Below are 1,153,433 nucleotides of genomic sequence, written 5' to 3'. Positions count from 1 at the left end.
ACGTAATACGCTAACATCTGTGCAAGACCTGCGTGATGGTCCCTAATCAGTGATTTCGGAAAACAATTAATGTCATTGACTACAACCTGCAGTTTAACGAATGTCATTGACTACAACCTGCAGTTTAACGCTTGCAATTTCATGTTAAGATCTTGAATTGAGAAAATAAATTCTTCTTCGATCAAAATAAACTTTTGTTTTATTCGGAGTTTTCACAAACAGGGTCTCGGCAAGGCAAACGGAGTGCAGTTAGGCAAACAGGGTCTCTCATAGATCAAACCATCTTGGAGGAAAATTAATATTTATAAACGTAAGACTGTTATAGATCCCAGGCTGTGAATGACCATAAAATGCACATTCACAGCCCATTAATTAAGATTTTTTTTTTCATTCTCCAAGACGTTTTATGTTAACCCGTTGCCTACATGTTCTCGTTGGTAAGTCATACATTTGCAGCTACATAGATAAGGAAAAATAATAATTTTAAGTTATTAATAAAACTCAATACTAGGTTTAAATAATAGCAAGTTAATTAAATGTGATGTAAACATAATTCCATCAATGTAAAATAAACTGATTTGATATCTTTTAAAATAGCAACATGGAACTCTGAATTTTACCTTTACTCAAATGTTTATAAAAACGTTTCCATATCGATGCAAGATATTATGTGAGTTGATTTTACAAGTATTTTATAAATTTCAATTGTTTTCACTTCTAGTTGCGACATATTACTTCGAGTTGTTTAAAACTGAAGAGCTTTACATCTTAAATCCAAATCATTATATGTTGTACATTTTGTTTTGATTGGAATAGTTTATTTTCAAAAAGTATATATATTGCTAAATAATTTCATTTCAAACTACCTCCTCTCATTTCTGTACTAGTGCTATATGTTACATTTCAAACTTCCTACTGTATTCTTATAACAAGTAGTATTTTTAAATACTAGCATTCCATTTGGAAAACCTATACAATCTCTGAATAGTTTTACTACAGTATTAGATTCATTTCCTTCATTAATATGAGACAAAATCTTCAATTTACGCGAGAGACAGCACAAGTAACCTCGATATGCTTACAATCAACAGTCCAGCAACGCTATAAATAATTCATACGACTGAAAATTCTCATGTAAAAGTCAAAAAGTGAACTGTGCTACAGGGTTGTTTTCTTCCCGATATTATATACACGAGGAGTATGACTCAGTTCTTGTATAACAGAAAACTAGTAGCCATGTGACTACTGTGTATATGGTCTTGATGATGATACTTGTCTCAGATACAAACCTAAGCAGTGGTTTGGATCTTACTTTAAACAGTAGGCCCTATCTCATATAGCCTTGGCGCTGAAAAGGAACGTTAAATTCAAATCAACCAACCAATTATAGAGATTTAACATAAAATTCCACGTTTCTGACAGTCTAGAACATCTTCAGATGAATAAATAAAATATCATCAATACTTTCAGCAACCAAGGCGTTAACATAACTTGGCATCCTATTTTATATCTGAGGTCAAGTTTCTAAGTTTACGCAGAACATTTAATTTTACCGATAATACCTGATGCTTTACCAGCAAATTCCCCTTCCCTGTTTTTGAACCAAATAATTTATTCACTTATATTTACGACATATATTAATATGTTAACACACACATTTAAAATACCATATCTGAAATTGACGACATGAATGTTCAGAGTACAGCTGAAGAGAACTATTATCGTATATAGTAGTCTACTGAATATTAAAGAACTTCAATGTTTGTACAAATTCTTCGGGCCTATTAAAATCAAAACAAGAAGGGTGGTACGACAATTACATAGCAATACTGCATTCTTCTTTATCGATTTTATCCTGCTATTTTGACGACAAACGCGTTCATAAAACGTGTCTCACAAATTATAACCCTTTTTTTTTTTTTTTTTAAAGAAGCATTTACGATCTTTATTAATTTATACATAAACAAGTTCTAAATCATATCTTAATACATGTTTATGAGGTTCAGGCTCTGCCACTGTATCATCTATAAAACATTCATTTTTGTCGGGTCACAAATTAAACCTTGCAGAAAATTCACGTTCATAGCGCTATACAGAGTGGCCCAGAAGTAAGTATACAGTCCCATACTGATCGGTCATGACATTTTATATCATTTACATATTGCTATCCATACGAGTATTGACTTAGTTTCTTCCTTACCTGTTCTTAATTTATTTTCACTTATACCTTAAGCCCAGAACAAACCAAGCAAATAAATTCATTATCTTAACCCTTTCAGCAGATACCCTCATAATTGTGAATGCTACTTTCAGTTGTCAAAAAATGCCAATCAAAGATTTTAGTACACAAATTAGCTACAAGCACATTTGTGAGTGTCTGAATGATAAGTTGTCAGGTACTAAATTGCCATCTGTTGACTATATTGGAAATCACAACGTTTATAAGTAGTGTGTTCTGCATTCACAATTCTGAGGGTATCTGCTGAAAGGGTTAATCAAGTTAATCAATTAAAATGTCATACTTGATCGATGCTGCTCTGTATACCTACTTTTGGGCCACCCCATATTAGTAAAAAGAATCTAAAGCTACTCAATATGTGTTTGTTTTTCATACTCCATACTGCTTTTAAACTACTACCATGTGTGTGTTATTCGCAAATTATATTTTGGTAATGACTAAAAGCAAACTTCTCTGTACATGTTCCGCAATATGCTCTACCGTAATATTTTAAAAAGACTTATCTTCAACTTACATTACATAACTTAATTATACACCGAGCTTTTATTCTAAGATTTTAGATTCCTCATTAAATAATGGAATGGGCAAATCACAACGGTGTAGATAACAAATGACTGCGAATTAAAACAAAACAAGTTATAGATATACACACATGTTATAGAAATTCAACATTAAACTCAACGAATTTTATAGTACAACAATTGTTTGACATCTGATTAACTTATACGAAAACAGTTTTGCTTCTCTGTTAAGAAATTACACAATTCATACCATTAAAAATAAATAAATAATGAAATCTTTATTTTCATGTTTCATGGGTATGCCACATAGAGTAACAAATTATGAATATAAGTAAATGATGATAAAGAAATTGTTGGAATGAAGACTGCGAAAAAAGTAAACAACAAACAAAGCTAGAGAATCCATTACAAATAAATATGAAAATATTGTTTTCCACCACAAGCTAACATGTAGTGGGATTGAAGCAGGGATCCTTCCCACCTCCGATACATTCAGCTTGTAATAATCATTATCCCCCCCTCTTTCTTCCCCAAAGAACATAATATATCCCATACCATAGCCATCATACACACAAATATGGCACAAATTTGACCTTGTAAATTGAATATTATTTCACTGTATTTAAATAATTATTATTACTATTATTTCCTTCAAACATTTTTATGTTTACAAATTCGAATTTTTATTCTCTCTTCCAAGACAGTGATAAAGTTGATGAGGAAAAAAAAAAAAAAATAAACGAAATTTCTAGCAAAGTTATTAGCCCACTGAAAATATGAAATCTTAATTAAGCACAAATAAATAAAACAAGTTATATAAAAACTAAACTATTAAAGCACTTAAAGAAACATCTTAACATATAAAAGCAACACAAACAACGATGTCAGTTATGCTTTAGGAACAAAGCAAATAAGTATTGCAATTTGAATAGGTACAATGAATAGGGAACTGCATCCTCTCTTTCGTTTTCTGTACCTACAAGTGATCACAAGCTGAAAGCAACACTCGAAAATGTAAGAAAGCATGGTGGATACTACTTTTATGCAAATACGGATAACAGAAAATTTAGCTCAAACGTGTCGTACTGCATAAAAAGTTATTTTGTGCATCACAGTCCTACACAATCACACATGATAGATATCCAATTCCGTTTATATCTACAGGTAAGAAACAAATTAATCGCAATAAATTTTTAATGTTTACAATTCAAATAATTAAGCAAAAATGAACATCTTTATAGACTAAAATTACCATCCACTCGACTTTTATCTTTTAGACAGTATGCACGGTACACCTACCTTTCAATTTATTATTTTGAATATTATGCTTATTAAATAATGAAGAAAAAATTGTTACCAAAATGGAACACATTTTAGTATTTAACGAGATATTTTAAATATTGAGAGGAAAAGACCTCTTTAATATTTCCGTATAAAAGAAAAAGACAGGATTTTTGAAAATGTAAAAGTCATTTAGTTATATGTTAGTATACATAGTAGTTACATGTATAATTAACTTCCATTTATCTCATCCCATTAACCGCTTTTTCTTTCGTATCTGTGTCTTGACACTCCTCCAGTGAAAGCAGTGAAACTTTGATGGATTTTGAATATATCCATCACAGTGTAAAGAAGAGTGGTTTGTATTTTTTGAGCTTATTTACTTTCAGAATGGATGTTTTACTCATTTTCACCACCATAGTTATGTGATTCATTGATTGATTGGATTTTACCGTTCTTTTTCAGCACCGAGGCTACATGACATGGAACCTACTGCCCAAAATGGGATCCACGGGTTTGTACCTGAGGCAAACAGGCCAACATGGAAGCACGGAAACCACGCGCGTAGCCAGTGTATGACAAAACCAACAGTAACATTTGATTTGAGCTATATGCATTCCTTCTACGAAAGTTTTCCTGGAGTATCATGGATCAAAGGCAAACTTCTCGTCACAAAGCAGCTCTGCTTCACGAATAGAATGGCAAATAATATTCTAAACATTTCGAAGAAACATATTAAATGATTCTAATGTTTATATAGCAATCTGTGAAACGAATTAAATCTACTTATTAAACATTGGGATAAATGATTGAGGAAAAAGATGTAACTTAGTGAGTTGAGTTTGAGCGGCATACTTACAGAAAAAAACTACTGTCACCGGAAAATGTAAACCCGAAAACATATTGCGATAAAATCCAGTATATACAAATCATTATGCTTCATTTCCATTAAATACAATTACTGAATTTAATCAATAAATAGTTAAAATACATATATTACTTTCTCATTCAATATATTCTCTCAACTATTACTGTTCCTAACTACATCCCAGGAAAATTAGCCAGAAAAAAATCGCAAAATTTCGAACAAGCTGTATTTTTCTGGAGACCTTAATTTTGTTTTCCTCAGCATATCTTGAAAAGTATCCTTGATTTCAATACTAGGTGTTTAGAAGGAAGGATTATAGTTTTTTTTGCAATTATCTTGAAGATTATCAATTCTTCGAAGAAAATAGTTATGAGAAAAACTGTAATTTATGCAATTCTACAAAAAAAAAAAAAAAGTTTTTTTCTTCGTACAATCAAGTGTTCCCAAGATTGAACAGAAATACGGTGAAGTTTTTAACTTGAGACTGCAAAATATCTTGGAAAATAAGCATTAGACGGGGAAAAACGTTCGAAATAAAAAGTAAATATTTTGGAGGGGAAAATCCATGTCATAAAATTATCCCCCTCCCCCCTTCGGGAGGGGGATGGGGACAACTTCGAAAAACTCAAATGAAGACCCTATTTTTTTCATTACGAATTCCGATTCTACCAGGAAAAATATGTAAATTTTATTCGAAAAATTTTTCACGTTTCGTGATAGATGGCGCTATATCAGTGAAAACTAGTTCAACAAGGTTTCTTCAATTGGAAGCCTGCTCGTCCAGGAAAATTAGAAGAAAAAGGGTCAAAACTTCGGAAAAGATCCCCTGTCAGTAAAGAACTGAATAATATAAATAATGACGAGGCGTTGCCCATGCCAGTTCCCGTGCCAGCAGATATGCACGTTTTTGCTAAATTTGCGATTAAATATCATCAAGACTGTCACCAATCAGCTTAAAGACTTCGAAAACTATGGATCAGACACTAATCTCTGTTATTTAATTTTTCACCCCTTCTCATCCCCCATGCAGATGAAGGCAGAACTTGGACTTAAATGGCATCACGATTGTCCCTATTCACCTCAGCGATCCCGAAAACTTTGGATTTGATACTAATATCGGTTGTTCCCGACTAGTTCTACGTCACATCCTTTAAACTTCCCTCGGTTCTTACCTACAGCATTTTTTTTTTTTTTTCAGATTGTAAGTCATGTATACACCCACTTCTGTTTAAATGAGTTAACAAACCAAGTTTCACCTCTTCTTCCTGCCTTAGAGTACGTATCAAAAAATTCTAAATAGCCTACGGTTTCTTCCAAATAATGGTCTCTTCGATACACTTAAAATAATGCCAAGGAAACGGTGTGGGTTCATATACCCGACAAACATACGAACATTTATTTGTATATAAGATAAAACACTTTTTCCTCTTTGACCCCCCCCCCTCTTCCTTCCCCACTAGCATATGTATCAAAAAAATAAATATATATAGTCTCCTTCATGATCTCTTCGATGCAGTTACTTAGAAGTATGCCAAGCAAACGATGAAGATTAGTCTACTGGACAAACAAACGTTCATTTTTATGAGAAAAACTACCTCTTTCCCTTTGAGTTCCCTATTCCCCTCTTCCTCTTTTAGAATACGCGCCGGAAGCAATTAAATAAATAGCCTACAATCTTTTCCAGACTATGGTTTCTTCGTTAGTTAGAAATATGCCAACCAAACGGCTTGGATTTGTAAACCGGACAAACAAGCATACATTCATTTATATATATATATATATATATATATATATATATATATATATATATATATATATATATATATATATATATATATATAATGTTATATATAAAAAATAAATGAAATCTTTCAGTTTAACGTGACATGATTATAAGCGTTACGCTACAGGAGACAGATGATTATGGTAAGTGAATGATGATGGAAGAATTGGTGGAATGAGAATGTGGTAGGAAACAGAAGTACCCCGAGAAAACCCACGGACACGATGTTGTCCACCACAAACTTACTTGGCCGGGGATCGAATTAGGGACCCAACTCACTAGAGGTAAGCTCTCTACCCCTGAGCCACCGTGTCCCCTTTTTATATATAAGAATGTAGTGATATGTGCTCTTTCTGTTCAGATATAACTCAGGCCATATCTTTAAAACGATTCTAGGAAAAAAGTCTAAGGACCTTTTTTGTGCAGAATTTTACAAACTACAACTTTTCTCATAGTTAATTTATCGGAAAATTGATAAATTTCGCTACAATTGCAAAAAATTAGAATTGCCTTCCCTTCAACCTCTCCGCCCCCCAAAAAGAAAACATGACTCAAATTAAGAGTACTTTTTGGGATACGCTAAAGTCAACATAATAAAAGGTTCCACAAAAGTTCAGTTTGTTCGGAATATTTTCGTAGTTGAAGTCTAATTTTACTGGGCTACTACTTTCAATAAAAAATGACTGAAAATCGTGATGTATTTTGCAATGAATTAATAAACTCGTGATGCAGCCTGTAAAAATATCTGACCAGCAGATTGTTCAAGTCATCGTATCATTATTAACTAACTAACTAACTAACTCTATGACCTATGGAACCCGGAGGTTCAATGCCGCGTTCACAAAAGCTCTCCACTGACTTCTATCCTTAGCCAATTGGATCCAGTTTCTACTTTTTATTCCTATCTCTGCGAGATCCATCTTAATATTGTCCTCCCATCTGCGCCTAAGTCTTCCTAATAGTCGTTTTCCGATTGGTCTTCCAGTCATGACTGACTTCGTATCATTATTAAAGCCACTATTTCTGATTTCCTTGATCTAGAATATCCTACTTGTTTATTCAAATAGTTCTCCAATTGTCCTCACAACGCTGTCAACGAAAACACCTTTCGGCACTCACCTTGAACAGAACCTCGGACCACATATACAGAGGAAAATCCACTTTTGTTAAATTGAAACATTATCCAATACATGAACTTCATGAGAACATGGTATAACTCTAGTGAATTGTATATTGTAAGCTTACACCCAGTAATTTCTTTCCCTACACAGAATTATGTACTCATGAAGAAAACTGTGGAAAATACTTATATTGATAGGTAGTCTAACAGAAATTAACGGTAAAATAAACTCTATAGTAGCTGGTAATGCATCGAGTTGAAGTTCTATAAGCATGATGGTTAACAGTCACACCTTCAAAGGATCAACTAAATCTACTTTCTAAACTCATTTTATAGCTGGAGAGCATTCCTTGAAAGATGAATTTCAGCGATTACCTAAAAATGTAGTAGGAAGATCAAATCCAGTTGTATTTAAATTTGGTTTTCTGTGGTACAACAATTCAGTTTTCCAGGCTTACTGACTACGAAATACGAATGAATAAATAACACATTGACTGAAATTAGAAGCAGAAAGTAAAGGGAAAAAAATCCAAATACAACTAATATTGGATCACCATGACAAAGAATCTCATTCTTCTAGGAATCAAATCCGTGACATACCAATAGAGAAGCAAGTCTGTTATCACCCTTCCCTCCCTATATGTAAAGTAAGCTATCATATCGAGAAGTTGTTGTTGCTTCTACACCTACTGTGATTAAAATATGAGGTATCTGCATTTCAACATGTCACTCACCTGGACACATCACAGTTTTTCCTGTTTCTTCTTCCTATTTTTTCCCTCCCCTACCTGCTAAAGCGTCCTAGCAAAAGGACTCCCCAAAGTGTACTTTTTATATTGTGTTTATGATATTAATGCTGGGATAAAGTAAACAGAAAATCGTAAGGGATTATTAGAAATCCGCACTAATACAACCAAATTCAACGTTAAAAAGGAAATGTTTAATTTATCGTCCCACGATTATGTTCTTTTGGTGAAAGGAGAAGAATGATTATGACAGAATTAGTGGAATGAGAACGTAGGAGGGAACTGGAGACCCCCCTCCAAAAAAAAACAAAAAACGCACGGACATATCCAACTCATTTTGCCTGGCAACGAACCAGACATCTCTAGCACCAGAGGTTAGCGCTCTACTACTGGAGCAATCGTGCTTCCAAATTTAACGGCAACTTCGTCAGCTTCATGATTGATGACTCAGAATTCCATCACTATTGATGTTCCTACTTCCAGACAAAACGGATAGTGTTTCATATTTATTAACTTAATACATAAACATTCTATATAAGATATGCTGGTTTCACTAATTATTTTTCGTGTTCAGTCTGTAGTGTGTATTTTCATTGTTACCAAAGCAAATAAGTTTTTGTCTACGAAGTGTTTTACAACGTACACCTAACTTCATATCTTTGTGAATCATTTCTTTATTTGAATACTGACATGGAAGGAAATGAACTTGTAAATGCAATTTATTGACTATTTATCATGTGTACCTAGGTGTATCTGTTACGTGGTTATTGACAAGAGTTCTTAATATCGGAATTTTGTAGTACTTACCATTGGAATATTAGTGCAGTACATCTTTTCGGAAATGAAGCTAAAGACATTTCGAATGTTATGCCTTCAATTCTTAACTTCACCTTTATTTTCACTGTGTCCTAATCTACTTGAAAATAAATTATTGCACATTCCTATGCAATTTAATTTGCAATCACAGTTACCTAAATTTAATAATAATGCTCCCGACAAACTACGGTGAAAGAAGATGTGCCCCTGTTTTACACAACATTAACTGGAAAATATTAAAGCGAACGATATGCAATGAATTTTCATTTCATCCGTATTCTAAGCTCTGCTTAGCTGCTAATGCCCTGACCAAAGTATTGTCTCTGATATATATATTATAATTTGTAGTTTCAAACACTCAGGAAAAATTCAAACATTAAAATTCAAAAATTTTTATTATACAAATTTCAATAACATTATGACGACTATAGTCAATTAAAGTTTTTCAATCTAAAAAAAATAAATCATCATACATTAAAATGGCATATCACACTGCAACAGCAGCATTATCATTTCTTTTAATTTAAAACACATGTCATTTATTATATTTGTGTAGTAACATTTACAATATGTACTAATATCTACATACTGGTAACCACAACTACATGTTAATACTTGTGAGACTGCGTGATTCCATTGCATTCCTGTTCTTCACCACGCTGTCTTCCATTACAAGTGCAGAACTACTTACACTGAATTATCTCTAGAGAGAATAAATTAACATAAGCTACCACCGAATAAACTCTTTATACTCTTCGTTTACGCTCATACGTTTTATACTTTCGTATCCAAGAATAATGGCACAGCTGAAGAAAACGGACTGGAATAAACGTGCAGACAAACCTTTGGTGAAAATCTTTAGTCGTTCCTCCTCCCACAAGATGTTAAATGTTTTAAGCATAGATTCCAGTCGCTGAACCTACAAATAAACAGAAAAAAATCAGTAACTGTAAATAAAGAATATTTACTTGAAGACAGAAATTGACGCATTTTCAGTCAAATTATTAGAAAGAGAAGTGAAAACTCAATTTTTCTCGATTGCATCTGTAAGAGTTTACTGCACTTAAAGTGCAAAATGTGCTTATGAAGTGATTCGATTTTTTAAATATCTTACGATTATGCACCAAAGTTAATGGAGATCGATGATAATGGTGGGAATGACAAAAGTGAAGGAAACAGGAGAACTGTGAGAAAACCCACACACAGTATTTGTCCTCCATCACAAAGCCCACACGATTCAACTAGGGACCTCACGCTCCAGAAGTGAGCCACTACGGTCTATTCGATCTTCATGTGCATACATTAAATAAGTGAAAAAGACCGCAGTATAAGTGGCCGAAACATCCAGAATAACTCTTACAGTCGTAATCAACAGGATTAAAGTTTTCATTTCTCTTTTTAATAATTTGTTAACAGAGAAGTTCAACAATTTTAAAGACAACAATGATTTGTAACAATATGTACTGACACAAAAGTTTTGGGGTTCGTTTCAAAAATTCACAAGCCTTATTAGTGCTGCCTACAAGTCGGAAGATAGAACTATGAAACAGAAAAAGCAGAACACTAGTAAAACATAGTAGTGCCGTATTAAGTCTACTATTTGAAATAATTTTATGATGCATACAACTGTTAAAAAAATTCTACACCATTATCAGAAGAGACACAACTTGACATCGAAATTAGTAATTTTTCAAACTTTTAGATTTTCGGAAAAAAAACTAACAGGAAGGGCTTCCAAACCAGCTATATATAACTATATATAGAAGCCCTTCTAGCCATAGAGTTTGTACTGCAAACCACATCAATTAAATATCACTCGATTTTAGATAATACTCTACAACACAAGAAACTGAACTTAATCCCTGATTTAAGCAACTACACTAATGTTGTAGAAAAAAATCATGCCGATCGATTTTCTCGTCAGAATTGCTATTTTCTAACTTCCTAAATTCTCACTTTAGAATGATCCAAGCAAACAGTCATCTTTAATTTCAAGAATATTAACATGTTTGATATTAATGAGAGTCCAATTTGCTTACTTTGGCAGATATTTGTGTAGTGACATTCTGGAAACTAAGGATGCGAGTAATTTTCAACGAGGGAATACTGCTGGACAATACACGAACAGGTATAGGCCAGAGACAAAATGCCGAACACTGAAGTTTCTTCCGTCTATCATTAACCGGGTGCGTGATGAGTTCACAACGGTGTAAAAGAAAACTGTTAGGGTATGTTGAGGTCATCATTGAAAAAGGTAACTAATGACCGTAAAACAGGTAGCAGAAGATAATCCATATTGTAAAACTAAAACGTTGTAAAAATATGTTCAAGTGAGTCGTAACACAGCTGTTAGGTACCTTCCTTAGGTTATTATCATGAAGAGATATGCGTATATATACCTTCTCACTGCCAACCCAATTAAAAAAAAAAAAAAAAAAAAAGGAATCCTTTCAAATTTTGACATCGTGTCATCTTCTGTAATAAGCTGTCCTTTGTTCGATTTTCACGTGGCGGAAACCTATTGGCCTACAGAGGCCTCCACAAGAACTCAGCATGAACCAACTCCAACCACAGTGAAGCATGAGGTTGTTTTCTTCCAATATTGTCAGCTATTTACCATATCTCTGTTCGTGGAAAGTAATACTTTGTACCACACTGCAAGAAAGACTCACAATAGGTTCAAAACAAGGCATACAAAAGCTCACATCGGTCAATGATTCATACGTAAAAGAAGTCTACGCTATGTTTAATCTTATGATGAGACGACGTTCCCGAAAAAAGGTTGCGTGTCAAGTTGGTCAACCTTGACAAAGTAAGATAGTAGAACCAAGGAAGCAAGCAGTGAGACAACTAAGTGCATCACATTTGGATCCAGTTGCTGCCGCTAAACTGAGAATAATGTATAATATTAGGGTTCTAGTCATTGATGAGTTGTATATGTATATTAAATTTCAATCTGCTTCTCAGTCTACTCACAGGTCTTTTACATAGAAATTTTCCAATCCACACACTATGCACCCACGCATTTTTTTGCGTTAAGTACTGTAAGTGAATCTTACAGGAATCAATAGAACAATATTTTGTGATAAGGATGAGGAAAACGTTCCTATTCTCCTAGTACAGGGCATGGGTTGAAGGCTCATATTATCCGAATTCGATTTAGAAGACTCATTAAGTTATTTTACACGAACGTAAACTAACTATACAGTATGTTGTGTTGTTTACATCTCGGTAGAACGACAAGACTTCACACTGATGTGTGGTTATTCGGTGGCAAGTCATTCTTGTGGAAACCACTGTAGTCAGTTCGATTCAAACTGAAGCATACCATTTTGTAACAATGCTTTTCGCGGCATTTAGTAGGGTATTTTACACTTTCTCATTTGGGGGCACGATGGCTCAATGATAGAGTGCTTCCTCGGGATACTCCCGTTTTCTCCTACATTCTTATTCCACCAATTCTTCCATAGTCATTCACTTGCCTTAATAATCCGTCTCCCTTAGCCAAAGAGCATAACCATGGGAAGTTAAACTGAAAGATTTATTTCATTTTTTTCTTTCCGCTAATTGCTTCACTCATTCGTATTTTTTACCGTCTGAATTGTACAAATGGAGTAAATGGAATAAGAACACGTTAATAAATTATTAACTTGGACTAATCTTGGTAAAATGTACCATTTAATAATTGCTGAACTTTTCACTTAAAAACCCCATCTTCCTAAGTGGTGTTTTCTTAACGCACTGAATCATATCTTATAGTATCAATCGTTATGGTATAAAAGTACCGAACGAAAACATTTCTTTCTTAAAAAAACACTTCGATATAATCAGTAACAAAAGCTGCACCGATATTTGAATATCTTAAATAACTGTCACAGAGCTACTTCCCGACTGCTACAGATGTGTTATATGGTCACAACCCTGAGATTATAAAAAGTTCTTAGGACCCATAAAAAAGACAGTCTGTGGAAACAACCAATAAAATATTAACAAAAACACACAGCAGAATCGCTGTTACGTATAAGTCTTGCGGCTATTTTGTACATGACTTATTTCTCGTGTTCAAAACGCACAATATAAATAATTAAAAATTACGATATTTTTCTATTTAACTATTTTTATGTGCAAAAGCACACAGTAAAAATAAAGTATAAACTATAATACAACATTACTTCCAGTTATTTCATCTAATTTTATACTTACTTGTAACCGTGCTCTCACAATATCTAGTGGGTTCGTGAGAATCGTAGTAGTAAAACCACCTAACGTTGCAGCTGCACACTGAATAAATAGGTGAGACACCCAAGCTGGCATTACCTGATACAACTCATCTGCAACAAAATAAATAATTTGATAATTTGGTACTGTAATGTTATATACAGACTTCATGCAACAGAGGAAGAATGTAGATTATCTTCCTGTAATACCAAATTGAAAAGTGAATATATAAAATGTGTGCTGTTATAAACATGAGTACACAATTCAGAAGAGAGACCAATAACAATATATTCCGAAATACTGAATGTAATACACGCTTTTACTGCGACATTACTTTCCCTTCGGCCTCTCTATTTTTTAAGCTATATACATTTATCTACACTTTTTACAAGATTCTTTCTTCTCATCTGCATTACTATATCACAATGGAAAACATCCGAAAATACGAAGATACTTCATAGTACATAAAATTGCATACTTGTAGTAGTATCCTCGCACATGGGACTCCTATAATATTAAAGGCTTGAAATCTTCAATGTGGAATATACAGGGGTTAGACAAACAAAAAAATCTAAAAACACTTCATACAGGACACGTAAGTTTGGCCCTCCACTGTAAAACACGTGTTGCGGTTTTCAATCGGTTTTTGTTTTCAATGTGTCATGTGGACCTTCCTCTTCCGTTAGCAGTAACCAGTTCACCTGTGAGTGTCGTGGTGTGAAAGTGGTGCCGTAAAATGGGCGACCTGACAGACTTCCAAAGAGGCATGATCGTTGATGCCTCGATGGTTGGAGCATCAGTGGCGAACATTATGGGGGTATTGAAAGGCACTGTGTCCAATGTCAAGAGGGCATACACAATTCGTGGGCAAACGACGTATGCAAAGCACAACAGTAGTCGACAGACAATCCTGTCAGATAGGGGCCGAAGGGCATTAAAACGGATTGTAGCAGCTGAAAAGACCACTGCACTGAAAATTACGTCTGAACTCAATTTCGGCCTATAGAACCCGGTTTCATCGAAAACAGTGGAACGGGAACTTCATAAAATGAAAATTCATGGCAGGGCCGCTATCACCAAGCCCCTGGGTCACAGCAGTAAATGCGAAGAGGCGTATCTAGTGGTGCAAGGACCACAAGGCGTGGACTCATGAGCAGTGGAAACACCTAATGTGGTCCGATGAATCGACCTTCACCTTTTCTCCAACCTGTCGCGTTTACGTATGGAGAACACCGTCGCAGACCTATGATATAGACTGTCTGCTCCCAACTGTAAAGCATGGGGGTGGTTCTGTTACAGTATGGGCAGTGATGTTGTGGTTTTCTGCAAGTTCCATTATAGCCCTGCATGGAATGATGAATGCTAAGGCGTATGAGGCCATTTTGGGGGACGAGGTTCTACCCACGGCCCAAATATTGATCCCTGATGGTGATGGCATCTACCAAGATGCTTTGGCACCCTGTCACGCTGCAAAAACGGTGAAATCATGGTTTGAGGAGCATGACCAGGAGCTATCGCACCTCCCCTGAGTTCCACAATCACCAGATCTGAACATCATTGAGCCATTGTGGTCTGAGTAGAAAGGCGTGTTCGGTCTCATTACCCTCCACCAGCATCCCTTAAGGAACTGAAGCATGTTTTGGAGGAACAATGGCACAAAATTCCACACACCACAATTCAGGAGCTGTATACGTCCATTCCACATCGGATCCAAGCTGTTTTGGACGCAAAAAGGAGGCCCCACACCATACTAGGTATGATTTTCACACTTTTGCAAACGTTTTAGATTTTTTTGTCCAACCCCTGTATTTTTCTTAATACAAGTAATACTGAACTTAATACTCAATGGGAAAACATTGGATTTGCATGCAGCATCCACAGTAAATTTCGTGATTTGAAAATAATAAATAATGAAATAAGGTCTTAGCCTAAGTAGGGATATAGTTACTCAGATAGCACACTTTCAATCACCAGATGGGTAGACATCGTACTGGCCCTAAACACTATTAATTGTGGCCTTTCTGACTCAGTTTGTTGTTTCTTGATTCAAGTAGCCCTTCAGCTGTCTCGTTATATTGGGACATTAAAAATTTTTAAGTTCGTTTTTTATTCGATCTGTATTCTGAACATTTACTAGAATAGAGTCTTTCTTGGCCTGACTATAACATTTAATGTTCTATTAAATAAGTAAATAAATAAAATTAAAGACAGTTTTTCCTTATTTACAAGGCAATAAAAATAAAAAAAAAAAAAAAACCTTCAAATAGAAATTAAAAAGCACTTCAAACTTTACAACAGAGTTCAGCTGCTATATATTAGTATTAATATGAGCTACGTGAAAGATACTGACATTTGAAAAATGTGATACATTTAAATTATGATATTCAGGAACGTAACCGATTTCCATTTAGGCTACAAGCAGGAATGTGATAGTAGTTCTAACAGCTGGAGGTACCTTCAAATAAGAATAGCCAAAATGGCTTATCAGACTGAAAATTTTACACAGAAAATGTTCCAATTTTAATAGTTTCTACTGCAGGAATAATTCGCTTCACAAAAAAAGTTTAAATAAATCTTAAAATATTTTGAATTGTGTGTAAATGACAACTACACGTGATTTTGTTTTCCCGCTGGTGAGAGGATGGGGATGACCTCTTTTCTCACATAGTGGCAGGATAAGAAACCTGGATATCGTACGCTGATGGGGAGTCCAAGCAGGAGTCAATCCAATAGCGGCACTCTGGTTTTCCTAAAGCTAAGAAATCCGTGTTTTGAAACTAAAAGAATGTATTCTTGTGAAATTCTTGGAACCAGAATGAACAATTACAGCAGATGTGTATTGCCAAACACTGAATAATCTGCGAAGTGCCCTCCAAAATCGGCGGAGCTAAACGCTACGATCTGGAACTCTTTCGTTCTATGACAATGCCCGCCCACACACAGCTACAACTGCTCGTACTTCTGAGACAATTCCAAGATTTCGATGGAAACTATTCAATTATATCCCTTACATCCCGACCATGTTCCAAGCAATTTATTTCTTTTCCTTCACATCAAAAAGGCTTGAATCGAAGTGTTTCAACTAGGGATGGCCAGAACCGGTTCCTGGTGGAACCAGTTTTTCGGATCCAGGTCTGGAACCGGTTCTTCGGATCCAGGTCTAGAACCGGTTCATCAGATCCGGGTCTAGAACCGGTTCATCGGATCCAGGTCTGGAACCGGTTCTGAAAACCGGATCTCCAGGAACCGGTTCCGCTGGAACCAAAACTTTGTGACCATCCCTACGCTAAACCCGAGCTGCTTGCAGGCTGTGAACAGTGTGCTGGATGAAATAGTGGAAGCGACAGGCAGGCGGCTGCCGCTTGTCTAATTTGGCTAAATAAACTGGGTAACTGGCAAACTCATTTGGCTAAACACCAACTGGTGGACCAAAATTTTTTTTCTGGGGGCACAAGCGGGTATGGGCGGGGAAGGCACAAGTGCATGGTCCTCTTTGCATTTTTTTTGAAGGTGAACTTTGTGCCCTCTTTACGGGTCTTTGGGGGCCTTCGGATCCAGGTCTGGAACCGGGTTTTCAGATCCAGATCTGGAACCGGTTCCTAAGATCCGGTTCTGGAACCGGGTTTTCAGATACAGATCTGGAACCGGTTCCGGTTCTGGAACCGGGTTTTCGGATCCAGATCTGGAACCGGTTTTTCATATCCAGATCTGGAACCGGTTTCTAAGATCCGGTTCTGGAACCGGGTTTTCGGATCCAGGTCCGGGACCGGTTCTGAAAACCGGATCTCCGAGAACCGGTTCCTCGCGGAACCGGAACATTGTGGCCATCCCTAGTTTCAACGAAAGTGCTCAAGACATCGGTTCGGGACTGCCTGCACCCTCAGGCGGAGGGTATACGGAAGCTTGTGCCACGCTACCAGAAATGTCTAAAGATTCATGATGCTATGTCGAAAAATAGCTTAGGTATATCAAACACAATAAATTTTCTTATATTATTTTTTAACATGGGCCATTTTTTCCGACATGCGTCTAGTATGTTTAAATATGAGATTTCAATATAAGGTAAATAACAGCACAAAATTCGTAAAAGACATAAATATGCAATACTGTACTGGCTATGTAGTTTTGTAGCAACTGTGAACTTTATGACGAGAAGAGCCAGAAGTTGTTTCTTTTCTTTTTTTTTTTTTCATCACTCGTATTTCTACTAAACATAATCTTTGAGACTACTTTTTATGAAATTCAAATTTACAACTGATTGATCCTCTGTTCGAATTCATATTAAATACTTCGATTTATCTTCTGTATGAACAAAATAAAATCAAATAAATTAAAAATTGTAACCCCACGAAGTAAGGTAGTATTTCATTTTCTTGAATTTTTTGTGACCTTCGTAACCGTTAGACTCCTGGTGTTGCTCAGCTCCAGTTTTCACTGTCAACCAATTTTGGCATAGTTATCATTAAGAGATTGCCGAAAAATATTCAAAGTAGTATAGCAGCCCCCTACACAGCATCTTCCACTGAAGCATACATTTTTTTTTTTTTTAATTCTATATTTCACTATCAAAGTATTTTCTTACACCAATTTTTCCCTAACCACGAACTGAATCATCAAGCTTGGAGTCATGATTGCACCTTTGCATGACTTTGAAGCAAGAGCGAAGCAAAAATCTGGAAATAAATGTTAGTCCAATGAAATATGAGCCTTACCGGAAATAAAACTTGGCATGCGCAATAATAATTCGGTTACATGGGAGATTGGTAACAACTAAAAATGACAGTTTTCCACATTTGAGAAAATATTAAAAATTACAATGAACTGTCAATACTGTTCAGTACTTATCTTCTATAGGCTAAATAAAACAGATGGAAGTGTCAGATGTCAGATAATCAAGATCCAAATGTAAAGTTATAATGTAACCCCTACATGACCTTTCCATTATTAAAAAACTCGATCAAATATGGATTTCAAGATGGCAGTCAAACGAATTAGAAATATCTTTAAACATTGGGCCACTCTCCGAATGCACAATGGTGAACTAGAAATAGCCCACACCTCCTCCGTTTCAAAAAATGGTATCCTGAGATTTTTGATTCACCTTGTATCTGGAAGAGACTCATACTGTGCGACACATGATACAATTTCTACTAGTAGCGCACCAGGAAAAAAAGGTTTAAAACTTTAACAGAACTCTGTAACGAAATGTGATTGAGAATAATTTGCAAACTATGAAGGTATGAGGTTGAGATACTGCTGGAAGCGAACAATTCGAATACTCCAGTTATTGTTCTTAATTTAATTTTATGTAACCCTCATTTCTATTAATAAAACTATACTATATTGAGTGTAATCCTCAACTGTTACCTACAAATTATACTGTATTATAACTTAGAAGTTTTTTTCTTTTATTTGAATTTTCTGCAGCCGCATACCCAATTTTACACATAATTTATTAACAATTATTATTTACTAATAACTAATTAATAACTTTTGTATTAATTTAAAATTCACTGCTATCAAGTTTTCTATTAATTATTTTTAAGAAACTATTACTTTTAAATATTCAATATTCATGGTGGATCATGGACTTTGGTCATTATTTAGAATGTTCATTTTTCAACGATTAGTTTTCCATTGAGGCCAATATAGTAAGAATGCCGAGACGAATACTTTAAGATCGAAATATACTACCATAATTGCAAAGGAATGAAAAGGTAGGAAGAAACAGGTGTATTTTATGAAACCTTGCATACAATTTATGTCCACCATAAAATTTAGACGGTGTAAACTGAATTCAAAAATGCAGAAAAGTCTCCACATATACAGGATGGACAATTTATCTTGACAGGCCTTTGTTGCTTTTAAATTAACAGACAAAAAACATTGAACTTTTGTAACATGCAAATATCGACAGGGGACACTGTTTGACATATTCCGCAATATATCAGGCTAACAGTGTTGTCAACCAAACTAAGTTATATTTTATCAAAGGCACTATGTCAAGTTATTACACATTTCAAATCTACGTACTAAACGAAAACATACAATATCTAATATATTATTCAGTGTTGCAAACATCTAAATTTTGGTAGCCTTGATAGCACTAATAACGCAAGTAAGACAGACGAGGCAATGCACATTTAAAGTACTTTACTATCTAATACTACGATCATGATATTGTGGATTTCGATTGAATAGGAACACAGATACAAGGTATAGAAAATCTGAATTTATTTCAAAAGCCTTTATTTCGGAAAATAGCTTATGTGAGTTCCTCATTCAATTGCACGGTTAATTTGCACTAGCTATGGAGATCATAATGCTGTTTACAGAAACTAGAAATCTTAAATCGTTCTGAAGATATTCTAAATTCTGATAAAGTCTGCAACACCTACCGAAAAGTATTGTTGTAATGTCATATAAGCAAAATATATCAAAAAGTATTTTAAAAAGCTTCCACAATTACGCCATTTTAAGCAATATATCAAATTTTACCATTTTTTTTTTTTTTCATATCTCCGAAATGATTTGTGGTATCAAGTTGTTGTAAACGGCGTTATGATCTTCTTGTCTATTCAAAACCATCTACGTAGTTAGATGTGACTCTTATCTAAACACTTTTTCGAAATAAAGTCACTCGAAATAACTCAAATTTTCAATTCCTTGTAACTTCGTTTCTACTTGTTCGAAACATGTCATGTGATGACCGTAATATTTGATACTCAGGTATTCAGATGTGCTACTCCATCCTTGTCACCTTGCCAAATCATTGTCATAGAACTCTCCAAAATTTTGTTATTTTTCGACTTTTGTTATACTACAGCGTCCTTAGTTTGCAACATTGCACAATAAGTGTAAATTTATAACTTTTTGTCTTACATGCGGATTTAAAAAACATATAATCTGCGTAGTGAAATCTAAAAAAAAAAACTTATGTTGGGTTGGCTACACTTTTAATCTAGTTGTACTGAAGTGTCAAACAATGCCCACCTGCCGATTTCTGCATGACAGAATTTAAAACGACATTTCCATGGTACAAAATTTCAATATTCTTTGTCTATCCGTTTAAAATTTACAAGGGAATATCAAGATTAATGGTTCACCCTGTATATGCAATTACGAAACATGTGATTTTTAAAAATATTATTAGAATATCTAAATATTGTTTTTCTAATGTTCAACGGACCTTTACAACACTAAGATTATATAAGATTGTCCCAAGGATCCGAATATTAATCTTACCAGAAATTATACTCTGTACAGAAATCACGTGTAATATTCGCTCGGCAGCTAAAATTATGCAACCACTTAACATGAAAACATAAAAACTTAAAACACGTTAGAACCAACTCTGATATTATGAACAAAGACTATCTGAGAGAGATATTACACTAAATCCACCATTTAACGTACTTTGAGGTGAAAGTGTCCACAAAATCCCGAATCCGAATGAGAAGTCTACAATTTGCATTAAAAAAAAAAAAGAAAGAAAAAAAAAACCGACGATTTAAGCTGTACGCGCGTACGAATTAAAATGAATGTAGCCGAAGTTCCGACTCCAACAAGCAGTAGTGGTAGTACCGTTCTTCTGTGTACGAACCACTGCCATATTACAATCGAAAATAGCGTTCAAGTTTTAGACTCGGTTTCTTTTTCCACACACCTTCGCCACATTAATCAAATTCTCTCGGTTATATCAGAGGTTCATTAAATTGACGGTTTACTTTAACTACTGGTTATTTCTGTGTAATAATAATAATATAATAATAATAATAATAATAATAATAATAATAATAATAATAATAATAGAAAATAATAAATCCAACACGAGTGAAATTTAGTATAAGGTGATTCTAAGAAATTCTACCATGAATTAGAACAATACTGTTGCGAAATCTACATCAAAAGATATGAGTTTATACTGCAGTGGCAACACATTATTAGTATTAAATGCATATTAAAATAATAAATCTGACTCTTACCTTGATACATGTGATAGAAAGACCACCACATAGCACTATTAGGAACGTATGTACATAACGATGCAACATAACCCCTATAAAATCCACGAAATCCATCTCTTCGGTAGATCTGAGTCATAATATCCATAGCAATGGCTGCCTTAGGTCTTCCTTCAAACTGCACACCCAGTGGATTTAATACAATCTTCTTTGTACCATCCTTCCCTTCTAATTGTCCTAAAACCATCATGTGTTGACTCATAACATCAAACGGTACAATTATAGTTTGTCCAACGAGTGAAGCACAACCACCTCCCACAAGCGCTCGAATGCGACTATCATTTACATCATTATTGTGTAATAAATGTCTCACATTCTCATACGTTGTTATATAAAATACCCCGGACACAATTTGGAAAGTACTAAGCCAAAACCCTTTATACAAACCACCCATACCTTCATATTTATAAATTTTTCTGCAGGCATCGATAAGTCCTCGATACACTTCGTCATGTCTTTGAACTTGTATCCTTGTTTTAATGACTGTAAATGGATATAAAATACACCGAACTGTAAAGGAACTCATCATACTAAGAGGATAAAATTTGGTCTTGTCCATCATCTCCCATTCTATTGTTCGTATAAATGGTGGTGCATCTACTGTATTCATGATGGTTTCTCGTACACTTGACAACAATTATCTCTAACGTCTCTACTTTCATAACATCATAAAGCATTTAAATGTACTAAAAAACTGGTCACATAGAAACACTGGGCACCGTAATATATCCTCCTTCCTGCAAAACAAATACATAAACAGTTATAAAACAGTAGTTGAACTATTTTTGAAGAAAGAAAGAAAAAAAGTAATTTAGATAGTTCTAAAATATTATTAACGTTTAATGGAAAAGAAATATAAGATACATACCGATCGATACATCTTATTGGGCTGAATAAAATGATATACGTAGAAATAAAATAAAATAAAATATTTAAGTTTTACGCCCCACGGGTTATGCCGGCTAGGCTAAAGGAGAGGGTGATTATGAGAAATGAATGAAATGGTGGAATTAAGTGAGAGGAAACGGGAGAACTCCAAGAAAACCCACGCACACAGTGTTTGTCCACCATAAAGTTCCCTTGGCGTGAATGGAAATCGAACCAGAAACCCCACGCACCTGAGGTGAACGCTCTATCACTGAGCCACCGCGGCGCGACTCATGCGTGGTTTCCAAGAAAATAGGGGAAAAACAATTAATTGATAAACTAAAAATTGATGCTATACGAACCATGCCACTTATTGACATGAAACTTACTGAAATATACTCTCACTAAACTTTGTATTATGACAACAGCAAGATAATAGTACATAATAAGTAAAACATAAAAACACATTTCTGTTTAACTATTGTCCAAATATAGAACATATCGCTCGACACGCCACATGAAGCTGAAGAAGACAGCATGCTTAAGGGTAAATACTCATGTGTAGTTTTCGAGAAAATAAAAGAAAACGAACCTTTGTGGCGCTATGAAGTACGTCACTCGTTGCTAGTAATAGCCTAATTGATAGTTTTTATTTTATTGGAAGAAACTACTATTTACTTAGGGAGTGCACCGTAAAGTCGACTTGAGGAGTCAGAAATGTGATTACGGTGAAGATTTACGACGGCCAGCCGGACAGAAATAAAAAGCAACTAAACGGTGCTGAATGAATGAAGTAAAAGGAGAAAAGAGAATTGTTAAGTACAATAAAAAGAAGGGAACTTAAAGTCATAGCACATCTAATTAGACAAAATACCTTCATACGGAAGGTCTCGGAAGGAAAAATACTAGGCAAGCAAACAGAAACCCAATAGAAGACCAATAGCATCATATCAAAAGAACATGATCAGTTAAGTTCCCGCTTCTAGGATGAAGCAGACAGCTGAGAAAAGAAGTTTGTGGCTACAACGACAAACTTTTGCCTTTAAATCATGAATGACAGTATAAATACCAAAATACACTGTTAATTAGCAGATGTTTGTTCCTAATGGTGACATACATACTCTTTTCACACACACTACTTGTAATATACTTTACGATTCAATTAGCACAATCATAAACTATCTTTATGAAGTATAATATAAGTTTACGATATTGTAAGATAAGATGAACGTTTATTACACACCAGTAAAAGAACCGACTAATAATTATATTAGCAACAATAACTGAATTAAGTTTTCTGAAGGTAGATAAGTTTACGGCAAGTAGTTATTCTGTAATGTGTAATTCGGCTACGATTTGTAGTAACTAAATCTGCATAACAATGTAAAATGTGGGGACCAGAATTACTTCATATAATATGCTAACTGAAAAATGTTGAGACGTGTCATGAAATCTGCGGGGCTGAAATTACGTTAGAACAGACTAATTACTAATTACGGAGTTCAGGGATCGATTTCTGATCCAGTTGTGCATTTTTTTCACTCTTTGTATAGCAAAATCAGTTGAACTTACCTATACGTAAGGAAATAAATAATTAGCACAAATATCCCCCCCCCTAATTTCCTTATACATACGCTTTTTTTTTTTTTTTTTTTTTTTTTTAACGCACCAAATTTCTGAAAGGATGCCACATTCACAGGCTTCCTTGTTTCTCAAAAATAAAAGGAAACGTTAGACACCTGGTCCTTAGTTACGTTCGCTTGCAAACTTTAATATGAATTTGATTGGCTTTCCCATCTTCCAAAAGTTACTAAAACTAATTTGTGATTTCTACTTTTCATTAAGAATATTTTTACCTTCTATTTTAGTAGTCTGGTTTCTTGTTCTGCACCGCTTGCTTTTTTGTTTAAGTTTAGCGTCCCTATTTAGCACCAAGCCTATAGTAGCCATGGACGTACAGTTCATGGTGAAATCCGAACAATCGTAATGCGGAAAAGCTGTCCCACTGGGAATCGAACTCACAACCACATGCACCAAAGGTGAGCGCATTATCCACTAGACTGGTGGGGAGGGCTATCCACTTATTTATACTAGAAAAATTCAATGTAATAGTTAGTTTACGTGTTTACAACCTTGATCGTTCAAATAGACGTATGCATTTCAGCATTTGTAAATTATGGTTGTTCTTAGTTTAACTCTTTTTGTTATAGTTTTGAGCAGTGTTTTTCGTTGCATGTTTCAGATGTTCTAGAAAAATTTAGTGTCCTGAAAACCAGGGTTTGAAACAGCCTTTCTTTCCAGAATGAAAAAAAATACCCACCTTCGAACATATGGGTGTTTTCAGGTTTACTTGAATACTTTCGAATTTAATTACCTTAAAAAACAAACAAACAAACAAACAAACAAACAAAAAACTTTGGTTGGGACAAAAATGCTAAAATCTAATTCACATATGAAAATATTGTCACAATATCCAGCAAGTTTCTGTTTTCTGCTAAATAAAATACTTCTCGATGGTTTTTCCATTTTTCTATTTTAATGGCTGAATTTCGTGCTTGTTTGGTGTTTTGCGTTTAAATATACATGGGGATGTCAATCTATTCGTTGGTAAAGAAACATGGTTTATTTCGCTCCTTAGACGCGCTACACTACGACATCAATCCTAGGAAAAATCTTAGGATTTATCTTCGGAAAAATGTTATGACATATCTTGTAGGAAATCCTACCCTTTTTGCGCCATACACATGAAGAGTTTTCCTGTCTGACCGAATAACATTTATCAACATTGTGAAATAGTTCTATTTAATAAAAGCACAAAATTGAAAAATTACTATGCTAACCATGCTGGAAAAATTACTATGCACATCCCACTGATATTACTACCAGGCGTTATATTGTTAAATTGGATACCTCTAAGAATGAGAAACACTATTTTCTTTCTCTGGCATTCTTTCTTTCCAAAAATGAAATAAAAATCAGTATATGTTTAAAACAAAATCAATTGTTTAAAACAAGTTTTAATCATTTGTTTTAAACAACACAACCCTGACCAGAAAATAATTTAAGAATAAGCAACGGACACTATAAATCACTAGAGAACACGTTTGCCAATTTTATGTAAGTACTGATAAGTGTAATGTTAGTTTTTATTGAATTCGTCCGAACAAGTAAGTGTGCCCGTAATAAGTCGTATCAGTTTGCACTCATATTATCAATCTGTACTCAATTATTTAGGCATGCAGTACGGAAAAGAAGTGTAGAATGCATCTAGACCACATTTTTTGACTGTCTATTCTAAATCTGCACCCAAAAGCGGATGTCATTCTAGTAAAAGTTGATTGAGACCAACATGTAAGCAGTTATGATATCGCTAATAACTTGAGCATCCATGACCAAACAGTGCTAAACCATTTGGAGAAAACTGGCTACAAAAAGAATCTTGACAGTTAGGAGCCACACGACCTGACTCAAAAACATTTATTCGACCGAATTTCTTTCTGCAAATCTCTACTGAAACATAACGAAGTTGAGCCACTATTAAAGTTGCTGTTCACGATGATGAACAGTGGATAACCTACGAAAACAATTTCAGAAAAAGATTGTGGTCGAAGCGAGGAATAGTTTCACAATTTGTAGCAAAGTCCACATTGACGCCCATTATGTTTGCGTTTAGGAGATTGGAGAGCATCATACATCACAAGCTTCTGCCGCAAGAAGAACAACAGACTCGGACATACACTGTCGACAAGTAGCGTGCGTGTACCTAACAATTCAAAAGAAACGGGCGGAACTGGTCAACAGAAAGGGTGTCGTATACCAGCTGACAATGTTAGTCCGCATACATCTTTAACGACCGATCAAAAATTGAAAGGTTCTAATGTACCAACTATCAGATTATGGCTTGTTTTTCGGTCTCTATACAACTCTTTGAATGCTGTTTACTTAAGTTTCAAAAGTGGCTTGTGAAGATCATATGTCAACTTTTTGTCCAGAAAGCAAATGTTTGTAGCGACAGGATTACGGTGTTGCCGGGCAAATGGTCCATATCTGGTTTCACAATGCTATTTTCAAACAACAACAAATGTATTCTCAATTTTGACCTCCAGAGACTCAATACTATGTACACAAGTTGATAGTTGTGAATATCCGGTTATCACGGCAATTATTATTAGTTTACACTAAACTGAATTCGAATTAAATTGTATTGTTTCTTTGTAGTTAAATACAAATTGTGTCTTTATAGTCTGTAGTTTCTTTGTAGGATATAAACATAAATTTCTACCAGGTATTGAACCTATGGCTTCCGACCCAAAGGAGAGACCATAACAATATGCCAAAATGTACTACTAGAACCTTCCGTAAACTTAATAGCAACATATATCAAAACATCTAATGTTCCTTTTTTAATGAATTTTTATTCGACACTTCCAGTTCGTGCCACGGGTACTTTTATTCGGGGCAAATTTTTACTTTGACTCCAACTGTGACTTCAACCGATTCATGTGATCCGGTTCCCGGAGCAGTTTAGGAATCATTCCTAAACTGCTCCCGGAACCGGATCACATGAATCGATTACAATTACTAACACAGTGAAAGTAATGTACGATGTTAAGAATTATACTATAAGTACAAGGGCCACAATGTTACTATACGATGTTAAGAATTATACTATAAGTACAAGGGCCACACTGTTACTATACGAAGTTAAGAATTATACTATAAGTACAAGGGCCACAATGTTACTAAACATCAATTCAGGTGAAGCGGTGACTATGAATTTTGAGATCTAAATGGGGGGGGGCTACCGCCCCCAACCCCCCCGCTCAAGTACCATAAAAACATCCAAAATAATAATAAATAATCACACCACTACTATAAAGCTAAGATAAGAAGGGAAAAATTAAAAAAAAAAAAAAAACACTCGTCTCTAATCATAAATCAGTGCATGACAAAGAAAAAAAAATTACATCTCAACAAGACAATAGGACAAGCAGCAGCAAACCAAATACTTTGCCTAATACTCAAATGCAAAACAAATCAAGAATAAAAATAATATGAATTAAAAAAAGAAAACACTCACCATTTCGCCATAGGAGAAATCTCATGAATAATGAACTCATAACTGCTGATTCCACACACGAAAAAATAAGATACCAAGAACACATGCACAATACTCAACATTACTGAAAAATGTTCCTTTCCGCACACACGTCGTTTTATTAAACCGAGCACACTTGCTATTATTACAAACAAGAAACCAATAAACGTCCACTTTTAGAATACGTCGAAAATATCTTCAGTTTAGACCACAACTATGATAGGTTTTCTCTAACTCAATTCAACCAATTCAATTACGCGCTAACCCAATTACGCATGCCACAAACAGCAGCACACACATACATGCACACAGAACATGTGACTACTAACCAACTACCATATGACTACACAGACACCTAGTGGGAAAAATATGAACTAAGACGTCACACCAAAGGCGCGAACAGTTCTAACAAGTGACTCACGCACAAACAGTTCCAGGAAGTAACTGAACCTATAAGAACCGATTAAAGTCACAGTTGGAGTCAAAGTAAAGACTTACCTTATTCGGGACAAAGACTTAAAAATATGCCCTATGGTATCATTCACATGTTTACGTTATAACAAACAGTGGTGTTAAATTATATACAAACTCTTATTATAATATTTAATGCATTAGCTCTAGATATTACTTATTCTATATGTATTATTAACCGTGCAGATTTACTTCTGGCACACACTCAAATAATTGTATAATTCTTTCATTAATTTCCTTCTTTTTGTTCTCCAAAAGATTTGCGTCAGGTAATTATTTTATGATTTGCGTGTAAGTACGGTGGCCAGATGCATGGCATAAAAACTACAGTGCAAGACACACATATCATCCTGTGCTAAGTGACCAGTAAAAAGCACGAGTGCTATCTAACCGACACGGCGAAACTGGTAGACCCGCGCCGCGTGGTAGTACGCCCGAAGGGAGCATATGCATCAGCGACGGTGAGTATACCAGTAAGCAAGGAGAGCGAAAACAAGTGGGTTTTGGGAATGATGAGTTTCAATAGCACTTCTCGTAATTTCACACTTGTAAACATAAAATACTCTGTACACTGCCGGTGGAAAATAGTATATAATAGTTATCTTCCATATGTACTCATTTATTTTACCCGTAGTAATGCACTTATAATGATTTTACACTAGTAAGTACACTTATAAACGCAAAATACAGCTGTATTACTTTGTATTTATTTCTATCGCCTGCAGAAATGTGTTCCTTATAAATGTCCCTTCATGCAAAGTATTGAATTTTACCTGTAAATTTTCCAAAATGTGGTGCCAAAACTAAACCAGCACCTTATTAACATCTCGTCCTATGATTTTTTGCGTTGTGGGACATACTAAAAAAATCATTAAAAAGGAATCTTTCACAGGTTAGTTTTGGTATAATGGATTCCACACGCTTAATTACTAATTAATAGCAATAGCATAGTAGCAAAATATCCCACATGTTCCCATTAGGAAACAATTAATTACATTAAAGAAGTCAATGAGGTAAATCAAGGTTTAGTGTCAGTAATAAAATATCTCCATATGTATTATTTTATTAAAGCTGCTCCGAAAATAAGTCTTTTAGTAAATTTTATACGCCAGAATGTTCACAATAAGGTGCTTACATGACACTCGATATTAAACCTATACTCTGTGGTGCTATAAACATAAATAAATAAATAAAAAAGAGAGAGAGAACCACCGAGCTAAGCTATATAGCCTTGCAAACTAAACAATCCGTTGTGCTTTATGGCAAGTGTACTAGTTATCACCAAAATGTATATAGAATTACAAAATAAACATTTTATCGTAATTGAATAAGAAAAAATAAAAAATATTTAAGAGTAAGGATATGAGTGTGTCTCTGTATCACTGTTAAGATGGTATACCTATGTTATGTACTAATCAATTTACGGGTGGAGAAAAGAGTATCTCATATGAAAGTATAGCAGACAGAATGGCATCACATAGCAATATCGTACTGCACGGCCTGACAGACATAAACGTTGTTCGCATTACATTAGTTACATAAACACATATACACTTGTCAGCAACACTTACCGCATGTTTAATGCACATGGAAAATTTTAACTCATCATGGTTTTACAAATATTTTATATTGTTTTTTCCTTCTAGCGCACGAATCATTGCCTCACTACAGAATACTGCGCATGCTCGACAGGAATCATATGTTTTCGTTATTCTTATGTTATACACAGTGTATGTAGATTATTCATTACATCAAACTGTCCTTAGTTCAGGATATTGCAGAAGCGGGGAATAAGAAATGATAAGTGATTTCAAATTACCAATCTGAGTAGGTTTGCATTAAAAGATTACTAATTTATTTAAAAAAAAAACAATAAAAATAAAATTTATGTGCCCCAAAATTTCCTAAAAATACAAGTTTTAATATGAAAATTATTCTAATCTCGTTTAAACTCCTGAAACCTGTACTTTTAAATCAACAAAGTAAATCGAGCTTGTGCCGCATTCCGGAGCGGTTTTGGTTAACGCAATGAAAAATTTGGCAATGTAACTTGCCACCGTTTCAGAGTTCAAAATTCCAAGTTTGACGTTCAGTGTAGTTTAAGCCATCTTTTATGTCTTCCGACTTCCTTTAAGAGACGTTGAAAATATTCCTATTATCTTTAATCGAATTGAAAGCTTCTAGTATGTAACCTAAAATTATACCAAGTTATACAAGGTGTTTCAAAACAACACCGACAACGTTTGGAAGGCCTCCAAGTTCCTGACTCCAAGGTAAGACAAAAAGCATAGACCATTCTCGGTGCACACATGCTTCCTTTCGGAGTTATAGGCTGCCGAAAACATGAAAAAAAAAAAAATGGACTTTAAAGGTCCATAGCTTCAAAACTATGGGACCTACTGTAGTCGGGTCGACTTCACTTAGGAACTAGTATGTGCCCTATCCAAATAACTATCTTTCAGAATCCTGCTGTACTTCCCTAACAACTTTTGTAGAGGCAGTTGAACAGTACTTGAAATTATATGACCGTAGCCAAACTTCCTCTACAAAAATTGCTTCTTGAGTACCAAATATTTGAAAACGAAGAACTGAGTAGAATAAATAACGATGATTAACAACTTCGGCGTTGTCCATGTTAGATCCTGTACCAATTGACATGAACGTGCTTGACCGAACTTGGGCTTAGTTGTCATTAGGACTGTCGCGACTCCGAAAACTATGATAAGACGTTAAGCTCGGTCATTTTGAACAATTTATTTTTCGTCTTTTCTCAGTTCTATGTCAATCGGGGGTGAACTTGCACTTAGGCGCCATCAAGATTGTCACTACTGATTTCAACGATCTTGAAAATTATGGATTCGACATTAATATCGATGTTTTCGATAATTTTCACATGTCAGCTCTTCTCACCTCCCTAGGGATCTCTTACCGTACAATATATTAGATTGTAAGTCACAGGTGTATGAAACTTGGTTGTAAAAATTATTTTACATACGGAGTTTCATCTTTCCAACATGAAGAGCTTGTAAAGCACATAAATTTTAAGTCACTACTCCCATTTTCAATCCCCTGTTTTCCTTTTAGAATATGCATAAAAATTATAAACAGCCTAAAGTATCTTCCCGACTTCGGTCTCTTGAACACAGTTACTTAGAAATATTCCATGCAAATAGTGTGGAATTGTATTCCGGACAAACATATTTCGTCTAAAAAGTATTGCGCCTTTTGTATACGAGATGGCGTTGGTGTCCTAAATATCAGGGTATACGTCATAGAGGTTCACGCCTAGCGTCATTTGACAGATGATAGTTGAAGCTAGTAGGTGTGCAAAAAGTGTCGGAATTCTTACAATTAGACATAAGATATAACACCATGAAGATCAGTGAACTTTCCACAAAACCTCGCTATAATTAACAATGTTATTTTTGATAGAGAACCAAATGCTCCGCAAAGCCAGTGAATAAATTTGTGCTGATAATGGGTAATATAGGCTATTGAAAGCAATCGAAAAAAACAATTCAGTCGTTTTCGTTCTGGAAATTTCAATGCCCAAGATGCTTTTCGTAGTGGGCGACCAATCACAGAAAATGTAGATAATGTTCTGGGAATAGTCCAGCAAGATTGTTATGTATGCAATCACAATATCACCAATAACCTAAACATTAATCATCAAACATTGTTAAACTATTTGGAGAAAGCTGGCTGCAAAAAGAAGCTCGATGTTTAGCTGCTACATGATCTGACTGAAAAATATTTTCCTCGACCGAATATCTTTCTGCAAATCTGTATTGAAACGAAACAAACTTGAGCCATTTGTGAAGCGGTTGAGCGCGAATGATGAAAAGTAAAAAAATCTACAATAACAATGTTACAATAAGATCGTAGTCGAAGCGAGAAGAAGGTTCACAGTCTGTGGCAAAGCCTCCACTGACGCCAAGGTAGATTGTGCTTTGCGTTTAGTGAGGTTGGAGGGTATCGTATATCATAAGCTGCTGCCGCGGCCCGAACAATAGACTCGGATCTTTTTATCCACAATTGCCGCCAGCGCACCTTAGCAGTTCAAGAGAAATTACCGAAACTGGTCAACAAAAAGTATGTCGAATACGACGTTGACAACGCTAGAAACTGATAGAACTTCATCAAAAGTTTTTAATGTATCCACTGTATAGCACAGATCTGGCACTACCAGACTATGATCTGTTTCAGTCGCTGCAAAACTTCCTGAATGGTGTTAAGTTAGTTTTAAAAGAGGCCTGTCAAAATGACATATCACAGTTTTCGGATTGGAAACTACAGAATTTCTATAGCGACTGAAATATGATTTTGCCGGGGAAAATAAAATTGTGCACATGTGGTTTCATAATGTTATTTTTCAAATCACAATAAATATATTCTCAATTTTAATCCCCAAGGGCTAGATACTTTTGGAAACCCTGATAGAAACAAATATTTATTTATATATATATAAGACTAGTAAAAATCACCGACTTCGCACTTGAAGAATAATGTTTATCACAATATTTGAAAATAAGAAATGAGTAGAATGAATAATGACGAGCAAGGCATTCGGCGTTGCCCCTGTTAGAAAATAGAGAATTGAGGAGCTTAAATAATGACAAGCAACGTCCTCGGCGTCGACCAGTCATTTTCCGGTCTAGCTGATATACACGTTCTTGATTAAGCTTGTGCTTAAATGTCATCGAGGCTGTCACCAGTCAGCTTGGCGTCCCAGAGAACTATTGACTCAACAGTACAACTACTCTACTGTTCAAATCTCAGTAATGCTTCGAAGTATTAGTGACTCATTATCTCTCGTTGTCGAGAACGACACATTCGTTCTTCTTCTTTTTGATTGATTGAGAGTTTAATATCACTTATTAATACGGCAGCAGGATGAGACATAGATCTACAACTTAACACGAAATCCGAAGCACAAAAGCTCCTACAGGGTTTCTTGCGCTGAAAGCACTTTTATTTACCTTGAACTTCCCTTTTTTGCAGACAATTGCAGTTTCTCTGGGTGCAGAGTTTTAAGAATAACTACAACTTTGTTTTGAAGATCTTTAGATAAGCCAATTCATCTAAGTAACCAAATGAGTATTTGGCAACGGTTGATTTTTGGTGGTGATCATTATTAAATGTTTTAATATATGCCGATGATGATATTTTGCTGCAGCTGTTTTCAATCAACTAATTTTCACGACAAAAACAATCAAACTGACAACCAGTTTTGAACTTAACTAACAAACTCTATGGTCATTCGAATAATGAGGTTCAAACGCCACACTCACAAAAGCTCTCCATTGACTTGTCCAACTGAATCTAGTTTCTACTTTGTATTCCTATTTCCCCATCTTAATATTGTCGTATCGGGGGAGAGCAGTTGCCATGGTCTTTCTCCCAAATGGTTACTTACACGTAGTAATAGGTCCGGGAGAAGATACCGAATATCTCAACGTGTTCGTGGTACCTCAACATGTAAAAGAGGGGAGTCCCATATAGCTTGGACGAGCCTACCAGGAGAACTATCTATCACAAATGGTCACGTTTTGAAAGATAGACAGTCTACATCAGTCATTTCTGGTAATGTACGATGTACCTCTACCGCAATTAGAGGAAGTTCTGTTTGCTTGGATGATCATACCGGGAGGGGAATGCCAGTTTACTGCCAACAGGAGGACTGAATTGTGATTGGGGAAAGGTGCCGATAACAGATATCTGGGTAAAGGTTTCCGATTCCAGTGAAAGGGAGAAAGCTCTACATGATAAGGGCCTGGAATTAAACTAAAATAGTGACTTAGCACGTACTACTATTGGATCCGGAATGAGGTAAAGGAGTATATCGACGTATACTTGGAAGGCGGTGGCTATAAAATAGTGATGAGTGCAGGAGTCTTGGACTTGCAGTTTGTGCAAGAGTCTTGCATGCAAGACCAAGACCAGGAATCTCGATGCAAGACCAAGACCGAGACCAAGGGGTGCAAGATCAAGACCAAGTGCTCGAGTGTGTTGCACAAGTAACGATATTACTTGAATTCTTTTATAGAATGTAAAAAGGAAGGAGAAAATCATTACATCTTTTGCTTGAATTTCTTAACTTCACTAAAAATGCCACTGGAGTGAATGTGTTCCCAGTACTTTATGCAATTGATCTGCTCGTGTAACATATACAGTATGTCGTTTTTTGAATCGGTTCCCGTTTTCTACAGTTACTATTCGTTTTCAAGCCACACATGTGTCATCTTGCACTATGTGGATTTTTTTGGTGCACCGTGTGTGTAGATTTTCTCACGGGTTTCCCGTTTCCTCCTACTTCTTCATTCCACCATTTAATTCATTTCTCATTATCACCGTCTCCCTTAGCCTTGTGCATAATTCTGGGACTTAAAATTAGATATTTCATTTCATTTCAAAACATATTAGTGGTATTCTTCCAAAACTAAAGAGAAATTTAGTAGGGGAAAGTTGTACAAAATGTGGACCCTTATATATTTTAGTACATAAAACCAAAACTATCAATGATAAAATTGCTAGATGTAAATCAAAACATTCAGTGGAATGTTGGCTACCATGAAACAGGCCTTTTTGTATCATAAGAACGTTTATTTTAACAAAAAATAAGGGAAACTGAAAAAGGGTGAAAATCCCCGTTTTATACTACTAGTCGGGTAAAATGGGGTTGCCTTTAAACACTTACCAAATACTTTCAAAACTTACAAATATCTTGCCTAAAACTTTTTACATTTTGTTTACAACTTGTTTATATCATATACACATATCTAGTTTACACATATACACATATTACATATCTAGCTGGAATCGAACCCGAGACCTTTTGCACGTGAGTCGCTGTTGCTGCTCACTCTACCACGCCGCCACTTGCCCCCTCTATGCGTCGTACGATACATGCGGCGAGTCGAAAACTTTAATACTTTTTCTACGCTATTTTTGGCTATTGCGCTCTCCCAGTTTGTAATATTAACACTTTAAATGTGCACTACCACCTTGCGAAAAATGGTCACGAAGTTCTTTTATTAAAGTCTGCTTTCTCCTTGTTGGAAGAAAGCGGAGTAAAGTTAAAGGAAAATGATTCATTGATATCAGACACATAACATTTTCAGGACAATTTTTATCCACATGTGAAGAGCATGAGATAGGTGGGAGGTGCTTTCAATACTCATCTCACCCTCTCAACACAGGAATGTACGACATATGCAAATGATATGTAAATGTGGTAAATAATTAATAAAATTTAGATTAGCCAAATATAAAAAAATAAAAAATTTAATTTAGTGTCGGTAGAGCCAAATTACAAATAAAGTTAGAATTTACATTCCTGTAAACATGAGTTCTATATTAACGTCCCATTGCCCCGTTAGGGACAGTAATGCTGCTTGAAGCTCTGACTTAGGTCAGATATTATCTTAATATTAAGAAAATGTGAATTTATCATCAAATTGCATTAGTTAAATCTGGCAGACACAACATATCCTGAAATGCCTGAAAAGTAAAAAAAAAATATAATAAATTACAAGTTATTTTGTACTCACCCTGCGGCTAAGTATTCAATTAAAAACTCCACACACTTTCTAGAAAATGCACACATATTTATTTTTAATTTCACTACTGAACACACAACACCACACGCAATATATAGATATATACACACGAGATATTCAATAGATATATTTTTTCAACTTTATTGATTAAATGATTTTAAAAAATAATAATAGAGATCTCTCTTAAATTCAAATGTTCACTGTCACTAAACCGTTTAAACAAGATATTTCAATTCACAGTCACTGTAATTACACTTCACTCCAGATGATTCTCCGGGAGAGGTCCAATTATCCTTCATTGGAAGTCACTGTCTTTAGATGTTATCTTCTATTCAGAATACTGATAAAACACATTGGCATCTTGTGTTTAATAAAAATAATTCAATGATGTAAAAATGAAGTTCAGCTATTAACACATAGTGTTTTCACTTTTGGTATGCAACTGATATTCGTTTACTTGTCAGACATTTTCAGTTGTAACTTTGTCAATAACGATTATATACTTTAGAACCAAATAAAATGTGGTTCTTCAAAATAAATATCTTTTTATAACAGATGTCCATATAACACTGTGCTCTATTCTTTACGGCTGAAGTTATGTATGTATGAAGATATGACTTCAACTCTCAGTTTCTCATAAAAAAAAATTATTGTCTGACATTGGTGACAGTCGATCTTCAACTAACTCTATGTTTTACTCTCATTTCCTTTTGTTACACACACTAAAGCTAGTTTTTACCAAAACTCGCCTCCTTCGCGGCTTTCAAAAGTTTTTTTTTTTCATTGTCAGAGGATAGCGGGACTTTCCTTCACAAAGGGTTGCTTGCGAGAGGCCTAACAGGTGTATCCCTCTAGCGGTTACTGTTTCTTTTTCGAATGTAAACAACCTCTCTCAGTGACCGATATCCTTCTCTGTTTACATTTATATTTAATGATATTACTGATTAACGAATTACAATTGACATGTAACAAAAGTTGAAAACCAATATTTAAATATCCTATTTTACATTTATACACTTGGGTGGAGTTGTCATTGTCAAAAAGCAGAAAAAATACCAAATAACTTGTTGGTGGTAGACAATTGTCTTCTGCTACCTTCCATCACACTCCAAGGCATGCCGGGAGTGCCAGAATCAACATACTGAGTTTATAATTAAAAAAAGAATAGCAAACTGCCAAAATAGCTATTCTATAAAGAAAATACGGTAAGGATCGCGATTCTATATACTAATATAACTATATCGGATCTGTCCAAGAATTGTTAGAGGTTGGAATTTATATTCAAAAATATATTTCATATATCAGTACCTTCTGGTAACCCTGAAACAATATGAAAATGGAATTGATGAAGGTTCGCTGACTAGGCACCCAGAACTGTTGAACCACCCCCATCGGAGAGGTAGCGGTTCCATTAAAAGTGTGAAAATCGCGGTCAGTGAAACAATTTCTCACGTATTGTATTCGAAAATTCGTATCTAGGTGTGTACAGTTTAACAAAAGATTGCTCAGCGACTTTCTGTCGCCAATTTTGTTTTGTCCATCCTTAGAATTTCTTTCCTTTTCTTACAATATATTTCTATAATAGTTATAATACATTGAAAGAATCTTGTTTATAGTATTTCTTAGATACTATAGGTTGGCAATATTTGGTACTCTAAAGGTCACTAACCTCTATCTCCCTGAAGTTTCAAAATTCATACAGAACTTGCCACAAATATAAAAAAAAGAAGTTTTCTGTTCTGCCACTAAACTTAATGAAATTTTAAATAAAATAAAATAATATCAGAATGATTGCTTGAAATATAATGTATAAAGAATAACGAAACTAATTAAATGTATATATTAAATCTGAATATAAATTATAGATTGCATATGCAAATTTTATGAATAATAAACATAAAATAAATAAAAATATCTTTGTTAAGCTTGCTCATAACAAATCCCCCTTTTGGGAGGTTGGGATATACTTGTGAAAAGATATCACAACGTTCTCACTTATGCTAATTAAACATGAATAGAATTACCTAGAGTGAATACTATATATGACACTTTTGATTAAAATTAATAAAATACAACTATTCTAGAGAATTTATGCTATTTGTCTACCTATCTATCTATAAACTTGTATGAAAAACTATATTACTAACAATACTATATATATAGAAATATGCTTTAACCTAATGTGATTATATGTGTGAATATAATAATATAAATACTAATTAATTAATATCTATCTTTCCCATGATACGTTGGAGTTCCCATCTTGAGAATTTATGTTTCTGCATTCTCCTTTCCAGGTGTATTTTCTCGCATGTTATATTTTTTTAATAGAAAAGCATTTCTCTTAATTATCTCCTTGCCTGTGTTGAGGTCTGCAAGTGTATAGACATTGGTGTCTGTCTTGTGGACTACTTTCCAGGGGCCACTATATAAAACCATTAACTTTTTGGACACCCCTGCCAAGGCATCTGATTTTGGAAAGAGACGAACGAGTACAAGGTCTCCAATATTATACTCTACAAGCCGATGATGCTTGTCGAAGTATGCTTTTCTTGCTTCCGCCTTTTTCTTCAAGTTTTTCTGCGCAATTTCCACGTAATACTTGGTTTCAGCAGATCTGTCCACTTCTGGTACCTCAAACAGACGAGCTATATCACTTGTTTGTGAGATGTTTAGATGTAGCTCATAGGGAGAAAATCCCGTACTTAAATGTTTTGCTGTATTTAAGCACCTTTCCACTTTAGTAAGTAATCGTGGCCACTCTTTTTGGTTATGAGAGCAATATTTACGTAACATACGGACTGTAGACTTTACAGCTGTTTCCGCAATTTCTCCCTGAGGAAAGTAAGCACTACTCATAACATGCTTAATTCCTAATTCTTTCATTGCATTTTTCCACTGTGTGGACTGGAACTGGGTCCCTCTATCCGTGATTAGCATTTCTGCATTTGGGCATAGTTTGAGAAAATCTCTCAATTTTTGTAATGCAATGGATGTAGTTGCTCTCTTACAAGCATATAGACCTACTAATTTTGAAAACACATCTAAAAATACTAATATGTATTGATAACCACCATATCCCTTAGTGATTGGACCGCAGAAGTCAGCACTCAGAAAGACGCCTGGCTTCTCTGCTATAACTGAATGCATACGACCTCTATAATAACAAGTAGGAGGGTTTGCCTTCTGGCATATGGAGCATGAGCCACAATATTTCCTAATTACAGTGCGCATCTTTGGCCAAAAGAAACTCTCTGTCAACTGAGGCACAAGTTTGCTAGCTGAAAGATGTCCACTTTGTTCGTGATAATAATTTAATAAAGGTTTGACTAAGACTTCCGGGATACATATGCGTATGCCCATGTTATCTCTCTTACATAGCCTACCATTCAATATTTCATACCGGTGGCTTTTCCCACAAACTGTACCATTCTTTTCTCCATTTTCTACTTGTCTTTTAATGGGACCTAGAAATGAATCTGAAGTTTGTAGTTCAGGTAACATGCTAATTAAACTTCTCATTTCACATGGAATCTCTTCTAAGATACCCATTAATGATTCTTTCAAAACTGGTTTGGCTTCAATGTCAAATTCAACATTACTATGTGGTGGATATCTTGAATGATAATCAGCCATATTATCTTGGGACCTTACATGCTGAAAACTGAAGTCTAAATTCGCTAATGAGAGTGCCCATCTTAAAATTCTCTGATTGGTGAGTCTACATTGTAAAATAAACCTTAAGGCCTCGTGGTCTGAACGTATTATGAATTTATTTCCTATCAAATAGTGTTTAAATTTTGCTACCCCATCAACCAATGCCAAAAGTTCCTTTTCAGTCGTCGTGTAATGTTTCTGAGGGCCAGAAAATATTTTCGAGGACATTCCTATCACTCTTTTCTCTCCATCATCGTCTATTTGATACAACAAATTGGAACTCGCTCGATCAGACGCATCTACTTCTAAAATAAATTCTTTGTTAGGTAGTGGCTTTTTAAGCACTACTTTCTCTTGAAATATTTCTTTTATTTTATTTAGGGCTTCCTGATGCTGTGAACTCCATTTGAACTTAACATTTTTCTTTAGCAACTCATACAGAGGATACAAGACATCCGAATATTTCGCACTGAAACATCTGTAAAATCCTAAATAACCTAACAGCTTACGTAACTCTTTTACATTCTTAGGTGGTCTAAAATCAATTACTTTCTTAATTTTATTCTCATCCTTGCCAATTCCTTCTTGAGACAATTCAAAACCAAGTATCTTAATTTTTGGTTGCGCGAACTCACATTTTTTAGCCGGAGTGTAACTCCTCCTTCTTTCAATAAGGTCAACACCTGGTCCAAATGAGACAGGTGCTCTTCGAAGCTAGTAGATGCTATAATCGTATCATCAACATAAGTATTACAAAATGATTTGACATCATTTCCAAGAATTTGATCAAGTGCTCTGATGCACGATGACAGACTGGTTTTTGTTCCGAATGGTAGTTTCATGAAACAGTATGATATACCTTCATATACAAAACCTAAAAATTGTTGGTCTTTTTCCGTGACTTTCACGTTTACAAAGAATTCAACTATATCGAGTTTACTGAAATAATTCTTATTACTAAGTGATTGTAAGATGTCAAAAGGGACCAATGGTTTGTCGGTCTGTCCTTTTATAACTTGCGAAAGCCTCCTCCCATCCACACATAGACGAATCTGTCCATTTGGTTTCTCTACAACAACAAGTGGATGACTATAACTACTAGGTGATTTTTTTATTATCTTCCACGCGAGCCATCTGTGAATTTCATTCCGAATTTGATTCTGAAATTTCATGGGAAAATTGTACATTTTTGACCTAATGGGTGTGGGATCAATTATTTCAATACAATGTTCATACCCTTTGATTGTTCCAGGTCTCTCGTCAAATATATCACGATGTTTAATTAACAAAGAAGCTAACATGGCCTTTTGATCATTATTAAGTTCTACATAAGCGTTTACATGTTCGTGGATTTCTTCTACAGTGGTTTTCGTATCCACCTGTAACCATTCTGAGGGTGACAATACTCTTTCTTGCAGTTCCTTGATTGTTGGAAACTTTCTAAGCTTCAACTGTGGCTTGGGGTCAGTCTCATTTAGCTGCTCCCTTGAATTGCCATAAACTATTTGCTGCAATTCATCATGCCTCTCTAATTCACAAAATTTCTCTACCGTGATTGCATTATCAGCCTCACAATTAATTGTCTCCTCTATATATCTCAATACTAAATCTTGGTTATCTACTTCCACGTCTCGAAAATTTATTTCTACAGTGTGTGGCTTATGTAATACTAATAATCCTCTAGAATAATCTAACACAGCATGTGCTTCTACAAAGAACTGAGATCCAAGGATTAAATCACGATTAAGGTTTTTCACTATGATCCCTACTGTGTGAAATAGTTTCCCATTAATGTACAATGCTAATAGAGTTTGCCCCAATATAACAGCTACCTTTCTACCAAATGCAGAAGTAACTTTCATATTGTTACTTTTCAAAAAAGGAGGTGCGGGATTACTGTCCTTAACTGTGTTCCAAATATTTTCACTCAATGCTGAGATGGATGACCCACTGTCTAGCAATGCATTGATTGACTGCGCATAAATCATTACATTAATTTCCGGTAAATGTATAATATTGTTTCGAGTCACAGGCTCGTCTCGAATATCAAGCAATTCATCAAATATCCCGTTTGCTTGTTCAAATACGGGTTTACTAATTAACACACTTTTACCATCTTTTAATACTAACTTAACTGAGTTATTTTCTATGTCACTACTTTGATCAAAATATTTCTTTTCTATTATCTTTGCACAAGTGACACAATTTTCTTTTTCTTCTAATGACCTATATTCTAAAATCTTCAATGAAGTTTCTTTTTCATTGTGTATCATACTACCATTATTACTGTTTTGACTGTCATCGAGCACGCACTGGGGTTGGACCACTAGTTGGATACTGGGTTCGTTATTTCGGATGTCAAGTATCAACTCTTCCTCAGTGCATGCTGGAAATTCTCATTGTTCATTGCGATTGTTTTCCCTTGCACTGGTTGTATTTCCTTGTGCTGTGTAAGTGTTGGAAGTTTGTCTGCTGTCATATGTTTCTAATACTTGAATTTGTTCTGTGTCATCATATGTGTTCCTGTTATTATTATTATTATTATTACGGCTGTAAAAATTCCTTGTATTTACATCCCGTGTACCTCTCTGTGGTCTCGTGTTTTGATGAGATGCGTTTTGAGAATTGTGTCTGTTATTTCTGGATGATTGATTTTCAGTATTTCGGCCACGCCCTCTTGAGGTCTCTTCATTTGCATTGGAATTTCTTTCAGTCCTTTCTACGCGACCTCTTGCATTTCTAGAGTAAGGACCACGGTTTTGTCTGTGAACACGATTGTTCCTTTGTGGCTGTGTGGTCTCGTGTTGTTCACGTGTGACCTCTAGCATATTAATGCTCCTCCTCTGAGGGACATTAATCCTATCCTGGTATGAATACTGAACTTCCGTCACAAGCGTGAGTAATTCTGAAATAGTTTCTGGTTTTGCGGCTATTATAATCCTGAAAAGAGAAGGCGAAAGTTGGCGCGGAAGAACCTTTAACAGGATTTTCTCTTCAAGGGGAGGGTCTAAGACCGCATTTAAGTGTAGCAAGTGGAGCAAGTACTCCGATGCGCTTTTGTGTATTTTTGGATTGAATTGACTTGTCAATATGTTTGCTCTTAAAGCAGCTAATCTTTCTTGATTCAAATATGTGGCTTTAAATGCTGTTATAAAGTCTGAATATGTAACAATCTTGCTTCTCATGACTTTAAACCATTGCAAGGCACTACCTTTTAATGTGCGAGAGATGAAGGACAGACGTGCTTCAGTGTTGACACCAGTTAGTTCAAAATAATTATCTAGGTCAACAAGGAAGCTATAAGTCTGGGCCTCATCTTCTAATCCTTGAAAACACGGTAACTTTAAATCTCTATGTAAAAAGGAATTCATAGCCGTTGCCAAGACAACCTGACTATCCATCTGAGTTACTGACTGTGCAGGTGGTGAGCTTATTGGTTGGAACGTATTATCACCTACTGCCCTTGAACATGATGGTAATTCCTGTTCTAATTGAAAGGTTACACTGTCTGACCTATTACCATTGCCTGTATTTTCATTATTGACATGCATTCCCCTACATTCTTCGCCTTGTGTCCTATCTTGTAACCTGCTTATTGAATTACATAATTCTTGCACTTTCTTGTTGGTAACATTATCTAATGCAATAAGTTTTCCTTCTAAATTTTGCACTTTTTCTATTACATCTTGCTTGAACACTGTATTGGCCTCACTAATTTTTTTCTCTATGTCTTCTTGCAAACTGACCTGTCCTGCGATTACATTTTCTAACTTATCTTCAAATTCTGATCTAGTGTGAACTATTTCATTTTGAATAGTGTCATTTTTCTTTTCTAATGTGACTAGTTTTGAACCTATTTCTGTCCTAACACTTACAATTGAATTTTCAGTGGCCTCAATCCTATCGTTTACCTTTCCTAATGCACCATCTACTTGATTTACTGTTTTCTCAAGATCATTATGTAACTGTTGCTTTGTATTTTCGAGAGCTTTAGATAATCTTTCTTCTAAATCCTTGTGAGCATTTTCAAAATCCCTACGCGCATTTCTAATTTCTGTATTTGTATTCTCTAATTTTTCTTCAACCTGCAAAAGTTTACTTTCTATTTCTTTTTGGCAAGCGTTCGTTTGATCTAACTTACGATTTGTACAATCTATTTTCCTTTCAGTATTATCAATTTTCTGTTCTATTTCCTTCTGTGAAGCAACTATCGTTAATTTTATAAACTCCATTAGATTTCTCATTTCCTCATTAATTCCTAATGGTGGTACTACTGGATTACTTGGCCTAGCTTTCTCTTTATCTCCTGTCTCTTCTTGACTACGTTCTACTTTATCACCTTCTGATTGCCTAACTTCTAATGTTTCTCTCCTATCACCTGTTGATACTTCACCTATTTCTTGGACATTTATTATGTCTTCCTCTGAAGGACTCAACCTTTGTGCATAATCTAAGAATACCAGATTTTCATCCATCTTTCTCTTCTGTGACCGAGTCAATACCATTAACTTTCTCTAAAATTTATCAAAATTATCTCTAAAATTCGATTTTTGAAATCCTAAAAAAAATTATCTCCCCCTTTATTGTTTACATCTAAAACATAACTTTTGTATTAATGAGCTTCATACTTAATTATGTAACAATTCTTGGACCAGATATGGGAAAATATATTCGCGAATAGTTAATTTTGACTGGTGATGATAAATTCTCATTTGCAATAAATGACAGATGCAGCATTTAGTCTAGCAACACGCTGGAGTGATTTTATGTAACACAATGACCAGCGTGATCAAGCCTACACGCATGGGCGACAAATTATTGTGAAGAGCATGAGATAGGTGGGAGGTGCTTTCAATACCCATCTCACCCTCTCACCACAGGAATGTACGACATATGCAAATGATATGTAAATGTGGTAAATAATTAATAAAATTTAGATTAGCCAAATATAAAAAAATAAAAAATTTAATTTAGTGTCGGTAGAGCCAAATTACAAATAAAGTTAGAATTTACATTCCTGTAAACATGAGTTCTATATTAACGTCCCATTGCCCCGTTAGGGACAGTAATGCTGCTTGAAGCTCTGACTTAGGTCAGATATTATCTTAATATTAAGAAAATGTGAATTTATCATCAAATTGCATTAGTTAAATCTGGCAGACACAACATATCCTGAAATGCCTGAAAAGTAAAAAAAAATATAATAAATTACAAGTTATTTTGTACTCACCCTGCGGCTAAGTATTCAATTAAAAACTCCACACACTTTCTAGAAAATGCACACATATTTATTTTTAATTTCACTACTGAACACACAACACCACACGCAATATATAGATATATACACACGAGATATTCAATAGATATATTTTTTTTCAACTTTATTGATTAAATGATTTTAAAAAATAATAATAGAGATCTCTCTTAAATTCAAATGTTCACTGTCACTAAACCGTTTAAACAAGATATTTCAATTCACAGTCACTGTAATTACACTTCACTCCAGATGATTCTCCGGGAGAGGTCCAATTATCCTTCATTGGAAGTCACTGTCTTTAGATGTTATCTTCTATTCAGAATACTGATAAAACACATTGGCATCTTGTGTTTAATAAAAATAATTCAATGATGTAAAAATGAAGTTCAGCCATTAACACATAGTGTTTTCACTTTTGGTATGCAACTGATATTCGTTTACTTGTCAGACATTTTCAGTTGTAACTTTGTCAATAACGATTATATACTTTAGAACCAAATAAAATGTGGTTCTTCAAAATAAATATCTTTTTATAACAGATGTCCATATAACACTGTGCTCTATTCTTTACGGCTGAAGTTATGTATGTATGAAGATATGACTTCAACTCTCAGTTTCTCATAAAAAAAATTATTGTCTGACATTGGTGACAGTCGATCTTCAACTAACTCTATGTTTTACTCTCATTTCCTTTTGTTACACACACTAAAGCTAGTTTTTACCAAAACTCGCCTCCTTCGCGGCTTTCAAAAGTTTTTTTTTCATTGTCAGAGGATAGCGGGACTTTCCTTCACAAAGGGTAGCTTGCGAGAGGCCTAACAGGTGTATCCCTCTAGCGGTTACTGTTTCTTTTTCGAATGTAAACAACCTCTCTCAGTGACCGATATCCTTCTCTGTTTACATTTATATTTAATGATATTACTGATTAACGAATTACAATTGACATGTAACAAAAGTTGAAAACCAATATTTAAATATCCTATTTTACATTTATACACTTGGGTGGAGTTGTCATTGTCAAAAAGCAGAAAAAATACCAAATAACTTGTTGGTGGTAGACAATTGTCTTCTGCTACTTTCCATCACACTCCAAGGCATGCCGGGAGTGCCAGAATCAACATACTGAGTTTATAATTAAAAAAAGAATAGCAAACTGCCAAAATAGCTATTCTATAAAGAAAATACGGTAAGGATCGCGATTCTATATACTAATATAACTATATCAGATCTGTCCAAGAATTGTTAGAGGTTGGAATTTATATTCAAAAATATATTTCATATATCAGTACCTTCTGGTAACCCTGAAACAATATGAAAATGGAATTGATGAAGGTTCGCTGACTAGGCACCCAGAACTGTTGAACCACCCCCATCGGAGAGGTAGCGGTTCCATTAAAAGTGTGAAAATCGCGGTCAGTGAAACAATTTCTCACGTATTGTATTCGAAAATTCGTATCTAGGTGTGTACAGTTTAACAAAAGATTGCTCAGCGACTTTCTGTCGCCAATTTTGTTTTGTCCATCCTTAGAATTTCTTTCCTTTTCTTACAATATATTTCTATAATAGTTATAATACATTGAAAGAATCTTGTTTATAGTATTTCTTAGATACTATAGGTTGGCAATATTTGGTACTCTAAAGGTCACTAACCTCTATCTCCCTGAAGTTTCAAAATTCATACAGAACTTGCCACAAATATAAAAAAAAGAAGTTTTCTGTTCTGCCACTAAACTTAATGAAATTTTAAATAAAATAAAATAATATCAGAATGATTGCTTGAAATATAATGTATAAAGAATAACGAAACTAATTAAATGTATATATTAAATCTGAATATAAATTATAGATTGCATATGCAAATTTTATGAATAATAAACATAAAATAAATAAAAATATCTTTGTTAAGCTTGCTCATAACACACACCACAGATACCTGAAGGCATTTAAAAAAATTCAAATTAAATTCAAATATACTGGTAGTTATTGTTGCATCCCAATCAGAAAATCCAGGATCCAACCCTGTATATATGTAGGCCTATGTGTATTAGCTAGTTCATTTAAATAATCAAATACATATAAATCAAGATTATACAGACCTTTATTAATTTTCATTTTAGTCAAAATACAGAATAAAATAGGTTTCTAATGTATACATGTCTTATGTAAAGCTAGATAAGAATAGTACAGTATATAAATTAACTCTGTAATTTTTCACGCTACCATTACTACTTTACTGCTACTTCTATTTATAATGAGTGTGTAGAATCTTCAACGTTATATTATATTGAGAACTTGGAAAACTCAAAATTTTAATCTTCCAAAGATGAAGTAGTTTCTTCTTTCAATTTACTATTCTAGTTTGCTGCTATGAGTGCATTCTCCGACGAAATCCAAATTCAATTAATAAAATAGGAGGAAGAGAAAAGAAAAGAAAAAAAATAAACATATCCCTTGTGAACAAGATGGCAGTGTTGCTGCGTACAAACAGGGATATTAAACGGCACTTATTCTTAGCTATATGTAGCTATTTACTCTCGCCACAGAGCCAGTGCCTCAGTTGTTACTTGCAGCAGATCCACGTGGTGAGGCTATGACATCAGCTATTTCTTTCATTTAGGTACGTGTTTACATTTCTATAATTGAACAGTCTATATTATTCTTTTAAAAATCTAATTGTGGTAGAACTCAAACTCAAATGGGAAATCTTATAGTGCGAGTTGCAGGCGAAATGTTGAAAGTTTAGTTAGATCTTTTTTGTTAGAAATGATCATAAACTGAGTGCGGCGCCAACAGGGTAGTTTTCTTATGGGATGCAAGGCAGATCAATAACTCTTGTTAAATTCAACAGGATCATCTGATGCAACTACCAAAGAGCCTTCGACATCTTTTTCCGAACCATCTTCTGCTTCGGGAAAGCAATCCTGGTTGAGAAAATCGACTCCGATTTTCAGACGCTGGTGAGTCAGATAGATCAGATGCTGGTGAGTCAGATAGGCTGTTACGGGGGGCGAAGTTTTCTTCCTTTGGTACTTCCAACATACTTTTACCTAGAACTGTTGTCCAATCCCTGAATAGCTTTTCTTTCTTTACCATTCCACATTTCAGCAGTTTTCTTCTGTTTAAATCAAAAACGATTATCAAAGCAGCGTAATGACAGATGTCATCAGCGTCCCTTGTTATAGGATGAATCTTAATCCCCAACAAATGATTCGATACAGTCCATGCAAGGAAAGTAAATAGTTCAACTGGTCCATAATTAACAATAGCGCAGCCAACAACAACTCCATAGTCCAATGCTGTAGGAAGAGCTATTGTTCCACGCCAGTCGCTTCCAACGAGAGTAATATAATTGCTGGATAAATCAAATATAACAGAAATCTGATCACAGAACACGTAAGGGAGTCCTTGATCGTCAAATTGACTAGGAGAGTAAGATGGTAAAGCTGAGAGTTCCCCCATTGCATGCATCAATGTCTCTCCATGAATGGTCATCAGTTGGAAGGTTGAGGAGACTATTCTATACGAGAAAGACCATCTCATGTGTTCTAATATCCTTCGAAGTAGCCTCTTTCTTCTTTTTCTCATAAACAACTCTGATGAAAGCAATGCAAGGTTCTGTTCATCTTCTTCCTTTGATCGATTGTGTATTCTGTTATGTCTAGTCCAGAAAGCAGAGAGTCTTCTACGTCTCTTGCGAATCCATTTTCTACAACGTGGAACCAACTGCCGTAGACTGAATTGCCTTTGCTGCTGAGTCACTGTGTTGCTGGTAAACGCAAAATGCTTTTCTTCCAACCTATGTAGTGCATCTATATTGTGAAGCAAGCGTCTCCAGTTTCTGAACAGTTTTTCCTTCTTAGCCAAATGCCATTTAAGAAGTCGCTTTGATTTTAAGTCAACAATAAGAATTAAAGCTGCATAATGACAGATGTAATTTTCTCTTGTAATTGGGTGGATCTTTAACCCTAGAAGATGGCCAAACACTGTAGACTCAACAAAAGTAAACAGCTCGACTGGTCCATAATCAACTATTGCGCAGCTAACCATTAGCCCAAAGTCCAGAGCAGTGAGAAGAGCTGCTCTACCGCGCCAATCCGTCCCATATATTGCGATACTGTTTGACGCAGAATCATGGTACACTTCTAACTGGTTGCAAAAGACATACGGTAGCCCCTGGTCATCAAAATGCTGTGGCGAGAAGGATGGCAAGACAGAAAGATTTCCCATTATCTTCAGCATGGTTTCTCCATTAACCTGTACTTTACGGCTGTCACTACACTGCCAGAATAGTAAATCCGTTCTTTACCGCGTGTCACTGTACTGACACAGGCGAAAGGTTTACTTTGACCCGCGAGCACACATATTTTTTTTTAAATGATGTGCCTTATTGTATGAAGAGATAGTCCATAGTGAAAGGAACCAGAAACGTTGGTTGTCAACCGGTGTGCTCGCGGGTCAAAGTAGACCTTTCGCCTGTGTCAGTACAGTGACACGCGGGAAAGAACGGATTTACTATTCTGGCAGTGTACTGACAAGCGGTAAAATAAAGGTTAATGCTTATCAAGTGATAGGCAGAGCATAAACCTCGATGTACAAAAGACCATCTCATAAATATTACCGTCTTCCATAATTTCTTTCGTTTTTTAGCCAGCAGAAAATTATTTGGCGAGAAATTACACTGTAGCTGGTTTGGCATCATTGCATTACCTTTCAAATGCCAGTGGAAGTCATCATTTGTTGTAGGTGTAGCTGTTTCGTTAGCGTTTCTTGTTCGTCGTCTAGGAAAGATCCTTTGTAATCTCATTCGGAACCACCGAGTACAACTAGACATCCAACGTTGGCAGGAGGAGTTTCGTGCACCATGTTCATTTCCTGATCTGTTGAGGTTCCCCATACAACTCATCGATTGATCATATGTGGGATTTAGGCATATGTGAGACTGTGTAGGATGCAAACACGTAGGTGCTGATGTAGGGCGGACCAACAAGGTGTCAGATGGTCGCCTCTCTATATCATGAAGGTTTATAGATGTGCTTGAAGTCATATTTAGTTTCCGCTTTCTAAAAACACGTCCACTATTAAAGACTCCGTTCGCGCATCTGTTGCTTGGAAATTTTGATTTCTAAAACAATATCTGTTCATTGTTGTTTCTGTTATATTAATTATTGTTGGAAATAATTTAATGTTTTATGAATTAGTTTCATACTGTTTAAAAACATATTCAATGATTTTGATTGGGAATGTGCCGTAAGTGACGAATATTGTCTGCTATAATAAGGACTAGCTCAGGAGAGTAATGCTCTCGGAAGTAGGAACGAAAACACAATTCTGATTGGTTGGCGTTATCTATGTATTGCCACGTTGCATTCAAATAGCAGAATTCAGACAATTATTGTTGTCGGTCCTCGTGGCCGAGTGGACTAGCGCTATATGCTAGTAACGAAAAATCTATTTTGGCGTGAGTTCAAACCCGGCCCGAGGAATTTTTTTTTTCATTTTTATAACACTTTTTAAATTAAAATAATACGAAAATAATACTCAAAAATGTGATTTATTTACTTTTGTGCAGATAAGTAGTAGTAGTAGTAGTAAGAACGGGTTAGAAGCCCCGCAGGGCTCGTTTTGTTGCCCTTGTACTCCATGATATAAGGCTCGTTTTGTTCCCCTTGTACTAAATGATATAGATTTTGTGACCAACTTAAAACAACTGAGTAGGATAGCGCGTAAAACAGCTGACTAGAGTAGCGCGCGAAAAATCGTACTTCCGGGAGTATTACTCTCCCGAGCGGGTCGTCTATAATATGTTTTTAGACTTTGTCATACCTCAATACGAGCAAACTCTTTAAACAATGTAGACTAAAGAATCAGATTTTTATGTCAAGAACAAAGATAACTTGAGCGAAAATATGCTAATGCAGTGACGACGTTAAGCTTTATTGGGGACGTCGGGCGAAGGGACAGAGAATTGTTGGGGAACAGCTATTTTTCGTTTACCGAAATGGATAGTTTAATATTACTTGGCCTACATTACGATACAGCATGACTGGAGGATTAAACAACATGGATCCCTCCCTCTTCTCGCGTCGTCACTGTGTGCTCGTAATGTCAAAATCCAAGAGTAGTTTTTTAATCGGGACGAAACATAAATAATTAAACTTTAAAACCGGTAAATTCCATTACCGTCATGAAAAAAGTGGAAAGCAAAGAAGGGAATACAGCTTACTGCTGTACTTTCTACTGAAGCTAAGGCGACAATTCCCAATCTGCGGAACACCAGGGATGTAATTGTAGGTATACGCAGGTATACGGCGTATACCCACCTCTAATTTTTGGAAACTATCGTATCGCCACCTAACATTTAGGAAGTACGCGGGTATACGCTACATTTGATCCATGGTAGGCTATAGTCACTTCATTGGAACAAGCAACAATTGCTTTTCATGTACTGCATTTCAAAAGAAAAAAATCTCACTAAACAGCTGGTCGTCAGGTTGTTGCTTCGAATTATGTCTAAATTCTTTTAAAATGTTTTCGTTTTCTGGGTGTAGGAATCGAATTTTCCGAGAATACCTTTATAATGGAAAACATCACTCTGAATGTGCAATGCTTTTTCCTGGAGATGTTACATTGTGTTGTCCCACTTTCTGAAAGCTGACCTCTGGTATTATATTAAAATATTTGTATTGGGAACTCTTTTGTTTCTAAAGGTCAGTGAGAGATGAAGTTAAGTGTTGAGGAGGGAGGAGTAGGTTCAGTGGCGTAACTAAAGGCTTGGTGGCCCTCCTCCAGACAGCTTTGAGTGGGGCCCCTTCTCTACGTCCTACTTCACGATTTGGGATCCCCGCATGGCTTGGGGCCCTCCTGCAATGCGGGGTCTGTGGGACCCTTATTTACGCCCCTGAGTAGGGTCTATATTCAAGTGGTGACATTGAACTTGTTCTGTTTTGACATAACGATGACACTTTTCACTCCCTCTTTGATCCAAATTCAGTTTGCCAACTGGATACACTTTGAGTGAGGCAATACGGGATGGAGCGAGTTCCTTTCTAATTGCGGAAGGATTTTCCGAAAAAATGTGCTCTTTACTTTAGTTCAAGGGTTAGAAGAAATTAAATGAATATATTTGCGCCAAGAAATCATTAACCCCCACAAAAGTAACAAAACACATGACCTATCGTCGGTTTAATTTGAAGCATTCACCTTCGTTCTCAATACCATCAACTACAACAGCGAACCTCGGATTAGTACTGCTCATTTGTAGCCGCAATTGACATCAAACAAAGCGACGATTGATTTCGATAAATACTCTGCAGCTAGTATTAATAGTAGTTTTTCCGCAACCTACTGGGAAAAAAGGGAGAGGATAAAAGTAAACACTTTTCTTTGTTGTTTCGTTTTTGTTCAGATAAAAAAAATATTTGAAGAAAATTTGTTAATAGAAGAGGGTAGAAAAGAAAAGTCAGGAAAGACTTGTAGCGTATGAGCATGTTACAGCAATTTATGATCATTTCAGTACAGCCGTCACTTCCAAAATATGTTTAGCATTTTGGATTGACCAATTAAGAGATGATTCGCAATTTCTAAGATCTCCAAGAAGGTGTTAGAAAATTGGTTAAAAAGGAAAAGAGACAATAGCTGTGTAAATTCCGTTGACGGAAATGTAAAAGCAAAGACATCGAGAAATAGTAAAGAAAAATCCAAAGAACATATTAATTTGCCAGCTACTACTTCAGAGAAAGACGTAAGTTTATTTCATATTATAAAGGTTGTTATGGCATCTCCGGTTTGATGACGAAGATATCAGAGGGATAACGTCCTTCGTTAAAGGCATTGGAAATGAGGCTACTTGGGACCTGTAAGTTAGAAAAATTTGTCCGGTGTGAATGAAGAAAAATTTATCTTAGGATAGCTGATCTGTAAAGGCTTTCTCACATCTTCTTGTCTGATCAAAAAAGAAATAAAAATGAGATTTCGTACTAAATAAAACTAATTAGAAATAAAATACTTTTGTCTAGTAAGCAACAATTTAAAGTTTACGTGCTACAAAAGTCACAAACAGATATATCATCCTTTTCGTCCACGTTAGAACAGGCGTCGTGTGCCCACCCATTGCAGCCAGAACACCTAATCCATCCTTCTTTAGCTTTTGAATGACTATAGAGTCCGTTACAAAAAAACACAAGCCACATCAGAATTCTCTTCCGACGATGAAGATAGTATTGTTTCCGTCTTGAGTTTAATTTTCTTTGATTTCGGATCTCTAAGAGTATAGCCCTTATCAGAGAAGATCTCACTATTCATTCCAATATGCTTGCTCACTTTTCATTCTTTACTAGCAGATCCTAAGATTAGCCTTATCTAGCAAACTTTCTGTAGATCTTTCTTATTTTCTTCCTTTCGTTTCTCTTCTGCTTCTAATTCAACTTTGTATGGTGAGGAAGTGAGAACTACCGTCTTACCCCTTCTTTTATTATTTTTATGTTTCTTAACTCTTTTCAGCTCTTTAGGTAAAGGTATGAGCAATTTTGATGAAATGCGAAAACTTGAAAAACTTTCCACCGGATCCCAATTAATCCCAGATATTGAAGATTGAGAAGGTTTAACATTTTTATGTCGGAGAAGTGGCAGCCGCATACGTGGAGTGTTGAGATGATTCTGCAGCTGGTGGAGGACACAAATGGGCACAGACGTAGAAAGTTGAGAAAGCTCAGCAGTTGTTGTCGATCCGCATGGTATCTTCGCCGATCCCAAGAGGTTAGTCCAATACATGGCTGAAGTAGCACTCTTATTGGCCACATACGGATGACGTCACAAAGATTCAAGTTCAAATTGCTACTATGCGTGTTGCTTTCGTTTCTTTGTTTTGTATGTGTGCGGGTTTAAAAACAGAGAGAGAGGAGATTATGAATATTATTACTTGTGAAATACATTGAATTATAATTCTTGATTTATGTTCACTTCTTACACGGTACAAATAAATTATCCTTAAATAAGTCTTCATCGAAATAAAAGTGTTATAAAACGCTCTTCACATGAATAGCAATTTTAACATTTTTATTAAATCACAGAAACAATATTAGCTGATGGTGCTCACAGTGAATACATTGGCTTTTGGAGAAATCGTGTACTTTGTTATACAACACCTTCTTTTGATTTCAAATTTACATACAGAACTTGGGTTCCATACATTTGATGGTGTAAAATCGAAAACGTCTTGTCCTTGCTACTTTTACCATGTACAAAAATGTTTCTAAGATTAACTTTACATTACACGCTCCAATTCGTCTTTATTTGCATCCAAAAATAGGTCTGGTTTAGAAGTATTTTACGGCAAATTACGTTGTAGTGACGTTATTGATAAACCATGATCGGTTCAATTGCACGAGAAATGCTCACCAACTTGAACTAGATGGCAATTACTAGCTAGCTTTCTTTATGAACCACATAAGGATACCTACTGGAGTATACAAAATAAATTGCATTATATTTCGTTTGAGTTTAGCGTCCCTTTCAACACCAAGGTTATAATGAGACATGGACCTACTGCTTCACTTGGAATCCGAACCACATGGGATTACGCTGCGAATCGAATCCGGATCTCCTGGGCCAAAGATGCGTACGTTAACGATATAGTTACGATGTAGTTCCTGTAAAGTTAACCCTGATTTTCTTTAGAATGAATATACCAGGGTCAACTTTTCATCGCCTTAGACTTTGAACCAGTGGTTCCCAAGGGCCAGCCTCCTGAAGGGGACTTGAAGAACAAGCAAGGGATCACAAGCTGACTATAGAAATATACTATAAACTTGTCAAAAAAGCTTAACAGATGTTATGTTTTTGATATTTTTTCTTTCTTATACTCCCATTCGAGACTTTTAAGTAATTAAGCACTTAATAAATATAAACAGATGAAAAAAAGGCGAGTGGTTTGAGGTTTGGAGTCCCATTCAACAGGAAAGCTATATGAGACGTTAAACTACAGCTTAACGTAAAATCCTAACTACATAAGTTATCGCCGAAAATCAAATTCAGATCTCTCGCGTTAAAGACGTCTATGCTAATCATGTAACTACGAGGAAACTAAAGATGAAAATATGGTTATGATTGCATTATCGTTATTATTATTATTATTATTATTATTATTATTATTATTATTATTATTATTATTATTATTATTATTATTGAAGACTTGAGATTTCAATGATGAATCTGAAATCAGAGAAAAAGCACATATGGCCAATGAGTGGGAGGGAGGTTAGCGAGAAGTACCGGGTATAGGAAGGAGGCACCAGGTAAACATTTGGGAACCTGTCCTTATGCGGATTTGATGAAAAACTAACTTGTACAGACCAGTCAACACAGATTGACCTGTATTTTACGCACTTGATGATATAATTGCATCAAGAAACCATTATCAATAAGGATACGACAATAACATCTGTTACAAAATATCTCTCCACGTCCAGTGCACGTACAAACTACAGGAGTTCATTTTTTTAAATTATCTCTATACGAAATTCGTAATGTTTAAATGGGCCTATTCCATCAGCGGATTTTCATTCTGCTACGAATGCTTTCAAAAAGGATTTCCTTCATAATCCACTGGGAAGTGTAGGGGACCTAAGAAAACAGACACCTGAATAGCATATGGAGTGAGGTTAAGAGCAAGGATTACAGATCTGAAAACACTAGCCGACAATTGTATGTTGCATTTACTGCAGATTTTGAAACAGGCCGGAAGCCAGCCCAAAAATGTAGGGAGGGCCCGACTGAAATTAGGGGGGCCCGATCTAACCATATTATAGTTCATCACCATATTATAGATCATTTGCAAGCCTTCCGTGAAAATGTTAGAGGGGCCGGCCCCCTAGACTTCCCCTGGATACGGGCATGTTTTGGAATCACATTCCAAAAGCTGGCAATTTACAGGAAAGATGTAATAATTTAGATTTGATTTTCAAATTGAATTTAGCGTTCCTTTCAGCAGGAGACTTATGAGCTTCTGCCCGGAGTCGAACACGGGCCCCCTGCGCCAAAGTTGTGTACGCTATCCACTTACCATTAGGAAGCTATAGTAATAATTTAGAAACGAAAGAAAATTTCTGAGGAACTAGCTTGTCTATACACTGAACCATGTAAGTATAGTGTTACAAACTTATAAACAACAACACTAGACGTCTTCGGCGCGGGAGACCTGAGTTTGTTTTCCGGCGAGAACTTATGTAGTTAGGATTTTACGTTAAGCAGTAGCTTCAAGTCTCATACAGCTTTGCTGCTGAAGGAATCTCCAAACCTCAAAGCACTCGCCTTGTTTTCACCTGTTTATATTTATGAAGTGTTTAATTACTTAAAAGTCTCGAATAGGAGTACACTGAGAAAAAAAAAATGTAGGTGGCATACTTAAAAACGTAGGTTACATTCGTAATTCCTGTAGTTTCTGGACTTAACGTACAACCGTAAATAACATCCTGCAGCAAACGTATAGCTGAGAAAGCATGTATTATACGCACTGTCTGCATAAGTGCAATGACGTCATTCGTGTGACGTCATCTGCAGTAACAAGTATATACGGAGGTGATATCTAGCTTTGTGACGTCAGGACCATATACAGCGTATTAGTTAATAATGATGACACACGCTGACTCTCAGGACAGAGCATAATTTCAGTAGTATGTATTATACGCTATGTACGTATGTTTCTTGCGTTCAACCCCGAGACAGCATCTATATTGTACTTATGCACCGTACGTACGACTAGATACAGTGTAAGTATTGTACGTATGTATTATACAGATTTTCCTTATGTCGCACACAGCTTGTCCAGATACAGCATACAGAATATCCGTATGCACCATACAGAGTGCATATATGTAGCTTACAGACTGTCTGCATGCAGCATATAGATGATACGTACGTCGCGTACAGGTTGGCCATATGTAATTTATGGATTGGGTGTATGTAGCTTATAGGTTGTTTGTCTGAAGTATACGGATTTTACGTATGTCGCATACGTATTGCCTTTTTGTAATATACGGATTGGACGTATGCAGTATATAGATTATACGTATGTTTCTTGCGTTCAACCCCAAGACAGCATCTATATTGTACTTATGCACCGTACGTACGACTAGATACAGTATACGTATTGTACGTATGTATTATACAGATTTTCCTTATGTCACACAGCTTGTCCAGATACAGCGTACAGAATATCCGTATGCACCATACAGAGTGCACATATGTAGCTTACAGACTGACTGTGCATGCAGCATATAGATGATACGTACGTCGCGTACAGGTTGGCCATATGTAATGTATGGATTGGGTGTATGTAGCTTACAGATTGTCTATATGAAATATACGGAATTTACTTATATCGCATACGTATTAGCCTGTTGTAATATATGGATTGGACATATGCAGGATCTAGATTGTACATATATTGCACCATTATTGAAGTGCTGCAACATACTGCAAAAATGCACTTTGTATTCTTACTGTAATGTCACCTACTGTTTTACTCTGTATGAAAACAAAAATAGCTTAAAATATGGTTGATCTTTGTGCTAACGATAATAAAATTAACAACACTTTTCAAATCTTAGTTTGGAGCAGTGAAACAGACCAGAGAAATGTACTTACCTACAGGGTGTCCTATAAGTATGGACTTCCTGCTAATTCGTTGGAAAGCTACTGCGAAGCCGTGTTGAAAAGTGACAAGCGTTAATTTTAGAAATATTTGCACAAAGGAGGTTAACCATGTTAAACTATTTTAGTTTTCATACAGAGTAAATCAATACGTGACCATATTACTGTAAAAAGTTATCATACGTTTTGCAGTAAGTTAGTTGCACCACTTCAATAATAATCCAAAATTCACAACAATGTACAATCCTTTATTCAAACTCAAACAAGATTTACGTACAATCATTTATTAAGCTGCTGTTATCCATTGCTTGTACTATATAGAGACGACTTTACCTCATTCTTTTCCATAATAATATCTTTCAAAATACAGAAGTTATTACCACAAGAGGCCTGAATAGGATTTTTCAGAAACAACTTCTCTGTACATTTTAATTAATAGATAAGTTATTTTTTAAATATAGATATAATTAAAAATATGTGAGCCTAAAACGTATTTGCTCACATGATTCCTACACAATGCTCGCCATTAAAAATGCAACACCAAGAAAGATACAGGGTAGCTGTGCCAAAGTTCCCATTCCGATACCTAATAGTAAGTGTAGAATATGCTTGAATTTACCGCTGTATGACAACGTGGTGACAGCGGAGCAGAACCGGAGCCCAACATTGATAGCCAGAACGGCTGCAACACGGCAAGGCATCGAGAATAGTTTCTCTTGTGGTATGGTAAGCTATGCATCTTCGATCCGATGCCACAACTCCAACTGTAGCTAGAGAAGTTCGCAGGTATGAGAAGCATTATGGAATCATCGATCTGACATGTTTAAGCGACGAGAGGTGGGAGGATCGCGCTGAACAAGAAAGCAGAGCAAGTGTAGTATATCCAGTGAGGTAGTGTAGGGCGTTTTTCTGCAGAAATGAAATATCCGGCAGGACCTGAAAGAAAGGGACTACAATAGAATCCAACACCTTATTAATATACAGTTGACTGGTCAAATGTCCGACAATGCGTAGGAGGCATAAACAGTCACATAATGACATTCTACACCTTAACACTGTGCGCCTGTCCAACGTGGCGAAGCAAAATACAGGCGTCATCCAGCTTAGTGTCACGGGCGAGAGATGTGAATGCCGCCATTGTGATACTGCATACAGAAGCAGGATTCTTTTGGAAAGAAAATATCCAGTCTCTTCATAATCGACTCCATTCTAGTATCCCATACCTACGCTCTGTAATCACTCACGCAACACCACCTTTCGCTTACCATTTAAATATAACTGACTGGTTTTCACTTGCTGTCACTAGATGACGTAACTGGTACTTCTTTGTGGCACTTATAGTAATGAACTATTTAACCTTCCATGCTCCACACACTGTAAATTTGAACTTTCAACGATGTCTTCTTAGTGTTGCATTTTTAATGGAGAACAGTAACGTTCTCATACATCCTTAAAGAAAGAGTGATGATTCTTAAAGTTACGTGTAAGACACAGGTGTTCAGCATATATACGCAAGAATTTAAAACTTACATCAAACTGCATCTTCAAAGTACGAAATAAAGTACAGATTTCAGCAGTAAATGCAACCTTGAATTCAGCCAAATGATAAATAGAAAACTCATGCATACTCAGCATTGTTCGTTGTTGGATACTGCCTATGATTCAGACAATTGTATCTCATTTCATGTCGTTTTCCGCAATTGTTTAATGCCAAGTACCATGCATAAAAGAACGTACGTTAGTCATCACGCTGCATGAGTGAAGTCCTTAAACGCTCCTACTGACCTGCGATGATGACAGCAGTAGAAAAGTTACAAAGTTATGAAACGAACACGGAACATCTAATACAAAGTACAGCAATGTGCAAAGTACCCCTTTCTCATGGCTTGGATAAAGGATAATTCTGGATGTTGATTTGTTCAGAAAGCAAACGATAATTCTTTATTATTTATTTATATTTTATTATACATTTTGTTACAAATCTTCCCAGTTTACACAACTTTACCGTTAAGATTATTACCAATTTCACAAAGAATCTAACAAAATCTCATTTCCTGGAGACATTTACATTACTTCAAAAATTAGATCTGAACACATTGCCCCTACTTGGAATTCGAAAATAATTCACATCTGGTGCCAACAAAAAATAACTTATACATTGACAAACTACACAAGCCAAAATACATTTTCAAATATCCTTGTCCTAAAATTCAAGTATTATACCTGCAGAAAGAATTAGTGTTTCCAAAAAAGATAACCAGGTAAAGAACAAATTAAAGAAATTTTTTATTTCCACAATAATCCGTACTGTGAAGAAAGTTTTTTTTAATAGACGACAAATACAGGGACAATGATTAAAAGGAATCAAAAAACTAAATTAAATCACTGAATAATTTGCACCAATTGTTCTCTAAATAATGCAAAACTTAATAGATGTTAAAGTAAGAATTCGGTAACCGTAATAAAAATGGTGCTGACTATATATCCAGAGGAAGAAAATATTCAACTAAAGTAATATGCAGACACAAGGTAAGTCACTTTCCTTACATATGTGCCCTATAACTTCTACAAGTAGATATGTTTCACTACCTTCTTATTTCTTTTTTCAATAGTTTTCCAAATATCGTATTTTGGATTCCTTCTTAAGTGTGGTCTATTCCAAGTACCATCTTTCCTATTAGTTACTTAAAAATGAACGGTAACTTTATTCTTTTTGTTCATTATAGTATGTAAACTAGTTTATAGGCGATCTAACAGTTACATAGAGACTATGATCGGACATAACTGTAAGTGTGTTTGGTATGTACGTCATCAGATCACTATAACGAAGCCAAACAGATTCATTCTTTTTTGAAACTTTATATGCAAAGAAGTGTAGGTCAAAATCATTAGTTTCGAACAAAGAACATAATAAAAATATTCTTTCATCGTCAGTAACCCATATATCCGTTATTTGGGCAAATATAGGTAAACAGTTTTCAGTGCACAGATCAACAGTAACAACAGAAGAAACGTCTAATTTAACACCTTTAATTCTTACCCAGGCTACAGAATATATCACAGGATTCGATGTCAGAAAAAACTTTTGTTTCAGCAGACTAGTGATGATACTTCCCACTTTTTGCTTTTTTCCACAAATGAAAGAGCACACAGGTTTATTTTTTAAAATCATGTCGTTCAACATTAGTTGGTTTTTCATTGCAATTGTTTTGCATATGTTCACACGGCTCGAAGACGCCCTGGCAGCAATTTTAGAAATTTTATGTTTGGCCTCAAACCTCATTGTCCACACTTGGGTCAAAGGTCCAAACTTAAGAAGCATACTAGGATAGTGTAAAAGAAAATGGAATTTTGGTTTTAGCGAACTTTTAGTAAGGTTGCAATATGTCTCATTAAGATCTGCTATTAAATATGTCAGTTGCTCAGACGTATCATTATAAACCCTCTTATTTAACAACCTATCCAAAATTCTTCGTAACGCTGTATACAAATTCCACACTTCATTTTTTCTTGGAACATAATAGCCAAAAAGTAAACCAAAATACCTAACTAAGGTAACCATTTCAGAAGCAGACGTTCTAAGTTTCAAGTTGGATCCTTCCACTGTTAATGCATTCACAGGCTTGGACGAAGAATCCGGACCGTAATCAAAATTAAACAATCGAGCTTGTACAATATTCAATGGAACTAGTTTCGTCTCTTGAACTAAATAAGTAATAATAAAATTCATTACGTAACGACAACAACCTTCTAAGTAGTCATGTAAAATATCTACTCCTACATTATCAAAAAGTTTAAATCCATTTAAATTAAGGAAAACACATTTCTCCTTTATACCTGTTCTCGACGTATCATTTAAGAGTAAATGTTGCTCATAATTTTCCATGTTTCTCAATGACGTTTTATTTTCATACAACATACTTTGCATCTGCTGTTTGCTACAAGTACAGATTCTACAGTAATAATTTGCCACAAAGTTCTCCACAAAACCCAATATGCCATTTAAGGCTAAATTATCGCCACATAAACACACAACATGAAACTTAATAGCTCCGCTGAAAACATCGGTGGCCACTGATACACCCGTATGATTTAATTCATTGAGTATTTCAATTATTTTTTGGAAAACCATGTTGTTTCCAAATTTGTTTCTGTCAGATGAATGGAACAATGCGAGAAGGAAAATGTGATTCAAAAGGGAAACGTAGTGAGTGGGGAGACAGGGCAACGACAAATAAACTGCACCTAATTTATGAATAGTAGCATGACTACCAAGAGGATTCCCAATCTCAAAATCGTCGAAATACAGTATCATGGGAAGGTGAAGGCAATTTCCTTCACTTGTGTTCAGCGCATCTTTCCAAATTTTCGCCTGCACAATGTTTTCTAAACAGATCGCATCATTTTCTAAATACTTTAAATATTGTAAGGTTTCAAATAAGACTTTATTAATTGAAAAAATTTTTTGAAAAACAGCATTGATAGGTATGAGCTGCATTGTACAAGGTATAGATACAAAACCGACACCATCTCCTGAACGTTTGGACTCCATACGTTGCCCAATTGTAATTTCTATGGGAGCAATGTACGTTTCTAAACGTTCAAAGAATTGAAGACGTTTATATTCTGAACGAAGATCGGTTACACATGCAGCATGTGATGACAACACTTTTTCGAAGCATTCTTGAATGTGTCTTGGAACATTATCTCTACCAACCATATTATAAAAGTGGGTTTCAAGAATATTTTTTGAAGCATGTAAAAAATTATTCAAGTTTTCCACAATGATTTGAATTGCAGAACGAGGAATAAGTGGCATTGCATGCAGTGATGATACAAATTGTGCTATAGCGTTTTCTTTGGTTATTTCATGAACAAAATCTTGCGTGTGTGTAGAAGGCGTATCAGAAAGTACACTATTTAGGTTTGATTGGGAATCAATGACTGATGGGGACGAAGTACATGTTGAATGCACTCTAACTAAGTGTCTTTTAAGAGTAACTCCCGATGAAAAGAGGCGAAAGCACCTTCTTTCGCCGCAACGGAAATCCCTCGTACCAGTAGTTAACTTCCTGCAGTAAATTCTCATGTGCTTTATTAAGTTAGATACTACAGGGAATTTCTTCGCACATCCGTAGCACGTATACATTTTATGTAATAGTTAAGAGGCAAAGATCCGCTAGTAAGTTCCTCACTGCTTGATTTATACGATCGAATTTTGTTTCTATGTTGTAAAATCCTCTCTGTATGACGAGCCAAATATCTGATGCTTCTTCTGGGTATTGAGCACCAACGGATTGAAAAATTTTGAAAGCAACATCTACAGCTTGAATTACACTGTGCATGGAATAATATGTGTGATCCACTACAACATACACTCCCTTGACTTCCGTAAGACTGTCACCAACAAATAACACAAGGGGCTGGAAAGACCGTCCAAGACGTTGGAGTTTGTTCCTTCGGGATTCAACGCACACCTGTACGTCATCTCCTGATGCAACTTGAGTTATGAATCCATCTCTTATTTCTGAGCGCGATGGTTTCCATGTTGTCAATCCTCTCTTCCGTCTGCAGGGCGGAATTCCAATTATGTAAGGAATTAACAGAAGGGCCACTAGACTCCTTGAGTCAGGATCTTGATCTGAAAAGAACAACAGTAGTTATAATCGGGTCGTTCAGTGTGAAAGTAAACTAGAGCTAAATTATAATCGACACTTCTGAGTATTTCAGTTACCGGTAACTGACAAACATTGGTGATAACTAAGAGGGAACTAATTGAAAGATAATTAAGTAAAATCACTATTGAATGATGCGAAGAATAATTTCAGAAATATGAAGATAAGCGACCAGCTGATATTTACTGGTAACACCAGTCATAGTAAAGAAAAATTACATGCTATTATTGTTGGATGTCGAAACATTTTCTCTATTTTTTACCTACTATGACTAATGTGGTTTTATTATTCAATGATTTCAAGCCAAGAGTTCCAATGAGTTATCTTAACACTTAATTAACAACTAGCTTCAAAATATATACCAGTGTATTGTTTAGGTCGAACTAAATCCTAGTATTATTTGACAATATTACAGTAGAGCGTCGATTATCCGAAATAATTGGGGGACATGGGTGTTAGGAAAACTGGTTTGTTCGGATAATCGAACTGTACATGTTTATTTGCCAAAAAGAAGTGTGCTGATTGTTGAAACACAGCGACTGGCGGCTTGGACGGTCAGCAGCGCCTTATGAAGGCCCCATTAGAAGCAATGTTCCGCGAGCGGTGACTCAGTGCGGCGACTACTGTGGGAAACTTGGTTTGGGAGTGAGGGGGATGATGGACGGTAGGGTGAGAGAGTAACAGGTGCGAGCGAGTACACAGTTCGGTTAAGCGGTCGTTCGGTTGACCGACGTTCGGATAATCGACGCTCTACTGTACTTAGTCTATGAACATGTGTGTGAAACTAAGCTATTTTATTACTTGTAAAAGTGAAGGTTCACTACGTTTTCTGTTTCAGTTTTCAGTCTCTTGATTGCATTACGAATTCAGCACATGCAAATGAACACATTTCAGCTCATTATGAACACATTTCAGTCCTAGTTTTAGCTTCAAAAATCCATTCAATATCCAAGTTAGTACTTTCTAAATATATATAAAATTGTCCTTATTTTCTACTCTGCTGATCATGATCGTAAGTTTTCATATATAAATGTTTTATTTACATTTTTGTTTAATGTTCCACGGTAATGCTCATTAGGGTAAAAGACAGAACGGCGGTAAACGAAAGTGAATGTTAAACTAAACTTTTTTGTGCTCTCTCACTGGGAATTGAACTCGAGACCACGTGCATTAAAGACACACACACTAGTCATTAGATCAACGGAGAGGCTCTCGCCAAATAGCTTTGTGGTGAACAAACAGTGTGCGTGGGTTTTCTCGACTTCTCAAACAATTTCACCATTTTGTTCACCACCATTAGTACAGTCTTCTTTAGCCTCGGTGCATAACGTCGGAGCCAATATCAACAGTATTCCTTCAATCAACGAAATTTCATCTGGCATCCAAAGCCTTCCTTAGAATAGAAATAAAGTGACAACGAATTTAATACACGTTCTGTAATATAACAGAACGATTAAACAAATGCCATACAAATATGGAGCAGAAACATAATAAGTGTACATGATAGGGAATAATAACTTTCGCATTTTGTTTAAATTTAAAATGAAACTTCATTCCTTTTCAAAGAATGATAGTTACTGGTCTAGTTGGAAAACTAGTTTATACCGCTGTGGGCCTAACAGTACCTTACCCACTCCGTCTAAGAGAGGAATAATTTTTAAACTCTTGTAAAGTACCCAGATACAAATATATTTCGTACTTATGGAGCCTTTCATGGAAGCCTTTGAACAAAAAAAAAAAAAATAAAAAATAAAAAATACTACCTACTTGTGATATGACCCACTTAAGCTATATTAGAAATACGTAGTGTTAGGACAGAGTGGGTCCAGGTAACATGATTGTCTATGTTCGAAACGCAATTTTCAAAAGTTATACTCTGAAATTCAAATTAAAATTGAATTTGCATTACCTCTAATTTGTCCTATGTAATTTGTAATTTGATGCTTTAATTCTGGATCCCTGGAAGTCTTTATGCGTTCTTCAGCGATATTGATGATTCTATCTCGTACTACCACTATAGTACTGAAGAAACAGTTGTTCTTCTCTGGATAGAGGTACGAAAAATCGTGTAACAGCTGAAAAGAAAATTGTAAACATTAAAACACCAATGGAGCAAAAAATAAATATGTACATACATATGTTCAACCAGCAGCGATACATACACGTACCAGTTGGACAGTCTTACGATTAATTTTTGCAGCTATTTCACAGATATTTTTGTTTATTATGTTAATTAATATGAGACTGAAGGTAATATTTTGCAAGAAATTAATACGTAAGAAATCTATCCACAGGTGCAATGTTGTCCGCCACAAACTTACCCGGGGATCAAACGAAGAACCCATGCACCATAGTTAAGTACTACTGAGCCACCTAACCAAGCAACAAAACAAGTTTTAATCTCAAGACCTGTAAAGCATTACAATCATTGTACATCTTAAAACTTTTATTTACCTTGATTTGCAATGACTTAATGCACTGACTATGGTTTACTTCACTTATTTCATATGTAATTAGCATAATATTTTCTATCGTTTTATGGTTTTTATTGTATTCTATAGGTTTATATTCGTATCATTGAATTACACGACCAAGAGTTGTATTATTGATTTTAGTTCTAAGCACCTTATTAAATATTATTATTATTATTATTAAACAAATTGAGTCACATTTATAAATAATTTATGTCAATTAAAATGTATTAAAATATATTATGACACAAGTACATGGATTTTAGTTCTGTGTGTATGAAGTTATACTTCAGAATACATAAAGAAAATATACCTTTCTCATAATAAGTTAATAAATAATTCTAGTTATACCTCCAATGTGACATTTGTGTCTGTTTAACTGGTTCGTGGAGCAATAGTTGATAATGCAAGTCATTTCTTCATTGAATGATTGAAGTCTCATTTTTTGACGCTTTAATTTCAGGCTACGTCGAAAACTCCAACTCTCACAAATACAATGGAATTGGAAATTAACTCGAAGTAATTTCAGGAGAGAAGAATGTTTCAAATTTCACTAATAGCTGAGGGAGGTTATTTTCATAATATCTTTGCAGGAAGCATTAACAACGTTTCGGATATTGTAGATGGGTTCTTGACCTCTATGATAATTTGACTACCTTATCACTAGCTTCCTGAACAATTTGCGAAAGACATAGTATTACAGTCATGCAAGTTGTTTTAATCCAACAACTTTCGAAAAAAAATTACAGGAAATTCAATACTGTACAAGTATACGAGGAAGCATCAACAAGTTCGTACAATCCCCTAGAATGACGAACTACAACCTCCCTTGGACATGCATTTTATAGTTAGGTCCACGTATGTGAACCATGAACATGGACTAGTTACAACTTTTTCCAGATAAATCATTGAATGTGCGATGATTGGCAAGCTTGAAGCATGAAGGGTCATTAAATTCCTCCATCTGCAGGGGAAATCACGAAAGTAGATTCATGAAGAGATTAAGTCAATGAGGATGAAACCCCATCCTATGAAAGCATCCAAGTGGAAACCAATTCCAAACTTACAAATGACCACCGCGGATGTCTCTAGATCTGGAAGAAACTTTCATGAATGATGCCGCCTTGATGGAGAAAGTTGAGATAATAGAAGACAGGAGGATAACCATTGAAAACGATGCAACGACATTGCGCAAATTTTTCTAAAGATTAGATCGTTGATAATCTAAGTAATTTATGTCTTATTAACGAGGAGCAGAAAGTGCTGAAATTGCGCAAATTTCCGCCGCGACGTTGCCAACAACAGGATTTAAGGAATTGTGTGAAATTTTGCATCGAAATGAAATGTATAAAGCTATTCCTTTATGAGATATATTTTATTGCATTCTAATATTTACAAAGCAACATACTTATTTACAGAAAATTTCATTTTACAGTTTGAATGCTTGAAATTTAAATCCTACAGCTTTTAAAAATGTCATACGTGCCTTCTCATAGTTTCTCTGCGAATTCCTGAACTCAGCATACTTCCTCATGACAAACTCGCTCCTTTTGACTTCTGCTGGTCTTTGGGCCTTTGAAATTCCTTTTAATATGGACGTTATTTTCATGGCAGTTTCCGTTTGGATCTCTAACAAAGCAGAAATCACCGTATGAATATCAGGAGCAGGGAAGTAAAATTGACTATTATAATGTCTGTGAAAAGCTTCTGGTCCATTTGTCGTCCGACGCATCGTGGATGGTATAGACGCCCACATGACAGGTGGATACCTAAAATTAATAAAATAAAAAGATCCTTAGTTCATGCACACAATTATTGACAATTTATATAAAACACTAAAACATTTATAACACTAGATTCAAGAAATATTTATAGTCTTGGTCCGTAATTTGTTTACAACTATCAAAACCTGCATTTTAATCTACGTCTTACATGAAGACAGAAGAAAATTTCACTATAATTAAGTTGCATTGAGAGAAAATACCATATCAGCACAACCATTAATGTTGTGTTCAAACTAGGACAACAGTTTTTGCAGTATTAAGAGTTATTGAAGCATGTGCTACTATAGATGAAATTCAAAAGGAAGCTACTTACTTGCAACCGTCTTCTATGTAGTTTTCTAGGACGTAATCGGAAAATTTATGCCCTGTATCATCCGGCGTCATTGATATTAGTTGAGTAAAGGCATCTGATACTTCTGTTGGATGTAAATATGGCAACCCAAAAAATGCCTTTATCCATGAACCTGTAAGAAAAGCAATAATAATAATAATAATAATAATAATAATAATAATAATAATAATAATAATAATAATAATAATAATAATAATAATAATAATAATTTGTTAGAATAAGCAAGCATTGGGAAAGTAGTGAAATTGATGGATCTTACTGTTGGCTTTATAATTTCTTCATTTCGTACATTATTAGAACAGCAGTTTATTTGCTTTTAAGAATGGTGACTGAATTAAGATTCTTCAGTCAAACAGAATAAGATTCTATTTTCAACTGTATTCTGTATTAATATATAACAAAACAAAGTCCACATGGTATTATTAAATTAATAATAAAGAATAATAGACCATAATAATATCAATAATACCTAGTTCAGATTTTGGATCCATATATGCTTGTCGCAGATCATTGTCGGCTTGAATCCTCCGCCACCATGTTTGTCCCAAATGGAATCTGCAGCCACGAATGTCACAATTTGGAAACACATTCTTGATGGCTTCGTGAGCAGCTGTTTCAAAATCAACGTAATTGAAAATGTTCTGTGTGCATAGATATGGATTATGGGTCTACCTGAAATAATATTCACGACCAGCTGCATCTTCAGAAAGTGTCAATACGATGGGTGCCACGACTGCTCATATCATTCCAGAAGAGAGGTCGTGGCGACGCTGCAAAGAAATGTTGCATCGCTGGGAGTGGATGAAAAGGACCTTCTAGGCAGACTAATAACAATGGATGATAGCTAGGTTTATCTTTATGATCCAGAAGCAAAAAAAAAATGAGCAAACAATGGAAACACCCCCCCTTCCAACCCTTAAAAAGGCAAGAACACAGAAGTCGGCCGCCAAAGTGATGCTTTTAGTTTTCTGAGACTGAAGGGGTCATCACGAGATTACCTACGACAGGGACTAACTATTACCTATTATTCCCATCTCCTGACTAAGTCACGGGAGGAATTGAAGAAACGTCGTGGATTGGTCACACAAGGGGTTCTACTGTTGGCAGACAATGTACCAGCTCGTGTCAATGAAGGCAGTGGAATTAGGATATGAAAGGTTGACCCACCAAAGTGACCTTTCTCTTCTCTCACATGAAGCGTCCACTCAGAGAATGTTATTTTGATAGTAGGAATGACGTTATTTCTGAGGAACCATGGTTTCAAAGCCAAACTGCAGACTTTTACAAAACAAGCTTACGGCAAGTGCAGAACCGCTGGCAAAATGTGTCGCTAGGCACAGTGACTATATAGAAAGGTACTAATACCATCCTGTTGGCAGTTCTCCTGAGTGGATTTCTTTTAGGGGATTAGGTGATTGCAGTTCTCCTGAGTGAACTTTGACACACCCTCGGCATACAGTAACAGGGATAAAAAGTTCAATAATGTCTTACAATAGGTAAACGTTTACGTGACAGCTTTCACCTTGACAAGGCACATTCGTGTGCCGCGACACACTAGTTGCTGAACACTGCCCTAGATGAATTTAGAATCGTATAATCATCGTATTTTGATAAACATCTTAAAATACTGACAAGGAAGAGTCACGCAGTGTCTCCGCTGAGATCCAAACGAGACAATTGTGTTTGCATTTGATATGTTATAACTAGATGAATCCCAAAGTTATACGTGCCACCGGGCGGAATATCGTGAGTTACAACATATTTTGTAATGTAAGAACTAAAAAAAAAAAAAAAAAAAAAAAAAAACCTGGCAGAATAGTTTGAACCGAGTCATTCGTTCGGAAACGGTTGGGTAAGTGGAAACCTCGGCCAACACGTATCCCATTATTTTTAACGACAAACTTTTTGGGGTAAAAAACTGTCTCAGGATCCCCAGCAGGGTCCCAGACGGGGTCCAACTCAATTTTCAAATGGCAAGGGGGGTTAAGTTGCACATCGTTTGAAAGCTGTTGTAAAATGTAAGAAAATGAAGCAAATCTCGACTCTCTACGACAACCCTGTGCAAAATGGCGACGGGTCAAAGTGTAAACAAAAACTTAATTAAAAAGGCCATGGTCACCCCTATAAATTCGAAACGGTGAGACAAATGTGAAAATAAAAAAGGGAGTTGGCATTATTTTCAAAGTACAACGATTTAAGTTAAAACGTCTTGTCCCAGGGCCCCCACATGGTTCCAGATGGGGTCCAACTAAAAAGTTTCAAATGGCAAGAGAGGTAGCACATCGTTTGAAAGCTCTTCTTAAGTGAAAGAAGATGGAGCGCGTCTCGACTTTCTACGATAACCCTGTCCAAAATGCGGAAGGTCAAAACGTAAACAAAAGCTTAATTGAAAATCTGTGGCCACCTTTAATCCAAGATGGTTGCTTAAAACCTATATCAAAAGGATAAGCATACCAAACTGCTGAAGCTAGGAAAACCAAATTTGGCATGGATGTTCGTTAGTATGTGACGAAAATATACGAAATGTTCAAAAACGCGACTTCTTGAGTTCAAAATACCGCACTATGTATCGAACGTATGTCCAGCTCACACCACTTTTGTTGGAGAAGCGAAATGTGGTATTTACGTTTATGGTTAATAGTAGATATCCACAAAATATCAAAAAGTATAATCTGTAATCCAATATGGCTGCCAGCGTGAAAAATGAGTTTGTATATAAATATGTTATTTCTTGGAATACTGTGACCAAACCAACAAAGTTTGACGCAGCTCGATGTAATGAAATGACTTACACATGGTTTGGTACTACTCGCCAATCTTGCAAATGATTTTTTTTTTTTTTTTTTTTTTTTTTTGTATATTTGACATTGCTTGAAGTATTGCGATCAAACCAACGAATGACATACAAACGTTACCATCACGAATACGTTACAATAGAGCCCCCAACCTATTGGTGCAGCAAGTCCTTTATGCGTGAACTACGTATGACAAAATTAGAAAAATATCCGAAGGTATTCAACTTTTGTTTAGCAGTATGAGTAGGAAGTCAGAGTTGTGTGTTCATTGCATATTCGTTATATTCAAGTAAATGATGTCGAGAGAACCGTGACGAACGTGCATTAAGAACAAAACATGTGTGTTGTTACCGAATGAAATAATAGTTGAAGTGAATACAAATTCAATTCTTTAGTCTTCCTATTGTTTCTAAATACATAATAGAGAAAAAAAGAGATTTAAATTTGTACTGTTATGAATGACACAGGTTTTAAGTGGCCATCTTGGATTCAAGGTCAATTAAACTTTTGTTGACATTTTGACTCGCCGCAATTTTGGACAGGATTGTCGTAGAAAGTCGAGACTTGCTCCATCTACTTTCATTTAACAAGATCTTGCAAACGATGAGCTACTTAACCCGTCTTGCCATTTGAAACCTTTTAGTTGGACCACACCTGGGACCCTGTGGGGACCCTGGGACAAGACGTTTTAACTTAAATTGTTGTACTTTGAAAATAATGCCAACTCCCTTTTTTATTTTCACATTTGTCTCACCGTTTCGAATTTATAGGGGTGACCATGGACTTTTCAATTAAGTTTTTGTTTATACTTTGACCCTCCGCCATTTTGCACAGGATTGTCGTAGAGAGTCGAGACTTCCTGCATTTTCTTTCATTTTACAACAGCTTTCAAAAAATGTGCAACTTAACCCCCCTTGCCATTTGAAAATTTTGAGTTGGACCCCGTCTGGGACCCTGCGAGGACCTCGGGGCAAACATTTTTATCAGAAACAAATGTGTCCTTGAAAATGATGGGATACGTATTGTCCGAGATTTCCATTTACCCAAAAGTTTCCAAACAAATGACTCGGTTCAAACTATTCTTCCAGGTTTCTAGCTTTTTATATTACAAAATATGTTGTAACTCACGACATTCCGCCCGGTGGCACGTATAAATTTGGGGTTCATCTAGTTATAACATATCAAATGCAAACACAATTGTCTCGTTCGGATCTCAGCGGAGCCACTGCGTGATCCTTCCTTGTGAGAGTTGGGGACGCCCAATATCGATTAATTTCTCATATATAAAAACGTACAACACTTACTAACTGAAATCCTTGAGGTTGTTTTAGGGCAGGATATTTGTTAAAATAGTCCACGACAGTTCCTGCACCATCTTTGACTTCTCGCATGCGATTGAGGACTGTGTCGTTCCAATTTATTTCAACTAGTGCCCATGGATCGATACTGTTCTGAAGCCACTGAACTTTTTCATCTACAATCGGCTTATCTAGAAAAGAAAATACACAGTATAAATGACTAAAATATAAAGATAAGGAACTGTACGGTCTACTGGAGTTGACTGGTATTTCAAATATTTCCAGTATTCTGACCGAAAAATGTTCAGAGAACTATGGTGAACCAAAACAAAGTGAGTGCCACATACGACTGTATGCTATGGTATTGAATGGCCTGTAAAATGTTACACAAGCAGTCTGTAATAGAAAATCAAACTAGTGGACTAAAACAATAACCAGAAGAGTTTTCTGGACCTTTTTTCCACTCAGAATGCCTTTCAATCCACTTTTTAAGCGTGTTGGCCCTCCACTCCCCACAGCAAACTCTTTTCTCAGCTAGTTCACCGTATTACATATTTTTACAGTCTCATTACATTTGTACAGAAACAGTGTCAAGACCAACTAATTACAAATATCAGAGAGTAACGTGTTTAATGGTCACATTTAGATGTGCTACTGTCTTGATACTGCAAAAATATTACATGAATGTAAACTGTATATAAAATAACTTCGAAATAGCTTTCTTGAAGTAGCTAGGTTTCTGATTAGGTTACCAGTTATCTCTATCACTACCTACACCCAGATGAAGGGGTTGCCATCTTGAAGCGTCTCAAAAGGAATTTATTTTCCAATATTACACAATTTTCAATATATTTTCACTATTTTCGTTATCGATATAAATTTCCAGTTGCTTTCTAGTATTGCAAGTATCAGTAAATACCCTGTATACTGTAGCTCGAAAACTGAAGAGGCCGCAGTAGCTCAGGGGTAGAGCATTCATCTTCTGTCCGTGAGTCCCAAGTTCAACCAAGTTCGCACCTAGTGGGCTTTGTGTTAAACAAACACTGAAGAGTTCTCCAGCTTCCTACCACTTTCTTCACTTCCCCATTTCATTCATTCTTATTAGTACAGTCTCTCTCAGCCTATGACAACTGTGGAACGTAAAAAAATATTTCACTTTTGAAGATTGCAGTCAAAAACTGAGCTGAACAACGAATTCTCTCAACATCCGAAAAGCCTCATTAAACATCTTAGTACTACTAATTAAGCAGACGTTTATATCAGTTATATCTAGTTTACAAAAAAGTACTGAAGCTAACATGTCTTCTATCAGGTATGCCGCAAAGCCCAGCGGCATATTATGTTGTACCTCTAAAAATTGAACAGGGAAAAACCTATAGCACAAGTGAAGAAGTAATCGATACTACTAACTACATTCTAAATCCTGTCATTTAAATTATAAAAATGATTTTAGTCATTAACACAGTGTTTATTTTGTGTGCTGTTATGCTCAAAACACCATTTCTTACTTTCGAAAAATATTGTTTTTCCTGTAATTGATTAGTAGTGATTAGTTAAAAGTGTAAAGCGAAATCCAGTAACTATTTATTGATCGAGTGATCCATATCTAATCATATTTTCAGATAGAGTGACATACAAAGTTAGATGCCAAATCCGCCTGACATTGCTATTACAAGTTTATCAATCACTGATTAGAGTTGAATTTTAATAAAGCTTATTTCCCTACACCTGTAGATAATACGAAGTTTTAAAACTAATTTTATCGTACGTCATTAGTTTAGATACGTCAGTAAAAGTAGTTTATGCAATAATTCACCTGAGTAGGCTTCACGGTATAAAAACCAGTAATACTGTTTAGTACCTGTGGGTAAGAAGTGTGCGTATGTGCCGCTGGTGTGGATATCCGCGTTCGATTTCTGGCGTAAGTTCATGCGGTTCGGATCCTACTTTAAACTGTAGGTCCAAGTCTCATATAGCTCCGCTGCTGAACGGTACGCTAAACTGAAATAAAACCAAAAAGCTCCAACTATACCTGGTTTGCACGTTCTATGATTTATCATGGAAGTCATTTATTCTTTAATATTTTAATGATTGGTGTAATATCATTAAGTACTCACTGCATGCAATTTAATAACATTTAGAATATGTTCGCGTTTCTAATGTCTTGTTACCATGGGAAGAGAATAGCTTCGTCATTTCGTTCAGTATGTATTCGTTGACAGAAAATAAAGAGTATTAATATGTAAATCTAGTACCCAAAACCCATGTCCTTTTAAACTACAAGCTCTGTATGAGCCCTTTCCAGGACTAATTATTAAGTGTCATAATATGCTTGCTTTCATGTAACTGAAATTACTTTACATACTATCTAAACTACATACTAGCATGAAACGAAAGCTAGTAAATGTAAGACCTATATACCTTCATTTTCTTCCTCTACTGTTAGTACTGAAGATAAATTCGAAGACGTAGAACGCCTGGATGGACAACTCTGAGGTGAGGTGGGATCTTTTAACTCCCGAAGTTTCCTTCTCCGTGTAATGTAAGCTTCGTATAATATTCCGCTAGCATTTCTCTTCGTCTGATATCGTGTTGCAGGTAGCGACGCTGTATAATAAAGAGATGCAGCTTCCTTAGGAAATAGGTCTACAATTTGCTTTGCCAAGGTTGTGAAGTCAGACATCTGGATTTTTCTGTATGGGTTTTCAAAGAGGATGTGCTTAATCAAAAGCCGTCCTACTTCTTTTCGCTGACTTCCGCGCAACAATCCATTGTTGTGTGTTGATGAATTTATTATTGCCTTTCCATCAAGTGTTTCGTTCAGAACATTAAAGACCTGAAACAAAAGATCCGAAAACATTTTCAGTGTGCACTCACTGGATGTCCTTAAGGAAACAATGTATTTGAGATTAAATAGACAATATGTTCATTTCTTCATATACAGCATGAGAACAGGAAGGTCGTCCTGTTCCTTCCTAATCTGAAGGACCACAGACACCTTTCTAACACATTAATTATTATTATTATTATTATTATTATTATTATTATTATTATTATTATTATTATTATTATTATTATTATTATTATTATTTTGTTTTTAGCAATGTATCGTTTTTTCCCTTCAAATGGTGAAGCAACATTTGCACAGAAGGAATCTTTACATCCTTTCCCTTTGTTCTTTTTGTATTTTAAGAAGACAGAACATGGCAAGATTTTGCACTGTTAAGTTACATGGTTGCTACTCTCAAATTTTCTACTGATCGTGGTCATATGTGGCACCAATTGAGTGATGCCATTAAGGAGAAGTGTGTATGAAATGAACTATGAGTCGTAACATTCACTTGTAAACTCATTACGTTACCTGAAACAAACCCCAGATATCAAAAATATGTATATGAAGGGAGGAAGCAAGTCCCAGAAAAAGTCCTAGATATGAAAACTGTACATTTAAAAAATAACTAAAAGAAGTTAAATGCTCGGCATTGGTAAGTGTAATTTGTAAATGTAGAGTGAGGGTAAATAATAGTATACAAAGACAAACCTTTGATAGGATAGTGTAACTAAAGTGAACATAATGAGTGAAGAATGTGGAGGGACAAACTATAAACTTACATATATATAAATGAAAAGCATAAAGAATTTAATTACAATTAGTAAAAGTATGAATTAAAATGTGTATCCCAATATCCATCTACTTTTGAAACTTGTAACTTAGATTTTTTTATCCAATCCTAAGATAAATATAGCAACAATAAGCAAAATAGTAAAGGAAATATCTATGGTATTGATACTTACATATGAAGGGTCAAAAGGCTTCCAACAATTTCCATATATCTGGGATTGACTTCCGTCTAAATTGGAGAGGGCTTTATTTACATCCTCGTTATGTCCTTCTGCTTCGTAAGTATCTTCAATTTGTCGTCTTTCTACAAGGTCGTTGTCTGTTGCACTTTTAGCTCCTGTCGCTCTTAGAACAGCATCAGATATATCCACTAAGCAGTGTCCATCATTATAGGAATGAACAGAAACCTTACGGAAATTAAACATTTCCATGTTCAATAAAAGATCTACGTTAATGAAAATATTTCATTTATTATTGATTATACTTCAGTTACACACCAGTTCAGCTCTGATCTTAACATCATACAAGCAACCTAACATTACCTATACAAAACCCCTAGACGTGGGTCTCAGTTCACAATACGCTGCCTGAAGTGGGCCAGTAACCAGATGAGAAACCTGTTAGTGTCGTCTAGAATTAAAGTTTCCCTTTATTTCCGAAAATGAAATGAAATCTAAGTTTTACATCCCACGCGTATGCCGGTTGGACTAAAGAAGACTGTGATGAGAGATGAGTGAAATGGTGGAATGAAGAAATTGGGAGGAAACTGGAGAACCCCGAGAAAATCCACGAGCACGATGTTTGTCCACAACAAAGCCCACACGGCGCGAGCTGGGATCAAACAACGGACCCCAAGTACCGAAGGTGAACGCTCTACCACTGAACCACCGCGCCTCCTTTATTTCTGAGATCCGTAAAGCTGCTGTGACTGCCCCAGTTACCTATCGCCTCTGATTACTTATCCATTAATTTGTATGATTTAGTTAAATTTGATTTAAATTTGAAATCGGCATAGCCGTCCGCATGACATACTTCTAAAAGTGTCCCCCTGGACTTAATGTGTATCGCCCGTTCCACATTCAATGAAATTATATCCTTATAGATTTTAAAAAGAATGGTAAACTTTTGATACATCTTGTATATTATACAAAATAGTTCTATCAATAGTAAAGTCGAAAACACGTAATATGGTTCGATGTTTCGAAGTAAACCTAATTGGTCCCTTTGAGAAGGACACTTCACTTGTTGAAGTTTAGTATCTTCTTCAGTAGCAAGGGTATAGGAGACATGAACCTAGGAGTGATAGAACCCGAATCACCATTTTATGTATACTCTGCCAGCGAGAATCAAAGCTGTCACCAAGTGTACATAAGCGCGCGCGCAATAACCATTAAACCAGTAGATAGTGCTATGTGAGGTTTCAAAGCCTCAGATGTATATCCGCATAGTGATTTACAGTCCATTTTGAACAACGGAAATGGTCTATTAAACGCCATCTTTACACGAAGCTGGATCGAGCCATAGATGGAGTGGGTTAGTGAGTCGTCGGTCAAGTGGGTGAAGATTTGTGAGTACATTAGTAGGTCGTGGGTCATCAGGACGTGACCCACTGTGACCCACCACCCACCGTGACCCACCATTTTCTTCCTTTTTCATTAGTTTCTATTTATTACCTGAGATGAGTATAAGTGAAAAGGAACTTCAGCCACGTTTGGATATTTGTAATTGTAATAATGGCACTAGGACTTACTACTTGGCATTCGAGACAAGCTGTGTAATTTTAGAAGAACTGACTATTGGAATAAATATATTTTTAATCACCTGTAATATATGAATTATATACAAATTGAACATCTCAGGAGCCGTTAAACTTACTGAGAGCTGAAATTCAGTATATTAACTATTAAACAGAGCGTGTCCTAGCATCTTTTGAAATTATCTTTTAATGGGGATCGGCTACTATATGTAGGAAACTGGTAGTTGGTTGATATGTGAAAATGAAATGAAATTTTAAGATTACGTCCCACGGTTATGCCGGTTAGGCTAAAGGAGATGGTGATTATGAAAAATGAATAAAATGGTGGAATGAAGAAAGTGGGAGGAAACGGGAGAACCCCGAGAAAACCCACGCACACGGTGTTTGTCCACCACAAAGTTCACTGGGCGGGGGCTGGGATCGAACCCGGGACCCCAAGCACCAGAGGTGAACGCTCTACCACTGAGCCACCGCGGCCCCTTGGTTGATATGTAAAAATAATTGAAAACGATCGATATTAGTTGAGAAATAGAGAAACAATTATTGAAAAACAAGAACTGCAGCGCTCCGCAATCTATATCCATTGCTTTCTATTATAATAATTGCTGAAGCTTACGTTTATAATATTGAGCGTTCAGAAACTAGGCAATCTAACCATAAAATTAAGAAAACAAGACAAAATATTTACTTTAAGCTTAATTACATGGAAATTTTAAATTTGTACGGCATGCTTAATTATATGGAAAATTTTACTCTGTTTCGTATTTTCCTTTACGTTGGTCTACTTTACCTTGATTTAAGACTCAACTTTCATTCTATTTTTCACTGAAAAGTATCTAATTCAACAAAGAAATAATTGTATATGATAAATTGAAATTCACCGTATGACCAACACTTGACAATTTTATATCAAAGGTCAGGTCCATCGGTATTGTAACAGAGCGATACTTCAACGATTGACCAAACTCAAACTCGTAGAAATTCAAACTTCGATTAGTGAATTTCAAAGTCTTGTTTTATTACAAGTGTAATCTTAGTAAAGTCAATGGAGACGAGACTGTGGATTATGAGGCAGAGTTAATGACAATGGGTCACGATGGGTGGTGGCTCAACTTTTCATTGACGCACACAATCTCTGGATCGAGCTATTCTTCCCACGCACCAACGAGTTCTGTCAGTTTTCGAACGCCTTAATACTCCTATAAGAAAATTTCTATTTTCAAACAGGGTACTGGTAAACTTGACAGGCGAATCGTCTGGCTAACTATAAATTAGATATGTTGGAATGAAATTGAGCGTGAATTACAACATGTGTATTTCCACTTTAGGGCGCAACAATGGGCAAGTTAAGCAAGAAGCATGGTATTGTATTTTCTTCCTTTTTTACATTCATTTAACACTATTACAATGCATCTGAAGTGGACAGATCTTTATATATAGGCTAAACATAAAAGTAAAAGAAATAGCAATAATGTAAATTACACACACAAGGTTAAATTTAGTTACATTTTTCACATTATATCTTAAATTTTGTATGATACCATCATTAAAATAGTTAAGAGTAATTACTACTTTGCAGAGTACGTAGAAACCATTTTATACTATATATTTATTTATTTATTTATTTATTTATTTATTTATTGTAGTGCTAAAAGCAAGTAATGGCACTGATTTACTGTAGATCATGTACAATCTTAATGTAATTAGCAATTCATATTCCCTTACCGAACCACCAATATTCGCTGTTCATTTGTTTTCGCTGGGTTTCGAAGTCGTGGGCTAATATAGGACTTACAAATAGGTGTATTTCATTTGATTTATAAATATTATAATCAGAAAGGATCGGAATATATGATTAAGTTGTTGAAAAGGAAAATTCAAAGAGCAATTCAAGATAAGGGAGAATCTTAGTTACATGAAAAGTGAAACATACACCGACCTATGCTTTATCTAGCGTAGGTATTGTTCGGAACCAAAAATGTGGATTTCATATCCATGCAATTAGGTTGAGAGTGGAAGTGACGAAATTACTTGACTCATCCATCAAAATTTCGGAAAGTGCACACTCCTGCGCCGTAGGCGCAAACTCCACGAGCTAATTTTCTGCCTTCGCTCCCTACAATGATCAAAGAGTAACTAAGCTAATCCTCATCCCAACATACCTACTATTAGTGAGAGATTACTAATTAGTAAGATTTAAGACATTAAGTGGTGCTTTATGCTGAGAAAATTTTTATAGTCATATCTCGCATGCCCCCCCCTCAGCTTCATCTACACACGTATTGCAAACGGAATACAGTAGACTCTAGAATATCCGGGCTAATGTGGCGGAAGGGCAGGCCGGATAACAAAAAAGCCGGATAGGCCGGAGTACAGCCTACATTAAGCATACCTCAAGAACAATTGACGTATACAGTACCGTACAGTTATAAGCAGGAATAACGGAAGCGTACTGTATTGATGTCCATTGCACATTGACGAAACAAGAACAAGGAGCAGAACGCTGCTCTTTTCCTGTCAACTTTTATTTTGCACATGACACGTAGGAGGATCGTAGCAAACGCCTGCTTCCAATGTCTTGGCAATGTTGCCAATGCAACGCCTTGCCTTCCTCATTTAATTACGATACAAGAAAACTAGGCTGGATAGTACCGAAGTCGAATAGTCGTGAGCCGGATACTCAGGAGTCTACTGTACATGTCAACTCCCTTAATTGGCATAGTTCGTTAAGTCAGTGGTTTTAACTAGTGTGTTCCGAAATTTTAGACATCACGAAGCATTTAGTTAGTTAAAATCTATTTGGAGACATTACCAGTTAACGCCTCCAGAAGCATCAACACTTAAGATTTTAGTACTACATAGTCGGTACTTTATAGAAACTTATAGGTCTTCACTAATATAGTCTATATTATTAATACAAAATATGCATTTATTCCGTTAACTCCGTGCCGTGTTTCTGACAATGAATTACGAATAGGTTAGGTTAGTTCAAGTTTGGTTTGGTTTAGTTTAGTTCACTTAGTAGGCCTACCTTGGTTTGGGGAGACTTGGCTTATCGGAAATTAACCTAAAAACAAGTATACCGTGATGTCGTTGGAGTTTAGTCAAGAAGGTTGCGAACCATTACCTTAAGTAAGCAAAACTTGTAATCGGTTGTGGGAATAGGATACGGTGACAAATTAGATTTTGGAACGAAAATCATCAAAATTAAAAACTGAAAGAAAAAATCTCAAAGTCGCGAAATAAATACACAAGATTGTTGCATCTTAATGACGTAATCCCTTACATTCAGAAACGTAATAGATCTCACACTCAGGGTGGAGTGTATACCTACTAAAATTTCTAGCATTGCGTCACTGATTACTATTTCATTTCAACGATCTCCTACAAAACTTATACTTTATACTCCATTATCTCAATATTCAAAGAAGTATTTTTAATCTGCCTTTTAAAACTAAAATAATACGTAAATATTAAAAACTCAGAATTCTGTAAATATATAAGGTAAGTTGGCGAGGGAGATCGGGGTTCGTTTTCTGGTGTGAACAAATGTGATTCAGATTTCACGTTAAAAATGTAGGTCCATATTTCATATAGCCTTGCTGCTAGAACGGACGCTAAAGTGAATAATAAATTCAGAAAATTCTTCTACTACTTTGTGGCATAAAAAAGAGAAAACTATGCTCTTAACCTTAAATGAAATATAAGGGAATGAATTATACTAGCTCCATCACAGAGAAAACGCAACCTTCCCAGATGACCTAATGGGTAGCACATGTTATGTTGCACGTGATCCCTGCTTCGATCACTTTCACAATCACTCACTTTCATTAATCATCCGTCACCGTTAGTCTAAAGTGTATAATCCTGGGACGTTAAGATAAACTGATTTAACAGAAAAAATGAAATGAAATCTTTGAGTTTTACGTTCCACGGTTATGCCGGTTAGGCTAAAAGAGACTGTGATGATGGGTAATGAATGAAATGGTGGAATGAAGAAAGTGTGAGGAAACGGGAGAACCCCGAGAAAACCCACGCACACGGTGTTTGTCCACCACAAAGTTCACTTGGCGGGGGCTGGGATCGAACCCGGGACCCCAAGCACCAGAGGTGAGCGCTCTACCACTGAGCCAGCGCGACCCATGATTTAACAGAGAAAATACATATATTGTACATTATAATTACATTACATTACCAATCTTTCGCAATTAATAAACCACAAGTCATTACACAAGCGTGGTTGGTTCGAAGTTTAGCATCCAATTCAAGTCCGAGGCTATCTGAGACTTGGTTCTAGATCTTTAACGTGGAATACGCACCACATGAGCTTCCAGAAGATTCGAATGAACGGGAGGATGAGGAAGATTTCCCCTCTCCAAGTAATTTAATAGTGTTCACTCTAAAGATAAACCGTATATAACTCTATAACTCTCAATCTTTGTCGTTGCAGGGCACTAGTTTGAAGTGAGGTGATCGTGAACAAAAATTGACCTGATGAGAGAGCATTTTCGTATTATGATTTATTACGATATTCGGCAAGGGTTAACACAACAACAATGTGTTCGTCAGATAACTGCTACTTTTCCTGATGAAGCCCCATCTCAGACAATTTACAGGTGGTTTCAGGAATTCACGTGTGGTCAGCTCAGCCTGACTGATGGAGATTGTGCAGGTAGTCCATCGACAGTCATTGTGCCCAAAAACGTTGCTGCTGTTCGTGAAATTATGAACACTGATTGGCATGTGACTTATCGCGAAATTCAGGAAATCTTAGGCATTGTAATGAGCCAAATACAAATAATATTGCACTATTATTTACGTGTAAAAAAACTTTGCACTCGTTGGATCCCACACAATTTAAGTCGCGCACAAAAGACGCCCGTGTAAAGTGGTGCAAAGTTATAACGAAACTGTTCAAGTCTGGATCATCTAATTCGGTGTTTAACATTGGAGCAGGTAATGAAACTTGGATATATACGTACGAACCGGAAACAAAGCGACAATCTGCTGTGTGGGTGTTCCGCGAGAACCTAAACCAATCAAAGTTGTTCATGCACACCGTGCCTCCAAACAAACGATTGCATAAGTTTTTGGTAAATCAGGTCATATTGCAACTGTACCATTGGAGAATTGCAGAACAGTCAATGCAGAATGGTACACAACCATATGTCTATCAGAAGTACTGAATGTGAGCAAACAGTTCAACCGTCGTATCATTCTGCACACGACTATACGAGCTCGCACACAGCAGCTGCCATAAATGATTTTCTGGACCAGGAAAGTGAAGTCATGACATCCGGCTTATTTCCCTGATTTAGTTCCCAGTGATTTCTTTTTGTTCCCAACAATAAAGAACATGTTGCGTGGGAAGCGCTTTTGCACCTCCAGAAGAAGCCATCGAGACATACAAACTGCAGGTTTCACAGATACCAACCTCGGAGTGGCATACCTGTTTCAAGATTTGGTTCTATCGCATGAAAATGCACTGCTATTCATGGGGAGTACTTTCAAAAGCAATAAAAAATTGCACTTTCATGTTCTTGCGTTCTATCATTTTCCCGAAACTTTCAGTGCAACCCTCGTATTGCATCACTGAGATATAAATAGCTTTGATTGTATATCTAGAAAAGTCACCCTCTCGTAAGAAGCTTCATTTGAACCCTTCGAGTTACTGCACTCCCCACCTGGATACAACAGGGTAAACGTAGTCTCAAGCAGGCCCGAAACCAGCCACATATGTTTAGAGGGACCATGAATATATTAGGAAGGGGGGCAAGTCATCAAAACTTCTCTTACAAATATCTAAATTGTGTTTTCTGTATTGAGGTCTGGAGGGGCCATGAAAAGTTTAGGGGGCAGTTGCCCACTAGCCTCTCCCTCTACTTACGGGCCTGGCCTCAAAACAAAACACTAGAATGTGCGCAACTGGGGATCAAAACACAAACGGAATAGGAGAAATAATTCAAGTGAATCAAAGCCTAGCATAGCGAGTTTTTGCGTATTAGTTGCTTTGTTAATACCTAATTCCTTCTAGAAATAGTGAAACAATACTATGAAGAAAAACTAATAACCGAATGAATCTCAAGGAACCGGAATAATTTCCGACTGATTAAACTAGTTATAAATTCTATAACTTACTGTTCCGTTGAAGGTCTCAACTCCAGCAAGTAGACCTACACAAAACCAAAACTAGGGAATTAAAAATTATTTTTCTTTTTTCATATCGCACAGCTACGACCTTAGGCCAAAAGAGACTGACAATTAATAGAAGTGAACGCGTTTATGGAAGTAATTTGTTTCCACTCTCCCACCGAGAATCGGACGAGGGGCCACGTTTAGCAAGGCCACACGGAAATCACTAGACCAGTGGGGAAGACTACTAAAATACAAAGTAACAATATATTTAATGTAAAGTAGAAATCAAATTAGTGTAAAGAATTGAGAAGGAATCTTATTCTAAATGCCAACAGGGTATATAGTATGCTATTTAACGCAGTTTATCTGAAATCGTGAACTGTACACACCAATATCACGGAACGATTTTTATGACAGTGCCCTTAAACTATACCAACTAAAGAAGTAGACCCAATTATCTTCGTGACATTAGGGAATGCAGGCAGGCGCATTAGCCCAGGTTGGGCACAGCTATAAAGAAAACGCATGGAAACAAAGTAAAACATCTTTCAGTTTTACGTCCCGCTTGTAACCAGAGTCTGATCTAGAAGGTAAAAACTGGGGGGGGGGGGTGCCAGAACCCAAACTATGGTAGGTATATCATGAGTTTACTATAAACTTTGAAAGAAATATTAATAATACCTTAAATTATATCTGTCACTCAAAAAGCTGGGGGGGCCTAGCGCCCCCGGCCCCGGGCTAGATCCGCCACTGCTTGTAACGTAATAAAATGTAATACAAGTACTTGATTGATCAAATCTGGTTATCATACCGTGAACCACCACTCGTAAAACAACGAAAATACAGTTACCAACTACTATGTGGTCTTCACGTTGCTGTTAGTAACCACATATCTTTACTATTACTTATCGATATATAACATGCTCTGTCTCATAACATCTATAGCATCTGTCCAAGTTAAAATTCAGTTGTTTTACGTTTTTACCAGCCACAGAATATGAACCCAGTCCAATCCTACAATAGTCTCACTGTGAAAGGTGAAATTAAACTGCCTGGCATTCGAACCCATGTCAGGCATTTGCTTTAACGTCCGTTGCAGACTCTCGTGGCGGCTTGCGTGCATACCCATGGCTTTCAACTATGGTTTAATAATCAAATCAAGTGCCAAGACAAATACAAATAGCAAACACGCAAACTCTCCATATCAAGTTAACGCAGATGGGAGGGGAGGAATGTATACCTAAATTCCAAATTTATGTATCCAAAACGATGAAAACATGTTTTAATTTTGAAAATTATGTTTTCTAGACCAAATATGAACTAACCAGAGATTTCAAGGAACCAGTTCGTCATAAGCTAGAACCATCGCATATCACTAACTATTCAAAATTATATTACTAATTTCTAATATTTCAAACTACTAAGGCAAGGGAATGAGTTAATTTTTTGTGGAAGCTAATTTGAGCTCACTTTACTTTCATATATACATACCAATAAGCTGAAAGTTTCAAGAAGGCCTGAAGATGGTCAAAAAGGGTTCTCAAGCCCTCTCTCCTGGCCTACATCCTAGCTACGGACATGACCGTGTTATACTACTCTATGTGAAGATACGTTCCTCAACCAACATAGGACATTTTTTTCGATTACTTACGTAAAGAAAAAATATTTTATGCAACCTATATACACCTTTGAGTAATTTCAAAATGCTCCAAGATTTCAAATGACTTAATCCAACAGTCAATATTGTATGATATTTAAGTTATGAAATGAGAGCTCGGACCACGGTGGCTCAGTGGTAGTGTGATCACTTCTGACGTGAGGAATTACTCCCTGTTCAATCCTTGTTCCAAGGTTAAGTACCATAAACTCCGTCGGTCCAGACCTACTATGTAAGTGAACCGGTAAAAATGCACTTTAAACAGAACATTCATAGGAACCAATACTAAACCGAGCCCTGCGGGGTGTCTAACCCCGTTCGCTTGCTGTCACTCGCTCAGTTATATTTCCCTTAGTAAGTAACACTGGAGATCTTATATTTGCAGGATTGGGGGAGAAACTAAAAGATACCCAAAATCACTTGTTCTGCTCAAAGTGCACTCTTACCAGTGAACGAAAATTAAGCAAACCTAACCAAAATATATTTATACGTAATTATGCCAGTTTTTTTTTTCCTTTTTAATAGAAACACTGAATCGTAATAAAATAATCACCCTGACTACTAACTAATCTTGACTCGCTATCGCTCACTTGGCATTACTATGTGAATTGAATATTGAGCTTTGATGAAGAAAGTAACCATCCTGGGTACCAACCAGTGTTGGGCAAATTTCAATTGAATTAACAATTAACAATTAATCTGTAAATTTAATTGTTAATTGCAATTAACAATTGAAATAAGTAATGGTTAATTGTTAATTGCAGTTGGCCATTAAAAAAGGAAAATCAATTGCAATTGATCAATTGATTGAAAGTAATTGCAGTGGAAAGTAATTGCAATTGAATTCTGTAATTCAATTGCAATTGAAATTAATTGGCAATTGATTCAATTGCAATTGATTTCCACAGCAATTACTTTCAATTGATTGATCAATTGCAATTGATTTTCACTGATTAATTTTCAACACTGTAGTTCAGAGAGGGCGTGGGGCAATGAAAACTTTAGCCACGACCAATTGACTCACCACCCGTCGTGACCCACGACCCACCGTGACCCACTCTGACCCACCACCCACCATAAATCACTCTTACCCACTGTGACCCACAGACCCCCCAAAACCCATTGTCATCAACTCTGACCCATGATTCACGCCCTCTTCTCTACTGACTAAAGAGTTTAAACTTGTAATAAAACAAGCCTATAAAATAATCACTCATCGGAGTTTGAATTTCTACGATCAATCGCTCAAGCATCGCACTAATACAGTAACAGCGGATCTGACCTTTCTAATATAAATAAAATAGTTTGTTCGTGTGTCTGTGTGTCTATCTTTGTGCGGCCTGTGGACGGGACGAGTGGACCGAAAGTTTTCAAAATTTGGTCACGGGTAGCTTGGTCTAGGCCCCAGACCAAGACGAAGAGTTTTTTTTTTTAAATTCCTTACTATGACGTTTACCGGGACCGGCCTGGGGACCAGACAAGTCGACCGAGAGTTACCAAATTTTGGTCAAAGATACCTTGGTCCAGGTTTCACACCAAGGCAAAGCTTTTTCGAAAAAATTCGAACCAGGGGGTCTCAGGGGGGCGTTTACCGGGACATGTAAAAGTAGTAGAAAATGACCGATATCAGTGTCGATTTCATAGTTTTCGCGGTCGCTGAGATCAATGGTGAAACTCCGATCGCATTAACTTCCAAATTCACCGTATTCTGCTACGGGCCGTGGGTCAATGGGGGGGAGGGGGGGAAATACCGAAACGTACAAGTAATCCAAAATGACCGATATTAGTGTCAAATCCATAGTTTTCGCGGTTGCTGATATCAATGGTGACACTACCATTAGCGATGACTTTCAAATTCATCCACCGTTGTATGCGGGCCTTGGATCACCAGAGGGGGGAATTCCGAGACATGTAAAAAAATAATCGAAAATGACCGATATTAATGTCAAATTCATAATTTTCGGGGTAGCTGAGCTCATTGGTGAAACTCAAGACCGCGTTTACTTTCACATTTAGCCCCCATCAGATAAGAAACGGGGGCATTATGAAGGGGATCACGAGACATGTAAAAATAATCCACAATGACCGATGTCAATTCCGTAGTTTTCGCGGTGGCTGAGATTAATGGTGATACTTTCATTAGCGATGATTTTCAAATTTAGCCAGCATTGTATGCGGGCCGGGAGTCACCGGGGGTGGGGAATTGCGAGACATGTAAAACTAATGGAAAGTGACCGATATTAGTGTCAAATCCACAGTTTTAGCTGTCGCTGAGATGAATGGTGATACTTCCACAGGCGTTGACTTCCAAATACAGCCCCCATCGGCTGCAGACCAGAGGCATTGTTTTTTTCAAAATTGGAACCAGAGGATTATAGGGATTTTTACCGGCATATGTAAAAAGTAGTAGAAAAGGGCAGATGTTAGTGTCACATTCATAGTTTTCGTGGTATTAGTTGGGGGTTGGTGGGGGCCAGAGGAGATTGTTTCACAATACGAACCAAGGGGGTCTGAGGGGGTGTTCACCGGGACATGTAAAAGTAGTAGAATTTGTGTCGAATCCATATTTATCGGGGTTGCTCAGACGTATAGTGACACCCCCGATAGTGTTTATGTTCAAATTCAGCCCCATCGGCCTTCCCAATGAAAGCACATGTACGTTGTTGGATATATATTCACACAAAATATATCCAATGTTAGAAATGTTTCTTAATTGTTCTCCCGTTGTTCAATTTGTTTACATTGATATTTTATCTGATCCGTGCAAAGAACGGGTATAACAGCTAGTACGAAATGGTAAAGTGTTTGTTATGGACCAAATTACAATGAATTCAATTATATATAAATAGATAATTATTACAATTATAACTAATAAATATTTCCTTGTTGAATCATAGAGCTCCTCCGTGGCTAAGCGGTGAGCGTACGCGCCTTTGGCGTGGGAAACCCGGGTTCGATTCCCTGCGGGAGCTCATGTGGTTCGGATTCCACGTTAATCAGTAGGTCCATGTCTCATATAGCCTCGCTGCTGACCGGGACGTTAAACCCCAAAAGCAACTCAAAATCAAATCAACTTGTTGAATTATACATATTTTTCAGTGGAAAAATGAATACAATTTAAAAGTCCCAAATCAACGTAAAGTAGACCAACTTAAAGGAAAAATGTATAAAATTTTCCATATAATTAAGCTTACAAACTTAAAATTTCCATGTAATTAAGCTAAATTACCATTTTTGTGTCGTTTTGTGCGCCTATTTCCTCGTTTTCTGCGTCACCGGAAATGGGTCCTACAAATATGGCGGAACAAGTTAATGTTGTTCCGTCAGGAACGATTTCGAGGTTGTTTCCTTCACATCGTCTTGTGCGTGTTTTCTACCGTTTTGTAAGCCTATTTCCACGTTTTGTGAATCAATGGTAGTGGGTCAAAATGGGTATTCAATGTGGGAAGAAAACTGATCCACTCTCCCACCAGTATCGAATTTCAAGGTCGCTTTTTTCGCATTGTTAAGTGCATATTTATACCGTTTCTGCGCATACTTTCACGTTTTGTAGGCCAACGAAAGTGGGTCAAAGGTGACCTACAAATATGGACATATTCATTCCACTTTCAAGGTCCATTTTGACCCTCTTCCACTGATGCACAAAGCGACACAAATCATGTATAAAAAGTGTGAAGGAAACGACCTCATTTGATGGTGACGGAACAGCATTAAGTTATTCCGCTATACTTGTAGGCCATTTTGACCCATTTTTGTTGTCGCACTAAAGTGGAAATAGAAACACTAAAGTGGAAATAGGAGCACAAAACGGTACAAAGCAGGCACTATACGATGCGAAAGAAACGACCCCCCAAATTCGATAGTGGCGGAACAATGGCTCTAGTTTCTCGGACCATTTTGACGCATTTCTGGTGATGCTCAAAACGTGGAAGTAGGCGAACAGAACGGTACAAAATACACACTAAACGATGCGAAAGAACCAACCCCGAAATTCGATAGTGGCGGAATAGTGAGCCATTTAACTCCCACTTTAAAGGCCCGTTTAACTCACTTCCGGTGACCACAAGACGAGGAAGTAGGCACAGAAAACTTTTAAAAAAATAATCACTAAACGATGCGAAAGAAACGACCTAGAAATTCGATAGTGTCGGAACAATGGGTCATTTTGGTCACACTTTGGACGTCCATTTTCACACACTTCTGGTGACGCGCAAAACGTGGAAATAAGAGCACGAAACGGCACGAAACATTCACTACTCGACGCGAAAGGAAGGACCACGAAATTCGGTAGGTATAGTGGCGGAGCAGTGGGTCATTTTCGTCCCACCTTCGAGGCCCATTTTGACCGTCTTCCAGTGACGCACAAAACGTCGAAATAGACGTACAAAAGGGTACGCGATGTGAAATTAACAACCTCGAGATTTAATAGTGGCGGAACTCTCGGTCATTTTCGTCCCATCTTGGAAGCCCATTTTGACCCACTTTCGGTGACGCACTAAACGTGGAAATAAGGGCACGAAACGGCACGAAAATCCACTAGTCGATGCAAAAGGAAGGATATCGAAATTCAGTAGTGGCGAAACTCTTGGTCATTTTCATCCCACCTTCGAGCCCATTTTGACCATCTTCCAGTGACGTACAAAACGTCGAAATAGGCGCACAAAAGGGTACGCGATGTAAAATTAACAACCTCGAAATTCGATAGTGGCGGAACAGTGTGTCATTTTCGTCCTACCTTGGAAGCCCATTTTGACCCATTTCTGGTGACGCACGAAACGTGGAAATGGGGGAACGAAACAGCACGAAAATTCAGTAGTCGATGCGAAAGGAAGGATATCGAAATTCGGTAGTGGCGGAGCAGTGGGTCATTTTCGTCCCACCTTCGAGGCCCATTTTGACCGTCTTCCAGTGACGCACAAAACGTCGAAATAGACGTACAAAAGGGTACGCGATGTGAAATAAACGACCTCGAGATTTAATAGTAGCGGAACTCTTGATCGTTTTCGTCCCACCTTGGGGACTCATTTTAACCCACTTCCCACGACGTACAAAACGGAAGTAGACGCACAAAACGGCACAAAATGATGTGAAGGAAACAATCTCGAAATTCATTGGTGGCAGAAGAGCAATAACTTGTTCCGCCATATTTGTAGGCCCATTTTGACCCACTTCCGGTGATGCACAAAATGTGGGAATAGGCGCATAAAGCGACACAAAAGATGCAGAACAAAGTACCTTGAAATTCGTTGGTGGCGGAACAAGTTAATGACGCCGTGAGCACCAATATAAGTATATACTGTAGTTCTTACCAGTTGGCGCGGTGGGTCAGTGGTAGAGCGTTCACCTCCGGTGCTTGAGGTCCCTGGTTCGATCCAAGCTCGCGCAGTTTGTACTTTGTGGTGGACAAACACCGTGCTCGTGGATTTTCTCGGGGTTCTCCCGTTTCCTCCCACATTCTTCATTTCATTCATTTCCTATCATCACCGTCTCCTTTTGCCTATCCGGCATAAGCGTGAGACGTAAAACTAAAGATTTCTTATCATTTTTTGTAGTTCTTACCATCAAGGCTGAGAACTGCACGGTCCAATTTTTTAGCCAAAGTAGAAGCCCAACCGGAATAGTGATGTCAACCGACTCGGCTTGGTTCAACTGAGCGTACAGCTTGAGCTGGCTTGGTTGGGATTACCCATCGACTGGGCTCAATTGAGCCAATGGCTTGAACCGGCTCGGTAAAGACGAGTCATCGGCTCGGCTCGATTGGAGCCAATGACTCGAACCAGCTCCGTTGAAACGAGTCCATAGGCTGGGTTCGAGTCAGCTCAACTGAGCCGATGGCTCGAACGGGCTCGGTTGGGGTAAGCAATCAGCTCAATTCGGCTCGGCTCGTGTGAGCCATCGGCTGGAGCTGGCTCGGTTGGATGAGCTGTTGGCTCGGCTTACTTCTCGGTTCGGCTCGATAAGTGAATAAGCTGTGAGCGAGCCGCTTGAACTGTTGACAACCCTAAGCCCGGGTCGAGAAGTTTTGAACATGTTTGGCTGGAGTCCCATAACTTCTAACAAATTTTGGCTCGAGCCCGAATACTTGCTCCTCCTGAACTCAAACCAAGAACCTCGTGACCGATGTCCTTGCCTCCTGAAGATTTCTTGACGACCAAAATCGACAGTCAACTAATTTTTAGTATTCCGATACAAACCGCCTATATTCCATGTTTATACAGGTACACGGTGTTATAATGATAATTAATTATAGTAGTAGTAGTAGTATCATTGATTATTATATTGTCTATGTAGGATACTTGAAGATAGTAGTACTTGGAACTACACAAAGGATTTAGCTCGAATTGGCTCGACTCGACTGGAAACTCGATCCGAATTCGAGTCGAGTTGGGGGAAATTTTTCGAGCCGAGATCTCAAGTCGAGCTCAAAGATGTCTGCTTCGAGTCGAGTCGAGTTTTAAAGAAAACTCGCTCGAACTCGCTGGTGCCCATTCCTATTGTATGCATGACGGGCATATAGAGTTCTTTCGAGGGGGATAGAACCATAAACATAATATATTTTAAAAAATACTTAGTTTCCTATCTTTCTTCCCAGGGGGGGGAAGGGATGGTAGGTATCCAGCATTTCTTATAAGTACCTTATCTGAAATATGTAAAACAGTAACAAGTGGACAACACAATACACACACATCTTCTTATCTTCAGTTTTAATTGCTGATTTCAATTACAATTAACAATTACAATTAACAATTACAAGTTTCAATTGTCAATTGCAATTAACAATTAAATGTTTCAATTGCACCCTTTGCAATTGACAATTAACAATTAAAAGTTTCAATTGCCTGGTGACCAATTAACAATTAACAATTGACGAAAATTTAATTGCAAATTTTATGATTGAATTCAATTGCAATTGAAATTAATTGTCAATTACAAATTGAAATCAATTGCAATTGAAATCAATTGCAATTGATTTTCAGAGCAATTACTTTCAATTGATTGATCAATTGCAATTGATTTCAATTGATTTTGCCCAACACTGGTACCAACTCTCTTTACTTATATATGCGCACCAGCAATCTAGAACCTTCCCCGTAATTACTGTCAAAGTTGAAAAGCTATTGGGGCTTAACGGAATAAATAGGTCTACACTGTTCCCAAGTGCTTTGTGATGAACAAACACCGTGGCCCTTTTTTCCCCACAGAGTTCTCTCGTTTCCTCCCACTTTCGTTATTCCAACATAATCATTCATTTCATAATCAGTCTCCCTCAACCCCAGTGCATAATCGTGGGACATTAAACTTTAAAAAAAAGAAAAGAAAAGAAAGATTAACGTAGTCTACACAAACTGCTACTTCTATAAACATACCTTCATACATTTACGTAAATAAAAAACAAACGAGCTTACGGAATCTCGCAGCACTGAGGTGAAAGTAAAACAAAACTAATTGAAATGTAAAATAGTAGATCTTCTAGTGCAGGAAAACCAACCTACTTGAAATCCTAGGTGAGTGACCACGATCAAAAACGCTTCCACTCTCCTTCTTATACTAATTTTGCACATCAAATGTCAAGCCAAGACGAAGCTAAGTCACTTCTATGCTACTGAATTCTGGGTATTACAAAAATAATGACAACCCGCCCGCTAATGCCACCAATGAAAAGGATCCACCAGTTAGTAACCCCTACGGGCAATTTTACTATTGGGCAATGGAAATAAAAAAAAATGCTTTTTACGTCAAGCAACTGATAGCAGACACTGATATATTATTTGTTTTCCATGTTGTTTTTTAAACCTTTCAATACCCACGTATTTTTTCTGTAGTGGGACTGGGTTGTTAGTACACAAGATATACATGGAAAGATACAGCAGGCGGCGCGGTGTCTCATTGGTAGAGCGTTCACCTCCGGTGCTTGGGGTCCGTGGTTCGATCCCAGCTCGCGCCGTGTGGACTTTGTGGTGGACAAACACCGTGCTCGTGGGTTTTCTCGGGGTTCTCCCGTTTCCTCCCACTTTCTTCATTCCACCATTTCACTCATTTCTCATTATCACCGTCTCCTTTAGCCTAACCGGCATAACCGTGGGACGTTAAACTTAAAGATTTCATTTCACTTTCAAAGATACAGCACCGAGGCTACTAGGCTATATTAGACGTAGATCCGTAGCTTTCATTCAAACCACATTAGAGAGCACGGTGGCTCAGTGGTAGATCCTTGTCTCTGTGGCGTGAGGTCCCTTGTTCGATCCTCGACCAAGTAAGTTTGGGGTGGGCAACATCGTGTGCGTGGATTTTCTCGGGGTACTCCTTTCCCTCCAACATTCTCATTCCATCAATTCTTCCATAATCATTCACTTACTTTGATCATCGTCTCCCTTACCCTAGCGGACATAAGTATGGGACGTTAAACTGAAAGATTTCATTTCAATTCATTTCATTTCTCAAACCACAGTACCTACCATCGAGAATCAAACCTGTTCTGCATAGGCAGCGAAGTTCTAACTACTTGGCCACGAGGAATCCCATCAGGGGTGTCATTTAGAGAGGGCAGGGAGGGGCAATTGCGCCCCTGAGATTGAGATTTATATAGATTTTATCAATAGAATAGTATTAAATCAGTAAGAAAACGCAAAATTTTACTTATATCAAGAGGTCTTGCCCCCCCCCCCAAGCAAAATCTGAAATGACGCTCCTGAATCCCATCGATGTATGTTTGGTTTGGTCAACAACATATTTTCCTCCTTTACTTCTTTCTTTAGTGGTTGAATAATAATAATAATAATAATAATAATAATAATAATAATAATAATAATAATAATAATAATAATAATAATAATAATAATGAGTTTCTTCGTGGTTAAGCGGTTAGCGTACGCGCCTTTGGCATGAGAGACCCGGATTCGATTCTTGGCAGGAGTTCATGTGGTTCGAATTCCACGTTAATCAGTAGGTCCCGTCTCATATAGCCTCGCTGCTTAAAGGGACGTTAAACTCAAAATCAACTCAACTCAATAATAATAATAACATACATCCAGAAATGCTTTAGAGGTGGCTGCAAATCGGATGATTAATATGTATGCTTCATATACATAAAACAAAACGTAATAGACGACTAGTTAGCTTCCATGGGCACGTTGTATTACAGAAAGATCAGTATTATAAACGTAATTTGGAAGATGGTATAAATATAAAGAAGGCAACAATGTAATCCTGGTATCTTATGCGTTCATCACAGGGATGATACTGCATTGTAATATATATATAGAATATAGGAATAGTCTATAGTTGTTTTAAGACAACGGAGAACTCCAGTATGTGACGTAAAATAAAGTGATAAACAATTCCGCTTTTTTCGCCTGTGATCAGTACTCCAACTAAGATTTTTTTTAAAAAGAAAAAAAAAAGGTACATTGGAAGCTTGTACGGTGGCGTCAACTGCCGTGTCCCCGTACGAATCCTTCCATTTAACACAATGCTTCTTCACGACTGCCGGGTACTAAGAGTTGCTCGAGACAGTTGTTCTAAAGCTAACGGTGGCGGCGACTGTTTTAGAGGAAGCAACTACAGTTGCCCCGTACAAAAGCTCCAATTTAAGCAATACTTCACAAGCAGTGACATAACTCGGTGGTTGCGTGTTAAAAGGACATTAGAAGAACTAAAACACGTAAATGACGTAATCGAATTTTCCGAAGAAATAAAATAAATTTCGATGATTTTTTCCAAACCAAACTTTGACTTTCCGCTGAATAAAATGAAATGAAATGAAATCTTTAAGTTTAACGCCCCAGGGATATGCCGGTTAGGCTAAAGGAGACGGCAATAATGAGAAATGAGTGAAATGACGGAATGAAGAAAGTGGGAGGAAACGGGAGAACCCCCGAGAGAAACCAAGAGCACGGTGTTTGTCCACCACAAAGTCCACTCGACGCGAGCTGAGATCGAACCAGGGTCCCCAAGCACCGGAGGTGAACACTCTACCACTGAGCCACCGCCCCCACCCCCCGCTGAATAAAGTCGAAGTCACTACTTCAAAAATGAAATGAAATGAAATCTCTAAGTTTTACATCCCACGTTTATGCTGGCTAGGCTAAAGGAGACAGTGATGATGAGAGATGAGTGAAATGGTGGAATGAAGAAAGTGGGTGGAAACGGGAGAACCCCGAGAAAAAACATACACACGACATTTGTCCACCACAAAGCTCACTTGGCGCGAGTTGGGATCGAACCAAGGACCCCATGTGCCAGAGGTAAAGGCCTTACCACTAACCCATCATGGCTTCTATTAATAAAATTGCAAACTTTTTTTCATGTTATAAGTGTACAGCATACAGTACATATATACATTGTATTATTTATACCTTTTATAAACCATGAGTTGTAAGTAATGCCACGGACCGTCTAACGTCGTAAATATATTTCACGTGATTTACTTTTCTATATTGAAAGTATTTATCACGAAAACCTATCAACATAATATTTTCAGATTTGAAACGTCAAAAACTGGAATGTTACGCGCTTAAAAGTAGGTCAGATAAGCTAGTAAATTTGCATGCATAGTAAAACTAAGTAAAGTTGACTGATAATAATTTCCGCCCCATCACATTTGGTGCCTTAACTCTCTGTGCTACTCGCCTATTTTTTACAGTGTTTCACGAAACAAATCTTGGACCCGGTAGAGTTCTCACCTCTGACGCCTTGGGTCCATGGGTCGATTCCAGCTACTGTCAAGTGAGCTTTTGGTGGGCAAACACTGTGTGCGTGATTACTCTTAAGATTCTTCCGTTCCACCCCACTTTCTTTTTGCAACCATTATCACCTATCTCATCATCACCTTGGTGGATAATCGCAGGACGTTAAACAAAAAGCTTTATGTGAAAATATTCTAGCAAAAATGGCTAACAGTCTTTTAGACTACACGAAGACGATATTCGCGCTGAAAACGGTTTCTAAGCAAACATGTTATGAAGTTATGAGATTTACTCTATGTTATAGTAATTCTCCTCCGAGGAAGGGGCCGTCTAAAAAGAAATAAATAAACACAACATTTACTTTGTGCACCTTGAAATGTAGAAAAAGTTTATAAGCGCCAATGTTCAAAGAATTCTCAAAATTCAGATACGCCCATTCTTTCTTCTTAACTAACGGGTTAAAATAGGAAGAGTTGCAACCAGAAGTCACGTTAACATGTTAGTAATTTATTAAGCTTAAAGAGAGTTATACTAAAGTAATCGGTAATTAAAGGAATATTTAATTAATGTTATAGTTAACTATTGTACTTACTCAGGCTTTTGTTTCCTTCCTTTGTTCTTTTTAGCTGTAAACAAACCTAGTTCAGTAAATGACTCTTCTTCTTCTTCTTCTTCTTCACCAATTTAATGCCCGAGGCAACAAATATCGTTGGATAGTTAGTAAATATATGAAGCGTATAATAAATTAATAAGATCGTGTTACGTAGTAAAGTATTAAAAGTATAAAGTAGAAGATATAGAATGAAGGGTGTTACGACCTCCCACGCCGTGACACGATATGCATAAACCGACCCGCAAGAAAACGACAGTTGTTTTTGTTCAATGACGTCACTCATGATGAAAGAAAGAACTGTCCATGGGCGGTCAGAATCTCACATACAGATGGATGTATGAAATATATAGCTGACGTATATAATATACGTATACATATGTAATATACGGAAGTTTGTTCGATGTCAGACATCCTGCAGCAACATGATGTAATATCTAAGTGAGAAAAAGGCAGTAATTATGTAGTATATGGATAACGTATGCTCCATACAGATTTCCGTACTAAACGTAAGGATTCCATATATTTGCACAACATACCGCTGTCCGGATAACGGATTTTTCTCAGTGTATAAGAAACAAAAAATATCAAAAACGTAACATCTGTAAGCTTTTTTTTGACAAGTTTATAATATATTTCTGTAGTCAGTTTGTGATCCCTTGCTTGTTCTTCAAGTCCCTTGCAGAAGGCTGGCCCTTGGGAACCACTGGTTTAAAGTTTAAGGCGATGTAAAGTTGACCCTGATATATTGATTCTAGAGAAAAGCAAGGTTAACTTTACATTGTCTGGAACTATATCATGACTATATCGTTAACACGCATTTTTAGCCCAGGAGATCCAGAGTCGATTTCCGGCGTAATCCCATGTGGTTCGGATTCCACGTGAAGCAGTAGGTCCATATCTCATTTGGTGTTGAAAAGGATGCTAAAATCCAACGAAATATAATACAATTCACATTGTATGTTCCAGTTGGTATCCTTATATGGTTCATAAAGAATGTTAGCTAATAATGGCCATCTAGTTCAGTTCGGTGGGCATTTCTCGTGCAATTGAACCGATCATGCCTTATCAATAACGACACTACAACGCTATTTGCGGCAAAATACTTCTAAACCAGACCTATTTTTGGATGCAAATAAAGACGAATTGGAGCGTGTAATGTAAAGTTAATCTTAGAAACATTTTTGTACATGGGAAAAGTAACAAGGCCAAGACGTTTTCTATTTTATACCATCAATTGAGTGGAACCCAAGTTCTGTACGTAAATTTGAAATCAAAAGAAGGTGTTGCATAACAAAAGTGCACGATTTCTGCAAAAGCCAGTGTATTCACTGTGAGCACCATCAGCTAATATTGTTTCTGTGATTTAATAAAAATGTTGAAATTGCTATTCATGTCATCATCATCATCATCATAGGTATTCTGCCTTTATTGGCAGGTCACTTGTCGCAGCTGAGAAGCTTCCATGCTCCACGGTCCTCCGCTAACTTCTTCGTCTTCGCGTATGATCTTTCTGTTTTTATATCATCCATTAATTGTAGTCTCCTTCGCCCCCTCCCTCTCTTTCCCGACACCTTACCCTCTAGGACGTCCCTCATGATACAATCTCTTTTTAGGCAATGTCCCAACCAGTTTCTCTTCCTCTTCCTAATAATATCTAAAAGTGTTCTTTTCTCACCCACCATTTCTAACACTCTCTCATTCGTTTTGCGCTCGACCCAACTAATTCTTTCCATTCTTCTCCACACCCACATTTCGAAGGCTTCCAGTCGATTTTCATCACCTTTACGTAATGTCCACGTTTCCGCCTCATACAGTACAACACTCCACACGACGCATTTTATGAGTCTTTTTCTCAACTCTTTCTTCAAGTTCCCACAAAACAGACTTTTCTTCTTCTTAAAGGCTTCTTTCGCCATTCCTATCCTTGCTTTTATTTCACGTTCGCACTTTATGTTATTACTAAGTATACTACCCAGATATCGAAAACTATCCACTTGTTCTACTTTCTCCCTTCCTACTTTTATATTTGACACAGACCCCTTCGTTCCAATCACCATGGCTTTTGTCTTTCTAACATTTATTTTCATCCCATATTCTTCAAAGCCCCTTCTCATTTTTTCTAACATTTTATTGATTTTCTTTTCAGATTCTGCAACAAGCGCCATATCATCTGCAAATCTTATGCATCTAATCATTCTACCTCCTACCGAAATACCATCATCATCATGTAAACTCTTTTTCACTATCTCTTCTATATAGACATTAAATAGTGTTGGCGAGAGGCAGCATCCTTGTCGAACTCCCCTTCCAATTGCACTCTCTTCCGTCAGTTCTTCCCTTATCCTAACACTTACTTGTTGGTTCATGTATAAGTTTCTTATAAATCTTCTATCTTTCCATTCTAACCCTATCTTCCTTAGAACTCCCAACAACAATTCCCAATTCACGCGGTCAAAAGCCTTTTCTAGATCAATAAATATAACATACACCTCTTTTCCTTTTTCTATAAATCTTTCACCGATCGCCCTTAATAATCCAATTGCATCTCTTGTGCCCTTGCCTCTTCTGAACCCGAACTGCTCCTCCTCAACTTCTTTATTTGTTCTTTCATATAACCTTCTGTTCAGTATTCGGAGCAGAATTTTAGCTGCATGAGATATGAGACTAATAGTTCTATAATCCTCACATCTCTTTGGGTTCGATTTCTTAGCCATCGGTATCATGATCGTTTTCAGAAAGTCTTTTGGCCATTCTCCTGTTTCATATATTTCGTTGCATAGTCGGAACAATTCTTTCTTTCCCTTGTCTCCTATATTTTTAATGAATTCGATTGGTATGTTATCTATTCCGGTTGCCTTCCCGTTCCTAATCTCGGATATAGCCTTTTCAAACTCATCCCTAAGAATACTAAATCCTTTATCATCCTCGCCTACTTCATTTTCTACTTCAACATTTAGGCTACACGGTCTATCCCTACTCTCATATAAGTCTTCAATGTATTCTTTCCACCTTACTATGACCTCATTTCTCTCGCTGACTACCTTCCCATTCTTATTTTCTACTGCCATCATAATACCCCCTTGTTTCCTCCGAAATCCCATAGATTTCACCTCCTTGTACATTTCCTCATATTTCCCAACTCTTTCTAATTCTTCTATGTCCTCGCATTTTCCTTTGTAAAACTCTTCCCTCGCTCTGTCTGTTTTTCTTCGTAATTCATTATTTAACTTTATGCACATCTTTCTGCCCTCTTCTGTATCAACCTGTTTCCACATCTTCCTCTCCCTCATTTTCTGTAACATCTGTTCTGTAACCCATGGTTTCTTAGCAGTTTTGTGTTCGCGGTAACCTACTGCTTCTTCTGCGGCTTGCTGTAAGCAACGTTTAATATGTTCCCACCGTGCGTTACTACCTGCACCTATTCTTTCCTCGTTTGAACATTTTTCTTCGAATTTTCTAACGAAAAGATTTCTTATTTCCTCGTTTTTCAACTTCTCAGTATTCAACACTTTGTTACCTACTTTTCTTCTGCCTACATTTTTCAGTTGAATATCTACTTCGGCCAGCACAAGATTATGATCGGAGAAAATATCATCCCCGGGAAGGGTCTTCGCGTTCTTTAAGCTATTCCGACGCCTGTCCTGAATCATAACATAGTCTATCTGATATCTTCCGCCGTCTATTGGTGCTTTCCATGTATATCTTCTTCTCTTGTGCTGATTGAACCAAGTGTTCCCAATTACTAGTGAATTCTGTCTACAGAAATTCACCAGTCTCTCCCCCCTTTCATTTCTTTCGCCTAAACCATATTTGCCTACGATACTACCTTCTTGTTTTTCTCCCACAACTGCATTGAAATCTCCCATTAGAATTATGCATGCACCTTTCTTCTCCCTATCTATAATTTCTTCTATTTTCTCATAATTTTCCTCTACTTCTTCATTTACATGCGAAGTCGTCGGTGCATATATCTGTATCACCACTAGATCCTTCGTTTTCCCTTTAAGTCTTAACATCATAACTCTATCATCAATAAATTCTACTTTCACTACCTTCACTTTTAAGCGCTTTCCAAGAATTATTCCTACGCCATTATGACCGCCCTTTTCATTACCTGAATAAAACATTCTATATTCTTCGCTGTTCAATACCCCATTACCTTCCCATCTAACTTCACAAACGCCTACCAAATCTAAATTATTTTGTTTCATTTCTTCTTTAAGATTTTCTAATTTTCCTCCCTGTAACATAGTACATACGTTCCATGTCCCTATCCTAAACCTTTTGCTCTTCCTTGTCTTTCTTTCTCTGTCTGTCTTCCCCCCATTATTACTTTCTCGTCCAATAGTCCTTCCCAAGCCATCCCCCTCCCGGAGATCCGAATGGGGGGATATTTTACCTCCGGAACTACATTTTGACCTGCGAAAGATCATTGTTCATATGTTCTCTTTTTGCTGCCAGCAAACTAGGGAAAATAGAGTGGTGGTTCCGTGAAGAGCGTTTTATAACACTTTTATTTCGACGAAGACTTATTTAAGGATAATTTATTTGTACCGTGTAAGAAGTGAACATAAATCAAGAATTATAATTCAATTTATTTCACAAGTAATGATATTCATAATTTCCTCTCTCTGTTTTTAAACACACACACACACGAATAAAAAAACAGAGAAACGAAAGCAACAAGGATAATAGACTGAATTAGTGTGACGTCACTTCCTTTTCGTTGCCATGGTGATCGTCATTTTATTTTCTATACAAACACGAGCGAAGGCTGAGGAATAACGCATAAATGGTGGTGTGTTATGTATTTGATTATAAACATTAATGTAATTGAGCAGAAATGGAACAAGCAATATCCTAGAATTCTTTACTAAAGATTTTCGATATTCTGTAGGCAACAGAAAATTCTTAATCGTAAACGTAAAATTACTAAGGCAAAATAAATGAGCAAATATGATTCGATCAGAGAAAGGGAACAAACCTTATGTGAAGATCGTGTTGATTTGTCTGTATCATGTAATATTACAATTGTGTGCTCTGATCGAATCATATTCACATAAGGTTTGTTCCCTTTCTGTACAAATAATGGATACAAACGTGCTTCTACTTCAGTTCTTCATGTTTGCCTCTACTCTGCCATTTAAATATTTAAATTCACCATTATCATTACGGAAGACACGTAATTTGATTCAAGAGCATTTCGCCTTTTTCTACCAACTTTACTTCGTTCTCAAAGTATTTAAAAATTCTAAATAATTTCACAGCCATTATTTACTCAACACCTCATTTACACACTCACGTTTGTATAGAAAACAAAATGGCGATCACCATGGTAACGGAGAGGAAATGTGACGTCATCCTTACGTGGCCAATAAGAGTGCTTCTTCAGCTATGTATTGGACGAACCTCTTGGGATCGACGAAAATGCATCCACATGGTCTTTCGGTCTTCTCAGAGTGAATAAGTGATTAGTAAATACATCTCTGTTTAAGGGGTATATTCCAGTTTTCTTAAAGCAATTTACTGCCGTTTGCACTGAAGCTGCTTTACGAAAGCTACTATGAAGAGTTTTCCCGACTTGATAAATGGTTACTTTCCGGCCAGGATGATTTATCAACTATTTCCTTACTTCTCCAGAATAGCCATGAAACTAACATCCAGAGGTTGTAATCTCTGGGATGTGTAGTGGAAAGCAGAACAAAATTACATTCCTTTTCTTTGCTAGATTTGATCAGTTATAAGCTCTTGACATGTTAATTGTGACCGTCTAATAGAAGTCACACAGGTTTCTCAGAAGTAGGATTTGCGAACTCTAAATATTTATTAAACCAAACCAAAAATTTTTCTTATTTATCCAGCCACTCCCGTGATACACAACAAATAAACCAAGAAGTGCATCATCCATCAACATATGATTTTCCCTTTTCCTGGGGAAAACAAACATGGCACGCAAAAAAAATTACCAGTCGCGTTTATACATATTTTTGTAGTCACTAAAACTCCTTTTTCAGATGATGTCAAAGCACCTACTTTTTATTATTATTATTATTATTATTATTATTATTATTATTATTATTATTATTATTATTATTATTATTATTATTATTATTATTATTATTATTATTATTATTTTTACAAAGAGCGCAAGCACTTTAGACGGCTTATTGGGTACCATCATGATGCCTGTCTCGTTAACATTATAAATATCATTCAGAGTGAGATGATATTGTTCATAAAAAGACTCCAATAGATCAAAAACTTTTTGACAGTCTCGCGATTAAATCCCTTTGCCCTAACCATAGATGTCTTCTCAGGATCACGCGGAGAAAGGTTAGGGTGCTTCATAGAAAACCGTAAGCCAGTGTTTTCTAGCAATCTTCTTGTCCCTGTTAAACGAGTGGGAAATACCGTTCGCTTTAGTTAACTCGAACGCAAGAGAACGTAAATCGGTTAGTGTCAGGCCAAAAAGACTTTCTTCTAGTGTTAGTATGTACTGGACTGTAATACGCAGCCTCAAGCGGACTGTAATACGCGAACTACAAGTAAATTGTAATGATGTTACATGTCGTCTAAAATGGGGACGTCCCCAATTTGTACTAGCTTCTATGTCCCCGTTTTGGCAGAATGTGACATACATGGAAAAACATGGCTTCCCTATGCTCATAGGTTATATAACCCAATAAGTGAAACGTGTAAACAATAGCTTAAATCTAATGAATGCATTAGTGTATTTACCAAATTTATTTCTACATGTAATCAGGGAGTAAGTCAAATAGTAGAACTGTGACACATCGAAAAATATTTCGCCAAAAACTTCAAAGCAATACATATCCACACTAACTGTACAGTGATGTTTTTATTCATGCCCAAAATGGTGTAATCGTTGTCCTGAACAATAATGCATAGCGTTGCCGCTGTAAGCAGCGCCAATCATGTAAAAACACCATGTCCCCGTTTGAACCGCCGTCCCCGTTTTATACAACTCGCCCCTATTGAACATCGGTACTTCCGTACACCATAGGTGTCTACTACATGGGTATAGCCTTGGCTCCAAGGCTCAAGCATCCATTGGAAATTTTTAATGTGTGCCCATAAAATTAATATCGAAATAACATTTTCATGACATTAGCAAAAACTTAGTGTATGTGACCGCAAGTTTGATTTCATGGGCAGTTGCTTACAGGGGCGGATCCAGGACCGACTTCTGGGGGGAGGGGCGATGGGTTGTCATACTGCTACTTTTAAGGGCTCCAAAGTTTGGGATGGGTTTTATTTATATATATAATATAAGAAAGTTTCCTCTTCTGGGGGAGGGGCGATCGCCTCCTTGGATCCGCCCCTGGTTGCTTATACGTTGGATAATTGTTTATCAACGTAACTTTTAGCCTCCTTCAGTATACGGCACATCGACGCTGGAGAGATATAACATTATACAACAATAAATAACCCATATTAACAAGTGAGAGTGATTTTTTAGACATAGGCAGCTGAGTCGTTTTCAGTTTTCACTCAAATTACTCCTAAATACTAAGATTTTTGATTATAATAATTATTATTTTAATTTCTTCACTCTCTTTTTTGGCCAATATTGCTAAACATATCATCTTCCACCAAGATTTGAATCAACATTTCCCGTCTCGTCAACTAATTTCCCCAACTCGCCAAAGAACTTCTGCCTTGCCAGGAAAATATTTTCCCTCATTTCATATTATATATATATATCACTGAGAGATAAAATACTCGCATTGTATATCTGATAATTCGCCCCGTTCCCATAAAAAGCTTCATTCGAACCCTGAATCGAACAACTGCATCTGTGAAGCAGTGCTGAGTAGGGCTGTGCGTTATCGAAATTTAGATATCGACATTCGATATTTTTCTGATATCGATATCGAATATCGACAATATCGATATCGAAAATATCGAATATCGATATCGAATATCAATATCGACAATATCGAATATCTATATCGACAATATCGATATCGAATATCGACAATATCGAATATCGATATCGACATCAAATATCGATATCGACAACATACAACATTGATACCAACAACATCAAATATGGATATTCAACATATTGATTGGTCTTGAATATTCATGTTGATATAGACAATCTGGTCTCAAAACGTTTCAATGGCAGATATCCTAGAATACTTGTTATTCACAGAAAACAGACTTGTTTTCCTACTAATCCAACACTCTTTCCTCAGAAAAAGTTAATAAAAATAGTCATTTAATTTCTTTCCCAGCTATCATATTGGTCATCATTGCGGAAATAGTGAGAGTGAAACAGGGTAACATAGAATATGCGTGTTTTATTTGTGTGTAGGTGTTTATTTCATGTATGTGCATTTGTGAATGTGCACGTGTAGCGGTATGCGTTTCAGAGAGAGAGAAGTTCTTTCTATAACATAACACATGCTTGCTTTGTATTTTAAGCTCACGCACAAACAATACTTGATCCAGATATGGACGATAGGGGCCGCGGTGGCTCAGTGGTAGAGCGTTCACCTCTGGTGCATGAGGTCCCGGCTTCAAACCATGCTCCCGCCAAATGAACTTTGTGGTGGACAAACAGCGTTGCGTGGGTTTCCTTGGGGTTCTCCCGTTTCCTCTCACTTTCTTCATTCCACCATTTTCATTCATTTCTCATTACCAGAGCCCGTCAAAATATAGCTCTTATTTTCTTGAAATATGGCATAGCAAAATGGCTTTTAAAAATTAAAAACATGGCTTTTATATATATCTTTTATTAAAAATATGGCTTTTATATACAGCTTTTATTTTTCCATTACATTCCAATACTTAGAGATTAAAAACTACAAATGACCATTCTGTGAACAAATATCATTCTTTATTGAACATTGTAATCAAATAGTGTTCAATGTTGGCTGTTGACAAACACAATCTCCTGTCGTTGAGTAAGTACTTCAACTTTGAAAAGTAACGCTCAACGTCTGCTGATGTCACTGGTGCAAATTTGCACGAGATCACGTCCAAATTTGTCCAATTATCTGTGATATTTTCCATAAGTAGAAGCTTTGCTTTGTTCACATAGTGTCTGATCAAGCCAAAGATTTAGTTGGCGAAACTGTAACACGTGTTGAATTTTAATGAAAATATATAGTTTTGATCAGCAAATAATTAGTTTGTATCCAATTATCTGGAAGTGGTTCCAGAGTGTTGAATCCTGCTAGTGCTTGAGCCACTGCTCGCAGGGGCTTCCACCCACAATTTAGGCGCAGAACAGCTCCCATCTTCTTGTTTATTATTTCGCCTGCAGGGCCAATCCATTTGTGCGATGTGAACTTTTCTACCTTTGAAATGGCTGTGGTTAGTTGTATAGACTGACTCTGCAGTTCCTCTATTATTTCTGGGATCTCACCGTAGTTATGTTCTATTGAGATGAGGTGTCTCTGCAGGGTGGGATTCTGAAGAATACTCTTAGCTTTCTTCACACATTCAGCATCCTGCTCCAATTGATCCACAACCTGAAAAACAATTTGGACATGTTCTAAGTTAATCTTCCCTTAGGTTAGATGAAAAATTCTAATAGATCTAAGGATAGCAATGAAAACATTTCCCTCCTATTATTATTATTATTATTATTATTATTATTATTATTATTATTATTATTATTATTATTATTATTATTATTATTATTTCATCAAGTGTTTTAAATATGCTAAGATTTGATTAAGAAGAAAGTAAGAAGTAATTTGTGGGGTAAGAATTTTATCTCTTAATTGGCAATTCATGCATTACGCACGGAACATTTGTACAACAAACTGTTTTCTAAAAATAAAAACATCGAAAGAAAATAAAAGAGTATAAAGAAGACAGTTTTAAAAATTCTTGCCAACTCCTTGCCTTCGTGTTGCTAAACGAAAAGACCAAGTCTTTCCATCACAAGACGTAATTTACTTTTTGCATCTACAAAGCTTCTTTCGTCTGTGTCTGCCAATTGAAAGTGTTACAGATGGAATGTTTTAATAGTTTTTACCTCTTTGAATTATTCTAGATTATTCGCATAGTATGATGTCCCAGGGGGTTAAGATTGGTTCTGGGGGCAAGGGAACATGGGATAACTTGCTCCTAAATATCTCTACTCTTCTCGGTGCCTTTAAGAAAATCTTCTTCCCAAAAGAAATCAACCTATTAATCTCCGGATGCTCTTCTCTCAGGACCTCAGCCACCCTGTGAAGTCCATAGGCCAAACAGGACACATGTACCAATTTTGGGTACAGCATCTTCAGTGTTGTTCCGGCACTAAGCATGTAAGCTGCACTGTCAGTTACAAGCAATAATATCCTTTCAGCAGTATTTGCAGCCCCTTGCCACAGAATGTCTGCAAATAAATTTGTTTCGAAAGTATCTGGGTTACCTTTCGTTTATGAGAAGATTTGGTATGTTTTCAAAGTAGATATTTAAGAGTTGTTGAAACTGTTGATTAAAATTTAATTACTATTTTTCTATAGATAAATGAAATTTTTAAAACATTTGGTTGCAAAATCTTCATTAGAGAAGCTAAAGTAGAAACAATACTACTCTGAAAATTTTAAGAGTTTGTTGCATTGAGCGATAAATTGACAATTTTTGAAATCGCTCAATTATCAGTTTTTTTTTTATGTAGATATGTAGGCAATTAATGCGTTTGAAAAATGTTACAAGAACGAAAATGGAGAAATAGAAAGCGTAATTTTGGAATCTATAATGTTAAAAGTCTTCACCCTACAATTACATTGGGAAGGGAATTTCCGAACATTTTAATTGAGCGCTATATACTTACGTAAAGCTTCTTGTACTGTCTGGGTGATACTAGCTGCATTTGTTTTTTCCAATGGAGCTACATGAATGAGATAGCGTTTTCCAGCTTCAGCACTGTCAATTTTGCAACATTTCACAACATTTGCAACATTACGTCCAAGGGGGTCAGTAGCTTCGTCTACTCTGATCCAAATTCTTGATTCACCGATGTCCTTCCTTATGGCAGCCAGATTCTGAAATTGTCAAAATCATTAGAATACGATTAATTATCACATTTTTTGTCTGTTAATGATTATTTGAAAAAGGAATTTGAATTTAAGTTTTACAGTTACCATCAAAGAAAAATCAAGAAGGAATATCCTGAATCAGGGGCGAACCAAAGGCGAGGAATATCTCCCAATTTTTTTAAAAAAAGTTCAAGCATTGCATTAAAAAACGAAGGAAGAAAACAATGTTAAAAGAAAGCAACATTGGTAAAAAAAAAAATACCCCCTTTCCTTTCCCAAAAAAGTACATATTAGATTCATCTTTGTCCTCGCATTAACCTTTTAGTGATCGAGCTTCTTGTACAATACAAGGCCGATCGTACCGGCCAAATTTTCAGTAAGATGTGGACCGATTTTCTCATGTCTGTATATTAGGTCCTAATATCCGTAGGCAGTTGAAACAAGAAGCAGGATACATATCTTCAGACCTGGTGGGGCAACATGTGAAAACAATACGCCACTGGCGATTTTACTCCCTTGTCTTCAGGTAACTATGTATCCAACGCACACAAAATGGTCCACGAAAATGTTCCTTTATTTGTACTATTAGGAGAAACGAAAAAGTATTTTTTAAACAAAGGAAGTCCTCTTTGTTCCCTTCCACAATGGAAGGAGCGTATTTAGAAAGCGTCTATACCAGAATTGCAAGAAATGGAAAATAATACGATATTTTCAAGTTGACTACATTGATACCAACGACCTTACCTGAACTAAATATATATAAATACTTGGTAAACGAACACTGGTTTGGCAGTTAGAAATAATTTTTGGCAGTAAACTTTTGTTTACATAAATTTCTACTGTTAATTGTTGGTACTTGTTGGTCTTAGCTCTTCGTGAATTGTTGGTACTGTTCGCCGTAACGTAGAAACACTCGGGATTTTCTCGGTTCAGTACTTATCCAAATAATAATAATAATAATAAAATAATAATAATAATAATAATAATAATAATAATAATAATAATAATAATAATAAAAACACGAAGAGGCCCATTTTCCAATTTTTAGAGTGAAATCCCATCCTCTAGAATGCTCGAACCAAGTCCTCAAATTGTTTTTGTTCCTTAGGAGTTTCTATTTCTGTCAGTAACTTCTGTTTTTGCCCGCCTCGAAGCAACTTACTCTGGTGTACCATGGATTGTTTGTGTTGAACTAATTCACATTTCTTCTTGAATTCAAACTGAAATAAAGAAGTAATGCTATTACTCGTAGCTCAGTAGCACGTATATTTACATGAAAACATGTTTGTGAGTATCGACAAAAAGGAAACAAAACTCTGTACTGTAAGATTTTCCTTGAACACTTGTTGATAAATCGAGAAATAAGTTGAGTGCTGAACTTTTACAACAGTAAAATTGTTCCGTTATTTTTGAAAGTATGACATGGACTGTACAGTTTCAATCAATTATTCTTTTAGGAGCTTTCCCTTGGTATTTCTTTGTTGTACAGGACAATAAATGTATATTTTCGTTACTTTAATGGCAGCTTATAAATAGGTGTACACTAAATTCAAACGGAAGCTTTGCTGCCAAAAAATAAAAATGTTGTAAACTCCTAATGAATTCTTCAAATTAGTAATTGTAAAAAATCTTAAATCAGTCTAAACTAAATATTATCCCTGTGTAAATATAAAAAAGAATAGAAATAATAAATTTTGTACAAAAAAAAAAAAACGGTATCACAGAAAGGAAAGCTAATAAATTTCGTCAATACTTACAGTTTTCAAGCAAAGTTTGCAGTTTGTTTCTTCGCCGTTGGCCTTGATATTATCATCTTCTGCTGCCCACGTCTTCACTACGGCTGACTTCGGTAACGAAATCTTCGGCATTTCAATAAGTTTCCACTGAACACACAAAACTTAAATACGGATTGCAAACTGTTTCAAAGAAGTAGTAGCTATTTGTGGTTACTGAGCGATTTCCACACTGACTTGCGATAGTGTTGTTCTTTGTTTAGTTTGAACTGACCTCGTGGGTAAGTAGAAAAGATGAAATAGTTGAAACGGAATCACGCAAGCGAGAATTTCCACTCGCTGCTGTTTTCCGCTGTCTGTTTCGGGTTTTCGTGTTGTGCGTAATCCTCATCCCCGTGTTTAACTTGTGCTGAAATATTCGAAATGCTTGCACTTAAAGAAATGATATTTATCCGAATTGGAAAAGAAACATTAATTAGGAAACATTTATACGATACGACTTGCTTCATTTGCAGAATATCTATTGAAAATTGCTTTAAAATATTGCTTTTATTCGGAAATATGTTTTTTATCGTGGGAATAGACAAAATATAGCTTTTATGGCTTTTTAAATGTATGTGGGAAATATGTTGGACCCCACAAATCGCCTACATACGAAGTTTCAAGATGATCAGAACGTTAGGAAAAAACATGGCAAAATGGCATTTGACGGGCTCTGCTCATTACCACCGTCTCTTTTAGCCTAACCGGCATAAACGTGGGACGTAAAACTCAAAAATTTCATTTCATTTCAGAGATGGACGTACCCGATCAACAAAAACAAAATCGGGAAATTCCCGTTTCTCTTTTGTGTTAATCATTTGATGCCTTACTGCAACAGGAAATTGATGCATATCTTTCAGTGCCATCTAGACAGTGGTGCTATTCAGCCGGTTCGCACCGGTTTGCTAGAACTGGTTGTTAATATATTTCGAGTTTGCTAAACCGTTTGTTATACCCAGACATAACAGTAAATTTTACCCCGTTATACCAAAGAACGAGCAAGTTTCAGTTTGTTTAGCTTTGTTCTTAAAAATTGTTACAGCTACAGGCTTAGATATATGATCTCTCAGAACAAGGTATAAGCGATTTTTTCTTAATTTCAAATGGGCTGGTTAGATATCAAGAATGAAAACTGGGATCACATCAGTGCTGTGGTGAGGGTTATTTCCATTTGAAATGCATACATACCATTATCAACAATTGTTGATCCATTGCCAAGTTAAGGTGTTTCCAATACTTCTTGACAAACATCTATTTTGGATAATTCGTTTCCAAGATATTCGCAGTGCTACCTAATTTCGTCACAACACCTTATATTAGGTTGCTGTCTACTTGTCACTTGTGGCATCCAGTAAAAAATTTGCTATTGTCTATCTTATATGATTTGCTTCCTAAGAGAGAGGGAGAGAGACATCTATCTACTATCTCTTTCTCATATATATAACCAGTTGTTAGAAAATTAGAATAGCACCACTGTCTACATATATGGAAGAAAACCTCCTTCACTGGAGGAAATCTCATGACAGTAACTTTCCAAAATTAGCTCTTCTGGCTCGTAAGTGTTTGTGTAGGTGCCAGCGTTCTATCGGCAAGAGTATTTAGTTGTGGATGCAATATCGTAACTGTTGCTAATACTTCACTTAGTGCAGAACATTCGAAATAATTTATTTTCTTTCCATGAATAAAAAAGCTCGTTCCTAAATAGCAGTGTCATGAACTTCAATGCATCATACATTTCTAGTTGAAAACTCAGTGCTAATAGGCATATTTCTAAATAAGACAGTTATTGTTCATTTTTCTCTGTGTGTGTCATGTATGTGTTTGTGTTCTTCTAAGTTAATCCATTGGCTTTACAAATTTAACACTTGGACTTATTCTTTTGTAGTGTTCTATTTTAATATTCAATTAAGAAACACGCGATCAATCGAGATCTCTTTCATGTTATTATTAAATTGATAATATTTTGTATTAAAGAGCTTTACGCAAAGACGTGACATCTCCCACATGAACTGGAGAGATTTCTTGTTATTGGTTTTGTGCAAATTCATATCTAAAAGTGTTGATGTTTTCATTAAATTTAGGCTAAAGCTTAGGTCTTATACCATTATTCAGTTTTGCTTATGAAATCAATTTAGAAAGGTTCTAAGTCATTCCTAATAATAGTGCACCTAATAATGCATATTTTAATACTTAAATCCAAAGAAATAGAGAAGTGTTGATACTACCTAAACAGAATGGGCCTTATGCAGAGTCGTTTTGACTCGCGATTAGTGCCATACTAAAGAGTTCGATTAACATCAGTTTCCTGCAGTGGTCAGACGTTTAGTATGATGCTAATCATGTAGTGAAATGACAGAATGGAGGCTTTTGTTTGTTTTAGTGGGCTGAGTTATGTGGCTCAACTTATATCTAGTAACCACATACAAATAAACAGAAAATTACTACTTTGCACAGAAATTACTACTTTGTTTCCCTGTCTGTTTAGTTTTAAGCAAATATTAGCACTGGCATTTGATTCTTCACTCGCAATGGCAATTCAGCACAAACATTAATTGTAGTGAGCATATCAAGTTGACTCGGTTAAGGAGAGCAGCCATGTTAATGATGAGAAATATTTTGGAGGGCATAACTCCCCGGCTCTGCACTGGTTTTGGCTTTATCTTCAAAAGGAACAGCATTTCTGCCCAATACAATTTTTGCACAAAGTTTGGTTTGATAGTGCAGCCGATAATATAAGTTAAATATGCAACATTTAGGTGGATTAAGTAGACGTAGAAACATCCCTACCCCACCGCCGATTTGGACTATCTTCAAAAGGAACCAAATTTTTAACCCATACTAATCCTGTGTAAATTTGGTTTAATTCTGTTAAGAAATGAAGTAAACAAAGAAATTACATATTAACATGGAATGTTGGGGTGCATAGTCTCCCAAGCCCTACATTAATTTAACTCATGAAATGGTCGTTTTTCTGCCTCATATACGAGTATCGTGCAGTTTGGTTTCATTCGATTAAGAAATGCAAATGCAGCTGCTAACGAGAGCCAAAAAGCGTTAGGGTCTATATATATAAAGCAAAACCCGCCGCGGCTTTTTCGAGGCAGTGTCAAACACCAATATCGAATATCGACAATATCAATATCGAATATCGATTTCAACAACATTGATATCAATATTAAATATCGTTATCGACGATATCGGAATCAATATCGAATATCGACGATATCGGTTATCGATATCGAATATCGACGATATCGGATATTGATATCGAATATCGACGATATTGGATATCGACATCGAATATCGACGATATCCATATATCGACGTCGATATTTTTGTGATATTGATTATCGATATAAGCTTATATCGATATATCGCACAGCCCTGGTGCTGAGTTGATTTTAACATCCCTTTAAGCACCGAGGCTGTGTGAGACGTGGACCTACTGATTAACGTGGAATCCGAAACACATGAGCTCCGCTGGAAATTGAACCCGGGTTTCCAACGCCAAAGGCGCGTATACTAACGGCTTAGCCACGAAGGAGCTCATCTGTAAAGCAGTGTAAGCAAAAAAGAAAAAAACACACACAGGCTAGAAGTTTGCGCAACTTGGGATCAAAACATTCTCAATGGAGTAAACGTAAACGTCAATCAAAGTGGGCCTCTGCTTATTCATCACTTTGTTAATATTCCTTCTATTACTATTCCGGTTATAGTTAAGGAGCCGTACTTCCCATTTAGGGAAGGACGAGAAACGCCATACTTTCAGGAATTATTCATTGACTATCTAGGATGTTAAAAAGTAGGTAATAGACTGAGTTCTTGCCCTTGTACTTAGGGTGTTTAGGTAGTGCAACAGTAAGATGTATCCTCGTGCACGGGAGATGAGAAGTAGCTGTTCTTAACTATTACCTACTATACCTAACTGATACATTGTATTTGTTTCTACACCACGAAAGCGATATACTGTTTTTACCAGTCATAGAATGTGCACCCAATCCAGTGCTGAAATAGACACCTGTAACGAAAGCTGAAATCAACCGCCTGGCACTCGAAGCTGTTGGAGCTGTGCTAGAGCTGTTTCACGCGGCCTGCAAATTATGACCTTCAACTATGTTTTAGTAACCAAATCAATGCCAAGGCACAAACAACATAACTTCTTATATGAAGTCAACAAAAGAAAAAAAAGAAAGACATCTAACTTTCTGGTTTCAAACTGATGAATAACAACAATAATAACCCAAACATTAATTAACTAGAAAACATAACAAGCCAAAAAAAAAAAAAAAAAGTGAGCTCTCCTTGATTAATGTTTTTTAATTTCAATGAGGCTGTGAAATATGTCATTATCTTCGTAAACTATTTATACTGTATATCAATGTAAATAGAGTTCTTTAAACAAAAGGAGGCTCTGCACTAGAACGCTTACCACTGACTTGTTTGATCCGATTCCTGCTCCCGACAAATAGGCTTTTGGTGAAAAAACACTGTAGGTGTGGTTGTTCTTAAGGTTCTCCCGTTTCCTCCCACTTTCTTCATCCCACCTCACCATTATCATGTATCTCGTCGTCACATTCTCCCTTACATTGATATACAATCATGGGACGTTAAACTAAAAACAAAAAAAAAAAAAAAAAGAAAGAAAAGAAATACATTTTCTTTCAAATATCCTAGTAAAAATACGTTTTCTAGACTACACAAGTGACTCCGTGCAGCGTGGTTGCTAACGCTCTCGCCTTCGGTACGAGCGGTCCGGGTTCGATTCCGGTTTGGGCACTCGGTCGAAAAAGTATCAAAAGCATTTAAGTTCAGCTATCCTAAATTATACCACTCATGAAAATTATAGGTACCATTCATAATTTTGAAGATGGAATCGTATCATATTCAGATTTCTTTCAATGTAAACTGTCGATGCTTTGAAGGGACATATACGATTCATTGCAAAGGTTTTCAGACTACAAAATAAAGAAAGTGAGTTAATACTTAGCTATAGATACGCATACACAACTTTACATTTCGTGGGGGCGGGGAGTTTAGCCATCCCAGTCCAGACTCCAGACCAACTCGGTATTCATCAAGGCCCTTAAGCATCATTCTCCGATGCAAGGCACACCTTGCTGTAATTCTTATAATTTGTGTATGTTAGTAATAACTAATTAGTAGATTAAGACGTACCAGGCCTGGTTAATAGTTTAGTAGTGTATATATTGTGTATATATGTACTTATCCATATTCATATTTTTTATTCTTGTAAATTTCTTGTATTCAATTTAGTGAAATTACTATAGTTGGAAACACTTCTCAGGGGAACGTGAAACGATGTAGTTTGAATTAGGAGAAGAAATTTTTTTGGGTGAGGTAAACTCATAGTCCCCACTCCCGCAAAAGATTCCTTGATCGAGAATTGCTCAACAGCTATAAAAAGGGGCGGACTTTCAAGTTAAGGCATTCTGAAAGGAATCCTCCAAAGTGATGGAGCCGTGTTTTTCTTTATGTTTCTCAGAATAAGAGAAACAGTTTTCACTAGAGTATATCTTTAGGTGAATTATTGTCTAACTTAGAAATGTTGGTTTTAATTCCGAGAGCGGATAGGATTCGTAAATTAAAAGGAATAATGATTTGGGTAACTCGGATTTAAGGAGTTTTGGAAGGGATCGCGAAATGTAATTATCGTGTGAATTCTGGCTATTTGAATATGGGTTTTGTATAATTAAGGTGCGAGGAGAAGCGTGTAGGGAAATTAAAGAATATTTTATTCAGGACTAAAGATTTAATGTTGAACAAATTGTTCTCTCGTTTATCACAGAACGACGAGAAAATTAAGTTTAAGTGAACTAAGAGATGTTCACAGGGTAATTAAATGGGTACTCGACTATTAATCGATCGAAGATTCCTTTAAGGATCTTAAACTTAGTTTCAAACGGAGTCTTGAAACATAGACGAAGCTGATAGAGTTTCCTACCACTTGATTTAACCTCGGATCCAGTTTACGGGTCCAAAATAACCTTACCGAAACCTACACTACTTTTAATAATTAACTAGTTCTTTCCCAGTGAAGCACAGTTCATATAAGAAGTTGTTTCACGCTTAGGGCAACTAGGTGAAGCATACTATAAGTAATTAGTATAGATGATAGAAAAAAATGAGTAGATTTGTCAGCTTGTAAGAGAACGTGAGGCAAATTACTCCAAAAGCCAATCCCTAATTAGAGATCACTATATGTATTCTAGAGCAGTTCAAATTAAGAATTTAAATAGGAACGTTCTGAGTGGGAGCATTTAGAGAAGAAATAGACAACTTATTACTATTGAACCAATTAAACTTCCTTAATAATTTACCCAATAAAGTGTTAATTATAAAAAGAAAGACTATGTTTTCTAATTTTTAAAAAATCGTTCCCGGAAAGGGTGAATTTTCTCGAGCAGCTTTACCCTAGACGACGTTAATTAAATTAAAAGGCGAGCAATTTTATATGCAATCTCGCTGTCTCAATTAGCCAAAGGAAAGAGAGAGGAGGACACCAAGGTTAAGGGTTGATAAGAAACTTAGTTTAGTATTAATATATATATAATTTTTTCTGTAACTTTTAAATTGGAGGAAGGAAAAATAGGGAAGGATAAAGAAGACCATATTGCACCAGGTGGGCCCTTGTACTCCCAGTCCGCCTCTGATGATATCTGCCTCTTCATGAAAGGTTTGTAAATTGACTCAATCTATGATGAAACCACATTTTATTCTGTTAGTGATGGATCCTGATTGGTTATGATAAGAGTGTTCCCTAGGCACAATCTTTCCACACCTATTCGTTAAGATTGCCTTTTGTGCAGGAAGTGGGTTTCCTCTGTCAAAATAAACCTCCTTTCAGACTTCCTCTCTCGAGCAGCCTCCTTCTCTCTCTTTCGAGGATGATTTAATACTATATTTGTAATATCTGTCGAAAATTAAGTTGACGTCTGCTTCTAGCAAATGTGTAATGACTTTACCACAGAAATTTTGCAAGAAAATTCTGGCAGTTCCTCTCGCTGGCAGTTCACTACCCACAGATATACACAATCATCAATAATAATCAGTGAAGGTTTGCTATAATCTCTTGATGACATGGGTATGGCCATGCTAGTCATTGGCGTCTCTGGCATGTAAAATTTGGGGGGGACATCAAAGGAAATGATCTAACTGCTAGTATCTCAGTGGAATTTTAGATTGTGTCACTTCAAAATATTGGGGGGACGCGTCCCCCCCATCCCCCCGCCAGAGACGCCCATGATGCTAGTCTTTAAAACAGATTTGCCTTTAGCTTCTCGAATATGGCTATCACCTGTAAACATCGATGGAGATACTGCAGCAAGTTCATATTTTGATATGTCAAGAATGTTTGTTTATTTGTGTACCTGAAGGGCTACAGTTCTGGAATAGAGTAACGTTGTGTCTATTGCAACATAAGTTTTAGGTTCGGTACTTTTACTCCTTTCATTGATTTTGATAACGTTTCTATGAAGAGGCGCATAAAATCCATCTGGCAAAATTTGCTCAAATTTGAAGACCACAGATTTTCCTGTTTCGTAAGCACTGTCTACATTTGCCTCATGCATTGAGAAAAAAAATGTATGTACCGTACTTAAAATCGTATGTTACATTTGTAAATCCTGTAGTTTTTGGACTTAAAGTGTTCCATCTGTAGTACTTTCCGCATGAAACAATATAGGCGGTCAGGATCTCACATACAATAACATATAGATGACGAAAGTAACATACATATATGTATGTAACATAAGGAAGACTGTTAGGTTCCAGACACCCTGCAACGTCATGATATAACAACTACGGGCAGTGCCTATGTAGCATATGGATAAAGTATGTTCCGTACACTGAGAAGAATACATTATCTGGACAGCGGTATATTGTACAAATACAAGGATTAGTTATGTTTACTAAGGAAATCTGTACGGAGCGTACTTTATCCATATACTACACAGTTATTATAGGGAGCTTGCTTGTTTACCAGCGGAGGCTGAGGTAGAGGGGGAAGAATTTCAACATTTTCCCCCCCAATCTTGGGACACTCCCTTACCCTTCTTCTATATGTCAGCGTTGCCAGGGGTAGAAAATTGTCACGTGAATGTCATTCTGAAGAGTTAGTGTGAGTTGGTTATTTGTTAAGTTCTGTTGTGGTTGCGGTTTTGTTGCTTATTATTCATTTGACAATGGCTTCTCAGCGTATGAGGGCAAACTATACACAGCGAAGCTAGAGAAGTAATGTTAGACCACTCCGTGACACGGGTGGTTTTAAAATATAGGTGATCAATATGCAAAATGTACCCAAATACGGTAACTGCTTATTCAAATTTGTAAATGACGAGTTTTAAAGAAATCTTTCTATAGGGATTGCATAATTTGCATAAACTCTTTAATTAAGTGAGCATTAGGTGAATTTTTGACAAAACACTGGCAACCGTGCCCAGGACCGTCGAGTGACCGTTTCTTGGTGACGGGGGTGGGGCACCTGTAAATCAAATCTGAATTCCTCAGCCTCGCATTAAAGCCAGCTCCCTATAATACAATTTATTATTCACCTAACTTGCAGTGTTGCCACGTAATAAGTAAAAGAATCGCGAGAAGGAACATTTTTAGGGAAATTTTCTTAAATATCCTTCAATTATTTTTCCTTCGTACATAAAAATGTCACGTTCATTACGTAAACTGAAAGCCTACACTCTTACAAACCGATCGAGATATAATGTGTTCCAGTGTTGCACTGACGGTCTGATCTACGGGCATTTAAAGAGATCCAATCGATGTCTGTAAAAATCCAGGGGCACCAAAGGGTTTGGGACCCCAGAACCCAGGTGTTGCACTTATATGTTGACCAACAACTATTTTTTTTTTTTTTATTCTAAGGACCCTAAGGAACATTACTAATATAGTAGCAAATATTCCCCAAGGAGGGGAGTTATAACTCCCTTGGCCTACGGTCTAATAAGTGTCTTCATAAAGAAGGTATTTATGGGGGAAGAACTTTCTAGGACGAGAAGAATTTTTGCCGTGTCTACTTTCGACATGTGAATTTCTGTCCATATTCTACAATTGAAATAACATTTATAAACTTGTAATTAACATTTATAAAGTACATTCAGCTTAATGGCTATCAAATGCAACTTAAAGTAACATAAATACCACGAATAGAACTGAAATAAGATTATTACAACGATTAACAGAATTAAATCAATAAATTGAGAGAAAAAGGCGGAGCACTAGTAGGAGTAGATCACCGCCCGCTGGAGTCACTCTTCCAGTGTTGCCACAGTCCTAGCTCTGGAGAGGGCTGAAAAATAGTACCAAATTGAAGCAAAAAGGGCTGAATTGATTATTTTATACGCGTGTAATACATGACTATATACCACGAAACTAAAAGAGATAAATTTCTAGAACACTCCGCCCTCTTCCAAGACTCCAAATCAAGACTCCAAATCAAGAATTACTTTTTAAAAGCATCCAAATAGGAGGACCCTGAACAACCGTGGAAGTAGATGAAACTTTTTTTTTTCGCACGTAGGAAGTATAACAGAGGGCACAAATTAAAACGGAAAACAGTTATCATCTTCCGTTGTAAGGAAACCAAACGCGCCTCTATTTCAAAGTGACCGATAAACGAAAACGGTATGGTGTCCATATAGGCCTATGAAAAAATATATAAAACGCGGAACAAATCGATCGTCTCCGAGTTCGTGTCTAAACAGTACGTTATAATAAAATATTAAAATATAAATTATTGCACCTTGTTCTTGCTTATTTCTAGCGTCCATCTAGCGTCATTTGTTTCCTGGTATAGTTTAAATTACGAATTTTCCTCACGCAGTTCGTAGCGTTATGCGGCGCAACGTCACAGAATGAATATTCAACAGCACTTTTTAGTCCAACACACGGTATGAGTAACGTGAGAAGTAGGGAAACTGAAAATATGACAAGTATTTGATAATTGGTGCTGAATTGGGTAGAATTGTACCAACTTTTTTACAAAAGGGGCTGAAAATGCCAGCGTGGTATCAACGGGCCAATGAATGACAAAAAGTGATGAATTTGGTACAATTGTACCAAGTGTGGCAACACTGCACTCTTCTCTCGCTCGCTCTCTCGGGCGGTGGAGTAGATATAATCTTGACAGTTAAAGTTTTCTCACTGTAATATTCATCAAATTGGTCTGTTACAACAATTTAATTTTTTTAAACAATTACAGCTATGGGAAGATGTATGTTTCCGTGACAGCAACTAACTCAATAGTAGGCAGAAAAATTCTAAATTAATGTCGCGATGAAAAGAAATGCTTTTGATGCATTTGGTAAGGATCTTCAAACTACATTTTAAAAGTCTTTAGTTAGTTGTAGAAATCATTATAGATTCGTATTTAAATATTATAATCAGTAACTTCGACTCACAATCAGATACTTCAAATCAATTCCCTGGCTTCTCTAGCCTCTTGGAGGCCGCAGGAATGTTAATAGTTATAATAAATTGCAACAAGGAGGAAAAATCTGATCAATAAACATGAAAGTCGGGAAATTGTAAAGTCCCAACAGAGTCATGTCGCACAGTGGAATATTTGACCCTAAAATCTGGACAAAAGTCGAAAAAATAAAATTTTAAAAATACATGAAATAAAGTTATTTTTTGTTCTTAGATAAATTCGTAGATGGATCTTGTAAACATAATAAATTCCGTTATTAAAATATAAAATGAACGTAAATAATAATGGCTAAAGCCACTCAATTTTTCTGGCCAAGCGATTTTAAATTAGTGTGGCCGCGAGTGCAGTTTTTGATGTATTAATTTTAGTAGTTGTATTAAAGTCATTATCAACAAAAATTGTATTGTTTTAAAAGGCATTGATAGAGGTTTTAATTTTATGATATGTGAAAATTTTAGCTCTAAGTCTTGGTGGTTAAATATGTAATAAAATGTAAAGGGCCTTTTGCAAGAAAAAATGTAAAGTTTACAAGTTAGGAAATGTTTTTGTTTATGTTCTGAGTCTAGTTGATCAATGATTCATTTTGCATTTAAAAGTTCAACTTTTGTTAACTTAGCCCAAGAATAAAATTTTGCCCCAAATTGTCCCATGAAAATAATATATTTATAAATTATATCTAATTTGGTTTTTACGTGAGTTCAGAAGTCCTTACAGCAGTTTCCTCACATAAACCTATGAGTTCAATCTTTAGTTGATTGAGTTTATAAAGAAAAGTAGAATTAATTTATTCAAGTAGGGTTTCATGCAATTAATTCGATAATAAATGACATGTACTGAAACTTTTTAAATTCATAAACTGCACCATGAATTATGACGCATGAAATTCGTTATCTGTCTTTGTTTGGATTGTCTGTCCTTCATACAAGGATAAGGTTTTTCGAATCAGTATTACACTTAGTCTACAAAATCTCTATTAGACTATGGCAAACTGAATCAGAAAAAGGGAAAACCATAGATAGAGAGACGAAGAAAAGAAATCCAAATCAGGTGGACGTCCCTAAATTAAGCAAGGCCATGCCAATACGAACGATGAGAACACTTCAAGGGTTTTTTTTTTTTTTTTTTTTTTGACCACGAAACTGCTACTCGATTAACTGGTGTGGATTTGAACTTTTAAAAAAAATCAAGATTATTCTGGAGGCAATTTGGCTATTGCCATAAAATAGACGTGGAGAAATTTCAGAACTTCGCTACTGCCACTGCAGAATATTATTGGTACCCGATTACTACAACCCTACATAAAGTTTTAACTCATGGCCCAGCAATCATGAAACATGATATTTTGCCTATTGAGCAATTCTCAGAGGAAGCAGCTGAGGATAGAAGCAAAAATTTTCGACTCAGAGGACGCAGTTCAGCAATAATAGCAACCCTCTTCAGTAAGCGACGTCCTAATAGCGTCCTCCAGTCAAAAGGATAATTTCGATTCTTTCCTCTCGAGTTAACATCCCGTCCTACTTACAAGGAAAAAAAATAGGCAGTTTCCGTTTGTACACACATAACAACATTTAAGTGTAAAAGATAGCATTATGATATCCTAAATCCATTCACAATTTCAAAACCGTTGCAGATTTTGGAAAAATAACTTTATCGTTGGATATCTCTTCAAGCGAGGATGTTGTTTAACATGCCACATGACCATATTACCATTTAATATAAACAAGTTGATTCCAACATGGCGGCCAGTAAGATGGCGGACGACAACCTTTACAACGTCATAATGTTTCTCCCACCTACCAACATTGATCCCAATTGACTTCGGATCGACTGCATTTACAGTTTCTCAAATATTTAGCCGGGTCAGACTTTTGGCCACACATTGTACAGATATCTAAAATAAAGTGCATTGTTGCTTCTGTTTTATGTTTATGTTACTTCTTCATCCATTATTTGATGTAACAAATGTTAATTAATAGCAAAACTAAGAATTTTCTCTTAAAATGTTTCAAAGTATTTACTACAGAAGTTCAAAGCAATAAAACAATAATTAATACGCAAGATAATGTAATTTCCCTGATTCTCCTGACTGTTCAAAACTACAGGACCAGGTTTTGGCTATAATGTATCTTAAAAACTGTAGGTAAACACAATTTAATTTAATTTAATAGATTATTTTATGATACTAAATTGTAATTGTTATTTTTGACCGGTATTCCAGGCCAAATACTCCACTGTACGTCGGTACGCATGACATTTTCTCCGAAATTGGGACTGTCTCAGCAAAATCGGGACGATTGATAACTCTACTAGTTCTACAAAGTCTCATAATACTGGTATTGTTTTGTAGTATGCCGGATGCTTACAAATACTGAGTTGTTGTTCAGTATGAAAATGTTTACCCAAAATAGAGCAATATATCAGTTGAAGTAGTTAAAAAGGGTTCATTATTTTTCAAAATTAGTTCACACATGAAGGATGTCGTTTTAGGTTTATTGTACCGAATTTGGAACCCTTACCAGGTCAAGAAATATTGCGACTCCACAAGCGGTTGTGTTCGATGTGCAATCCCTGTCTGTTAGCTTTAGCTATCACCCTGCATTTCAGTTTCCACAGAAAGAAACTGCGTTGAAGCACAATTTGACCAAGTCTGTTCCACTCCTCTTGATAAATTTTCCAAAGACACTGTCGACAGCTAACGCTCGTTTCAAAAATATGAACCCATAAAAATCCATGGTGTATGGGTTTGGTGACTTCACAGAAATGTCTCTAAAAGGAACAACATTAATTCCCGGTATTTAGTTTATCGTCCCACGGTTATGCCTGCTAGACTAAAGGAGACGTGGACCTACTGATTATAGGTCTAGTGGAATCCGAACCACTTTGGTCGTTCAACTGTACCCCCACCGGGAATCGAACCCGGGACAGCATCAATTCCCGTTTCACACGCCATTCGATTCATGTACGCCACCGTTGTCTTCGCCGTGTGACTTACTGCCTTGTTCTGATGAGTGACAAAGCGAGATGTATCGCTGCCATATAGGAAATATTTCAGTTTAACGTCGCACGATTGATTATGCCCCTTTAGGCTAAGGGAGACGGATGATTAAGGGAAATGAATGATAATCGAAGAATCTGCGGAATGAGAATGTGGAAGGAAACGGGTATACCTTGGGAAAACTCAGAGATATGTTGTTCACCACAAACTTACTTGGCCCGGAATCGAACCAGGGATACCACGCTCTAGAGGTAAGCGCGCTGCCATATAAAGATGGAGTATTGTGGCGGTATCTTCTTGTTCACCTCAACCATAGGTTGGTGGGCAACATGGAAATTTTAATTTTTTTTCTCTCATTTGGGAGAGCTGTTTTATACTTTAATACGACCTCTTCTTCATAACTGCATCTGGATATTCTATCCTTGGTCTTCCTCTTCCTGGTTTTCCTTCTGCCTTTCCCTCTATCAACACGGTGATCCAATCGGACTGCAGAATAAGATGGCCAAGCATGCTGTTTCTTCTTTTTCCTATTATCTTTATGATCTGTCATCCTTCATTAGCTTCCTTTAGTACGTCTTTATTCATTTTCCTTTCGGTCCATGACATGCGCAGCATTCTGCGCCAACACCACATTTCAAATGCTTCCAGCTTGGACATTTCAGCTTTTCTCAATGTCCATGTCTCTGATCCGTAAACCGCCACGCTCCATACCAGTGTCTTAGTAAATCGTTTACGAACGTCCAACGACAAATTTCTTGATGTTAGTAGTCCTCTTTTCCTATTGAATGCTTGTTTAGCCTGTGCTTTTCTGGAATTTACGTCTTTTTCACTTCTTCCGTCCGAGGATATTAAACTTCCTAAATAGGGGAACGTCTTCGATTTTCTCTCCATCTAGAAATACGTTTGCCTTTTTCTGTCCTGCTCTTGTGCATTTTATCACTTTGGTTTTCTTCTTATTTATCTTCATTTTGCATTTATTTTTATTTCAGTTGATAGTTCAAGTTTGAATGTGCATCCTGCGAGTCCTCATCGTTCTCCGCTATCAATGCCATGTCATCAGCAAACTTTATTGAGCTGAAAACCTGACCATTTACTTTTACGCCTTTCTCGTTTTTCTCAAAAAAATCCTTTCATAGCCTCTTCTATATATACGTTGAACAGGAGAGGTGAAAGTCCATATCCTTGCCACTCTCCTTTACGTATTCTTGCTTCCTTTTGATCTCTTCCTATAACAGCTGTCTGGTTCCTATAAAGTTGGTATATTATTCTTTTGTCTCTGTAATCCACACTCAGATTCTTCAACGCTCTCAACATGATATTCCAATCTACGTTGTCTAAAGCTTTCTGTATATCTACAAATGCTATCACAATTGGTTTGTTTAATCTGATGTTTTGTTCCATGATCAACCGTAGACTTAGTATTGCTTCCCTTGTTCCTCTATTCCTCCTGAATCCAAACTGGTCCTCCGATAACTGTTCTTCGATTTTCCCTTTTATTCGTTGTGCGATAATTTTGCACAGTATTTTGACGCATTGGAAAGCAAACTTAACGTTCTGTGCTCTTCGCATTTCCGCGCGCCTTTCCTCTTCGGGATAGGTACCAATATCCTTTTCTCGAAGTTTCTTGATATTTTTTCCGAGATGTACATTTCATTAATAAGATTAAATAGTTTTTTCTTTGTTGCTATTCCTATATTCTTAATCACTTCCGTTGGTATCAGATCTATTCTTGGGGCTTTATCATGTTGCATTTTCTCCAAAGTATTGTCAAATTCGCACTGTAAATATTATGGTCCTAATTCATTTTCATCGACATCTTATTCCTTTCCTATCTTTTATTCGTTCACTCTGTCTCCTTTGTAGAGTTCTTCAATGTATTCTTTCCATCTTCTTGTTATCTGTTCTTCTTCTATTAGCGTTGTTCCGTTCTTGTCTATGATAATGTCTGTGCGTTTCTTTTTTCTCACCGAACTGTTTTCTAACCTTTCTATATGCCGTTTCCGTATTGTCTTTGACTATATTTTGCTCAATTTCTTTGCACAAGTTGTTTATCCAGTTTCCTCTGACCTTCTTTACTTCTCTGTTGATGTAATTTCTGCCCCTTCTGTATTCCTCTTCTTTGTTATCTTGAACTGTCTTCTTTGCTCCATCATTTCCAACATTTCTGCTGTTGTCCAGGGTTTATATTGGGTTCTCATTTCTCTTCCTATTTGTTCGTCGGCAGCTTTTTTAATCCCTGCTTTCATGTCTTCTCATTTCGAGTCGATATCATCATCTGCTAAAACTACCTACATCTCTTTGGCTGTCGCGTTTGCAAATTCCTTTTTCATGTTTTCATCTCTTCTTAGCTTGATTGTGTTCCATCTTTTCTTTGGTGCTACCACTCGTTTCCTCTTTAGTCGGAGTTCGCTCTTCATCAAAACTAAATTATGGTCTGAGTCAAAGTCTGCTCCTGGGTCACTCTTACTGTTCTTCACTTGATTGTCGGATCAGTATATAGTCTATTTGATATATTTCTTTGTCTACTGGTCTTGTCCATGCGTATCTTCTTCTTAGTGATTGTTCGAAGAGAGTGTTCGTTACAGTCAGATTATGGCTTTGCAGAACTCAACTAATCGTGCACCTCTTGCATTCCTTTCTCCTAGGCCGAAATTCCCAGTTACATTCTCTTCTTTGCCTTCGCCGACTACTGCGTTCCCGTCACCCATGATGAGTAACTTGTCATTGTCTTGAACTTTCATTAATACTTCTTCTATTTGCTCATAGATTTCTTCTACTTCCTCATCTGTGTAGCTTGATGTAGGCATATATACTTGGATTATCGTCATATTCCTCGGTTCGGTTGCTATCTTCAACATTACTATCCTTTCATTGTATCTCCAGCTGCCTATAACTTTCTGTCCTATCTTCTTATTCAAGACAAAACCGACTCCTGCGGAACCGTTTACAGCTTCTGAGTCACCGCTCGACATGTCTCCTCCATCAGGCCACTTAACTTCGCTGATTCCCAAGATATCTATCTTCATGCGTTTCATTTCTTTCTTTAGGTTTTCCAGTTTTTCACACTGTAGCAGCGATTGCACATTCCAGGTTCCAATCCTGCAGGGGTTTCGTTTGATGACCCTATAGGCCCTGTTGTGTTTCCCTCCACTGCCGGGGACGACCCTCTGTGAAACAGTAGTGTCGTGTTCCCTAATATTACATTCTTTTATTTTTCTTTTCATGTTGTTTTCTAGGGACTGACAAAGTGATAGTGTCCCAGGTCCTTCCACCTCGCAGTGAAAGCCACAGAGGACATCCTGTCCCTGCCTGTTTTTCTCCACATCTGAGCTTGGCCGATATCAATCATTTTCAGCCTCAGTGTGGTAATGGTAGAGCTGCTGCCCACTACAATATTATCTCTCTTCGTCTGACTCCTACCCATAAAAACCTGTCCGGCATGGGAAACCCTCTGATAGCGAAGCTATCTCCGGAATAGTTCTTGGGATCACTAGAGCACACAAGCCCCCCTCCCCCCACCACCACGGCAAGGTGGAGATATTGAGGAAGGGAAACGTGATTTCCGTTACTAGCACGTAGCACTAGCACGCTCGGGCATCATGGCCGACTGTGAAGTAACATGTTCGTAATAAGTTGTTTTGAGTTAAGCCTTTTTCTCCAGTCTATAAGCCTGTATTCACTTGTTTGACTTGATCGCACAGGTAATCGACTTTGCAGCTGCTACCATATCGAAGCGACTACGTCGAATCCGTTATTTGGAATCTGTTTCAATTATTTTAGACAAAATTGAGGGCTACTTTTCGATTTGCTCTCCTTTGATTTATTTAAAATCGACCACTAACTAGTCAGAAAAATTACTTTTCTTTCTCTCCCTATGTCGCCCTAGTCCAGCGTTTCCCAACTTTTTCAACTTGCGGCACACTACGGGGATAACGTGAATTCTCGCGGCACACTCATAGATATTATTATTATTATTATTATTATTATTATTATTATTATTATCATTTGCAAATATAAAATACCATTTTATTTTTTTTTCTGTAATTACTGATCTTCTCACAGAGATGAAAGCTCGTTCACTGGTTTTCCCCTATGCTAATTCATTATGCTTATTTTTTTAAATTCTAATTTTAAAATAGAAAACAATTGCAATGAAATATAGAACTCATATTTTTAAAAATACGCTTTCTTTTTCGAAAACTAGATCCAACCTTTCACTAAGAACGAAGATCACTAAATAACGAACGAACAAACAAATGTCTTGTACTTTTAACTTTGCTGTTTTGACCAAAACTGGTGCATATTATTGCAATCACACAGCTTGCGATGCGTCGAAGTCAAATCACACCTGTTGAACAAAGTGTTGTTCTGTCATTCACGTGCGAATGAGTGTTCTACGAACGTTCACTTGACGCGTACCGTACAAGTACTTCCATTTCTCAGTGTTAGTATGACTCTCAATTGAAGCGTAACATAGCAGCTACCCGTGGAAATGTGTACGAGCTGAAATACTGTCTGCTACACAGTAATAGATGTAGAATAATATATTACCATTACAGCAATTTTTTCCGTAGTAGAAATTCATAGTAATGTGAAATACAAAAATATACATTTTTCCCTGTCTTAAAATTTGGTTGCAATAGAATTAATAATTTTGTTTCGATTTCCTCGCGGCACACCAGCGGTCCATTCACGGCACACCGGTTGGGAAACGCTGCCCTAGTCTCTCCACAATAAATCCCTTTCAATCTTGTATCTTTAATCTTCCCGAAACCAGGCACTAAGCACTTAAACTACCTTGAAGACAAAGCCAAGGCAAATTTCCTAATTCTGAACAAACGAGCAAAAAGGGAGAGTTTTATCGTTTCCGAGCTAACACGAAAAGGAAATCTTGTTTCGTTTTTTTCTTTTTTGGGGGGGAAGGAGGGGGATTTTGTTACAAACAATACGTGCTAATTTGCTTTCACGTTTCTTACTCACATTTCCAAGTCTGAATGGTACTTCAGGGTGTTTCAAAATGTACTGTTAATAATGTGCCAACTGTCCAGATATTCCATACGTTTACAGTAACACTTAACGGTAAATTTCAGGGATATACATAAAAAAATATTAGTAACATTTTTAAGTACTTGTATTCATCACCATAAGTACACAGACAAATCTTTTGCACATTAAGATTGTTTCAAGGAACACTTAAAGACAAAGTTTTCCTTAAAGTGTTTTTAGTGTCTACATAGAGTTTAATGACTTTTTAGCACCGAATATATGTGAAGTATGGATCTAAATTAACAAAACACACTACTCGAAACCCAATTTCTCAAATCACAGAAAACAATTGTAGCCTTAACCAGGACCTAGCTTACAATAAAGTATAGAAATATTTCATAATCATATTTATTGTTCAAGTTCATAATTCTGATTACATTTTCCTTTCTAGGCACAGGGGCTAGCGATAGTCCCCCTCTTGATGAGGTTGAGGATAAAAGGTACGTGATTGTTTCCCTCAAATAATATATATGTTAACTTGTAATCTTCTAATGCATAGATCCTGGATGCTTTGAAGGGTGCAAAATACACATACCAAGGTTCTACATTAATACAAAATTTTCATATATATACACATTAGTAAGAAGTTCCTATTCTTCACATTGAAATATTAGGATAGTGCAAATGAAATGTCCATCTCAATTCTAAAAAAAAAAAGAAAAAAGAAAAAAAGAAAGAAAAAAAGAAAAAGAAAAAAAGAAAAAAAAAGAAAAATACAATATCTGGTTAATTAAACTAGTCGCCGTCTGCAACCACATTCTTTTGGCACTGCACAACCAATGATTGGATTCCGAGACGAAAGAATTCTAGAGTTTATGTTACAAAGAAGCTCTGAATCGCATGTTACATCGCACACCCTTCCAAGAAGAGAACAAGATTCCAAAAGAGATGGTAGTCAGTGGAAGAAAAAATGAAATGAAATTTTTGAGTTTTACGTCCCACGGTTATGCCGGTTAGGCTAAAGGAAACGGTGATGATGAGTAATGAATGAAATGGTGGAATGAAGAAAGTGGGAGGAAACGGGAGAACCCCGAGAAAACCCACGCACACGGTGTTTGTCCACCACAAAGTTCACTTGGCGGGAGCAGGGTTTGAACCCGAGACAGTCAGTGGAAGAGATTTCAGGAGAATACTATGGGTGAGGGAATGTTTCATACTGGAACTCACGTACTTTGAGTGATATTTTCGCGTGCATTGTCCTGCAACAATAGGACATCTTGTCTTTGGAAAATATCTGGATGCTTGTGAACATATTTGCGACTCATTTCATTGAAAATGAAATGAAATCTTTAAGTTTTACGTCCCACGATTATGCCGGTGAGGCTAAAGGAGACGGTGATGATGAGAGATGAGTAAAATGGTGGAATGAAGAAAGTGGGAGAACACCGAGAAAACCCACGAGCACGGTATTTGTACACCACAAAGTCCACACGGCGCGAACTGGAATCGAACCAGGGACCCCAAGCACCGGAGGTGAACGCTCTACCACTGAGCCACCTAGTGTTGTAAATAGAAAAAAAACGGTTCGTATTTTTTCAGAAATGTACGTTTTTTTTAGAAAAAAAAACATTGCCTCTCGTTTTTTTCTAAATTTCGTTTTTTTTCAAACAGTCATTTGTAATGCATCTTACGTCTATTTAAGTATGAAATATTTTTATGTAGGTGTAATCACCGTAAAATGCAACAAATTAAGCGCTATATACTGATACGCTACAAATATTTTACAATTTACATGAATACCATACCTATTAACAATTCGGGTTTCAGCAGTTTTCATCAATATCAACTAAGAAATAAAAGTAGAAATGAAATTTTGTTTTTTTCGTAAAAGCAGGCCTTTAATAAGTACGAAAATAATGTCACGAACAGTATAAAATTCCAATAACCTGTCTTAAAGGTAAAGAATAATACTAATTTGCCTAATAGTATTTTTCTAAATGTCATATATAAATAATTTGTCGACTAGATATATATGATATGCAGAGCCGGCTCTACCATATAGATTTTGTTTCGGGAGGGGCTTTGCCTGAAAATGTGAAAATTCTGCAAGATATTTCATATACTTTACTATAGTAAGTAAGATTTCGGGGGGGGGGCTTAAGCCCGGAAGTCCTCCTAAATACGCCACTGTATATATACAACACGTGCATTTGCGTGGAACGGCAAGCTTGGATGGTCCGACAAAATCTGTCGTAAGTATATTATTTAAATTAAATATTTCTTGTTGGAAATAGACTTCATGATGATGGTAGTTACATTTACTAAGCTGACCTTCTATTTGAATACTACATTCATAAATTATGTCTAAGTTGCATTAGTTTAAGATCACATAAACAATGCTAAAGCAAATGGGCGAATAAATCCGAGCACAAATTGCTTGATTGTTGTCAAATGCAAGAATTCAATTCTCGAATAGTAATGAATATCTGTTCCATTTAGTAAGTTATTACAGTTTTGATATGAAAGTAATCTTGTTTTTGTCTGAAGCAAGTTCCTTATCATTGAAGATAGAAACAAGTTTTTTTAAAAAAAATGTTAGAAGATGTAGAAGAAAAATCAAGAAATAAAGATAAAAGAGCTAGTTGCACTGGAATTGCAAACTGATACATTGAGATTGAAGCTCGATAGTGAATTCTATAAAAAGGTTACCATCTTTCCTCTGCAGGTGTGTTTGCTTTATCTTTCACTATCATAATAGATTAACATTTAAAGAAAAAAAACAGACACAACGGAATTGCATTTTTAGTAAGTATTTAAGCCTTTCTGAGTACGACTGCACTTACCCTCACCTCTGTTGTCCATGCTGGAGTAGCATACTTAAAATCATGACTTCTAAGATTTGTTCTTTCTGGAGAAAGGGGGAGGCGGCAAATTATGCCATTACACGAGGCGACAAATTGACTAGGACCTGAATATAGGATGACTCAATTTGAAGTAATGCAGGGTGTTTCAAAATTAATATTAGGGTTTTAAAACTTTGTAGTATTTATTACAATAAACTTACAATTATAAATATTATCTCAGACGAAAGAGCAACTCAAACAGTTTTGTACGCACGCATGTACATGCATTTTTCTTCTGTCTGCCGTTAGAAAGAGCAAGTAGCGATGATGGAGACTAGAGAGCAGAAAGCTTTTTGTGTTTTAATAAAGACTGAACCTATACAGTGCAACCGTCTGTGTGAAGAATATTAAGGAGACGCTTCCAACTACGTCTTTATTGTTTGCAGTTGCTACAGGTCTAAAACTTACAGGTTGCTACAGGACTACGGTTTACGTGCCAATTTCGCAAGTGAAATATTCCTGCATAACAATGAAGATTTTCTGGATCGTATCGTCTACAGTGATAAATCGACTTTTCACCTAAGAGCTAATGTGAACACTCATAATGTTTGCATCTGGCCGTCAGCAAATCCTCAGGAGATGGTACAATTGAAACGAAACTCCCCTAAATTGAATGTGTTTTGTGCCGTATGGCGGAAAGTTTATGGGCCTTTCTTGCCTATCGACTAGATGTGTGCCGTGTGATGAATGAATCTCACATTGAACACTTGTAACAAAGACTGTTTGAGGTGCTATTTTACTTGATGCATTGCTTATAATTGTACGTAAAATGTAATAAGTACTACGAAGACTTAAAACCCTAAAATTTATTTTGAAACACCCTACATTACTCACCAACAGTGTTGGAACTAACATGTAAAAAGGAGAGAAAATTTTCCGTATAAAGTTATTGTTTACAACGATATTATTATTAGTCGAGACTATAACTACAACAACAACACGAGTTAGTAGTCAAAAAATGTAATCAAATGTGTACTCGGTAGCCCAGGTGGCCAAAGTGGCACACACAGGTGTGTCACTTGTTTAATCCGCTCCAGGGTGGACTCTAATTAAGATATCGGGATATTATTCTTGCAAAATGTGGTTGGACTATAGTTTATCATATTAATTTCTTTTTCTTCCGGTGTCGAATTTCCTTCTCAAATTTTACCCCAGTAAAAGATTCGAGAATTTTCTAATTTCGAATTTCCTTTACTTTTTTCCCCTATAGCTTCCTTCGTTGTAGAAAGACATCCTTAAGACTTGCCAGGTAGATACCTCGAATTGATACCTAACTGTTGACATCAATTGGACGGGCCTTCGCGCAGTGTTGCCAATTAGGGAAATTAAAATTCTCCTATATTTGGGCAAAAAATTAGAAACTTTTGTTTATAAATCCGTACCTATACGTCCGAGTGCAAGTCAACTTACGCCAATCGAACATTTGTCCTTACTTAACAAACGAAAGTACAGATCGTTACAATGGGGTAATTAGGGGACGCACGTAAAATTCGTATTTAGGTTCTAGCCCTTGATTTTTCTAATTTTTCCTTACTTTTCTGTTTACCGTAATATATTTTTGGTAATTAGAAGCTTTGTTCCTTAAATATCGCCATAATACTTGTAGGATATATTAATGGTGTACCAATGTTTAATTTAAGATAGTTTGCGCCTGTCTGGTTGCAGTGTTGCCAGCTACAGAATATTTTAATTCCAGATTTTAGGGGGAAGTTTTGGAAAAATTATATGTTTTGTCTCTATTATTTCCATCTTGTTGGCTATATCGGAACAAACGTACCAGTATCTGGAAGTCTCGTCTTTGCTCTACACAACGCACTATAGAAAGTTTCAATAGGATAATTAGGGGAAGTACAGTTGAGGTTTACAGTGGACCTTGTTCTCTAATTGAAAAGATAACTGTGATTTTTTTAAAGGTAGAATGAGATATTTTTTTATTGACATGCTTACTTTATTAGATATGGTCACAAAACTTGTAGGATATATTAGAGGGATACCAAAGCTTATTTTAAGATAGTTTGTGTGTGTCTGATAGTAGTGTTGCTAGCTACAAAAAAAATTAATTCCAGATTTTAGGGGCAAATTTTGGGAAAAATTCCCTTTTCATTTCTATTATTTCCTTCTTGTTGGCTACATTCAAACAAATGTACCAGTGTCTAACAGCCTCATCCTTAGCCTACACAGCGCACCATAAAAAGTTTCACTAGAATAATTAGGTGAAGTACAGTTGAGGTTTATAATAAACCATGTTCTGGAAATGGTAAGAAAATGGTGAATTTCTGAGGTAGAATGAGATTTTTTCTTAATTTCATGCTTACTTTGTTATATATCGCCATGATACTTGTAGGATATATTCTTTGAGTACTACGGTTTATTTTCAGATAGTTTTCGCCTGTCTGATGGCAGCGTTTCCAACCAAAACAATTAATTCCCGCTATTAGGTGAAAAATTCGGAAAATTTCCCTTTTCCCCTCTATTATTACCCTCTTACTGGCTACATTGAAACAAACGTACCACTATCTGAAAGCTTCCTCTTTGCCCTACAGAACGCACCATAAAAAGTTTCAATAGGATAATTAGAGAAGTCTAACCCGGCATATTTGATTTTTGCCTCTGAGGCGTAAAAAGTGTCAAAATTTTATGTGTATGACAGAATTTTTTCTTTCCCTCTTTGAATGGAAGCCAGCGACTTCAGGATTTCACTGTACCTTGTCAACACACCAAAGATTTGTTTAGGTGACTTGAACCCGTATAGCAGCAGTGGTGCTAGATACAAAAAAAAGTTTGAAATTCGGTTAGGGAATTTTTTGTAAATTTTCACCCCTACATTTCCCTCAATAATTTCCCACCCGTTGGAAACACTGCAATGCAACTTACACCAAAAAATAGCCACATCAATTTTCTTAAAAACAAGGCCTTAACCATATCAATCGAATGAATAGTTTTTGAGCAATAAGTCACTAACTGGAAATATAGGAAAACGCCAAAAATGGCCTGGGACCGAAAGGAAAAATCACACATTTGTGCTCGTATAGGTTCAAAGAAACAAACGCTTTGTAAGTTACGAGGGCTTCGACTCAAGTTCTGTTGATTATTTCAATAATCTGCAACATAAATCAATAAATAATAGTTGCCAGAAAAAAAACAGACTTTTGAAAAAAAACATGAAAAAGAACGATGTTTTTTATTGAAAAAAAACTTCACAGAAAAAAAACCGTTTTTTTACAACACTAGAGCCACCGCTCTCCCTCATTTCATTGAGTTCAGCACTAATGATTCTCAGTGATAATTTCACCTCGACAGAGAAAGACACAATGGATCAGTCCGACCATAGATCAACGTACGAACAACAATATTATCTAAGGAATTTGAAATCGTCCTTTGAGATTGATTACTGTCCGATCATCGATCTCTGTTCTGGCAATTTTCAATTGTTGTAGCAGATCCATTTTTCATTTTAAAAAAAATGATAATCCGAATCAGCTAACTTTCCTGGCTATTTTCGGTTATTCCTTACACTCAGAGAATTGCACATCTTCAGATGTCGATTCTTGCTGACCGGTGTCAACTAATATGGTACCGACGAGTCCATTTTTTCACCTTACTGATTGCATGCAATCACGGTTCAAAAGAAGTATGGCGCATCTGAAACTCTTGTCCAATGACACAAATATTTTTCCGAGAATCTACTTTTAAGGTATTCCTCAGGAGCTTATTCAGTTATGATTTTGGCCGGTGCCTACAGACCTCGTTTTGTAATGCTCCGCAATCGGACCAAAATTTGACAAACAAACGGCAGACAGTTCGTTCATTCACCATTCTTGGCCCAAATACACTGTTAATGTTTTTGTGGTTTTCTATACAGAATGTCTCACTTGAATTCGTAAAGAAGAATCAATCGCGATTGTGTGTTCTCCTCGTTCTCCATACTGCACTTCCATACGACCCTGTTCAAGATCGCACTGCCTCCTGGTCCTGACTGTACCCCAGCCTGTTAGACATGTATAAAGTTTGTGATGTTACACGCGCGACCTTAGTCCACCCCTGTGCTAGGTTGCTAGGGTTTCCCACCAGACGTCAATGCGAACATGTCATTCGCACCAACCTAATAATAACATATATGGAAAATATTGTATATATATCTATCTTTATATCTATCTATCTGCGATACTGTTATAGGTAAAGAAATGCAACTTGGATTTTTGTCACGAAAGTAAGAGATAAGGAATGAATTTTGGAAATACTCGTTCTAAATGGGGTAAAGTAAAGTTCAAAATTTCCTTCAAGAATAATGTTTCTTACGATCTGTGGCGTTAGAAAAATAAATTCAGCATATGAACTCTTCATTAATAAATAAGAGAACACGTGTTTGAGTGTTTTCGAAAAACTCCGCTCCAAAGGGAGGAAAGAGGAACATTTATAAAATACTCAAATTTCTTTTGTTTAATCTGAAAGTGAAAAATATAAAGATTTGCTTAAGTTGGAAATCTGAAATTCGCTATATAGAGTTTTATAGTTTTATAGTTTTATAGTTTTAGAGTAGTTAAGATGGCGTCGTATAATGCAGTAGTGTCAAGATCGCGTTCGCAAAAAGACAGAGTTATAAGGAATGCTAGTTGTGCGAAATGCTACAAAATAGTTAGAAACGGAATTATATGTGATAACTGTGATAGATGGTATCATTTTGATAAATGTTGTGAAGTTAGAGCGGATAATATTCCAAAAAATGACTGGCATTGTGAAGGATGCTTACAAACGACAATGGCGTCTACTCAAAGGTGTGAAAACAAAAGAAAATCGAACTGTGAATGTGATAATAGGGATCTGGTAAGTGAGCTATTAGATGAAATTATGTCTTTGAAAGAAGTTATTAATATTTTGAAAGGTGATATTGTGAAAATCAAGCAAGAATATACTTCTGTGGAAGAGAGGCAAGTTAGGCATGGTGTGAGTAACCGGGAAACGAATGTGGATGTGGATAATATGGTAGTAGAGACCGAGTGGCAAAAAACAAAACCGCGTAGATCTAGGCATATAGAAATTTCAAACAATGAGCCTTGCATTAGTGTTCTTACATCTAGTAGATATTCCGTACTAACCGAAATAGAAGATGTAGACGAAGAAAACTCAGTGCCGGTAGTGCAAGGCGACACAGTGATCAAGTTAAAGTGCAAGGATAATAGGACGGATGTAAGAAATAATAAAATCAAGATCTATGCAGATAGTTATGGTCGTGGAATTTCTACAATATTAAGAGATATGAACCATGATAAGTTTGATACAGAAGCATGGGTGAAACCAGGGGCGAAATTCGATAAAATTGTGACAGAGGTAAGGAACAATTGTGCTAAGCTAACGGATAAAGACTTTGTTGTACTCATGGGAGGTGCGAATGATGTTGCTAGTAACGAGACAGAAGCCGCCGCTGCTACACTACGAAAAACTTTGGCAGGTCTAACACACACGAACGTGATCTTTATGGGTATTCCACATAGACATGATCTTGTAGACTGGTCAATTGTTAATAAAGAAGTAGAAAAAGCAAACATTGTGTACGGTAAGATATGTAAACGTTTTAAGAATGTAACGGTGGTAAATATCAATAAGGCTGACAGAATGCTTCATACTAGACACGGTCAGCATCTTAATGTTTATGGTAAAAGGAAGTTGTGTGAGTCTATAGGTAAAGTTATTGAAAACAGGTACTGGAATATGAATCATAAAATTATCACGCTCAGTAATGAACAGGGAAACGTGAATTAAAGGCCAAGCTGATTCAAGATGAAGTTTGGCCGGTTTCGTACAAGCTAAATAACAACAATATTAGAAATCATACCAGGGAACAATATACTAACAATAATAATACTACGTCTATGACTGACTTGAGTGAAGATAATATGAATTTTGACCTAAAAATAGGTTTTCTTAATGTACAAGGTTTAAATAACAAACAGCTTGCTGTAAACGTTTATGCTAAAGATAATATGTTTGACGTTCTTGGTGTAAGTGAACATTGGTGTCATGAAAATGAAATACCATATATTGTGATGGATGATTATTATGTAGCCAATAGTTATAGTAGAGAAAAACATAAACGCGGAGGTGTAGCAATTTATGTAAAAAAGTCCTATATGATGAAATGTAGTATATTAGACTTAAACTATTTATGTAATGAACTACATTTTGAGGTTACAGGTATCTGTATTGAAGAGCTTAAGTTAGTTATAGTATCTATTTATAGGTCACCTGACGGAAACCCCGTTATTTTCCTAGAAAATCTTGAGAAAATATTTAAATTTTTAAGTAGACCTAGGTGGAAGTATTTTAGTATTGTTGTTGGGGGTGATGTAAACTCCCACTTTGATGTAAGGCAGGTCAAACGCAGTGTATCCGAATTATGTAACTTACTTAGAGAGTACAACTTCTGCTATACGAATGACAAACCAACTAGAGGATTAGCCTGTCTTGACAATATATTTACAAATATAACAAAAGATCGTATATCTAGTGATGTAACAATTTTTCCATTAGCAGATCATGACTCTGTCTGGATTAAAGTAGGTTCCGTTATTGCTAGGAAATGTGTAATTGAGGAGAGTAAAATAATAATTACAAGACCAATATCCGACGAAAGAATTTTACATTTTAGAAATTCATTGAATAATATAAATTGGTTGAATGTGTTAACTGGACCTACATCTATGAAATCAGCTAATAATACGTTTGAGCGTTTCATGCTGGTTTTTCTGAATGTGTTTAATACATCTATTCCTCAAAGGAAAGTTAAAGTTAAAACTAACAAAAATAATGTAAAAAAAATAAATGGCAATACAAATGGGTATACTACCCAACTTGCAACTATGAAATGTACAGTTATGTCATTATTGGCACTATACAGATGGGATAACAGTGAAAACAACAAAGAAAAGTATTTGAAAGCAAAAAAGGATTATAAATTAGCGTTAAATCAAACAAAAAATTTATATAATGTAGCAAAAATTGAGGCAGCACCCAATAAATGTAAAGAGGCTTGGAAATTAATTAACGAGGTAGCTAAAGTTGGTAATAGGGATAGTATACCCATTTCCCCTGATGAACTTAACACATTCTTTATTAAATCGATTGAGGAAATACGTAAAAATACAAATATAGGGGTCTCTGACATAACTGAACCGCATTCTAATAAATGGGTACAGAATAATTTAGTTTTTACCGGGGTAACAACCGCAGTAGTTTTAGATATTGTTAAAAGAATGAAGTCCTCGGATAGTGTTGATATTTATGATTTATCAACAACTCTAATTCAAAAAGTAATTGATTGCATTGTAAGTCCACTTACATATTGCATAAATAGATGTATAAATGAAGGTACTTTTCCTGACGTACTAAAGCTGTCTAGGGTTGTTCCAATTTATAAAAAGGGAGACAAACATTGTACAGCTAGCTATCGCCCTGTTTCGCTGGTTCCTATCTTTTCAAAAATTATCGAATACATTATAAAAATGCAGTTATGTGATCATTTGGAACAACTTAATATAATTAGTGATTCACAGTTTGGATTTAGGGCAGGAAGATCTACGGTTGATGCTATAGACTCATTAGTAAGCAAGGTTTTACAAGTTTTTGAGTCCAGGGGTTTTGCAAGGGTCACATTCTGTGACCTGAGCAAGGCTTTCGACTGTGTTGACCATAATCTATTATTAAATAAACTGGCGTATTATGGTGTAGGAAATACTGGCCTAAATTTATTCAGGACTTACCTTAAGGATCGTAGGCAAGTGGTATGTGTGGGAAGGGAAAAGTCACAAGTTGCACAGGTTGTATATGGTGTACCGCAAGGCTCAGTACTTGGACCTTTGCTTTTTACTATAATGGTTAATGATTTACCAAATTGTGTAACTAGTCACTCAATTTTATATGCAGATGACACAACATTTCTCAGTGTTAGCCACGACTTGGAAAAATTAGAAGAAATCACAGAAAGAACATTATCTGAAGCTGGATCGTGGTTTAAGACGAATGGTTTTTTCCTTAATGAAAGTAAAACGAAACATTTAAACTTCAGTTTAAGAGGTATGGAAACCGAGAACAATTTGGACAGTGTAAAATTTTTGGGCATTATTATTGATAACAAATTATCATGGGACTCTCATATTCAATATATTACAGGAAGACTTTCAAGAGTTATATATTTGATAAAAAATTTGAGGAATCAGGTACCACAAAACTATGTAAGATCCGCATATTTTGCGTTTTTTCAAAGTATCTTACTATATGGTATACTGTTATGGGGAAATGGTAGCCATGTGAAGGACGTTCTGTTGTTACAGAAAAAAGTTGTGAGAATAATGATGAATGCAGAGAATACGTGTCATTGTAAACCATTATTCATAAGATTAAAAATAATGACGGTAATCAATTTATATATATACAATGTGTTGATGTACATAAAGGGCAAAACGTCGGAAATACACTATAGGCATGACATACACTCATACAACACTAGGAATAATAGACGTGTCAACGTACCATATTTGAGATTAACAAAATCACAAAATAGCTATGAAGCCATGAGTGTGAGGTTATATAATAAATTACCTATAGAACTGACACAACTACCTATGGGTAGCTTCAAAAATAGATTATATTCTTGGTTAGTAAAAACACCATTTTATTCAATAGATGAGTTTTTTGAATACGATAATATTTAATTTTTGTAAGGTAATAATATTTAAGATATGTTATTGTGGTGAACTTTAGTAGTTTAGCACTTATTGTAGATAACGAACAATCACTATTGCTGTACATTATTGTAGTAAGTTATAATTTGACGTTGTCTATGGCTATGTAGCTGATTCGACAATAAAATTTATTATTATTATTATTATTATTATTTAATTAAAAATAAGGAAATATGTATCTCAGCATTTTTGATAATTTTGCAGCAAAAGGAAAAAAGGGAGCAATTTCAATCACATTGAGATTTCTCTTTATTTATTCACAAAGTGTCAAATATGAGTATTTTCTTGAGTTAGAAAAGGGAAATTCGGTTTATAAACTCTCAAATAAAAAATAAGGAGAATCGTATTTCGATGTTTTCGAAAATTCTGCTCCTAAGGGGCGAAAAGGGCTAATTTCTATAATGCCCAATGGTCTATAATTTTATTTATTGACATAGTGCCGAATGTGGGGATTTGCTTAAGTTGAAGATGAGAGATTTGGTATATAAACTCTTAAATATAGACAAACAATGGAACATGTGTTTTCAGCGTTTTGGAAAATTCCGATTCTAAGAGAAAACTGGGTTTGATGCTATAAAATCCAAAATTCCCCCCTTTTTTTTATTAGGTAAGTGTCCAATGTGAGGATTTGATTTAGTTGAAGATTCGAAATTTAGTATACAAGCTCACAAAAATAAATGAAAACACGTTTAAGAGTTTTGAAAAAAATAAAATCTTAAGAAGGGAACGTGAAGTCAATTCTACAACATACACATTTCTCTTTCTTCATTGAGAAAGTGTCCATTTTGAGGAAATCTTTAAGTTGTACTTGTGAAAATCGGTATGAGTCAACTAGACAGTGGTGAAATTTGTTAGAATGTCCGACAAGAACAGTTTTCTTAAGAAAAGAAAAGTTAAAAGGAACTTAATTTGTAAAGACATTGCGTACACCAAAGGTGGAATTTTTGTGTAAACCATAGTTCAACACTGCATAGAAGACTAGTATTTAAGGAACCCAAGAAGATTAAAAGGAAGAAAGCTTACATTTTTTGGTTAGATTATGTAGATAGCATTAAATTAACGAAAAAAGCAGATGATACTTTCGTATACTCGCTTGAGAAGTTTAAGGATAAACTACTTCTCCTAAATTTTTCAAGACAAGGAAGTTATGCCAGGTTGTCAGATTATTATTGAAATATTTATTTATGAAATATGAACAAAATCGCCTGAGTTGCTTTTGAGAAAATCGTCTGAAAAACACAGCCCAAAAATAAAATACTATTCGTAGATTTTTACAAGGCAAACAAGTTATACATTATTGTCGGGTTATTGTTGAAATATCAATTTGTGAAATACAAACAAAATAGCCTGATATGTTTTTGAGAAAATAGTCCGAAAAAAAAACTACCCCGAAAAGTAAACTACCCATCGTAGATTTCTTTTTAAAAATGTACTTATACCGCAGTATAAGATTGATAATGAAATATCATCATCATAGGTATTCTGCCATTATCGGCAGATCACTTGCCGCAATTGAGAAGCTTCCATGCTTCACGTTCTTCCGCTAACCTCTTCGTTTTCACGTACTATTTTTCTGTTTTGATATCATCATTAATTGTAGTCTCCTTCGCCCCCCTCTCCTTCCTGCCACAATACCCACTAGCACGTACCTGATGATACAGTTCCTTCTTAGCCAATTTCCTAACCAGTTTCTCTTCATCTTCTTAACAATATCTAAAGTTGTTCTTTTCTCCCCCACCATTTCTAACACCCTCTCATTCAGTCGACCCATTTAATTCTCTCCGTTCTTCTCCACGCCCACATTTCGAAAGCTTACAGTCTTTTTTTTAAAATCATTTTTGCGTAATGTCCATGTGTCTAACCCACACAATATAATACTCCACACGAAGCATTTTATGAGTCTATTTCTCAACTGTTCATTATTCAAGGTCCCACAAAATAGACATTTCTTCGTCCTGAAGACTTTATTCGCCATTCCTATCCTTGCTTTTATTTCACATTCGCACTTCATATCGTCACTAATACTACTACCCAGGTATCGAAAACTAGTCGCCGTATGTTCTATTTTCTCTCCTCTTACTTCTATATTTGACACCGAACGCTTCGTTCCAATCATCATGGCTTATTTTTCTAACATTTTCATCCTATATTCTTCACAGTCCTTCCTCAAGTTTTCTAGCATCTTCTTGATTATCTCTTCAGTTTCCGCAACAAAAGGCATATCATCTACAAACCGTATACGGCTAATAATTCTGTCTCCTACTGAAATGCCGTCTTCAATTTGTAGGTTCTTTTTCACTATCTCTTCTAGATAGATGTTAAATAATGTAGGCGAACGATAGCATTCCTGCACTCTCCACTGTCAATTCCGACCCTATTCTAACACTTACTTGTTGGTTCATATATAAGTTTCTTATGAGTCTTCGATCTTTCCATTCCAACCCAACTTTCTTTAGGACTTCCAACAATTCCCAATTCGCACGGTCAAAAGCCTTTTCTAGATCAATAAATACCGGATATAAACTTTTCACCGACCACCCTTAATAATCCAATTCCATCTCTTAGCTCTTCTGAACCCAAACTGTTCCTCCTCAACCTTTTCATTTGTTGTTCCATACAAATTTCTGTTCAGAATTCGAAGCAAAATTTTTGCTACATGAGATACAAGACTAATAGTTCTATAATCTCTTTGTGTTCTATTTCTTAGCCATAGGTATCATATGAAATATATGGCCAGTCTCTTGTTTCATATATTTCATTGCAGAGTTAGAACAATTCTTTTTTACCCTTGTCTTCCATATTCTTAATGAATTCGATTGGTACATTGATATATGAAATATAAACAAAATCGTTAGAATCGTTTTCGAGGAAATAGCAATATTTTCATCCCTCAGGAAACTACCCACATTGTTGTACATCGGAGGAATTTCGAACACCATAGAGATTTTTTTTTAAAGAATTAAGTACACAATTTAGTATAAATATATTGAATGGTATTGCCTATAAAACAGTGCATATACATCGGGACGAACGAACGGAGGGACTGGTGGTCAAAAACCATTTTTTACGTATGTAGAGACCATGAAACATGTAAATTCGTAGGAATTTTGAATTCTTTTTTTTTTTAAACATCATCATATCTTCTTCTCTCTTATCGTCACTCTAAAGTAAAAAATGGCACAATTTTTATTTTTAATGGTCGTGTTTTGCAATATTACTCTTCTTATGGACAACCTAAGGTTTAAACATTAATACAAAAAGCCTACTTCAGCATTATTTGAGACCTGATGAGTGAGCTGTGGGCGGATCACCATTTGTTTCTTCTCTGTTATGTACCACAGAATGTGCCATGAGAGAGTATTTTGATCCTACACTGTAAAAAATCGTGTTATTTCAACTACATGCCTATGTGTTAACACGATTGTGTTAAAATATAACACAAATAGGTGGTTAGAACAACTCACATTCCATTTGGAGTTGTGTGTCAAATGCCGGTAGTTGAAATGACACATAGCCTGTGTGTTAAATTAACACAAGTGTAGAATTTTCAGTGTTGTTTTCTGCGTTATTGCCAAATATGTTGGGCATCTAATTGTAAAGGCTTATGAATTGAAGCTACAGACAAACACAGTAGAAAGAAATACTTAAGCAAATCCAGGTATACTCAAAATTTCAACATGCAAACCGCGCGATGCGTTTTGAATTGTTTTACATAATGTTTCTGAAGAAATATGTCAAAAGCGAGAAACAACATCGTATTACTGTGTCACTTCTACACTGCACTAGAGCTCACCAGTCAGCACCGGGGACTGTGCTTCAAAAATGGTGGAAAACAGGTAGTATCATGATTAAGAGGCAAACATATTATAAGGATTTAGGTAAGAGTTTCCTATCATTCTTGAAAGATGTTGGTGAAGGTTGAATGTTGGGGAGGACGACAATAATGTTTATGAAGATTTTCTATAGGGCTATGAAGTGTTCTGTAGTTATTTTAAATTAGAATCTTTATTTTAGAATCTTAGAATTCTTATTTTAAAATTAGAATCTTCGGTAAGCATAAGCATGCACACCACATGGTTTCCCAACACAGAAAAATGGTTACATCAACACCTTCACGGAGTTATTTCAACACCAAAATGGGTGTCCTAGTAACACAGAAGTGGAGACGAACTAACGGTGTTAATCTAGTGGTCTGACCTTGAATTTTAACACAGGAAGTGTTGAATTAACACCAAAACGGTGTTACTTATACGGCTTTCACCTTGAATTATGACACAGATTGTGTGTTGAAATAATAAGAAAATGATGTTGAAGTATCACAGGGACTGTGTTATATTGATACTTGACATTGTGTAATATTAACACAAAATAATTAACACACTGTGTTACTTTCTTTGTGTTGGTGCAACATCGCCACAAGTAACATTCAACACTTTTCTTCACACTACCGACCCTAACATGGTGTCGAATCAACACCGAAATACTAACACAGATCCGAATTTAACATCGCTCAACACCGGTTGTGTGTTAAAGACGTAACATCCCCTGTGTTAAACGCCGACACCGCGAGGTCTGTGTTGAACTAACACCGCATAGTGGTAGTCACGCTGGAACTACTGCCCTGTGTTAAAATTGAGTTGAATTAACCCAACCATTTTTTACTGGGTAATTTAAAATTCCATCACACTGGCCACCGTTTAGGACTAACTGATCGAGTGTCTCTAGATAACATGCTGCTAGTTGTTTAGTATGTATGTCATTGTTAAGAGTAATCAAACAATATATATTATTTACTATTTAATGGTTCATATTTTTCTTACATAGTACATAAACTAATAAGAAACAAAAAACTTTTCCAACAGAATAAAAAAATCAGCTAGACCTACATTAAATTAGCAACAAATAAAAAATATCCGGCTTTTTTTATGCCATAGTAATTCTTTTCTCTCGATTTTCTGAAAAACTACGTGTGATAATTTACCTGGAAACACGTCATATTATTTATCTCGGTATCAGGGAAAAAGTGAGGGGGAAACGCGGGAGGACGTCGTTCCCCTACTTCCAAAAAATATTTATGGCATCCCTCCACTTCCTTAAAAAAATACAATGGGCAAAGATAGGCTCGGAGGAAGTCATGAAGTCTTGCGTCCCCTTACCTTTTCAGATCGTTTTTACCTCTGATCGATATGACGTATTGATTGGTAAGGACAATAAACAAAAATTAAAGTTTAAGAATTAATCATAATTTTGGACTACTATCTCATTAACCATCCAGTATACTATCATCTGACTAGATGTCATTATGAAAAGTTTGATTAGTACTCGTACCCTTTATACTTCTGTATCAGTTCCATTTCAGTGGGTAGCGTGATTATTGTACAGCATACTTTAAAAAAAATCTCATCGATTTTCTCGTAAACTGTGTAGCCTATGAGCATTTACACTCGCCCATATAATTATGTTCAGCTGAATGACATTTATCATTTGTTTATATGTTTCACCTTTAGATTTTTTTTTCTTTTCGCTAAATGCTAATAATATTTTAGAATTTACAATATCTGAACATTAATCTTTTAAGTTCTAAAAGGAGCTCCAGATAGAAATCTTAAAGATGAAATTAGATCCCCCCCCAAAAAAAAAAGAGGACTTGATTCTCTTGTGCATTGACGTTTCAATTTTCGTTGGTGTGAATCGTGACCTGACACTGGTCCATCGTAGGCAGAGGATTCACACAGCACATGTGCCGCCAGTGCTGTAAGACGGAGCACGGAGTATCTCGACGAAACAGTTGCCCATGATACAGTATCTCCCATGGTTGCGATCTCCCATGCAATAAGGGAAATCGTGTCTGCCATGCTAGCACACGAACACTAAACAATCATTGTTTGTGGTAAGTCTACGCTCCCGTGTTTCTCTCATACGGTTGGTTACCCAACCCATAACATCCACTTATAGTTGAAAACACCTTTGTCGGTAGAAATTGCAGTGGTCTGGTGAGGTGAATTGAAAACGCTGATGTTTGGCGATGGGACTCATATATGTCCGTAGATACAGAAATGATGAAATGAACGGACATTTTTTTTTAAGTGTGTATTCGCAGCTGCATACACGAACCTGACATTCTGGTTTGAGGACAAGAAACTACGCATTTCGGTCGCCTCTGGTAGTTTAGGGACCTATAACTAATGCACCATACATTTATGACATTCTCAATTTTACCTTGTGGCCTATTTTGATACTGTGAATTTCCATTTATCAGCAGGATAACGCGTGTCTTCATACTCGGTATACTGTTATCTATCTGCTAGGTCTTCGGACCTAATGTCCTATCGAGCACATGTCGTACTAGAACGACACTTTTGAACCGCGAGTACGACCATCGCTTAGTTACGCCAAGATCTAGAGAAGCGTTTCCCAACCTTTTTCAACTTTCGGCACATTACGGGTGTAACTTGGATTCTCGCGGCACACTTATAGATATTATTATTTGTAAATATAAAATACCGTGGTATTTTTTCTGTGATTACTGAGCTCCTTCTCACAGAAAAGAAAGCTCGATCACTGGTTTTTCCCCGTGGTAAATCACTATGCGTATTTTTCATTCTAATTTAAAAACAGAAAACAATGGCAATGAAATATTGGAGTCAGGTTTTTAAAATTAAGCTTTCTTTTTCGAAAACTGTATCCAACCTTTCACTAAGAAGGAAGATCACTAAATAACGAACGAACATACAAATCTCTCTTACTTTTAGAACACAAATGTAGGTAATTTGTCGAAAGGATTGAATGATATTTTAAATTTTCAAGTTACGAAATAGTCTGAACAATAAAGAAGCAATAATGGTCATAACAATAACAAATGCTTTTTTCAACATTAGAAATATACAGAACAGTAACCTGGTATGAAACTTAAAATTGTAGATTCATAGTAGAGGTTCATAGTAATGTGAAATACAAATATACATTTTCCCCTGCATTTTGCAATTTGAATGCTATAGAATTAATGATTTTGTTTCAATTTCCTCGCGGTACACCAGCGGCCCATTCACGGCACACCAGTGTGCCGCGTCACACCGGTTGGGAAACGCTGATCTAGAGTAACAGATAGTACATTCCAGGCTGACGTTCAGCATCTGTACACCTGATTATCTGGTAGAACAGCTGCTTAGGTAACCATTCAGTGAGATTACACGTGTTATACAGTGATACACCATGTCCTAGACGTATCATGGGTGTCATGATGATATCTGTATCATTGTTTTCACTTTCTTGTGTACAAACGTTTGTCCAGATTTGTGAATTCCTACTCCTTTTTTAAATACGTATCTGCCAGTGTACTATATATACAAGGACTGTTCATGTAATTACCGGACTGATGCTGTAAAAAATATATAGTAAAATCCTACAAAATGGTTTTGTTGGTACTTGCGTCAAGTTCAAATTTTAGATCTATATATGAGTTACAAAATAATAATACAATGAAAATTTTTAAAAAAATCTTGCAGGAAGCGCCATAATTATTTTTTTTATTTGAGTCTTTTCATTTTAAGGCTTATGAAATCTACTCTTTGATCCTATAAATCCTATAAGATAGGTTTAAATTGATCTCTAATATGTTGTACTATTTTAATGAGATGCACGTATTGTGTTATTTTGTAAACATTATTTTTTTTACAATTATTTTGTAGACGCAAGGCCGATCCGAAAGAAGCTGATAGCCCACTGCAGGGAGTTCGTTTGAGTGAGAGGATGAAGGAGATAATGACAAAGGGATTCTTATCCGATGTCAAGATTATGTTTAACGGAAAAGTAAGATATTTGTTTATGTATTTATTTGTGAAAGAATACTATAGATTACTACCCAATAACATGTATCAGACGTGAAACATGTTTCATGAACTAGCTAACTAACTTTGGAATTTGTTAATCTTTACTATCCCAGAAAAATATGTTAATATACCATACAAGGAAAATGAAATGAAATGAAATCTTTCAGTTTAACATCCCACGCCTATGCCCTTTAGGCTTAGAAAGACGATGAATAAGGCAAGTGAATGATGATGGAATAATTAGTAGAATGAGAATGTGGGAGGAAAGGAAGTGGCCCGAGAAAACCCACGGACACGATGTTGTCCAACACAAACATACTTGACCGGGAATCGAACCAGGGACATCACATAACAGAGGTAAGCGCTCTACCACGGAGCCACCGTCCCCTCCAAAACCATACATGGAACAAGGGACAAGTGAGGTTTGAAGAAATTTTGGACAATGATCAGCAAGGGCTTTTAATTAAAGATGGGGAATTCTACCATCTCAGCATTTGGCTCGTTGGACAGAGATAAAACCCTGGAAACCCTCAATCAGAAAAGGCCTGTTGAGAATAGAGCTTTCCGATTGCGAAGCAACGATACGATTCATCTATGTGTCATTTAGGAAAATTTCATTTCTACATACACAAACAAAAAAAGTTTGGATAAAGTACTATATTGAACTATATAAAAGTATCAAAAAATCAAAGTGCTTCCGAGAACGCTCCTAGCGAAAGTATCTTTATAATGTGTGATTTCGATATTGATTAGTTCCCGGTGAGAGTTGACTCGATTTCATGAGGCAATCGGGGAGCTACTTCAGACTGAGAAGCTAGATATAATCTGTACAGGAAATAATTTCAATAAGCTTACTACTACCACCCAATTAAGAACTATCTGGCAACTACGATTCTTCATGCGTTGAAACACTGGCAATAGTTAAACGTCGTGTTCATGCGAACAGTTCACACATTTCGACCAAACGTGACGTGAAGGTAACTAATGACCTACCAAAAATTTGGTTCAGCTCGGTTATAAACAAAAACATACCTATAAAATGATCTGAAAATGGAAAAGACAACAGATTTGTCATAAAAGTATAATATGATCCAAAAAATCAGGGAAAGGGAAAACCAGAGCCATGACAAACAAGGTGGATGACAAAAGGGCATCCATCATCAGAAGAGTGATAAAAACAAGAAGTAGTGATGAGCAAATGCAAGACCAGGACCCGGGTGGTCTTGGTCTTGGTCTTGCTTGCAAGAGTCTTGCAAGTCTTGCTAAGAAATCTTATGCTTTTCATAGGTAAATACTCTGGATAATAAATTCCACAATGCACCAATAGTAACGGAAATATAATGTGTGTTTCTAAATGTAATATAGTTTACCTTCGTGTAAGTATGATGATGATGTACAACATACGCGATGATCTTTATTTTTTCAATGGGTGCCCACCCTTCACTACTTGTAAGATAAATCACATCTTTCGTAATCTTCTAATATTTTTTAACACATCCAACACTCCACTGGTTCTCAAACTGGGGAGGCTACCCCTGAGTAGTATAGGGATACTCTGCCTAACTTTGGACTTTGACCCCGACCTTTATGACGTCATAGGTCAAAGGTAAATGACCTTGGCCCGGGGTTAATGACCTAGGGGTACTTAGGACCACCCCCTCTAAATTTTGGCAGGGGTACCATGGCCCACATCCTAAATTTTGGCAGGGGTACATAGGACCACCCCCTTAAATTTTGGAAATTGCCAAATCTAAAAATTTGGTATGGTAGCCTAGGACCACAGTATGTACCTCTATTAGTATTGGGTGTCTATGTCGTTCCCTTTTATGGGTAAAAAATTGCCAAAAATTCAAATTTCGGGTTTTTTGACCTAATTTCTCCCCTTTGATGAGGTGTTATTATCTTATATAGTTATATGTGCGTATACAGGGGTCCATTACCTTTCATAAGATATGGGTATATTAATGCACCCCTTGAAAAATTTGGGAGGGGTACCTTGGCCCACCCCTTAAATTTTGGAAATTGCCCAATTTAAACATTGAGTATTATAGTATAGGAGCCTAATATGTATTATGATAAATTTGGATGGTCCACCTCATTCCCTTTTAGGGGTACAAAATTGCCAAAAATATAAACGTAAGCAATACGTTGTACCACATGTTTGGTTTTCGACCTAATTTATCTCCTTGGATGAGGTCCTATTACCTTATATAGTTATATGGTCATGTATAGGGGTCCATTACCTATCATAAGACATAGGTACATTTGTGCATCCCTTTAAATTTTTGGGAGGGGTACCTTGGCCCACCCTTTTAATTTTGGAAATTGCCCAATTTAAACATCTGGTATTATAGTATAGGACCTCAATATGTATCATGATAAATTTGGGTGGACCATCTCGTTCCCTTTTAGGGGTACAAAATTGCCAATATATAAACGTAAGCAATACGTTGTACCACGTGCTTGGTTTTTTGGTCCATTTTATCCCCTTGGATGAGATCCTATTACCTTATATGATTACAGGGGTCCATTTCCTATCATAAGACATGGGTATATTGTTGTACCCTTCTTAAAATTTGGCAAGTGGTACACTGAAATTGTCCAATTTAAGCATAGTACAGGACCTCAATATGTTTCGGTGGTCCTATTGCCAATTTTTTTTTTAGTACAATCACATGTTCGGTTATTGACTCAATTTATCCTATTTGATAAGGTTATAAGGTATGGACGGGTATGCCCTTTCAATTTGGTAGGACCCTTCGGGTGTAGTACGGTCAAGTGATCGATGATTTGGTTTTGATGCGCGACGAGGTCCCTGGTCAATGTTCTCTAGGAATTAGGTGGAAACTTTGAAAGGAAAGATTCATGGCATTTAAAACTTTTTTCAACTTTCAAACAAAAAAATCAAACCAAAATTTTCAAAACAAAAATTGAAACGAGATCGCACAGTTCTTTAGGAGAATCTGATAACGTTGTATGTATCATATTGATGGAATGAACAATAAAAACACATAGATAAGCATAAATTGTATTTTATTCATTTTTTGGTTTCTTCTTTTTCTTTCTTGTTACACTAAGGTATTGACAATGTTTGTATATTGAGCTGGGTTTCGTCATTAGACCGCCTCCTCTTCTTGATTGTGATGATTTGTTTCCATGTTTTGCAGCATAGCACCCGTTTGCAAAGCTTCGTATTGTGAATTCTGTAAAAAGAACGAGGAAAAAAAGATTATTAGTATAGAAATAGATTATGATTAAACAAATACACTTTCAATGATAAATATGATAAAATTACCTGGAAGGTATATTGCAGTAGTCTACGATCATTAACCGTGGGTACTGTTGTGCACAAGTATTGAATTTCACGCAGAGATTTTCCTTCGGCTTTACAACACAAATAAAAATAAGCATAATAGCCACATACGGATGAACCAAGACTTTGCATTTGGCTATTATTATATTTATAGTGCATAGAATGAAGTTTTAAGAATGCAACATGTTGTGGTACATAAGGAGGAAGACCATAGCTGTCAAAATATTCTCCAACACCACGATTATCAATATAAATTGCAATCCAATGGCTTCCTAGTTTTGTAGATGGATCTGTATTTACAATGATTGCCAGAGGAAGAGAAATCCGTGAGGGCAACTCATCGCTTGCAAATACTCCGGTAAAATGATTTCTGAATAATGGACTACCGTTTAAAGCACTAGCTAATTGTAATGTATTCAACATCGTGAATGGAAATGATACATAACGTATACGTACCTTGTAATTTAAAAGTCCAGGATAATGTTGCGCTGGTGGTCGATCTCTAGGAGTGAGGAAAACTCCCCATACACAATACAGTTTGCAGGTGCTGCTAATTTCTCTTGGAAATGAACTTCCAATCGGATGGCTCCATGTCGTTGTAAATTCCAATATTGACAATCTCCAGCAGAAGAATCGGGAGTTAGATCAAATACAAACAGTGTATATCCTTTCTTGTAGTCGGCTCTTGAAATTGTATTTCCAGTATTGGTAAAATGTATGCCAGAGCCTGAGAACAATGTGTGGTACGATGAAATGTAGAGATTTTCTTCAAAGTTGGGTTGTAATGGTTTTGAAGGTACACCTTTTCCATCCACGTACAATGTAAAGAAATTAATGTTTAGATGTTGAAATTCAAATGGATTGCTGGTAATAGTTCCACTGGATGCTTCATTCGATGTAAATCCTACAATAATACGATTTGGCAATGTTCCCATAAACAGGTTATCAATAGTTTTGGATTGTATATCCTTCGGGATGGTAAATGATTTCATTTGAACCCTTGTCAGAGGATACTTTGCCGGTGTAGATTGTAAAATTTTATTGTGTGCCAATTTGACACTAGGGCTGATGCTGACTTTTTTCACCTGCAACGATGCATCTAGAATATTGATTTTTTCATTGACACCACTTTCACTGGCCATGAGACAAAAGTTCGGTTTTGCAGGAATAAGTTTCACACGTAATTCCACTCCATGAATTAAAAATTTATCTTGATTAAAAATGTCACAATGAAGATGTCCAATCATATCGAATTAAATACTTTGCTTTGTCAGTTCATAGCGTTGTTGAAATCCTTTGTTCTCCCTGGTGGTTGCGTTCATATGACCAGCCGTATCTTGAAACCACATTGCTGTTTGTAAATGTGTATTTTTAGCTCCATCACTATAATTGAGCAGTTTTTCCAGGTACGAACGATATGGATGATTATGTGACGGAAATGAAATCAGTTTATTGTTCAAGTAGATTTGTACTTCACTAAACATAGCATTTAGAAAATCATTGACAGGTGCAATTGCTTTATCCGTTTCGGTGAATGAGGAACCATCTGGTTTCACAATTTGTGCTTGGATGTACAATAAGGTTTGTGGCAAATCAATATATTCATCACTGCTACCACTCACTACAAATTCTATTGCTGAATTTTCAGCTATTGTACTAATTGGTTTGTAGCCTATAATACGATTGTCCAGAACACTGGTTTGCGTGGGTAACGTTGAAAAATGTCCAATTCACTTTTTACACATTCACAGGATTGATGATGTAAGAAAGCCATCGTTGAATTAATCAAAAATATCTGGTGACGATGTCAATGATATCTTCTTCTTATGTGATAATTTACGTCTCTTCGTAGGATTGATGGTGTTGTTGATCGTTGGAAGGTCAACCTCAAACTGAGAGCAGTCATCCCATTTTCGTTTATGATATCCATTTCCCAGCATAGTTTTCAACTTATTTTTAGCTTTTTCTTGTAAATTTGATTTTGCCTCTTGCATACGTTGATGAAACGATTCTTCCAGCGGTTGATTCGAGATCACAACATCATTAATCATATTGGCACCTGATTTTAATAATTCTTTTCCCACAGTTTTAGCTCCTTGCTTCACAAGTGGTAACACTGAACGAAATAAGCCACCAAGGAAACTTCCAATGCCATGTCCTGCTTGATAGGGACTTCCCACATAGACGTTGCCGATACCGGACAACGCTTGTTTTTGGTAGTATTGCAAATACGGATCAGTCATGACGACGACGACGGAAATGTAGTTCTGTACATACCGTTCCAAAGGTGAATGGCATACGATGACTTGTGCTATCCTTTATATCGATTTGTATTTGCTCAAAATTCATTTTTTCCACCGGAACATAATGTGCAGGATTAAAGATTTGTACTGCATGACTTCCAAAAGTATGATTCACAGGATCCATGTTGACGATTCGTAGCAAGGGTACCATTGTATCTCCAACAATGACAGATTCAATAATGTCACAATAGACGTACATTTGTGATGGTAAGCCTAATCGTACATCCGGTGTATGTTGTCCCTTTTCCATATCTTTTAAATCACTTTTCGGTTCAAATCCAAGCATTAAACTAACACTTGTGTCATCTTGTTTTAAACGATGGAATAGTAGTTCGGCTTTCTTACGATACATTTGTGGTATTGCGGCTAAAATTTCTTGTTTCGTGCTATCGTCAACATTTGGAACGTCACCATCAGGTTTCATTGATGTAATTGTAAGTGGTATTGGTTCTTCTTGTTTACGCATCACATAAAGATATTTCTGTAATATTCTATTGTACTGATTCCATTTTTCTTCATCACTTGGATACGATGTATTCAGTATAGATTACATTTCACGATCGAGATTAGATTCTCGATTGTCACTCGCACGGGATGATGATGCATACATTCGTTGAAGCATTTCTGGTGGCACTAAAACCATCTTCTTGCTATGTTCCATGATGTTTATTGTTTAAACAAAATACTGGATAACACACTTCCTACAATAGGTGCAAGTAATGCAGGTAAGAATCCTCCTTGTTGTACGGCTAAATGTTTCTTCTTTTTATCCAATGATTTTGTATTGTCTACGAGATAGCGGAGTGTGTTCTTGTAACGCTTTAATCTTGACTTCTGCGCACTTGTCAATGGAACATTGCCTTTTAAGACATTATAACAACATTCACAAATACTATGAATTAATGAAGCGTCTGCATTGGCAATAATAGCTTTACGCAACCTTGGTTTAGCTTTGTGCAGAGCACATAGCAGATCAGCGTGTTTCACTATAGGAGACATCGTGACAGACTAAGTCATTCTTTTCACATGCACAATAATTTAAACATGTTTTGTTGGTACGTAAACATAATGATGCAAATCGTCGGGAAAAATATTTGTACGAAATCGCATTTCATCGGGTGTATCTTGTTTAAGATCCATCAGTAAATAGCCATGTGGATTTCTTGTTGCGTCTGCATAACTTTCTTGTAGAAACAGTGGATGCTCAGGCATGATTTGATAACTCATATGCTTGATTTGTGATTTGTCACATGGATTTTTAAACAACACCAAATACGAACAATTTAAACTCATAGTTCTATTTGCTTTACTTTGATGAAATACATTTTGTGTTATAAAAATCACACTAATATTTCGATGATGCGATCCTTTTGTGAACATATCAACAATATCACTATTCACTTCTCGCATATGGTCATCAATAATAATCAAATGTGGTCCATCTTGAGGCTGAAAATCTTTCATTTGTGGAAGTCCTTCGTGAAATTCTACTGGACATTGTTGCATACACGTCTTGCCATTCTGCATAATACCAGTATATCTTACGAAATTTTGCATTGATCATGGTTGGGAGATGTGACAGTAATCGCTTCACAAAATACATTTTTCCACACCGACTAGGTCCTGCGAGAATACAGGTAAATGGATGTTTCCACTGTGTATCCATGATGAACACTAACATCTTGTTTCAAAAATGATGCGTATTTAAAGCGAGTACAAAATTTTTCTGTTTTAGTTTGTAAATTCTTGCACTCACTGCTAAATGTTGGCGAGAAACGGAAAATCCGTTCATCTGTTTATCGAATAGTTGAAAACCGTTTATTTGTTAATCGAATAGCTAAAAACCGGATAAAGTTTAACGGTTAACCGTGAAAGCTGATCACTGTTTGATTTAAATCTATTTGAAAATTTTTCGTTTGAAATTTGTTTTGAAATTTTTGTTTGAAATTTTTTTTCAAAATTTGTTTCAAATTTTTAGTTTGAAATTTTTTTTCGTTTCAAAAAATATTGCTTCAAACTTTTTTTCAAAATTCTTTAGTTTGAAAATTTTTTTCGTTTCAAAATTTTTGTTTGAAAATTTTTCGTTTCAAAATTTTTGTTTGAAAATTTTTCGTTTCAAAATTTTTGTTTGAAAATTTTTAGTTTGAATTTTTTTGTTTGAAATTTTTTTGTTTGAAAATTTTTTGTTTGAAAATTTTTCAAAATTTTTCGTTTCAAATTTTTGTTTTGAAAATTTTTTAGTTTCAAGATTTTTGTTTAAAAGTTTTCGTTTCAATTTTTTGTTTTGAACCCTTTGGTTTGATTATTTTAAGTTTGAAAGTTGAAAAAAGTTAAATGCCATGAATCTTTCCTTTCAAAGTTTCCACCTAATTCCTAGAGAACATTGACCAGGGACCTCGTCGCGCATCAAAACCAAATCATCGATCACTTGACCGTACTACACCCGAAGGGTCCTACCAAATTGAAAGGGGATACCCGTCCATACCTTATAACCTTATCAAATAGGATAAATTGAGTCAATAACCGAACATGTGATTGTACTAAAAAAATTGGCAATAGGACCACCGAAACATATTGAGGTCCTGTACTATGCTTAAATTGGACAATTTCAGTGTACCACTTGCCAAATTTTAAGAAGGGTACAACAATATACCCATGTCTTATGATAGGAAATGGACCCTTGTAATCATATAAGGTAATAGGATCTCATCCAAGGGGATAAAATAGACCAAAAAACCAAGCACGTGGTACAACGTATTGCTTACGTTTATATATTGGCAATTTTGTACCCCTAAAAGGGAACGAGATGGTCCACCCAAATTTATCATGATACATATTGAGGTCCTATACTATAATACCAAATGTTTAAATTGGGCAACTTCTACAATTTAAGGGGTGGGCCAAGGTACCCTTCCCGGGGTGCACCAATGTACCTATGTCTTATGATAGATAATAGACCCCTATACATGACCATATACCTATATAAGGTAATAGAACCTCATCAAAGGGGGATAAATTGGGCCAAAAAACCAAACACGTGGTTGTACTAAAATTTGGCAATTTTGTACCCCTAAAAGGGAACGAGATGGTCCACCCAAATTTATCATGATACATATTGAGGTCCTATACTATAATACTCAATGTTTAAATTGGGCAATTTCCAAAATTAAAGGGGTGGGCCAAGGTACCTCTCCCAAAAATTTAAAGGGGTGCACAAATGTACCTATGTCTTATGATAGGTAATGGACCCCTATACATGACCATATAACTATATAAGGTAATAGGACCTCATCCAAGGAGATAAATTAGGTCGAAAACCAAACATGTGGTACAACGTATTGCTTACGTTTATATTTTTGGCAATTTTGTACCCCTAAAAGGGAATGAGGTGGACCATCCAAATTTATCATAATACATATTAGGCTCCTATACTATACTACCCAATGTTTAAATTGGGCAATTTCCAAAATTTAAGGGGTGGGCCAAGGTACCCCTCCCAAATTTTTCAAGGGGTGCATTAATATACCCATATCTTATGAAAGGTAATGGACCCCTGTATACGCACATATAACTATATAAGATAATAACACCTCATCAAAGGGGAGAAATTAGGTCAAAAAACCCGAAATTTGAATTTTTGGCATTTTTTTACCCATAAAAGGGAACGACATAGACACCCAATACTAATAGAGGTACATACTGTGGTCCTAGGCTACCATACCAAATTTGTAGATTTGGCAATTTCCAAAATTTAAGGGGGTGGTCCTATGTACCCCTGCCAAAATTTAGGATGTGGGCCATGGTACCCCTGCCAAAATTTAGAGGGGGTGGTCCTAAGTACCCCTAGGTCATTAACCCCGGGCCAAGGTCATTTACCTTTGACCTATGACGTCATAAAGGTCGGGGTCAAAGTCCAAAGTTAGGCAGAGTATCCCCCATACTACTCCCTGAGACGCATGAAAGAAAATCAAGACGGCACAGATTACTGAAATACCATGAATTGCATAATTATTTTTACACTCTAAAAGCGTGAGATTTTTTTCCTACAACTACGATTAGCTCTTCTTTGTATTGAACAAACTTCCAATTAAGTATTAAGATTTTGTTTTACTGATTCTAATATGTATTCTATAGGGCAGAAACATGGATATTTCGCAAAACGATGGAAAAAATTGAGGCTTTCGAAACGTGGGCATGGAGAAAAAATGAAAGAATTAACTGAGTTGAACGAGTGTGAAGGTGTTAGAAATAGTAGCAGTAGGAAAGAAAAGAAGAATTTTAAATGCAATTAAGAGGAGAAAGATTAGCTGGTTGGGGCATTGGCTGAGGAGGAACTGTATTATGTGGGACGTGCTAGAGGGTACGGTGGATGGAAAGAGAGGGAGGAGCAACGGAGACTAGTTGAAGAAAGGTATTAAAACAGAAAATTGCTCCGTCGAGACGAATAGACTACCTCAGGACCACCGTACATCGAAGCTTCTCAGTTGCACCAAGAGACCTGTCAATAATGGCAGAATAGTTATGAAGATGATGATATGTTTAGCAATATTGGCCAAATAATAATAATAATAATAATAATAATAATAATAATAATAATAATAATAATAATAATAATAATAATAATAATAATAATAATAATAATAATAATGATTATAGTCAAACCTCTTAATATTTTAGAATAATTTGAATGAAAACTGAAAACAACTCAACTGTCCATGTCGTTTGTGTAAACTCAATTTATATAAATGCTTTTGACCTATATTAGAAATACAAAATAACAGCATCTAACTCCAAGATATTTGAAATAGCTGTACAAAATCACTCTCACTTGTGAATATAGATTATTTATTTTTATATACTGTTATATCACTCAATCCTCAATGTGTGTTATACCTAAGGAGGGTAAAAGTTATATTGATATGCAATTATTCAACGTATAAGCATCCATCCATGAAATCAAACTTGCTGTCACATTCACTAAGTTTTTGCCAATGTCATGAAAATGTTATTTCGATATTAATTTTATGAGTACACATTAAAACTTTCGAACGGATGCTTGAGCTTCGGAGTCATACCCATGTAGTCGGCACCTATGGTATACGGAATTATTGATGTTCAATACTACATTCCTCTTTAGTTTTGGAAGAAGAACATCACTAATATGTTTTGAAATGAAATGAAGCATCTAGTTTATTCACCGAGGTTAAGGAGACGATGGGAAATGGTGGAATGAAGAAAGTAGGAGGAAACGGGAAAATCCCGAGAAAACCCACGCACATGTCGATAGTGTTTGTCCACCATAAGAACTCACATGGCGCAAGCTGGGATCGAACCAGGGACTCTGTGCACCAGAGGTGAACGCTCTACCACTGAGCCGGTACTTCTGCAAGATTGTTGCGCAAGAGTCTTGGTCATGGTCTTGGTCTTGGTCTTGGTTTTGGTCTTGGTCTTGGTGTTGCACCACTTGGTCTTGGTCTTGGTCTTGCATCGAGATTCCTGGTCTTGGTCTTGCATGCAAGACTCTTGCACAAAATTGCAAGACTGACACTCTTGCGCTCATCACTAACAAGAAGAGTGTACGAAGCGAGCAGAGCATCAGGCAACGCCTGTACATCATTTTCTCTTCATTATTTAACCGAATTCCAGATACGCCACCTAAGGCCAATTTAATCCCGGATTAGATAAATCTGAATGAACAACAACAATGGGAAACGAAGGAAACCGATCAGAGTTTATATTTAAGAGATACCATCCCAGCATTCGCCTTGTGAAAATGAGGAAAAACTTTAGTTTCGATGGCCGGCCACCAGATTCGGCTCCGGAATTTCCTGATTGCGAATTAGAACGATAACCATTATCTCATGCTTGCTCGGTATACACACAACTAATATATTCTAAGATGCTTGTAAACTTTCGTGGCCTTTATAAGTTTTATAGCCCAAGTTACTATAATGTTCTAAATCAATTATTACTGTTAGAATTCCCAAACTTGCATCACGAAGCCCTGAAATTGCGTTTGTCTTATTTCCTGGCGTCGTAGCTGCAAGTATGCGTACATATTCTAAGGGAGGGAATGAAATGAAAATGTACAAATTTCATGTCGTGAAACAACACCTTTCATATGAAATCTGAATTCAATTCACCTCCGATATACGGCATATATATAATCTGTTATTCAGTTCTGTAACGATATTCTAATTTTGTAATTTTACATTTAAAACAATGCAAACTAATAATGTAAATAAGTATTTTCTTTGAAAAAGTATAACAACAAATATAAATGCGACATTTTAAAAATTACTTTTGGGCTTAGGTGCAGCGCGTGAAAAAAAAAATGTTACGCTGCAGTATCACAAAGTTTGGGAGCCTGTGGTCTGCAGTACACAAAGAAGTGTCTAACAATGAAATTATTTCAGCTACCATTAAAACAAGAAAAATATTTTGTCAGTTTGCTCACTTTACATTTTTCTAGTGTTACCCAAAGTGTGGCGCACTATGATCACGAAGTTCGTGATCTGTGACCTGGAAGACTGAGAGACAATCAGACCCATGACAGACCCAGTATGACCATAACACCTTGAAACATCGTCATACACATGGCGAGTATGTGTAAGACTGCTAATATAATTATAACGAGCATTGTTCTCTCCACTCTCTCGCTGTCTTCCCACTCAATTTTTAATTTTCTTACTCGCTTGTTTGCGTCTGTGTGTGTCACAGCATTGCACTGAAAAATAACTGCAAGGTTAATTAGAATATAAGCTAGCGAGAATCAGAGAAAGTTCCTTTTTTCCTTATGGGAGATCGTCAAAGTTCTATCGAGCGAACCTTTAACATTTGTCGTTTACAATATAAAAGATGCTGCTGAGCCCAAACAATGTTTCATTAGATATTTTGTTATAGTCTATGTATTATTATTATTATTATTATTATTATTATTATTATTATTATTATTATTATTATTATTATTATTATTATTATTATTATTATTATTATTATTATTATTTTGCAGTGTTTTTCAACATAAAAAAGCGAATAGATATGAAATTATATTTGAAATATTCAAGAATGGTATCTTGATTAAGAAATGTCACACTGGGAATCAAAGAAATGAATTGTGATTCAAGCTCGAGTAGTGGACATCATTAACCAAATATAAAATTATGTAGTAATGCTTAAAAGATGATATTCTGATTGTTACCGGGTCCTCGGATCTGAAGTCGTGACCCGATGATCCATGGCCCATTCAATCACTGCAAGAGACGAGTAACGGGAAGTACATATTCTAGATTTCCAACCAATACTACAATTCATCTCCTTTCATGTAAAATAATAATAAAAATACTAAGAAAATAAATACCTACGCTAATTAGGAAAGCACATATTTTAAACACAATAACATGTAGTAGCATTATCAAATTTCCTGCATCGGCCGATTTTTATTTGCTTAAATTTTCAAGTGGCCTGCTCGTTGTAGGAAACGGTTCGAGAAAAACGTAATCAAATGTTAAAATTAAAATCTATTAAGAATAAGTGGTAAGATTTTTCTTCTTCTTGACTTTACGTTTTGATTTGTTTTCCAGAGTTACAAATTGCATAGGCAGCTGCTTACAATCCATAGTCCTAGAATGGAGAAAATTCTGACACGAATGAAAACTAATGATATCACCGCACTTAGTGATTCAGCTGAAGGTTTATCCTTGTGTCTGAGGTAATATTTCGTTAACTCTTATAGCTAACTTTAGTTGTAGCTACTTGGAACATTTCAATTTTGTATTTTTTCACATTACAAGGCTTCTAATACAGGGTCCATACAGTGACTCGCAATTCTGATTATAACAACCAGTTACCTTTGTTCTGGTGCAAATAATAAAATCCTGATGACATCTTTATATAGCTTCATGCATATACATTAACTCTAATGATAGTTTGTTTCAGTGAATCACAACCTGGGGGTGTTCCCCCTAGGGGACGTGAAGAGCGATCAAGGAGGGCGTAAGCTACTGACAAAAATAAACGGTGAAATTATGAAAAAGCACTACGTGTAATGACTGTTTACAATGTTATAATAGTAATTTAAAAATAATTGTAAATCTCCTGCACTACAATGGTATGCAGAAATAATTATATCTGGAAATAAATATAAAATGATATTATTATTATTATTATTATTATTATTATTATTATTATTATTATTATTATTATTATTATTATTATTATTGCTAAACTTAAGGGTAGAAGTAAGTTTCGCATGCTGTGTTACTCACAAGTGGCATAGATTGGTGGAACTTGAATCATACAGAGAAATTTGTGCTACGCTTGAAACAGAAAACAACCAAAAAAAAAAAAAAAAACATGATGAAAAGGACAAAAATGATATTTTATACAGAGGCAATAACTGAAAATGAAAGCACTGCGGTTTATGATGCTCACTTACATTACAGAAAGAATGCAATGGTCCTTATACGGGTATGTAATCACTAGGGCCCGGAAGTTGAGGAAAAATCCTCTTTTTTACGAGTGCCCGAATAGTGCAGTAAATGAAGCTCAAACTTTAATGAAGAAAGGAACAAATTGTAACAAGCTGAAAACTGGTACAGACATTGGGAATGATGTTCTAAACAACATATTAAAAGTCCCCTCGCCGCCATATTGGAAAATGGTCGCTGGAAGTGTCAAATGAAGAATATCCAGATAAAAATAGCAATATCTTCTTTCGGGTTGAACATAAAGCGATAAATTTAGTGTAATTTTATAGAACATAGATAACACAATATTTTATATAGAAAAACAATTTTTCATAAAACACATACTTTTAGAAATATTTGGCTCTAAATTCTAAAATTCCGAAAAATATTGTAAAACTGATTTAAAAGTTTATTGAACTTAAGAAATAATTATTAACAAGTTGAAATTTGATATAGATGTTGGTAAAGATTATTTAAATGACATGCTAAAATCCCACAACTTCTTCGTTCGCCATATTGGAAAATATCCAGACGTCCGAAGTAATTGAAAGATTATATTTTTTAAAGTGAAATACAAAGTCTGAACCGGGCTAAATATTTGAGAAACTGTAAATGCAATCGATCCCAACTCAATTGGGATCAATGTTGGTGGGAGGGGGAACATTATGACGTGGTTAAGGCTGTCATCCACCATTTTGGTGGCCGCCATCTTGGAACCAACTTGTTTATTTTAAATGGTAAAATGGTTGTATGACATATAAAATAACATCCTCGTTTGATGAGAATCCCAACGGTAAAGTTTTTTTCTTTTTCTTTTTCAAAATCTGCAAGTTGTGCGTTGATTTAGGATATGTAATGTGTGAAAATGTACTGTGCGAAGTTTCGAATCGAAGGATAAAGACAAAGTGAAAAGCAAGAATTGTAACATCTCACGTTACGTATTCTTCAGTAACTAGGAAAAGAGAGAGTTAACACACATGAGACAATTACAATCACATGACATGTCCACCGTTCTGTTGCATGCACATCATCAACTGTGTGACCCAGTGCTTGTGCACTCTTCGAAGCATTGTCGGTAATATTTATTCACAGACCGTAATGATTCCCCTTTTCAGGTGGCCAATGTCATTAATTTTACACTGGTAGACAATAGTTTTAAGGTACCCCAATGATAAAAATCCTACAGAGTTAGGTTGGAAGACATTGCTGGCCACTCAACTGGTCAATGCCGACCTATGCAGCAACTAAGAAACTGTTCCTTGTGCCATCGATTACAATACGACCATAATGCAGCGGTGAACCATCTTGTTGTCAATATTGAGGAAATCTTTATTCCTTCAGCAAAAGGGCATAACAGTGTTTTCAAGCATATCTCCATATTGTGCAGCATCCATGATTGCATCAATGAAAACAGATCCAATAAGTTCTTCACCCCATTTCCACACCACACCATTACCTTACCTGCACGAAGGTCAGGTGGGATTTCAGGGGACTTTTAATATGTTGTTTAGAACATCGTTCTCAACATCTGTACCAATTTTCAGCTTGTTACTAATTTCTTCCTTACTTTTTGGTAATTTGACTGCACTATGAAGAAGAGGCTTAACATAATACCTATTTGCTCATTTTGGGTCATTGTAGGCCAGAAAATGGTGGATTTTATTTGTCCTTTTTGCCTTCTTCGGCATTTTTTTATTAGTCTTTCTTTAAAACTTTTCATAGGTCATAATGGTTTTTTGTTTTTTTCACTTCATCTTTCGACAATAAATTTACTGGTCATTAACTCGGGAATCACCACCACATTTTAAGCATCTTTTCTTTACTAAAGAAAATTCAAAAAGATAAGACATTCTTCAACGACTGGACTTGTAAGACCAGAAACAATCACAAGTCAGATAAGGAGGCGTAACAATGTCCTCCATTTGGGGGGTGAGGGGGGAAGTTTTCTTATTTTAGTTTGTACTTCAGTTAACTTACCAGAAACTTGTATTTCTTGAACATTATATTCATTAAATATGTAATTCTAATTAAATTGGGTCTTATTTTTTTCGTTTTTCCCCCCAGTTTTTAGTTGTTTTTTTTACATCTTTAGGTCTTTTTATAGGTCCTTTTTAGGTAGTTTTTAGGTCTTTAACTTCCGAGCCCTGGTAATCAGCATGGACCGCATCGAACATGCTGTTCACAAAGTTAGTAATGAATATTCCAGTATGAAGTTCCATTACTCCATCAGTGTTGTTGACAACTGCTGCGCGGTCCTTCGTGCATCTGGATGTGCTGCAAACCGTTTCCTCATAGGAACCCAAACGTGCTCGATGGGATTCAAAACGGGGGAAAAGTCAAGCCACTCCTCCGAATATCCGCGTTTTCCAAGAGCTCCGCCACTTGCACCGTCGATACGGTCGCACATTCTTATTATAAAGAAGAAGTTGAGGCCAACTGCACCTCTGAAAAGATGAACGTGGAGGAGTCGAGCATCACCATAACGATTGAGTGTACCAACTTCAAAAATTGGGAGATTGGTAACATTATCTCAAAAATTCATCGGTTCAAAAATTGGCAACATTATGTCTCCCCACACAAGAACATGGACTACCTAAATAATAATGTTCGGCAATGTTCCTGACTTCATTGCGTATTCCCACCTTTTACCAGTGGCGTATACTGGTTTGCTGGTTTAGGCTACCACTAACTTCATAACACCTGTGCATTAATAATAATAATAATAATAATAATAATAATAATAATAATAATAATAATAATAATAATAATAATAGCTCTTCTTCTTCGGAGTAATGAGTAATTGCTAGGGAGCCTAGTTTCCCTCTAGCTACGCCTATACTCTTCCTGCTGGTTTGGTTGCTAGCGCGCGTGGTTTTGATAGACATGATCCCAGGTTAAATTCTCGGGGGAGACGGTTGAACGCATTACAATGGTTCATAATCTACCTCAGCCTGTCGATCCATGTCTCAGGTAGCCTCGGTGCTGCAAAGAGATACTTCTATCGAACAAACAAACAAATAATAATACATAAAAATACGTAGTAGTTTGCAAATAATACTACTATAAATCAATTACTTACCTATTAATATTTGATTTCTAGGGGTCTTATTTAGTACAAAAATGCCTTGATGACTTCATCGTTCAGGTTATAGTTGGACTACTTTCGAAGTTTCTGAAGAAATTATTTTTTAATCGACATTAGCGCTAAACCAGATAAACATTACTGTGTCTGAGTCAATCGGCAATAAGATTTTATCCTCTTCAGCACAGGAAACGTTATTTCTACAGATGCTAACGTAGCAATCACAATAATGTCACAATTAACTCAGCTAACTTAACTTCAGGGATCACTTGATTTAACTTTTTGTGGTAAATAGTTGACAATGTTCCATGAACTGGTTTGTCCGAGAAATCAAAGGCTCCTGCTTAATATATTACACTTAAATCATTGTTCAGTCGGAGTTGATAAAATGATTGACGTAAGACTTTAACAGTGTATCTAATGCCTTTTTGGGGGGTGGGGATTTCCTTTACCCTACAAACTAAGACATTTTGAGAGTCCAAAAGATGTGTGAATTAAAGCATAATCAAAAAAATCTATCATTAATTTCCACATTCACTTGATCTAGTGTTCTAATATAGTTGTTTGTGTTGATCTTCATTATTTCCTTTCCTTGGCCTCGCCTTTTTAATGGCGATTTGCTGTACTGTCCGAAAACCTTGCAGTTTCCGTATCATTCCAAATGGAAGAAAATCTATTATGTTTGTATTAAACTTGAACATCTCTTGTAAACAATATGCTACGTCAAGAGTTATGATTTGACAAATATCCACGCAAACCGCTACAGAACGAGGTTCAATATGTCCCTCGTTCCGAGAGATCACAAAATGGTCTGTCATTACTCGTATAACTTTCCTTTATTCTTCGTTCACGCCCAAGAAACCGATTTCTCTCGAGGCAATTGGCCCTATTTGGCAGGCCATTCGTAAAGTCGAGACGTTCTATTGGTCCCCAACCGGCTTCCTTTGTACTCAAGCAGAAAATTTACCCTAACTGCCTTTATAAATAACACTCCAAAGAAGCCATACACGGTACGTGTTTGGTGTCGAGGTGATACTTTGTTGCCATTGCTAAACGTATATTAACGTTAGATACTTAAGTAATAATAATAATAATAATAATAATAATAATAATAATAATAATAATAATAATAATAATAATAATAATAATAATAATAATAATAATAATAATATCACTAACATTACAATCATTAAAGGAATTTTATATAGTAGTATGGATAGGGTTGGTTCAAAGACGGAATTCTGGGGGTGGCAACGAAAGATTATATTTTTTCTCATCGTGCTTTTGCAGCACTGGTGCCTTACGGGGGGAGGGGACACAGAACTTAACATGTTTGGTTCGTACAAGCGTTATCGTTATGGAAGTTACCATAGCTATCTCTAGGAAGGCCCCGCCATAGAAACTTGGCAACGCAGCGCGAACGTCCTATCGGCTGGAACATTTGCCTTTCAGTAAATGGTGAAAATCTCACGCTGTCAGTAAAAGGCGTTGGTATTTAGATGCTGTAAAATGCCTGGGTATCAACGTAATTACTGTACACTAAAACAATTAAGAAAGAAGAATATGTAAAGAGTTTCAGATTTCCAAAACGTTCCATTCTCAAGCGAATTATTGGATGATTATTACGAATTTGTAAACAGCAAAGATGATATTAATAGTTTGTTTCTTGAGATTCTAAACAAAGACTATTTGAGCAGTGTTACATTAGTTGATTCTGCATTTCTGTACATATGTGGCTGTATATATGTGTTGCACACAAACACACAAGGCTGTATATATGTGTTGCCCAAGACAGCACACAAACTTAACTGTGATGCGTGTAATGATATTTTGATACATAACGAGGAATCAAAAGATGAATATTTCACTAAGATAAATCGAACAAATTGTCGGTACCGTCAGATTTTATTGTAAGAGTATGCAAACATGTATTTGCAATTATGCATGTGTTAATATCTAAAGAATATGAAAACAAGTTAATTTCAAACAATAATCAGAAATTAGTCTTGCATCGCTTAAGTGTATTAGGGATAAGCAGAGACAATAAACTACTTGATTGTATAATAATATTGTAAATCCATGCCACCACGACCGTGAAAAATTGGTACGAAACATTGTTTGTGTAATATTCTTAAAATAACTATTCAAAATTAATGAAGCAATCTGTTGTAAAAGAAAGGAATAGAAGGAAGTTAGACATTTTTTCAGCATGAGAACGGCCTTCAATAGACCTAAAATTCTGGCCATTCTGCCAAATTTGTAAATGTACTGTATATGTATTATCTACAATACTTAAGGAAATGGGCGCCCGAAGAAAATTTTCTAGGGGGACATCTCCCTGAGGTTATATTACGTTTGGTATTTTTTAAATTTATTTTAAGAAAACCTTAAGAAATTTAAAATGAAATCTTTGAGTTTTACGTCCCACGGTAATGCCGGTTAGGCTAAAGGAAACGTTGATGATGAGAAATGAGTGAAATGGTGGAATGAAGAAAATAGGAGGAAACGGGGGAACCCCGAGGAAACCCACGCATAGGGTGTTTGTCCACCACAAAGTTCACTTGGTGCGAGCTGGGATCGAACCTGGGACCCCAAACACCAAATATGAACGCTCTACCACTGAGTCACCACGGCCCCATAAGAAATTTAAGTTGTTGTTATAATACAAACCAGGCACCGTGAATACTTATGTAAATGTATATAAAACTAGAATAGGAATGTATGCATATATCGTCACTCATACGGATAGCCTCAGTGCTGAAAAGGATGCTAAACGGCTATTTAATTGTCAATTTAGTGATATTAAGTTTATCCTACTGTTCGTTTACCCTTTCTTGCTTTGACTTACATCTTACAATATATTTTGTAATCTTATTTTATGAATGGATTTTATTTATTTTAGTCAATTTGATCCTTGTACTTTAAACATATCTTACTAATTATATTTTATTAGTTAATCACTCTTCGATTACTTATTACTAACTTAGGTAGCCTTCGCTGTATTAGTCTCTTGTTATTACATTCAACAAGAATATTCCATTTGTTTATTGGACAAAACAATCACAAAAAGTTGACAAAAGGAAGTGAAAAAAAAAAACTGCAGAAAAAGATTTGTCCCCGTATTGCTCGCGATGGACGTCGAGTGGTGTGGGGAACAGCGTTGCCACATCGAAGGCCGGGGCCTTCCTAAAGACGGTTATGAAGTTACACAATATTAACAATATGCTGTATTTAAGAGTAAAATAAGCGCACATCATAAAACTGATTTTTTTTATTACAACATATCCGAATTGAACTGAAATCAAATGAGATATTTCAGTTTAACGTCCCATAATTATGTTAAGGGAGACTGAAATAGCCCAGTCAATGAAGGTCAAAAAACATCAAAGTTCGGAAAAAATTTGGGTAAAGCTGATTTTCTCTCAAGTGATAGACCACTATGAGAGGAACATTTTCCCAAAAGTCCCCGCCCCTCCCCCTGGAGCTTCTCCCCCCACGCCCCCTCAAAGTTAAAAAATGGGCGTTTTAGTAAAAAAGCCATATCTTCAAAACTAATGGACATATTGACATGCTTCTTTTTTTCTCGTAATCTGTGAAATGTGCTCTACAATTTCGTATTCCTTAAAGTTTTTCATAAACCTAATGGTTTCTTGGCAATGTTAACCTAAAGAGTAAAAAATGAAAAAAATCGCCCGCGCCATTTTGTTTTTCCTCTTATATTTCCTTAGTGAGTTGTGATATGGAAAAATGTTTCAAATAAATCTTAAAGAGCATAAAATTATCTTTCCAACGGTGTATATATTGTGGGGGTTACTCTTAAAATTAGCCATGTAGCGAGGTAAGTTTGAAGATGAGCGGGCTCAAATTTTCGCCTCAAATATCATGGAGGGATAAAATGCATAACACTAAGTAAATGTGTTAAAACAGAAGTGGAGGTGAAGCGAACTCCGTTGGGAACATTTAATCCTGAAACCATTCGTATTCTTTCGTATGCCAAAAAAAGTCACCGTAGTGGGCTCTCCAATATTTTTGTGGAAGATTTTAATGACTTGAAAGTTACCAGAGGAATTGAATGTCGAACGGTACACCCCATATTTCCAATGAATGTTTTGTGGATTGCAGGCGCAGATATGCAGCCTGGGTGGAATAGATTCATGACCTCCGTAATGAGTAGAAGAGAAGATTGTGAGGATACATATATATTAAGAATTCCCTTTATAAACATGGATCCTAGCAATCCATCAACAATTTTCTCTGCTCTCAGTTATGCTGCAGAACAATGTCAGAAGCAACGCCGTGCCTGTATTGTTACGTTCGATCAACCATTGTTTTCAAAGGCGGCTGAAATTGTAGCGTCAGCAAATCCCAACAGTGAAGTGTCAAAAATTATTCTGAGGTTAGGAGGATTCCGTCTATTAATGTCTTTTATGGGTGCTATTGGAAAGATAATGGAGGGGAGTGGTTTGGAAGACCTATGGGCTACAGTTTACGGTAAACTGACTGTGAACCACATTTGAATGGTCACGCGTACGCAAGAGCTGTCCGAGCATATAGCCTTACTGCTTGTGCGATTGTTAAAGTGATGAAGAGCAGTTTTCCTGAAATAAATGGCTCTCTTGCATATTTGGAAAATATTTCTAAAGATCTTCTTGAAAAGAGTTTTAATGAACAAGATGTTCTAGAAGAACCAGCTGTTTAAGAAGGTTTGAGCAAATTTAACGATTTCTTGCAGGAAATTAGAACTTTAAGCAGAACAATTAAGCTGTGGGTTAATCTCCTTACGTGCATTGACCTTATAATGCTGTTTACCTTTGCAGAAAGATCAGGAAACTGGGATTTACATATGAATACAACAATTCAAATGCTCCCATATTTTCATGCTGCCGGACATCTCCCCTATGCTAAATCCGCCCACTTGTATGCACAAGAGATGTGCAAACTTGAATCAAAACTCACAAATCAAGAACTAGTTCTTTTTAAGGAGAAAGGATTCTTCACTATTAGGCGGAAAGGCAAGTACTGGTCAGGAACGTGGTCTGATATGTGCATAGAACAAGATTTGATGCGACCCATGAAATCTGTTGGAGGACTGACACATGGCCGTGGCATTACTGACAATACTCTTTCAAAATGCGTACTTGGAACACCATTCTTTCTCAGAGTTCATGAGGCTGTAGAAGATTTTTTCGGAACAGCAAGGCAGTTTAGCGAACAGCACGTGTAACTACGAGAATCCAGAAAGAAGAAAGTCTTGTCAGACTTACAGAAGTTTACAGCTTGGTTACAAGAACACAATCCTTTTACAAAGTTGTCTGGTGAACTGGTCTCTTTAGCCACTGGGTTTGTTTATGATTATTCAATAAACTGTGATCAAGCATACGATATCGGTTTGTCTACCATGAACAAAATTAAAGGTAAAAATTTCCAAGAACTCAAACTGCACAGAAAAGGTGAAGACACAGGCAGCACAGAAGTCAGCAAGAGTCCAAAGAGGTCAATATCAATTCTCAACAGCTTTTTAATCGGATATTGTGTGCCTGTGATAGCGCCAGCAAATTAAAGACATATTTCGAATATGAATTGGCAGTACGCCCACCAGCTCTGTTTGACGAAGTTTCTCTTCGAAAAGGTACAAAATCATCCTTGATGAAAGTTTTTGAAAGGATGAAAGTTGCATCCTAGATGTAAAGGATGCAACATATATTGTAGACGGAGGGTTTCTTCTTCACCATCTGCCATGGCCAAAAAAGTGTACCTTTGGAGCTGTCTTAGAGAACTATTGTACACATGTTCTTAATAAATATGGTCAAAAATCTATCGTTGTTTTTGATGGTTACCCTAGTGAGCCTACCACGAAAAATGAAGAACAAAACAGGAGAGCGGCGAAAAAATCTTCACAAGACATATTTTTTTGTCAAAACACAGTCTGTGCCACGGGAAAAGACGAGTTCTTAGGTAATAGAAACAATAAGAAGAGATTATCGTTGGCTCTGGGGTCTGAACTCGTGAAACGGGGATTGACTGTAATTACAGCAGAGGAAGACGCAGATGTTGACATTGTAATGAAGGCCATTCAACAGTTGAAAACTGCTTCAAAAGTTATTGTTGTAGGATCTGATACTGACCTGGTAGTCTTACTTACTGCTTTGTCTCCTGAGAAAGAAAGTGCTTCTGTTTACTTCTGTAAAGAGAAAGGTGGTGTGACTCCGAACACACGGTACTTCAGGATTGAAACATTGATTGAAAAGTTTGGAGATTGCCGGCAACTACTTTTGTTCTGTCATGCGTTTACAGGATGTGACACGACATCGTGTTTTTATGGTATGGGCAAATTAAAAGTAATAGATATGCTCAAATCACCGGAATTTCAAAACTGGGCCAGAGTGTTTTTTTTTTTTTTTTTTTTTTAGATATTTCAAAATCTAAAGGAGAAATATTATCTACAGGTGAAAAATTAGTTTTGGCTTTGTATGATTTGGGAAAATACTCAAATTTGAATGAAACCCGATACCACAGATTTTTGTCTTTCACAAAGAAAAGTTCACTAAGATCCAACTTTGACCTGGCCAAAATACCTCCAACTTCTGAAGCGTGTAATGAACATTCGCTCAGAGTATTTTTGCAAGTACAGAAAAGGTTAGGAAATAAACTTCCTGACACAGAATGGGGTTGGAGGATAGAATTAATTAAAGAAAACGGACGCTCCAAAAAGACATTGAAACCTATTCCCACATCCAAGCCATTTGCACCAGACGAGCTTCTGTACATAATATCATGTTCGTGTAAGCAAGGATGTAGGCAATACTGTAAATGCAAAATAACTAAAATAAATTGCTCTGCAATGTGTGAGCACTGTATGGGCTGTCTTGCCTAAATTCACATTTCTATTCCGAGGAAGAACTTGTAGAATCATCATCCGAAAATTAAATAGTATACTGTATAGCTACGGAATATTAAGTTGAAAATACTGCAGTAAGCATAGCGGACATGTTCAAAATTAAGTTGTAAACATAATAAAAAATGTTATAGATATATTTTCATACGCTAATTGACTGAGGAGATCCAAGGCAAAAAATAGGGAAAGGAAGAGCAAACAAAATATTTCAAATTTTTATAGTTTATTTGTTTATCTGGAAATTATTAGATTTATAAAAAAAATAGAAAATAAAATAAAATAATTTTATCACTTTTTAAGAATAAAACAGAATGTGAAAATTATCAGTGTGTTGAATAGTTTTGGAGATAATAGCTTTTGTCAGAAACGCTTATTTTTAAATTTGAAATGGTAATGGGGATTGAGTAAGGGTTAAAGCTTCACAGGGGAGGCAGGACTAAACAAAAATGCTTTTCTAACAATGCAGTGGTTTATTATTTGAAAAACAAAAAGCTTTGTCTTTTTTTTTCCGAAATGAAACATAGTGACTGATATTTGAGGCAAAAAATTGAGCCCGCTCGTCTTCAAACTTACCTCGCTACATGGCTAATTTTAAGAGTAACCCCCACAATATATACACCGTTGGAAAGATAATTTTATGCTCTTTAAGATTTATTTGAAACATTTTTCCATATCACAACTCACTAAGGAAATATAAGAGGAAAAACAAAATGGCGCGGGCGATTTTTTTCATTTTTTACTCTTTAGGTTAACATTGCCAAGAAACCATTAGGTTTATGAAAAACTTTAAGGAATACGAAATTGTAGAGCACATTTCACAGATTACGAGAAAAAAAGAAGCATGTCAATATGTCCATTAGTTTTGAAGATATGGCCTTTTTTCTAAAACGCCCATTTTTTAACTTTGAAGGGGCGTGGGGGGAGAAGCTCCAGGGGGAGGGGCGGGGACTTTTGGGAAAATGTTCCTCTCATAGTGGTCTATCACTTGGGAGAAAATCAGCTTTACCCAAATTTTTTCCATGCAAAAACCTTTATTGACTGGGCTAAAAGGGGAGGATGCAACGAATAGAAAAGTAACGAAAAAATTAGATATAATAGAACTGAAAAGCAAAACGCACACACGCACTGTCTTTCTTGCGGAGACTACTGAAGGATCAGCAGAGGGTGAAAATTGCAACATCGCTTTCTTTTTATAAAGGCCACCCTCAACTGGAAGACTTGTTGAAATGTCCTTTTCATGTAACAAAGAAACATGTGGTTTTCTTCAATGGTGTTCCGCTTCCTTTTAAGCCGCCTGAGGACGGTTTGGGTGATTTTGCTATACTCTGCGGGTGTAGGTAGAGCGAAGGGGAATGCACTCGTAGCTATACGATTCTTGTCGAAGCATTAACGAGTAGAGATTTCTGCTGTGTTGCGATGTCGAAGATCTTAAGGCTGTTGCTACCTCTTCGCTGAGTCGAGTTTTCCCCTATCTAATAACATTGGAACTTTTTTCGTGTTTTTCTCAGCAAGCAATGAACAAATCTTTATAAAAATTTGCATGGAGTCAGGTCGATAATAAAGGATTTGTTATATGAGCTTATAATTTTGCTAAAAGCCTCCAATTAAGTTATTCATTCCCCACTGTTTTTCATGTGAAGATTTGCAAGAGTGCGATCTCTGCTTCTCCCTGTTTGTGTTAGCAGCGTGAGGGAAATTCGGGCTAGCCATTTAAAACAGGTTTTCAAACTCTGTCCATATCACATCTGTGGAATGAAATTTTCTAGCCCTCTCGTCTTTTTCGAGGACAGATTTATGGCACTGAGAAGGAGGGGGCGCTCTTTATTTTCTTTGCTAAACCTATTGCTTTTAGTATATTCGTCCAGTCTCATTCGGAGTATTTATGGTTACTTTCAAACGTAGCAAGGTGCCTCTATTTCAGTCTTACACCTGGTGATTGGTTATACAAATATAAACTAGCAGACGATTGTGATGGCAGATAAATTTCCTGTGTAGGGGCCGCGGTGGCTCAGTGGTAGAGCGTTCATCTCAGGTGCATGGGGTCCTTCGTTTGATCCCAGCTCGCGCTAAGTGAACTTTGTGGTGGACAAACACCGTGTGCATGGGTTTTCTCGGGGTTCTCCTGTTTTCTCCCACTTTCTTCATTCCACCATTTCATTCATTACTTATCACCACCGTCTCCTTTAGCCTAACCGGCATAACTGTGGGACGTAAAACATACAGATTTCATTTCATTTTCAAATTTCCTGTGTGAAATAATAATAATAATAATAATAATAATAATAATAATAATAATAATAATAATAATAATAGGTCTAATAATAATAGGAAATTCTTGGCACAAGAGATTGTAACGAGCAAGAAATATCAGTACGGCTTGGCACTGGTAATTTAGTTAAAATTTGTGGTCACCACATCGGTTCCTCCTTGCCGGTGTTTCCCTGACCAGAGACTGGCCGCGCTACCGACACCAGTGGGGTTTTCACATTGAAAACACCAGCGCTCTTTGACTTTTATAACCTCACGGAAACAGGTAAACCAGTGGAGATAGCATTTTGGAATAATTATATATATGTATATGCAGACCCGTATCCAGGAGGGTCTAGGGGTTTGCCCCCCTAAACTTTTGACGGTAGGCTTCTGTGAATAGTAGTATAGAATGTTTATGCTAAATAATAATAATTTCATTTTTACCACATACGAAGGAAATTTAGAAATAAACTTTTTTTGTTACACAAATGTGTTCTTAGCGTGAATGCTGTCGAATTCTATACCTAATGATGACAGATTTTTTGGTGTTGTTTCAGTATCGTGAGGCAACTGGGAAACTGAAGAACTGACCACACATTACCCTTCTAACAGAGCACATTTGTAGGAGAAAGTGAAGTGTAATATCAGTGATTCTTTTACTACATAAGAAAACATCTATACATAATGAAATATGTAGTGTTAATGTAGATCCAAACGTCATTTTCTTGGTAACGTCTTTTCTTGGTTATTAGTTTTCGAAATATGAATAGGGACTTATTTCTTGGTAACAGGAAATAGGGACTTATTAGTGTTACCTGGGAATAATAACCTTGTAACTTACGCATTCTAAATAAGAAATATTTATTTTCCAGATGGTGAACGCGAAATTTCATCTATAGCTACAACATATATATAAATAGTACAACACATAAGCTTATTAACAGAATAATTTTAATTTTGTGCATTATTTTTTCATGCTTCATTTTAAAATATAGGTCTTTTTTGTTGAAGTACACCAATTTGTCAATGTCATACATATTAAACTAAAGCATTACCGTATGAGTATAAAAGTATGTAATGGAAAGTACGTATGATGTACTTTGTTACATCAAGCCACAACATTATGTAAATGAAGTTATTAGAAAAATAATAAACAAGCAGTATAATCAAAATGCTAAATATCACCGAAGCACTATTCACAATTTAGATATCTATGAGCATACTCCAAAATCCCTAGATAAGTTTCTACATTGGAAAAAAAGTAAACAAAATTCACAAGGCCACGCTAAACATAAACACAGGAAAAGTTAAATAAAAAAAAAGTTATTAGTAAAATTTCTACTCTTCCCCTCCAAAATTATGTCTCAAATCAAGTAAGTAACTTGCTTAAATTATACTGGTCTACGACTTTTTAATTTTGTTGATAAGTGGCCAAAGTTACATTCGAAGTATTCACTTCAATCAATACAAATAAATCAAACAAAACATTAACATTTCACATTTATTTATACAATGAGTATGTCATAGTTTTTTTTTTAAAAAAAACAATTTTCATTTCATGTATAAATTTTAAAAGAAATAATTCGGTTTCAAATGTTACTTTCACGCAAAAAAAGAAAGAAAAATATACTATGGTAAATTAAAGTGAGATTACAGCGTTACAGTACATAAAAACTATTTTTTGTTATATTATACTATGTACATTGTAAGATCAAACCACAAGTTCTCTAAATGTACACATTCCATTTTAAAGAGTAGTTCAAATAAGATGCTAACGAAATTTTGAGGACAACTCTCGAAACTTATCTAAGAAGCAACTTTAAAAAATTGACAAAAGTTATAGATATACTTCATGAGTGAGTAAAGAAAGAATACAAATGTAGATTCAAAAGAGATATTTTTAAAAAAATCTGCAGTTAACAGGAACAGTGTTTCTTTCAGACATATTTTTAGGGGGGCACTGCCTCCCCGGGGCTCTGAGAGTGCCCCCCGGAGGAGACGAAAATAATACGTCTATAATATAATAATAAATAGAATAGTATCAACAGTGCCCCCCGGAATACGAAGTGTGCCCTCCCGGAACATAGTTTCTGAAAGAAACACTGAACAGGAATATAGTTAAACAAATCTAAAAGATTCTATAAAATAGATTTAAACAAATCTTCAATCAGATCAATTGATTTCCTAAATTTTCTTTGTATCGCCTTATATATAAATATTAAAAATATATAAAAACAAGAATTTTAGGAATAATCCAAAAAATGGATCAAAAGATAGCGATCTTGGCTAAGAATTTTAAAAATGATCCAAAATGTGCATAAAAAGATTGCGATCTTGCCAAATAATTAGTTTTTGAATCAGGGGCCACAAAAGTTAGCAACGGCTTCTAAATCGAGTTTTCGTATTTTTTACGGAATAAACACATCATACTGAGTAAATTGTTAGTTTGGGTTTGGCTACACTACCTGTATATATAAGGCATACAAGAAAATGTTTGATTGTATGAAATATATTGAATTTTTTGGATCAGGGCCCACAAATTTTTTGAATGGCAGCTAAATCTTTTTTTTAACGGAATAAGCACATCATACGGAGTAAATTGTTAGTTTGGGTTTGGCCACACACAGAGCCGTAGCTAAGGGGGAGGCCAGCGGGGCGTCCGCCCCGGGCGCTGATAGCAAGGGGGCGCCGAACGAGCAAAGAGAAAGAAAAAGTGATGTTGGACATGAGTAAAAGACGAGTCGCCCCCAGAAAGTATTGGCGCCCTATTAGATCAATATTGCTGTCGGTTATCAATGAAATACGTAGATTTCTTTAAAAATTTTTTGCTCGCTTCGCTCGCAATCCTAGAGTTTAAGTAAGTCATAACAAGTTTTTACTTATTACTTGAAGAGTTATAGATGATTTCTTAATGACATGTGGTATACAAGGTGCCGAGTAATGACTTATAATGTACGCAGGAGCATTTTCAAAATCAGAAACGACCAAAGTCGTGTTCGGCATTTTGACAGTGATAAGTTTGCTTAGTTCAAAATGTTTTTCTACACAATCCGATTAATCACGACGCACAGTGGAGCCAAAGCACTAAATTCTTGGCAAAAATAAGAATTCGCAATATGAAGCAGAAAATTGAAAGAAAACCAATTAGTTCGGTGTGTGCAGTGGTTACAATAATATTATTTCGACATTATTTTTATCAAAAACATAGAGTTTTACATCAGAAAAGGAAATGTTCCTTATATTCGCGCCTAAATTATATAACAGATTATATGATTGGGATAAACAAACGCGTGGGCAATATGCTTTGATTTGGCAATTTACAATTGACTTACATTCTTACGCATGAAAGGAAAAAGTGTACTTATTCATTTTACAACTGAATAGTAACAAAACTGAAGAAAAGTTCTTGCTTCTCAAAATTATTTCAAAGTTGTGGAGAGTTCATTGTGACAATGAAGCCCCCAAAGAGATCTGGCGGCAAAATTTCCAGAATCGATCTATATTCAACTTTGTCACTGCGTGCATGGGGATCACACGTCTAATAACCTAACACTTGCTCTCACATTCATCCCAGCTCAATTCAAAAGCAGCATTGCATCCAGAATGCGGTTTTCCTCAAACATTTTCATGCGCTATATTTCCCAAAAGTGCAAATATGTGCAGGTTTTCTCTTTGCATGCAGTAAGAACAATGTTTCCGCTACGACATATTAAAAATCACAAACATATTATGCCATATTTTTTAGTAAAATGCCATTCTATCGTTTGACTATAGTTTATATGCTTTCAGTACCACATATTTTCCAAATATGATAGGTAGGGGATTACCATAGGGATATGATAATGATATTAACATCATTCCAAATATGATTATTGACTACGCATCACATCAACATTCTAAATATACAAAACGACACATACATGTGGGTCGTGTCACCATGTATTCCAGCCACTAATTATCTACACGCAATATAGGAATAGTTGCATTCAAAGTCAATTTCCTATCTTCTGTCACTAAGCAGCGTCTCTCCGGCTTTGGTGGATAACCAAATTTACACGTCCCATGAGTTCATTGCAAACTGCTATCACTTCTTTTCCTGCACACTATTCAATGTGTACACTATTAAGGTTTCATTATAACAAATTATATCCAGTCAATCTTTTATTTCATTTTTCGAGTTTTTGCTAAGAATTGCCTGGTTTGGACCCACTGTGCGACGGTGAGAATGAAGATATGAAAGTGAGAAGAATGAAGAGACATTCAAGCTGCTGTTTGCGTGGGAATATTAAAAATAAAGGTAAACGAGGGGAACAATAACATTTTCGAACTTCAAGCAGTTGTAGAATAGGGGCTTAAGGGATCATAAATTAGCCTAACGAAGTTCGACTTTTTCAGACACTTATCACTACCAATGATTTATTTTTAAATTCCATTGACATATCAAATGCTTTCAGTTCGGAGGAATTTATTGGGGTCATTTTTTCAACAACTTTTTGTATCGCCAGCATATTATTTTGTGCATGCGTGTCTAGTTGTGTAATGTTTTTTTTTATCTATTTACATACATACAAAAAAATACACACATCCTTCATATATGTACAAGTTAGTGTATTTTAATATGTTAATCAATAATAAGTACCTTAAATTCGGAACTTTCATTCATTAAGAAATTACGTAATTACTATAATTTCAGACATATGTAGTAGCCAAAGTATATTTAGGATTTTAAGTACAAACATTGAAAACATATTTTTCACCTCCATCGATCAATATTTAGAAATTCATAAAGAAGGCTCTTTTTGAATTTCCATTACATTTCACAAAATATTTTTTACCGTTAAAAGATCCAAATCAAAATACTATTGATGTGGTCACATACAAAATAAAATTAAAAAGTTTACAATTATTACTGGAAATTAATACTGTCACTCATTTCGAACAATTTAAAAGCACATAGTTTTTAATGCATTGAAATTCATTTTTTATCGATAGTATGAAACGTTGTAAAGAGTAGTAACTTTCCATAACTATTCTACTAGTGAATTTGTATACAACAAGGATAGTTTTGTCATGTTTAACAAAAAGTCCAAAATAAGGCTCTTGAAAACAGCTATTTGAAAAAGGGTACATAATGATCGTTTTTGGTTGTTGCAATGGTTTGGTCTTTCCAAGAAGATGAATAAAAATTCAGCGTAGCATAACAACTGGTAAGGTGAGTGTAGGGGGCGCTGAATTCTACTTCGCCCCGGGCGCCGAAATCTCTAGCTGCGGCTCTGGCCACACACTTTGTAATTGTCAAAATATGGGCGTACAAGAAAATTTTTGATTGAATGTAATATTTTGAATTTTGTGAATCAGGGCCCACAAAATTTTTGAACGGTCCTTAAATCGAGTTTTTGTATTTTTTACGCAATAAGCACATCATACTAAGTTAAGTCATAGTTTGGGTATGCTATATGTAGTTCTCGAGATATAAGGCCTACAAGAAAAATATATTTTTGTCTGAAATATATTGGATCTTTTGATCCAATAGGGTCTAAATGTATCCAATATATATTGGTGTTGTTGTCCATTATTATGTTTGATCTAAATCTATAGTTGACTGGTAATAGGTACTATTTTGAGCACTATTCGTTGTTACAACCGATACACTTTATTTTAAATTGAAATATAATAAATAAAATACAAATAATTATCTTAGCAAGATACGTCACTGTAAAAATAGTTTTTCTTTTACCAGTATAGAAGTTTATTATAAATACCTCATATATAGATAAAATGAGCACTGGAGTCAAGAAAGGTATGTCTCTTCATGTTTTGAGAAATGTAATAATAATAATAATAATAATAATAATAATAATAATAATAATAATAATAATAATAATAATAATAATAATAAAGTGACATTCGCTTTCGTATACATTAAAAGTATCTTTATTCAATAGAGACAGTTCGCTTCTAATTGCTTATAACTGTCTATACTTGACGGGGCGAAAAGCTAATGTAAAGAAGAATGGATCTGTTCTCGCTGTGTTTATTTTTTTCTGCTTTCAGCAAAGAAAACGTACTCCAACGCCTCCTCATTGAAATGCCATAAATATGTCATTGTTGAAAAGGGTCCCCTCACAGCTGTGGACAATGTTGAAACTTCAAAGTAACCCTCAGTTACTCGCCGCAACCTGCTAGAAGAGAGAATGCAGTGTCGTCAATGCGTTGTTGCAAATCTTCACATGAAAAAGGGGGGGGGGGGATGAATAACTTAATTGGAGGCTTTTAGTAAAATTATACGCTCATATAACAAATCCTTTATTATCGACCTGACTCCATGCAAATTTTTATAAGGATTTGTTCATTGCTTGCTGAGAAAAACACGAAAAAAGTTCCAATGTTATTAGATAGGGGAAAACTCGACTCAGCGAAGAGGTAGCAACAGCCTTAAGAATGCAAAACAGGCTGCGTGCAAAGAAACATGTACTAAATGTTTCTAAGTTTATAAAGTTCTCAGAAAATTGTATCTCTGAAAGAAGATACTCAAGTATAAAATTACTAATATACTAAGTAAATTAGTCTATATTATAATAACTTCATTTTGTAATATTTTAGGGCTACCGCCGGTAGGTCCGGTAGCCCACAAAATACGCCACTACCTTTCACCAAATGACTATATATATATCAATCATCACTCCTCATACTGAACATGCTCTCATTTCAGAAGACGCGACTTCACCCCTAGCGTTCTTTGTACCACCGCAAACGGTGACACTGATTTGCTTGTGTTGATTGTGCACAATATACTACCTGTAAGGCAAATAGACCATCCCTCATGTAGTCTACATGTCACTGTGGAGCTTGAGATTGGGCAACTTCCAGTCCTCTTACTATTAGATATGTTTGTAATTTTACCTATTGTTTGACATTAGACCTTTCTTGCCTGTTTCATAGTCTAGCGATAGTCTCCTGCTATTGTTGACCGTGGCCGACTACAAACTCTCCTTCGCAAGGGATTATTGTGAGCAAACCACCATGCTGCTTCCTAACAGCTTTCTGACTGGCACACACACTGCATCGTCTCTTTCATTCAACTGTTTATTTCGTGTTGGGGAAAATAGACCCACTCAGCGCTAAAGTGCTGACTTTACACTCTACAGTTTCTTGGTTTCTGTGTATCTTCGGCAATGTGCAGTCAGGCTTCCTTTCATTTCTATCGACTATGCGATGTTTTACGTTACTTCATCTATCTCCTTAAGTTTTGCAAACGAGTGTATATTATTATTATTATTATTATTATTATTATTATTATTATTATTATTATTATTATTATTATTATTATTATTATTAAAGAAAATGCCACATCTTATCGAATCTTATCCATAACAATTATTTTTTTTAAAGAAAAGGTAGTTTTGTCACTCTAGGAAAACGTTATTGGAGAACAGTATAAAAGGACATACGAATGCAAGATATCGTCGAATGCTAACATCAAAGAAAGTTCAGTGCGCAACCCACACAAAGTAATAAAGATAGAAGATTGAAAAAAATATATATCATTCACTTCGCCCTTGTAATTTATGTTTACCTTAATCTTACTTTAAAACCTCATGAATGGAGTAAAATACTCATTATATAATCCTGTTCTCGTAGATATGAGTTATCAGTATTCCAAGAAAGCAAGGTAATCGACGTTGCATCTTATCTTTAAACACACTAATATGAATATTCATTGTCCTGAAATGAATCAAGAATAGTGAAAAAAAAAAAAACCAGAAACAATAATTATAACAATTTCTTTAAAAAATGGGAGATAATTCTTTATTTCTAGCAGGTTGGAAAATGATGATATTAATAATAAATAAACTCAATATTTTTGTTGCTGATCTCACTGTTGCTAAGCATAATAGCAAGTATTACTATTCGTATTTGTGGCTAACCTCGTAACAGTATTCTTAGTTCTTGAAAACAGCTTTAATTAATAACGCACTTCCTTATATTTTTTAATATTGCAACTCTTAAATACAATTTCTTAAAAGATTCTTCATATCTTTTTGAACATAAGTCATAATAGGGACAACGCGCTTAAATTAAGACACTATATAGCGTTTCTCTAAAAGTAATCTTTATAACTTCAATGTGATCATTTCTAATTAAATGTAACTTTCATATTACTAATTATCAGAAATAGAAGTTGTTGAAGTTCTTAATTAATAAAATAGTTAGATAATTACATTATTAGAAGACTGGATGATGCAGAGATGGATATTTACTACACTCGTGTCCAAAAGTTAACGGACACAATGGGAAAGTGACACGAATGAACATAGGGGACCGATGCCGAACTGTGAAATTGAACGTGTGGGAGAGATACCCAGAGACTACTCTAAAGGTCATGTGGCAAAGAAACAGAACATATGATGACTGTAAAGCGCCTACGTAGTGTGGTTTCATCTGTCAATTTCACATCGGTTCTATTTGACCGTATGAAACCGGATACTATCATGTTTCATCAGGAAATGGAGGACTCGACTGGCGGGTTCAAAGCTTCCACCTCAATCCTATTGAACAGCTGTCGGTTGAAGACCCAACCACAATGCCCAACAATTACCACCACATTATTCACCATGTTGCAGGAAGAATGGAGGACAATACCTGATGGGAAGTCAAAACCTGGAGGTTCTCATCAAGTAAATCTCATCTGGTATAAGCCAGGCCTAAATACATTCATCGGATTGACACAATATCCTGTGTGATTCTTCACCCCAAATGATGCTCTTCCATTGTTTCACTGTTCATTCGCGTCGTGGTTTGCAATACTGTAATAGGCGGCCTGCGTTCACTTTTAAGTGATTTTTGGCTCATGGGGTCCAGCTCGCTCATGGAACCTTCTTGCAAACATTTCCGATGAACTACGAGTACTGACACCAATTCTTGATGCCAAACGGAACTCTGTTGCTATGGTTTCCGACCAGACTTCTGCCGGTGTGCTTTCACTGCGCGTTTAAGATATCGCGTACGCCTATTAGACAATGTTCGTAACTTTACAGGTCGAGATTGTGGTTTTATCACTTCTGCTTGTTTACATTTCATGACTATTTCACACGTTGTAGCAGGTAGAACCTAAAACTAGTCGAAAATTTCACATATTAAAAGGACCGAACCGTTGGGCTCCAATGATCATAACTCTCGCCGTCCTATTATTTCGATTGTAGCACTAGTATGACGATATTATAGCATTGAAGCGAAACTCACGTTGTAAAATTATATAAGTTTGTGAAGTAGAATTTTACAGAATATCTGGATACGTTTTGAAGCGTCCTTCGGTTGTGGAGGAGTGTTTCCTTCAAAACCTTCTTTCCAGAGATAAAAACTCCAGAAGTCCATTTCCGAGCCATCAAAAGATAAGACATAGATGGATGAAAAAAAGAATATCAGACAAAGTAGTCTCAATCACTCTGAGTCGATAGTATGCCATAGAAGTTGGAGCAAAATAATTTGTTTCTCTTGCTCATGTTATCTAATCTTGCAGTATCACTGACATAAAGATTTAATATATGGAAAATATGCAAAGGGCATTTCTATCTTCTGGAAGTATACTGCATTTATTTTTGTATATGAATAGACTTGACAGATGGGCAATTGAGCACGGATACACGGTAGAAAGAACTACATCATTAAATTCGGAAAAATTTTCTTTGCATTTCGAAACGAAGTTTGAATAGTCTTTCTTCTTATGTATAGTATATGGCTCTGTGACCACTGGAGTCGTCGACCAAATGACATCCCTATCATTTATTTTTGTCTACCTACAGTGCGTTGAGTGCACAAGAAAATCAAGTTCATTTTTGAACAGTTTGGACATATTTCATCTTTAAAATATCTATGTGAAGCTTCTTTCAGATATTGTAAATACCTTATAATGTAAAAAAGCAGCTTTAGTGTACTTTAGCGTACCATACAAACTTATGTCTCTTTTCCCCACAACTTTGGTACCGTAATTTTACTTAATTCCCATACTTCCTACAGTACGCACTTGATTTTGGTAATTTTACTTGATTCCCGCACTTGTATTCTTTACTTGACGCTTGAATGCCCCTTATACGATTTCCATATTTCCCTACGAGAGGTCCGAAAAATTCTAATACTTATTCGACACCCGCTCCACTTCACTTGATCAATTAAGGAATAAGTAAGCTTCTGTAGCAATAATTGTATTGTTTCAGTTCTATGGAGTGTTGTTACATATAGTATATTCATGTCATTACAGAATTATGTATGGAGGAAGATGCGAGCTGCAAACCTGGACGCAGGCATTAGAAGCTCTTCGATTTGCGGAGAATTACGACTTGCTTTTCATCAGGGACTGTGCAGCAAATTACTTAATATCCCATTTAACTTGTGATAACATATGGACAATTTTAGATTCAAAAGTGGCAGACAAATTCCCTACGTTTCAACAACAATTAATTACAGTAAGGAAGGATTTTTCTGTTTGTTTTAGTTTCAAATACAGTATTGGGCTGAATATAATATGACCTCAAATACATGAGGCATGATTGAAAAGTAATGCCTCCATGGCTGTAACTTTCTTTACTTGTTCCTCGATTTTTAAAATTTTCTTTTTGTACTGATAGCTACATTTATCCTCTGTATAATCCACTTGTGTCTTTTGTTCCCAGGTGTCCTAATAACGAAGATGGCGACCAACATGAAGATGAGATTGAAGTTGCGGGGGTGAATGTGAGAGAGTTTTTATTTTTTCAGCGCATTCGCACGGAAATGTATCATGGACACGTCATCTTGATCTCGGAACAAATGACAATCATTGGAATACTATGAGAATGCGCCTGTGATTCAATCCTGGTGTCGAGAATGGGTTAGTCCGCCATAGCACACACCCACGCCTCAAGCTGCTATTCCATCCTGGTGTCGACGACGAGTTTGCCCGACTAGTCATGCATTCGCGTAAGTGCGTGGAAAGAGATGGGGGCTATGTCAAAAAGTTAGCAGTGCATTACATAAAAGACAAATGCATTATACTTATCATGCATAGAAATAATTTTGAAAGTCAGTTAATAATAAAAAGTTACATCCATGAACGCATTACTTTTCAATCAATTCTACTTATATTTTCCCAAGTTTTTGAATTGGTTTTAATTTTAAAAATATCCAGCGTAAAACATTACACACACTTTGAAAGTATTATATAATTGATTTTTTTTTTTTTTTCATTTTGAAACATTTTTAACATTTAAATTCAAGTTTTCATTTATCTTTTGGTGTCTCGACAATTGCGATTAACAATGAAGTAGTCTATCTTATTCTGAAGACTCCAGCGACAACTGTGATTAGCTTAAAGTGTTAAAATATCATTGAGATTCTATACTTCAAAATTATTGTTATCTATAATATTATTCTATTTAGGATCAACATTAACAGACTGAAACTATATCCACAAAGAAATGAAATGACTGAAAACATAGGATTCGTGTCATGGGCGGCGATTAGGTGGGGCAGGAGGGGGAAGTTGCACCCCCCCATTTTTTTGAAGTGGAGACCTAATTTATATAGTTTCATTTGGAAATGTAAAAGGGTGTCCACACAATTTGGAGAAAAGATCTCTGACTTTTCCCTAACTTTCCATGACGAAAGTTCCAGATTTCCCTCACCCCTGAATAACTTAAAAATATAGAAAAAAAAAAAAAAAAAAGAAACCGCCGCTTATATCCAAGATGAATTTTCGGTTTTGTAAGAAAAACATGTGAGTACAAGTGAGTACAGGTACCTGCATTTTGTGATTAAAATTATGCAAATGAGCTTTGTATGGAGTTTATAAGGATTTGATGTTGTTATCGAGATTTCAGTATTCATTAAAACTGGAATAATTTTTATAGGTAGTAGTTAAAATTAGTCCATTTATTATTAACATTACATGGAACTAGATCAAATCTTATTAGAATTACACAAAACTAGATCAATTTTGTTATTTATTATATAAACTGGAGTAGTTTAGTTTACTGTTACGGAAAAAGCAGGCCAGTCAGTTATTACTGCAAGTGGCATAATCTTTTTTACACCACTTTTCGTAAATCTCTTATGAATATTAATTGAGTATTTAAATAAACTATTACGAAGAATACAGGAGGATACTACATATTTATTTGCGAGATTATTTGAATATTAATTAATCATATAAATGAGAGCATTTGCATACTAACCGGAAAAAAAATCCTACAGAATCGCGTCGTATTATTAGAGACCTACCTGTAGGTACCGTAGACCGTGGTTACATCATCATCAGTCGCCCAAAGTCCTTTGCGGTTGCATGAATTTTATTCGCATAATATGCAGAACATTACATAAAGCATTATTGATACACGTAATAAAGGAAAGAAAGCTACCGTACTGTCATCCGGTGATAGTTCTGAGAAGCAGCATGTCTTCCGTCAAAATTTAGGTTGCAATCATCTATACCCGACGATTTAAGGTTGATAAATATTTTGTATTTACATTATCGCGACAGCTCTTAGCAACGGTTTGTTTATAGCGATAATTGATTTTAATTACGGTTACCTAATAATTTGGTAGGACGTTATCATTAAATAAAATCATGTATCGTATCGCACGTTCGAGACGTGAAATCTTTGTCTCGTCTTGTGGACATCAATATATGTTAGAGATAAATACTTTTCCACTATACGATTATGTTTATACAGTGTGTTTCAAAACAACACCGACAACGCTTGGGAGGAGATTCCTGACACCAAGATAAGACAAAAAAGTATAGACCAACCTGGGTGCACAAATGCTTCCTTTCGGAGTTATAGGCTGCCGAAAACGTGAAAAAATGAACGTTAAAGGTTCGTAGCTTCAAAACTATGGGGTCTACCGCAGTCGGATCGAGACTTTACTAAGGAACTAATATGTGCTTTATCCAAAAATGCATGCTTCAGAATCCTACAGTACTTCCGCAACAATTTTTATAGAGGTAGTTAGTGAGTACTTCAGATTATATGCCCGTAACCAAACTGCCCGTACAAAAATTGTTGCGTGAGTACCTTAGGATTCTGAAACATGTATTTTGGATAGAGCACATATTAGTTCCTAAGTAAAGTCATGACCCGACTATGGTAGGTCCCATAGTTTTGGAGCTATGGACCTTTAAAGTTCACTTTTTCATGTTTACGGCAGCCTATAACTCCGAAAGGAAGCATCTGCGCACCCAGGTTGGTCTATACTTTTCGTCTTATTTTGGTGTCAGGAATCATCTCCCAAACGTTGTCGGCGTTGTTTTGAAACACCCTGTATATTATATATATTATATATGAGGATCTAATATTATCAAATCATATTAAGACTCACTGAACAGAGAAGGCTAATGCATTTCTATTTCTGGGGAGGAGGAAAGCATAGACTTTATGAGCCATTGCTAAGAAACACTCCTTATAGAAAAATATCAGAAAGTGAGTTCTCTTCATTACTTTCATGACACTTTCTGGCTAGGATAAAAGGTAGTCTGTGTATGTCTTCAATCGAAATATTTCTTTTGTTTATTGTGAGTTTTCAACAGATTCTATTTCACTTTTTCTCTTATTCTTTTTCTATTTGTAGTAGAGGAGTTACTTGTAGTTCACAGTCTTAGGTGTTTTTCGAAAAGTAGTTTATGGAAAGCGCTGGAGCGTAATTTAATTCTTCCAGTAAAGATTGTTCAATTGTATATAGCGTGATGCCATTAACAGGTTTCGTCATTGCATAGCGAGTGTTGGTTTTCATAGATACTAAAACATATTTTGCCTTTGTCTCTTCAGCAGAAGTAGCCCTAGGGCGTCAAGGATCCATCATTCGTCTATAAGACCGGCTGGCATTTTCGCCGATCCCAAGTGTTTCAGTATTCACGCGCTACCCTAGCCAGCTATTTTAAGTTCATGTAAAATATACAGAAAATTTTGGGCGTCTTTAATTTGCCCATTTGATGTTGAGAACAGAACCGGACCAATCCCTGCGGGGGTTCTAACCCGTTCCTACTCGACTCTCACTATTTACTACTTTCACTACTATCTACTACTACTTTTATTAGTACTACTACTGCTACTTTTACTACTGCTACTATTTTTAATAATAGTACTACTACTTTTTTACGCCATAAGCGACTTTCATTATTAGCCAGCTCGGTAAATCGCTTTTTTGAGTATTACTTTCAATCTTATTTTAATGAAAAAATGTTACGAAAATTTTAAAAAATAAAAAAAGTTGGGTTGGGTTTGAACCCACGCCAAAATTGCTTTTATTACTACCCCACTTAGTAGCACGCTCGGCTACGAGGGCCGACAGCAGGTAGTGTTTGCCTACTGTTATATGTATGTCATGACTCTTGATGTCCTATCTGTATCGGCCAATAAGATCAGAGAATACCTGGAACGCTTGGGATCCGCGAATATGTGACCGGCTGTATGGTGTAACAATTCTGCTTGCCGTTTTGGACGTAGCGTTTTGAGTGACACTCTTGATACTTTTTGATTTTAAAAGCTAAATATCACTTCATATTTGGCATAAATACTTGGTGAAAGCAGTCTTGTATGTTTTTGCTAAAGCCAAAGAGAGGCGCTGACGGATGTTGGTAAATTAAATCAAGCTATTGACCTGCTAAACTCTTTAGTATACATAAGAGATGGGATAATCCTAATCTGGATGCTTTTACGTACGGCAAGACAAGTTGCTGTTTAAGCGGATATGTTTAGCAGCTCTTATCGTAGAACTTTTTGTAGTTTTTTTTTTTTTTTTTTTTTTTTTTGTAAAACTGTAATTATATCGGCGTAGTTGTTCTCGCAATTTTCTCAACTGTTGTTGGTGATGTATTTGAAGAATGAGATTTTCTAACGTATTTGAGGAATAAGCATGCAAATCTTCAGGTGCTTCGTTTGCTTCTATTCTGTCTTGGTTGTTTTTATCCTTCTTGCTATATTCGTTTAGTTTCAAACGGCTAATAATATCGGCTGACTGGTTTTTACCTTCCACGTGACAAATGTGAAAAGTGTAGTTAGCAAAGAATAGTATATAGGATGTATATTTACCCACGTTGTCAGGTTGTATGTTTAGTTGTGCTAAATATTTGGCGTCTATGAATAATATAAATCAATGGTTAAGTAGAAAGTATCTAAATTTACGTAAAGCATAGATGATTTAATACACTTTTTTTGCCACATAGAGCTTCTAATTTCGGCTGATGTAAGGGCGACGGCAATATGAAAAAAGAAATTTTTTGCCTGTTTGTGAGTTGTAGCAAGCCAAGAGTCCTCCGGCACGAAACGTATTGGCATTGGAGTGTACTCTAATTTTTAATTTATCATCAAAATGATGAAGCAATTGTGCCTTTAAAGTGTTCTGTTTTAATTGTTTGATTAAATCATCGTTGTTAAATTTTGGTAAGAAGTTGCTGGAATAGTTCCATTTAGTAGTGAAGTTCTTAATGTGGCGACATGTGAGGGGATCATCAAAATACGCACAACAAATACTGTATGTTTAATTGCATCCGGTTTCATCCTGTATGACTCCCACATCGGAATCCGAGACTTTACATATAATTCTTTGTAGTACTCTCATCGGTAATGACATTCGTCTGAATTTTTCGAGAAATTACTTGAAGGTTGAGTGGTTTACCTTACTGAGTGAACACATAAATGTATGTTGCATTCTTGTAAATATCGAAATTGCTTAAAAACTATTCATAAGACAGAGGTTGTCGGATTTTTTCTTGAAGATTTTAAAATGTAGCATTGAAAAGGAGAGAAAAGGAGATATGGGACAGATTAAGGGGAAAACAATTCAAAAAGTAGGAAAAGGATAAAGGTTCCAAAAGGGGGAAAAAAGTGCTAGAAAATGATCTCCATTCCCATCGAGAGACAAAATTTGGTACAATTGATACGGTACAATGTCAGAACCTTTCTTGCTCTGAAACATAAAAATGTGTACCTAAAAATCATATCTCTAGTTATTACCCTCCTCAACCTAAAGAATGTTGATAACGATGAACTAGAGTAGAAACATAAGCAACTTTGTTTCAAAACTTATTTAGTTTTAACATCTAATTTCTTTGCAGGATTACTAAAAGTATAATTTTAATCTGTTTTAGTTTATTTGCAGACATGGCAGTGAGATCTTGGGATCCTCTCAGTTTTCAAATATTACTTTGCCAATATTATTGGACATTTTGAAGCGCGATGATCTGAATGTCTCATCAGAGATGGAGGTGGTAGAGGCAACCAATAAGTGGGCAGAAGCTGAATGCCAGCGTCAGGAACTCAACTCCACTCTTGACAACAAAAAAGCAGTGCTTGGTGAAGCCTTTGTTAACATCAGATTCCGGACTTTGTCCATGCGACAGCTCTGTATTTCTGTCTCCAAATCCTTGCTTCACCCTTCGGAACTTCTGCAGTCAGCTCTGAATGCTGAGAGCTCAACTTTATGTAAAAACACCAAGCCTCGCGGTTTCCCATCTGAATCTTCGACAGTTAGAACTTTTTATCAAAAAGAGTTGCAAAATTTAATTATCATACGCAAAGCCAACAAAAACAGTTCTGAATTTTACGAAGAAAGAGATCACGTTGAAAGTGAATTGAAGGTTTGCGATAAATGTATGATATATGGTCTCCAAGTCTTTGGACAAATATATCCGAACGCACAAGTATTAAATCGAATTCCAGGTAGAAGGATTGCGAAATATTTTGAGAACCTTGAAGTGAAACTAATACAAAATCAAAAAGTACTTACTAAAGGGAGCTTCAGTGGTATAATTCATAGAAACCAAATCATTCCACTTGAACTGTCACCTAATATTTGTAAGAAGGACGAGAAAATTCAGGTCGTCATAAAGATAACCAAACAAGGTTTCTATCCGAAAACTTCACCTGTCGTCCAGAATGAAACGCAAATGGGGCCCAATCTACCAAAAAATACTCAAGGTATGCTAATTACGACCAAAGGGAGTGGGTTGGTAGCAGCACTGTTATGTGAGAAAGTTAACTGATTTCCTGTTTACTTTTTTTTTTAATGGTAACTACAATAATGGATTGCTATGTAATAGTGTATTATGTGTCGTAATTTTATATTTGTTTGCGAAAATATTCTATAACTCTTGAAGAACAATAAACATATCAAGTGCAATCTACAATAATTATTTACTACTCAACCCGACCTATCTAAGTGGTAGTAACCTCCACTTCTTCCCATAGCACCACTTCAGCGTCGTAAAATGAACGAGTTTTGAAGCATGGTATACAAGAAGTCTTTATAGGGCAGGAGCATTAAAATCCGTTACGAATGAATGAGAGAAGTACAGTTATACGATGGACCTGGTAGGAGTTCAAGACATTAGATGGGAATGTAAGAGTAGTTCAGACGGGAAATTCTGTGTTCTTTTTAGTTTTGTTAATGGAAAAGGTAATAAAAATCACCAACCAGGAACAGAGTTTTACGTTGACAAACTAATAATATCAGCAATTAAACATGTTGAATTTGTTAATAATAAACTTCCTTTTATCGCTCTTAAAGGTCGGTGATGCTATATTATTGTTCTAAATGTGCATGCCATAAACCGAAGATAAGGATGACGGCATAAAGGATAGATTTTATAAAGAAGTAGAACGTGTATTTGACAAAGCACACGATACCATATAAAAAATCCTATTATAGGATTTCAAAGGTAGGACGGGAAGACATTTTCAAACTGACCGTATGGAAGGATAGTCTTCATAAGGAAAGTAATGATAACAGCGTTAAGTTTACGAACTTTGCGATATCCAGAAACTTTACCGTAAAGAGCACAACACTCTCACACCTCGACATTCATAAATATACTCACCAGATGGAAAAACCACATTTTAATAGGTAGAAAAAGGCAGCCAAGCATAATTAATATTCGGTCGTTTAGAGTATCTAGACACCGATCACTATGTGCAAGCGGAGATTCAAGAGAAGTATTATCGTTGAAAAAATAAAGTAACACTGTTCAACAAATTTTGATCAAAAGTATGTAAATTCTTTGAAATTGCTATTTTTACATTCATTTAAGCATAATATGAAAGGAAATGATAATAGAATTTTCTTAGCTTAGGTTGTGAAAAAAAAAACGCCCTTGTACAACAGTAGCTGTATATATACAAATGTATTAATATTTATAGAACATTTAAGCAAAATCCTTGTAAAAACCTACATTTCACTTTTTAAAATCTATTTCGCTGTGATGTGATAAGCTGGGGAGTTAAGAAGTACCCTAACCTATAGCTTTCTATACCCTTGTACTTCCTTTTTCAAAATTGCGCAAATACCAGTTTCACAGCGATACAGAAAATAAAGTAACCGTGGTCAAGTTAAACATTAACAGTTCCGTAATAAAAATCAGTGTTAACATCAAAACATGAAAAATATGTACAAATACCTTTTTGTGCAAGAACTACACTGCAATGTAGACAAAAGTTTCAAGTAATCCCTTGTACAGGGATATGTTTATTTTATTTTGAGCGTCTTCGCTTGGCTTGCCTTTGGAGGTTACATCTGGAGCATCCCTTGCAATAGTCCAACAGTAGTCGGCCAATATGTTAGAACTCCACTTTCCCTTATATCTCTTCTCCATGGCTGCAATATCTTGATGGAAACGCTCACCATGTTCGTCACTTACTGCTCCACCATCTTCGGGAAAGAAGTCTAGATGTGAATGAAGAAAGTGCAGTTTCAGAGACATATTGCAACCAAAATTTTCGTAGCACAATAACAACTTTGCTACCAGTTGTTTGTAATTTGTTGCTCGGTGTCTTCGCAAGAACTGTGAACAAACACTCTTCAAGCTTCCCACGCAGCTTTCTCCTCACCTTGGAGAATTTCGTCGAACTTCTGATCTTTGAATAGTTGCCTAATCTGTGGCCCTATGAAAACACCCTCTTTAACTTTGGCATCACTTAATCGAGGGAATTGTCCTCTTAGGTACTTATAGGCCTCATCCTCTTGGTTCATGCTCTTAACAAAACTTTTCATAAGACCTAATTTAATATGTAGAGGGGGAAGCAAAATTCGGTTACGATCTACCAGTGGTTCATGCTGCACATTTTTCACTCCCGGCTGAAGAGTTTCTCTGGTACTCCAATCACTTTTGCGGTAATGAGATCCACGATCTCTACTGTCCCATTCACATATAAGCAACAATACTTTGTATACCCTAACTGCATACCTAGCAACAGTGCTATTACTTTAAGGTCACAACAAATGAGCCACTGAAAATCGTAATATTTAATAGCTTGAAGTAAACGTTTCAAGTTTTCATAAGATTCCTTCATATGAACTGCGTAACCTACAGGAATTGAAGGAAGTTCATTTCCAATATGTAAAAGCACTGCCTTTAAACTCATCTTGGACGAATCTATAAAGAGCCTCCACTCCGTAGGTTCGTAATTAATTTTAAGTGCCCTCATGAGACCACTTATATCTGTACATGCCACAAGTGTGTCTTCCATAGTAAAAAATGAAGTGAACATCTTCTCCCTATTCCGATACACTGAAATATTTACTTTTTCCTGCAATAAATTCCATTGCTTTAAGCGTGACGCTAAAATTTCGGCTTTGCTTTTCGAGAGGTCCAAGTCTTTGATTAGATCACTTAGTTCCTCTTGAGTAAGTCTATGTGGTTCACATGGAGGTTCTTCTACAACAAACGTAGGGTCCTTCGAAGTACTTGATTCAGGAGCTTCAACTTCTTGATCATCATCAGAAAAAAGATCGTATTCTTTAGGTGGGTCAGGAACAGGTAGTCCTTCTCCATGTGGAACAGGGCGCATTGCAGAAGGAATGTTAGGATAGATCAAGGCCCGCTTCTTCTTCGGGGAAATTCCCTTCTTGACGGAAGGAACCATACAAAAATAACAGTCTCTGCTGTGGTCGCTTGGCTCCCTCCAAATCATGGGCACTGCAAAAGGCATTGAGCGCCCCTTCCCATTAATCCAATTTCTTAGATTGCTGGCACAAGTGTTATACACAATGTGGGGTGCCCAAGATTTATCTTGGTCTCCAATTTTACAACCAAAGTAATATTGATAGGCTTTTCTTATTAGTGGTGTTATAGTCTGCTTTTGTGAGGAAAATGTCACTTCCCCACACACATAGCAGAAGCTATCCGCACTGTTAATACAATTTCGCGGCATTTTTGTTTATTGAAATCCTCAAAATGTCACTTGAAATAATTCCGACAACTACTTAAAAATATACATTCGAAATACCAGTATTTTTGCGTACTTGTAGCTGTATTTTTATGTCCTGCACTACACAAACGTCACACCCAAAACGCTGATAACTGCACTAAACCTGTCTTTTCTAACAATAGCAGAACACTACTGAGATAAGGAACACAATGAAACCAAGCGTTCATATAGTTTCACCAGTGTTGCCGGATCAGTGTAACATTTTACCCGAAACGAAGCGAATATATTTATTTTTAAAGTGTTATTATTATTAGACATGCCTGTAAAACGAAAAGTAGAGCTAATATTCGAAAATAACTTTCAAATTCGTGATCAGCACCACAAAATCAATAAGAATTAGCTGATTTTGTTCAATTTACATTTTCGTTGTTGAACAGTGTAATCAGCACCTGATATCGGAGAGATTTAATTTAAAGAAATTAATGGAGGGTCGGAGAATATCAGATTGAAGTGTTGAGTAGATTCGCGGTTTTAGAAGGTTCAGTATGAACTACTGTTGAGAATTCTTGGGTTAAGAGCAGGGGTACAATTAAAAATTCAGCAGAAGGAAAACTTGGGTACCCGAAAGAAAGCAAATAAACTATGGTTCGACCAGGGATGCACTAAACTAGTAGAGAAAAGAGGCAAAACTATGTTGGCAATTAAATCCAAACAATAAAACTGCACATAATTTCATTCACATCAGGTGGAAAATTTCCAAAACTTTTAGAACGAAAAACGTAACTTCTTGAACGCTACAGTTATTGAAGATAACAGTATTTAAAAATATATATATATATTCGGAACATGTATCAAGAAATCAACAAATTTAACGAATATTATCAACTTCATGCTTATGTACTATAGAAAGCGGACGGATCAAATCTCAAAGGCACAAATAGGACTTTGACTAGCTGGAAATATTTCTTTGACAATAATAATAATAATAATAAAGTTCGTGGAGAAAATACCGTGAGTACAGCAGAACCATATATTCCAGAGCCTAATTGAATAGAAATAGAAATTATTATAAAGAGATTAAAAGAAACACAAATCTACAGATGTGGACGAAATTCCCGTTGAATTAATTTTAGCTGAAAAAGAGAAATAGCTGGAGAACGAGATACACAAACCCAGTCTTCCCATCTGAGACAAGGAGGAATCTCCACAAGAATGAAAAGAATTAATCATTATTCCAATTCACAAGAAATACGACAAAACTGATTCTAAAAATTTTCGAGGTATCTCTCATTTTTAATATCCCATAAAATCCTCCCATTCTGTTAGTAAAATTGAGTCCATACGCAGATGAAATTATTGGAGACTATCAGTGCGGATTTGAGCGAAATCGATCAATTATCGAACGATATTTGCCATTCACCAAATACTCGAAAATATATGGAAATAGAACATCCCGATACATCAATTGATGCCGTTATAAGGGAAACGTTGTACAACATTCTTACCGAACTTACAAGAATGCTAGTTACATTAATTATGATGAGTTTGAATGAAACTGAAAGTAAAGCCGGAGTAGGGAAATGCGTGTCCACGAACTTTCACGTAAAGAATGGTATGAAACAAGTGGATGTGTTGTCGCTGTTATAATTCAATTTTGTTGTGGAATTCACTCTAGGAAAATTAAAGATAGTAATCAGGACCAAAGCTGCATGGCACTCACACGGTTATGATTATGCTGATGATGTAAATCTGATATGGAATGATAGGCAATGTAACGTAATACAATGAATACGCTAAAATACCAAACAATACTTTCGACAAAGTGTCTAGGATCAACATCAACAGACCAAGACCACGAAGAAATTAAATGTCGACTGAAAACAAGTTATTCATTCGAATGTTATTATTCGGTCGAAACTTTTCTCTTAGCGAATTCTGTCGAAGAATTCAAAGCTTAAAATATGTAAAACAATAATTAAACCTGTTTTACTGTATGGTTGCGATACATGGTCGCTTACTTTCATGGAAGAACGCAGAACGGAAGTATTTGAAAATAATTTGGGCATTTTCCCTTTCTTTAGTTTTCTCTCTTTCTTCGTTGATTATTATTTTATTGTATTCTACTAATCCATTAAATTTTGTTGTGTTTCAGCATTTGTCTACTTTCACTGATTGTTGAATGAATTTTATGTAATTGGAAGCCCAGTATAACAATGTAGGTTAATACAAATGTCTTCTTAAATAAATTACTTTACTTTTAAGAAAAAATCTGAGGTGAAAAGAAAAAAAGGAGTGGATCCAATTGGCTAAGGACAGGGGCAAATGCAATCCGAAGCAATTTACGTAATTATCTAGATTTTAAAAATGTTTTACTTTCTAATTTCGAGAACGATTTCATTAATGAAAAGCTTTAGTGAATGCGCTATTGAAACGTCAGGTTCAATAGGTTATAGAGTTAGTTTAGTACTACTTTGAATATTATTAGATTTGTATGACGTTTGATTCGTGATACCACAATACTATACGTCCTTAAACAGAGAAAAATACATGTATTTTTGTTTATTCATTCTAAAAAAAGTTCAATATTTATTTATTTATTTAACAATCACCAGATACATCTCACAAGCCATTTTATAGTCGATGTCTAATAACAATAATGACAAGGGAAAGGATTTGGGAAGGTATTGACCAGGGCCTGTTTAGTAGGTGCCATCTCGGCATTTGCCTGGTAGGACTGAGGAAAACCCTAGAAAACCTCAGCCAGGATGGTCGGCAGCGGGAATCGAACCCACGACCTCCCAAATGCGAAGCCAACGTTCTACGACTTGAGTTATTTCGCTATTACCGATAACTTTACTTTTCTTAGTTTATCGTCCAACAATTATGCACCGAGCCTAAGGAAGACGGTGATGATGATGGTGATGATGATAAATAGTGTTGCCACGAGACGAGACATCAGACTGTCTCGTCTCGTCTCGTGCAAAGCGTGCCTCGTCTCGAAAAAATGTGCTCGTCCCGTCTCGTGTCTCGTCTCGGGAGGTTCTGTCCCGTCTCGTCTCGTTTGTCTCGTTTTGTCTCGTCTTGTCTCGTAAAAATATAGCAGCATACCATGGGAACGAAAGTAAAATGTAGCAGGCTGCACAATGCTAATCAAGATACAACTAAGTTACAAGAATTACCCAGAACACACAAGACAAGAAATGTCACGGTAGCTACACCGTGAAGCCTTCACCTCTGGTGTATGTGGTACTCGGTTCGATCTCGGTTAGTGCCATGTGAGCTTTGTGGTGGAAAAACATTGAATGTGTGTGGGGACCGCGGTGGCTCAGTGGTAGAGCGTTCACCTCTGGTGCTTGGGGTCTCGGGTTCAATCTCAGCCCCGCCAAGTGAACTTTGTGGTGGACAAACACCGTGTGCGTGGGTTTTCTCGGGGTTTTCCCGTTTCCTCCCACTTTCTTCATTCCACCATTTCATTCATTACTCATAATTACTGTCTCCTTTAGCCTAACCGGCATAACCGTGGGACGTAAAACTCAAAGATTTCATTTCATTTCATTTCATTTTTCGAATGTGTGTGTTTTCTCGAAGTTGTCTATTATCCTACTATTTCTTCATTCCACTAATTTCCCCATCATCATCCATTCGGCCAAAGTTGCCTAAAGGTCTTAAAAGTAAATTCAAATAAGCTCACACGGCAAGTACAAATAGTTTACAAGATAATATATCTCTGCTGTTAGTTGTCTGAGGCATATATACATTCTGAAACTGAAATTTGTTTCACCAGTTTCAATACACGAATATACAGTAATATATATCAGAGAGAGAGAGAGAGAGATGGAAAGATACCGTATTTATCCGTGTATGCTGCGCACCTTTTCTGCACAAAAACGAAGTCAAAAAACAGGGTGCGCAGCATACACGAGGAAATATAGAATTGACTGAGCCACCAAGCATTTAAAATCACGGGGAGTTTTTATTAACCTAATACTGGAATATTGTGAGTAATTTTACAAGAGTAGAAAAGTTTTGATATAAAATGACAAGTTGCAGCTCATCTTTCCTCTTTGCATCAACCGGCCTTTCAAGAACTACTTGCGGCGACTGTACACTGAATGGATGGCAACTGCAGTACACGAAACTACGCCAACTGGCCGAATTAAGAAACCTGCACTTCGCCTTTTGTGCGAATGGATTATTGAAGCATGGAATTCAATTCCAGAGGATCTTGTCGTCCGCTTTTCCAGAGGATCTTGTCGAAAAAATGCTGCATTTCCAATGCCAGCGATGGGAGCGAAGACTTTATTTAGTCCGATGGTGATACGTGCTCCAGCTCCTCGGCGACGAAGAAAGCTAGGCACGGGAGTGATTTCTGTTAATAATCACAGTATTGTTGGATTGTCTCTGTGTATAACAATTTTAATGATTAAAAGTAGGATGAAAAATACATTGTACCTTTTTTTTTTTCAGAAAATTGATGTGCGCTGCTTACAAGAGTTTTTATTTATTTATTTATTTATTTTCAATTTTAACGTTCCAGAAATTGGGGGTTCGCGGCTTACACGGGGACGCGGCATACACGCGTAAATACGGTATATAGATAAATAGAGAGATAGATATGTGTGTACACTTTGATTTCATATATTCCAGCCTTTAGGTTTCACAGTGTTAACCCATACGAATCAAAAAACTACTTCCCATTTTAGCATGTTTAAATTTGTTGCAATTAATTTTTATTTTTAAAAAAGAGCTCGGAACCAAATAATTTTATTGAGTAATGGAAAGTATTTGATTGAAATTTTATATGTTACTGCACAGTAAGCTCTACTTAAAGTGCCATAGTAATGGGAGCTGAACGACACATCGGACGAAAGAATGCTTGGGGCCAGTCTTCATCTCCATGGTTCAAATCTGTTCGCATAACCGCGGGATGTGTGATACTATATGGTGGTTGCCCCGTTTGTGTAACAAACTCATGACAGTGCACCCAGATTAGCTAGTCTAAAAAAAAGTTGATTTTTGGGCGGCCATTTTGGATTAAAGTTTCTTATATTGTCGTGATCTATTCGCAATCATACAACGTACATCTTCATACCAAGCCGAGCGGTCTGCGGCGATAGACCATCGGCTTGAAGGCCCCGAGTTGAGTCCCGAAAGGGTCATGTGTATGGATTTTAACAGCATTTGTTTTTTCGTATTGTGTCAGGAGGGGGAAGTCGTAGGGGATAAAAGGATTTCAGTCTGAAAAAATTGGAGACAATATCCTCCCCCAAGATACTTTCATGGGAGTAAGGAATTAGTAAAAATATAGGATATACATTTTATAGCAGGGATGGTTTGGGTATCCTATTTATTTTCTGTTAATTATGTTCTTCAATGTTCGAATTTTGATCATTCTCATGATATTTTCTGCTTTCAACGGAGTTCCATGAATATTATACCAAATGTTCTTTACATTTATCAAGTTCGAAAGGTTTTATGCGCCTGTAAGAAACCATTTTTGAAGATAATTCAGGTCCTAATGAATATTATTCACTAGGAAAGGGAAGTATTCCCCTCCTCTCGAATGGAAGCAGAGGGCAATTTCGCACTCTGGTCAGATCAAACATTTCCGCGTAACAAAAGGAAGGCCCCCCTGTAAAATCTCTTCACCTCCAGTGGTATTGTTAGTACCATAAATTTGCTGAAAGCAAACAATTTGAAGGGTTTGTCGACAGTATTTTTGCTTTCTTTGTCCTTCGACCGGCTTCCAAACAAAGAGGTGAATTTTACAACATGACTGCTGTATAATAAGCGAGCGATTGGTAAAATGGTATAAGTCTGTTTTTATGTGTATATGTGTGTGTGTGTGTGTGTGAGAGAGAGAGAGAGAGAGAGAGAGAGAAGACAAAATTTTAGTTGCAAGATGACATACTTCAATTGCCGTTTTTAGGGATGCGCTCGAGTCGAGACATGTCTCGAATCTCGACTCGACTCGACTCGAATTCGAGTCGAGATTCGAGTCGAGACACTCTTTGTAAAATTCGAGACGAGTCGAGACAAACGCATTTCTCGACTCGAATTTTCGAGTCGAGACTCGAGTCGAGTCGAGACAGCTGGTAAAAATCTCGACTCGACTCGAATGTCTCGAAAATCTTTCTATAATTTTTAATAATATTTTGAAGAAAGTACTCGCTCAGAAACACTCGGCACGAGAATTTCGGAAACTGCAGGACTTGTCAGGTGTTCGAAGAGTGCTGTGGTGATTGTCTTCAACAAGTGGCGAAACCAAGAGGAAAAGACGTCCAAATGTCGAGGGGTTGGGCGCCCCCTACTTCATTAAAGATGTGGAGAATAAGAACGAGGACAGAAAAAGAGAAAGAGAACACTGACCGTTGGGAATTATCCCTTGTTGAAGCGATGGTTGGAGTAATAAAACCAGTTAGTATTTCCGCTGTTGTATTGTTGATTTCACAGAAATGTTCAAAAATAAGCAAAACGTGACTCTGCACAAGATGTTTACTTACCCATAGTTTTATTATTGTCAACTGAACCCTGAATGTCTGGGATGTTTCTATCCCTTCTCACTTTACAACTTGAGAGGGGAGGGGGTATTATCACCAGGGTACCACTAGTAGTACACCGCTAAAAGAAATGCTTTAGTGCTGCATCGGAAGCGGCATGTTTTGTATATATTTCTTAAAATGTTATCCATTCATAAAGTATAAATTCCCCCACCCTCCCCTCATTCTGTTTCCAATACAGAGAACCGACTCTTTAAATGAAGAACGAACCCTGAACCTTCCCGAAAATGCTAAAATGATTGATGCGTACAAATAAGAAATCTGTGGATGAATCAGAAAATGCAGATACATGAGAAGATACTTGATGCAGTGCAGTCCAACACACACTGAGAAAAAAAAATGTAGGTGGCATACTTAAAAACGTAGGTTACATTCGTAATTCCTGTAGTTTCTGGACTTAACGTACAACCGTATATAACATCCTGCAGCAAACGTATAGCTGAAAAAGTATGTATTATACGCACTGTCTGCATAAGTGCAATGACGTCATTCGTGTGACGTCATCTGCAGTAACAAATATATACGGAGGTGATATCTAGCTTTGTGACGTCAGGATCGTATGTAGCATGTGGGTTAATAATGACGACACACACTGACTATCAGGACGGAGCATAATTTCAAGAAGTATGCAATATACGTTCTTTACGTATGTTTCTTTCGTTCAACCCCAAGACAGCATCTATATTGTACTTGTGCCCCGTACGTACGACTAGATACAGTATACGTATTGTACGTATGTATTATACAGATTTTCCTTATGTCGCACACAGCTTGTCCAGATACAGCATACAGAATATCCGTATGCACCATACAGAGTGCATATATGTAGCTTACAGACTGTCTGCATGCAGCATACAGATTATACGTATGTCGCGTACAGGTTGGCCATATGTAATGTATAGATCGGATGTATATAGCTAATAGGTTGTCCATATGAAATATACAGATTTTACCTGTATCGAATACGTATTGCCTTCTTGTAATGTATGGATCGGACATATGCAGGATCTAGAGTGTACGTATAGTGCACCATTATTAAAGTGCTGCAACATACTGCAAAGTGCATGATACATTCTTACTGTAATGTTGTCAAATATTGTTTTACTCTGTATGAAAACAAAAATAGCTTAAAATATGGTTGATCTCCTTTGTGCCAATAATAATAAAATTAACAATACTACACTTTTCAAATCTTAGTTTGGAGCAGTGAAACTGTCCAAAGAAATGTATTTACCTGCAGGGTGTCCTATAAGTTTGGGCTTCCTGCTAATTCGTTGGAAAGCTACTGCAAAGCCAAGTGTTGAAAAGTGACACAAGCGTTAATTTTAAAATTATGGGCACAAAGGAGGTTAACCATATATTAAACTATTTTCGTTTCCATACAGAGTAAATCAATATTACTGTAAGAATTTATCATATGGTTTGCAGTTAGTTAGTTGCAGCACTTCAATAATAATGCAAAATGCACAGCCTTATACAATCCTATATTCAAACTCAAACAAGATTTACGTACAATCATTTATTAAGCTGTTATCATCCATTGCTTGTACGATATAAAGATTAGTTTACCTCATTCCTTTCCTTAATAGTATCTTCTTCTAAAGTGCAGTTGTTACCACAAGAGGCCTGAATAGAATTTTCCAGAAATAACTTCTCTGTACATTTTAATTAACAGGTAAGTTATGTTTTTTTTTTTTTTTTTTTTTTTTTTTTTTTTTTAATGTCGCAATAATTAAAAGTGTAGTGTCAGCCGAAAACGTATTCGCTTACAAGATGATTCCTACTCAGTACTCGCTATTAAAAATGCAACACCAAGAAGGAGACTGGGTAGATGCGCCAAAGTTCCCAGGCCGATACCTAATAGTAAGTGCAGAATACTCTTAAACGTTCGCTGTATTCGCTGTGTGACAACGTGGTGACAGCGGAGGCGTTGTGCAGCCATCGACTAAACATATTTATTCTTCCCTGCTATAGACGTTCTGCAAATTTGGACTTTCCTGGATGCATCCTTCTTAGTGCAACATTTTAAGCAACGAGCAATTTAACAGTCTCATACATTGCTTAAAGAAAGAGCAATGATTCTCAGAATTACTCGGAAGATATATATACACAATTTAAAACGGTTATTTCAAACTTTGCAATTCAAAGCACGAAAAGAACTATAGATAAAGGAACACTGATTTTAGCCAAATAGTAATTAGTAAACTCAATCACACTCAGTACCATTAGTTGCTTGGTGTTATCCATAAGTCAGAGATCACGGTATCTCATTTCGTGTAGATTTTTGCATTTGTTTAACGCTAAAAATGTATTTTATCGCTAATTGAACCCAGTACCATATATATACCGACAGGACGTACCTTAGTCACAAGGTGACATGAGTGAAACACTAAACTATTCGATTGACACCTGCGGTCTTGTCAACACTAGAGAAAGTTACAAAGTGATTAAGTAAATACGGAACATAGTTCATAGAAAGTATAGCGATGTATGAAGTCTCCGTTTCATACGACTTGGATAAAGGATACATCTGAAATAGCAACAAAGAAATATATAATGATTTCTCTGGATAATTTGGATTAGTCCAGAATTCGAACACACACACAACACGAACACACACAAGTCCAACTTTTTTTTTTTTTTAACTTCTTTCTTCGGATTCCCAATAAAGTTGACTACTGAAAAGCTGAGTTATAGATTCTGTATTAAAACAACACCTTCGCTAGACATGTTCAGTATACACATTGTCTTACATACAGAACAATACATTAGTTATTAATGCATGTCTGAAATAATAGTGCTTCGTATAGAATTTTACTTCATCCAATCGCAATAGCACAAAGATAAAAAATATTGCGAGGGATAATGTTCTTATTACAGAGAAAAAGAATTAAAATGACTTAACATTAACAATCATTTTCTTTAAACAGAGATAATATTTTATTATAATTTATGGAAGAAAGAAATAATTTGTAGTACAGTATCTTTATTAGGGTTATATATTCGTACAAAATAATGTAAGTACAACTGGGTCTGTCTTCAGAAAGGACGTACTTTTAGCCACAACCTACACTGCTTCTTTTGACTGTCTTTCAAGCAGAATCCTGGTTTGAAGCACGAAATACCTGCAACAAAAATCAGAAAATATTTAAAATGTTATATTCAGTGTGTTTAATTTGGTTGTACTTAACAATACAAAATATCTTAACCTTTTTGAGATTAAATGGAAAAAATCTGTTCGGTCAGGTATGGACTTTTGGGTTGCACGTAGAAAAAATATGAGGTGTTTATTGATGCTGAACAACTCAAAATGTATTACCATTCAAAAGTAAGTGGGTACCCCAATGGTGTTCGGGGTACCATGGGGTACCTAATGTCTGTATTTTTTAGATATATGGAAATGTATGTCTCTAAAATGTAAGGAACTGATATCTGTTTACCGAAAACCTCAACTCGGTAAGCCTTATGGATATCGAGATATGGGAAAATAAAGAACGACACCATAGAAATGTGGGGTTTGCGTACTAGATGGGCAGTTTCGGAAACGTAATTACGAGAGCTTACAACCACCTCAAAAGTAGTTTCAATTAAATACACTATACACACGCCCTGATGGGGGTTTTCGGGTACCATAATATTCGCAGAACTCTCATTTCTAAACATTCTAAAATATGTTTTAATAACGTTTTAAAGAACCTTAGAGGTGTGTGTTTACCGAAACCGCAAGTCGGTACGCCTAACAGTTACCGAAATATGATGAAATAAAAAGTGACACACCTCAGTACAATTTCGATCGAAAGATTAATTCAGCTCTAAATTTTCTTTGGACAATTCCAAGCGTTCATCGGGCTCTGAAATAAAGTGAACATTTTTTGTCTATCTAATATAGCAAACGAGATATAAGGAATTGTGTATTTTATGACGTCGTAAAAATAGAGACCCACATGGATTTGTACTTTTGAGTCTTTGCTGTAAGAAGAAGAAATTTTAGAAAACAACCGTATATACCTTAATAGACAATTAAATTGGCGGGGGCACAGTGGCTTAGTGGTAGAGTGCTTACCTCTGGTGTATTGGGTTCTTGGTTCTATCCGCGGGCAAGTCAGTTTGTAGTGGACATCGTATTCGTGGGTTTTCTCGGGGTTCTCTCTTTCCTCCCACCTTTGCATTCCATCAATTCTGCCAACAACATTCACTTGCTTTAATCAAAATCTCCCTGAGACTGAAATGCATAATCGTGGGTCGCTACACTGAAATATTTCCTTTTATTTAATTTAAAATTAAATAGGGAGTTAAGTATGATCGTATCTCTATGGGTTAAGTGAATACTCCAATAGTTTCTGCAAAAAAAGATTAGTTAAACACCCTACCACTAAGCTACTGTGTCCCCGCCCATTGAATTGTCTATTAAGGTATATACAGTAGTTTTCTGATTTTTTTTCTTATAGGAAAGACCCAAAAGTACAAATATATAAAGATCTCTATTTTTACGCCATAAAATATATAATTCCTTTTATCTTGGTTACTATCTTAGATATTGACAGCGAATTTTCATTCTTTTGTACAGCTCGATGAACCCTTGGAATTGCCTGAAGAAAACCTAGGACTGAACTAATCTTTCGATCGAAATTGTACTGAGGTACTCATTTAACCCATAGAAGTACCATCTTATTTAATTTTGTTGCGACCAATAATTGTTTCCGAAATTTCAAGATCTCATACACTTTTATTTCACAGTGTTTCTCCAGATGTTAGATGTACTAGCTGGAAGTTTTGGGTAAACACATATTTCAAATACTGTTTACAAATGTCACATTATATTTTCAAAAGTTTTTAAAATTTAATATTGGTAGACTCCATGATGTTCTAACACCCCATGAATATATCTAATTACTTTAAGATGAAATTGCTACTGGTGTTTATTAACTGTCCATGAACGATTTCGGAAATTTTAGCATCTAACACGAAAACCCCTTAACTGTGTTGGTCCCCCTTTATTTGACATCATCTTGATGGCCGTTAGTCATATTTTAATTCATTTTCCGAATTGTAGCGTCAAGTATGCAAGACCCACATACCTATAGTATCTCTCTTTATTTTCCCATATCTCGGTATCCATAAGGCTTACCGAATTGCAGTTTTCAGTTAAAAAAAAATCAGTTCTTTACATTTTAGAGACATGTATTTCCATATATCTAAAATGCAGAAATTAGGGACCGCATTGGAACCCCATTGGAGTACTCACTTACTTTTGCATAGCAGGGTAAAAACGCCAGTGGTTCTCACTTTAAGGTTGAAAACATACTATTTTGTCTTTTCTCTGAGCATTGTGAATCTGTCGGAGCTATACCGTAGTTGGAAAGACTCACTGATCCTTCCTATAATGACCATGTAGTCAGAATTCAAAAAGGAGTAGAAGGAAAAACAATATTTTAAAATCCTTGCACCAGTAGTCCTCACCTTAAAATCAAAATGTTCCAGTAATAGTCAGGATTTTCTATCAGTGTTCGTCACTCAAATAACTTGACATAATTTATTCTAAAACGCACTGTGTATCAGTTTAGGGTTAAGAATACAATATAAAGTAGTAAGCTTAATAACTTTTCATCACTTTTAGCACTCAAGAAAGAAAAGAAAAAAACGTTTTCACATACTTTTTAAAGCAATTTCAGAAAGAAAAATGTTAACTGAATTCTAAAGTTAACTGTATATCACTTTCACGTTAAGAGTACAATATTAAATACTATGTTTAATAACTATACGTCACTTTAAACACTCAAAAATGAAAAACGTTTGTACATACATTTTGAAAACAATCTAAGAAACAAAATAAGTTAACTGAATTCAAAATTTAATTATACATCACCTTAAGCTTAAGAATACACTATAAAATACTGAGATTAATAACAATGCATTACTGAAGAATGAAAACAAAAATGTTTTAGCTACCGATATTGTATTTAGATGTTATTTCTCATTAACATTTTTTTTTTTTTTTTTTTGAGAACTCGTGATCAAGTCTAGGGATGCGCAAGAGAAAAGATTTGAGATTGTCTCCTCTCGAAAAGGTGCCGCGAAAGTTATGTATCGTCTCGAAAACTGGATCCGTTTCTATTGGAAGAGCTCTGTCTCGTCTCGAATTTCGTAACAAAAATTATGTCTCGTCTTGTCTCGTGTGCATCCCTAATCAGGTCCATAGCCAAAAACTTCATTTCCGAAGGGTTCGATAGGACTTTGCGATATCCGAATTTAAATATAGATAATCGATATCGACAAACTATCGAAACTTGTTCGAAATATTGAAAAATACAGCAATATCGAAATATAAACAATATCAAAAATCGAAAATATAGAAATACGAAAGAGAGAAAAGAATATGGATATATCGATCAAAAATTTCGATATCGATGTTTTGATATTTGAAAATATCAACCGTTCGATTTAAATATCACACAGCCCTAGGCTCCAACTGTTGTCACCTTTAAAATTAATGTGAAAATTACTGACTAATATTCTGTAAGTACCATAAGACGGGATTATTTTGCACTTCAGGATTAACTTTGCACAAAATACGGCAAAAGTTTCACAGTCCTCTGTCGGTAAAATGATGGACTGTAAAGAGAAAGTTTCAACTGTCACCGTAAGATAGAACATTGACTATTTGGTTGGCGGTTAACATCAGTTCTAATTACCTGAAGGGTTTGTTGTTGTAGAGGTATGGAAAGCAGTCACTGTAAAGGCCGACAAAATTTGAAAGATATCACCTACAAGAATTTTCGTCAAAGTCAAGTCAGTTTCGTAGAATACTCTGTGTATAATGGGACTTTGAGACAATAGTTGAAATTGAAGTGTGAAACGTTTTAAAGTCATAGAAAAATAAAACTGGGAGAAGGTTGTTTCAGCCTCTAATCGGGGCTACTTTGAACCGATCAAACGTAACCCCTCAGATAGGAAATTATTACTACGGGTACCTCCTGCCATCTAACTTTAGGAAAATTTCCTATTCAGGTAAATGTCGGGATGGATTTCTTGTTGGAAAATAAATTACGAAAAGCGGCGGATTCAGAAAAATAGTTTGAGAGTGACTTCACACAGAAAGACTTCCTTTATTTAGAAACGACTAGACTTTTTGAAGGGCTTGAAGCGTAGACGCATAGGAATGACTAACATCAGAATTTTGTAAAAAAGAAATCCTGTAATTTGGGTGAGCTTCAGCCTGAAAGCCTCAAATCCCGTAAATCTTCCACTGATTACGGTTGGGATGATATTCTTGGATATAAAGAGCAACCAAGGCAAATCAGATCTCGAAGATTTTTGCTGTTCTTGAGTTGCCATTTTTGTGGGACATACTAAACTATCAGAACGTGGTTCCTATGTCGGTACCAGAAAATACATAATTTTCTTTACAAATATCAATAATTCGTACTAAGTACTGACACCGGTACCGTAAGTCCAACCTCAATATTTGTAGACTGCATGCAGTTTTGTGTAGGAAGTGAAATGTATCAATAGAAGAGAGAAAACACTGCACAGAAACATTATGTTCGTATGCTGAAAATACTTTTTTGTATGTGTTGCAAAGTATCTTCAGCTATCAGGTTACTTTGCAACAAAGTTTATATGAAATGAAATGAAATGAAATTTTTGAGTTTTACGTTCCACGATTATGCCGGATATGCTCAAGGAGACGATGATGATGAGAATGAATGGAATAGTAGAATGAAAATGTGTGAGAAAACGGGAAAACCCCGAGAAAAATCACACACAGTGTTTCTCCAACACAAAGCCCATTTAGCACGTGCTGGGATCGATCCAGGAACTTCACGCAGGAGAGGTGAACGCTCCACAACTGAGCTACCACGTCCCCCAAAACACAACCTCAGAATATATTTCATATAGAGTAGAAATAACAATATGTTGTAAAAAAAAAAAAAATGGCCGGTCTGAGAGGCATGTAAGCTAAAAAATTACAATTGCTACTCGATTTGTTTACTAGCATTGTTTAATTATCTACGGTACTGAACATCGCAACACCAACATCATTATGTTATGTCACATCCTTTCAAAACTATGAAAACTGCAAAGTACCTGCTTTGCTTCGTGATGTCCGAAGAGTAAGACGACTGAAGGCGAAAGCAGGCAAGTGGCATACAAATTTATGATGTTGAAGGCATTATTTTTCACAGCTATGGAGAAAAGAGATAGAAACAATAATAACGAAATCTTTGTTTTACGTCCTACGAATATGTTATGTAGGCTGACGGTCACAAATGAGTAATGAAAATTTATGATCTTGGAATACGATTTGGTGGAATAATGAGGGAGAAAAATAATCATTGATTAAATATTAAATTGAAAAGAAATAAGAGCCTGACGCTCAAATACTTATCTATCCGGCACCCATCTTGATCCCTCTAAAATATCATGAAATGCTTGATTGATTCTAAACCCAATAATAGTAATAATAAACACAGAATATATAATTTACGCACCTTGAAATGTAGAAATTAATGGTTGTAATTCCCAGCTTTCCAATAGACCTTTGATTTCTCCAAATGAAGATTCGGATATCTTGTTTCTTCTCAAGCAATAATGGGTTATAATAATCAGTTGCAGTCCAAAGCCAAGTCACTAAGTTAAGTATGAATATAAAAGAATTCATTAGTTAGATGCATACAAAATCCTACGCATGTAAATCCGAATCTACTTATTAAATTGTAAATTTAAACAAACTAAATTATACTACAGATATAGTGACATCAAACATATATTAAATAAGATATACAGGGTGTCTCAAAAGTCCCCTGACATAGGGTAACTGTTATTATCCGAGTTATAACAAAATGTCGGAGGGGAAAGCATCTCCAAATATGATGTGTCCAATCTAAAGTGAAGGAATTTTTAAAATCGGATGACCCGTTTGCGCTGTACACTCTTTATGCGCCCAATGTGAAATGAAAATGCAACGTTGCCATTTACCTGGACCCACAACATAAGTGAGTGAAGTTACTGTCTTTTACGCTAACATGTTGATGGCCAGCCTCCGTTTCAAACAGTAACTTCATTCACTTATGTTGTGGGTTCAGGTAAATGGCAACGTTGCATTTTCATTTAAAATTGGGTGCATAAAGAGTATACAGCACAAACATCTCGTCCGATTTTTTTAAAGTGTTCACTTTAGATTGAAAACGTCATATTTCGAGATTTTTTTTCCTCTTACATTTTGTTGTAACTCTGATAACAGAGTTACCCTATGTTAGGGAACTTTTGAGACATCCTGTATACATCATAAGAAGTTCCTTTCTAAATTCTACATGGATGTGGTTAAATTGAATGTGAGGTGGGTGATACACATTAGGCCTTTTGGGAGTACGTCACACGGACGACCGTAATTTTGTGTTCAAAATTTTTACGAACTGGTGGGATATGTGATACATATGGCCACGGGCTAGAATTTTCTCAGTATGTCAAATATGCAATCAGATTTCATGCAGCTTAATTTGGTGGAAAGCTATTGCCAATTGAACGTTACATTTACCTCTTTCTTGCAGATGTTGAACCATGCCGTTAGCACGTGAGGAATGGATCGAAATAATCAAACTGTGGGGCGGGAGGAGTATATGTGCAGTGGTTGCCGATTGCAGAGTCATCCACAATGTGACTCTGTGTCACATGTTTCAGTGTCACAGTAATTAACTAAATTTGAGAAGACGGGCACATTCGTGAACATACATCGTAGCGGTTCAAACTCGCGGGACCTTGTTCCTTCCCCATTTTGAACCGGTACATGAAAATGCCATTTACTCCATGTTTGCCTGCGCCGATTTTGAAAATTCCTTCACTAGTCGATTTCTCTCGACGAGTACTACAAGAATCAGTTAAAATCTCGCGGTCCTTTTTTCTTCCCATTTTGAACCGGTACCTGAAAATGCGATTTTCTTCATGTTTGCCTGTGCCGATTTTGAAAATTCTTTCAGTAATCTATTTCTGTCGTCGAGTACTACAAGAATCAGTTAAAATCTCGCGGGCCCTTTTTTCTTCCCCATTTTGAACCGGTACATGAAAATGCGATTTTCTTCATGCTTGCCTGCGCCGATTTTGAACATTCCTTCACTAATCGATTTCTCTCGTCGAGTACTACAAGAATCAGTTAAAATCTCGCGGTCCTTTTTTCTTCCCATTTTGAACCGGTACATGAAAATGCAATTTTCTTCATGCTTGCCTGCGCCGATTTTGAAAATTCCTTCACTAGTCGATTTCTCTCGACGAGTACTACAAGAATCAGTTAAAATCTCGCGGGCCCTTTTTTCTTCCCATTTTGAACCGGTACCTGAAAATGCGATTTTCTTCATGTTTGCCTGTGCCGATTTTGAAAATTCTTTCAGTAATCTATTTCTGTCGTCGAGTACTACAAGAATCAGTTAAAATCTCGCGGGCCCTTTTTTCTTCCCCATTTTGAACCGGTACATGAAAGTGGGATTTTTTTTCATGCTTGCCTGTGCCGATTTTGAACATTCCTTCACTAATCGATTTCTCTCGTCGAGTACTACAAGAATCAGTTAAAATCTCGCGGGCCCTTTTTTCTTTCCCAACCCAATATTTTTATATATTTTGAATGTATTCAAGTATGGAACAAAAGTGTTTAATTAATTCCCTTAGTAGGCTTCTCAACTTAATATTTTTCAACTTAAATTTTATTTGTTTTGATTATTTATTTTCTTGTGACTCAATATTTAATTGCAATCGTTCATTGGGGAGAAGGGTGGCCATTCTCAAATATATAAATATAGTATTCTTAAAATTTATGTCTTCTCGTATTATTAGTTTCTTCCACTAGACCTGGAAATTGCAAAATTAATACCTGGAAAACCTGGAAAATTCAGGGAAATTGAGTTCCATATTTATGTATGAACCCTGCTATTTACAATTTTTTTCGAATAGGGAGAATTGTACAAAAGGGTGTTTTGGGAATGGTATAACAGTAGGTTTCTGGGGGTGTTGTTCGAAATGAAATAAAATCTTTAAGTTTTACGTCCCACTATTATGCTTGCTAGGCTACAGATGACTTGGTGTTGTTCGGTGGGGGTCAATGTTGCCAATTTTGGGAAAAGTCACTAAATCAGGGGAATTCGACCTCAACGATAGCGTAGGGTGACCATAAAATTTTCAGTTAAAAACGGGATAGGTTCTGGCTTTTAGATCTACCTTTGTTCTTACCAGTGCCTTGGGGCCGCGGTGGCTCAGTGGTAGAGCGTTCACCTCTGGTGCTTGGGGTTCCGGGTTCAAACCCTGCTCCCGCCAAGTGAACTTTGTGGTGTACAAACACCGTGTGCGTGGGTTTTCTCGGGGTTCTCCCGTTTCCTCCCACTTTCTTCATTCCACCATTTCATTCATCTCTCATCATCACCGTCTCCTTTAGCCTAATCGGCATAACCGTGGGACGTAAAACTCAAAAATTTCATTTATCAGTGCCTTGATATCAGAGTTCCCCCTCTCTCTCTCTTTGTTACTGAGCGGGTACTTATGAAAAAGGAAAGACACGTTGAAGTTTGTTCAACACACAACCAACTGCTAAATCTCTGCTGTCTTTCGAGCAGTACTACGAACTATAGAGTATGTTTAATATAGGGAATTTCAGTTCAATTTTTGCCTCTTTGTTGTTATTAATACTTTTAAAAGGAGTAAAGGTACTGGGTTTGTTATTTACTTCTTTCATTTACATAAAATGGGACGAATACTACTTTTTTCCATCTACTGACGGGAAGGCCGGGAAACGCCCCTAAAACGGGACTGTCCCGGTCAAAACGGGACGTATGGTCGCCCTACGAATAATTTTTCCGATTGGAGACTTTTATGGGTGATTTTTTAAATGACGATTCAGCTACTTATACATTTAGCGACTTTTTGCTGCAAACAAAATTTTCATCTGTAGAGAAGCATTATTAGTTCAAAACAGTTTTTGAACTAATAATGCTTCTGTTTGTTCTTTTTTCTGTTTGTTTGTTTTAATCAGCGCAAGTGATGAAGAGTTTGGAAATACAGCGTACCCACTGGCCCACAATCCTGCATTGTTATGTTGCCCTTGTCCTCTAACGAAGAAGAACTACAAACTTGATGTCCTTTAGTTCGCAGTTTCCGTTGAGAGACACACGTAATACATCTTTACCGATAGCAAAAAGATTAGCTATAGATGCGTGAATAAAGGCGATGTGGATGTTTGTTATATTTGTTCTTTGGAGTCTTTTAATTATTCTGCAGTTTTTCTTTTACAAAAAATTGCTTAACGTAAGTACTGTAGTGTTAATTATTTCGGAACTATTTTGACTCCACAATATGAACAAAAGTACCCGAAACAATCTGAAATGATCCCTGAATTCAAGGATTGGTTGCGCCCTGTTTACAAAGATGTGAGTAGAACCAGCGGCGCAAATCTGTCTTCAACATTGGGGGGGAAGGGTAAGACCGTTACCATACTTTTTATTTTGCGATGTCCAAAATAGTTATGAAGTTGAAAAACAATGTTGTGGAGTATCAGAGTTGTCTTCAGCATTGGGAAGCTGCAGATTTGAGGCTTATTCTGGGAGACGTCTATTTTATCTCACGTTCCTTTGTAGCAATTGGACAAAAATCATCAAATTTCTCCCAAAAAACACATTTCAAATCGGATTATTGGGGAAAACTCCCCCTCAGTTCCAAGATTGGAGGGGACATGTATCCGTCATCCCCCCCCGGGATTTGCGGCAGTGAGTAGAACATATTGTTTAGTTTACATCTACAACTTTAAAACAATGCTTATAGACAATGAATTTCTCGATTATTTTTTATAGCGACTTTTCACCCAAAATTCGAGTCGCCACCTCTCGTTTTGCAAACTTATTGTCAACAGTTTGGCAACACTGGTTGCGGGGAGAGCTACAATGGAAATGAAAATGAAATGAAATCTTTGAGTTTTATGTCTCACGGTTATGCCAGTTAGGCTAAAGGAGACGGTGATGATGAGCAATGAATGAAATGGTGGAATGAAGAAAGTGGGAGGAAACGGGAAAATCCCGAGGAAACCCACGCATGCGGTGTTTGTTCACCACAAAGTTCATTTGGCGGGAGCTGGGATCGAACCCGGGACCCCAAGCACCAGAGGTGAATGCTCTACCATTGAGCCACCGCGGCCCTAAGAGATTGAGAGTCATAAACTTAGTCACTTTCAATTTTGTAATATATATATATATATATACTGTATATATATATTACAGTATATATTACTGTATATATATATTACATCACTGACTGATAACTAAAATGCTTGGATTGTATATATAAAAGTCACCGTAAAAAGCTTCATTCGAACTCGGAATCGAACAATTGCATCTGTAAAGCAGTGCTGAGTTGATTTTAACGTTCCTTTCAGCAGCAAGGCTGTATGAGACATGGACTTACAGATTAACGTGAAATCCGAACCACATAAGCTCCGGCCGGGAATCGAACCCGGGTGTCCCACGCCAAAGGCGTGTACACTAACCACTTAGCCACGAGGGAACCCATCTGGGTAATAGTTAAGAACAGCTACTTCTCATCTCCCGTGCACGAGGATACATCTTATTGTTGCACTACCTAAACACCCTAAGTACAAGGGCAAGAACTCAGTCTATTACCTGCTTTTTAACATCCTAGATCAGCGTTTCCTAACCTTTTTCAACTTGCGGCACACTACGGATGTAACTTGAATTCTCGCGGCGCACTCATAGATATTATTATTTGTAAATATAAAACTAGTATTTTTTCTGCGATTATTGATCTCCTTCTCACAGAGAAGAAAGCTCAATCACTGTTTTTTTTTTCGTGGTAAATTATTATGCTTATTTTTCATTCTAATTTAAAAATATAAAACAATTGCAATGAAATATTGGACTCAGGTTTTTAAAACTAAGCTTTCTTCGAAAACTGTATCCAACCTTTCACTAAGAAGTAAGATCACTAAATAACGAACGAACAAACAAATCTTTTTTACTTTTAAAATACAAATGTATTTAATTTGTCGAAAGGATTGAATGTTATTTTAAATTTTCAAGTTACAAAATAGTCTGCAACAATAAAGAAGCAATAATAGTCACAACAATGATAACCAATATATATTTTCAACATTAAAAATGTACAGAAAAGTAACACGGTATGAAACTTAAAGTTGTAGATTCATAGTAGAGGTTCATAGTAATGTGAAATAAAAATATACATTTTTCCTTCGTCTTGCAATTTGATTGCTATAGAATTAATAATTTGCTTCGACTTCCTCGCGGCACACTAGCGGCCCATTCACGGCACACCAGTGTGCCGCGGCGCACCGGTTGGGAAACGCTGTCCTAGATAGTCAATGAATAATTCCTGAAAGTATGGCGTTTCTCGTCCTTCCCTAAATGGGAAGTACGGCTCCTTAACTATAACCCTCATCTGTAAGGCAGTGTAAGCAACAAAAAATTAAAAAAAAAAAAACGCACACTGGATGTTTGCGCAACTGAGGATCAAAACATCCTCAATGGAGTATGAGAAATCGTAAACGTCAATCAAAGTGTGTTTTTGCTTATTCATTACTTCGTTAATAGTTAATTCCTTCTAGAAATAGTGAAACAATACTATGAAGAAACACTAATTAAACTAATAACTATTACGTTGTGTTTCTTACCATACCGTTTTTACCAGCCATAGAATTTGAACCTAGTACTATACTGCATTAGTCACGCCGGAACGAAGGGTGAAATTCAAACGCCTGGCACTCGTAGAGCTGTTGAAGCTGTGTTGTAGTTACGCGGCCTGCGTTGGTACTCCTCAACATAAATACGTCACTGCCCAAAACCAGGAAACATCACAGACAGAAGACAGGGGCACAATCAGTGCCTGACACTTCACGAACTCAAACCCGCCAAGACTCAACTCAACATGACCTTCAATTACGTTCTACAGTAGAAACCAAACCAATGCTAAGGCACAAACTTACCAACTTCCTATATGAAAACACAAGAAAAAAAATCAAACTTTTTGGTTCCAAAGTGATGCCATAACAATAATACTAAAAAGGTTTTAATTCTCAGTAACCCAAACATTAATTAACTAGGGAACATAACAAGCAAAAATAAATAAATAGAAATCAAATCAAATTAAATTTAAAAAATAAAAACCTGACAAGTAAGCTCTCCCTGACTACTTTTTTTTTAAATTTCAGTGAGGCTGTAAAATATATCAATATCTTCGTGAAATATATATATTTCAATGTAAACAAGTTCTTTAAACAAAAGAAAGCTCTGTAGTAGAGCGCTTACCTCTGACCTGTTAGGTCCCTGGTTCGATTCCTGCTCCCGACAAATAGCCTTTTGGTGAACACTGTAGGTGTGGTTATTCTTAAGACTTTCCAGTTTCCTTACATTTTCTTGATTCCACCATTATCATGTATCTCATCGTCACCTTCTCACTTACGTTTATGTACAATCATGGGGCGTTAAACTAAAAGTAAAAAAAAAAAAAATGCAAATATCCTAATAAAAATGAGTTTTCTAGACTACACAAGTGGCCCCGCGTAGCGTAGTTGCTAACGCTCTCGCCTTCGGTGCGAACGGTCCCGGGTTCGATCCCGTTGGGGATCGATTTCCTCAGTCGAAAAAGTATCAAAAGATTTTAAGTCCAGCCATCCTGAATGAGATTTCCTTGGGTTTTCCTCATTCACAGCAGGAAAATGCCGTAGTGGTACCTAACATATAGGTCCCAGGCCGTTTTCTTCCTTCCCAAATCCTTTCTTCCCTTCCTTTACCCGGATAGTGTGCTCATCGAGGGACGTCATCCCTCATATGTGACGGGCTAACAAGGCCATTGATGCCGAAAGCCCAGAGACCTAAAGCCTAAATCTTCACTACACAAGGGAATTTTCGCGCTGAAAACGGTTTCTTAGCAATTATGTTAAGCAGTCCTGTAGTAACTCTGCACCACGTAATAAATCGTCACATATAAAACGGAATGAATAAACACATAACATTCATTTTGCTACCTTGTAACGTAAAATGTTTCAAAACATTAATATTCAAAGATTTCTCAAAATTCAGATTCACCCATTCCATTCTCCTCAATCATTAACGAGTTGTAGTCATAAACTATATTACTTACTTAGTACTATACTAAAGCAAGTTACACTAAAAGAATATATAATTAATGGAATATTTAACTAAAGTAATAGTTAACTAGTGCACTTACCCATGTTTTTGTTTCCTTCCTCTCTTCTTTTCCGATTGTAACAACCTCGTTTCGCAAGCAAAAGACGCTAGTTCAATGACGTCAGCCATGGCGAAAGAAAGAGTGTCTATAGGCGGTCTGGATCTCACGTACAGATGGACGTATATAACCTATAACTGAAGTACTTAACATACGTATATGTATGTAAAATACAGAAGATTGTTAGATGTCAGACATCCTGCAGCGAAATGATGTAATATCTAAGCGGGTAAAAGGCAGTACCTGTGTAGTATATGGATAAAGTACGCTCCGTACAGATTTCCTTAGTAAACATAACGAATCCTTGTATTTGTACAATATACCGCTGTCCGGATAATGGATTTTTCTCAGTGCATGTAAATAGATTTGAAGTGTTCATATTTGTGTATGTATACGTGTGTATGTGCTTGTTTCTGAGTATTTATATGCGCGTGTGTCTCGTAATTGTTATATTAATATCCACTGGATTAAGTGAAAGTATAAAATGGATTTGATGACTGCCAAATTGACGTCATATTGATAAGTCATTATTTTTTAATATTAATAATATTAAATTAGATTATAGTTTAGCGTCGTTTTTAGGAGCAAAGCTCTACAAGACGTGAACGTACAGTTTAACGTCGGATTTGAAACACATGAGCTCCTACCATGAATCAAACCTCGTTCGAGAAAGGCGCATCGCTAACAACATAGCAACGGGAAGCTAAACATTTAGTAATATGTATATTAAGTTGTAAAATTATATTCGTTTAATTTTCACTAATATAATCTTCACGATGTAAAGCATTCGCTAGACACGTTATCTTGTTTAAAAACAAAAAGCCTATCTCTTATGTTTCCGTCTCGGGGTTGGACTGCGGGATAATAGAAATCCGAAAGAGATGTTTTTATTATATTTTGTACAGTAGATCTGCTCCTTCATAATCTCCGTGTTTGATAAGAATGAACCTCCCTGGCTCACGAAAATGTATACGTAATATAACAAACCATGCACATTAAATGCCAGACTAATACAGCAAACATTAAAGATGTTCCCCTAGAAAATTTTCTTCGGCCGTTCATGTTTGGAGGTACACAATTTCGCAACTCAGTGGATACGATGTGGATGTATTCAAAGTCCACTGATTTACCCATCAAATTTAAATTTTATAAAAATATTATCAGTGAATACTAATCTGAGGAGAACTATTTTTTTTTTAATTCGAACGCAAAAGCAGTTTTTTTTCCCACCAGGTCTCGGTAATCATCCGGTACGAAAACTGAAGTTTGTACAAGTGTTTGAGAAAGGGGTTCTCCAGGAGTGTTATTTATGGGGTAATTCCTGCGTTTGTTATATACAGGGGCGGATTCAGAGGAGGGCGATCGGGGCGATCGCCCCCCCACAAGAGGAAACTTTCTTATTTTATATATAAATAAACCCATCCATAACAAGTTTGGAGCTCTTAAAAGTAGCAGTATTACCGCCGACCGCCCCCCCCCAGAAGTCCGTCCTGGATCCGCCCCTGGTTATATACATATATAGATATAAATATAGATATACTGTATACATATAAAGATAAGTAGGAGCGGGTCTTTAAAATTAGTTCGGAAAGATAATATGAAAATCTGGTATAATTTCCAAGAATCTATCTAGTCTAATATAAATAAAATAAACAGTTTGTTTGTGAGTTTGTCTGTCTGTATGCGGCCTGGGGACCAAACGAGTGGACCGAGAGTTACCAAATTTTGGTCAGGGGTACCTTGGCCTAGGCCCGAGATCAAGACGAAAAGTTGTTTTCAAATTTCGAACCAGGGGAGTCTCATGGGGAGGCGTTTACCGGAACCGGCTTGGGAACCAGACAAATTGACCGAGAGTTACCAAATTTTAGTCACGAATACCTTGGTCCAGGCTCCAGACCAGAGTTAAACGATTTTGTCAAAATTCGAATCAGGGGGGTCTCAGGGGTTGTTTACCGGGACATGTAAAAGTAGTAGAAAATAACAGATATGAGTGTTGAATTCATAGTTTTCGCGGTCGCTGAAATCAATGGTGAAACTCCGATCGCATTAACTTCCAAATTCATGCTATGCGGCACCGGGTCGAGGGTCAACGGGAAGGGGGAGTTGAGATATCGAGACATATAAAAGTAATCCACAATGACCGATATTAGTGTCAAATCCATAGTTTTCGCGGTCTCAGAGATCAATAGTGACACTTCCATTAGCGATGATTTGCAAATTCAGCTAGAATCGCATGTGGGCCGGGAGTCAGCGGGGAGGGGGGAAAACCGAGACAAGTAAAAGTAATCCAAAATGACCGATATTAGTGTCAAATCCATACTTTCGCGGTTGCTGAGATGAATGGTGACACTTTCATTAGTGATCACTTGCAAATTCAGCTACCATTGTATGCGGGCCGGGAGTAAGCGGGGGCGGGGATACCGAAACATGTAAAAGTAATACAAAATGACCAATATTAGTGTCAAATCCATAGTTTTCGTGATCGCTGAGAACAATGGTGACACTTCCATTAGCGATATTTGCAAATTCAGATACCATTGTATGCGGGCCGAGAATCAGCGGGGGGGGGGATATACCGAGAGATGTAAAAGTAATCCACAATGACCATTATTAGTGTCAAATCCATAGTTTTTGCGGTCGCTGAGATGAATGGTGACACTTTCATTAGTGATCACTTGCTAATTCAGCTACCATTGTATGTGGGCCGGGAGTCAGCGGGGGGGGGGGGGATACCGAAACATGTAAAAGTAATACAAAATGAATGATATTAGTGTCAAATCCATAGTTTTCGCGGTTGCTGAGATGAATGGTGACACTTTCATTAGTGATCACTTGCAAATTCAGCTACCATTGTATGTTGGCCGGGAGTCAGCGGGGGGTGGGGATACCGAAACATGTAAAAGTAATTCACAATGACCGATATTAGTGTCAAATCCATAGTTTTCGCGGTCGCTGAGATGAATGGTGACACTTTCATTAGTGATCACTTGCTAATTCAGCTACCATTGTATGTGGGCCAGGAGTCAGCAGGGGGTGGGGATACCGAAACATGTAAAAGTAATCCACAATGACCGATATTAGTGTCAAATCCATAGTTTTTGCAGTCGCTGAGATGAATGGTGACACTTCCATTAGCGATGATTTGCAAATTCAGCTACAATCGCATGTGGGCCGGGAGTCAGCGGGGAGGGGGGAAAACCGAGACAAGTAAAAGTAATCCAAAATGACCGATATTAGTGTCAAATCCATACTTTAGCGGTTGCTGAGATGAATGGTGACACTTTCATTAGTGATCACTTGCAAATTCAGCTACCATTGTATGCGGGCCGGGAGTAAGCGGGGGCGGGGATACCGAGAGATGTAAAAGTAATCCACAATGACCGATATTAGTGTCAAATCCATAGTTTTCGCGGTCGCTGAGATGAATGGTGACACTTTCATTAGTGATCACTTGCAAATTCAGCTACCATTGTATGCGGACCGAGAATCAGCGGGGAGGAGAGGATATACCGAGACATGTAAAAGTAATCCAAAATGATCGATTTAGTCTCAGATCCATAGTTTTCGCGGTCGCGGAAATGAGGGTAATACTTCCACAGGCCTTGACTTCCATGCGAAGAATGGGTATATTTATCTAATATATATCTACATCTATCTATCTATCTATCTATATATCTATCTATCTATCTATCTATATATCTATCTATCTATATCTATCTATCTATCTATCTATCTATCTATCTATCTATCTATCTATCTATATATATATATATATATATATATATATATATATATATATATATATATATATATATATTGATCAAAAAAATTAGGGAATCAGATGAAAACACATGTAAAACTTCTTACGAATAATGGATAACACTGTATCTTGTCCAGTTCAGATTAAAATCCTGAAGGCCCAACGTACAAACGAACCGTTTGAAACATCTGTGCACGTGATCAGTGACGTGGCGCTAACAGATATCATTTTGTAGTGTGGCGCTGCCAATACATTCCAGCTCCAGGATACCTTTGTTTTCATTGTGTTTAGTGCGTCACAAATCTAGGTAGTGAAATTGCGCAACAACGTGATTTGCCAGAATCGTTGGCATGGCGAGCTGTCGGCAGGTTGGAAGCTGGTCAGTTACAGCGGGAGGTGTCACATGCCATAGGAGTGGCACAAAGTGTGATTTCCCGATTGTGGAATCGATTACAAACAACTTGAAGTGTTCGAAGAAGACAAAGACAGAGCCGTCCACTAGCAACCAAAGCCAGAGACGATTGTTATCTCTTGTTAACAGCCCGTCAAAACCGGCGTCACAATACAACTCTGCTCCCGCAAGCCTTCCGAACAACAACAGGACGCACAATATCCACTCAAACGGTCCGCAATCGCCTTCGAGAAGGTGGTCTCTACGCACGTAGGCCTATGGTGTGTGTCCCATTAACTGCACGACACCGTGTTGATCGAAGAGCGAAGGTAGAGGAACATCGTGGGTTGGGACGCAATGAATGGGGCAATGTTTTGTTCTCTGACGAATCTCGATTCAGTGTGGAGCCTGATAATCGACGTGTTTTCATCTGGAGAGATTGTGGAACACGACAGAATCCCATGTTTGTGCGAGAAAGATCCCAGTATCATGGTGGTGGACTGATGGTGTAGGCAGGAATCAGCATTGGTGAGCGTACTGAGCTCCACATCATCCGAAATGGCTCTTTGACGGCTCTCAGATATAGGGATGAGATTATGAAAACTCTTACTCTTCCCTATGCTGGTGCCATTGGTGATTCGTTCCTTTTCATGGATGACAATACTCGTCCTCACAGAGCTCGGTTAGTGGATGAGATGCTGGATGCTGAGGGTATCGCTCGGATGGAGTGGCTAGCATGCTCTCCGGATCTCATTCCAATTGAGCATGTCTGGAATATGCATGGCAACGAATCCATGGCAGTAAATCCATTAACCATTCCAGAGCTGGAAGTCGCTCTTCTGGATGAGTGGCACAACATTCCCCAAGAACTCATCGATAATCTGATTGAATCCATGCCACGCAGGTGCGAGGCTCTGTTGGCTATTCGAAGTGATCATATGACATATTAAGGAACAATCAGTGTTGTTGCCTTGCCTGTTTGTGAGCAGTTCGAGAGGTACAAACATAACCGTCTTGTGTCATGAGCCATGTGAACAAGGTTTTCCGTGCCCCAACACCAGTATGTGCCCCATTTTTCTAGTGTATCTTAAAGCATTCCTTTTTGTAAGATATATATGAGTCAAACACAAGCTTATTCATACACTATCTTAAGGTCTTGTGTGATGTTTCAGCTGAACCCCTAATTTTTTTGAGAATTATATACAGTATAGTGGCGGATCCAGGATATGATCAAGGGAGGGGCTAAACCATAGTTTGCAGTTTTATCCAGTGTAAAGCAGGATTGAAGCCCATTTTATGCAGTGTATACTTGAGTGTGAAGAGAGGGGGGCGATAGCCCCCTTGGGTCCGCCTCTGTGTGTATATATGTATATATATCTACCTATATATACATACATGATCGAATCCATACTCGCTGAGATGAACAGAAGATGCCGTTTAAATCCACAAATTCAGCCCCATTAGTACTCTAAGGGGGATGGTGACATGTAAAGATAATTGAAAATTATCGGTATTAATGTCAAATTCATAGTTTTGGGGCTTCACAACTTCATTGGGGACAGTTTTGGTGCCCTTTGCGTCCAAAATGAAACGTATTCTCCCCGTGCGAAGAACGGATATTCTGCTAGTCTGTAATAATAACTAACGGAAGTTTCACTTAATATATTTCTCGCTGCTCAAATTTACTCACTTGTGCGGTATATGTGTGTAAAGTAGAACTAAAACCTGTTGCTTTAAGTATTTTTCCGTTAGCGAAATACATTGCATATATAGTAGGACGTCGATAATCCTAACGTCAAAAATCCGAACGCGGTCCCTAGAAGCTTTTTACATTTTGTCTTAACGCGAGAAACAAACAATATCGTGTCCATCGACGTTATGTGAAGTCAGTGTTTTTACAAAAGTTCATTTATATGTAATTGTTCGTCATGTATTTCTATTTTTTTTATTAGGCCTATAAATTTTAAGTGTGACTTACAAGAACAGTGTTATTTAGAGTACAAGCAGGTTCTTCAGAAACATTAAATGTAAGTAGCCTTACGTACGGTATTGTAATTACTGTATGTACTGAATAACCACTGTATCGATAGAAGAACATACCGTACAGTATATGTAAGCCTAAATGGCATTTTCTTGGTCATTTTCGAAAATCCGAACTACCTGTGGTCCCAATTAGTTCGAATTTTCGACTTCCCACTGTATATGTTGCAGACATGTTACAGCAAGTAAGATTACTAGCATCAGGCCAACAAATAGTTTTTAAACTATATTTTCCTGTTTTTGCCAATATTTCCGAACAAATGATTTTTTTCTAATGGTTTCAAAATTTCCGGAATTTTACATACAACAATGAAGATATCTCTATGAAATATGTTTGATTTAAAATATTAACTAAAATGATTCTGTGATTAGCAAAAATGATGATTCTGATAATACCCAAATTTTCCGTTTTTTCCCCAGCTCGGGAAAACCGTAAAAAACTGTTTTTTTTACCCAAAATTTCTGCTTTTTTCACAGACCTTTACAACACTAGTCTGAACACACGGTGCACCGAACACTCCTACCGATGGCGAATGTTAACACCACGACATCGGCAACTACAACTGAAATGAATACGTTACCATCGCCACTAGAGCTTGGCATAATGGCAGAGCGTTGCATTATCTGATGAATCCCGATATCATCTTCATCATGACGATGTGAGGGTGCGAATCCGTCGTGTTCCAAGGGAACAGCTCCTTGACATCTGTACTGGGGGGCGGAGACAAACTGGCTGCGGCTTAATTATTATCTGGGGAACATTCAGGTGAGCATCCATGTGTCTATTGGAGCTCGAGGAAGGCACCATGACGACCGAGGCGTCACACGCTGCTTGCAGACTACGTACATCCCTTCATGACGGCCATGTTTCTCATCGGTAGTGGCATTTTTCGACAAGATAATGCACCATGTCACAAGGCCAGGAGCGTGATGGAGTGGTTCGAGGAACACAGGAGCGAGGTCCAAGTGCAAACTCTCCGGATCTGAACCCAATCGATCACATCTGGGATGTGATTGAACGTGACCTGAGGGCGCATCACCCCCTCCCCGGAATTTACGGAAATTAGATGACCTGTGTGTGCATATGTGGTGCCAACTCTCTCCAGCGACCCACCGAGGAACATTGCGACCACGCCAAGACGCGTTGCCGTTGTTATTCGTGCCAAAAGGTGGACATACTAACAATTAGGTAGGTAGTCATAATGGTCTGGCTGATGTGTGTGTATATTTTAACTCATATATTTTGTCTCGACTCGAATTTCCAGACGTCTCGACTCGAATTCGAGTCGAGTCGAGACAGAGACTGTCGAGTCGAGACACGAGTCGAGACAGCAACATATTTTCGAGTCGAGACAACATTTTCTCGAGTCGAGTCGAGACAGGCTTAAATCTCGACTCGACTCGACTCGAATGGATCCCTAGCCGTTTTCGGTTCATATAGCAAAAAGAATACCGCAACTACAGCCTGTGATGAGTGTAGACCTTACCCAGTTTTCCAATTGAATAGCTGGTGGTGGTAGTTCGGTTTCTTGACCTTCTAAAAATCTTCCTTGTCTTTGATTTTGTTTGTCACCATTCCAGCCAGAAATGAAAAAAATGAGAATTCCTCAGTTTACAGCAAGGGGAATTGGAGACAAGACATTAAGGATGATATTCCTGGAAGCTCATGTATCACGATTGTTTCATTCAATAGATAGAGGACACTTTTCTATGAAGGCTTTTCAACATGTTTTCTCACAAAGGGGATTTTCCTTTTGCAACCTATATGACCACTGGCAATTTCAATCCTGGCCATTTCCGCCAGCGTTTTCATTTTCGAGACACGAGACGAGACGAGACATTTCACGAGACGTCCCGTCTCGTCTCGTGTCTCGTCTCGTTTTCGAGACGGGACAAGTAGTCTGTCTCGTCTCGTGTCTCGTCTAAAAGGGTTCTGTCTTGTCTCGTGTCCCGTCTACTTTACGAGACGAGACGAGACGAGGCATGAGAAATGTCTCGTCTCGTGGCAACACTAATGATAAACGAAACGGCGAAATTAAAGAAAGTGGGAGAAAACGAAGAAACCCTGAGAGAACTCACGCACACGGTTTTTGTCCACCACGAAGCCCTCTTGATGAAAGGCATAATCAAATCGCGAACCTCACGCTCCAGAGGTGAACCCTCTACTATTAAGCCATAGAACTTCCACCGTGTATAACGAGTTACTGTGAATCAGAATAACTGCCTAATCTGACTTTTAGTAAATAACTAATTAACCGTCGCCAAAATAACTTTCCATTCAGAGGATGTGGTCTACTTATTCATTTCCTTATAAGAAGACAATAACACGTAACAGATGCCACTGAAACAAAATTCCAGAAAAGGAAGGGGAATCTAAAGAACGTGTTCAGATGTAGAGTCATGGTGATCGAACTGCATTTTTCTTTTTTTTCTTTCTTGTTCATTTTTTGCGGGGCCGCGGTAGTTCAGTGGCAGAGTGTTCACCTTTGGTGCATCGGACCAGTGGTTCGATCCCAAATCGCGCCAAGTGAGCGATGGGCAAACACCGTATGTGTGGGTTTGCTCGCGGTTCTCCCGTTTCCTCCTACTTCCTTCATTCCACCATTTCATTCATTTCTTAACATCACCATCTTGTTTAGCCTAGCCGACATAACCGTGAGACGTAGAACTTAAAGATTTCATTTTTTGCGTTTTTTTCAGATATTTTCCCGTCATTTTGCAACGATTTATAAAGTGAATAAAAATCCAGAGTTCACAGAAAATGATAGGAACATACGAATACAAACTTCGTATATATATCGTTCATATGAAATATCGCCGCTTCTGACCATGTGTCCCAACAATAAGAATATGGCCTAATGCACGTTGGAGAACTGGTAGATGGTTACTCTTGACAAAGCCTTTGTGAAAATATGCAAACATTGAAGTTTTAATTCTCACATCCAAAATATACGATTGCAATTAACAGATTAGTCCTGGATAATATCCATTATATGAGAAAGAATCGTAAGTGGTATACGAGTAGAAGGGAATTTGTAAGATGTAAGGATCCTAATATGTATGTTACTGGTTGTTATATTGCATTTTGAGTTTTACGTTCCACGTCCCCCCCCCCATTCAAACGGAAGTTTCACTATCTAGGAGTTGGGATCCCTGGATGAGTCGAAGGAGGAATACTTAAGGGGGAGGTAAAAAAGTATTTAATTAGGATATAACGGTGGAAAAATATTTTTTTTTTAAAAGATTATTTTGAATTTCTTATTTTGACAGACATATTTTTCATACTTATTTTCAAATACAGTAAAGAATATTATACAAAATTTTAATCAAACAAGAAATCGTTTTTTTTAAAAAAAAAAAAAAAAAAAGGAATAAAGAAGGGATAAAATGTTGGAAAGGAATTGATTTCGTTTGAGAATATTTGGTATTTTTTGCAGAGTTGTGTATGTATGTAAGGATTACACATATATACAACTATAAGCGATAAACAGCAATAGTCAAAAAGCTTTTTATAAACCAGAAATTAATTTTGGGGAGCACTGATAAGAGGATATAAGAAATCGGGAGTCGTGATATAAAATAAGTTGAAAGAGACCACTTTAGACTAAAGGAGACTATGAGAAATGAATAACAATAACAAAATAAATTATGGAAAGCTGATGAATACGTAATATCCATGCACTAAGCGGGATTTGAACCCACGACAGATAACTCTTTCGATGGAGAGTCTAGTACCTTAGACCAGGATTTCTCAACCTATTTCATGACAGGACCTCCTTTTTAACATATCCTTTTACCAATGACTCCCATAAGTAATTTCCGGTTTGTAATAAGCTTTTTCATTCCTGCATTTGTATATATGTGTAAGCCTTATGTAAGAATAGGAATAACAGTTCGACAATAAGTATGAAAATAAAAATGTCTACCAAAATAAGCGATTCAAAATAATCTTTAAAAATATATTTTTTTTTTTTCATTACATTTATCTCTTTCACCTCACTTCATACCCACAGATTGAGAAACCAAATCTTAGACCATTTACCCATGATAGCTAGCTCTATAGATTGTTAATTCTACTACTACTACTATTACTACTACTACTACTACTATTACTACTACTACTACTACTACTACTACTACTACTACTACTACTACTACTACTACTACTACTAATAATAATAATAATAATAATAATAATAATAATAATAATAATAATAATAATAACTGGAAGCGTTCTAAAGTACTTTGCGTATCGTTTTAAGGTAAGTTCACGAATGTTCATGGTGTCTAATATAATTCCCAATTACAAGAGAATCAAATAACAAAAGTTTTCTAATCAAATAGATGAAATATATGTTTTCTCTTACGAGTATATCACGTGAATAATTAATTTTTCATTTTGAAGAAGACATCAGAAGAATTAAGCAATTACTTATTTTTTCTAGGATCCATACTACCCTGTCAGAGAATGAACAATCTTGCGATTTATCTAAACGAAAAGTTTAATTTAAAATAAACTTATGAATTAAAGCTATTATATTAAATTTACCAGTCTTCAATGTTGAACTTTCTGTCTCTCGAAGAGCAACACGAAAGTAGTAAAGAACTGTCTGGACCTGGTTCGCAGAGAACTCCAACTTGTTTGGTCACAGCCTGGCCAGTATAATGCCTATGTTATGTACCGGTACTTCGGAGCCTGGAGAGGCATGCAAGTTAGGGACGGCTTCCTCTTTCCCTTCTTATATTTATTATAAAATAACCTAATTTATTTTGAAGTAAAAATTTCTTACCTGGGTATTTCTGCATTTGCAATATGCTATGTGCTTTTTTCATTTCCAAGTGACTCAGCAGTATAAAAGTGTGTTCGACAATAATTTGGTTTGATTTGAGTTTAGGGTCCCTTTCAGCAGTGAGGCTATATAAGACGTGGACCTACAGCATGAAGTGAACACCCCTGAAATGAAACCCGAGTATCTAATGCTGAAGACGCGTACGCTAAACGCTTCTCTACGTGAATCTCATATTGGACAATGAAACTTTGTGTAACAGCGACAGAGTACTGGATCCATTATCGACAACGGTCGTTGAAACTTATCAAAATACAAATTATCTTCGTGTATTAAAACAGTATAAGCAACTTTTAAACTTGGTAAGTACAAATGTATTTGAAATTACATTACATTACTTTTGAGGGGGGGGGGTTCAGAAGTACAGATTAGAAATAGAGTATAAAAAGATTAGGATTAGGAATTAGATTTCTGGGCTTTCGGTATGCTAGTCCGTCACGTATGAGGGATGAAGTCCCTCGGTGATCATATTGCCCGGAGAATTGGGAGTAAAAAGGAATTGGGAAAGGAGGAACAAATATATTAGGTACTGCCCAGAAAAAAAAATTACTCAGGATGGCTGGATTGAAAAGTCACTACACCTTTCAACCAGGGGCGTCATTTCAGACTTCGCTTGGGTGGGGCAAGAGCACCACCGACGTAAGGGTTTCTCGTTTTGTACTAGTATATTAGTAGACAATAGACTGAAGTATATATATTCCTCAAACTCTTGGGGGGCAATTGCCCCCTCCTGCCCTCCCTAAATGACGCCCCTGATCCGAACCTCTCCGCGTCTAATGCTCATCTTATCATTGAGACCGACAAGCAATTTGGGAACAATTCTGTAATACTTTTGGAGATGTCCTTCAACGTCTTACCCAGGTAAGTCCAGGCCTACAGGAAATACTCATTGGTAGGGCAACGGAGGACAGAACCACGAACCACGACCAGGCGATTACAAATAAATGGCAGCCCGAGCAGCGACACGACTTGGCGATTATAAGTACATGAATAAATAAACGGTCTATTCCAGAAAAATGTAAATTATGAATTATTATTGACAACGAACGTCATATATTTTAACCCCATAAAAATATTGTATTGTTAATATTCTCAAAAACTACGCATGTGAATTTGTGCTCATGCATGTACGAGGATGATACAAAAAGTAATGCCTGTAAAGTAATACCTTTATTTGTGTTTGTCAGATAGCACCGGCAGATGTATCAGTGCAAAGTTTGCAATGTCACCTACAAATGGTGGCATCATTTTCCATCATAGTCCCATTACGGGCAACACACTTGCGCCAACGCCAAACAAGGTTTTTAATGCTGTCAGCGAAGAATTGTTGAGGCTGCTGGGGACACCACAGCCGAACTGCTGCTTCCACCTCCGCGTCACAACTGTAGCGTTAATCCTTAATCCTTAAATTTGGTTAAGAGCCAAAAGTCGCATGGTGCAAGATCTGGACTAGCAGAATGATGCAGAATATCAACAACACTTTGCCAGCAGCAGATGGGATAAGTTAATTTTTTGGAAGAGAAGGGAACGTGTGGCGGTACTCCATCCACTGACGCTTCGTTTCCGGATCGTAGTGGTATATCCACGATTCGTCGCCGGCGATGAAAGTTCCTCGGCCCACAATCTTCCGCAGTCAGAAATTCAATGACAGCCCGCTGTTTTAATCGGACGTCACGACTGGATGCCATGGAATGCTCCATTACTCTGAACGAGAAGAGACAGGAAGATGAAACTTGGAACATTCTATTGTTTAAACAGCAGTGCTGGCCAAGTAGTGGGCATGGAGGCATTAATTGAATCACACACGTAACTTTCTTGAACCTAAGTTGGTCTATCGATTTATACGTGTCTTTCTTTGAACAATATTATGATATATCTATATCTATCTACGTAGAAACTGGATCCAATTAGCTAAGGATAGAAGTCAGTGGAGAGCTTTTGTGAACGCGGCACTGAATCTCCGGGTTCCATAGGCCATAGAGTTAGTTAGTTAGTTATATCTATCTACGGGGGCCATCCGGAAAGTGGTACCCGTTTGCGCCGCATGAAGCGCTGACGACTCGGGGAGCCGCTCGGCAAGGTCAGACCGCGTCAGTCGCTTTTCTGCCTGCTCTGTGCAAGGTTGCGTGACGATAGCAGTGCCTGTGTTGTGTCTGTGCTCGTTTATAATGATTGAACGAATTGAGAACCCCGCCAGGTGTGAAGTGAAGGCCGTGATTAAATTTCTTAATGCACGAAACGTTCGACCTTGTGAAATTCATCGCCAATTAAAGAGGGTGTATGGAGACAATGTGATGGACGAGTCTTCTGTTCGGCGCTGGTGTCGCAACTTCAACCTGAAGAGGGGGAGTACACACGACGAGGAGCGTTCAGGACAAACTGCTGAGGTCAGTAGACGAATGTGTGAGAAAAGATCGGCGCGTCACAATTGATGAACTCTGTGAACATTTTCCTAACGTGTTTCGATCAATTGTTCATGAAATTGTCAAAGACCATCTGCATTATTCAAAAATCTGTGCAAAGGGGTCCCTCGCATGCTCACATATGAGCACAAAACCAAGCGTATAGCTGCAGCACTGACGTTACTGGGACATTATTCCGATGAAGGAGACTCTTTCCTGAATCGCATCATTACAGGGGACGAAACATGGGTTTGTTATGCATCACCTGAGAGTAAACAACAGTCCATGGAGTGGCATCACGCTCATTCACCAACCAAACAAAAAAAAAAAAAAAAAAAAATCAAGACAGTTCCGTCCACCAGGAAACTCATGGCAACCATATTCTGGGATCGACGAGGTGTACTGCTCATTGATTTTATGGCCCGTGGAGACACAATTAATGCTAATGCGTATTGTGAAACATTAAAGAAATTACGGCGGACGATACAAAATGGAATGCGAGGTCTGTTGTCTACAGGCGTCATTCTCCTTCATGACAATGCCAGACCCCATGCAGCTGCGAAAACACAACTTCTGCAGCAATTCCAGTGGGAAACCTTCGACCATCCACCGTATAGCCCGGACTTGGCCCCTTCGGATTTTCATCTCTTTACGAAGCTTAAAGACTGGCGGGGAAAAGATTTGACAGCGATGAAGAACTTAAACGAGGCGTCACTACGTATCTCAATACGCTGGCGGCGGAAGACTATGACGCTGGAATACAAAAACTCGACACACGGTATGACAAATGCCTCAATTTGCTTGGTAATTATGTGGACAAATAGTGTAAAGTGCTCTTTCCAATAAAAATGTGTATATTTGTTAATATGTACTACTGTGTCTTTATTGCACAAACGGATACCACTTTCCGGATAGCCCTCGTATCTATCTATCTATCTATCTATCTATCTATCTATCTATCTATCTATCTATCTATCTATCTATCTATCCATCTATCAATCTATGTATCTATCTATCTATCTATATATATATATACATATATATATATATATATATATATATATATATATATATATATATATATATATATATATATATATATATATATAAGCGTGTTAATTATAATTTTAGTGTATATCTCACAAGGGCCCGTCAGGGGGGCAAGGTGGGACGCTCGCCCACTTTAGAAAATAATTGTGTTTCGGAAGATCGAAAACCCAATAGATATTTTAGAGTAGTTACCGCAAAATTTGAGACAACATTTGAAATGCCGCTTATACTTGCCCCCCTTGGAAACCACAATATGGGCGCCCTTGATATCTCATTAGCCACCCCGTTTTGGAATATTTTGCAAGGATCAATTTTATCTTAATAAATGGTATGGTTATCATTATGAGTGTCCCAAACTTCACGTAGGGAATCATTTTTATAGAAAACACAGGTCTATAATAGAAAATCGTATTTTTAAAAAATGATTCATAAGTAGACAGTAACGGTATAGGGTTATGTATAGAGTGACATATTGGGTAAATTGCTTCCACGGTGTTGCGAGCACATACATATTCTTTTGTTGAATATTTTCATGACCATTTGGCATAAATGTGGCTGAATTTTGTTGATACAGCACTCAATTTCCTTCTTCAATGCGGGATTGGTCGTAGGTTTATTGGCATAAATCTTAGACTTCAAAGAAAAAAATAACGTCATTATATCGCATGATCTCATTTAGCACGATAATGCTCTCCCTCACACTAGTACAATGGCAACTGAGAAAATTCAACGTTCTGGTTTCACTGTCATATCTTATACTACATACAATTCAGAGCTAGTTCCATCAGATTTCTATTATTTTCGGAAGTTCAGAAACATCTGAAAGGACTTCATTTTGATTCTAATGATGAAGTGAAGCATGGAGTCGGGGTGTAGTTTTGTTATTAAGATGAATATTTTTACAACGACACGATTATGAAACTGATCACACGTTTGCAAAAAGGTGTTGATTGCCATAGCAATTATGTCGAAAAATAACTATTGTGCTCTGCATATTAAACTTCTACTAGTGTACATGCGTTTGTTTTACATATAAATTTCAGTCGTTTTTCATAAAAGAAAAACAATAGGACTCATCACTTTCCAGCATTGCCTGGAATTGATACAAATTTATAAAACAAAATCACACCCGATCTTAAGTAGCCAACTTAAAGCTCCCATGACATATGACAATTAAAGGTGATTTAGAGTATGATATACCCCTGTTTGTTAATTTCAGTTAGAGGAGAAGGATAATGGCTATAGATATGCATAAGTTATGTAAGAGCGAGACTGAGATATTCAACCTCCCGTAGACATTTGGAATTACCAATGTATTCGTCACCTTTACCATAGAGGCGTCCACTGTCATGGATCATTTACATCAGAGTAGCGCACGCGCTGTAGGGATTGCGTTGACCAACATAAATATGCGCACTTGATTCCAATCGCTGCAGAAGCAAAGTATCATGGCGAAAGAACAAAATTGCATCTACAATGCACGTACCAGATACTGCGCGAGAATCTAACAGTCCGGACCTACAAAAGCCGCAAATTGGTCTAAATCCTAATTCCAACCCAACCATGGCCGGTTTCAAATCCGTGCTGAGAAAGGGGGAGGGGTTGTTTCTGGGGATATGCATTAGTGTCTGTAGTGTTGATGGGGGTATAGGACTCAAGAAGTGCAAGGAAACAATTTACTCTCGTATGTCCAGGTGTAATGCTTCCCATCTATGGACTGATCGTTAAGACTGGAGAACGATCTGTTGGGGAACAAAGGTTTCGACCAGATATACGTATAAATAGCGACTAATCAGTGGATTGGATCTGAGAGGACATGAGCGGCAAGGACCTCGTCACAGTCTCATCGAAATAGATAATGTCAACTGCCATCCATACTGGCGGAGGTGGAGGCTCACATTCTATCTCCGAATTGGGCAACTAGGTTATGCCCTTGGGTTCGAAGATGAAACTACGTAGTACTCCAACACGTATGAAAGAGGGATTGTTGGCGTGTCTAGGTGGAGAATCCAACGCACTACAGAGAGGATGATGTGATAAGTCCTCAATTAGCGATTTGCGCGTGTTCTTGGGCTCGGAATGGAATACCAGTATCCTAACATATTCTCTTACTTCAATAGTACTACGAGGGAGGATCAAATGAAAACACTAAAAATGCAATCAAATGCCGTACAGTTGGACGATTGCTTCGATACGTGGCAGTAATACGCCTTAACTGGGAAAGTGTTGATGGAAGAACGACGAAAGCGGCAATGTCCGTATCAAGATGGCCGCCCCACTGTCCACATGTACCGCGGTAGAACAGCATCCGGTAATCTTGTTTTTAAGTAATGATGGTGTGAAACCAATTGAAATTGATCGCAAGATGGCAACAAAGTATTGCGATTTGTGTTTGTTTGCAGCAAGTATACGAGTAGTGTAGGAAGTTTAAAAGTGGCATAATATCTATGGAGGATTCTACTCGACCGGGACAGGCTCACGGCGTAGTAACCGATGAAAACATTGCTTTAGCGGTACAGCTTTTAAAGGAAAACAAACATTTTTCTGAAAGAAATCGCCACAATCAGCTCAACAAAATGTGCATAATGTTCTGCATTTCAATATGGTGTCTGCAAGATAGGTCCCTCTTCAGTTGACTGCTGAACTGAAAGATCTTCGCGTCGATGCCTGTGGAAGAACTTTTGCGTCGTTTCAACGTCAAGGGTGATGCACTTCTCGACAGGATTGTTACAGGTGATGAAATCTGAGTTCACTATCAACAATCAGAAACCAGAAAAGCGAGCAAAGAGTGGTGGTATAGCTCTTCACCGAAACTAAATAATAATATTTCTGCACTTAACCATCAGCAGGAAAGGTTATGCTCACTCTCTTCTGGGATGCAAAAGGAGTAATTTTGGATGATACATGGAAAAATGAGTGACGGTAACCCGTGCCTCGTGTTCAAACCTGCTGAAAAATCAACTTTGCCCTGCAACCAGGTGTAAACGAGGCAGACTTCTGTCCTCAGCTTACTACATGACAACATCCGACCACATATTGTCCGTTTTACTGTTTAGACTATAGATGAAATTAAATTTGAGTGTTTATCCACCCTATTCACCAGACCTTGCCTCAAGTGACTTTCATGTGTTCGGGCCACTCAAAGAAGCGATCGGAGGCAAGCATTTCAATAGTGATAAAGAGGTTAAAAAATATGATGCGCGAGTGTCTAAAATCTCGACCAAAATAATAATTCAACGAGATATCCATGCTTCCGAAGCGGTGAAATTCTTGTATTCAGCGTCAAAGGGACTACGTTGAAAAATAAGAGGTAAGCTTGCCTTTTCATTGTTATATTCTAAAATGTATTGCACTTTTAAGGTCTTCATTTGATCCTCCCTCGTAGTAAGAGAGGTAGTGGAATCAATCCTTCGTCCCAGAATTTTAAGTGTTTACTGGGTGCAGTATCCACAACTTCACCAGGGGAGCCGACGTTTCCAAGTGGTCATTGTCTTTAAAGTGAGACGGTCTACATCACCCATTGGATCTAGTAATGTAGGTGTACCTTTACCGTAATTAGAGGAAGTTACAAATATTACTTGAGTTGATTTTGGGATTAACGTCCCTTTCAGCAGCGAGGCTATATGAGACGGGACCTACTGATTAACGTAGAATCCGAACCACATGAGCTCCCGCCGGGAATTGAACCCGGGTGCCCACGCAAAATTCGCGTACGCTTACTGCTTAGCCACGAAGGAGCTTACTAATTACTTGAACGGCCCTGGGAAAGTTTGATGGCCATCCCAAATGGTGATCTACATATACCATTGGGTTCGGAAGTACCTTAGTTACAACGCGTTGCCATTGAACGATAGAGGTAGATAGAGCCAGGAATGAACAAAACCCCTTCCCTAGGCATGCCTGAACTCCCGAATTGGATTGGACTCTGCTGGGCTGTGGTCAAATCGTAGGATGCGGTAGCTAGTGCGTTCACCGGCGGAAGATGAGTTTGCCTTACAATAGGTATTATGCTTACAGAGCATGGAAGAACTTGACTCGGTAGCACGATTGCCTCGACCAATAGAATAATTGGTAAGCACTCAGGACTTGGGTTTGGCCACACAGTGGGCTGTTCCATTGCCTGGGATTTCCGGGTTACACGTTTAAAATGAACCAAGGTCAAGGAACAGACCTTGAAGATGCACATCATGCATGAGGACAATTGAGTCCAAATACAGATAAACTATGGACTGGATTTTTTAAAAGTGCCAGTCTATAGAATGACCATGACACATTATGCGAAATACATCGTAGTAAAACATTCTTCTCTATCTTCCTGACTCCATAGATACGCTGGAAGAGAGTTATAAGAGCACATCTTGGTTCTGAGATAACCACGGACAAATAGATCTTTACCATTAAGGAGTTCTTGATTACCCAAAATGACTCCGTGTATACCCTACATTGTCCTAGGAAGACACTATGATCATTCTCATAGTGTATCCCGCTACGGAGAGATGTGGTAAGAAGTCTCATTTTATGGAATCAGAATGCTCCACTTCTGCGAAACTGGAGTGAAAATACGAGTTGTGAGCTACCAGTTTGACCCCTTGTTGAACTTCTCAGTCCTACTCTCTTAGTCAGTATCGACTGAGTCTTCGGCATTAATTACTGGCCTACGAAACTGTGAGACTGCAATCTTCGGATTTTTTAATAATCTGTCGCTTATGCAACTGACAATGTACAATACATCTCTGTGTAAACACACCCATACTCGTGCATAGCACCTACCGATATGTACAAATAGTCGACAAACATAAATTCTTATTTACGTAAGAAGTTTCTGATATTAATAAAAATTACATCTGCAGTAAATAGTAGTATTAAACTTCTAAATTCTATTTTGAGAGGCATCTAGTGACTGAGGCATGAACTATGTGCTATTTTCGTATTTTCTATTTTCGTATTTTTTTTTTTTTTTCGAAACTACGTATGGTTTTGACTTAAGTAACTTTCTACTTGCGCAAAGTCATGAAGCCTATTGACGGAAGTTCAGAACTATTGGTTGGTTTATCAAAACTTTTGTCTGTTATTTCCATTTTAAGCCAATTCTAATGCTTATACATTGTTCATGCTATAAACAAAGGTTGGGAACTGTTGTTCTACTATGACCATGCAAAGTTTATATGGCCCTTGTCTATCGTTTCAAAAGCATTATAAATAATAAGTCAATATTAGCAACGGTTTTCTTTAATATTGTTTCAGACCAAAAATTGTGACAAATTTATCGCAGATGTTTCATTTAAGATGGTATGAGATCGGCAGTAACGATTGATTTTTTTTCTTCCCTTTTTCCTTTCTTTCTTTTTCTTTCTTTCTTTCTTTCTTTCTTCATTCTTCAGGTGAAAAATATTCTAAATATTACTAATAGAATAACTCGCTCCAATACTTCTCCAAATATTCTTCAAAGATACAATGAACGTTCCAGAAAACTTTTATCCAGTTATCAACTCTCCATAACAATATCAGATTCTTCTCGCCTTATTTTGTCCTCTGCTGTAAATAAGTATTACTTCGAAATATAAGCATTTTTTTTTTCAAACAAAAGCTCCCTTTCTTCACTACTACTCCATATGGGCAGTCACATGCGTATCACAAAATATCCTTCATACATTAAACCATCAATACATTAAATAATCAGAAACAACGTTTCTTCACAAGCAAGCAGAGTACTATAAATAGACTACAACGAAAACATACAATATATATAACATTTACACATGTGGTAGACCATATATATTCATGAAGAAATTTGAACCATTTCATTGTAACTAGATTCAATTGCTTTTTATAATTTCAAACAGAAGAAACTGATGTCCCACTTCTTCGTAGTTAGAAACTTCTCTTGTTCATCATCTTGTATCGTTTTCTTTTCCTTTTATGATTAAATATCTTCAATATATATCAAAATGTTTTCATTATTTTTCTTTTTTCTTAAAGAAAATTTGTGCCAAGGCACGGAAGCTACATTAAAAATTTTCTTTTGTTTTGTTTTCCAAAAGAGTAAAGTGCGTTAAAGCATCTAGTCACAATCAGGGTTTTTTTTTAGAAAGAAACATCAAACAGTGACAGCACAAAGGTGTAAAAAGCTGAAGTTCAACCCTGTTGCAAGGGCTTCAGTAGTTGTTTGAAGAGCCTCTTAATATTCATCGATTTCCTCTGAAGCAACACAGTAGGCGCCGCCACCACGATCTTTTCTTCCTTGGATGTTCTGAAGTTTCAGGAAAGGAATTGCGTATCACTGCATCAATTTCTGATTCTGGGATGTCATCTAACCACTGTTTCTCAGGAGAGGAATTGTATATGATTCCATCGAGCTCTGATTCTGGGATGTCACTTAGCGTATCATTGTCTGAGACATCGCTTTTATCATCATCTGAAGCTATTGTTGTAACTGAATTGCTGCAGTGTATTAGATGCTCAGGCATGTTGTTGACAAAATCGAGTTCTTCACCGCCGCATAGTAACATGGCCCGATCGCTCTCGTTATCTTCAGTTGCATTTGGATCGCAGTAAGCATCTTCTGGAACATACTCAATGGAAGGCTCCTGATGAAGTACAAAGGATCGTAAATCAGTGCGGATACTGACATATGGTAACATGCATTTTACACACATGTCATTAACACAGAACCATGTAATTGAGTAAGCACGCAAGGTGTATATAAAAACACGAGTAACCACCTCTTCATCATACTTATAAGTATATATTATATTTCCATTCGCATCCTTAGATTGGTACTCAGTGCAGCGCCGGTCACAGCTGATGGTATTCCTAGGGTTATCGATGAACGGAAATCTAATTTGCTTAGAGTAGAGAGCAATAAAGGAAGTTTTAAAGTAGTCAGCCATCATAAAATTCAGAGCGTTTCTCTCATACATATAACTAGATTGCCTATTGTCACCGCACTAAATTTTCCAGCTCTTAGTAACTACAACAGTGGACACAAGAATCGAAAATCTAGTTTTACCAACAATGACTTACGATTAGGTATAATATAAACAAGAACAGAAAAAAAATTAAAAAATATATGTTCAATAATTTTTGGATACTGAAAACAGTTAAACGTAAAATTGTTGAAATTTACGTATAGAATATACATTTATGTGTGAATATTCTTTCGGAAAGCAAGTTTTATATCTGTGCACATTTTCATTCACTTCGGATCATTTCTTCTGACCTTTCGGGCCTCAACTTTCAAAATTTTGGATGGAGGCTTTTGCCCCGTAAAACGTTTTTCCGCAGAAAATATAAAAGCTGTATTTGTTTATTTTTTGTTTCTTGTCCCTATACAAAGTTTCGTTGCAATTCTTCATGTTCTTTACACACATCTGACACACTGTTATTAGCATTTTCGATATTTCATGATCAAAGGTTTGGAGGAGTCTGTGCCCCACCTAACCGTTTTTTTTTTTTTCAGGAAAATACGAAACCCATATTCCCTCATTTTATGTCTACGATATCTGTACGCAATTTCATTTACTTCGGTTGACTTGCCTTTCGGGCATCAACTTTCAAAACTTTGGGTGGAGTCTTTTGCCGCCTAAAACCGTTTTTCCGCTGCAAATAAAAAAAACAGTTTTCTTTTATTTTTTGTGTATTGTCAATACACAAAGTTTCGTTGCAATTCTTCATGTACTTTACACACATCTGACACTGTTACTAGCACTTTTGATATTTCATGATCAAAGCTTTGGAGGGGTCCGTGCCCTACCTAACCGTTTTTTCCAGGAAAATACGAAACACGTATTCCCTCGTTTTACGTCTACAATATCTGTGCACAATTTCTTTCACTTCGATCCACTTGTATTTGCCTTTCAGGCGTCAACTTTCAAAATTTTGGGTGGGGGCTTTTGCCCCCTGAAATCGTTTTTCCGCATTAAATAAAAAAAACACGTATTCGTGTATTTTATGTGTAGTATCTACCTGCCAAATTTATCAAAATAGGAGTGTTACACTTGGGAAGTGTTACTTAGCTTTTTATTAGTGCTGTCGAATTTTTGTGACATTTGCGGTTTTGTTTTTTTTTGAGAAAACCGTTGCCGTTTTCAAAACCGAAACCGTAAAAGTGGTTTTCGAAACCGAAACCATAAATGCGGTTTTCAAAACCGAAACCGCAAATGTGGTCTTCAAAACCGAAACAGCAAAAGCGGTTTTCGAAACGGAAACAGCAAAAGCGGTTTTCGAAACCGAAACAGCAAAAGCGGTTTTCGAAACCGAAACAGCAAAAGCGGATTTCCAAACGAAAACCGCAAAAGCTCTTTTCAAAAGTGAAAGCCGCCAGAAACCGTGTTTGCGTTTTTATAAGTGAAACCATGTTTGTCCTTTTCAAAGCAGAAACAATGTTTACTGTTTTTAATTACACCTTTTAAGAATTATGAAAGCATCTATCAATCGAGACAATTGTATTGATTTATATGTGTGTTTTAGCTTTCTTTTTATTTGCTCCAAGACTATTATGGTAATATCTGCAGCACTGTGCGAAAGGGATAGTTCGATGATTGTACAGGTTACAACTAAATTAAGGTTGCCTTATTTTGAAATCGGAAAAGTGGGGGTTCTAAATTGTAAGTACCGATGTGCACTTTTGTGTTACAAATACTAACCTGGGATCCTTCGCACTTTTTTTTTAGTTATTTCCTTGATGACACTTCCAATGTACTTTTCTGCTACAGGGAAGCAAACTGGACCAAACATGATTTTTATATATTTTGTAAAGTAGGCCACGAGGAACAAAAATCTAAAGGAATTTTGACATTCCGAATTTCGGAACTCGAGATATTCGAACATAAAGTGACCACGGAAGCAAACTGGACCCGAACTGATTTTTTATATATTTTGTAAACTAGACTACGAGGAACACGAATCTGAAGTAATTTTGACATTCCGAACTTCAGAACTCGAGATTTTCGAACATAAAGTTACCACTGAAGCAAACACGACCCCATTTTATTTTTATATATTCTGTAAAATAGACCAAAATGAGCAATAATCTGAAGGCATTTTGACATTCCGACTTCCCGAACTCGAGATACTAGAACTTATACATTTTTTATATAGTATGTATAAAAGTAACGAAGAAAGTTCTGTCGCTTTTTGACCTATCACCTTAGAGCATCGATATGTTACCTAAGACGTACTTGGAAGATCAAAAATAGTACCCATCAGTATCAACGACCTTCTGCCAACGTTCGGGATGGGCATGGATTCCTTCGCGGTAGAACTTGGTTTGCCGTGTAGCGAAGAAGGTATCAAGTGCATTTTCCAGCTCTATTACGGAGTTGAACTGGAATCCTCTAAGGTAAGTGCCCAAAGAATGGAACAGATGATAATCGGACGGTGCAATGTCCGGGGAGTATGGCAGATGCAATAGTGTTTCCCATCCAACTCGTAGGATGGTGTCCCGGGTCATTCTAGCCATGTGGGGCTTAGCGTTATCCCGTGACGATTGAACCTCTTAGCGATTGAGAAGTGCTGGCTCCAGGGTTTTGAGTTTTTCTTGAACACGGCTCCACTGCTGATAGTATACAGTTGTATTGATGTTCTGCTCTGACCAGCCGGTAGCACTTCCCGATGCGCGATGTCGCGAGCAGTTCACCAAACATACAGGAGGACTTTCTGCTGCATTACTGGTTTCAGTTGTTTTGGAACCGGTTTATGGGATTTTAACCAATGATGACGACGCCGTGGAGCTTTGTACACGACCCACTTCTCATCACATGTCAACATCCTGTCCGGAAATGGCTCTTTCCTCAGACGAAACAGCAAAGAAACACAGGTATCTGCTCGCGTAGCCTTCTGGCCCGGAGTCAAATCATGTGGGACCCATAGACCCAAGTTGATGGAGGTGTTGCTGAATGGTATCTCCACTCACATTGGATGTTAACCCCAGTTCCTCACATGTCTGACCACTGTTCACCTCAATTGCTAACTGAAGATCTTCATTTTGTACATGTTGGCAGGGGTGTAGCCACGAGGGGCCCCATCGGAGCCAGGCCCCCCCAAATGATCTCCTGCCCCCCCCAAATGACCAGCTTTTAGAACATCATTGTAAGATCACCTCGCTTCAGTCATTTAAAATAAAGTTTATGTAGCTATATAATTAATAATTCATGGTAAAATAGCGTTAAAAATACTATTTTACCATATCAATCTAATAGTAGTATGGTATCTCTTCCTTATACTGATCGGAAAATATCATGGTATACTTTTTTTGTGACAGCACATTACACAATGTACTGCGATTTATGTATATTTGACAGTTTGAAGACAAAAAAGGACCATAAATACTACCATAAAACAATGCTACTAAATTAATTTGTAAGTACATTATAATTTTTATATGCTGTAATTAGTGTTGTAAAAAAACGTTTTTTTTCTGTGAAGTTTTTTTTAATAAAAAACACCGTTATTTTTCACGTTTTTTTCAAATGTCTGTTTTTTTTTCTGGCAACTATTATTTATTGATTTATGTTGCTGATTATTGAAATAATCAACAGAACTTTAGTCGAAGCCCTCGTAACTTACAAATCGTTTGTTTAACTTTGTACCTATACGAGCAAAATTGTGTAATTATTTCTTTCGGACCCAGGTCATTTTTGGCGTTTTCCTATATTTTCAGTAAGTGACTTATTGCTCAAAAACCATTCATTCGATTGATATGGTTAAGGCCTTGTTTTTTAGAAAATGGATGTGGCTATTTTTTGGTGTAAGTTGTATTGCAGTGTTGCTAACGGGTGAGAAATTATTGAGGGAAATGTAGGGGTGAAAATTTACAAAAAAATCCCTAACCGAATTTCAAATTTTTTTTGTATCTAGCACCACTGCTGCTATATGGGTTCCAGTCACCTTAAAAAAAATCTTTGGTGTGTTGACAAGGTACAATGAAATCCTGAAGTCGCTGGCTTCCATTCAAAGAGGGGGGAAAAATTCTCTATCATCATACACATGAAATTTTGATACTTTTTACGCCTCAGAAGCAAAAATCAACAGATATGCCGAGGATACAGATTCTAATTATCCTATTGAAACTTTTTATGGTGTGCTGTGTAGGCCAAAGAGGAAGCTTTCAGGTAGCAGTACGTTTGTTTCAAAGTAGCCAGTAAGAGGCTAATTATAGAGGGGGAAAGAAAATTTTCCGAATTTTTCACCTAAAATCGGAAATTAATTGTTTTGGCTGGAAACACTGCCATCAGACAGACAAAAACTGTCCGAAAGTAAACCTTAGTACTCCAAGGATATATCCTACAAGTATCATGGCGATATCTGACAAAGTAAGCGTGGTATTAAAAAAAATATCTCAATCTACCTCAGAAATTCCCCATTTTCTTACCATTTCCAGAACATGGTTTATTGTAATACAGGAGCGTCATTTCCACAGGAGGGCAAAAGCACGACAGACATAAGACTTTCCGGTTTTGTACTAGTATATTAGTAGACAATTGATTAAAGTATATGTATTCCTCAAACTCTTGGGGGGGGGGGGCAATTGCCCCCTCCTGCCCTCCCTAAATGACGCTCCTGCTTTCAACCAAGTTTCAACCAAGTATCGTACCTGGAACCGCTCGCAACAAAAGTTAGTGACTACGCTACGCGGGCATGTAGAGTGCAAAAGTGTATTAATCCATCCATGATCACAATTGATTCCAAAATACATTTCATGTTGAAGATAGGTTTGTGCAAAACTGTGCATGTTATTGTAATATTTTTATCACATAATTTTCATTACTATCCTAAAATTAATGGCGGGAACAAATAGCCTCGTTGCTGATGTTCCCATTAAATTGATCAACTAATCAATTAGAAATTAACATTTATATAACACTCTTACTTGAATTTTAATTCTGTATGTTGCCCAAATTCTGCAGTTGTAAAAGCCTATCTCTGGGTGCTTTTCTGACATCTTGTTATACAATAAACACATTTTTTCTGACAGGCGATACATCCAATGCATTAGTCCTTTGCGCTGAGAGATGGAATATGCTATTATGGGGTCTGGTTGCTCTAATGTGGGACGTGAAGTTTGATTTCTGATAGTAAATATTCTGAATCTACTGTACTATGAATTATTTTATGTAAGAAAGATAAAATGAAGTGAGTCCTCCTGCTTTCAAGTGATTGTAATGAATATTTGCTTCGAAGATCTTCATACTTCTCAAATTTCGGATATATCCCTGTTTCTTTATATGTTAAAAAGCGCACAAATTTATTTTGAATATTTTCGATTTTACTTGTATATTTCTTACTATCAGAACCCCATATTATCTCTGCATATTCCACCTTAGACCTTACATAGGCAATGTATAGTGTTTTGAGGACATCGGTGTTAGAAAAATCACTTCCTAATCTCATCACAAAGCCAAGGTTCCTAAAGGCCTCACCAACTACTCTGTTGACATGAATATCAAATGATAGGTTTGACTGCAGAGTGACTCCAAGATCAGTTATATAATCCACTCTCGCAATTGGTGTTTGATTAATAGTATACACATTGCGGACATAGTTCATTTTCCTGGTGTATGATACTACTTTACATTTTTTAATATTTAACAGCAATTTGTTTGATTCACACCATTGGAAAATAGAATTTATGTCGCTTTGCAAAGAAATAGCGTCTAACTCCGTGGAGATACTACGATAGATTTTTAAATCGTCAGCAAACAATAGTTTGTGCGAGGATGTTATTACAGGTGGTAAATCATTAACAAATAATATAAATAATAGAGGTCCTAAGTTCGATCCCTGAGGCACACCAGAGTCTACGACACACGCGATGTTTGCGTTGGCAAAGATAGGACGCTATAAATTGTTGAAGGTTTCGTGAAAAATTGAATGTCACAAATTTGCTTAGAAGTATATCGTGATTAATTACGTCGAACGCCTTGGAGAAACCTGTATAAATTACATCTACTTGTTCCTTTTTATCAACTTGATTAGCTATAAAATGTGTAAGTTCTGAGAGATTAGTTACAGTTGACCTCTTTGGCATGAAACCATGTTGAAAGGCAGATATTACTGACCGTACATGTGGGTAATTTTTTTCATATATAATAATTTCAAATACCTTAGATGGGGCAGATAGCAGTGTTACCGGTCGATAATTTTTTATTTGGTCAGTAGGGCAACCATTGCGGTAGAACTTGGTGAGCCGTCGAGCGAAGAAGGTATCAAGGGCATTTTGCACCTCTACTAGAGATTTGACCTGGCGTCCTCTAAGGTGATAGTCCAAGGAATGAAACAGGTGATAATCGGACGGTGCAACGTCCGGGAAGTATGGCGGATGAAATAGTGTTTCTCATTCAAGGCGTAGAATGGTGTTCCGGGTTATCCTAGCCACGTGGGACTTAGCGTTGTCCTGTACAGAAGGACCCCTTTGCGATTCAGAAATGCTGGCTCCAGAGTTTTGAGTTTTCCTTGAATACGGCTCAACTGCTGACAGTACACAGCTGTATTGATGCTCTGACTGCTAGTAGCAGTTCCCGATGCACAATGCCGCGAGCAGTCCGCCAAAATAGCCAAACACACAGGAAGATCTTCTTCTGGTGCTGTGCTCGTTTCGGCTGTTTTGGAATAGGTTCATGGAATTCTAACCAATAATGACAGCGTCGTGGTCTCATCACATGTCAATATCCTGTCCAGAAATGGCTCCTTGCTTAGACGAGAAAACAAAGAAACACAGGTTTCTGCTCGCGTTGCCTCCTGGCTCGGAGTCAAATCATGTGGGACCCATCGACCCAACTTGTAGTGCTTCCCAAGTTGATGGAGATGCTGCCAACGTTGCGATTCTAGAGGGACAAAAGTACGAGTAGCAGAACAATATGTTGTGAATACCTATACTCACAATGGTTTATTCAGCAATGTACAGACTTGTTTTAATTAGGAAACACGTCGTATAATAATGGGAAGAGAAATATAATGTAGAAATCATGATGTATGTTGTGAGAAACCATACTAGTATAACCCACAGGCAGTCGTGGGAAGTAACGTAACTCAAGTAACGCACTGCTTGTAACGCGTTATATTTTTTCCAATGTAACTGTAACGGTAACGCATTACAAATTTTTAAGTAACGTACCTAGTTTGCGTTACTTTTTTCGCGTTACATTTCGGATGAGTAACTACAATATATGTATATTATTTTTCGGAAACAAACGTTTCTTTCCTGTAAGTGAATTTCCCGGAATGGAACAATGGAGCATGAACTACGCATATCAGTGACCGACACACAAAGAAACAGATAAGATCATAGTGCCACTTGCTGTGTTTGGAAGATGAGGACAGCCTCAGGAAAATCACGTGTACAAATTGCAAGCAGCAGGAAGATTTTGTCGTGGATTTTGGCAGTTCCAAATCAATACATTCAGTGAATGAACTACGAGTGCAATGGTAGCAGTACTCTATTTTACTTTGATTGGTGTTGTTTTTATAAAGATGGAGAACGAAAATATTTTATCGTTCGAACATTTGAAAGAATACTTTCTCTTAAAAGCTGAAGATGATGGTGAACAGAATTTAAAAGTAAAGTGGTGGCCCGGCAGAAAATATTTATCAACAGCTAGGGTGCTAAAATTAACGATATACAGTAAGGGGTTAATATGAATAAACTGTGTTCTTATGAGCAATCTTACTTTATTGATGTAATGTTGATGGTATGTAATATTAGAGTTCTTTTAGATGAGTTTGCGTATCCTAAAGTCCCGTTGATTATAGAGTTTGGAACAACTAGCTTTAAAAAGCATGTATCGATTTTAGAGTTACGGACAAGTTTTGATTCTTGCTTGCAACTCTGGAAATTCTATAGTTTTTTTTTTTTTTTTTTTTTTTTAAGCCACTCAGCGTAGTCTCTCAGAAACTGTCTCTTGTTCGATAACTCTTTTCCAATCTTTGAGAGTTTATGGAAAAAATTGCAAAGTTTTAGCATCACAGCAGCTTCTAATGTTGGATCTACACCTTCTATATTGAAATGTCTTAAGTTATGTGAGAACAACTTCCTGTTCTTTGTATCTGTCGCCCGTGCTTGCAACAATATATCAAAAAGGTTTCCGCGAGGAATGGACACAGCACTGGAAATAAAAACATAAAGTGATAAGCGGCAAGTTGCGGCAAGAAATTTTTTTCATTACATACACTAATGTATATTTAATGTAAGAAATGTAAAGGAAAAGTGGCAATCAAACTGTAGGCTTTTAAAGCTGGAATTGCATAAAATTTTAGGGTCCCACTTAGAGGGACTTTCATTCAGTAATTTTCAACAACAATGTTAAGCAAAAGGCTCTGCTCTATGAAGCAAACCACAACACTTATATGCACGTTCATTATGTTCCATCGGTGACACTTTCTGAAATATTACACTTTGTTTTTAGAGTCAATCACACTACTGACCTATGGCTTATCTATGTAATCACATTTATCTCATTTTTACTTGCCAATTAAACTATTTTATGCGGAGCTATAGATGCTTATTTTTTATGAATCAGTAAGTGGTTAGTTGACTTGATAATCTCACTTGCCTCATTGTATTCTACACACATATGAAAACTGGGTTTGGTCCACCTAGATTAGCTGTTTTGGCCACTGTGGCCGAATGGTTTCTCCACTCATACTGAATTGTAGTCCCAGTTCCTCACATGTCTGGCCACTGTTCGCCTGAATTGGTGCCTGAAGATTTTCATTTTGTACATGTGTTGGTCTTTCGGCACGTGATGCGTCTTCCTGTGTTTCGTTACCGTTCTTAAACTTTTCAAACCACCGCTGTACTGTCCGCATAGTCTCGACACCCGCAGCAAAGGCCTGGCATATCTTCCGCCCCGCTGCAGCGGCGTTTGACCCCAGTTTGAACTCGTACAGCATACACATCTTTATGACGCTATGTGGAGGCCCCATGTTCACTCTGTCCTTACGCAAGTTCATGGTGTAACTTAACTGCACACAACCAGGTGGTATGTTGAATATACCCACACCATCAACTGACCTTCGCCTTATCTCCATTCGCATGATTCACGGTGTGAGGGCCAATTGAACACAGACAAAAAAAGCGACAGAACTTTCTTGCTTATCTTTATAGTTTGCAAATTGTCTTCCTCGCTCCCAGGTTATGAAGGTGATTTCAGTCTCGAGTGCTAATGTATCATTTTAGTTGATTATATTTAAGAATCTGCACTTTTAAATTAGGCGAGGCTCCGTACTGTGTATCCTGCATACATTGATGATATCTAATTGTTTGATTTGGTACAGCGTTTACTATAAATAACTTTTCCTTGAGGGATTTAAAAAATCACAACGAACCATACTAGGCTGAAAAATATGACAGATAAAACGACTGAAAAGGCTCAGTGTAACGAAACAATTTAACAGTGTGAGCCGAGTTCTTTAGACAGTTCCCTTGTGGCTATGCACATCGGATAGCGTATGCACCTTCATCGTGGGAGACCAAGGTTCGATCTTCGGCGAGAGTTCATGTGGTTTGGATCCCACATTAAGCTGTAGGTCCACATCTCATATAACCTCGCTTCTAAAAGGGGCGCTAAACTCAAATCAAACCAAAAACCGAGTAGAGTCATGAACTTATCTACCTCTATAAAATTACTTAAGTTACTAATGACATTTTGTAACTAAGAAAAAAAATGATTTGAAAACTATGAATTCCAATCAAAAGAAAATATGTGTGTGTAAAAGACTATCAGAATTCAGAGTAAAACAAAAAGAATGCCAAAATAAAACAAAGAAAATAAAATAATGCAGCTTAATACATTATTCTTAATGTGGCTTCACCTGAAAAATTCTCCTATGTTTACAATATGATAAGATTTTATTTAAAATGGGAATGAATGTGACAATGAATATAAATAAAGGCTAATCCAGGATTTTGTACGAGCATGTTTATTCTTCCAAAGGTTAATGATTCACTTCAGTGCGTCACTTAAGCATATTTTCCATTCATTAGCACCATTTAGCACTGTTAGTTCTTAATTCATATCGTATAGGTGCTTGTACTGCATTTTCAGAGAACAATAACGCATGTAGACTACAAGATTCCTTGTTGTGAAAGGATTTTGAGGTTAACAACCAACATCCATGGCGAGTTATATAAGTTTTTGTTTTTCGTAAGTCATCTCTTCTCGAAAAGAAAACTATTCAAACACGTGACAAGTAGTGATTACAACAAACTTTTAGCAGTGAAACACCCCTCCAACCTAACACACACATATATTATAGCCTACATACAGGGTATTAAGGTGAATCCTCATATTAAAATAAGAAAAAATGCACATGGGTATGTGGAGAAAATTATTAGATTCGGAGCTAGAACCGTCCAAAAGAATTTAAAATTGCATTGCAGTATGTGTTATTCAGAACACAAGGAACCGCAAAGTTGGTAGTCCCTAATACGACGACCTAATGAAGTTGGTGGTAGTACTTTCAACCTTCCGTCGACGTATTCCGTGTTTACTGCGTAAACTTTACTTTCCGCCTACTTTGGACCCACCTATAACTCCGAGCATATCTGGGAATGTCTTATGCCCTGTGGAGAATCCCTTGCACATCCAATACAAATTACTGAAATATGAATTTTTGGATTGTGTATGTGTGACTCTTTTATGCTGATAAGGATCGCAATTCCACAGTTTCTCGAATTTGAAACATGTGTTGCAATGCATTCCTTTCATGCTTTTAGGTGGCTCTAGCTCTGAAACTATGCACTTTCCCCACATGACCATATAAACTTTTTCTTATTCTGATGTTTTTCAAATCCGAGTTTTCTTTAGTTCCACACCCTAAAATGGTTCCACATCAGGCCAAGCCGAAATTAGCTCAATTGAATAATATTAAGTGGTGCCTGAAGTGCCCACAAGTTTTAAATGCAATTACAGTATACAATATGAGGTAAAAGTACCTATATCCTATTTAAAAAAAAAAAACTGACCCATTTATTCATCTATAAGCATATACACTAAAGCTTCAGGAAAGAGAATACGTCAAAAACTTCAAAATTTTGAATTTTTGATTTTTTTTACCATAAAAGGGAGCAGGCAGTACCAATCAAGTTTACAGAATTAGCTATATATATTCATATCCTAGAGGATATTTATCAATTTTTTGACAATTCCCTAATTTAAGGGGTGGACCAATGTACCTCTCCCAAATTTTGAAAGAAAAGCATCAATGTATCATGTGTTTATGAAAGGGATTGGATCCTGTACTCATCCTTATTACCATATAACGTTATAAACCTTCATTAAAGGGGATAAGTTAGATCGAAAACCTCCAAATTTTGAATTTTTGGCAACTTTATATCCATAAAAAGGAAGAAAATTGGGCCTCCCAAATTTACAGTTGTATATATTAGGATCCTAGAGAACATTTCCCAATTTTTGTTTTTTAACAGTTTCCAAATTTAAGGATTAGTCCTATGTATTCCTCCCAAAATTTAAGAGGGATGCGTCAGTGTACTATAAAAGAGACCCCTGTACTCAATCACATAATCATATATATGGTTAAAAATCTTCGAAATTTACATTTTAACAATTTTTACCCACGAGAGGGAACAAGATCGATAACCCATATTTACAGAGGTATATCCTGGTCCTATACTACCATACCAAATTTTTAAAATGGCCAATTTCCAAAACTTAACGGGGTGTGCTCCTTTGTATCCTCCTAAAATTTAGAGGATGTGTCAAGGTATTACTGGCAAATTTTAGAAGGGGTGGTCCTATGTACCCTTGAACCGTGACCACTGATCCAGGGACCCCTGACCCATAACAGTTAGGCCAAGTCACTGCAATACTACTCCCGTCCCTTTAAATACGGAATTTTCGAAATCGCTGAAACAGCGTTCTATTATTTTCAGTTTCTATTTTACATCTATTTTACATATCAAATTTCACATTTTCAACTTAAGCGAATCCTTACATTCATCTTTTTATGAATTAATAGTGGAAAATGTTAATACTAGAAACACTGGCTCCTTTTACTCCTTAGGAACGGGATTTTTGAGAACTTATTCCATTATTTTTAACTAAGACTTTTTATATCGAGTTTTAAAACCTCCATCTTAACTGAATTCTTACGTTTGTCATTTTCTGAATAAATAATGGAAATTTTCAGTATTATAAAAGCTGCTTCCTTCCTTTCCATTTTAGAAGTGTAATTTTTGAAAACGTTCGAACAAAAATTCCATTTTTTTTTTTTTTTGTTAGATTTTAAATATTGTAGAAATTCCCCCTCTTCATCGCCCTTACAAACGGGATTTTCGAAAACGCTCAAACACGTATTCCATTATTTTTAGTTAAAAGTTTAAATGAAGAATTTTACACCTCCAATTTAAGTAAGTCCTTACATGCGGCATTTTCTAAGTAAATAGTGGGAAATGTTATAGATCTTGCCACTTTCCTCCTTTACGTGAGACATTTTCAAGAATTCTAAAACACGTTTTCAGTTATTTTTAAATGGAAGTTTATATGTCTAATTTCAGTTTCATAACTTCAAGGATTCATAAGATGCTTTATTCTTGGGGGGAAAAAATTGAGCCACCCTCATCAGTGTTTTCGTAACAAAATCTCTGCGTAAATAGCATGAGTATGGTCTAGGTAATTATAAGTGATTCACTTTTATTGTCTTATGTAATCGTATAGACAGATAAACTAATGGTGTAAACTTATGCCTGATTAGTGTTAGAAAACTTTATTTATTTACTTTATTCATTCATATTTCTGGGCATTACTGACATCTACGGCCTTAACACTGCAAAATCACTCGGCGAGCGGCGATCCCACGATTCATGGAAAGAAGGAAGAAAGCGGCCTGGGCCCTGTATGTTAGGTACTATTCTTGCATTTTCCTGGTGTGAATACGAAATGTTTTGGCTGTAGAATTTTTGTCTCATTTTCTTAAAAATAATGATCATCTTAGAGCTGCGGATGAAAGTAGATCGAGACCTGAGCCATATGATTGTATGCGCTGTGGTACAAAAAGTATTTTACTACATAGTCGATAGATGACGATAAAAGAAACTCTGTTGAAGCTAAGGAATAATCGTGAATACAATAATTGAAAGAAATTTCCCCAGTTCACTTATTGGCTTATAGATATTCTACCACCAAATTATACCATAAGTTGCCGTCTTCGTAGATTCTATTCAACACAAGACATCGGTTCTGTTAAAATCAGTGGGTTTGTGATAATGCATGACTCGGTTGCGGTATTATACTGCTGTAGACGGATTTGAAATATGAGATAATCCGAAATACCTAGGTAATGACATTTAAAAACATTACGCTGACAACACTGTTAATAGGGATGCGCACGAGTCGAGTTCAGTCGAGATTTAAGCCTGTCTCGACTCGTCTCGAGAAAATGTTGTCTCGACTCAGGTCTCGACTCGTGTTTCGACTCGAAAATATGTTTCTGTCTCGACTCGACCGTCTCTGTCTCTACTCGACTCGAATTCGAGTCGAGACGTCTCGAAATTCGAGTCGAGACTAAATATAGACTACTATTTAAAATATACGCACGCATCAGCCAGAACATTATGACTACCTACCTAATTGTCAGTATGTCGACCTTTGGCACGGATAACAACGGCGACACGTCTTGGCATGCATGCAATGATCCTTTGTAGGTCGCTGGAGAGAGTTGATACAACATATGCACCCACAGGTCACCTGATTCTCGTAAATTCCGGGGAGGTGGCGATGCGCCCTGACGCCACGTTCAATCACATCCCAGATGTGTTCGATTGGGTTCAAATCCGGCGAGTTGGAGGGCCAGCACACCACTGGGAACTCTCATCTGCGTTCCTCGAACCACTCTATCACACTCCTGGCCTTGTGAGAAGGTGCATTATCTTGTCGAAAAATGCCACTACCGTTGGGAAACATGGTCGTCATGAAGGGGTGTGCGTAATGTGCAAGCAGTGTGCGATACACCTCTTCCGTCATGGTGTCTTGCTCGAGCTCTACTAGACACATGGATGCTCACGTGAATGTTCCCCAGATAATTAAGCCGCAGCCAGCTTGTATCCGTCCCGCAGTACAGGTGTCAAGGAGCTGTTCCCTTGGAATACAACGGATTCGCACCCTCCCATCATTATAATGAAGAAGGTATCGGGATTCATCAGACAATGCAATGCTCTGCCACTACGCCAAGTTCCACTGGCGATGGTCCCGTGTTCATTTCAGTCGTAGTTGCCGATATCGTGGTGTTAACATTCGTACATGAATGGGTCATCGGCTACGGAGTTCCATTGTTAGGAGTGTTCGGTGCACTGTGTTCAGACTAGTGTTGTGAAGGCCTGGAAAAAACGGAAATTTTGGGTAAAAATAGTTTTTTACGGTTTTCCCGAACTTGAAAAAAAACCGAAAATTTGGGTAAAATTGAAATTTTTAAAATATTATATTATGCTTTCAAAATTAAAACTATTTTGTATTTACTAGTTTGGAGTTAAGATAATTGAGTACTTATGTTTCTTGTATTAGAATAGGGAAATTTTGTGCACAACTTATCCAAACACTTCAAAGTTAGCACCGTGATAGAATGGAGTTATGGCTACAAAAGATCTAAAATATAATCTTAGTTAGCTTCATTAGTATAGACGCATTAAAATTAAATTGAGCAATCTTATGAAGTTCCCCCTTGATGGCAAGGAAGTGTTAAAATAACGGGGACAGAATCATTTTAGTTAATATGTTAAATCAAACATATATTTTAAAGAGATGTCTTCCTTATTCTATGTAAAATTTACGGAAATTTTGAATGCATTAGAAAAAATCATTTGTTAGGAAATATTGGCAAAAACAGGAAAATATAGTTTAAAAACTATTTTTTGGCCTGATGCTAGTCATCCTACTTGCTGTAACATGTCTGCAGCATATACAGTAGGAAATCGAAAATCCGAACTAATTCGGACCTCATATAGTTCGGATTTTCAAAAATAGTCAAGAAAATGCCATTTAGGCTTACATATACTGTACGGTATGCTCTTCTATCGATAGAGTGGTTATACAGTATATACAGTAATTACAATACCGTACGTAAAGCTAAGAACTTGCTCGTACACTAAATTACATTGATCTTGTTAAGTCACACTTAAAACTTATACGCCTAAGAGAAAATAAAAAATAAAAATATGTATGACAAACAATTACGTATGAATGAACTTCTGTAAAAACACTGATTTTACACAACGTCGACGGATATACTATTGTTTGTTTATTGCTAGCGTTATATTAAGACAAAATGTAAAAAGCTTCTAGCGACCGCGTTCGGATTTTTGACGTTCGGATTATCAATGCCCTACTGTACATACAATGTATTTCGCTAACGGAAAAATACTTAAAGCAACAGGTTTTAATTCTACTTTTTAGTTTTCTGATTTCTGGTAAAATCCCTCTTTATTCTTTGTATATTTTTCGAATCACTCAAAAAGAGAGATCATCTTATTTACACATACACACATATACCACACGTGAGTAAATTTGAGCAGCGAGAAATATATTAAAGGGCTGAATATAAAAGGCTGTTCGTTATTATTACAGACTTTCAGAATACCCGTTCTTCGCACGGGAAAAATTTCATTTTGGACACAAAGGGCACCAAAACTGTCGTCAATGAACTTATGAAGGTCCAAAACTATGAATTCGACATAAATATAGGTAATTTTCAATTACCTTTACCTGTTACCGTCCCTCCTTAGAAGTACTAATGGGACTGAATTTGAGGATTTAAACGGCATTTTCTGTTCATCTCAGGGAACCCGAAAATTATGGATTTGACCGCCATTTTCGATCATCTATCTATCTATCTATCTGTCTATATATATATATATATATATATATATATATATATATATATAGTGTTTTTTTACTAATAAAGGTAAAGGTACGCTGGACCTCACGTACTACAGTACTGGAGCTGATTGATTAATATGTAATTGTATAGCTAGTATTCAGGCTATATGAGACAACATCTATTGCTTAGAGTGGGATCTGAGTTTGGATTCTATCCAAGGCTTTATATACACAGAGGACTGGGTCAGCGGAACACAAGCACAAAGAGCACGAGCGTAAGTCGCTTAGCTATGAATGGATAGATAGTCTACACTAATTCTCCAGTCAACAATGAAGTGAGAAAACAAAGATCGAACGACAGGCTGCAGGATTATATATATATTAGTGTTTTACACAATTTATTTCGAGATTATAGACAAAACAGAGACGAGATCGAGACTTGGTCTGCCTTCGACACCCAGATTGAGGCAAGCACCTGGTGATCGACACGGCGATTTTCGAATCGAAATGAGACTGCTATTTGTCAAACGAAACGAGACCGAGGCTGCATGAGGTCTCTTCTCTTCTCGATACCATCCCTCCAATACATAATAGTGAGACAAACGAAAATTTTAAGAGTTCTAAATCGTATCACTCGGAAAAATCGGAGATATAACTTCTGGGGAAACATTACTAACTGCTCGCACTCTAAAATTTTCACTGCTTTGCAGGGGCGTAGACAAGGCTTTTTGAGGGCATGTTTTACTAAAATGTCTTATCATAATCTCTAAAATTAAATATAATTTACAGAAAAGTAGTGATTTCGTGGGGTAGGAGCTCTGGATTGCCAAGGCCTGCATTCTGTGTATGTCCCTGCTGCTCTGAATTGTCAGAAGCTCTTCTTCAAATGTAAGACGTAAAATGTAATTACGAAACGTATAACATAGAATACAACATATATAGAAAATATGTTATTATAAATAAGAAATACAGTAGGAAACAATTATAAATTATAAAACATAACGTTGAAGGACAAGCTTTTTTTTTAAACAATCATACTTGAATGTAAAATATACTTTTAAAACAATTTTCCATTTATCCAAGGCTACAAACAAGTGAGAAGTGCCATCTGGTAGCCACTATTCATCTCTTCGAACCAGAAAACTGAATTTGACACCAATATATATATATATATATATATATATATATATATATATATATATATATATATATATATATATATATATATATATATATATATATTAACTTATAATCTTTTTGCCTCCCTGCAATGGTTTCAGTGTCTTAGCCCCTACAGTAGATTGTTGAGTTGGTAATTTATACGTATAGTAAGTTTGTTTGAAATTCCTCCAAGAATCAATGTTGCACTGTACGTTTTTTTCTGAGTGAAACTTTCTAAATATATAGGCATACATTCCAGTAAGAACTGAATTTTGTATTAACGCCTGCCTGTCGTCGTTGTGCAAACATTCATGATGATATGCCGTAGGGAAATGAATTACATTAAAGTTGTAAGATTTAATATCAAGTTTGAAGCATCGCAAGTTAAAGAAACGTATGTATTAACAAATATCATATTTGAAAATAATTTCGAATTAAACTAGCTGTGACTACATTACTTCAAAACTGAATTTGTGGAATGCACAGTGTGAGCGTAGCTCAAAGAAAATAATAAAAATGGTCTTGATTCGAAGCTCGGACCATACAAGTAGGAGTAACTTACATTAACCATTCACCTAACAGACGATGACGCACAAGGTTTGGCACTACTTTATCAGATGGTTCTATCAAATGTAACCTAATTAACACAATAGTAACAAATTTTACTGCCCCAAAAAAGTGTTCTGAACAAGAAGTTCATTATGCACATTGTAACTAAGTTACAAGAGGTTTATATCCTATCAGAACGGCACATCCACCAAGTCAGCTTTTTGGAATATTCTATTAAGTTAGCTTTCAAAGTAGCTAAAGGAAACGTAGCAGAGTGGTTCAAGTCATGGTTCGCGGTTCGAAACCTGTCTCGGAAGCTTCAGATTTTTTTTTCTTAATTCCTCTGTTTTCAAGATCTTTCTCTCCTTTCGTAATCATCTGATGCTCTAAAAAGTGTTCTCCATCTTATTTCGACAACTGTCTAATGTGATCCTCGCAGTTCGAAACCTTCCCTTATTCTGTATCACAAAATCACAATTTTCTTCATAATACGAATGCTGTCCGATCATTTTTCCCCAGTTCTAAATCTGTGTATCTAAATCATTCCTCTCTGTCTCCATATTTCAATCTCTCTCTCAATGTCACCCAGGAACTCATATGGCTTGAGATCGAACCTTCGACTCTTGAAACCAAATGTAAGCTCTCTATCAATGTGCTATAGTAACTCTCTAGGTTTGTTGCTAAAAGCAGTGTCATTTTAGATTTTATTCGGGTGGGGGGTGAGGGGGAGTCTCCGCCGACAAAAATGTCACTTTTTTATTAGTGTATTACTATATAGCCTATTTGCTCAAACAATATGTATTTATGAAGCTCAAGGGAGAAGAAATTACACCCTCCTGTCCTGCCCAAATGACGCTCTGAACATTTGCTTGCAATTACTGAAAAGAAATGAAATGAATCATTGAACAACATTCATTTCTGTCAGTAGATATTCTCGAGCTCTGTGCGTGCATTACAGACTTTAGGAAGCACAAAACTTACTGCCGTTATTGACAATTTTGCATAAATTTCTTAGGGTGCATCTTACTAGTTTGCAGTCTTTAAAGAAAGGAAAGAATGAAACTAAAGGTATTACTGAAGCTATGGGGAAAATTGTGTGACTTTTTTAAAAAGATAGGCTCTTAAAAGATATTTCAGAACAAACGAATGAAAAAGACTGTTTTAGAGCTATGACATTGTAAACTTGATTCCTGTTTTTTTTTTTTTTTTTCCTCGTCTGAATGGAAAGAGTGTATTACGTCGCACATGCTGCTTTAGACAAGGAGAGGTGGAGGAGGGAGGGAGTTGGATTGAAGACAAGAAATAACTAATCGATCGAGACATGCATTTCTGGATTGTATAAGAAAACGGGGCAAGAGTTTATTATTAATTTGGACTTAGAATTTTTGAAACAATTTCTAAGCCGCGGACTGTACCAAAGCACTCATCAAGGAGGATACCCATAAAAGAAAACGAATTTCAAAAATTCAGAGTAAGGGATTTCCCCGCAAAGGTGACTCAACGTTATATCATGTAACCTGTTCATGTGGCGGGTCTAAGATCATGTGACCTCTATCAGCCAATCAGAATCGTGGTACCAAAGTACTCATCTTACCCGTAAAAGGAAACGAATTTCAAAGATCCTAGGACCTAAGATCACGTGACCTCTATAAGCCAATTAACATCGAGGTACCAAAGCACTCATCTTACCCGTAAAAGGAAACTAATTTCAAAAATTCCGGTCATAAAAGAGTGAGGAATTTCCCCGCAGGGTGAGTGATTCGCGCGAACGTCGGAGAGTACTACTACTACTACTACTAATAATAATAATAATAATAATAAAGTAAAAATGAAGATCTCCAAGAATTAATTAATTTTGCAAATCTATGGCTTGAATCATTGATCGAAGGTAAATGAAATTTTAACCTTATACTTGCAGTAAACATTTGCATACAGTCCGGTCCGTATGATGCGCTTCGTCCCCTTCAGTAAGTTCTCTTTCGCATGTGACCCTTGACATGTCATCTTACCGATCTCTATCTAGATAAATTTCAACAGTCCAAACAGTTATTCCGGTCATTTTAGAGACACTCTCGGTAGTTTCAATATAAAAACTATTACGTACAGTCGAAAATTCGAAACTAATTTCTTGTATTATTGAACGAGCTCGTATTGTAAAGCTCAATCATTCTCTGTAAATTTACTTTAAAATAAATTTGTAACAATTCAAATGTTTCTTTACAGGATACAAATTGATTTGTACAAAAACGGATATTTATAAAATATTTTTTTCTGTATGATTATTTTGTATTGTTAAAATTTTGTACATCGACGGGAGGAAGCGCCAAACGCTTTTGGACCTAAGGACGGCAAAACATTAAATCTGCCCCTGGGTCGAACACTAAAAATAAATTAATCATCGGTGTTTGTCCGACTAACATTGTATAAGTTCTCTCCGTTTTGGATAAAATATAGTTTTAGGAACACATGTGAGCTAGTTGCATCCTCCTAAGTTGTTCCGCTCTGAACGATTAAAGATTATACGAAAATGAGTTAAGTGGTCGAGGACTGGCACATTTACCCTAGTAATACAAAACATTTATTTATAGCTGTTCTGCATAGTTATATTTATACAAAAACAATTACTTGCTAACTATATGAATTTTATTTTCAAGTAAACAGTCGGTGTGTATGAAATTCTATATACTTACCTAGATGTAATAATGTCTCAAATACTCACCCAGAAAATATGTAAATTCTATTTTCTATTTGGAGCAGGCAGGGTGCCCACAGGCTGGTTTTAGGAGGTTGGTTGCACTCCGACATTTTTGGGGGGAGGGCATGTTTTCTTTCAAAATGACAGAATCGTACTTTTAATTATACTATAATTTTCCTTTTAAGAACGGCAACTGGGAAGGGGAATGAATGTATTCTCTATGGCTTGAAAGAATAAAATTATGACGGAAGATGGAAGAAAATACTGTTTAGAAAGAATGGACAAAAGCTACTAAGTGATGTCGCCTGCAATTCATTCGACATGCAAACCAGTGTTGAAACTCATTGGGAAGGGCGAATCTCGCTAAGAATTTAATTACAGTTTTTTTTTTTTTGGGGGGGGGGGGGCGAATAGTATATTCGGGGGGAAATTGCGCCCAAGTAGTTGGAGAAATGGGCTCCCCTCGGCTGCAATTCTTATGTGGTTAACTGCTAGCCAAAGGTTCAAGATTCCCCATCCCTCTAGAAAATTCGTAAATAAAACCCTGACTAACCCTACAAAATCCCTATTAAACAATGGCAAGCGAAATCACAAGAGAACTATAGTTAAAGGGACAAAGGAAAATATTCAAACCAGTTTTGGCGGTAATGTATCTTTAAAAATGTAGGTAAATACAAAACAATTTAATTTAATTGGTTATTTTATGATACTAAATGATGAATATTCTTGACCGGATTTCGAGGCCAAATACTCCACTGTGCGGCACCAGTGTGCCTGACAAAACATCAAGACATTCTATGATTATTTTCTACTTACTTCTAAGAAATACCTGATGACAAAGAAACTAAAACTTCTATCCCAAGTTGGCCAATGGAAAAAAGGTAGCGGACCAAAGATACTCCCTGCTTATCTATGGTCGTTTCACAGCAGGTGTTATCTTCAGGTAGAGAACAAAAAAAAAATCTACAGTCTTTTCGAATTACAATATATATCTCCCTGCTATTGGAAGAACCAGATGTCTACTTTGATCCAACCTCACGCTCACGTCTGACCTCAAGCTCACATCACTAGCCTGACCTCACGCTCACTTCGCGAGGTTGAGGTCGAGTGAGCGTGAGTTCCGAACTGGCGAGCGCCGACTTCATGAGTTTGGACACCTTTGGATGTTACATTTCCTTATACACACTTTATTGTGTGAAGAAACATTTTTCTGCGCCATTACTCTACGTCGTCAGTGGAGTAAATCAACTTTTTGAATATTTTCCTCAACTTTAGTTTTATTCATACCATACTTTTAACGTCGTCATCTTAACTGAATGTCGATTGGCTGATAATTCTACTTGCGAATTACGTTACTGTAATTGCGATGAAATTCAACAGTAAAAAATTCGCTTTAAACAGTTACTGTTCTTTCTTTGATCAGTTAAACGCTAGAACTGAACACAAACATTACAATCAATTTCAAATTTTTCCTTTTATTTCCAATCAAATTTTACAGAAATCATAAAGCATTTACTTCTTTGCCGCTGGTGGTGCCTTTGCTTTCTCTTCTGTTGGTTTAGCTTTGGCCTTCGCCCCTGTGGCCTTCTTTTTCTTCTTTTTTTCTACAGCTCCCGCTGCAGGTGTTGCAGAGGTGGCTGCTTTCTTTACTTTGGGCTTCTTCACTTTTGCAGCTCTTGCCTTGGCTCTAGCCAATCTACGTCGTTCCTCGTTCTTATCTACTGGAAGCGTTATCTGAAGAGGAGAAAAATCGTAAGTGAAACACAATAACCAAAAAATAATTTTAATACTTATGATACAAACTGAAGTAAATAATACTTATCCAATATAAGAAAAATGTCGAATATTTACTGTAAAGCAGGGTGTCTATTAAAATTCCAAAATGAAATTTCGTGACCTTTTCTTTACCAAACCATAAAATTTTGTGACATTCTCAAGAGCGAATTAGGCTGAATTTTCATGCATGCAATAGAAGTGTGCTTTGCTTGCGATTTGATAGCGTCTAAAGGCGACCACAGACATTTTTGGCGGTGAATTTAGACGTTTCATAGAACAAAGTTTTTCAGTCTGTAGTTATATTTGTACCGAAAAAAAAAAAAAATGACCTAAGAGCTAAATTTCTTGACTTTCATGACCGTTTTCTTATTTCGTGACTGATAGACACCCTGTTGTAAAGTAACTAACCACTCATGAAAGAGTGGATCAAGGAAACACGTGATATGAAAAAAAAAAATGACTCAATGACAGTTCTCAAATATGAGCCTTAGTTCCTTCCTAACCTTTCATTGTGTCTTCACCAATCTCTCACACTTCAACGTAATAATTTCGCGTCAAGTTTAACCAGCGTGTGAGACTATATACAGGATGTTAATAAAAAAAATGAAATCTGAGTTTTACGTCCCACGGTTATGCCGGTTAGGCTAAAGGAGACGGTGATAATGAGAGATGAGTGAAATGGTGGAATGAAGAAAGTGGGAGGAAACGGGAGTACCCCGAGAAAACCCACGAGCACGGTGTTTGTCCACCACAAAGTTCACTTGGCGGGGGCTGGGATCGAACCCGGGACCCCAAGCACCAGAGGTGAACGCTCTACCACTGAGCCACCGCGCCCCCCTAGGATGTTAATAAACTATACCGACAAACTGTAAGAGCTGATTCCTCACATCAAAATAAGAGAAAAAGTTCATATAGACCTATGCCGAAAAGTGCATAGTTTCAGAGCTAGGCCTGTCCAAAATCGCGAAAAAGCCGAATTTCAAGAGGCCCAATTTCGATTCCAGAAACTGTGGATGGTGGCCCTTCTCAGTATAAAGGAAGTCACGCATACACAATCCAAAAATGCATATTTCATTAATGTTCAATGGGTGCACAGATTATTCCCTGCAGGGTGAAATTCCCAGACATGCCATCAACCGAATTTTGAGATATGCTCTGACTTCATGATTGGTCCAAACCAGGCAAACACCATCCTTGATAGCAGTCAACACGGAATCCTTTGACGCGATGTCAGCAGCACGGTTTCTCGTACTCGGGAAAACGCACGGCGATTCTTTCACGCTTATAAGTGAAGGAAACGTGAAATATATCGTGACGAAATACATATCACACGTTATTCCGAATACAAAGAAACATGGAGCTACCTGTTCCTAACAGTTCCACCTTCCCCTCAAAGCACTGGATGTCCATTGTTATCAAGGTTTACCTCCTGCCTACTTTGGACCCTTCTTGAAATCAGGGTGTATCTGAAAACTATTGAAAACATATCTGAGAATTACACCCTATAGAGAATACCCTCTACATTTATTGACAATTGATGAAATATGCACTTTTGGATTGTGTATGCGTGACTTCCTTTACACTGAACTGAACCACCATCCACAGTTTCTGGAATTCGAAATAAGATCTCTTGAAATTTGGCTTTTTCGTCATAGGTCCCTATGAACTTTCTTATTTTGATGTGAAGAATCACCTCTTACAGTTTGTCGGTATAGTTCATTAACACCCTATATATAATTAATAGGTAAATACTTTCGCTCCATACTTGAATACATTCAAAATATACAAAAATATTGAACCCTGATATTTCCAGGTTTTTTACTAGATATGATCGATTTCCCTGAATTATCCAGGATTTTTTCTTCCAAAATCAATTTCCCTGAGATTTCCAGATCTGCAGGTAGGGTATGAACTATAATATATATTTCCAGAAAGCATGTTTACTAGCTCATAATGTCTTATAAAGAAATTACAAGACATTTGGATTAGGAGGAAATTAACAATACTGTTCAACAACACTACAATGTACAACAAAAACATTAAGCACAACATCGCAGTGTATGTATTAATCTAACACCTTAAATATAAACACCACATAATGAATACGATGTAATGCCGAGGCTAGTGCACTATGCATTTATCATTATAGACTTTCTAGTTCATCAAACCGTACCAAAGATTAAGACACACTCACAAACACGGATTTATAAATCGATCCCCCTGTTTTCTTTCAGTTTCTTTCCTGACCTTGGAACGTTAGATTACGAATATTTCAACTTTTTTCCCACCCACCCTTCGTTTAAAAATATTCTTCAACTTTCTACAAGTATTCGTCTGGCAACAACACACTACACATTTGAGACCTTTTCAAAAGTCTTGACATTATAAATTTGTAAAATCTTATTAGCCTGAAGCATATTCCCATAATGAAATATGGTATAAAACTCCAAGATAAATGAACATTTGTACAGTTACTGAGTTATGCAAATCTAAACTATTTTCTAATCATGCTTTACTTTTATATTTATCGATGGCAATTTTGTGTCATGTACCCTTCAAAGGCAGCTAGTAGTCAATTATCAAGGCAAACCACCCTGATTGGGCAGATATCTTTAAAATCGAAGTGAAACAAACTAATTAGCACACAGAAACTGTTTATATCAGCGTTTAGTTCCACTGTGTAGTTCCAACCTGGGAAGAAGGGGGGCGTGAAGAGCGAGCAAAGTGGGCTCAATCTACTGACACAATAAACACAAAATACGAATAAAGCACAACTTAAAATTGCGCTTTAGTAAACTTCAAAGACGTACTACACGTCTGATATGTCTATCCTATTCAGAACTTATTAAAAACAGAATAATTGTGAAAATTAAAATTCTTAACAGAATTATCAAAAATGAGTACAAAATTGAGTGTGAACTTTCGAAGAGAGTAAATTAATATTTTCACTGAAAATTCCGTAATTCAATCGAATCCGAAATCGCACAACTGATCAGAAAGAAAGCACTTATGACCAATGAGATGGAAAATGGGGAAGAGGAGGCGTGAAGTCACGTAAGTATCGGAGGTCTAACAGAACAGTTGATGTCCGTCTGTCTGCTAACAGATATTAGAGCGAAAACGAAAACGAATATCAAAAAGCATTTTTTTTTTTAATCGATTCAGTGCCTCAAGGATAGGTTCCATCTCCCTCCGTAAATGATCTATTCAAACTGGGAGTGAAAAATCAACTTCATTGTGAACTGTTCTTGTTTCTGTGGTGGTGATTCTTCACAGGAAATAGGTCTACATTTAATTCAATTTCAAAATCCAATTTTTTAGTTAGTGCATTAATACAACGTAATCAGCCGGCTTTCAAAATAATGATTACATGGGTTCAAAATTCGCTACTTTTGTTTGATGAAGTTTGGCATTTTGTCACTACCGAGGCTATACTAGACGGGAACTGGGTTTGTTGCAACTATAAATCACTATATACAATATATATATATATATATACCCCTCTTTTCTTGGCCAAGAGAGCTTCTCTTTCCTTTTGTCTTCTTATGGATGTCAAAATCGCTTGTCTCTTTAGAACGGCTGCATACGGGTTCAACTGCAGTAACGCTCTAGTATTACGCAATGGGTTCAGTTTCCTCACACTTCGGAACACTGTCTTCCTGCAAAAAGAAAAATTATGTGTAGTAGTTAGTCAATACTAATACGGACACAAGAGAACATTACTTAAAACGTAAGTAGTTCAGAGATAGATTAATAAGTAATCAGTGGTTATCATAGCCCAATGCTTTCATCATAACTAATACATAATTGTCACTTTACCCAAGTTCAGCGTAATTTACGCCTGTAGCTTTGATAAAAATCTACAATTTCAATATATATTACTAATTAAGTGAGAAGTATTTACACATTGTAATGAAAAAAAGGAAAATTAATATTTATTGCAGCAACAAAATGGATTAAATTGAGTTGATTTTGAGTTTAACGACCCGTTCAGCAGCGAGGCTATGAGACGTGGACCTACTGATTAACGTGGAATCCGAACCACATGAGCTTCCGCCGGGAATCGAAGGATACAGTACCTGTGACAAGCGATCTTAATGTTTTCGTTCACGTGAATTCGTTGAATAGGGTTGAATAATGTGAAGAACATGCAAACACTATGAACTGCGGAACAAACTATTAACAGTTGAAGCAGTGTTCAATGGCTATTTTAAGAGGAGAATGTCACTTTCTGCGAAAAACTGCTCAATGTTCGTGCGAAGCAGTGTGTCGGATTCTTGAAAGATCGTCATAAGGTGGTGTACTACACAAAAACGCACTGATCGTTAAAATCACTGGTAAAACAAGCAAACGGAATAGACGTTAACCACTCCAGAAGTTGTCCATCACTTCCATGGTCTTAAATAAGATAAACCATTCCTTCAATCAAGAAACATTACAAAAAGATAATCCTGGGCCAAAGAATGGAATGAAAAAGACGAACGATGGACAATGAAAGAGGGCATTCTGGACAAACCCATCTTTCAATGCTATAGGTCCCTGTATCGTCGTCCCGAAGAGCGTTTTCATTCTGATAGTGTAACACCTACAGCAAGGCACGGAGAAGGTAGGGTCACTGTTTGGGGATGCTTTACGGACTACCAACTTGACAATTTAGTTCGGATTAATGGAATAATGAACAAAAACGTGTTTCATAACGTTTAAGTGATGCATGGAATTCTATCAGGAACGCGGATTTGGGACAGTAACTTTGTACTGCGAGGGTCACTACAAAAGTTTTGAGATACGCATTGTTTGAATTCCAACAATTGCATTTAGTAGTGGTATCCACAGCAAAGAAGCGAAAGAAGTTTCAACTCGCCTCGGTTATCGGCGTGGCCGTATCGCCTTCACTTGTTTGTTGATGTGAGCAGTATTCGGCTGTCTAGAATGGAGCTCGAAAGAGAACATTTTCGGGCAATGATCCTTTACGATTTCAAAAGTGGTTTGAACGCGACACAAAGCCTTGACAGTTTGCAGGGGCATTTGGGGACCTTGCTCCTTCCCGTGCTACAATTTTTCGGTGGTTTAGTGAATTCAGAAGAGGCCGGACATCGCTTAAAGATGAAGAGAGAGCTGGATGTCCGGCAACAGCTGTGTCAGATGAAAACATTGCTGCTGTGGAACAAATGATTCGAAAAAATCCTCGAACAACTTTGAAGGACATTGAATCTACAGTGAACACTGGATCGCCAGCAGTAACAAAAATTCTTCATGATCATCTTCGGTTCAGAAAGGTTTCATCTCGTTGGGTGCCTCACACTTTGAACAGCAGAAGCGCATGCGTGTGGAATGGTGTGAAGAAATGCTTGCAAGATTTGATGGAGGCAATTCTCGACGCGTCTCTGACATTGTTACTGGTGATGAGACTTGGATCTATCAATTTGACCCTGAAAATAAACGCCAGTCTACAGTTTGGATTTTTTCAGACGAAAATCCACCCACGAAAGTGAAGCGACCGCGAAGTGTGGGGAAGAAGATGGTCGCAACTTTCTTCTCCAAATCTGGCCATGTTGCAACTGTTCCACTTGAACAAAGGACTGTTACTGCTCAGTGGTAACACCACTGTTTGCCTAACAGAAGTGTTCCAAGAAGCTTTGGGAACGGCGTCCAAGAACTGGATTGCGTGGGGTCCTGCTTCATCATGACAACGCGTCCGCACACACGGCCAACATTACAATTCAGTTTTTAGAATCTACGGAAGTCAAACTTATGACTCATCCGCCGTATAGCCCTGACCTGGCCCAGTGTGATTTTTTCTGTTCCCCAGGATCAAAGATCGCATGCGTGGGAAGAGATTTTACAGCCCTGAAGAAGCTGTAGTGGCTTACGAGAATGAACTTTCAACACTTGAAGACTGGCAACACTGCTTCCAAAAGTGGTTTTCGAGGATGCAAAAGTGTGAACAGTGTAATGGTGAATACTTTGAGAAAATGTGTTAAATTGATTTTAAGTATGTAAGTTACTTCACATCTCAAAACTTTCGTAGTGACCCTCGTACAACAGGATTACCATCCTATACATTCTTCCCAGCTATGCAGTAATTATCTGCAATGCAAAAACGACGCTTACGGTCACCAACAAATGGAATACTCGCGACAGTTACCGGATGTGTTGCCCTCTAGCACCTGTAAGATGAACTTGACAAGACAGGACGTAAATAAATGCCAACGAACACTGAAGGTCTTTGGAAGGCTCTTCACAGCGACGGAGTCTCACAGCTTCGCAAACAGTTGAATAAATTAAACAAATGCCTGGAATTTGTAAGTCTCTTTTCAAGACTAAAGGTCGTCATTTCATTGAATACAAACATATTCACATTTGTCTGAGTAGAAAGAGGACCGTATGTTTTGATTTCTTTATATAAGCAATAAAGCGATTATGTTTATTTTACAGAACAAGTCCCACAAACTGGGTTATGAATGGATACTTTTTAAGTTCATAAAAATCAGTAATGTGCGTAAAAACCTCCATCTCTATTATAGCTCTCGAAGCCGTACAGCTCTAACCAACATTACGGGAACTGCGATTGTGTCAGATGAACATTACCAGGCTAGTATCCCGCTGTTTTATACTGAAATGAAATAAAACCCTCAATTTCTGTGTCCCACGATTATGCCCTGCAGGCTAAGGACAGAGCTGATTAATGGACGTGAATGGTTATGGTTTAAGAGGAAACAGGAAAACCCGAGAAAATGACCACGACACACTCACATGATATTTAACCGAATTAGGGGCCCCTAACACCAGAGGTGAGAGACCTCTATCACTATCACTCCGTGCCCCGTTGCATGTTACTACATCTTTTAAGGCATGGTTTCTCACTCAGCAGTACGCGAGCTGCTGCTGGGTGGTACACCAATAAAAAAGGTTGAGAACCCTTTACGACAATTACAGTATATATATTTAGAATGTCAATTGTAAATGGCAAGTTAGCACTTCGTTCTTTATACAGGAAAAGGTGTGATGAATATAAAACTGCAAATTTGTATACTGTAGAAATTGCTCCCCTTCCCGCCTTCAGAAATAAAATTTTTGAAAACTCTGACATATGTATTACGTCATAACAATGGGAAATTTCTGAGCCAAGGAAAATAAATTTGCATACAGCGAAGTCCCACTAACTCCCGAGCTTCCTCGTGACTCAGCGGTTGGTGTACGCGCCTTTGGACTAGGAGACGTTGGTTCGATTTCCAATCAGAGCTCATGTGGTTTGGAAAATACGTTAAACTGTAGGTCCACGTCTCACGTAGCCTTGTTGCTGAAAGGGACGCTAAACTTCAATTTCACATCTCCAACTTAAGCATATGCTATCATTTGGCACTTTCTAGATAAAAAAAAATGCAGATATAGGAATTATCACCCCTGCCCCTCAAGAGAGCATTTTCGAAACTTTTTTTTTTTTTTTAATTAAGAGTGTATATTTCGAGTTTTATATCTCTAACTTGGGGATTCGCAAGATACTCAATTCTTTACAGAAAATTTAAATTTCTATTTGCCTCATTTTGGAGACATGTTTTTAAAATGCTTTATTTCTTACCTCCGTAACAAAAGTGATCTGGCTAAATTTCAAGTTTCTAACTATAATAGTATGGCCGCCATAAGTAATTTCTACTCTTTTACGTAATACGGTTTGGATACAAAACCTCGGCGGGCCAAAATCTTGTGGTCCTGATCTCGCGACACAATCTCACCTGGCCTAAACTAAGCGCGACGTAATATCGCCTGGGAAGAAATATAGTCTGTATAAAACCTCGTTAGGACGATTTCTTCGATGTAGGATGTTCTATATATTGCTATATCCACATATTTAGTAATAACACATAATTGCATTGAAATAATGAAAATAATAATAATAATAATAATGCGTGCTTTGGAAATATAGACTGAAAATGACTATGTGACATATCTCTTGAGCCACCAACCGATCTCGATCAAATATGCCACATAGATGTGGTTAGGGCCTGAGACTTTTTCTTTTTTCCATTTCACTTTGACGTAACTTAGGGGAGGGGGTTTCATTCAGGAAAGATTTGGCCACGCGACATTTCGGCCGCGAGGTTTTCTCCGTATCCCACATAATAGTAAACTGATACAGTTTTATTTTTTCTTCATGTTTTGCCTCTTTAGTTAAGACGCAGTTACCTTAAATTTGTTTTGAACTTTTCGTTATATCCCTGTTTAACACACAGACCTTACGTAATTTTCTTTAGTTTTATTTTGCCCTTATGAATAAAATTAAATTCCAAACAAAGAAATAGTTTTATTTGCTTTTGGAAAGTATATACGATTACATACATTTACTTATAATTAGAGTACTTGTGCTTCGCTGTTTTGAGAGAGAGAGAGAGAGAGAGAGAGAGAGAGAGAGAGAGACGGGCCTGTGATATAAAGCATGATTTTTTAAATAAAAATCGTTGATTTAAATCGAATTCCGAAATAAATTAATTTAAAGTGGAAATAAGTAAAATCCCGTTTCTGTTCTGTTATTTCGATTATGGAAGTTAAAACCATAATACAATGAGACTCAAATGTACAGTGTAGAATGAAAACAAGTGTCATGCATAGGATGATTAGGGAAAATCCCGTTTTGAACAGGTAACGGAGCAATCCTGCTTTATTCTTTTCGTAACATTGGGTTTGGGTTTTAAAATCGTTAACTATTCCAGCGGGGAAATCACCATCGATTAAGATAAAAATTCTTTTTTGTGCGTGTCTGTTTGTTCCCAGATAATAGGGTGTATTTATAGGGGTCCTATCCCCTTTTTTTTTTTTTTTTTTTGTGTGTGTGTGTGTGTGTGTTCATTTTATAACTTTAGGCGAAATTTATGTATTTCATGCTGCAAGCTAGTTCTGAGTTTTTTAAAAATAGGCCCCTGCCAAATATCAGTAACTTTTGTGAAAAAGTGTCATTTTGATAAACGTTGCTGTACTTTCTCCTTAATTCTTAACCTTTTAAATTATATCACCTCACCTATTTTTAGGGGATAGGGCAGAATCTTCATTATTCGATTAAAAAAGTACCAATAAGGCTTTTTACTCCGTTTTCTTCAAGACTGAAGGCATTTTAGAACATGTTACATATGCTTTCACGCCTTTCTGCGTTGAGGCATAGTGTGCGATGACGTCATAAATTTAAAAAGATAATTTTTGTTATGCGTTATTATTTTCTGGCGGGTTACATTTTGCATTTAGAAGACTGAAATTTTGCACACTCGTTCAGTGCACCCCTTAATAATTTTCAGATGTTTTCAGATCTCTGCATGTAAACAGCGGGATCCAGAGGGGCAAAAATGTTTTTAAAAAAGGATATTTTTAACAAAAAATTAGCTTTTTTCGTGATTTTCCCGCCTCAGATGGAGACATATGAATGGTACCGTTTGAAAGGCTGTTCTATTCTGAAGAAAATGATGTACGTACTATGCTCCTATGATAAATAGGAATGTCTGAGGAAACTTATCTGAGATCCTGTTTTATACGGGAATCTGGGGAATATTTTTCGCGGGCTTACTTTTGCACCCACACGATCGAAATTTTACACATTTACTCAGTGCACCCCTCGGTAATTTTTAGATTTGTTTCAGATCTCTGCCTTAAAACGAGGGGACGGGTCCACAGAGGTATTAAAAAAAAAAAAAGATACTTTTAACAGAAAATTCCATTTTTTCGTGATTTACCCGCCCCAGTTACATGATGGAGACATTTGGAGCGCACCGTTTGAAAATTTGTTTTATTCTGAAGAGAATAATGTACAAATCATGATCCTAGAATAAATAGGGATGTCTGAGGAAATTTTTATATTACATCCGGGTCATCTGCGGCATTGTGGGAATGTTCTTAGCTCATTATTAAATAGTTTACTCACCCTTACTACTCAAGATAGAAGCTTGAAATTTTGTACACACATTTAGTACACCCCTTAGTATTTCCCAGTTGATTTTGAGATATGTGCGTTAACACAGGGGAATCCAGAGGGGATCAAAATTAAAAAAAAAAAAAAAAAAACTTGCTGATTACTCTCAAAATTTCCCGCTTCAGGGACATGATAGGAAAATGTGAATGTTACCGTTTCAAAAGCTGTTCTATTCTAAAAAGAGTGATGTATGTACCATGATCCTTAGGGATGATGCTGTAGCTGCTTGACTGAAAGTCTCTAATTATCCTTTAAAAAGAGCTTAATTTAAAAGGGTTAAGAAACATTGTTTGGGATAGATATAGGTTAACGATTGTTGATAATTCAAAATTCAACCCCAATACTTTCACTTAAATAGCATAATTAGCATTTAATACTAATACCTAATGCTTTTTCTTCAGTTTGCGACTTGTATTTTACGAGGACAAAGATATGATTTAAATCAAAAAAATCGATTTAAATCAAAAAAATCAACAAAAATTATTTTTTTAAAAAAAATCATGATTTTTTTCCACCCTGATATAAAGTACTCTCCAACTACCTCCATAAAAATTGTTGCATGAGTACCTTAGGATTCTAAAACATGTATTTTTGGATAGAGCACATACTAGTTCCTAAGTAAAGTCTTGACCCGAGTACAGTAGGTCCTAGTTTTGGAGCTTGGACCTTTAGAATTCATTTTTTCATGTTTTCGGAAGCCTATAGCACGTAAACGATGGGGTTTTTCGCCCTATGTTCATAGGAACTTTTTTTGTTTGTTTTACTCTCAGGAATCACTCCTCTGCTTTTGTACAACTGCTTATCTTGGCCACCTCTCTAAATTGACCACCTGCTTATCTTGGCCTGGTTCGTCTTGAACCTGCATTTCCTGCATAAGATATTCGTTACTTATTACTCTGTAAGTTGGCCACATTGAAGCAATGTTTACCCTATGATAATGATAAATTTACCCGAGTATCTTGGCCACGGAAAATACCGTTTTGTTATTTTTCTTAACTCTTTCGTATTCCCATATAATAGGCAGATGTTCCGTATTTTTGACTGGACACAAAGAAGCATGGATTCGCAAGATTTGTTTTGGAGGTCAATGGCCAAAACACAACCCTCAGAAAGGGTTTTGTGAAGGAAGATGTGAATATGAAAAAGCAACTACAGGAAATGTCTGTACGTATTTGTTTCCCCTGTCTGTTTTGTTAAAACCTTATCTGTATCTCCTCCTTTCATCAGTGGGGAGGTTTAGTAATTCCGGAAAATTCTCAAGGTTGAAGCTACCATGTCAATTGTCAACTATTGGCACTTGACGGCTTGGTAGCTGAGACAATGAAATATGAATTCCCTTAAGATTTTCTCAAAACATATTTTGCTCCGAGGGAAACACTTGTAACTCATTAATAAGAGATAGTTAACTACAAAATTACAACGTGCATATGTGCCAAAAAGAATAAAGAAGTACGTTTAGAATGAACCTTTTTTACCTCAATCATAGGTTGGTGGGCAATATGGAAATTTTAAAACTTTTTCTCTCGCTTGGGAGAGCTGTTTTATACTTTGATAAGGCCTCTTCTTCGTAACTGCATCTAGATATTCTATCATTGGTCTTCCTCTTCCTGGTTTGTATAACTGATTTGCTATTTTTTTCGAACGGTTATCTACAGAAAATATTTGTCACTGTCGAAAAAAAAGTCATAACCTGCACATAAATCGTTCAATTTATAATTTGGCTTCTCTTGTTTTCAATCTGAATAACTCTGTGCTACAAAATCAATTTCAATGAACTATCTACATACATTTTATGGTTGTTTGTGTTGTTTTCAATCAGAAAAACTGAGTACCAGATTAGTTTTCAGGATGATAAAGGTACATATATTAAACATACTGTAGTAATTTTTTCTAGTAGTCTACTGGACATTTTTATGATTATTCTATATATATTATTTAAAAGTAGCTATCGTGGCATTGCTTATTAAAATTTTACAATCAAGTAATACTAAAAATCCTATTTTAAAAATACAATCACATTTTCTGTAAGTTGGCCACTTTTCAATTGAACCGATGGTGACCAACATGGACAGGTTTCACTATATATATATATATTTATTTATTAGAAACTTACTTGGGTGGACGAACAACCTTGCGTATTTCGTCTGCCTTCAACAATCTTGACAAATCAGTATTGGACATCTTATGCTGCGGTAAATTGTAGCCCTTCTTCAAGGTAGATGGTTTTTTCCAGGTGCCATACAAATCATCCAACTTCTTGAAGGCACTCTCAGTCCAGATTACAAATCTACCTACATGACCTCCAGGCGCAAGCTTCAAAAGGTTCAACTTGTCAATATTGATTAAATCAACACCTGGGATGTTGCGGAAAGCTTTTGTCAAGCCCTGGAAAAATAAAAATGAAGTCTATCATTAACATATTTATTCTGGTTTGAAAATGAAATATTTTACGTCTTACAGTTATGCCGTGTGTAACGAACCATTCTCGTACATGGTTACAGAATGTAGATGTATTGATTTTGTCAACTTTGAAGTTCTTTTTTGTGGCGTGAGAAAAATGTTCATTTTCGATTTCAACTGAAAAGATTGTTTCTAGATAAATACGATCTCTATATAAAGCTACGCAGATAAAGAAGAATAAACTTGAGGTTTTCTATTGATCCATAAGAAGCTGTTAATTACATAGTATTTTTAAAATCTCTTTGAACATATTTATTGTAATTTAGTTAGTATTAAATAGCACAGTTCTACCGATCTTAAAAAAAAAAAAAAAAAAAAATTGTGATCGTAAAAAGACGACTATGTACACTCTGTAAAAATTATGATGTGTGGACAGCATAAAACTGTATACCAGAAATCCTTCAAGATTTCATAAAGCTATTGATTCGACTAGATTTGTGAAGTTAATCTTATGAAGTTCTAACCTAAAATTAGATTAATAATCATTTTTCGTTAATTGCAGCGTATCAACATATAGGTTACTAAGATTTAAGAATATGAAAACCAATGGTCATGAAATCTCAGTAAAAGCACAGAGCTCTGCAAGCTGCTTCATCACAACTTTTATGTCTTCATGTACTTCTCTCTACTGATAAGATTTTTCTATTTTCACCTAAGATTTGGTCTGGATGCACGCAGTTTTAATTATGTCACACTAAAAGTAATGATAGATTACTAAAGGTCCTTATGAATGTTCACCTGACCACCAGATTTTGTATATAAAAGACAGATTAAATAAGATGAACTTAAGGGATTAAATTTCTGTAATAAGTGGCAGTTTGGTGTGGTTTTTACACGTAACAGAACAAATCACTCGATGTGGTTGCCTCAATTTCTACGATTAAATGGAAAACTCCAACCGTACTGTGTTAATCATACACAGTGGCTTTTTCAAACAGTTTCATTTTGTTTTAAGAGAAGAGAAAACGAACTTTTAGGCTGTGTATTTAGCTTCTGAAGTGATCGATCATGAACATGGTCCTAGAACGGATCAAAATATAGAAGAATAGATTCTTAGACAACGAAATAGCTATGGATGCAAGGTAAGGGAATTTTTCTTATCTGAATTAAGATGACTGTATTTTATCATTATTATTAATAGTATTACAGAAATAAGCTTCACGAACAAACGCACAAGAACGAAAAGCAGTATGAAGACTTATTATATCGCAAGAATTATAACGAATCACAACAGTAACACATTGTTTCCTAACAAGAAATTTTCCATTCAGATCAATGCAATTTCTCGATTAGATAAACAGTATGCTAACACATATTTCTGCTCATCATTTAAATATACGTAGCAACAACGCCTCTGAGTGTCAGAACACAGAACCGTCAAGGAACCCATTTCATATCGGGCGACAGCTCAACATAAAATCTGCGTTTCTAACAGGACACTAAATAAAGGTTACAGGAACTAAAAGCGTTTGCACATCGGTAGAATTACCGTGCTTTTGGTGAGACGCTGTAGAAAATTAAGTATGTCTCCCAATCTGGAAAGGAAGATTATTATTATTATTATTATTCTGCCTTTCGGCAGGTCCTGGGACTAGTGAGGATATTTATTTTTTAATTTTCAGATTTGAGCCTGAAAATGTTTCTTCCACTTTTCTCGATCTTCAGCTTTCTCTTTTAACTCCCAATATTCTCTTATCTTTCAAATTATCGATCACCTGTGTTCTTAATATTCCTCGCTTCCCTTCCATCTTTCCTTCTATGGCGGTGTGAAGAAGACAATTTCTTCGCAAGATTGTCCAATCCAATTGACCTTTCTAAGAAGGATGGTAGTTAAAAGTGTCCTTTTCTTCTATCCGTTTCTTCGTTTGTTCCTCTCTGTCCATTGTATCTTCTCCATCTTCCTCCAACACCACATTTCGAAGCTCCCTAAATGTTTCTTCTCTAACTTCCGTAATGTCCAAATCTGAACCATACAGTCCAATGCTCCATATATAGTACTTGACCAACTTCTGAAGTCCAATATTGAGCCTGCTAGTTACGAGTGTTATATATATATATATATATATATGCTTCTTTAGCTATGGCAATTCTTGACCTGATCTCTTTGGTGCAGTAAGCGTCCCTCGTCAAAATACTTCCCAGATACTTGAAGTTATCGACCTCTTCCAAGTTCTCTTTGTTCTACTCTGATCCGTAAGGGATATTCATGACTTTCGACTTTTCGATGTTAATTTCCATTCCATACAGTTTTCCAGTGTCATTATCTGTAGTCCTCCTTCGATTTTAGCTTTATAACCGTATCATCTGGATACCTGATCTTGTTAATGATCTGCCCTCCAATCTTGAAAGCTCAAATTCCCATTAATGCTCCCCTCATTAAACATTCACTGTAAATGTTGAATAATTGGGGCGACAAACTACATCCTTGTCTGACTCCTCTTCCAATCTCCACATTACTGGTTTCTCCTTCATTCAAGTAACTTTACTCGTTCTCCTATGTACAGGTTTTGAATGAGTCGTCGATCTCTCCAGTTGACTAATTTCTTTAAGTATTTTCAGAAGTTTCGTCCAACTGACTCGGCTGAAAGCTTTTCGCCAGTCGATGAAGAACAAACAACTCTTCCGTTACTTCAAGAAATTCTTTCTGATATAATTCTCCTCAATCCAATAGCATCTCTGGTGCTTTTTCCTTTCCGAAATTCAAACTGATCCTCTAACATATCATCTATCTTACTTTCCAGCCGCCTGTTCAGAATGCGCGTTCCAGTGTGGGGAATCAGGTTCTGTGATCGCTACACTTCTTTGCTTGCTTTTTCTTGGGCAATGCAATCATTGTAGCACCAAGAAAATCCATTTTCCACTCATGTAGATCTTGTTAAGTGAAGTCAGTACTTTCATTGCGTTGTCTTCTAACCCCTTGAGCAAATATACTGATATGCCGTCGTTTCCAATGGCCCTTCTTCGCATGTCTTTGCCTGTACTACGTCACTTTTCAATATACTGGGTCCTTTTTGATCACCATCCACCTCTTCTGCTTCGATCGCAATATCTTTGGGACGGTTCCTCTGATCATACAGATCTTTTATGTATTCCTCCCAAATTCTAAGGATTCCTTGATGGTCAGTGACCACATGACCTTGTTATCTTCGATTCCAAACGTTCGTATACTTCTGTTAGCTTTTCCTCCTAATTCTTGTGCTTTCTGGTACATCAGATCATATCTGCCGCGCCGTTGAAGTTCCATTATTTCTTCACATATTTGCTTCATGTACTTTTCTTTGGCTTTGTCCGTTTCTAGGACAGGAATTAGGTTTCTAGGCTTACGGAACCTATGGCCATGTCAGCACGTCACGTATGAGGGATAACATATCTCGACAATCACACTACCAGGAGGAATTGGGGAAGAAAGGAAGCGGTTGGACCATCATGTGAGGTACCATCCCAGCCTATGCCTGTGAGAATGAGGAAACCTAGAAAAATATTGCAAGAAATGGCCTGAAAAGATTTTACACAATCTCGACCGAGTGTTCACACTGGGAATCGAACCCATGACTGCTCGCATTTGAAAAGAATTAACTCAAATGCTACAGAATTTGTATTTCGTAAATAGTGGATCTCCAAATGCACAGACACTTTTAATAACCAGTTATGCGAGCCTTAGAAATTTTAACACCCGATGCGAACCGACTGAATGGCATCACTAGGTATTGCACGAACGAAGATTACAAGTGTACGAAATAGCTGACATGGGCTTATCAGAGAAAAGTACGGTATATTCTACATGAAAAATTAAATCTCAGCTTTGTGTAAAATGGGTGCCGCATTTGTTGAAAACTAACACTAACCGAAAAACAAGTCTGTTGGACCAATTGGATGGAAAAATACGGAGAAGGCCTGAATTCCAAAAGAAAAATCAGCAAAATGCATCTTCCCATAAAACTATTTTGGGAAAACATATGAACTAGAGTACGAGTTGTTTGAACCATTCTTGGCACCAGCTAATACTACATCCTAACAAATTTGTGGCTGGAAAAGAGTTACATCTAATGGAAAGGTCATGACAGTCTTAAATGGGCATCTTGCGGACTTTCGAAAATCGCACTTTGCAGCGGAATCTTTTCACTGGAAAACATTGGATAAAGTGCATTGACCTAAAAACGACCTAAGTAAAAAGTAAGTGCTTAAGAACATTTTAATGTTGGTCAAGAATTTTTCACCTTGTCCAAGTAGTTACAGATTTCATTCTTTCGTGAAAGTTCATTCAATCTATTGATTTTATTAACTATGTTATTATCTTACTTATTTTAGTTACAAAATCAATGAAGCATTTCTGTACACTTCTAAGTACTATGAGATCAGTGGTTCTAGTCATTTTCAATCAAAACATTTTCAGAAACACGGACCAAGAACCAATTCATCATATCTCATTCATGTACATCACTGATTTCAAGTTTTTACTTAACAAAATTAAAACTCTCTTAAGAAGAAAGAAAAAATAAATTGGCACCTAACTTCAGTACTTTCCCATTATTCACTAAAACTGGCTTATGTGCATGTTTCAAGCCACTGACATTACAAAACAATACTACTTTAAAACCTGTACGTCAATGATTATGAAACTGTCCCCATTAACATATTTTGCAAGATGGCACTATATTTCTGACTTGCGTAGCTATCCTTTTACAAGTTCTTCAATGCATTAAAACTGATCAAAAAGTCAGCCTTTCGTTGAATGAGTAATGATATTCTACTTTTTTCTTATGTACACACTATTCTCTTTTGTCGCGAGTAGTTTTACAAACGTTCTATTGGTTAAGTGAAAAATAATTATCCAAGTCTAATAAAACCTTACATACATATAATTCTAAAGCATATCTTATCCAAAGTAAAATAAAATTTTGGTTACACCATGTTGAACTGAAAAATGTTCGCTGTATTTTACTAACATTTAATGGAAATTTACCTTAAATCACTCAGTCTTGCCTAAGAGGCTCGTAAACAAAGCCCAATGAATTTGCATTTTATTTCAATTATTTAGTATAGTATTTGGAATTAAGTTATGTTGATAAACTGTGTACATGGTCTTGCACAGAGATGGAGTCGGTATCAATAAAGTTTCCACTGTTACGTTAGTAAATGTTTCAACATTGCGTAATTACAGTGTCAACTTGATTTACCAAATAACTGTTTATACAGCTTTTGAAAGTATGTGTGTATTTCGTTCAAATGGATAAACCGGAAAACCGTGCCGTCATAAGTTTTAAATGGTTTATCACCAAAGGAAATTCATCCAACTTGGCGAAGGTTTAAAAAGGAACCCGCTTTTTCATTTTCGACAGTTAAGTAATGGACGGTTGAATTTAAACGTGGTAGTATATCTCTTGAAAACGATAAATGTGAAGGATGCCCCAAAAGTAGAACCATAGATACGAACATCGAGGCGATTAACGGTGTATGAATACCTGACGCCACAAACACATCTCAGAAGATAGTACGGTACATTCTACACGAAAAATTAAACAATTTCATTTGTTAGAAAGGTTGTAACTAACGTTTTCTGAAATGCAGGATTCTTATTTGTTCGCAAAGGGTAAAACTGGCAAATACTACGTAAGATGGATCACCTGGATGCAAAAATACATAAGTTGTGAATTCGAAAAGGAAGAAAAAAACTACTCAGGAAAAGGCACTGCACACAAACCTACTTACGCAATGGAGAAACTTAGGGGCTAGAAGTACGAATAGTTAGAACGTACACGCTATTCATAATTTTTGGCACCCTTTTATTTCCACCTATTCCCATACCAACAAATTTGTTACTGACAAAAATAAAAATAATAAAGAAAATAAAAATAAAAAGTAACGATTCCAAAGCAAATATTACGACAGCCTTAGATGGGTATTTTGCAGAACTTCCAGAATCGCACTTCTAGGGTGGAATTTCTTCACTGAAAAAACGTTGGATAAAAATGCACTGACCTAAATGGAGACTATCTAAAAATTAAGTGCATTTTAGAATTATTATTATTTTTCAGCGTTACTTTGTTCAAGTAGTTACAGTTTTCATTCTTTTACTAAAGTTCATTTAATCTATTGATTTTTTCAACTTAAATGTATCTTCGTATTAATCTAGTTGCAAAATCAAATCAACGAAATATTTCTGTTCAACGCACTGTGAGATCAGAGGTTCTAGTCAAATCAACACATTTTCAGAAACACGGACCAAGAACCAACTCATCATCTCTCACTCTCGTGTACTTCATTAAGTTTTATTTAAAATTAGAACTGTTTTAAGAAAGAATACTCCGACGTATGAAAAGCAGATCCCTCAACTAAAAACAAACTGAATTCAATTTCGGTATTTTCTTATTACCTAAAATTGTTTTGTGTACGCAGATTTCAAGCCACTGACCTATTACGAAACGACAGTATTTTAAAGACTGGACGTCAATGAATACAGAACTTAGATAATAGTATTTCTTTGGATTTTTTTAAAACCATAGTAACATTTATTATTTGATACAATATAACAAAAGTCTGCTATATAAGCTTGAGGAATGTAGCTATTTAGGTAACAAAATATACTGTCCAAAACTGAAAACTTTCGAAGTGAATGCCACAAGGTACGGTCCTAGGGCCAATTACATTTTAATTATATGAAAATGGTTGATTCTTCGTCTAGTAGCAATTGCGAGAGTTTGGTGAGAGAAGAGTGATTACAAAAGGAAGATTTCGTCCAAAGCTTTTCCCGGGGGAAGAGTTCCTAGCATCGCTGCTACGTTCCCTCTTTGCACAGCCATACTTACTCTTTGTATAAGATAGGATGAAGCTCGGGTGTCGTCTGCGTTAAAAGTTATGCGATATCCAACTTCATTAATGAAGTTTAGACCTTCCTGACCTCAGGAGCCACAAGTTTCAACGACTATGGTGACGAAATGGTATTTGTCCAAGAGGTTGTTATATTTTAGTCTCTTTTCACACTCTCTGCGAGTTACAACCCTCCCAGCTTTTGTGGAAGATGAAGGAAGATTAGAGGGGGCTAGGATATCGGTACAAGTGAAATCCCATATTAAAGCCTTCCCTCGTTTACAAGGCACCAAAGACATTCCGTCAGGTCTCTTGCCATTAGAGCGACTACACCCCATTTGCTCTCTCACGGAAGGCGTTCCAAAGGAGATGAGGGCTCTCATAATGAATTTCTTTGGAAGGTAGAACAACAGTTCCGATCTATGAGCTATCTAAAAGTTCATTTACCCTATTTAATTTTCCAACTCAAACATTATTACATTTATTCTAGTTAGAAAACAACATGAACGAAATATTTCTGTACATGCCAAGCTGCTAGGAAGATGGTGATTCAAATCAACACACATTTTCAGAACCAGAGACCAGAAGCAATTCACATTTAATTTTCAATTTTCCTCTGAACCCTCTTAAGTTTAGTCAGAAATTAGAATTCTTTCAAGGACGATTTTTCTTACATGCGAACAGCACGCATCTCCATCAAATAATTTCATTTACTATGAAACATTCCTACAAACGGTAAGGAAATGCTATTCAATTATTCCTCCAGAAGTTTCAAAACTACCGAAGTGGAAAGAGACATTAGGCAACACTACAGTAAAGATGAACAAACTCCATGGCTCTGGATAAGTAGAGTAACAAATAAAACAGTTCTGACCAGAGCAGAATGAAATATATTAAAAACTATACTTACAATGTGTTACAGTTTCAAGGACCTAACGTCCTCTTCATCAGAGTGTTTGTGTCTGATGAAGAGGACGTTAGGTCCTTGAAACTAGCACATTGTAAGTATAGTTTTTAATATATTTCATTCTGCTCTGGTCAGAACTGTGTTTTATTTGTTACAGTAAAGATCTTTTCTGCATATTCAATCTGTTGCGATCGCTATTCATAGATTTTTTTGTTATGCAATACTAAATAATGATTTGTTACTCAATCGAAGTTTGTTAAACTTAGGGTAATTTTAGGTCCTCCTTTCTTTTTGACGTACTTTAATAACAAACGCATGATTGTTATATAAATGCTTCACATTGAACAATAGAATTGCACAAATTTAGTCATTTCTGTAAATAAACGTTAATTATCTTGAACAAGAAAGTCTTGTATCCGAACTATATATACATTTTATCGCAATTCATTATATATTTCAATTAATTTCTCGAAACAACTAACTTCATTTCTGTTGCAGCGAAGTCTGAGAAGCATATAAACCCTACAACAAGCTACTTAAAATGTATACAATTCAACATTTATCAAGAATAGTGATTTCAGTGTTTAGAAAGTGGGTAGTTATCTAAAACAAAATTATTTGCAGCATGTATCTAACTTCCTAACGTGCATTCTTAAATCTTCAGGATTAATTTGCCTATTATTTGAAGGGTTTTAAAATGTTGGAACAAACTTACCTCACACTATTAAATATCTCAACAGCGTGAAACGCCTTTGTTACGTTAATTTAGCACTTTTCAGGTAACACCACATTATACAATGATAAAGCGGTGTGGACGTTAAGTGCATAATCAGGGAATTCGAATACTACTACGTAACTCAACACAAAAATACAATATAGACGTGGTTAGCAAAATAATACGACCAACTGGATTTGGAAACAAATCAGATTTCTGGGTTGGCGACCGCAGCACCGGACTGATAGTGCTGATGTGTTAGGGCAAACTTCATACTACGTGAGGAGCAAAAGAGAACGGTAGTGTACAGTGATAGCGTAACTGAGCAGACTGTGATAGCGTAACGAACTGACACTTAATTCCGAAAAGGGTAAATTATTAGCGCTCGGTTATGTGGTGCAAGCGTAATGAAAGCGGCAAGTGTGTTGGGTGTGTAGCCAGGGGCAATATACAAGGTTATCACGGCCTACAAAATTCACAACAAAACCACATTAGAAGAGGAACAGTGGTAGGAAGAAAATCCTCAGTGACACGTCCCGCCGAGCATTAAAGCGGATTGTAAATCACAATTGTTTTGTGACTGCGGTGCAAGTGACAGAAGAACTCAAGTAGCACGCCCCACAGCCTTTGTCGACAATCAGCTCGCTGCGAGTTACATAACAGACATGAGGACTCGAGTAGCACGAATGACACCGATGATATGATATGGGAACATCACTTTAGCACAACGTCAATGGTGCCGCGAACATGCAACATAAACCGCTGATGATTTGAAATGAATGATATTGCTGGAAGAGTCATCAATTACCTTATTTCAAACCCGGGCCATGTTTGTGTATAGCAGACTCCTAAAGAATGTATAATCGGCAGTGTCTCCGCCTAACCGTGGAACACAGCGACAGTCTCAATATCCTGGTTTTCAGTAGATTAGGTGCTGCCACTTAAATAGTGATTTATCGCACTTGCGTCACTGTCCGTCATTATATCACCACTTTAAAGGACCATGTGTGCATCAAATATTCCAGATATGTTTCCGGACAATGACGCCGTATTCTAAAATGATAATGCCCATTCACATAGTTGAAGCTGTTGAACTGTGATTTGAGGAAATTCGACATCTACTCCTGGTCCAACCAATCCCTGAAACTGGTCTATTTTTGAGACACGAATCCAAAGCAATTTCTTTTTATTCTTTCACACGGAACTGAATGATGCACTGCATGCGAAATGGTGTAAATCCACATGGAACCATTCACATCTGACCATTCCACGTCGCATCAGAGCTGTTCTGAAGGCGAAAAATAATCCAGTTTCATATTAATCTGGTAAACAGCACTTTTTTCGGGTGTTTATTATTTTGATAACTATCTGTGTGTGTATACATATACAGGGTGTAACTTAATGCAACAAAACGTCGGGAGGTGATTCCTGATACCGAGATGATTAAAAAAAAAAAAAAAAAGTCCTATAAACAAATAACATATTGGCAGAGTTAGCGAGGGCTAAAAGCGTGGGAACAGTAAGTTCGAAGCGCTAGAGAAACGATTCGTCGCGTACATCACAGGAGTGTTCAAAGTGTCTACCATGGACAGTAATGCATGCATGACAACGCTGGACCATAAACTGGCGAATCCGTTCGAAGATACTTGGGTCATGGCGAACAATTTCACAGGCGTTAGGGATACGCTGTTCCCAGTCGCTGACATCAATGACAGAAGTAGCATACACCACTTTTAATGTCCCAACAGGTAATAATCCAGTGGATTCAGGTCCGGAGACCGGTCAGGACAGTGTACTGGACCGCCACCAGCCGATCTAATGTCTTGGGAAGAAGTTGTTCAACCACCAGCGGACATTCACGCCAAGTACGCGCGAGCCTCATCAAGCATGTACCACATGCTGCGACGAATCACTACGGGAATATTTTCCAGTAATTCGGGCACGAAGGTAAAATACTATGCTCCATTCAGTCTTTGCAGTAGCATGTATGGACCGATCAATTGATAATGGACAAGACCACACCATACAGTAAGTCAAAATTTGTGTTGAGTGATAACAGTACCATGGGATATGCAACTGAACACGCGTGTGTTGTGCATGCTAACGATACAATCCCTTCCAGTTCCAGTCAGTGAACAGTACTGGTATCTGAAACGACATGATGAAAGTGGTCTGTTGAATGAGCCACTGGCAGAATGCTTCACATGGTTGGAAATCAGCTTGTACCCTTTGCAGGTGGTATGGATACAAGGCATTTTCATGTAACGCACCTCAGTAATTTGACTAACATGCATTTCACGGCTAAGATTCCTTGTATCCGTACCTGGCTTATTGTCCAGCTTCTAACACGTTAATCCATAACGGGTGTTCGCACATGACGAGTCGACCAGCATTCACATGGGCATGCCGTACAGTCCCTGTTTCTCACACACGCGGATAAATTGGCGCAAACATCCTGTATTATGGTTGGCATTGTTAGGAAAATTCTCCTGACAGTCGTACTGCTTCATGCCCATTGCCATCTGCACGATTGTGTATGAATAGCATGTGGGTCTGTTCACGGTTTGAATAACGTACCATATTTTAGTCGAGCATTACCACTTGTCCTATCCAACACTCGCAGCACAACGACCGCACTCCTGTACTGTAGCGTCCTGAACGCAAGCGCCACCTGTGTGTAAACCGAGCAACTACGTATTGAACACCAGCTTTACCTCTAAAATTTCTACATCGTCGTCTCTAAGCTTATTGGTTTTCGATATCTAGTGCTTCGAACTTACTGTTCCCATTCTTTCGGTCCTCGCTAATTCCGTTAATAAACTCAATATGCTATGTGTTGATAGGAACTCTTTTTGCTCATCTCAGTGTCAATCACCTGCCGACGTTTAATCAAGCTACACCCTGTAAACACACATCGTGCGTTCCGAGTACATAGTACGTACAGATTGGCACACGAGTGCCATTTTATTATACCCCGGCCGCTGAACGATGATTTCTGACAGCTTTGCACAAGGCCACGGCGAGCGAGCAGAAGACAGCAGGTCAACCAACCTTAGGCTCAGAACCTATCGCGTCTCCATGGTAACCACTGCACATTGCCAAACTTTCACTTACCTCCTCTCACCCTCAACAAAGGAGCAGACGATTCTTCCCCTGCGCGCGAAGTACATGGCAACACCGCACTCCTCAGTCGTCCTCGCGAGCTGAGCTGTCAGAAATCATCGTTCGCCGGCCAGGGTATAGTGAGTTTTGCTTTTATATGCTATAGAATTTGTTTTATATATTTTCATTGTACTGAACACTAACACAGTAGTAATCTTTTAGAAACATCATAAAAACCTTGGGGGAGGTATGGAAAATTGACCTATTAACCTTCTCCTCCTACTACATGGTAGTGAAACAGATACTTTCTCCGAAATCCGGTGTTGCCAAGAAATTCTAGCTAGCTGACAATTCTCGACCAGAGGAGTGCGTATTCCTCTGTCACTTGAGAAAGGTTTTGGCGAAAAAGAAATAAAGTAGCTTAGAAACTCCGAATGGTTTGCGTTGTTTTGTTATTTGACACTGAGTGGAAAAATCTTCCTTCTTCCTTTGGAGAGGAACAAAATTCGAATTGGACGGCAGCTCTCTACGAAAATAGGGGGTGAGCAAAAGCTGATCATCTCTGTCACATGAATAAGGAATGGAATGTCTTAAATATTTTGGCGAAGAAAAAAGTAGTCTGGAAACTCCGAGTGCTTGATGCTGCTTTGTTATTCGACATTTTCAACCTGCTTTCAACAGAATATTTCATTTTCCATTGAGAAGGAATGATCTATATATGCAGGCAAGTTGGTCAGTGTTTGTTTATTTCCCCCTTCTCTATATAGAAAGAAAGAACCCACATGTGTAAGCCATTAATCACAGTGTAATGGGGACCAAAGCTATGGCAACGTCGTTGAACATAAGTTAAGTTACAATGTTACTAGTAAGAAGATATGATTGTTCGGACAGTTCCGATTACCACCCACTAAGGTTTTTAAGACTCTGCCAGTTCTATATAGAATTAATCCTTACTGGTTGGTCATTGTTCCTAATTATGAAATGTCCAATATATCCACGCCTTTCAACATCTTCCAAACGAAACCTTGTGTTTTATTACTAGTTTCCGACGCAAGTATTCATATTTAAATCTTTCGACCACTTTGTAAAAGAGATGAAAATGACTGAAAATAGTCTTTGAACAGATTCCGAATTTAGGATCAATCATTGGCGTAGATGGATTTAGCAATCACGCGAAATGATTTCATGTTTAGTGTCTAATGAACACAAGCAGGTAAATCACTATTTTTACTTAGACGGAACCATTAGTTTTAAAATACAGAATTGTAGATTGTGCTGTCAGCAAAATAAGCGCAAACGCCTGCTACACCACATGCTACTTCTGCGATAAACAATAGAACTTAGATTTTCCAATAAACCACAACATTCAGTATTACAACTTGCTGAATAGTGGCATTTCATGAATATACCTCTACTAGTCATACTAAAAAAAATAATCATGTACTAAAAATAAATCAAAACTAGAAGGAACAGTTTTAAAAAATCTCCTGAGGCAAAATATTAGGCAAATTGATTTATACAATATGTACAGATATTTGAAGAAATTTCGTGTTACCACAATTTAAAAGCACCTTTCGTCTATTAATAAACGTAACTGGATGAAATGTCATAATGTGCGTTTGTGTTGTGAGCACCGTCAACGGAAAAGGGGACAACTCACTATTCTATATTTAACCGTTACCAGTCACAGCGTAAGAATCCGTTAAGTCAACCATAAAAGTATCGACAGGCCATTTGAAGAATGTTACATCTGAATAATAAAAGCATTACAAATCGATGCTTAAAAAACAGAACTCTTACGCAGGTATTACAAACAAACTGATTAAAACAATACTGATCACCACATTGACAGTTAATATCAGCACTTGCCTGGATGCCTGACAGTTTTCCCCTTGGTCTAATGGCTTGCGCGTGCGCTTTCCGTGCACGTGATTCCCAGTGGGAAAGTACAAAAAGTATGATTTTATTATCACCCGTTTTGCTGTAGCCCAAAGGGCATAACATGGGGCATTAAAAAACTGAATGCCTGGAAATTGTAATTTGGATAATAGACCTATTTTCACTGAAAACGCACACACTCTTAGATATATTATTACTAGTTTAGATTATATGTTAGTTCTGTTACTAACCTGATCTTGTCCATAAATAATCAATGGTCCTAGCCTTTGAATGCGACGTCGGTTACGCATTTTTCCTTTTCCAGCACGGAATCTACGGGACTTGTACACCTATAAAAATTTAAAAATAATAATAATAAAAAAATAAAAAAAAATTAAAGACCATGCAGTACAATATCAGAGTTTCAAATCAATACAGGTTTTCAGAAGCAGACCAAATAACACATATGTCATTTTAGCAACTTTATCAACACAAAATTTCAAACAAGAATTTTCTATCATACACACACACAGGTAGAAAAGAAAATCTGAACATCGGAGTAGCAGTTCTTATGCGTCCAAGTGAGCGCTATATTGGATTGCATTGCAATATGGCGTCGTGCACCTATGAGATTTTTTTTACTACTCTATCCTTCCGCATCTGATTAAGTGTTGAACGAAAGGTCTTATAATGTACTTTTATTTAGTGTTGTGTCACAATTTCTTCACTGTTCTTTGCACATAATTCATACAAGATGAAAGCAATGGGAACACTCACATACTACAAATCGTAATATTTATTGAGTTAGCATTGAAAATTCGTGCATTACGATTACGCAGGGTTAGTACTATGTTGGGTAGTGGTGAGAAGTACGTGAGGTGATGTAGAAAAGATTTGAATGTGCAATTACCAGACGTTTATGATACAACATGAGAGACTTAAGCAATTGAACTAACATTAGGAACAACCTATTTCTACACAAACCGACAAGAGCTGCTAATCAGGATGCAATTTCGAAACTGATATTCGACGCCAACGTGATTTAAACAAACAAACAAACAAAAAAACTGTCGAAATGAACATAGTCTGCAGATCTCTGAAAGAAGGAAGTAATAAAGTTCAATGATTTATCTTTCTTCTAGTTTCTAACAACAGACTTGGTTTATGTATAGTGGAAGCCCAAAGAGGCGCACATACTTCTGACTTCCTGCTTCGCACCGTTCAACACCGCAGTAATTGTCCTGGTGTGAACTGTAATTCCACGGTATTCTCTTCCTTTACTTTCCTTAAAATATGGATTACTGCCGATGATTATGGGGACATTTTAGGTGACCGGGTGCATCCTATGGTACAGTCAGTCTTGCAAGAAGATATGCAGGCTTCACAGCTATCTTTTTTGATACTTCTTTCCCCTCTATCATGAAGCTTTCAGAAAAAGCATAGTTCACTTTCTTGGTATCTGTGATATTTCTACTTTTTTTTCCCCCCCCCTCTCTCACGTAATCTATTCCCGCTTCCAGAATTTTCTGTTTCAATAACGAAAGAATTATCAGTTCGGTATTATGGAAAATCGCACTGGTCACTGACACACGCATTTCACAGCTGCGCCAGGCGTTGGATACTGATCGAAATGAAGTATCGATGATATACCTTGAATCTACCCGAAACTGCAGCCTTGAGTTTATTATCGTTGTGGAAAAGATTGCTCTTCAGATACTTCTTAAGCGGTATGAACACATGAAAGCCACAAGGTGAACAATCTGGACTGTAGAGCCAATGGTTCAGGATCTCCAGCCTCCTACACGATCCTTGCAACGTGAGAGCATATGCAATCATGCAGAATGACACAGTATGACACGCCGGGACGCTTTATCGTAATAAATACAAATGCATTGTACAATATCTACATGCAGCGCAGGGTTCTGAAAATTCAGGAATTGCAGCCACTTCTGATGAAAAAATGCCGCTAGAATCACTACCCGAAGATTGCGGTTTTCAATTTCTTGGGTTTTGGCAGGTCAGGATACTACAATTTCATGGTGATGGTTAGTTGGTTCGAAACGCGAAAACACCCACCACCATACACCGTAGGAAGTAATCACTTTCTTCCATGTACGGCACAGATATTACAGACAACCTTGAGCTATTCTCTATGAGCCCCTATCATATGAGGAATGATAGGGATTCATAGATGATAGGGACAATATGCATTTTCTACCATGGCAATGGACTCCACAGCAGCGATCACATGCAGTTAAATATATATGCCTCCGAACAGTGAATCGCATAAAGGGAAGTTGGTTGGACTAAGATTTAGCGTCCCTCTCAATATAGGCTGTACGAGATGGATCTACAGCTTAACGTGGGATCTGAACTACATGAGATTCTAGTGAAAATCAAACGGAAGTAGGCGAACCATATAGACACGAGGGAACTCTGAAACAGAGGGAGAGAGGACAATATATACTGGCCGTGTCCAAAAGATACAAGTGCACATTTGAAGTACGCTTATTTCCGGAACTGACGTCACCTAGTGTGCGTCAAAAGGTCCAAGTTCACAAGTCTGCGAGTGCATAGTGTGCAGTGTGCGAGGATGTACACTATGTTAGTATACTTGTGTGCTTAACATAGCGATATCTAATAAAATAACCTATTAAAATTTTAAAAGCCATATTTTTAATATTTTTGTTGAGGTGAATTTATTTGTGAGCTGATCTAATAATAATTTACTTGATGAATATACAATTTAATGATATTAGAAGTGAAATATAAAAATGTTACACAAATAACAAATTATTTACGTTGTTCTCACAAGTAAACCTTACGTTTGGGTGAATCGAGTTGCTGACTGAGACACATATGAAAAAGTAGTACTAAATGTGGTCAGTATTTAAGTGAAGTTTTAGGTGCGAAGCTCCAGGGGTTTAGGAGATACAGCTACCAGAACATCACATGGAAGTACAGAATAGTCTTCATACAGTTGGAGGTAAAAGCTCTGTAAGACCTCTTGTAACGACAAAAGATGAATAACAAATATATGGGTACATATTAGGACTAGGGGGAAGTCATATAGTAAGGGTATACCTGACGGCGGCCATCTTGAAATCCGCCATTTTGAATTAAGGTTAAGTTTTTAAAATAGGAATAGGGTCATGTGATACATGATTTAAGGCGCAAATTTAATCAGACGAACAATGGTGACGTTAATTTTGATTTACGCACAATTGGTAAAAAGTTACAGGGAAATTAAATATTGTTGCTGCATATGTATTAGTCCTTTACCCCACCTTGTAAATTTTGTGTTAATGATAATAATTAAATAAAAAGCAGATGGATAAATATTAGGTCTATGGTAAGAGTTGCCTTGATGGCGGCCATGTTCAAATCCGCCATTTTGAATCAGACAAAAGTTTTAAACAAAACGCATAACAGTGACACCTTATTAATAGCAAATTTTACCATAACTCCAACGGTATAACCATTTTTGCTTTATCATTAACCAGCACAAAATTAAATGGATCGCTCCTTACGACTACTGCTTTGACGGAATTGTTAACGACAAATGTGTTAAGTGTAACTGGATTGCCTTTGTCAGGTGTGCTCACTGTGAGCAGAGCATTTGTGCAAGTCATGCACTCTTTTCTGAACTACATATTGATTGTACTAATTGAGGACTTTTCTGGAAGAAAGACCCAAGTTCAATTATGACTCAATTCCACTTTGGTCATTTTTCCTTAAATTAGCAACTTGTTTATGCGATAACAAGTGCTGGTTAATGATAAAGCAAAAATGGTTATACCGTTGGATTTATGGTAAAAATTGCTATTAATAAGGTGTCACTGTTATACGTTTTGTTTAAAACTTTTGTCTGATTCAAAATGGCGGATTTGAACATGGTCGCCATCAAGGCAACTCTTACCATAGACCTAATATTTATCCATCTGCTTTTTATTTAATTATTATCATTAACACAAAATTTACAAGGTGGGGTAAAGGACTAATACATATGCAGCAACAATATTTAATTTCCCTGTAACTTTTTACCAATTGCGCGTAAATCAAAATTAACGTCACCATTGTTCTTCTGATTAAATTTGCGCCTTAAATCATGTATCACATGACCCTATTCCTATTTTAAAAACTTAACCTTAATTCAAAATGGCGGATTTCAAGATGGCCGCCGTCAGGTATACCCTTACTATATGACTTTCCCCTAGTCCTAATATGTACCCATATATTTGTTATTCATCTTTTGTCGTTACAAGAGGTCTTACAGAGTTTTTACCTCCAACTGTATGAAGACTATTCTGTACTTCCATGTGATGTTCTGGTAGCTGTATCTCCTAAACCCCTGGAGCTTCGCACCTAAAACTTCACTGAAATACTGACCACATTTAGTACTACTTTCTCATATGTGTCTCAGTCAGCAACTCGATTCACCCAAACGTAAGGTTTACTTGTCAGCATGCAAAGGGAAAGCAACCAAATAGTTCCTTTATTAATGATATAAAGTATTTGTATTTAAACATTACATGGTTTATGTAGCTTAATTGAGATAATTAGACTATCGGTAATAGAGCTATTTGCACGTAAATAAAAAATATCAGTTCCGTATGAATTAAAATTTTATGCTCTAGTATAGAATAATGATTACCTAGATTATTCATTTCTCTACAGCTACAGTTACAGCTGCAGCTGGAAATGTTAATTCTTAGGTAGATGGGCCTAATTTTCTAGTTTTGATTTTAAACAAATTCCATTCAAAGCTACCATATTTCCTTGCACTTGTGAGAGACTAATATGCCAATTATCGTACATTTTGCATTTTTGACAACTGCCCAAAAGTGAAATACATATAAAAATTTCTTTCCATACATTTATCAAAGATTTCACAAGTTCCTCTTCGTAAGTTTTTACTTTGGCCATTTGATTCATTTTTTCGGTTCCTCGATTCAGTGATTTGATCTTTCGGTACCGGTTTTGAAAGCTTGCCCGTTAGCCCATACATATAGGTTAGTAGCTAGGTTGGTTCGTGTATGTACCAAAGTTTAATATTTAATTCACAAAGTATTGCCGAGCGAGCGTTAGCGAGTGAAGGCGGGTTAGAGCCCCGGTGGGAACGTTGTTTTCTGTCTTCGATACGAATCGGTTCATTAAACGATTCATTGAATGAAATGGCCAAAGTAAAAGCTAGCCTTCCTCTTAATTCATATAATCCCATTACTGTGCCCACTATGAAACGATTATGAACAAATAATTACTTCCGTATAGTTGAACAATGAGAGCGATTACATAAGACATACTGTCCAATCAGTATACCTGTAACTGGAGCAATACAGTAGAACTACGAACCTATGTGTCATATTCCGTACAAGAAGCATTTATACCCAATATGAACTCTCTCCCAAAGTAGTTTTGAGCCATATTATTGCAAATAGCGCTTCCCTCAGTACTTTCGGTGTCCTAACGCTCTTGCAAATTGCCTACTTTCGCTTGCAATAAAATTCCTAAACATAGTGTCATCAGCACCCTAACCACCAGTGCTACTGTTCTTCCGGGAATTAATAAATAGAACATCGCCAATATATATAGGTATTGCATTTGCGCTCCGCTCTTGTTAATCTACGCGTGAAAGATCCGAAGTGACAAATGTTTGCAGGTACGGCAAAGCTGAACCTAATGGCGTACATGAAAGAAACTCTTAAGTCATTTTATGGTTACCCCATATTGTCAATCTGTACGATATATTTATATTTAATATGACTGGAATATCATTCATCCAAAAAAAAAAAAAAAAAAAAAAATTATTTTTTCTAGTATGCGAAATTCTTCCTTCTGTTATCAATGTTCCATGTTCCACCACTATGAGGCGTTGGAATCAAGTACGGATCAAAAGCTAATTTGACGAAGTGTACGCTATTTACTGTGCACTCCGTTTGTAGACTTCGAGTGTGCATCCTCGAAGTGTGCACTATGTACTTTTGGACACGGCCACTATCTGTTGGTCTCTCTTACTTCCGAAGAAATTTCTAGGCAACTAACAAAGAATGACTGATGTAAAAAGTAGATATATCCTGAAACATAAGGGTTTGCTGGTTACTGGAGTTTAATGAGGACGTCAATAACGAGGCTTTTTGTCCCTATCACGATATATTTGATGGTATAGCTGTAATTATCTATGGAATAACTCAGTTTTCAACAATTTAATACAGAATAAATAACTGTTAACAAAATTACTGAAGTATATTTATATAATACTTCAGACTGAAAACACAAAAAAAAGAACAATATCACAGAATTTCTCAAACCATTTTCAAATGGGGGATCACTTATTATTCATAACTATGTTCTATAGACCAACCTACTCTTGTCTCCTTCGAAAGCAATATACGGTGAGAAAGTGAAAGACGCTTGCTTATGTAATTTCCAAACTCAGATTCTCAACTACTGTACGTGATATGCAAATGCAGTTCACCTGAATTTTATTCTCGACTTTCTGAACTATTGTTCATTTTAAGAGAACCAGAATGACAAACCTCAACCACAACAGTTTCAAAAACGCTGCTCTATTATAAATGCAACGAATTAGTTGCTACTGACCATTTCGATTGTGATGGATCATTCTCTATTTCTATCAATTTATTTCACATGCAGATTCTGGTTTCAGACCTAATCAGTTAACTAATACTATAAAACATCCTATAGCAATATTTTGTAAAATTGTGTGTATTCGGGAATCTTGTGTCTAGCAATGGCATATAGAACTTACTCAACGAACTGAAGCAGTACAAGACAATGAATAAAGTAACTATCTGGTAAGGAATTTCTGATTATTCGTGCATATATAGATCTGCTCTGAAACCAACATCAACAATGGACTTTTCAATTTTTACAAACCCATTCTTGAGAGTTGTTGCCCTGGATATTTATCAAAAGCGCAAAATTAAAAACTGCTGTATTACTTGTTACTCCCCAACTTCTTCGCTCTGAGGAAGTCATCGTTGAATTTTTATTACAAGCCTTTCTATATAAAGAAAAACTTGGTTGCTTCTTTCTACCGAATTATTGTTAATTTTATCTTAAAAACCACTATAATTTTCACTACTTTTCATTCATAAACACGTACAAACACTTGGGTTTACGTACCAAATTTACAGTTAGTAGATATCACACTTAAAATTACATTATTTTCTATGTACACACCTATTTCGACTTGTTAACTTTTAGTAACAACATTAATTTTGTTCCAGTTACCTGAACTGCAAAGAGAAGATAACGGACCTTATTTCGCCGTATAAAAACATCTGTGTATATCATTTATTTTTAAATGTTATATTTACTAACAATAAATTCGGTATGTAAAAGAAGTGTTTTTAGGTGTTTATGTAAGTCTGAAATGAGAAACTTATTTTAAGACAAGTGTATTTTAAGGAACAAAATTAATTAGAAAGAGGATCATTTATTTTTTTCAATCAGATAGGACGACTTAAAAAATCTCGAAGTGAAAATGTAAGGGAGTAATAAGTAATACACCACTAACTGTTTTATTCGGATATAGCTGATTTTTATTATCTTCCATGGCAACAACTTTCACTATGATTATGCAAAAACCGAATTCAACTTACGAAAAAACTTGTACTCCTGCATGTGACGACTTCCTACTCTTATTTGGGTGACACTCAGGTAACTGACTTTCCATCCAAGACAATGTACAGTATAGTGACGTAATGAAAAGTTGCATTAATAGTACTAAAGTTCATTCAACGAACCTTCTGATCCTGATGTAAATATTACAGAATGGTATTATTCCGCCAGTCATCGGATGATTGGCTATCATTCAGCGCTTCTTTCGAGAAGCACGTGCTTGTACCCTGTCAATGTTTTACATATTCCTCAGCCATACTGTAAACTGTGACTTGCGCGTATGGTGGGTCAAAGCCACTTTCTACGCATGCGTATTCTCTTTTATTGCTTTAATTCAATTTAGTTCTTAGACACAGTGTTGTTTCTGTTATTTAACTGTAATTGCATTTCTGATAATGAGCCTTATAAGCAACAAAAACATTGAAAAACAGCTTATTTGACAATGGACTATTTTCTTCTGCCGCATGGATGCCCCAAGGCTCTTTAACCAATAACGTGAAACAATTACCACGTGTGTTTGTTTACATGAGGTATTGAACGTTTTTTGGATAAACTATAGTAGCAACATTTGTACCTTGCATACGGCAAAATTGATAGCGTTACAAAATATGTATTTAACAACATATGCCAAAGACAAAGGGATGATGCGGCGGAGTTCCATGAACAAGTTTCATTATCTAGAGAGTACACTTAACACAAACTCAAAAAATAACATTTCTAAAGCCATCTATTTATCAGTTACTATTATTATCAGCCTACCTTCTGTATATCAGACCATGCCTTGATTCGACGAAGAAATATGACAGCCTGCTTTGTCTTATTGTATTCTTGGACCTTGTCAGAAACAACCAAAGGAAGTTCTGGAATATCTTGGATTATATGACCTATAATGAAAGAATGTTGAAAAATTAACGAAATTTCAATTTACCTTTGATATTCTTCAAAATGTTACATGCAAGTACGTATTATTGAAACCATGTGATCTCTTGATACTTACAAAACGCTACCGATTAGAATGACATCGATTTCAATTCCTCAATTCGGAATAGTGAGACTGTTAAAACTGGTGAGTAGAACTTAGCAATAAGAAATCTTATAAAACGACTACTTTAGATAAAATCATTTTGTAGGTACTAAAATTCGATAATCCTTTTATTTTTAATGAAACTGACAAAACTAACAGACTATAGTTCCATGAAAAAATTCCCGTGTCACGAACCATTGGACCCCATCAAATAAATATGAACAGGAAAAATTATTTTCATTTTCGGCTCAGCGTCCTTTTCAGCAGCGAGGCTATATGAGACATGCACCTACAGGTTAACGTGGTACCCGAACATGAGCTCTCGCCATGAATCGAACCCGGATCTCCAATGAAAAAAAAATGTAAAAGGACAATAAAGGACCAATCGTTTCAGACAATTACATATAACATCGTCAAACACTACAGCAAAAGTTAATAAAATCACTTTTACATGTTTAGTAGATATTTTATGTCGTATATTAAAAGTCAAAGTATTATGAAATAAAGTAACAGGACATTCTACAATTATTACGTTAGTTAAAACAATGTTATGCAGTTGATAAACATTTTGATCCAACGTCTATATCTTTCATTATCAAATACAGTCCAAAACATGTGTAATTTTCAAACATTATAAAAAAGACAGACAGTATTGTATCGTCTCGTGTCATACCACACAATACATTAGTTGATCTGATCTGTAGTAGCTTTGGCTAATCTTTATTGTGTATAGACTGAGGATAAATCGTACTGCAAAACACATTTATTCTCAATTTTGGCCTCCGTTGCACGTTAACTTGGCAACAATACTAAATATCTGAACTAAAATTAAAATGCTCTTTGGAAGTGACAATGGACAATTATTCTTGTTTGTCCATTCATGACATAATGGACAAAAAGCTCTGCATATTAAAGTTAGGTTTACAAAATAGCGTTAAGAAGGTTTAGCTTACTATGATCCCTAGGACGATTTTTGAAAACAAGGCCATTTACCTTCTATTTACGCCACAGGTAGGATGTGTAAGGATTCACGATTAAATCTTCAAACCAAAACATTTAATTTCATTTAATGATATACAGAGTGAAAAATGTACCATTGAATCGCCAATCGAGCCCAGTCTCCGGCTTGACATGTAAGTACTTAACTCCTCATAATCATTAATGCTACATATTTACACTAATGAATAGTGTTGGAACAAATTTACCCCATACTATAAAATATTTTCATAGTATGAAACGCCTTTGTTACGTTAATTTAGCACTTTTCAGGTAACACCACATTATAAAATAATAAAGCAGTGTGGACAAAAGTGCAACCACACATTTCAATTGACTACACTGATTCAACCACAGTACTACTTAATAAATATTCACATGCACTTAATGTACCCACTGTACTTGTATGCATTTTAAAAACTAAACTGCTGGCGCAAGTTAGCAATTATATAGTAAAATTCCATTTCATATTTGAAGATCTGTTTGGAGACAATAGAAATTCTACTTCAAAATTTCGAAATTTTACGAGAAGAAGTCGATGGAAAACAAATATCTAATCTAAGTTACATAATAAATAAATAAATAAATAAAAAACCTAAAATCCTTGAGTAAACTTTCTTTTTTCAGTTTTCCTTTATACTGCAATTAAATAATGTAGCATTTGCAAAGGCACTGGTATTTTCAATACCACTACTGAAGACAACACACAGAATAATTTAAATGGAATGAAATCTGAGTTTTACGTCCTACGATAATGCCAGCCAGACTAAAGGAGACTGATGAGAAATAAAATGGTGGAATGAAGAAAGTGGGAGAACCCCGAGGAAACCCACGCACACTGTTTGTCCACCACAAAGTTCACTTGGCGGGAGCAGAGTTCGAATAAAGAATTAAGCACAGTGAATTTGGAACTTGTAAGTGGCTAATACCAAATTATTTCCTAATGTTAACGAGTTACATAAAATGCATGCAAAGCTGACAGATTTGGGGACACAATTGCATTTTTCTGTTATTAAGTCTTCCTATTAAAATTCTAACTCGATTGGTATTCTTATAAAGATGATCCTCAAATGAGCCCAGTAATACATTCACTTACAATACTATTGGACAAATACAAATATGCATGTAACAAATTCAACCTACCTTTCGACATCACTAATGCTGGGACCCCAGATGCTGCAATGGCAGAACATAAAGCATATCTCTTTTGATTAACATTTATTTTCCTATGCCATCGGCGCCAAGTTTTGGTTGGAGCGAACATTCGTCCACCTCGACACATGTTTCCAAAAGCACCCTGTCCTGATCTATGAGTTCCACCACCACGAACACGTGGAATACGGGCAACTGCTCTACCAGTACCCCACGACTCAGCGCTAGTTTGGTGACCTGAAATGTGTTTTATATTAAAATGACAATAGCAACTTAAAGGTCAGATTATGGTTCTATTTGATGCAAATCTACAATACTTACTAATTTATAGGTGGCGAATCTAAATATAACTACTATAATTAAATAGCAACTTTTAGTTTAACCTGCAGTGATTAAGGTGTACTGACACGACGTACAGTACTGTGAAGTCCGACACACATTTTAGATACAAAAATCGTTCGAATAATTCTGTATTAAAGACAATTAAATAGTAATAAAAAAATACGAAAAGACACTTTCTACCCAGATTTTCGCTGCATTTACTACTACATAGACAGGAGACATCAGAAAACTGAGGGCTTAGTGGAAACAAAGAATGAGAATTACGAAGATCACAACTATGTTATATACATATGTTAATTTATAAAATGCATCTTAGATCAATATCAAGCTCTGCATATAGTTGAAATGAGCAGTGAAGTGAGCTGCCTCAGTTGGTGGTACATGTGTACTGAATCATTAATTTATCATCACTTAGGGTGAAGTAACTCATCATTGGCAATATCACTTCCGCTCGTTTATATGCATATTAGGAAACAATACATTGCGAACTTTGCATTTTCTAATAAAATATATGTATATAGAATTTCATTCGACTACTTAAATCTTAAATAGAAATATGAATTAATACTTTTAAATGCTTATGCAGATCCAGTGATTTGCTTAACAGACCATTATTGTCTACAGTGCTATCGAAACTAAACCTAATATGACATTCAAGTACTTATTTTAAGACATTTTCATTGAACATCAATCTTGTTCAAAAATCAAGATGAATTTTAGGAAATGGAGTTTAACCCAAGTTCATGAATGTAAATCTTTACGTACAGTATTCACTATGCAGACGTCGACAAACTATTAGTAAACAAGGGCAATGGGAACTATTATAGAAATAACTTATCTATATCTACACAAGGGGCTAGTTATTGGTGCTGTATGGATTTGATATAACCCATCCCGTGTCGGCAACTGAGACTGCAGAATTTCTCACATATATTTGAAAATTGAACGTTCTGACTCTAAATGGTAAAGACGTACTATATTAACCCTTTTAAATTATGGCTTTTTTGATGTATTTTGTAGACTTTCACTCAATCATCTATTGCGTGAAGACTATTTATCGTAGGATCATGGTTTATACCCCATTTTGTTTCTAGTAAAGCAGTGTTTCCAACTGCGTCCGTAAAATTTCCCTAAAGTGTACCAAATGAGGGAAATTTCCGCTCAAAGTGGGGGAAAAGGGATTTTCTTTTTTAAAAATGCCTTTTTTTATCGCGAATATCTCCCATTTGGTATAGGATACGATCATGTGAATGGTACTAAAAAAAAAAAAAAAACTGCTTTATGGTGAAGAGGATGAGATACAAAGAGTGGCCCTGGGATGCATAGTTTTGATGCTACAGCCGATTTACATGTTTTTCCTTGATAATACCTTTTTAGTGAATTTCTATACCATCATCATCATCATCACGACTGTTCATTGTAGGAACATGAATTGTATCTCGTTTTCTTTGCCATGAACCACTCTTTCAAACGGTACCACTCGCATGTCTCTAGCATGTATCATAGTGGAGAAAATTCGCGAAAAAGAAATTTTTGTTAAAGGGAATTTTTTTCCATTTTGGACGAGATTTTCCCGCTTCTGGTACACGATAGGGAAATTGGAGTGGTACATTTTGAAAGCCTGTCTCATAACGAAACCAACGAGGTACAAACCATGATTCAAGGGTAAATAGTAATGTGTCAGGGATTTTCTGAAAAAACTTCTCAAATATATCTTTTTTTAATCCATCGTCTATGTTTTTGTGACGTCACAGCCCCCAGACAGAGCACGCTAGGCTGCAAAATGCCTATAAAATGTTCTATGATGCGTCCATATTTGAATGAATGCAAAAAACCCGGTCTAAAAAGCTTTACTAGAGACTTACAAAGCAAATTCCGAAGGTCGACGCCATGGCACAGGTGTTGTGCCATCATAATTTAAAAGGGTTAAATAAGTTTTGGTCGTAGGCCATTTACATTTGATTCTGATGTCACTACATGCGACGACTCAACAGGTTTCATGTCTGGACTGTTACCCTGTCGAATACAAGAAATGCCCCTCAAAACAAATCTTCACTCAATTTTTGACAGATGTATAGTCCTGCATAAGTATCTCATTCCCAAGATAGAAACCACTCATTAATACTGAGCCCGCACAATCCTGACCATCTTACATTTTTCACGTATTTTCTTTTACAGTATAGATTTGGCCTGGCACATACACCAAAATAGCATTCCTCAGATCTTGACTTATAGAATATTTTTACATGACCGTACGACGAATTCTTTGTGCAAAGCGTCTGCTGAAGTCCCTCACAAATTGATTTTTTTTTCCATAAATGATGTTGCTACCAGTGAATTAACTGCTTCCTGGTATAAGTAATGTGCTGTACTTGTTTATCATTCTCCATTATAAAATAGTCGAGTTTCGGTATAACTTCGCCAATTAAAGCAGTTTCTTCATTACTCGAATAAATTTCGTCAGTTACAGGGACAAAACCCACGCTCCATTCAAGCCACCTCCAAATATTTACCAACGCACACTCGTTGGCAAAATGTTTCGTCATCCACGACGTATTTTTGTGTTGAGGTTAATTCCTGGTTCCGAAATGCTTTCCGTAACAAGTCTATCAGAGACCTCTGTTGTTGCTCGATTTAAGTCATATTTTGTCTTCTGTCGGATTCAGATGCCCTTTAGTTCTTTTAGTTCCTTCACAACAAGATTACGACACGACATAGTACTACTTCCAAGCTATTGCTTATTTTAATCTGGGTATTATTTGAGGACATCAGCATCACCTCGACTTTTGATCAGTTTCGAAGAAAAAAAATCACTGTTCTGCTCAACTGTGGTGTGCGCTTCTACCTACTTCCATTCATTTGCACCTACTAATTTTGATCACGGCCTCTCCCAATCCTCCTTTAAGCTATCTTCAACTTAAAAGACTGGCGATCATCAATGTTCGTGTAACGTATCTTTAGTGTACCAGGAGACGTTACAGACAAGTGCAATTAACATAATTCCTAGTGTGAAATAATATAGAGGATGAGGTTCCTACTTAACAGCATAAATATTTCAAAATAAACTGAAATTTGCTTCATGAATATTAAAACAGATCTAAGAATCTCATTAAGTATACACAAAATTAAGACATCGCATCCTAGATGGAACTAATGCCACACCTTTTCCTGAAAGTAAATTTTGCTAATAACTTACTACGTCTATTTTCACTAATGAGCCACATAGATTGTTATTTACATTAATAATGACTACAACAAGGCTTCCTGGTTCAATATAAACATCTCACTGAAAATTTGGAGTTTACAAGCCCGTATTACCCTCCTAAAAATTTGAAAGAAAAAAAGGTTTTGTAATCGTAAGTGGCAGCTATTCTCTGAATTAATAACTCCAGTAAATGTCCAGTAAACTTCCATACGATCATCATCATATATACACTTCAGTTTCTTAAATTCAACACAGTATCAAAAAATAATTTAAAATATCTTTTCAAAACAAGTTATAATTTAACATTAAAAGTAATTACCAGCATCTTTGTTGACAGCGTAAGCTTGACGATGATTTTTTGCCATGCTATCATGAATAAAGTTCACTATGTCTGGTCGTATAGGAGCCCTGAATACGGCAGGCAACGCAACAGAAGACCCTGTTGCCTCATTTTTATCACTATAAACACTTATCAAAGGTCTTGCTGATGACAGAGACTGAAAAAACAATAATACAGTTTTTAAAATAACATTAAGTACAAATAATTTATTCTTTTATAACTATATAGAAAAAGAGAAAAAAAACTATACATTTTAAATCTAGTATCGAATGACTGCCTTTCCCAATCTAAATTTTAATTTTCCAGATGTTAATACGTCCATACGTGCTCTTGACTACTGAACCCCCCCCCCCCTCCCAACGAAATACATATAGTCGTACTACTGACTGTAGTGTGCGTGTACTTATATATATATATATATATATATATATATATATGATTACAAAGAAACTATGAGCTAGAATGACAGAAGAATGACATGCACTGAAAGAAAATAAAAGGCCTGCAGAAAATCGCTTAGAAATGGTACTACGAATAATGAACGAAAAATAACGAACGTAGAATGCAGATCTTGAAAATTAAAATAAGTACATTTAGTTTCACAGTGTGACTATGGTGAACTTCCAAACACGCGAATTCAATCTTCAAATCTGGTTTGATTTCAGTTTAGCGACCATTTCAGCAGCGAGGCTATATGAGACGTGGACCTACTGATTAACGTGGAATCCGGACATGAGCTTCCGCCGGGAATCGAAGCCGGGTCTCCCATGCCAAAGGCAGATATGCTAACTGCCACGAGGGAGCTCAATGTTCAAATTTGAAATGGTACATTTGTAACTAACAGTTGCAGGATACTGAATCCTTATCAGAAAACCATTACTGTTTTATTTATTTATTTATTTATTTATTTATTTAACAATCACCAGATACAGCTCAGAGGCCATTTTACACTGGATATCTAACAACAACAACAATAATTATATATTACTCACTATACCTCTCGGTTTTTGCTCCACGGAAATTAATATTGAAACCAGAAGCCATAATTAATGCCGATCACTTTAAAATCAGAGGTGAAGGGTATTCTTGCGGTACTGAGTCCATTAAAAAAAATATATATGCCCTTGAGGCTTAGGGAGACTGTGATTAAGGCCAGTGAACGATAATGGAAGAATTGATGGAATAAGAATGTGGGCGGAAACTAGAAAATGAAATCTGAGTTTTACGTCCCACGATTATGCCGGTTAGGCTAAAGGAGACGGTGATAAGTAATGAATGAAATGGTGTAATGAAGTGGGAGGAAACGGGAAAACCCCGAGAAAACCCACGCACACGGTGTTTGTCCACCACAAAGTTCACTTGGCGGGGGCTGGGATCGAACCCGAGACCCCAAGCACCAGAGGTGAACGCTCTATCACTGAACCACCGCGGCCCCAAAGGCGGAAACTAGAATATCACAAATGTCCACTAGAAACTAACTTGGCTAGATAAGAGAAACTGCTTGTCGATATCCATTTCCATTTATCCATTATGCGATCAGTGTTGTAACCGAAAATGGTAGATTTTCACACACTTCCGGTTTGAACAGACAAAAGTAGAAAGAAAAAAAAAAACTCATTCTTGGGGCGCTGACTGTCAAAAAAAGCTTCTCAATGTTTCTTACCGTTTTTGTTCTACGGAAATCACTATTGAAACAAAGTAATAGTAAATATCAATTACTCCGGTTTCAGGACCTTTGCGGGTGACTGATGTTTTTATGTTGAATAGATTTTTTTTTTAAAAAGCTAATAGTTATATATTACTGTTTTAGTTCTATGGTTATCACATGGTTGATCTACCATTTTCGGTTTGAATACAGGGTTTAACAAAAAACCACGGAACGTTCTCTTGGGACACTGAATAGATTGCAATAAATTGCCTTTTGAAATCTTAAGTTTCTGCTTTGGAAATCCACTCGAAACAGGAAGTATAGTACGCGACAAAACATAACCAATTTTTTCCTCGAAGGTCAAGATCTATGGGTTTACTTGTTCCTACCATAAATCCTTCATTGTAACTAGATTCCGGCGTTGCCGCTCCAACTCAGGTAGAACTGTATAAAGCTCTCAGTATGGCTAACACCATTACGGTTATCATAGTAGTCCGGGCCCGTGCAGACCTCTAAACATATTACCCCACAGAAATGAGTGCCATAAGTCCAGGCCTTCTAAAGGCTGTTGCGCCAGGAATTTAGTTATTATTATTGCTATAATGGTAGTAATAGGCTTAATAAAGATTCTGCCTGTTTATCTGCTCTGCTTGTAAGTATATTATTTCTAATTTTAAGATATAGTTATACAGGTCGATATATAATTGGTCAGTTTCTTTCTAATGTGATTCGTCACGTGTATGAAAACTGGACAAACTACAAATTATGATACTATACACAGGAAATTAATAACAATAGCTTTATTACTCAGATATTAACCTGCATACATATGAGGATTTAGGCACTTAATAGAATGCTTTTTAATCATTTCTTTTTTTTAAAGAAAAAGTTTTAAATTGTCATTATAGACAGATGGCCTGTCGAATAATAATAATAATAATGTTTTCCCAGGACACTGAAGAAAGTTATCATGTCTTGCAAAATATTTTTGATGGAGACAAAGATCATGTTGTCATCGAGATAGATCAATCGTCCTCAGAAAATGAGGAAAACGAAAACGAGGACATGTTTTGAACTCTTGAAGTGTTAAGTTCCAATTGTTTATTTTATCTATTTATGTGAGAATTTTCAAAATAATGTTCAATCAGGTCTGATATAGTGCTTTATGTGAGATTGACGAAGTTGCATGAAGGGCATAAACAAATAATATCATCATCATTTATAAAAGACTTACATTAGTGCATCACGTTGACTCCTAATAGTAAATCACGTTGATGCTCATTGCAATAATATAATGCAATAATTTATACCCTGGCCGGTGAATGATGATTTCTGACAGCTTTGCACAAGGCTTCACCGTGCGAGCAGAAGACAGCAGGTTAACCAATCTTAGGCTTAGAACCTGTTGCGTCTCCATGGTAACCACCGCACATTGCCAAACTTTCACTCACCCCCTCTCACCCTCAACGAGGAAGCAGACGATTCTCTCCTTGCGCGAGAAGCACATGGCAACACCGCACTCCTCAGCCGTCTTCGCGAGCTGAGCTGTCAGAAATCATCGTTCACCGGCCAGGGTATAGATTTGAGCACTTATATTTATGTATCCGCAAGTTCGTTGGTCGGGTAACAAAAAAAGTGAATGCAAACAATTAGAGCTCTTAAGTACTGACTTTAATCTATAATTATAGCACGGCCAACAAGAGATGGTCTCTGACGTTTCTTACGACATGTGGTGGGACATTGCAGCCCCTACTTTGATACCAGTGTTACCAACCACGATCACTCTGTCTTATACCATTAATTAAATTGCCACTACAGTTGCACCGAAAAAAACCTTGACACGCGCGTAGTGGCAATGTCACTGCGAGTTGTCAGAGACGTTCTCTTACTGGACGCACTATAGTAAATGAACTTTTCGGGTAAACTGTACCCGCCCAATACCCATTGCGTTTGGTTTACTCGATCCTTAGACCTGATAAACCCGTTTGACCTGTTTGGACCGTTTGACCCGATAGACTCGTTACGAGTTCGTACATGATAATTAGAATAATTTGTGTTATGATAATAAAGTGAAACAACACATCATTTACAATAATGACAGACTAAGCTTGTTTTCATAAAAACGGGATTATCAGGTCATCCCTATTCATACGGTTCAATGGGGCAAACCCGATTCATACGGATAAAAATACAACATCGGTCCAACGTGCGGTCCAGGATCTATTCTATTTTCCGAGCATTACCGAAAATGCACAGTAGCCCGAAACGGCTCGGACATAAAAACTATCCTATTATTATTATTATTATTATATTAATAGGAGAGAAAATTACTTGTTGAATGACCTGTACGTATTTTATCCCTATTTTAAATGGTTATTCTGGTTTTATGTACCTGCTTATTGGTTTGCAACACTCAGAAAGAATAGTTCGAGACTTCATTGTTTACCCTCGCGACAGGGAGAGCGGCTAAGCTTTTGTAATACAGGCAACATCCAACTGGTTGACAAACCGCACGTGGCCGCTAACAACTATATGACAGTTTTACTGCTGATAAGAAAACTTGGTTTAGCTTTGAAAACCACTATACTAGTAAATTTCGCATCATTACTGAATCGATTTTCTTTTCTCTGATACTTGTCAACAGGGATCACCATTGTTTGGAAGTCTAAAATAAACAAAGATTCATGAAAAGCGTTATATCTTACATCTTTGTAATCAATAAGGCCCGGATTTGTCTGTAAAAACATTCTTTCCAAACATGTACAAGTTTTTTTTTCTCCCCAATTAAGAGTCTGCAAATTTAAATTTTATTTCACATAAAAATACATATTTACTGAAAAGTTATGTAAATAAATATTTTGGACATTTTGGTAAAATACATAATTTTAATATCCTTATTTTAAATTTCACAAAGACTTTTTTTTTTTAAACTTTTTCTCGAAAGAAATTAACATTGAGGAAAGAATAGGCTACATAAATCTATCCATCGTATTTATAAGCAATTTCCCATCTGCAGAAACAGCGTCGTCACAAATTCCCCTTAACACTGGGGTAACTTGAGCCAAACAATGAGCATCTAAAGGAGCCCTCTGTACTGAAGTGAACAAGATGGGGAAAAAATGGGGGGGGGGGAAATCGTAAAATCGCCAAATAAAAATTGAACTTTTCACAGAAACAAATCCCGATCTTTCACTTCCTCCAACACTCGTATTCAGGCGGTAGAATACCTGGCTTAATGCGGTACTATTTATATGTAGAGAACTTTGAAGCATTTGTATCTGGAGTAACTAAACCCAGACGATTCTTCATTGAAATTCTTCAAAATTTAGTAAGTGATAATGACTTGCGTTCATATCTGCCAATTTTGGTTTCTTGACTCACTCTAAAATAATAATAATAATAAAACTAGAAACTACGAGAAATTTACTGAATACTTCGGTTCAAGAAGTACAGTGCATTGAAAGAAGGCTGAATGTTCTTTCTGCTTCGAAAGCTGAAGTCGTAAGAAAAAATTCAAAAACTTGTTTGAGGAAAATTTAAGAATTTAGCTATAAAACCCTACGTAAAATATCTGAAGTATTGGAAGGCCAACACACAAGTGAAATTGATGGTGTGAATATTCGTGACTGGGGTGTGATATAGAACGTTCCTTCTCAATATAAGGCATTATTCAGCGAACAATAGGCATGGCTTTACGACGGACAATTTGGAAAAGACGTTAGTTATTCATTGCAATGCTCATGGAATTTCAACATCTGATGAATAGGAGCTATTGATGAGTACAAGTACTTATTTTTTTTACGTAGGGTGTTTTCTCATACTTTTCCTTTATTTTTTTGTTAAATATTTTATTTTTTAATTTAGCATTTTTTTTATTTTTAGCACAAAAAATATTTTACAGTTTTTAGCACAAAAATCCGGGCCCTAGTAATTAGCAACTTCTTTGATTTACGTATGACAATATCAGGCATTCTCCATTTATTCTACTTGCATTTATATGCTCCACAAAATTGATAACCCTCTCGCAGATGTCTCCAATCATACATATGATCTGCCCTTCAATTTCAAGAGTGCGTGATTTGTTGGCGTACATTTGTGACTTTACAAACCCCTTAATGATTTTACAGATGAAAAAGCCACATGACCTTGCCGGTCATCCAAGTAAAATGTCTTCAAGATAAGAACATGTTGCTCAATAGTAAACTGTTCAATGAAAAACAAATTAAATGAACACAAATAATAGAAGCTACATTAATCTGAGTGACAACATGTAACAGCAATGGTAAGAACCCTACGTACAGGTCTCCAGCTCAGAGGAAAAATTTGCACTGGATTAACCTTAAGCATCCTATATGGAACATTTTTAATAAAGATGTCAGTACAAGACAAGTAAAGGCAATAGCAAAGAACGTGAAAGCATGCAAAGCTCCCAAAGATACTGATACAGCGACGAAATGTGATTGGAGGCAGTGAATGACAACTAACATTTACAAAACAGGAGAAACAGCGTCAATCTTCAAGAAAGTAGATTTAAAAAAGTAAATATTACAACAACTATCCAGGACTAACATATAGCAACGTGCCAAGATTTAAAAAAGTTGTGTATGGAAACGATTTGCAAAAGACGTATTTTCGAAAAAACCAAGATTGAAAAAAAAAAAAAAATAATAATCACCGAACTAGAGGACAAGAACGCAGGATACGCTGGCGTGTTGGAAAAAAAAAGTGCAGTTTTACCATACGGATCCACAGTGTAAGTACAAGTAGGAGTAGGAATAGGGATAGGGATAGCAGTAGGAAAGGGTTAGAAGCCCCGCAGGGGTTCGTTGAGTTCTGTTCTCGAGATAAAATGGGCAAACTAAAACTTCCCCACATTTTTCTATGCATTTTACAATCTATGGATCCGTATAGTAAAACTGCACGAAAAAAAATACAACAGCACTGTCATCTAAGAAATGTGTGTTCAGAAAATGTCAGTAAAACTGCCACGATCATGATCAATCAACAGAATTAAAAACGAAATATAAAAAAATTAGAAAAGGAAAACAGATTGGACAGATAAAAAAAAAGTCCATGATGATGGAATGAAAGTAGTTGAGAAGCCTCGCACATACTCAAACTCGGGCCAACAGGCAGAATTAAGAATGTCTTACAATAAATTAGAGAAAAAGCAGCTTACCTTGCCACTTTCTTTGTTTACCAATATATCTGCCATCAGTTTCCCAACTAAAATCACACTTCGTTCACATTCAACATTAAACAATTAGAATCTTATTATTCTTTACTGGTAGAACCACACAGTTTCCATCGTCTAAGTGCATTAACACAATTATCATTTAATTACTATAATGAAACTTACTTTATTCAAGTATGAAACCTGAATGCAAAACAAAATTATACATATAAAACAATGCTAATACATTCCTAAGTTTCGTATGTGAGCAAATTTCAGGAACTATGACATTCCTGCATTTTTAAATATTCTTGCGTATGTATAGGAATCTTTTATGTGCCTAGAAATGACAAAACAGAACTCTTTCACTTCTAACTTAACGCTACTAACCTTATCTTTTTTCCACAATTTTTAATACCTTCGTAGTAAAATGAAATGCTTCAGTTGGTGGTACATGATAGAAACAATCACAAATAAATCAGGTAAATTCGGGTGATATGTATCATCATCAGCAAATCATTCTACTAATAGCTCTAAACACACAATGAAACTAAGTTCATAATTAAATGTAATGATAGAATTGCATACTATGTCATTTCCAACAGCAAGATCTCAAACACTATTTTGTGAATTAGTGAACAGTCGCTACTTTGGAAATAATTTTAAAATCATTTGCTTTGAAAAATATGAATATATTAGGAAGTTCGATGAACATTGTTTACTGTTCAAGTAAAATTAGCACGAAGCTGCTAAATACGCCAATAAATATATATAAAGAACATTGGTTAATACAATGAAGTGCGAAATGTTGACATTCAGTAAAAAATAACCATTAACAGCAATGAAAGTATTGATGTTTTTAAACGCTCTGCTTTTAACTGGAAGGTACGATTAATTCCACTGAATCTTGTGATATACACAAAAACATGTTAGAAGTGGTGGTAATCTGTTCCTGTTAGGAACAAATCTCTGCTTTAAAGGAAAACAAATCGATTATAATCGTGAGGTTTCTAATCCTGTATAAAATAAAATTGTTTCCTTTGAGAGAGGGGAACGACAAATTCTTATAGACTCATGTGCTCTGCACGCTATTATGATATATAAAAATACATGGCATTCACCACAAACCAAAATTTTAAATCTATTAGCGTGTTCTTGTATTATCTTCCCTGAATAAGGATCAATTTACGTCTCTTAACAGTCTACTAATACGATATAAAACGTAAGCTTTCCATCAAAACACTCGATATGCAAAGTAGATTATCCTTGATTTTTACCATCCTCCTCCTCCTCCTTGAAAAGATAAAGATTCAAAATGATATGTTTTGGTTTTAACCGCTGCGAGATCCACTATTCATGAGACGAACCTAAAATGAAGTAGGTGAAACGGAATCCCTTGCGATTATATGGTTTTGACTAAGGGAGACGATGATTAAGGCAAGTAAACGATAGCCTAATTTGGTAGAATGAAAAGTGGGAGGAAACGGAAGTACCCATGGGACACGATGCTGTCTACCATAAAACAGAGTAAGGTCCTATACCACCACTTTCATACTATTACTTTGCCGAATTCACAAGCTCAAATATCCTATTTGCTCCTAAATTATACTTAGTATTCCAAATATAACAAATTCTTCGTACATAAAGTAACCTGCTTTGCTTGTTACTTATCCAAAGGAAACGAATGACGCGCGTTTAACACTATTTTAAGAAGTGTGGTAAGCCTATCGTGCTTGACGTCTTTTCGGGTTTTCGTTTATGGCTTCAATAATTTTTTCTGACTTCGTTCCGACAGGTGACGCTATTTAGATAAAGATCGAATTACTTCATGAAAATATGCTCTTTAGATGGATTCTAAAATTTAAAAACTGCTTAACCTGATGGATGCTATAGTATAAGTATTGAATAAATAATATACATACATCTATACCCTAAAACTAATTTTCTTTTATTAGTGAATAATATCGGTCCGGTCTCTGACCTTCCTCAGCACCAAGTCTGGTTGTAGTACTTTTCACCTTTTAAATCATCATTGTTATTAGCCTGGAAAACTAGTATGATGATCATTTTATCAAAATATGATCACTTGCTATGATTCTATGTTGTTCTATATTTTCAAGATACAACGTTCAATATATATAGTGTACTACAACCAGAATCGGCGTTGAAAGGTCATAGAGCGGGCGATAGTATTCATAAAAAACAGGATACAGAGCTAGGTTTATTATTTGTAATATGCATCCTACAGTGTCATCAGTGCAAGAGCACTTATTTAATTTTTAAGTTTTGAACCCTTGTACAATCCGCGGCAAAAAACCTGCAACATGAGGATGTAAGTTTATTGTGAAACTACGCCTAACAGCACAGGGAATGAACATAACATCTAAGTGGAACGAATCACGCCAGGATAAACCTGGGCCTCCTCTCGTGCACACTTATTTTGGAGCAAAAGAATTCGTCATTTCACAATAAATTTATATGCTCATGTTGCAGGTTTTTTGCCGCGGATTGTACCTAAAGAGCAAGATGTTTCCAACTAATTCGATCTTCATGTGTCACTACTGAAAAATGTCACGAGATGAGTGGTCGAAACCACAGAACCTGCGTTGTTGTCCAAGGCGTAATAAACAAGATATCCTCTCCCAACGCTACCACTTTATAAAATAGTACTTTCCAGTAAATGTTGTTACTGAGCTTGCTATTCTCTACATTGATACGAATTTATTAAATAGTTAACAAGTAAAATTTACGCAGACTTCAACAGAAGTATCGTCAAAGTAGGTAGGAAAAATCGACTCCCTAGGAAAGAGATAAATGGGAGTAATTATGTAAGTTAACTAACATAGCACAAAAAACACTATGTTCCCAGTGTGTTTATCAATGTAAAAACCGAAAGCTGCTGCTTTTGTAGTTCTAGATGGGCTCAATAATAATGACTAACATCCAGAGTGTCCATATTGGAATTAAATTTTGGTTCCTTCATTTAAATAAAATATCTCCCCATATCTTTCCGATGAACGATGAAGACATTTTGTAATTTGAACTTTGCATGTACTGTTTCGATCCTTTTTGAGATCTTCAAGATTTCATAATATACCATATTTTGCATCACACTGTTTTCACTGAACTGTATGTCTTTTCATAATGCCTATGTGAGACGACACATGCATAATATTTCATACATACGTGTGAAATTCAGCTGATTAGCGAAAAGAAAAATCGTAACTGTATCTTATGGAATCCAAAATTTAGCGCAGAAACAAACTAGACTGGATTCTATCCCGCATCAAGCCAATCCTTTTTAAAAGATTACCTATCTTCATGGGATACAGTTTTATATTACTTCCTATCTTTTTCGTGTACATAAAGGTCTCTTTATCCTAAACTTCCCAATTAGAATTATGAAATGAAATGAAATCTTCGAGTTTTACGTCCCACGGTTATGCTGGTTAGGCTAAAGGAGACTGATGATGAGTAATGAATGAAATGGTGGAATGAAAAAAGTGGGAGGAAATGGGAGAACCCCGAGGAAAGCCACGCACACGGTGTTTGTCCATAACAAGGTTCACTCGGCGGGGGCTGGGATCGAACCCGGGACCCCAAGCACCAGAGGTGAGCGCTCTACCACTGAACAACCGCGGCCCCCCAATTAGTATCCGAACACAGTAACTGAGCGACGTTTAATGCTGCGTTAGTTTCTTCGAGACATCATTATTATTATTTTCTGTTTAGGGACACCAAAACTGTAATTTCTGAAACTACTTCGTAATACGTTTCAAACTGAATGAAATCAAGAATGTCTATCCACTGCGACACCATCCTTTCTTTTAATGCACTCAGTTCCAATTGATGTTTACTAAGTTGACGTCATTGTCACTTAACATTATTTTGTTGATAGGAAAAAAATCCAAATGTGACCCAATTGCAAAGGGAAACGTTCCTGCTACTGCTGAAATAATTCAATACTATATATAGTTAAATCAGGAATGCAAATAAGTAACAAAATTTTACTCGCCCAAGAAAAAAGCTAGTAGCCCACATGCTACAATAAAAATCATTCACTTACCTTCGGTATGATATTAAATACTCGCCCGCACCGATGAACCGTTCGCTCCGGGCGAGTGGTTACTTGCATCCCTGAGTTAAGTACATGTACACCAACATAGAAAATGGGAAGCAATAGGAAGAACATTGGTTTTCTACTGCACTTTTTCAAGTGTGTATTATAGATTACGGTACACTAGAATTGCTTTATTAATGAGAGAAAAATTAACCAAATTTCACGAAAGTACTCCTTAATCTCGTTAGTGAATATTCCCTAGCTTGGAGAAAATAAGTAGATGCAACACTGACCTCAAAGGGGAGAAACAGTGTTTCTTGAAGGCAGTGAAATCGCTAAAAAATATCTTTTATCTGAAAGTTAAGTGAAGAAAACTTGTACTAGTTCACTTAAGTTTGGTGCGTCCTCTTCCAACAATTAAGGATGAAACTGATGTGCCTTCCCTCAACAGTCGCCACTCGATTCGAATTAGTTCCACGCAATAACTGTCTCCAGAAACAGATATACATACATCTGAATGTTCTTTTGTAAATAAACTTACTTAGGATTCTACGACAGCTTTATTTCAACGAATCAAATTAAGTATTTTCAGTAATGCTAAATATACCACTTTACTTCCGTATGCGAACGGCGCATTAAAATAAATGTTCAACTATAGAAGCCACCAAGAAACTTTCAACCAAGATGAAAAAATGATTAAAAAAAAATTGTCGATCTTTTTGATTTAAATCAAATCTTTGTTCTCATATAATGCAAGTCGCAAACTGAAGAGAAAACATTACGAATTAGTATTAAATGCTAATTATGCCATTTAAGTGAAAGTATTGGGGTTGAATTTTCAATTAATCTCCAATCGTTAAAATATGGCAATCCCAAACAATGTTTCTTAACACTTTTAAATTATGGCTTTATGGCATGTCCGGAAGTTTTCATTTATATGAAGGGTAAGGAGAAAAAACGAGGAATGTCACAGAACTGCATTTTCGAGAAAACCACGTTTTAATATTGAAAAACCGCATAAAAACAATAGGATTAGTCAAATCCTTTGCCCCTTTTTAATGGACATTTCCACATTTACGCATGCATGGCATATACGGTCAATTAGTACCAAGAATCACCAACGGATAGGACAAAGCACATACATGGACATTCTTTGTTGAAAAATTGCAATTTTTCAACTATTACTTCCGTCGGCCACCTTGAATTCCATCTATGTTAAATGCGGTATTCATATCGCCTAGTGCAAATCTTTTGCTAAAGAATAAGGAAATTTGTGACCGAATATCTCATCAACAATTATTTCGAATGATATGGCTAAACCTGAACTGCACGTTTTAATTTTTAGTACTTCGTTCACTGAACATTAATAAACGCTACTCAAATCGGTCAGTTGTAGTAATGGGGGCCAACACTAACGAAGACTGAAAACTTGTCCTGCGGGGCTGTAACCAGCCTTTGCTCGCTAACGCTCGTTTGGCAATGTCTGAATTAAATTTTATTAACCTAACAGTGTGAATAGAATATGACAAAAAAAAAAAAGTTAAAAACCTGGCCCTCAAAGCTAAACAATAGCCTTAAATAGTTCGCCCTAACGCCTCTACCCGTGGTAGGCCTACCTCCCCAGCTGAAGTCAAACTAATGCCAATAGTCGTTCATATCCCTTAAAAATGAAACTGTCTTGATATATTGCGGATACTAATCCCAGCAGTAAAATACGGATTCGAATTATGGTTCAACTAACGTTAGCCCTGCTCGACAGCTTACACATGCATTATATAATACACTGAACTAGGAAAATTTATGTAGTGCAAAAATAACTACCATATAATTAAAACCCGTGTAGGTGTAGTTATGGCGCACCACTAGAAATAATTGTTGAAAAATTTTAATTCATTCAGTAATTCCCTTCTTATTCTCTCTTTAAAAGATTTGCGGTTGGCGACATAAAAATCTCACTTGGCGTAGATAAAATTCAAGGGGGTCACCAGATTTAGTTGTTGAAAAATTACAGTTCTTCGATTTGCGTACAAATACGGCTTCCGGATGCACGGCATACAAATTAGTGCAAAACCACAAACCATGCTATACTAGGTGGCCACTAAAAAGCACGAATACCGTCTAACCACGTCAGGTTGGTCCGAAGGGAAAATGCGTCAGCGATGGTGAGTATACGCATAAGCGAGGATAGTGAAAAAGAAGTGGATTTTGGCAAATATGCAACTTTCAATAGCAGTTATCATAGCTGAATACTAGTAACGTTCACTTGTAAACATAAAATACAGCTTTTTGTATACTGTGCAGAAATACACCGCCGGCGGCAAACAATTTCTAATTGAGCCATCTTTCACATGCACTCAAATATTTTATTCACCGTAAAGCACTTATAATGATTTTACACTAGTAACCCTACACTTGTAAACCTGAAATAGAGCTGTATTACTACGTATAAAATTTTGTCGCCTGCAGAAATATGTTCCTTATGAATATATCTTTTCATACAAAGTACTCAACTTCACCTGTAAATCTTCCAAAATGTGGTGCGCCAAAGCTACACCAGCACCCTAAAACTAAAGAACTTATAACACTGAACCTTTAGAATCATTACTAAAACTAACATTACAACTTTAATCCTAATAAAAATTGAATACTTTTAGAAAATAGTTTAAACGAAGACGCCCCGATGGCAGAACTTTGTCTTTCTGCGATGAGCTTTTGTAACTCAAAAATTTTGTGCAAACTTCTGATTGTTAAAAATACGCTTTATGCGACGTAAAAAATCGTTAAAACTATATTTATGTGAGTTGTCCGTACATTTAAGACATCTTCACATAGCAGGCATACACTTTTTTGTTGGCTATATATATATATATATATTTCATCTGGCAATTTTGCTGCGAAGGCGCGACAAATTTTCTGCGATAACATCGCTGATCGCGGCATATTCTGCTATGGGGGAAGACGCAAATACAACAAAACTTATACTCAAATTACCGCATATAATGTGCTACGTATTCTTATATATAAGGACAATAATTTTGATAGCTATCAGAATGTAGTAATCTGAAACGAAGAACAAGTGATCTTGACGAAAACACCATAAGTTCTCAAAGGTTTCAAAATTATTTCCCTAATAAATACAAATAAGAATAATACACATGGTACGTTGATATTATTCCTTTCACAATACAAAATAAAAACTTTGTCCTGTATACGAAATTTGGGATATAGTATACATGAAGCTGCATCAGTTCCCGAAGGAGCAGGACGGTCATACTTTTAGGGATTATTCATTGAGTATGTACTTACAAAGGGGGTAACAAAGCGACTTTTATTTACTTATCGGCTGATACGAAAATAAAAAAGAATGTACCTGTACTTTATATCTGCATGTGTAGTGTCCTTGTACTTTATCTATGACTATGTGTGTATGGGGGAGGGAATTTAACGCATATCGCATGTCTTGTGCACATGGATACTTCTTACTATTGCACTACGTAGAAGATTTACGGTATTTCATGTAGAAGTGGTAATAGAATAAAGAAGAAACGCAGATCAGGGGATTCTCATGTATACTATTACCATTATTTGTTTCCATGTGTACTGTAATCTAATCCTACTTCTTGCTGGTATATTCCCACACTGGAGAATATCTACGCTAACACTAAAAAATTATTCATAACCACTTTTTAAAAAATTCCGTAACGCTTGATTATTATATTTATTAATATTATTATTGGATGAATATTTTACCTATTAATTCACCAACCGGGCATTGCACATGTTTCATCGAACTTCCGACATGTTCCACACTAAATATGTCTTTTAAGTCACAATAATAAACCTATTATGTATATACCATCTCTTAAACTATAATAAATAACAAACAACTACATACAAATAACTAATAATATGGATTTGTTTACCATTTTCGATAAATATATTACTTCCTATCACACGCTGACGAGCTCCACTCGTCACTGCATATCCGCCATGAAAGAACGTGGCCTGATTCAACTGTTTTGCGCGATGCGCGATACAATGCTTAAGCAGAAAAATCGCCCAGGCATACCAATATATGCATGGATAACACAAAGACTGACCCAATCTTGGAAGAGTAGTCCCTTGATCTAACGTTTTACGTGGACGCAATGCAAAATCCACGTTTCAGTTTGCCTTAATATGCATAGTAGTTGTAACTGATGTTTGCAAGTTATGTATTCTCCTATATTCTGCAGTTTTTCGTGAAAACTAAGACCGCGCCTCCATTGAACCGGTAAGCGATTGCGATTGTGAATTTCCCCTGTCTCAGACGGGACTGAAGTAAGGCTGCAATTTACTATCTAAAACTCAAGACTTTACTTAACGATCGTCTGAAAAGTACCTTGCCCGTAGTTCAGGTTGAAATTTTCTGCTATCTTTATTTGGATCCTGATTTGGATGAAATAGAAGCAGTTTCTATTTTCTTTTGGACTTCTATACAACTACTAATCAGAAAAGAACAGCGCCTAACGACATTCAACTTTATTCTCGCTGTAATTTCAAAACAATGCTGCCTGGACAAGAGAAGCATTCATGATATTAATAAGTCATATGAAAAATATGATTTTTTTTTGTATAACGTGAAGTACGATGTATATTATTTAAAAAAAAAAAAACTTTTTAAAGTATAAAGACCTTAGAGAAGGTATGCACTGAAGTAGGTAGTATCCGCCCGCACATTACAGGTGTGAACGAATGTAATTATATCTTTTAAAAAATAAAAATAGGTTATTTAAGTATATTGTGCAATTTGTATACCAAAAAATGTAACATGTTTTTAAAAAGCGTGCAGGTTTAGTTTTGGCGCACCACTCGAAATAATTGTTCAAGAATTAGAATTCCTTCATTAATTTCCTCCTTATTGTTTTTTAAATGATTTTTGCTGAGCAACATGAAAATATCTACATGGCATAGTTAAAATTCAAGGGGCATCATAAGCAATAGTTGAAAAATTATAATTCATTTACTATTTGCGTATAAATATAGCGTCCGGTGGTATGCATAAAAAATACAGCCCAAAAAACACAAAACGACGTGCGTTAGATCGCCACTAAAAAGCACGAATGCTATCTAACCGAAGCTGGAGTGCCCGAGTGTTAGCGAGGGGGTGCGTCAGCAAAGGTGGATATCCGCGTAAGCGAGGGTAGTGAAAACGAATGGGTTTTGGCAATGATACGAGTTTCAATAGCATTTGTTTTGGTTTCATACTAGTAGCGTTCCACTTGTAAACAAAATACAACTTCTGTATACTTGTGGAGAAATTCACCGCCGGTAGAAAATAGTTTCTATATAGGATCTTTCATATGAACTCACTTCTTTTATCCGTCGTAAAGAACTTGTAATAATTTTACACTAGTAATCCTACACTTATAAACATAAAAAGTGAACCCGCACCAGAAAGAGAAACAATGAGAATTAATTATCATCAGTATTGTGTGGCCTTCGTGCAATTTTAGGGAACAGTTTTACAATGCTGACTCAATTCCAAAAGACCGGATGTAGTGAATAAAGGAAGCTCCCGGCGCGGTATAAGTTTACTTTATGGGCTATGTGGGCACTTTTTGTGGGTAATGAGCTGGGCGGATACACTCAGTACATATACTGGAAAATTCTCTTTCTTCTTTATTTTAGTTTACCGCGCCTGATAACTGCCCTCATTTCCATATTTGGACAAGTCATTTGATTTTCAGTTCTACAATCTGGTGGATCCAAGGATCTACAGACCTTTTTTCAACTGATACAGACTTCCTCATATTCGTATCTCACTGTCGAATTTTCGGAGTTACTAATTTCAATACCGTATGGAATTCTGAATAGTCCATTCTATAGATTTTTTTTTTTTTTTTTTTTTTGTAGGAACGAGGATATTCTGCAAGTAGTTCATTATTCGCCACTGAAAATACGGTGCTTTCCTGTGCTTTTTGCGGCGATGAAATCACTCCCTGGTCCAGCAGCTCCTCTTTACTCTTTCTCCCTGTCTCCAGATTTTTTTGGGGGGAGGGGAGTTAGGATTTTATGTCGACAACAGAGCAGATATCCCTGCTACGGCTATTTCATCATCTTCGGACGAATTCACATTGTGAAACAGAAAAACAACAATATTTACAATTACGACAGTTGATTGTGCTGTGCGTAACACATTCTTCAGGTATGTGTTACGGATTTTTTGGCACTCATTAATCGTGTTAATTAGGAGAAGAAAGACAGTCAGTGTAAATTTCAAAATTAATAAACAGACCTCGTATGGAAATTTTACAAGAACTCTCTCTTCTCAAGCATAAATACATATATGTTTGAATGTGTGTGTGTGAGCAACCAACTTCGATCAAATCGTCCAGCAGTCCTTTTATGGTTAAAAAGAAAGAAGAATCGCTCCACAGAACATTCCAACAAGAAGTCTCATCGCTAAATTTAGCCATTGCATCAGTTGGTTGCGTTTCAAGTTAAAACCGGGATTTTCCCTTTGGAAAAGCAGCATAAGAGGTTGGCGAAGAAAGCAAGTCAGTCTATTGAAGAGACTCGGTTAGGCAGGGGTGCCTTCGCACCTGTCGTGCGTCCCGCACGTAGAGTAGGCTTTTACACGGGCTCGTACCCAGCCCGTCGACCTGACTTTAAGTTTCCAGAGCTTTGTGCCCGTTGTTGTTCCTAAGAAGTTGAAACTAAAGGAACCAAGTATTATTGTTGTGTAATTATAGAGCGACCCTTGAACCTAAACTCGTTTTGTGATTTTACGAGTTGTTGTAGCCGAAAAGATAAAGGGCTAGCAAGTTAGTTTTCTTCGATGCAGTCAGTGGACCTTGGCAGGAGAACGACAATCCTAATGTGAGCAGCATGATTGTTGGATGCTTTCCTTCGTATGATATATGAACTGCTGGATTGGATTTGAGAACCAGATTTCTGTGGAAAGGACGGCCCAGAAGAGGAAACTGCGGCTGACTGAATCCCTACCCTCCTTGTGTGGTGCGCAGTGAAACGCGAGTGTTATAAATTATCCCCTACTCTCATTCTATGCCGCCAGCGCAAACTGTAAGTAGAATTGAGAAAGAATCATTCTTACAAATCGAAAAAGCCACCTGATGAAAGTAAATGATTTTAAGAAAATAAAAAGTAAAGTAATTGCTTTTGAGCGCTCAGGTTGTTAAATATAATTTGCTTGTAGTTTACTTATTGTATGTTGTTTGTTTGATTACAATACATAGTACTCATAATTTTAATCTCACGTTTAATTCTTAGCCGTAATTGCATGTAGCTTTACAAGGCGTTGTAACAGTTTATAGATTATTTGTTTTATTCTTTAACCTTTACGGCAAGCACTCTTCTCTCCCCGATATCATTCCAGCGGTCGGTGGAGACGGGGATTGCTTGTATGGTTTGTGACAACCTTTTGTGGGCGCTGGAAGCCATGAAACCAAAGTTTGACGCAAGTGAAACAAGAGAGAGAGAGAGAGAGAGATAATATAGTTTTATTTACGATAAACCCACAAAGGTCGGTCATATATGTTTCGTCTGTTTTTCAGGTGTTTAATACAGCGACCACGAGAGGCTCCGCTGGTAAAACCTACAAAACCTACCTAGTTTTAAGGATCGTCTGAGACCCCTCAGGATAAAAGAAATTGCATGGAGTTAAGCAACACTGTTAAGTTGTAACCTGTTAGCGTACTGTACCTGTTCGCCAGTACAATAATAAAATACGTTAGTGACTTTATAGGCCAGTGAACTAAGCTGCGAGGTGCTGCTGCTTTTTCAGTTAGTGGACTGGCAACCCTGTTTAAGACAAGAAAACATTCCTTTAGTAAATAAATAAATAAAATCACATTTTGGTTGCTAATACAGCCACACAAACTGTCTATTAATGTTAATACAGCGATTCTTTTGACCCGTTTCGTTTGAGTAACCCTAGGAAAGCAGTTTAGGAAATGTTAAAAAACTGAATGTGCCATAAAGTGGAAATGATGGCGTTTAACAAAACTCAATTCACTTGCAGTGATCATTTAAAATTTCCTCCAATGGGGGTAGAGAATCTCTATACATTGGGAGTTAAAAATAGTACTATGAAAATACTGGAAATCTACATTAAAGAGATAGAAGGTATGGCTCCAGGAAGAAATTCGTAACTCAGAGGAAAATACCCACCCCCTGGAATCATCAGTTTCCACATGGAAGGGCAAATGAAATGGAAGGGGAAGGCAAATCAGAGCTGAAAAGTTTCAAAGGATTTTTAAAATTTATTCTTGTTTTGTTTGAATATCTGAATAACTTAAATTTACAATCAAAAACTGCCAGAAAAGAAATAAGGAAAAAAATAAAAGTTTAAAAGGAAAGATATATATTACACCTGCATTTTGCTTAGATTTGTTTGAGAGGAATTACTTTTAGAAGTTGCCGTGAAAATTACTAAAGTTGGCAATGCGAATCTGGGGGTTTCATGATATGATGCATGGAATCGTAGTCGAACAATGCTGCCAGATTCAATATATTAAGAAACTGAAAATGAGTATGAATGAAGAACAAATTTTGCAGTAGTTTTACTATACCTGGTACTATTGCTTGCGATTATTTACAAACAAAGATGGCTGGTGAGGTTGTGGTTGATGCTTTGCCATACATTGATCAAGGATACGATGAACCTGGGGTTAGAGAAGCAGTAAGTACTTTGAATAAAATATATTTACATCATTGAACACTTGCAGTAGGTGAACCATGGTGCAGGGTTACAATAGTTCATTATAAAAATGATAATTTTAAGCTTAAAATGAGCGCATGTGAAAGAATATTAGATACTGATATCCAACGGCAGAACATTTCTACTCAATATAGGAAAGCTGTATTTTTTGTACGTTCGGTTCCGAGGTGGAAGTAGGGCTCCGTGGATAAGCGGTTAGTATATACACTTTTGGCGTGGGAGACCCACGTTCTATTCCCATCAGGACAGTGCTTAAAGTGACATCAGATTAGGTGACGGTATGGAACAAATATGACCACCTAAAGTAGTAATTTTGACAGAACTCTAAAGGCCATCTCTACTTCTGACCTTTTTGCTGGGGATGGGCACGAGTCGAGCTGAAACTCGACTCGACTCGAAACTCGAAGCAAATTCGAGTCGAGTTAAAGATAATATTCTCGAGTCGAGTCAAAGGTAATATTCTCGAGTCGAGTTCCGAGCCGACCCACTGTTTTGAGGTCGAGTCGAGTTTGATAAATGGCTCACTCGTTTAGCTCGTTTTGAATCATTGCCTGAGTACACTGGAAAGCGAAATCTATGAGAAATGTAAGCAGTAATGTGGGATATTTTTAGTGTTGCTCACAAGATGGGACACTGCTCGCATCTCGTCTCGTCTTGATTAACAAGACTACAATGGATTTTTATAACGAGACAGCCTCAAATATCGTAAGCACCAATATAAGTACCGGTATATACTGTAGTTCTTACCACCAAGGGTGAGAATTGCACGGTATATATTTTGACCCGAGACAAAAGCCCAAGCCAGGTAGTGATGTTAACTGGCTCAGTTCGGTTAAACTGAGCGAGCAGCTTGAGCTGGCTCGGTTGAAATGAGGCACCGACTCGGCTCAGGTGAGCCATATAGATACAAACTGCCTGTCGTTCATGTTTGTACACGGTGTTATAATATTAATAATAATAATAAGAAGAAGAAAAGTTGTAGTAAGTATCATTGATAATTATTATATTGTCTATGTAGGATACTTGAAGAAAGTACTTGAAACTACACACAGCATTTGGCTCGACTCGACTCGAAACTAGAGTCAAATTCGAGTTGAGTTTCGAGTCGAGTTGGAGGAAATCTTTCGAGACGAGTTCTCCAGTCGAGCTTAAAGATGCCTGTTTCGAGTCGAGTCGAGTTTCAATGAAAACTCGCTCGAACTTGCTCATGCCCATCCTTAATTTTTGCACCATTTTTGACGTGAAAATCCATAGAAAGAGAGAGAGAGAGAGAGGACTAAAATTTAAATGTTTTACCAACTATCATCAGCCTAACATAAATTAATATTTATAAAATGATTTTGCTTGAGCATATCGGCGATCTAAATGTGGAAGGACAAGGATGGTACGTTAACTTAAATATTGCATTTGCAATAACATAGTGATCTAACGCGGCCTAATATGCTTTTGCGTCTTGATTTCAAGGCTTTGTAGGCACTCTCGTCTCTAGTAGTTAATGATTCTTTCCCAACTAATTTCCATTTTCAAAAGCTTTTTCTGGTCTAGTCTCGTCTCGTCGTCGCCACTAATTTTCTTATAATTGTAAACACGGAAGTGCAGACAACGTGAAAACATTAATTTTGATTTTTTTTTTAAAAAAAAAGTCGTGTCAATGCCAGGGGTGGATCCAGGTTAAACATTTTTGGCGGGCACGGTAGTTAGAATTATTTGAGAGGGTGGGAGTGGAATTGATAGCTCAAATGCTGAAAAAGAATCAGGAGTACGAATTCTGACATTCAAAGGGTAATAGGGTACTGTTATTTACTTTCGAAGCAGCAGCAACAAAATCTTTGATAATACAAAAATATATTTGTTGACTCAATGTCAACGTCGTACTTATTTCTATGTGTATTTTTTAACACACAATTTAAATCAGTTATTTTTACCGGTATGCCATACCGGCCGATTTTCTAACTTTCAGATGCATAACCGGCTCACTTTAAGCACTGCATCAGGAGCTTATGTGGTTTGGAATCCACACTAATCAATAAGTCCACGTCTCATATAGCCTCGCTACTGAAAAGAACGCTAAACTCGAAATCAACTCAACGCAGATGGAAGAAGAAAAACAAACGTGCCTCCTAGTTTAGTTACACATAAAATAATGACATATTCAGTTCTTTTATTAGTAATTTCATTCTTACTATCTTAGAAAGTGTTTCTTAAGCGAAGAATTGCATCACTGGTCGCAGAATCACTTTAGGAAGACCTACCAATTACGAGTACAAATATAGCGTGGTGAAGTTATGCCATGACCTTCTCGGACCTCGTGTCGCCAATAGGCGATATGTGTGTTATACATGATGCATGCACTGAGACCCCATGTTGCCTATAGGCGACATGCACTCAGCGGACAATTGACAAAGATACGAAAGAAAAGTAAAAATTGGCTAACGGTATACAACCAAAGGTAATTATAATATTGAAATATAAAGTTTCTACAAAAAAATAGGCTAGTTGCTGGGCCCGAGAAGGATAAAGTTACAAAAAACATCAACTAAGAAGCCACTAGAAAGCGAGAATTCTATTTAATCGGGTCAAGTCAGAAGCGTAGAAAGGGTCTGTGCTAGCGAGGGGATGCGTCTGTACGGAGCAGGCGATGGGTATACGCATAAAGGAGGATAGTGGAAAAATATCATAAAATGCATGGCTTCTGTGGTGCACAACTTTGGAGGAGATGCTGAACACCGTCCCAAAATGTACTAAATTAGGTTAGATTTTCCTCTTATTTTCTGTAGTTTCAATTCGTTTTTACACTTACGACAAACTATTCGCTTGATATGTTTTTCATACTATTTCAGCTACTGGCGCTCCTTACTTTTGTACAACTCCATAAAATTCAAACATGATATGTGACAATCTTGTGATTTACGCACTGCCTTTCCCATAAATCATAACAAGTGTACCCCTCCACTAAATAGTTCCTTCCGCCTCTACATATAATGCCGCTTACAACGTCAAAAACAACTAACAACAAGTATTTTCTTAACTTATTATACTCATCTGGCTTTCACTCACTCTGCCTCACAAACCAAAAAAAAAATCTCCAATTTATCAAGTCAAATTTCTAAAATTGGTCTGGCGACATAGCAGTAAATTTTAGAGATATATGTTTACCTAAACTAGAGGGGGGAAAGCAGACTAAGAATAATCCGTCAAATTAAAAATAGCGTTTTCCCTTTTCTTGCTTTAAATACATCTCTAAGGCGTTCTGGATCCTGGCACATGCCCAAATAATGCGTACAGATGGTTAATATGCGTGGAAACTGATATACCATGGAAATGGTTACGTGATGTTGTATTATCTGCTATCCTATTATATGGAATTATTTCATCACAAAATTCACTCGAAGTGGCTTAGAAATTGTTTCTTAGAGGAGCAGGCGCGTTAGCGACGGAGAAATGCACATAGACGACGGTAGTGCAAACAGCACTTAATATCAAATAGATTAGAGCATTTATAATAGTTTAAAAAAATAGTGACTTCGTACTTGTAAACACAAAATACAAGTTTCCTAAATCATGTAGAGATACTCTGCCGGAGGAAATGAGTATGTTACGCAATCGTCTTTGATATGTACTAACCCTAGTATAGCTCTTGTAATAGGTTTACATTACACTTGTAAACATTAAATACTGCTGTCCTCGTCAGTATTGTGAAAAATTCCTCCTAGTGTGCAGTTTAATATCCTACTCCTACTCTTAATCGGACCGAAATTTACCACGAAAGTTGAGTGCAATAAATACAAAGAAAAAAAATAATGTGTCCGTGAATAAAGGAAATTCGGATTTATACGATTCCCATTAAGTAATATTTTCTTCTCTTTCGTTCGTTTGGTATTTTGTAAAAGAAAAAAAAAGTTTCTCATTAGGATAAGGAATTAGATTTCAGTTCTTTCAGCAGCAATGGTCATGTTAGCGCGTCACGCATCAGCGATGACTCCCTCAGTAATCACATACTGGGGAGTTGAAGAAGGAAAGAAGCGCCCTGGGTCTGACTATTATGTGATTTGCGAGCCCTGTATTTGCTTGGTGTGAATAAGGAAAACCTCGCTCAGGGTAGCCGACCTGGAAAAGCTTTTACACTTTTTCGACCGATTGTCCTCATAAGGAAATCGAACACGGGACCGCTAACACCAAAGGTGAAAGTGTTAGGAGTACAGGGTTTGAAAAAACCCGAGTATTTTTTAAAAAAAACCAAACCCACCTGGGCCCATATGGGTTTTTTCGAAATATTTCAATGTCTTTGGGGTAAAAGTGTTAAAACGTGATTTATATTTCAGGATTGTCATTATCATAATTTACAACAATTTTCTGTTCACTACTGTTTTGAAAAACTGGCCGCCATTTTGAAATTTTATATTGAATCGCCGAGAAAGTTTATACAGGAAATATAGAATGTCTCTTGCTTTCCTCAAAATTTCAACTTAAAAGTCCGAAAATTGCACCCTGTAGCGTGGATACACGCTAGTTGAAAAATGGATGTCATTTTGAAATATTACGTTGGATCGCTACCAAAAAACATATACAGCTAATTTAGTGTCTCGTGCTTCTACTCTGAAAATTTGTTTTTAAAATACCGAAAATTACGCTTTGTAGCGTGGATTCCCGCTATTTAAAAAAAAAAAAAAAAAAAAAAAAAAAAAAAAAAAAAAAAAACGCCATTTTAAAATCTTACGTTGGTATGTCGCCAAAATCTATGCAGAAAATTTAGTGTGTGTCACGCTTGTAGCCTGAAAATTTAAACTTAAAAGACCGAAACTTGTACCCTGTAATATGTGTGCAGACAAACGAACAAATGTACAGGGTTTTCATAAAGTCTGGACGGATTTAATTTGCTTATAATTTTCATAAAAATGCTCATATTGAAATCAAATAAAGTGCAAACGGTAGCGGAAGGATTAAATTTTTACCTGTAATTTGCACCAGCTCAGTTCATTCACCGCTACACCTCCAACTGGGCGCCATTTACGTCCACAATCGACTTCTGTGGGCTGTTGATGATGCTTTCCCTTACCCTGCTCACTGTTGCAGGCGATGTTGGCGGCCTCCCACTTCGAGGACGGTCCAGGACGCTTCCTGTCTCCAAGAACTTAGCATGCCACTTTCGGATTGCACCCTCAGTCGGTGCCGGCTTTTTGAACTCTTTGGTGAACCTTCGACACACCGGATGGAATTTGGTAAGAAACTGACCCTTGCCCTCCCTCTCCCTCTCTCAACGTGTTCAGAGTTGCCGCTTATCTAACAGTGTTGCCAACTAAAAATTTAATCCTTCCGCTACCGTTTGCACTTTATTTGATTTCATTATGAGCATTTTAATGAAAATTATAAGCAAATTAAATCCGTCCAGACTTTATGAAAACCCTGTAGATCGAATCATTCCAGGAGCCTCAATAACGTTCGCCAAATGTAGTATGAATGTCAAATATATTAATTTAAAACAGATAATAATTAATGTATTATAAAATAAATGTTTCAAAATATCATATGGCAAATATTTTCCAGCGTAATATAAGTGGTTTTATTATTAAACTTCACTTCCGATACTTTGCGCGTTCAATTATGGGAATTTCCCTAGCACTAGCAAGACGGTAAATGAAATTAAATATCTTCCAGCTTAAAATAAATAGTTTTATTGTTGAAGTATTCACTTCCAATGCTTTGTGCATTCAATTGCGGGAATTTTCCGAGCACTTTTTTCATGACGGATATTGCCCGAAAATGCAACTTTCGTTACTGTACATCGACACTAGTATTACTGTACATCGAAGTTTAAATTCAGCGCCTGAAATAGTAGGATTACATAGTCTTCGGAACTCCGAGCGTTAAGCTCCTTAAATTTGACAAGAATTTTTACACTATTGCTGGTGTTGATTCTCCAGAATGCTTATTTGAAGAGTAGCAACTAATGACTGAACTAAACTGTTGTTGTTGGAAAACCAAATTTTACTGAAGAATATTTGTGTTACCATCTAATGTATGAAATAATACTATTAGCTTTACTAATGTATTTACATATTTACTGGTAATACAGGCACCTATGGCCTTAAATTCGTCAAATGTATGAGAAATAACGTCCCACGGCATCGCCGAGCACATTATTCACGGAAAGTAATTTCTAAAATATAAAATTCCATATTTTACTTCAAATAGGCTATAATCGCAACCCATACATTAATTTGTTCTATAATTATGTCAAGCTAAGGTAAGCTTTGTTGTTCATTCAGTGGATTCAGAACTTCATATAGGTCTAATATTGAATGTTGTGGTATACTCTAACATGAAAGCATCTAATTCGCCCAAGGTAAGTCCAAAATCTGATAAAAGTCACTTTCAATGTGATTATCTTAGTTGTACCAATAATATACTAACAAAAAGCTCAAAAACCCAGGTGGGTTTTAAAGTGGGTTTTTTCAGGTCGGGTTCGGGCTAGGCCCACTTGGGCAAACCCTAACACTGCATGAGCCATCCGTTTCTCATTGCTAGGTCACCGAACTATTCTGAAGAATTTCTAACCTACTATTCTCCTCCTACTAACTATAATGTATTTGTAACGTACCATGCGGTCACCATCTGCGAAACCTAAGCCATCCTGACGATACTGATTACAATAGACAATGTGTTTCTGTCGTGAGAGTTATTTCGTACATATCCTACACCTGAAAACGTTTCGAAAATCTACATTAAGGCACTTGTAAATACAATATACAAGCACGATCGAACTGCTGCTTGCAGGGGCGAGGTAGCACAAGTTTGTGTGTATTCCTCAAGTGAATAACCTAATAATGATCAGTGACGTTGTACAGAGGGACTGATTCCTCTAAAAAATCTATTGTGATGGGAAATCTGAGCATGTCATACAAAACTTTTTTTTTTTTTTTTTTTTTTTTACTGTACAATAATAGACAGTACACACTCCACAATACATTATTTGTATTGTACACAGTTCACGATATATTATTTCCATTAAACATAGGCTAAAATACATAATTGCAGCAGCTTTGTCGAAGTAGTACATAGCACATGATTTCTATTCAACAGAGTTTGAATTACATAATTGCATTAGTACTTAGTTAATGTAGTTCAAAATGCACAATTTATGTTAAACATAGGTTAAAATATACAGTGGTTTGTGAATATAGTACATAATACACAGTTTATATTCAACATACATTAAAAAACACAATTTTGCAACTCCAGATATTAAAAACCTTGTTGTATGATCAATACCTCGCAAAAAGCTCTGAACATCCCTTTTACTATTTCTGATTTTTCTACATAGAAACAGTGGCCTAGTATTGTATGTTCCTTCTGACGTTTTGCAGGAAAAGTTCCTAACTGATGCTACAGAATTATTGTTCTGGATACATCTTCATCTTTCTTAATATTAGTCATAATATTCCAGAAAGATCGTTGACTTCCGTTAACGAGATCGGAAAATCGATTCCAGACTTCTCTTAAATTATTTGTCCTTTCTGCTCCGTTCAATGTAGCTTCATGCACGTTCTACATTTCCTTAGGAAAGAGAGGAGGATATTTCTTGAATCTAGAAACAAGTCCCATCGTGGTGTGAGATGTAACACGTTTTAAGATACCACTAATGAACGTACTCCTGAAAATAAAATAACAAATCTTGCGATATTTCTGGGAAAATTCGCTTTAAATTTTTCTGAATGTGCACTGAGTTAAGGGAAAGTAGTATCCTCGCACAATAACATTGTCAGGAAAATATTTTCACTGCCTGCAGACACGCAACTTCAAAATCTATCATTACCTCCCAAGGATTGAAAAATATGTACTTCTCTCTCGCCTTGGTTACCAATCCCTAGCATCTCTTCATAACTGGCCCTACTTCTCCCGGAAAGAAAAGCATACACACAAGTAACAGTAGTCTCCAATATGAGCCCTAATTACTTATACCTGTTTGAAAAGATCCGGACGTAATGAAAAATTAGCATCTGCATACCGAACTTGGGCCATCTCTAAATCCTTCAGTTGGTCATCTGTGATAACGAGTATTCGTATAAACAGGGATATTGTAAACACACAGTGTATCTCATGGTACTAGATTCCTTACCTGTTGGAGAGCTTTATCGTTACGGATCATGACTTAGCACACGCATTGACATAGAAATTCAGTTGATCCTGCTTTTCTTATGCTTACATTATTAAACCATACAGTTTGTATTACGTTTTTCATTATTATTTGCGAGGTAAGATCTCTCCCTATGTAAGAACTATCGTAGAGCAGCAACGGACTGGTTGGTAGCGTGGAATATTAGCCGTCTTGTTGAAATTAACATTCATTGTATGAAAGGGATGTAGTACTTGAGTAACAGCAATTGTGTTCACCAAAACAACATGGGGTTCAAATGTTACGATTACTATGTTTCCATCATCATCGTAAAACGCCAATTATCGCAGACGATGGCACTGCACATTATATGGTACGGTAACTTTGGTGCTGTGTAAGGGACTTCGTGCTCAATGCGCGGATTTTGCTCAACTCAGTATCGGAAATTATGCTTATTAACGAGTCCATTGAGGTGGAAATGGGCTTCGTTTGATGTCGACAGTTTTGTGCATAAAATCATCGTCGTCTAACTTCCTCGACAGTCCCTTACAAAATTGTCTGAGTTGTAAGTGATCATTAGCTTTCAGCCGAGGGACTACCTGCAACTTGTAGGAATGAGACTTGTGTAAATATTGGATGCCTCCATAGAGACTGACGTCAAATAGATGATGGCATCTCGGACATCCTAAAGTGTTCTGTTGTGTACGTACTGTAGACAGCTTTTTCTTAGTTGAACAAGTTTCCCTTGAATTGTACGTTTGTAATTATTGCATGGGCTGATGGAATTTGTATGTCGTGCTAGGTTAGTGTCAGAATTCTCGCCAAGAGGCTGCTACACTATCATTGTTATAAAAGGCTTTTACTAATGGTAACTCTCAGAGTTGCACACCGCTACATATGTCCAAAATTTCCCAACTATTTGACAGTTTGTTCGTAATTCAATTAATACAGGAAGAAATTGTTAAGTTTGTAAGAATCCTAATACGTATTTGCTTTTTTCTGTCTTTAAATATTATTTACAAATTATGGTTTAAAATTTTGTTTTCAGGCATTGGCAATGGTGGAGGAGGAGACCAGGAGATACAGGCCAACGAAGAATTATTTAGAACATCTTCCCCCTTTAAATTTAGGCGCTTTTGAGGTAAGAGAGTTTTTTTCTTTCTTTCTTTTTAGCTGTCTTGCTGTACGAAATAGATTAACGTAATAATTATTTTATTACTTTTGTTTGAGAATATTTTGCCAACATTTCGTTTAGATTAAGGGAGTTTATTTTTAATACCATACATTTTATTTATTTGAAATATACGAATTGATTTTATAAACACAATCAAATAGTCACACGTGCAATAGAACCTTCAGAACTAAAGACTTTAAAGCAGTACGTAGGAAACCTTAGAGAAATTTCAATGATTACAGCAGCAGTCTCAAGATTTATAACTTATTCTGATGGTATATTACATATATCACCCTCTTGGCTTTACATGTGTTTAAGCAAGAAGTAGAACGATAACGAAGCAATGTAAAATAGTTCCATCAGAGTGACTGTCGTTTGGAGACAAATGCGAACCTATCTGTAACAATCCCGCCAAGTGAACTTTGTGGTGGACAAACACCGTGTGCGTGGGTTTTCTCGGGATTCTCCCGTTTCCTCCCACTTTCTTCATTCCACCATTTCTTTCATCTCTCATCATCACCGTCTCCTTTAGCCTAACCGGCATAAGCGTGGGACGTAAAACTCAAAAATTTCATTTCCATTTCTATATGTAACAAGTAATTTTATCATGATAATTACATTCATAGAATTTTTCAGCTTCTTGATTTATGAGTTTACGGGTTATTATCGTAAGAAAGAATAAATAAATAAGACTGATATTTTGGAATCTTACTTGTGAATTTAAATTTTTTTTCCCTTTTCTTTTGAACTTGGTGTGGTAGGCGGATTTTTTCTTTCTCCTTTTATCTTTTTGATTTTTGTAACACCGTATTCGTATAATAATTATATCGTTCAATTGTATTTGTTTATTATATCAGTTGAAGAAAATGCGTCTTTGTAAACACGAATTTTAGATTACAAGCGAAAGAATTGATTTAATCAAATATATGATTTTTCTTAAGTAAAATTAGTATCTTTAGAGAGAAAACAGAAGTCCTTAAGAAACTGCTGAAAAAGAGGAATAGGAATACCAGAAAAGGTAATAGGAGAGCGTAGGAGTTAGTGAAAGGAAAGAGGAGGACAAAAAGTAAAATATAATGAAGTGGGAAGGGGGAGTGTAGGGGTAAGATTAAATTTGAAGAATGTGATATGAATTATTTAGAATAAACAGGGACGAGGTTAAAAGAAAGGATTAAACAACATAAAGACAACGTAAGATTGAAGACGGGGCAAGAAACAACACAGTGTATAAACACGTGAGAGAAACAGGACATGAAATAAACTGATAAGTTTAGAAGACCAGAAAAGGAAGAAATAAATATTACAAGAAAGTGAAAAGTACCACAAGAGAGATATATATTAATGAATTGGCCTAGTGTACTAGGTATTTATAATCTGTGGAACAAGGTACTAATGAGATAGAAAGGAAGGGATAAAAGAGAGCAACAGAAAATGCATGCAGTTTATGATAGAGAACAAGTTAACGCAGGTGTGTATCAAAATAAAAGTTTTTTTTTTTTTTTTTTTTTTAATTGAAAGTTTGAACCGAAATAAAATTTGATATCTGTACGTAATTAAACACTTTGAACTTAATAGCGTTAGATGTATGCTCGTTAAAAGCGACTAAAAGCATAATTTCTTTAATAAAAATGAAAATTTCGTAAGCGGACTTTAATTAATAATGTCTTTCCCTTTGATTTTCTGTGTAGACGGAGATAATGAGAACAGAATTCGAACGAATGCAGCAGAGGCAGCCAATGGATGTGCTGAGTATGAAGCGTTACGAATTGCCACCACCACCAGCTGGAAAAATGACTGATATTGCTGCATGGACAGAATGTGTAGAAAATTCAATGGCTCAGTTGGAGCATCAAGCTACGAGGTAAGAAAGAATTGCCAATAAAGATTTAGATTAAGGATATTGATGAAACACATTTCTGGCTTAAAAATAAATAAAGAGGATTTCCCATTACAAGTTCGTCTATTTGGCAGCTTATGATTTCAAAGTATATAAATAAAATGTTATCCATTCCATTGTACATTTCTTCAATTTCAAATTTAGGTGTGTTACGTTCAATTAACGTAACCTTAACTTGGTTTATCATGTCTAGAGAAACCAAATCGGTAGTAAGTTAATTAACAATGAATATTATATACAGGGTGGTAAGATAATACACCGACAAACTGAATATGGTGATAAGTACATATGTGTTAAGTAAAAAATTTCTAATAAACATGAGTCGAAAACTGCACCGTTTTCACGTGAGAGGCGTTGAAAAAGCTCTTATAATGCCGAATATCGTACGAACGAGGAAATATATCACTGTCGGGTTAAGAGATTACACAGAAAATGAAAAGATGTACGGAGGGAAGTGAAACGGTCGCCGCGCAAGTAAACTCCACACAGACAGATGGAAAATCCCCAACAAAAGGTTACTACTAGACACAGAAAGACAGGAAAAGGGGCATGAAAGCGTGGTGAGACCCACAACTAGTGAGTCTCCAACAAACATGCAGAGGGGGATTCCAAGGTGTATTGCAAAATTACCACACAGAGACAGAAAGAAGGATCGGCCATATACTGAGACACGAGATATTAGCACTTTTAACACGCCACAGGACCAGTACAACACTGGATGCCACGAGAAACGTGCAGTTACAGAATAATATATCTTCGGACAGACGTACAAGAGCACATTCATGTTAATTTCGTTATAAGCAATACGGCGATGGAAATACGTAAGAAAGAATGTAGTGATATAAGACATAATGTTGTGCAGGGCGGATATTTGGAAAATCTCCGGGGCATTAGTCAGCTGGGATCTCATACCTCAGTATGTTAATTAGTGGGCAATCTCAGTCGTGCGTTGTAAAGGTAGTTTGAGTAGAGGATGTTGTAAGTATGTGCATGAGCAAATGAGTATATACATTTTTCCCAAACTGGCGGACAAATTTCGTATGAATGGACGAGTGAACAGTAACTAGAGAGAGATCGCACGATTGTACTACGACACAGATCCCAACATGGCGCAGCCACATCATACAATTTTTGATGCTGTGTATCGTCATCAGCATAAGACAGGAACATTGGAAGTAGCAACTCTAAACCGAGGACAACTGACTATGTGGACCAGGAATACCTGCAATTGAGAAAGGTATTCTCCGAGACGTTGAAACGGATCTCAGTGTGAGCTTCAGGCATGTGGCTCGAATCCATAGCGTGAAATTTCCTTCATGAAAACAACATATATCCCTACTACGTTTGCCGCATGCTACACAAAGCATTTTGTCTTTGGTTTCAGCAGCAAACCAAATAATGAGGTATTCGTGCCATCTTCTGTTGCGATTCCATCACCAGTTTCCATAATACCCATATATGTGGAGGAGAATCCACATGAGTATCTATAAGAAACTACCACGCCGAGGAGACGCCACTGGACGTACGAGGGAAAATCGGAGTCTTTGCACCTATTTTTCTTTCCAACGTGTAATACATTTTAATACAAAATCGAGATAAACGAGCGATGCGGTAGGCTTTTCTTGGAACGACCCCAGTATAACTTCCGATTTCTTCAATCGCACGGTGCTGTTATCAGTTGCCAAAAGATCGGAGTGCTCAGGACGTCCACGCCATATGAACAGCGACGTGTTATTCGTTTTCTATGGTTCAAGGGACATACAGCCGTAGATATATACAGGGAAATGCAACCAGTGTATTGGGATAAGTGTTCAGCAATGCGAAGTGTGCAGTGGAAGTGCAAGCTGACACCGGACAATATTACGAAATGGTGAAAAGAATCGACGTGTTCATCTGAGGGGCATTGTCAAAGAGTTTACATTTCCTATGGTAGAGTTCATAACATTGTCCATGATTCATTGAGATACCACAATTTGCAAGTTGCCATGTCGGTGGACTCTCAAGCTTCGTAATGCCAACAAGAACAAGCAAATGTTCATGTCACTGCACCATTTGCAGCGTTATGTCGAGGAGGACGACAGTTTTCTGGACATCGTTTTTACTGTCAATGAAACATGGATACTGCCTTACACTCCTGAGTCAAAGCAGCAGAGCATGGTGTGGAAACATTTCGTCTCGCCAATGACGAAGAAATTCCAAACAAAACCATCAATCAGAACTAATGCGTACAGTGTTTTGGGACGTTCGGGAACCCCTCTTACTGGATTTCCTGAAGGGAGGCGAAACCATCAACGCAGATCACTAGGGTCGCAAAACTCTCCCATCTGCGTACAGCCATTAGGGGAAAAAGGTCATGATATTTGGGATATTGACGATGTGTTTTTTCTCTATAATAACACAAAACCGCATATGGCTAATACAACAATCACCAAACCTCATTCTTGGGGGTGGGAGATTATGGAGCCCTTGCAGCTCACACCTTGCCCTCAGTGATTATCATCTTTTTGGTCTATTGAAGAGGTTCACGAATGACACCGAAGTGCAGAACGTTGTTTGTCCCGACCTCCTTCGCAGCGGGCATCAAGAAACTTGTGAGACAGGTGTCTCAACAGATGTGATTATGTGCGTTGAATATTGTATATCTTGTTTTTCGTTGGTTGTTTGTTCTCTGGCAATCAATTTGTCGTCGTACAACGACTTATGGGGCTAATGCAAGATGGGATTTCTATGTATTGATGTATTGAACACTTTTAAGTTTATTTTAGATCTCTAAATTATTTTCGATGCATCGACCAGATAGTCCTTTAGGAATCACTTAATTAATTATAAAAATTACGAAAATGAATCAATCATTTATATTGCTAAGCCAACGATTATTAGAAACATAAAAAAGCAAAAGCAAAGCACGTAGGGAATTTGCGGGGAAGAAAGACAAACGCTGCTTGATACGCTCAGAAATACCATCATGAAGAGTGGCGGAAACGCACGAAGCGCAGACTGCATGCTCCTGCGACAATCCCCAGCACTACAGTGTACTGATCCTTTCCGGTTGCATGCGCCACTCTATATATTCATGCCTTTGTGCATGTAATTGCTGATTAGATTTCAAATAAGATTTCAGCAAATTCCTTATAATCTATTTTAGGTATACATATCAAAGAAATGAAGTTATGTCTATTTGCATATAAGTATGTTTATCTGTGATAATGATTTGTGATTTTTATTTTATTTATTTATTTATTTTAATTTTAGAATTTGTAATTTGGAGTTAATGTTGGAATATGGATGTGAGGCATGGAAACATTATTTAGAAATTCTTGTACAGCTGGTGACTCAGGCTCAAAAGCAGTTACAAAATATCAGGTAAGCTCTAATATTTGATTACGGTTTTCGTAAGGTGAGTATGAAGTGCGCCAATCACCAATAGATCTTTCCACTGGATTTTTATTACGGAATGCCAATATGCACAATAGTTAAAACAATTCCGATGTATGTTGAAACTGTGCTCGTAGACAAATTGAATCAATAACAAAGGATTTTTTTTTTTTTTTGATATTTTGTTGTATTTCTTTTAAAAATCCTAATTAAACAAAGTGACAATACAATTCTCTAATAAGACTCTCTTCAAAGTTACTAACTGGTTAATTGGGTCATACTCACACCATTCCTCCTCTCAAAAATAAGAGGAATGGACTGAACTAATTGGGTAAACATAGAATCAAGTTGCTGAGGTGTAAAATACTCTTTAACAATGGGGAAAAATAGAAGAAAGAAAAAAAAAAGAAAAAAACGGAGGACTATCCCTGGTTATTGATTAGGTTTTATTTTACAAATAATTTCGTTGTCTGCTTTTTTGATTTTGACAGAATTAATGGAAATTATGTTGCTTCATTTATTATACAAGGCATCCCGTTTACAACACAACCCGGAGTGGAGGTTGTATAAATTTTGAACCGAAAGTGATATATGTATAATCCTTTAACGAGGGCTAATGGAAAAGTTTGTGCAATCAATATGATCAATGTGCGACCATTGGAATATGGAAAACCAGTTATACATAGTCCTTTAAGATAGTGCTTCATCCCAAAAGCCAAATGAAGCCGCTCAATGCGTTGTTTCGGTGCTTAACTATATTTGAAATCATAAAAAATCATTGCTCAAAAGTGTTCATGAAAAATTTCCATTTCTCACCAAAACTACTGTGAAAAATAAACGAATTGTCTTAAACAGTCAAAGGTAATTTAAGTATAGAAACGCTTATTCTTTCGAATTTTATAATAGCGGGACACTAGCACCACTGTTGGTAGTAGTTTGCAGAAACTTGTCCAGCAGCCCTCATACAAAATTTAAACCTTGTTAATATTGATATTTTTAAACCAAGAAACGACGAATGGAGTTCATTGGTAATTTTCAGCTTGGGTAGTTGGAGTAGCTATTGCATGGAATGTATATTGCTGAAGAAAGAATAGTTCATTTTTATGGATGGCTAATCAATAAATGCCACTTTAATGGCAAACTAATGAAATGGTATTTTCTTAAATTTACTCTATGCATTGCCGATATTGCTGGTGTTGAATGCAACAACATATGTATTTTGTTACTGTTTATCACATGCAAATACTGAAACAAGAAGAAAAGAAAAGACATGGATTTGTGTGTGTGTGTGTGTGTGTGTGTGTGTGTGAGAGTGAGGGTGAGAGTGAGAGTGAGAGAGAGTGTGTGTGTGAGAGAGAGAGAGAAAATACTTTTACATACATCTGGTAATCATGCAACATGAAAGGAAAGGGAATTTCAGCTTTACAGATGTTGGAAATGTCGACCTTTTTCATCCAAACAGAGGTTCACTTGTTTCACCATGTCGGCAGCAACTGCATGAAGAATTAAAGAGTTTACTATTCGTAATGGTTGTGCGAATGTTGGTTTCCAAGTCTTGTGTAGTTCGCGAATTATCTTTGGGAACTTGTTTAAAATAACCGCATACAACTAAGCTAGTAATATCAAGTCAAGGGCGAGACAAGGCCACAAGTTGTTATTTATTACACGATTAAAAAAAAATAACACACCTAATGTATTACATGTTGCTTAAAGGATGGACCATTTATCTTGAAACTCCCTTGTAACTTTTAAACTAGTAGATTAAAATACGCGTAAATTTCGTACAATGCAGGTATCAACGACAGTGGGACATTATTTGAATACTCTGCAATATTACCAGATTAACAGTGTTGCCAACCCAAAATAAAGTTGTATTTTTTAAATGGCACTACATTTTGCTATTGTATAATGCAGATCTAGATATCGAACGAAAACTTACAATACCACACTTCTTATTCAGTGTTGCAAACTAAGGGCGCTACAGTATCACAAACAACGAAAAATAACCAAACTTCGGAGATTTCTACATCAGTAATATCTCGAGTGAGACGAACGGGACACAATGCACATCCAATGTACCTTAGTATCGAATACTTTGAACGTGATATGACGTATTTCGAATTAGTGGAAACGAAGTTGGAAGGAATTTGACTTGTTTCAAAAAGCTTCATTTCAAAAAACTCGGATAAGTACTACTTCCAATCGCTAAAATGATTTTCAATAGATGTAAAGATCATAACATCCTGTTCAGAAACTTGATATTTAAACCCTACACTGGTAAAGTTTGCAAGGCTACTTTCTATTATGCAATTCCGAGAACTTGTAATCACAGCCTACCAAAAACTATCGCTATAATGTTACAGAAACAAAGGAAAGCAACTATATTTTTTAGAAAGTTCCCACAAATGCGACATTTTAATTCTTTTCTAGAATTTGTTGCATAGTTATCGCGGAATTCAAAAAGATGAATATTTAGAAAGAGCTGATTCTACCTCCTACCACAAACTGTTTGCTACTGATACTGTTGGATATCTCTACATTATAAACATTAAAAAAAAAAAAATCCTTATTTTGTTTTACACACTTCTAAATCTTCAATTCTTGGAAAATTTAGGAACACAGATCATTAAGGATTAATATTTGTAATTGGGTGTATAGTTGACTCTATAAAATTTTAAGGTGTATTTATTATTTTATGTTTATATCATATTTAAGGTGTATATCATATTGAAATCACGCTAGAAAATGAAACAACTGTCATCAGCAGTACTTGTCTAAAGCGCTTTCAAAACTAGAAGCAAATTGACAGCTCAAAAGCACGTACAGATTTGTTTTGAAGAAGGGAAACTGTCATAGTTATTGCGGTCACTCAACGAGGGTTGAATCATAAACGTCATTTTAGCAACAATGGGTGGAGGGTCTCCTTGACAACATATCTTAACATTCCAGTGTTGCCGCTAGTAAACCCGTGTTTTCAGAAGGAAAGAAACTATTTTAGTCTTTCGTTTCTTTGTGCGTGGAAGTGGTTAAAACACACACACATACAGCTACTCTTCTCCGCAACATGCAGAAACTGGGATGACAAACATATCCTTTCATTCATCCAAACAAACCAATATTTAGAAATTTTTCTTGTCGCTAAGACTCAAAGGACAGTTCCAGCTGAGACTCACTGGGATGCGTACGAAGTGGCAACAGCGCACCACGTGCTTCTCCAAACGCCAATTTGTTTCTAGTTTTGAAAACACTATAGTTTGCCGAATTTTTTTATGGAGCAATAATATCTCGTTTCCGAATTTTAGATGGGAAGCTTCTAGCAGTACTAAGGACGAAAAGGTAAAGACGGAGATTGAACAGGATTGAATACATGAGTTATGGAGGCATCCACACAAATAAGAATAAAATTTCAGATTTGTTTTACTGATTCGGATGAAGGGTTATTAAAAAATCGATTCCTAATAAGGGAAGATAATTTTAGCAGATGTGTGTGTACAGCGATATGTCCTATCCTTCGAATGTTCAGGTAAACCAAAGTTGGAAGATCATTATATTTGGTGGCTCTAACATATTGTTGAATTCTGCAGTGAAATTTCTTTAGTGATGCCAATAAATGACTTTTTTTTTTTTTTTTTTTTTTTTTAACCATTTTGTACTTTATGATGCCGAGCGCTTCCCAGCTATACATATTTCTGTATTACTGCAACGTTAATGTAAAATTAATTTTGCACTAACTTTAACCATTTCTTGTTACAGGAAACAGATTCAGGAGATAAACTGGCAACGAAAGAATATGCAAACGCAAGGCGGAGAGAAGCTGCGACAACTAGAAGCATCGTGGGTAGGGCTAGTAAGTAAAAATTACGAGATAGAACAAGCATGTGCTCAATTGGAAAAGGACATTGCAAAACTGAAGCAGAATAAAGAACAATGAATGTTGTGCAAGTGCGGACTGTTCACGATTCTTATAAGTACGTTGTTAAATATTTGTATAAAGATTTGTAAATAAATTGCGTTTAAATTCATGAAAATTTCATTTTGTCAGTATAATATATTTCATGATTTTTATGGATACATTGTTTTCCTGTTGTAAATAAAAACAAGCAAATACGAGTTTAAAGAAAGAGGTCTATCCGCTTTTTCTCTTCTATTCTTTCTCAGAATTACCTAGAATTTCCAATACTTCGTGGGCTTTGAAAGGTACGTTAAAAAATGGATGAAGCTGATTTGTGGTAATTTATTTGCGAAAGATTATATTTCAAAAATCATGATCTTTGTTCGTTGGAATCTCCTCGCGTCATGGTGGCCACTGGGATCTGGGGCAGAGCCTCCATCTAGCCAAAGTATTTCGAATCGCTGGAAAAACAAGTAGCCCGACCGCACAGCATTGAAACTGGGCTCACACACAGGTGAAGGAAGGGGCTACATTTTTCTGCCGCGCACGTGATCGCAGTGGTGGAGGGCTGGCTCTACTCGCAATACTTCTTTACTTTCTGGACGGTTCTCATGAATATATATATATATATATATATATATATATATATCCAGGGCCGGATCCAGGATTTTCTGACGGGAGTGTACCAATAACTATCAGTACATCTGAGTTAAATTTGAAGTTTCTAAATGCCTTTAGGCATATGTGGGTGAATAACGAATCATCTTGGAAGTGCTCAGTGTGTGGTCTCGGGTTCTCTCCTCCTGTCCTCTCATTATTTTCCCTATTTGACTTGAGAAATATATATTGTTTTGTTTGCTGAATCCTTTTCCTGCAATGTTTAGAAAATCGACTTAAACTATTGTTTTTGCAAAACTCCGCTTTCTTTTTTTAAGGCCCAAATGGAAACATGAATGAAGAAATTTTCTTAAAATGTTGCTATTTTCACTGCTTGCTTCTGATTGTAGATAGTGTATATTTACAACGAATGGGAGTGCACGTGCAGTTGAGTTGATTTTAGTTTAGCGTCCCTTTCAGCAGCGAGGCTACATGAGACGTGGACCTACTGATTAACGTGGAATCCGAACCACATGAGCTCCCGCCGGGAATCGAACCCGGGTCTCCCACGCCAAAGGCGCTTAGCCACGATGGAGCTCAGGAGTGCACGTGCACCGTTACATCCCCGTAAGAGAGAGATATTGTATAAAAGTGTACGTAGTTTCTATTAGGGAGTTGAGGGAAAAATGCCTTTTATGACCCTTTCTCATTCTTGTTTTCAGCTTTTTTTCTATGAAAACTACTCCTAAAATTCCTAACCCTACTCGTAAGTGGCCACCACATCATAGAAGCTAATGGGGCCGATGTCGTACCCTTTCTTCGGACACCTTCGGAAGCTATACTTGATCAGGACAATGATCGGTAACGTGTCACGAAATGTGTAAGCCTTCTTCGAGGAACAATGGATATACCTCTGTTTCTCTAACCAGCAAGGTTGCCTGAATATCGATGGTGCATCGATATGGTTGGTCAGCACCTTGTACGTCATCGTCTTGTAGCAGACAATGTCGAAGTTTGTGGATACACATCTTAGAAGCAGCTGGCAGTAAGTTCATGAGGAATGCATTCAACATTCCATACTATGACGTGTAGAGGCTCTGACTCCAGTAAATGAAGGCTTTTACCATACTGATTTATTAAGATTAGAAGTGTTGTACAGTTTTGAAATTTTAAACATTTCTGTATAGTCATATAAGGCATCTCTAGTATAAATTTCATTTCACTTACACATATCTTTCTACGTTGGAATTTTTACAAACAGCAGTCTACTTTAGTTAAGAAGTTATTCAGCTACGTAATGAATAATAAGCTTTAGGAGTACATCATCATAGGTATTCTGCCTTTATTGGCAGATCACTTGCAGCAGCTGAGAAGCTTCCATGCTCCACGGTCCTCCGCTAACTTCTTCGCCCCCTATGATCTTTCGCGTATGATCTTTCTGTTTTTATATCATCCATTAATTGTAGTCTCCTTCGCCCCCTCCCTCTCTTTCTCGCCACCATACCCTCTAGGACGTCCCTCATGATACAATCTCTTCTTAGGCAATGTCCCAACCAGTTTTGTCTTCCTCTTCCTAATAATATCTAAAAGTGTTATTTTCTCACCCACCATTTCTAACACTCTCATTCGTTTTCCGCTCGACCCAACTAATTCTTTCAATTCTTCTCCACACCCACATTTCGAAGGCTTCCAGTCGATTTTCATCACCTTTACGTAATGTCCACGTTTCTGCCCCATACAGTACAACACTCCACACGAAGCATTTTATGAGTCTTTTTCTCAACTCTTTATTCAAGGTCCCACAAAACAGACTTTTCTTCCTCCTAAAGGCTTCTTTCGCCATTCCTATCCTTGCTTTTATTTCACGTTCGCACTTCATGTTATTACTAAGAATACTACCCAGATATCGGAAACTATTCACTTGTTCTATTTTTTCCCCTCTAACTTTTATATTTGACACCGACCCCTTCGTTCCAATTACCATGGCTTTTGTCTTTCTAACATTTATTTTCATCCCATATTCTTCAAAGTCCTTTCTCATTCTTTCTAACATTTTATTGATTTTCTTTTCAGATTCTGCAACAAGCGCCATGTCGTCTGCAAATCTTATGCATCTAATCATTCTACCTCCTACCGAAATGCCATCATCATCATGTAAACTCTTTTTCACTATCTCTTCGAGATAAACATTAAATAGTGTTGGCGAGAGGCAGCATCCTTGTCGAACTCCCCTTCCAATTGCACTCTCTTCCGTCAGTTCTTCCCCTATCCTAACACTTACTTGTTGGTTCATGTATAAGTTTCTTATGAGTCTTTAGGAGTACAATAAACACATACTTTTTATCCACAAATTTCGGCTATTTTCTTTGTTGGAGACCTCGTTGAATAAGCCTATTCTACGATTCCAGTGACAATGAGTTGACTTCGAAAGTTTCACAGAATTCATTCTAAATGAGTTGAGTAAATACTTCTAGTGTTACCGCGCACTGCAGACGTGAGCTATTTGTTCGCTTGAGAAATTTTCATTCTTTGATCAACTTCAACTCCAGATACAGCGAAACCCCTCTAACAGTAAGTTGGACACCTGCAGTTCCTTCGAAACCTGTCCCAAGTTAGAGGAGTGTCCAAGATAAAGAGGTAGAGGTTTGTATTATGGCCATGTTACGTAAAAAAACATCCTAGACTAGTACATGCACATCAATACGCTATATTATAAGTTTTTACGTTTTAGGTACCCGGTTTTTTCGAACGCTACAAGTTTGTTACCATGATTCTACAATAACGCTTTTGTTTCTATATCAATATCTAATGTTCAATATTGTCGATTTTGAAACCAGAAATTCATCTGCTAGTTTCATACAGCTATCACCGTTATTTAAGCGATCGATTACCTTTTTCGTTTCTTCTAATGTCAATTTCCGCTTACTCATTTTTACAACTTCAAACATCTTCTGACGCCGATCATACCACAGACGAAATTGTAATGTTTAGTTTGTACAGAGTAAGAGTATTTGCACACGTCCCCGGCAATGCCGGATCCGACACCGACAATGCCAGAACCGGAACCGGGGCTGCTTTGCACACGCAGCCGGCAAAACCGGAGCCGGATCCGGCAATGTCGGTGCCGGCGCTGCTTTGCACACACATCCCGGTAATGCCGGTGCCGAAAGGTAGTTTGAGTTTGAACGTGAAGGAGAGAACATGAGTCCGTTTTATACATTATATGAAAAGCTGCGTACATATGATTCGAAATTTTCTAATTAATTACTTTCGTATGTCTAAACAAACGTTCGATTTCTTAGTACAACGAATTAGTAATCATATTTAGCGCTGTTCAGATTTTTTTTTTTTTTGCAAGAGCCGTGTAATATTACAGACTGACTTGAATAAATGGAAGGGTCGTTCAATATCTGAGAAGTAGCTCAATGCAAAGAACAAGGTTAATTGTATTACGTCAATCAAGTGACGTAGGAGCATTAACGTCTAAATCCCCAAATATCTTTTCTTTAGTACACAAAGGTATATTTGCTCTTTGTGTGTGTGGATGTGTGCGCACGAGGTATATGGCCTTCTTTTGGTTTCTTTCTCTTTTTTTCACTTTTGTTGCCATAATTTTAACATCTATTTAAATTTCTCAAAATTGAAACATGCTGAGATCAAGCTATTTAAAATAATAATAATAATCTCTACAAAGGCAACATTGCGGCTGCCTATTCACTCAGTATACAATCGTTCTATGGAACAAATACCAGACAAGACAGAGTACATATTTTTATTACGATCTATAAGGTAAAACAGTATGCAGCCACAAGAATAGAAATTTTCTTGTTCTGTTTGTGCATTTTTAGTTCTTTCTGTAGCTGTGTTGTAGTTTTTACTTACTTTAATTTTATTATGCTTGAAAATGCCTACTTTGTTATGCTTGAAAATGCCTACTTCTACGATTATGATGGATATTTATACCGTACATACTGGGTTGCATAATTAACAGGATAACCACTGGACAACTATCCTAGATTCATAATTTCTTCGTATCTCCATTTTGTTCATTTCCGCCAAGTTGATATTTTAAAAATTATGACTTCATATATGCTAAGACATATTCTCTATCAAAACGAATCCAACGACCCCTTTGTTTAAATCGTTTAAGTAAGTTTCAGCTGTAGAAGATAACAAATTAATATACATACATACATGTGTGAAACTCACTTTACGCGTTGCCGTAGTTGGATAATTCAAACAAGATCCGAATTTCTATTGCTGAGAATTTATGTAAATAGCAAGCCACTATATCTGTGGTACCTCACAGCCATTTTTATTATTTCATTCTTCATTATATATTCATATGATGTGAAAAAAAGAAAATAATAAAAAACCCGAAGTAAAAAAAAATCCAAATACAGGAAAAGAAACAAGAATACACAACGGCTTGACACTCACTCACTGTAGCTAGATTGAAGAAACCTATCAACAAGCCGGGTCCGTCTTTGCCGGCTGCGTGTGCATCTACGCATAATAAAACATTGCCGCCGACAAAACCGGAGCCGGAGCCGGCACCGACATGTCGGCGGCTAGTCCGGCTGCATTTGCCGGAGCCGGGAGTTCCACCGGCTTTTTTGCCGGGTCGGAAAGCGTGTGCCAGCTACCATTTGATTACATTGCTGCCGACTCCATCGCCGGCATTGTCGGGGACGTGTGCAAACGCTGTAAGGAATGTATTGCTGGCCACTCTACCTGTCACTTCCGCCTGTTCTAGGAATTTCATGTTTTCTCATGAGAATAGGTCATCTGTTCCTCTTCCTCACCCACCATTTCTTCTCGAAATTCCAGCAATTATCTTATCTCGCGAATCAATAGAGCATAACCTTTTGTCAACGGTTCATTCATTCTCCTTTACCTGTGTGGTGTACCTTTTAGTGTCCAACGTAGTTTCAAATGTATGTGTGTCCAAGATGCAAGCGGGTGTCCAGGTTACAGAGGTTTACAATATATAGAAATCAATAAAAGCTTTTCTGATTCCGAAGAAAAGTATCCAAGTTGAGGAGTTTCACTGTATTTTTAGGAACATTATCGTTAAGCTTGTTTCTCTTATTTTAAATGGTATGAATTCATTCTCTGCCTCGTTTTAACCAGGCAATAGGCCCCATTGGGCGATTTTAACTCCAATGAATAGGAATGGCTACAAATTCTAAAAGAAAATTTTTACGGAAGTTATCATGGAAAATTGAATTTTATCATATTATACATATACGCAAATTACGAAGTTAGTGTGAATATACCCTATGCACTTAATTTGACCGATTTCAACCCCAAGCGACAGGAGTATTTGTATTCAAGCTGTATTTAATCGAAATTGATCAATTTTACTAATATAGAGGGACATTGTTTGATCATCACATTATATACATTCAAATTTCCAAGTTGGGGTGAATTTACCTCTTTTGTCCTCTTTTTGTTGACCGAGTTCAACCCCATGTAATCAAAGGTATTTGCGAAGCCTCAAAGAAATTGTACACCCAGTTTAAATTAAATTTGACATAACATCGCGCAATTCGCATGAATTATTCATGTAAATAGTGTTTCTGTAAAAACAGTGAATTGACAGAAAGTACAGGGACAATTATTAAGGGCAATCAAAAATAGAAATTAAGTCACTGAATACTTTCCACTTATTGGTCTTTAAAGAAATGAAACGTACAATAGATGTAAAAGTAAGAATTCGGTGATACAGTAATAAAAATGGTGCCGATGGTGTTCCCAGAGAGGAATAAAATATTCAATTCAATAAGCACGGCGGCACAAAGTAAGCCACTTTCCTTATTATGTTCCCTGTATAGCTTCTATAAGTAGATATTACTCCTAAGAATTTCAATTCCAGGCAGTAGGCTTCGTTGGGAAACCTTGAAGTACGCATACACCATGAGTATATAATTTTCTTCCTTAAAAAAATGGGATGAATTCATCCTCTTGCGACTGATCCACTTTAACTTCAAGCAATCAGAGCAATTGTCTCAAAACACATGAAAATTGTAGAATTTCTACGACATTTATCGTGGGACACTCTTAAGATAGGTGAATTCATTTCCTTATTCTTGACCAATTTAAACCCAAAGCAATGAGGATAGGGCAATATTGAATCAAAATTGAACTATTTTTACGAATATTACCTATAGTGTAAAACGTTATATTATCGCATTACGTATGCAAGCAAACTTTTACTGAGGTTGAGTTTGCTTCTATTTTACGCCTTTTATTCTTCACAGATGTATATTTCAAACCCTAGTCTTATTTCCCAAGCCTCAAAGAAAGTACATGCTAAGTTTCTTTAAGACTGGGTAAATTTTATCGAAGTTATCGAGAAACAGACAAATACCTATTGCGTCGAATGGTAGAAAGAATGTGATTTACGCTTGCGTCAAGAAGTGCATGTACTTTAAATTTTCTTTAAAGACACACAGAATTACATGAAGATAATTCACTCCTTGTATTCGTTTCTCTCAAAATAATTAATATTTTGTGATTTTAAAATACACGCATACAAGTATTCATGATGATAAATTCCAAAATTCTGATTTCATAGAAATCTGTCCTCCATAAGTATTAAGAGCCATTTTTCTTCTTCACGAAACATATACTCATTATTGGATAACAATGATCATCTTTTGCATGAAAGCTTGTGATATTAACTAATACTCCTCTCCCCCCGGGAAGATTGTAATCTAACTTCCCTTTTTTCTTCCAATATTGAAAAACGTTTGAAGAAATATTTTAGGGATCAATTTACATTAATGCTCTAAATTTGTTACAGTAAGTAAAATCTATATTTTAGTGAAAATGCTTGTACTTTAAAAAGTTAGATCTCGAGAGTTAAAATAAAAGATAATTTATTTCAAATTTAAATTAATTTTATTCTGTATTATTATACATATGTACATTAAACCAAATAATAAATGTATATTTAACAGAAAATAACAAATTCATCATGTAAAATATTTACTTTGGTTACACAGCAAGATCAGTGTAAAACCAAACCAAATCATGAACATGTTTTTATCTATACACAAATATAGTACAAGAGTACCTTTTCTTTCTTATGTGGAAGTATGTGATATCAGTGCTTTGTGTGTGATATACATACATTTATATATTTATATGTATCTATATACGTTGTGAATAAAGGAAGTTATTGTACATTATGTATGCTGTTAACATCTCAAAAAATATTTCTCTCTTGATTTAGCTTATAAATTAGGTTATTTTATGCCGTTATAATACCGATTCTTGTTGTCAAAATATTTAATGTTAAACATGGTCAGTTTGTAGAACAATGTGCATTAATGTCATTACTCCGGTCTTCAGGAGATATTTCATTATTTTTAAAGAAAAACATTATTTTTTTAGCCTCCTACCTTGAAATATACATTCTTTCATCTATTTTGCATCGCAAGATATAAAAGAATTTGGCATATTTTTATGGAACAAAATTACAATTTCCTCAATTATTGCACAATTTAAATTCCAATCCTGCGTTTATATTAGTACGTAAAGATTACGATATCTTCGAAAACCAATTAGCCAGGAAGAAATATTACACATATATAATTTTACCACAGGTATATTCATAATGTTCTTTTTCTATATGCGTGCGTGATGGCGCTTCAACAAACTTTCGGAACTGCTTAATTTTACTGTTTCCCTGTAAATACGTAGTAACATGTTAGTTGTAATGTAACGTGGGCTGTATTACCAATATTTATATTAATTCAATTCTTAATTTGTTAGTTGATGATACTTGCAGGCCCTGATACGGAACGAAACTAAGTACAATAAGAAGTAACTCAACTTTACAGAAATTCATTTATTTTCTTAGTAGCATGTTTTGACAAAATTTTATTTTCCATCGTGTTTTCGTCTAGCATTACAAAGTATTAGTAATATTTCTGATACATGTGTTCAGCAAATTAAGAAATTAAAATTCCTTTCTATAGTTCTAGAAGTGTATGTAACTTTTCCTTTCTAACTGGTTGCATGTAGTACGCACTTCCCAACTTACACAACTGCAAAGAGGTGTGTAATGGTAGTATATTACAATATGGCAGTGTATTTTGTTTGTAAATTACCATACATGGGCTTACTTATCTTAGATTACATCTTTGTTATTAATCTTGTAGTTAAATGAAGTGCTTGGCACATACTTTATTTTGAACTGCAACAAAGAAGTGCATATTGTAATATGGGGAAAATATAATGATAATTTTGTTTATATTTTAAATACATTGTACTATCTGCATCAGACTACTTATTAATGAAATTTCACTCAGCTGTTATAATCCAGACTCTAAATGATTATAAGACAATGTTAATTATCGGATTAACTACGCAATTACCTTTACACCTAAAATTATCCACTAAACTCTCAGAGAATACATTTCAGATCTAGTAGTGTGTAAAATTATGCTTATTTTTTCCTATAACTTCGCTAATTATATATAATCCGAAGTGAAATTTCATTCTGTATCTTCTTTTAGAATAGAATACAGTAATATTTTAAAACATGCTGCTTTTACTAATGATAAACTACTGATGGATAATACACACTTTAAATTGGTTAATTCAATAGTAATCTATAAGAAAGGGATAATACGTAAATAAGATTGTTTTCTCTTGAGAAATACATACTTTAAAAAAAAAAAAAAAAATGCTCGTGATACTGTATAATTAAAATGTTTCATTCAAAATTGAAGATTACGGGAGCTGTGGTTATAATTAATTTTGAACACTATGACACAAAAAGAAAAATCTGATAACAATAATTTTCTTCAATATTTTCTGATGTTACAATTTCAAATTAATTGTAAAACAGGCTAGAGTGAGTTGCATTAAATAAAAATTATTTTGAATTATGCTACACTTCGATATTGATACTATTATTAATATTGTTTGATGTTACGCAATATGAAATGAAGCTCTATCAGAAATACTTTTAGAAGTCAATATGTTTACAATATAAGTAGAGCTTCTCGACATACTGGAATTTTAAATAATTTTCTAAAATAAGACAAGCTGCGTTTTCACGAAAACATTGAAAAAATACAGGGTGTCCAATATACAATGCAACCCGGAGTTTGGAATAGTAGAACTTTTGAACCTGAAGCGATACACAAATAATGGTTATATCAAAATGAAACCTTGTTCATGCATACATTTTTTAACTAGGAAGCAATGATTGAAGTACACTAGGAACCACACAGTGTTGCCAGATGTAACCAGCTTTTTTTTTGTGCAAAACATGAAAATTGACTCATAACTCATACGTATGAATGTTCTGTCATTAATTTTCAGTTTGCTTAGTTGGAGTAGCTTGGAAACTATGGAATGGAAAAAACACTGATAACGATATAAGTAAACGTTTTATCATAATAATTTCAAAGTTTGTTGTTCATTGTTTTCAGGAACTGCATAATGTAGACAGATCCTTAACACACCTTTTGATGCACTGATACATCAGCAAAGTTGCCAATTCAGAGTGTTAATTTATGAAAACTACGATTTCTCTAGTTCCCCCTTACAGAGGCCTCATCCGATTAGTTATCGGTGAAAATGAAAAATTCTTTTTTCTGCTCCATAGTTTCCAAGCTACTCCAACTAAACAAACTAAAAATTAACGACAGAACATCCATACGTATGAGTTATGAGTCAATTTACATAATTTGAAAAAAAAAAAAAAAAACTTCGGTTACATCTGGCAACACTGTGTGGTTCCTAGTGTACTTCAATCGTTGCTTCCTAGTTTAAAAATGTATGCAGGAACAAGGCTTCATTTTGGTATAACCATTATTCGTGTATCACTTCAGGTTCAAAAGTTCTACTATCCCAAACTCCGGGTTGCATTGTATATTGGACACCTTGTAGTACAACACGAAGATAACAAAAATAACCACCATCGATTTAATTAACATTACGTCTAATTAATAAACACATATTATAGCTTACGATTAATTACTTTTAGTAAGAAATTCAACAAAACGTGAGAACAACAATACTTTAAAATAAAATAATAAAACATATTTCACTTCGTTTCCATCCTGTCTGACAAAATCAATATTACCTCGTTGCGGAACAGATCTAAAAAGATTATTTTCGTTTATCTTATTAGTTTTGAAAGACAAAAGAATCAATGATAAATACAATGGTCCCAACCATATTTAAGTGAGAATTGTTTCCTTATTCGTGTGATTTCCACGAAAAAAGAAATTTCATCACAATAATTTAATAGTTCAGCATGAAAAATATATGTGCGGGTTGTAATAGAATAATGTATATACTTTTAATTCATATAGACAGTCACGTCACTATTGTGATGTTCAATAAATGCGAACTCTTTGTCTGTGTAATTCTTTTTTGAAGCTCGTTCAAAATCCGTCTTATCGTTATGCAAACTACAGTATAAGGCCTATTTTCGATGTTCTTCTTATGGGTAAGATAATTAGGATCCTTCGATATCAGTACAGTATTACTTCTATCCAAGGAAAATAGTACAAGCTGCATTTAAGATGAAAATTTATGTCTTTCATTTATTTGAAAGTTGTTATACTTAATAGATCATTCCTACGAAATAAGACTTCATCGGAATAATTATTCTACCTCTGTTATGTACGAAACAGGTATGAAGATTTATATTTATATTAATACTTAGTCCCTTTATATATAAATAAAACTATATCCAATCAAATAAATTGGTACACTTATTTTGAAAGAAATGTGCTTTCATCTCTATCAATGCGATCAGCTGCATGAATCTCGTGTGTTAACGAAGAAAAATATACCTTAACCCTGAATACAGTTTTATCTCATTCTAAATCGCTTAAGAATTTTTTATTCTTACGAGTTATACAGGATACGACATTGTTTTAACGAAAAGTTTGTAGATTACACCCAACTGACTACGCGATTAACACAGAATCACTGGTCCTTGGACTTACTTAAGACAACAGGCAACTCGTAATTTTTCACCCACCATACTTTTTTAAAAGTATTTCTAAACTTCTTTTCTTTAAACATTAACCGAAAATGAAAGATGGGAAACATTAATCGCTGGCATATATTTAATAAATATTTCAAAACAAGAACAAATATTTTTACATTATTTAAATTATTAAAATATATTAATTTATGAAATTAATTAAAGACTAGCAAATAAAATTTTATTTTCATTACACAATAAGAGCCTTTTTTAACGTATGTTTTCCGTGCTTAATAAAATATGGTACATTTTTCACTCTCATTGGACAATAAACCAACCCAAAAAGTACCTCCCTACCTCGTCACTGTATTACCCATCCTACCCCAATTCCAGAAAACAGGAACATATTTTGTCTACAATTATACGAGAAAAAGCATAGGAAGTAAAACATATAATAGTTGCATGATTTCCCGGTACGAAAATTAAACATTTTATACTATGATTCAAACAAACAGCATTTTAAATCAACCTTTTAAAACTTATCTTTTCCTTTTTAACTGATTCTGTAATGAAAGACAGTTATATTTTAGTATTTATGACATAAACTCAACAATTTGAATGTTGTGTAATGTGCTCTTAGCTTCTCTACGATATTTACGCAAGTTAAGTGCAACAGCTATATTATAATTAGCTTTCTGCAGACACAATGGAAAATAAGAATATTCAGGTACAGGACAGCTTTTGACTTCTGAGCACTGTTATTGTGACCTATATGTAACCAGAAAATGAAACTATCTTAAAACAGTTCTGGTACAGTATACCTAGGAATTTAAACACTATCTACTCATTCAGCAGATTGTAATAGAAAAAACATACTTTACGAGACAAATAAATTACTAAATAAGGAAGAGCTGGGGAAGACTACGTTTTTTTCCTCTTATTAAATAATCTGCAGGTACATGAAACAGCTGGCCACGAATATATGTATATATATATGTATAACTTGTGTCTTTGTAGTTAAGAATTTAGGGATTTATTTTATTACTATTTAAATAGAGAGTCCTATTGTGAGCTCTTGTTCATCACCGTCTAATTCTAAATTATCGCGATAAAGACTAGGGTAAGTTGTTCCAGCAGTTGTTGGGATGGCAGAATGAATCACCTCTTGTCACAATGAAGTCTCACTGGCACCGGAGCTGTGTCCTGGTTGATTACTTTTGCTCATCGCTATTTCCTCTTCTAGAACGGTTATCCTTTGTTTGAGAGTGCGAACCTATGAATTATTGAACAAATATATAAATTCACATTAATGTAAAATATAAATAGTGGATAGTCACTATAATGTGTTTTACCCTCGATTTCTGTTAAATAAATAAATAACAAATCTAGCTTTAGTCTTTTCCTGAAGTAATATGAAGGTTTTAATATACGATATAATAATCATTACTTACATGAGAAAAGTAATTCAGAAGTCCATTATTCAAGATATTTTGATTGAATATATTTAGCGGATGTGTATTTTTAACGTAAGAAGCATTAGATTACACTCTCATTATGCATATCATATTTGCACAAATAAAACACTTTTATAGTGAAATATTCTTTCTTACGTCCTCTTTAGATTTTAAAAACTAATTTTAATAAAGTAAGAAATCCTCAACTGATATCAAATCCGATTAACACTGAACCAAACTAATCGATCTATGCATCAATATACATATGTTTAACCATTCCTTAATATTAAAACTCGTACCTGTGATGAGTGTCTCTCCACCATTGTTAGCATCTGTTGTTCTAATTTTTTCAGTCTCGATTGATATTTCTTCTTGGATTTTTCCAATGTTTGTACCAAGGCACTGATGGTAAATGATAAGAAAATAAGTAATTTAGAGAGGAAGCTATATACGATATTTAATTTAATTTAAATAATAGCTAGTAACGTAAGTCATTTTGCTGTACTCCTATACATTACCCGATTTCCAATAAAATCTATTAACCCATTGCATGAAAATTCTTGAACGTTTACGGAATATTAACATTAAAAAGCAGGAAACATTACAATGCATTTTAGTACCCACCAGAGGTATAAATATTTCCCAATACAATATAAAATTAACTTAATAAATTTACGAAGAATTAATATCGAATCTAGGAAAATATGCATATGGAAAGTCCATGGAAACGTTTTCAATTGTGGTCGACAATTCAGTGGCTGGATAAATACAATGCAAACTGACATTGTTTTAAACTTCATTGTCGTGAACTGACTGCCTTTTCTTAGTCTGGAAGTATAGGAAAACTAAAAAGAATCGATCCTGATCCTTCTAAGCGGAAAATGAAGAACTAAATTCACATTTTAGAATATCCTATTAAATGTAACTAAATATTATTATCACTACAGTTTACCAAGCCTAAATTCTGACACTAAGTAATTAGCACCATGTTATTATTTATAAAATTATACACTTCGAGAAAAAATACACTCAAATAAATTTACGAAACTTCGGCCACGTATAACATTAAATCATTGTGTTTGTCCAAGCACTAGCATATGTAGACAAAAGTTCTTACGCAGATGTTTATTGGCAAGCTTCAGAAGTAAGGGAAAGGGAATGTACACTGTAATGCAAGCATTTACAAGTAGTGCGTGCGTAAAGGAATGTGTGTGTCACCGTTAGGAAAAGACAAAAATAATGGATAAAGTAATTTGTTAATAAAGTAGATAAATAACTAATTTCTTCCAGCATTAATTATTATTGGCAACGAACGACATAACTTTATTGTCACAGAAGTTTTCTTCTTCTTCGAATCTCTCATGGAACTACGTAAGACAATTTACCTGGAAGTATGTTATTTTCTCCAGCCCGTTCTCTTCTATTGATTGATATATCCAGGTCTTTGAACAATGCGTAATATCTTATCTTTGAACAATGTTTTAGTTATTAAACGGAAATTAAGATGTAAGAGCTAACAATTTTTGGCTATTAACCATAACATGTACTGTCGTGTTGGTAGTGTCATAATAATGAAGAGGTTAATGAAACTATACTTCCGTATCAGTTTCACCCCAATAAGGAGCCGTACATATATTACGTAACGCTATTTTTGACCAATTTTACCCCCTCCCCTTTGTCATACTTCATAAAGCAAGAGCGAACCTCTTCCCCCTTTGTTACGTAACATTTTTTGATTTTTGTTTTTTCATCAGTTTTGCTGATTTTGGGGGGTTATTACAATAAAAAAACTATTTTTAATGATAACACTTTTTATTGCAAAATGCTTATATTCTGAATATATTTGTAGTGTTTTTCGCCAACGAATCAAATTATTAGAACACGGTAGTACTGTAATAACATTTTAACCCCATAAGTTGTTTAATTCTTCGAAACTGCATACTGTCGTTTTCCCAAGGAGATTGCACTCATCCTTTTAAGTCACCCATGATTGGCAAGAAGGAAATACTGCCGGAAGATGGAGGTGAAACAGAATCTAGAGAACTGATAGCGACCTCTTTTTTCAGCATCCAGGATGCTTCGTGTATTTGAAGTTTCTCCGTGTCGACGATGCAAAGACGTTCTCTTCCTCGTCGATCACAGCTTGGAAGTGGCTGCACATGTGAAGGAACAGGGACATATCCTTTGTGAACAGGCTTTCGAGTGTCTTCTTTGGACTTCAATTTACCCCTTTTTAAATTATTCTTGTCCTAAACTAGTGCCCAGAATGCGAGTAAACTCGAATTCTCCAGAAATATTAAGAAAAAATATATATATTATTTTGCTCTGCAAATTGTGGATCGTTCCGTCGCGGTAAATATTAATTCACGAAAAAGAGTTTCACATGCGAAACCCCTTAGAAGAATAGAGTGGGTAATGATTCAAATTAAATGTTTTAAATAATATCCTCAGAAATAGCGATACGAGTGGGAACGCGAGGACATTTTCAAGTGGTGATTATGATCACTAACAGCTAACTCCAGAAAAGCGTGCGCCGTAACTGCAATGCTATGATAGCCACAAAACGGGAGTTTTACTGTATTGTAATACACGCAGGGTTCGTCACCAGTCATGCTTGTGTCTAAGCGTTTTCGAATCCCTTCTGCATGATTCAATTTATATAAGCTATATATTCGCAATTTCCCAAAACAATAGAAATATTTATTTATTTATAAAAAAGAAAAAAAGAAAAAAGATTGCATATAAACCTGACAATACGAATAAAAATTACAGCAAAGAAATGTGCGTTACGTAAAGAAGACGTAAACCCATTCCTCCATCTTGTCACACTTCGTAACGCACGGTCGAACCCCCTTACCTCCTTTGGCGCGTTAAGTAATATATACACAACCCCTAAATGACTGGTTCTCGTATTGGATGAATTTTTTAGGTTCACAAATTTCTCCATTTTCTCGAAAACTACGCATAAGCTTTACACTCACGCATATCATTTTCTTCAGCTGAGTAATATCTATTGATTGGTGCATGTCTCATCTTTGGACTTGTTTTTCATTATACGCTAATGAAATTGTAGAAATAGGCTAATATACTACAAAAGATACAAGTACTTAGTAAAGATGTCCACCTTGTGTGTATAGCTATATAGCATGCAAACGCCGTGGCTACTCGTCAGTGGAAGTATGCTTACTATCAAGAGAAAACTCTGCTGATGCTTGCTCCACAAAGCATTCTTCAAACACAAGGAAAGTGGCAGTGAAGTGCATTCATAAGTTGATTTGTGTTCAACGTGCGTTCCGTGTCCATGCGATACGTTCAGAATTAATTATTCAATATTCAGCCTCTCTTTAAATGAACATTAGGAATCTCAACGACAGTAAAAATGAATTGTTAGTTCCTGTTCAAAGCATTCCATTCGCGTGGTGTAATTAAGGAAAATCTCTGTAAAAGGGTCTATCCGGTTTGCCATATGCACAGACCGTGTCATGTGATCAGATCAAAAGTCATGTTGCGTGCTAAATCGAGTCTGGAGATTCCAAATCGAGATGTGACATATTTCAAGCATGTAACCTCCGCACGGGGCGCCCTTGGAAATTCGAAGAAGATGCATCTACTTTATAATTATTATTGATTTTACTCAAATAACTTGACTTTTGACAATGTTCTATCCTATTTACCTTACGTTCTATACACCGTTTTTAAGCTCTTCATTGTATCTTCGCAATAAGCTTTCAATTAGCCATTGAGATATGTAGGCGACTTCATTTTTTTCACTGATTTTCTATTGACTTTAACGTTCATGTTTCGTGACTTTTTCCATCCATTTGAGGGCAATTTCTTTTTTGAATGTACAATCTAGATAGTCTGTTTTATATTTGTCTCCATCTCCAGTTTTTAACCATCTCCTATCTTTAAGTTTTGAGATAAGTGGAGGAATTATTTGTTTTTCATTGATTTTCCAGTGACATTAATGTTAATATATATTTTTTTCTATGTTCCATTCATTTTAGGGTAATTTGCTTTTAAAATATAAAAGCTATATAGTCTCTTCTATATTTAAGCCGAATTTCAGTCACGTCTCTCTTGGTTTTTGAGATAAGTGGATGACTTATTTGTTTTCCGTTGACATTAATGTTTCGTGCCTTTTTTCTCCCTATATTTCATCCATTTTAGGACAATTTGCTTTCGAAATATAGAATATATATATAGTCTCTTCTACATTTAAGCTGAATTTCAGCTATATTTTCCAAGGTATGTTCACATCATTGCAACCGGATAGGCCTCGGTATGGAAGGCTTATTGACTATTCATAGATAGCAGTGTTAATTAGTGCGTCACATATTCTAGTGTTCTTAGTGGTAGTTTTGGAGACATTTTGCTATAACACTAACATTTAAAACAGAAATGGGGACCTTACAAAACATAATGAGATATTATAAAACAAATAACATAGCGAATATACGTCATTTAATTTATTTATAATGTTAAATTATATGACACTACAAACTAACTAGAGCTACCATCTGTCGTTTTAAAAAGAATTCGACTTCCATAATTTTATTAATCGATTCTTTTTTTTTTTTTTTTTTTAAATTAACGTTACAGCTTATTCTTTACTGGGTTTCAACTGACTGGCGTATTTTTGCAGTATTCATCTACAAGTGTGTTGTTAATAAGAATTCATCAACTTTGAGAATGTAATGACGTTTATCTCATGGAGCATGATTAATGATTGAAGATTAAGTGCTTGAAATAAAGAAAAATACGCCATTAAATATAAATTTATTTTTTTAAAATGCTACAACATTTTTATGACTTACTGAAATGCATTATTTACAAGTTTTTACAGATGAAACCGTAGTGTATACTACTACAACTTCTGAATAAAAATAAAAATTATGATATAGATACAGAGAATTACTTAAGCTTTTGTTTTGTTTAAAGATAATTATCTAATGAAACGAATTAGAATAATTATCTAATGAAAAGATAATTAGAAAAAACGGTTAATATGAAATATAATCCTAATGATAATTTAATAGCACTGCGTTATTATCTACACAATAGTATTTCAGTGAAATTCCATAAGACGTTAAAGAAGTTATGTCTTGCAAATGTAAAATGAGTTACTAATAAGATGATGTTAATATATTATCTGCCACAAATAATACTGTGCTTGTTCCTATCGTTTCATTCTTTAGTTACATATAATTGCCAATATTAAATGCCTGATGAAGTGCTATTCTAATTTAGTTTATTATACAACTGAAACGATGTGAGATACCATGCATTTCTGCTGAATTATAGTTTTATTTGTCTGTGATTATAATAACTCATTACTTAAGGAATATGTCCGTGTTTGGGGTCAAAGTTTTCGATTTTTGAAAGTATCATTTTCATAATCTACGGTCTTTGAAGTTTCATGTTCGTAAGACATCAGGTCCCCTTCGAAAAATGCAAATTATTGTGTACTTCCGCTGTATTTTCAGGCTTAAATATGTCTGTTTTCAGTTTTCACGTTTGATCCAGGTTGTTTGACCATCCACTCTTCTATAATGATGAAGTAAATATATTTTTTGCGTTGTTCCGAAAAGAATACACACATTTTGCTTACTGTTGTTTACTTTTTGCGTTCACAGTTCTTTGCTTTCCTTATTACTCTTGTGTGAGCCCCCATAATTCAGAAACTTCGTCACACAGGAAGCTACAGCTTTGCATAATTTTTTATCTCGACAATTCCTACGAAATACTAAAATTTGTTGAACATCTTAGACGGTCAGGTTCCGAGTTTTGTTGATTTCACCTGGAATGTTCCATTTGCGGATTCTAAAATCATACAAATTGCAGTGCATGATGCTGTTCTGTGTCTTAATAGAAGCCGTGAAGCAAGAACTGGTTTTCTTGGAAAGATGGGAATTTCAAGCAGTGAGTACACCTACAAACTACTGCGAGATATGGGCAGAAAAGGTAGAACAAAATCTGAGTTGGAAATCCCGAAGCTTACAGAAGGTGTAGAAAGAATGAAGAAGACACAACCAAAGACGAAGAAAATGGTTATAGTGCTTTCTGAATGTTGTGAACAGCCTTACTGATGAAAATCCATTGTGAATTTTAACTACTAATTTTTCAAAATTGCATTTTCGGACATACATGTACCATTTTCTCACAAACTATTGACGTTAAAGTAGCCAAATTTTGCACAAATCTTACTTACAGTATATGTACCTCTATTTACTGAACTAGAATTATAGCATAGTTCCTTTATTTCTCTCAATTACTCTTTGGTGAATATAAAAATAACATTATTAAAATTCTTCGAATGTTTAAAAAATAATTATTGGCTTTTTATGTAACCTAGAAAAATAATCCTAGTTCGGTAGCATTACCAGCTAATGTAGGGTGTGTGATATAAAAATCAAACAAATTCCTTCAGTAGTTTCTAAGAAAAAGGTACAAACACTTTTAGAGCTGTGTTCAAAATCTGAACCCATGCCATATGCATAAAAGGCAACATAGAGGAAAAAAAATTAACAGAGATGCTGAACTTCTATACACATCTACCAACCAAAAATTAAACTTCTGCAAGCAATAGCAAAGCGTGTGCTGACAAATTTCTCGTAATACCTTAAATTTTTTTAGTGCGTAACACAAAGCACCTAGATTTGTTGCTTAGTTAACTAAATGACTTTCATCCTTCTTACCAATTTTAGCAATTTTTACAAAGAAGACCACTCCACTAACATTTAAAGCTTCCAAGCAAATTCCGAATCTTATTTTTCACTTTATATCAGTTTTATGTAGATTTTACTTTTACAAATAGTACTTTTCTTACCTATTTGCTCTTTTCAAATCATTCACGAGATCTGCTGACTGCTGATGCCGCAGTTCCGAGTTCTTACTGACTTTTTCTAGTGTCGTGACCATTTCTTGTAATCTTTCTTTCAATTTGGCCTCTCGTCGCAGGGCTTCAGCTAATTCCGAAGTATCCTCGTTTTCCTGGCCTTCCTGGTCACCTCCATTCGCTTCATTCCTCTCCTAAAAGGAAGACAGTTTTCATCATTAAAGCAAACCGAAAGGGACAGATACATATGGTAGGTTTCAATTAAACATGAATTCTAATTTGACTGATTTTGCCCAACTTACTTTGGTTCTTACATTATTATTATTATTATTGATTTCTATGTAATGAAAAAATCGCCAATCGTAGCATCATCTCAACCATCCTAAAATATTGTTAAATCGCACATCGAAATTCACAGAACGAAAGTTAGTAACCATGTTTTGGCTGTTGATTTTGATAACACATCTTGCCTATGAATAGAAGAAATTTCTTCACAGTCCTGCGCAGTATTTGTGCCTTTATCGAAATAAAAATTGTACAATGTAGCGCCGTTTTGCGGAAGTTCACCTCACCTTTACGGCGCAACACTTTACATCTGGTTATAAGAGCTCCAAAACTTTTCGCACATCTACTAGCTTCAACTGTCAGCTTCGAATGACGTTATGCCTGACCTGCTGCGACTTACATACCCTGCGATTTGGGACACTAATATTATCTCGTGCGCAAAAGTCTCAATACTTTTTAGATATCTGACATTTGAGCTTTGTAATTAAGTTAGTAAGTGTACGATCTCTTCATTTATTTATACTGAAATAACAGATTTATATATAACGGGAATAGTTACCATCATAAGAGTACGTCTCATATAAGCACACCCCGCAACGATACTTGAGTCCTTTTCTAGAAGATGATTTCCCCCTCAACCCCCCAGTAATTTCAACACTAAGTACAGTATTTTATATTAAGCTATATTTACATTTATGACTGATATTTGCTTCATATAATATACCATTACTACATGAGCTGTGAGAAATTGAATTTGCGTATCCTCTCTTTAAGGCGGATCACTAGGTGTTCTGCTTGAATAGTGTGGCATTCCAGATAGTGTCGAATGTTTAGTGATGCCAGTTAATAAAGGGAGTAATCATGGAATTCTGCTTAGATACCTACTGAAGAAATTATTTTTCGACCCTTACCGCGATTCCTCTTCTCGAACTGCAACGCTAGAATTCAGGAATTTTCTTATTGTGACTACTACAGTAAACGTACAAATTTTGTAACAACGCATTATGGCGTTCTGCGCAAGTTTCGTCTCAAAATCTATTTAATTAAATGTAAATTAATATTTAAATAAAATATGAAACATAACACGAAAAATGGTTAAACAATATACCTATTTCGTGATAACATTGTTACTTTAAAATACTTTACACACACAAATAAACATTTCATGAAACGGAGCACATCTAGTAAGATCTAACAGCAAGTGCCATCTTGTGTGCTCATTGTAAAACGAATAAAATATTTTCCTTTATTTGTTACCTTTTTCAATATCAGAAGACACAACCAAATAAATCAGCTGAAATATAACTTTATCTTATAGTACAATATTTATAATATGTAACGTTTCATTGCGCAGTATTTAAGGGAATGAGCTAAAATATGTACTAATTTCCGAGTGGTGATTCACCTTAACGGACACCTCTCGTTTACAGACGAATAATTACATCTCATCGATGTCCATTATTCTGAGGTTTCACTGTACAAATTTTATATTTGAATTAAAAATACAAGTCAGTTTTCTTTGAAACACTGTTATTCCTCCATTGCAACATTATACGAATGTTCTGTTGGTCTGTTAAATTATTCTTTACATGAGCTTGTGTTCCTATGTTTCAAATGTAAAAAGGAATCTAATTCTTCAAGTTCTCGTCATCAACACCAAATTTCTGCTCTATAATTACATTCCTCTTTTTCTTTTGTATTACGTGAATTGATTGATTGATTTATTTTTAACCCTTTTCGTTGCTTTCACCTTTAACAATTCCAAATTAGGTTCCGTATCGCATTTGTGTACACAAGAAAGGTAAATAATTTAAAATCAAACAGAAGCAAAGATGTTCAGACACTATTATACAGGTACATACTAAGACATTACAGGAACATGTACAGAAATAGCCTGTATAATGAAGAAGGAAAAAAGTCTTACTTTATTCCTGGCTTCCAGCAACCGTTCGGACTCTTGTAGCTGCCCTTGCAAATGTTGGATCGTTGCTACTTGCGCCTGTTGCTGAGCGTCTTGGCTGCTGAGTTTCAGCTCCAACGCTGCTCTCTCCTTCTCAAGCAAGTAAACTCTCGCTCGTAGTTCAGCCTTATCCTCTCGCATTGCCATTAATTCCTTAAAAAGTAAGTTTCATTTTTATATAAGTCTAAGCCAACATTTAGTACAGATAGTGATAACTACTGTAATATGTGATATCCTGTCAGGTGATTTCAAAAGGCATTGATAATAATGACGTCGAACTGAGCTGTTTCAATCCAAATCATAATTACTTCAAACTACTTTTAAAATACTCTCTTTCCGTAATTATATGAAATGGAAATTTGTCATTCAATTAGAGTACGTTTGTTTTATCTTGTCACACATCCCGCCAGTGCACTTGGTTGGCTTCTAAAGTACTTTCTGCTAGCACTCTCGTGAACGTTTTAATCCAATAGATGTCGTATTGGCTTTGTCATACGGGTGACGTTAGTTGTCAGCCAGCCCATCAAATGAGGTCATTGCTGTTTGGCAGGTATTTGAAGTGCTTAGTTTCCACACGCGAACAAGTGTATTACAGTGACTTGGGAGTGGTATGGCGTTTTGCTGTGTTTCCTAGCGTATTGTAACTCGCAACTTAACTCTGGCGTGGCAAGAACGCTTTGCAGACAGATTCATCCTTTAGGCGGGAAGCGTGCCAAGATATATATAGTAACTTTGACAAGAATTATGCAAAATCTGGTAAAAGAAGTACAGAAAATTGGTATAATTAAAGTACTGCTCTGAAATTGTAAAAGAAACATTGCGACAAAATAATTTACATACTAATAAAATATGAATGGTAAAACACATATCCAAAACAACTTCAGAGTAATTTTATAAGTTAGAGATTAGAGATCTGCGCACACAGAATCCACAAAGGAAATAGTAACTTTTTTTTAACAGTATTGCAAATATAAACAAGAATTCCTTTGGCAAATTCAGTAAAAAAATCGTGGCAAATTCACGAACAAAGTCCGACAGCCCTTGCTGTGCAGTAGCTACTATTGTCACGTGCAGTAACAAAGCGTAAACATGGTATTATTAATAAAGTAAATATTTACTTTAAGGTCAATGCGCAGCACATCACATGTCACTTTTCAGGTATAGATTTTTGAAAAGGTTAGATTGATTATCTATAGTCCATATTTTTATTTTTTCTTTAGAACGTTTCATTTACGCATACTGGGACACGAACTTTGACACGTATAAGAACTCGGGAAAAACTCGCGATACTAAGTATGTAGTTGGATAACAATGCAGTTTTAATTGAATTAACGCAAAATGCGATCCTAAGAACAACAAAATTAAAGCCAAAGTATCTACTGATCAGAAAAAAAAAATATTTATTTATTTTTCCTCTTAGATTAAAGCTAGAAATCTATAAAAGATTCTTAAAATTATTGAAGACTGCGTCCCATGAAGAAGTAACCCTAAAATAATGCACAGGAAATTATTCAGTGTAATGCTTAATGATCACTCACAACTATAAATATCTTCGAAATATATTTAATCAGTTGCACTTGATCTCAAGAATTTTCTGGTATCTGTCACATATCCAAATCTTACAAGCTCTCATAATCCTTTCCATGTAAAATGTTCCAAGGTTCCATGCAGGCCCATCCTCTAGATCTCTAAATAACACGGCATACGAGTTTTGCTTCGCCGTATGAACAATATATCTTGCTGCCTTCTGCAGAAACTAGGGAGGCCAAAAGGAATAGTTCTACCACTCAGACTTTTGTTAACAGAATCATGGAAAATTTTAAGCAGTAATTTAAATTCTCAGGAATGTACAGAAATTAAGTTTGAGCACAAAATACATGAGAATCCATCCAGTAGGCCCGGCCTTATAGAAAAAAAAAAACGAAATTTTTAAGTTTTACGTCCCACGATTATGCCGGTTAGGCTAAAGGAGACGGTGATAATGAGAGATGAGTGAAATGGTGGAATGAAGAAAGTGGGAGGAAACGGGAGAACCCGAGAAAACCCACGAGCACGGTGTTTGTCCACCACAAAGTTCACACGGCGCGAGCTGGGATCGAACCAGGGACCCCAAGCACCGGAGGTGAACGCTCTACCACTGAGCCACCGCGCCCCCCGGCCTTATAGCAAGTTTAGTCACTAGTCACAATAGTGGCAATCAACATCACCTGGAAGATAAACATTAAGAGAAACGGTTGTCTTGCTCTTATTTGTAACTCTAAGACGATTTTATTAGATGGTGCAGGTTTCAGTACGTTCTGCCTATAAAACTAGAAGCTAGAGCATAAAAATCAGAAAAATGTTCATTTTATCAATAGTACTTTAGATAAACAACTTACTCCATATAAAGTATAATCATCGTTGTTAATAAAACAACCAAATTAACATCATGTTGTTGTTACATATTATTTATAGTAGGAACATTTATGTTCTGAAACGGGGAATAGTACCTGCATCAGAACTGCAGTTTCCAGATCCAATTTCCGTGCTTCTGCTAACGAGATGGGCTGCCTTGTGAGTGGATCTACGTGAACACTTTCCAGCTCCAGCACAGTTGCCCTGACAGAACCTCGTTCTACCTTCAGCTTTCCTATGTGTTCTCGAAGTCTTCGCTCTTCTCCCTGACTCCAGTCGGATTCAGCACCACTTGAGGAACTTGTACTGAAACAAAGGCACTAGTTTATTAGGAATTCTAATCAATGCATACAAATTACGATGAAAAGAAACTCTTACTTAAATATTTTCGTAATTTCCATTGGTTCGAATGAGTTTCCCGAATTCGAAATAGCGCGTGTTGAAATATAGCGTTTCTACAATTTTGGTCAGCTCTAGCTCTAAAACTACGAACTTCTCCCCACAGGTTCATATCAACTTCTTTTTTCTTTTATTTTGGTATGAAAAATCACCTCTTACAATTTGTCAGTATAGTTCATTAACACCCTGTATATTTATACATATTGAAAAAATAATAGCAACTCCATGTGATTTAATGCGTTTACAAAGTTTAATAAGAAGTTCCTCCATAAGTAAGCATAAATATACAATGAAATAACATCAATTTAAACGAAATTTTATGCAGAATGAAAATTAAGTTACAGAAGTTACCTATATCTGCAACAATGGGTGGTACTTTACAAAATGTGATAGCCATTGTTAACGGAAGATAAATTTACGTTTGTAAACAAAGGACTTTAACTTAAAAATTGGATATCCATGCGATTTGGTAACTAGATTGCACTGTTTTGGCATGGAGTTCACTATGTTTAGCAGTAAGCACACTTGATGCAATGTTGTCAGACGTCCTTTACTGCTTCAATTAACTGATTTCTTGTTGTACGTGTTCTTGCACACAACACAACCTTCAAATCAAGTCCGGTGAATCAGCGGGCCAAGAAAGTGATATAACATACCATAAGAACAGAATGTAATCTTCTATAACTATAACTCTGGCACAGTGGCAGGGGGAAGAATCTTCTTGAAAAACAAAAGGTCCATCGTTGAATAAATCTCTTCCTGAAAGTATCTGAAGAATCGTTTTATATGTTTGCGCATTAACACCACCATCACAAATATGGATTCTACCGATCCCACTGGAAGAAAAACGTTCCCAAATCATGACATTTGTACGGTACTTCGAGGTTTCAACAGTACACGCAGGACTAAGTGCTTCAGCAGATATGCAATACATCCTGGCACGTGAATCATTTCCAGAAATGTTGATTTTTGTCTCATCGCTGAACAGTACTTTGCGCCATTGTTTACTAGTCCAATCCATCTAAGCCCTGGCTTATTGCACACCCATTGTACGTTGTTTTTAGTAAAAGGCATGGGTTCTTGACAGCCCTGTGTGAACGCATACACATGGATTTTAACTTGCTTCTCACTGTACGTGAACAAACATTGACACCAGATGTTTCTCGCCTACTCGCTGCAAGGTCTTGTGATGACTGAAATCTGTCTGCAAGATACAACCTCCATAATACACTGTTCTGTCTAAGACAGGATTTCACTTTTTGACCACATCTGCTAAATTCTCTCTCCATTTATTATGCACTCCGTTTCCCGAATCTTAGCCAGCTGCCTACCTACTCTGCTTTTATGCACTTTCATAATCCGCGCAATTTCAGAATTGGTTTCGGCACACACACTTAATGTTTGAATTTTACTGGCTGTTGTCGGTGTTATGTCACACTCCCCCCTCCCCCCCCTCTCCCATTCTATGTCTGATATAAATGAATTGCACAACTTTTCTTTTAAAATGCACTCAGTACAAACATTTATGAAAGAAAAACAGAATTTTTAGGATATAAATTTAAATTTGAGAACTGACAACAAGTGTTACTACACGTTTGCACCTTCAACAGTTCATCTCCATAATCCTGAATACCTGCACAACGAGAATGAACAGAAGAATGGTACTGCACGATTGGGTGGTTGATTAAATAGTCGAGTGCGGACCTCCCAATAAGCTAGATCGGGTCGGTTATGAAATGAACATTCGGAAAGGCTGATTTATGTTTCATTTACATTACATTTTGTACAGTATCACCCATTGTTGGAGATAGAGGTAACTTCTGTAACAATTTGAATTTTGCATAAAATTTCCTTTCAATGAATGTATATTTTATTGTATGTTTATACTTACTTGCTATTAATTATTCCATTACTATATATATATATATATATATATATATATATATATATTAATTTTATTGGTACAAGTCTGTTCACAATGCGTTGCATATATATATAATGTAAAGCGTAACGCACACAGTAAGATGGAGAATCACATTAAGGATTAAAAAAGTACAACTTCCAGTCAGGACTATTAGAACTAGACATCTTAAAAATAAATTCTGGCGACCATTTTACAAAACTTTTGAATTCTACAGGTAGAATCCGAACCACCGTAATGCACTCAAATAGTTATGCTCTCCCACCGGGAATCAAAACCGGAACCACATGCGCCAAAGGCAAATGCCGTAGTCATGAGACTAGTGAGGAAGGTTAGGCATATTCGTAAATTACTTATAGTATTCCTCCACGACTTCTCAATCATCACCTGTTCCACTATCTTGTTCCGTCTTTGTTGAATTGTTTCTCTTGTCTCTTTGTAATCTGTGCTATAATAATAAGATCAACGAATACACATGAAGGATTTGTGATAAATAAATGTTGAGGGTGAAAATTAAGTTAATCTCACATTAGTTCCAAATCCTTCCTGTGCATTTAACCAGGACAGTATTCATATTACACCTAAATTTCTCCGATCAAATGATAATTTTAAAAGTTCCTCCTTGGCCAGATTTTAATTTTACAGTTTCTTGTTTTAATGAATATTGATTCAGACACTTTCCTTTCAGTGTTGTTTTGAAATCCTGACTTTTGCAATGTTCAGCCAAAATACTGAACATGTATCAACATACAAAGGATAGAGCAAGGTAGAATTACTTCATTGTTATTTTCTATTAATTCTGACTGCAGTATTTTTATTTTCTTCGAAAGTGTAACATTAATTAATTAAAAACGAAAAACAACTTGTAATGAATAGACATATGGCAATTTAAGAGTACAATTTTCTAATTACATCATATTCCTTACACTTGAAAATCATTATTTTTATAAGTGTGGTTTCATTAACCTAAACATTGGTCGCCACAGAAACAAAACCCTCTATTCTGTTACTACAAGACGTTTAGACTTGCCACTACTTATCTCTACACAATGTTTGGGAATATGTGCTGAAAGTTTAAATTAATTCAACTTCTCTTGTAAACTCTATCTGTTCTAGATATTTCTTTACCCTATTATTAGGGTATTATGGCCTTTGTGTCATTAGGCACTAACCAGTCGCAATTGGATTTTGTTGAAGGTATCATTTCCTATCCATTGATTCAATTAAGAGAAATTTAAAGTCTGAATCAAAGTGTCCAATTTGGACAGAATTCAATCTACTTCACTTTCCATTTTCTGCTAAAAGCTCAACTATCTTAAAACTTGCGTTAGAGTGCAAAGGAAAGTGTTCGGTAATAAATTCTATTTTTTTATTTTTATTTTTTTTCAAATCACAATGACACCCTGATTGGGACGAAGAATCGTACTCTCTACTTCACGATATATTTAGTAAAATTCAAACTTGAGTAAACATATTAACACTATTATTCTTATTAAGTATTCTGCCTGTTGGCAGGTCCTGGAACTAATGAGTTTCTTTTCTTTCTTTCTTTCTTAGATTGGGGCTTGGATATTAACATTACCTACATTTTATTCGTTTGTATATACATAAGCTGAAAATGTATATAGAATCCAGAAACAAACTAATTCTAGATTGAGGAAAAAAAAAAAAAAAAAGGAAATTAAGCGTTACTGACACCAAACAAAGCAACCAAAATTTGTAATCACATGCTTGAAGTCTTAGTTTAGTTAAATTTGTTTATCGGTGATAATGGAATTTTATAAAGCATTTTAATATTAGTTTACCAACCAATTTCTTAAAAGAGCAAATAGTTAATTGTACAATAATGTACAATACAATAATAATAATAATAATACATTTCACGAGATTCATATTTCTAGAAAAAGGTTCGATTTTTCAGAAGTAAGTCACCTTGAAATCTTATGTAGAATATTAAATGTAAAATTCTTGAGTTGTCTTTACTCATAACGAGATTGCTTAAACACAATGACTGCAGTTTTAAACAAAACAGAAACAAGCAATGCGTAATTTTAACATGGAAAATAAACAGAAATTAATAATAATAATGAGTGAAATGTAGCTTAGTTTAGTATAACTGGGCTTTAGCTACTCAAAATAAAAAAATAAAATAATACACATATCTGAGTTACAGCAATATAAGAAGACTAAGAAATACTCACCTTTTTTTACTGTAAGAAGTGTAGAAGTTAGAAAATCATAATAAAAAAAAGTAAAACAGAGAAAAAGACGTAATTATTTTTATGTTATTACTAAATTAAGGAACAATTTCAATACAAACATATATTTTATATTGGTATAACCATTAATCTATTTTTATTATTATTATTTTAAAGGCACTTCTTAAAGCTTCCAAAGCTTAAGCATGCACTGGCGCATTCAAGAGGAAGGTTAAGGGAATTGAAGTTCTTCCCAAGACTATATTAAAGAAATATTAAAATGAACAGTATAAAGTGCAAATAATAATATAAACATACTAATAATAAATATATATATTGAAGTATAAAAATTGAGATACCAGTTTCTAGTTTCTATACCATGTGCTTGCAATTTCTTGTTGCCTTACAACACATTTATAAAGTGCTCGTGTAAATATAACTTTAAATGTGGCTCTATAACATTACATAAAATTAAACCACAGTCCGAATAGCCCCCCTTCTCTTCAAACAATAATCTTGGATGCACTCATAGAAGCAACGCTTAAGAAAAACCGAAATTATGTGATTATTTTGCTTACTAAATATACTATACCAGCAACCTATCATTCCAAATTCTATTAGATAATGTAAGTTTTATATTATTTTATTTTTATACAATACTAGTGTGCATCGATGAATGTTAGAAACAGAAAAACCTGATTGCTGGACTGGCAGGAACTAACCACTGGGTAGACGCTTTACCGTTTGAGCAACCAGCGACACAACCACTTCTCTGTATTTGTTGGTTATTCCTCGGGTTATATTTAACTATGTCCTGTGACAATTATTTCATAGAGAAAACTTATTTTGTGGATATTTTGATTTCAACGAGTACGGCATGGCTCTATCATATAATTACGAAGTAATGTGCCGCTCTCAATTACAGATACAAAGAGAAATATTTTCTTTAAAACAATTATACACATTTATTGTTCTATACGTACAGAGAACGAGGACATACATTTCAGTTATTTTAATATGAAGTCTATATTTCTGGTATTTCTATCCATGAGAAATTTGATAATAGTGTGAAATCATAATGGTTGATATATCTTTCTCCCGAAGTTTTCTGGTTTATGTCGTTCTCGCATTCGCCTATTGAGCGAATTGCGCATGTCCGTTGAAACGCCGTACGAATATCATAATTAAACATTCAAAGTGCCTTTGACATTTCTGTCAATACACTCTCAGGGATGACTCATACAAGACGGGAGAAGAAAATATCTTTCTGTTCCTATTTTAGCTACAAGTTAATAAAAATGTTGAAAGGACGAGACATGGAATCTTCACACTTTCTTTTGTTTTCATATTTTATTTATTAATGAGTATATATGTTAATGACTTTTACAGAGTAAATTAGAAATTTGAACACAAAGATTGACAGTGTTCAATTTTCAATTAGCAGTGAACACAAAGATTGACAAAGATTGACAGAAAATTTGGATACAAAGACTGAGCAGTGCTGCCACGTCAATCGTTTTCCCCTAAATCTGGAAGTGTCATTTTTGAATAGTTTCGCACGGTAAGCACGTGTGATAATTGTGTGTTATTACGTATAGATTGAATTATCTGTGCTAAAGAAAATGTTTAAATATATATAGTATATGAAATGAGTTGATTTAAATATGTGAAAGAAAAAAGATTTACTTATGATGGTCAAGAATCTTAAGAGAGCACCTCCATAACTCAATATTGTGCAGACACAGAAAGATAAAAACCATCATACATCAGGAAGTTCAGTAAGTCTTTCCGTGGAACACGGAACTAATTTAAGGTTGCCATTGACAAATTTGTTGTTTTGTTTTTTGTGTGTTTTTATATGACGATGAAGATTCGTGGACAAAACCTGACGTACAAGGCCTCAGCAAAAGTTTAATAAGAAAAACCGCATTTAGATACGAAAGATGAATAAAACTACTAAACAAGAATTAGCATGTTAGGCAGGTTCTATACACTTTTAGTTTGTACCAATGCGACTTCCCTTTTGTGGAACTCAAGAACAATCACTGAGCTGCAACTGTGTTTAATACACACTATTGTGTGAAAACAATATAAACTAACATTTTGTATGTACTGCAGTTTACCTACAAACAGGGAACAAGATTACCAATACAAAATAATTACCAGCAGTAGCCACTGAAAATAATTACGTTATTAGAGATTCGAGAAATTAAGAGTTCAAATGGTACAGTTCGCTCGACAAGCGAGGGATCATGGTTCAAGTCCATGTTAATACAACAATAAGATTTTTCTGTGTTTTTCCAACTGAAATAGTTCTGAATAATATTAGTGAATAATTATCTTCTACTAAGTTTCGTTACCTTCTATAATGCATGTCACATGCAAAATTCCTCTCTTCATGTAATGAACTTGATAGCTAAACTACATTGAATAATAATGAATAATAACCAGCTTAATTAATTTAAGAAGAATTTTACGTTTCAGTTTAAAAGGATCTAGAGAGTAACAAGAAGAAAATATCTTATTTGAATATCCTTCTTGGAGAGGACATTTCACTCTTTCCGGTACGAATTATCAGACAAGAAAAATCTATTCTGTAAATTTTATAATTAAATGATATTTATGTTGTGAGGTGCAAATGGGTTCTTGGGGTTTCAAGATTTGCTCTTGTGTTAAAGAAATTGACTACACATTGCATTTTTTGTAAGTAATATGCTATTAAAATAAATATTTATAACTAGTTGAAAGACCCGTTATTCGCTTATATAAGACCATAGGAAAATAGCTGAAATGTGAAACTTTTTGGCTTAGGGAAGCCCCTTATTAGCCTATAAGCTTAGCTGAGAGATCCATTATTCGCTTATAAGAGATAATACTAATGGAAACTAGCAACATATAAAACCCTCTGGATTAGAAAAGCCCACTATTTGTCTATAAGCTTATCTGAGAGGCTCGTATCCACCCACGAGAGATAATATCAATGAAAAACATCTGAACATATACAACCTTTGGCTTAGGAATCTCGTTGACCTGAGTTCGAAAGATCACTATTCTTTGAGATCATTACTCTTCTTGATCCTAAATGAATTTTTCGATGAGACATTGTTAAAAGCGGCAAATTCACCTTATTTCATGAAAATCATTAAGTAATTAAAAGAAGTTAGTTATCATTCTATTCTTACTACAAATTCTGCTAAACCTTTTACCCCATCAGCCAGTTCCATCGAATCTACAAATTTCGACAAGTGGTCTATAACTGCTCTGAGATTCCAATGAAAACATACGTATATACAATGTCCTTTTGATTTATAGATAACCCCTTCCTTTCTTATTAAGTCTCTTAGGGTTAAGATTAATGTGTCAATGATTATTTTATTCCTCCCCACGGAAAAGAAACACTTAATAGCATAAATAGGCCACAAGTAATTTGATAATACTGTTATATTTTCTGCAGAATGTGATTAACATACACTTAAATATGAACCATTCAAACACCACCATTATACAGAAAAGTAAATATTTCTGCTTTTATTCCAATAAAGAAATGTTTATTGAACACATTTTTTTTAGCTGCAGAAAAAAATCCATTTTAATAGATTTTTTTAAAAAAGAAAATAAATTATTCTCTCATATAAATTTGATCTAAACTTTTTTCAAAAGAATATGAGATTATACTCAAAATGCACTTGGCGGATTACAACAGAAAAACTACCAGTTTCTGAGCTTTGCCCCAGTTGGAACATGTACTAGGTTTAAACCCATTTCCATTAGATTTTAGGCTCTTTTATACAATTTAATTCAATTTGGGGGCAAAACTTACTTTCATTTTAAAACTAGAATAGCTTTAGTTTTTGTTTATTTATTTTGATTTCCCTCCGACCTTCCGACATTCGCAAGTCGCATTTAGCTAATCTTTAATGGTTCCCCATTACTCAAATGTTATTTATTATCTTATGATACAATGGTCTTCGATGCAGTTTTGTTTATGTTGCATTCAATGCTATGACCTGTAGATTCCAGACTATACACACCATATACCTGTACCAATACCATAGACCATCTATGATTTAACTATGAAATGCCAATATTATCTTCATTCTATGATTCTCACATTATAAATATATTCTACAAATTTTATGTGCCCCTGGATGTATCAGAACACTTTACTTTATTTTAAATAATCTCGAGCTTATGAATCTCGAGTTCAGCCATTCAATCATATTTCTTTTCTATTTCTAGTATATCAACTTCAATATTCGCAACATTTATACCCGTATTGGTTTTATCAGATTAATTTTGTTCCGACTACTGTCTCTAACAAACAAAGCCAAAAGAGTATACTATTTAGTATTTCTCATACAAAGCTAGATAATGATCTTCACTTCACAAAAATTAATAGATTATTAGATACAAATGTATAAATGTCGTTGCTCAAAAATGTCTAACAATAAATTTTTAATCAAATTACTAAAAAAGCAAATGAAAACATTAATCCCGTTGATATGGTCTATGAGAGCTTTACTGTACCGTTTCAGCCATAACCAGGTTAAATCACTCATTGTAGATCGAATTACTTTACGAATACATTTTGTACTTCTGATGCAAGTGTTAAAAATTGAAATGAGACTTCTTGTTAAACTGCGTGTTTATTTAGAAAAAAAAATACAATGATCTATTTATGAAATAACTGACGACTTAACAATTCTTGTAATTTAATTTTTAATTTTTGCACAGAAAGTTACATGAAGAAAAGAAAAAGCAAATCCTAAGAGAGACTCTCATATGTTAATTTCTTCAGGACACTCACAGTGTAAGTATACACAGAAGAACTGTTAAATTGTCAGTTATTTCATAAAGAAATCACTGTATTTTTTTTCTACGTAAACAACCAGTTTAAGCCCCATTCCGATTTTGAACCCTTGCACCAAAAGTGAAAAATATGTTAAAATGACTCGATCTTTATTGAGTGACTTAACCTGGAGAACAATGACAAATAGTCGAAACTGTTCAAGAAAATTCTTACAGACGCAACCAACGGAGTTCGTGTTTTCACTTGCCTTTTTAGTAACTTGTTTAAAAATGTGACAATTTCTGTCTTTAGATAAATTTATAGATTGCTTTGCTGATTCCTTTTCTGTTTGAGAAACAGTATTTGACTTTATTACTACGCTATACCTAAATTCAATAGTTTAACAAGAGTGATAAATAAGAACAAAAAGCGGTGACTACATACCTAGTTGTATGGCTATATAACGAAACATCTTCCCATGGTGGAACGTTGGAAGGAGGTGCACCAGGATTTAGTCCATTATTTCGATCGAGTCTTGCAAGTAAATGCCTAGCAACAGTCTCTGCTGAGCGTCGATTCTCATTGGCTCGTTTCAACAACGCACTCACTTCCGCCTCTTCGTTATCTTCGTCCTCACTATTTTTCACCACTCGCCCTATCCCAGCTGCTCGGCAATTGGCTAACAACAATCCTAGTTCACTTTCTAACAACGCTACTAACACATCATACGCTTCAATAGCTTGATCACTATAGCCTAGCGCCAACTGTAAAGCTGTATTGTTCGACTCATATTTACCAACTAACAAACTTAATCTATCACACTGAGTTTTCGATTCCTCCAGAGTCAGTGCTAGAACATCGTTCTGTGCCTTCAAGTGCTCGATCCTGCTATTTAGTCTTTCTGTTTCGATTTCAAACTCACGTATTTTGCTTTCAGAAAGCTGACAGCCCGCTGTTCCTAACGAATGGCAGATCTCTTGCATACTCGACTCCTCTTGCAGCTCCTGTACCAAATGTTCCGCCACTTTTGTATTTGAAAGCTGAAAGAAAACACACACAAATCAAATAAATACTTATTTACTGCTTTAAATTTTCGAGACGAGAATCAAGCTACTCATTCATTTTTTTATATCTTATTCAAGGAACAAGGGAATGAATCCTATGTTCAGACTAAGTTTCACTGATATATTAGAGGTTTCTACTCTTATCAAAACTTAACAAACTTATATTCTGAGAAAGATCAGAGAAAAGTAGGTTGAAATATATTGCTTTCTATTAGAACCAAACAATCTCATATACGAACAATTTTTAGTTACTTCAGATTATGTACTGTGAAACACACTATTTAGCTTTTACATTCCTTTATTGAATCTAATTAAATCAATGACTGTAGAAAGAATCCGAGTTACATTTTTCTGAAATTCGGTGTACGAAATTTTCTGCTTCTTTAGGAGTATAAACAACTTTTTATACAAAAAGGGTAGGTGTCGAAGGTGTTACAATGGTGTAAACGCTATAAATAGAAAAGTCTGAAGTCCTGGATTTAAATAATTGTTCTTTAATATCTCAAATTTACATTGAATGAATTCAGGTCCTCTTTACAATCATCGATTCAATTATAAAGATAGCGTGCTAACGCGCTCAGGAATTATAACAATCGTCTTACTTACACTAAATTCTGATTCCTGAATAATTCTTGCAGTTTTAAAGATTCGGTTGTTCCCTGAAGCCTTGTCGACGGAAAATAAAAATACGAGTAAGAGAAAAAATAAGGGAAATATACAGGAATGAACTCACCGGGGAAGAACAAAGTGAAGATACACCTTGTCCTATCTATTGCTGTTATCACTTGTCAAGTGGTGGTGGGCCTAGCTGTAAACTGAGGGAAAGGGTCACATTGTGTGTTTCGTTGTTTGGAAAGAGACGGTTGCGAATTCGTGTTGGTGTTTTTGCTGTTATTGTTTCAGTGCTGAATATGAATTTCAATCACAGTCTCCCACTCATTATTTAAACAACCCTTATCTATGTGTTGTTTAAAATAATAGCAATCATCTGAATTTCATTTTTAGCTCCAAATAAGATTCTTGAGTTTACAATGTTGTGTTGTAAAGATTTGAAACTGGTTGTTGTGTTTCTACCACTTTATGGTGAGCTTAGACACACGTATTTTTAGTGTAATTAGATTTTTTAAATTTATTTTATTTTTTTTTTTTAAAGTTCGTTATATCTCATAGACTCCTGATCTTTCCTTAAGACCTACGTAATAGCTCTTAAGTTCAGTAATACTGAATAAGTTTTTTCTTCGGTAATTTGTACACAGAATTACAAATTCCCAAACCTTTGGATAAACATTACACAATTAAAAGCTATTATATGGATTTCAATTTAAAAAAAAAAAAAAAAAAATGGAGTCTATAAGATAAAATACAGCAGCTGCCTGGAGAGCTAGCAAGTATCACTAAAAAAATAATTAAGAATGGTTTAAAAGAACATCTTGGAGATGCAAAAACAAAACATCCAGCTTTACGTCTTTCTAAACATTTAAAATAAACTTAACACAACAATGTAGACGCAAGAATTTTATTTGGAGCCAAAACTGAAGTGCAAGACTTTTATTTTTAAATTTGGTTCTCTTAAAACAGCCAAAACTTAACATAGATATGGGTTGGTTGAATAACGAATGGGAAATTGTGATAAAAAAAAATACATTTAATACTGGCACAATAATAATAAAATCACCACCTTGAATTGGCATCCTTCTCTTCTCAAATTAACAAACACTCAACTTGACCCCACCATTTAACAGTGAGCCGCTACAACACTTGACGAGTGATAACAGCAATAGATAGGACAAGATGTATCTTCACTGTTCTTCCCCGTGAGTCCGTTCCTTGATATTTCTTTGACGTTTGTATTTCACTTATTCCTATTCTTAACCTCCACAAATAAGACTCCAATAAAGAGCAGAAAGCTTGAAAGCGCAAGAATTACTCAGGAATCACAATTTGAAATGAGCTAATCGTAAAGAGTTTAGAATATTATTTTATATTCTGAAAATCTTAATATTTAGGATACGTTATTAAAATTGGCATTATATCGTGAGTTTCCTCACTAATTGATATACTTGTCCAGATACTGAAACATATTTTTGTAATAGTGATTAAATTGACCAAGTATGTCTTACTCTAGATCAGAATTATCTCACTTTATGGATGATAAGTTTATATAAACAAAATTACATACCAACCGTCAAACACTGATTGATTTTCATTTTTTTTCTGTCTATATTGAAAATTTTACTTTTCTTTCTTTTTGTACCAATAATTACTAGCTTATCTACTGGGTTGAAAGCGTACGAAAAGAAGAAACGATCCAGTTCATTGAAGTATCTAAGCATGTGATCTCGAATTATTAAGAAACATGCAAATTTTCAATTAACAACACTATTATTTATTAGCCGTCTGTCATTTTTATTAATATTAAATGAACGGTTCTGAATATTTTGAATTACGAAATATATATATAATTTCTTAATATGCCTTTGAATTTAAGAAAACACTATACTCAGCATCATTAAGCTTATACACTCTCCTTCTAAAGTACCATCCTTCTTCTAATATACATATATGAAAGTATGCTTACCCCTAGACTCGAGAGTTCAGAGCCTGTAACATGTCGATCGCCACTTTCCATTTTCCTGAGTTTGACTCGTTCAGCCATCTTCAGCACAGGCATTTCATCTCGAGGAACGACGGAAAGGTTGATAGCGACGGAAGAGGTAACGTTTTTCCCTGGAGGATGCTCGGGGGACGCATGCACTTGGGGTGGATGAGGAACCTGAGACTGTTGTTGTTGAAGCTCCTGCTGCTGCTGTTGGTGCTGTTGTAACTGCTGCTGCTGTTGCTGCATTTTCGTCTGCAGCTCACGGATCTAAAATTTAAAAGAAAATAAACAATACTTTTGATTAATTAATGTTGATATAACTATATACAGCACGTAACCCTGCTTTCATAATAAGGACAATATATATATTTGGAACAATCATCATACGAAACGATCATAATTTTTGACAAGTTATCCGATCGATAATCTTGAAATATTGAGTTGTATTTCGTTTGCAACTTTACATACACCAAAGATTTAGACTGTATGTATATACGTAACATATTTCTCAAATGCTCGAGATTTGAATAACCAACTATGGCAACACTATCAATACTGCTACGAACTCTAAATGACTACAAATCTTTTGCCAGATATTTGGTTCAAACATACCTATTAAACACAAAGAACAGGGGAAGCAATATTTGAAGTTTGCTTTGTTGTTGCTTTTTTTTAATGAATGTGAGTTTATCCTTGTATTACTGTTTATATCCTAACATGTTAAATCTGATTTACAATGAAGTATTTACAGTAGAGATATACTTAACGGTATGAATTCTGTTGCTTAACAAAAATTTTCGTCCAAAAATTACATTCTCCGTATGTAAAAAATAAAGAAAGAAAACATAAAAGGTAACTCTCCTCTTCTGCAATTAGAAGAACATTGACCCAAGTCCTGCAGTGTACTAAGAGTCGAGAAAAGGAAAGACACATGGTCAAATACAGTAGGAAGTCGAAAATCCGAACTAATTAGGATCACAGGTAGTTCGGATTTTCGAAAATGACCTCGAAAATGCCATTTAGGCTTAAATATACTGTACGGTATGGTATGCTCTTTTATCGATACAGTGGTTATACAGTACATACAGTAATTACAATACTGTACGTAAGGCTACTTACATTTAATGTTTCTGAAGAACCTGCTCGTACACTAAATTACACTGTTCTTGTAACTCACACTTAAAACTAAACTTGTATAGGCCTAAGGGAAAATAAAAACATGTATGACAAACAATTACATATGAATGAGCTTTTGTAAAAACACTGACTTCACACAAAGAAAGTTGAATTAGTGTACTGTACTGTCATTTTTCCCTACGAAAATACTGAAAAGCTCATAAAAAAACAAAAAAAAAAAAAAAAAAAAAAAACACTAATTTTCGACTGAGTAAGCTTTGATACTCTTTTTCTGCCTGTCAAATCCTTAATTAGTTTTAATAGCAAAAGTTGAGCCTGATTACTTTCCGGCTGTGCTTCGTACCAAGACATTACTGTCTCCAATGCCGTGAATGCTTCAGCGTGCGAAGGGGCACCGGCATGGTAGACGACGTAATCTGCAAAGTCGTCTTCACTTTCACTGTCGTTTTGACCTTCAGACACTTGTACCGAGTTAGCAATGTTAATGTCACTGAGGATTTCATAGCCCATGTCATTTCTGTCAATATCCAACCGTTCCGCAACGTCATTTTCGTCACAACCTTGAAAACCAGGAATAGACTCGCATAAATTTGATACGTCAGTATCATTTTCAGCCGTTTCTGTCTCATTTTCGTTGTCTTCTCCAGTTGTTTTGTTGTCAGGCCAAAGCTTGTTCCATCCTTTTCTAAGGTTTTCTTTTGTAAGAACATCCCATGAATCGGCTACCATGTAGGAAGAGTCTTTTAAATTGAGTTTTTTTTTTTTTTTTTTTTTTTTTTGGAAATCTCAACAACACTTTCTGCGTTATCTTCAGCCAAGAGAAGCCTACGCAGCATTTGTAACCTGTACATTCTCTTCATTTTTTCAATGATACCTTGATCATTGGCTGGATTAATAGGGTGTTGCTACGTGGGAGGAACATAACTTCGAATCCTCCATCAATTGGGTTTAGCATTTCAACAGATGGATGCGTTGGCGCATTGTCCATTATTAGCAACACTTTTCCATGAAGTTTCTTCTCTTTACGGTATTTTTTTTACATCTGGTATGAACACATTTTTGTACTAGTCTGTAAAAATATCACTATTCATCCATGCACTTTTCTGAGCTCTGAAATTCATGAGAAGTTGGGCTACGTTTTTGAAGCATATTGGTTTCTTACTTTTTCCAATAATCAATAGGGGCAATGCATGTTCACCACTAGCATTTGCACAAACCATTGCCGTAATCCGCTCTTTGCTGACTTTGAAACCAGGGGCAGCTGATTCTCGGCTGGAAGCTAATGATTTTCGAGACAGAGCTTTCCAATTCATCCCTGTTTCATCACAGTTATACAAGTCTTCTCTAGCAAAGCCACTTTTGCTTACAAAATCATGAAATTTTGTCTTAAAAGACTCCGCAGCAGAACCATCAGCAGATAAACTTTTACCTTCCACATTTAGTTCTCTTATTCCATGCCTTCCTTGCCTGCAAATTTTTTAACCAACCGGTGCTCGCTTTGAAATTAGCAGGACCGCCTAATTGTTCATTAAAATTAAGGGCTTTTTCGCAGATCAAGGGTTCGCCTCAACTACGTCTTTGAGTAGACCACAAATACGCAGTTTCTTCAAGCGACTTGTCATTTGCTGTCCTTGTTGTCTTCCTTTTTCAGATCCGTCATCAGAGTCTACTTTGGACGCAAAATTCAAAATTTCATCTTTCTTCTTTTTAATGTCCGAAGTCGTAGTCTTTCACACTCCGTACACTTTCGCAAAGAACGATCCACTTCCCCCCTTTTCAAGTCTGTTCAAAATCCCCACTTTATTTCCTATTGTAAGAAATGTACGTTTCCTTTTTAATGTCTTTGTCGTGGACGATACCATAACGTAACAAATTAAACAGAACTAAAGCGAACGAACGACAGCACAACGCACTCAACCTTGATCACTGACACTGACCGACTGAAGGACACACCAAGGTCATTGCCTCGGTCCGCCGACGGACAACCCTATTGTTTGTTTATCGCTAGCGCTAAGACAAAATGTAAGAAGCTTCTAGGGACCGCGTTCGGATTTTTGACGTCCTACTGTAGCAATGGCTAAATACGTAACCTTACTTGTGGATTAAGGTGTATGGGGCAATCGCCATATAGTATGTCGTTTTACTAACGTCGACAAAAGACTTGATGGGCCATATTTTAGTATTAGAATCACTTTATTGGTTGGCGTGGTTCAGGTATAAATCAATTTTCTGAAAATTTCCTTTATTTGGATCGTCGGCTCGATCGAAATGTACGGTATCTCTTATCTTTGAATTTTTTTCATTCATTATATACTAGTTACGTAGTAGAATTTCAGTCCAGCAAAACGGGAAGGTGTAACTAATATTTACATAATTGAAACACTGCAGACTACAACCCTATCGTAAGACCGCCTCTCTAAGAATATTGTTCTCAAAGAATTATAATTAATTCTTCCACTTTCTCGAAGAGACTTAAAGGAACCTGTGAAAAGAATTCGAACATAAAGACATTTCTTTCGATTAAGTCAATTGTACATTTAAAAATACATATAACGGTTTCATTAATTTGATTGTGCCTCAAAAGGTAAGAATAAAATTACTCTAGATTTGGTAGAAGTGGTAACACAGCACTATTGGAAATTTCGTCAAATGAATAAAAGACCTGAAACCACTAAATCGTATGCATATCGCTTGCCGACATGTGAGGAATTCTGTATGTCTTCTGATAACGCATTTTCCATTGATTCTTTACGTAATTACAGTATAATATTTCATTCCAATTCTCAACATTTTAAAACTGGACACAGAATACTAGTGTTAAATATAACATTACAATTTCCATTCTTGTAGGGTAATGTGAAAATTATATTGGTTCTGATTTAAAAAGAGAAATGTATGAAGTAATTGCCTTATTGACCCCTAGCCATGTTTCGAGGTTTCATTGGGCCTATATTTGATACTTTTATCAATACCCACTTTCATTTGGAATAAATATATTATTATTTGGTATACATGTGAAACATTCGAATGTAAAATACTTTTTGACTTTTCAATGTTTTTAGGTATGAGAATTGTTATTTTCTGTAATAGGTATGCATTCCATTTTATCAATTAGTAGTTAACTCTTTTGGTTTTATTTTTACTGGCCTATTCTCTTGTAATATTTAATTACTCACTAGCATTTCTGTACAACAGGTAGAGATGGAAAAAAAGAAAAACATACAAATGTTACCGATGAAAAGAAAAAGATCATATTTAATATTACTAAAAGAAATCATTAAATATATATATAGTTACCTTCTTTCGAAGTCGATCCCTTTCATCACGAAGCCCTCCAATTAATGCCCGAGCTCGATTTAATTCAGCTTCCTGACAGCCCAGTTGCTCTTGCAATGCAAGGTTTTCCGATCTCAATTGACTCAACTCTTCATGAAGAGCAGCCATCTGGAGGCTGTGACATGATGTTCCTGTCTCCTTATTCAAAGGTTGATCCAAGTCTTCTATGTTCCTCCCAGCCTATAAATATAGTTATAAAGAAGTATAAGCGTACTTTTTTTCCCTTTATAAAATTATTCATGTCTAACCTTCATTATATTGCTCTTAAGTTAAAGCATGGTAAAGCTTATTACGTTAATGTGTGTTAAAGCATGCTTCTTCTGAAGCATTATCATAATGGTAAAGATGGTAATTATAAACAGATGCTGAAAAAATCCACACATTTATAACCTGCCACAAATTCCTGAAGTTATTATGCCGACTAACTGATAATTTTAAGTTTGTACTTATGCTGTTACTACATCGCGAGTCTCCTATTGCTATTTATGATCTTTTTTTTTTCTTCTTTCTTACTCATACATTTGAGAGAGACAAGGAAGTCATGTGATTGTTAAAATTACAGATTTATACATGTTTCATGTCATCTACATGCTCAGAAAGTTACGGAATTTTGGATGTCCATTGGTCTTTTCCCATGTATGTACACCTGCAGGCTATCCTGTTTTTAACGTATCCGGGCCAAAATTAACTTATGTTCTCTATAAGATTATCCAGAGGAGGGGATTGAATTTTCTTCCTGCCCCCAGAACTAAGAATAATTTACTGGAGAGTGAAAATTTAAAAATGCAATTTTCGAATTTAATTTTGTTTTCCAGAAGAAACAACCTACTTTTGAGAATGATTTTTTTTTTAAGCCTGTTTTCTCAAAAACGGCTCTACAATATAACGTAAATTATTTCTCTTGAAAAATGCATAAGGGTTAGTTTACTCTTGGGAAGTTAATTTATTATTATTATTATTATTATTATTATTATTATTATTGGATGGCAATTTTGTTTAAATTCCATAAATAAATATTTCATCAACACCCCACAATATGGTACTAGTCAATATGGCGAACTTATCTGACAGTTCCTATTATAATTTTGTTCACATTTCAGCGATAATTGAAGCATGACGTGATTGAATTTTAATAATGAGAGCGAGAAGTAAGGTGACTTAAAGAAGAAAAACGCCATTTCCTTCATTGAAGAAACTCCAAATTGCCTTCATAAATTTGGTTGAACGATGAACTGCCAATACCATCTAGTTTTAATAATGACTTTCCAGTGTCTCCACTCAAAGAAAGCAAATGTATTTTGGATACAAAACTTTTGTTCCATCCTATTTCATGTTCTTCCATCCTATTTCATGTTTAATAACTTGCTAACGTTTCACTTTGTAATTTCGAGATATCGAAGTACTAGATTCACTTATCTTAAATTTTTAGACGGCCTTACTTTATGTACGACGTCAAACATTTCGTGTGAATGAAAATTACAGTACTGATAGAAACAGCAAAAACTGAATTATGAAGAAAGAAGAAGAAAATAAAAAAAATAGGCCGAACAATTTCCAGTTGAATACTGAAATTTGAAATACCAGTTGAGAGTTGACTTCTGATCCTCAAATGTCATGCATGCACCAGCCATTTTGTTTCATTATTACGTTACAATTATGAGAGTGTCAACATCAGTTGAGGACACATGATACAACACATTGTAATGATAACTGAAATTCGAAAACAATACCCGGATACCGTGTATTAAACTGTGTATACATTCTTTTCTAACCAGCTCTGTGCACATGCATTACCTGAAATCTCACAATTGCAAGTATAGTAATGGAAATGTAAACCCTTCTTCAAAAACAGATATTTTACACATTACATGGCTGGTGTAGTTGTTTCATAAAAATAAATTGAAGAACAGTTTGGTTACAAAATGTTCTTGAACTCATGAACAATTAAAAAAAAAAAAATCATTATTTCCGCGAAAACGTTTTTCCACTTTATGTAAGGATTAACTTTTCTCATGAAACTTTTAAGTATCACGATTATGGATAAAAGATTGTCTTTTTTAAAAAAAAAAAAAAAAAAAAAAAAGAAAGAAAGAAAGAAAGAAAATTTAATCTTCATTAAAAGCCTTAGTGTACAGAAGAATTATGCTTGCAGCTGTTTCAAACTCACACACATAATAAGTCTGATGCAGAATGTTACCCCGAAGTGAAGCGTGTAAAATTTCGAAGTTTACTCGTACACTACAGCAACTTTCCAAGGAAAAATATTAAAAAAATAAACAAAAAGTGAAACGTTAGAACATATTATATCGAAAAGTAATTTTCTGCTGTTGGAGTGAAATTTGGTAAGTAAAGTTCATCGGTTGAAAAGTTTTTAAAAAATTAGTATTTTCGGGAGAGAACTCCCATTTATGAAAATGTACCATATTTGATAAATGATTTCTTACATCAAATAGAACAAAACTGTTCCAAAATATGTGCGCTTCATTTAGGAAACAGTAGCGCCAAAAACATTATCTGCTAACATTCAAAAGGTTATACTAACAGTTTTCAACATGGGTGGTAGCTACTAAGAAAAGCAGAATGGGTCTTACTTTCCCTTATCCCATGCCTACTACACATTGAGCAACCTGTTATACATTGGTTTGAATTTAAATATCAATTCTCCCCTCCTCCCTTCTTCTCTGTAGACCCAGAAACATCGGCGTTCTGGAATCTCAGCAATCTTTTTTAAAGAAACAAACTATTTTCTCTCTTTGGTGTTTAATTATCCTTGGTTCATTCTTGGTGTAGTTTAATTAAGCTCATCGACATTTTTTTGAAGCCAAGTTTAAGAGAGCATATTTTTGTCCCACTTGTAATCATCCAAGCATCAGTTCCTGAAATTTTTCTTACACTATGTGCATAGTTTAATACCTCCACAGCCCGAGCATCGATGTCAGCACTGCTGGAATCGGCATCTCCACGTGAGACACTACATGCTGTTCGGTCATTCGCTTCCTGGTCTTGAAGTTCAGACTCTTCCACAGGATTCGTGGTGGAGCCCTCCACATCTCGACTCAAGTCATTGTAATCGTTCTCTGAATAAAAGAAAAGAATAATAATATTAAAAAAAGAAAAAATCAATTTGACAAATAATTAACAGTTCACATATTACCTACTCTTTGAATATCACAGTTTTCGTAACTATTTTTATAAATAATAAATAATATTGATCATTCATAGTGCAAAAATCTAAAACCAAACGTGAACAAAACTAAAATCTAGAAATGCTTACTCATTACATTCGTCTATGATTAAATCCAACTTAGCAGATTAATAACGAAAAGCCCCAGAAGTATCCAAATATTTACTGTGACACTTCCATTGTAATCAAATTCAAATACTATTACAATTAAAAAGACTAAAGCACGATATAAAATTCTATATATATATCAGATTTAATGTATTTAATAATATGTAACTTCGTACATAAGGTTACAGATAGGACTTCACAAAAATGTTTTGAATCAATTCTACAACGTTACATATCAGTTTTGAAAATTGTTGCTTCACACTTCTTGAAACAATTTTTCCTATTCAGTGTGTTATGCTACTTTTATAATATTCTCTAAATGAAGTTAAGGAAATTGTGGTTCGGTAAATAAACTGTTTCATGGGAACCTTCGACTGCTTTACATTTTCACATTTTATGTGCTTACAAATCATATAACTAAAAAAACAGTTTACATTTTGAAACAAAGTGTTTTGCAACACTCAAACTGCGTTTCTATTATATTTTATTGAAGTTAATGAAAAGCAATTGTAACAAAGTCTGAAAATATTGCACTATTCCGGAAGTACAGCACATCCGACAATAGAAAAAATTAAATTGTTACTAAGTACTATATGAATACATGAGATGGAATTTCACTTGCACTGGATACAAATTTGCACGTTTAAAATTTTGTAACTCATTACACACACAAGTAGTTAGATACCATTAACGTTTAAACAGTTTATATTTAATCAATCAATAAAAGTAATACAAACATTAAAATAAACAAAAACAAAAAGAAAAGATGATGAGACTTGAAGTTCTAAGTGGTATGGAACAGTCATAAATTTTGGCTACCAAAGTGACTCTGCAGGTAATCCTTACTATACAAGGAAGACTACTAGGCATGCTCTTAATAGTACACAATCAGGCTAATAGTTGCCGCAGGTTGTGCTAAGTCCTACGTGACTTAAGAGAGGTCGCTGTCGTGCAGGCAATTTGCAAGAGAGTTGAAGACTTGAGGTGAACAAATAGTATGAATAAATTTGAATTCCTTTCAAGTTTACTACCAATGAGTAACTTCAATTTCGAGCTGATTTGTTTCTGCGGAAGATGCCTTCCCCAGAAACTAAAACAAATTTCCCAGATTTGGGACACATTTTGAATTTTCACACTTCTAAAATCAAATTTCCTGTTTTGCTAGATATTGGACATTTATTTTACCTTATAATACTCTTCTAGGTATGTAAAAAATGAAAAGGTAGACGATACTAGAGATTCCTTAAGAATTTCGAATAACCCAAACAGTGTATAGTTGGTATTCTTGAATTAAAATGCACTACTTAAAGTGAGATGCAGTGCAAGTGGATGGCTGAGAATAGTGAAGTTATGGCTGCAGCAACAAGTCTTTGACTTTATGAGTGAATGAATGTTAAGAGAAGTTATGATAATTTTGAGAGAATCATGTGAGAGAAGTTATCAAGACAAAAGATATTTAATACAACTGACATACACAGGTTGAAATACTACAAAAAGAGTTTGTGTATGTGATTACGTTTATTGATATTAGAAATGGAAGTTGATGGATAGTTGATTTTAAAAATTGTCAATTATTGTAATTGAAGCTATGAGCATTCTGTTGATGAAGTATTGAGTTTTAGTAGATTAAGAAGTATTTAAAGTTATTTTGTAGAATGAAGAATGATGTAACAAAGATTTCTACGGAAATTGTTATTTCAATAATATTAGGTTTAAAGTCTCAAAGAATTTAAAGTTTAGGTCTAATACTGAAAAGAACAGATCATCTTCGATTCACTTTAATATTAATTCTTTTCGTAGTAATGAGACATAATTATTATTGAACGTAATTTTTTCCCCATGATTAAGTGCCTTGAGATCAAATTAATAAATTTAATTTGGGACAAAATTAAATTGGCATACGCTAGATATGAAAGGGCACGAAAAAAAAAAAAAAAGAAGTTTTCTCCACGCGTTTTTGCCTGGGAAATTTTGGACTCATTTGAACATTTCGATATTAATTAAGAATATGTTCTACCTTTCGTTCCTCATTGACACACGAGAAGACATTACTGCATTCGGAAGAAAGAAAAGAAAAAAAAAACAAAACACGAAAAACTTAAGAATCAAAAGAAAATAGAACACCCGATAGGAAATGAAAAATGGTAAATCAGTGAACGATGTGGAATTTCTAGTTCCAACGAATTGTTTCTAGAGCTATATATCAGAATAATGTTCAACAACAAAAAATGTTTTAGTAAAATGTTTAATAATGTTAACAATAACTGTTCTGAACATGTAATCAATTTTGGAACATTATCTTTCACAATTTATGCATGAACTAAAACTTTAATTAATAATATTTCAGGAGCTAAAGATACATTTTATGTAAATGATTGCATGGAATAAATATATCTATCTATATACTTCAAATAAATTTATGTATACATACTACTGAGGTCGTTAAAATTGAGGGGGCCTTTGTTAGAAACGCAATATCCAATTTTCCTATATCAAACATATTGACCGGTGTAAAAATAAAAAAGAAGTAATTGTGTGCATAACGAACTTCTACTACTATTAAACTAACATCATACCTAAAACTTCTGTTAATAGCTTTAGTTTTGTAGAATAAATTTATATAAAGTTTTAATAGAATATCTAAAGCTCACAATAGTGTTTCCTAATACAAACGAAACGTAAGCGAAATTTTATATCAGATCTAAATTAGTTTTGTAACTGTTTCTTGGTTGATTACAATTACTTTTCCTTGCCTGCTAGTTCGAATTTAGGCGACCTGTAGAACACATACGGAAAGATGTATAACTTTGAACTACTTGATTAAAGTGATTAGACAACCAAATTAACACTTGTGATATGCTGAGTTCCATAATGTACACTGGTTGGCTACCAAAGAAATACCAGTCTGAAAATCGATTAGGACAGTCAGCCCGGGATTGAAAATAGGACTCACAAGTAGTGGATGTTGTAAACGCATTTTTAAAATTGTACAATCCACTACACGAAAACAAAGGTGCTATTTGAATAAGAAAGTAACCAAAAATCTTTTTTTTTTTTTATTTTTTTATGCCGGCTTCTTTTACACTTTAGTGTATACAATGTCAGTCTTTATCATCCTGATATTTGCAGTTACACAAAAGTCAAGTTTTCCGATTCTATCAGATTTGTGGAAATCAGAACATACCAAATGAACTTCAAATATACCGGAATAATAAATGTCTAAGTAAAAACATTCTTGCTTTATATCTCAAATATTAGTGAATCACTTAAGACTTTTAGTGTGCACCATTTTTGTATCAATGCGGCGCGGCACGGGGTACAGTTTAGCAATTTTAAGATGTTACTAAAGAGCACACTGAAACTGTCCAAGTGAATCACTAGTACTTGAGATTCCGGGTAAGAAAGTTATTTAAGTTATGTATGCATTTATCAGAAATCAATCAAGTTTTCCACCACACCAGGGGAAAGCGCGATTGGGCTTAGAATCAAATCTAGGCTCAGGCTTATCGTGTCAATGTTCTTACCACTGTCATCCAGTCTGTCCTCAGTTTCATCAAGGCCTTTTCTTATATCTTTCTTTCACTTGATGTTTTGGAATGAAATGAAATGAAATCTTTCAGTTTAACGTGCCATGATTATCCCTTTACGCTAAGAGAGACAAGTGAATGATGACGGAATAATTGGTGAAATGAGGAAGTGGGAGGAAACTGTAGTACTCTGAGAAAACACTCGGGCACGATACTGTCCACCACAAACTTACTTGGCTGGGATCGAAACAAGGACCGCATGCACCATAGATAAGCGTTGTACCACTGGGCTACTGTGCCCCTACCCTACTTGATTTTTTATCTTGCAAGTTCCAAGCTAAACTGCTTGTAAAAAAAAAAAAAAAAAAAACTAATTTAGTTTTCAGTTTCTACAATCTTTACCTGAAACATCATGTGACAGCTGACTCTGTGTATCTGGTGAGTGAGTAGCTGCCTCATCACACTCGGCTTCAGCCTCTGCTTCCTCTTCTTCTTCCTCCTGAATTACAAGAGATTTTTGGCGCTCAATTTTGCGGCTGAGCTCTGCGATTACGGAGTGTAATTCCGTAAGTCTCTCTTCATACCTTTGGGCCTGAAGATCTAATCGATCCTCCGTATCTCGAACCAAATGAATTTTTTCTAGCTGTAACAGATAAAAACAATCACAATTACTCAATTGAATCAAACACACTGTTGTACAATTAAATACTGTGTTGGTCTGATATAATTGCAAAGATATCGTGATTATTGTAATATTATAACTAGTTTCATAAGTCTGTCTTTTTACCTAAGGAACAATTGATATTCGTGAAAATATACCTCAAGTACTCAATAAGAGAATCAAAACTGAGACAAATTCAAAAGATTAATGATTTTTTTCATAGTGTCAGGGAACCAGTCTAAATCGTAGTGGGTCTCCGAGGAACTAGTTCCTATCGTTGAAAATACATTAACAAATCACGTAGAATAGTTAGCTTTATTGGTACAACGAATTGATTCGAAAATTAGGCTGTTCACAATGTAATAGAAAGATGATCATGTTATATATATATAGAAAGTCAACATTTTGGTTAGTGATACATAAAGTATGGAAAAGAGCATGACTGGACCGGGACTCACTCGAACCCTGGATCTTCGGTGTACCGTGCTGATGCGTTAACCACTATGCAACCCAATCCGCTTCCAGAATAGCCATACACTCTCTCACTCTTGAAGTTGGTGCTCTTTCACTCAAACCACATGGTTTGTACCACAACTTCCTGTTGTGCTTGGACAATTTAATGTCCATATTCAGAACCGGTTGTTTAAAATATTTCCAGTTCGCAAATTCGTTTGTTATACTCAGACTTAACAGTATATTTTACTCAGTTATACCCAGGAACAGTAAATTTTAGTTTAACTATCTATGTTTTTAGAAATTCTTACAGCTACAGGGTTAAACGTATGATCTCTCAGAACAAAATATAAGCGTTTATTTCTTAATTTCAAATGCTCATATATCAGGAATGAGGACTGGGTTCACATGAGTGTAGTGGTGAGGCTTACTTATATTTGAAACGCATATATACCATTATCAACAATTGTTGATTTAATTTCTTTTCAATACTTTTTGACAACAATCTAATCTTGGATAATTCGTTTCCCAAATATTAGTAGTGCTACCTAATTGTGTGACGCTGTACACAGACAAAAGATATATCCTTTGTGATGCTGTGTAGATTTTTACTTTTTACTTGTGGTACCCAGTAAAAAATTTGCTTTTGTCTACCTTGTACCAATGCTTTATATTCTAAGAGAGTTATATCTACTTTCTCTCTCTCTCTCTCCCCCTCCAGTATATATATACCTAGGTATATAAAACCGGTTGTTAAAAAATTAGAACACTACTGATTATCATTATATTAATGAATGGAGGAACATTTTATCTGATAAAACTAGCTGTTATGTAATCATATTTGCAAAAAAAAAAAAAAAAAAAAAAAAAAAAAAAAAAAAAAAAAAAAAAAACTATGAATATAATATTGCAAGAGAAAATACTAATATTGAATAAATTTGAAGGTTCCCTCTTAAATTAATTTAGACTTTGATATTAAAAACTATTTTAAAGTTTATACCAGGCATAACATGTAAAAGAATTACTTGCGAAAATAGAAGAGTGTATTTAATTATCTTATTAAAGTTACAAGTAACAATAACCAGGGATAAAAAGTGAAGGGAAACGCGAGGGGCGTCATCCCTTCACTTCCAGAAAGTATCTGTGGCATCCCCCCACTTTCTAAAAGAATTACAATGAGCAAAGATAGGCACGGGGGACGGTGTGACGTTATGCATCTCCCTACCTTTCCAGTTCCAGTTTTACCCCTGACAATAACAGATAAAACTAATTTGGAGTTGATAGAAAATTTTATCAGATAAAACAAGCTGTTACGTAACTACATTTGCAAAAAAAAAAAAAAAAAAAAAAAAAAAAAAAAAAAGCGAAAGATAAAGCTAGTATTGAATAAACTTTTGTTAAATAAATTAATTACTGTAAAGTTTGTAAACAGGTAGAACACTAATAAGCTAACTGAGTTTAGAAAACTTTCTGAGCTTGAAATAAACAAACTATATGTGGTGTCAATCTTTGAAGCCTTTCAAACTATACGGAGAAAGAGTTGTTATTATTGTGGAAGAGGATAAGAAATTAGATCCTGAAAAATATAATAAGCCTATTCTTAAGAAAGATTTAACTACTTTAAATTCTCAAAAGTTATTTTTTTAATGCAATTATTCAAAAGTTAATGGATAAAACAACTAACAGAAGTAAGTTTCAGTACAACTCAGCGACTGCTTCAAACTGAATCATTTATTTTATATATATATATATATATATATATATATATATATATATATATATATATATATATATATATATATATATATATATCAGTATCTATCTATAGATATAGATAATCTTTTTATGAGTGGAAATACCAAACAGCCCATATACAAAAGTTAACACATTTTAATAATCAATAATAAGAGGATGTAATTATTAAAAAGAAAAAAAAAGAAATATAATATCACAAAAGTTTTGTTATAATTGTTTCATTACACTATCTATAGGTTTATATTGTGTAATTTGACTTGCAAATGATCCGATAACTGGCAAAAGTTATTCGTAATTATTACTAGTTTACTAATTGTAATTAAAATAATAAGAAAAATATAATAAATTCGTATTAATCAAGACTCAGAGATAACTTACGAGATTTTGCTAATCATTAGTGTAAACTGAATGATAAGTATACTAAATTATCAGCAAGAAATCTAACTGGCCATAGCAAATATTAGTGCTGTGTCTTATTAAATAATTGTTTATATACGGAACCAATATATGAAATAATTCGCTTATAGTCTCTTTTTCCTTCCTCCAATAAATCTGCAACTTCAGGAAAATTTCAATATTACTAATAATTTTATGGTTAAAATTAAAAGTGATCAAAATGTTATTAAAGTTGAAATGAAATCAATACGATACCGGCATCTGGATACAAAGTATTCAACCGAATTCAAGTAAATATTGATCACGACACAATTTACTAGAAGTTGTATTACTACTGAGCAAAAATTTAGCAATCGTAGCAAATAAATGATTTTACGATGAATGTTCGAAAATGTGAATTATCTTTATTATTTAAGGCACTTAAAAATTCATTCTTCTAAATTAAAGTTTAGAAAATTAATCGTATCAATTGTATTTTAAGATCAATTAACCATTTTTAAGTGGTACATGTGCATTTTATGCCTCAAATCGCAAAAATGACTGAAAACGAATGTTTTTTTGAAATATTAATTTCAGCTTCGAGAAAATGAAGCATACTAATTTTTATAAGTTGCAATATACATACCAATGTGGACACTAAATATTATAATTTGTAACAATAAAGTAAACCAAACATTTAGAATAACATCCTAGGTTTGCTTTTCATGAAAATCTTTATTTTTATTGTGTAAGTACTAAAATGTGCTGTAAGGTCATGTCAGGGATATTACTTTTAATATTCAAATAGCAGAACACCACCAAGCGAATTATCAGCTGTGGAACTACGTATAAGCTAAATAAAATAAAATCTGATCAAGGGAAACATTTATAACTGTAAATGTGTTACAGTTGTGTCAATATATTATTCCCATCATTAGACACTTTATTCTTATAATCCTATTATTATTATTATTATTATTATTATTATTATTATTATTATTATTATTATTATTATTATTATTATTATTATTATTATTATTATTATTATTATTAGTTATTATTATTATTATTATTATTATTATTATTATTATTATTATTATTATTATTATTACATTAAAAAAGGATGATTATTCACGTAACTACGAATATTGGTTAACTTATTGGGGATTTCAATCACTATTCGAAAGAAGAAAATTTATTGATAAATTCTTTATTTAAAGGGTATTGAATAACAAATATACGTAGCAGTGGACATTAATTTTAAAAATATATTAATCAGGATATCGATTTATAGTGTTTCAGATCTGTGGATATTAGTTGCACTCAATTCAAAATGTGAAATATTGAGCGATAAAGTCTTACAATAAATTAAAATGAACATATGTTAAGAGAAGTGACAAAGCGTTTATTACAAACATTACACTGTTTTAACTTTATGACAAGAAACTAACTGCCAATCTTGATTTTATTGTTATTGTATATCTTCGGTATATCTTTTATGTTAGAATCTTTCATCCAATGAACCAATCTTTTATGTTAAAAAATGACAATAAAGTAACCAAGATCTTTTGCCTATCGGATGTGCAATTTTAAGCAAGAATGTCAAATTCTTTTCAATGATAGTTTGCACAGTTCTGAAAATGTTGACTGTTTTGATTTTAATCTTGTTTTATAAATCATCTTGAACCTTGTAATTTTAATATCCAACAAGGGCCTCAATCTGTTGAGTCAACAACTCTTATATTCTCCGCCTCACAAAGAACAAAAATTACGTCATTATGAAACACGTAGGTGGAGCTGCGTTTTTGTTATTTCATCCCGATTTAGATAAGAATCCTAAGGGGAAAAAGAAGGTTCAAATATACTACTTTCCACAAACCTATTCTCCCCGTGTCAAGCAGTGTTGCCAACGAGATGAGAATTTTTTCATCTCGTCTCAAAAAAAAAAAAAAAAAAAAAAAAAAAAAATGGGACGAGAATAGTATTTTCAAATTTGAGAAATTTGTTCAACCTCGTGGGCAATACTAGTTCAGCCAAGTCTTAGATTTCAAACACTGTTTTTAGTCTTACGTAATTTATAGTAAAATTAACTATAAATTGGTAAAGTGATTATACGAACATAATGAGGAGCATTTATCAACGTTTAAAGATACACAAGTTATTACACAATATTCTCCAAGTATAAATATGGTTTAAAAAGTTGACAATATCACATTATTCGTGGACTTCTTGTAACGGGGAAGGATTCTAATAATAACTTCTAGATGAAATTAAGAAGAAAATCAAGCCATAAATTTTGTATATACATTTAGGAAACGAGACGAGAAAAGCTTTCCGAGAATCGAGAACGACACGAGGAAACTTTATTTCTCGCCTCGTCTTATGGACAACAGTAGTGCCGAGACCAGACATTTCAGCTAGTATCTTAAGAAAGAAAATACAATATTTAACCTCTAACTAGTGATTTTTCAAATATTAAAATGGAAATACAAATGAGTAGGAAAAAATGAAATTATTGAGTTTTACGTCCCACTTATATGCCGGTTAGGCTAAAGGAGACGGTGATGATGAGAGATGAATGAAATGGTGGAATGAAGAATGTGGGAGGAAATGGGAGAACCCCGAGAAAACCCACGCACACGGTATTTGTCCACCACGAAGTTCACTTGGCGGGAAAAGGGTTTGAACCCGGGACCCCAAGCACCAGAGGTGAACGCTCTACCACTGAGCAACCGCGGCCCCACAAATGAGCAGGAAAACAAACGATATAAAGAATAGTTTTACAAGATAAACAAATGATAATTCAAGAAAATTTTCGGTTCAATGAATAAATCATTGAGTAACTTATTTTCTACCACTAACATGTATTTGTAATACGAAGTTTGTTCAATAAAGAGTTGCAATAAAGGGTTGACACCCTTTCATTCAGTTGTGCTCTATTTTCACCATAGTACAATATAGACACCATGCAAAGCAATGCGCTTGAACTAGCGCCACTACAAATCGAACCCATTTTTAGATACATGCTTCAAAATAACCTCTAACACCCTCACAGCTTCCGTAGAGTTTGGAAAACGTCTTTGGAATCCTTCGCAGCTTTCAGGTTGATTTCTTAGAGAGAAATGTTACTACCTTGTCCGCAATATGAACACGGATATTATTGTGATACAGTTTACACAGTGCTATGAAGTATCTTCTCTTCTTGGGGATGGAATCTTTTATCAGCTGCTTTAAAACAAGTTTCTAAAAAGTTTCTGTAGCTGTTTTCTTCAATAACACGCAAAATTTAATCGCCTATTGTCGTTCTGGAAAACTGTTCATGATTAAACTTCGAGGGGAAAAGCAGGAACGTTGATTTCGCACGACTGTCCTCACTCAACTAAACTACTGATGTTCGCCAAATGTGACCTGCTTCCAATTCACATCACCCAATGTTCAAGTATATCTGTACGAGGGCGTTCTTCGCTTATTGGCCGCCATCGGCACTGGTATCAGTCTTTGTTGAACGACCCTTGTATATTCTAACAATTTACGCAAAATTAAAAACAACAAAATTACGAAGAAACAAAATACATTTAGTTTAGTTTGCGTCGAAAAATATGGGTTTCAAAGATATTTATAAAAATATATTAAATATTATATTATTTTAACATTTTATATTCTCTTTATTGATTATGTGGTGGTTTACATATGATGTGATCCTATCGTGTTACATGAACAGGTTCAGCGAGGAAATACAACAATAAAAGAAGCGCTGTTATTCAGTACAGCCCACGCACCAGATTTTTCTTCTATCCACCTGATTTTATAAAACTTCGCTGTTATTCAACATTTATAAAATACCAAAGAATCAAGAACAAATCCCACAACAACGAAAATAAAACAGAACTTTAATCCCATTATACGACCAACCATAAATTTATGTTACACACGACAGATGTAATACCATTGGCGAATTAACAATTACCAGTACGGGTAGGAACAAAACAAATTCCCCGTAATCATATTTCATACTAATACTAGGAATTCACCTTTTTATTTATTTTTTAATCAGGTCACACACTATAGTTATAGGGATACATACGATCCATTCAACGCATTATTTAGAAAAGAATGTAACAAAATACTATTATTTTTACATTGAAAGGTACGCTAGTGGAGTCATTCTTCTTTTAAAAAACAGAGCGCAGAAAATATCCAGTAAATAGCATATAAGCACACCTTTAAGCTTCCTCGTGGCTATGTAGTTAGCGTATGCATCTTCGGCGCAGAATACCCGTGTTTGATTCCAAGTGGGAGCTCATGTGGTCCGGATCCTCATGTGGTTAAGTTGTAAGGTTTCGTCTCATATAGAATTGGTGTTGAACAAAACGTTGAACTTCAAATCAACCAATAAGCACACCAGACAAAAAATTTACCTCAGGTTTGGATAATAATCGCCTGGATTCTGTTCGGAAGTAACAAGATGAGATGTTGCAGGTATACAACCGATACATTTTAGAAACATAAATCAAGAGTTGAGATACGTAAGAAGAAAACATGTTAATGCGATCTCTTATGACTTGTTTGTCACTCTCTGGAATTTGTGGATAGTTAAAATGTTTACCTCTGCCGTCAGGAGGACATACTCAACTTCCAGAATGCGGGGCCGCGGTGGCTCAGTGGTAGAGCGTTCACCTCTGTGCATGGGGTCCCTGGTTCGATCCCAGCTCATGCCAAGTGAACTTTGTGGTGGACGTACACCGTGTGCGTGGGTTTCCTCGCGGTTCTCCCATTTTCTCCCACTTTCTTCATTCCTTCATTTCATTCATTTCTCATCATCACCGTCTCTTTTAGCCTAGCCGGCATAATCGTGGGACGTAAAACAAAGATTTCATTTCATTTCATTTCAACTCCCCGAATATCTTTTCTTCTCTGAATTTCTTGGGAGACTGAAGAAAAATCATAAAAAATACTTTTTAATGAGAATCCGAAATACGTCGAAATTCGGACTTCTTACATCTATCAAACTCTATACCAACTTCACCACGTTGCTGAGTTATATATAGTGTTGTAAATAGAAAAAAAACGGTTCGTATTTTTTCAGAAATTTACGTTTTTTTTAGAAAAAAAACATTGCCTCTCGTTTTTTTTTCTAAATTTCGTTTTTTTTCAAATAGTCATTTGTAATGCATCTTACGTCAATTTAAGTATGAAATATTTTTATGTAGGTGTTATTACCGTAAAATGCAACATAAATTATACGCTAGATACTGATACGCTACAAATATTTTACAATTTACATGTATATCATACCTATTAACAATTCGGGTTTCAGCAGTTTTCATCACTATCAACTAAGAAATAAAAGTAGAAATGAAATTTTGTTTTTTCGTGAAAGCAGGCCTTTAATAAGTACAAAAATAATGTCACGAACAGTATCCAATAGCTTGTCTAAAGGTAAAAACTAATACTAATTTGCCTAATACTATTTTTCTAAATGTCATATATAAATAATTTGTCGACTAGATATATATGATATGCAGAGCCGGCTCTACCATATATGCAACACGTGCATTTGCGTGGAGCGGCAAGCTTGGATGATCCGGCAAAATTTGTCATAAGCATATTGTAATATCCTATGTGATGTGGTAAACAAGCAGTTCCACGCATCAATGTTTACAAACACTGCCACATGGTTCAGCAAGAGGATCTCCCACCAGAGGGACCTATAATCACATGCAGACGACGGCTTCTGTCCCCTCCCATGGAGCAGAAGACGACATCGGAGCAGCAGCGCCACCGCCACCCAAAGGACCCTATAAATTGGATGGACGAAGGCAACTCGATACCAGTTTTTTGGAGACCCTCCTTTAGTCTGCTACGGAACTCTTGGAGTAACCTAGCCCCGGGCCTCTAGTCTGCTATGGGACAACGCCTATCCCATCTCCTGGCTTAGCCTGCTACGGGGCTCTGTCTGGGAATCCTAACCTCAGCCGCTTAGCCTGCTACGGGGCTCTGTCTGGGAATCCTAACCTCAGCCGCTTAGCCTGCTACGGTTCTCTGTTGGCCACTTAACCCGCCTCTGCTTGCTACGGAGCATTGGTTCCTTAAATCCACTCCTCTTAGCCTGCTACGGGGCTCTGTTGGAGATCCTGTCTGCGACCTTACGGTCAAAGACCACCTATAACTCACCTTGATTCTAGAGAGATCAATTTGTATAGTATTTTGTGAAAATACTTTTATAAAGGAAACTTTTTATAATAAAAACTGGTAGTGAGAGTCGATTCCGGACGTTCTTCTTATTAACTGCTCTACCCAAAGATCCTATATGAGACAAAGTTTTACAATATTATTTAAATTAAATATTTCTTGTTGGAAACAGACTTCATGAGGATGGTAGTTACATTTACTAAGCTGACCTTCTATTTGAATACTACATTCATAAATTAAGTTTAGGTTGCATTTGTTTAAGGCCACATGGACAATGCTAAAGCAAATGGTCGAATAAATCCGAGCACAAATTGCTTGATTGTTTCAAATGCAAGAATTCAATTCTCGAATAGTAGTGAATATCTGTTCCACGTAGTACGTTATCACAGTTTTGATATGAAACTAGTCTTGTTTCTGTCAGAAACAAGTTCCTTATCATTGAAGATAGAAACAAGTTTTTTTAAAAAAAAAATGTTAGAAGGTATAGAAGAAAAATCAAGAAATAAAGATAAAAGAGCTAGTTGCACTGGAATTGCAAACTGATACATTGAGATTGAAGCTCGATAGTGAATTCTATAAAAAGGATTACCATCTTTCCTCTGCAGGTGTGTTTGCTTTATCTTTCACTAACATAATAGATTAATATTTAAAGAAAAATAAACAGACACGACGGGATTGCATTTTTAGTAAGTATTTAAGCCTTTCTGAGTGCGACTGCACTTACCGTCACCTTTGTTGTTCATGCTGGAGTAGCATACTTAAAATCATGACTTTTAAGATTTTTTCTTTCTGGAGAAAGGGGGAGGCGGCAAATTATGCCATTGCACGAGGCGACAAATTGACTAGGACCGGCCCTGATGATATGTATATAAAAGACATGAATATAGGATGACTCAATTTGAAGTAATGCAGGGTGTTTCAAAATTAATTTTAGGGCTTTGAAACTTTGTAGTATCTATTACAATTAACTTATAATTATAAATATTATATCAAATGAAAGAGCAACTCAAACAGTTTTGTACTCACGCATGTACATGCATTGTTTCTTCTGTCTGCCGTTAGAAAGAGCAAGTAGCAAAGATGGAGACTAGAGAGCAGAAAGCTTTTTGTGTTTTAATAAAGACTGAATCTGTATAGTGTAACCGTCTGTGTGAAGAATATTAAGGAGAAGCTTGCAACTACGTCTTTATCATTTGCAGTTGCTACAGGTCTAAAGCCTACAGATTACGGTTTACGTGCCAATTTCGCAAGTGAAATATTGCTGCATATCAATGAAGATTTTCTGGATCGTGTCGTCTTCAATGATAAATCGACATTTCATCTAACAGCTAATGTGAACACTCATAATGTTTGCACCTGGCCGTCAGCAAATCCTCAGGAGATAGTACAGTTGAAACGAGACTCCCCTAAATTGAATGTGTTTTGTGCCATATGGCAGAAACTTTATGGACCTTTCTCGCCTATCGACTAGATGTGTGCCGTGTGACGAATGAATCTTACATCGAACACTTGTAGCAAAGACTATTTGAGGTGCTCTTTTACTTGATGCATTGCTTATAATTGTACATAAAATGTAATAAGTACTACGAAGACTTAAAGCCCCAAAATTTATTTTGAAATACCCTGCATTTCTCACCAACAGTGTTGGAACTAAGATGTAAAAAGGAGAGAAAATTGACCTTAAAGTTATTGTTTACAAAGATATTATTATTAGTCGAGACTATAACTACAAAATGTAATCAAATGTATACTCGGTGGCCCAGGTGGTCAAAGTGGCACACACGGGTGTGTCACTTGTTTAATCCGCTCCTGTGTGGACACTAATTAAGATATCAAGATATTATTCTTGCAAAATATGGCTGGACTATAGTTTATCATATTAATTTCTTTTTCTTCTGGTGTCGAATTTCCTTCTCAAATTTCACCCCAGTCAAAAATTTGAGAATTTTCTAATTTTCGAATTTCCTTTACTTCTTTTTTTCCCTGTAGCTTCCTTAGTTGTAGAAAGACATCCTTAAGACTTGCCAGGGAGATACCTCGGATGGATACCTAACTGTTGACATTAATTGGACGGGCCTGCGCGCAGTGTGCCAATTAGGGAAATTTAAATTCTCCTATATTTGGGCAAAAAATTAGAAATTTTTGTTTATAAATCGGTATTTATACGTCCGAGTGCAAGTCAACTTACACCAATCGAAAATTTGTCCTTACTTCACAAACGCAAGTACAGATCGTTACAATGGGGTAATTAGGGGGCGGCGTACGTAAAATTCGTATTTAGGTTCTAACCCTTGATTTACTTTTCTGTTTACCGTAATATATTTTTGGTAATTAGAAACTTTATTCCTCAAATATCGCCATCATACTTGTAGGATATATTAGTGGTGTACCAATGTTTAATTTAAGATAATTTGCGTCTGTCTGGTAGCAGTGTTGCCAGCTACAGAAAATTTTAATTCCAGATTTTAGGGGGAAATTTTGGAAAAATTATATGTTTTGTCTCTATTATTTACCTCTTGTTGGCTATATCGGAACAAACGTACCAGTATCTTGAAGTCTTGTCTTTGCTCTACACAACGCGCTATAGAGTGTTTCAATAGGATAATTAGGGGAAGTACAGTTGAGATTTACAGTAGACCTTGTTCTCTAATTGGAAAGAAACTGATTTTTTTTAAAGGTAGAATGAGATATTTTTTATTGACATGCTTACTTTATTAGATATCGTCACAATACTTGTTGGATATATTAGAGGGATACCAAAGCTTATTTTAAGATAGTTTGTGTGTGTCTGATGGTAGTGTTGCCAGCTACAGAAAATTTTAATTCCAGATTTTAAGGGCAAATTTTGGAAAAAAATCCCTTTTTTATTTCTATTATTTCCTTCTTGTTGGCTACATTCGAACAAACGTACCAGTTTATAATAGCCTCATCCTTAGCCTACACAGCGCACCACAAAAAGCTTCACTAGAATAATTAGGGGAAGTACAGTTGAGGTTTATAATAAACCATTTTCTGGAATTGGTAAGAAAATGGTGAATTTGTGAGGTAGAATGAGATTTTTTTTAAATTTCATTCTTACTTTGTTATATATCGCCATGATACTTGTAGGATATATTCTTGGAGTACTACGGTTTATTTCCAGATAGTTTTCGTCTGTCTGATGGCAGCGTTTCCAGCCAAAACAATTCCCACTATTAGGTGAAAAATTCGGAAAAATTCCCTTTTCCCTTCTATTATTACCCTCTTTCTGACTACATTGAAACAAACGTATCACTACCTGAAAGCTTCCTCTTTGCCCTACAGAACGCACCATAAAAAGTTTCAATAGGATAATTAGAGAAGCTGTAGCCTCGGCATATTTGATTTTTGCTTCTCAGGCCTAAAAAGTGTCAAAATTTCATGTGTATGACAGATTTTTTTCCCCCTCTTTGAATGGAAGCCAGCGACTTCAGGATTTCACTGTACCTTTTCAACACACCAAAGATTTGTTTAGGTGACTTGAACTCATATAGCAGCAGTGGTGCTAGATACAAAAAATTTTGAAATTCGGTTAGGGAATTTTTTGTAAATTTTCACCCCTACATTTCCCTCAATAATTTCGCACTCGTTGGCAACAATGCAATGCAACTTACATCAAAAAATACCCACTTCTATTTTCTAAAAAACAAGACCTTAACCATATCAATCAAATGAATAGTTTTTGAGCAATAAGTCACTAACTGGAAATGTAGGAAAACGCCAAAAATGACCTGGGGCCGAAAGGAATAATCGCACAATTTTGCTCGTATAAGTACAAAGAAACAAATGATTTGTAGGTTACGAGGGCTTCGACTCAAGTTCTGTTGATTATTTCAATAATCTGCCACATAAATCAATAAATAATAGTTGCCAGAAAAAAAACAGACTTTTTAAAAAAAAAACATGAAAAAGAACGATGTTTTTTATTGAAAAAAAACTTCACAGAAAAAAAACCGTTTTTTTACAGCACTAGTTATATACATTACAATTTCTAAGTTTTTGGTTTCAAGGTTTTATTTTGAAGGTAAACAAAAGTTTTACAAAATTTATATGAGTGAATTACGAATTTAAACCCAGTAATATTTCAAAGAGCAAGTTAGATCTTTGTTAATGCAACTGATGGATTAGACATTCATTTGTAAATCATATTTCCAAAACAAAAATATTAGAAGAAAAATTATCTTTCTGACAATTTCTGCTAACCACTTCCAACATTTTCCTCCTCCTTGAGTTAATTTTTAGACGTAGCTCAAGTGGTAGAGCGTTGGCTTCGCATTCGGGAGGTCGCGGGTTCGAATCCCGCTGCCGACCATCCTGACTGAGGTTTTCCAGGGTTTCCCTCAGTCCTACCAGGCAAATGCCGAGATGGTACCTACTAAACAGGCCCTGGCCGATACCTTCCCAAATCCTTTCCATTGTTATTGTTGTTGTTGGATATCCAGTGTAAAATGGCCTCTGAGCTGTATCTGGTGATTGTTAAATAAATAAATAAATAAAGTGAATTGCTACATTGCACAGCCTTCTTCCAAAATGAGAATTCTGGGTGTCGTGATTATAAGGTACCGTATATAATTTTAAACAGTCTGAGTTTGAACCAGGGTTGTTGGTGGATTTATATACATACAAAATATTAACTTAAATTCCTTTAGGCGACACACAAAAAATGTCGCCTTTCAAGTCAAGCAAAGAATGAACGGTATTAAGTCTATACATTGGCCTCATAAGAATTTCAAAACCACTAGATAAATCCTTAGCACGGCTCCAATCCAGACCAATGCTTATTTCGGTTGCATCAAACATTGGATAAAAAAAAGGCCAATGTTCATTTGAGCATTACTCAATTTAATTATAGTAGAATTAAAAAATACTAATCTACATACTCTGACCTCTTTTCAACGTGGAACTACTTCAGTCACAGTATGGGTCTACAGCAGTATTTGGAAATCTGAACTCCATTTGCTGAAATTCTGCGTACGCTACTTTTTGAGAGGATGTCTGAATGTTCCTCAAACCATGTAAAATCTGAATCCTGTGAACATGGCAGTTGTAATGCTGGAAGATGGGAGTGTTCACTACATATTCATTATGTTGGAGAAATAACAATACATGTACTTGAGAATGTCATTCTTATATGCTGGCTATGTCCACATTCACTTGTACGAGTGGGTTAGAGCCATGATTAAAAAAAAAAAAAAAAAAAGCTAGAACCCGACACGCGCCGCTTTCGGTTCCGGTGCACACGGCGGTGGGACACAACTGACCAGGGCCCGCACTAAGTGCTCCGAGTGGGTCCTGGACCCCAAGCCGTTGTATTGGGGACCGTGGACATACGTAAAACAACCGAGGAACATATATCGGAAACAAAATCATCCTACATGAGATAGACAAGATTTAACGAATGCACAAAAGGAACGAAACAAGTGTAATGCGTGTAGTGGAATTAGTCGTTAAAATGTGTTTCACACACAGGAGTGTGATAGTGTATTAGTGCAATATTATAAATACCAGTGTGGATAGTGCTTAATAGTGATAAGTGAAGTGTGTGTTTAGTGATTTTGTAGGAGAGTGTGGTAAATTAATAAAAAACATACAGGAGAGAATCAAATTATGTACAAGGTGAAAAACCTAATCATACAGGGAAACCTGAACGAAATGAAACAAAGAAGAAGAGGGAATACTGCATGGATGAGATAAGTATAGGCAAAAAGCAATGAATGATGATATTATGATACGATGAATGTTAAGCTCGACTTGAGACAGAACGTAGAGTAGATAAGTTTGATTAGATAAAGAAGACTTGATAATCATTCGAGAATAGTAGTTAGTAGTAAGGATTTGCTGTTTTTTTTCTTTAAATTTTATTTTGTTTTGTTTTGATTGTTTTCTCTGTTCAATGTGTTGTGGTTCGCCCTCGTCCTTGTCCTTGTCCTTGTCCCCGCTCTAAAAAAAAAAAAGAAAAGAAAATGAATGATGAAATAAAGAAAGAAGAGAATATTGCAATGATGATAGCCCGTTTCGGTTTAAATCTTCAGGTGCCGAAACCGAAGAGGCGCGTCTGAGCAATAAAAAGAAACAAAAAATTCACTTGTACGAGTGGGTTAGAGCCATGATTAAAAAAAAAAAAAAAAAAAAAAAAGCTAGAACCCGACACGCCCCGTTTTAAATATTTCATTGGGCTTTAGGTGCTAAGGTTTTTAAATAATTTCTGAAAAACTGAAAGAATTTTCCGATTCCAGGATGCAAGAAAGCGATTTAAGGTGTAGCCACTAGATTGCAGCACTTTATCACTATCTTTCCAATGTATTTTGTGTACGGCGAAAATACTCACAATAATTCAATCAAATATAAGAAGAGAATATTTAAACTTCGTTCGAAAAGAAATTGAACGGAAAAAATCCGTAGTTTTTCTTTTGTTTCTTTTCTTTGTTGAGGGAGTTTCATTACTTAAAGCATGTTTCTGAACAGTAAGTACTCTCAATAATGAAAAAAACAAAGTAACACTGATCTCACTGTAAATATTCGGTCTCTACAAAATACATTGGAAAGACACGGAAAACGTGCTGTCATCTATTGGCAATAATCGAGCTTTACATTTATCTAAACTTTGAACAAAACATACATATTTATAGGCGAGTTTAAAATATATAAATATATATAGGTAGATCGGTAAACATAAAAATAGATAGATTTCGAGGAGAAGAGTTGGACTGAAGATTTTGCTTAATAATTTGCATGAATTTTAATAAATACACCACACTGGGAATGATAAAATTACTTGAATCGGACTTAATGTTACGTAAAGTTATTCAAATGTGATTTGTGAGACTTTTAAAGCAAGTGAAATTCAACCTCTATAAACAAGTATTCTGAAACCAGGAAAGTTTATATATGTCTTCCAAGTATTTTCCATAAATCTTATCCTTTCCCTGCGAAGAACGTGTCCTTCTATTAGTACTTCGTAAAGTAAAGCGATCCAATCGGATGATAGTGTTTATTAATCTTGATGGTTCAAGTGCTCAATGATATTCAGAAACAATGTATAAATTTAGTATTAAGTATTCATCAGAAGCAGTTACAACTGTTAAGAGCAAAACCTAAGTAAGTAGCATGTAAGAACCTATACTCATCAAGTATTAACAGCAGGTAAGGAAGGAACTGGAAAATAAGCTGAACATTTCAGTTCCTGCCATGGCGGACAATATGGGGAACAAGAATGGTATTCCTCTTCAATCCCATTAATTTATTGTAGATATTGTTTATATCAGCGATAGTACCTTAATAACAAAATGTTTACGTGATAGATCGATCCTAGTATATTTCCGACTGTGATGATAGACGATGGTGCATGTCAAATACGGAAATTGTCTACAGGTAGACTGTATTTATTAATGTATTACTTTCATTCCAAAATATCTAGTATTACATGAGAATAGAAAAGAATGCGTAAACAGCGTGTAGGTACACAGCGTTCACATTTCATAATCACGAATGCCAGAGTTCAAATCCCGAAGCTGGCCATCTTGTTTTTTTTTTTTTTCCTCACTCATCCAATGAAGCTATGATCAAATCCTTAAACATATACCCTTCTATTCAGTTCTTCTCAAATGCATTTACAAATTTTATTGATACCGTTTACAATTTTGGTTACAGCAGTTGCATGTAAGTGTGTATAAATAAATAAATAAATGTTTACCTCAGTCTTATTGAGGGTTTTCTCCAGAAGATCTCTCTCCTGTGTTACTGTTTGCAGACGGTTTGTTAGATCTAGGATCTCTCCTTTAAGGGATGCCAGTGCAGCTAAGTGGAGCTGAAAATAAAACAAAAGATGATTTTCAGTTTTAAAATAAAAGAACAATACATTAAATGTTTGATTTGAAAAAAAATAACACAATTCTGTTTCAAATTTCAATTTAAACAATTATTCTTAAATTTTGATGTTATTATGGACATTTATGGCATCTCAGGTATACGTCTGCTAACTTCTTTATATTGTCTTTGGGACAAGAAACAAAGAAGAAATTAACTCTCTTCTGTTGCCTCTTCCTAAGAAATCCAACATTAAATATAGCTTTAATATTAATTATGTTCAGTGAAGATAACCAACATTGGGAATCGAACATTGGAGCTTCAGAAGGGGAGATGAAGATGGTCCAGCTTAGAGCAACAACCTCAGGTGCGTGCATAGAATCGATTTCAAAGCATCTAAACTTTGAATAAACGTGGACTATCTAACTTAAGATATAATTTCATCTAATTTTTGAGCATTCACAGTTCTCTAGTTGAAGATCTAAAAGAATGGTGACTTTCGTTTCACCTGTAAAAAAATATGTTCCTCGTAAACAGTTGATGTAATCGTTAGGCCTTTTGTATACGTTTGACCGTTTTCAAAAATATAATGTAAACCCTCCCCTGTATAAGCTCGTTCTTTCGCAAATTTAAGGTGAACTATAAAAATATTCGGTTAGTATACGTTCTATTATATTGCTTCTCCTAAACAACACTTCCTGAAGATTACAAGTTTAAAATTGTAAAATCACAAGCCAACTTTCTAATGGTAATGTTGTACTTTAATGATTGGCATATTTTTCTCCCCCTTGTCCATGGTGTGCAAGGTACGATAGTCGATGAGGTACATGTGGTACGGATACTTTGATAAATTGTATTAATTTGTATCATGTAGCATTAGTGCTGGAAACGAATATTGAACTAATATATTCGTATATTCATACTTTCATTTGACTCGATATTCCATAAGGTTCGGCACATCTTATGTACAACCGAAGGTTGTCATTCTTTAACTAATCGTACATTTTATCAGATTCTTCACATATTTAAAATAATATTTTTTTGGGGCATTTTTACAGTTGAAATATTTTAAAGCTAACTGTCAGTGATACTACGATAAATGATTGGCTATATGATTAGGGTTTAGTATCCCTTTCAGAACCGTGGCTAACGAGACGTGAATCTACGGCTTAATGGGGGGATCCGAACCACATGAGCTCTCATTGGAATCGAACCCGGGTCTTCAGCACCGAAGCCGCATGCGCTAATCATATAGCCACGATGGAACTTTACGGCAGGATTCAAGCTGAACACGGGAGTAAATTAAACTTCCAAGTTGCCGTTTAATAAACCGTTGACTCAAGTCGTATAACTACGAGATTAAACTGGTTCGATCCATCAATGGCACTAACCGATTATGAAAAATGAATAATAATAATAATAATAATAATAATAATAATAATAATAATAATAATAATAATAATAATAATAATAATAATAATAATAATAATAATAATAAACAACCGAAAAAACTAAGAATAAACCTCCTATATTCCTTTTCTACTTAACTCACACAGCAATAGAATTTATACTTGTCTTCTTTTTTGGGAGAAGACACGATGGCTTACTGGCAGAAAAGTCACCTCTGGTTCGATACCAGGATATGTGAATTTCTAGTGGACAGCATCATGTCAGCGGGTTCTCCGTTTTCTTCTACGTTCTCATTCCATCAATTCCTTTCTCAATCATTCACTTCAGTTAACTCTCAGCTTTTTTTTTTTTTTTTTTTTTGAATACAAGGATAACCACGGATCATAAAACTGAAAGATTTCATTTTCTTTCTTTGAAATGGATCAAATCATTTACAATCAAGTTTAAATGTGTAATATATCATTGCATTTGTAGTACACATCTCTTAAAGGTCTGCACAGGTAAAAAAAAAAAAAAAAAGTGAACGTTATAATAAAATTACACAGTCCCAGCAAAATAATATGGTCATGATTCTGGAAACTACATAAAATAACGTCTTTTCTACAATGCTTTCAAAGAAAAGTATGAAAAGTTGCGCATCAATTCATTCAAAAGTTAACAAAAGTACACTGATGAGGTGGGTACATAATTTTGTTTCCAATTATACAAAGACCAAACAGTAATGAACTAACATTCTGTTCCTCATAGACATCAAACAAAACAGGATATTCCCAACAACAGATATATATGGGGTCATAGAGTCCTATATTATGACTTTCTTTCTCGTAATTACATCTTTGTTATTTTTTCTTAACAAACAGGCTTATTTTCTAAGTACTGATTAAAAAAAGGAAGATTTCTTTTCCCTCTACACATCTAGTAACTAATACAGGATCATGGCAATACGAATTACACGAAAACGAAAATGTGATTTATAACGGAAAATTACAGGTCCCTTCCCCTGATGTTCTAATTTCCTGCCATGTTCCACTCTTGATTAAATTTGATCAATCGATCCAGTTCCATCCTCTTTCTTTCTATATATATTCTGTTTCTCTCTTTCTTTATTTTCTGTTCCTTTCCGATAGGATGGAAACGAATCTCTTGGGAAGAAAACTCACCGGAACCCATTAGCACGACCAGGCAAGTTTTGTAAGTCATCGACAGAAACAAATAGCATATAGCCATTTTTTACAGAAAATGTTATTTTACTTTGTCGATGACTTCACATAGTTGAGAGTCTTCTTCAGCATAATTAATTTGACAAATGACAAATAGGGCGACTGATTGACACTACATATTGTGATGTTAAGAAAAAAAAAAAAAAAACAACTGGCGTTTGACAGAATGTTCTGTAGCAAAACGAAGGAGAGGGTTGTCCACCAATCAACCAGTATTTGCAAATTCCTCAAATGTTTACATTATTTTGACAACCATAACCGTATATACATATATGTTACTTTTTCCTATTTTTTTTCAGTTGCTTCAACAAACAAAAATACTCGAACAATGAACACGGACGTTTCTTCCTGAAACGAGACTGAGAAGATGAAATGTCAAATAATGACAAACATCAGTATCTTAAGGATCTGAGTGGAACTCAAATCCGCATTAGCTGAGCCCTAACAGCACAGACCACTCGATTAGTTATGCCAGGAGGAAACTAACACAATGAAAACTACTACGAATTACAATGCGTGAAAACGCATTGTAAAACTCTTAGTTCTTTACCTCTAGTGTTTAACAGTTTACATATTAATTAAGAGAGAGGAACATCACTTACTGTAAGTTCAATAATTTTTTTTTTTAAACTATACTTCGCTAGACTTGCTATACTTATTTTCTGCATGGTATGGCTATAACAACACCTAGAAAATCATTTTAATTGTATAAGTACTTGTGTACCTATACAATGTACCTACCTAGAAATATGCTTTAGCTTTTCAAGCGTATTATTACATCATTTTGCATGGGGTTTAATTGGGTTGTTGAAGACTAATTAACATTCTGGCAATGACAGTAACAATTTTCATAAAATTTACTCTCATTAATGTGGAAAGTATGATGATGATTATGATTTCCTTCCTAACAAAACAACAGCCATTTTGGTACAACTACAGTTAAGAATTAGAGCATGCACAGCAGCAGAAGAAAATGGACTTATCGAGCACCAACTTTCGGTTAAAAAAAAAAAAAAAAAAAAAAAAAAAAAAAAAAAAAGTTCCCCCATAAAGTAGATACTATCATCCATGAATACATTAAAACGATGCAGACTCATTAAGGTAACGATGCTATTAGCTGAAAATTTTCTCCACGGCATACCTTTGGGCAGGGGATAACGGGTGGAAGAAGGTTCCTCAAAATGGGAGAGGAAAGTACATTTCCTTTTCACGTTTTTTTTTAATAATAAGAAAAGAACAACCGCTTTTTTTTTTTTTTTTTTTTTTAACCCGAAGATCCATAAAATTGCAGAGCACCATGCACATTTAAAATAAAACTGCTCTCAGTAATACCGTTCTTCTTAACCATCCTCTATGCTCCTTATTATTTTTATTATTGCATATAATTTTCACTATTAAGATAGTCTAGCAAGGATTACTACAGCTAGAAAACAAAATGTGTTTTCTCCTTCCCTTCTTTTTTCGATAGCTGCAACGTAATTCTCCAACATTATTTTGATCCTTTCTAATTTCATAACACATTATTTCTCCATTTTACCAACTCGCTAATACTCATAGTTTTGCCGATAAACAAATAATTTTTAAAACGCTACAAAAGGAAAAGCTTATTTAACTGAGGGAATTTCGTATATAAATTCAAGATGTTCGATCTTCTGTACCAATAACGAAATCATGTATTTGCAAAATGTCGCTACAATGTCTATAGTTGATAATCCTGTACTATTTCCATCGCACGATTTATTTCTAGTATTCGGTTGGCTGGTTGGTTGACTTACAGTTTAGTGCCCCTTTCAGTACCAAGGGCATATGAGACGTGGACTTACAGTTTAACATGGGATTCGAACCACATAATCTGCCACCGGAAATTGAACCTGGATCTACCGTACCGACAGCGAGTAAGCTAATCATATAAGCATGAGTGAGCTATTTTCCAGTATTTCATACTTATGTAAAGAAGGAATATTATTTGTAATTGAATATTTAAAATTTCCAAATAATATTTTAAATGGCATATGTCTATATGCTAATTATAATTACCTTTAAGGATTTATTTTGTGGCTCTTGTTTTTTTTATTCACTCAACTAGTTGACGACTAGTCTTTTAAAGGTTGAAAAATGCTTTGTACTACTGAATTTTTTAATATATAGTTTGAACATCCCCTCGAAGGTATTATTGACAATATTCAAGGAAAGAGCCTCCTGATAACAATGTACGTAAAATAGCTAAAACTTTCAAATGGTAACAACATAATATGCCTATCCCGTTTCTTTTCTCCCTTTTAGTTACTTCTAATATTTTTAGTCCTTCCCATATTCTTTCCAATATTTTCTCATTACGTTTCCTTTTCAACCAAGATCTCTTGTGCCCTTACCTTTCTTAAATCCAAATTCTTTAATTAATTTCCTTTCTTTCTGAATTTCTCATTTACTTTGGTACAAGCTCCTGTTTAATATTCATAGAAAAATTCTCCCCTCATGTGATTTTAAACTAATTGTTCTGTACGTAAGTTTCCTTTTCCAACTAAATCATGTACACAGGTTATTCTCTTATTTCATACACGTGTTTAATAACAGATATGAATATTTTTCTTCAGGCTCTTAATTACTTCAATATGCATACTATCTATCCCAGTTGTTTATCCATTCCTCAAATTGTGAAAAGCATGTTTAAATTCACAACTCAACATCATAAACCTCTTGTGGTCTTCACTACATATGTGGACAGTGTGATCTGTTTCCACTTTCATATAATCCCTCAACATATTCCTTAGCGTCTACTTGCTATTTCTTTTTTTCTCTCCCGTATTTCCACTTATTTCACTTCCGATATTCTCTATTCTTTCTAGTTCTTCCATTTCATTACAGTAATTTTAAAATACGTTTCTCTAGCTTTGTGGATTTTGTACGTAATTCTTTATTCTTTTCCGTTTAGTCCCGGCGGAAGTCCATGTGGTTTAGGTTCCACGTTAAGCTGTAAGTCCACGTCTTATATAGCCTCGCTCCTGAAAGGGGTGCTAAACTAAAAATAATCAAATGAAATTTCGGTACTATTCTGTTTCCAGACTCTTCTTTTCCTCATCGTCTTTAATCCATCATACACTGAGATAATAATAATAAAACTAAGAATCACCCAATTTTCAGTGATCAATTGAAGCACCCCACCGAACAACGATACATGTGACATCTTGGACTATTTTGAGTTATCAATCGAATTATTACGAATCATGTCGGACATATATTGAAAGTTCGACGGCTAACTTGGGTACGGTGCTTGCACCTGGTTTTATTTATCCTATTGTACTCCTGAAATATTACGTTTTTTTCTTCGTTTTTCTCGAAATCACTAAAATGTAACATATATCATTGTTCAGTAGAGTGCTTCAATTCACTGAACACCTCAAAACCCGATCAGCTAATGTATACAGGTACACAAGAAGAAAGAAGAAAAGAAGAAAAAACATGTTCTCCCAAGTTCTTACGGGTTGTTAAAATGTATGTGGTCTGTGTTGTCAGTGTGGTATATGACACCTTTTATATTGACCAGTTCCGGCCGTTCCTTTTGAACTGCTAGGTGCACACGCACTAATTGCCTACAGAATAGATCCAAGTCTATTGTTCGGTCTAGCGGCAGCAGTTCGTGATGCACAATGCCTATCTAAGCTCACCAAACACACAACATAACCTTCCTAGGCATCAGTGCGGACTTTGCCACACACTGTGGATCTTTTCATCGCTTCGACAACTATCTTTTTCGTACATTTTGTCCTAGGTTATCCACTTTTAGTTGTTCATGAACAACCGCTTCAGAAATTGCTCTAGTTCGTTACATTTCAGTAGAGATTCGTTAATAGAAATTTGACCAAGTAAATGTTTTTGAACAGTTCATCTGGCGTTCGAACGTCGAGCTTCTTTCCCCAAATGGTTTAACACTGTCTGTTGATGGATCTTACATGCCAGCCTTGCTCAAGTTTTACCAGAATATCATTCTCTTTTGCTACAATGATTGTCCACTGGGATGAGCAACTTGAACATCAAAATCTCCAGAATCAAACCAACTGAACCATCTTTCGGCTGTTGATATTGATAATGTATCCAGCCAATAAAAAGAACAAATTTCTTCACTAGCCTACGCAGCATTTGCGCCTTTATCGAAATAAAATTGCAAAATTTAGCGCAGTTTTGCACCAAGTTCACTTATCTTTACCCTATGTCTAGTTATAAGAATTCCACCACTTTTTTTTTTTTTTTTTTTTTTCATATCTACTCGCTGCAACTATCAGCTATAGGCTCAACCCGCCACGACTCATCCTGAGATTAGAAAGGTTAACACCATCTCGTGTGAAAAAAGCTCAATATCTTACTATCTGACATTTGACATATACAACAGAATGTGTATTTCAAATATGTTTTGTTAAATGTTCAATTACTCTCCTGATTTCCGACGAAGGCCTGGTTAAAAGCCTAAGTTACTGTACAATTTGGGGAAACGCAATTTCTACACTTAATTTTAAAACTGTGAAATAAACTTCTAAGGAAGTATACTACTCTTTTCATTAACCCAGAAGTTGGACATATAATTAGCAGGTGACATATTTCCGTAGCATAGCAAGAAGCTGCTTACAAGATTGACTTCATTTCATAGTATTATATATACAAGAAACCTACTATAGAAGCAATGTCATGAAAATATAGAATACAAAGTTCTGACCCCTTGGCGTTTCTATTTACTGCAGCTGTCTTTGTAATGAATTTATATTATCTACACATTTTTAAGCTAAAAATAACATCCACAAACACACTAAACATCCAGGATTGTATAGAGGAAACTGGCGCTAAGTTTATCTGTACGGAAAACAAGGATACCAACAACGCAATGAAACAGACGACCTACGCTCGGAATTTGTGGAGGTTTTCCGTTATTGCGTGCGCTCATGAATTTAACTCAGGAAATGAAACACGGCACACGGAACTCAAACACACACACACATTATATATATATATATATATATATATATATATACTTCTCCCTCTGAAGAGCAAACTAGATAATAGTCACTACCACCAGCGGATTCACCACAGGAAGCACAACACGAATAACTTCATTCCAAGATATGAGCAGCTTCCTTTTGGAAACTCATTTACAAAACTTCCTCACAGAACAGAGGGTGAAAAGAATACTTGATTAATAATTAGTTTTCATTTCAATTGGAATAATTGCGGACATTTTCAAAGATACTTAAGAAGATTAAGATTCTTAGTTGTCCGGAGATTCGATATTACATTTTGTTGGCAAATGTGTACTGTATTACTTCAGTGTAATGCATATCCTGGTTTAGTGATTTAGCATTTGGAAACTAAATAGTACAAAAGGAGAAAGAAACTGCTAAACCACTGACCGTTATAAATATCAAGGATCTTACTAATCGAGCTTAGAACCTAAAGATTAGGCTGCAAACCTAAAGTCAAGTTCTGATTGCTTCAGAATTTGATTGATAGCACCCAGTTCTCTTGTAATATAATCTTTAGACCTACATGATAAAAAAAAATACGGTAATACAACGAAGTCAGTCTAAGGTAGCAATTGTTCACACTGCACAATTGCCCGAATTAAGAAATAATAATATAAGTACGTGTTTATGGTTTCACTGCATAATCTATTTACGCGTATGAAGAACATTATATAATTTTTTAAAAAAATATTTCAATTTAACCATGTTGTAATAAAAAAATATTAGGAATGAATACGTCTACCGATTTATAATATTAACAATGACTCTAAAGCGCGAGTGTAAAAACGTGATTAATTCATCTCGTAACAAAATGGACGTGACCCTGTCATAATAACTAATTCGATTTAATTCCTTATATAAAAAATATAAGGCAAAACATAAACAAACAACTGGTGAGACACGCTTTTCAAAGGATCGACCCAAATTTTAAACTCAGATTTCTTCATTTTAGGAGATTCCTCACGAAATATTTTAAATTTCTCTCTAAGTTTTCATTTAAGTGATGAACAAATACTGTATGTACATTTTCGATTTTCTTACAAATGGCTGCATCAATTTAGTTCTTACTAAATAGGCTTACTTTATTTAATAATAATAATAATATAAAAGCACCCTTCATCCCCCGCTTTATAACCTCGCAGCCCTTTTTTACTATTGTTATTTTAAAAAGGAAAGATCACTCTTTTTTTTCGTGACAACCCGTGAAGGACCAAGCCCTGTATGTGGAGGAAATGATCTAAACTTTCTTGACTTCGGCACTCATAGGAATGATGTAGTACTCTTTACTTCCCCCAGGTTGCCCCAGGTATCCATTTTAAAGAGACTGTTTGAAAGCCCTGCGCCACATTGGAACGAGGGGTAGAACGAGAAAAAATCCCACCCACCTGGGATCGAACCCACGCCACCTAGATGGTAGATAGACGCCTTATGGATTATGTTACCGCGGTTTTCTATTGTAATTATTGAGCATAAGAATATGTTATTGAGGTAGAAACAAGTTATTTAAATGGACGCCAGACTTAACAATGGAACCACCGCACGCAGTGTTCAAATTTTAGACCTTTCCCACCAAGAATCGAATCTTGTACCCCACGCATCAGATGCGCACGCTGGTAACTAGACCAGAGAGAACGGCTAGGAATATGTGGAGTTTTCCAAGTTAATCCATACTGAAATACTAATTTCACAGTTAAACGAACATTTAGTTGAGTTTAAAGTACTGTTGTGGAAACAGGAGTGAGAAAAAACACTTGAAATGACATAATAGTAAATAGCTAGTATTACGTTTTATAGTTTAATTTCAATTGCCCAATTATCCAACTTTTATTTTTATTTATTTACAAACCACACACTACAACATAACTTAACCTATAATTACAACCTAATAACTCAAAAGATCGGATGAATGCAGAGAGTACTGAATTCAAATTTTATACAGGGTTAGCATAAATGATTCACTTGTTTTGAAAGGGCTATATTTTCAAAAGTATCACAGTACACACATGAAAGATATATAAAAAGAACCACAAACTCACAAAGTTTGTATTGTGTATTCCACGTGGCACCACGAGTCCATTATCCTTCCTAGCGGGTGTGACAATACAAGGTTAGTACCTGTCGAAAATGGATAAGCAAGAAAAAAGATGTCTGGGCGTGTGTTGTGTCATCAAAGGGGCAAAATTGAACATTTGTAGAGGGTGTATAAACTTGGTAAGTTTGTGGTTCTTTTCTTATATCTTTCATGTGTGTACGTGCGATACTTTTGAAAATATAGCCTTTTCAAAATGAATGAATCATTTATGCTAACCCTGTATATTGTTTATTCCTGGTGAAAGATTCAGAAGATGTTCATAAGATATTTCAAAATAGCGACCTTGCTGTCTTACTGTCTTGAAGTTATTTTTATAGATAGGTCTTACCTTATTCTTGTCCATTTACAGAAACTTTCGTACTTATTTTCAATTCATTATTTTGAGAGAAATGGGCGCATTATAATTAGATGTAGAAAGCAAATTTTTAAAGATTTTTAAAAATATATATATATATATATATATATATATATATATATATATAATATTCAGTTTTGACGAAATGATGTGCTAAATATTACAATTGGCTCTTATTAATGAAATTGTTTTTGAAACCTCAGCAATGATAGCAGTGGGCAAAACAAAAACTGAACGACTCAGGTGCCGAGATCTTGCTACGTAAACTGTATTCTCTCTCTCTCTCTCTCTCTCTCTCTCTCTCTCTCTCTCTCTCTCTCTATATATATATATATATATATATATATATATATATATATATATATATATATATATATTTCTAAAATCTTTGGATGAAACGTTAACAGTATCATAGAGGGATTTCTTTTCTGTGATAGCATGAAATTTCATTTTACAGAAACAAAATTGTGTCAAGAGCAGCATAAAATGATCATGTTTTTACAGCTACTGCGTTGTTTTTTAAATAACACATTTCTATATAAAGGAAAATTAAATATTTTCAAAGAAAATTCTTGATCATGAAGATCGTGTTATTTTTAAGTCTTTGAGTTGTAAATAACTCCACACATACAGTCAAATGCAGAAGATTGAAGTCAATTGTCAGTAAAATATCACGAGCTTTCTCCCTTACAATAACTCATGATTTTGAGACGTACAGATGGTGATCAGAAAAATGGAAATACCTGAACGATATTGCAACTTACCAGATTAATATGGTGTGGGGCCACCTTTCGCCTTCAGAACAGCCTTGATGTGACGTGGGATGGAGGCATAGAGGTCGTGAATGGTAGCAAGTGGAATTTTACACCATTCCTCGTGCAAGGCATCGGCCAGTTCTGTGAGAGAGGATGGAGGTGAAATCGTCGCCGGAGTCGTGTTTCCAAGACGGACCACAGATGTTCAATTATGTTGAGATCTGGGGATTGGGCGGGCCAGGGGAGGTGTTGAACTTCATCCCGATGTTCCTCAAACCACACTGCAACAACGCCAGCTGCGTGAATGGGTGCATTATAATCCTGGAAGATGGCGTCATTGTCCGGGAACAACATCCGGATCATAGGATGCAAGTAGTCTCCTAAAATTGCGACATAATCGTTGGCAGTGATTCGTCCGCTAAGTGTGACCACAGGACCCAATGAAAACCATGATATGGCGGCCCACAGCATCACCGAGCCGCCGCCATGTTTCACAGTTGGGCGGAGACACTGCAGATCATAAGCTTCTTTGGGTGTTCTCCACACATAAACACGGCCCGTGGTTGGGAATAGGGTGAAGAATGACTCATCCGACCATATCACACGTTTCCAGTCCTCAACGGTCCAAGTTGCATGGTTGCGGCACCATTTGCGGCGTGCGAAAGCGTTACGGTCCCTGATGAGCGGTTTGGCCCGTGCAACACGACCCCGTAAGTTCATGTCATGTAATTCGTGGCGGACTGTGATTGTCGAAACAGGGTGGGGGAGGTGCTGATTGAGTTCCTCCATCACTTGCTCCGCAGTGGCACGACGGTTCTGCGTGACAATGCGCTTTAATACCCGGCGTGACCTGTCACTCATGATTTTCTTCCGCCCACTGTTCCTCTTCCCCGATGTGGTTTTCCCGTGTGTTGTGTAGGCCGTCATCACCTTCGACACTGTCCCACGCGACACACCTAACACAGTAGCCACTGCCGTCACACTCACTCCACATAACCGCGCACCAACAATTTGCCCTCTTTGAAAATCTGAGAGGACTCCCATTTTACACTACCTCCGTCTGCTGCAGCAACTAGACACTGCTGTTCCACTGCGCCTGACGTAGTATGGAGACCGACCTAACACACCACCACCAGCGGTCCGGCGCTGCGGGCGCCACGACACCACTGCCAACCCATACATCTGACGTGTTGCCAACTACAGGTGTTTCCATTTTTCTGATCACCATTTGTATTTCTGCCTTCAGTGTGGGCGCAATCCACCATGGTCTCGATCAGTTTATTCTCGAAAACCGATCCACGTTCTAAATCACTTAGGACTATAGCACAAATCTTGTTGCTCAATAGAGCGACTTAACACATGACATTTTCCGGTCAATCGAATCCTAGAGATTGTTGTATTTTACATTATCCGTCCATAGGTTGCCGTTGTTTTCCCGATACTTTTTAAAAATTATTTCTTCGTTTCTTGGACCATTATAAGTAAATCGAGATCATTTTTCTGTACATTCTCTCTTTTCTCATATGATATTTTACCAAAGTATTTACATTATAAATATTCATAAGAGAATCTGCGCGAGATTTATTTTAAATTTGAACTGATGTAGTAGGTAGTCTCCTAATATCTCGGTCTAATACAATAATAAAATCTTGCTGATATACGTATATCTAAAATATGTGTAATAATAGAACATTCTGTATTACTTTTAGTGTAGTTTCAAGTAGAAGAACAGGCCTTATAAACATGATATTTTTATATGCAGTAAGTATTTTACTTATTTTGTCACTTTCCTTTCACTATTCCACTAAATTGATTTGTAGTTTGGAGTAAGAAGCTGCAATATAAAACCATTCCTTGAGGTTTTCAATATAGCTCAGGGAGTAAACTCATACGTGACGTCACGACAAACAGTTTGTTTCTGGTGTTGTAACGTAAACGGCGCATTTTTTAATTCTTTGAAGTTCTGTATCTCCGTTTTGGTTTCTGTCCTTGCGCAACATCAACGTATCTGCGTAACTAAGAAATATATATATTTTTTTAAAGATTTATGGCGTGTGCTATATTGAAGACTAGTTTTACACGATGGAAACTTTTGGTCAGAAAGTAAATATCTATTATAACTAATATTTTGACATCTTCAGTTAATCACGATTATCATTAGTCTCTCCAGATCAAGATCGACTACTTCCTTATTGGTCACAATTGTCGCTACATCAATTCAAGTCAAATTTTCCTTTAAGTATTCAAGTTCGTAATCAGGTGGCAGGTTGAGATCAGATCCCCGTAAATACTTACCTTATTTGTTATTTGTGACAAACAATGGTCCAAAAGACTCGTCATGATTCTTTGAATTTTATAGCACTACTCTTAGTCACATTGGTTACTGTTTTATTTCCGAGAACGTGTTTCTATAATTTTACAAGAAATATGGCGTTTATTCTTAACAACGATTTCAATACCAGGAACACAGAAGTGGGAAACAGAAGCATACAAATAATAAAGCAATATATACAGAAAACGAAAATAAAAGTGCCAATACTTGAGGTAGGTATACGGCACTATAATATGATTTTCTTCCTATTCGTTTGACTGGCTATATGTTTCTAACATTTCTGCGTTCATGAGCGGAGAGCCCCTTTTCTCAAATTCGCAAGGGAATAACGCTACACAAAAGATGAAAGGATTTCTTGCGAACATCATCTACTTCAAACGAGTCGTAAAGGGAAATATAAAAAAAAGGGAAAGGAGAAGGAAGGAAAGCCTTTAGCGTAGCTACATGACAAGACTTCCATACGCAAACACTCATCTCAAGCGGCAGAGAATCTTACGTGCGGAAGGAAGTGGCCTTTAAAAATAGCAATAAAAACCTCAGGCAAATCACTCTCTGCAGAGCTAATTAGCAATTTTTCCATATTCGTAAAGGAGGAAAAGAAGTAAGTTGCAATTAATAAAGGGAGATGAGAAAATTCCTTACGGGAAGAAGCACCAACCAAGATTTCTGGATTAAAACTAAAAACGTTTCATTTAATTAGTGTTTCTTTTTAACTTCTTTATTTTTTTAACCCCTCGAAGTTCTTTAAAACTGAGATTTTTCATACCATACAAATAGAATATTTAACGTTATATCTTGAATTTTTATTATCAAGGAACCACAGAAAGACAAATTGAAACCGCAAACGTTGTAATTAACACAGAAAAGAGAGAGAGAGAGAGAGAGAGAGAGAGAGAGAGAGAGAGAGAAAGAGAGTTAGAAAGTAAGAGAGATCTTAGTTCTCTGCTGAAACAAAAACTGTATTATTTTTAAGGCAACACGTTCCAATTAAGATATGCGAATCAGGATATACTTTATTGCTATTGTTTGAATCTGTGAGATACGTTTCACTGGATAAGCGGCGCCCCTTGAGGTAAGTCATATGGGTAAACATTTAAATTTTATTACTACAAAAAGCTTTCAACTGATGCACTTATTTTTTGTAATGTATACAGTCTTCTCATAGCTTGTAGTAATACCCTCAAGAGCCGCCACTGAACTCGATATAAACAACAAATTTCTCGTCTCAATTAAATCTTTATAAATCGAAACCCGAGTTGATCGCTTTCCCATTCCAGTTAACTACATGAAATAATAGCAACAATCATAGACAACGAAAGTAAATGTTTAATACGTGAGAACACTTCAAACCAAATATTTATCATACAAACGATTCATTGTACTATTTTGGTAATTTAAAAGAAATAACAGTAAGAGTGAGAAAAGATACTGGAGATAACAGTGAACTTATTCTGGCAGAAAGAAGAATTAATGACTATGTACGAGGTGGTCCGAGTAATGAGGGGAACTCAACGAAGTTTTGAGAAAAATGTGTTTTAAAGTTTCTTCATAGGGAGAACTCAACAAAACGTTTCTATATAAATTACTTATGTTTCTTGTTATTATTATTGTTGTTGAAATTTCTGTATCGTTATTATTTTGGGTGAAAACAGTAACACGGTGTTGAATTCGCCCTTATTAACGGAAAGCCTTTTATGATTAATAACATAAATGTTTATCCAGAGGCGTGTCACGAACCCTCGACATCTCCTTGTATTTGACGAACAATTATTTCTAAATTGTACTAACTAAAAGTCATGGACAACAAGAGTTCATATTAAATGTCAACTTAAAGCACTTGAGAGGATTAAATTGAGTAATTATTCAATTTTACTATCACAGTAAATGTCAAAAGGTATTTGTTTACATAGGTTGTTTGATAACCCCATTTCACTAAATGTCATACTGAGATCGGCAGTCTAAAATGAGTGGACACGTAAGTTTACATGAGAAATCTACGTGGACAGTACGTATACAGTTAAGCTTTTGTCAAAGCGATCTTTGGTTAAACCACGAGAAGATGCGAAAATACTCATACCATATAGTTACAGATTCGGGAGACGGGTAATAATAATACTATCAGCATTGCGGGAAGAACAAGGTAGAAGTTACTGACTTTTGTTTATGTGGGGATGGACCTTCAGATTATTTACGTAATGTAATTACTCATTTTTTACTACAATTTTGAACTGAATTTTTACGGAGGTACAAACTATGCCACTATATGGCTACTATAAATGAAAATAAACATACTTGAAAACTTATTAGCTCGAACTTGCATAATCCGGACGAGACAGTATGGTGAGGAAGGCTATTTTGTTTGAAGTAACCTTACACTGTTTATGTGCCACTAACACGGGTGATGATCCTGGAAGGGGGGCGCCCCCAAAGCTCATCTGGGCCACCTGTATTCTCTATGAATAAGTGTTTTATATGTATTTTTATTATTATATGTATTGTTACATGTTTTTTTTTACGAGTATACAATATTTGACACAATTTGAATTCAATTTGTCTTAAAATCCTCATATATACCTTCTTAGACTCTTGTCTGCAATCAAACACACATCTGAATGGCCTCCCCCAAAGTTACAGAGAAATCAGCGGCCTTGACCACCAATACACCAGATTCAAGTTCTGGCGTGGCTCGGAGACCACAATAAAAAGTCCCTGTCCTTTATAATATCGGCTTCGTAAAATGAAATCAAGAATGTCAAATTCAGATTAAAATTTGTTACACGTAATATCTTAAGTTGGGAGGACCAATACGCATACCGTATATACACTAGTTGAAAATTGGTAGGGAACAAACACATTTTTAGCAGTAACTTTTTGAATACAAGCAGGGCACAGTAAATCACCATTACATGAGTAGCGATTATATCAGCTTTATTGACCAAATATGGCTGCATTTCGCACTCATGGAAAGAAACAAGATGTGAAAAACCCAAATAAACATATAAAGAATAATATCGAATGATGAAATAAAATCTGAGTTATCATGAATGCTGAATAGTTCTGAACAAACCAGTAAAGCATATTACCACACGGGACCCCAATACATGCTGCACATCTATTTGTTATGGTCTCCACGAGAGACTTAATGAATTTCAGGGGTATATTGTCCCATTCCTCTCTGAGGGAAGTTTTTAGGTCTTGAAGGGTTAAGGTGGAAGATTTCATAGTGCAACCTGTTGTCCAAGAGCATCTCAGGTATGTTCAATGGGTTCAGATCGGAGGAATATGGTGGCCAGTCCACACGGTAGATATTCTTACAGTTAGGTCTCTTGACATGAGGGTTCTGTGTGAACGTGGGTTGTCGTCCATGAACACAAAGTTTGACTTTACTGCACTACGGAAAAGACGTACATATCTTGTCAGAAGCTCATTACAATACCGTTCTTCGATGACAGATCCGGCGGTAAAGATGTATAGTGGTGTTTGTCCACTTTCCCACATCGGAGAACAGTAAGATAACGCGATTCTGACAAGATATGTGCGTCATTCCCATTTGTGGTGGACCCCAGCAAACGGCAGTTATTTCTGGGAACAATCAGCGCGTTGAACAGCTTAGCATTGACAATTGTCGCATTGCCTATTGTGAAATAGCAAAAAATGTGTCATCTTTCGTTAGAAACAGTAAATACAATAATTTATGACCATTTGCTATTCCGAAAAGTGAGTGGACGCTAGGTTAAAAAAAAATCTGTGCTTTTACTCGGTACAGAAGAGTTAAAGTCTGATCAGAATTAAAGGACCATCAAAATGATTTCCACCATTTTGGACCCTGAAAAGAATTTCTCGGAGGTCAACATTTCTACAGTGAAGTAGACTGTCGATGACGAAGTGAAATGGGCTGCCCTCGAACGATTCAGGTTGAAAAGTCTTTCCTACGCCGAAGCCTTTCAGGCATTAGTTAAACGCTGGGATAAATGTATAGCTGCAGCAGGGGGTTATATGAAAAAAATAAATGCAATTTTCATTCTTTGAAATTTGTTCTCTTTATTTATTTTTCACAAACAGTCCCAGACTGACTTGAATGCCCCGTATACATGGAGTGTATAGTGGAGTCCTGATCAATCAACATAGTCATTCAACAATACTCAATTAACCCATATTTGTCATTTTATGCGAGTTCCAGTGACAAAATCATTAAACTAATAGTGATGCAAAAAGGATTCATCGCTTGCAGTAGTCAACTATGAAAGTAAAAGGATAACGTAAAACTTTTTGTTCTAAAAAAAAAATAGTTTCAGAAATGTCATTAAAAATTTACCAATACATTGTAAAATTAAATTAATAATTTTCATTTTATGGTATATACATCCTTTGAAGTTTTTGCTTTTCTAACATCAAGTGCTATTTCCCAGAGCTATAATTCCCGAACTCTTGAAAAGAATACGCAACGTAGAACTATTTAAAACGACTGAACTTAGTATTAAATATCCATATATTGTTTCGCGATTATTATTATTATTATTATTATTATTATTATTATTATTATTATTATTATTATTATTAAACAAGAATATAAACATTTGTTTGTTGCTTAATTTCTTTCAAAATATGAATCATTATGTTTAATTTCACAAAAGATCTTTTAGCCATAATTTCAATTTCAACACAGGGCAGGCAAGCAGGATCACATTCACGAAGCAGAATCACATTCACGAATCGTTCTGTATCGCTGTCATTACCACATGCTATACCCTGCCATTATGTCGGTCTTAAAGTGAAGAATTGCTTTCATACTCATTATTAGAAGCTAGTCCTCCGGCGACGTGCTTCTTCGCGAACAACGCAATAACGTATTAAAACTAATTCTTTGACCTATGGAACCAGAAGGTTCAATGCCGGATCCGGAAAAGCTCTCCACCAGCTTCTATTTTTTTTGCCAACTGGATTCAATTTCCACTTTATATTCCTATTTCTGCGAGATCCATCTTACTAATGTCCTCCATTCGAGCCTAATGTTCTTTTTTCGATGGGATTTCACGTTAAAATTTTAAAAGCGTTCCTAATTCTTCCATTCTGGACTGCATGACCTGTCCACCTAGCTCTTCTAGATTTAATTACCCTAACAAAGTAAGTAAACGGTATAAACTATACAGTTCCTCGTTACTAAGGTTACGTCCCGTCCCGTCCCGTCCCGTCCCGTCCCGTCCCGTCCTGAATATTCGCTTCAGGATTTTATTCTCAAGTACTTTTAGCCTGCGTTTTTTCTCAAAGTAAGGGGCTATTTTCGCAACCATACAAACAGTTTACAAATACGATATATTAAGTACTGAATGCATCTGAGATGCTTTATCCGTGTTTTTTTCATTGTATTAAAAACAGAAGCAAGTGTACAAGGAATCAGTTTGATTATGAAGTAATTATAATATAATTCTCGTTGAGAATCAATATGTATTGTAGGCATAATTGTCGTTTTATGTAAATTACGATTACTGAATTTGCAACGACAAAAAGAGTTTGAACTGAATAATTACACAAATTCCCTGCTTTTAATCAACATTTAATTTCTTCGTGCATGTGGTTTTGGTATATTAAAACTGCTAATCCTAGGTATTTCAAATTCCATGTTGAACGTATCCTTAATTTGCAGCATTATTGTCACAGCGAATATCTATGCATTTAGTCTTCTTTACATTTACTTCTAAACCCATGTTCCTGCATGTGTTTAATAAAACCTCTACATTTCTTTCTATTGTTAACATCTCTATCAGATTGACATAATCAGCATCATCTATATAACCTGATTGCTTGTCTATGCTGAGTCTTCTTGAAATACATATTGATTCTCAACGAGAATTATATTATCATTACATCATAAGCAAACGGATTCCTTCGACACTTGCTTCTGTTTTTAGTACAATGAAAAAAACACGGATAAAGCATCTCAGATGCATTTAGTACTTAATATATCGTATTTGTAAACTGTTTAAACTTTTAAATTTAAAAATTATAGCATAGAGGTAAAAAAAATAAAATAAATAATCGCCTTTTACTTCATTTTATTTCACGTATAACTTAGGAACCAAAGATTTACACACAATATTTCACAAACTTGTACAGAAGGTCAAGGTTTCCCATAATGGCAGGTATGAACTTGTAAGATATATGTCGCCTTCATCATTGATTTTTCAGGAGAATTTAAATGAAGGACAAAAAGACGATAAAAGCATAGGCCGATCCTTGAAAGTGGCTTGTTTCCCTTCGAAAGAAGAGATCCCTCGCTGCTACATGATTAATACACTAGTAATTCGGGTTCGTTTCCCGGTAGAAGCTTATTAATTTCGGTTTTCACTCTAAGGTATACATATATACTTCATATAGTCTCAGTGCTGAAAGCAGATGTTAAACGAAACCTAACCAACGTATCTTTTTACGAAAAGAAATAGTCATACCCATGATAATCTCAATGCAACTTTATATTTGTTATCCCATATATATATATATATATATATATATATATATATATATATATATATATATATATATATATATATATATATATATATGTATATATGTTTCATATATATATGAAATACACATTAGTATACTATGATACAGACCAATAAGGTGTTTTCAGTTAGGTTTTAGAATAAAACATTTTCGATTTATTTAATACGTATAATTTTATTGCAATAATAAGTTAGTTCTGTCTCTGTTAAAAATATTTTACATAGAAATCACTGAAGATTATCTACTTCCTAGTGTTCATGTCGTCTAATTTGTATTTTAAAAGAATCACAATGAGCTGTCTTACGAACTCAATATTCAAGAATAACTTGAACTTGTTAGGCAACCCATCTTTTATCACTGTATGTCACGGTTGCCTAAGAAGCAAGGCACAGACTCATTCAGGATAGACATTATTGCAGTGATGTCTTAGCGTGCACTGCGGGCCAGGACAAAGTAAGTATCATACTTGGGAGCAACTTTCCATTTTCCTTACGCACTCTCCTCCGAGCCGACGGTTTGTCAAATGTTAACCTATAATTTCCTTTTTTTTTTTTTTTTTTTTTGTAACTGAACTGGTTTTACTATTTCCTACGATTCTGTCAATCTGATTTCACTCGACGAAAAATTACAAGAAAAAGAAGGAATGACGGGAATACGTCCAAACCAACAGGTAGGACGTATGAATGATTACAATTTGAGTGAGAGATACTATACCTGAGGTTAAAAGCGCCCTCGGTTTGGTACTTGGAATAGTACAGTGAGAGGGCGATGTACAATGCTCACAGGTAGACAGCGTGAATAAACGAACAGCAAACACGTGGGCAAGCATCACTATCATCATGCATCATGACTGCGTTCGAACCATCACGATGGCTCTACGGAAGGCGAATTCTAGTATGGCAGAACTGATGTACGTATAGGAGATACTGCCACGACTGCGTGTGTAGGCTTATCAAGGTCGACAGCTCTGCTAAACCCTGGACTGATGGCACACATGTCCTTGCGTTGACTTCCATTGATCCAAGCACAAATGCCTCAGGATCCAAACTCGCTGACGTGATCGGTGATTGGCAGCGGACGAGCTGCACTTAGTAAGTTTGTCCTACGGTTAGTGGCAATTTTGATGGAGGGACAAAGACCATGCTTCCCTCCTGAATTTCTACTGAAACACTCTCCTCACTCAAGATCATTGAACGTAATTTAAGCCTTTTAATTAATTTATTTATTTTTAGTTTAACGTCCGTTTCAGCAGCGAGGCTATATGAGACGTGGACCTACTGATTAACGTGGAATCCGAACCACGTGGGCTCCCGTCGGGAATCGAACCCGGGTCTTCCACGCCAAAGGCGCGTATGCTAACCGCTTAGCCACGGAGGACCTCATAATTTAAGCCTTATTACGCTTGGAATGATGTACTAATATTTACAGAAGAATTATAACCCTAATATATTTGAGTGGGATAAGCGACCGGTTCTCTAAATTTAGCCCTTTATATAAATACTACTCTTTTAAATGTCAGTTTTATAATGTCAAATTAAAGAAGAGTTAATATTTACTCGTATACTCATTGAATTTGCACAATACTAAGACTAATTAATAGGTGAGGATCGCAAATCTAAACAAGTTAAAAGAGGCGAACAAATTTAAAAATAAAAGAAAATTGGAAAGAAACTATTTCCTAGACTCACTTTCTTATTAGACAACTACCCTGTCGTAAGTAAATAGCCACCACAAAAACAAGCCTGTCCATCACTACATACTAGTGAACATGCGAAACTATTTCTGATGTTGCTGGAGTTAGTATTTGAATGAGCCTCGTTTGGCAGCACATAAAACTCTGACCTTGGTGATGTGGTATCTACTAAGATATCGATGGCATCCTATCACAGATAATAATAATAGCATTCGTCACAGAGTGCCTCAAGGATTATTATTTTTTGCGGATCTGTGTGGTCGTTTGTACATTTTTTATTGTAAAGATGGCAAATATTTATATTGGATTCACATCCAGGTCACGACAGATATAGTGTATATACACATCCCTTTTTGATTCATCACTTTCACTCTATAAAAGGGAGACAACCTTAAGTTTTACCTCGTAAATAATCCTAGCCTTCAAGACATACTGATTTATCAAGGATAGAGGTGTTATAAATTTCTGAATTTGTAATACCTGCAGGAACATATAACGAGTATGTAGTATAAACTCCATTTCACTTATGGGTCTCTTTATTGATTTGCAACGATTTTCACAAACAGCAGTGTACTTCCGTACAGTAGACTATGTGCAAAACTTAGATATTTTTTGAAATTTATTTTCTCAATTATATTTTTATTCTCCTGATGTAAAAACTTCTTGATTTTTAACGAAGGGGCAAGTACTTAACCAAAGCCTTCGTGCCAGCAAAGCTAGCCCCTTGTTATTTCAATATTTCCTTCGATCATAGTAGTTTTGCATCTTGAACGAACTAAAAAAATTTACTCCTTCGCAAAACCCTTGCAATAATGTGTAATTACTCTAAAGCAATATTATTTGTGTTGCACATTAAAAAAAAATGGTAGAGATCTGTTCTAGTCTTCTCTTATTAGTTGATCTATACTTCTCTTATTTTAAATGTGGACATTAGAGATAAGAAACTACATAATGTAGTTTGTTTGAATTTAACTGACATGAGATTCACTCTTCAAAGCATTAATCTCTTGTACAGACTTTGTTTTAAACACACCACAGCTTGTTAAGCTATGGTCTGTTGGGTCTTTTCATGTTTTCTAATCTCTTTATTTCTCTTTTCCTTTTGTCCTTCGCTGAAAATACTCTTTGAACATGTTTGCAAGTTTTCTTGGTAGTTGTCATTTTGTGTGGAAGGAATTTTCAGATTTTTCTTTTCCCCTCTTCCCCGTCCTCAAGACCTTCACCTCAACCAATCTACTATCTTTTGTTCTCTCTCTCTCTCTCTCTCTCTCTCTCTCTCTTTCCTCTCTGTCTAGCTATGTGTATGAATGTTTTTTTTTTCAATTTCTTCTTCTGTGTTTGTTTGCCTTTGTGTGGGTTGTTTTCTTTCCTAGTAGGAGACATCGCTTTCTTTTTCCCATTTTCTTCTTTTTCATTCAACAACTATTCGCATTTTCCTTCTTACGAAGAACAAGGCGAAAACGAGGTGGATCTGGTTTTACTTTTCTCTCTCTCTCCGCTTTTCATTGGTTGTTCGCGGTCTCTTTTTCCGATGATAATCTTTTCAAATCTCCTTGACATTTTCCCTTTCTCTCTGCGCCGCGTCGACAACAGGAAAAGTAGGAGAAGGAATGTAAACTGTGCTCTTCCAACAGAGGTGCTAACTACAAGAAAACTATGTCTTAATGCTTTCGTCGTTCCATTCTTTGTTGACTATGTCAATAATGGTTTCCTTGTAAGTGCACAGATTACAACTAGTACGTATTTCAAACTTAACAGTTTGCTCATTCCGAATTACAGTTTAGGAAAACAAAACAAATTTTACTTTCTAAATTTTTTTCAATGTACATTATGTGTTTATGATATAGAGAACCTTTTCTCAAAATGTTCCAAGTGCAAGTTATATCGTTATGAGATGGAGAATAGTTTATCAAAATTTTTCAAGTCAGAATTGCATGTTTATGATATACATATGTATGTTTAAAGCGTTTCTCTAATTTTTTCAAGTCGGAACTACTTCATATTCTACGGACCATCCTACTCTTGTCCTCTCAGAAAGTAAATTTATGAATTTTCTATTATTACTGTGCGTTACTCCACTTTAATAGTTTTACACACTATTACGAGACACATGACACATGTTCTAAAAGTTGTTAAATGTTAAACATCTATCCCTACTTCAAATAACAGGCCGTCCCCCCACTTAATAATTTTAAACAGGAATAAGAGTCATGTCATAAATGATTTGAAAAATTTGTCCTTCTTTTCCTTTTAATATAATTTTCTAAATTTGATTTTACATTTTAAGAAAAGTAGGGTAAAATTTTAGAAGTCGAATAAAACATGGTAAATGACAATTCTCGCAAGAAATCAAGCTCGATTAATCTAAGCATAAATCCAAATACCTTTCAAACAATATATTATATCCACATTCCATGTTTTAAAAACTCGGGTACTGGATGGTGCTACAATCCTAAATCTAACATATGTAGTCCCTTCGCAAAATTTATGGCTGTCTGAATTTTCTATGTATATTAATTCGATTCATTTGAAGACAACATCCATTTTTTTCATACTTCCAGTTAATATCTTTATTGTGATATTGGTCATTTCTCCTCCCACCAATCATATTATATTGTAATGCATTACATTTGTCTTGTGTTATGGAAATGTGGTTTCAATTGCAATTCCGTTAGTTCCATGGTAATGAGATGGTTCCGTAGAACTTCTATGGCGATATCCTAAACTAACTAGAACTACCTGCCCTTTTGCGTGTTACGGATAATAATAATAATAATAATAATAATAATAATAATAATAATAATAATAATAATAATAATAATAATTTAGGGAAAACTTCTTGATGCCGAAATAAAATTGAAGAAAGAGCAAGAAAGTAATAATTGATAAGCACACTGACGGTCGAGCTTCCTCTGACGTTTCCCCTATTTATTTTTCCTCCACAGATTTAATTTCCTCTTTCTCTCTCTCTCTCTCTCTGATATAACAAAATATCTAGTCATCTCTATCTTTTATGTTCCAGTAAAGAATTTCAGAAATTCTTCCTGTATTGTAGGACGAGGAATTCAATCCGTATTGCCTAACTTGAATTATTAACTATTTAACACGTTGGCGTGCTCGTTTCCCAGCATGCAGATCGTTTCTGGGAAGTTATAGTTAACATAAAATAACGGGATAAAAAAGTAACGTTTTATCTTCTACTATTTCATTATTATTATTATTATTATTATTATTATTATTATTATTATTATTATTATTATTATTCGAAAATTATACCGAGCAGCATTGTTTGAATTATATTGGATTTACTTAGTTAATCTAACATGATGTGTCTCTGATTTTAGACTTAATAATGAAAACTCAGACAATTAATTGAAGCGCTGAGAGGATAAAGGTTGTTATGTTACATTTTTTGAAACGCTGAATTCTGGCAGTTCATGCACGTGTTATACGTTACTCATGCTACATAACACATCATTTACTGAGTCAACATCCCAGTGAAGAGATTTGAAAACGATGAAGGGTATGTGTTAACAGACATAGTTGTGACAGTCAATTTTACCGAAATGTACAATTTGTTACATAACACCTTTATCCTCTAACCGCTTCAATTGCTAGTTGTCTTTTTTAAAAAAGAAATCGCTATAGCACTTCAATGGGAATGTAACTTATAATTACTCATTGAAAGCATAAATTACACGGTTTTTGTTCTTGATGTTACAGTATGCAACATTTCTATTAAAAAAAAAAAAAAACATACGGTTTGCGTAAGATCAAACCAGTATCACTTATTTAAAACTGTATAGCACATTTATTTCGTGGTTTACTTTTTTTCATTAATATATGCATGTATTTTTGAAGAGGTTTACCATGTCTGTCAGTACGAAAGACATAAAAATCTCGAAAACTACTTGATTAATTATCAACAAATTTGGTTAGAATGTAGTAATTTCACAAGTTAGGAATGGAGTTAGTTTTAAGATGCTTTATTAAAGCCAGAAGTGATACAAATTAATCATTTCCGGTTTAACGTTGATCGTTGTAGAGCAAAAGCGGTAGTAGATAGAGATATGCAGTTTTTTACAATGGACTAAGCGTCCCAAAAATACATCAAGTTCTCATCCTCAACTCTCTACTAAAATTGGAAATGGTTGAAATTTACAACTTCCGGTTTCAATATTGATCTACATAGAACAAAAACGATAAGAGCTAGCACAAAGTAGGATTTTGTAATCGATTTAGCGTTCTAAGAATAGGTATCATCATTTCTCTTATCTCCTCTATTCAAACTGGAAGTGGCACAAAACAAATACTTCCGGTTTTAACATTAATCGTCATAGAAAAAAACATAACAGATAGTAAGAAGTGATTTTATGTAATCAATTAAGCGTCCTAAAAATATATTTCGTCACTCTAATTTATCTACTAAAACCGGAAGCAGCAGGAATCAACTATTTCAGGTTTTAACCTTGGTCTTTATAGAGTGAAAATAACAGACAGCGAGAAGCAATTCTCTGCAATCAATTAAGCATCTTAAGAATACATTGCATATCCACTCTAACTTTTATACTAAAATCAAAAGTGGCAAGAATCAGCCATTTTTAGTTTTAATGTTGATCGCCATAGAATAAAAACCGTAATAGTTTGAGAGAAGCGTTTTTTTTTTTTTTTGTAACTTATTAAGCGTCCCAAGGATATATTCCATTTCCACTCTAATCTCAATACTAAAACTGTAAATGACAGAAATCAACCTCTTCCGGTTTTAACGTTGATTGTTATAGAGTGAAAACGGTGACAGATAGCAGCGGTTTTTTTGCAATCAATTATTCGTCTCAAGAATATATTCCAGCTCAACTCTAATATCTCTAGTAAAAACGAAAGTGACAGCAATCCACTACTTTCATCGTTAACGTTGATCGCTATAGAATAAAAAACAGTAATAGATAGAGAAAAGCTATTTCCAACAATCAATTTAACGTCTCAAGAAATATGTTTCATTTCCATCCTTAAGTCTCTACTAAAACCGGAAGAGATAGAAATCCACTATGACTTCTGGTTTCAATATTGTTTTACCTAGAGCAAAAACAATGGAGTTCGGTTTTAACGGTGATCATTATAGAGGTAAAACAATACTAGATAGGGAGAAGCGGTTTCCTGCAAATTATTAATATATATTCCATCTCTACCCTAATCTCTATACTGAAACCAGACATGGTATAAATATACTACTACTTCCGGTTTCAACAAATGATAAAATATCACCATAAAAACCAAACTCTTTCAGTGGTGTACAAGTGACGCTGCTATTTGTTTTAAAATGTCCTTTATTTAAACTTTATTCAGTTTTTATTGACTAAGTTTGGTCATGAAAATTCCCTGTATCACTTTACAAAGCTACACAACGACAAAAAATTACTAGTATATGCATTACTGTTGGGAGCATGCTACTTAGCACTATATTGTTTACATGCATAATACATACATAGTCTCTTCCAGTAGAAGAACCGTTATCAGTTATTATTATCACCGACAACGAACGACAAACATTTTAGCCTCATAAAAATTTATTTTTTCTCGATTTCCTCAAAAAGAAGAATGAGAATTTATCCTCAAAGTACCTCATTTTGTTCAGTTTGATCTGATCTATTAACTGACATACATCACATATTTGAGCAATATTAGAGTTAAGTAAAAATTAAAATCTTAGAATTACTAATAATTTTGAGCTGTATCTCATTAACCATAAGGTGTCGTCTTGATAGTGACACAACGAGAAACTTGATGAACGCATACATGAGTATCAGTTAATCTTAAATACGTGGCGTGGTTAGAGCACAGCAAAAAATTTTAGGTTAAAAAACTATTCTTCGAAATGTGGGTGTGAAGAAGAATAGATAAAACTAATTGCGTGGAGCGGAAAACGAATGAGACGATCTTAGAAATAGAGAGGGAACAAAGAACAATTTTAGATGTTATTAAAAGGGGGAAGAGAAACTAGTTGGTTGGTACATTGGCTGAGAAGGAACTGCATCATGAGGGACGCGTTAGAGGGTATGGTGCCAGGAAAGAGAAAGGGGCGAAGGAGACTATAATTAATGGACGATATCAAAACAGAAAAATCCCACGTAAAGATGAAGAGATTAGCGTTGACCATGGAAGCTTCTCAGTTGCGGAAAGTGGCCTTCCAATAATGGCAGAATGCCTATGATGGGAAGTTTTCCTTAGTTTTCTGTAAAACTACTCATGAAGACTTACACTCATTCATTATATTCAGCGTAATGAGATCTATCAATTGGTATTTTTGACACTTTTTTCACTAAACGTTAATATATTGTAGAATTAGTAAATTGTTTCTGTTGCATTAACAACCAGTGATGATTTCACATCTTCTCAGGGGGATTTCAATACACTGGAGGTGAAAAGTAGTACTACGTAAATATTGGAAAACCAGATTGAGAACGATTTAAGTTATGGCCCAGGGGGAAATTCTCCCGTGGCATCCCCTGAAATCATCACTGTTAATCTCATGAATATACCTTATATCATTAACATAATTTAATTATTTAATAAAATAATTTTATTGGATTACATTAGTAGGATTAGCTTTCTCTTATTGGACATAGTTTTCTTGAGCTAAAACCACTGCGCCTCCCAGTGCGGGGTCAAATATCGACCTAACAGGTCCAACACATCCAAAAAAGAAAAGAGAAAGAGAGAGAAAAAGGAATAGGCCGTGACGTCACGAAGCTTCTGCTCCCGGGAGCTACAAATCACACGAGAAAGGATCCTGAATTACAGTTTCGAGCGGTGCTTGTCGAATACCCTGAGGAGTTGTAGCAGGACCATTTCATCAGATAATAAATGAAAGATCGGCCATGTTGAATGGTGAAAGAGAAATACAAGTGAGAAACAACACCATACAATGACCTACTTTTTCCCGCAACTACATCAAAACAGTTTCATTTTAGGTAGTAGGATACCAATACACTGGGATGTAAACGTGCAAGATGCGCCTGCGCGTTAATAAACCATTTTTAGAATTTTTTTTCAAGACAAAAATATCAATAGCCACCATGGCATGGTAGTTACGTAAGGAAAACGGATGTTTGAATTATGTAATAAACTGCTAACGCTATAATAACAACAATAAACATGCCATTCAAGTTTGTTATGTTCGAATGTCGGTAAGTTTATGCACATCGTAACATGGATATTACATTTGGAACTTCATATTATATCCCTACAGAACTTAACTTGAACAGTCGTAAATTCTTTCACTTATATATTTATTTTATTGCACGATGAATTGTGAATCTACTACTCACCAGTCAGATGTGTCACCTTAATAAGCTTTTCTTTACATCATAATGACAGAACTCCAGGTTCGATTACTGAAACCGATAGACATTTGCGAATACTTTGATAAATCCTTATACATGAATGCTGGAATATACAGTTGGTGTTAAAAAAAATAAAATAAAATAGCAGTTCTGTATCTCATTTTATAGCCTATAAAGGTCATAAAACATAGGTGATGTTGATAATTCCAGTGTGTTAAATAATAATTGAAGCAAGAGTAGGCCAGTTTTTATCAATCGACTCAACATGAATTATACTCTCTGTCTATTTGTTTGTTCCACGATAACTCGTAAAATTTATTCGATTTTAATACAATTTGGCATGTGCATTCTTTCTGGAAAGAAGTATATTGTTTCGGGTTAAACTTGATCAAGAAGATACAAGGGAGTAAAGTTGAAAGTTTGAGCATGTACGAAGTATAATAACAAAAAAATGTCCATAATAACTTGATTATTCAATTCTATTTAATGCTGCATTTATTTTCTTTCAGCTTCCTAATCATTCTGCTGTTTGAAGTTGACATCGGTCAGGAATAAAGGGTAAAATGATTAGATATTCTCCAAATTTTAAGTTTCCGCACATATCTCACACAATAAGGGAAACAATTTCTACGATATTTTGTAAAGATTACTTGATTCTGATGGAATATGACGGAAATTCTGTTTGAGGTTTCCCAATCATATCTATCTCTTGAGATTGAAATCGGTTAAGAACAAGCAGGTGAATTTTTCACTCTAATATAGCGAGTGTTTAACATTTCAGAATTACTTCCTACTACTTGGAACTGAACAGTCAGAAATAAGATGCCGAATTCAGCCCATCTTTGGAAAGATTATTTATTTGTAACTTTCTTAAAAAGAAATTACTGGATTTTCACGAAACATGGTAGTGTGCTTTCTTTGATATTTCCTACAAAATCTACTACTAAATTAATATCGATCAGTGATGTGAGGATAAATCCACCTCCCACCTTTAATAATAATAATAATAATGATAATAATAATAATAATAATAATAATAATAATAATAATAATAATAATAATAATAATAATAATAATAATAACTATCCTAAAGATATCCAAATTTCATGAAACATAGAGTGTAGTTTCTTTCAGGTATTGCGTGAGGGTGAAATCAGACAGAACCAACTGATTATGTGTCCCAACTTACTTTAAGATAATGTTTTATGATAACTTTCGGGAACAATAATAGTAATAAACAGATTTTCATTCAACATAATACATACTTCCTTTCAAGCTTATACTAGTTGTTCTACCCGAGTCTTCGGCTCATTATACAGTATAGGTTAAAATTAATATTAATTCAAAGCTATTACTGTTTTCATTTAACTTATTTTTTTTAGTTTGCTCACCAACCCCCATACCATATATATATTTCTAATTCTTCAACGATTTCGTTATGCAGGCAAACGATAGCGCATGTACCGACATCTATTAGCGTCTGGCAGGCAAGTGATAACATAGGTGGTCATATCTATTAGTGTGACTGTTTATTATTAGGATTAGAGTGATGCACAGGGATTGATTCTGTTTATTATTAGGATTCTAAATTCATAAGTTGAAATAGTTCAAGGATAAGGTGGCAAACTCTATCAACTTAAAAAAAAAAGTACGCCTCTGCGCTGATGCCATAAGCCATTATAACTTAATACATAAACAGATGCATAACGTATGCTTTTTAGCTATTAGATGAAGTTGCTTACTTACGGTAGATATATTCTTCTAGGCCTATTCCCTTTTAGATCTTTTTTTTTTAAAAAAATAAAATGGCACATTTTCCTAAATTCGCAGAAGTTTGGATTACCTGACGATTTCATTTGAGCAATTGCAATACATTCTTACAAGCTAGAAATCTCCAAGTGTCAGTTTGATTATCAGAGATCTCAGTATAATTAAGATATTGTTGCGCGGTGAGACTAAATCAAGTCTGAATTTTTTTTTATTATTGATAACTAGAGCAACCTACATTATGCTTTATTTTTTGCTTAATTATGCTTTATATTTTTTCAAATTATGCTTTATTATTAATTTCAATCATTGTTTAACATAAATCGTGTATAATGTATAATATTTACTATACATTAAATATTCTAAATATCTTGATCTATTTATTAATATTTTATGCAACCAGTTTCTTTCATGTTTAATAAACTTTCTACTTAATGCACTTATAAAGAGATATGATTTACTGGAGTCAGTCTTTTTATCACTTGTGTGCCCCTTTGAGGTGCATATATGCAAAAAGGGAAAGTAAAAGATGGCACCAAAAGTGCTCAAGTTCAAGAGGTACACATGTGGAATTCTTGTGCACTTTCTGTACGTTTCGAATCATCATACATAACTGCACAGTTACATTTAAAATAAAACTATTGTTTATTCATAGTTGGCGGAAAGTTTTCTCTTGTTTTCCTTTTTTTTTTTTCCCTTTCTCCACTTCAAAGGATTACACCGAAAAGTTTACAGAAATAAAAATAAGCTTTTCATTGTTCCATTGTTATGTTCTCAAAAGTTTTGCACTGTAAATATTGGTTATATTAATACAGTACGTTAAACTTGCAGTTAAACAGAATTTTCCAAGAATTGTGCTCTATATTTTAAATTATGCTTTATGCTTTATTATGCTTTTAAAAATAGTTCCTTCTGGACCCTTAGACAACCACAACCATGTTGAAGGTACCAACCATATGTGGAAATTGCTGTTATGCTTTTGGGTTGCCCTATTCATAACTAGTAACTACTTAGTTGTTCCAACTACAATCAAACCTTTTAACTGATTTCATCAAAATTTACTAGTTCATAAAACAATGCTGCCGAGCATGGAATATAACAACAAATTATCCTTGAACAAAAACTATGATTACATCAACACACCCTAACATCTTTCTCCCCATTCTATAGTTATGTAAGTGACAGCAAATGAACAAGAAATTTGAGCTACGGGAATAGCTCAGGAAACAAGATTGCTGGGGAGACATACATTTATCACCAAATTCTTATGTTGTCGAATGAGGTCTTGTACCTTTAAAGCTTTCTATTGGTAGAAGAATATGCTTTATTCGTTCGTATCGTTCAACGAGTTAAATAATTAACACAGAAAGTAATCAAAATTATTGTTACTGTTTCTTATTAATTCTGAGGTTTAATGTTTCTTTTCAGCAGAGAGGCTATACGAGACGTCGCCCTACAACTTAATTCTCATGCAAACCACGAGAATTTCTCGCACTTAAGGCAGCAAAGTATTAGACCTTAAAGTAATTTGGATGTACACTCACGTTCAAAATAATTGTCGCATATCTATAACTGTCTTCTTGTAAGAATATAATTTAATAGTGATTTTGCAGGGTACTTTTAATACTAATACTATGTGTATAATCGGAAAATGTATATTTGTGGTAAATTTCATAGGAAAATAATTATAAATACGAAAATTAGAATGAGTAAAACAAAATGCTACTAAATGGACAAGAAACTTTTATTTTCGTTTTATTGTTCTTATTTACTGCTCTTTTGACATGAAATTTGCCAGATACATGTCTTTGCCGATTATACACATACTAACATTATAAGAAATACTGGGCGAATTCGTTATCAAATTATATTCCCACAACAACATACTTATAGACATGCGACAATAATTTTGGACATGAGTGTACACTGCCCTGTCTGTCTCAGTTGAGCTATTACTGCTGTAAAGACCGCCAAAATTTGGTTGTTTGTGATACTGTAGCGACCTTAGTTTGCAACACTGAATAATAAGTATAGAACTGTACGTTTTCATTTTACATGTAGATTTGATGTATATAATAATCTGAAGAATGCCATTTGTAAAAAATACATCTTCATGTTTAGTTTGCAATATTGTTAACCTTGCGGTATCGCAGAGTATGCTAAACAATGTCTCCTGCTGATATTTGCATGGTACAAAATTTCAGTCATTTTTGTCCATTAGTTTAAGAGTTACAAGGGCGTATCACGACAAATGATCCATCTTATACATATTTGGGTTCTACGCTATTCTAAAAGGAAAGAAAAATGGTGAGGATGGATCAGTAAGGTGCTCAAATTTCGGAACACTTTAGGTTTAAAGAAATTATTATTATTATTATTATTATTATTATTATTATTATTTAATTTTTCATCTTCTTTATAACAAAATATTGTAACTGTCTGTCATCAGCTTTTCGCATAAAAAGGAATGACGTACAGCCTCCAAATTTGTTAAACGGCTAGATCTTCGCCACATATAATCACCAACGAAGCTTTTTATAATTTATTTCTCGATTTTTCGGATCGTGGAAGAGATTTTCCGGTACATTTTTTCCACATTTTTGTCTATTTGCTAAAAATGCCTGGTCTGTACGTAATCAACATTACCTTTTGGTGTTGGAGGTTTACATAAAAGGAGAGGATAAACACCCAAGTAATGAAATTATGGAAAAAGGAAAGGATAAACAACCAGGTAATGAAATTGTGGAAACAATCTCCTCATTTATTGAAGTTATGAATTAAGACAGGGTAACGACGGGAGCTTAATCTTTTATACATATTCTGAATTAATACCCGGCAACAATAAATAGGTGCTTAAAGCTATTTAATAATAATAATAAATTAAAGTAATCAAATTTTGTACACATAAAGATATTCGCCAGATCTAACGATGTACGGAGCCACTTTTCGATTTTCGACTCAGGGGAATCAGGAGCGTCAGAACTTAAGCACGTATTTTCTGGTGGAAACTTCACTGATTTAACTTGTACTGGAACGTCTTGCCTGTATGCAACCCACATGACACTCTGCATATGATGGCTTACATAACAGGACAGGATAAACACGTTGCTCGAATGCGGGCTAGCGTTAAAATAAAAGAGGATAAATACCCAGGCAATGGAAAGGTTGTAGAGACATTTATTTAAGAATATTATTCTTCCTCTCTTTTTATATTATTCTTCTAATGACCCAGTAACGACGGGTGCTTACAAACAGTTCTAAAAAAAATAAACACGTGTTTCAGCATTTTTTGATACTTGATCAAAAAGTATTAAAGTATTAAAAAATGATTAGGATCGGGTGGTTTACTCAGACGCCTATACGAGAAGTATGAGTTCCATGCGAGTTCAGAGGAATTTCATATGAAAGACGCAGAAGAAGGAACACAGCAACACGTGGAGCCATTTGCCAGTAGGAAGAGAAGTTGGAGAAGGCTTCCTAAATTACAAACATTCCGTAATACGCTAAGTTACTTCGTATTTTCAACCCAAAATTGATTATATTGTATATATGTAGTTCACAGTTAAAATGAAGGTTCTTCTTTGTATTATTTGTTTCCTTACTGAACGAGTAGCTTTTATTGACCTTAAAACTACGACAGAATTTCCGTTTCGATAAATAAATTTAAGAGGGAATTAATACGTGTTACATACAGCAAATTGAAAGCTAGTTTCTCACCTTTTCATAAATCAAGAAGAAAACAACATAAATTTGAATATTCAGAGGAAGAGATTTCACTACAATTTATGTGCAAGTTGCTTTCCTTCTCTTTATTTGTTGATTTTACTATACCTTTGATTCCTTTTTCAGCAAGATTACAAGTAGGCACGCGACGAGATGCAACTTAGTTTCATGATTGGAGCAAAGCACGCGAGACTTTATGTTCTTAATCCTCGGGGTTCTACTTTCGCTTTCCACTGTCCCTCCACCGACTATGTATTTTCTTCTTTCTTTGCTTTCTTTCTTCAGTCAACTTTTATTCATTCTCTTCAAAGGTCACGGAAAGAACTTTAAAGAAGGGAGGAATAGAAAAACATAAAAAAAACCACTGAGAAAATCATGTAAAGGAATTTAGAAGCTACCAAAAAAGGGGAGAAAAAAGAAAAGTGTGTGGTTTTACCTGCGAATATAAGCTCTATAATAAAAAAGAGATAATATTGATTTCAAGTGTATTGTAAAGATCTGCAGACAAGCAAAGGACTTTTACCATATTAATAGCCATTGATATGTACTCCAAAGAGGGGACACACTGATTGCAGGGAGGTGTAATTGAACGGATTGAGGCGTGAGGCTAAACCCTCTGAAGAGCATGAGCATTTCAAGTTGTCCTTGACTCTTCTCTGTTCGTCTTTCTGTCAAGTCTGATAGTAATCAGAACAGCAAGAGAACGACAGAGATTAAGAAAGACTAAACAAAATAGTAGCAAATCATTCAAATCTGGTGAGATAAGTTTCTGTTTCGGTCCCATGCAATGTAAGTTTGTAATGACAACATCATGCCCATTCGTTTTCTCTTGGTTCTCCCGTTTCCTCACACATTCTCATTCCATCAATTATATACATCGTAATCATTCACTTTCACTAATCATCAGTCTCCTTTAGCCTACAAGGCATAATCGTGGGACGTTAAAAGAAATGAATTTTTTACTTGTACGTCCCATGATTACGTTCTGTAGGCGAAAGATACGGTAGATGATTAATATGAGATATAATTGATATAATGACAATGGGAAAGGAAATAGAACCACCTTAAGAAAACTCACGGACACAGTGTTGTCTACCACAAAGCGTGACCGAGGTTCAAACCAGAAACCCCACAAACCAGAGGTTGGACGTTAAATATTTCATTCATTTTTTTTTCAGAGACAATTCCATCAGTAAAAAGTCAATTTTAACATGGAATCGAACTATTTTCACTGATAATAATAAATCAAACATTTACTATCAAATATTACAATAGAGACATACATAATTAACCCCGGACGAACTATTTTTAATATTAATTTTGAAAATCTTTTGAGTACATTCTTATGAAATTTTAACAAAATTTATTGTAAATTTTCAGGAAAATAATGCAAAATAAGATTCATTATGTCATATCATAGATAGACCTATACTATATATCGTTACTGTAAATATTTGTATAAAATATTCATTGCTTCATAGTTAACGATTTTTTTTTTTTTTTTTAAATGTTGGACTTTACGTCAGAAACTTTGCTTGTCTGCCTCTTGTTTACTTAGATTTTCCCCAAAGTGATGCTAGTCATTCGTGCTCCCCTGTATAAGTCATTTACTTTGAATTATAAGTTACAATGTTCACCAAACAAGAGAAACTTAAAACGCTGCTTGTAAGAACACTATTTATGTTGAAAAAAATACAAATTTAAGTAGAAAGCAAAACTCGATAATATTAGAAAATATTAATAATAAATTTCTCGATTGTGAAAGGAAAGAAGTTCTTCATTGATTTTAGCAAATCTTTATTATAAGTACAAATTGCATTTACTTAACGTTTAACGGGTTTATCTCACGTGTTTTCCTTTAATTCTTGATTGAAAGAGAATGTTTTTCAAGGAATGAATTATAAAACGAGCTACTTCAAATGCTCATCATTCCATATCTGTATGTGACACGAAATCCGGAGTGGTTGAAATGTAGACTCACAGCTGAGTATCCTATTATTATGTGCATGGTATCCTAGTATTATGTGCATTACTATACACAGAAATTTCTGACATTTTCCATTGTTTCTAATTTTCACTTTGTTGTGGCTTGTAAATACACTGCTGCTATCGTTACGAGAATTGGTCAGTTATCAACGATTCTGCAAAGATAAGCTATTCAATATATAACTCGCTCATTTGATAGTAGCACGTTCCGCTTGTTTCTTTCTTCAAAAATTTCTTTCTTTGAAACCTCAACTTTGATATCCAGTAACTCCAGAGCTCAAGGATAGCATACGAAAATTTTCAATGAGCATACACATCAAGTCCACGTCGTTCAATCGAAAGTTTGGTCAGCATCGGATGAATTCTGTAGATCGTGTGATTATTTAAAAAGGAAAATCAAATGTAGGAGGAAACTATATCACTGACAAGATTTCCAATAACCGACTGACTCATTCTTCTAAGTATAATTGCGAAACACATACTTCAAGACAAACAAAGCGCACGCATGGAAAAAATCCTCTCCCAAAATTACTAAAAATGCATAATTTGGCCTTTGAACATTTCAATGATCAAAACAACAACATTTTTTGAAACTTAGATTTTACTTCACAATCAATGAACAATGCAAATGGAAATAAGGAAATAATGTATTCCTACTTTATTGCTATTTATAGAAATAGGTGTTTATTCATGGATTAAGAATTAAAGGAAGTCTCGCATCCTACGAGTTCTGCACTTGATACGAATTATATTTAATTTTCGGCGGAATGCTTAATAAATTCCTGAATTCAAAATTGCACTTTAAGTAGCAAAGCTGCCAGTTATATATATTAATGAAGCGGGCGAAGCTTCTACTATTCGACTCGCCATCTCTCTGTCAGTCTGTTCATCTATCTACATGTCTGTTCCACGATAACTGTGGTAAAACTTATCCGATTTTGATTAAATTTGGTGTGTGCCTTCCTTCTATTTACAGAAGTGATCCTATTGTTTGAGGCTGCAATTCATCACATATGAGAGGATAAAATCCAATAGGGTCCTATTATTTAACAGCATTGGATTCGTCTTCTACAAGAGCAATACTATTTCACGTAGTATCCTTTGTACTCAGAGTTTTACAGAATGTAATGTTCAGACCACTTTTTTTAAAATCGATTTAACGAAACTAGTGAGATTGTGAGCTAGTGGTCTACTATGCCACGCTTAATTGCATGCATGGAGAGCATGCCCGCGACCGTTCGGTCTATTTAATGGACGGGTTCCGCAAGAATGTAATGCACCCCGCCCGTAGTTCCACAATATACGCTATTGTTGCTCGTGCACAAAGTGCACCGTCAAGATTTGTCCCTTAACCTTGACACCTAAGTGTGTCACCCCCATTCACTGAGGGAGTGGGATACGCCCACTGCGCGGCCAGACCGAAGTCCTGAGTGCCTACCAGTTAACCTACTGGTTGAGGCAGACTGCTAGCATCTCTTACGCCATACTCCCTAAGATAAATTCGTCTTCACTAAATAAATGAATCGTTTATTTCAGAAACACGTCAACCGACATTTTTTCATAAAATGACCTTTGTGCGGAATAAGTTACTTATACTCTAAACACATACTTTAGTGCAGAAATGAGCCGCCTGCCATGGCGTCAAATGGGTTATTATTGAAACCGAACATGGCATTTAATGCAGAAACCCGTCAAATAATATCACATAACGTGTTTCTGTAGTAAATCTAATGTTTACCTCTCTTGACAATAATGCACTGCTAGAGTCATTCGTTTCGTTTTGTTTCAGTGCACTTCCTTTATTGACATTTCTGAACGGTTATCATTGAGGAGTGTTGTGTACTCCTCAATGATGACTATTAGAGTAGTGCTTTTATAATATCCGTTGCACAGATTTTTCCCGTTCTTTGGTTGTAATGTCTAGTAATAGTTCTCACTATGAACCTCCAGCAAAAAGAAAACGTGGTGTCACCAATGAAGACAAATACCAACGAAATGTTATACGAAAAGCAAGAGTCAAGGGAGAAGAATACAATAACTATAAAGGTAATATGGTGGCAGGAGATCTATTCCAGATTAAATTTTCTGCTATTGTCTAGGTAAATGCAGTTAATCCATTGATGATGAAACAAAACATAAAATTAGGAATTATTTCTATGGATTAGATAGGTATACCAAAAACATGCAAGACACATATTTGCAAACATTGATAGAAGTAAAGGAAGTAAAACGTAAGGTGAAAACAAAGGTGATGCTGGTGCCAGTGAAGCGTCACGCTCATTTAAAAGAAACAAACCGTTTAAGTACAAGATAAGAATCAACGGAGTACTTACTCTAGTTTGCAAAAATGTGTTTCTCGAGATCCAGGAGTTTCTTGCTATAGAGTCGCAAGGCTGACTAACTTAGTTTAGAATAAGCTTCCCCTTCTGGAAATGTATCTATCAATACGAAAGAAAAAAATTGACGACCGGATTAAGCTGAACTACACTAGGGCCTATAGGTTATGAAGATTTCTACGATATCCTTCAGTGGCCAGCTACAGAAGTCATATTAACATAGACAGGGAATATGAAGAGTAGTTCAATACAGACAAACATACATAGTAGTTCAGAAGGGAATTCTGTTGTCTCTTGTAGGACACTGATAACGTGATTACTGTTGCTATTATGGGTACATTCCTATTCTAATAATGTTCGGACTATTCATTTGATTTCCAAATACATACGTATAGCTAATAACTTAGTGTTTTTCTTCTTAAAACAGAATACAACAGCAAATGTTATTTCGCTTGCAAATTTTATGTTTTCTTCCGACACAACTAGTTTTATTGTAGAAACCCGTTAACTGAATTTTTTATATAATTTTTTTATTAATTACGGAATAACAATTATCTAATTCGCAAACAAATTAACTAATACTGCAAATTGTGTGGAATCCTCAAATTTGCTATTATCATAGATATAATGTTTTTGTTGTTGCTGTTTTCCCTAAAGTTTTCCCTGTTGTTGTTTCAAAAAGTGCATTTAGCGGATTTCTGAAATAAACGATTCAAATATTCAAAACCTAATTTAAAAATAATCTTCAATTTTCCTGTAGTTGGTGAAGTATTGCAAAGTGGTGAGCACACATAATTTAATTCATAATCTAATTCAGTAGAAGTCAGTCTATACAATATATATATATATATATATATATATATATATATATATTTGGGCTTTTTAAAATTGAGCGTTAATACGTAACTGGTTTACATCATCACGTAACATACGAGGACGAGTTGTGTTTGTTTGTAAATACTGGCACAAGAGTTTACTGATTTGTTCTTTAACATTAATCGTAAAAAATATCTCTTAAACCTGTCAAATACTCCAAGTTGCATTCTACTAGTCCTGATAGCATAAGACAAAGAAACCACAAAACAATGGTTATATATCCAAGACATCTGGAATATCTACTATTAGTACCCACATTAAACCAGTTCCCGTTGCTGATCTATGACAAATCTTTTGATTACCGGAACTACTATTAAGTTGGTCACCTGGTTAATTTGATCAGATGTCTGATTGGTTCATCGGAGTTTAACCATTTCTAGTATCAAACAGGTTCTAGTGTTTAAAGTGGAATCCAAACTAATACTCACGTTTGTATTCGGACAAACGATCCCGACAGAAAATCAAACTCAGACAGGGTTGGCTGGTTAAAAAAAAAGGTTTAAATTAAAAAACGAAAAATGTTCGTAAAAGTGTAAGTGTTGGTAAAATCTTGATGAACCCACATTTGTGGGTTATCATGTTTCACTCCCGCATATTTTTCGTATTATATTCAGACCTAAATTTCCCATTCATTACTCAAAAAGATGATGACATTTGTGCCGTATCGCCGGACCACTTTGAAAACTGCAAAAAGCACCAAAATTCATTCGGTTATATTTTGTTGGATTACATTAAGTTACGTTAGATTACGTTACATTAGGCGTGCAGTTTAATACGGATCCATAGTATAAGTATTAGTAGTAGGAGGAGCCGCAGTAAGAGTAGTAATAGCAGTAGTAGGAACGGGTTAGAAGCCCGGCAGGGGTTGGTTGGGTTCCGTTCTTGAAATGAAATGGGCAAATTAAAGACTTGCTAAATTTTTTCTGTACATTTTACAATTTATGGATTCGTATAGTAAAACAAGTGTACCTTTCCGCGAAATAGTCCATTCGCCTTCACATACAGTGCCGCTAACAACATCAAAAGTAATCAACAAATAAAACCACTTTCTTAACTTCTTCTATTCCCCTTTGTACTCATTCTTCCTCACAAACGTAAATAAATTCTCCAACTGACCCGGTAAATTTCTTAAAATTGGTCCGGCCATACGGTACTTAACCCTATACTACAAAAGCAACTTTTGTTTTTGTTTTTTGTTTTCTTTCAATAAGTTTATAAATGTTTGTTTTGTGATTTTGGGTCAACTTTACAACGCTCGCTCCAGCAGGTATACTCACTCAGAAACAAGAAATTACACATTAATAATTTTATGAAAATGGATCAAAACTTACTTAACCTTAAGCTAACCTGTTCCTAACCCCTACCCTACTTATTTATATCTTACTCTACCCTACCCTCCATACTCTACTGTACTTTTTAAAAGGGTCCTACTTATCGATGCGCAGCTGGAGCGTGTCTTGCAAACTTTACCCGTGATTATTTTTGTAGTTGTTATTATTGTTATGTAATTGCAATCAAGAAAAATTCTAAATATTGTTTCGTTTCAATGTTTACTATTGATAAAATACATCGAAATGCCGTACCTTTTTTTGTGTGTGGGAGGTTCATACAAACCCCACGAGAGGCATTTAGTGAAATGAGAAGCATCTTTGCTATCTATTTATGTATAAATGAGTCTGAACCAAAGTGGATTCAAATAATTCGTATCTTAATTCACTTTTCTTACTGATATGCAAATTAAGTCGTTGTATTTCTTTAATTTGGACCAATAAAAGTCGTTGTTAACTAACTTGAACTAAATTAGTTCTTCTGTACTCCGTAGTACTTTGAAATTGTCCATATGTAATTCTGTATATTGGTTTCACTTGTGCAACTGTTTATCTTTTTATCCTTCTGAAATGAGAAGCATGTAAGGACCAGTACAACGTATTTATATCAGGATTCCTTCGTGAGTGAGTCGGCAGACGTATCGGCCAATTAGTCCTGGATCCGAGTTCAAATGGAGGACGATTTCTCTCGGATGTAACTCGAGAAGCGGTTTTTATTCCACTTTAAGCTTATGTTACTCCTTCCAGCATAACCCGGTTGTTGCATAATAACATCAAGGCGAAACAAACTTATTTCTGTCCATATATGATATGAATATACAGAGCAAATTATTTAAACAAAAAAAAAAAAAACCTGGTTTAAACAAAAAAAAAAAAACGGTTTTTTGGTTTTTTCAATAAAAAACATGGTTTTTGCTAACGCTGAACTCAGAGAAAGCACACGCATTAGACACTTTGTCACGAAGGAGCACTGTTGAATCATATACTCACTGTGTACGCTATCACTCTTAGCTACTTGCATAGGTTGGATGGACTTTATAAAACCAGAGGCAGTCCTAGAATTTTGGAATAGAAGATGCATAAGCCTCAGGTTCATGATTTAAGAGTGGTTTAAATTCCAGGTAAATACTATGTCTGACATTTTAAAAATATTTTCTTTGAAACTAAACAAACATTATTTAATGGAACAAACACATTCGGGACGCAGGAATTGGACCGCTTCGATATCAAGTGGCCTAAAAAAAAAAAAAAAAAAAAAAACCTAATGTTTTCACTCATTTTTAAGATGGATACTTTTCTTAAAAAATATTTTTGCGAACAGTAAATTATAAACTTCAAAGCTACGGTTTTGGTTCCCAACATAACAGAAACATGAATTGCTCATGAGAATGCTGAATTTCAAACTTCACTCCTGGAAAATTGAAGTTTGGAGCATTATTCGAAATGGAAAAAAAGCAGAGGTGATATGTTTTATTAGAATTTTGACTCGACATACCGGCTAACTGAATATTGAACTACATTGGGGATACGTTTTAAGATGGATCTCGCAGAGATTGGAATACAAAGTAGAAACTGGATGCAGTTACCTAAGGATAGAAGTCAGTGGAGAGCTTTTGTGAACGCGGCATTGAACCTCCGGGTTCCATAGGCCATAGAGTTAGTTAGTTAGTTATTGGGGATACGTTGCCTAAAATATTGCATTCTATTTACATAATGACTTAAAACCATGGGAGAGCTCCGTAGTCACGAGGAAAGGGAGAAATAAAATAATATCCACTTATATTATAGAGAATCATACACGAAAATGCTCAAAAACAGAGTTTTTATATGAACATTTTTTAAACAGTTTCTCATGGGACAACTCCTGAATCCCCACTCGACTGAGGGGTATTCCAGACCCCCAGACGGAAATTTGGCCTCCCATTGTGCTTTAGTAAGATAATCAGGAAATGCAGCGAAATTCATGTCATGAGGATTAACTTCCTGATAAATGAATTTATTGGGAAAGCATGTAAGAGAGTTGCTTTTTAATTCTTACTAAAAGTTCCATGTTGAAAATATTTAGCTTCCATTAAGTAACAAAACAAATTGAATTATCTAAAAGCAATCGCCACAAAGATCTAAATATTAGGGATACACTCACGCACCCAATCACCGTACACGTATTCACAATGTTATCCAATTATTAGAAAGGCGCAAAAATACTTTTTATTGAAAAGAACAGGTTTTTTGATTTCATAAACTATATTTTTATCTCGTAAATATCGGACTCAGTTATGTATTTATCATTGTAGGCACAAAAGAAGTCTCAACGAACTCATAACAATATTACCGATTTCAGTTTAAACGAGTTGCCTGAATACACTACTTTTTGGTTGGATTGGGCAAATGATTCATTCCTTTCAGTCATGGGACCCTTATCTGCAACCAACACGAGTTCTTGCGTAGGAGTAAGGGGTGAACTTCTTTGTAGATACCTCATTTTGGAAACAAAAGGTAGCAAAAATAAAAAATATCTGTGTTGGCAACGTAAAAAATATTTCTAAATAAGAAATTAAATGTTTAACGTGCAAAGCTATTCGTCAATTACTGTGCATAAAAATTGATTTATTAAAGGTATACCGGTATTAGCATCCACTTTCCAATGACGGTATGTCTTGATTACCGAAAAAACAAAGACGGCATGTCTTCATCACTGAAAAACCAGAGGCGGTATGGCATACCACCGCATACCGTCTCACTCCGACCACTGGTTTGGAGTTAGGCCACTTTGTATCTAAGTGGTCCACCATATCATTATCGTCGTGCAAGTTTGAACGTAGTTCGATCTGGAAAGATAAAATGAAAATGTAATGCTAAGGGTATGGGATGCATTTCCCACCTCCTTTCCTAAATGGTACGATCTATTGTAACCATCTCGTTTCTAAACCACCCAGACAATAATAATGATCACTGTGTGCAATTTGCTTTACGTGGCCGAAACCTCTCGGACAAATATGATCAGTAAAGAACAGAAGAGTTTCAACCTTCTGATGCTAAATATATGAGACTCATCATTCCTCAAGGATATAATTGATAGTAATCGCCTAACCACTATCACAATGCCGGTATCAGCAATCAAAATTCAGTTAAATGTAGCTCAAATCGTATCGGACTAGTTCGATCAGAAATGGCTTCTAATACTAACACATGAAACAGTTATTCAGCCAACATTTCTAAAGCAATAAAAACCACTTACACCATGACTACACCATCGTGTGAAATTTAATTAATGTAGCTCAAATAGCTTCAAAGAAGTACAGAATAGGCGCATAAAAGCTTCACCCATTCAGCGTAATATCAGCAAGATAAACATAAAATCAATCAAAAATGACAGATATTTTCAAGATATTTTATATATGAGCGGCTCGGGCGAACATAATAATAGGCGCCACTTCCAGTGAAATTGAAGTATTAAGTGGTATAGATTGGGATTGGAATAAAGAACAGTATGTATGTAATTTAATTTCGGAAATGTACCGGCAAATGGCAGGAAAAAAATGTTTGATATGTGTTACTGCATTGCGTTGCATGGGAATGTTGAACTTTTTTTTCCCACTTTACTCGAAAGTCAGAAAATGTAATCTACCATTATGTTTCCTCGAGCCGCTCATATATTATTTTCATACTTTTTTGTTTGTTTTTATTTCTGGGGTATACTGTTTCTGTAAATAGTAGAATACTTCAACATTATTGTGAAGTTCATATAACAATAAAATAATTACTTAACGGGTCTCCGAGATCCATATAAATTAAACTCCTGGCGCAACAGCATTTAGGGAACCAGAGCCTACCAGCCGTTCCTAGCACTCATGCCTTTGATGTGATATACAGACAGCACGCTCCCCTCGCCGGTAGTTTTGGCTTTTTAGACAGAAGTCCGTTTTCAAGTAGGTCCCCATTTGTTCTCACGATGATAAGTGGACGACGCAATATCAACACTCATCTTTCCTCTGACCAGACTTAGCACTACTTCATTTCGCTGATCACACGAGATGTATTCCAGTGCGGCTAGAGCGCTGGCAACGAGAACCGTACAGAGTACACTAACTTTACCGATACACTTTCGTATTATTATTATTTCCTCTCTCTCTCTCTCTCTTACAAGATCCAAGAGCTGTTATAGCAATGTGCAGAAAATGATGGATGCCAAAGTATCAATAAGTATTTCTTTCAAAAATTAATAGATTTTCTGTGGTACAATGAGTTCTACATTAAAAAAAATAAAAAAAAAAATCGAGTCAAAAATATACCGATAGCACTTGGCTGAGCTAGAGGATTACACGTGGACTCCATGGACTCCCACAGGAGCCTCCTATGCATAAAACAAAAGGCGGGTATCTTCGAAGGATTCACTTCCTTATCTTGAAACATCCAATCCAACTTGGCCTCAATCAGTAAATATATATTATTGTCAAGGAAAGTACAAGAGTGAAGTAAACGTACCATATATACACACGATCCTTGTTAATGCACCTTTTGATGCTTTTCCTGCTACACTTGTAATGTTCTGTTAAGACTAAAGTTCACTGCCACGAGAAGAACTTAAGACAGCACAGAAGGAAGATGGGTTCTAGAGCGCGCATTTTCTTCGTGTTCTGAATAATTCAAAACAGAAGTAATGCCTGTGACAAGGCTCATACATCTTGGAAGGCAACTCTTGGACGACAGACGCCGTCTTATTACATACAGCAGCAGCAACAGACGAAAGAGGAATGGAGACTGATCAATAGACAACAGCGAAGAGGTCTTCTCCTTCCTATTTCCTCTAAAAGTAGAAACAAAGGGGGGAGGAGTGGGTTTACGAGAAACGAAAAATAAATGCCAGTGTGGGTGGGTGAGGCTGAAGACGAAACTTAAAAAAAAAAGTATTTAAAAACTCATTTGTGATTAAAATTCTGTATTTTCTTCTACGTTCAGTTTCTACCTTAATGACAAAAATCATTAATACAATGTAGGATCTAAAAACATTTAAAGAAGAGGGTTGTTTGCTTTTCTACAAAAGTTTTCTTTCTTTTAATATCCCGTTGTTTTCATGCTGTTTCAAGATATTAAAAATGAACTAATCTCTGATGTGAATTTTATAGAGAAACAACGCTTTATAGTTTTAGTCAGTACTTTTGGAATATTTATTTTCTTTCTCTTTCTTGCATTTGTTTCTCTTCTTTAGCAATACTCTTTTAGTTATATTCATTTTCTTTCTTTTGATGATTGTAGTAATAATTTCTCTTTCAAATAAATTTACATGCTTCATGAACGTAACATACATTATTACAAAGCGAATACTGGAAAGTCACCCGTCTGTCTGTCTGTATGTAAATGTAATAAATACCATAATCTGAAAGAATATGTATACAGCCATGTTCAAAAATATTGCAATTACTGGCTATCTTTTCAATACATCTGTTTCACTTTGTCGGTATTAACACTCTATTCTGACAACTAGGTTATATGGGACAAGACATAAACACAATTCACCATACAATAGATCACAAGTTTCCAACGGGAATTGAACCAGAATGTTCCACTCCAAAGGCAACAATTCTAACTACTAAACCCTGGCAGAGCTGCAGCCTTAGTTTCAAATAGCCCTCATATTAAAAAAAAAAATCAGCAATATTATTAGCACATAACGAAAAAAATGCTCAAAGATAAGACATATGGACTACTAATTGATAGATCTTACAGAACTGACCAAAATTACATGCATGAATGTAAAAACTCATACGTAGTTTTCGAGAAAATGGAGAAAGAACAAATGATTCTGTACGAGAACCATGTAACTTATTGAAATCAAACTGACATTAAATTATACCCTCATTAAATTCTTCATTATGACACTATAACAAGGTAAGTACATTGAATAGGCAAAATGAGATATAACTCTTAAATTTTAACTTCTGTTTAACTAAAATATAATATTGTTCAAATAAGTTAACATGCTTAAGGGTAAAAATTTTATGCGAAGTTTTCGAGAAAATGTACAAAACTAACTTTTGTGGCTCTAAAAAGCGTGTCGTTCTTTGCAAATAATAATTGATAGGTTTTATTTTGCTACAAGAGCTTATTTATTTAAGCACTGTATATGAAAAAATATACACTGTGAACTAGAAGATTGTTTTGATTTTGAGCTTAGCGTCCCTTAGGCTATGTAAGACGTGGACCTACTGATTAATGTTGTAATGCCCCGCGTTTCGCGAAGACATTACAAGCTTTAAAAAATGGTTTAGTTTCCGATTTTATTTGTTTATAATTAGCAGATAATTATTTGTTATTGATTTATTGTGAATTGTTCTTACAATTACCAGTTAATTTTGTTACGTTATTAATTTGTTGTGAGTTGTTAATAATTAACTGCTATTTTGTATAAATTACTACAAATTCATATAGTGGCGAACAGAATCTAATTCTGCACCATAAAATTTAAACACTATTAAAAAAACGTTCTTTTTAACATGGATCAGGTTCATTAGCAATTAACTTCTCGAAATGTTAAGTTACTTTCCAAATAAACTTTTTACTACCAAAAACAATCATTTAAAAAATAATTAGAAACTTATTTTGAATGTAAACAAAAGCAGGGTAAGTAGGAAAAGTAATACTAACTAACTTCCATTATGAACAGATAAAGATTTCTGTCTTTCGTCATAAGATTTTGATTCCACCTCAAGTTGTGTAATTATGTCTCTTACAAAATGTTTCAGTTATACGTCCCTCGATTATGCCGTGTTAGCTAAGGGAGACGATGGTGGTGAGAATGAATGAAATGATGGAATGAAGAAAGCGAGAGGAAATGGGAGAACCCTGAGAAAACCCACGCACACGCCGTTTGTTCACATGTCTCATATAGATTCGTACGCAATGTTAACCTCTATTGAGCAACAGTTAATAGCATAATTGAATATAAGATTTTATATTATAGCGCTCAAGCACTACAGATGAGACGTAAACATGATTTAAGTATAATCTATTAAATCTGATCAAAATAATTTGACGCAAATTAAGAAATGCAAAACTACAAGCAAACGATGTTGAACAGCTCTGAGGAAAACAGTAACGAATACTGGTGGGCATAAAAATCGGTTTTCTCCAAAATCGGTTCGGTTTTCTTCAAAACCGGTTCCGATTTTTTCCAATATTTGTTCTATTTCTGACCAGAATAGGGTTTCGTTGTTCTCCGGAAACCGATTCCGTTTCCACTGAAATAGTTTCATGTGTTTTCCAAAAGTTTTCACCGAAACCAACCGGTGAAATGGAGAAAACCGAAACCTGTTTCGGTGAAAAATACCGGTTCTGGGAGAAAACCGAAACCAGTTTCGGTGAAAATTCGGCTTTGGAGAAAACCGAAATGTCAGTTTTTCGTATTTCGTTTTTTCTAGAAACCTGTTTCCGGTTTTTATAAAAACTGGTATGCCCAACCCTAGTAATGAAACAGTACGACTGAGGTCAGTCGAGTATTGCCTATCATTACAAGAACAGATTCTCTCTAATACGAGAAGCTAAACAAGGATATGTTTATTATTTATGCGAAGAAACAGCATTTTACTCATAAAAATTACGCGATTACTGGTTTAATGCACTTACGTTTTGTTAGTTCGTTATTATCATTGAGATTTGTTATTCATATTTGCAGACATGTTTGTGAAAAACATTACTACATGTAATATTTAAAATAAACGTGGAAAAGAGCCAATACCAACAAAACACATGCTAAGTTTCATGGAAATTCAGCAATGTCTACAAAAGATATGGTTAAACGATAAACAGCAAATGATAAATTAGAACTAAACAATTTTCCTATGACTTTAGTGGGGGGGGGGATCGATTTTGAAGCAACATATCGTGTATTTCCTTTGAGGCTTCCGAATTATCCGTGTTGCTTAGGCTTGATATATATGATATAGGTGTGGATATATATATATATATATATATATATATATATATATATATATATATATATATATATATATATATATATATATATATATATATATATATATATCAAGCCTAAGCAACACGGATAATTCGGAAGTCTCAAAGGAAATACACGATATGTTGCTTCAAAATCGATCCCCCCCCTAAAGTCATAGGAAAATTGTTTAGTTCTAATTTATCATTTGCTGTATGCGGAAATACAGAAGTTGGAGTTGAATTTATCCCCTTATTTCTGACCGATTTCCATCCCCAACCAATAGGCTTACTTCCTAAATAAATACGCTTACTTCTGAATAAAAAGTAGGAAATTTTAATATTATAGAAATTGTACCCTTTTTCCCCTTCGGATAGGTATTTTCGAAAATTTTAAAATAAGTACTCGCTTATTTTTAGTTAAGAGTTTAAATACCGAACTTCGTATCTTCAACTTAAGCGAATCCTTACATTTGACATGTGAATAAACAGTGGGAAATTTTAATATAAAAAGAAGTCCCCTTTCCCCCTTTAGGTGTGGATTTTCAAAAACAACGAAACACGCGTTCAAATATTTTAAATAGTAAATGTGTATACCGAATTTTAGTTTCCTAACTTCAGGGATTCAGGGATACACTATTCCTGTCAAAAATTTTGAACCTCTGTTTACCGCATTAGGATAAGTATATCCAAAAATCCTTCCCTATCCTCTGTTTTCGTGAGATATTGAATTATCTGTCCAGATTTCAAGTTTCTATCTATAGCAGTACGGTCTCGGTGATAATCATAGCACTTCTACTCTTACACCATTTTTAAATTTTCTCTCTCTGTTTCCATATTCTTTTGGAACACCCTGTACTCTCGTTAACCATTACGAGCTGGAGATGCTTTTATTTGTTTATTGTCAAGAAAATGAATGAAAATAAACATAATTTCATTTAAAGTTCTTTAGATTATTGAATGACAGTTTTATACTATTAACATTTTGTACTGTTACCATAAAACAAGTTCTCTGTTTAAATTACATATATTGCAAAGCAAATGCAGTTATTACCTCTCCCCCTTTTTTCCGTGTTAAAGACTCTAAACCCAACGTCTATAATGCCCATATTAATGTCAGCTGGTTAACGACCTTCAGACATTATATGAATGTTAATACAACGCACCGCACTTGTACTGAACATCTCCATAATTTGATAATCCTTGCCAAGTCTTTGCCTCTTACCCTCTTCATTAATTATTCACATTGCCATATAACTATTGATTTCCATGTGTTGCCTCTCAAGAACTTTCTCCAAGGGATCGTTCATCTAGTGAAGGTCTGTTCGTGTTATAATTGAATAGGGTTTGGATTTTTAGGAGTGCACTTTTTCTTTTAGAGCAAAAAGCGGCTCTCTGAAAGTATCCACTGTATCAAATAATGCATCCAGATATGTTTAGAGTTCATTTTCCAACACCTTTTTTCCATTTTTGGGACCTTTCCCCCCTTATCTCTTTAATTTATCCCAAATTAATTCTCATTTACGCTGCTACTCCCTAAAATTTTATTACAATGATTTTAATCAAAAATCGTATTTAATTTTATTACTTTATTTTGTGTCATTGTATTTGTACAAAACAATAATGTAAGGAACAACCCTCTTACAAGGACTTACTACTTGCTTCAATTTGCTTATATTGCGTACCATTATTATTCTTCCAAAGCGAGTGTCTTTCTAAGTAGATTGCAGCTACCTACTATTCGTGCTACTAAATTTTCAGCTTTGCAATTTTATTTTCAGACATTTTATCTCAAAATAGAAATAGGCTTTACATTTAGTAGTTTAAAGAAATACATGCACAGCAACAATCAAAGTTCTTTCTAAAGTCATACACACAGGATTTCCATACATGATTAACAACAAACATTTAACCTCGATTATACGAAAAACGATTTCAACGACAAAAATAGCATATTTTACCCAAAGACTCAAGTTTTTGTCAATTACTGTCTACGCAGCAGTTAAACACCAAACAAACGAAATTGTACGTGTTTAAACAAATAACGCCAAAATATTAACTGAACAGATACTGCTTAATATTGATTTGTAAGGGTGATAAGAGCTAATTTATGATTTCCTTTAAAATGGATATTAATATTTTCGATCCTTAGGCCGAGCCCGACTCGTTTTGTATGTCTATTTCAAAACACCGGAGCCCGAGTCTAACTCGTTTTTTTACGTAATAGCATCTATGTAACTTATTATGGGTTCCGGGAGGTTGTCGGTCGTATTAAATAGCTACTGAGACTCAGTTCTTGAAGAAATACTATTTACCTGACATCCAGCGGAGAGTAAACGAACTTTTCCAGGTTGATTGTTGTGATCAACTTTCTGCGTTTGACTGCAGCACGTTCGATAATATAGTGGAATATTTTGTTTCGAAAAGTACTTAACATCAGGCCTCTAGTAATTATATATATTTATTCGTTTCAGAGCTAACGTTTATGAAAATTACATCCGATAGCATTTTTCTTACCTCTAGCACCTATACAAGCACAACATTGTTCAGAACCATTCTGAATAAATAACATGAAAAATGTTTAATATTGTCTAATGCAAGCATTAATTTTGACAATGGAAACTGTTAGAGAAGAAAGATGAACAATATTTTAAAATTCACACAAAGTACACTCACTTTTCGAAACTTTTTTACATTCACAACCTCAAACTGAAAATTAATTTGATGACTATAAAACTCCATATTCATATGAAGCTATCAAGGGCAAATGTTCTTTCCTGGACAAATTTACTTAATTATTTTTTAAAGTAAAACAAGTTATGACGTAAATATTATTATAGAATACTTCTTCCTCTAAACTAATAACAGTGTAATTTATTTCTTAAGACGTATTTCTCTGTAATGAGATAAAGTAATTGTCGATTATTTTGCAAGTACTTTCAAAATACTAAAAAGATGGAGAGGTAAACCTATACCCATTACGACAAATAGCTGGGTATATTCTAATTGATTATTACACTTACAAGGGATTTCCGAGGGAAAAAATGCATACAGGGGAAAATGTTTGACGTGTCAGACGGAATAGCTTTGTTGACACCTTTGCTTTAATTTATAGGATTCATATTGAACCATGCTGAAGAAAAAAAGAAATAATCAACGAATCGTATTGTATTGTCCAAATTTCTGACAGCGAAGTGATTTTCCGGTGGTAGAGCTGAACTACAAGTAGAGCTGTCCATGTCGAATCGATAAGATCAGCCCTCCATTCTTTTTCGTCGGAGAAAAAAATATCCGTATGGATGAGAATTAACGAGCAGAATAAAAATGCATAGTAACAAGATTAGTGAATCAGAAGAGGCCACCATAATCCTCTGGAGCCACAAATCCATAAAAGTAATATCCTTCTTGTTATCACAATATGCACAATTCTAATTAATGAAAAGTTTCAAATGGATTATAAAAACATTTTTAACTTGCATCAGTTCGATACGAAGTCCAGTAAACATTTTTTTTTTAATCTCTACACAAGGACAGCATTTAAATGTAAGATAAAACATAAAATACTGCATACTTTGGATAATAAAAAATAAATAAAAATAAAACATATTGAAGTATTGAGAATAGAACCTCACTCCTGTTTATTATTATTGTTATTATTATTTACTACCTGAAATAACATTTAAAACGAGATTTTAAAACACGTCTTCATGATATTTCAGAGAGATTACCTAAGGACATCTTCATGGCTGAACTGAACAGCAATAGAAATGCATGGCATAACGTTTCCTTAGCTTAGAAATGGGAAATATTTATGATTTCTGCATCAGTTATTCAAGATACATCGCTTTTTTTGCTCCCAAAATTGAAAGATTCTTCCGTTTCATGGAAAATTTACTCAAAGTCTTACTCTCCAAAAATAATATTTCAAAGATCACCTCTTTGCTGTCTCTGTCCGAAGGTCACATTGTCTCTTTTTCTATTCTCGAAACTTAGCCGAAACGGTTTCTTGCATAAGATACTCACTTTCTATATCAAAAACACATAGTAAATCAAATTTTATGGCTGGATAATGATGGATTCAAACGAAATTATTATTAATAATAATGGAAATTTTTTCAATCTCCTTGCCTGTCCTTCAAGGTGGAATTCCACCTTACTCATGGTTTAGGATAAATGGAAAACATTTGCACAAAATTTTAGCTTTCTATGGCGAGAAAACTTTTAATTTTTCTTTATAGCTTCATAAATATTGACACAGTTTACCTGTAATCCAGAATCTCAAGAAAACATTTATATAAAACTAAAGTTTTTCTATGTCCAACAGTTTTGGGGAACGTTAAAAAATTTTAATCTTACTTTCACCCTTACTTGTAGCATTTCGTGAAACTTCGTTTTAACCTTAGACTGGGGCTTAAGAAAATTTGTTCGATATCCCCGTAAGAGCTCCTGTAGTTCGAATTCCATATTAACTTACAGTGTCATGTTTCGGTGCTGAAAGGAACGCCAACTTCGAGTCAACTAATCAATCGTTATTATTATTATTATTATTATTATTATTATTATTATTATTATTATTATTATTATTATTATTATTATTATTATTATTATTATTATTAATGTCCGTGTGAAAAAGGTTTGAAAAATTGTGAGTGAACAACCTTATCTAGGTTTTTTAAACCAAAAAGTTACTAAATGCATAACCATTAAAACTTACTTTTACTAAAGGATAATAATAATAAAATAATAATAATAATAATAATAATAATAATAATAATAATAATAATAATAATAATAATAATAATAATAATAATAATAATACTGCAAATGCTGAAATTGTCTCATTCTATGGGAATACAACAGTTAATTTTCTGTGAAAGGACTAAATTTTTCCTCCCTTCTCTCCCACAAATAACATCCTAACCATTTTAAGATTACACACTTTAAATTTTAATTACATTTAAACTTACTGCTCGTTTTCACCCAATTTGTGTAAACTACAGCCATGGCTCATTCTAATGGCAGCTCAGTAGTGACTTACAACAAATAGAACTTGTGCATCGTCATAATATACTAGTACCTTACCTGCAAGTAAAAAAACAGAAAATATAATAAATTAGAAAGATATTTTAAGTATCAAACCATAAGTAGATAAACATACAGAACATTGTTCTATTTTAGCATTCAATGTGATATAAAAGTACAACCACTTGGGGAATACAATAAGATTAGAAGCTTTCATCAAAAATAATGCACAGTCCTTTTATCTGCTGAAGTTTAAACATGAACATATTGATCAAACAGTTAAGTTCTTTTCGGACTTGGAATATCTCCAAACAAATGAAAGAAAACAAAGAACGAATCAAAAGACTGAAGCTGACACTGCATAGAACACATCCCTGCTTAAGCGATAGTTACCAAAGGAAATTTATTTAAAGAAGTAATATTACTATGTTTTAAATTGTGGAACATTTCAGGTAAGAACTCATCTGGTGAGTTATAAATTAGTAATACATTAGGCTATGTTTCGGTCTTTTGATCAAACACAAGAAATTTAAGTGCTCGAACAGATGTATTTGTCCTTTTAAAAGAACGCAGCCTTACAACTGTATGCAGAGCAACACAGTGTTTTGAGTTGAATAAATATAGATATTTAAAAGCTAAAGATGATTTATATTTGTTTCATTTACTTTCGCTGACGGGTAAGAGTACAGAGCTTCTTTTTGGATAAGACTATAGATCTAAATGGGTGCTGTGGAGTATGAAAAATAACAAATTCAAATCTGGGACATCTGTATATCATCAATTAAGTAAGATTTTCCAACCTCATATTAAATTTTAAACACACAATAAACACTGTAATTGTATACTGTCGTTGTCTACGAATCATGTTCTAATACATCTTCATTACCGGTATTGTCGAGTAAGCGTACAGGAGTGATCAGCCTATGCGCTTTGCGATCGTGAAATCCTGGCCACACTAACTAGGCTTTTTACAGTGTTTTCCGAACAAATTGTACCTTTGATATAGGTTGTAGTGAACTTCGAAATTTTCCTTTCCTTTCTAAAATGAACTTTCTTCTGTACCTGTGTCTCTATTATAATGTAAATAACCAAAACTCATTTTCTTTTTCAGAATTTGTACCGACACATGTTCCAAAAAGTTTAAAACAGGAACTTCAGGAAGATTTACGCTGATCTACTGTGAATGATACACAGACAATAAACATCCACACATACGTACAAACAGGGTAGCACGATACAACATGCACAACTGAAGAAGGTGATGATGACATAAAAACTAGGCACAAAATATCTAATGAATATAGGTCGAAAGCGGCACTGTTTTACAATGAAAAGCCTTCAAAGACTGCCTAAAAAACATATCGCTGTTGAGTCAAACGATTACACAGAAGGTCGATCCTGGCATGCAACGACGCCGTGTTACAAGACTCCTACAGTGATGGAGAATTTACACACGTATTCCCATCTGGGGGGATCCCCGTTGCGCAGCTTTACAGCGACATCTTTCCGCGCTCAGAGGATATACGGCATTACATCAGTGTTTTTGCCATGTTTTGAACGCTTCTCGCGGTAAAACGGTTCTGTTTTGAGTCACGATTATTAGACATTTTTTGCTTAATTTCATGTCTATTATTACCTTCTTCAGTTTATGGGTATTATCGCACCACCCTGTATACATAGGTGGTGTGATAGCTTCTTTGTACTGACACAGTCACAGTTTGTGAAGAAGTTAAAACTTTGGAAGTATTTGGCCAATCACCGTGCTGGCTACTACGTACGTTTGTGACCAGCTCTTCCTCTCTATTCTTTTCTCATTACAAAAAAACATATTTGGCTTAAAACCGACAGACTCCAACTATACAATCGTTGATGAACATCACTTGAAATCCCTTTTCACACACTGCTTTTCAGCCAAGGGTTTTTAAAATGCATCCGCGCTTTTGACAGTCGGTCGGAAACGTTGTGTTACGTGTGGTATGTGTATGCGAAGAGCATGCCACATATATTCCATCTACTATGAATGGACCTAAGATGTAAACACTAACAAAATCAAATATATTCATCTCTGGATATACAACGAATAGTGTAGAGATATACGCTTGGGAATTATTAGTAAAGAGTAAAAAATCTTGGATCAAGAAGACGAATAGAATGCTAAGATATAATCATGCAAATAAAGTTAATGAAGTAGCAGTGGGCCAGACGTGTTTCAAGAAGAAATGATTATTGTAGACGAAGGCAATCCTTGCGTGAACACCGACAAGAAACAAACTAAGATAAGTCCTTCCACAAATTTGTGTGACGAAATCAAGAATCACCACTAAATAACAGGCAAAGAACTGCCAGAAAAAACATGGTTATAGAAGAGTTAGAAATACCTTTATGCAGTAGTAGATTGACAATGGGTGTTGCTTGACGCTATTCAACTTCGTACTAAAAAACCTGTACCGAAAAAGCGTAAATTTACAAGGGACTCAATATCCTTCTATGATGTAATGTAGATGGAAATGATTCTACGTGAGCGGAAGTAAATCAGATGCAGGAAGTGAAGGGAAAATGTACCACAACGCCCTGTTTTTTTCCTTTTCTTTCTTTTTTGGAAATGATAGGAATAAAAAAGAGAGAGAACCAAGTTTGAGAAGGGATAAGCGTAGAAGAAAGGGGATAGAAGGAAGCCAAAAACCGAACAGTGCGACAGAGAAGAAGAAAGAACTCCTATAGTCTTGTCAAACGAAGCGCGAACCCGCAATTTCCTTCGATGCGAACTTCCAATTTCCAATCGTGAAATAGGCTCCAAAATCACCACGTTTACGTTTACCACAAGAAAGTGCAGAAGTCAATCGCAGTTCGTAACTGAACAGTAAGGGTGTGGTGGGAAGAATCTTACGGTGTTGGTGGTTGATTTGTCATTGCAACCGAGGAAGAGGAGTAAAGCTCGGATGAAATAAGGAAGTAAGGGAAGAAAGATTGAGACAAAAAAAGAAAGAAAAATACAAAGAGGGGACGAACACTCAAAAAACTAAAGACAATGATTGCTTTTTTTTTTTTTTTAAAAAAAAAAGGACTTAAACCCAAGCTAGAAAAAAAATGACGATAAAATGGTGCTGATATGTGATAACAAATCATTGCAAATACCGTGATTTTGAAGCTAAGCAGGGTGAAAATGCACGGGGGGAGGAGAAAGGATTAAGCCTCAAGGGCTGGTTCCACAGCACCCATAAAGACAAAAGTAAATCTTGTATATCTCACAGGAGCTAAGTGCATGATCAGCGTCTTCTACTTAAACCACCACCTCTCACGAAGACCCCTCCCTTTCCTTGGTGAGAAACATTAATTCATAAAGATGGTTTCCATAATTTCCAGCCAATTTCTCTACATTTGATTTAAGACCGTGCCTTTGCCGTTTATGTAATTTAATGTCGTCATGAATTTTAGCAACACTATATCAATGCCCCTCCCCAAAATTCTTGTTAAATACCAATGATTTAAGAAAGAGGTTACAATGGTCCTAAATTTTGCGTTACGGTTTAGACAATGAAGTTTAATAACCGCACTCTCCAACTTTTCTACTTACAATACTTTCATTTAGTTATAATATCTTTATTATCTTCATTTAGTTATATCTTTATTTAGTTCTAGACAAATAACCCGTTTAACCTTTTTCATCAATTCCAAGAGTTTCATCGTGGCTAAGCGGTTAGAGTAAGCGCCTTTGGTGAGTAAGACTTGGGTTCGACTCCAGACGGGAGCTCATGTGGTTCAGATTGTACGTTAACCTGTAGATTCACGTCTCATATAGCCTTGCTCCTGAAAGGGGAGATACACTATAATCATTTTTTTTTTTTAAAAAATCATCAAATTTCAAAACGTTTTTCATCTATTCATCGCCTCTATTTAATCATTAATAAAGCAAGAATTAGTATACATATATTTTCCCGCCGGGAACAGACATATTTTTATGTCGAACTCACCAAGGCAATATTAACATAGCTTTCTCGTGTATTTATTGTGTATTGCGGTTTGATGAGTGTATTGCTGTTAGATATAAGTTTACTACTTACTAAAGAAAGTATAACCATAAGCCACGACAACAGTTTTAATACTTCTACTGCCACTTCGTTTCTGTCATAATCATCTCCATAGGTTGGAGAAAACCAAAATTAAGCAAACGCTGAGCCAACTTTTATGAATATATTATCACACTTTTACTTTCACACGTAATGTAAACTTCCCCTTTAAATAATCAATACTCCTCCAAATATTGCTAAATCTCGGAACGTGACACTACCTTCTACAAAGAGCCACAAAGCTTTCCAATAACCAATCTCTGTTTACAAGCAGTTAAGTGGCTAAGATTACTGTCATTATGCTTTTATAATTGGTACGTTATCCTATTCAATCAATTCATAATCCAGTCTGATTAAACATTCACGTTTATTATAGGTTTAAGTCCCTTACTTACATACGGTACTTTGATTATTTTTTTTCTAAAACAGATACATACATAAAGTTACTTTTTCCCAGCTTGTAATCTTGTAATTTTGTAAAATAGTATACATAATTAAAGAAAGTATCTTTACCTTATGCATCCAGTCTGATTAAACATTCACGTTTATTATAGGTTTAAGTCCCTTACTTACATACGGTACTTTGATTATTTTTTTTCTAAAACAGATACATACATAAAGTTACTTTTTCCCAGCTTGTAATCTTGTAATTTTGTAAAATAGTATACATAATTAAAGAAAGTATCTTTACCTTATGCATTTTAGACCATATTTTTCTAGGGAGCAGTTAGGTTCGACATTTCGATTATAAAAAAAAAAAAAAAAAAAAAAGATTTTATATTTCGTAAGAAGAAAAATGCACGGAGAAATTGACTATAAAAAGCAATCATTCCTATTAATATAATACCTGCTTTGTAGAGAGGTTAATTCCTTTTTATTGTGTTAACATATACTTCTCACACACCACATGTGAACCAGGGTTTTCTGCCACAGTTATGCATTTGTCACGGTCATCTACTCTCTGGCATTTTAACAATGGATAAAAAGATGAGAAGGACCATGCCTTCTAGTAGTTTAGCATCTATGATACGTGCAGTGATTTGGGACTATTAATCTATACTTACTCAACTGATAATATTATTTCTTAACGTGTGCTCTTTAGTCCTGTGACGGTGATAGCAGTAGACAACTGAGCCCAACTCCACAAGAAAATGTCATGTCCATGGGATAATCAATCATCAATGTAATCTTGAATCTTTATTCTATGAGAACAACTGAGAATCCAGAAATGTTTGAAAATCATTTATCGCTGCTTTTTTTTTAATAGCATTTGGCTAGTTGTAATACTATATACAGTACAAGGACCAAATATTTACAAATATCCTACTCTATCGACTATACATCCCCACATAGCAGGATAAAATTACCCTAAAATAGTATGGCAATTGTATCAATGTATCCAATCTCCATAAAGAGAAGTGAAACACTGTACATATTTATGGATGTGTACATCAGTATAATACATGCAGGGACGCACCAGAAATTTTTTATACTCTCGTGCACTTCTTCATATAAAACAACAATTACCTACGCATACTGCGTAACTTCAATAACTATAGTATATATATTGTATCATATATTATTTAATATAAATATATTAAATACATAGTGTACGAGTAAACACATCTAATGTTTTGACATGTATTTTGAAGAAGTGAACTTACTTCGCAAATCCACGGAGGAACAATTGTCCCACCAAATGGGCGGCACGAATACGTCTTTATACTGAACGTATGTACTTCTTGAGTTACTTATCATAATTTTATGTATAAAACTAATACATACAACCGTAAGCTTAACGTGTTTGTTTTACCTTAATATGGTCTTGGGTAAGATGAAATATTATTCTTCAACAACTCCTGCGCGTAATGGATTCTTTGCAATGGAACTTGATTCTATGCAACGGAATTTCATTGAATTTCAATGAAACCAATCTAGTTGGTGAAGCAAATGACTTTGAAATTATGAACTTCATCTAATCGACAGCGTACTCAGGATTCATAAAAGGGGGGAGGAAGGGAGGAGACGTTCTAGCTTCCAAGATCATATCATTTCAGGAGTTTTCTATACTACCTAAATATGGCAAATGTTTATTTTTACATAGTATCTTGTTCAAGAGGGAGGATTAAACCTGCGGACGCCACTATTCTGAATGCTGTCATAGAAATAATTGTTCGGCGATAAAATATTAAAAATTCTTTACACATGTACGAAGAATGAAAAAAACTCAGTCCTGTCAGTAGAAGCAAACACAAACATTTAACAAGAGGGAAGGCATTCTCTTATACCCCCTACTCCTGCTGCTTATTTAAGTTTGTGGAAAGATAACCCTCCGATACAGAAAATGATACTGATGTATATCAGAAAAGGGTATGAGGACAGTATACCAGAGATAGGAGGGTATGGAGGGAAAAAAAGAGAGATGATCTAATTTTCTGCCACTTGAAAGAGAATTCATTTTGTAAATCCAATGAAGACGAGAGTTAGCTCCGCCCATTTTTGTGACCCCAGACACGTGACCGAACTTTCAATTGTCCTACTGCCCCCTCCTCAATGTTATGCCGACACTCGCAGGGCGAAAGTGGTTGAGAGAGAGAGAGAAGAGCAAAGCAATGGAGCTGATCGATAAATTCTACTGCAACAAAATGTGAACTTCATTGTACTTTCCACCCCTTCCCTTCCCACTTCGTTTCTCCACGATTTTTCTGTTCTTTTACACTTCAGGTATACAAACAACTTGGTTTCAGAGAAGGTTATGCTGGCATTGATTTCATACACGGCAAAGTTGAAAATAAGAGGGCAACGGCTGTGACTTTTATATATATTAACATTTATTATTTATATCATTATAAAATAATGATAATTAAATAAAAAATTCAGTTTGGAATCATTTACTTGTTTACTCCATGATCATTTTATTATCTGTATCTTAGAATTAGATTCTCTTTAACCGTGTTATATTATTATTATTATTATTATTATTATTATTATTATTATAACGTCGCCCCTAATATGATATTTACTCTACACAGGTTGTTCTATCAGTATCTTGATACACATGGCCTATTGCTAAACTTATATCTAACAGCATACATCCAGCAAACCACAAGACATAATAAATACACAACGCACATGACAATAGAGAAATCTATGTTAATACTTGCAGAAATACGGAGAAACTGAACTGATCCTTTCAAAAACCTTCCACTCTTTAACTTACACCCCTTTCCGTCTAAACGACATTCGCAGCCAAAAAAGGGCAATTGTCATAATAATAGTAATAATAATCTTATAATATTCCCACAGAAGAAGACCAACATATGCTTAATAGTACGAAATCTTTAGTTTAATGTTCCAGGATTACGTTACGTAGGCTAACGACAATTGATAGACACAAGAGACTAACGAGAAAATGATTTGTAGAATCATCTTTTAGTGGGAGAAAATGTTTAGAGAAAAGCCAACAATACGATATTTGCCATCCACAAAAGCCCACGTGACCTAGGAATCACGATCCTAACTCTTAAAAATGCACCACTAAGAAAAGAGATATCAACTCCAAATATGGCAAATAGCTAACGGTACAAGTGAGAAATCATTATCCTTACTGGTCTGTGCGATGTGTGACCTCACTATGAAAGCCTAGCAGTAATCCAACAACTCAGTACCACATGGGTACACCGTAGGCGTCCAGAATGGCTGCAACACGACGAGGCATCAAAAGGATGAGACCGTGAATGCTTTTATTCTCTCCTGACCCTCCTTGATCTAAATATATGTGCAGTACCAAGATCCTGGCTTTTTGGGAAAGAGCAGAATGTTTACTAGTCAGGAAGACAGAGTCTGCCAGGCAGACAGCAACGGTTGGAGAGCAGAAAACCTCTATACTTGTGACCGGAAACAGGTCAGAGGGTCAAAACAGAGATAGGGATATGTCCCATTGGGTCAGGACAGGAAAGAAGACATGCGCGATGCACACATGTATGTCAGTGCATATATGCATTTCCACATATACTCCTCTCGTTTTCTGATCAACTCTTTGCTGACCTGTCTCGTGCTCTCCCCGCATCTCCGTTAGATCATTTCACTTCTATCTCATTATCTTTCTCATTTACCTTAAAAGGCATTCCTTTATGCATGAATGTTCATTCTTAGCTCTCCTACTTCTGTTTGAACCCTAGAACAGTACTTCTACATCGCTTTGACTACAACCGGTTAGACTCCGTGCGCATATCAGAATATAGAGGGAGTGGAAGTAATAGTCAAAGCGATGTAGAAGTAGTGTTCTATGGTTTAAACGGAAGTGGAAGAGAGACGAGGAGAAACATTTATAGCCAAAGGAACACGTTTTCATGTAGGTGAGAGAGAAAATGAGGAGAATGAAGAAAGGGCGCGGAGAGCATAAGGCAGGTCAGCAAAGAGATAATCAAAGAAAAGGAGTGAATATGCAGATGCACATATGCACTGCCATATATGAGCATCGCGTATAAATTCTTTTTTCCTGCCTTGGCTCTATGGGATCTATCCCCTTTCTTTTATTCTTCTTTGACATGTTTTCCAATCACATGTTTTGAGGTATCCTACTCCTCAGCTCTTCGTTGTCTGCCAGGCAGATTATGGTTGTATTCTCTCCTAAGCTCCTTATCTAAATGAGTAGTTCCTGGATCCCGTTGGCAAAGAAGTTTATTTTTGAGGCATGGAAAACTATGTGTCTATGAAATTTACCAAGGCTCGGACAAGACTAACTGTAGTTGGGGAATGTCTGGTGTCGAAGGTATTGTGCAATCGTGGACTGCACATATTTAATCCGCAAAGAAATCAGGTGATTGCGCTCACCACAAAGCAATAGAACTTTGCATCCATCCATCCAGGAAATGTAGAATGTCACGTGTTAACCTGTTGGAAAGTGTCTACATGCAAGATTTGCAGTAAAACGACAACCGGGTCCAACATCTCATCGATGTACCTATCGCTGGCTGGTTAAAGACCCATCAGTACATATGTTACAAACGTATAGCCATATGTTTCTGATTTTTAAGAAAGGGCTCAAGTTTGAACTCAATTTACTCAAATCTACTGCTTCGTGTGTTAACTAACCCATTTTTCACATCACCGTACATATACTCCTATGCAACCACACCCACTTACTAATTACATTAGGTGACATTAGTATTTATACACAGTAGATGATAATAAATTACATTTTTGAACTTGACTGTATCTGTATACAGTCAAGTTCAAAAATGTTCTCAGCTTTTCAGCTTTGTTGGAATTCTTTTTAAACCCTTATAATTCTAAACGTATATCACTTTAAAAACTTGTAACAAAATGACTGTAACACAGAAAATATTTCTTCGATGAAAAGTATGCTTTTCAAAACTGATTAAAGCACCAAAATCTTTTAGCATGAGTTTCAATATTAAATCAGTTAAAAGTCTCTAGTGATGAATCACAAAACTGAACAAGTACATGTTTATCTGAGGATAATAAATAAATATGATTATGTGTTTGGCAATTCTTCTTAAGTGCCTGAGAGTAAATGACTGCTTGAAAGTGAGAGAGGACCTTCTCTAAACACTCTGTTCTTTTTTTGAGAAAATGAACATAGTATGAAAAGTAGTTCCCACTGTCATCGAGAGTATACTTATATTAATGTTGCCTGCCTCAGTGCCTCATGATGAGAGTAATCATGTGAAGAGCGAATTATCTCCGCGAATAGCCTAGCGAGTGCTGTAAAGAACTTACAGCTTGTAAATCATTCCCGTCGATCTCACAAGGGAAATTCCTCCAACATATAATTCTCTCCGACTGCCAGTCCCAAAATCTCGCACTCGCGACCAGCATACACTAAAGCCCCTCGCCAGTCCTAGACACACGCACACACACATAGACCCTGTATACATACATACTCATACACACTAGTAGTATTACTTGAAAACCATGCTCTTGTCTTGTACATTGTGCAGGAATAGAAGAGGGGAGGAGGAGGAAAGAGAGAGAGAGAGAGAGAGAGAGACTGCTGAGGCCTAACTCAGCTACTGGTTTAAAGTTTAATTTCGAAACCAGAGCGCCACAATGAGATTATCCGTTAGAGGGACGCACTGGAGTGGAAAAAACCCTCAAGATTTTTCTTGTTCTCTTCCTACTCTGGTACTGCTGCTGCTTTTAATGTTTCGGTATGTAATGAGATTATATGCTTCACAAAATCGTGGCTTCATTCATTATTTTTATGCATCTTCTCTCTTTATATTCATTTACTTTACATCCACTCGTTCTTCCTTTTTGGATATCGGAAAATTCACTAGCCACGAAAACGTCTAAACTTTTTTATTTACAAAAAAAAAAAAAAAAGGAAAATAAAGAAAACTAACACGTTATCATCCGTTATTTTTTTTAAACAAAGGAAAGATAACATTGAGAAAGATAAAACTACAGTACTAAGTTAATTTTCTAGAATTTCGGAAGATTCGAATGTAGCGTCATTAGCAAACTGAGCTAAAGTCTGACCCCATGAATAATACGAGTAAATACTTGGTAACAGAGCTTAAAATGTTGACCACGATGCTTTTCCTACACTCGTATCTCGTTCTTTGTTTCCATTCAATAGTACAGTGTACTTGACATTTTTCATCTTCTTCTAGACTGGTTTTCCCATTTCATCTTTCCATTTCCAGATATAAAATTATGAGCAATAAGCACAGTATATTGAAGTGAAAACGAACTACGTGTATTTACAAGTAGTATGTGAAACACTGTTAGACATATGTGTCGCTATTAGAAGAAGATAAACAAGAGATATCATCATATATTTAACACGTATTTTCTTGATGAGGATGACAATGAAATCTTGATGAGGATATAGTAAAGTATCAGTTTCATCTCAATAAGCAGAGTAGTACTCGTGCAGTATCAATTTTAAGGTTTAAAAATAAAATTAGTCTTGGTCCGACTTTTTAGAAACCTACGCATGAGGATTTATACTCTCCCATATTATTTTGTAACGCTTAGCGTAATCTACACTCGTGCTCATAAATTAAGGATAATGCGGATACATGGTGAAACAACGCTCTGGTGAGCGGTTTTCGGTTGGAAATCACCTCGGGGTATGATCATGCTGTGCATTTGACCATTCGGTGCGGTGCATACTGTGCGGTCGTCGCACGGTGGCGGTGGCAGCAATCCAAATACGCAGAGGTGTGTTGGTGCATGTCAGAGTACGGTGCAGCATGTAAGTGTGCAGATGTTGTCAGACGTGCTAATGGTGACTGTGTGTTGAAAATGGCTCAAAGAACACATATTGATTACGTTATGAGGGGTAGAATAATAGGGCGACTGGAGGCTGGTCATATACAGCAGGTCGTAGCACGGGCTCTTCGTGTACCACAAAGTGTGATCTCAAGATTATGGCAACGATTCCAGCAGACAGGAAACGTGTCCAGGCGCTACAGTACGGGACATCCACAGTGCACAACATCACAAGAAGACCGATATCTCACCATCAGTGCCCGCAGACGGCCACGGAGTGCAGCAGGTAGCCTTGCTCGGGACCTTGCCACAGCCACTGGAACAGTTGTCTCCCGACACACAGTCTACAGACGACTGAACAGACATGGTTTATTCGCCTGGAGACCTGCAAGGTGCATTACACTGACCCCTGTTCACAGAAGAGCCCGAAAAGCCTAGTGTCAAGAACACAGTACATAGTCAATGGAACAGTGGTCCTAGGTTATGTTCACGGACGAGTCCAGGTATAGTCTGAGCGGTGATTCTGGCCGGGTTATCATCTGGCGTGAACCAGGAACCAGATACCAACCCCATAATGTCCTTGAAAGGGACCTGTATGGAGGTAGTGGTTTGATGGTGTGGGATGGGATTATGATTGGTTCACGTACACCCCTGCATGTCTTTGTCAGAGGAACTGTAACAGGTCAGGTGTATCGGGACGCCATTTTGCATCAGTATGTTCGCCTTTTCAGGGGTGCAGTGGGTCCCACCTTCTTCCTGATAAATGATAACGCAAGGCCCCACCGAGCTACCATTGTGGAGGAGTACCGTGAAACAGAAGATATCAGGCGAATGGAGTGGCCTGCCTGTTCTCCAGACCTAAACCCCATCGAGCATGTCTGGGATGCTCTCGGTTGACGTATCGCTGCACGTCTTCAAACCCCTAGGGCACTTCAGGAACTCCGATAGGCACTGGTGCAAGAATGGGAGCTATACCCCAGCAGCTGCTCGACCACCTGATGCAGAGTATGGCAACCCGTAGTGCGGCCTGTGTACGTGTGCATGGTGATCATATCCCATATTGATGTCGGGGTACATGCGCAGAAAACAGTGGCGTTGTGTAGCATATGTGTTTCTCAACTTATCACCAATACCCTGGATACCATGGATATCACCAATACCATGGTACTGATATGTTCCGTTCCTTCGTATGTTGTGTTCACTATGTGCCTATGCTATTAGCGCCAGTTTTGTGTAGTGCCACGTTGTGTAGTACCACAATCTGCAATTATCCTTAATTTTTGAGCATGAGTGTATATGTCGATTGGGATATTTACTTATTCCAGTGCTCTTGACCGATCATTTATCAAATTGCAAATAAAAGAGTTCACGAGATTAAAAACAATATGACGAACTAATACTAAAAATTAAAAGAAATAAAAAAAAACATAAAATACTAATAATAAATACAAGTGGGTGTGATTAGATGAAAAATTGTAAAGATAATGATGAACAAAAGTAACTTCAATGTGGCGTAAAAAGAGAATAATTTAACTGCACGATAAACACTATTATTTGTAAATATTGCGAATTATGGAAGGCCGCCCTATATAAACTAGATACCGCAGTGCTACATTCTAACGGCTGTAATATTTACCTTTCAGTACATGGTGAAAATCACACGGTCAGAAAAACATTTTGATATCTTGATTCTGTGAAGTGTTACATTTATGATATAATTAGAGGACAGAATCCCAGATAGGTATTTAGTGCCTGGGTGTCAAAGCAGTGGCGGGTCCAGGGGGAGGCGATTGTCCCCCCCCCAGAAGAGGAAACTTTCTTATTTTATATATATAAATAAAACCCATTCCAGAGTTTGGACCTCTTAAAGGTAGCTCTAAGTAGCAGTATTCCAACCCACCGCCCCCCAAAAGTCCGTCCTGGATCCGCCCCTGTGTCAAAGAAATTATAACAAAACAATTTAGGGGGTAATATGTATAGTGTTTCCGGTTTACATATGCCTAAATAAGCTCTGTTTAAGTATTATTTAGGTGCTTTCTAAATTAGCTGATTCTTTACCACCTCCTCGCGCATATGCAAAAGTTTTAAGTATTATTTCGACCTTCTACCAGTTTCTTCCTTTTGTCTATTTATGTTCCTTACAATTACTTACTTCTTTTGTTCTGTTCAATGCATACAGGTGCCATATTTTGTGGGTGACGTTGCGTAGCATGCTTTGATCTCAAGTCCGCAGATGGAGGACAGTGTAGAACGGACTGGAGTGATCTTTCTGGATAAAATCAGTCAGCCGGGATGTTTTCTTTGGCTCCTAGTTAGACTGAGCCATTTGCTCAGTGTGCATGTGAAAAGTTTTCCTTGTGCGATACAGAGCTTTTGTGTATTGTTAAACGATATAAGTAACCATTACTTTGTTTTTTGCATTGCTATGAAGATAATTTTACGAGTCGCTAGTATAAAGGCTTACGATGAGGTATACAACTACCTGGAAACAAAAGAAGGATAAAAGATTATTGCAAGCTTTCGAAGGTGGGAAAGGCAAAAGAAAGATATTTCGCAACACTGCATCAAGGATGAAAACAATTAGATTCTGACTAAAGAAGAGAAAATAAAGGAGGAGTATATCTAGAAACTTCTTAAGGAAGAAAACCCGAGGGAAACTGCGAAAATCCATCCATGAATAAGGGACTTGTTCGGCCTGTGACTATGGTAGAGGTGGAAAATGAAATGAAAAAGATGAAAAATGGTAAAATCCTAGGAACGGATAATTTCCTTAATGAAGCATGGAAAAGTTTAGTTAAAGAAGTGCAGTGGTTTATTCGACTATAGGATATTGGAAACAGGAAATATGCCAAAAAAAAAAAAAATGAGATGCAGGTACGTTGTCCCGGTTTTAAAAACACAGGAAAAGGTGCAAGAATGGGACAATTACAGAGGAATAAAACTTACGAACTATGCAATGAAGCTCAGGAAGGGATTGATACATGCAAGATCGAAGGAACAGAGAACCAATTTGGTTTCATACCAGGACACCCGACAACGGATGCAATATTTCCATTTCGAGTGCGAATGGAAAGATATACAGAAAATAACAGAAGGACCTTCATATGGCTTTTGTTGGGCACTGAAGAAAAGGCGTGCTCCAAACATAGGCATCTGTATAATTCAATATGTGTATGATGGATGTAGATGTAGTCTTAGCCCATACTTCTTCTTGCAGTTGTGATGGACGAAGTTACAACAAAGGATTTCCAAGAGTTAGCACTACCTTTGAAATGTGTTATTTGCGGATGACATCGTGCTGGTGAGTGAAACCAAGGCAATACTGCAACAGAAATTAGATACCTGGAGAGGAGCATTGGAGAGCAAAGGGTTTAGAATCAGTAAAACTAAGACAGAATATCTACAATGCTCATTCAGTAAAAATATAATCGAAAATAAAAGAACACGACTGAATAAAGAAGAGGTGGTAATAACGAAGAAATTCAAGTACTTGGGATCAATACTACAGGAAAATGCACGAATAGAAGAAGATGTAAACAGCAGCATTAGCAGCTGTTGGATAAAATGGAGAGAAATGGCAGTATTGTGTGACCAAAGATACCAATTCGCCTTAAAGGAAAGGTTTACAAAACAAAACAGTAGTGAGACCTGTCATATTATACGAGGCGGAATGTTGGACGACAAAGAAGAGAGAAGATTAGAAGTTGCATATTGCAGAGATGAAGAAGCTGCGGTGGATGTGAGGAGTGACATGGAAGGACAAAATTAAGAATGAAGTGATCCAAGGAACAGTAAGTGATGCTATACAACTGTGAATGGGAAACAAGCGCGAGGCCGACTAAGGAAGAAGTGAAAAGATTGAGTGAAGAACGATATTGTACAGTGTGGTGTCACAGTGGATACGACACATGACAGAAACAGGTAAAAGACAGTGATCCAGACAGCCGATCGTCTGGAAAAATGGTTTAGAAGAACCCTAAAATACACATAAAGCTACGTAAAGTTGCGCATAATGAGCTACCATGTAAGAGATTTGTAGAAGAGTTACGAATTGAAGATACCTATATTAAAATCGCCCTGTAACCTGTATATATGTCGCATCGCATTTACAAAAGTTCTCCACTGGTATCTGTTCTTAGCCAACTAGATAAAGTTTCTTCTTTGTATTCCTATTTCTGTGTGATCTATCTTAACATTGTCTTCCCATCTGCGCATGTCTTCCCAGTGGTCTTTTTCCGATTGAGTTTCTAGTAAAGATCTTGAAAGCGTTCCTACTCTCATCCATTCTGGTTTGGCCACCGAGCCTCCTAGACTTAAGACTCTAACAATATTAGGTAAACGATATAAATTATGCAGTGTCTCGTTATGAAGTTTCCACCATTCTCCATTCCCGTACCTTTAGGGTTAGAACATTCGTCTTAGGATTTTATTCTCAAACACTTTCAGTCTGTGTTCTTCCCTCACAGTGGGCAACAATGTTTCGCAACCATATAGAACGACAAACACATTTATCGTTTTATATACTTCAAGCTTCAAATTTTTCGACAGAATTTGCTTTTAAAGAGAAGTTAAAACTGAATAATACGTAACAGGAGTTCCCTGCTTTCGGTCAACATCTAATTTCTTCACGGATATGGTTTTGGTCCCTTAATGTTGATCCTAGATATTTGGGATCAAGATATTTGGGGAAACGGTTACAGATGATTAATAAAACTGAACGATTATGAACTGAACAGTGGAATGAAAATGTGGGAGAAAACGCAAGAACATTTACCAAATCCATGGACACAAAAAATATCCTCAAGGTAGTAAGCGAAGCTAACAGAGTAAACTTAGCATTCCTCCACCAGAGAAAGAAAGAAAGAAAGAGAGAGAGAGAGGGGGAGGGAGAGAAGACTTTGGTTTTGAGAACAACAATAGAGTGATGATAGTTGACTTTCCTGATCATCAATACATGTCCCATCAACGTTGCAGCACCCAAAGGCACAATGTAATAGATTATCCGATGAACTATTGTGAATGAAATTGGACAAAAAGACACCCCTTTGATGCATCCGAGTAACGAAAATGAAGAGGATAAAAAAAGGTGAATGATGGTGCTTTCTCGTGACACACGTGCTACACAGATAACAAGGAAGTGCTTACTCTTACACCTGTATACGAGTATATGCATGTTTCAGAAAGGACTTCCGTCAACATCGGCGATGATGATGATGATGATCCGGTACATCCTTTTTCAGTTTTGTCGTGAAACGAAAAAAATCTCTGGCAAAGAAAAAAAGGTTGAAAGGAAGAAAGGGGAGCATCTCTTATGAAGACCTATGTCGGAGAACGGAGGACCACGCCCGACATAGCGGCGCCAGGACTCGAGCTCTGGAAATCAATAGCTTTGAGAAGAACTTTCTCTTTCCACCCCCGCCAGTCATCAGGGTGACTTTTCTCCTATCTCTCTCTCTCCTTATTTTGTCCTTGTCTCTTCGTATTCTTTCATCCTTTCTTCAAAGTAAACAGCAACCTCAATATATTAAGTTTTTTCCTCCTTCCTTTAGTTGCTATCTCAACACACACACACAGACACATAAAAGTACTGATCACGGAGAAAGCATCATTGCACAGAGATAACAACCACGCTGAATAAACATTTTTATAAGAACGTTTATGCGAGATACCATCTGCGATGATAGAAAGCAATCATGACCGAAAGATTTCCTTCACAATTTGTAAGTATATTAAATATACGGTTACTATGGAGAAGGAAGAACTTCATAGAAGATCTCGACGACATATCAACAAGTATAAGATACATATAAGGAAACTACATATATATATATATATATTTACTCTAGAACGGGTGACGGAAGTCTGGTAACGAATGCAAATTTGGAGATTGTGATTTATCTATATAGTATCTACATAGTATCTATTTGGGATTTATCTATATAGTATCAGAACAGCTACAATACCAATTAATTCGTACATATATGCAAACAAATATCTGAAACGCCGCTTACTAGACTGGATTTATAATTAAATTTTCAATTTGAGATGTCAAACCAATCTTCCTCTATTCCTTAAAGTAAGGGTGGTTCAGTAATTGAAACTGTAATATCTAATTTAATGTCCTAAGTTTATGACTTCTAGGCTAAAGGAAACGGGCATTAATGGAATAAGAATGTGGGAGAAAACGGGGAGAATCCCCAGTAATCTTACAAACATGTTGGGAATTAGATTTCTGGGCTTTTCGGCCATGTTATGGCCATGTTAGAACGTCACATATGAGGGATGATGTCCTTCGGCGATCACATTATCCGAAGAAAGGGAAGGAAGAAGGGATTGGGAAATGAAGGAAGCGGCATGGAACCTGTATGTTAAGTACCATCCCGGCATTTGCCTGGTATAAATGAGGAAAAACTCACTCAGGATGGTTGGCCTGAGAAAGCTTTCCCACTTTTTCCACCGAGTGTCCCCACCGCGAATCAAACCCGGGCAGCTCGCACCAAAGGCGAGTAGAGCGTTAGCGTATAGATATGTTGTCCACCACAAAGCCAAATGGCAAAAGATCGAATCAAGAAAATGATAGTTTAGTAATTAAATTACCACTCTCTCTCGATAATGTTCTAATATTTTAAAATAAATATTATATATTATATTGTACATATATAATTTATTAATCAGTATTTATTTCTATCGAAAAATTTTAGAAAGTGTACTTTAATATTAAAAGAAAGTGAGTTCAGACGAATGCACTCGAGAAAGAAAGTCAATGTATTAGAATGGTATCTTCCTGTTCTGTCTATAGGCCCTCCAGTACTTTTTAGAAAATATTTTAAATGATCTTATCTTTAGGCAGAACGGAAATTCTCGTTCTGTTTAATCTTTCGAGCCAGTTAGTTCTGTGCAGGGAGGGACTTCTTCTAGGTTTTTTTTTTTTTTTTTTTTTTTTTTTTTAAGTAATTGTACCAGATTCTGTAAGAAGAAGAACTATTTCTTCAAGTTTCATTATAAATTTTAGACGTTATTCTACTTGTTCTGGGAAAAATGACCAGATACTCGTACAATTTTGTTATTGGCAGTGTAATTCACATCTACTTTAGTAAAAATGAATGTTTTTTTTTTTTTTTAATACTTGCAGAGAAATGGAAAATTTATTGACTCAGTTGCAAGAAAGCCGTTTGACATTGTAACTGAAACAAACATAAAAAAAAAAAAACTTACTTCGGTCTAATACCAAGTCATTTTACAACAAAATTTTATTCAGTTTTCCAGTAGTTCATCTCCAACATGCTAAGGCTTGCAATGCGTAAAAGGTGCCACAGTTCACATCCTCAAGACATGTTTGGCCATACAATAAACAAACAATGCAAGAGGATGCATAAGAATGCCCTTATCCCCGATTATCTGACATTTTGATTGAAACTCGGCAAAAAACATACAAGTATTTCAATCTATGACATTGATATTTTGTATTGCTGCTATTTACATTGATAATATAAATATGAAAATAGAAGTATATATTGTCCCTTTCGAGACGAAGAGGCAAATCTAAAAAATTATCGAAAATGAGATATGACTACATTCTTGATCATCTCGTCAAGCTCTACAAGATGGTATAACTGGCGTATTTCAACGAGCTTTGGTTGCTTAGTTATATAGTTTTACCAAAAGGGCGTACGCGAAATCGAGGGAAACTATCTCGAGACAAAGAGGCGTATCTCAAGATTCGTCTATTCATCTTGTTCTTGGAGCGCGTTCTGTTATTGTTTTATGAAATACGCCCATTTTACCCACTTCTGCATTATTATATTTTCGTAGTTTGTAGGTTGTTTTATGTCAATTACAGTGCTTTAGAACATAATATAGTTTGCTTGTGAGATTTGTTTCCCGTATCAGTTAAATATTTGTTCCTGAACCCTAAACGATCTTAAATTTGCTGCTTTTCTTTCTTTTCCTTTTTCTTTTATTTTTTAAGAAAGGGAAGGCGTTGACATTATTATAAATCGAGCTAGCATTTTTTTTTTATGATTACCTTCAAAAGGCCTGCTAAAAATTTGAAACAAAGATGCACTTCTACTACCTGTACAAAACTAGGTAAGAAATGTAATTCGTTCTTAAAAAGTGAAGTTTTTTAAAAAAAAAAAAAAAAAATTCTACGGAATTGACAATATCCAATTCTGTACGTAAACCGTAATGACACTAAACAAACGACTTGCAAGAAAGGTGATTTTAGAACATCAAGGAGTAATTACTATTTCCTCCCTAAACAGAGAAATCTGATTCCTGTATGTAAGATAATGTTTTTAAATACTTTTATCAGAAAAAAGTCATGAGAACTGCGTTGGAAAAGAAAGTACAGTTGTTGCCAAAGATAAGCGGGAAAGCAGGGTAATAAAAATGGTGGAAGATAGACAAAGAAGGGAAGCAATTTCGGAACATTTATCAAGATTTCCTCGCAAGGAGTTTCATTATTGCCGGAAAGTTCGAAAAGGGACTACCTACACCCTGATTTGAACAAACAAAAATGGTGGATATGTTCAATACCAGTCATTTGCAACATGAATATCACTCCATCAGTTTCAAACAATTCGTTTCTTCTGTCACGAAACTGCACGTGTCAGGATCGTACAGGAACCCACTATTACAATCAAATGAAAAATTCAAAGACCGAATGGCCCAGTGCCACAGGATAACGCCTGACGTGAAATCCCTAGACTATGTATTGTTTTATGAATCTTTACTCCACTGAAAAACAGTCAAAAAATGTCTGTGCTCATGAGTATTGAGTTATTGTAAGGCTCTTTACTATTATTTCAATTATTATGTTAAAAAATGAATACATTTTTTAAAAATATCATTAGATATTTAGAACTAAACAGAAACTTCAAACAATTTCAGATATTTATTCCTTGAGAGTTTTGTTCTTTTTCGTTTTATTGTTTTTGGGATATTTGCACGTAAGACAGCACGAAACTAGTAAATATTCCCAACATTAACCTGTATATCACAAAAAAAAGATAAAATAAAAGCCCATACTTTAAGTTAGAAATCAATTCCATAAGTCCACTAGGTGGCGTAACTCAGCAGAATTACCAACGCAACTGATTTCGTTCCCACGACGAAAAGGCATATCTCATTTTCTTAAACAAATGAGGGGTTAATGTTTAAAATATTCGAAGCTTATAATACTACTTTACAAGAGTTGTCCTTACTGCAGCTACGCAAGTTGGAATCATTTCGGTAAGTTTTAAACTGAAGAAATCATGAACAGAAGGAATACTGCGAAATCGTTTAAATGCTCTCCTGAAAAATGTGAAAAAAATAGATATGTCCCTTTGTCTCGAGAGGGACGATATGATACTATTGTATATAGTGCAGAATTATGTATAAAAGACAAATCAGTTGATAGACCGAATTACGTTTGTTTTGTTTCAGTTACGATGTCAAACGGCTTTCTTGGAACTGAGTCAATTTATTTTCCATTTCCCTGCATGTATTAAAAAAATCACATTCATCTTTACTGAAGTAGATGTGAACAACACTGCTAATAACATAACTGTATCCTCGTCATTTTTCTAAGTAGAACAGACTAAAATCAAGGGAAATAAAGAGGATTATCCTTTTCTTCAACTGTCATGCATCTAAAGTATCTGTATTTCTTCAATTCATTGAAATAACATTTTTTAAAATCTGAAAACCCAATAAAACAAGTAAGACTGTTACAGTAAGTATTTATTTCACATTTTGATCTTTGCTTTAAAAAAATCTTGATCAGCACTTTAAAATTAAAATAATATTTATACAACACTCAAAATAAAAGACTGCTATATGCTACCTCATAAAGATATTTTTTTAAAAATCAAATAACATCACAGTTACTTTTCGTAATGAAAACAAATGGTCATACAGTAAATATGCTGAACGGATTTCAAATGTATTAAATGTATAATAAATAGGAGTACCAAGAACTTTTCATATGGGTGTGTGTGAAAGTAACTAAAGCCAATCTGCCCTTTTATTATAGCATTTTTTACGTTTTATTGGGTTTTCAGTATTTTAGAAGAAAGAAAAGAGTTATTTTAGTAAATTGAAAAATACATATAACATTTTACTATATATGACAATTGAATAAAAAAAAATCATATAGGGTGTGCACTTATATCTCAAATACAGGGTGGGGCAAATAAAAGTGGCCCGGAGAACATCAAATACAGGGTGGGGCAAATAAAAGTGGCCCGAAGAACAGAGTTCCAGGGTACAAAAAAAAAAAAAAAAAAAAAAAAAAAAAGCAAACAAAAGGTAATAATTCGCTAACCTGCTTATAGCAGATGTTGAAAATGACCACCATTCATCTCTTGAATGACTACATTAATGAGAATAACAACAATTTCAGGTGTTCGGACACGTTTCGGATTTATTTTTTTTGTCTTGTTCAAAACAGATTTTGTCTGACGCCAATATCTGACTAGTAGTTGCATTGCACTCTTTGCAGGCACTTTGACAACATGAAATTCATGAACAAACAACTGGCCACACTCTTTTCACCAATATGTTTTCAAGTAATTTTCCATAACGAACATCCCTGCTGCATTGTGAGTACCATCTTCACCTGTGCACTGCTCAACTTACGCTGATACAGCCCGCATTAAGATCTAAACCGGTAGTATGCGTACACGTGGTGTGGTTCCGTGCATACATTCACGTCCAATCCTATCTGAGCCACTTTTATTTACCCCACCCTGTATATACTCCTATTATTCTGTCCCTTGGATTTTGTCCGCCTCCTCAGAATTTTCCTTGGATTTCAACCGCTTGGATTTTGTTCCCGCCATTACTACAGCCATTATACACCTACATGACTTTCGATCTGCATAAAAGCACACTAGGAGTCAAGCATTTCAGTGTTGTATTTCGCTATATATATTACTCATTTAAGTACTATTAGTGCGTTCGTTTCGCTGGTACCGGTGAATTCTGAAATATGGATATTTAGATAGAGCGTATACCAGTCCCTGTGTAATTTTTAAACCGCTTGGGATAGGCTCTATAGTTTCTAAGCCAGGATGTTTTGAAACGTGATATTTCGAATTTTCAATGGATCATAAATCTGAAAGGAGGCATTTTTCGAGCCATGTTTATTAGAACTTTTTTCTTTCACTTCGTATAAGGAATCGCCTCCCAAAGTTTGTCGGTGGAGTTACCTACCACCCTGTATATATATATATATATATATATATATATATCCTCCTCGCATAAAATTCCCTGTCTCCAAAGATTATGCAGAACGGGAATGAATCATTAGAATAGTACATTGTATTGATATTTCCGTCCACTGAGACGATTCACATAACAAGTAGGCCTACTACAGTTAATTCATCGTTTTCTTTCTTTCTTTCTTTTTCTTTTTTTCTTTTTTAATATTTTCGAAATAAGACAAGAACAAATCATAAATATGGCCTAATATCGATTTAGTGATATAAAATACAAATTTGTACGCGTATAATGGAAAACCTAAACTAGAACCTTTTGTAATATTATTATTTGTTCTACATCCTGCACAAGTTAATTGAATTATACAACTGGTGAGACCGAATACGCCTGATTTTCGTAAATGAACTGAAATAATAGCATTGATGTCTAATTGAACGAACTGAGCCTTTTATAAGCTTATGTTTGAATTCTAGGTATTTATTTACCAACAAATTTCCAAACAAGGTGCATACGAAAACATTTTACTCTGGAAATACAGAATTCTGAAATGAGATGCAATAATTGGAGAGAAGTTGGCCAGTATATAGACATACGTATATTAAAATATAGTATATTAAAAGTTCGGGGAAAAAACTACAAAATAGTCAAAAAGAATGTCAAGCTCTAGCAATCAATCAGAACAAGAACGTTAACTATTTATTCACTCTAGCTTGGTACAAGTACGAAATACGGTACAAAAAGAAAATTTCAATATTTTACATATTTTCCTATTTATACCACAAAGTATAAACTTGCACTGAATCAATTCGAATTTCATGCTTTTTCTCTCTCTCTCACCTTCCGTATCTTCCATTTTTGCTAGGCACTTATATTTCATGGTTTCGTACAAATAAAAGTGAATTGTAACATGAGATATTAAGTTTTTTATTTGCTGTTTGTTATAGACCAGAATATCCTCTTTGAGTTTCCGAGGAGTATCACTCTGATATCTTGAACAATTCTCTGAATGACGCCATTAACATGGTCGCCGCTAGAATTTAAGAGTAATACTTGAATGAGTATATCTTTTCATAAAAGAAGGACAGAAAAAACACATTTTTGTGCCAAATTAACGGAAATTGATTGGAAAATATAATATAACGATATGCTAATGATACTTAATTTTAAAATACGCTTGGCAAAACATGAAGAAATAATGCTAAAATGCACAATATTACAACACGTGGTATAGTTTTTTTTCTTTGCTGTTTGTTATAGACTAGGATGTCCTAGAATGTATCGACGTAAATATATATACACCAAATGGAACAAGAGCTGCCCACGATCAGATCAGACGATAATATTTATCCAGAAATAACAATTTTTATGTTATTTTCACCTCACTACGAACTACGAAGATAGGCGATTCGTTCACCCTGTTCTCCTGTTGCATTTCCTAAAACCAAATAGATCCTCTACCCCAACACTAGTTTTCCAAGAAGGAAAAGCCTAACGAAATACTGCAAACTTCAATTAGTATGAGATCTGCTACGAAAAAAAAAAAAATCAATTAGTTAACGTACATTGTAAAAGGTTGAGTCAGCAATGGAACAGTGGAATGGTCTCGATTACACGGGCGCGTCTGGAGTAGGGATGCGCTCGAGTCGAGACATGTCTCGAATCTCGACTCGACTCGACTCGAATTCGAGTCGAGATTCGAGTCGAGACACACTTTGTAAAATTCGAGACGAGTCGAGACAAACGTATTTCTCGACTCGAATTTTCGAGTCGAGACACGAGTCGAGTCGAGACGGCTCTTAAAAATCTCGACTCGACTCGAATGTCTCGAAAATCTTTCTATAATTTTTAATATTATTTTGAAGAAAGTATTCACTCAGAAACAGCCTTGAAACCAATTCCAGCTTTTATTCCTTTAGAAAGGTACAGAACGCATAAAATTAATAGTTAATCTTTAAAGATCAAGATTTAATTTTCAGCTCAATTCAGTTAATTAAAACTAGTAATTAATGTCGTTGTATTTGGTTGTACTGTAAATATAATGATAATAAATAATAATTGATTATCTAGTTTGTATAAAACTATTATCCGTAGTCTAAATCTAGTTTGTATAAAACTATTGCGATAGAGTGAACTTCATAAATTATCTGAATGAGCAGTTGGTAGTCCATAGTAATTTAGCATAGTTATAATTATTGTGTTTTCGTTCCCATGAACGCAATAGGGTTACGTAACTTCTGGATTATTCGCTTGCCCAACTATTCTCAGGCTTTAATATGTTGCAGCATATCACGAGCTACGGATAATATATAATGTAACATTTGTTGTACATCACATATTATGATACGAGACTATTTTACATAGTATATCTTATCTAATATAAATAAAATAAATAGTTTGTTTGTGTGTTTGTCTGTCTGTCTGTGCGACCTGGGGACCAGACGAGTGGACCGAGAGTTCCCAAAATTTGGTCACGGGTACCTTAGTCCAGGCCCCAGATCAAGACGAAGCGTTTTTTTTAAATTTCGAACCAGGGGGTCTCGGGGGGGACGTTTACTGGGACCGACCTGGGGACCAGACAAGTTGACCGAGAGTTACCAAATTTTGGTCACGGATACCTTGGTCCAGGTCCCAGTCTAAGGCGAAGCGTTTTTGTCAAAATTGGAACCAGGGGGTCTCAGGGGGGCGTTTAGCGAGACATGTAGTAAAAGTAATCCAAATTGATCGACATTAGTGTCAAATCCATAGTTTTCACGGTCGCTGAGATCAATGGTGACACTTCCATCAGCGATGACTTGCAAATTCAGCTACTACTGTATGCGGGCCGGGTGTCAGCGGGTGAGGAATACCGAAACATGTATAAATAGCCCATATTGATTGATACTAGTGTCAAATCCTTAGTTTTCGCGGTCACTGAAATGAATGGTGATACTTCCACAGGTGTTGACTTCCAAATACAGCCCCCATGCGAAGAATGGGTATATTAAGCTAGTATTACAATAAATGGACTGCTTGGATGCCAAGAACTAGTACAGATAAGTACCATTCACTTCTATGAATAGGTATTTTTTAAAAGGATTTTTGTAAACACTAAGTTATAAAACAATGAACTACATACAGTAGTTATGGTTTTGGTTCCCAACATAAAAGAAATATGGATTGTTCATGAGATATTGAACTTCAACTTTCACTCCTGGAAAATTTCAATTTTGGAGTTAGGCCACTTGGCATCAAAGCAGTTCACTGTAAGATAAATACATTCCGCACATTAGTAACATAGTTGTTCAGGGGCCTTCGATTTCCATCCTCTCAAATGAAAGCTGAATGATTGCTTAATACATGCTGACTATATAGGAGAAATAGTGTATTAAGTTTTCGAGCTTTGGTGCGTATCCGTATTTACACTCTGATATAACTTTAAGTTCACACTCAAATCGAGCTAATTGTTTAATGCATTTCGAAAGCTTTTGTTTTTATGCAGCTCATTAAGGAAAATCTATTTTATAATCGTAACATTTATGTACTAAGAAACTATGAACGTAAAGTGGACTCGACCTAGCCCCGTGGCCGCTGTGATTCAGTGGCACAGCTCTCACCCTTGGTGTGTGAGGACTCTGATTCTGTGTGTGTGTGTGAACTCCGCGGCTAGTGTATGCGTACAGAGTCGGAAGCGGTATGTATTGTTTATACTACTTACAACGTTACCCCCCACATAAAATATAAATTCACCCTTTCTCCCTTCTCTTTTTCGAATACAATGAACCGACTCTTTTGCTGAAGAACGATGCTAAAAGAAAATTGAAACATCTGTGTCTAAACTTTCTTTGAAGCGCAGTCTTTTGTATTTGTAAGGTTTTGCGAGTGTTTTCGAGATAGCCAAATTTTTACCATGGACTCCTGCTGCGAACTGACCGTGAGTAAACACCCGATCTCGCTGTGCTCAATTTCTCTCGCACACGTGAAATGGGTTTGTTGTTTCCAAAACAAATAGGAAGTTACCTTGTGCTTTTGCATTTCTGCACGCACACAGGTACCATTGTTGTTTTAATGATCAGAAGAAATATCAAAACCATCCGATATATATATGATACAAAACAGCTAACAGAGGGAAGCAAAGATAAAAGTAGGCCTATACCAAGTTTTCCGCGTGATACCATTATGGAGAATAAATATTTGATAAAGTCACGTAGATGCGCTTAAACCTATTCCATCTGTCCTTATAATTTTTCTGGTCTCATCAATTTCTCAGGAGAATACGTACAACATATGTCCAAATTCCATATATACTCTTTCTAAACTAATGAGTAAACTCATTAAGAACACCAACTGATATCAATAAACAGGAAAGAAAACAATACTTTATACTTCTATCATTTGGTACACATCTCTATGAAGCACAGCTTGTTTCTTTTTGAAATAGCTCCTTCGTGTCACAGCTCTGCCGTGTCGTGACAAAACGCTGTAACTTTGGCGAAGAAGTTTTGCGAAAATGAGCCTTAAAGTTTTCATCCGAAAATGTGATCTGTATCGTGTAGAACCAGTGTAACTAGGCAATAATGGTCAACCAATCAATTTTCACCAAATTTAATCACACAACATGCATTTACGTAACATTACATGTAACCACGTGTTTCCAAAGTCAAGATACACTATTTCTACACGATACAGATCACATTTTCGGATGAAAACTTTAAGGCTCATTTTCGCAAAACTTCTTCGCCAAAGTTACAGCGTTTTGTCACGACACGGCAGTGCAGCAGCTGTGGTTAGTTTTGTTTTGTGTTAGGATGAAAGAGAGAAATGCAACATTTGCTTCGAGGTGAAGTTATATATATTATTAAGATGAGCGGTGATAAGCGAGGTTTAACAAAGAGTGCCTTTCGGATGCACAATTTAACGGGTAGTTGCAGTCCGTGTTGAGAATCGAACCAAAGCTATGTAAGACATGTTAATATTGAGCTCTTTTGTGGTAAAAGTGAACTTCAGAAACACACAAAAGACTTGAAACATCAAGCTAATGTAAAGCAATTGAAAAATAGCCTACCTATCGCTGCATCTTTTCTGTGGCTAGAAACATGCAGTGTGTAGCAACAAGAATCGTGTTAAGGACTTCTTTTTCGAACATAACATTCCCTTCCACACCATAAAAGACAATATAATGTTTGTTAAAAGAAAGTGCACATAATATTTTTAAATTTTGTTTGTGATCCTATCATGCATAATTATAAATAATGCCTTTCATACTACGAGAATGAGTTCAACTATACGTCATGGCCCCTCTAAAGCGGGGCCGCGGTGGCTCAGTGGTAGATCGTTCACCTCTGGTGCTTGGGGACCCTGGTTCGATCCCAGCTCGTACCAAGTGAACTTTGTGGTGGACAAACACCGTGTGCGTGGGTTTCCTCGGGGTTCTTCCGTTCCTCCCATTTTCTTCATTCCACGATTTCACTAATTTCTCATCATCACCCCTCTCCTTTAGCCTAACCGGCATAAACGTGGGACGTAAAACTCAAAGATTTCACTTCATTTTTTCCCTCGAAAGCGTTATCTTTCAAAATTATTTATTGTTAGATATTGTAAATTTACGGTATCTATTTTAGTGGACGGGAAATTTTGCATCTAATCGGATAATTTCATGGCTTCTAACAGGAATTCGCAGTTACGAAATTTGCATCACTGTCTTTTGAAAGGATGCCTAGAAAAAATACTACTAGAAAATAACTGAAAACACAAAATGGATTTGATAGCCAAATTCACGTCATCTTGGTGCGTCATCACTTTTCTTTAAATATTTGTATTTAGTATTAGATTAGAGTTTAGTGTCCCTTTCAGCATCAAGGCTATATGAGACGTGAACTTACAAATTAACGTGGGTTCAGAACCACAGGAGTTCCCATCGGAAATCGAACCTAGGTCTCCCGCACCAAAGACGCGTACGCTAATCATATGGACAAGGGTGTTCGATATTTATTAATGTGTACATAAAGTTGTGAAATTGCGCTTGTGTATAATGGAATGCAATTCCTTCTACTGACATAAACCTTCACAATACTTAGCTGGACAAAGTATCTTTAAAAAGAAAATGTCACTCTTTATGTTTCAGTTCCTGGTTCGACTGAAGGATGGAACAAATTGCAATGAGTGTTTTTGGATCCTACTTTGTGTAGTTGATTCATCATAAACTTGGTATTTGATACGGATATGAACTATTACACTTATTTGGTGTTTATTTCTAAATAATAAGTCCTAATACAATTTCATAAAGTTGTAATTCTTCTTTAGTTTGTATCACTTTACACAATGACAAATCCAAAAGGTGTGTTGTATCGGTGCAGTACCAGTTTTTCACGTTTTTCAAAATGTTCCAAAACCCAAAGAATAATCTTTAATTTCTGATATTTTAGTCGTCACAAATTACAATTTTATAATGTAGTCAATGTTTATAATTACTGGACAGTTGGGCGTTTAAACTAATGACATCATAATAAAGTCAAAACCCTAATTTTGAGTTGAATTGATTCTGATTTTAACGTCCCGTTCAGCAGCGAGGCTATGTGAGACGTGGACCTACTGATTAACGTGGAATCCGAACCTCATGAACTCCCACCGGGAATCAAGCCCAGGTTTCCCACGCCAAAGGCAAGTATGCTAACCGTTAGCCACGAAGGAGCTCCACCATAATTTTAGTGGGCGATAAGAAATATCTCGCCAGTGCTTTTACAATAAATAAAATTTTATAAGTATTAAAGAATAGTGGTAAGAGATTTTATAATAGCTCTTTTATTTATGAGATATGAGTATTTTGAAAAAAAAAAACAACTAAAGAATAGGTTAGCGGAACCACAAAAGACTCGTAAAATAAACTACTTTCTTATAAATACATACGCACCTTACTCACCTTTTGTAATTGCTATGCTTACATTCTCCATAAAAACAGAAATTCTCTTTTAGTGATACTTTACACAAGATCATGAAGTGGGTTCAAATTTAATTAAAGGCAAAATACAATACAATAATCCACAAATATTGCCTCAAGTGAGTTTAAAGATTTCTAAACACTAGTGCGAAACCGGGCTCTGCCGTTGCGATCGATTTACAGGTCTTGAGACGAAAGTAAGAAGGGTCTTACGCACACAGTAAGTAAAAACAATTAATATGCCGGTAACTTTCCCCCAAATGGGTGTATCTTAAAACTAATCTCACCATTATTTTTCTAATTAAATTCTAGCCCGAAATTATGTATCATATTACCCTATTCCCATTTTGAAAACTTGACCTTAATTCAAAATGGCGGATTTTAAGATGGCTGCCATCAAGGTCATATCTACCATACGACTTCCCCCCAGGACTTATATGTATCCACATGGTTTTTCTTCACTTTTCTTCATTAACGCTCCGTTTACAAAGGGTAGTAAGGGACTTCTGTGGTAATCTCTAATAACCACATCACAACTCTTAAAAGTTATTAAAAAAAATAGAAAACATGCACCATGGCAAAAATTTGTCATCACAAGTAATGATGCATACATGCCTTCTATCAGCAAAAAAAAGTTTCATTGAAATTGGAGCCGGACATTTGAGTGATGTCCCTTGTGGGATGTGATTGAACGTGACGTCAGAACACATCGCCCCCCTTCCCGGAATTTACGGGAATTAGGTGACTGACTGAGCACATGTGGTGCCAGCTCTCTCCAGCGACCTATCAAGGATCATTGCGTGTATGCCAAGACGTGTCGCCGTTTTTATCCATGCCAAAAGTCGACATACTGACAATTAGGTAGGTAGTCATGATGGTCTGGCTGATGTGTGCGTATATTTTAACTCGTACATTTTGTCTCGACTCGAATTTCGAGACGTCTCGACTCGAATTCGAGTCGAGTCGAGACAGAGACTGTCGAGTCGAGACACGAGTCGAGACAGAAACATATTTTCGAGTCGAGACACGAGTCGAGACAACATTTTCTCGAGACGAGTCGAGACAGGCTTAAATCTCGACTCGACTCGACTCGAATGCATCCCTAGTCTGGAGGCGGGACGAGGGAGACGCGTCCCCCTCAATATTTAATTTATTTCGTAACGACAGAATAACATATAATAATAATAATAATAATAATAATAATAATAATAATAATAATAATAATAATAATAATATTTGAAATGTAACATTCAGGCTATGAAACGATTATAACAAGAGTTCTTGATATATTTCAGGGGGTCCGTGCAGGTAAGCAAAAAGGTAACAAATGGAATCGTAGATAACAAACAGGTTGGGCTAAGTAGTACCATTTAAATCACTTTCTTTGATGTCTCCCCAAATTTTACATGCCAGAGACGCCAGTGTCCGGATGTATGAGTAAAATGCGAAGGCGCAAAGAGAACAAGAAGATATCTTATGCTCCTTCTTTCCATTCTGATACTGTAAAAACTACACTATACTACGCAAAATCTCTCATAAATAATGTGGATGTGCCACTATATACTATGCAGACAAAATGGTTTGATCCTGAACGTTGGAAGCATCTCGTTGCAAGGTGAGGCATGATACACATTATGATATCCTTTATTTTATGTATTGGTAGCAGGGGTAAAAGTGGATCAGAAAAAGTAGGGGGACGGTAGGTAGCGGTATGATGTCCCGCTGTCCTCCCTGCCTATCTTTGCCCATTGTAATTTTTTAGGAACTGGGGGGACGCCGCACATATTTTTTGGAGGTAGGGGGAAGGCATCCTCCTGCGTTCCCCCGCACTTTTACCCCTGATTGGTAGCCTTATGCAAGGAACTGGTTTGGAAGACTTGCTACATGTAGCATATGTTACTAATATGTAGTGACATGACACCACTCTTCAAGGACTTCATTACAAGTAAAATCACGGACGTTGATGCACTTGAGGCGAAACCTGAGAAGGTTAAACAGGACCCCAATGGTAAATTATAGGTAGATATGCTCATTGTTCCTAAGGCTACTGGAATTGTACTCGAGTAAAGTCGAAGCATGCAGTAGAGATAGAACATGCCGTATCGATTGACGTAAGAACTTTTTAAGAAAAGGAAGAACATGTTTGTCGACATAGATCACGTACCTGAAATGGTTTGCCACTTAACTAGTTTGGTTAGTAAACTTATATCAGATATGGTAAGGCAAAAGGTGGTCTTACGGGAATGATGCTGTCTGTCGATCAAGTAACAGGATGAGTACTTTCACATTATTCGACATTTCATCTCGGAACATGTCACGCATTAAGAAGTGGGAACATTTAGGTAAAATCTGGATGTAAATGTACATGTCAAAATATGTGCCAATATATAATCCTGCTTAAATTCTCCTCTTGAATGACGGGGCAGCAACAAAAACACTCTATTTAAACCTAAAATGCCTAAAGTATATTTTAAAACAAGCTATCTTACACTATGTTTATTTCTTTAACGTTTCTACCTTTTGATAAGGTACTTTACTTCTTCATACAGATAAAGAAAAAGGAAAAAAAGAAATGATAAAAGTGTGTTCTATGTGTAGTAAACATACAGATACACACAAACGTGCTTTTTCATGAGCTCCTGCGCTGTTAGTATATTTTGTAGTCAGATGGTTCCGAAATTGATTCGCTTTGTATGAACTTCGTTCATATAAATATATTACTCCATTGATGTTTAACTTTCGGTAGCTACTACCTTGAAATATTTTTCTTCCTTTCTCTTAAAATTTTCACATGTGTACTAGCAAAAAAAAAAAAAAAAAAAAAAGTATTATAGGCTATACACAAAATATTGAAAAGCTTGCCTTATGCGAAGGGCGGTGAAGGATTTTCACAGATTATGTAGTTAACGAGAATGTTCGATTATACGATGAGTGCATTGTTTTAGTATGTTGTGCCTTAGCTCTCTGCTAATGTATAATGATAATTAGATGTAATGTAATAATTAATAATAATAATAATAAATATACACTGCTAAAAGTTCGTTCTATGCACGATCACAAAATCATGTGTAGAGAAATCAGATTTTGTTTGTGTGATAGCCTTCAGGAGGTCGTTATATAGTGAATATGATTATGATTCCAAAACTATGCCATTTTGCTAGATATTGTTTTATTTCAAAGCGTTATTCCATATGAAATGGAGAGCTCCTCCGTGGCTAAGCGGTGAGTTGCGCCTGAGTTTTCGTCGAGGCAACACGTCCTGTGTTGCTCGCGTCTTGGTGCTGATTCTGCTAGTAGTGATAGTTTTTTTTTTTTTTTGTGCGAGTTTTTGCTGTGCTTTTTGGACTTGAGCAGAGTGAGCTTACCACTTGATTTGGGTGATTTCTCCCCGTTTTTGTTCAGTGAAGTGCAAGATTACGACTGATTACTGACACACAAACATAGTCAACGTCTTGCGAATGAAATCAGAAAAATAAACACACTGCTGAACAAGACTGCACTTATTTAATATAAAAACACATTTACACGTGACGTTTCGATCTTCTAGCCAAGATCCTCATCAGACGTACATCAGAGTGTACGTCTGATGAGGATCTTGGCTAGAAGATCGAAACGTCACGTGTAAATGTGTTTTTATATTAAATAAGTGCAGTCTTGTTCAGCAGTGTGTTTATTTTTTTACGACTGATTACGATGGCCAATATTAGGCTTAACACTCTTCGCATTAGTTTTCAACCTGTCTCCAAAGTTCCCAATTCGATTTCGCTCCATGAGTGGATACGAACCACCTTTGAGCTTGCACAAGATGCAGTATTAAGTATTGAACTAGACTTTCCACGTAAACTTCTATATATCAAATTAATTACTCAACAGCTCTGTGAACAGATCATTACTAAATTTGACAATAAAGTACCGTATATAGATGCAGAAGGTACTTACGACCTTCCGCTTGACTCGGCTTCTCATACAATTAAATTGGTACGTATCCACGCGGTACCTATGGAAATTTCTGATAACCAAGTGAAACAAGTTCTTCAAGTTTATGGTGAAATTCTTAGTGTTAGTGACGAACTTTATACTGATGGACATTATTATAAAGTACGTACTGGCCGCAAAGTTGTGAAAATGATTTTAAAAAAGAATATCCCTTCCTATATTACTCTCGGTTCTCTTCGTTGTTGGGTGACGTATCCCGGACAGACAAAAACTTGTGCGAGGTGTGACAGTGAAACGCATTTGGTGTCCCAGTGTGATCGCCGAACATTTAGCGCCCGTTTAGATCATCGGTCCAGTGATTCTTCTGGAATTTCTACTTTGGGTAGCCGCATTGCTCGACCTATCCTACAACTGAAGGATGCGCCTGCTATTCACAACTATAGTGTGTTTCCGGTTTTGCCGACAAAAAGCGGGCCCGCTATTACTACCATGCCGACAACTCCGGGTGACTCTACCCCGCCAGCTCCCTGCGAGGCAGCTTCTGTGTCCCGACCAAGTGATACATCCTCACAGGTCCCGTTTCATGAAGAGGGTATGGCCAGCCAAATTCTTCCTGAGGTTAACCCCGACGCAAATAAGGTAGGTGACTTATCTGATAAGACTGAGTGTCCCGGACCCCAGCCAATGACTTTCGATACTTCAGCACCTGCTCGGCCTGAACCTGTTGTTAGTGATTCCCTTGACATGGTGCCTCCTCTCTCCGATGTGCTCGACTCGACTGGTAGTGGTTCCCCCGTTACGCCTACATCCAGTGTTGATGACACTCCTGAACCCCCTATTAGTGAACAACTGAAAAAGAAGAAACGTTCCAGTCACAAGGTGAATACTGGGAAAGTTTTGAAAGTGACCGGGAAGACCTATGATTCGACCAGTAGATTAACCCGCACTTGATTACGACAGATGTCTCAATTAGATGCTACTACATGTAATGATGGGGAGGTTGTCCCCGAGACTTTGGACAGACCCGCTACGCAGTGAGAATATGCTAGCGGTCTGTTTGGGACTTTTGTTTTTGTTAATATTGCATCTTTTTGCTGCTTTCCTTGGGCCTGCCGGTTCCTTTGTGTGTGCCTTTTCCTCCACACCAAGCCTTTCCTTGCAGCTCTTAATGTATTCTTTTAAAATAGGAACGGTCAATTTTAATGGTCTAACATCTCCTATCAAGCAAAGTGCTGTTTTGGATTTCATTAAATGTTATTCTCTTGATATACTGTTTGCTCAGGAAGTGACCTTGACTGACCTTCAAGGCCTTTATCAGCACACCTTTTTTTTCTAACGAAACTGTTAACGGCACGGGTACTGCACTTATATATCGTAATGATATAGAATTTGAACAGTTATACAAACATCCCACCGGCCGGATTATTACTGGAAATGTGGCCAATATCCGGTTTTGCAACTCGTATGCCCCTGCAGGTACACACCGACGGCGTGAACGTCATAATTTCTTTAATTCCGATGTAGCCTCCGCCTTACATGACAGTTCTCGTTTGATTATATGGGGTGGAGATCATAACAGTATAGTTTCCGCTCAAGATTCCACTTTTACTTCGAACTTCTGCCCTACTTTATTACAGGTGATTAACCAATTTAATTTATGTGATGTCTGGCGTCATTTTCATCCCCACAATCCTGGACATACTTTTTTCTACGCCACTGGATCTTCACGCCTCGATTCTTTTTATATCTCACGGTCATTACTTCCACATGTGCAATCTGTGGAAAGGATCCCTGTTTGTTTTTCGGATCACATGGGCCTAGTTATGACTATATAGCTACCGCTTCAAAAGCTTCTGAACCATAATAGCTTATGGCACCTCAATACCGGCATCCTTTCTGAGCCAGAATTCCAGCAGTTGCTACGCCAACGCTGGAGAGAAATTAATCAGCAACTTTTGCGGCGGAACAATATTATCCAATGGTGGGAGCAACGGGGGAAACCAGCTTTGAAACAAATCTGTAAAGAATACAGCAGAGAACGGTCACAGCGATTCCATGAACAATATAATTACTACTCTCAGCTTCTACGCGACTATCATACGGCATTCCTTAACGGTGAACCTGTACTTCCACAAATTAAACAGGTAAAGGCTTTCTTGTTAACATTACACCGCAAAAGACTCCACGGTATTACTGTTCGCAGCAAAATCTCATCAATGTCACCCACTGAGCCTCCGAGTCTTGTACATATCAGTGCTGAACGTCGCAGAGGCAAACAACAGATTATTCATAATATACTGGATGATAAAGGTGTTTTATATGAAGGAACTAATATTATTCCATACTTTGTGCGCTATTTTGCTGATTTATATCGCAACCATGATGTTCCAGCTAGTAATGACGGTGTTTACGATACCTTGAACCCTCTCCCAGTTGAACTCCAAGCAGAGCTTGATGCTCCCTTTACTGAAGCAGAAATTCAGCATGCCCTCCTCCAGGCAAAAAAGAATAAATCTAGTGGCATTCACTCCCTACCTTACGAATTTTACCAGACATTCCCAGATCTTTTCATTCCTTTTTTTACTGAACTTTTTAATGCCTTTCGTTCTAATTTACAAGTCGGCAAAACATTTACACACAGTATTATAGTGATCATTCCTAAGCAGCCCAAGAGCACTCGCATCAACCAATTTAGACCTATCAGTCTCGCATGTTGTGATTATAAACTTCTCGCAAAAGTTCTAGCAGCTCGGTTACGTAATACTTTAAGTTCCATTCTGTTACCGGAACAATTTGGTCACGATCAGCAGCATCCTACATATCTGGCTTTATCGAATATTAGGGACACGATCGCTTATTTTGAAAGTCGTCCGAAATTAACTGCAGCGCTTTTGAGTACTGATTTTTCTCAGGCCTTCGATAAACTAAGCCATCAGTACTTATTCACAGTTCTTGAGAAGCTCCATTTCGGGCCAGTATTTTTAAATATGGTTAAGACGTTATACTCCCAGCGTACTGCCCAACTTAAACTGAACGGTGCCTTAACGCGGGTCTTTTCAATTAACCGGGGGCTTATTCAGGGCTGTCCCTTGTCCCCCATGCTTTACAGCATTGCCGTTATGCCGGTTCTGTATAAGATCCGGAATGAAATGACGGGATTGTGTGTTCCTCCGGCTACTATTAAAGTTCAGAGTTTCATAGATGATATTTGCTTTTTCTTTCGCTCCCAGCGCGATTTAGATACTATCCTTACTAATCTCCAGATATTTAGTCAACTGTCTGGTGCGGAATTACATCCCACGAAAACCAAATTACTTTTTTTGAATGATACGTCTTCTTGCCCTTTTGTCTCCCCCTTCCCTGTCGTTAACACTCATAAAATTCTCGGCATTACTTGGCATACCACTATAAAAGCATCTATTCAGGCAACCTATGGAGTGGCTGTTCCTAAGGTCATTAACTTGCTTTATAAACACAAAGCTCGCAATCTTACATTACATGAGCGAGCGACCTTCTTAAATATTTTTGCCTTCAGTCTATTGTACTATATAATGCAGATTTTTCAGCTTTCTGTCTCAGACGCTAACACACTTAACAAACATTTGTTTGCCTTTTTGTGGTATCAATCGACACTGCGAGTACATCGTCGAACTGTGTGTACGACCAAGCAAGTAGGAGGGTTAGGTATTAAAGACGTGGCTCTTCAAGGCCGTTGTCTACTACTACAACGCACGTGTCAGCTGTTAACTTCCTTTTCTGAGTCTTTCTCCGCGTGCCATATCATGCGTTGCCTTCGGCACGTGACTCTCAGTTCACCTGTGTCTATTCTGAACTGGTCCCAACCTTACCATTACCTGCGCACCGTCATTCTAGACATTTCGTATGCTCTTATCAGTCACACAGCTATTGAAGATATGACTGTGAAGAAATTGTATACTTATTATGCAAATTATCTCTATACCCCCCCTAAATGTGTTACTCGCCATCCTAATGTTTCTTGGGCGCAAATTTGGCATAATATTAATTCCTCTTTTTTACCCTCTGGAATGAGAGAGTTATGGTATAGGTTAGTGCATAATGTATTTCTTACTAACCATCGAGCATGGGAAATCGGTTTTCGACCAGATGCTCAATGTATCCGATGTGGACAAGCTGACACACTCAACCATCGCTTGCAAACATGTCCGTCTATCCAGCATTTGTGGCGTAGCTATACACATATTATAGCACGAATACTTCGTGTTGATCAACGGATTATTAATAGTGAGCCGTTTTTTCTTTTGCCTGATTTCAAATACTTCCCACGTCCTAAACACAATATCATAGTGTGGTTAACTATTCACACAGCGGCTATCCTACTTACCGAAAATGAGCTGGTGACACAAGCAATGTACATTTTTAGACTACAGTGCTCTTTAAAAACAATGCTTTCAGATCTACGCTTGCGTCATTTTGCCCACTACCCGACTGCTGTTTACTATTTTTTTTTCGTGTGTGTGTTTGTGTGTATACTTCATGTGATTGATTTTCAATTGTATTGCAGTGGTATCCCTTTTGTAATTTGTGATTGCTCTTTTATTCTTATTATATATACATATATGTACTGTAATTTCTTGCAATAAAACTGACTGTTAAAAAAAAAAGCGGTTAGCGTACGCGCCTTTGGCGCAGGAGACCCGGGTTCGATTCCCGGCGGGAGCTCATGTGGTTCGGATTCCACGTTAATCAGTAGGTCCACGTCTCATATAGCCTCCCTGCTGAACGGGACGTTAAACTCAAAATCAACTCAACCATATGAAATAGAGACAATGTTTTGATTTTTCAATGTTCCCAAACGTAAAATTTGACCTAGTGAATAGTATCAGTTTTTGAAATATGTTCATTGATACAGCGTCTTGATCCATCACGAACTTATATGACCTGCACTAGAAACAAGATTTTTTTTTAAAAAAAGGAAGGAAACAAATGCTCTTCCGCAAACTTACTGTGCTCTTCATTTCATTCTTTCAGCCTGAAAACTTGAAGTGGAAAAGTTTCACAAAACCAGCCATTTTGATGAATGCTGAACACACGTGCAAAACCAAAAGGAAAATAAATGAAAACACGAACGTATCTTTTCAAACTTCTCCACCCTCCCTTACAAACATACATTAAACCAATCAAAATTAAAAAAAGAAATTAAATAATAGGAATAAGTATATTTAGATCTGCTTCTTACTTAAGTATTTCTCACCCTTTCTAACAATGTAGCATCACGATAACAGAAAGAAGAAAAGAAATGTTATCTGTGAAATTTGGTTGCACATACATTTCTCACTCCAAGAGCACTTAACTCGATTACAAATAAACTACCGCCGCACATACATAGACAGGAATATATACAACAGAGATAGTAGGTAAATGGATCCTTAGAGAGGAACTCACCCAAATTCAGATCACAATTTGAAAGTGAAAGAAAAACTCCAAAAAAGAAGAATACACATACATAAGAAGAAGAAAAATGCACTAGGATTAAAAACAAGAAAAGAAAGAACTTGACAGAAACAATAAACAGCAAACGTCGTCTTGGAACGAAGAGTAAAGACAAACACTTCTTGTGCGTTCTTCCTTCTCGTAAACGTTTTTTCAGACCAAACGGTGACATTTAAGAGCCAACGTTCCCAGTTTTTTTCTTTCTTGTTTATTTCTTTCGGATATAGAATACTTTTACTCTTCTCACACACTTGGGACAAAGGTAAGGTAGGAAAGATGGCGTTTAACTCTCGTCGTGAACATCGTGTTCAATACACGTATACGCACGTATACAAACTATATTATATATATATATATATATATATATATATATATATATATATATTATATATATTACGTGAATATTTTCTTTGTATCTTTCTGTCAAGTATCCTTAATGCAGTTAAAACTGGAAAAATTTCAAATAAGAACATTCGAACAATGGAGGAACAATGGAGAAAATACAAATAATTAATTGTTCCAATCATTAAATACGTAATAGATATTATAATAACTTTACCAGCGATTTAATTTTTATTCCCTATTTTCTTTTTGGTCAAGTATTATCTCTCTATTTTGTTTTACATCTTTTAAGTGTCATCTTTTAAGCAAAATATAAAGTAACACAAATTGTCTGTTTATATGAAGTATCGGCAACAAGAGTAAAGAAAAGATGGATACACAATTTGTAACAGATCAGAACATTCATACAAAGGATCGACAAGGTTTCCCATGTAAAATAAGGCAAATATTGAATTCCACGGATAAAAGAACAGTTTAGACCAGCGTTTCCCAACCGGTGTGCCGCGGCACACTGGTGCGCCGTGAATGGACCGCTGGTGTGCCGCGAGGAAATCGAAACAAAATTATTAATTCTATAGCAACCAAATTGCAAGACAGGAAAAAATGTATATTTTTGTATTTCACATTACTATGAATTTCTACCATGGAAAAAACTACTGCAATTGTAATATATTATTCTACATCTATTACTGTGCAGCAGACAGTATTTCGGCTCGTATACATTTCCACGGTTAGCTGCTATGTTACGCTTTAATTGAGAGTCATACTAACACCGAGAAATGGAAGCACTTGTACGGTACGCGTCAAGTGAACGTTCGTAGAACACTCATTCGCACGTGAATGACAGAACAACACTTTGTTTAATAGCTGTGTTTTGACTTCGACGCATCGCAAGCTGTGTGATTGTAATAATATGCACCGGTTTTGGTTAAAACAGCAAAGTTAAAAGTACAAGACATTTGTTTGTTCGTTCGTTCGTTATTTAGTGATGTTCGTTCTTAGTGAAAGGTTGGATACAATTTTTGAAAAAGAAAGCGTATTTTTAAAAATCTGAGTCCTATATTTCCTTGAAATTGTTTTCTATTTTAAAATCAGAATAAAAAAATAAGCATAATGAATTAGCGTAGGGGAAAACCAGTGATCGAGCTTTCATCTCTGTGAGAAGATCAGTAACCACAGAAAAAAAATACCATGGTATTTTATATTTGCAAATAATAATAATAATAATAATAATAATAATAATAATAATAATAATAATAATAATAATAATAATAATAATAATAATAATAATAATATCTATGAGTGTGCCGCGAAAATTCAAGTTACACCCGTAGTGTGCCGCAAGTTGAAAAAGGTTGGGAAACGCTGGTTTAGACAGACATTGATTTTGTTTTAGGATCACCACTGAAGCGTCTGAAAATTGGGAGAAGATATAGGAAGCACTAGAGAAGAAAACAAAAGGAATTTGTATTCGTGTATGATTCTCTGCCTGAGTTAATACGCACATGATACGTATACTGCATAGCATAGTATAGTATCGTGAGAACCTTGGAATACGGCGAATAGATTTGGAAGCCGCAACGATAGGACTTTTGATTTGTACATGACTTTAAAACAATGGTGTAATATCAATTCAACATTTCGCAATGTATGACGCGTAAATAACTTTTTTCTTTTTGTTAAATACAGCTTCGAGATAGTTCACTGGACGACATTTAGTTCATGAATTTGGATTATACGTTCACTAAGAGAAATATAAGAATAATACATTAAAGTTACTAGACACTGAAAGATATGTAAACAAGGGAAAGAAAATATTTTACGATTTTTTTTTAAATATCTTGAAAGACGTAAAAATGTTATGCATCTGAACGTAAGTTCCCGCCATATACTTATATACTTTATGTATAAGTACATATGCATACATATATACTTTATTAAGTATAATAATTTATTTGTATTATTTTCGCATATTACACACCTTCATTAACTACTATATATATATATATATATATATATATATATATATATATATATATATATATATATATATATATATATATATATATATATATGTGTGTGTGTGTGTGTGTGTGTGTGTGTGTGTTACTGTACTGTATTGTGGTAAACAAATTTAGCATGTATTTCGAACAATCGAAACTACTTTCGAAAATCTAGGGACATGCTTCTGAATGAGTTTAAGAGTTCGATAAATAAAGTCATACGTTGCAAATTTACACTTTCCTATGTGCCACACAATACTTAGAGAAATGTTTTTCGGTAAAATGAATAACACGAATAAAGTTAAGTTCTCAAGGCTTGTTCCGTGACCTACTGATCTCTTTTCATTTTAAGAATCAATATTTACATATTCAGTTTGCACACCAAGATAATAAACTTCTGCAAACTTCAAGAGAGAGAGTTAACATTCCTTCCCTTTAATTACATTAAAATTTCAACACAAAACTCAATTGTATTAATGCTGTTATACAAGGTAAGAGTTAGAATTAAAAAATCCGTACGTTATTCTCCAGTGATTTAAACTTCATTAAAACAACGAAACTCAGCTGAATTCATGAAAACTTAATAACAGCATAACAAGCTCATGTAAGCTAAGAACATATGTACAAAGTATACAGCATATAATACAGAAACGAACGCACACTACGATGCGTAATAAAGGAAGCATTCCTTTTAACTCATATGATCAGCATAGTAGTAATTACAGCAATGCTAACCCTACATGTCTTTTATGACTGCACTTAGGTTCGGAACGTTTCGTCCGCTGACTAAAAACAATTTTAAGAGTAACTCTCTTATTAGTTTAAAAATGTAGTTCTTTTCAAATATTACACATAATACATTTTCTCTGTGATTATAAATAGTATGTACTTCATTGTTAGGAGTATGTGTGTCATTCTTAATAGTAATCAAAACAATTGATACAATCTGTTAGTTAATAGTGTTGTTCCAGCAGAATAAAAATTATCATTTATTACTGCCAACAAACGACAGACAGTACTTTTTTTAAGCACCTTAACCCCTTACCGCATGCCGTGCCATATATGGCACATACCCTTTTTCACTTTAGCTTTTTTGTGATTTATCAAAGGCATATCAAATGACTATTTTGTCTGCTGTGTGAGATATTGGCGTGTATGAATAAGAAATTTTGGTGTCATCTGGCATGTTCTTTATGAGTTGTAAGTGTATCATATATTGCACTTACTTATTCCTCGTCGGAATTAAGTGAAAAATCTAAAAATTCAAGTTTTAATTCTTTTTTCAAGTTCCCATATGAGGATTTCCAATACTGATTATTTATTTTCGCTAAAAGAAAAAATCATGCAGAATGGGGTTAAAAACGTTTTTATCAATTGCCTCGGAAACCGTGCATCAGAATTTACCATCAAGTGTGTCAATTGATGCCATGTATAGATTGATATACTCGTATGTCTCATTTCTGGAGAACCACATAGTTATACACAAATTGAAATTTAAGAGGAAATGCTAACTTACCATACTGTGTATTGCTACTATTATCACAATGAAAAGCCTGATGAGGGTATATTTCAGTACTTGTTGCACCACACCAGGGGGCGTGGTTATCGTACATAATCACTTTTCAGGTTTACCCCCCCCAAAAAAAAAAAATCGAAAATTTCGCATGAGGAATCATAACATATATTGATTGATACAATGTCTGTCTAGTATTTATTATGCATATGATATTCGGCGATTCAGATATACAGAGAAGTTCCACATTGTGTAACTTTACTGCCCTACTTCCCAATATAGTGGAAGTGATCATTACCATCTACTAATTACTAGATAGGATTCCCGAAAAAACACAGTTAGATCTCTGTATTGGCCACATGGCTAGCATATGAGTCTTCGGAGTGAAAGACCCAGGTTCGATTTACGGTGGAAGGTAACGTGGTTCGGATCCTACGTGAAACTATAGATCCACGTCTAATATAGTCTCTATGGTGAAAGGCACGCTAAGCTCTAAAGCCACCGACCAAACAAAAAAAGTTGGAGCAAAGCGTCAATTTCATCATATCCCCTCACTTCGGGAACACTAATGAACGAACTTCTGCTCATGAATTTCAAACAATACACTATCATGAAGACAATATCCCAGTTAGAGAAAAGAAAATGCTAACTTCTATTAGTTGCTATGAGAAAATATCCTGTACCATGTAAAATATGTTCATGTTACACCATTTAAAACTCAACTATTATCTACCGTAGTCAGCCTCGAGGGAAAAAGTGTATATGCATAAAGAAACCAGATCCAGTTTCTCCTATTACATTTTATTTCGAAAATCATATTCCATTGTTGACATCCAAAAGTATATTCCACTATTAACATCAGTTTCAAGTAACTTGGGGTCTTTTTTCCTATTCATTGAAGCCTTTGGAAAGAAGTAATTTTTTCGGTGGTTATTCGAAATCTGGCTACACGATGTCCTTCCCTCTAGCAGTCACACTATCACCCTAAAAATTTGATCAAGACTGACTACGCGAAGCCGTGAACATAGATATTTGAGCAATCAAACTTCTGAATTAGGAAGCTAGGCTTGTAATTAACTATATGAAGTCCATAATATTGCTACCTATCAAAATATTTATTACTAACTAGCAGCGTTCACCCCGCTTCGCTGCGGTCACCCCGGAACGCAATAAACTTTGTTACTTAGATAATTTTTACTTTTTCGCTTTCAAATTGCAGTAAATGTTAACATTATAGCGCCTGTCATTTATGTTAACCCGCCGAGTGACCCGCTTCGCTGCGGTCACCCCGGAACGCAATAAACTTTGTTACTTAGATAATTTTTACTTTTTCGCTTTCAAATTGCAGTAAATGTTAACATTAAAACGCCTGTCATTTATGTTAACCCGCCGAGTGACACGGTCATGCGGGTTGCATACAAATACGTTTATTTTTATACCTATGATGAACTAATAACAAAGGATTTGTACGTATGGACACTTGAATGGTCAATTATCTCAAGACACTGGTAATTAAAAATTAAAGTGATATGATAAAAACCATCTAGGGTCCAAATCCTAATAACCCCCCAAAAATAAAAGAAATTGGTTCAGCCGTATTAGCGTGATGAGGGAACAAAGGTTTTGTACGTTCTCTTTTATAATATAGATAATAGCGGTGTCTGTGAACAAAAAACTTCAGATCCAAATTGAAAGTGACTATGTTTATGACTCTTAATCCCTTGAACCACCCAACCGATCTCGATAAAATTTTTGACGTAGATGCAGTTCTGGCCTGGGAGTGTTTTTAGTTATTCACTTTGACGGTAGAACTTAGGGGAGGGGGACGAGGGGGAATTATAAGAAATAAATAAAACTTGATAACTCTTGAACCAAACGATCACTCTCGATCAAATTTTCAACATAGATGAAGTTCGAACCTGGGAAGTTTTTTATTATTTCATTTTGATGGTAGAACTTGAGGGAGGAGAGGAGGGGAAATATATGAAAATGAATAAAACTTAATAACTATTGAACCACCCGACCGATCTCGATCAAACTTTCAACATAGATAAGGTTTGGACCTGGAATGCTTTCATCATTTTACTTTGACGGCAGAGTGTAGGGGAGGGGAGGCGGGACATGTAAAAAAATAAAAATAAAAGTGACTGTTTTCGTGACTTCATCACGCTTAAACCACCGAACCGATCTTAATCAAATTACCAACATAGATGAAGTTCGGACCTGGGGTGGTTTTTATCATATCCCTTTGACGGTGGAACTTAGGGTAGGAGGAAGGGAGGGGAGAGATATATAAAAATAAATAAAACTTAATAAATCCTGAACCACCCAACCGATCTCGATCAAATTTTCACCATACATGACATTCGGGTCTGGGATAATTTTTTATCATGCCGTGCCCCGCAATATGGGGAGGGGAGAGGGATATATAAAAAATAACCGAAAATGACTAATATCAAAGAGTGCTTTAGTAATAGTAAAAGAGAAACATATCCTTCCTTAATTTAACCCAGCGAAATCGGGCTGCGTCTTAGATTCGAGGACGTCTTAAATTCGAGTAATTATCGAGAAATTCTTAATTATAGATATTATTAATGTGTTATTAAAACTACTTTGCTAGCCATAAATATTTTAAATTTTGTATCATAGTCAATCATTCAGACAGCAATTGTATCCTGCGCTTGTGCAGGACGTGCGGGTTTGCTATAAATATACCACATTGACTTGATCCCTAGTCTTCCGTTGCAAGCGCTGCTATCGGCTGAAGGAGTTCCAATCGCTTTCTCTCGCTTAGCAACAGCTGAACCCTTATTGGCTCAACGCGTGGGTGTGTGAGGGTGTGAGCTTTAGTTTGCATTTTTGCCACGGCTCAAGACATTTTGGCAGCACAATAGTATTTATTATTTTTCCTGAAACGCTTGTTTATGGCAAGTACAGTCTTGATAAATACTATATATCGAAACACTGTAATAATGAGATTTGGTTATACACCAGTGTTTTCTTCGGTTTCATCTTAAACATTTGTATAGGTTTTGGTACAGTTTGTAAGAAAACGTATGTGTTTAATAACAAGCACATTATATATCAGTGGTGAAGCAAAGCCTCTTGTACTATCCTGCAGTTCCTTATATTACTTCCCCAGCTTTCTTCTTGAAAATCCCACTTCAGCCCTCGACTTCTCTTCACGAGTTCTTAGACCACGGTAACCCTTTGCCGTTTGTAGATCCATATCTTGGCTACTTGATATTCACTAGGATGTTGATGTTCTAAACTACAGATAACCAAATAAACAGCAACTACCTAAGTACTTGGTAGTGAAACGTCTATCTCAATCATTTTATAGAATTTCACTCAAATGGCTCTAGTGTGTACTACTTAGGTTAAGTCATTTTGAAGATATGTAATCGAAATTCTAGTATTTACCCTAGAAAATTTATATTTCCGTTATTTTTCAATAAACAAATAAAATCTGAAGCTGTACTTTGCAGAATACTACAATTTTAAAACTATAAAACAGTTCCCATGCCTTTTTTTGAAAAGTACTGTGAAGAATCTGGAATCTCAAATTTTGTAAATTCAAATACAAAAAAAGAAGAAGAAGAAGACAAACGAAAAAGAAAAGAAAATGAGGCAAGCAAGCACAAGAGAAACAAATACACTGATTCATAGTAAGCATTTAGTACAGTACTCCCTCTGTTTATGTCTAAATTCATATACATAAAAAAATAAAGAAAGAAACAAGCATTTGTAATTTTGAAATGCACTCGAACTGCCTAAAATTGGAAATATGGCTTTTGCTTTTAAAAATATGATGATCCAACGAACCATATAAACTGTAATTTTGGTGAAGAGAAAAGAGTTTCATAGTGTGCTTACATTTCTTCCATGTTTAAACGTGGAACAGAAGATGGTTTCCTAATACAAGTACTTTTTCAATGTTTAAACCCGATGACCGGAGTCATTTTTCACAAATTACCAGTATAGATGCACCTGGTAAGACTGAAAAATGCACTAGAGATTGATATGCCTATTGTGATAAATATAGAAAACAATGAAAAAATTAAAGAAACCTACAGAATTCTCACTTCACTTAACATATCGTCAGTTGTATGTATTTAATTGTAATTTACAATATAAAGGTCGTTGGAAAGGAATATACCTTGGGGGATACAAGTTCTATACAATAATATATATAAATAGAAAACACCTGGCATGAAAGAAAAAAATCTTCCCCACTGAGCTTTGCCATGGGAACAAAATCATGACACAAACGTGAGTCCACTTAAATTATAGCCAGCTGTGTTTTATAGCCAATGTTTTTATTTTATTTTCCTCAGAGATACAGGGGTTCAACATGAATGGAGACAAACGTCCCTTGTCCACTCTTTCTTTCCCTCCTACACTCTTGAATCAATTGCGAGAAGAGAAGGAAACAGCTATTCTGCAGCGTCGTTCTCAACCTCCACGTGGAATTTCATAAGCTCCAACTTCCGTGGAATGCTCAGGGTTTTCAAGTCCATTATTTAGTAATTTTCAGCTACCTGCAGCTTACACACAACTCTCTCTTTCTCTCTCTCTATGCAGAAAATGAGGGTACGTGATTGTTATTAAAGATCCCAGGTGAAGTTTGTTTCAGTGGAGAACATGTAAAACCAGGTGTACCAGAGACAAAATCCAATATAATTTCTCCTTACCTGAATACACAAGACAGAAACCATGTATAAACACACTCATACAATGATCATGACTTCTCTACCATGCACAATATTATTTCACAAAACATTAAGGATTCATAAATTGTAGACTTTATACTGAATTAACTAAAATTGTTAAAGGGGGTACGATAAGATTTCTAATTCTTTTATTAATGGAGATTACGCTTCATTTATACTCGTATATTTTACTACACAAAAATAGCATCACATCTAAATTGCACTATATGATTCTATGTAGAGAAAGACAAAAAAACAACAACGTAACTCAAACTATCTGTAAATAAGATTATGATAGTGTTCAATTGCTTCGATAGGTAATTTAAACACAACACGCTGTAAAGAGAAATAATCACACGAATGACGTAAAATCATTAAAAATTCATCGAGTTTGCAATTAGCCATTCCGGCATCTACACTATGTATAAGAGATAGGCCTATAGTTTAACCTGTGATCACCTGAGCACCCTCCGCAAGTCGACCACAGGTCTCTGCCAACAAAGACTGGAACCATTCAGGAACACAAGGGGCTATCAAGGGACTTAATGTAATATACGAATTACTGAGGCCGAGGATCCATCTTCATAATGATGAACACAGTCTACTCGCCCTTGTCCTTGGAAGGACGAGTAGATTCTCACGAAGAATCACATTTGTTGTTGTACAAAATAGAAATCCTGAGTGCAACAAGGTTATTTTCTTACCCCCAAAATCTGATTTGAGTGGGGGAGTTGCTTTATGCATTGTTGAAAAATTCAATAGAAGGAATAAAGCGGCGGCTTGTTGCAGTGTCAATTGTATTTCAAGCGAGTTCATCGATCCACTGTTACAAACAATAAAACCGTCCATGCATCAAACTAATCAACGATTCAAAAGAAACATGTAACAAACAGCAAAATTTTCCCTTCTAATGATTTTCAAAAGTAAGAAAATCGATTGAAATTCTGTATTCGTAGAAATCAGTACGCAAACACATTTAATATCAGTAAAAAGATTAATAAATAGAAATTCAAACTCTTAAAAATAAAATAAAAATAACTTCCCCAAAAATCGAAAACCGAAAATAAATATACAGATGATAGTCGAACGTTCTGTCTACGTAACAAATATGTTTTGACTCTATGGCTAACTGTCTAGCAGACATGCGACAATTTGGACCATATGCGCTTTTAGATAGGGTATTGGTATCCTTCCTACGTTACTTACTTATACACACTCGATATTTTATGTTTAGCACCGGAGCCGTGTATATCCACTGACTTCTGTGATATATCAAAAGTTATTCAGTCCCTAAACCTGGTTAGTACTTGTCTAAGTGACTGTTGGGAAAAATCACACGAAGTTAGCAGTTGGTGTTCACCCAGTGTTGTGAGGAGAATTGAAGAACCACTTCAAACAGAATAAAATTATGAAGTGTTGGACTTTGGTTAACAAAACAGCGACAAAAAACTGTCAAGAGACTTGCGAAAACTGACAGTATCCCCTCCCCTAACTAAAATCACAGGTTGGTCAGCCTAAGCCCTTTAGAAGGTTTGTGCCAGAAAGCTTAAAATGGTTTTTAACGTTTTGAAAATAACGTACATTATTTAATAGAATTTCCTGGATGTTAACAACTTATTGGATCGACTTTTTACATTGGAATTTCATGTAGTCTTGGTTATTTTATTCAGCAAATTATGAAATGAGAAACAAAAATTTTGCTCTATACCACTATCAGTACTAACTGTCTGACACTTATGACGGACAGAGGTCACGAGACAGTATTTTATACCACAGCGACAATAATCCAATTATAATTTTTATAACCTGGAAAAATATTTCTGTAGTTAATTGAAGTGATTGTTGAAGCGGTAGTGAATTGAAGGCACCTGCTTTCCGGGTTTTAACAACCACCAATATCTTACTCTACACATATGAAGCATAATAATAATAATAATAATAATAATAATAATAATAATAATAATAATAATAATAATAATAACGATAACAATAAAACTATTTTGGATTATCCTTTATTAAAGTCATACTTAGTTTACTCTACACCAGTTTACATTATCATTTAAGTACAGCACCAGTATCTTACCCATTGATGTAGTTGAGAGGTTTCAGAATATATATACACTAAGTACATTAATGGCAAGTTGCGTATTTCTCTAGTTATTAATCATTCTTTCTTGTGTATGTTTGTTTTCGCCTAACATGTTTCTATTTTATTTCAAAATTATCTGCGTGAATTTTGCTTACTTCTACAGACAAAATAAACATTGCACTTCTTATACTACTATAATTCATTGTCGAGGGTAAATTTGTGCAAGGTGAAGGAAAGAGCGGAACAAATAGAGTAAAGGCGGGCGAATCCGGGCATTCTATTTTTTTTATTTTTTTTTAATGTTTTCTTGGGAAGTAAAATACTGAACGCAATACAAAATTGCGCCGTACCTCCCTTCACGCTTAGTGTAGATTTGAACTTCAGGGAAGGCAGAGAAATGCAGCAGTGCGGTGTGAGAAAAAGTCTGAAGGTAAGTAGCGCCACAAAATTTGCTTCTTCAAATTTCTGAATAGTCCTACTTAAAGTAGTATTAGAACATAATCGAGTTTTCGAAGTCCAGTTTCGTGTGAGTAAAGAGTTACTTATGCTAATTATTTACGTCAAGGTCAGAGCTCAGTTACTCCTCGACGGCACTTCTGGTGATAAATAAAGTTAATGGTGTTCAGGCGGAGCGAATCTGGACAATAAATGTGAGGTGAATCCGGACCTCTATTTTCCATTGGGACTATTTCGGATGTTTTCATATGAGATCAAAATAAAAATAGTTAAGACTATATATTTTTAAAGAAGGTCTGTACGCATATACATAGGCACATATACACTGCAAAATGTTTCTAGAAATAATAAATAAAACGAGAGAAAGCTTCGAAATAATAAGTTAATATTTTGGAGAAGAAAATTACCTGTTATAAAATTAGCTCATCCTGACCTTCCTGGGGTGGGATATGGAGCCACTTTGAAAATTTAAACAGATATTTAAATTATGTGGCCCTATTTTTTAAAATATAAGATTCGGATTCAACGGGGGAAAAGATGTAAACTTTATTCGATAAGTAAATCTAGCTGTAATCAGTATAAGCTAGTTGTACTAAGGTTTCTTCAATTGGAAATCCCCACATTATCATTTCAAATCAAATGTGCAATAAACAAAGCCAATCTTTGTCTTATACTTTTTTATAACACGTGATAGATGGCTCTATATTCAGCAAGGAATATTCCATGAAGAAACACATGTTTAATTTCGTTATACTTCACTGGTAATAAAAACTGATACGACGGAACCGGTTTTCTGTATGTTATCTCAGTATAGGCGTGACTGTTTTCGGTATGACGTCTCACTTCTCATCTTTTAGTACACTAAGTGCTCAAATTGACTACCTCTAATATCCATGAATTTATTGATAAGCGTTTCGAATAATTGTGCATGACTTAAAAGCGTGTCTGCAGTAGTTTAAAAGTCTGTCTGCACTACAGTTTAAACCGTGCACCTACATGTGCACACTGGTTAATTTTTGTAGGCATAAGGTGCTGCTCTTTGTGAATGGAAGATGACAGCACACGTTATATTCTACTTTATGTTAAACTTTACACAATACATTGAAATAACTTCTTGATGTCTGATTATACTTTTTTTTTCAGTTTGTTAGACAATACGTAAGGAAACGGCAGAAGATGACCTTCACAATGCTGTGGCTCCATCTAGGGGAGCCATGTATATTCGGGAAAGGTTTAATGTTCCTACATCTACTTTGCCTGAGTACCTGAAGAAATCAAGCAAGAGCTTCCAATTAGAAACGTAGGAGATCAAAATGTTATTATTGCTGCAGTAGAAAAAAAAATACTTGCAGAAAAAAAAATCCACTTTACAAGAGAATTTGGGGCTACCCGCCACGATGTGCAAAAGTTGGTCTTTGATTTTGATTCCGCACAAAATATTTCGCATCCCTTTAACACAAACAAACGATTAGCTGGTTCTGCATGGTTCTCATTCTTCGTCAAGTGACACAATTTGTTTCCAAGGAAACTACTAGGCCCATCCACTGTAAAGGCGCAAGGATTTAATAAACTGTGACCCATTTCTATAAGTAGTTGAGGGAAATTTCGACAGAAACAAACATCGTTATGGAATCACCCCGAGTGGATGCATGATGTGGACGAATCGGGCTTGCAGCTCTCAAACAGGTTGACAAAAGTGCTAGCAAAAACTGGAGAAAAAGCTCTTGTTCAACTAACGCACGGAAAAAGGGAACGTAACACCAAGGGATCACAGAGGAAAGATTTACCTGTGGAAAGGAATTGCATTTTACGGAAGAAATTGCTAATGCATCGATCAAACCAAGTGATTGCGATAATTGTGGGTTCTGTTGTAAAAATTATTATGCACGTGACTCTCATAAATATGGTCCGTGGGTAGAATGCACAAAATGCAAAATATGGTGTCATGTAAGATGTGTTGATGGTGGTGTTAATTGTTCATTCGTATGTGGAAAGTGCATTTAGCTTGAAATGTTCATATTTAAACAGCGTATTTATTCCAAAAAATATGCAGTATAATCTCTAATGTAGTGTAACCATACTGTGGCTAACTAGACTGTGATTCACGTTTAACTAAAGAACAGCCATTAGATTATCATAAATGTACTGTTTAAGGTCTTTACTCAGAAAAGTTCTAATGTTTTTTATTCAGAATTAGGTAAGATACACATCATGTTGACTTGACTATGTATATGTTTAGACTTGGAAATGTACCTATATATTTCTTATCCTTAGAAATCTTTTGTATTAAGAAAACATACGTAAGTTAAGTGCTTTTATCGCATTTAATGTGTCTGATGATTTTGTAACCATATTTTGCTTTAAGAGTATTTTCTGCTTCGTCCGGATTCGCCTCCCTTAGTGTCCAGATTAACCTGCCTCTTTCGCAATTTTCAGCAAAATGGAATCTTCTCTTTTTCTGAATTCTATTATTAAGAGCAACAGGCTAGCACTTTATTACATGTGTTATATGTAGACTAAACTGCAAAGAATACTTTACCAGAACATAGTGGCTCTCTCCGCTGAAATAGGACGGCTAGATTACAAAATATCTGAACTGTCCGGATTCGCCCGACTTTATACTGTGTAGATTGAAATCTAGGCAACCCGCTGGTTTCATTTATCATGTGGGTTGCGTGCCAGCAAAGGCGAAGCAAGATACAGAATATCTATTCATTATTTCCGAAGTGATTACAAAACGCAATAAAATCCATTTGGCAATTAGATTCAGTTCCACTGACCACAGCGAGTCTTTGGGGAGCACGACTGGTATCATGTAAATAAATTAACCAAAACAGTATTGGCAATTTTGTATTGTATTCCTCGGTTTGATGGAAGGGCGGAATAAAACCGTAACAGTCAATACAATTAACTAAATACAATGCAACACTTACTGTTAGCATTACTTGATGGTTATCTGAAAGTGGATACAGTAAACAATTCCAATGGTGGTCAAATGAACTCGATACTCTATAATGTAGAAGGCCTTAGTTGTTAGTACCTTAATAGAGGTAGCTAAGATGAGTCACTATTTACAAATAATAAGCTAACCCAAGGGAGAAACAATCAGTTCTTCCAGTAAACAAGTTGGCGGCAACTATAATAATTAAATTCCAGGCGTGATCCAAGAAATATCACAATACGTCGAGCTATATACAGATTGTAAGGTCCTTGAAAAACAAACAAACAACAAAAAAAAAGTGCTATGGTGTCTCAATGTAACCTCTATCCAAACCGGCAGACATGCAATTTACAATATTACTTGATCTCTTTGCTGTTTATTTATTTATTTCAGTTGGCCTATGACCAGAGCCGGATCCAGAACGGACTTCTGAGAGAGGCGGTGGGTTGTAATACTGCTACTTAGAGCTACTTTTAAAGAGCTCCAAACTCTTGAGATGTGTTTTATTTATATATAAAATAAGAAAGTTTCCTCTTCTTGGAGGGCATCGCCCCGATCGCCTCCCCCTGGATCCGCCCCTGCCTATGACTACCCCTCTGATGACGGCTTTGGTCGAATTTCATTAGACAACATGTCTTCATCGAAGTTAATGAAGCATGGGTTTTGGCACTTTTCAATCATTGAAATGTTTTTGAGATAAAAGATGGATCCATACTTACGGCATACATTGTATACATTATAATGATTCTTCATTTCTATAAACATAAGTCACCAGTAGGTTAATGAAACAAAGATATCTATTGAGTGAATACAAGTAAGTATAGGATCATAATAATAAACAGTAAAGAACTCAGTATGCGCTTTATGCTAATTCCCAATAATGGGCAGTCAATCTAAAAGATGTCGCTACTTGCGCAATCACTTGCCTGTATAACGAAGTCCTTAAATACATAACAACATAAATTTGTTAAATATAAACAATTACAGCTTTCAATTAACCACGATTTAACCTATAATGTACAGTAGCTGGCCGAAGGCTCAGGTGGAATAACTAGTTAAAATACATATAGGCAATAAAGATTAGCCCCCTTCTTCCCCTATGTATTTCCCCCTTCTTCAATTTGCACTGTCAAAGTGAAACGATAAAAAAAATGCCAAAGTCGAACCTCATCTATACTGAAAATTTCATCGAGAACCGTCGGGTGATTCAAGAGTTATTAAGTCCCATAGTCACTTTTATTTTTATTTATATAGATAGATGATATATGAAATTAGTGGTTTAGACATTGTTGAAAGCTTTCTAGTTGTCAGGATACCAATCTGCTAGACAAGCTTCACGGAAAGGAGAAAGTGTCGTACATGGAAGAAAGAAAAACAAACAGATTATGGCAGAACATATGTTCGGTAACTTACAGTGTATTATGACTGTTTAGAAACAAAGCAATATTTTTTTAAAAAAAATATTTGAAATCTGTTGATTACCTCTGGTCCCTTTAACAGGTACATACCATCCTCAGTTCTGAAACTCATATGAAGTTCTCGTTGACAGACTATAATTGTTGAACCATCCCAATCAACATGATTTACAAGAGGAAAAGGTAACTTCAATGCATTACGTTGTAACTTCAACAAAACGTTCCCGTAAGAAAGTTCTAACTGAAGTCGTATGAATAACCCAAGAATATTAATACTGTATAAACCTTTTGATATGTAGAAATAAATAAATAAATAAATAAATAAATAATAATAAAGTACATAATAATACAGAACTTCCGACTAAACGTACCTGTATAAGTTGTTGACAATTTGACAGTTTCTATTGCATGATATAACGCTGCTCACAGAACATGGTCCACTGTTAACAGCACACTTCGAAATAGTGACAACGAGGACATGTGCAATAGCAAAAATACTTTAGCAAACACGTGATCAAACAGGTTGGTCGAACTGTATTCTTTTAAAACTTCACTACGAACAAATGTTCCTTCGCACATGTAGCCAGTAATTCACTAAGAAACACAATTTACACTCAACGACATACGAAAGGAAAAGCTTCCCGGGTGAAAACCACAGCAACTCTGAGCAACAGTGATCTAAATATAGCGTTTGGAGATATTCCTGTGAAGCACACACCATCGATGGCGCTGTGGGAGATTTTTTCAAACGAGACGAGGGAAAATCCTTAGACGAAGAATGCTTTAACTTCCTTTTGATTAAAGAATAGATGGCAGCATCTCTAACCCACTATGTTTTGACGTCATATGATTGACGCTGAGATTCGTTTTTCTCGTTCTTTCTGAATATATTGCTTTATTTTTAACCGAAAGCATTGATTCATTTTCGAAACGGCATTTGTATTTATGATACTCAAAAGGAGAGAAATGACATCAGAAACTTTTTTTAAAAAATCTATTGTGTAAGCGAAACAATAACTACGTTACTAAATATTCATCGCACTCATCATACCAGGTGCTTGTCAGACGCTACTCGATTTTGTATATTACGCATTCCATAATTAACTATTTTGGGTTTTATAAAATATTTAAAACAAAGAGAATGAACATTTTCACTATTTTGTAAATTAGGCTACTAAATTTACACAATGTATAATTTAACCCAGGGATGCAAATAAGCAACAAAATATTACTATCCCAGAAAAAAAAGCTAGTAGCCCACACCCCACAAGAAAAATAATTTACTTAGCTTCGGTATGATATTAACTACTCACCGTGATGCTGTGTAAAACACAGAGGGATGAAATATGATGCCAAAAGAATCAATTTAAGGATAGGAATGAGTGTCCGGAAATGCGTCCTTTTGGAAATAGGGACCGCCAACAATTTGTCGCAACGATACAAAAATGGCCATAACTCGAGAAGGAAATGTCGGTTTAAGGCCCGGTCAAAGGCAGTGTGCATTATTTCTACCTGCATATTTCATTAATGTTGGAATGGATTGAAAGCAGGGGCGGCGCAAGGGCAGCCCAAAGAAATATAGGATATTTCGAACATTTGCAACAAACATGCGATGAGAAATTGGGAACTGTGTTCATTATAGATGTTTCAGATAGTCATGATACCACTAGCTTAATTATGAGCTGCACACAGTAGTATGCTCTGAAAGAAAGAGGTACGTACGTGATGGTAATTGTGCACGTGGAAAAGATAGAGAAGGAAGGTGGACAAGCACAAAAGAGTGCTCATTTTTGAATTGAATTTAAGAGATGACCATATATGGACTGATGATCACAAGTTGCATAAAAGAAAGAGAAGCTAAAATCAATATAAGAGTTCATAGTCTTGTTCTTGTTCCACTTTCACTAACAGTTATACAACATAGTACAAACGCTATAACTTCTTTTATTATTCTTTTAGGGATTATTATATTTGGATCTGTATAGTATATGGTAATTTATTTTAATCGAAGAAATTACTACGTTGAAACTATTTTAACGCTTGATCGCTATCTGTTTGTAATTGCAGAAGAGCCTATTTTCTGCCCCAATCATGTTTATAATGGTGTTTTATACAACGATAGATAAACATCATAACAGAGACAAAGAAAGGTTTAAAAACAAAAGATCTGTCAATATTTAGGAAGTTTAAAACAATCCTATAAGAAACTATCTAAGAATATGTTTCCATTTGCAGTATATAATACTGCCATTAGAACCAATTTCAACTATTATTATTATTATTATTATTATTATTATTATTATTATTATTATTATTATTATTATTATTAATAATAATAATAATAATAATAATAATAATAATAATAATAATAATAATAATAATAATAATAATAATAATAATATGTGAGCTCGACAATACATTATTCCAAGATACTGATTCTTAATGGGCACAAAGCACTTCGGTAGAAATGTTTGCCCTCTCACCCACTCTTAGGTGCACAAAAGTAATTTGTAATTTGAAAGTATTTTTTCGCTATTTTTGATGTGAAATTTTTGGTCTACAAGAAAGGCTTTAATGAACTACAACACAAACACGTATTTGATAATATGCGTCTTCAATGCGAGAGACCAAGGATCCAACTAGGGTCACTTGGATCAGAGGTGAGCGCTGTACCATTGAGCCCAAAATATAACTAGCGATGTACGTATTGATATGAGCAGATTTGGTAGAATCACTACATGAACAACTTCCAGTGGAATAATAACTCGGATACAAAAACAAGTATAGCTCGGATCCCACTTCAATTAGTAACTTGCGTCTCATACAACTCTCTTGTTGAAAAAGGGCATGGAATTCCAATTAATCTCCATGTGATTACATTGTATCACAAGTACCATACATCAATGTTTGCGTTATCTCAACTAACATTTCATTAAATAAAAAAAGAGTGGCTTAAAAGGGCATACACATTGACAAAAATATAGAAGCTACAGCGACATATATATCTTCAAAAGGATATATATATAAAAAAAAAAACAAAGCAAGAAAACTTCCATTGATATATATCTCGACTCTCTGAAACAAAAGCGGAAAGGCTATAAGAAAGCAATATATGAAAGAAAGAAACACCAACTGGAGGATAAAAGCAACTTTTGAAGTCAACAATATTGGTAACTTCAGACTGAACGGTCACTGAACTCGTCACTCTTGATTCTAGTATTTCTCCCACCAAAATGGCATCTGAGCTTGAAGGGGAATGGTCGAAAATAAGACATAACAAAGAGATAGATATCAAGAAAGAAAAGAAGAAACTTTTTTATTGGATTCTTTTATTTTTGAAGCCGGGAAGTCCAATGGATTTTTCGCAATGTCCCATCGTTCTTTTATTTTCATCCTCATTAAACTCGCGTAGTCAACCAAACGATTCTAACTGAGAATATTGGAACTTACAAACTCAAGAGGAAATGAGTATTTTGTAAATAGTAGGATAACATTGCTATTACTAGCTATTTTTGTATAAACTTTAGGAACTGAAAACATATCGCTCAGTTACAGCGACTGAACCTATGCAGCTCCGAAACCTATTGGCTAGCCGGGGGGTCCGCCCCCAGACCCCTGATTTTGCTCGCCCACAGCCACGCACCTCAAGCCTACAATTCTACCAAATTTCAAGTTTTTTTTCCTACTTCAACTATCTAAAAGATCAGATTTTGTATCCCAAGAAAACACCCATTTAAATAACATGGCCTCTTCATCCCCCCTTTAGATCCTTAAAAACTAAAAATATTCAGTTTTGGCAATTTTCCTGTACGTTAGTATCGGAAGGCTACTATCATGCCGAATTTCATCATTCTAATCCTGCCCAAAGTGCCTAAACATTTTGGGGTGTGGAAGATGTCCCATATAAAGAACGTAAAAGATTTTTCAGTTCCCCATAAAACCACTCTACAGTTGGAAATTTTTGTTTTTGATGGCTTACTTAGGTAACGCTAACGCACACCGAATTTTAAGTTTTCATTCAAATTCCAAGTACCTAAACTAAGAGATTAAAGGTTTAAAAAAAAAAAAAAGTTCCTTTAAATATCATGGGAAATTTCTTCATCTCCCCTTTACGTAGACTCTCTAATAATTAAAAATATTCATTTTTGGCAATTTTCCTGTAGGTTAGGTCCCCAATAATTTTGGGGTGGAAAAAGTGTCCTGCATATAATTAACATGGGGAAGAATTTTCAGTTACCCATAAATCCACTCTAAAGTTGGATTTTTTTTTTACTTTTGGTGATTTACTTAGTTAACGCGAACAAAAACGTACAAACATACCGAATTTCAAGTTTCTATTTCAATTCCAAGCACCTAAAACTTGAGATTATAGGTTCAGAAAAAGGCCCATTTAAATATTCACTTTCCCTCTTTAGAACTCTTAAAAATTAAAAATTTAACTTTTGACAATTTTCCTGTAGGTTAGTCCCGTAAAGCTACAACCATGCCAAATTTCAATTTCCACGTCAACCGAAAGTACCCTTTTATTTTATGTCAGTACATGTAGTTTTATACGTATATAGTTAGGATAGGATTAGGATAAGGATGGTGTGTGTGTGTGTCTGTATGTGTGTTATGTTCCAGCATAAGTCTGGAATGCCTGAAGTAATTTCAACCAAACTTGGTACGCACGTGACTTACAATCCGAAAAAAGTACTGTGGGGTAAGACACTCCTAGCAGCATAGGGGTCGAAGTTGGAAGGAGTGTCATGTAAAAATAATCGAAAACGGCTAACATTAATGTTCACTCCATAGTTTTCAGACTCACTGAGATGAATAGTTACATTCTTAATGTCGTAAGTCCCAAGTTCAGCCTCCTTCGGGAATAGGGATAAGAAGGGATTAAAAATAGCATGTCTAAAATCAACGTTATCTGCTGTTTGTGATCGCACTACAGAAAAACGGCTAAAACGTTTGAAATTAATTTTGGAACACAGTATCTACCTCAAGTACGATTATTATGTACGATTATTATTTAATGGGTAGAGAGGTTCAACATTTTACACTACAAATAGATTAACTTATGAATTTTTATTGTGTCAGTTTGATTAAAGAATGTAACCTAAGTGGGTAAGGGGCTCAACAATTTAAGCCACAAAGAGATTAGCTTATGGATTTTTTTAATATTATACTATCACTGAATAAATATCCTAAGGGGTGAAGGAATTCAAAGACTTCATAAACCTATTCTCCTTGTGCTAAGAACGGGTATCTCAGGTAGTTTTACATTTTAAAAAATGTTTTTTAAAAAGAGCCATTGCTTACGATTGAGAAATTAATCGACTGTTATATTGATTGAAATCTGTAAAAATTAGTCATTACTAAACTGCACTTGGAGATATAGGATTTCAATTTCACAGCCAGCCATTTAAGACCTTCTTACAATTTCAGCATCAAGCCCGTCGGTAAATTTTTAAATATGGCTACTCCCAAACTTCCTTATGAAAACTTCTTCATAGATTCAATTGTTAATACACATTTCTAGCGTAAAATATCCTCATTCCTAGTTTGGTCTCATTAGAACTTAAGAATACTGATGACAAATAAATCAATTTTGAAAAATTATTATACAGCGTCTCTTTAATTTGCCATTAAAATGTTAGTTTTCAACAGAATCTACAACAGCTGAGTCGTTCAACAGCTGAGTTGAGTTGATTTTGAGTTTAATGTCCCTTTCAGTAGCGAGGCTATATGAGACAGGACCTATTGATTAACGTGGAATCCGAAATACATGAACTCCCAACGGGAACCGAACCCCAAAGGCGCGTACGCTAACTGCTTAGCCACGAAGGAGCTCCAGTTGTTCAACAGAAAATTACTGTCTATACTACGTTTTGCCTTTAATTCTCTTTCGAAGAAATTATATACGCGGCTTTCAAATTTATTTCTTAAAAAAAAACAGGACCAAACGGTATACATGACAACAGCAATAGAATAATCTTTAAAATAAATAAATAAATAAAACAATTTTTCTCGTTGTTTTTATGAAAAAACTGCTTTACATGCTTGAGAATCTATTTTAAGAGCATTCACTTACCTTTTATCAAATATGAACCTAACGTGTAAGTTATATTTAGTCAATAGTCATCTTCAAATTACATGAGTTGTGGATGCCTGTATAAGCTGATGTAAAATGCTGATGTAACTGCCGGTTAATAACAACATAAAGGAGCTTTTGATAAAGTACAATTTCAAAAGAGTCTTCTGTTTTAGTGCCAGCGGGCAAAAATCACAAATAGAATGGTTAACAACAATATGGCGATACCAATGTGAAAACAAGCTTGAGTAGTTATATAAAATTATGTCTTCTCTTCCGCATTGACATGACAATTAGGATTCGTTCTTGTGATATTTAAATATGCAAATACAATTCGTAATCTCGTTCTTAGTCTAATTATTATTTCACTTTGTTTTTTAGAACGTTCCAAATTAAATCAACGATTTCAATTAATAGCATTTTATTATGTAAATTGATTCATGTTTTCAGTGATCCTACGTTCGATTTCCATCCGCGTCATATGTGATTCGCACTTCTCGCGAGAAGATTCTATCTTAGTGCTCAAAAGTAGTGCTCACTATCTTAGATTCTTGTTTTTACATCGATGAGTTCATAATTGAAATTTCCGAAATCTTAATTCACAAAAATTAAAGTTATATGAATCTTTGAAATAGGAATACAGGTATCAATATAAAAACAAGTAGTGCCCTGATACTGAAACTTCCATTTTATTCGTAACGACGACTTAAATTCTTTGTTTCAAAAAACAATAAATAGTCCAAATATATTCTAGTTAACATGAACTACGTACACAAGTCATTTCTTTGTAAAAACAAAAAACAAAAAAATCCTCCATAGCTGCTCTGAAAGACAAAAAAAAAAAAAAAACTTTTCTCTTCCTTTTTACCATTTACGGAAAATCTCAAGAGACTTGAGTTACTAAAAATGGATACAATTTGTGTTCGCATTTATCTGAAAACTTTCAAACATGAAACTTAACCACACACAAAAATAGTGGTGGAGCTTATACTTTTATTCTTCCATATACTATAGCCTACTAAATGTTTCTTTCAACGTGCTTTTTTCCCCCGCAGCGTACGTTCTCCGGCCTTTTAGAAGTTTCTCCACTGCCATATTGCCATTAGCAAATCTATCCCGAGTAGTAGTGGGAAAGCCATAAAAAAACAATAAGCGTTCCACACACAAGAACTGAGTGACGAAAATTTGCCTTCATCAACGCATCGGCGTCACGTACAGATGCAAAAATAGTTCTACAACCACTACACTCTCCCCTAATACAGACACGACTAAAAAAAAATCAATTTACCAGAGAAAGTGCTTTTGCTTCCCTAGTCCCTTCTAAACAACAAAAAATGTCACCCCAAGCAGCCTGTATGTTTTTTTCCTATCATCGCCAACCAGATCACTGATTTGATTAGAAGGCCCCAGCTGCTTGATGAAAATAAAAACCCCTCTGTCCACATGTATTTGCACAAAATCTTCCTGACACAGCAGCTAGGGGCACCGCCACAAGCAACACATTCAACAGATAGTAACTGCCAGCACACTGACTGACACTTCTTATCTCTTAGGTTGCCAACTCAAACAACCGAAATTCCTCTACAACATTTTTTTTTTTTTACAAAATATATTATATTTACAATTATATATATTACAAATTGGAATATATATTACAATTTAGAAGAACGCATCAGATTTTCATATGCATTTAAATTACTTTTTCGCAGTTCTAAATATTGTATTAATCACTGACTTGAACTCAAAATAGAATTTCTACTTTTAGGCAACACAATGCAAAAGACAATACAATAAGAGGCACAATATTTTATAAAAAGAAGGGAACAGCTCATGCGAATAGTTATATTTGAATTATCTTTTCACTATTCTGGTGAAAAAAGTTACATTCACACTCCGGTGGAGTTTGACAGACCCCCAATTATTCATTGCGCTCATATTGACCTTGTTCTTGATGTTGTTGTGTGTGTGTTTTCTTTTAATTACTGGTGTTTTAAAGTCATCAACATATATGAACCCATTCAACGATTAAATACAAACCTGCTGAGTATTTCTCAACATAATAATAGTATAACATTGAGAGATATGAAGCTGGGTAAAATTCACCACGAAGACTATGAATATATTTCTTTCTTTCTTTTCTTTTTCTATTTTCATCTCCAGATATGCAATGTAAGACTGCACAATGTAAAATAACTGTCATCACCTTTTTCCACATCCTGACTATCATGTCTTTCGTCAAGACAAGATTTGTTACTAATGACCGAATGAATACTCCCTTCGAAAATAGATGACAGCAGTGCTGTAACATCCGTTGAAAATAATTTTGTAGATGTAAATGAAGTGTTAATACGAGAGATATCCTTATCTGAAAGTACTACCTTCTTGAAGAGAGGAAAAATAGAAGCCAGTGTCGTGGTATTGTGATTGAACTCCCTCGGAGAGGGGGTACGGCCGCCAACCAAAATTGATTCAAGCCCCAGTAGTGATTCAGAACTTACGATACTGAGAGGTTTTAATATAGCTGCCTAAATTTGTAGTAGTTTGTGTAGCAAAACATCACTAACTAGGGAAAATTTCCGACAGGGTAAAATTTTATACTAAAGACATTTTTTTTTTCATTGTGAAAAAAGTAGAGGTTCTGTGATGTCAATCCGTTTAAGAAAACTCCATGCAAATGTTATACATGTTGTCGACATGATAATGTTATCTTTATGCGCTATGTATGTATTTTAGTGAAAGTCATGCAATACACGCACACACTAAGATTTAGAACATTATTCTAGGGTTAGAATTTGGAAGTTGGCAACCGGAATATATCTCCCTCTTTTACCACCAAGGTTCATCTCATCAACGAGACATCGTAAAAGCTGGTATTTTATCGCGTATCCACGTGATGCAAACTTCAAAACCAGCGACTGGAGGGAGACCAACAAATCCCAATGCAGTAAGCAGAAATCGCAGAAATGACGTCATCCAATGATTTAATTTGCCGCTTTTATGGGGCACGCGTGCCGCTACACCTTATTGCCACTTCTCATTTATCCCTAACAGTCAAATTAAGGAAGAAAAATAGCGGGATGGAAACGGATCGAGAATTCAAGGAATTTATGCAATTAATAATATTAATCTCTCTATTCATTCCAGAAACACGTTTTACGTTGGTTTTTTTTTTTTTCATTTCCAGGAATGTTTCCTACGTCTTTATATAGAAAATTAAAGGCATTTTTCTGCTCATAGTTATAAATATAGGAATACATACAGTATATTTGTATTCTATAATACTGAAATAAAAAATATTCTTTTACTGGAAAATAAATGAAATTACATCTTATATCTAGAACCCAACCTTGAACATTGTTTTTATATTTTACAAAGTAGTGGGCATGTACAGTATAACAAAACCATAGAAAATAAGTTGATAACAAGACGGGGAACAACATAACATGACACACATTGGACGCTATGTTATTAATAGGCCTATCTGACTATATATCCATATATACTACTACTACTACTACTACTACTACTACTACTGAACGGTAGGCTTGTATCTTTATGTAAACTACTTAAAAGTTTTAGGCAGACATTACACAAAATTTGTCACTATCACGATTTTCTGCATCTGTTTCTACAGGCACGGTGCAGAATGCCTAGCACACTTACTAGTCGTGGCATACTGGCTCGCATCAGAACACGGTTTTTATACTTACTTCCACACTATGATACGCATCAGTATCGATCGGAAGTCTTATAGAATGTATATGTCCATCTGTTGACACGCATCACAGCAACAACAGTAACATATAGCGGTATTTTTTTATATAACATATTTTATATAACATATAGTGTCCCAAGAAGAGATGTCATCTTCACCAACATGTCTACATTAAACCAGGAAGTGGTAAAAATTTATTACTACTTTCGGTTTCAATATTGGTTTCCATAGAGCACAAACAATAAGATACAGGGTGTCCGAGAAGCCCTTCCCTGATTACAGAAATTGATAACTCAGGCTAAAAATAAGATAGAAATATGAAACTGGTGTTGAATTGTTTACAAACTATAAAGGTTTTGGTCACATCAGTACACTTCCACATGAGCACCCTTGGTAGCACGTAGCACATCTAGGCGATATTCAATTTCCATCCACACATTAGCCAACATCACTGGAGGGATCGATGCAACGACTGTGGTTATTCGTTGCTGCAGGGTTTCAAGATCTGGTACACGTGTTCGGTAGACCTCATTCTTGACATAACCCCATAAAAAGAAGTCTAATGGGGTTATGTCAGGAGAGCGTGGAGCCAAGCTGTTGGTCCATCACGACCAATCCATCGCCCAGGAAATGTCCTATCAAGATAGGCACGGACGTCCAAACCCTAATGAGGTGGTGCACCGTCTTGCTGAAAAACGACGGTGCTAACACAGAGAAAAACTTTTATAGTTTGTAAACAATTCAACACCAGTTTCATATTTCTATCTTATTTCTAGCCTGAGTTATTAATTTCTGTAATCAGGGAAGGACTTCTCGGACACCCTGTATTACAAGAAATAACTTTTTGGTCTAGATTGAGCGTCCAAAGAATCATCTCGATCTTTTTCCACTTTCATCTCGACCTTTTTCAATCTATGTCAGTTTCAACACTGATCACCACCGTGAAAATTGGTGATAGATAGCGAAAAGCTTTTTTTAAAATTGATTTAGTACCGCAGGAATATGTTTCATTTCCGACTTTATTCCCTTATTGCAAGCAACAGTGATAGAAAGCAACTACCACTTCCAGTTCTAATATTTATTCTCATAGAGCGAAATCGGTAATAGGAGGAATTTGGTATGGATTCCGAATTCCAAGGATGGATTTCATCTCAGGATTATTCTCTACTAAAGGCGGAAGTGGTAAGACCTGGTACAACTTCTGGTTCCAAAACTGACCTGTACATAATAATAATTTTGGGAGATAGTGAAAAACTATTTTTGATGTGAATTCAGCATCCGATGAACAGATTCCATCTCTTACAGTATATCTCTATTGTAGCCGGAAGCTACAGATGTACCGTTTTCCGTTTCAATATTGAATTCAGTATAGGTTCGAGTCTATCGTTCTGCTCGTGATACACAATGTCTTTCCAATGCACTAAATTCACAGGATAACCTACATGGGCGTTAGTGTGGATCTTACAAAGACTGTAACGACTCTCCACGTAACTACTATGTTTTTTTCTCACACTGTTGTCTTAGGCAATCCACTTTTTATCACTCGTGAGAAACGGCTTCAGAAATGGACCGAGTGCGTTTCGTTTCAGAAAAGATTCGAAAATGGAAATTCAATTCAGCATTAAAAAAAAAAAAGTCAATCATGTGACATCCAAGTGTCGAGCCTCTTTTTGTAGCCAGCTTTCTTCAAATGGTTTAGCACTGTTTGGTGACGAATGTATAGATCATTGGCGATGTCATGACTGCTTACATGCCAGTCTTGCTCGACTTTTGTCAGAATATTATTCATTTCTGCTGTGATTGGTCGCCCACTGCGAGAAGCGTCTTTGTCATCGAAATTTCCAGAACAAAATCGACTGGACCATTTTTGGGATGTTGCTTTCGATAACGTATCTTGCTCATAAACAGCACAAATTTTTTTCACGGACCCGTGCAGAATTTGTGCCTTTACCGAAGCAAAATTGTACAATGTAGCGCAATTTTGCGAAGTTCACTCATCTTCACGGCACGGCTTATCTTACTTTTGATTATAAAACTTTCAACAACATGTTTTGCACATTTACTTGCTTCAAATGTTAGTTGTCAAAAGGCGTTTAGCCTGACCCGCTACAACTCACAAATCCTATGACTTGGAACACTAACAGGACCTCCTGTGCAAAGCAAAAGGCTCAATACTTTTTAGACGCCTGATATATTAGATCATCAGCTCAATTATAATTTGATTACGCACTTTTATCTGTAAAGATAAAAATTACCAACGTTAAGATGCATTACTGACAACAAAGAAAAATACTGTAGTAATGAAAACAAAATTCTTTTTTTAAACTGTATTTTGTATTCTATTACTGCTTTCTGAAGTCCAAGTATCTCCAAAACGCCAGAAACCTCTTAACCATCTCTTAGAAACCTTTCTCCATTGAATACCATTCACAAGTATTTCGACAGTCGATTGTTTTTGGAGGCTACCCTTCGTTTCTTCTGTACACTTTTAAAGCCTTCTTCCTGTCGTCGATGAAATGGTGGCGAATTCCAAGCATTCCTATAAATAGACACTCCTTCCCTCTCTCTAGCGTTAGAACTTGCTTTATAAATCGAAGAACTACGCTCAGCATTTGTCGCTTACTTAGTATTCAATATTCTTTATAATGTAAACCGAAAAGAATGTTACTTATATTAAGTGATAATTATGTCGATGACAAAGAAAGAATAGATAATCCTTTAAAAAAGAAAAGGGGGAACCTACTTGAAAAATGCCTAAACCGAGATAGATAAACGGATCGGAAATAGTATCATGTTCTCGAATGTATTGCATTTAGTGGTATACTCCATTTATTGTGGCCTTCTGAACTGAACTATAAACGACAACGATCGTACACAAAATTTTAATATGGTTTATCTTGCAATAATTATCAGACTTCCAAACTATGTTATATAAAAGTATAGGTGTCCATCAATCTGACGACAAATAACAGAAAAAAAAAACGGTAAGCGACAACGAGGAATGGCTTTCTGCAATCTATTCAGCGTCTCAATAGCTAATAGATTCTAGTCTCAATAGCTAATAGATTCTATCTTCACTCATATCTCTTTGGCTTAAACCGGAAGTGGCAGAAATTCAAACCAACTTCAGCTTTCATAATTGATCTCCATAGAGCAAATCTCTGTAAGAGATAGCGAGAAATAGCTTTACCACATTGATTCAGCGTCGCATAGTGGGGATCAAATGGTCAAATTCCTTTAAAAAAAAAAAAAAAAGTCTGCTCATCGTTGTCCTAAGAAGTTAGCAACTAAAATTTTTATAAAAAGTATACATGGTACTAACACTAGGTAATCTATACAAGATGGAAAAGGATATCCGAGGTAAGAATAATCTTAATTATAAAACGTTAAAAGAAGATACCTCTTTCAGGATGGATACTTCAGAAAAATTTAGCAGGGTAGGCCACGGACTAAGATGGCATCCATGATATACGCATTTATATGTAATCAAGTTTTTTTTCTTTTTTAATGATGTATTTCTGGGCTTTCAGCATCTTAGGCCATTTTAGCCTGTCATGTATGAGGGATGACGTCCCTCACCGCGATCACACTATCCAAGGAAGTAAGAAAGCGGCTTAGGACCTTTATGTTAGGTACTATCCCGGCATTTGCGTGGTTTGAATAAAGAAAACATAGGAAAACACCAACTAGGATAGCTGGCTTGAAAAGGCTTTAACAACTTTCTGACCGAGTGTCCCCACTGGGAATCGAACCCAAGACGATTGAATTTGTAATCTAACTTAGCACAAAAGGTAATTTTATATTTCGACTGGACTATATCTTCCCTTGTAAATTTATTCATTTATTTGAATCTCATTATCAACTGCATTATTATTATTATTATTATTATTATTATTATTATTATTATTATTATTATTATTATTATAATTAATTGTTGAATCCCACATGTAGGATTTTGATTACTATACAAAAAAGCGTAACAATATGCCAATATAGTTTCTACAGTAACAACAACGGAATAGTTTTAACGTGATATTTGGGGTGAACGTGACATGCATCTTACCATAAATATCAGTAAGAAAATCTTTTCGCAACAAAATTGTTACTATACGATATACAGTGTGAAACAATACTCGCATATACAGTAAAGATTTGATCATATGAAGGAATCAGACAAGTGAATAGAAGCTAACTGAACTTCGAATCTGCCTTGCTTTCCGAACTGTTTTGTTTGTTTGTTTGTTTCAGGCAAGTATTTATTTATTTCTGTAGATTGTAATAGTAAGATGTATGTTATTCCAAAATCATACTATATTGGACTTGATCGCTTCCCGCGCAAAGAAATGAAGAACGAAAGACGTACTATTCTCAGAAAGTGTATAGCACATCCATGTGCATGAGTTCTTTCGGCACTCACTGTAAGAATCATTAGCTGGCAATTAGCACGTGACTCCGTTACAAATTTTCATTTACCATGAAATGACGAAACGATCTGAGCAGCAGTATTTCATTAGATTTCCTAATACATAAGTGGAAACATTAAGGGCCTTATGTAGAGCCGTTCTGACGCGTGATTAGTGCCACACTAAAGAGTTCTACTACCATATGTTTCCTGCAGTAGTCAGACGTTTAGTATGACGCTAATCATACGTCAAAACGACTCTGCATAAGGTCCAAATATTTCTATAAATCAAACAAACGAAGATGTGTGCTAAAGTGCCCAGCGTTTTCTCTGCATTACGTTAAGGTGGAAAAACAGAAATTTACATCATGAACCAAGAACAAAACCATGGCATTACACGGTGAATACACCCCCTTTGCTCTCGCCAAACAGCAAAAGAACAATTATTTCTGCAATTGTTTTCCATTGTGATAAATTTTATGTAATATGCTCCCTGTTTCCCTTTGTATTTGTTTTTAATTGTAGGCCAAAGAGCTATAGATTCCGCAAGTTTGGCTCCAACAGAACCGATCCTTCTAAGCTAAACCTAAAAGCAGAAAACCTAACCGAAATCCAACGGCGCCAACCCAAAAGAAATACGCCAAAATCTCCCTTTTGTACATGGACGAAGAAAGTAGTAATGATTGAAACCATTTTGGCGCCAAACCATTTTGGCGGTGGAGATTGTTGCTTGAACTATACGCCAAAATAACTTACACTTCCTTTTGCATACAAACGAAAATATTGAGTACATAAACGACGGACTAACGATTGAAACCATTCTGACGCCAATCGGTAGGGTGGGAAGAGTGGAGGCTGCCGTTTAGACAGCTCCCCAAATTAATTTTTGAATACCTTAAAACTGTTTGTACAGAAACGATGCACACATATTTGAGATTATTTTTGTGAAATTCAGAAGAGGCGGGGAGAGTTGTCTGAATGGGCGTGAAAAACGACCTCTGTCGCTTCAGACAGTTTTTAAATAGCTAAGACAAATCCTCGCGCCAACCGATTTATCAATTACCCAGATTCCATTCTGCGGCCGTTATTTTTAGGCGGTATGCTTGGGTAAGAAATGAAATGAAATCTTTCAGTTTTATGTCCCACGATTATGCCGGCTAGGCTAAAAGAGACGGTGATGATGAGAAATGAATGAAATGGTGGAACGATGAAAGTAGGAGGGAACAGGAGCACTCTGAGGAAACCTACGCACACGGTATTTGTCCACCACACAGTTCATTTGGCGCGAGCTGAGATCGAACCAAGGACACCTTACAAGAGATGAACGCTCTATCACTGAGCCACCGCGACCCCCGTATGCCCGGATAACAATAGCAAAACCTGTAACAATTACTTCCAAAGTACTTAACTCTTATCCACTCGCTATAGTATATAGCAAATACACTTTTCTATCAATTGTATAATTTTGAAGAGAATGAGTTACTGGTTTCACCTCTATTTTAAGCTACTTAGTATGTGTACGAATATTAGGAATATATGTGTCACTATTAACCTCTTGCGTTCTAGTGACATTCATGGGAATATCATGAAAACTTATCCTTTATTAAGGGTCGTATTAATCCTCGAGATGATGAATTTCTTAAGTGGTTGCAAGGCAAGAGTTAGTTCTACTATTTCTCCTTAGATGACAGCACCTTACTAACAGAACAAACAAAAAATGAGTTGTCTCAGTAAATCGCAGGCGTAAGCAAGCATTGAATTACACCACATGTTTGTTTCTTTTGACGATAAACAATAAGCAGCTTCGTGTTCTATTTCGCGATAGGAAAAGGAAAAAAAAAAAACTGTCTTTGATATCCAGTCAGTGTTGCCAACCCTATAGCAGTATAAAATCCCTTCAAAACATCAGAATTTCCCTTTTCCAGTCCAAATATTATACATTGCAAATAATTGTTGTCATCAATGCTCTTCTCACACGCACACAATAACTATGTCCTATTTTCCTATATGACGGTCTAGATAGTCTTTTAACAGTAAGTGAAACCGGTATTACAGCACGAACATAGAAAAATGACACCTGGAACGCTAGGGGTTGAGTATTGAGTCATCGTTAGGATTGTGTTACTGTTAGGACTCTGTGTGTCAGTCAGGAGAAACCAAACAACAACAAAAGACACACTATGCTATTCAACAGCATATTTTTTAAGAATTAGAATTAGTCATAAAAATGCATTTTCTCAATTTTTTTTTTTTTTTTTTGGAAAACCACGCATCAGAATTTAGTCTCAAGTATGTCATTTCGTTCAGATCGATGTGATATATCCAGGGGTGCCCACAAGGGGGGCTATGACGCAAACTGCGTCATTGAAATATTGTGGGGGGGTTAAAAATCCATATAAATATGTTTGATGGGGGGGTAAAATTAATCGAAAAGAAGATTTTTTTTTCATGGAAGAACACCTACGGATAGACAATTGGGGGGTGCGTCATGGACATAAGAGGGGGGTGGGCACCACTGATATATCGATACATGTATGTCACATTTTTGCACAAAAGTATTGTAGGCTAGTAAAACAAAAATAAGAAGTTTGATTAGTGTATACTTCAGCATCAGTTTCATCTTAACAGATGGCGTGGTTATCGTACTGCATCAGTCATCTGCACATAATTTAAGCTCATATAGTGTTATATCAGCTCATGCATTGTAGTGTACTATATTAAAAATACCCCGGCCAGAACCGTATAGTCAGAAGTTTAATTTGGATGATGGTAGGGGTGCGGCTTTTGTTACTTTTAAAAAGTAAATCTGAAAAATTGCTATTATTTTTTCTATAGTAATGTTATTTCTTACTCTACGAGAGGAGCGAAAATAATGAAACTGATAAGTTAGGTAATATTTTTAAAGTGTTGAATATGAAATAATAATAGGTTGTGCAGTTTTAAAATTAATCTGTACAATTTGTTGTGTATTGTAAAAGATGTCGGTCTTTTTATTCTCTTAAAAAAATTACATATTCTTTTAAACGAAAATTACATATTGGCCGCAAAATTCCATTTTTTCCTGTTTTACGTTAATTTTCGGGAGTGTCTGAACCCCACCGAACCCCTTTTGGCTATGTTCCTGAGACTGTCTAACAACTATTGTACCAAGATAATATGCACTCAGCTGTAGCTGATGCTACAAGATAATCACACATTACACGTGTAGGGTTATTTATAGAAACTGCATTTGATTGTTTTATAACAATGTGTATGATGTAACATTTGCGTCAAAGACCTTTCTTGTTTCCTTTTGTAATTCTACACGCCCACCACTATTTTCTAACAGCACTGTTGAGAAACTGCTTCCCACCCAGTCCGAACACTGCATTGCTTTCATCGGCATTGTATGCTTCACCGAACGAAAGAACGAAAGAGAGGGAGAGAGAGAGAGAGAGAGAGAAACAGAACGTAAGTAAGTGCCGCATTCCATCAAAGTTTACGGCCCACCCAGTCTCTTGTTAACGTTTCGAAACGACCCACGCTGTTCTACACCAGCTACCGATTCAGATCCCTGATTTTCAGTCGGGAAATACACTATCAACTGCGAAGCACACGCTCATTTCTCTTGATTCAAATGAGAAGAAACGTCAACGCTAAACGAGCTGAGCTTTTCAATATCTCTCGAACCACATAAGAACAACACACACACATTTTATATAAACAATGGGTTGTATTTTATAAATATGCATTTAAAAGAGTTGTTCATATATTTCCGAATAATTATATTAGAATATAACTTTGTGTTTTCAGTTTCAACTAGTATAAATATATTTACACCATAGGAACCTTCAATTAGCTCAAAACAATTGTCTTACGTTAGTCTACCTGAGAGTTCAGTGACCTCCGAAACAACGTAACATACATGTTTGAATGGGCTCCTCCAAAATTATGCAATAATTGGCGTCGCGTAATTATTGCATAATTTTGGAGGAGCCCATTCAAACATGTATGTTACGTTGTTACATATTCAAGCAAACATGTAAACAAAGATATCAAGAGACTCAAGGTCCAAGCAAACTATGGGGAGCCTAGGCCCCACGACCCTATGATCGGCGCCCATAGTGAACTATGTACTGTTATATCAGGTAGTATAAAAAGTATCGAGCCTTTTGCGCACTAGGTGTCGTAAGTGTAATAAGTTTCAGGATATATGGGTCACAGTGGATCCAAACTAACGCACAGCGTTCGTAATTTGAAGGTAAATTTAGCAAAAAGGGATCTTTTCGGAAAAAATTAAAATCCAGGGAAATTCTCGCGCTGACTATTGAGCAATATAAATGCTTCGATTTTTCTTAGTTCTTCAGAAATAAACCAAAACAATGGCAATTTTGCGTGTGTGTGTGTGTGTGTGTGTGTGTGTGTGTGTGTGTTCACAGCACCCTAATTTACACTCGTTGTTACTGGATGTATTTGTATTTATGTATAAAAAGAGAGAGAGAGAGAGAGAGAGAGAGAGAGAGAAAGAGAAAGAGAAAGAAAGAAAGAAAGAAAGAAAGAAAGAAAGAAAGAAAGAAAGAAAGAAAGAAAGAAAAAGAAAAAACTAGAAGCAAACAAATGTGGTTAACACTTCCTTTAATATAGCTAAATTAACCTTATTACTTACATTTCTGTCATAGGAATTGAACACTCAACAAATTAGGGAAACTTTGATAAGAAAAGGGAAAATTTCGTGTTAGTCAAGGGAAATTTTCTACATGAAACCTACGAACATTGCTAACACCCTTTAGTAGCTGACAGTTGAAGCTAGTAGGTGCGTAACAAATGTTGGAATCAGACATAAGGTATTGCGCCGTGAAGATGCTAATGCTGCGCATACACATGAAGAAATTTGAGCTATTTATGAGCAAGATACGCTATCAAAAGCAATAGCTAAAAAAATAATTAAAAAAATGGCCCTATCGCTTTTGTTCTGGAAATTTCGATGTCCTACTTACTCCTCACAATGGACGACCACTCACAGGAAAAGTGAATGCTATGCTGCCAGGTCTAGCAAGACTCGGACGTAAACAATCATGACATCACCAATGACTTATATATCCATCATTAAACAATATAAAACAATTTGGAGAAAGGTGACTACAAAAGGTGCCGACGTTTGGGTAGCACATACTCTGACTCAAAAGCATTTGCTCGATCGAATTTCTATTGGCGAATCTATACAGAAACATAAAGAATTCGATAAATATCTGAAGCAGCTGATCACGAGTGATGCAAAGTAGGTAATCTACGACAATAATGTGCGTAAATGATCGGATAGAAGTGAGGAGAAAGTCCATAGTGTGTGTGGCCAACTCTATCTGGTAACTGGTAAAGTATCTATCATCACGAGCTGCTGCTGCCGGGTAGAACGATAGTCTCTGACCTGTACTGTCGACAATTACTGCAAGTGTATCTAACAATTCAAAAGAAATGTCCGGAACTGGTCAACAAAAAGAGTGTCGTATATCATGCTGACAACACCAGACCGCATACATTTTTAACAACCGTCAAAAATTGAGAAAATTTGGCTGAGGTTTCCATCGTACACACCGGACGTGATACCATCAAACTATTATTTGTTTCGATCTCTGCTGAACTCTCTGAATGGTTTTAAGTTGGTTCAAAAGAGACTTGTTAAAAAAAAAAACACGTGTCAAATTTTTTTGAGACGAAATAAAAGTTTTATAGCGATTAGATTATAGTGTTGCTGGAAAAATTGCAGAAGGCAATCGAACAAAATAGTGTGTAGACTATATGCATGGTTTCATAACGTTATTTTCAAATAACAGTTCTCCTCAATTCTTATCTCCAAAGGCAACTGACTAGTTTTTTTTAGGCAACCTGATATATAATTGCGATCACTTCACATCAAACAAAATGCATATAATAATTCCCCAATAATTTTATTTTAAAAAAATATAATAAAAGGAGAATTTACCAGTGCTCACAAGGAACTACAAAAGAAAAAAAATGATACGTGTTTTGGATTCAACTATTTCCTCTTGTATTACTAAGAGTATAATTCCGTATCAGCCTTCGCAAAATTTGCGAAATGTAACGCAAAGCAAAGCTTTCAAAAATCAATTATAACTGCTATGCCTATTATCGCAAACTACAACGCGTTGACGCAAACCGTTACGGAATTGGGCCTTGAATCATTTAACATAATTCATCAAACCCCTAACTAAATAACTAATTAAAAATACATGGTAAAGGAAACTCATTCTATACGAAGGTAAGTAGAGTAATGCAGAGTATTTCACAAACTTAGTAAATCAGTAGTAAATTGGGAAGTTTAGTCTATAACTGATTTTAAAAAAAATGTATACAAGAATATCAACGAAACTCAAAGTAATCCGGGACCTGAATATCACATTCCAAAGACGAGAACGCTAACACGATTTTAGTTTATTCGTAACATAATTTTACAGTTTGAAAGAAAAATAACGGTCCGATATTAGCCGATATGGTCTTACCGTCATAATCACTGTTAACATTACAATGCATATTGTATCATATTTGATACAAAATAAATTACGGCTAGTATTAATGTTCAGGTCGTGAGCTGTATCACAAATGCATGTTGTATAATATCTGATATTTCTCCTGAGCACATAGTTCACTATATATCTGGTAGATGTCAGGAAATTGTTACTTCAGTACAGAGAGAAAGAAGTCGTGCGCGTGCTTAGCGAAGATGAGAATAGAAGAGTTTATAAGTCATCTACTCTGAAGGATAAGGAATAGTTTCGAAGTTGCAAAAATTCCGAGTTCATGAAGTAAGTTTCCTAATTGTTTTTACGAATGCTATAATTTGGTTTTGTACGAGAGAGGAACATGAACTATTGATGCATAATGTATCACAAGTGATACAAAGTATTTTTATATTTTAGTACGAAAAATTACTTTAGGACATTTTTCTATTCGGATATTGATTAGAAGTGTCTTATCATATGCCTGCATATTATTTCACTTAAATACAAAAAAAAAAAAAAAATCATGCACTGTAGGGTTAAGCAACGAGGAAACATAACTGATGCATGTTTTACTAAGGGTGGGCAAGTTATGATTAAGGTTTTCTATGATTTTCTTAATCAGTGAGGCTTGTCCAGACATTCAATCTTAAAGTAGATGTCATATTTGTAAGCAAACCCTAAACACTTTTTCAAAATTGTGTGATTGTTAAAGGCTGTTTATATCTTAACTAACTGCAGCCATAGATTTCTATAAAAACTACACAGATCTAAACGTCAAATTTAGAATCACTGCTATGTTTCAATAAAATATCGTAACATTTACCATTTAACGTTGAAACACACCACATAAGATAAGTACCGACATTTCATGTGGACAAAAATCCATACAACCCACTAAAGTATTACTTCCACAGCTACTGTACACGTAAAACGTTGTAAAAGTTGCTTCGTAGAAGTACTTAGTATGTATTTCCAGGAACATAAATACAAGGTATTCAACCATCAGAAAAAAGAAATTTCGAAAGACAATAACATGGACATCACATGTCAACATATGTTTTCTCCGCATGCAAAACACAATATGGGAAACAGGGATGGTGACTGACCACATAAACAGAATCCACGTGGTGCCCATAATCCGTCATTTTAATGTCGTTGAAATGTCACTGCATTGAGCCGTAAAACCAGCCTGTCCCTCCCACTGGGAACATGAAAAACGTGTTTTGCGGATTTCATTCCCTATCTCTCGTACTATACTCTCCATCAAGGGAACAACATTAAAAATCCTGATGTGGATATTTGTGCCAAACAACATATTTTCTCTGATACGTGGGTTTCAGCATGTTGAAAGAGAGAATTTTGATATCACGTTCAGAAGTTTTAGATGTTAAACAAAACTGTAAATGTAAGAAACAATGACATTTGACGATCTCTGATAAAGAAGTGATGCAAGGAAAATGGCTAATTAAAGTAAATATGAAGGCATGTCAGTTGCTAAAATATAGGAATATGTTTCCCCTCATCTCTCAGATACTTGTATTATATCTTATTAGGAAACAAACACCTTTACTCAGAGGAAGAAAAATATTGTCAGTCGTCGAATTATGACCACCCACACTTAACCAGTTGTAAAGATTAGGTTCAGTGGTTGTTATTATCATCAACGACTACAAATATAATGATAATAGCATATAAAAACAATAAATTAATTCAAGAGATTTCACACGACTAAATTTTATATGACTTCTGGTCCATTGTAATAAGTGTCGGACTTGCGTATAAGCTAAAGAAGCTATAGCTTAGAGCCCCACTCTCTTGGGGGTCCCAAAAATTAAAGAAAACAACTGGATGTACATTTCCAAAACATAAGAAAAATAATAAATAAAATAAAATCTACATATAGCAAGCCAATAGTGCTTCATGTTGTGTAGACTCCTATGATGTAAGTAATGGGGCCCTTTCTGCTAGCCTGCTTCCTAAAATATCACTAGTTCCTTCATCTTTGTAATATAGGGTGCCTACGTTCATCTTGATACTTAAAGGACCCCATTACCTTCAATACCTTAGTCCCATCAAACCTAAATCCGACTCTGATTGTAACCGAAGCCTCACCAATGAATCAACAAAATACTATTTTATACTGTATCCTACAGTAAGCTACTAGTTGGACGAGTTACGACCGGGAAGTCGGAAGTAAGTCGATGACTAACTGCATTAGAAAGCGAGAGTAGTCACAATAATTTAGTCAAATCCGTAAGTTCAAAGCCAAATTGAATCCATAATCAAAGAATTATCCGTGCACATTTTAATATTTTTTTCTATCACTAAAAGTATAATTATTTAAAGTAAATTGATGAAGTGTAAAATATATAGTCACGCCTTTTAAATGTGATGCTAAATTTATTAAAAAATACTCTCTCTCGATATATATATAATATATATATATATATATATATATATATATATATATATATATATATATATATATAGTTCCTCTCGAGACGAAAGGGCGTATCTCATTTTCCTAACTTTTCCAGCAGACAAGTTTAAACTTTTTCTCATTGTTTATTCTATCGTTTTCTTTTAAAATTTAGTTTGATATCTTTCGTGTCAAGTATGTAACTTACGAGATCAAATTAAATTTTGATACAACACGATAAAAATAAACTTCTGATAACATCTTTAAACCTGTCTTCTGGACAAGGTGAGAAAACGAGATACCGAGAGAGACTATATACAGTGTGTTTCAAAACTACACCGACATTTAGAACATCAAGATACGACAAAAAGTATATACCAATCTGGGTGCACAAATGCTTCCTTCCGGAGTTATAGGCTGCCGAAAACACGAAAAAATGAAATTTAAAGATCCATAGCTCCAAAACTATGTAACCTACCGTAGTGGGTCAAGACTCCACTTAGGAACTAATATGTGCCCTATCCAAAAATCCATGTTTCAGAATCCTAAGGTACTCACGAAGCCATTTTTATAAAAGGAGTTTGGCTACGGGCATATAATTTCAAGTACTCTCCAACTACCGCCATACAAATTTTTGAGGAATTACTACAAGATTCTGAAACTTTGATATTTGGATAGTGTACATATTAGTTCCTAAGTAAAGTCTTGGCCTGACTACGGTAGGTCCTATAGTTTTGGAGCTATGGATCTTTAAACTTCAGTTTTTCGTGTTTTCGGCAGCCTATAACTCCGAAAGGAAGCATTTGTGCACCCAGGTTGGTCTATACTTTTTGTCTTATCTTGGTGTCAGGAGTCATCTCCCAAACGTGGTCGGTGTTGTTTTCAAACAGCCTATATATAGCATTTTTAAATAAATTTAGCATCACCTTTAAAAGGCGTAACTATATAAAGACCTTGGAGTTAAAACGCATTGATATAAACGCTTTTTGCAAGAATATTTAAGATTTCTAAACAAACCTTTAGCTTAATCTTAGGTTTCATAAACTATTATTAACAACATGCCTGCAGCCATTTGTTACAACACAATTACTTTCCTCTGGTACATACAAAACCTGACTATGTGAGATTCTAATGGAACTATCGTATCCGTAGCTTTCTTTCGGTGTTAAAACGTTTCTTTCTGTTATCTTGATTCTTTCAGTTTCTTTATCATCGTTTACTGCATTTACAGCAGTTTTCTTCTAGCCTAGCCTACTGGCTATAATGACGATACCTCACACGAAACATTTCCTTTTACTTAATTGCTTATTAACGTATGGGGAAAAAAAATGCACAAAATTTGCAACACAGCAAACCCTGGCAACAGTAGACTGTGGCACACGAAACGAGCTATGCAGGAAGGTTAGTGTATCTGTTGTGCATTAGTAAGTGCAGGAGAAGAATGACGCACAACGAAATGAGTTTGGCGTTAAATGAGGAACAGCGTCGTAAAATAATCGTGCAATATTGGAAAGACAATCCGAATGTTAAAAAGTCAGACCTAGTGAAACGCTTCCAGAATGTGGGATATTCAAGACGAACGGTGTATAATATTGTGTCGAAAGTAGAGAAGGGTATGAACGTGGAAAATATGGTCGGCAGTGAACAGAAATCGACTTTAAGTGATTCCAAGGTGTTGAGACAACTTCGACGAGCTACTGCAATAAGTTGGCAAAATCGTATCGAGAACTTGGTAGAAAATTTCACTGTGATAAAAATACAGTGAAGGATGCTTTACAGAAAATGGGAATTACCAGACGTAAACGGAAAACTATGCCGAAGGTTACGGAACAACAAACTGTGATTCAGAAACAACGTTTAAGAACTCTGGTCACCAAAACTTTCACTGCTAAAAATGATGTACTCTGCATGATGGACGATGAGACCTATTTTACGTTAGACGGTCACGAGTGGCAGCCAAAATCGTACTACGATCCAGGAACTGGTGATATGCCTGATTCAGTGCGTTTTCCTCCGAAATCAAAATATCCACAAAAAGTGTTGCTATGGCTTGCGATGAGTGAAAAGAAACTCTCTAAACCGCAGTTTTTCACTACCGGTCTTGCGCTAAACACTGAACGTTATGTGAAGTTCTGTCTGCCGAAAGTTAAACAGTTCATCAACACGTATCATCGTGGAGACAAAGTGGTGTTTTGGCCAGATTTTGGCTGCCACTACGCTACAGCAAGTCTTGCAGCCATGGCATACGCTACATACCCAAAGACCAAAATCCTCCTAATGTTCCTCAACTTCGGCCTATTGAGGACTTTTGGGCAAATTTAAATAGACAAGTGTATGCCAATAATTATCACCCAACATCCGTTGCAGGTCTTATCCGACGAATCCGTAGATGCTTGAATGAAATTGATACATCGTGTTTCGCGCCACCCATGCAAAACGTTCCCCGCAATTGTCGTAGGGCCAGCAGATATGGCGTAAATGCGTTTGTACATTAAAGTCCAGATGTCATTCTTGTTTAACAATCAGAGAACACAACAAAATTGTGAATGTTCAATGTAGCAAACGGATTAGAATTTTGTGCAATTTTTTTTCACCATACGTTATTTATTGTTGATTGAAAAACTTTAAGATACTATTCATTTTATAGTTAGCAGGTATTACGGGTAATGATAAATATTATCCAGTATTTGAAATTGAAAGCATTTCAAATGTAAACGTAGAACTTACAATACTTCCACAAAGAGAATAAAGCTTAATTTTAATTCCTTGCCACAGGCGGCATTACCTCATACAAGTCATTCCCTTTACGAATATGAAAAGTCTGAGTCAACATTTTCTAGCTCCGCTTGTATTTATATCCATAAGTATATTTTTCCCATCATGTTTGGTAATTAGGGAGATGAGAGAAACACCATGTCGTGTAACAACTAAACACGTTCACCCATTGCATATTCAACAGGCAAGAGGAATATTAGCCCCAAGTTTCTGTCGGCGAAAAAAGAATAAAATAAAAGCCTGTGGTTGGCACAAATCGACATTGACCAAAAAAAAAAAGGTACATACACTACGTATGTAACACCAAAAATATTGCTTTGATCTTTGAACCTCCACCTTCATTTGCATCAAATCGCGTCTAGTTCTGTGAAGTAAAAATGAAAGAAAAAACTGCCGACTAACGACCAACGCTAACTACACAAAAACACTTTCATAACTAGACACACATGCGCAAACCAAAGTGCACAAAATTTCGGAATAAAACTAAAGACAATACCTGTCTATTTGGTTTCTTGGTTTGGGTTAATTTGAGTTCAGCCTTTCTTTCAGCAGCAAGGCTATATGAGAAGCGCTACCCACATAAGCTCCAACCGCGGAATTGAGTGGCACAGCAACTGCGGTTAATCCGCAAAATGCTCGAAAAAGGACACAAATCAACACGAAAATGCTTTTGAACAATAAGGGACCTAACACACAATTAAGACTTAAGAAACAGTATAGTAGCTTTTTGTACTTACAAGTTTGTTGGTTTACTTTTTTTTCTTACCAAAAAAGTCAAGTATTTTTGTTTTTTCGTGTTAAAATACCACTTCTTTATTTGTAATTTAAGTTTTTTAACTAACATTTTGTCACAAAATGAAATATCGTCCCAAAAAAAAGAAAAAAACGGGCTGTAGGTAATCCGTCCGCAATAATAAAGAGTTTATTGTATTAAAAAACTAAGAAGTAACTATACAAAATGTTAAAATATGAACCTTCACACATAAAACGTTACTTACATGAATATATCATAATGCAATATCACGAACAAACCATTCCAAATTTGTCAGATCAGATGGTTAATGTACTGTAATAACCTGTAATGCGATATTATTTATATAGAAAATGTCTGCATACTCTACTGGTTTTCTTGGCCTTCCTACCTTGAGACCTATACATACAAGGGCGCCCATCAGGGTGGGCAAGGTGGGGTGCTCGCCCCCCTAGAGGAAACTGTACTTCGGAATATCGAAAACCCAATAGAATTTTTAGAACAGTTACATCAAAATTTGAAACTACAAGGGATGGATAAAAAGTATGGCACGACTGTTATAATTTACAAATGGCGTACATGCCTTCAATGTACTCACCCTTATGTCCACAACCTTCTGTCACACGTATGAAAGGCGCCGTACTCCGTCAGCACGTTCTTCTCTGGTGATATCTCGCAGCGACCGCCCTATGGCATTGAGAATGGCTTGTCTGGCGTTGTATCGTTGGCCACGACGTGGTTCCTTCATCTTGGCAAAAAGGTCGTAATCGCAGGGAGACATATCCGGCGTGTTCCAGAATCACCCATTGCCAGGCACGTAAAAGATTTGTCACAATATTGGCTATGTGACAGCGTGCATTGTCATGCAAGATGATGGAGATCCATACCAAAAAATCAGGGCGCTTTCTCCGAAGTGCGGGACGCAGATGGCGTTGCAAAACAAAACAAAAAAAAAAAAAAAACTGCAGTAACATGCGCATTCACAGTATGCCCTTCTGGTACAGCATGGCGCAGGATAACCCCTTGAACATCACAATCAACATCACCTTCAATCCTCCCTGATCAGGGGCGAACAGTCTTTGGCTGAGGGGAACCGGGATGCTTCCATTCGTTTGATTGGCGCTTTAAGCATGGTTCGTACGATCGAACCCAGGTTTCATCAATGGTGACGATCCTGCCTAAGAAATTATCACCCTTACTCTGGTGGCGTTCCAGCATCTCCTGTGCCAAGGCATAGCGGTGCCATTTCTGCACCTCGGTAATGGCATCTGGTACCCAACGTGCTGCAATTTTGCGGAAACCAAGGATGTCATGCAGAATGTGCAGCACAGTTTTATGGCATACCCCGATCTCTTCCGATAATTCACGAGCAGTCCACCGTCTGTCTACGTCCAGCAAGGATGCAAGAAGCTGAATTGTCATGTTATTGTCATTGCCATTGGAGCGCGTCCAGAACGTTGGCTGTGTTCCACTTCTCCCTGGCTTCACGAAACACTTTAACCGATCGCGTCACGGTGCGGTGTGGCAACGCTGCATCACCACATACACAGGCTTCGCACAGTCCCTGATAACATTCTTGTGCACTACGACCACGTCCCACATCAATTTTGATCCTCGAACGCTGTTCCTGTTTAGTGAACATCGTTTAGAGCACGTCCATTCGCGATAACAATTTTACGCCACTGCCCTCGTTGACTGACAGACACTACAGCATTCCCACTCATCTCTGTTCCTCAACTGGCATTACCTTCGCAGGCGCTGCCACCTCGCGGTTCTCCGTCACTTAGATGCACTAGCGGATCCAGAAGTATCGTTTGGAGGGGGCGGTTCGCTTCCTGGAAGATTAGCGTAGCCTCAAGGTGACCAGAATTTTACTTTACAAAATTCCGGGACACACATGAATCCGGGGCTGGAGGGGGGGTTGTAAATCTGATTACCAGAGTATACTTTGTGACACGAATTATTATTATTATTATTATTATTATTATTATTATTATTATTATTATTATTATTATTATTATTATTATTATTATTAAGTATGTTCTTTCTCTAGATTTAAATTAAATACGTAATTCCGTTTCGGAGGCCTGGTGGTGTCATGATTCACTTCACACTTAGTCACCGCGATTTTATATCAGATTCGCTGTCTTGCACAGTACTTGCACAAAAGAAAGTACTATATTGACGATTGTATTTATCTATCATCTGTTATCTGCCACGAAGCCTCTTCCATTTCTCCTCTGTATGTATAAATACAGTGGGTCAAAAAAGTTTCCGTACAGATGTTTTCAGGTTATGTATTGTAATATACCTTACAAAGTACAGAAAGAAAACGACAATTTCTACAAGCTTTCTTTAAAGTACTCCATAACAAACATATTCATAAGAAAATAAAACATTTGAAGTATATAATTCAGATGAAAATCAAATACACACGAAATACTGACCATATTACGAACCAAAAAAGTTTCCGTACACATAAAGAAATGCACATAAATATGAGCACCACGTTGCGTTTCGACCGCAGTTAGTGATCAGTTGGTCCTCCTTTGGCCTTAAGTACTTCTCGTATTCGTTTCTGCATTATAGTGACCGATTTTGATGTAGTTGCAGAAGAGATGTTTCTCCATTCTTCACATCATGCATTTTTCAATTGGTCCTTGTTTGTAATATTGTGTTTCCTAATGCTTCTCCCTAATTAATTCCACAGATGCAGAATAGGATTACAGTCAGGAGATTGTGTAGGAGTATGAAGTTGTTTGGACACTTTATACGACAACCAATCTTTCACTTTTCGTGCAGTATGTTTAGGGTCGTTATCTTGCTGGCATATAAAGGAGGCTCCCATATTCAGTTTCTTTGCACTGCCGTAGAGATTTTGTTTCAGAATGTTCAGGTAAACATGTTGGTCCATTGTACCTTCGATAAAATGCCAATTTCCTACTCCAGATACACTCATGCACCCCTAAACGAGTACGCAACTCCTCTATCCTTCACAGTAAGACACAGATGCTTCGGTTCCATATGCGCATTTGAGTTCCTCCACACAATAACTCTTCCATCGGATCCATGAATGTTGAACTTGCTCTCATCACTAAATAAAACAGAGTTCCACAAGCTTATTGACTTCAGTACGTGAGCTTTTGCGAACTCTACATGTTTCTTGTGTTTACTTTACTGACATATAGTTTCTTTCTGCCTATGCGAACGTTGTAGCTCGCTTTTCTGATGACAGTACGAACTGTTTCAGAAACCACTTGTACACCATTGTCAATTTCCAGCATACTAGCTAGTTTTGGAGCATTTGTTTTGGGTTCATTTCGGATAGTTCATAAAATAACACGTATATGATTATCCTTCAGCTTTGTTGGTTGGCTACTACGCGGTCGAACTTCACAACGATTTGTTTCAATATGCCTATTCAGAATGTATTGTGCTGTAGAATGTGATTTATTTACTGTCTCTGCTATGTTTCTAAGAGGCTTGCCTTCTTGTCTTAATTTTACTATTAGGTCACGTATTGGAATTGGCATTTCCGTTTTGACGCGTCGTTTTACTGCCTCTATAGATCTCTCTTGCACAAAATTAACTGCAGTAGTACCTTATCACTAGTAGAGCACGCTACTGCCATTTGTAACCACTACAAATGCTGTTTAATGTATTTTGCTTCTTTCATTTGTATGTTTGTGCCGTGTACGGAAACTTTTTTGACCTCAATTTTCAGCAACTTAACTTAAATCATCAGTTATAGTATATGTATAATCAATACCATCACTATAATGTATGCACATTACAAGTAGATACGAACAAATTCAACTAATGTAATTGCTTTTTATTATTTATTTATTTTAAGATATTATAACATTTTGAAATTACTAATCTCTTGTGTACGGAAACTTATTTGGCCCACTGTATAGCTTCCCTTTGTTTCACTAAAGTGATAGCAAGAAAACATGAATCTTGGCCTAAATTTATCAATTTCATTATCCAAAAGAATGCGAGGGTATATTGCGATCGTCGACCCCTATCCATGACATTTTTAGTCTCTCTCTGAGAGCGACATTATCTTTGATCTCTGGCGCTATGCGAAGAACATTTCCTGAGGGCAAGATGTTGGATTTCCGTTACGTTTCGTTTTGCAAAACTCAATATTTCACCATGATTTCAGTTTCTTAACATTGTTGACATTTTCTTAAGTGCGCGTTAAGATTGCGGCTACATAAATCGTACGAAAATCTTCTGATGTATCAAAGGTGAAGAAAAAAATTCTATGATTGGTATAGAACCTAGGATTCACGAGGAGTTGGGGAGTCACTGATAAACCTTGACGTTAAGTGTCCATGGAATTGTTTATTTCTCAAGAAAAGCCCCCAACTGTACTCAATTGATGCATTTAAAGATGAATGTGTAAGGAATTCGGTTTCTGGGATTTTCAGGAATTTTTCACTTAAACAGGAGAGAACAAAAAGATAAATATAGGACACTATTACAAAAGTGTAGACCTCTATACACAGGTTCTTTTGATTTGTTGCTTGAGCTTAATGTTCCACGGTAATGACATGACCGCTTAAGGAGACGTACACTTATTGATTATAGTGGAATCGGAACCACCTTTTTCGTTCAAACGTGCCTTCACCAGGAATCGAACCTGGGACCATGAGCACCGTATAGGTTATTTTGTCCTGATATTCCACTTTTGCAGTGGTATAATTGAGTATGTAAAGAAAAAAAGCATTAGATCAGATTAGGAACAGGGGGTTGGAAATTGGCTCTATTAGGTAATTTCTTAAAAGCAGCATTTAGAAACATGTATAATTATAGTTATGCTTACAACAACAATAAAATTATATTATAGTAGCCTTCGCCTAGGTGGGATTTCGCTCCCAGACCCAAAATTTGTTCGAAATACGGCTTCGCAGAATATAGCAAATGCTTCTAAGTGCTATTGTGGCACAATATTTCGCGTTCTCCCTTCTGTGTCTTTCATATAGAACTGGATTGAGCTAAAACGCTGTCACGAAATTCAAACACCTCGCAAGGCATTTTAGTGAACCTTCCACCTCTTGTTTTGCCCTTCTACGTAAAGTGGCAAAAAATGGTCAAATGCATGTTTCATAGTTTTAAATGAATAATCAAACTAGCAACTTTCATGTTTCTAGCCGTAAGGGATCCCGAGATATTGGCATCTTATAATAATAATAATAATAATAATAATAATAATAATAATAATAATAATAATAATAATAATAATAATAATAATAATAATAATAATAATAATAATAATAATAAAATAATAATAATAATAATAATAAAACGCTTTTATATATCATGTTTCTAACCTTCAAAGATTCTTAGATAACTTATTATAATGATTGCAATCTCCGCCCTCTTTTCTTTCCACCTCTTTTCCCCATTTTACTAAAGTATAAAAAAATGTTGAAACGCGTGTCAAATTATTTTAAATGAGAAATCCAAATCCAAATTTCAAGTCTCTAATCTTAAGGGATTCGGAGAGATGACCATCTTATTAAAATAATTTTCACCCTATTCCCCCTTCCTTTCTTTGAATTTCCCCAAAAATCCTTCCTTAGTGATACCCTAGATCACAAATCTTACCTACTTTCCGAATTTCAAGTTTCTAGCTTAAGCGGTTTCACCTGTGCCAAGATCAGGACGACTTCTTTTATATATGATTACAATAACAGCTTGTATTATTTCCCAAGAAAAGATGAAATTCCATTAAAAGTCACAATGAAAGTTTCCGTGTTGAACCCCAAAAGTCTCAGTTCTTTGTTGATGTATTAGCTAGCGAACGTACCTTTGACTTTTGATGCATGAGGTTCTGTGGTTTGATACCCAGTGAGTGAACATCGAACGCACTACAGTGGTTCAGATCCAACTTTAAACTCTAGTTCTCGTTCTGTAAAGCACGGCTTTTGACAAACGACGTAAATACATACCAATCAATAAACCAACCGAAAAGTCTCATCTCAGATTCAGAGACCTTTACGGTAAGGAGCGCTGAATATTGTATATTTCTCTTTACTCAAGGTAAAGGTAATTGAGCTTCAGGTTTTGAACTCCATCCCCACATCTTTTTCTTTTTCTAGGACACAATTTTAAAATATACATTTTTGTTCAAAAAGTGAGCCGTATTTACTTCTTCCTACAGCTGTTCGTTCAACGAACGAATCATTCTTGCTCGTTTGCGGCTTATGGTGACCGTCTCAAGGAACTAGGGACAGAAGTATTCACATGATTCGACTCTGCTAGTCTTGTCACACTGATTGCATTGACCGGGAAAAGACAATATTTGTATTTCTGAACGATAAAAGCTGGAATGAAAAGACCTTTGGAGGGGGCGGTCGCCCCCTCCGCCCCCCACGTGGATCCGCCAGTGCTTAGATGGCGCGTGCCGGTAGGATGGCCAGTACTTTTTATCCATCCTATGTATATTTGAAATGTCGCTTATGCTTGCACCCTCTTGGAAACCACAACATGGATGCCCTTGTGTATATATACACTAAAATCGTTCAACTTTGGTGTTCAGTTCATTCAAAGATTGCTTAATGTCAACATAGGTATTTACACTCAGAGAGAGAGAGAGAGATTTTTGTTACGTGAATACAAGATTTCTGTAATGAAGGAAAGAAGTCACCATAAAACGATGCCAGCTCTGAAAAGATACTCTGAAGTAAATTTAAGTCCAACATAAAGTAACATTTGCACTACATTTCTCGACTATTTTCATCCTTTGTCAAAATATATGAAAATTTATATTTTAGTTGTTATTCGGATAAATCACTTCTAAACAGGGCACTTCATCTAATAATACACATTATAAAACTAGGTTACAGTTCCGACGTAATCTGGAAACTGTAACTCATAGTTAGTTTAGTAGTATAGTCATTCAACTACAGTGCTTTGTTTACAGGTATTGCACAGTGTTATCTAAGTGATTATCATCATCCTTTTAATCTATAATGCAAAAATGTTAATTTGCTTATCACGACTTCTTAAAAAAAAAACTTTCGGGCGAATGAGTTCAAATTTGACGAAGTCGTCATTTTTAAGTTTTTTATATGCTTCCTAAAGATGATCTTAGAAGTACACAGAAAAAAATCCGTTATCCAGACATACGGAATATTTATATTTACTACATAAATCAGTACGGAACATACGTTATTCATATGCTACATACGCACTGCCCTTTTTCCCGCTTAGATGTTACACCATACCGTTGCAGGATGTCTGACATCTAGCAGTCTTCCAAATATTACATACGTCAGCTATATGTTACATACGTTCATCTGTATGTGAGATCCTGACCGCCTAACAGCTCTTTCGTTCGTACGGAAAGTACGCTTCTTCGGAACACTTACACGAAAAGTACGTATAAAATATACTTTTCAATTAAACGTTTGCTATACATTAAGTCCAGAAATTACAGGATTTACACATGTAACCTGTTTTTCTTTTTCCGTGTAGGTTTTCCCACGAAGAACAATTTTGTGACGAGATGGAGCAATTCAACAGAAACAGATACACTTCCCGAGACGAGAGATCACTTTCACGACATCTTTCCGAGACGAAATAGTCTACACTCTTTTTCTCATAGGTAATGCGACTTCAAAACTTCAGCCTCAGAAAGGTTACATTCCTAGTGTTAGTTTGACTCACAACACACAAAGACTTCTTGACCGACGTGAATAAGTTAATTTTTAAAATGGTATCTGATTGGTTTTGGCCTGGGGGAAGTGTCTGTTATGAAAAGATTTTGCGAACTCGCTAACCAGGAGAAGAGACACAGAGACACATACATTCTTTATTATCGCTTATTTAACTTAAAACCGTATATCTATAATGTGAAGGCTCAAAGTTTGGCAGCTACGGTCATATTGTCTGAAAGGATATAAATCTGCCATTCACATACACGAATTCAATATTGGCGGCGCACAGGAGGAAAGTACTGACAGAGAAATGCGGAGGTATCTTGACTGGATTATCTTTTTCGACATCAGACGAGTGAGTTTCCCGATTGCAGGAAAAAAAATCGGCTTCATCGTTCTCGGTAAATCTATACCGTAAGTATACATTCTATTTACTTAACATTGAACAGGTTTGGTCCATGTAGTTTCCTTCGAATTCTTGTTTTAGCAACGATTTTATTATTATTACAGTATTTTTTAAAAAAAATGAAGGACGAAAAGCATAACAAACACCAGAACACATACTACCCCTACTGCTTATGCAACCTTCCAAAATAAACAACAAATTGGGTTGCATAACGTATGGCAAAATATACGAATTTTTCATGTTTAACAGCAGCGACAAACTACCGGTATGTAAACTTTCTTTCCAATTATTCAAAATTTCAATAGTTAAAAACATGTTTACTTTGCTCTTATGGATGGAGAATATTTTTATAATAATAATAATAATAATAATAATAATAATAATAATAATAATAATAATAATAATAATAATAATAATAATAATAATAATAATAATAATAATAATAAACTTTTGAATATTGTAGTAATTAATTCGTAATCAGTTCCGTAATTCAATAGCACACATAGGTATTTAAACCTTGAAGAATATTTCTAATTTAATGTATTACATCTTATGCACAGAGTACAGATTCCACTATATTCAAACGAGACCTAAAACTAAGTTAGTTAAGATTTATCGAAAAACCAAGTAGTAAAAACTGTCAATAACCTTCAAGTTGCTCTCTTTTTATTTCCCAAAATATATTGCTGTAAGCTTTTCTTCTTTTTACTTACTTTTTTAGGAAATAAATTTGAAGTAAAGCGTGGCAGGGAGTAGATCGAACGTTGATTCTAAGCAAATGACGGGCATATAGGAAAACGAACGGCATCGGAACAACGCTTTTCTCTCTCTCTCTTTCTCTCGCAGTTATATACATATATACACATTGAATGCACACAAAAGCGAAGAAAGGGTGTCATAAATAGCCGGGATGATCCATCTATTTAGACTCTCCCGTTGCAGAAAGTACGGCCCTGCTGTCGATATATATAGGTCATAAGAAAGGAGCATCACATCGTAGAGTTTACGATGGGCATAAACCAGAGATATGAGGTTTAGCTTCAAGCGCTTACACCGGCGCAGTCCACACGCCCTGAAGAAGGAGATATCTGATTTAGTGAAATCCAACTTCTAGCTCTGCTCTGGCCCAAAATTTTAATATCTTCTTTTAAAAAATCTCAAATATAAACACAACATAGTCCGTTTGTTTCAATCTTATATATATTATATATACTGTATTTAACTTTTTATTTGTTGTTGGAGTTTAGTGATCCTTTTCAGCACCGAGAGTGTACAAGACGTAACCCTCCAGTTTACGGTGGTGTCCGAACCATCTTAATGCAATCAATTCTCTCCCACTGGGGATCTAACCCAAGACCAGTGCTAAATATAAGAAAATATCAAAGCTACTAGACCAATGTAGAGAGCACTTCCATATATATATTCAAGTTTTAAATTAGAATTAGGAATTAGATTTCTGGGCTTGCTGCATCTATGGCCATGTTAGCCCGTCACGTATGATGGATAACGTCCCTCAGCGATCGAACTATACGATGAAAGGGAAGGAAGAAAGGATGGGAAAGGAAGCGGCCTGCGACCTATATGTTAGGTACGATCCCGGGATTTGCCTGGTGTAAATAAGGAAAACCCAGGAAAATCTCACTCAGAATGGCTGGCCTGGAAAAGCTTTTACACTTTTCCGACGGAGTGTCCCAACCGAGTATCGAACCCGGGACCATTCGTACATCCCTTTATAAACTTCATTGCATTACAATCCACAAAATGCTATAGTCAATTAAATAAGATTTAACAAGGGTGATATATGGTCGAAAGATAGACTTCCATAACCGGTATTTCAGTAATTCTGTCTACATCAACGTTTACTATCTCTTAAGTAACTCCTCACCTGCATTGGGGCCGCGGTGGCTCAGTGGTAGAGCGTTCACCTCTGGTGCTAGGGGTCTCGGGTTCAAACCCTGCTCCCGCCAAGTGAACTTTGTGGTGGACAAACACCGTGTGCGTGGGTTTTCTCGGGGCTCTCCCGTTTCCTCCCACTTTCTTCATTCCACCATTTCATTCATCTCTCATTATCACCGTCTCCTTTAGCCTAACCGGCATAACCGTGGGACGTAAAACTCAACAATTTCATTTTTCCTCACCTGCATCCTCAGCCTGGGCCAACATTCAAAATTCTGGGAACTGTCGGGTAGAATAAAGTTGTACGATTGCTGATAATCAGTTTAATAATGCTCTACACATATCAAAAATGCTTGTCAAAGAGTTCCCTAACCATTATGTAGCTGTACTTTTTAATTGTTAATAAGTATATTCTTTTAGGCACTATATTTAAAACTTCAAAGACACGACAACGTAAAGCAATGTTCTTTTTTTAAAAGTGAGTTTAATCACAGAATATTCTTTCTTTAAAGAAAACAAAACAGCAAACAGTTTACCACCTTTTAAAAACTACTTTTCAACTGTTTCTGTAAAAAAAAAAAAAAAAAAAAAAAAAAAAAAAAAAAAAAAGAAAAAAAAAAGAAAGGACGTATCATTAAAATTAAAACATCTATTCGCTCTAACAGACATGTTTCGAAACGTCTTAGAAAGTTGGTAGTACGAAAACATGAGAAGGAATACTTCTAGTAGAAGTACCAGTTTTTCCCAAGCGAAGAATTATGTTTATGCAAAATCTTTAAAAGTAAAGAACTGCGTGAAATACAAAATTGTGAAATGTCGACATCCAGCCATGAGGCTCTGCCCTGTCCTCATCAAGTTATTATTATTATTATTATTATTATTATTATTATTATTATTATTATTATTATTATTATTATTATTATTATTATTATTATTTACATCATTTAGTCACATGAGACGTCAAAGAAGGCGGACCCGGAATCATTAGTGATTTTTCTTATTTGAACATATGAAAGTGCCAGGGAAAACTTTCGTTTCCACATGTCAAAACCATCTTCTCCAGTCTGGCTCTTGGCAGCGTGAGTGAGATTTTTTACTTCGACTACAACAAAATTACGTCGTCATTTTGGACATGCAACTGTGGCTCTTCTACAAGGTACAGTGTCAATAACTGACACATGGAGAACTACTAACACTGAACTTCGAAATCTTTAATTCCCTTTTAATCTTTCCATACCTTTGCACTTTCACATATAAATTTGTTCTGTATTGTTTTATGGTGTAACACAGAACGCTCTTAATTACATCTACCTTTAAAAGTATTTGGTTAAAATTTTGTTTATGATAGCTAAATTACATTTTACTTTTCCAACAATTAATGCTCGTGGTGGAGATATATTCCCGTAATGGGAAATTTATTTATAAACAATTGGAAATACTCAAGTGCGTCCAGTAAGAGAACGTCTCTGACAGCTCGCACTGACATTGCCACTACTCGCATGTCAAGGTTTTTCTCGGTGCAACTGTAGTGGCAATTTAATTAATGGTATAAGACAGAGTGATCGTGGTTGTTAACACTGGTATCAAAGTAGGGGCTGCAATGTTCCACCGCATGTGGTAAGGAACGTCAGAGACCATCTCTTGTTGGCCGTGCTATAATTTTAGCAAGATTAAGATTACTTGAAACCAGTAATGTAACAATAGAATGTTACCATAAGTAAGTATTTATGCGGACATGTTCGCATTTTGAGAGTAAAATTTTCCGTCAGCATAGAATTTCTGAAATTTTCTGATTTGTCCACATTATCTAATTCCTCAGTGTTCAACAAGGAATGTAGAGTCTGATTACCTCTGTATGAAATCGCCCTCATCGCGTATCGCGTCCTCGTGTAGGTTCTGTTTCCCATTCCTTTAGGTTCTTTCTGCCGAACTTTGCTACACTAGTGAAAAAGGAAAGAAAAGACGGGGCCTAATCACATCGAACATGCTAGCTGATTTTCCTGCTTCAGCCAACTTTCAAATTAATTACGTTATTTGCTGATCAAATATGTTCAGTCGCACAAGAAAGTGGTACCGTATTGTATTGGAAAACTTTTTCTTTCTCAAGTTTGTAATACAAAACAATTTGAAGTGTGATGTAAATACGTAAAATACTGACATGACTTTTGAGATGGTGAATACTTGTTTTCGATTATGAATGCGTCCTACATTCCCAGCAGCATTCTTAAAGTTATCTATACGAGTATTATCCACAGTGGTAGGATGGCTAACTTAAAATATAATGCAATTTTCTTTCCTTACTTGAAATGCAAAATTATAAACAAGAAGTTTAGTTCGGAAATATCGTATTTGCTACCAAGTGTGCTGAACTATTTAAATATTCTGTGTATTTCATAACTCCTGAATTGTTTCGCTCTCTCTCTGTCACACACACACATATATACACACAAGGTATTTGGAATGCTCATAACAAGATGCATACAACAACAACCAACAAATAATGTAATGTTCCTAAACACAACAAGCAGAAGACGAAGAAGAAATGTAAAAAAGAGGCAAAAAACAATTTCTTTCATTTGCATTTATGAAATTGTCTGTGTTGAATTAATTCAGGCAATAAAGGTTCTTCCTATATATAGAAAAAAAGACAAAATGAAAAGAGAGAAAGAGAGAAAAGAACGAGGAATGAATAAATATTAGAAGGCCGGGCGCACGAACAGTTTTGGAAAGGTTAGTTTATTTCGCTTTTAGTGTGTCCTTGACACCATGACGATCCTTTACTGAAATATTTCTCCTTCCTCTAGCATCTACTCTTACTCCAACACACACACTTTCTCTCTCTCTCTCTGTATATACACTGTGATAGAATGGATATGGGTGTATGTGTGCCAGAAAAGAGCGGGCCGTAAAATGGGCAATTTTTCTTGGCTTACATTACCAGCAGTTCACGACCAGACATAGCTATTAAAAGTGGCTCTTTCTCTCGACTTCTTTACTGGAACCTCTCTTTCTATATACGTGTGTGATGGTGCTTCCTTAATTGACCTCCAACCTCACGGGTACTCAACTACTCAATCCCTCCCAACAATTACCTAAGCTTTTATAGTAAAGCCATCTCTCACCTCTAAGTACACTCCAAGCTACCATTTTCTTCAATGTAAGACTCCCAGCTCGTTTTTTCTTTTTTTCATGAAAGTACCTGCCCATCCCTTCTTTTGGAACACGCACATAAAATGTCGACAACGAGGTTAACGAAATGAGATAACAAGGTTCCAGACAAGCGAAATCCAAGACAGAAAACCCGGTCATAAAATGAATTACGTACTCTACTGTAATTGTAATATTTAATATAAATGTCACTGGATATCAATGGGAACACTTTCTGTGCTACATTCTATCATGGAATAAGACAGTTTCTTTGAACATTTTCCGTCCTTACATCTCCACAAGCATCCACGTATAATGTAAAGTAAATACAAAGTTTACAACTATCACAGCAATGTGTTTTAATAAATAAACTTCTGTAGCAGTTTATCATATGATGAGATATAAGCAAACAACTATATTAATTAAGGAAGAAAGATTTCGACACGTGAAAAATAACAAGAAATCTATAACAAATAACAAAAATTGCGATTAACTTGAAACTCTGAATTCATGGTTTTAGATTTAGATTTCTGCGCTTTCGGTATCTATGGTCATTTAGCCTGTCACGTATGAGAGATAACATCCCTCGGCGAGCACACTATCCGGGAAAAGGGAAGGAAAGAAGCGGCCTGGGATCAGAGATGGAGTGGGTCGGTGGGTCAAGTTTTCTGAGTGGGTCAGTGGGTCGTGGGTCAACAGCATGTGACCCACTGTGACCCACCACCCACCGTGACCCACTGCGACCCACCACCCACCATGACCCACTGTGACCCACCACCCACCGTTACCCACTGCGACCCACCACCCACCATGACCCACTGTGACCCACCACCCACCATGACCCACTGTGACCCACCACCCACCGTGACCCACTGTGACCCACCACCCACCATGACCCACTGCGACCCACCACCCACCGTGACCCACTGCGACTCACCGACTCAGTATGATCTACCGACCCTCTCTGCTCATTGCATTGTAGACAGTATCTTCTGAAGACTGGTAAATTTGTCTCCGTTTTACTTTCAAGACGTTCATTTCCCTTTCTTTTCCACTTGTTTCTGTCTACTTATCTGAGGTGAGTATATCTAACCAAGTGAGAAAAGAACTTCAGGCACTTTTGGATATTGATATTTTTAATAGTAATAATAGCAATAGGACTTACACTACAATTTGGCTTTCGAGACCTGTGAGTTTTTAGAGTTAACTACTGGAAAAAATACATTTTTGAATCACTGTAATATATAAATTATTTATAAAAAAATGAATGTAACTATGTGTGCCTGATCATCACGGTCAAATTGCAAAGTCAAATGAAATTACTTTTGGTATATAGTTAGGCCTTGATCCAAATTGGGATGTTATATTGCTTTCATTATAATGCATAATATCCTAAGGAGGTAGTGAGGATCCGAATTTTTGCGAAAAAATAATGAGTATCTCGCAAGCCGTTAAACTTACGGAGCTGAAATTCAGTGTGTTAACTCTTTATTCAAAATAAACAGAATGTGTCCTAGCATTTTTTTAAATTCTCCTTTATGTGTGTGTGGGGGGGGGGGCACTTTCTATATATGGAAAATTGGTAGTGAGTTGGTTTGTAAAAATGATCGAAAACGATCGATGTTATTTCAGAAAAAAAAAATCAGAGACAGTGCTTGGCTTCATATATCCATTGCTTTCTGTTATAATAATTGCTGAAGCTTATGTTTATTATATGGAGCGCTTACAGCACAGGACAATCAACCCATAAAGTTGTGGAAAAAATAGGCATAAAATTTGTAGTGTAAGCTTAATTACACAGAAATTTGAAGCTTAGATTGTACGCATAATTGTATAGAAAATTTTACACTTTTTTTTTCCCTTTACGTTGGTCTACTTACTTTGATTTGGAACTTTGAAATTTCATCCTTTTTTCCACTGAAAAGTATTGATAATTCAACAAGGAAATAATTATACTATGATAATTTAATTCAAATTCATCGTAATTCGGCACATGGCAAACAGCAGTGTGGTAATTGAAGGGGAAGAAGGAGTGAAATTCCCATTCACGTCTGAATACTTTCCAGAAACCTCGTTCCCCTTCGCTTTCTAGACGGGGGAGGGAACTTGATAATGGTATCAAACCTTCACGTGTAATTACAAAAATTAAATTTATAAACAAATAAAAAATCATCAGTTTATCAGGCTTTAATTGATAATTTATTTACAAGATTCCCTATCAAAGGCGTGGTAGATGAAGTTTCTGTTCTACATGGGTCGACATTGCCAACTGACATGGTCGATATGGAAAAGATGTTGCATGGTGATACAGAGATGATACTTCTTGCTGAGTATTTCAAAATTGACCGAGAAAAATCGTTATCAGACTTAAGTCTAACAAGTAGATTGTCGATGAGAAGATGCAGAAATCGAAAAATGAAATGAAATGAAATTTTTAAGTTTTACGTCCCACGGTTATGCCGGTTAGGCTAAAGGAGACGGTGATGATGAGATATGAGTGAAATGGTGGAATGAGAGAAGTGGGAGGAAACGGGAGAACCCCGAGAAAACCCACGAGCACGGTGTTTGTCCACCACAAAGTTCACTTAGCGGGGGCTGGGATCGAACCCGGGACCCCAAGCACCAGAGGTGAACGCTCTACCACTGAGCCACCGCGCCCCCCAAATGATGCAGAAATCGAGTAGAAGTATTATCAATTTCTACGAGAGAGTGCGAACGGGGATTTCCCCTTATGAATTTACAGATGACTGATATTAGAAATAGATTAAGTGATCAAAAATTGTCTAACTTGTTGCTCATCAACGTTAATGGCCCACCGCTAGACAAGCTCAAAGTAGACGAGCTATTTATTTCTTGGCTGAAGGATGGACATCATTCCACTGCGGATGATTTACCGCCAAAAAGTTACCAACAGGAAATAAATCCGATTTCAGGTTTGTTTTAAGGTGGAAAATTACGAGTTACGGAAAATGTATACTTGTATTACTAATGGCTTATTTGTGTTATTCAACTTTGTACTTAATTTTTAGTAACTCTCTTCTTTGTTTTAGGTAAACTACTTTTGAATAAATATTCATAATAATTGCAATTATGCATGTTTGTAACTTAAATTTAATGTGGTGTTTTAGTGATTACACAAATTACAATTATGAGCATACTTTATGGTAATGCTCTCACATAAGGTACCCGAGCACCTTTATACCCTATGAACAACTGATTTTTCAAGTCTTTTGTGAGAAAAATACTGTGAACTGAGAAACCATAACCTTTTCCATATTGTACAGGGGTATTTTCCTGCGAATAGAAGTTTCTTTTGGAATGCGTCAGAAATTAACACTTGCAAGAATACTCTCTTAGTACAAGTATATTTTAGGCACACACTAATTTTCCCCACCTCAAACTGTTTCAATTTCCTCACTGACAAACACTTTACCATTTTATATCATAAAGGTCAGATCCACCGTTATTGTAACAGAGTGGTGCTTGAGCGATTGACTAGAAATTCAAACTCCGATTAGTGACAATTTCACAGTCTTGTTTTATTACAAGTGTAAACTCTTTAGTCAGTTAGAAGAGGCCGTGGATCGTGTTCAGAGTTGATGACGATGGATTTTGGTGAGTCAGAGTAGGTCAAATTGGATGAGAGTGGTTCATGGTGAGTGGTGGGTCAGAGTGGGTCACCGTGGGTGGTGGGTCACGGTGGGTGATGGGTCAGAGTGGGTCACCGTGGGTGGTGGGTCACAGTGGGTCATGGTGGGTGGTGGGTCACGGTGGGTCGTGGGTCAGAGTGGATCATGGTGGGTGGTGGGTCAGTGGGTCGTGGGTCAAGTTTTCATTGACCCACGCCAACTCTGCCTGGGACCTATAAGTTAGATGTCACCCCGGCGTTTGCCTAGTGTGAATGAGGAAAACCCACGAAAACCTCATCCAGGATGGCTGGCCTCAAAAACTTTTTACACTTTTCGACCGAGTGCTCCCACTGGGAATCGAACCCGGGACCGCTCATACCGAAGGCGAGAGCGTTAGCGACTACGCTACGAACTCGAAATTCACTGTTAATTACTTTCACAAATGGTATTAATCATTTGTCTGAACTCAAAATAGAAATTACTAGTAATAAAACATATGATACAATACCCTACCAAAAGTAAATTTAAAGGACACAAGTATGTTATACAAAAAAAGTGAGATAAAATTATTCACCTTGGATTAAAAAAGATTGGCTAACGAATTTTTTGCATTTGATACGAGTAGTAGGCTTATATCCCGAATAATGGGTTCTATATCGGGTACTTAAACACATGTTTCCTGATCTACCAAAACGTAATCAATCTGAGTTTTTATAAAAAGTTTCTGAGAATCCACGTATATTTATAAATATCTATGATGGAAATACTTGGATTTAATTTTTGGCATCCTCAAAAACTATAACTCTTACTCCAATATACTCCGATACCAATACTCCGATATCTTACTCCAATATCGTTATTTACTTATATAAGATTTCTTTATTCATTGTTGGACGGGAATTTTTTTTCTACATATTTTTCTGTTGAAATCGACCGTAACGACATTAATCTCACTTGGTGAAAAAAAAATCAAATTATCCGTAAAAACTGCGTGTAACGTATCTTGCATTTTTCTATTTAAAAAAAAGATGAATCTATATTTTATTGAATCGGCAATAAATTACCTACACATTTTAATATGCATATCATCAACTTAAAAACTAAATTTCTTTCTTATGAAAATTAAAACTAACTCTATTTCTTTTAAGAATAATTCCATTTCTGTATTATATAGGTAAAAGTATGATTTATTTATACTGTGTAATAAATTCATTCTGTATGATAGTGATAAGTATTGGACTTCGAAACTATGCTATATGTAAGAAGTACTGTAACCCATAAGACAGAAACGCGACAAGAAATAAGATTTCTCGTCTCATAAATTTTGTAAAAATTAGTCTTGTCTCAATTTGTAAATTTATGTACTCTGATTTTTCCTTAAGTCCATCTAGAAGTTTTTTTTTCATGTTTCTTGTGTCGTTCTCAAATTTAAAAATGTACCATTCGTCCCGTTCTAACGCTTTCAAAGTTTCAACCGGAAGTCCAATCGAAAATGACCATTAGGAAGATCTACGGACAATATTAGGAGGATAGGACAGATAGGAGGACAATATTAAGATGCATCTCGCAGAAATAGAAAATACAAAGTAGAAACTGGATCTAATTCGCTAAGGACATGATGTCAATTGAGAGCTTTAGCAAACACGGCATTGAATCTCCGGATTCCGTATATCACAGAGTTAGCTAGTTAGTCGTCTCGTTCCGAGACGAGGCGACGAATGTTTCGTCTCATGGGCAATAGTAATAGGAACGGAAAGCCTTACAGAATAATTATGTTCGTCCGTCTGTCTGTTGACAAGTATCGGAACGACGACGATAAAGAGATAACGAGAAATAGTTTAACAACTCCGGATTCAATACTGGATCCTCAAACAGTGAAAGCAATATGAGAAATGGTTTCTTGATACGGGTGCAATATCAGAAGGACAGGTTTTATCTTCGGTCTTATTCTTCTAATGAAATTGGAAACGGTAGATTTAACAATTTCCGATTTCAACGTTGGACTGTCGTACAGCACACACGGTAAGAGAAGGTGAGAAATTATGTTTCTGATATGTATACAGCGTCCCAATAAGATTCCACTCCGACCCAATCCATCTATTAAAACTGGAAGCAGTAGATTTTACTATTCCCGGTTTTAATATTGAATCTTCATAAAGTAATCATTTCTAGTTTCAATGTTATATCCCCGTAATGTGGAAGTCCACAGTAGTTTTACAGTGTGGAAACGATCTATTTTGTTTATATTTAGTTCACCACAGTAAATACTAAAGTAGTAATTCAAATTACTATAGCAAACAAAAATCAAGCAACCTATTACTGAACCTTTTTATTGTTCCTATATGACAGTGGCGTACACAGAATTTTGTCAAGTAAGGGGTCCAGCTCTAAAACTTCATATCTTTTCAGGAGTTTGTATATATATTACAATGATAAATGTTTATTTTTTAATAGCATCTTGCTCAATGGCGGGGAGAGAGACTTAAGACTTAAAAATCCTCTTGTGTATAGATGTCACTGCTATACGATATACCTTTACAAAATTGAATTGGAGTAACGATTATAGTCGTGTTGTGATCAGATGACTTCAGTTCTATTCGCAAACCAATTATGGTCCGTTTTCACGGAATTACCATAGTTTGAAAATGTGATTTCGTAATTGGAATCCTACAACAGAACCAAAAGTCTATTTCCTGTTCAGAATCTCTGAACAACATTAAAACAACTTTAGTTTGTGGTTCTCTAGCACCTACAAAATTGCGAAACGAATATATATATATATATATATATATATATAAATATATATATATATATATATATATATATATATATATATATATATATATATATAAACTATAGTCCTTCTGCTAAGCTCGTCATTTGTGTTGTCAATAAGCTTTTGTGGAATTAAAACTAACTAAATTAGACAACTTTTCTGTACCAATAGAAACTTATGAATTGAGGTTTAGAATGTTATTATGTTTCGAGGTAGTTTGGAAAAATAAAATATAACAAGTTTTGAAGTTTTGTATGCATTGAAGGAAAAGCTTATATTGAATAAACAGAATGTAAATAATAATAATAATAATAATAATAATAATAATAATAATAATAATAATAATAATAATAATAATAATAATAATAATAGTCTCTATTAATACTCAGAATTACCTGTTATATATGTACATATTAGTGGTAGAATCTCAGGATACACACAATATACACAAAAATTATCATACAATAATCCCATTAAAAGAAGGAACAAATAAAAATATTTTCAGAATGGAATGTTTTAAAACATTTAGACGACTACATCGTAGTTTGTCCCTCTTGCACACGGCTAGAGCACATACTCGCACACATAAATATCCCCCTTAAAAAAAAAAAAAAAAAAAAAAAACTCTAAAAGAGCTTTTGTGAATGAATAATGTTCAAAACAGTTGGAAGCACGAGAAACATACTTTTTTGCTGTTGTTTATACCTACATACATACATATGTCTAAGTGAGAGTTTTACATCTCTTTCTCTCTCTCTCTCTCTTCCAATGTTTCTTTAAATAGCTTTGGAATGTCCTTCCGTCGCTTCGTAAAATTGAAGCAACAGCAGAAAGCAACTAACTCGTGATTAGTTTTGCAACAGGAGATCTACAGAAGTAGGAGCAGAAGTTTCTCTCTGGAGGTGAAAACCCATGAATATGGAAGTGCAGAAATGAGAGACGACGACGAACCTCGATCAATAACACTGGAGAAGGGGAAGGAGTAACGGGTAGGAACAGAATGGAAGGAAGTAAAGTGCCCTCATCAAGTTCAGGTCAAAAAGATGCCTTTGGTTTGTCTGGGAACTGTGATAATGATCTCAAAAGTATTCGCGAGAGATGATGCATAATATAAATAACATAGAGACATTTACATAATGTTATAGCATTTCATACATAAAAAAGAAAAGCAAAATGAACTTTCAACAAAAAAGATACATATTTATGAACTTTCCCTTTCATTCATATAAACGAGCGCTATGCACGAAGAAAATTTGAAATCCAAGGTACGGCAGCAAGAAGAGAGGTTTGTCAAAAGTGGTCCGTAGTACTTTCATATTTATCTTCTTTAATTAATTATATCCCTAAACATACATTTGCATGTTCATCAATATTAAATTGTTCATTCAGGCATTATTATGAACAAAGTTACATATGAATTCATAGCTATTATAGATACAAACATAAATTTTCCCAATTATTCAAAATTTCCATAATATTCAACGAACTTCGTTACTAAATTCTTTGTCTATGTGTGTGTGTCTGTCTGTCTGTTATTTGCGAATTTTTCAATTGTAAGCCGTCCATTCGATAGAGCATAAAAAACTATCTCAGAGAAGTGGTGGCATTTTTCGCGTCACTCTTACTGTTCCCGAGATATTCACCAAATAATTTCTGATTTCGGGAGATTTAAGGAGCCATATCTCGGGAACCGTAAGTCATAGAGAGATGATATTGGTGTTGATCAATTCATTCTCAATTGGTTTAATCCTTATCAGTTATTGATTCAATAATTATTGCATCATTAGTTAATCAAATAAATTTAATATACAACTTCACATAAATTTGGAAAATAATAATTCAAGTTCGTTCTTGCAATGCTTTTAGAGCATTCTCAACTGTTTAATCGTTACTTTGAATGATGAAGAAAAACACATTTTCGAAACACTGGTTACCGTGTCTTCTGAACAGTATAAGTAATACACAAATAGTAGTATACACAGCAGAGATCACTAAACTCGAGAGTATTGAATAACGCCAACAATAGTGTACACTGCAGAGATGTGTAAGCTTGCGAGTCTCTGACTCCGCATTTGCACTCAGTCCAGAGCTCAATAATTCAGTGCGAGCTCGGGAAAACCCAAACCCTGTAAAGGGTAGCGACACCGAGACCCAAAGGGAATCAGTGAGCGCGAGCCCCAACGAGATTAGTAAGCCCGAGCGCAAGCACCAAAGAAGTTAGCGTGAGTACAATTGAGGGAAGTAATCATGAACGAAATTAGTGAGCGTGAGCCCAGCTGCGGGAAGTATGCATGAACGAAATTAGTGGACGTGATCTTGAATGAGCCCAAGCCCAATGAGATAAGTGTGTGCGAGCCTAACGTCATATGTTAAAAAAAAATCACTATATTCAGAATATCTCAAGTTAGTTCGATTATGTGTATTATTTGTCGCACCCACAACCTTGATCAGTTTGACTTCCTTCTTTTCTTTTAGTTGGTACATGAGTTATGTCTAAAGCGAGCTTCCTTTCCTATTCCATAGGGTACATAAATTTAACAACATTATTAACATTTAACGAAAACAAAAAGTCCAAAGATGAGATATACCAACTAACAGATCTCACTTAGTTGTACTTTGTGAGTGTAAAAGCTCATGTAAACTTTTCGAAAAATTGAGATAAAACTAATTTATTGACTTAAAAGTTAATGCTATACCAGAATCATACCACTTAATTGACATGAAACCGATATCGAAATATACGAGGGTTGATCCAGAAATAAGGTTCCCATCAATTTTACAACTATACAGCATTGTTTATTCTCATAGCAACTTACATCGTTGGAAAGACGACACTTTGCTCTATTTTTTGACATAATCATCATCTTTTTCTACGCATTTTTGTAGACGGCGCTCCAATTTCTGTATAACAATGCAGTAGAACTAAGCCGCCAACCCGTTGAGGAAGCGTTTCACCTCGTCTTAGACTTCATCGCCGCTCCGGAAGCGTTGGCCACTAAAATGTTTCTTTAACTTCGAAAACAATTGCTAATCGCTAAACGCGATGTCCGGACTGTAATCACCTCCGAAACTGACTGTCTTCCTCTCTGTTCTTCACTGTGGACGTCTCTAAACTCTAAACTCTCTGCACCACTTTTGGACGTGTTGAACGGACATACACTTATCGCCATACACCTCTGTCAACTGACGATGAACATCCATGGGTAAAGTCCCTTTGGCATGCAAAAAGCGAATTCCGGAACGAATCTCGTACTCGGCGGGAGCAACAATGGGCACCTCCATCTCAGACATCTGCTGAGCCAAGAATGAACGGTGCAGCGAAGCGCGGCCGGGCGGAATCGGGAGTGGGGCAACAGCCGCGCATAGCGGTGTTGCCGGATTTCACCTCGCACCTTCCCCTGCGACTGGAGCTCTTTGGGAAATTTATTTGTGGATCAATCCTCGTACTTTCATTAAGCTCTTCATTATGCCACTACCAAGACGACAGTACACAGCCTAAAATTATCGTTAGCTCTTCACTTAATTCTGTATAGTTATAATACTATCCAAATATAAAATATAAATCAGTCGATATATTAAATCGATTGATTGATTTTGAGTTTTACGTCCCGTTCAGCAGCGAGGCTATATGAGACGTGGACCTACTGATTAAGGTGGAATCCGAACCACATGAGCTCCCGCCGGGAATCGAACCCGGGTCTCCCGCGCCACAGGCGCATACGCTAACCGCTTAGCCACGGAGGAGCTCATATATTAAATCGAGCTAAACAAAATAATATGACTGCGGGTAAGTTCTCGTAGGTAATTTCGAAGAAAAACGAACTTCTGTAGTGCTAACAACTATGTTATTCGTTGGCAGTAAAAACTAACAATGTTTATTTTAATACACTAAATTGAAACTTATTGTATTGCATGAATATACATCGTTAACTAGTAAACTATCGTATGTCTTTCCCTAACAGTGACACACACTATTTACGTATACATGCTAGTGTGTATTTACGTATACACTACTTGTAAACGTGGCCCCGCGTAGCATAACCGCTAACGCTCTCGCCTTCGGTGCGAGCAGTCCCGGGTTCGATTCCTGATGGGGGCACTCGGTCAAAAAAGTGTAGAAAACTTTTACAGGCCAGGCATCCTGAATGGGGTTTTCCTCATTAACACCAGACCGGGGTGGTACCTAACTTATAGGTCCCAGGCCGCTTGCTTCCTTCCCCAATCCTTTCTTCCTTCCCTTCGTTCGGATAGTGTGCTCGCCGAGGGACGTCATACCTCATACGTGAAGGGCTAAATGGCCATAGATGCCAAAAGCACTTATTACTACTTGTAAACAAACAAACTTGAGGTGATCAGTTATTTTAGAAGTGCTAGGTGCATTAAATTTAACTGCTTGTTTCGTTCAAGAGGAAAGAAAATAGTAATGTCGTTACTTGAGACATAATGCAATAAACACAAACCCATTAAAGCGAACGCGAAGTGGAACTGGAGGAATTTATTTTGAACCCTAAGAAGCAAACATTCAAACTATACATAACCGTCTCTCTCTCGAGACAAACGGGCGTATCTCATTTTCTTAACTTTTCAGGAGACAAGTTTAAATATTTTCTAATTATTTATTTTATCGTCTTCTTTTAAAATTTAGTTTGATTTCCTTCGCTTCAGGTGTAGAACTTACGAAATCAAATTAAATTTTAACAGAACAAGATAAAATAAATTATGATACAAAATCTTTAATCTTGTCTCCTGGAAAAGTTGAAAAAATGAGATACGCCCCTTTGTCTCGAAAGGGACGATATATTCTTCGAATACATTACCCAAATTTCAATATTAACAGAAATTATTCTGTTTTAGTTACGTATATGCTAACAAAAGATCTACGTTCCTATAACGATGAAATGCTACGGTTACTGCATAAAAAAATTTCAATAAGGAAAATGATAGCATTATGTGTTTTATGTTAAAAGTTGCTACAGTACAAACCCAACATAAGGACTTTTGAGCACAAAAATTCCTAACCCTTCGCGAGCAAATTACTTATTTTGTGAATTAGCACTAGATTAAATCTTATACATATATGAGTTCTTAATATATTGAGGATCATCTGTGATCTTCGTTATCCATGCTTGTCTTGACAACCACTAACGCGAAACACCAAGAGTTTACTGCATTTCTTTATTTTTTTTTTTTTTTTAAAAACTACTTTTTAATCGACACGGAAGAATGAAGAAAAATCCAGTTTTCTACATTTAGATCTCGTTACGTCCAATGCATTGCCGAAAGGGAATAATAAACTAACTAAAAATACATTTTTTAAACGCAGAGGTCAATTATAAAAAAAGAGAGCTGTTACAAATAAGTAGTATCGAAAATACTTATAACATGTTCCGCATAAACTACTAATAAAGTTAAGTATATTCATCGTAAAATTGTAAATATCGTACAAAATTAGAAAACCTTTATTATTATTAGGGAGAGGAAATTATTCATTTCCATTTCTATGTAGAAGTAAAAGGAAAAATTTATTACAGCCACAGAACGTTTTCTTGTTTAAAGATGTTGCATTAGTGGTTTCCGATTAGCTTTCCAAAGGCAAAAGTTACTCGGCTGTTTCCCCATTTGAACGTGATAAAGGTACGTTTAACCATGAGAAACTGACGACATCCGTTCAGCTAATGACCCTTTTGATGTATTTATTTAATAAATTTCTTAAATGTGTTCGGAAGTAGTATTTTACTTCTTGCCTATATATTATTCAAGGTCGTTTATCATTTTTTCGTTTCCCCCTTCAAAGATCCGAAAGAAAGGGGGACAGAGAGAGAGAGAGAGAGAGAAATTCTACCAATTTTCCTTTCAAGCTACCTATTGGATATTATCCAACTTCTTCGCATGATTTGCGTTTCCACACAAATCGAAGCCAAAACAAACAGACATCTTATTCCTTGAATCAAGGCAAATAAGAATAAAAGACGAGATCTTATTGGACGAACGAACAAAAGTGTACTTTCAATGGGAAAAGAAATAAAGAAAAAATAATAGCAAAGAACGCATGAATCTGCCAATAAGGACACAAATGAATACAATGATAGGTCAAATCATCACTTGGAACCAGAAAACGGCTTTTTAAAATAAACAATTCAATAAAGTCTGAACAAACACTTCTTTTTCTTTTTAAATTAAAGAACAACATTGTTCTCATTGTTAAAATACCAACATGCTGGCAACTATACACAAAATTATTTGCGTTTTCAAATGATAGTTCTAATGCCATCCCACACATGCCAATGTGGGTCGAGAATTTCGACGGTTGGCAATTGAACAATCTTTTAATTCTAAATTTGAATGACTGAAGTTATATTGACAGTTTTTTTTTAAATAATAGATATGACAGGGAAATAAAAAACATGCACTAATAATAAAATATAATAATAATAAACACGAAGGACTTTGAATAGAAAGATGATACACAAACATACTTCATTAATTTCATCATAAAATATTAATAATTTTATTTCATCATTTTTCAGTGCAGTGGTTTTATTCAGTGAATAACTAAAAACATGTATCTATGTTAATACATGTAAAGTATGGGACAAAAACAAACGAACAAAATCATTAGTTTTAATAGCACTTTTGATCGTTTATTCTTGTCCCGTGCTATAATTATAATTACTATTGATTGCTAATAATTTTAGTATTACTTGCTGCAACTAATGCTAAGCAAAAGAAGCTAGATAATCAGGTAAGTTTCCTCTTTCCTCAAACTTACTAGAGTATACTATATACGAGGATAATCCCAAAAGTCTAAAGGGCTGATGACGCAGAGAAACTGTTCGTACGGCTTTTTGGTAACATAGTTGTTTTTTGTTTCTCCCACTCACGAAGAAGCTTGCACGCTGGGATGCTCACTCTTAACTTCAGCCGTTTGTAACTGAGCTTTTGTTTGGTGCTACCACTAAACTGCGAAGTTTGCACAGTTATTCAGGTTTTGAATGCAAAATTCATGGCCAACTGACAAAAGTGTATGGTTGTCAAAAACATCTGTAGGTGGTGTACGCAGTACGAGCAGCTGGTCATACTGAAATTCACGACGAAGAAAGGTGAGGGAGATCATCAATTTCCGACAAGACAGTCGCGAAGCTTGAGCAAATCGGTGGCTAGCATATATTCCTTAAGTTAAAAGGGGAGGTTCAATGCTTCCTCAAACACACCGCAGCGAGCTGGTATGAAATGGACATACAAAAACAGCCACAGCGCCTACAAAAGTACATTGGCAAATCAAAGCGATTACGCAGAAAAATACAGAAATATACAAGCTTTAAAATGATAAGAATTATTGAAAAAGAAACGTTTCTTTAACTTCTAAAATATACGATACTTTACTTTCCGGATTTCCCTCGTGTATGAAAAATCTTTTTGGTGTTATTTTAAGGTAGAAGACTTGCCAGAGTCGATTTTTGGGTAGGATCTACACAAGCTTATCGATTTCAAAAAAAAAAAAAAAAAAATACAACTGAGATACTTTTACTCAAATAATTAACAATTTATTTATTTATTTATTGAATTTCTATAATTTTTGCATTCGATATTTGGCACTAACGACACAACATTCACTTTTGATTTGTTGCTGGAACACGACAAATTCATATTTTATTACATTTTCGTATTTTATTACAGAACGAAAACTGAAAATGAAAAATGAAATCTTTTAAGTTTTACGTCCCACGCTTATGCCGATTAGGCTAAAGGAGACGGTGATAATGAGAGATGAGTGAAATGGTGGAATGAAGAAAGTGGGAGGAAACGGGAGAACTACGAGAAAACCCACGAGCACGGTGTTTGTCCACCACAAAGTCCACACGGCGCGGGCTGGGATCGAACCAGAGACCGCAAGCACCGGAGGTGAACGCTCTACCACTGAGCCACCGCGCCCCCCAGAACGAAAACTGAGTTAGTAGTACAGTGATTCTTATGGAATACTAGCAGCGTTCACCCCGCTTCGCTGCGGTCACCCCGGAACGCAATAAACTTTGTTACTTAGATAATTTTTACTTTTTCGCTTTCAAATTGCAGTAAATGTTAACATTATAGCGCCTGTCATTTATGTTAACCCGCCGAGTGACCCGCTTCGCTGCGGTCACCCCGGAACGCAATAAACTTTGTTACTTAGATAATTTTTACTTTTTCGCTTTCAAATTGCAGTAAATGTTAACATTATAGCGCCTGTCATTTATGTTAACCCGCCGAGTGACACGGTCATGCGGGTTGCATACAAATACGTTTATTTTTACCTATGATGAACTAATAACAAAGGATTTGTACGTATGGACACTTGAATGGTCAATTATCTCAAGACACTGGTAATTAAAAGTTAAAGTGATATGATAAAAACCATCTAGGGTCCAAATCCTAATAACCCCCCAAAAATAAAAGAAATTGGTTCAGCCGTATTAGCGTGATGAGGGAACAAAGGTTTTGTACGTTCTCTTTTATAATATAGATGAACTTCTGTGGAAGTGAAAAGAAAATTATATTTTATGTCGAAAATGCAGGACAACAGTGCAATATTGTGGGCCATAATTTCCAGAGACATAAATAGTATCCACCCTGAAGAAGCGATATTCACAGTAATACAATCTTACGATTAAGTAATTCGCAGTTTTTTTTCTATGAAACAAAAATACCCGAAGAAAGAAATTGAAGATCAAATATATTGCTGAAATAAGGAAAACTCTGCATCGCTTCTCCCAAGCAGTGATGCTGTTCTTTGGAGTGAATGGCATCTCTTGTTTAACGTGACTGACGTTTGCGGCATTTCGCTACAGGCTAACTGACTTGAGTTGGAAACTTAATTTAAACAATGTAGCAAGTGCTACAGAAGCTTCTACTATTCACAAAAAGCTAGAAGTTTATTCTAGCACAAACACAGGGGCAGCAATTTCTGACGCGATATCACAGTAACGATCCACACGATTTTATACTCCCTTATATACTTCCTTCGTTTGACGTTCATTCGAATGCGTGAAAGGCGTCCGCGTGGTTAACAACTGTTGAATAAGCAGTTCACTTCTGCTTATTAATCACAGTTTGTTGTGTTGAAGCATCTTCATGAGCTCAACAGTAATTCTGACAGCTGGGAGGCTGTTGGAGAAAATCTCTAATAAGGAATCTGTCATCAAGATTATATTGAAACCTAGCTTGGAAATTTGCAGATGGTTGGAACAACACAAGTTCATATAATAATAATAATAATAATAATAATAATAATAATAATAATAATAATAATAATAATAATAATAATAATAATAATAATAATAAAAACTACGAGTGTAAATCGCAATGACAAAGCGTTGTTGAGTTTTATTGTAGCATGAATTGAGTCAAGGACTCTGAGAGAATCGGGGTAATTAACATTTTTTATATATGTGGCTATAACGGAGCGGTATTAGAAGTAGATCAGTAGGCACACCAAGATAAAATGCATTCGTTGTGCAAGTTGTAATGAAAACGTAAATTTATGTTGGTTTTTAGACAAACAGATTATGAACCAATTTTATCCGTATTTACATCCTTTGTCAGCAGCGAGATTATACACAATGGGAATTACAATTTAAATAAGAACATGTACCATTTTGGTGTGTTACGTGGAAAGTGATTATGGGAGTGAATTTTAAAGAAAATGATTCAATGTTTGTAAATGTGAGAGAGAATAATACTAAGCTATGCGGTTTACAAACCTAGTCTGTGTACTGTAGCACAAAGAGTCTTAGCAATGTACTTGAAGCATAGCACGCAGTTGTGCTGTATTGCAATAATGATAGCTGGGAGTTGTAAATTAGGACACTTATGTTCTGGTAAAGGATTTTTGGATTGCTACTTGATCAATGTGATGAAAATAGGCTGTCGTGGTGTAATAATGTTACCGAGAAATCTTGTAAATTAAGAAAGGAAGGAATGCGAATTAAGGAAGCCAGATTTATGATAATCAGTTACAGATTATACAGAAGCTCTGTGTAAACCACCAGTTATTAAAGAATAAGGCATATAAGAAGTCATGAAAAGTTCCGGCGGCAATAATGAACTGCTGCAGACTGCATTGATGATGAAAGGGGTTCATGTCAGTCTACGAGCGAAAACCTCCAAAAAATTTGTGTATAGTAACTGGACCATCTACGTATTTGCTGTGATTCATGTGTCCATTGTAATTAAGAGAACTACCAGTTCAGGTTGATGTTCATCTTCGTATGTGGAACAATTTGCTGTAAACCGCATATTTAGACAATCACGTATTTGAAGTCATTTGTAGTCGCCGTAGACTGTTGAGTTCTTGCAGTTCACTGTTGATGATCGAATTACTTTTGACATTTTTCACTGCACCATCACGTAGTATAGGCGAGCGAAATAGTATTATCCAATGTATAAGTGTGTAAATTAACATACTTTTTATCAGATATCAATAGAATTTTGTGATGAAATGAGTACACATAAATCATGTAAGTAGCTCCAAAATTATTGCGTATCCATATACACACTAGTTGATTGTGTCCTCTCTTGTATGCAATTTTTCATGAATTCCGTGTTTATGTATGTATGTCGTACCGACTTGTTTGACAATAATACATGTAAACAAAGGTCTTCTGGGAGATCAGGACACTTAAAATGTGTTGATTTGAGAGAGATGATCATTGCCTTTATCAAATGTTGTGTACTTCATTTCAAACCAAGAATACCTCGTTCCACGCTTTTGTCAAAACGATTGCTCCCCTCTGATTGAGAAGATACGGGTAGAATGTAGCAAAATGTACACGTAAGGATTTCCTTTCGTATCTTTTGTAGGAATCAGTAAATTAGTCTTACTAATTCCTACAATACCACATTACGTCAGAATTTATCTAATGAAATAAGTAAACTTCACGATAATCATACATTTCTTTCATTTTTATTTAAAAAATCAAAATTCACGAATCTTATCAACGGAAAACCTATCATGCTACTATCTTTAACCAGACTAGGTATAACTGTTTTGGATGTCTCGCCTTGAATGAAAACCGTACCTAGAATGAGACGGCATTTCCAATTGCGAAACGAACTTGGGCGCTCTGCAGATATTTTGCTGTCTGATGCGGTAGCAATTCGCTACGATGTGATGCGGTATAATGCTCTTCCACCTCCATTCTATATTAAACAAAAGACGCTCCGCGTTATTGATTATAGGTCCGTTACCAAAACTTCAGTTCTCCCAAGAGCAGAAAGGGTGAACATCAGGAGATGCGAAATAGGAAGCAAGTAAAGCGTTTGTTCTCGTTCTGTGTGTGTGTCTGAATATGTATATATAGCAAAAGTTACTTTATATATACATATATGGGAACATCCCAAAATGATGGTGAAGACAATGATGAGATACTATAATTAAATGTTGTTATTCCAGCTGTTGTTCTAACAGATTGACTGGCAGAGCAAAGGAGAGTGGACGGATGTAAAGACAACACCTACCATCAATCCACCTACTACACACACACACACACACACATTATATATATATATATATATATATATATATATATATATATATATATATATATATATATATATATATATATATATATATATATATATATATATATATATATATATATGTGTGTGTGTGTGTGTGTGTGTGTGTGCGAGAGAGACCACTATCTCTGCAGAACGCAAATACAATTACATTTAGTCCACATACACAAACGAGAAGAATAGTAGGCGAGAAAACAAATAACTCATCGTAGAGGAAAAAAAAAATGGTTTCAATATATACGACGTAAAGGAATCGACACATCTTGTGCTGCATAAGATAATCTCTCCGTAGTTGAAAATGATGTATGAAAGAAGTTTCATAAATTTCTGTCCTACGTATGCAAACGAGACATCATTGGCAACTTGAATACTATTTTATGTAACGTAATTCCTTTTGTCGAAAATAATATAAAGCAGTTTAGTGTGTGTGCAAACCAATCCTTCAACATAAATACCATGTTACACTCATTAGTTGGAGTTTCCGAATCAAGATATGTGTCCCAAGGTTAATCAAGGGTCAAAATTCGACAAATAGCAGTGATTGCATAAAGTAAAAACAAGGATTTTTAACTTTAATCCCATTATTACGATATATTATGATCAGAAAATTAACAGAACCGTCATTTACACAGTTTTTTTTAAAAATATTCTTTACCGGAAAATGTTGTGTTCTTTCTTTTCGATGAAAGATATCTAATTTGTTTACTGGAACCAATTGGTTACGTTGGTCTACTTTAGAGTGATCAAAATTTTGTAGAAAAATTAACAGAAATCACTAGGTGACTGGATACAAGTTACGTAAGTTCCTTGAAAGGAAACATGAAAAATGAAATGAAATGAAATCTTTAAGTTTTACGTCCCACGGTTATGCCGGTTAGGCTAAAGGAGACGGTGATGATGAGAGAGGAATGAAATGGTGGAATGAAGAAAGTGGGAGGAAACGGGAGAACCCCGAGAAAACCCACGTACACGGTGTTTGTTCACCACAAAGTTCACTTGGCGGGAGCAGGATTTGAACCCACTGGGTAGGAGTTGACGAGAATCCATGTAGGTACTATGACACGAAGCTTATAATGACTATAATTATATTAATTCTTATTTTTTATATGTTCAAACCGTGGTAAAACATTCAGGTAAATCATTTTACTAAATATTTAGTGGTATTTTTTTTTTATAACTTTGAGTGATTTCTTCCCACTTTGTAACCGTGTCAAATACTAGTTTGTTCCATTACTTAGTAATTTCAATCATTTTTGTACATTTGAATCATATCTCCGTTTTGATCTTTATTCTCTATTTTTATTTTCATATACCAATGTAGCCAGTTAGTTACAGTAAACAAATTAGGTATCATCCATCCAAAAGAAGGAACAAATAATACTGTTCAATAGGAAATGAAACTGTAAACTTTTAAACTTAACTCTACAAATTAAGGTTCTGTTAAACTTGACTATAATAAATCAAAGAATAAATATATGTTGTTAGAAAGGAAATGTAAGGCAAGGCCTTAATATACACAAGAGATCGCTAACGGCGTGTTTTAATGCAGATTATCTGTGATTAAACACAACCAAAGTTAACGAAATAGAATTCATTTGGCAAAGAGCGCAATACTAAATTATTAAAATTGGTCTCATACCGAAAAAACTGTAAAGAGGGATTTACCACAAGCAACTTATCATTTTTATACGTGACTTTTTTTTTTAATATTATGGCTGCACACGACTCGAATGCAACATACGAGAGAGTATTATGGAAGTATTCTAATGTTACATATTCTACCTCTATGTGTATACCACTGAAATGGAAAAAAATAGAGAGGGAGGGGCGAGGTAGAAACGTGTGGAACAATGATAACACATATCTCAGGTCATAACATCAACTACGGGGAAAGCAAAGGGAGGGTTCTGGTAAATTATAACAAATAACTGGCAAAAATATTGAACTGGACGATGGAGTTTGTAATTGAAATGGATCATCTCTTATCGCTTTAGCAGAGAGAAAGGGACCACAGTTCTGGTGCTGAATACTGATTTCGAACGAAAGAAAAGGGGAAAAATTCTGCCTTCATAGAGCTTAGTCACTACAACAATGTACACAGAACAAAATTCGTATTATTCAGTTAGAAAGAACAAATTCCAGTTCACACATAGTGTTTATGGAATCCTGATTTCCATACTGTGTACGGATATAAATTAATTTAAGGCTATGTTAAGTATTTAATATTAGAAATATCGTATAATGATTTGACTGTTCGTTGATAAGTCATCATTTCAAATATCTTCAAGAATTTTCTACAAAACAAAGAAAATTTATAGTTTTGCATCATTAATATAGCTAAACATTTTTCAAGGTGATAAAAAAAGGAAGTGTTCTATGGTGATTCTCATGGTTAAACATCTGACATAATCATAATAGACCATAGCAGTAACTTATTTTACTAAATATTATTTTGAAAGTTTCAAAGATAGAGTTATTTTTATATGGTTTCTGAAATACAAGTGTTAAAGAAAGGGGTGGGGACAATAAAAAACTTGAAATTGTTTGTATTTACTTGTAAACACACTACTGCTAAAAACTCATTAGCTTAAGAAATATCTTCGCAGAAAAAGAAGTCCGCCACTAAGTCTTGTAGAAACTTAATCTAGTCACGACAATAGTTCCTCATTCCAGTAAAATCCATCTTTAGACGGCATTATCTGACCATCTTCTTGTTGAAGTGTGTACCACAAGATTTTCTTTCCGTCTGACTTCATAATTCGCATGACGCTCTGTTGTTAAAGTACTACAACTAATGATGATAATACGTAATCCCACTCCTCCACGTGCATAATAGAAAATACATTGATTATATTATCACACACACACACACACTATATATATATATATATATATATATATATATATTGAAGTCCGACAATACTGGCCTTGCCGAAAGTCTTCAAATAAATTCAACCAAGAGATCGAAACCTACTGAAACTCATTAAAATGAATCCAATTTATTGAAACACTAGCAGGATTCAGGTGAAAGTTTGTTGGCGTAGCCAATGCACTGCCATTTACGGTTTTAAGCGAATGAACATTTACGATTTTAAGCTAATACATTGATAATCTCCAGATGCCCAAAAAGATAATCAAATTAAATATCCAAAATTAAGAATTTAGTGAATTATAATTCCCTTTTTTATTTCTGCCTTGTATCAAATGGTAAAATAAAACTTGTGAAACAGTTTCAGCTTTCCGGACTATTGTAAAATTGATATTTCACCAAAAAACGAAAAAAACTGAGTAAATGAAGTCTTTCTTGAAATCAAGCACTGGAATATTACCTCTGCTTTACGCAGCTATTAAAAACGGATAAAACTTAGTGTAGTAGTTATAGGCGAATGAGAAGAGAAAGCTATTGATAACAGCGTACTGGAATGGGTGAGGAGGGTCTGAATACTTCACTACACAGACCGTCTCCTAACTAAAATGAAACGTAAAAGAAGTAACTAACTCCTCTGTGTTGGCGCTCTCTTTGTTGAATAGAAAGAACAATTAACATTAATGATGCAATTCAGAAAAGAGAGGAAAAAGCACTCTGCCTAACTCCTTTTGATTGAAATGGGCTTCTTTGCAGCAGCTATTAAGGATTTTGGACGTCAAAAGTTTATTTTCTCAGAAGGAAACTTTTCGCTCTCTCTAAATATTGAACAAACTTCAAAACGACGTTTCCTACTCAAGAAGTTTATTATTCCCCCATTGACTCGATGTGAGGAGGAAGTTAAAATTCTCCACTTATTTCTATGTTCAGCCATCCTTATGCAAGCAGACGACCGTCTATTTCTCATACCATTTTCTCATTCGTTCTCGCCAAGTCAAAAAAAAAAAAAAAAACTCAAGAATCATAAGATGAAGAGCAAGAAAAGTACGCAGTTTAACGACATTGCACATCTTCACTTTGATTACTTTTAAACATTTATACTGTGAGCACCTTCTCAGTAAATATTTATTGCCTGGAGAACATAATCATTAAAAGCTACTTTCAAGGACTGTTTCAAGCAGTGAAGCGTGCAAATGATAATTAAAACTAAGTCTGAATTCGAATACTATTTTATTTAGCCCCTTCATAAGAGCAATCTGACAATTTGTCAATATTGAGAAAGAAGTGCTTCTGTAATAATACGCTCAATATTTGATTTTTTTTTTAAATCTCTTACCTGAAACCATCCATTTTAAAAATTAATCCAACATATATATATATATATATATATATATATATATATATATATATATATATATATATATATAAAATATTCAGTACGTTTACTTCAAAAGGGACTATTCCAATACCAAATTTATTTCGATTCTCTTTTGATAATAATAGTTCGCATTCAAGCCATCTCTAACATGAACAAAAAGAAAATAAGGAGGACTAAAATCTATATAAAATTCAAAGGTCCAAAATGTAGATATTTCACAGACTTTTGATGTCTATATGCAATATATAATGAGATTTCAGATTTTACTTTTCAAACAGAAGGTTTCTTCTGATGTTGCCGATACAAGATGTCGCCTAAAGGAATTGGTAGCTTGAAAAGAATAAAAAATAGCAAAAAAGAGGGGCTGAGTAGGAGAGTGGGTTAACCAACCTCAGTGACAGGGTGCAAAAGCCTTCATCTCCAGTTCGATCATACGGCTCCGTGGATAATCTCAGCTTCGAGAGACAGGTACCAGGAGACCGAGAAAGATAAAGAGAGATGAGATGAAATGAAACCTTGCGTCTCCCAGGTAACGAACGTTTGTGTGTGCCTCGGTTCTCTTTCTCTCTGTACGTAAGAGCAATACCATCCTGTCTCAACTATCCACTCTCCCTGTTCGGAGGTCTTTGCACCAATCACTTCCTATCTAATAGGAAGGAGGGGGGGGGCACACAACGAAGTAAACAACAGAAGAATTCAGAAGTGGCTTATTTAAATGCAAACGACCTCTGCAGACTGTACTTGCAGAGAAGAGCATTTTTTTCTTCTTTTCAGGTATTCGAATGACTGTGTCCCTTTGTGTAGAGTAATTGAGAGAAAGAACACATTACGTATCGAAAAACGTTTTACGTTCATACAACCTTCCTTTCTCCCTCTTTTAAACAAAAACTCAATTTCGTAGTTGATCCTAACCTTGATTGGTTGTGTAGCCCCTTCGAATCTTTTGCAAACAAACCTCTTCCTACCAAAATTCCAGATACTATATTTGTACTATATGAGATAAACATTAGAACGGATTTTCTATACCCAGAGCCTTTTGTTTTTGTCACAAAATGGAAATAGACAACCAAATACTATTTAGAAGAAAATTAGTTGCATCACAACACGAACGAGAACTTTTCTATACTACTTTGGAATAAGTATTAATTTGCTTCTATCACTTGGTATCACAAAGCATAATACGAACCTTACTCTTTAAATATATTAACATTTAGAACGCTTCGGAAGTAATTAGGTACACATGAATACAAACAAAAGTGTTTATTTAGCAAAAAGTTGAAAACGGTTTCTTTTCCCTGATACAAGTATTCAAAAATGTGGGAAAATGAACCTTCGAGACGAACAGTGGCAAAACGACAATTTACAGAAGTGCCTTACAGGCGTTCCTCCCCCCCCCCAAAAAAAACTATCTAAAACTGCAAACAGCAGGCATTACAGCACAATAATTGTGCAAGAGATTCCCCAAATGACACGAGGAATTGCGCGGAGGTTATGGGGAAAACATGGTTCGAGTTTGTATATGTCAAATGAGCACTCATACATAAACCGATAATAAGGAAGATCTGTAGTACAGGTAAAATAGCGTAGAAATTCCGCATGCTAACATAACCTGGTATAAAAGAACGATCCTACATAGGCAGAGGCGCTCGAAGATTTTCTAGAGGGGGCCCATCTCCATGGTTGCTATATTACGTATGGTATTTCTGGTATTTAATACGTGGTTTGCTATATTACGTATACATTTTCGTGCACCAGAGGGGGGGTCCGGGCCCCACCCTGCCCCCACCTTCTGGCGCCCATGTACATAGGTACGTTGTGTTTGTAACAATTCGAAACAAATATCTGGCCGAACTTTAGAAAAGAAAAACGAATACGTTCCTCGTTAAACACTCGTGATACCACTTTTAGTTCAGGAGTTTCAGGTTAGATTCTTACAATTAAAAGTTGTTTCCCAACAATCCGGAATCCAGAAACTGCACATATATTTAGATAGTAAGGAGTAAGGGAGGAGTACAGGCAAAGTCTGTCGGACATATAGCAAAGGTCTGGAAAGAGCAGGAGCCCTATACACTTGTGATCGGAAAACAGGTCAGAGAAGCAGAAAAGAGAAGTAGACAGATTCCATATGGCCAGGGCAAGAAATGAGAGGATACGTGCAATGCACCCATGTATGCCAGTGCATATGTGCATCTGTATCATACATACGCTTCTCTCCTCTGATCATTTCTTTGTTAATTTGCCTTGTGGTCTCCACGCCTCTAGAACATTACCCCTGCGTCGTTTCGACTACTACCTCCACTCTCACATCTCCTGATATGAGAAGGAGGCCGAGCCGCGAGCAGTGCGTCTACTAGTCAGCTGACTTTATAAACATCACCAGATGAACATCGTAGTGTGGCTTTCAGTGCAACCAGGTAAATTGACGGAAACCAAATGTGTCGGTCCTAAAGAAAGAGCAGCGGTAAATATTCATCATTATTACATATTCCATTGTCAATTTCTTGTAAACTGCATAAATAAATTGTACATAAAATATTCCCTGGTAGTGTGTGAGTAAGTCCATGTATGTTAAAATTTAAACATGTAAAGAGTAAAATGTAAACTTTGTTGAATATATTCAAACAGTTTGCGAGTACGGTAGTCGACACAACGTAAGTGTAGTAATAAGCGTTAAAAATCTACCTGTAGTATTCTAGGGTTAAATGTTTCATGTTTTATAAGGCCGCTCACACGTATATTTTCCCCGTGAAATAAAAGTGGACCGATGAAAGCGAGTGTCTTTCTGTCCATAAATGTGTATTAGGTGATTTGTAGGTAGGAGAAAGCTGGCTACAACACGTGCCACGGCGATAAGCAATCTGTAAGGCACTTTATGACTGCTTCTAACTCCCACAATACTAACAGAAATTGAAAAGACGAAAGAATGTCCTATTTTTATCTTGTCACGTGCCTCTCATGTCTTCTTGTGGTTTCCTATGTTTGTTTGTCGAAGTGGTGGCAGAATGATACGACTCTGCTCATGGTCAACCAAACCATTCTTGGAAACCAATCCATGGTGCAATCGGGTTCACTCATACCCAATCCATTAGACAGATGAACATTGAACCGTTTATTCGTTTGTTTGGATGTTGGGGGTGTTGTGTTAGGGCATGTTACATTAGGTTAAAACTGGCTTTATGGTTGTTTATTGTGAACCACTGGTCTCTAAATTTGTTTTATAAATGTCTCATACTCATCCGATCTCTTCTTATATTGTTACAGGTAGACAATTGAATCAAAAGGTCGTGGTTTCCGCTCTGGTGAACAAATATGGTTCAACTGAACAGCAAATAGACAGACAGAAGATTGGAATATTCAACCAAATCGTATGGCTTCTAACAGAAGACATGGATTTGGTTGAAGAGATCAAAACAATGGGATTTATGGGTGATTGTGAAGGCAGCGGTGATGAAACAGATTTGGGACATGACGATGATGTGGAAGTGGCTCCAGCTTCACAGGCTGCACAAAGATCAGAAGCTTCATCCGAATATGAGTGGGCTCCCTCCTCAAAGAGAAAAAGAGCTGTTCTGAACGACGAGTATAAAGAGAGAGCGCTCCTTTATTGAACTACGATTCAACTGCCTGGATTCTCGAAAAGAGGAAACTGGGAATGATTGTTATGAACAAGTTGATGAAAACCATAAAAACGTTGCATGAGCACGCGAAGGTCCTAATGAGCCAAAGCCAACGATCAAAGAAAGAAAAAAAACGGCTGTGCTACAGAAATTTGAAAAAAATGAAAAAGTTAGTTGTAATTCATGGCCTACGTTGTATTTGTGAGGATTGTAAACGAAAACAATTATTGAGCCACACAGTCGCCTAAACTTTAGGACATCACAATCCTAAATTCTCTGATTCAAGCGGTATAATAAGATCGTTAATCGTGACATAACTTTCGAATCAGAAAAATAGAGACCAAAAGAGGCAGATCTCGCAAAATGGACCGATTATTTCGTAATGTCCATTCGTAATCTGATGTTGAATTAAAAACTGCAGCCAGAGAATGTGTTGAATATAGATCAAAGCCGCTTTGAGAAAGATCTTCACTCTTACCGGTCTTTTTGTTGTCGTGGTATAGTTGTTAGCCAAGCTTCTGTTGATCCATTAGCGCAACTACGCACTCGCATATGATCTCCCATGTTATCTCAATGAATGGACAGATTATGAGACCGATGTATGTACTGGTATCAGAATCCTCTGAATCCTTCCCAGCATCGAAATCCGAAGATCATCCAAAAATCAAACCATTCGCCGGAAAGTTGGCAAATATCAAACAGATCTGATAAGATTCTATAACGACTGTCAGTGACCTAGTCTTTCTACTGATTGTTCGAAAGTTCTTAACTGACTTAATTCGTGGTCAGCAAATACGGAAGACAGTCTCACCCGTCAGACTGGTCCAGAGTCAATTAAGCTCAAGAAATGTCTCATTTCTGTTAATTGTACTGGTTTAATCCAGCCTCTGGATGCCCATCTCTACCGCCTGTACATACAAGTCATTCATCAGATACATCACTGATACAGTGATTTCAGAGTCGGAGCAACATGTCAGGCATTATGACAAGTTTTTACAGCTTCAGTTGTTCACTCTTACAGTCCGCAGCAAAAAAAACCTGCAACATGAGCATGTAAGAAGATTGTGAAATGACGAAGTCTTTTGCTACAAAATAAATGTACAAAGAAGAACGCCGAGGTTTCTCCTGGCATGATTCATGCCATTTAGCGTTACGTTGATTCCCTGCGCTGTTAGGCGTACTTTCACAATACACTTACATGCTCAAGTTGCAGTTTGTTTGCTGCGGACTGTACCAATTTTCTGCACCACGTTTGAGGAACATGATTCGTTTCGATTTTTACAAGGCTGGATACTTTGACGCGGGGTCTGGAACTTAGATTTCACCGGTTGACTCTATAGTGAAAGACAATAGCTACATCTTACGCGATTGCATTTGTAAAGCGTTCACTGCGAGTAGCGTTTGCATAACTTCTGGTTTCTTCGAGTAGCGTTTGCATAACTTCTGGTTTCTTATCTGATCTTCAAATTGACTAACAATAAACATTACTTATCATTGATTCTTGTCTGAACTGCTTCAAATAACAATTTTCCATTGTAACTGCACTCTAACTGTGCAACTCCAGTCTTCTGGACCTTTGTGAATCCGTATTTAAACATTTTATATAGCTGAAGTTCGACATCAACCTAAAAATAAGATTTTCAATACATTACAATGTTAGTTTAAAACCTTTCTAACTCATATACCTTTTGATGTCGTCCGCTCAGATTTCGTATTTTCACTAATATCGGTTATTATTTTACGGATATCTATATACTATACCCAGATTCCCAATTGCTGGGTGAAAATGTTTATTTGTTAGTGGGAGTTCAAGTTTAGATTCCACATCAGACACGCCCAAAAGGAAACTAAACTTTAAAATAACTAACTAACTTAAAAAAAAAAAAAAAAAAAAAAAAAAAAAAAAAAAAAAAACCTTCATAGGCAACATTTATTAGTATGAAAACTAAATAAATACTTGAGTAACAGGATTCAGGTTTATGGAATTCAATAGAGCGAATTACGACCACAAATTTGATTAAAACTTATGAGAGATATTTAACTTTTGTTTTACGAACAATGACTATAAAATATATGGACTACATACTAACATGCAATCTGTCAAATAGCAAAGATATATCAACTAATGTTGTCGAATTTTTTTTAGACATTTGCGGTTTTCAAAACCGAAACCGAAAAGTGGTTTTCAAAACCGACATATCGGTTTTATGAAATTTTACTTTTTCAAAAACCGATTTCGACAGCACTAATATCAACTTGATCCTCAATATCAATTAACCTACAAACAATAGTAAATAGTAGGCTTAATTCACTTATACATGAATAAACAACAGAATGGTGTGGTATGAAATTCACTATCCAACATTGAAGGCATGTTTCTACTTTAGGTTCTGATAAGTTGGTTGATGTTCTGTCTAATCAGTTCTTCATTGTCAAATACAATCTAGTATCGTAGTATTTAAAATAATCAGTTAAAAAAAAAAAGGCATATGGTATGTTCCAAAAGGCCAAATTTTGGTTTTACAGTTAGCAAAGATAGTAGTCTGCATTCAGCGACTGTGTTATGAGGAAAATTGCATATGGATACAATGATATGCCTATAATACCAGTGCCAGATGAGCAAAGAATCCTATTGATTTATATCTACAAATGTATTATTATTTAAACGTTACATTCTTCATCATCTTCGTATCTATTTCAGCCTATATGTCTTTTAGTGTTCATTTAATTCTTTAGCTAATGATGATTACTTTCTTCTGTGACAAATGATCACATAACCAAATCTCGTATATCGAAAGCAAACGAAAGTAATAAATCACATATTCGATTTATTTAATATGTTGTGCGACTCTTAATCTTGAAAATGAATCAATTCTACAAATTGTTTTCAAATTGACAGTGATCTAGCTTATTTATTGCCTCATTAGCTACATCCTTGGGTTAATGTTTGGAACCTGAAGATTTTCTACAATATACCATCATACTCTTTTACTACACGCCTAATAATATTCTATTCCTTATACTTCACCATTACTCAAAGCTAAAATATTAAATTGTATAATATTTCGTAGTTAAAAAAAAAAAAAAAAAACATGACTTCCAAATACCACTGGATGTGTTCCCACTCTGTGTCTCGTGTATTGTACATAGGAATTTATGTATCTCCCGGGATTTGCTAATTATTCATACTTGGAAAGTTCACTTCGGTGGTTTGCCATTATATTGAGTAATTACACAACTTCGATCACGCTTTTCAATTGACACTATCAGGCCATCCACATTTATTACGAGCAATAACCAAGCACTACATGGTCAACCAACTAACGCATTTGACTTTCATTATCTCTCGTAATAACACTCTCTTCCTGTACTTGTTTTACTATTGCAGGACATAATAAATTATAAAGATACCCATACTACTCATGTATTCTCTGTGTATCATTATTTCTTTACTTTTCCGGTGATGGAATTTTGCAACAGAGTTTATGAAGGACAGATGTATATGCGCAAGGTTTGTCAAATGAACATGCACATCGACAGTGAGCTAATGAAGCTATGGGTGAAACTTTTACCAGTATATCTTGTACCTCAATACGAATATTTTAAAGGTTGATCATTGGTCAGGTAGTCATTTCTATCTTCTTTCAAGGGTCTGTACATTGTTTTCTTTTTCTTCCTTTCTTTCTTTTCTTTCTTTCTTTCTTTTTTTTTTTTTTTTACAAATAATCTTTCTTGGTATTTATTGACAACATTGTCATATACATATTAGCTCCTATTTAAAAATAAAATCATTATATGTCATTACTCAGACAGTCATATAAAAACTGATAGATTAATCTACAAACTGGCCCATAACAAAAAAAAAAAAAAAAAAAAACTTGTTTTATGCAGTTAGTGTTTATAAATACAACAATATTATATATATACTTTTTTCAGTAAATTTCAAATGAAACATTTTGTGACGTGGAAAATTACGGACATGGAAAGAATAAACATTCATCAATAATAATTTATTGTACATTCATGTGTTGCTTGTTAAAAGATGATGACACCGGAAAATTGGTCATTACCGGCAACTTTAACTAGAGTTCAAATCTTGAAACGTTATTGACGGAAACATTTAATTATAAGTAGTAATGAAAATAATGGAGTCTGTTAATTCCTGTCTTGATGTACAAAATGAAACGAAATCTTTGCTTTACGTCCCACAATTATGCCGGTTAGGCTAAAGGAGACGGTGATGATGAGAAAGAATAAAAAAAAAGAAACGGGAGAACCCCGAGAAAACCCACGCACACAATGTTTGTCCACCACAAAGCTCACTTGACACGAGTTGGGATCGATCGAACCATGGACCCCAGGCACCAGAGGTGAACGCTCTACCACTGAGCCACCGCGGCCCCCTGTCTTGATGTGTAATACATACATACATATTACACTATATTATACATATTATATTATATTTGGTTCACTTTTATAAGACATAATAGGATTAATACCAAGGGTTAACAACACTACAAGCGATGTGTATATACAGTTTCTCCTTGATTTATCGCACCTAACAAATTCCTTACAAATTTGGTTTCCTAACACTGTGTTCAAAATCTAAAAGTGGAAACATGAACAAACATTGAAAAATTTATTATTGACGATTGACGAGTTGGCCGGAAGAAGGGCTAATACGCAACTACGTCATTTTTGGGTATAAGAACACACTCCAAACTATCGACAAATATTTCACTTTACAAACAAAGTTTCAATTTGGTACATTCATCCTCTCGGACACAGTACATTCATCCTCTCGGACAAATTTTATTGAAGTAGCTTTTGTATTCGTGCTAATCAAGATTTCAGAACTTCCATACTCCGTGTCCCATTCATTACTTATGTTTGCAGATTGTGTTTCAACAACACTTACATAAAAGCCATCCTTAATATTTTTCAGTATAACTTTATTATGCAGTTGTTTCAATATATCACTGTATTCGTTATTATCCATTTGTTTCTCTATTAACCGGAAACGATTTAATGTATGATGTGATGCTTACATAAAAACAAATTTACATTATACACAAGAAACATCATCGAAAAACTTTCGCAACCCACAATTTGAAACCTACCATTAGAGATCAATTTAACTACATAATGAAAAGAAAGTCTACCAAACTGTGTTTATTAACTTTAAGACTGGAAACATTCAACGTGTAAAGGAACATTTTGACATTACACAACACAGTATATACACAAAAACTAGATCTCTAAAAGACTAGCTGTTAAACGCTTTGAATGTCAACTTACCCCTCCTCAACTTATAAACCGTTCAAGCGATTGATTATGTCCTTACCTACAAAGAAAAGAAGATATTGATTTACAATTTAATTAAACCTTGATATCACACCTCTCCAATAAAACTACATTTACGAAGACATTTGTGTGTCGAATGGGAAGGATTACGTGCTACAGTGAAATTTAGAGCTATGTCGGTGGTAGTTCACTAGCAGAAGCGCCACCCCTACCGAATTGGTCTAAATGGAGTAGCCAGACGAAGAGTGTTCTGGGAAAAAGCAGCTGTTCTCAAACAGCAAAGCTGGCGAAAATCACAGCGTTTGGTAATGCAACTTGGACATTAGTTCCAGGCTTGGTCAGGGTAACTTCAAGGGCTGCGATATCGCGGGTGGAAGGCAACGGGAAACTACAACTCTATTTTTTCCTCGTTTGCTGACAGCAGTAATAGAACGTATGTACAATGGTCTTTTGAAGATCAAAATATAGTTCCGTATCTCTGGGAGGGGAATGTATTGGAAAGTACTACTGGACGAGAAAGTAACAATATGAGGAAGGTAGATACAGAAAGATTAGCAAGAGCAAAAGGTTTAGAATAGGGACATGGAACATACGTACCATGTTACAGGGAGGGAAGTTTAAAAATCTTAACTTAAAAAGAAGAACTGAAACAAAATAATCAAGATTCGGTAGAGTTTGTGGAGTTAGATGGGAACGTAATGGGGTGTTGAACAGTGAAGGATATAGAATGTTTCACTCAGGTAATAAAAAGGTAGTCATAATGTGTAGTAATAATTCTTGGTAATCGCTTAAAAGAGAAAGTAATGAAAGTAGAATTTATTGATGATAGAGTTACGACGTTAAGACTTAAAGGAAAAAAGAAGGATTTAGTGGTGACAGACAAACACACCGACGACTTCACATAAAACTGAAGAAGTAGAGAAGAATTACGTGAAAACAGAAGAAATTATAGATAGGGAGAAAAGCGGCACATGTGTAATTGTAATAGATTTTAATGCAGCTGTAGGAGAAAAACATGAAGGTAGTGTCATAGGCAAATATGGTTTAGGCGAAAGAAATGAAAGGGGAGAGGGACTGGTCAATTTCTCTAAACAAAATTCACTATTATTTCAGAACATTTGGTTTCAATCAGCGTAAGATAAGAAGATATACATGGAAATCCTCAATAGATGGCCCAACATAGAAAGTAGGCTATGTGATGATTAAGAACAGGTATCGGACGGAATAGCTTGAAGATCGCGAAAACCCTTCTGCGGGCTGACAACAATATGTTGAATACTGAAAAGTTGAAAAATTATTCATAGAATATCTCTATATTTGTCATTTTAAGGACAATTCACATTTTCCGTACCACGAACATCTACTCCATGATACACTATTTTGCACTCTGAGCACTCGGTTTACCATTCTGGAATCCTTCTCACATTACACTCAAGTGTTTCTTATTCGAAATTCGACTATCTTCTAGTAACAAAATTCGCCCTTCCATCTTAAACATTACAAATTCTCTTATAACTCATGTACTAATCCTACATAAAGACACAATCGAATTAATAGTAATGTGACCTCAGTGGACCGTGCAAATAGCAATATAACGTCAGCTACAAAACAGCAAAATGATGCACCACTACTATTTCAACACCAAATTTATAGAACTAACTTATGAAAATGCCACAAAAGATATATAGTAAAAGTGGGCAAACGGACACGTCCTAACATTTCGATATATTATCGGAATATGAAAGTAGTAACACTGAAGTGAGTGTAGTTGGCGATTGAGGTTGTGTTGATAGGTTGACTGTGTCCACAAATCCACTTGAAGTTAGAACAGTTGCAGATAGGGAGACATCAAGTATCCATCTAGACCTATATATCAGGTACGACACGTGAATTACTATTTGTAATATCTGCAAGGTCTACCGCAAAGCTATAAGGTGTTACAAGCGGGCGTAAAACCGTAAGAATCAGGTATAATGTGCACCATGGATCATGTTACGCTGCAACCTAGTCACAGGATAGCATGTACCATCTTTCGATAAAAATTAATGTTTCGTTGGAAACCTATATGTTGGGGCAGACGGACAGCTTGTCGTGGGGGCAAACGGACAATGATATTTACAGTTTTTTTGAGAGACCGTGATAAGCAATTAAGTCTAGAAAAATGTTAAACAAACGCATCGGTAATTGACACAGCCTTTTAAATCCCTTTTAGTCATGGTTCGGAACCGGAAAAGGACAAAAAACAGATGCCAGTGGAACGCGGAGTCTATGTCATCTGCAGTTAACGATGTTAAGGAAAGTACAATGCCACTGTCAACAGCAGCAAAGACATTTAACATTCTTCGCAATACATTGCGACGTCGTGTTCTTTCTGATAGAGACGTTTTCAATGTGGTGTAACTTCTAGGAACTATAGCTACCACACACAATAATAATTTCTATCATACACAACAATAAGTTCTAAGTTCGATTTATTTCAGTTCAATTTACACAGAATTCACTTTTAATATTCTAATTTAAAAATTTCAGTCTAATTTCAGAATTTCACGCTTTCTCGATAAGCAGCACTTTTTCATTTTGCTGCAAAAGATCTGAGATAAACAGGATTGAAGAAACGCTTCGGCACACGATCTTAAACGAGATTGCTTTTTTGGGAAATTAAGCACTTTAAGATAACGAAGGGAGATCAGTAAGTCTGATGTTTTGACTATGGAACGCTTGATGTCCATATGTTTAACAGATAAAAGCGAGAAATGATCGCTTTAGAGACGATGCAAATGCTTTCCCCCTCCGCCCGGTGGACGGGATGGTCGTTGAATACGAAGTTCCAAGTATTTTATTAATCTTACGAGACTTATACATCGCAAGTTGTTGTTTTACTACAATAATTGGATATTATCTACAACGTGTCCATGGCTTTCTTATATCCTGATTTTATATTATTACTTCATTGCTACAACACTGATTTGACTCTATATTTATTCCTAAAGGTAATTACTGTACAAAAGTTAAAGAAATATTTTATTAGGGAAATAATTTTCGTCCATATTGTAAATATGAAGGAAACGTTTCTTTCCTCTTCCTTGGTTAAAGCGCAGCGGTCGATAGTTGATGGATTATAGAGAAAAAGAAGACGTGTGCAGAAGAGAGACTTTGATCGATCACCGGGCCGAGTGGTGGTTAAGGCCGTCGTCTTATCATCGCATCTCCGCGACAAGACTCCCAAGTTCTCTGGTGAGAATCAATGATGAGCGCTCGTTCAAGTTATCGATAATTTCACAAGAACAAGAGGCATGTCACAGATGGGTCGTCTGTACCACCAACAAGGAAAACGTATTTATGATAAGAATACTTTTTTTTTTTTTATCGTTATTTCAAGTCCTCTTCATATGCCAGTTGCAGCAAAACTAGAGTTAAAAAAAAAAAAAGACACCACGCTAAAGTAAGCGTATAAATGAGAATTAATGACAAAAACAACAGAGTATGAATATGATAATTTAATGTCAGTCAGGAACTACCTACCTTCATTATATCTAATAGTAATACAATAATTTCATAGTCCCTGTCAAAGTGTTTTGCTTGCGAAGTCTTGTCATTTGCCTTTTATATGTATTTGATACTGCAAACACCTTCAATAATAGGACTCACAAATGCTTTAAAAACGGAAAAATACGTGGTACCTATATGGGCAGGGCCGTGCCGTGGGGGGGGGGGAACGGGGCGACGGCCCCGGGCACCGAAGTAAGGGGCGAAAAATTCGGGAGAAAAAAGGAAAGAGATAGGAAAAATTGTTTGGTATATATGTATGGGGGCGCCGCCGTATACTCTTGTCCCGGGCGCTGATTTTCCACGGTACGGCCCTGTATATGGGTATGTAATCAATGCTCAATAGCAGAAACAAATTGAAGCTATGAATTTTCCCGCAATGCAATATTCCAGAGGTAAAATATTTCTTCAATCGAATCTCTGGAGCAAGACAACTACAGTATTTTTTAAAAATTTATTTTTATTTTTATATTTTTTAAAGTAAGAGATATTATGAATGCTATAAGACTTCGCAAGATTTCAATGGGGAAAAGGGAGAAGAAATGTTCAGACTCACGACTGGTAAAGAAAGTTTATACGAGATAAACAATACCAATGGAGTAAGTCTAATAAGCTTTCCAACATCGAAAAATATAGAAGTCAAGTCTATGCATCGTACTTCGACAAGAAACATACAAACATATGTGGGCTTCTCCGGAAGATTACTCAATAAAATTATGTTTCAGTAGATTTAAAGATGCACATCAAGATCATGGACCATAAATCGGACCACAACTTCGTGACTGAAGTAAAAGGCGCCGCTTCTTCTTCTTTTTAGGTACGATCCGAGGACACATACAAAAAAAAGTTGTAGATTTTTGTATTTAAGAAATTGAGTGTCAACAGTGAATAGTAGGTTATAATCAATATTCGACTTAAGTCATGCAGAGTATGTTTCTTAACGGAAATGAAGTCAGTGAGAAAACTAATCGATATTGATGTAACGTCAGAAAACATCTGTGAGGCTGCTTAGAAAGCAGTGAAGAAAACAACACGGTATGTCAAGGTAGGAAAAGGCAACGGTTTTACAAAGAATAAAGATGTAAATGAATAATAAAGAAAGAAAAAAAAGCTAAATTACAGTGGCTTCGAAAAGGGAAGTACTATAAATACGGTACTATAGTACTACAAACCAGAGATGGGCATTTTTGCTAACCCTCACTCACCCTCACCCTCGCCCTCAGTTGACTCCCTAAGTCACCCTCAGCCACCCTCACCCTCAGTCGACTCCTTCACCCTCACCCTCAATCGACACTTTCACCCTCACCCTCAGTCACCCTCAATCGAATCCCTCACCCTCAGTTGACCCCCTCACTCTTACCCTCAGCCACCCTCACCCTCAATAGACTCTTTCACCATCACCCTCATCTATCGAAATGAGGGTGAGTGAGGGTGAGGGCGGCCCTCTTGAGGGCAAAAATGAGTGAGGGTGCCCATCTCTGCTACAAACACGGAAAGGTACGAGAATAATAAACACGAAACTACCCACATTTTTCTCAGTACAAGAAAAATGTGAAAGATTGATGAAATATACGAAAAGAGAGATAATGAAAATACAGAATAAGTGCAAATAAAATCGTACGTGAACTCTAAAGTGAACACACATGAGAAAGAATGTACTACAGGATGGAAATGGAAACACTGGGACATCTCAGGAATGTTTCAGATAGGTGGAAGCGGGACTTCAATGATATGTTAAATATGCACGTGGAAAACGAGTAAATATCTCTTTCAGAGATATAAAAATTGAAAATCTACAAATTCCCGAGAATTAATTCTATTTCAGCCAAGTTATTTAATCCGTAAGCAGGCGTGTTCGGGTATAATATATCTCACTGTCAGTCTTCACAATGTTTGTTCAGGATTTCAATTACCACTGGCGGTAGTTGTCCATTGTTTTTCTTTCTTTTTTTATTTTGACACAAGTGAGTTGATGCAGTCGAATGCGTTTCATGTACGTTTAAGTTGAAAATATTCTTTATTTATTTTAAGTGGATGTGAATTGGGAATATAATAACATCAGACGAAATGTCACTGATTCCAAAGTTACAAGAAATTCAATGTGACCACTCTGGGTTTATTAATATCATGGTAATCCTGGCTTTATTAGTATCATTAGAAATCAGTATTTAGTAATGCGATATTATTATAACACTCAAGTGCAACAAAATAATGTTAAAATACAACAGTAGCATAAAAAATCCTCATAAGCTATATAAAAGTAGGAAAATTGTATGTAGCTGGCATAGTAGTTTATAAATGATTGTATGCGTGTAATTGCTAACATGTACGAAAATAAACATGTAGGGTAATGTATTCCCCACATGCCTGTTGATATTACGTAAATTGACGTGTCTGCTTCAGAGTTAAGGTGAAAGGGACAAGCTTCATTAAAAAAGATCCACATATTGATCTATTTCATATGAAGAAAAGAAGGAATATTCTAGTGTACGCCGAGGAAAACGGACAACAATTATCTAGGAATAAGTATTCTCCATACATATATCGCTTTTTTTTGTTGTTGTTGTTGTTGTTGTTGAACACTTAATAACACTGTATGCAGATGAAGTGTCAATATTGAACTAGGATTTCATATTACACACACATTACAGAAAAGGTGGTTCACCGGTTTTTAATACATGTTAATACATTATATGATTCGTCAAAAAATAGATTATAGAATACCCTGAAATAATGCACAATTCTGAAGCAAGGTAATGTACTAATTTCCTTCCCCCATTACTTCTAATTTCTCTTTAGAATATGCAATTAGGTGAATTGCAATTAGGTAAATTAAAGTGGCACGATTAGTGATAAGCGCAAGAGTATTGGTCTTGCAGTTCTTGCAAGATTCTTGCATGCAAGACCAAGACCAAGGGGTGAAAGACCAACACTCTTGAGCAAGTCTTGCAAAAGTACCGGTGGTACTTCATCTTTTTTACAGAATGTAAAAAGAAAGGGAAATGAACCATTATATCTTTCATTTGAATTTCTTGGCTTCAATAAAAATGCCGCTGAAGTGAATGTGTTCCCAGTAGTTTATGCAATCCGTGTGAGTCGATCTGCCCCTGTAGCATATAGCTACAGTATGTCGTTCTTTGAATCGGTTGTTCGCGTTTTCTGTAGTTATTACTCGTTTTCAAGCCACACAGGTGTCATCTTGTGCCATGAGAGCTTTCTTGGTGAACAAACCGTGTGCGTGGGTTTTATGTTGTTTTTTTTCGTTTCCTCCTACTTTTCTCATTCCACCATTCAGTCATTTCTTATTATCACCTTCTCCCTTAACCTTGGTGCATAATTGTGGGACGTTAAACTATATATTTTATTTCATTTCAAAGCATATTTGTGGTGTTCTTCCAAAACGAAAGAGAAATGTAGTATCCAACATCGGTAATTCCGTATACCATAAGTGCTGACTACAGGGGTATGCCCTTGGTTTCGAGGCTCAAGCATCCGTTTAAAATTTTTAATATGTGCTCATAAAATTAATATCGAAATAACATTTTTATGACATTGAAAAAAATTTAGTGTATGCGACTCTAAGTTTGATTTCATGGGCGGATGCTTATACGTTGAATAATTGTTTATCAATAAAACTTTTAGCCACCTTAAGTATACGGCACATCGAGGATTGAGCAGCATAATATACAACAAAAAATAACACACATTCACAAGTGAGAGTGATTTTGTACAGTTATTTCAAATAATTTGGAGTTCGATGCCGTTATTTTGTATTTCTAATATAGGTCAAAAGTATTTATATAAACTGAGTTTACACACAAAACATAAACAGTTGAGTCGTTTTCACTTTTCGCTTAAATTATCCTCAAATATTAAGAGGTTTGATTATAATAATTATTATTTTAATCTTTTCTCTCTCTTTTTTTGGCCAATATTGCTAAAGATGTCATCATCATAGCTATTCTGCCGTTACTGTTATGATGATGAAGCGACTTGCTGCAACTGAGAAGCTTCGATGTACGGTGGTCCTCAACTTGTCTCTTCATCTTGACGTAGCAATTTTCTGTTTTAATACCTCCTTCAAATACAATCTCCTTCGCTCGTTCCCTCTCTTTCCTTCCATCATACCCTCTAGCACGTTCCTCATAATACAGATCCTCCTCAGCCAATATCCCAACCAGTTCCTCTTCCTCCTCTTAACAATATCTAAAATTCTTCTTTTCTTCCCTACTGCTACTATTTCTAACACCTTCTCATTCGTTTTCCATTCAACCCAGCTAATTCTCTCCTTTTTTCTACATACCCACGTTTCGAAAGCCTGCATTTTTTTTCATAGCTTTTGCATAAAATTCATGTTTCTGCTCCATTGTACATATTGGAATCAGTAACACAAAATCTCAATATTTAATTGGAAGTTTGTTCAATATAAAGATTAGCTAATCGTGGTTGAAAAGAAAAAAAAAATCTGATGCCATTAGAGTGTAAAAATAATTTTGAAATTCATTGTATTTCAATAATCTGTGCCGTCTTGATTTTCTTTCATGGGTCTCAGGTGTAGCCTTTCCAGTTTGGGAACCAGTGAAGTACTGGATCTGTTAAAAAATATATAAAAAGATTACAAAACGTTGTGATTAAGTTATAAGTAGTGAAGAGTGGGAACCCATTAAAAAAATAAAGGCCATCGCCTATGTTGTACACTATCATCATACACGAAGGTAAACTATATTACATTTAGAAACAAACATTGTATTTCCGTTACTATTGGCGCATTGTAGAATTTGTTATCCCTTATACCAGAATGAACTTTACCTATGAAAAGCATAGCAAAAGATTTTTAAAAATATTTCTTAAGTGCAAAACTTGCAAGACTCTTCCAAGAAAGACCAAGACCACCCGAGACTTAGTCTTGGTCTTGCATTTGCTCATCACTAGGCACGATGGACTAATATTGAACAGTCTTAATCTAATGGTCTATAATGAATCCAGTCTTAATCACAATGCAGACAAAATAGAGCGACTAATCGAGGTAGTATTCAGACAAATTGAAAATCAGTAAATTAGTACTCAATATAATAATAATAATAATAATAATAGTAATAATAATAATAATAATAATAATAATAATATCGCACGTTTACCTAGCTTTAGGTACATGTTAGGTATACCCTAGGTGATGAAAAGCAACGTTAAGCTAAAATAAATAAATAAATAAATAAATCACGGATAGTATACTGCACAAAGGAGAATATTTATGTAAACAATAATCACTTCTCGATTTAAAAATTCGGAACCTGAAATGAACAGTTTATTCCAACCTCCAGGTATTACCCATTTCGTTTGATTTAGACGCCCATTTTCATTTCCCTATTCCCCCTTCTTCCTTCCAAAGGGAATTGATGCAAAAATTTAACAAAACCGACAGAATCATAATCTGCTCACTGGAATCACTTAAAAGAAAACAGCTTAAACGCACCTAACAGAGCTCATTACTCCCCCCCCCCCCCCATGGTTTTACATTTTCTAAAATATTGTGGCAATCGAAAGATAGATAAGAAAATTGCTCTGCGTAATTATTTAACACAAAAAAAAAAAAAACAGAACCAGTGAAATATCATAGTTTATGTTGTCAATACATTCTCCATTATCACAAATACGTCTTCAAATCAATATTGGCGGTCGTGCGATAAATGAACCGGACATGAATGAAAGGAATTACAAGCAACATTAAGAAGTTCACTCACTAGTACTTTGTAATATGTTTTAAAAAATACGTACATAAATGTTTGTAATATTAATTGATTTTTGAACATTAAAAAAAGCGAAAACTGTTGAGAGCTTGTAAGCATAATTGAATGTATATTGATTTCTTTCAGACGAATATTTAAGTTATGTGGACTCAGAGAGGCTTTAATCCCTCGCCTGAAGTCGAACACGGCACCACTACCCTTAAGACAAGTGTGCTACTCGGGGCCGGTAGTGGGATTCTTCTGTCTTGTAGTCCGGCTGTCTTAAAGGTGGGAGCGTGTGGTTGACCTTGCATGGTCATCTGTGCCCTTGCTAGCACCGAATTCAACCCCCGTTCGTGGTTTGGAGCCCACGTTAACATTAGGTTCCCATCCATCATAAATTCAGTGTTCATAGGTACACAAAACACAAAACTCAAACACACGTGCACAGTGCCATGCCGTGAAAAATCAGTGCCCGGGACGAGAGTATACGACGGTGCCTCCGTACCTATGAGTGAAGTCGACAGACCAGCCGCGAAGCGCCATCATGGTTGGCACGAAGCGTTAAGAAATTTTTCAAAAATAACCCGTGCTTTACCTTGATTTTGAGCACTTTTTATTACTGTTTTCCTTCCATTTTATACACAGGTTGTCTCACAAGTCCCCTGACATAGGGTAACTCTGTTATTATCAGAGTTACAACAAAATGTAAGAGGGAAAACCGTCTCTAAATGTGATGTTTTCAATCTAAAGTGAAGGAATTTTTAAATCGGACGAACCGTTTGGGCTATGCACTCTTTATCCGCCCAATGTTAAATGAAAATGCAACGTTACCATTTACCTGACCCACAACATACTAAGTGAATGAAGTTCCTGTCTTTTATGGTAACGTGTCGATAGTCAGTCCCCAATTCAAACAGTAACTTCATTCACTTACGTTGCGGATCCAGTAAATGACAACGTTGCATTTTTATTTAACATTGGGCACACAAAGAGTGCATAGCCCAAACGGCTTGTCCGATTTAAAAAAAAAAAAAAAAATCTTAACTTTAGATTGAAAACATCACATTTGGAGACGGTTTCCCCTCTTACATTTTGTTGTAACTCTGATAACAGAGTTGCCGTACGTCAGAGGGCAATTGAGACATCCTGTACGTGCACATGCATTTTCCTAACATAAGTAACATTACAGAACCACTTCCAAAAGCAGGAAGAGGATTTACGTACATACTAATTTGTACTGATTTAAAATGTTCCAAGTAATTTTTCCTCTCTCTTCTTTCCTCCTTTTCTTTTCCTTTGACATCCCGAATTTAGGACCCCTTACCTCGGCGCCTAGGACCGTCGCTCCACTCACAGCACGGCACTGCACGCGTGTTAACTACTCAACCACTCTGGAAATGATGCATAAAAGTATTTCCTGGTGGATACAGAACGCAAAGTACATACACGGTATTATTATTTAACTGAAACATTTTGGATCTGCTACCGAGACGACCTCACACACGGAAATCAAAACGAAGACTCATTCGAAATCACCCTTGTTCATTCTGGCCACCCTTGTATGGGACATACACATAGAAGTAGATGAATAAAGAATGGAGGGGAAAACATGTTTGAGTACTAACAACTTAGGAATAATAATGAGGTACATGTTTATGTTGTACATAAATACGTAATTACGACTACTAAATTAAATACCATCATGGAATATTTTTTTTTCAAAGTTTGTACTTCTTCTATGCTAAAATATATCAAAATAAATTAATGTTTCTATGTGATATGTGTTACAAACCTTAACGTAAATGGTTCAAGTGCCTGTTTGCGTGTATTCATGGCATTATGTGTCAACTATGCGTGTATTAAGGTATTCTGACACGCTCCTCTTGTGTTTCTTTTACCTCAAACCTTTTTCTAAACCATGGTGTAAGTTAACCACGAGATATATTTTTAACATTTATGTGCAAATTATTAACATTAATTTCTTTTATGGTATTCACGTTGTCACCATCTTAGGTCATAACAATAAAGATCTCCGTACACAAGGTAAGTTTATGAGTCATAATAAATAATTCATTAAGTTGATAACAATTAATCCTGCTGACGGATATATGACTACCATTACCATTATTATAGCAAACAGTGTTTTCATATTTTCTATTTTGTTTTCAACTGAGCCTTCCCCCTTTCCTAGAGAAAAAATCCAAACCTAATTACTGAGATTTCTTTTACAAAGACTGATGAATTATTGTTTTCAAGAAATCACCAACGGATTAATCTCTCAAGAAACAGATATTGATAAACCTTATCTTCACCCTTGCAAGCCACTAGATGCAGTCAAAACCACGAGCATACTGAAGAGCATCTAGCACGATAGGGAAGCGATTTGAGCAATCTGTTGTCAGTAATCTATGACAAGAGAGGAACATCTTAAATATGAATAATGATCTTTTTGATCTAGTAGATCTTAAGGACGAAAATGAAAATAGGACACAGAAAAGATATAAAAGATGTGCAAAATCCATTAGTTGTACAGAGATATCGATTGTTTTTAGAAACAAGGCATCTAAATTTGTAACTGAAATGTAGTGAAATAATTGATGAAATGAGTGTTAAGTTAGAGAAAACTAGAGTATCCTAAGAACCAAAATGGATATGGTATTTGTATACCACAAAACTCTCATGGCCTAAAATGAATATGCGATCTTACGCACAAAAAGTGAGTAGCCTACAGTTGGTCTATATGCTACTTAAATTATTCTCGATTTTCAATTGAATAATGTATAGTGCAATGTGGTATAGTGCAATGTATAGTGGTATAGTGCAATGTACAGGGGTATTCGAGTGAATATGGAAATAAACTTACTTCTAACATGCATTTTGTTAACTTATTAGCTACAAAGCATCTAGGCCTATTTACAACCAAGGTGAGAGCATATTACTATTTCATTATACAGGAGAAAAAAATCTGGAGTTCTTCAACTTGCTAAATTTCATAGTTTGGTAACCATTTTCAAGCGATGTGGCTCGGCGCCACGACTACCTTTGGCATGCCGGAAGAAAGTTATGACATTACGGGATATAGATAATATATGCTTTATAGAAAGGTTTTTGTTACTTGATATCAGACAGTTGTAGTTATAGGTAGTATGTTTCTTTATGATTAAAAATATAAAGTAACTTCTTATTAGATATTTTTTTTTAAAAAAGGTTAAATTATTAGAGGTATACCTTAGAATATTAAATTATACAGTTAATGTGCCAAAACTGAAAATAATTGAAAAATGCTGCATTACAGTCTTAGCTTAAGAGTTCAAAAGTCACTGTGTTTCAGCCTATAGAGTCTATAAAGGTGATTACTTAATCTTTGAACCATAAACATTCTTTTGGTCTCACTGCAAATCTCATTTCAGCTTCCTTCAGGTCTAAAGTGAGGTAAAGAGTAATAATTCTTCTCAAACTCTTAAGTAATTATACCTAAAAAACGAAACAAACTTAACTAAAGAAGTTTAAAATATTTTTGTCTCATCCAGTTTCCGGCTAGTAAGGTTAAGACTATTTTGGGTAGAAAGTTTCCACAAAAAGGGAAGTCTTGGCGTCTCCCTCAACATTGGAGAATAAAAATCGAATTACTTTTCTATCACCTCGTTCCCTATCCACTACAGACTAAGTGCAAACGCTTGTAGGCCCCGCAGCAGTGCTATGTATCCAATCGTCGAATCAATTTCGTTTTACTTTGTCGCTTGTCCACTGCCAGTTATATACACACAGAAACAGTGACGATAACGTCGACCATTTAGAAAATCACATAACTATAAATAATGAAAACGGAAGACCTTCATGTGACACAGCAGTCAATTAAAACAGAAATGTGGGGATTCCGATGAAAATTATATTACGTGATATGGTGGTATAGTGCAATGTACAGGGGTATTTTTTTTTTCAAATACATCGAAACGAGATTAGCTGAAGATAAATTTGCTTTCAAAGATCAGCAAAAGCTAAGTCCGTGTAGTATATCATGCATTTCTTGGAAACAATGGCACCGACATTGTTGAGACTACGTTTTGATCCAGGATAAGATATATTTCATCGCTGACATTCTTCTTTCTGTCATGACTCACACTCACTTCCCAAGAACAAAATGCCAGCATCAGCTCCATTATCTTGAATGAACCTGACGTCATAGACAAAGCGCTGGAAGTCAATCTCGTAGACATTTTCTTGCGTTCCGTCACATCAGTTAGAAAAACTAGTGTGTTTGCAAATGAACTACTTCATTTTAGGAGATATAAAAACAATTTCTAGTAACATTAGAAAAACATACTCAAATCCGATCGCTGAAACTGTATTCAGTACACATGCACACTGGTGCTGTGTTGAAATAAACTAAAACTGATAGTAATCTTAATTAGATGCTATGCTTTAAATTTTATAGTTCACTTGTAAAAGAGTTCTCTTGTTTTATTTGAAACTTATGACCATTTGAATGTTGTAATAATTCTTGTCATGAAGATTTTATCGTGGCGTTAAATTTAAGAATGGCTTATAAAAATAATAAAAGTAATAACAACAAATGCGAATAACATTTAGAAAGATTAATTTTAAATTTTTATTAAAATGTGAATAAACAAGAGTTAGTCGAATTTATCTCCTAAACGACACTACAACCTTTAAAAAATGCAGGGATATAACTATGTTCCATTCTGTACGGAGTTTTTATACGATTTTATCGTAATTAACGAATTGAATTTAGCCTAAATGCTCAGCTCATTATAAGACATACCATTGAACTGAAAGGATACGAAGCTGAACTTATTAGACTATATCAATTAACAAATATTAATTTTAAAATAGAACAACCTATTAGAGTATATTTTGTAATGAAGTAACATAGAAATTATTTGCCGAAAGGGAAGTATAAAAACAGTAATTAAACGTCAACAAAAGAAACAAAGTTATAAAAGACTTTGCCAATTTGAAGAAAAGTAGCTGCAAAATAAACGAAACCATTTGATACGAGTATATGCCCATTGTCAACATTTATACGGCCAACGAGTCTCTACAAAAGCGTGTGATCTGATCCGTATAATGGAAGTGACCTCGCAGGACCGAAATCCAAAAATGTTTCAGACGAAGAAAATAAAGACGGTCTGAATGTAAAACGAAATTGGTTTCTTCTACGTGTTCTTGGCTTTTTTTTTTCAGGGAAAGAAAGAAAAAAGAGAAAAAGAAACTATATGGAAGTAAATATTTTTCTTTTTCGTGAAGTGCAGGAATGAAAGACATTTTGAATGACTTTATTCTTCTTACAAAGTAATAAAAGTTTTCAACAAGATTCTTTCTCTCTCTTTCTATTTCTCTTTATCCAGATAGAAAAAATCTTTTCCTTTCTTTCAGGGAAACTTTATTTATGCGAAACTTTATTTTAAAGAAAGAAAAAGAAGACTGGAATTCGTCCTTCGAATAGTCAAAGCAGAATTGAAAAATTATATGAAAAAAATAATTAGAGTTTTATATTTTGTATCAAAACCTGACAATAAAACCACGTTCAATATTTATTTTTTATTATTTGGGGCTGCCACCGAACCGAACGGTATCCGCATTCCACTTCGATACCCGGTGTCACGGATCCGATATTCACTGAGGCTACATTCACACTAGCTTACCTATGCGTGTCTATGTATACGCATAAAAACAAGAGTGCTGTTACATGTGTTGCATGTGGCACTGTTCTACTGGAACCAGCAACCACGTTCATTGTTGTCAAGAAGCACAATGAACTGTATAATATCTTCTGCGTGAAATAATTAAGATTACCAAAAGGAGGGAATGTAACGGCAGTAGTATGCTGTAATGCTTCTAGTAGTTTCATTCCAGCTTCCATCATTTCAAAGAGTTGTTGAAAGAGGATCTTCCTACAGGTTCTATGGTAGAAATGGCAAGACTGAATAAATTAATACGCCTTTTTACTATGCCTTCAGCATTTCCAAAGAAACCGCGTGCAAGGAAAGTGTCTCCTGACTAAAAATGGAAATGCGTCATACTTAAAAAAAAAAAAAAGTTTTGCATAGAACACGCCATAGAATGGCTCTGTCTCCCATCTGACATCACACACATCTTACAATCACAAGATAAAGCAGTTTTTAAATAATGAAAATATTTTATCATGACGCTGCAACACCATATATTCACAGTTAAACTCAAGGTATTATCAACAAATTTGTGTTTGAGAAAAAATATTTAGTGCCGCTTGGGAAAGGATTATTTTCGATAACTTTTAAATATCACTTTCTCCCTCTCCCCCAAGTTGCGGGTTTGAATTTGGATTTAAACGGGATCGAAAGTATCACTGTTTATCTAAGGGACCCAGAAAACTATAAATTAGACACTGATACTGGTCATTTTCGATCATATATATATATATCCCAAGTTGCGGGGCTGATTTTCTATTTAAACCGGATCGGAAATATCACTGTTCATCTGAATGATCCCGAAAACTATGGATTAGACACTAATATTGTTCATTTGCGATTATTATTATATATAGCTCTCCTCCCCCTCCTCCGTGCTACGGCACACGGCATCGAAATTGTCACTGTTAATATCAGCTACTCCTAAAACTATGGATTCGACACTAATATTAGTCTTTTCGATCATTTTTAAATATTTATCCCCCTTCCCTACTTTGTACCCTCCCCCTCTCCAACTATCAGGGCTGAACTAGGATTGAAACAGCATCAGAAGATTCACTGTTTCTTTCATCGACCCCGAAAACTGTGGATTCAATACTAATATCGGTCATTTTTGATAATTTTTAAATTTCTCTCCTCCTCCTCCCCCTCCCCTATGTTGAATCGTCAAAGTGAATAGCCTAAAGTAATCCCTGGTCCTAAACTCATGTACGTTGAAAATTTGATTGACATCGGTCAGGTGGTTCAAGAGTGATGAAGTCACAAAGGCAGTCATTTTTATTTTAATTATTTTTTCATATATCTCCCCCTCCCCCTCCCTACGTTGGCTCGTCAAAGTGAAACAATAAAAAACACACAAGGCCCAACCCTCATATATGTTGAAAATTTGAGCGAGATTGGTTGGGTGGTTCAAAAGTTATTAGGTTTTATTAGTTTTTATTTATACGTCCCCCTTCCCGCTTTCCCTAGGATCTACCGTTAAAGTGAAATTACAAAAATGTTTCCAGATCCGAACCTCATGTATCTTCATAATTTGATTGAGATCGGTCGGATAGTTCAAGAGTTATGAACTTACAAAAATAGTCACTTTCTGTCTTATATAAATTGATTTTTATAATTCCCCCCTCCTTCTCCTCCCCTACGTTGCTCCGTCAAATTTAAATCATTAAAACGATCCCAGTCCTAAACCTCATCTATATTGAAAATTTGATCGAGATCGGTCTAGTGGTTCAGGAGTTCTAACCAGTTTCTTTTCCTATTTTTAATGACTTCAAACCCATTTTCCACTGTTATTCCTAGCACTTAATGATTGGCTTTCCATTTATTGTGGAACTGTTTTTCTTCATTCTTCTCTAGACCTGCATTTCAAAAGATATGTGTTTGTTACTCGTGACTTATGGTTTCCGAAGATAACTATATTATATAGGAATACTATAAATTATACATTCGTTTTAAAAAGGCTATATTTTCGAAAGTACCGTATTACACGTACAAACATGAGAGATATATGAAAATAACCACGAACTCATCCAGTATTATGCTTTGTTTATACGGCAGTTTTTTTTTCATTATCTCTTCTGAAAGCGTATTGCACTGCTATAAAAAACATATTGTAATACACAAAAACTCGATCTTTGCTTTTCCTTCATTTTAGACAGGTATTAACCTCATGTTACCACCTGGTACAAACTTGGTGAGTTTGCGGTTATTTCCATGTATCTCCAATGTTTCTTCGTGTAGTACTTTTGAAACTATAGCCTCTTAAAGTGAATAAATCATTTATAGTTGTCCTGTACTTCAAACTTTAAATTGGATAAGACCTATCAGGGAATAAGTATACTGAAACTGTCAGTTCCACCTAATCGTAACTTACCACTCATCAGTTCCTTCTAAGAAAAAAAGAAGTCTCAATTGGTGCAACTGGAACAACATCTAAGTGAAGATGTGTAGTTAAAATATCAGTGATTTCATTTGAGAAGGGCAAAAGCAACTGTTCCCTCTGAGTTTCAAAAAGACATATTATTAATCAATTGCAACTAGGTATATTAATGTACTAATAAAAAAAAAAAAACGCGTAACTCAGTTGAGAATCTTGCCTCTCCTTCCTCCAAAGCAAAATCTGAAATTACGCTGCTGAAAACAATATTAAGAAACCATAATCACAGTGGTAGAGCCCAATAAAACGGGTTATTTCTATTTCATATTTTGCCTTGGGATTCTACTGCAAATTTTAAAGCCATCACAGATCAACATAGAGCAAACACAACAGTAAATCGGCCCACTGCTTTTCTGAAAACGCGAATTCAAGTCTGTATTTTCCGCATGATTGTGTATCTATAGCCGAAAGATAGCATCTCACAATTCTTGCCTCTCTCTCTCTCACTTTCTCTCCAGCCATACAAAAAGCTCTAAAAAGGGGGAAGAAAAGCGCGTAACTCAGCAACAATACTGTCCAAGTCTTTCTATTTTCCCTTCTGCCTCTCTCATTTCTCTTTCAATGTTAGATTCCATTGTTCCCTCTTCAAATCCTTCTTTTCTTCGCTGCTTCCATGGTTTGTTTTTTTTTCTTATGTCCTGCAGTCAGATATTTCTCTGTTTCCCTTTCTCCTTCCAGTTTTGCCTTTGTTCGTGGGTAGCAGGTTGTTCATCTTGCCTCGTAAACTCTACGTTTATCACAATCCTTGTTCCTCGTTTTATAAAAAGAACATCCAGAAATCCAACTAAAGAATTCTCTTGCGTCAAACTATTTTCTCCTTCCTCGTATAAATATTCCATTCACTTTATGTAAATTTCTTTTCATTCTTAGGAAGCAGCATTTATGACGCAACCAATAATCACACATCAAAATTATGCTTCACTACCTCTCAAACTTCCTTAAAATATTTTTGGAAAGAATACCAAACTTACAATCATCTAAGAACGGAATAATTATGTTAAAAAAAAAAAAAAAAAACCCTCAGAGGAGCACTCACGCGGGGGTAAGGACAACGCCCCCAAAAAGCTTCGTTATTCAACTAACATTTGTATACTTTCTAAGTATAACTATATTTGTTTGAAGAAATTCATTGATGTAGCCTCAAGATTTAATTTTATACCTCATCTAAAACACTTTCTTTTCTTATAAAAATAGTCTAGTTTTATCTTTTTTAAAAGAATACAGGTGGCAGTAATTAACAATTATTAATAATCTTTTCGAGAGCAGAATTACATAAGTTCAAAACTACACAAACGTATTGGATCCCCTACTCGAAAAACTTTTGACCCCTCCTAATAAAATTTTCTGTATGTGTGCCTGAGGAAACTAAGCTGATATATAAAATATTCTTCCACTCTACGTGTTATATAATCATTTGTGATTATGTTTTATGTAACACTTCTGACTTCCACAATGAGTCTAAATGCCAACTAAATGTTATAAGCGAAAGTGCGTCATTGAATTAGAGACGGAGAAGGTTAAAAAAAATTAATTGAAAGCACTGTGAAAACTAAAGGAAAACTATAAAAAGGGCAATAGTTTTAATCAAGGCTGTATTCAGGCCTGGAGATCAATTTCAAATCAAGTAATGTTTATTGGAGTGAAGAGGTCACGAGAATTTAGGTGTGTGTGTGTGTGTATGTGTGTGTCATGGTTGAATCAAGGGGGAACCTGATGAAACGGGTCACGAGCTATATAAATATATAAGTCGAGTTGTGGCCAGTGACTCGGAACCAGTTATACCCATAACCCATCAGACTCGGTGATTGGGACAGAGACGAAGACATGGAAGCATCATAATACATATAAAAAGTAGTCCCGGAGATAATGAAGCATCGTAATACATATAGACAGTACTATAAGGCTATATATGTAATTCTAACAAACATAATTCCCTCTTCTCTCTCTTTTCTCGATAAATCTATAATATTCTTTCTCTCCTGTTCTGTCAAAATACTGCATTGAAAGATAACTATAAGGGATATCACAAAGTATAAGCGCCTAAGATTGATAGAAAAGAAAAGCTATGTTTTTTTCTTGTGATTAATCGAGTGAGCCTGCAAAACTTGCAATGTAGAATATGAGACATGCAGCTGAGGACAAACAGTACTTTGTGAATATATTAGTATATAGTCTGTGTTCACAATCACTGAATGGTGTATATATATATATATATATATATATATATATATATATATATATATATATATATATATATATATATATATATATATTAACTATGGAAAGATGAATAATCATGGAATAACATCTAAAATATTCCAAACATGGAGCTTAGATTAAGTAATGTCATATCCTGAATGCAATAAGTGAATACTTGACCTCGAGTAGTGGATATAATTGATTCACGCTTACTTCTTGTCATGGAGTGCCTGTTTCGATCTCCGGCCAAGTAAGTTTGTGATGGACAACACTGTCCGTGGATTTTCTCGCAAAACTCCAGTTTCCTCCCAGATTTTCATTCCATCAATTCTTCCATCATCCTCATCAGCCACTTGCCTTAATCATCCGTCTCCCTTAGCCTAATAGGCATAATCGTGGGACGTTAAACTAAGAGATTTCATTACGTTTCATCATAAATCCATTATAAAATTCCGCAGTAATGCTGGAGCTCCTTCGTGGCTAAGCGGTTTGCATACGCGCCTTTGGCGTGGGAGAGCTGGGTTCGATTCTTGGCGGAAGCTCACGTGGTTCGTATTCCACATTAATCAGTAGGTCCCGTCTCGTATAGCCTCGCTGCTGAAAGGGACGTTAAACTCAAAATCAACTCAACTCAACGTAGTAATGCCGACACTTTATCGGTTTCTTCCAGGTCACTGGGTAACTGGGCTGAGAATTGAGACCCAGCTTCTAGCGACCGGTACAAAAGTCGGGCCCAAATGACCCGCATTATGTGTGCAAAAAGGGATGGACACCCCAGCTGAAATGTCAATGAACAAAATATAAGAAAAATAAAATGTAAAAATCTATTTCAATAACAATAAATAGGAAGAAACTGATTTGATGTTCCAATATCTAAAAGTAATTATCCAATACACACTTGTGTCACAACAGTATGTTCTGGCATGCTTTCAAGAAGTGTGGATCCGTAACTAAGCACCTCTTTTCAAACACAAATAAAACTTTGTCTTATTTTGACGTAAACAATAGGCTTACATGTTAGCTGAAGTCATAAAAGCGATTCTTTATCATTATCTGCTCTATAACTCTGAAAAGAAGGTTCTTCCTCTTTTTTTTTTCCTCACGAAGTTCGCTATGAAATTAGGCAACTAAAAACATCTCCAACCACTGTGATTGACATTAATGACTGGATCAATCACCCATCACAGCCCGTACGTCACACTCTAATGACCTACTGATGAATGAGAAATGACAAAAGATGAAGGGTGAGGTAGTTTTGTAACAACTCCACATTCCCCAACCATTTCCTCTTCTTTCCATGGTCATTATGACATTGCTGGATATCCTGATATTAAACAATGATAAGAGCACAGTAAAATATATAACAAAATTGTGACTATTTGTATTATGTGCATGTTTTACGTACAAAAGAGAACGTGCATCGCGTCAAAACTAATTTGTGAATAGGGACTTTTTTTTATACTAATTGCCATAAAGTTTTTCAGAATTTCACTCCAAAACGACACGAAGAGATGTGCAAAATTTCAGTGTCATCACTTTTCTTCTGAATGGTAGATAATAAAAATGTATTTTTGTTCACAAAATATACTTTTCCATTACATCAATACGGCGGACGCTAAGGAAGCTTTAATCCTCTCAGCGTGCAGCCACTAAATTTAGTATATGGAAGCTTTATGACCAAACAGAGTATGAATATCTGATCCACTTATACGAATTTTAGTAATTACAGCCAGGAAGTACGGAGAAATTTTCTAATATGTTTCTTGTCAACCGCTTGACATAAAAACACGAAATTTAGTATTGTAAGCCTTTTACTTCATAGAATAACAATCTGTTATTTACTTTCACGAATTCAAGGTATGAAAGCACAGAAGAGAAAGGGAAAACATCCACAGTAACCCACGGAAGATTTGCAATATCTCTGAGATATTTATCACTCAGTAATTTGTCCATCCATCATTGATTACGTCACATAATTTGTCGTTAACAGCTGCGACAAATAATATACTGAACGCAATGCATCCACGCATACCTCGTAAAAGATAATTTCATCTACAAAGATAAAATCAAATATACATTGCGCATTACAACCTTAACGCCAGAACGAAACGGATTTTGTTAAAATTTCATACAAAGGCAGAATTAGGACCGGAAAACGTTTGTAACATTTCACTATGATGAACAATTATCATAAAGCTGAGATAGTTGATCACCAAAATGTCTACAGAGTTTCAATCTTTATACATATAAAAATGGATGTATCTGTGTATGTTCCAGCATAACTCTAAAATGCCAGGAGCAATATTAACCAAATTTGGTACAAATGTAACTTGGTCTGGAAAAGAATGCTATTGGCGTAAGACTATCCTAGCTCACCTAAGAGGGACTGGGAGGGGTTGATATATCAAAACGATCAAGAACGGCTAATATTAGTGTAGAATCCGTGGTTTTCGGGGTTGCTGAGATAAAAAGTGACACTTAATAAGCAATCATTAACACTTCTGAGGGGGAATGATGACATAAAAATAACTGAAAATGACCGATATTAGTGTCAAATACATAGTTTTCGGAGATCCAAAATTGATTGCAGATAGTTTTGGTGCCCTCAAACTCCAAGGTAAGCTTCCGGTCAGGGTAATACTCGCCCTAGCACAACTAGGGGAGGGGAGATTAATAAAAAGTATCGAAAGTGATTGCTATTAGTCTCGAATCCATAGTTTTCGTGGTCGCATAGATAAATAGTGACATTTCCGATGACATTTAAGTCTAATGTAAGTCCGTGTTAGAGGGTTGAAACTATTATGACATATAAAAGTAACAAAATAACCCATATTAGTATCGAATAATTAGTTTTCATCCTCGCTAAGTTAATTAGTGGCAGTCACAATGCCGTTTAAGTTCAGCTCCCAGTGAGAGTAATATTCCCTTAGCACTCCTACATGGGAGTGGGAAGGGCAGACAAAAATGATTAAAAATGACCAATATTAGTGTCGAATTTATAATTTTCGGGGTTGGAAAAAGTCTGACCCCAATAATTTTTAAGAGATTGTTATAAAAAAAACACACACACACACTATCCGCTGCTATAGTACTTGCTTCAGCTACCTGCTTCAAGCCTTTTTTTAATCATATCAATATTTATGAAAAAAAGCAGAATATCTTCTGTATTTTGACCAGTACAGTTTGATTGCAATAAATATTCTAAGGTGAGCAGGATTCAAATATTTCCCATAAACTTATTCTCCTCGTGTGAAGAACAACCATTTGTTGTTTTTAACTAAATCCAAACGTTTGATAACTGGCAAGCAGGCAACCCGTGGCATAAAAGCGACCTGCTGGTTGCATAACTTAGAAAAGTTGTTTCTGTTTACTTGCATTCTTTTTTTTTTTTTTTTTTTGTTCCTTATATTTTACATAGCTGAAAGAGAAGTGTTTATATCAAGCAAGGTACACTATTACAAAAGAGAGCAATAACCTATTAAATTGACCATGCAGATATTCAATTCAATGATTCATCCGATATTAACATGTGAAAATGAAATTCTGAGGAAGTGAGTGGAAAATTCACTAAATAAATCGAATAATAAATTTACTAAACAGACCCTAAGAATATCACAAGCGACATCGAACTGTGCTGCTATCTTAGAAACAGGTAGACAGATTACCGACCAGCATATATGCCAAAATACAAACTCAAATATTAAATAAAATTAAGGTATGAAATTTCCAGTTGTGTGTCCCACAATGCCTTATACGCTAAAGAAGACGGATGATTAATGAAAAGTAAATGATTATCAAAAAAAATGGTGGAATGAGAATGTGAGAGATACGGAAAGAACTTCACGAAAACTCACAAACACAATGTTATCCATCACAAGCTCGCGTGGTCAGGCATCGAACCAGGGACCGTCGCAGCAAAGTTGATTGCTCTACTACTATAGTGACCGCAACAACTTGTGAAGCCTGGGCTTTACATCAATCAAAGGACTGCTTTGCCTCACGTAAGATGCATCGGGAAAATTCGGTACGATTCGTGGAGCTGCCTCCAGAACGTACTTAAGAAAACATGAAACAACATAAGTGCATCAACAATATTGCCAAACTTAGACGACATGGCGAACGAATGACAAAAAAGAAAAGCACTTAAAGAATTATAGCACGAACACTAACAATGATTGGAATTAAACAGCAACAATAAGTACAGCAAAAATATAAAAGAACATCAACAAAAACAAAAAAAATGAAACTTTGCGGCAAACTGACAACACTGTACCCTCAGATGTTCTTCGTACAGCACGACAGACGACACTGATAACATTTCATGACGGCGTGACGTACCCTTGCGAAACAAACTAACAAATTATTACAACAGTCTTGCCTCGGGGGTCAACAAAATAATAATAAAAATATAAATCAACATAACTGGATGCTTAACAGATTTGTTTAGCAGGAATTAACACAGATACTTGCACCAGAGATCAGTAAAAATGATCAAAATCAGAAGTTGCCACAAGCAGACTTTTAAATAAATGTAAAACGAAATCATCAATGGAATTGTACACTAAATATAAAACGAAACAAGAAGGAAAGCAATACTAATCACTCAGAGCATATGCTAACTTCCCACTATGGGACTGTGTAGAAGTAGGAAAGGCAAAGATGAACTACGAAGTGCATATTTTGCAAGGGAGTAGAAAACGAGACTTTTTTTTTTTTTCAAAATATGAGTATGACGAACCACATGAAAATTTTCTTAAAACACACTGTCGGAAACCCTAACAAGACACAAAAGAAGCTACCAAAAATGAGGAGAAAGGAGCAAAGAGCCACCATTAAATAAGTCACCATTTGTCTTAACTGTAACAAACGACACAAATTACCATCATCATCATCATATTTAAGCAAATCTCGTGCACAACTGAGAAGTTGCAATGCACCACAGTCTTCAGCTAACCTCTTCGCCTTGATATAGGAATTTTCTGTTTTAAATTGCCCACCAACTGCAGCCTTTTCCGCCTTTCCCACTTTTTCCTTCCATGTACTTCCTAGTATGTCCCTCATGAAAAATTCCTTCTCAGCTAATGCCTCAACCAGTTACTCTTCTTCTTTGTACTTAATCTAAATTTGTTTTTGCTCCTCCACTAATTTTAAAACGCTCTAATTCGTTTTCTCTTCGATCCAACTAATTATTTACATTCTTCTCTACACCCACATTTCCAAAGCCTCCAGTATTTTTAATTCGCTTTTGCGTAATGTCCATGTTTCTAAGCAATAGAGTACAATAATTCAAACGAAAATTTTTATGAGACTTTTTCTTAACTCTTTATTTAAAGATTCAACAAACAGACTTTTCTTCCTCCAAATGCTTCTTTCGTCATTGGAGCAATGTGAGTATCTTTGTACTATAGTGAAAAAGGGAAAGAAATGAAGAAAGCAGTTTTGTATAAAAGATAGGAAAGAGTTTAATGTACGCGCTGTATCGTCTTGTATGAGATGTACTATAAATACAATGTAATATGACTAATGTAACAAAAGTCATTCATTTGTAATCGATAATGAATCTCACGGGTCAATGACATAGCAAAGTACAAACTAAGTATAAAGTATTAAACTACTTGTATAGTTTCTTTGGATGTTGATTTCCTATGTTATATTTTTTAAAAAGACTCGTACTTACAGTTTGCTACCTTATACTACCTTGCTACAGCTTTTGAAATGGTGAAAAAGCAGAAACCACTTATGTTAATCTGTTCTTGACATCCTATTGATTTTTCAGTTTTATAATATTGAGAAGCAAACCTGCTAATGACACAAACACCAGTTTTTCATTATCACTAAAATTAAAGACGTAATCTTGAAGTTATACTCCACCAGATAAGTATTGTACCACACCCAAAACATAGTATTCTGTTTCTTTTGTTCTGAAGCTATACTCCCTAGACACTACTCTACAATACCAGTTAGTTCTATTCCCTTTATAACATTGTTATGCATTCTTTACATTCATAGAAACAATTATTGATTTAAAAAATACCCATATTTCTATGTAATTATTGTTAACGTTCACCATGAAGGTCTTAATAACTGAAACAAAACTATGTTTTTGTAGAGAATATGTAATTTTTCACCAAAAATAAATAAATAAAACAAAAAATAAAACAAGAAAAGAAAAACAAACCATCAAACAAAAAATACTTTGTGTCAGTGGCATCACAGACTAGTTTCGCCATGATAAAACAAATTAGCTTGAACGGATTCCCTTTACAGGAAACGGATTAGCTTGAATTGGATATACGTATTTTTCTGTATAGAAGGACGATTGGTTCTAAATATTCTTTTCGAGTCTTTCTTGCATGATCTTTATATATATGAACACAACGCAATAAACAAGTGTTTTAATGTAGTGCGTCCAAAGCATCTTGAATGCCACTCCTCTTAAAGTATTCCTCGTATTACCAAACGAATATTTTTCAAGCCCGTAACTTTTGTACACATTCCAGTGCCGTCCTAACAGCACTATGGTTCCCTGTCATGCTAATGTGCTACAGAGAAATCACAATGTTAATCTGTAACACAAGCACATGCTAACAAATATTATTTTGTAGTTTAATATAGACTAGAATAGGCTCGAGAGACTCCCAGGTAAGTGCCCATCAGGCCTATGCGTTAAGACGGCCCTCACGTATTCGTTACACAATTAAAGATAATCATTTGCAAACCTTAAATGTATAAAAAATTAAAAAGATCACGATAAGCTTATTAATAAAATATTTCAAAAGGCTTGCTTCACATACGTACATATCTCAATTTATATAGAACACGATATGCAAGTCATTAATTATTTTGTTATGAAAAATGAATACGTTGTAGCGAAGGTTTGCGTGTACATCACAAACGCATCACGTACATGAGTTTCTTCTATCATCAATTATATCATCAAAATTCACTTTCAATTGTCATAATTTCTTTAAGCTTCCACGAAAAAATTGTAGGAGTGCCAAGAAGGTATTACTTAACCCAGATTTCTTCTTCCATAACGGCTCACCGTATTATTTTTTGTTTGAACGGAAAGTAGGTATTGAGATCAAGAGTTTGTGTCTGTGGACTCCATATGTCGCAGCATCAGGGTCGAACTGAAGACCATCAAGGCCGGCGCGTATTGATCGCAGTGCGGTTGGTCGTCAGGGTCACCACGAGACGGCAGCAGTGCAGATGAGAGAAAGGAAGAGAGAAAAGAAACTAGGAAAATCTGGCTGGAAGGAGATTCAGCGAAGCAAGTCGAAGCAGCAGCAACGGCAATGCTGATCTTTTCTGCTATTCTGAGCATCACACATGCTTAATTTATGCTGAAACACATCGAGCAAGGAAGGCAAGTGAACTGGAAACTTAAGCATGATGAAGAAAACGTAATCGCATTGAAAAAGACAAGAAGTAAATTTATTTATCAGCAGAAAATAAATATTGGTAGGTTTTTTTCCTTAAAAGGCTATTCTTATTCCATTCTTGTAAGAATGCTGACAATATATAATAAAATATCGATAAGCGTGGGCAGATGTGGACACATTCCATTAAAAAAATCTACAAACATACGAAGACTTAGAAAACTATTCCAATTGTATTTTAAGAAACATGCGCTGCTACAGTTTGTAAGATTTATCACTTATATCATAACATGATCGGTACAATTCGCCACTTTTTTCAGTCTTCGAGGCTGGAATTTGCTACTTACTAACAAAAGTGACGAGTGAGCTTTAGAGTAACTTTACCCAAACGTGAGAAATTTTACTCGAGTAAATTTAACAAAACGGGTCCAAACTTCCTTAACCCAATCCTACTCTATTTGAGCCTAGATCCAAGGGACACGGTGGCTTCGATTCTCAACCAAGTAAGTTCGTGGTGTGGACAACATCGTGTGCGTGGGTTTTCTAGGGGTACTGTACAATAATACTAATAATAATAATAATAATAATAATAATAATAATAATAATAATAATAATAATAATAATAATACAAATAAGTGTTACTAGAGGAAAAGAATGTAACGAAATATTGTATAATTTGGTATAAGTAAAATTGTAAATACACAAACAGAATAAAACTCTCTGTTTTATTCCGATACGAATAATAATAATAATAAACAGTTATCACGTCAGAGTAATTCGTCCTCATATAGCATTCGTTAGAACATTGAGATATTTTGACAGAAAACAAAATGTTTTATGCAATGATGCTGTAGTACCTGTTAGTAACTAACTTGCTGTGTATGTTTTTATGCACGTGGGATTCGGTTCGATTTCGGTTGGGGACACAAGCCCTCCGGCACAAACCTGAATACTTTAGTATTGCACTTTAAGCACCAGGTCCCGTTTCACACAGCTTGAATATTGAAAAATATTTATTATTTTATTTTATTTTATTTATTTATTTTTGAGTTTTGAAACTCTAAATTATCAATGATTCTACTGTATACTGTTTCATGATTTAATTTTGATGTAGGATATTTTATACAACTTTATTGTTTTATAATATCCATCAAATTAGTATCCAACTACACACGATGCATTGTTAGTTCATCAGTAAATGATCCCTAACTTTGAGTACATTAAACAAAGTCGTATGATCTACGAAAATATATTTTTTATCTCAAGCAATGATTTTAATTTTTTTTTCATGTGTATTAAGATATACAAATTGATATGTATGTATGTAGACTTCACAATAAACCGTTTCTATTTTTGCATACAAGCTTAAGTTAGACAGGAAGTCCTTGGAAATCTTCATACCTTGAAATAGTTTTGATCAATTTATGTTGCATATATCAAGATAAGTACATGGATCACTTTTATCAGAAAACTGAATCATCATCATCAAACAAAATAAGTAAACACAAACAATTAGTTGAGCAAAACAATATATTCACATTTAAAAACTACATACGTGTGTCAGTTTCGCCAACTAACACTTCGGCTTCATCAGACACTATCAAGTCAAACACTACTAACTACTCTAGTGTCTGATGAAGCCAAACTGTCACACGTATGTAGTTTTTAAATGTGAATATATTGTTTTGCTCAGCAAATAGTTTCTGTTTAACTATATCAAGCAAAGCTTCTACTTATGGAAAACAAAATAAGGTATAAATATGTTTATATACTGTTATGATTCTCATATCCTTAAGTTACAAGGTCAAGGCTAACTCGGGATACTAAAACTAGAAATAAGTTGTTTCTTGTCCTACGCATTACGCAAGCAATTAAAACTTTTAAAACACAGAAGGAGGGCTATAGTCACTTAACGGAGATGTTTTTAAAAGGCTGGGGGTGAATAAAGCAAAGTGCTACGATGTATTGATTGTGTGCAAGAGAGCGCGCATAATATAGATATACGAATGAGATGCTAGCTGCTTGGAGAGTGGGCTTTTTTACCCGCAGTGCGTGCTTGTTCTCAATTAAAACCACTTCAATCAGCTCTTTATGGTACAATGACACGGTTGAAATTAATCATGCATTTTAATTAAAATTCATATTTTCCACACTTATCGACAAACTAACTGCAGTTATTGACCTGTCTTGCATTATCAATTTTAACATCGAGAATGAGGAATTCTTTTTCAAGATATACTAACGTCCAACAGTAAGAATTTATTTATGGCTAAGTTCAAATCATACAATAACGAAAATTCGATCTCTTGTAGCCGTCATTGCTGATCTAGTAAGTAACATTAATGTCTAGGGTGCACGAGGTCCTGGGTTTGATTCACAGTTGGACAGCATGATCCAACGACAGAAGTTCAGATTCTACTTTTAATTGTAGTCTTGTTGCTGGCATTTTCTTTGCCAATACTACTGGGATAACCTTGTACAGTAACTAACAGAAGTGAATATACATACATACTTCAAGTCAATATTTTCGGAAAGCGTTAACCAATTTTAGTTAGGTATTCCTTAGAGTTCTTGGAATGAAAAAGGGAAATTATTATTCGTGTTCTTCAAATGCCTGCCCACATAATATTATTCTCTTCATCTGTCATTTTGCAAGGATCTCACCACGCCGGGTTGTCCGGTGACCAATAGCGCTTGTTCTGCCTATTAACCTCCCCATTTAGGTAGAAATGAGCTTCATCCGAATGGAATATATGCATAGCAAAGTTAGGGCTTATCAGTAACTGATCGAAAGCCCACTCACAAAACTGCACTCGGCAATCAGGATCATCCTCGAAGAGATTTTGCTGCATTTCCACCTTATACGGATACCACTTACACCTGTGCAGTGGACTATGAAATCTCCAACATTGCATTGATAAAGGATCTGTGCTCCGCTGGGGTGACATCGAGAAGTAGGCCAGCACTTCCGTAGCTGCTGCTTCGTCCGTGGCTGTCCGCGGTCGTCCGTTACGAGGTCTGCCCACGACTGTGTCCGTCTCCGTAAATTTTGCTAATAACTGTGATATTGCAACTTGTCACACAGGGTCACATTGTGGATGATGTTGGTTGCAATCGGCAGCCACTGCACTCCTTCTGTCCCACAGTATGATTACGTGGATGCGTTCCTCACGTGTTAACAACTTGGTTCCACACCTAGTTGCCAAACACTTTTTACCAAACCAAATTACATGAAATCTGATTGCATATTTGACTCCCTGAGAAAATTCTCGCCCATGGTCATATATCACACTATTTACCTATAGTTCATAATAAAAATTTCGAATTCAAGATAGGTCGTCCGCATGACATACTCCAAAAGTATTCTGGGTCTAATGTGTATCGCCCATCTGAGATTTAATGAAATTAAATCCGCGTAGATTTTAAAAAGGGTGGTAAGGGACTTTTGATATATATATATATATATATTATATATATATATATATATATATATATATATCGAATCAAATATTTTAAAGTGTCGTTTCTGTAAACAATATAAATTTTAAATAATAATTGTACTACGCAATAAATTTGTGAACATGTAAAAAAGCAGGATGCATACACATAAGATAATCATTCATATATTAAAACGTAGGTCTGTACTGTTTACCAGTTAACTAATTTCATATTTAATAATAGTTTTCATCAATGTGTTAAATACAATCTTGTACTTACAAGTAGTATATACGTCGCTGTTCGGAGTATGTGTCACCAAATAGGAGAAATGAAACAACGATAGATAGGTCCCAGGCCGCCTCCTTCCTTCTCTTTCCCCGAATAATGTGCTCGCCGAGGGACGTCATTTCTCAAAACGTGACGGGCTAAATGGCCTTAGATGCCGAAAGCCCAGAAATCTAAAATCGTAAATCCTACAACCTTTACTTAACGTTGTATTTTTTATGTACATTTATATACATAAATAATTAAGTAAAATACGTCAGCCGAAAAAAACTATCAATTGTATCAGACTGCAAACACTACGAATGAGAATTCACCCTTAAGAATGTCATTTTGTTCAGCTCGATGTGATCTGTCGATTGACGTAGTAGGCCTATGCCTTATCTTTTGATAATATTTACAGTTGAACAAAAAATAAAGTTTAAGATTCATAACAATTTCGGGATACATTTCATTAACAACGCATGTTGTCTGCCATGTTGAGAGTGTCTTAATGAAAAGTCTGATTAATGTATACATACTTCATAGTTGCCAACGCCCAGAGAACAAAATTATCGATTATTGTTTTTTTAAAATTATCGTATATTCGTTATGCACGTGATAATTGTAAACACAAATATAATACTATTAATAATACAAATAGTATATAATAAACTTATGTAGTAATCTTCAATTTCGTACTCCAAATCGGCGTCGCTGTCCTCAACATTTTTTATCCTTATTAACACTACTCTTCTCACCCTCTCGTAAACGTAATTGAATGTACAGAATGGACGCATTGTTGCCATTTGCAATTCTCAAACCACTATTGATTTATTTTAGCGGAATGACTGTTAAAAACCTCAGTGTGTGTGTTTTATAATTATTAAATGTACATCTGCAATTTATTTGTATATTCAAAAACTGCAAAAATGTATTTGTTCTTAAATTATCGTATATTTCACCTATTATCGCAAGGGCATTATCGTATATAGCATTTAGGGGTTAAATTATCGTATGATTGCCAAGCCCTGTATACTCTGGTATCACTTTTATCTTAGAAGTTGACGTGGTGTCGTTATCGTACAGCATAGGTTTACAACAACAACAACAATAATAATAATAATAATAATAATAATAATAATAATAATAATAATAATAATAATAATAATAATAATAAATCCTCGATTTACAATCAAAACTGCACAAAATAATTTACATTCATCCATGTTATTTCGTTCAACTCAGTGATAGCTATTGATTGATGTATGTCTCACTTTTGGACACTTTTCTATTTCATTAAATAGTAATATCATTGCAGAATTTCTTCAGATTTTTATGATGATAAATAATGTAACAATGTAGATGAATGTCAGTTTCAGAGAAAGGTACAAAACGATTCAAAAAAATGTGTTTTGCAAAATCTATAAAACGAGAAATTTTCAAAATTGCAGTGCGAAAACCTCACGGTCCCGAGAATGAAAAATCAATGAAGCATAATCGACGTTACAGTTTTTCTTTAAAACATCTCTTTGAATCCCGTGCTCCATAGCCAAAAAGCTAGCAGTAAGTTTTCAATTCAATTAATTCTATCCCATCACGAATGAATATCTCTTAAGTGGCAGAAAGGTTATTTTGAGAAGGAAGAAAACTATGATGATCACTTTTAACTCTTTCTTTCTTATCGAGAAAAATAATCCAACCCCATTTTTATGTGATAATAAAAGAAGACAGAGAATAGCAATTTGGACGTGAAATGGTGGTAGAAAAGGAAGTTGCTTACATTTCACAAGAGGCAACGAAGCCTACCATGGAAGACACAGAACATTGCTCATACGAATAAAGAATAAAAAAAAATAACACCTATCTTTCCGTGAAAAAGCGTCCTAGAAGAGCTATAATGAGCAGAAAGTTTCACACCATGTTATTCTAAAGATGGCAGAGCAAAGACTCTCTTGTTGCTCGTCTGTGTAGGTGGAAGAGAAACACTTGCTGAAATACAAAGATGCTTAGGCAACAAAATGTCTGCTCAGGGAGATCAAACGACTCCCTTGTTTCGTTCAAAGACGCTCAACAATTATCATATCCATGCCACTAGGGATTACAAGCAGGCTACCCCCTTCTGTCTCAGACGTCCAGCTCTACCGAGAGCAACATCTCAAAATCATATTGCTACAAGGTATAAGAGCCACAGCAAACATACACTGTTGTACAACCATCACTCGCGCCAATGCACGTTAATCAAGTCAACAGACCATAAGGAGATGAAAACAGCTACAACCATAATGCAAATAAATGACAATGTTTCTTTTCTTCATTATTTCCAATAACAGACTTAATCACACTAAACAAGGTATTTTATACATAAAAAAGCAATATTTTTAGTTTGAGCTTAAAACTCTCCAGAAGTAAAAAATAATAGCATTTTAAAAATATAGTTTAATGACCAATCTAAATTTGTAAAATTCTGACTGTAGTTTTCCCCAACGGTGATTAAAATTAACACACCACTAAATATAGAATTTAACCTCTCATTCAAGAACCTGACTGTTTCACCAACGTCTGGTAATGAGGGTATTCATTTAGATTAACGAATCTTTAAAATTTTATTCAACTGACAGTTTAGCTAATATTGAGATATGCTGGTGAAACTGACTATGAACATTTTAAATATTCTTGCTATAGAGAAGAACAGATGATGCTTGGGAGGAAAGTTTCGATTTTGTCTCTTGCCTAATTCTTCTATTTAAATATTTATAAACCACATTACTTACTTATTTATAAACATTATTACTTAACACATTAGTTGATACATATATATGATCTAAAGTAAGTAACGAACGTACATTTGTGGTTCGCTTTTGGATGCTTACAGTAAAAACATAGCATGTTTATAGATACACTGAAAAAACAAAAGGCAAAAATACACAAAGATGCCCGCATACTTCATTCAACTTCAAAGGATTTGTTGACAACAAACAACTACAAAACATCCAAAGATAATAACTGTAGATTGTTGAAAATGAACCCAGATCTAATGCACATGTTGAATAACAACCTTCACTGATGGAAACAATACGGCAACCACCTGGATTCAAACTCGATACTATATTTAAACTGGATATTCAACAAAAGGTGTTGTCTGCACAGAGATATGAACAAACATATCAAATACATTCATCCTGAACATTTCAGAGCAGACTTTTACCCACATCTAAATAGTTATATATATAATATTGTTGCCCTATGCCCTTATCTTCTGTTTTCATGGCGCTTTATTATTGTTCTTCTGTGGCCAACCATATTTATACGAAACATCGTATTCTTAGTCTAAATTCTTTCTTGTTTTACTTTCTGTTTGTTTATTTGTTCATTAATTTTTTTGTTCTGAAGCTTCTGTATCAAAATTATGAAACGTGTTCTAACTCGATGACTATGATGAATGAACGGTAGGTAAAACCTGTATCTTTGTATCAATAGGTCATAAAGTCGATACCGGCTAAGAATACTTGAACTTGGTTGTTCAACCTCTTTCGATTTCACTGTTTGTTACACTCATTAGATGATTCAGATAAGAACATCGTGGACACAACTGGACCAAAAGAACCAAAATAATGAACTTAATAAGCGAAGGTTTTCCGAATATACTACTACCGTTTCCTTCCAATTCGTAATTTCTCAATTATTTATTTAATCATCTTTGCTTTACGTGCTGTGAAACTATTCATGTTATAAAAAATGTTTCCTAGTTTCTAAATCGAGTACTAACAGCAAAAACGTAAATAATAGGTTAGTATATTTGAACTACAGGAAATTCTATAGCTACAAAGCAAGTAGCCTACAAAGCCTTATAAAATACTTAAAATTATCTATTACGAAATTCCACGAATAGGATAGTTCAACAAAATATGAGACTAAATTGCCAAATCAATGTATTAGGAAGAACAGTATTTGATTTTATATAGGGTGTTTCAAAACAATATCGACAACATTGGAAGGTGATATCTGGCACCAAGATAATAATAAAAAAATGTTCATATGAGCCTATGGGACAAAGTGCTTAGTTTCACATCTAAGGCTCCCAAAACTGTAGACAGTCTGCAACACATTACAACACATGTAATACGAGAATACGAGAAGCTGTGGAGTGGCGATCCATATCAGTGCAAAGGAAGTCAAATGTTATCCAAAAATGCATATTTCAGTTAATGTGCAATGTGTGCGCAAGGGCTTTCCTACATATATAATTTTTGGACATGCTCCCAACAGAATTTTTAGATATGCTCTGATTTAAAGGTAAGTCCAAAATAGGTAAAAAGTTAAGTCTTGACAGAAGTGAATAGGGAATACGTCATCGTGTTCCGAATAACGCGTGCTGTGCTGTGTTGTTTCACGGTGCATTTCGCATTTTCCTGCACGTATAAACGTCAAATAATACATCACACCACGCGTTATTGCACGTGAAGTTGGCGTTCCCTAACACTTCAGACATCTGCTGACTCATTCCGTACTCACTGCTGTCAAGGCTTACTTTTTATCTAATTTAGACGTACCTTTAATACAGAGGATATCTGAGAATTCTGTTGCAAGCATATCTATGAAACATGACCTGTATGAAATCCCTTGTGCATACACTGCACATTACTGAAATATACAACTTTGAACGGCATATGTGTGACTTCCTTTACGCTGATATAAAACATCACTACACGGTTTCTCATGTTCGAAATAACGTGTGTTGCAGTGTAGCTTTCGATGCTTTGGACAGCCGTAGCTGTGAAACTACGTAATTTTCCCTATACGTCGATATGAGCTTTTTTCATTATTCTAGTATCGGAAATCACCTCCCAAAAGTTGTCGGTGTTGTTTTCAAAGTAACCCAATCGTTCCCTAAATGTCAAAAATATTTCAATATCAAGAGATCTATGAAAAACGGTATCACAAAATTTGAAGTCTGCAAAATTGATTGAATAGAATCACTTTCGTACCTATGTCACAATTTACCTATTTTAGTAACGATTCTTCTACGTTAATTAATAATAATAATGGTTTAAAATTGGATTTATAGAATTGAAGGAATGATAGTCACATCTAAATCACTTTTGAAACTTGCTGGAGATGAAAGAGGAAGGCATGAAGGTATCTGTCACGGAATGATTCTAAACTTCGCACAATACTATGAAAAAACAAGACAAGAAAAACCTGCAACAAGATATCAGACAATTTACTGACATTTTCTTTATTGGAAATAACAAAACATTTCGCATTTTTTTCAAACATGAATTACGAACTACGCATATCTTAGCAAACTACTACAATATTGTACTAGCAGTACCATAGTACCTGGTACTAATGCTAAATACGCCAGGGACAGTGTAGTAGTCCTGTAATCCAGCTCTCTTGGTTGTTATAAAGTGTGGTGGGGAACGTTATACTGTGAGGGTTGGTCTTACATGATGGTCTGTGCAGCCGCTCACTGGACCGGATTCAATCCCTAGTAATCCCTAGTCGTGATTTGGAGCCAATAGGACACGCCAATCATAAGCTTGGCGTTGCATTAGGACGTAAAAAACAAAACTTTAAAAAAACAAATAACATTCAGTTTACCTTTTATTCTGAATACAAAGGAATGCAAGTCTTTAACTGTGTACAAGGAGAGAAAACATTGTGATCAGTCCCTTTAACTGCGCTATTGCATATTTCAAGCTATTTCCTTTATGTTATTGATACAATCATTTACAATGTTGAATAGATGAACACCATAGTGCTACCGTGCAACTATTAATAAGTCACCGTCAAATAGTTTCTAGAGATGCTGCAAACCCATTTCCCTTTAAAAGGGCAACAACTTCATTTCACCTTTATGTCTTTTCCTTTCTTCTCCACCTTCTCCTACTCACCGTTTCCACAGAGTAATAGTAGCAGCAACTCTTTTGTGCTCGTGCCGGAAAGTCAGCTTCAGTGAAATAAAGCCTCATTGCTCCTGCATTTTGTATGCTTCTTCTTCTTGAAAATGCATAGAAGTCGTCTTCTTCCGAGTTCAGCAGAAACAAACGCGAGTCTTCCATTTTCTCATCTAGACAGAATTTCAACTTTTCTTTCGATAACTATGAACAATAGACTAGATTTCTAAAAGCAAATAAATGGAATCCAAAATTCAATACAATAAACGAATTTCGACGGACATAGGGTTTTCAGTTCACTGCTTAGAAATACAGCAACCTTTTTCTCTTGTTCCGTAAAGTTAAAAGAAACGTACTGATTTGCATCATCTATTCGTTGATGTAACACGGATCTTATGTTGTTTTGAGCAAGAGTTCACACTACTTTAGTAGAGAGAAATTTTATTTGATTTTCAACTTTATCCAAAAATACACTACTTCAAAACAAAAACAATCATTTCAACATAGATTTCCACAGAGAAACTTATTTCAGTGAAGCAGATCAGCTAATCACAAGTAATACAAATGTACAGTCTTGTTTTTAAAATTCTCTGTACATATTTCTACTTACCGGCTCACATTGATAACCAGAACAATGGCGGATCTTAAGGGAAATCCCATATGTAAAAATTTAAAATTTATCACTACAAGCTAAGGGAGGAAAGAATACAGCTTCTGAAAGATGTGTATACGAAATAGTGCATTATGTAAGAATACTTCCGGTAGCTTGTAGCGATAAAAAAAAAAATCCCGATATTACTTCCCTCAATGAGCCGCCACTAAAGCGGAAATAAACCATATAAATATGTGAATCTTTTTCTGGTTGTTTTAAGATTTTCACTTTTAAGTCCAAATAGTACATTGTTCTATGTATGGTTGTGAGATTGTGACCTTTTAAAGAGAATAGGGTAATTAATTCTTCTTAACAAATCCGTATATTATAATATTCAGAGAAAATAATAAAATATTCACATAGAATTTTAAAATACGAGCTCCCTCCTGGCTGTCCGAATAGAGTACGCACCTTTGGCGCAAGAGATCTGACTTTGATTCTCGGTGGGAGCTCATACGATCCAGATCGCACGCTAAGCAATAGTAGTCCCACATCTCATATAGTCTTGCTGCTAGAAAGGACACTAAAACTCAAACCAAATCAAAAATTGCAAAAAGAAAATCTTCATTAAAACGCAGGATTCAACGTCGTTCTTCCTAAGTACAATCTGAATCATTGAGTAAGACTATGCACTCGTATACTATATTGTGTCTTGAGTAGTCAAAACTGGTTACGGAGAATTACATTTGTGGTATTGGTACTCGAAAAAATAGTTAAAAAAGCATAGGTCAATATAACATGAATACCCTGCATAACGCGTTATTTTTATTACAACTATATTATACACAATATTTACGAATTGGCAGTAGGTTTGCCAACTCATTTTCTTAAAAATATGATATAATACAAAGCAGCTTTTAAAAATAAAATTTTATAAAATAACCTGCATTCTCATTGCACCAATTCTTTTCATAATAATTTATTTTCTGTGGGCCGCAGTGGCTCAGCGGTAGAGCGTTTATCTCTAGTGTGTGGGGTCCCTTGTTTGATCCCAGCTCAAGCCAAGTGGACTTTGTGGTGAATAAGCGCCGTGTGCGTGGGGTTTTCTCAGGGTTCTCCCGTTTCCTACCACTTTATTCATTCCACTATTGCATTCATATCTCATCATCACCGTCTCTTTTAGTCTAGCCAGCATAATCGTGGGATGTAAAACTGAATAATTCACTTTCATTAATCAACCATCTCTTTCAGCTTACAGAGCATAACTTCAGGATGTAGAACTTAAAGATTTCAGTTTACATTGACAATTGAAATATGTTCTGTTATTTTTTGTTTTTATATTTTTAAATTTCATTTATTATCCAAGATTTTTATAATGAATAAATTCAATTTAAATCTACTGCATTTAGACATCGAACGACTCGGCTTTGCATAGCGCGTATGTTCCTTGGAATCAATTAGCCACATTATGGAAGACGTTACGGTATCCATTCATTTTCGCACTTACGCCTACAAAGTATAAATAAGCAATCTGAAACATGTATGTGAAAGAACACATTTCGACCGGAAAAGTAGATAAAAGAATTAGTGTTATTTAAAAGAAAAACTAAACTAGAAAATATAGTTTTTAAAAAAAAAAATGTTTAAAGCATGAACTTTAGAACCAATTCTACCTGCATCAAGAAGTTTTGTCATTTAAAATCGACCCGTTCGTTGCTTACTAAATAAACTTGTAAAATCAACTAATTCTCTTCATCATACGACGACATAAACTGAAACATAGCGCTCCGTAAACGACATCAAACAATGACAATAAATTTTACGCTTTGCGCTGCTAAGCGAGTTTGCTCACATGGTGCGACACTCGTGACACTGGAGAGAAATTAACAGCAGCCGAGTGTTTCCATGAATTTTGTGGCACAGAGGAGGAATTCCAGCAACTGTCACAACGTATTATAACGTCAATGGCTTACTTAACGATTTTTCGTGGAAATTCACTGCCTTGATGAAAATTTTCCATTTGTCTGACAACACGTATGTAATATACGAACAACAGTACAACACTTTTACTACTGTTATTTAAAGTATCATTACAAAAAGAAGAAAGTTATGTTGAATATTAGTCTATTCCCCATTTACTTTAATATCTCTTTGCCGATGAGAAAAATAATACGTTTAGAAAGGTGTCTCACTGTCAGAATTACATGGAAAACGTTATTAATAGGATTGGTTTCATATGAAATCTTTAGCTTCACGTCCTGCACTTATGCTCTAAATGCTAAGTGAGACAGATTACACACTAGGATGTATAAAAAAAGAAAAAAAAAGAGAGAGATGTTAAGGTGGGTAGTGCGGAAAAGGGGCGATTTGTGACCAGGAAGACGTCTTTTTTTTTTTTTTATGTCCACCAACGTATCATTCTCAAAGAGTGAATTATGTGGACATTGGAGCATTCCATGTCAAATCACCAAGTCACCAGACTTGACCATCAGATTTTTGTAAAAATTGGTGCACAGCTTTACTACAGTGGGATATGAAAAAATCCCAAATATTACTTCTCTCCTCCTGAAAGTGTCCCCATGTAGGGTATTCAAAAATTGCGAAAAATGGCATTTTTCAGTTACAGTGATTATTAAAAATTGTCATAAAATGGTTAATATGTGCACTAGAGACATGAAACAAACACCATTGGAAAGCTTAAAGATCGCTCACAAGTTGCGTCATGTTGAAAAACCTGTACAATAAAAAGGCACACTTCAAAAATTCAACTTAATATTTGAATTTCAAATTTCGCAAATTTCGAATTGTCCCTGTGAATTTGTTCAAAATTGTCCAGATTGTAGTCTCATATGTGTACTAAAACATCACAAAGTTGCATTCTGGGCACTCAATGGGATTCGATTCAAAATTCAACATAAACCAAAAATTGCAAGATATTGACCACGTGAATATCTGGGTTCAGATCGATAACCATTTGCATGTGGTTATTTACCTCTAGCATCAAAGGAATTTATATTCAACTTCATTTGTTTCTTGATGTACTCATTTGAATTTACACAATTATCCTGCTTTCGAGTTATTTAGAGAGGTATTACGTTTTCGAACAATATTCAATACAGGTCATTATTCTTGTTAGTCAGTATGGGTGTTTTTAAATGTATATTGGCTACATTGATACAAGTTATTTTCATTCCTTTGTTTCAGGATTGCTGTCACAGACCTGTGGAAGTGCATAATTGAAATAGGAAAAAGAATTTATTGACTAACTGTTTCTGTTGAAAGTGTGTGAAGAGATTGTGAACAGTGCCATTGTGTTTCATAACACATTTGATACAAATATTGTGAAAGGGAGGGAAATATATCCCTCCCTTTCATAACAAGTTTTATAACAGCAATTCTGAAACAAAGGAATGAAAATAATATGTATCAATATAGCCAATATAAATTTAGAAACATCCATACTGACTAACAAGAATAATGACCTGTATTGAGTACTGTTCGGAAACGTAATACCTCTCTAAATAATTCGAAAGCTGGATAATTGAGTAAATTGAAATGAATACATCAAGAAACAAATGAAGTTGAATATAAATTCCTTAGGTAAATAACTACAGGCAAATGGTTATCGATCTGAACCCAGATATTCACATAGTCAATATCTTGCAATTTTTGGTTTATGTTGAATTTCGAATCGGATCCCATTGAGTGCCCAAAATGCAACTTTGTGATGTTTTGGGATGCTACAATCTGGACAATATTGAACAAATCCACAGGGACATTTCTGTGCGAAATTTAAAATTCATATCTTAATTTGAATTTTTGAAGTATTATTTTTTTATTGTACAGGCTTTTTAATATAGTATAACTAGTAGGGCAATTTTTAAAATTTCCAATGGTGTTTGTTTCATGTCTCTAGTGCACATATTAACCATTTTATGACAATTTTTAATAATCACTGTAACTGAAAAAATACCATTTTTCGCAATTTTTGAATACCCTACATGGGGACACTTTCAGAAGGAGAGAGGAGGTAATATTTGGGATTTTTTCATATCCCACTGTAGTAAAGCTTGCACCAATTTTTACAAAAATCTAAGATCGTCAGGTCAGATTTTCTCATTTCATTGGTTGATTTCACATGGAATGCCCCCATTATAAGTCACCAATAATGTTGCACAAGACACAAGAAGTGAAATAAGAGTTTCTCGTCTCGAAAATTCTGCAGACGTGTCGTCTTAATTGTCAAAGTTTCTTCATCTCGTCTCGATTCTCGGGAAGATTTACTCATCTTATTTTGTAAATTTATGTACGAAATTTATAACTGATTTTATTTTTTAATTTCACCAAGATGTCATTAGAATCCTTCCGCCTGACAAGAGATCCACGAAGGGAGTGATATAACAACATTTAAACAATATTAGTTATTGGAATATATTGTGTAATGACTTGCGTATCGTTAAACGTTGATAAATGCTCTTCATTACGTTCGTACAATCACTATCAATTTATATTTTTATATTATAAATAACGTAACACTAAAACGGTCTTTGAGATCTAAGACTTGCGTGAACTAGTGTTGCCTATTGAATCTGCTAACGTTTGGTTTTTAAATCACGGAATCAGATGAAAACGAAATTAAAGAACCGGCTAAGTATAATCACTAGGAGTGTAATGGACTTATATGAGAGTGTAGGCGTATACTCACCTAATATTTTGAAGTTCACATCAAATTTCCGAAAGAACGAGCATATACGACGGGTATAAACTATATTTTTATAACGGTCTAGCATAAACCCATTAAACATTCTAGCATTACATCATTAATAAACACAATGTATAGACTTCTGTACACGGTAAGAGTGTAGAGTTACCACATCTCCGAGCGGATGCCCGGATTTCGAATACATTCTACGAGTCTATATTGAGTTAAATCTACGAACTTAAATATTACATTGCCTATAATTATGTGTGCCATTTATATCTTATATGCTCTTAGTTATTGTAAAAATTATATTTTATTGTAGTAAAAGGCTGGGTTTAACTTGTTTTCATTGTTGTGCCTGTATGATCACGTGACAACGACATTTAATGATTTGGCAGAAGTGATTAAACATAAAATTTGTTTCAATCGAAATGGGCTGAACACCGAGTTGTCTGTTTTGAAATCTGTAATATCAACATTTGATAGGAAAGATAATTATAACCGTAAATTATGGAGTAAGCTTTTCGAGAAAGCAGACGCATCAAACTTGATCAAAATAATGGAGTATGTTCTCGCTATACCAGTCTGTAATACACATGTGGACGAGTGTTTGGTATAATGAAAACTTTCTGCTGGTCAGACTATACAAACAAAATGTGAACAGAAATGGTGACAAGCGAAACCTGCGTATCAAGAGTTACTAAAACGGTTCTGCAAAATAGGACTCTTGGCGAGGCAATGAGAAGCTTCACAAAATATAACTCCTAAGGTAGGCGTGTACATAATAACTTATTTTCATTTACTTCAGTGTAATATACGTTGGGTTAATAGTAAAGCAACGGTTGTGTTAATAGTTAGTAATAGCGGTTATGAGAGGTGCCGGCGGAAATGCAAAACAGTAAACACGCAAAAATCTTCAGACTCAAATTTCCGTCTCCAATTACACAAATTCTGATGGTCTCCGGACTTGCCTTCAGTTCCATCTGGTAACCTTATAAGATTGTTATCAACAGAGACCGGACGTTATGCAAAATGCATATTCTTTATTATTAAAGATATGATCAAAAATAACTTTTAAAGTTTATATGGAGGGTTAGTTTCAATTTAAGCCAATTTTGCCCATTTCTGCCTAAATACAGTGAAACCTCTACTAACGGACACCTCTATAAAGCGGACACCTCCCATAACGGACATATTTTGTAATCCCCAAAAACTGTAATAGGAAAAACCATATTGGAAAACCTCTCTAAAGCGGACACTCTCTAGTACGGACACGGACAGTCTTTCTTGTCTTTTATAGGTATTATTTACCTCCGCATTACGAACACTTTCTCTAGAAACAAGTTGGAAAGTGGAGTAAAAATACACTTTTAGTAATTCATACGTATGTCACCAAGGAAGAACATGTGGGTGTCACAACATTTTGCCTCCTCAACTGTCTGTTCAGCAACCCAGAGGAAGGGTCTCTGTTTCACAACACCCTTATATCCTTTGCTTGCATTCCACTCCCACCCAACCTGCTTCAGAAACAAAAGTGATTGACAGTTGCCCACTGTTTGGAATGACACATTCTACTGTCCCGCTGGAATCTCTAACCAAACAGAAGACAAGTTTGGTATTTTTGACCACGGGTACGCATATTGTCTTTAAAAAAAATCATTGCTGGACTGCAATTAACTCACAAATTAAAGCAACACACCGAAAAACGTAGTAAGTAGCGATAAGTGTAAAGTGTAGAGAACTATAACATCTTATTCCCATGTTGTGCCTCGAATTGGGTGGCGCAAGATAATGCAGGTATAGTAACATTTTGGTAATATTCATAAGTACGTGATTCATTCAAAAATATTTTTTTTCTAATTGCATATTATCTTGTTTATTAATTTACGTAAGAAAATATTGAAACCTCTCTAAGGCGGACACCTCTCTATAGCGGACAATTTTTGATTCCCCACGGCTGTCCGCTTTAGAGAGGTTTCACTGTAATTGGTTTAGAGCCTAATGCTGCCTATTTTATGCATTTTCTTCAAAATAAGACTTTATTGGGGAAATTATATAATAATTTAGTACTTCAAGAAAGGATTCTGCCTCTTTCGAGAAATATAAGTGCTGTTTATACTGATAGGATATCGTAAAATTCGACTGCTATGTGTATTGATAACGTGTATAAAGTTTGGACTGTTATGTGTAGTGATACAAGTGCTGTAGAGAATGTATTTACCTATATACATGGGAATACATATCAAGCTTCGTTTTTATATATATAGTGAAAGAAGATATTAACAAACAGGTATGTTTCTATATTCTTCGAACATTATCTATGATTTGAATTTATTTTTAAATTGTATTTAATATTTATCGTATTTTTTCTAAAACTGTTCGAGTTACATTTTAGTGTCTATTATAGTCTATTTAAAAAAAAAATAAGTGCCTATTTTCCAGGTTTTTAATGTCTAAACATCCGGTCTCTAGTTATCAACAATAATACGTAAAATAAAATAATGATGCATAAACAACTCATATTTGTACCAACATATCAACAGCAACCGACTAACTCAACAGCAATACCTGTAACAGTCACTATATACACTGTCGTCTTACTAGTGGCATATGAATACTTTGGTTAGTGCATTCTTCAGTATCAGTTTCATCTTAATAGATGGCGTTATTACCGTAAAGTATACATTTTTAAGTTTAGAGAGAGAAAACTTGTTTTTACCGACTTTCTAAAAACCTACGCATTACAATTTATCTTTAGGCATCTCATTTTGTAAAGCTTAATGTGATATATGTATTATCTTTGGGGAATATGTTAGTTAAATTTAAAAAAAAAATAGTAATTTTGGTATATATCTCATTATTCATATTTAATATTATCATTTTGTTAGTTTCACAATGAAGTGCTTTGTGAAAGTGTATTTCACTATCAGATTCACCTCCAAAAGTATTATATGGTTCTCATATAGCATAAACGTTTAGGTTAAATTAAATGTTTTATCTCCATTTCCCCGGAAACTACGCATAAGGTTTTACATTCACGCATATCATTCTGTTTATCTCAATGATATGTATCGGTTGGTGTATGTCCCCAACCATCTTTGCTTTCTTTAAAAGCGCTAATAATATTCGTTGTTAGAATTATCATTATTCTTGTCGTGCTTGCGAAGACGCATGTGAATTCATTCTCTGCTGGACGGGGTTCAGTCTATGACGGATAATAATTATAGATGCTGAAAAAATAAGCACCATGTCATGGTTACATGTATCAAAAGTTTCGAGACGAGTTCTATATAATGCCAACAAGCAGCAGTGGGAATAAGTGCCCTGTGGTTGAGAAAGGACCGTTGCCACTCACTGTGCCATGTAGTGTAGTTGTGTGAAGATTAAGAGGTGGCACAACGCGTGTGTTGTGGCTACATGCGCCTTCAAATTTACGATTTCAGAATTGGCGTGAAAGTGAAGCAAAAGTAAACATCATGAAATTTTACATTGAATTCGGTAAATCCGTAGCACCTGCGATTCAAGATACACAGAATATCATTTATACAGGTCTAAAAGTCCGAGCGACTTCCACAAATCTAACATCTGAAAATCAGCGGCTTGTATCATACATAAGACTCATCGACTACCATTAAAAATCGTGCCCCAATCTGTTCATATTAAGAAAATTCAAATAATATTCTTCGCCTCTGAGAAGTAACATTCGAAAAGAATATCCTAAACTGTGGTGCGCGGGCACCTGGCTGAATTCATGCCAACATACCCTTTCTCTGAGATCCTGAAACACATGCGTTTCTCGGCCGGCTACAACAGCATTATCTCACTTCCGTGCATCCACCTTACTAACCATATACAATCTATTGTGACTTTTTCCACTTCCCGGGGGACAGGATAGCAGACAAAGGATCGCCTTCTCCTAGCAAAAAAGATATCTAGCGGGAATTGTAAAATGTTCTTCGAACACTTCGAGAACAGGACTTCCAGCATCCATTCTGAGTGGCAACAATATATCTGCATAAGGGAGCTACTTTGAAATCAAATAATTTAATTTTAGTCAATACGGATTTTTTTGATATCACGTCACGTGATAATTTTCTTCACTTGAAATAAAGAAAAATTAAAAATCTATTTCATTAATAACGCACATTAAGGAAAACTAAATAAATCATAACTTTAAGTATTACCTACTGTTATGCTAGCTGTGTTCGCGATTTAAGAGCATAACAAAAGACTAATTACTGTGAAGATTTCTTTTTAACTCCTTTAAGTGACCCAAGAACGCTTTCATGTAACAAGGATTGCAATTACATTATCTAACAAGGCATCTCTTACTCTGCACGTCAAAAGGAATTTACACTATGCAAAACAGGCAGCACCATTTAAAAACTACTGATATTGACACAATTTGTAGAGAGTCTGCCATTTAAATTAAAAAAAAAAATCATTTAAATATCTTTTTCAATTAAAAAAAATATATTTTATATTGCTAGGCATAATTACCATGACCTCAAGGCTAAAAAAGAAAAAAAAATGTTCTCGTCAATCAATAAAACGGAAAATAAGATATACACATTCAGGATTTTGAACTAATGGCCTTTCCAATATTGTCCGTTGTGGAACTTAGAAAAATTCAAGGTAACATTTCATCACTAAGTGCAAAGATATCTTCCGGATAGAGACTAAATATCGTAACGTTTTTTCATTTAATATAAGCATAATTTTTAGATTATTACTAATATTCTTGCGATAGCAGCATTTTCACACTTTGTGATGCTGATCTGAGGGGAAGTGCTAACGGAAGTACGGTGCTTGACGAACTATATACTATTGGGATCTTAGTCTGATACTGTTTCTCCTGCTTATCCAATTAAATGAGTTGACAAATCGTAAGGAAGTAGGACGATCCAACAATAACTGATAACGCACAAATCTTCATACTCTCTATGACAGCCTGAATATCTCAAGTAAGTTTCTAGAATTGGCAAAGTCAACTAAACAAAATAAAAATAAAGATTAAATGAGACGTGAGTCACAATTTCAAAACACACACAAAGAAGAAAGGTTGTCTGTCCACGTTTGACAGACCGACAACGAAGAAAGATTGTCTTCCCCATTTACTTTGTTATAAGAATGTCAGAAACTCGCAAGTTAGAAAAACATATCACTTACCAATTTTAACGAAAGATTCAAGATATATGGAAATGACGTAACTTGCTTCCTTACCTGCAAAATAGAAAGAAAATATGTATTACTAATCTCACGAGAAAAGTGACATTAATTGACATTTTCTTACATGTTACGATACAAAATAACAACTGTTCTGTGCACTTAAACAAGAAACAAACCCCTCATTGCCCAGCAGAGACAAAGTCCTCAACTAGATTTTACCCATATCAAGTCAATCCAATCAGTGTTACTATTAATACTCATCTTCTCATCTTCCAAGTTCCAGCTTCACCTACGTTATCATTAAATCTTCATCTTGGCATTACGAAAGATTCCCTTCCCCTAAACTTTACAATTGGAATTCGTGTAAATGCAGCAAGTACAGTCTATTGATACAGTATCTGATTTTACTATTAATACTATCATTGCGAAAAAGAAATAAAGCTTGGAAAATGTCCTCCTGTGGGGAGATGCATGGCATAATGAAATGTTCCCCAGTGGTCGCAAAAGCGTCAGTAGCTGGCAGTCAGTGTGTAAATAAGCGTAAGATCGTTTCATTTCTATTTGTCACGAAATATTAAAAAGACTTGCATCATTTTTTTTTTCAAGAGCTTGGTGGTATCCAAGTGAAACTATTCAGAAGATTAATCAGATCAGACTCTTTATTCCCCCGAATAGCTCTTCATTTGTGATAGTTCATCAATATGAAAAGTAAGGTGAATATAATCCGATTTGAAAATAAGAAGAACGCGACGACTCTGCTGTAGCTACACCTCTCAAAATGTTCTTCAAGATACTACTAGCAACAGCGGAACTACTAGAAGTGTGAGCAGAGTCCCAAGGAGACATCAACCGTGTATCTTCTATGTCAGTGAAATGTTACACATAGGCGCTAGACATTATATGACACAGAACAAGAAACGAAAAATAAATAAATAAATGAAAGCTAGATTCACACCGCTGTTACTACATAGTGTCACAACCATCAAACTCAAGTTGCCTTGAACGCATAGCAACTGACTTCGTATTATATATATATCTATGTCTATATCTATCTATCTATCTATCTATCTATCTATCTATCTATCTATCTATCTATATATATATATATATATATATATATATATATATATATATATATATATATATATATATATATATATATAAATAATATCCCAGCTCGCGTCGTGTGGACTTTGTGGTGGACAAACACCGTGCTCGTGAGTTTTCTCGGGGTTCTCCCGTTTCTTCCCACTTTCTTCATTCCACCATTTCACTCATCTCTCATCATCAAGGTCTTCTTTAACCTAACCGACATAAGCGTGGGACGTAAAACTTAAAGATTTCATATATATATATATATATATATATATATATATATATATATGTGTGTGTGTGTGTGTGTGTGTGTGTTGTGCGTGCGGTTCTGTTAAATGATCTAATTTATCCTATTTTGCTTTATACGCATTTATTTTTCAATCTTTTTCTCCTACGAGGTAGATTAACAAGACTTTTTTTTTTTTTTTTACTGTTTCCTTGTTCCATACAACTTGCATAATTCATAGTCGTTTATCATTGATTCCCATAGCTACAAATCAAACAATTTCAATCTCCAATTTCCAAATTTAATCTATGACACCCTCAAACTATACATTTTCGTCTCAAAATTAATTTGTATGGTTCAATCTCGCTCTCTCTCCTTCTCTAAAAGAAAGAAAAAAAATAATAAAATTTGCCTAAATGTCAGTTTGTCGTTGTGCTTTGACATCGAACAAACGAATATGAATAATGCATTTTGCCTTCATAAATTAAATGAGATATGCGGAAACTGTTTAGAGACCTCAAATTGTTTGATCAATATTGATAGCGAAACAAATGTTGAAATAACAACGAAAAGATACACAAAAGCTGATGACTCCACAGAATGGTTAATTAACTTACCTATTTCATTTCATATATAAACAATGACGTAATTGGACGAATACTTCCGAATATAGTCATCTTTTATGACTACATGTCTTAATGATACAGTAAAACATGTCCTTAGCAGAAGCGAATGGGGCTCGTAGAAATTCCGTTAAAATAGATTTCCGGTTAACGAAGGTAGATCTGAGCACAACAAAATCATATAATGGACATACTAAGATAAAATAAGATGCTGCACGTACCTTAGTCAATTTACAGTAATTATTTCTCCTACGAGTTAATACACGCAAATCTTACAGTGAACAGAAAAAATACTGTCTGTACACACATTAACTTTTATTTCTTCCAATAGTAAAGGAATTTTCTGTACATTGCTTGTCTGCTTGACTTTCCACACACTTACTTTAGTCTGGCAAACCACACTAAGCATGTCAGAGTCATTTCGACGTAAGGTAAATTGTTGCGTGTTCTATAAACTTTTGATTAAGTCTTTAGCCTACACTTTTCTTCCAACTCTACTCCATATTTCTCTTTTATCTCCACCTCCTCTTCTATTTTCAGACTTTCCGTATAATTCTCAACTAAAACATCTATATCGGTTATGTCCGTTTCGTTTTGAACATAATATATATTGTTACTATTCAGCCGGTTTACACCGGTTCGGTAGAATCGGTTGTTAAAATATTTCGAGTTTACAGAACCGTTTGTTATACCCAGACATAACAGTAAATTTTAACCAATTATACCTACCAACAGTAAATTTTAGTTAACTATCTTTGTTTTTAGAAATTCTTACAGCTACAGGTTAAACTTATGATCTTTCAGAACAAGGTATACGAGTTTATTTCTCAACCTTAAATGCTCAGTATCAAGACTGAGAACTGAATTTTTCCGAATTCCGGAACTTTTCCGAAATCAAGAAATTGAAATTTCCGATTCTGGAATATTAGTGATGGCCAAAGAGAGAGAGAGAGAACAGGTGTCAAAAAATTAGAATAGCACTACTATATATATAACCTCTCATATGATGTCTAAAAAAATTTTAAACGCTATTTTCTGGAACTTGATATTTTACGATAAAAGTTTCATTTTGATTTTCGTTGGTGTTGTGTAATGAAGGTAATTTAACATGTTTTTCACCCCTAAAATCATATGACCGTGAACTACTTCCGTTCAATAAAGGGTCAGTTAAAGGCAAGTTTTACTATACAAGAAATATTTGAATATATATATATATATATATATATATATATATATATATATATATATATATATATATATATATATATATATATCACCTATTATCAGTGGCGGCCTCTGAGGCAGTGACGCCGTGACATGTCACTGCCTTGAGAGGTAGAAGATTCAGAATACTAAAAGAAAGCGAGTTAAATATCATAACTGCTTCTGAATTTCTTCCTTTTTTCTGCCCGCTGCCGTATCTGTTTAGTCGCAAGACCTAGCGCGAAAAACCTGGCGGTGGCAACTCTGCTTCGGTGACTGTCACCAGGCCCTTGCTTCTGAATACTGCTTGGCATAGTGGTATCACCATATACGCGCCCTATCAGCTGTGTACGGGAAAAGGCTTTCCATTGCTTCTAGCTCGTGACAACGAAAGCTTGTCACGCAGAATCCGAAAGCAGCCGATATTTCACGATCTCATATACACTGCTTGGGGGTTGCCGCGGGTTTCTCACACCAGGTGGAATTTTCAGTCTCGTGGAGTAAATACAGTTTACGAGTATCGAAAAGATGTAATTGATGTTATGTTAGCAATAGAAAACTGTGAAGATATAACATTACAAACCACTTAACTCAATCTTCCGCGTACAAGCTATTATTAAATGAAGAAAATTTCGTATTTTGGTTGACTTTTTTCCACAAGATTATGCCACACGTAGAAACTATTTTCAGCCAACTACAGAAGAAATGTACTGATCCTGTCAAGGTTCGAAAACATCTGCATAATTTTCAACTTGGTATGCAGTCAGTCAGAGAACAAATTGACATTATTCAGGAAGTAGAAACCGAATTAGAAACTGCAAGAGAATGTGCAAAAATATGGCGAAGTGAGGCGTTCTATAACGACAAAAAAAGACAAGCATTAGAAGTTTGTGATGCAATCCTAGTGGAGATCAAATCTAGATTTCACTTCACTGAGCACATTGTAGCTACGAGATTATTTGCTGTAGAAGAATTTGACAATTACAAAAAGGAGTGAGTTCCCCGATAATTATCTCAGTGAGATGGTTAAAAAATATCCCTTCTTGGAGGAAAAGAAATTAAAAAGCGAACTTCAAGTGGGCTATTCGAGACGCGAACTGAGAATGGTGTCTGGCGCGGTGTCATTCTTAATGTTCATTATAGACGATGAATTGTTCGACACGTTTCAAGAAACAGTTAAACTCTTAAAGTTATTGATAACTATGCCAATGTCAACAGCAGAAGCAGAGAGATATTTCTCGATGTTGAACAGAATAAAAACTTTCCTAAGAAATACCATGAAAGAGGAAAGATTAACTGCGTTAGGCATGTTGTTATGTGAAAAGACATTCGTTAATGAGATAGATAATTTTAACAAAAAAAAAAACAAAAAAAAAAATTATCGACGCCTTTTCCAGCAAGAAAAATCGTCGCATGGAGTTTCAGTATCGTGCATCTTAACTAGTCAACCAAACGTGTTCAGTTGAAACTTCGAAGAGAATAAACAGTGCAAGTGAAGTGTTTCTTTTTAAACAGTGTACTCGTGTTTTATTCAATATCAGTGTATATGTGTCTTTTTTATCAACAAGATAAATAACAAACTTACTTAAATAAGAGGATCTCAAGATTTATTCCCCAAATTTGATTTCTGAATTCACTTCAATATATAACTGACTGGCATGAAGAAGAATTGAATTTCAGTGAAAGAAGCAAGAGAACCAGTACCTACCTGATTACTGATAATGTAAGCACAATCGATTATAATTAAATTGAAATTCTATATATGCTCTAATAATAATAATAATAATAATAATAATAATAATAATAATAATAATAATAATAATAATAATATAGTTCTGTCACTACCTAATAAATTGTCACCAGCCGCCACTGCCTATTATTATGATTATATTGACAGTATACAATTTTTCTAAAACTCGCTCATTGCTATATGTAATATGGGCTTCATTTAAGTAACGATGACATCGTCACATCTCAGTTTAGTGTAGGTAGCTATAGTATTCTTACAGTTATAAAATTTAAGTATGTATATACATGCTACATATTCAATCTTTTGCCAATTAGGCCTATTTTGGAATGAGCACTAATTGTAATATGTTATATATACAAGAAGTAGTCCTGACTGACTAATCAATGCCCAGGCCAAACTGCTTAAGCTAGTAACTTGAAATTTGGACAGTGCATAGAATGAATAACATAAAGTACCACTAGGAAGGCTTTTGGGAAATTTGACAGGGAAGGGGCAAAATGGGGGTCCCCGTTGATATAACAAGATGTCATTATCTCGGAATTCAACACAAGATCTACATCAGAAGAAAAAGATTTTGTAAAATGCGTATAATTAATAAATGTAAGGTTGAAGAATAATGTTATTATAATTTTAAGCTGGTCACGTAAAAAAAAAAAAAAAAAAAAAAAAATTAGTATGCACAAATACATACTAAATGAATAATAATAAATGTAGTATAACTATGTAATTGATTTTCTTTTAAAAAAATGAAATTCCAGTTTATGCCAGTATTTTTGCAACTACATCAAAACATTACAGAATAGCTGCAAAATTGCTGGTTAAAATAAACCGAGCTCGAGTTTCTTTTGTTTTTAGCCATGTTCGCTTTTCTTTTTCTCTCTTTTGTTTTTCAGCAAAAATGCACTAGACAGTAGCTAATTCTAATTAATGCTTCCTTTTCTTCTAGTAACAATTGACATATAAATGTGCATGTAGCAGGAATAGTTGGTGTTGATCGCCAATAGATAGATTTACATTGAATCGGAAAAGCGTCCATAGAAATTAGGCTCACCCTTGCTTATGTAATTCACTAAATTCACAGTCCATTAACGAGCTCTCAATTCCTCTCCCGGCTCCCCCCTGGTTCCTGTTACACTCCATAGATTCAAATGGTTAAAACAATCAATACTGAACAAAAACGGAAGACCAATGCAATGAGTTGCTGCAAACAGAAACTGAGAGAGGAATGGGAAAATGTTTGCTTCAACACACAAAATATTTTTTATTCCTCTATGCAAGCTCACTTCATTCGAGTAACAAAGCACAACTTTCCATAGTACATCAAATGTATGAAGGATTTCAGAAATATTTTCTTTAGTCAGCAGATAAAACACATATATACATGTTCCTATATATTCTTTTACATGTAAGATCTTCGTAATTAATTTATTTAATTAATAATAGAAACATCCACGAATATGTTCACTGGATCCGGATCAGGCCCGTATCCACAACGGGGGGCAAGGGGGGCCGGGGGCCCCCTAAATTTTGGCTAGCCCCCATAGACTTTCACGGTAGGCTTGCAAATGAACTATAATATGGTGATGAAGTATAATATGATAGGGGCGCCCCCCCCCCAACTTCTACCGCCATCCCCTAAATTTTTGGGCTGGCTATGGGCCTGATCCAAATCAGTGCCGGATTTAGGTTTGGTGGGGCACTAAGCTGTTGAAAGTTATGGGGCCCTTTATGTATGCAGATGAAGATAGGCACCCTATATACACAAATGAAGAAACTAGTGATATTTTATGAAGCAAAGAGCCTACACAACACAAAGAATTGTTGTTATATTTAGATTTTATTTTATGTATTGTTTTCCTTATAATTTGGAAATGTACATTCAGTTTTTTCCTTTAATTTTTGGGGATCCCACGATAGTGGGGACCTAAGCTATAACTTGTTTAGCGTATACGATTCCCCCGGATCCGGATTCCCCCTCTCCTCTTCAACAAAATTTGTGGCAGCACGCCTGCTTACTGCCAGTACATTTTAATAAAACTTTTCAAAAATATATCTGGAAGTTTCTGATTACTTCTACAGTTATTAACCTGGAAACTATGTCCATATCAACTCATTTAATCAACATGTCTAATTTGTACGGTAATTTTCCCCTCATTCTGTTTCAAATATTACAAATGATAGGTCAAATTATATGAAATGGGACTAATTATTAGCTGATTTATTATAAAAAGTAACTTAATTTATTTTATAATGCATCCAGAACAGAAAAAGTATTAAGAATAATTTGTGAGACAAATATATGTGCCGCACCATACACCTTCTTTAAATTTGGATTCTTCCATTGGTAAGTTGATCTGAATGAAGCAATGTTTATAGGGTGTTAAAGAACTATACAGATATGTACGAAAGAAAATCGAAAAGTCTTTGCGTCTACTAATTTATTGCCAGATTATAAACCATGAAAAAAAAAAAAAAAAAAAAAGAGATATACAGTCTGCGCACCTTTGTCTATCTTTTCACATGTGTCGGATGCTGCACAATCTTCAACCCCCAAGAGGAAGTTTGGTGATTATTTTGTTCGCCACGTACGGTTTTGTGTTGTCATTGAGAAAAACCACATCGTTAAGATCCTAAATAATCTAATAATTTTTCTAATGACTGCTCGCAGATGAAAAGTGTGCGACAATAGTGTTCTGCGTTGATGGTTTCACTTCTAGGAAGATAATCCAGTAAAAGTGGTCCCCGACTGTTCCAAAACACTGTGAGCACAAGTCTACCGGTCGATGGTGTTGTAGGTAATTTCTTGCGGTGAGGCGGGATATTTGCACACCATCAATCCGCTCCTGTTTTGACTCGGGAGTGTATTCCAGTATCTAGTTTCGTCGCCAATAACAATGAGGTCCAATAACCTGTCGCCCTCCTCGACGTAATGCTGCAAATTGTTCAGTGATATGACAATTCACTTGCTGTTAGACATCATTTAGAAGCTTAGGAACCCAAAGATTCCTGGCAATGTCCTCCAGATGAACACGTCGATCTGCTTTCACCATTCGTTAACATGCATAATGTTGTACGGTGTCAGCGAGGAACGAGGTAAGCCCGATCGCTCATTCTTGTGGACATTCTCGTCCATTTTGAAACTCTTTCCACCCTACTACACACTGCTTTACACAAAGTCCCATAAAATACCGTCTCCATTTCTTTATGAATATATGTGGCTGTGTATGTTTTCTTGTATCATACAAAACGAATAACATATCGCCAGTTGACAAGCCAACATGTAGATCATTTTCAAGAAGTACCAATCTGTTCCTATGCTTAGATTTCATTATTTTCTTTGCATTGTGGAAAATGATAATTCATATAAGTGTGACGCTGAAAATGACAGCAAAACTTTAACGGACGTTTTTGTGATTGTAGGCTGATGTTGTGCATAAATCCAGAAGGGCTGAACTGGAGTTTCTAGAACTTTTTTCATAGTAGAATTGAATGATCATGACAAGTCTGACAAATATTTTTTTCACTGGGAGTTATGTTAGTGACAATTTATGTGTTCTTACCAGATGTACCAGATTTAATCAGTTATTGAAAAAAATACAAAGTTATCCATCTACGATGTCTTACGCTTTACTTTAAGCCGCAAACTAATTGTGATCGTCTTGCTCTTGTTCCTAACTTAGTCTCCGGCAAGCTACGTCATGACACAGTTAGCAGCCACCAAAGCAATATAAGGAATCTGAGAATTCAAGAGCCGTGGTTTCCAAACTGCTGTTTCTAAGGTCGATTCAAATATTGTGTTTTATTCTTCTTACTATATTTTATATATCGTTTCCACACATTTTACACAATAAAAAATGTTTCTCGCTTTCTCAATGACATAAAACTATTTTAAAATTCTAAAATTTCCTGACATACCTCATGGGACTCAGTGACATAGTAGTATGCCGCGACACGGGTTGGAACAACTTTTTTTATGGTATAATTCACGTTCTTTCACGTACAAGCGTGAAAAGATACATCGCAGTGCGAATTCCTCCAAATATAAAGAACCGTGGACCTGGCGATACCTGACATTTCCGATTTCCCATTTACGGATTACGTGTTCACTGCTCTCAAAATTTACTTTCTGCCTACATTAAACCCACCTTTAACCTTTCAACGCCGGCCAGGGATTCTGATCAAACCGTAGACTCTCTAGTGACCTCCCTAATGATCACAGTCATGATTCAGACATCGTTGAAAAGCTTATGGATCACAAATTCCAGCGAGTTAACACTTGTGTAATTCTCACTTTATTCGTAGAAGAAGATGAAGAAGAGAGAGAAAAATCCGGAAAAATACAAATAACAGAATTTAGGAGGCCCTGGCAATCCTTACAATCAGCCTACACCAACAACATTAAGCTCATGTGTACGCAACACACTTGTGGTAATAATATGCAAAAATTATAGCCATTGCTGCAATACAAAGCGAGATAAAAAAAAAAAAAATCAGAACCAAATATTTTCAAGAGGCGGTTCCAGACTTTCACGGGATGAGTGAGGATGGGGATGGAAGAGGATGGTTGACAAGACTGTTTCTGCTTAGTTATTTGGAATTCGCCGAAGATAAAGTAAATTTGATGTTTTCCACTTGTCAACAATGAACAGAACCCTCCGCCCCAAAAAAAATTGGTTGGTACTTTTAGAAATGAAGAGGGAAGGGGGGAATTTGGGGGGGAAATAAATCATGTGACATTTTTCTTCCTACAAGCAATTATTGTGAGTGTGTGCGTGCGTGTGTGTACACGAAAATAGAATTATTGTGTTATACTGAACAGAAAAGAATAATGAATTAATTTTGTTGGAAAAAATAAAATAAAAAATCTGTGGAAGAACGATTAATTGAATTTCACATTCGCACCCTCCCCCCACCATAGAACCACGTTATGTGTACACTATTTTCTTCAGTATTGTCCGTAAAACAAACCACAACAAGAATTATGATTTTACACCAGTTCAGTGAGAATATGTATCTTATCTTATATAAAACCGTCCAGAAAATAAATGTAATTTTCGTTAAGAAAAATCAATGCCCACCCCCTATTTTACACGCATAATCAACAAGTACTTTTGCAGGGTATTAGCGTGTAGTGGACTACTTCATTGTCTCGCATACCAATTTTCAGGTGTACGTCAATAGGCGTTAAAAGGTTAAGTCCGAGTTTATCTTGAAATTCTGTTGAGAGATGTCCTCCATCCATTGCACATTGCTGAAATATGCATTTTTGAAAACCGTATGCGTGGCTTTCTTTAACGCCAACATCGACCGCCAGTCCATGGTTCCTCGTGTTTGAAATAAAGCATTTCCAATTCATGTTTTCTATGCTTTTGGACGACCCTAGTTCTCAGACTGCACACTTTTCCCCAAAGGATCATATGAATATTTCTCTTTTATTTTGATGTAAGAAATCATCTTTTACAGTATGTCGGTATAGTTTATTAATACCCTATGTATGTATAATATATTAAAAGGGTTATCTGAAATTAAGTTACCAATATAAAAAAAAAAAAAATATGCACTGATAAATTAAATGATACATTTCTGGAACATTTAGTTATATTTCGCATAATTAAAAATAGTGGATAATTTAACATCATATGACATTTCACAGACAGTATATATCTTATATGACATTATTTCAGTGCATTTCACTTATCAAATGCAAATTAATGTGTAACAAGGATGTTTAAAAAAAATCTCTATCTTCCTCGAAAACTCCGTACACTAGATAGGAGTTGCAACTACAATTATAGAAAGATCACCTTGTCGCAACTTTTATTAGCTTTACACTACTTCCTTTCCCTCTGTTCGAAAATTAAACTAAATGTAACACGCGAACATATAAAGGGCGCAATTAGACGAATTTACAGGACATTACTACAATATTGCACTTTTAAATTTTAGAGTATTTGGTTACTGAAAACTTTTGTTTTCACGTTAATGTTGAACAACATAAACAGCTGCAAATCTGGTATGCAGAGATCTAAATTTATCAGCCTAGTAGACTCAATTACACGACAATGTGGAGCAGCTTGACGCCCAAGATGTCAAAGGTCAGCAGCGATATTAATTATCACTTAGAAGATTATTACAGACGCTGGGCAAAATCATGTTTATATAGACATGACCTGCATGTATGCGAGAAAATTATCATCTGAAATTAGCCTAATACATGTTATCGTAGGGTAATTTTGAAAATACTTTCTATGTTTCATAAACATAGAAATTTATTTAAAATTTGACAGATAACTTCCCCTGCATCCGATTGCTATTGAGAAAGAATAGGTAAGTGTTTGTTTCTTCTTCCCCTAAATATGTGTGGTATCTAACTCTTACACACGACAAGGATGAAGAGGTAATAATCGTAAGGTCCATACACTACCACCCTCATTTTGACTCCTCCAGTCCTGAAACATTAAGGCTAATGCAAGTTATTAATTTGCGTCTCACAGTGGATTAATTACTTTAGAACTTCCTTTCAGTATTCTTCAATACAACGAATAGCATAACCAGGACAACAAACAATTGTATAAAAATGTACTGTGTATAACTGTTCTACAACGATTTTCGTACCAATTACACGATTTTGATTAAGCTTAGCGCATATACGTATATAGCTTGGAGCTTTTCTTTCCAGCCTTAGAAAATAGTGAACGTAAACAAACCCACCTGATTACAAGTCGGTCGATGACCAGTGATTGATTGGCAACTCCGAAGGATATAGTTAGAAGCTGTCTTATTTGAGGTTTAAGTATCATCCTATCTGCTTCGAACCGAAATCGGTCAAAGCTAATATTATCACCCCTTCCATAATAATAATAATAATAATAATAATAATAATAATAATAATAATAATAATAATAATAATAATAATAATAATAATAATAGTAATAATAAAACATGTTCTCCACAATATTTTTCTTTCATTAAACATGGCTTGTTTGGTGTGTGCTGTCCTGCGTTCGATTTCTGGCGGGGACACCCGGTCGAAAATCTTTTTCAGGCCAGCTCTCCTGAGTAAGGTCTTCCTGGGTTTTAATCACTCATACAAGGCGAATGTTACTTAACATACAAGTCTCAGGCCTTTCTTCCTTCCCTTTCCGCGGGCAGTGTGATCACCGAGGAACGTTATCCCTCATGCGTGACGGGCTAACATGGCCATAGATGCCGAAAGCCCGGAAACCTAATTCCTAATCCTAATCCTACACATGGCGTATGTTTTCTTTAAAGATAAGAAACATGTCTACTGGAAGTGAAACTGACAAAGATTAAGGAAGCGAATCTAACCCCTAAATTGTAACACACCTTTCCACGAGAACTAATCATTCAATTCAATGAATGTCAGTTCTTCACTTCTTTCAGAGTTCGGTAGCCATTGTTGGTTATCTTTTCCGATGATTATCTTATTAGTTAGTGTGATTAATTATTGTATACGAGAACTTTAAAAGCTTAGATAGTTAATATACTTTCTTCTGGTTTTGCGATGAATATATCGTACTCATACGCTTTTGGAACATTAGAAGATGGTTATTGCGAAAGTGAAGAGACAACAAACATGATTTTGAACAGTATAAGAATTCGAGAATGTATGCAAAGTTCAACACTGCAATTTTAGAAAGTATGCATCATTAACTATTCTTATTATCTCAATACAAAAACAAACCAAAATCATAATAATATTTGATATCTAACCTGAAAAGCATCATTACTTCCATCATTACTCCAAACATCATATTCCATGTCCTTTTGAAAAATAACACAAACAACGTGGAAACTGTTTGAAACACTACACTCTTACAAATACACTGAAACCATACGACTACTCGTTAAAAATAAACGTTCTCGATGTTCTTCTTAACAGAAAATGAACTTTTGACTCCTTGCCATGATCTGATTGATGGCCAAGTGTCACGTTTACGAGCATCTTCATTAATGAAATATAGAAACAAAAATATTTTGGGATAAGTATGTAACTTACAATATATATTTCGTATTTATTGCTTAAACTCAGACAACATACGATCTAATAAATTAGCCTAAGGTCTAATAGCATATTATTGTGCTTTATAACACGAAAATTTCGTACTTTTGAAGTAAATGTAGTAAAAGTTCTTATTACATCGGTAGTGCTATACACTCATTCACACATTCTTGCTTTTATATATATTCACATGCTTGGTTGCAGCTGATCCCAGGTCTTGTCTGATAAGTCTCGGTCATCAATCTTTATACTACAGCGTTGCCACATTTCTCCCGTAACTATCAATTTCCACATTCTCTTTCATTTTCATTCATTCACTCTTTCATAAACATTTCAGCTGGCAACGTTGTTTTATGTAATCTGTAAACGTGGATGAACACAAGCACACGACTGACACTGCGCCGGGAAAGAAATGGTGAGGGGAAAAAGGAAAAATATGTCGGCGCCTAACCCATAGCCCATGAATATATTTTGTTACGAAGATATGCGACACTAGCAAATGTCAGGACCTTTTTTCTTTCCTTTGTGGATTTCAAACAGGGCACTAAAAACAAGGGGAAAGTAAACATGAAAAAAAAAAAAAAAAAAGATCTTTAAAAAAAGTTGCGAAAGAGATGGGTCGGCACACGTGAAAACATTATGCTGAATTCATGTACTAGATGCTGGTTCAGATTTAAATACTGTTATTAAAGATTATTACAAATATAACTATGATTTTAACGTGTCCACAGTACATCACACATTGTTTTGAGTTCTTGCAACATTATGGGTACGAGGGACGAGATCTACTATCAACATGGATACAGAAGCACGACCGGGGCTTGAATTCCCTGCAGTTGGCGGGTGCACACATCAATATGCCGGTGGTTCCCTACCATACTATCTCGCCTCCAAGAGAACAGCATTCAGGACCACGCCTCTGGCCCCCGCTATTACAACGAAAACCCCGGCTATCACACACAGCGTATTAAAGCAATGAAACCCGTTATCACATAAAGAACTCCTATCCCAATAAAGAACTACTATCAACGTTACGTTCGCTTTATCTTTACAAACAATTTTAAAGTTATGGGTGCTGCTGCTGGCATGAACACACTTGGATATTATAGAATCCTTGAAAAAAAAAAAGATATTCAGATTAATTTCAATAGGGACGTAGCTCCTCACCTGCCTTCACAACATTTGGGTAAACGCCATAATCAGCAAAATATGGAAAGCCTCAACGGTGCAACAGTCGGGGCACAGGCCACCAAATTAAACTCAGATTTGCTTAGAAACAGATATACTTGCGTAGCGCAACCAGTGTGTTGGCATTACAATAATACTAATAAATAATTAAATTGTGGTATTGCAGTTCGTGAAGATCTCTGACTAGCACACGTTCAACTAGGATACGTGTAGCTATCGCTTAGAGAAGACAGTATTTCTGATTTCCTTCGGCTACAGAATTATATTTCGTTCACTCCCACTTTTTTAAAACTCTTTAATTGGTAAACATCGAGAAATTCCCGCAAAATATTTGATTTGGTTTTATGGTTGAAACATATGTTAATAACCATGATTTCATAACTATTAAAAATATGTTTTTGTATTTTAGATACAAATTACATGATGTTTATCCCCACGTAACTTCCTCTAAAATAGCTAATCACGTGCTGCTAGTGAGCAACATTATCCGTAATGTGGTCAATTATAACTATTTCCTAGAAGGAGTAATTAAGAGCAGTTTCACTGAAATATCTCCCTACATACCAAGAAACAATAAAAGTAATTTTCGCAGAACTCGGGAAATAAAGCTTCTCCAAGACTGAATTTGGCTGACGTCTGCTGACGAAGATTATAACTACTTAAATAAGTGATCTGCAAATGACGTACCGTTTTATGGAAGCAATAATCCCACGCCAAGTAAATAATCACTGAAGGTATCATTCGTGCGTATAACGCAATAGAAAGCGATGTTGCCTGTAGTGATGGAATGGGTCACGGATCATCATGACTTTTATCAGGGTCTGGTCTCGTTTCTCAGACCCGGTCCGACTCGGACTCAGACACTCTGGGTCTTGCTTCTCGGAGAGACTGAACGACCCGTAGGCACCCGAAATATTAGCTCTGGGTTATTGTAGAATTTTATAGTTAACTAATTATGTTTAGGCCTACTACTAGAGGTCGAATATTCACTTGTTTGATTCGCGGTGTTGTCGTCGTTGTGTTCGGGTCTTATCGGCTATCCCCGGGTTTAATGGGTCAGGGGTCTGACTGCCTCTGGGTCTTCTGGATCACAGGTAGGAACGTACGCATGGGGTGGTCCTGAGCTTCGAACCTCTCACCCTCGAAGTCCGGACTTTTCTGTAGTTCGAAGTCAAATTTTAGAGGTGATTTTACAAATTTTAATACAATTTGTCAACATATTGAATTTTGATCCTTCCAAAAAACTTTGGACTCTTCCCGAAATAAATTGCTGACTACGGACCTGGTCAGAGTCACGAACATCGTAGCCCGTTCCATCACTGGTTGTTTTAAACAAGAAAATTAAATGAAATCTTTAAGTTTTACGTCCCACGATATGCCGGTTAGGCTAAAGGAGACTGTGATTATGAAAAATGAATGAAATGATGGAATGAAGGAAATGGGAGGAAACCGGAGAACCCCGAGAAAACCCACGCACACGGTGATTGTCCATCACAAAGTTCACTTCGTGAGAGCTGGGATCGAACCCGGGACTCCACGCACCAGGGGATGAACGCTCTACCACTGAGCCACCGCGGTCCCTCTTTAAACAACAGGGTCAAAGAAATTTTTGAAGGTAATGAAGATCAAACACTTACAAAGTAAGCCAGATTGTATCTACAAAATGCCGTTAAATAAACTAATGATTGTTTCGAGATGTTTCGTTATATGCTAATAATCTGAGTGCTTAGTTTATGACCTAATATTTATCGAGTATTCAAAAATTACTGCACCATACGAAAGGTCTTGAAGAGAACTAATAATTCATTATTAAATAGCATCTTCTGTTTTACTGGTATCCTCGAAAAGAGAATCGAGACGAGTCGTACATTTTTTGAATTCGAGACGAGATTAGAAACTTCATAATTCACGTCTCATTTTCGAAAAGAAACATCGTTTAGTCCAAACGTCGAGGGGTTGGGCGCCCCAACCACATTACAGATGTCGGACGCCATAGGCTGGGTAGATTGGTAAAACAGAAAAGGCAGCGAACTGTGTCAGAAGTAACATCAGACTTTAATGCTGGGGAAAGTACAAGTTTGTCTGAACTAGTGTTGTAAGATTTCCGGAAATTTTGAACCTTTTGGTAAAAAACATTTTTTTCGATTTCTTTCCGGAAAAAGTGAAAAAATAAATAAAAATGTTTGTATTAGGGTAATTTTACTAGTAATATAATCTTTTTCTTTTCAAACACGTGAAAAATACAAGTTCGGAAATTTCAATATTGCGAATATAAAAAAAAGCACTCAAAAATAAAACTATTCCGATTATTATCTAATATTAAAATATTAGGTTTATATGTTTGTCCCCACAGAAAAGTTTATATGTTTGTCTCCAATCCTTTCGACAATGAGATCTAGAAACCCGCAAGTGCTAGGGACGTGCCGTTTTCATTGGTCGATTCCAAATTTCGTGTAAATTGTCCAGTTCTAATTGAATATTAAAAAAAGGCCATTAGTTATATTTATATTGCGAGCAGTGATAATGATTAGAAATAATGTAAGTAAAATGCTAATAGTCACCGCAACAGTGACAAGTGAATTCTTATTAACATGTGTCTATTTCTAATGACAAGAAGATTTTTACTTCGCACATTTTAAATTTTTTTAAAGCATTTTTAACTATCAATAATTTCTTTCCTATGCTTTAAATCCTTTTTGAAATGTGCCTAGGTTGACGATGAAGACGGTGTTCTTTGAAAGTACTTCCTAGTGATATGATTTGTTTCTTGCGGTGACTATTAGCCTTCTACGTACATTATTTCTATGGCCATATCACTAGGAAGTACTTTCAGTGATGCTTTACCTTTTTTAGGGGTACACTGGAAGTACTGAAATTTTTAAAAAAGTAAAGCATCATACCCTACGAGTTATATATTCCAACATCACATAGTTGCATATAGAGGTTGTATAGAGAGTGATTCGAGGAACACAGGGGCAAGTTCCAAGTGATGTGCTGGCCCCCCAACTCGCCGGATCTGAACCCAATCGAACACATCTGGGATGTGATTGAACGTGACGTCAGGGCGCATCGCCCTCCTCCCCGAAATTTACGGGAATTAGGTGACCTGTGTGTGCACATGTGGGGCCAACTCTCTCCAGCGACCTACCAAGGATCATTGCGTCCATGCCAAGACGCGTCGCCGTTGTTATCCGTGCCAAAGTTGGACATACTGACAATTAGGTAAGTAGTCATAATGGTCTGGCTGATGCGTGCGTATATTTTAACTCGTATATTTTGTCTCGACTCAAATCTCGAAACGTCTCGTCTCTAATTCGAGTCGAGTCAAGACAGAAACTGTCGAGTCGAGACAACATTTTCTCGAGACGAGTCGAGACAGGCTTAAAACTCGACTCGACTCGACTCGTGTGCATCCCTAGCTTGGTCCCATCCCAACAAAAATGTCTAGGTACGCGACTGGTCCTTATACTCCTAGCAATGACGCAATGCTATTTAGAAATTTAAGAGATTAACAATTGCATATAATCATTAACTAAAACCACAAACGAAAAGCAGACGTAACTTATAACTTAAATCATAGTACAGGTAACCTTAAATAGTAAACAACTCAAGTTCTTGTTTCAAGTTCTCTTCAGGATATGCACAAAGAAACTATATCAAAAGAAAAGTTCATATCACTCTAGATATATATGAAATGTAAAAAAAGTTGGCATCACACTCCTGCCCAACTGCAGATGCGAAGAAAATCACATAACAGAAGCGAAGAAGTTTAGGGACCCCTTCTGCATCCCAGCCCGTGGAGAAATAACTGCACCCAAAGCTCCCATAACCAAGAATGGAACAAAAGAAAACTGTCACAAAAATCTGCGAACCAACACAAAATATGAGCGCCTTAAACCCACAAGCTAATAATCGTAAGCTATTGTTTCTCTTTTTCTTCCTTCTTTCCTGCATACATCCGATTGCTTCACTATAACCTCAGCGTACGTACTCCATGACGAGAATATTAAATGTCGTAAATACAATGTATCGTGAAATAAACCACCATCATTTAAGACCACGGCTAGGTGACATTATTGGTTAAACGTTATTCGGATAATTCATTCTATTAGAAGGCGACTGGAACATGAGCTCATTACATATGATATAACCTAGCTACTAAAGTATTTTAAACTGCAGTTTTAAATATTATTCATTTTTAGTGTAATTCTGAATTATAGCCTACAGAAAATATTTATCTGTTACAACTTGAATTATACGAATGTTACATTTTATTAAAATACACGTATTAAAGTTACATTTTATTAAATTTACTATATGTTCTGTCAGAGGCTTCGATCCGCTGTATAGGTTAAAAAAAATGAAATGAAATCTTTCAGATTAACGTCGTACGAACATGCCCCTTAGGCTAAGGAAGACATGTGATTAAGGCAAATGAATGACGATGGCATAATTGATTGAATGAAAATGTGGAAGGAAACAGAGTATCTCGCTAAAACCCACGGACACGACACGGTTTATCACAAAGTTTACTGGCCAGCGATCGAACCAGGGACCCCATGTACGAGAAGTAATCGCTCTAAAACTAAGCCACTGTATCTCCGCTGTGTAGTTTAAAATCGTGTTTAATTAAAAGCTTAAATTCATTAAAATCAGGATTAGGATTAGGAATTAAGAGTTCTCGCCTTTCGGCAGCTACGGCCATGTTAGACCGTCAAGTATGAGAAATGACGCCCTTCGGCGATCACACAACCCGGAGAATTGGGAAGGAAAAAATAATGGAGAAGGAAGGAAGCAGCTGGGGATTATTACGATAGATACCATCCCGGTATTTGCCTGGAGTGTGAATGAGAAAAATCCCAGAAAAGCCTCAAACAGGATGGCCAGCCTGAAAAAAGCTACTACACCTTTCCGACAAGTGTCCCCACCGGGAAACCTTGGACACCTCGCACCACAGGCGAGAGGTTAGTGACTACGCTACGCGGGTTCACTTGGTTACAATTAACAAATCTATTTATTTATTTATCTTTAAATAATTAAATTGAGTTTTTAAGCTGCAACTAAATCGTCACAATAGATTTAAATCGACAGAAATGTTGCGCAGTTTAACACCCGATAGCGCAGCTAGTGGCATCTATTAGTGTAAGACAATCAACAAATAGTACAGATAGCGACATCTATTAGAGTAACTATTATTAGGAATTAGCGTTACGCACAGACTGAAATATTATGTCGTTTATTATTAGTATTTATACTTATAAAATTTCTACTGGAGTTCTTCAATTCACATGTCATTTTCTAAAAGTGACTTGTATTTAATAATATATGAAATTCTTCAGTTTAATGTCCCGCGTTTATGTCCGTTAAGCTAAGGGAGGCAGATGATTTAAGGCAAGTGGATGATGACGGAGGAATTGATGAAGTGAGATAGTGGGAGGAAATGGAAGTATCACGAGAAAACCCACGATCACAATGTTGTCCAGCACAAACTTACTTGGCCGGAAATCGAATCAGACCCCCCACGCACCGGGCTATGATTAAGCCACCGTGCCTCCATATTTAATAATACATGAATACAATGAATAAGTACCGAACTACATATTTAATATTCATACGCTTCGAAATTTCTTATAAACATGTTACAATCTTATTTACATATAAAACAAGTATACAAGTAAGTCTGTCCATAATCAGTTACGATGATTTAACAATAGAAGCTAATGCACACACTGAAACTACCTGAAATTACGTAAATGTAATAGGGGAAAGTAGTCTGGTATCGGACAGCGGGTGGTATCGGACAAAAGCAGTTTTCGTTATTTTCTGCTTAAGGCGGCACCTATCAATCATACAGTTAGTTGATTGAAATGAACTAGCCAAGTCCACGCCATAGTGGATTTGTCCGATGAACGGTGTATCTCGTGCTTCAATCATTGGTCAAAAGACCAATTCTCTATAGTTTTATGTTTGTCCGATACCACCCTCCACTTTTTAAAAACGCTAATTTGTGTTCCTTTGATTTTTTACAAAAATATATATTATTAGTCTTTACCTGTCAAATCACCTTTAACACGCTGTGTGTAAGATACCAAGGTATCATTTTGTGCATTAAGTAATTTGATATGGCTATTTTTCAGCCTGACAAACTAAAAAAAAGCTAAGGTGTCCGATACCAGACGACTTTCCCCTAATATCTAAATAAAGATTTTTAAGCAAAGAATTTGAGTTACCTTTATAGGTTGTTTAAGTTATTTATATGTTCGATTAATTTCGACACCTTTCTCTTAGAGATAGAATCTACGAATAGACGGTACTTTTGCTAAGGGAGATATCCGACTTAGCAAAAGTTAGGAACATCAATGACGTTGCGTATCAGCTTTATGATCTAATTGGCATGAGTACGCATGCATCTATGTCAACCAGACATAATAGTATACACTCGTAGAGACCTCTCTTTCCACTTCCTCACATCAAAAGGTAAGGTAAGGTAAGGTACAGGTAAAGCTCTCTTTTTGAGTTAAGAAGCAACATCAGCACTTTCAAAAGCTAATTTCCTCGCTTTTGACGTCAGAGCCCTTCAAATTAGGGGACTTTTATAATTTCTCTTTCAGCATCCATTACTCAAAATGTCTTACGTCACTGAAAGGGATGAACAAGGGTCTCTTCATTCGAGTTCAACAAACGTATACAAGAAATAACCTTTTTTTCCCCTTTCTAACAGTAAACGAAAATCATACATATACAGTAAGATTTTTAGCTTTCTATATTCTTCTAGTGCACCCATGTTACAGAAGTAGGAGATAACGTATCAAAAACACGAAGATTTTGATTTTAAAAGTATTCTTAAAGTCATTTAAAAGAATATATTCAAAACTATTAAACATATACATGAAGCAACCAGGAACTTGGTAAACTTAACTACATGGACACATGTACAATAATGTAATATGTTAGCCATACGACAATGTCTTTTACTTTTTAATATCTTTATGGCCAGATTCTTTGATCATTGCTATCTTATCTACTGATATACTTCTGGAACGCATGCAGTATTTTAGCATAATGAATATGAATTCAGTTCGAAATAATTAATTATACATAATATTATTAAAAGATATCAGAATTCTTTATTCTAACAATGATGTTTACTCAGATTATGTATTTATGTAATTGGAAGCAAATTGATCCAGGAGCGCATCCACGGGGGGGAGGGGGGGTCAACCGGTTCCGGACCCCTCTCCCCAAAAATCTTCTTAACTCAACATACATTTGAACACGTGCTTAATAAAACTACGCTTGTTTAAAAGCGAAATGATTGATGTAGCATGAACATTCGATTTTACATTTCATCTGCATTCTTTCCCTTATAAAAACATTGTAGTTCTATCATTTTTCTCTGAAAATGTAAGTAGAAGTATTTTACAATTACTTATCGGGTACAGAATAATACCCGTTCAATACTACACAGACGTAGTGGCTTGTAGTATCAGACCTTCCCCCCTAAACAGCTTGGACCCCTCCCAGCAAAAATTTCTCGGTGCGCGCCTGAGTGATCCTCTTCGAATCTGCAGGTCAGGACTCCAGTACTACACTTAATTGCTTTTCTCTTAAAGTTTTCAATACTGTTTCAAGTAAGAGGCACATATTTTCATATATGTCTTGTTACTCATTAGCAGCCACTCTAATCTTATATATAAATCTAAATGTTTGTTCATTTGTATGTTCTGTTGCAAATCCACACCGTTGAACCATTTGTAATTAATTTTAGAACATATTTAACACCTATCCACACCGTTTACATGGGATATTTTTAGGTAATGGTAGGAAAGAGGTAGTAGGCTATTTAAAACTTTTAGCTAGCAGTTCACTACTTCCGGGTTTTCGTTTTTCGCGATTTTCTCGAAAACTGTTCCAATGGATTAAACTATGTTCCAATGGATATGAACTCGTTGCGTGTTACTTGCCACGGTGTTACTTGCCACTATTGGAATTTCGTGTTACTTGCCACGGTTACCTTATCGCATATTTATCTATCTATGACAGCGTGTCCGTTGCCACGCACCTGCATCTAGATTTCACCTTGAGGGGGTGGAAGTAATTTACCTGTGTTGTTTTTTCTTGGCTGGAAAACTCATTCTAGTTTCTTATAACAGCGAAACACACTTCCTTCCACAAATTCTTCTTTATATATATTTCTTCTTTAATGCTGGGGGTTTCTCTATTTCCTCAATTAATTTTTCATAGTTTTTATCACTAATTAAAGCCATGCTAGTCACTAATCAAAGAATGTATTAGTTTCCATTGCGAACACTTCTTTTCACGCGCTACACACGGAACGAACTGTTACGTGATAAAACTTGTAGAAAACATTTATTTTTTACCTTTCTACTTGGAGATATCTCGGCAACTTTTCCGTTCCCGTCGCCTCAGTGATCGGACTCTCATAAGATTCAATGCACTTTTAGATGTTGCGCAACTGTTCCGTCGCCAAACTGTTGCCCTGCTTAGCGACACCTCAGCAACTATTCTGTCGCCGTCGCCTCAGTGAGCGAACTCTCATAAGACTCAATGCATTTAGCCAGAGCAACAAGATAGTTGCCCGACAAAATGTTGCCAGTGAGCGATAGACCTAAGGCAACAGCTTGGCGACGGAACAGTTGGGCAACAACTATAAATGCATTAAGTCTTATTGGAGTCCGCTCGCTGCGGCGACGGCTACAGAAAAGTTGCCGAGGTACGTCCAAGCAGAGAGAGAGATAAAAAAAATAGATGTTTTCTACAAATTTTTTCACATAACAGTTCGCTTCGTGTGTAGAATATGAAAAAAGTGTTCGCAATGGAAGCTAATACATGTATATCTTTAATTAGTAATAAAGACAATGAAAAATTGATGAAATAGAGAAACACCCAGCGTTATATATATATAAAAAAATAGCAAGAATATTCAGATATAAATTGAAAGAAGAAATCGCAGGAGGAAGTGTGTTTCGCTATTGTAAGAAACTGGAATGAACTTCCCAGGCAAAAAGAAAATAACACAGGTATTTACACAGGAGTCTATTACATTTTGAAATGAAAATGAAATGAAACCTTGGAGTTTTGTTCCACGGTTATGCCAGTTAGGCTAAAGGAGACGGCGATGATGAGAATAAATGAAATGGCAAGATGAAGAAAATGGGAGGAAATGGGAAAACCCATCCACACGGTTTTTGTCCACTACAAACCCCACTTAGCGCGAGCTGTGATCGAACCAGGGATCCTATGCTCCAGAAGTGAACGCTTTACCACCGAAACCTATTAGATTTTGAATCTGATATCACAGTACAACTAAATGGACCAATGTCATTAGGCGTCTAATTATTATTAACGCTTATATTACAGGTAAATCATTCCAATACACACATAGTACATGCTTACCTTAATGTCACTATTAGCTTTCTTCAGGTGGTACAGCTAGTCTGAAGTTTGTGTTTATCTTTGTTAAAGGTGCTGAAGGAAGACGCTAAATTTAGTTTCCATGTCTTTACGAGACACCAAGTGCAAGGTATACCGCAAAAGAGAAGGAAAGTATCTTCCATAAAGCTTGACGAGAGAATACAACGAATTCTCGAGAATCTGAGAAGAGGCTGTGATTAAAAAAAAAAAAAGTATCAGAAGTTTGAGTTACGTACAAAAGTTGGAATAGTTGATTAAGAAGAAAAGGGACATGCTGTTGGATTTTGTAAATAATTAATGTTTATAATCATAATCATTATGACGTGCGACGCGCAAGTGACAAGGCTCCTATTGGAACCACCTAGAAGTATGGATCGAATGTGATGTAAAGACAAATCATTGCGTTTCTTCCATGCTTTCAGATGGCAAAATGATCACTCGAATTACTGAAGAATTTCAGTTGTTTGTGTAGATTTGCAAGAATACTCCTTTCATCAGAATCTTGTTTTGTTTCTTGTATTTCGTGCGAGTTTTGTGACACGCATAAATGTAACAAGGTTCCTATTTCCTAAATCAGAAATTTGCTTTGTTTCTTGTGTTTCAGATGATTGCCTTGCTTTGAAAATTGCTTGGGAAATTACTCCCACCCCCTCAAGATCAAATCTAGATGTAGGTGCGTGGCAACGGACACGCTGTCATAGACAGATAAATATGCGATAAGGTAACGTGGCAAGTAACACGAAATTCCAATAGTGACAAGTAACACCGTGGCAAGTAACACGCAAACTATGAACTGCTGTGTAGAAGAGTAACAATTTCTTATATGTTACTCGAGTAACAACGGGTACTTCCTCAACTAGTATTATAGGTCACACAATGCCTAGACACCATTTTAAAAGTTGCTGGTGAGTTGGCAACACTGTGTTACTTGCGACATTGCTCATAATGCTTATAGATAGTCTATATAGAAGTACTATGTCTATGTCACCACACTTTCTCACTCACCCCTTACTCGCATTTATATACTATATATAAATCTGAATTCACGGTCTGCAAATTCTGTTGTGTCTAACCTTATCTCTGGCTATAACTTTCTAAAAGTCACGCCTTCGAAGAATCTACAACTTTCCAGATTTTTTTAAAAAAAATCATTTTACAGCTGGGAAGCATTCCTTGTAAGTAAAACAGTTCAGTATCTTATAGAAAATGCTCTGTGTTTTATCAACAATGTTTTGGCCAGATTTCAGATGGGGTTAAGTGTAAAATTTGCATTTAGAATCAGGTGTTGTTTATATAAATTTCATAGTTCATTAAACACGCTAATTTTACACCGCTAAACTCCACATAATGAATCCTATCGGCAGAAATATGGTTACTCGCTCAATATTGGTGAGCATGACCGCTTTTTACTGTATATTGGGAAAAGTGTAAGCTACAATGAGCTGTGCTTCACAGAGTAAAATTACTTATCGGGGCAGGACATCCAACCTATCAAGATTAATACTGAAACCGGTACTTATGGATCTGGTATCAGTACTAGAACGACAGAGTCGTCTTACAATACTTTCCATACTTATCCATAGCATAGTTGGAAACCACATATTGTGCACAAAGTGCTCTTCAGAACACACAACTCAAGATTAATATTACGAATGCTGTTCTGACATTTTCTTATTTTATTTATTTATTTGTTTATTTTAAGCAAGCAACTGCATGAAATGTTCCTTCCCAGCCTGACCGAACTGTCACAGAATAGAAGCGAGAGCAAATACCTGCAGCGGCAGAGGAATAATGCGTAACTAATGCAATAGGACACGTAATTTGCGGAGTCTATTGCGCATCCAGCGACAACGTTGACATGACGGAGCCATCATCAATCACAGCAGACACCTCAGTTCTTCTCTCCTGCTCTCTTCCTCGATCTGGGTGTTGCAATTAAAACGGAAAGCAGAGGGTAGAAGTAAAACAGGCGTTCATTGTAACACCAGAATTGCAACATCATTTATATTTTGTGCAGAAAACGAGGAAACAGCAGAATTAATCTACATATAGGTAACAAACGTATCAACCAATGTACTGTACTAAATTCTTTTGCTTAAAATCGGATCGCTTTGACGCCTGATGATCTTACTGGTTCTTTAGTATCACTACTATGATGTTAATAAAGGATCAAGAGATCAGCTTAATAAAAATTATTGCAGTTGTTACTAAATGACTTCTGGAAGCGACAGTGAAAACAAAGCATTACATGTTAAGGATGAACCTCACATACCAGGCGAGGGCTACAGATAGCACGCTGTTTTATTTTCATGTTGGAACTGCTGAGATAAAAAGATCAACGTTTTAACCAGATTTCTGGACATTTTATCAGATAAAGTTGTGTATTGTAATATCAGCTTGTTTATCATCATATTTTACATAACTGATTTTAAACAAAAAGATTACAACGCTCAACTTCATCTAATGAAAGCTAGAGATTTGAAAGAAATATTATGTGCAAATATTGATGAACATGATATTACCATTTTTTTAAAAAGAAAAAAAATGTGATTTTATATGTTTTCTATACATTACAATCAATAATAATTGTGAAAATCCAAATTATTTTAGAAACTGAATTTTTATAAATTAATAGATAACCGAATGTCAATAGCAAGTTATGAATACCACTTGCTGTTCAGATGTTACAACTCAAGATTGATATCCTGAATGCTGTTCTAGGATTGTTTCTTCCGGGTATCTTTCGCTTTTGCTTGTGTCAAGTTTAACAACCTTTTCAAACCGAACTCATATAAATTTACGGTACCGTAAGAAACGAAATCTAAGACACTGTGCACGTAACGTAAGACAGGAACGCTAATTACTTAGTAATGTGGGAACCCACGGTCACATTTAGAGTTCACCTGACTTTATAGAAATACATTCATATGAGCCATCCAACGCTGAGAAGAGATTTCAGACTTTCGTTTAAAATTGCTACCCATAATTCTTTCAAAATATACTGTACATATACACTTTTAGCTGCCCTTCTCAGCAAATGGTGCTATGCTCGGCCCGGCGAATGTAATAGAAAAGCGTTAAATGTAGCAGCGAGGACGCTCGAACCATGGAAAAATGTCATCTGGGCAGATGAGGTACCAGTTAGGGCCTCGAGGTACCAGTTGGTACACGCCGATGGCCAGGTAAGAATACGTCGTTAACCACATATCAATGAATCCCTCTTGTCGGTACAGTTAAAACCGGCGGTAGTGGTATTTTCGTCCAGCCTTCAGTGCCATGTAGCATGCGCGCCGACTACGTGAGTGCTCCGGAGCTCCAGCACCCACACAATTAATCCTACGGGTGCGCCGCACTCAAGATTTTTAGATAAAAACAAAATAAAATGCATACTTCTCACTTGTAATTATCAAAAAAATAATAAACAATTAAAACATTGAGATGGAAGTTAAAATTTCTAACCTCTAAAACATAATTGTTTGTTTCAAATGGGTTTGTGCAAAGGCAACCAAACAGCACACTCCCCTCTTCCTTGCCTGTTTCTGGCCTACTCAAAGGCAGTCAACACAATAAGAAATGAAACTATATTGTGAATAGAATCGAGCAAAGCCCTTTATGACAGTGTTCATAAAAAGATTTTAACTGAAGGGAAATCAATCAAAAAATATCGAGACTCCCATAGAAACATATAACACGACCCGCCATTGATATGCACCCACACAAATTTTGAAAGTCGGCGCCGTTGCCATGTAGACGATCTGTATATACAGCAAGACAATGTTCCCGAATTGTAGCTAACTGATTCGATGATAGTTCGGTATTCACAGAACCGCAAGGCCTTTTAACATTACGATCTGAGGAAAATGTGAGCACAATGAAAGAGATGTTCGACAGAATTCCTTCCAAGTCCATATAGCAGCACATACGAGAAAGTTGTTACATTTGTCAGGTTGTGAGTATTGTTTTCCGCGAAGAGTTAAGGCTTTTCACTACAGAGAAATTAAACTACCGCTAATTTTAGAGTTTTTCTGTAATATTTTCAAAACAAATAAAAAATATTCGAAAAGCAGAAACGTAGTGAACTAGACAATACGATTTTGCTTGTAATACCTTTACCACAATTCACCTATCTGCTTTTGGTATGCCGCTATTCACAGAACCCGCAAAAATGCTAAATCTATCTACAGTTGCAAATCGAAAGCAGATAGATGAGTTGTGATAACGGTGGTCACATGCAAAATCGTATTATCTAGTTCACTACGTTTTTGCTTTTCGAATATTTTTATTTGTTTTGAAAATATTACAGAAAAACTCTAAAATTAGCGGTAGTTTAATTTCGCTGTAGTGAAGACCTTTAAATCATCAATCTTGGAAGCCTACTAACGTCATATGTTCAAGAACTATCTTCGGAGGATTATGACAGGCAATTGATGCTTTCGTAGAAGGAAGGACCTGCTCAACAAATTCTTAGAAGGTTAGAGCTGGGTTCGTTAACAAACATAACAGTCACTTAATTGGGCACATAAGAATTTTCTAAAGACGATTGAAAGGATACCGAATAAGTCGAAAATGATAATCTAGTCTGGCATAAATTCTTGTACTTTTGGGTCATATCTGCTAGGAAACACCATGAATACTGAACGTTACATGGAAATTTTACAAAGCTTCGTATGGCAAAAAAAATGCTTGCATGTGAAAAGATCTGCAAGCTAGTATATATGCAAGACGGCGCTGTCTCGCTTTTGTAAAAACAGCAAGTAGTTCAATAAACATTTTCAAGAACAAATCAAAGTCGTGGAGGTCTCACAGAGATTTTGCATGAAGTCCAGATCTCACCCCTTGAGATTACTTTCTATGGAGCTGGCAATAGGCATATTATATATAGGCCTATATAACCTTTTTGTCTCGAATGTTCCGAATCATACCAGTCTTGTTGAGAACGTAACTCCGGATTTTAAATCTCCAGATAAAACTCATTTTCCCAAGTACATGAACTTGTCATTACCAGCTCGTAATAGAAAACTTTGATCTTACAATATAAAACCTACAACGATCATTTCCAACTGGGCGCCGCGGTGGCTCAGTGGTAGAGCGTTCACCTCTGGTGCTAGGGGTCTCGGGTTCAAACCCTGTTCCTGCCAAGTGAACTTTGTGGTGGACAAACACCGTGTGCGTGGGTTTTCTCGGGGTTCTCCCGTTTCCTCCCACTTTCTTCATTCCACCATTTCATTCATTATTCATCATCACCGTCTCCTTTAGCCTAACCGGCATAAGCGTGGGACGTAAAACTCAAAAATTTCATTTCATTTCCAACTGGACAATGTATGATGCAGAAGCATGCTTTTACAATAAAATAAATAGCCGCGAAAAACAAGTGGAGCAATGTAGAGGAAGAGATGAGGTAAGATAATGGAACACGTTGGCAATGTATGCGTAGCCACAGATGCACATGTAGTACATTGCAAAATCTTCGACAACGTTACTAATGTTCTTGTTCGCCTGTTACCATTGCCGTTTGTGAGCACCAGGTCTCCTGCATGCTATTTCTACTCTCTGTGTGGTTTACTGTGAAGGAGAGCAACAAATTGTAACGTCAGAAAGCACTCAATCGGAAATAACTGATCTACAGGATATAATGTACTGATCACCCATTTCGTAATAGTATTCGTGGGGTGCAGACGTTACGTAGGGGAGACCGGGGCACGTTTACCAACTGGCTTTAGTTCTGAAAGGATCTGGTAGATCACTCCTGCGGGTGAACTGGCTGAAGCAGCAATGCTTGGCACGCCATCTACGCAAGTTTCAGTTGAGTAGCTGTGTTGACGTACGCAGGAGATCTTGTGAAATCATTTTTTCGAAAATGAGTAAAGTAGCACTGCATTAAAACTTAAAATAAATGTACTAGTGTTAAACGTACTGCTTTGACATTGCATGTACTAAAGATGGTGTTCTTCATTTACGTAATGATGTGTTTGTTTTGCAAATAATATACACCATTACTCGTCAAGGTTATGTTGAAGTTCAAAAATGGCGATGGGGCAGGTTTTCCAACAACATACAGGGCACGTATTCCAATATTTTTCCGGTCTGAGTCAGTTTCTCTAATTTTAGTAGGACTATAACAAATGCATGTAGGGCCTACTGTGTAAAGAAGTCTCCGAAATACAATGTGTGGTACAAAATACGTAGCCCGTGACCAGGTACGTAGTCAGGGGGAACTCAAAAAAAGCTAATGTTATTCTATGCTGACATTTTTTTGTTGTTGTTGTTGTTGCAAAAATGACGTCCGAACAACCCTCTCAAAATATCGAAGCGGCTATGGCCTTATCCCTCCCCCAAAAAACAATACTGAATACGTGCTTGCCATTGACTATATAGTCTATTGTGTAAAAAACTTTAATTCGAGTGATGAAGATGATGAAGATTGTTTATGCATTTATAAGTGGGTCAGGTACACAAAATGCAACAACTGGGTACACGAAAACTGTACAAGGGGGAGATGTTTATTTTTTGTTCGCGTTCATTGTGATTCAGACAATGATGACTTTTGTTAACTTGTTGATTAGTCCTACCATAATCTTACTTCTCTATACTGTCTAAGTAATAAACAAAAGGTACATTTTCAGTAAAAGCAACGATTTATTACCTGTTTTAGCATGTGAAGTAGCTGGAACACTTGCCCCTGTATAGTTTTAATAGGTTGGCCAACTTGTCCCGCATACGAGGCACATTTTTCAACGTCACATGATCACACTTAACCATTGATAGTGAAACTCAATATTCATTTTGTGATAAAATACCTGTTCCACTTCGTTCATAAAGGTATAAGGAAGAAAATGATATCCTATTTACCTCTAAACAGGTTTCAGCTAAAATACCGCCCCGGTCTCTCCTATTCAGAAATTATACCGGCGTTAATGTAACCCTTAAAAAATAGCCCAAATATTTTTCGAAATACATACTCAATCTTACTTTTTTATACGTTGTATATATATATATATATATATATATATATATATATATATATATATATATATATATATATATAGATTTTTTTTATCTATATTCAAATTTATGTCATTTTCATCTTTTAACACAATAATGCACATACATTATGTCGCTGATATTTCTAAAGTAGAATTTATGACACATAATCTTTTGATTATGCCATTAGTTTATTTTTTTATTTTTTCTAAATCCTTCAATGTTAATTTCCAAATTTTCTCTAAAACGAGAGCGAAAAGAAGACGACGAGGATTAATATCCATAATGGAAGGAGGGAGCGACAATGTCCTCTGTTCTCCTCCCACCCAGCCCTTTTCTCTGCAAGTTAGGCTGAAATTTTCAAGCATTAATCCGCCACCAGCGCGGTGGTACCCAAAACTTGCTATCAGCGCTCGGTCATAGATGTTTCACTTCCCAAATTGATGTCTGCAGTTTTCCCCGGTTCTAGAAGGGTGTAGCGCCGAACGGAGGCATGAGTTATTAGTTCCGGTTCGTGGTGATTAAGTTGTGGACCGGCAGTACCACCCTCTTCGTCCCACCTCTTCTCCCATTTATATCCAGTTAAAGAGGATGCACCCTTCTGTACACTTTCATCTATCTTCCTTAAAACATATAAACAGTCATAGAGGTGGTAACTTCCTTCTGATGTTATGTCTCATTATATAATAGGAAGAGCCTCGCTGTGCAACTAAACACTAGTAAAGTTCTTAAGAGTAAATTAAGAAGTATGGACTTCATGATAAGTTTAAATAATAATAATAATGAAAAGAGAGGAGGCCTAAACTTTTTTAAGAAGGGGAATATCTCAAAATATCCTAATGAGGGGACAACCTAAGTTATATCGATTTAATAATATTAATAATGCAATAAAGGATTTTATATATATATATATATATATATATATATATATATATATATAAAATGATGCGCACTCACATCATTATTACATATATGTAGCTGAATCTCATATATTGTTATTATGGCAGATTTTCATGTTTGCATTGATAAATAATTAAATATAGAGTCATCATTAGGCTTTTAACACAGAAATCCGAACAGCAGTTTCTGTTCTTCCATTAATTATGCTGCTAGTGATTTCTTTAAGTTTAACGTCCCATGTTTATGAACCGAAGTTAAGGAAGACGTTGATAATAATAATGACAAATGTAATGGCAGAATAAAGAAAGTGGAGGAAACGAGATAACATCGATAAAATCAACACATACACTGATTAGATAAAGCTCAGGAAAGTAATGCGTAAATTTTGTTGGAGCTGCATAATAATGTTGATAGAGTGAAGTAGTCATTCTAACTAGACGATTTATTATGTTCTGGAACACATTTTTCCTCTCGGAGCAACTGATTGGAGTTTAACGTTACTGTTCAGCGCCGACGACACACGGAATTCAATTTTTAACGTGGGATCCGAACTACTACTTGTGTTTGTATTCGAGGCAAGTGGGCCTCACCAGGAACCGAACTTACACACAGAAATTATGTGCGTTAACCAGTATTCGAGGCAAGTGGGCCTCACCAGGAACTGAACTTACAAACAGAAATTATGTGCGTTAACTAGTATTCGAGGCAAGTAGGCCTCACCAGGAAGTGCGTTAACTATTCGGCCGCCAGGTTCAGAATAAGTATGAGCCAATGACGAGAGAGATCGGATCAGGGATGTTAGAGAGTTCGAATACTCGAGATTGCACAAGTAGGCCTGATACTACTCACATGCTAGGTGAACTTTCTCGTGGCTATATCGTTATCGTATGTCCTGTGGCTGGGGAGGCCAGAGTTCGATTTCCTACGGGATCTCATGTGGTTCGGATCCCACACTGAGCTGTAGTCCATATCTCATATGGTATTGTTGCTGAAACTGGTGCTACATGCAAATCAACCAACCAATGACATGCACCGTACATCCTCACTGGGTTTAATGATAACTATAGAAGCAGACTATGACCTTAAAGTTGGAAATGACTGGTATAATGGATGTCCCAATAAGAATGCAACATTTGTTAATTAAATGCGTAATTTAACAGGGAACTACTTATACTTTTAGTAGTCCCTCACGATTCTGCCAACACATTCTTGATCTTTTCGGTAAAATCGTTGAATAACTACAACTCAATTCTGCGTCGTATCACTTCCATATATTGAGTAAGATAATAACAAGTGTGTGTGTGTATGCTTATTATTATTATTATTATTATTATTATTATTATTATTATTATTATTATTATTATTATTATTATTATTATCTAAGGACGCGTCGAATCTGTTCCTTCTACTAAGTAATTCTTGATTCGTTCATGTAACGTAAGATTTTCAAATAGCTGAAGAAATTAGTGACATGCTTTCAGATCTCACAATCTCGGAACTCAATTCTGGTCGTCACGCAATTTGGAAACGACTTTCCCCATAGACTTTCTTGTAACTTTTCAAGTTTTCACAGTAACAACGCGTTATTCACTCGCATAACGGTTCGTGATTATTAATCGAATTTGCGTCTACAATACAGTTGTTCGTTTTCAGTATCGCCTCCCACACAGACTAAAAAATAACGGACAACCGAGATCGTGCCCAAATTAAAAAAAAAAAAAAAGTAGTTAGTACGGAGAGTCAAAAGAAACATTACTTGTTACAGAGACTTGAAAATTACTTAAAACTTCATTTCATCCAACATACATGTGAGAATTTTCGTCGAAAGTTTCTGAATTAATGGAACCTGGTTTGGAATTCAAGACTTGTACGTACAAAGTACTTAGATTATTTACTGATGGATGTAACAAATGATATGCAGTAATTATGAGAATATTACTTATTAGAAAACAGTTCAAAATTTTGCTTTACAATAATTACCGTATTTATCAGACTATAAGACAAGATTTTTTTCTTCAAATTCGTACTTCAGAAATAGGGAGGGTCATCTTACATTCGCAAACTAAGTTTTGGTTGTTGAGGTTAATATTTTTGTTATGTAATAGCTTATATTAAACGTTAAAATATATCCCCTATGTTGAAGCTATTGTACTGATTCTCAATACTGTAAAAAATTGTTCAAGTAAAAATGCATGTACCGAAAACTAATTAATGTATTTTTTTTTTTTTTTTTGCTTACGTTACCGTATTTTAACGTTTTTTTCTTTTTTTTTATTATCATAATTTAAGCAAGCAATAACTGGCATAAGTTTACAATAAGAATGTAGGAAAATGTAAGGAAAATAAGGAATCATCTTATAGTCAGTGTTGTCTTATAGTCGGATTAATACGGTAGTATACTGTATTAAGAGAGTAAGAGAGTAAGAGAGAAATGGATTGACAAAAGAATGTTTTAACTTTCAACTTTAGAAAAACAGTTCACAAAATTACTTTGAAAACATGAAATTCTAGGAGACGGCAGTTAATCTCTGCCTCCTTACATGATTTCCCTTACCTTAAGAAGCAATTCTCTCATAAATTCATGGTTTTTAAATACCTAAAATACTTTTTTCCCCAAATTTTAATGTATTTTTTTAAATAGGGGAAACTATACAATCGTGGGCACCTTAAGGCATTTTTTTAGCAATTAATTTATAACTTTTATACGTTTGGCCATTTGTATCTAATATTTGTCAAATAATATTGTTACAGTATGGGCTTTAAAATAAATATGATATCGGACTGAAATGTAACGTTAGGTACGTGTAATATTATTTAAAAAAAAGTACTATAACTTTTATAGTGATGGGCCCTACAGAGACTGAGTTGGGCACTTTTGATTATAGTTATGGGCACCTGTGCAGAAATTTCTAAAATTATTTAATAATGCCAAGATACATTACTTTGTTACATAAATGCATAATACAGCATCTCGTTTTGATGTTTTGTAGTTTTATAGTAACAATTATAATAAAAAAAAATTAAGAACTTATGAAATTAGGCACTCTGTTTGCCTAATCGCTGTCACTTTCAGTTTCGTCTAAGATCTGCAAACACTGGATACAATAACATACATCATCATTGTAGGCTTCTCCACAGCAAGAAGGCAAGCTTTATGAAAAGCCTGTCCACAGCGTTTGCAGTTCATTCCTGGAAAACGAGGTCCTACGCTCTCACCACACTGGTTACAAAAGCCAGAAAGTGAAAAGGAAATTACGGTTTTCTAATTGTTCCATACTGTTTTCCAACACCCTCACTTTCAATATGTTTGAATCTTCTTTGGATGCTAAAGAAGAATGAACTCCCTCATTTTTGTTCTCTTGCAGTTCGCCAAAAAGCACTCGTTTAGCCGGAGGGGCAGAGGGTAATTTCTCCATATCAGCTCCAGTTATACCTGGACGTTCACAAGAAAATAGACTAATACTAGGAGTATCTTCGTGTCTTTTTTCTACTTTCCCAGCTGGACCTGACTGTTTAACTTCACTTTCCCCTTTCTCTCCTCCTTCTTCCTCTCTTGTTTTTTTTTTTTTAATTTCTTTTCTCTTTGTGCAGCTCTTTCCAGTTATCTGATGTTATTACAAATGGGAATCTTTGAATATTGCGACCTTTCCGCTTTGGCGTTTCTGGCCTAATAAACAGTCCTTAAAAAGCGGCATATCTGATTTCTTGATTGGATACATTTTAGACCCCGGTCAGTAGTTCCGTTTTGCTCTTCTGGTGTTACCTCAACTTGTAGGGAAGTGCTTGCTTCCTCAAGTTGTTCTGCTAAAGCACTTTCAGTCTGTTGTAATCGTGGCGAGTTTGAGGCTTCATCTGACGGCAACTCATCATTTGTGTGGATTTTTATGAGCGTTTCATCTTTAGAAAATTCTTCAAATATTTTACAGAGAAGGCGAAAATCTTCACACTTTTCTTCATGACCATTTGCACCTTTATCTGTAAACTGTTTTATTTGGTTACATTCTCGGGCCGAAGTAAATCACAAAACTTCTCATAAGTCAAATCACGAAAACTTGATTGCATTTAAATTGTATTTACATAATATTGGAAATAATTTAGTCCTCACTCAGCGCCGCAAACTAACTTGGGCAGCTACCTGAGTGAAAACGCTGTGATTAGTTTCTTAAAAGCCGGTATTAACAGCAGTGGCAAATGATGTGCTGAGTAACCACATCCGAGGCATCAATGCAAAAATCACCGATAGACAATGGCCATTAGATCACAGAATTCAGCTTAAAAAGCAACTAGGCCTATTTCATACTTCATAACTTCACGTGTAAGTACTGTACATGGCCACAAGGTAAGTCACTGGCGTTTCTCCTAGCGCGAGTACTGTAGCTATATTTTAAATGTAATCATATGTGATAAATATGAATAGGCCTTGTTATTAATTTTCCAGGAAAAAAAACTGTACACTTAGCAATATGAAAAAAAAAAAGAGGCTTCGGACTTTTAACGCACACTGACGTTTGTGCAGTACTTCTCTTTCTTGTTATTTTTTGGGATCATGATCTAGGTCTAGCTGAGTCGAAGCGTCGAAACCTTCCTTTCATATTGGTAAGAGTGCAGATTCCCTCCTTTTCCCTAAAATTAAATATAATCAGATACATGAGAAACTTAAACCTACTTAAGTAACCTGATTAGAATGGGCCCTATACCGAGATCGTATTTATATACTCCCTTGTACATTTTTTCCTGAAAGGGGTCTCTATAAAATAAGCCTATTTCTATTGTTATGCTTAATCACGGCCGCCTTTATTGTTATACAGGCCAGTCATGAAATGGCAACTACACCTTTTTGCCTTCCACAGACTATCCATCCAGCACAGCCGGCTGCCCAAATTCTCTGCATTAACGTCTAGAGAAAGGGAGGATCCTCGCTAAAATGGTAGAGAAATAGTCTGTGGACTGCCAACTGTTGAATGTGGATAGTCTGTGGCAGGCCGACTTACGCAGTTGTTACATTCAAGGTCCTGGCTTGTATAACAAAGGAGGCCGTGGCTTAATTCAATATAAACATACAGTGATGGGCATAGTGAGTTTACAGTAATGGGCACTGGGCCCATCACTGTTAAATAACCTTTAAATTTCATGATTTTTTTGAGCAAGAAACACAACAGCCTGAAATGCACTTTAGGCTTAAAATAACGACAAAAAAATTCATATAGTAAAATATAGTTATGGGCACTAGGTGCCCATGGCTGTCATGTTCCATTAAATTAAAATACAGTGGTGAGCACCTCATGATTTGAGAGCAAAACTCATTTAGACTTACATCTCATTAGCACGAAGTGCTCTTATCGTTTAATAATCACTCAAAACACAAAATTTTAATTTCCAATTGATTTATAATGAAATCAAACCTTAATCAGTACACCTATCTGATTAAAAGAATTCTTTAGAAATGAACAACAACCATCACAATGTTTCACATCGCGCACCTTTCTACACCCCGCCTAGTGATGAGCAAATGCAAGACCAAGACCAAGACCCGGGTGGTCTTGGTCTTGGTCTTGGTCTTGCGCATGCAGTCTTGGTCTTGGTCTTGCACTGGAACCCTCGGTCTTGGTCTTGGTCTTGCACACCTAGTCTTGGTCTTGGTCTTGGTCTTGCACACCCAGTCTTGGTCTTGCTTGCAAGAGTCTTGCAAGTTTTGCTTTTAAGAAATCTATGATTTTCATAAGTAAATTTTACTCTGGATATAAGGGGTAATAAATCCTACATTGCGTCAATAGTGAGAGAAATACAATGTGTATTTCTAAATGTAATATATTTTACCTTCGTGTAAGTGTGATGATACTGTACAACATAGGCGATGACCTTTACGTTTTTTTTCAATGGGTGATCACGCTTCACTGCTTATAAGATAAATCACAACATTTCGTAATATTTCTATATGATTTAACAGATCCAATACTCCACTGGTTCCCAAACTGGGGAGGCTACCCCTGACAGTGAGACGCATGAAAGAAAACCAAGGCGGCACAGATTACTGAAATACCATAAATTGCAAAATTATTTTTACACTCCAAAGGTGTCAGATTTTTTTCTTTCCAACCACGATTAGCTCACCTTTGTATTGAACAAACTCCCAATATTGAAATTTTGTTTTACTGATTCTAATATGTACTGTATGGGGCAGAAACAAGGACATTACGCAAAAACGATGAAACAATTAGACTTTCGAAATGTGGGCATGGAGAAAAAAGGAGAGAATCAGCCGGGTTGAACGGAAAACGAATGAGGTGTTAGAAATAGTAGCAGTCGGGGAGAAAAGAAGAATTTTAGATGTAATTAAGAGGAGGACATTGGCTGAGGAGGAACTGTATTATGAGGGACGTGTTAGAGGGAGGGGGCGAAGGAGATTGTAGTTGAAGAAAGATATTAAGACAGAAAATTGCTACGTTAAGACGAAGAGACTAGCTGAGGACCACAGTCATCGAAGCTTCTCAGCTGCAGCAAGTGACCTGCCAATAATGGCAGAATAGCTATTATTATGACGATGATAATATGTTTTGCAATATTGACCAAAAAAAAGAGGCAAAAAATTAAAATAATAATAATTAAACCTCTTAATATTTTAGAATATGAAATGAAATTAAATTTGTGAGTTTTACGTCCCACGATTATGCCGGCTAGGCTAAAGGAGACGGGGATGATGAAAAATGAATGAAAATGGTGGAAAGAAGAATGTGGGAGGAAATGGGAGAACCCCGAGGAAACCCACGCACACGGTGTTTGTCCATCACAAAGTTCACTTGGCGGGACCCCAAACACCAGAACTGAACGCTCTACCACTGAGCCACCGCGCCCCCAATATTTTAGAATAATTTGAGTGAAAACTGAAAACGACTCAACTGTTTATGTCTTTTGTGTAAACTCAATTTATATAAATATTTTTGACTTATATTAGAAATACATAATAACGGCATCAAACTTCAAACTATTTGAAATAAGTACGAAATCACTCTCAGTTGTGAATATAGATTATTTATTGTTGTATAATGTTATATCATTGAATCCTAGATATGCCGTATACCTAAAGGGGCTATAAGTTATATTGATAAACAATTATTCAACGTATAAGTATCCGCCCATGAAATCAAACTTGCGGTCACATGCGCTAAGTTTTTGTCAATGTCATGAAAATGTTATTTCAATATTAATTTTATAAGTACACATTAAAAATTTCCAATGGATTCTTGAACCTCAGAGCCAAGGCCATACCCATGTAGTCGGCACCTATGGTGTACGGAATTGCCGATGTTCAATACTACATTTCTTTAGTTTTGGAAGAAGAACACCACTAATATGTTTTGAAATGAAATGAAATATCTACTTTAATGTCCCACGATTATTACACTGAGGCTAAGGGAAACAGTGATGATGAGAAATGGTGGAATGAAGAAAGTACGAGGAAACGGGAAAACCCACGTACAGGGTGTTTGTTCACCAAAGAAGCTCACATAGCGCAAGGTGCGATCGAACCAGGGCCCCATGTACCAGAGGTGAACGCTCTGCCACTGAGCTACCGTGTCCATAACATGCTCTAGTTTATTTTTGCTTATCCAATTCTTATGGACACAACTATTCTTCGTATGATTTTCCAAAATCCAATCATGGGCCGTCGTGAATGATCAAATGATGGCCAAAGTAAATCAGACATTGAAGTTATTATAGCTTGTAACGATTCGTAGAATTATGCTGTCGGTCGTCTCGTGAACAACCGATTCAAAAAACGACATACTGTAGCTATACGTTACAGGAGCAGATCGACTCACATGGATTGCATAAACTACTGGGAACACATTCACTCCGGTGGTATTTTTACTGGAGCCTAGAAGTTCACGTGAAAGATGTAATGGTTTTTCCCCTTCCTTTTTACATTCTATAAAAAATCAAGTAGTACCATACTTGTGCAAGACTCTTGCGCAAGAGTCTTGGTCTTGGTCTTGGTCTTGCAGGTATGGTCTTGGTCTTGGTCTTGGTCTTGCACCCCTTGGTCTTGGTCTTGGTCTTGCATCGGGATACCTGGTCTTGGTCTTGGTCTTGGTCTTGGTCTTGCATGCAAGACTCTTGCAAAAACTGCAAGACCAAGACTCTTGCGCTCATCACTAACCCCGCCACACACACGAAAGAAGGAAAACAATTGACAAACTGTGAGCGTAAAGAAGAAAGGCGTATCAACATTTGAAAATCGTCAATAGCTCGCTACGAGCGCTCAGACTCTTATTATTTGAAAATAATTGGCATAGGTGCCCATCACTATCAGAGTGCCCACGACTGTATAGTTTCCCCTATTAATTCATTTGTATACAAAAACTAAGTCTAGATTATTATTTCTAGATCAAAAACAAAAGGATACGTCAGCTCAGCCATAAAGAGCTCGCCTCTAATGTTAGGAGGTTCTCGTTCAATCCCAGAACATATGAATTTGTGGCAGATAACTTTGTGGGTTTTCTCAAATTTGGCCCGTTTCCTCACACTTATTTCACCATTTTTACATGTACACTCACATCACCATTTGCATTTATCATCTGTTCCCTCTAGATAAAAGAGCATAACCGTAGGGAAATTAACTAAAATTTTATTCTCATTTCTAAAGTAATAACAAATATTCGCTTTTAAATGATTAACACATTACATTTATTATATGCAAAAGAAAATTGATAATTTCTACTAAGCAAATGCACACATTTCTAACGTTTCCTCGTGTCTAAATATTTGAGTTAACGTTTTTATGCATGGACTAGCAGCGTTCACCCCGCTTCGCTGCGGTCACCCCGGAACGCAATAAACTTTGTTACTTAGATAATTTTTACTTTTTCGCTTTCAAGTGATATGATAAAAACCATAGAAGATTGCAGTAAATCTTAACATTATATCGCCTGTCATTTATGTTAACCCGCCCCGCTTCGCTGCGGTCATCCCGGTGCTGGCATATTGTAAAAGTGTCTGTAAAAATAAGCAAATCAATTAAAAAATTTTAAACAGAAGATTCAAGCTATTTTCCGCTGTATATCGCCTGTCATTTATGTTAACCCGCCGAGTGACACGGTCATGCGGGTTGCATATAAATACGTTTATTTTTACCTATGATGAACTAATAACAAAGGATTTGTACGTTATGGACACTTGAATGGTCAATTATCTCAAGACACTGGTAATTAAAAATTAAAGTGATATGATAAAAACCATCTAGGGTCCAAATCCTAATAACCCCCCAAAAATGAAAGAAATTGGTTCAGCCGTATTAGCGTGATGAGCGGACAAAATATTGTACGTTCTCTTTTATATATATAGATTTATGTTTGACTTCCCAGTAAGAGTTTATTTGGTTCAGAATCCACATGGAACTTTGTCTTACAGAGAGCATCGGCGCTGAAAAGTAATTGTAAACAAATACATTTCTCATACTAATTGATTTTTGCCTGGAAATCTACCACACACAATTAGAGAAAAACAAGTATAACAGTATTAAATGAACTACCCGTTACAAAAAAAAAAAAAAAAAAAAAAGCTTACTTGTACTTCATGAATCTCGTTCAGTGAGGCTGAAAATGACGGAACAAGGCATCATGATCGACTGGTCTCGTTCATTTTAAAATTAAAGAATGAACATTGTTATTAGTGACAGCGTCACTATCATGACACGAAGTAAATTTAGAGTAAGTGACGTGAATCTAGAGCTCACATTTCAATTAACGGCAAGTTAAGAAATTTCACTACACTATTTGTAATATAACGTATTTATATGCATAAAATGGCTTATAATAATAATAATAATAATAATAATAATAATAATAATAATAATAATAAAATTATTATTATTATTATTCAGTTATTATTATATTATTCACATAGCTATGAATACTGAAATGATTAGGGTATAATGGAGTGTTTGGAAGGTCTTATGAACAGAAGAAAAAAATTTCGACAGGGTACGCATGCAAAAAATACTAGATAAAGTTTATATCAGTGAATACCGTTTACGAAACATAAGTACCCAATCATAGCATAAGAAATAGAACGATTTTAGTTCTTCTGAATTGGAAATGTGAAATTTTAAAACGATTGACAGATTCTTTAAGAAAATTTTAGATTTAGTGTATTAAGCAAGTGAATGTTTCATGAGATCTGGCTGATAGTTTTAAGCAATGACGTTTTCAAACATTAGGCTAAAATGTAATTTTAAGACTGCTGTTCTTAGCTTTTCGTTATTTTAGATAGAGAGAGAGAGCTTGGTAATTTTTACAGCGTTAACAAGGAACTATTTCTGCTTAACTGACTTGTATCGATAATGTGTTGTATATTAGTACTCGTCTTCTTACTGTCTTCTTATTATTTTTACTATTATTATCATTATTTTTCCATCTCAATGTAGTATTCTGATATCACGTGATGTAGTTTTTGCCAAAAAGCTGTTCGCGACACTGAAATGAAGATTATTATTATTATTATTATTATTATTATTATTATTAAAGTTGTCGAGTACAGATTTAAAATTACATTCATGTACAGAGAAATTTTATAACTCATTTTTTCTTTTTAAAAAAAAGTGTGACTGAGATGCAAAAGTAGTTATAAAAATATTAAATGCGTGATTTTCGACACGAATAAACAACTTGCACGGTGAACGGTAGGGTAGACACCCATATTAAATGAACGTACAGCTGATAAGAACAAAATATAGTAACATGGATACAATATCGCTTCTATTCTGGATTAAGTGTAAAAACATGAGTTAGAAAGGTTGCTCGGTCACTTCCGCGTTCTGCGGGAGACTACTTACACACCATATTACTATCTCTACAACTATATGTAGTAGACGTGAAACACAAAATGGTGGTTTTAAAGATTATAAGTGAACGAGATATATGAAAGAAACCACCAACACTTTTTCGTGCATTTATATTTCGTATATTGTTCAAACATTTTAGATGCGGAAGATGGTAAAGTTGCATGTGTGCCTAATGACGTCATATCATTCTCCATCAAGACTTCGAATGAATGTCATCTGATCGTGCTGGAATGTTTAGAAATGAGATAATTTGGAGTTTCTCCGTGGAGGGGGTGGAGTTAAAAGTAAGCAGTCACGCAAAATACAAGGCCGTTTTATGAATTCACCACGTGCCACGCCAGTAACACGCAACGCAAGCAACCGACTAGTGAGAAAGCAAAGGCAAGGAAAAGACCATGTAAAGTCTTGTATGCAGTGACTGTGGCTAGTGGGAGATCTTGCAGATGTTTAGAGAAACAGCAACCGCTGTAATTTTATTCCTACATTAAGAGTCCCATTATAGAATATCTCTCAAGGCAATGAATTTAGAAAACAGAGAATTTTGAGAAGTTTCCCTTCTGAATTGAATATATTTAGTTTCGGAACAACTGTGCGGGAAATACAAATTATAAGTAATATTTACATCTGTTCATTCGCATATCTCACGCTAAATTATAGTTTGAGAGGTTACTTCAACAAAATAAAGTCAAACGTCGATCAAATTTAACTCATGCTGTAAGAATATGTTCCGCAATGTAAGTTGTAATTATTACTTTATTATTGCAATATACCAGTATATACGCAAATGATACCACATATTACTGAGAAAAATATTTTCCGTAACTGTGTCTTTCATATAGGCTTCCTCTGCAATTGAGTCTCCAACGAGATTGAACTTCTCGCAAAACGACCCGTTTGGGAGAGTAATGCTCCCGGAAGTACGTTCTTTCGCGCGCTACTATGGACAGCTGTTTTTAAGTTGGTCACAAAATTTTTATCATGGAATTCAAGGGAAGCAAAGCGAGCCCTGCGGGGCTTCTAACCCGTTTCTACTACTACTACTACTACTACTTATCTGCATAAAAGTAAGTAAATCACTTTGAGTATTATTTTCATCAGTGTTTAAAAATATATAAACACTTTCCTTGGGCCGGGTTCGAACTCACGCCAAAAGCGATATTCGTTACTAGCATGTAGCGTTAGCACACTCGGCCACAAAGACCGACAGCAGCCATCGTTTGATTACTGATATTTGAATGCAATGTGGCAAGAAATGGATAACGCCAACCAATCAGAACTGTGTATTTCGTTCTTACTTTCGGGAGCATTACTTTCCTGAGATAGTCATCTCGCATAAGAAGCTTAGTGAACCACTCTCAACAATTTCCTTCTCTTCTAGATCAAAAATGAAATCTTTGAGTTTTACGCCCACGGTTATACCTGGTAGGATAATGGAGAGAATGATGATGAGAAATGAATGAAATGGTGGAATGAAGAAACTGGGAGTAAACGGGAAAACCCTCAGAAAACCCACGCACCAATACTCAGAACGGTATTTGTCCACCACAAAGTTCACTTGGCGCGAGCTGGGATCGAACCAGGGACCAGAGATGGAGTGGGTCGGTGGATCAAGTGGATCGTTTTCTGAGTGGGTCGTGGATCAACACCAACTGGCCCACTGTGACCCACCACCCAACGTGACCTACTGCGACCCACCACCCACCATGACCCACTGCGACCCACCGACTCAGTATGATCTACCTACGTACTCTACTCACTGCATTGTAGACAGTATCTTCTCAAGACTGGTAAATTTGTCTTCGTTTTACTTTCAAGACCTTCATTTTCCTTCCTTTTCCATTTGTTTCTGTCTACTTATCTGAGGTGAGTACATCTAACCAAGTGAAAAAAGAACTTCAGGCACTTTTGGATATTGATATTTTTAATTGTAATAACAGCAATAGGACTTATACTACTACTTGGCTTTCGAGATCTGTGAGTTTTTAGAGGAGCTAACTACTGAAAAAATTACAGTATCACTGTAATATATAAATTATTATATAAAAAATTGAATGTAACTATGTGTGCCTGATCATCACGGTCAAATTGCAAAGTCAAATGAAATTACTTTTGGTATATAGTTAGGCCTTAATGCAAACTGGGATGTTATATTGCTTTCATTATAATGCATAATATCCTAAGGAGGTAGTGAGGATCCGAATTTTTGCGGAAAAAAATGAGTATCTCGCAAGCCGTTAAACTTACGGAGCTGAAATTCAGAGTATTAACTCTCTATTGAAAATAAACAGAATGTGTCCTAGCATTTTTTTAAATTCTCCTTTATGGGGGGGGGGACTTTCTATATATGGAAAATTGGTAGTGAGTTGGTTTGTAAAAGTGATCGAAAACGATCGATATTATTTTTAAAAAATCAGAAACAAAAAATACAGTGCTTGGCTTCATATATCTATTGCTATCACTATAATAATTGCTGAAGCTTATGTTTATTATATGGAGCGCTTACGGCACAGGACAATCAACCCATAAAGTTGTGAGAAAAATAGGCATAAAATTTTGTACTGTAAGCTTAATTACAAGGAAATTTTAAGTTTGAATTGTACGCATAATTATATGGAAAATTTTGCACTTTTTTTTCTTTACGTTGGTATACTTACCTTGATTTGGAACTTTCAAATTTCATCCTTTTTTTCCACTGAAAAGTATCGATAATTCAACAAGGAAATAATTATAATATGATAATTTAATTGAAATTCATCGTGATTTGGCAAACAGCAGTGTGATAATTAAAGGGGAAGAAGGAGGGAAACTCCCATTCACCTCTGAACATTCTCCAGAAACCTCGTTCCCATTTTCGAAACGAAACTTAAAATCATTTAACGTGATGTTATTGCCCTATTATCTCAACAAAATACAGGCTGCGCGCAAATTCGCTTTCCGCAACCAAGTTATTTCTTCACGTATTGGGTAAAGAGACTTTGTGCCCACCCTGTATATTTCTCTAAGATGAAGCATAAATATAGTATAGCGTGAGCTCTATTTCAGTAAAATACCAACTGCGTCCTTAGAAGTGATGAAAATATTTATTGAAGTTTCAAATTCTAGGGGAGGGACAAAGTTCATATTTTTTTTCTAACGAGCTCAATTTTATGTTTTTCTGGAGGGTTTGAAACATTGATGCTTTCTCTGTCCAGGGGCGGCTTTAGGATTTTAATTTTGGGTAGGCCCCTTCCCTCGCTTATGGATACACAGACCTACACATTTGATTAATTAATTACAGCAGAAAATTACTTTTACAGTACTGGTTGATGCTATTTGTTAAATAATTACCTACCATTAATGTAAATAGCGGAAAATACAGTACATTTACTCTTTATTGTATCTTTTATTGTTTACATATTTTTCAAAATTTTTAGGTAGGCCCGTGCCTATCCAGCCTACCCGCTAAAACCGCCACTGTTGCTCTCCCTGGAAAAGTTCCATGTTACGATGCTAGCCACGGATATGTTTTATGGTTTCGATAGTTGGTCAAAGTATAAAAACACTAGCAAATTTTCACATTACCTTGTTCCATCAAAACAAAACCCGTTTCGGTATATATATATATATATATATATATATATATATATATATATATATATATATATATATATATATATATATATATATATATATATATATATATATACCTACGTAGGTACTCACAACTAAACTTAAAATAGTATTTCATTAAGCAAAATATTTATTATACTATAATGAATTTGTGTTCAAATATGCTATATTATTTATACCTGGGCTGGGATTCCTCTTTTTCTCTTACGATAGGCCTATAATGATTTTGAGATATACTGACATTTTATAAACAAATTGACATATTTTGTTTCAGTTCAACAACAGAGGTACTCAATGTTGCTTTCATTAAACAATAATAACATTGGATTTACAAATAATAGTCTGATAATTCCGTGATTTCATTTTAACTTTCCACACTTCATTTACAGCTTGATGTGATGTCATCGAAAACCAATGGTCGAAAACTAATTTCCTTGGAGAGCAAAGACCAATTGTTAATTGAACGTGATTCCCTCAGTTCCATTCAACAACAATTACTCTAGCACAGGATACGAGTGGTATTTTCACAATTACCAGACGATGAATCTTCCCTGTCCCATTCCCATATTAAACTAAACAACTTCCATAACTCACACGACGCATACATATTTAAGTGCAGTTTCATGTTCTGATTTAACCACAGAAAACTACGAGTATCAGGTTCCGAATTGTTGTTGTTAACATCTCCAAACCCATTAGATCTGAAGCACGAGTTAATTCTGCTGAAAGAAATTAACAATTCGTTGTTATTTGTGATCACAGATGGTAATATTATGAAACGTATTTTCCATATTATGATTCAAAGTAGCCTGAAAAAGTAACAAAATGAAAAACAAGATGAACATAGAAAGAAGTTGCTCTGAACTCTCAAACGCAGGTTATTTTTGAAAAAGTAAATAACAATAATAAATGTATCTATCTTCTAATCCTTCATATATATATATATATATATATATATATATATATATATATATATATATATATATATATATATATATAGGATGTTTCAAAACAACACCGACAACATTTGGGAGGTGATTCCTGACACCAAGACAAGACAAAAAGGATAACCAACCTGGGTGCACAAATGCTTCTTTTCGGAGTTATAGGCTGCCGAAAACATGAAAAAAAATAAACTTTAAAGGTCAATAGCTCCAAAACTATGGGACTTACCGTAGTCGGGTCAAGACTTTACTGAGGAACTAGTATGTGACCTATCCAAATATCCAAGCAACACTTTTTATAGAGGTAGTTTGTGAGTACTTCCAATTATGTGCTTGTAGCCAAAGTCCCTCTTTAAAAATTGTTGCGTGAGTACCGCAGGATTCTGAAACATGGATTTTTGGATAGGGTACATATTAGTTCCTACGTGAAGTCTTGACCCGAGTACTCCCCACCTAAGGTGTCCGAACTCATGACGTCGGCACTTACTAATTCGGAACTCAAGCTTACTCAGACGAAATGACGTGAGTACGAAGACGAAATGAACGAAATCTTTTGATGTTACGTCCACGTTTGTGCCGTGCAGGCTAAAGGAGATGATGATGATAATGAATTAAATGGTGGAATGAAGGAAGTGGGAAGAAACGGGAAAATCCTGAGAAAACCCAGTTTTCATCAACGTAAACTATGTTTGCCTACCACAAAGCAAGTGTGAAATTGATTGACCGTGCTGTCAAAATGATGTGAGTGTGAGGTTGACTGAGCTGATCTTGAAATGAAGCTGTGAAAGTGAAGTCGAATGAATGTAATGTCAAAATGATGATGTAAGCATGAGTTTGAGTGAACGTGATGTTGGCTGTTGATGAAGTGAGTGTTAAGTCTAAATGATGAGAGTGACGTTAATCCAACCCTCTGTGAATTTTAGCCAATAATTTAAAGAGGATAAACAACATCAAGAATTTAAAAACTCACTCAGAGAGTATCTAGAAAATACAATTAAGTAACAACTGTTTCCAGATCTTTTCTAAACAGAAATTTCGGTACGCACTTTATGAGTTATAATTGTCGGATATAGCATGCAAGACTACTGATTTATATATTAAAATGCTAGGTTTATATATTTGTCTCCAATAAAGGTTTATATGTTTGTATACAGGAAATAAAATCCTTTCGACAATGAGATATCGAAAACAAGTGCTAGAAACGTGCTGTTTTCAATCGTCGATTTCAAACTTTGTGTAGACTGTCCAGTTCTAATTGATTTAAAAAAAAAAAAAAACATGGCCGTTATTTCTTTATTACATTTTTAGAAGTACACTGAAAGGGTTGAAATTTAAAAAAAGCATCATATCCTACGAGTTATACATTCAAACACCACATAGTTGTATACAGGGGTTGTACGGTATATATCTCAGGCTTTTGTTTCATACCAAAATGATAATGAAAAACGAAGGATTGAAAAAATAATCGACAAAATCTCCCCTTTATGGCACCCCTTGCCGATTTTTATCACGACGCCTTCACTTGCGTCTGTAAAGAAACATGTACAAGGTGATTCATGCTCGTATGTGAATGAAGAGCTGCGTGAGAGAGCGCAGGTTCAACTAGTAGTTCATTTAATATAATATTTCAAACTTACGGTATCGTTTGCAGAGTTGCCTACGAGACCAGGATTGAAGTTGTCTATTCTCAAAAAAGTGTCGTGAAACTGACTCGTCTTGGAAAGTGTTTCCGTTTCTATTCGAAGAGTTCTGTTTCATCTTGTATATAGTCACGAAAAATATATATCTCATCTCGTCTTATGAGCAACCTCATTGTTGTTATTTAATATAATAATTTACGAAAAGCATGGAAGCGTGATAGAGAACTTAACGAAGACTCTTGATGATTCATGGATATGCCTATCTTTTAGGTTCAAAAAAGATGGATAGTTAGTGAAAGTGAATAAAAACGTAGAGAAATGGAGAACATGCAGAAAACGTATGGACAACAATGTATTTAATATGTATAATCATGTAGGAGATCAGGAAATACTGTTTGGCAATACATGACACTTTTGTTTTACATGTCTCATTGCAATAATAGTAATAATAATAATAATTACCATAAGAAACATCCATTGAATTCCTATGCTTATTTTTAAAATATGACTCGTTAAAAACAAAATTCAATTCAAACAGGAACCATTTTTATTTCTGGAAAACTAGGTCAGCTCTCTCACCGACTGACCTAACTTCAGTTCGAATCAACGATCCACAGTATTCATCTTCCCCATGGCCACCAGTAAAAGATCCAACGCAAACATAAACTTCAATATAAAGAGAAATAAAACAGGGGAAATGGCGCAGTTAAACGTGAAGTAAGGTGAACCATGGGTTTATAGGACGATGGAAAGCTCAGGAGGAAACAGGTATACGTATCTATGTTTGGCCATTGTGTATATATACACAAAGAGAAGCCTCATTTGCACCATATATGTTTGAAAACACTAGCATTCTCATCGCGTAGAAAGGAACATACATGCAATGTTAATCTCGCTTTTTACAATCCTTTCTATACTTCTCTTCGTGTTACTTTCTTTCAGTTGCTGAAATAGCAGAAACGTGTTATTCCCATATCTATCAAACTGAAGAATCAAAATATATGTTGAATCTGTAGTAATACAGAATGTATAATTACCTGCCGACTGCTTCTAAAAAAGAGTAGACTAAAATTCTTATGTAATTGAACTCTTTCCGTCGATAGAACATCCAGCTCACATGCTGAATAGAAATAAAAATATCAAACCATTGTTTCCAACTGGAATATGGTAAGCACACGGAAAATACTAGGTAAATACTACATTAGGCGCTCTTTAATACAGCATTCTACTCTTCGGCACATTCTGTAATCCGGCACCGATAGGACAGATCGTTTTTTTTTTCTAAACACTAACGCTCATGTGATTATTTCTTGGTATAATCCAGCTTATTGCAACTTGTTTTAAACATTACTGTACTGTATTAATATTTGTGCTTTATTGTTACAAAAATACGTATTCACTTGAATAAATATTCAATGTTTGAATTTAATTTTCTACTCTACTGAATTATAAATAACAAGAAATTTAAACTCCGCAGAATGACAAAATACTTTGTATAGTATATTGTCTACTGCGCTCGCGTTCTCGATCACCAGTTATGAACGTTAAGTTAGTACAACCTGGTTCACCTCCATCAAAACGTCGACACATTGAGATGCCGCTTGTCGTTTTAATTCGATTTCATACAAAACAGCGAACTCAAATGCCTCCTACATAAACTGAACAAACTGTAACTGTAGCTCAGCTACTCTCCTACATAACCACCTCTCTTCAAACCATACATCCATTTGATACGCCACATATTCTCCAACAGATCCAATATGCTGCCCGAAATGTTTTTCATGTTAACCTTCACGCTACATATTCAAGACAATGTCTATTTCCATGCTAATCCGCTCGGAACAGCAATCGAAAAGTAACCTGATCACGAAACTTGCACTACAGTATATTTCTTAATATTCTATCGTTGCTAACACAAACAAGCTTTTATTCGAGCATCTTCTTCTTGAAGAAAAAGCTCACGCCTTTCTGTCGAATGAAACCTACCTTACATCTAAGCAAAGCTGTAAAATACCACATTATCAACTTCTACGCTATGACAGCACTCTTCCAGCGCAACGTGCAAATAGCGGCGTAGCTATCGACAATCCTCTTACTCTTGCCATCCGACAATATTTCCTCCTATTTCGTCTTCCAGAATACCTCATAGTTAGGACTTATATCATCAACTGTATGTTACTCTTGCAATCATCTATATACGGCCAGGTCACCATACCCCATTCGTCTCATTTCAATGTATCTCCAACACCTTGCGTAATTATATCATCATCAACATTCATAGTAGGTCGGTGGGTGAGAAACAACAGTTCATGAACTTCACTGAAACAAACACATGGTTAGCGTCATTCATCAACTCCAGATGTACATACGGCCTATCTCACAACCCAGTTCAGATATTGTGATTACTGCCTCCCTTCACAACCGCTGTAATGATAAAGTTCTGGGGAACTTGGGGAGCGATCATTTATCAATTATATTATCAATCACGTGTCCGAAATCTTTTCACATCATATTTAGTCATACTGCTCGACGAATTATCCATTTCGATAAAGCAAACTGGGTCACTTATAGAAATGATATAACTACTGCGTTGGCGGACACTCCTAATCCTGAAACAGAAGAAGCACTTTATACTACACTAAATACTATCAGCACCGCAATTCAAAACGCCAGGGATAAACCATTCTTGCTACCAAGCTTACTTCTCCATGCCATCCTCCGTTACCTCCGCAATACTTACCTCTCATTCAACGTTCCAGAGATCTCTACAAAAATATTTTCATACCAGAAACGAAGAAGCTCTTCGGCACCATCGGTAGCTACAACGCACTGTCTCCAATTACCTTAAAGCTTATAAAGTAGGAAACCGGATAAAAACATGTAATTCCTTAGCTGAAACAGCTCACCCTACACAAAACTGGAAGCCGTTCCATCAGCTTACAGGAAAAACAACTTCTTATGTTAAAAGGACTCTCCACTACAAGATGACAAGGATAAAGCCGACGAATTTGCAACATAGCTGTAGGGAATCTTCACTCTGCTTCTACCTGCTTTCTCTCAGCGTCTTCATAGGTTGAAACTTAATTTCGACATCTTTCATCTCCAACACGACATCCATCATAGTATCTCACACAAGAATGAACTTACTAAACCAATTACGGTAACCGATAGCACTCGCACTGTCCAGCACAAGAAAAACACTACAGCTGGTTTCGATGGATTACCTAGATAACTATATATTAAAGAAGCATCCTATCCATTACTCTTCTTTACATTATTTATACATTTATCTTTCGAACATACTATATTCCTTGTGAGTGGAAGACTTCAAAAACCGCTAAAAACCCGCTATGGTTTCTAAAACCACACACACAAACAAAAACTGCTTCTTCTTACAGCCCATTTAACTTACTTCTGTGTATTGCAAAATTTTTGAAAGAATTCTTGTCCGATGATCTAATTTTTATCTATCAGGATGTAATATAATCCCTTTACATCAAGCTGGTTTCCGTCCCAGTTTTAGTACTTAGTGACCAGTTACTTCGTCTGTCTAACATTATTACCAATCAGTTTAATACACAATTTCCATTTTGTCTCGTGCTCTTCGACCTGGAAGAAGCATTCGATAAGGCATGCTCAGCAGCTCTCATATACGAGGTGGTATCAAAATGTTTCAAGACCAGTTCTCTAATACGCCAACAGATGTTAGCGCAAAGCTAAACAGGCACAGGGAGCACCGACTTTCGTAAGTCAGTGTACCAAGAGACATCTTTCTGTGTACATCGGCAGCTGTGCAGAAGGTGCTGTTCTGACCACATGCATTACCACGTCTGCGATTTCATCATGGCCAGCCAAGTTAGAACAAGGAGCGGACATGAAATTCTGTGTGCAACCGGGTAAATCCGCCGCAAAGATGCTTGACACGATTCGACAACTGTACGGCATTGCAGCAATCAGTCGTTCGATGTGATTTGAGTGGCACGCACGCTTCAAGAGCGGAAGAAAATCACTGGAAGAAAACGAGATATCGAACGAGCACAGCACCCGAAAATGTCGAAATCATTTATATCGGTGTGTGTGTGTATGTGTATGTATGTCTGTGTGTGTGTGTGGGGGGGTGTATGTGTGTGTGTGCGAATTAAATTTATGGATTTCAGTGTATACGAATAAATAAAGTGAGCATGAGAAATACAAGCAAACTCCATGCAGAGAAATACAATATAGGAGTAAATTTCAATTAAGAAGAGCTATACATGCTGAAAATAGATGAAAGCACAAGGTATGATCAAGTTATGAAAAAAAAATCAAGTGGTCTGTGCATAGGATGTGCATAATTTTAACAGCTAAAAAGAGGACACCTAAAACAAACTAGTACACCGCTGAATCGAAAGATAAGAGTATTACCATTATCCTGTCTCCCTCAAATATCTGGAAACATCATCATTTATACTTGCGAATAAACGAAATTTAACACTAAAATCGGAATGTACACCTGTGCAACACTAAAACCATTCTCTTATTTCGTATACAAGATTTCCAGTTAACAAAAACTTAAAATTCGTTATAACATATAAAGCTATATAATAAACTATCAAAATCTGTCAAACTAATACCACATTTGCAATTTAAAAGACATCTTATAGGTTAAATAATTTTTGCATAATCACGTATTGAATAAGATGATTTTGCATAAGACAAAGATTACAATTTATTTTGTGTATCGAACAAATATAAATATTACAAACGTCAATTATTGTTTATAAAGTGGCGTTACTACTTTAGTGATATTGTAATGTTGCATCTTTATTTGAATCCACAGTATTGTAATGTTACATTTTTTAAACATTTTGTATCACATGACAAAGCTGTGAACACAGTGTTCTAAGTAATTAAGTAAATAAACCTAAAGTACTACAATCATACTTGCTTTGAAGTCTCTATTGCGTATAGTAAATCATATTTACTGATTATAAAAGTCACTGCAACTCTACTTGCTACAATTCAAACAGGTAAGTAAAACACATTTAATGAATATACATGTTGTAATTTTTAAAAATCAGGTCAAAATGTGTCATATTTTTAAAAACAAATCGGGATAATATTTTGTTGAGTTGAGTTGATTATTTGAGTTTACCTTCCCGTTCAGCAGCGAAGCTATATGAGGCGTGGAATCCGAACCACATGCGTTTCCGCCGGGAATCGAGCTCTGGTCTCCTACGACAAAGGTGTCTACGCTAACCGCTTAGCCACGAAGGAGCTGGTATAATGTTTTGTGTTCTTGAAGCGGAACGTATGGTCACCGTATGTGTGCGTTGCAGTATGTGTGTAGTGTAGCTGTTAGGAGTACGTGTGTCATTTTTAGGAGAGTATGCGTTGTAATTAGAAGATAAACAATATTAAAAATGTGATCTCCTAATTAACAGTGTATTCTTTCCAAGTAATACAGTGCACAAATAAATAAAAAGTCTGTTCCAGCAGAATAATATGCCATTTATTATTGGCAACGAAGGACACTTTTTTGTCATGATTTTTTTATATTTTTCTCGAAAATTACGCATGAGTATGTACACACTCATTATCGTTTTGTTCAGCTCAATGGGATCTATGGATTGGTATAAGTTTCATTTTGGCATGTTTCCTGTCCTCTCTGCTGGTCTAGTGGCCAGTGCGTGCGCCTCTTAATGCACATGGTTCCGGGTGAGATTTCCGGTGGGAGAGCGCAAAAGATTTATCTCACAATCCTTCACGTTTATTAATCATCCGTCTTCTTTAGCCTAAAGGGCGTAACTCTGGAGTTTATTTTTTTTTTTTTTACGTTTTTCTTCTTCGTTATGTGTTAATAACATTCAAGAATTAAAAATTTCTTTGTTGAAATTCAATTGAAATAAATACCCCAACATCAAAATACCACTAATAATAATAATAATAATAATAATAATAATAATAATAATAATAATAATAATAATAATAATAATAGTAATAGTAATAGTAGTAGTAGTAGTAATAGTAATAATATGGTAAGCGCCTTTGAAGTGGGACAACCGGGTTCAATTCCCGGCGGGAGCTAATATGGTTTGGATTCCACGTTAATCAGTAGGTCCACGTCTCATATAGCCTCGCTGCTGAACGGGACGTTAAACTCAAAATCAATTCTTTATTATTATTATTATTATTATCATTATTATTATTATTATTATTATTATTATTATTATTATTATTATTATTATTATTATTATAGCTCTCTCGTGACTATATAGTTAGCGTACACGAATTTGGCGCGGAAGACCCACGTCGATTAGCGGTAAGAGTTCATGTAGTTCGAATCCCAAGTTAAGCTGTAGATGCACGTTTCATATAGCCTTGCTGCTAAAGGAAATGCTGAGCTCAAAGAAAGTTAAATTAAATATTTCAGTTTAACGTCCCACGTTTATACCTGTTAGGCTAAAGGAAACGATTATTAAAGCAAGTGAATGATGAAGGAAGAATTGGTGGAATGAGCATGTCGAAGAAAACGGGAGTACTCCGAGGACATGATGTTCTCCACTACAAACTTGCTTAGCCAGAGATCGAACCAACTACCTCATGCATCAGAGGTAAGCGCACTACCAATGAGCCACCGTGTCCCCCTGCTCAACTTAAACCAATAATAATAATAATAATAATAATAATAATAATAATAATAATAATAATAACGTCAATGTTGTCCGATTATACAAATGAAGACAAAAATAATCCTAATCTAAAATAAAACATTAGTCGAACGTACTGTATGTCCAGAACAAATTAAGGAAAGATTTGAAGATCGTAGCCACTAAAAACCGAAGCCGAGATCTCCCGAATAGGACAGAGGATGGATACGGTGCAAATAGACTGTATACTTAATTGCTTGTTGCTTTTTTTTTTTTAATCGTTGTTTAAATTTCTTCTCGAACAGCTTAGACATTAAGTTTAAAAGTATTCTCACGAGAATATCATCCAGATTCATAATAATGAAAAAAAAACTCAAGAGAAATTCTCATCGACAGACTGAAAAATGCATCCCTTTGTCTACAGCTCCCTGGAGGAAAATTCTGGAATTCAATATTCCTACCTGGAAAAATAATCAGATCATTAAAGGAAAAAGATAATGATGGTGATTATGGATATGGTTATGTCGATATCTGATAATTTCAGAATCCAGCTTAAAAATTGACTTCCTAAAAAATGTAGCTTCTCTGGAAGTTGTAAGTATTGATCATACGTATAACAATTTTGACTTTTTTAAGTGTAAAGTACTAATTCCTCAGAACATGATTAGGAACATCATTTTGAGACGGCAGGGGCAAATGCCCTCCTGAGTTTGAGTAATACGTATAACTTAATGGAAAAATAAAACGAAATCTTTCAGTTTAACATCCCACGATTATGCTCTTTACGGTAAAGGAGACGGATGATTAAGACAATTAATGATTATGCAAGAAGTGGTGGAATGATAATGTAGGAGGAAAACGGGGGTACCCGAGAAAATTCACGGACATGATGTTGTCCATCACAAACTTACTTGGCATGACATTGAACCAGGAATCTCACACACCACAGGTAAGCGCTCTATCATTGAGTCTTCGTGTCTCCTTATGTTATTTGATCAATTGTATACTAATAAAAAACGTGAAACTTTTATGTTGGCGGAGAACATTGCCTCTCCTTCCAAAAGCAAAAACTGAAATGATGTTCCTGCTCTATATAACCTATTAAACGTACGCTAAAGCTAGCAAAATCTAATTAAAGTGGGACTGTTAAGTAGAAGTTTTTTCTTCACACAATTTGTAACGAAAACATCGTACTACTTGCATTAGGTGTAAAGAAACACGAATTTCCAAATTAAATTAAGAAAGTAAAATGAGCGTTAGGTAAGCTCCGCAAGTATGATTCACATTACTTCCGATATAAACAATCCTACTTTCAGCAAAGGATATACACACCTAACGAAACATATGTACGCCTACGAGATAACGTAAAAAATGTTCGCTCATGTAAACAAAGAAGTTTTGCCGACGAGACACTGCCTCGCAGAAGTGAATATCCACCCATTCCAACTTAACAATATAATGCTCTTCAGTTACATTACATGGAAATGTTGAGCTTAATTTCCGTTAAAGCTCATCAAATAATTGCAGATAAGAAAGTCCTTTGGGTTGTTTGATTACAGACTTACCTTTTTACTCTTCAATCTCCCTGTACCCCTCCCATCTTTGTCGTAAGCTATGACCCGTTACGACACAAAATTCAATTTATTTTACTGCCAGTCTCGAGGCATGGAATGTGTTCCAGTCACGAGATAGCTCTGCATAACTGCTTACACTCACGGGGAACTTTTATCCAGATGACAATAGAACCAAAGAGCACGGAGTGCGTGGTACTCACACACGAACACGATAATACGGCACGCTACAAGCTTATTTCCATATTTCTCTTCTCTCTTCACTCAGTGTGTGTATTGGATGGCTTCACAAAAAGTATAAAATGGTTTCAAAAGGTACAGAAACTTTCTCATGTGCTTGTAAATATGAAATAAACCAAGTTCCTTACTTTATTTACATTTCAAAAATTCACAATTGGTTTATAAACTTAATAATGAAAAAGGTGGGGGGTTTCAACGTTAATTAGTTTACATACCGCATTATGTTACGTTAACAAAAGAAAACGTTGAATACAAATCTGTTCATTAAACATTGGTTTCAAGCTAGTACAAATAATACGTTACTGGGCAAGAACAGGTTTGTTTATTTTACTTTCCAAACAGTGGCGTAGAGTCCAGAGAAGGGACCTACAGAACGACAAAGCGAACTAATTATTTGTTAACAAACAACAATTGTATATTCATGTGTTGTTTTACAGGTACGCGGCATCATTCTATTAAACCTATATTTACAATTTACTGTTCACATTTATAATAGTATCAAAACAATCTTAGTATTTATTTTTTAAGTGGGTTTATGCGTATTTATAATTCTATGTCAATCGACATGCATGATTATAGTGTAAAAGTTTACTATTCCTTTTGCATAATAAAAATTCTAGCAGTGCTACTGCAAACACCATTATGTTGTCTACTTCAGTATTTACAATACTCCAGAGAACAGACGCTTCATTGACATGCAGAACAAATTAAATAATTAACTGATATTTTCTGAAAGCACTTTGAAAATACTTGATGGCATGCTTCTTATGTCTGTTTTCGACTGTTTTATGATTTACCACGATAGGACCAGTACAAGCAATAGACGGTATAGTAAGTTTCTATTTCTTAAATATTAATAATAATATATTGTACAGGATACAGCTCTATAGGATTTTAATTAATTATATATTGCAAATACACAAAATTTTACAGCCGTCTTCGGGAATGTATCAATTTTCGATGTATCCTTATTCCTGTAGAAAAATAAGAAAAAAAAAGAATCTCAGAAAATATAAAGGATCTAACCTTTAATTTTGAAATTTGGTCTCTAGACACTGAACGGTGTTGCGCTTAGGACTATACACAGGTAGATACATATAAGTAATATTATTTCGGTATGTATTGATAATGAATTGTATAAATGTGATTAAATTATCTCGAACTCGACTTATATATATACGGTATATATTGGAGAGTTTATTTACTTATTTTCAAGTTTTACGTTCCTTTCGGCTAAAGGAGAGCAGGAGCAATGGAATGGTAATGAATTGTGAAAGAGTAATATATAACACCTATGTCCTGACTGGGTCCAATCACCAGACCAATGGCTTAGATCAATGATGGGCGATTTATCTGGGGGAACAGAACAAAAAGAAAACTACACTTGCAGGTCATTTTCAATTTTTTTCTCCACCTCACCCCGACGGTGCTCTGAATGTGCGTAAGTCTTCGTTCTATTCTATTTATCCTGCTTCTTGTTTGAAGGAGTATTAGGGCCTGAGCTATGAACATTTGAATGTAACTTTGAAATCTGCATTACTGTATATATATATATATATATATATATATATATATATATATATATATATATATATATATATATATATATATATATATATATATATATCAAACAATCGACCGGGTACCAACGGCTTTACCTTGCAGAATAGCCTTAGTAATCCAAAGATTAAAAAAAAAAAATATTCTCGCAGTTAAAAGTTAATTCTCTATTCAGGTATATATTATAAGGGCCAGCTACATTTTTGCAGGAGTCGAAAACAAAATCATATTTTTAAGGGACGGATGGAAGAAAGTCACGAGCCACCATTTGGTCATCACTGCTTTAGACCGATCGATCATAGCAATATGTTCGTCAAATAAAATCCTACTTACAAATGCATTTTTTTTCTCTAGTGGAAAGCGTGGGTTCCCAGCTAAAAAGTGGTTGGAATGCTTTGTAAAATTTGGATGTAAGTATGTAATGGCGTATCTTGGGGTTCTCCCAAATTTGCAAAATAACAACAAACCTGACACAGAGTTGCGATGTCATAATTTTAGCTAGGGGAAGAAAGCACAATTGTAATGGATAACAAAATGTCACTCACCAATTTGATTATGCCCGTCCGAACTTGAATAAATGAAGAAATAAGTAAGGTCTAAATAAATAAATACGCATTCAGTAACGCGAGTTAACATACAACTATAGATATAGTGATTATATCTGTTTACACATCCACTGAATTTTGTATTATAACAAAACAAATATTTGCATCATTCATTATATCATACTCTGGTGATAACAATATTATGAGACAGAATTATTGTAGATTTTAAGAAGAAGCAAATTTCTTCAGTTCAAAGTATTGTACTATTATGATTATCGTATTTAAATGAAATGACTACTTTTATTAGTTTGTTCTTAAGGAAAACAACATGTGTAGAAAACTGCTAATGAACACCCAGTAGCGTACGCAAAATTTCATCAAGATAGGGAAGAGGGGAGGGTTCAAGATCTCAACTTCATATCCTGTCAGAGGTTTTGTGTATATGTCATAATATAGTATTTTTTTTTTTTTTTTAATATTTTATAATACGTAACGGTGACTAAAACCTGGAACCTCACCTCTTCTTTGGGTACGGCACCGTATATGACATTTACTACAACCAGTAATAAAATTTCTGAATTCGGATAAAATTGCCCTTTACAAACTTTATTGTCAGTATACTGTATACTCTTCATTCACTACATGTTTAATACCAAATTAATGTTTAAGAAATATGCTCCATGTATTTTCTCTTAAGTCCTGTTCTTACTAGCAATTAGTGAATTTTTGGATAAATTTTACTACATCCAAATGCCAAATCTGATGGCCAATCTAATGAACTAAAGGTCTCCACAGTAAAATATTTCACACATATACTAGCAGACACTGGCGCAAATCCCGGGGGGTTGAGGGAGACATGTCTCCTCCAATCTTGGACTGGGGGGAACTGTTCCCCCAATAATCCGATTTGAAATGTGCTTTTGGGGGGGAAATGTGATGATTTGTGTCCGATTACCACAAAGGAAAGTGAGATGAAATTGATGCCCCCCCCCAGAATAAGCCTCAAATCTGCCCGCCTCCCAATATTGAAGACAACTCTGCTCCCTGTCCTCCACAGGATTGATTTTCAACTTCACAAATATTTTGAGCATCATTTAACAACAACAACAAAAAAACGGTCTTACGTGTCCCCCCCCCAATGTTGAAGACAGATTTTCGCCGTAAGTCCCCAAATATATATTCCACGCCCCTCCCCCACTGCTGATATAAAAATAGCCATGTAAGAATTCAAAAGTAGTTAAATTCATATAGTATCAATGGACTAAATTCTTGTCTCAAATGGTGTTTCGAAAGTTGACAAATCCGTATTTTTATTTAAAAAAAAAAATGATTTAAGTAAGCTTACAGAAAAATATGGTTATTTTGTCGATGTCGGAAGTTTCAAACCGAAAAAAAAATCAATTCAATGAATAAAGCTTGAAAATATACATTTTGTTTTACAGGTCCTCTGAAATTTGTCAGGGCTCCTCCTCCCTTATGTGTGGCCCTGATAAGTGTTGCTTACAAGATGAGACGAGACATAGGTCTTTCAACAGAAAAAACTATACTTTTCGAAACAAGATAGACCCAAAAACTAGTCTCGTGGTCAACACTATCTCTTACTCTACCATAGACAAGTCAAGGTCTATCTAACTGCCAAGTTTCGTCAAAATCGGATGAGTTCTGTAGATTGCGAACGACATTCTATATCCTGTCATTTTGTGACTCCTTTTTTAAGGAGAGAGAGAATCATATGAAGGATGAAAATACTGCACTTAAAAATGGTGAAGGATAACTCGCAGTGAATCCAACTGACTATGTTATGTAGATAAATTTCTTACTAAATGTATTAGTTATTATGAATTTACATGGCGGAGATGTAATAATTAGATTGTAAGGTTTACAAAAAATGGCTGCCAAACGTCCACGTGAAAAATATGATCATTATAAAATAAGGAATGACCTTCTGAAGTTACAAATTTCTATTATATTTTATTGTTATTTTAATTGTGACGCTCGGTTGCAATTTAACATAACAACGATGTGAAAGTAGGAATTTTACATTCATTCCTTGTAATTTTACTTCGAAAAATCTTACAGCGCAATGTGTAATCTAAAAATCATCGAAATGGAATGAAATGGTGGAATGAAGAAAGTTGGAGCAAAGGGGAGAACCCCAAGAAAATCCACGCACACGGTGCTTCTCCAACACAAAGCCCACTTGGTGCGAGCTGGAATTGAACCAAAGACCTCATGCGCCAGAAGTAAACGCTCTACAATTGAGCCACCGCGGCCCATGTTATCTTAAACAGAATGTAGTCAGATTTACATTACTGATATTTGAAAACTTTGTAACTAATTTATCTTCTTTTTCTTCTCCTTCTTCTCATTTTTGATTTAATCATTTATAATAATTTATGCAAATATTTTTCCCGTTTTTCTTTTAATATTTGGAATTTTCTTCCTTGGGCATACAATTGTCTAAACTGAAACTTTGTAGGACTACTATTAAAGTGGACCACCGTATTATAAACGATATTTGAATCCGATGCTGTTGATGGACACATAGACCATCATGCAAGATCAATCTCATAGTATATGCCGTTCCCCATCACACTGTCTTGCCTCGAAGAGAGCTGCATTACAGAATAATGCGCACGATACGAGAGAGACAATTTTACAATTTTCGTGTCCAGATTTCAGATGAGATAGAGCTCTTCCAACAGAAACAGAGACATTTTCGAGGCAAGTGATCCTCAATTCTTATCTCATGCACATCCCTAGACCACGCCTTCAGCTCCAACTAGACTTAAGTTGTCTGTATATATATATATATATATATATATATATATATATATATATATATATATATATATATATATATATATATATATAATCATTTTAAGAATTGTCTAAATAAGTAAGTGCAATTTATTTCCTATTACTAGCAACAAATATGACTACAAAGTATGATTTCATTTTTTCTTTCAATAAAGAAATAACAAGTATGAACCAATAACGTGAATGTGCAGATTTCACTCTATGATATCTTTCCTTAGATTCCAATTAAAAGGCCTACTACATGAGACACTATCTATTTGTGTATGGCAAAAGGTAGCTTTTGGTTTGACATTTAACTCAAACAAGTTTATTCGATGTTTTCTTAGTCATTTCAGGCGAATGTCACGATGGTATGATGGATAAAAGCCTTGTCAGATTTCTTCATTTCATTCACACAATATATATATATATATATATATATATATATATATATATATATATATATATATATATATATATATATATATATATATATATATATATCAACTGAGATTTATAAATACATGGTACAAAATATTGTATTGGTTCCTTCTATTGTAAGTCAAAGTAATGATAAGATCAGCTTAAGTTTGTGTTACAGATTTTTTAAAAAAAATCATTCCATTTATATGTATTTGGGGAGAAGGGAAGGGGGCAAAAGCAATGCTCACCTTGCCCTTTTCGAGGGGGGGTTGTTCCGGCGCAGAGATGTTGCTGATGTCGTTGGTCGCAGGCGGTGGTTGCTTCTTCTCCTTGTCCAGCTGGTTGCTCCTATCCGCGCAGCACAGCCAGCGGCCCACCCCCGCGCCCAGGGAGCACACCGAGGTGGGACAGGAGCGGCTCCTCGACAGCCCACCACTTCCGCCACTGCTCCCTCCCGCGCCACCTCCGGCCACACACACAACCTGCTGCTCGCCCGCCACCACTCCGGCTGACCAGAGAAACCGGTCGGTCGGCGGATATTCCGGCTGCTGTCTCTTCACCAAACGCCCCGGAAAACAGCCGCTCGCGGACTGACGGCGAAGGCTCAGCTAGTGCGGTCTCTGGCTTCTCCTGGCGACTGCGCTCCAGCCTCTCTCCACGCTGTTAGATTCCATCAGTGCCCTCTACCTCCCTCCCTGAAACCGATGTGATCCAAAAATCCACACACAACACTACTCGTTTTCCCGTTTCTATTAAGCGAAATAACATGATAATTGGCCGAACGTGGTGGCTTTGTGGCAGATAAATTTGAACTTCCATAGAACCAAAATACACAGATTTTTGTCATTTAAAAGCAGTTGACCTGGTTGCCGGAACAGTACCAAACAAAAAATGGAGAAAAACGAAACACATATACTAAGAAATCCAACTCAATAATACACTGCACTATTTATGTGCATTTTTGTATCGAATAACCCAACAAACTTGAGTATAAGTTTATGCTGTTGGTTATAAAATATGAAAAAAAAAATGAATTAATGAGCAAGGAAGTTTCTGATTTCATAGCAAACAAAATACCACAAAACATCATGTTATCTCTTAAACTTTATTGTATTAATTAATTTATTTATTTATTTTGACGAACTTTCCTGTTCTCTAGACTTTGATACTCCAGAATAGTGGTTTCAACGTAGGCAACAACGTCCCTCAAGGGGCGTTCTCGCTTCCAAAGTACGCACTACTGAAACGAAATGGAGCGATAGACTATTTGGGGGACGTTTGAGATTTCATAAATTGTCAAACTCTTTTTTTTTTTTTTTTTTTTTTTTTAACTATTGAACTAAATTCACTATGCATTTTACAAATTATCAAAAGTTTGGACTTTCAGTCTCTTTCAGGTATGTCACTGATCAGTATTATTTAAAAAAAGTAGAACTTTTTACAAGATAATAAAAGTTTATATTCTTTGATAAAATATTTAACATGCAAAAATTGTTGAACTGTAGTTTGTGCTTCTTTACTAATTCTTGTAATCAGTCACTTAAAACTTATTTTTTTTATTTTATTTTATTTATTATTATTTTTTTTTTTTTGCATTCATATCCTGAGTTGTGTATCAATTTTGTATCAAAAGATGTCCAACTGATATAAAAATTCGATTATTATAGATTTAAAAAAAATCGGTCAAAGAAACACTCGTTATTCCTTTTTCTTAGAAAGTGAGGAGTTTATATTTAAAAAGCAATCATATGTTTAAAAAGTAAATGAAAAAAAAGGTGAAAAAATGTAAGGAAGAAAGTGGCCAATGAAAGACAAATTATAAGGAAAAAAATTCTCATATATATATATATGAGGGGCTACAGAATAGTTCCCAGAATGAGCGAAGGTGGAATTATGAAATTTTAGTTATTCTAAATACTCCCCCCGAAGTTCAAAACACTTACTTGTACGGCACTCCAATTTCATTACGGGAAACCGGGAATGAAATTACTTCCAACTAATCCTTGATTATAAGGAATAAATAAAAAGACATCTCAATCCTTTCAGAAATGTTTTGAGCTGATGGCAGTGTGTATCAACTATAATGAGAAATATTTTGAAAAAAAAAAAAAAAGGTTAGCTGCAGATGGGTCTATCGTGTTTTACTTTAGTCTGTCTTTGAGCACTTTCGGTTTGGAATGATTAACTGTTTTATAAGTAAGAAAGCAAAAAGTGCTAGGAAACTGTGTACAGGTCTTGTTATTCCCATTTAGATATGATTTTGTTAAAATAATTACATATTTGTTTAGAATGGAATTCTTTATTTATTAAGATACGGTTTCGGTGAGCAGAACCACAAATTAATGAAACGATACGCAGGGTCAGAGAACGTCTGTGGTGCTAATTTATTAAGAAATTTGTGGTGGAACGTAATTGTATAGGGGTACAATGGTTTATATTGAAACAAGTAATATCGAAGTTTGTGATATAGTTAGTTAAACATACGCTAACTGGGTTATTATTATCTGTACATGAAATAATAAAGTGTTTTAGAGTTGGAAAGGACTACAATCAATATATTCAAAACACAAAGACAGATAAAAGTAAATGAACACGGAAAACAGTAATCACTTCAAGGTTAGTAGACCAAGAAGTTAATTATAACAACTGATTGTTCGTTCCAATTGTTTAAGTACTTTTGTAGTGGTCTTTGTACGGATGGGTTTTTTCTATAACATCTGAAACTTTGAAGGAGGATGTTACAAGTTTACTTGACGAGCTTCATCTACCGACTATTTAGGAATTAATAATGTAACAATAGTTACTAAAATGTTATTTGACTTTTCTAAGAACACGAGTCGTTCCAAAATGTTAAAGAAACAAAGCTAAGAGCAACAACAAGCTAATTAGTCTGTTGTGGATGATACGCTAAAAATAACTATTTAACCTCACGACAGGGGCGGATCCAGTACGGACTTCTGGGGGGGTTGTAATACTGCTACTTAGAGCTACTTTTAAGAGCTCCAAATAAAGTTCCCTCTTCTGGGGGCGATCGCCCCCTGGATCCGCCCCTGCCTCACGAGAATGCTAATATTAATTTACACATAATAGATAGAACATTCTACTTATATTAAAATGATGGGGTATTGGCCTCGGATAGGGTTGCCTATGAATAAGAGTAGAGGCTATCTCGTCTCGAAAAGTTAAAGTGAAAGTGATGTCTCGTTTCAGAAAGTGTACCTGTTACTATTCGAAAAGATCTCTCTCAGGTTTCGTTACGTAACTTATGTCTCGTCTCGTCTCGTCTCATGGATAACATTAGCCTCGGGTACAAACTCAAAATGATTCGGATGCCGCTTTGTAGATCCCGTTTCAAATAGGGTTTGGCAACTGGCCGGTTTTTCACCGGCCTGGCCGGAAAAACTGCTGTTATTTTGATTAAGGTTGGTGACCGGTACAAACTTCTTACTAGCCTCTTTATGACCGTTTTTTTTTTCAAATGTATATCTAGCTTGAAGCAATTTCATCAAAGTTCAAAGTATATATTTAAAAAGTGAATTTTATTCTGTAAATTCAAAACTGTCACCTTTCACCATCTATCAACGATTAATATATTTTGTTCATCTGCTTATAAAGAGATGACAGGGACTGTATCAGGGAAAATTTGAAATTATTTGTAAGGGATTTCATACATTTACTGAGAGTGAAAGAATTTCCTGTAGTAGAAGTTTAAAGAGTAAATTTGATTTTGTAAATCCAAAGTTGTCACGTAAAGATTAATAAACTTTTGTTCATCTGTTTCGATAATTTTAAAGAAGTGGCAGTTACTGTTAAATACAATAAAATGATCAATACCGATTTCAGTTTCACCTTTACAGCACAATATATCTACTAAACTTATTACTGAATATACTAAGGATATGCAGAATACAGGTGCTAATGGGTCCGAACAGAGATACTTCACTCTTAAACCTATGCATTTTAAGGGAATTTTAAGGGGGTGCCGGCTTTTTTTTCAGAGTTGGCAACCCTAGTTTCAAATAGCGTCGTTGCTCAAAAGGAATATTAAAGTCTAGTTATTTATAGCAGTAATAGAAAATTTACTAAAAATAATTAATAAATGTAATAATTATTTTAAAATAAGTACTGAACCCCACCTGATCTTCGCAAAAGTACTGAAGCTTTCATAACATAAGCTCTAATAAAGTATACTTTTTTTTTTTTTTTTTTTTTTACATAAATACATATTTCGGTACATTTGTCAAGTACTAGCATTTAAGTTTAAAATTAAAAGTGCAACATTAGTAAATTTAAATACAGTATTTAGTTACTTTGAGTTTAGAAAACATAAATGTTTCAAAATATCACACCTGAAAAATCCAGGCTCCTATAGGGAGAAACACATCTGGAAATACCTTTCCTTGTATTTTTAATCTTGATTCTGCTTGAATAAAACAAATAAAAAATAAGTAAGATAATATATCATCCCAAAGTGTCTGCCAATAATGAAGAAACCACAGTTTGCGCCGTTTTTTAACAGCAGAATAGAGATGTTAGCTGGGTTGCCTATGTAGAAAGGCGCTCCTGCTATTTATCATGAGAACTGTCAAGCATCAAAGACTAGAGCATTTGGTTTCACGTTCCACTACTAGCGAAAAAGAAATAAAAGTTTTTTTTTTTTTTTTTTTTTTTTTTTTTAAAGGTAAAACTAGTACTATGAGAAAAAGTGAAGTCTGTGTCTTCATTCTGGAAAGAAGTAAGCAGGCAGAGATGTTACACGTGCAGAATGAATACCAGAAAAAGATCCACACAGAAAGCATATATTGACGATCCGAGTGTGACTGAATGAGAAAGCCAGACGAAGATACTCTCTTTGAACACAAAGCAGAAATAGAAAGAAAGAAAAGGAGTAGTCGTCGCTTCCAGCAAGACAAGAATATTTCTCTGAGAATAGCAGAAGATCTTGTGTTCAATTCTCATCACGTTTTCTAAGTGTAGAAACTCTCCTCCAGGTGATATATATGGTGTATGTATATAGAGAATAGCTTCTTACTGGTTTGACGTTTCCAGTAATCTCACAATGATTCTTTCAAAATGAAACTGGTAGTTTATGCTGCAATGTAGAAGATTAATAATAATAATAATAATAATAATAATAATAATAATAATAATAATAATAATAATAATAATAATAATAATAAAAATTTTGCTCCAGGTTATCTAAGCAGAGACTATAGTAACATATAAAAAAATAAAATGAAATGAAATCTTTCAGAATAACGTCATATTATTAGGCTAAGGGGGACGATGATTAAAGTAAGTGAATGATGATAGAAGAATTGGTGGAATGAGAATGTGGGAGAAAAAGGAAGTACCTCGAGAAAACCCACGGGCACAATGTTGTCCACCACAAACTTACTTGGCTCGGGATCGAACCAAAGACTCTACGCAGCAGAAGTAAGAGCTCTACCACTGAGCCATCTTGCTCCTCCCCCCACGGTCCATCCAAATATATTACTGCTTCTCTGCTTTATTTTGGGACTTTTCTGAAGTTTCTTACAATTTTACGTGTGTCCAATATTGCACTCTTCTGGATTTTCTTTGATTTTTTCCCCAATTTCAATTATTTCAACTGCCTTTCTCAGCATCTTGCAGATCATTCCGATATCCGATATTATTTTCACATTTTAGGTCTTCCACTGTTCTTTTGTATTTTGGGCAAGTTGAGCTCTCTCGTGCTTAAGGGATTGGTGTAGGCGAGGAAGACCCTGGTTCGATTCCCTGCGGAAACTCATATGGTACGGATCCAATGCCTCATATAACAGCCTCGATGCTGAAAGGGACGCTAAACTCAAATCAAAATCTTGGCCAAGTTGTTTGTATTTTTCTCATTTTTTCTTTCTCTCTCTTTCTCTATGTGTGTGCTTCTTCGTTGTTTCAGAATTCTGATGTGTATTAGGTGTACCTCTTCTTTTTTATTTAATATTGTAATATACGACCTGTTATGATGAACTTACTTCTTTATTGATTTTATATTGTTCTGTCCAAGTAAAGTGTGTTTGTTTGTTTCTAGTATTGTTTCCAGTTGATATTTGTAATACTCTCTACTTCTTGTGATATATTCTTTATTCCTATTTTTTGATGTACGCATATTTGCCTCTTTGTCATGTCCTTCCTCGTATTCAGTTCGTGTGTGTGACCACTCATGATCCAGTTAAATGAGTGCTATCTGGCCAGCTGCAGTGCCAATACTTTAAAAGTATTTACCGAAGTCTCATGGTTGAAAAGTTACTGCAGACAACCATGAGCTTAATAGTGCTTTTACAACATATATATTTTTTTCTTAAGATACGGCTGTAAAAACCTATGTGCACTCAGTAGCGCCATTTCAGGATTTGCTTGGGAGGAGTGGAAAAGACCCTCATATATAACAAAAATGTCACGTTTTTTTCATTAGTATATCATTATACTATTGACTAAAATGTAAATATAATCTCAAACTCAGATATGGGGAGGGAGTAATGGCCCTCCCTCAAACCCCAAATGATGCTCAATGTGTATTGAGCACAAATATAAATAAATAAATAAATAAATAACCCGCATTCTGCCATCACTGGTAGCTCATTTGCCGCATGATTGCATTTAAGGAGATGAACTGAGGTTTCTTTCGAAAGTAGACTGGGCGAAAATTGTTCGGTAATAATACACATGTTCAGAATTTTGTGGAAATGATCTTACAAGTTCTGAAAATAGTATTGTTTTCTCGTCACTCGTGAACATTCGGTTGCATGATGGAGTACGTGAAAAATATGATCTTTACCATGTGTGTTTTTTTTTTTTTTTTAAGAAGTTGAGTGGAGTTTAGGAAACCAATGATAAAAATTCACATTTTGATAGATTATTGTACATAATAGTTCTGACTATTTATACATAATAAAGAGTAGAAGAAGTATTCTAATTTCATATTTTGGTTTAATATTAGTACCGTCACAAGTTTTCCTATAATGGAACAATGGCCACATTTATGAAAGGGAAAATCAATCTTTTAAAATATTACGATTGGTAGCATAAAAAATACTTTTTTAAGCAATAAGTCATAATTTTTCTGGTCTCCCTATTGAATCACTGATTGACAAAATTCCCAGTTTTAAGTCCCAGTTCAACAATATTAATACATTAAAATGCTAGCTTTATATATTTGTAGCCAAGAGAAGTTTATACTTGTGGCCAATTCCTTTTTACAATGGGGCCGCGGTGGCTCAGTGGTAGAGCGTTCACCTCTGGTGCTTGGGGTCCCGGGTTCGATCCCAGCCCCCCGCCAAGTGAACCTTGTAGCGGACAAACACCGTGTGCGTGGGTTTTCTCGGGGTTCTCCCGTTTCCTCCCACTTTCTTCATTCCACCATTTCATTCATCACTCATCATCACTGTCTGCTTTAGCCTAACCGGCATAATCGTGGGACGTAAAACTCAAAGATTTCATTTTTTTTTCCTTTTTACAATGAGATCTCGGAAACTATAAGCTCTAGAAACGTACTGTCTTCACTGGTCTATTTCAAACTTTCTAAACCTGCCAGTTCTCATTCATTTTTTTTTTAAAGTGCCTAATCAACATTTTATGGGTCAAAGGATTAACATTGTCGTTAGGACGAAGCTAAGGTTCATGTCCTTGTGTTAGTCAACCAGTACAGAAGTTACGTAGAGCGGGTTGACGGACATTGCAGGCACTTTTCTAAAAATCTGAATGGCAGAACCCATTGCATGCTGACAACTTCAAAGGCCTCAAGAGCCGCAATGAGGCGTACTTGGACGGACATAGATTTGTAACGGGAAAACATCCATTTAACAGCATCTGTCACTTTTCAAAGTTTGCCACAAACTCAATCCAACATCTATACATTAAAAGGTACGTTTGAAAGTACACTTCCTTTGTGAGCCGTCCTGTCCTTCCCTTACGTGTGTAGAGACATGCAAAGATACAGCAAGGAAATGGGAAGGAGATCCATGATCATATCAAAAGGATATGCCGTGTAGACAGCACAGGTTCAGCTAGTATTTAAAAAAAAAATGTTAAAATACTTACATATAAAAATTCCGAAACGATTGAACTTCGGAGCTTGAACTCTCTCTATGTTGAAATTTTGTGTATACCACTGTCAGACGGTTGCTGATTCACATCACACATGTAATACCACATCCCACATATAATGTGTACGTAAAATGTGTTAGTTTCTTTCGCTGATGCTGTCGGTGGGTTTAGACTTTTTTAAAGGCTATTCTGCTTTTCAACTCATTAATCTATTCGGAAACATCCTACATTGAACTGATATCTTGATTGGTTAAGCTGTGTTCATTGACAAAGAGAAAAGATGGAACTACTTCTGTAGACTATTAAAGTGGAAATCTTAATAATAAGTAAATAGTATATTTTATTTGATTATAAATTCGGCGTTATTATAGTTTGTTGTATTCTGCAAATCGCAATCTTATAACTTGTAAAATAGAAAACACAAAATGAAATTGCTATAATAATAATCTTTTATTTCAGTGCCGCGAATAGGTTGTGAGCAAGGATACCGTACTACGTATGGTCCAATATTGCAGTAACTTAAAATACAAAAAATGAATAAATAAAAGGAAAAAATGAAACTGATATAAAACATAATGTTGATAAAAGTTATAATAGTGTCCTTGTCACTACGCTTTCAATCAATACGCTTTAAAAAAAGAACAATAAGATAAGAACAACGGTCTTACAGTAAGTTGAATGTTGTCAGTTATCACTAAAGTAATAATCTCTGTTTCGTACCTTGATATGATAAAAGGGGACGAAATCATAGCCTATTCCAGCCTCCAGTTTTTATTTATTCTCAACTGACTAAATTTTGACGCTGACGATTCTTCCATTTGGTTTTACAAGGATTTATAAGATCATATATTTCGGACATGCGTTGTGGTAAAAGCATATAGCATACTTCAGAGAACAATTTTCAATTCAAACGCAAACTCTACAATATTATCAGCGTTTCACGGAAGAAAAAAAGTGTCCAAAGATGAGGCATATATTAACCAATATGTGTCACTGGGTACAACAAAAAGATAACCCTCATACGATGTGTTCCAAAAAAAAAAAAAAAAAAAAAAAACATATTTTATGGCGCTAAAAATTACGTCAGCTGCTACCAACAATGATTTGATTATTTCTGAGAAGTATGGTTTACCCTATCTGTCAGTGTGTTCGTCCATTTGGGGCACACGAAATCTCTGCAACTATTTGATATATAATCAATTTTGACCAGGATATGGAAGGTCAGAAGCTAGAATTCGAGTTTGTTGATGGAGGTGATCCATCTACCGGAACTGGTAGAAATCAACCATTTCCGGTTTCAACGCTGATCACTATAGGACAAAAACGGTAATACAGAGTTTGTCCGAATAGTAATGAGACTGGTCACCGCACGGCGCGTCAATTGTCAACAGTGCGTCCGCCATGAAATCGGTGGGAGATCTTAGCTAACCAACGCTACTTGGATCAGGTGCTTCCGAGCACTGGTGAAATAAGGGTCCCTTATCGTGTAAACTGTGTTTAAAAACCAAGCTCAAAATCCGCGTTCTATATTTTTGGAAGTTCAAAATCCAGCTTTCGTTTCAGCAATGATATCCCATTAAATTTTGCTTTAAGCTTGGAAAAACCGTTTCAGAGACGTTCATCATGATTAAGGAGGCCTACCAGAACCAAGCCTCGTCAAGCGCCCAGGATTTCTACTGACATGGATAGTTCACATACGGACGGAAAAACGTGGAGGACAACGAACGCTCTGGACGCCCTTCGATGAGTCGTGTGGATGAAAACTAAAGTCTCAGTCAAGGTAAATGAACTCTTGGACCAAGACCATCATTTGAGTAATTGAATGACAGCCAAAGAATTGAATCTACCAAAAACAGTGGTGCATGAGTTGTCAGTGAAAATTTTAACATTTGCAACATTTGTGCAAAATTGGTACCAAAAGTGCTGGATGAAGAACAAAAGGAAAAGCAACTTGGCATTTCCCTTCAAATGTTGAAGTAAGCGAAGAGTGAACAGGACTTTTCAGGCAACGTAATAATAAGCGAGAAAACATGCGTGTTCCAATACGATCCTCAAAGCAAGCGCCGAAGTTCGTAATGCCACAGCAACGAGTCTCCGAGCCCCGAAAAGGCAAGGATATCCAAGTCCAGAATCAAGACAATGCTTATTATCTTCTTTGACAAGAAAGGGGTGGTACACAAATAATTTCTGCCTCAAGGGAGAACTGTCAACGAGCCTACTACGTAAAAGTCCTCAAATGCATATGAGATAGATTGCCAAAGCTCCATCACGATAACGTACAGTCACACCTCAATTGTTGTGACGTCTATAATGGCTAGAATCGGCGTTGACACATTGTCATAACAACTGTACAATCCCGACATGATCCCAGCGTTTCTTTTTTTCTATTTCCCACGCACAAAATAAGAAAAAAATGAAAGTTCGCCTTTTGTGGATGCCTTGACCATCCAAACAACAACGATGGGTGTTCTGAGGGGATTGTCGAAAGCTGACTTCCAGAAGGCGTACGCTGCGTGGAACTCGTGCTGCCAGCGGTTTGTCGATAGCCAAGGAGAGTACTTCGAAGAATTTTAATACGTTGTACCACACGCATCAATAAATTTTACTTCCTGGATCCAGTTTTTATACTTTCCGGATAAACCCTATAGATAGGAAGAAGTTTCTTGTAATCAATTAAGCATTCCAAGAATACATTTCATTTCCATCCTTAACTTTCTACATGAACCGGAAGTGATAGAAATCCACTATAACTTCCGGTTTCAGTATTGATCTACATGAGCAAACTACTGAGAAGCTACTTTATGGAATATATTTAGCATTCTAAGAGTAAGTGCCATCTTCTCCTTGAACCCTCTATTCAAACAGAAAGTATTAGGTAGAGATCTACTTCGACTTTAGCTTTCAATATCGAGGAAAATATCACGCCATACAAACCAAATTCCTTACCAAATACAAACCAATTAAAAAAATAGATACACTGTTAAGCAGCAGATTTTATCTATTTTTGTTTCACCTAACGGTGACACACATCTAACAGGGAGCACATACTACTTATAATTTCAAACAATAGAGAAGTTATATAAAAATTATAATTTCTATTCATTAAATTCGTAACACAGCAATGAAGATAGTATTATAATGTTGATACACTCGCTTGACGATTACGTAATGAAAGGAGTAACATCCAAACAGTTATCTGCACGATGTTTTTATTGCAGATTACAAGACAAGCAACTACTACCGACATTTTTATGTTTTATTTCATTGTCTTTTCTCCCGCCAAACCCGAAGACAGAGATAAAGGGAACAGGAGGGAGTTTCTGGGCTTTACTTTTCCGACACCCATTCCTGTATAATAAAACCGTCAGCACTCTCGCCTTGCTTTATGGGAACAAGACATGCAAACACGTTAAAACTAAGTGTTTCATACAAGACTGGCGGGAGAGGGCTGTAATTTCCGCATGAGGAGATCAAACAAATCTGTTTCCACATCTTAAAAAGCGCGGCCTTTCCCTAAATGGCACGAAACCTAAAATCGGGAGAACGAAAGATTTGTGGGAAATAAACACAGTTTGCAATGTAGTGCTTTGAAATTCATGAGATACAAAAATGCAATATGGCTTTTAATTTTAACGGATAAGCAATCTTACGTGACATGCGCAAAAATAATTTTGTCGAACATACATTCTTGATTAACACAGAAATGCATGCTTATTTATTTTAAATAACACTTGCACTTTGAAAATATTAACATTTTGCACTAATTTGCTCCGACAAAATATAATGATGAGATGAACAAAGGAAGTAAATTATTTAGCATTTGCAGGTAGACGCTGAGATAGTAAAACTGTATAAATTAAACATCACTTAACATCTTTCATGTGTGTTAGTTTTACCGAATATTCCTTTGATGGTTACGTAAAAACACCATCAAATAAAAAGGCACATTGACTTAGTGCTAGAGCCACCATCTTCGATACGAAGACTATCTTTGTTCAATTGTACACTAGCCACTTTTTCACTCCATCAATTCGTTCATTAAATTTATTATTTCTCTTCTTCAGTCTCTGGTAAGTAATTTCGAACTGGATGCTCTGTAACGTCAGATTTTGCAGCTTCTGTTCCCAGGAAATCACACGGAGTGTACAAGGAACAGACAGAACACCTGACGTTCACAAGGGCAGTGGTGGCAGCCAACCAATGTCAATAGTTTTGCAGACTATTCCTGGACTAATGATTACTCATACACTGCCAATAATACTTATGTATTCCGTCTTTTTACATCGCCCACTCTATCTCTTTCGTCTGTCGTTTCTCCGATCCTAAACGCGTGCGCCTATGTCTTACAATGGCCAGTTGGAAATCACTGCTATATTCTACAAGACCGGGTCGGCAAAACTGAAGATTTCATTTCATTTTAATTAAATTGAGATTGTACCTATGATAAGTATTTTATGAAACACTTTTACTGCGTTTTTTGTTTGTTTCTTGTTAAGTTAGTTAGGGAGATATCGATACTTAGGAGATTCCGACACTTGTAAGGTTTGCCAAAGCCAGTGATTTACACGCACGCGGGAACCAACACTCAGTACGTGCAAGGCGAGTGTCGGTCCTCAACGACAAGTTGCATTTGGAGGGAAGCTAATTTTGCCTGTTGCGAAGGAAACGGATCCCCATCATCATACGTATCTGCCAATATTGGCAGGTCACTTGCCATAACTGAGAAGCTTTCATACTCCATGGTCGTCCGTTAAACTCTTTCACATCACGTACAATTTTCGTTTTGATATCGTCCATAAATTGTAGCCTCCGTCGTCCCCTCATTAGTGATGTGAGGTGGAAAATTTTTCCGGAAAACTTTTCTTTCTAAACAAATATCAGTGATCAAGTAAGAATTCCTCATTAACCGTAAAATTGATTGAATTTATCAATAGAAATATTAAAAAGTGAAAGATCATTTAAAGAATCTGAAACTTTTCATGGCTCCGAAAATTTCCAATACTATGTAGGAACAAATGAAACAATTTTTCATGAATCGAAAAATTTTCTGTCGTAAATGGAAAAACTGAAAAACTTGATATGAGTCGGAAAATTTTCGTCATTTTTAACAACTTTTTATGAATCAAACTATTATTGCTCTGTAGAAACAAGTGAAAGTAATTTTCATGGATCGGAAAAAATCATTACGATGTACAAACAAGACGAAAAACTTTTCATGAGCAGGACAATTTTGAATATTGTGTATTTAACTGCACATTGAGCTATAAAATTAAATACCTGTAGAAGAAAATTAGACAGCAACAAATTATAATTTTGCAATTAGCTTTCGGGAACCGGAAAATTTTCTAATATTTTGATGTTTATTTCAGGAAAATGTTCAGTATTTGTTTTCGTGAGTTACTTAAACTGGAATTTTGGGAGTCAAAATTTACGGTAGGTACTTTATATTATCTCTACTTATTTATATATTGCAAAAATATAAGTCCACAAAAGTAGTACAGCTATGATAAAACTTTGTCTTACGCGTATGAAACTGACGAAATATGATTTTGTGAGATCAAAGGTGAATTCTGAGGAAGAATACATTTAAGTTTTTAAACATGTTTGCAGAAATGAAGAATCCTTAGATTTTCACTTCATGAAGCTTTTTTTTTTTTTTTTTTTTTTTTTAGAAAATATTTATTACAAATAAATTTTACGGCTAAACAACAATGCCGTAATAAATGGAGTAAATGGAGTATGTTTTTATGAATCGGAAAATTTTCCGTTTCAAAATTCTCCGGAAAATGTTCATCACTGTCCCTCCCTCTCTTTTCTGCCATTCTACCCTCTAGCACGTCCGTAGTGATACGGTTCCTTTTTAGCCCATGTCTCAACCAGTTTCTCTTCCACTTCTCAATAATATACGAGGCCTGTTCTCAGGAGATGTCTAAAAAGTATCCGACCTTAATTTTTTCCACGCAAAGTAGTGATTCTCAGGCGGCGCCACCGTGCACGGTGGAAGGAGGAACCTTAATGCGCATGCTTGAAATTTTTCACCGCGTTCGCGTGTGCCAGTCGTGAGCTGATGGTCGCGAAGTGAGGTGCTGTTGGTAGTGTTCGTCGGATTTAGTGTTTCTCGCAAGATGACTGAACGAATTGAGCAAAGATACTGCATCAAATTCTGTCAAAGGCTGGGTGATTCTCAAAGCCAAACAATTCGTAAGATTCAGCAGGTGTTTGGAGAAGATGCGATGGGTGTAACACAAATTAAACAATGGTTCAACCGATTCAAAGATGGCCGCACATCAGTCGAGAGTGAGCAGCGTAGCGGCAGGCCCCAAACTGCTCGGAATGCAGCTGTTGTTGAGCGGGTGCGAAATTTGGTGATGGCAGATCGCCGTTCGACAGTGCGGGAGATTGCAGAAGATGTTGGAGTGAGTAAAGATTCTGCACATGCAATTTTGCGTGACGATTTGAACATGAAACGAGTGGCCGCTAAATTTGTACCCAAGTTGTTGTCTCAGGAACAAAAAGACACCCGTTTTGACGTTGCAAGGACCTTCTGGACACCACCAACACTGATCCTGGGTATCTGAATTCCGTGATAACTGGAGATGAGTCATAGGTGTACGGGTACGACCCAGAAACAAAACAACAATCGTCTCAATGGAAGCATCCCGATTCTCCAAGGCCGAAGAAAGCGCGGCAGGTGCGAAGCAAAATCAAGGTGTTGCTGACTGTTTTCTTCGATGCCCGTGGAATTGTGCATCACGAGTACGCACCGGAAGGACAAACAGTGACAAAGGAGTACTATCAAGATGTTCTCAGGCGACTCCGTGACGCAGTCCGGCGCAAAAGACCACACATGTGGACAGCGAAGAACTGGCACGTCCATCATGACAACGCCCCAGCACATTCGTCCCAATTGATCCACACGTTCTTAGCCAAACGTGGAATTACAACCGTTCGCCAACCTCCCTACTCTCCAGACCTGGCTCCTTGTGACTTCTGGTTGTTTCCAAAATTGAAGACGCCTCTGAAAGGATCCCGTTTTGAGAGTAGAGAAGACATAATGCGGAACGCGACGACGGAGCTGAACAACATTTTAAAAGAAGACTTCCAGCGGTGTTTCCAGCAGTGGAAGGATCGGTGGGCTAAGTGTGTGGAAGCACAAGGGGCCTACTTTGAAGAGGATTAAGGTCCCAAATCTATCAGGTATTCGCAACTATTTTTCTGGCCAAAGGTCGGATACTTTTTAGACAGCCCTCGTATAAAACTGTTCTTTTCTCCCCGCTATTTCTAACATCCTCTCATTTGTTTTCCACTCGACTCAGGTCTCTCCATTCTGTTCCACGTCAACACTTCTAAAGCTTGAAGTCGTTTCTCAACATTTCTGCGTAATGTCCATGTTGCTGCCCCATACAGTACAATAATCCACACGAAACATTTTATAAGTCTTTTTCTCAACTCTTTCTTCAAGATTTCATAAAACAAACTTCTCTTCTTCCTAAAGGCTTCCTTCGCCATTCCTATCCTTGCTTTTATTTCACGTTCGCACTTCATATAGCATCACTAATAATACTACCCAGGTATCGAAAACTAGTTACCTGTTCTAAAGCCTCTAAAATAGGTATGGTAGGTATGAAAGTCCTCAAACCTTTATTTCAAGAAAAAACTATCCATGTTATAAGTTTCAGCAAATCACGAATAAGGTATAGCGATAATACATGTTGATGAAAGGAGGCAAAGTGTAGGTATTGTAACAGAGTATACCTTCAGTATGAATTAGTAGCAGGCTTACACAAATTTGCTTGTTAGAGTGACAACTCATACCAGTTATCGTTGACCAATGCATTTAAGGGATAAAACGACTGCGATTGTAGGAAGATTTCGACATGTACTTCCTTTTATATAATGAAAGACATCAGACGGAAAGACTTGTATCTCAAAGGAATAACGTTTGGTTCATCTTACTAGTTAGTGTACCGGTATATGACAACAAACACGCTTTCTCAGCTTCTGGATCATTTAGTCTGGTATAAGCCGAATGATAAAGTACTTTTGGTTTTGGATGGACACAATTCACACGTCAAAAATCCGGATGTATTAAAGGAAACCTCTAATGCTGATACAGACATGTTGTTTCCTACCACACAGTATTCACAATTGCCAATCCTTAATGTATTTTTCTTCAGTAGTTTGAAAAACAGTTTCACTTTGTTTTGTCCAACTTCATTTATAGGAACCCTGGTAGAGGTCAGTTTCTATTGGAAGAAGTTAGCCTTTGTTGAATTATTCGCGTATTGATTCCGAAATTGCGGAATCTATTCATATAGTCCAAATATTCTCAGTGGTGACATCTGACTATGACCTCGACATATTTGGAACATATTTTAATAGTCTTCAGAATATGAACAACAGTAACCATGGAGGAGATACGTCCTCACCTTCCTCTGAAAGCACCTCTCCAACTCCATCTTCTACATCATTCCAAGATCTATCTCTTGTACTTCAATCAACAGTGTCAACCAAAGGTGCTAAAGGATAAAGAGTCACTGTAACATCACAATAATACATCAACGAGCGAGATTCGATAAAGAGGACCATCTAAGGGAAAACTGTTTCGAAGAGAAGAAGCATAAAGGTACGTGTAAGAACTTCCAGGATGGCTCCTTCTACTCTACGTGCGCTATCTGATACGAATTGTGGTTCATATAGTGAGTACTTTTTCGATAAATTGTGAGGAACAATACTGAGTGTAGTGCACGGGGGAAATGCGTGAAGTGGTTTCATCAGTAGCGTGTGGAAAGTGAATTTGAAACGTACTTATTGTTAGTATAGCTTAGAGTAATTTTGATACAATGCATTAGACATCCCAAAATTACTTTAAGTACAAATATTTAGAAACTTGCTCTCGTTACAAATTTCACTTAAGTTATTAGAAAAAGTCTTATTCTTGTGTTGAATTGTGATTTTCAATTATCGACAACTACGGATAATGAAGTACTGAAAGTAATATGCTGGAAAACAGTTGTAAAATAAATGAGTTGATTGGGTTGATTTTGAGTTTAACGTCCCGTTCAGCAGCGAGGCTATATGAGACGTGGACCTACTGATTAACGTGGAATCCGAACCACATGAGCTCCCGCCGGGAATCGAACCCGGGCCTCCCACGCCAAAGGCGCGTACGCTAACCGCTTAGCCACGGAGGAGTTCAGTTGTAAAATAAAGTTTGCTATTAACGAGCTTATATTATTCCAGTCTTGCTCTTGTATTGCAACTTTGAACGTAATGAATCGCAGCAAACTTTCCAAATGAGTCATACCTAGATAATAGCAACCTAAGGTTTAGTATTTCATTGTGTTTTGCTTATTGTAAAGAAGACTGTTTCCAAAGATGTGAAGGATTTCATTGTTGATCTAGTGTCGACATCTCCTCTAGTAAGTGTCGACTTCTTCTGTAAGACTTCCAAAACCTACTGATCCGGAGTAGTCCGCTTATATGTTCTTGCACTTTGAAATACCACATTCAAAGGAAAGGTTTTGTGTCTCGTAACTGTCAAAGATAGGGCAAAGATTGCTGGCAAGCATGATCGCTTTTGCAGAATAAAATTATCATAACTTTCAGAGTAGTGTCGGAGTTGTTTCTTAACATGTCGATATGTCCCTAAATGACTTACAGATTTGGTTATTTTGTTCACTCAGGCAGGCTCAGACTCACCATCATAAGAAGGTTCCCCTTACTTATCTCAATGAAGCTCGCCCTAACTCAAACTCAAACTCGCTCAAGTTCGGGCTTACTATCCTCAATAAGGATCACGCTAGTTCAATCTCCTCCTCATTTATCTGAATGGGTTCGCGCTTGCTAAGGACTTGGACTCACTGTCCTCAACAGAACTCACACCCGTTTGTGCTTAGCTCATTAACTTCTTGAACTCAATTAATGAGCACGAAGCTGATTACGATCGACAGCTAAACTCGCGAGTTTGGACCTATCTAATATATTTAGGAGTCAATGCACGCAAATTCGAGTACACAATGTTGCTATGTAGAAAGTATGTAGAAGAGATATTATCAATATCAACAAGAAATGTGATAAGGTATTGTAATAGATGTTCTTAAGAGGAATACTGCATCAGTTAAATGAAGGATACTGATAAGTTATGACCAGTAGAGTAGGCACTAAAGAACAAATTCAAATAGAATATTATATCAAGAAATATTATGTCTACTGATTGAGACAATAAAGTACTGTGCAACTAGTTAACGATTATTGCGTATAGTTATAGATTATAAGAAATAACTACATCATCTCTATTTTAAATCCTTTGCTGAAGCACATGTATTTTGTGTACGTAATCCCGTTTTCATATTTTTATCGTTTCAGCAATGATTTAATAATTTTTACTGATTAATTTGTAATTATAATGCGTTTCATTTAATCTATAGGGTGTAACTTCACAACATTAGGTTAAGATTTCATTTCATATTAAGACAGTTGGGACTTACGTATTGTGAACAGATTCAAAGTAAAGACATTTCAACCTATCATAACTTTCACCATAACCATTCGGCCATCATTGATAGGTCACCTGCAGCAAATTTCAGAACTTAATGTACTAGGTCATCGCCTAATTTCTCCATATTCGCGTAGAGTTCCTTTAATACGATTCATCGACTTCTTTTCAACCAATGATCCCTCACTATTTTATAGTTCTTTTTACTATTCCTAGCACTTCCTCATTGGTCTACCTTTCAATCCAGCTAATTTTATGAATTCTTTTCCATACTCAGAACCACTTGGTTCTTTTCTTATTTTTAATTGCCTTTTACGTCCCTGTTTCGTATAGTACAATACTTCATAGCCAATATTTGATTCTTCTTCTTCTTCTTCTTCTTCTTTACAAGAATCCATAGAATATAGTTTCCTCCTTTCTAAAGGCTTTCTTCGTCATTCCTATTCTTGTTTATATTTGCATTCACAAGAATATTTTCTCGCAAATAGACGAATAGAGACTTGCTAGTTAGAGAATAGAGACAAAAAAAAAAGCGAACTTCACGCCTTGACCTGAAATTCTATATAGACTTCTAAGTGTGACAAGATTATCTTTTGTTCCAGCAGCGTCATGGGGATGGGGAACCAGATGCTCCACCCATATAATAGTTTCATAAGCATATTTTTATAAGCAGGTTTATGTAGCTACAGTGCATTCTCAAAATCACGGGAGAAGGGGATCAACTGTCACCCCGGCCTAACTGTTTCGGTCATCTATTGTCACACGAAGACTACCATTTGTTTTACGCTTGAGAGATAAAATGATGACCCTTTTTTTCCACTTTGCCTCTTGTTTGATTATTTTTATGACAAATTTTACTTGGCCATCACTGAACCGTTATACTAGAAACAGTTTTAATTATACAGTTTAATTAAATAATATTTAATAACACACCCAAGTTACAAAACAGAAACGCACACACATAGACTAGCATGTCTAATAAAGGTTTTAGGTCATTTTCACTGTTTACAACTAATTCCTGAACTGTTATTCATCGAAGTTAAATTAATATAGCAATTTAGTCACAAAGTGGGAAAAGACAGACAGACACACACACACACACACACACACACACATATATATATATATATATATATATATATATATATATATATATATATATATATATATATATATATATATATATATATATATATATATATATATATAATCACCATCATCATCGTTTGCTACGATAACAAGATTTATTTCCCTTGTTGAGTTCGTTTATGACTGATAATAGTGGCAACAACGAATATTGTAATTAACAACAGCCCTAAAGCATCACAAAACGGGATAATAACGTGCTATCACACAGAGAAATTGCTGTCGCTAAAATGATCATCTGTTATCTCCTACGCTGAGAGAGAAATATACATATACAGAATATATTGGAGTTTAGTTTCAGCAAAATGATGATACAACAACCATATAATGATGATATAAAGAATAATATTGTCTTTCTTTCACACTGAAAATATATAACGAGCCTTTATTTCATATTTCTTTATTCTTTTTAAATCTTTAAAGACCCAAAAGATATTTATTAAATAAAAGATCTGAACATAATATGGTCAATAAATTATCTCATGCAAGTTAATTTTGCATTAATATTGTATGTTTAACTATTTTTAAGCTAATCAAATTTCTAGCCTGGCAATACACTTATTTTCAAAAAGTTTCTTGCTCCACTTCATGCCTGCTAAAATTCTCCTTTACTATTTGCTTAGACTTAGAAAATAAAAACTATCTCGGTTTCTGTCAATTTTGTAGATACTGATTACAATACTGAGGAAATTATAAGGTGCTTGAATACACTCCTATAATTATAACGGGATGTAAGTTAAAATACAAACAAAAAAAACAATGATTTCTGTTAGTTAAGGACAAAATATATTATACACCGTGGACGGGATTTGGGACTACTTCTATAGTTTTTCAAATCAATTTTAAAATTGTGATTAACACGAAACCAACTTAGTCCTCAATTGAAGCTAAGATTCTACAGGCTACCGTAAGCACGGGATACGATTCCCTTGAAATGTCTGAACAACGGAATACATAGGGAAAACCATAATTTTCTCTATTAAATCATTTAAAAATTTGAGTTGATTTGGAAAATCTGTCCGATTAACCGGTCTAACTAAAACTACAATATGGATTTATCGAGACAAAAGGAAGGTTTCGTACTTCAACTTACTGAAGTACGTACTACGGCTGAGCCAGTACTGCCATTGTGAAAGGTATATTTTCAGGTACATGTACTATTCAACAGATATAGAGATGTCCTTATTATCATAGATGTTGAATTTGAGTTGACGAATCTGCTGGAACATGAATGATTATTTTTATCGTGTGATCGCGGCGTGTGCGTTGTAATTTCAGTGCTTTCCTACCGGGAATTGACTCCGGGACCACATGCACTAAAGGTGTGCGTTAACCACTGGAACAGCCGAAAAGTTAAAGAAAACAGTAATGGTTTTGGAAAGTCTTAACACTATTATAGTCTGTATAACAGTATTAAACCCAAACCACTTAATTATGAAGTACCTGAATATGTATATAAAATGAAGGTATTGTAATTTATTACTTGCTTCCTAACCACATACAATTCTTGTTTATTATCCGTTTTGTTTTCCTTTTCGGAGCCTAACAGTTTATTTTAACCTCTTCTGCGCTTTTTGAAGGCAACTTTTTTTTTTTTACTTGACATTTACGATATTTTTTGTGTAGAGCATAAAAGTAAAAGAAGACGAAGAAATTCAATTTTTCTCTCCTTCTGGGTGAATTATTGTTTCTTGGAGTCTGAATACGAGGAATAGTTGAAACAAAAATACGCCAGTCTAAGAGAAAGTAAGAAGAAAACAGTGAAATATGATCATTTGTTCAACTCGGTCTGCTGTTTTTAATGCATTTTCATCTTTGTTGTTTTTGCTCACGGCATGTTGACGTATTAAAGAGCTTGTTTTACGACTAACAAGACAAGATACTTTTATGTTCAGCATTGTAACTCTGTCAAGCCACTAATTAAAGTCATATATTAGAAAGGAAATAGGAACACAGTTGAAGTCAGATATAGTAAATAAATGAATGACACAATGTATTACGTATACTCTTTTCCCATTCAAATATTGTATTAGCATATAATTGCTATGTAAGAAAACACTTTTAACATGCAACAGCGTCTATTTTTAACTACTTAACCTCTATTTTTATGTGTTACTTGTTAGTATAAGAAAAATGTTCTTTTTTGCAAATATGGTGGCTATAAAATCTTCAACCAAATAGAAATCTGAAGAAACAGCATACCACAATCCAAAGACTGTTGATTGGGTTGAAGGTTAGCACCGAGGCTATATGAAACGTGATGGAAATACGGCGTTAAGACGGAATTCGAAACAGGAAGTACGGTGGCATAGTGGTAGAGCGCTCATCTCTGATGTGAGAGATTCCTTGTTCGATCCCAGCTCATGTGAGTTTGTGCCCTTTCCTTCCACATTGTCATCCAAACAATTACTTTACAACCATTAACCTCCATTAATCATTTGTCTCCTTTAGCTTATAGCGCATATTTGTTAGACATAAAACTAAAAAATTTCATATAATTTCGTTTCTCGAACTACCGGAAATTGTTCTCCCATCGGTAATCGAACCCAAGACTATATGCACGAAATGCATTCATGCTAGCCGCTACAGCAACTGTAAGGGCTTAATCCAAAGACAGTACCACACATGTATATATATATATATATATATATATATATATATATACAGTGGCGGATCCAAGGGGGGGCTATAGGGGCTATAGCCCCCCCCCTTGACGCTCAGGTATACACTGGATAAAATGGGCTTCAATCCTGCTTTACACTGGATAAAACGGCAAAATATGGTTTAGCCCCTCCCTTGATCATATCCTGGATCCGCCCCTGTATATATATATACAAGGGCGGATCCAAGGGAGGGCTAAGGGGCTATAGCCGCCCCTTGACGCTCAGGTTTACACTGGATAAAATGGGCTTCAATTCAGCTTTACACTAGATAAAACGGAAAATTACGGTTTAGCCCCTCATATATATATATATATACCATGATCATTCAAAACGTCCCACCATTTTCATTTCAATTAGCCTCAACTATGATAAACCATAGTAGCTACTGCACTAGTTATTCTCTCCCAAAGTGTATCCACATGGTAGATTCTCATGGCATCTTCGTCAGATCTAATCGCAGAGAATTTTCGATCTTCGATTTTTGACTCGAAAAGGGGTTCAGAGGTCAAAATACATGCAAAAATTATAAATAAAGCATGTGTACGTACAGTGATCCATAGTGCCCGTGATTGAAATAACCCAACCATTTTTGCTGTGTTCCAGGTTGCATACCGTTTAGATTTTAAAATTATTGTTGCATGAACTTTATTCTTCCCATGTGAAAAATGGGCCTCAGCTGAGCCGAGAATCGATAGGGACCATGCCTTCCCTGTTGTTATATATTTCACATATTCGTTTCCTTTCAAAGATTTTACATAAACATTATTCTTCCGTGCAAAGATAGACATACGATTATTTCTGGGTCTGAAAAGAAACATTTTGCATCCAATACAGGAATGCTTCCAGTTGTGCAACTTGAAAAATATGTAGTATGATGTCTTGGAAAATCTCTAATAAACTTTATTATTATTATTATTATTATTATTATTATTATTATTATTATTATTATTATTATTATTATTATTATTATTATTATTATTATTATTATTACTTAAATAATGACATTGTCTGATATACTTTTTATGATTTTAATCCTTCCTTAGACCTTTATTATTGCTAAATAGAACCTACAGTATCGTTAAAGCACTTACAAAACTCTGGGAATAAACTTGTTTTAGAATTTTGGTCTTCTTATTCGTATTTTCCACTTGTAATTAAAATGGTAGACAAATTAAATACGTTAATTTATGTTGTTTTTTAAATGAAACTTTTTATTATTTTTCCTGTTTTGTATATTTCCAGAACTACACGACAGCCTTCAACATCTGAGAGGAAAGTGAAATGAATCTATCATTTTAAGTTTCACGATTATGCCCTGTAAGTTAAAGAAAAAGAAATATTATTGGAAGTATATGCTTACGGAAAAATGGTAGAATGAAGATATGTGAGGAAACAGGATAACTCTGAGAAAACCCACGGACGCGATATATTCCATCACAACTCGCATGTCCTAGGATCGAACCTGAGACCCTTCGTACCACAGACGAAAGCGCTACATTGAGCTACCATAACCTCATGTCTAGGACATATAAATTACACTTCAGGATTAATGAAACAGATAATGTCACACACACAGATAATGTTCAACACTTGGTTTTGTTTATAAGTGTTGAAGCACTAATGTAGTGATAAATATAAGAGTAAAACTACATAATTACACACATAACACTTTCTATTAGTCCATACTTGTAAAAATACCAGGACAGCATTCTCAAGATAATATTATAACTAACGAAAGCCCTTAAACATACGTATATAAGCCCCCTCAAAAAGTAACCTTCAGAACATACCGTAGTGTTTCTGTCACAAACAAGAAAAAGAAAACCGTGGACAACAGAAAATTCGTTTCTCCCCTATTTTGTTACCAGATTCCTTTTCCTTTTGTGCCAGGTCACTACACCAGCCACTGATAAGATATTAGACCATCACTCACAATGATATATGGGATTGGAAAGAAATATAACAGGCAGAAAATTCGCCCAACTGTCCGAATACATCAGAAAAATCTTCTTTAGAGAAGAGCTGATCCTTAATGCATCAGCGGCCGCAGAGGTTCCAGCTGGAGAAACTCCCGCATCTGACTCCGGGGATTCTTTCTTCCAGTTCTAGCAAGCAAGGTTGAGCTCATCAATCTACTTCCAGGAACGAAGGATAGATCATTTCTGGTTGCCGTAACAAGAGCACAAGAGAAAAAGGCCATGCATCGTCTTCAACCGTTAGGGATCCATGTATAGATTACATTACACATATTCCCAAATGAAACTTTCCCACACCACCACAATATTAGATCACTCTGTAAGAAGCAAGAACCCGAAATATTGTCGACGTATTTATAATCCAATAATCTTAAAACGAACCTAAAATGTACACAGATTAACATGAATTCAGCAAGTATTAGGGTCCAAATTACAGTAGATTTCCATACTATCCACTAACGATATATATACAGGCTGGACAATTTATCTGGAACATCCATGATTACGGAGAAACCAGAAGAGGGAGAAAAGCGAAACTTTGCATGAAGTAGCTATAAGGAGGGGGACATCGTTTTGCGCATTAAACAACAACACAAATAAAGCCTTTCAAAAAAAATCAAATTTTCAAGCTCTTGTAACTTCGTTGCTATTCATTCAAAACAAGTCATACCATGACCATTGTAGCCAACGCTAAGGTACTTCCGATGTGCATTGTCTTGTTCATCTGCGTTGTGTTGTGTGTGTGTGTGATAGAGGTTTTCAAACTTTGGATGTTTGTGATATTATAACATCCATAATTTGCAACACTGAATAATAAACGTAATATCTTAAGTTTTCGATTAACATGTTAATTTGAAATATGTAATAATCTGACGTAGTGCCATTTGAAAAAATATAACTTTATACTGGGATGGCAACATTGTTCACTGGGTGGTATTGTTTAATACGTAAAGCGGTGTCCCCTTACTTATAACTGCTTCATGCAAAATTTCGTTTTTCTCCCTCTTCTGGTTTCTCCGTTATTACGGATGTTCCAGATAATTTGTCCACCCTGTATATAACGTTCGTCGCTTCCTAGTGCTGCTTTCGCTCTATTTGGAACCAATATGAGAGTCTAAAATGGAAGTAGATTTCTACAACTTCTCGGCCATAATACGGGAATAACATTAAAGATGAAACCTACTCTTGTGAAACTGAATCCATATTTAAAAACTATTCTCGCTGTCTATTATCGTTTCTTCCACTATGGCAATCAGTGTTGAAACCGGAAATCTTTAGATTCTCACCATTTCCGGCTTAAACAGAAGAAAAAAAGTTCAGATGAATCCATGGACACTAATCGTCGGAGAATCGAGGGGACTGGGCTCCCACAATTTGGATATATTTGCTTGAATGTATGACAATGAAACACACGTATGTCAACGGGCCCTCCGAAAGTTGCACGGAAATCGGCGCCGCTGACGAAACTTATTCTTGTCACGCTGAATCCACATCAAAAAGCCATTTCTCGCTATCTCTTATCGATTTTGCTATATGACGATCAATAACTGAAATTGGAAATGATAGTAAATCTCTTTCACTTCCAGTTTAGGAGACAAATAAGAGTAGAGATTAAGTCAATTCTTGGAATGCTACATTAAACAGAACTGCTTCTCGCTATGTATTACTGCTTTTGCTCTATGGTGATCAACATTGAAACCAATATGGTTGATTTCTACCACTTCTAGTTTGAATAAATAATTAAGGGGAGAGGTTAAACCTACGCTTGGGACCTATTCCTGGGAATTAAAAAAAAAAAAAAAACTAATTATCTCTTACCATTTTTGCTCTGATACCTAGCGACAGACAGACGGACATAGTCGTTCTATAAGTGAAATGAAATCTTTCAGTTTTACGTCCCACGTTAATGTCATGTAGGCGAAAGAAGACGGCGATGATGAGAATAAATGAAATGGTGGAATGACGCAAACGGGAGGAAACAAAAAACCCCAGAGAAGAACCACGTACACGGTGTTTGTCCACCACAAAGTCCACTTAGCGCGAGCTGCCCGTTAGATAAGATTTCTCCTACTTAAGCGCAAGGACGTTAGCAAAGAGGCGCAAGAGGGATCGTATTCCTTCTCTGGAATTCAAATGAATCACTAATTTGAATTAAGTTTCCGGGTACGATATAGTTATATTATATAAATATGATTCTCCAATATTTTCTTCCTTTCTGTAAGTATCGACCTTCTGTTGTAAAATACCTGCCGCTGTCACATGGTACTAAGTGGTCAGAAAAACACAAACACATTTGTTCCGGCTGAAAACCGGGATATTACCGTATGAATTAACCTCTACGTAACTCTTTTCTAAGTCCATTCCCTTCCCCTATCGCAAGCTTAACCTTAGATGCCAAAAGGCCTTAATATATTAAAAAGAAACAAAAAGACTTTGCCTCCTTTTGAGAAAAATCTTGCGGACACCAATGCTTGGTCTGGAAGTTTACAATTTGTTCCACATGACAAGCAAAGATTAACAGATTCTACTGTCAACACCTATAACCTATCAGGAACAACTAATGGCTTTTGGTTGATTTAAGTTTAACGTTCCACGATTACGCACCGTGGCCAAGAGGGACGGTGATAATAAGATGGATGATAATGGTGATAGTGGGAGAATAAAAAAAAAAGTTTCACACGCTTGTTCACCATAATGCCCACTTGGTGAAAGCTGGTATTGACTTACAGACCTCACGCGCAAGAGATAATCGCTCTACCACTTTGTCCCCGCAGCCCCAGCTTATAGTTGAGCCAAAATACGCTGGTGAAGTAAACGTCATTTCCGCTTCCTGTTCAGCGAGCTGGTTACAAACAAACCAGCTTCGAGCGGGTTATATGAAGAAGTTTACATGGTACTCGCCTATGAAAATGATTTGTTTCGTTTTCGGAACAACAGTTCCGAAACCATAACAGTTTAAGAGGTATATACAATGTTTCCCAAGAATGAAATTAGAAATATTGTACTATATAACGTATTAAAGAGAAACAAAAACAAAGCCACACTGTACAACAAGCGATATATTGATTAATTACTTATTGGGCGAATAAATACATCTCAATCTTTTTGAAGAACACTTTCTCTCCTTGCATATCCTACCAGAAAGAAATTAAAATACACATATTTTTACCAAAGCTCCCTTGCTCTATCCTTTTTGTTTGTTTGTTTGTGACATTTTAGGCTAATTTCGCTGTTTAATATATATTAATACTCAGAACACTGAAAAATCGTTTCTTAGTAAACTGATAATTGAATCAGACGTTTAAAGTGATTTGAACAGTGCCTGCCCCAGCATGGAGTGTGATACTTGCCTGCCTCCGCTCTTTCCGATCCTCACCAGCGTAAGTTCGATAACAATTTTACCTTTGTGATCACATATATGTGTAAAAATTTGAAACTTGATACAATTGAGATTTGCAGGCAATGGATGATTTTAAAATTGGTAAATCGGCATTACACATATACACATGTAAGACAACCGCATTTAAGTAATCACAACCTAACCTAACCGTACCTTACCGCATATGAATTTTGGTAAGAGTATAGTACAGGCAATATAGTAAAGTTTAAACCAGACTTGTTAATTTGTCTCATGACATATAATATAATTGCTCCATCCTATCGATCTACGCTAAGTACGCATGAAAAATACGGAATCATTATTTGAAAATTTTTGTGTAAAATTTGTCTAATTTACGAAAATACTTCTGTGTAAGAAAATTATTTATGTAGAGAGAGAACATAGAAACAGCGTTGAAAATGTGCCATGGTTACTAAGAAATTGAAATTCAAATCCAATTGTAGTGACTACTAGCCCTGGCTAGTGTACGCTTTTCGTACCTATCTTTCTTTCACGCATACCCAACTTCACTGATCCGCCTGCTCCCTACAGATGCATCCTTACATGCGCTCGAGCTTCAAGCTGCTCTTAATCATCATATATGTAGTGTTACGTGAAGTGACCACTCAGCGTAAATTGGTATGTGTTCTCCTTATGAATTTTAATACATGTATATGTTGCCATGTTACAAATCTGTACGTCGTTTGTGGTAGACGCAAAGAAAATAATTCAGATAACGTTAGGACATTATATAGAATAGTTAGAGAGTTATACCTTTTAAATTATGTATTTATTTCTGGTGACACACTTCAACTTCACCAGTGCCAAGCAAAGAATGGACACCCGCTAACAAAAGAATGAAGAATAAATTAGCAAATTATTTCCACGAAGATGCTATGTTTCTGAGATTATGTATTCGTAATTTAAAATGCATGGGTTATTCTAGCACTGTATTTCTTTGTTCCGAATATCTGATCACTAATTTTATAAACAAGTTTCTTCCATATTAAACATGTTCACTGAAGCTAAACAAACAATATGCCAGAAGTATATATCATAACAATTTTGAATAATTTTAATTAAACTCAATCTAAAATTATTATTAAGGGGCGCTCATATACATGTACATGGTCGGGATTCTCACTCACTTGTTGTCCAGCAAGTTATTGGCGATTGAAGGAATTAAAATGTAGGGCAATTTTATTTCATATTATGATAAATATAGCCTTCCTATAAGTATAAAGTCAATATATTCACTGCTATTCGTGAACATGTAGCCTTTTTTTCATAATTTTAAGTTCGTCTTTCACAAGACTCACAGCTGCCACATACAACGCCATTGAAACTGCCTTAACAACCACCTTAGCAACAGATTGTTTGTAACCAATATGGCTGCGCCCAGTAAAATTCACAGCAGACGACTTCAGCAGCGTATAGCAATGTACCCTGATGGAGCCGTCTGCGTTCCTTAGTTTGTAAGTACCTAAATAAGTAAATACGAAAGCACATCCATGATTTGACTTGATTATAAATACTTGGAAGTAAACTGCTCACAGAATTCATGCATGGCTATGACAGACCAAATAGCCCAAGTTCAGGTGAATCATATGTAGTCTGCGCGCATTGACTCGCCTTATTATTCTTTATCGCTTGTATTAGAAAACCTCACAGGATTCACGCCAGGGGCAACGCGCATCAAAGACATAGACGCTACCATTTGGTTACAAGGAATAAGGACCTAAATCTAATTACAACACTTTCACTAGTTACGATATAACATTACGGTTTAGCTTTCCTCATTGAGTAGTCCCTGTAGAATGCCAAATATTGAGAAAAATATTTTCAATAGATATCAAAAGATATCAATAGATATCAGTGGATTTTTATATAAAATCCACTGTCATTTTTTGCATTCAATACGGATTTAAAAAATACTTCTTTAATTGCTCTTACTTACGCACAAAAAGCCACCGAAAATAAAACATGCTTTTAAAAAAAATCTCTTTTTCATACAATAATAATGGCAATGCTTTTGCATTTACCGATGATACTAAACACAAAATTTTTAACATGTGTATTTTTCTTTTCCGATTTCTTAATTTGCCATTAAAACTTTTTTTTGTTTGTTTGTTTTCCTTTTATAAATTAGTCGTTTGTATTCAGAAGTAGCCAGGTAACAGTCCATTTGTGGGAAAATAAACGTAGGCGACGAGAGTAAAGCTAACCACTATCACCAAGCACCAACGTACACGCGGGCCATCTTGCGGACAATCGAGAAACTATTACGACTGCTGCATTTCGTGCTAACATTCAATTTACCCACAGCAACTATTACTGAATGGTGGGAAAACGTGGAAAGTTTGTAACATATTAAAGGACACGTTAAATAAGCTTATATATTTAGCAGCTAATTTATTCGCTCCTAAATTTCTCATGTTTTTGTTTAATAAAATGTAAATGAACTATCTTGATCTCAAAAGTATTTCATGTGTGAACTCATTACGTTCATTCTTAATAAAATTAAGTATTTTACAATAAACTTTTAAGCTTATTCACGGCTTAAATTGGAACAAGAAGAGTAAACGATGGTTATCGTTCACTTAACAAATATGGAAGGCTTCTACTACATTTATCATTAGCGTTAGGATTTTTAGGGGCAGTTTTCACAAGGAAAAAGGACGGGAAAAGATACTATAATAAACCCAAAAAGGTGCCATTTCCCGCAACTATAATATTTTGACAACTATTCTTTTACCTAATTGAAAACAACTTATGAACTACATACATCTCTGTAATGCTTATCCTCTCATAAAAGCTTGGGCGTAACAACAAGTAAACCATTATCCTCCCTAAATTTACCTTTCTCTCCCAAATTTATCATTTGCCCTTCCAAATTTACCATTCTCATTTGATTGTATATCATTTCCCGTAAACAATTATGTCCATCCACATATTCTCATCGGTGCAACCTGCGTCCTAAAACAACCCGTGGCAGCCCTGCTGTAATATATTCACATTGAACAGACTACATACATATATTAGCCTAGCTGTTCCCACAAGAAGAAAAAACATGGAAGGCAAACTTCATATTCACTCGGAAGGACAACTCTGTAAATGATGGAAAATTCCACAACATTCACATTCTTCTGAAGAATAACCTCGTTGACAAAACTATTTAACTACTTCCTCACGGCAAGTAGATAACGCACTGTTCTTTTTTTTACGCTGTTTGTTGTCCCAGGTTTTTAATGGTAGCTGTCACATATTTGTAATTGTACTGCAAATCTTTTCTGACTAACTTGGTGTATCTTCAAAATTTCACCTGTGTCGTTTGAATCCAGAGAAAGAACAAACTGCATGAGCTTGTCAAAATTCTTGCATAAGAATTTTCAAAAATAGCAGAAAAAGAAGAGGGAAGGGAATCGGGGTCAGATTAAGGGGATGAACTGCTCAAAATTGTGTTCGGAGAGCTCGTCTTTGCTTTACAAACAGGAAGTGCACACCTAAAAATCTCAACCCTACTATCGTCGGCATTACTCATGTTTTTGTGTCACTTTTGACCCCATTAAATTTATTTCGTTGAACAAAGAAACAAGGAAGAGAATTTTCACACTGAAGAAGCAATGAGTTGTTTTTACGTCAAGTAAAACAGAAAAAGGATGTCATCCCGCCTCAATTCAAGCAATTTACAATACTTTATATTTGCACTGGAATTACCTGTAGATCGAAAAATAACCAAATAAGCAGACGAAAAAGGTTAAAGAGTCTCGCATTAAGTGATAGTATGGCAGTAACAGCTGTTTGTTTAATGGAGGGATTCACTCGTGTGAAATGTGGATACATTCAATATACACACGTACACAAACAATTCAAGATTTTAGTTATGTTTCCAACTTAGATATGTTATAAAAAGTTTTGATCTACTTAGTAAATTATACTCCTGGCGTATATGTAAATTGTAAGTATCTATTTGAATCTCATAGTTCAGGAAAAGTATGGCATTTTTAAAAATTAAAAATAAAAAAAAAATGCAACTGAAAAAGAAAAACAACTGGCGCACAACTTAGCTACAAACTTAAATTACAAATAAGTACTGAATGAAAAGCCTTGAAGTTATCATTTAAATTTTAGTACGACTATATATATCCTGGCATTTATATTACATTTTACTTATGTTTTCCAAGTTCTACAATTTAAAGCAATCTTATCTGAAAATTTGATACAACTTGATAAAGAAACTTCACTAAAATGATGGAAGTTTTACATTCTATGGCTGAAATTAGGTTCATCAAAGATTTGGTGTTGCTCTGATAAACTGATTTAGAAACAGCCAGGTAGACAAAATGGGTCGCATATGTTTTGTCAAATTTTATAACTTAGTTGCAGAGAAATTTAGTTTTAAAACCTCAAGGTACGTTTTGTGCCACTCGCTAAACGAAAGTAATATTTTTCTCGTCTATGTATATTGTTTATTTTTTTCTTATATGGAATGTAACCGGTTTATTACAATTTTACGAATAAGGTGTCGATAAATTCGGCATAATCTTAGAAGTAACATTAGGTACAGAATGTATCGCAAAATTCAATATGTCTGCTGCTAAGAGCTATATTGTTAAAAGGCAAATTCTCACGGAAAACCTAAACGGCTTTTTGACAACTGGAATGTCAACAGATCCGTTGTAATTTTAGGAGTGAGACTGGATATATCAGGCGCGGATCCAAGGGGGGCTATAGATCCCCTTGGCGCTCAGGTATACACTGGATAAAATGGGCTTCGATCCTGCTTTACACTGGATAAAGCGGAAACTATGGTTTAGCTCCTCCCTTGATCATATCATGGATCCGCCACTGCCTAAGTATGACAACACGTAAAATTCAATAAACGCCATATTCACAAAACGCAAAAATTAAATATTAGTGAAACATTTTTCATAGGTTATCAATTGAAAACGCACGGCGAAGGGATTCCAAAAACGTATATTTTATGAAAATTAATTATATATAACAAACGAAATGCATGAGTTAATCACTCATTTCATGGCGGATTTGTTAGTTTCGAGTTTAACGTCCCGTTTTACATCCCTTCTTACAGCATCATGGCTATAGCCAGATATTGATTTGGTAGGAGCCATAAACTAGATGGCAGAATGAGATGATGAAAGAATTTTGAATCTATTTTCTAAAATTCCCCCTAAATTTTCAAAATGGTGACTGACGCCCTTTCTCCACGCGACGATTTCACTCAAACAAAGTAGACTACAGCTAGGCTTAGTTCTTCATCTCCCTTTAAACTGACTCCTCATCTCTCTGGTTCTCTCAGACCCCATTCAGGGCCGGATTAAGAGGGGGGCTTAGGGGGTTATAACCCCGGGCTTTCAGGTGGACAGAAGCCTCTACTTTGATCAAAATCTCAACTGGCTATCTAAAAAAAAATCAAGAAGATAAAATCATCATCATAAAATAAAATATGACCAAAAAGAATCATATTCCCTTAATTTTCCTACTGTACTTTCACAGAAATGTATTACGTGAATTCAGCAAGGACCTCAGTTTTTCTAGCCCCGGGCCTCCAAATGGGTTAATCCAGCCCTGATATGAACTAGTTCAACAAACAATTACAATATATAATAATAATCTGCCGACATGGTGGTTGTTCCAATTCCATGACATAATTAGGTAACTCCTTAAATGGAACATGTTCGATTCCCGGCGGGAGCTCATGTGGTTCGGATTCCACGTTAATCAGTAGGTCCACGTCTCATATGGCCTCGCTGCTGCACGGGACGCTAAACTAAAATCAACTCAACTCCTTAAATGGAACATGTTTCAACTGCTTTGAAGAAAGAGATTTCAAAAATTCGCAGTAGATGGCAGGACTACATCAAGCATAGATCCAAAATATCGAGTCTCTAGACACATTGTCCAATGGAATTTCTTTTTTTCTTTTCTTTTTTCTTTTTAAATAAGGGTGTCTGTACACGCTCTCCCTGATTCAGTGTCGTCTTCTACCTCGTCTAAAGACGTCCTCTCCATTAAAGGGGTTAACATCTAAATAAATTATAACAAAACTACAAGAAATAAATTTGTAGTAGCTAGATAGTATTCTTATCAATAGGTTTTATCGAGTTCTCCTTTCTGCCCTCCGTATCTTCATTTGACTAATTATTATTTCATAGCCATTTTCCTGGGTTTGTTATCTGTCTCCTTTAGACAACAAGACTGAAGGTTTAATTTCATAAAATTCTACGATAGTATTAGCCTTAGCGCATAACGGAAAACATATTTTGCCCAAAGATGGGACATTTACTGTATATCAATCAATAAATCTCACTAAGCTTTAACAAAATTATAAGCATACAGAATTCTCATGCGCAGTTTCCGAGAAAATCGACAAAAACTTAATTTTTATGGCGCTAAAATATATGTTATTTGTGGCCACAATAATAGATCCAATAACATTTCACCTATTAAAGATGAAACATTCTAAAACATATCTCCATCAAGATTTACATTAGACACTAGTCAGAGGACCGCATACACTATGGTTGATAAGGTATAAGCTCAATAAAAGTCAATATGAGTTTGTGTTACCTCATCATATAATAACTACTGAACCAAATTAAAATGATAATTTCCACGATTATCAACCTTAGGCCTTCTTCCCAAGGATATTATTTTGCATTGACAATTTTCGTCATGAAGGTGCGAAGGTGTGACATGTAAAACTAATCGAAAACGATATATATATTAGGGATGGCCAAAATTTTCCGGAATCCGGATATCGGAAATATTCCAAAATTCGGAAAAAATTCGCAATTTTCAAAATTCCGTTTCTTTCCGAAATCCCGATTTTTTCTTAATCCTGGAATTTTTCCCAAATTCGGAATTTCTCCAATTTTACTTTCCGGATTCCGGAAAGTAAAAATTCCGGAATTGGCCACCACTAATATATATTTATGTCCAACCCATAATTATCAGTGGTGAGATAAATAATGGCATTCCCTTTAAGCTCAAGTTCAACCCCCATCGATATGGAATGGGAAAGGTGTATGTAACCTTACGGATTTCTGATAAGTTCAACCCCCATCGATAGGGAATGGGAAAGGGGTAACCTTACGGATTTCTGATATCATACTTTCAAAAAATGCGTATTCTATGGGAGGAGGGGTTCAATACTTTCCATAAACGATAAACCTATATATTCTCCCCGTTCGAAGAAGGGGGATTTTAGCTACAAACATCCTAAAACTATCCAGGGATATTTCAGCTAATAATATCGTAAAACTATCCAGGGATATTTCAGCTAGTAATATTCTAAAACTATCATTAAATTTTGAACTTTAATTTTAAATAACTTTCAATTCATGTTATCAGAGTTGTACGTACTTCTTGTAACTTGGGGTTGTACGCGTATAAAGTATTTGAAGAGTTTCGGCCATGGAATTTAAGAACACAAAAAACGAGTCCCGGCTTACTACACGGATCGATATCTCACCATTAAATGAGATAATCGTCTAAATTATTTCTTCGCTCAGATGACTACACACTGGCATCTTTTCTTCATCAATGAGACATGACATGACAAAACCTAAGTGCATTTTTATTTTTAATTTTATTTTATTAAATGCTCCATTTCCCTACCTTGTTCGCCAACTCCAGAAGATTGGACGTACTTCCTGTGACAGTCCCTCCTGCTGCTTCAACCAGTTTCTGCAATGTATTTGGTTCGGGACTCAAATCCCGTGCTCCACTATCGAACTCCCAACTCTCGTGCTTTCCAGCGGAAGTAGCGCCTGAAACCAAAATTACAACTGATATTGATCATTTTATATTCCTTCAACGTACCATTTAGTCCGGCAGTCAGTCCATGGTACCGTGCATGTGCGTCCGCATAAAATATTTTTGCATTTTCATGACCTTTACATACTCCTAAACAATATTAGAAAGGGTGTCGCTCCTACACCCTTGGGCATTTTGCATAATACCCATTAACCCTTTCGAGTCCAATGACGTTAAGCAATTTTTAGGATTTTTTTTCAAGTATCTATTACTTCAACACAATTCATCAGAATTTTATAGTTCATATGCCATTCTCTTTAAAATGATGCAATCTTTCAAATACTATAAAGATCATACCCTTACAACGTACGAGAAAAGGGAAATTTAGATAAATCGGGAAATTTCTCTGAAAAAATCCCTTTTTCGACATTTGGGGCCCTGGGTGAAAGCACGGTACCCCAATATACATTGAGATATTGGTAATGTTCATGCCAATTATTATTTTGATATCTTATATAATGACGTCGTTATAAAATGTTTCTCAATTCTCTGTGCAAGTAAAAAAAAAAAAAAAAAAAAAAAAAAAAACAGGTTTCACTGGTACGTAGGTTAAGTTTTGATAGAAACTACAGGCTTTGGTACAAGTAACCAGCTAATTTGATACTAATTGTCTCTAGTACTTCACGACGTTGTCTTGTCGTCATTATATTCGAAAGGGTTACTATGGAAACTAAGTGCTGCTATTACTGATAAATCAAATTTTGTGCATACACCTCAAATTTATTATCCTACCAGAAACTTCCCGTTGTGTATACTCAAGGTTTTTTATCTATCAAAAGTTGCTTTACACATCTTAAAAGTGTTAAATAATATGTTTTAAAAGTATAAACACTTTCATTTCTACAGTCACTGCGAGCAAAAAGAGTACAAATCATGAATAAAATATTCGGTCTCCTCTTCGTCTACGTTTGTATTTGCCGCGGCGATTATTTTATTTTTTTCGTTATATCACCGTGCTTCGTCATGACAGAGATAAAACACAGTGCATGACAGTTTAGCTGCATTGCAACGACAATAATCTGTTAAGAATGGTTTATCACATGAACAACGACAATGAATCATATCAAACACTTCTGGAGGTGCCAATGCAGTATTTGATAGCAGTAGCACAAGAACAAGAGATTTCGACGCATCTTCACCTTTCCAGCCTTCAAACTTGGGAGGCTAAAATTCGCACCCTGACATCCATATGACAGTTTGAATGTGTGCTCTACGCACATTTAACTCGAACGCTTCCGTTGTAGATGAGAGACTTTTCAAATCAGGAGATGGCGCAGCCTTTCGCCTTGATATCTTTGTAATCCACGCAACGACTCGTACATCAGATATATTTTCTCTCCTTTTGCTTTCGTAGCAACGAACATGAAATAGGCCTACGTGGTTTCTTTTACAACATCGGCGATATTTGCATGAAATTTTCCAAGTAGCTTGAGTTTGATGCCGCAGTGCACTCCCTCTTCGATGCCAAAACACTGAGCAACCGTGTCCCACCCTGAGAGAGCATGTGCACCTGGAAGATATGGAAGAAATGCCTTATCTTTTTCTACCCCTGCACCAACGTCGATAACGGTCCTGATAGTCCCACTGCTTTCTATAGTTAACACTCGCGACAGTTTAAGAGTGAGAAAGAAGTACATGAGAAGTATGAAAACATCGGTATCGTCGCACGTAACTGTGATACTCTTCACTCCTTTTGGGGCAATTTCACTACTTGCTGCACTATGATCACACCTGCTTCTTCGTATGTTGTCCGCAAATCAGTTCTGTGTGTATCTCTTTTGAGTGGGGTCCTTTCCAGTTATGACCAATTTATAGTCCAGATTTCTGATATGAACATCAGTTAGAAGTTGCTGGATAATTAACTCTGTCAATTGTATCTTGTTTTAAGTGACAGTAAGTACATTTTCCGGGATGAAGGTGATGTTCCCAAACTCGGCTTTTGCCTCCTCCTACCAAACTGGCCAGCTCGGGCCAATCTTGTGCCACTCTTAATGCTGTAGTTGTAGTATCTGTCGAATACCAAATACACATTAAAGAACCTTGTCTTCTGAAACACGTATTCTCATACGTTATTGGAATAGCCATGAATAGTTCCATTGTTCGGACAGTCTACTACCCACAGTATAGCACTTCCATCAATCACTGTATCTTCTGGTCTGAGATTACTCTTGGAGATGTATCAACTTTTAGCTGATTCATCATGAGTGATTTCGCTTTTGTTATTCTCATCTCCCGGTAGTCATCAAACATGATAATTGGTACGGGGGCAAGTTCATGTTTGAGAACAGGTTAAAAATTGATGTCTCTTAGCCCTTGTATTCCAGGAACACGAGAGCAGATCAACGTGGCATCACATACATCTGTAGTTCCAACGCACATGGACTTCCTGTTAATAGTCATCGTTATAACTTCCTTTGGTTGGCCTATGGAGAAACCTGCCTGCGAAGTAGCTGAATAATTAACCATTTGATCCATTCCAATATTCGACGCATTGTGAACATTCACTTTTTTTGACGCGATTCTGCCAGTGACTATGTTGGTAAGAGATTGGGAATGGTCCTTCGTGTCAAATGGATCAATACACGTTTCTAGCTTACTCCTGAGTTTCTCTCTGTCAATTCTATCTATTCGAATCCTTGCTGGTTTCTATTCTTTGTAAGTAGTGACTTCATCCCTCTGTCGTTGGTCAAGTCGGACAGATCTTGCAAAATACGGCTAAAAATGCGCATGTTGTATGCCCACGTCTTCATACTTTCTGGTTTCATTGTCAGTCCGACGATTCCACGGGATCCTTTACCATATCTCGTAAATGTCGTTTCGATATACATGACAGACCAGATGCCGTTCCACAGCCCTTCCTTGTGGTGCATGACGTGCTTCCCTTCCATGAATTTCTTTAGTACATCACCATGACATGTTTGCATTGACTACAAATAACACAAACCGTACCTTGTATAATTGTGATGATCAGCAGAAAAGAAATACGGTAGCATATGCTTTACTGCCCACAGGTATAGTCGCCATTCACTTTCACTTTCAGCTCTCACAAACACCATCATAAAAAAACAGGCTTTACTAAATTTTCCACACCATAGTTTGGATGTAGAGCTGCTTGATGCTTTTTTTTTAATATAAGTTCTTCCTTTGAATTTACCGCAAGAAAAATAGGTCTCTAAACTTCTTCAACAACCAATTGAAGAGCTCTGAAATTTTATGGGAACATCTTACTAGATAGAATTTTTGGAACACTTCCAAATGCTGCATTCAGAATATCTTCAAGACCATTTCATGTCATCAGACATCCAACGCAACCAATAAAGATCATTAATCTGTGAATTCCCCCAAGTTCTGGAATGAAAGTTGAAAACTGTTTGCAGTGAAACCAGCTGATGTGCACAGCCAACTTATACAGTTGCTGGTCGTTTGCGAATATAATCACATTTTGTCCGCACATATTGGTAAGTCGTATGGCCTCAACCATTGCTGTGAACATTGTGTCGAGGTCTCCACGATCCATGTCTATTAAGGGGTATATATGGCCATTGTGGCTGTTAGAGTCTTGTACTTGCTGGCGGCACAATTATGTATTAAATCTAGCCAGTTCTAGGGTATCGTTCTCAGTTACTATCCGTTTTATAGATTGGAAATCAGTCTCTACATCTTGGTAACAGTCTGCCCTAAAATGATTGTCCATACAAATATTTTTTTTTTTCTTACTGGTAAATTAATGTCTTCTCGTCCCACGCATACTGTATTTCCTATGGCTAATATAATTTCTTTTTGAATTTTCTGTATATACATAAATTTTACATTATTAAATATGGACTTAACAACAATGGTAAACTGCTCAAAGTATTCTTTGACCACTAAAATATAGGTGTAGACACCTATATTTCTATGATAGAACAAGATCTTGGAGAGATATAAATGAAAATAGAAATTCCGTTAATGGCGGTAGGTTTTTGTACATACATAAATTTTACATTCTTAAATATGGACTCAACAACAACGGTAAACTGCTCAAAGTATTTTTTGACCATTAAAACATAGGTATACACACCTATATTCATATGATAGAACTAGAAGTTGAAGAGAGATTAATGAAACTAGAAATTCCGTTAATGGCGGCAGCCATTTCATATTAACGTGTTTTATACAAATTGCCCAAGGGTGTTAGGGCGACACCCTTCCTAATATTACTCGGTAGGGTTAACAGATTATGAAAACGTGAAAATATTTTATGCGGACGCGAATGCACGGTACACTCAAAATCGGGGGTTTGACGGCCGGACTAATTGATGTGTTAAGAGACATGAATCTCTTTTTTTTCTTTTCTTTTCTTTTCTTTTTTCTTTCTTTTTTTTTAAATATATGTAAGGAGCTTTCGACTATCCTTACGTATACCAGCAAAGTTTCATTTCCTAACGGATGACATTGAATCACACACGCATACACGGATCTATATATACCTATTGAAATATTACACACATAGTTTACAATTACAAACCACTCCATGCGATGTAGATTATTGATAAAACAACCATACTGTACCTCCATTAATTTATTTTCTGTTTGCTGTTAAATCTACTACACATGATTCCGGACACTTCTGTTTCTGCTTCATGCGTTGGAACCAATTCACTTTATTATACTAAACATCTTTTCAAATTGAGATAAATTGTTATGCCTACTTCAAATTACTTATTTGACTGTGACTAATTTTCCGCATTCTTACCAGCATATTTTTACGTATTATCTTTTTTCACTACTATGGCGTCTTTCAAATCCGTGCAAGATTCGCTTCCTAAGATTTACCAGCCCATAACACTATTTCAGGCGTCACTGTCAGATTGGCAGAGAACTCGATGCAAGAAGTCTTGGTATAGAAATATGCAGCTTCCTCTCAATCTTCTAAACTCCCTTGTGGCTAAGGGTTAGCGTACACGCCTTTGGCATGGAAGACCCGGGTTCCATTCCGGCGGGTGGTTCGGATGAAGCTAATGTGCTTCAAATCTTGCGTTATGCTGTAGGTCCACGTCTTACATAGTCTCTGCTAAAAGGGATGCTAAAATCAAATCAAGTCAAATCTATCCATCTTCTTTCCTTATTTGTTTTCCACTTTTTTGTCTGACATTTCTTGCTTTGTCACATTCCTTTTTCAAAAGTGTCTTACACCCTCTGTATGTAGGTGTCACTATAGAGGGGGATCAAGTCCTTCTAGAATAACAATGGACCACAAGCTGAAATTGTGATCTTAAAAAATATTTTGAAAAGCGAGAAAGCATAAAGATCAATTGCGTGGCATTGAAGTTAAAATGGAATTTACCCCAATCGAATGTATATAAAATACTTCAAGTTGCAGCAGGACTGCATGTGAGTCCAACTTGATATGAAAAGAGTTCTGCTATGTGACACATCAAAACTTGATTTAGAATTACAATGACAATTCTTTATTCGAACTTGGCTCTTCGTAGAACTACACTGTGCTTAGCAGTGGGTACTTGATATATATTTTCTGGGGGGAAAAAATGAAAGCAAAAGCTGATCTAGAAAGATAAGATTATATAATCTCTATACAGGACATATATCTTATTGTTTGAGCAAATGCTAATACTCCAAATGTTTGTAGTAAAATCCTCTAAACAGAGATCGTATGAAAATCTGTAGCTAACTGGAACTTAAGTAATTATATTAATACTCGTATTTAAAAATGGTTATCATAGTACATCTTGATCTCTGTTGTTCAGACACCTCTGTTGTTCAGACATCTCTGTTGTAAGAGTAAACTGAGTTACTTGAGATAGTTAAGGGTACGAATGTGTTAACTTTCACTCAGAGTTCTAACAGTACGCTGTGTGTAAAACTGTGCAAGAAAAAATATGGGTTTTTGTAGTGAAGGTAGAACAGATTTTTCGGCCATTTACTTAATATCAATAGAACATAATCATTTAAAACAAAGTTCTGGTGTTGCTCTAATAAATGTTCACTCATGTTACATTACAGTGTAGTAGATACAATTTGTTTTAGAAAATAAAGGGGAAATAGAAATAAAGAATCACTAAATTGAACTAATTCAAAAATAATTTCCTTGTTTCCAAAAATTTTTTAAAAACTTAGTAGTTAGCACACCTAAATTAGACCTTTTTGGACTGATGACATACTTTACCTAATGCCTACGATATCGCGAAACACTTAATAATGTCAATTATAGTAGTGTAATACTATATGTTTCTATGAAGTAGTGACAGTGGCGTAGCACACTTTTGCACCCCCTCCCCGCAAAGTATAGAGATGGGGCCCTAGTTGTAAAGCCGACAGAAGTGAGGTTGAAGTTCTACTTCTTTAAATCTTTATTCATCGCAAGACTTCGGGGCACCCTATACTTCGGGATCTCCCCCGCACTGCGGGGGTTGCGAGGGCACCTGCTACGCCACTGAGTAGTTACTCTATGTAGTACTCAGCATTGCTGCTGGTGGAGGCTTTGATTGGTACAGTCTATCTCAAAACTGGTTTTCACTAATTATGAAATTCTTAATGACCTTTAAATTCTAAAATTTCACAATACATCCTACGGGACTGCGGACACACAAGTGTATCGCGACACACCGGTTAAGATACATTGACTTAAACACACAATATACTATGCACGATTCCTGGTGGAAGCTCTTTTCTATAAGCGTTTTTGACATTATTTATTTATTTACAAACATAATTCCAGATACAGCTGAACGCCAATTTACACTGGAATATGTAACAAATCTTAGGAGATTAATAATAATAATAATAATAATAATAATAATAATAATAATAATAATAATAATAATAATAATAATAATAATAATAATAATAATAATAATAATAATAAATAACATCATCTAAGTAATGACAAGAAAGCTTGACAATAGCTGACTAGAATTTATCCATTAAAATGACGTCGTAGTGCCGAGTTATATGCACCTTTAAAATTAAATAAATCTACGGGTGTATGTGATATTTCATTGTATAACTCAGGAAGCCTGTAGAACAGATAGTCTAGGTCGTACTATATGGAAAAGATCTGTGTTACGTATTTGTCTGAATGAAATTCGGAAATACATTTCTGAGAGTAACGTTTCGGATCTGCACTGGCCATTTGTGAGTTTGAGGAGATATTTGAGATCACTAATTTTATGAATTATTGTGGAACGTAAAACTAACACCTTTTACATCACTCGTAATATTCAAAATGCTTGATCCTTATACAGTCATGTGTAAAGCAAGCTTTTTTGAACGCCCACTTCTTTGTCTCTCTACTCTGATCCGTACATTGTATAAAGGTACCCAAGAAAGTTATGTTGCTTTTTCACCCACCACCTTCGAACATCTATGTCGCCTAACACGTACCTGGAAGATCAAAAATAGTCCCCATCAGCATCGACGACCTTCTGCCACCATTCTAGAAGGCCATGGATTTCATCGCGGTAAAACTTGGTAGGTTGTGAAACAAAGAAGGTATCAAGTGCATTTTGCACCTCTACTAAGGATTTGATGAGTCTCTACTAAGGATCTTCTACTAGTCTACTAAGGATCGTCCTCTAAGCTGATTGTCCAAGGAATGGAACAGGTGATAATCGGACAGTTCAATGTGCGGGGAGTATGGCGGATAGAATAGTGTTTCCAATTCAAGGCGTAGAATGGTGTCCCGGGTCGTCATAGGCACGTGGGGCTTAGCGTTGTACTGTAACAGGAGGACCCCTTTGCGATTCAGAAGTGTCAGAATTTTAAGTTTTTCTAGAACACGGCTCAACTGCTGACAGTACACAGCTGCATTGATGCTCTGAATAGCTGGTAGCAGTTCCCGATGCACGATGCCGCGAGCAGTCCACCAAACACACAGAAGGACCTTCTCCTGCAGTGCTGATTTCGGCTGTTTTGGCATCGGTTCATAGACGGCTAACCAATTATGAAGGCGCCATGGAGCTTCGTACAGGACCCACTTCTCATCACATGCCAACACCCTGTCTCCTGTCCAGAAATGGCTCATTCCTCAGACGAGACAGCAAAGAAACATAGGTGTCTGTTCGCGTTGCCTTCTGGCCCGTAGTGAATTCATGTGGCACCCACCGACCTAACTTGTAGAGCTTCCCAAGTTGATAGAGGTGCTGGCGAATGATTTCTTCCCTCATACTGAATTGTAGTCCCAGTTCTTCACATGTCTATCCACTGTCCGCCTCAATTGCTGCCTCAAGATCTTTATTTTGTACATACGTTGGTCTTCCGGCACATCGTGCCTCTTCGAGTGTTTCGTCACCGTTCTTAAATTTGTTAAACCACCGCTGCACTGTCCGCGTAGTCACGACACCCGCACAAAAGGCCTGGTATATCTTCCGCCCCGCTGCAGCCGCGTTTGACCCCACTTTGAACTCGTACAGCACACATGCCCTTATGACGCTCTGTGAGGTCCCATGTTCACTCCTTCCTTACGCAAGTTCACGGTGTAACTGAACTGACACAACCAGGTAGTATGTTGGATATAACCACAATAACAACTGATCTTCGCCTTATCTCTATTCGCATTCAACTCACAGTGTGAGGGCCAATTGAACATAGACCTCCCAAAAAGCGACATAACTTTCTTGGTTATCTTTATATACTTATCAGTATAACTGAATATGGGATGCTTCGAGTAATAGGGCAGGCGAACCAAAGGGTTCAAAAAAATACCCGATGTTGAGTTCGACTTTACTACCAGGAACGCTTCAAATAACAAAAGTAACAAAACAGTTTTGAGAGTTTTATGATAAATTACGAGAAGCTGACTTCCCGATGTTTGGAAACAGAAAAGACATTGAAATAGAAGTTACACAGCTATAAGTGATCGTGTGAGAATTCCACTAAAACCACACTTGCATTAATAAACATTAGAAAACCAGAAAAAAAAAAGTATGTAACTAACTAACTAACTAAGTCTATGGCCTATGGAACCTGGAGGTTCAATGCCGCGTTCACAGAAGCTCTCCACTGACTTCTATCCTTAGCTAATTGCATCCAGTTTCTACTTTGTATTCCTATCTCTGCGAGATCCATCTTAATATTGTCCTCCCATCTGCGCCTAGGTCTCCCTAATGGTCGCTTTCCGGTTGGTCTTCCAGTTATGATTTTGAAAACGTTCCTACTTTCTTCCATCCTGGCAACATGACCTGCCCACCTGAGCCTCCTAGACTTGATGACCCTAACAATGTTGGGTAAACCGTATAAATTATGTACTTCCTCGTTATGAAGTTTCCGCCATTCCCCATTCGCGTTTCTCTTGGGTCTGAATATTCGTCTTAGGATCTTGTTCTCAAATACTTTCAATCTATGTTCTTCCTTCCGAGTAAGCGACCATGTTTCACAACCATACAGAACAACACGCATGATTATCGTTTTATATATTTTAAGCTTCAAATTCCTCGACAGAATTTGCGACGATAAGAAATTTTGAACTCAATAATAACACGAATTGCCTGCTTTTAGTCGACATTTAATTTCTTCGTGAATATGGTTTTCGTCTCTTAATATTGATCCCAGATATTTGAAAGTATCCACTTTATCAAAAGTATGATTTGATATTTTAACGCATCCATAATTTGCCGTATTACGATCTCGACGAACTTCCATGTATTTAGTTTTCTCTGCATTTACTTCTAAACCCATGTCCCTACAAGCGTTTAATAAGACCTCTGCATTTCTTTCTATTGTTCTCCTATCATCCCCTATTAAATTTACATCATCAACATACGCCATAACCTGGTGAATCCCATTCAACTCTAGACCCTGGTTGCTATCTTTGATTTTCCTTATAGCGTATTCCAAGACAAAGTTGAATAATAATGGCGACAACGCATCTTCTTGTTTCAGGCCATTCTCGACGTGAAGGCTCGTGAACAAAAATTTTCCTTGGGATTCATTTAAACATATCTTAATTAATCTAATTAGCTTCTTTGGTATTCCAAATTCTGTAAGAATTTGTACAATGCTTCTCTCCTAACCGAGTCATAAGACTTTCTAAAATCAATAAAGAGTTGATGTACCGGGGTATTGTATTCCCATTTCTTTTCGAGTATTTGGCGAATGGTAAATATTTGGTCGATAGTTGATCGATTTCGTCTAAATCCGCACTGATAATCTCCAATAATTTCATCTGCGTACGGGGTCAATCTTGCTAACATAATGTTTGAGAGGATTGTATAGGACGTTGAGAGAAGAGAAATGCCTCGATAATTATTACAGTCGGTTTTGTCGCCTTTCTTGTGAATTGGAACAATGATTGATTCTTTCCATTCTAATATGCCATGTTCCAAATCTCATGTACATTTTCTTTTACTGAGGTCGTGCCAAGTTATCAGTCCTTGTCCGAGGTTTCTGTGAATGTTTCTGAACAAGTGCTTTTTTTTTTTTTTTTTTTTTTTTACAGCATGAGGTTGTTAGCCTCACCCAAACCCTCAAGCTGGAGGACCACTCCTAGTCGTCTGTCCGCGACTGCTTATTCAGTATATTCGCAGCTAACATCTATATCTAGAGGCCTTCTCCTCGATCCGCAACCTGAGGACGCGCCATGCCGTGGTAACAGGAACCCACATTACATGAAGAAAAAAAGTATGTATTTTTGAAAATATTTTTTCATAAACCTTATTCTTGTTGTGCGAAAATCAGACATTCTGCTAGTTATACGTAATTCTGCAATATTACTTGGGTTGTTCATATCTGGTGCATGGGGCCCTCGGTTCGATCCCAGCCCGCTCCAAGTAAACTTTGTGGTGGACAAGCACCATGTGCGTGGGCTTTCTCGGGGTTCTTCAATTTCCTTCCACTTTCTTTATTTGAATATTTCTTTCATCTCTCATCATCACCGTCTCCTTTAGCCTAGCCGCATAATCGTGGAACGTAAAAGTCAAAGATATCATTTTATTATTTAGGCTACGTATAATGAAAAAAAAAAATCAATATATTAAATGTATACCACTTAACAGACTTATTAAACTGAACTGAATGATATGCATAAGTGTAAAACCTCATGTGTATTTTTTCGAGAGAAAAAAATGAGGAAAACTAATTTATTTGTAAAGTTCAAAACTGATGATGTATTAGAAATATTGGATCGGAAGCTGTTAATACGAGAATACGAAGGAAGGTATTAGGGCTATATACACTTTTGCCGGCGATTGTGAGACATTCACGAGCGTCTACAGCTAGCGATAGCAAAGAGATTTGAACAGACACATTCCAGACGATATAACTGACATGTTCAATTGTTCGTTGAAATGGTTATAAGACGAAAAACAAAATTGTCTGTCAAAAGTCTATGTCATCATTGCTCGTACGTAAACATACGAATGTTTTCTTATGCTACAGCAAAGTTATTAACTCAGCAAACTTGATGTTACAAGACGTCGGTCGTGAAAGAAAGAAAGAAAAAAAAACTGAATTCCCTCAAGCTTTGCGTTAACAACCGCTCAAGTACTTCCAGTTATATACAATTTGTTGAAAGCCTGGATGAGCTTACACACACCGACATTCCCGCACATTTTCCCACACGCAGTTTTTCATACAATAAAATATCCCTTGCATGCAATTGGTAGATTTTCGTGATAATTTAAATAATATATATGGAGTTAGTTAAAACATACATAAACAGGCGGTAAGAAGCTAATATGAAAGGCTACATCCACTTGAAAGCTCTCGAGCCACACATGTTATATAGTCCTACGTGTTGACAACAGGTGTTTTCAAATAGGAAACATGATCATGTTTTTATAGTCCTTATCCGATCCCAAGGGTATACAGAGCTATGTAGGTGGTCCAGAATGTTCTATTTGCACTTAATCTTTATTTATTTATTCTATGCGAGACATGTTGTTGAACAATTCGATACAAATCAACAACGACTGAAAGTATTGTCAATAGTATTATCATATTTTTCAGTGGTTTTGTGACTTCCGTCCTATAAAAGTTCATACGTAACATAAATGCAACTTTAATGGAACTATTATTATTATTACTGTACTAGCAGCGTTCACCCCGCTTCGCTGCGGTCACCCCGGAACGCAATAAACTTTGTTACTTAGATAATTTTTACTTTTTCGCTTTCAAGTGATATGATAAAAACCATAGAAGATTGCAGTAAATGTTAACATTATATCGCCTGTCATTTATGTTAACCCGCCCCGCTTCGCTGCGGTCACCCCGGAACGCAATAAACTTTGTTACTTAGATAATTTTTACTTTTTCGCTTTCAAGTGATATGATAAAAACCATAGTAGATTGCACTAATGTTAACATTATATCGCCTGTCATTTATGTTAACCCGCCGAGTGACACGGTCATGCGGGTTGCATATAAATACGTTTATTTTTACCTATGATGAACTAACAAAGGATTTGTACGTTATGGACACTTGAATGGTCAATTATCTCAAGACACTGGTAATTGAAAATTAAAGTGATATGATAAAAACCATCTAGGGTCCAAATCCTAATAACCCCCCAAAAATGAAAGAAATTGGTTCAGCCGTATTAGCGTGATGAGGGAACAAAGGATTTGTACGTTCTCTTTTATATATAAGATTATTATTATTATTATTATTATTATTATTATTATTATTATTATTATTATTATTATTATTATTATTATTACCTATTGCAAGCTGGCAACTTCGAAGGCTTGTGGACCCATAATGAGGCGTACTCGGATGTGGAACTATTAAAACAAATTGCATTTGATATAACCTGTCACTTATCCAAGTTTGCCACAAAGTCAGCTCAACATTCTATATATTATAATACTACATTTATATGTTTGTTTATACCAATTCACTCGTTTTGAGAGTCTTCTTGTCCTTTATTCGTTCGTAAACGGATTTGCACAGATATAATGAGAAGTGAAAAGGAGATACAAACTAATATTAGAACTGTGCTCTGTGTAAATAACGCAGATTCAGCTAGTATTAAAAAAAAAAAAAAAAAAAAAAAGTGGTAATAACCACCAAAATCTAGTTGTGGAAGTCAACACTAATATGTTATTCATGCATATCTATTGGAGTCAAATGAATAACCATTCAGTAGAGTTCCAAAATAACATTTTATCTCCCTCATGTTTTATGTTCAGTATATGGGCCTTCGCGCATAATAATTACCAAAAACTCAATTGTCGATGGAAGCTCACGAGAAAAAAAAAAGTTTTATGAACAGCAAAAAAAAAAAGTTAAATTATATTCCTTATTACGATATTTGTTATTTATCTAATATCATTTACAAAGGTCATTTTATACTGGAATCATTAAAATGAAAATGGGACCATTGCCAATACAATTTTAAGTATCAACCTTCTCAGGGGTGTAGCCAGCAGGTTTCTGCAGGGGGGCCGTCGTTTTAGAGGGGGGGCCAGCTACAATGTACAAAGCAAAAAAAAAATGTGTCTGAAAGAAAGGAAAATTTTGGTTTCCTTCTGGAAAACTAAAAACACTATTTTAGCTTATTATTATTATTATTATTATTATTATTATTATTATTATTATTATTATTATTATTATTATTATCCATAAATTATATTCAAGATAGTTTTTATTATGCTTAATCAAGAACTCCTGCCCGGGACCAAACGCTATACTTTTGTGCATAACTATAAAGGTAACCAAGAAAGTTCTGCCCCTTTTCGTGGATGTCTGTGTTCAATTGGACCTCACACCGTGAGTTGAATGCGAGTGGAGATAAGGCGAACGTCAGTTGTTGGTGCGGGTATATCCAACATACTACCTGGTTGTGGCAATTCAGACACACCGTGAACTTGCGTAAAGACAGAGGGAACATGGGACATCCACAGAGCGTCATAAGAGCACTATGCTGAACTAGTTGAAATGGAGGCCAAACGCCGCTGTAGCGGGACAGAAGATATGCGAGGCCTTTGGTGAGGGTGTCGTGACGACGCGGACATTGCAGCGATGGTTTAACAAGTTTAAGGACGATGACGAAACACCCGAAAACACCACGTGCCAGAAGACCAACACATTTACAAAGAGGAACTGGGACTACAATTCAGTGTGTGGAGAAACCATTCGGCAGCACATCCATCAACTTGTGAAGCACTACAAGTTTGGTCGATGGGTCTCTCATATTTTGACTCCGGGCCAGAAGGCAACGCGGCAGTCGCCTGTGTTTATTTACTGTTTCGGAGCCATTTCTGGACAGGGCGTTGACATGTGATAAAAAGTGTGTCCTATACGAAGCTCCACGGTGCCGTCATCATTGGTTAGCATCCCATGAACCGATTTCAAAACAGCCGAAACCAGCATTGTACCAGAAGAAGGTCCTTCTATGTGTTTGGTGCATCGAAGCATCGGGAACTGCTACCAGATGGTCAGAGTATCAATGCAACTGTGTAGTGTCAGCAGTTGAGCTGTGCTCAACAAAAACTCAAAACTCTGGAGCCATCACTTCTGAATTGCAAATGGGTCCTCGTTTACGGGACACGTGGCTAGGATGACTCAGGACACCATTTTTCGCCTTGGATGGGAAACAATATTGCAACCACTATATTCCCCGGGTATTGCACCGTCCGATTATCACCTGTTCCATTCTTTGAACAATCACCTTAGAGGACGCCAGTTCAAATCCCTAGTAAAAGTCCAAAATGCACTTGATACTTTCTTCGTTTCACGGCCCACCAAGTTCTACCGCGATGGATTCCATGGCCTTCCAGAACGTTTTCAGAAGGTCGTCGATGCTGATGGGGACTATTTTTGATCTTCCAGGTTAGGTGACATATCGATGTTCGAAGGTGGTGGGTGAAAAAGCAACAAAACTTTTCTTGGTTACCTTTAAATTTAAATTTAAGACCTTGTATACAGAACTTATCTACACAAGATTGATTTTCTTTGAAATTTCACTGAATTTCTTTACGGTTTCCTGACATAAATATTTATTTATTATTCGTGACTTAAAAAAAAAACATAATTATTTTATTACACTGAGGAGAAATAAAAGAGAGAGCGAATGAAATCCAAAATGAATAAAAACATTATTTCTCACTAAATTTTCCATCCTCTATGTCTTTTAAAACTCTTGTTAAAGCATATAAAAATACACTGTACTTACAAATGAGTTTAGTACCTTTGTTTTATGGTTGTATTTGTAGTACCTTGTTAAAACATTTGTCTTCAAACTGTCAAATATAAATCGCAGTAAATTGTGTAATCTGCGGTCACAAAAAAGTATTCTATTTTTCGATCGGTATAAGGAAGAGATGCTATACTATTTTTCGATCGATATGGAAAAACACTATTTCTCTATACTATTTTACCATAAATTATTAATTATCAATAAACTTTGTTACTTTTTAAATGAATGAAGCGAGATAATTTTACTATGATGTTTTAAAAGTTGGTCATTTGGGGGGGGCAGGAAACCATTTGGGGGGCCTGGCCCCGATGCCCCCCCTTGGCTACACCCCTGAACCTTCTTCATATTTTTCTAATAGTAAATAATTACCTTGGAAATTCCCAGAAATTTTCTCCGCTACCCATTTCATTTTCCAAATATACAGTATATAGATTGAAATGGATATAGTGAATATTACATGCTCTCAATAGACATTCTGTTCTTTCGAAAGTAGGCATACACTTCAAAAGGTAGGTTTTAGTTTTAAGTTGTGCCATGTGAACCTAATGAGATCCAGCCAGGATTCCAGGAATTGAGCTAAAACCACGCATACTACAGGTAAAAAGCCACACGTTCAAAAACACGTTAACAAATGATTATTATGCGTTGTAATGACTTAATTCTCATGTGAGATACGTATATTACACTATTGGCATAATATATATATAGGAGATAGCATCCTGCGCTCGACGACTTAAGCCGAACCAAAACATGCTTAACGGTCCATTGCCTGACCTGATTGCCATTTTGAGCTTCAATTCAGTTATAGATTTCACCAATCTAACTTTATTAGATCAATGAATTCGCAAATTGCTGGAATGTAGGGTCAATCAGCCATACCTTCACAGTTCACGGACATACATACACACACACACACACACACACACACACATACACACACAAACGAGAAGCTAAGTGTATGGAAAAACTAACAAAACAACGCAACGTCTGAGACTGGAAGTATAGTACTTCTGATTATTTAAAAAGAAAGAACGCTTAATTGTTCCAGTCTTTAATCGAAATGTGACATTCGAAGTATCTTGTGAATTTGGTATTAGCATAACAATAACAAAAGATACAAAATCATTAGAATTCAGTATATTGTGTGCGTTGATTTTCTTCGTATTCCCCTGTTGCCCCTATTTTCTTCATTTCTTCATTACCCTTAGCCTCGATGAACAGTCGGGGTCGTTAAAGTTAAATAATAATAATAGAATATTTTTTTTAAAACTTGCTTTCCATTTAAAAAATACAAACAAAAAACAAAAACTGTAACAATAACAAGTAGAAACTAATTATTATTTCAAGAAAATTACTCCTAAAAATTCTATTGATACAGGACTAAAAACAAGGCCATGGGAAGCGCTCTCACATACAATCAATTCATAGCGTAAATAAATTCTTCTTCATTAACGCTCTGCAATTATTCACAATATTAATAAAGCATCAAATATATATTAATAATAACTGCGTAATAGTTTCAACAATATAATATTACTTTCATCAGACATGTTATCTCTTATTAAGTATATAAGAGCGCTCTCCATGTTTTTAAAAGCTTTTTTAATACTTATCTTCTTGAAAATAGCGGCACATTTTGCTTTATTTTGTTCGTTATTTTCTTAAGGAAAGAAGTTTTTAAAAATATTTTATACTTTACGTTTCAATCGTATTTTAAATACATGTCTTATAGTTGTAAAAATTTCGTCAGTTTTATTTCCTATATGTTTGCCGAGTTACGGTGTCGTTCGATACTATAGGGTACCTAAGGGAGATATTAAAAAAAAAAATACCCCCATTAAAAAAAAATTGCTGGAGTAAAAGAAAGAAATGTAATGAAGAGTCGAAAAGCATTGGGCGCTCTAAGTGGTTCACTATATTCCATTATAATCAATCGAGGTCAATGCTTTTACAGTCTTAGACACATTTCTTCATTTCTTTCACGACAATGTCTCCTTTTTGTACATTTTATAAAAGTAATTATCTTTTCTAATGTTAATACTATTATACTACATATAGTATTAGTGTTAAAATATATATTATACAGCACAATATCGGTTTCATAACGACAGTTCTTTAATATCAAATAAATATCTCAAGGGTTGGGCGTATACGTTTGAAACAGTTTCAAGGGAATTAATTCGGAAGACTTCGCAGCACGACAGAAATGAAAGAATTGCTCACATAATTATTACAAAAATCTTCACTTCTTCTTTACAAGATTCAACCATAATGGGTGGGAATGGAAGAGCTTTTGTGAAGCACTGGTCCATATGGTTGAGACTTTCGGTTTCGGGACCTGTTCGTTAGCGAAAATGTAATATTCAAAGGCCTGGACGAGTAAATCAAGTATAGACAAATATTAACCAAATAGGATTATTTTTTGGACAATGTTCTGAAATTTGAGGAACCGTACCTATAGTTGATAAATTATTTATTATTATTTATCGTGATAATATCGATTATTAGTTTGTGATGCAAAAGAACATCAGTATTTGCAATGTTGCATAAATATTTTTCCGATATTGTTTCGTTTTGAATTATCTTAAATACGATGTTGGGAATTGATTAGTCACCTTATTCTTGAGAGCCCGTGTGAATACTTTTACGGCACACTACCTGAAGGACAGGGTTAATTATTCCAACCGATTAACTGCACAGAAACTCCATTACTGTATTGGGAATTTCAATTTCAGGATAAGTGTTGCGTGCAATATCATTCCTCCTTGGGTTTTAAATCAGGCTACACAATGTTGCTACGCTTGAGAACAGTATGCAGATTGTTCTCATGAAAATTACTTGAAATACAATTTGCCTAATATATCTCTTTATCTTTACTGTCGAACACAATCTTTATAGTATATTTTAGAACACTGCATTTGAAGTGAAAGTGAAATTCTGGTAACTTCCGTACAGTATGATGTTAATTACAAACAATGTCTGAAAACAAACAATGGTCTGTGAGAAACGTAAGTAATGGGAAAATTACATTCAGCGCCATTTAGCCTTTTTATGTTTATAGTAGGGTAACAAAATGTAGAAATGTGTCACCCCGTAGGATTGTCATTGCCAAAAGTGGCAACTATTTTATCTTGACAGACATTGGTACGATGAGCTATAAAAGTAATGTTGCCAACTTCGGCAATTGGTAGCGTGATCGCCATGTTGGTTCAAAGATGGCGTAAATAATGACAAATTACGTAATACAAGTTATTTAGAATGTGGTCATGTGGGGTATCAAATGAAACCTCACAAGTAAACCTTACGTTTGGGTGAATCGAGTTGCTGACTGAGACAGATATGAGAAAGTAGTACTAAATGTGGTCAGTATTTCAGTGAAGTTATAGGTGCGAAGCTCCAGGGGTTTAGGAGATATAGCTACCAGAACATCACATGGAAGTACAGAATAGTCTTCATACAGTTGGAGGTAAAAGCTCTGTAAGACCTCTTGTAACGACAAAAGGTGAATAAAAAATATATGGGTACATATTAGGACTAGGGGGAAGTCATAGTAAGGGTATACTTGACGGCGGCCATCTTGAAATCCGCCATTTTGAATTAAGGTTAAGTTTTTAGAATAGGAATAGGGTAATGTGATACATGATTTAAGGCGCAAATTTAATCAGAAGAACAATGGTGACGTTAATTTTGATTTACGCGCAATTGCTAAAAAGTTACAGGGAAATTAAATATTGTTGCAGCATATGTATTAGTCCTTTACCCCACCTTGTAAATTTTGTGTTAATGATAATAATTAAATAAAAAGCAGGTGGATAAATATTAGGTCTATGGTAAGAGTTGCCTTGATGGCGGTCATGTTCAAATCCGCCATTTTGAATCAGACAAAAGTTTTAAACAAAACGCATAACAGTGACACCTTATTAGTAGCAAATTTTACCATAAATCCAACGGTATAACAATTTTTGCTTTATCATTAACCAGCATTTGTTATCGCATAAACAAGTTGCTAATTTAAGGAAAAATGATCAAAGTGGAATTGAGTCATAATTGAACTTGGGTCTATCTTCCAGAAAAATCCTCAATTAGTACAATCAATATGTAGTTCAGAAAAGAGTGCATGACTTGCACAAATGCTCTGCTCACAGTGAGCACACCTGACAAAGGCAATCGAGTTACACTTGACACATTTGTCGTTAACATTTCCGTCAAAGCAGCAGTCGTAAGGAGCGATCCATTTAATTTTGTGCTGGTTAATGATAAAGCAAAAATGGTTATACCGTTGGAGTTATGGTAAAAATTGCTATTAATAAGGTGTCACTGTTATGCGTTTTGTTTAAAACTTTTGTCTGATTCAAAATGGCGGATTTGAACATGGCCGCCATCAAGGCAACTCTTACAATAGACTTAATATTTATCCACCTGCTTTTTATTTAATTATTATCATTAACACAAAATTTACAAGGTGGGGTAAAGGACTAATACATATGCTGCAACAATATTTAATTTCCCTGTAACTTTTTACCAATTGGGTGTAAATCAAAATTAACGTCACCATTGTTCTTCTGATTAAATTTGCACCTTAAATCATGTATCACATGACCCTATTCCTATTTTAAAAACTTAACCTTAATTCAAAATGGCGGATTTCAAGATGGCCGCCGTCAAGTATACCCTTACTATATGACTTCTCCCTAGTCCTAATATGTACCCATATATTTTTATTCACCTTTTGTCGTTACAAGAGGTCTTACAGAGCTTTTACCTCCAACTGTATGAAGACTATTCTGTACTTCCATGTGATGTTCTGGTAGCTATATCTCCTAAACCCCTGGAGCTTCGCACCTATAACTTCACTGAAATACTGATCACATTTAGTACTACTTTCTCATATGTGTCTCAGTCAGCAACTCGATTCACCCAAACGTAAGGTTTACTTGTCAGAATGCTTACAAGTAAATGAAAATACTTGTATACATTGGTTAAGGCATTTTTTATGTCTAAGGTCAAGACTGTTAGATCATCTTACTGAAATTCCTAGTTAGAGGTATTAGTGTTACTGTTTTTTTAATACTTTAAATTGAAAACGATATCAATCGAATACGTCACATGAAAGCGGCCTGAAAGTTAACTATATAACTGTAACTGTCAAACGAAAAGAAAGTTTCAGTTCTGAATTCTCACAGTGTCATCTATAGTCAGTACGATTCTTCATCACTCACTTCAGTTTCTGAGTCTGGTAAGTTGTCTTGAGAGATATATACTTATTACAGCACACTTAATTATAACAGTCACATGCTGGAGAGCATGAACATCTTGCATATTTTCACGAACAAGTTTATGAAGTTTATGATTTACATTCTTTTTTGCACTTACAGCTTGTGATACGCAAATACTCTGTAGGAACCTCTGGAAGCGTTGTCATTATTGGCACGTAGTATGTCCCTTTCGTTTGTCAGCCACAGTCTGTAGGTGTTGAAAGTTTTTGATGTTGACGTGCTCTCTTTCAAACGATCGTTTGATAGTTTGCTCGATTGACATGCTGGCATAAAACATCCTCTGTTGGGGGCAATTGTTAAATAGTCTTTTCCTGATTAAATAGCTTCAATCTAAGATCATTTACTTCGGATACAGTGGAATTCGAGTGGAAAAGGAGGACAATGAAATATTCCATTCTCTTGAACACATCAGAAGCAACTTGGTTTTCCAGTCCCATTGATGTCAGTAATTAACAGTTGTCTTTCTATACTTTCCAAGCTGACTTCTTCCCATGCCTACTTATTTGATTGGTTGTACCACAGTCTGTAATGAAAGCAAAGAGGAGCGTATACCACATGGCATATCACACACATTCTTATAGTTGGGTTGCTTCTCTTCATCCATATGCAAGGATCTAAATTATGTTACACAAGAAGGACAAATACATCTGTGTGTATCGTCGCTAGAAAAGATAAGCGATGTAAATCCTTCATCTAAAGCATGTTTCTCATGCATCAACATTATTGTGTCTGCTTCTTCTTGATCTCAATGCAGACCCGGGATGTCTTCGGCTGCAGAGTGTACTACTTTACCAGATGGAAGGCCTTCAACAATTAGTACTTTGCTGTCTTTGGAAATCTTTTTGAATGTTTAAGAAGTTCCTCACTGAGAAAACTAACAAGGTTCTCTTTGTTCTGCGGCAGCACCATAAAATGCCTCCATTATGCTGGAAGTGGGGTTCCTCTGTCTTGAATAATCCTTCTAATGGGTAAAGCGTTTCCAGATCTACAGTGTCTTGTACTTGATTTAATAGACGGAGAGACATGCCTATCAAAAACATCAGTTCTAGTGCATGTTGCTGAATAATTGGGAAAAATAAGTTGAAGAATCTGCAAGATCTCCAAAAGTTTTAAAACTCTGGTTTACCAACCTTGTGCACACAAGCTATACCATCAATAATCACTAATACTGAGACCTGAAGATCCTTTCTGTTTGCAGTGGCTACTGTATACTGTGGTAGAAGATGAAATAAAGCAGTCTTATGCCCGATGATAGGTGAAGAATCCGATCTAAACAGGAATGGAGGATACTCAAACTCATGTTGTAAGAGAAATCGAACATTAACATTTGGATATCGGGTTATGTGTGTAATTAGCTGCTGATTAACTTATGTGGCAGACTCCACATGTCGTACTTTTGCCTTACTTCGTTGTGACGTTATGTCTTTGAATGTTTTTTGGTTAGATTTTGATATAGTATCTAACAGATTAACTTTGGATTCAGGAAGTAGACCCTTTTCCAAAAGCGTTGAGTATGTAATGTGCAGTATATTCCGGGATTACATCTAAAATTGATATCACTCTCAAAACGTTGTTCACGAAACAGTTGAAACCCCACAAGTTTTTCTTTTAATACTGCTACATCAGTGATGTTCCTCTCTAGTCGTTTATGTTGTTCATTATGGCTGAACGGTGTTTGAATGTCAATGTTGAAGAGTTGATTTACTGCTTCAGCTAGATATCTAAGTTCATTGTACCTGAATTCCCGTTGCTATCTGGAAGATTCATTCCCAGTAATGTTTATTATGCCATCTACTGCCTTGGAAATCTTGTTGACATGTTCAATGCCTTGATCAGCTGCTATCTTTACAAACGGCAGCTTGCTTTTCTTCACACCAAAATGTCCTCTGTGAACTCTGCATAAACTTCTGCAGCAAAGTGTGGCAAATGTCGTATGCATGTAAGGTACACTGGCCCCCATCTGGTGTAGTTTGTATGGTTATGAGGAGCAATCAAAATCAGCGTATTTTCGAGAGCTCCTCAGTGCTTGTGCCAGTTTCCCTCACGTTCAACTCTTATAAAGCTGAGAAGTGTATTCACTGTTTCCAAGTACGTCAACCAAAATATAGAAGATATCTGATCTGACTTGGTCATAATCTTCATTGTTGAAAGATGTAGCAATTCCTAATGCGTATTCCTCTATAACATCATATTCACATTTTCCACCTGAGTTGTTCAACCAATCCACAAATTCACGAACCAACATATGCCAAATAGCTTCAAAGGTAAATTTGTGATCTCTGATTGCAGTTATACATTTTACCTTTCATTATTTTTTGACGATGTGACTTCTGAGAAAATTCCACTTTCAATCCAACAGTCTTCCAGTTCTGAAGCAGCAGACTGTTGGCCTAGAGCTGATAAGTACACCAGAATCATGTGAAGTCCACCCGCCACGGGTTTCCTCTTTATTCGACCATACCAACTCATTTGCTTTACAGTAAAGAGCCTGATCAAATTTTATGATAGTGGGCTGCTGGCCCAAATGTTGTAAAATCAACTTACATCTCCTTATAATCGTCCAAATATTATCATAATCTGAAGTTGGTGCCGGTAGAATTCGACAAAATTCAGCGGTAGTCACTGGAGTGTCATCAACAGTGAGCTTCTGGTTGAACGATATCCACGCTAAGAAAGATAAATGTTCTTGAGTGTTAGAGGTGGTTTTGCTTATATCCAGGGAAGTTCAGATTCCATTTCTGTGATACTAATTATATATATATATATATATATATATATATATATATATATATATATATATATATATATATATATATATATATATATATTCCGGAATCTGAATTTTCACTTTCCGGATTTCAGAAAAATCCGAAATTCGGAGAAATTCCTTAATTCAGAAAAATTCAAATTCGAAAAAAATTCATCCAATTCCGGAATTTTTTCGAAATCCATATTTTTTCCGAATTCTGGATTTTTTCGAAATCCGGAATTTTTCCGATTTTACTTTCCGGATTCCGGAAAGTAAAAATTCCGTAATTGGATGGAATAAATTATAACCCTTTGGTATTGCAGTTTCACCTTCATTGGCCTCAAATGTTTTCTGTATTATATATTTTCTTGCTTTTTAATACATTGTGATGTTTCAATCTTTAATTTTCTATCCACATATGACATTATTTCAATTGAATTTAAGTGTTATATGAATTTTGGGTCCGCCATTTCTCGATCCAATATGGCGATCAACACACCTACTTGTTATGTTGGCAACAATACTTTTCTAAGTCTTAGATGCAAGAACTTACACAAAACAACTATTGCCACTTTTGGCAATGAATTTCCTACAGATTTACTTTCTGTGCAACTTCATCAATTTTGTTCCCCCTCTATTGGTATTAAAGTCTTTTCATGATTTGTGACATAATATCTAGAAATTACTGTTACACAGAATTTAATGCACTACTTTCATGCATCTTAAAAATTCACACGTGTACACCATCTTTAAACTATACACAACGTTCCTCGGAATAGATGATGGGAAAATCGTATTACTATTCCTAGAACTCGATATGCTGATGCTGTTGCTACAAGTTTTGCTATCTACGGGTGCAATATGTGCTTGTCATGCTTCCAACCGAAGCTCTCTTGGAGGTGAAATCTGATCTTAGTCCAATGCCTCATGCATGTTTCCTTTGGCTAAAGAAGAGAGATGATGATCACAAGGGAATGATTATGAAAAAATTGGTAGAATGAGAACTCGAGAGAGACGAAAGGAACTAGAGAAAACCCCTGAACGCGATGTAAGGGGGCACTTGAGAAGAGCAGGGTTCTTTCCCCTTTAAGTTTCAGAAATACATATTTTTTTAAAAAATCAATTGTAGACTAATATACTAATAATAAAAGATACAAGGAACCGCACTGGACTATTTCGCTCCAATTCATTAACCTAAATCATCTTGCGTTGCAAATATTAGCGAAAAATAATTTCTTTGTGAAATACGAACAAAGTTATAAAGCGTTTTCGGAAAACTTCACCCAAAGAAAACCTATCCCCCCAAAATAAACTACTCCTTATTATAAGGACCGAAAGGAACAGCGTGATGAACTGATGTTCCTTTTTCATTTAATGTAGGGTACCTTACTAGTATGGACCCTACATAACTAGTGAGATTGGAAAAATTCCATCATTTAAAATTGAAAACCAGCTACCGGCATTTCTTCTCTTTCCACATTTTCGTGTCTTGACTTATAAAGGAGTAGACTTATGGGCCGAACTTTTGATGCACTCGATATATGATAATTATATCTTTTTTTTTTTTTTTTGTTGTTGTTTTGTTTACCGTCCCACATTTATGCCTCATAAACTAAAGGAAACGGGTAATTAATGAAAGTGAATGATTGTGATATTATTTTCTTTTGCTCTCCAATCGGAAATAGAACCCTGGACCACGTGTAGCAGAAGCACATGTGCTAGCCAGCCACTAGATATATAAATTATAAACATTATAAATTATAAAAATTTTCAAGAATATTTGAAACAAAAGTAAACAGAATCTGAAATACCGTTCCATTACAACTTGTTCTTAGCTTCACTTTATATCAAGGACAACGACCGAAAGTATACTTTAATACTGGCCTGTGAGCGAGGGCTTCTTCCCGTGATTAACTACCTGACAGAAGCATCCGGAGCAATTACGACCCCTCCACTTTGCTCACCCACTTCCGTCCGAACCACTTAGGAGCGTCGTACGTTTTATCTCATGCAGACAGGGACTAAGGAAAATGCAATGCTGGTTGGCTAGCTATTTCCAGCAGTTTTAAGAACAGACCGTTAAATGGCACAAGAGCTTCGCTCAAACAAAATTTCATCTTTCCACTGAAGGTAGAATTTTCCTTTCTTTTAACTAGAAAAATCGACTACTGACACATACTTTCTATTATAATGTTCTTGTTTCGTAAAAGTACATTTTTTCATAGTTGTAAACATACTTAAATTATTAAAAATATAATTTTGAATTCGTTTCTTTGGTGTTGACGTCTGTTTTTAGAATCGAAGTCATATATAAGACATAGTTCTACAATACACTTTTAAAGTGTATACTATAGTTGGAATTACACATAGGAACGCACTCAGAAAGCATTTGCGTAAGCCACTCAAAATTTTTCATCACTCCTCAATAACTACTATATTAAAAATCGTTTGCCCATTCAACTGATATTTGGTTGACCAAGAATAAATGAAAGCTACAAGCTCCCCACTATAATCTTTTTTTGTTTCAATTTCTTAAGTCACTCAACACTATAGTTCTTTTTTAGTTAACGTCCCATGTTTTTGCAACGAAGCTAAAGGAGATCGTAATAATGAGATGGATAATAATGTAGAAATCATGAAAGTACGAGAAAACGGTAGAACCCCGAGGAAACATACGCAAATGATGTTTGTCCACTAAAAAGCCTACTTGGTGGGAGCTGAGATCGAACCCCGAGCGTCAAGGGTGCTGCTCTGCCATTGAGGCACAGAGGTTCCTATTGTACAGATATTCCTGAAATATTTATTTATGAAACATGAACAAACTATAAAGGTAACCAAGAAAGTTCTGTCGCTTTTTGCGGAGGTCTGTGTTCAATTGGCCCTCACACCGTGAGTTGAAAGCAAATTGACATAACGCGAAGGTCAATTGTTGGTGTGGGTATATCCAACATACTACCTGGTTGTGGCAGTTCAGTTACACCGTGAACTTACGTAAGGACAGAGTGAACATGGGACCTCCACAGGGCGTCATAAAGACGTGTATGCTGCACGAATTCAAACTGGGGTCAAACGCCGCTGCAGCGGGGCTGAAGATATGCCAGGGCTTTGGTGAGAAGGTCACAACTACGCAGACAATGCAGCGGTGGGTTAACAAGTTTAAGGACGGTGACGAAATACTCGCAGACGCACCACGTGCCGAAAGACCAATAAAGATCTTCAGGAAGTAATTGAGGCGAACAGTGGCCAAACATGTGAGGAACTAGGATTACAAGAAGACAAGTGAGTGGAGAAACCACTCGGCAGCACCTCCATCAACCTGCGAAACACTAGAAATTGAGTCGATGGGTTCCAAATGTTTTGTCTCCGGGTTAGAAGACAACGCGAACACACAGCTGTGTTTCTCTGCTGTCTCGTCTGAGGAAGGAGACATTTCTAAACAGTGTGTTGACTTGTAATGAGAAGTAGGTCCTCTACGAAACTCCACGGCGCCGTCATCATTGGTTACTATCCCATCAACCGGTTCCAAAGCAGTCGAAACCAGCACGGCACTAGAAGAAGGTCCTCCTGTGTGTTTGGTAGACTGCTCGGGGCACCATGCATAGGGATCTGCTACAGCTGGTCACAGCATTAACGCAACTGTGTACTCTCAGCAGTTGAGCCGTGTTCAAAAAAAAACTCAAAACTCTGGAGCCAGCACTTCTGAATCGCAAAGGGGTCCTCCTATTACAGGACAATGCTAAGCCCACGTGGTTAGGATGACCCGGACATCATTCTGCGCCTTGGATGGGGAAACATTATTGCATTCGCCATACTGCGCGGACATTGCACCGTCCGATTATCACCTGTTCCAGTCCTTGGACAATCATCTTAGAGGACGTTAGTTCAAATCCCTAGAGGTGCAAAATACACTTGATACCTTCTTCGCTTCACGGCCCACCAAGTTCTACCGCGATGGAATCCATGGCCTTCCAGAACATTGGCACAAGGTGATCGATGTTGATGAGGACTATTTTTCATATTCCAGGTACGTCTTAGGTGATTTATCGATGTTCGAAGGTTGTGAATGAAAAAGTGACAGAACTTTCTTGATTGCCCTTATATTTTGATTCGTAACGTACAATCATTCAGTAGAGTTTTCTTACAAATAGAATATTTCACTGTTCCTAGTTACAAACCTGAAATGCTGAAATAACAAAACTTCTGTGTAAACGGAAGAAAGAATTATAATAGGAATAATGTACACTCATGTCCAAAATTATTGTCGCATATCTATAATTGTCTTCTTGTAAGAATATAATTTGATAATAATTTTGCAGAGTACTTTTAATACTGATACTATGTGTACAATCGGGAAATGTATATTTGTGGTAAATTTCATAGGAAAAGAATTACAAATACAAAAATTAGAATGAGTAAAACAAAATGTTGCTGAATGGCAAGAAAGTTTTTGTTGCTAAATGGCAAGAAAGTTTTATTTTCGTTTTGTTGTTCTTATTTATTGCTCTTTTGACATGAAATTTGCCGCATACATGTCCTTGCCACTATACACATACTAACGTTATAAGAAATACCGGGAGAATTTATCAAATTATATTCCTACAGCAACATATTTATATACATGCGACAATAATTTTGGACATGAGTGTACATATTATCGTGTATGTGTGTGTGTATCTTACAGATATCCAGTAGAGGTGCTTAGACTTCGAGCACTGTTTCGGATTGTACGGTATTTTAAAGTAGGTCGCCTCTTACATAAATCTGGTGCTGGAAAATGACGTTAAACTCAAATCAATCAATCAATCAACCTAACACAGTGACAAATATAGCACAGCACGTCATAGAAAACTAATAGTAAAATGGAGTATACATAAGTTACAATTTGGTATTTTGTTAGAACTCAATGTTGTATACACTTGATTTCTAAAATTAAAGTCTTGCAAATGTATACTGGACGAGTGTATATTCGGACATATATTGTCACTTAGAAGAGTGCCAATAAGAGAGGAGTATGGAGTGATCATGAAAAAATCGCATTCGCGATTTCAACGAAAATACACGTATCATGGCCCCCCACATGTTGAAAAAGTTATATTTGAATGCCCGTTCGTTTGTTCGTCCCGATATATGTATATTCACCTAAAACTACCACCATACCAGTTAGACCTATGATTTCAACACTTACTTAATGGATGGGTGATGCATCCTTCAGCCTACGTAGGTAATTTTGTTTCTTCTTTTTATCTTTTGATATTCTATCCGTCTCAATTGATTGAAATCTAGGATATGGACATTACAAATATCTCAGGTGAGAGCAACATGACAAAATGAAGTTTAATGTACCGTAAAGTTTAAGTAAAATGTCCCGTGGACTCTTTTTCATGCTCTTGCGCTCCCCTAGAGGTTCGCGGACCATAGATTGGGAAACACTACTCTATAATATCCTTTGAAAGGAGAAAAAGTTTTAGAACTCTTATGTCAGTAATTGTAGTTTTCCCAGCCAAAGATAGGATACTTTTTCAATTGACTATCATATGCAAGTATTATAACCTCAACCCGAGACATTCGTTTCTTACTTATTTTCTATGTGGAAAAAAAAATATCATGAACTGCAACCATTGCATGTCATTACGTTGTGTGTTGCACCTTTCTTGAATTATTAATTTCGCTAATAAAAAAATGCAATTTGCAAAGAAACTGGGTGTTTTAAAAAAACATCGTTTAGAAATAGTTTCATGAACTTCAAATCTGAAATTGAAAACTTAAAAGAAATTTCAGACTTTTGGGCACAGTTTCTTTTTCTGCTAATTCGTTTTACTTTTTTTTCCAAAAAAAATCAAAATAAGGTAAACAAGTGAAACGTGACTGGAATTCTGACTTTTCCAGTAACGGAATGAATGTCGGGAAGGTACATTAAGAGTAAACCAATGAGATCTAATAAGATTAATATTCGTTCCAACTAAAATGCATTTTCTAACTTTACACTGGTCATATGGCATAAGGCCTAGTTTTATACTGATATGCATCTATCGTTAAGTTTTGAAATGAAACTCAAACTCTTTTTAGAAAATAGCATGGCAAATTAATAGGAAAGGTAGAGCAAAGGTGATGAATTTCTAGGGGCGAGCTTATACAGCCTGGTGTTCGAATACTGCTTGGCAGAAAAGGTACTTTACCTTAATCTCATGAAAACAATCCATGATTGCGTATCTAGCCAACGCGAGAGAATTACGGAGAAGCTCCTTTGTCAACAATCCAACCACTTCTTCCCTGAGACTCCCCTGTCCGATGGTTTTGTTTCAGTTCCGTTTTTTCCGGGTCCCTCCTTCCTGTCATGTGGTCTTCCAAATATGGTCAAGGCGTCTCTCTAGACGCCACCCACGTCAACCTCATCATTTCGACGTCACTCCGAAGTTCGTTGTCCAGGCCGACCTCATCAGAGGCGATGTCCTCCAAGCCCAGACTCATCAGGATCGAACCCGGCAAAAACTTGAAGACAAAGCGGAAGGCAGGAATCTCTGACTCTAGGTGTAAATACAGAAAACACAAACCTCAGGAGAACATTTTCCTCAATGCTGACTGCGGAAGCTAGACACGGAAAACAAGATTCAGCGTCTCGTTTGTTTGTCAATCGGCTGCATAAGCGGAAGAGGAAGAGGTAAGGGACTTCTAGGACATTTGCCTTTCATGCTGGGTTTAATAACACAGAAAAGAAAAGTAATACAAAATGCTCTTCGAGCCTTTAGACTACATAAATCAAAAATAAAAAAAAAATAATAATGTTTTCTTCTGTAATGAATCCTCCGGGGATCGAACCAAGAGACCGGATCCTCAACACAAGAACAAATATCAATATTTGAATAATGTTTGTCTAATACAAACGAAGTAATTGTATCACGGAAAACATCGTCAATATTGATGTATGACTAATTACACTAGTAAGAAACAATGTTTCTGGTTCAGACAAAGCTATATTTGTAACTCTACAGAGGTTGTTCAGCCTATGTTTAGCCGATTTCGTTCCTTCCCCTCCCGGAAGAATGGATTCACCCGACCTGGCTCGTGTCATCCTGTAGTGTTGGCCAGTGGCTTCCTGGGAACGGAGTTGTTTTTCCGCGCGGACGACAATAACGCACAAAACAAGAGCATTGTTGTGGGAGTTGTGTTAAATTTGTATCCAAGTGTGTGGGTTTCCGCTCTGTGACCAAAATGCCGCCCAAACTAAGCCGGTTTTGGGAACGCTATGTTGCGGCTCTTTATGACGTCCACTTTAGTGTTTCTGTCATTAGAAAACAGTGCAAGAAGAATGGTTGCAACATTAGTTTAAGTGGAATAAAATATGTTATTAAAAAGTGCAAGGGCAACGAAGCTCCACCATTTGGATCACCAACGAAGTTGCCTAGGAAGCGGGAATGCACCAAGGCCACCTCCACTATGCAGAGGAAACTTCGCAAAATGGCAATGCAAGAAAATCCGCCAACACAAAGGTGTATGGCTAATCGTCTTGACGTGTCTTTGGGGACTGTGAGCCGGACGTTACACCTTCAACTCAAGCTGGAAAAAGTCATGAAAGCTCGCGGGCATCTTCTCACGGATGCCCACCAAATGGAACGAAAGTGTAACGCCCGGAAGCTGTACCAACGGCATCTGGCAAAACAAAGGTGGATGTACGTCGTAACGCTCGATGACGCATGGATTTACCTTTCCGACTGCGGCAAACCGAGAGCCATCATGTACCGAGAGAAAGGCGCCAAGGACTTTAGAAGGTGGGTCCGTGTCTGTAAAGTATCCTTCCCAAAAGGGTTCATGGTCGTTACTGGCTACTGTTACCGAGGTAAACTGAAGATTCGTAGGGTGGCGAAGAACTGCAAAATAAATTCGCAGTATTTTCAGGAGAAGATCATGCGGCCGATCTACGAGCATGAGATTCCAACAATGTACGGAAATTACGCCAATATGGTGCGCATTCACATGGACAAGGCCTGATCACATACCTCACGATCGTCCCTCGCATTCTATAGGGAGATGGAGGAGGCAAGTGGTATACAGGTGATACCTTTCAATGAGGTACCTGTTAAATCTCCAGATGCAAGTCCTATGGACTATTGTGGATTTGGATTGGTGAAGCGGGCTTCGGGAAAACGGCGTGTGACAACTGTGGAAGGACTTTGGAAAGCTGTGCAAAGGGAATGGAACAAGATTCCCCTCCCAGTTCTTCAGAGAAGCATATTACAGTGAAAATTACGTTGTCGGGCTATTGTTAGGAATCAAGGTAAACACATCGAGCAGTTACGGACCTGGCGCCATGGATTCTTCTAAATTTTTAGGTAAGTTGAAATTGGCCAAATGTAGACTGAACAATCTCTGTATATAATTGTTTTTGTGAATAATAAACCGTAAGTTATCTATATTATCTACATTTTCTCTCACTCTCTCTCTCTCTCTTTTTTTTTTTTTATTTTATTTTGAAGAAAGTCAATCTATTAGGTCATACTTTTAAAACAGTCGTTTAACTAAGCGTAGTCTACATTCAGAAAGATGGTAGATATATACATCTATCTACGATCGTATCTATAATGTCACCCAGCTAAATCACGAAAACGATTAAATTACGTATATGAATTCTCTTCTAAGCTGCATTAAATGCACATAGTCACTGTTAATTAAGTATAAGCGTGAGAGCTATGATATATTACACGACCTTGTATATTATAATGATGAAATTTTAAATTTTTACTAGTAGTGTTGTAAAAAAAACGGTTTTTTTTCTGTGAAGTTTTTTTTCAATAAAAAACGTCGTTCTTTTTCATGTTTTTTTTTCAAATATCTGTTTTTTTTCTGGGAGCTATTATTTATTGATGTAAATTGAAGATTATTGAAATAATCAATAGAACTTGAGTCGAAGCCCTCGTAACTTACAAATCGTTTGTTTCCTTGTACATATACGAGCAAAATCGTGTGATTATTCCTTTCGGACCCAGATCATTTTTGGCGTTTTCATACTTTGTCAGTTAGTGACGTATTCCTCAAAAACCATTTACCCTATTGATATGGTTAAGACCTTGTTTTTTAGAAAAGGAATGTAGCTATTTTTTGGTGTACGTTACATTGCAGTGTTGCGAGCGGCTGGGAAATTACTGAGGGAAATGTAGGGGTGAAAATTTACAAAAAATCCCTAACCGAAATTCAAGATTTTTTGTATCTAGCACCACTGTTGTCATATGGGTCCAACTCACTTAAAAAGATTCTTTGGTGCATTGACAAGGTACAGTGAAAACCTGAAGTCGCTGGCTTCCATTCAAAGAGAGAAAGAAAAAAATATGTTTCCATACACATGAAATTTTGACACTTTTTACGCCTCAAAAGCAAAAATCAACAGATATGTCGACGCTACAGCTTCACTAATTATCCTATTTGAAACTTTTTATGGTGTGTTCTGTAGGCTAAAGAGAAGGCTTTCAGGTAGTGGTACATTTGTTCCAACGTAGAGAGCAAGAGGGAAATAATAGAGGGGAAAGGGAAATTTGCCGAATTTTTCACTTAAAATCGGGAATTAATTGTTTTGGCTGGAAACATTGCCATAAAACATACGTAAACTATCTGATTGTAAACCTTGGTACCCTAAGAATGTATCCTATAAGTATCATTGCGATATATAACAAAGTAAACATGAAATAAAAAAAAAAAAATCTCATTCTAACTCAGAAATGCACAATTTTCTTACCATTTACAGAACATGGTTTATTATAAGCCACAACTGTACTTCCCCTAATTATTCTACCGAAACTTTTTATGGTGCGCTGTGTCGGCTAAGGACGGGGCTTTCAGACAGTGGTACGTTTGTTCGAATGTAGCCAACAAGAGGGAAATAATAGAGACAAAAAGGGAATTTTTCCAAAATTTCCTCCTAAAATCGGAAATTAAAATTTTCTGTAGCTGGCAACAGTGCTAGCAGACACACACAAACTATCTTAAAAGAAGCTTTGGTATCCCTATTATATACCCTACAAGTATTGTGACGATATCCAATAAAGTAAGCAGATCATTAAAAAATATTTCAGTCTACGTAAAAAAATCAATTATCTTTCCACTTAGAGAACAAGGTCTACTGTAAACCTCAACTGTACTTCCCCTAACTATCGTATTGAAACTTTCTATAGTGTGTTGTGAAGGGCAAAGACAAGACTTTCAGATACTGGTACTTTTTTCCTATGTAGTCAACAAGAGGGATATAGTAGACAAAACAGTAATTTTCCCCTAACATCTTGAATTAAAATTTTCCGTAGCTGACAACACTGCTACCAGACAGACAAAAACTATCTTAAAATAATCACTGGTACATTACTAATATATCCTACAAGTATCATGGCGATATTTAAGAAACAATGCTTTTAATTACCAAAAATATATTTCGATAAACAGAAAAGTAGGGAAAATCAAAAGTTAGAACCTAAATCCGAATTTTTCATGCGTCCCCTAATTACTCCACTGTAACGATATGTACCCGAGTTTGTTCAGTAAGAACAAATGTTTGACTGGCGTAAGTTGACTTGCATTGGGACGTATAGGTAGGTTTATAACAAAAATTTCGAATTTTTTGCCCAAATTTAAGGAGATTTTAATTTCCGTAGTTGGCAACACTGCGCGCAAGCCCATCCAATTGATGTCAACAATTAGATATCCATCCGATGTATCCACCTGATAAGTCTTAAGGAGGTCTCTCTACAACGAATGAAGCTACAGAAGAAAAGTAATAAAGAAAATTCGAAAATTCTTGAATTTTTGACGGGTGAAATTTGAGAAGGAAATTCGACACACAGAAGAAGAAACTAAAATGATAAACTATGGACCAACCATATTTGGCAAAACAATATATACCGATATCTTAATTAGTGACCATACAGGAGCGGATTAAAAAAGTGACACACGCGTATGTGCCACTTTGGCCATGTGGGTCCGAAAGGGTTACGAGTGTACATTTAATTACATTTTTTTGACTACTAACTTGTGTTGTTGTAGTAATTATAGTCTTGACTAATAATAATATCGTTGTTGTAAACAATCATAATCTCTCCTTTTTACATCTTAGTTCCAATACTGATGCTGAGAAATTCAGGGTGTTTCAAAATGAATATCGGGGAATTAAGTCTTCGTAGTACTTATTACATTTTACGCACAATTATAAATACATCAAATAAAAGAACACCTCAAACAGTTTTTGCTTCAAGTGTTCGATGTGAGCTTCATTCTTCACATGGCACACATTGAGTCAATAGGTGAGAAAGGCCCATAAACTTTCCGCCATATGGCACAAAACATTCAATTCATACAGACGGCTGCACTGTAACTACAGATTCAGTCTTTGCAAGGTTAAAACACACAAAGCTGTCTGGTCTCTAGTCTCCATCTTTGCTACTTGCTCTTTCTAACGGCAGACAGAGGAAACAATGCATGGCATGCGTGTGTACAAAACTGTTTGAGTTGCTCTTTTATTTGATAATACTTATAATTGTAAGTTAATTGTAATAGATACTATAAAGTTTCAAAATCCTAATATTCATTTTGAAACACCCTGCATTACTTCAAATTATGTTATCCTATATTCATGTCTTGTATGTACACTCATGTCCAAAATTATTGTTCCATGTCTATAAATATGTTGTTCTAGGAATATAACTTGATAACGAATCCGCCTGGTATTTCTTATAATGTTAGTATGTGTATAATCGGAAAAGACATGTATGTGGAAAATTTCATGTCAAAACAGCAGTAAATAAGAACAATAAAACGAAAATGAAACTTTCTTGTCCATTTAGCAACATTTTCTTTTAGTCTTTCTCATTTTCGTATTTATAATTCTTTTCCTTTGAAATTTGTCATAAATATACATTTTCAGATTATACACACAGCATCAGTATTAAATGTACCCTGCAAAATCATTATCAAATTATATTCTTACAAGAAGACAGTTATAGATATGCGACAATCATTTTGGACATGAGTGTACATATCATCGGGCCTGCCCTAGGCAATTTGTCGCCCGCGCTATGATGTAATTTGCCGGCTCCCTGTTTCTCCAGAAAGAACAAATCTTAAAAGTCACGATTTTAAGCATGCTACTCCAGCATGAACAACGAAAGGGAGGGAAACTACACCCGCACTCAGAAAGACTTATATACTTACTACAAATACAATATTGTTGTGTCTGTTTTTTTTTTTCTTTAAATATTAATCTATTATGTTAGTGAAAGATAAAGCAAATACATCTGAAAGATGGTAATCCATTTTATAGAATTCAATATCGAGTTTCAATCTCAACATATCAGTTTGCAATTATAGTGCAACTAGCTCTTTACCTTTATTTCTTGATTTTCCTTCTACATCTGTTATTTTTTTTTAAAGTGTTTCCACCTTCAATGATAACGATCCTATTTGCGACAAAGACAAGAGAAGCTCTGCTAACTAACCAAAGCGGGCAGGCATTCGAAAATTGAGTTCCTGTATTTGACAACAATCAAGCAGTTTATTCTGGGATTTATTTTACAATTTGCTTTAGCACTGATCATGAGACTTAAACTAATGAGACCTAAACATAATTTATGAATGTAGTATTCAAATAGAAGGTCATCTTAGTAAATTTAGCTACCATGATCATGAAGTCTGTCTCCAACAAGAAATATTTATTTTAAATAAAATACTTATGACAGATATTGCAGCCCCGTGGAAATGCACGTGTAGCACATATGATAGAGCCAGCAATGCATATCATATATCAAGTCGACAAATTATTTATATATAATATTCAGAAAAATATTAGTAGGCAAATTAGTTTTAGTTTTTACCTTTATACAAGTTATTTGCGTTTTATACTGTTCGTTATATTATTTTCGTACTTATTAAAGGCCTACTTTCACGAAAAAAAAAAAATGTTCATTTCTACTTTTATTTCTTCGTTGATATTGGTGAAACAGTACAGAAACCCGGATTCTTAGTAGGTACACTAATCATATAAATTGTAAAATATTTGTACCGTATCAGTTTCTAGTGTTTAATTTATGTTGCATTTTATGGTAATTACACCTGCATAAAAATACTTCAGACTTAAATGACGTAAGATACATTACAAATGACTATTTGAAAAAAAACGAAATTTAGAAAAAAAACGAGAGGCAATGTTTTTTTTCTAAAAAAAACGTACATTTCTGAAAAAAAACGAACGGTTTTTTTTCTATTTACAACACTATTTACTAGTACTTACCAAGACTATTGTCACTACTCGTTGGAAGATATTCAGGAGTGCTTGTAGGAGCTGGTTCGAGAGTACCATTTGAGGCATATCGAGATTGTTGCTGTTTTATAGCTTCGATTTCAGGTCTTAATGCTAATCGTCGCCGAAGGAATTCTTGATATGAGATTCTACCATGTTCATCCGCTCCAAGTTCTCTCATTAGCTCTTCCACAGAGTCCTCAAGATTCAGCTCCCGACACACCGAAAGAAGGTCTTGGCTTAAAGAAAGAATAAAGTGATATTCAGTTAGCACATCTACAAGTTTTCAATAAATGCATGTTTTAAGATATTAAAATACTATGTTTATTGTGTTAATATGAAATTTCTTAAAGCTGAATATCTTCTCATTTGATCAAAAACAAAAATCGTCTCAAGAATTTTCTTTGAAATGAAATGAAATGAAATCTTTTAGTTTAATGTCCCACGATTATGCCTTTTAGGCTAAAGGAGACGATGATTGAGGTAAGTGAATGATGAAATTGGTGGAATGAGAAGGTGGGAGGAAACGGGAGTGCCCGGACATGGTGTTGTCCACCATAAACTCACTTGGCCGGGGATTGAACCAGGGACCTCACGTACCAGAGGTAGGCGCTCCACCACTGAACCACCATGCTAGAATATTATTATTCTATGAAACGCGACTTTATAGTTGAACACTGACCTATACTTAGACCATCACAGAAATAACCAAATAGACGATTTGACAAGATTAGAACATCCGCATTATCTGTTTTAATTTGCAAAGCATGCATTTAACATAGTAAAGTTTCCTTCCCTGTCCATCTATACTATACCAGATCCGTTATATTTTATTATATTAGTATAGAATAATCTGTGGAGAGGATTTGGCTTCGTGACGATATCAACCTTACATCGAAGCAATATTAATTGGCGTGTGCAAGTGAATAAACGAGTAAGTAGGCATTATCATTCACTTCTTGTATATGAAGTATATCTCATCTATCCTTTTGCCTCTGCTTTCTCTGTTTTCCAATGTTTCATATATATAGGCCAACTAATATTAAATCACAACGAGAGAAGTTATCTTAACCTTCTATTCACCTAGCGCTCTCGCCTAGTTCTGCACTTCGAATGGGTTAGATTCTGCCTTTGAGATGAATAGCCTTCACTTCTCTACAACCAAAAACACATAATATATATAGTAGCTAAAGTTCCCATTCTTTGCTTGCTAACATACATATATGGTTAGTTGGAAACATTTGATGAGTTTAGAGTGAGTCCCTTTCAACACTAAGGCTAAATAGGAAATATTGGTTTATAGCTTGGGAAACTCATGGACACCAGTTCAAATGCAGTGAATTTTAGGATCTCAGTTATTCTTCCTACTCCTCTGAGTGAAATTTCCAAATTTGTATATCACCATGTAGTTGATTACTTTCTGGAGATATTTTGAAGAAACAACTTTAAAAAAAAAAAAAACACGAAATTTACTTTCTAATATGTATATCTACAGACAGTATTAGATAGATTCTGTACAAAAATAAATAAATAAACACACCGTCTGTTATAAAAAAGTAAATGTACGTTTCTGCATGACCGCATCACAATAACTACTGAACCAATTAAAATGAGACTCGGTATGATCATCAACTTTAGGTCTCTCAAGAATCTTATAATATTAAAAGGAATAAAATGCATATCCTACGGAGGAGGAGCAGAGGCCATAATTTATAGAAAAATGAAGTGGTGACGTAAAAATGATCGAAAACGACTTGTATTAGTGTCCAATCCATAGTTTTCGGGGTTGCTGAGATGAATAGTGACATTCCTAATGCCGTGCAAGTTAAAATTTATCCCTTATGGCTATGGAGAGTGAGAGGTAGAAAGAGGGAAATATCATGGATTCTTATCATTACAACTTCATTGTAATGCGTATCCTAAGAGGGTGGTGTGTCAAGGGAGTGAGAGGTGGAGGTATGAAGGCGTAACATGTAAAAATAATCTAAAACGACCGATATTACTGCCAAACCATTGTTATCGGCGTCGCAGAGGTGAATAGTGACACTCCCTAGATCTTTAATTCCAAATGCATCCCCCAGCAGCATGGTTATGAAGGACGGAAAGAGTGTGACATTACAGACTTTTATTACTACACTTTCATTATAAATGTGTATCTTGTGAGGGGAAGGTGTTAAAATACTTCTCATAAACCTATTCCCCAGTTTGAGCTCATGAATAATCCGTAATCTAGTATGTGTAATTATTGATAACCTTAAAATATGGTATAAATGATTAGGCTACTAAAAAAATATGCTTAACTAAGCAGATCTAGTCATGCATATTAACCACAGAGTATCAAGCCCAATGTGTAATGTGCTGCAGTTTACATGGCGCTAATGCAGCATTTTGTCAATGTTGTCAAATTGAACACTTTTGTCTGTTTCAGGGTAAAATGTATACGTGCAAATTATCCCAAGAATGTGACAGGAAAGCTATGATGGCGCTATTGAAGCCCATTCCTGCCATGCTTCACTGATCCAAACAACTATTGTGCTTGTGATTAGATTCTTCTGGTTTACACAGCAAAAAATGATTGTGTTAAAAGAATTCATTTTGTCTACCACTGTTTGCATGTATTTCAAAACCAATGCCATCTAGTGTAACATAAATATATAGTAACTGGCAATGATAACGTGTATTATCTGTTAGATTTTGAATTTTTAGTTTATTCTTTATTGTTATTTATTAATTTATTGCTCTTATGAACAAAGCTTTACCGGTATATTTGACACGAAGGAAAACAATATTATATTTTCTGTAATCCTTTACGAAAATAGTTCTGTGAGCGCATGATTTTTCTGACGTTTATATGAGTAGAAGTTCTGCCATCTGTGCACTATTTTTATGATACACTAGAAGGCTAGGAAGCACTATATTTACGATGATTCCTGGTGTTGAAATCGCAAGCTAACAGAAGTAGACAAATTTGGCCTGTTTTGACATCAGGGCATCACCGTAAATATAGTGCTTCCTAGTTTTCTAGCGTAATAGTGCATAAAGGGATAACAGATGGCAGAACTTCTACTTACATAAATGCTGTCAGAAAATTCTATCTAGATAATAGTCAAATTATCATTATGTTTTATTTTTAATATTTAAGTAAACATTTTTATTTTCCATGTACTTACACCATTTCGCCCAAATATTTATTCTATCTTACAAATACTACACGTTTGAAATAACAATTAAATATTGTAATTAATTAAAATTGCTTTACCAATATTCTCACTCGTATACATGTGCTTATTTCCAATAGATGCATATCAACCCCAATATTAGGATAAAATGCATACTTTGAGTACTTCACTTAAAATTATTATTTGTCCTACATTACAGATACATTGGAACTGTTCACAAATTATGATACAAGAAGGCCTAAAGTATAATAGAGTAATTTCCATGCAGATTTTTCTTCTCATCTTGTGGTTATGATTACTTAACCTGTACATATTCCCCAAATTACAATAAATAAATTTAAAAGGACAGTGAAAATTGCAAATGTAATTATAAAATAACTGTTACCTGATCTTCCCACACACTGTTCTATGCTTTATGCCAGTGATTCCCAAAAAGTGTGTCGCAGCACATTGATGTGTCGCGCAGTCACATAGGATGTTGCGATTTTTTAGAATTTAAAAAAATGTAAAACATACTTTTAGAATGATCAGTTAAAATCAATTTTGGAACAATATACCAGTCAATACCTCCAGTTTGCCTGGCAACGCTCAATACTACATAAAGTCACTACTTTATAGAAGTTTATTGGCTTATACTACTATAATTTATATTATTATTAATAACAAACCAAACAAATATGTCAAACGGCTATGCGTGATGTGAACCTACAATTGAAGGTGGAATCCGAACCATTGAAATGCATTCAACGCTCCAGAAATCGAACCTGGAACCACGCGTACTAACAACGCATGTGCACTACCCGCTAGACCATCCGGGAGGGCTAGTATAGTTTAGAGCTTTAAGCGAATTTTTTGATGAAGAAGAAAAAGAAAATCTTCCCAGCTGCAAGCGATATACAGTAAGAAGGCCAAAGATATCGCAGCTTGTTCACATTTGACACCGAGATGTCACAAGTCAGACTTCTTTTCCACTCAATCACAATCAGGTTGTCAGCTTCCAACAGTTATAACATCCCACAATCACTATCCGTGATGGATAACAAGGGCAGCAGTGAAGCAATGCACGCCATTTACAGGCTAATTGTCTCCTTTGCTCTTCTACTTCCTCCTTGCCTCTCTCTCCTCCCACCCATCTATATAAACAATGACCTTCTCTACAAGCAGCTGCTTTGTGTCTCGCTCGACAAATGCAAATGCTCTTTTCTCATTTGTTTCCGTCTACCATGTGAGGTCTGATTTCGCAAACGTTGTATCATTTATGTTACATACACCTGATATGCTAAGAGCAGCTGGGAAAACGCCACAGATCTGCGGAGATACGTACGTAACACTCATGTTTGCTGGTTGTCCGTACAGTCGAACAACCTGAAGTTTGGAGCATCAGAACTTTTGAACCTTAAGTACGAATGAAATGAAACTGCCACCGAGGAATCTGTCTGTGCAGATATTTTGAGATAAAAGTACTACTAGTTAGCTCCCTATGCAATCACTCCTTTGTTTAAATCAGCGCCATAAGCACCAATGCAAAGAAAATATGGGGGAGGGGGGTAAAGGTTTATCGCATTCCGTAGATTTCTTTCAATACAAATACAGTATTTGCAATATGTCATGGATAGTAGTAGTCCATGAAACTTAGCCCGGTAAATTGTTTAGCACAAAACTGGAAAACGACACTGAAACATTGGACAGGCTCAAACGCTTCAACAGCAAAATTGGGAAGGGAAGCCTGTAACAGGTATGAGTCTCCGTCCGACCCCTATGGTCAGCGCGCTTATCAGATTATTTTTGTTATGTTACATCACCAAGAAATTTATTTGTGAACTCAATAGTCCGAAATCCTTACGTAAAATTTGTTTTAATTGCCTGTCTATTTTAAAATGATTTTCCATAATTCACACGGGCAAGTATTGACTATTTACAAGACATTTTTCACAATTTCGTAGGAACACGTACAATGTATGTGCGGTGTTGGCTCATGGAAATGTCACGCAAACTGCAATCTGGCAAACCACAGGGGGGGGGAGCAAGTTTCGTGACCTTTCCCTTCACCTACAATTACTCTTCCCATTGTTCCAAAGAAACAATTAAACCAATTACAATGAATCGGTTATGTTCAAAATACAAACATGTATCGTTAGATAGATCTCTTATCACTTATTTCCTACATTCTTTTTTTAATTTTCTACTATACTGCATAGTTTTATATTAATAGGGTTGCCAGACGCACGTATTCTGTATGGACAGTTTGTATTTCAAGACGTATCCTGTCAGTATCGTACTTTTTATCGTAGAAAGCAATAAAAATAAACAAATTATTGTCCTTTTTATGGTTTGGACAGTAAATAAACTATTATCCTTTTTGTTGTTGTTGTTGTTTTGGACTCGGAAAATAGATTAATTATTTACTTTCCTTTTCACTGCACCGATTACACGCTCACTAAGGAAAATAGCAGGAGTTTTGTACTCCATCATTTTAAGGATACGTGAGTGACAACGAAACAGAATGTGATTCTGTGGAAAAAATTGCACTGGCTGTGGGGGTGTTTTAACGAACAGTCCAGAGAATTCAGCAAGAAAATGTCTCTTTGAAATTGGGAATACGTTCGATCTCCAGACAAGAAGTATCGCCGTGAAAAACCAATCATAGATATAGACTTGAAGCCTCTTAGTTCCCCTGTATGTTCCACTGCTTAACACATTTAAAAACATAACATGTATTGAACCAAAACTCATTTACGGTAAGTTTACAAAAAAGAAAAAGTACTGTTTAAATAACATAAACAGATTAACCTAGTGTATGTAGCTATTTTAACTTTCAGGATTCTAATTTTATGACAGTAGAGGGGACTTTAGGATTTATATTTCTGGCCCTTCGACACCTATGGCCATGTTAGCCCGTCACGTTTGAGGGATGACATCCTCGGCGAGCACGCTATACGGGGAACGGGAAGGAAGGAAGGAAGCGATCTGGGACCTATATGTTAAGTGCCACCCCGGCATTTGCCTAGTGTGAATGAGGAAAACCTCATTCAGGATGGATGGCCAGAAAAAGCGTTTTACACTTTTTCGACCGAGTGTCCCCTCCGGGAAATTATGACAGTAGAGTTTTAATAGTAATGTTAATCTTAAGTATAGATACTGGTAGGTGGTTCTTCTTTAATTAAAAGATTTCACCAATTTTCAGTAAAACTGCAAGTGTCCATATTTTTGTATACAGAAACCTGGAAATTCTACATATTACGACTACTGTAACATGACTACCATCGCATGGCCAAGTGGCTAACGCGTATGTTTTCTATTCATGTGTCGTGCTCTGGTTTGATCCCCAGTAGGGGTATCTGCCTGAGATACAAACGAAAATTGTGGTTTGGATCTCACATGAAGCAGTAGGGCTCATCTCACATAGCCTTGCTGCTGAAAAGGGTCGATAAACTTCAATTAATCAATCAATCAAGATGCATACTTCGAGTAACACGAAATTTAACACAAACGTGAATATCAGTTGTTGATAAAACATTATTTCATGTAAAACATTACCGGTATTTCCTTTTTATAACAAATATGCACTGACAATTTTCAAGTGATGTACAGACTGTTTTCCAACCAATAATAAGCTAAACCCTCTCTCAAACAGATTGGCGATGGTATCGTTGTTGTTTGTGTTGAATGATTTAACTTTTCTTTAACGATCGAGGTATATGAGACATGGACTCACGAATTAACGTGTGATTTGAAACAAACGAGCTACCACTCGAAGTCGAATCCTTAAGTCTTCCCTGCCAAAAGCGTATTTTCTATACTATCTGTAAGTCAAATCTTCCTTTATACACGTATCAGTCGTGTGTTCCTGTTTCGCAGAAAGAGAAATTTTACTTTTCATATACGTTTGTGGAAAGTCTGTACTACACCAAAAGTGCGCCGATATTTGTATTAGATGTTGAAAAATTGATTCCATCGTAATATTGTAATCACATACACAAATTGTAACAAAAAATTATTTCATAAATTATTGTGAAAGTCAAGATGACTGGTATATCACCACATCGTAGAGTGAAAGGAACAAAAAGGTATTGATAATGGAACATTTAAAATTTATCCACGTCTATTTTGATAGTTATATACATTGCACGCATTCGGACATTTTTTCAACTCCTCTTCTGCTTATTACAAAGCAAAACTCAATCATTATACACACTCATGCTTTAGCAAATCAAGAAAAAAGCTGAAGATTGTTGCTTCCAGTTTCATGTGCAAGAATTTATGACTGACTTTCAACAAGCGGCAATAAACACTACAAAAGAAACATTCCAGCAAGCGAAATTACGCGTTTGTTTGTTTCATTTTACCCAATTCATACGGAGAAAAGTACAAGATATTGGATTGGCTCCACTTTACAAGGCTAATGATATGAGGAAATAGGTTAGGAGAGCAGATGCACCTACCACTCGCTCCTCTTGAACACATTCCTGATGCATTTCCATACATACAAGACGATGCACCCGACATCCCAGAGGCACACGTTTTCCTAGACTATTTGGAGGAAACCTATATTGGCCTGAATGCAACCTTCCACCCATTAAGGATACAGACTACTAAATATTTTTCAAAAGCTAACAATTTTTCTTTTGCCAGTGTTTCGTAAGTGAAAAGAGATAATGAAATATAACTTACCTCAATAACAGATGTTATTCTACACCCGAAAATATAAATCCGAAGAATTTTCAGTTTGCCATCCATAGAAATTACAGTGTGATCAGAATTTGAATTACCCAAAAATCTAGGTTATGGCAGCGGCTAGAAAAATGAACTCAACGGCAACTGATGACTTATCATACTATCTGTGTTCCTTGTTAACTACTTTTTAAATTATAATTGTATTTATTTTGTAATAAAGAGACAAAATATATAATTATTAATAAACAGTAGAATTAAAATACAAATATTATTTAAAAAGTAGTTAACAAGGAACATAGACAGCATGATAAATCATCAATTGCCGTTTGAGTTCATTTTTCTAGTCGCTGCCATAACCTAGATTTTTGGGTAATTCAAATTCTGATCACACTGTAATTTCTATGGATGGCAACACTGAAAATTCTTCGGATTTATATTTTCGAGTGTAGAATAACATCTATTATTGAGGTAAGTTATATTTCATTATCTCTTTTCACTTACGAAACACTGGCAAAAGAAAAATTGTTAGCTTTATTTGTATTTATTTTGTAATAAAGAGACAAAATATATAATTACTAATAAACAGTAGAATTAAAATACAAATATTATTTAAAAAGTAGTTAACAAGGAACATAGACAGCATGATAAGTCATCAATTGCGTTGAGTTCATTTTTCTAGTCGCTGCCATAACCTAGATTTTTGGGTAATTCAAATTCTGATCACACTGTAATTTCTATGGATGGCAACACTTAAGATTCTTCCGATTCATATTTTCGGGTGTAGAATAACATTATCTATTCTTGAGGTAAGTTACATTTCATTATCTCTTTCCATTTACGAAACACTGGCAAAAGAAAAATTATTAGCTTTTGAAATATATTTAGTAGTCTATCCCTTTAATACAGCAATACTTGAAAGTTTACTTTGTTATATTGGATTGTTATTTGACTCCTTATGTTGTACTAATTATATTTTTGTTAATGTTTCATGGCAGTAAGAAACAAATTTGATAACAGCGAAGAAACACGAACAATGACAAGGTTTAGCATTTCAAGTTTAGTAGGAAGTAGACATAAATTATCCCTATATATTCATTCTACTTTTGATGCAAGAACAGCCCGAGAATGCGGCTGCTGGAAGCAGGCAATTTAACTTTACGGAGAAGATTGTGGAGACGTTTAGACAGTCGTACTCGGGTTCTTAAGAGAAGGTTTAGGTTTGACGAGATTGGCCTTATTCCATATTTTAATGCAGTATCTCATTGCATTCATTCGAATAGTTGAAATTACAATCCAATGGAAAAAGGTGATAATAAGAGTCTCACCTGTATACTAAATTTATTACGTAAGGTTCATGCTATTATTGTTCATTGCAAAATATATTATTATTATTATTATTATTATTATTATTATTATTATTATTATTATTATTATTATTATTATTATTATTATTATTATTATTATTATTATTTATGTGTTTGTAATTCGTTTTTGTTGCAGTAAATCACGACTGCACTTGTGTAACAAGGCTGTATTGCGAGTCGCATCTCTTTGGATTTATGTTGGTGTTTTGTTCATTTCACCAAATATTTCTAATATTGAGGTCCTATCAAAACTTTTCATGCGATTCTCCGAAACAGGAATGGGTAAACTTGGCAACGTTGTATAGCTTTAAGACATTCTGCGAAACAGGAGGTAACCTTATCAGTTAACTGCAGTGGAAGTTAGATCTGTAAAGATTTATATTTTATTGTTTGCAGAAGTTTCTCGACCCTTTCTAGCAAGGATATACACCTATGAGCCGTAGACCTACAGTTAAGGTAAAATCCGAAACAAATAGAACGCGTTCAATGGTCTTTCATCTAAAATCGAACCTGGCACCCCGTGCAGCAAAGGTGCTCACGCCAGCCACTAGACCAGTGAGAGTAGCTAGTAAAAATTAATGTTTTATCGCTACAAGCTGAGGACCAAAATGAAAATGAAATGAAATCTTTGAGTTTTACGTCCCACGGTTAGGCTAAAGGAGACGGTGATGATGAGTGATGAAAGAAGTGGTGGAATGAAGAAAGTGGGAGGAAATGGAAGAACCCCGAGAAAACCCACGCACACGGTGTTTGTCCACCACAAAGTTCACTTGGCGGGGGCTGGGATCGAACCCGGGACCCCAAGCACCAGAGGTGAACGCTCTACCACTGAGCCACCGCGGCCCCACTGAGGACCAAAGTATACACTTAACAGGCTGCCTAAAAGTATTGAGCTTTTGGAGCTAAAATTTTTTTCAAAAAAAATGATTTGAAAATAACATTATGAAAACGCATATCCATCATTTTGTTTGATGACATTCTGCCATTTGTTCGACACCATAATCCCATCGCTGTAGAACTTCTGGGTTTCTGGTCAAAAAAAGAATTACAGGTCTCTTCTGAAACTAACTTCAACCATTCGGGAAGTTCTGCAGAGACTGAAACAAATTATAGTTTGACGGTGCCAGGTCTGGGGTATGCGTTGGATGAATTAAAACCTCCTAGTCAAGTTCTCTCAATTTCTGGCCAGTCGCTAAATATGTATGCAGCCTGGTATTGGCAGCGTGGTATACAATGCCTTTTCTATTGACCAGTTCCGGCTGTTTCTTTCGAACTGCTAGGTGCACTTGCACTAGTTGTCGACAGCATATATGCAAATCTATCGTTCTACCTGGCGGTAGCACCTCGTAATGCAAGATGTCCTTCCAATTCCAACAAACGCACAACTAAATCTTCCTGGAATTCAATGTGGGCCTTACCACAAACTGTGGAGACTGTCTTCGATTCGAGCAAGACCTTTTTCGCACATTTGTTATCGTAGGTTATCCACTTTTCATCACTCATGAAAAACCGCTTCAGAAATGGCTCGAGATCGTTACGTTTTAGTAGAAATTCCCAGATTAAATTCAATCAACGAAATGTTTCTGAGTCAGATCATGTGACACCCAAACGCCTAGCTTCTTTTTTGTAGTCATCTTTCTCAAAATGATTTCACATTCGTGATAAAAGTTTATTTAGGTCATTGGCGATGTCATAACTGCTTACACGCCAGTCTTGTTCGATTTTTGCTACGAATATCACCCACTTTTATTGTGATTGGTTACCCACTCTGAGGAATACCTTGAGTACCGAAATTCCGAGAACGAAAGCAATTAAATCACCTTCATACTGTCTCTTTTGATAACGTATCTTGCCCATAAGCAGCATACATTTCTTCACAGGCCTGCGCAGCATTTGCGCCTTTATTGAAATAAAATTGTAAAACGTAGCGCAATTTAGCGGAAAGTTCACTTATTTTCATGGCGCAATACTTTCCATCTGATTGTAAGAATTTCAACACTTTTTGTTTTGCACAAATACTAGCTTCAACTGTCAGTTGTCAAATGACGTTAGGCCGGACCCGCTGCACTCATATACAATGAGATTTGGGACACTAACGCTATTTCATGCGCAAAAGGCTCAATACTTTTTTTTTAGACTGTGTTGTATTGTTCTCAGCTATGGTAAATAATTGAGGGGTTTAGCGCAACAGTGGTCTAACCCACATTTTTAAAAACGGAGAAAAATCAAGTTAAAGACATGTGGTTTTTTTTACATTATAACAAAAACAAGCACAAGTGGTTGAATGTGTCATACATTGTACATACATATATTGTACAAAAAACACATGTGTCTAAGTTTAATTTGATTTTTCTCCATTTTAAAAATGTGGGTTAGACCACTGTTGCGCTAACCCCCTCAATTGTACTTTTCTTAACGTAACCAGCCACGAAAATACAGTAGTAAGCCTTTATGTAATGTCCAAGGATATCGAATCTCATTTTTTTTCTGACTTAACAGGAAGTCAAATTAACAAAATGATCATTTTGTGATATTACTAAAAGGACCCGAGCAATACAAATAGGATAAGACAAGACATCACTATTCTGCTGTGAAGATTATAATGTTGAAGACTCCTTTACTGTACATAAGACGTTTATTGATATTTGTTTCCGTATCTCAATATGTTTACTGAGCAAATAAGAATACTAGTACCAAGAAATTTCTAGGCATGAAAACAGTACATATCATACAGCCTGACAGACAAACAGCGGAAGTTGCAGTATAAACATCGACTTCAACAACTGACTGACTCGCTGAGAGAACATGTGGTTGACAACACATCGAAAAACCATCACAGGAAGGTGTCACTTCATTTAACATGTGTCTATATATGGTATATAAGACAATCTGTTGGATGACGATTCAAGACCTTTGAGCTTTTAGTTCCGGCTCAAGATTACTCAACCGTTGTCTTGAACGAAGATGCACCAGGCTATATTTTGTTTTCTCTCTATTTGCCAGGCGAAACCAGTGGCGTACGTATATTTTTTAAGGGGGATTCACGTACTCAATTTCACTTTCTTTTAGGACAAACGTGACTTTTGTCTAGTATATCTAAATATAGTAAATGTTTATCTTCCCATAATATCTGGCTCAAGAGGGAGTTAAACCCCGCGCCTCCTCCATTCTGTACGTCACAAATGCGTATACAGTACGTACTGCACGTTACTTCAAGGACATTTTCATAGAAGTTACTATATTGTTGATAATTTAAAAAAAAAATACGATATTCTATTTCATTGATATATCAGTTTTACTCATATGACTAACAACAATTAGTTAATTACTCGATTATAAACATTTTGAAATTTGTTCTAATCTAGCTCTCTTAGATGTGAAATAGTGTGGTGGGGAAGGATCTATACTATGAGGGATGATCTTGCATGATGGTTTGTATACCTGCCACCTGCACCGGATTGACACCCTGGTTCGATGGTTCGTGGTTCGGAGCCTATGTTAGTCATACGACCCACGTGATCCTATCCTTTATATTCTCGGTGCTGAATATGGACGCAAAATACAAGAACTCAAATGCACAAAAAAAAAAAAACTCGAAATTTGTTCACATAATTTTGAAGTTATTTTCAATTTAACATTCAAGAAAAACGTAGAAATGACAGAATATACCAGGTACAATATACGTCAATACACACACACACAAACACACACACACACACACACACATATATATATATATATATATATATATATATATATATATATATATATATATATATATATATATATATATATATATATATATACAGAAGTCCTAACTGCCTGACTGATTGATCAACGCCTAGGCCAAACCGCTTACGATAGAAAGAAACTTGAGAGTGTAGGATTTGTGATGTAAGGTCCCACTAAGGAAGGATTTTTGGAAAATTGACACGCAAGGAGAGAAAAAAGGGGTCGCGATTATTATCTTAAAATGTCCATATTTCGGAATCTCTAAATGTTAAAGACATGAAATAGATATATAGGCCTATATGGACATCTAATTTAAAATAAGTACACACACGTCATTCTGCGTTCTTTCTTTTTTTTTTTTTTTTTTTATTTGACCAGGAAGGGAACGAAGAGGTGAAAAGGAAAAGCTTTGGGAATTACAATTATTATAATACGATGCCTGTATCTCGAAATCTCTTGGTTAGAGACATGAAATTCGGTATTTGAACTTCTCATTTAAAATAATTAGAGATGTGTTTAACCTTTTTTTTTTTTTTTTTTTTTTTTTTGTCTCAGAAGGGAAGAATAAAGGACGTGGTTACAATTGCTGTAACTGGATGACCATATCTCGAAATTCGTTAACGTTAGAGACATGAAATTTCGCACTTAGCATTTTAGTATATAATAAAGACGTATTTCAGCGTTTTTTACTGTTTCCTTTAGAAGGGAAAAAAGGCAGGAAGAAAATTAGCAGGGGTTGTAACTGTTAAAGTAGCATGGCCATAGTAGGGACATAATTAAATATGTGTTTCAAAATTTTTTGATGTTTTCCTTAGAAGGAAAGACGAAGGGAAGAAAAAGGGCAAGGGGTTGCAATTGCTGTAATAAGATAGCCATGTCAGGGATATGAGAAGTGCAAGGGTCAGGGGGCGAGGTCCACAGCTAGCCGAAGGATAGTAATTATAATACGCTGTGTATAGACAGCGCAGATTCAGCTAGTATAAAGAAAATTTCAAGGAACTTCAATGAATGGGTATTCTGCAGTTGCCTTTCACGATGGCTTGTGATTCAAGTTCTTTGCAATTTTCTTTACACTAGTTAAATGCGCTGTAATTCTAATGAATGAGCATGCGTTCCTCTATACTATCAATATGAATCTCCTTCCCACTTCCTCACTATTATCTGTACATCTCCCTTTGCATATACAAGTGAAGGAAGGAGAACTCACAGAGGGACTGAATTGCTATACAAACAAACATCTAATCGTAGATGCTGCTCTGAGTTTCTGATAGATTATGTCAAATGGACTTTTTTTTTCTTATAAATTGGGGGGCACGGTGCCTCAGTGTTAGAGCGCTTTCCTCTGGTGCGTGAAGTTCCTGGTTCGATCGCCGGCCAAATAAGTTGATGGTGGACAACATCGTGTTCGTGGGTTTTCTCGAGGTATTTTTGTTTCCTCCCACATTCCCATTGCATCAATTCTTTCACCCTTATTCACATACCTTAATAATCCGTCTCTCTCAGCCTAATAGGTATAATCGTCGGGTGCTAAACTGAAAGATTTTATTTTATTTTATTTATTTATTTATTATTATTTATTATTATTATTATTATTATTATTATTATTATTATTATTATTATTATTATTATTATTATTATTATTATTATTTGCTTTTTTATATAAACCTGTACCTGAGGACGTTTAAACAGGCCTTTGAAATTGCTATCATGCAATTGGTTTAGCCATTTAGATTAAAGCAAAGCGCCTGCAATGTCTGTCAACCCGCTATGCATAACTCACCTGCTGGTTGATATCCTTGTTTTAAGCGCGCTCTACCGAGAATGTTAATCTTATGGGATCAAAATGCACCCGAAAATGATGAATGGAAAAATAACATTAAAAAAAAAAAAGACAATTTCAATGAGAACTGGCAAATCTACACAAAATTTAGAATAGACCACCGAAAACGGTACGTTTCTAGAGCTTGTGGTTTCCGAGATTTCACTCAACACTCACGGGGGTCAGTAAGTCAATAAATTCGGTCTTCGTAAACTTGTGGAATTTCATTCATATTTTGAGGCTTCTTCGTACCTATATAGTTTGCAAACGCGTCCTAGGGATGATATACAAGGGTTTGATTTTCGATAAGAATACACGTGATTCAGAGTCTACATCAAACAGTAGGTCTAGGTCTTGGTGTTGAAAGTGAATAAATTATTCATTTGCTTAAGAAACGACTGAAATTAAATGCATATTTGTTTCAATGCATCATGAAAATATTATCTTTTCTCCGTTTTAGAAGTAAATAAATAAATACACGATAAACAAAGCTAATTAACTTTTCACTTTTACTTAGTTTTTGTATCCATTTCAAGTTACACTCATGTAATCGAATTATTTTTACAAGGATCGATTGAAAGGGGTTACGGTGAGTTACTGGCAGAGCGCTCATCTCTGGTGCAAGGGGTCCTAGTTTGTGTTGGACAATAAAGTGTCAGTGGGTTTTCTCCAACTCTCCCATTTCCTTCCACATTATCATTCCACCAATTATTTCACAATTCAATTTCATTAATTCGCCCGTCTTCTTCAGCCTAAAAGGGCAGTAGCAAGGGATTGAGAAAATTCAATTAAAGAAATAGGTTGAGAGTAATGTTAGCAACATCAACTGAATGGCTGTGAAACTTTTTTTTTTTTTTTACTTTTCTTCTTCCTCCTCCCGCGTCACAAAATCATCCCTTGGCTTTGAGACCTCCAGCGATGTTTTACTTTGAATGTCTATCTCTTTAAATTCTGATATTAAGTACAAATCTTGCAGTAAAACGTGCCACTGTATAATCACATATTCAATATATATATAGTTGTGGCCCCTTACTTATGAGAATTACTGCAAATTTAAAGCATACAAGTTCTTTGGTGCTTTTACGGTATGTCTATCTCTTTAACCACAATAGTATGTTCTTTCTTGCGTGCAAGTTATAAATTAAGCAACAAAACTAATGTAAAACTGGGCTGCATAATAGCCTACAAGCTAACGAGGATATGCTATTTTTAAGATCATTCAAACCATCCGTCCTTTGTCTAACGTAGAACACTTATTGTAACTTGAGCTATTTGCTAGCTGTAGAGTCTACTGCAGGAAAGGAAAGCTGGTAATTGAATACAGAAATTACAAAGAGAAAAAAACTATGAATTCAAAGTAGAAGTTTTATGTGGGGAAACTCCATCTCAAAAGTGCTACCTTTTCTACATTCCATATAATTACTAGTGCCTGAGTACTTATGTAAAGAAATAATCGACTCAGCAATAGAAATATTATAGAAGCACTTAGGTCATAGATTGACCGTTTAGCGTTCCTTCTTTAATGCAAGTACGGTTTCCCATGAGACGAGACGAGACGAGACAATAAATAAGATTTTCTCGTCTCGTAATTTTTTTTGTTGAATTCTAGTCTTGTCTCGATTCTCGAAAATTTCGTCTCGATTTTCAAAAAAGTCTTCTCGTCTCGTTTTGTAAATTTATGCTCTGATTTGCTTCTTAATTTCATCTTGAAGTTATTTACAACCCTTCGGCGTCACTAGAGGCCCATGAAAGGTGCGATATCATTTAAACTATATTTATTAATTGGAGTATATTGTGTAATGACATGTGTATCTTTAAACGTTGATTAATGCTTTTTTATTGTGTTCGTACAATTACTTTATTAATTTATAGTTTTTTTTTAAAAAAAAAACTTGGAATCACATAATAATAAAACAGTGTTTGAGATCCAAAACTTGGGTGAACTGGTGTCGCCCAGAAGACTCGACAAAGCTCTCGTCTCAAAAAACGAGACGATAATTGTAACGTTTTTAGTCTCATCTCAAACTTGAAAAGTCACTTCTGGTCTCGACTCTCGTTTTCGACTCGTGGACAACACTAAATGCACGATACCTGGCTTCAATTCCCGGTGACAGCTCATATGGTTCGGGTCAAACATTCACTCGTTGATTCACGTTTCAAGTATCCTTGGTGCTGAAAAAGGATGCTTAACCACAAACAAATCCATTATTTGAATTATTTGTTGACCTAATGCAAGTTTCTTACGGAGATATTACATGGATTTTCCTGATCCACGAGTGAAGATATGAAAGATGAGAAGTCTATTTTCTTTGTAAGTCTATTTTCTACCATGTGTTTCATTGTTAAATGTTTCCAATATTAGGTTGTTTCATACATATAACTGGAACCTTTCTTAATCAAACATACAAAACAATAATAAGCAGATTTAATTGCAAATATAATAAAATAAACATTAAACTCAATTTATCAACGTTCCTAAATTCAATAATATCGGGGAAAAAAACTAGGTTAAATGTTTATAACTAGTATTTTTCTTTCTTTTGTTCCGTCCATAATAGAAATACATTACAGGCACTAGGATAGGCGAGAGAAGTGAAGGGACATGCAGGAAGACACGGAGATAAATAAAACATTTTTTTCAAATAAGCTACTTACTTTATCTTCATATGTAATTGTTGTCTCCTTCTATACCAAGTACGTGACTCCCACTGTTTAGAACATAAATCTTTGGCCATACTGCACGCAAATAACACTTTGAATCTCTGTTAACAACTAATTACATTCACTTTAAACTTTTCAATATATTGTTGAACGTCATTACACTACATTTTTTTGGTTTAGAATGATGATAGATGTAGTGTACAGTATTAAATTTAATTTTCTTTTCACGGTACGTATCAATTGCAAAGGCATCATGTCTACACGCGTGGGAGGTTTAATGTAGTACACAATGTTTTCCTTCTTTTTTTAAACTATAGGGAAAAAAATTCAACGTGGAACCGGTTCCACGTGAAATTCAGCTTCTACTCATCCAGATATATCTTTCTGCTGTGTTTAGAATATAAATCAAGCTTAAACACGCTTTTCCACCTTTGACACACAAATAAATAGGTTAGCTGAAAATGCAAGTTTGATTCATGATTATACTTCGAATGTCTTTCACTGATATTCACTTTTAATTCTACTGTGGACACTCATCGATGTTGCTGTACAAAATACACTTAAACGAAACACTTCATCACACTGAAAGCATTTAATTACACTAATCTTCCTTTGATTTTTTTTTTTTTTTTTTTTTTTTAAGCAAAGAATTTGAAACTTTACCCACAGAACTGAACTAAAAGACTGGGCCACCTAACAACAAACGTAACACACGACGTATTCGTGAATAACAATAAATAAACGTCTATGAAGTGAATTTCGAACTTCCGTAACATCTACTAAGAAATTAACATGTCATGGAGAAACACAGTATTGGTCACAAAGAAAGAGAGATGGTGTCTTCCAAAAAACGCTCGTAACGAACAAACTGCTAAATTTGTCTGAATGTGTTCTGGATGAACTCGAAGGCCTCAACTTAAAACACGATTACTCAAGTTGATGTCTGCGCCACATCTGGCCTCAGTTCTTCTTTAGTGGCTTTCCTACCGTCTGTTCACCATCAATTTCCCATTCTTTCTTATCCCGCCTGTGCACCCGTGAAGCTTCCACTACTTCACATCCTGGTTAAAGTGTGACTGAGACTGACTGACAAATCTCTCTCATACTCACGCATACTTATCTCACAAGAGAAGAAGATAATATACAAAAAAAAAAAAAAAAAAAAGGAAAATAAGTAAATGTAACAGCTGACGACCAATAAATACTATGATTATTAAGAAGCAACACATTAATGTTCTGATAAATGAACTTTATCCAGATTTTTCACACAATTAAATTGAAAACATGCCATGTAACCAGGAGAGGCGGATCAAGCCCGAAACCCGGGAGCCTAGGCCCCCCAGTTTTCTGAGGGACAAAATTAATCTATTATTTATATATTTTTTGAAAGTTTATAGTAAACTCATGATATACCAATCATAGTCTGGAGTCTGGCTACTTCCCCCTATACAGTTTTTACCTTCTAGATCCCCCACTGCTAACCAGTTGTTTACGATACAACAGCTGTTTACGAAACATTTAAATAAAGGACAGCAATGGGATATCATTATATGTCCGTAAATGAGAGATCTCCATTACAGGGAGCTTACATACATTTAGATTACTCACACCTTATGCGGCAATTGTATGCAGTAAATATATTATATTAGTTATCAATGTAAATATTAGCTAATATCGAAATACTGTATTCAGTGTTTGAATAACTGGGGATAAATATTGCTGGCAGGAGTATTTACGAGATGCACACTACAAGTACGTACCGCTTCGTTGTAATTTCCAAGAACAACGAAATTCAAGGAATTAACTTGCGTCTAATTCCCAATATTGATACATAGTTGCCATCGGTCGGTCCATGTTGTATAACATGTGGCATAGTCACATTTGGGGATATGTTTCAGATACTGGAAAATACCACTTCCCAAGGATGATTTACTGGTAAAATGGCGTCCACGAAGAGAATCCTTGAGGTTTGGGAACAACCAAAAGACACTCGGGGCTAAAGGCGGTGAATACAGTAGGTGTGGCAAAAGTTTAAAACACTGGTCAGCGAAGAATGAAAACTCATTAGCACGTGTGGCAGTGCATTGCCCATGTGAAGGATGAAATTGTCATTTTCCATTTGTAGTCGTTTCTCAGTCAATTTTGGCATAAGTTTTGTATCCAAAACTGTATGAAAATGCTCGTTCGTAATTGTATGACCTTTAGAAACAGGGTGGGACAATATCTCTCCTTGGAAACCCCAGAAGATAGCGTACAGCACCTTCTCATTGGATGCCACCTGACTAAATTTTTCAGGCGATGAATCTGTGTGTTTTCACTGCATCGACTGCCATTTTGATTGTAGGATGAATAATGGAATCTGTAATTCATCCATTGTCACAACACTTCCCAAGAAATTGCGTCTTTTCTGAAGCATGTGAAATTTCCAACACTTGATTGCATCCTTACCTCTTTTATTTTTCTTTTTACCGTCATGAGTGGTAACTTTCTTCTCAAGTACATTACATCCCGGCCCTAAGAATTTCTTCAACTTTCATATTGATTGCATTAAAGAGTACTGGAAAGTTTTCCAGTGTTCCCACCGGAAAACAATTTATCGTAAACAGAGAAAAAATATTCTAGTTCAGTTTGCATTGTTTTGTAGAATGGTTCACCAGGTAATAATTATGACAAAAATATTTTGTTGTGGAGCGATTTTCTGTCTACTAAGCTATATCTTATATTTATTTTTAAATTATAGAAAGTATCTTCGTGCTGAGAATAGGTTATTAAAACTTTTTTCTTTTAGTTTAATGTCCCAAGATACTGAGGGACAATGATGATGGTATATATGATAATGGTGGAATGAAGAAAAGTGGAAGGGGAGAATATCGAGAAAATACAAGCACACGTGTTTACCCACCACGAGGTTCACTTGGCGCGGGTTTTGATCGCACCAGGGACTTGACGCATCGATGATAAGCGATCCATGGCTTATCGACCGTAGTCCTTACTAAAACGTTGGAGGGAAAAGAATATCGTCCGTATAAAGGAGAGTTTTATCCAATAAGAATCCGTAAATCTACGCCAGGACAAAAAGAAAGAAAGAAATCCGTATTATCAAGGCGTCAAGAAGTTTCACTGTATTTGCATAATGAGGTGGCGCTGCGTCTTGCACAGAATCATTCGGAATGAACACCGATTGCATTGAGTGCTGGTATTATTTTATCACACAACATCGATATGGACAGTTAACTTTCTCCGCAAACTGTCGATTCGATGTCAAAAACATATACGCTTCACAAATCACAACACTCCATTAATTTCTAATTGCTCTATGGAACAGATCAACTACCTCAATATCTATGCCTAAGGCTTGGACATTTCTCCGTTGAACTCACAAGGTGAAAGCACTTTGGTAAATCCCCTTTAGCTATAGCATTATAATTCGCACACTGTCCACAGATATAGACACGAAGCGTCAAGAACATTTTTTTTACATAACGACTGTGGTAACCATAGTACAACTCGTGATATCAATATATTTACGGAATAGATCACATTTTGTTTCTAGTTAACATGGAACGCCTTTACAACTGATTTGAACAGTTTTATTGTTTTATGCATTATAAACATATGATGAATTAATATTTTACTTGTAGTTACAAATGGCTACTTTATTGGCAAAAGCAAAGAAGGCTGACTCAAGCGTAAATCGAACCCGAGATCCCTTGCATGTAAGTCATAGACGCTCCTCACTCTGCCTCACCGTCAATTCCTTGCGTCCTATCATATATGCGGCGAGTCGGAAACTTTAAGCAGCCTTTTTAGGCTTTTTCTGGCTATTGCGCTCTCCCAGTTTGTAAAATTAACACTTTAAATGTGCACTACACCTGGTAAAAGATGGCCCCGAAGCTCATTTACCAAAGTCTGCTTTCTCCTTATCAAACACCATTTTTCTTTGCATCCATCCCTATTAAATAACATCCCTTTATACTGTTTTAATAGCGTAATTATTCACCTAAATACCTAAAAAAAAAAAAAAAAAAAAAAACATACTGAAGTCATAGGCTCAATAGTTGAACCATTCAGGAGGCAATGGACGAATAAACGGCACAAATACACCATTGTTTCTCCGCTACATTAAAAGTACCAGTGAATTCCGTAAATTCTCGTATTTATCTCAACTTGACGTCTGTACTCTTAGAACAATTCTTTAATTCTTCCCCACTTTTTTTTCCCTCTACACGGAGTCGGGTACCATAAGTTTTCTCGCTTTTAACTTTTCCATTCCCGCCCTCCTTTTTCTTATTTTACGAAGGAAGACATTAATTTCTACTCCTTAAAAAATTAGTTTTTCTGGAGAAAAAATGCGTCTTTCTTTCTAGCAAAGCCTTCGAGCCACAGAAATGAATTGAGAGAGAACACCGGAAGTGATGCGATAGATCTTCGACTAATTTTCTCGTTAACCCACGGGGATTTACAAGTAGATTAGTTTTTGAGCCAAGAGATGATTTTAAAACTTTTGCTGCTTCCAGTTTCTCTTTCCTTCTTCTCCCTCCCCACCCTCTCGCACCGTCGGTAGCATTAAGAGTTGATTTGAATAATTTAAGCCTCTTGATTAGAGCATCATGGGAGATCCTTAATGAGACGAAAATAAAACATTACTTACAAAGATAATTGTGTGACTTCGTTTACCAAATTGTCAGAAAAAATGCATGCATTTTTTTTTTTTTTTTAACTGATTCAATCTTACGTGTCTGAAAAAAAGAAAAGCTATTTTTATTAATTCTTTCTGGGTTCAAACGTTTAATACAAGCACTGTTCGAGTCAAACTTCAGGAAGTTACTCTTCAAGAAGTATGTGTACTATAGATTTATTATTATTATTATTATTCGTTCATATGCAAATCTAATTAAGACACAAAAATAAGTCAAACAACTGTTAAATCAATATAGATTTGCAGCTTCGGTAAATAAAATAGAACAAAATATAAACATTTTTCTATTACATATAGCTTAAAGTAGTGATTCCCAATCTGGGGACAGCGTGCCTCCGTAGACAGAAAGGGGATGTAGATGATTAGAAATAAGAGTGCAGGTTACTGATTAGTACAGGCAGCAGGAAATTAGAGATAATTATTAGTGCATTACATTTGGATTCGAAGTCGGCATTACGTAGAAAATGACTGGTTTCCAAGATTTGCAGAGAAAGTTCAGATAGACAAGCAAACGAATGAACGAAAAACTATGGTTTAAACTTAAGAGGCCAAACTGCAGCATAACAGTTTTGAACCTACCCTTAAAACTTAACGTTATACAGGGGCGATCTGGCCAGGTCGGCAACCGCCGAGAGCCCCGAAGCTATGGGGCCCCAAGAACAACACGATAATTTTTTTGGTTGGTATTAAAAACGTTTATATATACATTTCGATAGTATTCCTCCCATTCAAGCATAGAATATGTGAAAGTTATTTCAAAGCTGTAAAGCTATATCTCGTTTGCACTAACTCATGTTCGCAAGAAGCATTAATATAAACTTACTTTGCAGTGCATACATTTGGTTGATATTCTGAAAAAAAAAAAAAAGAAAAGAAAAGAAAGAAAGGAAGAAAGAATTCATGTGGATTGCTGAAATTTATACCTTAAATATGAAAGTTGTATAACTTGGTAGTGCTCAGTAAACAATAGCGACAGTGAAGCGTTGGAACGCACTGGAGGTCCCCACTGAACTCGTTTATTACTCCATACTGAATATTTATATTGTTATTAATTTCTTATATGTGAGAAAGAGTTATTGTGAAATTTTAGACTACTAGCAATTTTGGTACCATTTTTTCTGTTTGGGAAACCCCCTTTCAATTGTCAAATTACAAGTAAAGTTGGAAATCAGAAATATTTTTCGCTGATTAGTATAGTGTTTATCTGAATAGTTAGCGCGCGTGCCTACAGTGCCCATGGTCCTGGGTTTGATTCCCGGTGGGGACACTAAAATTTCGATTGACTTAGCATCGTGAGGACAATTGGGGAGCTACCTGAATTAAGAGATAGAGGACTCCGGACTAGAAAGTCGACCTATGGGCTTTGTTGAAAACCATGGAAATATCCTTGAATTGGTCAGTTTAGTGCCAATTATGATGTGATTTTGCAAAATCATGTTGCAAAGTGTGTTGAAGGCAGCAAAACTCACAGGTTGAAAATAAAGAAAGAAAGGGAAGCAGAAGAAAAGTTGACAAAAGGACAAACTGGACGAAGCGCTCTCTTATCGTTTTTGTCATCAAAAAGATTCAATAACAAGTTAATCAAGATAACTGTTAAAATTGGACGAAATATTATTTTGAAAGACCTTCAAGATAGCGTTGTTTATAGCTTGATGGTGGATACCACGCAAGTTATAGCTTTTATGGACCAGTTGGAAATCTGTGTCCGCTATGTAGTCCAGGGGAAGGTATATGAAAAAAGACTTTTAAATTTAACAGTTGTTGATGATTCAAGTGGACTTGCTTTGTACCAATGTACAAAGTCAGAACTATCTGAATGTCATATTAAAATTTCAATTATTATTTCTTTTTCTTTTGATGGGGCAAGTAACATGAGCGGCTGTCACAACGGTCTTCAAGTGCATTTCAAAGGGGAGAATCCAGATTTAATTTACACACACTGCATGTTTCACGTGCTAAATTCGATTGTAGCTGATTCTACAGTAAACTTGCTCCAAGCAGAAAATTTATTTGGTTTACTAGAGGAATCGGCTGTTTTCTTAAGCTCCTGTTACAAGAGAATGGCTGTCTGGGAGAAAGAGACTAAACAGAAACACAGTGCCAGCACCAAACAATGCAGGCTCCAAAAAATTGGTGCCACTAATTGGTGGAGTAAACATACACTACTTTCATCAATTACTGACCAACAGATAACCACTCAGGAAAGTTGTCCCATTTATTGAATGTTTTAAATGAAATATCGAATGGAAGCTTCGATTGTAAATCAAAGTTCGCGGCAAGAAATATAATAAATCAATAGCCAAATTCGAAAATGTTCATGTCTTTTGTCATGCTCGATATTTTTCTAGTCACATCTCCCGTTGCAAAATACCTACAGAGTAAAGAAAATGATTACTGTACAGCTTGGAATTTTATTATTTAGTGCAAACTTTGTTACAACAAATTTCTGCTAAAAGGAGTTCAGTGCATTTTGAATTTCTGCCTGACAAATCAAAACAGTATGCAATTGCCATGAATAGTGTTTTAGAGGATGTGAGTGATGTTGAAGTTTCACTGGACTTTAATGAGAAGATAATTTCAAGGAAGAAAAAATGCCTGGAGAGAAAGCTAAAGATGAAGTTTCAGAAATTACCCAGTTCAAAAATTAAGCTAATGTATTTCCGTATTATCGACTGTGCTACTTCAAGTATTGAAAAAAGATTTAATCCAAACACATATTTTGAAAGATTGTTCATGGCTTCATCAACAGAAAAAAAAAATCCCTGAAATAGCAGACATTGACGAATTTCCAACAGAAGTCTTACGCACCATTTGTCACCTAACCAAAGTTGATACGAGTGTGTTTATAATACAGCTGAAACGGTTTGCTAAGCAGCAGGACAGTTTTGTCAAGTCTGGGTGGGACCAAAATGATGAAATAGAATATGTGAATAACTTAAATGAAGACAACGACGTTTTAGAGTCAGAAGAACGCGACAAGAACTAGTAGCGTACGAAGGAATTTATTTCGGGAGGGGTCCAAACTCAATATGAGAGTATTTTATATTAAAATTTCTAAAATTGCTCCTAAAATTAGGTTAAATTTACACAAAAGTCGAAATTTCGGGGGGGGGGGTCCGGACCCCCAGGACCCATCCCTTGCGTACGTCCCTGATGAGAACAATGTTAACTGCTCAAATGAAGAAGAAATGTTTTAGATGCATAGTATGTGCTTTAACATTATTTTCGTGCTGTCATAATCTGAAATTTTTAGCAATCTATATGCAGCTTTAAAGTTTTTAAAATAACTTTGCTTTGTACGCAGGTAACCTGAGAAATGACCTTTTCAAAACTTAAAATTGTTAAGGATAAATTAAGGTCTTCGCTACACCAAGATTTGATGTCTAAGCCACTTTCTATGAATGTAGAACGAGACTTGTTTGTAAATTTAGATTAAAATTTGATTATGGATAAAACAGCAATAACGAGTGAGGAACTTAAGAAAAAGTTATTAGTTTAATGAAGCATTTAAGCGTTAGGCCTATAGACCTGATCTAGGTAGAAGAAGACTTCCTTTCTTTGTTAGTAAATACTGTATTCATACTATGCCAATATTTTTCTTTATCAGCAGAATACAGTATTAGATATTCAAACATAATAATAGTTTTGATTTTTTTTTTAGTGAATCTTAGTAGAATACATACACAATTTGTATATATTTCTTTGATTTTATAGGTTTTTTATGTAATTTTTATACGACGCCTATGCAAAATCACTATTTTAAAGTTTGAAGTAACCTGCGTATTGTAAGTTTCATGTAATATAAAGTATGAAAAGTATAAAGTATTCCTAGCAATATTTGTTGGTTACTTACCTTAGTCTATATCATTGATAAGGTAATGAAAATTTGTTTTTAAAGAATATTACGGTAGAGTTCATGTAATTAGAAGATGTGAGCCTACAGTAGAGGTTTGCTATTAAAATAAAATCCCTATAAAACAACGTGGTACATAACTTTAACGTAAGGGTACGTAGGGTCAATAATAATAGAATTCAGTAATTTATACAAGTGATCATTTCTTTAAAGGGGCCCCTCCTAGCCTCCTGCAGCCGAGGGCCCCCAGCGTTGCAAGACCACCCCTGACGTTACATATACAGTGTTTCTTCCAGACATGTTTCTTTTGGGGGGCACTGCCATCCCGGAGGAAACCAAAATAATATGTCTATAATATAATAATAAATAAAATAGTACCAGCAGTGTCCCCCGGAATACTAAGTGTGTACCCGGAACATTGTTGCAGAAAGTAATACTGTACGTAGTAACTTAAATCGTGTCATTTAGGAAACATTCACAAGTGCCACGTGTTAAACGAGGCCACCAATTTGAAGTTTTACGAGCTTGTACAATGTGATTACTTGGAAAATTCTTGGCGAATCGTAGATGCTTGCTTGCCAAGAAAGTTATTTAAATTATAAGAGAAAGGGAACTTCCCCTTATTTCCACATTAATTTCAACTTCTAAATCTGCTATACATTTAATGATCACGTCTTATGTCGTATGATATATATATTCACAAGCTAAAGCAACTATTTTCTTTCCGGTCTTGTCATTTCTGTTCTGAATTTTTATTCGTTCTCTTCCGTTTAACTAATGAGTAGAGACCGGATGTTAGGCAAAATGCCTATTCTTTAATATTAAAGATATGATCAAAAATAACGTTTTAAAGTTTATATGGGGGATTATAGTTTCAATTTAAGCCAATTTTATTTTGCCTATTTTGCCTATTTCGACCTTTACTGCCTAAATAATTGCTTTATTGCCTAATATTGCCTATTCTATGCATTTTCTTCAAAATAAGCCTTCATTGGGAAAATACATAATTTATGTAACATAATACACACATATTTACTTATATTATGTGTTTGTAAACACAAGCTCGTGGTACGTTACAATATATATATACAGGATGAACAAAGATGTTCACATACTTCTGGAGGTGATTCGTCACATGAAAAGAAGATAAAAGTCCTCTTGAATTTCACGAATCATCATTTGAAGTATGTGCGCACCTTTGTGTCCCGTTCCAATTGTCAGGATTCGATTTCGATTCCAATTTGGCACCCCTGTCACTCGAACACGACGCAGAATTCGACAACATGCAACAGCACTTTTTGTCTTCTTTTCATGTCACGAATCACCTCCCGAAGTATGTGCACATCTTTCAGATTCACCCAGTATGTGCAATGCATAACATGCCTCCTTTTTGTATATACAGTAAAAGAAGATATTAACGAACAGGTATGTTTCTATATTCTTTGAACATTATCTATGACTTGGATTTATTTTTTAATTATATTGAGTATTTATCTTCATTATTTCGAGTTACATTTTAGTGCCTATTTTACTGCCTATTTTTTAAATTTTAAGTGCCTATTTGCCTGCCTATTTTCTAGGTTTTTAGTGCCTAAACATCCGGTCTCTACTAATGAGCTTCTATATGAAACCAAAGAGAACACCAACTTGCTATGCTAGGTCTCCAGGATGCGAGATAATGTGATAGGACAGAGTTTGCCCTATAAGAGATGATACTACCGGTATAAGAGATGATACTACCGGTAAATTTGGCACCCGCCAATATCGCCTGATATAAATCTCGAAATGGTTCGAAACCCATATAAATACCTAGATAGTAAGTTCCATTCTTCAAATCTTGGTGTTGGACACGAGCGTAACGCAAAAATCAAGCTATTAAAACCAGGACCTCTTCCACATTACCAGTGAGTAAATTTTTAAAATTAGTCCTATAACAATCTTCGACAATATTATTCTTAATACAGTCACTAGCAAAAAAGTTCATACTGTACTTCTTCTTCTTGTGTCAAGAACTTCGAAACGTTGGTAATGCTCACAGTTTCCAGTAAATTATTAACGATAACGTCATATCTACTTCAAGGAAAGCTATACTTACTAAACTGTCTACTCACCTGAGAAGGATACAAACAAGTTTCTCTTTAAAGATGAAATTCAATTATTTTTTACTCATCAGTTCATTTATTTTACATAGGACGTTCAAAACGTTTCTTATACTTGTGTCCTCTGTGCTCAAGTTGTGTAGCATATTTTCTTCCTCTACAAATACACCCACAATGGGGATGAAATATTGGATCAAAGCAATATTCAGTAATGGGTACAAAGGTTTTACAGTGGCGATTTCAGTCTGCTGGACCGAAACGGTACAGCAGACAATCAACTGCAGTGAACAATGTTAACAAAGATTACACTGACAAATATGTAACCCCACAACAGCTTGTTGAAGCGATGGATAGTACTCTAACATTAATACAGTTTTTAGGTTACAGAAAACTTTGTGCCTATTGGGTGCCACATCTGTTCACAAGCGAACAGAAACAAATCCATTCTGTCAATCACACATAGCAAAAAAATCAAAAGTATTGGATGGGAAGTGGTTCCTCCTTCAACCACATTATGGTTCTGACATGGTCCCATTCGATTTCTTTCTGTTTGGTCGTCTGAAGGAACACCTTCATACCAAGCAATTTGCCAATGACCAAGAACTCATTGTGTGTGTGAAACAGTGGTGTAATAGTCTGCGACCGAGCAGTAAGTACGCCAGAAATTTTTACTTGGGGGGGTGTTCAAAATAAAAGGAGGGGTGTGCTCAAACTCAAACAAGAAATCAGTATATTTTGTTATGCAGCTATTGAAATACTACTACTACTACTACTACTACTAATAATAATAATAATAATAATAATAATATCAGCTCTTCGCAGTGGTAGGTTCAATAAAGTAAGTTCACACATTTGAGCATTTATTATTATTATTAAACTAAGTAATACACTAAAACCTCTCAAAACGGACATCGGTGGAACCGATTATTTGTCCGTAAATGAGAGGTGTCCCTAAAAAGAAGGGTTCTCTCTCATAACACTACACCACACATATTTATGGCATGGAAGAATAAGAAAGTTTGTCCTCTTATGAAGATGTCCACTATTGAGAGATGCCCGTTAAGAGAGGTTTCACTGTATTAGGAATTAACCTCCATTATTTTATCCACTAATTACATGTGAATTGATTACATACGAATTATTGTAATTATTTTGCAAAATTCTGCTATTATTTCAATTTATTCACCCCCAGCAAGTGTTAGTGGGTGATTTTTTTTTCAAAATATTAATTGGGAAAAAAATTCCCTCGTCCCATGCTGAAATCACATTCGTTTAGTAATTAATACTGTACATAGTTCCAATTTCATTATTTTAATATTCTAACTCTGTTGTTAACGTAATTGTTGTCTTGTAATATTATTTGATCTCTTAATATCCGTTTCTGTCCCTTCCTGGCTACGTTATTGGCTCTGGATATCTTTCATAAGAAAATTATTCATTGATTGTTGTTTTCCAGAAATCCAGTTTTTCAATTTACAAATATTTTGTATCTTTCTGTTTTGTCTTCTTTAATATACCCTAATTTTAATAATCCCAGGGCTCATAGGGGTCTGGTCTCTTGTAAATACTTGAAAAGTGACCAAAAATGGTCAAAAGCACGCGAAAAAGTGACCAAAATCTCACCATGCCCCTTTTTTTTCTTTGTCAATTTCTCCATCACCTCTCTCTTTGTTTGTTGTTTTGCTTCTTCTTTACTTCTTTTTGAGCTTCCTCCTTTCTTAGGTTTTCAAAGTAAGTTTTGTGGTTAGCATACTTAGCAGATTTAAAAAGCTTCTGAGTAAGTGGAACCAGTTCTGGCCTATTTCCGAATTTCTTCATCCCAGACATTATATTTAACTTCGCATTAATGGTTCTCAAAAACGTGAAATATTCAAATTCATCACCTACTCTTAAGAAAAACATACAAGAAGCATAACACAAGACGAACATGATGAACCACAAACACACACACACAATGTTGAACGGAGCGTTAACTATTACGAGAGAAGACTAAAAGATTATTATGATAGAATAAAGAATAGACACAGAAGGGTTCTCAACCCAGGAGCGGATCCAGGGAGGAAGCAATCGCCCTCCCAGAAGAAGAACCTTTCTTGTTTTATATATATATAAATAAAATCCACTCAGAGTTTGGAGCCCTTAAAAGTAGAATTATGACAAACCCCCCAAGAATCGGGCCTGGATCCGCCCCTGTCTCAACCCCACCTTGAGAGCTTAAGCATTCACCAACCGTCCACTGTGCTTTAGAAAGAATAAAAGCTGAAGTGAAAATAAAGCTGACTGTTTTACATGTGGCAGCAAGTATTGAAGCTTTCAGAAAAGTAATGAGCAACAAGTTTCTGCCTTTTTCCATTTGTTTTTTATGATATTTTTCTTAGAAAACTGCCAATGCAAAACATAAATCACACGAAAAAGTCACTTTACCTCTCAGAAAAGTAACTTTTAGTGACAAATTTGAAAAAAGTAACTTTTAGAGACCACTTGAAGAAAAGTAAATTTTAGTTAAAAAAAAGTGACTCGCTACGAGTCCTATTCCGCTCAATGAATTTACGTGAATAAAAATATACTTTACAAAAAATTAAGGTAGCGCCAAATGCGTTCCTGTATAACACTAGACTCAGTCTAAAATATATATAATTCTTACTTCGATCGATCTCTTCATTTCTAAAAACGTTTTGACTACACCCTTCTAACGTCCGTCCGTTGATACACCACTTGCAGAGCAGTCTCGAAACCAGCCACAGAGCTTTGGGGGGCCATGAACATATTAGGAGGGGCCAAGTCATTAAAAATTCCCTTACAAATATCTAAATTGTGCATTTTGTATTGAGGTCTGGAGGGGACATGAAAAATTTAGGGAGGGCCAGGCCCTCCCTAGCCCTCCTCTGGTTGCGAGCCTGTTGCAGAGTAGCACTTACCAACTGAATCTGGTATAGGCTTATTACTATATTGTCACATTTTTCCTTATTGAGGAGTAGGTAAGTGAATGACCGCTCAAGACGTTGCCAATTTCAGTCATCTTCATCTGTCCATTAATCTCTTTTCTCGGAAACGATCTCGAAACCCTGGAGGGTAGGTATCAGCGGTCTGTTTTGTCAATTGTTTTGATCGAAACACCTCCCGAAACAATGAGGTCATGTGGTTCTGGAAGCCGTACATGAGAACGAGGTTGCTTCGTATTTTGAAGTGAAATAAATCAATAAGAATATTGCCTTCCTTCCTAAACGCTAAATCTTTTTTAACTTGATTTAATAAATAACCTATATGATACTGATTGATACAATTGGATTTGGGGGAGTATTCCTTTTGTAACGTACCGGTTTACCGGTAGCGATTACATTATATTAATACCGGTATGCATGTTGATACTCGTTTACTCGTTACATGTTTGATGGCTCCCGTATTGTGTATCTGTGCCAATTTTATTTTATTATTGTTATGTTCGTGTGTTTGTGTTAATTACATAGGTTAGTTGTTGTTAGGTCGGTTTGGCACACCTTGGCAAACCTTTGCTTTCTCTGATATTTCGTAATTATATAGATTTAGGCTATTATTCTATATCTGAGCACACGTTTGACTTGTAAAACCTATATTGTTAGGCGGAATATAATTATGTATAAATAAATTAACCGGTGTCACAATGTGCATTGTGCTAAGGAAGAACTGCATTACGGTAATACAAATATAATTACGATAATAATAACGAAACATTACCAATGCACTTTAAAATCATATTAAATAGTTGAATAGTAGAAGGGGGATTTGTATTACGCACTTTATTAATTTGAAAATGGTATTATTATTACTCACCAAGATTTTCAATCCAAAATTGTATTTTTATACTTAATTATCAATACAGCATTAGGCCTAGCGTTAGGCCTAATAATAATGACAATTCAGTGAAGCTTTAGTGAAGTTTTCTGCTGGGTACTACCAAACTCAATTGATTAATAATATTAGACGTATTAGGATTATATTTATAAACAGTAAAATCACTAAATTGGGATAAAGCAAACATGATTTTAATGATAGTTGTTGATATACTGATTTTTCTAAATTAATGCAATTAACTATAGTGTGAATTAATAATTATACATAAAATAGGATATGCACGAGTAGTTAGGTATAGAAGAAGAAGAAGAAGAAACAAATACAAACCAGCAGCAAAGGGGGTGAGAGAACTCGAAGTTGAAATTTATTATATTCTGAAATTATTTGATTTGTGATATTAACCTATAAAAAAATTGTGATTTAGGAACACCTTAAATAGTTTCTTTAGATTGCCGAGTTCTCACAAAATTAAATTCAACCTTTTCTGATTCCACCCCCGCTGGTCAATAGTTGCTGGAAGCCATGATAGCAACCAGCACATAAAAACCAGTTTGAGGAACCAGCAGATGACCAAGATTCCCTGCCATCCCGGACTGGAAAGTTGTTCATCTTATGAGTCCTTAAGACTGTAAGTAATTGTACCTGACTTCCAGGTAACCAGATTTTTCTTATTTTGAACAATAACATCTTTATGGAGATAAAAGTTCGTCTTCCAAGATGGCGTCGGTGACGTAGGAGTGTATTGTGAAATTCAACAGTTTGAAATTTTTTTTTTATAAAAAAAAAACTAATAACTCTTGGAAGTAATCTTGCGAAAATGATCAATATGAGTACTATGGATAGCTAAATTTCATTTGCGTTACGCATCTCGCTTATCTGCCATAAATGTCTCCACGTTATTATTAATCTTTACAGTCAATTCAAAATTTTGCATGATAGAATGAATCTTAGGTCGGAATGCATTTAAATATAAGCGAATTTATCCTTATTGCGTATTCGGTACATGTTCTTAGTTACTGTAAACTCACGGTATGATTAGCTTAGCTTCGGAATATTTTATGAAGGTTGACTTCACCTTGTGGCTCTTAGATTTATATGACTGACAAACTAATGAATTGATCCACCACATTAGTATGAATTTTCTTGCATGTTGTAAAAAGAAAAAAGTAAATAAATAAAACAATAACGTTCCATACTAGTATTGAGAATATCCTGTCACGTACGTACGTTTCTTATCATCAATCATACCATATGTACATAATTCGCTGTCCATTATATTTTTTTTCTTTCTTTTCCTTTCTTTTCTTTGTAGTGCATAAATAAAATATTTAATGTGTTGTCCGAGGGCGGGCTAAATGCTTAAGCCATATCTGATATATGCTACAGTTTTAGAACTCAGTTGGAGTTATACAGTAGCAACACAGATTGGAGGACATTGTAGAATATGAGTGACAGTTAGATAATTATGTCTTCAGAAATGGAACGTTCAGTTTTTTTTTATAGATAATTAAAAAGGGGATGGATCAGTATTTGGTAGATTTTTTTTTCTTTTCTTGTCTGTGAAACCATTCATGATACGAATTTAGTCGAAGAGCAATTATTGTAAAGTTCCGTAGTTGGCTACTTAAGATCAATCCTTGTCTGATGTATTGTAACTAATGTACCGATTCGCTGAAACTGTCTTGTGATTATCAAATATATCAATTGAAGTATGGATATGCAACTTTACGATTGTTTTAAGTTATTAATCAAACTAGATTTTTTTTTTTCAAACTTGTCTCCGTTTTGTAATGATAAACCGACCTAAGATAATAAAATTGTTATCCTAACTTGAGCTTATGATTTCGAATAAACCAATTTGTTAAATAGCAATGTGAACAGTGATACATATAGAGGATGTAATAATACGGAATCTTACTGCTGGTTTACTGCTTAAGCAAGAACCTAAATGTCATTTTCTAGAACCGAGTCAGTTGTGCGTTATCTCGTTGGAACAAAGCAGTATTACAGAACTTAGTTTTTTTTTCTTTCTTTATTACCTATTCAAAAATTTGTAAATTATCATAGTGTATAATATTTAGAAATACTCATCACTCTGTTTTTATTGGATTTTAAGAATCTTTAACGAAGTGGTAATCCAATTCAGGATTTTTGATTTATTTTCGAGATTTTCTCATTCCTTAAAAAAAAAATAAAAACGTGTTTTACAAAGTGGCGACCCAAAGCCAAGGATGATTATTAACTTCGCTGTAGTATGTAATACTGGTGTGAGATTCTGTAATTATAGTGGGGATAATTATGGTAGATATTGGAGATGCGTGACCCAATTACTATGTAGAAAAATGAGTGAAGTATCAGTGAGACGACACGAACCAGAAAAGTACAGTTGTTGTGATAGCAGTAGTGCTAAAGACAATGTAGCTATTTGTTGTGAAAGCTGTGACCAATGGTTCCATATAAAATGTTTGAATATGTCATCAGCTGAATTAGAGATTCTAAGACAATCGGAGGACAAATGGTATTGTGTTACATGTAAAGTGCAAGGAAATAGAGAAGTAAATACTGAAATGAATATACAAGCTGAAATCAATGCTGTTGTAGGTCAGGATGACATTGTTGTTACTGGTAGAAAAGAAAAGCCAAAGAAATCTGTTCCAGAAATCGAAATAGGGGGTGGTCCTCTTTTAGATAAGTTAACAACGATTATTGCAGGGTTGAGATTAGATATGTCCTCATTTAGAGCAGAAATAGCAACAAATATAAGTGACTTAAAAACAGAAATGTCATCTATCAGAACGGAAATTAGTAATGAAATGACAACTAATATAGGTGAATTAAAATCAGAAATGTCAAAGATGGGTAATGACATTGTATTTCTTAAGGAATCTTTTTCGTCTATGAAAGGGGAGTTAAGAAATGAAGTATCGCAGCTTAAATCTGAAATTGAAGAAACAAAAATTAAGTTTGGAGAATCTGTAGTCGAGGTTCAGGAGAAATTTTCTAGGGAAATAACTGATATTACTAAAGATATGGATAAGGTTAAGTCTGATGTAGGTATTTTAAAATTAGATCTTAAAGAATCGACTGAAGATATGGATTGTAAATTAGAAATTGTTACCAAAGAAATATCTGCATTGAAAGTTGAAATTAGTAAAGTTAGTGTAACTGTAGAAACAGAAACAAAATTTGTGAAAGAGCAACAAGCTGAAGAAACCCGGAAGTTGTATGAATTAAATGAGAGAACAACGAACATGGTGAAAGTGTTAGAAAAGGACGTAGTTGATGCATATCGACATGGGCGCGATTTATGCAAACAAAACACTGAAAGTTTAAAGACCTTAGTATATGATCACCTAAATAAAAATAATTCAGATCAGTCGAGCCCCATTGACCAAAATTTGATTGGAAAAACATCGAAGCCTGTTAGAACCGAGAATAACATGTCTAATGAAAACAATGAGACTCCGGTATTCATGTTAGATGGGACGCGAATTAACCGAGAAGAAAACGTCGTACATATAAATCTATCTTCATCATCTGACTCGGATGAAGAGAGAAATAAGTATAAAAATAAAAATAAACGGCTTAGGAATAAAACCGGTAGAAAGAGGACGTCGTGTCGCGAACCGTGCGTCATGCAATGTAAAAAGGCAGACATAGTTGTAAATGATAATGTAGGAATGGACACTTCAGACCTAGAAAAGACAAGTAAACAATGGGAAAACAGTCCCTCATACAAGATGGGTGCGGGATCTTACCTGCGCGAATTACATCATTTTCCACGATTCGATGGACAGCTAACTCAGGGAGTGGCACAAATTTTTTTAGATGATTTGATGCAGACAATGAATATGTATGTACTAACCGATAGGGACCGCCTATATATAATTGCAAGATGTTTAGAAAAGTCAGCTAAGATTTGGTATAGAAGCGTAGTAAATCAAATCAAAACATTTCAAGATTTTGTCAGATTATTCAAATTACAGTACATATCGGAGCGAATGGAGAGAGCACAAAAGCGCCATCTCTATTCGTTGCGGTATGACAAAAGTAAACACTCTTCCTTGTTGGGATTCGTTCGGCATATTGTAGAGAAGTATAACTCCATTGTGACATCGCCTTCTGATCAGGAATTAAAGGATCTAATATTAGATTGTCTTCCAAGCGAAGAATCGAAAATTTTAAAGTTAGGATCGGTCACTACCGTGCAGGATCTAATACTAAGGATAGCGGAATTAGAATGTAATCCCAATTCTTGTCCAGATTTCAGTGGTGTAAAATTTCAAAATAGGAAACCGCAAATAAGAAAGACTTTTATTTCGCAGTCTAACTCGACTCGAATTGATAATGCTGTTCAAACAGAACCGATGAAAAATGAAACTTCAGGAAACGAGAACCATTTTCGAACTTTAACCAGTCAAAATTTTAGAAACAATAATGGTCGACAACGTCAAAATTGGAGGAGGAATCGGAATGTGAAATCAAGCTGGGGGACGAATGGAGTTAACAAATTTAGACCTATGAATGGAGTCCAACCTTACCCTTTAGTGTATGGAAATGGACCAGTCCCTTATGCTTTATCTGGAATGTATAATTTAAAACTACCATATGGTCAATGTCCTACGGTTCCTATATTTAGTTCTCCTTTCTCTTCTAACATGCCGGTGGTAACTTCGGTTACTTCAGCATTACATCCGCCGTATCCTTCTGTTACTGCCGAGTCGATGAATAATAATAGTACTTCTACGTTTATGAACAACTCCGTTCCTGTTTCGGAAAATATCAAATACGTCATATCTTGATTTCTCCATACAAGGGCAATGGGATCCTGGAACGTTCGCATCGCGAGTTAAACCGAATAGTAAGATTGTTGTGCAGCAATAATCATTCAAAATGGAAAACTGTGTTGAAGACTGCACAAGACTTACTTAATTATTCATATAATAGTGCCATTGATTGTACGCCTGCTGAATTATTTATTTCTTTTTCGGCTGTTGACAGATTTAGGGAAAAATTTCCTTGGCCTCCAGAATTGCAGAATATGGAGAATTCAAGACGTCATATTCAGGTTGAACCAAGATTGTTTTCGAAAAGAAAAAGAAAATTACAAAATAACGTGGTAGAAATTAAAGAAGGAAATTTAGTAATGGTTCGAACACATTTTCTATCTGATGCGTTCAAAAGAATTACTCACAAGTACATGCCTGTTTATACCGGGCCTTATGTTGCTACAAAAGTGCATCATAACTCTGTTTCGTTAAAAGATTTAAAGGGGAGAGAAGTACCTACACAAAATTTACAAAATGTAAAACTTTTCAATTGTTCTAATGAAAAACGGGAGGAGCTGTTAAAAGATTATAAATAGTTATATATATAAAAAAAAATGTTGAAATTTTTTTTTACAGGCCACTGGGAAAAATGTAACGTACCGGTTTACCGGTAGCGATTACATTATATTAATACCGGTATGCATGTTGATACTCGTTTACTCGTTACATGTTTGATGGCTCCCGTATTGTGTATCTGTGCCAATTTTATTTTATTATTGTTATGTTCGTGTGTTTGTGTTAATTACATAGGTTAGTTGTTGTTAGGTCGGTTTGGCACACCTTGGCAAACCTTTGCTTTCTCTGATATTTCGTAATTATATAGATTTAGGCTATTATTCTATATCTGAGCACACGTTTGACTTGTAAAACCTATATTGTTAGGCGGAATATAATTATGTATAAATAAATTAACCGGTGTCACAATGTGCATTGTGCTAAGGAAGAACTGCATTACGGTAATACAAATATAATTACGATAATAATAACGAAACATTACCAATGCACTTTAAAATCATATTAAATAGTTGAATAGTAGAAGGGGGATTTGTATTACGCACTTTATTAATTTGAAAATGGTATTATTATTACTCACCAAGATTTTCAATCCAAAATTGTATTTTTATACTTAATTATCAATAGAGCATTAGGCCTAGCGTTAGGCCTAATAATAATGACAATTCAGTGAAGCTTTAGTGAAGTTTTCTGCTGGGTACTACCAAACTCAATTGATTAATAATATTAGACGTATTAGGATTATATTTATAAACAGTAAAATCACTAAATTGGGATAAAGCAAACATGATTTTAATGATAGTTGTTGATATACTGATTTTTCTAAATTAATGCAATTAACTATAGTGTGAATTAATAATTATACATAAAATAGGATATGCACGAGTAGTTAGGTATAGAAGAAGAAGAAGAAGAAACAAATACAAACCAGCAGCAAAGGGGGTGAGAGAACTCGAAGTTGAAATTTATTATATTCTGAAATTATTTGATTTGTGATATTAACCTATAAAAAAATTGTGATTTAGGAACACCTTAAATAGTTTCTTTAGATTGCCGAGTTCTCACAAAATTAAATTCAACCTTTTCTGATTCCACCCCCGCTGGTCAATAGTTGCTGGAAGCCATGATAGCAACCAGCACATAAAAACCAGTTTGAGGAACCAGCAGATGACCAAGATTCCCTGCCATCCCGGACTGGAAAGTTGTTCATCTTATGAGTCCTTAAGACTGTAAGTAATTGTACCTGACTTCCAGGTAACCAGATTTTTCTTATTTTGAACAATAACATCTTTATGGAGATAAAAGTTCGTCTTCCAAGATGGCGTCGGTGACGTAGGAGTGTATTGTGAAATTCAACAGTTTGAAAATTTTTTTTTATAAAAAAAAAACTAATAACTCTTGGAAGTAATCTTGCGAAAATGATCAATATGAGTACTATGGATAGCTAAATTTCATTTGCGTTACGCATCTCGCTTATCTGCCATAAATGTCTCCACGTTATTATTAATCTTTACAGTCAATTCAAAATTTTGCATGATAGAATGAATCTTAGGTCGGAATGCATTTAAATATAAGCGAATTTATCCTTATTGCGTATTCGGTACATGTTCTTAGTTACTGTAAACTCACGGTATGATTAGCTTAGCTTCGGAATATTTTATGAAGGTTGACTTCACCTTGTGGCTCTTAGATTTATATGACTGACAAACTAATGAATTGATCCACCACATTAGTATGAATTTTCTTGCATGTTGTAAAAAGAAAAAAGTAAATAAATAAAACAATAACGTTCCATACTAGTATTGAGAATATCCTGTCACGTACGTACGTTTCTTATCATCAATCATACCATATGTACATAATTCGCTGTCCATTATATTTTTTTTCTTTCTTTTCCTTTCTTTTCTTTGTAGTGCATAAATAAAATATTTAATGTGTTGTCCGAGGGCGGGCTAAATGCTTAAGCCATATCTGATATATGCTACAGTTTTAGAACTCAGTTGGAGTTATACAGTAGCAACACAGATTGGAGGACATTGTAGAATATGAGTGACAGTTAGATAATTATGTCTTCAGAAATGGAACGTTCAGTTTTTTTTATAGATAATTAAAAAGGGGATGGATCAGTATTTGGTAGATTTTTTTTTCTTTTCTTGTCTGTGAAACCATTCATGATACGAATTTAGTCGAAGAGCAATTATTGTAAAGTTCCGTAGTTGGCTACTTAAGATCAATCCTTGTCTGATGTATTGTAACTAATGTACCGATTCGCTGAAACTGTCTTGTGATTATCAAATATATCAATTGAAGTATGGATATGCAACTTTACGAAATTGTTATGAGATACAATTGTTTTAAGTTATTAATCAAACTAGATTTTTTTTTCAAACTTGTCTCCGTTTTGTAATGATAAACCGACCTAAGATAATAAAATTGTTATCCTAACTTGAGCTTATGATTTCGAATAAACCAATTTGTTAAATAGCAATGTGAACAGTGATACATATAGAGGATGTAATAATACGGAATCTTACTGCTGGTTTACTGCTTAAGCAAGAACCTAAATGTCATTTTCTAGAACCGAGTCAGTTGTGCGTTATCTCGTTGGAACAAAGCAGTATTACAGAACTTAGTTTTTTTTTCTTTCTTTATTACCTATTCAAAAATTTGTAAATTATCATAGTGTATAATATTTAGAAATACTCATCACTCTGTTTTTATTGGATTTTAAGAATCTTTAACGAAGTGGTAATCCAATTCAGGATTTTTGATTTATTTTCGAGATTTTCTCATTCCTTAAAAAAAAAAAAAATAAAAACGTGTTTTACACTTTTCCATCCAGGGGTGTGTGTAAAGAAATTTGGAGGGGTGTTAGGGGGGTGTTGGGGGTGTGTGGATTACTTCCTGCGACCGAGATTTATCAAAGTGCACTTGCGGCATCGAAAGAACAGTGGCTACATTGTCACAGAGGATACAAGACACATTAAGTAACGTGCGTATGTACATAAAGGACATAAGTACACACAAAATGTCATGGTTTAGTGGAACTATTCAAAAAGTTATGGCCCACAGTGCAAAACTTTCTGAACGCCCTTTGTATCAACATTTTGAAGGAAAAGAAAGACAGTGTGAAAACACATGCAGCTTCTCGTAAAGAACCCTTTTTAAAAAAGCGTTTCGCTTTGAATCTGCTATCCTCGAAAATTTCTGGGTTAAGAAATCAATATTAAGAATGTAGAAACAAGTATACTAAAGTTTTGGTGGCTGAATTACGGCATTCGGACGTAAGTCTCAGCAACTGTAAGAAATAAATTGATTAGACAGTTTGAAGGGAAACATACTTTTCCACCAGGCGTAAAAATGATTTGTGCTTTTTGGAGAAATTGTATTGGTTTCAAAAGCCCTTCCCTTCTTCTTCATCTTCAAAACTTGTGAAGAAGGGGAAAAGTTCCGTACTTGTTGTCTTCTCTTGTCGTTCCCTTGAATCATTCTCCTCTTTCTTTTCGTCCTCCCCTTTCTCTCTCTTCTCCAGGAAGAAAAGTCAGAAAGACAAAGCAGAAGGCAATCAAGAAATCGAAAGAAGTTGCCTTACGCGCCCTTTCTTTCCAGGTTCCAAACAATGTCTCTCGCCGCCATACAACTCCGACTCTCCCCACATCTTTCTATTCGTGAAAAATGGCTAACACAACTTTTCCCATCAGAACTTTTGCGACCTGCGATTATCGCTAGGATAAACACAATCTCTGTTAGTGGTGAAGAAAGAAAAGAACAAAAAATAGGAATGGATTTTGTTTTAAAACAGATAAAAGAGACAGCGAAAACATTTTTTGTTTGATTTTAATTAAACACAATACCATAAAAAAGTAATATCTATGATAAATTTATTTGAATATGAAACAACCAAAAATACTTTTGTATCAATAATTGAAGCACCCACTGCACACGTTTATATTGCTTCTACATTATACAAGTAGGGATGTACCGATATGTCGGTATCGGTGATATCGGCCACTTTTGGGAGTATCGGTATCGTATCGGCAAATGGACACCTATATTTACCGATACATTTTCCGAACTATTTTCAATTTGTTTAATATTAACAGTTACACTTATATTACATCGATTTCTTTATGCATGTGTACGCCTTTGCACTGGTCTTACTCAATTGATAATTTTAATTCCTTCATTAAAAATACTGGTGAAGAAAAGCCAAAGGTCCTCAGTCAGGATAATGGACACCCGAAGAAAATTTTCTACGGAGAGCCCATTCCATGGTTGCTATATTACGTCTGGTATTTAATATACGTGGTTTGCTATATTACGTATACATTTTCGTGAGACACGGGGGGGGAGGGGGAAACTCACCTTGCCCTCCTCCTTCGGGCGACTATGATCAGGATAGCAGACCCGTCATTCGAGTCCCAAAAGAGACAGAGGTCAGAAGAAAATGCTATGGAAGAAATTCACAAGACGCTCATTTTCTCATTATTTTCTCCTACTTACTGGTTAAAGTTAATAAATAGTTTTATATTGATCAAAAAGAGAGTAATAAGAATCAACTTCTACCTTTTTCATTGTTTTGCCACAGCATTTATGATATTCCGCAGTTACAAATTGGTGGTGCAAGAAAAAAAAAACTTTTTTTACTAGCAGACACAATAATGCCTTTTCGCAGACGCAGCAAAGCCCTTTTCGTTGGCTTTTTTCTTTGAACAGAAAACAAGAAAGAAATAGTTGAGAATGCTGAAAGAGCATTGCCAGAACGAACTTTAAAAAAAGAAATATTTTTTCGAAATTTGTATGAAATTATATATTAAATGTATTTGATTAAATTCAATAGATAATACATTCACCGTATATATATAGTATATTGAAAGGAAGATATAACCAGTGGTCACCGATTACTATCTGTTAACAAAATGTTCACCATTCTCTTAGGTACTGATCAACACCAATATCATCTCTCTATGACGTAAGGTTCCCGAGATATGGCTCCTTAAATCTCCCGAAATCGGAACTTTTGGCCAATATCTTGGGAACGGTAAGTCATAAAGATATGTTGGTGTTGATCAATACATAAGAGTTCCGATGATACTCTGATGATAGAACCACACTCAAAAAGAAAAATCGAACTGTTTCCTAAAATTGTGTGTATCACGAGGCAATGATGCCTTTTGATGTTATTTATGGTATGGCATCGAAGACTGTTTAAAGAAATTATATTTTTTCAGCTACTGGACTTACCGCCCATATCTGCATCAGACTTTCTTCACAAATCTATCCTTGATTTGGTACTGGTTAAGAAAAACCCGTCAAACGAATAGTAATTTTACTGTTAAAATGTGTGAGTGTTTATGAAGGAGAATTATCTGAGATATCATAATAATTCTCACTGTCGGAACATGCCTGTATAATGTACGAAACTAGTATTTTATGTTTAGAAGTTTAATGTTACCAGTATCAAATCATTACAAGGGCTATAGTTCAGTTCAAATGAGTGAATACGAAGTCAAGGGTTTGTTGCATTATTCTCATTTATACATAATTCTTATTTTTTCACTATAACCTCCGTCGTTGACGCGCCTGCTCCCTACGGACGTACTCTCCCTTGGACCCCCTTCGTGCTAAAAGAATTAGATTACAATAGGATAACATGTAATCATTTCCAGGATATTTCAGTTTGCGAGCATATTGTCAATCTGTACGCAATTATTTGATGTTATCAGAGATTAATAACAGTACAAAACTTTTTTTTAATCAAGAAAAGTCAGTTATATATTTTTTTTATTTAATGGACTCTTCTTTCTTAATCTACACCCGGTATTCTTATATATTAAATTTTCAAATTAGTACTTCTCATTGCCTCAAAATTTAACAAAAGTTATGGACATGCAAACATTATAACTATATAAATCGTGTATGTTATCAACAAAAATACTAACAATATCTCCCGGCGCAAATAATTAGCTTTTGTTTATTATTATAATGCACACTTGGAATATCAGATAATTATTGAAAAGAGTAACGTAAAGATATTTATTCTACTGCAGCTCTGTCTCATGACGCCATCATACTTGTTTTGTATTTTCCTGCACTCAACTCGAGCGCTGATTGGCTATTGAATGCTCTTGAATTGGATTGTTTAGAACAGGACCGAAACGAAATTTCTTGAACGAAACTATTGAATTCAAGACAAAAATGACGTCAGTGCTAACGTCTTTTTCATAAAATAGTCTTGAATGGTCTTGAACAAGAGTCTTGTTCAAGCTTTCTTGGATCGTCTACAAGCAGTATAACAGTATTTGGAGCAAACGATGCATACATTCACGTGAATTAAAACGCTATACAAGCTTTCATTTCACAACAACTACAGGTCACCGTGTATTATAGAAATAGTAAAGTTAATACGTATAAGATAAGCATGACACGTTGCTTGTATGGGAAATACGCACTAAATCACCAAGTCATATTTAAAAAATAAAAATAAAACTAGGCGAAGGAAACTATTAGCTGGGCGAAAGAGAAGGCTTCCGGACAATGTAAAGCAGGATCTTTGAAGCATGATTGATAAAGATGGTACATTGACTTTTTGCAGGTTAAAATCTAATGGAAAAGCTTTTCTGCTACGATGAGCCTTTGAGCTCTTTAAGCCAAAGAATTCGCTATTTTTGTATAATTGAATGAATTTGTATTTATCGTTATTCTTTCTTTTTTATACAATAATCAACTCTTGTCACAACATTACAATACCCTGCACGCCTGGGACCGCGGTGACTCAGTGGTAGGGGTCCCTGGTTCGATTCCAGCTCGTGCCAAGTGAACTTTGTGGTGGACAAACACCGCGTGCGTGGGTTTTCTCAAGGATCTCCCATTTCCTCCCACTTTCTTCATTCCACCATTTCATTCATTCTCACCATTACTGTCTCCTTTAGCCTAGCCGGCATAAGCGTGGGGCGTAAAACAAAGATTTCATTTTATATTCTGCACGCCATAACCGTCTCTTGCAAGTTAATTACTGTAAATGATTATTCCTATTAATGGAGACCGATAATATTTCTAAGACAATAAAAAGTAATTTCCAATTTCCCCCTCTTCTGCAAGAGGGGCTCAGCAAACAAATTATTACTGGAACACTATTATTAGTATATATATATATATATATATATATATATATATATATATATATATATATATATATATATATATATATATATATATATATATATATATATATCTTCTTGTTCTTTTTAATGTAAGAACATCTGTTAATAAGAGAGGAAACGAGAAGTGTGCTTTTTTTATAGCATTTCAGGTTCTATTACTATCATCTTAACGCTCTGATAATTTACCCATACATATTGTACTTGGTTTTCGATTTTACACCGTGTGCGTGGGTTTCTCGGGGTTCTTCCGTTTCCTTCCACTTTCTTCATTCCACCATTTCATTCATTTCTCATCATCACCGTCTCCTTTAGCCTAGCCGGCATAACCGTGGCACGTGAAAATTATAAAGATTTCATTTTCAGTTTTCGATTATATATTATGAAATTATTGAATCAATAAGTAAATACACATTCAATTACCAACCCTGCCATCCCTTGCCATTCCAACATTATGTCACAAACCCGACTGCGGAAAAGAAGGAAAATAAACAATACAACTGTTCAATAAAATTTTCATTAAAACATGTGTTACTTACCTCACTAATACAAACATGTAATTAAATGTTTTAAAATACTTAGTGTTATTATGAAAGTTGTAATTTATTATTTAGACATATTTAGATACACTCTATACCTCTGTGTGCGGGGGCTGATGGTGAAAGACGAAACACTAACATTTACCTACACTGGAGCGTGGTGGGGGAAAACCTTCTTTTTCCTATCAGGTTAGGTGGAACAGATTATATTAAATGCAATGTAAGTGTCAATGTACATGATCACTATAAACATCAATCACTGACTCTTACACTTAGATAGTGATGAACGCAAGAGTCTTGGTCTTGCAGCTTTTGCAAGAGTCTTGCATGCAAGACCAAGACCAAGACCGAGACCAAGATCATGAATCCCGATGCAAGACCAAGACCAAGACCATACTTGCAAGACCAAGACTAGTATTACGTATGTTCGCAGATTAGGCGAGTGTTTACCCCCTTCATCCCCCACGTTGGCCGATATGAAAAACACGTCTATGTCTACTTCTGATTCCTTTCTTTACTGCAGGAGTAGCAAATTCTTGTGCGTTGATAGTTATAGCTATGCTAAAATGTGTCATATTGCCCTACGTTCGCAGTTTAGGGGGTGTTCACCCCTTCATACCCCACATTAGCCTATATATATATATATATATATATATATATATATATATATATATATATATATATATATATATATATATATATATATATATAACATGTATGTTCTACTTTTGATTCCTTTATTCACTACAGGCGTTTCAATCAAATCCACATTATGCGTTGCTAATTATGGCCTTGTTAAAATTTGTCATATTGCCCTATGTTCGCAGTTTAGGGAATGTTATTCTCTTCATCCCCCACGCTGGTCGATACAAAAAAAAAAAAAAGTATGTTCTATGATTTCTTTATTCGCTCCAGGAGTTTCAAGCAAATAAGAGTGTGACATTTGGAAAATCTTGCTTGTAAGAACTATTAAAAACACTGTAATGTGTGAACGCTTGACGTCAGGGAAAAATACTAGTTACAGAGTATTTTATATACATAGAAAATAGTTGACAGTCAAAAATCTTATTTAAAAAAAAAGCATTATGTACAAACCAAACTATTTATTCAGAATCTGATTAGAGATATTGACTTCATGACGCACAGCTTGAGGTAGTAAAGTCTACTAGTGAAGATACGAGATTTTAAGAATAAGTGGTAACTTGTGATTGAGGTTACGTATGGTTGACGGGTCAATACGAGATGGAGTGGAGGAAGCTGTAAGTTCTGTGTGACAAAGATTAAGTAAGATTTGAAGAAAAATATCTCTATATTAGTATATATCAAAAATGAATAAATAAAATAAGACTTTATATTAGAGCAGTATTCTTAATTTTTTTAATTCTACAATCCATCTCGAAGAGTATTAAATTTCTGGAGCCAGAAGAATAAAAAAAAAAATGTTATTCCAGCAACTAAACAAAGTAGAAACTAAAATTTAAAATAAAACTTATTTTAATACTACAGAAACAGTGTAACTCTTGAGTCTACAATAGAAAATAATTTACGTCATAAGTCTAACTTATTTCTATTTAGTTTTACTTGAGCCTAAGGACATCTCTTTCACCCGAACACATAGTCAAGAGTAACAGGAGCTATTTTTTAATTCAAAATTTCAGAATTTTAATCTCTTTGACACACAATACACAAAACCGTTAAGCTGAATGTAAGAGTTCGGTCCGGTACAAGAACTTCGCAACCCACCATAATTTCCTTGGAACCCACCAGTGGGTTGTGACCTAGAGATTGATATTGAAACGATATTGGAAATGAAACAACAGAGCAGTTGCTAGGAAAAGACCTGGAACATTTTTTTTTTCTAAACGAACACAGCACTTAGATTCCTTGATATTTCGCAGCATCATCCCGTAACAACACACACATAAACACAGGGATGCATCCACTTGGCTCCACCCCTCTGCTTGAATGACACTTTTTATCGTTAGGAGTTGTGATTTACACGCATTATTCCCCATCTGCATGCGTTTCATAAAACGTTGCGGCATATGGGTAGGTTGGTTCGTTCGGTTTGGTTTTATGCTTATATTTCAGCAAACGACAATAGCTGGAGGGAAGAACCCAACCAACTGCCAACAATAGCCTATATTCACAAGGGGGAAGGGACGATCAAGTTAATAAAACCGAAGAAAAAATATAATCCACCAGTTCTCATAACTTTACATGGAAACAGTAGTTAAGGAAATTCATAGCAAAATAGCTGGAAAAATAAACTAAAAATACTGGAAAACAGAGGACCTGGACGAGTAATTACAATAATCTCAAATGCATATGTAATGATAGCACAAATAAAATTGAACCTGCAGCTTTGGTCTCCATTGAATCCGACACAAAACCTAAACTTAACGCAAGCGGCAAACTCATATAATACTTCATCAATAAATTTGTCTCAATAGAAGTACGGCAGTGTATTTTTGGTTCCTTATGTCAACAATAATATTTATTTTGAAAACCAAGTCCAACAAACAAAGATTTGTAAGGATAAAGTGTACGTATTTGAATTGGAAAATTCTGAAAAATCAATAATGTGCTCAGATTTTTGACAATGACTGTAGATTTGCATATAATTATTTAAATAATATCCTTTGTGTTAAAAATGAAGTGTTGAACAAGAGAAAGATCAAGTCACGTAAGGAATGCTGTGTTAATAGAGGGCGACAGCAGCAAAGCTAGAGTAAAAGTGGTATTCCGATCGACTTCGGAGGGCGGGTGATTCCAATCGGAGGCGATAACTTGACGACCCGCTCGGGAGAGTTATACTCCCGGAAGTACGTTTTTTCCGCACGCTACTCTAGCTAGCTGTTTTACGCGCTATCCTAGCCAGTTGTTTTAAGTTGGTCACAAAATTTATATCATGAAGTACAAAGGGAACAAAACGAGCCCTATATCATGGAGTACAAGGGCATAAGTACTACAACAACTTATCTGCACAAAAGTAAATAAATCACTTTTTAAGTATTATTTTCACATTATTTTAATTTAATGTTATAAAATGTAAAAAAAAAAAAAAACTTTCCTCGGGCAGGGTTTGAATTCACGCCAAAAGAGACTTTTATTACTAGCATATAGCGCTAGCCCAACGGCCACCAAGGCCGGCACCAGCTAACGTTTGATTTCTGCTATTTTAATGCAACGTGGCAAGAAGTGGATAACGCCAACCAATCAGAACTGTGTTTCTCGTTTCTACTTCCGGGAGCATTACTCTCCCGAGCTAGTCCTATAACTTGGCAACAAATGCTGCCATCTGACTGAGATTGAATACAATGTCAGTTTAAAGTGGAGTGTCCATTGTCAATAACTTGTAGGTGTGAGCTTACATTCTTTCCGAGACAGGAGCAATTAATCGTGACTTTGTAGACCGTGGAGTTATATTTTTTATAATCACTGTTTGGAAGTAGTTTGTGATAGCATATGCTTTGTGATACAAGTGGGAGTAATATATTCGAAAACAGAAATCATTGTGTAAACGATATGCAATATGACGCATAACGCAATGTTTGATGCAGTGTTGCCAACCCAGTGTTCACAAGTTTATATCAATGTCGGTTGATTTCGATCTTTATTTTTTTCCGGGTGATTTCGATCGCTTGTATGAACTAGTTTGTACAATGGCTCTCTTGGAATAGGGTATTCCATCATAAGTACTACACGGGAGAATATATTTTTCTCGTTGCAGATGGGAAAGTACATCAGAAAGAAAAAAAACGCTGGAGTGACGACGATATGAAGGAAGCCCTTCAAGCCGTACGGGGTGGCTTGGCATTAAAGGCAGCTGCGAGGAGGTTCCATATTCCTTATACTACCCTCCAGAATAGATTTGCAGAAGCAATGGGTAGTAAACATAGTAAACATGAAAAAGCTGAGGCTATGCAAGTGTTTACTGTTGATCAAGAGAAAACGTTGAAACAACGCATAATCAGGTTGGCGAAGTTCGGGTGTGGTCTTACACGGAAAGACATCAGGAAAGCTGCATATGCTTTTGCAGTAGCTAATATCATCTCTAACAGATTCAGTGCGGCAAAACAAATGGCAGGAAAAGACTGTTTGAATGCTTTTTTGACCCGTCATCTTGACTTGAGCATTCGTGAAGCACAGGGTTTATCGGAAGCTCGATGTGCTGGACTGAACAAAGAAGAAGTAGACCAATATTTCGCTATCCTGAAAGAACTATTGGAATCACTTAGTCTGATGAACTCTCCTCACTCGATATACAACAGTTAAGAAACTGGTATCCCACTAAATAATCCGACACAATTCATAGTAACTATCTAGGGGTCAAAGCGAGTAGTATCCAGAACATATGGGGAAACGGGGGGGAAGGATTTTACCACTTTAGCTTGTGCAAATGCTACTGGAAATTTCATTCCGCCCTTTGTTATATTCAAAGAGAAGGAACGTCCTTCTGTTGACATGCAACTTGGATTCCCAAATGGAACAAAAGTCACAGCCACTGAATCCGGCTGGATCACAGAAGTTGCGTTTCTGCAATGGCTTAAGCATTTCCAGAGAATCCGTACTCCTGGCCGGGCTGTTCTTGTGCTGGATGGACACGTGAGTCATAAAAGTCTCGTCACCCTTGAATTCTGTGAGCGAAACAACATTCATGTATTATGCCTTCCTAGCCATACCACTCAAAGATTACAACCTGTGGACAGGGCTTTCTTTAAACCGCTAAAGAGTTAGCCCTTATTTCCGTGAAGCCAGCAACAACTTTGTCCACCAGTTACCGCCGTCAGAAAATAGGTCTAGTGGTGCCCGAAAGATTTCAAAGACAACGTTTGCCCCTATATTTAAAACAGCATGGCTGAAAGCTGCTACACCCGCAAACACTGCGAGTGCCTTTCGATCAACTGGCATTTTCCCATTCAATCCAGATGTAGTCCCTGAGGATGAATATCTTCCTTCCTTACGTACCACCTCTGTTACAGATCCTACCAATACCAGACACGCCGACGTTCTGTCGCTTTTTCACCCACCACCCTGGAACATCGATATGTCACCTAAGACTAGGGATGCATTCGAGTCGAGTCGAGTCGAGATTTAAGCCTGTCTCGACTCGTCTCGAGAAAATGTTGTCTCGACTCGTGTCTCGACTCGACAGTCTCTGTCTCGACTCGACTCGAATTCGAGTCGAGACGTCTCGAAATTCTAGTCGAGACAAAATGTACGAGTTAAAATATACGCACACATCAGCCAGACCATCATGACTACCTACCTAATTGTCAGTATGTCGACTTTTGGCATGGATAAAAACGGCGACACGTCTTGGCATACACGCAATGATCCTTGATAGGTCGCTGGAGAGAGCTGGCACCACATGTGCTCACTCAGGTCACCTAATTCCCGTAAATTCCGGGAAGGGGGGCGATGTGCTCTGAGTCACGTTCAATCACATCCCACAAGGGAACATCACTCAAATGTCCGGCTCCAATTTCAATGAAACTTTTTTTGCTGATAGAAGGCATGTACGCGTCATTACTTGTGATGACAAATTTTTGCCATGGTGCAAGTTTTCTATTTTTTTTTAAATAACTTTTAAGAGTTGTGATGTGGTTATTAGAGATTACTACAGAAGTCCCTTACTACCCTTTGTAAACGGAGCGTTAATGAAGAAAAGTGAAGAGAAACCATGTGGATACATATAAATCCTGGGGGGAAGTCGTATGGTAGATATGCCTTGATGGCAGCCATCTTGAAATCCACCATTTTGAATTAAGGTCAAATTTTCAAAATGGGAATAGGGTAATATGATACATAATTTCGGGCTAGAATTTAATTAGAAAAATAATGGTGAGGTTAGTTTTAAGATACACCCATTTGGGGGAAAGTTACAGGCATATTAATTGTTTTTACTTACTGTGTGCGTAAGTCCCTTCTTACTTTCGTCTCAAGACCTGTAAATCGATCGCAACGGCAGAGCCCGGTTTCGCACTAGTGTTTAGAAATCTTTAAACTCACTTGAGGCAATATTTGTGGATTATTGTATTGTATTTTGCCTTTAATTAAATTTGAACCCACTTCATGATCTTGTGTAAAGTATCACTAAAAGAGAATTTCTGTTTTTATGGAGAACGTAAGCATGGCAATTATAAAAGGTGAGTAAGGTGCGTATGTATTTATAAGAAAGTCTTTTGTGGTTCCGCCAACCTATTCTTTAGTTGTTGTTTTTTTCAAAATACTCATATCTCATAAATAAAAGAGCTATTATAAAATCTCTTACCACTATTCTTTAATACTTATAAAATTTTATTTATTGTAAAAGCAGTGGCGAGATATTTCTTAACGCCCACTAAAATTATGGTGGAGCTCCTTCGTGGCTAACGGTTAGCATACTTGTTTTTGGCGTGGGAAATTTGGGCTTGATTCCCGGTGGGAGTTCATGTGGTTCGGATTCCACGTTAATCAGTAGGTCCACGTCTCACATAGCCTCGCTGCTGAACGGGACGTTAAACTCAGAATCAATTCAACTCAAAATTATGGTTTTGACTTTATTATGATGTAATTAGTTTAAACGCCCAACTGCCCAGTAATTATAAACATTGACTACATTATAAAATTGTAATTTGTGACGACTAAAATATCAGAAATTAAAGATTATTCTTTGGGTTTTGGAACATTTTGAAAAACGTGAAAAACTGGCACTGCACCGATATAATACACCTTTTGGATTTGTCATAACATGTCTTACATAGCTTTGATTCGATTCTCAACACGGACTGCAACTACCCGTTAAATTGTGCATCCGAAAGGCACTCTTTGTTAAACCTCGCTTATCACCGCTCATCTTAATAATATATATAACTTCATCGCGAAGCAAATGTTGCATTTCTCTCTTTCATCCTAACACAAAACAAAACTAACCACAGCTGTGACACGAAGGAGCTATTTCGAAAAGAAACAAGCTGTGCTTCATAGAGATGTGTACCAAATGATAGAAGTATAAAGTATTGTTTTCTTTCCTGTTTATTGATATCAGTTGGTGTTCTTAATGAGTTTACTCATTAGTTTAGAAAGAGTATATATGGAATTTGGACATATGTTGTACGTATTCTCCTGAGAAATTGATGAGACCAGAAAAATTATAAGGACAGATGGAATAGGTTTAAGCGCATCTACGTGACTTTATCAAATATTTATTCTCCGTAATGGTACCACGCGGAAAACTTGGTATAGGCCTACTTTTATCTTTGCCTCCCTCTGTTAGCTGTTTCGTATCATATATATCGGATGGTTTTGATATTTCTTCTGATCATTAAAACAACAGTGGTACCTGTGTGCGTGCAGAAATGCAAAAGCACAAGGTAACTTCCTATTTGTATGGAAACAACAAACCCATTTCACGTGTGCGAGAGAAATTGAGCACAGCGAGATCGGGTGTTTACTCACGGTCAGTTCGCAGCAGGAGTCCATGGTAAAAGATTTGACTATCTCGAAAACACTCGCAAAACCTTACAAATACAAAAGACTGCTCTTGAAAGAAAGTTTAGACACAGATGTTTCAATTTTCTTTTAGCATCTTTCTTCAGCAAAAGAGTCGGTTCATTGTATTCGAAAAAGGGAAGGGAGAAAGGGTGAATTTATATTTTATGTGGGGGGTAACGTTGTAAGTAGTATAAACAATACATACCGCTTCCGACTCTGTACTGAAGCACTTCCTTTAGCGGTATATCACTAGATCTATCCTGACCCTCATCCCACCTCAAGTTGTAAAGTAGAAAGGGACAGAAGTATTCAACATGACTGCGCACTTGAGTTTCAGTTCACAATACGAAAACCAGTGAGCAAGTAAACAGTCTTTTGTAGGATCGTGTTTTACTTCTTGAATTTATTTTTGAACATTTCTGTGAATTCAACAACAGAACGCAGTAGAAATACGGACTAGTTTTTACTCCATCCATTACTTTCGCTCCAACCCAGGGATGCCACATTTATGATTTCGTACTAGATTTAGTGATTTTACTATTGAACTAGTGATCTAGTACGTACTTTGGGTAAATAGGCACATTCTAGTGATTTTTTTGCATTTTTTTCTGATGCAGACAAATGAGAAGGAAATGGTTCTTAAAATAAAAGGAAGAAGTATATTGCAGTTCAAAACAAATGTAGAAACCTTAAATTATTTTTTATTCTCCCTCTGACTGAATGAAACCCCTGCTGTGTAACGACCTTAGGTAAACAACGGCTATCTTTGGTCCGCTACCTTCTTGTGTTAGCCGACATGAGATGGGTTACTTTTTTTCTGGAAGAAAGTGAAGAAATAATTATCCAGTACATTTACGTTTTGTCAGGCACACAGGCGCAGTCTGTACTTGTTTCCTAACGAATTTTAGCAACATAACATAAATGAAACATATGTACCAGAAAATAGAGGCAGTACAAGCGGAAATTTTCATCTGTGACACATTTGATGAGAAATATAGTTAGATGTCACGTGCAAGCAATCTAAACATGTCCTATCCTGTAATTCTATTCGTATGTTTATGTAGGTGAGACTGAGAAATCAAGAAACAATAATAACTGGTTTTCTTCCAGGGGAAAAATCTAAATGTGAAGGGGTGTTACACTGGGACTTTAATTGCGTCCTTTGTACAAGATTAACAAGTAATAGCAATTGTTTAATTTATTTTAGTTCTTGGGGAGAGGAAGATGGAAGCGAACCCTCGTAAGGACCTCTGCAAGGAAACATGAATACTATCCGCCACTGTTTGGTACATTACACAAAATAGTTTTATATATATAATATTGAGTTTTAGTCAGGGTTTTCATTCTGCAGGAGAGGGGGGGATAGTAATACCTGACGAACATTTTCTATTCTCAGAGTGTTGCAATGATAGCATTTCCTCCATTATAACTTGGCCAAGCTAGTTGCATTATATGTAAGGATTAAGTTAGCCTAAAAAGCTTAAATTTCTATGGTTGTTTTACTCTGTACCCATGTTTCTCATTTTCGGTCTACGGGACTCTGTGTCCGGAAATTTTCGATGGCTTCCAAGTCGGAAAATAAGTGTATCAAAGGCATATATATTATATCAATGGTTATATGAGGCATGGATCTACAGTTTAAAGTGGGATACCGGTAACAACTTCATGAGCTTCCACCGTAAATCGAACCAGTCTCTCCCGCGATCAAGGCGTATGTGTTAATCATACAGCCACGAGGAAATTCACATAAGCACACACACATATATATTGTTGAGTTGATTTTGACTGTACCGTCTCTTTCAGCAGCGAGGATATATGAAATGTAGACCTACTGATTAAGTGGAATCCGAACTACATGAGCTCGCGCCGGGAATTGAACCCGAGTCTTCCACGGCAAAGACGCGTACACTAGCCGCGGAGTTCACACACACACACAGAATCAGAGTCCTCACACACCAAGGGTGAGAGCTGTGCCACTGAGTCACAGCGGCCACGGGGCTAGATCGAGTCCACTTTACGTTCATAGTTTCTTAGTACATAAATGTTACGATTATGAAATAGATTTCCCTTAATGAGCTGCATAAAAACAAAAGCTTTCGAAATGCATTAAACAATTAGCTCGATTTCAGTGTGAACTTAAAGTTATATCAGAGTGTAAATACGGATACGCACCAAAGCTCGAAAATTTAATACACTATTTCTCCTATATAGTCAGCATGTATCAAACAATCGTTCAGCTTTCATTTGAGAGGATGGAAATCGAAGGCCCCTGAACAACTATGTTACTAATGTACGGAATGTATTTATCTTACAGTGAACTGCTTTGATGCCAAGTGGCCTAACTCCAAAATTGAAATTTTCCAGGAGTGAAAGTTGAAGTTCAATATCTCATGAACAATCCATATTTCTTTTATGTTGGGAACCAAAACCATAACTACTGTATGTAGTTCATTATTTTATAACTTAGTGTTTACAAAAATCCTTTAAAAAATACATATTCATAGAAGTGAATGGTACTTATCTGTACTAGTTCTTGGCATCCAAGCAGTCCATTTATTGTAATACTAGCTTAATATACCCATTCTTCGCATGGGGGCTGTATTTGGAAGTCAACACCTGTGGAAGTATCACCATTCATTTCAGTGACCGCGAAAACTATGGATTTGACACTAGTATCAATCAGTATGGGCTATTTATACATGTCTCGGTATTCCTCACCCGCTGACACCCGGCCCGCATACAGTAGTAGCTGAATTTGCAAGTCATCGCTGATGGAAGTGTCACCATTGATCTCAGCGACCGTGAAAACTATGGATTTGACACTAATGTCGATCAATTTGGATTACTTTTACTACATGTCTCGCTAAACGCCCCCCTGAGACCCCCTGGTTCCAATTTTGACAAAAACGCTTCGCCTTAGACTGGGACCTGGACCAAGGTATCCGTGACCAAAATTTGGTAACTCTCGGTCAACTTGTCTGGTCCCCAGGTCGGTCCCAGTAAACGTCCCCCCCGAGACCCCCCTGGTTCGAAATTTAAAAAAACGCTTCGTCTTAATCTGGGGCCTGGACTAAGGTACCCGTGACCAAATTTTGGGAACTCTCGGGCCACTCGTCTGGTCCCCAGGTCGCACACAGACAGACAGACAAACACACAAACAAACTCTTTATTTTATTTATAAAATAGTCTCGTATCATAATATGTGATTTACAACAAATGTTACATTATATATTATCCGTAGCTCGTGATATGCTGCAACATATTAAAGCCTCAGAATAGTTGGGCAAGCGAATAATCCAGAAGTTACGTAACCCTATTGCGTTCATGGGAACGAAAACACAATACTATGCTAAATTACTATAGACTACCAACTGCTCATTCAGAGAATTTATGAAGTTCACTTTATCGCAATAGTTTTATACAAACTAGATTTAGACTACGGATAATAGTTTTATACAAACTAGATAATCAATTATTATTATTATTATCATTATATTTGCAGTACAACCAAATACAACGACATTAACTATTAGTTCTAATTAACTGAATTGAGCTGAAAATTAAATCTTGATCTTTAAAGATTAACTATTAATTTTATGCGTTCTGTACCTTTCTGAAGGAATAAAAGCTGGAATTGGTTTCAAGGCTGTTTCTGAGTGAATACTTTCTTCAAAATAATATTAAAAATTATAGAAAGATTTTCGAGACATTCGAGTCGAGTCGAGATTTTTAAGAGCCGTCTCGACTCGACTCGTATCTCGACTCGAAAATTCGAGTCGAGAAATACGTCTGTCTCGACTCGTCTCGAATTTTACAAAGTGTGTCTCGACTCGAATTCGAGTCGAGTCGAGTCGAGATTCGAGACATGTCTCGACTCGAGCGCATCCCTACCTAAGACGTATCTGGAAGATCAAAAACAGTCCCCATCAGCATCGACGACCTTCTGCCAACGGTCTGGAAGGCCATGGATACCATCGCGGTAGAACTTGGTGGGCCGTGAAGCGAAGATGATATCAAGTGCATTTTGCAAATCTACTAGGGATTTGAACTGGAGTCCTCTAAGGTGACAGTCCAAGGAATAGAACAGATGATAATCGGACAGTGCAATGTCCGAGGAGTATGGCGGATGCAATAGTGTTTCCTATCCAAGGCGTAGAATGGTGTCCCGGGTCATCCTAGCCATGTGGGGCTTAGCGTTGTCCTCTAACAGGAGAACCTCTTTGCGCTTCAGAAGTGCTGGCTCCAGAGTTTTAAGTTTTTCTAGAACACGGTTCAACTGCTGACAATACACAGTTGCACTGATGCTCTGACCAGCTGTTAGCAGTTCCCGATGCACGATACCGCGAGCAGTCCCCCAAACACATAGGAGGACCTTCTTCTGGTGCAGTACTGGTTTCAGCTGTTTTGGAACCAGTTCATTGGATGCTAACCAATGATGATGACGCCGTGGAGCTTCGTACAAGATCCACTTCTCATCACGTCTACACCCCAGGATTTGCCCTAGTGGGCCCAGCCCGAAAAAGACAACCGGTTTTTTTTCGGGTTGGATCCACCTGAAAAAACATACCTTAAAACCCACCTGGGTTTTTGAGCTTTTTGTTAGTATATTGTTGGCGCAACTAATGTAATTACATTGAAAGTGATTTTTATCTGATTTTGGACTTTCCTGGGCGAATTAGATGCTTTCACGTTAAGGTATACAACAACATAATACTTTTATAAACTTCTGAATACACTGAATGAATTAAAAGAATAATTTTTAAAAACCTTAGCTTGAGGTAATTATAGAACAAATTAAAATATAGATTATGCTTATAGCCTGTTTGAAGTAAGATATGCAATTTTATATTTTAGAAAATACTTTTCGTAAAAAGTGTGCTCGCTGACTCGGCGACGCCGAAGGACGTTATCCCTCATCGGGTTTAAGGTCATAGGTGCCGGTACTACCAGTAACTATGTAGTGCATTAGTAAAACTATTAGTATTATTGTTTTATTACCTTTGATGGTAACACAAGTATTCTTCAGTAAAATTTGGTTTTCCAACAACATTTTAGTTGTTGTTTGTTGCTACTCTTCAAATAAGCATTCTATAGATTCAACACCAGCAATAGCGTAAAAATTGTCAAATTTAAAGAGCTTAATGCTCGGACTTCCGAAGATTACGTAACTCTTACTATTTCAAATGCTAAATTCAAACTTCCTTACTAGTGGAAGTTTCAATGTACACCAAAGCTGCATTTTCGAAGAAGAAAAAAAAATCGCGAAAGAAGTGCTTGGGAAATTCCCGCAATTCAATGCACAAACCGTCGCAACTGAATAATTCACCAATAACACTATTTATTTTACGCTGGAAGATATTGAATTTCATTTGACATTCTGAAACATTTACTTTATAAAATATGAATTATGTCTGTGTTAATTGTTTTAAATTAATTTTCTGGAAAGAGACGTCTTGCAACAAGTGCTCGGGAAATTCCCGTAATTGAACGCACAAAGTATCGGAAGTGAACTCCAACCAGTGGTGGCGGTTGGACGTTAAAAGTGGGGGGATGTCAGTTTTCCTGGTTGCTTGTAACACTTTGTTTGACGAAAGGTTGTATAACTATTAGGATACTGTCTTTTTCAGTTAAAATACTGTATATCTTGTTTCATATTTTATTAAGTAAATTGACAAGAGCAACGCAAGTAGATACTAGCCCTTTGTACTCTTAAACAACGAAGGTGTAAGAAGAGATTTGATTCCTTGCTCATGAATATCTGTCTGGAAAATTGTGATCAGATATATTCTCGCATGTGACATCATCTACACTAGCGTTATCTATTCGTACTTAAAGTATCATTGAATGATATTTTCATGTCGCAAAATACACATACATATAAATACGTTCATTGTAAAAGCGTACTTAATTAAGGACACATCAATTACATTTTCTTAACTATGAAAAACTTAATGTTATTTCATGAATACAGCAGAAATTTTAGAAATGTGTGTTTTTGATTGGAGTCAAATTTATGCACTGTATTTGCTTTATATGGTAGTGTGACAACGTGAGACGAAACGGAGTGACTCTCAAAAACTGTACACGTAGTGTACAGAACTGTTCCGTTTCTCTACAAATAGTTCTAAAATGGTCGTAATTTTCATTCATTTCTCTTTTACCGTTCATTAGGTGTCGTTACCGGGTCATAATTCAGAACCTGGATTTTTAAAAAAGTGAGCGAGAGGCTGTCCTTAATAGTATATTACCACAACAGTTCCATTGCCTAGGTACTCATCCCCTGCAGTTATGTAACCCCGTATAACAGCAGGGCAATGTTGGTTGCATATATATCAGGCGTTCATGCACGTCTCCAGAAACATGCATACATTTTTACTCTTCCTTAAATCGAAATTTGCAAAAACAATGCTTCGTATTTTGGTAGGTCTGGTCTGTGTACAGAATTTGGTATATCTATGTGACTCCTTTCTATACAAAAATGTGATGAAAGATACAAACATTTTTATAATAATAACAATAATAATAATAATAATAATAATAATAATAATAATAATAATTATTATTATTATTATTATTATTATTATTATTATTATTATTATTATTATTATTATTATTATTATTATTATTATTATTGAAGATTCGTTATCTACTATGCGTTTAATTTATCGAATTTTATGTATATTTAGAATTACGTTGATTTATTACATTACTCAATTTGAATACTAGCTGAAATGCCCGTTCTTTAAACGTTTCAAATGTTTTCGAGCTGTTTTCCGTGATGCTGTCACAAAAGAAATGTCTATTCCAATTTATGGCGAAATAATACAGAAATTGTATCTTCTCTACTCAAAACCTGAATTTTGTAAAATGCTTGATCACGTGTCCGCTTACTTATATATTATTATTATGCAGATTTTCATCTAACTTGAAAGGCTCACGAGATACGAGAAAATATACTTTCCGTATTAATTTTTAATTCCATACTCCTTTAAGACATGTCCTTTAATCAAAGTGGTGATTAAAACCTAGTTCGAGGTACATACTAAATATTGCCACCGGAAAGCAGAAAGATGCTAAGCGCCAAGCTGCAAGTTTCTCAGAAGAGCATAAAAACTAATGAAGTACTAATTAATTCCGATTCTTTTATTCTTCTATAGAATTCAGTTTTCACTGCAGACCTTTCATATGGTCTCCTGCCACTTGTCTCCTTTCTGCCAACATTAAACATGAAATGGGAATTCAGGATATGCACTTAGTTGGAAATCATGGAGAATGGCGCTTAGGACCTTTCTGCTTTCCGGAAGCGGTATGTTGCAAAATTCATTTCAGATTTCGGCCATTTTCCCATGATGCAATCACAAAGAACAGTCAACATCCGCTTTCAACACTGAGGGGGGGAAAAATAATAGAAAATGTTCCTTTCCTATTAAAACAGGAATTTCTTGAAACGCTAGAACCGTGTCCGCGTACTTTTAAGCAAGAGTTTATTTGTCGCGTTCCATCTCTCTGGATTTAAAATGAAATGAAATCTTTTGAGTTTAGCGTGCCACGATTATGGAGACCATGATTACAGCAAGTGAATGATGATGAAAGAATTGTGGAATAAGAAAGTGGAAGGAAACGGAAGTACCCCGAGAAACCCCATGAGTACGATGCCGTCCACAACAAACTTACTTGGTCGGGGATCGAACCAGGGACCCCATATGGCAGAGGTAGGCGCTCTACCACTGAGCCACCATGGCCCCACGACTCCATGGATTTATGTGGTACTATTCTAGGCAAAGCACTTGCATCTCCTTAACCTCCCTTAGCATACATACTTCAAAAATTCCTTTCTTATTCGTTGCTCTCGTAACAAAAGATTTTCTGTCCAAATCTCAGGTTTCTAGATATATTAATACGGCTTGAATTTTTAGTAAATCATTTTCATTTTTTTCATATAATAGTACATATCGGCTCCTTCCAGAAGCAGCATTTTCGAAAACGATTAAATGTGTGTTTCCTTTATTTTTAATCAGGAGTTTAAATAATTAAACATACACCTTCAACTTAAGCGAATCCTTGCATTACGCACTTTCTGAATAAAATAAATAGGAAATTGGTATTATAAAAATTATACCAATCATCATCTTTAGAAGGGAATTTTCGCAGACGCTGAAGTAGGTATTTAATTTATTTTTATTTGAGTTTGTATACCGATTTTCATATCTCAATCTTAAGAAAATCTTCACAATGAGGAGCATTTTCTCAAGAAAGAGAAATGTGGATATTATAGCTAAGACCACCTTTTTTCCCTAAGAAGCGAAATCTTTCAAAATACGGAGACATGTATCCCATTATTTGTATTTAAGAGTTTAGGGCTATATACAAAATTTCGCGTCTCTAACTTAAGCAAATTCCCACGTATGGCATTTGTGAATAAATAAAGGGAAATTTCAACATTTCCCGTTCTCCCTCTAATCTACCCCTCAGGAGCAGAATTTTCGAAAACTAAAAAACGGATTCTCTTGATCTTATTTAAGAGTTTAAAAACTTAATTTCACATGTCAAGTTTAAAAACTTAATTCACAAGTTAAGAGGATTTCTCTTGGCACCTTATGAATAAAGGAAAATTTCAATATTAGTGAAATTGTTCCCATTTTCCTCTTAAGAACGAAATTTTCGAAAACTTTTAAATATCTATTCTATTTTTATTTAGGAGTTTATACAGTGCCGGATTTAGCCCAGGACCGGGCCTAGCGCCCCCTATTTTTTTGAGAGACAAAAATAATCAAAAAAAATTAAGCTATTACTTATAATAATATATAGTTCTGAAAGTATATTTATTATAGATTATAAATTATAGATTATAAAAATGCCTTTAATACGGTGGAACGGGATATCATGTTAAGTGAAATAAAGCAACAGCTCCCTGCCACCTACCCCTTTTTCTGGCAAAACTATGCTTGTCCATCAATGCTGTTTTTTGGAGAGAAAACAATACTGTCCCAAGTCGGTTGCCAACAAGGAGATCCCGCTGGCCCAATGCTTTTCAGCTTATCAATCCATCCTATAGTTCGCAAATTATCATCTGAACTAAACTTATTTTATCTGGATGATGGTACTTTGGGTGGTTCCCCACAATCCGTCTTTCAGGATGTGAATATTTTATTAGCAGAGTCTAAACGCATTGGTTTAGAAGTTAATCCTTCTAAATGTGAACTGTTTTTCACATCTGGACAAGTGGACACCACTATTGTATCACAATTTCAACAGCTTCTTCCTGGACTTCGAACAATTAATGCGAACCAGTTATTTCTTCTGGGTGCTTCACTGCATGAAACAGGTTACGAAATAGATTTTAATGAGCACCTAAATCAGCTTAAAACTGTTATTGAACGGTTAAAAATTTACCATCTCACTTGGCATATTTCCTTCTAAAAAAATGCATGGGTATACCAAAGTTACAATATTTTCTTCGAACTACTCCAACATGGTATATGCCATCTCTACTTCTCCAAATGGATGCCTGCCTGAAAAGAGCATTAGAGTCTATCGTAAATATATCTATGAATCAAATACAATGGACACAAGCTAGTCTTCCAATTCGATTCGGAGGTTTGAATATCCGCAGTCTCCGACCTCAGCCTTCCAGCTTTTGTTTCCTCGTGTTATGGGGTGAGACCACTCATCTCCAACATTCTTAACATTCCCGTTGATGATGTGGTCATTCATCACTTGACAGAGGCACTTGATGTAAGGAAGTTCTTATTTGGACAAGATATACCATCCACATTGGAAGTACAGAAAAGCTGGGACAAAATAATTTTAAAATCAATTATTGAACAAGAGTTACTTTTGGATAATGTATTTGATATAGCTCGCTTTAAGGCCTTAGAAGAAAAAGAATCTGGCGCATGGTTGCAATCAATTCCATCGAGAAATATTGGAACTTTCATGGATAACAATTCTTTTCGTCTTTGTGTTGCTCTACGCCTTGGCATGAACATGTGTAAAAAATTTACATGCATTTGTCGGGAGCAAGTCAATGAAAAGTGTTTGCATCCATTGAGCTGTCCCAAAAGCGCAGGCAGAGTGTCCCGTCACGCTGAATTAAATGATATCCTAAAGCGTGCTTTGGCCAGCATAGACGTGCCTTCAATTTTAGAACCATCAGGTTTATCAAGGGATAATGGGAAAAGAAAAGATGGCATCACGTTGATCCCCTGGGAAAATGGGCAATGTCTAGTATGGGATGTCACTTGTGTTGATACTTTTGAAGCCTCTCATATCGTATCAACATCTAAGGAAGCTGGAAGTGCAGCAGAAACAGTGTGCAGACGAAAACATTTAAAATATAAATGCTTAAAAGAAGACAATTTTTCATTCCCTTTGCTGTTGAAACAATGGGTGTTTTCAGTAAAGAGGCAAAGAATCTAGTGAAACAAATAGGTTCACAGCTGGCTGTGAAAACAGGAGATCCGCGGAGCAAACAATTTTTAATGCAGAGACTCAGTTTAGCAATTCAGCGGGGAAACGCAGCTTGCATTTTTAAATCATTCCCCTCTGCTCCTATATGGAAGAAGTTTTTTTTTATCTTAAATAGTTAATCCGTTCCACGCTAGCCACATCTACCATCAAGTACTGTTATATGAAGGTTCAATTATATCACATTGCACTGCACAGTGTTGCCTGGAATTTCGTATATTATGTAATACATTGATTCTTTGTACATCATTTTGTATATTTCGGTTAACTTTTTATCTATGACAGGTTGAGAATATTTCTTTTAAAGTTTTGCATGTCTAACTTATTTTATGTTCTTTGGTTTGTCATTTAATTTACATTTTTATATTATGTATGTCCGTTTATAAATTTCCTTAAGTAGAAGATCGGACAAATCAGACTGTATGAATGTGGAATTAATCTGTCGTATGTCTTTTGAGAGCTTTGGAAACGTAAACTGCGCGCTAAGCAATTGGAAAGCCCCCATGCAATAATTTATTTTCATGAATTAATGAATACTTATTGTCTTTATTTGAAATGTGCCTGTTTCATGTTTCAGAAAATACTTGTAAAATGTTAGATGAATTTCGATACTATAAATATATAAAAATTTATTGTTACTGATAAAAAAAAATATATGTATGTCCATTGTTGTGAAATTTTAAGTTCTGAAAGTTTATATTAAACTCATGATAAACCTATCATAGTCTGGGTTCTGGCTCACCCCAGTTTTTATCTTCTAGAGTTTATATACCGAATTTCAATCTTCCAACTTATATGAATCCTCACACTGGACACTTAAAGAAAGGAAATTTTAGATGTTATAAAAATGATTCAACTTTTACGCCTTAGAAGCGGAATTTTCGAAAATGCTTAAACATGGATTACCTTATTTTTATACAAGAGTTTACGTGCCGAATTTTACAACTCCAACTTCAGTGAATCCTCACATTGGGCACTTTTTCAATAAAGAAATGGAAATTGCAATATAATTGAAACTGGCGTTTTCTTTTTCATCAAAGGGAGTGGAAATTTCAGAAACGCTTAAATGCGTGTCTCCTTATTTTAAATTAAAAGTCTATATACTGAATTTCAGATCTCCAAGTTAAGTTCATCCTCACATTAGACACTTTCTAATTTTAAAAAAATAGAAATTTGAGTATTTATGTGTCCCCCCTTTGGAGCCGAATTTTCGAAAACGATGAAACACGGTTTCTTTTACTTTTAATGAAGAGTTCATATGCCAAGTTTCATCTCTCTTACGTCACGAATTCGTGAGATACTCTACTTTGGGGGAAACTTTTGAACCCTTTTTACCCTCTTTAGAATGGATATTTCCAAATACCCTTCTTCATCCCTTACTCTCGTGACAAAATGAGTATTCTCTCCCAATTTCACGTTAATAGCTATAGTAGTAGTAGTAGTATGGAGTGGGTGATGGTGAGTCACTCGCTTTTCTTCTTTTATGTAACAGTTTAGATTAGTTTAATGACCCATCTGAAAAGATGTAAAGATTTAAAAAAATAACTGAATTAAACAACTGATTGAATAAAATTCGAAGGGTTATTTACAACATAATAGCAATTATACTTGTTGGTCATTTTCCTACCCCAGTCCCAGAGGCGACAGTTCGCTCAATGTGGATAAGTTATACATTTTTTTTTTTAAATCCTGGTTATCCTGCTTCTTGTTTCATGTATCTAGATAAATTAGGAAATCTTTTCAGTTTAACGTCCCACGTTTATGCCCTTTAGGCTAAGGGAGATGGCAATTAAGGTGAGTGAATGATGATGAAATTGATGGAATGAGAACATGGGAGGAAACGAGAGTACGCCGGGGGAGAAAAACATGAACACGATATTGCTCACCATAAACTTACTTGGCCAGATATCGAAACAGGGACCCTACACACCAGAGAAGAGAGATAAATTAGGGCCTGAGCTACGAATGTTTGGAAGTAACTAGTTGCAATTTGTAAAAGTCGGGTACGGATCAGCGTTCGCCAATGGTGCGACGGATTCCTAATCCCATTCCACTCCCAGGCCATGTGAACTTGTGATGGACAACGCCGTGTCCGTGGAACTTCTCGAGATTCTCCTGTTTTCTTCCACTTCCTCATTCCACGAATTCTCACATAATTCTCGACTTTCATTAATCATCTGCCTGCTTTAGCCTACTTGTTAAACTATAAATTACACTTTATTTCTAAATATAAACTCCTTACCAACGGCCAAATATATATACATTCACAGTTAAAAGTCTAAGTATCGCTTCAAAATTATGGCCAGCCACATTTCATATTATGTATAAAGCTTTAAACAACACACACTTTTTCATTTTTATTCGCGGGCAGGATGGAACATATGCGAGTCGCTATTTGACCATTACTGCTCTAGAATATACGGATCTTTAATTGCGAGTTTAACGTACACTTATGTCCAAAATGATTGTCGCATATCTATAACTGCCATCTTGTAAGAATATAATTTGATAATGATTTTGCAGGGTGCTTTTAATACTGATACTATGTGTATAATTGGAAAATGTATATTTGAGGTAAATTCCATGGGAAAAGAACTATAAATACGAAAATTGGAGTGAGTAAAACAAAATGTTGCTAAATGAACAAGAAAGTTTTATTTTCGTTCTATTGTTCTTATTTACTACTCTTTTGACATGAAATTTGCCACTTGCCATGTTTGCCGATTATACACATACTAACATTATAAGAAATACCGGGCGAATTCGTTAGCAAATTATATTCATACAACATATTTATAGACATGCGACAATAATTTTGGACATGAGTGTACCTTTCAGCAGCGAGGCTGTAAGAGACGGGATCTACTTATTAACGTGGAATCCAAACCACATGAGCTCCCGCCGAGAATCGAACCGGAGTCTCCTACGCCAAAGGCGGGTACTGAAACAGCTTAGCCACGAAGGATGTCTAGGAATCTTAAACTGACATTACTTATCAATAGTTTATTAACATAACATCTTTTTAGGCTACCTAATGACATTCAACTGGCATAAAAAAATTACAAATATTATGTAGCAGATTAATTTATTGGTACGTACTCCGAGCTCCATCGTGGCTACGCGAATAGCGTACGCGTCTTTGGCGTACGAGACCCGACTTCGATCCCAGACAGGAGCTCATGTGGTTCGGATCCCACGTTAAGGTGTAGGCCCACGTTTCTTATATAACCTCGTTGCTGAAAGGGACGCTAAGCTCAAATAAAATCCAACGTCCTACGATTATGGGCCAAGGCTAAGGGAGACAAAGATGATAAAAATAAATAATGTTGCTCATACGACTAGATTTAAGAAAAGGTATGCTAAAAGAGTTTGCTCGTCTCGAAAAGTATATATTTATATTGAAAGAGCTACTTGTCTCGAATTACGACACGACAATCTGTCTCGTCTCATCTCGTAGGCCAGTGGTTCACAACCTTTTTTCACTGACGACTTACTTTACTGAACATCGACGACATCCACACACACTTGTTTGATTTTTTATTAGTAATAATACAAATTATAATAGTGTATGACTCACGTTTCTATGAAGTAGCGACTCTCTGTATTACTGAGCATTGTCTCTGCCGCTGAAGGCGTTGACTGTACAATTTTGAGACGTGAAACTACAGTATGACTCAAAATTGATTGTATCTAATTATTAAAAGACTCATGATCTTCAAACCCTAAAATTTCGCGACAAACCCTATGGAACTGTGCGACACACTGGTTGGAAATCATTGGAAATACTAATAATGAACGAACTGGTGAAATAAAGGAACTATAGGAGGAAACGGAAGAACCTCGAGAAAACTCGAGCACACTGTTTGCTGTTTGCTCACAACAGAGGCGCAAATATGTCTTCAACATTGGGGGGACGGATAAGACCTTTTTTTTTTTTTTTTTTTTTTGGCGATGTCCAAAATATTTATGAAGTTGAAAAACAATACTGTGGAGGATCAGGGGTGCAGATTTGCCTTTAACACTGGGAGGCAGGCAGATTTGAGGCTTATTCTGGAGGCATCAATTTCATCTCACTTTCCTTTGTGGTAATCGAACACAAAACATCACATTTCTATACATTTCAAATCGGATTATTGGGGGGGGGGACAGTCTCCCAGTTCCAAGACTCGGACAAGTCCCCCTCATCTCCCGGGATTTGCGCCAGCGACTCACAACAAAGCTGGGATCGAACCATAGACCCCACAATAATAATAATAATAATAATAATAATAATAATATAATAATAATAATAATAATAATAATAATAATAATAATAAGGGTTGGCTGGTTTAAACCAAAAAACGAAAAATGTTCGTAAAAGTGTAAGTGTTTGTAAAATCTTGATGAACGCACATTTGTGGGTTATCACATTTCACTCCAGTATATTATTCGTATTCCCCACTCATTACTCAAAAAGATTATACTACAAAATCAACTTTTGTTTTTTTTATAAGTTTATGAATGTTTCGTTTGTGATTTTTTTTAAAATTTGTTATTATTGTTATGTAATTGCAATCAAAGAAAAATTCTAAATATTCTTTCGTTTCAATAATGTTTATTATTGATAAAATACATCGAAATGCCGTATTTTGTGTGCGTGTGGGTGGGTGGGTGAGAGGTCATACAAATCCCACGAGAGGCATTTAGTGAAATCAGAAGTATCTTTGGTATCTATTTATGTATAAATGTGTCTGAGCCAAAGTGGACTCAAATAATTCGTATTTTTATTCTTTATTCACTGATATGCAAATTAAGTCATTGTATTTCTTTAACTTGGACTAATAAAAGTCGTTGTTAACTAAGTTGGACTAAATTAGATCTTCTGTACTCTGTAGTACTTTGAAATTGTCCATATGTAATTCTGTATAATGGTTTCACTTGTGCAACTGTTTATCTTTTTGTCCCTCTGAAATGACTTTTGACAATTACATTAACATGTATGTAAAGATCAGTGCAACATATTTTTATCGGGAGTTCTTCGTGAGTGGGTCGACAGACGTATCGCATTTGTGGTCTATTAGTCCTGGTTCCGAGTTCAAATGGAGGACAATTTCTCTCTGATCTACGTCGAGAAGCGGTTTGGATTCCACTTTAAGCTTATGTGATCCCTTCCAGCATAACCCGGTTGTTGCATAATAACACCAAGGCGAAACAAACTTATTTCTGTCCATATATGATATGAATACATAGAGCAAATTATTTAAACCAAAAAGCCTGGTTTAAACCAAAAAAAAAACTTTTTTTTTGTTTTTTTTTCAATAAAAACCATGGTTTTTGCCAACCCTGATAATAATAATAATAATAATAATAATAATAATAATAATAATAATAATAATAATAATAATAATAATAATAATAATAATAATTTGGTGATAAAGTAGATTTAGCTGAAAATGTTAATGTCAGTTGATTACTTCTGTAGCCAACCTTCTTTACAAGTTCTCAATAAAATACCTATTTCTATCTTCTTGCAGAACTCTCTTTTGCTATCGTATTACCATATTCAAATGGACAGACCTTACCTTACGCTCTCTATGAATTTTAATAACGTCTGTACTTCACAAAAAAAAAAAAAAAAAAAAAAAAAGTAGAAAAGAGAAAGTAACTGTGAGAAAGTGTAAATCTGAGAAGAAGAAGTAAAATACAAGAAGGATGAACCGAAACGAACCTCCAATGAAGAAGAAGAAAAAGCAGATAGGAGGGAGATGAAGAATGGAAAAGGCGTGTGCCTGGCGTTCTGCCATCTTAATTTTCGCGGGATGGCTTCATAAATTAATCCCACCGCTTTTCTCATCCCGTGTTATAGCTGGAAACACGTGAGCCAGGGGACAGAACAATTGGCGGAAGCTCTCTCTTAGGACTGAAAGTTGTCCCATCTTGCTTTCTCCCTTGCTACTGAAATTGTATCGAAGGGAATTGAGGGATGAAAGGAGACCGTTACCTTAAAACGAGAGAAGAATACACCAACTACATGGTTGCATAGATAAATACCCACTTCTATAGACAAAATATATTTAAGGAAAAGAACAAGATGGTCTTCCTGCTTTTAATTACAATTATCAATAGGCCTATTTGAAATCCATCTGAATTCAATCAAGTGAAAAAAAATTGTTCCATATTTAATTTCATTTATATAAACTGCACATCCTCATTATTAGTCAATCAGTTCCACTTTTGGCCATGGTTACTCATTTCTAGCGCGAAGGATTGCGGGTTCAACCCCAGCCAATGTATGGTTGGGATACACAACATTCTGTCCTTTTTAAATAATTCTTTTATTTTCTCATCACTATTCATTTTTTTAAATCATTAACTTCACGTATCATCCGTCTCATTAATCGTCCAGAGAATGAGTGAGATCTTTCACTTGATATGTTTTTCTTGCTATAGTGTAAAGTTGTCCACACTTTCTCTTCAAATACCCGAAAATTCTCTGAAAAATTTAATACAGGGCGGCCCAAAAGTAGGTATACAGTACCGTACTGATCAGCTCATTGCATTTTATATAATTTCTTATTGTTATACATCAGGTAGACTTAGTTTCTTTATTATGTGTTCCTAATGTGTTTTTTACTTACATCTTAAGCTCGGAAGATCCGAAGCAAATAAACCCATAAACTAGAATGTTATACTTGATCAATGCAAGGGTGTATACCTACTTTTGGGCCACCCTGTATAACACGGGAGTTCGATTGATATTTACTCTTGTTAAGGAGCCTAGTTACGTTTTAGAGTATACCACCACAGGTCACACTAGAGAGCAGGCCTTCACCTACATCAGCGTTTCCCAACCGGTGTGCCGTCAATGGGCTGCTGGTATGCCGCGAGGAAATCGAAACAAAATTACTAATTCTATAGCAATCAAATTGCAAGACATAGTGGAAAATGTATATTTGTATTTCGCGTTACTAGGAACCTCCACTATAAATCTACAATTTTAAGTTTCATACCGTGTTACTTTTCTGTACATTTTTTAATGTTGAAAAAAAAGTACTTATCATTGTTATGACCATTATTGCTTCTTCATTCTTGCAGACTATTTCGTAACTTGAAATGTTAAAATATCATTCAATCCTTTCGACAAAGCAAACAAATACCTATATTTGTGCATACAAATTACCTACATTTGTGCTTTAAAAGTAAAAGATTTGTTTGTTCGTTCTTTATTTAGTGATCTTCCTTCTTAGTGAAAGGTTGGATACAGTTTGCGAAAAAGAAAGCGTATTTTTAAAAACCTGAGCCCAACATTTCATTGCAATTGTTTTCTATTTTAAAATTAGAATGAAAAATAAGCATAATGATTTACCACGGGGGAAAAACAGTGATCGAGCTTTCTTCTCTGTGAGATCAGTAATCACAGAAAAAAATACCACGCTATTTTATATTTACAAATAATAATTTCTGAGTGTGCCGCGAGAATTCAAGTTACACCCGTAGTGTGCCGCAAGTTGAAAATGGTTGGGAAACGCTGACCTACATCATCACTCATACAGACTGCAGAAACACGCCTGATAAATTAAACTGAATTTTATAGTTGTCAATTTAATATTTCAGACACCATATTGAGTACCATAAGTGAAACGGTCATAATTTCTGAGTTATGTATCAGCATGAATGAGCATTCTTAATAGCAGTTAGCGCATACTACGAGTGAAAGACAGAATCCAGCAGTAATAAGTGATAAAATGAATAAAGTATAATACGTATGAATAAAATAAATGAATAAAGTATATTGCAAGTAATCTACTTCAATTTCATTTAATTTCTCATGTTACGATTTGTATTTCACTTTATTTTATTTTACCAAGTAGTGAAATAAATGAACTTCCGAGAGGTACTGTACACGAGGACTCGTATAACACCTATTCCTCGAAACCTTAAATTCTCGACAAGAATTTAACACCCAATGACATTATACGTTCATTTAACTTGTCATGCATTATATTCACACAAACACACATTTTAATTAAATACAAACTAATTATTTGCTGAGTAAAACTATATATTTTCATTAAAATTCAACACGTGTTACAGTTTCACCAACTAACTCTTTGGCTTCATCAGACACTATGTGATACAAGATAACTGTACAATCGTATATACATCCAACAGCTAAGATATCTTTCTTCTGATTGGCTACTGGCAGCAGCAAATCCCTTTCAATTTTACTTCAATTAAAATAATTGAAATATATATTCAAGAAATATAATTGAAAAGGATTTGCTGCTGCTAGTAGCCAATCAGAAGAAAGATATCTTAGCTGTTGTATGTATATACGATTGTACAGCTATCCTGTATCACATAGTGTCTGATGAAACCAAAGAGCTAGTTGGCGAAACTGTAATACGTGTTGAATTTTGATGAAAATATATAGTTTTGCTCAGCAAATAATCAGTTTGTATTTAATTATAACAAAGCAAAGCTTCTACTTATGGAAAATATACATTTTAAGAAATGAAAACTCAATAAATAAATGGAACGAAATCCCTTTGGTTGTTTAGTTTTGTGTAAGAGTTACTGGCTCGATTCTTCATGTCAGTGCATGAGGTCTTGATCAAATAGCAGATATGTCTTATACAGAGTCGGAGTTGGAAAGGAAGGTTTGATTTCAAACATAAAATAACCATAAATGAATGAACGATTACGTTCTTGTTTCGCAGTAGAGAGGTTCCGAATTCGAAAAGTAATGACACATTAAAGGTTACTGTTTCGCTTCATTAAATCCAAACTAATTACGTTTAAATAATTAATCAAATAATTATAGGATAAAAAGAAAAACGTAAGTGGCTTGTTTCTAGCAAAGCCAAGTGAACTTGAGAGTTTGTCTACCATCAAGATTACATGTATTGTCTGAACTGAAATTAGATTCAAAGACTTTCAGGAACTTCTTTCATTGACAATATGAAAAGTCTGCACCTTCAAGTCTTAAAGGCAAAGCATAGGAAAGACTGTTGAAAATAATTAGTGTCAAATTATTTTACGGGCTTTCCGGCATTTCCTTCAAAGCTATGATAACATTCTGTCTACCCTTTTCCTTACAACAAAAACATTTGTGCTTGTGAAAAGAACGAAAATAAGGTTCCTAGTTTTTCTTTTATTACAACTTTTTCCATATACAAACTTCCTTTTCTTGCTTTCAGAGACAAAGTATGATCCTTTCGCAGCAAGCATTGTAGAGGTCAAGCTTATATTATCATACGTTGGATTCTTTCCAAACATAAAGCATATGTTTTGTATATAGATCCTGTTCGTTTCCATTTTTTTTTTTTTTTTAACGAACCATTAAAATGTTTATTTAACAGTAAAAATTGCTAGCAGAGGGTTGATCTTCTGGAATCCATCCAGAATGCTATAATTTACATAGCAGAACTAACTTGGGGTTGTTCTCTTCCAAGTGGAATGCTTTTGAAGTAAATTTGGAATTCGAATTTAATTAAGGTGAACAGAAAAACCTTACGAACATGAAAACTGGAAACAGTGTACTTACTCTGGCTTTTGGAAAATTTTGGGGTGAAGTTCCCGACTCGGTCAACTCTAGTTTAAATTATAGTATATTCTCAATCGCACCAGGTAAATGTAAGAATCTTAATATAAATTTTGGATTTATAATATTATTTACCTACTCTCTTTCGCCGGCACAGTAAAATAACTTACACTCGATACAGAAGAGGCTACGAAAAATATTGGTAGGTACTCCACAAACTAAAAGGACATGACATACCTCAACTCATCAAAAAAAGTGTGTATATGGAAACATTTTGAAGAGGAAAGTTGAAAGGTATGTTCAAAACTTGCGTATGGGAAAACACATAAACATGAAATTATATTTGTGAAAACATGGAATATTCAAATCGTGGTATCTTGATCAAGAAACGTCAAACGGAGAATGAAACAAATGAATGTTCAAGCTCAAGCAGCGAGAATCATTAACTATAAAATTCCGAACTAACGCTTCAGATAGAATATTTCCCAGAACCGGATGACCCGGACAAAAGTCATCGTGACTTACGGACTCATGACCCATTCCATCACTGCTGTCGACAGGTATCACAACGGAAATGGTAAGAGACAGAAAGTAGGGTACTGTGATATGGATTCAGTGTCCCCCCAAATGCTTCCATCTCCGTCCTTATCATTCTAATATTTCAACTGGTTGGTACCGTATACAGTAAACATGTCGTTTCCGGTTTTAACGCTAACCTTAGATTCACAGTATAGCAAAAGATAACGAGAAACAAGTTTTTGATAAGGATTCAGTAGTTCATCACTCTACTCATCCTTCCTATCACTTTACTAAAATCGGAAGTGGTTCAAACAGTACTGCAGCCTTCTGTTTCAATCCTGACTCTCATAGAGTACAAGCAGTAATGAACACAGAGTAACTGTTCCTTGTCATAAATTTGATATTCCAAAATTATGATCAAACTTGGCTCTAATTCCTGCAAGAAAGTGCCAGAAATTATTTCCGTTTCACTATTTATCGCAACAAACGATGACCGGTAAGATGTGACGATTTAAAAAAAAAAAAAAAAAAAACATTGATTCAACATTCCAAGGAAGATGCGAAGGACAGATGTCTTTAACTCTCTATTGAAACCAGAAGCGGTAGAAATTTGTAACTCCCACTTTCAAGATTAATCCTTATGACACAAAAACAGTGAAACAGTTTCTTTATATGAATTTACTGACTCAAGAATAGTTCAGTTTCAGCTTTAATGACTGTTGAAACTTATTAGCAGAAATCTATTACCACTTCCAAGTGCAACATTAATCCCAATATGCAGGGTGGCCTAAAAGTAGGTATACAGTACCAACTCATTGCATTTTATATAATTTATTATTGTTATCCATTAGTAGACTAGTTTCTTTATTATTTGTTTTTAATGGGTTTTTACTTATATCTTAAGCTCGGAACAGCCGAAGCAAATAAACCCATAAGCCAGAATGTTATATTTGATCAATGCAGGGGTGTATACCTATCTTTGGGCCACCCTGTAGGACAAAAACGGTAATAAATAGCAAAACAGTTACATTTATATAACGTTATTGACGCAAAAATAGATTCAATCTCGGGATTAATCTCTCTATTCAAACCGAAAATTTGGTGGGAGATCCGGATTCGATTCCCGGTGGAAGTTCATGTGTACAGATCCCATGTTAAGCTGTGAATCTATGCCTCATATAGCCTTTCTGCTGAGAGGGACACTAAACTCTACTCACTTCTAGTTTTTATATTGGATTTTCTTAGACCAAAAACTGTAAGAGCGAGGAAGTACTTTGTAGCGGATTTAGAATTCCAAATATACGTTCCTCTTTCTTCACATTTATTTATTTTAACACAACAGGCATGATGTCCAGTGACGCCGACTTCTGTTTAACTTTGGGGAGAAAGGATCAAGTTTGTCTGGTATCATCTTACAAGTCAAAAATGATGATTTTAACAAATATGTCTGCTCACACAAACTTCAGGGGAGCGGGCCCCTTCAGCCCCCCAAAATCGCCGCTCATGGTAATACCCAATTTTAGTTTGCGTATAAAACCATTATTGTTATACACAGCAGCGCAAATCTGTTATCAACATTGGGGGACGGGTAAGACCGTTCCCACGTTTTTTTTTTTTTTTTTTTTTTTTTTTTTTTTTTTTTTTTTTAAGCGATGTTCAAATTATTTATGAAGTTGAAAAACAATGCTGTGGAGGATCAGGGGAGCAGAATTTTCTTCAACACTGGGAGGCGGGCAGATTTGAGGCTTATTCTGGGGAACATCAATTTCATCTCACTTTCCTTTGTGGTAATCGGACACAAATCATCACATTTCTCCCCCCAAAAAAACACATTTCAAATTTGATTATTGGGGGACAGTCCCCCAGTTCCAAGATTGGAGGGGACATGTCCCCATCATCCCCCCCCCCCCCACCGATTTGTGCCAGTGGTTATACAAAAGTCCAGTAGAAAGATAATTTTAGACGCACTTTTACATGTAATTTTTGTTACGTACGGTTTCCATTCAGCACCCCACATTTCCATTCATTCCAAATATATAAATACCTAGAACTACTGTTTTCATGTTATTGCAGGAAGCAGCCCTCGCCATATACGGGATTTACGTAGAAAGTCAGTTAGTGCGTTCGTGCAGTAAAATGTAATGATATTGCTAGTTCTAATTTTAGATACTGGAACATGCATAGTATATTAGAATTTAATTCAATAGAAACAATATTATTATTCACTATTTTATGAAAATATACTAACAAGGAGAAAGCAGACTTTGGCAAATGAATTTCGGGGCCAATTTTTGCAAAATGATAGTGCACATTTAAAGTGTTCATATTACAAACTGGGAGAGCGCAATGACCTAATATAGCAGAGAAAAACCGTCTTAAAGTTTTCGACTCGCCGCATATGTCGTACGTTGCGCAAATTTATCAAGTGACGGCGTGGCAGAATCAGTAACATCAGTGACTCACGTGCCAAGGATACTGGGTTCTATTCCCGTGGAGTCAACTTTTTTTTCTTGAACCAATAAAGTAGCCACTTGTAGCCACAAGTAAAATGTTAATTCACCATATTTTTATAATGAATTAAAACAACAGAAATATTCAAATCAGTTGTAAATTATTTCAATGTTCCATGTTAACTATCAAAGAAATGTAATCTTTGATATCACGAGTTATATTATGGTTACCACAGTCATTGTGTAAAAAATGTTCTTGACTATGTAACGCTTCGTATCTACATCTGTTGACAGTGTGTGTATTACGCACACAGGCGCAAATGGCACGGGGGGATAAGAGGGACATGACCCCTCCAATCTTGAAACTGAGCGACAGTCCTCCTAATAAAGCGATTTGAAATGTGAGATTTGGGGAGAAATGTGATGTTAGTTGCGTTAGTTTCTCTGTCATATTTCACATCACTTTTATGTTGTTTAATTCTTTCTTTCAATAATTTCCCCGTCTCCCCAATATATTTCATATGACAATCCTTACACGTTATACAATAAATGACACCTTTCTGATATCTTTTTCCCTTATTCCTCCCTTTGCTTTTGACCATGTTTAACAACGTTCTGCTACCTTTTCTTTTGACCCCTTGCTTTCTTAACATTCTTTTTTAAATCTCAGTATCTTCTTCTAACCCTACAATACCTTTCCATACCCCCTCATTGTCGTCCCCACTTTTACCTCTCCCAGAGACCACAGATGCTTTAACGATATCCCTTTTACTGTAACCACTCTCATACAGCTAGCTGTTCTTTAAGGATTTCAACATCCTCTTCTACATTCTTGTTACAAATTTTGGTAATTCTTTCTAACATATTTCTTATGAAATTAAATTTTGTGCTTCTCTCTACATTACTTTCTTATTACAATAAATACATTGCGTTATATCATTAATAGGCCCTACATGTATTTATAAGAAATAGCAAAGGTCCATGATTTGAGCCTTGAGAGAGGCCCAAAATTGTATCAAACTATTCACAGATAAAGTCTTTCGAGAAAAAAAAATCAAAACTTATATTCTGTTTAGTAAAATATTGTGGTCAACTAAGACACAGGCTTCCTAGATATCTGTGCACATTACATCAACTTGACCATTTCTTTAACGTTCCTTTGTAACGAAATCATTAATAATTGACAAGTTAGTAGAAGTAAATCTCTCTTTCAAGAAATTGTGGTATTTTGTGAGGCTACATTGTATGTAATGCAGTACTCGGTTATATACAGAGTATAGATTGTTCATATTTTTTTGCAAATTACGATAAAACTGGTCTCAATTTTTCTGCACTTTAGCTTTTTTTTTTTTAACAGGACATGTTAAACTTTATCATTTTTCTGAAAATGTGCTACTTTTTACGGAAAAACATAGTGAAATACAGGAGATGTTTCAGCAAATTCTTTAATTACATATGGTGGTATTCCGTCTGGACCGTAAGATCCCATTTCCCTAAGTGCTTGGGCGCAATCACACCGAAGTTACCACTCTCCCTCTCCCCCCCAAAAAGTACTGGGTGCCTGTGTTACCTTCTGTTTAAGCAGAATCACTCTATATCCGCTTACGTTTCCCACCACATTTTTTTTTTTTCAAAATCAAATGAGAATTCATTCTTCTTCTATAAGAATTAATTATTTTAAAATGTTATTCATGGCAAGATCTCCGTAACAGTCACCGTTCTTAAAGGCATCATTATAATATCATTTAAGTAGTGATTGTGTCATTTTCAATGAAAATATGTCTTTCCACCCCTCCGCCCCCCAACGAAAAAATGTCGTGCGCAATCTTCTTCGCCCTAAAATTTGCCTGTAGGCACCTCTGCTTGGCTCTAACATGGTTTGTCACGCCTTGGGGCGCCTTTTACTTTCATTCTGATGGAATACTCAAGGAATATATTAATTTGGGGGTGGGATTATCCTTCTGCCGTCCAACTGTGCATTAATGAAATCCTCAACTAAACGTAATCGTTGTTTTCACTTATCTTTTTTTTTTTTTTTTTTTTTTTTTTTTTTTTTTTTTTTTTTACAAGTTTTAGGTAGGCTAGTCATAATCCCGAAAGGAGGCAGGTTTGTCTGTAGTTTTTATCTTATCTTAGGGACAAGAATTATCTCCTGAATATATGTTCGAATACTGGCTATCAAGGGCGCCCATGTTGTGGTTTCCAGAGTGGGGCAAGTATAAGAGACATTTCAAATATAGCTGCAACTTTTGAATTTGCAACTTTTGCTGTAATTATTCTAAAAATTCTATTGGGTTTTCGATCTTTTAAGGTATAATTTCCTCTAGGGGAGAGCGCCCCCTCTTTCCCCAGTGATGGGCGCCCTTGCTGGCTTTGTAATTCTATAGACTGAGTACTAGGGTGTATCGAAAAAAACTTTTTTTCGAAATCCGGTTACGGCTAGTGCGGATTTTTGGCCAAATGGCATCAATAAAACGTATAAAAAATTTCAACTCGATCAGACAACGCCTTCTGCTGCCGAGTAAGAGCCCAAATATTAGAAAAATCAACAAAAGATTCACTTTTCAACGGATTTTCCAAAAAATGTTTTTTAAATATTTCCTATATTTTTCGGTCTTTTAAATTATTGAAATAGCATTGGAAAAGAGAAATAAATACATAAAACAAATTTATTACGGTTATTTCTGTACACCACAAGCATAAAAACCAAGTTAATTATTTGTAAAAATGCACCGATTTTCTGGCGTATCGTACAATTAAATTTTAATATAAAATTATTGAAGTCTCTTGAATAACAAAGAAAACACTTTAGTGCTAAATTCTAAGAGCAGTAATAGTATAAATAATTTGCTCCCAATGCCGTATGCATCTGCTTATCACACTAGATCACCTGCCGCCCACCTCTCCCCGAACGCCTCTTCTCTTGTACTTGCCCAGCTGAAAGGATCTGTCTTATCAGTCGCCAGTAGTCAACCAGCTGTGTCGAACGTGATTGTCGCTGCTTGAGTTATTTATTAGTGCTGTAGGAAATTTTAACTAAATAATTTGTTTTCGTGTGAAGTGCAGTATGTAGAAGTGAGAACAGTGTTTCAGTTGTGTTAAGTACTTCTTATTAAAAAGAGAGTGACAGATACGCTGACGTTATGGCGTCGACAAGTTTGTTACGGTCTGACGTTAGGAATAACATTATTGGGACACCCAAGGAATTGGGTAGAACACAGCTACCAACCGTTGAAATGTATTGAGACAATACCTATGGGAGCGAGAAGAAAAAAAATGAGAATTTCGGGATCCCGGAAAGAGCCTTCAACAAAAGGTTTATCTTCTATCGTCGGCAGGAAGATTGTAGAAAATTGAGATTATGCCTCAATCTTGTGGTTCTTTGATCTAGAAGAAAAGACCCTCTAGCACTGGTACTTTTCTTCCTTTTTCGCAGTTGCAGGCAAGAGGATCGGAACACTTACAAAAGGCTATATCAAATGAAATATTTTTGGCAGACTGTTGAAAATCAGCAATTCGTTTTGCAGAAGTTTGGAAACCAGACTTTGCTGAGCTTTGCAAGTCACGGATAATATTATGGTACTTCAATATCATTGCAACAATCCTTCTGACACTGAAAATTGCATCGCCGCTGATTGAGGCGTAATCTCAATTTTCTACAATCTTCCTGGCGACGATAGAAGATAAATCCTTTGTTGAAGGCTCTTTCCGGGATCCCGAAATTCTCAGTTTTTCCTCCCGCTCCCATAGGTATTGTCTCAATACATTTCAACGGTTGGTAGCTGTGTTCTACCCAATTCCTTGGGTGTCCCAATAAAGCTATTCCTAACGTCAGACCGTAACAAACTTGTCGATGCCATAACGTCAGCGTATCTGTCACTTTCTTCCTAATAAGAAGTACTAAACACAACTGAAACACTGTTCTCACTTCTACATACTGCACTTCACACGAAAACAAATTATTTAGTTAAAATTTCCTACAGCACTAATAAATAACTCAAGCAGCGACAATCACGTTCGACACAGCTGGTTGACTACTGGCGACTGATAAGACAGATCCTTTCAGCTGGGCAAGTACAAGAGAAGAGGCGTTCGGGGAGAGGTGGGCAGCAGGTGATCTAGTGTGATAAGCAGATGCATACGGCATTGGGAGCAAATTATTTATACTATTACTGCTCTTAGAATTTAGCACTAAAGTGTTTTCTTTGTTATTCAAGAGACTTCAATAATTTTATATTAAAATTTAATTGTACGATACGCCAGAAAATCGGTGCATTTTTACAAATAATTAACTAGGTTTTTATGCTTATGGTGTACAGAAATAACCGTAATAAATTTGTTTTATGTATTTATTTCTCTTTTCCAATGCTATTTCAATAATTTAAAAGACCGAAAAATATAGGAAATATTTAAAAAATATTTTTGGAAAATCCGTTGAAAAGTGAATCTTTTGTTGATTTTTCTAATATTTGGGCTCTACTCGGCAGCAGAAGGAGTTGTCTGATCGAGTTGAAATTTTTTATACGTTTTATTGATGCCATTTGGCCAAAAATCCGCACTAGCCGTAACCGGATTTCGAAAAAAAGTTTTTTTCGATACACCCTACTGAGTACATTTGAACTTGTTTTTGAACGTCTATTCGAAGTTCTTACTAAGTAATGGCAACAAGTAATTAGAAATATGAATTACGTACTGCACGATGAGAACCTTAATTCTTGATAAAAACACAAAAACTTTTTCCTTCATAAGTGTTCATTTAGTAGCCCATACTGTATCCTAATGCTACTCGGATACAGTAGGTTATTCATTTTTATTTTATTTTATTTTTATTTATTTTTTTATCTTTTAAATACTACTCTTATTTGGTTATTTTAATGTAAAACCAGAGGACGCAACAAAAAGAATGTTTTCAGGTCAATGCTATACAACGCCCAGATGTCTCATTTATGAACCCCTATCAGCACTGGCGCAAACCCCGGGGAAATGAGGGGGGAAATTCCCCCCAATCCTGGAACTGGAGGCTATCCCCCCAATAATCCGATTTGAAATGTGTTTTTTGGGGGAGAAATGTGATGATTTGTGTCCGACTGCCACAAAGGAAAGTGAGATGAAATTGATGTCCTGCCAGAATAAGCCTCAAATCTGCCCACCCCCCAATGTTGAAGACAACTCTGCTCCCCTGATCCTCCAACGCATTGTCTTTTAACTTCATAAATATTTTGAACATCGCTTTAAAAAGAATATTATGGAAACGATATTACCCCCCCCCCTTCTTAATGTTGAAGACAGATTGGAAAGATAGAAAGAACAGAAAAGAGGGTAACGCTAGGTCCATGGTTTTGCTACTCTCATCTAGTTAAAAAAAAAAAAAAAAAAAGAGCTGGAGTCTTTCATCTCGAAAGTCTTGACATCAATTCTGCGGCCAGTTCCAATAGTATAATGAATGGGTTTATTTATTCAGAACCCAAACTGGGGCATGTGGCTCAGTGGTAGAGTGCTAATCTTTCAAGCGAGAGGTCGCATGCCATGTGAGTTTGAGGTGAAAAGCATCGTGTCTGTGAGTTTCCTCCAGGTTCTCCCTTTTCTCTTACATTCCCATTCCAACAACTGTTCCTTAATCATTCACTTTCATTAGGTATTCATCTCCTTCAGAAGGCATAATCGTATGGATGAAAAACTGATTTTTTTTTTTTTTTTAATAGAATCTAAAAGGCGCAAATAGGACAGGAAAAGTTGGGGAACATTTCCACTGTATGTAAGATTGAAAGATAAACCGTTTTGTCAGGATGGAAAGACAATGATAATTTTTTTTTTTCGTTAGTATTATTAATAATAAAACTTACTTCGGTAATAAATTATGATCATAGATGTATTCTGCTACACAATTTTCTCCTTAGAATTGCATTTCTATGATTTTGTAAATAAATGAAATATTTGAGTTTTATGTCCCACGATTATGTCTCACGGTTATGCCATGTGGGCTAAAGGAGACGGTGATGAAGAAATAATGAATGAAATGGTGGAATGAATAAAGGGGGAGGAAACGAGAGAACCCCGAGAAAATCCACGCACATGGTATTTGTCCACCACAAAGTTTACTTGGCACGAGCTGGAATCGAATAAGGGACCCGAAGCTCCAGAGGTGAACGCCCTACCACTGAGCCACTGCAGCCCCTTCTATGATTTTGTGTGATCAGTGATGTAACTAGGGGGAGGCAAACGTGGCTTGTGCCACGGGCGCCCGATTGGGAGTGCGCAAAATTGGGCAAATATTTGGGTAAGCGTTTTGGTGCGGTTGGTCAAGAAGGCGCTAAGGAGAGCTCTTGCCCTGGACGACAACTTGCGTAGTTGCATCGCTGTGTGTAGCAAATTGAGATGCGATATCACATTAATAAAAAGCACCAAATACTTTTATGATGACATTTAATTCTCAACCTAACCAAATAATAATAATTTAGCGCAGCCTCGTCCAGTCGTTATTAGGATAGAAGAATGAAAGTTACAGACGCACAAATATCACGTATTATCTTATATGTGCATTAAAGGTACATTAACTTAAAATTTGTTAAATAAATTTAATCCTGTCATGTCTTCTTAAATTTAATCGTTTCACACCACAAATCATCTTTACTTCATAGCCAAGTGGCTAACGGGCATCTTTCTTATGCGGGTAGGCCCGGGTTCGATTCCCGGAAAACCATTTCAAGAAATAGATTCATCTCATACAGCTTTAGTGCCGAAGAGAAGGTTTTAAATTTCAATCAATCATACCATAAGTGTATCATACAGTCCTATTTCAGCGATAGAGTGCTTGGCTTTTCTATTACAAGAAGTCTCTGATTCGATCCCAGAGATGATTTCGGAAAATCTCCCAAGGTAAATTTTGAATAAGGTAGTATTGCGATAATTGTATTCCAGGTTAAGCCTGTAATTCTTCATGGCTACATGGTTATCATAGGAGCATGCGGCGCGAGACCTGAGTTCGATTCCCGGCGAGAGCTCAAGTAATTCGGATTCCACGTTAAGCTGTAATTTACGTCTCATATGACCTCGCTGCTGAAAGGATGGCGAACTCATCCAATCCAATCCAATTCAGATTAAGCCAAATCGGAGTATTACTCCGAGGAATTCCCCGGCCACCAAGAAGCAACATTTAGGAAGGACAAGGGACAATTCCTCTGTGTCTGAGAAAAACATGCTTTTTATACTAAAATGTATACTAATAAAACACGTGAAACTGTTATGTCAGTAGACATTCTTGTCCCCTGGCAAAATCTGAAATGACGTTAACTGGGGCCACCCCTTGAAATCATCACTGATTTTAGGTCATGTAGGTCTGAAGTAGATAACATTTGGGTTCTTCCATTTCTGCTCACATTCTCATCCCACCAAATTCCACACAGTCACTAAGTTATTTAGCACCTCTCTCCTTTAGTCCACAGAGTATAACCGTAGCGTATTACACTGAAGATCCCATTTATCTCAAATGAATCAATTGGTAATGCCAAATTTCGCTCGATAAGAATTCTTGTTCGGTTATCATGCTCATTTTCGCTTTTTTTTTTCCCGCTGGTGCAAAGGGAAGGGGAAAAAGCGAACGTAAAAGTTGCAATACCAATAATAAACTGAAACCCGAACGGCTGAAAATAGCGGCATCATCCTACAGATGACAAAATCAGATGGATTTCTTTTAAGATATCCATTATAATCCAGCAGTACGTTCACAATATATGGAAATAGTTGAAATGATGAGTGTCGAAGTTTGCGAATGTTGACCTAGGCAAAGATTAGTTTTCATTCACGTCTCTCTTTTTCTTTTCTTCCTTTCATTCCTTTTTTTTTTTTAACTCACCATTTTCTAATTAAAATGTAAAGAAGGGATGCTGTCAGTTTACACACAGAACAGAAAATGAATCTATTGAGAAATATGGAGAACAACTGATCATATATACAGCCATAGAAGCATATGATGACATTGACACATGACTTCTTACGAAACCATGTGGAATATTTAATTACTAATACAACATTGAGTGTTGCTTACCTGTCTATGTACCCATCTCCATCACCGTCACATGCCTGAAAAAGTCTTCTGATTCGTTCTTCTTCGTTAACAGAGCCTGTCTCACTGTCAGCGTCCCCCGGCGTAGTTTTCGTCGAGTTTTGTGACACTTCTGCCATGCTGTCGACAGACCTTACATTTCGCTCCCATCAATTGATGAGACAAATAAAACGCCTACTCTTTCATCACTTTGTATAAACAAGGACATTCTAAACACAAACACAGAGTTTCACTTATTGTTTCAACAGTAGATATTTAAAAACAAATAACCACAATTCTTAGTTTACACTCCTCCTCCAGTTCATAAACAGAGAAACTCGTACACGAGATACACACTATTATCGACTAGTAACGCCAAGTGACATGAATGTAACGAAAACACGATTGGTCGATTACTTGTGGCAGCAAAACTCGCTCGTAGTTCTATCCTCTGGCAATAGATGTCACCAGCTGCAGCTGAATCCTCCAAAAAGAAGCAAATTTAAGGATTTGTTGTTGCAAACGCAGCAGACGAATGACTCATGTCTGTACGAGGTAGGCGTGGTGTTTCTATTACGTCATTCAAGAAGTTGATTTCACAACAGTTGTAACCTGATTTCTGATTGATGGAGTTTCTTTTATTTTCTCCTTAATCTTTTGCATTCTAAATGCATCATAATCAATCCTTCCTTACGTATTGTGTACATACAAGCAGCAATTCTTACATGTATAGGGTTACCATATCGAAATTACCGATAAAAAGCTGAACGTTCTTTCTTTTGACAATGAACGTTGATTAGAAATTATTCCTTTATGTGCTGGAGCTGCTTCCAATTCCAGAACGAAATTGACAAATTTTACTAAGTTAACTGAATCTTTGAATGCTAAAATTTCATATTAGGCTGTTGCTAGTCATGAGTTAAATTTTGATCTACACAACGATTTGTGAAATACAATGTTACAGTTTTGTTTTGAAAACACTTCAGTAAAGGAATAATTCATTATTACTTTCATATTTTAGAGTTTGATCCATTAGAAGCACTCGAATGGTCTGAAAACGTATTTTGTTCTCTCCCCAAACTTCTAATTTAGGGGTTATAATTTCACTTTCGAACATGTTTTTCAGAATAATCAATACCGAAACTAACAGATTTCTAACACTTCTGCAACAAAAATCTTTTTTTTTTATATATATAGCAGAAAGTTTGTTTTTTAAAAAAAAGGTTAGAATGAAGAAATAACACTATGACAGATATAGTTGTGAGAATTCATTCTCAGAAAAGATATTAATAATCTTAGGTAAACTGTTTAAAAATTTCTATCAATTCTGGTAATTTTTAAGACAATACAAGAGAGATACAAAACTCATTAGCGCCGGACAGTTGAAAAATAATTTAGCTGCCGGACGAACATGCTGAAAAATTATAAAACCAAGATATTTTTAACAAAAATCGGACAGATGGCAACCCTATATGCACCCAGGATATTCCATAAAATGAAAAGCATTATATGTTAAATTGGTTTCTGTACGATTGTTCTTTTGGCTTGTACAAAAGCACACGTTGAAGATTACGGTCCATGTTAGATTTCAGTGGTCACAGTGATAATTATTGACCTGTCGCGCAAAAGGTCGCATATTCGTTGTCATAATGTGTAAGTTTATGAGGATGACTTTGTATCTGTAGGCTTTCTTTTTCGGGCTCTTCCCATTTCTTTTTATTTTTCATTCCATATATTTTTCTATCATTGTGCAGTGTATTACGAATATTATGCGTGTTAACTATTTCTGTGCATATTCAGTATTTTATCCTGACTGGGTGAGTGATTGATCAACGACCAGGCAAAACTGCCTGAGCTAGAAACTTGAAATTTTAACAAGACATAGGATTTGTAATGTAAGCAGAGGTTAGGGATGCACACGAGTCGAGTCGAGTCGAGATTTAAGCCTGTCTCGACTCGACTCGAGAAAATGTTGTCTCGACTAGAAAATATGTTTGTCTTGACTCGAATTTCGAGACGAGACGTCTCGAAATTCGAGTCAAGACAAAATATACGAGTTAAAATATACGCATACATCAACCAGAACATTATGACTACCTACCTAATTGTCAGTATGTGCACCTTTGGCACGAATAACAACGGCGACGCGTCTTGGCGTGCACGCAATGATCCTTGGTAGGTCGCTGCAGAGAGTTGGCACCACATATGCACACACAGCCCACCTAATTCCCGTAAATTCCGGGGAGAGGGGTTATGCGTTTGACGTCACGTTCAATCACATCCCAGATGTGTTCGATTGGGTTCAGATCCGGCGAGTTAGGGGGCCAGCACATCTCTTGGAACCAGGGGCGGATCCAGGACAAACTTCTGGGGGGCGGTGGGTTGTCATACTGCTGGAACTACTTTTAATAGCTTCAAACACTGTGATGGGTTATATATATATATATATATATATATATATATATATATATATATATATATATATATATATATATATATATATATAAGAAAGTTTCCTTTTCTGGGATCCGACACTGATAGCATTAGTCAATGTTACATTATATGAAAATGTTCATATAGCTGTCAAGTAAGAATTTGTCCTTGCATCTACATAAAGCGATTCAGAATGTCATAACAATAACAATTGTTGCCCAGAAAATATCATGGCGACAACTTGCGCCCTAAAATCCGAGTCTGGTGCACTCTGGGTTCCACCTTAAACCGCGTAATGTACGTCACATACAATCTCGGCGCTGAAAAGATACACTGGACTTTAACAAATAACGAATTGTCTGGTTCCGGCTGGTTTGATATCTGTTAGGAAAGAATATTGTATCCTGCATTTTCTAGCTTTTGTTCAAATAAGTACTTGTAAATAATAATAATAATAATAATAATAATAATAATAATAATAATAATAATAATAATAATAATAATAATAATAATAATAATAATAATAATAATAATAATAATAATAATAATAATAGTAGTAGTAGTAGTAGTAGTAGTAGTAGTAGTAGTACGGACAATTGAAGTAATAAGATTTTTTTTCACATATTCACAGTTTCGGACCTAAAAGTAACGCGTTACTTTCGAAGTAGGGTAACAGTTACTTTTGGGGAACAAGTAACGCGTTAGTAATGCGTTACATTTTAAGGGAAAGTAAAGTTGCTTGTATCGCGTTACATTTTTACAAGTAACTTACCCAACACTGGTCACGAATGAGTAAGACCATTAAAACAAACAGGTCAGCCTACTAGAGCTTCAACAAACACGTAAACAGGTCAGCCTACTAGAGCTTCAACAAACACGTATCAGACATATGTACTATATCTACTGATTATTATTATTTATTATGATATATTAATAATCAGCCTCACCGTCCTTTCAGTGACTCCATTGGTATTCTGCATTCAAGGGCCAAGCATAAATTGACTACTTGCAAGATATTGTGTATCGTACAGTACAATACGATGTGAGCTGTGTTGTTTTAATATTTAAATGTTTTTTTTTAAACTTTATTTGCATGTTAGCAATATCAAGTCAATTTTGCTATTAATGTGAAACTAAAATGTACAAACCTTACACAAAATGGATAACAGAATAATTTAGATATTCAGTAATATGTAATATGAGTTTCAATCAGTGGCTGCGGGGCGGGCTTGGCTTCTTCGTGAGGGGACCCTGGTGCGTTGCACCGCTTGCGGCGCCGATTATTGCAGCTCGGAACATACTTCTATACTGCTTAATACTGAATGTATGGTAGAAAGAACGAAACAAAATACAAAGTGAGTAAATTTATTTTCCTTCTTTCAACGTTATCACCACCAGGAATCGAATGCACGACAACATATACCAAAGGTGCGCGCGCTAGCCACTAAATTAATGAAAAGTGTGATTTTGGTGAATTTTTAGATCATGTAAATCCGTTTACGCATAATACGTGCAAAAACCATTCACTTCTCTTCGGGTAAACCGAATTTATCGAATTGTAATTTTGTGTCACGAAATCAGTATATCGGTGAGTTTAAAATAACTACACAGATATTTTCTAGAACCTTTTTCGAAGATATTCCTTCTATGTTGGTATAATCGAGTTCACGTGAAACACATAAAACGGGATAATCGAACCGTTAAATTACAGCTGACATATTTTAATAATTAATTTTGCCAAATTTTACATATAAAACAGAACAATCTTTAAATACTAGTGTAGCTAGGATTTTAGAAAGTATTACTGGGACTACTAAAATTTTGAAGGGATATTTGTGTTAATTGCGCTGTGCTAAATACAGTAAAATAACACATTAATTATATATTGATTGATTGTGATTCCGTAAATACCTCATTGACTTCGTATTGGGATTTACAGGTAAAGTAAAGGAGTTCAATAAGATACGTAGATAGACCTACATTGGGTGTTCTAAAACTCGCACCCGTACTCAACGAGTGGTGATACTAGAGATAAATAGAACATTGAAATATCATATGACAATTAAACACCGGTGTCTTGTTTCGGCAATAGATTCTAGTAAAAATAGGACGATGTGGTAATATCGCATGGCAGATGGCAAGACAAATGTCTAATAACAAGGGATTACCCTTGTTCGATACGGAGGAGGAGCAAGTATGTGACTTATCAACCATGCAATCTGTGTTCAGATCAGATTTCTGGATTTACCCCTATTCTGACAGTGTCTTTTTTATGCAAGTGCAATATTACATGCATTGATGGAGATAATGTTTGGCATCTACAGTCATTACGCTCTAATGTACCAATCTCAGGACTCAAACGAAGTCTCTCTCGCATTGGAGGTGAGCATCATAGCCGCATTCCACACAAGGAACGCTATTACCATGCATATGTATGTAACTTGTTTGCGTGTTCCATAACATTACTACTGGTTATTCACTTTGTAGCACAAATTAAATACGTTAAAACATGTGAGTGTACCATTACTTTTTATGGTAAGAATAATTTTCAGTGTGTGTTCGATACTGTTAACACGAGCAAGACTGGCAAGGGAAGGAGGGCCAGCCCAGAGCTCACAAAGCGCTCTGTACAATAAGTGGTGGTCATCCGCACCCGCTAACCGTCCACGTCATTGAAAAAAAGCTGCGGATTTTCAATTTGCAATAGTGTCCACCAAGAGCTGATCAGTGGTATAATAGTGCTGCATACTGCACCAATAGAGGAAACAAGTAAAGAACACCTCCACTACCTCTACGCGTGACATTAATTCATTATTAATCTTCCAATAAGAAGGGCCTCAAGAGGGCGGTAGCAGAAAAGGAATTTTAAAGGCAACTTCAATTGTGGCATGATCCGAGAAGGCGAGTAGCAACTGAGGACATGTAACACCGCAGAGCAAAGGCTGTAGGTGCATAGGATTTATCGATTCAACTCTTTGTAGTAGAACTACAATAAGTAAAAACATGCTGTGAATTTGACACAACGCTTCTTTTAATTTCATAATTCGTACAAGCTCTAACAATGGACAAGGCGGAGTGGGTGTAAAGAGTCCCAAGGGTCGATAATAGCATTGAAATCACCGACCATAATACTAAGAGATATTCCTGGAGGTAATAACGAAAGGATCGTTGTTGCATAAAATTCCTTCCTTTCCTGTAAACGTAAAATGCGGAAGGGCCGTATAACGATAGAAAGCAAATGATCTGAATGTAACAGCGAATGGCTCGACAGTTAGGGGTCAAGACCTCGGTCATAACAAGGCCCTTCCGAATCAGAAACCCCTGTGGTGTGATCACAATTAGCAATAGATTCATAGTTACTAAGGAAACCCAAGGAGAGAAACGTTAATTCTTGAATACAGCAGACGTCTGGACGACGACTGTCAAAGAATTCTCTGAGAAGAGTCTTATTATGCTTGGAACTTATGCGGTGAATATTAAGTGATAAGACCTGAAAGGAATTCGCGGTAGACATTATAGGATAACAATAAATAAACGGAAGAAAAATACTTACTAAAATTAAAGGATACATAACTCTTGAAAGCTGTAAATACCACACACCTTATAAGAATAACGTTCCTCGAAGATGAAAACTCTCCAATTCGAAAAAACACAACAAACCATGAAAACATAATACATAGTGTTGAAGGCTTAGTGAAGGACAGGTGTAAGAGGCAACTTTGCAGGTTCTGAACACCACTCTCAAGGTAAAACTGATTCAGTTTCCCACTAACTTGCGAACGTATTTCACGTGACTCCGCTCGAAATGCCCCGCAGACATAACCGGGAAAAAACTATGTTGTTTTTGTGGAAGTACAAATCACTTTCCTTCTTTTTTGTTTTGAAGTGGAATCAGAGATAATAGAAGCATTTGATGAGCAATTTGAGAGTGCACAGAATTCTCGTGTTCCTCAGTAGCAGAACCACTCGGTGCTGGAACAACTTCCGAAGACGACGAACTGGAGGAATCAAAATTCATAATGCTCAACACAGATTTATCCTTCGAAGACAAGGGTGCATGTTGAAGCCGAGACGATTTGTACTGGCAACGAGTAAGTTAGTAACGAGTTTAGTTGTGGGTCCGTAAAGCAGGGAAATGTCTTTTATCAGACAAATAAGACATCCCTGAGAGACCCGAGAGGGACCAAGGAGAGCAACCGGGGACCAGACTGGACAACTGAGCGTTCACTTTTCCTATCTCTTGTCATATGAAGAGGGGTCTGGTTAGTGCCAGCTGTAATAGGTTTTGCTTTCTTCAGGGGACACAGAAATGATATGAAAATTAGATTGACAGTGAAAACAAGTTATAGGCTGTCCTCCGTACGATACACTGATTTACATCCCTGCACAATTAGGTGGGATGGGATATGTTTCTGAAGTTCCATATGGATAGTCGAATGCCGATATCTATTCCAGAGGGAAATAACCCACTCCATAACTGAGGTTCTACTTTACGCACGGTACCATAATAGCAAAAATGCTCTTCAAGGAGTGATAAAGGGGCCTCCAATGGAAAGTCATAAACTTGCACCAATTTAACGGGGTCCCTGTCTACGACAATCCTATCACAGATATTGCCGTTTGTGTGGTGAAATGCGGTTGATGAAGGAGATCTCGAGGCAAACGGTTCATAAGCACGTGAATCTTTAAATTTAATATAAATGTTGTACGATTCCGTGTAACTGCAGTGCACAAATCTCAAAATGCGGGGAAACTTATCTTCTAACCACTGATATACCTGGCTCGCGTTAGGACATGAGCTTCGGAAACGTTGATCAAAGAGTAGTTGAAGTTGAGAGTCCTTCTTATATTCCATATCATAAGAACTGAATCAAACGTCGCAACACTAAACACACAAGGTGCTATGCACCAGAAACAGAAGTACTAAACCTTGAAAAGAAACTACAAGGTACTATAATGGTTGTAGGAGTAGCGATAGCTTTACACTACTCGCAAAGTAAACAACCCGAGTTCTCGAGTTCAAGTGAGTGCCAGGGAGAACTCCACATAGTAATTTATATATTTTTCCTTTCGCTACGTTGAGAAAAATTAGAATGGAATATTCCAAAATTTGATTCGGTGGGTACGCCGTTGATATTGTAGCTTAGTTACAGGGTGCATAATGAACTTCCCCTTGTTCAGTAACACTTTTTAAGACAGTAAAAGTTTGTTACTACTGTGTTAATTGAGTCATATTTGATAGAACCGTCTGAAAAAGTAGTGCCAAATATTCAGACATAAATCATCTTTTACGAAGCTCTAGTAGAAGATGAAACAAATCGTAGTAAATATGTTAGACTTTTGAAAAAGTTTTAGAAAGCAATGGAAATGCGCATAAGAATCTCATTTGGATGAAAAACTGGAACTTTATAAAACAGCGTTTACGTTATTATGTGTTAGATGAATGGTTAGTGTAAGAGACTTCTACTTGGATGGTCCTAGGTTCGAATTCCGACCCTTCTTATTGTTTTTTTCTCTTTTAGCTACGTTCATCCTCTGCATTCCAGAAGTTAAATTTTGAATTAAATGTAGTCGCAGCTAGTTTAAGCCGAAATTATTTCAAATATGAGATTTGTTATTACATGCTTTTATTTAAGTTGCGATAATTCAACTTTGATATTAAATCTTACAACAATTATTTAACTGATTTCCTTATGTCATATCACGATGTTTTGCAAGACGACATTTGGGTAATAATAGCTACAAGATTCCATTGTTAGTGTAATATATTTCTATATCTGTAGAAGTTTCTGACTAAAAATGTATAGTTGACCGTACGATGCAACATGGACTCCTGGAGGGATTTCAAACGACTTTAGTATAAATTACCATCTGAACAATATACTGTGGGAGGGATTAAGACACTGAAACCATTCCTCGGTGGGAAGGGATGACATGTAAAAGTAATAAAATACGAAAGATATTGTTGTCGGATATACAGTTTCCGGATTCGAAGTGATGCTGAAATATGAATGACTGCGTAGTTTTCCGTGGCCGAATGGATAAAGTCACGATTTGATAACTAAGAGGTTAACGGGTTGCAACCCACCTCAGAAACTGAAGATTTTTTAAATTCTTAATTCTCCAGATCCGAAGATCTTTCTCTCCCTTCGCAATCATCTGATACTCTAAATAGAGTTCTCCATCTTAAGAGCCTGCCTTACTAAAATTGATACGAAATTTACCATTTTTCTTTTGCTTGATTATTCATCACTGAAAGGAGATAATGAAATGCAAGTCGCGACAATCATAGATAATGCTGTTCTACAACAGAAAATATGAACCTGAAGAATGTTCAGTGTTGCCATCCATAGAAATTACAGTGTTGCCAGAAAAACAATTTCCCTAAAATCTAAGTTAAGGCAGCGAGTAGAATAACAAACTCAACTGCATTTGATTACGTATCATGTTGTTTTAGTTTCTTGTGAACTACTTTTTAATTAACATTATTATTTAGTTTTAATAACTGTATGTTAAAACTATTTTGTTTATTACAAACTAAATACAATTATTATTTAAAAAGTAGTTCACAGGAAACCAAAACAATATGATACGTAACCAAATGCAGTTGAGTTTGCTATTCTACTCGCTGCCTTAACTTAGATTTTAAAAAACTGGCAACACTGTAATTTCTATAGATGGCAACACTAAACATTCTTCAGGTTCATATTTTCTGTTGTAGAATATCATTATCTATGATTGTGGTGACTTGCAGTTCATTATCTCCTTTCATTGATGAATAAACAAGCAAAAGAAAAATGGTAAATTTTGTATTACTTTTAGTACGGCAGGCTCTTAATTCGACAACTACCTGACGTGATCCTCGCAGTTCGGAAACTTTCCTTCTTCTGTTTCACAAAATAAAAAATTTCGTCACATTATGGATGCTGTCCGATCATTTTTCTCCAATTCTAAACTTGCATGTTTAAATCACCCCCCCTCTCTCTCTCTCCATATTTCAATCTCTCTTAATGTTGTCCACTATGAACGCACATGGCTTGGGATCAAAACTTCGATTTTAAAATCAAAGGTAACCGCTCTAGCAATGTGCTATCGTAACTCTATAGCTTTGTTGATAAAAGCAGCATCATTTTAGATTTTGTTCGCGGACATAACACTTTATATATCAGTGTTTTAGTATACCTTTGGTCAAACAATATGTGTTTATCAGACTCAACGGAAGGGGGAATTAAACCCTCCTGTCCTGCCCAAATGACACCCCTTGAACATTTGGTTTCAATTACTGGGAAACAATATGAAATTAATAATTAAATAACACTCATTTCTGTCAGTAGTTTTTAGAGCTCTGTGCCCGCATTACAGACTTTGGGTAGCACAAAATCTACTGCCGTGATTGACAATTTCAATAATTTCACAAGGAAAATCTTCCTAGCTTGATGTGATATGTAGTCTTTGAAGAAGGGAAAGAATGCAAATAACGGTGTTTATGAAGTTATGGGAACATTTTGTGACATTTTTATTCAGGTTCTACAAAGGCATTTCAAAACAGACGAATGAAAGAGACGGTTTTAGAGCTGTGAAGTTTGTAGACGTGGTTTCTGTTTTTTTTTTTTTTTTTTTTTTTTTTTTTTGTCTCAATGTAAAGAGTATATTACGTCACACAGAGTGCTTTAGACATGGAGAGGAGGAGCACGAGTTGGATTTAATGCTAGTAGGAGCATTTAATCAATTGAGACGTGTGTTTCTGAATACATAAGCACTCGGTGCAAGTTTGTTACTAATTTGGACTTAAACTTTTTGTAACATTTTATATGCCGCGAACTGTACATGTAAAGGAAAAATAAGTAATTACATAGAAATCCGGGCTCTAGCCATAATTGCTTACATGCCAGTCTTTGTCGGAATATCATCCATTTTTACTGTGATTGGTCGCCCAGAGAGAGGAGCATTTTGGACATCGAAATTTCCAAAATGAAAGAGACTGGACAATCCTTTGTCTGACACATTTGATAAAGTATTTAGCCTATGAATAGTACTTGCGCCTTTATCGAAGTCAAAATGAAAATGTAACTTGTTACAGAGATGAATACAGACTTGGCAAAAATTTGGAATTCTTGTAGAAAGTTGAACTTTTATAGGTAGCTACTCTGTTCTCACTGATTGCAAAATAACAATTTTCCCTGGAGCGACTATAGATTTACGGGAAATATAGTTCTTGTGCCTCTCCAAAGGCAAAAGAAAAAGAAAAAAATACTGTTAACTCATATTTAGCATTTCAGTTCCCATGGTTCCCAGTTCCAGACGGAATGAGACCCATGGTTTTTGTATTATAAATATTCTACATTTGCTGTATTAGAGAAGTTCAATAAGGAAAACTACCACATAAGGGCGGGGCCTATTTTCCCGTGGCCATACCCCTGCAGAATCTACAAAAAGCTATTAAATCAACTAATAGTTTTTTTCAAGCCCTTTCGTATAGCGTAGAAAATTGAGTACACAATTATAATGTATTAAACTGCGCATCCAAATTTTCCGAAGATAAGATTTAAAGTTATTAGTTTATTTAATAGCACTTTGCAGATATTATCTAGATCACTTTTTAAGTTTTTTTATGTCTCTGTTGTTAAATTTTTCGCTAAAATTAAGAGCAGTGGGGAAGAGCCTTCAGTAAAAAATAAAATGTGTGAATTGCAGACCTCCGAGCGAAACTATCCGTTTGTTTCTTTAACAGAATTTATGGGCCTTATGTAGAGTCGTTTTGACGTATGATTAGCGTCATACTAAAGGTCCGACTACTGCATGAAACATATTATGTAAGTTGAACTCTTCAGTATGGCGCTAATCGTGCGTCTGAACGACTTCGCATTATTATTATTATTATTATTATTATTATTATTATTATTATTATTATTATTATTATTATTATTATTATTATTATTATTATTATTATTATTATTATTAAGTATTCTGCCGTTTGGTGGGTCCTGAGACTAGTAAGGTTTTTTCTTCTTTTTTTATTTCTTTTCTCCTTAATTTTCAGTTTGGATCTGGAAATGTTTCTTCCAAGTTTCCCGATTTTCAGCTTCCTCTTTTACCTCCCAATTTTTTTTCTATTTTTTCAAATCATCGATCACTTGTGTTCTTCTTCTTCCTACTCCTCGCTTTCCTTCTATGGCGCTATGAAGAAGACAATTTCTTCGCAAAATGCGTCCAATCCAATTGGGTTTTCTACGAAGGATGGTGGCTAGAAGCGTCCTCTTCTCTCCTACCCGTTTTAAAACATCTTCGTTTGTTACTCTTTCTGTCCATTTTCTCTCCTCCTTCTTCCTCCAACACCACATTTAGAAGCTCTCTAACTTCCATAATGTCCAAGTTTCTGAGCCATAAAATCCAATGCTCCAAACAGCACTTGGCCAATTTCTTCCTTAGTCCAATATTGAGGCTGCTAGTTAAGAGTTACCATTTCTCGTTGAATGCTTCTTTGGCTATGCCCATTCTCGATCTGGTCTCTTTGGTGCAGTAAGTCTCTTTTGAAATCGTCAACCTCTTCAAGTACTCTTTGTTCTACTCTGACCTGTAAGGGCGCAATTCCACAGGATATTTTCATGTCTTTCGATTTTTCGATGTTGATTTCCATTCCATATAGCTTCCCAGTGTCAGCTATTTTCTCAATCATCTCCTGTAATCCTTCATCGGTTCTAGCTATAATAACCGTATCATCTGCATACCTGATCTTGTTAATGATCTGCCCTCCAATCTTGAAGTCTCCAGTTCCCATTAATGCTTCCTTCATTAACCATTAACTGTAAATGATGAATAATTGGAGCGACACACTACATCCTTGTCTGACTCCTCTTCCAATCTCCACACTACTGGTTTCTCCTTCGTTCAAGCGCAACTTGACTCGTTGTCTCACGTACAGGTTGTGAATGAGTCGTCGGTCTCTCCAGTTGACCCCAATTTCTTTAAGTATTTGTAAAAGTTTCGTCCAATTGACCCTGTCGAAAGCTTTTTGCCAGTCTATTACGCACAAACACAACTCTTCCTTCACGTCCAGAACTCGTTCTGAGATAATTCTCATCAACCCAATGGCATCTTTGGTGCCTTTTCTTTTCCGGAATCCGAATTGATCTTCGTCCAACATCTCTTCTATTTTATTTTCCACCCATCTGTTTAATATGCGCGCAATTATCTTCCCAGTGTGGGAAATAAGGCTAATGGTTCTGTGATCGCTGAACTTCTTTGCTTGCTTTTTCTTAGATAATGGTATCATTGTAACGTCAAGAGATTCCTTTGGCCATTCTCCACTCAGGTAGATCTTGTTAATAAGTGAAGTCAGCACTTTCATTGCATTGTCTCCTAATGCCTTGAGCAGATCTGGTATCTCATCATCTCCAGTGGCCTTTCTCCTTCACATGTCTTTGATTGCTTGTACTACTTCACTTTTCAATATACTGGATCCTTTTTCATTATCATCTACCTCTTCCTCTGCTTCGATCACAATATCTTTGGGGCGGTTCTTCTGGTCATACAGATCTTTTATGTACTCTTCCCAAACTCTAACAATTCTTTGATGGTCAGTGACTACATGGCCTTGTTGATATTCGATTCCAAATGTGCATATGCATTTGGTAGTTCTTCCTCCTAATTCTTGTGCTCTTTGATACATCAGGTCATCACTCTGATACATTTGCCACGCCATTAAAATTCCACTATTTCTTCAAATACCTGTTCCATGTACTTTCCTTTGGCTTTGTCCGTCTCTCTTCTCAATTCATTATTCAGCCTTCTGTATTCTTTCATGTCCGTGCTTTTCGCCCTTCTGCGTTCTTCCATCTTCTTGAGCATCGCTTCAGTTACCCACGGTTTTCTCGGTGCTTCTTTCATCTTGCCAATGTTGTTGTGGAGTGTTTCAAGTAGAATCTGTTTAACTTTTCTCCACTTATTTTCTACATTGTCTACCATATTGCCAATCATACGGAATTTTTCTTCAATCTCTTCTTTCACATCACTGTCCATACTTCTTAGTGATTTTCATTAAGAGTAACTTTTCATCTTAGTTCCATTTTTGATTTCTCCTCCCATTTTTCTTGATCGTCTTTCATCAGGTTTGCACTTCCGCCACTAGGAGGTTGTGATCCGAATCGATATCTGCTCCCGGTAGTGTCTTCACGTCTCGTACACTATTCCTGAAACGCTGCTTCACAAGAATGTAATTGATTTGGTAGCGTTTCTAATCTCCTGGACTTTTCCATGTGTATAGCTTGGTATTTCTTTTCTTAAACCACTGTTCGTCACCGCCAGGTCATGTTGCCTACAGAAGTCGATAAGCATTTGGTCCCGTTCATTTCTCCTACCTAGTTTAAATGGTCCCACTACCTTATTCGCGGCTCCTTCTCCTACTACGCTGTTAAAGTCTCCCATTACTATGCCGTTGACCTTACCTCCTCTCCTGATGCAATATGTCACTAATCTCATCATACAGCACTTCTACTTCATTGTCATCATGGTTGCTTGTTGGCATATATACTTTTATGACCACAATATCCACTGGTTTTGCACTTAATTTTACAAACCTCAAGCGGTCATTGCAGCGTTCTACTTTGGTTACACTTCTTGCTACTTCGTTCTTCATTGCTATCGTGACACCATTCTTAGTCTTAACGCCACTCGAATAGAATATTGTGTAATTTCCCGATACTGTCTCACCTTTTCCTGGCCATGTTACTTCACTTAAGCCCATTATGTTCACTTTACATTTGTCCACTTCCACTTTTAAATTTTCAAGTTTATCCATACGTCGTAAAGTCCGTACGTTCCAGGTTCCTATGCTGAAATGAAAGTTATTATTATTTCTTCCTCTGATGACTTTCTGGAGTAGTTCCCACCCGGAGATCTGAATGGGAGACTATTTTACATCCGGAATTTTTTTACCCCAGGAAGAACCATCATATTTATTTATTCTCCTCCTTCGTTCATCCTGGGAAAAAGATAATGTGGTAGTATTCCCGTTTCCTTTCCACATCTCCATGCCGTCGACCACCTTGTGTTTCATCTGCCTTTTAAGACAGCTTCTCCTCCTAAGGGCAAAAACGTGCCCTGATCTCCACCCGCTCATCCGCCCTCCGAAAACGACGTTGGCACTTCGTAGAAGCTGACTCCTTATCCCGAAAGTCGGTGTGTCCCCACCTACGTTAGCCGCCTAAGACGTTGCCCGCTTTCTTCCGCGAGGAGGTGTAGGTTAGGATTTTCCCTTAGTTTAGGACGAGATCCGAAGGCTTTTCTCAAGCCTCTCCAGTATTTTAGGGAAGACTTTATATTTTTAAACAAAAAGTGCAACAAAGTGATTTAGGAAACTCAATTTTGCGGTAATTTGTTTTACTGTTGTATCTTTATGTAGAAGGATGAGTTCCGTAAAATAAGAATTCTAATTTCCAACTTCCTTATGTACAGTACATAATACAGAGACATTCAGTAAGACTTAATATGACATGCGTAACACTGTTTATCGTATCGAGGGCAAAAGCTTGCAGTGCAGCGTAAAGAAGGGAAGGGAGCATAGTAGCAGAGCGCCCGCCTCTGGTGTAAGGAGTCCCTGGTTCTATCTCACGCATAAAGATTTCAGATTTCCCTCCGAGCCAATCCTTAAGTTATCACTGATCCAAGGCTATGCAAATGGTAGACAACATCGTGTCTATGGGTATTCTCTAGGTTCTATTTTTCCTACCAATTACTCAATCATTCATTTTTCATTAACCATTCCTCTCCTTTACCTAAAGGGCATAACCATGTAAAGTAAAAATGTCATTTTATTTTTGTAGTGAATCTGCTCTAAAATCAATTGGTTGTTGGTACTCGAAGCTGCTGCCTGCAAAAAAAAAAACTAAACAGAATATACAGATTTGTCTAGTTATTAAATTTCTCACATACAAAGAATAAACTGAAGAAACTTTTGAGTGGTCTACTATCTCAATATATTGTAATACCTATTTTCTTGTGCCTATTTTCTACAAGACATTTCGAGCTAAGCATTTAAAATCCCACGAAAGCTACTGTTTATCTTTATTCACACCCAATAGAGCCGTCCGCACCGAAAATGAGCCAAAAAGTGGAAGATTTCGCTTGTATTCGTTTCATTTTATATCAAAAGTGAATTGTTAATGGAGTCCCAAATATTCATAGTGGATCAAAAGCTTTTGGCTGCAACGTAAGATTCTGGATCTGCATGAGCCAATCCAGAGCTATCTTTCTCTAGAATAGTTAAGGATGATGCAGCATGGGAAAACACCATGAGCCACACGAATTCTCGAACACACAATTGATGCTCGGGAACCAACTAGAATGAAAATAGACTTGCTGATTATTTGATACTGAACAGCTACTAAGGTGCAGTTTGCAATCAGGAAATGGAGATTCAACGAAATTTGTGACCACCACTAGTACTTTCGTACTAGATCCAGTTTCGTTTATAATATTTTAGTGTTCTAGCACGTTCACCAACAAATCTAGAACTTTTCTCCTCCTCTTCTTTTCTCATAAATACATTTGGGAAAGAAAATGGAATGTCATGAAAATTTGGCAATGTACCATAATTTCAGTGTTCCTGGCAACTTTTTCCTGCCTATTTTTTCAACAGTGGTTTATACTAGAGCAGAAGTGGGGGACATAGGTGCCGTCCAGTCGTCTCTTCCAACTAATAAATGACCACAGTAAACAATATTGGTCCGTTTAAAACAGTAGGCTACAGGGGCGGATACAGGGAGGGGCGATCGCCCCCAGAAAGGAAACTTTCTTATTTTATATGTAAATAAAACCCATCCCAGAGTTTGATGCTCTTAAAAGTAGCTCTAAGTAGCAGTATTACAACCCACCGCCCCCTCCCAGAAGTCCGTCCTGGATATGCCCCTGGTAGGCTATTAAGGAATTAAAACTCGATTTTCTCAATAAGCCCATTTTATATTTCTTGTTTTCTCCTGACATCCTCTATATTTGCCATACTTGTGTTATTTTAGTGGTTTTACAGTGAGTTCTAATACGACAATTACGCAGTTATTCCGCCAGGATTTTTAGTTTGGGGTGTAAATTCAAAATTGGAAGTGTGTAAGTGGTTTGTGCAGTTTGTATCGAATTTTGACTGCAAAAAGAATAAAGTTGGGGTTTGTTTCAAGAATGTGGAGGGTCACTCCTCCACCCGCAGGGGAGGGGGAGCTGCCAGAAACCTTCTAATAAGATATCAATATCATAAAATATCATAAATAGGATGAAACGGGAGCAGATAAAATTTTAGTACTTTTTTCCCAGATTTAGTACTTTTTTTCGGCATAGATTAGTACGAAATATTTTTGCTGGATGGTCACACTGGATTAAACCACCACTCTAACCCAAATACCTTGCTCCTAGTGACTGTTTCTGACTTCGCAACTTTTTACTGTTATTATTATTATTAATAATAGTAATAGTAATAAATATTACGAATACACATACACAAAAAATACATACTTGTGACGTATAAGCTACCTTAACAGATGATATCAATCCACAATATAAGGGAGAGGTGGGCAATAGCGATCACCTAAGAAAAATGGGTTGTTACACAGTCTCATTTGGAAAATATTGAAACAAATTTGTAAATACATACTTCAATCCTTCTACAATAAGTGTGTAAAATAAAAAGAGGATCATTCTTTCAGTTCGAGAACACGATGAAAAAAAAAAAACTTAAATTTCTACTTTGGTCGCCATTCCCAACACATGTTGGTAATGGCGATCACAATATTAGCTACACCCATAGTTCCATAGACAGTTCATATCTATTTTGGCTGAACTGAGCCTTTGAAAGACTGAGAAAAGTCAACTGAATGTTTTATTGACGTTTTTTCAAACACATGTCACAGATATATCCACGTGGTGAGTCCATAGCAGTACAATTAGCATGCACCCACAAAGGTTACATCAATACCAAAGCTCGTCGTCACTTCCAAATTCATCACATAAAGTTCATTTTGCTGATCAACTGCTAGATAATCATCACTGTTGTCTTCGCAATTGTTAGCACCTCCTAAGCCATCTTCCTCTGACATTGCGTTGACAGTGGTTTCAGTTGACATTAGAACTAGTGGATGGATGTTCGTCAATCTGACGACCCTCGGAACCATGGAACTGAAAGTCTTCATCTGTGAAGATAGTGATGGGATCGAAAGGCCAAATCCCAGTAACTTTGAATCCAGATGTGCTTTTGGCTACACTCGTAACAACCATAAGCCCTACACAACAGTCCCCGGAAAACTTCAAGTTCAATGCATTGGCCCTTGAGTCTCTTAATTTCTAATCACACTTTTGACTAGGAATTCTTCAAAGTATAGAGCTCCACTTCGCCTTATCACTTTTTCTTTTATAGTTTCCAACCATCTACAATTAGAAAAGAAAGAAAGGGTTCTAAATATAGAGCAAAATAAAAAGAACAGAAAAAGTAAATGCTACAATCACTCAAGATGGGCGATAGGCCTAATCGGGTTAGAGTGAAAATTAACATTTTTCCGTTTAATGTGCTTAATAAACTGGAATTACCATTGACCACTGTATTTGATTTTCAGTAATTATTAATTTCAAGTAAATTCTATGTTCCAGAGTTTCAGTGTTTATCTCAAGTAGGCGTATTATCTATCTTAGGTCTAGCCTTATTTATAATTTTTGGTTAGAGAAGTATTCCAAAATTTTGTTGGGAATGTCGATGAACAATTGAACATGGTAAACCAATCACGTTGATCGGCATTCCCAACGTTGCGCCATTTTGAAAATTGAGCTGGTTATACTGTAAATTTTACAGTGTAAAACGTAGTTTATTTGAAATATAACTATGTGCCATGCATTAGACGTAAATATAACTTTTATAAATCTTAGTAACGTCAAGATCTTACTATTTAAAATTGTACTTACCATGAGTTGAAATATACAGATCCTTATAAGGAAATCGACAAAAACAAGTTTCAGCACTCTGTAGATTTCAGTTTTCTGACAACTTCCTCGACAATACACCAGAAACCTTGCTACAAGAGGCAGATGGCAGCATTAATTTGGCTTCTCCTCGGGTCACGTAAGAGGTCAAAGTGGGCTGATCGCCATTCCCAACTGATCGTCATTCCCTTCCTCTCCCCTAAAGGGTATGTAAATTTGCAATCGGTGCTGCACGAAGGTGATCATCCTCCAAATTTACGAATACCACAATTGGGAATTCAGGAAACATATAGGTAAACAGTTATATTTATTTTATTAAGCTTTGGGTTATACTAATATAAAAATAACATTTATGCAACCTTTCTGCAATATAATTGCACCAACCAATCCTTTAAGAAAGTATTTATTATGAAGATCAGTTATTATTATAGATGGGATGCAGGGGCAGATCCAGGACGGACTTCTGGGGGGAAGTTGTAGTACTGCTACTTAGAGCTACTTTTAAGAGCTCTAAACTCTGGGATGGGTTTTATTTATATATAAAATAAGAAAAAAATCCTCTTCTGGAGGGGAATTCCCCCCTCCCCCCTGGATCCTGGACGGGATGTAAAAATCTTTAGTTTTACGTCTAACTACTCTTTAGGCAGATTGAAGGAGATGCGAATACGGAAGCAACTACAAATCCAAGAAAACTCATGAACACAATACTTTTGCTACGAGACATGACATATACACACAGACACACACAATAATAATGATAAAATTTTAAAAAATGATATATCTAGGTACAAGTACACATCTTTGGAATCGGTCGACGTGGTAACCTTTGGATTGACTGCTGCTTCGACTCCCCAGTGGGGTACGATATCCCGGTTTCATCCCCAGTCACTGTATGAGAAGTCATCATCCCCATCTCCTCCTCAGTGGGCCATAAGATCACGTGCTGCTGTAATTCTTTGCTTTTTATGAATGTCTATCAGCATTTTTGGCACACACACACACACACACATAATTCGTGATAGCTTCTTAGTCACAATTCAATCAACTGTTTTCGCAGATTCTTTTGGAAAGACTTTGGTAGGTTCCGGAGACTGTACCGGATTGTGAACCGAAGACTGGATCCCACTTCTTGTTATTCGTTGCACTGGATCGTCCATCTGAACACTAGGCCTTCCGCTACGCTCAATGTCATGGACATTTGAACGTTATTCCCGAATTCCCGAATTAGTGATGAAGACAGGGGTGTGGCCAGCAGGTTTGTGTAGGAGGGGCCCGTCGTTTTTTAGGGGGGGGGGGCAGCCACAATGTACAAAGCCAAAAAAAATGTGTTGCTGCTAGTGTTTTTGAGGCCTGAAAGAAAGGAAAATTTTGGTTTCCTTCTGGAAAACTAAAAGTACTATTTTAGATTCTTCTTCTTCTTCTTTTCTTCTTCTTCTTCTTCTTCTTTTTCTTCTTCTTCTTCTTCTTCTTCTTCTTATTATTATTATTATTATTATTATTATTATTATTATTATTATTATTATTATCTATAAATTATATTCAAGATAGTTATGCTTATATTATGCTTAATCAAGAACTACTGCCCGGGACCAAACGCTATACTTTTGTGCATAACTATAAAGGTAACCAAGAAAGTTCTGTCCCTTTTCGTGGAGGTCTGTGTTCAGTTGGACCTCACAATTCACCGTGAGTTGAATGCGAGTGGACCTAAGGCGAACGTCAGTTGATTGTGTGGGTATATCCAACATACTACCTGGTTGTGCCAATTCAGATTCACCGTGAACTTGCGTAAAGACAGAGGGAACATGGGACATCCACAGAGCGTCATAAAAGCATGTATGCTGAATGAGTTCAAATGGAGATCAAACGCCGCTGTAGCGGGACAGTAGATATGCCAGGGCTTTGGTGAGGGTGTCGTGACGATGCGGACAGTGCAGCGATGGTTAACAAGTTTAAGGACGATGACGAAACACCCGAAAATACCCGTGCCAGAAGACCAACACATGTACAAAGAGGAACTGGGACTACAATTCAGTGTGTGGAGAAACCATTCGGCAGCACATCCATCAACTTGGGAAGCACTACAAGTTGGGTCGATGGGTCTCACATGTTTTGACTCCGGTTCAGAAGGCAACGCGACAGTCGACTGTGCTTATTTACTGTTTCGGAGCCATTTCTGGACAGGGCATTGACATGTGATAAAAAATGGGTCCTATACGAAGCTCCACGGCGCCGCCATCATTGGTTAGCATCCCATGAACCGATTTCAAAGCAGCCGAAACAAGCACTGTACCAGAAGAAGGTCCTTCTGTGTGTTTGGTGCATTGTGCATCGGTAACTACTACCAGCTGGTCAGAGTATCAATGCAACTGTGTAGTGTCAGCAGTTGAGCTGTGCTCAACAAAAACTCAAAACTCTGGAGCCATCACTTCTGAATTGCAAATGGGTCCTCGATTACAGGACAACACTAAGTCTCACGTGGCTAGGATGACTCAGGACACCATTTTCCGCCTTGGATGGGAAATAATATTGCAACCACTATATTCCCCGGGTATTGCACCGTCTGATTATCACCTGTTCCATTCTTTGGACAATCACCTTAGAGGACGCCAGTTCAAATCCCTAGTAAAAGTCCAAAATGCACCTGATACCTTCTTCGTCTCACGGCCCACCAAGTTCTACCGCGATGGATTCCATGGCCTTCCAGAACGTTTTCAGAAGGTCGTCGATGCTGGTGGGGAGTATTTTTGATCTTCCAAGTTAGGTGACATATCGATGTTCGAAGGTGGTGGGTGAAAAAGCAACAAAACTTTTCCTGGTTACCTTTATATTTAAATTTAAGACCTTGTATACATAACCTATGTACACAAGATTGATTTTCTTTGAAATTTCAGTTAATTTCTTTACGGTTTCTTGACAAAAATATTTATTTATTATTCGTGACTAAAAAAAAGGCATAATTATTTTATTACACTGAGTAGAAATAAAAGAGAGAGCGAATTAAATCCAAATTGAATAAAAACATTGTTTCTCACCAAATTTTCCATCGTCTATGTCTTTTAAAACACTTGTTAAACAGTGGTGCCCGCCCCCCCTCATGCCCATGATGCACCCCCCTCATTTGTCTATCCGTAGGTGTTCTTCCATGAAAAAACTCTTTTCGATTAATTTTTACACCCCCTCAAACATATTTATATAGATTTTTAACCCCCCCAAATATTTCAATGACGCAGTTTGCGTCATAGCCCCCCTTTGTGGGCACCCCTGTGTTAAAGCATATAAAAATATACTGTACTTACAAATCAGTTTAGTACCTTTGTTTTATGGCTGTATTTGAATTACCTTGTTAAAACGTTTGTCTTCAAACTGTCAAATATAAATCGCAGTAAATTGTGTAATCTGCTGTCACAAAAAAGTATCCTATTTCTCGATCGGTATAAGGAGGAGATACTATACTATTTTTCGATCAGTATGGAAAAACAATATTTCTCCATACTATTTTACCGTAAATTATTAATTGTCAATAAACTTTGTTACTTTTAAATGAATGAAGCGAGATAATTTTACTATGTTTTAAAAGCTGGTCATTTGGGGGGGGGGGGGCCGACAGCCCCCCTTTTGGCTATACCCCTGGATGAAGACAATGAAAAATTGACGAAATAGATATAAATTTAAAGAAGAAATTGTGGGACGAAGTGTGTTTCGCTATTGTAAGAAACTGGAATGAGCTTTCCAGCTAAGAAAAAGATAACACAGGTGTTTAGGCAGGAGTCTATTACATTTTGAAAACGAAATGAAACCTTGGAGTTTTATGTTCCACGGTTATGCCGGGTATGCTAAAGGAGAGACGGTGATTATGAGAATGAATGAAATGGCAGGATGAAGAAAGTGAGAGGAAATAGGAAAACCCATGCACACAGTGTTTGTCCACCACAAACTCCACTTTGCGCGAGCTGCGATCGAACCAGGGACTCCATGCACCAGAAGTGAACGCTTTACCACCGAACCCTATTAGATTTTGAATTTGATATCGCAGTACAACTAAATGGGCCCATGCCATTAGGTGGTCTGATTCTTATTAACGATTATTTTGCATGTAAATCAATCTAATACACACAGAGTACATGCTTACCTTAATGTTACTATTAGCCATTCTGCAGGTGGTACAGCTAGTCTGAAGTTTGTGTTTATTTTTGTTATTCCTATTGCTACTACAGACAACAGTTCATCAAAGGTAATCACATTCATTCTACAGTAGCTCAAGAACTTCCAGGGATAATTGCGTAAATCACTATATAGCGTGTAAAAATTTCTCTTCAGCAATCTCTCACTGTATATAGGACGTACCCAATATTTCTTTTCCTTCTTTTTTTAAATTCAGAATTAGTACACAATCGATAGCACGTTCTACGAAGTCCATCGTACAGTGTCAAATCCCGCCAAATTGTGATATCAAATGTCCGGCAACTTTTCTGTTGCCGTCGCCAGTGAGAGATACTCCTAAGTTCCGCTTTAGACTTACCAAAGGTGGCAATCCTAGGGCACTTCTGTTCACAAGTCTCATAATCTGAAATCGAATCTCTGCACAAGTAAAAACAAATGTAGAATTTGTGTCAGGCTGCTCAATTGTAAGGTGGAAAACTATGTTAAATGGAATGTATAGGTATCAAAGATTAGTGATAGGTCTTCAAGCTCACTAGCACATCTCTTAGTCTTTGTTTGTTTTTTTTTTTTTTCGAAGAAATTCAATTTTAATACCAAAATCAATTTACATTATTAACATCTATGCGAATATTTAAAAAAAATAATAAGAAGATAAACAAGACTATATTTACATGAACTATTTCTGGGCTTAACATGTTAATAGTTTAATTTTATTTTGATCAAAATTTCTTATGAAGTCATTTGTTAGCTTCGACTTTTTATCTCTATTGCAAAACACACCCCTTGGCCGCTGATATTTGGTTCATTCTATATACAACAGTTGCAATTTCGACTAACAACTATTGCACTCATATACGAGGATCACTACGAAAGTTTTGAGATACGCATTGTTCTGGCACAGTATTTGAATTCCAACAATTGCGTTCCGTAGTGGTATCCAGAGCAACGCTTTGTTGTGGCACAGTGTTTGAATTCCAACAATTGCGTTCGGTAGTGGTATCCAGAGCGAAGAAAGTTTCAACTCGCCACGCTTATCGGCGTGGCCGTATCGCCTTCACTTGTTTGTTGATGTGAGCAATATTCGGGTGTCTAGAATGGAGCTCGAAAGGGAACATTTTCGGGCAATGATCCTTTACGATTTCAAAAGTGGTTTGAACGAGACACAAAGCCTTGACCGTTTGCAGGGGGCATTTGGAGATCTTACTCCTTCCCGTGCTACAATTTTTCGGTGGTTTGGTGAATTCAGAAGAGGCCGGACATCGCTTAAAGATGAGGAGAGAGCTGAACGTCCGGCAACAGCTGTGTCAGATGAAAACATTGCCGCTGTCGAACAAATGATTCGAGAAAATCCTCGAACAACTTTCAAGGACATTGAATCTACAGTGAACATTGGATCGCCAGCAGTAACAAAAATTCTTCATGATCATCTTCGGCTCAGGAAGGTTTCATCTCGTTGGGTGTCTCATACTTTGAACAGCAGAAGCGCATGCGTGTGGAATGGTGTAAAGAAATGCTTGCAACATTTGATGGAGGCAATTCTCGACGCGTCTCTGATATTGTTACTGGTGATGAGACTTGGATTTATCAATTTAACCCTGAAAATAAACGCCAGTCTACAGTTTGGATCTTTCCAGACGAAAATCCACCCACGAAAGTGAAGGGACCACGAAGTGTGGGGAAGAAGATGGTTGCAATTTTCTTCTCCAAATCTGGCCATGTTGCAACTGTTCCATTTGAAGAACAAAGGACTGTTACTGCTCAGTGGTAAACCACTGTTTGCTTAACAAAAGTCTTCCAGAAGCTTCGGGGACGGCGTCCAAGAACTGGGTTGCGTGGGATCCTGCTTCATCATGACAACGCGTCCGCACACACGACCAACATCACAATTAAGTTTTTAGAATCTACGGCGGTCAAACTTATGACTCATCCACCGTATAGCCCTGACCTGGCCCCATGTGATTTTTTCTGTTCCCCAGATCAAAGATCGCATGCGTGGGAAGTGATTTTGCAGCCCTGAAGAAGCTGTAGTGGCTTACGAGAATGACCTTTCAACACTTGAAGAAAAAGACTGGCAACACTGCTTCCAAAAGTGGTTTTCGAGGAGGCAAAAGTGTGTACAGTGTAATGGTGAATACTTTGAGAAAATGTAAGTGTTAAATTGATTTTAAGTATGTAAGTTATTTCAAATCTCAAAACTTTCGTAGTGACCCTCGTATAACAGTTGGCGGAGTTACATGCATACAACGGCTAATTAACTAGTGAAATACAAACTACTACATTTTCCAAACAACTTATGCTCGGCTCTGTCCCTAGGAAGCCTAGCTGCTACATATTCCATAAAAACTGCATGTTTCAGCACTACCCCACGCCGGTTTTTCTTCAATTACTAGAACATAGGTTATCTGGAAATTAATGCCTCCACCACGTTTCCACATTTTTTTTTTTTTTTTTTTTAAATATGGAACTGCAATTAAACTTCACACACACGCAATACAATGTTACAAACAATCAAAAGAGCTCTGATCGATTAATTGATTTGCAGTTTAGCGTTCTAACCAGCACTAAGGTTCTATGGGCCTTGTGCAGAGTCGTTCTGATGTGTGATTAGTGTCATACTAAAGAGTTCGACTAACATGCCTCTTGCAGTAGTCAGGCCTTTAGTATGTCAGTAATCATACTTCAAAACGACTCTGCATAAGGCCCTACATAACTTACAAGTGTTGGACAAAAAATCTAAAACGTTTGCAAAAGTGTGAAAATAATACCTAGTATGGTGTGGGGCCTCCTTTGTATCCAAAACAGCTTGGATCCGACGTGGAATGGACGTATACAGCTCCTGAATCGTGATGTGTGGAATTTTGTACCATTGCTCCCCCACAACATTCTCAGTTCCTTAAGGGGTGCTGGTGGAGGGTAATGAGACCGAACACGCCTTTCTAACTCAGACCACAACGGCTCAATGATGTTCAGATCTGGTGATTGTGGGACCCAGGGGAGGTGTGATAGCTCCTGGTCATGCTCCTCAAACAATGATTTCACCGTTTTTGCAGAGCGACAGGATTCCAAATCATCTTGGTATATGCCATCACCATCAGGGAACAATATTTGAGCCATAGGTAGAACCTGGCCCCCCAAAATGGCCTCATACACCTTAGCATTCATCATTCTATGCAGGACTATGATGGGACCTGCGGAAAACCACGAAATCACTGCCCATACTGTAACAGAACCACCCCCATGCTTTTCAGTTGGGAAGAGAGAGTCTGTATCATAGGCCTGCGACGGTGTTCTCCATACGTAAACACGATCGGTTGTTGGAAACAAGGTGTAGGTCGATTCATCAGAGCACATTACGTGTTTCCACTGCTCATAAGTCCACGCCTTGTGGTCCTTGCACCACTGGATACGCCTCTTCGCATTTACTGCTGTGACCAGGGGTTTGGCGATAGCGGCCCCGTCATGAACTTTCATTTTATGAAGTTCCCGTCGCACTGTTTTCGATGAAACCGGGTTCTGTAGGCCGGAATTGAATTGAGACGTAATTTTCATTGCAGTGGTATTCTTTTTAGCTGCTACAATTCGTTTTAATGCCCTCCGGTCCCTATCTGACAGGACTGTCTTTCGACCACTGTTGTGCTTTGCAGACGTCGTTTGCCCATGAATTGTGTATGCCCTCGTGACATTGGACACAGTGCCTTCCGATACCCTTACATGTTCGCCACTGTAGCTCCAACCAGACGGGCACCAACACTCATGCCTCTTTGGAAGTCTGTCAGGTCGCCCATTTTACCGCACCACTTTCACACCACGACTCACAAGTGAACGGGTTACTGTTGACGGAAGAAGGTCCACATGACACATTAAAAAAAAAAAAAAAAAAAAAAACGATCGGCAACCGCAACACGCGTTGTACAGTGGAGGGCCAAACTTACGTCTCCTGTATGAAGTGTTTTTAGATTTTTTTGTCTACCCCCTGTACTGCTGAATGTGGGATCCCAACGTGAGCTCCCACCGGATCTCCCGCGCCGAAAAGCTCTTATCGATGTCTTGGATATAGGTTTCCAAACTTACGTAGATTCATAGTAGGTTGAAAAAAAAAAAAAAAAAAAAGGATTGACACTAACAATGTTAGATGTAGTTACTCCTACAGAGGGAAAGCTCTATAGTGGGTAAATATTGAAGTAGCCGACATGCAAAAATCGAGGTTTGTGCGCTGATTAGAGGGACGTTGACCATAGGGGAGCCGTGTGAGGTGAATATTGCTGCATGTAAGTATCGAAATTAATTAGTTCATGAATTGGTTACAGAGAAAATTATACCCGAAGTAGAGGCCGAGATATCTTATTTCTGTACAATGTGAACAAGTGGTCCTGTGCAAAAATCTTTCGAAATGTTGAGAAGGGAGATACGTTTCTGAGGATGTTCTATGATTCAGAAACCGAAGTGCGTCAATACGATGAAATCTATCTTCTTCACTGACACACACGTACGTCATGGTGACGATGTTTTGAAAGACAGATGTAATCTGTACTGATCACCTTGGAACATGATGAAGCAACAAACAGTGCTTGGCACACGCACTTTTTACATTTGACGTCATTTCTTGGACCTTTATTTAAAAAAAAAAAAAAAAAAAAAAAAAAAAAAAAAAAAAAAAAAAAAAAAAACCGTAAGGCCATTAAAGTGAATGCATGAGTCAAAAAACAACTTCCGAAATCGCTTCAAAGCGAATTCAGCATTAGATTGAACTGTACCACAAATACATCCAAAGCAAAGGACAATATTTTGAACAGTTTTAATATGTTACTTTTACACGAACTTCCCAATTTCTCCTCCTCCACCTAAAACTTTTATTGCAGACGGAGCATTATTTTCTGGATAAACTTTGCATCCCACGAAAACATTTAGTTTCATACTACTAATCACTTCATTCTATGACCTAGCAAACCCACCGGTGGCTTCATGAACCAAAGAAAATAATCCTTACTACAGTTCAGCTAGAAAATCCAACCATAATTTTATTACTCAATTATCATACTATCTTCTGAGTACATTAGTCACACGTTCTGTAACATTTATCAATGCACTGAGAGATAGCAAGACTTTTCAAGTTACAAAGAATCGTTAAGTCATATAACATTTCCACAACACAAATAGGCACGTGTATACCTCATGATCTACCATAAGTACGCGGCGAGGTACAAAATCCAACTAGCCCAAGTAGTAGTGTAGTAAGCGGACTATTAAGCACAACCGCTGTAACTCCGTCCAGTTTTTATTGGCAGTGACAATGCGCACTCAACAATGTGTGGTCGTGAACTGTCACTGAGTTCGAGCTCGGGTACAATGCTGTGGTAGCAATACAGAACATTTGTCATACAAAGCGAGAAAGTGCAATGAGCCACAGCACAACAACTCGTTGGTTCTAGAAATTTTGTGCAGGTTGTAAAAATGTCGAAGATCAGTCAAGGTCTGGTCGCCCCAGGGTGAGAGATTCAGGTTATACGATATGCCATTGAGAGAAATCCATCCACCATCACACGGTGATTGTCAAACCAATTCAGGAAACCCATCAGGTGTTTCCGCATTGTGCCACACGAGTTTATCCTAGATTAGCGTTTCCCAACCTTTTTCAACTTGCGGCCCACTACAGATGTAACTTGAATTCTCGCGGCACAATCATATAGATATTATTATTATTATTATTATTTGTAAATATAAAATACTGTGGTAATTTTTCTGTGATTATTGATATCCTTTTCACAGAGAAACAGGCTCGATCACTTGTTTTCCTCTGTGGTAAATCATTATGCTTATTTTTAATTCTAATTTAAAAATAGAAAACAACTACAATGAAGTATAGCACCCAGGTTTTTAAAAATACGCTTTTTCGAAAACTGTATCCAAACTTTCATTAAGAAGGAAGATCATTAAAGAACAAAGAAACAAATCTCTTGTACTTTTAAAACACAAATGTAGGTCATTTGTATCCATGTTTGCTTTGTCGAAAGGATTGAATAATAATTTAAAATTTCAAGTTACGAAATAATCTGCAACAATAAAGAAGCAACAATGGCGATAACAATGATAAATATTTTTCTAACATTAAAATGTACAGAATATTAATAGAGTATGAAACTTAAAATTGTAGATTCATAGTAGAGGTTCATAGTAATGTGAAACACAGATATACATTTTTCCTCATAAATATAATGTGGGACTCAATGTCTTGCAATTTGATTTAACAGAATTAATAATTTTATTTCGATTTCCTCGCGGCACACCGGTTGAGAAACGCTGTCCTAGATCGATCTATAGGAGAGTGGATGTGGCAACTGCTGCAAAATTCGCGTGATGTAAATTTCCTGAAATTTCGCATGTGACGAAAACTTTTTTTTTTTTTTCCCCTTAGAAATACAAATGTGCAAAAACAGTGGTTGAGCAAGGGTTACCCTCCAGAACCAATCGTCAGATTAGTTTCGGGCATGAAGTCATGCTCTCTCTGTGTGTTAAGGATCTGCACGGGCTGAGGCTCAACCCGGCCCGTGGACCGGGCTGTAAATTTTTAAATACACAACCATATTTCTCGCGCCTAACTTCGTAAATGAACTGTACAACGATATTTACCAGATCGTTCTTTCTAGATAACTTTTAAAGCATATCTAAATTTGTAGCTTAAGACGCCCACAATTACCTAATTGAGAGTAAAGCTAACTGCAGTGGAGAAAAACTAAAAATAACAAAAATAAACACATTTAACGTATCTGTGACAGAGTTTGAGCAGCCAGTGTGTGGATTCCATTCTTTTACTTCACAGAAATTGACAGTGACTGCTTTGAAAACTATCTGAGTGAGTTCAATACACATCCATTTACATAAAAATTTGCACACATGGACATTTTACTTTAAATATTGGAGTATTCATGTTTCTATTTAAAAATTTATATAAACGAAATGAAAAGAAATATTTAGTTTAACGTCCCATGATTATGCACCGAAGCTAAGGGAGACGGAATTTATATAAATGACAATTTTCTTTAGAGAATTCATGTAGTTAGTAAGTGTAAACGATAACCTTTATTTTGTTTCTCTCTAAATCATGTAGGTAAGCTTTTCAAGTGCAAAATTAAACCTCTAATTGTTGTAAATAAAAGATACAATTCTGCGTTAATTATTGAGTTTCTGTAATTCGGGCTCAGGCCTAAAGACTAAACCATATTTCGTCTCGGGTCGGGACTCACATTATAAATTCACGTGTCAGGCAGGGCCCGGGCTAAAAATTCCGGCCCATGCAGACCTCTAATGTATGTGGTGAAACTACGAGGGGTTAATTCACTTAGAGTTCGTTCCTAACAGTCGTACCATCAATGCTCACTTTTATCCGTAACAGTTGGAGTGGATGTGTGCTGCACTACGCCTAAAATATCCTGAATTTGTGAACCGTAAGCACGTTCTCCTGCAACAGGACGTAAAACCACACTTGGTTCGAAAAAAACGCAACAAAAACTTGAGGAACTTTATGGTATCGGACTGGTGCCACAACCGGCATATAGTCCTGACTTTGCCTTTTTGGCTTACTACCGTTTCGATCCATGGCGCACTTCCTGAAATCGTGATGCTTTACCAAAAAGCAGGAGGTGGAAGCAACGGTAAGTAACTTCTTTGCTTCTAGGGTCATGACGTGGCAACTGGCAGGATGCTGGCTGTAGTAGGCACTCCAGCACGAGGGACTATACTTTGAATGAAAACCTGCTTTTATTGTACTGTAATAAATACATTATATTACTGTAACTACATTATATTACTTGAACAGGCCGCACTGAAACACTACAGTTTATACCTGTATTATTATTTTACAACACGACTGAAATTAACACTTTTTACAACTTTATACTAAATTAACATGTATGTAAATAATCGATTTCTTTAGAATTTTTTTCTACTGTAGCTTTGAAGTTTTTGATGTCCTTAACTTCGGGAAATACTTGAGACCTATCTGGTCCACCTGTTTCTCACAGTAAGTAAAAATGCCACAAAGATATATCAAAAACAAGGTAATAAGTTGAATAACTTGTGTTTTGTTTTCCGTATATTTCCACAATATAAACAAATACAAAACTCCAACAATTTATTAGGAGACTGATGGCTCCTAGCCGAGAAATAATTAATTCCATTGTATTGTTCATTTCATACAATATTCAATGGCGTCAAATATTACTTCAAAAATATTTCTTCACATATTAACTTCTAAGGTTCGTGTCAAACACTAGTTCAGTAACTCGAAGAAAGACACATTTTTACAATAACTTAATAATTCCTTTATTTTCAGTTTATTAGTTTAATTTATGATAACCACAAATTATATTTTCTTGAAACAAGACTTAAGTTTAATAGAAAATATCTCTGGTACTAAGAAAAGAACTACAGAACGTAAGTTTTTTTAATCACCTCTTTATTTTTTAAAGACAACTGAGACTCAATATTCCATTATCAAAAAGTATGTTCTGTTTCTATACGTCACTCAATAACTTACATTTAGCCTTTTTGTTAAGGTAAGAAAGAAATACAAGTTTTCTCTTTCTCAGTGAAGGTCACATGTACAAAAGTTACAGACTATTATGTAAATAATCTTGCTACAAGAAAAAAAAAGTCCCCTAATCACTATGATTTAGGATATGCGGAGGAAGGTAAACATTACCATTACGGAAAAACTCGCGCTGTTTGAATCATATACAGTAAATTATTATACCGTTAATTTTATATAAGTTACAAATTTACATAATATAGGGACAGACCATGCTGCCCAAATTGAGCTTACATTTTGAAAAACATTATGTAAATGCACCACAGGACATTATACTTTAAGATACCGCAGAAAAAAATATAAATAACTGAAAGAGGTTCAACGATCAATTGCGAATATTACGACAGTGATTTTGTTTTTCAGATGTTTTATATATAGATATATTTTTCCCCGTCGCTATCATGCACAATATTTAACATATCATATGTTGAAAAACAGCATCAACATCTATACTCAAAGAATTAATGTAATTTTTCACAGTTACAAAAAAAATATATAATATATATACTTAAACATCACAGTTTATTTTTTTTATCTGTTTCGTATCGAGGTACTACTGTCACCACCACACTACATAATTAGTGTGACTGAAGTGGTTGCCATGGACTGCAACTTGCATAATCATCAAGAAAACTACACAAAAAAAGTGAACCATATATATTTTTTTCTTGGTCCAAAAACATAAAATAAAACAATGAAGGTAAAAACTAGTTCTTTTTTCTTTCTTTTTATATGAACAATACACATGGACTAGTAGCAATTTACAGCAGTCCTTCAATCAGGCTATTAAACAACTCACTTCTATACGAATCTATTTCTCCACCAACAGGCAAACCGCCTGGAAAGGAAAACAGCTAAATTGTACCCCAATGTGAGGTACAACTGTACAATGCCCAATCTCAAAGAAAGAAACTGGACAGTACAGACAAAAATCACTGTTAAGCTCCAACTTTGCATCTTTTATAAATTATGCATCATCACATTTTCAGTAACGAGACAGAGCTTGAGAGCGAGAGTGAGAAGAAAGAAAGAAAAAAATGCAAAGTTTTGAAGCTGTACTTTTTCTTTCTATTATGTATACAAAGAAGGGTTTCTTTGGTAGTATATTGTGAAGTACATTAAATTTCTTTTTCCATCTCATACGAATCTATCTTGTTACCAGGAATTAATTACATGGCATATCAATTTTTCTTCTTTCGTGGACGCTGTCCTCAAAAATACGGTACAACTTGTATATATATTTTGCTTTCACTGACGTTCAATTGAAACCTTTCAGCACACACACTGTGCACCAATATAATATGGCCAACTACAATCATGGTTGGGATATGGGCAATAAAACAACGGTGAATTATGTAGTGTCAAAAATATTACACTGTACAAATTCTGCATGTGCACCTGTACACCCTTTAGAACAAAGTTCAAGCAATACAGCACAAGCCACCGCACCCACCTGCGTCGTCAACCCAGCACTTCACTTTCATTATTAAAATCTTCCCCTCCCCCCATCATCCAACGTATACATTGAGTGCAATTTATGTTACAGAAGATTGCTATGTGATACAACTAATAGCTTTAAACACATTCACACATGTACCCAACTCATTTTCCATGATTTAACAAGGGTGTGATCTGGTTTAGGAGTGAGGGTAGCATCTACTTCTGTATACACATTGGGGTTACTGGAGACAACCTGAAGACCCCTTGTACTGATAGCTAGAATCCACCTTCTGTTGAACCTGCAAAGCACACCAAACACCACAATTACACAGCACAATTCAAGCTGTCTTAATCATAATGCTTGGACCCATATCAGTTTCCAAATAACACTCAAATGCACTCACTGTATATATTTTATAGAGGATGAAGTATTTTAGAAAAGAAAAATAATAATAAAAAAAAAAAAACAACAAAAGAATCCGTAAAAGTCAATTACACCATTTTTCTCTCGTCTCTTAAAAAATACTATCTAGAAAATAACATCTTGCCCAAGCCTTCTGTGATGTGTACATTACCCGGTACGCTTCCCTGCAAAAAAAAGAACCCTGTAAACTTGTTTGCTTTACTGTCCACAGAAAATATTAAAATACGAAAGTGAAAATAAAATAAATAAATAAATAAACGAAATCATCAATTACTCCGGAGTGATGTACACATGGCTTAATTGACTTCTGCGGACATCTAGAACATAAAACTTCAAATAGGCGTGCGTTTGTAGTTTAGCAAAGACGCAAAACAAAACGTGATGGTCAATGAAATGTGCTTATACAATAAACGAAAAAAAAAAAAAAAAAAAAAAGGCAGTGCACACATTGCATTTTATTTTACCCTTTGGGCTTTATAGATTTTTACTATACCTACGTAAATCACCGTATGATAAATAACCAATTAAGGATACTGAATTGGAAATTAAGGAATAAATTGCGTTGTGAACTTAAGAAATAAAAATTATATTGCCCGAGCTTAAAAATCCGAAGCTCCATCAAAGCTTTTTCTTTTTTATCATCATCATCATCATTATTTACCCTTCTGTAAAATACATACAATAAGCGCAACATAAGCATCAATATAAGAAATTCCTTTATCAATCCCTCATACGAAAAAAAAAGCTTAAAAAATACAAGCAAAACATGCATACTCTCAATTGCCTTAATATGAACATGATTTTGATTTATGAATTTTCACAGATGGTGTTAATAATGAGCAATTTTACCAAAACATACATGAAACTTTTGAATCAAAATAATATATTGAAGTTAATAATTCTAAATGATGATAGGACCAATATCCTACTTAATTCAATTTTTTAAAAGCTATTTACAACGAACAGCTTGGTAACAAAACAGCTCTTAACTACATCTGGCACACATTTTAATAGTTATAAAATTAGCGTCTATTTATGGTTATTAAATCTACCACTTTAATCACACACTTACATATTTACTGAGTGAAAAGAAAGAATGAACCACCACCTGATTTTTGAATATTAAAATTATGAAGAAATATAAACATGCCCACACACAAACACATACAAAGCATGCAGCTGATTTTTTTTTTTTTTTTTGTGTGTACACTCGCACACTAACAAACTTGTGCTGTTAATGTAATTATGCACATTGAAAATATGTGCAACAAACACATGCATCGAAGTTCTAGAGTGAATTTGAAAGAATTTTAATATTATGGACAGAAGGGGATCTAACTACAATGCTTCCTACGCATTATATGCATTTTAAAATTCATCTGACTAGACTGATTTCTTGAATTGCATACTACGGTTATTTCCTTGTCTTAATATTGTTATGCTTGCACATTCTGTTTGTGTACAAGTGTTTTCAACAATAGCTAATCATGAGAACATTTCCATGCATTACCATTTGTTCGCTTTCATAACTTTTTTAGAAATTAATCTTTTTTTTTTTTTTTTTTCATATACATGAAAATTCTACTATTTACATAGCCAACTACTTATTCAGGTGGTGGGGGAGGTGGAGGTGATGGTGGTGGGCCATCAGGGAGAGGAGGAGGTTGAACTTCAGTTTCGGAACCAGGAACTGTAGTAGTCTGCATGTACTCTTCACTGGGTGGCATAGCGTAAGATGCAACAGGATAACCAGGTATTCCTTGGCCATAGTATCCATACTGCACCTCAGACCCTGATGTATTTGGTGGAGGCTGATATAAGCAGACTGGAGCCGGTGTCATTGAATGGAGAGCCATATGTGGCTGAGGAGGAACTTGAGGATAAGCATAGTACTGGTAAGGATATGAATTAGGACCCATCATGGGAGGTGGTGGTACTGGGAAATGCATTCGTGGCTCCCTATTAGGTTGTCGACGACCCCGCCAGTGTCTACCTCTAGCCCCACCTACCTTACTCCCTGGAGACTGATACGGGCGACTCTTCCTCTCTACTCCGTTCTGCTCGTAATTCCGTTTCTCAACATCACTTCGTCTTGATGATCCATCTGCCATGCGCGCCATTTTGGAGCCCGGAGAAGATCGGTCAACTTCCATTCGAGGACTCCTATCACGTTTCCGCGATTCCCTGTCCTTCCCTGAGCTGAAGTTTTCAATCACATCTTTGCTAATCTTGATTTTCAAACTACTTGTATTTGCACCTGAGTTTTGAGGAGAGCTACCAGTTGAGTCTGCACCTTTAAGGCGATCCTTTGGAATTTTTAGTTTTAAAGCTGAGTGATTACTTTGCTCACTCTGGACAGATGTCCCTTGATCATAATTCACAACAGCTAGATTAATTTTGTCTTTTGGAATTGTAATTTTGATTGGTGCAGTAATTTGCGCACTTGCATGATCGCTTTTTCCCCTATCCTTGTCTCTTTGCTTGTCTTTATCTCTGTGTTTATGTCTGTGTTTCTTCTCTTCCCTGTATTTCTCCTTTTCCTTGTGTTTATGTTTATCCTTCTTTTTCTTTTTATCACTTCTATGATGTTCTGAGTTCTTTCTTGAGTGTCCTTCACATGAATGTTTATCAGGAACTATTGGTATTACAATTTTCGTTTCACTGCTTTCTTTCTTTGGTGACGAAACATGTGAACGCACATCAGGAGCAACAACATTAATTACAGGCGGCTCTTCTTTTACTGGCATTTCGAACGGTTTTATTAGTTCTGGTGGCTGAAGTTCTTTTGAAACAGAAACAACTTTGCTTTCTTCATCAGTCGAAGACAACCTTCTGTCTCTAATTGGCTGTATAATATCTGGGACACGTCCTGGAAGTTTAATACCCATTGCACCCTCACGTAATGACTGAAATCCTGGAATGTATTCTAACTTTTGAACAACAGGAACAAGTTCTGGTTCGCTACTTGAACTAGTAGTCCTTCTTCTACTTTTTAAACTCGCTGGAGTTCCTCCCGATTTTCCGGGAGTTGTAGGGGTTGGAGGATCTTTTACTGGCGTAGTAGGAATTTGAACTGGTATTGTTATTGCTGTAGGTTTCGTCTTTTCTGGGCTCTTTAATTTGATTTTCGTTGTTAATGCTTGTTGACCAACAGGTGATTTGTGTCTCCCTTTCTCAGGTGTTTTGCTTCTTTCCCTTGAGTGAGAGACATTACCTGTTTTCTGGAAGCTAGATTTGAGGTCAGTTCTTTCACCTAGTAAGTTCTCATTTGAATTTGCACTTGTGACTGCGGGCTGAAGATTTTCTGTTATCACTTTCACTCCTTCAACATTTGAAGCTGGTAATACGATTTTGATTTCGGACTTTTTCTCCGATGTAGTTCTTAAAGGCGGTACATGAGATGAATTACTTTGTCCATTTGTACCTAATACTGCAGACTCTCCTTTCACAGCAAAATGAACACTGGGTGATACTGACTTCAAACCTTGAGATACTGATGGCTCAGTCTTCGGAGGAGGAAACGGAGGTGGAGGAGGAGGTGGTGGAGACCTTGACCTTGAATGCGAAGGTGACCTTTGTCTTCCATGGGAAGATGGAGACGACTTTGTCTTGACAACCTGCACTGATGGGGATTTCACTTTAGAATGTTGCACAGATGGAGATTTTGACTTTGTCTTAAAATGATGTGGATGGCCATGTTTTTCCTGAGACGACGGAACCATAGTAACTGGACGACTTTTAGATTGATCATATCGTATACTAGCCCGTAGATCCGCATTCATATCGTCAGCTTCCTTCTTTAGGTCTGGTTTAATTTCCGAACCACCATCTATCCTGTCTTCTCCTTTTGTTGTTTTAGAATCACATTTAATATATGGAATGTCTCGTTTCGATTCAACCTTTCTTTCTAATTTAATATTTTCAGAACGATCGTGTAACGAATCACTTTTATGATCTAATTGAACGTCAGTTAGATGTTCACTGCGAGCTTCACGACGATGTTTGTGATCTTGTTTGCTTTCTGGAATTTTCGCATCGAACATTTTCATATCGGAAGGTGATGGCTCAATTTTTATCTTTATATCACTTGTGTGGTCTCGTCTTTGTGTTTTATCCAATACCTTTTCAGAGCTCCTCACTTTTTCACTAATAATTTTATCACTTGAACCTTTATGCCTTAATTCGTCGTACGACTGCACACGCTTTGGTTCATGGCCTGCATGGGCAATAACTCGGCTGTCCTGAATTAAATTACTAGATCCATACTTTACGTCTTTCGTTAAGTGGATGTCTTTGTGTTTATCACTAACAGGTTTATGTCCTTCTATATACATACTTTCATTACTAGTTGAAAATGTAAGTTCGTGATTTTGATGTTTTTCTAGTCCATTCTTAGGTATATGGTTCATTTCGTGATCCATATTCTGATGGACATCATGATTTGCTATTTCCTTTCCACTAACATCACGTCCTGAAGTCTGCTCTCTACCACTGTCCCGTACAGGAATCTGTTCACGCATTCCACTTCGTATGAGCGAAACATCACGGCCACTCATATCACGACTTACACTCATGTCACGCTTACCGGAATCACGTGGCGTGGGTTGTTGTTCATGTTTCGACATGTCGCGAATTGAACTTGGTTCACGCTTTATTGACTCACGTCCTGACACTGATTCTCGTTTCATTAAATCACGAATTGAACTTTGTTCCCGTCCACTTAAATCACGAACAGACGATGACTCTCGAACACTAGAATCGCGATTTGATAATTTGTCTCTATTAGGAATATCTCGAACTACAGGATGGTCTCGTGAACTACCATCGCGAACTGCCATGGCGTCCCGTCCACTAACACTTTTCGGATGACCACTATGTGGTTCTCGATGAAGTTTAGGGTGCACTGTTTCCATTGGTGGTCCATATTCATGCCGTGATCCTACTGACCGCTCACGCTCCAAGCGCTCCCTATCCTTCTTCTCCCGGTCCCTGAAGTCTCGATAATCCCGTTGGTACTTTTTGTACTGGTCCTCTGCTGAACCTTAAAATGAAAGAGGAATTAAGAGTATTAGTATCAGTCAAAAGCAGTTACAGCAAAACATGTATGAAAGAATTTAATGAATTGAAATACACAAAATGATTTCGCTGAAACAGTTTAATTATATACTAGAAATTTGCTTTTATTTTAGTATTTGGTATGCATTGCGAAAGATAACGTTTACATGATGACTATAATAAATAATTTTTTAAGTCCACTTTTACAGCAGTATAATTCTCTACAGCTTAATGTGTGTAAGTGTGCAATTACTTATATTTTAAATCTACTATTTTCTATCAATATCAAAATCCATTCACTACTGGATATAGATCTATTTGACTATTGCATAAAAGGTTTAGTAACACATCCCCAACGACAAACTACTACAGCAAGAAATGTAAAATGTAGACATAATGCTCTTTCTCACGAACGCAATGGACAAGAAAGTGTTTAAATAATAATAACAACAACGAAGGGGAGGAGAGATTTTCTGCTAAGAATATAGTATGTCACGAGCCTCTGAAGTTAGGGAGAAAACTTAGCGTATATAAACTCCTAATTGAAAGTAAACGAACACGTGTTTCCGCATTTTCAAAAATTCTGCTTTTAAAAGGGAAAACTTGTAATATTCAAACTTCCAATTTTATATTCATGAACTGCCCAATGTGAGGATTCGCGTAAGTTGACAGTATTTAAAATTCAATACATAAATTCTTCACTAAAAGTGATCTACAGCAAATATTCAATTTATGAACTAATAATAGCACATAAATGTTCTACAAATAAGTGGCCAATTTCGAAAGGTGACCAACGTCACTAGTTTTACTGTACTGAAAAAATGCGTACGTTGTAATCGGAGCGTTCCCGATTCAAAAGCCTTTGTTGATCAGCTTGGTTTATGCCAAACTTTTCTCTTCCTTACTTCCACTTCTGCCGAGGTTTAAAGGGTTTAAGTGTTTACTAGCGTTAAGCATGTCAATAAATATAGTTTCACCTGCGAAATTAACTCACATCCATCCTATAATTTCTGAACCTTTCTTTCTTACCTGACTTGACAGTGCCAACAGAAGTCAACGAGAATTCAACGTTTAATATGTTTTTCTTTTTTGAACAAATCCGTAACAAGAATCAGAAGAGCGAGGTTGTTGAAAAGAACTTCACAAGCAGTTTACACTAGCAATAATTACTTGTGATTCGTCATTGTTTTATGAGGATAATCACATTTTAGGTCTATAAACCTTTCTTCTGAAACTGGTAGGCCATGTGCAAAATCCGCTAGACGTATTAAAACATCTGAGATAATGCAATTCCCTAAAAAAGTTTACTACCGACGTATGGAATAATATGTGAACTGAAGATTTTTAAATGAGCAGGCTAAAAAGTATCCCATACGTTTTAACGTTTGTTTTAATCCTTTCACCTAATGATATAAGTCGATTGGCTCTGAAACGTCATGAAATTGAAATAAACATTTTTAAATAGTCCTGACACTTCCTAATAGTTTTATAAAAGCTTTTGTTTTTTTATTTATTTATTTTTTTTTTTTTTAATTTATGACGTTAAGCATTGCCTCTACGGAACGACGTAAAGTTACTTCTGTCCAGAAACGGACTGAGAATGCTTGTTTATATAGTATTCCGACAATTATGACAAGGACCTATAATTTCTGTGACGGGTTTTGATACTCTGGAAATGTTTCCTCCATGTTTCTCGACCTTGAGCTTAATCCCTTAACTTCCAGTATTTTCTTCTATTTTTCAAGTAATCGTTACGTTGTGTTCTTCATCCTACTCCTCGCTTTCCTTCCACTTCTCCCTTCATGACGGTATGAAGGCGGTAATTTCTTCGCAAGATACGTCCAATCCAGTTGACCTTTAGACGAAGGATGCTGGATAAGAGCGTTCTCTTCTCTTGTTACTCACTTCATCCGATTTTTCTTTTGCCATCTTCCTCCAACATTACATTTCGAAGCTTTGTAAATATTTCTTCTCTAATTTTCGTAATATCCAAGACTCTGAACCATACAATTCCACATATAGCACTTTATCAGTTTATTCCTTAGTCCAATGTTAAGCCTGCTAGTTAGAAGCGATCTTTCCTTGTTGAATGCCTCTTTTGCTACAGCAATTCTTGACCTGATTTCTTTGGCGCAGTAAGCCTATCCCGTTAAAATACTTCAGACATTTGAAATTATCGATTTGTTCAAGCTCTATTAGTTCTACTCTGATCCTTAAGGGTCTCCACTACAGCGAAATTAAACTTCCGCTAATTTTTCGAGTTTTTCTGTAATATCTTCAAAACAAATAAAAATATTCGAAAAGCAGAAACGTAGTGAACTAGACAATACGATTTTGTATGTGATACCTTTATTACAATTCACCTATCTGCTTTTGGTATGTCGCTATTTACAGAACCCCGCAAAAAGTGCAAAATCTATCTACAGTTGCAAATCAAAAGCAGATAGATGAGTTGTAATAACGGTATCACATGCAAAATCGTATATTCTATTTCACTACGTTTCTACTTTTCGAATATTTTTATTTGTTTTGAAGATATTACAGAAAAACTCTAAAATTAGCGGTAGTTTAATTTCGCTGTAGTGAAAAGCCTCAAGGAAATGTTTCCAGGGGATACTGTCATGCTTTTCGACCTTTCGATGTTGATTTCCATTCTAATACTGTATCTCAGTGTCAACTATTCGGTATATAATCTCTTTTAGTCCTTCCTTAGTTCTAGGTACAATAGCCGTGTCGTCTGCGTACCTCACCTCGTTGATGATCTGTCCCGCAACTGTGAAATCTCTAACTTTCGTTAATGCTTCTTTCATTCAACATTCACTGTAAACATTGAATAATTGCAGTGATAGCGTACATCATTGTCGGACTCCTCTCTCAATCTTCATAATGTTGGTTTCTTTTTAGTTCGAGTGCACGGGTTGCGAATGAGTCAACGGTTCCTCCAGTTGACACGGTCGAAAGATTTATGCCAGTTCGAACACACACAGCTCTTTCTTGACTTCAAGAGCACATTCTAATATAACTGGTATCTGGTATCAACCAATATTATTTCAGGTGCCTCTTCCTTTCCGTAATCCAAATTGATCTTCCAATCCCTCTTCTATCTTACTTTCCAACCGCGCGCAATAATATTTCTAGTATGAGAAACGAGGCTCTGCAATCGCTGTACTTCTTTGCCTGCTTTGTCTTAACTAGTGCAACAATTGTAACATCTAGAAAATACTTCAGCCATTCTTCATTCAGGTAGATCTTGTTAAGAAGGGAAGTCAGTACTTTCATTGCATTGTCTTCTAATTTTTGAGCAAGTCTGCTGGTATTTCGTCATCTCTAGTCGCCTCCTTCCTTCTCATGTCTTTGATGGTTTGTCTACTTCACTTGTCAGTATACTGGGTCTTTTGTATTTTTTAACTACTTCTGCTTCGATTATGGTATTTCTTCGGCGGTTCTTCTGGTCATACAGATCCTTTGTAAATTTCTCCCAGAGGCAAGACTCAGGTATGGTCAGTGACTACGTGACCTTGTTCGATTCCAAAATCGTGTGTACTTTTGTTAGTTCTTCCTCCCAATTCTTGTGCTTTCTGATACATCAGATACCTGCACAACGTTGAAGTTCCTTATTTCTTTACATGTTACTCGCATGTACTTTTCTCTGGCTGTGCCAGTTTCCCTTCTTAATTCTTTATTCAGACTTCTGTATTCTCTCTTCTTGTCCGTGGTTTTCGCCCTTTTGCGTTCTTCCATCTTTTTCAGCATCTCTTCAATTACTCATGGTTTTCTCTGTGCTCTCTTTACCTTGCCAATGTCGTTATTGAGTGTATCTAACAGTAGAACTTGGTTAACCTTTCCTGTTTTCTTCCACGCTACCTCCTCTATCGTCTACTGCACGGAATTTTTCTTCTATCTCTTCTTCACATTACTGTTCATAGCTGTTTATCGTTCTAAATTTGACTTTCGAATTCTCCTCTCATTTTTCTTGATTGATTTCAACTAGGTCTGCACCTCCGCCACTAGGAGATTGTGGTCCGAATCAATGTTCGCTCCTGGTAGTGTCTTAATGTCTGTACATTATTTCTGAAACATTTCTTGACGAAACAATAATCGTCTTGTCAGCGTCCTTTATCTCCTGGGCTTTTCCATATTTCTCTTCTTAAACTTTGTATCTGCCACCACCAAATCACGTTATCTACATAAGTTGATCAGTGTACGGCCCCGTACGTTTCTTCTGGCTAATCCAAATGTCCCACTATTTTATTGTCAGATCCTTATCTCACCACGCTGCGGGGGTGAAGTCTCCCACTATGGCGTTAACCTGATCTATTCTCTCCTGATTTTAAGCCATTAATCTCGTCATATATTACTTCTACTTCATTATCATCATAATCAGTTGTTGACACAAACATTTGCACTACAATATCCACTGCTTTTGCAGTTAGTTTTACAAAACATCAGGCGGTTCTACAGCATTCCATCTTTTGATTATTTGGTTTCCGATTGCTATCGCGACACCATCGCTCTTCACACTACCAAACAGAAATGAAATGAAATGAAATCTTTGAGTTTTACGTCCCACGGTTATGCCGGGTAGGCTAAAGGAGACGGTGATGATGAGAGATGAGTGAAATGGTGGAATGAAGAAAGTGGGAGGAAACGGGAGAACTCCGAGAAAACCCAAGAGCACGGCGTTTGTCCACCACAAAGTTCACTTGGCGGGGGCTGGGATCGAACCCGGGACCCCAGGCACCAGAGGTGAACCACTACCAAACAGAATATTGTGTAGTTTCCTTTTTACAATTTTCTGACTGTTGTACGTCTCTTAAACCCATCATGTTCACATTACACTTAATTCCACTTTAAATTTTCAAGTTTACGCCCACATCGTAAAGTTCCTCTTACGTTTGAAGTTTCTATGCTGAAATGTAAGTTATTATTTTCTCCTTTGATGATGATTTTTCCCGGAATAGTCCTCACTCGGAGATCCTAACAGGAGCTATTTTACCTTACGTAGAACCATCGTTATATTTGGTCTCCTCTTTTGTCCCTCCTGGAAAAATATAATGTGGTACTATTCCTATTTCCTTTCCACATCTCCATGTATTGACCTTGTTGTTTATCTGCCTTTTACGACAGTTCTCCTCCTAAGGACAAGAAGGTGCTCTGACTTCTATCCGCTCATCCGCCTTTCCAAGAGGGCGTTGGCACCTTGTAGAGGTTGACTCATCCCAGGAGTCAATCGGTCCCCACCCCGTTGGCCGCCTAAGGTATTGCCCGCTTTCTCTCTCGATGAGGTGTAGATTGGGATCTTCCCTTCAATCAGGACACAATGCAAGCAGGATTGTTTTCAAAGAACTGGGATTTAGTAGCTAGTATAAGCAATAAAGAAAACTGCTTTCATTCATCGCACAAGGCTTTCGAAACATCTTGTCTAGCGTTAATTTTTAAGCTAGCCATCTTTTTTAATATTTTTAGTAACTTGAGTTATTTCACTATATTCCAAAAGACTATAAAAAATAACCTTAGTCATTACAATAAATTATATGATATACTAGAGGTGCTATAATAGTCTCAATTTTTTATGCTATGGGACAACTATGGCAATTGAGCAGGGTGGAAAAAAATCATGATTTTTTTCAAAAAAATCATTTTTGTTGATTTTTTTGATTTAAATCGATTTTTTTGATTTAAATCAAATCTTTTTCTTCGTATGATACAAGTCGCGAACTGAAGAAAAAACATTAGGAATTAGTATTAAATGTTAATTATGTCATTTAAGTGAAAGTATTGGGTTTTAATTTTGAATTAAACCCCAATCGTTAACCTATTTCAATCCCAAACAATATTTCTTAAGCATTAAGGAAAAAGTACAGCAATGTATATCAACATGACACTTTTCTTTTCACGAAAGTTACTGACATTTGGCAGGGGCATATTTTTAAACAATTGGAACTAGCTAGCGGCAGAAATACATATAAAGTACATAAATTTCGCCTAAAATTAACTCACTCACTCTATGACCTATGGAACCCGGAGGTTCAATGCCATGTTCACAAAAGTTCTCCTGACTTCTATCCTTAGTCAACTGAATCCAGTTTCTATTTTGTATTCTTATTTCTGCGAGATCCATCTTAATATTGCCCTCCCATGTGCGACTAGGTCTTCCTAATGGTCGTTTTCCGATTGGACTTCCAGTTAAAACTTTGAAAGCGTTCCTACTTTCTTCCATTCTCGCTACAGTCCTGCCCACCTGAACCTCCAAGATTTGATGACCCTAACAATGTTTGGTGAATGGTATAAATTATGCAGTTTCTCATCATGAAGTTTTCGCCATTTCTCATTTCCGTTCCTTTTGGTTCCGAATATTCGTTTTAGGATTTTATTCTCAAATACTTTTAGTCTGCGTTCTTCCCTCAGCGTAAGCGACCATGTTTCACAACCATACAGCACAACAGGCATAATTATCGTTTTATATATTTTAAAGCTTCAAATTCCTCGACACAATTCGCGATGATAAGAGATTTTGAACTGAATAATAACACGAATTCCCTGCAGGAATTCCAAAATAAAAAAGTCAAGATGATCAGTTCCAGAAGAAGAAACACTTGTGATTGTTAAAAATGTGCTTTATGTGACGTGAAAAACAGTTCAAATGCGAGTTGTCCGTGCATTTAAGACATCTATACATAGCAGGCACGTTTTTATACTTTTCTGTTGGCTATTTTATTTCCTCTTACAATTTTTCCTGCACAGGCGCGGCAAATTTTCTGCGATCACATCGCAGATCGCGGCATGTTCTGCAATGGGGTCAAGTATCCACTTTATCAAAAGTATTATTCGATATTTTAACGCATCCAAAATTTGTCGTATTACGATCCCGAGGAACTTCTATGTATTTAGTACATAAATTTCGCCCAAAATTTTAAAATCTAATTTTTTTTTTGTTTCGGAGAGGGGATCGAACCCTCTAAATACGCCCCTATTATCTGGAAACAAACAAATAGACATGAACACAAAAGAGCTTTCATCTTAAATGTCCATGGTAATTTCCCCGTTGGAACAGAAATTTTAAAACCCTGTGTTACAAAGAGAAGAAAGCAGGGTTCACCCGTAACCCGTTCAAACGGGATTTTCCCTGATAGTTCCCACATGATACTCGTTTCATGCTGTGCTTACATACATTTGAGTCTCACTGTATTATGATTATTATTTTCCATAATCGGAATAACAGAAGAGAAACGGGATTTTACTTACTTTCACTTTAAATTAATTAATTTCGGAATTTGATTTAAATCAACGATTTTTATTTAAAAAATCAAGTGATTTAAATCTTGATTAAAATCGTGATTTAAATCAGACTGATTTAAATCAATCCACCCTGCAATTGAGGCAGCATACTCTTTTAGCAAGATTATGAAAACTGAAGAAGAAAATGTATCAAAACATTTATTGATGCTCTGTTTAAGGTCTACTTAATTTGGGTGTCTTTGTAAACCTCTGTGACATAGACACCTATATTACAGCTCAAGAACTTTTTTCTATTGCTGGTTAACTGTATTGTTTTGTTTTGTTGAAAATGATAAGAAGCAAAGAAGCTATAAACTTTCTTGAATCAACATGAATGGCCAAAAAAGTGGAATTTTATTTATTTATGATCCTCTTACCTTAAATGGACAAGAACCATTTACAGTAAAAGACAGTGAAGTAGCAGGGAAAATGTAAGTATAAAGATGAATTTTTTCCAATAGATTCGTACTCAGATTTTAACAGAAGTCTTGTTGTGCCTTAAGCGAGTTTCTTAATGCAGCGAACAATATTGGTTATTTACATTAACAAATTGACGCCTAGGAGTTTTAAGGCCTCTTTGTGAGTTTTCACAGTCATATTTTTAATTGTTTCTGTAGAATAAACAAATTTGTAAGAGTCGCTGGTACTGTATGCGTTCCTAAACTTCCTTATAAATGGAGATAGGAAACATTTAAATGCAACATTGCTTTGAATCTTTATTGCTGGTATATATATCACGTAGAAACTAAGAACGTCTTAAAAACCCTACAGATATTTCATCTTCCAAGGTGTATGTAATGCAATATAAACGTACAAACTGATGTATTTGGAAATAAATAAGCTCATTGCTACAATACACTGAAGGCAAAATATGTCTCCTGAATCAGATATTATTTGAAATTGTTATTATAATGCCCGGTGTCACATACAGCTGACACTCTTATTACTATTATATTTTTGGACTAATTATAACACATATTATAACCAGTAAGTCAAAGCACTTAAAATATATAGAATAATATAAGTACAAAAATAACAATTCCAATAGCTTATGGGTGTTGACGGGTTAAATTATAGTTCCATGTCTCATATAGGCTCGGTGCTGAAAGGGAAGCTAATGTCTAATTCAACCAATTAATGAAGATCTCATTCTCTTGAACAAGTACTGAAAATTCCATACCTTTGGAATGGAGGACGATTTCAATATAGTAGAAACAGTGGGAAGAGGATTTTTCCACCACTGGCAATAAATAGGACGAGTTTAGTGACCCTTTGAGCACTGAGGCTATATGGGGCTTGAGCTTACAGTTTAAGGTGTATTCTGAATCATCATACTGCTTTCAAATGTCAAGGCCTGAACCAAGGACCCCTTACACACAATGCCACTAATCTGATGTGGAAGTATTTTGATACACAGCATACAGCGTAACTGCACGAATGAAGGAAAATTCAACCATGGACACGATATTGTTCACAACAAACTCGCATGACATGCGATCGAACTAGAGACCCTAAATTGATATCAAAGAACAGTTTAGCGTTATTTATTATGAAGTTTGCTATATCACAATCAACACTGAAACCGGAAGTTGCGGAGGATAACCACTTCCAGCGTCAGCAGTAATAACGGCAGAGAAGAGGTCTACTTTTGAGATGCTAAATTTATATACAAGAAAGCTTTTCCTCGTTTACCTTTTACTTCATTTGCGCTATTGTGATTAATACAAACTGGAAATGGTACATTTCTACCAGTTATCAGTTGAAATGGGGAAATATGGATTGAGACGAAATCTATTCTTTGAACCTATTAGAAACAACCTCTTAGCGTTTCCATTGATACCTATGGACGGACAGTGTTCATTAAGATTTTCTATACAGGATTCATACAAAAATACTGAACTCAATATCCCTGAATTTTCCAGATTTTCCAGGTACTAATTTTACAATTTCCAGATCTAGTGGAAGAAACTAACAGTAAGAGAACACATAAATTTTAAGAATAATATATTTATATATTAAGAAATGGTCACTCTTCTCCCCAATGAACGATTGCAATTAAATATTGAGTCACAAGAAAATAAATAATTAAAATAAATGAAATTTAAGTTGAAAAGCCTACTAAGAGAATTAATAAGTAAATACTTTTGTTCCATACTTGAATACACTGAAAATATACAAAAATATTGAACTCAATTTCCCTGATATTTCCAGGTTATTTTACTAGGTATGATCGATTTCCCTCAATTATCCAGGATTTTTTCTTCCAAAATCAATTCCCCTGAGATTTACAGGTTTTCCAGGTAGTGTATGAACTCTGCTATATTTACCCATAATATAGTTTGAACCTAAGTCTGAAACTCCCTTGTGGCTATATAGTTAGCATACGTGCTACGCGTGTGAGATCGGAGTTAGTTTCTTAGTAGGAGTTCATGTAGTTCGAGTCTCACCGTATAGCTGTAGGGGTACGTCTCACCAAAAAATTAAAAGTATTGTACAATATTTTATTTTCCCTCATGGAAGATAAACTACACTCCGTACTGGAGCAGTATGTAAATATTGTTACCCAGAGGTCGTTATTTTTTACTCAAACACTCCATTATAATAAAAATAAAACTCTCACCTGATTTTCCGTCTTGGTGTGCATGATGAACTCTTGGTTGGGCATGTCCTGGTCCTTCTTGACTTCCTTCACCTAATTTCAACTTCCTTGGTTCAAAGTCCTGAATACAGAAATAAAGGAATCAGTGTAATAGATATTGATCTACGAATTGCATGTAACCGACCATTAATTCACGGGAAATGACAACTAAGCAGAGAGAACAAAATATTATAATGAATAAATCTTGATGTATCAAAAACTAATAGACGAATGATTACGAATAAAATAATCTGTTGTCTACCACACATTTTGAAAAGTAGAACTTCCAAGCAAAGCAACACTGTCTGTTCAAGAAAATTTTGAATATGTAACTGTATTAACCATTTCTCGTAAAGTATGGTTTTGAACAATCTAACACGTGTTTTTGTGACTGAATACAAGGTGTATGCACTTTGTATACCTCATATTTGGATGTTTGATTAGATTCAAAGGAGTTTTAAGGAATTGAGGTTTCTACTTTTCAGAAATAAATGTGTTCACCCAAAGAAGTCTAGGTGAAAATGCATTACTTTCGTGCGGGAAATGCACGAAACCAAGATATCTGCTCAAATATGTTAATTTTCAGCTAAAACCGCCGTGGAATTTATCCTTATATATATATATATAGCAATACACGAAGTTTACAGTTTTGAGGTAGTTTATGACTAATTTTGCTACATGAAAAAATAGTTCAAATGATTGGAAACGAAAGCCAACGTACTTTTTAATTAAATGTTGAAACTATTTTACACTTATATTCCCCACTTACTATATAAGAAAATTAGAAACTAATTGGTAGTTAAAATTCTCGTAGAAATCTTAGCTGAAAAGGAAGCGTAGTTATTCAAGTTACCAAGAGGACCAGTAACATTACAGTGTTCTTGTCTTGTAACACGCGTTCAATTGGAAAGAGCAGATTGTTTCTAGTTTTTGTTGTTATTTGTATGCTTTCGTCTCATTTATTACTTTGTATATACTCTGAATTTCAAGTTTTATTATAACGAGATTTTCTATGCTTTCCTTCGAATTTAGTAATTTAGTATTAGAATAACCTTTGGAACTATTCTATTTTATGAATTTTACTTTTGTCATAGATGAAGGAAGATCCAACACCAATAATCAATATCTTATGTCGAACACTTAGTTCCGCAGTATTTAGAGAAGCAGATTTTAGAGTTCTACAGGATTACACACTTAACCATAGGCTCTCGGTACCACTTCCTACTTTAAGTAATTATCTTGCAAAGGCAATCCTTCGAGGCTCCCTGATGTTACAGCCTGCAAAGGAATATGGCCGATCAAACACTTTTCATTTCTAATTTCTGACTTTCTACACTTACGCTAGCTGAAATTTAAACAGGCCTCTATCATCGACGCAAAAAACTTTTACCGGAAATCGAACCCGAAACCCCATGTTTCAAAAGAACGTGGACTAACTATTCGGTTCACACGATCGCTAGAGGGAATCCCTTTTGCATGAACATCTTGAGTAAAGATTTTGCGTACTCTTACAGCATAGTATAAATTTTGAATGATCAAATTACTATTCTTAAACGTGTATTATAAATATATTTTTCACTCCTTCTCACACCTAGGGCCGAAGGAGTCTGAACTTAGACTTCAACGGCACTGAGTGTCACTATTAATCTCAATGACCCAGAAAATTGCAGATTCGACACTAATATCGATCGTTTCGGATTATTTTTACAAGTTTCCCCCCTCCCTCCCAGGATATCAACTGCTATAGGCTTTTAAGTTATGCAGGAATATATATATATATATATCCATCTTCTTGCTCCTCTTAAAACAGGAATATTTAAAAACGCTGGGACACAGGTACGCTTATTTTAAATGAAGAATTTATACATGAAGTTTCATCTTTCTATGTTAAGATCGTGTGCTACTAAATTTTTCGCATAAATTTTGATCCCCCACTCCCTCCTATGTACTCGCATTTTAATCAAAGTAACATAATGAAAACCTGAAGTTAGGCCATGGTCCACTCACGTTTTAACAAGAATTAAAACCGGTGCAGCTGCCTAGGACGAGTTCACGACAAACATCTTTACATTCATTTTTATATAGATAGATGATACACCATTATTCCCTTGATGTAATTCAATGATGACTAGACATGAAAAATTCAATTCAGTCTAAAGAAATTACGCACATCATTTGCAAGCTATATATCAGGTTAATAATGAGCACTTAGAAATTTCTCTCTCCAGCCTGTTCACATTAAAAAACAGTGTGAGTCTTCTTTCAACTTTACAACCACAAATCTGTTTTATGATCATATTGGAGATTTAGAACAGGACTTAAGTAACAAATATTGGAGTGTATCCTGCTAATAATTCATCTTGTTCATGCTCAGCTTCTACTTTTCTTACAACAAACAAGACAGCATTGAATCAGATTAAGATTGGATTTAATTCTAAATTTTCTGTTAAGACCAAATGTATGTCTATGAATAGGATTTACTGGATTTTCAACTATATGGAACATAGTAAAACGGAAAATAGTCTAGTAAGGTTCCTAAGACCGATTTACCAGATTAAATTTAACTAGGCAATAATAGTCTGAAATTAGGTGTTAAGTACTTGTTGGTCATAGTACGCTCAACTCACAACAGGAAAAATTACTACAAAAGAAGCACTATACATAAAACAAAAATATCTTATCTTCAATCCAATGGCTTTTATTTTTTTCTTCCTTTTTTATTTGTCTTGAAATGCTTTAAATTATTGATAACAGTATAAAACAATGCACCTTAAATTTCAAGGTTTCACAAGTCATAATGTTAAATCGCCTTCCTTTCTGTAGCAGTGGAATACACCTTCCTACTTTTTACAGTGACGCACCAGCTGATTTTCTTTACTTTTAGTATTTTCAGGTTCTATCATCTGCCCATAAAATGCATTGATGAAAACATATGAAGAGTTCGAGTCTTAGAAGCGGTAGTACACGATCGTTACCATAGCAGCACTTCAAAAAAATGCGACTTTTATGTTCAGTATCAAATTCACGAAAATACGTTAAGTTATAATTTAGGGATTAACCAAGATATTACTTACATAAAGATTAATTAATTCTCCTCAGTATTCTATCAATACATCAGCAATAATATACGGATCTGTATTGCATATTTGTAATGATTTGTAACCATGAGTTGTCCACTCCTTTTGTCTATTGTGTCTGAAGTTTAATGGACTAGTAACGTTTTAGGCTGTTCCGACAATCTCTGTTTCGTTCCTCAGTAAATCTTGGTAACTCACATGAAACCATTCCTACTTCTTAGAATATCATCTAGCACTCTTTCATATGCAGTTGTAAAATACCGAAACTAAACCATATTATAATGTAAATTTCTTGCGCTTGACATTTTTAAAGATTATACAATGTAATGTAATGTAATGGTGGTATGCAGAATTGTTGAGTTGCTGTTATAATCTAAAAACTTTGTTGAGTTGTTGTTATTATCTTGAACTTATATTAGTTTTAAGTTTAACGTCTTATGATTATGTACGAGGATAAGGGATACTGTAATAATGGTGGAATGATCAACGCAGAAAGAAACGGGAGAACCCCTGACAAAACCAACGCACGCGTTGTTTGTCCACCACAAAACCCACCTGAGAACTGGGATGGAACCCAGGGCACCAAATGCCAGAGATGAGCACTCTACCACTCAGCCACCGCGATCCCAAACCTAGATTTGGGAATGAAATTGAAGTTCTACATACTTCTTTAACTGACAACAGATTATTCGGAAAGTTAAAATTACACACATTGAATTAGCACCTAGAGGGATTGGTGCAATATAAACGGTTGTTACCTAAACTTATCAAATACAATACGTACTAAATACTTAAACAGGTTATTATGAAATCGCACTGAAATGCTGCAAAAAATTTTTTGAATGTATTTTGCTGTATTACCGAAAATCATCACTCTTTTGTTTGCGCTGTATGTCTCACCACCAGGGTTCCCACTCATTTTTTTTAAGATCAAATTCCCTGACTTTTACAAGTTTTCCAGGTCACTTCTCAGAAATTTCCAGGTACACCATTTTGTAGCACATATTTGTACCGGTGTATACAAAAATAGAATTTGCACATGAAGGAAAAGAAACAAAACTTTTTATGAAATGTCCCCTACCAAATAGGCGGATAAGGCAAAAAGTGAAATCTGATAACTTTAAAAAAAAAAATATATATATATATATATATGAAAATAACCTGTGCGCTATTTATGTACATTTGCTGGTCAATAATGTTGCCAATGAATTTATGAAAGTGCTCAACATTTTCAATCTGAGCCTGACTTCACTTTTCACCCTGGATGGGGTATGGAAGTTTATTTTTATTTATTGCTACAAGTATTCTAATATTTTTGCTTTTCACAGAAGTAATTATAGTAAACATTTACAATCGTTAAAGTTGTTAATGGACGGATTCAGAAGTTAAAACATTTTACCATCAGTTTGACTATTTGTGAGACTACAGATATATATTTTCTGTCTGTCAAGAGAGCTTTCTGCACTGATGATACATAATTACAAAAGTTTTCGTAAGTCTGATAATTTCTTATCAATGTTTGCTTCCTCGCGAGATAAAGTTGTAATAACCTTGGACGACTTAGCTTCAAGTTCTCTTATTTGAGGTTGAATGTGTCTCTTTTGCAGTCTCTTTCTATGTTCATCTGATTGTTCACTTTTCTTTTTCTGTAATGCATCTGTATATCTTGAGTGGGAGCAACGTACGTATTGAAGCATCTTGTTGGTCACGTTCACTTTTAATGGACCACCCTCTACATAAACTTAGTCATACACCATTCTTTGAGCCACAACTGTCTCTTCATGCAAATTTTCCACTAGTAAGTCTTTGTTAATAGAAAATCCATTTGCAACATTCGCGTTGCCATGTGAAAGCGTAAGTGTTAATTTCACGACAAACCACAATTCCTTATATTCTTTGTTGTCTGTTAATATGTTTGCGTACATTTGAGAAAATTCCTTGAGCTGCTGATAGACTTGAGTGTCTGAAAGAAATCGGGTGTACTGCCGTTTTGCCATATCTGCCTGCGTTGAAGATATGAGATTATTGTCATGTAGGTAGGTGAGTAAAGTATTCATCCGATTTTCCACCTTACCAGTATCTTGAAGGATAACTGTGGGGTTCAATCAAGAAACTGTACGTACAACAACACCATACTTAATAGGACTTCTTTCGATCATTTTCAATATAGTTCCAACAAGAAACTTCAGTGATTTAAAAATTATAGCTTTTGTTTTTTTAGACACTTTTCTAATTGTTAGCTGTTTTCTAGTGGAAAATCCTACATCAATAGATTGTACAGGAAGAGGATCTGTTTCTTTATACAACGACTTATCAAATTGAACAATACGCCAAGAAATGAATCATACAAGTAAGATATTATTGAATCAGAGGTTTGAAATTTCTTCAAGTACGGTTAAAGTACTGATGCAATTGTGTTGAAGAAAGCAATTTTCGACAATTACAATGGATCTTCTCAGGCTTCACGCAAACAGTTTACAGACACAGTAGACGGTAATTTACTTGTTGAATTTAAATATTTCTTTACACTAAGAAAGATTTTCATGGCTCTTCTTGAAACGTCTGCATTTTCCAGCCAACGAATTTGATAGAACTTCAGTGGAAAGTCCGAATGGCCAGTTATGGCACTGAAGTCTGCACGACGTGCAGGGCTATCTTTGAATATTAAACCACTGGCTTCAGTAGCAAGAGTTGCCACCTCTTTTAAGTATTTGTCATTACATAAGAAATGCCTGCTACAGCTAAATGAAATTTAAACAATAAGTTATGAAATTCCCTGACTTTTCCAGGACTTTTCAGTGCTAAGCTGGATTCCCCTGACTATTCCAGGTTTTTCCAGGTGAGTGGGAACCCTGACCACAATCTACTGATGATTTTTTGCTGAGAGTTTTAGTGAATTTCATAATAGGTGTTAAACTGTCAGGACTTTTTTTTGGTCCCTATCATGTTTCAACTGTGCATACGAAAAAGTGCAACATGACATTTTGAGAAGTGAAAGGACTTACATGGAGTTCCCAGATTAAGTTAACAATACAGTTTACAATAAGAGTTTACAATAACAATAAGAGTTTACAAATAGAGTATAGCATCTTTTTAAACTTCAGACGCAGTAAGTAGAAGGCTAAGTCAACAATTTACTTTTAGAAATTGTGTGGGCATGATTTATTATCTGAGGATGAGACGCTTTTTTCAGAAATACGTCATAAATATTTTATTCATCTGAGTTTTGATGATTACAAATATGAGCTTACTAATCTTGATGTGTTCGTTGCTGACTTTATTAAAGTTACCTATACACGTTAAACACTTTCTGAAATCTGATTACTCTATCTACGAAATCGGCAAATGGTTTCACGTCTGTTAACATTATTTTGTAAGAATGAAGACATTATATATAATATCTGAAATACTACTTCAATACAACAGAATTTCCTAAAATAATTCTTACAAGAAAATACTAAACGAATACGACTCCTAAGTAATCTAGAATAAAATCTCCAAATAACTCACCAATTGATAGCCTAAGCTATGCTGGAAGGGACTACTCTGATTTCCACTTATACTTGAGACTTTTTTCTTAAGCCGCGAAGGACACTTGTCAAATATAACAAGAAACTCATCAGTAAGTTGTTCCAACTGTTCCTGGGTAACCGTTTTGTCAACATACCAAAACCAATCCTTGCCCTCGTTCGAACGGGGTATCTGTAACAAAATACAAAATAAAGTCATTGCAAAAGCCATTCTAGTACCTTAATCAGAGTGTCTACTAAATTTCCAAAATGAAATTTCGTAACTTTTTCGTGACCTTTTCTTTACCAAATCACAAAATTTCCTAACGTTTTTAAGAGCGAATTTGGGTGCGAATTAGGCCGAATTTTCATCCATGCGATAGAAACGTAGTTTGCTTGTGATTTGGTAGCGTCTAAAGCCGACCATAGACATTTTTAGTAGTGAATTTTGACGTTTTATAGAACAAAATTTTCCAATCTGTACTTACATTTGTTCAGTTTAAAAAAAAAATCGTGACCTAAAAGCTAAATTTCGTGACTTTTTCGTGACTTTCACGAGCGTTTTCTGATTTCGTGACTTTCGTGACCGATAGACACCCTGTTAATGATACTAAATTCGAATAAAAATCTAACATTTTTCGAATTTTTACAACTATATCATCTTTTATATCTCATTTTTCTGAAGATGCAAGTGAAACTCTTCGTCAAAATATGAAAAAAACAAGTTTGTGTTTGTACCACCTTTAAGATTAAACAGGTGTGTGACAAGTTTAATTCAATTAAGAATGTATATAATAATTAATTACATTATGTTACTCATAATTCTACACCAATGCTTCTCACTGTAATGCAGTTTGATTCAAGGAGTTATTTTTAAAAAATCTATTACCTGCAATTAACTCAAACATGCTATATAGGCATAAATTAAATGCATACAATTCAATCTCGTTATAAGCGCAAAATTATGATCTCAGCTCAAGACCTCATAGATTGCGCGCAAATCAGGAGGTAATTTTTCAACGATTTAGAGAAAATACATAAATGCAAGTTGCTTTCCAATTTCAGTTTCTGAGTGATAGTGCTATGATTTTCACATCAATATCTTAAACATAATATCATACATTTGCTGTTTAAGACGAACTTTTTACAGTTAATACAATTTACAGTTCTGGTACAGAGGTTGATTCATTTATATTGAGCCGAACCTGAATGTGCCACTTACCTACGAAATGTCAGGTTTCCACCACCGATTGTGTTTAATCTGCAGGCCACCTCTACTAACTATTGCCCGGCATCAGAGTTTCCATTGCAGGGAGACTGTTGCAACTGGACCATGGGTATTGCATCCCACTCCTCTTTACAGATTTTCCAGATACGGTGCGGAGTCGACGATGGGACAGATGCATCTTGAGGAGCCCGGAAGCACAAGGGTTTATTGTGCTGGCATTTGGTCTCTTGACAGGGATATCATAGAAGGTTACTGTCGAAATTCCAGTTTCCCCGTTCCATACGGTGCTAAATTCCAGCGATGTTTTCTCCGTGTGGTTGGAGGCCTTGTCTTGGTCCAGTTCAACCTGGCAACCTGGTTCACGTCTTGTCTACACAATGCTGGAATTTAATGCTGATATATTCCAGTAAGGACACGCGTTTGGTAGTACGAAGCACTGATTTTGACGTTTCGTTCCACCTTTCGGAGACGCAGTTTGCCCCTGTACAAGAAACCGCTACAATCAGAACCATTAATTATGAAAAAATCTCTGAGCACTGGCGTCAACAGGTCTGTATGTAATAGCACGAACTTTACCACAGTCTGTGACGTAAATCCACGCCTCATAAAGAATAACAACAAACTTCCACCTGCAAGATGATGTTTATACAGCCTCCTGTAGTTACTTTCTCGCTCAGCCACATAACACTATTTCAGGGCGTGCATACTGCTCCTGTAAATGACCCGTGAGCGTGAATCCCTGTAAATGGCGTGGTTGACTGTCGCATGCGATATGAGGCATTTGCCGCTATGTAGGAAGATTTTAGAAGGTCGCCATGCGCCGAACCACGCGCAATATCAGCGTAGTCCTCTTCACAAGTCGGTTTCTAGCTGCTCGCGTCGTTCTGAGCTGATGAGCCCAGAACTCTGTGCCACATGTTTCCGTACACAGTGGCACGCACTTGACACATTTCTACGATGCGCGACGCCGTGAACTTAGTGTCAAAACGGGACACAATAAACCCCTCTCAGAGTCTGATCAGTTTCAGCGACATCAGACTACGCTAGACCACACTGTTCTAGTGCATGACTAACAAGATACTGTTGCTTTCCTCGTGGCGATCTCATAGCGATGGGTTGTGCATATGCGGTACAGCTGCACAGACTTCAGTTCAATATAAATTAATCAACCTCTGTATAACACTATTATATTTTCAGTACACCAATCATTTGATAGCTTTCCTGCTTTATATAACAGTTTTTAAGAACACTTCAGCAATTATATCCATTATAACTGAGGTGACAAACAAAAGGGTACATATCACCAAAAATTTGAAATTGTTGTTTCAACTGGATATTGTTTTTTTGTTTGCATCTTTATCGAATACAATACTCAGTTCCCAACCAGAAAAATATGTTTGCAGGTGGATATGCATGTTTTTGAAACGCCACTCAACATGGAAATTTGGAATGAACTTGCATAGCACTAAATTTTGTAAGGGGTTTCATAAAAGTTACACGTTTATCCAAAATTAGAAGTTCGATCAATACGTCCTACGTTTAGCAGCTCAAAATTAAACCGAAGAAAAGAAGAGTGTGAAATTTTCAAACAAAATGCGTTAATTTATTACAAAGATGTAATTAAATATGCATTTTATACCATCCATCAGTTTATATATCACACTTCTGAAACCTGGTACAGACATAGCTACACTGTACTCAAGCTTATGTCCTTTCTGCTAGAGTATGGAAAACTAATGGAAACCAATGTCTTCATGGAAACATTACTGCTCCAAGTAAAAGGTCCAAATGGATGAATCGAGTTGCGGGATGAGACATAGTGCGCCTATAGAGGATGTGAAAATATGTATATGTGCAAAGTTATAGTGGCTGAGCGCTATAAGAAACGGAGTGGGAGGGGGTCAAAGTTTGTGGGAGAAGGGCTATGCTATGTTATAGAAATACATCAAATAAACTGTTGAATCATAAAAATAGTGAAAGATAGACAATGTAAACGGCAGTAGTTTCACCTATTGGCAAAATAAGAATGGTCAGATTAGATCACGAACCTCCGCCGCCGTCTTGAAATCCGCCATTTTGAAATGGAAAGATAGTCATGCGGCACACGCTTGACTGTGTTTTGATCAAGAATGCAATGCCGCTGTCCTTTTTATCATATCACTAATCGCTGATGAATTATGGCCTATTTTATCTCTCTGGATACCATCACAACACATGTTCAAAATGACCACTCTGTGCACACACACACACACACACACACACTAGCCCTTCTCCCACCAACTTTGACCCTTTACGTTATGGCGCTCAGCCGCTATAACTTTGGACATACACATACTATTACATCCTCTATCAGGTGCACTATGTCTCATCCCGCAACTCGATTCATCCATTGAACCCTTTACTTGTCAGTAATAGACCTACTTTCCAGATACAATGTTATAATCTGGGCAACGGAAACCTTTTATTCTTATCAGGATCATATGACAGAATCCCTGAAGGTAAGGCCGTAGTCCATAGAAAAACTATATGGCCTCTTTTTTGACGAGAAATTAATTATGGGGGTTTTGTACCTGACATATTACAAACATGGCTTCAACACAGTTAGAGGAAGACAAGTATTTCTTCCATCACACGACTGCACACGATTTTCGCAAACAAATAAGTTAGATCAACATGTGACTACAAACGAGCTGGCCGTACTGATTGTAAACTGCATTCCTTGCCTTCCAGCTTGGCTAGATATTACTTTGTGTGTATGTGTATATCTAAAGTCATGTGCTGAAGATAAGCCCACAAAGCATTCTCAACACACACCATGCCTGATCCAAAACTGCGCATTACAAAAAAGTCACTGCATCAGTCTATAAAGATAAGCTATGTGCATAGCAAATCTGATCAAAGATTCAATATGTATCAAATAAAGGCGGCTTACATTAAACATTTTTGATACAGAAATAAATTTTAGAGTATTTATGTGAGGGAAAAGAACCTAGGTTCTCTTCTAAGTGTGATACCACTTCCATGTATTTGTGTTTTTAAAGACGACTTATGTATTTCTAACCGAAAGAATTTATTATACTAAAACTAGTTAGTTTTGAGATCTACAGTGTGTGCACCAATCAGTCGATTTTGTACTTTATATATGTTCACCAATACAAGATATAGAAGTAAAATAGTAGCATTTGAAAGAATGAAGGTTGTAAAAAAAAAAAAAAAAAAAACTGCTTACAGATAATACTGCACACACGTTAAATTTTTCAAAAGCCAGCTTTAAGCATTCTGTAGTACAAAGGACTACAGTTTCGATAAGCTACTGTTGTCATCCTTAGTTTGATGTAAGCGCTATTTAAATCGCGAATTCATGTGTTTTGAATACTTATAAACTGTGAAGAAGTACCGTCTTTGCGCGAATATAGGCCGTATTTTTTCCCCTAAATTTTGACTGAATAATTCATGGTGCGGTCTATAATCGAGATTTTCCCTCTCACATCATCATCAATTTTAAAATGACATGTACACGTATCTTGTGGGTTGAAATTAATACTATTACAAGTTACTGCAGTTACATTTATAAACCACCAAAGACTTAAGAAGAAAATAGCAGAAAAACATACCTTGCTCGCAAAAATAGCTACCTTTAATGGGTACCGGTAATACTATACACTGGCACAAAAATCACCTGTACACTTAGTATATAGTTTTATTAACAGGAATACTTATCTTTGTTATATAATATATACGGAATATTTATATACAGTAGCTTTTCTTGAAAAAAGAAAAGCAATTTGTTTCGCAAAACTGTCAGCTTGTTTGTACCCAGCCAAATCACGCACAATTACTTCCCACCATTCCAGCATCACCTCCCAGCGTTTGATTCTTCACTCTCGCTAGACGATCCAGAATGCCGCTCAGAGTCGCTATCGCAAAGGTCACCGTCATGAGTCACCTTTAGTTATGCGAGACTTAAAGAAGGGGAGGGAGAGATACACATTTCAAAGTACTGTCTAATTAAACTTTCTCGTAAATTTAGTACCGCGGCCTGTATTGGCGCAAATACGGTATTTACCCCAAAAGAAACATAAATCTACTAGTCATTTACGTTTAGCATTATCCTTATGCAAAGGTGTTGAACTAGAATTTCTACTGATATATATTTTGTTTAGTAGTAAATGACGTTTTCTTTTCGAATGAATGCTCTATGTGCAGGTGTTATTTGATCATAAATCCATCTTCTTTAGATGAAAGAATCAAGAAGATAGCCTTTCACTTATATAGTGTTTCAATAATTCATCCCTTTTATCTGTATTTAGTTGTCTATCATCTAGTTATAAGCATCTACATATTGTAAAATGTTAGGCAGCATACGTTTTCTTCTATAGAGAGGATGGCGTCAATAACTCGTCGAAACAATATGCAGTTCTCAACATTATAACAGGTCTACGTGTGCCCTGTGTATTATCTACAAATGTGCAGGCAGTACTTTTATCCTTACCAAACGTTTTGCAGCATGTGTTGGGTGACATGGTGGACGGAACTTTCGATTCGCCTTTATAATTCTATCACTATCTGTAAAACTGGAAGGACGTATACATTATTCTTTAAGGATGAAAAGACGATGCATTTGTCAAGAGAAAGGGTCATGCGGTATGATCTGTTACGAAAGATCTTCATGTTCTTCAAACTTAATTAGCAAGTTATGGCAGAACTCCAGGCTTTTGGTTGGATCATCAAGGTTTAGTTTTTGTTCCAATTATTATTTGTGTAGAAAGAGGTGCAATCATCTCGTTGGATCTTCCTTACTTGCGCACTTTGGTACGAATGTTCAATTCGCCACTGGCTCTCCGTACAAATTTCTTGGAACTCCGAGTAAATATATCAACGTACCTTTTTAACTGTCTCTTTATTAACTCTTGGCATTCTAGAGTGACCCTTCACTTGGAAGACAAATGAATCTTCCCGCAAACATAATGCATCGTCTTTGTACTGCAGACACGTAAGGACTAAGGTACTCGAACTGTCATTGGAATGAAAGCTGACTCGGTCGCAAAAATGTATGTATCATCTTCGATGATAAACGTGTAGACTAGAAGCCCAAACTGTTATTAGAATGTACGTTGATCCGCCAAACTGCTACCGCTTTGCCATAAAATTTATGTATCATCTTCGTATTATAAACGAATAAGGAATGGAAGTCCTAACTGTCATTGGAATGTACGTTGATCCACCTAAATGATATCACTTTGCTGTAATCTAGAACACACCAACTACAATCTGTTGGTAAGACACCAATCTTCAACACTGGCTTCTTTCCGAAGTAACGCTTAGACAAATTAAAACTCTGTTCATACACCACAAAAGAAGTTTCAGAAGCCTTACTTATATAAAACGCATGTTATATAGATCAAAATCGGTCAATGATTTACGCTCACCCTGTATATGAATGTCAAGAAACAGTATGTATATCCACTACAGTTTACCGTCCCTTTCCAGGACCGAGACTATATGAGACATGGACGAACGGTTTTAGGTGAAATGAAATTCAAATCAACGTATCACACTCAATTATCTCCCAGTGGAAATCAAACCCGGAACCTCTTGCATTTAAGACGTGCACTCTAGCAACCAGATCAGTGGAAAGGATAAGAAGAAATATGTATGAAAATAAATTATAACGTCACAAGTTTAAGCGGTCTGATGTTCAAAAATGAGCAACAACGATCAATAATGACTGAACATTTTGCAAAATGTAAAAAATAAATAAATTAAATGCAGGAATGATGAATAGTTTTAAAATTATTTTTTCTCTAACATGTATTATTTCAACATAGCCGTCCCGTTGATTTGCGAGGCATGGGGCGAAAATGTATTGCGCGGCCAATGATGTAGGTTAACTTCCCTTCTCCGCTTGCCGTTACATTTTTTCTCGGTGTTAATTCGTGAAGAACGCTAAGGCGGTTAACATTTTATGTCTAGCATGAATAAATTGTTTTTGTTTCATGCTAACTCTGACTTTGTTATAGCATTGATAATAGTATTGTATTAAATATTTAAAACAAGGGGCAAGTAATAATAACAAACTTCATTAATGAGCGTTTTATTTCAAATTGACTATGGAATACCGAGACAATAATCTCATATTAGGATACACAGATAGTAGTTTAATAATCTATAAATTCTTGTCTGCTGCACGTGAACTTCACGAAGTTCTTCCGTCTTAACTGTTAGGATAACCACCAGTGGCTGCCTTTAACGTAGCAATTGTTGACTATATGTATGATATTTGCGACATTGATATACAGTCGTAAAATCAAGGTTCATTACCTCTAGACATTTTGCGACACAATAACAACTCTAAAAATTTTGAAGAAACAGTTGAATTATTACTTTTCCTGAAGGGTTTAACTCATTCTCCTATGGTGAGGAGCATGGTGTGACCTCTTGGATTTTACATGCACTACGGTTTCCCTGGGTATTTGAATCAATTTGAAGGATCTTGAATATATGTATTCGTAGAAAAATGAAATCTGGCACAAAACTAAAAAACTCCAAAAACAAACAAAAAGGCTTTAAAATGGAATTAAGCTTTTATACAATTAAATCTTACCTCCCAATTCGACCACTTGCATGCTAGATGTATGCAAAAACAAGCCACAACCGTAGGCTTGTACTGCAGGCACATCGTTGTCAAGTGCAAGCTACAATAAAAATTGAAATATTCCGTAAGACAATTATCATTTTAAAATTACACATAACTTAACGCATTAACGAAAAAACACAGGAATGTTTGATTACTTTACATCTGCGAAAATCTGATCCTGAAAGTACACCTGCACTTTGAAGCTGTAAGCTTAATATTTATATAGAACTTTAAATGAAATTGCAAATCGTGAAAAAATTAAAACAAATTTGTATGTAATATTTAAACGATGACTAGCAATTTTTCATCTTCAAATCTTCTTCGGCTTTGACTATATACTAAACTACACACTATCATGGGAAATCACGTTCTCCAGAAGAAAAAAAAAAAAAATAGTAATTCTCCAATGAAAGATCACGGCCTTTTTCTTTTTTTGACGAATAGACTTTATCCCATGTAGTATGCACATCAACTAGAATGAATGAAACTTTCCTGCAAGCAATTGAAACTGATAATCGAATTAGTCAAATAATGAAACAAAATTTATTTTTTAACACAAAAGTTTACCTTCTAAACATATATTATAAAAACAATACTCAGCACATAAATTGTTACATACAATAAACCATAATGCACATCTCTGTTACCAAATTTCACTGCCAGAGCAGGTACCTTACTATTGGCTGATTTTTTTTTTTGCCTATTGCTGATGAAGTGGGAAGTTGAAATCATCTCTTCTGTTCTCTCCCCTTCCTTTTTGGGGAAAAAAAGGCGATTTTAATGACATTTTTTTAAAAAAGTGCCTACTGCCTAAAAAGCCTTAATCCATATTATCAAAATGTCATGCATAAACAAATTCTTTGAAACAATTTAGTTGTCTTATTCCATAATTTTCAAGATCTAATGTTTCAGGGAGCCAAAGTATAGAAGAGAATCAGCCCACTTTATACTTAGCAAATCATATCTGAAAAATTATTAGTTACAATTATATTATATTAAACAATTGACTTGCACAAAACGCTTCTCACAGGATGGTTGCATTATGGTTTTTCCATCTATGGTTCAAAAGTTACTGGGTTGAACTTATCCAATCAAAGAAATGAATGCACCACCTGTTTGAAGCCATAAAGTAGGAGGTCTGCGCCAGATCCTTGCTGGCTGGAGCGTTGAATAATTCCATTGAAGCAGATGGCAGCAAATTGCAATTGGTCACCCACCCAGCTCCGTCCCCGCCTCGTGGGGACCGGAGCAGCAGGGGTTACCGGGAAGAAAAAGCACTTATGTTAGCAGTGTTGCCAAACTGCTATTCAATAATGCATACAATATCAATATGTATACATAAAAATAAGCATGCATTTGGCCCAGTGCATTTCAACATAAGCAGACACGAGAACACATAGAAATGTCAAATATCTTTCAACTTTAAAATTCATTTTCCCTTTTCATTTTATATTTCCATGCAACTAGGTTCTGATCTCAAACCGGAGACTCAATACAAAATTAACCAGTGAAAAAAAATCATTAGTTTCAAAAAGTATGTGTTTATTTGAGAGAAATATGAGGGGTATTTCGAGTTTCATAGTCTATTTAGTGTTTTTTTTATTTATTATAACACATTTTATTAAATATTTTAATGTTAGCACTATTTTATTCTTCTCTACTACTACTACTGAATCTCAGCAAAGATGTAGCACACTGCTGAAAGAAAGAAAGGAGAGAGAGAGAGAGAAAGAGAAAAAGAGAGAAAAAGAAAAATTATATTCAAAATCATATTCTCGTTATTAGTATTTTTACTTTTTGCTATTCTGTTTCTATCATAGTCTTGACACCATCAATTTCTTTTTTAAATTAATATCTTTGTCGCCAAGTTTTCGCATTTTCTGTGCTTTTTAAACACATATAGAGGTAGCACTGTTCTTGAATGAAAAGAGGCAGTCAGTCAGTCACATGCATTCGGGGGAATAATGGACAGTTAGACAGGAAGTGTGGCGAGAATGAAGTTTTGTCTTATTCAAATACTGCACAGTCGTGAAACAGACGAAAGATTTCATGCGCCCTAAAAGATTTTCGAAAGTGAGACAATGTGTATGGGTCAAATCCGAAGTGGTACGGAGTGCACAAGAATGTTCTCAGGGATTGCGTGAAACGTGGTGACAAATCACACAATGGCGCATGAGTGAAAGTGTTTCATGAAGGCAAGGATACCATTCAAGACGAAAACTGAATTATACAATTCAGCTCCTTCCTTCCACGTTGGACGTGAATCGCCGATGGATTGAGCTTCTTGAACGAATCGTCACTACGAACGAAACTGTTTCATATGGAGTACAGTCCAATGAGAGGAAGCAATCCTGATCTCAGTCCTACGACAGTGTATCCTGCGCAGAACGGTTGTATGAGGATAATGCTCATTGTGGCATACGCACACCATTCTGTACATCACGAGCAGACGATCAACGCACTCTATTAGTCTAATTTTTCGCAACAACACTTTCGTCCCACTCGTCGGCATTCCGGAGGATGTATAACTAGAAATTTCATTTCGAACATCCGTCGTATTCCCCTGGCTATGAGACCGTGCGTTTACGATCTCATTTGCAAGATTAAAGAACTACTTTACAAAAAGAACTGCAACAGAAAAGAAGCCATCAGCGGTTGTATACAAGGGTACCTACAAAATATCGACAAGGATGAATGTGCTGGCGGTGACGCAGCCTTCCACACATATGAAAAGACGGCACTATCACTTGTTATTTTTCTCATGTCAATATACGCAAGTGTGAATTATAGCAGTATTTTCACTACTTTTTTCTAGCCCTTATATATATATATATATATATATATATATATATATATTTATTTAAAACCACAACATATGAAATTAATTTTCCTTTAAAAATCTTAATATTTTATCGCTTAAGGTCTGTTTACTCGTTGATGAATATCTAATCTCAATCATTTATAAGAACTTCGAATCGACGATGACTCACACACATCAGCAGCCAATGGACGCAAATGAATAATGAATTGGCTCTTGTCGAACAAACTGTCAACGCAATAACAAGAAATAGTACTCACCAACCGTCTGTTCGAGATCTACAATACTATATTTGAAGTTCGGGAAGAATTCAAAATCTTGTATGCCAAGAATTTCCCTGAGATGCATTATGACAGGAGGTTCGATAGCATTGTAGTTATCTTCAATAAAGCAGCAAGAAAGGAAGGCAAACCTATTTTATGCGTCTTGTGTGATCATAGTGCTACAATTCTATGAATTTTTACACTAAGATTACGTATATTTAACAGTTTTTACCTCCTGTTATCCATACTATCCTGTGTATGAGTATTCACCACTCACACACCGAACGATGAATTCTGCCCTAACATGGAATAGACAGAGGGTGAGTCCCTTGTTTGTGTGAATAAAGATTGTCAAGAGTCTAAAATTAAAATTGCCGTCTAGAAGCCAGTGGAGACGATGAGGATACAAAATTATGGATTCCCGAAAACCTTAGATATGCATATCTGCATACACTGTTCTATGGGCATCTCGCTTTTTCAGTGTATATGGTAAGAGAAACTAAATAATGTTCTGATCAGTTTTTCACGGATTCTGCTTCGAAGAAATTCTGAGGGTTGGAATGCTTATATCAGAATGTGACAATCTACAAAATTAATCCTAGGAACAAACCTAGTACGCAATCAACTTACACAGTAAGAGCTCAAGAACACTAAAATTAATTTCCAAAAGTTGATTCAACAAACGGATCGTATTTGAGATGGGTTTATCAATGAAGTATTGAAGTTTAGGGGAGAGAAGGAGTTATATCATTAATATTCTTTGAGATGAACTTCTTACACACATTAGAGATTTTTTTCGCAAGTCGAGAAGGCCTATTTATGTAAATATTTTCAGTCAAGCTGCAGCTCAGTACTTGTTGCTGTTTTCCCAGAAACTGCTATAATAATAATAATAAAAAATAAATAAATAAATCCAAATAATAGTACTTGTATTACCGTGCTATACTACTGAACTAGTACACTCAATTCTGTTGTTAACAACGGACGTAAACTGAACAATTATAAAACGGATTTCGTACAAACTTGACGTCGTGTCTGCTTTGAAATGAACTGAGCCATAAATGAATCACATGAAAATCATGAAAAAGATCCACTACTAGAAAATGAACAATAAAAGATTCTCTCTTCTAACTTTATCCCATAAAAAATCTATATAGGCAATTATTTTGTCTTAGACTGCGGAATTTTAGATTAAAGCTTAAGTTTCCTTTATTTAGTACAGACCTAATGAACAGTATTTGTAGTTTTCATACATAATGAAAAATTAACATGGTCTACGGTATGTCAAGTTTTCATTGAGAGGTCTACATAGAAACCTGCAAAAATAAGAATTTTCGTACAATAAATGAAGCAATTAATAATTTTAAAATCTAATAGAAACATCAAATACAAAAAAATCTATTTTATGACACGTTTTTCAAACAAACGCCAATTAGCATGCCTTTAACGTCTGCTTGAAAACCCAACAATAAACTGTTGGTTTTTAAACTTGTTTCTTCAATATTCTGATAAGGGCATTGAAATTCCGCAGTCTATTATTTGTCCTGAAGTGCACATGTAAATCATGATGATAAAGGGATATTCCATGTTAAATCAATCAATGAAATGGCAAAATCTGACCTGACGATCTTAGATTTTTGTAAAAATTGGTGCACAGCTTTATTACAGTGGGAGATGAAAAAATCCCAAATATTACCTCTCTCCTCCTGAAAGTGTCCCCATACAGGGTGTTCAAAAATGAAATGAAATAAATGAAAAAAAAAACTGCATTTTTTCAGTTACAGTGATTGTTAAAAATTGTTATAAAATACGTGCACTAGAGACGTGAAACAAACACCATTGGAAAGCTTAAAGATTACAAGTTGTACTATTAAAAAAAATAAAATAAAAAAAAATAAATTTTCACTTCAAGAATTCAAATTAGGATATAAATTCTTAATTTGGCATAGAAACTTCCCTCTGAATTTGTTCAAAATTGTTCAGATTGTAGTCTCATATGTGTACTAAAACACCACAGAGTTGCATTTTGGACACTCAATGGGATCCGATTCAAAATTCAACATAAACCAAGCATTGCACGGTATTGACCATGTGAATATCTGGGTTCAGATCGATAACCATTTGCCTGGAGCTATTTACCTGCAGCATCAAAGGAATTTATATTCAATTTCATTTGTTTCTTGATGTATTCATTTGAATTTACACAATTACCCACCTTTTGAGTTATTTAGAGAGGTATTACGTTTCCAAACAGTACTTAATACAGGTCATTATTATTCTTGTTAGTCAGTATGGATGTTTCTAAATTTATGTTGGCTACATTGCTACATGTTATTTTCATTTCTTTGTATCAGGATTGCTATTACAGAATATATTATGAAAAGCAGGGATATATTTCCCTCCCTTTCACAATATTTGTATCAAATGTGTTATGAAACACAGTGACACTGCTCACAATCACTTCACACACTTTCAGCACAAACAATTAGTCAATAAATTCATTTTCCTATTTTAATTATCCACTTCCACATATCTGTGACAGCAATCCTGAAACAAAGGAATGAAAATAACATGTAGCAATGTAGCCAATATAAATTTAGAAACATCCGTACTGACTAACAAGAATAATGACCTGTATTAAGTACTGTTTGGAAACGTAATACCTCTCTAAATAACTCAAAAGGTGGATAATTGTGTAAATTCAAATGAATACATCAAGAAACAAATGAAATTGAATATAAATTCCTTTGATGCTGCAGGTAAATAACTACAGGCAAATGGTTATCGATCTGAACCCAGATATTCACATGGTCAATACCGTGCAATGCTTGGTTTATGTTGAATTTTGAATCGGATCCCATTGAGTGTCCAAAATGCAACTTTGTGGTGTTTTAGTACACATATGAGACTACAATCTGAACAATTTTGAACAAATTCAGAGGGAAATTTCTATGCCAAATTAAGAATTCATATCTTAATTTGAATGTGAATTTTTGAAGTTATTTCTTATTTCAATATAGTACAACTTGTAGAGCAATCTTTAAGCTTTCCAATGGTGTTTGTTTCACGTCTCTAGTGCACATATTAACCATTTTATAACAATTTTTAATAATCACTGTAACTGAATTTTTGACATTTTTGAACACCCTGTATGGAGACACTTTCAGGGGGTAGAGGTAATTTTTGGGATTTTTCCATCTCCCACTGTAATAAAGCTGTACACCAATTTTTACACAAATCTGAGATGGTCAAGTCTGATGACTTGTTGATTTGACATGGAATGTCCCCATACACACACAATCTAACAAGTTATATCGGAACACATTAACACAATATTCAACCATTCATACTGAACAATTATTTTACATATAGTGGAAAATCTGAAGTTCGTAATCAAAATAATGCTTTAAATTTTCAATATGAAAAACAACAATAGTAAAATTAAAATATGTATATACACACATACATATGGCTGGTTCCAGGGAATAACCGGCTAAGTCGACTTTTCTTGAAAATTGAGATTTTACAGGTATAAGCTTCTTTTAGTGAGCTCTACATTGTGTAGAAGCGGCTAAGACGAATTCATAAAATTGAGGAAGTTACAGCATTAGGTTATGTCAAAATTAGCCAGGTAACTGCTGTAAAATTTACCTTTAAACTGTTCTCCTGTAAAATTTACTTTTCCCGACTTAGCCAGTTATTCACTGGAACCAGCCATATATGACAGAAGCTGAAAGTAAAATAATTTAAAAACAACAAAATAATATATAACTTTGCATTTGTAGCCATTTTATAGTATAATTGTAGGTCATTCAATATGAGTTCTCTAGTGCGCAATGCTATTTCTTCTGCTACAAGATTAAAGTTTAAGGAACATACACCGAATTTAGAACAGGAATTAACTACTGATTTATAGTCGAAACAACAGTCAAGCTATGTGGATTAGACACTTTTCAGTTGTTCAATATTTAATAACTTCACCTATATGTGTTCTCTCAGGGTTGTATTTTGTAGCTCTAATTTATACTTGTAATTCATAATTCGAGAGTATCAAAAGTTTCGGGTCATGTATCAGCTCAGTTATAAGTAAAGGTATGAAAATATGGAAATTTTCCAATCGCACCACATTGGTTTGGACTCCACATTGTTAACGTGCCGTATGTTAATATTACTACTACTACTAATAAAAAGCAATACTTCCAGTTCATCAGGTTGTTCCATCAGAACGTAAGGGCACGCAAAAATGACACGGGCAACGTACATAATATTGGTATGTGAGGCAACGTACAACATCTAGAATCCGTTTCCCAATAATGCTATACTGTTAGTGTAGTGAGGGCCCAAGGGAACACCCTGCTAAAATGGCAACATTACTTTCTCATTTAACATAGTGCGCTTTACCAATGTGGAGTCAAAAAGGCAGGTAGAACTGTAAAATTCCCAATCTTAGATTGAAAATTACCTATTTCCAATCTTCCATTTTTACTCACAATTAAGTAGGCCTATGGTCCTGGACTTTTGAAACACCATGTACATGATGTATCAGTAAACGTAAAATAATTAAATAAATGAAACACAATCAGGTATCCTCGACTTACGCTGAAGGTGTTATCTATCTAAGCTATCGGAGTGTTAACGAGTTGATTTTGTTGATTACTTTCTGTCCTTACTCTGTGAAAATTACGTTTATTCATATATGGAAAATAGTTTTGAAAAAGCGAAGGACACTGAACTAGATGCGAAGAAGAAAATCAGTAAAATCCATGTATTAATATTCCAATTCCTTTAAAAGAAAGGGAAAAAAATCAGACATAAACTGATAGGTTAAAAAAGGCTTTACTATATACTGGTACTCGACACCGTTAACTTAAAACAAAAAGGCTTTCCAGCTTACTTAAATCACTATAAAAATCAGGTTCTGGCAAGGGAGGGTCACGAAGTTACTCCGCTGAGATCCGAACGAGACAATTCTGTTAGCATTTTATATGTTATAACTAGACGAATCCCGAAGTTATACGTGCCGCCGGGCGGGATATCGTGAGTTACAACCCATATTTTGTAATGTAAAAGCTACAAAAAATTACCTGGCAGAATAGTTTGAATCGAGACATTTGTTCGGAAAGGGTTGGGTAAATGGAAAACTCGGCGAACAAGTATCCCATCATTTTCAAGGGCACACTTTTTGGGGTAAAATCTTTGCCCCAGGGTCCCCCGCAGGGTCCAACTCAAAATTTTTAAATGGCAAGCGGGGTTAAGTAGCACATCGTTTGAAAGCTGTTGTAAAATGAAAGAAGATGGAGCAAGTCTCGACTTTCTACGACAACCCTGTGCAAAATGGTGGCGAGTCAAAATGTAAACAAAAGCTTAATTGAAAATCTATGGTCACCTTGAATCCAAGATGGCCGCTTAAAATCTATATCGAAAGAATAGACATACCAAACTGCTAAAGCTAGGAAAACAAAATTTGGCATGAATGTTGACGAGAAGATGCCAAATATTCAAAAACGCTACATCTTGAGTTCAAAATGCCGCACTATGTATCGAACGCATGTCCAGCTCAAACCACTGGTGTTGTAGAGACGAAATATGGTATTTACGTTTACAGTTAATAGCAGCTATCCACAAAATATCAGAGGCTGCCGCCGTGAACAATGATTTTGTATATTAATATGCTATTTCTTGGAATATTGTGACAAACCAACAAAATTTGAGCGGCTCGATGCACTGAAATGATTTACACATGGTTTGGTACTGCTCGCCAATCTTGTAAACGACTTTTTTTTTTTTTTTTTTGTATATTTGGTATTGCTTGAAATATTGCGATCAAACCAACGAATAACATACAAATGTAACCATCACGAATACGTTACAATAGAGCCACCAACCTGACTGGTGCAGCAAGTCCTTTATGAACTACGTATGACAAAATTAGAAAAATACCCAAAAGTATTGAACTTTTGTTTAGTAGTATGAATAGGAAATCAGAGTTGTGTGTTCATCGCATATTCATTATATTCACGTAAATGATATCGAGAGAACCGTGACGAACGTGCGTTAGGAACAAAACATATGCGTAGTTACGGAATGAAATAATAGTTGAAGTGAATCGAAATTCAATTGTTCTTTAGCCTTCCTATTGTCTCTAAATACATAACAGAGAAAAATAGAGATTTAGATTTGTACTGGTATGAATGATATATGTTTAAAGCGCCATCTTGGATTCAAGGTGACCATAAGATTTTCAACTAAGCTTTTGTTTACATTTTGACCCAGCGCCATTTTGCATAGGGTTGTAGAAAAATCGAGACTTGCTCCATCTTCTTCCATTTAACAACATCTTTCAAATGATATGCTACTTAGCCCCTCTTGCCATTTGAAACTTCTTAGTTGTACCCCACCTGGGACCCTGGGACAAAATGTTTCAGCTTAAATCGGTGTACTTTGAAAATAATACCACACTTCCTTTCCTGTATAATACCACACTTCCTTTCCTGTTTTCACATTTGTCTAATCTTTTCCGATTTATAGGGGTGACCATGGACTTTTCAATTAAGTTTTAATTTACATTTTGACCCGCCGCCATTTTGCACAGGGTTGTCGTAGAGAGTCGAGAGTTGCTCCATTTTCTTTCATTTTACAACAGGTTTCAAACGATGTGCTACTTAACCCTCTTTGCCACTTGAACATTTTGAGTTGGACACCGTCTGGGACCCTGTGGAGAACCATGGGGCAACTTTTTTTTTTAAATCCCAAAAAGTGTGTCCTTGAAAATGATGGGATACGTGTTAGCCGAGCTTTCTATTTATCTAACCGTTTCCGAACAAATGACCCGGTTCAAACTAATCTGCCAGCTTTGTAGCTTTTAAACTGCAAAATATGTTCTAACTCACAACATTCTGCTCGGTGGCACGTATAACTTTGGGATTCGTCTAGTTATAGTATATCAAATGCAAACAGAATTGTCACGTTTGGATCTCATCGGAGCCACTTCGTGACCCTCCCATGTGAGATTCCCTTTTGAAAACGGGTTTTATCCTCATCACAAAAACTGTTTCAGGTACCACGTTAAATTGTAGGTTTACGTCTCATATATCCACCCCCAGATATAGACTGAAATAATAATTTCATTATTTCCTCTCCGTTATCCATGGTAATCGCTATGTTTTTTTATATACAAACGCGTAAAACGCAAGGTATATTATAAAGTCTCATATAGACAAACACAACGACTGCAAAAATATTCACAATCATGAAGTTGGTGAGTGAAAGATGCTACAGAGTAAGAACATGGACATTTAGAAAATTTACCAGTAAAATCTAGTAATTCAAAATGAAGAAGTACTTCAAAGTGAAGAAGAAAGGATTCTGTTTCTAGAAGCGCCACACTTCTAAGTGATACAGCAAATACAGCATAATTAACACAAGCGGTATTACTATGTAATCCACAGTAAGAAGCAATTATACACAATATAAATTTTCTAACATGCAGATTGACGAGCTAGTCTCACGAAGAAAATAGTACAAATATACGATTTCTTAAAAGGAAAAAATATTGATCTATTTTTTTTTAGGATAATTCTAATTCTATTGCGGCATTTTACACTTCTTACGCCTATCATTTACAATATGTGAGCACAATTTTAATGGCTACATTAAAAAACCTAGGCTTGTGGCCATACGCTGTGTGTGTTAGGAATTTTCAATTTCGACCAATTTTTTGTTGAAGGACATGCATCGAACCTTTCCTTATATTCCCTATTACCTTAAAAAAAATATGTATATATTGACACTACAAGAAAGCATCCACTTACGAGTGGTTCGGTATAGATTTTATAAAACTGTTAAACAGTAATTCTGTTCACGTTTGTAATGTTGATACAGACACTACTAAATCGAAGTTCTCCATGATTATTTAAATGTAACGTCAGCCGATAAACAAAGTACATTTTTAAAGACTTCAAATTACCTCAAAATGTATAAATATACAAAATACACCCTCCATTCCAAAAGAAACCGAACTTTTGAAAACAAATAGTACCACTAGTGCCATCTGTTGTAATATTTTACCGGTAGATGGCGTAGTCCCTCATTGACAACTGGTATATATGTCATGACATTTGGATGCACGGCAACAAAGTTATTGCGTTTCAACTGTCAGTGTGTTGTGTACATCGGTCAGAAAATGAGTTTCAAACAACGAGCTGCAATTGAGTTTTGTGTTAAACTGAGTAAAACTTTTAGTGAAACGCACCAAATGCTACAAAATGCATATGGTGATGAGTGTCTATCCCGTACGCAAGTTTACGAGTGGTTCAGGCGATTCAAATCGGGTAGAGAGACGCTGGATGATGACGAAAGATCAGGCCGTCCCAGAACCGGATTATCGGAAGAAAACATCGAAAAAGTGCGTGAATTCATCAAACATAACAAAAAATCGTCGGTGAAAGTTATTGAAATGGAATTAGGCATTCCTCAAACAACCGCATACCGCATTTTGACCGAAGTTTTGGGCCTTAAGAAGGTTAATTCGAGGTTTGTACCACACAAACTCACCGAAGACCAAAAAGTTGATCGAATTGCGCATTGCAAAGACATCGTTAAAAGTGCTCGGCAGGATCGAAACTTCTTGAAATCGATTGTAACTGGTGACGAGACGTGGTGTTTTGAATATGAGCCCGAAACAAAGCGGCAAAGTGCTGAATGGAGAGCGCCGGATGAAGGAACACCCAAAAAAAAGTCGCTTGGTGAAGTCAAAAGTTAAGGTGATGCTGATTTGTTTTTACGATTCAAAAGGAATTATCCACAAAGCATTTGTTCAGCCCGGCCAGACAGTCACTGGAGAGTTTTACTTGGGCGTCATGAAGCGTTTGCTGGCAAGAATTCGTCGTATTCGGCCCGAATATCGCGAAATCGGCAGTTGGACTCTTTTGGACGATAATGCACCATCACATCGTTCGCGACTTGTAACTGAATTTTTGGTCAAAAATCACATTATTCGGTTGCATCATCCGCCCTATTCACCAGATCTCGCTCCGTGCTATTTCTATCTGTTCCCGAAACTGCATTTGGCGATGAAAGGAAAGTGGCACGCATCGATTGATGCCATTGAGAAGGCGACGACCGCCGTCCTAAAGACCATTCCAATAAAGGACATGGAGAAGTCGTTTGACAACTTGTTGGAGCGTGCAAATATGTGTATCGATGCAGAAGGGGAATACATTGATTAATAAAAATGATTTGTTCCAAAATGTACATTGGTTTTTTGTTTTTTTCAAACGTTCGGTTTCTTTTGGAATGGAGGGTGTATATACGATATCCGAGGGAGAATTTCCCAGAACAAATGAACTCATTGATTCTCCTGTCAACGCTTCGCATATATTTAATAGTATTTAACATTTATGTAATTGCTATTTATAAAATCCTTTTTCAGTTTCATTCATGGCAATACTGACAAAATACGCTAATGTTTGCAATCCGGAAATTAACGTTCAACTATTTTCGCTTTCCATTTAGGTTCTTATCCTGTGTTGTTTAGAAAATAATATCACGATCACTAGGGCAACGAGAAGGATGTGACATCACGATATTTCAGACCATTGCTTGACATCTGAACGGAACGTATTTAACGAGTCGTAACTGAAATATTAATCACCTGACATATTTATTTCATTGTAAATAGTAAGCAAACCTAATTCCAAATCTCTTGAAACTGTTTTAACTTACACGAAATATTATTGCGCAACATTTTAGTTTTCAATCAGGAACTTCATTTACATTCTTAAGCATCGGCCATCAGAAAACACATATCACTATTTCATCGTATACAAACTTATACTGCGAAGCCAACCAACCAATTAATTCCCTACAGATTACGGGGGATAGTAAAAGTTTTAGTGATCACAACGAAAAAGAAAAATAAATAAATAAAGCTACTTTTCCTTCTTTGAAAGTGCATGTCTGTAGTCCTGTACACATTGAAATCCCCGCGCCACAGTACTACTGCATGCCACTACATGAGTCGAAACAAAATGTGTGCTTTGTTTTCTGCAATATGAAGGGGAAGAACGCTGCAACAATCCATGCGGAGTTGATGGAAGTGTATGGCAACAATGCACTATCATATGATACAGTAGTTTGGTAGCGCAGAAGCTTCCAGTGTATTCGAAGATGCTAAGTCTGAATGACGAAGAACGAAGTGACAGACCATCTCCGTGAAGAAACGGGAATCGCAAGAGAAGTTGAAACCCCAGTGCTCGCACACCGGCGTACTACAATCGACGCGATTCACACCGCTGAAAAAGGTGAAGACAACCATCGTTAGGGAAGGTTTTCTAAGTGTTTTCTGCGACTGACATGGTGTGGTGCTACAAGATTATGTTCATAAGGAGGCAAACAATCACAGGAGCATATCGAAATCTCCTGACAAGGTTACAGGAAATTATCAAGACGACGAGTATGAGAAGCTGTCCAAGGGGATCTTTTTGCTCCACGACTAGTGTTGTAAAGGCCTGGTAAAAAAAAAAAAAAAAAAAAAAAAAAAAGTTTTTTTTTACCGTTTTCTTCCCGAGCTTAGAAAAAAAAACGGAAAAATTGAAATTTTCGAATATTTTACTACATTATGCTTTTAAAATGAAAACTATTTTATATTTACTAGTTTACAGTTAAGATTATTAAGTAGTTATGTTTCTTGTATTAGAATAGAGAAATTTTGTGGCAACAAATATATTTGTACCATTCCTTTGCACCGTGATAGAATGGAGTCATGGCTACAAAAGATCCTAAAATATAATCCTAGTTAGAATAATTAATATAGACGTATTTAAATTAGCTTAAGTAATCTTATGAAGTTACTGTTTTATGGCAGGGAAGTGTTAAAATCAATATACAGGGTGTTTCAAAAGAACACGGAACACCGACAACGTTTGGGAGGGGGAAGACAAAAAGTATAGACCATCCTGGGTGCACAAATGCTTCCTTTCGGAGTTAAAGGCCGCCGAAAATATGAACTTTGAAGGTAAATAGCTCCAAAACTGTGGAACCTACCGCAGTGGGGTAAGACTTCACTTAGAAACTAGTATGTGCCCCATCAAAAATCCATGTTTCAGAATCCTAAGGTACTCATGAAGCAATTTTAATAGAGGGAGTTTGGCTACGGGTATATAATTTGAAGTACTCTCCAACTGCCTCTCTAAAAATTGCTGCGGAAGTACCACAGGATTCTGAAACATGGATATTTGGATAGGGTACATACTAGTTTCTAAGTGAAGTCTTGACTCGACTACGGTAGGTCCCATATTTTTGGAGCTTTGGACCTTTAAAGTTCATTTTTTCATGTTTTCGGCATCCTATAAGTCCGAAAGGAAGCATTTGTGCACCCAGGGTGGTCTATACTTTTTTTCCTTATCTTGGTGTCAGGAATCACCTCCCAAACGTTGTCGGTGTTGTTTCGAAATACCCTGTATATTTTATGGAGATACGTATTGTCCTTGTGCTGTGTAAAATTTCCGGAAATTTTGAACCCATTAGAAAAAATATTTTGTTCGGAAATATTGGCAAAACCCGGAATATATAATTTAAAAACTATTTCTTCGCCTGATATTAATCTTATTTTCTGTAACGTGTCTGCAGCATATATGTATACAACGTATTTCGCTAGCAGGAAATACTTAAAGTAATAACAACTTAAAAATAGAGATGATCTTATTTACATATATACACATACACCGTACAAGTGCGTAAATTTGAGCAGCGACAAATATATTAAAGAATTTAACATGTGAAATTTCCGTTCGTTATTATTAAAGACTAACAAAATACCCGTTCTTCGCACGGAGAGAATGCGTTTCATTTTGGGTGTAAAGAGCACCAAAACTGTCACCAATGAACTTAGGAACCCCCAAAACTATGAATTCGATACTAGTATCAGTCATTTTCAGTTACTTTTACATGTCATTTTCCCCCTTTATGAGTAACTAATGGGGGCTTAATTTGGATTTAAACGGCATCGTTGTCACTGTTCATCTCAGCCACCCCGAAAAGTATGGATTCGACACTAATATCGGCCATTTTCAATCATTTTTATATATCCACCCATTCTCTCTCCCCCAAGTTGCGGTGCTGAATTTTGATTTAAACTGCACCGGAAATGTCACTGTTCATCTCACCGGCCCTGAAAACTATGGATTCACACCAATATCGATCATTTTGCATCATTTTTAATATCTCCCTCCTCCCGCAGTTTGCGGGCATATATTTGGATTTAAACGGCATCGAAAGTGTCATTGTTCACCTCAACGATCCCGAAAACTAGGGATTCGACACTGTTATCGGCTATTTTCAATCATTTTTATATAATCTCCCTTTCCCCTCCTCTAAGTTGCGGATTTTTATTTAAACAGCATTGGAAATGTTACTATTCATCTCAGCAACCACGAAGACTATGGATTTGACGGTCATTTTTGATCATTTTATGTATCTCCCTCCCCTTCCCCCAAGTTGCAGTGCTGAATTTGAATTTAAGCTTCATCGGAAATATCACTGTTCATCTTAGCAACTCCGAAAACGATGAGTTCGACACTAAGATCGGTAATTTTCAATGTATATCCGCACTTCCTTCCTCCAAGTTGCACTTTCAAATTGAAATGGTAAAATCCATCCCAGGCCCGAACCCCATCTATGTTGAAATTTTTTATCGAGATCAGTCTGGTGGTTGAAGAGTTGTTAAGTTACAAATATAGTCACTTTCATTTTATATATGTAGATAATTTTTCGCATTAGAAAACAGGTATTTGTTTACATAGAAAATTTTGTACATAAAGTTTGTATTAATGTCTGTATTTGAATATTAAGTAATAGTAATTATATGTCTTAGTGCATGAGTATTAGTCAAATTTGCCTATTCCTTTACTTTTAAGAAGGAATTTGGTTAAAATTAACAAAATTTCACCAGATCAAAGAGCACTGTTTCATTCAAGAACCCTATTTGTTGCAAGAAAAACGCTTCATGATGCACAACCAGGAGTAAACGACTAAAAGGCACATAAAGAAATGAGTGCATACTATTAAATTTCAAGAATAATTACAAGTTTTATTTTCGAATGCTTTTTTTTTTTTTTTTTTTTTTTTTTTTTTTTTTTTTTTTTTTTTTTTTTAAATATTCACAATACTGAAATTTCTCAATTTACATGTTTCATGCGTTTGAAAAATAACTGTTCCATTACTAGTAAAACTAACCTAATGCGAAGATTTTTGATATTTTTCCAATTTTTCCGGAAAGAAACCGAAAACAAAACGGTTTTTTACCAGCCGGTTCAAAATTTCCGGAAATTTTACAACACTATCCACGACAATGCCTAAGCTTGTCAATAAAATAAATGACGGGACAATAATAATAATAATAATGTACAGAACACAGTCACATATGCTGCTTCTTTGGGTTATCAAAATAACATGACATAGTGCCATTTAATAAAATATAACTATGTTGAGCTAGCAACGGTACTAGTCTAATGGTATCGAAAACTATGTCAAACAATGTCCCCATGTCGATATTTGCATAGTACGAAATCTCACCGATTTTTACCCATTAGTTTAGAAATTATATGGGTATATCAAGATAAATTGTTCATTCTGTATTTGTAATAAAACAAATCCTTATTGACCTCAGTAATATAAATAATCCTTTAAAATCACAGATATGTCTTCAGAAATTATGTACTATGTCTCCTGTTATGCATTTTCACTTGACAAAATTTCAGAACTACCCAATTCGTATTTACGAGTGGATGTGTATGTGGGGGAGAGGGGAAGATAATAAAATTAAGTGAAGATGTTCACTTTTTCCCGACATTATGAAGAATTTTCATGAAGTGGTTTAATTCCTAAGATAATAACGAACAGTACCGCAATACAATGAGAGAAGTAATCGAGTTAACCGTGACACCTGCCAAACAATTCCACAAACTTTTTCCTATATCTATAATCAAATGAAAGTGCGTGCTCGACCAATTTCTCAACGGATATTACTCGTACATTTAATTAATGGTAACTCCTTATTTTATGTTAATCAAAACTATAATATATCAATTATACCAACAAAATAAGTTACGGTGCTATAATAATAATAATAATAATAATAATAATAATAATAATAATAATAATAGAGTAGACGATTATGTCAAATCAAGTGAAGTGTATGCAAATTTGATGTTGAAGATCTAACCAGCCTTTCAACTGAGGCTATATAAAGATGTGTACCTACAGCTTAAATAGGATCCACACTATATGAGCTGTCACCTGCAATCAAACCCGAGTTTCTCACGCCGAACATGCGTACGCCAACCATATAGAAACAATATAGCTCTGCGAGGCTTAAGTCAGATGCACCTCTCAAAATATAATATCCTGAGATTTGTAGGTAAACACCTTTCTTTCAGTTTTTGCACACTAACACTGAGGTAGTACCTATTATTCTTGTCTTGTTGATCGGGATTAAACATGTATTACTTGGTTTAACATAAAAATGTAACGCAGATGACGTGTTGTTTCATACGAGCTGACGGGTTTAAATGCCTCAGTGTCAAAGGATTGAACGTTATACTGCTTACCTACTATTTTCCACCTTTAGTGGAAGTTATAAGGAGATAACAACTATGTTTCAATACGTTCTCGCTCATTTGCAAGTCCCTTACTGTCATTAGCATAGTTCTGAAAATCTAAATCTTGCAAATAAACAGACGGAAGCTTAATGAGCTTGATTATGAAATAACAAGTGGAATGAAAATGTGGGAAGAACAGAAAAACAGATGAAATCCACGAACACTATACTGTCCAATTCATTTACCCTGGGATTGAACTAGGGACGCCTAGCACCAGAGGTGAGCGCTCAACGACTGAGCCACGGTACGGTATATAGTTTACCAGATGTTACAATTACGCTTAAGATAAATTTAATCTCATCCAATGCTACAACCGTCACCTACTTTGATCCTTCCCCTATTGCAATGGTTTGTTGTTAGGTTCTCATCCCTAACCTTAAGTACGCCCTGCAGGCCAAGATGGCGACGAATGATGTGGCTGACAGCAGACGGTAATGATAATGGATAGCGCAATTTCACAGTAAACGAAGAGACCCTTTCGATTCAGTTTCTTTTTCCACTCTGAATTTCATTGAATATGCACCTATAGATAATATGGTGCGTGGAGAAACCTATTGTCTATCTTCAATTAAATTTTTAAAAAAAATATATATATATATATCAAGGAGGACACAGCAGATCAAGAAATGTGGAAGAAACATTTCCAGACCCAGACCTATTAAAACCTCATTAGTCCCAGGACCTGCCGAAAGACTTTACTTAATAATAATAATAGGAATCGTTGATTCTTTTTCATACCGTTGTACTTATACCCGATAGTAAAAAGCTAGTGTGGACAAAGTTACTTACTGATGTGAAATATAAGATGAAGGCTCTACTCATACGGTTGTATATCATATGTGCTAACAGGTAATGCGATTTTATTAAGCAAAATCTCCACCATAATACTCTCAGTCAATTACCGGTGACTTAAGTACTGTATGTATTTACTAATAAAACTGTAAAAATTATTCAAGTTGCAATATGATGTCATATTTTATATTTGTAAGTTCCTGTATTTGGGCATTTCAAAAGCATTACCCTGGAATACTTCTTCATCACGCAAACCTGCGATACTGTTTTCATAACATCCTACAGGGAACCTACGAACATATACCCAATTTCCAACATCAATTTTGCACAAACTTCTAAATCTTCAATAAAACGCTACTCACAGTAGACATGTTCTCTATGAACTATTTCACCGGCTTTTTACATACAATTGTCACAAAGGTTGCTTCTGGTCTAGAGTGATTATTTCGAGTTGCATCTATTACATAAAATTTCACGACGCGACAACCAATGATGCTCTACTTGGTATCTCTTCATTCTGGATACCGCTCAACATTGAAGTTTCTATTGAAGGAGGCTAGGAAGCAGTGTAGATATATCCAGTCACAACCTGTTAGCCATGTAGATACAACCAGCCACAATTTCCAGAGGCCGTCAATACTGTGGTATCTCCGCTGTGCCAAAACCCTGTCTGAGAGGTGAAAAAAATCCATCGGTGAGGCACCCGAATTTTCATTTGATTTGATTTTAGTTTAGCGTGCCTTCCAGCAACGAAGCTACATGAAACGTGGATCTATAGCTTAACATGGGATATGAACTACATGAGCTTCCACCGGGAATAGAACCCGAGCCCCCTCCCCTCCCCACCAAAGGAAAGTATGCTAATTGCTTAGCCACAAGGGAGCTCGTAAGGCACCCGTTGATTTCACTGAATGTAGGTAGGGTGACACGGATACTTGCTTTTCTGCCATTTATTGAAGGAAGAGAACCATCGTATGGCTGGATGCCGTATCTTGATGCAGCCATACCTCATTTTTCTCTTCCAATACAGACGAATTTCATGACAAATGGTGCCAGGACATTAGTTGATAATTGGAATTTACTTCGGCATTTTTTGTGACATGGTGTACCTTTCCTATGTAACAAACTAAGAACAAAACAATCTTGAACCCCTTGCAAACTTTTCTTACATCCACATTAACATCCTTCGAAGGTTTCTATCTGTAGCTCGCTGGATTGTGATCGTAGAAACGTGTAAAATTGGCGCGTCGGCCTGAAACTAATTTCGTAAGTTTCTGAACACATCCTTTTGAACGTTTCTCCAACTCTGTTTGCAATATCGCTCTGAGTACCTGAGTTCCTTTCTGTGATAAGATCCAGCATATTCTGAACTGTAACTAGTGTTTGGCTTGGGATTGGCATCTTTCTACCCTACAGAAGTCGCACTACTCCTTGCCTCTTTCAACACAGGTCTCTTACGACATGGTGAATTCACGCTGCCTACACATCTTGATTATGGTACTATATACTTGGCTTTGTAGCTTTCCCAGTAGGGGTCGTTAACATCCATCACATGTCACGGATAAACTGAGGTCCACTATATATCTACACGACCGATGATGTCTTAATTTCTCTCTAGGTGACGCTACTATAGCTTGTGAAAATTGTCACAATAGATGGGAAACAACCTCTGCATTATTTTATTCAAGATAAAAGAAGTTCAATTCTACTTTAAAACCATAAATGTATCCAGTTTTTTTAGCTTCAGTACAGTAATCTTAAATTTCACAGTGCGTTATTGCAGAAAGCATTTCAACTCAACCAATTTAAATTGCGTGCCTTGGCTTTACAGAAAAAAAAAAAAAAAAATGCAACACATGCATTCTGCCAAATTACAGAAGAGCTACAGATATGAAGTAGCTACTACAAGGCTTCTAGTAGCTTTAAAAAAAAAAAAAATAAAAATAAATTTCGCAGCATTCACGATCTCGTCACCATGACTACTTCCCTTACCTGGTTATTGATATGTTAAGATATACAAATACTTCTACATACATGTGATCATATGCAAACTAAAATGAACAAAATAAACGTATCATGCGAACTATACATAAAACAATCTACGTAACTGGAATACCTATTAGCAATTAAACAAACAATCATGCAGTTTTCTACTTGCAAAACTAAGGTATACTGTACCTGTAGCTTCTTTCATCTTTCCATGAGATGATTTGATAAACTTACCTCTCACCAGGTGGCAACATCTGACTACATGTGTATGGGGATGGTCAATTGCTACATCGAAGCCCAGAGTTTGTAACAACACATTTTCATTAACTACAAGCTCCTGAGCTTGTTCCAAGTATTGCTGAAAAAAAAACAGAAACAATTACTATATTTATCATTAAAAAAAAAGAAAGAAAAAGGCTGATTATGGAATCACAATAATAACAGGGGTTATACAATTTATAGCAGCAATTATGATGTCTAATGGCAAATACTATGTATTACAACGTTAAGAATTACTTTTTGAATGAGGAAAGGTGACAAGCCTCAAACTAGTATTTTATACTTCAAACTTGCAACTATAGTATAATATTCGTGTGCTTTAAAACGCTTCCACTGTTTACTTCAACGCAGTTCGAAAATCCATATGTAAATAGAAATGTAAGTTTTTATAGTAGATATCGCTTTCTATCAGAGTTGGTTTAAATCAAATTTAATCTGCTTAAAACAGAAATAAATACAGTTATTTCTGACCATTCTTGGACACTAATCGAATGTAAGGCTGAAACGAGCATGTTTATCAGTACTACGTGATGGCAGAATCTTAATAATCCAACTTAAACGAAATATTTATTTTAAATTGAAGTTAATATCCCATGAATTTTGATCACAGAAAGCTTAGATACATTTAACATTGCATACATACTCAATTTTTAGTTCAGAATTTTATATATCATGGTAATATGTATCATACAATTTTTACCGTAGTTGCAAAAAGTGTCTATATATATATAAAACGGGATGAACAATTTGGAACGAATTTTTGAATATAGTTAGTACCTACCTCATGCTGGAGTTTTTTCGTATTACTTTATAACTAAAGTGTGTATCCTAATCGAGAGGGGGGGAATTTAAAATTCATGTCAAAAATAGAGGGTCTCAGGAGCTTCTAAAGTTCAGGAGGAGAGAATTCTGGAACATAAAACACGATATATAAGTTCAACATATAAAAATAAAATAAAATAAAGCTTTCGAAAATTCCATTTTTACAGCAAGAACGGGGACATTTCTATTTCTTCTTCCACATTCAAATGGAATCGCCTTTCTTGTCTCGAGAAAATGGTTCAACCGTTTAAAATGAAATTTTGATTATAGTACTTGACTCAGGACGGGATTTCATCATGGCACTTTCATAAATGCGTATTCTAAGGGGGAGGGTTTAAAATGTATGAAAACATAAGAGTATTTCATTAGATTCTCACGTTCGGAAGATGAAACTTCACATATAAACTGCTTATGTGAAATAAATTAACACATGCCCCAACGTTTTAGAAAATTCCATTTCAATTAGGTGTGTAGGGGGAAGGGGGAGAGAATTCTTGTGGAGTTAATTTCTATAGTATTTTTCTCGATATATTAAAATAACATCGCCGTTTTCTCTGATTATCATGGGAAAAATCTTAATCATTTGAAATGAATCTTTGAACGAAGCATTTCGAACCGTTTTTTCCATGTTCTTTTTTATTTTTCCATTAAAATGTATATAATAAAGGGATGGGGAGCTGTCGAACATGTGTGTCGAAAATTGAGTATCTCACGAACCTCGCATGTTAGGGAAATGAGCTCTGTATGTAACTTCTCATTGAAATTAAGTTGACATATGCGTCAAAACGGTTGACCCTTTAAAATGGATTCATAGTTTACACTTAGGTTGATCTGGGAGTCTATTATTAGTCCTATACTTTGATTGAATTGAGTTTTCTAAGGGTAGAAAGGGTGTGGTAAATTTTTCGCAAACAAGAACGGCTGCAGTATTTGAAATACATTTTTAACGATAGTTAATACTTGGGTCGAGCTCGATTATTATTATTATTATTTCGATTCAAGTATGCATCCCAAGAGAGTAGAGAAAGGGGTTCAAATATACTTTTCAAATTATTTGCCATAAGCCTATTCTTTCCATGTTAAGAATGGGCATTTCAGCAAGTTGTTAATAAATAGAAAAAATAAACCGAATATATATATATATATATATATATATATATATATATATATATATATATATATATATATATATATATATATATATATATATAATAACATTCTTGATTAGAAACATTTTGGCACTAAAATATATTAAATATTGTGCTATTATCTTTATCACACTGCGTGCAGATAACCTGAAATCAAATATTTATATTCATGTACAATTCAATGAAGATACTGTCGGACTGCAATTCCGGAGTAGTAGTTAATATACTAAGACCTAAAAGGTTGCCTTTTACTTACGGCTTTGAAGGCCACTAGGTTTTTTTTTTTTCTTTTTTTAAACTTAAAGTCTTTGTTTAAAGTATGTTGACTGTTAGCGGCAAGATAATTATACCTCTTAGTGAAGCAATAATGAATGTTGATCTAATTAAGGTTTCTTGATTTTTTTTCGGTCAAGATGTTCATGATGAGAATGTTATGATGAAAGGAGTATAAAAAAATTATATTTACTTTATAAACAGAAATTTAAGATGATTTCATACTTGCTGTGTAGCGTCATGTAAATGTTGTAAAACGGTAACATATTCTATACTGCAAATTTTGGTATGGTTGTTTACTGAGTAAGATGCTTAAGGAAAATTAAGATTACCAGACATTATTTTTCATTCAATAAGGTTGCTCGTGGCTAAGCGGTTAGCGTACGCGTCTTTGGCGTGCGAGATCCCCGGGTTCGATTCCCGGCGGGAGCATATGTTCGGATTCCACGTTAATCTGTAGGTCTACGTTCCATGTAGCCTTGTGCTGACAGCAACGTTGAACTGAAAATCAAATCATATCAAAATTTTTCATTCAATCATTGTGAATTGAATTCTCAAGATCACGATGATCGCACACCCCCTTCGATGTTGGGTAAACAAATGTACTGTTACAGAGTAATTATTATGTGTGAGAAACACCGTACAGAAACCACAACAAATATCGGCAAATAACTGATTTCGTTTTTATTCGAATATAACTTAATTTTAAAAAATCGTAATTGACCAATTAAGGAAAGGATCATCATATTAAATTTTACATCCGAAAAAAATATTTTCCGAAAAAAAAAAAAAAAAAAAAAAACGTCTGGGCACGAAAGACGGATAAGTAGGGCCAGGTATATCGGAGAACTGATGGCCAACCCATAATTTGCAAGTATGACTGAAATTTCTTTGTCCTATTCTCTGAAGATAAGATGATTTCCTTGAACGCTTAGAAAGTGTCTAATTTTTTCCAATATTTTTGTCAATGACTATCTTTCTAATAAAATCTATCAATACACTTACGGACAATTATCAATATTCAAAGTAACTTTATAGGCTATGAAATCCGGTGGTTCAATGCCGCATTCACAAAAGCTCTCCATTGACTTCTGTCCTTAGCCAAATGGATCCAGTTTCTACTTGGTATTCCTGCAAAATCTATCTTAATATTGTCGTCCCATCGACGACTAATCTTCATTTTTCCAATGTTTTCTAACTAAAATTTTGAGAGTGATTTTACTTTCTTCCATTCTGGCTACATGACTTCCCTACTTGAGTCTCCTAGACTTGACTCCAAACAATGTTTAGTAAACGGTATAAATTATGCAGTTCTTCGTTATGAAATTTCCGCCATTCCTCATTCTCATCGCTCTTGGGTCTAAATATTTGCCTCACTATTTTATTCTCAAATACTTTTAGACTGCATTTTCCCCTCGAATTTCCTCTATTTTCAGTCGATATTTACCACACTTTCAAATCCTACTGTAGTTCCGGAACGACAGGCTACAAATTTACGTTAAATCCGAGAGTCGTACAGAAAGATACGGCCATTTAAAATTTAAAATACAAATTAAAAAAGAATTTTGTATGCCGTTTTATTCGAGAACTTAATTTTGGGTGTTGCGTGAATTATATTGTAGCAAAACTGATTCAAGAAGGCATTTCAGTCATTGTAGAAAGAGAAATAAAGAAGGCTTTAATCATTATCACTTATTATTCAAGCACTTTATGTTACACAAGCACCAAGTAGATGAAGTAAGGGAAGTTTTTTTATTTTCCACCTGCACCACGTACTTGTAGAGAGTACGGTTCCAAAGAGAAAATACCATGCATTTGGGTTGTCGCTCTCAGGTTTCACAACATAAGTGTGCTTGATTTAGTGCCTTATACAAGCCCATTCTTTTGAATTGTAGACATGGATCTTCCATCAACAAGTAGACGTGTAGTTCCCCTGTGAACGTCTTTTCTTTTTTTTCTTTTTTTTTTTTTTGTTGTTACGATATATTCGCATTCGTAAGAAGTGATACAATCATGTATGCACGACAGCAAATTGGGAAGAAAAACATCATAAAAGGTGCCTTAGAATCAAATTTAATATTTGCAAAATGGAAACCAGTTACTTTGAAGAAATAAAATTATTGTTTGCAATGATTACTCACATATGTCTTGTACGGAAACCGGTATGAAGGGATTACTGGAATACAGAGCCCATTTTGCACAAACACATTCAACAGCAATTGGTGTATCATGGGACATATTTTTTGAAATTTTGGTCATGCTGCATGAAAACTATAACGACACCCAAGTAGCTAAGGATCAACAAAATTATAATCCTCTTCATAAAATTCGACCACTATTGACAAAATGTGGACCAATATTGAAGTCGTCATTTGGATATTATTATTGGACTAGTGTCATTTCTTTGACAACACTATTGAAACAGGTAGGTTCCACCAAAAACTACGAACACATGTTGCGACGTCGCCGGCTTTGAGAACTGTCTCACTTTCACTTACGTTGGAGATAGTTTTGACATGTGAGTTGAAAAGATCTGTCTATCGCATCTCGTTTACAAATATACCTAGATATTACACTATTATTCCTTAAGTGACTGTGTGACTAATTATTCTTTTGCTCTTGGTGTGTGTATGTGTAGTGAGATGGTATGTAATTGTATCTGTGTTCCCATTTTTCAGTCTCTTACCGTATTTCATGTTAGTTTTGCTTTCGTTTATCCATCTGGAACGGCCCATATTAATAACAAGTGGAACAAATTTGTTAGACATGCTATTTCAATCAATTAATCAGGTAAGGAATTAACAAGAACTCGCATTTATAGAAAGAATTTTGTTACAGCGAGGCCTGGCTCAGTGGTAGAGCACTAACTTAACATTCAGAAGGTCCTGGGTTAGACAAGCAGGCCGACATCATGACTGGTCTTTTTCAGTAATTTTCCGTCAGTCCCATCAGTCAAATGCCAGGACGGTGCCTATTAATAGAAGACTGTACAAGTATCTTTCTTCTTTCTTGTGCGTGCCTTTTGAGCCCATAAGAATTAGCAGCTAATGTATGAAAATCTAAATTAAAATAATTTTCTTACAAGATAAAATTGATAAAAGATATTGAAATGTTTTTTTTTTCTTTCTTTTCAAGTAACAACAATGGGCTCTGTATGGTAATGGTTATAAATTTACATTATTTCCTTAGGCATTATTTTCTCATTTCGTGTATACTATAGTTGAATATAACTTAAAACATTTTTCATTCTGTCAGAATAATTCCATAGTATAGGTCAGTGATAGGCGAAATTTTTAACGGGAAGGTCTATGAGGAAAAAAATAATTTACTCCGTCCAAATACAATTTATTAAAAACAATGGCTCCATGGGTCTAATTAGGAATTGTATCGCAGATCAGATGTAACTTTCAGCTGCAAGCGTCTGGCCCGCGGGCTGTAGTTTGGCTGCCTATTTGTGTAGGTAGGCAGCCGTTTATTCTAGACGTCTTTCTGTTCGGTCCCTATAAGCTTTGACTCGTAAGTGGTGGCAACGGCACTGCGAGATGTCGAGGCTTACTCTTTCTGGCTCCTCTACAGACCCTCATGAAACTTATATGGAACCACCGCGAAAATATATTCTTTCAAACAAACAGAAAACGGTGCACTAATGTCGAAGTTATGCATGGTTATACACTCAGTTATGGTATGAACACTGGGAGTTACTGAGGAGTTATATGATCTAGCTGCGAAAACTATAGTTAGATCCTTATGAAGTTTATATAAAACCACCTGGAAAAAATAATCTTAAAAAACTTGTCCTATGTGCACCTATGTAGAAGTTATGCGCGACCATATGTATATGAAGTCTGTTAATTACGTTTTACACTGCACTTGTTCAGATGTTTCATGATCTAGCTCTGAAAATTTATCTTTACATCCTAATGAAGCTTATATGGAATCACCAGTTTGTGTATATATTATATAAATGGATCGAATAGAGAACTTCCTTTTCTGAAATCTGTTAAAAAGATGGGATACCGTTATTAATAGTGACGTGGAAAAAAATGACAAATGTTACAGAAGTTCTGATTTCCAAGTAGGTACCAACAGGCGCAAATTTTAAACCATACTGATTTTAGTTGAGCGTCTCTTTCAGTACCGAGGCTATATAAGACTTGAGCCTGCATAGGATCCGAGTATTAGCTCCCACCGGGAATCGAAGCCAATCTCCTGCGAGGAAGCTCTTTTAAACGAATCTTTCTTAGCTTAGTGTTCTTAAAATTCAATTAAGTTCAACATATGGAATGGATTGCCGCATCAAGATAACAGCTTAAGGAATTTTCTCAGATCGACACATTTTAAGTACAATTCATGTGTCATTTTGAATTTCTAGTGAAATTCACAAATTACTTGAGTATTTAAAGCTTCTATATTTACTACAAACTGTTCACTGATATAATGCATTTCACTATTTGTTTTCAGCATGTTGTCATTAAGTACTACTTCAGAAAAAAATTTCATAATACAACTAATGCCACAAAATACCATACGTATCAAACTCCATTAAGGGTCTTCACTACAGCGAAATTAAAGTACCGCTAATTTTAGAGTTTTTCTATAATATCTTCAAAACAAATAAAAATATTCGAAAAGCAGAAACGTAGTAAACTAGACAATACGATTTTGCATGTGATACTTTTATCACAACTCATCTATCTGCTTTCGATTTGAAATTGTAGATAGATTTAGCATTTTTTGCGGGTTCTGTAAATAGCGGCATACTAAAAACAGATAGGTGAATTGTGGTAAAGGTATCACATGCAAAATCGTATTGTCTAGTTTACTATGTTTCTGCTTTTCGAATATTTTTATTTGTTTTGAAGATATTACAGAAAACTCTAAAATTAGCGGTAGTTTAATTTTGTGTAGTGAAGACCCTTAAGGTATGGTTTATGTATTTAGTTTTCCATATGTTGCAAGTATAAGCTTAACCATACGGGCAATATTTTTTTCACTATATAGAAGCCGTACTTAAGACATTAAAACAGCAGTGTGTATGTGTGTGTAAAAAGTACTGATGAAGGTGGAAGTTCAAGGTTTGAAGGTAAGTACCTCTAATTCGGGTTGTAAGGAAGTGAATCCTACAGAACTATTGCAAATTTGAAAATGAGAAAAGTGTGCCGGAGAAGTAAATCAAAATGATCCGAACTCACGGCAGTATATTGAGCAGACAAGAGATCATTTTATGCAAACAATGGTCCGAAATCAAGAGGTCCACACATTAATACCACTGAGGAAAATGAAATAAGAGTAGCGTTAGCTCTCGTAGGCAGCAAACGTTGTCTACCAAATGGGCACTGGCTAAAATGGCACATCACACGAAAATCTCAAGGCCATCTCTAGCAAAAAATGCAAGAGGGCTGCTGGAAAAGTTTCTGCAAACCACACTAAGAATGGTTCTAGTGTTTCGCTATTATAAAATTGTGAGAAATGGAAATTTCTCGTAAACGCTTTCAGGTAATGATTCTTTAAAATTATTCTAAGGGTCACACATTTCTCAGTAATGAATTTCGTGAAAGCCGTCAATGCACACCTGTTGTTGCCAATGAAGTTGATGCTGTACGTGAAATAATTGAGATCAGTGTGTGACATACGGCTAGATTCGACATCCTTGCGCATTGACAAAGCAATATATACGATTTTGCACGGTCACCTGAACGTAAAGAAACTTTCAAGCAACACAACTTCACCGAAGCTCTAAACCAGACTCGTGTCAATTGATGTGAAGAAATGCTCTAAAAATTTAATCGAGGTAAGCTAAATTTGGTGTATACTACATCATTTTAGGAGTCGGAACTTGGATCTATTCATACGAACCCGAATCTTAACAATTTACCCAAAGCAACAAAAGTTGTTCGAACAGTGCTGCCGAGCAAATGACTGCTTGTGTCCTCTGTTACAAGAGACATATGGCAACCATAGTTTTAAATCAAAGGACTAAGTGCTAAGTAGTATGCAACAATTTGTTTGCCGAAGGCTATCAATGAATTGCGTAAAACAATCAGAAACCGTTGCATCATTCTTCACCACAACGCCATTTCCTATCAGTACACCAAACTATTGACTTTGGTTTAATAAACATGTCAAATTACTGATACTGCCTGTCCTCTGCTGATTTATCGCCTAATGACGACTTCTTTTTTTCTCATACATGAAAAACAAAATGCGTGAGCGATCTGTCACGTGAAGCAGATGTTAACGCACTCCGAACAGCCTTGCTGAGATAGTAGCCTCAGAGTGGAAAAATGATTTCAAAATTGGTTTAAACTTATGCGAAAGTGTACTGAACTTAAAAGTGAATATTTTGAAAAACAATAAAGCTTTTTTCAGAATTTCACATGTCTCTTTTTATATTAGCTGTAGATACTTCTCCAACAGCCCCTGTCCTTGAAGCCATGCCTCATCCTCAAGTTTTTATCTTTTTTCTTTAATATTTATTTTTTGGAGGGGCACATACGACTCCTTTGAGAGACTGCGCATGGATGTAGTACCCAAAATGCAGAGAATGTCAAACTTTGATGGTATGTTTACCTATCACATGTAGTACACATGTACGTGATTTCCTCCATGGAACGTTCCCACTGAACTAGATTAGGCATCACTGAGTGGTCTCATGATCACAAATGCTGTTGGGAATATTTTCATCTAATCGTAAACATACTTTTCTACAGCCCTGAAAACATTTTAAAAAATGGCAATCAGTGTCAATCTGACCTAAAATAGAAGCAGTTCACGCTAATCACTGAAATGTAATCCGGAGAGCAATTAATTGGTTCAAAACCATAAGAACGCAATTCGCTTTAAAAAATGTAATTGACAATGTTTTGGGCTACAGCAATAGCATATGCTTTATGAAAACTGTTTAGCAATATAAAATAATCATCAAAGCTGAAGACGATACATAAACAAATCTTTCTTGATAATTCCTGACATTCTCGGCTTCCGAATAGGATCAGCTGTATATGGCCTTAAAATTCCCTTATGTTTGTATTATCTACACCAGTTAGCTGACGGGGATATACTATGAGACACGAGGAATACAGTGATTATTTTTTAAAAAAAGTCCTACTTAATAATAATTAATACATAATAAATGCTATGTTAGTTTCCCTCTCTTTCAACTTTAACCTTGCTTTATTAAAGACATCAATAAAACATTAAACCACAAAATCGCATCTCATATCACTGTTTTCATGCTGACCTTAATACCCGTTAGAAATGATCGCACATTTGACTCAATAACATATCAGCAACGCCCCTTTCATCTTTCTGTTACTAGCAAGTGTCTTTTCGTTTCCGTCAGAGTGGGGAAGAATACATATATTTAATATTCTAGCCAAGAGCTTTCCAATCTGTGTGTTACGTGATGGCATGAAATGCGTCGCGAGATTTATTGCAATAAATTTAGAATACTGCACACACAACATTCCCTTCTCTTCATTCAGTGTATTAGCTTCGTGATTACGAAAATTTCTACAATTTCGTGTAACATTTGAAGACCACTACATTTCTCTGTTCTGAATGCTGTAAAAACACGGAAGTGGGATAACATAATCAGGAATACCTAAAGATGCGCGGGACAGGACGTTTGGGCGCCACCATTTGGGCGCGGACGTTTCGGCGCTGCCGTTTGGGCGCCGGACGTTTGGGCGCGAAGCCGTTTAGGCGCAAGACGTTTGGGCGCGAGATACATAGTAAAAATCACAATTTACGTAATATATAGTAAGCTAGGCACTGAAAACTAAGCGCGAATCAAGATATATACATTTCCTACACTTCTATCTTTATCTCACCTCATTTATCTATCTATTTTCTATGTTATTTATTCATCTAAATTAAATAGTTTAATGCGTTTGTGGCATTTGTTGCCTAACCTCGTCATGGATTGATTTTACGCTTGTTCACGATTCTTGTACTTCTGATCTAATGTTGATCTAATTTTTGTATAAGAAAGCTAGGAAATGACTGTTAATAATTTTCAGACGAACTGTTAATAATTTTCTTAATGTTAATCAAAACATATTGATTTATTTTTTGTATTTTTTATAAAAGTTAATAATTACATACTTATGAATATTAAAATTTGCTTTCTTTCGTATTGCGCTTGCCAAACTCTTCTCTTCCTTAAGTCCAATAAAGAACTACCAATAAAAGATTTCCGCGCACTCGAGCTGAGAGAAGTGGCCCCGCGTAGCGTAGTTGCTAACGCTCTCGCCTTCGGTGCGAGCGGTCCCGGGTTCGATTCTCGGTAGGGGCACTAGGTCGAAAAAGTGTAAGACGCTGTTTCAGGCCGGCCACCCTGAATGAGGTTTTCCTCATTCACACCAGGCAAATGCCGGGGTGATACCTAATTTATAGGTCCAGGCCGCTTCCTTCCTTCCCCAGTCCTTTCTTCCTTTCCTTTCCCCGATAGTGTGCCCCCTCAAACGTGACGGGCTAAATGGCCTTACATGGCGAAAGGAAAAAAGAACGATTTCAAAGTGAAACATAATAGTTAAGTGTACATATATTGGTCATTTAGCCACTAGAAATGTGTTTGACATTCACACTTATTGCATAACTACAGTAGAAGTCCTGCTTTAAGTTTTTTAATTGAATAGGTTCACTATGTACGTAATGCAGTCAATCATATCTAGTCTGGTCTACTTACCTTTGGCTTGAAAAATTGTCAAATAAAAAGCATACTTAACTTTGGTTGAAACTTAAATTCACAAAATTTAATTGTTAATTCAGTTTTTAGAATTTTCAAATTTCAGTATTTCTAGTATGTAAAACAAAATCCAGTATAATTCAAGGACTTCTACTACAGTAGACCAGTGATTTATTTGTGGATTTTGTAGAAGGGGGAATGTTTATGCAAGATTGTGTTCCGTATAACAGAACAACTTTACAGTCGGGTTGGGACAACGTTATTTTTAAACCTATCTACTTTAAAATTATGGTACTAGTTTGATAGGCGGTCCCCAAGTTCTTTACCTTTCTTACCTTTTTAAGAACAATTTTATGATAAATATGGATAGGTACGTTAGATAAGATTTGGTTAGGTAAATTAGTTTAGATGTGTTACCTTGCTACTTTTCGTCCTACTGCTGAAGACAAGTGTGCAGCATCCAGTAAAAGCCCTATAGTTACATTGCAATCTGCACAACTTGTCGTAACAAGTGTCACGCTCCTACGTAAAACAGTTTTGTTATGACAAATAATTCTTTAGTCCGTTCTAATTTGGTCTTTGAAAACCAAATTCCACACCCGAACAATAAATATGATAAAAGGTAATAGTTTACTTTGGGCAGAACAGTGATAGGTGCACATACAGTTGAACCTGATTTTATTAAATAGAAGGGGAAAGACGGTATTAAATGACATTCCTCATATCATAAGTGAGTTTTCGCACTTGATCCTTCTACTTAATAAAATTAGATTCAGGGGTGTGTGACCTTAGCATTGTTCTGCTGAAAGTAAACTTCTGGTCAACAAAACATACTGGTATTAAAAACGAATCCAGAATTGAACAAAGACTGTAATCTGGTCTCCGACGAATCATGAGCATCTATTAAACAATTACCAATATAATGCTACCTAGGAAAAAAATACCTTTTCTTTCACTTTTACTCTCGAAATTGAAACAGCCATTGTAGCCTACCATATTTACAGTTTTTACAACAAAATAACGAGAAAGGATTGACTGCCGATTTCACCTTGAGTTAAGCTGGAGCATGACTTACGGCGTGTTATCTAACTCTGTCTTTAGAAATTAACAATATTTTCTCAGCGTATCCCACTTTAGAATAGTGAAGCAATACGAGGTTAGTTTACATCGGATACCGTCTTTTTTTAGTTGGTTTGTCGGTAGCAATATGATGTCCATTTTTTATCCAGCTGAAGGCATACTTTTCTGCATTGAAAGATGTAATGTCTGGCCCATTAACGTTTATGGAAAGAAGAGATTTCAGGGTTTTTACAGATAAATGGTTTCTAGCGTCAGTATGCTGTAAGTTTAAGTCGGAAAAGCCTCTCTTACACTCTGCAGAAGAAACTGAAAGCAATTGTATGAACAATTCTTCAGAAAGCAATTTTATAAACAAGACCAACATAGCTCGCGACAATAAACATAATGGAAAAAATAAAGAATCGCTACTAAAACATGAAGTTGAATCATTACACTTCAAAAGAGTTTATACCTTAAGAAACGGGGAAAATATCTTCCCAGGCTGGGAAGGCTGAATTAAACCTAGAGACAGGGAATCAAAATTTAGAAGGGGAGAAATTCCCTGGCTACAAATAAATCCCTGCAGTAGACACCTTGTGATATCTTGATTCGAACTTAGTACTCAGCGCCTAACATAATGACTTTTTAATTTAACTTGCGCCCAAACGTCTGGCGCCCAAATGGCTTCGCGCCCAAACGTCCAGTGCCCAAACGGCGGGGCCCAAACGTCCGCGCCCAAACGGCGGCGCCCAAACGTCACGTACCCAAGATGCGTTTCACACGACAACAATGAAAGATGTCCTATACCAGGGTGTTTCTTAGTGCGAAAAAAGCAGTGAATGAGTGTCAAGTAAAATCTTATGTACTAATAAGATATCGTTATAAGAACTTTTGTAAACTATTCCTCCTGGCAAAAGATATTTTCGTAACCCCAATAGTTTAGTTAGATACCTAAACTAACAGGATACCAACTTCCTATAAAATGGGTCGGCGAAGGAAATCCCGACTCCCTCCCAATTAATCGGTCTACGCGATATGGAATTATACATTAACATAGATACGGCATTAAGACTATCAGTTGTTGAGGAGTTTCATGGTATAACTTCAAAGACTCATTAGATACTAATAAATTTATATGGAACCTGCGATAAAGTATACTCTTTGAAATTGAGGGGGTTAGCACAACAGTGGTCTAACCCACATTTTTAAAAATGGAGAAAAATCAAGTTAAACACATGTGGTTTTTTGTACAATATAACAAAAGGAAGCACAAGTGGTTGAATGTATCATACATTGTACAAAAAGCCACCCACATGTGTAAGTTTCACTTGATTTTTCACCATTTTTAAAAATGTGGGTTAAACCACTGTTGCGCTAACCCCCTCAATTGAAAAAGATCAAAATCAGTACATCTGTAATGAAGTTATGACTGAGCATACACACAATGAAGTCGGTTATTTACGATATTAACACTATCAACCGTTGAGGAGTGTCATGGTCTAGCTCCGGTGACTATCATCACGTTCGAATGAAATTTAAACGAAACCAACGCGAGAGCATACTTTTTTCCAAACAAAAAGTAAACCAACAAACTGATGCTCCCAACAAATTTGATGATCGAAATTATGAGTGATCAAACCAGGGCTCACAGCGGTCCAGTCTCTTGTAAATAGTTGAAAAGTGACCAAAAGCACACGAAAAAGTAACCAAAAGGTGACCAAAATCCCATTATGCCCCTTTTTTCCTTTGTCAATTTTCCATCACCTCTCTCTGTTGTTTTGTCTCATCTTTTCTTCTTCTTTTTGAGCTTCCTCCTTTCTTAGGTTTTCTAAGTATGCTTTGTACTTACGGTAAGCATACTTAGCAGATGTAAGAAGCTTTTAGTAAGTGGAATCAGTTCTGGCCTATTTCCGAACTTCTTCATCCCAGACATTATATTTAACTTAGCATTGAGAGTTCTCAAAGCCATGAAATATTCAAATTTATCACTTACTCTTAAGAACATCCAAGCATAACACAAGACGAACATGATGAACCACACAACGTTGAGCGGAGAGTTAACTATTACGAGAAAAAACTAAAAGACTATTATGATAGAAGAAAGAATAGACACGGAAGGGTTCTCAACCCTATCTTGAGAGCTTAAGCATCCACCAACCATCCACTGTGCTTTAGAAAGAATAAAAGCGGAAGTGAGAATAAAGCTGATTGTTTTACATGTGGCAGCAAGTGCTGAAGCTTTCAGAAGAGTAATGAGTAACAAGTTTCTGCCTTTTTCCATTTATTTTTATATTTTTCTTAGAAAACTGCCAATGCGAAACATAAATCACACGAAAAAGTCCATTTACCTCCCAAAAAAGTTAACTTTTAATAACAAATTTGAAAAAAAGTAACTTTTAGTGACCAACTTGAAGAAGAAGAAGAAAAAAAAAGACTCGCTATGAGCATTGTCATATACATTGTATGAATACTATCAAGTCTAGCTCCAAAAACTACTGTCAGATCCTCATGAAATTTATGTGAGGATGATTTTGAGTTTAGCGTTTCTTTCAACAGTGAGGCTATGTGAGACGTGGACCTACTGATTAAATGTGGAACCCGAGCCACGAGGGAGCTCTCATGAAATTTATGTGGAACCACAGGAATAAAATAATCATTAAAGTTAGTGCACTTCCGTCGAAGTTAAACTTGAATATACGCATATTAAAAGTTTAGTTACGGTTTGCACACTGCGCCCGTTAAGGTGTTTTGAATATTGAAGCTACGCGTGAAGATATACACAACATTATATATATATATATAAAAGGTTGAATTGAGAACCACCTTCTCCTTTCGAAGTCGGTCAAAAAGACGTAGTTAGCTCAAGAAGATTACAAATGCAACATATACTCTCTAAATTAAATTCACAATGATGTAGCTCAACTGATTTCAGACTCAAGAACCTAACCACAAAACATGGCACAGCATACCTTGATGCACCTTAATGCATTTGTAACCTAGTTGTGCTGCACGATCTCTAATTTCCAAATAATATGTAACTTCAAAGTTGCTTTTATTACTGAGAACGATTACTTTGCCACCCTGATATGAAAGAACTTTTCAATAATTTTCCTGACAAAAACGAAATTCCCTGACACAATGCCAGATACTTCCGGGTGTCAATTCTTCTTCACCTCTCTTAACCCCTCATAGTTAAGAAGACAGCCTTTCTCTCTCTCTGTATGTGTGTGTGTGTGAGAGAGAGAGATTAAAAAAAAAGCAGAAAATGAGCAGCTTGTCTGCTTTCAACCTCAAGATCTCGAATTATAACGTAAATCTGAACGTGGGAGAACTTAGTCCTTGTAAATGTTTTGTTATCGCTACCTTCTTTAAATACACACTGGCAAATGTAATCAATTATAAATACATTAACAGCCCTCTCCACATTCATTAATTCAGCCCGTAGCAAAAAAAGTGAATATGAACAATAATAGACGAAACTTGTGTACTTCACGAAGAAAGAAAGAAAAAAATCAACACCCCTAATACAGGGCCAAAATGCGCTAAAGCCACCTTCTGCTCGAAGATAGTACCGGTAATTGTAGTATCGTATTACAAATAACTTACTACTAAACTTCAAAATTATTGTAATTTCACAACTCACCTAATACTCAAATTTGAATTTCCGGTACCTAGAATTACGATAACCTTTCTCTTCTTACTGTTAGCTTTCTTCAGATTTGTAATTGTCATTTTAATATGAAATAAACCCCATCCTAGAAAAGTGGATTTTTTTTCTTCTAATGATGAAAGAACGCCCATTAATCACGAAACACTATAAATTTTGCACCCTCAAATTCATATGCAATTACTGGCTTTGTAAATGATTCCAAATTATTTCCATTCAACATTACTTCAATATTATTCACGTAAATTCTACGGACTAAAAGCATCCTGTCTGACTGCATTCTGGGATATCAATACTTCTTCCAAGATGAGAACTGTGTCGTTTTCATTGCTCCATTACTCAATAGTAGAACAGGAACTTATTCCATATCCAAATTCAGCTTAGACGACTCTATGCTGCTCAGTGAGACTCATTCTTCAGACTACGAAAACCAGAAGCACTGGATTTAAAGTCACTCTTGAAGAAAAGAATTCTGAAGGAAACATATCCAGCAACTCTACTTGTGTATTTTATCAAAATCTCCAAGCAACCTCAAGATGTTAATAAATAATTCGGCCATTTTCTTATTATGTTGTAAATTCAGAAAATCTTTGCAGATGTTCGCAGAACTTCAGAATCAACACTTTCGAATTAAACTATGCTCAAACATGCCGACCACTGTCTGGAAAAAAAAAAAGAAGAAATTCTAATAAATTTTGCTATATTGAAGGTACCTTTTGTACACATTTATTTTATTTCTTGCTTAATGGAATTTTAAAATTACACGACTTCTATAGGAATGCTACTGAGCCAATTTTACAGCAACGTTACAGTGATTCATTATCCAACTCTCATCTCTAGCGGAAACTATAACTACAAAATTTTCATCCAAACAAGTTTCGAATCGAAACAACTTTGAAAAGAATCTTCGACTTACCTTGAATCTATATCGAACGTAACTTCCACTTGTTTAAAACATCCCCTGAGATCAATGGAAAAATTTAGAATTTTGTGTTACGAAGCGAAAGTTCACTATGGAAATATAAAATTTTGAATTCACGCCTCATCAGTTTATAATCATATATATTTAGCAGAGAAAGCTGCTTATTCAAAATAATTTCAAGAAAGATATCTCAAACTGTTAATAATAAATACATATTAATTCTGTAATAAAAATCTCCCAGATAGCCTTCGGTAATCATAACTACTTTTAACCTGAATTCTCGTGCATATTTTACTTCCCTACAACTGCCTTAAATCTAGATATTAATTTTCTATTTCGGTAAATATTCTAGTTTTGTTTTCCTTTACGTTACTTCTACTACATAATTTCATAGCAAGATCTATTAAGTAAGAGCAACATAAAAATTAAAGTGACACACTCACCTGGTAAAATATGATGAAATTCCATTCAGGCAGCGTTACAGGCGATGAACAATATTAGCAGTTTTTATCTGGAGGAGCTGATGATATTCAGATGCTAATCTCCAAATTGGCAACTTCTTGTACCAGCATCTAACAATAGCTGCTTGATCCACCATTCGATTAGTCACGTTTTCCCGAAGAAATGTCACGATGCACCGATGTGCTTTATTTCCAAAAAAATTTCAGAATCACTATCGGAAAATATGCGTCACGAATGGTTGTCACACAAATATATATACACATAAATTATTTCAGAATAAACTACTTACAAGATTATTCACAATACATAAACACATATTTAAAACAATAACTGTGTCAATACTAACCTCAGATTTTGTATCAAGCGGCGCTTGTTCTCTGTGAAGGCATATGTGAGCCACTTTAATGACATGCTCCAATTTCCTTGGTTGTTCCTCAACTTTAGCAGCAAGAAACAAAGATGCGGCAGCGATAGCATTACGATGAAACTGAGTGAACGAATGAAACATGTAGAAGCGGTGCATATAAACAATCGCAGTATTAATGCATAGCTGCGTTCTGGATTATACGTTAAGGAAACATCATCTAAGAATTTAAGTAAATCTTTTTAAAATTAACAATGAATTACTTATTAGAAAATACTGAAAACAATTATACACAAAAGATACACTATATGGTTCTTCGATAACCGCTTCAACAGAACAAGTAAAAAAAATATATATATATATCAGGTACACATATATATATATAACAGCTGAAACATGGAGTCATTTAACGTTCACGATTTATTAAAACATGTAGTGAAGGAGGAAAACATGAGTAAAAGAAACCCACTCTAATATATTCATGCTTGAAGCATTAAACACCAAAAAAGTTCTGCAAATTTCGAAGATAAATGCAATAACAAAATAGGACGCACCTAGATAATTAGAAATGTGCTCATCAACATACACAACCTGTGTTCAATGCTTCGACAGACTATAGGTCCCACAGACTACTGGTGCTTTGCTCAATGTGAACAAAAAAGTTGTCCAGTGCATGGGTCACATCACTGGGATTTTGATAGCATCGTCCATGCAAATGGTTGGTTGTCTTAGAATGGAACGTGCGGTAATCCGAATGTCTTGAATATCAGGATGGACCCTTTAGTGTTTCCCAGCCAAATCAATGGTGTCACGAATGACATTTGCAACATGTAGCTTCAAGTTCTGAAGCAGAATAACAATTATGCGATTCAAAAGCACTGGCCCCACACTTTTAAAGCACATATTCTTAATTGGTGCGAGTACACAACCGCACTAATTGACCAGGTGGTGAGTTCGCGGTGGATGACATCTCGAACAGTCCACCAAACACAGAGCATACCTTCTGTTAATGCAGTGGTTATTTCGGAATAGATTCATATGGTGCCCCGTTAAAAAGAAAAAAACCGGCAATTATATGCAATAGCCGCCTTGAAAACCTAGTTTACCGAATGGGACTACTGGATCTAATTACGTATCCTTATTTGGCGAACACTAATTTCCTGACTTTTAAAGAAAATTCAGTTCACGACGTACAAATTTGCAATATACATGTGAAATATAATAAAGCAACTGCATTTTCCCGTCCAGGAAGTTCCTCATCTACTACGCAAGCAGATTTGTTTGTGTGTGTGTGTATGTGTATAGATATGCATGCATATAACGCGTGTAGGTAGACAGGGTTTGCGAAACCCATTTATTTTATAGAATATCCTCTATCAAACTGGTCAAGCTATTGCTCAAGCAAAATTATAGTTTAAAATAATGGATTCTGAGACGTAAATATCCGCCCTTAAAATTTTCTGACTTTGCCAAGCTTTTCCAGTTTTTTTTATGAAATCCCGACATTTCCAGCCTACATGTGATCTCTGGGAACCATGCCTGTGATCTGTATATATTCAGTATGTGAACCGTAACGAACGGATTCATCGTCGCTCCTGTAAATTTGTTTTCATCGAAAGGTAAGAGCAAAAACAGTTCTCGAAAGACTTTATGTTAATCACTGACCGAATCCCAGTTAGTAAGCTTGCATGTGGTAAAGGTAATGAAACTGATTTTCTTTTAAAGGTAAATTTTATTTTTACATATCAGGTTATCCCCTTCAAAATACGGAGACGTTATTGCCAGTCTTAGCACGCTGGAAAGCTTCTGCAGGAACACTTATCAGTTAGCCCGTTACGCTCTTTTGGATATTACCTAAAGTACGACAATGGCGCTTTTTTAACTGGCAGTTGAGCAAGGGGAACAGAAAGAAGTAAGAGGAAACGAGATCCTTCTTTCACTGTATTTTCAAATACTCAATAAGTAACGTACAAAATTTTTAGTGGGCAACTGCTGAGCACCCTCAAAGAACAACAAAAATTTGAAGATCAGCATAAGCGAAGACTAGAAAGGAACCAGTTCTCCTTCGTGAACTTGGAGCTACAAGTTACTCTCAATTGAACTACTGTACAGTCTGCAGAAAAAACATGAGCATGTAAGTAGATTGTGAAAGACAAAGTCTTTTGTTCCAAAATAAGTGTGCAGTTGAGGACGCCGAGGTTTCTCCTGGCGTAATTCGTGCCACTTAGCGTTATGTTGATTCCCTGCGCTGTTAGGCGTAGTTTCACAATAAACTTACATGCTCATGTTGCAGGTTTTTTTGTTGCGGACTACAACGATTTATACAGCAAAATTAAGGTTTCGTTATCTGATATTGGGATACAACGAGATATAAAACCGTATTTCGTAAAGAAAATAATTTCCGAAACAACTACGAATTCCTCGCATTTTTTTTGCAGCAAGTTATGACTAACACTGATGTATTCGGTTGGTGCGAATGAAATGTCAAAACCCAAGTGCATCATATCCAAAGGAGAAAAAAATGGTTAATCAAAATAGTCACCATTTGTAACCACGTACTTTTGTTATAGTTCATCCAGTGAATGGATTCCACAGGGATAGAAGTCTGGAGTTGAGTTAATTTTGAGTTTGCTGTTCCGTTCAGCAGCGAGGCTATAGGAGACGTGGGCCTACTGATTAACGTGAAATCCGAATCGCAAGATCTCCCACTGGGAATCGAACCTGGGTCTCCCACGCCAAAAACGCGTACGCTAATCCCTCAGCCACGAAGGAGCTCGACAGAAGTCTGGAGTCTGCAATGCTAAGAAGTCCTCAATTCACGCTCCACCGTCCGATTATCAGGTAGAAATGATCGAGATGCAGGAAGATGGTAGTCGGTGGGACAGAGATTACAAGAACACGACGGGTGAGGAAGGGTTTCATACTGCAACTCAAAGTCTGCAAAGTCCATTAAATCGCATTTACGCGTGCATTGTTGTACCAGTTTTTGCATACGGATACCAGTTTCTGAATGCCTGCAGGCAAATTGCTGTACATTTCATGGAATTCAGCAATGTCCCGATCCGCAGTGATGGTTTCGCTTTGACGGAAAGACATGCTGGATCAAATTTACCACAGATCACCATACCACCAATATCTAGGGATTTTGGAAACTGCTCTGGATTTTCATCAAGAGCCAATCACTGTCCTGACCGTTCATAATTGTTGCAACAGATCCATTTTTCATCAAAAGTGACAATCCGTGCACACTTCCATAGGTCGACTCTTACCTGGCCGTTGTCAACTCCTATGACACCCATGAGTCCAACTTACTCATATTATGAACTGTACGAAGCTACCGAACAATGGTGTAGTACACACCTAACTCGTCGGCAATAGCACGAACACTTTTCCAAAAATCCACTTGCATGCTATTCATGAAAAGCTTATCCGAATACGTTGATCGGTGCCCAGGGGCCTACTGTAAAATGTGTCACTGGAACAGAATGTGACAAACCAACGACAAATAGTGCGTTCATTTGCCGTTCCTGGCTCAAATGCATTTCTTCTTCCTTCTTGATGTGCGAAATGTCCCAGTTTGAATTCATAAAGAGAAACCATGCAAAACTTTATGTTTTCCATGGTGCACTTTCATAATCCCGTTCAACACACACACTTGCTTTTCTGTCTGTCTGGGTATCTCAACCTATTTGATGACACGTACAGAGCTTGTGGCGTTAGACGTCTGACTTTAGCCTATCTCTCTGCTATACTGCTGAGGTAAGTTTCTCACCAGACGTCAAAGCGAACATTTCAATTGCGTCAACATAATACAGAATTAAAAAATGCAAAACTGAACCGGTAATCGAACAGGTCTCTGGCTTTCCCGTGCCGATGCGTTAACACTACTTTACTCAGTCCCCTCCCCGAACAGCCACACATTTTATTACTTAAAGTCGGCGCCTAATCCCGATGGCAGAACTTCCTTTGTCTTTCTGCGATGAGCTTTTGTAACTAAGAACATTTTCTGCAAGAATTCCAAAATAAAAAAACAAGTAAGTCGATACTAGCATGTTTTTATTACAGCGTTACATGAAGCATGGTAGCTTTCAGCGGTATCCCTAGTTCGAGTTACAACCTGTGAAGTCACATTTTTTGAAAGAGTTTTGCTAAAAGAAGCAGATTTAAAATATTTATGATACAATACACCATATTTTGTAATGAGAGCAGCTTTAGGAATTTATGCGAGTCGTTCGTATATTTAAGACATCTACATATAACAGGCATGTTTTTATACTTTTCTGTGGACTTTTTTATTCCCCTCCGGCAATTTTTCTGCACAGGTGCGGCAAATTTTCTGCAATCACATCGCAGATCGTGGCATGTTCTGCTATGGGGCGCTTGAACAAACCAGTTTCTATATTAGAGAACACAAAATAAGTAAAATGAATTCCTACTCTTATGTCCCACGGTTATGCCCGTAGGGTAAAGAAGTCGGTGGTATTCATAGAAATAAAAAAACTGGTGAATTCCAGAGAAAATCCACGGACATGGATTGTCCACCATAAACTTACATTGCCTAGAACTGAAACCAAAGACCCCTCGCACAAGAAGTTAGCCGTCTACCCATTGTCCAATGTGTCCCCCTACTTTACGTAACACCTCTGACAGCTGAAATATATACGATATACTTATCGAACGAAAAATCAATACTATATTACAACAGTTTCTCTATAGGTGAGAATTCCATGATACACAGTGAAAAAATGCAAAACGACCGCGATTTAAACCTGGCTCCGGCTTACCGTACCGTACTGATGTGTAGACCACTTCTCGCAGGTAAACGCACATTTAACTGTTTATATCCTCCCATAATTTTATATAGGCACCGGGAACACCGTCCTTCATAAGTCAGTGTGCAAGAGACATCGACCTGTAAACATAGGAAGTTATATAGCTGATGCTTTCTGACCGCGTGCGTTACCACGTTTGCAGCAAGTCAGAGGAACGAGCGAATGTGAAATTTTGCGTGAAACTGGGCCAATCCCTCACAGTGACGCTTGACACAAGGTTTGAAAAAACCTGGGTATTTTTGAAAAAGCCCGACCCACCTAGGCCCATATCGGTTTTTCCGGATTTAATTGGGTTTTTCGAAATATTTCAATGTCTTTGGGGTAAAAATATTAAAATATGATTTATATTTCAAGATTATCATTGTCACAACTTGCAACAATCTTCTATTCACTATTATTATTATTTAAAAAAAGCGGCCACCATTTTGAAATTTTACATTGGATCGCCGTGAAACTCTATACAGCAAATTTGTAATATCTCGTGCTTCTACCCTTAAAAATTCAGCTTGAAAGTCCGAAAATTTCAACTTGGAGCGTGGACAACCGCTATTTTGAAAAATGGCTAGAATTTTGAAATTTTATGCTGGATCAGCGCCAAAATATATACAGCTAATTTAGTGTCTCGTGCCTCTATTCTGAAAATTTCAACTTAAAAAACTTGAAAATTGTGCTTTGTAGTGTGGATTCTCTTATATATATATATATATATATATATATATATATATATATATATATATATATTAAAGTGGCCGTCATTTTGAAATTTTACGTTGGTATGCCGTCAAAATCTATACAGGAAATTTAGAGTGTCTCGTGCTTGAACCCTGAAAATTTAAACTTAGAAGACCGAAAGTGGTATTCTGTAGTATGTGTGGTGCCCGCAGACGAACGAACAAATGTAGATAGAATCCCAGGAGCCTCAGTAAAGTTCGCCAAATATGAATTAGGGATGGCACTTTCGGGAAAATGTGGCCATCCCTAATCTGCAGGTCTTCGCACTTCAGCAACTTCTGTGACATCATCAACGTTTTCATCTTGAGACAGTGTGGTCGTTGCTGCATTTTCTTCTATTATAGTTGGATGTCTTGCTTTCATGTGCTCCCATAGACCACCAGTACTGTTTTCAGACTTAATTACAGAAAAACAGTAGCCTATACACATTTTGAAGTTAAAGCATTCTTCTCACGTTTGAAATGCTTCCAAATGTTCGACTTCCCCATTTTTTACATATGACTATTACCTTACGAGATCTCAACAAGCGATCACTGAACTGTGTGAAATCTCGAGTTCTTTTAACTCCTACCAGGGGATCTGCCTTCAGGGACAGTATAATCAGGGATTCCCCGAAAAATGCATGATCGGGAATTTCCCGGTTCATACGAATGATCCGAATGCCTTCCGGAAACTTTGACTCATTGACTCAGCCTGACGAATGATGAAATGATTGGTGGAATGAAGAAAATGGGAGGTAACGGGAGAAAACCCCGAGAAAGCCCACACACACGTTGTTTGCACCCTACAATGCCCACATGATACGAGCAGGAATCGAACCGGGAATCACATGCACCGAAGGTGAGCGCTTTACAAATGAGCCACCGCAGCCCGAAATATAGGCCTGCTTTTGAAGTTTATGGGTTAACAAAGTTATGTGTACTTGCAATATAATAAATAAATATAGACAGAACAAATTAAAATTGTAAGTAAATCGTAACAAAATCCTTATAAAAGTTGAAGAAAATGTCGAAGAAAGAAAAAAAAAAAACACTGGAAATTTCTCTCTCGCGTGCCTATATCATTGTGCTACTAAAAAAATATTGAAATGTCATGTTTTTAAAACACATTTTAAAAAAATCTATACTCTGCCCTACAGTTTGGATGACGAATAGCCTAGCTTTTTTTTTTTTTTTGTTTTTTGTATGAGTTCAAATTGACTAAACTCAAAAGGGACCTTTACACTTTTTCTTCTGAAACAGTACCGAGAGTGCCACAATTCATCTTAGCGTCCCTGAAAACTATGGATTCGACATTAATATCGATCATTTTCGATTACTTTTAGAAGCTCTCACCTCCCATTTCCACCCCAGGTATAAATTAGAACTTCATGAAAACTGTCACTATTCACCTCAGCGATCCGAAAATTACGAATTCAACACTAATAACAATCTTTCCGACAATTTTAAAATGTCACCCCTCCCATCCCCACTCCTAGGGATGCTTACCCCCCAGTATTCTTGCTCCCTAGGTTATGCTTTAAAAGTAGCGGATTTGAACTATTTATAGTCCAAACATAAAAATGAATTGTTTAGCAGCTATACACTTTTAATAATTAGACCTATAGGTAGGCCTAATATATATATATAGATAATTCTATATCGATTTAATGAAAGCACCTAGAGTTGGATATACCTGAGATGTCTTGGTTGTCGGCGATCAGGGTTTCGGACTGTTGGCGTTATACGAAACTCTGTATTACAAAAGGAATAGTAGAACTGCAATGTGCAATGAACTGGGCAAAAGGGTGATAGTATAAAATGATCAATCTTTCTGATTTCGAAGGAGACATGTTTGCTTAGATGAGTTTTGTGAGCTCTTAAATACACTTTATAACTTTTCAGTATGATTTTTCACTGTTGTTCCTCAATTCTTAATTTCATTTGCTAAATTCTTTAATTGGGAGCCATGAATTTTGGAAGTTTTTCATTGTCATTCCACTCACTCATTATATTAATATGGATAATACACTAAACACTTATTCTAAATCTGTCATGTTCACATATACACAGGTTCATACAACCATTAGTCCTAAGCATTAATTGCGACAGCAAGACGCTCAGTAATAATGCGACACTGTAAAATTAATAAAAGTTTAGTGTTGTCAGATCTTGAGACTGAATAATAATAAAACAAGAATTAAACTAGTTCCGGATATGTTATTTTAGTAAAACTATAGTTCATTATGAACAGAATACTCAATGAAGAAAACTTTTATAGTATTTTTTGAGTTTATATACGAAAATAAGAAAATAGTGCACTCATAAGAGTTACGAAGTTATAACTTCCAGTTAATTAAAAGCAGCCTAAAAGTAACGTGTCGTTAAATTTGAAATTTTGGTAACGAGGGATCTTTAAAAATCGTACCCAATCTGAAAATTGAAATTAAACAAATGGTTATATAATTATGCAGAAAAAATGTATTTTAAAGTGCTTGGCAATACTGACGAACCTGGGTGTTTGGGAGACGGGTGCATCTACAGTATGTTCCCTATAGTGTTGAATTATGTTTATGCCAAGTTGGTGTATATACTTCCAATGGTACAGAAACCATTCAAAAATATATTTAGGTTGCCAACACTGACAAAGCAGGTACTAGCGTGTTCAAAGTAAAATGTAATAAAACCTCTTTTGAGATAAAGATCTAATTATGCACCAAAGAAGAATATGATTGGTGAAGAGTTTAAGCGTGATGCGCGAACATGCATCATACCATTCATTTTTATTTGTAAGTCTATAGATTCACATATATGTGACATGTGTGGGTTGTTTTTCGTAAGATAATTTTATGCCCGTGTTTTCCCGTAAATTTTCAGTTTTCTGTTTTCCGGAAAATGTGGCCATCCCTAATATGAATACCAAATAAATAAACTTAAAACAAAGATATAATTCATGTTTATCAAAATAAATGTTTCAATATGTCTTATACGACATAAATATTTTTCAGCGTAAAATAAATGGCTTTATTATTGGAAGTTCACTTCCGATACTTTGTTCAATTACAGCAATTTCCCGTGCACTTGCTGCAAGACATTTCTTTCCAGAAAATTTAAAACAATCAACAAAGATATCATTTATATTTTACAAAGCAAGTGTTCCAAAATGTCAAATGAAATTAAATATCTTCTAGCGTAGAATAAATAGTTTTATTGTTGAAATATTCACTTCCAATGCTTTCTGCGTTTAATTGCGGAAATTTCCCGAGCATTTCTTTCACCCCCCCCCCCCCCCCAAATGCAGCTTCCTTTACATCGAAACTTTGAATTCAGCGCTTGAAATAGTAAGCGTTAAGTTGTCTTCGGAACTCCTAGCATTAAGCTTCTTAAATTTGACAAAAACTTTTACGCTATTGCTAGTGTTGATTCTACAGAAGGCTTATTTGAAGAGTAGCAACAAATAACCAAACTACTATTGTTGTTGGAAAACCAAATTTTACTGAAGAATACTTGTTACCATCAAAAGTTAATAAAAATAACACTAATAGTTTTACTAATGTATTTATATATTTACAGGTAGGACCGTCACTGCCGCCCTTAAACCCTTCACACGTATGAGGAATAAAGTTGGCGTCGTCGAGTACACTATTCACGGAAAGTATTTTCTAAAATACAAAATTGCATATTTTACTTCAAATAAGCTATAAGCATAATCCATACATTAATTTGTTCTATAATTATCTCAAGCTAAGGTAATTTTTTTTCTTTAATTGATTCAGTGCATTCAGAACTTTGTATAGATCTATGCTAAACGCTGTTGTATACCTTAACGTGAAAGCAACAAATTTGCTACAAAATCTGATAAAAAAATCACTTTCAATATGATCACCTTGGTTGTATCAATAATATACTAACAAAAAGCTCAAAAATCCAGGTGGGATTTACAGTGGGTCCAACCCGAAAAAACCCCTGGCCCATTCGGGCAGACCACGGCTTGACATGATTCACCAAATGTACGGCGATGCTGCAATGAGTCGCTTTGAGTGGCACACACGCGCTTTAAGAGCGAAAAGACCACCTAGAAGACGCCGGGAGAACAGGACGACCTTCAACAAGCACAATACCCGAAAATATTGAAACCATCTGGCATCCTGGTATTATGTATGGTGAACCACTTCAAGTGCCCCCCCCCCCCGCCCCCCTTGTCACTTCTAAATTAATTGACAAATTTTGTACCAAGTAAATATCAGTAATAGTCTTGCCATCTCGATATGAAGTTCCATTTTTTCAAATAGTCCTTATGTTCTATCGCTCGATTTACGAAGAACGAAATGATATTTGCTGGTTCATAACTAACTGTATAGAACACATACTATGATATATACGATAAATAATTAACCAAATTACCACCAAGGGACTTCTGTTTCGATTACTTATACGAAGTTTTTATAATAGTCTCGTAGACAACAACAGAATTAGGATTGTTAGTTGGCCAACTATTCAGGTATGCGATTTCTACAGTTAACTTTTAACTAATAAATAAGTGAGGTGTATATTGATCGATCGGGAATGAGAGTAGAACGTTAATATAAAAATACTGAAAGGTTAGTCATATCATTTAGCCATCATTCTGGACGTCTACACGTCGTATCCTTAATTACATCATAATGATGGATAAACACAGAAACTGTTCCTATTGGAAAACTGCCTCGAAACCACACGCAGCCCAAGATACGTAGGTTAACTATTTGTGTAGGCAAAAGTATGAATGCACAGCCGCTAGCAAAAATGGGTACACATCTCTACACTTTCTTATGTAATATGTACACCACCTTATTTTTACTGGTGGCTATATAATCTAGAAAATGCATAAAATGATAAATCTTCGGAAGTATAACGAACTCTCCTGAATTGAAATAAAACAAAACCAATTTGACTAAATAATCAGGGCTTAATTTCTGTAGATAGCATGAATGTTTTACAAACTTAAAGTGCTTTCGTTATGTCCCGTCACATAGATATAACATACTTACAAACACAATTCCATTTAATAAATGTGCTTGAATTCGACAATTGCCGCAAATAAACGAGGCTCCTTTACAATTCTTAGCAAACGAAGATAAGTATAACGGCATAAATTCCTTAACCCCCGCTAGCTTATAGAACACATGTTCAATAAATATAATTTGGGTTACGTTCAGATTGGTTTACCAAAAGTAGTCATGGCAAAGTACCAGTACTATCGTAGTTTAGGAATGTACAGATTTGTACAATTTACAGAAGAAATAAGGAATGCTATTTCCAAAGAGGGTAAGTAATCAAAATACATGGGGACCATAACTCTGGTATTCTTAATAAAGTCAACAAATGTAATCAAAGTGCATGTTTTTAAGAACGTAATAGTCTACAAGGAAACCATGATGAACTGAATTCGTATGTCAATGCAGTGTGTTAGTTCATCATCCCCAACAATACAGCTGTCCAACACTTGCACATGAGCCACGATGTTTTTGACAGATTGATTCAAAATGCTCAACCTCTGGTACTCTTACATAGCTAATTACATTATACTCTGGGTACAGATCGATTTTAGGAGAGTGCAACGTACAAATAAAACTTAGTACAAAAAATATCGACCAAGCGGTGCTAGGTTGCCAGTATAAAGTATGAACCGCATGTAAAAAGTCAGCGATGGTGTGTATGCGCGCAAGCAAGGATGTTGCAAAATACTGAATCGAAACGTTCCTCCATGAACGAAAGAATGACGTAATAACCGAAATCATTTCGACGGTGTTAAGGTAGAAAGTCGTAACCCTCAAAAAGCTGAAAATGTGGATGTTTATCTTATTCAGGTCAAGCCATAGGTGAGAACAATATTGTAAGCTTGTGTGCATTATTAAGGCAAATAAATAACTTATTATACTTGTCTTGCAAGGATGTAAATGGAAGTTAAAAGTTGTTTTTTGCTCTCCTGAAAAAAAAAAAAATAAATAAATAAATCAAAATAAAATAAAATAAAATAAAAAAAAATAAAATAAGAAAAAAAAAAGGCTTACGACGTTTTACCTTAACACCGTCGCTTTCATTACTCTCTTCCTGTCGTGAAATTTTCACGTAATTCTGGTTCACATCTACGGAACAAAGTCTGAACCTAGTAACATGAAGAACAGTGTATTTCCACTATTCTCGCTTGCCTTTGACTGACTTTGGTTCTTTCTTAGTAGGGGTGAATACAATTCACGAATTTTAGTGGTAACCTAGCACAAGTTGGTTCCTGTTCTAAGCACTTGTTTTTAAGGTTTATGTCCGCACGACATATACATTGGTTACATCCTCCTACATTGAATCTGTACCATTGAATGCACCCCTCCTCACACGAAACAACTCATAGTACCCTTGCCTAGGTGAAAACATAAGATCGAACAGTGCATAGCTGTTTCATACACTGCTTTACTCACCTATATATTGAAGTTGAAAAGCATTTTGAATGAACGTTTACTAAATTTCCTGTGTTTTCTTTATGGTTGGAACCTACACCTGACAATGCTGAAATTGCCGCAGTCAACATCGTGGTAACGGTATAATAGTTTGTCACAGGTCATGATACCTATGTGTTCTTAAACAGATGAGTGCAAAGACAATTTAATGATTTATGCTGAATACATTTTTCATGATCTAAGAAACTACTAAGAATAGTTCAAGGTCGCTTTTGTTTAATTGTGTCAAGCATTCGTAACCCAGTTCAGTGACACTATGAAGATACTACACCCTAATATACACATTAATGAGCAAGGGTTCTCTAAGTGCATCATGTATTCTAATTATACGTACGCATGAATCAACTATGAAACTACCATAATATTTATTCATAATTCTCTCTCTCGAGTAAATACTACACACAAAATTTTATCACATGATCAATATGGCGTGCTCCAATCACACCGTCAAGTTCACACACACACACACGGCTTATTTCGTCAATAGCTTACGCTCGAACGACTTTATACATAAACCACATGTCAAAAACAACATAAGGAAATACACACAATGAACAGATCATTCGTTTCTCCCAAGAAAAGTCACCACTAGCACAAAATCTTACCACAACCTTCGGCCCGAACAGAGATACCGTCACTTCACATATACACGCACTATTATATTACATATAATTTTCGCAAAGGATACACTTGAAGCCTTTGTCCCATGTCCTGAATAAAATTTGCTGCTTGTTGTCTATACGATAGTTCTTTGTCTGCATCTATGCCACATTTTCGGCTGGGAGTATTTGCGAGTTGTTCCTTCGTAAAGTACCATTTTTCTTCCGCCGCCATTTATTCCAGCACGAAGGACACACAGACACATTGCAAGTAGGAAATACCGAAACCACGACGGTCATTGGCTAACAAATTTGCAATTTCCAAAATCAATTTTGAAACTAATAATCGTATTAATTAGATATGAGCATTTTTAAAATTCTATAATTATTTTATTTCTCATGTGATTTATAAATTTTAAATAAATACAGTATTTTAAATATTAGTATTTCAACATCACGTTCAATTCGCATACGCACAGTGGCAGAAGTAGACATCATCGTACTCTGTTACTTCGTCATCCTGACAGGAACGTGTTTGGTTGGGAGTGTTCTAGAAGGTAGTGCGTTTTGAGGCTTATGTATTAAATGAAGTAAGTAGTGTATTTTTATATTTATTTACAGATATGATGTAGATGGTTTTGTTTTGATAAACATAAATGTTAGTTGAGTTAGTGAAGAAATATTTCTTAAAATTGACTGTAGGTCCTCCGACACCCAGGGTTACAGTTTACAATTTACAAAATGGCGTTGTATTTTTTTCTTTATTTTTTACGTTGAGGAAGTCAAAGCCCTTTCAGCATCATTGTGAGGATGAGTCATGAAGTGTAACCGTGACACTACTGTTATACTTCGATGAGTGACATTGCGATGTTTCGATAACAAAATTTGAGAAAGTATAAGCATACATTTACTATGTGGTAGTTGCACAATTATTACCCGTTGTCAAGCCCGGGTTCGATTCCCACAGTGTTCAGTGTGAAGAATTAAAAATTTAAAGAGTAGATTAACTTGAAAAAGAAAAGTTGACATATGATGAGTGCGTACATAGTTCCATCTGTTTAAGGCGAATATTAGGGCTGCGTTTGTTATAACGTGAATTTATATTAGGAAATTCATATTATGTATTATGAGCTCTCATGTCTAAGCGGTTAGCGTCCGCATCTTTGGCGTGGGAGGCCGGGATTCGATTTCCGGCGGGAGCTCGTGATTCGGATCCAACGTTAAGCTGTGGATCCACGTCTTATGTAGCCTATAGTAAACTGAAAATCAAATCTTTATAAATTATTATTATTATTATGCCGAATGTACCATTGTACAAGCTTTACTTTAGTAGACTTCTATATATTTTTGCTGTTATTGAATATGGAAGTTGAGCCGTAGTATTTTCCTTTTGGCGCACCACTAGAAAAAATTATTAAAAAAATAAAATTCATTAATTTCCCTCTTATTGTTCCCTGAAAGGTTTCCGCTAGACGTATGAAAATAAGAATAGACAATATTCAAGGGGGCCACCAGAAGTAGGATTTGTTAAAATTTAGAAATATTTTACGATAATTTCGGATGTATGGCATAAAAACTAATGTGTAAAAAGCAGAAGCCAACATGTCAAGTGACCACTAAAAAGCACAAACGGTATCTAACAGCCAGTGCAAAGTTAAATTGGTGGTCCTGCGCGAGGGTGCATCCGAAGGGAGGAGGCTCGTCAGCGATGGTGAGTATGCGCTTAAGGGAGGGTAATGAAAAGTGAGTTTTGGTTGTGGTACTTGTTTCAATAGCACTTGTCATGGTTCTTACTAGTAACACTCCCCTTATAAAATGCAGGTTCTGTACACTGTGTAGAAATATTCCGCCTGTGGAAAGTAGCACTTAATGTAATATTTCATATATACACACTTGCTTATTGTATCACTTAGTCATACACTTGTGAAGGGTTCACTCGAGCAGACTGATCTACCAAAGACAAAATTTATAGGTAAAATACGATGTCAAACACTTTTCGTAAAAGAAGTAGTGTGAATGTCATTTCTGTCATTAGATATCGTATTGAAATAAATTTTGAATGGGAGTAAGCGTATTCTACGTATAACTATTTATTGAAGCAAATGGCGGAAGAATGCAAGAATGTTAAAAAGTTGGAAATGAACTAGGGAAATATTCTGTTTGTGTTAGCAATTGACATTTGTGATGGATACAATGCAAACATACGATTTTATTACAAAGAATTGTGTGATAAACAGTGTCATATTATAAAATTTCTGCAGCGTCTAAAATTCAAAACAGTCTAATTTCTCATCGCAGCGGGCCATTTGTTCACGGAAAACTAGTGAAACAATTTTGAAAGTAATAGTTATTACGATTGTGTAAGTGTTTTTGAAGGTGAAAATTATTGCGGATATTTTGTGTATTTTTCCACTATCCTTGTTTAGACGTATGCCTCCCCTCGTTGACGCGCCTACTCCCTACGGACGCACCCCCTCGCTCTGCTCGTGTACCCTGCTGCGCTCCTGCCCTGACTCGGGCACATGTTGGTTCGTGTTTTATGCATTAGCTCTTCATTTAGTGCATGCTCTGCAAGAAGAAATCGGAATATGCAATGAGTGCTTAAATATTTGGTAGAGCCGTCTGCTTGAGTAATGCCCTTGTAAACCTCGCCTAGTACACCTATATTCGTTTTTTATTCTGTCATCTGGAGACATTTGTTCCTTATAAATTTGTCTTTTGATGCGAAGTATTCGTTTTCATCTGTATTCCAAAATGTGGTGCGCGAGAACTACATCACATATCGATTAATTGTTCAGAGTTAAGGACGACTAATCTTTCCGCAGATTGCGGTCCCGGATTATACTCAGATGAACCTATTTTTAGCACTGAATCGCTTTGTTGTTGTTATTTACTGTATGCACTCAAGTCACAAATAGGAATAGCGGATACGGTTTCGTTCAGATTGATACAAATCCATATATAAATTCATGAAGTAAGTACTTCTTTCTCTGCATTATTTTTCCTACCTTCGGCAACTTTTTTAATGTATGCACTTGCATTGCTCGGTACTGTTTTTCTACGTACAGATTTGTGTCAGACGTAACAACTCAACGTACTTCGGTTATTCAAATACTGGTCTCTTAAAATATTATTGCTAATTTATTCTGTAAATTTTAGAAATTCTCCAGCCTTCCCTACCTATCTTATTGGCCAATACGTCCATACCACATTTGACTGTCATTAATGTATTTTCTCGTACATACGCCTACGCATCTCACAGATTAGAAAATGCCATATTTTATTAACACACTACTTTATTAAAATACTGACCAAGTTTTTTCTGTAAATTTTACAAGTCTGTGGATCCGTATGATCAATCTGCACTAACTATTTAGCCCTATCTTCTGTTTTCAACCAGCACTGTAAGTATACCCTACTATGGTGTTGCGAAAATAAAATTTTAGAAAGTGGGATTGAGGTGGAGCCGCCAGGAACATCAAAATCTCTCCAATTCGTACGAAAATGCTTGTTTTATGTATTAGATTGCCACACAAGGGAATATTATATTCATGAAATATGAACTGTTCTGGGCTGGAAATGCACTCTTCTTTAGAAAGTGTTTGTTAGTGGAGGAGTTGCATTGATGGGTGCTGATTGACTTTAGGAAGGGTGGGTATAATTACAGCATGTGCACATATAAGAACTTCAGAACACGAATTAACTTAAATATAGTTATTTCCAAAGCTAAACGAAGTTTTTTTTTTCTTTTGATAATCAGTAGTAAAAGTGTCAAAAGGTTATAAGCGGTCACTTTGTCAATCAGTTGGATGTTGCCGGTATTATAAAAGCTTAGCCGCTCTTCCTGTCGCCAGGGTAAACAATGAAGACAAACTATTCTCCGTACTCAGTGTTACAAACCAAGTAAATAAATAAAGCAAGAATAACTACGGAATAAATTCAACGAAGTAATTTTCTCTCCTATTAATAACAATAATAATAATACAGTGAAGCATCTCAATAGCGGACACCAATGGGACATGAAGTTTTGTCCGTTACTGACAGGTGTCCGTTATAGATAGGTTACAGAAATTGAATTTCTCATAAGGGTGATTGTATGCAGTAATATACAGTAAATACATTATATATGGGCGTAAATACGTAAAATTCAATATGAAAATAGTCTTATTTAGTACAATTTGAATTACTGGGCGGGATGGAAGAGAAATTCATTTCTATTAAATCATAGCTTATTATTGCTGGGCAATGTTTAACGAATAAGCAGGGTTGGCAAAAACCATGGTTTTTGTTGAAAAAACCAAAAAACCAGTTTTTTTTGGTTTAAACTTTTGTTTTGTTTTGTTTTGTTTTGTTTAAACCAGATTTTTTTGGTTTAAACAATTTACTCTATGTATTTACATTAAATATGGACAGAAATTAGTTTGTTCCGCCTTGGTGTTATTATGCAACAACAAGGTTATGCTGGAAGGGGTCACATAAGCTTAAAGTGGAATCCAAACCGCTTCTCGGCTTACATCCAAGAGAAAGTGTCCATTTGGACACGAAACCGGGACTAACTGGTCACAAATGCGATTGCCGACTCACTCACGAAGGACTCCTGATAAAAATACGTTGTACTGATCTTTACATAGGCCTACTTGTTAATATATTTGTCAAGAGTTATTTCAGAAGGACAAAAAGATAAACAGTTACACAAGTAAAAACATTATACCAGAATTATATATAAATCGGGAAACTCCCGCCTTAGCCATTGGGAAAATCCTGTTATTACTTTAAATCTTTTTGTATGTAAAATTTTAAGGTCAACGTATCATAATCACTACGCTAAAACTGAGGTATTAAATTACAAATTTGGTATGTAGAAATCATTCAATAAAATTAAAACCAAGTCAAATCCAAGCTGATGTTGGAAGCTACGTAGGCAGTTGATAAGTTTGGCAATTTCTATCAATATATTTAAGCAAGCTTGGCTTCTTTATAAAACAGGCATTCATTGAGGTAGAAATATATAATTTGGTTTCATTTCGTATGTTTAGGCTTAACTTCCTTATGAAATACCAAGGTTATCACGGGGAAGACTTTCGCTTAGAGGGACACCTCGAATCGCTACTTGGTTTACACTTGAGAGATGGGTTGTGGTTCGACCGAGAATTAAACACGGGACCCCTTGATTAAAAGGTGAAAAGAAGATAAACATAATGCGGATGGTTTGATATGTGGAAACGTTACCATGAAGTTCACACGATTTAAAGCATTTTTTGTTGTTGTTGTTGTTTTGTTTTGTTTTGTTTTGTTTAAACCAGTTGGTTTTTTTGAAGAATCCAGCTGGTTTCAACCAGCCAACCCTGCGAATAAGGCATACTTTTTCCTCTACAACTGTAATAAAACTCATTAGCAAGTGTCCTCTAAAAATCCTCAGTACAATTGCAGGCAACTTATTGGGGGTGCATATTTATTCACCCAGGCCCAATCACAAAGAATATCCTTTTAAAGAAAATGAGAAAGAAAGCCGGGAAAACCCCAACCCAGACTTGTTCGAGTATCATGAGTAAAAGAAATATGTTTCTTTTCAAAAAAAGTAAGAGAGGTAGCATTGCTTGTTGAAAATGTTATTGTAAAACAAACAATGTTTGTTTTATTATCTATGAAATTGTCGGTAAAGATGCAAGGTCCAGACGAAAAGGATTAAATTTGTTAGGGAAGGGAAGATCTTTCGAATAGAATTCCTGGCCTTACGACTAACCCTGCATGAGTGTTATTGCTTATTAAAAATTTTCTAGGATTTCCGCCAGAAAGCAGTTTATTGCGGAAAAAATTACAAATTCAGCTGTTCTGTTTGATGGTTCACCGGGTCTGGACTCGAGAGATACACTTATGGGGAAAAGACTTTTCTGTATACTGTAATATATCGCAGAACCGAGAACAATTCCTGTCCGTTATGAAGAGGTTATTCAAACGTTTGGGGGGAAAAGGACTGTCCACGTCCGTATCTGAGAGTGTCCATAAAAGAGGGGGTTTTGTTCCGTAAGAGAACATATTTTTGCCGGGACAAAAAAATTGTCCGTATTATAGAGGTGTCCGTTAAGGGAGGTTTCACGTCTGAACCGTTTCAGGCTACTGTGCATTTTCGGTAATGCTCGAAATATAGAATTGGGTTGGCCTGTTAACTCCGTTTTTATGAAAACAAGCTTAGTCTGTCATTATTGTAAATGATATATTGTTTCACTTTGTCGTAATAGAAATTGTTCTATTTATCATGTACGATCTCGAGCTAGTAACTAGTCTTATCAGGTGGGTCAAATGGGTTTATCAGGTCTAAGGTCGAGTAAATCAAATTCAACGGGTATCGGGCGGGTACCTGTTTATCCGAAAAAGTTTAAGCACTAATTATAGGTTAAAATCATAATTAAGAGCTCTAATTGTTTGCATTGAACTTTTTTGTTAGCCGATCAACGAACTTGCATTTACACAAATTAAGGTACTCAAATCTAAATTATTGCAGTGAGCATGAACGTGATTTACTATTAAGAGTTAGCGTGATGCACTAATGTTTGTCTTTTATTAATAGCATTATTATTATTATTATTATTCGACAGCCGTCTGTCTGTAATAATAATTTAAAACTTAAATAATAAAAAAAGCAAATGGGTACAAACACTCTATTAAGTACCTACATCCTTATATTCATTAATGTATGCAGGTTAATATCTGAGTAATAAAGCTGTCGTTATTAATTTCCTAATTTGCAGTTTGTCCAGTTTTTATACTAGTGATGAATCACTGAGAAATAATATATTTACGACCAGGGCAAACAAACAGGCAGAATATTAAACCAACCGCTGATATTATTATTATTATCAATAACAGCTGTAATAATAATAACGAAATTCCTAGCACAACAACCCTTAGTAGGCCTGGGCTTACGGCACTCATGCCTGTGGGGTGATGTGTTGCCAGCAGATCTGCTACCCTCGTCGTTAATGCTGGCTTCCTAGCCTGCAGTTCGCTAGTTTTTTCTTTCGAGTAGCTTCCCCATTGTACTCACGACACTGGTTGACTCCGCTACGCCAACACCGTTTGGCGAAAACGAATGGTCACACCCGTCTTTCTTCTGACCAGACCCGGCCCCGCTTAACTTCGCTGATCTCTCGAAGAGTGATATTTCAGTGTAGCTTGGGCGTTGGTAATAAAATAATAAATGCATATTGAAATAGTGAGGGCGCTAACGCTCTCGCCTTCGGTGCGAGCGGTCCCGGGTTCGATTCCGGTGGGGTCACTCGATCGAAAAAGTGAAACACGCTTTTTCAGGCCAGACACCCTGAATGAGGTTTCCTCATTCACACCAGGCAGATAGGTCCAAGGCCCTTCCTTCCCTTTCCCCGGATTGTGCGCTCGCCGAGGGACGTCATCCCTCAAATCGTGAAGGGCTAAATGGCCTTAGATGCCGAAAGCCCAGAAATCTAAATCCTAAATCCCCTTAAATAGTGAGGAAATTAGCTAGGAAATGTAAAGAATTACTAAACTGGCTCCCTGGAGCTACGCACTAAAAATATCCGAAATAGGAAGATCTCGGTTGTTAAACTGTATTGCTATTCCTTTACGCAGTGCTCAAAGTGGAAGATTCAAGGAAGTATACTCCTCTTCTACTTAGAGCATTGCCTTTACTATATAGAGAAAATATGATGCAAAGGCCTGTGTCGGGCGTAGAGAAGTTTGCTCTATTCGATAACATTTTCATACTTCGCAACATAATTTACATGAAAGTAATTTGTGTTTCGAGCTGAACAAAATAGACTAAAATAGTTTTCATATATTGTTACATGACGTGAGATGGTTGCAAAGCCTAGCAACCGAAGTATACGTTCTTCAGTCACGCTAATACTAGCCTATATTAGTGTAAAAAGTTACGCATGCCAGAATTGACACTTGCTGTACGATGCTACTATGAGATTGGTAATGGTGTTAGCCATACTGAATACAGTTCTATCTGAATTGGAGCGACAACGCCGGATTCTAGGAATCTAGTTACAAAGAAGGTAGGGAGAGGGACAAGTAAACCTTTAGATCTTGACCTTCGAGGAAAAAATTGGTTATGTTCTGCCGCGTACTATATATCAGCTTTTGCTACGTGGTTACTAAAAAAGCACGAATGCTATGTAGCAGTCAGGGCAAGAGCACAGCAGAGGTGTCCGAGCGAAAGTGAGGAGGTGCGTCCGTAGGGAGAAGGCACGTCAACGACGGTGATCATATGCATAAAGGAATATAGTGGTAAAACCTTTATATGGCTTAAGAAACTGCCTTGCGTGTGGTACTGTTTTGCGACACGTCTATAATGACTTTGTACACTTACTGCACACAGGATGGATTGATTTAAATCATGATCTAGTTTCAACCTAGAGACTTCGAATTTTTAGAGAAGGAACTTCATAACCTATTGAAGGCAACAATGCGTGCCGATTTTTTATTTAGACTTTTCTTCATTGTTGAAACAGTTATATTGTTAAGGATTTGAATATCGATTTCGACAATCAAGCTATTTCAACAATGAAAAAATTCTAAGTAAAAAAATCCGCACGGATTGTTGCTTACGATAGGTTATGAAATTCTTTCTCTAAAAGTTCGAAGTCTCTAGGTTGAGATTTGTAAGAAAAATCGTAAATTTTTGTGAAAGGTAAAACATACATACCCTCCATTCCAAAAGAAACCGAACGTTTTAGAAAAACAAAAAAGCAATGTACATTTTGGAACAAATCATTTTTATTAATCAATGTATTCCCCTTCTGCATCGATACACATATTTGCACGCTCCAACAAGTTGTCAAACGACTTCTCCATGTCCTTTATTGGAATGGTCTTTAGGACGGCGGTCGTCGCCTTCTCAATGGCATCAATCGATGCGTGCCACTTTCCTTTCATCGCCAAATGCAGTTTCGGGAACAGATAGAAATCGCACGGAGCGAGATCTGGTGAATAAGGCGGATGATGCAACCGAATAATGTGATTTTTGACCAAAATTCAGTTACAAGTCGCGAACGATGTGATGGTGCATTATCGTCCAAAAGAGTCCAACTGCCGATTTCGCGATATTCGGGCCGAATACGACGAACAAAGTTCTGCCAGCAAACGCTTCATGACGCCCAAGTAAAACTCTCCAGTGACTGTCTGGCCGGGCTGAACAAATTCTTTGTGGATAATTCCTTTTGAATCGTAAAAACAAATCAACATCACCTTAACTTTTGACTTCACCAAGCGACTTTTTTTTGGGTGTTCCTTCATCCGGCGCTCTCCATTCAGCACTTTGCCGCTTTGTTTCGGGCTCATATTGAAAACACCACGTCTCGTCACCAGTTACAATCGATTTCAAGAAGTTTCGATCCTGCCGAGCACTTTTAATGATGTCTTTGCAATGCGCAATTCGATCAACTTTTTGGTCTTCGGTGAGTTTGTGTGGTACAAACCGCGAATTAACCTTCTTAAGGCCCAAAACTTCGGTCAAAATGCGGTATGCGGTTGTTTGAGGAATGCCTAGTTCCATTTCAATAACTTTCACCGACGATTTTTTGTTATGTTTGATGAATTCACGCACTTTTTCGATGTTTTCTTCCGATAATCCGGTTCTGGGACGGCCTGATGTTTCATCATCCAGCGTCTCTCTACCCGATTTGAATCGCCTGAACCACTCGTAAACTTGCGTACGGGATAGACACTCATTACCATATGCATTTTGTAGCATTTGGTGCGTTTCACTAAAAGTTTTACCCAGTTTAACACAAAACTCAATTGCAGCTCGTTGTTTGAAACTCATTTTCCGACCGATGTACACAACACACTGACAGTTGAAACGCAATAACTTTGTTGACGTGCATCCTAATGTCATGACATTTATACCAGTTGTCAATGAGGGACTACACCATCTACCGGTAAAATATTACAACAGATGGCACTAGTGGTACTATTTGTTTTCAAAAGTTCGGTTTCTTTTGGAATGGAGGGTGTACATGAGATACGAAGACTAGTGACATCTATCGGCAAAACGTGTCCCTTTAAATCAACCTTAAGAAACATTGTTTGGAATTGAAATAGATTAACAATTGCGGATTAATTCAAAATTCAACCCCAATATTTTCACTTAAATGGCATAATTAACATTTAATACGAATTCCTCATGTTTTTTCTTCAATTATATCAGGAGAAAGGTTTGCTTTAAATCAGAAAAATAAATTTAAATCAAAAAACCAGCAAAAATGATTTTTTTTAAATCATTGTTGTCCGCCCTGCTTGCACATAACATCCACTACGTCTTCTTTACGGACCATTACGTGGTAAAGGGCGCACTTTCCGCTTTGAATTTGTACCGTAGGCTATTTTATATGTAAGAGGTAAGATCCCGATAGGTTTTCATTACTTATACAGTCTTATTGTGAAATCGATTAACTAATTGAATTTATGCCTCCCCATAAAATCTGATAGCATCCAAAAGTTTACCCCGTTTCAACGTATTTGGTTCAGATGTAAGTTCTCTTTCATTTTTTGATCCCTAAATTTGTTTTCCCTTCATTACGAAATATACGCGTACTAGCTTATTAAAGGCAATGAGTGTGAGGCTGCCATATTTATGGTTTATTGCCTGTTTACCTAATAAGGTATCAATACGCAAACTAGACCAGAACTTTGTTTCTCCTTGAAGTAATTGCCATCCACTGATGACCTTTATTGCCTTCTTTTTGTTACTCTCATACTGACATTTCATCTGATGCTGTTAATCTCCGTAAATTTTGTATTTTGGGCCGGGGAAACGTCCTAAGGTGCTGAAAATCCCTGACGAGTAATGACTGGAAATTCTAGATTATTTATAGAATGTCAATAATACGTGCAGTTCTGTTGTAAAAAGCCTGCCTGGTTTGGTTCCCGGTAGGAGTTCGTATGGTTCAGATCTCATGTTATGCTATAGGTCCATGTCTCATATAGACCTAAGCTAGTTGCTGGATAGGGATGCTAAACTGATAATAATAATAAACCTGCGTGCAAGTTTACAACAGTTCGTCAAATTTAACTTTAAAAAAGTCCTCTTTACATGATTTCTTGAGACATACTACATCTGTCATGTGTTTTGTGCAGGGTTTGAAAATACCGTTTTTTTTTTGTTTTTTTTTTTAATAACCCTACCCACCTGGGCCCATATGTTTTTTTTTTTTTTTTCGGGTTTAATGGAATTTTTTCGAAATACTTCAATGTCTCTCGGGTAAAAGTATTAAAATGTGATATGTATTTCAAGATTGTCGTTGTCACAACTTGCAACAATTTTCTATTCACTGCTGTTTTGAAAAGTTGCCATTTTGAAATTTTACATTGGTTCGCCGAGAAAATGCATACAGCAAATTTAGTATGTCTCGTGCTTCCACCCTCAAAATTTCAACTTAAAAGATCGAAAGTTGCGCTTTGTAGCATGGACACTAGCTATTTTGAAAATAAGTGGCCTGGCTTTTGAAATTGTTGATATGCCGCCAAGATCTATACCGGACATTTACTGTCTCGTACTTGTGCCATGAAAATTTTAACTTTAAAAAAAGGCCGAAAGTTGTACCCCGTAGTGTGTGTGTGTGTGTTACAGGCAGACAAACGAACAAATGTAGATTGAGTCATCCAGGAGGCTCGGTGACGTTCGCCAGATATGAATAGCAAATATATAAATTCATAACAAATATATAATTCATGTTGTACGAAATAAATAAAAGTTTCAAAATGTCTTATATGAGAGAAACATATTCCAGTGCAAAATAAATGGTTTTATCGTTGAAGTTCTCTTCCTGTACTTTGTGTGTTCAATGACGGGAATTTCCCGAACACTTTTTGCAGGATGATTCTTTCCCGAAAATTAATTTAACAAAAGCAGAATTCATATTTAGAAAGTAAATGTTCCGAATGTCTTAAATATCTTTTAGTGTAAAATAAGTAGTTTTATTGTTGAAGTATTCACTTTCGATTCTTTTTGCGTTCAGTTTCGGAAATAACCCGAGCACTTCTTTCACTACTTTTTTTCTCCTAGAAAATGCAGCTTTCTTTACATCAACAGAATAATTTAGTTAATGTATAAAATCTGATAAAACTATTATTTTCTTGACTTCATCAAAGTGAAGGATTGTAAACTACCTGTGAGGCAATTAGAAGACACAATACTATCCAGGGAGTAATTCAATTACATAATATAATGGGTGATATCAATAAAAATAAGTAACTACTCCTGAGAAGTCCTGCTCGAGAATCGGAGTAACTACACCTGGAGTAATCTCCTCCCTCAATTTCGTATCAATAAAACAAGCCACTACTCAGGCCTAGTCTGCTCCAGATTTATGAACGTTTACTCGCGCTTCCTCTGCACGTAGCACTGAGTCATATCAATAAAAGAAGTAGTTACTCATTTCTCCCATCCGTCGCGCGGTCATTTCGTTGTTTTTAACTTATGGCGTAATATCCTAAACGCCATGGAAGGGACAAGTAGCAACGACAGTTTCAATTAAAGTGCTCCAGTGGTACTTTCAAAGTCACAGTTACCAGAAAGTAAACGAAGGAAAGCCGAAGCTTTGAAGGCAATTACAGTGAAATGCAACGAAATATCAAATACATCTACAAATGAGAGACAAGTCCAAAAGAGAATCTTTAATATCCGAGCGAGCATTAAGAAAAAAAAAAAAAAAAAAAAAAAAACTAATTTGAAAAAGAAAACGGGAAACAAGAAAGTAATACTGAAACCACGGGAACGAACTTCTTGGAACTGATGGATGTTGATTGGAATCCAGCAATATCAAGATTAGCACGACAAGTGCATATCACGTGTTGTCCAAGGTGTTTGTAGATTGTTTGGCTTTAAGAACGAAATCAGACACTTGGTCCCTTTGTTTCCTTTTTTAAATAGTCCAGCCAGTCACGTCATAAAGCACATCCATCTGATTGCGTTTTCCACACCATACGCGTCCCCTTTCACCTTGGCATAAAAAAATATACATTCTCATGTATGCAACCTTCCTATCAGCGTTGAGTTGAGTTGATTTTGAGTTTAATGTCCTTTTCAGTAGCGAGGCTATATGGACGGATGAGTAACTTGGAATCCGAACCATATGAACTCCCGCCGGGAATCGAACGCGGGTCTCTCATGCCAAAGGCATGTACGCTATCCGCTTAGCCACGAAGGAGCTCTTCCTATTAGCGTATTCGTCTCCAAAATACTAGGTTTCTTTATTGCCACGTGTTTATAGTCAAGTGCTCCGATAGCACCCGGAAATGTATATTGTTCTTGCCACTCTGCCTTTGCTGTTTGAATATTACACACACCTCCGGAAACAATCAATTTTCAGATTTCGCAATAATCGCATCCATTACACTTGTAGTAGTCATAGACACAGTACTTTGAGCCACAACAGAATCCCCTGACATTCAATTCAGACCTGGAATCCCGGATCACTCACGTAAAGCACGAAAACCTGCATCTTTTTGCCATTACGTAGTGCACCATCCCAAATTTCCGTTGATTCTCCTAAAAAATGTTGTACTAACTACTTCACATTTTCTTTCATGAACCTATGTTTTTTGTAATCTCCATTTGCAACATTTCTATGCAATTTATAAGTTTTACTACATAGCAATACAATCATATACTCTGAAATATTTCGCACGGAGTCACCTATTTAGCTTGCTCCACAAATTTGGAGAAGTTACTAGCATCACAGAAGAGTCCTGATTTTTATTGATATCAAACGCGGAGTAGTTATTCGGCCCGAGAATAGAGGTGTGGTTACTTCAAAAGGGCGGGGCTTCTCCGAGGTCAGCCGAGATGACTAGTGCTCAGTTCTCTTTTTATTGATACCAATGCGAGTAACTACTTCAAAATTGGGCGTAATGAGTAACTTCTCCGTTTTATTGATATCACCCAATAAGTGGAACCAACATAAGGTATTATGAATTTTATAGATACATTTCAGTCTAGATTTTGGTGGAAAATTGATAATTAAATTGCAAGTCTACTAGAAAAGCAGGTTCGGAGGGTGCTTTTCCCTCCTTTTCCCTTCATAATTCGTTACCCACTCAAAATGGAAGATGCGTAGTTGACACAATTATCAACAAAATTCTTGTATACTCTCTACTAGAGATGAAAAAAATAGCCGGCATTTTGAATCGATGGTTTTTTGCACTTCATATGCCTGCTTTTTGGGTAAAAAAACAAGAATTTTGGAAGTTTTGGCTTTTTTCATTTTCATGATTTTTTTCTGTTTAAATAGCTTTCTTATAGCATACTCTGAAGTTAAATAGGATTCCATGACCTAAAAGCCATATTTCGCTCTGAAATTCACCATCATGATGGATGGAGCACATGGTTTATGAATTAAAGTAAACATAAAGTACGTAGTATTTGAGGAGAATTTTAGAAGCTATTTAACTTTATTTTAACTTCTGAATTATCGACATTTTTTCTTCTCTAGATCATTTGTTTAGTCAACCGTGTTTCACTTCTTAGAGCTTAGTACTCCAGCTTCTAGCACATAATTAAACTTATGTTTTTCAATATATCCTCAGAGCGTAAGTTTTTCAATATATCTGTGAGAGCGTACTTCCACATTTCCGTGATGCTGTAGCTGTGCAATGATTTAACAATAATATTCCGGACACAAGCTTGAGTACCATTTGATAGATATAATCAGTATCGGATTTAGAAAAATATTTGGGAGGGTTTTTTTCTTTAAAAAAATGTTTTTTTTTTTTTTTTTCTAAAAATTCCTAACTTTTATTTAAGAGGAGCTTAAGTTTGTGAGTACAGGCATAACAAATATTTTGTTTCCTTTGTATATTCAGCTATAATCTTCCAGATACAACCTTGAATACCATTTTATACGGATTTAGAAAAGTATTTTGGAAGGGGCTTTGCTTATTAATGCTTAGTTCTCCTAAAAATTCCTAATTTTTTATTTGAGGACAGCTTGAAGTTCATGAGTAAAGGCAAAACTAATAGCTTGAAGTTCATGAGTAAAGGCAAAACTAATATTTAGTTTGTTTTAGAAATTCCGTAATTTCGGGGTATAGGCTTCTATCCGAAAGACATCCCTACCCTAACCCTCTTCGCGAATCCATCACTGCTGGTAATTAGTAATAACAAAGATTTAAAAACGATTAGAAAGGAAGTCGGCCAGGACTCTCAGTACACGTACTATCTCTACATTCACAGATGGAATTAAGAAAAACTTTTGTCATAATGGTCGAATGCGGGGTTGAGTCCCGGACTTCACGATAGAAGCACGAAAGCGAACCACTTATGTTTCTTGTGCAGTTGTGCATAACTTAGATGTATTTTCTCTCTCTCTCTCTCTCTCGCTGGCCACAAAAGCTCTCCATTGACTTGTGTCCTTATCCAATTCAATCCAGTTTCTACTCTGTATTCCTAATTCTGCTAGATCTATCTTAATATTGTCCTCCCATCTGGGGCTAGGTTTTCCTAATGGATGTTTCCCGATTGGATTTCCAGTTAAAACTTTGAAAGCGTTCCTACTTTCTTTCATTCTGGCTACATGACCTGCCCACCTGGGCCTCCTAGACTCGATGACTAACGATGTTTGATAAACCGTATAAATTATGTATTTCCTCCTTATGAAGTTTCCGCCATTCCCCGTTCTTGTTCCTCTTGGGAACAAATATTCGTCTCAGAATTTTATTCTCAAAAAATTTCAGTCTGCGTTCTTCCCTTAGCGTAAGCGACCATGTTTCACAACTATAAAGCATAACAGGCGTGATTATCATTTTATATATTTTAAGCTTTAAATTCCTTGACAGAACTCGCGACAACAAAATATTTTGAACTGAATAATAACAAGAATTTCCTGACTTCAGTCGACATTGAATTTCTTTGTGGGTATGATTTTGGTCTGTTAATACTGATCCAAGATATGAAAAAGTACCCACTGTGTCGAAAGTATTAATTGATATTTTAACGCATTCATAATTTGCCGTATTACGATCCTTGTGAACTTCCTTGTATTTAGATTTCTCTGCATTTACTTATGTCCCTGCAAGCGTTTAATAAGGCCTCTGCATTTCTTTCGATTGTTCTATCAGATTTACATCTTCAGCATACACCACAACCAGGTGAATACCATTCAACTCTAGGTCCTGGTTCCTATCTTTGATTTTTCTTATAGTGTACTCCGGAACAAAGCTGAATAATAACAGCGATAACTCATATCCTTGTTTCAGGCCAATCTCGACGTAGAAGCTCGCATTTTTCTACTCAGACTTTACTCTGGGATTCATTTAAACACTTAATAAATCCAGCTGTTTCGGTATTCCAAATTCTGTAAGAACGTTGTACAATGTTTCTCTCCTAACCGAGTTGTAAGCCTTTTTAAAATCAATAAACAGTTGATGTACTGGGTAATATATTCCCATTTTTTTTCCGAGTATTTGTCGAATGGTAAATATCTGGTCGATTTCGACTATCTCCACACTGATAATCTCCAATAATTTCATCTGCGTATGGGGTCAATCTTATTGATAGAATGTTAAGAGAAATGCCTGTATAATTATTACCATCAATTTTGTAGTCTTTCTTGTGAATTGGAACAGTGGTGGATTCTTCGACTTTTTTTCTTTTTTTTTTGTATTCCATAGTTTTTCTTTTTTGAAAAAAAAAAATTTGTAACGATGTTGAATTTTGTTAGAAATTCAGAAACCTTCAGGACGGGGAAACCGTGATGGTGATTATATATTCTACTGCCTAGGAAACCGTACGCTGAAATGAACCGTCTATTACGTATATGATCCATGAACAGAAAATTCGATACTTTCCCGATTCTGAAGAAACAGTCAGTGCATTACAGAATTTGAAGCTTTACCGATTTTGCAGATCCGAAGCACGTGGTAGGTGGTAACGAATTATTACGTATGTGATAAATCAGTGAAAATTTTGTTCGAAATATTCATACAATGTATATAAAACTTAACTGAAAAATATCAAGAATGTACGGAACCACCCAAAACGAATCTCTTGATGTGCAGATTTCTCTCTTGTTTTTCTTTATTTTGATTCAAAAAGAGAGTGTGTGGTATTTTGGAGTAAAAATACTACATACAATTTTGCTAGTTATTTGTGTATCATTTTTTCTGAGTACTTATTGTATATAAAAGGTTAAAATATTATTACATATATTGGTTAATCCTTCGGAATTCATAATGTAAATATATTAAGAATTTTAAAAACTCTTTGAAATTCATGGTTTATTTTCGAGGTTTCATATTATCTGCATCAGCCACTAATTAAATGAGTTTTTTTATTGTAGAGGAGCGAAACAAAGTCTTGCTTTGTCAGTTTAAAGCAAAATTTTCAAAAAAGCACAAAATTTTCCAAGCAGAAAAAACCAGTTTTTTTTCCGAGCCCTTGCATCTCTACTCTACTTCATGTTTCGGCCTTTCTGTTGTTGAACGGTAGTCGGCCTTTGTTGTTGAACGGTAGTACGGTTAAGTTTACATAAATTCAAGGAGCTGTTACAGTTCAATGTATAAATTTGTTATCATACAGGTAACGACCTATGTATATTTATGCGTGTGGAAGATAGTACGACAATATTCTCGTAACATACAGTGCTTGCTGTCTTCTATCTGTTCCTGCTTCCTTATGTCCGATGGACATTTGGTGCCCTAGCGTTAATGTCTAATTTGGTATTGGTCTGTGAGGGATATGGAGTAGTTATTTGTCATTTTATGTTGCTATGTTTCGTGTATACATTGGAAGATTAACATGAAATGAGTAGAGAAATATAAAATATAGATGATATGAGTACGTTGAAATGAGGTAGAATATAAATAATAGTAATAATAATAAATTAATATGAATAATGAAGTAAAATGAAGGGTGCAGTGGAAAAACCAACTGAGTCAAAAAAAAAAATCAAAATGAGGGTATGTTGGCAACAGGTAGAGCATAGCTTATATTTTAACATGCAGGGGAAGAAACAACTGTGTCAAGATAGTACACGCTAAGAGACAACTCAGTCCGCTAAATGCAGACGACTAACGCCTGTGCGAACATCTGAGGTCTCCCATTTTGAGGTTCTGCACTGTGCTGTGCTGTGAGCTTACTGTGTGTTTCGTTACTTGTGATTTAAATGCGTACAGTGTGTCAAAATGATTGATGGTGAATTTCGAAGTGATGTTAGTGATTGTGAACATTTAACTCCACTGAGTGAGTGTAAATCTACAAAGAAACGTAGAAAGACTGGTAGAATAACTGATGTCATGAAGAAGTTAAGAGCATCATCTTATGAAACTGGAAGTGACTGCCATTGTAAAAGGTACGAGTGCTTTAAAAATATCAGTATTGAGGAAAGAAAATCTTTGATAAAACAATTCAACGAAATAGGAGCTGAAGTAGGAACTGATGGTCCAAGTAGCTACCTTGCTGGCCTGATTTGAGTACTGCCTGTTGCTCAAAGGAGGCCTAATGGTAGAGCGTTCACCTCTGGTGCTTGGGGTCCCGGGTTCGATCCCAGCCCCCGCCAAGTGAACTTTGTGGTGGACAAACACCGTGTGCGTGGGTTTTCTCGGGGTTCTCCCGTTTCCTCCCACTTTCTTCATTCCACCATTTCATTCATCACTCATCATCACCGTCTCCTTTAGCCTAACCGGCATAACCGTGGGACGTAAAACTCAAAAATTTCATTTCAAAGGAGGCCTAGGAAGTGTGAAGATGAAGCTAGGCAAAATGGTAGTTCTTTTGCCTACAAAGTTAGGGTCGTACGAGAAGGTTCCGCTGTCGAAGTCCCAGTTTGTTTCAAGGGATTTCAATCCATTTTTGGAGTCAAACCTTTTAAGTTGCACACTATAATACGGTCTTTAATGCTAACAGGCCAGGCCCCTAAAGACCATAGAGGGAAATACGCAAACAAGCCACATAAAATTTCCCAGGACACACGTAAATTGGCAATTGATTTTTTAGGATCATTGAAAGGTCGCCAAGCTCACTACAGTTTAAACAACTCCAAGAAAATATATTTGTCTGAAGATTTAAATGTTAAGGTCTTGCTAGGAATGTTTTTGAATAAATATCCGGGTCTTGAGATGTCTTATGAAAGTTTTCGTTAGATATTTGTTTCTGAATTTAATATTGGATTCGGGTATCCTCGCACTGATGAGCAAAAAGCCAAATTAACTGAAATTGATAGGAAAATAAGAGCCAGTGGAAATAATGATGAAAAACTAGCACTACTGTAAAACTGTTAACGGAGAAAGCTCTTCACTTGAAACAAGCGGAATGGTTTTATAAGCTAAAAAATAAAGCTATGCAAGAATCTAGAAAATCTAATGAAGTGGAAGCTATATGTATTGATTTTGGGAAAAACCTTCCAACCCCAAACATATCAACTGGTGAAGTGTACTTCAGACGCCAACTGACATTTTACATTTTTAACGTGCATGTACTGTCGAGTGATGTTTCTGTGATGTATACATATGACGAAACTACTGCGAAAAAAGGTGCGGATGATGTTGCGTCGATGCTTAGCCTCTTCTTTGATATTTATTTAAGCAAATGTTAAGACACTATATATATTTGCAGACTCATGTAGTGGACAGAATAAAAAACACACATTATTAAGTTCTTGCACTACGTTTCTGTTATGCAAAATACGTTTGACACTGTTGTTGTAACATTTCCAGTACGAGGCCATTCATACATGGAGACTGACAAAAGTATGGGTCTTATACCAAAAATTGCAAGAGTCGAAACACCAAATGGGTGGAGGACAGTTCTTGAGGGATCACGAATGAAGCCAAGCTTTTTTGAAGTCATAAAATGTGAGCAAACCTTATTCAAGGATTGGGGCAACTTTTTGTCTTCTAAATTCTACAAAAAGAAATTTTGTTTTCCTGTCAGACCTGTGAAGCAACTGCGATTCACTAAGTCAAATTCTCTATCAGTTGAGCATAGAAACGCCTACAACGGAGCATTTTACACGTCTAACGTAAGGCAAACCGATGTTGAAATAGAAAAAGAGAAGAAGACCAGTAAAATTCGGTTTTGTAACTATCGCTGAATTGCACTTACACTGCACGAAGCTTTTCATAGCCAAGCTAGTTGTTAGCGATCGCAGCCATAGCTTAAAATTGCCCTCGGATTCTCATTTATATCACTATTTCTGAGAGTTTGATTCAAAACTAGGATTTGATTCATTATCCACTCCGTTCTTCCAAAGAAAGTTTTTCGTGATATATTGTCTGTGGTGGAACGATTCACGATTTGCAGAACAAAATAAGGTATTGAAAACTGAATTCGTCGGATATCGATCTCGTACCGAACTTTTTGCTCTTTGGATTTGCATTTTCCTGAAGGAATCTAGTTTGTTCCGCTTTCTGATTTAGGAAAAGAATAATTTGAAAAGTGATAAGCTGGAGTCCAAAGTCCAAAGGAGATACTCGAAAGCTTGTTCAGAAACGAGGTGCTCCTGCTCTTCCACGTGTGCAGCTACGTCTAATCTGCGGTCGACGAGGAAGAGAACTTCATCGTTGGCACTAGCGAACTTCAAATGCAGGAAGCATCTTGCATCCCGGTAGAGGAGGTCGATGTCGGTTTTTTAGATCCTGTTTCGCCAGGTTCTTCCGGCGGTACTTCCTGCTAGTCATCGGTGAACTCAATGAATGAGTGTGATTTCTTTGGGAAAGCAATATGTAATTTCGAAGTATTAAAACTGATTAAGTAAACAACCTTATAGGGTTAAAATACTATTACGATACTAATTACTGTTTTTTAATACTTTAATTTGTTGGCGAAAAAGATACTACAGACTTATTCAGAATACAAGCATTTTGCAATAAAAAATTCAGCCAATAAAATTAGTTGTAACAGTCCCCAAGATAAGTAAAATTGTTAAAAAAAAAAAAAAAAAAAAAATACGTGACAGAGGGGGGAGGGAGTTCGGCCTTGCGTTACGAAGTGTGACGGGAGAGGGGTTAAAATAGATTTACGTAATATGTGAACGACCCCTAAGGATACTTTTCGAAATTAACATTAGCTTAAATTTCGGACAAAGGCTTAAGTTTACTTCAATCTTCATACGTACCGGTAATCAAATTATTGCTCTATCAAGTACAGTATGTGGTATTTGGCATTACTTAAAATATTGCACATACATTTTCAACTTTCGAACTTGGTGACCTTATTCTTAGACTTATAATAAACTTTGGATAGGTTTTTTATATATATGTATAATTACGAGTAACTGATTATACCAACTATTGGCACAAGCGACCTGGTAGAGGTCAAGGGTCACAATTCTTAATTCAACTAATGGAAATATATTACAAGGGATGGACAAAAAGTAATGGCACAATTGTTATAATTTACAAATGACTGTATTAGAAGGAAAAATAGTTCTACATTCCTTCAATGTAATCACCCCCCCATGTCCATAACCTTCTGCCACACGTATGGAAGGCGCCGTACTCCGTCAGCACGTTGTTCTCTGGATATGTCTCGCAGCGACCGCCCTACGGCATTGAGGATGGCCTGTCTGGTGGTGTATCGTTTTCCGCGAAGTAGTTGCTTCATCTTGGAAAACAGGTCATAATCGCACGGACTCATATCCGGCGAATATGTTGGATGTTCCAGAATCTCCCAGTTCCAGGCACGTAAAAGGTCGTCACGGCAGTAGCTGTGTAACAGCGTGCATTGTCGTGCAAAATGATTGGGGTCCGTGCCAAAAGATCAGGTCGCTTTCTCCGAAGTGCGGGACGCAGATGGTGTTGCAAGAACGTGCAGTAATATGGCGCATTCACAGTCTGCCCTGCTGGTATAGCATGGTGCAGGATAACCCCTTGGACATCATACGCCACTATCAACATCACCTTCACTCCTCCCTGACTAGGGCGCACAGTCTTTGGCCGAGGGGAACCGGGATGCTTCCATTCGTTGGATTGGCGCTTCAAACATAGTTCGTAGGATCGAACCCAGGTTTCATCAATGGTAACGATCCTGCCCAAGAAATTGTCACCCTCCCTCTGGTGGCGGTCCAGCAATTCTTGTGTCAGTGCATATCGGTACCATTCCTGCACCTCGGTAATGACATGTGGAACCCAACGTGCTGCAATTTTGCGAAAACTCAGGATGTCGTTCAAAATGTGAAGCACAGTTTTATGGCACACCCCAACCTCTGCCGATAACTCACGCGCAGTCCACCGTCTATCCACGTCCAGCAAGGATGCAAGGAGCTGAATTGTCATGTTGTCCACTGGAGGTCGTCCAGAACGTTGGCGGTCTTCCACGTTCTGTCTGCCTTCACGAAACACTTTAACCCATCGAGCTACGGTGCGGTATGGCAACGCTGCATCACCACAGGCTTCCCGCAGTCCCTGAAAACATTCTCGTGCACTACGACCACGTGCCACTTCAATTTTGATCCACGAACGCTGTTCATGTTTAGTGAACATTGTATTTAGAGCGCTTCCACTCGCGATATCAATTTGACACCACTGCTCTCGTTGACTGACTGACTCAACAGCGTTCTCACTCACCTAAGTTCCTCAACTGAGATTGTCTTCTCCGGTGCTGCCACCTCGCGGTTCTCCGTCACTAGACTGGCGCGTGCCGGCAGGGTTGCCAGTACTTTTTATCCAACCTATGTATATGTAAAATGAAGCTTCATGCATAATCATTTAACTTCTCCATCAGTCGAGTATATTGGTACTTTTCATTACTTGGAATAGCACAAATTCATGGACTTCATTTCTCCTTCAAATTGCCTTCTGGAAGTCCGGACCTAATTCTTTGCACTACAAATTGTGGTCCAAGCGTCAGGAGATGGAATGACCTCCGTCGGAGCTTCCGTTGAGGACAACCTGATACAGTTTAACCCACTCACCCTTGCATACTTTCCAGAGTTCAAGTGTAGTGGCTCAACGTTTCGTAATGTTGCTGTTTTAATATGCCGAAGGCACATAAGTCCATGCAAATGTCTATATGAACTCTAACCTAGCGAGTAATATATGGTTACGTTTTGATCTTAGATGAGGCGTTGGTCGCTTTGACAAGATCAAAGCTGATGTGTGCGATTTACTGTTCTATCGATGGAAAGGAGCACAGACAGTGGATTTGTACGCGCGAGGAAAGTTTCCGCAAAAGGTGTACAGTAATGATGGGTTTCTGTACCAAAGGGAAGTTATATACAGCACATCTTATATCTCGTATACCACCAACATGCCTTTTCATAGCAATGAAACTAAATAAGTCTACATCCGCGAAGACAAGGCCAGCAGTCACACCGCCAAAATAACGTGAGTGTACGTGGCTCGAATGGAACTGGAGAACAAGTGTCAATCCTATCTCATTTAGGTACATTCCTGTTAATTGCCAGATGTGTCATCCATGGACTTTTGTACGTTTGGCCAAGTGTATTAAAACGAAAACTCAACACTACAAAAGGTCAAGCTACAACACTTGAGGATCTCCGCAAAGTCTGCAAGCACGAGTAGGCTAAACTGTATCAGGGTGTGTTCAATTCTTTCAATCGATGCTCCGATGTCGAGCAATTGTTCATCATAGGAACAACATTGTGAACATGATCCATGGCAAAGGGTTTTACAAAGTTTAGGGCAGGTGGGTGCATGCATTTTACTAAATCAGAATGGAAGACCTGAGTATTGAGATGTTAATAACAATGAAATATTAGTAACCGCTGTAGCAGATATTTTTCACTTGTTATTTGTTGATTCTTGCTAGTTTTCTTACTTGATTAAAATTATCTGATTTTCCAGGAGAATGTACAGAAGTTCGAGAGCTGCTGCTGTGAAAAAGCCAAAAGTTTCATCAGATGCTGTTGTGTGTAAATATCCAAATTATACATGCAATACTAATTGTGTCGAAGGCTATGAGTACTGCATTAAACACATTTTAGAAGATAAAAATGCACCGTACAAACAGTGCAATTACATATACACTTCAAATGGCAAAAGGTGTGCGAATGCAGCTCCGAAACTTGATAAGAGAGATGGGTAAGTTTTTCTAAGTGAGTAAGTCATCATCGTCAGACTTCAGATGAATATAGCGGCAACAAGTCTGAGAATATTCATACCAGAAGACACGTTCTTCTAGGTATATTGGTGGGCTTCAGGTAGTTTTTAGCCGCAAACATTAAGGTATTCTATCTCTAAAATTCGTATACAGAGGTTGTTTCCGATCTATGTTGATGGTTTCAAACTGTACTTACCTTGATAGAAATCTTGATGCACCCACACACGATTCTTGTCCCTAACGTAGAGATGGGATATGTTATGGCAAACGGTGTCAAGACGTTAGCCTGATAATTTTCCGAATTCGCCTTCGTATTTTGGGCTACATGATGTATGGTCAGCTTGCCCTGGTACGATTATCCAGCAATGAGCAAGGAACTCGTGCCAAAACTTTCCTTGCATTCAGCGAGCCATCTTTGAAAGTCCTTCGCACCTGTCGATCAATAAAAATTGCACATGTGTAACAATCATCTAGATAAACATACGCTTCGTCCAGTATTACAACAAACTTCTTTTCACCGGCCAAATACCGCTCACAACTTTCGACAGTTGGTACTACGTTTCTGGATGATGGCAAGAGCTTATGAACACTTTTTCGTCGCTTTACCAACCTAAAATCACGGTGAATGATGTGCACTGTCTTCACTGATGTTTGTAGCTGGTTCATGATACTCCTCGGTGTGCTGGATTCTCCCTGGTGACCAGAGCTCCTATGTACCGAATTCTATTTAGTGTGTGGCTAGTGGCAGACTGGGGGTTGGCCTGTTTCTGCCCCACAGAAATCATCCCACGCCTCGCCTTGTCCCCTTTCAACACCCGCGATATGAAATTTTTGGACACAGTGAATCTACTCTCCTTGCAGCGAGTTTGATAATGGCACTATAACTGCAGTTCACGTCGGAAAGAACAGTTATGTAGTCCTCCCAATAAGCACTTATTTTCGGCAGCATTTGTGCCGATATGCACTTACCACATCTGTTACGTACAGTCAAGGTCCAGGTGCCTACGTGCCTGGCAGCTTCCTTCTTTTCCCGGTTGGTGGTGCAGCACAAGGTGTGTAATTTCGTCACATACATCGGAAACAACCTCTATAAAGGATATTTATAGCTAAACTTTTGTTCAAATAAACGCGAAAAGTAAATAAATAAATAAATAAACGTAGTGGATTTGAAAAAAAGTGCAGAAAATAAGCTACTCGCTTATACAGTCTTGAGTTCTCTATGTTGATGCAAGAATTAAAATCGTACTGTGCTTCAAGCAAGTGAATTGCTGGCGTGTGATGAAATTTCCATATCCACTCTTCTATAAGATTTGTCTCCAAATCCTCAACTTGCTGTATACCTATGTAAAAAAAAGATAAACATAACTTGAAAAAAGAAAAAAAATGTACTAATGTCCAGATATTCAACATAAGCTCAATGGTGTTGAACGGAGTAGTGTTGAATAATGTGGATAATTTGTGTGTGTTTGTACTGTGTTCTATGCTGCGGAAGACAGGGTCGAGTAGTTCGGCTGAGGAGTAATAGGTTGCTGCTTTAAATCCAGCATTGGTTGAATATATATCGTGTGCTCTTGAAAGTTCCTTACAACTTGGCAATAATAATAATAATAATAATAATAATAATAATGTAGATTTAAATATGGCCGTATGACACCTTTGTTGTAAATGGTTAAAACATTAAATTAGGTAAAAGTCTGTAAACCATATCCACTTAATGCAGCCTCTTTGTGCCCATTTATAGTGTGAAGCTACGGCTCCATATTATATGATAAATGGACAAAATCAGTAACTTTTCTCACCATATGAGTATGAATTAAATCAACTTGGGTGATGTGAGATCTTGTCTGTATTGTACTTTAGCCACCTTTATCCTTCAAGTTTCATCAGATAACCATTTGAAAGATCGAACTCGAACAATTTATTGGTAAGAAAGCGCCTTTGTTTTACGGCGGCCATATCATCCCCCCCTTTTTTTTTTTTCCATTTTCCGCATACTCTTTGCGAGTCATCGGATTTCGATTCTCTGTAGTTACAGGTCACGCTTGAAACTCTTTTCGTGAGGGTTGGTAAGTAAGAACTCTGACCTTCCTTCTGTCTTTAAAAAAAAAAAAAATTTGGAAATGCACTACGGGGATGGGGAAGATAGTAGGTACAGAGTTTGAATAGGCAGATTTTTTTTTTTTTTTTTTTTTTTTTTTTTCATTGAAAGCCCAGTTAAACTACTTGACCTTGTTTCACGCAGCCTAAAATCTGCTTACATATGTTGTATGAAACACATTCCTTTCTCAACCCTACTATTAATCGTGGTTCCTCTCGTAATAATTAGATATTACGGCTACTGCAAAATACTAAGTTTTCGCTTGTCACATTTTTTGTACGATGATAACTTACTCAAAGTAGATAGAATCCCTACCTAGACAGGGTAGAAGCTTAAAGGATCGTAATGAATAAGTAAGTAAATACATAAATAAAAGTAAATAAGAGATTAAATGTAAGAAATTAAATTCCTGTCGTACGCCGGACTTACGTTTGAAACGCCTTTATTTGAAAATCTTTAATGCATAGAAAGCTGACGCACTTCGATGATCCAGGTTGAGTTGTATTCTTCATACTTCGGACATCGTAAAATATTTTATCAGCTTCAAAAACATTGACAAAATTAGGTCTCGTAATTTAGTACTTCACTTCTAGAGAATGATTATGTATTGATTATATTTTTAAAATTACTTGGCATTTACTTCTGTAATTAATCACTGCTAGTTCTACCACAAACGCATTAATTCAGTTTGAGTTTATCAATGTATGACGGTAAAAAATATTACTCATCACAATATTAATAATAATTGAAACAGTGTTTTATCAATATATAATATAAAATGTAATTGCGAATGAGAAGGTGTAAAAGTTAAGATAATTTGTTTTATGTTAGGTTCTGTGGAGTGCACGCCTGGAAAGCCCAGCTGCTGCGGCAGAGGGCAACTCGTAAGAAGAAACCATCTCAAACGCCAGATACGCTATTATCGGAACTGAACCATTACGTACAGGACTCAGATTCGAAAGCAAAAGACTTGACTCAGCGTGGCGGTGGTGATGGAGGTGGTGAGGAAACAAACCCAGCACGCACACTTAATCCTTTTAGTAAGTATCTTTGTTATTTTAACTGAAATGGATATTCTTTGGACGGGGATAATAGGTTTATGGAAAATATTTAAACTCCTCTCCATTTCAGACGGCCCAGCCGCAAAAATTTTAACCCATTTCTCCCTTAGGATACTATTTCGTAACTCAATGATTAAAACACAGGTCAACTTAAGTGATAACTAGTTCAAAGATTCAACGTCGATATGATTGTGGAGAGAGAGAGAGAGAGAGAGAGAGAGGAGAAAAAAAACTAGTAGACCTCTTCCCGTCACGCCTTAACAGTGAAATTTTTGACAATAATGGGTCCAGTAATGCTTTTATACAGAAGGTTGTTCGCTTTATATCCGAACATTTTTGACGGGTACCTACCTTAAGAGAAACAGCACCAGCCACCACCTATCATGTTCTATTGGACCCTCAGCATTGTGGACTACCACATGGCATCCATTGCAGCAAACTCTGGCGCAGGACAAGATGGGAATTATATCCCACTCCTTCGTGCAAACTTTCCATAGATCATCCAGGGTGCGCGGGCGGCGATGTTGAAGACGTGGTTTCAACAGTCCAAATGCGCAAAAATGCATTGTACTGGCAACTGCGCTTTTGCCTCGATGTCTTTAAACGGAATTCTTCAGCCATTTCGTGGTAAAACGTAGTGATGTTATGGCGGTATGACTTAAAGCCTTTTCCATATGGATCATCACCTGGTTTGCGTCCATTCCATACAGTTGTGGAATGTTTCTCTGGTAGATAGGTGTCAGATTGGATTCTTGGAAGTATCTTCTATTCACCTTCACGTTTTTGTCCACCTTGCGTATCAGCAACTTACCCTCATATCCGTACCCCGAACAACTATAAAGCCACCAGAGGAACTTTCCTTGCACTGACGAACAAAGTTACTGCACCCCTTGCCTTCAACGTCAAGGTGTGCGATCGCCCGAATGTGACAATTACCAGTGAGATGGACATACGATTCATCCATTTTGACATTTTTTTCATTTGGAACTCGTCATGTAATTTTCATAGTTTTCTGCAATTTGTCTTACGTTCGGCAATTTGACGCAGTAGCAGGTGGTGTGCACGGGCCTTCCGCACACTTCAGCCTGAGGCGCTTGCAAATTTTGTTCACAAATGACGATACGAGATGGAATCTGCCCCATATCACGTTGCGTCAGGATTTTTTTGGCCGCCAGTCGAGGGATCCCCCTTAACACTACGGTTGTCACTTTGCTTGCAACTTCTCTCCTGGGGAATTCGTGGGTAAATGTTTCGCAAGGGGAGCCTTTTATAGAGGGTGGCCCAAAAGTAGATATATACACACCTGCATTGATCAAGCATAACATTCTAGCGTATACGTTCATTTGCTTCAGCTGTCCCGAGCTTAAGATATAAGTAAAAAGACATTAAGAATAAATAATTAAGTAACTGTCGATCTGATGAATAACAATAAGAAATTATATAAAAAGCAATGAATTGATTAGTACGGGACTGTATACCTACTTTTGGGGCACAATAGCTTTCGCAGTAGTCACCCGTTCTCCCGACACTGTTTCACAATGCTTACGTATGAAAACTTATCATGAGAAAGGGCCACTACGTAACCTTCTCAATACCGGTTGATTTTCGGTACCATTTGCTGAGTCACGCACCTACAAGGTCAGACACAACACTGCTTCCTCCAGAAAACCTATAGTTGCAGTATGATACCCCAAGTGGTAGTGTCGAATCCAAAATGGTCGTATATACAGCGAACAACCTTCTGTGTACTTAGTTTTATCTTCCTAATTTGAGGGGCTCGTGAGATACTCTACTTTCGGTACCCCCTTGGGATATTTTATTCATTGACATACTATATTTGAAAATTATCTTCAGACGGTTCAACAGTTTTCCCTTGACGTGATCACAAAGATGATCACTTGCATTTTTATTTACTTTATATAGATACCGTGAGAGGCGGGCATAGGGTTTGAACAAAAGAATCTCGAAGCGAAATATTTCCTAACATTGCTTATCTTAAATATTTACCTCGTACTCTTTAGATTTGCCATAATATTAAGTCAATCGAACGCAGGACAGTCTCAGCGCTGCGTTCTAATCTTGTCTTTCTATTTACAAGCATTTCCATAGTCATATCTCCGTTAATATGTGCAGTAGAAGCATGAGACACATGGCAGCATTTCTCCGTGTGTGTCCTTCCACATATTCGCCTCTGGCGTGGGAGACCCGGGTTCGATTCCCGGCGGGAGCTCATGTGGTTCGGATTCCACGTTAATCAGTAGGTCCACGTCTCATATAGCCTCGCTGCTGAAAGGGACGCTAAACTAAAATCAACAACAACAACAACCTTCCACATATTGTTCATGTTTTTGTCTATCGTTCCATTACAAAAAATTCATTTCGTATTTGATTCCTGCCCCATTTGATATATATATAATACGTCATCTAGCGAAAAAGTAAGTCTGGCCGTCTTGAGTACCGCTGCCATTTTCTACAGTTCAAAGATGAGTTCCCTTGAGAGCTGATTCACTTTCGGAAGAGAAAAGAATCTGTGTCAAGTCCGGCGGATAAGATGGATGTCCCAACACTGGATTCTTTTTAGCTGCCATAAAATGCTTAAGTCAAAGCAGTATGCTAATTAGCATTGTTGTGATGTACATTCCATTCATTGTTCTTCCACAAGAGAGGCCTTTACTTTCTCACGCGCCTCTCGCAGCTTTACCAAAAGCCTACATACTGTTTGACCTGACAGTACCTATCCAATCAGGAGCATGCCATTGATATCAAAGAATACAATGAGCATGGCTTTTACTTTCAGTTTTCGCTTGTGTGCCATTTTCATTCGCGGTGACTAGGAAATTTTCCAGTGCATGGATTGCCTTTTCGTTTCAGGATCCTACTGAAAGATCCACGTCTTGTCGCCAGTGATTATTTTCGTTAATACGTTCGGTTGTACTTCCAGTCATTTCATTGTCACTGCACACGTGCTTCTGGAGGTAGTTCTGCTCCTGTGTGAAGTTTTTTTGGTTTCATTTTAGAGCAAACTTGGTGCATATTTAAATGGCCGTGCACAATTGCGCCGACAGATTTCATCGATGCTCACCATGTCTATCATTCGAATGCTGAGCCTGCTATCTTTCTGACTGTCAAGTCATTTTTGCCCATTTTCCTCTGTTGTTGCTGTGAGAGGATGACCCGGCCTTTGATCATAGACTTTCACGCGCACACGGTGCTTTCTTTAATTTCACAAGGAATTTCAAGTTAATGCGCTGTTCAATTTTCACATTTGCCATTCTTCCCGGCATCACGATTGCACACCTTTCTTCAAGCACTGCTCACAGACTCAAGCGGACTCAGAGCGACAACTCGTGTATATCGTTCTCTTCTTGAAGGTTTAAGGTTGCTCTGTGTGTATAGGCTCCTCACAGCTCCACATATACTACTGACATTGTTGTTAGTTCCGTTATTTTTTACCCATGTCTCGTATATATAACGGCTGAACAGTTTGAAATGAAACATTTTTAACGTAGTATCTACATCAAACTGTGTTTTTATGTCATTTAGATTAAAATCAATATCCTAAGGGGAGGGGGCAGGAGAATTAGTGCAAAAAGGAAAAAAAAAGTATTAGGAACCTCAAGTTACGAAAGTGAAACTTGGTATATAAATTCCTCTTTTTAAATAATTAACAGATGTTCCAGTTCTCAAAAATTCCGTTTGCAGAGTTCCCACCGACCTAGAAAAGGCAGGAAATTGAGCTTATTCGTAAAAAGTCCTGGAAGAATGAAAGGATTTTATAAAGGTAACCAAGAAAGTTCTTTCGCTTTTTCACCCATCATCTTCGAACATCGATATGACACCTAAGACGTAGTAGGGGGCGCGGTGGCTCAGTGGTAGAGCGTTCACCTCCGGTGTTTGGGGTCCCTGGTTCGATCCCAGCTCGCGCCGTGTGGCCTTTGTGTTGGACAAACATCGTGCTCGTGGGTTTTCTCGGGGTCCTCCCGTTTCCTCCCACTTCTTTCATTCCACCATTTCATTCATTTCTCATCTTCACCGTATCCTTTAGCCTAACCGGCATAAGCGTGGGACGTAAAACTTAAAGATTTCATTTCATTTTTTCACCTAAGACGTACCTGGAAGGTTAAAAATAGTTCCCATCAGCGTCGACGACCTTCTGCCAACGTTCTGGAAGGTCATGGATTCCATCGCGGTAGACCTTGGTGGGCCGTGAAGCAAAGGAAGTATCAAGTGCATTTTGCAGCGCTACTAGGGATTTGAATTGGCGTCTTCGAAGGTAATTGTCCAAGGAATGGAACAGGTGATAATCGGTCGGTGCAGTGTCCGGGGAGTATGGCGGGTGCAATAGTGTTTCTCATCCAAGGCGTAGAATGGTGTCTCGAGTCATCCTAGCCACGTGGAGCTTAGCGTTTCAGAAGTGCTGGCTCCACAGTTTTGAGTTTTTCTTGAACACGGCTCAACTGCTGAGAGTACAGTTGCATTGATGCTCTGATAAGCTGGTGGCAGTTCCGATGCACGATGCCGTGAGCAGTCCACCAAACACACAGGAGAACCTTCTTCTGGTGCAGTGATGGCTTCGGCTGTTTTGGAACCGGTTCATGCGATGCTAACCAATGATAATGGCGGCGTGGAGCTTCGTACAGGACCGATTTCTCATCACATGTCAATACCCTGGTCAGAAATGGCTCCTTTCTCAGACGAGACAGAAAGAAACGCAGGTGTCTGCTCGCGTTACCTTCTGGCCCGGAGTCAGATCATGTGGGATCCATTGACCCAACTTGTAGTGCTTTCTAAGTTGGAGTTGCTGCCGAATGATTTCTCCACTCACCGAATTATAGTTCCAGTTCCTCACATGTCTGGTCACTCTTCGCCTCAGTTGCTGCCTGAAGATCTTAATTTTGTACATGTGGTGGTCTTCCTGCACGTAGTGCGTGTTGAGTTTCGTCACTGTCCTTAATCTTGTTAAACCACCGCTGCACTGACGTTTGACCCCACTTTGAACTCTTATAGCGTACACGCCCTCCTGACGCTCTGTTAGGGTCCCATGTTCACTATCCTTACGCAGGTTAACGTTGTAACTGAACGGCCACAACCAGGCAGTATGTTGGATATAGCCATGCATACCAACAACTGATCTTCGCCTTATCTGCATTCGCATTCAACTTACGGTGTAAGGGCCAGTTGAACACAATCTCCTCCAAAAGCGACAGAACTTTCTTTGATATCTTTATAAGTTTTTTTTTTTTTTTTTTTTTTTAAATAGAATATTTGAGAATAGTAGGTCTACTGGATTTTTCTCCTTAACCCGACTATTGGTAGGGGATACTCTATAAAATTAATTTTGCAAAGCTTCTCTACACACGCATATATATATATAATATTGCATAGTTGGTGAGGAACTCCCTGTCTTGAAAAATAGTGTTTCTTTTTGATAGTATACACTGAGTGCTCCTGAATTGCAATCACCTATTTAATGCTTTGTTGGTTCACCTTTTGCTCGAAGGACGGCTTTGAACACGGCATTGCATGGATTTTGCAAGTTGCTGATAAGTTTCTACGGGGATCTAACACCATGTATTCCTGGTGAAATCTTACAATGAGCCCACAATTTCGGTGCAAAAGTCATGACTCGAGGGGCTCGTTCCACAACATCCCATAGATGTTCTAAGGGAATAAGATCCGGTGAGTTACGGGCCAATTCATATGTTGCAGCTTCATGGAATGTATCTCAAACCAAGCAAGCACAGTTCTGTCTCGGTGGCACCTTACATTTTTGTTGAGAGTGCTGTCTTCATGTGGGTAGAAGTGCTGCATTGTAAAGTGTAGGTGATCGCCTAACATCTGCAGATACCCAACGGACGTCACACTGTGGTCCATATTCACCAACGGTCCCAGTCCATATCAACAGAAGCATTCCCAAATTATACAGCCGCTCCTACTTGCCTGTACAGTACGCACCATGCACGACGGGTCCATAGCTTCGTGCTTGGCGCCACACGCGCCGGACCTAGTGGTGTAGCATAAACTATGATTCATCGGACGAACACACACTTTGTCAATAATAAATGTTCCAATTAGCGTGCTCCTGTGCCCGAGCGCAATGAAGTTGACGTGACGAGTCGTTAAAGGGGGAGGCGAATGAGTCGTCTGTCGTAGAATTTCATGCGTTCCTGTGTATGCCACATAGTTGCGTGGGCATGGGTGTTGTGCATCCACTGTTGTATTAGTTACAGAATTCCCAGCACTGATGCTTCGTTTGCCTATCACGGGCCATTTGATGCGACGCTTACCCCCGTAGCCGTCGACCTTCCGTGTGCTCCTACAATTCCTTCTCCTGAAGACCGGTACCTCATTTTCTTGCCACATTTTGTACACCTAGATTGGAACGGGTGAGTCCGACAAGTGTTGCTTTGTAGGTTTACTGATACACCTGCTGTTCGGGTACCCACTATCATACCCTTTGGAATGCGGATAAATCTTGTCCACCTCCCGTTGTAACTGTGCTGTCTACCAGCATGTAGCCTCGAGTGTGTTCTTTATCACAAATTACAGGTTGGGATGGTCATGTTATCAGCTGGGCTTCTGTCCACGCCTTCCTGCGTGGGGAGGTGATCGCAATTCAGTGAGCATTGTGTATATAGACCTGGAAATTTGTAAATTGTGACCTGGAAAAGTGACGAAATTTCTGTTCGCCAGATAAATGGGAACCCTGTACAGTGAAAACAAAAAGAAATTTCTATATTTTACTTTCTCAGTATTCAAATCGGCGTTGTTTTGTGATCACGGGAAAATGACTATAACGTTTGTAATGAATTTTTGAGGAATATAGTTTAAATTGTATTCAGTTTGTACTTATTAAGAAAAAAAAATGTTGGACATGAAAGTCAATAAATTTAGCTTTGCGTAACGAATTTTTTATCTGTACAAATACAAGTAAAGAGTGAAAATTTTTGTCAAAATTCACCGCAAAAATGTCTATGGCCGGCTTTAGACGCTACCACATTGCAAGCAAAGCACGCCTCTATCGCATGCATGAAAATTCGGCCGAATTCGCACCCAAATTCACTCTTGAGAATGTCCTTCAGCTTGGATCATTGAGCAGTGGCGATGCAAATCGCATCACACCGCCGAAACCATTTACGCTTCTAACCAGTATTTTCAGCTGTGAGCAGACAATAAGTTCTTATCGCTCCAGGAAACAGCCTTTGAAAGTAGAGATAAGATAAAGATAAATGTTAAATAATGTAGGTACTGTTATTAGTTTTTGAATGTAACGAAATTTTATGATTTGGTAAAGAAAAGATCACGAAATTTCATTTTGGAAGTTTAGTAGGCACCTGATATCCCTGGTTGACAAGAAATTGCCCTCACCTTCATGGTTGTGCTGACTAATGTAGTGTTCCCTGCAAACACAGGATTATTGAAGTATACATGTACATGTCGGGACAGATACAGATTAATCAGTATATTTGCTTGTAATTAAATATAAGGATTATAAAAGCTCCGAATATGTTGAAATTTGTATTGTACGTGTATGTTCTAGAAGCATTTGATTCAACTCGTGTATGTGTTATTCGAAATAGTTCTTTGTATTGAAGATTAACATTCAACATATTGGGAATCTTAAATTGGTCCAGTCTCAAATTCTTGTCCAACAACTGAAGTTTTTGATCAGCATCAGAATTGCTTACAACAAAACTTCAGTTACTGGCAATAAATTTATGTTGATCGTTTTTGTTCCTACTTTGAGTACATTGCACTTACTAAATACTGTTTCATATATGTTGCAGGTGATATAGATTCATCTAAAGTCAATAGTTCTGCTTCGAAGATTTTGGATTATGCCAGCGATTCAGATAGCGATGCTGAAACTGCAATTCTCGATAGTGCATGGAGGGGAGATGCTGAATCGGATGCTGATAGTATAGATAATGATCTAGAAGATCCTTTGAAGTATGTATTTCTTAGAGTGGTTAGTATGAAAGAAATGAGTAATGGAAGGTTACACTGGTTTTTGTTGAGAGAACACTTGAAGGGTAAGGGGGAAAAAGGAGGAATGTCACAAAACTGGATTTTCGAGAAAACGGCGTTTTTATATTTTAAACCGCGTAATAAATAATAGGGTAGTCAAATCTTTCGCCCCGTTTTACATGGACATTTCGACATTTAGACATCCATGGCATATACTGTCAAATGGTACTAAGAGTCACCAACAGATAGGACAAAGCACCCACTAAAGCACACACATGGACATTCCTTGTTCTTTTCCTTTACCCTTCAGTTGTTCCTAGATGTGGATCATTTGTGCCTCTCGCCAGTAGTCAGACATAGGCCACATTCACAGAACTCTCGAAAAGTCATCCTAAAAACTAAAAGAATCCCAAAGTTGATTGTAAAATAATTGATGTATAAATGAAACTATTTCGGGAGAATCCACTATCAAACGTGTAGCGTATTGATATTCTTGCCGCTGTTATGTTATGAGCACACACCTTTTCACATAACTATCAGTTATTTCTTATGTAACACTTTTATCATTGTAAAACTTGAGATGGATTTTCACGATCTGGGGATCTAATATTGAGGTAAGATGTGCCATTTTCGGTTTTATAGGACAGAAATAAGCAGTACTCCTGGGATTCTGAATCCGTATCAGAGACAGTTCTTGCTGTGTACCGTTTATACTCAATGGATCCCAGAAATATTCACAACCTTTCTTGAATTCAACTCGTCACAGAAATCATGTTAGAAATGAATTATTCTTATGGGAAGTAATGATATGGAATTTAGTTTTTTCTAATTTTCTGTGGTAGAAAATATATCCGGTAAAATATTATTTTTCTTTTTATTTCCCTCTGGAGTTTTACTAATTCTCCCCTTGTTCGTAGTTTGCAGAGCATAAATATAGGACGTTAAACTTCCTCCTTCCCTTTCTTTTCCTTCATAATGAATAACATTCGTAAGTTTCGTTCTTAACTCAATTTTACAGTTTTATATATATAATCATGGAAATAAGTATTACGAAGTATTTTATTTTCGGTGTTCTGCGATATGAGTATGGTATTATTCCTTAATACAGTTATCGAAATTTTTCCTAGTACTAAATATATATTTAAATGTGTTGAAAATATGATTTAATTCTGTTTAGTCACTTAAAGATGAAACCATACATTCCTCTTCCTTTGCACTGTTTTAAATATTATCATTTTGGGCACTCATGTACGTCATGCAATACTTCTGCCATCTGTGGCAATTGTTCTGATGCAACACATTTGGCTTGGTCTCATGATTGTCCGACATTCAAGTACGAAACAGTAATCCGTGAACTTATGATTCCTGAAGAAATTTCGGCCGCTGAGGTCAAGCACCACATCAAACCGGTACATACTTTGCGTTCTCTTTTTCATGTGCTGTGAAATTACTCGTTCCCATGAAACACACCATTGATGTAATTACTCATATATGTGCTCTTCCTGTTGCGTCAGCAATGAATACTGCACAACAATTACCAACATCCATTGCTGCCCAAAGCACCACTACTTCGGGAGAAATACGTGTAATTTTAACACGCCTGTTCTTCAGTATTCACTGCTGAACTGGGTGCATTTTACAGACATAACGTTATGCCTCTGCATGTCATATATGAAGGATCTTAATTTATTGCCACTCTAAGTGTTCTGAGTAACCTCCTTGATGCGTAAAGTAAACATCCTTTCATCCAGAAAATCATCTTATGTCATACATTATTGGCATAGAAATGTGAGGTACATTTCTTCTGGGTTCCGAACATTCTGGGCGCGTAGCGAGTAATAGTCACTGCAGCGAAAATTACTGCCCATGAAGGAAGAGAGCTTTCTCCTTATACCCAGCACAGATCTGTGTTCGCCATTCGCTGCTCAGTTGCATCAACACTGGCATCTCGAATGGGACCAGACTATTAACAATGAATTGCATCAGGGCTCATAGCAAGTCACTTGTTTTGACTAAAAGTTACTTTTTTGTCGTTTGTCACTAAAAGTTACTTTTTTGGGGAGTAAAGTCATTTTTTTTTTTTTTTCGTGTGATTTGTGTTTTGCATTGGCAATTTTCTAAGAAAAATATTATAAAAATAAATGGAAAAAGGCAGAAATTTGTTACTTACTATTCTTCTGAAAACTTCAGTACTTGCTTCCACATGTGAACCAAGGCAGCTTTATTCTCACTTCAGCTTTTTATTCTTTCTAAAGCACAGTGGGTAGGTGAGGGGTGCTTAAGCTCAAGGTGAGTTTGAGAGCCCTTCTACGTCTATTCTTCTAGAACCGTGCAAATATGTAATTAATAATGAATCTCTAAATACAAGTAATCCAATTTTTATTAGCTGACAAACTTAAGTAAAATAATTTTTAATCTTAACATGTTAAAACATTACGTATTTCAGCTATGATCCAGCCGGCCCTATGTTGGTTGAAAAAAGAAAAGTCAATTTATGCCCAAGTTTGGCATCAAGGTTTAAAGTTACATTTTGATGACATTTTGGTCATTTTTGGTTACTTTTTCATGTGCTTTTGGTCTCTTCAACTACTTAGAAGAGACCAGGCCATTATGAACCCTGATTACAGGTACTCAAACCTTCACTTGGTGTGTGGACTACCAGCTCAAGATTTTCTCGACGGGAGGAACGAATTCTCACTAGACTTCGTATTGGACGTTCACACTTAACACATGGATTTCTGTTTCGTGGCGAAGTGCCACCATTGTGTACGGTTCGTGGAGCTAGATAAAATATTCAGAATTGCTTGTGGATTGTCCTAGTCATGCTCAGCTTCGAGATGACCGTGCCCTACCAGCAGACTTACCAGTACTGTTGAGAGAAGACCACCGAACGATCTCTTGATTTTTTTTACGTTTCTTCGACGCCTTAATGTCCTACCTGTATTGTGATTGTTCTAGTGTTTATACTTAATGTATTTCTTGCTTTCCCCTGTGTGATAATCGCCTGCTTATTGTCGCTCAAAAAAATTTCCATTTCTGTTTGTTGACAGTTACAACAACTACTCAAATGGACTTGTTTTCTCTTTCATATTAACTTTGGCCTTTCTTTACCAAAGGCCCCGTAGCCTTAGCATGAGACATTAATATCCCAATGTGTGTGACTAATTTTACCCTGTGTTTTTCGCTCTCTTTGTATGTATATCTGTCTTCGCAGACTTGTTACTGAATTTGACATTAACGGGTGCAAAAGACCTTTGCAGTATAAAACGCACCCACTTCCAATTTCTTACTCTCACTCAGTGTTATGCGAAAGGTGAAATCTGAACAGTTTCGCCAAATTCCACTAGGTTCAACTTTGTAAAAACTTTTGTAAAGAATAAACATGTAACAAGTGGTCCTAAAGTGTGTAAACACTCTAATTAGTGGTAAACCAGTGTAAAATAAAACAAAGTACCAATGTAAATGAGGAATATTGGAGGACACATCACATTGACGTTTTTCATGTTGAATTTTACGCAGTTGTCTTAAATGGAAACCATAGCATTTTAATAGCAAATTTTCATAGAAATGGAGTGACAGTTAGTTTTGCTGTAGCGCTAGCCATTATAAAACTGACTCTTTATTGTGTTCCCAACAGGAGATCGGGCATACGAAAAAGGACCACGCACTGTTACAAGACGTGTTCTGTGTGTTTCCCATTCCGGTCGATTGTCAGATATTTTCTAAGTTTCCAATAACGCAGAACTTTGCGCAAAGTATCGGCTGTAACGTTGGAACATGCGTCCACATTTCTTTCCTTGAGCTGGTATAATTTTCACTGCATACACAATAGACTTAACATGGCCACAGGTCGGGGGAACGAAAAGACCATTTCACAGCACCTCGCCAACCAATCCACGCATTAGGGAACTGCTGATGGAGGTAGTCACGGATACAGATATGAAATGTGGTGGGGCGCCATCGTGCTGGGAAAACTCACGACACTCACGACCCACTCTCCGACAGAAGTGATGGCAAGATTACTTCTAACATGCGTCGATAAGCCATCACCGTTCCGTCGATGAAGGATGGACCAACAACGTAAGTCCCCACACCACACTACGCCATCACCTGCGGATGCGGATTACTATCTGACCAATACCGCATGTTCTGTTTAACCTTTCTGACACGTAGAATTTTGCCTTATTAGTAAACAATACGTCAGAGGGGAATGTGGTGTTTTGTCATAGCTGTTCTGTAGCCCATTTAACAATTTTCAGACTGCAATCTGAATAATCTGAAAGTGTTGAAAGTTGCAGGTTATAATGGTGTCCGTATTCACTGACATAATGCTCATGATTGAGGGATGATTAACACCATTTTCACGGACTACACTATGCATGCTTTTTGTGGGACTTTTACTGAATGATGCCAATACTGCTTTAATTATTGCCTCGTCTGTCGTCGTGAATAGTCTGCAAGTCTTGGGTCGATCTGTCACAGATCCGGATTTCTTCGATTTTCTTCAGAACTTTGAACATAATAGCCTTTGGTGCTAATTCCTTCCGGATGGCAACGGTTAAATTCGTCTGTACTTGCCCTGGTGCTTGGTTCTCTAGAGATCAACACAATCTCATTGTGTTGTGCATGTATCAAGGCCATCTTCTGTTAGTAAATAATCTGCAACGATTCAAATAAGGAACCAATCATAAGTTTGTAATTTTTAGCGCCAGAGCAAAAATGACAGTATCATTCCATTTCTACGAAAAGTTGCTATTAAAATGATAAATCACTGGTATGGTTTCCATTTAAGACAATTGCGTGAAATTGGCCCCGCGTAGCGTAGTCGCTAATGCTCTCGCTTTCGGTGCATGCAGTCCCGGGTTCGATTTTCGGTGCGGGCACTCGGTTAAAAAAGTGTGGAAAGCTTTTTCAGGCCAACCATCCTGAATGGGGTTTTACTGAGTTTTCCTTATTCATAGCAGGCAAATGTCGGGGTGGTACCTACTTACAGGTCCCAGGCCGCTTCCTTCCTTCCCTTTTCCCGGATAGTGTGCTCGCCAAGAGACGTCATCCCTCATACGTGATAGGTTAAATGAAAAGCCCAAGAATCTAAATCCTAAATTGTATGAATTTCAAGATGGCGGATATAATTGATGTGTCCCCAAATATTTTTCTCCCATCTCTATTCCCCACCTCCATTGTTACTTTGGTTGTTTTGCAGCGTTTATAACTTAGTACGGTATTTCCACCCTTTTGGGCCACCGTGTACATGCAAAGTACTTACCAGATAGATAAGTATGGCAACCTGCATCTTCAATTTTCATCTATTTTATGTAGCTGCAGGGGACACTACAGAAAATTTGCTCCTACATGTTAGACTTTTTATTGGACAGAGTTAAGAAATTAGTTTGTGATCTGTTTTGACAGCTGTTATTAATCTTCATGTGCTTTTTCTCTGTTCGAAATACAGCTATGAAGAAAGGTTACTGTATTTTGATATTGTTTTTGACAGTAAGTAAAGCAATTCTGTAATCTATAGTATAATCTTCGTTTTGTTTCAGACATGCAGGAATATATACAGCAGACGAAGTTGCTCTTATTACACGTGACAAATTAATTCGACTACAGTCATTGTACATAGAACAGTTCAAGAGACTTCAACATGTTCTAAAAGAAAAAAGAAGGAAATATTTGCAGGGCATCAAGAAAGAAAAGGAAACCATGGGTAAGTACCTAAAAAATAATGACACTGTAAGATAAAACCTGATTGGTAGTGAAATCAGACGTTTTTCCAAATTTAACGAGGAATTTCATTTTGGTCGAGGAAAGACCAAAACAGCAAAGAAGCAGGAAAATGTGGTCATTTTACGTTCAATTATGCGAATTATTGAATATACATAATTCATGTCTTTTTTATTTTTATACATACATCAGATAAATTTGTTCCAGATTGATTTGAAAAATGAGAGAAATTGCTGTCACAAAATGGAGATGTAGACGTTTATTATAAATACTAAAGACCAGTAAGGTTATTGCTACATCATCGGCATTTACCTCTTTCGTTGAAGATAGTTCTAATCAATATAGACATTTCTCCCAGCTTCCATCCCATTTTGGGAATTTATGGGTGAAAGTGTGTTCTATTTACTTAGAATTTTCACGAGACCCAGTTTTTGCTCAACAAAATGCCTCCAGTGAAGAGGGTAAGGATGACATTTTTTCAATAGTCTGTCGCATACGAATACATAGTTTAAATATTTTCGTTCCAGTGAGCATACATAAACAACCAAAAGATACCCCAGAAGAACAGAAGCTTTACGAAAAACTTAAGGCATTGAATCATTATCACCGGAAGAGTGGAATAGAAGCTGTACTACACAAGAAAACGTTAGAAAGAAGAATGCAGGTACGATGTAGGAGAAAAAATTGTCAAATACGAATAAAAGTAATAAGTAATATTAACTACGTAACCCTTACAAAAGTCGTTTACTTACTAACTAACTAATAGTCCTTATCCAGGCGCATAAATTTCTGTAAACTCTTAATTTCACTTAATCTATAAAAGATTAGTGTTAAAACTTTCCTTTGTCGACATATTTCATATACTTATGCTGGGATTCCTGTAATCTAACATACGTAAATAATTCAGTTGCATATGGTGACTTTTGTGCGAGCTTTCGTTCTGCACTACCGAATTATTTTTCTGCTCTATTTAACAAGTTAGCAATGTGGGAGAAACCAGTCTTGCTGAAATTACGATACTAAAACAATGTATGTAAATGAGTTGCCGTGATACAATATTGGTAATGAAAATTAAAAATGAAGGTGCGACCATCGTGAATCGACTCCCAAGTTTTATTGTGCCTGTATGCTACATTGTCCACTTCGTAATTAATCACATATTTTCACTAAAGATTGTGCCATAAAAGAGCACCGACCGCAAGAGAAGACATATATGGTTAGTCAATAGAGCGGACGGGTAGCGCAGTCATAGCGCATCAGCACGGTGACCAAATTCGACTTCCGGTTCAGTCGCGTGTGTTTATTCTGAACTTTCATTAAATTCACACCTGTTGTAAATACTATCCTTGAAATATCAGTTGATTGTGCAATTTTTTGTGTAATGCCAGAGGCTCTAAATAAAACCAATTTTCGTGATTCCACAAGTACATTATTAAAAATATGAATTGAATGGATATTTCCACATTTTTTCAAATAATAATAATAATAATGCTAGAAAGGACTTTAGAGTTGGCTTACTACTGAAAACATATCCCTTTGTTTATATGTTAACTCTCATTAGTCGAAATTCGCCACTTTAATTCGGTTAAAACAATGACATCGCTATGTATCTGTTTTGGGAAAAATCTGTATTTATTGTTTAGTAGCAAACAGCTATCAGAATGTTTCTACGTGTGTACGGCTCTGTTGATGAGAAGAAAGATCAAAAGGAAAGATCTGTAGGATTTTAAAAATGTATGTTAAAGTGATTCACGGAATTCTGTATCAACCCTCAACAGAATATAATGCGCTCAAAAACTTAAATTTGAAATCTACGTTTTTCTATAATGTAGGGTATAAAGAGCTCCTGGAAATTGAGCTTGAAGGGGAGACAAAGCTCAAGACGTGAACTCCTTACTAGAAATAAACAGTGCGCACTTGCGAAATTACACTCAGAAGAGGGAGGAGCAAAGGAGATTTATTTCCTCGGGATAAGGTGGAAAGGGTTGAAACTGGAGTCGGCGAGTTAGAGAAATAACATTCACCATATCCATTCGTAATTTAAAATAGGCAAACACGTGTTTGTATTTTTCTAAAATAAATTCCCAGAGAAAGAGTAGCAAATTAATCAATTATACAAAAAATAAATAAATAAATAAAATAAATAAATAAAGTATAAATAATTTAGAACTCGTTATGCATCATAATTTATTAACTGCTTATTTCTGGTGTATAAGATAATCACTAGCCCAGGGCACATATCGAGAAAGAATTCGCAGAGTACATTTTGAGTATTTGTGAGATCTATAAATTATTCAACCGTGAGGATAAACCTATTCCTCTGGGTGAGAATAAGTTCTCTGTTTGCTCGATAACGCCATGTAAGCTTAAGAAAGTTTCTTCGATTCTCCAGTGCCGTTTTCTGTTTTTATACAGTACCGTAGTTGTATTTCATGATCTCGTATTTGCATCCTTTTTAGTTTATATTTGTGGACGTTTTCTTGCGGACCTCAGGATGCTGGGGAAGAAAACATATGAAGTGCATTATGTTGGCAGTCAAGCGTTTATGAACCCAATATTTTACCGTAGGTTACTTACACATTCAGAGCCAATGGCAGAAAATGTATTTATTGGCTTCCATTTCCTCCCATTGGTTCGGATTTTTTTTTTTTTAAGTTTTTTGTTTTTGGGGGGGGGGGGGTCAACAAGATTATCGCATTTATATAATTAGAATAGTATTTCGGCAGTCAGAAATTAATTTACTCCTTCATGCATACTAGTTGGCAAGTCGTAGTCTGGTATCGCATGACAACTGATAGAAATATATCCCAAACCCAAATCGACAAACAAAATTGAATAAATTTCAAGGTCAAAACTCTGGAGGGAAATCGTGTAAGTCTGTATCCACTATCCGATTATATAAATTTGCCCATTACCTCTGAAGGGGTAAAATAAATAAATAAATAAAATGTTCTTTCATGTTTAGTTTCAAATTGTGTAAAATTGTTAGTACTGCATAATTTGCATTAGGTATTTTCGTAACGATAGCGTATTAATTTTTCTCTCTCTCAACTCACCTACTCATTTGCTTTTTCCCCATGGAAATTTTCTATTTAATTTAAATTCATGCATGAATTAGTGTCTATAATGTCTGGTTAAATACAATAATAAAACAATGCTGTTGGTATCTAAAAATCTTTTTGATGATATTAAAGTATTTTTAAAATTAAAAAAAAAAAAAATCAATAGTTCCATGAATACCAATCAATGAACAATAAACACTGATCTCTCTATATGTTGAGGACAAATTCTACATAGTGAAGTTTAAAACTTGTGACCGAAAACTAAATTTTCATTTTCTCTGCGAAGTTTTAAAATTGTCCAAAAGTATTGCATGGGTATTTACTCTAGTGAAAGACTGAAACTGATAAATGAGGACTAAAAATAATTGTTTGATAATGTGTTCCGTTTTAGTCAACAGATGCTCCGGCGCCCAAACCACCACCTACAGCTAGATGCATATTTACGGAAGGAGGAGTAAAATGTGGCGAGAGAACTTTACCACTCACACGTTATTGTATGAAACATATTCTTGAGGTAAGTCAGACTTCATTAATTCTATGTAAGTTGTCATTTTCTTGCCCTCTGCATAAAATTGTTCACAAAATTAATAGAAGTACTAAGTGAAACCGTGACGTTATTTCAGGATTGTGGCTATTAGCTAGCGCAGGGCTCATAGCGAGTCACTTTATATATATGAGTTACTTTTTTGGGAAGTAAAATTACTTTTTCGTGTGATTTATGTTTTGCAGTGGCAGTTTTCTAAGAAAAATATGATAAAAATTGATGGAAAAAGGCAGAAACCTGTTACTCATTACTCTTCTGAAAGCTTCAGTACTTACTGCCACATGTGAAACAGTCAGCTTTATTCTCACTTCAGCTTTCATTCTTTCTAAAGCACAGTAGATGGTTGGTGGATGCTGAAGCTCTAAAGGTGGAGTTGAGAACCCTTCTGTCTATTTTTTTCTTCTATTATAATAGTCTTTTAGTTTTTTTTTCTCGTAATAGTTAACGCTCCGCTCATCGTTGTGGTTTATCATGTTCGTCTTGTGTTATGCTTCTTGTATGATGTTCTTAAGAGTAGGTGATTAATTTGAATATTTTATGGCATTGAGAACTCTCAATGCTAAGTTAAATATAATGTCTGGGATGAAGAAATTCGGAAATAGGCCAGAACTGGTTCCACTTACTAGAAGCTTCTTACATCTGCTAAGTATGCTTACCGTAACTACAAAGCATACTTAGAAAATCTAAGAAAGGAAGAAGCTCAAAAAGAAGTAAAGAAGAAAGAAAACAACAGAGAGATGATGCAGAAATTGACAAAAAAAAGGGGGGGGGGCATGATGAGATTTTGGTCACTTTTTTGTATGGTTGTGGTTACTTTTCAACTATTTACAAGAGACCAGACCACTATGAGCCCTGCTAGCTTTCTTTCATTCAGCTTTCTCAGGTTTGATCCTTGGGAGTGCGTTCCCCCCCCCCCTTTTTTTTTAAATAGCTATTTGGTTGTTTTTTTTTCTAATTCTTGTTGAGTTTTTCAAACGAGGCCATGGGAATCTATGAATCAGTTTTTAACACTTTAAATTGCGTAATAAATGAAATGAATATTTGTAAGCTTATAAATTAAGTCGTGACAGAGAAATGGCATAGTTGTAATTAGGTTTGATTTTTGAAAACTTGGAGAGGTGATCCTGTGTACGAAAAGAAGTAAATAGGGTATGAGAAAAAGCGTTGTTTCGAAAATACAACATGTTTGCGAAGGTTATTCTTACCCCTTTCAAGAGTCTCAAACAACCGAAAATGGGGGAAAATATTCAATACGATTGCCGAGAGGAACGGAGTTAGTATTGTTAATAGTTATTACGAGGAAGAATCAATAAAAACAGTTTTTTAGGCGTTTGGAAATTTGCAGACGCAGTCCTTGACGTCTTACCGAGCTGGTAATACGAAGCATTGCCGAGCTGGTAATACGAAGCATTGCCGTAAATGGAGCTTAGTAACAGCTGATTAAATATGGCGGCACCACGACATAGTTGCACCAACGAGAAAGTGGATTTACTCGATTTTATACTGTGGAACTGGTTAATATTCATCTATCTATATATATAAAAGAGAACGTACAAATCCTTTGTCCGCTCATCACGCTAATACGGCTGAACCAATTTCTTTTATTTTTGGGGGGTTATTAGGATTTGGACCCTAGATGGTTTTTATCATATCACTTTAATTTTCAATTACCAGTGTCTTGAGATAATTGACCATTCAGGTGTCCATTACGTACAAATCCTTTGTTAGTTCATCATAGGTATAAAAATAAACGTATGTATATGCAACCCGCATGACCGTGTCACTCGGCGGGTTAACATAAATGACAGGCGTTATAATGGTTTTTATCATATCACTTGAAAGCGAAAAAGTAAAAATTATCTAAGTAACAAAGTTTATTGCGTTCGGGGGTGACCGCAGCGAAGCGGGGCGGGTTAACATAAATGACAGGCGATATAATGTTAACATTTACTGCAATCTTCTATGGTTTTTATCATATCACTTGAAAGCGAAAAAGTAAAAATTATCTAAGTAACAAAGTTTATTGCGTTCCGGGGTGACCGCAGCGAAGCGGGGTGAACGCTGCTAGTTGGGGAATAAAGACGAAGTATGGATACGCCTATCTGTCATATCGGTGAATCTACGAGTGATGCAAGAAATTCACAGAAGGTACGACTTTTTTGACTAATGCTGCTCCAGGTCAGGCGCATCGAATTGTAACAGAAGAGTTCATAGTCGCAGCAGATCGGTTTATTCAGGAAAACCGGCGTGTCACCCTGACTGAAATGGCTTAAGAGTAGGCTTAAAATAGATGCTTAAGTGACATATAATTGGCACACTATTCGTGGTTCATAAAGAATGATCAGTCCAAGGAAGTCTTTGTACGTATAATTAGGATATCCACCTGAATTCTAACTTTCATATAAGACAAGTTCTTAACGCTTGCACAGCCATAGAGAAATCAGTATTATTATAAATATTCCTGTCAGTGATGTGCCGAGAAACTTCACATCATTTCAAGAATTGTATAGGATGATTTTCGATCAAATGGTATTAACATAAAAGGCAATCAAAATTAGTTGATTATTTCTGCTTGGTGGTTAGAGTAAGCTCAAGAGTAATATAACTGTCTAATTAGTAGTGGTTACCGTGAAGCTGGAAAGAGTATGAGCTGCTTTTGTCACCCAATAATCCAACTTCAGCACACGCCCATTAACGATCTTCACCATAGAACGAAAGCTATTTTGCGATTCATACATTTTACAAAGGATGGATTGTATAAATTAATTTTCGAGGGTAAACGGGACTTTGAGAACTACACTAAAAACCTTCCATAATTCTCAACATATTGACCTCAGAAGACTTCCAAGTGTGCCACACAATTTACTCTTTGTTCGCTGAAACGTATCTTACCACCTTCAAACGGTTCTTCGTTGATTTAGTACAAAGAAAAAATTCACTCACCAAAAATGCGTCCAGTCAGTAAGTTATGATCTTTCTGCATCAAATCTGTGAAACACGCACGCCTGTACTTGTACAGTTGGTTTACGTATTACATTGATATTAAGAACGACTTTGATATGCGTATTACTAAAGCATTACTATTGGTTGTTGCTGTTGCAGAATAGAAAGTAGAGTTTAAAACAAAGATGCATGGAGGAATTCCTGAAGCAAGTAATTGTGTGCCTCAGATCAGAAACCATGCAATATTAATGATATTGTGTACCTTTGATTCAATTGTTTATATTTGAATGTGTAGTAACACGATATTACATTCAGTGCTGACATACTGACTAGCGTGTCTCGTGAGTTGTTTGCAAATGTAATTATTGTTTCTTGTAATTATTGTATAATGATCTAAGTGATGAAGTTTAACGACTAAATTAGACAAATTTCATGCGCCTTTGAGTCCTGTTTTCTGGAACGTGAGAATGGCACTATTTCTTGAAGGATTTAAACTACCTACACTGCCTATGGTAAATAGATACTGGCCCTAAAAATGAGGAAGTACATTCGTAACTTTAGTTTTAATACACTTTCTCCTCATGCTCTTAATTTATTCTAGTTTGAAAGGAGGAAGCTGTTCCCTTTTCACTTACAAATAAATAAGTAAAATTTTGAAAAAATTGTGAACCTCTTTGCAAATAGACTGTATAATTTTGTATTTTTACCTATGAAACAAAGTTAAAGAAAATAGGGAGGCGGAAGAAATGTATTTTATTCGTCTCCCAGACTTACGAGAGGTAATAGAATTTACTGAAGCTGAAGAAATAATTATCAAACAGAAAAATAGTTGTGTTGACAAGTGTGCGTTCTAAAATAACCATCCAACAAATGGAGGATCTATGGTATATTTGCGAGTAATCCAGCGTTTTTCAACATTTGGATTATACACATTGGTAGTGTGTACAAACTAAAAAATAAATAAAATTTATACAAATTTTATTTTTAGAGCTGAAAATACTAGTTAGAAATTATCTGCAGAAAGTTACTTGGAAAATGGCTTTGAGAACATGGTTTAAATAAATGCAGCAAATGGAATCAAACTTTGCCCACCTAAATTATTACAGATTGTTAATAATAATAATAATAATAATAATAATAATAATAATAATAATAATAATAATAATAATAATAATAATAATATTTCGACAGTACTATGCAGCTTTCTTGTATCTCAAAAAAAAAAAAAAAAAAAAAAACTTTACAGGAGAAGAAAAAAAATGTTTGAAAAAAATTGAGATTAGTTAAAAGTCAGCGACTTCTAATCTCCAAATTTTTGAACTTTTTAAGATACGAGGTAGCTGCAAAGTACCGTCGAATTGTCAGTTTTCGCTGACAGCTATCAGCATTGTCAAACCATTGGTTAGAGAAAGGTTTTAGTGGGGGTAGGATGTATGGGAATTAAATTTTTACACTAGTTAATGAACATTTCTTGCTGCTTCACAAACTACAACACAAGATGTATTGCAAACAGGGCAAATAGTAATTTCTAATTTCTCAATAGTTTCCTTTTACAGTATAAATATCTTATTTTATTGTAATTAGTCACAGCTTTCTAAATTTTTATTGCATGCTTGGTTTTACTGTATTTTGTGTTGTAAGTACGCAAAAGTGAGTTATTAACATCATTGCTTATCTCTCTGCATTTCATATATTTGCATACATGAAAACATTGAGAAACTTATTGTCTTTCTCTTACAGGACCCTCATCAGGTTCTGTATAGTCCATGTGGATGCTCGAAAGCAGATATGCAATGCAGGGAACCAATTGCAAATATGTTTGTAGACATGTCTTGTATTTATCATGTTAGTTTATCGTCTCTCCCACATATCAAGCTTCAGAAAAGGGTATGTATTAGATACTATTATGCTTATTTCTATTATTTTCTAAGGCATTTAGTAACTTAAGATATGGCATACATAAAGGAATAATTTTGAATCAAGAATTAGGACAATTAGCTTTTAAATCTAGTATCTATATGTGAAAAAAACAAGTTCAATTTAGAGGCTGTTGTCCATGAGACAAAAAATGATAGATAAGTCCAAAAGTGCTGATTTGCGCTCTTTGCTTTATCGTTTTTTGTAGTACTCATACACGTAATTTTGTATAGTGCGTGAGGAAACTAGAAGAGGGGGGGGGGGGAAGAAAAAACAAAGATAGCGTGATAGAACGACTTGAAGTTTCTTACACGCGCTTTTTCTTTCTTCTTTCTCCTGTTTTCTTTTGCTGTCTGTGTTATATCTCTGACGTGCTCCCCCGGGCAAGCGGTGAAACGTTGTTCGGTAGATCGGTCGTGCGTATATGCTATATTCACAATACTCCCAGCAAAGCATCACACAATGTTACCTCAGTTCATTCAAACACTCTAGTGCAATAATTCAGTGGCGGAGTATACCTTCAGCAAGAATACCATTATGGTCCTGATAGTGGTAAGTGAACGCAGTGGGCAAGCTGCTGGTCGCTTGATGGGGAGCGCGTTGCGGTTGTTCGACGCGATAAAACACCCATGTATGCGAGAATTGAAAAATGTCTGTGAGAAACTGACGTAAATACGGTGCTAGAAGAATGCACCGTACATCTGCCTTTGAAGAACCTGTGCTGGAGCACGTGGAGGATATCCCTTTGAGTACTTTATCCGTTACCTGTAATATGAGTGTTAGTCACGTGTGTATCTGGTGTGTTCTCCACGAGCAGTAAGTCCACTCGTACCACTTACAGAGGATGCAGGGTACGGGGTTCGACGATTGGAGCTTTACGCAGATAATGGGCGAAAATGACTATATACATCTTTAAATTTCTATTGATCCATACACTGTCATCATATTGCTAAACAACGAGACACACACTTTCCTCCTCTTGACACACTATTTCATAATTAGCATGCATCATATGATCAATTATACATGCTCAGATACAATGAAGCAGTCATGTCAGTATAGTTTACCTTCAGGGAAAAAATCATATATGGAAGCTTGAAGTGCATTATATCTAGTGCAATTCGTTAAATTAACTTTTGGCGCGAACTTTGTTGCTTCACCGTATTGTGTTAGAACATGAAACATTGGTAATAAAAGAATGAGAATTGTTCGTGCTAGTTAAAAGAAATATGCTGGGTAGAAAACGCGCTTTAAAATTATAGTAAATATATATATATATATAAACTGCAGATTTAAAATGTGGAGGCAATCATATATTATTGACTATAAATATAGTGTTTTTTTAATGTCTGTTAACGGGTCAGACAGTAGGGCACTAGGAAAGTTTTGCAATAGAACAGAACAGATCATCACAGGAGTTGGCAGCTTAACGCGTGTTTAGACATGTCTAAACCTGCACTGTAGAAGCTCTAGTCATTGTCTCAGTGTCAGTTGATTTTCAGCTGTGTTAGTCGAGGTGGAGATGTCGTCGTGGTCAAAAACTGAATACCGGGCAATTTTGCACGTAATTTAAGTGCTGATAAATAACTAAAGAAAATAACTTCTGTGCTTGGAGAGGTTTGTCCTCATCGTACAACAATATTTACTGGTACCGAGAGTTTCAAAAAGGAAATTTCAGCCTTGAGAATGCTCCAAGGTCAGGTCGGCCATATTCATGTGTGACCGAACAAAACATTGCTGCAGTAAGGAAAATGCATGAGACAGATAGGATTACGTAGCATCAAATAGAGATTAGAAAGCTTTATACCCTTAGGGTACCATATGACTTGACTGAAGAGCAGATGGCACATCGTGTTTGATGGTGGCGTGAAACGTTGAAAAAATATAAAAATGAAAATCTTCCTCTGTGAACAGTATTGTGACAGGTCTCGAAACTTGGCTCTTACTATGACGTCCCGACCAAGGCTCAAAAGAAAGTGTGGGTGTTCGAAGATGAGGAGACCCCCCTGGCTGTTCGGAAGTCGATATCAGTGAAGAAGAGAATGGTGGCAGTATTTAGTGTGCGAGGAATTGCCGAGCGAGTTGTCTTAGAAACACGGAAGAGAGTCACAGAGAAGTGGTATACCAAGGGATATCTGCCTAAAGTTCTTACAGCTCTCAGTAGTGCCCAAACTCAGATAGACACATGGTTTCTTTACCATGATAACGCTCTAGCGCACCGTTCAAAAGTTTACTCAGAGTATTTGGCCAACATTGGACTAAAACTGTTAGAGCACCCTCCGTATAGTCCAGATCTTGCTCCCTGTAACTTCGCGCTGTTCCCTCATGTGATGATCAGTCTGAAAGGAAGGAGTTTTGCAAGCGATGACGCCCAACTAAGGGCTTGGGAAAATGAGTGTACCCAGATCTTTGCCAAAACTGGTTTCGAAGAATAGAAACATGTGTAATATGTGGTGGAAAGCACTTTGAAAAAATGTCATCGGTAATCTACCTAGGTAGAATGTCATCATTTCACGTCTCTTACATGTAGATTATAAAGAACGGAACATAAATTTAGTGACTACATCATATTGTCTAAAGCATATAATCTATATCATAATTCAAGTTCTAATAATCTAAAAATTACCAATCAATTGAAGATTTTCCATTTTTATTAGGAATACCCACGTGACAGTTTCATGACTCACCCGGGAGCTAGTAGCATTGAGAGTGAGGGCGTGTAAGGCACTGATGTGGACATTATTAATAACCAATGTGAGTTAAAAATAACTTAGGAAGCTTTCAGTATGTGAAGGCAGTCAAACAGCAAGTGTCAGGCACCCAAAAGAGCACTATTTACGGTGTACCCATATTCTTACCTACACCAAAAGTTTATAATGACCTATGAAAACTATGTAAAAAGAAGTGATACAGATAAACCATATGGAAATAAGAGTAAAACCTATTGTTACTCTTAAAGATTAGTGTACAGTAGGCGCTCTTTAATCCGGTATTCTGTAGTTCGGCACATTCTCTAATCCGGCACCGATCGCATCTTTTTCTCTGTACATTTGGGCATTTAACTTTAACCGTAGCTCGCGTCACTACGCTTGCTGGAGTTTTTCTTTCGCTCAGTGTGTACCGTGGTTTTGAATTTTCATTCTAGTGACGCTTCCATATGTTTAAATCGTTTGCATTCTTATATAAAATTATTTATATTTGGTATTCCTCTTAAAACTATATTGACCGTCGATAATCCGAAAAATAATATACTAATAATAATACGGATTCCTTCCTTATCCTTAAAGGAGGAAGGTCTACACGCTATTACACACAGTTACGCGTCTTACATGCACTTTACTATGATACTAGTGAAGTTCTCGACTCCGCAGTTGCGCCCTGATTGTTAGTACTTTCCCCCTTCGTACTATCAAGCACCGAACATTCCCACTGAATGAAGTAACTTATCCAAGTATACCTAACATAAATGAAAATTTGCTAATATAATTACAGTTTTATAACTTTAGATGATCGTATGAATAAAGACAAAAGAATCATATTCAGAGTCGTTCTGACGCGTGACGCGTCATATTGCAGTCCGACTAACATGTTTCATGCAGTAGTCAGGTTCTTAGTATAGCGCTAATCACATGTCAGAATGATTCTGAATACATCCCAATGTTTCTTACCTAGTAGCTCATTCAATTGCAGGGGAAGTTTTATTTCTTTATCATTATTTGTTTAAAATATAGAAAGAACAGATTTTTTGTCAACTGTCAAAAATAGGAAAATGTACGGTAATATGTTCAGTTACGGTAATTGCGTATATTATAGTCCCTGACCCAAACCAAATTGAAGGAAAAATAGTGTTAATAATTTAAAAATAAAGTAGAAAATCATGCACCAATATGGTTGGGGCTTTATGGTTTTAATTCGTATGTCGTTGACATCTGTGCATAATTTACATGCAGATAACTGCAGTAGACTACTGATAGTTCAGTTAATATAATCAAACTATACACTACAAATATCGTAATAGCATTATTAAAGATTGTGTTTTTACCTACATTATTCTAAATTTCATTGCGTACACGGGAAATGTTACATGTATAAGTTGAATTTATATTTGCAACATTTTAAATTCAAGTTATGGAATTACTAGTTTGCATATAGTCCCTATATGCCAAAAAAATCTCTCAAGAAACATTCACCTCAACACGAAATTTGAAGAGATTTATTCTTAAAAAAATATATATATTTTACTTGATATCATATCGACAAAACCATTGCTCCTACTTTAAGCGGCGGTCATATTTAATAAACAAGTACTCCAGGTAGTGATCTTCTGACATTATGCACTACACACTCGTAGACTTGTGAACTTGGACATTTCACGTGTACTAGGCAATATGAATTCCGAAAGTAAACGTGCTTGGAGTGTGCACTTTGGACATGTGATTTTACTCAAACTTTATTTTTATTTCAATAATGCTTATAGTCCACTATATGTGCTTAATGCTTATAGTCCACTGTGTGTGCTTGTATTTATTATATTTACTTTTTGTTTTCAGCTTGAAGAAGAAACTTCGGCACAAAATGCCGTCAGAACTGAAAACAGTAACTCAAGAACGACGGCTGATCTGACAGCTTTAGTAGAAGACAGTGTGTTGCAACAGAACGTTCGTGAAATGACTAATAATGTACAAAATAAATGTGACTCATTTCATGGTGATACCTGTGATACAGTAAAAAACCGAAAAGAACCTGAACAAATACCAAGTTGTAATTCTTCGTTGAATTTAGATGATGTGGACATGAAGGATTTAAGTGAAATTAACCGAACTTTAAGTGACAGTTCAACTGCAAAGGGAAATGTTCTAGGCAACAGTATTTGTCCTTCAGGAACCAATAACAGTAGCATACAGGATACATGAATCGTGATCAACCACTTTGTTCTCATTTACTCAGGGACTATAATTTATCTACTTTCAAAGCCAATCTCATGCTTGTGATACTAAGTCATTGTGAATAACAGTACAATATAAAACAATATAAATGGAGCACACAGTTTCATTTCGTTAAACTTTATTCATGTGATTATTTTGAAGTTTACAAGGTAATTCTGTGCAAAGTAATAAGGGGGAAAAAGTTAATTGATACTAATGTTCATGAAGAAAAGCAAACTGATTTTCTGAGTCGTTGGTTGTAAACATTGCCAGAAAAATCCTTTCTTGCAACACAACACAAAAGCAAGTGAACTGTAAGCTTTCTTGAATCGTTTCATCAAATAGATGGGAAAAGAATAAGAAAGAAAGAAAAGTATGAAATGAGGCGTTCAATACGCCATCAAATTAGACTCGATCACAGTTACTGCTTTATGTCCTTCTCCCAATCTAATAAAACGTTTAATGAAAGATTGTACAGTTTACTTAATTTTCTGCTGTTATTTTTACTGTTATTTGTTTTCCGTGCCTCTTCGAGTGTTTTTCAACCATGTATAATCTTGACTATATTTACCGTATTCTTGGGTTTTCTTGGTATTCTTCCTTTTCATTTCACAATTTCATTCATTCTAATGTCTCCTTTAGCTTACACAGCAAACAGTGGGACGTAAAAGTGAAATATTTCTCTTTTTTAAGGAAAGGAATTTACCAGTTTTAATAAAACTTAAAAATTAGTAGTATGGATCTGCCTTCTTAGTTGTCTGTTTTTCTGAGTGATTTGTCATAGTAGTAGGCCCCCCCGTATGTCCAGCCGAGTCAGCAAAAATTTTTGTGACGTCATAGGTCAAAGGTCAATGACCTTGGCCCGGGGTCAATGACCTAGGGGTACCTAGGACCACCCCCTCTAAATTTTGGCAGGGGTACCTTGGCCCACCCCCTAAATTTTGGCAGGGGTACATAGGACCACCCCCCTTAAATTTCGGAAATTGCCAAATCTAAAAATTTGGTATGGTAGCCTAGGACCATAGTATGTACCTCTATCAGTATTGGGTGTCTATGTCGTTCCCTTTCATGGGTAAAAAATTGCCAAAAATTCAAATTTCGGAGGTTTTTGACCTAATTTATCCCCTTGGATGAGGTGTTATTACCCTATATGGTTATATGGGCGTATACAGGGGTCCATTACCTTTCATAAGACATGGGAATATTAATGCACCCCTTGAAAAATTTGGGAGGGGTACCTTGGCCCACCCCTTAAATTTTGGAAATTGCCCAATTTAAACATTGGGTATTATAGTATAGGACGCTAATATGGATCACTATAAATTTGGGTGGTCCACCTCGTTCCCTTTTAGGGGTACAAAATTGCCAAAATATAAACGTAAGCAATACGTTGTACCACGTGTTTTGTTTCGACCTAAGTTATCCCTTTGATGAGGTGTTATTACCCTATATGGTTATATGGTCATGTATAGGGGTCCATTACCTTTCATAAGACATGGGTATATTAATGCACCCCTTTAAAAATTTGGGAGGGGTACCTTGGCCCACCCCTTCATTTTTAGAAATTGCCCAATTTAAACATTTGGTATTATAGTATAGGACGCTAATATGGATCACTATAAATTTGGGTGGTCCACCTCGTTCCCTTTTAGGGGTACAAAATTGCCAAATTTTAGTACAACCACGTGTTTGGTTTTTAACCTAATTTATCTCCTTGGATGAGGTCCTATTACCTTATATGGTTATATGGTCATGTATAGGTGTTCATTCCCTATCATAAGACATAGGTACATTGGTGCACCCCTTTAAATTTTTAGGAGGGGTACCCTGGCCCACCCCTTCAATTTCAGAAATTCTCCAATTTAACCATTTGGTATTATAGTACAGGACCTCATTATGTATCATGATAAATTTGGATGGTCCATCTCGTTCCCTTTCATGGATACGAAATTGCCAAATTTAGGTACAACCACGTGTTTGTTTTTTGATTTAATTTATTCCCTTGGATGAGGTCCTATTACCTTATATGGTTATATGGTCATGTATAGGGGTCCATTTCCTATTATAAGACATAGGTACATTTTTGCACCCCCGGGAGAGGTACCTTCGCCCACCCCTTTAATTTTGGAAATTGTTCAATTTAAACATTTGGTATTACAGTATAGGACCCTAATATGGATCACTATAAATTTGGGTGGTCCACATCGTTCCCTTTTTTAGGGGTACAAAATTGCCAAATTTTAGTACAACCACGTGTTTGGTCTTTTGGCCCAATGTATCCTCTTGGATGAGGTCCTATTACCTTATATGGTTATATTGTAATGTATAGGTGTTCATTTCCTATCATAAGACATAGGTACATTGGTGCACCCCGGGAGGGGTACATTGGCCCGCCCCTTAAATTTTTAAGCATTCGGTATTATAGTACAGGACCTTAATATGTATCATGATAAATTTGGATGGTCCACATCGTTCCCTTTTAGGGGTACGAAATTGCCAAAATATAAACGTAAGCAATACGTTGTACCACGTGTTTGACATTTTGACCCAATTTATCTCTTGGATGAGGTCCTATTACCTTATATGTTTATATGGTTATGTATAGGGGTCTATTCCCTATCATAAGACATAGGTACATTTGTGCACTCCTTTAAAAATTTGGGAGGGGTACTTTGGCCCACCCCTTAAATTTTGGAAATTGCCCAATTTAAACATTTGGTATTATAGTACCGGACCTTAACATGTATTATTATGATAAATTTGGGTGTTCCACCTCGTTCCCTTTTAGGGGTACGAAATTGCCAAATTTTAGTACAAACACGTGTTTGGTCTTTTGGCCCAATTTATCCTCTTGGATGAGGTTCTATTACCTTATATGGTTATATGGTTATGTATAGGGGTCTATTCCCTATCATAAGACATAGGTACACTTATGTCCAAAATTGTTGTCGCATGTCTTTAGAAATTACATAAATAGAAATAACTCTCTTTCTTGTGATAGAAAATGTCACATTTCTTCCTGGAAATAAGCAGAAAAACAAAACACATATTTCCAGAAACTATTTCAATAAAAAATTAAGAAATAAGCAAGTTATAATTAAAAAAAAGAAATCTCCGAAACTTTCATCGAAAAATTCTAAGTTCCATTTTCGTAAACGTGGCAAACGCGCAGCGAAATTTACAAAGAGGGAGGGAATTTTATGCTTTGTTAGAAATACAACGTAAATCTGTCATAATTTTAGTTACTATACATGTGGCACAGCTCTAACAATCATTGCTATTAAGCATTTTACATTTAAACAAAGGACTAGATAGAAATAAGCTACAAAATGTGCGAAGCGATCAGGCATTTTGTGTTAGTGATTTCGTTACATGCATCTGCCAAGGTGCAACCCTTACCGTGCCTTCGTAGAGTAGTCGGTTAAAGCTTCTACTTTACATACTTTATTTTTCCACGATCATCACTTCGAATCCCATACCCTATAGTAACTTTTTTTTTTTTTAGAAGCTTGATTCTGTGAGTTCCTTAAGGAACAAGGTTTTGTTCTAATAATGCTCGTTAGTATTATTCTCTTCATTCTAGTTTATTTGAATATTTCCAAATAAATTAAAATTATATCTTTAAAAACATTAAAACTGTCAAGAATTTTATAAAAAGCGGAAGCTTCATTTATAATCATTTTCGTAACCGAAATGAGAAACTTACAAATAGTGGAATTTTAATTAATATATGACTAAAATTTCATAATACAGTAATTAAATAAAACATTTACTCCGCATAGTTTCTGCAAGTAATATGCAGGTAATAGACAGAAATAATGAACGTAAACTATTAGATGTCGATTAAAAATTAGTAGGGATAGTTATAAAGCCAAGTAGAAAATTCTCTCTGTTTCATGAAAATAATGAACATTTTACAAAAATAATGGTATTTTTGTTACATCGGAAATTTGTTTAGTAAATAAATAAATAAATAAAATACAATTATATAATTCAACCACTTTTACTCGATAGCTTGAAGATAAACTGTGTCGGCCGCGATCCTTCGGTTTTCTTCGTAGCACACGAAGGGACACCAAGTTGATCCGAACCAAGGGAAAGGGCGTAGAAATAAATAGTGGCACGCTACAGAACGGCATGATATGTGTGAATGATCACGGCAGTGACACGGACGGATCATGGCAGGGGAATGACATGGGCATGACACACTATGTGTGAATTGATCTTTAACTTAAACCTGGCACATTCAGTGCACGAGGGAGTCAAGTTCACTTTTGATATTTTAGACATGTTTTATCTTTAAGATCTCTACTTGAATCTCCTTTCAGAGCGCATAAGGTTCAAAGATTCATGTTCAGAAATTGTTAAAAATGCAAAGTATGTCTGTCATAATGTTAGTTACTACACATATGGAATAGCTCTAATAATGATATTAAGCATTTTACACGTAAACAAAGGAATAAATAGAAATAAGCTACAAAATATGCGAAAAAATCATGCATTTTGTGTTAGTGGCTTTCTTATATGCGTCTGCAAAGTAGTCCGCTCTTAACTTACCTTTGTAGAGTAGTTATTTAGCGCTTGCTCTTTATACTTTATTTTTCCATAACCATCAGTACAAATCACATACCCTACAGTCTTTTTTATCTTTTTTTAAGAAACGCTTGTTCTCTCTATTCGTTATAGTGTTTTCCAACAAGTAGTAGGGTGATTTGTTAAAGCATGATTTAGTGCCCCCCAATTTTTCGATGATCATTAGTTCCAGCTCCGTACCTACAGTATTTTTAAAATTTTGTTCGCGAGATTTCGTTATACAGCTCTCTTCTATTAATAAAAGGTGTTTGATATTATTATTCTTATGTTAGTAATTTAAATATGGGCAAACAATTCAAATTTTTGCCTTTAAACGTGTTAAAATTATCAAGAGTTTTACAAAAAGTCGCAGCTTCATTGTCATAACGCGAAAATGAAACTTTAATAAAACTTAATCAACATATCATTAATTTTAATAAAACAATACTTTCGTTTTTTTTATCACGAAGGGGCTAAACCTTGGCTATACAAAGGATGGCCAAGAATTTCGCATGTGGGTCATACTCCTTTATTGGGACAAGTGTCATCTTACTTTTCAAAAGGAGTTTATAAACAAAATTTAATCTGCCTATTTGAAGAGTATCGGAATATACTATATTTTTATCACAAATTTGGAGCCGATTTCTCCCTTAGGATACCGATTCTAATGAAAGCAATATGATAAAAAAGAAAACTGATTCGACTATCTTCGAAGCCATTATCAGTGAAGAAAGTAATGAGTACAAACTATTTCTCCCGGGGGAGAATTTCAATACACAGGGTAAAAGTAGCACTCCAAAAGTACTGTTTTTTTCGGAAGTTTGGACGAGGGTGGTAAGAATTTTATTGGTCCCAGGAGAAAATGTGCCCCTGTGCTACCCCCTGAAATCATCAGTACGTGGTAATGAGGCAATCAACATCAACTTAATTTTTACAAATTGCCATTTCTCCTTTTAGAAGCCAAGCTATCCTAAACGCTGGAATAAGTCTTCACTTACTTCATTGACGAATTTATATCAGTAGATTCAAGTCCGTAATGACGGACTTGCAGGATACACTATTTTATCATGTATTGTGAATCTCCTTCCGCTTTAGGATATATATTTTGGCGACAGTGAGGTGGTGAAATCACGACTCTAGCCAAATGATTTGGCGTGGGAGACCTGGGTTCGATTCCCGGAGGGAGCTCATGTGGTTCGGATTCCACAGTAATCAGTAGATCGCGTCTCATACAGCCTCGCTGTTGAAAGGGACTTTAAACTCAAAATCAACTCAACTCTAGCCAAGTGATTCTGATTTTCAAAAATTCGTTTTACATAGTTCAGCGTTTACCTGTGATCAGGAGACAGAAAACTTCGATTCATATTTATATGTTGAGAAAGTATTATATAAATTACCTTTATACCTTTTCCTGTAGATGCTGAATATTCGAAAACTCGATTACACCAAACCATTTATTTTAGTGAGGAGTTTATATATCAAACTTCATCTATATAACATGAGGGACTTTGGAGATACTTTATTTATAGGCTAAATTTTAAAATTCCATTTCCCCCGTAGGATGCAAATTTTAACAAAACATTGACAAGACGACATTACTAATTATGTTGAGAAAACCATTTAAATAAACTAAAAAAAGGAGCAACCACCTCTTTTCGTATAATTTGTTTATATGTGTTATCGAGATGTATTTAATAAACTAGCAATCGTGGAGCAATCAATTAGTGTGCTCTCACTAAATGTTCACGTTTGGTGATGATCAGCAGTTCAAATCCGGCATACTAGTTTTTTATATTTATTATTATGTTCGCACTTTGTTAGTGATATTTTGTTAAACAACTCTCTTTTAATCCAGCGTGGAAGGCCCGGGTTCGATTCCCTTTGGGAGCTCATGTGGTTCGGATTTCACGTTAATCAGTAGGTCCACGTCTTATATGGTCTCGCTGCTGAACGGGACGTTAAACTCAACTCAACAATCTCTTTTAATCCAAAAAAAATTTCTCAATATTAATAATTTAATGCAATTCAATTTGAATATGTGCACAAAGTATAATTCAAACTTCTATATTTATCAAATATTACAATTATCAAGATTTCAATAAAAAGAAGGAACTTGATTGTCACAACCTGAAAATGAAACTTTAATAAAAGTTTAGTCAACATACCCGCAACTTTAATAAAACATTACTTTCCTATTTATTATGCATTATGTAGTGCTAACTATATTTGTTGTATAATTTTGCAATACAAATTAATTTAAATATTCTAGGAAAAGTAACTACATTTGTTAATTCCTTTTGTACACAATGCTGTGATAAATCGTTACATTACTACATAAACAAGTATGAAAGTATCAAAATTATTTTATCGAAAATTTCTTCTAATTTAATGCAGAATATTTTAAAATCATCATTCAATGTTTTGTTGCATAAAAATGACCATAATAGGATTGCTTTTTTTGTTTACTCTACATATGCACTGCAAGTTATACGTAAATGTAGTTGAAATAATTAATATAATATAAAAATATATATATCAATTGGCGATTTAAAAAAGTGTTGGTCAATATGAAGATCTACAAGTATCATTTTATGCTAAGTTGTCTAATATATATGTGAAATTAAAATTAAATATTTTTAAAGACAGTACTCCAAGTTAATTTGTTTGATTGTAAATGTAATATTAAAAAAAAGCGCTTAATACTCTTTGATGAGAGTGAAAAGGTGACGTAAATAAGTTTTCGGTTTGATGGCTGATCTTGAGTTTGTCGTCTCTTTGAGCACTGAGGCTATATGAGATGTAGATCTACAGCTTAATGTGGGTTCCGAAACACATGCGCTCTCACCGGGAATCCGAACTGGATCTTTTGCGTCGAAAAGGCGTACGTGAACCTTATAATCACGAAGGAACAGTTTTCACTTCAAGGAGAAATCCCAATCGGAGGTGACTTGAAAGAGTTTATTTCGGAAGAAAGATTAAATATTTGCATGAACTTCAGAATGGTTAACTTTTTCAGGTCTGAGAAACCAATTTAGTTGCGTTTGAACTTTTGGAAATGTCATTTTGAAGGTAGATAGAGTCTTGAGTGTGTGTGTTTCATAATGTATTTTACACTGACCCTATTGTTTCTCATAGCCATTCTCTGAAATGAAGTTTTTAAAGTGGCAATTTTAGTCGAAATCTTTTATTTTAAGGTACCATATATGTATGAAATTAAGTTAGAAATCCCCCTTCAGTAGTGTTTGAAGGATTGATCTTAAACGCTTCATACTTAACACGTTATCTTTCACCCAGTGCTTCTTCCGGACAAGCTCTGACAGTGCCACACACCCCTTCCGTAATACTGACAAGGAGAAGGCAGAGTTTGGTAAGTGAACTTCGGAGCCATTTTTTCTTTTGGAGGGGGGGGGGAGGTGGTAGTGCACATTTAAAGAGTTAATATTACAAACTGGGAGAGCGCAATGGCCCAAAATAACGGAGAAAAAACGTCCTAAAGTTTTGTACTCGCCGCATATATCGTGCGATGTACTAATTTAACAATTGACGGTGTGGCAGAGTGAGTAAAAACGTGTATAAAGTATCCCGCGTTCGATTCCTGTTCGAGTCACACATCTCTTTTTTTCTTCAACCAATAAAGTAGGCATTGTAACTATAAGTAAAATATTAATTTATCGTAAGTTTATAATCAATAAAACAATATAAATTTTCAAATCACTTGTAAAATCTTTCAATGTTCCATGTTAACTGGCAAACCAAATTTCATCTATTCCGTAAATACTGATATCACGAGTTATATTATGGTTACGACCAGGTGCGTATTTGCGATTTTATTTCGGGGGGGGGGGGGCTTTGCCAACTTTAGTCCTGGAAATGTGAAAATTCTTCAAGATATTTAATTTACTTATATATAGTAAATAACATTTCAGGGGGCTTAAGCCCGGAAGCGCTCCCTTAAATACGCCGCTGGTTACGACAATCGTTGTGTAATAAATGTTCTTGACGCTTCGTGTCTACATCTGTTGACAATGTACGAATTACAAAGGAGTTGAGGGGAAAATCCCCTTTGCTAATACTGGATGTTGCTATAACCAAAGGAGATTTCCTCCTCATTCCCCTTGTAATTCGCACACTGTCTACAGATGTAAACACGAAGCATCAAGAACATTTTTTACACAACGACTGCGGTATAACTCGACAAGTTTCAAACCAAGATGCGCAGAACGCTGCGGAGCACTTCGTATTCCGCCATCCTCCCCACTACTCTTCCATCCACTGGTCTGGCTTTGAAAGTTCCAGTGATACTAACTCAGCAAACTTATGCTACAACAAATATCACCTGCTAAAATGTTTAAAGTCCGAATCTTACTTTTTTAATAGGTAAGCAACCTCATGGTAGTAGTCTTCACGAGCTCGGGCCTACGGCCGGACCCGAGTCGTAAATTTTTAAATAAACCATCATATTTCTTGGGACCTTTTCGGGCATAATACAACGATATTTTCTGGAGAACTTTTAACGCACACCTAAATTTGTAGCTTAAGACGCCCACACTTAAAATCACTGTGCAATTGAGAGAAAAGCTGTGTAATAGAGAAAAAAAACTAAAGTAACAGAAATAAATATGCTTAGCTTGTCTGAGTGCTTTTTACACTGAATTAAAGGAACAAGAGCATTGGGAACAACGTGTCTTGGTTTTTTCTTCAAGACAATGTCAGTTTATATTATATGAGATTTTATATAGTGACTTTTTTTTTTTTTTTTTTTTTTTTTTTTTTTAGAGAGAGAATTCATAGTTAACTAAATGTACAGGATAACCTTTATTTCCTTGTTGTCTCTGAATCATAAAAGCTTTTAAACTGCAAAATTAAACATGTAATTGTTGCAAATAAAAAATACAATTTTGCCTTAATTGTTAAGTTTTTGTAATTCGGGCTTATTTCGGGCTCATTTGATTATCACATGGGGTCGCGCCTAAATGCTAAAACATATTTCTAACTCGGGTCGGGCCTCATATTATTAATTCACGGGCCGGGCCCGTGCAGACTACCTCATGGATACACTGTAAGCAGTGACGCTTTCCGACGGGCGGAACTTCACGCCTTCTGAAAGGAAAATTTCTTTCTTTCTTTTTTTTTTTTTTTTGTTATAATTTTTTCATTGTTACGAACTGGCACAGTCAATATACAGCATTTACACTCAAATCTTGTAGAAAATCCTCAGACCATTCCGCTCCCTGCAGATTGCAACACTGCAAAACATCATCGTCGCGGAGAAGGGAGTGGGGAAATGTAGAATTAGGTGCGCAACAACTAGGCTGCAGCGTTCTGTTTACAAACTTTTTTACTTATAACAATAATATTTACGGAATAGATTAAATTTTGTTTCTACCGTAGTTAAAATGGAACATTGAAAGATTTTACAAGTGATTTGAAAATTTCTAATGTTTTATTCATTATAAACATATAATGAATTAATATTTTACTTATGGCTACTTTATTGGTTGAAGCAAAAAAAAAAAAAAAAATGTATGACTTGAACAAGAGTTGAATTCGGAACCCTTTACGCATGAGTCAAAGATTTTTTCACTTTGCCACGCCTACACTTGGTAAATGTGTGTGTCGTACAATATATGCAACGAGAATAGAAAACTTTAAGATGGTTTATCTCCGTTATTTTTGGACATTGCGCTCTCCCAGTTTGCAATATTAATTCTTTAAATATGCACTAACAACTCGCAAAAAGTGGCCCCGAAGTTCACTTACCAAAGTCTGCCTTCTCCTTGTTAGTGTGCCTTCCCCCCCGGAACATAATTTCTGAAAGAAACAGTGCTTTCACCGAATACTGATTTTTGTTTCTAATCTTGTAGACATATCTGCTGAGGTGGTAGTCATAATTTACGTTTTAGCGAAATATTTCTGAATAGAATTTCGTTCAGACAAAGGATGACTTCAAATCTATACTTCGTACACATTATGGATTACAGGGGATACCTAGTACTTTGCCGTACTATGTAAGGTATGCCGAACAATTGTTCGTAAGGAGAGTGCACAAGAAAGTAAAAAAGCAGTGTCATCTTTAGATTTTTATTCAAAACTTTCAATTAAAAATAATTCGTTGAGCATTGAGACAATTTTAAACAAATTCAAAATACTTTGATGGATTCCTAATTGTAATTCTTAATTCAGAAATCTGAGGACGTCTATATTCTAAGTGACGAAAATACCAGTTTCTTGTCTAACGAGTTAATTGGCTTCCTAGCGTAATTCTTTATTTCTTTTCTGTACACGAAAATACATAGATTAATACCTATGATATTAATCAAAGAAACTTCTTTCTGACGTAACAAGCAATTATTATAACCACACTTATTTCTAATTTAATATGATGTATAACTCTTGTTATAGATGTTATATCAGCTTAAGAGTTTATATACTGTAAAAGTTATAGGAAGAGAGTCCTTAGCTATCTGATGATTAGGCTGCTCTAGAGTGTATTAACTGCTAAGGGGTGTGGGATTAAGCATTGTTCTATCGTTAAATTATTATTTATTACTTAACACTATTTTGAATAGGGAACATAATTAAATTAACTCTCGCAGAAAATAATAAATATTTTACAAAAACAATTGTTCCAAAAACTTTATCACATGAATGGTAACTAATGAATGTAGGAGTGCAGTTAGCACTGGCGCTTCAAAATCACGGATCTCCGTGTTTCAATTAAATATATGCCTTCTTGGCTAGAGATTCTCCATCCCATTACGCGGAGGCAGGGATACATATTTTTAATATATAGGCCATGGCTGAATTAATAAATATTCTGTTCATTTTTTGTTAATGTTTCAGTGCACCTGGGTCTTTTGGGCTATCAATTTTATCTAAAATCTTTTAAATAAATAAAACACATAACGCAATCACCATAATTTGATCCCACATTGAATACAAGAGTGAAGTCAAAACACACTCTTACAAAACATTATACAGCTCAATGAAGACAGTAAATATAAATTATTTATTCTAAATGAACGTTTAAAATAAATGTGAATACCATATTGTATGTATACTGATAATCAAATAATTTCCCTAATTTCAGAGATTCAGTTATTCAGATAAGATTGAATACTAGCATGTGCAATCCTTCTAGTTAGTGGTTTTATACAGGGTGTTTCAAAACAACACCGACAAAATATTTGGGATGTGATTAATGACACCAAGGTAATACAAAAAGTATAGACCAGTTTGGGTGCACAAATGCTCCCTTTCGGAGTTATAGTATGTCAAAAATATGAAAAATGAACTTCAAAGGTCCATAGGTCCAAACCTATGGCACCTACCGTGGTCGGGTCAAGACTTCACTTAGGAACTATATGTATTCTCTCCAAATATCCAACTTTCACAATCCTGTGGTACTTCCGCAACAATTTTTATAGAGGTAGTTGGTGAGTACTTCAAATTACGTATATGCCTTTAGCCAAACTCCCTCTATAGAAATTGTTGCGTGAGTACCTTAAGATTCTGAAACATGCATTTTTGGATAACGCACATATTAGTTTCTAAGTGAAATCTTGACGCGACTACGGTAGGTCCCATAGTTTTGGCAGCCTATAACTCCGAAAGGAAACATTTCTGAATCCAGGTTGGTCCATATTTTTTGTCTTGTCTTGGTTCAGGAATCACCTCCCAAACGTTATCGGTGTTGTTTTGAAACATTCTGTATATTTGATACCAAATAATAGGTATGGTTCAGAAGTATAAAAAAGATAATAATCAAAATTCAGTAAGGTTTATCAAATTTGCTTTGGAAACACGCGAAAATCTAGTTAAGAACTTCAAAGGTACTTTAAGAAATTTATCCCAATTTAGAGATACGAATCCACTTTATTTTAATGGCGTAGAGGACTCGGATTCGATTCCCGGTGGGAGCTCACGTGGTTCGGATTCCACGCGAGTTACATGTGCGTGGGTTTTCTCGGGGTTCTCCCGTTTCCTCCCACTTTCTTCATTCCACCATTTCATTCATTACTCATCATCACCGTCTCCATTAGCCTAACCGGCATAACCGTGGAACGTAAAACTCAAAGATTTCATTTTTTCCACGTGAGTTAGTAGGTCCACGTCTAATATAGCCTCGCTGCTGAACGGGACGTTAAACTCAAAGTCAACTCAACCCAACTTCATTTCAAGTTTGGTTATGAATACGAATTTGCTTTAAATCACTTGCAAAGAAAATACAATTTTCGACTATTGCATTTTCTTTTTTATCAGTCAATAATGAAGTCATATGTTTTCAATGCAAGAGACGTCTTCTTAATAATGCCAAACAATGGTAGTAATTAGGTATCTCTCTTGTATATAATTTTTAATTACGAAGGAATGTTACGTATGAAATTTTGGCGGCTTGGCAGCAATTGTGCAAGGAATTGGTAGGAGTAATCGCTAGTGAGAGGCTAGAGCAGAGGTAGCATTTCGGCTTTACGTACTGAGGGTTGCGAGATCGAAACCCACTCAAAGAAAAATTTATTCTTTTAAAAATATATTTCGATGATTGCATCACAATTGTTTCTGCATGCTTAATCACATATTCACATAACATTTTATGGATGAAATGTAGCCCTTAAAAGGGCTGTTTGAAACTAAACACGTTCTTAATATGATGTCCAGTGACCACCTGCTTCAACAACCGCTAACATTCGACGAGGCATTCTTTCTATCATTCGACGGACATAGCCCGTGCCATTCGTAGCAAGATCTTCCCAAGCATTAACGACCGAATCCCAGAGCTTATTGGAAGTTCTAGGAACTTCATTAGCCCATTTCTCCCTCAAACACCTCTTTACCTCTGCCCAGACATTTTCTATTGGGTTAAGATCGGCTCCGCGTGGATTGATTACCTCTACATCATTTTGCTCTGCCAACCACTCTTGGACAACTCGTGACATATGGACAGGTGACCGATCGTGTTGAAAGTGGATTGCTCAGGATAACGTTCGCTAATAGATGGCAGCATAATATTCTCCAAGATGAACTTATACTGCGCACCTGTAAGACGCCCATCAATCCTGTGAAGATATCCAAATCCATCTGCAGAGATCCAGCCCCAGACAGCCACTGATATGCGTCCGCTGGAACGCTTGTGCCATATGTATCGAGGATCGAACCTGGAACCTCTCTCACGAAAGACACAGACCGGTCCATCATTTGCAGAAGAAAATATACATTCATCGCTGAAAATGGCACTTGTCCAGTTCCGATGCATATTTTCCTCTGCAAATTGACATCGTCGTCTGATGTGTTCCGCAGAAAGAAATCCCTTAATGGCTGCACGCCGAGCGAAGAGATTAGCCTCCCTGAGTCGCCTAATAGTTGTTTGACGTGATCCAGGAAAGTCAGCGGCTTGTCGCAGTTGACGCGAATTTGAATGGGAAGTTTCCTTGGCTTGTTCAACCAGACGACGGTCTTGCTCGTTTGTAGTAACTCGCCGTCTCCCATTACTACGACGACGAATTGTTTCCCCGGTAACACGATATCTGTGTGCCCACCGCTGACCTGTTCTAGGGTGAATGCCTACATGTTCCGCGGCTTGCTTAGCGCTGTAACCTTCGTCAAGAAGCGTTATGAAACGAATTCTTGCTTCCTCCATGACGCCTACCACTCAAATGTAAGCGAATGTCTATCTAAAAGAAATCCCATGTATTACGTGGCATTTACTAGACACGAACTCCCTTTTATCAAATTTTGATTGGTTGTCAATATCAGATATTTGGTAGAGTGAATTGAGTCCTTACTTAATAGCCCTACAGTATCACACGAAACACAGCCAGAGGCGTTTTCTTTCAGCTTTACCTTTGAATGTGCATAATGTAACTTGTATTCTCTAGGCGTTTCAATAACCAAACACACTTAACTTCAGAACTAGTAACAGTATATATGTATATCCCTCAGTTTCATTCAATGACATCTAGAATACTTCTTACAGCACCGAGGTTATATAAGACGTAGACTTACAGACTAGCGTTTAATTTGAACAAATGCACATTCACCGATAATCGAATCAGACCCGTATCCAGGGGGTCTAGGGGGCCGCCCCCCCTAAATTTTAGCTGCCCCCTAAAAGTTTCACGGTAGGTTTGCAAATGAACTATAATATGGTGATGAACTATAATATGGTTGGATCGGGCCTCCCCTAACTTCAGCTGGACCCCCTTTACATTTTGGGGCTGGCTACCGGCCTGAATCGAATCCAAAGAGCCCCCATTCCTTTCATAAGGATACCCCTTAGCCGCAAGTGAACGCAACATTCCTTTAAATTATATATACCTGAACCACTTTAAATCACATATAGACCGTATTTGATTCATTTTAATTTTCTTCGTAACAATAAATCCTATTTAATGTATGTATACAACTTACCGGTAAAATAAGTACAACTGAAATAGGAAATAGCGATGGCCAATTCCAGAATTTTTACTTCCCGGAATCCGGAAAGTAAAGTCGGAAACATTCTAGATTTCGGGAAATTCCGATTTTGGAAAAAATCGGAATTCGGAAAAGTTCCGGATTTCAGTAAAATTCCGATGTCGGAAAAGTTTCGTATTTTTTCCGAAGTCCGGAATATTTCTAAATTCCGGAATTGTTCAGACATCGAAATTTTTCCGAAATCCGGAAAGTAAACTTACCGATTCCGGAAAAAAAATTTCTGGATTCCGGATCGCGAAAAATTTTCGCCATCGCAAGGAAATAGTAGGCTGTAATCTATTTATCAAGGGTGCATTGCGTTTTAACCTGCATCTGATTGCTTCAAAGAAAAACGTAAAATTTCTACATTTATTTCTTTAATAGCAAAGATGTCCGTTCATTGTACGGGAAAAGTAGTTTTATTTGAAAAATATTTTGAAGGTTGTTTGGACCTTCTTCCTCCTCTCAGAATGCATATTTGAATTAAAGTGAACTGATGAAAACTAAGCTCGACTCAAGTGCTTACTATGTGCACAAATTCATTTCAAATGGTTGAGTCGTTTTTCGTGGTGAAACAGAAAATATCGATGCAATTTTATACTGTTTATTGAGAAAACATAGAGGAATAATTGCGCTTCCTCCTAAAAGCGAAATTTTCGGAAACTTTGGCTCTTGTGTCCATCGAGTTTTAACAAGGAGTTTATATACCAGATTCCATATTCCAATCATTTGGGGTTCGTGATATACTATATCTATCTATCTATCTATCTATCTATCTATCTATATATATATATATATATATATATATATATATATATATATATATATATATTGCATAATTTTTAAATCGACTATCCCCCTAGAGCATTTTAATGAAATTGACATGACAACACCAATGTCGAGTTAACTGTTCATAATTTCAATTTAAACACTTAAGAAATTTTCCTATCATGATGAGACTGTATTGTATTCGAATGCGAAAAAAGTCATGGTAGAAATTGCTCCTTCCCTACGTGAAAACGGAATTGTTCAAAATAATAGAAAGAGTGCCTATATATTTTAAATTAGGAATATATACGATGACTTTCATATTCTTAACTTAAAGATCTCGTAAGATACTTTATTTTTATGTATACTTTGGATCATGTTGCCCTCCTTAGTATATGTGTCCGTCCTTATTAAAGTAAAATAAATAAATAAATGAATAAAACATTGAGGTGGAAGACAGTGCTAACTATGCGTAGCTATTATCATGTTACCTTCATTAAAATATGTTTGCTAAAAGATTAGAGATATTCAAAATGTATGCCAAAAATATATCTTGGATATCACTCAAGTTCAACAGATCAAACTCAGTATATAAGTTCCTTTTTAAATCTAAGCTAGTATGAGTCCCAGCGCTTTCGAACATTTCTATTTATGGGTATGAGGATATCAATTTCCATATTATTCTAATTTCCCATAGTTTGTTCATAAAATAACCAAAATGTGAAAATGGTTACATCGTTTAAAATGAATTTGTGACTTGCGTCTACCTGAGTTTTTATCATCTCACTTTAATTCATAGAGGCATCCTAAAAGGGAGAGAGTCCCCAAACATACCTTTCAAATAGGTTCCATACATCTAATCTTCCCGTTACAAGAACCGGCATTTCAACTAGTATATTGCGTAAATGAAATCAACATTGACTATATCGTCGAAACGTAAAAATAAAAGAATTTTAGGAATGATCCAAAAAATGAATCAAAAGATTGCGATCTTGGCCAAGAATTAATTTCTGAATCAAGGGCAAAAAATTTTGTGAATGGTCCCTAAATCAAGTGTTCGTATTTTCGACGGAATAAGCACATTACACTGAGTTATGTGATAGTTTGGGTTTTGCTACACTAAGGAGCATTATTAGAACAAAACATTGTTCCTTAAGGAATTCACAGAATCAAGCCTTCCTTAAAAAAAAAAAAAAGTTACTATAGGGTATGGCATTCGAAGTGATGATCGTGGAAAAATAAAGTATGTAAAGAAGAAGCTTTAACCGACTACTCTACGAAGGCACGGTAAGGGTTGCACCTTGGCAGATGCATGTAACGAAATCACTAACACAAAATGCCTGATCGCTTCGCACATTTTGTAGCTTATTTCTATTTAGTCCTTTGTTTAAATGTAAAATGCTTAATAGTAATGATTATTAGAGCTGTGCCACATGTATAGTAACTAACCTTATGACAGATTTGCGTTGTATTTCGAACAAAGCATAAAATTCCCTCCGTCTTTGTAAATTTCGCTGCGCGTTTGCCACGTTTACGAAAATGGAACTTAGAATTTTTCGATGAAAGTTTCGGAGATTTTTTTTTTAATTATAACTTGCTTATTTCTTAATTTTTTATTGAAATATTTTTTGGAAATATGTGTTTTGCTTTTCTGCTTATTTCCAAGAAGAAATATGACATTTTCTATCACAAGAAAGAGAGTTATTTCTATTTATGTAATTTCTAAAGACATGCGACAACAATTTTGGACACAAGTGTACATTTGTGCACTCCTTTAAAATTTTTGGGAGGGGTACTTTGGCCCACCCCTTAAATTTTGGAAATTGCTCATTTTATATATTTGGTATTATAGTACCGGACCTTAACATGTATTATTATGATAAATTTGGGTGTTCCACCTCGTTCCCTTTTAGGGGTACGAAATTGCCAAATTTTAGTACAACCACGTGTTTGGTCTTTTGACCCAATTTGTCCTCTTGGATGAGGTCCTATTACCTTATATGGTTATATGGTCATGTATAGGGGTCCATTCCCTATCATAAGACATAGGTACATTTGTGCACTCTTTAAATTTTTTTGATAGGGGTACTTTGGCCCACCCCTTAAATTTTGGAAATTGCTCATTTTATATATTTGGTATTATAGTACCGGACCCTAACATGTATTATGATAAATTTGGGTAGTTCACCTTGTTCCCTTTCATGCGTAAAAAAAATTGCCAAATTTTACTACAACCACGTGTTTGGTATTTTGGTCACCCCTTGGATGAGGTCCTATTACCTTATATGATTATATGGTTATGTATATTGGTCCATTCCCTATTATAAGACGGGTATATTGATGCACCCTTTAAAAAATTTGGGAGGGGTATCTTGACTATCCACTCAGTTTTAGAAATTGATTAATATAAGCATTTGGTATCTTCGTACAGGTCTTCAATATGTACCACTATAAATTTGGATGGTCCACATCGTTCCCTTTCATGGGTAAAGAACTACCAAAAATCAAATTTCGGATGTTATTGACCCCTATTTAATACGTTATATGGTTTATTACCTCTATATGTTTATGTTCTCTTTTAAATTTGGGAATTATCAAATAACAAAATTCGGTAAACGTTTTCTAGGACCCATTGGTATTCCTCTTATGGCCAAATATTCAAAATTTAAAGGTTATTGACCGGCTTTATTATTGAATAAGTACAGGATTTATTACTTTTTCATAAGACACAGGTGTATTTGTGTACCAATCTTAAATTTTGGGAGGGGTACATTTCTTATTGTCATATCAATAATTGGTAATTGTTCTTTGGGTAAATCGTTGTGATCACGTGATCAGTTATTGACCTATGATGGGATTAGGAGTCCAGGACATTGGTACATTGAAATTTTGTAGGATAATTTGAGAATGCGTCATTGGTATTGATTATTACAGCCAGATATAAACGTAAGCAAGACGTTGTACCACGTGATTGACCTTGATGAGGTAGTGTACAGGGATACATAGCTAACCTTATTGAAACTTATGACTCATAGTCTTAAGGGAATACATGCTACAACACTGGCAAAGTTATTGTTGATGCAATTTGATTGGCTGATCACTATCTTTCGTGCAATCTGATTGGTTGATCACTATCTTTCGTGCAATCTGATTGGTTGATCACTATCTTTCGTGCAATCTGATTGGTTGATGAGTTTTAAATCTTTGCTGTATTCAGTTTTAAGTTTTGTTTTACATTTAAAAATCTTGTTTTCGTTCAACATTTTGCACTCAATGATAAATATGATCAAAACCGTTTATTTGTTAATCGAATAGTTAAAAACCGGATAAAGTTTGACGGTTAACCGTGAAACGTAAAAATTTTTTAGTTTGAAAATTTTTTGTTTGAAATTTTTTGTTTGAATTTTTTGTTTGAGAATTTTGTTTGAAATTTTTTTGACAACTTTTGTTTCAAAATTTTTTGTTTAAAATTTTTTTCGTTTCAAAATTTTGTTTGAGATTTTTTCGTTTGAAATTTTTGTTTGAAATTTTTTTCGTTTGAAATTTTTTGTTTGCAAATTTTTGTTCGAAAATTTTGTTTAAAATTTTTTGTTTGAAATTTTTCGTTTCCAAATTTTTTGTTTGAAATTTTTTGTTTCAAAATTTTGTTTGAAATTTTTTTTCGCTTCAAAATTTTGTTTGAATTTTTTTTTGGTTTGAAATTTTTTGTTTGAATTTTTTTTTCGTTTCAAAATTTTGTTTCAAAGATTTTTGTTTGAAATTTTTGTTTCAAAGTTTGAGTTGACATTTTTAAAAGTTTGTGCACTTATTAGTAAAGAACTGGAACTGTTTAGAACAAAAACCTTTGACAACATTATGGTGCAATAGTACACGTCAGAACATAGGGTTGTACTTGAAATGAAAAAACAATTCATTGAAATGGATCATTTTATTACACTCCACATACATCCATACCAGATAGTGGTTCTGGATATTGTCGATACAATGTATTTTGAACTTCTTGCACTAGTTTGTCTTTAGCATATAATTTTAATTCCAATTGAAGTCTTTTAAGGTCTAATGCAATATCAATTGGTGGAAACTCAATGTCCATTTGATCACAAATAAACTGTTTATCAATACAGGTATGCACCCACGAACGATGTTGACAACCATCACAATATCTAGATACATGTTGTACAATATGCATAACACATTTTTCAAAATAGTACTTTTTCAGGAATATACTTGTTTTGTTACACACTTCCACTGCATGTTTCACACACTGAAATACGCTGATGAATTTGTTCCATTCAGTTTGTGTTAGATACACCATATTGCGAGGGACATGGAATGTACTCTTCTTACGTAACAGCACCATCTTCTCTTCGAGGACTGTACGCAGCACCACTTCATGATTTGAGCCTAATGATTTGACTATGGTCACATTTAGCTCATCATGAAAATAATCGTTCATTTGGTCGATTCGTGAACATAATATTTGCCATTCTTCACAGGTCAGTTGTACACCAAATTGTTCTGCTTTGCCCAATCGAATCACAGGTTCAAATGTTCTAGCACTGATACCAATCATCACATGTTTTGTTTATTGGATAATAGCTTGCGAAGATGAACTCTTTATCGTTAGAAGTACACATCTTTCCTCCTGAAAAGCACTTGCTCAAATGATTTCGTGGGATGACAGTGTATTGGTTGATTTATAGTTATTGCTGACGTCATTGGAAAGGAATGTGCTGATTCATGGTTTCATCACAGTTGCTGACGTCATGCTGACCAACCAAATTCATACAACTACAGCTGACGTTTGAATTCATGATTTCATCACAATGGCTGACGAATCTGGCTATGTACTAAATTCAAGTTGATGACTTCGACCCAAGAATCCTTTGTAACATAAAGATACAGATCCAGTATTTAAGAAACGCAGCAGTTCTTCTTGTTTTGATGGTTCCATGGGTAAATATCTTGCTGGTAAAATTATATTCTTATCATTTTCAAGCTTCACTACGATTCTTAATCCAAACTTTGTAGGGATCATTTGGCTAGCTAAGATTCTATAAGGTACATTCTGTTGTAAATCAGTAATCTTGGTAAATGCTTTTATCACATCACGTGTGTTTAGAAACTGCAGACAAGTAGCCATGATGACGTTATCATGAATACTAACTAACTCGAACGATACTTATATATGATGCAAAACTGATGACGTTGCATTATCATGTTCTGACGTGCACCATAATGTTGCCAGAGGTTTTTGTTCTAAACAGTTCCAGTTCTTTACTAATAAGTGCACAAACTTTTAAAAATGTCAACTCAAACTTTGAAACAAAAATTTCAAACAAAAATCTTTGAAACAAAATTTTGAAACGAAAAAAAAAATTCAAACAAAAAATTTCAAACCAAAAAAAAATTCAAACAAAATTTTGAAGCGAAAAAAAATTTCAAACAAAATTTTGAAACAAAAAATTTCAAACAAAAAATTTGGAAACGAAAAATTTCAAACAAAAAATTTTAAACAAAATTTTCGAACAAAAATTTGCAAACAAAAAATTTCAAACGAAAAAAATTTCAAACAAAAATTTCAAACGAAAAAATCTCAAACAAAATTTTGAAACGAAAAAAATTTCAAACAAAAAAAATTTTAAACAAAAAATTTTGAAACAAAAGTTGTCAAAAAATTTCAAACAAAATTCTCAAACAAAAAATTCAAACAAAAAATTTCAAACAAAAAATTTTCAAACTAAAAAATTTTTACGTTTCACGGTTAACCGTCAAACTTTATCCGGTTTTTAACTATTCGATTAACAAATAAACGGTTTTGATCATATTTATCATTGAGTGCAAAATGTTGAACGAAAACAAGATTTTTAAATGTAAAACAAAACTTAAAACTGAATACAGCAAAGATTTAAAACTCATCAACCAATCAGATTGCACGAAAGATAGTGATCAACCAATCAGATTGCACGAAAGATAGTGATCAACCAATCAGATTGCACGAAAGATAGTGATCAGCCAATCAAATTGCATCAACAATAACTTTGCCAGTGTTGTAGCATGTATTCCCTTAAGACTATGAGTCATAAGTTTCAATAAGGTTAGCTATGTATCCCTGTACACTACCTCATCAAGGTCAATCACGTGGTACAACGTCTTGCTTACGTTTATATCTGGCTGTAATAATCAATACCAATGACGCATTCTCAAATTATCCTACAAAATTTCAATGTACCAATGTCCTGGACTCCTAATCCCATCATAGGTCAATAACTGATCACGTGATCACAATGATTTACCCAAAGAACAATTACCAATTATTGATATGACAATAAGAAATGTACCCCTCCCAAAATTTAAGATTGGTACACAAATACACCTGTGTCTTATGAAAAAGTAATAAATCCTGTACTTATTCAATAATAAAGCCGGTCAATAACCTTTAAATTTTGAATATTTGGCCATAAGAGGAATACCAATGGGTCCTAGAAAACGTTTACCGAATTTTGTTATTTGATAATTCCCAAATTTAAAAGAGAACATAAACATATAGAGGTAATAAACCATATAACGCATTAAATAGGGGTCAATAACATCCGAAATTTGATTTTTGGTAGTTCTTTACCCATGAAAGGGAACGATGTGGACCATCCAAATTTATAGTGGTACATATTGAAGACCTGTACGAAGATACCAAATGCTTATATTAATCAATTTCTAAAACTGAGTGGATAGTCAAGATACCCCTCCCAAATTTTTTAAAGGGTGCATCAATATACCCGTCTTATAATAGGGAATGGACCAATATACATAACCATATAATCATATAAGGTAATAGGACCTCATCCAAGGGGTGACCAAAATACCAAACACGTGGTTGTAGTAAAATTTGGCAATTTTTTTTACGCATGAAAGGGAACAAGGTGAACTACCCAAATTTATCATAATACATGTTAGGGTCCGGTACTATAATACCAAATATATAAAATGAGCAATTTCCAAAATTTAAGGGGTGGGCCAAAGTACCCCTATCAAAAAAATTTAAAGAGTGCACAAATGTACCTATGTCTTATGATAGGGAATGGACCCCTATACATGACCATATAACCATATAAGGTAATAGGACCTCATCCAAGAGGACAAATTGGGTCAAAAGACCAAACACGTGGTTGTACTAAAATTTGGCAATTTCGTACCCCTAAAAGGGAACGAGGTGGAACACCCAAATTTATCATAATAATACATGTTAAGGTCCGGTACTATAATACCAAATATATAAAATGAGCAATTTCCAAAATTTAAGGGGTGGGCCAAAGTACCCCTCCCAAAAATTTTAAAGGAGTGCACAAATGTACCTATGTCTTATGATAGGGAATAGACCCCTATACATAACCATATAACCATATAAGGTAATAGAACCACATCCAAGAGGATAAATTGGGCCAAAAGACCAAACACGTGTTTGTACTAAAATTTGGCAATTTCGTACCCCTAAAAGGGAACGAGGTGGAACACCCAAATTTATCATAATAATACATGTTAAGGTCCGGTACTATAATACCAAATGTTTAAATTGGGCAATTTCCAAAATTTAAGGGGTGGGCCAAAGTACCCCTCCCAAATTTTTAAAGGAGTGCACAAATGTACCTATGTCTTATGATAGGGAATAGACCCCTATACATAACCATATAAACATATAAGGTAATAGGACCTCATCCAAGAGATAAATTGGGTCAAAATGTCAAACACGTGGTACAACGTATTGCTTACGTTTATATTTTGGCAATTTCGTACCCCTAAAAGGGAACGATGTGGACCATCCAAATTTATCATGATACATATTAAGGTCCTGTACTATAATACCGAATGCTTAAAAATTTAAGGGGCGGGCCAAGGTACCCCTCCCGGGGTGCACCAATGTACCTATGTCTTATGATAGGAAATGAACACCTATACATTACAATATAACCATATAAGGTAATAGGACCTCATCCAAGAGGATACATTGGGCCAAAAGACCAAACACGTGGTTGTACTAAAATTTGGCAATTTTGTACCCCTAAAAAAGGGAACGATGTGGACCACCCAAATTTATAGTGATCCATATTAGGGTCCTATACTGTAATACCAAATGTTTAAATTGAACAATTTCCAAAATTAAAGGGGTGGGCGAAGGTACCTCTCCCGGGGGTGCAAAAATGTACCTATGTCTTATAATAGGAAATGGACCCCTATACATGACCATATAACCATATAAGGTAATAGGACCTCATCCAAGGGAATAAATTAAATCAAAAAACAAACACGTGGTTGTACCTAAATTTGGCAATTTCGTATCCATGAAAGGGAACGAGATGGACCATCCAAATTTATCATGATACATAATGAGGTCCTGTACTATAATACCAAATGGTTAAATTGGAGAATTTCTGAAATTGAAGGGGTGGGCCAGGGTACCCCTCCTAAAAATTTAAAGGGGTGCACCAATGTACCTATGTCTTATGATAGGGAATGAACACCTATACATGACCATATAACCATATAAGGTAATAGGACCTCATCCAAGGAGATAAATTAGGTTAAAAACCAAACACGTGGTTGTACTAAAATTTGGCAATTTTGTACCCCTAAAAGGGAACGAGGTGGACCACCCAAATTTATAGTGATCCATATTAGCGTCCTATACTATAATACCAAATGTTTAAATTGGGCAATTTCTAAAAATGAAGGGGTGGGCCAAGGTACCCCTCCCAAATTTTTAAAGGGGTGCATTAATATACCCATGTCTTATGAAAGGTAATGGACCCCTATACATGACCATATAACCATATAGGGTAATAACACCTCATCAAAGGGATAACTTAGGTCGAAACAAAACACGTGGTACAACGTATTGCTTACGTTTATATTTTGGCAATTTTGTACCCCTAAAAGGGAACGAGGTGGACCACCCAAATTTATAGTGATCCATATTAGCGTCCTATACTATAATACCCAATGTTTAAATTGGGCAATTTCCAAAATTTAAGGGGTGGGCCAAGGTACCCCTCCCAAATTTTTCAAGGGGTGCATTAATATTCCCATGTCTTATGAAAGGTAATGGACCCCTGTATACGCCCATATAACCATATAGGGTAATAACACCTCATCCAAGGGGATAAATTAGGTCAAAAACCTCCGAAATTTGAATTTTTGGCAATTTTTTACCCATGAAAGGGAACGACATAGACACCCAATACTGATAGAGGTACATACTATGGTCCTAGGCTACCATACCAAATTTTTAGATTTGGCAATTTCCGAAATTTAAGGGGGGTGGTCCTATGTACCCCTGCCAAAATTTAGGGGGTGGGCCAAGGTACCCCTGCCAAAATTTAGAGGGGGTGGTCCTAGGTACCCCTAGGTCATTGACCCCGGGCCAAGGTCATTGACCTTTGACCTATGACGTCACAAAAATTTTTCCTGACTCGGCTGGACATACGGGGGGGCCTACTACTGTCATTATCTCTGTGACCTCTTCTCTAAACCGTAAGTCAGTCACAGATCATTCCACCGAAAATCGTACTATTTTACTACAAATTGGTTGAACGACAATTTTTAAAAATTCTGATATTGCGCATCTATTGATACACGTTTCGTAAACAGTGTTGTGATTAGAAGTATCAGATTCTATTCCATATTTTTTTTAATAGAACGTGTATCAAATCATGACAAAATCAGGATGCACACGAAATACAATATCTCAGAAAGGAAAAGTGGTACAGACACTAGTGGAAAGGTTATGAAATGACCTAATGCAGTGCTAAAAATTACTTACCATTTCAATTTCGAATGCCTCAAAAATTCCACACTCATAAGTGAGCAATAGCCAAGTTACCATTTCTAAGGCTTGAAAATTCTGGGAAGGAGTTGAACCAAAAATGTCCTATATGGACATCGTATTTGTCTCTACACAGTGTACACCTCGACGAAGGAGATGATAGAAATGAGTAGTGAAGGCATCAAATATAGCCACAAATGCAATTTTGCCAATGTTTCCATTCGAATGTGTCTGATGAGGAAAGTGCGAATATTCTGAAACTTATGCTAAATGACGTTGAGTTCATAATGTACTTATGGTTAAACACCGGAGTTCGAGTTGGTAGGTATACAAATTCTAAGGTTGGAAAGCTCAGTATAAAATGTCAAGATACATGGCAATGGCATATATTTCTTTCAACTATAACACCTACAATATGTGGAACTAAATATGACCAGAAAATTAAAATATTATGTTACTAACAATGTGTGTTGATGCTAAGCTGATTCCTATACAACAGGCCAATAGTTCAAAAGTCTTCGTATTGTGATTTTTTTCAACTGTGCTACCCTGGCTTTACTGGCGATTAACTGAACCTCTGTGTTACCTTCGTGTTCACATCTTAAATAAATAGCATAAGCATGAGCGTGTTGGCTGGCATCGCAAAACACCTGTATAGTCCATGATCTTGTCTTGACTACAGAAAACTGTCGCGGAATATTTACTTTTTTCAAAAGATCCAAACCTTTCGACCACCTTTTTAGTTTTTCGACACATTTCTGGTGAACATCTCTTCATCCCAACGTCCCTTAAACCGATAACTTTTCTGAAGAATCAATTTTGGGATAAGAGTAACAGGTGACAAAAACTCTACAGCAGGCCAGTCCATGAATTGGCTTCCGGAGCCGACGCGTGAGCGAGTACCTTGCGGGGACAAGAACAGGTGAGCACAGGTGCTGGTAGCCTCTCCCCTTCCACTGCATCCGATAAGTGTTGCCAACCACACATGATGGCAAAAAAACCTACGGCCTAGCCTGGTCAGAAATTCGCACGATGTTGAAGCATTGAGCAGACGCAAGCGTGAAATGTGCAGGTGTGCTCTCCCCCTCCCCATTTCGAAAGGAGTGACGCAAAAACACTGCATGAAATAAAATTGGTACGTTTTTTGGTCGAGGAAGACACATGATAGAGGTTACAGTTAGCGTTGAAGTAACTAACAAATGAACAAGAAAGAAAGAAACTAATATTAAACATGTCAGCTTACAGACGTAAAAACGACTGCAAAAATCGGAAACGAATTGTTTCAGACGTTTTCAGCTTGCTTAAACAATTCGTGACGTTGTATTACATTCGCACTCAGTCTGTAACATGTCACTCGCTTCACGTTTGCTAAGTTGTGAACGCCTTTCGTTACTAGATTGATAGCAGAACGACGGGAGGTAGGGATGCGCACGAGACAAGATTTGAGGCTGTCTCGTCTCGAAAATGTGCTGTAAAAGTGGTCTCGACTCGAAAAACGTATATTTTTCTATTGGAAGAGTTGTCTCTTGACTCGAATTTTGTCAGGAAAATTCTGTCTCGACTCGACTCGAGCGCATCCCTAACGGGAGGTTGAAAATAATAATAATAATAATAATACGTATATTATTATTATTATTCGGATCAAAGAGGGATGAAAATGGGGATTGGAGGAAATTCATAATGAGGAATTGCATAGTTTATACCGCTCACCTAACATTGTCAGGGTCATTAAGTGTAGAAGGCTCAGGTGGGAAGGCCATGTAGCCAGAATGGAAGAAACTAGAAACGCTTTCATAATTTTAACTGAAAACCCAATTGGAAGAAGACCACTAGGAAGACCTAGGCGTAGATGGGAAGACAATATTAAGATGGATCTTGCAGAAATAAGAGTACAGAGTAGAAACTGGATCCAGTTGACTAAGGACAGAAGTTAGTGGAAATATTTTGTAAACGCGGCATTGAACTTTCGGGTTCCATAGGCCATACAGTTAGTTAGTTAGTTAGTTAGTTAGTTATTATTATCTAAAAGAAATGTTCAAATGTTGTTAAAAGACAACTACACAGAAGAACTGAGTTCCGATCAAACACTAATTTGCCGGAAGGAAATTCCAGCACAGTCCAGCCCACTTTAAGCGTTATCCGTGCAACCCACGTTTCATGTTCAAGACATTGGGGATAATTGTTCGTATCATTGTTCGAACGTTTCCTTCCAAGTTTACGCTGTTACAGTAGGCCTACAACATTGTGACTTTCAAAATTAATCAGTAACTATCGAAGAAAGACAAGTGTGTAGCTTCAGTCGTTGATATGATTTAACAGTCTTTTTCACTTTTAACAAGCAACCAGCCAGGGACAATATATTTATCATTATTAAAAAGACACTCCTTGTTAAAAAAAAAAAAAAAAAAAAAAAAACACTAATGGTAGTCACTAATGGTCACTCTTAAAAATGGAATTTTTTTTTGGCTCTCTTAATATTTTGTTTGATTCTTTGCGATCAAAGTAACTTTAAAAGTGGAGTAAGAAATATTATTCTTCCTATTGATAGTGTAATAGTGGCTTCTAATCTCCACAACCAACCCCTTGCTAAACCTATTCGTACAAACATACATGCATAAGCTAATTTTCTGGAGATAATACTTAGATAATTACAAACAAGTGCTACAGTATTTTATTTCGTATCAACAGATTCTCTCTTTTCCTAAAAAGCGAAACAACATAATATAACAAACCCACACTCGGATTAAGAACTTGAGATATATATATATATATATATATATATATATATATATATATTGAAAACTGGTTTTCCATTGGGCAAACTAGCAAATTTTTATAAATGTAAACGATGGTTTGGTTCCACCACATCCCTCTTTAACAAAAGGAAAGAAAAAAGAAGAGAAGGAACGTACATAGTTTATCATTTGATTGCTGTTTCAAGTTTGTGTTGTCTATAGTTAACGGTTACCACATTGTAAAAAACACTTTACACTAAATGGCAATCAGTTACCATACATACTTTTTTTTTATTTGGTAAGCTAGTGATTACCGCCAAGGTTGACAACACTTCCGCTCCTCGAAGGACGAAACCCGAAGATGCACGAAGTACGAACAACGGTATTTGCACGTAGAATGCTCGTGAGCGTTCACGAGGAGAGCTTCCACTATCTGCTCGCCGTGGTCAGGGCTGCTCTACAGGGTCAAATATTTTATGAGCTATCGATAAAACCTTTCTTCTTGTCAGAGGAACACCCAAACTGTTGGTACCAAAATTGATATTATTTTATTTTTGTCCCACATCAAACCCAACAGATTGGTATCATTGGTATCGTCATTACAAATATCTACTGCGGTACTCCCAACCTCTTAACCCAAATTTTGCTTCTTGTAATAGTTGTGTACTTTCTTCAATAAATCTTTTAAGTTAGTCTTTATCACTAACTGATGTAACACAATTGTCAATATAAAATGACTGTTTCAGCTTCTCAATAGTGAGACTCCAGTCAGACGAAACATTTTCTAAATGATGGTTTATTACAGCACCTAACAAAAACAGACTGTAATTCCGCCCAAAAACAACCCTACAATGTTTGTACACTTTGTACTCTTTCCTTTCAAAGTTCTTCCACCATAAGAACTTCAAATAATTACTATCGCTTTTTTCAAGGGCTATTTACAGAAAAGCTTTTTGAATATCTACAATTACCCAATATTTTTTTTTCTCTAAACCTTAACAGCATGTTAGGAATTTTTTCTATCAAATTAGATCCCCTTTCTAAACAGCCGTTTAAAGAACGAGACCTCTTTGTCTTACACGATGCATCAAACACTGGTCTGATCTTAGTTGTGGAATTCTCTTTATAAACAACACGATATTGTAAATCTTACGTCTTTATCATCTGCGGCTTCTGCAAAGATTCCATCTTTTTCCCATTCATTGAATATAGCATCATAGTCTTCATACTTCCCATCCTTTAGGAGCTTTCCTGTTATTGAAAAACATCTCCTTTCTGCAAACACCCTATTAGGAGGAAGTTCTGAACAGCTCTCAATCCACTGTAAGTGCACTTCATAACGTCCCTCTTTATAAATTTTAACTGTTTCCTTAAATTGTGTGATAGCTGCAAGTTCGAACTTCTTTCGTGATTTTTCCTCTGTTGGATCCATGATTCCTAAAGTGTCTAGTTTCCAAAGTTCAGTTATGCTTGCGTTTTGCGTAAACAATGAAATAACCGTAGCTGTTGTCACACTGTCACAAGATGCAATACGTTCAGGTAAGTTGCCCATCACAGTCCATGCAAGTAATGTTTCGACTGCAACAAGTCCGGAATTCAGTTCGCATACATTACCATACAGCAATTTACCTGCGTTATCTGACCCTAACAACAATTCTCTGAATTATTGTCGTTTAGATCGCTGATCTAAATACGCTTTCCTTTTAGTTCTTTTAACCACGGTCCATTTTTCAAACTCATGATAGTGCTACAAAGAACTGTTTTTTTTTCCTAATGCTTCGAATTTCACTATATGTTGTTCTCGGAGATCACTAACTGCAATTTCGTAGCGTTTGTGACTTTCCTTTGGAGCCTCAACACCACTGAAAAGTGTGTGTATTAAAGCACGAACTACTCTAACCTTACCATTTACTTTGAATTTAACCTTTAGTGTTTGTAATAAATATTGCACACAGAAGTTTTGGTTTGTTAATGCACATACAGCAGTCTTGTTCTTTACTGTTCCTTTTCTCTTCTTTATTTCTTGTAATATGAATTCTTGGACGCATGACCACATATTGTTTACCCTTGCACTTGAAACAAACAACATTTAATCCACGTCTCCGCTTGGTGATTTTGACGAAGACAAATGAAACAACACTTCTCTAACAATTTTCTTTTTTTGCTCTAATGACATCGTTCTTGCCTTTGTACAATTCTGTTCTTTATGTTCCTGATCACAGAAAACGGGTTTTACACTTACGGTTCTCACTTGAATATAACGTGTTTGCTGTAGGGACGCTTTCTTGTGTTGCATGATTTCTACGACTATCTTTACGTAATCTATGATCTACTACACTAAAACCTGATTATGCTAGTTTAATTCTTTCTTCATCTTCTACTTAACACCTTAAAAATGCCAACAGTCGTTTCAGTTTATCATTGTAGATGTTCGTGTTTTCTTTATCATGATCTGAATTTTCACCTGTATGACGTAACCAGATACGCAACATGTTCTCTGGTAAACAAGATTTTACGAGGGGAAATAATATAGACGACTACGTTTCAGTAGTTGGACCAATAGATTCTAATGATCTTAAGTGCGACTCCAAATAGTCATATAAACGAAACAAGGGTAATTTCTTTCCGGTAGACATATTTTTTTTATAACTAAACAACTCGCGAACATAATACTCTGTTAACAACCCTGTACATCCGAAACGATTTTGCAGACTTTCAATAACTGTCATAATTTTCTTTAGTGGGAGGAAAACTGTCCGCAACATCTGACGCACGTGTACCTAAAGCTATTGCCTGGCGAAGATACTGAAACTTATCTCCCTTTTCTATTTCTTCATGTATGCGTCTAAACTGACTCCAGAAGTTAAGCCAGTCACCGATATCACCCCGATTCTTAAGTTCCTATTTAGGAAGTTCTAGCTTTTTCTTCGGCTCATTAACCTTACTTGTATTACACCGGTCAAAATAATCACTGGTAAACTTTGCACTCTTCATTCCTACTTCATCCATTCTTGTTCTATACTTTCCTATTGCTTGATACTCCACTTGGTACTGCTCCTCATTGTCTGCGTCCTCGCTGGAAAGAAGTGCATCTAGAATATTCTCATCAGTTGCGCACACATCCTTGAACAGTATTTCCAATTTCATAACATACAATTGTATCTTATCTACAGACGATGTAGCCTGTTTCAGTTCCTCTTCAAAATTATTCAATGTCTTTGTGAAAGAAGAACGAATTGGTTTCCTTGTTTTGTATAACTTATCAATTCCGTATTACCACGCTTTTCACGCTGGGCGTCACTATGTAACGAGAACTATCAAAACTATACAGTACAAAAATCAGCTATAAACTTATTTCACTCTCTACCCGACGTCCAAATAATAAACTTGCACTTTGCTCAAACACCAACCAACTTAATTTATAATTACAGAGGAATTCAGCCAAAGCAAATACACTCAAAAATATTAACAAATCTTCTGAATTTTCTACATTCTTCGCGCAAGTTCTCCCCCGCAATACACAGACTATAAATTAAACAGAAATAGTAGCAATTTCTTGTTTCTTCTCGGAAACCTTACACCACGTAATTAGAACTCAAGGGATCCTGATCAAAAGTCCAGTGCATGGATAATTTCGTCAAGGGTTGGATCTTTGATCCCTGCTGATGGTTATTTAGCGAATGCAACAAACGCTAATCCAACAGTGCAGTGTCTTTGGAAATTAGGGGGGTCCCATGTTTGTACAGTTCGCAGCTAAAAAAAAAAAAAAAAAAAAAAAAAAACTGCAACATGAGCATGTAACTTTATTCTGAAACTATGCCTAACAGAGCAGGGAATCAAGATAACGTCTAAGTGGCACGAATCACGTCAAGAGAAACCGGCGTCCTTTCCTGTACACTTATTTTGGAGTAAAAGTCTTCGTTGTTTCAGAATAAACTTAAATGCTCATGTTGCAGGTTTTTTGCTGCGGACTGTACCACTATGAGCAAAATAAATGACGCGTCTCTTTATTCTGAAGTTTTTTGAAAATATCTCAGTTTTCTTTATATGTTCGAAATTTCGGAATGTTTCCCCAGCAGGGCAGGTTAATAACAAACCCGTTTTTAATATTTGTGTTAGATATTAGCTTAAAATAAATAAATTAGAAGCAAAAAACATTGAATCGACAGAAATCTCGAGAATTACCAACTCTGCTAAAGTGGGAAATTTTCAAGAACGCGAGGGAATTCTGCAGTTCAACACGAAGCAGCGACATCTATGTCATTGAGAGAAATGTGGATTAAATCTACAAACGAAACTTTTAACGAAACATTTCTAATATGTCTTATTACGTGTATTATCTGCGAACTCCAAATATATGAATCTATGCTAAGTATTAACGTATAGATAGAGCAAAAAGTGGAAATTACCTATGGAAAAGGACGAATTGATAGCGCGACCATAATGAAAAATCATCTTTAATGTAGAAGAGGCTCAGTTAGTTAAAGCAACGAGTCTGTATGCCGAAGGTAATGGGTTCGAACCTCACAGAAGTGCCATTGTCATTTTTATTACTATGGTTATTTTATTTATTTTTTTTTATGTGGGAAAGAATCAAATTGTAACATATGTGTAAAACTCATGACGATACCAAAAAAGAAAAACATGTCGCACTTGCATTAGTGTGTCTAATTTTTGTTTGCAAACAGTTTCGTAATAATTTTCCCTGTGCTCACTGCTACATAACGAATGTTTTCCAGTAAAAGTTAATTCTAATTTGGAGAATTTTATAAAGTTTCACAATGTTTATTACTAGATAGTCTTCTATCTAATTTTTTGGATACTTTGATAACAGATTTCCCTAATAAATGTTTAATTTTCCCTATATATATTTACGGAAAAGTTTTACAATATATTTGTCTTAAATTGAAATAGTTTTGAATTTACCACATGAGGTAAGTAACCCGAAGGAGGAGAACTCAAGTAACTGATATTCTATGTAAAAGCAACCAATTGTAGAATGATGATGCTTCTTACCTTCAGCACATAATCTTTACGTTAGAGAGTCAGAGAAAAATCCTGGTTTTTCCTTCCCTATGACCACCCATCTTAAACCTCTACATGGTTCGTCTCACAATTTTGGTCCTTCAAAGACATTCCTATAATAATATTATTATGCCTGAATATGCCATCCTTACATAATGTAATAACTAGAGACCGGATGTTAGGCAAAAAGCCTATTCTTTAATATTAAAGATATGATCAAAAATAACGTTTTAAAGTTTATATGGGAAATTATAGTTTCAATATAAGTCAATTTTATTTTGCCAATTTGGCTACTTCGCCCGTTACTGCCTAAATAATTGCTTTAGTGCCTAATGTTGCCTATTTTATGCATTTTCTTCAAAATAAGACTTCACTGGAAAAATATATACCACAAATAATACGGTACATAATATATATATATATATATACATGGAATGCATGCCAAACTTCGTTTCTGGAACAAAAGATCCAATATTTTTAGGCAAAAAATTTCTTATAGGCCATATATCTGCAGAACTACATATAGTGTACCCAAACCTAAACTACCACTTAACTCAGTATGATGTATTTATTCCGTAAAAAATAGGAAAACTCGAGCTAGGGGCCGTTCACAATTTTTGTGCCCTCATTCAAAAAATTCTATATATTTCATTCACTCAAATTTTCTTGTACGCGCCATATATGGAAAACTACATATAGAGTAGCCAATCCCAAAATATCACTTAACTCAGTATGATATGCTTATTCCGTAAAAAAATACGAAAACTTAATTTAGGGGCCATTCAAAAATTTTCTTATACGCCTTATATCTGGAGAACTACATATAGTATAGCCAAACTCGAACTATCACTGAACTCACAAGTAAACCTTACGTTTGGGTGAATCGAGTTGCTGACTGAGACACATATGAGAAAGTAGTACTAAATGTGGTCAGTATTTCAGTGAAGTTGTAGGTGCGAAGCTCCAGGGGTTTAGGAGATACAGCTACCAGAACATCACATGCAAGTGCAGAATAGTCTTCATACAGTTGGAGGTAAAAGCTCTGTAAGACCTCTTGTAACGACAAAAGGTGAATAACAAATATATGGGTATATATTATGACTAGGGGGAAGTCATATAGTAAGGGTATACCTGACGGCGGCCATCTTGAAATCCGCCATTTTGAATTAAGGTTAAGGTTTTAAAATAGGAATAGGGTCATGTGATACATGATTTAAGGCGCAAATTTAATCAGAAGAACAATGGTTGCGTTAATTTTGAGTTACGCACAATTGGTAAAAAGTTACAGGGAAATTAAATATTGTTGCAGCATAGGTATTAGTCCTTTACCCCACCGAAAATTTTGTTTTAATGATAATAATTAAATAAAAAGCAGGTGGATTAATAATAGGTCTATGGTAAGAGTTGCCTTGATGGCGGCCATGTTCAAATCCGCCATTTTGAAGCAGACAAAAGTTTTAAACAAAACGCATAACATTGACACCTTATTAATAGCAAATTTTACCATAAATCCAACGGTAAACCGTTTTTGCTTTATCATGAACCAGCATTTGTTATCGCATAAACAAGTTGCTAATTTAAGGAAAAATGACCAAAGAGGAATTGATTCATAATTGAACTTGGGTCTTTCTTCCAGAAAAGTCCTCAATTAGTACAATCAATATGTAGTTCAGAAAAGAGTGCATGACTTGCACAAATGCTCTGCTCACAGTGAGCACACCTGACAAAGGCAATCGAGTTACACTTGATACATCTGTCGTTAACAATTCTGTCAAAGCAGTAGTCGTAAGGAGCGATCCATTTAATTTTGTGCTGGTTAATGATAAAGCAAAAATGGTTATACCGTTGGAGTTATGGTAAAATTTGCTATTAATAAGGTATCACTGTTATGCGTTTTGTTTAAAAATTTTGTCTGCTTCAAAATGTCGGATTTGAACATGGCCGCCATCAAGGCAACTCTTACCATAGACCTAATATTTACCCACCTGCTTTTTATTTACTTATTATCATTAAAACAAAATTTACAAGGTGGGGTAAAGGACTAATACATATGCTGCAAAAATATTTAATTTCCCTGTAACTTTTTACCAATTGTGCGTAACTCAAAATTAACGTGACCATTGTTCTGCTGATTAAATTTGCGCCTTAAATCATGTATCACATGACCCTATTCCTATTTTAAAAACTTAACCTTAATTCAAAATGGCGGATTTCAAGATGGCCGCCGTCAGGTATATTCTTACTATAGGCCTCCCCCATAGTCCTAATATATACCCATATATTTGTTATTCGCCTTTTGTCGTTACAAGAGGTCTTACAGAGCTTTTACCTCCAACTGTATGAAGACTATTCTGTACTTCCATGTGATGTTCTGGTAGCTGTATCTCCTAAACCCCTGGAGCTTCGCACCTACAACTTCACTGAAATACTAACCACATTTAGTACTACTTTCTCATATGTGTCTCAGTCAGCAACTCGATTCACCCAAACGTAAGGTTTACTTGTCAGTATGATGTGCTTATTCCGTAAAAAATAAAACTCAATTTAGGGCCCGTTCACAAATTTTGTGGTTTCTGATCCAAAAACTAGTTATTCGCCAAGATCGCAATCTTTTGATGCACTTTTTTATTATTCCTAAAATTCTTGGCCAAGATCGCAATCTTTTGATCCATTTTTTGGATCATTTCTAAAATTCTTGTCATATAGAGTAAAAGAAGATATTTACAAACAGATATGTTTCTATATTCTTTGAGATTATCTAAAACTTGAATTTATTTTTTAAACTGTATTTACCTTCATTATTTCGTGTTACATTTTAGTGCCTATTTTTGAAATTTTAAGTGCCTATTTGCCTGCCTATTTTTGCAACTTTTTAGTGCCTAAACATCCGGTCTCTAGTAATAACCTTAGATATGTTAGTTTAAAATACTTTCTTTAGCGATTATTTGGGCAACCATGTAGGAGGGGGTACGAAGTTTTATTTTACCCCTCTCATTTCAGTACCCTTCCAACAGAAAGTAATTTCTGATAAGCAGGGCAGACAAAATGAATAAAAAATATATTTACAGCATCCTCTGCCCCTTCATGATTGGAATATCACGTAGTATTTTTTACTCTACCGAAGATGGCCCTGTGCGGTTAGGGGTAGGTAACTAAAGAAATACCTAATATATAGCGCCCCTTGATTGTAATATTACCGCTTTATTTGTTCGAGGGAGCCCCTACACAATCAAGGGTGACAAAAAGAATAGGAAAAGGGTCTATTGATTCCAGTGGTGGATCCAGCACGGACTCCTGGGGGGGGGAGGTGAAAGATTCTTTTGATGTGAAGCTGTCACCACTTAACTGAACTAAACATAATACTGGGGTGAACCGGAACCCATTCAGTTTAAATTAATGTAAAAGTTTAATTTTTGGCGTCATATTAAAGTTTTGGTTTCAAATGAGAATTTCAGTCCGAGTGGTCAATGATCAAACCTTGGAGGGCTCTTCGGTGTAGGGGTTTCGGCTTCTTTATGGGACAAGATTCAGGTCGTTGATATTGCAAAATTCCTTTGTATACATGAGTGGAAACTTCCACCATTTGGTTAATTTTCTCATATTTTGCAGATTAAAATTCCAAGCAATAGTTACATCGCAAAGCTAAATAAATAAATAAAAAATAGTTAAAATGAAATGTATTTTATGAGTTGTCATGGAGCAGACGAACGAACAGGCACCCAAACGTTGGTTGAGTCGGACGGTGGAAACTCATTAAGCTCGCTTCATTTTTATTATTAGTAATAATAATAATAGAGCATTCATTTTTGGTGCATGGGGTCCGTGGTTCGATTCCACTTCGCGCAAAGTGAAGTTTGAGGTTGACAAATAATTGTTACCGCGTGCATGGGTTTTCTTGGGATTTTCCTCCCACTTTCTTTTTCATTCATCATCATTCTCCTTTAGCGTAGCGTCAATTTATGTTGACGGCAATTATCATAAATATGCAACCATTATAAAACAATGCTTTGAGTAGAAAGATAATCCTTTCCAAATGTTAACGAATGCGCACAAGACATGTCTCGAGACAGAGACGAGACGCTCTTTGTGACATCCAAGATAAGACGTGACAAATGTTTTGGACACGAGATAGCTTGTAAAATGTCTCGTCTTGTCTGGAATATCTCGAAAACAAAAGTCTAAGTTTTAAAATTATTTTTCAAGATCTATTCACTCAGAAGTAGCTCTCTGCCTTAAAATTAATAACGGCATATGTCATTTAAAAAAGATAAACAATACCTAAAGTTAATATTTAACTTTTCGAAAAGAAGCTTTACTAAGGGGGAACCTGAATAATATCCACAAACTTCGGGAAATGATTCGTGACATCAAAAGGAGACAAATTGTCCTCTTGCAGCTTTCGAATTCAGCTTCGGTGTCGAGATACAGGGTTGCCAACTGGTCATGTTTGAGACACATTGGGAATAAATTCAACTCCAAGAATAAACTACTACTAATATTTTTCAGGTCAATTGACTTATACCATGTTGCAAGGTTAAATATTTATTTATGAAGTGAGTACAAAATTTGCCAGTCTTTTCTGAGAAAATCGTCGATAAAAAGTCACCTCCAAGAATAAACTACCCCTCGTAAATTGTTCTAAGAGAAATATCTGATACCGCAATATAGGGTTGTTAATTAAATATTGATTAATGAAAACAAAATTGTTGAAACCATTGTTGAGAAAATAGCTTTTTTCGATTTTCGGCTGTTAGTAAACCACACTTATTTTAGGCAGTAGGAAAAAATTGAAAAACTCCTGTAGGAATACTATGTAAACCCTAAGTTTAAAATTTGGTGTAGATACGTTGAACGGTGTGGCCTCTAGGCGAGTGCACAGAAAAGTTTACCGAACAGACGGACCGGAAGGACAGGTATCGAAAATTCACATTTTCGGTAAGTAGACGCCATGAAACATGTAAATCCGTTGAAATCTGAATTTGATATATTATTTTCACAATCACCATATTTTCTTCTCTCTTTTGTCGCTCGAAAAAGTAAAGCCTGAGTTTACCACAAAAAGCTAGGGAGTTTACCAAAAAATATTCAATTACAGGGCCACCGCACCAACCTTTTTCAATTCAATTTCTTAACTGTGTTAGGCCGCAGTATTGAAGTGTGTATTTGGATAAAACGAATAAAATTATCGTATTATCTAAATACATCGATTGTCAGATTATCGAATAAAAAACTTCGATTGAAGAAAATTTACACTACAAAACTAACTAACACACTTTGAGCAAATTTTCATTGGACATATAATAGAACAATTAATGCAATAATTGTTTATGAAATATGAAAAAAAAATCAAATGAGTCATTTTTCAGAAAGTAGTTCAAAAAGAACACGCCAGGAGTAACCTACCTCTTGTGAATTGTTTCGAACAATGAGTTAAGATATACTTTTGGTTATTAATGAAATATTTATTTGCGAAATTTGAACAAAATCGCCTGTCGTTCGAGAAAATTGTCGGGGAAAACTTTGATCCCCCTAAAATAAACTATCTGTCGTAATTGTTTTCCATTAAAATATGGTTATTAATGAAATATTTATGAATTATCAATAAAATTGTCCGAGTAATTTTGGAGAAAATCGTGAGGGTAAAATAACCCCGAATAAACTCTCTTGAGGATTCTTTCAGGATAAGCGAGTTATTCCATATTATTAGGTTTTTAATGAAATATTTATTTCTGATTACGAACAAAATTACTTGACTCATTTTTGAGAAAACCGTGGAGGAAAAACACCCCCAAAAGTAAACTATCCCTCGCATATTTTTTTTAGGACAAACGAGTTTATTTGTTCGGTTATTAACGAAATATTTTTAAATTTGAATAAATTCTTTTGAGTCGTTTTTGAGAAAATCGCTCAGACAACACACACCTCCAAGAATAAACTACCCGTCGCATTTTTAATTTTTTTTTTTTAAGGACAAACGAGTTATGCCATATTGTTAAGTTATTAATGAAATATTTATTTATGAAATATGAGCGAAAACACTTGAGTCCATTTTGAGAAAATCACTGAGAAAAAATCACCCCTAAGTACAAACTACCCCTGGTAGATTTTTCTCAGATAAATGCCTTATACCACAAAATAGGGTTGCTAATTAAATATTGATTTATAAAAAAAGAAAGAAAACAAGATCGTTAGAGCCAGTTATGAGAAAATCTCTTTTTTCTATTTTCATCGTAGAGGAAACACCCTTTTTTTGGGAGTAGGACGAAAATAAAAAAACTATAGGAGACACTATCAAAATCTTAAACTAAAATTTGGTGCAGATAAGTTGAACGGTATGGCCTCTAGGCGAGTGCACAGAAAAGTGTAGCGAATGGACGGACGAACAGATGGCCATGTATCGAAAAATAACTTTTCCGGTATTAGGGGCCATAATACGTGTAAATTCGTTGAAATCTCAAATTTGATTTTTTTTTTCGATCACCATACTTTCTTCTCTCATTTGTCGCTTCAAAGTAAAAGGAACTCAGAACTACAGATAAGGGATACCTATTTTTGCACATAGACATTTATTGATTTAAAACTGTTTTAGTTTTAACAAAGGAAACATTGACCAAAGCTTAAAATCCATTTTATTTTAAATAATTCCGTATTTTCATTTATTGCCGATAGTGTCTGAAGAAGGATATGTTAGATATCTGAAACCGTTACAAATTATAATTTAAAATAAAGTGGGTTTTAAGCTTTGGTCAGTGTTTCTTTTGTTAAAATAATCAATCCAAAGACATGTTACTATGTTTTAGTTTGTGTAAAAAGTCATTTCACTTCCAATTGAAAGGTTTTACCATGCCTAACGGCATATTAATGAAGATACGGAAGTTTTCAGGAAGTAAATGCATTCAGAAGTCCAGACTGTATTACGCTTATCAGCTTGTTTTTACTTCAGCAATTGTTGACAGCTGTAATTTCGTCCAAACGCTACATGAAATAATTCTTGGTTGACGTCATTGTGTTACTGTTTTAGTATTGTTCTCTTCAGACTTGATTGAAGTTTTGTCTTAACGGTTATACATTTTTTCTTTCTTATTTCATCGTTACACGCAGTGGCGGCGGGGGGACGTTAAAAGTGGGGGGCAAGACATGATCTGAACAATTGTATATCAATATTACATTTCCTGATTGTTTTTAACACTGATGAAAGGTTGTATAACTAATAGGATACTATCCTTTTTCACTTAAAACACCGCATATCATATTTCTATTTTAAGTAAATTCATAAGAGCAATACAGGTAGGTATTAATCCTTTATACCCTTGAACAACGAAAGTGTAAGAAGAGATTTGAGTTCTTGCTCATGAACATCTTAAAATTATGTCTGAAAAATTGTGTGATTAGATTATTTAATAAATTTGCAAAACAAATAAATAGAAGGGATAATATTAATCATAGTAATGAATAATGACGCTTGTTTTGCAGAAGTTATATTGAAACTAGGAATTAATGAACAACTTATACTTTTAATTCCCCGCATGCCATTAAATGAATGTTTTTATTCTTAGAAAATGAAATACAGTAAGTACTGCAAGCATGACATTTAAAGAAATATGCAATTGGAATATTAATTGCTTTGAATTGCAATTAAAACGCAATTCCTGTAGTTTTCTTAACTCCACGCGAAGACAAATAGCCAATACGTACTCACGCAACGGCAAATATATCAGGTGTATTTTTTCTATGAAACAGTAATACATACAAAACCTTTACCAGAGTGTCCACATTCTGGAAAATAAGTGAAAGTCAGGGAAAGGTCAGGAAGTAAAAATGTATTAGGTGAAGTCAGAGAAATGGCAGATTGGCCAGGGAAAAATCGATTTAGGTCCATTGTTCAATTACTGAATTTATGAAGTAGGGTTGATTTTACTGTTAATGGATGCAAAATCTCGTGTTCTCAATGATGATATTGAGGGAGTCAGTGTTCTCTGATATAGTTGTTGAAACTAATTTTCTGCGAGAAACACATCTGACTGCATCCTGGCATATTTACTCAAAAGAGTAGAGGCTGTTTTAGAAGAATTGCATGGTGCCAAGAGGATATCTGGACAAGTGGCTGAGAACGCGAAGAAATAGTATCTCCAGCTCACAGTGAAAGCTCAGACTGAAGAATTTAAAGAACACTCGAATGAATTCATAGCCAATGACAGAGATTGTATTGGACTTGAGTTTTTTATTTAGTCTTAGGAAATGAGAAGAACTTCTTTGACTTATGGTCAGTTATGAAATTGCCTTTTATCTTCTTTCACGGAAACGCATTTTTTGAAAGTGGTTTCACAATAAATAAAATTCTCATTGTTGGGAACTTACAAGAAGAATCTCTGGTAGCTCAACGGATCATATATGATTCTGTGATGAGAATAGGTGGACCATCAAGATTAATAATTACAAGAGGTATGACAAATTCAGTGAGAAATTCAATGAGACAATATCAGGTGTATTTGGAAAAGAAAAGAGAAATAAATGCTGGAGATGAGAAGAGGAGGGAGAAACGGAAGATTCAGCAACAACTAAAGGTGTTGGAGGATGAAGAAAAGAAAATTAAACTACGGAGACAAGAAGAAGGATATTCAGATCAATGAGAAGAAAACTATGCGAGAAAGGATGAAAACAAATTTCTAAATGGGTTGCATTTAACAACTGCACCAGCAAAAGTATGTGTTACATAATGTGTATGTTTTTTTCATAATCAGTAAAATCATGTATGAACTGTTTATTACTATAGGCAATATCATAATATTGTAATTGGTATTATAATGTGTATTTTTTTCCATATCTTAAGTACTCTGTGTACTGCACACTTTCGTTTGTAACTTTACAATTTGTGTAATATGTAGGCCTGATCAATATCGCCCTAATGCACATGTTTGTAAATTTACATTAGTTTGGAAAGAAAATTGAAAAAAGAAAGAAACAGAAGCGGAAGAGAACAAGGCCAAGTATTGGGAGTGTAGAGGCTGGGATTTCTTTCTTTTTTCTATATTTTTAAGTTATTCAGGGGTCAGGGAAATCTGGAACTTTCGTCATAGAAAGTCAGGGAAAAGTCAGTTTTTTTTTCAAATTGTGTGAACACCCTGTTTACATTTCCAAATAAAACTATATAAATTAGTGCGTCACTTCAAAAAAGTGGGGGGGCAACTGCCCCCTTAATCGCCGCCAATGGTTACACGTAAGAATAAAATGTGATGAGTGGATAGGTTCGAACCTACAAACATTGAGTTTTCATTCTTCCAACAGTTCACCAATGGACCAAGCTTTGTCTTCGCGTCAACGCGCGGTTACAGGGTTTGTTACAATTTAAATAAAATGGCTGGCTGTTAGAATTTCCTGCTCACATATTTCGATAAAAAAAATCATTGCTTCGTAGATACGTAGAGCAATGTTTAGATACACATTTTAGGAGAGTGCATTTTGGTGTATATAGTAATTTCATGCCAGATAAATAAGTTTTGATAAAATGTTTCATATGTAGTTCTCAATAATAGGCTTGCTGTTCGGGATGGAGTTCCAAGGTTCAGCATTGAGTAGGAGTTTTTGCTATTAATATCCCTTCTAACAATATTGGCAGTGGACAAAAGTTAGCCCGTGTTGAAGCTTTTTGCTCCTAATTTAGTTATTTTACTTTATTATTTAACAAATATGTCAGCAGGCACGGGCGCCCATCAGGGGGGGACAAGGTTCGGCGATCGCTCCCCCCTAAGAGGAAATCGTACTTGGGAATATCGAAAGCCCAATGGAATTTTTACATTAGTTATAGCAAAATTTGAAACTATATTTGAAACCTTGTTTATATTTGTCTCCCTTGGAAACCACAACATGGACGCCCTTGTCAGCAGGCACGTATGCAGTAATTTATTTCGGGAGCGGTCCAAAGCTATTTGGGGGGTCCGACTTCAATATTAGGATAAATTATAATAAAATTTTAAAAAATAATCTCCAAAATTAGGCTAAATTTACAGAAAAGTTGGGATTTCAGAGGGGGTCCGGACCCCCTGAACCCACCCCTAAATGCGTCCTTGTTTGTCAGTAACGTTTCCTCATTTCGAAACCTCAACAACTTCGGGTATATAAAGGAAAACGAGTTATTTTCGATAAAATATCACTTCAAGGAGACGCGACAGTTTCATTGCGCATGATGGTATCCCACGTTAACAAGGGCAAGAATTCCTTCCCTTTGGTTCTCTGCCATTGTACTCTATCGAAAGGTTAGGTTTGTAAAATATTACTCCTAAGAACAAGCGTATTGGCAGATAGCAATACTGATCAGAACTCCACAGAAATGCATGCTGAACTTACGTTTATAGCTACCCTTTGGTGATTTGCCCTCAAGGTCAATCGAGTGGTAATTCAGTTTCGTCCCTGTTCTTAAGCCATGTTCGTATTACTTCGAACAGTTTTGATAATGAAAAGCATGCCTCGTAGTATAACAGACTTCTTTCGCGTAAGAAATCGAAACTCAGTTGGTCAGAGCAACTAGGCTGTACGAATTAAGTTGTTAGTTCGAGCCCAGTACGAGTAAGAGTTTTTATTACTATTGTTTTTCTCTTTTTAATGTAATGAAAAATCAGCGATATCAAATGTATTTGTTTAGGTAACTTTGTCTTAGCTAAACTTTAAATATCAGTAACTGTCGAAATTATTTCACTAACCGATCAGTCACTGAACATTTCAAACACGTCAAACCAATGGCATAACATGAAGGTTAACCTCTCCTCCGCAGCCCTTAGTTATGCGTCTGTAGTTTCAGGGCGCACCAAGGGCCGGACGACAACCTGGGGCGCCAAAACGAGCCTCAAAAAGTAAATTTTATAATGTGTTTTCTACTGACTGTTTGGGTTTATATTCTTGTAAAGTAGCGGCAATTACATAATCCTTTTTCCATTTCACCATGGAAAAAGAGAGTTTCATAGTACTAAGGGGGCTGTATCGACTAATGGAGAGATGGCATGTAGAATAAAGAGTGGAGGGGGAGTAAGTATTGTTTGCTTGCTTGAGTTTAGCGTTCCACGGTATTCCTTAGTGGCCAAAGGAGATGTGGATACTAATTATAGTGGAATCCGAATCACTTTTATCGTTCAACAGTAATCCACCGGGAATTGGACCCGGGATCACAGAACGGAGGCGTGCTAGCCACTAGACCAAGCGGGGTGGGGCGGAGTTCGTATTGTTTATAGCGGGCCATATTCTTTGTGAAGTTTTCCTAGGTAATGAATGTCTTTTTGAAAAGTGGGTTTAAAATATTAAAAACGCTCAGATAAAATGTAAAATATAGGCTAGTGCTAGGGGGAGGGCGCCAAAAAGTCACTTTGCCCGGGTGAAAATTTGGCCTGGTCCGCCCTTGCGTACTTTCTATATATTTTTTGGCCTTGCAGCTTGTGCGGTCCCCACGCCACAGGGATGAGGGGGCGCTATTTACGCCTATGCTTCGAACGTAATTCAATAACTGTTTAAGAAATTCTACCATCAGCGTGGAAACGGGAATATATATTCTTCTAATAGTCCCATAGAACTTTCACCCAGAACGCCAGATGCAATTTTTCAGAATGGGCTCTGGATAAGTATGAGGAGAATATGATGTTTCCTAAGTAAGTTCCTTTTAGAAAGTTTGCTATTTCTTTAACGGTGATGTAAATAAACATACTCATCGTTATTAGCCCGACACCAAACCATCCTGGACAAATCCCTCTAGAACAATGATCGGCAAAAGTTTATTCTGCCTAATTTTATAAGCGACTCAAGGGTGAAACTTGTTAACGAAAGCAATGCTATGTATACACTGCCTTGCTTCTGACAAAATAAACTGCTGTGTAGTGTTTAGACACTTTTTCTATTCTTTTTGTCACCCTTGGTTGTGTGGGGCGCCCTCGAACAAATAAACAAGAGGTAATATTACAGTCAAGGGGCGCTATAAATATATTAGGTATTTCTTTTCTTATCTAACCATAACGGCCTAGGGTCGTCTTCGGTAGAATAAAAAATGCTACGTGATATTCCATTCACGAAGGAGGAAAGGATACTCTAAATATTTTATTCATTTTGTCTGCCCTGCTTGTCAGAAATTATATACTTTCTGTTGGGAGGGTACTGAAAAGAGAGGGGCAAAATAAAACGTCGTGCCCCCCTCATACAATTTAAATTTTGTTACGTGGTTGCTCAAGTTATTACTAAAGAAAGCACTTTAAACTAAGATGTCTAAGATTACTATAATATGTAAGGGTGGCATATTCAGGAATAATAATAATAATAATAATAATAATAATAATAATAATAATAATAATAATAATAATAATAATAATAATAATAATAAATATGAATGTCTTTGGAGAGCCGAAATTACGTGACACGAATCATTACATGTAGAGCTTTAAGATGAGTGGTCATAGGGAAGGAAAAACCAGGATTTTTCTCTGACTCTCTAACGTAAAGATTATGTGCTGAAGGTAAGAAGCATCATCATTCTACAATTGGTTGCTTTTGCGTAGAATATCAGTCACTTGAGTTCTCCTCCATCGGGCTACTTACCTCATGTGGTAAATTCAAAACTATTTCAATTTAAGACAAATACATTGTAAAACTTTTCCGTAATTAAATATATATAGGGAAAATTAAACATTTATTAGGGAAATCTGTTATCAAAGTATCCAAAAAATTAGATAGAAGACTATCTAGTGATAAACATTGTGAAACTTTATAAAATTCTCCAAATTAGAATTAACTTTTACTGGAAAACATTCGTTATGCAGAAGTGAGCACAGGGGAAATTATTACGAAACTGTTTGCAAACAAAAACTAGGCACACTAATGCAAGTGCGACAACATGTTTTTCTTTTTTGGTATCGTCATGAGTTTTACACATATGTTACAATTTGATTCTTTCCCACATAAAAAAAATAACCATAGTAATAAAAATGACAATGGCACTTCTGTGAGGTTCGAATCCATTACCTTCGGCATACAGACTCGTTGCTTTAACTAACTGAGCTATTTGTTTTCTTACGTTAACTGAGCCTCTTCTACATTAAAGATGATTTTTCATTATGGTCACGCTACCAATTCGTCCTTTTCCATAGGTAATTTCCACTTTTTGCTCTATCTATACGTTAATACTTAGCATAGATTCATATATTTGGAGTTCGCAGATAATACACGTAATAAGACATATTAGAAATGTTTCGTTAAAAGTTTCGTTTGTAGATTTAATCCACATTTCTCTCAATGACATAGATGTCGCTGCTTCGTGTTGAACTGCAGAATTCCCTCGCGTTCTTGAAAATTTCCCACTTTAGCAGAGTTGGTAATTCTCGAGATTTCTGTCGATTCAATGTTTTTTGCTTCTAATTTATTTATTTTAAGCTAATATCTAACACAAATATTAAAAACGGGTTTGTTATTAACCTGCCCTGCTGGGGAAACCTTCCAAAACTTCGAACATATATAGAAAACGGGATATTTTCAAAAAAAAAAAAAAAAAAAACAGAATAAAGAGACGCGTCATTTATTTTGTTCACAGTTGTACCTGCTAACTGTTGGAACTTCGACCAACAGTTTATGGGGCGTTTACACTTGGTCGATTTAGTCGCACGACTAAATCGATTTAGTCGCACGACTAAATCGACTCGCTGCATTTGCCACTAAATCGAAGCAACTAGGCCGAATCAGATCGATGGATGTGTTCAATTATTTCAACCACAGAAAATAGAACGTCTTTCAATTCAGTTGCCAGTCGATTAGTCGCCTTCAATCAACAAGCAATTAAGTTGAAGTCCCGTTTACACGGTCGATTAAGTTGAAAGTGACGTCAATTCAACTGAATCGAACGCAAATCGACTAAATGTAAACGCCCCATTACAAGCAAGTTATCCTCTTTTCTTTTCACCTCGAAACAAGAGAGGTAGGGAACGTTAGGAATCACCACGTGAAAATCTTTATAGGTATATATCATACCATGAGATTAAGACCTAACAATACTGTGGCAGCAAATAATGAAATAAACTGTATCGGATAGAATCTTGGAGCCAGCCAGAAGTAGAAGGGATAATTATTTCCTACAAATAGATTAACATGAACTAGCATGTTTGCCAGAAGCTAAGAAATGCGAAATACACAAAATAATGATTTTTGAAAAACGTTATGTATTTTTGTATCTACAATTATGAGGTACATGTTGTTAATTACATTTTGGTTGGTGATAGAAAATGACAATTATGAGAATTACATTATATTACACTATTAAATCTTACAATGGGTTGTAATCAGTGGATGATGGCATTTTTTAAATAACTTTTTAGGATTAGCCTTTCTTAAATAGAAAGCTACAACACAATACAAATACGATATTTATTTACATCGCTCATTCAAATATCTGCTTAATATTGTCTTCATAAAGACCTATGAGAAACATGATACTACCGCCTGTTACAATACCAGCTAGTTGCAATACAATGCTGCAGATGGAAGGAGACGAATTCTGCTGTAAGCTGTACTTATCCAATTCAGGAACCTGAAAAATGTAAGTTTTTCGTTTTATATTGTTTTAACAAGGTACAATTTAGTTACTGAAAATTTACGTGACAAAAAGTCTGAACCAGATTATGCCTGAATAATAGTTAACATTGTAATGAAATAAAAGTAGAATTTCATAAGGAGAACATGAGATACACATTTAGATTATTACACATTACATGATAAATCTCAAAAGTGGGTTTCATATTTGCTTTCTTTTAATCAATATAATAACTTCCCGGTTTAATTCATTTTCGAATTAACGAAAATATAAGATAATTAATTTGTGAGGTGAAGGGAAGTGGGAATGTTTTAAACTGGCAAGTGAGAATTAAAAATTAGTATGCAAGATAAGCAAGGTTGAACTAGCCTAGTCAATGAATACCAGGGGATGTTTGACATTAGTTATATAAACGCATCAAGCTAGAATTTCTCATCAGAAGGGAGTGAAGTGGCATGACTTTCTTAAAAAGTAAATAAATCCATATAGAATGAGTATAGTAGTGCTTACATATTTGTTTTTAACTAATGTTATAATATTGTAAAATTCATGTGCAAAAAAAAAAATGTACATTTTGTGTTGAACGCAACACCGGTACCATAAAAGGTGGGGCTGTGGTAGACATCATCGTGTCCGTGGTTTTTCCTGGGTACTCCGTTTTCTCGCACGTTTTCATTCCACCAAATTTTTCATCTACTTGCCTTAATCTTGGTTTTCCTAGCCTAAAGGGCATAATCGTGGGACGTCAAACTGAAAGATTTCATTTACGTGGACTTCGAAGCAGTTCGGAACTTGAATCAAATGCAGCAGTGGGCGTACAGACATTCATGAGAAATAATCTTTCACGGAACTGACCATTCTTCACCACACTATTTCGCCTCCGAAGAAAGCTGGAAAACTTAGAGGCAGTGGCGTACGCAATGAGGATTCGAGGTTTTAACATTCTTCCCGTGAACAAGATAAGAAACAAAAATGAACTTAACTCACTCACTCTATGGCCTATGGAACTTGGAGGTTGTCCCACATTCACAAAAGCTCTCCATTGACTTCTGTCCTTGACCAATTGGTTCCAGTTTCTACTTCATATTTTTGCGAGACCCATCTTAATATTACCCTTTCATCTGCACCTACGTCTTTCTAATAGTTTTTATCCTAATTAGGTTTAAAGTTAAGTTTTAAAGCGTTCGTACTTAAAGTCCGACCACATAACCTGCCCACCTGAGCCTCCTAGAGTTAATAACGCTAACAATGTTAGCTCAACTATATAAATTACGCACTTCTTCGTTAGGAAGTTTTTGCCATTTCCTTGGGTCCGAATACCAGCATTAAGATTTTATTTTCAAATATTTTGTTTGCATTCTTCTCTCAGCGTGATCATACAGTAAAATAAACATTTCTATATTAAGATATATTTTAAGTTACTATATACAAAAATCACGCGTATGATTGAGTGCTTAAAATATTTCTTACCCCTCTTTGATGAAATTCTGCGCACGCCACTACTTAAAGGTTTCATTATTTGCAGCTTTTAAGTCATTCGTCAAAGTCAACGACAGGTGTAAATAGTTCGCACTAAACAAAGTTAATATGAATTCGTTTTTGTTTTCGAAATTAATAAAATGCGACTTCAAAGAATGAAAAATGTATTGGTGAGCAAAATACAATAATTTGCGACATTATTTGATCTAGAAGCCGATAGGAAATAAGTAATTAGAGAATTGCGTAATTTACTGGAAATTATTGACATCTTACTATATATTTGAATTAAATATGGGATGATTATGAGTGGAAAAGTTAAAGTGGAGAGTTAAAGGAACGACATGTCCACTCTATACATACTAAACAGCTTAGTATTCCATCTCACAGTTCTAGAAATAATCTAAGCATAGTCGTAAGTAGAAAAAATATGATGTACTAGCGACTGCATTTTCCAATGTACACTCATGTCCAAAATTATTGTCGTATGTCGATAAATATGTTGTTGTAGGAATATTATTTGATAAATGAATTCGCCCGGTATTTCTTATAATGTTAGTATGTGTATAATCGGCAAACACATGTATGTGGCAAATTTCATGTCAAAAGAGCAGTAAATAAGAACAATAAAACGAAAATAATACTTTCTTTTCCATTTAGCAACATTTTGTTATACTCATTCTAATTTTCGTAGTTATAATTCTTTTCCTATGAAATCTACCATAAATATACATTTCCCGATTATACACATAGTATCAGTATTAAAACTACCCTGCAAAATCAAAAATTATATTCTTACAAGAAGACAATTATAGATATATGCGACAATCATTTTGGACATGAGTGTACATATATTGAGAAATTGGGGCATATATTGTTTCTAAAATTTTATCACTTCCATGTTAGTTGTCCAAATGACTTCACGAGAGGACTCTGTGTTTAAGAAAATTACGGTGGGTCCTTAATACGTAGCAACATATTGCAACCTCCAATAAATCTACTATGGAAGGAAGGTGGATACTCTAACCTTAATAGTACAAAAGAGCGTATGATGTACTTCGTGGAAAGGCTATGATATACGAAGGTAATTCGGAAAGTAACCTCTGCCTGGCTGTAAATAAAAAACTGGCACAGATATTTTTTTAAACTTGTATGTGAAAAGTACAGCTATTCTCCATTCGTCAACATAATTGCCATGTAAATTCAAGCACTTGCCATACCATTTCAAATGCTTTCTGCATACAACTTGGCTGCCTGGAAATTCAACCCACTGTCACAGTGTTTTGAAAAGCCTTGTCATCAGCGAAGTACTGTGCCCCAAGTCACTATTCATGTGAGTGAACAGATTAAATTCAGGAGTCCGATCTGTACAGGAGATGATCAAACACGTCCCATTTGAATTATCGGAAAAGGTTTTGTGTTTACCGAGCGCTGTAATTAATGCAGGGACAACCCCAGATGTCAGCAGACTACGGTGTTTGTTCTGGATGGTTTTCTCAGTTTCTTCAAAATGTTATACCAAATTTCACAATCTATTGTTGTACCATGTTCCATAACCATGCGACAAGCAAGATTCCCTTAGCATCCAAAAACATGATGGTCATAACATTCATCGCTGACATTTGATGGGCTTTCCTCTGCTTGTTTGGAAAAGCGGTATGACACAATGCCATTGACTGTTGTCTTGTCTGTGTCCACATATGCCACCAAAGTCTTGTTGCTAGTTACTATTTTGTTCTAAAACATCTCCTCTTCTGTGTTATACCGGAAAGAAAAATCTAAGGCGGACCGCATCCATTGATTTTGTGGATCATCGTTATAATTTTCGGTACCTACAGAGCACAGAACTTCCACTGACTATCTCGTACAAAACATTTCGAAAAATGTTCAGAAAGTTCCGACATTGTGAATCGATGGTTCTCACGAAGTTCGTCGTCAATTTTTTTTGACGAGATCGTCACTGCAGAAGGCCTACAATTCCTCGTTCCATCATAAATATTTGTTCTTTCTTTCAAAATATGAACCACTGACCCACAATACCTTCACTCATAATGTTTAGGCTGTATAACTTATAGCATATAATTCATGATGAATGTCTGCAGCTAACAGATTTCTTGTCCAAAGAAATGTTCTAACTTTTTGGAACATTGTAACTAGCACATGCACGGCAGTACGATGTTCTCACTAGCATGGTTCGAAGCTTACTAAATCACAGATTGCGTGTTGGAACGACGGTGGCACTCTGCCTACTACTACTAGCGCTATGTTACAACAGAGGTTATTTTCCGAATTATTATTGAATTGTAGGAATACAATTTCTGAAAAACTTCAATAAACAAAGAGAAAAATCTAAGTTTTTAAAGAATGTTAATATTAATAGAAGTTATTGTGAAGTTTGAATTCTGGAATACCGGGAAAAAGAAACAGGATTGCCTTCTGTACTTACATAATTAAAATATTAGCCTATTACTTAATAACTGACAATATTGTTTCTTTTCACGGACTTCATAAAAACTAATGGAATCACTTTTAACCGAAGTAGGCATACTTAAAAAAATAATTTCAAATAGTTCAAATGATTTGACAAGTGTTCGTTGTTAAGAGGCCTCATCCCGGCGAAATTAAAATACCGCTAATTTTACAGTAATTATGTGATATCTTCAAATAGATAAAAGATAATTGAAATGTGGAACAAGAGCGCCCTAGACAATATCATTTTATATGAGATATCGTTATCACGACTCGCTTATCTGCTTTCGATTTCCAGCCACTTAGAAAATCGGCATTTATTTTCGCGTTTCTAAATGGCTGGAAATCGAAAGCAGATAAGTGACTCATGATAACGGTATCTCATGTAAAATGATATTGTCTAGGGCGCACTTGTTCCACATTTCGATTATCTTTTATCTATTTGAAGATATCACATAATTACTGTAAAATTAGCGGGATTTTAATTTCGCCGCGATGAGGCCTCTTAATAGATTTCCAAATCGTAACTGTATTTCGAAGTTAACCAAAGAAATTTCCGTATTATTTTCTTAAGTATTCCATTTACTTACCAAATCCACTAAAGCTATGTACAGGAATGTTCCAGCTGTGGCTGCGAATATCCAATCAGAAGCACTATGATAGTTTCCTAGCAGAACTCCTGCTACCATTCCCAGAAAACTAAGCAAGGAAGAAAATATATTGTACGCTATTGCTTGCCGAGTGCTCATACCAGATTTCAACAGAACAGCAAAATCACCTGTTGAAAATAAAACACAGGTTTGTCCTTTTTTTAGATGAAATTTGTATCAGCCAGAAGTATTCTGTATAGTTACAGAGACTTCGTCTGTGAAAAGTCAACATTATCAGTATGGGTTTGTGTATGCATGTGTATATATGTAAAGAAATGTGAAAATGGCTTCTCAAGTAGGATTGCCAAATTGAACTTAAAGCAAGCCTAGAGACCAGTAGCATGTGTGTAATTTGGGAAATTTGAAACTCGAGGTTTCATTATAATTTTGTTTCTAACATTTACAACTATTCTTATTAAATTTCTTTTTTATCAATCGTATACTAAACTCGAACTAAATTAAATAACTAAAAATTAGTGATTATAAATATCTAACTTACTATTCACACCTTTTGGAGTTCGTTGCAAGAGATTTATTTGCCAGATTTGTGTTGCTGGAAAAATTTGGCAGGTAGTTTTCAAGAAAGTCTGACCAGAATTTTCGGTTATTACACGTTACGTTATCATGCTGTTTCTTACACCTGATCATACAGCTTTCATTACAGTAAACACTCATGCGACGATATATGCTTTACTGACTATTATAGTGTGGATATACCACAATATTTTGAGCATTTGCTAGCTGGAAAAACGCAATTCCATATGCAAAATAATTATCATTACTCTTCATATAAAATGATGGTATTATAGGCTTCAAAATAGAGAACATATTCTACAGTTCATTTCCATCCAAACTAATTTTAAATTTCATCTCCATTTCTAGTAAAATCATTAAATGAAAATAGTGTTGGTGCCACGCGATAGAACTGGCATAACAATGATAATAATTTAAACATGGCCTTTGTTATGACACAAGTGGAATATATAAGTTTTCTACAATATTATTATCATTTAACGGGAAAAAATGGCCAAAGATAAAACAAATCGATAGATCTAAACAAATTGATAGGCTCGAATATAACTGCGTAGTTTTCGAGATAATGGAGACAAAATAAATAATTTGTAAACCTAAAAATTAATGCTGTACAAGAACCATGCTACTTATTGAAGCAAAAGTGATACTAGAGTACACCCTGATTAAGCTCTTCTTTGTGACACTACCAAGCTCACAATATAGATGGGTAATGAGATGTATTGTATTTTCATTCTTTTTCATACATTAAGTACAAGAAAACGTACCATACGTATGGTTCGAATACGTCATAGTTACAGACTACCATAATCCCTATATAGTTCAAGTGATTAACATTATTTTTTGTATATTACACAAATTAATAATCATCTTCATACCATATACAGACCTTAAGTGAGATATTCAGTTGCCAAATGACAAGAATGGAAAAGCAGAAATTCTTGGATCAGTTTTCTAAATTTTTTGGTACTTGCCACTGCTGTAATTTTGGTTGGCAATTAAATATATATAGTGAAACCTCTGAAAAATGGACACCAATGGGGCATGAATTTTTGTCCGTTACTGAGAGGTGTCCGTTACAGACAGGTTACGGAAATTTAATTTCTCACAACGGTAATTGTATGCAGTAATATACAGTAAATACATTATGTATGAGCGTCAATACGTAAAATTCAATATGGAAATACTCTATTTAGTACGTATTTGAATTACTGAGAGGGACGAAGGAGAAATTCATTTCTGTTAAATATTATTATTGCTGGGGAATGTGCACTACAAAATAATACGTGTATGGTAATTTTCTTAAGTACATGTTATCACCCTGTAAGCGTTTTTCATTTAATTCAAATTCTCAGAACCTTCTCAAAAGATGCGTTAGGAACCAACTACCGAAGTAAGAAATAGCATATTTCGATGAGTTTTCCAAGATAAAAACTCTTCTCAGAGAGGGCTGGAAAGAGTTCCCAGTGAATAATCCTAGACGATGTTTTGCATCAGTGGTAATTTTAACTTACTTAAACGTTATTATTATTAAAATATCTGAATTAACATTGATTTTTTTAAAATTTCATTTACCAACATAATTTGAATTCCTTGAATTTTGTTGATTTGTCGTCGGGGCGACCGGGACAATTGCTGGTTGAAATAGTATTAATTGGTCATATTATATGTTAATCGTAGCCTTAAATATAATTTAAATAATCCACACATCATAAAGAAACGCTCAAAATAAAACAAAAGTATTTAAAAAATATAGATCATTGGTAGCGAAGTTTGAATGATAGTGAGTTTAAAGACTCTTGAATTAGGATGATCGCCATGTTGGCATGATTCTGATAAATCTTCATACATAGCATAGAGTAATAATATAGTACAAGAGGTTTCAGCCGTTCCCGCTGAAACTGTAGAGGCTGTGGCGCCGCCACTCAATAAAGTAGGGGAACCACGAACCACTAAAAGCAAGAACGAATCAAATCATTCAGAGCGTGTGAGTCTGACAGAATTAGCCAATGATACACTTAGCTACTGCCAGTAGCAGACGATGCAGTTAGTTAAAACTCTAGCCGGTAGTGTCGCCGAGTCACTTTCGTTGCATTGTGGGAACGATTTGGAATATAGGGAGTGACTCATCAGGGTAATCAGTGATACATAGTTTCCGAGAAAATAATAATTAAAAAAAAAAATTGTGGTGCTGAAAAGTATATCATTCATTGTCAATAATAAATGATAATTTTTATTTTACTGTTATTTATTGATGTATTGTAGTGTATATGTAGCAAAATACACTATTAACTACCACTTTGTTCTCTTGTTCGTTTTTTCTTAATGGTGACATGCATACTTCTTTTTTACTCACATATACAAATTTAACATTTAAACTTGTAGCGTTGACTCGTAGAATGTATTTCGAAACCAAAGATCTGGCAACCCTGTCCTTACGAGCTAACAATATTGTAGAGGAAACTGCAGAAAAGTTTCGATGTTTTTTAACCTGATGCTGAACTACTGTTTATTGGCAAGAATAAAACATTTTTAAATAAAGCAATCTTGTATTTATTCAATATGTCGATCAAATGTTGATATAATTAATTTATACATGCAAAATTTCTTCCAAAATTTTAAAGAAAACTAATGTAAAATAATGGATTAATTATGTCATCATAGTTTATTTATCCCTTTATGGACATTTGAAAGCCCACTATCAAAATAGTAACGTTGTTCATTGTGTTTTGAATATTTAAAAAGAAATAAATAAAAGTGAGACAAATTGCAGAATACAACATTAACCAAGACCTAGTTTCAGAAACTGTTTTAAATATAACGAAAAGCTTGAAAATTAACTAACCTATTTCATGTGGCAATTCATGACAGAATACTGCTAATGCTGTAGAAAATCCCGTTACAAGGCTTCCAGCAAATGCAGCTCCAACCGCAAGACCATCTGTTAAATTGTGAAACCCGTCTCCAACAATCACCATCCAGGCAACAGATGCTATTCCTGGTCCTACTTTGTGACTGTGTCCGTGCTCCTCATCGGTTACTAAAGCTCCTGATTCACTAGGTGAAGCGGTCTCTGCATTACAAACATAAACATGTATTACTAAAATAGTCCTTCTCCTTTTATTTATATTTAAGCTCCTTCATTGATATATTTGTTACAGTATCATTTTCTCCTCATCAAGGGAAAGGTTGCTCAATGGCAGAGTGCTTACCTCTGATACAAGGGATCTGTGATTCAGTCTCAAGCCATGTGAGTTTTTGGTGGACATCGTGTCAGTGGGTTTTCTTGGGGTTCTCTCATCTCCCACATTATTATTCCACCAGTTACTTCATAATCATTCACTTTAATTAACCGTCTCCTTTAGACTAAACGGCATAAGCCTGAGAAGTTACAAATTTCATTTTTTTCTTTCCCGTTATTAAATTGACCCTGTAGCTATATGGTTAGGATTCTACGCTAATCTGTAGGTGATTGTCCTATATAGCATGGGGGCCGCGGTGGCTCAGTGGTAGAGTTTTCACCTCTGGTGCTTGGGGTCCCGGGTCCGATTCCAGCCCCCGCCAAGTGAACTTTGTGGTGGACAAACACCGTGTGCGTGGGTTTTCTCGAGGTTCTCCCGTTTCCTCCCACTCTTCATTCATTACTCATCATCACCGTCTCCTTTAGCCTGACCGGCATAACCGTAGGACGTAAAACTCAAAGATTTCATTTCATTTTTCCTATATAGCATCAGTGCTGAAAGAGATACTACAAATCAACCAACCAATCATTATCAAGATTAATGATAAATACCGGAATACGCATTTGTGTTCCAGAGTAGAAGGATGTCGGATTTCGTGTAATAAAGATTTAAAAAATCGGACACTTCAGAGCTATTTATTTTCCCAACTGCATTAATTTAAGGTTGAAAATAGAATTGGCCGGGTTTTAAATATTAAAATATAAAATTGTATCTTACCGAATCCTTTAACTCCTTTACTGTCACTCCAATCTCCTATACTCTTTGTACGTTTTCTTCGCTAAAAATAAATAAATATATATATTATTAAAACGTAATATTTTTTAAATAAAACTATCTTATGTCCAAAAATACTGTAGAACTCTTTTATATGTAAGAATGAATGTCAAAATATGTAACACAAGCTGATCAAGTACATACGTAATTAAATATGCAGAATATACTAAAAATAAAAGTATCACACATTGATTAGTAATTACCATTATCTATTTTAGTACACTCCACGTGTACGAAATGTATTAAATTACAGCAATTGCTTCAATAAATCGTAATATTGAATAATAGTAATCAGTAGAATGGTACAATTATGAAACGGAACTGAAGTAATCCTCCCCCCCCCCCAAGAAAAAATCACTCAATGTTCGTCCATTGCAAACTGCACAACTTAATGTGCTTTTAGTGGAATATCTTCTCCATTTGAACTATCAGAAAAGACAAGTAAAATTGTTTTCAGCAGATATTTATAGCATTCTTTCCCACATATTTTGAAAATAGCGTTTGTTGAATTAACTTCTGAATGATACTAAAGAGTCAGAGTGATAGCTAAGTAAGAAGCACTCACTCAGTAAAACCTTCGTATGAGTGAGTAGAAGTATATAGTTTATCCACAATATATATATACAAAAAAAAAATGTGGAAAAGGAAAGAAACTAAATCACCAAAACTTATAGTGCATATAGTGTATGTTCTTTGCGCAGTTCCAGTTTGTACGTCAAGCTGAATACGGCCTTGTTTGAGCAGAAATAATTGCACAGTACCTCAAGTTCTTTAAGACAGTATTCCTTCTTACCACTCGAAGAGACCTAAACTATCAGTTGCAACAGCTTTATAATCGATTAGAGATGCAAGGACTCGGAAAAAAAACGGCTTTTTTGAAAAAAAAAACTCGTTTTTTCTGCTTCGCTTTTTTGCTTGGGAAATTTTGGGCTTTTTTCAAAATTTTGCTTTAAATTGATAAAGCAGACTTTGTTTCGCTTCTCTACAGCACAAAAACTCATTTAATTAGTGGTTGATGTATGTAATAATATAAAACCTAAAATAAACCATGAATTTCGAAAAGTTTTTTTTTTTTTTTTAATTCTTAACATATTTACATTATGAATTCCTAAGGATTAACAAATAGATGTAATAATTTTTTAACCTCTTATACACAAAAGTAAGTGCTTTTATTTTTTTAAAAAAAATGATACACAAATAACCAACAAAATTGTATGTAGTATTTTTACTTCAAAATATCACAAATCCTCTTTTAGAAACAAAATAAAATAAAACGAGAGAAATACATTTATATGATAATCTTAAAGGCTGCCTATCAAGAGCTTGGTTTCAGGTGGTTCTGCACATTCTTGAAACTTTTAAGTTTTACCTTTCATATACATTGTATGGGTATTTCGAACAAATTTTTCATTCATTGATCACGTACGTAATAATCTGTAACCACCTATCGGATGCTTCGGATCTGTAAAATCGGTAAAATTCTGAATTCTATAATGCACTGACTGTTCCTTAAGCTTATTTAGAATCGGACAGGTACCAAATTTTCTGTTCAAGGATCATATGCTAATAATAGGCCTTTATCTGATCGTGTGGTTTCTTAGTCTTATAACCACCATCACGGTTTACCCAGTCCTGAAGGTTTCTGAATTTTTCACGACAGGAATTCAACTTTATTTATTTATTTATTTATTTATTTTTTTTTTAAAAAAAAAGAACCTATGGAATACATTTAAGAAGGAAAGAATTAATCACTGTTTCAATTCACAAGAAAGGCGACAAAACTTATTGTAATAATTAGCGAGGCATTTCTCTTAACATTATATTAACAAAATTGATTCCATACGCAGATGAAATTATTGGAGATTATCAGTGTGGATTTAGAGAAATCGATCAACCATCGACCTGATATTTACTATTCGATAAATACTTGGAAAGAAATGGGAATATATTACCAGTACTTCAGCTGTTTATTGATTTTAAAAAGGTTTATGACTCGGATAGGAGGGAAGTATTCTACAATTCTTACAGAATTCGGAGTACCGAAAAAGATAGTTAGATTAATTAAAATGTGTTTAAATGAACCCCAGAGTAAAGTCCGAGTAGAAAAATTCTTGTCCATGAGCTTCAACGTCGAGAATGGTCTGAAACAAGGAGATGCGTAATCGCCATTATTATTCAGCATTGTTCCGGAGTACGCTATAAGGAAAATTAAAGATAGCAACCAGGTCAGAGCTGAATGATATTCACCAGGTTATGGCGTATGCTGATAATGTAAATTTAATAGGGGATGATAGAAGAATAATAGAAAGAAATGCATAGGCCTTACTAAAGGCTTGCAGCGACATTGGTTTAGAAGTAAATTCAGAGAAAACTAAATACGTGGAAGTTCACCGGGATCGTAATACTGCAAATTGTGGATGCGTTAAAATATCAAATAATACTTTCGACAAACTGGATACTTTCAAATATCTAGGACCAATATTACAAGACCAGAATCATATCCACAAAGAAATTAAATGTCGACTGAAATCAGGAAATTATTATTATTCGGTTCAAAATATTTTGTCGTCGCGAATTCTGTCGAATTTAAAGCTTAAAATATATAAAACGGTAATCATGCCTGTTCTGTATGGTTGTGAAACATGGTCATTTGCGATGAGGGAAGAACGCAGACTGAAAGTATTTGAAAATAAAATCCTGAGACGAATATTCAGACCCATGAGGAACAGGAATGAGGGAAACTTCATAACGAAGAACTGCATAATTTATACGGTTTACTAAACATCGTTAGTCTTCAAGTCTAGGAGGCTCAGGTGGGCAGGTCATGCAGCCAGAATGGAAGAAGGTAGGAACGCTTTCAAAGTTTTAACTGGAAATCCAATCGGAAAACGTCCATTACGAAAACCTAGGGGTAGATGGGAGGACAATATTAAGATGGATCTCGCAGAAATAGGAATACAAAGGAAAAACTGGATCCAGTTGGCTAAGGATAGAAGTCAGTGGAGAGATTTTGTGAACCCGGCATTGAACCTTCGGATTCCATAGGCCATAGAGAGAGAGAGAAAGAGAGAGAGAGAGAGAGAGAGAGAGAGAGAGAGAGAGAGAGAAAGAGAATATATTTAAGTTAAGCACAACTGCACAACAACCATGAGTGAGTGGTTAGTTTCTGCACTTCTATCGGGAAATCCGGGATTCAACCCCGAATTCGACCATTTTGACGAGTGTAGACATAGTGCGTGTACTGTGAATCCTGGCCGGCTTCCTTTATCGTTTTTAAGTCGTTATTTTTACTAATTACCAGCAGTGACGGATTTGCGAAGGGGGTTATAGGGTGGGAATATCTTACAGATTGAAGCCTGTACCCCGAAATTTCGGAATTTGTAAAACAATCGAAATACTTGTTATGCCTTTACTCAAACTTCAAGCTCTCCTCAAATAAAAATTAGGTATTTTTAGAAAAACTAAACATTAATATGGTATAAAAAAAAAACTTTCTAAATCCGCCACTGATTATCAGTATAAAATAGTCTTCAAGGTTGTATCCGGAAGATTATTGCTGAATACAAACAAAACGAAATATTAGTTATGCCTATACTCATAAACTTCAAGCTCCTCTCAAATAAAAATTAGGAAATTTTAGAAAAAACAAACATTAAGCAGAGAAACACCTCCCAAAATACTTTTCTGAATCCGCTACTGATTATTTCTATAAAACTGTATTCAAGGTTGTATCCGGAAGATTATTGCTAAATCATTGCACAGCTACAGTATAACAAAAATGTGGAAGTACGCTCTGACAAACGTGCGCTCTGAAAAACATAAGTTTAACTTATGTGCTAGAAGCTAGAGTAGGCCTACTAATCTCTAATAAATGAAACACGGATGACAAATGACGTAGAGAAGAAAAAATGTCGATAACTCAGAAGTTAAAATAAAGTTAAATATTCTCTACAATTGCCCTCAAATACTAGGTACTGTATGTTTACTTTAATTCACAAAACATATGCTCCGTCCATCATGATGGTGAATTCCAGAGCGAAATATGGTATTTAGGTCATGAAATCTTATTTAACTTTAGAGTATACTATAAGAAAGCTATTTAAATAGAAAAATCATGAAAATGAAAAAAGCCAAAATTTCCAAAATTCTCTTTTTTTTTAAAAAAAAAAAAAAGCCGGCTTTTTATGTGCAAAAAACCATCGATTCAAAAAAGCCGGCTTTTTTACATCTCTATAATCGATTAAGAAGTCAGTCATTCGTACGGAAATGGGTGAACCACTTCAGAAATAGTCTATTAAGAATCTGGATGGCGTGCAAGGTAGACAGAGAAGTAGGATAGAGTGCTTTATGGCTTTATGAAAATTATCCAAACATTGTGCCAGGATCACATTTTTTATTACAAAAGTTAGATGGAATAAACCTCTTTAGAGATCGGTTGAACGAATACATATACGCACATCAAAATATATGTATAGTATACATGGAGTTCCAGAAGGAAGTGGCAGTACTTTGGGAAAAGGTAGTGTAGTTGATTCTAAGAAAAAAAGTTGATATGCACATGGATCCTATTCTCAATAGTTTGAGAACTACAGTTCTGAACCGTTTAATATCTTATGTTGCTTATTGTTCACACTGTAGTTATTCTAGAATTGAGACATACCACATTTAAAAGGTGGTGGAATGATCTTTCCAATGGTGTGTAATATGTCGCAATGGTTTCTTTGGAAGAGATGTTTTTGAGGAAACGTCGCGAAAGTTAAGATTACACTAGTCGACAAAAAAAAAAAAAAAAAAAAAAAAAAAAAAACTTTTTCTCTGGCACACAGAAGAAAATACCTGATTCTAATAGAACTTTTCACGTAGAATTCGAATCTACAATCAGTTTTTCCCCATCACCCTCAGTTTTTCCGTGAAAGAGGGATTTTCGGGAAATTTCCCCTCAAATTTCCATTTCTTAAAACCATTTTCATACCTGTAGCTCGGGTATCCTTAGGTATATAAACACACAAATTATATTGTATGTTAGCTTGATTTATACTTAGTAAGCCCTCTAAGTTTCATAAAAATCGCATTATTCTTTCTAGAGAAATAAACATATTTATATAAAAATATGCTATATGTACTGTTCATTTTACCATATTCAGTAGTGCAGATAAAATCACATATAACTTCCACGAAAATTACAATATAAGTACGATTTCTACCTCATTGGATTTGAAATAAAACATATTTTCAATGATGTATACACCGTGTCACCATTTTTTGTATGAGGGAATTTCTAGAGGGATTTTGTGGGAAATTCCCTCCAAAAAGTAGTTTATAAGACTTTTGTCAACTTGCTATTTGTATATGATGATACAGAAACAGGAACTGCACTAAAACAATTTTATGTCTACTTAATAAATAATACAAAAGAAGTGAGTGGTATCTTCTTAATAAATGAACACTTACTTACCTTAACTAAAATGTTTTAGTTGTCGACTTTCTTCTGTGTTTGGCTTCTGGAACATCTCTTTTGAGTGTCCAACAGTAATCAGCTAGCATTTGTGAACTCCACTGTCCCTGGTATCTCTTCTCCATGGAGGAAATGTCCTGATGAAAACGTTCCCCATGCTCATCACTAGCAGCACCAAGGTTTTCAGGAAAGAAATCCAGGTGGGAGTCTAGAAAGTGAACTTTAAGGAACATGTTGCAACCCATTTCTTTGAATGAATGCAGGAAATCACTCACAATTTGACGGTAATTTGGGGCTTTCTGGTTTCCTAAAAAAAATCTCTGTTAAACATTTAAATGAACACCAAACTGCTTTCTCAACCGGAGTTAAGAGATCCTCAAATTTTTGGTCACGAATCAAACATCTTATTTGAGGGCCTACAAAAATCCCTTCCTTGATTTTAGCGTCACTAACCCGAGGAAATGTTTCCTTGAGGTAACAAAATCCTGCATTACTTTTGTCCATTGCCTTAACAAAGTTTTGAAGAGTCCCAACTTTATGTGAAGAGGAGGTAGAATTATCTTATCAGGGCTCACCAGTGAGGAATAAACAACATTCTTCTGTCCAGGAGTTAATACACGTTTTGGCCATTCCTTCTTGATGTAATGTTCCGCTTTGTTCCTGCTGTCCCATTCGCAGAGGAAACAACAATATTTCGTATAACCAAGCTGCAAACCAATTAATAAAGAAATAACTTTTAAATCACAGCAAACGGTCCACTTGTATTTCTCATACTGAATTCTTTCTAACACTATTTTGATGTTTTCATAGGTTTCCTTCATATTAGTTGCATAAGCCAAAGGCACTGAAGGAAATTTGTTGGCATTGTGCAAAAGGACAGCCTTCAAACTAGTTTTGGAAGAGTCAATAAACAATCTCCATTCTGTACTTATATGTGCATGTCCGAGTGTATCCATTACAGCACAGACATTACTACAATGCACTAAATCATTTTCTTGAGAATAGTAGTTTTGAAACTCTGTATGACGGTTCGAAAAATACACACTTTAGTGTCATGATGAAGCAGATTCCAGCCTTTAAGTCTAGAAGCAAGAAGTTCTGCCTGTATCTTGGAGAGTTTTAAATCCCGTACGAGGTCATTTAGTTCACCCTGAGTTATCAGATGGAGATCCAATGTAGATGTGCTTCCTACATACTAAGTAGGATCATCTTCTTCATTTGGAACTTCAGTAGTTGCCTCAAGTACGTAATCCTCATTTACTGTAAGATGAGCAGGAGGTACTGGTACAGGTAATTTTGCACTGTGTGGAACTGGCCTAATTGCTGATGGCAAATCACGGTACTGTACTGTGTGCTTAGATTTACTGGTTATTCCTTTTATCTGTGTCATACAAAAGTAGCAGTCTGAAGAACGATCTTTTGGTTCCCTCCAGATCATCGGTACTGCCTAGTTCATGTTTCGTTCACCATTTGCCCACCCAGTCAGACGCTTCACGCAAGTACAACAAATGTAGTGAGGAGACCAATTTTTATCTTGGTCTCCTACACAGAACCAAAATATAACTGATAACACTTCCTCAAAAGTGGAGTAAAACATCGACGTTGCGATTTAAATGTCAGCTCCCCATATACATAACAGAAATTGTCCGGGTGATTTACACACTTCCTCGGCATCTTGTATCCTGTAAGGTATCACACACACGAATCTACACTCCATCAATCATGAAGCAGCACAAACGTAATCTAACATAGTGCATCACTACACAACGCAATCTATTCGAACTCCACAAAGCACAAATACTTCAACTTACACGCGGCCACATTTAAAATACTTTCATCTTGGACCGTCACTCAACGCTACTAACAGTCATCAGGCTACGTGAGTCATAAATTTTTTATGCATTGTTGCCAGATCAAAATATTAAAAAGTGACTTATTTTCCACAGAAAGCATGCGTGTATTTGTGCTTGTATTTGAGTATCCATCTATGTGCCGACAATAATGCGTCAACATTAGGTTTTTGTGTTTGGTAAAAGTCTTGCATAGTATATTCTTTATTACCTATAAATAGACACAATACTTTATATCTCTAGACAGAATAATGCGATTCACCTGAAATTAACATTATTTATTAAGTAGACATAAAACTATGTTTTGGTGCAGTTCCTGTTTCTGTATCACTATATACAAATAGCAAGTTGAGACAAAAAAAATCTTATAAACTACTTTTTGGAGGGAACTTCCCACAAAATCCCTCTAGAAATTCCCTCATACAAAAAATGGTGACACGGTGTATACATCATTGAAAATATGTTTTATTTCAAATCCAATGAGGTAGAAACCGTGCTTCTATTGTAATTTTCGTGGAAGTTATATGTGATTTTATCTGCACTAATGAATATGATAAAATGAACAGTACACATAGCATTTTTTTATATAAATATGTTTATTTCTCTAGAAAAAAATAATGCGATTCTTATAAAACTTAGAGGGCTTACTAAGTATAAATCAAGATAACATACAATACAATTTGTGTGTTTATATACCTAAGGGTACCCGAGCTACAGGTACAAAAATTGTTTAAAAAAAGGAAATTTGAGGGAAAATTTCCCGAAAATCCCTCTGTGATGAGGAAACTGAGGGTGATGGAGAAAACCTGAATACAGATTCGAATTATACGTGAAAAGTTCTATTAGAATCAGGTATTTTCATTTCTGTGCCAAAATCTTGTTGACTAGTGTTATTAAAGGAAATTGGATGGTAGCACTGATTCCAAAGATCGTTATCGAGTATCTTTTCCGAACAATCAAATTAATCCCATTTGCAAACTACTCTTTTCTCTACAAAAACGGATTATACTAAATACTTTATTTTACAAAGCTTTAAAGTGCATTATATATTAATGAAATGTGAGCAAAATCGTATTATATTGTTATCCAAAACAATAACATTATCCAAAAATAATATTCAAAACGAATTTACCGTCTTCAAATTTTCTAAACAATTTTTAGAGAAGTAAATTATGCCAATAACCAGAGTCATTTTCGAGAAGAACTCACCAGCTATTAAACTACCCGCTTCGAATTTTTGCAAGAGAAATCACTTATGCCATTGTAACAACAATCACTTCCAGCTGAACAATGTATGACATAGAACCACACTTTTAAGATCTGACAAACAACAGTGAGAAATTGCTGGAGGAAACCAGGAGCTGGAGGGAATGAAATAAAGAAGTGGACGAGCAGTCATGAATCCATGAATGGTGTACCTACAAAGCCATTGCTATTCTGTTTGCTTGTAACTACTAGCTTCATTAACGCCAGATTGCTTCCCTGCTGTTAGTTCTCTCCGTGTGCTTTAATGAGAATGAGAATGGAAGCAGCAAATTGTTATGTCACAGAGCATTTAATGGGAAATGACTGTGTAAGAAAGTTGATAATGCTATGTGAACAAAACCACCTATCCCGTCGAAAAAGAAAATACTAGAACCGTTAAACTATCCATGATAAATTGTTCCAAGAGAAATTGCTTATATTGTATGGCAGTGTTTTTTTAAAATAATAAAATAAAATATGAAAAAAAAATCGTCTGAAAATCTCTCTTCTTCCAGTGCTTCATCTGACTGAATATTTTAGATTTGTGAATGAAATCTAATTAAAATGTGAATATAAACAAAATTGTTGGAACCATTACGGATAAGATCACACTTTTCGATTTTCACTAAGATTGCTTTCATTATTATTATTATTATTATTATTATTATTATTATTATTATTATTATTATTATTATTATTATTATTATTATTATTATTATTATTATTATTATTATTATTATTATTTTAGCGAAGATGGAATATCTTTAGCGATATATGATATTCATGTATGGTTTCGCATAGTGAAATGTGTCAGAAAAATGTAAAATTTACGAGAAAATCGTAAGATGATGATGTAATTTTCACTCCGCAGTATTCCATATTTATTTTTCGTATGATATTCGTGGAAATCTCATTCAGAATCTCATAATTTTTTTAAGTTTAAAATCTGGTCTCAACACGTTAAAGGTGTGGACTTTTAAACTTATGAATATGTATTCAATTATTTTTTATTTATTATTATTATTATTATTATTATTATTATTATTATTATTATTATTATTATTATTATTATTATTATTATTATTATTATTATTATTATTATTTTACATATTTGGTCCATTAAACTCTTACGATTACAAATCTTTTCTCCTCTGAAGTAAAAATAATGTTTTTAATGTCATGATTCATCAAATCTCTATTTTCTGAGTACTTACATATTCAGGAGCTTTAGTGACAAAATTTCCTGCAATATAAATCGAAAAGAAACCGATTGTCTGATTAGTGTTTATGATTGATTTACTTCCATTTTATTATTATCTCCTTTGTCTTATAACCGTGGAATATTAATTTAAAATTTCGTTTAATTTGATTTCTCATGAATACACTTCACTAGTGAAAAGTAATTAAGAAATATATTAGTTCTTAATAATAATTTGCTTATATTTCTACTGAGAGTTTTGGAGATTTAATAAATGAGAGAAAATGTAGCAAATCAAATATGCACAGTTCAGTCAGTTACTTTAAGTTCAAACTAGATTTTTAAAGTTAGCCGGTTACTTGTATATTTATTACAGATGTACGTCATCAAGATAATAATTAATACCTGTAAATGTAAACAATAATTCGGTGCGTATATATATCTAATAATATTTGGTGTATTCGTACATAAACTATCACAATAGCTTACCTTGTTTCTAAATGAGAAGACTTTCATGCATCGTTCTATGAGGAAAAAAACAATAATTGTTACAAAAGTGCTTGTAGCTCTCCATAATACTTCGTCTTCACTTCCTTCTAAGCCAAAAGCCTGGAATGTATAATACACATTAGCTGAACCTTACATGGTAAATGTACTATGGAAATTTCATTTATTATTAAACATTTGTGAACACAATACAATGTATTATCAAACATTTGTGTAAAAATCTTATTTCTCAAATCAATCTTCTTGAAGTTTTAATTATTATCAGTCATAAACTTCTACACTGAGAAGATTGAATGGATTTTTTTGATTTGGACCCATTAAAAATATCGAGTCTTTAATGTTAATATGCGATTAAAATAACTACTTTTCTTATCATAAGCCAAAATTATATTCTTCTCGCTGTTTGATAAAGCAAGTTTATACAGAAAGATACAATACAATAAAATACAAGTCAGAATTTTATCTGGAAGGGGAACATTTCAAACTCTATTTAAATGTAGGTTGTAAAATTAAGAATAATTTGCAGCCGATAATAATAACCCCCATTGAAGATACTTTTATTTCAGTATATATGACAGCAATCTTAAACTATGACTTGTCAGGAAATATTTGCTTTCCAGTACAAGTCAAGTTTTTAATTACAATTACACTGTGTTATCACCTGCGATAAAGTTTTAAATAACTCCAATTTAGTGAATTTTCATAGATAACTTGGTTTCAAACAGGCTCTGAAAATCGACTTTCATTTAGAATAATAGAACTTGATTTTCTAAAACATATTTCTGTATATATTGTCGTGCCAAATTTCTTTTAAATGTAATATATTCCTTGTAATAAATAGGAAAAGAAATGTTACTCTGATACACTAACTACCAAATATATCAAGTGTATGAAAAATAGCATGAAAATTTATATTCTGTTAAAAGTTTCTCTACCTGAGAAAGTTTTCAGTATTGTGAGATCCATACAAATAATTAAAAGAAAAGAAAATTCCTGTACGCAATAATTAAACCCAACAGTAAGTGCTTTTGAATTGCTTAGAACTATTTTTTGGTGTTTTTTCAAAAACGTTGTACCTAACCATCCTTTTCATACAGCTTTATTTATTATTATTATTATTATTATTATTATTATTATTATTATTATTATTATTATTATTATTATTATTATTATTATTATTATTATTATTCAAAGGACAAGTAGATGTAATATATTTTGATTTTTCTAAGGCCTTCGACAAACTTCCTCATGATAAATTAATCAAGGAACTTAATTCATGTGACCTATCACCAATCTTTATTAGATAGTTTATCTCATACTTAACTTGCAAAAGATTTATAGTAAAATATAAAGGTCATGTTTCTGATATATATAATATTTTTTCTGGTGTTCCTCAGGGATCTAATTTAGGTCCACTTTTGTTTCTTTTGTTTGTCAATGACCTTAAAGAAAATATTAATTGTCAATTTCTCATGTATGCTGATGACTTGAAGATTTATCGTGATATAAATGATGCTAGTGATTGTGCTAAATTACAAGATAATATTAATATCATTGTTAATTGGTCAAAGACTAAAGCTTTACATTTGAATTTTAATAAAACATGTTTGGTATCTTTTATCTTAAAAACAAATCCTGTTTATTATAACTATGTTGTCGAAAATGTGATGGTTAAAAAGCTTGTTTCTATAAAAGATCTAGGTGTTCCTTTTGATACCAAATTGTTATTCAATAAACATTTGGAAAATATAGTTTCCAGAGCGAGAAGAAATCTAAGAAACACAAAATGGATCTCTAAGGACTTCTCCTCTTTAAAAACTTGTTTAATTTTATATTATGCAAATGTTAGAAGTCAACTTAAATATTGCACCAGCATTTGGAACAAAGGAACCCAGTATTTTCAAAGGGATATAGAAGTAGTACAAAACTTATTTCTTTCATGGCTAAAATGGAAAGTTAAGTTTCTATCAGGAAAAGCCCATGATGAAATTAGATACCATCTTCGCCTATTAAAATTATCTGAAAGAAGAACTTTATTTGACATTAAACTGCTTCATAATTTTTGTCTGGTAGGTTACCAGTGATTGAGGCCGTTAGTTTTGGTGTTCCTAACATAGCTAGAAGAAACTTTAAAATTTTCAAATATAACTCGAATTTTAGTGATGCGCCTATATATAAATGTCTGTTAAATGCAAACAACTATTTACATGTCACTGATTTTTTACACCTGATTTTCCTTTTATCCAAAGAAAGTTTACGACTTATCACTTATCATAATCTATTTTTTTCATAATCACAATTTCATCACTGTCTGTACATGCCTTTTGTTTTGTTCTCTTTTTCATAATTTGATTGTAATTTTAGTTGTGTTTTATGTAATATGTTTGTCTGCTGCTATTGCATGTATTATTTTTTCTCTACTTAATATTATAGTATGTATGATTGTTTTATTGTCTATGTACTGTACTTGAAATTGTAAATGGACTATTAGTCTGTAATTTCCAATTAATAATAAAAAATATTATTATTATTATTATTATTATTATTATTATTATTATTATTATTATTATTATTATTATTATAGATTTAACATCTCACGATTATGCTCCGTAGCTAAGAGAGACGATTATGATAAACGAAATGGTTAATGAAGAAAGTGAGAGGAGACTAGAGGATTCCTAGAATACTCACATCCAGTGTGTGTCCATCACAAAGCCCACTTAAGGAGAGCTGAAATTGAACCAGGGACCTCATGCACCAGAAATGAGTGTCCTACTACTAAGAATCGTGCCTCCCCCTATACATTGGCTTATCGAGTTTTAATACTGCGGCAATTAGAGCAATTTGTTAAAACAGACAATCATTATGTTGGAACGTTTTTTTTTGGGATGGTAAAATAAATAGAAAATTTTTGTACTTGTGAAAAATTGTTATTGTTTATTCTTTCTCCCCGCTCCCACATTAAATATGAAATTTAGTACGATTTTAGTCAATTACACTTTAAACAAATTAGTTTGGGAAACAAAAAGATTGTGAACGCCTCATTTGCGCTTTTTTTCTACAGCTTTCTTTGTTTGATCCTTTGAAACTGTTGCTTCTGGATTTATATTGGATTTATTATTTATGCGTACTTCAATATGTAACATATCAGTACAGTTTACTAAAGAACAGTGAAGATGAAAATGTTAACACATAATAGACATAATAGACACATAACACATAATTATCTTGTATATATATATATATATATATATATATATATATATATATATATATATATATAAATTATTTTTTCATAAACACTGAACTTACTAAAGCTAGAGAAGGAAGTATAGTAAGTATTTCATATACTTATTTTGTTTAGTGACATAGTTAAGGTATATCGTCAATATATTATTGATTTTAATGCTTACATGTGGTAAAAGATGAAGTAGTGCATCTCCTGCTAGTGTCCCAACTGCCATAGCAACCAAAAAATTCAATACTTGTTGAAACAATAACGCTTGCATAATGGGAATTAATAAAGCTCCAAACAATCCACACACGCTCATCACAATAATACTTATTGTTGAATACACCCAAACTGAAATATGAAATTGGGTTAAAAATATGTTTTTGAGATTTGAATAGAACTTGAACTTTTTCGAACGTTAATATATTTCCAACAAATCTTAATTTTGATATTTATTTACTTACTTATCCATTATTGTGGATGTTAATGGGTAATAACTAAGACTTGTGCTTTGTTAAATAAATTCTTTTCAAGCATATATTAACTACCTGTAATAGGTATTGTCTTCATTTTAAACCTCTACAGGAATCAATTCATAATTACATGCGTTGGTGAACCGAAGCCATTAGTTTTTTTGTAGTATTAAATATATGTATAAATAAGTGAATTAAAATATCCTACAACAAGCACATAAACTTTACAAGTAAAATAGGCTATACTGGAGAGAAATGTATCCAAAAATGAACAATATGAATCCTACGAAATTGGTTATAAGAATTATATTTTGTCAGTAACACTCTGCGTAATTTCAATAAGCTATTCTACAAATATTTGTACTGAATATAATACCTTAAAATAATACGTGCATTCAATAATCTTTTTTATGGCAAATGTGACATTTTCACTGTCCGCTTTAGTAATAGTGACCATGGTAGAAAATTATTAAAACGACTGCACTTATCACTGATAACAGGGAATTCATATTAACCTTTCGTCACTTGTGCCTTCTTTTGTAGCGTGAGTATTCGAATATTCGCATTCTTAACATAGAAACGTTTTAAGGTCACCGCAAAATTTTTACACTCAAAAATAAATTATCATAAAAATCAACTACTCAAATCTTGCAACTCTCTTCTCCTCCACCCACTTGCCACTCCAAAGCCTCAGACAAAGTCTCTCATATCCATTTCAGAGTGCTTGTTAAACACCCTCCCCTCTCATTCCATGAAGATCAACACAAGCATCAGATCAGTACCACGAAATAAAACAAAGTCACATGGACTCATAGCCAGCGAATAAGGGACTAAGAAACCACAATAATGATTTTTTAAAGTCAAAAATTTATTGTTGAAGACTGCCGTGCCACATGGTTCTTTGAAACTATCTTCGCGCACAGTTACCCTCCTCTTCCTCCCCTGAGCAAGATGATATGCAAAAATAAACATTTACCATATGTATACGAACACCTGAAATTATGTGAACTTGGAACCGTTCCAACCTATTTCACTATTAATGTCGTGATCAACGCTATTAGTGTTCAGTTGTAGATCTCCATCACTTTCTTGAGCCATTGATTTCCGTTTCTTATTGTCAGTCTCAAATCACTCATATGAAGCCACCTTCGTATTTCAGGATCCCTGGTGCGTGACATTGACACATTAACAAAATTCAGTTTATAAACAATAAATCTGAAATAGTCGATCGCCGGTTGGAAGATTTCGAACTTCATAAGGTTTAATAGTTAAAACTTCTATCACACAAAGTTGAATGTTTTAGAAATACTGGTCATACCCTGCTGTTCGCCACTGCACAAGGAGTAGAACCACTTAAGGAATAGTAGCGGCGATTGACTCCGCTAATGCGACGATACGTAGATAGCATCTATAAAATTTATTGGTTTTTTAAACAGCACGAATGACAAAAGGTTATTGTCCAAGTGAAAGTAGCTTCTCTACAAAACTGTTTATACTTTAAATAAATACCATGAAAGTATTAAATTTATATGTATTTTATAATTTTAACAAACCTAAGTAATTTGAAGAAGCAGGCTTATCTCCTCCACTTATTTCTTCAAGTCGGTAGCAAGACCGATGATCTAACTCATAGATGATTGATGGACACAGATGTAGAAAATTCACCTGGTTAATAGTACTATGATATGGCTCTAATCCATACATTATTAAGATGTCCTGTGGTGAAAGACACCAACCTGGGCTCTACAAAGGGAAAGAAAATGTTTGCGATCACAGATGATTAGGTATAATTTGATACAGTAACCGGTAATTTCAGAAAAGAAAGAAAATAATACACCTCCATATTTTTAAATAAGGAGATATATCTTACATTGAGACATATATGTAAAATTAATAGTCTTGTTAATTTTACAAATAACAAAATTTATCTTAGGTATCATAGTAACTTTCTACGTAAGGTAATAGTCAAATGACAATTGAAAGGGGAAACGGTATAGGAATAGTTATAAATTCTACAGTATTACTAGTGTTTAACGAAAACATGGACATACATTAATCAGGGGCGCCCAAAGAAAATTTTCTTCGGGGGCCCATCTCCATGGTTGCTAAATTACGTCTGGTTTTTAATATACGTGGTTTGCTATATTACGTATACATTTTCGTGAGCCAGTCGAAAAAGTGGAGGCAACGAATTTTTACTTAAACCTATCGTAGAAATTGATGTTGTAAGAGAACTATGCTACTTACTGAGATGAAAGTGACAGTGGAATATACTCTCGTTAAGTTTTTCATTTCTATACTATCATGACGACAATACATGGTACACCTATGGTATATAGCCTAAAAGTATAATTAACTCTTTAATTCTAATTTTTGCTTAGCTAAAATACTGTCGAACAAAGTAACGTATTTTATCATGATTATCATGAGTATTTTTTGAGAAAACCAAACTTTTGTGGCGCTAAAAGGTATGTTTTTCATCACCAATAATAATTGACGGTTTTTATCTTCCTGAAAGAAAATGTTATTATTTATGTACTACATATGCAGCAAACTACACCGTTAATCAATATATTTAAGTTGTTAATTTTCTTTTCCTAACGGTGATACTCATGCTCCTTTATGCACATATTACTTGTAAATCAAAAATAAAATTAAAAGCCTCAACTTCTGCTCAGATACAATTTTAGCGGTTTGGGTACAAAACCTCGCGGCGACAACCTCGCCTGACCAAAACCTCGCCTGGCCAAAACCTCGCCTCCCAGAACCTCGCGGCCCAAAATCTCGCCGGACCGAAACCTCGCCTGGCCAAAACCTCGCCGCCCAAAACCTCGCGGGACAAAATCTCGCTTGGCCAAAACCCCGCCTGGTCAAAACCTCGCCGCCCAAAACGTCGCGGGCCAAAATCTCGCGGGGCCAAAACCTCGCCACCCAAAACCTCGCGAGCCAAAATCTCGCCGGGCCAAAACCTCGCCTTGCGAAAATCTCGTCTTCCAAAACCTCGCGCCCCAAAATATCGCCATACCCAAAATCTCGCTTGACCAAAATGTAAATGTTCCAACAGATGATAAGGATGACGGTATAAAAGACGCTGTTTCAGAAGAAGTATCACGGGTATTTGACCAAGTCCCGCGATACCATATGAAAATTCTATTTCTGTATTAGAGGATTTCAATGTGAAGGTAGGGTGACAGGATGTTTTTAAACTGGTTATAGGGAAAGAAAGACTGCATAAGGAAAGTAATGACAACTAACGGGGTTAGTTTCGTGAACTTTGGAACATCCAAAAACTTAAAATTTTAACAAAAATCTAATAATATTTATGAAAGTATGAAATAATATATGAGTTTCTACGACGTCCCTTGATTATGTCCTGTAGGTTAAAGGAGACGTAGATGACCAGGATGAAGGAAATGATCGAATAAAGAAAGTAGGAGGAAACGGGAATAACCCGAGAAAGCCTACGCACACGATGTTTTGTATATTATTATTATTATTATTATTATTATTATTATTATTATTATTATTATTATTATTATTATTATTATTATTATTATTATTATTATTATTATTTGTAATTTGGAATTGCATATTAAGAAACTCATTGGGTAAATTTTAAAGAAAAGTTTCATTCGCGGCGAGGTTTTGGCCACGCGATGTTTTGGGTGGCGAGATTTTGGGCGGCGAGATTTTGTCCCGCGAGGTTTTGGGCGGCGAGGTTTTGGCCACGCGAGGTTTTGGCCCGGCGAGATTTTGTCCCGCGAGGTTTTGGGCGGCGAGGTTTTGGCCACGCAAGGTTTTGGCCCGGCGAGATTTTGTCCCGCGAGGTATCGGCCGGCGAGATTTTGGGCGGCGATGTTTCGGCCACGAGATTTTGTCCGTATCCCAATTTTAGTAGCAGATAACCAATGACTAATGCAATTAATTTATGTAAAGAACACTATGATAGGGATCAAGAAAGCTTTTCCAGATCCTTCCCTCTGGTTTCTAATTTTTCTTTTCTCGCTATTTCTTCCTTTTCCAATCTCATGAAGAGTTTAGCGAAAGTACTTTTACTGTATCTCTTCTCTTGTGTGTGATTGTTTTTAGTATCGGGTTGTCTAAAAAGTACTGAGCCTTTAGAGATCAAAATTGATAAGACATTTATTTTTATTTGAAAATAACATATTGTGAAACCACATATTTACTACTTTGTTCAATGATCTTTTGCCATTTTTTTCGGCAACAGCATAATCCCATCGGTTAAAATTTCTGTGGGTTCTGATTTAAAAAAAAATGACCCAAGATTTTTACAGGTCTCTTTTGAAACTAACTTAGCAAAATAGGGAGTCCTGAATATATCGAAACAAATAACAGTCTAACGATACAAGATCCAGGCTACGTGGTGGATGCATTAAAATCTTTCAGTCAAGTTCTCTTAATTTCGAACGGGTCATTAAAGAAGTATGCCGTTTGGCGTTGTCAGGGTGGTATATGACACCCTTTGTGTTGACTAATTTCGAACGTTTCTTCTGAATAAATAGGTGTACTCGCGCTAATCATCTACTTATAGAACCGAGCCTATTGTCCTGCCCGGCGGCAGCAGCTTGTGATGTGCGATGTTCTTCCAGTCCCACTAAATAGACAGCATAACCTTCTTGGGCTTCACTGTGGGCTGTGCCATAGACTGTGGAGCTTCTCACCTAGATTACGATTTTTTTCGCACATTGCTGTCATAGGTTGTCCATTTTTCACCAATCGCGATTAACCGCTTCATAAATTGGTCGAGTTTGTTCCGTTCCAGTAGAGATTCAACAGATAGAAATTCAACCGAGAAAATGTTTTTAAATGAGATCATGTGGCATCCAAACGTCGAGCTTTTTTTTCGTAGCCAGCTTCCTCCAAATGGTTTAACGCTGTTTGATGGCAGATGTAAGATCATTGGCGATGTTCTGACATCTTACATGTCAGTCTTGCCCGACTTTTGCCAGAATATCATCCACTTTTTCAGTGATTGATTGTCCACTACTAAGATTGTTTTGGACAGCGGAATTTCTACAACGAAAGTGAATAAACTGTTTTTTTTTTTTTTTTTGGCAGTTGCTTTTGATAACGTATCTTGTCCATAAACAACATAAATTTCTTCATGGACCTGCGCAGCATTTGCTTCTTTATTAAAATAAATTGCAAAATGCAGCGCAGTTTTGAGTAAGTTCACTCATTTTCATGGTGCATGGAATCTCCTGCGCGGCTTTTCTTTTTTCGTAAACCCTGATATTCGAAACAAATGCCAAAAAGTATTAATGCTAACAACAGGTACATCGAAGGAGTGGAATAATCACGTAGAGGAAATTGATTTGAGATGGTTGAAGTTGCAACAAACCAGATTGAACTATAAATACAAATAAAATTGACGAAGTGATTTATATTTTAAAATAAGCCTACATTTTTATAGACAAAATTTTTATAACTTAAAAGTTCTTACAAACTTACTTCTGGTAAAATGACTGCTGCTCCTTCGCTGTGTTGATTCAACATTTCTTCGAGATCATTTAATACTTCTCCTGAAAGTAATAAATAAGATAGTACAAATAAATATATATTTTCTTTGTGTATTTCTTAAAGTAAGATCTTACGTACACTAGATGAGATCTTACTAGATCTTACGTAAGCTCGTACACTGGATGAGCTGTTGGATATTACTGTAGGTAAGTATAAATTTGTCAAATAGGACATCAATACCGATAGTTTAATTTATTCTAATTTTTCATTATATCGCATATTCGGTGGAAGACTGTTACAAGTCAAAAATACACATTTGAAGGAACATGACCCTTAAAGTTTGTTATTCTATCAAACTCGCTCCGTGGAATACTGGTATTTCTGCCATCTAGGGGTTAATTTGTTTAGTTACGTTTATGCGAAAATACGACCAGGTAGCGCTCGCTTCTCTCTCTCTCTCTTTATTCTCTTTTGAGCGATGATACCTCAAAATTTCCATTTTTTGAGTTGTAACACTCTTCCACCGGGTGTGTGATATGTTTCCATTGTTTCTGGATAACACTATTCATACTGACATTCCTATATTACTTGTTTTTGTTGCATTAAACTGTTAATTTCAAACAGTAGTAGAAATGGAAAATAAGAAGTGTCGGTATATTTTTGTACTTCAACATTCAACTATACCTTCCAGTAAAATTTCGAATTTTTGTATTAAAGTAGACACCTAAATTTTCTTGTTCGTATAGTAGTAATAATACTGTAATAGGGTGTTGGCTTGTCATTCCAGAGGTCCTGTGATCGAATCTTAGGAAGGTCATATTGACTGGAGTATTCCATGATTTACTCTAACCTACACCATGTACAGTAAATACCAGGATGGTACCTTGAACGTAGGCCCTGACGGACTCCTTTCACACATCACTTCTAATTTTCATATATATATATAAAACAGCGCAGTGTTTCCAGACAGCCTCTAACGTAGAAAAATTCGTTTTTGTTTCCTTCTCAGATAGTTGAGATCGACTTGCTGTAACATCTGCATGATATATTTCTTTCCCACGGGCAAATTCCTGGGTTTTGAAGTTTTGCAGTGGTGGTCCATTGGTCAAAAAGACTAAATGTGACACTGTGTTTAAAGTTAGTAAGTTTCTTGTAGGATCAGAATATCGTTCATATAACTGAAAATTCGTTTGCACTCAACTGTAGATATAATTTATGTGTTTACAATACCAAATAGTTGTTGTAAATCGCAACTGTCTTTCAATCTAATATCAACAGTTCTCTAAATCCTCGAATGTACTGTTGGGTCGTTCTGTGTGATAGTTTAGAAAGAACATAAATATCTAATTCAATTGTCACCGAAGTACACTTCCAGAACTTCAATTTTTTAATCCCTTCAATATATTTGTTCTGGTTTATGGTGTCCTCACTAGTGGTACATTACGAAGCTTGTGTTGTAAACATTCTGATTTTCATGATAGTGGCAAGGCTTCGCGAGAAATAGCTTTGTTTCATTCGATTGACTTTCCCCAGATGTAAGGTAATGTTCTGAAAGCATTCTGCGAATGCTTTTAAGGGAATTTAAAAATGTTTGCCAGAATAAGAACCAGTACACGTAGATACCAACATTCGACACTTTTGCTTTAAGAGATTATGAGCACATAAAAGTGTAGGAGAACGTTTTTTAAATTATAGAGATAGATCTTTCAGTTCCACCAACGAATCATAGAAAATACCCATATTGCAGACGAAAACATTCCATGCCTGTTACATATCTTTTTAATATACTGTAGGTAGCCATGCCCATATTTAACATTTTTTCGCCCAGAAAGATTGGAAAATCCCGTTCCTCTATATCGATTTTTCTCCCCAAAATTACAAAACTGGAGTAGAAAAAAATGATTAGAGAAAATTCCCGCCCCGGGACATGGCTATGTTGGTCCATGAGTAAATACAGCCGTATAAGTATCTCTTTCTTTACTGTCCCTTTTTGGATCGTTATTGGCTAGATTTAAATTATTCATTAATGCTTTGCCAGGTAGTATCATAGTACCAAATAGTGCAGAAAACATGCGGTCCCTCTGCAATCAACGACCGAAAATAGTGGTTTGTAGGAGGCGCAGCTAATCGTGCGCGTAAGGCTTTATGGAGAATTACTAGGCAACTTACGACTGAAATACAATACGTAGGAAGAAATCTTAAAATGTAAAAATGCAAGATCGCGGAATGAATACATGTGTGCTTGCTACATATAATAAACTTTATAGTTGTGTATTGACCATCAAAGGACAAGAAAGCAAACCAATTTGAGTGGAAATAGGTCCTTCTGCCCTCTCAGTTGGTAAGTACAAACTTATTTCATAGTTAGTATATAAATATAAAACTACATAAGTTTCATAAAATAGACTAAAGGAATTGTAAATACATATTTGCTGAAAATCTATAAAAATAAAATAAAATAGAAAAGCTATTGAATGCAAGATTCCCAACCAGGTTGACATTACGGACAGCTGGTTGCGTGCCATAAGTGGAAATAGCGCATAATAGACACTATTAAAAAACACAAGAAAGCAATCTAAATTAATAGCTTCTGGGGAATTACACTCTCACTACACATCAGGGTTTGCAATAAATCAAGATGGATAGTACATCAAAATTTTCAGGTGTATCCTATCTAGAAATGATAGAACTTCTCAAGTATCTGCAGGAGATATTACAAGCATGAAAGGAAGAAAAACAGGAACACAAAGGAGTAGAAACCACGAAAAAAGAAAAAAGGGAATCACCTGTAGACAGAGAAAAAGAAAGAAGATAACTTACAAGAAACAATTTTAGTACAGGGAAACAAAAGTGAAGACGAGGAAGATAAAAGCAGAAAAAAATAGGCCTAAACAGAATGGAAAAAATTGAGAAATCGATACAATTCGTACACACATAGTGAAACAGAGTAAAGGTAGTAGCAACATCTTAAAGAGTATCAGGACACATATAACTCAACAGTTGGTAAAATAAGCTAAGACGATAAATGATAAGGGGATAAATGAATATATACGGCAAGAGAACACACAACTGAAAGAGAAAATTAAAAACTGAAGGCAAAATAGTAAAACTAAAGGTGGGAAAAGGAAATGTTGAAGCAAAACTTTTTATTTGACTGTTGCGACAACTACACTAGCAACACATATACACACAAAGAAAATACAACAAACTATGGAGCAGACAAAGCAAAGGAAGAAAATGATGGGAGCAGTAAACCCAGTTAGTGAAAAAATAACAGTTGTAAAAATGACAAAAAGAAGTAATCGTTGAGACAGTGGTAGAGGAGAATATGAAGAAAGTAATCGAAAACAATAAATAAATAAATGAGACAGTAATAATAGAAAAACAAAAGAAGAAGAACCTGCTTTTAATAATCTACAATGTATCAGCTGAATTTATCGACAAAGAAATTGTAGAAACTTTGATAGACCAAAATTTTCGTAAAGAAGAGCGAAGAAACAAAAAGAGATATCAAGCCAAGTGTTAGAATAGGTCTGCGAGGTCAAAACAGATGTCATTTAGTAATCGAAACAAGTAAAGAAATAAGGAGAAAATTAGTCAACAATGAAAGAGTTGATTTGATTTATGAAGCACATAGAATCAAAGACTTCATTAACAGTGTCTAAATGTTTTACCTGTGGTGATCTTCCACATTTGAGTAGACATTGCAAGAAAGAGAACGAAGTCTGTTTCTTCTGCGGAGAGAGAAATCACGAAATGATCAACTTTAAGAACAAAAGATAAAACAAAGATCTGCATATATTGTAGAAAACAGAGGTATAAAATGTGAAGCAAAAATGAATAGAATATGCCACGTAAGTTATTAGGAAGATGAATTGTAAAAAAAAAAAAAAAAAAAAAAAAAAAAAAGATTGTTAAATGGATAAATACCCATTTCTTTCTATAGAAAAGAAAACCAATTATATATATAAAAGCTGAAATAACCGTTCTTCGCACGGGAAGAATAGATTTATGAAAAATATATACTCGCTAATAATTCTTGATTAACATCAGAATTATTCTCTTTGCTCTTGGAATTCCTTATGTTTCATTGTTTCACTGAACTTGTTTCTAGGCAATTTAAATTGTATTATAAGTTTTCCATGTTTTCGCGTGCTATTTCGATTATATGCTTTACTACTTTCTCAAATATATCAAAAATCGGTCTGTCAAGAACTATGCTCATTTCTCTTAGGTTGTTTCTTACTTGTTTTATTTTTTATTTCTTAATAAAATTATCACAGTTCCATACGACATGTTGTGGGTTTAGGTTTCCCACAAACACAAATATAACTATTTTCTATATTTAGTCTTTTAAAATGTGTTTTAAATGGTCTGGGTCCTCATAATAATTTTATTGTTTCTTTTTCCACCGGCTGTAATTTCTTTCTTATAACTAATGTAGGTATATATGATTTTAGCTTAGATCCCTTTCTAGTATTTATCAATTCCTTCTTCCATATATCTTCTACCAATTTATTAGATTCTTCCTCTTTTTCTGGTATTTTCCCTATAATTTCTGGAATTTTATGGTTTCCTTAAATTCTATCCATGGTCTTGTTCAATTTTTCAAAACTACTAGGTGTAGTAGCTCTTCTAATATTAAAGTATTTATTTAAGCTTTCTATCGGAATTGTTCTGATAATTTTATTAGTTCTTATTAGTAGATCTATATTTCTCTAAACTCTACTGTATCTTACTCCGGAACAGTAATTTATTATGAGTATTAGTACTACTGTATAATTTTATCGTATATTGTATAATTTTATTGTGTTTTATTGTATAATTTTATAATTCTATCAGGTAAGTTATAATCTTTTTAGCCACAGTTAACAGTTGGTTTCTTAACTTTAACGCCTTTTATGTTACCTCTGTTATATGTTTTTGATAGTTTAGATTTTCACCCAACCATAATCCTAAATATTTAAAGTTCTTTAGTTTCTCAATGTTCTTATTATTTAAGAATTGATTACGTTTTTAGTGTTATACCAAATGTCATATATGTTGTTTTTGTCCGGACAATCTTAGTTTTTGTTGTTGTTGTGTTGTTGTTGTTGTTGTTGTACGACTTATTTAATTCCTCTAACACTTTAAGTCTTATTTTCAATGTCCCTTCTTGATGGTCCTTTTATTACGATTGCAATAACTAGTTCTTTTATGTGCTCTGTTGATTCTAAACACGGTTGTATTGCTATATCCCATATTGTGGGTCCGGAAGTCAAGCCTTGTGGCCATCCTTTTGTACTTTTACTTACTATGTGCTCTGATCCGCTAACTGCAACATATTTTTTTTTTTATTTCTGTACAATAACTTTTCATTGCTTCAAATAGAATATTGTTTGTTTCAATTTTCTTCAACTGATTGAATAGAGATGAACATCATAAGTAGTCAAACGCATCACTTATGTCTACGAGGTTTTGTGTTTCTTATATCCACTTATGTCTACGAGGTTTTGTGTTTCGTTTTATTTTTTTGTCAGCATTACTTCCTGGAAAGATAGGATCATATCTTTCTGAGTGTGACAAATTGGTGAGGTCTGTACAGATCAAGAGTCAGGCCTATCCTTCTGAGTGTTAGAACTGAGTAAGATCTCTACAGATAACGCGTCAAATCTACTTCCATTATCTTCGATATTATCAGTTGATGCAACGTTCTATTCATATGGCAACAAATTGTTCTCGTTGTTAGTGGATGTTTGCAAACTATGGTGCAAATTCAGAATCGGGAATTGTTGTAGGATCAAAAGAAAATAATCCAGTTGTATTAATTCACTGATAATATATTTACAAGGAATGTGCGTGATATCGAAGGTTTAGAACCACACGAAAATGTGCTTAGAATATACATCGCTCATCCTAAAAAAGTGGTATAAGCAGGGGTGGACTGGCTATGTAAAAAGGGCGCGGTCACACTTTGGGAGGGCGCCGTCCATCTGAGGCTTTCGCTTGTATGGAATACCCCCTCCTAATAAAAGAAAGTGCCGGGGGCTTCCCCCGGAAAATTAGTACACACACACAAAAAAAAAGATTAAGTAGCTATTGCAGTTAATCACGATAGAATTATACACATTCAATATTTTCATAAACAAACAAAGAGACTTTGAGTACTAAATACGAGGCGTATTTTTTAAGTAAGGTCCGTTTTGTTGTAGACACTAGTAGTTCGCGCGCATACCAAAACTAGCGTGTGCGTCGCGTACCGGCATGCCTCAGGAACAACTGTGCTCAATTTCATCTCTGTAGCTGACCTGTACGGTTGTATTCTGTGCTTTAACAATGTTTAAGACTATCAAGTCGCCCGCCGCGTATGAGGTTCGCTCAGTGATACGGTTTTTGTCAGCAAGTAACGTGTCTGCTGCAGAAATTCATCGACAGATTTGCGAAGTGTACGGTGATACTGTTATGAGTGCAAGCAAAGTGCGTAAGGGGGTACGAGAATTCAAAAATGGCCGTGACAACGTCCATGATGAGGACCGCTCCGGTCGCCCTTCTTCGATTCACTGTTCAACAAATTTTGATCGAAAGTATGTAAATTCTTTGAAATTGCGATTTGTACATGCATTTAAGCATAATATGAAAGGAAATGATAATAGAAAAATTTTCTTAGCTCAGGTTGTAAAAAAAACGCCCTTGTACAACAGTAATATATACAAATGTATTAATATTTATAGAAAATTTAAGCAAAATCCTTGTAAAAACCTACACTTCACTTTTTTTTATCTATTTCACTGTGATGTGATAAGCTGGGGAGTTAAGAAGTACCCTAACCTATAGCTTTCTATACCCTTGTACTTCCTTTTTCAAAATTGCGCAAATACCAGTTTCACAGCGATACAGAAAATAAAGTAACCGTGGTCAAGTTAAACATTAACAATTCCGTAATAAAAATCAGTATTAACATCAAAACATAAAAAATATGTACAAATACCTTTTTGTGCAAGAACTACACTGCAATGTAGACAAAAGTTTCAAGTGATCCCTTGTACAGGATTATGTTTATTTTATTTTGAGCGTCTTCGCTTGTCTTGCCTTTTGTAGGTTACATCTGGAGCATCCCTTGCAATAGTCCTACAGTAGTCGGCTAATATGTTAGAACTCCACTTTCCCTCATATCTCTTCTCCATGGCTGCAATATCTTGATGGAAACGCTCACCATGTTCGTCACTTACTGCTCCACAATCTTCGGGAAAGAAGTCTAGATGTGAATAAAGAAAGTGGACTTTCAGAGACATATTGCAACCAAGAGTTTCGTAGCACAATAGCAACTTTGCTACCAGTTGTTTGTAATTTGTTGCTCGGTGTCTTCCCAAGAACTGTGAACAAACACTCTTCAAGTTTTCCCACGCAGCTTTCTCCTCACCTTGGAGAATTTCGTCGAACTTGTGATCTTTGAATAGTTGTCTAATCTGTGGCCCTATGAAAACACCCTCTTTAACTTTGGCATCACTTAATCGAGGGAATTGTCCTCTTAGGTACTTGTAGGCCTCATCCTCTTGGTTCATGCTCTTAACAAAACTTTTCATAAGACCTAATTTAATATGTAGAGGGGGAAGCAAAATTCGGTTACGATCTACCAGTCGTTCATGCTGCACATTTTTCACTCCCGGCTGAAGAGTTTCTCTGGTACTCCAATCACTTTTACGGTAATGAGATCCACGATCTCTACTGTCCCATTCACATATAAAGCAACAATACTTTGTATACCCTAACTGCATACCTAGCAACAGTGCTATTACTTTAAGGTCACCACAAATGAGCCACTGAAAATCGTAATATTTAATGGCTTAAGTAAACGATTCAAGTTTTCATAAGATTCCTTCATATGAACTGCGTAACCTACAGGAATTGAAGGAAGTTCATTTCCAATATGTAAAAGCACTGCCTTTGAACTCACCTTGGACGAATCTATAAAGAGCCTCCACTCCGTAGGTTCGTAATTAATTTTAAGTGCCCTCATGAGACCATTTACATCTGTACATTCCACAAGTGTGTCTTCCATAGTAAAAAATGAAGTGAACATCTTCTCCCTATTCCGATACACTGAAATATTTACTTTTTCCTGCAATAAATTCCATTGCTTTAAGCGTGACGCTAAAATTTCGGCTTTGCTTTTCGAGAGGTCCAAGTCTCTGATTAGATCACTTAGTTCCTCTTGAGTAAGTTTATGTGGTTCACATGGAGGTTCTTTTACAACAAACGTAGGGTCCTTCGAAGTACTTGATTCAGGAGCTTCAACGTCTTGATCATCATCAGAAAAAAGGTCGTATTCTTTAGGTGGGTCAGGAACAGGTAGTCCTTCTCCATGTGGAACAGGGCGCATTGCAGAAGGAATGTTAGGATAGATCAAGGCCCGCTTCTTCTTCGTGGAAGTACCCTTCTTGACGGAAGGAACCATACAAAAATAACAGTTTCTGATGTGGTCGCTTGGCTCCCTCCAAATCATGGGCTCTGCAAAAGGCATTGAGCGCCCCTTCCCATTAATCCAATTTCTTAGATTGCTGGCACAAGTGTTACACACAATGTGGGGTGCCCAAGATTTATCTTGGTCTCCAATTTTACAACCAAAGTAATATTGATAGGCTTTTCTTATTAGTGGTGTTATAGTCTGTTTTTGTGAGGAAAATGTCACTTCCCCACACACGTAGCAGAAGCTATCCGCACTGTTTACACAATTTCGCGGCATTTTTGTTTATTGAAATCCTCAAAATGTCACTTGAAATAGTTCCGATAACTATTTAAAAATATACATTCGAAATACCAGTATTTTTGAGTACTTGTAGTTGTATTTTTATGTCCTGCACTACACAAACGTCACACCCAAAACGCTGATAACTGCACCAAACCTATCTTTTCTAACAATAGCAGAACACTACTGAGATAAGGAACGCAATGAAACCAAGCGTTCATATAGTTTCTCCAGTGTTGCCAGATCAGTGTAACATTTTACCCCAAACGAAGCGAATATATTTATTTTTAAATCGTTATTATAAGACATGCCTGTAAAACGAAAAGTAGAGCTAATATTCGAAAATAACTTTCAAATTCGTGATCAGCACCACAAAATCAATAAGAATTAGCTGATTTTGTTCAATTTACATTTTCGTTGTTGAACAGTGTTACAGACGATTTGGTGGCTTCAGTTGAAGCGAGGGTTCGTGAGAACAGGCGCTTCACAATAACAGGTCTCTCAAACGAATTTCCTGACGTGTCGAGATCAGCGCTTTACAAAATTGTTTCTGAACACCTAAAGTTAAGGAAACTGTGCTCCCGTTGGGTCCCGAAACTCCTAAAGAGGACCACAGAAACCAAAGATTTGAGTGTGCCGTGAAGTTCTTGACTCGTTATCACGAAGAAGGTGACGGCTTCTTGAGTCAGATCGTAACTGGAGACGAAACATGGGTTTCGTATATCACGCCCGAATCGAAGCAACAGAGCATGGAATAGAGACACACACATTCGCCTGTAAAGGTGAAGGCCAAACAGACTCTGCCCCAGCGCAAAATCATGGCGTCGGTGTTTTGGGATAGGCATGGTGTTTTGTTGGTCGACTTCATGCAACGAGGAGCCACTATCAATGCAGAAGCATACTGCCAAACCCTGTGAACTACGCAGAGCGATTCAAAACAAACGACACAGCATGCTGACAAAGGGCATTGTTCTTCTCCATGACAATGCAAGACCTCACACTGCAGGTCAGACCCGCGATTTGTTGGACAGTTTTGGCTGGGAAGTGTTAGACACCCACCCTACAGTCCTGATCTTGCGCCGAGCGATTACCATCTGTTTCTCCATCTCAAACAACACCTCAGTGGCAACCGTTACAATGATGACGACGATGTGAAAACGGCAGTGAACGCTTGGTTATCGGAGCAGGCGGCAAGTTTTTATGAAGAGGGTATTTTGAAATTGGTTGAGAAGTATGATAAGTGTTTGAACAAACTTGGCAACTATGTCGAAAAATAGAGTAAAATAGGTACTTTCTGAAAATACATTTACTTTTTTGAAATAACCTTTCGTTGTGTACTTATGTTCAAACGGCCTTACTTAAAAAACACGCCTCGTATATTAGGCCTATATAAATCTGCACACTTTAACTGAGGCTATAAAAATCACACCAGTTGTTAAAATTCTTCGGCTACATTTTTTAACAGCCTAATTATAACTGAAGATTTGAGTTAAGTTTGGGGTTTATGCTATTGTTCATACTTCTGTCCTTTTAAAGCTATGTTCATCATAACATTAACTTATTTTTCATCTATTTTTAAAACCGTTAATAAAAAGTACACATGAAACATTTACTACAAATTAACAAAAGTAAATTTAGAATTATATACCTACCTAGCGAAAAAAGAAATTCAAAAACAAAACTGGAAAATGAAAGTAAAGTAGCTGCTTTATGCTTGAAGGAGCCTTCGCATCTCCTTGCTTTTTTCACACATTTTACAATAATAAGATTGTTGTCTATTTTGGTCAGAATGTCTCTTTCTGAGTTCATCAAGAACAATGATTCCAGATGTTCATATGTAAGTCTTGAACGGAGTCTTGTTTTTATGTAACGCCACTAGCGTCTCTAACGGCGGGAGTCGGAGGTAGAGACATGTAAAAATGATACAAAATGACCGAGATTAGAGTCAAATCAATTCGAAGTCGCTGAGATCATTAATGGTATCACCAAAGCCTAAAACAGAAAGGGCAATGCCGTAGGCCGAGTAAAGACGGGATCTGGGGGCGGAACAGTGGGGGTGGAAGGGTTGATATATAAAAATAATCCAAAATGACCGATATTAGAGTCAAATCTATAAATTTCAATGTCCCTAAGATCATTATAATGACATTCCCAAAGCCAAAAACAGAAAGAGCGAGGCCGCAGCCAAAGCAAATACTGGGATTTGGGGCGGAGCGTGGGTTTGGTAAGGGTGATATGTAAAAATCGTCCAAAATGACCGATATTAGTCAAATCTATATATTTAGGGGCAAATCTAATATCATTAATAGCATTCCCACGCCGAAAAAAGAAAGAGCGAGGCCGCAGGCCGAGCAAATACCGGGGTCTGGGGTGCAGCCCTAGCTGGCCAAAAACTACCGAATTTATAAAACAATTATGTAGCTTTGTTTTTTTTAATTGTGTTCAGAGAGGAAACTGTGCGCCTTCCCGAGGCTAAGACGGGTCTTAGGCCCTCCCGAGGAGGGCGCAAAGGCACTGATGTGAGGAGGGCGCAGCGGCCATCGGGCCGGTACTTGATTATGGCCAGTCCACCCCTGGGTATAAGCCATTTGTATGCATTCAAAATAAGGATTTACATTTTGAAAGACACCAATGTAGAACTCGAACCTGTGAACCCCCATATTCAGCAACTAAACCCGAACATGACAGACAACCCTACTACAGAGGCTGGCCAGGAAAGAACAACAGACACATTCAAATTGCCAGTTTCTCACTATCTAGCAGTGCATACATGTTTTGTAGGGTCATAAAGCCCGGTAGATTTTTGACGGGTCTTATTTAACGACTATGTACTTGTTATTTTATGAATCATTATTTACGAATACATATCGGACTAAAACGAAGTAACTACTATCCCAGATACTAAACACTATGATCATCACAAATATACAAGATATTTCGTGTTAGCTTTATTCTATATAGAAGATATGAATTTATCTTGCCTCCGTAAATTATTTCAACACATGGAAACTAGCTTCTCGATGCTTCAATACTGCCAGCGTTCAGACAACCATGCACAGGAAGACGAGCTCTCTCAAGTGTACATTGTGTGAGTAATCACTACTTGCGTGTGACCAGATTTCTCCTACAGTGCTTCTATCCTAGGAAATTTTGGACTGGGCCTTATTCCCTCTCAGGCCTTCTTTACCGAAAGCACCTTACAGGTGCAAGAATTGCATTTTTTTAAACTTTGATATCATGATGTGTTTTAAACGTATGTAGTAGTTTAATTGTTTCTCTCATATAAAAATAACAAAACAAACAATTATAATAGTAAATAAATTTCTGTATACGTAGCTCGAACTGCCTTCAGTCATATTTATTGACGGGTTTTACGCTTTCGCAATAACCAACTGAGCTACTGATTTCTTACGCGCTATACGTTTGTTCTACTACAAGACATGTTTTTCGTTATGATCGCGTTTCAATTCGCTCCTTTTGTTAGATAATTTCCACGGTTTGTTTTATTTCTATGAAGTCTGCAGATATAAGAAATGTTAGAAATATCTGATTAAATGTTTTATTTGTGGACATTAATCCACATTATTTTCACTGTTAGTGACGTAGAAGTCTCAGTTCTACGTTGAACTACAGAATTCCCTCCCGAACCAAACGAGTCTTTGAAAACAATACTTTCCGTTGCTTAATGTAAACATCCGTAACACATTCGACTCAGAGTATGAGCAATTACTGTTATTCTTTTTAAAAAATAATTTCTTTTCTTTACCCTCTTAGGAACATCATTTAGTAGATTAGAAACATATTTGTTTATTTCTTCATATAAACTATACGCTTATACTAAATTTAATATCTTTCGCTGCTGGCGCTCATGTAATTAAAAGAAAAAATACTCCCGTTTGCACCTTAGTGGCAACATATCTGTAATTGTTAGTGAGTTTCAAGAATTCATTAGTTGTTCATTTAATTAAACGTTTTCGAGGTTACTGATACTTAAAGATTTCCTAAGACAAAGTTACCTCATTTAATAATGTTGCCAGGAGAGAAGACAAGATGAGATTGTAGGCTATCTCGTCTGGTCTCGTGCAAACGCCGTCTCATCTGAACTTACATGTGTGTTTCGTTCCGAAATCTCCGCTCATTATCGAGACGATACATGAGAAATATCTTGTGGTATCACTAGTGTTGCCACCAGACGAGACGAGACAGGTTAAAAGCTTGACTCGTCTCGTCTCGAAGTATCATTACTTAATTAAATGCATTACAGAATTTTCACCAAAACAAATCTTTACAGAGAAAATTAAACATTTAACAGAGAAGTCTGTTATGAAATAAGTAGCTAGATGGAGGAGAAAGTTCTATAATGCATTTAATTAAGTAGTGATGCCATGAAACGAGACAATGATATAATTTTCGAGAGACATATAATGTGAAAATTAATTATGACATTTCCTACATTGCTGCTTTTAAGAAAAAGAATTTACTAGAAAGTATTTTTTATGCACCAATGAGCATACAGACAATTTTTGTAAACAAAAATGAAGAATAGTAATACAGGTGCAAGAATGGTATTTTTTCTTAGTTTAGTATCATGATGAGTTTTAAACATACTGTATATAGAAGTTTGATGTTTCTCACATACAAAAAGCAACAAAATAAACAATTATAATAGTAAATAAATTTTTGCATAGGGGACTCAAACTCCCTTCATTCACATTTATTGATGGATTTTACGCTCTCGTGCTAACCAACTGAGGTAACGATTTCTTACACGCTATACGTCTGTTCTATTACAAGACATGATTTTCATTATGATTGTGATAGATAATTTCTACTGTTTGATTTATTTCTATGGAGTCTGCAGATATAAGAAATTCTAGAAATATTTCATTAAATATTTTATTTGTGAATATGAATCCACGTTGTTCTCAGTGTCAATGACGTAGAGGTCTCATTTCAACGTTGAAGTACAGAATTCCCTTCCGCTCTAGAAAAATACTCTTTTCAACAGAGTTGGTAATTTTCGTGATTTCGGCCAAATTAGATTTTTTTTTTTTTTTTTGCTTCTAATTTCTTTATTTTAAAATAATATTGGACACAAACATTACAAATATGTTTGTCATTAACCTTTCCTTCCGTGGAAATCTTCCGAAAGTTCGAGGATTGAAAGAAAACGGAGATATTTTCATACAACGTCAGATAATAAAGACGCGTCAACAATTTTGCTCATAGATGCATATAGGACCACCAAAGTTTAAATTCGGAAGTTGTTAAAAAGCAAAAGCTGGTAAAAGCCCTCTTTCACGTAAATAAATACCTCTGTAAATTGGATTGGTTAATCTTGTATCCTTTTATTATAAAAAGTTTTAAAAATATATGTAAGCAACATGGCGGGAAATTTGAATTAGCATAAGGTGGTATTTTGAATATATTGCTCCAAGGTTCACTAAAATGTTGCTTTATCACGTTATATGGTTATATAGTTAAGTACAAGGTTTATTGTGTTTCATAGGATATGGATACATTGATGTTCCCATCTTAAATTTTTAGAAGGGTACATTGGCCTATCACTTAAATTTGAGAATTATCAAATGAAACAAAATTTAATAAATGTTCACTAGGAATTATGTATACTTTTGTAAATTTGGATGATTTACGTAGATTCTTTGTATGAGTAAAAATGCCAAAAATTCAAATTTGTGAGAATTTTGACCTCATCAACAGTGGCGAAGATTACTATGAAGCTCTGCGGCCGGGCCTACCCTATTTTCTACCGTATATTTTCTTTATCTTTGGTTTCTTATAAAATAAAGTCAATATTTCAACACTTCGTTTTTTTTTTCGGTAAAAAATGTAGGTTGGAAACACTCGAAGACCCTTCCGTCTCAGCTTCACCACCTCACTAGACAGGCTTACGGGCTATGCTGCTCGATCTTGCATCGTTTGGCCTAATCCTCGTTTCGCCTAACCAATTATCTGACACTTTTATGACAGATAAAAGATAAGCTTTATGTCCGCCATTTTAGGCGAAATAAGGATACTCGTTTGGCCTAATCCTCGTTTTGCCTAAAATGGTGGACTATAAAAAAATCGTGGAGATAAAACTGGAGGGAAATTTTTCGAAAAAAAAAATATTCCCTACTATGTGAAGAACTGAGAAATACAGATGCAAAACCAGTTAAATCCCTCTTCCATATCCAGTTTCATAAACTGTTAAATCCCAAACCTGCAAATATCCTAATGAGAAAAGCGGAATCAAACCCGGTTAATTCCATATTTCAAACAATTTGAGTCTTCGTACTGTATAGGATTAGTTTAGTAATCTGAATATTTATTGCAACTCTTCGTAAATCATTCGAAATTTTATTTAGCAGAATTTGAAGTGTGTGCTTTCATTATTTTTTTTTATTTTTGGACTGAAAATTTAAAAAAAAAGAAAATGAAATCTTTATTTTTACGTCCCACGGTTATGCCAGTTAGGCTAAAAAAGACGGTGATGATGAGAAATGAATGAAATGGTGGAATTAAGAAAGTGGGAGAACCCCGAGAAAACCCACGAGCACGGTGTTTGTCCACCACAAAGTCCACAGGGCGCGAGCTGGGATCGAACCAGGGACCCCAAGCACCGGAGGTGAACGCAATAGTACTGAGCCACCGCGCACCCTGGACTGAAAATGGGGACACTATACGTCTTAACCTAACTTCGTGAAACTTTTCTGTGCTTATTTGCTTTTCTTTAATAATTACTAGACAAATGCACGCAAAATCGAAAGAAAACGATACTCAAGCAGCGATGATCACAATTTTGTTATCAGACAATACAAAAATTGTCTAGAAAACATACAAGACACATGAAAAACTGGCAACGAAATGTAGCCAAAAAGACATGGTGGTGGACTATCTATGGTTAAAAGTCGTTTGTTTTGTATTTCAGGGTAACTCTTTACTTTGAACAGAACATTGTTGGATTAGGTTCTTCTCTAAACGGTCTCTTCAGATTCAGCAGAACCTCTTTCTTAAAATATCTCGTGTCAATTATCATTCAAAATTATAACATGCTTCTGGTACAACATGTTAAAAAAAAATGCCAGTTATTTACCATTTCTGATTCTCTTTCTGCCACTGTTTTGCTCAAACTCAACATTTGCACATTTTCTTTTGCTATATTTCAAATTCATATATTGGGATAATTGGCAAATTAATATTCAACCTATGTTAGCTCATGAAAGGTTACAAACTCTTCCAAAATATAGTCATTCAGTTTAGAAATGTATACGGATATGTATAATTAACTCCGCTTGTAGTTACGAAGGATTTGACGATTGAAAGCAGCTCAAAGCTCACGTTTTACAAAGAGGTTTTTGAGGAATAGGAAACCGAGAAAATGGTGATTCACCAGAGGACGACGACGATACGGATTTCCATTTAGTAAATGATGATGGAGAAGAGGTTACATAATTCAATTTTTTGCACATTTGGATCCATTGTTTTCAATTTAGAACAAAATTAATGTAGCATTTATGTATCCATATTCATTTGTGCCAACCTTGTGCAATGTATAGTTGATAATACACCCCCCCCCCATATTTTTAGTAGGCATAATACTGATTTCTGACTCTGACTCCTTTTCTTTTTGATAAGTTTTGTATCTTGAGCCTCAACAAAAATGGCCGCTCGTCCAGATGCAAAAGCTGTTATTTTCATTCACATACGCAAAACCTGTTAAATCCAAACTATTTTCTTCAATAACACAATTCACAGACTAGTGTGATTATACAGCTTTCGACAGACCAATACTAACATTATTCTTATTTTTTTAATGTTCTCTAGTTTCTGTTGTTATTTTACAATTATGACGTGTTTAAACAGTTTTTCTCGATTTGTCACAAATTTTAAAATGTGAATTTAACGGGTATGGTCCCAGTAAATACATAAAGGACTTTTGGTAATCCTAACTCCTCAAAAATAGTTAATATAATATTAATCTATATATTTTGCATTTCTTAATTCTTTATATACTAGGGAATTTTCTCTTATATAATTTCCCTCTAGTTGAATTTCCACGATTTTTTCTTATTGTCCGCCATTTTAGGCGTAACGAGGATTAGGCCAAACGAGGATCCTTTTTTTGCCTAAAATGGCGGACACAAATCTTATCATTTATCTGTCATAAAAGTGTCAGATAATTGGTTAGGCGAAACGAGGATTAGGCCAAACGTGGCGACACGATGCTGCTCAGGGAGCGAAGCTATTATCGCTGGGGATTGCACGCATTCTTGGGAAAGTGCGAAGGTTCGCCTCTAGGAGTTCAGTTTTAGCTTTGAAGGCATCTTTCAATGCTAATATGTTATAAAATGATTTCCTTAACACAGAGTAAACAGTTTCTGTGTAAAATCATGTATTTCTACTAGTGATAACTTGTTTAATTTAGGTATATACTCTCAGGAGTTATTCAGAGTAGCTGTTTGTTTTCCTATATGTAGCCTGATCCATAATAGCTTGTAGAATATGTCTGATACATTGAACATATGTATAAATTTACCAAACGCTACCGTACAGAATAAAATAATAATATTTGCGTGTAATTTTAGTTTAGCTTTCCATTTCAAAGAATCAGTGAGGTATCTACGATTTATGTCTGCAGGCATTGCTTGTTTTGGGATGGGTTTTGTTAACTTTAATCCTGGAAGTGCGAAAATTCTGATACAACAAAAGTTGCGATAATACAATCTATATATATAAAATTGAAAATCACTATGTTTGTGACTCTAAATCTCCTGAACTGCCCGACCGATCTCGATCAAATTTTTAACATGGATGAGGTTCGAGGCTGGGCTGGTTTTAGGATTTCACTTTAATGGTAGAACTGAGGGGCGGGGGATGGGGTATAGAAAAATAAATAAAACTTAATAACTCCTGAACCACTCAACCGATCTTAATTAAATTTTCAACATAGATGAGGTTCAGTTCTCGGATCGTTTTTATGATTTAAATTTGACGGAGCAACGTAGGGGAGGAGAAGGAGGGGCAGATATATAAAATCAATTTATATAACACTGAAAGTGACTATTTTTGTAACTTAATAACTCTTGAACTATCCGACCGATCTCATCAACATACATAAGTTAAGGGCAGGGATTACTTTATGCTATTCACTTTGACGATGCAACGTAGGGGAGGGAAGGGGGAGAGAAATTTAAAAATGATAAAAAATGGCCGATATTAGTGTTGAATCCATAGTTTTCCGGGTCGATGAGAAAAACTGTGACACTTCTGATGCTGTTTCAATCCAAGTTCAGCCTTGATAGTTGGGGAGGTGGAGGGTACAACATAGGGGAGGGTGTCAACATTTAAAAATGATCGAAAATGACTAATATTAGTGTCGAATCCATAGTTTTAGGAGTAGCTGATATCAGGGGCGGATCCAGAACCGACTTCTGAGGGGGGGGCGATGGGTTGTCATACTGCTACTTTTAAGAGCTCCAAACTTTGGGATGGGTTTTATTTATATATAAAAAATAAGAAAGTTTCCTCTTCTGGGGGGCGATCGCGTGATCGCCCCCCTGGATCCGCCCCTGGCTGATATTAACAGTGACAATTCTGATGCCGTGTGCCACGGCACGGAGGAAGGGGAGCTATATATACAGAAGGGGAGAGGGAGGTGAGATAAATTTTAAAATGATCAAAAATGACCGATATTAGTGTTGAATCCATAGTTTTCAGGGTCGACAAGAGAAACTGTGACACTTCTGATGCTGTTTCAATCCAAGTTCAGCCTTGATAGTTGGGGAGGGGGATGATAGAACGTAGGGGAGGGGATAAACATTTAGGAATATTCGAAAATGACTAATTTTAGTGTCGAATCTATAGTTTTAGTAGCTGAGATTAACAGTGACAATTCTGATCCCGTGTGCCGCAACACGGAGAAAGGGGAGGGAGAGTTATATATATAGTAATAATCGAAAATGACCATGCCATGGCCCGTAACATGGGGAGGGGGAAGTGTATATATATATATATATATATATATATATATATATATATATATATATACGATCGAAAATGACAAATATTAGTGTCGTATCCATGGTTTTCGGGGTCGCCGAGATGACCATTGATCTTTCCGATGCTGTTTAAATCGTTGCCATTTAAAACGAAAACAGCATATTTCACTGGTACTACACACATGAGATATGGAGTTGTGCATTTAAATTTTCATTTCAACCCAGCGAAGCTGGTAATATATGCTAGTATTAAATATAAATATCTTGCGTTGATTGAAGTGAAGTTCCTCCTGAGCATTAACATTTCTAGTGAAGTCATTATCATATGATGCGTTAAAAAAAATACAGTATTGTACTTACTTTAAAGTGGGAGATGCAAAGTAACAAACGCTTATCCAAGAAATTTGGCAGCTAACTGTAAGAATGTGCTTTATTTTTCTCTCCCTCCATTTTCAAATATGCAGGAAATGAAAACAGCAAGTAAGGATGAAATTCCCATCCTCCTTGCAAATCCCAGACAGAAGAAAATATTAATTGCACTTGAAAATATTTGTAGTGGAGCTACGTGGGAATATTCCATTAATACTTATTGCGTGTTTTCATCATGTAAATATTTGTTGAATAATAATAATAATAATAATAATAATAATAATAATAATAATAATAATAATAATAATAATAGACTACTTTCCGTCGTACAACTCTTGTTGTTTAAGCAAACATTTAATAACCAAGAGGATAACGCTACTAGTATACCAAGACGAAAAATCTTTAAAATGGAAATACTGTAATTTTGGGGGAGTAGGACTCTCACGAATTTGCAACCCTGATTGTCGCGCTTTGTTTAAGCATTGTGCGGAAAGTAGGTGTGTGTGTGTGTGTGTGTGTGTGTTTATATATTCATTAAAAAAAAAAAAAGAAAAATGAAAAATTCAGGAATATTCGTGCGTCCCCGTCAGGATGCCCGACTGGACAAAAAATGTGGATTTAGAGGAATTTCTTTTGCGAAATCCATTTTCTCAGTGTTCATTTGAAAATAAGTGCTTTATTAAAGAGCGTAGACCAACACCAAAACTAAACATTGCAGAGTAAGATGGTAACAAGGTAAGAAAGTTTTACTGAGAAGAATAGGCGTCTGGAGCTGAAGTATATAGGAAGATATAAACTCAACAACATATGCAACATATGATATGATGCTGTCGAAGATGACCTCAGTAAACTTATAAGGTAAGATGTTGCTTAGATAGATATTCATTCTTTCTTGTTAAATTAAAAAGAAACTAATATGTATATTCCTACATGCACATAAATTTAACTCTAAACAATGTTAGAAATATAGCTAACAAGTTCTTTAAAATAAATAGTTTTGGTAGTTTTTTTTTTTTTATTAACTCAATAAGGAAAATAGAATTCTGACTATAATCTTAGACATTTTATGATACATTAAATGTTATTTGTGTTATTAGTTTATCGGGTCTAACCTACTTGTGGTATTACTCTTCGCCACTGCTCATCAACAATTAGATTATATGATTATATGAATGAGTATAGATCATAATCTAACTACTGAAGGTCACGGACTTCATATCAATACTATGCTCAATCGACTCGCTTTTACATGTGAGTTCCTTCGTGGCTAAACGGTTAGCGTTCGCGCCTTTGGCGTGGGAGATCCGAGTTCGATTCCCGGCGGGAGCTCACGTGGTTCGGATTCGACATTGATCAGTAGGTTCCGTCTCATATAGTCTCGCTGCTGAAAGGGACATTAAGCACAAAAGCAAGTTTTTACATGTAAAACAATTACGCAAACGGGGAAATCCTCTATTGCAAGCGTGTTTGAATTACGAGCGTTAGTTCATAATTGAATAGATTTTGCAAAAAATTTGAAGTAACTAATTGTTTGAGTTACACGCTTCATTTTGGCAATCGGAGGATTTTCTTGGGTGCCCAGTACAGTGGTGAGGTCAAAACGTACGCATTTTGCAAGATAAGGGCACTAATTAGGGAGGAGGTGAAGGGTAGTAGCGTCTTACAACTTATAAATTGTTCTCTATTTGGCACGTCAGGTCGATAGGCTGATAAAATGTATTTGTCACCCCTATTCGGCTGTACTGTCATCCAAATGTTAATTTCCTGTGTTTCCAACTTCAAATTGAACAATGACATTTGTCTTCGAAATGCTTGGCCGCGGAACACGTGAATGGGACGCCGAACTCAGTCAGCCTCTGCTTATGCCCTGTGAGAGACGGTGTTTTATTATCTCATCGCTAGTATTTAAAAAAAATCAATAGATTTTAATAGCGATTGTTAGAAAATAATGGCCAAACTTCAGGGTATATTTTGAGATATTCGGCGATAAATGTGTCCCAAAACCAATCGGCTAACGACGATGTATGCAAACATCGGTTTCCTCCAGGATAAAAGCCACCTTGTTCACAGCTTTGAGCGCACATTTCCACTAATCATTTATTTATTTATTTATTTATTTTCTTGCCTATTTTGTCGCTGAATATCTTTAAATATTCCCTGGAGTTTGAATAATCGTAATTTCAATTCACTGAAAACTAAATGAAAAAAAAAAAAAAAAAAAAAGGATGGCAAGCGACGATGTATTGAAACATCGTCTTCTGAAATGCATAAGCATACGCCGACAGGGTATGGATTACTGCTGAGGATAGTTTTGCGGCCGGCCGCTTTGGCGCTGCGCGATCTGTTTGAAGTTCCAATTCCGCACGATTGACTACAAATGAAATGCCGCTGATGTAAACTGATCGTATTGACTGTCAGTGCCAGTCTGTGGTAGATAATTTATTTCTTTTAACTTCATTTTAACAATAAACTGAGTTTTGTTTTCCATATATGATACTGTGTTGTAGTGCGCAAAGCGCAAAATTTATGCAGGACAGACACATTGGTGACAGAGCCTTTTGAGAAAATATTGGTCTCGCCCCTACCTACAAAAGGCAAGAACATCACAATATAGATTATCACAAGATAAATTATGAATAACACAACGCAGATCTGTCAAAGCATTTCAGAGACAACTGTCACTGTACAATTTGAATGTGGCCAGACAAGGAAAATTATGTTTGAATGACAATACAGTCGAATAGGGTTACACATACATTTTATTAGCTTTTCGACACAGTGTGCCAAACAGGAGGCAATTTACAAGATATAAGACACCATTACCTTTCACCCCCTCCCCAATAAATAAATAAATTAGTGTCCTTATCTTGCAAACGGTGTATGTTTTGACCTCATCACTGTGCTGGGCATCCAAGGAAATCCCCCAATACCAAAAATGAAGCGTTCATCTCAAGAAATGGTTACTTCAAACTTTCTTCAAAATCTCTTCAACTTTTAACTTCTAACACTCGTAATTCAAACAAGCTTGCGATCGAGGATTTCTCCGTTTGCGTAATCGAGTAAAACACGATAGAGCACAAATTTTGAGAAACGGAGGTGTATATATGGGATAGGTATGATTTTTATGCTACCAATCGAAGTGTGCAAGTAGAATTGGCAAATCTCGATATGTGTCGGGTGTATAGGACACTACATCATGAGCGTTTTGTGAAAGCTCGATAGAGGTTATGTACAATAACAAAAATGCAATTCCTGTAAAAGGATGTTTTGTGCTCTATCGAGTTTTGGAAAAACGCTACTCAATTGTTTCATGTGTAAAAATGAGTCGATTGAGCATAGTATCGATATGAAGTCAGACTAACACCCCGTGACCTTCCCTAGGAAGGTCATTAGTAAAAAAGTTATTTTAATCAAATTTGATTGGTTGATCCCTGCCTTTAAAATTGATGTATATGCAACAAAAATAGATTCACACTTTGAGCTCTATTGCAACTCATAGTTGAAGATCATTGGTGGAAAGTTAATCTTGAAACAATTCTATTGGCTGATCACATTCAAATCTTTACTTAATTTTCTGAAAGTTTCATTTAATTGTTTTTTCGATCACTGTTTCAAACATTTATTAGTTTGAACATTTTTACACTTTAGTATTGTAATTACGACTCATAGTCTAAGGTCATTGGTGGAAAAATTTAGGACTTGAAACCTGATAGGTAATTATTAAAGCATTGATATATAGCAACAATTTCACTCTTTGAACCTATATACTGCTATAGGTTCTAGCAAACTTTTAGTTTTGGCTATTTCTAAAATTTAACGGGTGATTCCAAGTGCCCCTCCCAAGTCTTGAAAAGACAGTATGAATATGCCAATGTCCTATGAAAGAGAACAAACTCTTGTACTCAGGAGTAGTAGTCCCCCCGTTATGGCTTAATGGCTCAAAGGTCAAAGGTCAATGACCTTGGCCCGGGGTCAATGACCTAGGGGTACCTAGGACCACCCCCTCTAAATTTTGGCAGGGGTACCTTGGACCACCCCCTAAATTTTGGCAGGGGTACATAGGACCACCCCCCTTAAATTTTGGAAATTGCCAAATCTAAAAATTGGGTATGGTAGCCTAGGACCATAGTATGTACCTCTATCAGTATTGGGTGTCTATGTCGTTCCCTTTCATGGGTAAAAAATTGCCAAAAATTCAAATTTCGGGGGTTTTTGACCTAATTTATCCCCTTTGATGAAGTATTATTACCCTATATAGTTATATGGACGTATACAGGGGTCCATTACCTTTCATAAGACATGGGTATATTAATGCACCCCTTGAGAAATTTGGGAGGGGTACCTTGGCCCACCCCTTAAATTTTGGAAATTGATCAATTTAAACATTTGGTATTATAGTATAGGACCCTAATATCTATTATGATAAATTTGCGTGGTCCACCTCATTCCCTTCTAGGGGTACAAAATTGCCAAAAATATAAACGTAAGCAATACGTTATACCACGTGTTTGGTTTTTGGCTCAATTTATCCCCTTTGATGAGGTGTTATTATCCTATATGGTCATGTATAGGGGTCCATTACCTTTCATAAGACATGGGTATATTTGTGCACTCCTTTAAAAATTTGGGAGGGGTACTTTGGCCCACCCCCTTAAATTTTGGAAATTGCCCAATTTAAACATTTGGTATTATAGTACCGGATCCTAACATGTATTATGATAAATTTGGATGGTCCACCTCGTTTCCTTCTAGGGGTACAAAATTGTCAAAATATAAACGTAAGCAATACGTTGTACCACGTGTTTGGTCTTTTGGCCCAATTTATCCTCTTGGATGAGGTTCTATTACCTTATATGGTTATGTATAGGGGTATATTCCCTATCATAAGACATAGGTACATTTGTGCACTCCTTTAAAAATTTGGGAGGGGTACTTTGGCCCACCCCTTAAATTTTAGAAATTGCTCATTTTATATATTTGGTATTATAGTACTGGACCCTAACATGTATTATGATAAATTTGGGTGGTCCACCTCGTTCCCTTTTAGGGGTACAAAATTGTCAAAATATAAACGTAAGCAATACGTTGTACCACGTGTTTGGTCTTTTGGCCCAATTTATTCTCTTGGATGAGGTTCTATTACCTTATATGGTTATATGGTTATGTATAGGGGTCTATTCCCTATCATAAGACATAGGTACATTTGTGCACTCCTTTAAAAATTTGGGAGGGGTACTTTGGCCCACCCCTTAAATTTTAGAAATTGCTCATTTTATATATTTGGTATTATAGTACTTGACCCTAACATGTATTATGATAAATTTAGGTGGTCCACCTCGTTCCCTTTTAGGGGTACAAAATTGCCAAAATATAAACGTAAGCAATACGTTGTACCACGTGTTTGGTTTTTTGGTTCACCCCTTGGATGAGGTTCTATTACCTTATATGGTTATATGGTCATGTATATGGGTTCATTTCCTATCATAAGACATGGGTACATTGACGCACCCTTTAAAAATTTGGGAGGGGTACCTTGGCCCACCCCTTCATTTTTAGAAATTGCCCAATTTAAACATTTGGTATTATAGTATAGGACGCTAATATGGATCACTATAAATTTGGGTGGTCCACCTCGTTCCCTTTTAGGGGTACAAAATTGCCAAAATATAAACGTAAGCAATACGTTGTACCACGTGTTTGGTTTTTGACCTAATTTATCTCCTTGGATGAGGTCCTATTACCTTATATGGTTATATTGTAATGTATAGGTGTTCATTTCCTATCATAAGACATAGGTACATTGGTGCATCCCTTTCAATTTTAGGAGAGGTACGTACCTTGGCCCGCCCCTTAAATTTTGGAATTTTTTTGATTTAAGCATTCGGTATTATAGTACAGGACCTTAATACGTATCATGATAAATTTGGATGGTCCACATCGTCCACTTTCATGGGTACGAAATTGCCAAAATATAAACGTAAGCAATACGTTGTACCACGTGTTTAACATTTTGACCCAATTTATCTCTTGGATGAGTTCCTATTACCTTATATGTTTATATGGTTATGTATAGGGGTCTATTCCCTATCATAAGACATAGGTACATTTGTGCACCCCTTTAAAATTTGTTAGGGGTACCTTGGCCCATCCCTTAAATTTTAGAAATTGCTCATTTTATATATTTGGTATTATAGTACTGACCCTAACATGTATTATGATAAATTTGGGTGGTTTACCTCGTTTCTCTTTCATGGGTACATGTTATATGGGTATGTACAGAGGTTTATTACCTTTATATGTTTATGTTCCCTTTTAAGTTTGGGGAATTATCAAATAACAAAATTCGGTAAACCTTTTTCTAGGACCCATTGTAGATGTTGGTGTTCCTCTTATGGCCAAATATTCAAAATTTAAAGGTTATTGACCGGCTTTATTATTGAATAAGTACAGGATTTATTACTTTTTCATAACACACAGGTGTATTTGTGTACCAATCTTAAATTTTGGGAGGGGTACATTTCTTATTGTCATATCAATAATTGGTAATGGTTCTTAAAATTGGATAGTATCTCATTCATTGGGTAAATCATTGTGATCACGTAATCAGTTATTGACCTATGATGGAATTAGGAGTCCAGGACATTGGAACATTGAAACTTTGTAGGATAATTTGAGAATTGCGTCATTGGTTTTGATTATTCCCGCCAAATATAAACGTAAGCAAGACGTTGTACCACGTGATTGTCCTTGATGAGGTAGTGTACAGGGATTCATTTCCTTTGTTGTGGTACTTCTTAAGTTTGAGTACACACACACTTCTAGAAAACAGCTGGTTCTACTCAGGTAAACAATTGACGGACATTATTGACATTATTGAACATATAATGATATGATTAACTCTAAGACTTAGGTATATCAAGAGAAGTATTCTTTAAATTTGGGAATGGTGATAAACAGAATTTTAACATAAGGTGCGAAATTTGAAACAATACATTGAACTTTAGTCACAGCTCATAGTCTAAGATCATTGGTGATGATTGATTTGAAATCTGATAGCTAACCTTATTGAATCTTATGACTCATAGACGAAAGGCAATACATGCTACAACACTGGCAAAGTTATTGTTAATGCAATTTGATTGGTTGATCACTATCTTTCCTGCAATCTGATTGGTTGATCACTATTTTTCGTGCAATCTGATTGGTTGATGATTTCCAAATCTTTGCTGTATTCAGTTTTAAGTTTTGTTTAACATTTAAAAATCTTGGTTTCGTTCAACATTTTGCACTCACTGATAAATATGATCAAAACCGTTTATTTGTTAATCGAATAGTTAAAAACCGGATAAAGTTTGACGGTTAACCGTGAAACGTAAAATTTTTTTAGTTTGAAATTTTTTTGCTTGAAACTTTGGTTTGACATTTTTTCGTTTCCAAATTTTTTTGTTTCAAAATTTTTTGTTTCGAAATTTTTGTTTGAAATTTTTTTCGTTTGAAATTTTTTGTTTGAAACTTTTTGTTCGAAAATTTTGTTTAAAATTTTTTGTTTGAAATTTTTCGTTTCCAAATTTTTTGTTTGAAATTTTTTGTTTCAAAATTTTGTTTGAAATTTTTTTCGCTTCAATTTTTTTGTTTAAAATTTTTTGTTTGAATTTTTTTTCGTTTCAAAATTTTGTTTCAAAGATTTTTGTTTGAAATTTTTGTTTCAAAGTTTGAGTTGACATTTTTAAAAGTTTGTGCACTTATTAGTAAAGAACTGGAACTGTTTAGAACAAAAACCTTTGACAACATTGTGGTGCAATAGTACACGTCAGAACCTGGGGTTGTACTTGAAATGAAAAAACACAATTCATTGAAATGGATCATTTTATTACACTCCACATACATCCATACCAGATAGTGGTTCTGGATATTGTCGATACAATGTATTTTGAACTTCTTGCACTAGTTTGTCTTTAGCATATAATTTTAATTCCAGTTGAAGTCTTTTAAGGTCTAATGCAATATCAATTGATGGAAACTCAATGTCCATTTGATCACAAATAAACTGTTTATCAATACAGGTATGCACCCACGAACGATGTTGACAACCATCACAATATCTAGATACATGTTGTACAATATGCATAACACATTTTTCAAAATAGTACTTTTTCAGGAATATACTAGTTTTGTTGCACACTTCCACTGCATGTTTCACACACTGAAATACGCTGATGAATTTGTTCCATTCCGTTTGTGTTAGATACACCATGTTGCGAGGGACATGAAATGTACTCTTTTTACGTAACAGTACCATCTTCTCTTCGAGCACCACTTCATGATTTGAGCCTAATGATTTGACTATGGTCGCATTTAGCTCATCGTTCATTTGGTCGATTCGTGCCATTCTTCACAGGTCAGTTGTACACCAAATTGTTCTGCTCAAAATTTTGTTTGAATTTCTTTCGTTTGAAATTTTTTTCGTTTCAAAATTTTGTTTCAAAGATTTTTGTTTGAAATTTTTTGTTTCAAAGTTTGGTTTGACATTTTTAAAGTTTGTGCACTTATTAGTAAAGAACCGGAACTGTTTAGAACTAAAACCTCTGGCAACATTGTGGTGCAATAGTACACGTCAGAACCTGGGGTTGTACTTGAAATGAAAAAACAATTCATTGAAATGGATCATTTTATTACACTCCACATACATCCATACCAGATAGTGGTTCTGGATATTGTCGATACAATGTATTTTGAACTTCTTGCACTAGTTTGTCTTTAGCATATAATTTTAATTCCAATTGAAGTCTTTTAAGGTCTATTGCAATATCAATTGGTGAAAACTCAATGTCCATTTGATCAAAAAATAAACTGTTTATCAATACAGGTATGCACCCACGAACGATGTTGACAACCATCACAATATCTAGATACATGTTGTACAATATGCATAACACATTTTTGAAGGAATATACTAGTTTTGTTGCACACTTCCACTGCATGTTTCACACACGGAAATACGCTGATAAATTTGTTCCATTCCGTTTGTGTTAGATACACCATGTTGCGAGGGACATGAAATGTACTCTTTTTACGTAACAGCACCATCTTCTCTTCGAGGACTGTACGCATCACCACTTCATGATTTGAGCCTAATGATTTGACTATGGTCACATTTAGCTCATCATGAAAATAATCGTTCATTTGGTCGATTCGTGCCATTCTTCACAGGTCAGTTGTACACCAAATTGTTCTGCTTTGCCCAATCGAATCACAGGTTCAAATGTTCTAGCACTGATACCAATCATCACATGTTTTGTTTGAAATATATTTATTGGATAATAGCTTGCGAAGATGAACTCTTTATCGTTAGAAGTACACATCTTTCCTCCTGAAAAGCACTTGCTCAAATGATTTCGTGGGATGACAGTGTATTGGTTGATTTATAGTTATTGCTGACGTCATTGGAAAGGAATGTGCTGACGTTTGAATTCATGATTTCATCACAGTTGCTGACGTCATGCCGACCAACCACATTCATACAACTACGGCTGACGTCATTGGAAAGAAATGTGCTGATTCATGATTTCATCACAATTGCTGTGTACTAAATTCAAATTGATGACTTCGACCCAAGAATCCTTTGTAACATAAAGATACAGATCCAGTATTTAAGAAACGCAGCAGTTCTTCTTGTTTTGATGGTTCCATGGGTAAATATCTTGCTGGTAAAATTATATTCTTATCATTTTCAAGCTTCACTACGATTCTTAATCCAAACTCTGTAGGGATCATTTGGCTAGCTAAGATTCTATAAGGTACATTCTGTTGTAAATCAGTAATCTTGGTAAATGATTTCATCACATCACGTGTGTTTAGAAACTGCAGACAAGTAGCCATGATGATGTTATCATGAATACTAACTCGAACGATGATGCAAAACTGATGACGTTGCATTATCATGTTCTGACATGTACTATTGCACCACATGTTGCCAGTGGACCTACTGATTAACGTGGAATCCGAACCACATGAGCTCCCCGCCGGGAATCGAACCCTGGTCTCCCACGCCAAAGGCGCGTATGCTAACCGCTTAGCCCAGGAAATCATAACATTCATGATAAATTCTTAACTAAGCAATTCATGTAAAGGTCCTGAGTTTGATTCCTGGCGGTGACGTTCAGAATCTCATTATGAAAGCACGCATCGCTGTCAAGCCTTTTCTGAAATTTAATATTCTCATGCGTTATCATACATTCTTTTCAAAACTAAGCTAAATGATTGACGTACACGCCTCTGGCCTTGGTTCAATCCCGGGGCGGTTGCTCGAATATCACGTTAAGCTGAAGGGTACGCTAATGGTTTCAAAGGGAATCGAACCATATTATTCTCAGGCATAGTTTCTGAAATTTTGTAATGCATTCTTTTCAAAACTAAGCGCACACATCTTTGGCCATGGCTCAATTCCCGACGGGTGCTCGCTAAAGGGACGCTAAACCATATCATTTATCGTGCTTACTTCTAATGTGTGGGGATCCTGATTCGTACTCCCACTTTCCCATTCCACTAATTTCTTCATAGTCTAAATATTTCGTACTAAAAGTAAAACAGTGTATTCGTGATCCGCCCACAAATATGAAATAAAAATGATTTTCGAATCTTGTGTGAAAAATAAAATCTCACTGAACTTACCTCAAATTCAATGAACAAAAAGTCGGTGCAGTAAAGCTTCTTAAATAAAGACACTTTTCAAGAACAGACCTTCTCACACGATAGTTGAGAGCGGTGTAGGATTTGAAAAATGAAATTTAGATTTTTATTTAGGTCGCTGCGAAAACGATGTCATCATCAACCAATCAGAAACGTGGAAATTTATAAAATGACATCACAACGAACCAATCAAAACGCTCGCTGCTTTTGTCATGAATCACGAACCAAAACGATGTGTAACAATCGATCGTGACGTCATTCACGTTTCTCAATAGTTACAACATCTAGTATCGCAATTCCGATGCCAATTCCCTTCTGCCAGGATCATGTCACTACTTGTCGTAACTGTGACGACATTTCATTTTCCTCATATTCCATACGAGAATGTCAATGTTTGCTTTTTTCATGAATCATGTTGACACGTTCGTAGTAAAACTAAAGTAATGCGATCCGCTGACGTTTGCATTTTCAATCATATGTGCTTCTATGTCATCACACAAAGAAGTCTATCAGCATTTTATTTTAATCCACGAACGGAAGCGTTACACTGTCAGATTTATTTTCTTAAAGTATATGTGTATCCTTTTCAAGGACCATGGTTCGAAACCCACCAAGCATGATTAAATCCGAATTCATTCATAGCTAAGCGGTTAGGATACACATCTTTGGTTTGAAAGACCTGAGTTCGATTCCTGGAGAAACATTTCTTAGGATTTTTCTAAAACTTGGTTTAAATTTCTAGTTCGAAAATTTTAAAAGTTTAGTTCGATAAAAAGTTTGATTTGAGAAGCGTTACACTGTCAGATTTATTTTCTTAAAGTATATGTGTATCCTTTTCAAGGACCATGGTTCGAAACCCACCAAGATCGATTAAAACCGAATTCATTTAAGCGGTTAGCATACACATCTTTGGTTTGAAAGACCTGAGTTCGATTCCTGGAGAAACATTTCTTAGGATTTTTCTAAAACTTGGTTTAAATTTCTAGTTCGAAAATTTTAAAAGTTTAGTTCGATAAAAAGTTTGATTTGAGAAGCGTTACACTGTCAGATTTATTTTCTTAAAGTATATGTGTATCCTTTTCAAGGACCATGGTTCGAAACCCACCAAGATCGATTAAAACCGAATTCATTTAAGCGGTTAGCATACACATCTTTGGTTTGAAAGACCTGAGTTCGATTCCTGGAGAAACATTTCTTAGGATTTTTCTAAAACTTGGTTTAAATTTCTAGTTCGAAAATTTTAAAAGTTTAGTTCGATAAAAAGTTTGATTTGAAAATTTTTAGATGTGATTTACATCTTTAGTTCGAAACTTTTGTTTTTAAAAAATGTTTTAGTTCGACAAAATTTTGTTTCAATTTAGTTCGAAATTTTTTTTGGGTTCGAAAATTTTTTGTTTGAAACTTTTTTGTTTCAAAATTTTTAGTTCGAAAATTTTTTGTTTGAAAATTTTTGTTTAAAATTTTTTAGTTTTGAAATTTTTTAGTTCGAAAAATTTTTAGTTTAAAATTTCTTGCACTCTGCGGAACCGTTTCGAAAAGAATCGGAGCAGTTTAAGTAAGAAAAATCTGGCAACACTGTTTCCATTAATGAAGCGCTTACTGAGCAATAAATCGCTTAAACTCACAACAATGTGTTATAAGAAATCTACAAGCAACACCCCTCTTTCACCATTGTTACTTCCAGAGACATAGGCTACTAATTCAAGGACAGGATCTCCATCAAGGTAAAAAAGCTGGTAATCATCTTATCTGTCAAAGAGAATGATAATATTTAATGTAAACTTCAGTACAATATCATGATACCAAAAAAGGGTTATTTAAGGATGGGTTGAACCCTCCACGGGAACTTTACGCATAACCATTAAAAAAAATCCAGGTCGAGGGTGATCACTGTCATACCACTCTGAATGTCTAGCATTGGGGTGAGGGTAAGATTATGTGACTTCTATCCTCCAATCAAAATTGAGGTACCAAAACATTCATCTTATCCATAAAATGAAACAAATGAGTGAGGGATTTTCCCACGTATTCTGTTCACCGTGTGATGGGTCTAAAATCATGTGACTTCTATCTTCCAATCAGTATCGTAATACCAAAGTATACATCAGAAAGGACACCCTAATTTCAAAAATCCTAGGACCTAAAATCACGTGATCTCTATCATCCAATCAGAATCAAGGTACCAAAGCACTTATCTTACCCGTAAAAGGAAATGAATTAGTGATGGATTTCCCCGCAAGGGTAAAACATGACGTCATACCATGTGACCTGTTCACCGTGTAGCGGGTCTAAGATCATGTAACCTCTATCAGCCAATCAGTATCATAGTACCAAAGTACTCATCAAAGAGGATACCCAAATTTCAAAATCCCAGGGTCTAAGATCATGTGACCGCTATCAACCAATCAAATTCAAGGTACCAAACCACTCATCTTACCCATAAAAGGGAACGAATTTTAAAAAATCCCTGAGCCTAAGATCACGTGACCTCTATCAGCCAATCATAAACACTCATCTTACCCGTAAAAGGGAACGAATTTCAAATATCGCAGGGTCTAAAATCACGTGACAGCTATCAACCAATCAGAAACACACATTTTACCCGTAAAAGGGAACAAATTAGTGAGGGATTTCCCCGCAGGGTGACTCATGACGTCATACCACGTGACCTGAAAATTTGAATTTCCCGCGTGGGCGGGGCCTAACGTCACGTGACCTCTCTCAGCCAATCAGAATCGAGAAAATTTTTGCTGACTCGGCTCAATATACGTCGGGGACTACTACTTCAGGTATATAATCATATAAAATGATAAAGTCTCATCAAAGAAAGTAAATTAGTTCAATAACCGACCAAGTGGTGAACACATGGTAACACCAATATTTGACATTTTTTTTTTCCATAAAAGAAGACAAGCAGGACCACCTACATGTACAGGATTATATATTCGATTCCTACGGAACATTTGCCATTTTTTGGACAATTTCCAAATTTTACGTGTGATCCTATGTACTCCTCCCAACATTTAAGAGGAATGCGTTACTACGAAAGAGAATGGATCCCTATACTCAACTATATAACTATATAACATGATAAACCTTTATCAAAGGAATAAAATAGGTAAAAAAAAAAAAAAACTCTACAAATTTTGATTCTTCAATTTTTTTTACCCATAAAAAGGCACGATATGATCTACCAAACTTATTAGAGGTACATAACCCGTTCTTATACTATCGTACCAATTTCGTTCTATGTACCCCGTCTATAAATTTGAGGACGCGGGTCCTCATTACACAACACAACACACTACATCATAATTTTTCCGAAAGTTGTCGTGAAAAATTGTTTTCTTATTATATTAGCTAGGAGTTACGAACCTTATTCTTGACTGATTTGAGCCCATGATCAGAGGCCGATCTAGAAGGGGAAAACTGAAGGGGGGGGGAGGCAGCCAGACTATGATAGGTATGTCATAAGTTTACTATAAACTTTCAAAAATATATAAATAATAACTTCAATTATTTTTGTCACTTAAAAAACTGGGGGTCTAGGCCCCCCAGCTCAGGGCTAGATCCGTCACTGTCCATGATATTGAAATGATCGAAAAGCCCTAAATAAAATATACACGATTTTGCATCAAAATCGGATGATTTTATTTTCCAAAGTTGTACTAAAAAATGTTATTATCACATTTTGTGTATGTGAAAACTTGCAACATGGTGTTTATTTTATCTCTTTTACCTGCTCAGTCTTAATGCATTCCAGCTCAAAACAATAAGATGAGTACCTAACATTGGAGGAAGGCACATGTGAGATCTCAATAAATTAGATAAATTGTGCGCTAATTATCATCGATTACGTACACATATGGACAGACACACAAATATCGGTTGAGTGCAACAGTAGAAACGCGTTCCAACAAAAATAGGCCAAACGATAGAACTAATTAAAGAGATTGTGAGTGATTTAACATTTTTTTTTTTTTTTTTACAGAAATCAACGAGTGTGTTTGTTTTGGACACGTAATAATAATAATATCAAATTGTCATAATTTACATTAACTTATCGTTCTCAGATAAATGTAGAATGATCATAATTTGAAGTGTATCTAGAGTGATAAAACACAGATTGTATCAGTTACTTTCAATTGCCTTGTTTCAAGTAGGTAACGTGAATAGAAGCTAATTGTCGTCATAGGGAATGTACCAAAGAGTTAGAAATAATAAGGAATGCGAGAAAATAATAAAAAAGACGTAAATTGGTTCTTATACAATTACGTATTTGCATACTTCTTCATGCTTTCATACACTCGAATCTATACATAATACATTCCACCTACACTTTCTGAGCCTTTTTCAACGAGCTAATAATAGCACCACTAAAACTGTGAGCGCAAATTATTTAGACATCTTATGACAATTTGGAAATTAGAAAGACAAATATAGAAGGTAAATGTATTTCTTAGTAGCTAAAAATGATTCACTCTCGATCAACTGTTGTAAGTAAATGCCATATCCGTTGATCGAGAATTAATCATTTCTAACCATGCAGTGGAGGGCAAGGGAGGCATTTGCCCTCCCAGATTTTCGAAGGGTATTTAGATCTTGGAAAAACATGTCAAAATATACTAATTTCTTCTCATATACTATAGTATTTAATACATTTATATTAAATAGTATAGTTTACTGTAGTTAATATGGATGCGTGCGTAAATAATTGTTGATTTACTGTATATGATGTCTTATTTGTATACGTGCAAAACAAAACTGAGTGTGCACTTGTGACTATGTGTATCTGTCAGTGTTTTGCCCCTCGCCCCTTTCGACGACCTTCTGCCAACGTTCTGGCAGACCACGGATTCCATCGCGGTAAAGCTTGGTGGGCCATAAAGCGAAGAAGGTATCAAATACATTTTACACCTCTATTAGGAATTTGAACTGGCGTCCTCGAAAGTGATTTCCAAGGAATGGAACAGATGATAATCGGACGGTGCAATGTCCGGGGAGTATGGCGGATGCAATAGTGTTTCCCAGCCAAGGCGTAGAATGTTATCTCGGGTCATCCTAGCCTCGCGGGGCTTAGCGTTGTTCTGTAACAGGAGGACCCTTTGCGATTCAGAAGTGCTGATTCAAGAGTTCAGAGTTTTTCTTGAACGTGGCTCAACTGCTGACAGTACAAAGTTGCACTGATGCTCTGATCAGCTGGTAGCAGTTCCCGATGCACGATGCCGCGAGCAGTCCACCAAACACAAGGAAGACCTCGTTCTGGTGCAGTACTGGTTTCGGTTGTTTTGGAACCGGTTCATGTAGGGATGCATTCGAGTCGAGTCGAGTCGAGATTTAAGCCTGTCTCGACTCGTCTCGAGAAAATGTTGTCTCGACTCGTGTCTCGACTCGAAAATATGTTTCTGTCTCGACTCGTGTCTCGACTCGACAGTCTCTGTCTCGACTCGACTCGAATTCGAGTCGAGACGTCTCGAAATTCGAGTCGAGACAAAATGTACGAGTTAAAATATACGCACACATCAGCCAGACCATCATGACTACCTACCTAATTGTCAGTATGTCGACTTTTGGCATGGATAAAAACGGCGACACGTCTTGGCATACACGCAATGATCCTTGATAGGTCGCTGGAGAGAGCTGGCACCACATGTGCTCACTCAGGTCACCTAATTCCCGTAAATTCCGGGAAGGGGGCGATGTGTTCTGACGTCACGTTCAATCACATCCCACAAGGGACATCACTCAAATGTACGGCTCCAATTTCAATGAAACTTTTTTTGCTGATAGAAGGCATGTATGCATCATTACTTGTGATGACAAATTTTTGCCATGGTGCATGTTTTCTATTTTCTTAAATAACTTTTAAGAGTTGTGATGTGGTTATTAGAGATTACTACAGAAGTCCCTTACTACCCTTTGTAAACGGAGCGTTAATGAAGAAAAGTGAAGAAAAACCATGTGGATACATATAAGTCCTGAGGGAAGTCGTATGGTAGATATGACCTTGATGGCAGCCATCTTGAAATCCGCCATTTTGAATTAAGGTCAAGTTTTCAAAATGGGAATAGGGTAATATGATACATAATTTCGGGCTAGAATTTAATTAGAAAAATAATGGTGAGGTTAGTTTTAAGATACACCCATTTGGGGGAAAGTTACAGGCATATTAATTGTTTTTACTTACTGTGTGCGTAAGTCCCTTCTTACTTTCGTCTCAAGACCTGTAAATCGATCGCAACGGCAGAGCCCGGTTTCGCACTAGTGTTTAGAAATCTTTAAACTCACTTGAGGCAATATTTGTGGATTATTGTATTGTATTTTGCCTTTAATTAAATTTGAACCCACTTCATGATCTTGTGTAAAGTATCATTAAAAGAGAATTTCTGTTTTTATGGAGAACGTAAGCATAGCAATTATAAAAGGTGAGTAAGGTGCGTATGTATTTATAAGAAAGTTTATTTTACGAGTCTTTTGTGGTTCCGCCAACCTATTCTTTAGTTGTTTTTTTTTTTTTTTTAAATACTCATATCTCATAAATAAAAGAGCTATTATAAAATCTCTTACCACTATTCTTTAATACTTATAAAATTTTATTTATTGTAAAAGCACTGGCGAGATATTTCTTATCGCCCACTAAAATTATGGTGGAGCTCCTTCGTAGCTAACGGTTAGTATACTTGCCTTTGGCGTGGGAAACCTGGGCTTGATTCCCGGTGGGAGTTCATGTGGTTCGGATTCCACGTTAATCAGTAGGTCCACGTCTCACATAGCCTCGCTGCTGAACGGGACGTTACATTGACTACATTATAAAATTGTAATTTGTGACGACTAAAATATCAGAAATTAAAGATTATTCTTTGGGTTTTGGAACATTTTGAAAAACGTGAAAAACTGGTACTGCACCGATACAACACACCTTTTGGATTTGTCATTGTGTAAAGTGATACAAACTAAAGAAGAATTACAACTTTATGAAATTGTATTAGGACTTATTTAGAAATAAACACCAAATAAGTGTAATAGTTCATATCCGTATCAAATACCAAGTTTATGATGAATCAACTACACAACGTAGGATCCAAAAACGCTCATTGCAATTTGTTCCATCCTTCAGTCGAACCAGGAACTGAAACATAAAGAGTGACATTTTCTTTTTAAAGATACTTTGTCCAGCTAAGTATTGTGAAGGTTTATGTCAGTAGAAGGAATTGCATTCCATTATACAAGCGCAATTTCACAACTTTATGTACACATTACTAAATATCGAACACCCTTGTCCATATGATTAGCGTACGCGTCTTTGGTGCGAGAGACCTAGGTTCGATTTCCGATGGGAACTCCTATGGTTCTGAACCCACGTTAATTTGTAAGTTCACGTCTCATATAGCCTTGATGCTGAAAGGGACACTAAACTCTAATCTAATACTAAATACAAATATTTAAAGAAAAATGATGACGAACCAAGATGACGTGAATTTGGCTATCAAATCCATTTTGTGTTTTCAGTTATTTTCTAGTAGTATTTTTTCTAGGCATCCTTTCAAAAGACAGTGATGCAAATTTCGTAACTGCGAATTCCTGTTAGAAGCCATGAAATTATCCGATTAGATGCAAAATTTCCCGTCCACTAAAATAGATACCGTAAATTTACAATATCTAACAATAAATAATTTTGAAAGATATCGCTTTCGAGGGAAAAAATGAAGTGAAATCTTTGAGTTTTACGTCCCACGGTTATGCCGGTTAGGCTAAAGGAGAGGGGTGAGAAATTAGTGAAATCGTGGAATGAAGAAAGTGGGAGGAACGGAAGAACCCCGAGGAAACCCATGCACACGGTGTTTGTCCACTACAAAGTTCACTTGGTGCGAGCTGGGATCGAACCAGGGTCCCCAAGCACCAGAGGTGAACGATCTACCACTGAGCCACCGCGGCCCCGCTTTAGAGGGGCCATGACGTATAGTTGAACTCATTCTCGTAGTATGAAAGGCATTATTTATAATTATGCATGATAGGATCACAAACAAAATTTAAAAATATTATGTGCACTTTCTTTTAACAAACATTATATTGTCTTTTATGGTGTGGAAGGGAATGTTATGTTCGAAAAAAAAAAAGTCCTTAACACGATTCTTGTTGCTACACACTGCATGTTCCTAGCCACAGAAAAGATGCAGCGATAGGTAGGCTATTTTTCAATTGCTTTACATTAGTTTGATGTTTCAAGTCTTTTGTGTGTTTCTGAAGTTCACTTTTACCACAAAAGAGCTCAATATTGACATGTCTTACATAGCTTTGGTTCAATTCTCAACACGGACTGCAACTACCCGTTAAATTGTGCATCCGAAAGGCACTCTTTGTTAAACCTCGCTTATCACCGCTCATCCTAATAATATATATATAACTTCACCGCGAAGCAAATGTTGCATTTCTCTCTTTCATCCTAACACAAAACAAAACTAACCACAGCTGTGACACGAAGGAGCTATTTCGAAAAGAAACAAGCTGTGCTTCATAGAGATGTGTACCAAATGATAGAAGTATAAAGTATTGTTTTCTTTCCTGTTTATTGATATCAGTTGGTGTTCTTAATGAGTTTACTCATTAGTTTAGAAATAGTATATATGGAATTTGGACATATGTTGTACGTATTTTCCTGAGAAATTGATGAGACCAGAAAAATTATAAGGACAGATGGAATAGGTTTAAGCGCATCTACGTGACTTTATCAAATATTTATTCTCCATAATGGTACCACGCGGAAAACTTGGTATACTATAATCTTTGCCTCCCTCTGTTAGCTGTTTCGTATCATATATATTGGATGGTTTTGATATTTCTTCTGATCATTAAAATATAGCAATGGTACCTGTGTGCGTGCAGAAATGCAAAAGCACAAGATAACTTCCTATTTGTTTTGGAAACAACAACACCCATTTCACGTGTGCGAGAGAAATTGAGCACAGCGAGATCGGGTGTTTATGTTTACTCACGGTCAGTTCGCAGCAGGAGTCCATGGTAAAAGATTTGGCTAACTATCTCTTCATATTGACGTGAAAACACTCGCAAAACCCTACAAATACAAAAGAATGCGCTTCAAAGAAAGTTTAGACACAGATGTTTCAATTTTCTCTTAGCATCTTTCTTCAGCAAAAGAGTCGGTTCATTGTATTCGAAAAAGGGAAGGGAGAAAGGGTGAATTTATATTTTATGGGGGGGTAACATTGTAAGTAGTATAAACAATACATACCGCTTCTGACTCGACCCTCATCCTACCTCAAGTTGTAAAGTAGAAACTACTAGAAAGGAACAGAAGTATTCAACATGACTGCGACTTGAGTTTCAGTTCACAATACTAAAACCAGTGAGCAAGTAAACAGTCTTTTGTAGGATCGTGTTTTACTTCTTGAATTTATTTTTGAACATTTCTGTGAATTCAACAACAGAACGCAGTAGAAATACGGACTAGTTTTTACTTCAACCATTACTTTCGCTCCAACCCAGGGATGCCACATTTATGATTTCGTATAATACTAGATTTAGTGATTTTACTATTGAACTAGTGATCTAGTACGTACTTTGGGTAAATAGGCACATTCTAGTGATTTTTTTGCATTTTTTTCTGATGCAGGCAAATGACAAGGAAATGGTTCTTAAAATAAAAGGAAGAAGTATATTGCAGTTCAAAACAAATGTAGAAACTTTAAATTATTTTTTTTCTTTCTCTGACTGAGTGAAACCCCTGCTGTGTAACGACCTTAGGTAAACAACGGCTATCTTTGGTCCGCTACCTCCTTTTGTTAGCCGACATGAGATGTGTTACTTTTTTTTTTTAAGAAAGTGAAGAAATAATTATCCAGTACATTTACGTTTTGTCAGGCACACAGGCGCAGTCTGTACTTGTTTCCTAACGAATTTTAGCAACATAACATAAATGAAACATGTGTACCAGAAAATAGAGGCAGTACAAACGGACATTTTCATCTGTGACACATTTGATGAGAAATATAGTTAGATGTCACGTGCAAGCACTCTAAACATGTCCTATCCTTTAATTCTATTCGTATGTTTATGTAGGTGAGACTGAGAAATCAAGAAACAATAATAACTGGTTTTCTTCCAGGGCAAAAATCTAAATGTGAAGGGGTGTTACACTGGGACTTTAATTGCGTCCTTTGTACAAGATTGACAAGTAATCGCAATTTTACAAGATTAACAAGTAATCGCAATTTTTTAATTTATTAGTTCTTGGGGAGAGGAAGATGGAAGCGAACACTCGTAAGGACCTCTGCAAGAAAACATGAATACTATCCGCCACTGTTTGTTACATTACACAAAATAGTTATATATATACAGGGGCGGATCCAGGATATGATCAAGGGAGGGGCTAAACCATATTTTTCCGTTTTATCCAGTGTAAAGCAGGACTGAAATCCATTTTATCCAGTGTATACCCGAGCGTCAAGGGGGGGGCTATAGCCCCTATAGCCCCCCTTAGATCCGCCACTGTATATATATATATATATACGAGGGCTAGTCAAGAAAGACTTGGATTGATTTTTTTTCTAGGCAATTTATTATTACTCAGCAACAGGCACATGATCCTTTTTCAAAGTAGTCCCCGCCCATTTGAATGCACTTTTTCATTCGAGTCTTCCAGTCCTCAAACACGTGTCGCAGGCCATTCTTTGAGAGGTCCTTCAAAACCGCCTCCGATGCCTTCAGAACCTCGGAATTATCGGAGAAGCGGCGTCCACGCAGTCTGGATTTTAGGACAGGGAATAGAAAAAAGTCGCACGGTGCGGTAGGCGTCTCCACCATCCTCAAACCTTTGCAACAGCTCCCTGCAAGTCTCCACTCGAACGGCCTTCTGCTCTGGTGTCAGGAGTCGCGGAATCCATCGCGCACACACTCGGCTCATGTGGAGGTGGTCATGCAAAATTTTGAAGGCACTGCCATGAGATATGCGTAGTGCGGCTGCCAGATCGTCGATACTGATGCGGCGATCTTCTCTAACAATGACTGCTGCCGTGTTAATGTTCACCTCAGTAACAGCTGACGCTGATACACCTGGTCCACCAGCTTTCGTGATTGTCATTCGGCCCTCTTTAAACTCTTTGAACCACCAGAACACGGTACTTCGTGGCAGAGCGTCATCTTTGTAGGCTGCTCTCAACATTCCTAGAGTTTCTGTTGCAATTTTCCCCAGGCGATAGCAGAACCGTATAGCTGCAAATTGTTCATCTCGTAATGACTCCATTTCTTCTACAGGCGACTTCTAGAGGCGGCGCAGAACATCACCTGCAATAAAAAGTCGTGGTTACCAAACATGCAATGATTCCTTAACAACATTTTATATATATGCACAGCAAGACCCACCCTACTTGTATGCCAAACTATGAAGCTCCAGCGTTAACAGAACTGCCGGGGAAAAAATCAGTCCAAGTCTTTCTTGACTTGCCCTCGTATATATATATATATATATATATATATATATATATATATATATATATATATATATATATATATATATATATATATATATAATATTGAGTTTTAGTCAGGGTTTTCATTCTGCAGGAGAGGGGAGGATAGTAATACCTGGCGAACATTTTCTATTCTCAGACTGTTGCAAATGATAGTATTTCCTTCATTATAGCTTGGCCAAGCTAGTTGCATTATATATAAGGATTAAGTTAGCCTAAAAAGCTTAAATTTTTATGGCAGTTTTACTCTGTAGCCATGTTTCTCATTTTCCGTCTACGGGACTCTGTGTTCGGAAATTTTCGATGGCTTCCAAGTCGGAAAATAAGTGTATCAAAGGCATATATATTATATGTATGGTTATATGAGGCATGGATCTACAGTTTAAAGTGGAATACCGGTAACAACTTCATGAGCTTCCACCGTAAATCGAACCAGAGTCTCCCGCGATCAAGGTGTATGTGTTAACCATACAGCCACGAGGAAATTCACATAAGCACACACACATATATATTGTTGAGTTGATTTTGACTTTACCGTCTCTTTCAGCAGCGAGGATATATGAAGTGTAGACCTACTGATTAACGTGGAATCCGAACTACATGAGCTCGCGCCGGGAATTGAACCCGAGTCTTCCACGACAAAGACGCGTACACTAGCCACGGAGTTCACACACACACACACAGAATCAGAGTCCTCACACACCAAGGGTAAAAGCTGTGCCACTGAGTCACAGCAGCCACGAGGCTAGGTCGAGTCCACTTTACGTTCATAGTTTCTTAGTACATAAATGTTACGATTATGAAATAGATTTTCCTTAATGAGCTGCATATAAACAAAAGCTTTCGAAATGTATTAAACAATTAGCTCGATTTGAGTGTGAACTTAAAGTTATATCAGAGTGTAAATACGGATACGCACCAAAGCTCGAAAACTTAATACACTATTTCTCCTATATAGTCAGCATGTACCAAGCAATCGTTCAGCTTTCATTTGAGAGGATGGAAATCGAAGGCTCCTGAACACCTATGTTACTAATGTGCGGAATGTATTTATCTTACAGTGAACTGCTTCGATGCCAAGTGGCCTAACTCCAAAATTGAAATTTTCCAGGAGTGAAAGTTAAAGTTCAATATCTCATGAACAATTCATATTTCTTTTATGTTGGGAACCAAAACCATAACTACTGTATGTAGTTCATTGTTTTATAATTTAGTGTTTACAAAAATCCTTTAAAAAAATACCTATTCACAGAAGTGAAAGGTACTTATCTGTACTAGTTCTTGGCATCCAAGCAGTCCATTTACTGTAATACTAGCTTAATATACCCATTCTTAGCATGGGGGCTGTATTTGGAAGTCAACACCTGTGGAAGTAGCACCATTCATTTCAGCGACCGCGAAAACTATGAATTTGACACTAGTATCAATCAATATGGGCTATTTATACATGTCTCGGTATTCCTCACCCGCTGACACCCGGCCCGCGTACAGTGGTAGCTGAATTTATAAGTCATCGCTGATGGAAGTGTCACCATTGATCTCAGCGACCGTGAAAACTATGGATTTGACACTAATGTCGATCAATTTGGATTACTTTTACTACATGTCTCGGTAAACGCGCCCCTGAGACCCCCCTGGTTACAATTTTGACAAAAACGCTTTGCCTTAGACTGGGACCTGGACCAAGGTATCCGTGACCAAAATTTGGTAACTCTCAGTCAACTTGTCTGGTCCTCAGGTCGGTCCCAGTAAACGTCCCCTCCGAGACCCCCCTGGTTCGAAATTTAAAAATAAACGCTTCGTCTTGATCTGGGGCCTGGACCAAGGTACCCGTGACCAAATTTTGGGAACTCTCGGTCCACTCGTCTGGTCCCCAGGTCGCACACAAACAGACAGACAAACTCACAAACAAACTCTTTATTTTATTTATATTAGATAAGATATACTATGTAAAATAGTCTCGTATCACAATATGTGATGTACAACAAATGTTTCATTATATATTATCCGTAGCTCGTGATATGCTGCAACATATTAAAGCCTCAAAATAGTTGGGCAAGCGAATAATCCAGAAGTTACGTAACCCTATTGCGTTCATGGGAACAAAAACAATAATTATAACTATGCTAAATTACTATAGACTATCAACTGCTCATTCAGAGAATTTATGAAGTTCACTTTATCGCAATAGTTTTATACAAACTAGATTTAAACTACGGATAATAGTTTTATACAAACTAGATAATCAATTATTATTATTATCATTATATTTGCAGTACAACCAAATACAACAACATTAACTATTAGTTCTAATTAACTGAATTGAGCTGAAAATTAAATCTTGATCTTTAAAGATTAATTATTAATTTTATGCGTTCTGTACCTTTCTGAAGGAATAAAAGCTGGAATTGGTTTCAAGGCTGTTTCTGAGTGAATACTTTCTTCAAAATAATATTAAAAATTATAGAAAAATTTTCGAGACATTCGAGTCGAGTCGAGATTTTTAAGAGCCGTCTCGACTCGACTCGTGTCTCGACTCTCGAATTTTACAAAGTGTGTCTCGACTCGAATCTCGACTCGAATTCGAGTCGAGTCGAGTCGAGATTCGAGACCTGTCTCGACTCGAGCGCATCCCTAGGTTCATGGGATGCTAACCAATGATGACGGCGCCGTGGAGCTTCGTACAGGACCGATTTCTCATCACATGTCAACACCCTGCCCAGAAATGGCTCTTTCCTCAGACAAGATAGCAAAGAAACACAGGTGTCTGCTCGCGTTGCCTTCTGGCCTGGAGTCAAATCATGTGGGACCCATCGACCCAACTTGTAGTGCTTCCCAAGATGATGGAGGTGCTGTTGAGTGGTTTCTCCACTCATACTGAATTGTAGTCCCCGTTCCTCACATGTCTGGCCATTGTTCGCCTCAATTGCTGCCTGAAAATCATTTTGTACGTGTGTTGGTCTTCCCGCACGTGCTGCGTCTTCGAGTGTTTCATCACCGTCACTAAACTTGTTAAACCACCACTGCACTGTTTGCGTAGTCACGACACCCTCACCAAAGGCCTGGCTTATCTTCCGCCCCGCTCCAGCGGCGTTTGATCCTAGTTTGAACTCGTATAGCATACACGCCCTTAGGACACTCTGTGAAGATCTCATGTTCACTCTGTCCTTACGCAAGTTCACGGTGTAGCTGAACTCCCACAAGCAGGTAGTATGTTAGATATACCCACATCAACAACTGACCTTCGCCTTATCTCCATTCACATTCAACTCTCGGTGTGAGGGCCAATTGAACACAGACTTCCACAAAAAGAGAACTTTCTTGGTTGCCTTTATATTTTTATTATTATTATTATTATTATTATTATTATTATTATTATTATTATTATTATTATTATTATTATTATTATAATATGCGTGGTAATTTCGTATCTGAAGTACGGTAAGTTTGCGTACTTTACGTTTTTTTTTTGTTTTGTTTTTTCGTGTTTCAAATTTCGTGTAGGTCCACCTGTAGATCTGAATTCAGAACACAAACTTGTGAGGAGATGCCGGTAATTTTATTTTGTAGGGATGGCAACACTCAACGCTGTCTAATCGTCTAAATCGTATAATTATGTTGAGAATCTTCACGTACTCTCGTGCATGAACCAAACGAAAGTTTAAGCTTTGTAATAGTTAATCACACTGCTGAGACTGACCACTTAGTTCTGCTGCTTTCGTCTATCAGTCAACGTTTAGATTTGAGTGAGTGTGCGTCATTGAAACGATGATCTTAAACCAACAACAAAAGAACTGATATCTCTTTAATATTGTTGGTAGAAGACAAATAAAAGTACGGCGACAGGTTTGAATGTTTGTGAAGAAGTTTTCTGGAATTCCGATGCCCTTTCTACAAATAGCTCACTAGTTAAATACTGTAAAGGAATTTTTGATGAGAAGTAGTTCATGATTTGCAAAAGAAGTTGAAGGTAACGGTGATAAATACAATATGTGAAAATTTGCCCAAGATGCGGAAAACAATCCATTATTCCAGTGTTTTTCAATCTTTTCCCGTATTTGCCACGCTGTGTAATTTCAAGTCCTGCGGCATATGCAAGATTTTTTTTTTTCAGAGCTAAATCAAGTTACTTTATATTTTCGATATAAGGAAACATTAGGCCTATCTATAGAACTAAACTTCCTGCTTATCAAATAACGGGAAATAACTGTTGTTATAATTTTCAGATATAAAAAAAATGTAAATTTCTTTAAAGCATTAAGTTCCAACTGGCATATCAGTGGTTCCATCGCGGTACACTATTTGAAACAGGAGCGTAATATGGGAGTGTGCAGAGGGTGCATTGCTCCCTTGAATTTGAGATACATGTATACAGGGAGACCGGTGTTATTTGAGTCAAGGAGCTGTATGAGTCAATATGAGAAAAACATTCACTACTTATTTGTTGTGTAGCACCATAAACTTCTGTTCAATTCTCAGTTTTTGTTCGTGTAAATGTTAATGGTTTTATTATTCTCAATTTATTCAACAGTTGCCAGGAGTGGGAATATTTTTTTTAGCAAGGTGATTTGCAACAACTATTTTCTTGATCTGATATAATGTTATGTGTACAGCAAATAAGGTGCCAAAGATGTGAATTCATATATATATATATATATATATATATATATATATATATATATATATATATATATATATATATATTGAAGTGTTTGCATGTGTGTAAGACACAATTCTAATATACTTCACACGCTATTTCATCACCTTTGATCGTCACGTCTGCGAGTAGCGGTTCATTACTCGCAAAAGCAAATAACGAGCTTATTTGAATCAATCCAACTCTGAGAAAAGCATAAGATTGAAAATTTGTTTAAATATGAAATTCATGAGATATGTGTTGGAGCTTCGGGAGAAAACAATTTGTTTGTGTTAAGTGCTCGTGAAGTGAATATTTCTTTAACAACTTTTAAACTCTCTTGTTTCACAACTTGGTAAAATGCGCTGATTTTAAATTTTAACTCACTAATGAGTAAAGACTAGTTTGGATAAGATATTCTTCTCTAAAATAATTATTACCATTTAGTTTTCATTCAGTAACATAGTATAAAAGTTAGATTTTTTAAAAAATATAACAAAAGTATAGCAACTACTCAAGAATTCCCCTCAGAGACCCAAATACCCCCGTGCTTTTTGCAAAATTCGTTTTCTGCCATTTTCACTTTAATATTATTTTCCTGACTATCGGTTTCATGGTATGACTTTATTTCTTTGATAGGTTGTAGTATGATAACTTACTAATATTTTGACGTTATAAGTTAAATTGTCTATTGCGTTAGTTTTCAGAAAAAATAGATTTTCTCTTACAGTACTCAAATAGCCTTGGTCTCCTCTTTATACTTTAATCAATAATATGACACCTGGCTTCGATTTCCGACGGGAGCTCATGTGGTTCGGATTCCATGTTAATCAGTAGATCCCGTCTCATATAGCCTCGCTGTTGAAAGGGACGTTAAATTCAAAACCAACTGAATCAACTCAATAATATGGCAATGTACAAATGATAAAAACGTGAAACTCTTATCGATGGAGAATTTTGCCCCTCTCCTAATCAAAACTTGAAATGACAATGCTAATTTGAAAATGGCTGCTATAACTTGAAAAGAATGATTTGATCGCCGGCTCAGTTGGCTAAATATACCAAAACAAACCTTCAAGTTTAATAGGATGGCAATAGCTAGAAACAGAAACGCCCACAGGATTTTTTCCAAGGGGGCGCGGAAGATCGATACACAAGAAAAGTTAAGAATATACACACCCTGGTAAACATAATCCTTCATGTAAACCAATTATTTTTGGTACACATTGAATAACTTTATCAACTACTGTAAACATATTAAATATTGTAATGGGTGCATAAGCAAATCTAACATGTATTAACGTGTATTTCGAAGAACCGAATCTCTTTTGAAAATCTAAGGGAGTGCAATTGTCCTCCTGCCACCAGCTGCGAGTGACCGTGATTTTAGTGATAGAAGGCTTACCCCTGGGACTAGGAATAACTGATTTGACCCCAGACTAAATCATCTTGTGGTGGACAATATCGCATGTATGGATATCTCGCGGTTTTTCCGTTTCTTCCCACATTCACATCCCACCAATTCTTTCACTATCATTCACACTTATTAATGATCCACCTCTTTTAGCCTAAAGAGCATAATCGTGGCACGTAAAACTAAAAAATTAATTTCATTTCCTTGCTCTTTCGAAATACGGGATATTACAAACAGACAGGCGAAGGGACACCGACTGGTAGCTCCCTTTGAGATAAACTGCATGGTGGACGGAGAGGCAGAAAGATTAAATCCAAACCTCTCTTTTTGTCTTTTAAAATAGAATATTTACTGATACTTGAGTGGTATATTTTCACGGTCCTTTTGCGTCATTCATTTTTATTTACAATGCTTTTATTAGCATGTTTTTCTATTTATTCGAGTCAAGTCTTAACTTAAATTTCACATACTTCCAGTCTAGCTAGACCTCTGAACGTTTGTACAGATACGCAAACCCGATAACTATAGAATATTTTAACATTTTTCTCTTTCTAGCTTATTGATTTTCTATTTTAGAAACAGTAATCGAGCGCCTGCTTCTTATACAACCCTATCTATCCGAAAGTTTGGCTGGTTGCAAATAACTAGGCGTTCTGTTGACAATATCAAGTTCTCGAACAAGTTTGAGCATTTTGCTCTTCGTAATAATAGTGCAGGAATTTTAGGTCAAAAGTAGGGGTATATATATCATACTAGCAAGGAACTTTGCACCGTTGTAGTACTTGACCTCCTTGTCAACATACTAAAAGTCCCCTAAGATTGATCTTTAGCTTCGGCTGCCCTATTGGAAAATGACAGCCGAATTTCAGTTTTTCTCCGATTAACTCCACAATGAGCAGAGATAGCGTAAACTATAAAGAGTAATGATATGTAGAGAATGAAAAAAACACACATTTTGATGTAATACATCTCTCTAGCTTTATTCGTTCAGGAGATATGAAGTTTTAAGTTATGCGAACTTTGTTACTTTGTGCAGATAGTACGGTTTCTCTGGCAGAATTCGATCACTATAGATTGCATACTTACTCAAATTGTGCACCGTAAAACCGTAATATCTGCACACAATATCAAAGTTCCCAAAACTTAATAATTCATATCTCCTGAACGAATAAAGCTAGAGGGAGGTATTATACATCAAAATGTGTGTTTTTTCATTCTCTACATATCATTACTGTTTACAGTTTACGCCATCTCTGCTCATTGTGGAGTTATCGGCAAAAAACTGAAAATTGGCTGCCATTTTCCAATATGGCGGCCGATGCTCAAAGTCAATCTTAGGGGACTTTTAGTATGTTGACAAGGAGGTCAAGTACTACAACAGTGCAAAGTTCCTTGCTTGTATGATTTTTTTGTTGTTTCTTTTTCGCAAAAATCCTGCATTAATAAGTGGAAAGAGACCACCACCTTTCACAAGGCAATAAAAAAATAACAACCCTTAGAAACAAGCTTCTATAAAATGCACTATAAGCGTATTTTTTGTAGCCTGTCAGTGCCTTACTAACGTAATTTAGAAAAAAAATATTAAAATTTTTTCTTTTCTTTTTTTTCTTTCTTTTTTTTTTTTTTTTTTTTTGTTTGGTAAAATATAGAAATAAGGCTAACAAGAAACCCCTTGAGTGAGAGGTCGGAAGTGCAATCTCCAGTAAGGCTCATTTGAAAGTGTAGTGTAAACAATGATGAGAGGATAAATATTAGCTGCTAATGACTCACCGTGTGCATCACGAGGGCGACAGAAAATGCTTGTCCGGGAGGTGCAGAGATCAGCCATCTATGGGATATATATATTACATTTCACAAAATGCACATCGTCGATATTCACGAAATGTTCAAAACAAACCATTAACTTGCACCCTGAACACCGACTGAAAAATGACGGCCACAGTGATCACAAATGTTCGCACCATCAAGATCTAAGGCGAACTTTTTGGGAGTTACAAACCGTTCAGGGCGTTCAGCTAGGTATGCACTTTTAAAGAATGCATATAGAATCATAATAATACATCGGGGGGATGAGATGGCACCCGCTTCATCAATATGGTTCTATATGCATTCATTAGCAGTCATTAGCAGCTAATATTTTTCCTGTCATTTTTGTTTACACTACACTTTCAAATGAGCCTTACTAGAGATTGCACTTCCGACCTCGCACTCAAGGGGTTCCTTGTAAGTAAGATAAAGCATTGGGTGGAGTGAACCATTTCCCTACTATTCATAAAGGCATTAGCACTCAACCTTGAGAATCGCGCCTAATGCTTTTAGTCTGTATGGTTTGCTGAGAATGGGAGCATCAAACGGTCACGTTACAGGATATCCAGTTGGAAACAATAAATTTACGTATTATTTAACAAGATAATACATTAGCCGAATACTTGTCTTGGTGTTTAATAGGCCTTGGAATGTGAATTTCTTGGAAGAGAAGAGTTCAAAACTTTATTTTCACTTCTTTTCTGTAACATGTAGATTATTTTCTTATATTGTACTTTCATTGAAGTGAGACAAACCAAAATATGTGCTTTAGTAAACGAAATTTTATTATCACTCCCCTTAAATTTTACTCCAGTAATAATAATAATAATAATAATAATAATAATAATAATAATAATAATAATAATAATAATAATAATAATAATAATAATAATAATAATAATAATAATAATGCTTTCATATATTTTTAAGTTAAATTCTGTCCTTAGCGAGATGTTTTAACACTTCCGCGAACTAATTTAATAGGAATATGTCAAGGTTCTACATACTAAAATTAATGCGTGTGCCTTTTGTGTATGTGGGCAAGCGTTCAATTCCTGTTGGGGATCGAATTTCGGTATTGTCCCAGTAACATGAAACAGTTTGAGAACTACTTGACTTAAGAGATATTAAGCTCCTAACATAACTACGATGAGATCCACTATGCTGCCCACAAATTACGCAACTATAAAACTACCTGGCTAGCCAAAGCACTCCATCTTACGTGGTATTAAGGTTTATTTACTTGAAGTACAGTACAACCCCTCAAATCCGAACCCCGGAAATCCGAAAACCCGGCAAATCCGAACACGTTCTCAGGAGAAAAAAATAACTACAGCTGGAAAATAATAATAATAAAAAAAATAGATTTAATCACACAAATTTAGTTTTTTAAAAAGGTTTGAACATTTTTAGACTTAATGCTTATTCTAAATCATTATCTAATTATATTCTTACAAGAAGACTGTTATAGATATGCGACAATCATTTTGGACATGAGTGTACACCCGTCAGTCAAGGTCACTGCCCTTTCGACCACTGGGCCACCCTGTCTAACATCAGTCGTTGTTTTACCGCCAATTCAGTGACGAAATAAGTACATAATATTATTTCCCGGGTAATCCGAACCCCCCGAAATCCGAACAGGCTTCAGCCCCAATTAGTTCGGATTTGAGGGGTTGTACTATATATTATAAACATGACTTTTCTCTTCACTTTTATCGCATAAACTTCGATGAAATTTACATTGTATGCATGGGTTTGTTATCCCGTTTCTTTCTACTTTCTTCATTCCATATTTCATTCATGATCATCGTCACCGTCTGCTTTAGCATCGGTACTTAATTATGGTATGTTAAATTGTCATATTACTCTTCTTCTAAAGCCCAGACCACCTATTGCCACTAGAGCACAAAATAATACATTTGAACTTGATTGATTAAAAGTGCAATTATTTACTATGACTCGGGAATATTGCCCTTTTCCTAGATAATATTGACCCTGAAGAGATATATATTATATACTCGCATATAAAACATTGTACTAGGCGCCAAAATCCTGGTTAATACCAGTAGCCAGTTCCAACTAATGAAAGTTATTTCAATGTAACCAACACAGATAATAAACGATAACCTTTTCAAAATGACATGTACGAAGTCAAAGATAATTATTTGCTTCTGTCTGTTAACAGATAGATTTTGAAAATTATATTAACCTTATGATATTTAATAGGGTATAATAAGAATAGCTTTGTATTTTAGTGTTTAGACATTAGTATAATGTATAGCAAGATGAAAAATGCATACAGTAATTTGACATAATATCATATTTCCTGGTAGATAGACGATGAAATAGTAAAACAGTTTCACTTCTAGTTTCATATACAAATGCATAAATAAGAGTGCTAGCTTGTCTATAGTTGGGGATTCTGTTATCAGTGTTGCAAATACCTTGACCTTTCAAGAAGTAAGAAAATCTTATGATATATTGCAGTAACTTTTTTCTTTTCTTTTGTAACTAACCTTCAACTCAAAAGATCAACATACAAACAACACTAAAAAAAATCTGAAATTAGATTTAGAATTTTGATTGCGATTTGCAGAAAGAATATATAATTCCTTTTCCAATTCCCCTGTTCATGAATATCATGAATTATTGTTCGGTTTGTTTGAAATATGACGTTATTTTTCAGCATGAGGCTATATGAGACATGAACCTGCAGCTTAACGTGGGATACAAACGTCATAAGCTCTAACGGTAAGCTGTAGATCCACATCTCACAAGGCAGCAGACATAAGTTTTCTAAGGAAGTGGTACACTTCAAAAATGATAATTAGTCGCTGTGAGTCAGTAATAGAGCATTCCCCTGCTGTACTGTCGCTAGATGGAGCGCAAATTCCTCCACATCAAAACACTATATGAGTTTGTTATCTAGGACTTCCTAGTTCCTCACATTTAGTCATTTCATCAATCATTTATTTTTTTATATGCATATATGGAGTTTCTTTGTCATCTTTGGTATTCAGAATTTAATTGTGAGTCTACATTTTTGTCCCAAAATATTTTTTTTCTTAATTATACAAAGATAATGACTAGATTAATAGCACATATAATATATAGTGTATTGATATTGACACGTTGGAATGATCGTTTTAAACTCATCAACTTGTATTACTAATTTAAAGTAATAAATTTAATATTGTTTGGTATATACCTTATACTAAACATTTATTCCAAGAAATTTACAGGCAACAACAATGAGAATGAGAGAGGATAAGTATACTTGAAGACAGTCTAAATTATTTATTATATTGGTGTATGAAATTCGAAGAAGAGAGATTTTGACAAGTAACTAATAAATATATTATTCCATATTTATCTTTGCTTACCATATTTCGAACCACACGTCTTAATTTTCCAAGCACTAAGAAGCAGTGACCATTGTATTATATTGTATTGTATTTATTTGCGTCCGTTTTTCATACATTAGCACTGTATTGCAATGCTTTTGAAGTGACACGTCATTTGTATATAAACACAAAAGTAAAAGAAACAATAAATAATGTAAATTACACACATTAGATTAATAATTATGTCTTACATTTTGTATGGTATCGCAGTAAATGATTATTACTTGCAGTATATGTAGAAATCCTTGGTCATATATCTAATGCTCAAAAGAAGTAATGATACTGATTTACTGTAGATCGTGTAAAATTTTTATGCAGTTAGCAATTCATGTATTCTTCTACCGAGCAAAAGCAGTATTGTAGTAGATATTTCTAGTTTTTTTTTTTTTTTTTTTAATATAATTAGCAACAGAGTTCTGAGTCTTTCTTTGGCAAGTTTATTGTAAAGCATGATACTTGCGTATTTACACCCTTTTTAATATAATTCAGTTCTGTGTTGTACAATAGAAAAGTTTTGTTTGTTTCTTGTATCATGATTATGTTGTTGTTCTACTTGCGTAAGGACACTCTGTAAGTGTCTCTTTACAAATATCAGCAAATGTAAGATCTAGAAACAGGATACTGGAAGTTTTTTCTTACTATTCGTTTTTGTATTGTAAAAATTATTTTGGCTTTGTATGTATTTCCCCAAAATATAATGCCATTATGTTAAATTCGACTGGAATAATCCAAAGTAAATTGTTCTTAAAGTAGAATCTTTCAATGCGTTTTGAAATATTTTAATTGCGAAATAAATCTGATTTGAATGGGTGCGCAGGACTGAAATTCCACCTAGAACAATATCACCTTCACTCTCAATGTGGGTAACGAAAGTAGGTTAATGATACTATTTTTTTTTCGCTCCGCGTGTATTGAAAGTTCCCCAGGAGAAACAGGAGTACCATTTCAGTTTTTTTTGGGGGGGGGGAAGGGGAGCTGATACATAAGAAGAGGTACACGATTTTCCTTAGTATATTCTATACTATTGCCGGTTAGTGTACGCGCGTTTGATGTGGGTGATCCATGTTCGATTCCCGGCAAGAGCTCCTGTGGTTCGGATTTCATGTTAATCAGTAGGTCCACGTTTCATATAACCTCGCTGCTAAACGGGACATTAAACTCAAAATCAACTCAATTCCTATGCTATTGCTTAAAATATCAACCTCAATGAGCAATTACTCTCTGTCCTCTAAATAGACCCTTGGGAAGAAATTTTATGAAACCATCACTGCCAAGAAGAACAACGTGCTAAATAAAAAAACAAAGAAAGCAAGAAAACTGAAAATTCTATATTTACTCCACAAAACAAAATCGCGGAAGTAATATAAAAAAAATTGAGTGCTTACCGTCCTGTTCGGTCACCTTCTTTACGTCCCGTTTTTCCTTCTTCCTAATTTTCTTTTTGTGTTGAACTGGGGTACGTCTTGTTGTTGTCGTTGTTGTTGTTGAAGAAGAACTAGAACTCACACTCTGCGTTGATTCAGCAAGTTGGCTCTGTCCATGATCATGTTGATGTAAAGCCAATTTATCATGAACTTCTTTAAAAGTTCCATTCACCTTGTGGAAAGACACTGTATGATTTTTCTCAAATTTCAGACGACCTAATCCTAAATTTTCCAACAGATGTTCAAATCCTTCAAAGGTCATTACTCCCTTATGACCATATTTTTCAAATATCTGCTGCAAGAAAAATCTATGATCTTTCGGAAGCGACTGATCAATTTTAGCATCAATTCTTCCCTTTGAAGAATCAATACGATGAGCGATACAAATTGATAAACATACTGAGCACAACATCATATGGCGCAAAAGGAACCATGTACGAGAGTTCTTGAACCCGGAGGTCATTTCTCGTTCACTAATAACTCACACAAAGCAAACACAAGTAGAAAATTAAGTTTATGTATTGACGGAAGCAATCGCAACCTGAATCTGTCGTTAATAAAACGTGAAGAATGACTAGAGAAACACTTCCTAGGTTCTTCTTTAAAGTGGATCTTTGAGGTTATCTCTTACATACGAAGATAAATTAAACTCAAAGTACAACAGGATTTTTCACTGACCGTAGCGCTATGAAGGCATACAAATCGTTCGGCCTCTCTGTTGCTCTATTGACAGAGAGAGAGAGAGAGAGAGAGAGAAGGGTAAATGGAGTCAAATTAATGAAGGTCACGTGACCCTGAGTGTGGGACTCTATTTGACAAAGATATCTGCTCTGGTTCAACAGTGAGTACGCAGTGTCATAAAAGAGAGAAAAAGAGAAACGTGATATGAACAGAAATGATGAGATTAAGTTATAGATAGAGATATTTCGACGTACCAGATGTTTCATTGTTTCGAGCCGCGATAAATGATAGTGATAATTGAATCTACCAGCTTCTGGAGAAATGCCATTACATCACAAACAGAGTCCAATTTGAATGCTACGTTACTTCATGAGCATTTTTAAGGCGCCGGTTTCTGCGTAACTTAGGAGAATCGTTTAGGTACGCAGTGGTGCTATTCAGCCGGTTCGCACAGGTTCGCGAGAACCGGCTGTTAAAATATTTCGAGTTCGCAGAACCATTTGTTATACCGAGTCATAAACTCATACACACACACACAGCATGTTTTTCGCCCATGGGCCCTAGCGAAATTGCCGCCCCTAACCACATTAATCGCATCGCTCTCCAAAACTTCCAATCTCCTGAATCCACTTCTTAAAATATTACTTTTACGTTTGCTACTAAATTATAATTATTACTGTTACTAATTATTTCTATTACTAGTTATTACTGATCTTATTTCTTATTACTCATTTTATGTAATACTAGCAGCGTTCACCCCGCTTCGCTGCGGTCACCCCGGAACGCAATAAACGTTGTTACTTAGATAATTTTTACTTTTTCGCTTTCAAGTGATATGATAAAAACCATAGAAGATTGCAGTAAATGTTAACATTATATCGCCTGTCATTTATGTTAACCCGCCCCGCTTCGCTGCGGTCACCCCGGAACGCAATAAACTTTGTTACTTAGATAATTTTTACTTTTTCGCTTTCAAATTGCAGTAAATGTTAACATTATAGCGCCTGTCATTTATGTTAACCCGCCGAGTGACACGGTCATGCGGGTTGCATATAAATACGTTTATTTTTATACCTATGATGAACTAACAAAGGATTTGTACGTTATGGACACTTGAATGGTCAATTATCTCAAGACACTGGTAATTAAAAATTAAAGTGATATGATAAAAACCATCTAGGGTCCAAATCCTAATAACCCCCCAAAAATGAAAGAAATTGGTTCAGCCGTATTAGCGTGATGAGCGGACAAAGGAATTTGTACGTTCTCTTTTATATATATAGATATTTTGATTGCTATATCTGGCCAGCATTTGGAGTAGATTCATTAAAACTTACCTGGCTTCTGCCTAACCTATTCAACATTACATGGTGTAAAAGACGGCAAAATATAAAACAATCTTAAATGATATAAAGAGTTATATTATTGTACCTAAAAATTTACAAAATTACTCTCTGAAACTTTTGTATATCAAAACTGTTTACGACTTGCTTTGACTTTGGCAAGATCATTAATAACGTAATCTAAATCAAGTTTAACAGTCAAGTCATTTTCGATGGCTAGAACAGCTAGATGAACCAATCTCTTCTGAGACAAAGTAGATCTCAAATAGTTCTTGATTCTTGACAGTGTGGAAAATGATCTTTCCGCCGCACAGTTAGTTGCTGCTGTACGCAAAAACCCTTTAAGTAAATACTTATTTTAGGATGTGTCCTGAAGATTATTCGATATGATAAATCGGTTAAGTTGCGATAGTGACATTTCTTCAGCACTTCCCAACTTCTCTTGAGCTAAAAGTCCTTTTAAATGAAGACACTCAACAACATACGAAGATTCTTCGATGTCAGCTGCATATACTTCCTGCAGAGAATAGGGATGCGCACGAGACAAGATTTGTGGCTGTCTCGTCTCGAAAATGTGCTGTAAAAGTGATGTCTCGACTCGAAAAATGTATATTTTACAATTGGAAGAACCATGTCTCGACTCGAATTTTGTCAGGAAAATCCTGTCTCGACTCGTCTCGTGCGCATCCCTAGCAGAGAAGTCGCAGCTGTAGTGATTTCTTTGGCACTCAAGTTGCATAGATTTCTTAAGGAAAATCTGCTGAGAAATTCGTTGTAGACCGCGATTCTCTAATTCAATTCGGAAAGAAGCTTGTCAATGACCACAACAAAGGGATGTACCTAAAAATTTACAAAATGACTTTCTGAAACTTTTGTGTATCAGACGATGATCTGGGTTTTCTATCTCCTTTTCCTCTTCTGATTCATCAAAAAAATTCTTCCTTTCTCTTAATCTTTAAGGCAGGGATGCAAATAACCAACAAAATTTTACTCGCCCAATAAAAAAGCTACTATCCCACATCCCACAATAGAAATCATTTACTTACCTTCGGTATGATATTAAATACTCGCCCGCACCAATGAACCACTCGTCCCGGGCAAGTGGGAGAGTGGTTATTTGCATCCCTGCCTTATTGCTATTTCCTATACATTCACCGTCAATTTCAAAAACCTTCTGGACAGTCTTTAGTTTTTCCCCTCAAACCACCTTAATAACTAACCGACTTATGACAATATTTGCTAAGACTAATTTGCTGCAATAATATCGTAGTGACGGCCATTAAAAAAATAGCTTTCACTTATTTTATTGAGTCTTGGTGGAATATGTATTTTCAATAGTTTTATCGTTTCTTAAATATTTTTTAAAAATTGCGCCCCTTAAAATTTGCCGCCCTGGTCCCGAGACCATGTCACCCATGCCTAAATCAGGCCTTGCACACACACACAGGCAGCTGGAAGGGAGACTTCGTTGGATACAAATTTTTCACAGTCCAAAATATTTCGCACCCTTGCTATAAAAGTGCCACAACTCAAAAATTGTCAATTTTAAGTTATGTATATATTCGTATTAGTGAGGAGCTCCTCCGTTACTAAGCGGTTAGCGTACGCGCCTTTGGCGCGGGAGACCCGGGTTCGATTCCCGGCGGGAGCTCATGTGGTTCGGATTCCACATTAATCAGTAGGTCCACGTCTCATATAGCCTCGCTGCTGAACGGGACGTTAAACTCAAAATCAACTCAACTCGTATTAGTGAGCCTGCCGTCTATTGAGCAATACAAGAATCATAGCCCTAACTTTTCTAGAACCTGCACGAGAGCGCTAGTTTCACTAGTGAATAACATTAAAGTGAATGTATTACCAACACTTCCAAATGCGATTTACTCAAAACTAACTTTTTTTGAGTTGTGGAATTTTTGTAGTAAGGGTGCGAATTGATCTATTTAAAGAACCTCGCTTTGCTCTGTACATACCAGAATAATAATGGCGGGGTGGGGAACGATAAATTTTGTTTTATCTTTGCTTCTAGCTTAGGCGTTTATTCCTCAGTGCCGTACCGTAGGAGGGCGACTGCCTTGGGCGCAAAAAGTAAGGGAGCGCAAAATTCAGGAGGAAAGAAAAGAGAGAGAGGAAAAATTACTTGGACTAATACTAGTATGTACTTAAATCCTCTTCTTGCTTTAGGAAATGGTCCTATAGTGTTAGCCATGTTAGGAAAATGCATGTGCACATACATAAAATGGACGGAAAAAGTAATAAAAATTGCTCAAAATCAAGTGGAAGTAAAGTTTCTTTTTGAAAATTTTCTTACGCTTCGCGCCAACCGTGATGGCGCTTGGGCGCTGGTCTGTTGACCTCACTCATACAGTGGGTACGAGGTCACCGTCGTATGCTCTCACCCCCATCGTATACTCTCGACCCGCTGATTTTTCACGGCACGTCACTGTTATTCCTTAATCTCAAATGCTCAGATGTCAAGAATGAGAAGTGAGATTATGAGTGAAGGGGCCAGTGTTATTTAGATTTGAAACTCATACATACCATTATCAACTGTCGATACATTGCTGGATGAAGGTCTTTCCAGAACTTTTTGACAATAATCTATATTGGATAATTCGTTTCCAAGAGACTCTCAGTGCTACATAATTTCATCACACCACCTTGTATTAGGATGCTGTGTAGGTCGCTATTTGTCACTTGTGGTATCTAGTAAAAGCTTTGGTTTTGTCTACTTTGTATAGTTGTTTCCTAAGTGAATTATACCTATCCTATATATATATATATATATATATATATATATATATATATATATATATATATATATATATATATATATATATATATATATTTATTGAGGGAAAGAGAGAACCGGTTGTTAAAAAAGTAGAATAGCACCACTGTAGGTACGCTATGTGTATTGATGAGCGAAAGAGTCTTGGTCTTGCAGTTTTTGCAAGAGTCTTGCATGCAAGACCAGAGCCAAGACCAAGACCAGAAATCCCAATGCAAGACTAAGGCCAAGACCAAGACCAAGACTAAGACCAAGACCATACCTGCAAGACCAAGATCAAGACCAAGACTCTTGCGCAAGAGTCTTGCACAAGTACCGGCTAGGTGGTAGAGCAGTCACGTGTGGTTATACGGGTCCCTGGTTGGATTCTAGCTTGCGCTATGGGAACTTTTTGGTGGGCAAACACTGTGTGCATGGGTTTTCTCGGGGTTTTGATGTTTCCTCCTACTTTCTTCATTCCACCATTTCAGTCATTTCTCATCATTACCGTCTCCCTTAGCCTCGATGCATAATCGTGGGACATTAAACTAAACTAGATATTTCGTTTCGTTTCAAAACATATTAGTGGTGTTTTTCTTCCAAAACTAAAGAGAAATGTAGTATTGAACATTTGTAATACCGTACACCATAGGTGTCGACTATATGGGTATGGCCTTGGCTCCGAGACTCAAGCATCCGCTGGAAATTTTTAATGTGTGCTCATAATATTAATATCGAAATAACATTTTAGTGACATTGACAAAACTTAGTACATGTGACCGCAAGTTTCATTTCATGGGCGAAGACTTATACATTGAATAATTGTTTATCAATATAACTTTTAGCCTCCTTAGGTATACGACACATCGAGGATTGAGCGATATAACATTATACTACAACAATAAATCTATATTATAAAATTGAAAGTGACTATCTTTGTGACTTCTAATCTCTTGAACAACCTGACCGATCTCAACCAAATTTTCAACATAGATGGAGTTTGGGCCTGGGAGTGTTTTCATCATTTCACTTTGACGGTGACACTTAAAGGAGAGGAGAGGGGGAGTTATAAAATAATAAATAAAACATAATAACTTGAACCAAAGGAGCAATCTTGATCAAATTTTTAACATAGATGAGGTTCAAGCCTGGAATGTTATTTGTCAGTTCACTTTGACGGAGCAACGTAGGGGACGAGGAGGGGAAGCGGATATATATATATATATATATATATATATATATATAAAACAAATAAAACTCGATCTTATTTTCAACACAGATGAGGATCGGACCTGAGATGGTTTCTGTCATATCACTTTGACGGTGCAGTTTAGGGGAGAGGGAGAGAAACGATATTTAAAAATGATCGACAATGTCCGACATTAAAATGGAATCTATAGTTTTGGAGATCGCTGAGATAAACAATGATACTTCCGGTGCTGTTTAAATCAAAATTCAGCCCCGTAGCTTGGCGGAGGGGCGGGGAGGGGAGATACATAAAAATGATCGAAAATTACGAATATTAGTGTCGAATGCACAGTTTTCGAGGTCGCTGAGTTGAATACTGAGACTTCTTATACCGTTTACGACCAAATTCAGCCTCGTAACTTGTGGGAGAAGGAGATACGTAATAATGATCAAAAATGACCAAATATTTGTGCCGAATCCATAGTTTTTGGGGTGTCTGACACGATCAGTGACACTTGTGATATGCCGTTTAAATCCAAATTCAGCCCCGCAACTTGGGGAGGAGGAGGAGAGAAAAACATAAAAATAATCGAAAATGACCGATATTAGAGAGCGCTTTAGTAATAGTAAAAAAGTGATTGACTGACAATATATTATTATTATTATTATTATTATTATTATTATTATTATTATTATTATTATTATTATTATTATTATTATTATTATTATTATTATTATTATTATTATTATTATTATAGTTTAACCCAACGAAGTGGGTACTTGATGCTAGTAATCCATATTCACAATTGAGACTTCAAATAACTTGGAGTTCGATGCCGTTATTTTGTATTTTTAATACAGGTCAACAGTATTTATATAAATTGAGTTTACACAAAAGACATAGACAGTTGAGTCGTTTTCACTCAAATTATTCTAAAATATTAAGAGGTTTGATTATAATAATTATTATTTTAATTTTCTCTCCCTCTTTTTTTGGTCAATATTGCTAAACATATCATCATCATCATCATAGCTATTCTGACATTATTGGCAGGTTATTTGCTTCAACAGACAAGGTTCGACGTTCGATGGTCCTCAGCTAGTCTCTTCGTCTTGACGTAGCAATTTTTTGTTTTAATACCCTTCCTTCAACTAGTCTGCTTCGCTCCCTCCCTCTCTTTCCTTCCACAATACTCTCTAGCACGTCCCTCATAATACAGTTCATCCTCAGCCAACATTCTAATCAGTTCCTCTTCCTCCTCTTAACAATATCTAAAATTCTTCTTGTTTGCTCCTACTGCTAATATTTCTAACACCTTCTCATTTGTTTTCGTTCAACGCAGCTAATTCTCTCCTTTTTTCTCCATCCTATGTTTCGAAAGTCTGCAATTTTTCAATCGCTTTTGCGTAATGTCAATGTTTCTGCCCCATAGAATACATATTGGAATCAGTAAAACAAAGTTTCAATATGTAATTGGAAGTTTGTTTAATACAAGGATTAGCTAATCGTGGTTGAAAAGAAAAATCTGACGCCTTTAGAGTGTACAAATAGTTTTGCAATTCATGGTATTTCAATAATCTGTGCCGTCTGATTTAATTTCATGCGTCTCTGCGGTAGCCTCCCCAGTTTGGGAACCAGTGGAGTGTTGGATCTGTTAAAAAATATAAACAGATTACGAATTTTGTGATGTAGGCATATCTTATCAGTAGTGAAGTAATGGACACCCATTAAAGTAGTAGGTACTCATTAAAGTAGTGGGCACCCATTAAGAAAATAAAGGTCATTAGT

At 35.9% G+C, this 1,153,433-nt stretch overlaps 10 protein-coding genes, 1 long non-coding RNA gene and 2 other non-coding genes across 25 annotated transcripts in view; 4 read left to right on the top strand and 9 right to left on the bottom strand.

Annotated features, from left to right (window-relative positions):
• LOC145668266 (uncharacterized) overlaps positions 1-4,513 on the bottom strand; it is a 5,509-nt gene extending 996 nt beyond the window's left edge. The window contains exons 1-2 of the long non-coding RNA XR_014128000.1: positions 118-4,513; positions 1-86 (exon numbers count right to left, since the gene is read on the bottom strand). The exon at positions 1-86 is cut by the window's left edge and continues 996 nt beyond it. This is a non-coding gene — a long non-coding RNA (uncharacterized LOC145668266). The remainder of the gene's footprint in view (positions 87-117) is intronic.
• The window catches only part of LOC145668265 (uncharacterized), a 115,833-nt gene extending 110,849 nt beyond the window's left edge, over positions 1-4,984 (top strand). For all 3 annotated transcript variants that reach the window (XM_081735967.1, XM_081735969.1, XM_081735966.1), the window contains one exon: positions 4,507-4,984. In XM_081735967.1, coding sequence (XP_081592093.1) covers positions 4,507-4,784 — 278 coding nt within the window. In that variant the 3' untranslated portion in view covers positions 4,785-4,984. The remainder of the gene's footprint in view (positions 1-4,506) is intronic.
• Positions 4,985-7,710: 2,726 nt separating this feature from the next.
• Positions 7,711-29,756, bottom strand: LOC145668261 (solute carrier family 25 member 44). Of its 3 annotated transcripts, XM_081735959.1 has the most exons (5): positions 29,624-29,748; positions 24,340-24,573; positions 21,578-22,353; positions 13,578-13,705; positions 7,711-10,293 (listed from the first exon to the last, which is right to left on the bottom strand). In XM_081735959.1, the coding sequence occupies exons 3-5, from the start codon at positions 22,224-22,226 to the stop codon at positions 10,102-10,104; spliced, it is 969 nt and encodes a 322-aa protein (XP_081592085.1). In that variant the 5' UTR covers positions 22,227-22,353; positions 24,340-24,573; positions 29,624-29,748; the 3' UTR covers positions 7,711-10,101. The 3 variants fall into 3 exon arrangements, with proteins under 3 accessions (XP_081592085.1, XP_081592084.1, XP_081592086.1); XM_081735958.1 differs by lacking the exon at positions 24,340-24,573 and having other exon boundaries at positions 29,624-29,756; XM_081735960.1 differs by lacking the exons at positions 24,340-24,573; positions 29,624-29,748 and adding an exon at positions 29,452-29,561.
• Positions 29,757-56,127: 26,371 nt separating this feature from the next.
• On the top strand, positions 56,128-190,169 carry LOC145668260 (kelch repeat and BTB domain-containing protein 12-like). 4 transcript variants are annotated; one of them, XM_081735956.1, is made up of 6 exons: positions 56,189-56,290; positions 127,689-127,737; positions 146,567-146,687; positions 159,907-160,034; positions 183,277-183,481; positions 189,139-190,169. In XM_081735956.1, the coding sequence occupies exons 3-6, from the start codon at positions 146,628-146,630 to the stop codon at positions 190,030-190,032; spliced, it is 1,287 nt and encodes a 428-aa protein (XP_081592082.1). In that variant the 5' UTR covers positions 56,189-56,290; positions 127,689-127,737; positions 146,567-146,627; the 3' UTR covers positions 190,033-190,169. The 4 variants fall into 4 exon arrangements, with proteins under 4 accessions (XP_081592080.1, XP_081592082.1, XP_081592081.1 ...); XM_081735955.1 differs by lacking the exon at positions 56,189-56,290 and adding an exon at positions 119,046-119,130; XM_081735954.1 differs by lacking the exon at positions 127,689-127,737 and having other exon boundaries at positions 56,128-56,290.
• On the bottom strand, positions 62,324-92,303 carry LOC145668259 (uncharacterized). Of its 2 annotated transcripts, none has more exons than XM_081735953.1 (6): positions 92,212-92,303; positions 75,344-75,577; positions 73,970-74,384; positions 71,555-71,739; positions 64,758-64,923; positions 62,324-62,814 (listed from the first exon to the last, which is right to left on the bottom strand). In XM_081735953.1, exons 1-6 carry the CDS (start codon positions 92,278-92,280, stop codon positions 62,324-62,326), a joined length of 1,560 nt encoding a protein of 519 aa, XP_081592079.1. In that variant the 5' UTR covers positions 92,281-92,303. The 2 variants fall into 2 exon arrangements, with proteins under 2 accessions (XP_081592079.1, XP_081592078.1); XM_081735952.1 differs by lacking the exon at positions 92,212-92,303 and adding an exon at positions 84,047-84,172.
• Positions 190,170-259,176: 69,007 nt separating the features above from the next.
• RpL4 (ribosomal protein L4) lies at positions 259,177-314,984 on the bottom strand. The gene is made up of 8 exons (XM_081735951.1): positions 314,826-314,984; positions 300,001-300,178; positions 296,126-296,371; positions 293,722-293,846; positions 285,570-285,668; positions 271,563-271,834; positions 262,997-263,156; positions 259,177-259,455 (listed from the first exon to the last, which is right to left on the bottom strand). The coding sequence occupies exons 1-8, from the start codon at positions 314,826-314,828 to the stop codon at positions 259,234-259,236; spliced, it is 1,305 nt and encodes a 434-aa protein (XP_081592077.1). The 5' UTR covers positions 314,829-314,984; the 3' UTR covers positions 259,177-259,233.
• On the bottom strand, positions 276,261-276,335 carry LOC145669339 (small nucleolar RNA SNORD18). The gene has a single exon (XR_014128198.1). It is a non-coding gene; the product is annotated as a small nucleolar RNA SNORD18 (small nucleolar RNA).
• Positions 278,086-278,155, bottom strand: LOC145669338 (small nucleolar RNA SNORD18). Its single transcript, XR_014128197.1, has one exon. It is a non-coding gene; the product is annotated as a small nucleolar RNA SNORD18 (small nucleolar RNA).
• Positions 314,985-319,429: 4,445 nt separating the features above from the next.
• BCAS2 (BCAS2 pre-mRNA processing factor) lies at positions 319,430-345,868 on the top strand. The gene is made up of 5 exons (XM_081735950.1): positions 319,430-319,585; positions 328,786-328,878; positions 330,600-330,772; positions 334,061-334,171; positions 337,937-345,868. Exons 1-5 carry the CDS (start codon positions 319,442-319,444, stop codon positions 338,112-338,114), a joined length of 699 nt encoding a protein of 232 aa, XP_081592076.1. The 5' UTR covers positions 319,430-319,441; the 3' UTR covers positions 338,115-345,868.
• A 1,496-nt stretch (positions 345,869-347,364) lies between these two features.
• Positions 347,365-848,103, bottom strand: LOC145668256 (colorectal mutant cancer protein). Of its 2 annotated transcripts, none has more exons than XM_081735948.1 (14): positions 847,670-848,103; positions 764,227-764,474; positions 727,612-727,763; positions 403,976-404,089; positions 387,231-387,471; positions 382,923-383,086; positions 379,971-380,189; positions 375,516-375,803; positions 372,318-372,913; positions 362,662-362,872; positions 360,137-360,325; positions 357,919-358,121; positions 351,389-351,491; positions 347,365-350,908 (listed from the first exon to the last, which is right to left on the bottom strand). In XM_081735948.1, exons 1-14 carry the CDS (start codon positions 847,804-847,806, stop codon positions 350,804-350,806), a joined length of 2,970 nt encoding a protein of 989 aa, XP_081592074.1. In that variant the 5' UTR covers positions 847,807-848,103; the 3' UTR covers positions 347,365-350,803. The 2 variants fall into 2 exon arrangements, with proteins under 2 accessions (XP_081592074.1, XP_081592075.1); XM_081735949.1 differs by lacking the exon at positions 847,670-848,103 and adding an exon at positions 781,659-782,582.
• A 30,185-nt stretch (positions 848,104-878,288) lies between these two features.
• LOC145668254 (uncharacterized) lies at positions 878,289-961,364 on the bottom strand. 4 transcript variants are annotated; one of them, XM_081735944.1, is made up of 9 exons: positions 961,016-961,364; positions 948,274-948,484; positions 930,841-930,964; positions 911,200-911,245; positions 910,055-910,145; positions 902,224-902,415; positions 895,619-895,718; positions 882,675-885,706; positions 878,289-880,540 (listed from the first exon to the last, which is right to left on the bottom strand). In XM_081735944.1, the coding sequence occupies exons 1-9, from the start codon at positions 961,159-961,161 to the stop codon at positions 880,481-880,483; spliced, it is 4,002 nt and encodes a 1,333-aa protein (XP_081592070.1). In that variant the 5' UTR covers positions 961,162-961,364; the 3' UTR covers positions 878,289-880,480. The 4 variants fall into 4 exon arrangements, with proteins under 4 accessions (XP_081592070.1, XP_081592069.1, XP_081592072.1 ...); XM_081735943.1 differs by lacking the exon at positions 878,289-880,540 and adding an exon at positions 880,561-880,829; XM_081735946.1 differs by lacking the exons at positions 878,289-880,540; positions 911,200-911,245; positions 948,274-948,484; positions 961,016-961,364 and adding exons at positions 880,561-880,829; positions 946,520-947,204; positions 947,909-948,061.
• A 3-nt stretch (positions 961,365-961,367) lies between these two features.
• LOC145668255 (KAT8 regulatory NSL complex subunit 2-like) lies at positions 961,368-1,015,673 on the top strand. The gene is made up of 9 exons (XM_081735947.1): positions 961,368-961,516; positions 984,708-984,944; positions 987,893-988,101; positions 995,910-996,072; positions 1,001,634-1,001,797; positions 1,002,342-1,002,478; positions 1,005,268-1,005,390; positions 1,010,104-1,010,250; positions 1,014,831-1,015,673. The coding sequence occupies exons 1-9, from the start codon at positions 961,512-961,514 to the stop codon at positions 1,015,191-1,015,193; spliced, it is 1,548 nt and encodes a 515-aa protein (XP_081592073.1). The 5' UTR covers positions 961,368-961,511; the 3' UTR covers positions 1,015,194-1,015,673.
• Positions 1,015,674-1,062,731: 47,058 nt separating this feature from the next.
• On the bottom strand, positions 1,062,732-1,146,363 carry LOC145668253 (zinc transporter ZIP5-like). Its single transcript, XM_081735941.1, has 9 exons — positions 1,145,627-1,146,363; positions 1,091,700-1,091,770; positions 1,087,781-1,087,970; positions 1,085,936-1,086,105; positions 1,082,505-1,082,624; positions 1,072,211-1,072,271; positions 1,071,097-1,071,324; positions 1,067,661-1,067,848; positions 1,062,732-1,063,122 (listed from the first exon to the last, which is right to left on the bottom strand). The coding sequence occupies exons 1-9, from the start codon at positions 1,146,126-1,146,128 to the stop codon at positions 1,062,973-1,062,975; spliced, it is 1,680 nt and encodes a 559-aa protein (XP_081592067.1). The 5' UTR covers positions 1,146,129-1,146,363; the 3' UTR covers positions 1,062,732-1,062,972.
• Positions 1,146,364-1,153,433: the final 7,070 nt, after the last annotated feature.

Source organism: Thermobia domestica, chromosome 13 (genome assembly GCF_964235325.1).
Source record: "Thermobia domestica chromosome 13, izTheDome1.hap1.1, whole genome shotgun sequence".
Classification (NCBI taxonomy): domain Eukaryota; kingdom Metazoa; phylum Arthropoda; class Insecta; order Zygentoma; family Lepismatidae; genus Thermobia; species Thermobia domestica.
The sequence above is the reverse complement of the archived record's forward strand: the minus strand, read 5'-3'. Positions and strand labels throughout refer to the sequence as shown.

Bases quoted from the DNA above. Each gene is read 5' to 3' on its own strand.
- LOC145668261 (XM_081735958.1), bottom strand. From the start codon at position 22,226: ATGAATACAGTAGATGCACCACCATTTATACGAACAATAGAATGGGAG. The intron at 13,706-21,577 runs GTAAGAGTCAGA...ATTTTGTTGCAG, and splicing joins TTTCTATCACATGTATCAAG to ATGAGTTGTATCAGGTAATG. The intron at 10,294-13,577 runs GTAAGTATAAAA...GTTTATTTGTAG, and splicing joins TTGTGAGAGCACGGTTACAA to GTTCAGCGACTGGAATCTAT.
- LOC145668260 (XM_081735954.1), top strand. From the start codon at position 56,211: ATGTACGTATGTTTCTTGCGTTCAACCCCGAGACAGCATCTATATTGT. The intron at 146,688-159,906 runs GTAAGATATTTG...TTTGTTTTCCAG, and splicing joins AGATTATGTTTAACGGAAAA to AGTTACAAATTGCATAGGCA. The intron at 160,035-183,276 runs GTAATATTTCGT...ATGTCATTACAG, and splicing joins GGTTTATCCTTGTGTCTGAG to AATTATGTATGGAGGAAGAT.
- LOC145668259 (XM_081735952.1), bottom strand. From the start codon at position 84,139: ATGCCTGACATGGGTTCGAATGCCAGGCAGTTTAATTTCACCTTTCAC. The intron at 75,578-84,046 runs GTAAAAACGTAA...AATTTCCGTAAG, and splicing joins GGGTTCATATTCTGTGGCTG to GTTTCTGTTCATTCCTATAA. The intron at 64,924-71,554 runs GTAAGTGTTGTA...TTTTCTTTTCAG, and splicing joins AACCTCAAGGATTTCAGTTA to CTGTTACACGATTTTTCGTA.
- RpL4 (XM_081735951.1), bottom strand. The intron at 285,669-293,721 runs GTAGGCTGATAA...AAATTTTTATAG, and splicing joins CATGGTCTGATATACAGAAG to GTGTACAAGTCCCGTAGATT. The intron at 259,456-262,996 runs GTATATATATAT...TCTCCTCTTCAG, and splicing joins TCTTGGCCAAGAAAAGAGGG to ATAACGCTTCCAGTAGATAA.
- BCAS2 (XM_081735950.1), top strand. From the start codon at position 319,442: ATGAAGAACAAATTTTGCAGTAGTTTTACTATACCTGGTACTATTGCT. The intron at 319,586-328,785 runs GTAAGTACTTTG...TTTTGTTTTCAG, and splicing joins AACCTGGGGTTAGAGAAGCA to GCATTGGCAATGGTGGAGGA. The intron at 334,172-337,936 runs GTAAGCTCTAAT...TTCTTGTTACAG, and splicing joins AAGCAGTTACAAAATATCAG to GAAACAGATTCAGGAGATAA.
- LOC145668256 (XM_081735948.1), bottom strand. From the start codon at position 847,806: ATGGCAGAAGTGTCACAAAACTCGACGAAAACTACGCCGGGGGACGCT. The intron at 404,090-727,611 runs GTAGGGAAATGG...TTTTATTTTCAG, and splicing joins TTCTGGAGTTGGCGAACAAG to CTCCACTTAGCTGCACTGGC. The intron at 351,492-357,918 runs GTAAGAAAAGTA...ATTTACCATCAG, and splicing joins GATTTGAAAAGAGCAAATAG to TGCCTTGGTACAAACATTGG.
- LOC145668254 (XM_081735943.1), bottom strand. From the start codon at position 961,161: ATGGCGGCGGAAGAAAAATGGTACTTTACGAAGGAACAACTCGCAAAT. The intron at 930,965-948,273 runs GTTAGTATTGAC...TTTTTTTTTCAG, and splicing joins CGCTTGATACAAAATCTGAG to CAATACTTGGAACAAGCTCA. The intron at 885,707-895,618 runs GTGAGAGTTTTA...TTTCATTTTAAG, and splicing joins ACACCAAGACGGAAAATCAG to GTTCAGCAGAGGACCAGTAC.
- LOC145668255 (XM_081735947.1), top strand. The intron at 984,945-987,892 runs GTAAGTTTTTCT...GTTTTATGTTAG, and splicing joins AAACTTGATAAGAGAGATGG to GTTCTGTGGAGTGCACGCCT. The intron at 996,073-1,001,633 runs GTATGTATTTCT...GTTTTGTTTCAG, and splicing joins GATCTAGAAGATCCTTTGAA to ACATGCAGGAATATATACAG.
- LOC145668253 (XM_081735941.1), bottom strand. From the start codon at position 1,146,128: ATGACCTCCGGGTTCAAGAACTCTCGTACATGGTTCCTTTTGCGCCAT. The intron at 1,091,771-1,145,626 runs GTAAGCACTCAA...TATTACTTTCAG, and splicing joins GAAGGTGACCGAACAGGACG to GAGAAGTATTAAATGATCTC. The intron at 1,082,625-1,085,935 runs GTAAGCATTAAA...TATACATTCCAG, and splicing joins TACTTCATCTTTTACCACAT to GCTTTTGGCTTAGAAGGAAG.